This window comes from Rhinatrema bivittatum, chromosome 4 (assembly GCF_901001135.1).
Source record: "Rhinatrema bivittatum chromosome 4, aRhiBiv1.1, whole genome shotgun sequence".
Lineage (NCBI taxonomy): Eukaryota > Metazoa > Chordata > Amphibia > Gymnophiona > Rhinatrematidae > Rhinatrema > Rhinatrema bivittatum.
The window spans coordinates 314,752,264-315,905,696 of NC_042618.1; the positions used below are offsets into that span (position 1 = coordinate 314,752,264).

General features: G+C 43.9%; 2 protein-coding genes and 1 long non-coding RNA gene across 4 annotated transcripts; 2 read left to right on the forward strand and 1 right to left on the reverse strand.

The window, feature by feature from the left end:
- Positions 1 to 104,341: 104,341 nt before the first annotated feature.
- Positions 104,342 to 819,671, reverse strand: B3GNTL1 (UDP-GlcNAc:betaGal beta-1,3-N-acetylglucosaminyltransferase like 1). Of its 2 annotated transcripts, XM_029600286.1 has the most exons (8): positions 819,403 to 819,671; positions 796,791 to 796,907; positions 796,583 to 796,682; positions 722,943 to 723,007; positions 622,421 to 622,486; positions 536,241 to 536,336; positions 130,912 to 131,007; positions 104,342 to 105,150 (listed from the first exon to the last, which is right to left on the reverse strand). In XM_029600286.1, exons 1-8 carry the CDS (start codon positions 819,487 to 819,489, stop codon positions 105,130 to 105,132), a joined length of 648 nt encoding a protein of 215 aa, XP_029456146.1. In that variant the 5' UTR covers positions 819,490 to 819,671; the 3' UTR covers positions 104,342 to 105,129. The 2 variants fall into 2 exon arrangements, with proteins under 2 accessions (XP_029456146.1, XP_029456147.1); XM_029600287.1 differs by lacking the exons at positions 104,342 to 105,150; positions 130,912 to 131,007 and adding an exon at positions 455,275 to 455,417.
- Positions 111,602 to 137,421, forward strand: LOC115090783. Its single transcript, XR_003856505.1, has 4 exons — positions 111,602 to 111,714; positions 125,197 to 125,338; positions 130,880 to 130,969; positions 135,795 to 137,421. It is a non-coding gene; the product is annotated as an uncharacterized LOC115090783 (long non-coding RNA).
- Positions 819,672 to 899,714: 80,043 nt separating the features above from the next.
- On the forward strand, positions 899,715 to 939,583 carry METRNL (meteorin like, glial cell differentiation regulator). Its single transcript, XM_029600288.1, has 5 exons — positions 899,715 to 900,087; positions 900,475 to 900,590; positions 907,442 to 907,830; positions 937,117 to 937,176; positions 938,698 to 939,583. Exons 2-5 carry the CDS (start codon positions 900,493 to 900,495, stop codon positions 939,021 to 939,023), a joined length of 873 nt encoding a protein of 290 aa, XP_029456148.1. The 5' UTR covers positions 899,715 to 900,087; positions 900,475 to 900,492; the 3' UTR covers positions 939,024 to 939,583.
- Positions 939,584 to 1,153,433: the final 213,850 nt, after the last annotated feature.

The window sequence follows — 1,153,433 nt, forward strand, 5'->3', positions numbered from 1 at the left end:
GGATCCTTCAGACTCACAATAGACAAACAACCTTTTCACGAGCTACGGAACCATGCTACTATTTTGTTGCCTATTATTATGATTATCCTAACTCCTCAGATAATATTGTTTCCTGTTTAATCTGAATCCATTACAACTTTTGTGTTTAAGTTATTGCCCTTCTTGGGCCTTCTATTCTTCTTACTTCTAAGCTGTAAAGCCTCCAAGTTTATAGTCCTTGTTTAATGTAACTTACTGCTCTCTTCTGAGTATTTTGTACTGTTCCATTTCTGTTACAAGTTTTTCTCTATCCCCGTTCGATGTAAACCGATCTGATATGGTATTTAACCATGAAGTTCGGTATAGAAAAATGCTAAATAAATAAATAAATAAATAACTTGTTCCCCCTCCCTCCCCCGAAACTATGGAAACTGCCTCTGCAGCATCCCCAGTCAATACAGGGAGTGGAAGATCCAACTCGGGGATCAGACCAGGGGACTTTCCACATAGTGCACAGTACTACTAATGAGCTATCAGGCTGGTCCTGTGTCAGTTAATTTCAAAAGCCTCTGGAATGCTGCTGCATTATAATGGGTTCATATATCTTATCTCTCCCTTTGTTTTACAATTTGGAAAAGAAACTGGTGAGGCTTTTAATGCGTTTTTAGCTTTTCTTTGATTATATGAAGCTAGTGTACCACTCACCATATCTTGTTAATGTAGGTGTGCCATGGGCTTCAAAAGGTTGGGAAATACTATTTATTTATTTTATTTATTTATTTGTATGTTTTTATAAACCTAGCGGTGGCCTTCACTCTGGTTTACAGGTATAACAACAGTTTCAATGAAAACGGTTTACATTAATAACTGTGGGAGGCGGCACAGGCCCTCACTCCAAAATACAAATAGAAACATAGGTTTACATGAAGTCAAACAGATTATATTAGTAACTGTGGGAGGGGGTATAACAAGGGTTTATATTAAGTCATACTATGTACATTAGTACCGAAGTGGGTATGGTTTGGTAATTACATGGTCTAGTTTTAGGGCTTTTACAGCGAGGTGATGCTTCGTATTGAGTATATTTTACAAGTGCGAAATAGTAATTGGATGTAGTGGGCTCAACCGGTTGTGCCTGTAGGTATAAAGGTTGGGAGGGGTTAGCGGGTAGTAAAGTGCTTTACTACCCGCTAACCCCTCCCAACCTTTATAGGGTAGGGTAATTGTTTACCCTATCCCTTCTTTGTAGGTTTGTCTGAATAACCAGGTTTTGAGTAGTTTTCTAAATATTTTTCTGTTTTGTAGTCTTAGGTTTTCTGGAAGGATGTTCCAGAGGCGTGGTCCGGCTATTGATATTGCTCTTTTTCTTACGGTAGTGGGTTTGGCGGTTGTACATAAGAACATAAGAACATAAGAAATTGCCATGCTGGGTCAGACCAAGGGTCCATCAAGCCCAGCATCCTGTTTCCAACAGAGGCCAAAAACCAGGCCACAAGAACCTGGCAATTACTGATGGGATGTCAAGTTGGGCTTTGTTTGTTGATCTAGTGTTACGTTGAGTAATGTGTTTTTGTATTATGGTGTTTAGGCAGGCGCTTTCGCTGTTGTGTATTGCTTGTGAAGGATGGTTAATGCTTTGTATTCGATTCTTTTTTCTAGGGTAGCCAATGTAGTCCTTTTAGAACCGGGGTGATGTGGTCTGTTTTTTTTGCAGCCGGTGAGGATTCTGGCGGTGGCATTCTGCAGCACTTGGAGTGGTCGTGTAGTTGATTTGGGTAGGCCAATCAGAAGTGAGTTGCAATAATCGAAGCTTGTAAATATCAGGGATTGGAGAATGGTTCTGAATTCTGGTTGGTTCAGGAGTGGTTTTAGGTGTTTGAGAATTAGTAATTTATGGAAACCTTCTTTGATTTTCATTGCAATGTGCTTTTTGAAATTCAGTTCTGGGTCAATCCACATTCCTAGATCTTTCACGTTTTCTTTTAGCTTGATGAAAGTGTTGTCAATTTGAATGGTATGCTTCTGGGGATCTCCGTATTTTTTTCTTTCAAGTAGAATACATTCAGTTTTGTCCGTATTAAGGCAGAGTTTCATTTGATTTAGCATGTTTTTTATGGTATTGAGGTAGGTGGCTGAAAGTTTCATTGCATTCTCGAGGGTGTTTGTTACAGGTATGATTATTTATTTATTTATTTATTTTTGGTTTTTTATATACCGATCTTCTTGCATTGGATGCAAATCAATAATTAATATTAATTAATTAATATTAATATAATTAATATAATTAATTAATATTATTGATTAGTTGGATATCGTTGGTGTACATGAAATATGTGACGCCGAGACTCGAGAGTAGCTGACATAGTGACAGGAGGTATATATTGAACAGTGTGGCTGAAAGAGCAGATCCTTGTGGTACTCCGGTTTCTAGAGGGATGGCTTCTGAGGTGAGGTTGTTGATGTTTACCTTGAATGATTTGTTATGGAGGAAGGAGGTGAACCAGTCTAGTGTTTTACCTGTTAGACCAATTTCAGATAGTCTGGAGATTAGAGTTTTATGTTCAACCATGTTGAAAGCGGCAGAGAGGTCTAGTAGGTTGAGGATGTATCGTTGACCACTGTCGAAACCCCTGAAGAGAAGATGTAGCTTTACTTGAATGAATGTGTGCACCTGCTTGATCAATTACCCTAGTATTTTCAAAGCAAACTTACGTGCACAAGTTCACTTTGAAGATACTAAGGAAAGTCTTCACGAACAATTACATGCAGATTTTACCACTATGTAGTCATGCACATAGCTTGCACAAGATGGAGGGTAAGCAACTTATGTGCACCAAACAGGAGAGAGATCCTTGGGTGATCATATTTTGTGGTCTCAAGATTGCAAAACAGTGTGACACGGCAAGAGCCAGAAGAATACTACAGTACACAGGCAGAGGTGACATCAATAAGACAAAACAAGGTGATAATGCCTCTGTTAAAATCATTGATGAAACCTCATCTTGAGTATTGTGGTCCATTCTAAAGGCCTTATTTTCAAAAGTATATAAGGAGAATGGAGGCAGGTGAGAGAAAAGCTACGAAAATGGTACAAACTGCACTATAAGAGAAATGAGACTTAAATATGTAGACTGCAGAGAGGACAGAGGAAAGATAAAACAGAAAAAAAGGACTGAAGTGGCATAAAACAGTAACATACAAATACCTTAAGATATAAAGAATGCACAAGAAGCAAGCCCTTTTCAGTGAAAATAAAGTTATAGAACTAGAGGCTCAGAGGAGGTAGACTCAGGAATAACACAAGGACATTTTTCTTCATAGAAGGGGTTTCAGAGATTAACCAGGAAATAAAAACAATAACAGAGTTCAAGAAACGATGGGATAAGCACAGGAACCTTATTTAAGAGGAATTAGGGTAAAGAAATAGTTCGAGTATATTCTGCAATACTGCAACAAGAAAGTTTAGCACAGACTAGATGTTGTCATGTTCTCTATTTCTATGCTCTTAGAACAAATGTATGGAAATATATCAGTTGAACATTCTTTGTGGATATCCTGAAACCGAGGTCTGTTTGCAGCTCTTGAGGATTGATTTCATGTACTGTATGGCTAGTTATATGAAACATCTATGAGGTTACTCTATGGAAGTAACACAAGCAAATAGTGCTTTAAGAAATGCCCCTTTTCACTGTGTAGCTCATCTTGGGTAGATGAGCTACACATTTCCATACCTAATTCAACACCTAAAAGTACCATTATATCTTACCACCAAGCTTTGAAATCATCTAAAAGGGGCTGTTGCTTGAACATCTGGCTGCCTGGGTCTTGTGATTTTGCTGGATGGTACCTGGCCACCACCAATATAATGGCACCAACCTGGTAGGTTGCTGGGGGTATTGGTTCAAACCCAACTATAATGCTGCCATTATCTGCCCTTGTTATCTTATCACCTCTCTCTTTGTCACTGCTCTGGAGGATGTGAATAGTAGTGGTTTGTATTACGGCAATCTCCCAATCCTGTTTGTATTACTGTTCTCTATTTCTATATTCGATTTTGTCACGGTGCTGGTTTCTACCACCTCTGCTGACAGGTTATTCCAAACAGCTACTAACCTCTCAGTAAAGATATTTTTTGTTTCCTCTGAACTTTCTTCTGTCCAGCTTCCTATTATGACCACCTTCCTGTAATTCACATAATCGACAGGCTTCAGTAAATGTTTTATACTATCCCCCTTCCCCCACCTTTTTTTCCCTTCTCTCCTCCAGAATATAAACTGTGAGCATGCTAAACCTTTCTTTCTAGTGTTTGTGTTGCAGTCCTGTATAATTTCATTAGCCTCCTTGGAGTTGCTTCCATCTTCTCAGTGTACTTATGAGGGTAAAGCCTCAAGAACTAAACGCAATATTGATGGCAGGAGTCTCACTAGTGACCTACAGAAGGACAATATTACCTCTTATACAACCAACCATACTATTAGCTTTCTCTGTTGCTGTATTATATTGACTAGCTACCTTCAATTCTTCTAAGATAATTACTAGATCTTTCTATGTAGCTTCAGCACAATCAGAATTCAGGAGGGGTCGGCCTAATGCCCTAAGAACATTCTGGATACAGGCTTGAGTAAAATGCATCTCATTTGATTCCCAACATTCCATATCCTGCATGGCTGCAGCCAAGGAAGAGAAAACAAACTAGCCCAGCCATGAGAATGACCGCATGACAATAAACAGAAACAATTAGACTTTCAAATCCACATAAGGGGCAAGCCTCTAATGCTGTAATCTGAGCACAGAAATAAAAGGTTAACAAATAAAAACAAGCACACACATATATAAGGTGACACACACACACACATATATATATATATATGGTGACATCTTTTTATTGAACTAGCTTTCAAGAGCTAATACTCTTCTTCAGGCCAGAATTCAAATGCGCAAAAGATGATATTGCCAAGTAATCTGAGTAATCAGTGTTGAATGTGGTGCTTTGTCTGTGGATTTCATTCTTTTATCATACTATGTGTTCTCTTTAGAGATAAATGTATGTAATAAATGTGCTGATAAGCAGCAGCCGCTGTGGAGACAATGCACATATTGTTCTTGTCATTAATATTTTTCTAACCATTTTTTCTTTTCTCTCATGCACATAGCTCTATTCTGTTTGACAAGGAGAGTACGGCAGTAGGGAAAGCAGCACTTGTTAAAAGAGAACACCTATTTGCTTAAGCTTCAGTAAGGAAGTTTGAGAACACAACTGCTACAATATGTCTGCCAATCAACTAAAATTATTTTCTGTTTCAAAGTTTTCTTTTGAAGTTGTATAGAATTCAAGAGACCCTTAGCCTCAGTTTGAATTAGAAGAGCGATATTACTTTTGACTCTCGGTCCTACCCTTGGACTGAGGAGCTAAAAAGGCTGAGAGCCTCTTCTGGTTACTAGCAATCAGTGTGGCTCTATGGTCTTTAGGCTGAGCCTTCAACTCCAGCTTAGAAAAGCTAGACATTAGTTCACCCTCAGTCATAGCTTGAAGCCTATTCTTCCAGACCCAAAACACTGTGGGTGCCATCTTTGCACAGATGTCTGCGCCAAAGGTGTTATGGCCTTGTCTCAGATATTGGTGGCATACTATTGGGGGGTGTCAATTACTAAGTTGCAGTAACGCTTTACCACATGGTAAATGCATTACTGTACAGAAAATGCATGGAATTTCAAATTCCACAAATTAAAACAGCGCAACATTGCTATTTAAATTGCATGCAAATCAGTTCATTAACAGAGTAATGCTATGCTAAACTTTCTTAAAGTTTGCAGGCTGTGTTATTTGATGAAACTTAACTACACCTCAAGAGATGTAGCTAACTTTCCCCAGGGAAGCATCAGGGTGCTTATTGTATATCCCAATGCTCCCGGGATCTTTCCTTAAAGGGGCCATATGGCCTTCAGCCACACCCCTCCTCTAGGCCAGAGTGTCCAAACCCCTGCTAGTCTGCTTCTCAGATATCATAGGAAAATCCCTGAGACAAAATCAAACAAATTATCCTCTTATAGAAAATAGTCTAGAACAATGAAAACACTTTTGACTTGGTGGGACACTCACTTGCTGTACTGAAGCTAAAAACGACAGACCATTTCAGCAAAGCAACTAAGAGAAATAAAATTCAAAGGTGCCGAAAATCATATGTAGGGCAATCTAGGGAGTTCTGGCACAATCTTAGCAAGGAAGAGAGAAAATCTTTTAAAGCTCTTCAGAGCCAGAAGAGAAATTGACTGCTTCTAATAGTCTCAACAGATGAAACAGAATGAAAGTGAGCTGCAAGAATACTGCACATGAGCAGTAAAAAGCTTTTGTCTTAAAAAAAAAAATTGGAATTATTTATTTGGTGCTAAACACAATCTCATGACCCACCCGTGTGACACTAAAGCTTGCTGGTCTTCAGAGAAAAGAAAGAATGCTATGAACTGGAAGCAATAATCTGTACCTTCATCTTTATATCTCATTTTGTTAAATGTAAGCATGGTGTGGTTATTTTGCAGATAGCCTGACAAATTCTGACATTTCAAATGCATCCTCCTCCCTCTGTCTGCTATAGTTTGCCCAGGCAAATTGTTGCATGCACAAAATTTAACCAGATTAAATTTCCCAGGTAATTCTGGTCAGTCAGCTTTGTCCTGTTTAACTTTAGACCAAATATCCAACCCAAACTTGTTCAGGCTCAATAGCTGGATAAAGTTAACTGGATAAAAGTTCCCCAGTTAATTTTATCTGCTTGGATGGATATCTGCCTCACAATGAGATATGACATTCACGTACATGATTTATGAACCTAACCCCAAGTTTGAGAATTACAAAATAATCTAAACACCAGATTATAGTTTAGATCACCAAATTACAGTTTGGAATTCCAAGCAGCCCTTTAATCAGAATGAAAATACTTGTTCAGTGCTTGCTCTGTTTCTACAATGTAGAGAGAATGTTCATCTCTGTTCTGGGTCACTGTCATTTATATGTAAGTGATACACAAACATATATATATATATATATATATATACATATGCACCCACCCCCATATATATGGGTGGCTATATATATACAGTATATATTTACACATACACACAAACACACACAGAATGGCTCTTTTCCCAAGAACTATGACCCTAGTTCCAGGAATGAAGAAGTTAGGCCTGTGAGAATTCTGTCAGAATAACATGATTTATCCCTCAGGTGATGGATACCCTTATGAAATTCTTATTCTTACCATTACATGAGAGATAAGATTAAAAGTTAATCATATTGCACCAATGGCTGGCAATAAAATCCTTAAAGTCTGGTCCACGGTGCTGCTTGCTGCATTATTATTACTGCACTGTCTTTGTATCCCAATCCCCTGTTTCACTCAACTCACATCTTCATTTCTCCAAACCACTTAGTTAAATAAATTAATACACCAAGAATGCATTTTATACTTTGAAGGCTGAGAAACAAACAGCTGAATCTGGTGTAGATACATGGCAGTATATTACTGGGGTTTTAAATGGATAAAAACTTCCAATGGAAGACTGAACAAATAAAAGTGACTTTGCTGGTGTTCTCATAGAGTCAGTGGGAAGGGGAGATCTGACCTGAGGTACTCACCAGATATCACTTCCTCCCTTTTGATAAAACAGGAACTATGAAATACTACTACAGTAAAAGCTCCATTATACAACACTTAACTATCCAAAATGTTTGTTGTTTACCAGGCTGAGAGTGTCATAAGAACATAAGTTGCCATATTAGGTCAGACCAAGGGTCCATCAAGCCCAGCATCCTGTTTCCAACAGTGGCCAATCTAGGTTACAAGTACCTGGCAAGTACCCAAACACTAAGTGGATCCCATGCTAGTAATGTCAGTAATAACAGTGGCTATTCCCTAAGTCAACTTGATTAATAGCAGTTAATGGACTTCTCCTCCAAAAAATTATCCAAACCTTTTTTAAATCCAGCTACACCAAATGCACTAACCACATCCTCTGGCAACAAATTCCAGAACTTAATTGTGCATTGAGTGAAAAAGAATTTTCTCCGATTTGTTTTAAATATGCTACTTACTAACTTCATGGAGTGCCCTCTAGTCCTTCTGTTATCCAAAACAATAAATAACCGATTTCCATTAACCCGTTCTAGCCCTCATGATTTTTTAGACCTCTATCATATCCCACCTCAGCCACCTCTTCTCCAAGCAGAACAGCCCTAACCTCTTTAGCATTTCCTCACAGGGGAGACATTCTATCCCCTTTATCATTTTAGTCACCCTTCTCTGTACCTTCTCTAGTGCAACTATATCTTTTTTGAGATGAGGCGACCAGAACTGTCATGCCCCCCCCCCCTTCCCGCACGAATGTGGCTGCTGGGCTTGCCCATCTTAATGTCATCGAGCAGGACATTTTTAGATCCCAAGTGGTGCCACTGCTAGCCTGAATTGTGTTGCTATGGGCTGTATGACGTAGGCTTGCAGCTACTTATAATAACTGTTTGTTGCTTACCAGGTGACACAGAAAATGTTCCCTTTGCCATCTGGGTTTACTTGCCCCACCCCCATGCTCCAATGTAGCTGCTGGATATTCCCACCCTGACATCATCGAGCAGGACTTTTTTAGATCCCAAGGGGAGTTGCTGCAGCGAGCCTAAGAGGGTTGCTCTTTGAGAGAGCTTGGGATTAGGGGGTGAGATCGAAGTTGGGACTAAATCAATCAATGGTTGGGAAAGGGAGGTATAGGTTGGGAGGTTAGGGTCTGGTTTGTATAAAAAATGGCTATAGGGAAGAGGGGATTTGATAATTACTAATCGTTTGAATAGGCTGGGAATGAATGGGGTCTATATAAATGGGGCTCAGTGGTTAAAATGTTTACTGATTAATGCAGACAAACTGATTGCATCTACATGATTTGATTGTAGAGAAAGGGGTGGATTTACTGTGTTTTACAGAAATTTGGTTATCTAGTAACAAGTCAATTGTTATCTCTCAGATATATCTGGCAGTTTTTAGGATTGTTAATCAAAATTGGTCCTCTAAAAGGGGAAGGGAAGTGGCAGTTATGGAGTCTGTCAGGATGTGAAAGTATTTTAGTGAAACTGGATTATGCTCCTCCAATTGTGATTTTACGGTGATACTGTCCTCCAGGACTCCTGATTGATACTTTGGAGGAGGTTGTGGAAGTTGTACTGGTTCAGGCAACTAAATATACTTATCTTTTAGTGGTAGAGGATTTTAATCTGCAAGTAGACAAATTGGATTGTTCTCAAGTGAGGCAATTTTTGCATAGGTTACAGATAGATGATTTATTATATATAGTATATGATCTAAAACTCTAGATTTGTTTTTTGGATATGGCAGTGCTCATCAGGAAGGTGGGTTGATTTTTAGTGGATCAGAAAAATCTGCATGGTCTGACTAGTTTGAAATTAGTTTTTGTTTTAAGGTTATTAATTATTGTCAGATGTGGTATGTTCTCAAGAAGTTAAGGGTTCTATTGGAAAAATTGATCAAGATAGGTTTGGAGAGGTGGTAGAGGAAATATTGTTAGAGGAAAGAGAGGGACAGTTAAAGATGTGGAAATTTCCCCTAATAATTGGTATAGAGGATGGCTGCATTAGGAACTAAGGTTGCTAACTGGCTCCAGATTTTCAGGACAGGTTGATCCAGTCCTGGTTTTACCCATTTTCATGCTAAAACTTATTCTGATTTCCTTAAGAAAAGCAAGACTATAAGAACCTGCATGCAGGGCAGTAAAACCAGGAATGCATCAACCTGTTCTGAAAATCTGGAGCCAGTTGGCAACCCTACTAGGAGCCGAGGTTAGATCAGTTATTAGTTCACCTGACTGTTCCTTGATTTTATCCCTGATGTAGCTGAACAAAACTGTAGGTTACACCGTTTGAAACGGCATTGGAGAAAATTGGAAAAGGTGGAAGACAGGATAAGATGGTGGAATGAGGCTATGGTTTGTTTAGAATGATTGTCCAGGTTAAAAGAGAATTATTCTGGTATTATTGATAAAGCAGATACCCTAGTATTGTATTTAAAATGATGAGATCTTTATTTGGACAAGAGGCTAAGAAATGTGAAAGGTCTGAGAATTTACCAGATTGTGAAACTCTGGTAGCATATTTTGAAGATAAGGTGTTGAAGTTGAAACAGGAATTGTTTAAAGGAAATTCTGAGGCAGGGAAAATTGTAAAACTGGGCAAAGTGGCAGTGGTTAAGAATCTGAAGGTGGCTGGTTTGGTTGAAGCTAATGAGGATGATGCACTGAAGGAATTTGATTTTGTTGCTTTTTATCAGTTTAAAGGTTATTTGCAGGTTAAGAAATCAAATTTCTTCTTGGATTCCTGTCCATCTTACTCGATCAATAGATTATCTGATAAAGTTTTAATGGGTTTTTGGAGGTTTATTTTTTCTCTGCAAGTGGGCTGGGAATGTGCCAATTACAGACCGGTGGCAGATTTGCCTTTTGTAGCTAAATTGTTAGATAAGGTGCTTATTATTGGAGATTACTTATTTTTTAGCCGAGAGGAGATTTAGATATGGCCCAGATGGGTTTTTGAAAATATTGTAGTACACAGACTACTATAGTGGCCCTGCTGGAGGATGTTTTTCTGCAACTGAATATGGGAGAGGTTACATTGATTGTTATTCATCATCATCATATTTATTTTTTATATACTGACATTCGATCTGAGATATCACATCGGTTTTACATTCAGGTACTGTAGGTATTTCCCTATCCCCAGAGGGTTTACAATCTAAGTTTTGTACCAGAGGCAATGGAGGGTAAAGTGACTTGCCCAAGGTCACAAGGAGCAACAGCGGGACTTGAACCTTTTCTATTCTGGGCCTCTCCAGTGCTTTTGACCTTGTTAATCACTCCATCCATCTCAAATCTGCACCACCCCCCCAGAATGCCTCCTTCAGTACATGTAAAAGTAAGAATGAAATCATTTTTGCACTGACCTTTACACACACAATTCCCTGGGTAATTAAAAAAAAAACAAAAAACATTGGGGCTGAAGTTGCCGCGGGTTTGTGCATGCATATACGCATGTTTGTACACGTGTTTTCCCGTGCAAAACCCTATACGGGGTTTTGTGCACGGGAAAAAAGCACGTACAAACGCGCTTACTGACCCGCGTTTTTTTCTGCGCAAGTGCATGCTAATGGTATGCAAAGGAGGCTATTACTTAATCATGGGCAATGCAGGGAGACATGCTAGTGCGGGTTTTTTAATGTGGGTTAGAGCACAAGTTAAGTGAAGGCTTGTCACAGCGCCCGAATGCCAAGATTTGTGAGTAGCTAGGTGCCTTTCTGGGTGCCTGAAGGTCCAGAGCACCTGTCTCACTGCCATGCCAGTGTGAATTATCACCCATGAAAATATTTGCCATTTTTTCTGTGGCACGGAGTTATTCGAAACATTAAAAAAACATTCCAGGGTCTTACTTTCACAGAATAGCGAGACCCGTTCACTCGCTCGCTTTTATGTGCGAACTATTGGTGCGGCTTTTCAACGCGGATATGGACGCTTATTTCTTAGGGTCTTGCTGTGCTTAGGTATGCACTTTTCTTCATGTATGCGTGGATTTCTGCCGTGCAAATCATTTGCATAAGTTTTTGTTTTTTTTTTACATCCCACAGAAGCACCTGCATTAGCCATGCGCAGTAATCAAAATCCACGCTCATAACTAGCGCCTGTTTTGTCACGGGTCTTATTACATTGGTCCTATTATGTATATATAACTGGGTTTTATGTGCATAAATGGCTTTCAAAATTATACCCCTTATATAGAACTCAGACTTGTTTTTTAATATTCTTTTTCAGGAGAAGCCCCTGCAGTGTGCTTATCAGAAAACAGCATGATTTCTCATTTTTTGCATTTAAAATGTTTATAGCACATGAAGAGAGGGCCTAAGAAACACAATTTAGAAACACATCAGCCCTAATCCTGCAAAAAAAAGTTTTTAAAACCCCACTTTTTACAATTGTATTTTTCTGAGTGCTTTCTAATCTCTGCCCATTTAAGGCAAAAGAGGTAGCATTTTAACAAGTGAGATTCTGAAGCATGACTACTCAAAGAAGAGCAGAAATCTGTATCCATCCATGACAGCATTAAAGGCATGGTAAAAGAATTTGAAATGCTACAGCAAGCCACCGACCATTTTAATGCATTCCTGCAGCCAATGTAATAAAATATTGTTGGCAAGGTCCTGGAAGATAATGGGACCAGCATACTTTTACTGACATGAGAAATGGTAATTTCCTGGCCAATAACATGCACCCACTGAATATGAACTTTTAATTTCCTGAAACTGTACCTTTCTTTGATTAGCTGATGTCAGACTTCTGTAGAGTTTCCTGCCTTGTTTGCCAGCATTCCAAATGGTAAAAGATTTCCAGTGTGCTAGGACCTTATCTTGCAGAAACTTGACCCGATGATTCCATATAGTTTCCCTAAGATTAGGAGAAGTCAGTCAGTCAGTCATTATTTTACGGGCACATATGGGAGTGAATTTTTAAAGGGGGTCCATGCTTAAAAATAATATATATGCACGTAGATGTTATTTTATAAATGTTGACAGTATGCACATATTTCCCATTTTGCACATACATTATTCTAAGGGAAATAAAAAAGGCATTCAAGAGGAGGCTTCAGTAGTTGCTATTTTGTAAGAGATATACACATATACATTACCAAACTTATTTGCACACTTTTTCATCTGCTAATTGAATTGAGAAAGTGCAATTGGACTTGTTTGCAGTTTTTGGGTGGGAGTTTTGGGTGAACTGAAAGGGGTTTAGGGTGAAGTGCTAGAGGATCTACGTGAACTGGTGGAGGTATTGGTGAACTGGTGGTTCCAAGTACATGTGCAAGTATTTCAAAATGGTATATGTTCATTCTTTATAAAATACTTGTCTCTGCATTTAATTCTGGGTGTTTACTTGTGCAGTGTCACTATTTAGTGCATAAAATATGAGTGTATGTTAATAAAATGGGTAGAGAAAGTATGCATTTTTTTTGCACTGGAAATATAAACTTGTTTTGAAACATACATGCTCAGTATTGGGACATTGCAGTCACAGGAGTTTTACTCTGTTGTTTTATGTTAATTGTTAACTATTTTATTTGTGTTTAACTTTTAGATGTCTTTGGTGTTATATTTCATATATATATATATTATCATGATTGTATATTTGTACATTACCTAGGGCTTCAGTATGGGCGTATCATAAATATTTCATAAACATAAATGTGGCACCCTACCAGGTCTGGCCACCAGATGTCATTGTCCCTGTCATTAGAACATATTTGGTAAGAAGCCATCCATACCCTTCAGTCGCTCCCACTCGGAGGTTCTGAATTGGATGCCTCAGTTCTATTTAGCCCAGCCATTTTAAGACACTGGGGGTTCAATTTAAAGAAGCAGTCAGAGAGTAAAGATGTATTCTTTTCCACACTTGGCAGGGGCCTCCCAGCTTCACCCAAAGGAGTTTGTTAGAAGCCTCCCAGTGCACTCCCTGACTGAAGGTCCTTCTTATAATTTACAGAGAGATAGATTTGTAAACCTGATAACCTTTAAGGGCAAAAGGACTCTTACCAGGGGGACCAAAGACCTGTGAGTTTACTCTAAACCCTAGGCAGGCAAGCACCATTGATGGATTATGCTACAAGAGATAGTGAGGGCAGAGAAGATATTCAGTTTAAGCTTTAAAGTATTTTTTGGACTTTGAGTTAAGTGGGGAGGTTTTTGGATCCCCCTTCTCCACTGGGGTTTCAGAGTGAAGAGTGTACCTGATCCCACTGATTTGGTCACCAGGCATAAGAATAATCAAGGATGAAAGTAACAACTAAACTAAAAGAAGGAAGAACCCATCCGGATTGCCTCCCAAGGGACCATGACAGGCTGGGTATCCAAGGAAAAGAAGATGTCAAAATGAGAAAATACTACTTACCTGATAGCTTCCTTTTCTTTAGGACAGACAGATGAATCTAGAACAAGTGGGTTATGCACCTCTACCAGCAGATGGAGACTGAGCAATCTGACATCATAATACATACACCTCTGCAGTGATATCAGCCTACCAGTATTCTCTTCAAAAGTAACTATGGACAGACTAGAAAAAAAACTTTATTAAAAAACAGATAACCATTTCAATACTCAGCCAACAGGCAACATTGAGCTCAGACAAGAATGTATTAACATTAGTCTAGGGACTGGACTAACACTTGCCAGTAATCCCTGTAACATATAAGCACACAGGAGGACCATATATATAAATAATTAATTAATTAATGCATACATTTGGCAGCCAAGGGTGGGAAGCTGGATTCATCTGACTGTCCTAAAGAAAAGGAAATTATCAGGTAAGTAGTAATTTCTCATTTCTTAGCATTCAGTCAGATGAATCCAGAACAAGGGGGATGTACCCAAGCTGCTTCCGAATAGGGCAGGAGGCTGCCCGCAGTCCAGACAAAACCGCACATGCAAAGGCTGTGTCTTCCCGGGCTTGCACATCAAGACGATAATACTTGGAAAAGGTGTGTAAGGAGGACAATGTCGCAGCTCGGAAATGTCAACAGGAGACAACAATTTCACTTTCGCCCATGACACTGCCTGAACCCCAGTGGAATAAGCCTTAACCTGACTAGGAAATGGCTTCCCAGCATCCACGTGTACAGCCATGACTACCTCCATAATCCAGTGGGCTATTGTAGCCCACAAGGCTGGCTCTTCCTGTCTAGTTACCACCGTGAAGGACAAACAGGTGATGCAACTTCCACAAAGGCTCAGTAAATTCTAGATACCTGACAATATGTCTCCTGACATCCAAAGGTCGTAACAAACGATACTCCTCTACATCTTTCTTCCTGTCTAGAGATAGCAGGAGATCAACTGATTCAAGTGAAAATCAGAGACCACTTTTGGTACTGACTATACCAGCCCTGGAGTCACCCGGAGGAATGGCTCCCAGCAAAAAAGGCCTGCAGTTCAGAAACCCTACATGCAGAACAAATTACCACAACAAACACTGTTTTCAAGATCCGTAACCGCAAGGACAGGGTATGCAATGGTGTAAACGTAGGGCCCGCCAAGAAATCCAACATCAAATTAAGTCTCCATAAGGGCACCGGAAACCACAAAGGAGGGCGAAGATGTTTTACTCCTTTCAGGAACCTCCATTCACCTGACCCCTGAAACAGGCAAGAGCTGTTTCTTGTACTTTTAAGGAACTGAGGGTCAAGCTTTTCTTTAAGCCAGCCTGCAAAAATCCAAAATGAGCGGGATTTAGGTGAATAAGGAAGAGTACCTAGATTGTCACACCAGGCCTTAAATACTCACCAAACCCGCATATAGGCCAAGGAAGTGGAGAACATTCTAGCTCTTAGCAAGATGAAAATCACTGCTGCCGAGTATCCATGTTTCAGCAAGCGAGCCCTTTCAAGGGCCATACTATAAGACAAAATCGAGTCAGATTTTTGTGAAGAACATCTGCCGTAAATGTTCCTGTGTGCCAGAAGTCGAACAGGCGAGTCCACCAGGAGTCGTCACAGATCCACATACCACAGTCGCCTGGGCCAATCTGGAGCAACTAAGAGTACGATCCCACTGTGGTGCTTGATTCTTCGAATCAATCTGCCCAACAAAGGGCCATGTAGGAAAGGCATACAGCAAACTTGTCCTCCGGCCACTCCTGCACTAGGGCATCAATCCCCAACAAATTTAGATTTTTCCTGTGACTGAAGAATCGCGGAACTTTCGCATTGCGAGACGTTGCCAGCAGGTCTAGGAATGGGAGACATCAGCAATCCAGAATCAGCTGAAATGCTTCGTCCGACAATACCCATTCTCCTGGATCCATATTCTCCCTGCTGAGAAAATTGGCTCTTACATTGCCTTTTCCTGCTATGTGCGAGGCTGAGATCATCTGGAGATGCACTTCTACACATTCCATAAGTTGATCAATTTCCTTCGACACTTGTTGGCTCTTGGTTCCTCCCTGCTGACTAATATAAGCCATAGTCATTGCATTGACTGACATTATCAAGACCGATTGACCCTGCAGCCGTTCATCAAACTGCAAATATGCCAACCGGACTGCCTTAGCTTCCAGCCAATTGATGTTTCATAGAGACTGTGCTGCATTCCAGCGCCCTCTCCAACCAAGGAGGCTCACATCTGTTGTCAGTACTAGCCAGTCCATAAGAACATGCCATACTGGGTCAGACCAAGGGTCCATCAAGCCCAGCATCATGTTTCCAACAGTGGCCAATCCAGGCCATAAGAACCTGGCAAGTACCCAAAAACTAAGTCTATTCCATGTTACCGTTGCTAGTAATAGCAGTGGCTATTTTCTAAGTCAACTTAATTAATAGCAGGTAATGGATTTCTCCTCCAAGAACTTATCCAATCCTTTTTTAAACAAAGCTATACTAACTGCACTAACCTCATCCTCTGGCAACAAATTCCAGAGTTTAAGAACATAAGAAATTGCCATGCTGGGTCAGACCAAGGGTCCATCAAGCCCAGCATCCTGTTTCCAACAGAGGCCAAAACCAGGCCACAAGAACCTGGCAATTACCCAAACACTAAGAAGATCCCATGCTACTGATGCAATTAATAGCAGTGGCTATTCCATAGGTAAAACTGATTAATAGCCATTAATGGACTTTAATTGTGCGTTGAGTAAAAAAGAACTTTCTCCGATTAGTTTTAAATGTGCCACATGCTAACTTCATGGAGTGCCCCCTAGTCTTTCTATTATCCAAAAGAGTGCTAGGGAAACTTTCCTCCTTAGATGATCTGCCTGCAGCCACCACTGCAGTTGGGAGGAGACCTCCATGGGTGGTGGATCCAAATCAAATAGTCCTGAGACTGCGGGTTCCACTGAGGTAGCAGGGACACTGAAGAGGATGCATATGCACCCTCGCCCCTGGTACCACTTCCAGGGTTGCCACTATTATGCCCAGTACTTGGAGGTTTGACCATAGGGTCAGACACAAAGTGTTCATCAACAGACGAAGCTGTGCCAGCAACTTCTGAATTCAAGCTTCCGGCAGGAAAACTTGCCCTGCTTCATATCGAACCAAACTCCGATGTATTCTAACGATTGAGCAGGCTGAAGACTGCTCTTGGCTAGTTTTACCACCCAGCCAAGCTCCTGCAACAGGAAAATCATCTTGCGAATCACCAGGCAGCTCTCTTCTAGCTACTTGGCTCGAATCAGCCAGTCGTCCAAATACGGTTGTACTAGGATCCCATCCTTTCTCAACTCTGCCACAACTACTACCATTACCTTGGAAAAGGTCCTGGGAGCGGTGGCCAGACCAAAGGTCAGTCCTCAAAACTGAAATGGTGTCCCAGAACTGCAAACCGCAGAAAGCATTGCTGTTCTAGTTGGATGGGAATGTGAAGATACGCTTCAGACAGGTCCAAAGAGGTAAGAAATTCCCACAACTGCACGGCCATTATCATTGAATGTAAGGTTTCCATGCAAAAATACTTCACTCATAAATGACTATTGACACCTTTGAGATCCAGGATGGGATGAAAGGAGCCCTCCTTCTTGGGTACAACGAAAGAAATGAAATTATCGTCCCATATTTTCTTGACATATGGGCACTGGAACCACTGCCTGCTTTTTCTGCGGGGAGTGGCATGAAGACTCTATGAAAACGTCCCAAGGACACTGCGAAACTCCACCGCATATCCTTCTCATATCACCTCCAGGACCCATTGATCCAAGGTGATTTTGACCCACCTCTGATAAAAGAGAGGCATCCCCCTATCTCCTGTTCCCAGAGGTGGATCAGCAAAAATTCATTTGGAGGCTTGGGAGGTTCCACCACCCAAGCCTACATCCCTTCTGGCTATCTGGAATGAAAGGACTGAGACCTACCGAAGGGTCGAGTCCTCTGAAAGATCGTTCCTCTGTAGGGCTGAAAACACTTGGATCCTCTAGCATGACCTCTCAAGGTAAAGGAGCACGGCATCTGCTTTTCCTCCGGCAAATAAGGAACCGGTGATTCGTTCCACTTACTGGCCAGTTTCTCCAACTCGCTCGCAAAGAAGAGCGAGCCTTTAAAGGGCAATTTGGTGAAGTTAGCCTCGGAGGTTGCATTGGATGACCAATTTCTCAGCCATAACTGATGCCTGGCCACTACTATCTAAGCCACTCCTCTGGCTGAAGTGCGGACCAAATCATAGTCTGCAGCATCTGGTTTCATAACTGCCCTGGAGTTCACCCCAGAGTGAGGAGGGGACTGGTCAATAGGCCTAATGCATCATCACGCATCTACTAAACCCCCTCCCACTTAAGTGCTTGAGACAGCATTTGCACACACATGCACGGGTCTATATAAAATTGTGCGCGCATGTACGCACAGGTAGCCGATTTTATAACATACGTGCATATTATAAAATCGGAGCATCCATGTGCGCGTGATGGCAAATGCGTGCACACATGTGCACGTGCATCACTTTGAAAGCTACCACTTAAATGCCTGGGTTCATGCCCAGGTCCAGCGCAGTGTAAATTTACTTCTGCTATTGAGAAGATTTAAATTTAAAAAAATTAATAAAAATACAGGTATCTCTGAGGGGTTTAAGTGGTCTGGAGTAACTGGGGGGAGTGTAGACTAAAGAACTAGGCAGGGTTTGGAGGACTTAGCTCTAGAATGGGCGAACTGGTGGACGATCTGGTGGAACTCTTCATTGGATGGACACGCTCCTGTTATAAAATTCCCCCACCTGATTTTATGCGGCTGTGCGCACCCACTTGGAAAATTAGGTGGATACATAGCAACGCCTAGGCTATTTTATAACATACACATGTATGTGCACATATGTTATAAAATTGCCGCATATCTGGACACTCGCTGATGTACATGTGTGCACATACACATAGGAATGGTAACTTTCAAATGGGTGTATGTTAGGATATTTCAAACTCTATTTGAAGTTTACTGAAAGTTCAAAGCGGCTTCCAGCTGTATTTGGTCCAGGAAGCATAGCCCTTTATCATTCCAATCCATAATATCCCCTGACACGGTTACCTTGAACAATGAAGGATTCTTTTTAGAGATAAGTGCCCTTCAGATTGGATATCTAGCAGTTTATTTTCAGTTAGCCAAATTTTTTAAGTGTGTGAAATCATAGGACTGGATCTGCCTATTTTGGAATATAAAAGTGATATCAGACACATAGTAAGTAATTACTTTGAGTCTATTCCCTTTGATTGAGGCCATTCTAGGAAGACCCAACTAGATGTATTAGAATAATCGAACCAACTTTATAGCCCCAGTAACCTGGCTGAGAGATAATATAAGTACAAATCCAGAATTTCAGCACTCCACAATCTTTAGGGAATTTTAAAATAGATATTGTTATGCCGAGACACCTTCTCCTCCTCCATAAAATAGAAGATATTGCTCCATTGAGTTCTCACAAAAAACTTTAACGGAATGTTGCATGGTAAATGTTAGAAAAGATATAAGAGACAAAGAAGAACCACCAAATAGGCCCTACTTAGCAATGGTAAAGGAAAATCCATCCATCTACCCAGATCAGATTGGATTTTGCTTACTACTATCAGGTAATTCAGACTATATAGATCCTTTAAATTGAATGACACTAAAATTCCCAAATATTTCAAACAGAGTCCAATACAGAAAATTTACCCGTATAATGTAACTGAGCATTCAAAGATCCAATAGAAAATAGGAAAGACTTGTTATAATTTTATAACCTGACACAAAGTTAGAGAGGGAAGTTCAGAGTTAGATAAAGCAGAATATCATCCGCATACAAGTAAGCACCTAGCTCAGCGCCTAAGCAGCAACATTTGTTAGGCGCCTTTCTGGGGGCAAGCGTGTTCATATTCACTAGCGACTGAGTGCCTATGTCGGCACCCGAGCATCCAGAATGGTGCCCAACTGAGCACATATCTCACTGCTAAGCCAGTATGAATTGGCATCCATGAAAATATTTGCCATATTTTCTGCAGCACAGTTATTTAAAATATTAAAAATACTTTCCAGGGTCATACTTTCACTTAATAGGGAGACCCGTTCGCTCGTTTTTATGTGTGGGTTATTGGCATGTGTTTTGAGCGTGGATGTGGCTGCTTGTTACATTGGTCTTTACCGTGCTTAGGTACGTGCATTTTTCTGTATGCATGGATTTCTGCACGTAAATCATTTGCATAATTTATGATTTTTACACCCCGCAGAAGCAGCAGCTTCAGCTGCATGCGGTGATCAAAACCCACACTCATAGCTAGCGCTTATTTTGCCGTGGGTCTTATTACATAGGCCCCATTGAAAGGAGCAGAAAAGACACCATTGGTCATTTTGGGGCTTCAGGAGTTCTATATAAGGCTTATACCCAATTTAAAAATTATGAAGGAAAACCATAGTACTGTAGCACTGAGAACAAATATTGAGATGAAATCCCATAGAACACCTTAGTGTCTAAGGATAAAATTACCCCAGAAATTTTAAGCCTTTTGGCCAGATGAATAATGTTTATCATTTATCTAGTATTAGTGACTGAATTCCTCCCATTTATAAACTGCATCTGATCTGAACCAATTAACAATGGCAATATCTGCTCCAGTTGGTGCTGTAAAAATTTTGCCATTATTTTCACATCTGAATTAATTAGGGAAATCGGTCTATATGAATTACAATCTAAGGTATCTTTTCCTGGTTTTGGAACGAAGGTGATAAGAGCATCAAGAAAATTTCCCAGCTGAGAATCAGGGCCCTTAAATAATTCCTTTAGAATGGGAATCACATCCTCTCTAAAATAACTAGAGGAAAGCCATTGGAGCCTGTGCTTTTCTTGAAGGCTAAAGATTTTATCACCATTAGAATTTCTATGTCTGTAGTAGGAGTGGTCAAGGAATTTCTTGCACACTCAGGAGTTTTGGATAATTTAAAAATTTGTAAAAATTGTAATATTTGTTGCGGATGGAGAAAATCCGGATGTGGATCCTTAGGTCGACCGACCCGAAGGAGCAGTCGGTAGGCAGAACTCCCACTGGGCAATTGGAGCTTCACCTGGAAACCCGTGACTCCTCCAGAGGAGCTGTGGGAGCCCGGGTTGCTAGGACTTAGGAGTCTTCGCCCTGGAAGCCCGAGGTCCCCCCAGGAGGAGCCCGTAGGGACCCGGACCGCTGGGACTTAGGCGGAAACGAAGAAACCCAGCAGTGGAATCCGAACTGGAGTCTGGGCAGGCGGCGAGCAAGCAGCAGTCGGGGTCACGAACCGGGATCAAGGCAGGCTGAAGGCAACAGGAGTCGAAGTCACGGACCGGAGTCAAGGCAGGCTGAAGACAAGCAGGAGTCGGAGTCACGGACCGGAGTCAAGGCAGGCTGAAGACAAGCAGGAGTCGGAGTCACGGTCCGGAGTCAAGGCAGGCTGAAGACAAGCGTGGTCAAGCTATCCGAGGTCAAGGCAGGAGACAGGCAAGCGGAGTCAGGCAAAGCAGAGTCAGGCAGGAAACAGGCAATCCAGGAACGCAACTCAGAGCTACCAAAGGCAGAGAACCTCGTTGCAAGGCAAGGAAGGCTGGGAACTGCAGGGCTTAAATAGCCCTGCAGCGTCTGACGTCAGGAAAGGGAGGAGCCGTGTTTTCCCGCGCTGGTCCCTTCAAAAGCGGGGCTCAGCCGCGCGCGCGCGCCTGGGGGCGGAGCTAGCCGCGAGAGGACGCCGGCGGCAGAGAGGGAACTGGCGCGTGGCGCAGGAAGGCCCTGCAGGCCCGCGCGGGGTCGGGACGGCAGGCGGAAGCTGCGGCCGGGGACCCGAGTCCACGGAACGCGGTAGCTCTCCGGGGCCCGAAAAGAAGGTAAGGCCTCGGGCGCCACCGTGGCGACCGAGACCGCAACAGTACCCCCCCTCTTACGCCCTCGCCGCCGAGGGCCCGGTTTCTTGGGATTGTCCAGATGAAATTGAGTTAGCAAGGATTTGTCCAAGATGTTCCTGGCTGGTTCCCATGAGTCTTCCTCGGGGCCGCACCCTTCCCATGCCAGCAGGTATTCCCAGCGACGGGCATGAAAGCAAACGTCCAAGACCTCTCGTACCTGATACGTAGTCTCCGTAGATGTAGGAGAAGATAGTGCATCAGTGGAAGGATGGTGGTACCGGGAAAGTACCACCGGTTTCAACAGGGATACGTGGAACACGTTATGGATGCGCAGTGAAGACGGAAGGCGAAGTCTGTAGGATACTGCTCCAATACGCTCTGCAACTTGAAAAGGCCCGCAGTATCGGGGGGCCAATTTACGAGAACGGTTAGGTAGTTGGAGGTTCCGAGTGCTTAACCATACCTTGGTACCTGGCAGGAAAACTGGCGCAGGACGTCGATGACGGTTGGTAAACTGCTGAGACTTCCTCGCTGCGGTGGTCAGTTTTCGTTGAATCCCCTTCCAGAGATGATGTACTTGACGTGCTGCGGTTAGGGCAGCCGGTGATGGAATGGAAATAGGAAGCGGTAACGGAGGCCTTGGGTGACGTCCATACACGATCTGGAAAGGGGTTTGTCCCGTGGCAGCATGGGTATGATTGTTGTAGGCGAACTCAGCCCAAGGCAGGAGAGAAACCCAGTTGTTTCCCTTTTCGGTGATGAAACTACGGAGGAAAGTTTTAAGAGTGCGATTCGTGCGCTCCGTCTGGCCGTTAGTCTGGGGGTGAAATGCCGTGGACAAATTTAATTGAACCCCAAATTTCTTACAAAGGGCACGCCAAAAACGGGCCGTAAATTGTGACCCTCGATCTGATACAATACTCTGTGGTAGTCCATGAGCCCGGAAGACGTGGAGGGTAAACAAGAGTGCGAGTTCAGGTGCAGAGGGCAGCTTAGGCAAAGGTACTAGGTGAATCATTTTAGAAAAACGGTCTACGGTTACCCAAATCACCGTATTACCTTCCGAGAGTGGCAGATCCACTACAAAGTCCGTGGCTATGTGGGACCAAGGTTCCACAGGAATAGGCAGCGGCTGCAGGAGCCCCCAGGGCCGACCACTAGGCGGTTTTTGCCGGGCACATACTGGGCACGAATCAACATATACTCGCACATCTTGTCGAATTCGAGGCCACCAGTAATACCGGCCAAGCAGATCGAGTGTCCTTTCCCTGCCGGCGTGACCCCCCGAAAGAGAGTCGTGGGCCCAAGCCAACACCCTTCTGCGGTCTTTGCGAGAAACCACCACACGACCTAGGGTGGAAACTGTAGTGCTGGCTAAGAGGATTTTAGCGGGATCAATAATGTGTTGTGGGAGGTCTTCCTTCTCCTCCTGAATTTCATAACGGGAAAGCGCATCAGCCCGTACATTCTTCAAAGCGGGCCGGTACTTCAGAATGAAATCGAAACGGTTGAAGAACAGGGACCAACGTGCTTGTCGAGGATTAAGTCGTTGGGCCTGGTTAAGGAACTCCAGGTTCTTATGATCAGTATAAATTGTAACAGGATGAAGGGAGCCCTCCAACCACTGTCTCCATTCCTCCAGAGCAAGTTTGACAGCCAGCAACTCCTTATCCCCAATGCCGTAGTTGCACTCGGCTGACGAGAATTTCTTGGAAAAATAGGAGCAAGGTAGGAGATGTCCGGAGGTAGAGACCTGTGAGAGGACCGCTCCCACAGCTATGTTAGAGGCATCGACCTCGACAAAGAATGGCCGTGTTGGATCCGGGTGACGTAAACAAGTATCCCGGAGAAACGCCTCCTTTAATTGTTCGAAGGCCTCACTAGCTTCTTCAGGCCAAAGGTGAGTGTTTGCCCCTTTCCGGGTAAGCGCGGTTAGAGGTGCCACCAAGCGAGAGTACTGGGGAATAAAGTGTCTATAGAAGTTAGCAAACCCCAAAAAACGTTGCAACGCCTTTAGCCCCTCGGGACGGGGCCACTTCCTGATGGCGGACACCTTACTGGGGTCCATCCGAAAACCAGTAGAGGACACTATATACCCTAGGAAGGGCAACGACTCTTGCTCAAAGAGACATTTTTCGAACTTTGCATACAAATGGTGGTCTCGTAAGATCTTGAGTACTTGTCTCACATGTTGCCGATGGGAGGTAAGATCCGGGGAGTGTATGAGGACATCGTCCAAATAGACGATCACGCAGGAGTGCAGTAAGTCTCGCAGAATCTCGTTCATCAAGTGCTGGAATACAGCGGGAGCATTGCACAGTCCAAACGGCATCACTAGGTATTCATAATGGCCGTCCCGGGTGTTGAACGCCGTCTTCCACTCATCCCCGGGACGGATTCGGACCAGATTGTATGCGCCGCGGAGGTCCAATTTAGTGAAGACTTGGGCTCCTTGGAGTCTGTCCAACAATTCCGGAATGAGGGGAAGCGGATACCGGTTCTTCTTGGTGATAGCATTGAGCCCACGGTAATCAATGCAAGGTCGTAAGGCTCCGTCCTTTTTTGCGACAAAAAAGAAACCTGCTCCGGCGGGAGACTTTGAAGGGCGGATGAAGCCCTTAGCCAGATTCTCGGTGATGTATTCGGACATAGCCCGGGTCTCAGGCTGAGACAAAGGGTAAACCCGTCCCCGAGGGGGAGTGGTACCTGGAAGCAACTCTATCGCACAGTCAAACGGACGGTGTTGCGGTAACAATTCCGCCTTTTCCTTGGAAAAGACGTCCTGAAAGTCAGCATACGGAGCCGATAATACCGGCGAGGTGTGAGCTAGCGGAATCCGTTGGAACCTTTTCGCTTGGAGACAGGAGTGGAAACACTCAGAACTCCACTGGGTAATCTGAAAATCCTTCCAGCGAATCACAGGAGAGTGTTTCTGGAGCCAGGGTAACCCAAGAACCACCGGGTGTACAGCTCCCTCCAACACTAGCAACGAAATCTCCTCTGTGTGTAATAAGCCCGTCTGCAAAATCAACGGTATGGTCTCAGTGGAGATGCACCCCGACAAGGGAGTACCCTGAATAGAGGTTACCCGTAAGGCAGGAGTCCTGGGTCGCGTAGGAAGATTCAGCTGTTGCACCAGATCCTTAGTAATGAAGTTGCCTCCTGCCCCGGAGTCAACTAGGGCTTGCGTGAGGAAGGAACCACCAGGATATTCCAAGGTTACCGGTATGGTACATTGAGGAGCAGGACTAAGGCAGCCTAGGGGACACTCCTCCCTTACACCTAGGCGCGGGAGTTTTCCGCTCGTTCTTTACACTGTGCAAGGTAGTGGCCCTTACCGCCACAGTACAGGCACAGCCTCAAGTCGCGGCGTCGCTGCCTTTCTTCGGGTGACAAAGATGAGCGACCCACTTGCATGGGCTCCTCAGAGGAAGTTGCTGGTGAAGGTGCAGTTCCTCGCGACCCCGAACTTGAATTCGAGATCCTGGGAGTCACGGACGGCAAGCGTCGGAAAGGGCGCCCCTCTTTCGCCCTCTGCTGCAAACGCCGATCAATTCGACCTGCTAAGTCAATCAGGGAACTCAGGGTCTCCGGCAGGTCCCGAGCCGCTAGCTCGTCCTTAATACGACCAGCTAAGCCCTCCAGGAACACGCCCCGAAGAGCCACATCCTGCCAGCCTACCTCGTGGGCGAGGGTGCGGAATTCCAACGCGTAATCCGCCAAAGTCCGCGTTCCTTGCCGGAGCTGGAGTAACTCAGAAGTAGCGGAAGCCTGTCGTGCTGGCTCATCAAAAGCCGCTTTGAACTCTTCCACAAAGCGGTTCAAATCCCCCAGTGCTGGATCATTATTCTCCCACATGGGGGAAGCCCAATTCAGGGCCCGTCCATCCAGAAGGGCAAAAATGTACGCCACCTTGGTGCCATCAGTAGGAAACTGGTTAGGCAGTAGCGCAAAGCGTACATAACATTGGTTTAAGAACCCTCGACACGCCTTGGCATCCCCGGCATAGCGAGAGGGTGCTGGGAGCTGCGTAGGGGACTGGAGGGTTACCAATGGTGCAGGAACAGGTGCTGGTACTGGAACAGGTGCGGGCGGTTCGGTGTCCATGCAAGACGCCAGTCGCTCTACCGTAGCAGCCAGAGAGTCCAGGACTTGTTGTTGCTGAACTAACCGCTGGGCCAAACCCGGAATGGCCTGTAGCCCGGCGAGGTCTGCCGGATCCATGGCCTTGCAAACTGTTGCGGATGGAGAAAATCCGGATGTGGATCCTTAGGCCGACCGACCCGAAGGAGCAGTCGGTAGGCAGAACTCCCACTGGGCAATTGGAGCTTCACCTGGAAACCCGTGACTCCTCCAGAGGAGCTGTGGGAGCCCGGGTTGCTAGGACTTAGGAGTCTTCGCCCTGGAAGCCCGAGGTCCCCCCAGGAGGAGCCCGTAGGGACCCGGACCGCTGGGACTTAGGCGGAAACGAAGAAACCCAGGAGTGGAATCCGAACTGGAGTCTGGGCAGGCGGCGAGCAAGCAGCAGTCGGGGTCACGAACCGGGATCAAGGCAGGCTGAAGGCAACAGGAGTCGAAGTCACGGACCGGCTGAAGACAAGCAGGAGTCGGAGTCACGGACCGGAGTCAAGGCAGGCTGAAGACAAGCAGGAGTCGGAGTCACGGTCCGGAGTCGGCAGGCTGAAGACAAGCGTGGTCAAGCTATCCGAGGTCAAGGCAGGAGACAGGCAAGCGGAGTCAGGCAAAGCAGAGTCAGGCAGGAAACAGGCAATCCAGGAACGCAACTCAGAGCTACCAAAGGCAGAGAACCTCGTTGCAAGGAAGGCTGGGAACTGCAGGGCTTAAATAGCCCTGCAGCGTCTGACGTCAGGAAAGGGAGGAGCCGTGTTTTCCCGCGCTGGTCCCTTCAAAAGCGGGGCTCAGCCGCGCGCGCCTGGGGGCGGAGCTAGCCGCGAGAGGACGCCGGCGGCAGAGAGGGAACTGGCACGTGGCGCAGGAAGGCCCTGCAGGCCCGCGCGGGGTCGGGACGGCAGGCGGAAGCTGCGGCCGGGGACCCGAGTCCACGGAACGCGGTAGCTCTCCGGGGCCCGAAAAGAAGGTAAGGCCTCGGGCGCCACCGTGGCGACCGAGACCGCAACAATATTTCACCCTCTGTCACTCTAGTTGGTCTCTGGTATAACAGTTCAAAATGCAGTCTACACAAACCAAATACTAAATACATTTAATGTAAGAGAGTATTTGCAAGTCCTTTGATGGAACTTATAACACAAGAAGCCATCAGGCGATCTAGCAACATACCCAGTTTATTACCCTGTTTATAATATTTTTGCTTTGCAAAATGATATGTTTTATCATTCTGTAAAGTTTGCAACTTAGCCAGCTCATCCCTGGCAAGTTGAAGAGTTTGACATGTTTTTACATTTTATGTTTATTTTCTAAGCTTTCAATCATATGTAATAAATCTTTTTGCTTGGACACACATTGCCTTTTCTTGTAACTGACAAACAAAATCATCTCTCCCCGTAATACTGCCTTTAATGTTTCTCAATGTAACAAAGAGTCATATTCTCCCACTAAGTGATGAATTTTAAAATCCCAAATAGAGTTTTTTTAATCTTTTCTGAAAATGTGAGATCCTTTATTCCCATTAAATGAAAGGTGATATTTGGACTTTCTAAGGGCTTTAGTCTGCTCCAGTCAAGTAGAAAGTCAAGGCTTTGAAATCCAGACTGTTTAGCACTTGTGGACTCGTGGCCTGGGAAAAATGCTGGAAAAACAAATGACTGGTTAAGATGGAAGTTTGACACTATCTTAGACAGGAACATTGGATGTATGCACAGAACCACCCTATTGTGAAACTTGCTGACTCTGCATGCTGAAATGACCACCACCAAGAATATGATCTTCCAGGACCTGAAAACTGTGGTTAGTCCCCAGGCAAAGGACACGTCAATCATGGGGCTCTGTGATAGACTGGTCAGCTGGTGGGCAGGGCAGCAGTGGTGATCATAGATATCCAGTATAAGACAAAGCTAGAGGATGCTAAGCCTCCCCAAAACCTAGTAAACCAGGTCTGGCTGCATGTTTCTCTCTCCCACGTGCAGAGCTGACAAGAGAAGGAAGGATTAATAATACAGCAACTTCTTTGACTTTTTGGAACAATCTTACAGTATGAATGACAAGATTATGGGATCTTAAGGCTCAAACCAAGAGACTGGCCCTGGGTAGCAGAGGAAGTCATTGCACTGCTAAGTGACGGTCCTGTCAGCTTCAGGAGACTCAGTGAAAGGACCCGAGATGGTAGAAGAAATGGACTGGAGTCAAGAAAGTGGGTGAGTGACAGGGAAAGAGCTTGAGTTGGTGAGGGGATGAGAGACACAAGAAAGTAGATGAAGGATGAGGATAGCAGAGTTGCTTCCCTGTAACAGGTGTTCTCATAGGACAGCAGGATGTTAGTCCTCACATATGGGTGACATCATCAGGATGGAGCCCAATCACGGAACACTTTTGTCAAAGTTTCTAGAACTTTGACTGGCACTTACTGGGCATGCCCAGCAATGCACTGACCCTGCATCCAGCAGGGGTCCTCCTTCAGTCTCGTCTTATAGTAAAAAGTACGTGCGAAAAATAAAATAAGAAAACGTAAATGAACCCAACTCCACGGGGTGGCGGGCAGGTTTCGTGAGGATTATCATCCTGCTGTCCTGTGAGAACACCTGTTACAGGTAAGCAATTCTGCTTTCTCACAGGACAAGCAGGATGGTAGTCCTCACATATGGGTGAGTACCGAGCTGAGGATGCCCGAGCAAAGCACCAAATGCACCCAAAGACGTGCAACAGGCACAACAACAGGGGTGAAAATTTGGTTAGGAGGGCATCCTGAACCCAGAACGGGTTGGTGGAAGGATGTTGGGAAGTTAAACTGAAAACAAGTTGCGTAGAATGGACTGGCCAAAGATGGAATCCTGTGTGCCAGCCTTATCTAAGCAATAATGGGCTGCGAAAGTATGGAGAGAACTCCAGGTTGCAGCCTTACAAATATCAGCAAGCGGCACTGAATGGAGGTGCGCTACTGCTGATGCCATGGCAGTGCGAGTGTGCTTTTACACGGTCTTGTAGCGGAATGCCTGCTTGCTGGTAGCAAAAAGAAATGCATTCCACCAACCAGGAGGAGAGGGTCTGCTTTCCCACAGGATTTCCCAATTTGGTGGTATCAAAAGAAACAAACAATTGAGTGGATTTCCTGTGGGCCGACATGCGGTCCAGATAGAAAGCTAGAGCACGTTTGCAGTCCAAAGAATGCAGAGCCTGTTCTCCTGGGTTCGAATGGGGCCTGGGAAAAAAGGTAGGTAGGATAATAGATTGGTTAATATGAAATTCTGACACTACCTTCGGCAAAAATTTAGGGTGAATGTGGAGCACTACCCTGTCATGCAGAATTTTAGTGTAAGGCGGGTAGGTAACTAATGCCTGCAACTCACTAAATCTGCGAGCGGATGTGATAGTGAGAAGGAAAACTACATTCCACGTGAGATAACGAAGATCATGACATGTACTGAGGATGCCATGTGGCCTAGCAATATGAGGAAGTGATGAGCAGTTGAGAGTACTCGAGTTTGTAACAGATGTGCCAGAGAGGCCAGGGTGAGAGCCCGATCCTGAGGAAGGAAGGCTTTCGCCTCTATAGTGTCTAGGTTGGCCCCTATAAAAGATAGGGTTTGTGATGGAACTGTCTTGGATTTGGGATAGTTGATGAGAAACCCTAGGGAGATCAGGGTATGGAGAATGAGACGCAAGGACGCCAACGCAGCTTGCTGAGTTGGGGCCCTTATTAACCAATGATCGAGGTAAGGGTAGACATGGACACCCTGATTCCTGAGGAAGGCTGCAACTACCACGAGGCACTTGGTGAATACTCGTGGAGCAGACGCCAGGCCAAATGGTAGTGCACAGTACTGGAAATGATGAGGGCCGACCAGGAATCGCAGGAATTTGCAATAAGAAGGAATAATTGAGATATGTGTGTATGCATCCTGAAGATCTAGACAGCATAGTCAATCTCCTTTTTGAAGAAGAAGAAGTAGAGACCCTAAGGTTACCATCTTGAACTTCTCTCTCTGGAGATACTTGTTTAGGGCACGAAGGTCCAGAATTGGACGAAAACCACCTGACTTTTTTGGGATGAGAAAATACCGGGAATAGAACCCCTGCCCCCTTTGGGAGAGGAGCACTGGTTCTATTGCCCGGGACTGGAGGAGGATTGATACCTCCTGTTCCAGAAGAAGAGAGTGGTCGAATGATCCCCACGTCAGCTGAGGTGGGGAATCCGCCGGTACAGTCAGGAAGTTGAGGTGGTAACCCTGAGTGACCACTGCAAGTACCCACTGATCGGTGGTGACTGTGTGCCAAGTGTTGGTGAAATGGCACAACCGACCGCCGACCGGTAGTGATGGAAGAGGTTGGCTTATGCTCTCCAGGAAGGAGTCAAAACCCTGACGCTGGTCCTGGCTGAGGAGCAGGTTGGGTCTTCTGAGGCCTGGACTGGCCTTTTTGATAAGGTTTGGAAGGGCGACCTCGGGAAGCTGGAGGATAATACCTTCTTGGTTTATAGACTGGTCACTTAACGTCTCATCTAAATGTCCTGTTGGAGGTGGACGGGAAGTCAGCAGGCACTGAAGAAAGTTGACGCAGCGTTTCATGGTGATCTTTTAGCTGCGCCACAGTCTCCTGGATTTTGTCTCTGAAGAGATTATCTCCAGCACATGGAAGGTCAGCCAATCTGTCCTGCACCTCTGGTCGGAGGTCAGAAGATTTCAACCAGGCCCACCTTCTTGCACTAATCCCCGCTGCGGAGACCCTAGAGGCAGTATCAAATATGTTGTATGCAGCATGGACCTCATGCTTACCAGCATTCAGGCCTTTCTGAGCCAGAGCATTAAGCTTATCCTGGAACTGGTCTGGTAAAGATTCAGAAAAATCCTGTATCTTCTTAAAACGGTTTCTGTTATACTGGGTCATGTACAACTGGTAGGAAGCAATGCGAGATATAAGCATTGAGCCATGAAAAACCCATCTGCCGAAAGCATCTAGGGATTTCTGTTCCTTTCCAGGAGGTATGGAGGAATGAGGTTTGGAATGTTGAGCCTTTTTCTGGGCTGATTCCACAACCACAGAATGATGATCCAGTTGTGACCTTAGAAATCCAGGAGCTGATTGCACCAGATAGGTGGCATCTCTCTTACGGTTGACAGCAGGCACTGAACCTGGATGCTCCCAATTCCTCTTCAGGTCAATGAGGATTTCAAGAATGGGAATGGCCATGATTTCCTTAGGAGCATCAAGAAACTGGAGTACTTCCAGCATCTTGTGCCTTGAATCCTCTTCCGTCTGAAGCTGAAATGGAATAGTTTCAGACATTTCTTTAATGAAATTGATAAAGGATAAATCCTCTAGAGGAGAACACCTTCTCTTTTCAGGAGGAGAGGGCTGTGAAGGCAAATCATCAGAATCCTGGGAAGTATCATCAGTCCAAAGATCATAAAGTTCATCACCAGCTCCCTGAGGATCTTCAGAAGGGAGAAATGTGCTAATCACGAAGGCCTAGGCATCGATGGCATCGGAGGTGGCACCAAAGGCATCGATGGAGGAATCGATGGAATCAGTGACATCGATGGATGAGCCGGTGTCATGATTCCAGACGGTGATATGGGTATCTGTGTTTCTTCATCTTCTGATGACACTTGTATGGGCTTCGAAGGAAGAGGACGTACCGGTGTTCTCGGTTCCAGCAGGGGAAAGGCACCGAGCAACGTATCCAATCTACCCAGTAGCAGTGCGAACACCATGGGAATCGGATCGGTATCGATGGAGGCTGGGAACCCTGTAGTGCTTTACCGATGGCCTCTTGGATCATCCAATCCAATTCCTCACGGAAGCCTGGGGCATGGAACCCTGGCACCGGAGTAGGAGGCAGCACTGGCGTAGCCGGAGGGTCCAGGGAAAGTGGAATCACGGCTCCCTGCACCAATGAAGGTGGGGAACGCCTCGGTGACCCGGTTGTGGAGGAGGATGGGGCCTTCTCCGGCCGGGATTTCTTTGTTGGTGGCTCTATCGACACCGATGCCAACGGCTTGCCTGGTTCGGTGGACTGAGCCTTCCGATGCCGGTGTCGACGCTTTTCACGATGTTCTCCTCAGTCCTTTTCCTGAGGCGAGGAGGAAGAAGTCGACACCTTAGGAGTAGTCAAAGCCGGACGAACAGCACAGGTGTCTTGTTGCTGGCAAGAGGTCGATGGCATTGGCTCAGATGACGTCTATGGAGTTGGGAGTTTTGAATGAAAAAGAAACTCCATCTTCTTTAACCAGGCTTTATGGCCTTTCAGCATGATTTGGGCCCATTTGGTGCAAGTTAGGGTATCATGGTCGTCCCCCAAGCACAAGTCACAAACTCTATGCGGGTCTGTGATGGACAATCGGGGCACCGACAAAAACCCAACGCCATGGCCTCGACAAAAATTTAGCCGTGGTGTGGTTGATGGCTGGCAGGCCCTGAAGGGGAAATTCGATGGGAATTGACCGCAACAAGGGTAAAACCTTACCTTTCAACCGCGGAGTACAGATATCGACAGGAGGACCCCTATGAGGTAAAATGTTTTGAAACATTTTCAAGAAGTTCCGTGAGGAAAATTCCTGTCAGGAATCTCAAGACAGCTCCTTAACCCATGTGGCTACTGATGTGCGGAAAAAAAGAGACTGAAGGGGGACCCCTGATGGATGCAGGGTCAGTGCATTGCTGGGCATGCCCAGTAGGTGCCAGTCAAAGTTCTAGAAACTTTGACAAACGTGTTCCGTGATTGGGCTCCATCCTGATGATGTCACCCATATGTGAGGACTACCATCCTGCTTGTCCTGTGAGAAAGGGTGAGTTCAGAGGATAGAAATAAGGGACTAGGGATTAGGTAAAAGGCAGAGGGAGAAACAGGAGACTGGGAAAGGAGTAAGAACAGAGGGATGAAGAAATAGAGAAGGGTTGAAGGAGCAGTGGCATGCGGTGACATTTATAGCAGGGGATTCAGTCTCTCCCCCCACCCCCTGGCGTCTCCAGCAGTCTTGCTCGTTCAGTTCCCTCTCCCCCCTCATACCCGCTTCCCCAGGTCTCTTGCAGTCTAACTCTCTCAACCCCCTCTCCCCAAGACACAGAAGATATCTGGAACCCATATGGCATTAGGCCCATTTAAACATGTGCTGGATGTGAGCTTAGCCCTCAGAAAGGCATGAACAAACAATTATAATATAGTAAACCTCCCATACCAAGAAATAAGAACTCTATCTATGAAAAGTCAACACTGCAAATATTACACCTGGCCCTAATAGAATATGCCAGACTGCCTAAAAATATATGTAAAATAAAGATACTTGTATCAAAAATATTGTACAAACACTTTTAAAACTATATAGGTCTCTTTTACAGATGTCAGACCAGAGACATTCACAAGACAGGTCCTACATTGCCTCAATAGCTCACATATAGTATTTTTAGATAATGCTTACAAAGTACAATAAAAATTATCACAGACTGCCAAGACTACAGTTTACCCCAAGAAACAAAATATGCGGTAGCAAAATATTAATTCTCAGGACTCAAACAGTTACCACCCTACCCAGGAAAGAGCAGCACTACAAATAATACAATAGGCCCTAGAAAACCAATACACTTATTGAAAACAGAACAAGCTAGACTGCTATAGACCCCTACTCAGAAACGACACACTAGCAGAATCCCTCCCTTTGGTCACATTTGCAAAACACTGGAAGACCGACCAACAATAAATAAAAAACATATAAAACGTCAATCATAATAGTTAAACCATACTAATAAAAATTATATTTCAAGACAGCTGATGAATAGAACATTCAATAATTTAAGCCTTATAAAAATGTTTATACATTTCCCAAAATACCAATATAATATTTCAAAACAGTAGACGCATCAAACATCCAATAATGACAATTATAAGAATTAAAAAAAAAAACCTCCTTCCCTCCATACATGAGATTTTTTGATTCCCAGACAACCTGAGGTTGTCTGGATTGGGGGAAGAGGAGCACACAAACTTTATCCTCACACACACACAAGATTTCTGTCTCACACACACAAATGCTCACACAGCTTCCCCCCCCCCCCCCCAGCTCTCATACACATGCATACACCGCTTTGGACAATTTATTTTAGCTGGGAAAGTGGTTTATAAACCATGTTTAAATAAATAAATGCTCCCAAGCTCCTTTCCCCACCCAGTCCCCAAGCAGTCTTTTTCCCCAGACCCCTCTTCCCATCTAAACAGCCCCAGTCCTCAGCAGTTTTGCTCCCCAGCCCCATCCAGAATACCCAGCACTCTTGCTCCCTAGTCCCCTCTCCCATCCCTCAGCAGTCATGCTCACTAGTCCCCTCCCCCACCGACTCCCCAGCAATCATACTCCCCAATCGCCTCTTCCCTCCCAGACCATACAGTGCCCAGCAGTCATGCTCCCCAGTTCCCCCTCCTCACACAGCCCACCAATCCCCAGCAGTCTTGATCCGCAACCCCTCCTCAAGTCCTCCTCAGTCCCCTCTCCCCATCTCCCAGCAGTCATACTCCCAATTCCTTTTCCCCACCAAGACTCCCAGTAGTCATGTTCACCAGTCTCCTCTCCCCACCCAGACTCACCCAGCTGTCATATTCCCCAGTCCCCTCTCTCCACATAGAACCCCCAGTTCCCAACAGTCTTACTTCCCCCACCTCAGACCTCCTATTCTCCAGCTTTGTTTTGCAGCCCCCTTTCCTCCCATACTCTCTCACTGCCAAACACCAGTACTGAGATCCTAGAAGAAATAGCCAAACAGCATATTTACCTAGCCCCCTACTGTGGATCCACATGGGTGCAGAGGCTCACTCCTAGTTTGAAGAGGTCCCATACCACACTCCATGCCGGCCTGTTTTTCACACGGGGTAGAAAACAGGACCTTATAGCAGTGAAGCAAGGTTCCACCTTCTACCTCAGGCTGTGCTGCTGCTTCAATCAATATCTGAGCTGCCAGGTGCCTGTATCCAGTCCCCATCAAATGACCCCACCCGTGAGGCCCCCCCCCCCTCCCTTTCTGCAGACCATGAACCTTCTTTTTATTGGCTCCCTCTGAGGTACAGGCTTCTGTTTATGATGGCTGCACAGATGTGTAGCTGAAAAGGAAAAAAAGCATGAAAAATGGTCCAGGGCTGAGGATTCACTGAATTCCTTGAAGGCCCTGCCACTGGCTAGGAGGGGGTGAGACTGGGAGATAGAATGTGAGAGATGGCAAAAGGGAGATTGTGAGGAATGAATAGGACAATGGGAGTAAGAGAGGTAGGCGAGAAAAAGGTGAGAAAGGATGCAAACAATAAAAGAAGTGATGACATGACAAAGAAAGAGAGGTAAAGAAAGGGATAAGGAGCTTGAAGTGGAATGGCTGGAGAGAGAGCTTGAGGATGGTGGGGAATGAGAGAGGCAGCAATTAGAGGGAGTAAGAACAATGGAGCCAGAGCCAGGTAGCTGGAGATCAGTGAAGGGTAGATGGAGGGCTGAGAGGAGACAATGGAAGGGAGACTTAGGGAAGTGAAAAGCTGCAGCAGCCAGAACTGAAGGGGGAGAAGGATGGGGGTGAAATCTAGCTATGAGTGAACAGAGAGACAGAAGTGAGATGGAAGGAAAATATCAATGTTCATAGGCAGATGCAGAGGAAGAAGTGAAGCAAAATAAAGAGAGAAGAAATAGAAAATGGAAAGGAGATCCTGGAATAGGAAGGCACTGAAAACAGAAAAAAAAGACAAGGATAAATGTGATTAGAAGAAATAAAATGCCCAAACAATGATAGAAAATATTTTATATTTAGTGACTGGCATATGTCAGCTTTGGAAATATGCATCTCTGATGTCTTTGTATTTTGACAGTATAAGGAAGAAATCCATTTCTGTTTATCTTTTCTAGTACTGCCTGACTTCTTGGGGTTTCTAGTTGAGTTTTGTTTTCTACATTTTTCTATTCTTAATTTGTGATTCCTTATTTTGTATTAGGTGGGGGTCTGACTGAGTTCTGCATATGTGGCAGAAGTAAGATATTTTACTAGTGTTTTCTTTCAATGTAGGGATCTGTAGCAGTCCAGCTTGTTCTTTTCTCCCAGTAGGAGGCATATCGGTGTTCTATGGCTCGATATAATATTTACAGTGGAATTTTGTTGTTTTGAATCCCGACAGTGCTGTTTTGGGAGGTCAAGTTAGCTTTATAAGTTTGGAATGTGTTTTTTAATTGGATTTTTTTAAGCTATTTCCAAAGTGCCTGGTAATGGAGAACTGGTGTTGCCTTTACTGAGGTGACTCCAGAATTTGTATATTATGCACATTGAAAGAATGCTGAGAAAGAGGGGGGAAAGGGAGAGAATGCCTAGAGGGGAGGGCTGTGAAGGTGGGAGAAGGGAAAGAGAGTGTGTCTGGTGGAAAGGAGGAGAGGTGGGGGAAGAGGTTGAGAGAACTTGGGGAGAGGGAGAGTGGGAGGAGAATACCTGTAGGAAGGAGAAGAGGAGAGATTGCATGGAGGGGTTGAGAGAACAAAAGGGGAGAGGGAGAATATATATGGGAGGTGAGGGGAAGTCATTGACAATTTTTTGCCCAAGGCACCATTTGTCCTATAGCTGGCCCTGGGATCTGGTATGCTCATCTATCCAAGACAGTAGAGAACCAATGAGGAAGAAAACAAAAATTGTCTTGGACAAGGAATGACATCCTGCAAGCAGTCAGGCTTCTATGGTAGGCAGCTGAGATATATTACTGCAGTGTAGTACAAAATTGCAGAATAGATGAGTCCACTGATCTTTTTCAGCCGTTATCTACTATATTTCTATGTTCCTGTTATAATTCTTGCTTTAATTTGCTCACCACAATTAACAGTACTATGGCACAACATTTTATCAAGTAGCCATGGAATCAACATTTTACAAAATATGAAATCATTTATTTTTGTTCAGAAAACTGTAAAACCCATGACATCTGATTACTGAACTAGAATCATCATACAACTCTGGAACACCAAGATATGTCTTTATGTAATACAATACAAATGATATAACTCAAAATAAAACTAAAAACAACCAAAGATGGAAGAAATATAGATTAGAAAAAAAGCTGGTGTTACAAGAGAAATAGTCCCCATGCATTAAGAAGAAAGTCATATACTTTCTTCACAGGAAAATGTGCTTGGCAACTATGTTTGCAAAAGAGAAAATAATTCTTCCACAAAGTCGTAAGCTGAAAAAAAATGGAATTCAGTAAGCCTGCAGATGTGCTCATGCCACTGAACATATTCATGTCTGCACATCTGAAACAAATTCCACAGAGTAAGCTTCCCCGCTCAAAATGTAAACGAAAGTTAAACTGGGACCAAATGTTGGAGTCACATTAGCTCTACAATCAGCAAAAGAAAGCATCTGGATTAATGTTATTCATTCTAACAAGCATGAGTTGTAAATTTAAAGGTACAGTATCACCATAAAACCAGTCAGGACTGTTATTTCCTTTGGTGTCTCTGAGGTCAATATTCAAAACAGTTGTCCAGCTAACACTGGGAATAAACTCGACATATACTTCGGGTTGAAATCCCCCCCGGTTCAGCAGGTAATTTTGTGCACATAATTCATTTTGCATACAAAATGTACCCGCATAAAAAGAGGCAAGCTGGAGACATTCCAGGTTGTGAATTAAGTAAAGTGGTATATACGTATAATGCAACTGAAACACAGTGGGGCAGATTTTTAAAAAGTACGCGCACCCGGCGTAAACAAGAGTATGCCGGATTTTAATAGATATGCGCGTAGCCTTTAAAATCTGGGGTCGGCGCACGCAAGGCTGCGCAAAATTGGCAGCCTGCACGCGCCGAGCCGCGCAACCTGCCTCCATTCCCTCAGAGGCCTCGGTCATGCCCCCGAAACGCCCCTGGGCCGGAACCACACCCACCGCCCTGTCCCGGAACGCCCCCAGATGACGCGCCGGCCGTGACACGCCCCACGACACGCCCCCCCCCAGGAAATCCCCGGGACTTGCGCGTGTCCCGGGGCTTGTGCGCGCCACCGAGCCTATGCAACATAGGCTCGGCGTGCGCAGGGGGTGGAAGGGGCAGCTTTTCGGGGGTTACGCACGTACCCATTTGAAAATCTGCCCCAGTATGAGCAGGCTTTAGCTTGCTGGAGGACAGAGTAGGCTGGACTCTGTTTGCGGATGCGGATGTGGACTCTTGGACTGAGGTGGAGTTGGCATGACCTGCAGGGAGAAGCCCTGCATGTTCCCCACTGTCGGCTGGCTGAGCTGGCTATAGCAGAGACCGGAGCTTCACTTATACCAGTCCTTAGGCTGAGCCCTCGGGTACCAGGGCTGGCAGGTGTTAGGCGGGGACATCTACAGACGAGTTGGATTTCCATGGTGAAAGTCGGGTCACAGGCCAGGGTCCGGATACTTTTTTGTATCGGTACATCAGGGACTCATTTTCCCTTCAGACCCTGTGGTAGTCTTCTCTCTGTAGGACTTCCCTTGCCAGAGTGAACCTTAATCTTTAGTGCTGGCTGGATCATGATGTCCACAGATTCACTCTCTTATAGTAACAATCTCTGGCCAAATGACCTCTCTTCCCACAGTTAAAACGAGCTGGAAGAACTAGGGTCTGTGGCCAGAGTATGAAACCAGAGCTGTCCTGCTCGGCGAACCCTTGTTGGGATCTTGCACTCTCCCTGCCATGCTGTAGAACCTGTGTGGGTTGTCTTTCTAGCTTCTGTAATAGCTGTGGCATCAACTGAGCCTAATGGAAGTTGTCTGCCACATCCAATGCTTTCTCCAGAATCCCACATGGGTCGGTCCAGCCTGTCCAGGAACTGCTACAAGAGGACCTGATTAGCTTTTTCAAATCCTGTTTTCATCTCAGGCTTTTAAACACTTCCATCCAGCATCCTTTAGCCAATGGAAAAGCTCCGTGGACTTTTTCCGGGTTACAAAGTGCCAAGCTGGAACTGTTGTCTGTATGTCTCTATCGTATAACCCGCCTTTTCAGGATAGTGGTTTTAACTTCTGAATAGCTGGTTGTCCCATCTGGGTTAGCAGACTGAAAAACCACTTAGATTTGCCAAGTAGGTGATCCAGATGGCTTCTGGCCAGCCAGTCAGGCGGTGGTTCTTTCAGAATTCTGTAATAAAACCTCTGGATCTTCTCCTATCTTCATTTTAAACAAAACCGGAGACAGTGGTTCGTCTGGGTTGTGGCAGTTTGCATTGCTTGTGCTATCTGTCTCAGTGGCCCCTGCTGTGAAGTAATTTGAAAATGTAAGGCTTGATGCTGGGTACCTTGGGTCTCCGCAATCTTTCATAACCCTGTTGCACTTGTAGTTGCACTTGCAACAAGCACCCAGAAGCTTATTCCGATTATTTTGTATGCTTTGTTGTTGAGCACACTGTTCTTGTACCATCACTTGTAATTGCTGTTGCCTCTCCACTAGGGCTTGCAACATTCACTTCATGTCAACTGTCCAGCCCTTCATGTCAACTGTCCAGCCCTTTGCGGCAGTTTCTTGCCTTATTCAAAAGAAAATCCTAGCCTGTTTGGCTCTGATTTTCTTTTAGACCTTGCCTGTCCAGGCGGGGCTGCTCACCTTGGCCCTTTGTATTTTACCTCAAGGCTGCAGCTGCAGCCAGGCACCAAGAAAGTTTAATGCTCTTTGCTGCTTCTTTAGAGCTGAATTCAATCAGCGCAAGTCCCTGCTCCGTGCAAAACACATAGAGCAGAGTCAGAGGAAAAAAAATTGTTCTTCCTTTTCTTATGGCTAGTGTGGGTCCCTGCCTGTACAGGTGCTTAGAACAGGAACATCCCACTGAATGACACCCTATGCAGCAAAGCGCGATCACTCTTTAGCTTGACGAAGGACAGAGTAGGCTGGATTCTGGCTAATGTTCTACAGACTTTATTATTTACAGGCAAATGAAACAACCCGATTACCTCAGCAGTGCTGAAAACAGAAGTGCAGCAGTTTACAGATAAGTAGTTTTAGCATAGCTTGTATTATTCTACTCTCATCTGGGGCCTGCCTTCTTAACCCTCTCCTGAGGGGAAACGCCCTGCAACCCCCCCCCCCCCCCCCCCCCCCCCCGATTCCCTTGTGGGCTATTTTAAGGTGGACCAGGCTAAATGTCTGGTCCTAGACTTTTAAGGAAGGTCTAACATGCACTCTTTTACAATAACAAATATGTGTATCTGAGAGGAGGGGTGAGACAGGCATTCAAACCTTTTTCAATGGGCAATAACTTCCAGAAAAACAGGTCATGAAAAGGCTCTGAAGTAGTAGCCTCAGGAGTAAATTAAATATTTTTTTCATGGAAAGGTTGGTAGAAGAAAGGAATGCCTTTCCAGAGTGTGTGGAAAGATAAAGCAGTACCAGACTTCAAGAAGGCATGGGATAAGCACAGAAAATCATATGTTGCAAAAATGTGAAGAGATGGCAGAAGTAATTAGCAACTGAGTGTGTCTGTTAGACTGTAAAAGTAAACAATAAAAGTTTTAGTGGAAATGCAGGTCCTCACATAATTGAGTCTGTCTGTCAGGCTACGTGTGACTTTTGTTAACTAGATCAATGCAAAAGATTGGTGATGGCAGACAGCCAACCAAAAGTCCACAGGGACCTAAGCGGTTAGTAATTCACCTAATAGTGATGTTGGTGTTAGTAGTTGCTTGGATTATTGTGGGACCTCATGGGTGGGAACACTCCAGGAGAGAGGGGGTGCCAGCATGGCCATCTGGTTAGGGCCTACAATGTTCACGGGGCCTACTTTTGTTGGGCAAAATTTTAAAAAAATCTAAATATATCTATTTCTAAAATGTATAAATAAAAATTGTAATTGAAGAATTTGCTAACAAAAAAGCTCGTAAAGCCTTCTTAAATAAATAAAAATTATTTGGGAAATTTAGAAAACGATTTCTCTTATCACATCAGAACTTTACAATGGAGCCTACTTTTCTTAGCTGGCACAGGCCTAATTCCTGGCCCTGGGTGGGAATGGAAGGTGAACAGTGCTTGGTTTAAACTAGAAAAGGGATCTTGCAGGCTCAGCTACCCAGGAGGGTAGAGTACAACTGAGGAAGATGACCAAAACTGTTTTTGATAACAAATAATATCTAACAGGCTCTATGTCAGGCAGCTGGAATATATGTGTATTTGGCAGTGTGGACAAGAATAACTGGGCAACTGGATAGGAAAAAGTGCATGCAGGGATCAACAAAAAGAGTACTTTTACCTGTAGAAAAGAAGGTGGGGCTTGGAGGCAGGGTTAGGTCAGGAAAGGCAATAATGTCCCTAGTTTTGCATTTTCAAAAGTTGTTTTAAAGGGGAAAAAGGAAATGTGAACATGTGCAAGTATTTTTCAAAGCAAACTTATGCTCATACTTTCCCTTTAAGATTTGGTGCCAAGTCCATAGGTAATAGTATCTGCAGACTTTACAACTATCAGCTCGATCCAGTATCGTCCGCTCGAGGATTGCCCGTCTGTAACGTGCTCGTAGCGCACAATTCGGGCGCGCAAGGCAGTTCGGCGATACAGTGTCCAGTTTCACGCGTCTGTATCGCTTCTGAAAACAGACGCATAACCCTTTCCGCACCCGGCATGTAAATGAACGAAAAAGCTATTCCCCTGCGATACTGTAACGGGCGCTGATATTATCTCCTCCGTAACCCGCTGTTCTGCCGCGGCCTTAACCTGCTAGTTTACCGCCTCCCCCTAGTAGGAGTTAGTGTAGTGTAGTGTAGGGTAAAAACATTGCTTACCCGCCCTGGTCCCGTCCGGTCTCCTGCAGCCCCGTCCGGACCGGACGGGGCTGCAGGAGACCGGACGGGACCAGGGCAAAAAAAAACAAACGAAAAAGTAGCAAGGCTCGGGCCTGCTATGGTAAGTGTAAAAAGTGTAAAAAACAAAAAACCTGTGTGTTATATAAAAAATAAAACAATTTTAAATACCTGTCGGAGGGCCGTGGGTCCAGGCGGCCGGTGGGCGGCGGGCAGCCATCAGCGGCATCCGGTAGTCCCTTCTCCCTTCCTCCCTCCCTCCCCTGCCTGGATGAGCGCCAAAATCGCACGGGCGGGTCGGCAGCGGGGGGGGGGGGGCGGCAGCAGGATCCGGGAGCGGCGGGTAGGCAGCAGCGGGGTCCGGGGGGGTCCGGGGCATCGGCAGCGGGGGGGCGGCAGCAGGATCCGGGAGCGGCGGGTAGGCAGCAGCGGGGTCCGGGGGTGGCAGCGAGATCCGGGGAGCCAGCAGCGGCAGCATGTTCGATCGCGCAGGCAGGTAGGTGGCAAAGTAAAGATGGCCGCCTGCACGGGAAAATCGTGCAATTGGCCGCTGAAGACGTGACGTCACGACGTTTGGCGTCACGGGGTGTGACGTCACGTCTTCAGCGGCCAATTGCACGATTTTCCCGTGCTGGCGGCCATCTTTACTTTGCCACCTACCTGCCTGCGCGATCGAACATGCTGCCGCTGCTGGCTCCCCGGATCTCGCTGCCACCCCCGGACCCCGCTGCTGCCTACCCGCCGCTCCCGGATCCTGCTGCCGCCCCCCCCGCTGCCGCTGCCCCGGACCCCCCGGACCCCGCTGCTGCCTACCCGCCGCTCCCGGATCCTGCTGCCCCCCCCCCCCCCCCGCTGCCGACCCGCCCGTGCGATTTTGGCGCTCATCCAGGCAGGGGAGGGAGGGAGGAAGGGAGAAGGGACTACCGGATGCCGCTGATGGCTGCCCGCCGCCCACCGGCCGCCTGGACCCACGGCCCTCCGACAGGTATTTAAAATTGTTTTATTTTTTTATATAACACACAGGTTTTTTGTTTTTTACACTTTTTAAACTTTTTTACACTTCCTGGTGCCTGTCATTTCAAATGTCATTTGAAATGACAGGTACCAGCGCACCCAGGTTACTGTATAGGCGCTGTTACAGCGCCTATACAGTAAAATGGGTTGCGCGGGCATAACCCTTCCCTAACGCTTCACAGCCGCGGCATGCATTTGCATGCGATTAGAGGAGAGTATCGGGGAGTTAGTGAAGAGAACTGTGCGTGCGGGGAGGAAGGGTGCGCCTGACACTACCTCACTGTTTTTACCGCGGCCTTACTGGATCGAGCCGTATGTGAGCTGTTTTGAAAATTGCCCTCATTATATGTAAAACCAATCAGTCTGCCTTTCCTAACCACATCCAACTCAGACCTGTTACATTTGTAATATACTTATATGTCACTAGCCAATAGTTTCTTGGCATATTTGTTCTTTATGCTTAATTTGTGTTTTTTTTAAAAGAAATAAAAACATCACTGTTAGGCTTGCCCTATAGCTAAATTCATGGCCCTAAGCACTGTGGTATCAGAGACACGAGCAATGGTGATTTTCCCAAAAATGAAAAAAAAAAAAAAAAAAAGTCAGTTCAGTGCCTGTAGTAGTCTTCCTCTTCCACTCTGACTGCAGTGGGGAAAAGGAAGCAATTTGCCTGGCAGAAAATCAGCACTGGACTTGAATATGAATCTTCTGTTTGGAGCCGGTGTGAAGGTGACCTGCTTGAGATCCTGAGGTCTTGGAGACATCCCTCCAGGTCAACAAAGTCACTCATATAGACAGTCTGGGTTGGTAAAGGGTTATAAAGAGGGAAATGTATGCTGGGGGAAGAACATTATAATGCCTATAGGCGGGATAGGGTCAGTTATGGCTTGTGTAATATCCCTGGACATATTCCTGTTGGAGTGTAGGTGGGTCCTAACAGTATGGCTCCCATCAATGTCTTTGGATAGTGAGAATGGGGGAAGGGGGTTTATTTAGGGTATTTTATATTTATTCTGTTAATTGCATATGTTTAGCATTAGTTATTTTTATTGTATTTTGTATTATATTACTATGCACTATATGTATTTTAATTTGATTGTAAACTGCATTGATTTTATTGAAAGGCAGTATAAATAAATAATAATGTTGATATTTTTATTCCTGTTAATTTGTACTGGATAATTTAATCTTCCTTTGTAATATGCACTGAATGAGCTCACCTCCCAATTCTGCAGATGGGATTTTACAATCCACATTCAACAGGTTAAATGTTTCTACCACCCCTTATCCTCAGTTCCCCCCTTTTTGAATGCCTTCATCCAGATCTCTGTCCAGATATATGTCAGAGGTCTGTAAATAACACTGGTGTAGATGAACGTGCCATCTCTCCTTTTGAAGATAAACCACAATGCCTCCTTCTTTCCATGTACCCTCTGTATTTCAGTTGCTTTGATAAAAGTTTTTACAGAAAGAGTGACTTCTCCCCCTTTATTGCCATCCTATCCTTTCTCAACAGATTATAGTCCAGCATGGCCATATCCCATTTCTGGAGCTCAATGAAACACGTCTCAGTAACAGAAAAAATATCTAGGTTTACCTGTGCTATTAGGGCTTGCAAATCTGAAATTTTATTCCCTGGTGTAACCTATAGTTACGCATTAAAATGTTACAAGCACCCTTTGTGGGGTTGTAAACATTTGCTCTGGTTTTAGCTGAGCTTCCTCCAACTTTAGTTGATTCTTTCTTTGGAGAGCTCAGGATCAGGTAAAATGTCTCTCTCCAGCATGAAGCCCTTGAGGATCCAGCTCCCTATAAAGCAATTGTAATCTCCAGGGAAGACTAGGCCAACAAATTTAATTAGATATCTTTTATTGAGGCTTCCAGCAAATCATTTTTTTGTGATTACTATGTGTTGCATTAGTCCTCTGTTTAGTGAAATCTCAGATTATGTAAGCAAAATGTCTGATGTTGGAGACAAAGTTGCATCAGACAGATTTAACATCTTTTCGTGCATCATCAGTTTGGAATCTGACAACTGCAAACATCTACTTCCTTGCTGGGAATTTCTGTGTCAAGAAAATTTAACAAAACAGTTGGACTCAACTACAGTGTCTCATTTTGATGTCCCACAAGAGTATGAAGTAAAGGAACTGGTTAGGAAGGTACACGTGAGGCCTACCCATTTGAGAGATTCTGCAATCTCTATGGAGATAGGGTGGTGTAAGTTACAAAAGTGGAACCTGGAATGTGGGCTTTGAGTGCAAAACTGAATTCTGGACTGTTTCTTGTGTTAGTGACATTTGGTGCAAATTGCAGCATGGTAAAAACTTAAAAGCTGGAAGAACTCTCTAGAACTGTTGTGTCCCTGTGAGTGGAGAGTGAATCATCATGAAACATTTATCTGTGTATGCTTTGTCATCACATGCATGTGGGATAAGGCATTGTCCGCATGTACTGATTAGTGTGGCACTGCATGGAGAATTGTGAACAGAGTTTGTTGTAACAACTGTTACAGAACAGCAGAAAAGAGAGACAGTACGGAGCATTATGTCCTCGGAAAACTCCTGCTGCATCTGGAGCCAAGTCAGGTTGTGGAGTTTCAATTCTGTAGCGTGCCTAGTGGACTGGTGGCGCTGGACATTGCATGCCAAGTGTTTGGTGCCTCATATTGATGATCCATGGTGCACTACCCAGTAGGTATGAGGCATTTCAAATGGATTTGTGGGATGGAGCTGTCCATGGTATGATCACCTCTCCAGTGTCATCTGTGGAGTCTAAGTCATGGCAGCACCTGTAATGGAAGGAGGTAGGAAAGGAGATGGAGGCTAAGGCTGGAGGTTCAAGGAAAGATGATTGAAAGATGGAAAGATGATTGAGAAACTCCTGGAAGATGAGGAACACCCTGTTGCTGCCACGAGTGTGGACATGCTGAATTTCCCTGGGGAGAAAAAAAAAATTGACCCTGCTGGTAATAGGAAGTGGTGAATGGAGTGGGCTAAGTTCTGAAGGAGGCCCTAAGTCAGGTGGAGGCTGAGTTGCCTGAAACCATGAGTTCACCACTAGAAACTAGCATTCTTGGCAATGTGTATGCTGCAGATGTAAGTGCAGGGAAGAAGGGTCAAAGGAAATTAGGCGACACTAGCCAGGACGATCTCAGCAAAATTACAGAAAAAACAAGTGTCAATGAAACAGCTCACAATTTTAGAAGTTAGTCATCCCATGAAAGAGCCAGCCATGTAAATGGGCCTTGTGAAGGAAAGAAGAGCAAATCCTAATGTGATATTGGAGTCTGAGCAGAAAATGGGTTTGCTGTAGCTGATTAAAGTATTTCCGGGTCTGGGCTGTGGATCAACATTAAATCTCAGCCAATGTAGGGATGTGAGAGTGCATGTGGGAAGAGTTCCTTGGAGGAGGTTGAAAAGACTGGAAATTCCTTAAGTTACTAGGGAGAATGCAGTGGAATATTATGTCCCTCCAGTGAAAGAAGAAATGCAGATAGCATCTGTCAGACAAGCTGTGATTCCTTACTATCCTCATTATCAGGAAACTGTGGAAGATCAATAGCTGTAGCCTGGAAAACCCTACACCTATAATCTAGTACATCTCTGTACAGGAGAGAGAGAAGTAAGGAAGATGGTAAAACATTTTGGGGCTATAAATATCCTTATAGCCCAAAATAGGCCATGCAGGTGATTGAGAGCACTCATGATGAGTGGACCCACCAGAAGGTTTTGGAAAATGTGAGAGAAAATCCTAAAGTGGCTCATCTGAAAGAGGAAGCACCATTATTCCAGCACGTGATTGGAGAAATCAAGAAATCTTGGCAAGTGGAGAGGCATGTACGTATACCTCCACCCCACTGTGTAGATCCTATCACTGGCTAGCTCTTTCACACTTGCTTATTTTCTCCCAAGGTTGGATCCTTGGGGAGGGGAGGGAAGTAAAATTCCAGGGCCCGATTTTGTGATTTCCCCTGGGGAGAATGGTTATCCCTGATGTTGGTGCAGTGACCTGGAGTCACTTTGGTAGTATCCAAAAGCCTTTCCTGTTAAACACTGATGATGAACGACACAATAAAAACTGTAGCACCACAGAATTCTCTTCTCCAGTTATTACAGTCTCTCTCCTCTATCTTTGCAGGACTCAACTGTATCGGGACTAGGGGAAACAGCCACTCTCTTGGGTTAACATGAAGTGGAGCTCCCAGATGGGCAAGGTCTTTTAAGCTGGGCAAAACCCCTTTCAAACCGACAAAAATGTTACAGGGTCTATGGCACAGAGAGTAAATGCTCTCTTTCTTTCCCCAGGGTGGTGAAGCACCAGATGTGTGTTCCCAATGATGTTGTCTTCCTTTACTCATGGTTAGCAGATCTTCTGGATCTTCCTTTAGTTCTCTTTCAACAAGCAGTTCTATTGCTGCAAAACAGGAAGGAAGGTGCAGCCAAATCTCCTCCTGGATCTTCTAACTCAAAATGTTCTTTTCCCCAAAGGGAATAGAATCTAAACAGCAGAGTCTCCTCCTCACAGCAGGTCACTACCACTTCAGGGGTCTATCTTCTCTATCCCTGGGTGGCCCACACATGGGGTTTTCCAATCCCTGTATGCAAGACAGGCCCAGGGGTCCAGTGAGGCTCCTTAATAAAAATCTCAAAATCCCTGAAATTAGACCCAGAGGGAATCTACAAGCCAGGTTGTGGACTGGAAAAAGAAACCCCTCCTGACCCTGGTCAGGACCCACAGGCTGGGCTAGCCTGTTTTTACTGACTGGGCCTGGAAAAACAACAAACGCTAAACCTCTCTACACCTCTGCACTCTTTGAAAGCCTAAAGGGACTGCCTCCCGAGCTCACTGTGCAGAGCTCTTAAATAGACTCTTACAGGGACGGCCATTCCAGACCCCTGAAAGGGAGGAGCTGCATTTGAATGGTACACCTCCCTCTACACTAACTTGCTCTAAAATGTCTAGCTGAAAAAGGGCTCATACATGAATAATTAGTGATGGGACTGGGGTCCTGTCACATAAGGATGCACTGAGTGGTATATGTCTTTCCAGATATGAATGAAAGGTATGCCATTGTTACCAAAAAGCTGGGAGGATGGGTCATTTGTGGAGAAGCCAGACTCTAACCATTATGAATACTCATCTTCTTTAGAGACACTGTTGCTAAATCATACAGCAATAACAATTGCTGTGTAGATTTGCTTACAGTTCTGGTTTGAAGAAAATGTTTTAAAACTGAGGGATATGTGCAATGGAAGGACCTGACGGAGATTCTAAGATGAAGCCAGGCTCCCCAGTTAGACTTAGGTCAGTGAAATGAATATGGCCTGAGTTTGCTTCCTTAAAGGTGCAGTGTGCCATGATCTGGTGAAGAGACTAATTCCTGAAGTCTCCTTGGAGTTTGGACTGAATTCTGCGAGATCTTCTCTTAGAGTTATGAGGAATTCTATTGACTAGTCCTGCTACTTCAACTATACTGTAGTCTCTCACTAATTAGTGCCTGATAGTTATTATATAGGCAATTTAAAAGTTTGCCCTGTTGGGTGAACAATCAGATAATTTATTGGTTTCATAATGATAATATTATAAAGATTAGTCCAATTGTTAAAATGATTAATGGTTTCTTTTCAGGAATGAGCATCTTTTGTAATTGTGACCAAGATTGCCTAGTGATAAAGATCTAATTATGGTGTATAATTGTATCTCCTTGGAGACTATCTTAGGACTTACAGATGCAGTTTCAGTTTAACTGGTGTGTCCTGATGGATTCACCTAAAGGCACTACTTCTTTTTCACAAATTCTTCCATGGGAAGTTCTTTCACAGTGTTTCACAGCCAAGTTGAAAGCCAATTCCATCATATCACCATCATTTTCTTGTCTTGTAAGCGTAATTTTTTACTGTGACATCTGCTATCATGGCACTCTTTATATATGAACCTGGATATTGCCAGGGTAGTCTGATGCCATCCCAGTTGGCATTTTATAATAAATAGCATTAATATATGTCACTGTAGCTATTCATGTGTTTAATAATGTTTTATTGTTTTGTTAAGTGGTAGATGATTGGGCTATATAATATTATACTGTTCTAATTCAGTTACAGCTAAATGAATTGTGTAATCTATAATCAATTTACTCAGCTGTTAAATATATATATATATATATATATATATATATATATATATATATATATATATATATATATATATATATTTTTTTTTTTTTTTTTTTTTTTTTTTTCCTGTCAAGAATGCCAGATTTCAGGGGGGACTATATAACCCGTGGTTACTAATTAAAATGGTGCTCTAGTACCCCTTGTGGGGTTGTTAATGATTGTTCTGGATTTATCTGAGCATATTCCAACTTTAGTTGACTCACTCCTTGGAGAGCTTGTAATCAGACAAGATGTCTTTCTTCAGCGTGCAATCTTAGAAGACCCAGCTCTCTGCAGAACAATTGTAACTTCCAGGGAGAACAACTGATTTAATTAGATTCCTCATACTGATGTATGGAGCGAATCATCTTGTTTTGAGTAATATGGCATTGCATTAATCCACCTATGTGAGCAAAATGCCTGATGTTGGATGCTAAAATGCAACAGACAGATTTAACACCTTTTGATATATCATCAGGTTTGGATTTGACTGATCTGTAAACATCTACCTCCTTGTTGGGAATTTCTGTGAATCCTGTTAAATATGTCCAAGAAAATAATCAAAGTAGTTGGACTCAAATAGAGTGTCTCCATATTTCATTTTGGAGTCACACAAGAGCATGGAGTGTGCATGGACTGGTAAGGAAAGCACACCTGAGGTCTAGCCCACTGAGCGATTTCTACCAGCTCTGTAGAGATAGGGTGGTTCAAGTTACATTAAACTATGAGCATTTGTGCTCATGGGCTTCCAGTTACTTCCCCTTGCCTGGTTGATTTGCATATAGGCTCATATCTGCTCCCCTGATGTTGCCTGTTGCTCAAGGGTAGCTTTGTAAGGAAAGGGGTGAGAATTGCAAGAAACAATGTAAATCTTGCCAGCTGAGAAAAGGCACTGAAAGTTTTCATTCTCAGGGAAAATGATCTTTTAGCTTCTGGTCAGAAATATATGGTAGGAATGCCAGGAGAGGGGAGACAAAAAAAAAAATTAAAGACTCCAACTGGGGCCTTCTGAATTGTCTATTCTATAAAAGCGAATCTAATACTTAACAGGCTAAACCATTACCTGCACGACAACGCTCAGAGAGGTCTAACTGATTGGATCTGGGTAACTTAGCAAAGATGTCACCATCTGCTGGCATTCCATTTCAGAGCTTCTGGGCACCATGTAAAACCGAGGTGCTTTATTCACAGATGCACTGCTTTCAATTTCATGGTCAAATCTGTAAAATGTGCCAGCAGATCACATTCTTGTTGCTCTTGTAAATCCAGCATTCAAAGAATTTGGAAAATGCAGGGCAACTCAACATGAATCCTATCCGCAATCACTTGAAGCACTGCTTCTTCTAAAAACAGACAGAGAGATAAAACATATGCCTCAAGAGCAGGGAACAGAATCTGTTTCAGATCCATATTAAAAAAAAAAAGAAAATAAAAGAACGCAACTAAATTTCCAACAGACAAAAACCAATAGATTAGGGGCAGAAACATACTGGGGCTCCGAAAAATGTTTTTATATACAAAATGTTCTTCTCACAGGAAAAACTTCCCTGGAAAAGAGCCAATGTTGAGATTTTGAAAATATACTATATAAATAGAATCTGCTGAATTTACTGTGTTTCATCTGTGTAAGTTCTGACAAGGACAAAAAACATGCTGCAGAGTCATGTTTATCAAAGGATTATTTCATTCATTTTTACAATGGTTGACACTTTCCATAAAGACTATGGGGGTCGATTTTCAGCAGGATCTTGGGGAATTAGGCAGCTAGATCCTATGGGTTGGGAAGGGGGGAATCTCTCCCCTTACAGTACAACTTAGCCGCCTTTAAAGTGGGTGGCCCTGGGGGTTTCCTGAGGTTGGGGCATTGGGGATAGGAATTAGCTGACTGCCACTAGTTTTCAGTACTAGGTGGATCCATTTAGCTGCCCATTGCTGGCGCCCGAAAGACGGGGCTAATTCTGTATGTGTCTGAAAATTTCCCTAAGAACACTGACTAAGTTTTAGACGATGCACTCAGGCCTCTCTATGTTTAGCTGTGGGCATAATTATTTCTAATATTTAAAAAAAAAACTAACCAACAGTATATTAAAATCCTTTAAGATCCTCTTATCATAATTACATTTTCATGTATTATTTTTATACGGGACGTTGTACAGCAATGTTGAGGGACACCAGGGTTCAAGTCCTGCTGCCGCTCTTATTGACCTTGGGCAAGTCACTTCACTCTGTTGCCTCAGGTGCTTTACTAAACTGAGATAAGGCAATATTGTGAGTTAAACAGCATTTAAAGTGCCTTAAATGCTGTTTATCACGCAACATAACACAAGATCTCCTCCTCCTCCTATGGAAATAAGCATTATTTTAGCACATTTTTTTTTTCATGGGAGCATCCAATGGTCCTGCGGGAAAATTAAGGGGCTCAAGGTGCAAAACCTGTGGCTGCTGCCTTCCGAAGCATCACTGGCTCCTCCGTAATAAAAAAAAAAAAAAAAAGAATGAGGCCAGCTGCACAGTGATGGCCTGCTCTCTATCCCAGCCCCACCAAAAAGTAGTCCCTTAGCCATACAACTCCCCCATCCAAATAAAGCAAAATTCCTGGGTCTAATGGTTCCCCATCCCCCTAAGCCCCCGCTTCCCAATCCAAAAAGAGTAGTCCGGGGGTAGGGAGGGGGGGTGCAGTCTGAACCCCACTCCCGGAACCACCCATACCTCAAAATGAAGTTACTGGAGTACAGTAGGGGCTGGGAGTACCCCCTAACTCCAGACCAATCAACTACATTTTTCAAAATACATTGACTTGACCTTGCCCCTATCACGTGGCAGGGATAAGGTCCAGGAAGGGGAGCAGGCCATCTCCACGTGATTGGCCTGTATTTTGTTGTTTTTTTTTATTTCAGGGGGCCAGTGCTGCCTCAGAAGGTAGCAGGGGGTGGGGGTGGGGAGCAGTAGGTGGCCTTTGGGGAGGGGGTGTGAATATTTTGGGCCTCAGGCTCTTTAAGCGATGGTGCCCCCAGCTGAGATGGATTATTTGTGCCACAATAAAAAACTGCGCCAAAGTACTGCCATGATAGTATGTTGGGGAGTGGCCAAATTTTGTGGGGATGCTCCCCGTAGTATCTGTCCCCTCCCACGATAAAATATCACAGCTTAGTAAAATCTTCCTATTAGATTGTGAGCCCACAGGGGACAAGAAATACCTACACTAGATGAATTCAATCCGCTTTGAAGCGCCCAAAAAGTAGAATTTAAATCAAATAAATACATAAAGAAATAATTCTAACATCCTGTGAATATACCAATCTTATATTGTTTTAGTAAGCAAGTTTCATAGAATCTGATAGGAAAGGTCCTGTCACTGTAGAACAATATTAATTTACTTACATTTCTGATTTTGAATTATAACTGTGTACACTACCAAACCATAACCTCTTCTGAAGGCATCACGGAAAGCTTCTATTTAGGTGTTTATGGCAACTGCAGTCAACTGTGCAACATACATATAAAAGCAAACAATTGAAACCAGATAAATGAATGATGCTTCACAGCTGGTTGTGACAAAGAAGCAAATTATATTATAAGTTAATGGTCACCTTTAATATATTGATTGCCAGGGGTAAAAAAATAAAATTTGATTGATATAGATAAAATTTTACCAGCTCTACAGTTTCAGGGCCTTGCCTTTGAGAGCCTCATTAAAAAAAAAATAAATTTAAAAAAGTGAGTATCAGTCAATCAGTGTCTGATTGACTGATACCTTTGTCATGATGTACAACAGAAAAGAGGAATATAAATAAAATAAATGAAGATATTGCTGCTGCTCGTCATTCTATGAAAAAATACCATGATATGGTGATAAGGTTACTTTGTTCCAGGGGCCATTTTTTTGTCATGCGTTTATAGAATGTTTACTCGAAGTTTGACCTAAGAAATTTAAAACTACAAGTAATGGGGTGAATTTTCAAACCTGCGCGCTGGCGTACATGTGCGTGCGCTACCCGGCATGCACGCACATGTACGCCCGATTTTATAACATGTGCACGCAGGTGGGTGCACACCAGTGTACCTTGTGTATGCCGACCCCTGCAGGCTTCCCTCGTTCCCTCCCCCTAACCTAATCTTCTCAACCCTTCCCCCAACCCCCCCCCCCCCCCAGCCCTACTCTAAAACCCCTCCTGACCTTTGTTTTACCTTTTGCGCCTGCCTCCGGCCAGGCTGCCGGCACGCGATCCTCTAGCACAGCAGCAAATGGCCGCTGTGCTGAAGGCCTCTGGCCCCGCCCCCAGACCGCCCCTTTAGTAAAGCCCGGGGCTTTACACGAGTTGCCGGGCCTTTATAAAATAGGACCGGCGCGCGTAAGCCAATTTACATGCACAGAGCTTTTAAAATCCGGCCCAATATGTGAAACATGCAAATAGATTTTTGTATTCTTGTTCTTGAAGGATACTCAATCCTTAAATTTGTAGTATCCTTAATACAACAACATACTAGAGAACTTGGTAGTACCATCAGATAAAAATATTTCATAAGTATAAATAAAATAAAATTGTACAACAGAAGCAGTGGCTCCCTTTCTCTCCACACCCCCACACCCAGGTTTCAATGTGACTAGGTTTCAACAAGGCAGTTGGTCCACTGCCATACTTTCATTAGATGAAAGGAATGCTGAATTTGGTACAAAATAGCCCCTGTGCACAGCTTGTTTCCTCAATTCTTCACAGTATGTGATACCTCAGAAGAGAAGCCTAACAGATAGTAATCTGAGGACAGCACACTCCACCAGGCAGTATGTGGGATTAACTCCTCAAGAAGACAACACTCCACTTATTACTGTAGGTAAAGCTTCATTAATTCTTTTATATATATATATTTTTAGCCCAGTAATATTCTCATATTATTTGGGGTTTTGACTTCAATCATAATCAATCTTACTAGGTTACGGCACTGAATCTTCATGCACAAGTACCTACGGTTTACCTCATTAGCTATACCATTCCATTGTTGTTGTTATTTATTCATTGTACATGTTTTAAACAATTAAGGCCAGATTTTAGTAGCTACCCGCGGGCGTAGATTTGTGTGCGTAGCCCGGCGCGCACAAATCTACGCCCAATTTTATAACATGCGCGTGCAGGCGAGCGCATGTTATAAAATCCAGGGTCGGCGTGCGCAAGGGGGTGCACACTTGAGCACCTTGCGCATGCCGAGCCCTAGGGGAGCCCCGATGGCTTTCCCCATTCCCTCCAAGGCTGCTCCGAAATCGGAGCGGCCTCGGAGGGAACTTTCCTTCTGCCCCCCCCCCCCCCCCCAACCTTCCCCTACCTAACCCGCCCCTCAGACCTATCTAAAACCCTCCCTGACCTTTGTGAAATAAGTTGCGCCTGCCTCCGGCCAGGCATAGGTTGCACGCAATGGCCAAGTGCCGGCGCGCGATCCCCCGGCACAGCCCCGCCCACTCCCCACCCTTAATTTTAAGCCCCGGGACATACGCGCGTCCAGGGGCTTGTGCACTTCGCCGGGCCTATACAAAATAGGCTCGGCGCGCGCAGGAGCGGGTTTTCGGGGTTACACGCGTAACCCTTTTAAAATCCGCCCCTTACTGTTTTAAAAACCGCTCAACTAAAACAAGGAAAAATGTTAAAACAATAGTGTCAACAACATTCTGCAAGATAGCAACTTGCCTCTCTAGCTTCCTTTTGAGGTCCTATTCCAATGTTTACATACTCTCTTATATTTTATGGTTTGATTTTCAAAAGGATTTGTATGCATTGAATTCTGTTTGACAGGCCACGACCTGGCCACGCCCATGCCCCTTTTTCAAAGCCCCAGCACATACGCGCATCCCGGGGCTTGCATGCGCCGACGAGCCTGTGCAGGGGTAGGTTTTCGGGCTTATGCATGTAACCCTTTGAAAATCTACCCCGTGTGCATAAAGGTACACGCAGAAAAGTATACCTCCTTGGAAAAATCCTCAAATTTCATGTCACAGTCAGGCAGGCTGAATATGGGTATTCTCACAGCAAGAGTGGTACAGGGCTCTATGGCAGAGCTGGGCAGAGTCTTCTGCCTGGCCGGCCACCTCCCCCAAGGGTTTAACCTGCAGGTTCTGGAAGCCAGCAGGTTTTCTCTAACAAGGTGCATGCAGGGCTGGTGCAAGCTTATTAGGCGCCCTGGGCAAAACTTACAGCCTGCTGCCCCCTCGCACTGGGTTACACCCTTCGCACACACAATAAAAAATTATGAGGCCGATTTTAAAAGCCTGGCGCACGCAAATCACGGAAGATATGCACATGGCTGGGCTGTGCACACACCGATCGCATTTTCCAAGCGACCCAGCTACGCACATATCTCCCAGTACATGCAGAAGTGCTGGGCTTTTAAAAAAAAGGAGGGCTGGAAGCAAGGCAGGCCGGGACAGCGCCATTAGTTGCTGTCCCACTGAAGTGCACGCCAGCAGCCAGATGGCGTGCAGAAGCTACTACTGCTCCAGAAAGCAAGAAGGTAGCCAACAAATTTAAAAAAAAGGTAGTTGGGGGTGGAATTTGGAGGTTGGGGAGGAGAGGGGAGGAAGGATAGGTAGGGGTTTAGGGAAGTTCCTTTCCAGTCCGTTCCTTTACTGGGAGGGATCTGGGGAAGGCTCGATCTTGTCGCCATGCACGTCAAACAAAATTACACCCTTCCGTTTGTGAATCGGCACTCGCGGCACAGATATCAAATCAGGTGCGCATGTGCGCGCAAGTATCCAATTTTATTATATGCACGCGTCCCTTTTAAAATTTACCTTCTTGCATTTATAATAATTTTACATCAAAAAGGGCATTCAAAGTACAGTCTTCCGAGGTAAAAATATCACTTACAACATGTATATTACACTTACACGCACTGTTGTAGTGCCAACCAGAAAACCCTGCCGAGCCAGGAAGCAAAAGGGCCGCGACATCATACGGCAGGTGCAGCAGGGTTTCGTGACGACTAGCATCCTGCTGTCCTTGGAGAACACCTGTTACAGGTAAGCAACTCTGCTTTCTCCGAGGACAAGCAGGATAGTAGTCCTCACACATGGGTGACTAAGTAGCTTCAGGCCACTTCGAACATGTGCAGCAGAGAACAGGTGTCAACATGCACAACTAGAGCTGCGACAACCACAGGAGCAAGTTTGCACCCAAGGACAGAGCCCACGGAGGAAAAGTTGGGTTTTTATTGCTGGAAGAGATTACAGAGGACAGACTATCCGAATTGACTGTCCTGTCGGCCATTCTTGTCCAGGCAATAATAAGAACATAAGAACATAAGAAATTGCCATGCTGGGTCAGACCAAGGGTCCATCAAGCCCAGCATCCTGTTTCCAACAGAGGCCAAAACCAGGCCACAAAAACCTGGCAATTACCCAAACACTAAGAAGAACCCATGCTACTGATGCAATTAATAGCAGGGGCTATTCCCTAAATATAATTGATTAATAGCCATTAATGGACTTCTCCAAGAACGTATCCAAACCTTTTTGGAACCCAGCTACACTAAATGCACTAACCACATCTTCTGGCAACAAATTCCAGAGCTTTATTGTGTGTTGAGTGAAAAAGAATTTTCTCCGATTAGTCTTAAATGTGCTACTTGCTAACTTCATGGAATGCCCCCTAGTCCTTCTATTATTCGAAAGTGTAAATAACCGAGTCACATCTACTCGTTCAAGACCTCTCATGATCTTAAAGACCTCTATCATATCCATATGTGTGGAGGGAACTCCAAGTCACGATTCTGAAAACCTTGTGAATGGGGACTGCACACAAATGACCCACCGAGACTGACATGGCTCGTACCAAGTGAGCCTTGACCCGACCATCAAGCTGTAGGCCCGCCTGTGTGTAGCAGAAGGCAATGTAGTTCGCAAGCCAGTGGGATAGAGTCTGCTTGGAGACAGCAACCCCTAGCCAGTTCTTGTCAAAAGAGACAAAGAGTTGAGTGGACAGGTGGTGAGGTGCTGTCTGCTCTAAGTAAAAAGCCAGTGCTTTCTTGCAATCTAGAGTGTATAGAGCCTGTTCACCCTGGTGAGTGTGAGACCTTGGGAAAAAGAAAGGCAACACGATGGACTGGTTGAGATGGAACTCTGAAAACAACTTGAGAAGGAACTTTGGGTGTGTCCGGAGGACCACTTTTTCATGACAATGTTGTATAAGCTGGATACAACTCAAAGGCTTGCAGTTCGCTGACCCTGCGAGCTGAAGTCGCAGCAACCAAGAAGATGACCTTCCAGGAGAGGTACTTCAGGTTGCAAGATCGCAATGGTTCAAACGTGGATTTCATGAGTTGTGACAGAACGATGTTGAGATTACAGGAAACTACTGGAGGGCGAGTGGGGGGCTTTAGTTGTAATAAGCCCTTCATAAACCACCCTACAAGCGGATGAGAGAAGATCACAGTACCATCTGCACCTCAGTGGTAAGTCCCTATGGCGCTGAGGTGAACCCTCACCAATGTGGTTCGGAGACTGGATTCGGAGAGGGAAAAGAGTCTAAGAGCACGGGAGGGGAGCAGGAAAAGGGATCCAGACTGTGTCACACCAAGTAGAAAACCTCTTTCACTTCATGTTGTAAGATTTTCTGCTAGGTTTTCTGGACCCCAGAATAACTCATGACACCTCTTCTGCAAGGCCAAGGGCCTGCACAGCATCCAGTCAACATCCAAGCTGTAAGGGCCAAGGCTTGTAGGTTGGGGTGACAGAGCCTGCCACAGTCCTGAGTGATTGGGTCTTGAATTTCTGCCATGCTTTGCAGCAGCTCTTGCTTGTTAACTTTTAATATCTTTTCGTAGCTCGCAAAACCAATCTCTAAATTCCTCTCTAGTTGGTAGTTCTGTGGCAGCTGGGGATATTGTATCGGTTGAATCTAGGCCTAGTTCAATCTCTCCGGGCCTATCCACGCCGCCATCCTCTTCTTCTGGTGCCTCATTTTTTCGATAAGAGAAATGGCGAAAATCAACTGATTTTCGCTTCGCAGCCATAGTCACTTCTTATACTGCACAGATAGCCAAAAAGAGGAGTTATAGTTAAGGTTTGGATGCTTTGATGCTGGTAGATTCGCCGGGAGGTTGAGGAGTTTCACAATTAGGCTGCTGCCACCATCGGTGATGTCACGTCCTCCTCTAATCTAGTATCTTCTTTCTCTTTCACATACCTACCTGCTTTCCATCTCCCACTCATACCCCTTTCCAACTCTCCCACCACCCATCTCTCTCTCCTTCCCTAGCCTCTTATTCCTTCTGTATATTTTACCACTCCCACATTCTCCATTTCCATTTTGTGTTCTCACCCATTCCCAAAATCTCATCAACTTTCCTTTGCCAATCTTTCTTTAACCAATTCCAGCTCCTTCCCTCCCAGGCATCCAGCCTGTTGTGTTGCTTATTTCCTACCCAGTCTCTTATTATCTTTCTTTCTCTATCTTTCCTCTCTCACACACTTCTATAGCACCCCCACACACAAACACTTTTATTTCACTGGGTCTTGCCTCTCTCCAGTCCTACAGGTCATTCACACCACCAATCAACCTCATATCACAGCCATCTTCTCTTACCATCATCTCATACCCTGACTCTTACCCACTCAATTGCTGAGTCCCCATTGTTCCCCAAAGCCCTTGCACTTCTCCCCACAGTCTATATCCAAGTCCCTATTCTCAGGGACCCTGATCTTGTCCAGTCTCTGAGTCCACGTTTTTCAACTGCTCTCCCCATAGTTTTGGAGTCCAATTTTATCCCCTGTTCTCCCTTCCAGTTCCTGCTCTTCCAGACTCCAATCCAGCTCCAAGTCCCTGTTCTTCTCCTGTTCTCCCCAATCCCTGAGTCTCTGGACTCCCAGACTCCAAACCAATTCCTGAGTCCTTCTTTTTCCAGACTCCCACCCAGTCCCTGATCCTTCCCATTCTTCCTCTTCTCACCCCTAATCTTAGATTTCTAATCTTTTCCTGTTCACCTCCAATCTTGGAATCCTATACTTTCCCTGCTCACTCCCAATCCCCGAGTCATCTTCTTTCCTGCTCAAATCCCTAATCCCCAAGTCCCCATTCTACCCTGCTCTTCCCCACTGTTCACCCAGTTCCCAAGTCCTATTACTCACCGTGTTCCCTCCCCATTCCTCAGACTCTCATCCAGTCCCTTTTCTTCCAGATTCCCACCAATTACCCATCCTTCCCCTGTTCTCTTACAATTTCCGAATACTATTCTTTGCCTTTCCTTCTTCAAGTAACATTATTCCATATTACATGCAGTCCCTAAGTCCACATTCTTCCCCAACTCTCTCACCCAGTCCCTATGCCTCCCCTGTTCTTTCTCCTTCTTAGTCCTCAAGTTCCATTTTCCCCTGGTCTTGCCCCTATCCCCAACCAATTTCTGAATCCCTGCTCTTCCTCCTCCCCAAGGAAATGCCCACAAACCTGCAGCCCAGCACCTCTAACATGGTGGGGCTGCACCTCCATGCTTTTACCTTGGAGCCTTCCTCTTCCCTCCTGCTGCTCCCATGATTGAAATCTGAGCTGTTTTAGCCACAGGGACTCTTGTATCAATGGAAAACCCCCGTGCAGTTCAAAAATCAGCTGTTGAACCGCATAGGGATGAAGTAGTTCAAAACAGCAGATGTTTGAATGGCACCGGGCTCATAGATACAAAAGTCTCAGTTGTTTAAACAGCTCAGATTTCAACTACCCTTGCAGCAGGAGGGAAAAGGCAGGCTACAAAACAAGAACTACAGTTGCACTAGAACAAGAAAGAAACAGAGGACAATTTTTTTTTTTTACAATGACAACAGACTTGGGGGGGCACTGATAGTCAAATTTGGGGCACTGGCCCCATATGTCAGGGCTCATGACGCCCCTGGTTTAAGCATTTGAAAGCTCCAGTTCCAATGCCTGACTCTTATCTGGATCTCCAGGAAGCCATTCCATTGTCAATTCCAAAGAATAAGGAGGAAATGAACAGATAAATAATGGGAAGAATATTTTGCAAAAACAGAAAGGGGTGCTGCATTAATACAACAAGGTGTAAAAAATTTAAAATAAATTATGGAGACCCATAAATAAGACTAAAAGCAGAAGAAAGAGGCAAACAATGAAAACTGCTATTTTGAAGAATCTAGTTCTGTAGCTTTAAAGTTGAAATGTTTTGAAGTGATCCGGAAATGTCTGAATTGTCAAATTATACTACACATACACCACAGATACACACACACAAAGGTTATGTCATCTTCAGATCAATCATTTTTCTCCACGCCCTCCTTATATCCCCCAGTCATTTGTTCCAGTCTACGTGTATCATGTGAAATGGGTAAACTTTCCCTAACACTTACACTGAAATGTCCATCAAACATAAAGGATTGGATTTTATCAGCTCATTACTTCTATATCTAGTTCTAACATGCTCCCAGCTGTAAAATGAAGTGAATACTAATGTTTTTCTTAAGGGAAGAAGACAATGAATATCTTTTTGCCTGTAATCTGCCTTCATAAGGTTTATGGTGATTGCTATCATTCATTTTAGGATTACTATGCATACCACGCCTTAGAAATTCACATTTTGCAGATGTATTTCTTCCCGAGTCCGACACTTAAAATCTTATACAACATAATTTACTTTGTTTGCTTTGACAGAGCCATTATTATGAAATAAAAGAAAAATTAACAATTTTCCATGGTGTGTTCCTGAAAACTCCACAGCATTAGTTCACATGAATATTATCAGTTCATACTTTTTAGAATATGATCTGGTTATATTTAAGTATTATATATCTTTGTAGTATATTCGGGGCTACTGTGGCCACGGGAATAGTTCAGAAATACAATAAGACAGGACCAGCTTAGTTATGGTACAAGTATTTATTTACAGTGCTTCAAAGATACAAGAATCAAAACAGTAGTTCACTTTGCATCAGGCACACTAACAGATATCGTCCACTGTCTTATTGTATCATGAGGTCCTACCAGCTACATGGGGCCTCCTCAAGCTCTTTAGGCTTGAGTTCTTATGACAAGGTGAAGAGAACCTCCCTTCACTAAGAATTCCTTGCAGCCTTCTGCCCTTAAGGAGATCTGGGTTAAAAGCCTGAACTGGGCTCCTTAACGTAAAATGAAGGAGTTGTCGGTATACGCTGTCACAATCTTACATTTCTAAGTCCTCTCCATAGTAATAGAAAAACAAGGTAAGGATAGTATAGTCAATACTCAGCCTGGCAGAATAACTGCAACAGAATCATTATTCCCCTTAGAAAAATAACCCCAAGAGAGACAATACCTACAATGAAAAAATAAACCCTTTTGTAGAATAACCAATGTGATAATCCAACCCATATGAAAACCAAAAGGGCCAATAGTCAAACTGAAATATCACACAATCAGAGAGTGGTAGGAACATCAGAGTCATTTAGTTCAGTATTTTTCAACCTGGTCTTCTTAGATCACCCAACTAGTCTGTCTTTCATTTTATCTACAAGGAATTTACATGAGATATGTTTGCATAGAATGGAAGAGGCAATACATGCAAATATATCCCATGCATCATATTATGGATTTCTTGAAATCCACACTGGACAGTTGGTAATCGAGGTCCAGATTGAGAAACACTGATCTAATTTAGGACTTCACTTTGGAAACAGGATGCTGGGCTTGATGGACCCTTGGTCTGACCCAGTATGGCATTTTCTTATGTTGTTCTTATGTTCACAATCCTATCCTGGGGACCCACAGTTAGTTGGATTTTTAGGATTTCTACAATTAATATGCATGAGATACATTTGCATATATCAGAAACATGGCATGCGCTAATTTTTCTCTTCCATATTCTTTGTTGTGATCCGGAAAATCAGACTAGCTGTGTTTTCCCCAGGACAGGTTTGAGAAGTACTGATCTAGTCTAACCCACTCCCACAAATTAGGATTCACTGTGTTTTCCCCAGGACAGGTTTGAGAAGTAATGATCTAGTCTAACCCACTCCTTCAAATTAGGATTCACTGTATTTATTGCAAATATTTGTCCTACCTGCTCTTAAACACCACTAATAACACAGATTCTACCATTTCCCTTGGTAACTTGTTCCAGTACTCAAATATTCTGATAGTCACAAAGTTCTTCCTAAATTCTAAAGCAAATCTCTCCAGCTGTAAATTAAAATCCTTTATTCTTGTCATTTCTTCAGTAGTGTTGGAGATCAACCAACTGCCATCCTTATTGTGATTCCTTCCTTTATATATTTCAGAGCTAAATAAATCTAAGTCCTTCACATTTCTTTGAAGGACATATTCCAAGTCTTTAATTATTTTTGCTTCTTATCTTTAGAGTATCTCCTGTTTTTCCATATTCTTTTTGAAGTATAGGGCCCACAACTGGATGCAGTACTTCAACAAAAGTGAATCAATGTTAAGTATACTAGAATTACTTCCCATGATTTATATGTAATGCTCCTTGTAAAGGAGTGAATGTTAGACTCTCCTTAAAAGTCCAGGACCAGGCATTTAGTCTGGTCCACATTAAGACAGCTACAGGGGAATCCTAGTTGCAGGTCGTTTCCCCTGGGGACAGGGATAAGAAGGCAGGTTCTAGGGAAGAGAGTGGGAGCCAGAGGAGAGCAAAAGAAAGCAAGAGCTATGCTAAAACTACTTATCTTTAAACGGTTACATTTCTGTTTCCAGCATTGCTGAGGTAAACAGGCTTTTGGTTAATTTACATGTAAATAATAAAGTCTGTAGAAGAATAGAAGGAACCCAACCTACTCTGTCCTCTGACAAGCTAAAGACTACGTACGTTGTGTTGCATATGGTATCATTCAGTAGAATGTTCCTGTTCTAAGTGCCTGCACAGGCAGGAACCCACACTAGCTGTAAGGAAAGGAAGAACATTTTTTTTCCTCTATCTCTGCTCTAGTAGTTTTGCACAGAGCAGGAGCTTATGCTGAAAGAGTTCTGCTCTAAAGTAGCAGCACAGAGTAACGAACCTTATTAAACTTTTCTGGGGACTACTGCAGCTGCAGTGATGAGGTAAAATACATCAAGCCAAGGTGGGTAGCCCTGCCTGGACAGACAGGGACAAAAAGGAAAAAAATTCAGGCAGAGCAGACAGGCTAGGATTTTTCATTTTACTTTTGAACATAGCAAGCAACTACCACAAAAGAAGCCTCAGTAGGGCCAAGGCTTGTGAGCTGACATGGAGTGAATGCTACAGGCATTAGTGGAAAGGCAACAGCAATTACCAGAGTGGTACAAGCACAGTGTGCTCAACAACAAACCACACAAAATAATCAATAATCACCTGGCTGCTTCAGAAAAGATAATAGAGTGCTTGCAAGCATAACTACAAGCACAACAGGCTTCTTTAAAAAATATTGTGAAAGTCCATGGTTCCCGAGCAACAAGTCCCACATGAACAAATTACCCAGTAGCAGGGGGCACTGACACAGATAACACAAGCAATGCAAAACCGTCACAACCTGGACAAACCCATTGTTTTTGGGCTTGTTTAAAATGAAAACAGGAGAAGAGCCAGATGTTTTCTTAAGGAATTTTGAAAGAACCTCCCATATGGCTGGCTGGCTGGCTAGAAGCCACATGGACCACCTACTTGGTGAATCTGCTTTTAGGCAAAAAACCAACAGGCTTTTCAGGCTGCCAACCCAGATGGGTGAGAAGTTAAAACCACTATCCTACGGAAACATACTGGGGTAGATCTTTAAAAAGTACGCTGGATTTTATAAGATACGCACGTATCTTATAAAATCCAGGGTCGGCGAGCGCAAGAGGATGCACATTTGTGCAACCTGCGCGCGCTGCCTGTTCCCTCCGAGGGCGCTCCGATTTCGGAGTGGCCTCGGAGGGAACTTTCCTTCGCCCTCCCCCCACCTTCCTCTCCCTTCCCCTACCTAACCCACCCCCCCCTACCTTTGTCGGCAAAGTTACGCCTGCTGGCAGCCCCGCTCCGTCCTCCAGTCCCGGGGGCTGGTCTGGAGGCCTCGACCACGCCCCCGGGCCCGCCCCCGAAACGCTATGGCCCGCCCCTGAAACGCTGCGTCGTTTCGGGAACGCCCCCGGACACGCCCCCTCCCGCCACTTTTCGAAAGCCCCAGGACTTACGCGCGCCGGCGCGCACAGGCCTTTTAAAATCCGCCCCACTGGCAACAGTTCTAGCATGGAACCCTAAAGCCTGGGAAAGGAACGGGGGCTAGTGAAGGGGAGGTGCAAGTAAGCAATGGGGACTGAGGAAGTGAATATGAGACTGAGAGGGAACGAGACAGAAGAAAAGATCTGATATGTGGGCAGCACTTTCTTCTTCTGATGTAGATTGAAAGGATATCAGAACAGGCAGTGAAGGAATCTACTTTTTTTTACCTTGTTTTTATAATGTGTTTAAAATGGTTTACATGTAATATCAATATCTAACTTTATTTATTGCTTGACAGGAAGTCATTATAGTTAGCAGTTATTGACCTTCACTTTTATGTTATGAAAACTAAAGTCAGAAGATATTATTGTTTGAGTCACAAGGATTAAGTATTTCTCTTCCACTGGGCACCAAGAAGACATTTTTTCATCCACTGGGTTATAAGAAAAAAGTTTGAAAACTACTGGTATAGAGAATAATAAGCCATGCGGCATTCATATAAACTAGTTCATAGCTGGCCCTCTCCATTTCGGAAAATAATAATGCCAATAAATAAATATTAATAGAATAATTTAAAAGAAAAGAAAACTATTAATAAACACAATAGATATCTGAAAATATGACCTGCACAAGACCTGAAAAAAACCCAATCTTTAATACGAACAGGCATAACAGCAACTTTAACAAGGGTAATGCCGGATAATGCACCTGATAAAATAATCCAAAATGGACTGCAATAAAGCAGAATCAAAACTCTATAAGCAAATTGAAAAAATGACAAGCAGATGTATACTGAAGTTCTTTCTCAGAATGGCTTTTCACGCTTGTTTTCCACCATAATCTATTTTATATCTGGGTAATATTGTGACATCTGTTTCACAGAAGTCTTCCCAGGGTGCCCAACCATGTGTGCTCTTGGCAGGATTCATGTTTGTAGCTGCAGATTTAGTATGGATAATATCTTTCCTGTTCCGGCTACCACAGTTATGATGAATATGGAGGGGGAGAAAGTGGGAGAAGTTAGGCAGTTTGCATGTTCATTTGCATAGCAATGCCCAGAATGTCTCAATAAAACAGCTAGTCTGATCTAATAATTCTGGAAGCAAACCAAAAATATTGGCTATGGTAAGCATATCTAGCAATGTCACATTGACCATGCAATATTTCTGGTAGCAAAAAAGGCAGAGTAGTTCTTTTATAATGAATAACAAAAATGTGTCTTACTCCAGAACCGAATGAGTGGCTGCCTGAGGATGATAGCGATACTGAAGGAGGCACTGGTCTACTCGCAAGACTTCACCACCCTTCTGAAGATGATCATAAAAGAACAACAAATCTTCTGGGACACCCTGAAAGAGAGAGAGATTCTGCTGAAAAAAAAAAATAACTGGCAGCAGTTTTTAGTTTAATACATTCCAAACTGCAGAGGAATTTTGTTTTTACTATAAAGAAGTAGATATTTAAGAGTACATAACTTCATTATGCCAACAATTTCCCAGCTGGTGCTATGCCATTTATCCACATAAAAGATTAAATTACTTGAAAAATAGACAGGATTCCTTGAAAATGAAGTAGTGTTAAATAAAATTGACCTTATACCAGTGGTAAAATGGATTTGTACTCACATTTATTTAAGTTCATAAAAGCTCAAAGTCTGCTTCTTGAACAGAGGGTAAACCATTACCAGGACCCTCGGTCCCCTTTGGAATCTGGAGGGGCACCATGACCTTACCATGCTTTAATTAAGTAATTACAATCTTTTGTATCATCTGGCATCAAGCTCATGGAGCCACCAGACCAGAATAACATAAAGCTTTCTAAATAGACACTGTGTTGTGGATTAATAACAGTGGATTAATAACAATTTCATGAAATATCGTCATATAATATAATGACTGGAAAAGCTATGTTGAATCACTTTCTTTGAAAAAGAAAAACCAAAAGCAACAAATCACTGCTGTGAAAATGTTTGCAAGTCAAGACTGGAAAGATAATGTGAGGAAATGGGAGAACGGGTAAGGAGAGGAACAAGAAGATATATAAAGAGGACAAAGGAAAGGTGACAGCGGGAAGTAAAGAGACAGAGAAGGGGTCAAGATACGAAGAGGGAAGGTTTAGAGGGAAGAAGAAAAAGGTGAGGAAATAAAAGACAGCGGCAATATGGAACTACTGTATGTAATCTTGAAAGCTCATTTTTGGATAATTGTTATGTTGATCCATTAAAAGCTATCAAAATTACTATTTTATAATTACCCTCCAAGGGGAAAAGATAAATATAACTGATTTTCCCTGTGTACTTAGGGAAATGTGTTTGAAGCTCTTTATTCCCTAATGATGCTCTACATATGACAAGCTGGGTCAGACCAATAGTCCATCAAGCCAAGCATTCTGTCTCCAATAGTGGCCAGTCCAGGTACCTAGAAGTACCTGTCAAATCCCAACATGTAAGTCTGTTCTGTGTTGCTCTCCTCATGAATATTTATGGAGCTTTATTCCTGAAACTTGTCCAACCCATTTTTAAACTCAGAGAACTTCGTTTTCAGTTTTTATTTATTTCTCCCTAGAATTTATCAATACTCCTGGCAACATGAATAGAAATGATATTTACTAAGAAAAATTACTAGTCATTTTTTCCACTGATTTCTCCTGTTTTTGTTCTTATTGTAATAAACACTGATAAGTTCCTGAGGAAACATAAAATAAAAATGGAAAACGAAGGTTATACTACAAAACCTAACCATATTTTTTGGCAACAAGTTTTGTAGCTCAATTATGTTGACTGAAAATATACTTTCTTAAATTAGTTTTAAATCTACTATCTATTAGTTTCAGGGAGTATGTTCCCATTGCCTAGTACTATTTGGTAGTGTAATATCATGTTCCCTGTTAACCTGTTTCATAACACACACAGAAACAAAATATGACAGCAAATAGAGACCATAAAGCCATCTATTCTGCCCATCCATCTGATCTTCTGTTCAGATTTCTTTCCTTCAGAGATCCTCTGTGTTTGATCAAAGTTTTGTTAAATTATGACATTGCCCTTGTCTCCATCACCTCTACAAGGAAGTTGTTCCTTCTGTCTATCACCCTTTCATAAAAAAAAAATGTTCCCTTAGATAACTCTGGACTCTACCCTCATCCCATGATCTCTCTTTCCGCAGCCTTCTGTCTTTTGCATTTTTCCTTAGAGGTATGTAAATGCCTATCATACGTTCCCTTTCCTTCTCTTATTCCAGGGCATACATGTTTAAGTCTTTAAGTCTGTCCCCATATTTTATGATGAAGCCAGTTGGCCATTTTAGTACCTCCTTTTTATATCCTTTTGACTGTCCAGTTTCCAGAATCGTACTCCAAAAGAGATCTCGCCAGAGATTTAAGAAGAATTATTAACTCCTTTATCCTGCTGGCTATTCTTCTCACTGTGCACCCAAGCATCCTTATTGCTTTTGCCATCACCTTGACCACTTGTTTGGTCACCTTAAGATCATCACATATGATTACCCCTAGATCCTGCTCCTGTTTTGTGTACAGAACTTAACTCTCCATATTGTACCACTCCTTTGGGTTTTTGAAATCCAAATGCATAACCCTGTCCTTTAAAGCATTTAGATGCCCAGCTCCCTAGACTCAGAAAGTCCTCTTGCAACTCCTCACAAATACCTCATGTTTTGACTACTTAGAATAACTCGTGTCATCTGCAAATCTAACCACCTTGCTCACTGGTCCTTTTTCTAGATCATGTATGAATGTGTTAAAACAACACTGATCCCGGTACCTATTCCTTGGGTATGCCACTATTCATTTCTTTCCAGTGATAAAACTATTCTTTTTCATTTTTTTAGCTAAATATCAATCCTCCTAGCCCATGACTTTGTAATTTCCTGAAAAGTCTCTCATGTGGAGCTTTATGAAATGCCTTCTGAAAATCAAGGTTCACTTTATCAACCAACTCATCCTTACTCATAGAATTGTTTAAACCTAAAAGAATTTTAATAGATTGGTAAGCCATGAAATCCCTTTGCTAAAATCATGTTGGCTTTTCCCATTAAGCAATATCAGCCCAATTTTAAAAGGGTTTCACGCATGGCTGGGCCTTGCGTGTGCCACGTGCATTTTACAATGGGCCTGGCCACGCGCAGAAGTCCCAGGCCCTGCAAAAGGGGCGAGCCAGGGGGCATGGTCTGGGTGGGGAGGGGTGGAGCAGGAGCGGGCCGGGACAGTGCCATTAGCCGTTGTCCCAGGGAAGCACATGCTGGCAGCCAGCCAGCATGTGGAGTTTACTTCTGCTCCCAAGCAGCAGAAACTGTTAAAATAAAAATTTAGGGGCTAGGGAGGAGAGGAGAAAAGGTAGGAAGGGTAGGTTTAGGGAAAGGGTTGGGGAGGAGAGGGGAAGAGGTAGAAAGGATAGGGTTAGGGAAGTTCCCTCCCAGTCGCCGCGCATACTTTATAAAATTTCCTCCCTGTGTACGTGAGTCACGGTCCAACCGCAGATGCGTGTGCTTATGTTAAAATCAGGCGCATATATGCGTACAGATATTGTATTTTAATACATGCGTGTAGCAACATGTGCATGTTATAAAATTGGTGCGCGCCGGGAACCTTGCATGATCCTTTTAAAATCGACCCCTATATATCCATATATTCAGAAATTCTATTCTTAACTATAGTTTCTACCATTTTGTTAGTGTTTGAGGTAGTTGTGGGTGGATCCTTGGGCTGGTGGCAGATGACCATGCCCCCGGGGGAAGATCCCAAGAGGGACCACCAGTCAGGCTTAGAGTATGGAGACAGACACACACTAGTTCTTTTATTAAACAGTATATTGGACCACCAGAGGTGGCAGTAGTGAGCTGGAAGCACCCGGCTGGGCTGTAGTCCCTCAGATACTGGAACAGCGATCCCAGGATGGTAGAGCTGAAGAGAAACTAAATATAGTGAGTAGGTAGGGTATGCAGAGTTCAGGAACAGAGCCTTGATGGTAACACCCACACAACAGTCTCTTAGAAGCAGCCCAGGAGCTGGAATGGATTAGGCCCTCGAGGAGCGAGTACCTGGTTCCAGGGAAAGCTCTGAGAGAGAGATGGTAACTCACTGGTGATGTAGGCAGTGATGACTTCCTGGCAGAAGTGGTATTCAGTAGCAAGTCTGGGAACGAGGGCCCTCGAGAAGCAAGTACTGGTTCCAGATTGTGATCTGAAAAGCAAAAGAGAAAGTGAGGCCCCCCGAGGAGCAGGTACCCCTGGTAAGTCCGAGGAGGCAGAGTAGCAAGGTATGCGGAGAGCGAATCCCATCCACCGATACCTGGAGGAAAGCCCATGCTAACTAGATTCGTTAGCGATTTCAGAGACCTTAAATATCCGGTGAAGATGACGTCACCTCAGGGGGACGCCCCTGAGGTTCGCGCCACTGCTGGTTCTTGAGTCGGGGCCACGCCGAGCGCGCGCCCTTAGGCTGCTGGGAAACATGGCGGAGTGCAGCGCCCAGCCGGTCCGGGGACGCCGGAGGAGAACGGCAAGATGACACTGCGGCAGCCAAACTTCCAACAGGCAAAGAGGGAGTCGCCAAAGAGGTAAGGTGGGCGTAGTGGAGACGTTGGGCAGCGACGGTTGCAACACATTTTGCCCAGCATTAATATTACAGTAGATAACTTTTGTGTGAGAGTATTCAATTAGCAAATGATCCTTCATGTTTATTAGAAAACATGGCAATGCAGTCTTTTTGTTGGCAAATTTACATTTCAATGTAGAGCAGGAAAAGATATATATGTGGTAAACTCTATTCAGGTTTTGGCAGATGGAACCACGGAGCTTTCTGTAAAGAAGTAGGGCCCCACCAGCAAGGCTGGCTAATGTAAGCATAGAGAGGGGTAGGCTTGTTGTCATATATTTCTCAGACATCTGTAAGAAGGTTTATAGGCTTTCAATTTCTGTAGTATACGAAAGATAGCATTTCTTTTCAGTGACATTAGAAGCCTATGAGTCATCCAGGTTACTTAGTAGACTTTTCAGTAGCAGACTGCTTCAGGTGAATGCAACTCTTGTGACTATTAGTTTAAGTCAACCCTTGTTATCATTGCCTTGTCAATGGCCTCCGGAACCATCCGGTCCAGTTCTTCTCAGAGACCTGGAACAGGCAGCCCCGGCTCCGGAAGAGAAGAAGGAGGCAGAGGCATAGCCGGAGGGGCCACCGTTAAAGGCGGAGTCGCGGCTCCCGATACCTTGTCGGGTGAGGGTTGCCTTGGTGACCCGGTCGCCGAAAAGGTCGGTGCCTTTTCTGGACATGTTTCTTCGACGGCGGCTCAGACAATGGCGAGGTCAATGATTTCGCTCCCTCGATGGTCTGAGACTTTCAATGCTGGTGGCGATGTTTAACTCTACGATCCCCTTGGTCCTGAGGGAGAGTAGAGGGTGTCGAAGGCTAAGATGTCGTCGATGCTGGACAGTCACCGGCCGGTGGTCGATGCTGGCGCGAAGTTGACGGAGCCGGTTCTGACGACATCAATGCAATGGACGGAGTCGGGGTTTCAGCACAGAAGAGAAGTTCCATCTTCTCCATTCTGGCCTTGTGACCTTTTGGTGTCATTAGGGCACATTTGGTGCAGGTCAAGACATTGTGCTCTCGTCCAAGACACATTACACAGAATTTATGGGGGTCTGTGATGGACATGGTGCGATTACAGTCCGGGCACCACGGTACAGTCGACAGCCAGTAGGCGCGAGGGCCAAACTCAATGGTAATCGACGGAAAAACGGGTAAAAACTTACCAGAGTACCGCAGCTTGAAAAAGTTAAAGGAGGGACCCCTGTGGGGCAAATTAACTTTTAGTAATTTCGTGAGGAAAATTCCTGTCAGGAATCTCTGCAGAGCGCCTTAACCGCGAGGCTACTGCTGCGCGGAAAAAAGAAGACTAAAGGGGGACCCCTGCTGGCTGCAGAGTTAGTGCCATGCTGGGCATGCCCAGTAGGGGCCAGTTAAAGTTCTGGAAACTTTGACAAAAATGTTCCGTGGGGGGCAGACCTGTAACTGAGGAGGCCAGGTGTTTGAGCCAGCTGAGGAGCCCATTTCTACCGCTTGTGAAGTCCACCGTGAACGGACTTCGGAATCCCCGGTGAGGAGGAGGGGCATGACGTCACTTCCGCCCCCACCAAGCTCCTGCCTATAAAATCCGGCGCGTGCGGCTTGGAAAAGAAATCGCCCCACAGCTGGGATTTTTACCTTTAATATTTGAATAAAGACATTGTCCCCTCGGAAGCAGTTGCCCTCACTGAGAGCCCATTGGAACAATTAGAAAGTAGTTGGTAAGCGGATCCTTATTTCTTTGCTTGTGATTTATTTCTTTTTAAACTTATGCCGCATTCGAAGAGAAAAGGGAAGGTGAGGGAGGGTACCTCGACCCCATGTTTACCTTCCCCTGTTCAAACAAAGATCAAGGAATTCTTTGCCGTGGTAGGGGATACACCTGGAGAGTCGGCTCGGACTTTGGTTTTGGAGCAAAATCCAAATCCTCTCATCGAAATATCTTTGAGCCCAGGGGCTCCTGAGACTCCCTCACCCCCGGTCCATAAAAAATCAGCTGATTCTACGTCTCCCATGCGACCTGAGATGTCACAATTGGGAGAGGTGTTCGAGGCAGAAACAGCTGATGAAAAAATGGACAGAGTCAAGGTGAGAAAGTTTTGATCGCCTTGAAAGAGATAAACATCGGGACATTAAGTGGGACTGGCAAGATGAAGCCATTTCCCACAGAGGGGGATGGCACACCAGAGATGGGTTGTTTAGGAGATGTTTCTTTAAGGTCTACGTTCAAAATACCTGAGATTACACTGTTAGAGAAACCAGAAGTTGTAACTTTAGATGCTATATGGAGTGCTGTATCGGTATTTGAAAAAACAATGATTTCCTTAACTCAAGCCTTTCGAGGCTTCCAAGATCAAAATGCAATTGTTAATCCGGTAGTACTATCTAATTCTAACAAATTACAAAATTTGGACTCTCAGGTAGCTCAGATAAAAGAAATTCAGTCAAATTTGATCTAGACAGATAAGAGAATAGAGACTCTGGAGAATAGACTCAGATATAATAATCTGAGAGTGGTAAATTTTCCCAAGTGCAAACTTATCTCCCCCAAAGAACAACTAAATAATTATTTTCGGGAGATGTTAACCTTTTCCCTAATAAATATGCCTAATATAATTAAAGCATATTTTGCGTCCGATACTTTAAAGAAATCTGTAGGGGAAGATACTCCATGTGGAGATATTCCTAAAAGTGATTTTCCATTAGTTTCCCCCCTAGAAGACCTATCGGTGTTTTTAGAAACCTCTCAAGAAAAACAGATAGAGAGGAGGGGTATACTATTGGTTACTTTTGCCTCTCCTGTTGAGAGAGATAATGTATTAAGAAATTTCCTTAGGAATAGGAATAAACAGTACTTTGGAGAAAAGGTATGGATATACCCAGACATAGTTAGAACAACGCAAATACGTCGTAAAAAATTCTTGAATTTGTGTCCAAGAGTTCGTGCCCTGGGTGCGTAGATATTGATTAAATTCCCTTGTAAATATATTATGACAATAGAGAAAGTACGATATGTATTTTTTGAACCAGATCAATTAGAAAAATTTTTGGTTTCAAGCGAGAACAACTTAATTCTGATGTGTGCTCAGTAGGAAAGTAATTAACCCCTATCACTTTCTAAATATGATAAAATAGAAAATATGGTTAATTGTATGCTCCACTTACTTTATAATGGTCTCTCAGATTTTCATAGTAAAATAAGTATATAGCACAAATGATAAAGGTTATGTAATATAATGTTAAAATTCCTTATATGGATTTATAATATGTAATGCTATTCCTTATGGTAAGGTATGTAATCCTTATTTGTATTTATCTTGGAAAATTTAATAAAGTATAAATTAAAAAAAAAAATGTTCCGTGATTGGGCTCCATCCTGTGATGACACCCATATGTGAGGACTACCATCCTGCTTGTCCTGTGAGAACATAAGTTTATAACAGCCTGCATTTTCAAAGAGAACTTATGTGCATAATCTGTTATGAAAATTTGCAGTTTGATGCAGTACACATGTATGCATGTATCCAGAAAGTTACACCTATTCCCAAGCAGGTGTAACTTTCTGTGTGTCCATTTATGTGAATATTTTCAAAAATATACACATACATGCTTTCCCTGCTCTGCCTCTGCCCCCAGAATGTTTTTCACTAATGCGGGTAAAAGTACATGTGAAACAGGCTTTTAGCATACTTTTACACATGAAAACCCCTAATTAATTTTCAAAGTATGCATATTTAATTTGCATTACTTATATCCCGTGTGCCTTTTACATGCATAAAACAGGGTTTCATGCACCTAAGTCACTTTAAAAATCAAGCCCCAAATAAATAATTTACATGGTCCTTACATTATCTAACAATGTCATCTTTATTTTTAGCTACCACATTGTGGGAGCATGGGGGTTTGGTGGCTAACATTCTCTAAAAATGTAGCAATATTTATGGCCAGATCTCAAATTTGTACTATTTTTTTTTTTTCAATAATTCTGGTGATTTTTTACATAAAGCTGCTCCACTATAAGTAATGCACAGGAAGCAAGTTCTCTTTTTAAGAATCATGGATGGGAAAAATCATACATACAACTGTTCTGAAGAAGCACAGCATCACATGCATTTTGGAAAGACAGCAGAATACTCTCAAGGCAAACCTGACACTCAGAGATCAGGAAGAGAAATACATACACATTTATCTCCAGTATCCCAGAAGGGGTGGGGTATGTAGACAAGGGCCAGACCCTCTATTCAAAAAGTGAACTGGGGAAGGGGGAGTGCCTGCAAAAGGAAAGAATGTGCAAATAAAATACTTTTTTAAAAGATTAATGCCAAGATAATTCCTGAGGTTTGTTAACATGATGATTCAGAAACAAGAGCTGCTTTTACTCAGTTGAATTTTAATATGGATATTTTATTTCCCAGAGATCACCAGAAGCACTGAAAATAAGCACTCAGAAAAGCAATGATGCTTGGAAGAAAACACAGAAATTTCTATTCTTTTCACCTCCAAAGTGCCTATTTGATCAAGATCAAAATTATGAGGAAACCAAGGAGGTCCAGAGTTACCTTAACTCTTCCTCAAAATTCCCAAAAGTTCACATATTTCTCTTTTCTCAACATAGTTTTCATATAAAATAGTAGAAAAATTATGTTTTGCACTGAAAAATTCCCACTGACAATGGTAGTGTCCAGAAGCTTGGCTGAAAATGTACTTTACCCTAAATGCTGCTTATCACTATGAGATCTGGTATAGATTTTGCACACTTTCCAAACAGAACTGGTAAATATTTTGACTTTTGAAAATCATTGTTCAATATTACTTTGCACAACATACATCTGTTAGAAGGAGACCATAATCCATTCCTTGTTTATTAACAATCTTCCCAATGCATGAGAAAGCACAAGCTATCCTGACTCACAGCGTAAGATTCATAGAAACTTATGCTGCGGCGAGATTGGCTCAACCTACGGGGAAAGCCCAGAAGCTCCTTATTGACAGCTGGAGGATCAGGAGCTTCACCTATACCAACCACTTTCCCCTCAGGATGAGTCCTTGGGTTCCAGGGATCAGCAGGTCTTAGGTGAGAGTCTCTATGGGGCAGGCATAAGCGTAGGTCCAGTATTGGGCTACGGACAGAGGCAGGCGGCAAACTAGGAGGGTCCATATCCAGGCAAAGGTCAGTGGCAGGTAGCAGACGAGAGTGGTCAGTATCCAGGCAAGGGTCAGAAACAGGCAGCAGATTAGAGTAGTCAAAGTCTAGGCGACAGTCAGATCCAGAAGTCAGTCCGAGAGCAAACAACAGAAGACAAGGAGAAGGACTGACACAGAAGGCAGTCTATCCTCTTCTATCCAGACATAGGGTCTGGATAGAAGAGGATAGGCTGGGCAGGAGAGATGAGGCACACTGGTATAGGAACGCAGGAGCAGCAACTCTCACTACACACGGGTTGCAGTCGACCCATTGCTGAGGCGTCTGCTCGTTGCGCGGCTGGGTTTTAAATACCCAGCTACATGATGTCATATAGGTGTGCCAGTGCCTAAGTTCCTACCGTGAGGCCTTTAAGAACAGACACGCATCTCACGCGCACGCCTAAGGAGACCAGAGGCAGCATTCCCTTCGCCACAAAGACAGGAGTGGTGTCAGTGGGTCCCGGGTAAGTGTGCCAGCTCACAGAGCTGTCCCACGAGCCAGCAAACGTAACACACTGTTTAATTTTCTATCCATTAGAGTATGCACCCACCCCTTTGTTTGCTCTATTTAGAATAGATGAATGAGAAATAAATCCAACCATCAAAAACTGGTTATTAAATCTTTTAGAAGTACAATCCTAATGCAAAATAATATATTTTCTCACTCTTTTTATCTCCCCTACAAATCCTGTGGATTTTTTGGTATTTTTTTTTATTAATAACTACTTATTTTTATAGTACTACTGAAAATATGTAGCACTGTACAATTGTGATTAGTATTCAGGTATAATAAATCCCTTTCCAAAAGAGTTTATACAAATGGGTACTAGAGGCAATGGGAGATATAATGACTTGCCCAAGTTCATGAGGATTATTAATAGAAGACGGGGGATTTGAACTCTGATTTCCCTTGTGTTCTCTAAAGTAAAGGTATTGGCATTAACAGAAACTGAAGTCCTCTTTGTCCCTTAAGTCAGGAACTGTCAAAGGGCTGCAGTGTAAGCTTCCTCCCGGCTGCCCGTCTAAGAACCATAAGAGTAATGGGAGGGACCACCCACTCAAAGCTAAAAGCTACCGCAAATCAGCCTCCAGACATCCCTTAAGCAAACACTCTCAGACAGGCCAAATTACTTGTGGAAGTTTCATGATGTGGACTCTTGTCCACTGGGAACAAAAATCAGAAACCACAAAAACTAACATATCCAAACACACAGCAAATCCTACATCTACTAATCAACCTCTCCTTAGGGAAAGACTATAAAACATATATAATAAGCTTAAGAAGATGTATGCTTCAAACACAGTAGCAAATTTATTTTCTTGAAAATACTTCACTTTATTTTTATAATGTTTATTACAACAGGGCTTTTTTTTTTCTTGAAATAAGGTATATAGAAAAGAATGTCAATGGTAAAATGTTTATCATGTCAGTGGATTCACTATAAGTTCTTCATTGTGTCAGACTTTTATCTGAAGTGATATGTGGAGTACTACATATGGATTGACGCTGAAAAATAATAAATAAATAAATATTGGGAAGACTGAGGTAATCATTCTATCAAGATCTTGTAACATCGATAGTGCTCCACTGCAGGTTGGCGATTTGTCTATCCCAATTTCTAAGCAAGTCAAAAACCGGGATATTTTATTTATTTATTTATTTATTTATGTATTTATTTATTTATTTATAACTTTTATATACCGAGGTTCATATGATCCACCTTATCTTTTCAACTCCAGGTAAAAGCAGTAGTAGAATGTTTTTTTTTTACAACCTCTGCTAATTGTGAAGATTGAAATCCTTTCTGAGTTATTACAATTTTTGAACATTTCTCCAGACTATGGTACTTACAAACCAGGATTACTGTAGTTCTGAGAAAGATATGCATGTTTTTGAAAAGCAGCTAAATGCCATCTTATTTAGGGAAGCATTTAAATGACATGCCTGTTTTATTTTTTACCTTTTATTTTGTTCTAGATTAATTTTATGCTTGTTTAAGTTTTAATGTGTGATGTTTTTATAAAAGTCTTGTGTGTGTATTACACTGTTATGTATGTAAATTTGTATGCAGCGAGCACTGCTTTTGTTGGAAACTGAGGAACAGAAGTTTTAAAAATAAATAAATATATTGGATTTCATGCTTCTACATTGATGGTGTTGCAAGAAGTGCAGAATGCTACAGCTAGGGTTTTAAGAGGAACATAGTGTTTTGAATATATTTCTCTGCTGTTATTTTCCTTACATTGGCTCCCAGTGCTATGGCGAATAAAATTTAAAATCATGACTTTAGTACCTAGGGCATGGATAATCATGAGAGCATTGGCTCCATTTGAAAGGTTTATGACCCATCCCACGTTCTATGATCTGCCGGGAAGAATCATCTTGAGATTCCATCTATTGGCTCTTTACATCTTTGCAAAACAAGAGACAGGTCTTATATGTGGTAAGCCTAGTTCTGTGGAACTCTTTACAGGTTGATCAGTGGGCAGAGCCACGCATGACGTTGTTCTAGAAAAAGCTAAAAGCCTTCTCATTCAATCAAGCATTTGGGGGGTGCGAGCACTATAGTAAGCTAGGTTACTGTATTTTATTTTAACATCTTTACCCATGGGTTTTTTGGGTGGTAAATATTTGTTTTACCTTGGCATATTTTATTAAGCATTTCAATATGCAGCAAAGGCTAATCTTTACTGTTATGTACTTATTATTTGGTCTTCTATTTGTTTGTGTATCTTATCATATACATTTTATAAATATCATTAAAAGGGGTACTTCATTCCCTTTACCACTTATTTTTAACTTGTTTAATTCTAGGGAGAACTTTGACACACTGTAGACCAACCTGAAGGGTTTCCCTCAGTAAGGGGTAGATTTTCAAAGGGATACGCGCGTACCCCCCCAGAAACCTACCCCGAACCCCCCCCCCCCCCGCGTGCGCCGAGCCTATTTTGCATAGGCTCGGCGGCGCACGTAAGTCCCGGGGCTTGCATGGAGGGGCATGTTGGGGGGCGTGTCGGGGGCGTGCCGCGAGTGACGTGGCGTTTCGGGGGCGTGTCGCGAGTGATGCAGCATTTCGGGGGCGGCACCGCGGGCGTGGTTTCGGCCCGGGGGCGTTCCGGGGGCATGGCCGCGGCCTCCGGACCAGCCCCCATACCGGAACATGGAGCGCGGCAGCCAGCCCGGCACGCGCAAAGTTACGCCTGCTTCCAGCAGATGTAACTTTGCCGACAAAGGTAGGGGGGGGTTTAGATAGTGCGGGGGGGGGGGGGGTTAGGTAAGGGAAGGGAAGGTGCGGGGGGTGGAAGGAAAGTTCCCTCCGAGACCGCTACGCGTGTATCTATTAAAATCGCACAAACAAAAGTACGCGTGTGCGCAGATTTATAAAATCTGCCCCTATGGGTGCTGGGATTGATCAAGCTTGGTTTATAAAACCTTGGCTGAGCATGTGCAGAGTGTAGTTGTAATCTTGGTTTTTGGAGTGAAAGGAATGTTGTTTTTTTCCAGTGGACTCTAGTAGGCCTCACAGTCTGCAGAATTGGGCAATAAGGACTGTGCTCTTACTAGTGCCTTCATGGATCTAGAAGAGACTGGTCTTTGAAAGAAGGGAAAAGGTTTTTTTTTTTGTTTGGTGTTTTTAAACTTTTTTTTTTTTAAGAGTGTGTTGATTTTTTCTTGACCTGCTCCAACTCAGGAGGGAAATCACCCCTGCCTGATGGGAATATGATAGGGTGCTGCTTGGCCCTTCTACCAATGAAAGAGGAGCCTGCAGTTGCCGGAAGAGACAATTGTTTGTCAGGAGGAATATTTTGCCATCAAATCCTACCCATCCACAGGAAGAAAGAACTTTTTCCTACTTTCCTGTCATCAGAAATGATCACTGATTCAGAGGTTGGAGTGAAAAATACAAGGCAATTGAATTTTTCTTTTCCATGTTTTAAGAGACTTTTGAGCTTTTTTTGTGATTTGGAATCTGATCAGGTTACAGTAAAGTTTTATTTGAGCACCACTTCAAGTATCCAGCCTGCTACCTCAAGTTTAAGGTGGTGCCAGCTGAGACAACAAGAAGAGAGTACATTTGAGACAGCAATTGTGGAGTGTGAGAGGGTCCCCATCCCTGTGAGTCTGGGGCCCCGGAGGCTTGTTTTCCTCCATGCTGGAATGAACCACGGCACCCAGTAGCCACCCGATTAGGTACATGGAGAAAACAATTAGAGGTCCAGGAAGATAAGATTCGCCTTGGGACTGTGTGCAGTAAGAGCTGCAAAGCGTCGCATCTTTCCCAGGTTTGGGGATTATGATTACTCCCACATTAGAGGAGGGTATCAAAAACCCATCTCTCCTGAGGTAATTAAACATTTTGACCAAGGGACCCACTAATACCTCCTTGAACTTCTTACAGAATAGAGGGGTAAAGCGATCAAGGCCCAGGGCTTTTCCAGCTTTTAATTCTGCAATGGCCTCAAGTACCTCAGCAAAGGTAATCGGGCCTCCCAAATTCTTTGCCAACTCCGGGTCTAAACACGGAAGTCTAACACCAGATAAAAAGATGTCAATGTTTGAATCCATAATATTAGGGTCTCTAGCATATAATTCAGCATAGAACTGATTGAATCAATCTCCTCCTAAGCACTGCTTTTAAGTAGTCCCATAATACAACTGGATTCACATCCGGTGATTTATTGAAGGTACTCTAGAATTGCTGCCCTGATTTGTAGTTCTGTATCTCGGTCCTTTACTAAGGAGTCGTTTAGTTTCCAAAATCTCTTTCCATTGTCCACAGAGGTTCCATTCATTTCCCACCATACAGGAGCATGGTCTGACCATGAAATATTCCCTATCCCGGTCTCCTTGGTAACCAAAACTAGGGATTTATCGACCAGGAAAAAAATCAATTCTAGTATATGTGTCACAGGGTTTTGAGTAGAAAGTATAATCCCGCTCCATACATCAATTAAGTTCCACCTAGACATAAAACTATGGAGGGCTTTCCTGTCTTGTGTGGAATGATATACACCCCCTTTAGAGCAATCCACCAAGGGGTTGCAAACTAAATTGAAATCGCCCCCCATTATTACCTTTCCACATTCAAATTGCAATAAGATCTTATCCAGCTCTTGGAAAAGCTCTCTCTGAAACACGTTTGGGCAATAAATATTAACCAAGACGGAGCTCCTGTTGTATGAGAAGGTGCACAATTAAAAAACATCCCTTCCCATCACAATACACTGATTCCACCTGGGCCCTCGTGTCTTTAGAGATGAGAACCCCAACAACAGTGTATTTATGAGATGGAGAATTGGCTGCAAGAGTTATTTGATTATACTGTGGGGGAAATAATCTCATCTCTTTTACGCAAATGCGTTTCCTGTATGAACGCTATCACTGCTTTTAGGGAGCGCAATTCTTTAAACAGAGCATTCTTTTTGTAAGGGGAAGTTAAACCTTTAACATTTAACAAAACAAACATAATGATAGCCATTAAGTACCTAGATAATTACCCAACCATTCCAAATAATAATAGGACATAAGCCCCCATCCAGAGACAGAATCTTGAAAAAAACTTTTGCTTTAGGTAAGAAAACATGTCCCCTGCCATCAATAAAAAACTTTTCCCAACCTCTCGTACCCACCATTGTATTCCCCTCCCCTCTTCCCACCTACTCTCTGTAACTGCCACCACTGCAGCAGTGTCCCTCAGAGGGAGTGCATACCCACATTCCCCCATACCCAATTTCCAATGAGAAAAACTTCATCATAATACCACATCATCCCCTTAAACAAGGCTGAGAGTTCCTAATACCACTTTTCAGAAAAATGGAAAAGAAGATTTACTGTCCCTATAATGTTACATGAGCACCTTAATAAAGATTTACAGCCGCATCATGTGGCTCCCTCCCAAGGGGGGAGATGATCGTTAGATCTGTGTCACAGTCTGGAGCCATTCTTGCCCACAAGCTGCCATCTGGGCCTCTGCATCTCTGGTTTTGAGCGTGCGTTATCAGTCTGGGCTTGTGCAGAGAATCCCAATGGAGCCAATATCAGAATTGCTTCTTCTTCTGAGTAGATCTTTGAGGTCACCTTGCTTAGAGTGAACGCCAGCCCGCAGGGTGAAAGCCATCAATAACGGACATTCTCCCTGCGCAAGAATAATGTTACGGACTGCAGATCTTTCCTTTTCTTTAATGTTATGGGAGCCAGATTGTTGTAAATTGCTTTACTACGGCCCTCCCAGGAAAATTACACATGCTATTATGTCTCTCGGGACATTCTTCTTTGGCACCCCCAGCGATTGGTGCGCCCGATCTAGTACTATATCATCATCTCTGAGATCATCGTTATTGTCTCTCATATTTAAGATTGCCTGATATATTTTCCGCACTACCAGGCTTGCGTCCTCAAAGACCTCAGATGCAAACACTGGATCTTCGAGACCTGTTCTCGAGGTCTTCCAATTTAAGTGTGAACTCTAAATTTGTTTTTTGGAGACCCACAATCTCTGGGCCGGATTTTAAATGCCCTGCGCGCGTAAATCCAGCCGGATTTACGCGCGCAGAGCCCTCGCGCGCCGGCACACCTATTTTGCATAGGCCGCCGGCGCATGCACAGCCCCAGGATGCGCGTAGGTCCCGGGGCTTTGTAAAAGGGGCGGGGAGGGGGCATGTCTGGGGTGGGACTGGGGGCGTGGCGTCGGCCCGGGGGCGTGGTCGAGGCCTCCAGACCAGCCCCCAGGTCGGGTGATGTTTGGGTATTTAACATAGATAATTACAGGAGTTTCATTTTTGACAAAAAAATAAAACAAAAAACAAACAAACTTGCAGCAGTTTACCACTAACAGACAAAGAAAAGTCCTAATGTCTTTAAACAAAAAAAAATTGCAAGGGTCACCAATGGACAAAGAACAGTTCTGGTGCCTTTAAACAAAAGCTGGTTCTAGTTCTTTCAGATAAGAAACTGTAGCAGTTTAGCACAAGCAAACAAAAAGCAATTGCAGTGAAAATACTGTAACAGTTTTGCATAGGTAAAACAAAAGAGCAGTTGTAGTGCTTTAAACACAAAACTGTAGCAGTTCAGTATAAGCAAAAAGAAAAATTTAACATTTCTGTATCAAATCTGTGGCAGCTCTGCACCAGTGAGCAAACAAACAAACAAACAACTAGGAGTTCAAATTCTCCAGATATCCAGTAGCAATTTCTTCAGTACATAGTGTATTCTCAAAACAGTTCACTGTACCTTCTCTATCTACATTGATTCCTTGCTGGGTCTGAAATCAAAGTTTGTATCCTTCAGCTTGTCTGGCTGTGGCTCAGATGGGAGGAACTCCATTTCCTTCTCCTCCTTCTGTTCCAGACACTTTTTATCTACCTCGCTTATTATTTATATGAGGTCAGAGCCTCTGCCTTCCCAGCACTCAGAGGGCCTTGCCCCCAGAGCCCCACTGCATGTTCTAATCCTGCTCTCTGATGGAAGTTGCAGTTTCTATGCTCAGTTCCCTTTCTCTGGGGGTTCTTGGCTTTCTCCAAATCCATATGTCCATGACATTCTATGAGCAGCAAAAAGAATTAGCCTGTGTCAATGAAGCAGAAAGAGAACAATGAATAGTCCTGGACCAAAAGCAAAGACATCTCTGATCGGACAGATTGTCTCCCAGCTCCTATTCCCATATTTTTTCAGTTCATTTGCAGCCAAGAATAGTCCCATTATATAGTGCTTTATAGAATTTAACTGCATGAGTACAGTCCATTTTCTCTTTACTCAAGGTCACCACTCTGGGAATCTCACCATGAGTCGAGATATCTTTTCATCAAGGGGAAAGACAATGAACAAACTGGACTCCTCTATATCCAATATCTGTTGGTTTTGCAATAATGACATTGGGACCTTTAATCATGTGTTATATTACTGCCCTGTGATACTCCACTTTTGGAGCAGAATATGGATTAACATTTAAGAGTATTTTTGCATGTACAAATTGATGTTTTGTATGACTATTGCTTGGAAATCTTTGATGTTTTCCAATACTATATTTTTCTCAGAAAAAATTGTTGGACATCTTAATCTCTATTACTTGTAAAGTGATAATTCCGAACTGGAAATATCCACTATGCATTGATAAACATCTATGGTGCAGTTCGATTTCCTTGATGCATAAATATGAGTTTGCGGTGGCTATTAAAATGAACAAAGCCCTAGACTGTATCACTATTTAAAAACCTATTGCTTAAACCATGTAATTTTCTTTAGTTCATAGTAACATAGTAATGACAGCAGAAAAGGACCAAATGGTCCATCCAGTCTGTTAGGGTAGTAATTGCTGCTCCATGCAGGTTATTCCCTAGATTAGTTCCCCCCTGACTGCACAAGTCAGGGCCTTCATTGGTTGATATCTGAATCTAATTCCCCTCTTCCCCATGCCGTTGAAGCAGAGAGCAATGTTGCAGTTGATTCAAAAGCATCAAGGCTTACTGGTTAAGGGTGGTAACTGCCGCACCCAGAAAATTACCCTCCATGAACCCTTTTCTTCATTTCCATCCTTTTGCCTTAGAGGATCCACAGTGTTTATCCCATGCCTCTTTGAATTCCTTGACTGGTTTTGTCTTCACCACCTCCTCCGGATGGGCATTCCAGGCATCCATCACCCTCTCCATGAAGAAATATTTTCTGATTGGTTCTGCGTCATCCCCCCTAATTCTACTGATTTCTTTCCAACAGAAAAAAGTCCATGCATCACTAAAACCTTTCAGGTATCTGGAGGTCTGTATCATATCTCCCCTGCACCTCCTTTCTTCCAGGGTGTACATATTTAGATCCTTCAGCCTCTCCTCATAAGTCTTCTGATACTGACCCCACACCATTTTGGTCATCCTTCTCTGGACAACCTCAATCCTAGAAAAGATACAGAGAAGGGCGACCAAAATGATAAAGGGGATGGAACAGCTCCTCTACGAGGAAAGACTAAAGAGATTAGGACTGTTCAGCTTGGAGACGAGACGGCTGAGGGGGGATATGATAGAGGTGTTTAAAATCATGAGAGGTCTAGAACGGGTAAATGTGAATCGGTTATTTACCCTTTCAGATAATAGAAGGACTAGGGGGCACTCCATGAAGTTAGCATGGGGCACATTTAAAACTAATCGGAGAAAGTTTTTTTTCACTCAACGCACAATTAAACTCTGGAATTTGTTGCCAGGGGATGTGGTTAGTGCAGTTAGTATAGCTGTGTTTAAAAAAGGATTGGATAAGTTCTTGGAGAAGAAGCCCATTACCTGCTATTAATTAAGCTGACTTAGAAAATAGCCACTGCTATTACTAGCAACAGTAACACGGGATAGACTTTGGGGCAGATTTTCAAAGGGTTAACGCATAAGTTACGAGCGTAACCCCTAAAACTTGCTCCTGCGTGCGCCGAGCCTATTTTGCATAGGCTCGGCGACGCACACAAGCCCTGGGATGCGCATATGTCCCAGGGCTTTGAAAAAAGGGACAGGAAGGGGGCGATGCCATGAGTGGGGCGCCGGCCCGGGGGCGGTCCCGAGGCCTCCGGCACAGCGCGTGCATGTTATAAAATTGGGTGTACATTTGTTCGTGACGGGTAGTGCACACAAATGTACCCTGCGCGCGCAGGTTATAAAATCTGCCCCTTAGTTTTTGGGTACTTGCCAGGTTCTTATGGCCTGGATTGGCCACTGTTGGAGACAGGATGTTGGGCTTGATAGACCCTTGGTCTGACCCAGTATGGCATGTTCTTATGTTCTATCCAATTTGAGATACAGGCACCAGAACTGAACACAGTACTCCAGGTGAGGCCTCATCAAGGACCTGTACGACGGCATTATTGCCTTCTTTTGCTTGTTGGTTATTCCTCGCTCTATGCAGCCAAGCATTCCTCTGGCTTTAGCAATCGCCTTGTCACATAGCTTCACTATCTTCAGATCACAAGATACTATTACCACAAGATTCTCTCTTGATCCTTGCACACTAATCTGTCATCCCCCATCATATACAGCTCTTTTGGATTACTGCATCCCAGATGCATGGTATTGAATCTCAGCTCCCAAATCTGAACACTCTTTAAGCTTTCTTAAATCATTTTTCATTCTCTCTGCTCCTTCAGGCATGTCCACTCTGTTGCAGATCCATTCCCATTTCCAGGGATCTATTGAACATGTCCTTCAGTGGACCCACCAGCACATCTCTGAATTCCTTCAGTATTTTGGAATGTATCTGTCTTTGCCACTTTCAGTTTGCCTAGCTCTTCCTATACTTTCTGTTCTGTAAACAGAGTTTATCCACCTCATCCCAACCAGTAACAGTCCTTCTCCAGGTCTTATTTAGTGAACACAAGTATTTGTTTAATTTCTCTGTCATTTGTTCATCTCTCTCCACATATTGCTCCTTATCATCTTTCAATTTCACTATACCTCTTCTGGCCTCTCTTCTTTCTCTCACATATCTGAAACATGTTTTGTCACCTTGCTTCATCTCTTTGGAAATCCTTTCTTCTGCTTGACATTTTTATGCTTTCTGTTAGGAAAGCTCTGTGTTAGAGCTGGGAGTTAGCAATCTTGTTAGAATCTGTGTTGCGAGCTCCTGAAGGAGGGAGGAGCTAGTAATCTGTACAGCATCTGGTGCTAGGAGATAGCAAGCTGTTCATAAATGGCTCCTAAGGAAGAAGGAGTCCGTAATCCTGTAGTGTCTCAGATATCGTCTTGCTAAGGAGTAGCAATCTGTAATGAATCTGATATAGTTGTGGGTGGATCCCTGGGCCTGTGGCAGATGACCACGCCCCCAAGAGGATATCCCGAGAGGGACCACCGGCTAGGCTGGAGTATGGAGACAGACACACATTAGTTCTTTTATTAAACAGGTTTTTGAAACCACCAGAGGTGGCAGTAGTGAGCTGATATGCCCGGTAGGGCTGTAGTCCCTCAGGTACTGGAACAGCGATCCAGGATGGCTGAGCTGTTGAGAAACTGTAGAAAGTGAGTAGGCAGACTAGACAGAGTTCATGAACAGAACTAGATGACAAAACTCACATAAGATCTCAAGGAAGCTCAGGAGCTGGAAAGGCTTAGGCCCTCAAGGAGCAAGCACCTGGTTCCAGGGAAAGCTCTGAGAGAGCGATGGTAACTCACAAATGTTTGTAGCAGCGATAACTTCCAGGCAGTAGAGAATCTTCAGAGTGCCCAGGAACATGGGCCCTCGAGGAGCAAGTACCGGTTCCTATCTGTAATCTGAAAGTAAGAAAAAGAGTGAGGCCTCCTCGGACTTACCCCTGGTAAGTCCGAGGAGGCAGAGTAGCTCTGGGGGAGTAGTCCGTAGGTAGCGAGACACATTCCCATACCCAACCCCTTGCTAACTCAATTAGATAGCAAAATAGAGACCTTTAAATATTGGAAGCGGATGACGTCATCTCAGGGGGACACCCCTGAGGTTCACGCTCTTGCTGGTACTTCAATCAGAGTGCGTGCCCTAGGTCTACAGGCAACATGGCGGATCTGCAACGTTGAGCCGGTCCGGGAACGCCGGAGAGAGACGGCATGGAGACGTCGCGGCAGCCAGCCGTCCATCAGACCCGGAGGGAGTCGCCACAGAGGTAAAGAGGGCAGAGTGAGGACGTCGAGCAGAGACGGTCGCAACACCTTCCTAATATCTTTCTTCATCTCCTTCAGTTTTAACAGATATTCTTCCTTGTTTTCCCTTTTTTGGGATTCTTTATACTTCTTGAATGCTGTTCTATTTGCATTTATTTTTTCAACCACCACTTTTGAGAACGAGATCAGTTTGTTTTTCATCTTACTCTTGTTTACTTTTCTAACATATAGATTTGTTGCCTTTGCAATAGCAACTTTTCATTTGGGCCACCGTTGTTCCACCTCTCTCATTTTCGCCCAGTCTTCCAGTTTTTCCTCCAAGTACTTCTTCATGTGACTTCTCTGTATCCTATTTGCAATATCATACCATACTGTCTGATGATAACTGGTGCTCAGGTGAGCCCCTACCCAAACATTAAAGATATCATCTCTATTAGTGAACACTAGATTATCACACCCTCCCTTGTAGATTCCATTACCATTTGTTTGAGTAGAGCCCCTTGAAGAACATCTATTATCTCTCTACTTGTTGTATATTCCATAGAAGGGATACTCCAATCCACATCTGACAGATTAAAATCTCCAATGAGCAACACTTCTCCTTTCTCTCCCACCTTTTGGATGTCTTCAATGAGATCTCTGTCCAGTTCTTCTGTCTGAGTCAGAGGTCTGTAGACCACACCAATGTAAATGGAAGCAACATCCTCTTTTTTTTTTTTTTTAGGATAGACTATATTGCTTCTTCCCTAACCCACATCCTTAGCATTTTAGCTGCTTGGATATTGTTTTTGACACAAAGAGCTACTCTTCCCCCTTTTCTGAACTCCCTGTCTTTTCTTATCAAGTTATAATGGGATTGCCAAATTCCAATCATGATACTCCATGAACTAGGCCTCTGTGACAGCAGCTATGTCCAAGTCCACTTCCACCATTAAAGCCTGCAGGTATGGGATTTTATTGTATAAGCTATTTTTTTAAGAGAGTGGACTGATCCAATTCAAAGAATTTTTCTGAAATTTATTCCACCAAACTAAAAACTTCACCCTGAAGCTGCTGATGTATGCAAAACTCTGGTAACATGGTAGTTCAGAATTTATTATACTATACATTTTTAAAAATATATACAAAATTGTATTAAAAAGGATTTTTTGCAGTGAATAAAATAGAGGATGATTTGGAAAGTTTTTTGACCAGTGATTAAAATATCTGTGACAAGTTAAAATTATACATGCTGGATTCTGAGGTCGTTTCCTTCCTTTAGTAATTCATTTCAGCAAGAAGTGTTATTTGTGAATCAAGATAAATTGCGTATGTTGGGAATGTAACATTTGGTTTGTGTTTTACACTGTGCTTCCCCTTTGCCCATATTTGTCTGGGATTTTATTGTCCAAACTACAATCTTTTGTGGTCATAGCTTTCCAACTTTTCTCCTTCGGTTTGCTGCTCTTTTCTAGTCATCATTTCTGATATTTTGAGCTGATTGGTTTTGCTGTTTTCTCCTCCCAATTCCTATTTTACTTGGAGGTGACATGGTTCTAATGATGTGTTTCATTATGTCTTACTCTGTTCATATTAAGCTTATCTTTTTATACTTCTTTGGAGAACTGAACTTTGCTTTTTTCTTTCTTTTTATGTTTGTATTATGTGTTCTTCTATTTTATTTTAATATCAATAAAAATGATAAATAGTTAATAAAAAAAAAAAAAAAAGAACAAATTTGGCCCAGACTGTTCTGAACTAGTTGCCAGTTCTGATGACGTTAAAATCTATTTCAATGAAATCCGAGTGGCAAGAATTTTCATCAGCATGCTGCTCTAGAATTCTTCAGTCTTACTGCAGTTTGCTTAATTTTATATGCCTATAATGCACAATATTCAAATATTTTAGCAGTCTACTTTTTCTCATAGTGTTATAGTTGCAGCAGTGGATACCAGAAGAGGCATCTCTGTTCACCAGCACTGTGGTCTAGACTCTAGGAATAAATGGCACCAAGAGCAGAACTCTATAGTGCATAACATCCTCCGCCAAAGCAACTGCCTCAAACCATACCTCTTTAATGTAAAATATTCCATACCACATTCAGCATGTTACAAAGGCAGTAATGAAAGATGTTGATAGACAAAGATGAAGAAGTGGAATCTGGATGGAGGGTTAGACAACATAAATTTATCCTGTCCTGTGGATCTGGATTTACTTACCTTTCTATATCCAAGCTCAAAGTGAGTTACAAATCACGTACAGTAGAATTTTCCCTGCCCCAGGCTTAAAATTCAAGTCTGAGGCAATGGAGAAAGATACAAATTACCCAAATTCACATAGGGGCAGATTTTAAAAGCCCTACGCGCGTAAATCCAGCTGGATTTACACGCGCAGGAGGGTTATGCGTGCCGAGCCTATTTTGCATAGGCCCGGTGATGCGCGCAAGCCCCAGGATGCGCATATGTCCCGGGGCTTGAAAAAAGGGGTGGGGCGTGGGCGGTACGGGATGGGGCCTTGGCCAGAGGCCTTCGTAGGGCCGCTAGGCTGGCGTGCGCAATCTACGCCAGCCCTGGAGGCAGGTGCAACTTGTAAAACAAAGGTGAGGGGGGGGTTTAGGTAGGGCTGGGGGGCAGGTTAGGTAGGGGAAGGGAGGGGAGGGGAAGGTGGGGAGGGCAGAAGGAAATTTCCCTCCGAGGCCGCTCCAATTTTGGAGCGGCCTCAGAGGGAAAGCCATCGGGGCTCACCTAGGGCTCGGCGCGCAAGGTGCACTAGTGTGCACCCCCTTGTGCGCGCATGTTATAAAATCGGGTGTACATTTGTGCGCGCCAGATTGCACGCACAAATGTACGCCCGCGCGTACCTCTTAAAATCCGGTCCAGTGTGCATCAGTGGGAGAAATGGAAATTGACATGCCACAGAATGTCACTGCATACAGTATTTGATAATTGGCTACATTAGACAAGAGCAAAAAATAAAAATAGAAGTAATAAGGACAGCAAAGGAAGACATAGGTATTAAAGAAAAAAAGAATAATGGCTTAAAATGTAAATGTTAGCTCCGTGCAGTATGTAGCACCATATTTTACCCTAACTGAGGGCACATTATTTATCTGCATTCTGCAGGGGAAGTCTTGCTATCTGCCCTTCTCTGTAAACATGTGAAGGCCTTTGCTCCTGACTTTATCTGTTTTATCATAGCTTTTAACTCTTTAACTCAGTAAAGACACAATACAAAAGTAATTAACTCTTAGTTTAAAAATTATTGTTTCTTTTTCAGGGTTCAAAGCTTTTGCAATCTTTTTTCAATGTGTAAATTTGAAATGCTTTTTTTTTTTTTTTTACAGTAAAATTGTAGAATCATGCTGTGCAATGCATCTTGAGTGTAGGAGGGCAATTTGGAGTTTTGTCAAGGCCAGTCATGCCTGGGCATGTTGTGGAAGTGGTGCACTCAAGCCCAGAGAGAAAAGAAAGATGGCAGCTGTTTCAGTGGCAGCTCCTACTTGTCAACGAGTGGCAGTGATGTTTGCTTTAGAGGGGATTTCCTTCCAACCTTAGGGCTAGAGTAGTTTTTTTCTGCCAGCTGAGGCATACTGGATGGGGTGGGGAAAAGAAAGGGTTCAGGAAAAAGGTCACAGAGAGACTAACAAAAGATTGTACAATCAAAAAATTCAGTTGACTCTATTCTTGTTCCCCAAACCACAACTCATGCTCTAGCTATAAATTACGTAAAGCAGAATATGGGGAGGAAACCAAGCCAATTCTCCATCATGTCTCTCAAGAGAAATCAGCCAAGGTTGGAGCATTTTCTCTCTTATCCAAACAGATAAGAATGAGAGGGAAAAAGAGCTGCGGAAGGAACAAAATCTCCCTCAGGAATCATTCCAGGAAATCCAATGTGATGAGAGGAAATGTGTTTCTCAGAGCTTATCTACTTCTTGCTGGATTTTATCATATCACTAGTGACAATTTATCAACTATTGCGGATTCCTCCTGTCTCCAAAAAGAAGAGATTGCACAATATTATTGCACAGTGAACATCATCTGTAAAGGTTTGTTGTATCAAAAAATGCTTTAAACTGCCAAAAGACCAGCTCTCCTAAATTATTTGGGGTAATCTTTTTAGAAAAAGCAGTGATTCATTAAATATTTAGTTATACTGTGCAAATATATCATTATACAGTGCTGAGAAAAGTCTGTGAACCTCCAAGTATATAAAAAATTACAAGATCTTACCATAATACCATTAATTGTATTTTTAATGCAATAAAAAGGCTATGACCTAAGCAATTTTGTGTTTCTTGAGTCAATATACAAAGTAGAAACAATAAGGTAGATATTCAAAGCCACTTAGCCGGATAAGTTCTTATCCGGCTAAGTGGCATCATTTGAATATTCAGCTGCATTCAGCGGCCACCACTTATTTTATTTATTTATTTATTTATTGTTTTTTTTATACCAATGTTCAAAATTAAGTATCACATTGGCGATACTTAATTCAGCTAAGTGGGTGGTTTTAAGGTGGAGCTACTTAAGCTGGATAAGCTTAAGTAGCTCCGATAGCCTTAATCAGCTGGATAAGGCTATCGGCACTTATCCAGCTAAATTAGCTGGATATGTTAGACCTGCTATTGAGCAGGTCTAAAGTTAGCCAAATAAACTATTCCAACTATTAGATAGGTAGGAATATTCAGCAGTGTGGTTGCAATGCTGAATATCCCAGTCAAGTTAGCAGGATGTGTTTATCTGGCTAACTAGTTCAGCCAGACATGGGCTGAACATCTACCCAAACAAAATTAATTAAAAATTATGTGAACCCCCTAATTTCCTTAGCACAATTAGTTGGCTAATAAAAATTAGCTGCTTAAATAATTAGGTAACAAGTAAATCTGTATGACTTAGATGAGTCACCTGTCCTATATAAGGGTACAAAAGATTTTGAGTTTAGTCTTCACAATAAAAGTTAGTGGGAACTCATCATGGTATGGAATATAAATCAAATAAATAATAATAATAAATAATGCTATGATGAAAAGAAAATTCAGAGGACCTATGAAAAAGAGGATTTTATTTATTTATTTATTTACAATCATTTGATATTCTGCCTCTTTTCTAAGAATGGGAAAGTTGATGCCCATGTGTCTGGACAGGGTTAAACAATTATTTCAAAACATTTGGTGCTCTAACACTTTCAAATAGTCTACAAATGGAAAATTTTGAAAACTACAGTGACTGTACCCAGACGTGGTCATCCTGTCAAGATAATCATAAAAACAAACTGGAAAATCATCCAGAAAGTCACAAAAAAATCTCAGACTAATATCTGAAGATCTGCCTGCCTTTCTCACTGCAGCTGATTTGGGGATTCATGCATCAACCATCAGAAAAAAACAATAGGAAGTGTTTGTGGAAGGATAGCTAGGAAGAAGCCACTGCTCTCTACAATATCGTGTCCACCTCAGGTTCAACAAAGAGAAAATGGATGACCCACAAGACCTGTAGAATAATATTTCCTGGACAGAGGAGTAAAAAATTGAACTTTTGGGACACAAAAACAAATGTTTTGTTTGGCAAAAGACAAGCACTACCTTCCATAGAAAGAAGCTCATCCTGTCAAGCATGGTGGTAGAGGTATCATGGTATGGGGCTGTTTTGCTGCATCAGAACCTGGACAGGTTGCCATCATTGATGAAACCATGAATTCACACTTTAAATCAGAAAATTCTAGAGGAGAATATTAGGCCATCCATCTGTTAGCTGAAGCTGAGCCAAAAGTGGGTCATGTAGCAAGAAAACAACCTTAAATATTGAAATACATCTATTACAGAATGACTGAAGAAGAGATTTTCTGTTTTGAATTGGCAAAATCAAAGTCTTGACCTTAACCTTATTGAAATGTTGTGGCAAGCCTTGAAGCAAACTGTTCATGCAATGAAGACCTCAAATGTCACAGAGTTAAAACAGTTCTGTATGGAAGAATGGGCCAAAATTCCTCCTCATGTGGGAGATTATTAATCAAAAATTAAAGGAAACATTTAGTTGAAGTTATTGCTGCTCAAGGAAGTGCCACCATTTACTAAATGAAGGTTTTGTATACTTTTTCACACAAGGATAGTAAGTATTGAATCTTTTTGTTGAATTTCAAAATATATCCTTTATGTCCAAGTTATTTATTCATTGGGGTTATCTCTCTCTCATATCTGGGTGTAGATTAGGATCCTATCAGGTTTTGAGTATAAATGGTGCTAAAATATAGTCCATCCTAGGGGGTTCACAAATATTTTCTTAGCACTATATAAACATATAATAAAGGATCATGCAGAAAATAGAGTTGCTTACCTGTAACAGGTGTTCTCCGAAGATAGCAGGAAGTCAAGTCCTCACATGAGCGACATTATCAAATAGAATCCAGCACAGAACTTTTGTTTCAAAGTTTCTAGAACTTTCAGCATGTCCCCCCACTCTATATGGAGGCTCCTTCAGTCTTCTTACTTAGCTTTTACTTGGAGAAGCCAACTCCAAGGGAAGGAGGGTGCGTTTCATGAGGACTGACATCCTGCTGTCCTCGAAGAACATCTGTCACACGTAAGCAACTCTGCTTTCTCCAAGGACAGATAGGATGGCAGTCCTCAGAAGTGGGGAATCCCTGGCTAAAAACTGACCCTAACAAAAAAAAAAAAGAGGAAATCAAAATGATGCATAGAGACAATAACTGTTTTTGGTGGCAACAAGCACCTCAAAAGAGATTCCTCAGGACAGACTGTCCAAACCTACTGTTGCGTTTGGCGTCCCTGTCCAAACAATTACACAATGGGGTAGATTTTAAAAGAAGCGCGATCAGCCTACTTTTGCTTGCGCATCAGACTCAAGCAAAAGTACGCTGGATTTTAGTAGATACGCGCGGAGCCGCGCGTATCCACTAAAATCCCTGGATCGGCGCGCGCAAGGCTATTGATTTTGTATAGCCGGCGCGCGCCGAGCCGCGCTGCCTAACCCGTTTCCTCCAAGGCCGCTCCGAAATCGGAGCGGCCTCGGAGGGAACTTTCCTTTGCCCTCCCCTCACCTTCCCCTCCCTTCCCCTACCTAACCCACCCGCCCGGCCCTGTCTAAACCATCCCCTTACCTTTGTCGGGGGATTTACGCCTCCCGGAGGGAGACGTAAATCCCCGCGCGCCAGCGGGCCTCCTGCGCGCCGGGCCGCGACCTGGGGGCGGGTACGGAGGGCGCGGCCACGCCCCCGGACCGCCCCGGGCCGTAGCCACGCCCCCGTACCCGCCCCAAAACGCTCCCGACACGCCCCCGAAACGCTGCGACGACCGGGCCCGCCCCCGACACGCCCCCGACACGCCCCCTCCGAAAACCCCGGGACGTACGCGAGTCCCGGGGTCTGCGCGCGCCGGTAGGCCTATGTAAAATAGACTTACCGGCGCGCAGGGCCCTGCTCGCGTAAATCCGGGCGGATTTACGCGAGCAGGGCTCTTAAAATCCGCCCCAATGTGAATAAGTGGAAAGAACTCCTTGCACAACTCCTACATGAAGACTGATCTTAGGTGGCCTACCGACATTGCCATGGCTCTGACACTTTAAGCCTTGACATGACCCACCAGATTTAGGCTGCTTAGCCATAACAGAAGGAGATGGAATCTGCTAGCCAACTAGATAGTGTGTGTTTGGCAATGGAAATCCCAGGTGTGTTGATGACAAAAAGTTGGGTGCACTTTCTACAGGCTTCAGTATGCTCCAGGTAGAGAGCCATGGCTCTTTTGCAGTCTAAACTGTGCAGAGCTTGTTCACGTTTGTGGATATGCGACTTGGTAAACAATGTTGGAAGGAAGATTCATTCATTAAGATGGAAGTCTAATAACACCTTAGGCAGAAACTTAGGATGTTTTGCAGAATCACTGTATCATGAAAAATCTTGGTATAAAGTGAATAAATCACTAGAGCTGGAGCTCACTGACAGTATGATAAAGTCACCACCACCAAAAATATGTTGTAGGTTAGGTACTTCAGTTTATAGGAGTGTAGAGGTAAAAGGGTGCATTCATTAGATGGGTCAGTACCACATTGAGATCCCAAGACACAGCAGGAAGCCAGATGGGAGGCTTCAAGTGAAGAAAGCCTTCAATGAATCAGATAACAAAAGACTGTACAAAGACAGGTTTACCTTCAACATAGTGATGGTAAGCACCAGTTGCTCTTGAGACCTGAGTCTGAAAGATGCAGTAGATAATCAAGCATTTTTTGTATGGTGCAGGAGAAAGGATCTAGGGCCATTCTCTCATACCAAAAGGCAAATCTCCTCCACTTCAGCCCATACGATTTCCTCATGGAGTCCTTTCTTAAAGCCAGAACATGAAATACATCCTTTTAAATGTCAGAGGTTGCAAAGCTACCCCTACCAACATCCAGGCTCAGAGCCAGGGAACTGATGTTAGGATGGTGCATCAGCCCCTGTTCCTGAGTAATGAGCATTGGGGAATTTCCTAGCCTGATTGGATTCCTGATGGACATCTCTTGCAGGAGTGGAAACAAATTTGTCTTGGCCTAAGGGTGTTATGAGAATCACTGTCCCCTAATCTCTTCTAAGCTCCAACAAGTTATAAAATTGGGCGTACGTGTGTGCGCCGGGTAGCGTGCGCACATGTATGCCCGCGAACAGGTCTTAAAATGTACTCTTTTATATCTATGAGCCTTCCAACCCTTTCTGCCCCTCTCAACCTGGAGGGTTTGGATTGGATGCCTTATCCTGTTTAGTGCAGTCATTTTAGTAATTTGTGGAGTCATTCTGAGTTAGCATCACAGCAGTGAGGATGCAAGTTTTCCATTCCCTGATGAGGACTCCCAGCCTTATCATGAACTTTATTTTTTTTTTTTAAAGTTCCTGTCTGTGCACAGCCTGCCAGAGGGTTGTCCTTTATTTAGTTGCAGTAAGATACATTTTTGCCTTTGGAGTAAAAGGGCTCTCAAATCAGAGGCCTGATGATATGTGAGCCCACTCTACACTGTAGGTGAGACAAACACCAATGACAGATCCTTCTGTGTAAGATTTTTCATGCCAAGATGTATCCAGATTTATTCCAGAAGGGACTTCTGCTTAAACCTTGCACCCACTGGAGAAGATCTTCCCCAATACAAAGGACAAGAGCTAAAGACCTATGATCCTAAATCTACACCCTAGATGGGGCAAGCACCAGTCATAGTGAAAAAGCAGCCACCAAGAGATTTTCAGAGAGCAAGTATTTAGATATTGTTTGGTGGGGAGGTTTTTGACTCATCCTCTTCCACAGGGTTCCAGGGCTAAGATAGCCTGGTTCCCACATTCTAAAAACTTTTCCTGCAAGAGAAGTCACCAATACCAATATTGAAAGGAGAACCGTGATCTTAGAGTTCCCATCGGATCTCCATCCCATGGGACCAGGAAAGGCTGCGCAATTCTGAATAAACGTTTTAGAGATAATGCGGCATAAAAATGATTGTATATAATAAATAAATAGATAGACAAACTGGACTCAGGTAGGACCCCTCCAATAGGATTCCCATTTGGCCCCACAGGGAGAGTTTTGTGCACTTTTGGGCTAATTTTCAAAGGCCGGCGCAGGTAACAACCCGGAGATACGTGCGTGGCTGGGCAGCGCACATGGGGATTTTTAAAGGCCCACGGCCACGCATATCTCCCGGTACACGCCGAAGAACCACCTAAACTAAAAGGGGAGAGGCATGGCATGGGTGGGACAGGGGCTGGAGATGGGCAGGCCTGGACAGCACCAGGCGCTGTCCCGCTGTACCGTACTGGGATCGGACCAGCACACACAACCTGCTGCTGCATGGCAGAGCAGGTAAGTATAAAAGCAAAATAAAAACCCCTACTTAGAGGGGTTTTAGGGGTCAGGCAGAATAGGGGAAAAGGGAGACAGGTTTGTTAGGGGGGTTAGGAAGTTCCCTCCCAGTCCGTTCCTCTATTGGAGCGGACTGGATGGAAACTGGGGAAAGGCCTAATCTGTCATCACTCGAATCTTGCAAAAACCTCCCCCCCCCCTTATGGGGCGGATTTTAAGAGCCCTGCTCGCCTAAATCCGCCCAAATCCGGGCGGATTTAGGCGAGCAGGGCCCTGCGCGCCGGTGCGCCTATGTTCAATAGGCCTACCGGCGCGCACAGACCCCGGGACTCGCATAAGTCCCGGGGTTTGGCGAGGGGGGCGTGTCGGGGGCGGGCCCGGTCGGCGCCGCGTTTTGGGGGCGTGTCAGCAGCGTTTTGGGGGCGGGCCCGGGGGCGTGGTTACAGCCCGGGGTGGTCCGGGGGCGTGGCTGCGCCCTCCGTACCCGCCCCCAGGTCGCGTCCCGGCGCGCTAGCGGCCCGCTGGCGTACGGCGATTTATGTCTCCCTCCGGGAGGCGTAAATCCCCCGACAAAGGTAAGGGGGGGTTTAGACAGGGCCGGGCGGGTGGGTTAGGTAGGGGAAGGGAGGGGAAGGTGAGGGGAGGGCAAAAGAAAGTTCCCTCCAAGGCCGCTCCGATTTCGGAGCAGCCTCGGAGGGAACGGGGGTAGGCTGCGCGGCTCGGTGCGCGCCGGCTATACAGAATCGATAGCCTTGCGCGCGCCGATCCAGGATTTTAGCGGCTACGCGTGTATCTACTAAAATCCCGCGTACTTTTGCTGGCGCCTGATGCGCCAGCAAAAGTACGCCAATTCGCGCGGTTTGAAAATCTACCCCTATGTGCGCAAGTTGGTATCGCGTGCATATGCGCACACCGATATAAAATCGGGCGCACACGTGCATGCATGTAGCAGATTTTTACAACATGAATGCATCAAGGCACGCATGTTATAAAACTGGTGCATCCATGTGCGCGTGCAGGTTTAAAAATTCACCTTTTTAAAATCAACTATGGGAAACTTACCCAGATACCTGAGATAAAGGACATCTACCCAGAACAGGAAAACACCTTTGTATCGATAGATTCACCTTTATGAAAATGGACTTTAATTTAATTGTTAAAGAATGAGTAAACATTTAATTTAATACCCAGAGCCTCATCCTGCCTGTTTTGTACCAGCATCTCATCGATTGAGATGTAGCATCTAGCATCTAACACCACACAGGGAACGACACACATACTACTGTCTAAGCCACAAGCAAGAGCTTCCCCCCACAAAAAGGATTCCACCCTCCCCAGTAAGTGTTACACGTGTGTCAGAGGAAACCGGGAGTATTCCAAGAAATCTTAGCTGATTCCCCCAAAAGGGGAGGGGATGGTAACCCTAGAAAACTTAAGCAAGCCCCACTCAAATGTATTTCCCTTGAGTTGGGCCAGAGGCATACACAGATTGGGGAGGGGAAGGTTCCCTGTGGCCTAGAGGACCTCATACCAATCCTCCCATCCATAGCAAAAAGAAATGTGGCTAAGGCTGGCAGTGTAGCTAAATTTTAAAAAGATTTTGACACATTTCTGGAGGACAAACTTGGATGTCTCCACTGCTTAATTCTAGGAGTGAACAATATGGAAAGGACTTTACTACTGGAATCTGCCAGGTACTTCAAGTGACCAGGCATAAGATTTCTTACATTCTTAAAATACTTCTCAGGGTTTCAGAGTCTATTTATAGTCCAGTTTGAGTATGGTTTATAGTACTTTATCATGGGAATCTTTTGAGACTTAAATGCTTTAATATTATCTTTTAATCTGGTTTTGGAACAGGAAGTCACTAACACTATTAAATTTGCTCAGTTATGAATTACCAGAGTTTCCTCATACTTTCCATTCTTCCACCAATCCTCTTCCGCACCACTATCAGCAAAACTAGTACTAAAGGTAGCTATTGATAAATCAGGCAAAAAGTAAAAGAGGGAAAAGCTTAAAAAGAAGAGCAAATCAGGAGAAAATGCATAAGTGATTCCTGATCCCTTCTGTTACTGCACCAGTGGGAACAACTTTATGGGGAAAAGGTAATAGTTCGTTTGCAGTTTGGCTCCAGCATCATGTCTTCTCCTTGGACAATGCTCAGAAACTGATTATTGTTCAGTTTCTGCGTTGCCATGCCAAGAATATCGGGGTCTGCTCTATGTCCTCATTTCTTCCCAGAGCACCTTGACAGATTGCTCAACGGCCTGACAATATTCAACAACTCTTCAATCCCTCCAAACACTCAAACTCTTAACCTTTTACCTTACATGGCTTTCACTCATTCCCTTGATTTACCAGAGAAATCATAGGAGCCATTCTTGTTTATCTCAAAGGATGACTGTTTCTCAGAAACATATTAAAGAATAGTTGTTAATTATTGCTTTCATCATCCCTAGACCTGAAGAGATTTATATAGTTTCAAAAGCTCATGTTCATTATTTTTGGATAAAGCAGAGTTGTTTACCTGTAACAGGTATTCTCCCAGGACAGCAGGATGTAGTCCTCACATATGGGTGATGTCACTGGACAGAGCCCTATCACAGGAAACTTTTCTGTCAAAGTTTCTAGAAAGCTTTGACTGGCACACTTAGCACACTGAGCATGCCCTGCATGCCATGATCCCTGTGTCCACAGAGGTCTTCCTTCAGTCTCATTTGTAGCAAAAAAGTGCGAGCAAAAAATAAAATAACAAAACGTAAGTGGACCCAACTCCGCGGGGTGGTGAGTGAGTTTTGTGAGGACTATATCCTGCTGTCCTGGGAGAACACCTGTTACAGGTAAGCAACTCTGCTTTCTCCCAGAACAAGCAGGATGGTAGTCCTCACATATGGGTGATTAGCAAGCTACAGGCTCACTCATATTACAACAGGCCAATAGCAGACAACTCATGCAGAAGGCACAATAATTGGGGTGCTATTGGTAATGATGAGGCAGCCTGAAATCACAGCAGGTGGTTGTGGAAGAAGTTGGGGATTATACTGGAACAAAGTTCTGCAAAACAGATTAGCCAAAGGCAGAGTCTTGACGGACTTCCTTATCTAAGCAATAGAGGGCTGCGATTGTGTGAAGAGAGCTCCATGTCGCAGCCTAGCAGATGTTGGCAATTGGTACTGAACGATAGTGTGCTACCGATGATGCCATGGCCCTTACAAAATGTGCCTGCACTCACCCCTGAAGAGGAAGGCCTGCTTCCTCATAGCAGAATTCGATACAGTCTGCTAGCCAGTTGGAGAGAGTTTGTTTGCCCACTGGAACCCGCAGCTTGTCTTTGTCAAAGAAGCAAAGAGTTGGAAGGATTTCCTATGGAGTGCAGAACAGTGTAGATAGAATGCAAGTGCGCGCTTACAGTCCAAGGTGTGCAAAAGCCCTCTCGCCCTGGAGAGAGAGAGGCCTTGGGAAGAGTGGGCAGACTATAGACTGGGTAAGATGAGAGGCTGTGTCCACCGTAAGAAGAAATTTACGGTGAGTACAGAGTACAACTCGGTCACGGAGGAGTGAGTATGCAACAAGGGCTTGTAACTCACTGACCTTTGTAGCAGAGGTGATGGCTACGAGGAAAAGAATTCTCCATGTTAGAATTTTAATGTTATAGGAATGCAAAGGCTCAAACGGGGAATGCATGAGCCTTGAAAGCAGTACATTTAGGCCCATTCCGTAACCAGTGATTGTAGAGGAGGCTTAAGTTGTAGAAAACTCTTGATAAGCCGACTCATAAGAGGTTGAGCTGTTAACAGGGCATCCCCTACTCCCTGGTGGTACTTTGAGATGGAACTGAGGTGTACCGTGTGGAGGATGTCTGGGGAAAAGGTATCCTAGATAGCCCAATAGAGATGGAGTGGGGCAGGAAAAAAGGGGCCAATACCTTTTTGTGCACGTCATTTGGTAAATCTTGCCCATTTCGAATGGCAAGACTTACGTGTTGAAGGTTGTCGTGAAGCTACAAGTACCTGAGAATATCAGTGAGTCTGTGTTATAAGACTGGTCTGTAGGCAGGCGAATTGGTTCCTGGAGTGATAGGTTGAAAAGTATGGGGAAGCATACTTGTCGAGGCCAGTACGGGGTTATGAGAATCACTGAAAACCTGTACTGCTGCAGCTTCAAGACTGTTTTGGCTATGAGCGGTATCAGAAGAGACACCTATAGGAGGCCTTTGTTGCAGGGGCGAGCAAAGGCACCCATGGCTAACTCATTTGTATGCCTGTGTAGGGAGCAGAATCTGTCCACTCTGTGGTTCAATTCGGACACAAGAGGTCGATGGTTGGTTGTCTTCAGCACTAGAAGATTTTGCTCGCTACACATGGATTCAGAGACCAGTCGTGGGGATGGAGACATTGATTGAGATGGTCTATTAGTATGTTTGGTATGCCTGTTAGATAAGTGGCCCGGAGATGCATGGAGTGTGCGAGGGTCCAGGCTCAGAACTGCACGGCTGCCTGGCAGAGTAGATAAGAGCCTGTGTGTCCCTGTTTGTTCGAGTACCACATTGCTACTATGTTGTCTGTCTGAATCCACAAAGTTTTGTGTGAGAGGCAGTGTTGGAAGGCATAAAGGGCATAACGCATGGTTTGAAGCTTCAGGAAGTTGATCTGAGACTTGTTATGGAGCGGAGTCGATATATTTTGGGTTTGGAGGGTATCGATATGAGTTCTCCAACCCACGTTGGATGCGACCGTGGCCAAGATCATGTGAGGATTTGGTATGGGATCCGTGATAAGGAGCAGGGACGAAAGCGGTGGAACAGCTTAGAGCCACGAGTTCTTCTCATGGCTAGTCTGGCCATAGGAGTGACGTGGATCTTGGAATCATGTGGCCCAGCAATGAAAGATTTGATGGGCCGAGGCTATGTTGCATGCGCGCAGAGATGTGGACAATTTGATAGGATCTCTGCGCGGTTGTTGGGCTGGAAGGGCGTTGCGACTGTAGTGCCCAGATCTGCTCTAGATTTATAGTGAGTCTTAGGGAATTTAGAGCTCCTTGTTTGGATTGACTCCTTATTAGGCAGTCATCCAGGAAAGGAAATGTGTGTATGCTGTTCTTTGTAGATAAATGGCAGTCACTGCTAGGTATTTGGTGAAAAACACAAGTTGTCGAAGCTAGTTTGAATGGCAGAACTTGGTATTGAAAATGTTATTGACTCACTATGAAGTGTATAGAAAGTCTAGAGAATAGAGGCAACCCCCTTGTTGTAGTAAGGGAAGCACGGTGCCGAGACATACCATTCTGAGCTTTTGCTTCTGAAGAAATTGAGATTTCAGAGGTCCAGGATGGTCGGAGGTCGCCTATTTTCTTTGAAAGTAGGAAATAGTGGGATTAAAATCCTCTGCCTTGTTGTGTCCAGGGAACGGTATCCCAAGCCCTGGTCCTTAGTGGGGTGGACCGTTCTGTTCTCTGGCAAGGTAGAAAAATCCAGGAGCCTGCCCGAGTGGCAGAGCTGGTGTGATCTGGATACTCGTTGGTCTCACGCGGGAGCGGGAGCAGTAAAAGGTCCTTCTAGTATCCCTCTGCTGGTTTTCTAGCTGAGGACGGAGGATTTGCAAGAAACGTAGACAGCTATTACAGGGTCTCGTGGTGGTCTTGCAATTCAGCCACTGTCTGCTAGAGCTTGTGCACGAAGAGATTATCTGGAGTGCATGGCAGATCAGCTAGATTATCCTGGACTTCGGGCCGTAAATCAGAGGCCATAAGCCATGTTACCGTCTAGTACGGAGTCCTGTTGCTGGCAACGGGAGGACGTTTCGAAGCAATCATATGTTGCTCGATTTTCATGTGGATGGCAGAGAGGTTCCCTTGATGTTGTGTCAAACATCAAGGGAACCAAGGGAAACATAGCTGGTAAATTGGAAGATATTATGACCTAGAACCTCCAGAAACTTCTGGTTCTTTTTAGTGACCAGGTCAAAAGGGATGGTTTCAGGTACGTCCTTAACTTAGGTCTCGATGGGATCGATACCGAAGCGGGATTAGAGTGCCCATCGCCACTCGAGGATCCCGGGATAGATATAGGGGTCCATGGAGGCTCAGAAGGACGAGTTGGCATCGATGACTTAGGCTGTTGTTGGTAGGTGCCACAACGAAGCGGTGCCACAACGGTGCGAACATCGATGGCTCTGGTGTTAGTAGATTCTGGAAGGCATCGATGACAGCCTGACAGATGAGGACATCCAGCTCCTCCCTAGAAGCTGGTGTAGGTAGCGCAGCTACAGGGGGAGACAGGCTAGGCATTACTGGAACTTCCACATGAACCTGTAGTGGCTCAGTATCCAGCACCGGTGTCGGTGGGGAACACCTCAGTGCCTCGGGTGCAGAGGAGCATGGAGACTCTTGTACCCAGGCCCGCTTCGCAACTGGCTCAATAGACATTGATGCCAGTGAGGTATCAGTGCCAGCACCGAACAGAGAACCACATCGGTGCCAGCGACGATGTTTCCCTCGGTGCTCGGCCTGGTCATTCTCCAGCACTGAGTAAACTGCCACCGATGTCCAGAATGGGAAAGGTAACGGATAGTTACTGTGGCAGTGGCGGTTTCCCTTGGTGCTCGGCCCGGTCATTCTCCAGCACCGAAGAAGATGCCACCGATGTCATGGATGGCATTGGTGACAGACGGACACCGTGCCGGTGATGATGATTCCCACAGTGCTCGGCCCAGTCATTCTCCAGCAACGAGGAAGATGCCCTCGCTGTCTCGGATGGCATTGGTGACAGATGGTCACCATGCCTCTAGTGCTCTTGGCATTGTTTATCGCCCAAGGATTACAATGGGCTCAGGTTTAGAACCCGAAGTATGGAGCGTTTTCTTTAGTCAAGGGTATTGATGGTGGCTTCAATAGTATTGATGGCGGCTTCAATAGTATTGATGGCATCGACGAAGGCATCAATTCGAAAGGGCTATCGATGGGGCATTGATGGCGGCGTCGACAGCCTCGATGGGGGCAGACGGCATCAATCGGGGCATGGACGGCATCAACGGCAGCTCTGGCGACAACGGGAACTGTGGACGTCCCAAACCCTCTAGCCCCAATGGACCAGGTGGAGGTTTGCAGCAAGGACACTCGCGGGTATCGTGGGGTGGACTGAGGGTGAAAAGAAGGCCGCAATTCGGTTGGTAACCCAGGGGAACCATTAGTGAGGTGACAGGAGCTGACCAAAAAACAGGGCATAGTACTCACCGAGCGTCGATGAAATGTACGCGAAGGGAGACCCGTGTAGGGAAAACTATTTGTGAAGTAAAACTTCAAGTGTTTTTGTGAGGAAAAGTTGTGAGAAAAATCTCACAGAGCTCTTAAACCAGAGGCAACTGCATCGTGGAAAAAGACTGAAGGGAGACCCCTGTGGACACAGGGATCATGGCATGCTAAGCATGTTCAGTGTGCCAGTCAAAGCTTTCTAGAAACTTTGAAAGAAAAGTTTTCCGTGATAGGGCTCCGTCCAGTGACGTCACCCATATGTGAGGACTACCATCCTGCTTGTCCTGGGAGAATGTTTATGTTGGTCCAATAAAAGGTGTCACACTACATGCAAAAAATCCATTTCAGTCTTAGAATACATTTTCTGAAGTTTTATCAGCTGATTTTTATTGATTTTAATTTCATAGTTTCTTAATTTTCTGTTGAAGTCTGATGATCCCATGATACTTCTTTATCTGGGTTTGCCCAAAATGTCTACAGACTCCTCAGCCTTTTCTCTTTATCTTTGCTGTTCAGTCAAAGGAGGAACGGCAGAGAAATAATTTGAGAAATGCACTGCTGACCATATTTAAAGTGCAATCTCAACTACATTTTTAAAAATATTTTTTCAACTAATGTTGAGAAATATAAAAGGAAAATAAATGTGTGGATTACTTAGGCAGAAAGATCATCACTATATGCCTCTCGTATTCAACAACTGAATGAGCTTGTGGTACTGCTTCCTTAAGGTTTAAGTTTCTTTATAAAATGTGGGTTCCATTTGTTTATATGTACACAAGGAGGAACACATCTAGTCATTTTCTGAACTCAAGTTTTATTGTCACCACTTACACCCTTCAGGTTATTCTGTACTACAACCACAATCTTAATGAAGTGAAAGAGACCACTGGGCAATTGTAGCCAATAACCTACAGCACGGCTAATTTTGCCTGTATTGTTCAGATGTATTTCCAGGGAGTGGGCTATGTAAATGTGCACAGTTTTAAATAATCATATGTGTAGTTTTATATAAACCCATGTGGCTTCCAATGGAAAATTTACCCACAGGGAAAGCAGGTGCACAGCTTTATGGTTAATTTTTCCTGGGAGCAGTAATCATAGCAAAATACCCACACAGTTTAGCTTTCATTATTGGTGCAAATCCCACAAGTAAAAACTTCCTTCAGGATTTGCATCAACATGAGCAGTTTGATTATTGCCCCCTGTATATCCAAAAGGATAGAGGAAGTCCAAAGAAAGGCAACCAAAATGGTGCAGGATCTGCACCAAAAGCCATGTGAAATAAAACTTAAGGGCCTAAATAGGTATAGTCTAGAGAGGGATACGATAGAGACAATTAAATACCTCAAAGAAACACATTGTGCAAATCTTTTTCAAAGGATGCACTAGAACAAGAGGTTATGGCATGAAGTTTCAAGGGAGTAAATTTAGAAGCAACATCAGAAAATATTTGCTCACAGTGGAAATGGCAGATATCAAAACAATAAAAATAATTTAAGAAAGCATGGAATAAGCACAGAGGATCCTCTCTTTGCACAGAAGTAAGGTAAAAGCCAGAGATCAATCGGGGTCTATGACATTGCACCAGGAGTGAAATTCGGCAGTATTGATGGTCCTTTTATTTCTTATCTGCCTTATACCTCTGTTTTCTCTTACAAGAATACCAATGGAATCTGAAAAAAAGATATGCTCTTACTAGAAATTAGAAGGAATAATTTAGATTTCTTACCAGTACAAATTACCAGAGTGATACTTGTGGAGATTATGAAAAGGTTTTTGTAAGTGTACTGTTCTAATTTATTAAAGGTAAATTCTACACCATACCAAAAAGAAAGTTAAAAAGAAGACTACATACTCTGTGTTATTTTAAATTCAGAAAATCCAATATTCTACTTGTCACATTTTTAATTTGGAGCCTGATATAATAAAATTTTAGTAAAAGATCTGAGCTAATATTTAGCTCATATTTTCTTTACTCACATAGTAAAAAATGAATTAACTCCTAGTGCAGGAAGCTCATGGTACACTAATGTCTCAGGGATTTAAAAGAGTGTATGCAGAAAACATGCTTAGTGTACATAAAAACCCTCTTCTATACATAAAACAGGATTTATGCACACAAAACAAAATTTAGGGGTAATTTTCATAAGGAGTTTTGCACGTGTGAATGGGCTTTTGAAAATTGATACAGTATATTCAATTGAATTATCAATACGTTTTACATGCATGTCTACTTAAGGAGGTTAAATTTGAAAGAACTAGGCACACGTCCATATACAAAACCTAGGCCACCACCAAAACCTCACCCAAGTTTAGAATGGCCCCTCTTACAGTGGTATAAAAAGTTGACTTTTGTGTGTGCCTCCCCAGAGGCTCCTCTTGCTCTCTCCCTCTCCCCCCCTCCCTCCTCCTCCCTCTCCCTGCCCGAAATGGGATTTGCGATAAATATGCAAATGCATGTTGATGGGCCTATTAGTTATTCCCGCGCGATACAGAAAGTATAATGTGCAGCCAAGCCGCACATTTTACTTTCAGAAATTAACACCAGCCAAAGGCAGGAGTTAATTTCAGCCGGCACCAGGAAAGTGTACAGAAAAGCAGAAAAAACTGCTTTTCTGTACACCCTCCGACTTAATATCATAGTGATATTAAGTCGGAGGCCCCAAAAATAAAAAAAAATGTAAAATCTGCCCACGGGTTGGAAGACGGACGCTCAATTTTGCCGGCATCCGTTTTCTGAACCTGTGGCTGTCAGCGGGTTCGAGAACCGACACCGGTAAAATTGAGCTTCGACTGTCAAACCCGCTGACAGCCACCGCTTCTGTCAAAAAGGAGGCGGTAGGGACGCGCTAGTGTCCCTACCGCCTCCTTTTACTACGGGCCCTCATTTGCAAATTTTTTCTTTCTGAATCACGAGGCCCACTCTCCTGTGGGTTTTTCTTTATCAGCCCGTTTGAGAGTAAAGTGTGTATACAGAAAATGTATGCACATTCACAGGTAAAACACAGTTCAGTGCACCTTGTGTTTTATTTACAAATCTGTTTGCACTGTTAAATTTATAGTGATGCCAAGAAGACAGTCAAAAAGACTGCATTATAAAAATGTTCATTCTGCAGAGTAAGCCATAGTGAAAGACTGCTTGAAAAGAAAGCAGTACTGAGACTGCAGGAGGAGAAACGAAAGTAGGCAACAGCAGTAAAAGAAAAGAGGATCAGCAACATCATCAACTTGAGTGTCTGCATTTCAGTAGCTAGAAAATAAATACAATCAATCTACCAATTATTTTCCTTCCTTTATGTCTATAAAAAGAATAGATAATATGAAATTCAGCACTTGAAAAGACTAATCTGGATTCACTTGTAATAAAGAATGGGATCTGAAATCAATTAGTTCTAGAAGGAAGCATAGCAAAGTGCTCTAATGGAAACACAGCAACCACATAAAACAAGGGCAAAACCAAAAAGCATGAGCATCTGTTCACTGGTTATGAGTGCACATCTGGAGTTTCAATAGCATAAGAAGGCATAGTCCTACAACTCACCCTCCACAACATGTTAGTAACCCTTGCATGAACAAGACTCAATAGCAGATCCACCCACGAACACACTTATGTCAAAACATTTGTGTCTACATCTCAGGTCTTGGTATTTATTACACTGATTCAAGGAGAGGCTGCAAATACATTTTTTTTTTCATCAGGTAGATATGACCAGGAATGCATTTTTATCCAAATAGTAACAGTCTTCTAATCTTTGTGGTGAGGAGCAAGAACAGTAAGATAAAAAAAGATGGAATTCAGAATATTCCAACAGGTTAAAAAAAAAATGAAAAATTAGTCTTTGCTGTGAAATTGTCAAATTAACATACAAAAAAAGTGAACTGTCCCGCTTCCAGTAGTTCATCAGCATATTCTGGATTTTGCTGCACATATGTTAAGAAGCCAAAGAGATATTACAATGCTCCAGGAATCTCACATAACAGATTTATTGAATTGCATTGTTTTAATTTGTTTACTTTTGCTGTACATTGCTTTGAAAAGACTTATTGTAAGTTTTGGAAGGCAATTCATAAATTAAATAAATAAATAAATGTAGCAGATTCAATTAATAGGACCACCGTGAGATCCATGGCACATGAGATACCTGTGGGAGGATCACGAAATTGAAATGAGATAGCTCCAAACAGATCTCTTGTGAGCACAAATTCAGGGTTGGTTGGGAAAAACTCTCAGGTAATTAAAACAAATATTTGCATACAAATGGGAAAAAGGGCAACATATGGAAAGCTAAGTATACTAATGCCCATATTATGAGAAATAATAAATTCCAGACCTAGAGCCATGGAGACTTGGTACTCAGAAAACGACATCTGCATGTGATGTTATACTAAGGAATGCATTAGCCCCTATGCAAAAGAGTCAGAATATAAAAGTTATAAAAGCAGGACCAGTTCAGAGCAAATGAGAGAGGAAACTAAGTGCCTGATTAACTAAAAGGCTAATTTTAAAAGCCCTGCGCGTGAAATCCGGGAGATACTGCATAGATCTTCATAGGCCTGCAGCCATTCGGGCGGTTCCCAATACGTGCAGAAGAATGGGTTTGGGAAAAGGGGCGGGCTGGAGGCGGGGTCTGGGCAGGGCATGGGCGGGGCATGGGCAGGCTGGGACAGGCACTGTCCTGCTGAAGCATGCGCCGGGAGCAGACCGGCCCACGCAATTTGTGGCTGCTCTGGAGAGCAGTTAAGAAGAAAACCAAAAAAATGTAGGGTAGTTAGAGGGGTTTAAGGGGTCAGGGTTGGTAGGGGAAAAGGGAGGAAGGTTAGATAGGGGGGTTAGAAAGTTCCCTCCCAGTCCACTCCTTTACTGGCGCGGATTGTGAGGGAACAGGGAATAGGGCCTATCACGTCGCCATACACATCTAATGAAATCCCCCCAACTTGGGTACACAATTCAGCACTCGTGTGAGTGGATAGCAGATTTTATAAAATTCGCATGTCAATGTGCGCAAGTTATAAAATCGCCGCGTGCATATGAACATAAGAAATTGCCATGCTGGGTCAGACCAAGGGTCCATCAAGCCCAGCATCCTGTTTCCAACAGAGGCCAAACCAGACCACAAGAACCTGGCAATTACCCAAACACTAAGAAGATCCCATGCCACTGATGCAATTAATAGCAGTGGCTATTCCCTAACAGGTCTATCCAGTACCGAGCGGTAGGAAGAGCTGCATTAGTGCCTATGGCACCCGCGGTTGCCGCACGCACAGTGCAGCTTAACTACCGCTCGATCCTGAACACTAATTTTATTTAAATGTAAACCGCGTCCGAAAAGCCTTAGGCCCGCGCAACCCATTTTACTGGATAGAGCGCCTATACAGTATCCTGGGTGCGCGGGCCTAAGGCTTCACGCCACGCTGGTATCTGTCATTTCAAATGTCATTTGAAATGACAGATACCAGGAAGCGAAAAAACCAAAAGCAAAAAGTAAGTCGCTTCGCCGCTTCACTCTTCCCTCCTCCCGGAGCAGGGCGCGAAAAGCAGCCTTGCTCCAGGAGGAGGGAAGCGGCGAAGCGACTTACTTTTTGCTTTTGGTTTTTTTGCTTCGCCGCTGTCAGTGTCTTCCCTTCCTCTTGGAGCAGGGCGCGAAAAGCAGCCTTGCTCCGGGAGGAGGGGAGAATAGACACGGACAGCGGCGAAGCGAAAAAAAAACCAAAAGCAATTTTGGTTTTTTTTCAAAAAGCTACAAGTAAGTTGCTTCGCCGCTATCAGTGCCCCCCCTCCTCCCGGAGCAAGGCTGCTTTTCGCGCCCTGCTCCGGGAGGAGGGTAGAAGAGATGACAGCAGCGAAGCAAAAAAAAAAAGCGAAAAAACCAAAAGGGGACCCGACCCGACCCACTTTTGCAGCCGTCCGGCATCGTTGCTCCCCCGCCTCGTCCGGCATCGTTGCTCCCCCGCCTCGTCCGGCATCGTTGCTCCCCTGCCTCGTCCGGGAAGATGGCTGCCAGCACGGGGGGAAGCGGCCCCTGTGCATTCAATTGGCTGCCGTGACGCCAAATGTCGTGACGTCACGTCTTGAGCAGCCAATTGAATGCACAGGGGCCGCTTTCCCCCGTGCTGGCAGCCATCTTCCCGGACGAGGCAGGGGAGCAACGATGCCAGACGAGGCGGGGGAGCAACGATGCCGGACGGCTGCAAAAGTAAGTCGGGTCGGGTCCCCTTTTGGTTTTTTCGCTTCGCCGCTGTCATCTCTTCTCGCCTCCTCCCGGAGCAGGGCGCGAAAAGCAGCCTTGCTCCGGGAGGAGGGGGGACACTGACAGCGGCGAAGCAACTTACTTTTAGCTTTTTGAAAAAAAACCAAAATTGCTTTTGGTTTTTTTTCGCTTCGCCGCTGTCAGTGTCTATTCTCCCCTCCTCCCGGAGCAAGGCTGAAAAAGCAGCTCCGGGAGGAGGGAAGAACTGAAGCGGCGAAGCAACTTACTTGCACGGGGGAAAGCGGTCTCCGTGGCAGCCCCAGTCCTCTCCCCTGCTCCCTGCTCCGTGGCAGCCCCCCTCCGGACATCGGAGGGGGGCTGCAACGTTTTTTTCGCTTTTTTTTTTTTGGCTTCGGGAGCAGGGGAGAGGACTGGGGCTGCCACGGAGACCGGCACCCATGATCGCGGCCGGGGCAGGTGAGCGGGGGCTGGGGGAAAGCTTGCCATCTACCCTTACCCCTGCCTCTACCGCAGGGGTCAGGGTAGGCGGTAAGTTTGCAGGTTAAACGCGCGACAAAACGGCAGGGAAAACTAGCGATAGTCGGGGCGCGGGTTACGGGATGCTAGGGAATAGCTAATTCGCTTGTTTGCATGCAATATCGAGCTAATTCGCTCGTTTGCATGCAATATACATGCCGCGGGCGGAAGGGGTTGCCCGGGGAATTTAGGACACGGTAGGAGTAGGTTAAAGGGGATTCGGGATCGCAGGAAGGGCTAACGCGGCCGGAACGTGAGTAAAAAGCAGCTTAGGAGCAGGGTAAACGCGGCCGCACTTTACAGGATAGGCCTGTAAGTAAACTTGATTAATAGCAGGTAATGGACTTCTCCTCCAAGAACTTATCCAAACCTTTTTTGAACCCAACTACACTAACTGCACTAACCACATTAAGGTATGCACGTCAGATTTCCCTGTCCCTAGTCTCCAAGCACAAGCAAAAGAGAAAGACAAGTCAGGGTGAATCAGCAGAATTGCAGTAATAAGCTAACAGGTGCCATAAATGATGGGAAGCTCTAATCAGTAGACAAGGAGGCAGGTGGAAAGAGCAGGGGAAAGGCACAGCAGCACCAAGCAACTCTTCGGTCTTGGCCATGGAGAAAATCTCTGAACAGGATGATCCTGAGCATGACCCAGAAACATCTACAATCTAACAGGGTCATTTATTAAATTGTGTTAGGTCGTTATGGCAGGCGTTAGGGCCCTACTGCTCACAATAACGCCATAATGTATGCGATAAATATCATATCACAAGATGCGTATGCAAATTTTAAAAATTTGGTAAAGTGGGAGGAGTTTATGAAAATGAAAGGTGCTTAACATTGCATGTGATAAGGTAACGCACGCTATTGCAGGATTTAACGCAGGAAATAACTACACCTTTTTTCCTGGCACTATGCTTGCGATAGCTGTGCATTATGGCCGAACTAGGATTTGTACTCTCTACCTAACTGCTATCACGATAGGTTGAGAGTACAGTGTACAAATCTCACCTTTGTGTGCTTGTCATGACTCCAAATCACATAAAATCTACTGTGCTGTTCGTACCTCTGACTGTGCATGTTAAACTGCCCCCCAAAACCTAGGCCACCGCCAAAACCTTACCCCAAGTTACTGGTTGCCCCTCTTACAGTGGTATAAATATTTTACTTATATGAGAGTCTCTCTCCTTCTCTCCAGCAGCCCAAAATGTGCTTCTCAGTGTTGGTGTAAAATAGCTATGCGATGCACTAAAATAGCGCGTGTTATGATATCTGGAAAATTACCCTAACCATGCCTCTTTTTATCACAGGCGCTATTCTCATGACATTTATAGCAAAATGATGAATCTATGTCTAATTTAAGTGAAAATGTAAAGTTATTCTGTTTCTTTCTAATTTACAGAGACTTGGAGAAAATGGGCTTAAGGAAAGAAAGTAAGCTTCCTATAGGTTTTCTGGCAAATCTGGTCAGAGGAATCTGGAATTGAGCTGTGCTAAGTACGAATTTTTAAGGTAGGGTGTTATGCCTTTGGGTAAAGCTTATATTCCTGATTTAAGGAAGTAAACAGCAAGCTGAAAAGTAAAATAGCCAAGTGGTGCCTTGAAACCTAACAGAAGCAAGCCATCTTTGATTAGAGAGCAGGTATTAAATTAAGATACTGACATGAGAGTGTAGGGATTGTGTACTTGCTGGATGGAAACTTTAATGTTGTAAAAGCAGATTTTACCTGGTTCCCTAATCGTAGGATTTAAGACATGGAGTGCTATGGTTAAGTATATCTATATTGCAAGTGTGGGTATAAGGCTCTGTGCTATGGTTAACTGTACGGGAAGTGTGAATGTGCTCTGGCTAATGGCATCACAAGTGTGGATGTAAAGTTCCCTATCCTAGAAATTTAGAGTTAATGTAATACAATCCCTAGGTCCTACAAAAGGGTAAAGTTGTTATTGCCAATTAGGTAGCAACCTTGCTCCTTGATTATCAAAGTTGAATCTGATATAGGAAATCTTGCAAGTATCATCATTTCCGTTTTTTTAGAAATTAAATCTAAGCCAATTTTCAGATAACCACTCCTTAATTGCACAGAGGCAATGAGAAACCTTAGTCATGGTATCACTGAGTGAAGAAAGGACTGCACAATAAAACTATTGCAGGCATGGACCCTTGGACTGAGGTGGAATTGAAACAACCTTCAGGGAGGAGCTCTGAGGGTCCCCACCGTCTGCTGGCAGAGCTGGCTGTGGCAGGGTCCCACCTGGAACTTCACTTATACCAGCCCTTGTTCCCCTTAGGTTGAGCCCTTGGGTTCCAGGGCCAGCAGGACTTTGATGGGGGCCTCTGTTGATGCAGTGGAAGTCTGTGGAGATGGGCAAATCACAGGCCAGGGTCCAGGGCAGGCTAGGTACAGGCGTAGTCGGAGACAAGCAGTAATCAAAGCAGGCAGCATTCAGGCGTGGTCAAAATTCAGGCAGTGGTCAGTGACAGGCGGAGTTCAATCATAGTCGAGAATCAGGCAGTGGTCAGTGGCAGGCAGAGTTCAGTCGTAGTCACGTGTCAAGCAGGCCAAAGTCAAAACCAGAGATCTGTCAGAGGAAAGACGAGAGATAGGCAGGCAGAGAGGCGAGGCGTAGCACAGGCGGGCAGGAGAAAAAACTGAAGATTAACCACAGGTCAAAGACGAAGAACTAAAGACTGTCCACAGGAGTTCTGAAGGAACTAAAAAATGAAATTTCAGACCTATTAGTAAAAATTTGTAACTTATCATTAAAATCATCCATTGTACCTGAAGACTGGAGGATAGCAAATGTAACCCCAATATTTAAAAAGGGCTCCAGGGGCGATCCGGGAAACTACAGACCGGTTAGCCTGACTTCAGTGCCAGGAAAAATAGTGGAAAGTGTTCTAAACATCAAAATCACAGAACATATAGAAAGACATGGTTTAATGGAACAAAGGCAGCATGGCTTTACCCATGGCAAATCTTGCCTCACAAATCTGCTTCACTTTTTTGAAGGAGTTAATAAACATGTGGATAAAGGTGAACCGGTAGATATAGTATACTTGGATTTTCAGAAGGCGTTTGACAAAGTTCCTCATGAGAGGCTTCTAGGAAAAGTAAAAAGTCATGGGATAGGTGGCGATGTCCTTTCATGGATTGCAAACTGGCTAAAAGACAGGAAACAGAGAGTAGGATTAAATGGACAATTTTCTCAGTGGAAGGGAGTGCACAGTGGAGTGCCTCAGGGATCTGTATTGGGACCCTTACTTTTCAATATATTTATAAATGATCTGGAAAGAAATACGACGAGTGAGATAATCAAATTTGCAGATGACACAAAATTGTTCAGAGTAGTTAAATCACAAGCAGATTGTGATAAATTGTAGGAAGACCTTGTGAGACTGGAAAATTGGGCATCCAAATGGCAGATGAAATTTAATGTGGATAAGTGCAAGGTGATGCATATAGGGAAAAATAACCCATGCTATAATTACACAATGTTGGGTTCCATATTAGGTGCTACAACCCAAGAAAGAGATCTAGGTGTCATAGTGGATAACACATTGAAATCGTCGGTTCAGTGTGCTGTGGCAGTCAAAAAAGCAGAATGTTGGGAATTATTAGAAAGGGAATTCAAAACGCGTGCAGGGGGTTGCATAATTCTCTAAGTGAACTTAGGTGAATAAAACGGAAAATGTCATAATGCCTCTGTATTGCTCCATGGTGAGACCGCACCTTGAATACTGTGTACAATTCTGGTCACCGCATCTCAAAAAAGATATAACTGCGATTGTGCACCCCCTTGCAAGCGCCGACCCTAGATTTTATACCATATGCGCAGTAGCGCGCGCATGTTAAAAATCGGGTGTAGATTTGTTCGCGCCGGGTTGCACGAACAAATCTGCGCCCTCGCGTAAGTTTCAAGATTTGCCCCAAAGAACTCAAAAGGAAGACCTGGGACTGCCAAGACAATGACCAGGAACACAGGAATGAAGATGAGGAAAACAGGAACGAAGACTAGGAACACACCGAGGCAATTAGCTCTACTAAAGATAATCGACCTATTGCCAAGGCTAGGACTGAAAGGGATATGGGCTTTTTATAGACTGAAGCTCCTGACTTCATTTGAGGGCACCGCAGGGGATTTCCCACCATGGGCCCTTTAAGTGGAAGCAGATCGCGCGTGCATGCGCCTAGGGTCAGCCATTGTCGGTTTCGCCAGCGTTTCCCCTGCAGCGCGTCAGAGCCAGTTGAAGCATGGCGACCTGCCTTCCAGGGGGCCAGCCTTGCATCAGGAAGTTTCACAGCTGACTTATGGCTAGAGATAAGGACAGCAGGCCTGCCCCGCAGACCTCCGAATACAACAAAAACTGTGTATCATCTGAATATGTCAATATTTGTGAGCAACTGGTAGATGAGAAAAATATAAATGTTAAACAGGGTTGCAGATAACAGCAAACCCTTTGGGAACACCAGTATCTAATTTAAATAGAGATGATCTATTTCCAGCAATGTTCATGTATTAATATCTTTTTGTTAAAAAAAAATGAACTAAAATTTAAGGAAATGGAGTTAATTGCTTCTAACAATAAAGTAAAATACAATGACTTGATAACAGCAGTGTTTCTGGGTTGTGTGCCATCTGAAATCCAACCTAGCAATTGTCAAGTAAATTGTAATAGACATGGACCCTTGTTTCTGTGGTGTGATTGGCACCCCCTGGGGGGTGAGCCCCCTAGGCCCACACCTACACCTGGCAGATGTACCCTGGGGTGAGACTGGTCAGGAGCTTCATATTTACTAGACCCTTTCCCAAGAGGTTGAGCCCTTGGGTTCCAGGGGCTGGCAGGGACTTAGGTGAGAGACTCTCAAGATATGGAGAGGTAGAATATCCAAGGCGAGGCAAGGGTCAGTGGCAGGCAACAAGCAAGAGTAATCAGTATCCAGGCAAGGATCCAGAAGCCACTCGAAGGAAGAAAACAGGAGCAAGACGAGAGGGACTGACGTGGCAGGGCAGGCTGGAAGGGATAAGGCAAGGTGGGCTTGGACAGGATGAGGCGGGGAAAGCTGGAGAGACAAAGGAAGGCTGGACTAAAAAATGAGGCAAGGCAGGCTGGAGAAATGAGGCAAGGTAAGCAAGGACGAGATGCTGAAGCAACATGCATTGCAAAGTAGGAGACCCATTGCTGAGATTGAAGGGTAGCTGCAGGACTGAAGCTTAAGTAGGCTGGTGATGCTGACGTTATCCGCGGGGGCTGCTGAGGATTTCCTGTTGCGGGGCCTACATAGAGCACACCTAAGGGAAGCAATGACAGTGACGGTATTAGGAGGTGGCTGGTGGCAGAGTTCTGGTCGACAGGGGTGAGTGCAGCCACTTCTACGGCTGTTTCAGGACCAGCCTAACGTAACAAATTCCAACAATAAAATTAAGGAACTGTTTTGAAAACTACATTCTCTAAAACTTTAGCTAAAATAGACAAAAGATGAACCTGGCCAATAATTCATACAGTCTTCTGAGTTTAGCCCCACATACATCATCACTAGGCATACTGATGCAATTTTCAAAAATCTAGGTTAGGGGACACACCTAGCCAGTCAGGTTTTCGGGATATCTACAATGAATATGCAAGAGAGAGATTTCCATGCACTGCTTAAAATCAGCAATTATCAAACCCATACTGAAAAAGACCAACCTTGATCCAGAAAACCCACTAAACTACCGACCCATATCAAACCTACCATTCACTGCCAAAATTATTGAAAAAATCGTCCACTTCCATCTCAGCGACCACCTGGAAAGGAACAACATCCTACTCCCTACGCAATTCGGCTTCAGGAAACAACTAAACACTGAATCACTACACCTATCATTAAACGACATCGTGCTCAAAGGCTTTGACAACGGCCACGCTACCTTCTAGTACTACTAGACCTATCAGCAGCCTTCGACACGGTAAAACATTCAATACTGATTGACCATCTCTCCAAAATTGGTGCAAATGAAAAAAACCCTACAATGGTTCTCATCCTATCTATCACAAAGGACCTACCAGGTGTCAATCAACGACACCCTCTCAAAGAAAATAAACCTTGACATTGGAGTTCCCCAAGGCTCCTTACTATCTGCAACTCTCTTCAACATTTATCTTCTCCCGATATGCCACTTCCTCTCAAAACTTAAACTGACCCACTTCATATATGCTGATAACATCCAAATACTTATCCCAATACACAACTCTCTGGAAGACACCTACAAAAAACAGCCAATTACTTCACCAAAATAAAGCAACTACTAACCAACATGAGACTTATCCTAAACATTGATAAGACAGAAATAATCATGCTGGATAGAAAGAACAACCCTCCGCACCTACTGTTATAATTAGTGAGGTTTGGGTGGACCCTTGGACACTGTGGCAGCTGACCACGCCTACGGGGGGAAGTCCCGTGAGGGGCCACAGGTCAGGCTCAGCTTAGGACACAAAAACACAGAGATTGATCTTTTATTAGACAATTTGATGAAGCCACCAGAGGTGGCAGTGGTGAGCAGCGGAAGTAGTCCGGCTGGGCTAGTATCCCTCAGGTGCTGGAACAGTGACTCCTCCAGTAGCACTGCTGTAGTGGAAAGAACTGAGAATAATGAGTACAGTGGAATATGCACAAAGCCCCAGTATGGAGAACCCCAGGATAGGGAAAGCAGGCCCTCGAGGAGCAAGTACCTGATCCCTGAGAGGCTTGAAAGTAATGTACTCACACAGCGGTTCCACGATGGAGATGGCACTAGGGCTGGAACGGAGGCAGGCCCTTGAGGAGCGAGTACCTGGTTCCAGGGAACAGCTCTGAGGTAAAGATTCACTGGTGTTGGATAGCGAATCCTTCCAGGCAGAAGAGAAGATAGGAGCAGGCAGCGAGTCAGGGAACATGGGCCCTCGAGGAGCGAGTACCGGTTTCCTGATAGCGACCTGAAAAGCAAGTGAGGCCCCTGAGGAGCAGGTACCCCGTTAGCGTTAAGAGTCCAATGGAAGATTGGAGAGGCAGAGTATCTGGGTATGGAGAGCGAATCCCATCCGTAGATTACCCCATGCTAACTCAAAGGCTAGCAAACATCGTAGGCTTTAAATATCCAGGCAGCGTGACATCATCACAGGGGGATGCCCCTGAGGTTCATGCCAAGTAGGAAATAAGGGTGCGGGCCGCATGGCGCGCGTGCCCTAAGGTACCAGTGGAGCATGGTGGGAGGCAGCGCCCAAGCCGGTCCGGGGACGCCGGAGAGGACGGCAGGCAGACACCGTGGCAGCCAGGCATCCATCCATAGAGAAAAAAGGTGCAAAGAAAGAAAGGTAAGCAGAGTGAAGCCGTCAGGAAGGGACGTTGCAACACCTACCACCACTCAACATAATGAATCAAAAGACGGCATTATCCCCTGTCACCCATGCCCGCAACCTAGGAATCATAATTGATAAGGAACCTTTCCTTTCCCCCCAACGACTTCAGAACAGTCCTCCAACTACTCATCTTCTCCAACCTGGATTACTGTAACTCCCTGCTATTGAAACCTCTCACCACCATCCGACCACTCCAGATCCTTCAAAATACAGCCGCCAGAATACTCACAGGATCTAACAAGTACAATCTCATTACTCCAATTCTCATATCACTACAATGGCTCCCAATAAAATACAGGATATACAAAATACTATCCATAATACACAAAATAATATATGAAAAACAAACAAACTGGCTAAGTGCATCCATGAAACCTTACTCACCAAACCGAAATCTCCGTTCAGCTAACAAAGGTCTATTAAAAATTCCACCTGCTCACAAAAAACGTACCTCAACTCAGAAGAGCCATATCCCTAGGAAGCCCCAAACTCTGGAACACCCTCCCAACCGAACTGAGAACACAGCAAAATTTAAAAACCTTCAAAACAGAACTAAAACCTTGGATGCTCACCAAAGCCTACTAAAACACCCAATGACTCTCTGTTATAACTTCCCTCCCTACCGGCCCATATAAACATGTAGAACCAATCCAAAGAACGTAATTTAACCTGTACAGTTTAACAACTGAACTATGTTTTTTAACGCCTACAATAACTATGTTAACAAGCACGTGAATTTTTTGAACACTCTGTTAAACATCGAAACTTTGTAAACCGTTATGATGGCGAAACAGAAAGACGGTATATAAAACGAGATAAATAAATAAATAAATACTGTATGCAAATCTTTCTCATGCAAATTCATTGTGGATATCCCAAAAACCTGACAGGCTACGTGTGCCCCGGGGATAAGATTGAGAAGCACTGATCTAGATAGATGATGTTCCGTCAATGATGCATTAACCAAACCAGTCAAAAAAGCATTCATATTGTTATGAGAGTCTCTGTTTAGTGGACCCTTGGGTCGACCTGTAGGAGACTGGGAAAAGATGATCAATGTCTCTAGTATATGGCAGGCCAGGAGGCAGATGTTCAGGCTGGACGTAGAAGTGCTCTTTAACCTGGAAGCTGGTACTCCCCCGGGAGGAGCTTGTAGGAGCCCATACACTGGGACTTAGGTGGCTTCACCCTTGGAAGACAAAGCCCCCCCGGGAGGGGCCCGTAGGGGCCCGGCCGCTGGGACTTAGGCGGTAGTGGATCAGGACTGGGAACTGGAACCAGACTAGGACAGTAGGTCAGTACTGTAATGGGGCTCGGGTTCTGGAACCAGGCAGGAACTGTAGCAAGACTCGGGTACTGGAACCAGGCAGGAACTGTAGTGGGGAAAAAGGAACCAGGCAGGTACTGTAGCAGGCAAGCAGGAACCAAGCAGGTACTGTAGCAGGCAAGCAGGAACGGAATGAATAGCAAGGCAGGTCGCTCCGGGGCACAGCGCAACAGGGATCCGGTAGGTAAGCCCGTTGCAAGGCAAAGACTGGGTGGCCATTGCCGGCTTATCAAGGCCGCGGTGTCTGACATTAGGAATTGGGCAGAGTCACCACTGGCGGGAAATGGCCTAGAAAAGCACCCAAGTGGCGCGCGCCTAGAGACAGGGCGTCCATAGAAGGCTTCCCGGCAGTGCGGCCCTTGCAGGGACGCCGCCGAACAGGCCAGGAACTAGGCCAACGAAAGCGGGAACAGGTACAAGAACACGGAGGTAAGGGTCTGGTCGCAGCGCTCGCGGCCAGAACCGCAACAGTACCTCCCCTCTTACGCCCCCTCTTAGCTGGTCCGGGTTTACTCGGATGGTCCAGATGGAACTGCCGTAATAAGTCTTTGTCAAGGATGTTACGGGCCGGTTCCCAAGAACTATCCTCGGGTCCGCAACCCTCCCAGGCAAGCAGGTACTCCCATCGGCATTGGTGAAACCGGACATCCAAGACCTCACGTACTTGAGATGTGACCTCGTCCGGTACTGAAGGGTCTGATGGTTCAGGAGCCCGGGAGTGGTATCTGGATAAAAGAAGAGGCTTCAGCAATGACTCATGGAACACGTCATGTATGCGCATGGATGAGGGTAGGCGTAGTCGGTTCGAGACTGCTCCCACTCGTTCGGCGACTCGGAAAGGCCCACAGAATCTTGGAGTTAGTCTTCGAGACGGAATACGTAGCTGTAGATTTTTGGTACTAAGCCACACACAGTCTCCTGGGAGGAAGATAGCTGCTGGCTGACGATGGCTATCCGCCCATTTCTTGGCAAACTGGGTGGCTTTATGGATCTTTCCCTGGATAGACATCCACAAGGAAAGAAGCTGGCGGGCTGAAAGTTGCACTGCTGGGAGTGCATTAGGTTCAGGTGAAGGCAAGGGCGGTCGAAGTTGCTTCCCATAGACGACCAGGAAAGGTGAACTTCCAATAGCAGCATGCATGTGATTATTATACGAGAACTCCGCCCACGGGAGTAGCTTGGCCCAATTATCTTGGCATTCGTTCACAAAGCAACGGAGAAAAGTCTTCAAGGTTCGGTTAGTTCGTTCCATTTGCCCATTACTTTGAGGATGGAACGCGGACGAAAGACTAAGTTGCACATTGAAGCGTTTGCAAAGTGCCTTCCAATACTGAGCAGCAAACTGTGGTCCTCGATCGGAGACTATATCCTGCGGGAGACCGTGAAGTCTAAAGATATGCTGGGCGAAAAGGTTAGCTAGGTCAGGTGCAGAAGGCAGCTTTCGCAGGGGGACAAAGTGCGCCATCTTGGAGAATCGGTCTACGGTTACCCAAATGACCGAATTACCTCCTGAGACGGGGAGGTCCACGATGAAGTAGGTGGAGATGTGCGTCCAAGGCTCCACCGGGATGGGCAATGGTTGCAACAGGCCCCTGAGCTTCCCGATGAGCGGCTTTTGCACGGCGCAGGTCGGGCACGAGCTCACAAAAGCTTGGACGTCTTGTCTCACCGTCGGCCACCAGTAGAATCTGTTCAACAAGTCTAAGGTCCCTTTACTGCCAGCATGGCCCCCCATGAGGGAGTCATGGGCCCAAGTGAGAACTTCTCTTCGAGAGCGACGTGGAACGACGGTCTTCCCTTGGGAGGACACCAAGGTTGTTGCTAGACTGACTTTCACAGGATCCAAAATAAACTGAGGCGTGTCAGGGGTCTCTTCGACGTCAGAAGAGTGCGAGAGCGCATTGGCTCGAACATTCTTAGAGCCGGGTCGATAGCGTAAGGTAAAGTCAAACCGGTCAAAAAACAGCGACCACCGAGCTTCCCTTGGGTTCAGGCGTTGGGCTTGCTTCCAGAATGCTAGGTTTTTGTGATCGGTGTAAATTGTAACCGGATGGTTGGCTCCTTCCAACCACTGTCTCCTTTCCTCCAGGGCAAGTTTCACGGCTAGCAACTCTTTATCTCCAACACAGTAGTTGCTCTCTGCCGGCGAGAATTTCTTCGAGAAATATGAACAGGGTAGCAATTGTCCAGAATCTGAGTACTGGCTCAGCACGGCCCCCACGGCCACACTGAGGCATCAACTTCCACCACAAATGGCCGGCTGGGATCCGGTTGACGAAAGCAGATGTCTAACAAGAAGGCTTCCTTAAGGGCCTCAAAAGCTTGGCAGGCGGGGACAGGCCAATCCACCGCGTTGGCCCCCTTTCGGGTGAGAGCAGTCAACGGGGCCATGATGCGGGAGTAATTAGGAATAAAGTTACGGTAGAAATTGGAAAAGCCGAGGAAGCGTTGCAACGCTTTAAGGCCCTTAAGTCAGGGCCAATTCTTAATTGCCACCACTTTCTCAGGATCCATTTGAAAGCCTGTTGCAGAGACTATATAGCCCAGGAACGGCAGGGACGTCTTCTCAAAGCTGCATTTTTCCATTTTCGCATACAGACCATGCTCCCTAAGTATCTGGAGCACTTGACGGACATGTTGATGGTGTGAAGGCAGGTCCTGGGAGTAGATTAACACATCATCGAGGTAAACGATTACGCAGATGTTCAGAAGGTCCTGCAACACCTCATTCATAAGGTGCTGGAACACCGCCGGGGCATTACATAAGCCAAAAGGCATCACGAGATACTCGTACTGCCCGTCTCTGGTATTAAACGCGGTCTTCCATTCGTCTCCGGGACGGATTCTAAGTTATACGCTCCTCGTAAGTCCAACTTTGTGAAAATCTTCGCTCCCTGGAGCCGATCGAGGAGCTCCGGGATCAGAGGGAGCGGGTAACGGTCTCGCTTAATAATGGAATTTAGGCCTCGATAGTCTATGCACGGTCTCAATGAGCCATCCTTCTTGCTGACAAAGAAGAAGCCTGCCCCTGCAGGCGACTTGGACGGGCGAATGAAGCCCTTGGCCAAATTCTCTGAAATGTACTCGGACATGGCCCGGGTCTCAGGTAATGATAAGGGATAAACCCTTCCTCGGGGAGGCATAGTACCAGGTAACAAGTCTATAGCGCAGTCATACAGACGATGCTACGGAAGGATCTCCGCCTTGGACTTAGAGAATAGATCCATAAAGTCCTCATAGGGTGCAGGAGGACCTAAGGCAGAGTGCATCAGCGGAAGTGCGGGACTCCTGGGCACTTTCATACAATTAGCTAAGCAGAAAGGACTCCACTTGACAATCTGTAACGTATCCCACTGAATCGTGGGTGAGTGCTTCTGTAACCACGGCAACCCTAGCACCACAGGGTGGACAGCCTTATCCAATACTAGGAAGGCTATCTCCTCCGAATGGATCGCCCCAGTGCGGACAGTAATGGGCGTTGTGGACATCAGGACAGGTCCTTGAAGGAGCGTCCCCTGGATAGAGGTAATTCGTAACGGGACCTCCCGTCTTTGCGTAGGGATACACAACTGGGAGACTAGGTCCTGCAGGATGAAATTACCTCCGGCTCCCGAATCCAGGACCGCCATCGTCTCAAACGCACCTCCAGGATATTCCAGGGTAACAGGGACAGTACATTGAGGAGCTGTAGCATAGCCTAGGAGGAGCTCCTCCCGACCTCCTAGGCTTTGGCGTTTTCCGCACGCTCCTGGCAGCGTGCCAAGAAGTGGCCCTTCTGACCACAATATAAACACAACTTCAACAAACGGCTACGTTGCCTTTCTTCAGCAGAAAGCGGGGCCTGTCCCAGCTGCATAGGTTTGCAGGTGGGAGCATCTGGACGAGAAATCTTGGAAGAAGATACAGGTCTCGTTGGCCCACTGACAGAACTATGGCAAGAGGAGCGCTGCTCCTTGGCCCGTTGTTGTAGGTGGCGGTCAATGCGAACAGCCATCTCTATCAAGGCGTTGAGGTCCTCCGGCAGATCTCGAGTGGCAATCTCATCCTTTATGCGTCCGGAAAGATCCTCCAAGATGATGGCCTTAAGACTACCATCCTGCCAACCTACTTCTTGGGCTAAAGTCCGAAACTCCATAGCATAATCTGCCAAGGAGCGAGCCCCCTGTCGGAGTTGCAGAAGATCAGACGTAGCCGTGGCTACTCGGGTGGGCTCATCAAAGGCCTGACGAAAGTTCGAGTTGAACTGTTGTAAGTTCGTTAGTGAAGGATCATTGTTTTCCCAGAGGGAAGAAGCCCAGATTAAGGCTTTCCCATCAAGCAGGGACAGGATATATGCCACTTTCACCGCATCCGAGGGGAACTGCTGAGGCAACAGAGAGAACCGTACAAAACATTGGTTCAGAAAGCCCGGCAGGCCCTTAAATCTCCAACGTAGTGGGAGGGTGCCGGTAGCTGAGTCACAGAAGAGCTGTGTCCCTTGAGAACCCTGCCAGCAGGAGGCAGGGACTCCAGGCGCGAGGATAGCCATTTCACCGTGGCTGCCAGTGTATCAATGTAGCTCTGGTGCTGAAGCATCTGCCGGGCCATCCCGGGCAGATCCGAGGGAGCAGACTCATCCGCCGAGTCCATGGCCTTGCAATCTTTTATGAGAGTCTCTGTTTAGTGGACCCTTGGGCCGACCTGCAGGAGACTGGGAAAAGATGGTCAATGTATCTAGTATATGGCAGGCCAGGAGGCAGATGTTCAGGCTGGACATAGAGGTGCTCTTCACCCTGGAAGCTGGTACTCCATCGGGAGGGGCCCGTAGGAGCCCAACCGCTGGGACTTAGGTGGCTTCACCCTTGGAAGCCGAAGCACCCCCGGGAGGAGCCTGTAGGGGCCCGGCCGCTGGGACTTAGGCGGTAGTGGATCAGGACTGGGAACTGGAACCAGACTAGGGCAGTAGGTCAGTACTGTAACAGGGCTCGGGTTCTGGAACCAGGCAGGAACTGTAGCAAGAATCGGGTACTGGAACCAGGCAGGAAATGTAGCAAGACTCAGGTACTGGAACCAGGCAGGAACTGTAGCGGGGAAACAGGAACCAGGCAGGTACTGTAGCAGGCGAGCAGGAACCAAGCAGGTACTGTAGCAGGCAAGCAGGAACGGAGCGAATAGCAAGGCAGGTTGCTCCGGGGCACAGCGCAACAAGGATCTGGTAGGTAAGCCCATTGCAAGGCAAAGACTGGGTGGCCGCAGCCGGCTTATCAAGGCCGTGGCGTCTGACGTCAGGAATTGGGTGGAGTCACCACTGGTGGGAAAAGGCGTAGAAAAGCGCCCAAGTGGCGCGCGCACCTAGAGACAGGGCATCCATAGAAGGCTTCCCGGCGGCGCGGCCCTCGCAGGGATGCCGCTGAACAGGCCAGGAACTAGGCCAACGAAAGCGGGAACAGGTCCAGGAACACAGAGGTAAGGGTCTGGTCGCGGCACTCGTGGCCAGAACCGCAACACATATCTGTTCTCTTGATTTTCATTATCTCATTACAACAGGTATTCATCTGAGAAAAAGTATTATTCATTTCTGCAATTGATCTCTCAATTTCATCCACACTGGAGTACAAAAACAACTTCAGTTTCCTCAGACGCTATGATTCCTTTTCTTCAGGAGCTATGACGCTTAACTAATATAACACTTGATTCGGGTTACTCAATGCAAGTCAAGAGCTCACACTCAATATTAGGGCGAAGTCTTAGTCCAAAAATGTACACTCTCCTTAAGCCTCTAGTAGTGGATTCTCCACATGGTGGGGGAGAAGGGAGTCCATCCTCTGGGTTTTCTGTGTGACTGCCTCCAAGTGCATAAAAACCAGGATGACATGTGACTGGTGTTACAGCAGAAAGACTTCACTAAATCACTTAATCCATACAGCTAATGACATACAATACACTTTCCACTTGGTAAATCCATAGCCCCAAAATTATAAATTAGTCAAAATATTCTATGGTCTCTTTTTTCTATAACTGGAGTCACTGCTAACTCCTTCATTAAATAAGGGACTTCCAGAACATTGTATAAAGATACTCCCTCCAATTTAGATGTCCCTGTTATAGTACTTGAATTCTCCTGATGCTTTGATTTGATGTTTTTTCTCCTGCTTACACTCTTCTCTTTGTTTTTCTACCTGTACCTGATGGATATCTCGTTTATTCTCCTCTTTCTACTTAATAGGTATCTGCAATGAATAAACTCATTTTTCTCACAAAGGGAAGAAAGCTCACCCCTTTGCAAATGTTTTTCTCTAACCAGGGATCTCTAGCTGTGTAGTAGAAATCAACAGCTATATTCATTTTTTTGTGAAGAAGAAACTCTGGATATTATCCATCTTGATGACAGAAGAGGAGAATAGTATGAGAGGAGAACAATTCTTGAGAAGCTGCACTATTTTCAGGTACAAGAGAGAATCAGTAAAATTAACAGAAGATCATATATTTAATCTGGAAAGGTTTTAGCGGTAAGGGAGGCCAAAGGCACAACTGGAACTATTCACTGCTGATCTGCTTTGTGTATTTTTTCTGAGTTACTTTTGAGAGACTAATTCTGAAAGAGCATTTTTATGTCCTACCATTTATCATGTGCTTCAGTACATGTTTATTTTTGAAACAACACTTCAATATATGAAGTCTGTTATTTGAGTGTGTTGGGTCAATCTCTTGTGTTCAAAGTAAGTAATCTAAAAGAAAGAATGCACAAACCACTTAAAAGTAAGTTCCAAAAAATAGTTTAGTATTTATTTGATAAAAGAAAAAATATCTGTGCAAATAAAGCCTACTCTCTTTAGAACAGTGGTTCTCAACCTTTTTTCTGTTGAGACACACTTGGCAGTTAATGATTACAGGAGTTAATGCTTAGAAGCTTGACACACTGAACACTTGACCATCATGGGGCTAAATGTAAACATATAACCTGCATCCCAAGAATTAGGATATTTCAAAAACAACTCGCTAAATAAAAAAAGATATTCTGATTCTGGTGCTATCTCAGTAACAGAAACACAAACTCCCCTTACCACCAGGCCACTGTAAAATACAAAACACTCAGCCTTCCCGCATCCACCCTCAAGCCCCTCCAGCTTCTACAAAATGCTGCCGCACGATCACTAACACATAAGAAAAAAACAGATCACATTACACCCGCACTCAAACAACTCCACTGGCTGCCCACCCCGCTCAGATCTCAATACAAAACACTCATGCTCATACACAAAGCAATCCATAATGTCAAAGCCAGTTGGTTACAAGGACCTCTAACCCCTCACAACCCCACCAGAAATCTCCGCTCAACCAATACAGGCTTACTCCCCATTCCCCCCGCCAGGGAAATACATCGAGTCACCACAAGAGAATGTGCTGCATCTGTTGCAGGCCCTCACCTCTAGAACAGCCTTCCTCCCGCTCTCAGAACTGACACCTCCATACCCACCTTCCGAAAGAACCTCAAAACCTGGCTCTTCCAAAAAGCATTCCCACCAGATAATTAATTTCTACCACCGCCCCCCCCCCCCCCCCCGCCAATAATGGGTCTTAATGGCTACCGGTCAAACAAAGAATAAAGTTCAAAACCCTAACTATCCTACACAACGCGATTTACAGACCAGTTAACACCATCCTCGATAACAATCTCCAAACACACAAACCGCAACGCACGACAAGAACCTCAAGCAAACTGCTCCTAGCCATACCTTCTCTACCATCAGCTAAGCACTCCAACACAAGGAACAGAGCCTTCTCCATCGCAGGACCAAAAGCATGGAACTCCCTACCAGACTACTTAAGTTCACTCAGAGACATAAAATCCTTCAAAAAAGAACTCAAAACATGGATATTCAGACAGACTTTCACTGATGATGTTGGCTAAGCATACATCAAACATACACACCAGAGACTAACTGACTTTACCCTGTTTTTCTTGGAATTATGTATCAGCACTCATTATACCCTGATTTGACAATATTTATACATAGTTAGAATTGTTTCCCTCAAACCTTTCTACGATGTTTCCGTTATGTCTAGTTAATAAGGGGCGGATTTTCAGAGCCCTGCTCGCGTAAATCCGCCCAAAACTGGGCGGATTTACGCGAGCAGGGCCCTGTGCGCCGGGAAGCCTATTTTACATAGGCCTACCGGCACGCGCAGAGCCCCGGGACTCGCGTAAGTCCCGGGGTTTTCGGAGGGGGCGTGTCGGGGGGCGGGCCCGAACCGCGCGGCGTTTTCGGGGCGTGTCGGGAGCGTTCCGGGGGCGTGGCTACGGCCCGGGGCGGCCCGGGGGCGTGGCCGCGCCCTCCGGACCCGCCCCCAGGTCTCGTCCCGGCGCGCAGGAGGCCCGCTGACGCGCGGGGATTTACGCCTCCCTCTGGGAGGCGTAAATCCCCCGACAAAGGTAAGCGGGGGTTTAGACAGGGCCGGGCGGGTGGGTTAGGTAGGGGAAGGGAGGGGAAGGTGAGGGGAGGGCAAAGGAAAGTTCACTCCGAGGCCGCTCCTATTTCGGAGCGGCCTTGGAGGGAACGGGGGTAGGCTGCGCGGCTCGGCGCGCGCCGGCTATACGAAATCGATAGCCTTGCGCGCGCCGATCCAGGATTTTAGCGGATACGTGCGGCTCCGCGCGTATCTACTAAAATCCAGCGTACTTTTGTTTGCGCCTAGAGCGCAAACAAAAGTAGGCTATTCGCGCTCGTTTTAAAATCCGCCCCTATATGTCTAGTTAATATGATACCCGTTTTATGTTCGTTATCTGTATCAAGTTATTTACCTGTATCAAGTTGTTATACTGTAAACCGGAGAGAAGGCAGACTGCTATTCTTCGGTATATAAAAGACTTTAAATAAATAAATAAATAAATAAATTCAAGGAAATAATAAAACCTAGGTAGAGCTACAGATAAAAGCACCAGTGTTCTGGCTGAAGGCTGAGCTGTTTTTTTGACTCCTAATTGGCTAAGTTTGAAAATTATTATTTAATATAACTTTTTTCTTTATTTTTCCCCCAATATGTATTGCTTTATTTCTATTTTAATTCTGTTCTTATGTGTGGCTGTATTCTTGTTTTGCCAATATTTTATTCTGCTGTTGTTTTTTTGTTTGGTGAGGGGGCTGATCAACTAACTTACCCCTACCCCCCTCCAAAAAAAAAATCATTTCCATTAGATATTGCTTTATTTCTGCTGCTGGAAGAGAGAGGTGCAGGGGAGATATGATACAGATCTTCAGATACCTGAAAGGTTTAAATGATGCACAAACTTCAAACCTTTTCCATTGGAAAGCAAACAGTAGAACTAGGGTTCACGAAATGAAGCTCGAGAGGGGACAACTCAGAACCAACATCAGAAAATATTTCTTCACAGAGAGGTAGTGGATGCTTGGAATGCCCTTCTGGAGGACATGGTGAAGAAGAAAACAGTCAATGAATTCAAAGGGGTATGGGATAAACACCGTGGATCCATAAAGGCTAAAGGCCAGAAATGAAGAAGAGGATGAATGGGGATAATCTGCACGGAGCAGCCTAGGGATTATTACTTTAAATCAATAGCCTTGATGCTTTTGATGCAACTGCAACATTGCTCCCTGCTCTGATGGTGGGGAGTTGGGGGGGGGGGGAGGGGAACTCAATACAGACAACAACAACCAACATGTGCCCTGACATTTATGGTCTGGGGTACTGACATGCAGAAATTAGGGAAAAAAGCACAGGATGGTTCTACGCCCAAGTCCCAAAGCAAAGAACGTCAAGCACCATTATCTGAATTATTATGAAGGCTCTTCACCAAATAAAAATATTGCTAGCAATAATTTATGGGTTTGACAGTTGATTGGTTTTGATTGCTTTGTAAATATTACCATAAGGCTTGGTGGTATCCTGCACGGAGCAGCAGATACTACCATAAGAACCTTGCTGAGCAGACTGGATGGGCCATCTGGTCTTTTTCTGCTGTCATTATATGTTACTATATTATGATATCTGCTCAACCAATTGTCCAATCACAAGCAGTAAGTATGAAACAAACATAAGAACCTTGCCTCCCTTTTACATTTTCAGGAGTTGACGTTCCCAACAGGGTGTTTGAGAAACGAATCCTTTTGGGTCTAGAACAGGGGTCGGGAACCTTTTTGGCTGAGAGAGCCATGAACGCCACATATTTTAAAATGTGATTCCGTGAGAGCCATACAAGACCTACCAAATTAATTTACTACAACCCCCTACTCTCCTGATGCCCCCCAAGACCTGCCAAATTAATTTACAACCCCCAACCCTCCTGACCCCCCCAAGACCTGCCAAAAGGTCTGGTGGTCCAGCGGGGGTCCAGGGCTGGTGGTCCAGCGGGGGTCCAGGGCTCACAGACAAATCTTTAATAAAAAAATAAAAATCTAACAAAACCCCCCACCCTCCTGACTCCCCCCCAAGACCTCCAAAATTAATTTACTACAACCCCCACCCTCCTGACCCCACCAAAACCTGCCAAAAGTCCCTGGTGGTCCAGCGGGGGTCCAGGAGCGGTCCGGGAGCGATCTCCTGGACTTGGGCTGTCGGCTGCCAGTAGTCAAAATGGCGCCGACGGCCCTTTGCCCTCACTATGTCACTGGGGTCGACCAATGGCAGCGGTAGCCCCTGTGACATAGTAAGGGCAAAGGGCCATCGACGCCATTTTGATTACTGGCAGCCGACAGCCCTTTGCCCTTACTATGTCACAGGGGCTACCGCCGCCATTGGTCGACCCCAGTGACATAGTGAGGGCAAAGGGCCGTCGGCGCCATTTTGACTACTGGCAGCCGACAGCCCAAGTCCAGGAGATCACTCCTGGACCCCCGCTGGACCACCAGGGACTTTTGGCAGGTCTTGGGGAGGGGGGGTCAGGAAGGGGGGGGTTTGTAGTAAATTAATTTTGGAGGTCTTGGGGGGCGTCAGGAGGGTGGGGGGTTTTATTAGATTTTTACTTTTTTATTAAAGATTTGTCTGCGAGCCAGATGCAGCCTTCAAAAGAGCCACATCTGGCTCGCGAGCCATTGGTTCCCGACCCCTGGTCTAGAAGTAGGTTGCATTTCTACTATCTGGAAAATCTACCTCAACTATTATACAGAGTTTATCTGGCATAAGAAGTGGGATATGTCATTTTTTTAAGACTAATCGGAAAAAATTCTTTTTCACTCAATGCACAATAAAGCTCTGGAATTTGTTGCCAGAGAAGGTAGTTAGTGCAGTTAGTGTAGCTGGGTTCAAAAAAGGTTTGGATACGTTCTTGGAGGAGAAGTCCATTAATGGCTATTAATCAATTATACTTAGGGAATAGCCACTGCTATTAATTGCATCAGTAGCATGGGTTCTTCTTAGTGTTTGGGTAATTGCCAGGTTCTTGTGGCCTGGTTTTTGGCCTCTGTTGGAAACAGGATGCTGGGCTTGATGGACCCTTGGTCTGACCCAGCATGGCAATTTCTTATGTTCTTATGTTCCAAGAAAAAAATCTTAAAAGGAGTTACAGGTAAAATGTATTACATTTATTGAAAAACTTTCAAGTTATAAATACAACTAGTTATTTTTACTAATTCTGTATTTACATTCATTGTCATGCAATTTTATAGAACACTATCGGATCTATTTTATTGGTATGTCAAACTATGTACGAAAGGTGCGGAATATAAATGTATATAAATAAATGTAATTTTTATCTGCAATAATTATATCCCGCAAATATAGGCCACTGCCCAATCTAAACAGATTATAAAGGTAACAAATATTTCACTATGACCAATAAGGGACATGACTTTGTGCGGAACATGTAATACAATAAACCATGATATATATAGAGAGAGCAAGAGAGAGACAGAAATAATTATAAATGTATATACATGTATATACATATACATACACACACAAAGTACCTAATAGAAAAGTAGTACCTAATTACCTAATGGAATTATTTCATTATCTATATTCTTCCACAGATTGAATCTCTTATCCAGAGGACTGTACTTACCTCACCACCATCATCAAACTTGCCAATATGGCAAAACCATTCTCGGGAACAGAACCAGGTAGGCATGATAACCGTGGGTCCATGGGAGGTAAACACCTGGAACCAGAGTGAAAAATAACAATGTAACTGAACAATTAATTCAAGTGGTCTGATTAGCTGAGGGCCAGTGCTGGCACAACCAGCAAAAAAACCCCAAACAAACCCTACAATTCGGCTCACATTCCACTGGTAGGACTGTACTGCTCATGGTGGTAATGATGATCATCAGCACACGTGGATGTAACCAATACAGCAGTTATACATTTTTTGAACAGACTGGGCATGGGAAAATCAATCATAAGAAATGCCTAGGGACCTTCATTTTCAGGTATTTTATTTTTCCTGGGAATTTAGCAGTGTTTATTTTAGCAAAAAAAAAAAAAAAAAGGGAGAAAAGCAGTGGGAGCAAAACTCATTTTTCTAACACTTTTCTCTCATTTTTGTTATAAATTCACGGGAAAAATAAAATAAAAACTGAAAATGAAAGTACCTAAAAACACCATAATGTGTCCACTCCAGATGCATTTAGTAACATTAGAAATAAAACAATATCTTTGCTACCTCTTTCCTCCAACGTAAGCCCTCTTTTTTCCAGTTCCCTCTGTACTGTACTATTTTTCTACCTTTTACCATTTCTATAGTCCCTTTTGCTCCCATCCACAAACCTTTTCCATCTCTGTTCCCCTTTCTTCATGTCCCCTTGTTTTCCCCATCCTGGAATGTTAAGATTAGTTATGTAGCCTGCAGCAGTGATTTAGTATGTGCAGTACTGATGGGATATTTTCAGCCGTGGAACAGTGCAAAAATGCAACGTTTATTTATGTATTTATTTGATGTAATACTTTCCTAACAGGGACTGTAGAAGCAACCCTGTCTCCTCTTCACCCTCTAGCAAAATAAACAGTCCTTGAAAAGTAAGCATCCTGAATGAAATTATTTGCTACAGTTCAATATGTGTCTTTAGAATTGCTTATAACTTTAAACTTTGGATGAAAAAATGAAAAACAGTGGATTCTGCGTCAAACGATAAATGTAATATCTCCCCCCCCCTTTAAAATTGTATATTTAGCTCATGCATTTTCATTGGTAGCTCAAAGTGAGTCACATTCATGTGGGTCACATTCACGTACAATAGGTATTTACTTAAAATGCTTACAATCTAAGGGGCCTGTTTACTCAGCTGCATCAAAGAAGATGTATTAATGCTCAGTATTTTGTAAAAATAGAACACATTAAAATTGAACTTTATCACAAAAACAAAAGAGGCATGGTTATGAAAATATTGTAACATGCAATATTTTACCGGTTTGCGCATCATTTTCTTGGACTGTAAAAGCCTGTCTCCTGCAGCTGCTCCCTTTGAGGGTATTTGGAGAGAAAGGAGCTAAGGGACAGAGGATTTTTCATTCGTTAACTGAGTGCTTAGTCTTGCAGTTAACTGCTTTCCTCTGTGTTTATTTTTCTTATTGTCTGTTGTCTATATCTGTGGGTGAAAGAAACGTGTGAATATTTGTTGTGTCAATCTTGTTTGTTTGTGTGTCCTTTCTTGTTTAGAGCATGAGAGGGCAGTGTGTGTGTGTGAGTGAGTGGGATGCGCGCATTGGCTAGAAGTGAAGATGATGAGTTGGCATGTGAATGGGATGAGTGAGAACAGGAGAGAAGAGTGGGCTGTGAGTGGGCCAGGGAGGAGGTGACCTGGAATGTTAGTGGGCCCAGACGTAGTAACAGAAGAGGCATGGAGACAGAGAGGATGGGAATGTCAGCAGGAGGAGGGTGGTGGTGAAGGGAAGGTAGAATAGTGAGGAGGGTGGAGGAGGACAGGAGAGGGCAAGAGAGTGTGGGAGGGGAGAGCTCTCAGCAAAAGAGCAGGAGGAGGAGGGGGAGAAGGGGATGGGAGCTGGGAATGGGAGTGGGAGTGGGAGTGAGAGTCAGGAAGGTAGGGACCTGACAACCCAGGAAGTAGCAACGACAATGAAGGCAGGCAGCGGCTACAAACCCACAAGATTTTCCACAATGAAAACAAATTGTTCATTGAGGGAGTCCTTCCTAACTATAAGCAGCTATTCAGGCGGCAGGCAGCCAAAACATCGAAGGCTGCAAAGACCCAGATCTGGACCAGAGCAGCCCAGAAGATTACCAGCCAGGTTGGAGGCAGACACAGAAGTGAGTAACTGGTGCACAGATTTTGAGATGTGACGGCTAACCTGAAGGCCAAGATGACCAGGATCTCTATGCAACCCCACCCCAGTGTGCATGTCCTGCACGGGTGGGGCCATAAAAGTATCTGTAAGTACTTGGGGGCAGGAGCACTGACTAGCTCTTTTCTGTGCCCCTTTCTCCAGGGTGTGGATCCTTTGGCTTGGGAGGAAAGGATTCCTTTCGGGTCCCAGTGCAGTAGTGGCTGACATCCTTTAGGTATTCCCTGGGAGAGGGGGGTCACTTCTCTTCTTGTGTGCTGTGCACCAAATGAATACAACCCCTACAGTTATTACAAAATGCCGTGGCACGCATCCTTACCAACACTCACCGTCATGACCACATCACTCCCGTCCTTCAATCATTACATTGGCTCCCCTGTAACCTCCAGGATAGTATATAAAGTACTCACGCTCATACACAAAGCCATCCATAACCATGACATGCAATGGTTCCCAGAACATCTCCAGCTTCACACCCCGACAAGACCCACAAGAACGCATCACCTGGCCAAACTCCAAATACCCTCCCCTAAGCACATAAAGCATACCACCTTTAGAGAGCGATCGTTCATCACTGCAGGAACCGCTCACTGGAATAAAATGCCTTCCCAACTACGCCAGGAACCTTGCCACAAAAAATTCAAACACAATCTTAAAACATGGCTATTCAAACTAGCGTACCCTGACTAACGAACTGTCTTTCCCCTAAGATGTGATATGACCGTCCATCTGACCTTTGCCCTTTCTATCCTCTCCCTACCCTCACCCTCTGTAGATATACTCCTCTTCCTCCCCTTCCCTTTTTACAATCCCCTGCTATTTAGCCTGATTGCTTTGTCTCTCTCATTAAAACTAGCATGTACATTTGTATATAATCCTTGTATTATCAGCTCCTGCCCTTGTTAACCCTCTCCCTGTTAATGTTACTATTGTAAAGCTTGTTGCTAAGTTACGTTACACTGTGAACCGAGGTGATGTTTTGCAAACGTGCCTCGGTATATAAAAAACCCTTAAATAAATAAATAAATGAATACACTGGAGGCACTGGATTAGTGTCCCAACTTAAGTTTACTGAATAAAATAGTTGCAATAAATCTGTTTCCTGCATCACAGTCTTTTCTCTTCTCAATTACAGTTTTCATATCTATCTGAGCAGGAATCTTTCAAAAGGCAAGGGATCTATCCACCTCCTGGACCAGGTAAAATGGAGGTCCCGAAGGGCAGGGTAACCTTTAAGCTGGTCAGGAAAACCCCTTCCACAAATGGCCAAAAATCCTGTCCTTAGAGAATATACTGTCTCTCTCCCCCCAGGGGATGAAGACTCCTGATAGGCGTCCTCTAGAATCTTTACAGTTCTGATACTCACCATTAGCAGGTTCTTCCACTTCTTTTGGATTTATCTCGGTCTCTTACTCTCCTCGGGACTCTGACTGGAGGGGGAAGGGAGATCCCTGGAAGCAGGTTCTCTTACCCTGCTCCATTGCAGGTAGGAAGGGGCAGCCAACAATCTTCCTCCTGGATATCTAACTTAATAGTCTTTCCCTTAACTGAAGATAACACAGGAGTTATCCCTTGCAGCAGGTCACAACCTCGGATGGGCAGTCCCGAATACAGGGTTCCCCATTTCCTGAATCCAAGAAAGGATCAGGTGTCTAGCAAGGCTCCTACCAAGAAAAGCTCAAAATCCCGAAAACAACCCAGAGGGGTATCCAAACCAGCTAGGGAGTAGATTGGCAAGACCACCATCCCAACCCTGGTCAGGATTCCCAGGCTGGATTAGCCTGTTCCCATTGACTGGGCCTGAAAAGTTACAACAAAAGATAAGTGCCTACTACCTCCTAACCCTCCAAAAATTATACAAGACTGCCTACTGACTATCAGGAAAAAGCTGCTGTTAAAAAGCCTCCTAGGGGGACGGCCATTCCCAAGCCCCTCAAAGGGAGGGGACTGGACTTGAATGGGTTCTCCCCCCATTCACTAATCCACTCTACCCTAGTATTTCCCTGTGCATACTATTACCAAAGAATGGCTCTCAGTTACATTCATATAAGAGAAAGAGACCAGAGGGTACACACAATGCCCCATCACCCTCATGCCTATGAAGCAACCCCTAAGAGACAGACTGTGTCCTGATATGTTTGAGGAAATGGCACAGGATCTTGAAACCATTGATGATGAGATGCCAGGTCAGCCTTTGGGAGGTGTCTGGGGAGGTATCAGACATTTATGACACACAGTATAATAAGATTTCCACTTGTAACAGAAAAGTGAGGATCTTATGATATGTGAATCGAGATGTGAATCGTTTTTTGTGTTTGTGTCGTTCTTCATTTTTCGGCTGCCGCAGGAAATGTCGGGTTTTTTTGCGGTTCGGGGTTTTTTTTTGCGAAAAATCATTTTTTGAGTTAGTGCGCGCTAACTCCCATTAGTGTGCGCTAACAAAAACCGTTAGATTTCGTTATTTTTTGTTAGCGCGCACTAATCCAAAAAACGAATTTTCGTGGAAAAATCCCGAGCGTTTTTCGGGCCCCCCGAAACATGCCGAATTGGACAATTTTGCTGAAATTTTCCAATTCGGAAAAAACGAATGCACATCGAAGTCTAATAGCATTGGCCACTAATAAGCTCTTCTGCTTACTTTCACAGGACACAGCACCCGTCAGGATACATAGGTGACAGTGCTGGAGAAGCTGCAGGATGAACAGGAGGGAGAGGACTAGAAGGAGACAGAGGCCAAAGAGCAGAAGAATGTCAAAGAAGAGACAGACATCAGGGAGCGGCCTTTTTTAAAGCCTGCTTCCTGATCTGCCCTGGGAGCCTTACAGTTCTCTAGTGATGGTGGCTACCAGCACACCACACCACACCATGTGCATCAGGTGGAATCCCAGCCTGTTGGAGGGACAGAAGAGGCAGCCACACAACGTTTTACAGCGGATGTAGAGCATGCCATGCCATCAGGGCCTCCACTGGCTTTAGAAACTGCTCGCCTGGAACCACAAGAATCCACACAACAGCCAGATGTCAGTATGGCCAGGTTACAGGAAGATATCCACATGCATCATGACCTTGCATAACATACGCCATTAGATGCAATGAATGCATCAGACCCAGCAGCAGCAAACAGTCGCACTCTCACAGGGTCTGAAAAATCTTACAGCAGTTGTTAATAACCTCAATACCTCCATCCTGTAGGCTATACAGGTATTTCAGCAGGCAGCCCCCACTCCAGCATCCTCCTTGACTACCACACCCAAGAGAAGCCCAAGTGTTAGGGCTGTGGCAGAGGGGCCCCCAGGCAAGAGGCCCAGACGGAGGCTGCAACCCACAAATAACTCCTCAGAAGAGATACCCTTCCATAGGGTTTGTTGTGCAAAGCCATGCTAGCAGCTGGGTCTTCTCTGTGCCGGGGTGATGGAAGGCTGCGCTGCTGGGCCTACCTTGACTAAAGCGTTCCTGTGCCTGGGTGTTTTTATCTGTACTGAAGTCATACCAACAGTATCTGAGAGAAGGGGGCAGTGTGCTGCTTGTGGACTTTGCTCAACCTGGCCAAACATGCTTTCTGTGGTTCTACTGGTATTGAAGCTGACAGTGTAACGACTGAAGCACTGTATAGCTGGGTGTCTGGTGGACAACAGCTGCCACAAATTATTTCCTTCTGAGTACATAGGCCTCCCTGCAGCTGATGACAAGGAAGTTCTCTGTACAAAGCCCCCATCAGTTCCTGCCTCTGATCTCATCTGTGGTGTCCTGCATCCTACCTTTGGTCTCCAGTCTCTTGCCTGCTGCCTCTGGACTTCTTCCTTCTGTCTTTAGTCTCCAGTCTCCTGCCTCCGGTCTCTCTAGGGCCTCGTCTTCTCTAATTTCCTTCCCATATATATCTGTCTACATGTGGCCTGCTCCACTCTTCTGAACTGCATTGGGGTATTTTTCACTTGGCTGCCTGCCCCACACCTCTGGAATATATCTATATGGACTTTATTGGACTTAGATATCCTGGCCTATGGACTAGTACTATCATCTGGTCCTGGTGCTTGTACTCTATTAGAAGGGGTTGCCACTTTTGTTTAATGTGCTCTTTTCTTTATGTTCATCTGTGTGTTCAAGGATAAGATAACATGTTTGCTATGTAACATTTGCTCTGTAGGCCTATTGTTGTTGCCCATTATCTATGGTTTCAAACCTTAATGCATTTCTTGGCTTTGTCCGTGTCCTTTATCTGTATGGTGTTCTTGCAAAGAATAAATGAAAACATATTTAGTTTGATAAAAAATTGCTGCCAATAAAAAGACAGTATTCTTCACTCTGTTCTTTGGTTTGCTGTGTTTTACTTCATTGCTAAGATGTAAATGTATCCGAGCTCTTGATTTTTAGGTCCTCCCTTTCACAGTCTCCACTTCTCTGCCTTTACTCTAACATTTTATTCCCATTCCATGAGAATCATGCTCTTTCACCATGCAATATGTCCCCTTAAATACTGCCTCCTGGATCTAACCTTGTTTCAAGGTTAGTGGGGTTAGTCAGCTTTAGAGCCCTTGGCTCATGTCCTGCAGCCTATACAGAAATTCTTTTTCTAAGGCTTGTACACCGAGATACATTGGGACCGATGCAATAAAAATGTACCGAAAGTGGGTGCTCAGTGTTCAGCGCCCGCTTTCCTAACGCGCTCCCAGGCACCTCTCCTGGGGGTACCATCCAAAATTTAAATTAGGGATCGCGCTGCAAAGGAGGCGCTAGGGTCAGTTGTACGCCCCTAGCACCTCCTTGGCGGTGGGTGCCCAGGAGAGGTCAGCTGAGAGTGGGTTGAGAAAACGGACGCTGAATTTATCAGCGTTCGTTTTCCTAATCGGTGGACAGCCACAGGTTTGGAAAATGGATGCTTGTTAACTGAGCATTGTTTCCCTAACCTGACCGCCGGGACTCTTTTTTTTTTTTTTTTTAATATTTTTTTTAATCTTTTAAACTTTTCATTCCTCTGACTTAATATTGCCATGATATTAAGTTGGAGGATGTACAGAAAAGCAATATTTTCTGCTTTTCTGTACAACTTTTTGGGCTGCTCAGAAATTAATGCCTGCTCTGGGCAGGCATTAATTTCTGAGCGTACAAATGTGTGGGCCTGGTGCATCTGGGGAGCATAGCTAATAGCCTCATCAACATGCATTTGCATGTGAGGAGCGCTATTAGTTTCGCTATGCATTGGATGCGCTAATCCCCTTATAGCATAAGGGGCTATGGACGCATGACCAAAACGCGCGTTCCCGCGGGTAAACCAGTGCGCTCGGTTGAGCGCAGTGTATTGCATCGGCCTGATTGTAGGCCTTCAGCATGTGCCAACACATAGCAAACCATACTCAAGGGCCATGTCATCACTTATGTTAGAGCTCCTCCCTATACTTATAGAGAGATTTATTCTAACCATTCTTATACCTCTTCTGTAGGTTCTAAACATTTGTCACCATCACATCTCTCCTACTGTACCATGCAAGTGTACTGAGAAAGTGTCCAGGCTTTCAATGCAGACATTCTGAGGGGTTCTCTCCAGAAGGAAAATTGCCCTATCACAGTCATCCTGTCCCTCTGTTGATGCACAACTGATATGTAGATTGAATGGACACACATATCTGCCCATATGCCATCTCAAAGAATATCTACTGTACCGATATTATACATAATGACTTCAATCAAGGAACCTCATGTATCAATTTTCTTAGATCTATCTGCAGCTTTTGACACTATTAACCATGAAATACTACTATCCAGGTTATCCAGTATTGGTATATCAGGAACAGTGTATTTATGGTTCAGTTCCTATTTGTCTAGCAGAACTCAGCAGATACATATAAACCGTACTACCTCTTCCCAGTTTCCATTAAAGCCTGGAGTACCTCAGGGCTCTGCTCTTTCTGCTGTTTTATTTAACATTTACCTCATACCAATTTGTCAACTCATTTCTACCCAAGGTATTGTTTATTATCTTTATGCCAACGATATTCGATTTTATTTCCCTACCCGGCATAATTGGAAAACAATAGCACAATTTATCATACTATGCATTTCTACCTTCAATACATGGCTCTCTCATAACAAATTCAGGGGGTAATTTATCAAAGTGCTAAATGGCATTTTCGCATGCAAAAAAACCCGCCTTTAATGCATGCGAAAACACCATAATGTTTGGTGCGATGCAATTGAGAAAAAGGGGAGGATATTGGGGCGGGAATTTTGGCCAAGTGGGCTAAGCTCACAGTTTTGTGAAGCCGTATCGCACGGCTTTAACGCGAATTTTAACTACACCTTTTTCATTTGCGTTAAGCCGTGCGATATGGCTTTATCGCGGTTGCGATGTTTTTCGCACATGCCGTTTTGAGTGGTTTTAAGCTCCTGGAGAACCAGCCAAGCTATCAGGGCCCTCTTGGGGGAGGGAGAGAGCGAGAGAGCACCTAGCCATAATGCCCTCACACTAAATTGATGTAGAGTCCATCAAGCTAGGTTGAGAGAACATTGCACAAATCTCATCTTTGGGTGATTTTCCTCACTTCGAAGGTCATCAAATCTTCACATGAGAGCACTGTTCTGTTCGTACGTCTCACTTTGAATGTGAAAGTGGCCCCTAACCCCTACTCTAATATCTAAACCTCACCTCGAGTGACTAGGTGGGCCTCCCATAGAGATATAAATACCAATCTAATGTGAGGGCATTATGGCTAGGCTTGTACTCTCTCACTCGCTCTCTCTCTCTCTCCCTCCTCCAGCTAGGCTGGCTCTCCAGGAGCTTAAACCTACTAAACATGGTCCCCCCAGTGGTTGTATGTTGGAAATGCATCAATTCTGGCACTTATCACAAAGTGCAAAAAAGTTATCATAATGTGTGCTAAGATAGCACTTCACATAGGTATTAGTGCAAATTGCTATAAACTGCCTATTACCATAAAACACACCCCTTTTCCTATCGCATGCAATATTTAGAGCATTTTGATAAATCCAGGCCTCAGTTTGAACCTGTCAAAAACAGAAATAATGATTCTTGGACACTCTCAGTTTGATGAAATTCCTAACACCTTTTCCTTTGATAAGATAATTAATATATCAAAAAACATTTGCAATCTTGGTGTTACACTGGATCCCAAGTTAGACATGCAAAGTCACATTAAATCTGTTGTAAAATAGTCATTTTACAAACTTCATCTATTGAAACACATCAAACCAATATTTGATCCATCTGAATTTCGAACAGTTCTTCAATCATTAATACTAACAGGCATTGATTATTGTAACTCAGTATATGAAGGGCTCCCTCAATCAATTACATGTCCACTACAGCTATTACAAAACGAAGCAGCTTGGCTGTTGTCCAACACAAAAATACATGATCATATCTCCCTAGTTCTCTTTAGTTTGCACTGGTTACCTATCAAATGACGTATAAAATATAAAATCTTAACTTTTTTGCATAACCTTATCTATAACAATAAAAATGTTTGGCTGTCTGCCAGCCTTCATCTATATACTCCCGTTAGAAACTTGAGATCACAAAATCAATCTCTTTTGCAAATCCCCTCGCCTAGATTTACAAGATTAGTAGCAATCCGTGAGCGTGCATGCTCCATTGCAGGACCGATCCTCTGGAACTCAATACCTCAACACTTAGATCCCTAGGTGAGTCAAAAAAATTTAAGTAAGCGCTAAAGTATTTTTTGATTAAACAAGCTTTTGTAGACTTATGTGAATCTTAATACGAACAATTTCTTCTTTTCAGCCAATGTTTATACTATTGTTTATTTTTATGTTAATAAGGTTTTTAGGATATTTTATTTTGTATGTTTATGTTAAATTAATTATGAATGTACTGTTGTAATCCACCCCGAACCTTGGTGGTTATGGGATATAAATTCTTTTAAATAAATAAATACCAACTCCTGCAAAAACACCAAGAATGCCATCAGCTACAGACCAGGTGGTGTGGGGATGCATCAGCATGTCATCTGTATAAATGAGCATTCATACATTAGAGACAGAAATCATGAAATATGAAAGATTGCTTTGTGATAATCATTGGCCCATCTGGAGATGTCCCACACATCAAGCCACAAGAGGATCACTGTGAAACTAAAGCAAACAGGCAACATCATAGCCAAAACAAAGCACCTGCATGTGAAGAAATCTTAAAGACACAACACTTAACAGCTTGCTAAGTGCACTCCACTGGGCTTGGTATCAGAAAGAGCTGGAATGGGAGCAGAGCGCTTATAAGGCTTAATAGAAACTCCTTAGCAGGATGGGCCACAGTCCTAACAATGCAGCCACTTTTAGCATCAGCTCACACATACCTGAGGCACAAAGCCTGCAATGTTGCACCAATGATCAAGATGCCCTGCCTGTAACAGACAAGTGCTAGATGTTTGGCTGGGACCTTGGGGGGGACAGACCAACAGGCAGATTGAAAGATGGTCACAAATGGGTCAGCTTTCTTCCCCAAGTCAGCTGTATGAGGTGAGACAGCAGCACTGTCTGTGCACAAGGAGACTTACTACTGGAGGCCTTTTTATTAAGAGGAGTTTTACGCCTGTAAGGCAGGTTTGGTACACCCTCAGCAGTATATACCTTTTCTCCAAAGTGGTCAGTATGACTCCTCTCTCTCTCCCTTTCTCACAGATGCACCTGACATACAGAAGCTATTATTCCTTGAGCAAGCCAAATCACATGCTGTCCTACAAAAGAAAATTATTAGTGTATGACACTAGGGAAGCCAACTCTGGAACACCCACTGTGCGTTAAAGTAATATTCTGACCTAGCAGCGCAAGATCTAGACTTACAGGCAAAGAAGAGCTCAATGATTCTGGCGTGAACCTGACCTTCCACACTCTGTGTTCTCTTGACATTGTGCAGCAGGGGCAGACTGGATTCTTCTCTAAATCAGGGTCTATCTCCTCTGGGATACTTTACCTGATAGCTACATTGTGCAGCATCCAGCAAGCAAGCAGTATCTCAGCTGTGTGAAGGTCATACATGCAGCAAGACACCCCCCCCCCTTCCCATCCCCCACAGCGCCCTTCATTTTTTTCAAACACAGGAATCTACTTTTCAACAAGCCAATCATGCACTCGAACACAGTGAACGAGAGTGCTCACTGTACCTCCTCTATGCATATGTCTTGAGTAACAAGGGTAAGGTGCTACAGCCAGCTGCCATATCCTGCATCACCTGTGCAACAGAGAAAGCACATGTAAAGTGCTGGCAGCTGACCTTATCAAGTATTGCACTGGTCTTAGCTAGTGGGCTAACCTTTAGCCAGGCTACAACTTTAGGACTTAAATGTTTGGTGTTACTATTACAGTACGTCACAAGGTGGACCCAAGAAGCTTTGAGTTTAAAACTTTCCCTGTTAGCCTATGGTACTGCTGACACAGAGTCCAGACATCAATCACTAACACACCACCAAAGTCACATAATGATACTGCAGCCTAGAAACCATCCTCTGAGCCATCCACTCTACTGTATAGCGATGTGCCACCACTATGACACTGGTTTCTTTCTACTATGGACATGGCCATATGATGACATTAAGAAAAGAGAAAGCTACACACACAGAGATCGACTGTTTCAACATCATTAACTACATAGCAGGCAAATGTTAGCGAACCAAAGAAACCTCGAAACACATTTTCCTAACTCCTAATGGGCTGGTCTGTACTCAGGGCCCAGTGAAAATAATCCTTTCCATGTAATGAAGTCATACAATCACATTTACATGATTGTATGAGTTTGCCTTCATACATGCAAATATTGGAAACCTCACTATAAGGTGGCTTTTATCTACATACCTGGGTTGCCATCTCACCCAAGATTGCCTTTCCAAGTTGATTCACTTCAGGTTTTGGCCTGTTTCATGCCCTCAGTTGTAGATCTGACTGTCTAAGGGACATCCATGGGAAAAAGAGAACTATAACTTCAGGCATACAACAGGGCAAAACCTGGAGTGGATCGAGTGGATCAACCTGGTAAGATGACCTAGGGCGACATTGCAAGCCAACGATATCCCCAACAAGAGTGAACAGTGACTGAGATGATGAATCATGGAGTAAATATTGAAAGCTCTGCCACATGTAGTACCATCTGGTATCTTAGCATTAACAAGTAGATATTAGTGAGTAATACAGACTGCAACCTGACCTTGTATGTGTCCTCATGTAACATAGACTTGAAAACTACACTGTACATATGGAAAGTTCTTATGCCTTCTAATAACTGTATACTTCTAATTTGTTGTCAATCTTTTTTGGGCAGCTCTATGCAGAAATATCTACTTGAAACTTGCTTCTCCATTGAGCTTACCATGTAATGAAGATCCATCTACAGTGCATTATAGATTTGTAGAATTAGAATATAGAGGCTCATATTTCATATCGATTACACTGTGAGAAGATTACTCAGCAGTAAGGCCTGAAAAGCTGCCTCTCCAAATTGCTGCCACTGTTCTGTGGCCTCCCTTAAAACACCTCCACTCACAACTAGCAAAAACATGTAGCAGGGTCAGGCAGTGAAGGAGATGAAGAGAGATGGCATCAATTGGCACAAAACACGATAGGTGAGCTGTTCCATGATTGTCATTCTTCTTCAAGCCATATGCCAGAACGGTATTAAACATAGATAGCAAGGAAATAAGCATATAAGGTAGCTTATTCATTACAATACCTCCCATTCTCAAAGTGTCAAAAAAGTGCTGACTGCCACAGGACACAGGCATTATATGACTGTCTCCCAGGAACCTTGACAGCACATTGAGGATGTGCAGGTGTGCCTCACACACTACTCGTGCACTGAGAGAGTGGAAGAGCTTGCGGTTATGGTAGGAATTTTCCTTCTCCTGTGGTGAGATGAGAGCAACAAGGATGCAATCAATAGCACCCAATACATTAGGGAAGTGTGCCACTGCATAGAAATCTGTCTTCAAGGCCTGCAATTTTTGCCTCTGGGAAGGAAATCTGCTATAATCATGAATGTGGCTGCACATGGTTCACATCACTTGTTGCAAAGATCTTGAATAGGTTAATTGGGACATACTCCATACTATGTTGACAGTTGTTTGAAAGGAGCCAGAAGCCATGAAATGCAGGGAGCTTGGCAGTTTCACAACTATGGCATGGGCCTAGCTGTGACAGGATCAAGTTCAGCTTTAAGCTACTCATATAAAGTCATAACAGCCACGAGTTCAAACGCTACCTCCTGATCACCTTGTCTGCTGGAAGAATGAGTAATGTAATATGGGTATAAAAGATTGCTCCTGGCAGGCCTTTTGCCGACTCCTATATAGTGAAACTACCCGAGCCCGCTGTGGACTCACCTGAACTTGTTCCCTATCTGCCTCCTGCACTGGCTCTGGCATTGGACACATTTCTGCCTCCCTTAATTTTCACTGCTGCTGGTTTACAGCCTGAAGCATCCAGTGGACTAAAAATACACTATAGTGAGCTAACATTTTGCAGGGAAGAAACATGACCTGATAGGAAGGCAATTTAATAGGCCTAGAACTAGATAGGTCACATGTCTGGAGGGTGTGGACAAGAAAATATGTTACATAGAAATTGGTGATTTTGCACGATATTTTAGGTCAAAAACCAAATAACTCCAGAGTTGTAGTTATTTATTTTCTATTTCTGCAATTTTTGTCTGTTTCAACATGATATTTTACAGTGAGAAAAAGAGGAGCTCCCTTATCTGCATAATTAGCATGAACTTTTCCTATCTGCATAAATATTAGCATTTTAAAAATTTCCCACGTGATATTTCTAATATCGCACAAAGCAATACAATACTATGCAATAAACCCATTTAATGTTCGGAAATGCCCTACTGCACCTAAGTAAATGAGAATCTGTTTCTACCTGAGGCAATGGAGAGTGAAGTGACTTACCCAAGTTCACAAGGGGCATCAGTGGAATTTCAACCCTGATTTTCCTAGTTCAGTATGTGACTTTTTACTATTTTTATCTGAGAAATTCTGTTTAATATAGTGCAGTGATCTAAGGATCTGTTCCGGGACCAGTGTTGTTCAATTTATTCATCCATGATCTAGAAAGGGGATCGACGACTAAAGTGATCAAATTTGCAGATGACACAAAAATAGGGTAGTTAAAACATAGACAAGATTGTGAGGAACTACAGAAGGACCTTAGAAGACTGGAGGACTGGACTTCTAAATGGCATATGAAATTTAATGTGCAAAGTGATGCTCATAAGGAAAAATTAAGCTTAATTTTAGATAGACAATGATGGGATCCACATTAAGAGTAACCACCCAGGAAAAGATATTGGAGCCATTGCGGACAGTACATTGACATCCTCAGCTCAGTGTGCAACAGCGGTAAAAAAAAACAAAAACCAAGCAGAATGCTAGGAATTATTCGAAAAGGATTGGTGAATAAAACACAGAACATCATAATGCCTCTGTATAAATGACTGGTGCACTTTGTGTGCAATTCTGGTAATCCCATTTCAAAAAGGATATAGCAGAATTAGAAAAAACCTACAATACCTACATGTAACTTGGCTTCAGCTACCAATAAAAAGGTGTGAGAAGGGCAACAAACATAGTTAAGGGTATAAACAGGCAAAGCAGGTTAGGGTTCTTCAGTTTGGAGAAGAGGTGACTGAGGAGGGATATGACAGAAATCTGCAAAATCATGAGTGGGGTGGAACAAGTAAATAAGGAACAGCTATTTACTCTTTTAAACAACAGGAGAACTAAGGGACACTTCTTGAAACTAACAAGTTGCAGATTTAACACAAACTGGAGAAAGTATATTTTCAGTCAATAAACAATCAAGCTGTGGAATTTGTTGCCAGAGGATGTGGTCAAGGCAACTAGCACAGCTGGGTTTAAAAGGGGTTTGGACAAGTTCATAGAAGAAAAGTCCATAAACAGTTATTATCCTGGTGACTCATGGAGACCCACCACTTGTCATAGGGAGTGAGCAGCAGGAAAATGGCTCTACGTTTTAGCATTGACACTGTCAGAGATAGAATACTTTGGGCCTTTGTGATGACCCAGCATGGCACTTATGTTCTTATGTAATATTTTTTCATTGATTTAGTGGAAGCGAGATTCTTCCTCATGCTAGATCAGCATGCCTGTTCTCTAGCTCTATGCCCTAATGATTTTCATTTATTTATTTATTATTTAAAAAACTTATAGCATACATTATCATATAAGTCTATTTCTAAGCTGGCAATTATGCACCAGAATTACACATGGGCTAAAAGGCATTATAAATCTCGTATCTCCTTAACATCAGTTGTATCACTTATCTTATGAACTTTCAAACTATAGAAACAAAATGGCACAGAAACTTTTTATTTTTTTGTACATCACAGTTACATTCTTTAATATCAACCAGAGCCACCTCTGCCATCTCCCAGTTTTGCTTCCCTAGTTCTTAAAGTAACTTGGTTTATAGTTATAAGCCTCACAACACACCAGAGGCAGGTAATTATAGGGCAGTGATGCATGCCCTGTCGTGCCTAATTGCTTACAAACGAATGGTAACAAAAAGTGATTGACAGATAAATGGCATGCACAATAGACTTAAGGGAAAAAAGGGATGGTACTGATTTGTTAACTGCTGAATGAATTACTGTCAGATTTCTTTTCTGTAACTCCGTGTATCACTTTCACAGCCATGTACACACCTTGATCCCACAGCTATAATTCAGGCATGTGAACTGAACTAAATACATGATCTGGGCTAGAGAAGTACAAACATTTGTCTTAATGCTAAATATACATAAAACCCAAAACTGTGGGCTCTACAAATGATTCATACTGTTAAAGATGTGCACACTCACCTTTCCTCTGTGGACAGAAAAAAAAGTCACTCATAAGAGAACTATTATATAAAGTTCTACGAGTGGGAATTTACAAAAATACATAGATAGGACATCCAAAATGACACATAGACGTAACATCAAAAAATGAATAAATAAAATAGAAAAATAAAAACCAAGACCAACAGGCATTCATACTTTCAGTAAAATCAAATACAAAATAAAAAAACAATCCCAATTAATCAACAAACCTTTGCCTAGCCAGCTACTACAATACAAACAACAAACCAGAAGTAGCATAAATAAAATTCCAGAAAAATCAAGTAGCACTGCAAACAAAAATAACAAATAAAATAAAAGCATCACTTAGCAGAAAAAGCAGACATAGAAAAGAATTCTTTTAATAGTTTCCTAAAGGTAAAAGGCATTATCTACTTCTCAGACTGAACTATACAAAAAGGTTCCATAAAATTGGTACAGCAGAAGAAAAGCCCTTCTGCTTGTTCCCTTCAATCTAATGCACAAAAAGGGGCCGATGCAATACATCTGCGTAGAAAGCGGGCACTGAACAGTCAGCGCCCTCTCTCTTATTGGGCGCCATACAATATTTAAATTAGGGGGTCGTGTTAGCAAGGAGGCACATCCCTCATCATGTTTTAACTCAATCTTTTAGGTGATCAATTTGTAATCCGTATGATAAAAGAATAACTTCAGGTTACTAAATTAGTACTGTATTTATATGTTGATTAGCTATAATAGAATTTACTGATCATTCAAAATACACATCTTTTTTATTCATAGTGGATAACTCTTTATACAAATGTAAAGATCATACAGATATTTGTATAATCGAGTTTCTTGAGGTAACTATTTATTTAAGATAAGCACTGTCTTCTTTGTGGTTTGTCTTCTGTTTATATTTGACTTTGTTCCTTTTACTATTTTGTTGATGGCATCTTATACATGTGCAATCCTCCTTTTTATAACTTTTTTATAATTGATTTCTGTTTTTATGATTATTGTGCTCATTTAATTTTGTTCTTAAGTTTTTTTATTGATATTTATTAAATATTAAATTATTATCATTATTACAGCCCCTAATGCAGCCGTAAAGGTGAAACGGCCTGAGTCGGGCGATTTCTATTTTAATTTCTATTTTAATTTGAAATAAACATCACATCTTCCAAGATACTGGTCTAGCTTTGTTTTTGTTTCACCCCCAAGGGGGACGCCATACAATATTTAAACTAGGGGGTCGCGCATCCTTGCTAACAAGAACCCAATTGCTTCCCTATTTACTAATGAGGATGTTGGGGAGATACCAGTTCCAGAGATGGCTTTCAAGGGTGAGATGTCAGACGAACTAATCCAAATCACTGTGAACCGGGAAGTTGTAGTAGACCAGATTGACAAATTAAAGAGTAGCAAATCACCTGGACCGGATGTATGCATCCTAGGGTACTTAAGGAACTCAAAAATGAAATTTCTGATCTATTAGTTAAAATTTGTAACCTATCATTAAAATCATCCATTGTACCTGAAGACTGGAGGGTGACCAATATAACCCCAATATTTAAAAAGGGCTCCAGGAGTGATCAGAGTAACTAAAGACCAGTGAACCTGACTTCAGTGCTGGGAAAAATAGTGGAAACTATTCTACAGATCAAAATCGTAGAGCATATAGAAAGACATGGATTAATGGAACACAATCAACATGTGTATGTGAATATGTGTACAATTCTGATCACCACATCTTAAATAAGATATAGTTGTGATAGAGAAGGTAAAGAGAAGGGCAACCAAAATGATAAAGGGGATGAAATAGCTTCCCTATGAGGAAAGGTTGAAGAGGTTAGGGCTGTTTAGCTTGGAGACGGCTGAGGGGGGATATGATAGAGGTCTTTAAGATCATGAGAGGTCTTGAATGAGTAGATGTGAATCAGTTATTTACACTTTTGGATAATAGAAGGACTAGGAGGCACTCCATGAAGTTAGCATGTGGCACATTTAAAACTAATCAGAGAAAATTCTTTTTAACTCAACGCACAATTGAGCTCTGGAATTTGTTGCCAGAGGATGTGGTTAGTGCAGTTAGTGTAGCTGGGTTCAAAAAAGGTTTGGATAAGTTCTAGGAGAAGTCCATTAACTGCTATTAATCAAGTTTACTTACGGAATAGCCACTGCTATTAATTGTATCAGTAGCATGGGATCTTCTTGGTGTTTGGGTAATTGCCAGGTTCTTGTGGCCTGGTTTGGCCTCTGTTGGAAACAGGATGCTGGGTTTGATGGATCCTTGGTCTGACCCAGCATGGCAATTTCTTATGTTCTTATTTGCCAGGAGCCATAGGGAAATTTTCTTCAAGCAGCTGTTAAACCTGGCAAGTCCTTCCTTTCCATTTAAACCCAAATCTATACGGAGATGGGTATCATCTATGCACATATTAAAAGGAACCCACTCAGCTCTGATCAAAATACACAAAGGTCAAACATACACATTTTTAAAGGGTGGGATAATAGAGAATCCTGAGGTACACCACAGCCTAGGAAGTTAACAAACAACCATCACACAGCACCCACTGTAGACATTTACAGAAACAATGTTGTAAACCAAGCCAGTATCCTGCCCCTGACACTGTGGGACTGCAGACGATCCAATGGGATCCCGTGGTCAACAGTGTCGAAGTCAGTGCTTTAGACAAGAACACAACCTATAGAATCTTTCCCTTTACTTAAAAAGCAATGAAGATTAACAAAACATTAATACTGTTGATGACAAGTGCCAATTGCCCTGAAGTGAATGAGCTGGCTTTAAAAGGTTGAACTCTAAAATATGCAGATGATATTCAAACAATTAAGTGGAACAAGAAAGGGAATTGTAGGCCCTGACTTCACAGTAGTTGGCAAACTTCCTCAAATTAAAAACATAAACCTTGGATTCAGTTTCTTTCCATAAGCCAAAAGGAAGTGAAATACCTTATCAGAGATACCAATACAGGGGCTAATGCAATACTGTGCACTCAGCCGAGCTCACTGTTTAACCTGTGGTTGGACGCGCATCCACAACCCCTTATTCTGTAGGGCAGAGCTTTCCAAACTTTTCATGTTGGTGACACACTTTTTAGACAAACATAATTTCGGGACACAGTAATTCAGTCTACTAGCAAACCAGACATTAAAGGTTAAACAAACGAAATGTATGTTGACAATTTATGTATGTTTCCTTAAATATATACATAATAAAATGTTTCACGACACAACCTATCTTGTGAAAACCTTTCATTTATATTAAAAATATATAATATTCCAAGATTAATGTTATTGTTATAATTTGTGAGTAACAATAATAAAACAAAGTTATTGTGTTATTCAATTTACCTCTTTAATGAGATATATGAGCTTGATGGGATGAACACAGCTTTTGAATATTTGGTGTTAATAAAAAAGTCCAAAGGGTCTTCTGCATAATTTTAAAAAGCTGGCCATTTTCACACTATATAATTATTTGATAGCCTCATTCAACTAATTCTATATGGCTATGAGAGTGAAGTCTGGAATTTATAGGAAGGGACAGAATGTCAATATAAACACTGCACCTCCAGTTCTGTAAATCTGTGCATCCACTGAAATTCCCCCAAACAATGGAGCTTGGATGTTTCCCTTACAGCTCATCATACTAAAAGATATTTTCAAATTCTGGTGTCACCTCACAGTAACAGCAGCACAAACACCTTCCACTGCCAGGCACATTGTGAACTAACCCAAAACCTCGCAAAAAAGACACTCAAAATCTATACTGCAATCCCATTGTAACATAACAGTAATAACACCAAGGACTCAAACAACAATAACCCTAACTGTGAAAAAGCAAGGGTAAATATTACACTGGGTCCTAGAATACCACCTACTGAGGAAACAAAACAAACCAGATTGCTATAGATCCCTTTGCTAGCAGAATATCTCATCATGGTCACACACACAGAGCAGAGACAGACCCTCACCAAATACAGAATACAAAATAAAGACGCACAAATTAGACAAAAACTGAAATGGAAACCCCAAGAAGCCAGACTCTGTGTATTAACAATGGAAAAACAGAACCACCATTCCTCATAAAACAAATAAAATCAAGAAACATAAAGCATCAGTTATAATAGTAAAAACCATACTAATAAAAGAATATTTTAAAACTAATAATAAATAGAATTTCTATTAATTAAAATCATTTACATTTTTTTCAATTTCCCAAACACCAATAAAATGTTTCAAAACAGCACATATATCAAATAACACCCATAATAATAATGTACTATATCTATTGTCAATTTATTCATTTGATTTTACTCTTATTTTATTTTATTATTTATTCACCATTTTTATTTTTATTTTTATTTAATTTTTGCTCTCGGTTCTCTCTATTGTTCCTTGATAACAACTGTTTCAAATGTTCAATGGTTAATGTTCATGTTTCAATGTATCGTCTCCCAGCGAATGTTTGTTCCACTGTAAACCGGTGTGATCTATATTCTTTATAGGAATATCGGTATATAAAAATAATAAATAAATAAATAAAACTAATAAGGATTTTAAAAAGCCCTTGCTGTCCATACATGGGAGCTCTTGATTTCCAGTCACCCTGATATTGTCAAGGATTAGGAGGTTATCCTCTCTCTCTCACACATACTCACATGTCCATTCTCTCTCACACATACACTGTCAGATACACACATTCATGCTCTTATACCACCATAGCCTCTCGCTCTCACAGACACTGACACACTCTCAGGCTCTAAGACACTCTCTCCCCCTCCACGCACACACCCCCACCACAAACTCTTACTCCCCTGGATTTTCTCATACACACTCATGCTCTCACTCTCTCTGGCTCCTTCACATACACAAACACACACACACCCAAGCAAGTTCCCAATCATTCTCACACAAACACACACACCCAGGCAAGCTCCCAGTCATTCTCACACACTGAAACTGACCCCCAGGCAGGCTCTCATTTATTTTCATACCACTCCCTCACCATCCCCCAGGCATGCACATATTCATTCTCACACACATAGACCCCCAGGCAGGCACCAATTCATTCTCACACACACACATACACCACACACAGGCAGGCACCTATTCTCACACATACAAACCCCAGGAAGACACCCATACATTCTCATACACAGACACACCCTCAGGCAGGCACCCATGCATTCACACACATACACCCCCAGGCAGACTCCCATTCATACACATGCACACACTAATGGCAGACCCTCTCTCTTTCTTTTGCCAGCAACCTCGGAGCCTCTCTCATTCTCTGCTGCCTCTGTCACTGATGCCGCATGGCTATTGGGGAGGCGCTGATTGCTGCTATTGGCACTGAAGCCCATTCTGCTGCCTCCTCTGTGCAGGCCCCGTGGGTTTCCACTTCCTCCATGTTGATCTCGTACATTGTGAGATCTGCATAGAGAAAGTGCTACTCTTGCACATTACCAAAGATTACATGTGCCAATCAGTAAAAAGTAATTTTGTTTTAACCTTTGCTGTCTGATCTTAGTTTTCTAATCGGTTGGTCACAGGCTTTTTTGTTCCACCTTCCCTTTCTTATTTTTTTGCCAATTGCTTTCATATTGTCTTTTTTTCTATTTCTTTTCTCTCCATCTATCTTCTTCCCTCAAACATACAGCCAGGTTCTCATTTTCACATGCTTTCTCTCTCTCTCTCACACACACACAGGCTCTCACTCTCACATGCTCTTTCTCATACAATCATTCATACACACAGGCTCTCACTGTCACATGCTGTCTCTCTCACACACACACAGGCTCTCACATGCTATCTCTGCAAACATTCAGGTCCTCACTCCCACACACAATCTCTCAACTAATCTCATACACGCACAGACACACAATCTCTCAACTCATCTCATACACACATTCTATGGGCCCTCAACCTCTCTCTTACCTCTGGGCCTCCTCTTCACGAGTTGCTGCAGGATGGGCTCTGCACTGCAGCGGCCCTGATCTTCTCGGGCCGATCCGCGTCAGTGGCAGCCCTGATCTTCTCGGGCCAGTCCACGGTGGGGACCCTGCTACCGGGCCTCCTCCTCTTCTCAGCCCACTGCAACAACGCTGCTCCTCTTCTGCATGTGGCTGATGCTCCTCCTCCTTCCTGCCCGTGTGGCTCCGGCAACATTTTTCTTCTGGGGCCGCGTGGGCAGGAAGGAGGAGGAGCACCTGCACGTTTAGACATGACCTTTTTCTTCGGGCCGTGGTGATGTGAGCTCCACCACAGCCCTGCCGATCTTCCTGCTGTGTGTCTCCGGCACACAGCACAGCGATTCTTCACTGCTCAGCCGCCAGTGGGATGAGGTCCACCGGCAGTCGCATTGGCTCCCACTTGCCGGTGTGTCACGTGCACCGGGTTTGCGCGACACACCGGCACACTGCAGGCGACACACTAAAGTGTTGCAGCACACACTTTGGAAAGCTCTGCTGTAAGGAATTAAGTGCATCCAAATGTGCGTGCAAACCCCGCAAAGCTAATAGAACTCATCACATGCAAATGCATGTAAATGAGGCTATTAGCTATTTTCCTCCAACTGAAAAAAAAAAGTGCATCAGATGCGCACATTTTTACCCTCAGAAATTATCGCTTGCCCAGAGCAGCCCAAAAAGCATACAGAAAAGCTGAAAATGCTGCTTTTCTGTACTTCCTCTGTCTTAATATCGTAGCAGTATTAAGTCGGAGAAACCAAAAGGACCAGAATGTTTAAAAAAAATGTTTTTTAAGTGTGCTGGCAGTCAGGTTAGGGAAATGGGCACTCAATTAATGAGCATCCATTTTCCTAACCTGTGGCTGTGCACAGGTTAGAAAAACGGACACTTGTAAAATTGAGTGTCCATTTTCCTAACCTGCTGACAGCCATCTCTCCTGGAAGCCCACTGCCAAGGAGGTGCTAGGGGCACACATTTATCCCGTGTGCCTCCTTTTTAGCGTGATCCCTCATTTAAATATTCAATCGTGCACCCAGGAGAGGTGAATGGGCACGTGTTAAGAAAGTGGGCGTTCAACACTGAGCACCCATTGTCCGCAGAGTGTATTACTCCACCTTCGACATCCAGGCTGTGAGAGCTAGAGATTGGGTGTTAAGGTGGTAAAACAATCCCTGATTCTGCATGATGAAAGTTGGAAAATATCACAACTTGACTGGGTGGCGTTCTATGGCATCTCCCCCTCCAGTACTTGATAACGCTCCAAGAAGCTGGATACAGCCCTTGAAAGTGCGTCGGGAATGGCTCACCAATGTTTCCTCATGGAACAGCTGCAGCAAAGTCCATGGTGACTGACAGTGCCCATGGTGCTCTGTCGTCATGTCCTGTGGTATCCGACAGTGTCCACTGGTGCACACCATAGTGATGGCGCCTGTGGAGCCAATACCAAAGCTGGATCACATAAAGGGCACCAAATGACACTGCACACAGGGCTTTGATGGCGTTTGACTGTGTCTTGATCAATGAAACGGTATATAGCACCATCCCCGGCACCACAGGCACCCACGGACATCGATGCCCCGCTGGCCCCGATGGCATCAGCAACAAAGGATGCCAGGGACACCTGCAGGTAGAGGCTCTGCAGCCCCAACACATCTCTTCAGTGCCCAAAGGAACCTATGATTGCCAGTGCCATCAACAGTACCCCTCAACTCACCTATCCATCCGAGGACGTCAATGCTGCGAGCTTGATGGCATCCCTTGCCAGCGGCTATGGCTGACAACAGTCTCACTAGCGCTTATTAGCACTGATGGTGCACAAATCCAGGCAAAGCCTCAAATGCCCCCTGATTCCAGCAGCTCAGGCCCCAAATTCATCGGTATCCATGATGCTCGATAACCGTAGGCCAGTGATGGGACAGCAGGATGCCCCTTGTTGCCCCGTGAGGGCACCAGATCACTGTGCCTGGATGCCTTGGTGTCCCGGGGTGCCTTGAATGGATGGTGATCTCGGCACTTGATCCTTCCAAGGCCGAAACCCCTGTCACCTGATGGCTTCAGTGGCACTCTCAAGAGCCCCAGTGATCGATGGCCTTGAGGACAATCAGAACACTCAATGACAATCCCAGTGCCTTGTTGTGGTACTCGACCTCATCAAGAGCAGCAATGAATTGCATTGGTAACTAACATGCTCAAAGCCTCCATGCAGCCTCGCACATTGATGGCACTGAGGGTGTCGATGATATTGAGAAAGCTCTGCGCCACAATAGAGGCCAAGCACCATGATGGCCTTGGGGGCAGCCACGGCATCGAGGCCACATACCTTGACAGCATCGAGGATGGCCATGAGGGCGTCAATAGCATCCCAAGACCCCAAGTGCATTGATGGCACTGAGGGTATTAATGGCATTGAGGGGGACCATGGTGCTCGATGGCAGTCTTGGTCCCGACACTAGAGGTCGGTGCCACTACTCTGCTACATCGAAGCCCAAGGTTCTCAATGACTCCGGTGCATCAAGATAATGCCTACGGCAAAGAAGGCGCTTATGGCATCAAGAGTGGTCATGCAACTTGATGGCATCGAGGGTGCCCCACACCTTGACAGTGTCCAGGGTGGCACTCAATGGTAATCCTGGTCCCCGATGTGGTCCCGACATTGATGCATCAGATCAATGGTGAGCTGGTCACAGATGCGCACAGGCAGCCATTACTGGTCATGGCACTGAAGGTACGGCAGCAAGCTGCTTGCCCACGCTCCTGCTTCCCCTGCCTCTCAAGGAGAATGCACTGCCATCACAGGCGAGCAGAAGGGGAGGCTATGTCTTCCAGAGCTCCTGCCTATGGAGACTAGTTCCTTTGAATGTGGGGAGGATGAGCTCTAACCCCCCACAGGAATGGTGTGGTCCTCGATCCCTTCACTGAACCTCCATTGATGACGATCGATCAGTGAAAAGACATGGAACACCTACACGGGTAGAACTCAGGCACGTCCCCAGGCTCAGCAGCCTACATGGATCACCCAGTCCTGCCAGCACCTGACAAAGGAAAAAAAACAAACAGAGCAAGGAGAGGACACAGATACTAAACTTCAGGTGCAGTAGTTATTTAATATGGAATAGTAATAGATTCTGCCAGACTGCACAACAACTAAGGCCTGTCATGCAGTTGGCAGATAGTGGAAAGAAGAGGAAAAAGGAAAAGAAAATAAAACTACCATAAGGGAAAGGAAAGAAAAACAGCTGCAGCTCTAGAAAAAATATCGTACCAAAACTGTGAGGAGAAAGCAAACCTGAATACCGTGACATACACAGCTCCTGCGACCACACCTCTCCTTGTAAAAGGGTCTCTGCCTAGGGGGCAGGGTGATGACTACAGCTGCACATGCTCAGTAGGGCATGTTTGAAAGTTCTAGAATCTTTGAGATCAAAGTTCCGGACCGGGGCTCCATCCAATGATGTCACCCATGTGTGAGGACTACATCCTGTTTGTCCTTGGAAAAACCAGATTCCACAATTTTAAGAACCCAACAGTCCTTTGTGATCTACTGCCACTCTTGGATAAACAAATGAATCCTCCTTACTGCCAGAGGAGTCAAAGCCTGAGGGTCGAGTCTCATCAAAAACTAAGCTGAGACTTTTGTGGTGTTTTAGGTTAGCATCACTCGCATGGTCATTTGTGTGCTGGAAGCTGATGCAGCAGTCGAGGTGGATCATGATACTACTGAAACTGGTGGAAGGAACAAGGAGTATTTAAAAGTGAAGTAAGAACGACTGTAGAAAGAGGGCTATTCTAGTTCTGCTGACAAAGACTGAATGGCCTTTCTCTGAAATGCTCCTTAATTGGAAAATGGCTTCCATGCCCTTAAACCTGAAGAGATTGTCCCTAGAACAAGGGAGATCAGCAAACTAGTCATGAATGTCTTTGCACAGGTTGCTGGATCATAACCAGGCCATCTGGTGTGCCCCAATGGCTGCTGAAGAGGATCTTGCTGTGGTGTTGAAGGACTTGTATGCTGACTGAATGAGGTGGCGTACACACTCTTCTGATTCTAGAAGAACCTGACTATAGCCCTCCTGCACCCTGTCCAGTGTCTCTCCTAGAGGTTTTTGCTTGTTAATGTAGCCATGTATCACACCATATAAAGCTGATGAAGTGCAATGTGGGTGTCAAGTATTGAACCCTGGAAGATATTCTTCCCAAAATTGTCCAACAGCCTTGTGAGAGTGTTGGAAAAAATGTTGGTCTTTTTAGGCTGCTTTAAAAGCAGATTCTACCATCACAAATAGACTAGTGCAACAGTTGGAATATGTCAAACCCAGGAGCTTGTTGGACTCTGTATAATGTATTGAGGGACTGAAAGTCAGATTTTTCCATATTCTTGTTTGTAAATCCCACAGGCTATGATGAACCAGGATCGCTAATGGTTTGGAAGGGTTTCCAGAATCCAAAGTAGTCTGAAGACCTCGGTGTGGAAGTCTGTGTTTCAGGGCGAAAATTGCTGGTGGTTATAAACCCTGGAGCAGGAGCAAGGCTGGAAGCACATGGTGCTGTATTTAACAGGACTAGGACTGGGACTGGTACCAGTTAGGACTTAACAGGAGATACATTCAGGAATAGGTACAAAAGAACACCCACTAACACATAGGAACAGAGATACAAAATGGTGTCCACAAAACAAACAAGATGCAGGTGTCAGGAGAGTGGACCCTTATGCAGTGGCATGGTTGGCGTAGCCTAGTAAGTGAACTCACTAGGCCTACGCCGACAGCTGAAGAATGTGCCCTGGGCTGGGACAGAACTGCAGCTTGAGCCAGATTGAGCCCTTTGGGTTCCAGAAGCAACAGGGCTTAGGCAATAGCCCCACTAGGCAAGCAGAAAAAGAGAGTCTGAGAAACTGAGGTCAGGGCAGGCAGTGGTTAGGAAATCTCCGGGTTCAGACTGAGGGTCAGGATAGGCAGCAAGCAAAGCATAGTCCAAGTCTGCAGCAAGGGTCAGTGACAGGTGAGAGAGTAGTCCAGGTGTGAAGCAAAGGTCAGTGGCAGGTGGTAGGCAAGAGAGTGGTTCAGATCTGAAGCACAGATCAGATCCAAGTAGGCAAGCTGAGGCAAGATGGACAGCAAAGCAAGATAGGGCAGATTGGGCAGGGAGAGGTTAGATGGTCTAAGGTGAACCAGACAAGGCAGGGCAGGCTGAAGAAGGCAAGATGGACTGGATGAGGCAGAGCAGGTTGAACGAGGCAAGACATGAAGCAGGAACGTGACAAGGCAACATGTACTGCTCGGCAAGCAGGAGATCTTTTGCTGAGGCATCAGACTGGAGCATGGCTGGGGTTTAAATACCCAACCGCACTGATGTCATCAGGGTGTGGCAGCTCACAATTTCTCACCATTGGGTCTTCTTCAGTCGATGTGTGGCATATGCATGTGCCTAGAGGAGCCAGTGTCAGAGAGCAGAGAATGGTGGCATCCATGCCGCAGGGGGGCATTGGCATTCCAGAGGGAGTGGCATTCCAGAGTCAAGGTGAGTTTCTCATGGGACTGTCCTATGAGCAGCCAAACATTACAGCAGGACAGGCAGGCATAAAGGCAAAACAAAGCAAATAACAAACAAGAACAGGACCAGACTATATATAATGCAGCCACAAACATGGGCCAAAACAAGGACTTCAAGAAGAACTAGGAAGGCCACAGACTTGGGCCAGTAAACACAAGATTAGAACAAGTATTAGGAGTAAGAGACCACAACAAGGAACAAGGTTAAACTGCAAACTGATGCATATTATTCACAGATAGGTAGGCTTTTAAGCTGTAGAAGTGCAATAATATGGCTACCAGTAGGACCTTCAAGCCATAGGCCTTGGAGGACTGATCAGCAGGAAACATGGCCTATTAAGGGCCCTGCTGGCGGGAAGGAAGCACTGCACAGAGATCCTCACCCTTTGTCTATATGAATGTTGGCTCCGATTGCCCAAATTGTCCTGGAATCTGGAGTATGAGAGATCTTCTGGTGGAGATAAATGCTTAGGCAGGTCAGGTAAGGAGTGTTAAGGGATCCACATAGTAGCAGAGGCACCCTAATCCATGACCCTAATGAAGATGATGGCGATCGGTCACCTCAGAGGGAAATATTCCCAGGGCATGTTCCAGTCAGCAGTATCCCATGCTCCATCCTCAGAATACTGGCTAGATCACTCCACAGAAAGGGATCATCTACCCGACTGAGATTGGCAAGTATCCTCCTTTAGAAAGTCTGATGAGAGCTCCTGAGGAGCAGAGACAAGAGGGATTCTCCCTTGAGGGAACAAATCTGATTTCTAACTGTAGAGGCAGAAGGGTGCCCTCTCGTCGTTGGCTGCCAACAAGATAAAGAACGTTTTCATCAATTTGGCTACCTGGTCTATGGACTGCTGTGTACCAAGGCCCTGAATTGGTGAAGAAAATTCCACCTCTGACATTTGTATAGTGTCATCCTCTTGAGAAGGATGTACCAGACTCCAGGGGGGCGGCCCCTTCCTGGACTTTCTGTGCTGAGGATCACACAGAAATCAAAGATAAAATGGATCAGACAGAAACCGGTCCTCAAACGTAGTGGGAGAGACCCCTATAACACACGATAATAAAGGAGCCTTGGGAGGCCTGGGATCTGGAAATAGAAGTTGAGATGGAGAGAGGGGTGATGGCAATCATAAGAAGTCACCTCTAGGTCACCAGGGGTTTGATGCAGTAGAGCTGACTGCACTTCATGCTTCTGTGCCAAGTTTATTGATGATGCCAGAGACTAGTGTGCTGATGGTGCTGAGGATCAAAGCATTGATGAGATTAAAGCCCTGAACATCAATGGTGCATGCTTTGACACTAACTGCTTCAGTGGTGCCAACCGCACCGCTGGCTCCAAATGAGCTGAATGGTGCTTCTTCTTTGGCTCTAACAAGCCCCGCATAGAGAGGGAAGTGGTCCAGGGGTGTGTCAAAGAGTGCCGGCTCCTGTGCGCCACATATCTGTGTCTTGCTCAACCCTTGAACTGTGGCAGATTCAGAGCCTGCTGACGCAATTGGGAGAGCCCGGCTTGATGAGCTCCTGTTTGACTCAGCATAGAGTGATCCTAAGAAGACCCTGCTCTGAAATGAAGAACAGCTCCAACTCTTTACCAATCTACAGAGCTCCTCCTGCTTCCAAGGCCTGTTCTGCTAGGATCTATGCAACACCTGACCACAATCGTAGCAATTGGCTGAATGGTAATCCAGTTTCAGCACTTGTAACAGATCTCATGGTCATCAGCAATGGAAATCTTGCAGCCATATCACATTGGAAGTGGCATTCTTGAAGCTGGACATCTCTATTTTTTTTATTTTTTACATAGCACTGAAAAGTGCTGTTGAGGGGCTGCCATAGCAGTGAGGCAAGTAGAAAACTAGTAGAAGCTGAAAAAATGCAAAAGAATAGAACATTTTCAACTAAAGAGAGAGAGGGTTCACGTCCGTACAAAGGCTCAGACAAAAAAAAAAAGGCTGAGGTATTCATGATATATCACACATGTAGGAACTCCCACGTATGCTCAATAGTAAAACATTTTGGAGCTAGAGAGATACATACAATGTTTAACAATTTTCCATTTTTATTTTCTTTACTATTTGTGGCTGACATTCTTCTTTTCAATTCCCAGGCAAGGGGAATCCTTCCTGAAATACTAATTAAACTAAACTTGGAAAAGTCTGAAGCTCTAGATATCTAGGCATATTTAAAGAGATACTGCCCAGATTTTCCTTTCTGGTGGGTGGTAGACTCACTTAAATATCTGGGAGTCTTTATTCACAGAGACACAACTAAGTGGTATCATGAGAATATCCCACCAATTATAAAGGAATTTAAGAACCGTACTTTAGGATGGATGAAGTTTCCCTTATCATTTATGGGCAGGATAGCGTTATTTAAAATATCACTTCTATCTAAATTATTGTATACTTATTACTTTGTAAATGCTGTCTTTGATTTTGATCAAACAGGATTTTAAGGAGTTTCATTATCTCTGCTCAAGATTTGTATGGAATAAATGTAAGGCGAGGATTTCTTTTGCTAAACTAATGATACCCTCCTTAGAAGGTAGATGAGGTTTTCCCAATTTAAAGTACTATAACTTAGCATGTGCTCTAAGGGCTTTAGGGGATTGGCTCTTGAGCAGTAATTGTTTTGCAGATGCGGCTGCGGAGCAATGTTTTGCTCGCCCATATGACTTGCCATTCTTGCTTCATGTGGGATCCAAGGATCTTCCAGATTATCTTTCCTATAATATACTGGTGAAATATATGCAATTTGGATGGGAAAAATGTGAGGAGAATGTGGTTACTGTCTTGGAACCTATCTCCTTTGCTACCTATTTGTGATAATCCTTCATTTATTCAAGAGAAATCCAGCAAATCTTTCACACTGGCTCAAGTGGGCCATACTACATTTAACGATTTTATTGATCATCAAAATAAACAAATCTTTTCTTTCCAACATTGTCGAGATCTTCTTGGTTTTGAGGCCAGTAATGTCTTGCAATACTTACAATTGGCAAGTTTCACCACAGAAACCCTGAAATAAGGCAGTTATCCCATTCCTCAGGCCCATTTCAAAGACTGCTGCACATGTTTCATGGGAGGAAACAGTCACTAGCAAGTTTATAAAAGTTTCTTCATTCCATTGCTTCTTACAAATTGTTTGTTGTGATAGTGGGATTGTGGAACTTGGATTTGGGGTCTAACTTTGATGATGATTATCTTCCTTCTAGTATAGCAGATTTTTATAAAAATATTCCCTCGGTATTGTTAAGGGAACAATACTGCACAGGGATAATGCACAGGTCAATTATTTCCCCTCATAAAGCATTTTAAATGAAACATATCTTCCCCGTGTTGCATAAAACATTCTACAGGTGTTGCAACTCTATGTCATAGGATATGGGAATACCCCCCAATTTATACATTTTGGGAAACTGTGGTGAAACTTATGTCTGAAATATTGGGTATCTCGTTTCCTTTAGATGCATCTTTGTGTGCTCTTCTCTGATAAGGTTACCTGTAATAATTTTGATAGCGAGTTTTTGATTAAAGTGTTCTGTATTGCTAGGAAATGTATACTCCATAACTGGATTCACAGTGAGGCACCCAGTTTTGATTTTTTGTTTTCGGAAATGTTAGACATTTAGAATTTGGAATACCCCTTTAGAGTTTATGAACCTGTGAGAGGAAGGGACTATTTTATCCAAGATATGGAACCTGTATATTAAGAAACTACCTGATTCCTTACAGGGGAGGTATGATTTTAGTTCTCCTTTGGTTCGGTCTGCGGTTACTATTGGTTGAAAATACTGGCTGCATCACTGTGTGTTGTTGCTCTTTTCTCCTTCTTCTAACACTTATGGTGGTAGAGGGATGGGGGTTTTGGGATGGGCTGTTAATGATGATTTTGTGAATTTGTAGTTGTTTATCTATTGTTGTTTTTGTTCATGTATGCACTGAAAACGAATAAAGATATTTAAATTTAAAAAATTAATACAAATGTATATAAATGCACCACAGAATTGTAGAAACGTTGCCACAGAATTTTCTAACTCTTGCTCCAGAACCAAGCCCCTGAGCTACTGCAGTAAACTGGGAGTTGTGATTATATGATGTCTGGAACACAGCGTACGCGGTCTTTGGCTTACCTGAAAACAGAGCAGTCTAGACTCTGGTTATTCTTCTACAGAGTTTTACTATTTACAAGTAAATTAAACAGAAGTCTGTTTCCCTCAGCATTGCTGGAAACAGAAAAGTAGTTTACAGATAAGTCATTTTAGCATAGTTCTTGCTTTTTTCTAGCCTTGTCTGCAGTCAACTATTCTCTCTGGGGACTATTTTCTTATCTCTCTCCCAAGGGGAAATGCCTTGCAACCAGGGTTCCCTTGTGGGCTGTCTTAAGGTTGGCTAGGCTAAATGCCTGGTCCTGGATTTTTAAGGAGAGTCTAACATACACTCCTTTACAGTGTCCTTCTAGATCTTTACTGTCAGAGGTGTTGCGTGTGCCAGCAGCGGCAGGCTCGCGGCCAGGCCCACTTACCCCCTTCTGCCTGCTTCAGCTCCCGTTTCCTCCTCTCTTGCAGCTGGGCAGCCACCTGCACACCCGAGCTGCCTCCAGTGTTCCCAGCTCCTCCGCGGACCTCCCAGCTCTGCGGCGGGTCTCCCCACATGGCCTGCGGGGAGACGCTGCCATCTCGCATCACGCCGCCTCCTAGGCGTGCGTATGCGCATCTGCTCTGCCTTTAAAGGGGCCGTGGCGGGAAACCACCCTGCGGCCCCGGATGATGACATCACTGGGTCCCGGTACTTAAGACCAGGCCCAGCCAGTGTTTCCTTGCCTTGGCAACAGGTCTCCACGCTAGTCGTGTGCTTAGTTGCTCATTCCTATGCTTCGTCTGTGTTCCTGGTTCCCAGTTTGTTCCTGCTTCGTCCGTGTTCCTGGTTCCTGTTCCTGACTTGCTCCCGGTATCCGTTCCTGTTCCTGTGTTCCAAGTCTACCCGCTTGTCTTCGCTATTGACCGATACCTGGCTTGACCCCTGCTACGTCTGACCACGATACTGTGATACCTGGCTTGATCCCGGCTACGTCTGACCATGCTACTGTCTGATACCTGGCTTTACCCCTGCTACGTTTGGCTACGCTGCTGTTTGATTCCTGGTTTCACCTTTGCCTTGCCAGACTATCTCCGGGTTTTAACCTGTGCCCATGTGTCCATCTCTCCTTGCTTGCCACCTGCCCCAACCACAGCCTGTTCATAAATTCACTCTGGACTTGGCTTCTCAGGCTTCGGCCTGCTCTTGCTCGGGTGCCTTCTGTCTAGTTACCTATTTTCCATTGGTGCCCAAGTCTCCGGGACGCTGCCTCGTCTGGACTTGTCCTCCTAGCCAAGCTACCGCTGCTGGCCTCTGGCTGATCTCTTCATCGCGTCCAGTAAGACTCGGATGGAGGCCCACCTAAGCCCCAGTACTCAAGGGCTCAACCTGCAGGGAATGAGGGCTGGAACTGGCGAAGCTCCAGCTGGCCTCCGTCAATCAGCCAGCTCCACCTACCGATGGTGGGGACCCGTAGGGCTTGCCCTGTGGGTAGGGTCAACCCCACCTCGGGCCAAGGGTCCACCTCCGGTGCAACAGAGGTAAAGAAACAACAAAGCAAAGTCATACTATTTAACCTAACCAACTGAAAACCTTCTAATTCAATTATACAGTCTTAGAAGCACATCATGAAACCCTCACAGGATTGTACTTACAAACACCCTCCCACTGGTAGCTGCAATGAAATGGTCTCCATTTTTGAGGGGATATTCCATTGTGGAATTAATTGTATGTGAAGAATTATAAGGCATGGAATGTTTTGCCATTCCAACCATTTCACTGGTTGAACCACATTCTTTCCTTTATTATAACCCACAGTGATCTACTTATACTCTTACATTAGCTAAGTCAGCCACATAACCATCACATTAAAAAATTGATGAGGCAACCACTTTTAGTAACTTACTTAAAGCATTATATAATTATAATTTTTTCTTTACAGAACTTTAATCATCCACAGGAACTAAAAGTGAAGTTTCATCATGCTTAAATTATGTCACTTGCTTCAGTTCAGTGAGGATAAAACCTTTATGCAACTGATAGCCATCGTGCATTCATAAGGTATAAAGACTGTATGGCACAGCTGACTGGTTCTGATGCTCTAAAAATTTAAGAAACAAGCAACTAGATATGGACTGATTTCTTATGTACTTATATGACCTCAATGAATTGAACTCAAGAAGCCAATTTTCAAAATCCCTGCAGCACTTTCATGGCTGTGGGCCTCTGCCAGCTCCTATCCGACCTTGGCCTCAAATTCTACCTATATGCCGATGATGTCCAAATCACCATACCTATTCACGACTCAATCTCTGATTCTCTAAAATTGTGGGAGAAATGTCTTGCTTCCATTAACACCCTACTCACGAATCTCCACCTCGCCCTAAATATCTCCAAAACTGAACTGCTCTTCATCTCCCAACACCAGATCCCTAAACTCCACCTAGCAAGCGACTCTACACATGGCTCCATCTCCTCTCAGCTCTTCGTACGAGACCTTGGTGTCCTGATTGACCAGCAATTGAACCTGAAAAAATATATCAACTCTATCCTCAAGGAAGGTTTCTATAAGATTAATGTCATGAAAAAACTAAAATCTTTACTCCATACCTATGATTTCGGGACCGTCATTCAAGCCACCCTTTCATCCAAGATGGATTATTGTAACTCCCTACTCCTAGACCTCCCTTACTCCACCATAAAACCGCTTCAAATGCTCCAGAATGCGGTCGCGAGAACTATCAGAAATGCCCGTAAATATGACCATATTACCCCCATCCTTAAAGACTTGCATTGGCTCCCGATCCCCTCGTGTATCCTCTATAAAACCCTCACTATTATTCACAAATCCATCTACAGACAACTCCAACTGGCTCGACGAGCCGTTCCGTCTCACACTCTCAGACCGCCCCACCAAAGCAAATAACATAGGAACCCTCCATATCCCATCCCTCAAGAAGGCACACCGTACTTCCACGAGGGACCTTCTCCATTGCTGGTCCCACCCCCTGGAACTCACTACCCACAAACCTCTGACTTGAGCCTTGTGCCATCAAATTCAAAAATAAGTTAAAGACCTGGCTTTTCAAACAGGCTTACCCAGATTAGATCCCCTGCACCTCAACCCCCCTGCTGCATCAGTACATTACTTTGAACTTATTTGTTAAGTTATCTTACATTGTTTAACTTATTATCTATTTATTCTGACCTCTTATTTGCCACTTTCCGGCTACCTTTCTCTCCTGTTCCTTACAGTCCCATCCCCTTTCCCTGTTTGATGTACTTTCTACCTTCAGTTTGGACGTAAACCGGTATGATGTAACCACTAACACCGGTATAGAAAATAATTAAATAAATAAATAAAATGTCTGCAAGCTGATGTTCAAAGGGAAACTTCCCAAGGAGTGGAGGTCTGGACGGTCTTCATCCTACCAACTTTGTAGGTTCAATGTAAAATCCCCACATGTTCTTCACCAGCTCTTCCCTAACCCCTCCAGGGCTGCTCCTCTTCCTTGCATGGAAAGTGTAATTTTCAAAAAGCTATTTCAGTTTCCCATGGATAATCACCTGTTTACCCTCATAAATCCCTTTGAAAATTTTCCTCTGGAAGACAAACCTTATCCTAAACCTTCTTTTGTTGCCCTGCATTAGAAAATAAATTTAGATTATGACTACAAACAGAAAGCCCTATTTTGCCCCTCCTAAAGAACCTCTCTGCTCTTCTACAAAGACTGCTAGTTCTCTGAAATAAAACAAATGCTTTTCAGCCTTCTCTTACTTTCAGTTCATCAAACACAATTATGTTCCTTAGTGAGACCCAGCCCCACAGTCTTTCAGTTTAACTCGAGGCTGAAATGGGCTGCCTATTTGACACAAACAATACAGGCGTGCAAAGCCACAAGGTTTCTGTGAATTCTTTAGAATTATATCTAGCATATAACTTACACAATTCTGAAAATAAAATGTATCAATATATATTGGGCATTATAATGCTAAAACTATATCAAAAAATGTGTTTGATTTTTCTTAACAATTGAATACGCAACTGCATTAATACTAGTCACAATTATAACAGTAGCAATACTGCTAATAATGTAGGTTACCTCTACTATTCCAACTGATGCAGCACATTTCACAGAAACAGGACCTCAACACATTTTACAATGACAAGATATTAGAAATCTGGATGCAGCCACCGCAAGGGTGGATGGTCTGGCAACACCCTCCAGTGCCTTGTCCAGCACGACACCATAGAAAGAGAAGCAGCACCATTATTTGCACTAGCACTGCAACAACAAAAACTGGTGTACATAAGGTTACCTCCCGTTTGGGAGCATGCTCATGAAAAATGATCATAGGATCTGCATATCCACAGCAGAAACACTGCATTTTAATGTTAAATATTAACATTATTTTTAAAACTAAATTCCCAGGTCAGCTATTGCTTCTTTACTTTGCGCTGACTAAGCATTTGGAATTGACATTCTTGATCTTACCTTGCACACTAATCATGTCTCTTTTATTATTTTTTTCCAGCTGGATAAACTTGCCCCAAGTTACAGATAGCAGTGGAAAATCCTTGCATATAAAAAGCTATAATTAAATATAGATTTAATATCTATAAGGGTTGTTTGGGGAATTTGAAACTCTTTTCAGCTTTCCAAAATAGTATTTGAAAACTTTTCTGCTTACCTCCTGAATGTTTCGAAAGAACCGTCGATTCTTGGCCTTTAGTGTTTGAAATAACATTTTCATGGTCCCTTTCCTGTATGAAAGCTGCATTTTATCTCTCTGCACAGTGACCTTTTGTGCAGTCTTAGGAATAGTAAGTAAAAAGTTTAAGAACACTTCGTTTCTTTCTACAAGGCTGTTTGACCATAAAGATACATGTCTTGGAAAATAGTTAACTCCAGCAGACTGTACTCTGACCTCTAGGTCTTGAAATAGATAGGGGTAGATTTTCAAAGGGTTGCGCGCATAAGATACTCACGCAACCCCTGAAAACCTACTCCTGCCTCCCCCTGCGCGCGCCGAGCCTATCTTGCATAGGTTCGGCGGCGCGCGCAAGCCCCGGGACGCACGTAAGTCCCGGGGCTTGAAAAAATGGGCATTCCAGGGGCGCCCCGCATTCCAGGGGCGTGGGCAAGGCGTCGACCCGGGGGCGGGACCGAGGCCTCTGTAACAGCCACTGGGCCGGGGGATGGTGAGCCAGCGTGCGTAACTTCTTCAATAAAGGTTGGGGGGGGGGTAGTTAGGGCTGGGGGGCGGGTTATATGGGGAAGGGAGAGGAAGGTGCGGGGGAGCGGAAGGAAAGTTCCCTCCGAGGTTGTTCCGATTTCGGAGCGGCCTCAGAGGGAATGGAGGCAGGCTGCTCGGCTCGGCGCGCGCAGGTTGCACAATTGTGCACCCCCCTGTGCGCGCCGACCCTGGATTTTATAACATGCACGCAGGTGTAGATTTGTTCGCGCCGGGTTGCGTGAACAAATCTACGCCAGCGCGCATGTTATAAAATCTGTCTTGCAGCAACCCGGCGCGAACAAATCTATGCCCGATTTTATAATATGCGCACGCAGGGGGGTGCACAATTGTGCAACCTGCGCGCGCCAAGCCAAGCAGCCTGCCTCTGTTCCCTTCAAGGCCACTCCGAAATCGGAGCGGCCTCGGAGGGAACTTTCCATCCGCCCCCGCACCTTCTCCTCCCTTCCCAGCCCTAACTAACCCCCCTGACCTTTATTGAAGAAGTTGGCAGGCGTAACTTGCGCGCGCCGGCTCTCCATCCCCCGGCCCGGTTGCTGTTCCGGAGGCCTCGGTCCCGCCTCCAGAACGCCCCCGGGCCAGCGCCCCGCCCACGGCCCTGCCCCGGAACGCTCATTTTTTCAAGCCCCAGGACTTACACGCGCCGACGAGCCTATGCAAGATAGGCTCGGCGTGTGCAGGGGGAGGCAGGGGTAGGTTTTCATATCTTACGCGCGCAACCCTTTGAAAATCTACCCCTTAACAATAGACATGAAGCGATTGCTACAGGAATAGAAGATACACTGAATAAGCTTTGTCATGAAACTGATTAAAATGTCTAAAGGTGGAACCAGATGTTGTGAATCAGGCTGAAATGCAGGAAATTTGAGGTTGAGGCTTTAGTGGCAATCAAACGGATCCTTGGTCTAATCCCCCTCCCCCTCTTCAGTTTATTGGGATTTCAGGATATCCCTAATGAATATGCGTGTCATATATTTGCATGCACTGTCTCAAATGTATGCAAATATATCTCATGAATATTCACTAAGGATTCCAATTATGGCCCTTCAAATCTACTCTAAAACCCACCAGCACACTTCAGCCTACCACTCCTTCACCCTCATCTCCCCATATACCCTCCAAATCTTGCTCATCAGGAAAGTGCTCATCTGTGCCCTTCTCTGCCATCATCAAATTTCGACTCCATGCCTTCCACCTTATTATTCCTACTATAGAATAAACCTCCGGAATGGGTGTGTCATGCTCCCCCCTCTTGACATATTCAAAACCTGTCTGAAAACTCAGCTCTTCCAGATTTTTAAAACCTGAACCCCAGCTCTCCCTAACTATGGCCTTCCTGACTTTAACCACTTTCTAGGTAAAAAAGAAAAGAAAAGAAAAGCTCCCAGAACCTTTTATTTGTGTAACGGTGTTACAAAATTATCCCTTGCTGTCTTATCAGACACTAAGTGTGAGGTCAGAGTAGAGTTGGAGTAGTAGGTGTTTAACACTCCTCGATGGGAGGTATCACCAAGGCCGGTACTAGCTTTTTTGATGCCTTGTGCAAATAATTATTGTGCTGGCCCCCCCCCCCCCCCCACCCCACTTCATTCATTCTTTGACTCGGGCCTGCCTAAAAAAGCCCAACTTCTTCAAGCAACCTAAACTTTTAAAACTGTCACTCTCTACCCCGGAACCCATTGCTGGTACAAGAGTATTAGGTGCCCTAAGCAAATCTTATACCCTTGCACCCGCTCCTCCTGCTCTCTCCACGTACACGGTTAAAAATTATGCATTTATAATAGATTTTACATGAAAAAGAAAATCCAAAGACAAGGGTATTTGCATGCACTTCCTTGGTGCCAACCAGAAAATCCTACAAAAAAAAAGACACTTGGAACCCATATGGCATATGGGCTACTATAATGCATGTTAGGTGTGGGCTTGACCCTCAGAAAGCCATGAGTAAATTACAATTATAATGTAATAAACCTCCCACACCAAAACAGTACTAACTGCTAGCACTTAAAAAAGTAACAACCCTACACCAGGCCCTAAAACACCAATACACACCCGAAAGGAAAATAGAAGAAACCAAACTGCTATAGATTCCTACAAGCTAGAATATCCCTCCTCGATCACACATGCACAGGGACGGATTCTGGGTAAAGATCGTCCCGGGGTTTTTCCACCCAGGCCGGCCCACGATATACACCGTGATCTGCCGAGCGCAGCTCTGTCGTGGCCGCGCTTGACAGACCACGTGACCAGAGCGACTGGCCCACCGGGGGATGCCCGATCCCCCAATAGGCCAATCCGCCCCTGCACCTGCAGAACATAGGCAGATCCTTACCAAATACAGGAAAAAGAAACCATAAAGCATAAATAGAAACATGCAGGCAAAAGCTGAATAGGAAACCACAACAAATCAGACTATGCAGTGCAACATGGAAAAACAGAAATCACCAATCCTCAGAAGTTAAACAATAAAATCAAGAAATATAATAAATACATTAATCATAATAGTACTAGCCGTTAAGCCCATAACAACGGGCTACATTAAAAAACTTTTTTTGGTCCATTTCCTTCCCACTCCCTCCCCCTCACCTCCCCCCTCCTCTCACCTCCCCCCTCTAGTCTCCCTCCCTCTTACCTTCCCCCCTCCCCCCTCCCCTCCCCCATCCCCTCCCTCCCCCCTCCCCTCACTCTCTCCTCCCTCCCCCCTCCCCTCAGTCACTCCCCCTCCCTCAATCCCCTCCCCTTTCAGCTCATCCACAACCCGCAGACGGAAGATCACCGGGGGGGGGTGGTCCCTCCCTCCTGCGCGCCGCCGCCGCTACTGCTCCTCCCAGCACCATTTTTTTTCAGGCACGCTCCGCTCTGGCCGACGTGCTCGCCCGCGCATGCGCGGTAGAGCTGCTCTCTACTGCGCATTTGCGGGCCGGTCAGAGCCCATTTATAAGGTAGATAAAAACACTAATGAAAAGAATATTTCAAAACAGCTTGTGAATGAAAGATCCAATAATTAAAAACAATTTGTTTTACATTTTTCAAACACCAATAAAATATTTCAAAACAGCAGCCACATCAAACAGCATACAAAAATTAAAACTAATAAGGATAAAATAATTCACACTCTCCATACCTGGAAACTTTTGATTTTTAGTCACTCTTGAGATTGTCATGGATTAATGAGAGAGGAATGCATAAACTTTCTCCTCTCTTTCTCTCTTAGATATATATCTATACGTACATATGCTCTTTCCCTCATACACACACACGTTCCCTCTTACAAACACATGCTCTCTCTCTCTCATACACATTCTCATTCACACACATGCTCACAGATGCTCCCTCCTACATACACATATTCACATACTCACACACATTCCCTCATACATGCACACATACACTCAAGATCCCTCTCTTTCTCACTGTGTTCTCCGTGAGGAGTTAGCAATCTGTAATGAAACCGTTATCTGATGGGAGGTGCAATCAGATAGGAGTTAGCAATCTGATGTGTTCTCCGTGAGGAGTTAGCAATCTGTAGTATTTAGGAGAGTTGTGGGTGGATCCTTGGACCAGTGGCAGATGACCACGCCCCCGGGGAAGACCCCGAGAGGGACCACCGGTCAGGCTAAGAGTATGGAGACAGACACACACTAGTTCTTTTATTAGACAGTATACTGAACCACCAGAGGTGGCAGTAATGAGCTGGAATGCCTGGCTGGGCTGTAGTCCCTCAGAAGCTGGAACAGCGATCCCTGGAGGCTGAGCTGTAGATAAACTGAAATATAGTGAGTAGGCAGGGTAAGCAGAGTTCATGTACCAAACCTGATAGTAAGACTCACACAATGTCTCATAGAAGCCCAGGAGCTGGAAGGTATAGGCCCTTGAGGAGCGAGTCCCTGGTTCCAGGGAAAGCTCTGAGAGAGCGATGTTAACTCACAGATGTAGTAGGCAGTGCTGACTTCCAGGCAGAAGTGAATTCGAAGAAGTCCAGGAACAAGGGCCCTCGAGGAACGAGTACCGGTTCCAGACTGCAACCTACAAAGTAAGAGAGACAGCGAGGCTCCCAAGGAGCGGGTACCCCTGGTTAGTCCGAGGAGGCAGAATAGCTTAAATAGAATGAATCCAAATCCATTGTCATTCCTTATCCTTGCTAACTCGATATGTTAGCAAATTCTAAGACCTTAAATATCCGTCCCCGAGGTTCGCGCCATCGCTGGTACTTCAGTCGGGGCCGCACCACGCGCGAGTCCCTAAGCCTCTAGGAAACATGGCAGATAGCAGCGTGGAGCCGGTCCGGGGACGCCGAAGGACCACGGTAGGAAGACGCTGCAGCAGCCAATCTTCCCGCGGACGAAGAGGGAGGAGCCAAAGAGGTGAGGAGGGCGGAGAGAGGGCGTCGGGAACAGACGGACACAACACTCACATACACATGCTCAGACACACACACGCTCACAAATGCACATATGATCAGACACGCACACTAAGAGAACACCCTATGCTTTAATAGCTCAAACGGTCCTGATATAAACTGAAGAATTTACTACTCAAAATAACTTACTACTATTTAGACCTCTTATTCCATCATTCCTAGAGCTTGCATCTGTCTCAGTGCTCCCTCACACACACACACACACACGCTCCCTCTCACACGCAGATGCTCAGACACCCATATGAACTTCGCTTCTGCTCAACCACATACACACATACACATGTTCAGACGTGTACACACACACACACACACACACACACATGCTCAGACACAAACAAGCTTAGACACACACAGGTTTCCTCCTGCTCATACATAAACTAAAGGCTTCTCCCAGCAGTTCTAGCCCTCCACTTCTTCCGCGGGGCAGTTTGGGAGCTGCCTGGTGGCTTGTTTTTGCTTCTGTTCTGCAGCTCCTCATCTTGACCTCGCATCTCTGCATCTCATCTTCGCCATGTGGCAGTTTGGGAACCGCCACATGGCCCTCCTTTTCCTCGCCATGCAAATTGATCATCTTTGCCACATGGTGGGTTGTGAATCACCATGCAGTCCTAGGGCTCCTCTCTTCACAAAGCGGAGATACGGCTTCTCTTCCTCTTTGCCGCACGGCCCTATGCCGCCACATTTTTGCTGTGTGGCGGATTTGGAACTGCTGTGCAGCCCTGCAACTCTCTCTCCTCTTCACCACTGCAGCCCTGTGGCTTCTCCTCTTCTTTGTGGCATGGTGGTGCCAGCAACTCTCTTAACTCTGTTGCGGTCCTTAGGCTACTACCCCCTCCGGGCCGCCGCCCTATGCAAGTGCATGGCTTGCACAGTGGGTTGCGCCAGCCCTGGGTAACACTGTTCTAACAAAACTTTCTGTGCCCATGTGGTTCAGAGATCATTTAATATTTAAAGCTAAGGACACATTTTTTTTTCCCCTTTGAAAACCTATGAACTGTTACGCATGTTGGTCGCAGATGGTTGCGATCTCTCATGCTCACCTCTTTTTTCCCCGCTCCTTCTAATCTAAGAAGAATGGCGGTGTCTGCCAGTTCACGTTGACCTCTCCGGCGTTCCCGGGACAGCATGGGTGCTGCCGGCCGCCACCTTGGACCTGGAGTTACCTAGGTGCGCGCAAGGGCCTTTATTTGAATACGTCATGGCCGGAACCTCAGGGGCGTCCCCACCTGATGACGTCAACCCACTAGCGTATTTAATGGAGCCAGCCCTTGCCTTCCTAGAGTTAGCAAGCAGTTCAGTCTTGCTGTACTCTGCTCATTTTAGGACTTCCTGTTCCTGTTACAGCTTTGGCAATTGGACGCTCTGAGTACCCGCTCCTCGGGGGCTACCCTGCATTCACGGCTATCCGCATTCACGGCTATCCGCTCCTTGGAGGGCCTTCCTGCCTATCTGCTACTGATCTGCTTTCCTGATCTACTTGCTCCAGGAACCACCGACTGTGAGTACTTCTACAGACATCATCATTTCTGGACTACACTGAGAAGCCTACGTGGAGTACCCTGATCCTTGGGCCACTACCCCCCTTCTTTAGTGAAGGCCTATTTTCATTTCTACTCTACAGTTTTTCTTCTCATCATCTGCACAGGACTGCGTCTGAGTTTGGCATCGTTATCAACATCTACAGTACAGACTTCCTCGGCATATCCCGCTCCGTGGGCCACTACCGGATCTGTATCCTGAGGTGCCTATTCTCGCCAGAGGGGATCTCCGATGTACCCCGCTCCACGGGCCACTACCGGATCTTCTCCACTGTGTCTCATTCTGGGTAACTCCCATTGCCCAGGACTGTGCTTCTTATTGCTAATACTGTGGACATTACTTCCCATTTTAATAAAGGTTCTGTTTCTAGCTGTGTGCCACACCACTGAGACTGCGCCTGCTGACGGTGAGGCTCACAGGGCTCCTTCCCTGTGAGCAGAGACATTGTTCATCTCAGCAGGGGTTCACATCCTTCCCTAAACATAACATGAACTTTTGATTTCCAGGCACCCTGAGATTGTAGTGGATGGGAAGTGGGAGGAACACACAACGTTTTCCTCGCTCTCTCAATATGCACACTTGCACTCACAAACCCTTCTACCCTCTCACTCATTCATTCCCTTTCCCACCTGTCACAGTCAGTCATTCACCCTGCCACTTAATCCCATTCCCTTCCTTTTCACCCCTCACCCCCTCTCAACCTCCTCCTTTCGAATTATGATTCACCCCTCTCTCCCTTCTCTATGTTACTCACCCCTCCTTCCCCTCTGTCACTCTCATTCAATCCCTTTCCCTCATTCTTAGCCATTCCCTCTGACCCTCCCCTTATTTCTATTCACTCACCCTCTTCCTCCCCCACTCAGTCCCTTTCTTTTCTCTCCCTCCCCACTCCCCTCTCAGTCACTCTTCCTCCCCTCACTCATTCCCATTTTCCTCTCAGTCACTTACCCTAGTCCTCCCTCACTCACTCTCTTCGCTCCCCTCCCCATTACTCACAACCCTCACCCTCTTTCCTTGCCTTCCCTTTATAACCCATCATATGACTCACCCCTCCTTCCCATATTGTCTTCTTCCTGCCAGCTGGGTGCTGGAAGACCACCTGCAGGTCAACTTTGGGCCTATTGTCATGCAGGGCCTCTTCTTGCTGGTGGGGAACTGGAAATTTGAGGACTGGGTGGAGGGGAGACACACCTTACCCTTTCCACATTTGCATAAATGTTCCCCTACTGCCCCTGAACCTGCCTTCTCTCTCTCGGCCAACTGTTCTTTCTATTCTAGCATCCGTAGGGAAATGGCAATGGACAATCTACTAATGGATCAACAGAACCAAGAGGGCAATCAATGATTAGTGATGCATTCATGAATCTATTTGAGACACCATAAGAAGGATGGAGCACAATCTGCAAAGATGCATGCATTCCATTAATTGTGTATGAATGTGTGTATTATGGGTACATTGATCTTTTTACCAAATGTTACGAAAATATTAACAATGCTTCAATCATCTTCATCCTTCACTGATCCCCTTAAGATACACTCACAGTGGCTAAGGGACCCAAACACAGCACAGTACAAGTTCATTTAAATATAGCCTTTGCGTTATAGTATTGCAGAGATTTAAAAATTGTGACATCTTTAATTTGATGCTGAAAATAAAGTACCAATGAATCCTCTGAAAAAGTGAATTACAATATAATAAACCTTCAATACCAAAACAACACTAACTGTTGCATATATGTTAGTCCTCACTAACTGCTAGCATATATGTTAGTCCTCACATATGGGTGACATCACAGGATGGAGCCCAATCACGGAACACTTTTGTCAAAGTTTCCAGAACTTTGACTGGCCCCTACTGGGCATGCCCAGCATGGCACTAACCCTGCAGCCAGCAGGGGTCCTCCTTCAGTCTTGTTTAAAAGCTACAGGCAGTGCCGAAAAATAAAATAAGAAAACGTTACGAACCCAACACTACGGGGCGGCGGGCGGGTTTCGTGAGGACTAATATCCTGCTGTCCTGTGAGAACACCTGTTACAGGTAAGCAACATTTGCTTTCTCACAGGACAAGCAGGATGGTAGTCCTCGCATATAGGTGAGTACCGAGCTGAGGATGTCTGAGAAATGCACCAAATGTACCCAGGTGTGCAAAGCACTAGGACTGGGATAAAATTTGGTCGAGGGCATCCTGAACCCTAACGGGCATGCGGAAGGGTGTTGGTACATCACATTGTAAACAGGTTACGAATGACAGATTGGCCGAAGATGGAATCTTGTCTTCCAGTTTTGTCCAAGCAATAGTGGGCTGCAAAGGTGTGGAGAGAACTCCAAGTGGCAGCCTTACAAATGTCAGGAAGCGGCACCAATCGTAGGTGAGCTACTGAAGTTGCCATGGCCTCACAGAGTGTGCTTTAACACGGTCTTGAAATGGAATGCCTGCTTGCTGATAGCAAAAGGATACACAGTCTGCCAACCAGGAGGAGAGAGTCTGCTTACCCACAGGTTTCCCTAACTTGTTAGGATGGAAAAAGACAAACAATTGAGTGCTTTCCCTGTGGGCAGCTGTATGGTCTAGGTCAGTGGTTCTCAACCTTTTTTCTGTCGGGACACACCTAACAGATGGTTCTCACATGTGTGACACACTGACCCATGATCGTCACAGGGCTAGATGTAAATGTACAGTTTGCATCCACGGGAACCCCCCTGATCCACAATAATGGATGTAAAGCAGAATTATGACATTCCCCATTCAACTCACTCTACAAAAAATATATTCTGGTTCTGGTGTCATCTCAGTAACAGCAACTCAAACTCCTTCTACTTTCAGGCTCAATAGCCCTACTTATGAAAAGACAGCAGTTTACCACCAATGCATGTCCTCTTGAGAAAACGCAACAAATAAGACTGATAAAACACTTACATGCTAGTAAAATATTTCTGTAACAGACACAGAACCGACCTAACATACTCCCAGGATCTGTAGTAATGCACATAAACTAATCCACACACAGTTACACCTGTATTATGGAATACACTCAAACAGGAGCAACCCTATCTATGAAAAGGCAACACTACAAATATTAAATCAGGCCCTAAAAACCAATACACCTCTTATTAGGAAAACAGAACTAGCAAGCAGCTATAGATCCCCACACAGAAATAATTGTAAAACTATACTAATAAGCAGAATAAATGTTTCACAACAACTATGAACAGAATAACATTCAACAATTAAAAACTCATAAAAACTATTAAAAATTCTCCAAACACCAATAAAATATTTCAAAAAAAGCAGACACATCACATAATATTAAATAATTAAAATAGCAGTCAATCAAGAAAAATAAACTTAAAAACCACCTTTACTTACCCCCTCCAGCAGCTCTCCTACTCCTCTTCCATGCAGGCTGTAGCACACACCAGAAGCAGCAGTAGTGGCTAAGCTCTATACTCATGGTCCTCTTCCTTAGGGACCATGTCTCTCACACACACACATACCATACCAGTCATGCCCCCATGACCAGTTTCTGTCTCTCACACACCAATCATCTCCCAGTCTTTGACAAACACACCAGTCACCTTCCTGAACAGTTTCTCTCATGCCATACACACACACACAGGCTTCCCACTCCCGTGTTCCACTTACATATATGGGCTTCTCACTCTCATAATCACTTTCTCTTTCTCACATACACTCACCAGTCTCTCACTCCCATGCTTGTTCTCTCCACATGCACAGGCTTCTCATTCCCATAATCACTTTCTTTCTCTCCCACATACACACACACCAGTCACCTGATCTCTCTCATGCATACACACACACAGGCTTCCCACTCCCATGTTCTCTTTCAGATATACAGGCTTCTCACTCCCATGCTGTATCTCACACACTCCCAGCTTTCTCACTCCCATGCTCACTCTTCACATGCACAGGCTTCTTATTCCCATAATCACTTTCTTTCTCTCTCACACATACACACAAACACACACCAGTCACCTGATCTCTCTCATGCATATACACACACACATAGGCTTCCCACTCATGTTCTCTTTCAGATATACAGGCTTCTCACTCCCATGCTGTGTCTCACACACACACAGGTTTCTCACTCCCATGCCCACTCTTCACCTGCACAGGCTTCTCATTCCCATAATCACTTTCTCTCTCTCTCTCTCACACACACCCGTCACCTGATCTCTCTCATGCATACACACACACACACAGGCTTCCCACTTCCATGTTCTGTCTTACATACACAGGCTTCTCCCTCCCATGCTGTGTCTCACACACACCCAGGTTCTCACTCCCATGCTCACTCTCTTCACATGCACAGGCTTCTCATTCCCATAACCACTTTCTCTGTTACACACACACACACACACACCCAGTCTCTCTCTCATTTCCATGCTCGCTCTCCACGTGCACAGGCTTCTCATTCCCTGAATCACATTCTCTCTCTCACATTCACATACACACCAGTCACACCGTCACCTTACCAACCAGTCTCTCTCATATACATGCACACACACAGGCTTCCCACTCCCATGCTCTCTCTCACATAATCAGGCTTCTCACTCCTATGCTTTCTTTCACAAACACCCCCACAACACCAGGCTTCTTACTCCCATGCTTTCTCACATACCCAGATTTCTCACTTCCATGCTTTTTCTCTCTCTCTCTCTCACACACACACATCCCTGACTGTCTCACACTCTCACATACACATCAGTCATCTCCTTGAGCAGTCACTTTCATTGTCTCTCACATATACACATACATCAGCTCTCTGACCAGTTTCTCTCAATCACACACATACTCCCGATCAAATACATTCTCTCACTTACACACAGGCTCTCACACACATTCTCTCACTTACACACAGGCTGGCTGGCTGCTTCTCTCTCTTTCTGTCACTCACTTCCTCTCTCCCCCCCCCCCCCCCCCCGAGCACAAACGGTAGCTGCTCCTCCTCCTCCAGCTCCCGCAGGCCAAGAAGGAAGAATTCCATCGATCGCGGGAGGCTCATGCTGCTCTCTCCTTTCCCGATTACCGTCTGCTGCAATAGCTTGGGGGCTGATGCAGTGGCGTAGCCAGAATTGATTTTTTGGGTGGGCACAAGGTTAACATGGGTGGGCTGTAGGCATGCAGGTCTACTAGTTGTTTTTTTACTGATAAATAATGCCAAATTATGCAGCATAGCATTCACATCTGCGCCTAAGTATGAGGTTTACTTAATTATACAAACATAATTCACGGTGATTTGTGGTACTTTAGCCTTCTTATTATTACGATTTTATACACGGCTCCTACCTGTCCATAAATTTTGAGAGAGCGGTTGTGTTGCTTATATTTAAATTGCTAACATCTCAAAATATAGATATATATTTTTACCTTTGTTGTCTGATCTTTGTATTTTTCTAATCAGTTGGTCCTGGTCTCTTTTTCCCATGTTTTCCCTTATAGCTCATTTCCTAATTCCTTTTCAGTGTCTTTCTTCTATTACTGTCTTCTTCCCTTCCACACACACACACACACACACACTTTCTCTCACAGACTCCCTCTCACACACTCAAGCTCTCACTCTCATATGCTCTCCCCCCCCAAGCTCACATTCTCTGCAGACACACATACAAGTTCTCACTTTCTCACCCCTCCCCAGGCTTATATTCTTATGCACACACAGACGCACATCCAGGCACCCATTCTCACCCACACACATAAACCCAGACTCCCATTCTCACCCACAAACCCATGCTCCCAGTCTCACCCACACATATTCAAGCTCCCATTCTCATCCATACATATACACATTTAAGGTCCTATTCTCACCCACACATACACACATTCAAGCACCCATTCTTATCCACATATTCAAGCTTCCATTCTCACCCACCCACACAAACCCAGGCTCTCATTCTCACCCATATATACACACATTCAAGCTCCCATTCTCACCCACCCACAAACCCAGGCTCCCATGCTCAACCACACATACACACATTCGAGCTCCCATTCACCCACATATTCAAGCTTTCATTCTCACCCATATACACACCCAGGCTCCAGTTTTCACCCACACACACTCCCATTCTCATCCACACATACACATTCAAGCACGTGCACAGCTTCCGCTTTCTCCCCCAGAGCAGGAAGATCAGCTGCCTCTCCTGCTGCCACCGGACACCTGCTATCTTCGGGCGTCCGAACTTCCTGTCGGGGGGGGGGTAGCGGAAGCGCAGCGCACAACGTCCACTTCCTCCCTCCCCCCAAGCAGGAAGATCGGCGGACCATAAGGCCCGACGCCCGAAGATAGCAGGAGGCCGGTGGCAGCAGGAGAGGCAGCTGATCTTCCTGCTTTGGGGGAGAAAGCGGAAGCTGTGCGCGGCGCTTCCGCTCCCCCACCCCCAAACAGGAAGTTCGGCGGGCCGTTTGGCCCGAAGATAGCAGGAGAACGGGTGGCAGCAGGAGAGGCCAGCTGATCTTCCTGCATTGGGGGGAGGAAGCAGAAGCTGCGCGCGGCGCTTCGGCTCCCCCCCCTGAACAGGAAGACCGGTTGGCCATACGGCCGCAGCAGCGCTTCCCCACGTGTGCCATGATGGCGCGCGAGGCGTGGGTTCTCTTGTTCGCTGTCGCGGGGATGGGATCCCGTGACAGCCTTGCAGTTCCGGTGCCAGTTGGGTGGGCCTGGGTCTAAGTTGGGTGGGCACCTGCCCACCCGTGGCTACGCCACTGGGCCGATGCTGCAGCAGCCGCTGCTAATTTATCACGCGGCACGGCCTTTCTTCTTCCCGTGCACCACTTCCTTTTCCGGGTCCGGGGGGGGGAATGCAGGCGCGGGAAGAAGAAAAGGGCAGCCGCGGATGCCACAGCTTTTTTTTTTTTTTTTTGCACCGCTGTCGTTCCCGCTGGGCTTGAACGTGCTGATAGCCCAGCGGCAACGGCAGCAGGGAAGAACGAGCAGCGGGAGGGACCGGGAGCCACGCGACACACCTGCCGGTGCTTGGCGACACACTGGTGTGTCGCGACGCACCGGTTGAGAACCGCTGGTCTAGGTAAAACACTAGAGCCCGTTTACAGTCAAGGGTATGCAGAGCCTGTTCTCCTGGACTGGAATGGGGCCTGGGGAAAAAGGTAGGTAGTATGATGGATTGATTTAGATGGAAATCCGAAACTACCTTGCGTAAGAACTTAGGGTGAGTGCGGAGTACTGCCCAGTCCTGCAGAAGTTTAGTGTAAGGCGGATAGGTAACTAGGGCCTGTAATTCACTAACTCTGCAAGCTCAAGTGATTGCCAAAAGGAAAATCACTTTCCATGTGAGATATTGAAGGTCACAGGAGTGAAGAGGCTCGAATGGTAGTTTCATGAGCCGACCCAAAACCAGGTTAAGGTCCCAAGAAGGGGCCGTAGGACGCAGTGGAGGCTTGAAGTGAAGCAAGCCTTTCAGAAAACGTGTTACAAGGGGTTGTACTGATATAGGAACATCCCCGACACCTTTATGGAAGGCGGCTACCGCACTGAAATGCATTCTGATGGAAGAAATTTTTAGACCTGACTGACAAGTGCCAGAGATAGTCCACAAACTTCGTGATTGGACAGGTAAAGGGGTCAAGGGACTGAAAAGAGCACCATGACGTAAACCTGTTCCATTTGTAAGAGTAAGATTTTCTCGTGGAAGGCTTCCGTGAAGCAATCAAGACAAGGGAAACTGGTTCAGAAAGGTTAAGTAGCTGAAGGATTAACCTTTCAACATCCGCCATCAGGGACAAGGCTTGAAGATTGGGGTGGCGGAGGCACCCGTCGTTTTGAGTGATCAGAAGTGGGTCTTTTCCCAACGGAATGTGCCTGCAAATGGAGAGATCCTGAAGTATTGGAAACCACACTTGGTGTGGCCAGTGAGGTGCTATCAGGATCATGGTTCCCTTGTCCTGACATAACTTCACGTGAGTCTTCGAGAGAAGAGGAAGTGGAGGGAATGCATAAAGTAAACCGATTGCCCATGAAAGGGAGAATGCGTCTCTGGGTTGAGAGTGTTTGCTGCGAATGAGAGAGCAGAAGTTCTCTACTTTGCGGTTTTGAGGAGACGCAAAGAGGTCTATTTGAGGATATCCCCATTGTCGGAAGATGGAGTTCGCTACTGAGGGGTTGAGAGACCACTTGTGCGGTTGAAAGATGTGACTCAGCTTGTCTGCCAACACATTGTCCACTCCCGGCAACCAGGTGGCCCTAAGGTACATCGAATGGGAGAGAGCTTCCGCCCATATCTGTGCAGCTTCCTGAGACAGAAGGAAGGAGACCGTGCCTCCCTGTTTGTTGATGTACCACATGGTCTGGATTAGAATAAGTTGATTTGAGAGGTGATTCTGAAATGCCCTGAGAGCATATCTGATTGCTCGAAGCTCCAGGAAATTTATTTGGTGTTTGGCTTCCTCTGGAGACCAAGATCCTTGTGTCTGCAGATTGGCCACATGGGCTCCCCAGCCGAGGTTGGAAGCATCGGTGGTGAGAATTAATTGAGGGTCTGGAGCCTGAAAGGGCAAGCCTTGGAGGAGATTGTTCTGATTTCTCCACCAGGCAAGAGACTGATGGAGTGAGTCGCTTACGTGGACAATAGTCGACAGGGGCTGAATGCTATGAGTCCATTGTGACCATAGAGTCCACTGCATGACCTTCATGGCCAAACGGGCCATTGGTGTGACTTGCACTGAGGACGCCATGTGTCCCAGGAGGATGAGAAAGTGGCGTGCAGTCGCGGAGTGCTGAGACTGCAGCTGGTATGCAACACGAGAGTGAGAGCTCGCTGTCGAGGTAGAAAAGCCTTTGCCTGCAAGATGTCCAAGTCTGCCTCAATGAACGACAAGGTTTGAGATGGGACTAAAGAGGATTTCGTAATTGACGAGAAATCATAATGAAATTAGAGTGTGTAAGGTTAGATTGAGGGATGACAGAGCAGCTTGCTGAGAGGGAGCCCTGATTAACCAATCGTCTAGATAGGGGTAGACGTGAACACCCTGAGTCCTTAGGAAGGCTGCAACCAGTATGAGGCATTTTGTGAAGACTCTTGACGCAGACGCTAGGCCGAATGGAAGCACTCGGTACTGGTAGTGCTTGGTGCCTACTAGAAACCTCAGGTATTTGCAATGAGATGAAGTTATCACAATATGAGTGTATGCGTCCTGGAGGTCGAGAGAGCAGAGCCAGTCTCCTCTTTGTAGAAGAGGAAGAAGCGAGCCTAAGGTTACTATCTTGAACTTCTCTCACTGGAGGTACTTGTTGAGGGCCCATAGATCCAGAATAGGATGAACACCTCCCGATTTTTTGGGAATTAGAAAGTACCGGGAATAGAATCCTAGGCCGTGCTGAGAGTAGGGTATGGGTTCTATTGCCTTGGACTGGAGAAGGAGGGAGACCTCCTGATCCAGGAGGATGGAGTGATTGGATGTTCTCCACATCGGTAGAGGTGGGGAGTCTAGTGGCATGGAGAGAAAGTTCAGATGGTAACCTTGTGCAATTATCGCCAGTACCCATTGGTCTGAGGTGACTGAGTGCCATATGTTGTTGAAGTGGCACAAGCGACCTCCCACTGGTATGTGAGGCAATGGAAGCTGGCTGTTGCTCTCTAGGTAGAAGTCAAAAACCTGAAGCATAAGAACATAAGAACATAAGAAAATGCCATACTGGGTCAGACCAAGGGTCCATCAAGCCCAGCATCCTGTTTCCAACAGTGGCCAATCCAGGCCATAAGAACCTGGCAAGTACCCAAAAACTAAGTCTATTCCATGTAACCATTGCTAATGGCAGTGGCTATTCTCTAAGTGAACTTAATAGCAGGTAATGGACTTCTCCTCCAAGAACTTATCCAATCCTTTTTTAAACACAGCTATACTAACTGCATGAACCACATTCTCTGGCAACAAATTCCAGAGTTTAATTGTGCGTTGAGTAAAAAAGAACTTTCTCCGATTAGTTTTAAATGTGCCCCATGCTAACTTCATGGAGTGTCCCCTAGTCTTTCTACTATCCGAAAGAGTAAATAACCGATTCACATCTACCCGTTCTAGACCTCTCATGGTTGAGAAGCTGCTTGCAGTTTTTGTTTCCGTGTCTGACGAGACTGGGCTTTTTGAAAAGGTCTCGTGGAACAGAATCTGGCTGGTGGCGGGTAGGACTTCTTCGGGCGGAAGAATGACTTTTTAGAGACCTTTTGGAAGGGCTGTTTTGAAGAGTAGTCAGAAGGTATCAGAGATATCTGAGAGTCTCATGATGGTCCTTAAGTTCCGCCACCATCTGTTGAATCTGTTCTCCAAATAGATTATCTCCTACACAGGATAGGTCAGATAATCTATTTTGTACCTCAGAGCGAAGGTCGGAAGACTTGAGCCAGGCCCATCTCCTTGCCGAAATAGCAGCTGCAGATACTCTAGTAGCAGTATCAAAGATATCATAGGATGATCTGATCTCATACTTGCCTGCCTCAAACCCTTTGTTTACTAGGGTTTGAAGTTGCTCTTGGAATTGCTGAGGCAGTGAGTCTGTTAAATCTTGTATCTGCTTAAAAATGACCCTATTATATTGGGTCACATAGAGCTGATAAGCGGCAATTCGGGAGATGAGCATTGATCCTTGGAAGACACGGAGACCAATGGCATCTAGAAACTTCTGTTCCTTGCCAGGAGGAAAAGAAATGTGAGGTTTTTATCTTTTTGCTCTTTTCTGTGTGGATTCTACCACTACAGATTGGTGATCCAATTGAGGTTTTTGAAAACCTGGAGCTGACTGCACCAAATAGGTAGTGTCAGCTTTTCTGTGGACTGGAGCAATGGAGTTAGGATGTTCCCAGTTCTTCTTGAGGAGATCCAGAAGAACCTGATGGATAGAGATGGAGGTTATTTCCTTGGGAGCATCCAGGAATTGAAGCAACTCCATCATCTGATGTCTATCATCCTGTTCAGTCTGTAATTGGAAGGGAACCAATTCAGACATATCCTTCACAAAATTTATAAAGGAAAGGTCCTCTGGAGGAGAACACTTTCTACTTTCAGTGGGTAAAGGTGGTGAAGACAAATCATCGGTGTCTGGGGAGGAATCATCAGTCCAGGTATTATAGGGATCAGCACTTTTCTCTCTAGGAGCTAGAGGGGGACGGGGTGGTGGGATTCTAGGTCTAGGCTCTGAAGGAATCGAAGGAATAATTGGAGACACCGATAAAGGCATCGAAGGCACCGGCATCGAGGGTATCGATGGATGGCTCGGTGGCGCCGACGGGCGTATCGACACCGATGGTTGGATCGGTGGCGAGGGATGTATCGGCATCGATGGCTGAGGCAGAACTCCCGATGGAGGGATGCGGAACGGTGTTTCTCCTCCCGATGACAAAGTAAGCGGGGAGGGCACCGGAGCCATTGGTGACCCAGGATCCATCGGTGGAAAAGCGGCAATGAGCGCTTCCATCCTGGAGAACAGTGGTGCCAACGCTGCCGGAATTGGGTCGTGGTCGGTTCCACAACCGGTACCGGTGGAACCTGGAGTCGTTGCTTTGCCTTGTCGATGGCCTCCTCAACCATCTGGTCCAGTTTTTCTCAGAGACCTGGAGCAAGCAGCCCCAGCTCCAGAACAGGAGGCAGAGGCATAGTCGGAGGGACCACCGTTAAAGGCAGAGGCGCGGCTCTTAATACCCTGTCGGGTGAGGGTTGCCTCAGTGACCCAGTCACCGAAAAGGTCGGTGCCTTTTCTGGGCGGGGTTTCTTCGAAGGCAGCTCGGACGATGACGAGGTCGATGATTTCGCTCCCTCGATGGTCTGAGACTTTTGATGTCGATGGTGATGTTTGTCTCTATGATCCCCTCGGTCCTGAGGGGGAGTAGAGGGTGTCGAAGGCTGAGATGTCGTCGATGCCAGATGGTCACCAGGCGGTAGTCGATGCTGGAGCAAAGTTGATGGAGCCGGTTCTGATGACATCGATGCAATGGACGGAGTCGGGGTTTGAGGATGGAAGAGAAGTTCCATCTTCTCCATTCTGGCCTTGCGATCTTTTGGTGTCATTAGGGCACATTTGGTGCAGGTCAAGACATTGTGCTCTCTTCCAAGACACATTACACAGACTTTATGGGGGTCTGTGATGGACATGGTGTGATTACAGTCCGGTCACCGACGGAACCCCTTTGCCATGGCAAAAATTGAGCCGCGGTATGGTCGATGGCCAGTAGGCCGCGAGGGCCAAACTCAACAGTAATTGACGAAAAACGGGTAAAAACTTACCGGAGTACCGCGGCTTAAAAAATTAAAGGAGGGACCCCTGTGGGGCAAATTAACTTTTAGTAATTCCATGAGGAAAATTCCTGTCAGGAATCTCTGCAGAGCTCCTTAACCGTGAGGCTACTGCTGCGTGGAAAAAAGAAGACTGAAGGGGGACCCCTGCTGGCTGCAGGGTTAGTGCCATGCTGGGCATGCCCAGTAGGGGGTCAGTCAAAGTTCTGGAAACTTGACAACTTTGATTGGGTTTCATCCTGTGATGTCACCCATATGTGAGGACTACCATCCTGTTTGTCCTGTGAGAAACATGCAGACAAACTCAAATTGAAAGCACAACAAACCAGACTCTGTATGCAGTGTAAGAATGGAAAAACAGAAACATCACCTGTTGTGGTGGCTGGCCGTGGAGCCTCATGGCCGGCCACACTCACCCTCCGAGCCGATCCGGGCCTCCCACGCACCCCCTGAGCCACTGCCGTCGCCTCCCTCCAGCACAGCGAGGAGCCGATCCTGCCACCGCCACGCCGCTGGCTTCTGCCACTGCTAGGCAAGCGCGTGACTCTCAAATAGATTTAAAGGGGCTGCGGTGGGAAAACCACCTGCGGCCCTGGATGTTGACACCACCCTTGGGCACTATTTAAGGCAGCTCCTGCTGCCCCATCCTTGCCTCAGCAACAGTTCCCACTCTGCTCAGAGCTGCTGGTTGCTCCTGCTACGTGCGTTTCTGCTCCTGGTCCTGCTCCATGTGTTCCTGGTCCTGTTCCAGCTCCTCGTCCCCTTAGCTTGCTCTTCTGGTTCTCTACTCGGCTCGTCCCTGGATTCTGCATTGTCTGCTGCCTGCTCTAACCACTTGCCTGCTCACCGTTTCTTCTGCTGGCCGCCTGCCCTGACCTCTGGCCCGTCCCTGTATTTTCCTGATCGCCGCCGGCCCTGACCTCTGGTACACCCGACCTCGCTTCCGCCTTCTGTCTTCAGGACCATCTTCATCCGGAGACCCGCTCCTAAGTCCTGCTGGCCCCGGCACCCAAGGTCTCAACCTGTGGGGAATGAGGGCTGGTATAGGTGAAGGTCCGGTTGGGTCTCCACCACCTGCGTCCGCCTCCTGATGAGGACCTATAGGAGGCCCTTCTATAGGTGGCACCAACCTCGTCTCGGTCCAGGGGTCCACCTCTTTGAGTAACATCCCCATTCCACATAAAACATCAAACAATAAAATCAACAAATATAAAACATCATAATAGTAAAACCATACTCATAGAAAGAATAAATATTTCTAAATAGCTGATGAAAAGGATATCCAATAATTAAAAACTCATATAGAATTCTTTAAAAATTTCCAAAACATAAAATATTTCAAAACAGCAGGCATAACAAATAATAGCTAATAATGAAAACAAATAAGGATTTTAAAAATCCCCCACTCTATATACCTGGGAACTTTTGATTTCCTGTCAACTTGAGATAGTCATGTATTAGTGTTGGGAGGAGGAGGGAATATGCACAAACATTTCTCTCTATCTTTCTCACATACACACATTCTTCAACACACAAATGCTCTATGGTGCAGATCAGGGGTGTCGTAGCACCGGCAGGAGGCACATCTGAGACTCATGGCACTAATGTTTGGACTTGGGGCATTGATCCATTTGTGCCTTTTGCTTATGTTGCCCCTAATGACATATGTTCTAAGAAAGGAGCACCTACATATTTAAGAGTTACTACTGGCATCTCTTCTTGCTGTAAAGTGATGAGAGCAGAGCCCAAGTGCTGGTCTGATCTGAGCATAAGGAAATGTTGACTTTTTTCTGACACATCTGATCTGGTCTGAAGGCACACCAATGTGCCATGGCACACTGGTTGTGAAACACTGATGCAGACCCTGTTTCCACTGGAAAAATAGGCAGTGGAAGCAGCTTTTAAACTAGATAATTGGGGAAAGCCGATAGTCGCTCAGAAGCGTAAGGTTCGGAATAATGCATCTTTGAAGGATACTAAGAGAACAGGGAAAATAGGACAAAGGCCAATTAGGAGGTTGCAATAAATGCCAAAGGGGATCAGGTGCCTTTAAGTAAAGTGAAGAAAGATTCTACATTACCCCTGTCTACTGACGAGCAGGCTGTTAATACAAACAAGAAATATACTTTGAAATGTCTATATCCAAATGCTAGAAGTCTAAAACATAAGATGGGAGAGTTAGAATGTATAGCACTGGATCAAGAGGTAGATATAATTGGTGTCTCAGAGACCTGGTGGAAGGAGGATAACCAATGGACACTGATACCAGGGTACATATTATATCAAAAAGATAAGATGGATAAAATTAGTGGAGGCACTATATGTTAAAGATAGCATTGAGTCAAACAGGATAAAAGTTCTGCAGGAAACAAAATGCAATGTTGAATTTTTATGGATAGAAATTCCATTTGTAAAAGGGAATAAAATAATAATGGGGGTGTATTACCATCCACCTGGCCAATATGAACTAACAGACAATGAAATACTAAAAGAAATTAGGAAAGCTAAAAAAAAGTCAGTAGCACAGTAATAATGGGTGATTTCAATTATCCCACTATTTGACTGGGTCAAGGTTACATCACGAGATTCTAGAGATGTAAAGTTCCTAGATGAAATAAATGACTGCTTCATGGAGCAGCTGGTACTAGAACCAACAAGAGGAGAAACTATTTTAGACCTAGTCCTTAGTGGAACACAGGACTTGGTGCGAGAGGTAACAGTATTGAAGCTACTTGGCAATAGTGATCACAACATTATGAAATTTGTCTTAATAAGAGATCCACTACGTCAGCATTTAACTTTCAAAAAAGTGACTATGATAAAATGAGGAAAATAATTAGGAAAAAACTGAAAGGAGCAACTGCAAAGGTTAAGAGTTTAGCTCAGGCATGGATGTTGTTTAAAAATATCATCTTGGAAGTCCATAACAGATGTAAGCCATGCATTAGAAAATGTGGAAAGAAGGCTAAACAACTACCAGCATGGTTGAAAGGTGAGGTGAGAGAGGTTATAATATTTAAAACAACATTTTTCAAGAAATGGAAAAGGGATCTGAATGAAGAAAACAGGATATAGCATAAGCACTGGCAAGTCAGAAGCAAAGCATTGACAAGGAAGGCAAAGAGAGAATTTGAAAAGAAGCTTGCTCTGGAAGCAAAAACTCATAATAAAAATGTTTTCAGGTACATTCGAGCTAAAAAGCCAGTGAGGGTGTTAGTTGGTGTAAAAGAAGCACTTAGGGATGACATAGCCATTTCAGAGAGACTAAATGGATTTTTTGCTTCAGTATTCACTAAGGAAGATGTAAGAGATATAGCCATGCCAGAAATGATATTCAAAGGTGATGATTCAGAGGAACTGAAACAAATCTCAGTGAACCTGGAAGATACTCGAGCAAATTGACAAACTAAACAGTAGAAAATCTCCTGGACCAGATGGTATACATCTCAGAGTGCTGAAAGAACTGAGAAATAAAATTGCGGACCTGCTATTGGAAATTTGTAAACTATCAATATCATCATCTATGGTACCTGAAAACTGGAAGGTTACCAATATAATGCCAATTTTTAAAAAGGGATCAAGGGGTGATCCAGGAAATTACAGACTAGTGAGTCTGACATCTGTGCCAGGCAAAATGGTAGAAACTATCATAAAGAGCAAAATTACTAAACATATAGATAAGCACAGTTTAATGAGACAAAAGCCAATATGGATTTAGACAAGGAAAGCCTTGCCTCACAAATTTTCTACATTTTTTGAAGGCATAAATAAACATGTGGATAAGGTGAGCCAGGTGATATAGTATATCTGGATTTATAGAAAGCATTTGACAAAGTCCCTCGTAAGAGACTTCTTAGGAAATTAGAAAGTCATGGGATAGGTGGCAGTGTCCTATTGTGGATTGCCAACTGGTTAAAAAATAGAAAACAGAAAGTAGGGCTAAATGGTAAATTTTCCCAATGGAAAAAGGTAAATAGTGGTGTGCCCTAGGTATCAGTTTTCATATATTTACAAATGACCTAGAAATAGCAACAACAAGTGAGGTGATCAAATTTACGGATGACACAAAATTATTCAAAGTTGTGACGCTGTGAAAAATTGGGAGACTTGGTATGCAAATGACAAATTAAATTTAATGTAGACAAGTACAAAATGTTGCACTTAGGGAACAGAAATCCAAATTACAGCTACAAAATGCAAGGTTCCACATTAGAAGTCACCACTCAGGAATATGATTTAGGTGTCATCGCTGAAAATACATTGAAATCTTCTGCTCAGTGTGTAGCAGCAGCCAAGAAAGCAAGTAGAATGCTAGGGATTATTAGGAAAGGAATGGAGAATAAAACAGAGAATATCACAATGCCTCTGTATCATTCCATGGTACGTCCAATCTTGAGATTCTGTGCAGTTCTGGTCACCACATCTCAAGAAAGATTAGCAGAATTAGAAATGGTACAGAGAAGGGAGACCAAAATAATAAAGGGGATGGAACAATTCCCCTATGATGAAAGGCTAAAGAGGATAAGACTCTTTGAAGAAGAGACGGCTGAGGGGAGAACTAGTATAGGTATATAAAATGGGTGGAATGGAATGAGTAAACCTTAATCAGTTGTTTACTCTTTCAAAACGTACAAAGACTAGGGGACACACAATGAAGTTACTAGGTAATATATTTAAAACTAATGAGAGAAAATATTTTTTTACTTAATGCATAATTAAGCTCAGCTATTCCTATAGCTGCATTTAAAAAGTTTTTGGACAAGTTCCTGGAGGAAAAGTCCATTAACAATTATTAAGGGAGAGTTGCAGAAATCCACTGCTTATTCTTGTGGTAAGCAGCTTGGAATCTGTCTACCCCTTGGGATCCTGACAGGTACTTGTGACCTGGATTGGTCTCTGTTGGAAACAGGATACTGGGCTTGATGGACCCTTGGTCTGACACAGTACGGCAAGTCTTATGTTGTTATGAGAGACTTGATGCAGTCTATTACACCTTCTTTCTCTGTGAATACAGTATCTGAACAATAAGATATCCTAGCACAACTTAGATAATTTTTAAAACTAGACTGCATGATGTTTCCATGGAGTTTGAGACCAATTCCCCCAAAATTTTCTTAGCTACAGTCCCTCTTGAACTGCAACATTACAGTATATTAGAGATATTGATCAAGCAATGTTAAATTTTAGGGGCAGAGGAATAGCAAACCTTTCCATAAATGTTTTACCATGCCTTGAAACTGTCATTTTGTCTAGTTACAAGAAATATAATATGTGGCTGGATCCTTTATTGTTCTGTTAATGCTTTTGCAAGAAAGGGATATGGCAGACTTCCAAGATGCTTCATGGTTGTCTGGGACCCACTGCTTTTTTCCCTTGTGAAAACAGTGGATGAACAATTAAGAATCCTGTCATGAGTTATATACTTTAAAACTAGATAAAATGACTAATATAAGACTATGCGAAACAAATTTTGCACACAAAATACTGCTTCTCATAGCCTTCTCTGACCTGGAGTAAATGTCTTCTAATTTACTACATTCTCCAATGATGCTCCAGTTCAAGGCGGTTATGATTAAAACTATGCATTAAAAAGTTGCATCTCATGTCCCCCATCATTTAAATTAATTTAAGAAAATCTGACAAGATTTACAGTTCAAATATTGTTTTAATAAGGAAAGGGTGGTCTATAGACAGTTACCACTGGACTGCAGTTTGTGTTGAAACAGCCAAGGGACCATTTTTTTCTATTTCTTTCAAGATCGCTACATGCATAACAGGTGGGGAAAGCATGCAAAGGCATGGTTTTGGAAATGTTTTCCAACATAGATTTGTAGATGGAGTACATGTGGTGTGGGGAGGTTTGTGATGAGGGACTGTTTGAGGGGAATGGAGGGTGTGAATGTATGAGGGGTGCGTGTATAGGGTTTAGGTGGGATTGTGGGGGTGGGGAGATATTTATATGTGCACAGGTGATAAAAGGTGCATGTTTAGGGCTATGGGATTGTGTTTATGGGGATACAGAGTTGGTGTAATATGGATGTGGAGGATAGTTGGTGGAATGGATGTGTGTGGGGAGTTGAGTGGATGGGGGTTGTGAGGGGTCTGTAGATGGGGTTGTCGGGTATGTATTTTTTGGAAGGTATGGTTGTACGTTTGTAGCTGGTGGATGTGGTGGTAAGGTAGTGTGGGTGGCGGTGTTTGTGGGTGGAGGGTTTATGTATGTGTGTTGGTTGTGATCTAGTAGAGTCACTATGAATTTAAATCGATTTGCTGGACTCAGTTTGGACTTGGTTAAGTGATGACAAATCCTAATTTACTTCACCACCCAAGTAGTGTTGCACATGGATCCCTGGTGCATATTGAGAGTCATGTTCTTCTCAATGGAGGATTTGGAGAGATTCACAGTAGCTATAATCTGGAGTCTTCTGATATCCAAAGGACCCAATTGTCGGAAATTAGTATGGGCCAACAATTTATTAAAATTTTTGCTTTCCTCTATTAGGAAAATTCTCTGAAATATAGACTAGTATACTGTCTATGGACTCTGAATTAAGTCAAAAACCAGTCTCTGGTTATGACTGGATACAGGTGTGGAGCTTAGAGTTTCTATCTTTGCAATGGTGATGCCTGCATTTTTATTGCCACCTGAAAGTGCTTTTCCGAGTGCAAAAATTGTTTCCTAATTTCCTGATTATGATACCTTCTGGGAGTAGAGGTTGGCTCAGATGTGGTATTAGAGACAGCCTGAAGTGTTGAATCTTAGTCTTTGAGGACTTCCACAGCTTCTTTGACTTTAGAGAATCACTTCAATACAATGCAAGCCCTTCCTGCATGTCTTCATGTAGGTTAGATGTCCACAACTATGAGAGACTGTGTTCATCTACAGCCACCGCAGATGCTCTAGATGTAATTTCAAAAGTATTGTGTGCCAAGCATATACAATGCCTTTTACACTTCTTACCTTATGCCAACAGGGAACAGAATTTATCCTGATCCTCTTGAGGAAGGAGGCCAGTGAATTCTTGTGCCTTTTCTAAAAAAAAGGTTACGTGTAGGACCATGCAAGTCTGGTAGCATGCTAATTGGGACTGGAGCACAGCATTCTAATGCCTTCTTTTCTACTATCATCAGAATGGGATGCAAAAAATAGAGAAGACATTTTAAAAGAAAGACAGCCTGTCTGGATCTCAGTCAGAGTATTCTGAAATGCTAGTCTCTTTCAGGCTCGAAGATTAACTTTATTTAAATATAGAGATGGCAACTCAGGTATCCAGGTTCACTTCATAACAAGGTTGAAACAACTGAAACACAAGCTCTCTTCGTGTGGGTTATAACATTTATATATTCAATATGAATTCCATGTATCTTCAGTTATAGTATAAGGTAATTCACAGCAGCAAGTACTTACATCCAGATCTAGTTCCAAGGTCATAATATTTAAGTGGTCAAAAGCAGGTCCAATTCAAGTACTCAGTACTTCCATATTAAGCCAAATATTCAATATTTCATTTCAAGTATCATGGAGACCAACAGCACACCTACGTAGCTCTTGAGTTGCTAGGAAAATCTTTCTGTGTCCAATAACATAGTCCCAATGACAAATCAAGTTCCCAAAGGGGTAGGATCACAGGTTCTCAGAATGGATTCAGTATAATGTTTCCGCCTTTCTACCTACTTACTTTGCTCAGTGATCTCCAGTCACTCAGAGGGCAAAGCACTGATCTTTGAGACAAGCCCCTGAATCAAGACCCACCAGCCCCCTGATATGATTTAAGCATAAAATATGATTTCTGTGGATGGGAAGGATTTCAAATATAAGAAGCAGGACTTTATATAAAAACAATGCATATTCAAATATGCAAATTCAAAAACAGGAATGGTCAAAAGTCTCTTCTGAAACAGAGACACTTGGCAGCTCAGACAGTGACCTTTCGCAGAGTAGCGACACTTTGAAGCAGAGCATGGATAGCCCAAGAGACATGCACTCCCTTGAACTTGCACGTCAGTGCATCCCAAAGGAGCAGTCAGTCCCACAAATAATTTTTAAGTGTTAAATTTTAGAAAGCACTCTTACTTATCTCCAATGTAGCTGTCACTTTGCCAGGAGCCTTGAATGTTCAATGCTTTATAAACCAGCACTCGTACAGATCTTCCATGTGACTAGGTTCAAACTTTGGTCTGACTAAAACCATATGTTGCAAGTTAACATATTGTTTGGATGTCAAGTCAGAGCCCAGAGAGATACTACTGACTGCAAAAAAGAATTAGTGCTTTCTCCATGCTGGCTTCAGGCCCAGTAAGTATATGTAATGCATGCATTTATATTTGCCATAGGACTTAACTAAATATTCATTATAAGTCGAAAAATAGTATAGAGTTAACTATGCTTCTGTTTTATAACTTCAATCACACATTCCTTACTTGAACACAACAAAGAAAGCCACGAAGCAGGTCTAAAGTTACCTGGCCTTGTCTGGCCAGATAACCTCCTACTTTAGTCCTGCGGGAATTCTGCGCTACTACGGAGTGCAGAATCTGCAAAGAATTGCCAAATTCCGCGCAGAAAATGGAAGAAGAGACCCCGGCATGCCGCGAATGGAGCATGTGAAGATGAAGGCCCCAGCGCGCCATTCGCAGTGAAGATGAAGACCCCCATGTGCTGTGGGATGCGCTCCACTTGTGGCACCGTTTGTAGTGAAGATGAAGGCCCCCTCGCGCCATGGGACACGCTCCGTTTGCGGTGAAATTGAAGGCCCCGGTGAGAGTGAATGTGTGTGTGTGTGTGTGTGTGTGTGTGTGAGGAGGGGGAGGGGGTGTGAGGGAGGGGAGAGGGTATTTGAGAGGGTGAGAGAGCAGGCGGGAGGGGTGTGAGAGAGGGGAGGGGAGTATGAGCAAAGGGATGGGTGTGGGGGGAAGAGGAGGATGAGAGCAAGGGGAAGGGTGTGGGAGGGGGAAGGGGAGGATGAGAGCAAGGGGAGGGGTGTGAGAGTGAAGGGGGAGGGGAGGTGGTGTGAAAGAGAGAGAACAGGGGGGTGAGCAGGATGGTGTAAGAGAGAGCATGGGATGTGAAAGAGTGGAGGGGGATGCTTGAGTGTGGGTGCCAGAGAGAGGGAGCCTATATGAGGAGATTGTGAAGGAGTGTGTATGTGTGTGAGAGATTGGGAGCTCGTATGAAAAAGGGATCAGGTATAAGTGAGGGTGCTAGCCTGTGTGAAGGGATTGTGTATGTGTGAGAGGGAGCATGTGTGAATGGGTGCATGAGAGAGAGACATAGGTAGCCTGTGTGAGGATGTATGAGTGAGAGAGAAAGGGAGATTGTGTGGGTGTGTATGCAAGAGAGAGGGCCCTGTATGAGGGAATGTGTGTGTGTGCGAGAGAGTGAGGGAGTCTGTATGAGGGGGTGTGTATGTGTATTAGAGAGAGGGAGGGAGCATGTGTGTGAGAGAAGGAGGGACAGAGGGAGTCTGTGTGAGGGGGCAGTACTGAGAATGGTGTCAAACTCTGGGACTGGCGATAGAGTGGAAGGGGTTGAGCCCAGAGGTGGAGGGGAGAGATACTGGCAGGTGGAGGAGTTGGGGCCTGAGAGGGCAAAGTGGCCAGGGGAGTAGGGAGAGCAAGTGGAAGGGACACTCTTACAGTGAATTACTAGAGAAATTCTGCTCAAAATATTTAAAATTCTGCATCTCTAAGTAATAACTTTTTTCTGTATTAATTTTAAATGTAATTACTTAAAGACTGTCATGTAAATTGTGTTATTTTGACCAATATAAAGTTTGCAGAATTTTACGTTTTTGTGCGCAGAATTTTAAATTTTTGTGCGCAGCATTCCCCCAGGAGTACTACTTAACCGGATATCTTTAAAAGATATTACGTTAAGAAGCGCTGTGAAAGTAAAAAAAAAAGTAAAGGGGCCTGGGCTTGAGTCTCACTCTGCCCTCCTCCAAATTGTAATCGATAGCCCCATCTCACATCCCCTCCTAAATGATAAAATTGCCCCACTGTTGCAGGCGCCCTCTCCCCATCCCAGATTCAATCTACAGTGAATATGCAGCTGCCGCCAGACTCATCCCCCATGATCTTCAAGAACAGCGGTGCACCCACCCATCTCTCCCTGACCCTTCCCTCACCTCCCCACACCCTAAAAAAATCTTCATCAGGAGCAGGGTAGACCCTTATCCGCTCCCGGGGCACTCCAGCACAGCTTCTGTCACAAGTGCACTGGAAGTGTACTCTACACATATTTTATATTTCCAGCCAGTGCAAAATGTGTGTCATGTATGCTTCCAGTGCAGCTTCTGACAGAAGCCTATTGCTGGAGTGCCCTGGGAGCGGGTTAAGTGCCTATTCTATTCCCCATGAAGATTTTTAGAGTTCGGGTGGGGGGGGGGGGGGGAAATGGGGTCTGGGTCGCGGGGGAGATGTCGCTGCTCTTTAAGCTCGTGGGGGGAGGGGGAGGGTCTGTTGGCAGCCGCATATTCACTATGGATTGAAGCAGTGATGGTAGTTGGGGGGGCATCTGTGGAAGCAAGGTGATTTTACCATTTAGGAGGGGAAGTGTGTGAGTGTGTGCAGAGCCTAACAGAGCGGGCGTAACAGTTGTGTTTTTAAGTTATCTGGCTTCATATAGTCAGATAACTTTAGGGAAATGTATTCAGCAGGACATGTATCCTGCCAAACATATGGGACAAGTTAGCCAGCTAACTTTAGCCAGATAATTGTTCCAATAACTGGTTTACTCAATATTGGACTCCATGTATCCCGTATATGTATTGCTGTGTGTGAATTCACATCAGAGAGGTTCTCTTCATTAATGGTTCAGTGCTCCAGCAACTAAACCACACATTTTGCCTATTCCCCCGTGCTCTTTTGTTCACTGCCTGACACTAAAAAAGTGGCAAGAGATATTCTATCATGGCACTGCACAACACTGTCTGACTATTCAGAAATATGCAGGCATAGCCCATCTTCAGTTATGCTAAAATTCTAGTTACCCTGCTACTACTGAGGAAAGATTACAATATATCACAAAGAATGCTAAACACAGTGGAGGCTTGTGAACTGTAAGCCTGTCCCAGATTACTGGGAAAGTTTTGCTGAAGTAAAACCTATTTATCAGCCATCTGCATTTTCCTTGCGTGACCATGAAGTACATATTGCACACATGTCAGCAGTGATTTATAAGCATTTTGAAAAGATGCAGGAGCTAACAATTTATCTAAAAGTTCTATAAATGCTGTGAGAGGTATAGCTTGAAAGAAACTTATTTTGGAGGAAAACCGTTACGTCAAACACAAGAAAGACTCCTCTATTATCTCCACCTGTCTCCCCAGCCAGGTTCAGCTTCTGTGTATATTCCTACATTTTAAGACACTATAGGTCATGGTCCAGACAAAGCATTACAGAAGCTGAGACCAGTCAGAGGCTGCAGACATGAAGAACCAGTGGGACCTCTTTTAGATATATTTACATTTATTTTTAAGAAGCATGGTTGAAAGCAAAAGTCCATAACTTACGTTTTATTATTATTTATTTAGCAGACGCCTGATGCAGAGCTCTCAGCAACTTACAAAGGAATACATACATAATAAAATGTCACTTCAAACAATAAAACCAAAAACAAATTGCTGAAGAAACTCATATAAGACAAAGTTACAAACTCACGTCTCTATGCAAAGGCCAGCTTAAACAGATGGATTTTTAGCAGGCTCTTAAATGTTTTTGTGCACATTGTCAGTCACAGACTCTCAGGCGGAGTTCCACAGGGTGGGAGCTGCAACAGAGAATGCTCCCTCCTGAGTGTCAGCCAGGTGTGCCATGTGGACAGAGGGATCAACCAACAGCCTTCTTTGAAATGAGCGTATTTTGCAGAAGGTGGATTATATAGGTGGCGCACTGCATTTGCCCATGGAAGAGAATCCAGATTCATCAGTTTATGGGCCAGTATTAAGGTCTCATACTTGATTCACCAGGATATGGGGAGCCAATGCAAATTAATTAATACAGGGGTTATATGATCCCCAATAGTGAATTCAGAGATAAGCTGAGCAGCAGCGTTCTGGAGTACCCGCAATGCCTATATCGCATAATCAGAAAGTCCAGATAGACACTTTTCTTCTCTAATATTAATTTATATTTACCATTGGAAAGCAAATCAGGTATGATTTTTATATAGGTTCATGAAAATTGGGACTGGTATAAAGCAAAGTTGTTTACCAGTAATGAATATGCTCAGAGGACAGCAGGATATACAAATTCCACACATGTAAGTGATGTCTTCAATGGAACCCCAGAGCAAATGTCCTTAGAAGAGCTTTCTATTGGTCTCACTGCTCTGGTATCTGCTGATGGCATTGTAACAACCAGAGAAGAAGGAGGGGATGATATCGGTGTAGTGGTTTTGCTATCTGGTATACAGAGAATGAGGAGAAAACCATGATCTGGCTGAGGAAGCAGGATGCTCTTACTTTTTATACCCTGTTGATATGAGAGGCTTGAACTCATTAGAAGTGAACAAGACTGAAATTCTGCTGCATATTACGCCAGGATTGAATTAAAAAACTTTTCTTTCTTAAGAAGTTATTTCTTTGAAGCATCCTTAAATTGCAAATCTTGGTGATCAACTGCTGACAACATGTTCTAGTGCTGCAAGCATGCCACTGCCAGGATAGGCACTTGCACCTTTGATGCTAAAATTTGCAAGAGAAAACTGTGGTCTATGAATATACAAAATCAGAAGGAACTTCCTCATTGCAAATACATTTCACGGTTGTAAGTAGTTGCTCTCTGACCTTGAGAGCATGCGGGAAGTAAAAACAGTTGGACACACATCCCCATTCGGAAATCTGTGAGATAGCATAGTCCCTACTACCCTAAAGGTGAGCTGACATATTCCATCATAAGGAGTAATGTTGCATCACAGTAGGCCAAAGCAGGTGCAGCCATTAAAATGATTTTGGCTCTGTTTAAAAGAGTCTGATAAACGTTGACCAGACCCAATGTACCCCTTTGCTCAGTAATTTGTTGTGGATGTATCAAGATCACCATATCGGAAACAAATTTGATGAAATAAGCCAATAAGGACAAACATGATTTGAGCTCTGTTATATTTTAAGCTACTGCAGCCTCTACAATGGCCCTTACCTTGCCTGGATGAGGTGCCAAACCTTTATTGGAGATAACATGACCACTTGTGACTGGAAAAAGACATTTCTTTTGGTTCAGTTGGAGCTTTGCCTCCTACAGCCAGCTAAGCACCTCCTACAAGTTAGTCAGATGTGTGTTATCATTTATTTATTTGCTTATTTAAAAGAGCTTATACTCTACAACCTCCAATATGTGTCTGTTCTCAGAAAGTCATTTAGACAGTAAGAGACCCCCTCCAAACCCTGCAGGAGGTGACCCACTGATTTTAAAACAAAGCTGGGAGAACTTGCATTACCAGAGGGATGGTGTTTATGATGATACAGAAACTTTCGGATGTTAATTTTCAACGCCAGGGCATGCACGCTGGAGACAACGGTACTTGTTGGTGTACACTAGAGAAGTCCAATTTTATAAAACACCGGCATCCTGTCAGTTGAATAAACAGATCTTGTGGTCTAGGGAGGAAATATTGATCTACCTCCAGAACAGGGATCATTGTCTGCTTAAAATCTGCACATACATGGATGGATCCATCTGGTCTTGGTAGCAAACAGTGAAGACCAATCATCATGGTCCCTAGGTTCCAGCACTGCAATCCTGGAGTCATATTTGGCTCCTCTCTCTTCTACACAAATGCAAAATCATTGATACAATGTATTATTTGTAATGTGTATAGCACCGAAATCTGCCATTTTTTTCTTTTAAATATTTATAAGATGTGAAGAGAAAAACAAAGGAAGATAACATGGTATTCTCAATACCACCATGTGCAGATACAGATATTCAGAAAGAATAAAACAATGATGAGCATGAATATTATTCAACTGTGAACTTCAACATTATAAAACAGAAACTAATGCTGAAGCTTTAACGTAAACCAGTGGCATACGATCAGGGCCTTCAAGAGATTCAGTAAATCCCCTGGCCCCAGCCCTCAAACTCGACCTTTTTTTTTTTTCCCAGCCATGGAGCAGCTTGTGGCTTTTCTATAGGAGGAAGAATATAGAATCCAGCATTGGGCATCCCGTCCCCTATGTGCCTAGAGGGAGGGGAGGGGGAGGGGCCACAAGGGCACACATGCTGCAGCAAACCAATTAGCCAAACCCGAGGTACAGGAATTGGGAAGGGTTCCTCAGAGCGATGGGCCAATCGGTACAGCAGCGGCAGCAGCAGATGCACATTTGCACAACAAGTTGCACGGCATGGGTCAGAAGGCAGGACCTTGCTTCAGAAAATCGGCTCGAAGCAAGGACCCGCCTTCTCCTTGTGCAAAAAAGCAGAGTGCATGTACGGGATGTCCGGGGAGCTGCTGAAAGAAGCAGTCAGACAGAGACACGGTGAATGTGATATGGTTTGTGGCCCTGTGCAGAGAGCGCTGGAGGACTGTACCGAGGGCAGGACTCGGAGGTAGGATATTTGGCAAGATATATAATCTGCTCTGTGCTCTAGGCATGGACTCTTGTGCATACAAAAACATTCATAGGTGATACAGATTTTCTTGTGATTTTCTTACACAGAATAATGTGTGTGCATGGACTGTGAGCAAATATCCCTACATACCTGCTCCCCCACTGATATTTACATTTCTTAAGGAAAGTGAGTCCTTAGGAACTTGCAGCTGAAAAGCACAGTTCTTTGTGAACTAAGCACGAGATGAGTGAACGTTAGATGTACTTCCACCTTAGAGCTCTTTTTATTTAAGTCCTGCTGGCTGGCCTCAGCTGGCTAATATAGTCTTATTATTCAGAAAGCATTTGAGTGTTAAGATCAGTGACAGTCTAAGAGAGAATGGGAGGCCTGGGTTAGGTGTGAGAAGGGAGAGGGAGCTGCAGTGACGTACTAAGGAGGGTTGTGGTCCGGGAGGGGGTTGTGCCATTGAGAGAAAGGTCGGTGGCCGCTAGCAGGATCCATCCTGATTGCAGCAGAAGAGGAGAAGAGGCAGAAGAGATTGTGGCAGAAGAGGAGGAAGGCTGTGAACAGTGGACAGTGGCTAGATAGCCGCAGGCAAGTGAAGAGGGAGAGGACCAGAATAACTGCACGTGAACCTATGTGATTGAGAGTTGTTATCGATTTGCTAGATAGTTAGCAATCTGTTGTATATCTGCTGCTCGAGTTAGCAATCTGTTGTGAATCTGTTATGGAGAAAATGCTTGATGGGAGGAGCAATCAGATAGGAGGAGCAATCTGTAGAGAAAGCTCTGTGTAGCGGGCTCCTGGAGAGGGAGGAGTCAGCAATCTTGTAGTATCTCAGATATCGTCTTGCTAATGAGAAGCAATCTGTAATGAATCTGATATAGTTGTGGGTGGATCCCTGGGCCGATGGCAGATGACCACTCTCCTGGGAGGATACCCCGAGAGGGACCACCAGCTAGGCTGGAGTATGGAGACAGACACACATTAGTTCTTTTATTAAAAAGGTTAGTAGAAACCACCAGAGGTGGCAGTAGTGAGCTGATATGCCCAGCAGGGCTGTAGTCCCTCAGGCACTGGAACAATGATCCCAGGATGGCTGAGCTGTTGAGAAACTGTAGAAAGAGAGTAGGCAGAGTTCATGAATAGAACTAGATGACAAAACTCACGTAAGGTCTTAAGTAAGCTCAGGAGCTGGAAAGGATTAGGCCTCGAGGAGAAAGTACCTGGTTCCATGGAAAGCTCTGAGAGAGCGATGGTAACTCACAGTTGTTTGTAGCAGCGATAGCTTCCAAGCAGTTGAGAAACTTCAGAGTGTCCAGGAACATGGGCCCTCGAGGAGCGAGTACCGGTTCCTATCTGTAATCTGAAAATAAAGAAAAGAGCGAGGCCCCCAAGGAGCGGGTACCTCTGGTAAGTCCGAGGAGGCAGAGTAGCTTGGAACAAATCCCCTTGCGTAGCCTTGCTAAGTTTGTTAGAGTTTTCAAAGACCTTTAAATATTGGAAGCAGATGACGTCATCTCAGGGGGACGCACTTGAGGTTCGCTTCCTTGCTGGTACAAGAGTCGGGGTGCGCGCCCTAGGCATCAGTACAAGATAGCAGAGTTGCAGCGTCGAGCCAGTCCGGGACGCTGGAGGGAGATGGCATGGAGACGCCGTGGTAGCCAGCCGTCCATCAGACCCGGAGGGAGTCGCCACAGAGGTAAAGAGGGCGGAGTGAGGATGTCGAGCAGCGACGTTCCCAACAAGAGTAAAGGGTGAGTGAGCAAGAGATTGGGAGTGTGTTTGTGTGTATGTAAGTAAGAGGATGGGAGCATGTGTGTATGTATGAGTATGAGAGGGAGCCTGTATGAAGGGGTGAGTATCTGTGAGGGACAGACAAATGGAGGGAACCTGTGTGCAGTGGTGTGTGAAAGTGTGTGCAAGAGAGGGAGCCTGTGTGAGGGAGAGGGGAACGAGAGATCACGGGGGGGGGGGGAATGGAGAAGTGAACTTTGAGGGGGAGTGCCAAAAGGAAGTATCCACCCCATGTGCCAAATAATTTAGGCATGCCACTAGGGAACTGAGCAGCAAGAGTGCTTGAGACTGGGAGGTCTGGAAGGATGGTTAAGCTTTAGCTTAATCACACCAATATGATGTATGCTGACCCTTATTTAAATTTAGATTCCACTTTTGAGTTTTCCTTAATTTACATTCCATTTTTTTGGCACTTAAAAGTGGATTACATTTAGGCACTAGTGTGGGAAGGAGAGAGCCACTGAGTGTGAGAGAATGCCATTTTGTGTAAGAACCAGAGTGTGAGAGTATCTGTATGTGGAGAGAAAGACACAGAGTGTGAGAAAATGTCTGTGTTTATGTGAGGGAGAGAGAGCCCCTGAGTGCGAGATTGCCTATGCGTGTGTATAAGAAGAGCAGAAAGCCACCGAGTGTGAGAGCGTGCCTTTGTTTGTGTGTATGTGAAGAAGAGAAAACCACTAAGTGTGAGAGAGTGCCTTTGTTTGTGTGCGGGACAAAGAGCCACTGGGTGTGTGTATGTGAAGAAGAAAGAGGTCACTGAGTATGTGTGTGTGAGTTTGGAGGAGAGAGAGAGGATAAAGTTTGTATACACCCCCCCCCCCCCCCCAAACTAATCCAATTCAATCTCAAGGTGACGGAATCAAAAGTTCCCGGGTATGGAGAGCAGAGGATTTTTGTTTATCCCTATTAGTTTTAATTGTTGGATGTTGTTTGATATGTCAGCTGTTTTTAAATGTTTTATTGATGTAATATTTGCAGTGGTGCTCTTTCCGGGTAGGGTTTGAGTCCTGAGAGTTATTATTGATTTGATATGGCAGATTTGTCTCTTCAGGTAAACTATATTCTTGGCAGGCTGAGATAGTTTTTATTAGAGCTATGTAAGTATTATCCCAAAATACTGTACGTGAGCTATTGAGACAATATAGGACCTGTCTTTATATGTGAATATCTCTGATCTGACATTTGAATAAGGGGCCTATGTAATCTCAAACGTTCTTGTACAATATTTTTAGGTAAAGATATTTATTTTGCAGGTATTTTTAGGCAGCCTGGTTTGACTGTTTACCTAATAGGTGGTGTATTGGCATTTTAGGGCCTGATATAATATGTAGACAGAGGGAGTGAGATTGCTGAAGGGTTGGGGGAGGGAGGGTAGAGAGATGGAGGGAGCAAGATTGTTGGTGACTTGGGAATTGGGGGGGGGGGGTGGAAGAGGAAAGGGAGCTGAGGGAGCAAAACAATCCTCAACTATAAATGTCACCACACGCCACTGATGTAAACTCAAGACAACCGTCCATACACTCAATTCATCCACAAGTATAGAATTCCTACAAGACTAGCCCCACCGAGTTGAATATCCCCCAGTTCTTAAATGGTCTACAACTGAAATAAGTAGTAAGGCATAAACATTCTCCCAAGCATGTAGATAGTTCTTGGCCACTATCCTCTGCACGAAAAGGACTTCCAACCTTTCTAAATGCATCCAGTCAGACATGGATTGATGTGTCCACTGTAACAAATAACCACCCAATGATCCAATCAAATCAATCTGAAACCACTAACTAGAAAGGTTCCAAAATCAAAAACCTTTTTAGAACCTGCTGGTATCATAAACAATGTGGGCAGCCCATTAAATTAAGCAAGGACACCAATGATCTAATCAAATACCAGGCTATTGCCCAATCAATTATACTTTTTTAAATATGAATTTTGTTGCAGTTAAAATCACAATAACCAATATCGTTTCTTGCAATGCCCATAATCAGCTCTCTCTTAGTGCTACCTGTGTCGAGTACTACATAATTGTTGCCACCCAGAGCATTTTCAACGTGTGAATGCTTATTATGTTATAATTATAAGGCAGAGCTTAAACTTTGAGAGCACTGGAAGCCTTCAAATAATTTCTGGTCTCGCTGCCATGTAGTCTCAGGGGGTAAATGGCCCAGCACTGCATTGTTTTGACAATACAGTGTTGTCTGCCTCAGTGGCCAATTTAGTAGTTTCACAGTTTCAAATATTCACCAACAAATACTTCAAAATACAAAAATATTGCCATTAAGATAGCTATCTAAACAAATTTGATAAATCTCTTAGAAATAAAGAAATATTTACCTCACATGTACTGTAATCACTCTGTATTTGTATATGATGCTAGAACTTAGAGACTGAAAATTAATGTACTTTAAGTGATTTCAATAAATTGTACAGATCACTGCCTTTCTTTAAATTGACAGCTTTTTCTTTAATATATCCTGTATTACCTATTTATAATTTTCTTTGAAAGTATAAATGAGGTCACCACTATGTAAATGAATTTTATTGACATGAAAAGAAATAACACAAGGACATTTGCATTAATAAAACTTTGTAATATTTTCTCCCTTTCTTAAAAAGAGATTTTTCTCATCTTAAAATTCTTTGCACTCTTCTAACTACAGTTTCTCTCTGTGCTGCTTAGGGAGGAAGAAGCTGCCCCAGTCTCTGGTGAGGATAAACTTTGGTGGTACTGAACAGCTCCCAAAAAGAAACGTGATTACAGGGAAAACAATTAGTAACGCTGGTATACAAAGTTTTAGATGTCAACTGCTTCAGCAATAAAATATGCCATTTATGATCGATGTTGCTGTGCTGAATTCGAATATGACAATTAAACCAGCTGTGTGGCAACTGTTTGCCTGATATTCAGCCGCGGAGCAGCTAGTTAAGTTAGCCGGATACACCTTCCCGGCTACCTTAAAGCTAGCTGGATAAGTATATCCAGCTAACTTTGGTCACGCCCCAGGGCTGTCCTAGAGTTGGCTTTCTCTGATATGCAGCTAACTCCGCTGCTCCCAGAAATGCCTCCTGCCCTTCCACGGCCACATTCTAGCTGCGTATGGTAAGAAATATCGCAGTTTTTTCATTTAGCTGGCTAACTTTTCAATTATCTATCTAAATGGCTTTTGAATATAGACCTGTAAGTTCTTATGTTTTACATGTATGTCTAGTGTGTAGATAGTAAAGGTTTAATCATGAATTGTAAATGTAGATCTTTTCATGTGTTTATGGTTGCTTAATATTTCACCTGTCCTGTTTTTAAAAATTAAATCAGCAAAAGTATTATAGATGATAGGCTCCATTCTCCCTGATAGTGTTTTCCATTGCTGCAGTGTTCTGGTGAGATCCCTCATCCAAAAAAAAAAAGAAATAAAGAAATATTCGAAGAACCCCCAACAAAGGAGGGTAACATTCTGAACAGTGGATAGTACTGCCTCCCAAAAAGGGTACAGCTTGGCAGAAAGGAAAAAAGTAAGCTAAGGCCATGCTTTTCTACTAAGTATAAATTGTGATTTGTGGTTGAAATGTTTTAGTAGGAAAAAATGTGTACAGTATTTTAGAAATGCCAATGTACTGTGAGGGGTGAAAGGCTTAGGTCATTTCTACGAACCAGGGAAGCCAGGGTTTAAATCCAGCTGCTACTCCTTGTGACCTTGGACAAATAACTTTCCCCTCCATTGCCTCAGGTACAAACTGGGATTGTGAGCCCTCTGGGGACAGGGAAATGCCTACAGTACCTGAATGTAATGCAAGTGTTATAATTAGTGAGGTTTGGGTGGACCCTTGGACACTGTGGCAGCTGACCAAGCCCATGGGGGGCAGTCCTCACGGGACTGAGGTCAGGCTCAGCTGAGGAAACACAAACACAGAGATTGATCTTTTATTAAACAATGTGGTGTAGCCACTAGAGGTGGCAGTGATGAGTAGTTGAAGTAGCCTGGCTGGGCTAGTATCCCTCAGTGGCCGAAGGTGACGTCGGCAGCGTGGCCCTCATCAATTAAAAGAGAAGTAGCAAGGCAGAAAGAGGAGGAGCATCGCCCAGCTGGAATCAGCTGTGTGCAGAGAGTCCCATGCAGCTGCCATCCATCGGTGGCGGAGGAAAAAAGGCCTGAGAGGCCACCGGTGGACCTCATCCCACCTGCGGCAAAGAGGAGAAAAGGCCCACAAGATCGCTGGTGGTTCTCATCCCACCAGTGGCGAAGACAAGGAGAGGCCCTAAGAGGCCATCAGTGGATGTTATCCCAATGGTGGCAAAGATGAGAAGAGGCCTGCATGAAGCTCCTACAGTTTACCCGGCGTTGCCCTTCTGTGCCACCGAGCGAACTGATCAGTCTGTTGTCTCTACAGGCCTTGCGGTATCAAAAGCTTGCAGGGGCAGCACTTTAGATTTGCTGATCTTGCGATACATAAGATCAGCATGTAGAAACTACTACACCCGCAAATTTTTTATACCACAGGCCCTTGCACTCCTAACAATTTAGACCAGTATACTGCCAAATCATTCAACACCTCTGGTTTATATTAAGTCAGAAGTAATTTATACCAAACGGAAAGTTTATTCACCTTTGTACCCACAGATTGAATAACTTACTAAAGGGAAACAGAATGGCTTTCCGAAGGACTTTCTAACTGACCAATGTAATGTTTTGCTTGCAGATAGCCATAAAATGAGTAATGTATTTATAATTGTTCAAAAGAATAAACTGTGCAGTTATCTGCACAATATAATGATGCAATATGTATTTTCCCTTTAAGTTGCCATGCCTTGAAAACTCTACCCTAAAGACCTGGGGGAAAAGGGTAAATACCCAATTCAAAGCAAAAAGCCAGAAATATTCAAGGGCACACCCCCACCATTTACAAACTTATCACCAGGCTAACAATACTAGGGATGTGAATCGTTTTAGGACGATTAAAATTATCGTCCGATAATTTTAATATCGTCTTAAACCGTTCTGGAACACAATACAATACAGATTCTAACGATTTATCGTTATAAATCGTTAGAATCGTGAGCCGGCACACTAAAACCCCCTAAAACCCACCCCCGACCCTTTAAATTAAATCCCCCACCCTCCTGAACCCCCCCCAAATAACTTAAATAACCTGCGGGTCCAGCGGCGGTCCGGAACGGCAGCGGTCCGGAACGGGCTCCTGCTCCTGCATCTTGTCGTCTTCGGCCGGCGCCATTTTCCAAAATGGCGCCGAAAAATGGCGGCGGCCATAGACGAAAAAGATTGGACGGCAGGAGGTCCTTCCGGACCCCCGCTGGACTTTTGGCAAGTCTCGTGGGGGTCAGGAGGCCCCCCACAAGCTGGCCAAAAGTTCCTGGAGGTCCAGCGGGGGTCAGGGAGCGATTTCCCGCCGCGAATCGTTTTCGTACGGAAAATGGCGCCGGCAGGAGATCGACTGCAGGAGGTCGTTCAGCGAGGCGCCGGAACCCTCGCTGAACGACCTCCTGCAGTCGATCTCCTGCCGGCGCCATTTTCCGTACGAAAATGATTCGCGGCGGGAAATCGCTCCCTGACCCCCGCTGGACCTCCAGGAACTTTTGGCCAGCTTGTGGGGGGCCTCCTGACCCCCACGAGACTTGCCAAAAGTCCAGCGGGGGTCCGGAAGGACCTCCTGCCGTCCAATCTTTTTCGTCTATGGCCGCCGCCATTTTTCGGCGCCATTTTGGAAAATGGCGCCGGCCGAAGACGACAAGATGCAGGAGCAGGAGCCCGTTCCGGACCGCTGCCTTTCCGGACCGCCGCTGGACCCGCAGGTTATTTAAGTTATTTGGGGGTGGGGGATTTAATTTAAAGGGTCGGGGGTGGGTTTTAGGGGGTTTTAATGTGCCGGTTTTTCGATTTTTCGATTTTTCGATTTTTTAACGATTTTTCACGATTTTTCACGATATTTTACCCCCCCAAACGGCAACAATACGATTCCCTCCCCCTCCCAGCCGAAATCGATCGTTAAGACGATCGAGGACACGATTCACATCCCTAAACAATACTGGCCTAAAAAGTAGGCAATGCTTCTGTTATGTTGTCTATTATGCAATGTTCACCATGTTAAAAATTTAATAAAAATGATTACAAACAAAGAAAAAAAAAGTAGGCAATGTTTCAGGGTCTCTGGTACATCTGAGTCTCCTCCATGCAATAAACTGAGAAGTGAGAAAGGGAATGCTTTAGATTCTAAGAAATTAGGAATATAATATCTATAAGCCCCAGTTATCCCTTCCCAAAGGAAATTAAACTGACATACTGCATTGTAAAACTTAAAATCAGCCATATTCAATTCCCCAAACATTTTAGGCTACATCAATTTAGCATAACATTTTCTACCATCCCACTCTTTTCAAATGAACTAAATCACCATAGACCTTAACTTGAGAATATCTTTAAGAAGAATCCAGTAAGGCAGTGCCTGCAATCTATGTAAAAGTTTAGGCAATAAAACAATTTTAAAGACTTGGCATTTGCCCAAACTAGATAGTATAAGTTGTACTTGCATATCGTCTATTAAAGAACCAATATTCATCTTATGATGTAAATTTTGGACAGAAGGAATATGGATACCAACATACTTAAGTTGCATATTTGCCCAGCTAAAAGGAAATTCTCCAAGCCAACTGGTTTTAGTACTCTCAGATTTAGTATAAATAATCTTTAAACTGGCAAACTACCAAAGCGAGAAAATAAGTTTAGCACTCACAGGGAGTTTAGCACTCACAGGGAGTCCCACAAGGCTCATCCCTATCCCCTACCCTCTTCAATGTCTATATGCTGCCATTATGCAACTATTTAGACAAAACAGGGCTCACCTATTTTCTATACGGCTATGAATTACAGATCTTGCTTCCCATCAAAGATAATATCAATAATACTCTAAACCGATGGGAATCTTACCTGATGGATATAACATTCATCCTCACCCAAATGGCACTAACGCTCAACCAGAGTAAAATGGAAATTCTTCACCTCTCCAGAAAAACGTCAACACCTAACACTGACCCCACAACACTGTCCAAATACAATACGCTCACAATGGTTAGAGACCTCGGAGTCACCTTGGACAAGGAGCTAAACTTTAAATATCATTTCAAGACACTGATAAAAGAAGGATTCTACAAACTACAAATCCTTAAGAAACTCCAACCCCTACTACACCCCCCGGACAGTCCTACAATCCCTCCTCTTCGCTAAGTTAGATTATTGCAACGCCCTTCTAACAAGCCTACCCGCAGCCACCCTCAAGCCCCTCCAGCTCCTTCAGAATGCAGCTGCACAATCACTAACAAATAGCAAAAAAACGGATCACATCATGTCCACACTCAAACAACTCCACTGGCTACACATCCCTTTCAGATCTCAATGCAAAACCCTCATGCTCATCCACAAAGCAATCCATAATGATAAAGCTAGTTGGTTACAGGGACCACTGTACCCCTGCAACCCTACCAGGAATCTCCGCTCAACCAACACAGGTTTACTCACTACTCCCTCCATTAAGGAAGTGCATCGAGTCTCCATAAGAGAACGCGCTGCATCTGTAGCAGGCCCTCACCTCTGGAACAACCTCCTGGCTTCTCTCAGAACTGACCCTTCGACGCCTTCCTTCCGAAAGAATGTCAAAACCTGGCTCTTTCGGAAAGCATTCCCTCCAGATAGCTAATTTCTGCTATCCCCTCCCCTGGCTCTGCCAGTTCCCCTTTCTGCTGCTATACATAGTAAGTTAAATCAGAACATATTACTGTTAGAAAAGTTAATATGTAAAGCAAGTTTTATTTATTTATTTATTTGTTTGTTTGTTTGTTTAATAATTTTTATATGCCGACATTAGAGAGGCACATCATGCCGGTTCACATATTAACAAAAGCGAAGAAAATTAGAAGTATCTTAGTGGGTTTGATAATATGCCTGGGAGATTCTGGAACATCCTTGGTCTGGAAGGAGTAAGAGAGGGCATTTGCCCGTGGTTCTTGATCACTGGGCGATACCATAGTTCAAAGTCGAAGCGAGTGCAGAGCAAAGACCAACGGGCCTGTCTAGCATTAAGTTGCTGAGCTTAATGTAGGTATTCAAGTTTCTTGTGGTCCATATATATTGTAATACAATGTTGAGCTCTTTCGAGCAAGTGGCACCATTCTTCAATAGTTAATTTGAAGGTCAGGAGCTCTTGAACTCCAATGCTATAATCATGTTCTGCTGAGGAGAACTTAGAAAACAAGGAACATGGATGGAGTACACTTTCTGGAGTATGTTGGCTGAGGACAGTCCCCTCCCCCAGGGTAGAGACATCTACCTCTAAGATGAAGAGTCGTTTAGATTTGATTTTGGATTAACATGCCAATTAGGCTACATAAACAGCAAGGCAGATGCTCTCTCCTGAAAAGAAGGAGAAGACCTGCATAACCAGAAGCTCCTGTCATTATCCTCCAACCAGAGAAATTTAGTCTTGGAACTAGGAATTTCTGACCTAATGAAAGTAATATGTGAAAACCCACATGGGATAAAATGGGATAGGGAAAAAAAGAATACTGTATAGAGACAATGGGAAACTATTGGCTATATTTGGAGGTCCTTTGACATTGCCATGACTCCCAGAAGGCAGGTCATCATGGTTTCACAAGACCAAGGATCTAGCTGCCCATGAATTCTGGGAAAAAGCAAAAAATCGTGTTGCTAAATTAAATAAATCATATCAAAAGTATAACAGATAATTATTTATAAACAGACCTTCAAACCACCCAAGGTAAATGAACAATTTATGTTCTTGAAAACCAAGATGGGTCTCATATAATCATCGGCCTGAAAAATGTGTAATGGCTTAAGGTGAAACAAACATTATAAATTTGAGTACTAATTAGATATATTTCCCCTCACTTTCTTTCTGGTTTTTTTGAACCAAAAACACTGAACAAAAAGACAAAGAAAGACAGCGAGGGGGAAATATATCTAATTAGTACTCAAATTTATAATGTTTGTTTGACCTTAAGACATTACACATTTTTCGGACCGATGATTATATGAGACCCATCTTGGTTATCAAGAACATCATCTCCACTTCCCATTGGCCAATGTGTAAACATACCATTTCTTGGAAGCCCAAACTAAATGCATTCCATGCATTTTAAAAAGCTAGAAAGAAGACTGCTACCATGATTAAATTATGAGGTGAAAAGACCAAAGACAAAAAACCCAACAACTTTGTGGTCTTGATCCAAGAGCTCTTTTGCCTCTACTTTCGGGGTCCTAGGCCTACTGGTGCTAGTCAGATGTTCTGACTGTATTGGTTTTTGTGTGGCTCAGTGGGCTTCTCACCCCATGCTTGCTTTGAATTCCATGCTGCGTATTGGGGTTTCTGTCTCTCATTCTGACATACCAGTCTCTGAGGTGAAAAACCCAACTCTTTTCTCTCCTAGAGCCCTTATAGGTTGGCTGCCTCATTTAGCACTAAAGGGTTTCCTCATTTTCCTGTTTTCGGCAGCCTCTAGCTTGGGATTCGCCAATGTGAGATGACTGCTATCCTCCTTATCCTCAGAGAAAGCAGAGTTGCTTACCTATAACAGGTGTTCTCTAAGGACAGCAGGGTGTTCATCCTCAAAATACCCTCCTGCCTCCCCTGGGAGTTGGCTTTTCCATGTGTTCCCCCCCCCCCCCCCCCCGGTCTGGACTATGAATTACCCCTATGCTTGGGGTAGGGAGAACCACATGAGAAATTATTTTTACTAATATGATTTATCTTTGAGTTCATAGCCTGAGTGGGGGATGAGACAGGGTCCCGGTCTCCCTGATACCACAATTCTGTGCTCTTCCCAAACAACCTCTCACTTGTGGCACCACAGATCTGATAAAATCATAACACCAGAATAAAACATTAATTAAACTTTTTTACTAATATTATGTAAGTAGAGAGTAAATCCAACCAGAACATTAAATAGGAAAAGTATAATAGTGAAGTATAATATAAACTAGCAGTTTTCTTATTTTAAATCAAGCAATGCAAAAATAACACTGTCGTAGTGTGCTGTGGCAGTCAAAAAAGCAAACAGAATATTAGGTACTATTAGGAAGGGAATGGAAAATAAAACGGAAAATGTCATAATGCCTTTGTATCACTCCATGGTGAGACCGCACCTTAAATACTTTGTACAATTCTGGACACCGCATCTCAAAAAAGATATAGTTGTGATGGAGAAGGTACAGAGAAGGGCGACCAAAAATGATAAAGGGGATGGAACAGCTCCCCTGTGAGGAAAGACTAAAGAGGTTAGGACTGTTCAGCTTGGAGAAGAGACGGCTGAGGGGGGATATGATAGAGGTGTTTAAAATCATGAGAGGTCTAGAACGGGTAAATGTGAATTGGTTATTTACTCTTTCGGATAATAGAAGGACTAGGGAGCACTCCATGATGTTAGCATGTAGCACATTTAAAACTAATCTGAGAAAGTTCTTTTTTACTCAACACACAATTAAACACAATTTGTTGCCGGGGATGTGGTTAGTGCAGTTAGTGTAGCTGGATTTAAAAAATGATTGGATAAATTCTTGGAGGAGAAGTCCATTACCTGCTATTAATCAAGTTGACTTAGAAAATAGCCACTGCTATTACTAGCAGTGGCTATTTTGGGTACTTGCCAGGTACTTATAGCCTGGATTGGCCACTGTTGGAAACAGGATGCTGGGCTTGATGTATCCTTGGTCTGACCCAGTATAGCATGTTCTTATGTAACGCTATTAATGCCAAAATAATATATTTCAAAAACCGGACAATGGATTCAAATAAAGAAAACAGGAAAGAGCATAAACACTGGCAAGACAGATGTAAAGCATTAATAAGGCAAGCCAAAAGAGAATTTGAAAAGAAGCTGGCCAACGAGGCAAAAATTCAAAATGAAAGCTTTTTCAAATACATTTGAAGCTTGTAAAGGAGTCAGCTGGAAAACTACTAAGAGATAAAAGTGGTGCTCAGGGAAGACAAGACCACAGCAAAAACACTAAATAATTTGCTTCAGTCATTTAATAAGAAGGGTGTTGGGGATATGCTTACACCAAAAAATTCTTCAAGAGTGATGATTCAGAGCAGCTGAATCAAATCACAGTAACCTGGGAAGATGTAATAGAATCATGGGCACTTGGTTCCATTCTTGACCAGAGAATGCAAAAAGGCTACCTGGCATGGAAGGCTGGCTGTGCTCCCTAAACTTCAAGCATACCTGCACAGAGATCTTTCAGCTTATCCCAGATGCACACTTGGGAAACTCACTTTCAAATATTGCATACTGCCCGTCAGCCTTGTGTCAGTACTCTGTATTCTTTACAAAATGCCTCGTGCCGGTGCCTGCGTTTCTACTCAAATGGGGGGGGGGGGGGGTGCATGTCTTCCCTAGCTGGATGGATGATTGGCTGGTGTGGAGCACTTCTTGAGAAGGTGCCACAGGATTAATCAACAAGAAAATTTGGATTCAGAAACAGCTGCAAAAGAAGCAGCATTGAAGTTGCTTGGCAAATATGTTTTTAACAATGGTTGCTCTTTACACCCTTTCTCTGTAACTTTGCCAAGGTCTTGGTATCTTTGAATGTACTGCTGTGTAAATGTTGTCTGAATGAGTTTATGCTCCTCTAGGAGCTTCTTGGTCTTGCACACTTGACCTTTTCTAGTAGTTAATGTAATGTACATTTTATCATCTTAAGTATAATTTGCTAAGAGGGGCCAATTCCTCATTTCTACCATTTGCTAACTTCTTAAGATCTGTTCCCACTCCCCCAGCATGCACTGTGTATCCTGTTGTGTAGAAGTAATTTGTCATTAAAGAAAATCAGTTTAATTAATTTTATTGCTAATGAAAGTGAGAGATGTAACACACTAACTAAAGCCAGGTGAAATGCAGACAGGTGCTCTGTAGACTTCACCTTATAGCTGTACTGGTGGAACTTAATCCTGACTTGTCTATTCACCCTGCTGTTCCAATGCTGGGCATCTGCTGAGCAGAAGTTACCAGTCATGACTAATTATATAGCGGTTCCCTGCAATACAGGATAAGCACCTGTGGGGGAATCAGCTGATTCCATGGAGGTAGTGCTGTACTTTCCAATCGTAATACTTGTAGCAGCTATACAGTGTGCACATGCATGTGATGATGTAATTAACAAGCATTTCTTTTTTTCCCTATTACTATTATTTAAAATCATGAGAGGTCTTGAATGAGTAGATGTGAATTGGTTATTTACACTTTTGGATAATAGATGGTTTAGGGAGCATTCCATGAAGTTAGCAAGAAGCACATTTAAGACTAATCAAAGAAAATTCTTTTTCACTCAATGCACAATTAAGCTCTGGAATTTGTTGCCAGAGGATGTGGTTAGTGCAGTTAGTGTAGCTGGGTTTAAAAAAGGTTTGGATAAGTTCTTGGAGGAGAAGTCCATTAACTACTTTGAATCAAGCTGACTTAGGGAATAGCCTCTGCTATTACTGGGCTCGGTAGCATGGGATCTTCTTGGTGTTTGGGTACTTGCCAGGTTCTTGTGGCCTGGTTTGGCCTCTGTTGGAAACAGAATGTTGGGCTTGATGGACCCTTGGTCTGACCCAGCAAGGCAAAACGTATGTTCTTATGTACTTACCATTTAACAATGAAGAAATTAAATGATATCCTACCTTTGCCTAATTAGAATGACTAATGAGATCCCTCACATACAAATTTTCCATTCCGCTATGATTGACTGGCAGATGAACTGTGGTAACTCTTATTAGTACTAAAGGATATTGCTTCAGTATTGGCATTCATTACAAATGTTGCAAGTTCCTAAGGGAATTTTTTAATTTTACCATAGTTTTGTTACAATTGCTGTTAGAAGTTTATAGCCATACTATGTGTAGCAAGCTACTATAAACCAGGTTCGTGTTCCCACGAGCTTATTATATGTTGGAAACCTACAACGTGGACTGAGCTATGTCAGGATCTGAGTAATGTGTTTTGGACCTGTCAAAAAGAGGTTTTCCACCCTGCAGAGACTGCAAGCCACCGCACCCAGGGTGTAGGAATATAAAAATATGTCCAAATCCCCTGTGTGCTCGCCTGTGAATGACAAATGTTCTGCAAGAACCAGCATACAGCACTCACAATGTTAACAAGTTGGGAAAAGGGCTTTACTGTTTAGCCTGCCCAGAGAGTAGCACTACATAGGCAGCAGAAGGGAAAGTTAAAGGAATGCTGGGAGAACATTTAAGGTAGAAAAGGCACAATTTGGCTGGCTCTGTGTATGAGCCAGCCATACACAGAGCTGGCTCATACACTCCAACTGCTGGCAGGAATAGCCAGCAGTTGGAGCCAGGAGCCATGAAGAGAGAAGTGCATCTAGCAGCCCTGAAATCAGTTCTTCTCCTGAAGAGCTAATTATCGAGAGAAAGAGACAGAAGTCTGCACTCTGATGAAACAGAGAGCTGATCTTGCTTCATAGCTGAGCTACATGTAAATTCTCAATAAGGGACAGAGGAGCCAGGAGCTGAGAAATTGAGAGACTTCCTTTCCAGAGATATCCAGGCTCAAGAATACATGGCTGGATTACCCTCCTAAGAGACTGAGTTAAGTAACCTAAACTTTGCACAGAGAGTATCTTATCAGAGGAGGGATAAGGCTTATTTTCTTATCTTTTGTCACAAATTCAGTATCTCATCTTAACTGTTTCAGCCTTTCAGTGAAAGGCAAGCATAAACCTTTGCTGACAGGTACAGTGATAGGGCTGGGACAGAGAAACAGGTGGATTGTGGTCTTTCTATAAGAGACTGAAGCCAGGACAGTTTTTTTGTTTAGTCCCAAATAAACCATTTGAGGAAACTCCTCAGAAGAGAGAGAGATCTTTTACACACTGCAGTTCTTATCTATTTGATTTATCATCAAGAGCATTATTTCAATGAACCACAACAGAGGGATTTCTTCATTTTCTTGCTTTTTGTCCACATAATTTTGTGTTTGGGACATGGTGCACCCTTTATAAAGTGGTGACATTGGGGTGGATTTGTTTCCCCCTATCCTCTTTGAGTACTCAGGGATAAAGACAACTTTTAAAAGATGTGTACTTCACTGCTTCCCCCCCCCCCCCCCCCATCTTTCTCTATTAATGTTCCTTATCTTTTTTTTTACTATCCATATGAGTATGTTGCTTGCCCTGGCTAACAGGCCATACCCAGTGTTATTTTGGCATTGCTTGATTTAAAATAACAAAACTGCAAATTTATATTATACTTCTCTACTGTACTTTTCTCATTTAATGTTCCAGTTGGATTTACAGTCTACTTACAAATATTAGTAAAAGAGTTAATGACTGCTTTATTCTGGTGTGATTATTTTATCTGGTCTGTAGTGCCACAAGTGAGAGGTTGTTTGGGAAGGGCACAGAATTGTGGTATCATGGTGACTGGGACCCTGTCTAACCCCCCACTCAGGTTATGAACTCGAAGATAAATTATATAATTTCTCATGTGGTATTCCCCACCCCAAGCATGGGGTAATTCATAGTTTGGAGTAAGAAGGGCACATATACGCCTACTAGTAATGTAGATTTGGAATTATACATTGTTTATAGAATTAAAATAACTTACAGGAACTAATTCTTAAAGGATGATAATATTCAATGTTACAGACTGAGACTAATGTTCTAGAATAACCAGGAGTTACCAATTTTACCAACAAGAGTACTTCAACACTGACCATATAAACCTGTGTCACAATTCTTATCATGGCTCCACAGTAGCCATAAAATATGAAAATTTCTGAATTTTGAGACAAACGATCCCCCAAAATTACAATCTGCTATCCCAAAGCTCTTATGGACTTGTCTCTACTTTCATTTTTGTATGTTTCCCAATATTCGTGTTACTCCATATTATGAATACTGGAATAAGGTTTTGGTGCACATGCACTGATGCTGTACTTCATTCTACCTTATCAAGAATTTCCAGTGAGTAGTGACATGAGAAGGAGAAGCCCATGCAGGTAAAAATTTAAACATTCTTAAAACGAAATTTCCTTTCTTATCTTATTGTTTATCATGATGGCAAAAATAATCAGTGCTATATAGGACTTGATTTACAAAATGTTTTATTCCACGTTGGCTTTATGGGACAAGCATTTGATAAATGAAACCCATATTTGCAGTTTTGGCACATGGCTGGCACCCTTAACCTGATGTAGAGCTTTCAACTATTTGTTGACACTGAGCCAGAGACATAACTTGGAACCTGCACCTCCCACTTGGCAGCACAAATGGCAATAAACCACTGAACCATTAGGATGACCTACCTAACCTTTTCATTTAATGTATTTATTTTTCTGCTCTACAGCCCTCTGTAGTCTCATATTTTGTTTTCAATGCTTAAATACCTGTACAAAGTAAAATAAACATTCTAGCTCAGGTTTCACACCAAGGATTCCATATCTAGCTGAAAATTTCAACAGTAGAATGTTTTCTTAGAAAATCATACAGCTATTTGTTTTTACCCTTCTCCCCCACCCCACCACCAATGTCCTTGCCGCCAGAACGTAACACATGCACATGATACACTGAAGGAACTTATACATTTAATTTTTTGAAACATTTTTAAAGATATAGTTTTATTTTGGTTTGAATGAATTGAATGGTTAATTTTGTCTTAAAATAAGGAGTTTAAAATACAGAGACTAACTCATCTTTCTCTTGTCCCAAGAAAAAAGTCACTTTCAGGCATAGTCATTTCTCTCATCCCATATAAGTAAAAAAACAAAAGGGGAGGTAATACTCACTCACTAGATTACAAAGTTAGCTGGATATAACCAGCTATCTTAAAAATAGCCGGATAATTTTGGCTGGCTATCTTTAGCACTACTTAAGGCACATCCAGAATTAGCCAGGTAAATTATTTGGATAACTCTGAATATCTGACTTAGCTGGCTAAATTTACTTAACCCTGGAATGCCCCCAGAACATCCCTATGTAATCTGGCTAAATTTTAGGTAGTTGTTATCTGGCTAAACTTTAGCTGGATAAGTGGGGGAAATATTGAAAAGTTGGCATTTAGCTAGATAATATGTGAATTATCCAGCTACATGCTACTGAATAATGACCCTTTGTTTTTAGCCATTTTTCTACAAGAGAGCACTTCCATCCTGTCTCTATCCTTGTACAAAAGGACAGACACAAGACAGAAGTGATCCAGAGAAGAAGACTAAAATGTGCGGGGCGTACACCAAAAGAGTTATGAGATGAGATTGAAGAAACTAAATATATAAACACTGGAGGAGAGAAGAGAAAGGGGTGATATGATACAGACTTTTAAATCCCTGAAAGGTATAATTAATAGGGATGTGAATCGTTTTTCTGACGTATGAAAATATCATATGATATTTTCTAATCCATCAGGTATCAGGGAGGGGGGGGTCCCCGAAAGCGATAGGAAAACCCCATGAAATTTTCGTGTGGTTTTCTTATTGTTTTTGGGGGGGGGGGGGGGCGGGAAGAAAGGGCACACAAAAAAACACCCCCAAACCCACCCTGACCCTTTAAATCAAATTATTTAGAATCCCCCACCCTCCTGACCCCCCCAAAAACTTTCTTAAAGTACCTGGTGGTCCAGCGGGGGTCCCGGGAGCGATCTCCTGCTCTCAGGCCGTCGGCTGCCAGTAAACAAAATGGCGCCGATGGCCCTTTGCCTTTACCATGTGACAGGGGCTATCGGTGCCATTGGCCGGCTCCTGTCACATGGTAGGAGCAATGGACGGCCAGCGCCATCTTAAAAAATGTTGCCACAGGTCCCAAACAGCTGTTGCTGTCCGGGGACAGGGAAAGTGAGCTATTGTGGATTGCCAACTGGTAAAAATATAGAAAACAGAGAGCAGAGCTAAATAGTGAATTTTCCCAATGGAGAAAGATGAATAGTGGAGTGTCCCAGGGATCTGCTCTGGGATCACTGCTTTTTAATAAATGTATAAATGCCTGGAAATGGGAACAAGTGAGGTGATCAAATTTGCAGATCACACAAAATTATTCAAAGTTGTTGAATCACAAGAGGATTGTGAGAAACTGCAAGAGGACATTGCAAAACGGGGAGACTGAGCATGCAAATGGCAAATGAAATTTAATGTGGACAAGTGCAAAGTGATGCACTTAGGGAAGAGTAACCCAAATTATAGCTACATATTAGGAGTCACCACTCAGGAAAAGGATTTAGGTGTCATTGTCGCAAATACGTTGAAATGTTCTATTCAATGTACAGCAGTAGCCAAGAAAGCAAATAGAATGCTAGGGATTATTTGGAAAGGAATGGAGAATAAAACAGGGAATATCATAATGTTTGTGTATCGCTCCATGGTGCAACCTTATCTTGAATACTGTGTGCCGTTCTGGTCACCACATCTCAAGAAAAATAGAATTAGAAAAGGTGCAGAGAAAGGTGACCAAAATGATAAAGGGGATGGAACAATTCCCCTATGAAGAAAGGCTAAAGAATTTAGGACTCTTCAGTTTGGAGAAGAGATGGCTGAAGGGAGATATGATAAGAGGTCTATAAAATAATGAGTGGAATGTAACGAGTAAACTTTAATCAGTTATTTACTCTTTCGAAAACTATAAAGACCAGGGGACACACAATGAAGTTACTAGGTAAGATATTTAAAACTAACAAGAGATATTTTTTTACTCAGCACATAATTAAGCTCTGGAGTTTTCTGCTGGAGGATGTGGTGAAAGCTATTAGTTGAGCTGCATTTAAAAAAGGTTTGGACAAGGTCCTGGAGGAAAAGTCCATTAACCATTATTAAGGTAGAGTTGAGAAAATCCACTGCTTGGGATAAGCAGCTTGGAATCTATCTACCCCTTGGGAACCTGCCAGGTACTTGTGACCTGCCTTAGTCACTGTTGGAAACAGGATACTGGGCTTGATTTACCTTTGGTCTGACCCAGTATTCTTATGTTCTTAACGCTGTACAAACACAAATAGATAAACAGTAGTGGCTACAAAACCAATTAACGCAACAAGGCACATTCTTAACTCAGCTAGCTGAGGCCTTGTAATTGGCTATGTCGAGAATCCCTCAGGCACCTTTACCTTCACATAGCCTGTTTAAGATGGAAGGAGGAGAGGACCCAGAGGTCTTTCTAAAGAACTTTGAATGGACTGCCTGCCTCTTGGCCTGGCTGGAGACCAGCTGATCAACTTACTTGGCTAATTTTCTTACCAGCAAAAGTCAAGACGCATACCATACTGGGCCGCTAATCCAGATGGGAGGGCTTCCTATGAGGATGTCAGGCCGTCATACTACAGAGAGAGGGGTATTCTCCAGAATACTATCAGCAGCAGTTCCAATGGGTGGCCCTACCGCCCAGGGAGAGCCCCAGAAACCTCTTTCATCATTTAAAAGTTGCTGGGTTCCAGCTGGAGGCAAAGCAGGGACTGGAAATGGCTTATCAAATACTCCTGGAGCAGTTCCTAGACAGTCTGGCTTGGCCCATGCATAATTAGGTGTGCTGATTCACTGGGCTCACCTGGAGAGAGCCCTGGAAGAGGTGGGAGACTTACACCAGGCACAGTTAAAGCCTGCTGGCATAAGGGCCTTGAAAGAGACAACCTATAACAGTGACCTAGCATGGTACAGATGATAGAGGACCTCAGCAATGAACGTCCGAGATAGGGGGCTCGGCCTCCATATCCATTTCCAGATGCCAATCTCGTCCACATATTTTAACTGTGGACAGAAAGGATACTTAGCAAGGGACTGTCGATATGGCCAAAGCAAACCTATGGATGTTAGCCTGGTGACCCAGCCAACGCCCAAAGAAGAAGTATGCATGCTTAAAAATAGTGCTCTGAAGCAGAGATGACCCACAACCCGTAAAAAAAGGGGAATCTGAAGAGGCAGGAACAACCTAGAAACAGGGCATTGCAGACCTTCCCTTTTTGTGCCTTTTGTATGGAGAACAGGCATGAAGAAGATCACTGTCCATATAGACAGCCAGAAACCAAAGAGGCTTTAAATCCAGATAGGACAGAAACCTGACTGGCCCTATGGGGGTGTGCTTTCAGTAAAACAGAAGGTCATTCAAAGGAAGAATGTCATCAGCTTGAGGACCTGGAGTTCAAATGCAAGGTAGTGGAACAATGTGAGAAGGAACAAAGAATGGGGACAGAGCCCCAGAATGTTAATGACACGTGGGAAAACACTTGGGATCATAAGTTGTCAAAACATCAAAGCTGCAATTCTGTGGGTGTCCCAAATTCACTAATCAAGGACTTTATAATCCAGGTAGAACTGGAGGGAACTTCTTCCCAGGCCTTGCTAGATTCCAGTTGCAGCAAAACACTTGTTCGCCAGGACTTACTATTTCAAGGACATGTTAAAGATAAGAAATTAGAGACAGTAGCATGTATATATGGGGGATGAACAATAGTGTTCAACGTCCCATATCCTCTCGATGACCGCCATAGGATAAGCCATGTTTGTGGCTGCCCTCTCTAAGCTTCCATACCCAGTAGTCCTAGGTCGAGATTATTCCCATTTTGCAACCTTATGGAGACAACTCATGGGTATTGTGGACAATACAGCAGTAGGGGGGAGGCACTTGAGACAAAGCCAGGCCAATGTACCTGGGACATGTCTGGATGCTCAACTGGACATGGCCAAGCTAAAGGGGGGAGTGCATGTGAAGGAGTGTAGCAACAGCTCCCTTATTCTACCTTAAGGAGCCCGGTTCAGGCTTTTAACCAAGGTTTCCTTAAGGCAGAAGGCTGCAAGGGATTCTGGGTGAAGGGAGGTTTCCAATACACTCAGACAGTGAACGTTTACCTGTTAGTTGTACTTGAATCAAGGTGTGCTACTATTTTGATTCTTGTATCTTTGAAGCACTGTAAATAAAAACATGCATCATAACTAAATTGGTCAAGTCTTATTGAACTCCTGAGCTACTCCTGCAGCTGTAGCAAGCCTGAATACACTACACCCACCTTGACTGGAGTAACCTTCACAGAGCAACTATTTCCCTAAGAATAAAAAAAGAAAGAAAAGATTGCTGGGTAATGTGGATAAACCACTTGGGTATTTTTCTTCTGACATTATGTTACCATATTTTGGATGTGTACTTGTATGTAACTCTTTCCAGGAACTCAGTCCTGCATTTGGCTACTTTTCACCAATTATCAATGGTAATATTTATAAATCATAAAATATTGCTTGGTTAACAAAAGGACTGCAATGATGCAACATTTAATATCTTATAATTTTGCATGCAGACTTCTACACCCAGTTGATGTGATCCTTCTGCAGCAGGCATGTTTCACTGCAACTTTGAAGGGGGAAGAATAGGTCTTTAAACTGTTTTAGAATGTTCTCAAAGTTGTTTCTAATAAGATTAAAGGTCTTGTGTTCAGCATTCATTCATCACTAGAGTGGAAAAGTAGCCTAGTGCTTAGAGCAGCAGGCTGAGAAACCAGAGTTCAAATCCTACTTTTTTCACCAACGCAAGTCACTTCATCCTCCATTGCCTCAGGTACATTGTAGATTGTAAGACCACTTGGGCAGAGAAATACAGTATCTACTGTATCTAAATATAACTTGCTTTGATAATAGTTTTGAAAAGGCAAGTCAAGTAAAGCTGCTTACCTGTAACCAGTGTTCACCATAGATAATTGGATAAATCAACCATAAATAGTGGTTGACATCATCTGACGGCGCCAACACAAATAATCTCTCAGAGCTCAGAAGTCTTCCTCAGCATGAGTAGGAATTCCCGTGCAGGTTGACTGCTTTGTGAACCTCCCAGTCTCTTCCAAAACTTTAAACTCAAGATGAATAGTTGATTCTCCAGGGAGGCAGGCGAGAAATAAATATATAATTGATTTATCCTGCTATCTATGGAAAACTCCCATTCTAATAATGCAATTTTTCATTCTCTGTTGGCAAGCAAGATTAAATCAGCCATAACTAGTGAGGAGTCCTAAGCTAAAAGTCGCATTGCAGAACAAAAAAATAGACAACCTGGATCCCACTCAGTGGAGAGTGGACTACTGGGTGAACAGGCAGAACAGAACTGCTTGCCCAAAAGTACTATCTCTTTGGAATCTGCTAACCAGACAGTAGTGGGACATGAAGGTATGGAGAGAAGCACATAGCAACTTTGAAGATGTCTTCAAACAAAGTGGCCCTCAAATGAGCCACTAAAGTACACATGTCTTGTACTTATCAAGCCTAGACAGAATCTGTAATCTGTAAACCAGGCAGGGCACAGCAGTGTAGTATAGAGTCCGCTAGCAACTGAAGAGAGTTATTTTGGCCACGGTCTTTTCCAATCTGTTGGGATCAAAGAACATGAACAGTTGACTTGATGGTGAGGTTGTGTTCATATGAGGTAATATGCTAGACCTCACTTACAGTCCAAGGAGTGAAGAACCCCTTTCTCCTTTATGTGCATGTGATCTTGGAAGGGAACATAGATAGTATAATTGACTGATGTGAAACACAGATACAACTTTTGGATGGAACTTGGGGCAAGTGCATAAAACTCTGTTGTGAAAAAAATGAAGGTATAGCGAATAATGGACAAATGCCTGTAATTCACTCACTCTTCGAGATAAGGTGAAGATTGCAAAGAACACCACATATGAGGGAAAGGACATCTGGTCCATTGTTAACCACAGAGTACCTTGGATTGAGCATGCTAAAAATCATGAAATAAATAAAAAAATAAATAAATAGACTCAAAAAGTTCAAAGATAGGTACCATAACTTGAGCCAGGACCACACAGATTCCACAGCACTAGTGGTGTACTGACTAGAGGCTTGGAATACCACAGCCCCTTCATGAACTTGGACACTAAAGGGTGGAAAGAGATAGGATATCTCCATCGGCTGATAAGCCACAATGACACTGAGGAATACCTTGACTGAAGAGATGCTGAAATCTGATGAGAAAATGAAGAAGAGTTATTGAAAAAGGTCTCTCAGACCACAAGAGAAGGGGTCTAGATGATTGGTCTCCCACTATGCAGTGCACCTCTACCACTTGAAACTGAAGGATTTCCTTGTAGAAGTTTTTCTAGCTGAGATTAAAATGTCCTCCACCACCCACTTCACATGAATTTCCCAAAAGAGGAACAGGCCATTCATAGCCTCCTGATCTAGGGACCATTTGTGATGTTGCAGGTATCTGCCAGCATAGTCTGAACGCCTGGAGGGATGAGTTGAGATGACAGGTCCATGACCAGATCCATAGGGCCTCTTTGTAGATGGCATTTGAGCCTGTACCTCCTTGTTTGGTTATGCAAAACATTGCATTTCAATCTTGCCTTCCAAGATTATCCTGCTTGAGACCAAGTGGAGGAGAGTTCTTAACGCATACCAGATGGCTTGCAGTTTCAGCAGGTTGATTTGCAAATGACTTTCCACTCAAGAACACATTCCTTGGATCCACGAAAAACCAATGTCTGCCCACCATCCTTTGGTGGAGCCATTGTAGACAGCACAACTTAATGTGATGTGATATGCAACAGAAGTCTTATCACCAGAACTTCTGGGATTATCCACCCATTGCAGAGGCTTGAATCTCAGCAGAAATTGATATCCGATGAAATAATGGTTGTAACAATTGATTCCACTGATACTAGGGTCTGCTGGAGACCCCTACATGTGAAAGTGAGTTAGAGAGACCACGTTAACCACCACTGTCATGTGGCCCAGCAGGACAAGAACAAACCATGCTGATGTATAATCCTGTTTGAGAAAGAACCTTGTGAAAGTCCCTGAACTTTTGACAGGCAGGGAGGCTTTCTCCTGAAATGAGTTGATCCAGACTCTATGAACTAGATCCTCTGCGACAGAATCAAGTTAGATTTTAAAAAATTGAGAATGAATCCTAGGAACTATAGAAGCTGTATCATCATATGGAGTAATTCCAGAATCCCTGACAAGGAGGCACAGGATCACACAGATCGCAGCTATGCCTTGACCACCAGACCCTTTGTAAATACTCTCAGCATAGCTGAAAGGTTGAACACAAGTACCTTGTACAGTTTGTGTACACCTTCTACCACAAACTTGAGGAATTTCCAGTGGGTAGGATGAAGGAGAATGTGCACATAAGCATCCTTCAGACTTATCAGTAGGGCTGTCTGTCCTTTAGCTGGCCAATTTGTGGACAGGCAGTGGGTGATTAACTTAGCTGGATTTAAATTACTCAGCCAGCGCTGAATATCAGGCCCAGAGTGCACAGCCAGTCTTTCGACTAAATGAATGGCAACATTGTTTGAAGCAAATTTATTTTGAATCTCTCCTGAACAAGTAACTTGTTTCGGTTCCGAAAATCCAATTTTCTGGGAACTAAGAAGTACTGGGAATAAACCCCTGTGCAACATTACCGTGGAAGGACAGGCTCTATGGCTTTCTGATGTAAAAGGGATTTTACTTTCTCCTGTAGCTAAGCTGATTGGGTGGGGTTGAAACTGAATATCAATGTCCACTGGTTCAGAGGAGGGCACAAGAAGGGCAAATGGTATCCATACTCCAAAATTCTCAGGATTATCTTTTGTGATACAGTCCCATTCCAGCAAGAGGAACTAGACCCTTCTTCTAGCAATGGAAATGGGCAGGTAAGTATCCTGCCATACTCCCAGGAACCCTACCAGCCTCCCACAATTCCACAATGTCTAAACCAATAAATCACTCCCAAAGGAAAAATGTGCTGCTCAAAACTACACAGGAAAATGTATGTTAGGGTGCCAAATTTTAATCATCAGATCCAACTAACCCAACCAACAGTTCGAATATTAGAATTGAAAAAAAAAAAAGGTTTTATAAATTTTGAAAAGTTATTTTAAAATGACATTTTCCATATATTTCCAAACATCTAAGAGTACGTAGAGATGGCTTATTCAAACAAAGTACTCTTAGATGTTTGGAAATATATGGAAAATGTCTGTTGTGAGCCACCTCTCTCACCAGGCTCCCGGCTCCTCTTCGTGGCAGAATGCTGCCAACACACGCCACAATGTTGTCCCCACTGGCACCCGCCTTAGGCACGCGTGCACATAGGCACACATAATATAAGCACCTTGGCGGGAACTAGGAGAGTCACTTCCTGATTACATCATTCCTCCCTGTACATTTAAGTTTGTTGGACCCTGCACGCCTCACCTCAGCAACAGGTCTCTTGATGTACCTTGTCCTTGCCTTCATTCCTGTGTTACTGTCCCTGTTCTAGTTCTTGTGTTCCAGTGTTGCTGTGTTACTGTCCCACTCCTGACACCTTGCCTTGGTTCCACAGTTCCTCCTTGTCTAGCCTTGCCCAGTCCTTGCCCTCCTTGCTCCGCCTGGCTCTGTTGTTGCCTTTTGTTCTGTCTTGTCTTCCCTCGGTTGACTTCCTGGATTCTGACCTCGGCTCTGGACCTTGACACTTCTCAATTGCCACCTGGACCTGACCCCTGCTTTGGACCTGATCTCGCTTTGTCTGCTGCCTGCCCCGACCTTTGGTTTCTCTTCTTGTACCCGCTGTCTGCTGCCTACCCCAACTTCTGGCACGTCTCCTCGCATTTGCTGTCTGCTGCCACTTTGACCTTCACCTGGCTCCGGACATTTATTTCTCAGATTGCCCTAAGTCCTGCCGGTCGCCAGAATCCAAGGGCTCAACCTGCTGGGGAGGTGGCTAGTGTAGATGAAGCTCCAGCCAGTCCTGCCAGAGGGCACATCTGCCAATTGTAGGCGGGGACCTAGCGGGTTCGCTCATTAGGTTGCGCCAACCCCGCCACAGCACCAAATGACCACCTCTACTGAAAGCATTACAATGTCATTTTAAAATAACTTTTTGAAAAATATTAAAACAATTGTTTTTTTATTAAAATATTTGAACTATTGGATGGATCAGATGGAGTTGATTAAAATCTGGCACCCTAACCTTGGGGGTTAGAGGTAGCCTTGTATAAAATTTCTACCTTTCATCCTTATAAATTTTCCTGCGTAGTTTTGAGCAGCACATTTTTCCTTTGGGAGTGATTTATTGGTTTGAATATTGTGTGTACCACTTTTGTGTGGAAATTTGGTATTTTTCCCACATTTCCACAGCATTTGCTCCCTGGAGAAGTAGAAGATGGGTGAAGTGGTAGAGGTCTGTCTGTGTCGGACTCTCTTCAGGTCAGTGCAAGGGTATTATGAGCCCTAGGCAAACTTTACAGCCTTGTGCCCCTTCCTTCCCAGTCTTCAACAAACAATTAACTGTGCATCTATAAAAACAAATTTTACATGAAAAAGGACATTCATAGTCTTCTGAGATAAAAAAAATATCACAATAATATGTATGTTATTTTTACATGTATTGCTGGGGTACCAACCAGAAAACCCTGCAAAATAGATACCCATATTGTAAAATGCATTTGACGTGGGCTTGGTGCTCAGAAAGCCATTAGTAAACTGAATTACAATTATAATATAGCAAACCTCCCATACCAAAACAGCCCTAAATTTCAGGATGCAAACAGTGAAAACACTATCTGTGAAAATGCAATTCTGCAAATATTACATAAGCCCTTAAACATCAACACATTTCCAATTAGGAAAACAGAACAAGCCAGGTTGCTATAGATCCTACCTTACCTCAGTCACACATGTAGAACACAAACGAACCCTCACAAAATATAGAATAAAGTGACCATAGAATATAAACAGGAATGTGCAGACAAAAACTGAACTGGAAATCACAAGAGGCTAGACTCTATGCAGTGCAAAAACAAAAACACCATAATTCCTCATAAAACAGTAATAATAATAAACAAATATAACACATCAATCATATTAGTAAAACTATCTTAATTGAAAGATTAAGTATTTAAAAACAGCTGTGGTATAGATCATTCAATAATTAAACTCAAGAACATTTTTAAAAAGTTCTCAAAAACCAATAAAATATTTCAAAACAATAGGCACACCAAATAACACCCAACAATTAAAATTAATAAGAATTTAAAAGTTCCCCACTCTCCGTACCTGGAATCTTTTGATTTCCAGTCACCCTGATATTGTCCTGGATTGGAGGAGAGGGGCTGCATAAAATTTCTCTCACACACATATAACACACTCACTCTCTCATACACACACACCTGTGCTCACACATACACAGGCTCTTTGTCACACACACACACACACACCCTTTTCTCACATACATACACACCCTATCTCTCACATACATCCACACTCACACATACATACAGGCTCTCAAAATACTTTCTCTCACACACACAGGCTTTCTCATACACCCTCTCTCTCTCACATACTCAGGCTCGCTCATACACCTTCAATTTCTCAAAAGCAAATACAGTCACATGTACATACAGGCTCTCTTACACATACCCACATGCATACACACACACACACACATGCTCCCAAGCTATCATGCACCCACATGCATATAGGCTCTCTCTCACACACACAAATGCATGCAGGCACTTACACACTCCTTCACATACACACACAAACCCACACCCGTGGGCTCTCATTCACAGCCTCCTTCTCTCACACATACACACACACTTTCTCTCATACACACACATACATGCATACAGACTTTCTCTCTCACACCCACATATGCATTCAGGCTCTCTCACCCACACACACACACACACATACACATGCATACAGGCTCTCTCTTACACACACACATATACACATGCATACAGGCTCTTTCTTTCATACTTACACACACACACACACATGTATACAGGCTCTCTCACAATACATACACACAGGCTTTCGCTCTCTATTAAATGTATACATGTTCTCTCATGGTCTCCCTCTCTCTTTGGCCACTGCAAGATGGGACTGTGGAAGCCTACAGAGCCTTTCTTTGGGCTGTGGTGGAATGGACTTTGCCAGGGTTTTGAACTTGGAAGGATGGCCTCTGCCATGGCTTTGCTGGACCTTCAGGCTGTGGTGGAATGGGTTCCACCACAGCCCCACCAAGTTTTCGATCTTTGGGCCATGGCGGGGCCAGGTCTTTGATCTTCAAGCCATGGTGAGATAGGCTCCACTTTGGCCACAGGAGTATTTTCAGAGGGGTGCTTTTTGCCACTCCCAAAATGTTGCCACTTGAAGAGGCCCCTGCTTGTAGAATCCTCACCATCATATGACAGTGGTACACTCTTCCATGACCCAAACAGGAAGATGTCTGAGGAGGGGGATCTTTGTGGCTTGAAAGAGATGGGACTGGCAGGAACTCTGACTAGACTTCACAACTTCTCACTTTGAATCCCTAGGGAGAGATGCCATGAGGGGAGAGGAACTAACCATATCATTGATTGGACTCTCTCCCACTGGCAAACCACTTTCAGGGGATGTATGGATATTCTAGGGACTCTCCTGAACGCCACTGTGCAGGAAACGTACCTCCATCCTGAACAGGAGAGGCAACATCATCCCTCTCTGGTCCCGAGGAAGAAAGGAGGTAAAGAAATTCCTCACCATTTCAGGTAGCTGGATCACCATCTGCAGAGGGGCCCTCTGTGCTGTAGTAAGCAGGGACACATCTTGCTCTGATAACCAAATGGGTTCTTCCTCATTAGGTGCCACATTGACAGGCAGCACTGAAAATGAGCACTGTAAGGCAACCACTGGGGCCCAAGACACACTTGGCACTGATGCACTGCATGCCTGTTGCACTTTGCTGGTGGGAGACTGGTTCCATCATCTGTGGCAGAAGTACTTCTCTTTGTGCATCAGTACGCTCCATGCCAATGTAAATGAAGGTACCCATGACAGCACCAGGACAAATAAGTTGCCCAGCACCATGCCACAGAAGATAACATGAGCTACACTGAGGAGCTCCTCAGCAAGTAAACTGAAAAATGCTTTTCTTGGCATTCAGCTGGCGTTTGCCCCAGCGGCACTCTGTGTCAATGGCACTGATTTCTTCAGTGCCAAGTGAGACGGCCCTGGAGGGGATCCCTAATGCTGCTTAGGTACTCTTCTCAGTACCTCCTCTGGCCCCCTTAGGCTTCTGCACCACGCTCAGACCCTGACCTGTGATAGATGATTTGCAGAAAGAAGGGGAGGCTGACTTCCGGTGCAATATCTGATACTTCTTATGACACAAGAAATCAAATGAGGCCTCACTCTGGGAGACAGAGTGGCTGTGCTGCTTGCCTCATCCTAAGGCTTCAGGGCCTTTTCCAAGACTTTCTTCCACAGGTCTTCCATCTTCCAGGTATAGGTATGAAGCCCTCGCAGAGGCATCCTGCTGCAATTAGGGCAATTTGGGGTATCGTGGTCAAGGCCCAGGCAGCCTTAGTACATGATGTGAGTGTCTGTGATGGGCATCCAGCACCTATACCAGAGGGCTTTGAATGCACTAACTATGGGTTTCTTTGCCTTTTGACTTCTCTGTAATTCTTCTTTGTAACTAACTATTTTTTGTAGACCTTAAAAGTTATTTTTGAGGGACTATTGAGGTAGCAATGAAAAAAGGAATTCACAATTTACAAATTCAAACAAAAAGTGTAAATACAGAAAACATTTAAGAGAGACTGAGAAATCCATCCGTGCGGTAGCTTAGACACTGAAAAACCAAGAGGTTCACAAGACAGTGACTGTATGCAGGAATTCCCATGCATGCTCAGAAAGACTTCCGAGTCTGAGAGCTGGATCTGTGTCAGTGCCATAGAATGACGTCACTCACTGTCCATGGCTTATTTAATCCTGTTTGTCTATGGAGAGTCAAATCTAAAATCCAGATTCATGATAGGGACAGAATGGTTCAGTTTCACTGCCATCCAAAACAGATTGCAAGATGCACTCTAATTCAATTCTAGGCAAGCTTTGGGAAAACTACAGCATCACAACAACTTTAAATAAAAAGCAGCAGTGCCATTTTTGATGAGTAAATAAGACTTTCCACAGTGACCTTTAAATAATGCTTACACATGCCTGTGAAGAAGCATCCACAAAGATTTAAGTAAAGCCAAGTCACAGAACCTAAATATAGATTTATGGACGTGGTAATGACAATGTTGAAAGTGCATTGTCACTATTACTTCCATATATTTGCATAGGATTAAGCTAAGCAACTCCCTTCATTCTTATTTGCCCTGTCTTCTGGTTAAAAATTCCTGTTGTTTCCGTGTGTATTCTCAAGCCCCACAATCCCTAAGAAAGGATTATGCGATAACATCTGGCACACTAAACCCAGGATCAAGTCCTATGAGTTTTGATTAAACACCATTGTTTGTTCCTGCTTAAGTCTTGCTTGTCCTGGAGCTATCTGTTATCCATCCATCAACAATGCTTGCAAAAACATTCAGGTCTAAAGAGCAAATCTGCTGGAGGTAATCACCTGCCCCTGCTGCAGGAAGACACAACCTCATTCCTACTGGTGATCCACTGCCAGCGAGGATGGCACACCCTTCCACTTCCTTGATCACCTGCAGCATCCTCCACGCTTGCAGCAGCAGGGGATAAAAAAAAAAAAATGCCATCGCTAGCATGAGAGGAACAGGAGAAGCAGTTGGTCATGGAACTAAAGAAGAGGCAGCAGGCACTGCCACTGACAGGGAGGGCACTGCCTCCTCCATCTATCTGCCTATCGCATGGGTTTCCTGTTTAGAAATGAAGCCTGCACAGGAATAGGAAGAAGAGGAAAAAGCCATAGAACAGGAAGCACAGCATTTTTCACTGCCCCCCCCACCCCCCGATTCCTGCTGCCTCTTAAATCCTCTCTTAAATGCCTCTCTTAAATCCTGCTCCTGTTATTTTTCTACCTGATTTATTGAAACCCCAATCCTTCGATTAACTTTTTTTAAACACAGGGATGACAACATATATATGCAGACTCACTCCACCATAGGCTTTTAACAACTAAAATAGCAGCTCTCCTTGAAAATGAGCTCCAAAATAACAACCAAGTTCAATATCAGCTCCAAGCATCTTTAGTTCTAGTCTTAGGAAATTCACAACGGCAGGTAGGTATTCAGAAATAGGTCCATCGCTAAGGTCATCAAATCCAACTAGTCACAAGCAGGTTCAATTCTAGTACACTCAGTACTCAAAGACAGACCTGGGTATCTTACTTCACATCAGCTTGAGCACCCTTGAGCTAAGTCTCCTTCAAACAGCTGGCAACCAGGAAGTGTTTACAGTGTTACAATACCCAGGCCTGAATTAAGTTCCTTGGAGGCAAGGTCACTGGCCCCTGCATTAAATCCAATATCAGGTCCCTTCCCTTGCCTAACCAAGTATGGATTTGTGCATTTGCTGTCCCTAGGCTCTATTGCTGTCTGCTGCCCATTGCGGATTTCTGAGTCCCTACCATGGAGCCTCCGACTTCCCAGGCCATATAACTCCCAATTCCCCTGCCACTCCTCCCTGCAGTTCTCAATTTCGATTCTCAGCGCATCCCAGACCTGTGATCCTGTCCCTCTTGGGGCCCCTTCGCAGGCATCCCACTCCACCTCTGCATAACTCAGAAATCAATGAACACGGGAACCTCAGGCTGAATAATGTGCTCACAGGCCTCACTCCCTGCACGGAAGCCCAGAGGAGGCAGAGCCTCTGAGGGCATGGCTCAGCTTGACTCCTATGCTTAAGGATTTCTGAGCTCTGCAAAGGGCAGTGGGAGGGAATCGAATCAGATCAGATCAGCTTGGGTTGGAGTTTGGGGGGAAGGGAAGAAAGGCAGTGAAATTAGAAGTCTGCAGAGCAGAAGAGGTAAAAATTGTACTGTCACAGGCTCAGCCCTAGGTTGCCTATTAAAAAATCCAGGCCTGTGTGTAGAGTTGCCAAGACTAAGGATTTTTTCAGACACTCCTAAATTTCTGCTTCATGTCTGGAAGATTGTGGGAGGGCTAAAATGCCCGGAATTTGTCCGGAATTTAACCCTGAGACACCAGAACTGTAGCAACCTAATTCTGCCTCCTGTTGCAAGTGAGTGAGTGCATCTGCCTGCCCAGCATGCAGGCTCAACATGAAGCCACGGCAATAGCTTGCATGCGGTCAGGCTAACTGGTTGAGGAAATGCACTATTACTGAGCAGCGCCAACTTGAAGGAGCTTCCATCTGATCATCGCTAGTACTGCTGTATGTGTCGCATGGCCTGATCCAGGCTAACACCGCTGTCTCCTTCCCAAACCCGATCACATCTGCATTGTCTCTACTGACTGGTTCTCCTCCATCCTGGTGCATCTGCTTCTTGGGCTGGTAATTTTAAGCTTGACACGATGGATCTTGGGCCTCCGCGTACTACATGCTGGCCTGACAGCCACCGCCTCTCCTCTCCTCAGTCCCCCAGTGCCAAACAATCATCGTATGCGATCAAGTTTATGCAGTGATAGTTCAAAGGAGTATCAGTGGCTGTGGCCTGCCAGAAGGTGGGAGAAAAAACTAGCAGGAGGCTAGAAGAAACTGCCAGACAATGCCTCAGCCCGCTGCTGGTGTTGCTGAACTGACGTGGGGGAGAATACTGGGGTTCAGCCTTGGGGGTGGATAGGGTTTAACAAGGGGGACAGTGTCGGGATCTAGCCTGTGAGGGAGGAGGATGGGGAGATCTATGACAGTGTTGGGGGTTCAGCCTGGGGGAGGTGGAAGGCAAGGAGAGAGTGCTACTAAGATTCAGCCTAGTGAGGAGGGGGAATGTGCTGGGGTTAGACCTGGAAAGGGGGAGAATGCAGATTGGGATCGCAGGGCTGACCTTTTGAGACAGGGGTGAGGGGCAGGTGGGAGAAAGTAAAAGAGGTGTGGGGACAGGGGAAGAGAGAGAGAGGGGCTAGGGTAGGAGGGATATGTGCTGGATAGAGGAAGAGGACAGAGAGGGGAAAAGTAGAACAAGGGATAGGACGCTGAGTTCCCACTGTCATTCTTATTGGGTGGGGGGAAGGGAAAGTTTTTGTGTTGGGGTCACCGAGTCCCTGTCATTTTTCTTGTGGGAGGGTAGCTATTGTGATTGGACCTCAACATGCTTCCCACCCTAATCCACAACCTACCCCTGGCATTCTTATGTGCTGAAAAAAACTGGCATGCACTAAAGGCAAACAGCACCTGTGTGAGTGAGCCAGAGAGAGAAAGGTTGTATGAGACAGATGGAGATGGTGTGTCTATGAGTGACTATGCGAGAGAGAGTATGAGAGATATGATAGAGGGGAAACAGTGGATGTGTGGGTGTTGTTGGAATAAGCTGGTTTTGCAATATACCTTGACATTATGCTCTCTTTACAGCTTGAACATGTGAAGACATTTACAAAATGAGGCTCCTGACGCAGATTTGTTAGAAACACGCCTGCCGAGTAATTATTTAGTGAACTGACACAGCAAGAATATATTGTCTGCGCAAGCATGAACTAATGACAAGATCAGTAACATAAGAGACATTTCAAAAATATTTTTATTTGCATTACAAAAATTATAAAGAGTGACATATGTGAGACCTATGATTAAATGAAAAGCAATGAAGGTTTTTCACAGGTAGAGCTTATTATGACCGTCCTTTTATTCCAAAAAAATGTACATTTATTTCAATAAACACATTTCTTTTTGTTTTGCGTGGTAGGAATAAGCCAACTACCCTATATGAATGTGTAACTGAACCAAACTGTGAGCAGGCCCAAGCAACACAAGATGAAAGATTAGCCATGTGATGGCCCCTGCAGTTATAATATGAATGCCAGTGAGAACAGCACTAGCAGAAGCAGCATATCAAGCAATCTGTCTTTGCCTAACAATTTAGCTGGTACCGCCAGACACAAACTTGCTGAGCATGTGGCCTTGACATCCTTTGTATCCAGTCATGTAGCACAATTTCGTTCACCAGATGTCTTCCAGCCCACTTTATCATCCACATAAGAATCTGTATATATGTACCAGCCAGTCCTGGATTAACCATTAAGAAAAATAAGCAGGTGCATAGGGCACCAAAGGAAGGTGGGCAACACAGAGTGTTGAAAATTTGCATTTTACCCTATTGCCCCCCTAGTTATAAGTAAATAATTTGCTTATTGCTTACTGCTATTTAGTTTTAAATAAATACATTATTTAATATAGTTGTGGGGTCTGGCCTGGGGACGGCCTGGAAGAAAACAATGTTTTATCTCTTATTTCACATTCAGGACTTACTGAGTCTTAATACCTTTTGAGTTAAGCAATAGAAGAGCTAAGGGGGCACCATTGTTGGGCTGTGCTTAGGGCATCAATTGGCCTTAATCTAGCCTTGGTACCAGCTAAGAAGTCATCATATAGGAAGCCCACCATTCCTATGCCAGTGGCTTGTGGAAATCTCCAGTCAATATTGACTTTTGGATCATATGCATATGCATGAAGTCCTGATTAAGAAAAAAACTGTGTACTTCACACATATGGGACTCCACACCCAAAGCTTTTCATGAGACCTTTCATGAAACTCAAACCTAAGCTTCATGACTGAGCTCTGCTCAACCTAGCCCTGCTCCATTAACTTTGGAGTATCTGCCTAATCATACTTGTCAATCTTATTCTTGCACAAGTCTTTGCAGGCTAAACTAATAAGAACATAAGAACATAAGAAATTGCCATGCTTGGTCAGACCAAGGGTCCATCAAGCCCTGCGTCCTGTTTCCAACAGAGGCTAAAACCAGGCCACAAGAACCTGGCAATTATCCAAACACTAAGAAGATCCCATGCTACTGATGCAATTAATAGCAGTGGCTATTCCCTAAGTATAATTGATTAATAGCCATTAATGGATTTCTCCTCCAAGAACTTATCAAAACCTTTTTTGAACCCAGCTACACTAACTGCACTAACCACATCCTCTGGCAACAAATTCCAGAGCTTTATTGTGCGTTGAATGAAAAAGAATTTTCTCTGATTAGTCTTAAATGTGTTACTTGCTAACTTCATGGAATGCCCCCTAGTCCTTCTATTATTCGAAAGTGTAAATAACCGAGTCACATCTACTCGTTCAAGGCCTCTCATGATCTTAAAGACCTCTATCATATCCCCCCTCAGCCGTCTCTTCTCCAAGCTCTTCAGCCTTTCCTCATAGGGGAGCTGTTCCATCCCCTTTATCATTTTGGTTGCCCTTCTCTGTACCTTCTCCATCGCAACTATATCTTTTTTGAGATGCGGCGACCAGAATTTGCTCCTGTCTCCTGCCTGCCTTCTGTAAGTTCCAGCTCTGCCACTGAGCTGGACTGTGGTGTTAATCTGTCGTTAGCCTGCCAAACATCCAGCTGACTACCTTTATGCCGCAAAACAGACCCTTTGAGAAGGCCGACCCCTTTGCAGGTCAGAGAGAGAGAGAGAGAGAGAAAACATAAGACTATCCTCGAGACGTCTTCATGCACGCCTGATGAGACGATGGTGCAAGGAAGAGGGATTCAGTTTTGTTAGGAACTGGGGAACCTTTTGGGGAAGGGGGAGTCTCTTCCGAAGGGATGGGCTCCACCTTAACCAGGGTGGAACCAGACTGCTGGTGCTAACCTTTAAAAAGGAGATAGAGCAGCTTTTAAACTAGAACAAAGGAGAAAGCCGACAGTCGCTCAGCAGCGCATGGTTCGGAGAGAGGTATCTTTAAAGGATACTGATGATGCATTAGAGACTGCAGGTGTACTGTGGGACCCACAGTGGGCGTCGCAGCCGGGAGGCGACACTGAAGAGGTGTTCCGAAGAAGGCTTCACCACTTGAAACCCGAGGTCCCCCCAGGAGGAGCCCGTAGGGACACGGGCCTCTTGGACTTAGGTGTGACCAAGGATCAAGGAAGTGGCTGAAGAGATGATCGATGGGAGCAGTCGGGCCCTGGAGGCCAGAAGAGTCTTCACCCTTGGAAGCCCCTTCCGGGGAAGGAGCCCGTGAGAGCCCGAGCCGCTGGGACTTAGGAGAATCCTCCGGACAAGCGAGAACTGGATATCTGAAGACGATGAGGGAGCTGAAGTCGGACTCAATGGACGAAACAGGGTCAGAAGCCAGAAGTCTGAAGTCAAAACCAAGGGCAGTAGCTGAAGTCGAAGTCAGTGGACAAAGCAGGATCAGAAGCCAGAAGTCCAAAGTCAAGGCAGACGGGAGTCCTGGAACAGCAACTAGCAACTCCGAAGAGCGCACCTCATTGCAAGGCACCGAAGGAGTCACGCTGCAGGGCTTAAGTAGGCCTGCAGCGTCTGACGTCATTGGGGGCAGTGCCTGTCATTTTCCCGCACTGGCCCCTTTGTCCTGAGTCCCTGTGCGCGCACGCGCCTAGGGGGCGGGGCCAGACACGAGGGATCGCCGGTGTCTCCCTCGCGGAGGGAGCGCCGCAGCTGAGGCCGGGACAGGCCTTGTCGGTGTCACATCGGCCCGGGCCGGCCTTGAGGTGAGTGGAGGACCCGGGGTGCGGCCCGGGGCCGTAACAATAACCTATTCATGGTCAAAATTCTTATTTCATAGAGTTAAAAGAATCAATATAAACAGCCATCCTTTTCTATTGCCTTAGCAAAGACAATCTTCAATATCAGTGCTAGCATCTTGGTACATTAAATATAGAATTTCTGAGCCAGACCCTGTGACCTACTCAGCCTCAAATTTGAAAATGCTTCAATTTATGCTTGCATTGAGAAAATCCCTAACTTATTGACTAATGCATTGTAAACTCCATCCAGGAAATCATCAAATTTTCCTGGGTAATTATATCATTTCCTCCTATATAGTTGTTGCTAGAAATATGCAGCATCCCTACCAATTGTCAGGGGAAAGCACTGGCAAGGTTTAAACCAGCAACACCTAGGAGATGAAGTTCCAGAGTCTTAGCATTAGAGCTAAAGAGCAAGCTGGAGGCAAGTTGTGCTTGGGAACCATAAGAAGCCAAGAAGATCTTCCGGTGATGATGTCACCAGCAAGGAAGCTGGGTGGCTGAGCTCCGCGGCCCCACCTCTGATTCCCCCCCTTTAGCCCCCGAAAAACGCGGCGATTTTGTCCGGGCCGGTTGGGGGAGAACACTGACAGCTCCCGACCACCCGCGGTGCTATTTTTACAGCTGACAGAGAAGTGCTGGAGGCGGCGGTACCTGTGAATGTTGCCCTCCCATCGCGCTAAAATGGCGGCCCTACCTCCGTTTATTCCACTCTAGCCCCCGGAAAACGCGGCGATTCTGTCCGGGCCTGCTGGGGAGGCCGCTGAGAGCTCCCGGCCACCCGCGGTTTTGCTCCTGAAGCTGAGGGAGAAGTGCCAGAGGCGGAGAAACCTGCGAAGGCTGCCCCCCCATTGCGCCAAAATGGCGGTCGCCACGAGGCCCCGTTTGAAAAATCTGCTGCCCATATGGTTTCCACCCCGTGGCCTGAGAAGTTGTGCTGTAAAGGGGCACTTTTTGTGAAACATACCCATTGGAAATCGCCGGTTTCAGAGAACAGCGGGATAGACATGAAGTGCAGAGACAGTGACAGCATGGCCAAGATGGCTCCCGGCAGCGTGAGTTTCTTACTGTACTGACTCCTGTCTGCAGCACAGCGATCGCTGCAAACCAACGGTCTTTATGTTTCTCACAAACCCTGATATATGGTAAAAGGGGCACTGGTTACTACGAATAAAGAATTCCACTGCCTGTTTTTATATTAACACTGCATTTTTTGGGGCATCGCTCTCTCTTTTTGTTGTGGACTGTGCTGGGCTTGGAACGGGGGACTGCACCCTCCACAGAGGATTTTGAGATCGGGGGAGCGTGGTATGCGCCCACGCCGACCGCAACTCGTCACAGAGCGCCGCAGCCGGAAGCAAAGGATGGCGTCAGGGACTGATCAATCCACACAGCTGGTTTCTGTGTCTGAGGATGCGCTGCTGCAGATCTCCACGAGGGTGTCTGCAGCCCTGGATGACCACCTGCTTAAATTGCAATCTGCCATGGAAGAAGTTAAGGCGGCTGTGGAGGGGCAGGCGACTCGATGAAGTGGAGCAACGTGTGGGTGACCAAGACGATCAACTTGTGACCACGGAACGACAGGTCCAGACGCTGACTACTCAGCAGGCGCTGATACTAGAACGTATTGAAGATCAAGAGAATCGAAACCGTCGCAACAATTTAAAAATTGTGGGATTGCCTGAAGCGGTCTTAGACAAGGACTTGTATCAATTTTTGGAGGAATGGCTCCCTCAGCGCTTGGGTCTTGCAGCCCTGGTGGGGCACTTGCGCTGTGAGAGGGCGCACAGACTGGGCCCGCAACGGGAATCAGGCAGTAGACCGCGTCCTGTCATGGCGAGAATTCTCAACTGGCAACACAAGGTCCAGATAATGCGGGAATTTCGAAAATTATCTGCTTTGGAATATCAGGGTTCGCGCATTTTACTCTTCAATGATTTCTCAGCCTCAGTGGCGGCACAGCGCAAGGCTATGGCTCCCACCTGTACCGAATTACATAAGCGGGGGATCGCTTTTGCTCTGCTGTATCCAGCCAAGTTGCGGGTCCATCACGCAAACAAAACGGTGCTCCTCACATCCAAGGAGGAGGCATCACAATTCCTGGCGCTTTTACCGTCCCAGGAGAACACCTGATCAGTCCCTGGTTCCTCTAAAGTAGCCGTGAAGTTTTGGGCATCATGAAATTCCTTCAGGATCCCTCAGTTGGATATGGTTGATGGTTCCAATGTGCCTTACCTGTTGGCCTCTGAATGACGGCTTACAGCTTTGCTTGAAGAATAGTTATTGTGACCTGTGTTTTTAACTTCCAGCATTTCACAGATGGGTTTGAGTGCTGGAAGACCGTTTGGTTTCAATGTGCATGTTGATCACTGTTACTTCTTGCTTTAATGATATATTTACACTGTTCCTACATGATCGGAATGTTGGGGGTTGGGGAGGGGGGGTCAGAGGAGGCCTAGGGCGCATCCTGTCCGCAGGAGGTGTCAGAGGTCTGTGCCTCTTTGAGCTGTTTGTATGTATGACACCTTGGATTGTGTGGATTGTGTGGTTGTGTGTGGGTTATGTTGAAGTATGGTTGTGGGGGTGGAGAGTAGTAATGGGGGGAGCAGGGGGGAGGGAAGGGGAATGGTTAGGGGATGGCTGTTCTGCAACAGTTTTTGTGGCGGTAGTATTGGCTTTGTCCTATTATGATATGGAACATATTTTTTTCGATCCTGTGGCTCAGGCTGGGGAGCCCCGGGTGACTGCGGTAGCATTGGTGTGTACTTCCTGTCTGGGAGGGTGGGCCCTCCCTAACTAGTTTCGATGACCACAGTCAAATTCACTTCACTCAATGTGGACGGGATTCATTCCCCCATTAAACGGAAAAAACTATTGCAGCTTTTTCGACGGTTGGGGTCCCAAATAGTGTTTATGCAAGAGACACACTTAACTGCGGGGGAGCATGCTAAGTTGCAGCGCAAATGGGTGGGGCAATGCTTCTCGTCCTCTTATTCATCCCGAAAACGGGGAGTGGCAATCTTAATTCATAAGCAAGTGCCCTTTTGGGTGGACAAAGTGTGGCAGGACGAGGAGGGAAGGTATGTTATAGTTCAGGGGTTGTGCCACCAGCAGCCAGTGGCTCTATGTAATGTATATGCCCCAAATGTATACTCACATGATTTCTTTACTAGTTTGACGGGGATCCTGGCAGGGCTCTCCTCTTGTGCAGTAATTATGGGCGGGGACTTTAATATAGTACCAAATAAACAGGAAGATTGCAAACCCCCTAAAGCGGTTGCGCCTTATGACATCCGAATGGGTGCCAATTTTGTTAGCCAGGAGCTGGGACTTCTGGATGTTTGGAGGGCTCTGCATCCTGGAGAGCAAGATTACACTTTTTTTTCACATCCCCATGGTTCTTATTCACGGTTAGATTATTTTTTGCTCTCTGATTTTTTGTTCCCCAGGGTGACTGCAGCCACCATTGGAACTATATCTGTCTCTGATCATGCGCCGGTGTCAGTGGGTGTCACACTGGGAACCTATCCTAAACCGTCATTTTCTTGGCGAATGGCCCCTGGACTCATGTTAGATAAACAATTTCATCGTTATTTACAGACTCACTGGGATGACTATGTTCGCCTCAATACTTTGCCGGAGACCTCGTCCGCGATATTATGGGAGGCGGGTAAGGCGGTCATGAGAGGTTCAATAATAGCCTATGTGGCAACGCAAAATAAGAAACGTAATGCGGATATCCTGCATTTAACGACAGAACTTAAAAAGGCTCAATTGTCTCATATGCGGATGATGTCGGACACTAGTAAACGGGAGGTTGCCACTATTCGGGAGACTTTAAATACTCTCCTGTACCAGCGGGCTAATAAATCCCTCCGATATTATCAACTTCAATTATATAAACATGGTAACCGACCCGGTAAAATGCTGGCCAATCTAGTGCGCACCAGGAAACCAAAGTCTCTCATTACGAGTGTAAAAGATAAGCAGGGCACCCACTTAGTTTCACCGGCTGCGATTATGGACAGGTTTTTAGAATACTATCAGAATCTATATGGGGAAAAACCTAGTCCTGCGGAGGCTGCGGCTGCATTTTTTCAGGGACTTCCTTGGCCGCAATTGACCATACCACAATTGGAGATGTTGAATGCTCTTGTTAAAGACAGCGAAGTACATGCCATTATTCATACCTTGAAATTGGGGAAGGCAGCGGGACCCGACGGCCTCGGGCCTGAGTTTTATAAAATCTTGAAGTTCTCACTTCTGCCTGTCCTGACTCCTTACTTTAATAATTTGCTTCAAGATAAGTCTTTAAATGATTTTGAGAATCAATCTACTATTGTGCTTATTCCTAAGCCTGGGAAGGATCCCCATGATGTAGGCTCATATCGCCCTATTTCCTTGATAAACAGTGACTTAAAAATTTTTGCAGCTGTACTGGCAGCTCGGCTGGCCCTTATACTACCCACATTGATACACCCAGACCAAACAGGTTTTATCAAGGGCAGACAGGGAGTGAAGAATGTCCACAGGCTCATTGCAGCACTTAGTTTCCATAGGCAGACGGATGCTTTAGTCTTGAGCTTAGATGCTGACAAAGCGTTTGACTCGCTTTCTTGGGACTACTTGTTCTGGAGCCTGCGCAGGTATGGTTTGGTGGGTAATATAGTTACATGGTTAGAGGTTTTATATAGTAACCCTGGCGCACGCCTCCTTATTAATGGTGCATTGACTACCCCTTTTTCCCTACACTGTGGGGTGCGTCAGGGTTGCCCCCTGTCCCCTCTACTTTTTGTGCTGGCCATCGAGCCCCTAGCGATTAAATTACGCTTAGACCCTGGATTTGTAGGCCTCCGCATAGGGCGGCATCAACTAAAGCTGGCGATGTTCGCAGACGATATCTTGTTGTTTGTGGGCCGGCCCAGGCAAAGTGTTCCTGTGATTATCCAACATTTCTCCTCCTTCAAGGGGATCGCAGGTCTGACTATCAATTATGCTAAATCTGAGGCCCTGGCGTTTGCACCTGATGCGGCACGGGATTGGGGTGGCGAGTTCCCCTTTGCATGGGCCACGGATAAGTTAAAGTATTTAGGGGTCTGGATACCTAGGAATTTGACTGAGCTTTACGCCCTTAATATTACGAATACGTTATCTGACATGGGGGCCCAGCTGTCTGCCTGGCGTACGCTGCCGCTGTCCCTGTTTGGGCGATGTGCCCTGATCAAAATGACATTGGTACCAAAATTGCTATATAAGCTCGCGATAGCCCTGCTGGCTATCGCGAGCAGATGTTTTGTGGTTACAACGCTCTTTTCAACAATTACAACGCTCTTTTCAACAATTTCTATGGGCTGGGGGGAGGGCTCGGCTCAAGTACTCTGTATTATTGCACTCTAAGGACACTGGGGGAGTGAATATGCCTGATATCCGACTGTATATCGTTGCATGCCAGCTTCGCTTTGTGGGGGAGTGGATATTGGACCAATACTCTTATTGTGAAGACAATTTGCTCATCAGTATGACGGCTCCCGTGGTCTCCAGTGTATCTGATTCAAGCTGACACAGCCACCTACAGCACCCTGACTATCCCCAAGGAACTACTACATCCTTGTAGGCAAGCCTGGCGTTGGTTTCGCCAGCAGGAGGGTTTCCAGGGAATAGCCTCCTTGTTAATGCCGCTCTTGGGCAATAAGAAATTTTCACCTGGCTTGGCTTGCTGGGCGATTTTTCAAGGCTGGCTTCAAAAGGGACTGCCGTTCATCTTTCATCTTTATCTCCCGGATACCCCCGTGGTAAAGGACTTTGCAACTTTGGCTAGAGATTATGCACTACCATCTAAACACTTCTTTGCATACCTCCAGGCTCGCCATTATCTCCAGTCGTTCAAGTGGACAGCGGATGAATTTCGTAAGGAGTCTAGTTTTGCCCAACGCTTTTTTGACACTGCTCTTCTACGCAACTCCATAAGGGGATGGTGCGTGTTGGGACAAAAGCACAGAAAACCGCATCATCTGAACGCCCTGGCGGAGTACTGGGCGGAAGCCTGGGGGCGGACCATTTCTCCTGCGGACATACTTACGTGTTTTAAAACTATGACTGCCACTGTGCCTGACCTTACCCTGCGGGAACTGCAATTCCGGATCTTACATCACATTGTCTGTGATGGCGTTCGACGTTACCGCATGGCCGTTTACCCTCACCCCAATGTGTTAAATGCGGTGCTGAGCCTGGCACTTTGGCTCACCGGCTGTTTCAGTGTCCGACTCTTCGAACATTCTGGGATGGCGTCTTGTCGCATGCTGCACTACTTCCCATATTCTGCGGTCGGGGAGGCTGTTGCTGTCTGGGTTACGCGGCAGTGTTGCCCCGCACATTGCTGCTGCTGGACGTTTTGGCCGCACCGCTATCCTGTTAGCCTGCTAGATAATATTGGCTTTATTGATCGATCCCATGACACAACCGCCGTTGAGAGCTTGGTACTCTAAACTTGCGTCAACTATGCAGCTGGCACGACTGGATACTATTTCATCGGGCCGCACTTTGGATGCTACTTCTAAGGCTCATTGGACTGCCTGTTTTGCTTTACTTCCTCTGGATATACAAACCCAACTCTTAAACACTGGATACCATACTACGTGGACATAATTGTGACTATCCTAATACCTCTAGGTTCACAAGTTTGCTGGGACTGTGACATATTTTCTCTCTCCGATTTATTGTTAATGAATACGCTTGATTCCATTGTTGTTTGTGTTTAAAACACCATCCCCTGGGGGGGGAGGGGGGGGAAGGGAGTTAGAAGGAGGGTGTATGGGTAGAAGTGTGAGTGTGCTTGTGGTGGGTGATCTGTGAATTGAGTGGGGGGAGTTGTATACATGGAGAAAAGAAGGGACGTGTGCGCGGCTGCAGCCCTTGCATTGTTAACTGTACAGCAGATTCTGTTGAGCTATGTTTATCTTATATTCTTGTATCTGGTAGGCATGACCTGCCTCTATCGAGGTTGATGTAGCTGTAGACACACGTTCTTTAATAAAAATGATTTTGAAAAAAAAAAGAAGCTAAGAACAGAGATGGTGGTTACTAATCCTGGTGAACTGGATTAGTCAAAGCCAGGTTAAAAGGCATTGCTGTGAACTAGGAAATTGTTCACAGCAACCAGTTTTCTAACGAGGTGAACTCTTTAGTACTGCAGCGAAGATCTGTTCCAAGTTCCAGCTGCATCTCCTGCTTCGAGTCCCAGTCTCTGCTTCCACTTCTAGCTCCTACTTCAAGTCCCAGTCTCAGCTTCTAGTTTCAGCTCCAGTTCCTGCTCCGAGTTCCCAGCTCCAGCGCTAGTATGCCAGGCCTCCTTGCTCTGTGACTGCCCAAATCCTACTCAGGAGTTACTAAGAATCTGACACCAATCTCTCTTTGATCCAAATCAATTTCCCAGCCTAACTACATATCATGTTTTGCTGGGTTCACACTTTAAACTCCTAAATTAATCATTTTCCAGGGTGGCTACTATATTTTAAATAATTCTGCTTAATCCCCTTAAGTGCTGTTTCTGCTCTCTGTAGAGACAGATCTGCCCTCATCAGAGTTAGCGCCTTAAAAGTCACATCAGAAAATTGTGCCTTATGTTGCTTTACCAATACCCCTAACCTTTGTTGAAGTGACCATTCCCTACTTTGCCTTTTCTTTTTGCTGGCAACCTCTTAAGAAATTATCTGACATATGCCTTTAAAGCCTCCTAGCATGATTAGCTGGTATATCATTAACTTAATCTCTTTCCTAGAACCGGTGTGTACAAGTTTGTTATTTGGCAGTTAAATTTCAATGGAAAAACAGGCCCAAATATCACATTGAAATGTAAATAAGTATAGTATTTGTTCTACACTTTGGATTTTTGAGACCACTGAATTATACAAGCTATCTCAAACTCTTGAAAAAGGTACAGTAGTCACGAAAGGCTGAGAACTGCCCTAGAAGACACTAGTCTGCATCTGTGCCTTCCTGTGCTGATTTCATTAAGCCTTCTGGTTCATTTTTGGGTCTCCCTGGAATGTAATATAAGATATAAAATAATTGCAAATAATGTAACATCAAGACTACCAAATTACAAGCCTGATTATCTATTAAGTTAAACAAATAACTTGTTACCATTTCAGTATGCATATGTACTCCAAGAACCAGGTTAGTTTGCATACTTCATCTTGCAAACCAGACTTGTCTGCGACCTTGGAGGACTACAGCAGTAGAGCCCCGACTTGGTAGCATTTCCATGGCTGACTGACAAGCCATTATGGATTGTTATAGCCAGTCTTTCTGTTTCTTTGTATGAAGCCCATGCCCAGAACACTTCTCTAAGAATCTACAACTGTTTAACAGTGGTCACTTTAATCTAAAAAAAGAAGTGTATTAGTTAAACTGTCCAAAGCAGCACACCAGCTGAGTCTACGCAGTGGTTGTCAAAGCCATTCCTCAGATTTTGGTTACCCTGAACAGGTCTGATGATTCAGCATAACCAAAATCTGCAAGTTATCCTAATTCTTAGCTTCTATGTGAGCAACTGTATCTCATGCTATCCTGAAAAACAAAAAGGTATGGGCATAATAAAGACCAAAACACTTATTCTTATGGTCTTATTTTAAGGTTTCCTTTCATTTTTGCCCTAGTATACTTAACTGATTACAGAATAACTTTTTAACCATAAAAGATGTGCATCATTTATTATGGCCACATCCACTGTTTTCTCCCCAAGTCCACTCTTATCATGCTATATCCTTGTTATGCCTGTTCAGCAGCAGCTATAAGGTTTCATGACAGTGGAAATGGCTTTCCAAAACATTTTAAAATGAACAGGTCCTCAAATATACAAAATAAGAATAAAAATGACAGATCTTAGTGGATGTGGTAAGTTGTCAAGTGAATTATTTTACTGAAACCTCTGTTTTATGAGAAACTTTTCTGAGAGAAAAGATGTCTTATTCACATACTACAATGCAAGGAGTCATAGAAAACACAAAAACTGCCAAATTTATCCAAAATGTAATAGATTTAGCAATTCTAACTACATAAAGGTTTGGAATATTAGTTGCACAAACACAGCTAACACAAACCCTACAAAATCAATTTCAGAGACAGCACTGCATGCATGATGGCAGAAGAAAGTATTTGCAAATTGGAGAAAAATCTTCAATCACCACAATAAATAAAACTGGCAATGAAGATTTATATCCTATACTAAAACTTAAATATATGTGACATGTAAACACAGGAGGAAGCTGACTGTCACTGAGAGGAAGTTTATGTTGTAGTATGTGATCACTGAGCCCTCATGTTTCAAAATGCAATGGATCAGCACAGTTTAGATAATTTTCACATCTCACTCTGCTTTGTTTAAATACAGATTATAGGCTTCGACCATACTACCTTAAAATAACCTTAAGGTAAGTGAAATCTCCATGCTACTTGTATGTCCTTGAGAAATGCAAATTAAAGTCAATGAACCTGCTAAAGTTAATTGATGTATCACAAGCAAGCATAGCTAGAATAAGAAAAGTCACATGTTCTTTTTAAAATTTATATTCTGCCTTTTGTGTCAAAGCAGATTACATTCAGGTACTGTAGATATTCCTCTATCCCCAGAAGGCTTAGAATCTAAGGGGTACATTTGCTAAGCCACGATAATCGATTAATGCATGAAAAACTTTGTATATCATGCATAAAATGCTGTTTATTCTGTGAAAATCACATATTGTGGTAATATGGCAAGATATTTTGACCTAAAAGCTGCCTCTATTGAAATTATTCATTCAATTATTTATTTAAATAGACTTTTAGCATGCTCAATCCAAAGTACTTGGTGGGTTACAATAAAACATCCATAATCATTACAAAAAATGACAACAAAAATTGGCAAATAAATCGTACCAACTTCATAAAAACAAATTAAATGTAACAAAATATAAAATAAGAGAGAGAATAAAAAAGTAAAAACAAAATTAAGAAGGAACATTAAAAATCACATAAAATCTCACATAAAGTACAAGGCATATTAATGATGTGAGCAAATGCTTAAATTAAATAAAATGCATTCACTTTTTTACTAAAAGTTGAGTAGCATCGAATTCAACAAATCTCATCGGGTAATTCATTCCAGAGGGTGGGCCCTGCTACATAAAATGTCCTTTTTCTAATTTTATCTACTAACACAAACCAATGAGATGGAATATCTAAGCAGGTTTCGCCCAGCAGATGTTAATGCACATTAAAGTTTATATATTTTCAATACTGCTCTCACACTTAGAAGGGCATTACTACTAAATGCTTCATGTACTAAATTAATGATCTTAAATTTTTATTCTCTATTGTATTGGAAGCCAGTGCAATAGCACAGTACTGGAGTGATACGTTCTGATAGTTTCAATCCTGTAACAAGTCTAGCTGCTGGATTTTGCACTGCTTATAGACATTTTAGCATATATGCTGGTGACACAACATAAAATACATTACAGTAATCTCATTTAAATAGGACTAAGAAGTGTATTATAGTGCGAAAGTCATTTTCAGATAGAAAAGGGTTTAAGCCATGAAATGCACATAATTTCCTGAAAGTGCCAGGTGTTGCATATTTTATTTCCTCTTTTAATGACAAATTGGATTCTATTTATATACCACATTCATAAATATGGGTGAAATTTGTATTGACCAATCTTCAAATGTTAAAGTGGTTGGGAGAACTTCAGATGGAAAACGGCTCAGTATAATCAAATTTGTTATACCGATATTTAGAACTAGTTTATTAAGAAGTTGCCATACTGGGTCAGACTAAGGGTCCATGAAATCCAGCATCCTGTTTCCAAAGTGACCAATTAAGGTTACAAGTGTCTGGCAAGTATCCAAACATTAACAAGATCCCATGCTACTGATGCCAGTAATAGCAGTGACTATTCCTTAAATCAACTTGATTAATAGCAGTTTATGGACTACTCCTCCAGGAACTTATCCAAACCTCTTTTAAACCCAGCTACTCTAATTGCCCTAATCACATCCTCTGGCAACGAATTCCAGAGCTTAACTGTGTGCTGAGTAAAAAGAATTTTCTCTGATTTATTTTAAATATGCTACTTGCTAACTTCATGGTGTGCCTCCTAGTCCTTCTATTATCTGAAAGAGTAAATAACCGATTCACATTTACTCATTCTAAGCCTCTCATAATTTTATAAACATCTTCATTTCCTCCCCCCCCCCCCCCCCCCCTTAGCCTTCTCTTCTCCAAGCTGACCAGCCCTAACCTCTTTAACAGTTTCTGACTTAACCTGATTAATTTTTAGGCCAACAAATTGACCAAACACCTATTGATACTCCAAAACTTCTGTAATGATTCTACTGGTTTTGTAATAAAGTTCAGTACATTGTTGGCAAAAGCTGCCACCTTAAAGGTTTCCCCTCCTATAGTAAACCCCTCAATATTATTATCCTCTTAATTTTCCACAGAAACAGATCTATTGATAATATATATAAAGCAATGGCAAGTGGGGGACCCCTGTCTAACCCCTCTATGGATCTTAAAGTCAGATGATTTGTATCCATTAGCAATAATATTTGATACTGGGTCTTTATAAAGAAGTGAGATATTTTTAACTATATCTCCAGACAACCCAAACATCTGGAGGGCTAAGAACATATGTGGCCAGGAGACTCATTCACAGGCTTTTTCTGAGTCAAAGACAATGGCCATGGCATGGATTTTGTCCCTTTTACATAAGTGCATAGCAGTTATCAATTTGGTTATATGAGTGCCAGCTGTTCTCCCTTTCACAAAGCCTACCCGGTTGCTAGATATGATGGAAGGAAATACTTGTCCCAGCCTATCTGCTAGAATTTTAGTGAAAATCTTTAGATCACAATTCAAAAGTGAGATAGGCCTGAAGAGGGTAAAATTGGATCTTTCCCCGGTTTGGCCAAAACTGTAATATAGGCCTTTTTGAAATCCTTCGGGAAGGCCTCCTTGAGGAGAGCATCTTCATAGAATTTACTCATTGGGTATACCATCTTCTCTTCCAGTAACTTATTGTGATGGTTATTATATACCCTGGGGAAGGTTGGGGCAGGAAACCTGGGTGGAACCCTCAAAAACGAAGAAACCCCAGGTTAGGGGAAGAGATCCTGCTCTGAAAGGAACATTATTCTTGGAGGAGAAGTCCATTAACGGCTATTAATCAAGTTTACTAAGGGAATAGCTTAGCCACTGCTATTAATTGCCTCAGTAGCATGGGATCTTCTTAGTGTTTGGGTAATTGCCAGGTTCTTGTGGCCTGGTTTGGCCTCTGTTGGAAACAGGATGCTGGGCTTGATGGACCATTGGTCTGACCCAGCATGACAATTTCTTATGTACTGAGAGAAGGGGAGGAGAGGTGAACCAAGAGAGAGAGGGACTGCACAATCTGCACCTCATCAAGAGGGTGGGAGGAGCCGGGGAGGTGGCCTGACGAAGGGGCTAGACAGGAACAGGAAGAAGGACTACTAAAGTCAGAGGGAGACATGGAGGAGATGGAGGTGGACTTGCCAGAGAGTCCAGACCTGGAGCCCATACTGATGGAGGAAGGAGAGGACTGGTAGAAATCCCCTCAAGGAGACATGGACACTGAAAGGGTTAGAGCCTAAGAAAAATGCTGTGGGCGAATGTTGCAGTAGGTGGGCAAGAAGCAGTATTGAATTGTTCCCTCCTACAAGCTATAGTGGGTGGAGGCAATAGGGCTTGGTTGTCTCTAAGCCAAGCCCACAGGCACTAGATTTAGGGGTTTAAACCAGAGATAAAAGCCTTGAACTGTGCCCAGAGATTTAAGGGTTTAAAACAGAGATAAAAGTGAACTGTGCCTGGAGATCTAGACGTTTAAACCAAAGGCAGGCGCTTTGAATTATGCCTAACAAAGCAAGGTACTTACTACCAGGGATTGAGCTCTTTGCAGATTAACAGCAACCACTCAAGCTGTCACTGAGTCTCTAAGCAGAGATGCTACATGGAAGAGTTCTGCAGTGGGGAATAAGCTTACGAAGTGTTGGCTGAGTTGGAGCATCAGATGTCGCTGTTCTGTGCGCAAAGAAGGTGCTCGACCATACTTATACTAGTCATAAGAAAATCCATCTGGGCCTAGAGTATTTCCTGACTTGCTAGTAGCAATCAAGTTCAATATTTCATAGGCCTGAGTCGATCTGTTCAAAAACTCCAATTGCTGGACTGTGATCTGAGGAAGGGGGAGATCTTGAAAAAATACATTTTCCTCCCTTACTCCACCTGCTCTTTCATAATTATAGAGAAACTCATACAAGGATTTTAGCAGTTCACAGATCTCTGCTTTTTGCTCACCATCTTACCCTACCCAGATTTCAGACTCTCTATGTAAGTTTTACCCCTCTAGACCCTCACTGCATTGGCTAGTAAATTTCCGGTTTTGTTTCTGAATCAGAAGTAGTTATGTTTGGTACGCTGAAACACTTTTTGTGCCCTCTGTTGTAGACATGCAATAAACTTTCTACAATGTTTTTGTAATCATTTTTTACTTCTTTTGTCAAGTGCCTTATTTTTCTCTTTACTTTCTACAACCTTTCTTCTAGCTGCAGAATAGTCTTGTTTATATGAGAGTTTCTTCCACTTAAGTAGGATATAATTTCTCCCTTCATGACAGCTTTACTAGTTTCCCAAAAACAGCTGTGAGAATTAATATGTTGAACATTATTATTAATGAAATTTTTCCATTTAGTTTGCAAAAACTGCTAGAAGTCAAGGTCCACTTTTAATTGGTTTGGAAATCTCCAAACTCCCTCTCCCTTTGCTAGTTCTGATAACCAGAAATTCTTTTACCTCTGGATTCAGTGTTCTTCATATATCCATCACCTGCAATTTTTGAGAAAGGAATGAAAATCCTTTCTCCTTTTTTTTCTCCACTTTCTTGGCACTGGGAGATTTGTCTATTTTTCATGAATGTAATTAATGTCCCCTGATATTATCAAACAACCTGTCCAGTTTGCAATTAAAAAATGTGCAAGGTCAATGAAAAAGCTATGGTCATAATCATTAGGGGCATAGAAGTTGCAAATGGTTATTTCTTTACCTTGTAGTTTCCCAATAATTATTATATATCTCCTTTCTTGATCTTTGAATTCCTTTTCAACTTGTAGATTAACATTCTTATATGTGAGAATAGCTACCCCAGCTTTTCTGAGAAGTAGCAAGTTCCCACCCAATCCCTCCTTCATTTTTTTTTTTACTTTCCTCAGCCGTAAAATGACTTTCTTGGATACAGGCAATTGCAGCCTCATTTCTTTTTCAGTAACTGCAGATTTTTTGTCCTTTTAATCGGTATGCCTAACCCATTAACATTTAAGGAAATTATTCTTGTTGTATCTCCCATTAACCTGACATTTCTGCCTAATTATCAAAAGACTGTTCCTGTTCCTCTGAGCAGGGCACCCAGCCTTGCACCACACCTCGTCCTCTTACAATTATCTCTAGACTGTAAGGTGTAAGGTGTGTAGAACCAACTGAAATTGTCGCATGTACCCAACCTTTCTCCCTTCCCTTTCTTTTCCCTTAGAATCCTCCCCATTCTTTTCCCCATCCCAGAACTCTTGTGCTCCTCTTATAGAGAGCTGGAGGTACGATACATAGAAATCTAAACATTTCAACTTTTTAACCAAGATCAGAAAGTCTGCTAATCAAGGTATACATAGTTCTCCTCATCTCATTTGGGCCTCTCTTTTGTAGAATTTGCCAAGCTGAGGCCATCCCCTCAATGTGTCTACTTTTATTCCCAAACAGGCCACCTCTGGTGTGACCCACTGCCCTTCTGTCTCAGACAAATGACGTTGTTGCATGGAACTTGGGATGCAACCTTTTGGCATATATCGTTCTAATGTCCCTTTAATACCAGTTTTTTTGCACCACTTTCCGAAGGATTAGTTACCTCATCAATAAGCCTTACAGTTCCATTTCCTGCTTTTCTCCGTTTGCTGCAAAATCTTTCTTGTAGGGATTAGTAATAGTCAGTAGAGCCACTTTTCATGTAGCCTTCTCCTGAGCAAAACGACTACTTTTTCTTTTGCCGATCTTTGTTTCAGAGGAGTTATTTTAAATTTATTCAATGAATCAGGTCAGGGTGCTTGAGTTTCTTAGTCCATATCACTCTCTTCTTATTAAGCTGCCTCTTTTACTTCACTGGGATCGGTGACCACCTCAGCTCAAACACCCCCCTGCTTTTTCAAATTAGAACCTCTCTCTCTCCTCTGATCATCGCGGCTTGCCCAACACTCCCAAATCGGTTGGGCCACTCTATTTAATTCAAATAATAAAAAAATTAAAAAACAGGAACAGTTTTGTATAAATAAGAATAAAAGATTACCTCCTCTAAACTCAAATATGAAGGTTAAGGAGCTTTATAGTTTGTTGATAAATTGTCGCACCTTTTCAGGTTCCTCAAACAGTTGGGCTTTGCCTTCAACCCAGACTTGGAGTCTTGTGGAATACTGTAGATCAAATTTTATCTATTTTTGAGCTAGGCTTGCACACAATCAATTGAATGCACGTCTCTTTTCTGAAACGTTAGCAGAATAGTCTTGAAAGAAACGTATGGGTGCTTCATTATATTTCAGCTGCTGTTGCTTCCTGTACACTTGCATTACCTCTTGTATGTAGGCAAAATTAAAAATCTTTGCCAGAGGAATTCTTGGCCTAGTATCCCCTTCCTTTTTGCCACCGAGTCAGTGCACCCATTTGATTTTGAAGACGCTTTGCAGATTGGGCCCTGATAACATTTCTGGGATCCATTTTTCATGGTTCTCCTCTGAGAGTCCAACACTATGGATATTATTCCTTCGTGACCGGTTCTCCATGTTGTCTATTTTCTCTTCCTGTAACTTTGTCATGGTCTCTAGCTTGCACAGACTGCTTTCCTGTGACATTGCCCCAACTTCCATCACAGAAATTCTGCCTTCCACTACATCCAGATGCAAGTTAAAATCTGTAATTGTAGACTTGACATCTGTGATTTTGCTCTTATATAGAAGAGAGGGTACCTTTTAAAGCTCAAACAACCATGTCTGTAAATTCTACTATTGTTTCGCTCAACAGGCTAGGCCCAGGTGTGCTTCCCATTGTGGCAGCCATTTTCCCTTCTCCTGCTCTGATTTTTCTTTATCTTTTTTAGCCTCTTTAATGGGCATATTGCAGAGAGATTTGTTCATAAAATGGTCTAGCGACATAAATGCCCCTCTCTCCTTGAGTTTGTTACCAGTTTTAATTGTTTTCGAGGTTTCATTGCAACGGAATAGAGAGAATAGTACCCAGGGCTCTGAGATTTCCAACCTCCCAGGCTCACCATTTAAGAAAGGTTTGGACAAGTTTCTGGTGGAAAAATCCATTAACCATTATTAAGGTAGAGTTGCAGAAATCCACTGCTTATTCTTTGGATAAACAGAGAGTCTATCTATTCCTTTGGATACTGCCAGGTACTTGTGACCTTGATTGGCTACTGCTGGAAACAGGATATTGGGCTTGATGGACATTTAATCTGACCCAGTATGGCAAGTTTTATGTTCTCACATGTATCTTGCACAATTGAAATAATGTACTATATCATTTCTTCAATAGGAAACACGCCTTGAACTCCTTAGCTAGAAAAGCATGTCATAAATAAATGATGATGACTAAAATTGCCCTAAATAAAAAGAGATGATATACAAGTTTTATGGTTGGTAGATGGGTTATATCTTTAGCCACATGGACAGAAATAACTGGGCAGACTTAATGGTTAGTTGATCTTTTTCTTCTATAATCTATGGGGCCGATGCAATATAGTGCGCTCAGCCGAGCACACTGTATAACCTGCAGTCAGATGTGGGTTTAATAGGTGCTAATCCACCCCCTAATGCAATAAGGGGATTAGCGCCTATTTAACTCGCATCTGACTGCGGGTTATACAGTTATACAGTGTGCTTTTCAATGCACTCAGCTATTAACGCCTGGAGCAGGCGTTAATAGCTGAGTGTATTGAAAAGAACTACAGAAAAGGAGAAAAAACTGCTTTTCTGTACTTCTTTAAAAAGTTAAAAAAAAAAAACTCAGCCGGCCACATTAAGACCACCAGCTGGCTGCGTTATGAAAACCGACATCGGTTTTCATAACTGGCAGACTGCAGTTATGAAAACCAATGCCGAATTTATTGGCGTCAGTGTTCATAACCGGCAGACCGTGGGGTCGCGTTAGCAAGGAGGTGCTAGGGTTGCAACCCCCTAATTATAATATAGCATGGCGCCCCCCTTGCGGGCACCATGCGCACGTTAAGAAAGCGGGCGCTGATTTTTCAGCGCCCGCTTTCCACGCTTTTTTTTGCATCAGCCCCTATATTAGTAGATCAGGATCTTGCTGTACTGGCCTCTCTCAGAGACACTTTCAGGCATTTGTGAAATAAAGAACATAGAAGAAGCTTGTATTCAGGGATAATAATTTGTAAACAGAGGATGGAATCAAATTAAAATAGTATTATATTTAAAAATGTGCATGCAGATGCAAGTTTATAGTTATGCCATCAACAACCAAAGGCTACATTAGAAGAAGGAGATATTTAACAACAGGGTTCATATCCCTACTGTCCCAAAAAATGGTCTGAAAATGTTATTAAAATAGAGTATATTAGACCAAACAGGGACATCGATAAATAAGACTAAAAGAAAAAGCAACAGACACAAAAAAAGAGAAACGATGATATTTTGTAGGATTTTGGTAGCTGAGTGTTTATCATAACTAGGTCTTGGAAAAACAACTATACAATGACTGGAAATAGAAAGGACATGTCCTAATAAGATTAAATAGCATTTGTGATATATTTCTTTGCAAAATTATTTTATTGGTTACATATGCCAAGGATTTGTTCATTACAGCTATTGGCAAAAGCATGTAAAAACCCATGAAAAGAATCAAGTCCTGACCCTTATACTCACTTACCATTTTCTTTCGTAACTGTGCCTCCTGCTAAGCAACTTTGAAAAAAAAATTATATTTCTTCAATTTTGTTATTCTTCAAAACTTCAAATACTGCCAAACAGATGTGTAAAACTAATGAAGTACAATACCTTCAGGGTTTCCTTTTCTGGCACACCTCACTATACACCCTATAAATGACAGCAACCCATACTAAGGAAATATGGCTAGATTAAACTCCACAGAAATACTAGCAAAAAAAAAAAAATGCAGCCAACAGCTTTCTTTTTTTTTTTAAATTCTTCTCACAAACAAAATACATTTTCAATGCAAGCATTCAAAATTACAATGGGATAAATGTTTGTACAGAGCCAACAAAAATGGTAAAAGAAGCCAGTTCCTGAAAGATCACACTGAAAGACAAATATTCTTGAGAACCCAAGTAAAATGCTTGAAAGAATTTTGTTTTCCTTACAGCCATTTCGAAAGTGCTCTTACTCGCCATTCAAAAAATGGTAAACGAGAACAAAGAAACAGCCAGTACTGCTGAGGAAATAGTAGCCATATACCATGAAGCACATGAAAACATGCAGTGTATTAAAACTGTTTCCTACCTGTAGAATGATAGCTACCTGGCTGCGTTTGACGGTTCAGACTGCCCTATGAGCTGCCGTATTTACCCCTTCCGCTGATACTGCTGGAGGCCTCTTGGCACTGCAGAAAGCCACCGTCCTTGCACACTGCTGCTGACGCTGCCAGGCCACTACTTTCCCTTAGGTGTGCTTGCATGTGCACACATAGGGGCGGATTTTAAAAGCCCTGCTCGTGTAAATCCGCCCGGATTTACGCGAGCAGGGCCTTGTGCGCCGGCGCGCCTATTTTCCATAGGCCTGCTGGCGCGCGTAAGTCCCGGGGATTTTTGTCAGGGGCGTGTCGGGGGCGGGGCCGATCGACGTGACGTTTTGGGGGCGGGACGCGGCGTTTCGGGGGCGGGCCTGGGGGCGTGGTTTCGGCCCCCGGGTTGCGTCTCGGCGCGCTAGCGGCCCGCTGGCGTGTGGGGATTTACTTATCCCTCCGGGAGGCATAAAACCCCGGACAAAGGTAGGGGGGGGTTTAGATAGGGCCGGGGGGGTGGGTTAGATAGAGGAAGGGAGGGGAAGGTGAGGGGAGGGCGAAAGCGAGTTCCCTCCGAGGCCGCTCCGATTTCGGAGCGGCCTTGGAGGGAACGGAGGCAGGCTGCGCGGCTCGGCGCGCGCCGGCTGCCCAAAATCGGCAGCCTTGCGCGCGCTGATCCTGGATTTTAGCAGCTACGCGCGTATCTACTAAAATCCAGCATACTTTTGTTTGCGACTGGTGCGCCAACAAAAGTACGCGAACGCGCATTTTTTGAAAATCTACCCCATAATATAGGCCCTATAGCAGGAAACACTGAGTGGAGCCTCCCGATATCATCAGCATGACTGGGCTATTTAAGCAATTTAAGCAATGGCCCTGCAGCATTGCTTCAGCAACAGGTCTCCTGCCTTGCAGTACATGTTGCTTGTGTGTTCCTGGTTCCTGTTCTCCTGTGTCCCTAAATCCAGCCTTGCCTCGTCCAGCCTTGCTTCATCCTAGTCTTGTCTTCTCCAGCCTTGCCTCATCCATGCTGCCTTGTCTTCTTTCAGGCTCGCCTTGTCCTGTCTTGTCCACTGTCTTCAGTATGTCTTTGTCCACTCTTGGCTTGACTGGATCTTGACCCTTTGCTTGGACCTAACCACAATTGCTTGCCACCTTGATCTGACCACCTTTGTTAGCCACCTGCCCGAACCTTAGACTGTCTCTGACTCTATTAGTCTGCTGCCTGCCCTGACCCCAGTGTGCTTTTGGACTCTAGTTATCTCCACCACCCTAGGGACCCACCTAAGTCCTGCTGGCTGCCAGACTTAACTTTCAAGGGATGCTGGTATAGGCGAAGTTCCAGACTGTCCCACTAAAGGACATGATTGTCAGCTGCTGGCGTAGGCCTCGTGGGTTCACCCTCGAGGTTCCATCAACTACGCCATAGCACAAAGGGCTCATACGTCTGCTACCCTTCACATACCTATGATTTTACATACATATCCATTGTCACTATAAAATAGCCCAGGTCTATTAATATCCCTTCATTTTTGTCAGCCTATTTATTGTAGAGAAACCAGCCTTATATCATCACATCTGCTTCCCTTCCTTCTCAATAACCTTTTGAACCATTTATCCAATTTCATTTACATTTCTTACACAGTGACTCCTGGCTCGTATTTTCCATGTGAGTCACCCCTACTCCAAGCCCCCAACTTTATATTTTTCAAGACTGAAATCTAACTATTTTATTTATTTATTTATTTTATTTGACTATTTTCTATACCGGCTTTCACGACCAGGGGTCGCATCAAACCGGTTTACATTGAACAGTTTGTGCATTAAACATAGAACTGGAACAACTAAACTGGTGCAGGAAATACAGTTACAATGAACAAGGAATTATACAACTGGGGGAGTGGGAAGAAGAAGAAGAAGAGAGTATAACAATTAAAAAATACATTTACAAAGGCTCTTTACAAAATATGTAACTTAAAGACCTTGATTGGGAGCAGTCTTGGTCTGGAGTAGGTGGTGGATGATTAAGTCTTTATAATGGAGTTATGAAATGATGTGAACTTGGAAAAAGTGATTAAGGGATGATATTAACATGAGTTAATCTAAGATCGGACATGCTTTTCTAAAAAGCCAGGTTTTTAGTCTTTTTCTAAAAGTTAGTAAGCATGTTTCCTGGCGCAGCTCGGATGGGATAGAGTTCCATAAGCGTGGTCCTGCTGTTGATGGTGCTCTGTCTTCAAGTGATTTGTGTTTGAATGTTTTGGCGTGTGGAACCTGTAATGCTTCTTTGTAGCAATTTCTGGTTGGTCTGACTGTGGTGTGTTTTTCCAGGGGGATTTGTAGATTTAATGGTGCGAGATGATGGATGACTTTGAAGATGGAAGTTATGGACTTATACATAATTCTGTATTGAATAGGTAGCCAGTGAAGGGCTTTCAGGATCGGGGTGATGTGGTCAAATCTCCTGGAGTTGGTCAGAATTCTGGCAGCTGTGTTCTGCACCATCTGTAAAGGTTTTGTATGAGAAGCTGGAAGGCCTAGTAGAATGGAATTACTACTCTCCTTGTGTAGGGTTAGCTTAGCATATGGTAATCTACTTTATTTCAGATGTAGCTCATCACTTTCCTTTGGCAGCTCAAGGCAAGTTATATTCAGATACAGTAGGAACTTCCTTGTGGTCAGAAGCTTTACAATTTTAATGGGCCTATTTACAAAAGATTTTTCTCCCATTTTGTATCTATGGGAAAAATGTTTAGTAAATAATGCCCTAAGTTTGTACCTGAAGCAAGAGAGAGTGAAGTGACTTACCCAAGATCCAAGGAGTATCAGCAGGATTTGATTCCTGGATTCCCTGGTTTTCAGCCTGCAGCTCTAACCACTAGGCTATTCCTCCACTACACTCCCTGTGTATCATGCCAAATCTTGACCAACTTTCCATACAGCCAACACAAATCATCTCTCATTTATGTTGGCCTTCAACAATTAATCATCACAAGATCAAATAAGTTGCAATGAAACTTGGAGAATACCAACTGGGAGAAATACAGCAAAACACTGGATTGAAATGTCGATAATACTCTAACTCAATCAATAAACTAGCACATAAAAAAACTTTTAGTTTACACTTTTACAATTTTTTAGGGATAGCAATAGATGGAAAAACTCTTAAGAACATAGTCTTGGAGAAAACCACTTTTCCTTGTAATCATAGTCCTTTATTTCATGAAAAAATCTTTCTTTCACTGTCACCTACATGAATTCTCAAATCAAAAGTGCATAAAATACTAGAATTTCACTTAACAAAAGTCACGTCCTTTATTCACTGAAGATTTCAGAAGGCACCTGACATGGCTCCATGTTTCAAAAACTTCCTCAGGAGTACCAAAGCCTCGTCAACTTAACTTTCCCAACTTAGTAATTGCAATGCTTCTTAAGAGCATGAGAAACTTTCTACATTGTCTGTTGTAATTAAATATTTCTAGGAAAAGAAAGAAAAAAGCAGTGTGACATAGTATAAAGGAAAAAAATTCCAGAACTACTTAAAGGAATGGCTTCAAAGATCTGGCCTGGTCCACCTTAAACCTGGTAACAGCTGGGAATCCTGGTCCTGGGTCAATTCCCTAGGGAAGGGAAATAATTAGCCAGGCCAGAAAAGAGGCCCCAGAGGAGAAAAGGACGCCTAGGGAAGTGCATTGTGAACTTTGCTTTGAAACTGCTAAGGTAAGAAGAACTGTTTCTATTTAGATTTTCCTGTCTGTAATCAATAGAAGTTTATGAGAGAATCGCCAGAGGCCAGTCTGGTTCTGTCCTCTGGCAGTCAAAAGACAGCTCACAGTGCCACATGCAGTAAAAAAAAAATACTCCTCACGCAATAACTAATCACAGTTGCATATTATATCACATGATCAATTTAAAGAACTCCGTTCCAACTTGCAATATAAACCATAGGGATCTATAGTTAATATGAATATCCAATGTTGTTCCTTGAAATTCAAGATTTTCTGTATATATCTTTTCAATGTTGACAAACTTGTTCAATCACAACCCATTGTAATTGATCAATTGTATGTAAATACTGTGCACAATTTGAAAACAGAGGGGCTTCCAACCATTCATTATTGTTGAAACTATGATGTTCCATAAGCCTCATTTTAAGCTGTCTTTTAATTCAAGCTACATATAGTAATGGACAAGGGCAAATAATAATGTATAAAACATTTTTTGAGATACCATGTAGTGGAATGATGTAATTCGAACACTTCTTGCATAATCAGATCTACCCACTTTGATTCTTGCAATGTCTGAGCAGAAAAAAATGCAACTTCCACAAGAAAATTGTCCTTCTGCTGGAGAACACATTCAAGTCCTTGTTTAGGTAAAGTTGAATTCACCACCATATCTCTAACATTACGTGCATGGATGGTGTATTTCAGCTTCAAAATATTTTGGCTAAAACAAATGCCCTGCACCCAAAACAGTCTGCCTTCAGGAAATATGATAGTATTGAAATACCATTGGTGGACCTGTTAAATGAAGTACGATTAAAATCTGATCAAGGGAAGGATGCTCTGGTTGTTTATATAGACATGAGTTCTGTCTGATTAAATCGTTGGCTGTTGTTACTTCACCTTTCTGGGATAGGTTTGGATGGTTTAGTATTACAATGGTTTAAATCTTACTCATTATTTGTTTTGGGAGAGAAGAAATTCTAACCCAATTATTCCCCCTATAATGTCAAGAGTTTTGATCTCTTTAAAAGACACAGTATTGATATTATATATTGAGAGTTGATGCTGATCTTAATATGCGTAAAGAAATTGCTGTTTTAGGAGAGTTATTTATCAAGCCACGATATTTTACCATGGAAAGCACATGATATTTTGCCCCTTCTCAGGAAAATATCGCAGTAGTTTAGCAGCAATATTTTTTATTGTGGAAAAAACCTACGATAAAAAATATCATTGCAGAACGTCACAAAACATGCAATAACAGCCCGCTTAGTCATCATGTTCAATGGCCACACAGCACAAAAATGACCCCCTCCCAAAGTGTAAAATGCTCCCTGGGGGTCTTGGCAGACACCCTCTTACCTATGCCATTGCCTGTCAAAGTGATTCCATAGTAAAAAATAAAAAATATAAATCCTTTTACAGATATGTGTCAATACCCCATCCCCTTCCCATAACTCCTCCCTTTTGAATAAAATAACCCTCCCCAGTTCAACACCCCCCCCCAGACAACCAACCCTCCTCGTGCCCCCCTAAGATACCCCCTTCCATAGAATAGAATCCCTGGTGAATTGTGGCCCCCTACTTCCCTCCCAGCTCCCCCTTACATAGAAAATAAACACTGGTGGTCTAGGGGGGGCCCTAAACAACCCTCCCCACACCTTTAGAAGATATCCCTGGTGATCCATTGGATTTGAACTGGGGGGGAGGGGAGTCATTTTATTCAAGGGGAGGCTGGGAAGGGGCAGCCTATCACTGTGCATCATTATAAGGATTTTTTTATTATTTTTTTTTTTTTACTATGGAGCTGCCTCAACAGGTGACAGAGGTATGGGCAAGGGTCTTCCATGACTCCTGGGAGATGGGTGGGGGGGAAGCATTTTGCACTTTGAGAGGGGAGGGGTCATTTTTGGACCCATGGTCCTTTAAAAAGGATCCCAGAGACAATGGGATGCATGTTAGTGTCTCGATGCCTCTGGGACCTTTTATGTACAACTCCTGAGTTTTCATTATAATAACGTGGCTTGCTGTTGTGGCAAGCCCTATTATTGCATTTGCATAGGATTACCTACACATTAGTGCTTTGCATGCAATAGTACATTTTATGCATGCAAATATATGCAAAGAAGCTAATTTCATTAGGGGCAGGTTTTCAGGGGAAAACCAAGCAATATGGTTATATCATTTGGTAATCGCTGTTTTAAAGTCATTATACCCTTATTGCAGATTACTAAATGGACCTGTTAGCTTGGACATGTTTTTACTATTTACATTTTATTCTATGTTTGAGACTTTTCTTGGAGAAACCTGATCTTATAAAGTTGATGCATGCAAATGTGCTCAAATGTAATATGCTATCGTAGCAGTTTTCAAAGCCCAGTTATACATTTAGGGGTAGATTTTCAAAGGGTTGCGCGCGTAAGATACGCACGCAACCCCTGAAAACCTATCCCTGCCTCCCCCTGCGCGCGCCGAGCCTATCTTGCATAGGCTCTGCAGCATGCGCAAGCCCTGGGATGCGCGTATGTCCCGGGGCTTGCAAAAAGGGGCAGTCCGGAGTGGTCTGGGGGGCGGGGCGTGGCCTGACCCTCCAGGCACAGCGGCCATTTTCCGCTGTGCCTGGGATCGCTGGCCGGCCGTTGGCCGGCAGGCGTAACTTCTTCAACAAAGGTAAGGGGGGGTTCTAGGTAGAGCTGGGGGGCGGGTTAGGTAGGGGAAGGGAGGGGAAGGTGTGGTGGGGTGGAAGGGAACGGAGGCAGGCTGCGTGGCTCGGCGCGCTCAAGTTGCACAATTGTGCACCCCCTTGCGCGCGCCGACCTTGGATTTTATAACATGCGCGCGGCCGTGCACGCATGTTATAAAATCGGGCGTAGATTTGTTTGCGCCGGGTTGCGCGAACAAGTCTGCACCCGCGCACAGGTTTTAAAATCTGCCCCTCAAAGTGCACTTACACATGTAAAATCTATTGACTAATTAATGGCATATATTGTAGCAATTTTCAAAAGCTCAATTATACAGGTAAAGTGCATTTACATGTCTAAAACCCAATTTTAAGTGTGTAAATGTTTTTCAAAATCAGGCCCTCCTGTAATTTTAATGAAAACCCTTCAAATTCTAGATAGTACTGCTGCCAAATAGATTTACAGCTTTAAGAAACTAGATCATGTCACCACCATTTTAATGGAGCCTCACTGGCTCACTAGTGTAACCCCTGGGCTAATAGTCCTAGGTAAAGTCCCAGGAACCACACCTTAAACTCAAGTCTTAAGTTCAAGTCTTCCCATGATATTAATTTTGTACAACAATCCAGTATTTCCTCAGGATCGTTAAGGCCCTATGCATTGCTTCAAGTCAAGTTCCAATTTAAAGATCATTGTAAACAGTTCTGAGAAGTATTCAATTATAAACTACAGCAATAAACAAACTGGAAGGGGTTGTGGTTTCCAGCTTAACTTTTACTGATGAATGGTGAAATGTATTAAAGTTCTTTACAGCTTTGATGGTTTCAAAACATGATGGCATACATTTATATTTGAAGAATATTTGTGACCATGTCTCTTTCAATCTAATTGATATATTAATGGGCCTCTTCAAATGCCAACCAATAAGTTTAAAGTTTCTTTTTCTCCAATCAATCAGGGCAGTTTGTAGACTCTCTCCCAAATGCTAGGTGATAGTTTTTCTTGTTCAATTGAGTCAGAGTGCATACAGAAAAATCCCAATTACTCCTACCTCTCCCGAAGTTCTTCTTCTTCCTTCCTCTCAATATTCAAGGGACTCGATAAACACCTTTATTACTCCTTTTCTCCTCTAATCAACCTTTAAATGATTATGAACAAAAGAATAGATCCAACAGACTTCTCCTTTCACTCCTTCTCACAAGAAAGGATGAAAATCTATTCCTTTCTAGACGTATTCAAAGTCCACCCGTGTTCTCTAGCTGAGAAACACCAGTCCTTTGGTTTACATACATTGAGCCTCTGGATGAATATTCAGGCATGATGGAAAAATAAATGTTTCTAAAAGGGAAACCAAAATTAAGAGATGAGGAGGGTGTAAAAAACTCTCTCAGAAACATAAGAATTACCAAGTTTCCAGACATGGTTTGCACTGTTCCAGACACAGTTGTTCAATCCTTCTTAAAAATCAATAAAACCAGGGAACAGCTCTGGACATGTTGTAGATGTCCACATGAGGAAGCTATCAAACCACACTAACTACTGAAGCAGTGCAGTGTGATCAGCAACGCTGAACATGCCGGGAGCTGAATGATTGTTCTGAGTTCTCGATAGTGATATAAATTATTTTGAAGAAATAAATAAGGATGTTGTAATTATATGCATTGTTAGTCTATATTTAATGTATGTCTTTTTATATAAAACTAGCCGTTAAGCCCATAACAACAGGCTACATGTAAATTTTTTTTTTGGTCCATTTCCTTTCCACTCCCTCCCCCTCATCTCCCCCCTCTAGTCTCCCTCTCTTCACTCTCTCTCTCCTCTCTCTCTCCTCCCCCCACCTCTCCTCCCCCCTCCTCTCGTCCCCCCACCTCTCTCTCTCCTCCCCCACCTCCCTCTCACTCTCTCTCCCACCTCCCTCTCACCACCTCCCTCTCACCTCCCCACCCCACTCTCTCCCCCCTCCCCACCCCCCTCTCTCCCCCCTCCCTCTCTCTCACCTCCCTCCCCTCACAGCTCATCCACAACCGGCAGACAGGGGCGTGTCCCTCCCTCGCGCGCGTCGCCAGAGCTACTGCTCCTCCCGCTCCTGCTTGTTGCCGTCGCTCCTGCTCGTTGCCGCTCCTAAGGAGCCAGCGCCGGTTTTTTTTTTTTCTGACACGCTGCGCTCTGGCCGACGTGCGCGCATGCACGGTAGAGCTGCTCTCTACTGCACATTTGCGGCACGTCGGTCCGGGCTCCCTTATAGGTATGATGTTTTAATGTTATGTATGATTTTACTATTGCAACACGCTTTGGACAAATGTTTTTTTTTAGGAAAGGCAGAATATAAATTATTTCAAACACATAAATGCTTTTCTATTCTATTTCCAGACCAATAAAATATTTCTTCTGGTTTCTGGTAGAGATCTGACAGGATCTTTCCACTAGGATTAACTTTAAAATTTGTATTTTGGCATTTAAGGCTGTTCACAGGAGTAAATCACAATATCTTGCTAATGTGTACATTTTGTATATCTCTAGAAGAGCCTTGAAGTCATCACAATTAATTTTAAGAGTCCCAGCTCTGTCTGAGATCCGACTTGAATGGCATTCAGTTAATAGGCACCAGTGCTTTGGAATTTGCTCCCAATACAGATATCATCAGAATTGAATGAATTCAAATTCAGAAAAGGAATAAAGAATAGGTTACTTTGCCAAGCATTTAATGCCTGAATTTTATCAGTTGTTTCAGGATAATGCTGTTTACTGGCCAGATTAGGTTAAACCTTCATTGTGAATTTTTTTTTTTTATCAGCTGTTTGTTTTATCTTTTTTTAAATTAGATATTTTCTATTATATATTATGTTTTATAAATATTTCTGGTATTTTTTTTCAATTATCTTTATTGAGGCAAGGTATCACTACAACACATAGAAAAGCAAAATATAAGCACATGGAATCAGTAACTTAGCCTCCATTTTTTAAATTATCTAAACCTCCCCCCACCAAGGATCTCGAGAGATTAGAAAAATACACAAACTGTCAGTAAGGTAATGCAAAGGACCAACAATGCAGGGCTGGGGAAAATACTAAAAAATCAGAGGAAATGCGTAATCGTCAATAAAATCCACAATCTCCTCAGACCCATCTGGACCCCGCAGAGCTCTATGCCAGCGGACGCCCAGAAGAGACAGGCAGCAACGCCAATTTTTGGATATCAGGGGGAAGTGATAAGTAATACGGCCCCCAAACTTCCTGGAAAAAAACGTCTCTGGTTAGAAGAAAATCTTTTGTACAGAGAACCATACTCCAGCTGATATAATTCCAACATAAATTGGCTCCACATCTCTTCCGTAGGTGGAGCAGCCCCTATCCACTTCAGCATTATACATTTTTTCACAATCAGACAAACTTTAGAAGCAAACATTACCTTATCTATATTGATACTAGAGTCTCCCACCTCAATATGCAAAAGACAGAAGGAGCAAGACCGATTGACATCAGTCCGAAAAAGAATGCAGAGCTTACCACGGATCCGCTCCCACGAGGAGTGGATCACTGGGCACTCCCACAGGCAATGAAAAAAGGTTGCTGGAGAATGGGAGCATTTGGGACAAGCCGGCGAGGATATGAGCCCCATTGTATGTGCTCGAGCGGGGGAACATGGAATTTGATGAAATATTCTCTGTTGTAGTTCGCGGAGTGCCACATTATTAGTCATCTTATAAATAGTGAGATAACCATTTTTGAGCATGGGAACAGTCAGCTCTTCTTCAGAATCTCTGCTCCACTTCTCCAGCAGCGCAGGGGACACCCCATATTCTCGCACAGAGCTGTAGAAAGCGTAAAGACATGATAAAGAGCCCCGCTTAGCTCTGAAACACTCCATTAAATCGGTATATAAAGAATTAGGGAAAACCATAGCTGACCCACTCAACAAGTTCCTTATCGTGGCCTTCAAGTATCCATAGATTTAAAAAATGATGTTGACGAAGGCCCAATTTCTCTTGGCACTGCTCAAAAGTATAAAGCGTCCCCGTAGCAGGATCCAAGAAATTCTGCTATTTTTATTGCACACTGCGAATTGATATATTTTATAAGGTGGAATTTCAAATAAACTATTATATTTATTTGCTTCTTTTTAACCATTAAACTGAGGGGATCTGATTTGAAGTATAACCTATGGGCTAGCATCCTCAAAAACTATACCTCAAATAGGGGTTAAATTGATAAAGTCCACTCCTGATTTAAGCCCAAATATTCCCTGTCTGGGGGAAGATTCTCTTCTAGTCTCTGCGTGTTTTCAGTTTTCATCAAAGTTTCTGGTAAACAGCAGTAATAATCACACTGGAAGCTGATCTGGTTTCCAAATTAACTTTTACTGATTAAGGATGGAAATTGATGACAAGGTTTTTTACAGCTCTTATTTATAAATCCATTTTTTTCACTTCAGATCTTCAATAAATGTGACCTTATACTTCCGATAAACCTATTTTGATGTTAAAGCAATTCTCTCTTTACTCTTATTTTTAGCCAAACACTGGGGTAGTTTCTGAGTTTCCTCCCAATAGCTGGTGAATAGGAAAATATCGCAATTTAGATATGTTAAGGTAAAGTCCAAATGTTCATACCTTTAATCCAGTTATTCCATATTTTCCTCCCTTCCCTGTCTGTATCTGGATGGTACTTCCATGCCCCTCTCTACCCTGATTATCTCAATGAAATAGTCATGGAGCACCAGATGGGTCCACTTTTCTCCCAACTCTTCTTTCTCCTTCTTCTTCATGAATGAATGAGAATTCATTCTCCCACAAAGACACATATAGCCCTCTGATTCTCACTCAGTGGTAGACATCACTTCCTTAAGATGGTAAAGAAATGCGTCCCTGGGTCCTAGGATACTTAGGCAAAGCCAGAGAAAGAGAATGGAAAAACTTCCTTCTCCAAACAAAAGGTTCTCAACAAGGACATGTTAAATTAAGCAAAGACACCCTGACTTCTCTACTTCACTCAGATCTCAAATCCTAGAGACCCAAGGGTCTTTAACTAAGGAAAATAAACAAAAATGGAACAGCAAAGGGCCATGCTGATTCTAAGAGGGCTAATTGAAAGGTCCACACACTAAGATGGTAGCATTGGTTTATATACTGAGAGCTCACCATCTCAAAGGGAGGGAACTAAAACTCACAACAAAAAGCTACTTCTGTCCCACCTAGTAAAATGAAATAATCCTCCTAGTAGAGATCCTTTACCCAAATTACAATACAGCCACATATACAAGCAATCCCAAGGTCTAGTGATACAGAATGACAGGACGGCACCATTAAGCAGGATGAAACTTATAGCCTTCTAAATTCAAAAGCTTTTCAACTACAAATAATGATTTTGTCAGGCTTAGATAACTGTAACGGCCTATATATAGGGCTTCCCGAAACTACCATTAAACCTCTTCAATTGGTTTTGAATTCTGCTGCAAGACTCCTTACAGGTACACCTTTAAAACAGCATATTACGCCAATTCTATATAAGTTGCACTGGTTACCAGTTAAATATCGTATTCAATATAAAATTATTATGTTAACTCATTCCTTGTTAAACAATATAGATTCCACTTGGCTATGCACCGCGTTGTATGTCTATAAACCTCAAAGAGAACTTAGATCAGCGGGAAAAAACCTATTGGAGGTCCCTTCCTTAAAAAATGCGGCATTAAATGTGACTAGAAACAGAGCTTTTTCAGTCGTAGGTCCTACATTGTGGAACGCCCTGCCTGACCCTTTAAGGCAAATACTTAATTGTAATGAGTTCAAGAAAGCGCTGAAAACTTATTTATTCCAGGCAGCATTTAAGGACATTGAGGTTAGCCACAGCATGCAGACTCTCTAGTTGTATTCCTTTTTTACAAGTCTTTAGGAGTTTTTTTAGGCCTTGATTTACACTCAGTAATCGGATTTGAGCTGTACTAGATTTAATTCTTACTGTAGATCAGTGATACTGAATATATCATACTTTGCTTTATTTTCTGCTCTTTAAGTTTTTAAAAAAATAATAGCCAGATTTCTTATCCCATGTCACTTAATTTTTATGTTATTGATAATATTATTTATTGTATTTTTATTCTTGCTTTTATTTTATTTTATTGAAGTTTTATTCCTTTGAATTTAATCTTTCTTTTTTAATCTGCTTTGGTCAGCATTTAATGTTGGTAAAACGGTATATAAAACCATTAAATAAATAAATCAATTAATTAATAAATAAATAGATAAATAAATAAATAATACCATAAGGTTAACAAACCTATTTCTGAGCAAATATTCAAGCATTATTCTTATTAGCAATCCAAACTTTAGCGCCACAGGACTGCACTGTAGTCATTAGGCAGATCCTTGTGTCCTTACCGTGGGATGCACAATTTTGTTCCTTATCAAATCGCAAAAAGGCTTAGATTTTAAGAGCCACATGCAGGCACACATGTGCATGCATTTGCTGGCACCCACACGTGGACGTGCCGATTTTATAACATGTGCGTGTCTGTGGGGGGATTTTAGTAGATGTGCAAGGCGACGCATTAGGGGCTATTTCCCTGTTCCCTCTCAGTTCGCCCCTGTAAAGGAGTGGACTTCCTAAACCCTCTACCTAACCTGCCTCCCTTTTACTCTACTAGCCCTGATCCCTAAAACACTGCTGACTACCTTAAATTTTATTTTACTTCTTACCCGCAATCCATAGCAGCAGCAAGTTACGTGGTTGTGGGATCCTGGCGTGCGCCTGCCCCACCTAGATCTTGTCTCCGGCCCATCCCTTTTTTCAAAAACCTTTCCAATGCGTGTACCTAGAGATATGCACATAGCTATGGGGCTTCTAAAAATCCGTATTGCTCGCACGTGTCCCAGTCACATGCTTATCTCCAAGATTTTCCGCATGTAGGGCTTTTAAAATTCACCCTTTAGTTTACAGAACATTCATAGTAATTCTTCATGAGATAAGGACATAAGAAGTGTGATGCTGGATTAAATCAATGGTCTATTAAGCCCAGCATCTTGTCTCTGAAATTGGCCAATCCAGGTCACTTGGAAGTAGCAGATCATCTTCTTGTTGCTCATTTCCAGAAGTAGGTGGTAGTGATTCCTGTGCCTGCTTAGGAAGCAAGTGTTAATGGACCTATTCAACAGATGTAATGATTCTGGCTGCTAGACAGCCCCCCCCCCTCCCCCCCTCAGTAGAGGGTTTTACTGACTCAGTTTCTTCCACTCTAGCCACCTATTTGATGGCTCTATGATACAGCAAGACCAGCCTTATTTAGCCCGGCCTCTCCCACACCTTGAAGCCTCTTCATCAAGTTACCTTGGCTCCTTAATGGCCCTCCTTACTTTGCTACTGCATAGACTATTGACCTTCTTGTCTCACCTTGCCTTGTCCTGTGGCGAAGAGCTAAGTTAGCACAAATTGCGATACCATTTCAGATTCTGCGATAAGTGCCAGACCTGTTGTATTTCCATCATTCAACCACCAGGGGACCATTGTTAATGTGCTGGTATCTGTGCTAAAATTAGGCTGGTCATTCAGTAATCTTTCAAGTATATGAGTTCCTTTAACACACATCTATTTTTGACACGAAGTGGGCTCCTTCGGATGACATCACCCATGTGTGAGGGCTAACATCCTGCTTGTCTTTGGAGAAAAGATATAAACCGGCTGGAGTTGGTCTAGAGGGTGGCTACTAAAATGGTCAGTGATCTTTACGCTAAAGAACAAGAGGAAATACTTAAAAATCTAATCATGTATACCCTTAAGGAAAGGCAAGAGAGGAGGGTATATGATAGAGACATATAAATATCTCCAAGGTTTCCATGCACAGGAGGCAGACCTCTTTCAAAGGAGGCTCTAGAATGAGGGGATGATGGTGAAAGGGAGTAGACTCAGGAGTAATCCAAGGAAATATTTATTTACCAAGAGGGTAGTGGAAGCATGGAAAAGCCTCCCCATGAAGGACAGTATCTTGAATTCAAGAAAGCATGGAATAAACAAAGAGGATCTCTAAGAGAGTGGGAGGGACTATAACACTGAATAATTAGTGTGGATGAAGGCCGTACAGTCTCTCTCTGTTGTTTTTTTTCTATCAGGGCTGGATTTAAGAGTTTGATGTCCATAGGCAGGGTTGGAGAGTGGGGAGTGTGAGACCCTGGGGAATGGGAAGTGGGGGATGTCCCTTTCCCCTCATCATCCCTCACCCAAAGTGCTATAGCAGCACCCCTATGAAGTGGATTGCTGGATCAGGCTCCTCCTTGGCACAGTTGCACTTCTTTTTGGCCTGAGTATTTGGCACCTTCAAAATTTGGTGCCCTCGGCCATTGCCTAATTTGCCTATGTCTAAATCTGGGCCTGGTTTCTATGTTTCTAGTATCACCCCAATCCCTTTCTTTTTCCCCATATCCAACAGCTATCCCCTCCTCCCTCACTCTTTCTCCCCCTCCATCCCGCCCCACCAAAGGACCAAGGATGTCGAAAGGACCACAGCCTCCAGCCTGCCCCAACTCCCTAGCCTGTCTCAGACCCTTAGCCTCCATACCCCCAGCACCAGAGCCCACAGTCACTAACCTCAAACCACCTCTCCAGTACTAGAACACCCAGTTTTGGATTCCCACAGCCAGATCTCTAGCCCCTAGCCTCAGACCTGCCAGCCAAACTCAGACCCTCTTCAGCCTGCCTTGGACTTCCAGTTCCTAACCTCAGACCTCCTAATCAGCCAGCCCCAGTCACTTACCCCTACACCCTCCTGGAAGTACTGCTGCAACAGGCATGGCACAAACCTGAGCCATGCTGTTGCTTATATTCTTACACTGAATCTCACGAGATTCAATGTGAGAATGCAGGCATCAGCATGGATCAAATTTGCAGAGCTGTTCAATGCCTACTGCAAAAGTACTTCTGGGAGGGTACTGCTAAAAGTTGGCGGGGCTATGTCACAGGTAGCCCACAACCCCATTCCAACGCTTATAACTCAGATTAAATAGAAGAAGTTAGTTAATGTCATGGCACAATAACTATCCTGTTGTTTGATTACATTGTTTGATTACATTGTTTGTTTGAGACGGAATTTAAGGAAGCTAGAAGAGTGGTCGAAGATATGGCAGCTGAGATTCAATGCCAAGAAGTGCACAGTCATGCATATGGGGAGTGGAAATCCGAATGAACTGTATTCGATGGGGGGAGAAAGGCTGATGTGCACGGAGCAGGAGAGAGACCTTGGGGTGATAGTGTCTAATGATTTGAAGTCGGCGAAACAATGTGACAAGGCGATAGCTAAAGCCAGAAGAATGCTGGGCTGCATAGAGAGAGGGATATCGAGTAAGAAAAGGGAAGTGATTATCCCCTTGTACAGGTCCTTGGTGAGGCCTCACCTGGAGTACTGTGTTCAATTCTGGAGACCGTATCTCCGAAGAGACAGAGACAAGATGGAGGCGGTCCAGAGAAGGGCAACCAAAAGGGTGAATGGTCTTCATCGAATGACTTATGAGGAGAGATTGAAGAATCTAAATATGTACACCCTGGAGGAAAGGAGGAGCAGAGGTGACATGATACAGACTTTCAGATACTTAAAAGGTTTTAATGATCCAAAGACAACAACAAACCTTTTCCGTCGGAAAAAAATCAGCAGAACCAGGTGTCATGATTTGAAGCTCCAGGGAGGAAGTCTCAGAACCAATGTCAGGAAGTATTTCTTCACGGAGAGGGTGGTGGATACCTGGAATGCCCTTCCGGAAGAAGTGGTGAAGACTAGATCTGTGAAGGACTTCAAAGGGGCGTGGGATAAACACTGTGGATCCATAAAGTCTAGAGGACATGAATGAAGAGTGGGTGGCTCGCGGGAATGACGGCTACTGCCTGGAGATAATACCCTTATTCAATAAACATACACACGGTCAATGCGACTCCAACATTGCTCTAAGCTTCAACAGCAAGAGGAAACGTGGAAAAAGATTTGCATTCACAAAAAAAGCGGGAAGTAGCTTGTTTGTTACGTCAGTTACAACCCCAAACCAAATAAGCCTGGTACTTCACTTTCAATGCATATCCAGCATAGCTCTCTGCTTCAACGGCAGGGGAGAAAGTAAGATACTTCACTTTCAATGCATATCCAGCATAACTCTCTGCTTCAACGGCAGGGGGAATGAAGAAAAGTGGATCTATATACAGACAACAACCAACAAGGTCTGAATTATTTAGTCTGGGTAAACAAATAAGCATGGGTATAGCTTGCTTATTGCGGCAGTTACTACCCCTAATTAAGCTAGATATTTCACTTAGAGGCAGTTCCAACACTGCTCTCTACATTAATGGCGGGGGTGGAAGGGAAATAGAATCAAAAGGTTACTAAGAGCCAAGAGTATCAGATAAGTATGAGAAAAAAAAAAGTGCAAAACTTGCTAGGCAGACTGGATGGGCCGTTTGGTCTTCTTCTGCCGTCATTTTTATGTTTCTATGTTTTTATAAGTGAAAGGACACATACTGTATCTTGAACTGCATATTACATTTTCAATAGATAGTAAGCAAGCATAAAAAAGTGCCATTGAACAAACAAACTGAGCAAATATTTATGAAAGTCATGTTGGTGGGGCTATGGCCCAGGTAGCCCACAACCCCATTCCAACACTTATAACTCAGATTGAAGAGAAGAAGTTAGCTAATGTCATGGCACAATAACTATCCTGTTGTTTGATTACATAAGTGAAAGGACACATACTGTATCTTGAACTGCATATTACATTTTCAATAGATAGTAAGCAAACATAAAAAAGTGCCATTGAACAAACAAACTGAGCAAATACCTATGAAATTCATGGTGTAGCCATACCCCAGCAACAAAATGGGCTCAATTTTAAACACAAACTTTAACTATCTAGTTCGGTACAAAATGGGCTCAATTTTAAACACAAACTTTAACTATCCAGTTCGGTGGATGCACAAAACCACCATTGTTCCAAAAAGCAGATGGCACTGCTCCACTGTGTTATTTTCGTCACACACAGCCAGTCTGGTGCACTGAAAACTGGTGGGAGTGGCTTGGAAGTGTAATGATCTTAAAAAATAAAAGTGCAAAAAGAATTGCCTGCCCAGCCCAGAAGGCATCTACAGACTTAATAAACTCTAGGGGTACTCTGTGATGGCATCACAGGTAAAGATCTGGAGTGGCAAAAACAACAAGATCGAACACATTTTCATTAAGGTGCAGGAGTACAAATTTCTTGCATATTGGTAAGCCGCACAGAACAAGGCAATTTTAAAACAAGATGCCCCTACACATTGAGTGAAAAATCAGGTTAAGTGGGTGAATGTACACACACATATGTAACACTGGCACCCTGTGGCTATAGTGCTTTTAACTATTCAATGCCTTTGTGTAATAAACATGTATATATGCCTTTAAACCCTGGGTACTTGCCAGGTACTTGTGGCCTGGTTTGGCCTCTGTTGGAAACAGGATGCTGGGCTTGATGGACCCTTGGTCTGACCCAGTATGGCAACTTCTTATGTTCTTAAGCCTTGCACTTTGAACCCTCGACAAGTAACTGAAGGGTGAGATCCCTTGGGGGAAGCTAGTTTGTGTTCAGTTAAGAGTCTGCAGGAGAAAGACATAGCATTAGCTCCTGTTTTTGCTGCATTCCTAATTTTCCAGCATGGAGTATTTATAACTATTTTCCAGCCGCTAGCTCTTGGCATACATCTACAGCTTAAAGCTGTACTAGCACTGACAGCTGCCCAGCCAGAAGAGTTAAGGTTGTCTTTCCTCTGCCTGGGGTTTCATGGAGGTGCAAGCAAGAGAGTTTGGAATTTAGGTGGCCCCACTGAGGGCTACATTATTATGTTGAAGTTTGAGGGTGGGTGGGAGGGCCTCACCTAATTTTTGAAAGTGGGAGGGGGAAGGGATTCAGCCCGCTCGGCCCGGTCTGGCTAATTTTTGAATGTGGGAAAGAGGCGGTTTGGCCCAACCCAGCTACTTTTTGAATGTGGGTGGGTGGTTGGGTCAGAGAAAAGGGGTTTAGCCCACTCATCCTTGTTAATTTTTGATCTTGGGAGGGTTATTTTTAGTGTGGATTTTCCCATAATAGCACGTAAATGTCCAATGAGTGAAAAAAGTGTGTGTAGGTTTTTTTTTTTCCATTTAATGCATTTTTATACTCCTGATCCATTTGTATGTCATTAGCTAACTGCATCCCTCACAGCCACATGTTTTTTTCATGCGCAAAGGGGGCGCCATGCAATATTTAAATTAGGTGGTCGCGTCAGCATCCTTGCTAACGAGAACCCAATCGGTTTTCGTGATTCGGCCGTCCGCTGGCAAGGAAAACCGACGCTGAGTTTATTGGCGTCTGTTTTCCTTACTGGCGGAAAGCCGAGTCACGAAAACCTACGCCGAGTTTATCGGCGTCGTTTTTCCTGACCGGCGGACAGCCATCACGAAAACCAACGCTGATAGACCCAGCGTCGGTTTTCCTTACTGGTGGACGGCAGTCACGAAAATCGATGCCGGGTTTATTGGCGTCGGTTTTCGTGACTCGGCTGTCTGCCGGTAAGGAAAACAGATGCCAATAAACTCAGCGTCGGTTTTCGTGATGGCTGTCCACTGGAAAGGAAAATAGACGCCGAGGGTACAGGAAGCGAATGCTTGTCAGTCGAGCGCCGTTTCCTTAACCCGTCAGTTGTTTTTTGTTTTTTAACTTTTGTTTCTTTAATTTTTCATCCTACTTAATATCACAACTGCTTTTCTGTACTTGTTTTTGATGCGCTCAGCTATTAACGCCTGCTCCAGGCAGGCGTTAATAGATGACAGTTAAATGTGCGTCCAAGACGCATATTTTTTTTTTTGCATCGGGAGTGAATGCCTAATAGCCTCATTCATATGCATTTGCATATGATGAGCGCTATTAGATTTACTCCGCGTTGGACATGCATTGAATATGCGCTAATCCCCTTATTTCATTAGGGGATTGATTAGCGCCTATTCTACCCACGTCTGACTGTGTCCTTCGGTCTCAGACGGCTTCGGCCTTTGTGCCTCACCTTTTTCTCTGCTCTCCCCGCTAGCCTTGGGAAGATGGCTACCGCCGTGTCTGCAAGCCGTGTTCGCCGGCGTCCCCGGAACGGCTATGGCACAGCCTCGCGCCATGTTTCTCCTAAGGGCCTCCTAGGGTGCGCGTGCGCATGCCATCCACATCTTTATCCATGTCATGGCGGGAACCTCGGGGGCGTCCCCCTCGAGCGACGTCACGCCATCCGGGTATTTAGCCTGCGCTTGTTTGCTAGCTCATTGAGTTAGCAAGGATTGGACTTGTCTGGTCTAAGCTACTCTGCCACTTCCGTGCTGCCGCTGGAAGCTCTCTCTGCCCTTCGGGGTATTCTCTAACTTGGGTACCCGCTCCTCGGGGGCCCTTTGCTTTCTTTCAGGTGCCTTACTGGGATTAGGTACTCGCTCCTCGAGGGCCTGCTCTCCCTGCCTCGGTGCCTGTAACCATCTACTTCTGCCTGGTGGAATTGTCAACCTTACAGCTACCATCTAGTGAGTAATCTAATTCTCAGTCTGTCTCATGTACAGTTCTCCTGTGCTGGGAACACCTGGATCTCCCTATATCATCTTGGTGAGACAGGCTCCCTCTGCCGAGGGTCCCTGGACTGCTACCTCTGGATCACCTCAGTACTGCCACCTGTGGTGGTAGACATCAGCTATGTAATAAGAGACAAAACTCTGTGTTTGTGCATCTCGAGTATAGCCCAGGACTGTGGCTCCCCACGGGGCTCCTCCCCATGAGCGTGGTCATCCCCCACGGTACCCAGGAATCCACTCAAACACCTCAAAACCATAACAGTATTGCATCGGCCCCTAAGTAAACCTGCACTAAAATTAACTGATTTAGCTTGGATTTTATTACATCATCCTCTATGAATGTACTTTTATGTGCATAGGGGAGAGGTGTTCCAGGGTGTGGAGTCTGGGAGTAGTTGGGACTGACTTTTTGATTTTAAAAAATATGCTTGTAAATTCTCACAGTAAAACAAAGGTGCACCAAATAGCAGGTATAATTGTGGGTGTATAGTTTTGCCAGGATAATTTTCAAAGAGGGCTTATAAATGTAAAACAATTTGAAAATTATTGTAACTTAGTTTTGCCAGGATAATTTTCAAAGAGGGCTTATAAATGTAAAACAATTTGAAAATTATTGTAACTTATGTGGGAATTTGCCAACTAACATGCGTAATGTTACAAAATTACCCCCATAACTACTGCAACTTGCTCCTCCTGAACCACCAATGCAATCTGTTCAAAATAAGGCTGCACAACTTATCTTCCTTCAACCTCACTATGACCAAATAATCCCTCTTCTCATGTCACTGCTTTGGTTTCCCATCCACTTCCGCATACAATTGAAGCTTCTCTTACTCACCTTCAAATGCATTCAGTCTGCAGCCCCTCATTACCTATCTTCACTGCGCTCTCCCTATATCCTTCTTTGTGAACTCTGTTTATCAGGGAAGTTGCTCCTCTCTGCCATCAACTCCCAACTCTGCACTTTCCACCTTGCTGTGCCGTATGCCTGGAATAGACTTCCTGAGTCAGAGTCAGAGCGTCTTGCACCCTCCTGAGTCAGAGCGTCTTGCACCCTCTTTGGCCATATTCAAATCCAGTCTAAATAATAAATTCTTTGAGGCTGCTTTTAAATTCTAATCACTTCTCTACAATAAATATTCTTCTTATAGACTCTTGTTTATTGTGTATTGTAAGCTTCATGGAGGAGGGACTGTCTTTTAAGTGTATATGTACAATGCTACACATGTTTACTAGCGCTTTACAAATTATAAATAGTTTTAGCAGTAATGCATAGCTGTAAAAATAAGCATTTACTGGGTCCCTTCCCAACCTACAGAACCGGATGCCAAAAAGATTATCCCAGCAACAACAAAAGACAGGGTGGTGCAGAATTCCAAGAGTATGCATGGGGCCTATACCCTACACAAGCATGCCCCAGCACATCTTGCTCCCATGAAGTCATCCTGCAGGAAAACATAAACAAGCTGGCATCTCAGTGCTCAGTACAGGTGCTTGTTGTAAAACTGAACATTTAGTTCCCGTCTGCAGGCTCCATTGTGTTAATAGGTTCATTTGGTGCACACCAGTTCCTAACTCTAGACTGTGTACACATTAAATGTATTCTGCCACATAGGAAGGGACCTCATTTGCAAACTTCTTTCCCGCGGCACAAACTGGGAGGAGTTCTTTAGAAATAGAACCCTGTAGGGATATGCTATGTATTTACTTACTTCTAAGGAGTGCTAAAGACAATGTGAAATAATGTTCCCTGGCTGAATTATTTTTTTCTGATTCAATAGTTTAATATGGCATTAACGCACAATGCATGAGGTATGCTGTGAGACTGAGGGAATAAGCAATCTCAGTTTACAGAGATGCGGATATGGTATTTGTGATAATAGGCATACAATTTCACAATGGAACCAAAGGGGGTCATTTACTAAGCATTTTTCCCATAGACACAGAATGGGAGAAAAGCCTTAGTAAATCCAGCCCAAAGTCATGTAAAAAACCAGTACTCAATCAGAAGGCAAAGCACATGCTGTTCAAAAAAAAAAATAGCCTCATAGAATTTGAAAACAACTTAAAGCCATGATGTGGCAGTGATTTTGTAGAGACGGTAGTTACTGTCCGGGATAAGAGAATATTGTGCCGATAGTGGATAACAATGATCTCCCCTGAAGAAGACTGTAAAAGTTGAAACATGGCCCATGTCGGGTGAAAATTATGGAATTCGTTCCAGTCAAAAAATCTTTGGCTGATGAGCGTCTGAATTGGCTAAGTATTCCGTTTTGAAGACAGAGACATTAGGTCTACACCATTTTAATAGATGCGTTAATAAAGTATTGTTAGAAGAATTTAAAAACATGTTTTCTTAGTAATAGAAGTACAAGAGACAATAAATGATTATAAGAGAACTACTCATAAGGCTGTCTCTTATCTACTGTCTCTCGCCCATTGCGGGCAAGAGACAGTAGATTATAATTTTTGAGCATTTGCCTATGATATTGTCTCTTGTCTTAATCATATTGTGGTATTAGGATTGCATTCTATTTCCCTCTCTTTGGTGCTTTTATGATTGTCAGTATTCCAACATACCATGTATCCATACGGGGTCCCACCCCTTCAGTCTTGTATCTTAGCATACAGAATACAACTGAAGCCAACTCCAAGGGGAGGTGGGTGGGTTACAAAAAGACTGACATCCTGCTGTCCTTGAAGAATGCCTGTTACAGGTAAGCAACTGCTTTCTCCAAGGACAAGTAGGATGGTAGTCTCAACAAGTAAAGATTCCTAGAAACAGACTGCCCCCAAATGAAAAAGGGGGGGGAAACCCCACAACAGTATTTTTGGTGGCAAGAAACCTTTTTACAGGTTATATTTATCCTATGAGGGGCAGCCTTGAGAAAAAAACAATGGGCCCCAGGGGGGGAGGATAGACTGCTCAAACCTATTTTCGCTTCAACCATCCCTGTCCAAACAGTAGTTAGATGTGAATGTGTGGAGAGAATTCCATGTCACAGCTTTGCAGATCTTCTCCATGGGGACCAAACGCAGGTGAGCCACTAATGCAACCATGGCTCGGACAGAGTGAGCCTTGATATGGCTAACCAGATTCAAGCCTGCCTGGGCATAACAGATGAAAATGCAATCTGCAGGCCAACTGGATAAAGTCTGTTTGGCAAAGGAAAGAAAAATCTGAGTGGACTTTCTATGGGCTTCAGTCCGCTCTAGGTAGAAGGCCAAGGTTCTCTTGCAATCCAAACAGTGCAGTGCTTGTTCACATTGGTGGACGTGTGGTCTGGGAAAAATGTTGGAAGAACGATTGTTTAAGAATTAATTTTGACACCATCTTAGGCAGGAATTTAGAATGGATATGCAGAACCACTCTAACATTTTGAAATTTAGTATAAGATGAATAAATTACTAGTGACTGGAGCTCACTAACCCTGCACGCTGAAGTGACCACCACCACCAAAAAATACAGCCTTCCAAGTCAGGTACTTCAGGTTACAGGTGAGTAGTAGCTCAAAGGAAGCTTTTATCAGCTGGAACAAAACCATGTTGCAGTCCCAAGACAAGGTGGGATGCCTGATGGGAGGCTTCAAATGAAGCAGGCCCTGCATAAACTGAACAAGCAAAGGCTGTACAGAGATGGGTCCATCTTCTACATGGTAGAAGTGAGATAAACCTCAATTGATTTTCAGAATGGTGTGTTCATGAGGAGCTAACTAAACTTAAAGTAGATAAGATGATGGGGCCAAATGGGATACATCCAAGGGTACTAAGGGAGCAGAGATGTCTTGGCAGCTCCCCTGGCTGACCTTTTCAATGCTTCCTTAAAGTCTGAAGTCTGGGCCTCCAACCTCTGGGAGCGTCAGGACTCCTGCCTGGACAACGTAGTACAGTTTGTCACCGCCTTTCGGCGGGTCTTTGAGTCCTCCCGCAAACCTACTGCCGCGTCAGAACTGCTCCAGCTGTGTCAGGGTAACCGGCCTTTGGCGGAACATGCCGTGGACTTCCAAACTCTAGCCGCCGAATTGAACTGGGAAAGTGATAGCTTGCACGGTATCTTTTTGGAAAGTCTCTCCCTAAGTCTCTCCCTAAGACTCCAGGATGAATTGGCGGCCAGAGATCTCCCGGACGACTTGAACGATCTCATTGACCTGGCGGGTCGCGTAGACCGCCGTATCCAGCGCAGGTTCCGAGAGAGGAGGCCTGCTCCCAGATCCGGGAGCTCCGGAACCACACTTTCCCGAAGCGGGCACTCCCCTTCTGCCTCTCTGGGGGCTCTAGACACCGAACCCATGCAGCTGGGCAAGGGCCCTATCTCTCAAGAGGAGAGAAGAAGACGTCAGTCCCTAGGCCTGTGCCTGTAATGCGCTGGCAAGGGCCACTTCCTTGCCCACTGTAGCGAGCGTCTGGGAAACGATCGGACCTAGGGACAGTCGGGGAGCTAACCCTAGGTCACACCACCTTTGCCTCCCCGTGCACCGTTCAGGTGACCTTACTCCTTCCCGACGGAGAGTTCGATACGCTAGCCCTGATCGACTCTGGAGCTGGGGAAAACTTCATCCTCACGGACTTGGTTCAGCAACTCCAGATTGCGGTTCAACCCCAAAGACCCCCGCTCTGTGTGTCCTCCATTCAGGGGAGACTTCTCCCAGGAACCATCGATACCCGTACCAGGACCCTCACGTTATGCACTGGTATTTTGCATGTGGAGGAGATTTCGTTCCTCGTCCTAGAGAGATCCATGCACCCGGTCATCCTGGGGCTACCTTGGCTGCGGAAGCATGCTCCTGTAATCTCGTGGGATACCCTCCAGGTGGTGTCCTGGGGTCCATCGTGCTTCAACTCCTGTTTAGCTGCCGTTCCCCGACCACCGGTCGACTTCCTTGGCCCTGCCTTCGCATTACCAAAGTCTTCCTCGATGACTTTTCCAAAGAGAAGGCCGAGATCCTCCCGGAGCATCGCCCTTTCGACTGTGTGATCAATTTGCTCATGGATACCATGCCGCCACGGGGACAAGTATACCCGTTGTCCCTTCCGGAGACACAAGCCATGTCTGCCCCTATCCGGGAGAACCTGGACCGAGGATTCATTCGACCCTCCAAGTCCCCGGCTGGAGCCGGGTTCTTCTTCGTAGTGAAGAAGAATGGGTCCCTCCAACCTTGCATTACCGGGGACTGAACAGCATCACCTGGCGGGATTGGCATCCGTTACCCTTGATTCCTGAACTTCTTGACCGTCTACAAGGAGCCAAGGTGTTTACCAAGCTTGACCTTCGTGGGGCATACAATCTGGTACGCATCTGTCCTGGGGATGAATGGAAGACGGCTTTCAATACCCGGGACGGACATTACGAATACTTGGTAATGCCTTTTGGGCTATGCAACGCTCCAGCAGTCTCCCAACACCTCATGAATGAGGTGCTTCGAGAGATGCTCAACTCCTCCGTCATTGTCTACCTAGACAATGTGCTAATCTATTCTAAGGACCTGAAGGCGCATCGTCAACACGTGAGGCAAGTCCTACAAATTCTGAGGGAGAATCGCTTATTCGCGAAGTTTGAGAAATGCCTCTTTGAGCAAGAGTCACTCCCTTTCTTGGGTTACATCATTTCAGCTACGGGGTTCAGGATGGACCCTGAAAAGGTATCCGCCATCCGAGACTGGCCTCAACCCATAGGAATAAAAGCCTTCAACGATTCTTAGGATTCGCAACTTCTACAGGCAATTCATCCCGCACTACTTCAGCAAGGTGGCACCTTTAAAGGCACTTACAAGGAAAGGGGCGGACGCAAGAAATTGGTCGTCAGAAGCACGCCAGGCCTTTGCGGTCCTAAAAGAAGCATTTTTGAAGATACCTGCCTCCACCATCCAGATCCACAATGCCAGTTCGTCGTAGAGATCGATGCCTCTGATGTGGCGGTCGGGGCCGTCCTGAGCCAACTATCCAGCAATGGTAAAGCGCTGCCATGATCCTACTTCTCCAGGAAATTTTCACCTGCAGAAAGAAACTACAGTATCGGGGACAAAGAAATCCTGGCCATAAAGATGGCCTTCAAAGAATGGCGCCAGTGGCTGGAGGGGTCCCAGCACCCAGTGGTTGTGTATACTGACCACAAGAACCTAGAGTACCTGTGCCACGCCCAGTGCCTCAATCCCCGGCAGGCCCGGTGGTCTCTGTTCTTTAGCCAATTTAATTTCGTCCTTCGCTACCGACCGGCCTCCAAGAATATCGGGCAGACGCCCTGTCCCGCACCGCTGAGACCGAGGATACTCCAACCTCACCCCAATATATCCTTGACCCTGCCAAGGTACTCCTCGCTGCTTCCGAGGTAGCTCCCGCAGGCAAGACTGTGGTGCCTATTCACCTGTGTAGAAAGGTACTAGCATGGGCCCATGACTCACAGATCGCAGGACACCCAGGAGTAGCACGGACCCTGGAGTTACTGAACAAGTTTTATTGGTGGCCCCAAGTCAAAAAGGATGTGCACAGTTATGTCCGTTCCTGCCCTACGTGTGCAGGCAAAAGTCCCCGCATGGACGCTCGTGGGGACTCCTTCAGCCCCTACCCATTCCAACCGAGGCCACCGCCACTGAGGCCGAGACCGACGGCATCTATACAGTGAAGGATGTTCTGTACCTTCGATTCCACAGTCGCCGGTGGGAGTACCTCCTTTTGTGGGAGGGGTACGGCCCGAAGGAGAAATCCCGGGAGCCTTTGTCTCATATTCTGGACAAGAATCTCCTTCATCGCTTTCATCTGGATCATCCCGGTAAACCCAGGCCCCTAGGAAGGGGGCGTAGGAAGGGGGGTACTGTTACAGTTCCCGGCCATGCCCTGGGACCTCCACCAACCATGCAGCCTGGGCCGGCCGTAGGAGACTTTCGTTGGCCCGGTCCAGCCGCAGGAAACCTTCGTTCGCCGCCCAGGCCTGGAACGCGGCCTACCGCGGCGCTCTCCATGAGAGGGAGACGTCGTTGACGGCCCGCGGCTGGCCCTGCCCCCTAGGCGCATGCGCCGGGAGCTCAGCATTTAAAGGGGCCAGCGCGGGAATCGCTGGACAGCCTCCTGGTGATGTCGGAAACTGCCGGGTTATTTAAACCCGTCAGCCACAGCTGTACCTCGGCTTGCAACGAGGTTCCTCTGCCTCAAAGTGTCTAGTTGCTGCTTGTCCTGATTATTCTGACTCCATCTTCTGATTTCTGGCTTCTGACCCTGGCTCCGTCCACGACTCTGCTTCAGCTTGATCCTTGGCTTCTGACTCCGGCTCCGTTCACGACTCTGCTTCAGCTTGATCCTTGGCTTCTGACTCTGTCTTCTGATTCCTGGCTTCTGACCCGGCTTCGTTCCTGGACTCCGACTTCGGCCTCTTCCACCTCCTCAGGTATCCGGCACCCATTGGCCCCAAGGTTCCTCCTAAGTCCCAGCGGCTCGGGCTCTCAAGGGCTCCTCCCGGGGGACCCGCAGGCTTCTGAGGGTAAAGACTCTTCCGTCTCCTGGGTCCAGTCATCCTCTTCATCCACTTCGCCGGACGCTGCCCGGATCCTTGGTCACATAGGGTCCCACCTAAGTCCAAGAGGCCCGGGTCCCTACGGGCTCCTCCTGGGGGGACCTCGGGCCTCCAGTGGTGAAGTCCTCTCCAGGATCTCTTCAGCGCTGCCTCCCGGCTGTGACGCTTCCTGTGGATTCCCACAGCATTCCATCTACTGTCTCAGCTGGCCCAAGGGTCCATGACCGGAACACAAACAATTAAAAAGGCAAATAGAATATTAGGAATTATTTGGCAAGGAGTAGAGAACATACCTGAGCTCATCATATTTGTATAGATCCATGTTGTATGCAGTTCTGGTCAGAGGTGTACAGAAAAGGGCAACAAAAATGATAAATAGGATGAAAAAGCTCCCTTATGGTGAAAGGCTAAATAGATTAGTACACGATAACTTTAAAAAAAAAAAAAAAGGAGAGGATGATTGAGATATATAAAATCATGAGGGGGGGGGGGGGTGTGAAATGGGTAAATAGGGAATGGTTATTTACCTTTCAAACAACACTAGGACTAGGGGACACTCCATAACACTGGCAACTGTTAAATTTAAAACAAATTGTAGAAAGTAGTTTTTCACTCAGAGCAGAATCCAGCTATGGAATATGTTGGCAGGAGACGTGGCAAGGCAACTAACATAGTGGGACTCAAAAGAGGATTGGAAACGTTTCAGAAGGAAAAGTCCATAAACAGGTACTGGCCAGGTAGACTTGGGAAAGCCAGCGCTTATCTCTGGGAATGAGATACAAGAAACAAATCAACTATTGGGGATCTGCCGGGTATTTGTAATCCGGATTGGTCACTGTCAGAGACAAAATGCTGGGCTTGGATGAACCTTGGTCTAAGCAACATTGCACACTTATTATTTTCTAATGTTCTTACATTTACTGCTTCCTTTACCTTTTCACCAAAAAGGTTGTCCCTTGTACATCATGAGTCAACTAGTTTGTTATGGACATCCTCCCTTGGGCTAAAGGCTCTAAGCCAAGCTAACCTGCTAGCACCTATGGTGATTGCCTAGGATCTGGAATCTGTGTTATAACTGTCATATATAGATCTTGTCATGTGCTTTGAACATTCCTCTGCTTCTGTTATTAGAAATGTGATCTTTTCTTGGACTTGCGACTCAGCTTGCACAGAGACTTCTTTCATTTTCTGTAAGATATTATACATTATTATTATTATTACTACTATATTATTTGCAGCTGTTCAGCTGCAATTCTGGACTGCAAAGTTGCCAACGAAACATTTTTTTTCCAAAATTGTCCAACAATTTTGAGTCTTTTCCAGATGGGGAGGTAGAATAATTATTTGATTTCTTTGCTCTTTTCAACATGAGGTAGTTACAACGTCTTCAATCCTGGACACTATTGTATTCTACATTTCATATCTATATATATTCCCCCCACTAAAGATATAGATATAATTGTAGGTCCTTGAGCGCCTGCTTAATCTGTTTAGGAAGTTGGATAAATTTTAATACTCTTTAAAAATCCTCCTGTTGACTGATCTCTTCTGCCAATTTGAAAGGTATGGCCTTTGTATAAAGGTAGGATATAACAAATCTTTTGCAGTACTTCTCACTGGGTCTGGAGATGGATCAGATGATAGTTCTGATGACAGCTGAAAAGAATCATGAGAATACGTTGAATAAGAATCCAAAGATTCTTCCAAATCCAAAAGATGTATGGGTAATTTTCTAGATGGAGAAATTGTCTAGGATTTTGAATGAAGTTGTTTTGCTAATTTTTTAAAAATAAATTATTAAACTTTCACCCCTGCAGATGCTGATGGAATGTTGCCTGCATAAGACTTTACAAAATCAATCCATAGTTTTTCCACAATGAGTGACGCTATGCTATTTGAGGCAATGGTAGGAGCAGTAATACCATCTTGACTAATGAATAAGATTCCGGCACTAAAATAGTTGAGTATTCTTCTCTTGATGATTTTCTGCACCGAGGGAAACAATTGGAGCTGTCACTTTCTCGGCCCAAAGGAGACTCTGTGCTGGATGCATAATGGTTCCGATGTGAGCAGCTGACGCTATGAAGCTTTGGCACCATGGTTTTCTCTGCTGGGAATGATGAAGATGTGGACTGTACCAACGCTGATGGCACCATAAGGATCTCTATACCACTGGCTTCTAATGGCACTGAGCTTCAGCTTCAACATGACTCCTCTTTGAGCCTGGCTCCTATATTGGGCTCAGACCTGTGAGGTTCCAGCCCTTTATGGGTACTTTTGTACCAATGACAAGAGCTCGTATTGTAGACTCATCTCTCTGAGACATTCTTCCACAAGGTTTGCAATTGGATATATCATACTCCAGTCCTAAACATCTAAAACAGATGAAATGAAGGTTCTTTATAGACATTTTGTGGTGGCATTTTGCACAGGACTTGAAAAGGGATTTCTCTATTTTCAAAGACTTTTCAGACACTCCAGAAAGAACAACTATTTTTTTTTTCTTGGTTCAAAGACAAAGAGCAAAACTAACAGAAATTAAACTTGAAAAACAGTGAGGAGGTAATTTTAAAAAGTTTTATGCGCATAAATATGCTTTTGAAAATTACATGCACAATTACTTTGAAAATTCACTCCATAGGCCTGAATTGTCAAAAGGGTTTCCGTGCATAAATGCACTTTACGCCGTAAATGGGTTTTTGAAAATTGCTACAAAATATGCTACTTTTGCACGCATAACTCCTTTGGAAATTACTTCCTAAATGTATACTTCCAAAAAGTCATGGCGACCATTTACGAAGTGGATGAAGTGTGGACACAAGTGTGAGAGGTCTCATGCATGCTCAGATTTGTTTATTCTGAACTTGAAAGAGGAAATACTCTGACATAGCGCAGTGAGATGACATCACCCACTTGTGTGGCTGACTTTTTTCCTGCTTGACCACAGAGAAACAAAATTACCCCTAAATGCACAATCAAAGCTTCCCATAACTCTATCGTGGTCAAAAGCGTTAATGTTATAAAAGTAGACATCTTCCAGGAGGCTGAAAATCCACATATGAAGAGTCAAATAATCTACCTAGGTATCTCTTTATTTTATACATGGAAATATCACTAAGCCTTTCAAAATTTACTCTTGTCTGTATTTGTGTGATGTCTGCATGATGCCTTGATTAAGATCCATACTTTTGATCCCCATGTTGTCTTTTTCAGTTACATGCATCAATCTGTTTGCCTGTGGTTCTGAAGTTGGCCAACACAGCAGCACCCTTAGCAGACACCCGCAAAACATTGGTGGATGGAGTAAGCATTTGTATGCAACCCTCCCTCTCTCTCTCTGACCTTAGCATTCGCTGTCCCCCCTCTTATCACTGCTGCTGTGTCCCTCTGTCCAGTCTGGGAGATGGAATTAAGCTGTCACAGCTGTTTGCTGGATCTGCTCAGCCATCGAATCCTCACCCTGTATGCCAAAGCCAAATGGACATTCAGCTCAGCAGGATGAACACCCATGCACACCCAACCAGTCAGCGACAAACAGGCTTTACCATAAGTACATTATAGAGATTCTTAAGGGTGGAGAGTGACTGAGGAGCTATACAAACACATCATATACTTCATTCTGAAATAAAATTCAGAAGGAATGAAGGGGATCTTAATTTTGTTTTAATTGTCAAATAAATTGTCTAAAAACATTTTTGCAAATACTGCTGCTTTAATCCATATCCTTTAAAACCATTTAAAATGCAAATACTCACAACTGGACTTCACTGATAACAATAAATCAGTAAAACAACTGCAATCTAAAACATATTACTGTGGTGTGTGCTGGGAGAAAAGCTGACCAAAAGAATGTCAGCATTTTCCTTAATATAGCTATTTTGGGAGCTGGGCTGCATAACTTTCCTTTTTAAGGTTTTGAAAAGCTATGCAATTTTTTATTCATTTAAAACTGCTGGCTGTACAATACTCATGTCAGGTGGTAATTACAAAAGTCACTGAAGGTTTAAATTCTGGCACGGAGGGTTTCTGCGCACCATATAATGCTGCCAATTTCTGATTGTTTGAGAGTAGTTTGCAGCAGCAGTCAAAAGTCATGTTTCTTTTTATTCCATCCATTACAAAATATTGTTTTTGCTTAAACCATTTTTCTCAAAGCAACAGAATTTACAGGAGCTTACTTTTCAAAAACAATAAAATCAGTGAGGGAAAAAGTAACTTCAGCTTATTTTAAGGAAAAGCAAAAGTAGTGAAAACTAACATAAGAGTAAATTTTCAAATGGGATATGCATGAAGAAGTAGTATATAGACATGAAATAAACCTATATTCCTGTATATGCTAGTTTATAAACCTAAAAAATACGCACATAGGGGTGGATTTTAAATGCCCTGCGCGCCAGCGCGCCTATTTTGCATAGGCCGCCGGCGCACGCAGAGCCCCGGGACGTGCGTAAGTCCCGGGGCTTCGTAAAAGAGGCAGGGAGGGGGCGTGTCGGGGGCGTTCCCGAAATGACACAGTGTTTCGGGGGCATGCTGCGGCATTTTGGGGGCGGGCCCGGGGGCGTGGCTCTGGCCCGGGGGCGTGGTCGAGGCCTCCGGACCAGGCCCCAGGTCGGGTGATGGCGCGCCAGCAGCCCGCTGGTGCGCGCAGATTTACATCTGCTTTTAGCAGGCGTAAATCTGCCAACAAAGGTAAGGGGGGGGTTTAGATAGGGCCGGTGGGGTGGGTTAGGTAGGGGAAGGGAGGGGAAGGTGGGGGGAGGGCGAAGGAAAGTTCCCTCCGAGGCCGCTCTGAAATCGGAGCAGCCTCGGAGGGAACAGGCAGCGCGCGCTGGGCTCGGCGCGCACAGGTTGCACAAATGTGCACCCCCCCCTTGCACGCGCCGACCCCGGATTTTATAAGATACGCGCAGCTACACGCGTATCTTATAAAATCCAGCGTACCTTTGTTCGCGCCTGGTGTGCGAACAAAAGTACGCGATCGCGCAATTTTTAAAAATCTACCCCATATTTTTTAGTTTCGAGCACATATACCAGCGCAAAAAGGGACAGTCTAGGGGTATCCCAGAGTGGAATCAAGAGGTACATGCAGACGTTGCTATTTTATGAGATTTTCACAAATACTATAGTCAATTTACAGTATTTGTGCAATTTTACACCTGCTAATTAACTAGAGCAATTTATATTGGACTTGTCTGTTTGCAATTTTTTAGTTGGAGGTCTGAGTGAATAGGCGGGGTTTCCAGATGAAGTGCTAGAGGGACTACGTGAACTGGAGACAAACGGTAAATTGGCGAAAGTATCAGCAAACTGGCAATTTCAAGTACATGTGCATATTTTAAAATATATCTGCCTCCACGTATAAATCAGGATTGTACATGTAATATTTTTTTCGTACATAAGATATACATGCATGTGTTTATAAAATAGGTAACGGACTTGCTTTCCTCACATTGGAAACCTTCGCACGTACTAAGACCTATGGCACCTACTTTCAAAGCAGAACACCACTATATTTTATAAAACTGTGCAGCTCCCATTGCACAGTTAATAAAATGCTAGGCTAAACCTCCACACGTCTACTTACATGCACAAATGCTCTACCACAAATAGTTTTGAAAGTTATCCACTTTGAATGCATTTATTTATAAAATGTATCTCTCACTCTCATCCATAGTTCAAGGTGGGGTACAAAGTAAAGAGTACGAAATAAAATGTGTCACATGCGAACAGTAAAAATAAAGTTCTCAACATGCTGAAAAGAACATGACACCAACAGACTCCAGATGGCAGTTACTACCACAATATGTTTTCAAGCCAAAACTGAACAATAAAAAAACAGTCTAAAACCTTCCACTTGAGTCGATTAAGTTCAAATGCCATCAAACTACACATGACTGAGTTGCTGTTTGCGTTAATGCAGAAGGGAAAATATTGCAGTAAGAACTTCAATTCTCCGATAGAATAATTCATTTTTAAATCCCAAAGACTAAGGAATGTGAAGATTTGTTCTAAGTGGAAATCCACCTGAGTATGTAAAAGTTCATGGAGTTTGCAACAACAAAAGCTCAGTGAAAATCCACAGCAGATCCATAAATTTGCATATATCTGTGGCTGACTTTGCCAAGAACTGCACTATTTTAAAATAAAATAGACAGTTCATAAGCTCATTTAAAGTTGGCAGATTTAATGTGAGTTTCATAGCTAACAAATTCTCTTTTTAACAGTCATTTAACAACTCGCGTTATGGCGTTTTTGCATGCGAAAAATGCCTTAATGCATGCGAAAAGCACCATAATGCATGGTGCAGATGCAAATTTTTAAAAGGGGAGGGATTGGGAGGTGTATGGCGTGAATTTTGTTAGTGGGCTGGCTTCGCACTTTGAGGTAGATCTTAAATAAGTACGCTGGATTTTATAAGATATGTGCGTAGCCACGCGTATCTTATAAAATCCGGAGTCGGTGCGCACAAGGCTGCGCAGTCTGCCTCCATTCCCTCCGCGTCCCCCCACCTTCCCCTCCCTTCTCCTATCTACCCTACCCACCAGCCCTACTTAAATCCCCCCCTACCTTTGTTGTGCAAGTTACGCCTGCTTGAAGCAGGCGTAACTTGCACGCGCCGCCTCGGCATCCCCCGGCACAGGCCGCAGTGCCGGGGGACTCAGGACCGCCCTCCCGGCCCGCCCCCGAACCGTCGCCACGCCCCCGGACCACCCCAGACCGCCCCCGGACATGCCCCCGGACACGCCCCCTCCCGCCCCTTTTACAAAGCCCCGGGACTTACGCGTGTCCAGGGGCTTTGTGCGCGCCGGCGCCTATGCAAAATAGGTGCGCCGGCACGCGAGTGCCCTGCACGCGCAAATCCGATAGGATTTACGCGCGCAGGGCTTTTAAAATCTAGCCCTGTGTGAAGCCATAAAGCATGATATCGGACAGTTTTAACGCCGAAAATAACTACATCTTTTTCAATAACGTTAAGCTGTGCGATGTTATGCGATATGACCATAATGCAATTTGCAAATTCCGTTTTGGGTCTTTTTAGGCTGGGGAAGGGCGAGAGAGGTAGAGATTTCATCAAGCTAGGTTGAGAGAACACTGTACAAATCTCATTCTTTGTGTGAGTTTCCTCACTCCGAAGGACATCAAATCTTCACAAGAGTGCACTGTACTGTTCGTACATCTCACTCTGCAGGTAAAAGTGGCCCCTAACTCCTACATTACTACCTAAAGCTCACCTCTAGTTAGTAGGTAGGCCTCCTATAGTAGCATAAATAGCTAACTACTGCAAGGGCCTTGTAGATAGTATGTCTCTCTCTCTCTCTGAGCACTTTGCAGGTAGGAAATTGCAATTATGTAGATATTACCGCAAAGTGTGAAAAGTTAATGCATTTTGCGGTAATACCTATGCGAAGCGCTAAGATAATGCACTTTGTGATAAATAGGCTATTACCATAAAACATGCCCCTTTTCCTATCGCATGCAATATTTTGATAAATCTAGGCTTAAGTTATTTACCCATTACTACCAATGAAGCAGGCATAAAATGCAAAACCAATTAGATCAGAATCATACATTCAAATGCTTTTGGAGATTGTATAGCTATAGAGGTCAACATTCAAAATCCCACTGAGTGGATAACTAGGTAAATTTATTCAGTTATATATGGGCAAATTTTCAGCTGAACCTAATTGGCATTTACCATAAATTTTCAGCTGAACCTAATTGGCATTTGCCATAAGGTAAATGCCTTAACATAGAGATAATGAATGATGTTCCAAATACTTCATGTTGTTTTTTTCCCCAAAAACCTTGTGAAATGTGGGTATTAAAATGAGCTGATTTTCCTGCAAATGTATTTCTATAGTAATCAAATAACACAGCTGGCTGTATAGAGGTGTACCTAATTTTACCTGGGATCATCAGAATGCTAACACACAGCCCATTGCTCCCAGGATCCTTCTTAAAGGGCCTGAGCGGCCTGCATACAGCTCCCCAGCCCCCAGTAAAGTACCATTTATTTATTTATTTATTTATTTACGGGTTTTTTATATACCGGGGCACGTAAGTAACATCACCTCGGTTTACATTCAAACATTAATTCAGCATATTGCTTTACATTATAACATTAAAAACTGAAAGAATACAAATCCATGTAAAAACTTTGTATAACGAAAATAAATATCAGAATATGAGTGTCTGTGGGATTAAACTAGAACGCAAAGCAAAGGACCCAGTTCAAGTATAGTAGGCTTTTTTGTATAGCCAGGTTTTTAAGTTTTGTTTAAATTTTTTGTAGCAATCTTCCTGTCGTAATTCTGATGGCATGGTGTTCCATAGTCTGGATCCAGCAATGATAAAAGAACGTTCTTTTGTAGAGGACAGATTAGTCAGGTTGGGTGCAGGGATCTTCAGTTTAGCTAAATGCTGGAATCTGGATGGGCGGATTGATGTTCTGAATTGAAGGTGATCAGAGAACCAGTTCATATCTCTGTTGTGGGTGGCTTTATGAATCAGCGTTAAGGATTTATATATTATTCTGGATGCCACGGGTAGCCAGTGTAATGATTGAAGTGCTGGAGTGATGTGCTCATGGCGGCTTGTGTCAGTGATGATGCGGGCAGCTGCGTTTTGTAAAATTTGTAAGGGTTGAATTGTAGTTTTAGGAAGCCCAAGTAGCAAAGCATTGCAGTAATCAATCTTTGATAATATAGTCGCCTGTAGTACAGTGCGAAAGTCATATTGGTATAAAAGAGGTTTAATACGTTTTAGTGTATGTAGCTTAAAGAAACCACTTTTAACTGTATCGGCGATGAATTTTTTAAATGTGAAATTGCTGTCAAAGATGACGCCAAGGCTGCGTACTTGCTGAGTAATAGTAGGCATGTCATTTGAAAGATTATCATAGCTCAGGGATGCATTTTTTGGAGGTGAAATAATGATAAGCTCGGTTTTATTGGTGTTAATAGCCAATTGGATGTCCATGAGAATTGTTTTAATTTCTAATAAGGTTGCATTCCAAGAGATCAAGGCATTTGTGATAGTACTGGTGATTGGTATGAGTATCTGAATATCATCCGCATAGATGAAGTATTGAATATTCAGTTTTGATAGTAGCCGGCATAGTGGTGTAAGGTAAATGTTAAATAATGTAGCGGAAAGAGATGATCCTTGGGGAACTCCTTGGGCGAGATTTCTTGACTTGGATTCACTTAGACCACTTTTGACACTGTATGTTCTGTTGCTCAAGAATGACTGAAACCATTGTAGTGCAGAGCCCGAAATACCTATTTCAGAGAGGCGACTTATGAGGATATTGTGATTAACCGTGGCGAAAGCTGCTGATATATCAAGTAAGGCGATGAGATATGATTTGCCAGTGTCTAGAGCTTTTAGAAGCACTTCAGAAAGTGAAATCAGAAGCGTTTCTGTGCTGTGGTACTTTCTGAACCCAAACTGGGAAGGGAAAAGTAGATGATGTTCATCTAGGTAGTCAGTTAGTTGTTTGTTGATGATTTTTTCCATAATTTTTGAGAGGAAGGGTAGGTTTGAGACTGGGCGATAGTTAGCTGGATCAGATGAATCAAGGTTTGGTTTTTTTAACATAGGAGTTATAATAGCATGTTTGAGTGCAGAAGGAACTATGCCTGTGGTGATTGATTTGTTGAGAATCTTTGCAATGGGTTTTGCAATTGTTGAACGTATTAAAAGAAGAATCTTGGTGGGCATAATGTCTGTAGGGTGGAAAGCTGGTTTCATTTTCTTTAGAATTGACTCAACTTCAATACCAGTAGTAATCTCAAGATTGATAAGTTTAGATTCAGAATTATTATGCATGGTAGAAGTAGCTTGGTTGGTGTGAGAATCGTCGGTATAGGTAGAGGAATTGTTGATGTGGTTAGAATTGAGGTTAATGCTTGAATTCGGTGTAAGATGAGATTTGAATCGCATTAAAATCGATTGTATTTTGTTATAAAAGAATGAAGCTAGTTTTTCACATTTTGAATCATCGTTGTTGTTTTGGTTAGTGTGAACTGGAATAGTTACAAGGCTTTTGACATATTGGAATAACGCTTGAGGGTTGAATTGATATTGATGAATTCTAGCAGCGTAGAAATCTTTCTTTGTTTTATCAGTGGTTTGGCGATATTTGTGAAGCAATGATTTGAATTTTAATAGAGAAGTAGAATTTTGGTTTCTGCGCCATTCTTTTTCTGCTTTACGAAGTTCCATTTTCATAGATTTTAGTACAGGGGAGTACCAAGGGTTTTTTTTATTAACTTATCAGTATTAATTACTTTAGATTGAATAGGACAGAAATTCTCTGCTATATTACTGGTAATTTTAAACCATCACCTGGAGGTCAACATGAAATGGCCAAAGTTTAAAAAGTAAAAAAAATATAGGTTCAAATCCCTGGCCCAGCCCCCCTATTTCTAAACCCAGCCCCTTTGAATCACAGGCCCCGCCCCCTGATTGTTCCTAGTTCACTCAACCATCCCATGCCCCCCTCTTCCCAACATCCCTCAGTACTTATTACTAGTCCCTGGTGGTCCAGTGAAGCCCAAAGTGGCCCCTAAGGCTCCAGACCCAATGTCACCATTTTAAATATAATGCGGGTTGGCCACATACACACTTTTGCCCCAAAAGTGTGTATGTGTATTTCAGAATATGGTTAAATTATGCTTAACTGATAATATGCTTTCCTTGAGTACTGCTAGACTACTTCATTACGTTAGGGCAGGGCCGGTGCAAGGGTATTGTGCACCCTAGGTGACCCTTGCACTGCCACCGCACCTCCCGGTTGTGCCCCCTCCCCGGTCGCACCCCCCCCCCCCCCGCCACCTGTTTCGGCACCAACTGTGTGCTTCTCAGGGCGCCGAGCCCTAGGGGGCACTGAAGAGCAGCCATGTGTTGGTGCAAGCGGGGCCTATCCCGCTCGTGGCAAAGAGAAATAGAGAATTCACTCTATAAGCGATGTCAAAGCGATGTGACCACTTGAAATCCCCCCTACCACCACCATTTTGTTTTAATAACAAGTCCTACTAAATAGAGATTTCAGTCTCTATTTCTCTTTGCCGTGAGCGGGATAGACCCCACTTGTGGCACCACGTAGCTGCTCTTCAGTGCCCCCTAGGGCTTGGCGCCCTAGGCGACCGCCGAAGTTCGCCTAATGGACGCGCCGGCCCTGCATTAGGGATATCCCTTCTCTACAACTTGACAAGAGGACACACCTCTTTTATGACATCACTGTGGGCTATAAAGGGGTTGTGATCATGGACCACTGTCAAAGCGATGTGACCACTTAAAATCCCCCCTACCACCACTATTTTGTTTTAATAACAAGTCCTACTATCACATACTAAAAACCGTTCTGAATCAAGTCAAGAGGTAAGCTGAGCACAAAGAGAAAGAGGCTGGAAGGAAAGGCCACAGTCAGGCATCCCTCTCAGGCGGCCACTAGTTCCAATGGCTCTTCTCTTCCTTGTCTGGATGTGGACTGGTCTAGTAGTATTCAAGAAAAGTAAATCATCAGGTAAGCATAATTTAACCTTCCTTTTCACCTGCTAGATCAATCCATTACATTAGGGAGATACAAAATTGACCCCTTAAATAGGGCGGGAAGAAAAAGGATTGTCTTACTAATCCTTGCTTCGAAGGCATCGATTGCCTTGTCCTGTGTGCCCAACTTATAGCGTTCACCAGGTGGTTTGAGGATGACCAGGCTGCTACCTTGGAAATTCCTTCCAGCAAGGCTGAGCTGCCTCTGCCCAGGATGAGGCTTGTGCCTTCTAGAAAGAGTCTGGAGCTCTATCAGTTGCTGCTGACCTGGCAATAGGCAGGCTGATTATATTGCCTAGATCTCTCTGGCTATGGTGGGCTTAGAGGCTGCCTACCCTTATTGGTCACCACCCAATACTCTGCAGCTTCTTTGTTCTCATAAACATTAAGGGGTAGATTTTTAAAGACGCGCACACATGGGCGTATTTTATAACATGCGCGTGGTTGCGCACAGGTTATAAAATGTGTGGGCCACGTGCACATACGTGTCAGATTTTATAACCCGTGCTCGTATGTGCAGGCAGCGTGCACAAAGGGGGGGGGGGGTAGATAATTGCAATTTCAGCACGGAGACACATTGAAGCCTTCCCCAGTTCCCTCCCAGTTCACTCCAATTAAGGAGTGGACTGGGAGAGAACGTCCCTACCCCCTACCCTAATCTCCCTTCCCCTTCCTCCTCCCCAACCCCTATATCCTACCTTTTTCCCTTTTTCTTCTTTATCTCTCAACTTACTGCAGCTTCCCAGCTGCAGTAAGTTGCGTGCGCCGGCAGCTGGTCGGCGTGCGAGGCTCCGGGACAGCGATCAATGGAGCTGTCCTGGCCTACCCTCCGCCCCTCCCCAGGCCCGCCCCTTCAATGAGGCTTGGCTCTTTTGCGCGTAATAAGGGTTATGCATATGGCTGGGCCCCTTCTAAAATGTGCGTAGCACGTGCAAGACCCGACTGCGCACATAACCCCCATATTTTGCACGCGCGGGTGATTTAAAATCCGGCAGTAAGTTTCTTCAGGTATCTCACAGGAATCGGATGTATATCTACCAGTCGTGGATTGTTATTTTCTCCTGAGGGCTGGAAGGGATTCTAAATCACTCACATGGAGAATCCTATACTAGATTGGGCAAGAATGATGAAAAACAGACCTTGTGAAGTCCCTAGATAAGGATTTCCACCAGAGCCTGCGGCTTTGAAATACATATTAACTGCATGAATTCCTTCAAGGAAGCAAGTTTTCAGAAATATGCCCTTCTATGTGGGGCTTCATAAGACCAAGTGCCAGCCCTTTGTTCAGGCCCACTTATAGGAAGTTTAAGTCCATGGGATAACTGTTTCTTAGAAAAGAAGGTCCTGTTTATAGAAATAATCCTCAACAAATTCTGCAAACCTGGCATGGGTTAGGGAGATGGAGTTTCCATGCCTTTAATCTAGCTGGAATCACTGAGGCAGAATGATTTCTTTTTTGCCGGTGTCCTCCTGTGAGGACCAGACCACAAGAGAAAACTGAAATAGGTCCCCCCTTCGGATCTGGGCTCTGCCAGATAATGCCCTGTTCCTTCAGGCAGATGCGGCGGGATTGCATACCAGAGTTATCAGATCCAAGAACCAGCTAGACCTGGATGGCTCACCGAGTTCCTTATTGTTCAACCTATGAATAGCCACGGTAGGGGCCTACAGCAGGTTGTGCCTTAATTGTTGACATGTGATTATATGAACCATAGCTGCCCTACTACTGCAGAATATATCTGCTTTGGCATTTGCACATGTTGCCATTGGGTCTGCGCACGGGGACCCCCGCCACTTTGCTATTATCTGAAATGCTGTTGGACCTCATGGCCAGCCTACTTCTGCTGAGGAATTGGACTTGTGGGAGCTTCTTCCTTGCTACATCACCTAGAAAGATTTTATCAGTTAGGCAATTGATAAAAATGTTTTATATTTTTTTTAAATAAATATAGGCTGCTGAGGAGCACAGCCTGCTAGTGCACCCTACTGAGCAAGTCCTGACTGGTGTCCCTTGCAGATAGAGGCAACCATGCTAGCCTGATAACTCTTGTTCACTGAATAAAACTCTTCTGTACTGCCCTGAACACCTGGGTCAGCTGTCCCTGTCAGTCTGCATGCTACCCTTCCAGCTAGCATCCATTGTGACTCCCACCCAATCAGAGACTGTGTGGGAAAAGGTTCTATTTCAGAGGTCCAATACTGAGACCAATACTGAGTAATATTTAACTTTGCAGTGGCTCTTACATGCCTTGCTCAGCCTGAGCTTGGCAACTCATAGGGTATCATATTATACCCATGTATATAGCAAGTTATACTGGAATTACAAAATTGACACAAAAATAACCAGGAAAATAACTCAACCGCAGGGAGTTAAGCCTCCCTTCCCCTGTCATAAATGAACACATTCAGCTCCTGCTCCCTCTCTCTGCCATATGCATATTTCCTCAAAGAACAACTATCCAGCCACTACTCACCACCTCCAGGGAGCCAGCCAACTTCTACTTACTTCTGTTGCTCTTTTACCCGTGCAAGAGAAGGTGGAAGGGGAAGCAGGGATGGAAGGAGAGAGAAATATAAAGTATCTTGAAGGACCCCCTCCCTTTATTTTTATTTTTGGGGGGGATTGCCAGGCTCCAGAGGATTCAAGACCCACTCTTCTGAAGTACTACAGACCACCAAAGGGTACTGTGACCACCACAGTGCTCTGAAGGTTCCACAGACCCCAAAAGATATTGTGACCACTGCCATGTTCTAGATGTTCCACAGACCCCCAAAGTGTACTGGGCCAAGCACCATTCTCTAGAGATTCTACAGACCCCTAAGCGTACGGGGGAAAACTTTCAGGAGCTTGTCCAGGGCAGAGCCTGGGAGATTGCTTCCACTAAGAGAAATAACCTTGAAGGATAGTTGTCCCAAGAGCTTGACCAGGGCACAGCCTGGGAGACTGCTCCCACTAAGAGAAATAACCTTGAAGGGTAAGAACATAAGAAACATAAGAAAATGCCATACTGGGTCAGACCAAGGGTCCATCAAGCCCAGCATCCCGTCTCCAACAGTGGCCAATCCAGGCCACAAGAACCTGGCAAGTACCCAAAAACTAAGTCTATTCCATGTAACCATTGCTAATGGCAGTGGCTATTCTCTAAGTGAACTTAATAGCAGGTAATGGACTTCTCCTCCAAGAACTTATCCAATCCTTTTTTAAACACAGCTATACTAACTGCACGAACCACATTCTCTGGCAACAAATTCCAGAGTTTAATTGTGCGTTGAGTAAAAAAGAACTTTCTCCGATTAGTTTTAAATGTGCCCCATGCTAACTTCATGGAGTGCCCCCTAGTCTTTCTACTATCCGAAAGAGTAAATAACCGATTCACATCTACCCGTTCTAGACCTCTCATGATTTTAAACACCTCTATCATATCCCCCCTCAGTCATCTCTTCTCCAAGCTGAAAAGTCCTAACCTCTTTAGTCTTTCCTCATAGGGGAGTTGTTCCATTCCCCTTATCATTTTGGTAGCCCTTCTCTGTACCTTCTCCATCGCAATTATATCTTTTTTGAGATGCGGCGACCAGAATTGTACACAGTATTCAAGGTGCGGTCTCACCATGGAGCGATACAGAGGCATTATGACATTTTCCGTTTTATTCATCATCCCTTTTCTAATAATTCCCAACATTCTGTTTGCTTTTTAGACTGCCGCAGCACACTGCACCGACGATTTCAATGTGTTATCCACTATGACACCTAGATCTCTTTCTTGGGTTGTAGCACCTAATATGGAACCCAACATTGTGTAATTATAGGTATAATTGTGTAATTATAGGTATAATTATATGGGTAGCTGTCCCAAGAGCAACATGGATTCAATCAGGCCAGGGGCCACATTCCGACTCTGGGAGCTACATCGTCTTCAAGTTGCCGGAAACAGAGACTACTGACATTGGGCCAGGACCATGCTCCCTGTATAGCTCCATAGTGAGGTCATAAAAGAAGTGTGTTCTCTGTCTCCGTCAAGCTGTGGAGGAAAGATATCCCTAACATTTTAAATTGGTCTAGCAGATGAAAAGGAAGAGTATATTTGTAATGTAGGAACTTGTATACCTTCTCCACCCATATAATAAAATTATGCATATATATTTTATGCACACAATAACAATGCGTGTGTAATACCCAGAATTAAACAGGGAAGTGAGCATTTTATAACATTTGTAGATGTTCTGCTTCTGAAAATACTTATTGCAGATACAAATTGAATAACCAGTTCGCTGATATCACTACCACCTCAGCTAGACCTTCCAGCACTTCACCCTAAACTCCCACCATTTTACTCAGACCTCCCACCCAAAAAATCTGCAAACAGCAAGTGCAATTTCAATTGCATTAGTTAATTAGCAGCTGCAAAAGTATACAGATAACTGTGGTAACATTTTCAGTTTTGTGCATGTACTTCTGAACCCCACCCAAGAATGTCCCTAAACTGCCTCTTTTTTCCCTAATAACATTTATGTGCAAGTCTGCAAATACACACATACTCTCAAAGTTTATAAAATAGGATATGTGTGTATATGCTAATTTTACACACGTAACCCCTGCATAACTTTGAAATTCACCTCGAAAATATAAATACTGTACCAGTAAATCATTAACAAAAAGAAAGAAAATCATAATCATCACAGTAGTAAGACAAAACAGAATAAATTCAATCTAATAAAAATCTGATCCTCTAAAAATATAATAAATAATATGCCAGAATTATAAACCAAGAAAGATTAATCAAAGTTACATAAAAATGAGTTAACATTAACAATCAAAAACTTGAGAAAACAGGTTTTAATGGCTTTCCTAAATTATGTAAAGTTTTCTTCTAATCTCACATCAAGTGGTAAGGCATTCCAAAGTACAGTAGCATATTTCTTCTCGTCTGATTTTTGATGGTAAAGGAATAACCAATAAATCCAGCTGAGATCTGAGGGAACAAGCAGGCAAGTAAAATGACAATAAATGAGCAAAGTTTTATGAATGATTCCTATGTATACATTTGCAGATGACACACAATTGTTCAGAGCAGTTAAATCACAAGCGGATTGTGATAAATTGCAGGAGGTCCTTGTGAGGCTGGAAAATTGGGCATCCAAATGGCAGATGAAATTTAATGTGGATAAGTGCAAGGTGATGCATATAGGGAAAAATAACCCATGCTGTAATTACACAATGTTGGGTTCCATATTAGGTGCTACAACCCAAGAAAGAGACCTAGGCGTCATAGTGGATAACACATTTAAATCGTCAGTTCAGTGTGCTGCGCAGTCAAAAAAGCAAACAGAATGTTGGGAACTATTAGAAAGGGAATGGTGAATAAAACGGAAAATGTCATAATGCCTGTGTATCGCTCCATGGTGAGACCGCACCTTGAATACTGTGTACAATTCTGGTCACCGCATCTCAAAAAAGATATAGTTGCGATGGAGAAGGTACAGAGAAGGGCTACCAAAATGATAAGGGGAATGGAACAGCTCCCCTATGAGGAAAGACTAAAGAGGTTAGGACTTTTCAGCTTGGAGAAGAGACGACTGAGGGGGGATATGATAGAGATGTTTAAAATCATGAGAGGTCTAGAACGGGTAGATGTGAATCGGTTATTTACTCTTTCGGATAGTAGAAAGACTAGGGGACACTCCATGAAGTTAGCATGGGGCACATTTAAAACTAATCGGAGAAAGTTCTTTTTTACTCAACGCACAATTAAACTCTGGAATTTGTTGCCAGAGGATGTGGTTAGTGCAGTTAGTATAGCTGTGTTTAAAAAAGGATTGGATAAGTTCTTGGAGGAGAAGTCCATTACCTGCTATTAAGTTCACTTAGAGAATAGCCACTGCCATTAGCAATGGTTACATGGAATAGACTTAGTTTTTGGGTACTTGCCAGGCTCTTATGGCATGGATTGGCCACTGTTGGAAACAGGATGGACCCTTGGTCTGACCCAGTATGGCCACTGTTGGAAACAGGATGGACCCTTGGTCTGACCCAGTATGGCATTTTCTTTTGTTCTTATGTTAACCAGTGAAGATCAATTAAAGCACATACCTTAAGCCCCCTGGCACCTGACAATGGAAAGTTGTAACCCAGCCCCCCTCCTCCCTTCCAGCAAAAACATTTGAACAAATTTAATCTATACATCATTTCTCCAGAATCAGTATGTACGATTCTGGAAGACACCACATCCAGATGGTGCCTATTACCAGCAAACATGGCATTCAGATGTGAGCTGCACTGCCAGCAAAAGAATTTTTCACAGCAATCCTGCTGATGAAAAGGGGACCCTCCAGAACTGTAAATGCTGATTCTATAGGGTGGTGAATGGGAGGAAGGGAAGTTCGGAGGTAGAGGGGGAAGAAATATTTAGTTCAGATGTTTTTGCCAGGAGGAAAGAGGGCTGAGGTACAATTTTTTCCATTGTCAGGTGTTGGAAGAGTTATTGGGGCTTGAGGTACATGCTTTGAATTTTTTTTTTTTTTTTAAACATTGAGAGTAGGGAGGAGTGAGATTCCCATTGGCAATTACTTTTTTTTTTTTTTTTTAAGTTTGACTGGTGGGTGAGAGGGAAGATTAGGGTAGCCCTTTTTTTTTTGTCAGAAAAGTAGGGCTAAGGAATTTGAGAACCAGATACTTTTTTTTTTTTTAACATGTTGAGAGGGTGGCCAGCCACATTTAGGTTGGTTATTACAGCATGAAGTTGTGGCTGACCATGTTATGCTGCTAGCACTGAAAATCAGTGTTAGCCACTTACATTTTTTTCCCCTGATCTAAAGCTACCCACTATTTGGCTAATTAACTTTAGCCACCTAATGAACTTAGGTAGACAAATTTAGCTGCTCAGCCTGGCAAATTTTGAAAGGCTTTGATTTAGTTGGCTAAATCTTTTTGAAAACTGACTTCATAGTTTACAAGTCAAAGTAACAGAAAGCAGACAAATTATAATGTCACGACGTGAGGTGGTGAGCCCTTGAGCCTGTTGTAGCATTTGCATTGCTTCTTTGTCATAAGGTTGCTGTTATTTGAGTGCTGAGAGACAGTGCTGTTATGATGGTATGGCAAGGTTCTAGGTGCCTTTTCTTTTTTTTTTGCAGGGGTTTGTGTTAGTTCAGAAAATATTAACAAGTGGAGTTTTCTTTCTTTTTTTTTTTTTTTTTGCTGAGGTGATTCCAGAATTTGAATATATATATATATATTTTTTATGCTGGGTTGTAATATGAACTGTTGTAATTTTTGCTCTGCACCAATTCTCATGATTATTGCTATTTTATTGTAGTTATGGCGATCTCTGCCTTTCTGGAAAGAGGATTCTAGAAAGAATGCATTATTTGTTTTATGACATAATTGATTGGTTCTGATGTTTGTGTTCTTTGATTTCTACCTATTCTTGTTTATTTAATTAATTGCAATAAATATAAATTAATACAGATTAATAAGGAATTTTTAATGTTGGTAAGTGCTTGAAATAGTAGTGTTAAAATATTCTAAAAATTTTCACTCGTGATGCATAAGTGCTGTTGTACACTACTTAGTAATCCACTGTAAGATGCATGCTAAGGCATTATTTATCAATAAATAAATATCACCTGAAACTGAAAAAGGAAAAAAAAACCCCAGAACTGCAATGTGAGGGAGAGACCCGATCAGAAGCTCCGCCCCCTCCGACGTCACCAGGGGCAGCTCCGACCGTTGAAAGGCGCCCTGCCACCAGCGCCCTCGAACTGGCAGCCCGCCCACCCACCACCATTGGGCGCCCTGCGGCACTTCTCCATCGCCATGGGAACAGAGGAGAAGAAAAAAATATCACCTGAAACTGAAAAAGTGAAAAAAAACCAGAACTGCAATGTGAGGGAGAGACCCGATCGGAAGCCCCCCCCCCCCCACCCGACGTCACCAGGGGCAGCTCCGACCGTTGAAAGGCGCCCTGCCACCAGCGCCCTCGAACTGGCAGCCCACCCACCACCATTGGGCGCCCTGCGGCACTTCTCCATCCCCATGGGAACAGAAGAGAAGAAAAAAATATCACCTGAAACTGAAAAAGGGAAAAAAAAACAGAATTGCAATGTGAGGGAGAGACCCGATCGGAAGCCCCCGCCCCCCTCCGACATCACCAGGGGCAACTCCGACTGTTGAAAGGCACCCTGCCACCAGGCACCGCGCGCCAAAGGGGCGCGACAAAGGGGTCCTCCCCTTTGTGCACCCCTTAGTGCAAATGCCAGTTAATATCTTTGCAATTGAATATCTCTCCTTTGTTTAATATACTTCCTGTTATCCCTTTTTGCTCAATTGTTAAAAATCCTGCATTTTGAGCTTTTGTAAACCGTTATGATGGCTTTACCGAATGACAGTATATAAAACTCAATAAATAAATAAATAAATAAATAAATAAATAAATAAATAAGAGTACAACTAGTAGGGTTCAGACCAGTATGCTTACTGCCCACTCTTGTTAACCTTGGGCCCACCCAAAAACTCGGTTCGCGCTTCGCCACTGCAAAATAGTCTGGGGTTCAGTATGCGTAAAAGTGCACTTTACTCAAGTAAATGGCTTTTGAAAATTGCTAAAATAGTAGTTACATTTACGCACGTAACTCCTTTTGAAAACTACCCCCATAGATTTTCCCGAACTGGAGAAAGATATTCCAGGAGATGGAGCTGGAACTTACGTGCATACTTTTTATTTTAAAAAGAATGAATATAAACTAATCTGTACAAGTTATTCCCTCTGAAGAGGAGGTTTAACTTTGCGTGAGTTAATTTATGCACATACCGTGCCAATTACCCAAGCATTTTCAAAGCAAACTTATGTGCATTTCGTTTTGACAATGCTGGCTAAAGTCTACATATTCAAGTTACACACACAGTTTAGCCACACCCATAGGGCCTGATTTTAAAAAGCATTTACATGCGTAAAACTGTGTTTTACGCATGAAAATGCACTTTACTCAAGTAACTGGACTTTTGAAAATTGCTACAATATATGCCATTGAATTCTCCATAGGATTTACTGCAAAAGTGCACTTTACGCAGATAAATGGCTTTTGAAAATTGCTTCAATGGTAGTTACATTTACACATGTAAATTCTTTTGAAAATTACCCCCATACTGAGTTATAACATTATCCTCTTAATGCTGAACAAAATGAAGCCTTCCTGAAGACTTAGACAATTCTCACTCTAGAAATCATTTGTTTGGTTTCCCATTTCACTATTTTAACTTATGTGGCATTATTAAATACTGTAACTGTCTTTTTATTCCTCTATGCAGTATTTTCATCTCAGCCACTGGACTTCAACAAAAATGCTCAACTCTTCCTTCTTCTAACTCTTAACATACACTATTTGGTTTCTCCTCTGCTCTGTTGTCTTTCATAATATAGCCTTTACAGCTTGGATTTTCCAGCAGGACTCAGGTACAGACGTCCCACTTGCAAACAATTTGAACAACAAAGGATTATAGATACATCTCATTGAATACTCATGACATAAACAGTCAGCAAAATGAAGGGTCTCACAGAATGATTTGAGATTCCAGGGCTTTAATAAAAGCTCCCCTAATTACATAATTACAGCTTATTAAGACAAGTCCCCTGTACAGCTTCTCTCAACAGCACACAATCAGCTTAGTCCACCTGACATTCTGAAAGGTTTCCGTGATAAAAAAGATGAAGTCCTACATGACAACACTCCTTGTCTCTTGCAAGTACACTGCTGCCAAATTAATGCATATTATCACGGTCCCACTGACAGATATGGATTGCTTTTTGGCTGCTGTAATTCTGCTTCAATGCTTTATATTTTTTGTCTTGCATTATTCCTAACAAATCAGCTTTAACATTTGCTACTGCAGTATGCAATTCACCAGTTCATATTAGTTAGATTTGAAGACTTTATCCTCAGACACATCTAGCACAGTTGAACTTTAACAGTGAATTCACAGATCAGAAATGGGTATTTCCACAAAATCATTTCAGGATGTTTAATTGAAACAAAGTCCCTGTCACAGGAAAAACTGATGGAAGGCCCCCAGATGTTTCAAGGAAACAAATCTATTCATAAAGCCTTTTCATCTCTTTCATAAGTACATTATAAAATTGGAAAGTCAAACAAATATGCAAATGCCTATGTATTTTTGACACACAAAACAGCAGAATTGCCCCATGATGTAAGTGTGCTACTCTGTCATACATGTAAGATTCCCTGCACTAGACCATTTTTGGTTCAGTATATTGGATATATTTTTGCTTTAGTTATTAAGATTTAGTAGTTATTATTAATTAGCGATGTTATAGAGTTTGGTGACACTCCTTCCAATTTTAAGCACTTATCTCCTTATTCCCATGTTTTGTTAATTCCTTGACCTGAGTGGAGTAAAAGTTAACTCACATTTCTAGTTGCCATGATATCCTATTGCAGTGCCCATGTGGTAATGCTTAGCTGTTTCCACCACACTTGGCACAGCAATAAAATAACTTTGGCCAAGGCAGTGTTTGTTCACTTTAGTGGACATGTAGCCTGAGAAAGAATGCTTGAAGGATGACTAACTGGTTGTCTGAATTATTATGAAGGCTGCTCACCCCATACAAATGTTGCTAGCAGTAATTTGTTATGGGTTTGATAGTTGCTTGATTTTGATTATAAATATTACTACCCTCAACATAAAGTTTGGGCGTAACCTGTACAGAGAGGCTGTTACTACCCTTAAGCAAAACTCGGGGCTAACCTGCATTGAGCAGCAGTTACTACCATACGAAACTTGCTGGGCAGACTGGACAGACCATTTGCTCTTTTTGTGCCGTCACTACTATGACGGCACCACCCTTAGGCAAAAATTAGGTTGTGTTCTCTGAACCCCTATCATTGACCCTGAGTGCTGAAGTGACCGCCACCAAAAGCACAACCTTCCAAGTCATGTTACAGGAGAACAGTGGCTAAAAGGGAGTTGTCATCAGCTGGGTTGGTACTATGTTGAGGTCCCAAGACACAGCATGAGGTCTGACTGAAAGCTTCAAATGAAGCAGACCCCCACACGAACCACACAACCAAAAGCTGTGCAGAGATGGGTTTACCTTCTACCTGCTGATGATAAATGCCAGTTGCACTAAGATGAACTCTTACTGAGCTAATTTTGAGACCAGACTCGGACAGATGTAGAAGGTATTCAAGCAGTTTTTGTGTGGTGTATGAAAAAGGAGCTATGGCTTCCTGCTCACACCACTTCCACTTAAATCCATAGGACTTTCTAGTGGATTCCTTTTTTCGAAGTCAGCAGAACTTAAGACACAGCATCAGATAAATTGAAGGGGTTGAAAGGTCAAACTCTCAACATCCAGGCAGTGAGAACCAGGAGCCAGATGTTGGAATGGCTCACCTTTCCTCAATCTTTGTCTGTCTGAATATTCTGTAGCCATGCAGTCGAGGGATAAGAAACAATGGTGTGGAATTTTGATCATTTACAAAAATTCCTTCTCAGTAGTAGCTGAGAAACCAGATTCTAGTTTCCCTTTTGAAATGCTCCTTGTTTCTACTAAGGTAGTTACCATTTGATTGGTCTATTGTTCACCCTCCCTGTTGGCCACTAACTGGTCGACTTTAAAAGCCCTATGCGCAAAGACAGAAGATACACACGTGACTCGGCCTGGCACACACTGCATGGATTTTAAAAACCACGTGGGTACATGCGTATCACCCAGTAACCGCATATCTCCCGGTACGCACATAAAAATTGTTTGCCAAAAAAGGGGCAGGACATGGGCGTGATCTGGGTGAGACATAGGCGGGACGGGGCTGCACCATGAAATCAGCGCATAAGTAGTTACGTGCACAAGCATGTGCTGGGATCCCCTATCATGTAACTTTACTTCTGCTATGGATGGATGTAAGCGGTGTAACAAAAAAAAATGAAGCTAGTCAGCGGGGTTTTAAGGATTGGGGCTAACAGGGTAAAAGGGATTCAAGTTAGCTAGGGAGTTTAGAAAGTCCTCTCCTTTACTGGGGCAAACTGGGAGCGAACTTGGAAAAGGCCTATTGCGTTGCCTCTCATATCTACTAAAATTCCCCCCACTTACGCACTCAAGACAGCATTCACACTCATATGCACACATCAATAAAAAATCATGCAAGCATGAATGCGCGAATAGACAATTTTATAACACGTGCGCTTATACGCGTGTATGCTATAAAATCAGTGTGTCCATTTGTGCGTGCACGCATGCAGGTCTTAAATTTTACTTCTAACTGTTCACCATTTTTTGAAACTAGTAAACTCTATATTTGATTTAAATAATATGGTTATCCTTGGCAACTTTAATTCCCATATTGATGTTTTTCATACTGATATATTTTGATGTTATTTGATGTGTCTACTCTTTTAAAATATTTTGATGTTTGGAAAATGTTTTGGTCTTGTTGGGTCTTTTTTCTGGTATATATAAACATAAAAATTGTTGAAACTAAAAATGTTTATATGAGTTTTTAATTATTGGATGCTCCATTGGTCAAATCTTTTGAATTATTAATTTTTTATTTGGATGATTTTACTACTATGTTGTTATTTCTTGATTTAAGAAATGGTTATTCTGTTTTTCCATTGTTGCACTGAATACAGAGTCTGGCTTATAATGGTTTCCAGTTCAGTTTTTGTCTGCAGGTTTCTGTTTAAACTTTGTTCTCTTCATTCTGTATTTGGTGAGGGTCTGTTTGGGTTCTTCATCTATCACCAAGAAAAGGAATTCTACTAATAAATAGTTTCCGTGTAGTGACCTAAAACAGCCTGGCTTGTGCCTGGTGCGCGGTGCGCGAACAAAAGTACGCGCTCGCGCAAATTTATAAAATCTACCCCACAATATACATCTTGTAAGTGATATTCTGCACCAGATGTTAATATATTGGCAGATGATTTTGAATAGAAGATGATAAATATTTTAAAGCAATTGGGAACAGTTACATTGGTTACTGCCCAAAATTATTCTACGGATACCACTAAATGGGTTTCAATTTTACAAAGTAACACAAAAGGAAGTAAGTGCAATCATATCTAATTTAAAATCCTCATCTTCACCATTGGATCTCTGTCTTTTTAGATATGTTAGGGCTTTAAATAAAGTATCCTATAGTTTTATTTAAAAGATGGTGAATAAAAGCTTGACAAAAGGGTTAAATCCCTGAATCATAAAAAAATGACTCTAATAATACACATTAGAAAAGATAACATTACTATTTATGAACTCACTAACTATAGACCAATAAGAAACTTAACAATATTGGCTAAAGTATTTAAAAAAAGCGTTCTGTCCTGGCTGGATGAATATTTAAATGATAATGATATTTTTGATGATAGCCAGTTTGGTTTTCAGAAAGCAAATAACACAGAGTTATTATGGCTTTCATTGCGGAACACATCATTACACAGCATACAATATGCTGGAACAGGAATCCTGGTCCAGTTGGACCTGTTTGCAGTCTTTGATACTGTTTTGCATAATGTACTAGATTAGGCTGCATAGGGTTGATGCTGAATTGGTTCAGCTCATTCTTAAAGAACCGAAAGCAATGAGCACAAACTAGATATAATCATTCTACATCGCAAAATTCTGAGTCTAGTGTGCCACAAGGCTCTGCCTTGTCTCCTGTTTTATTTAATTCTATTGGGTCAGCTTCTCCAGACACTAGGGATCAAATATTATTTATATGCTGATATTCAGTTATATATATCCAATAGTAAATGTAATGAATTACTTAAAACTGAATTTTATAACTATATGATGCATATTAAGAATTGACTGTCTACAAATGGGTTAGTTTTGAATGTTCAAAAAAACTAAACTTTTATGGGTTGGAAAATCACCCTTAGGAGAAGAAGATCAACAGATCACCTATGGTGGTGCTCAGCTTTCCATTCTAACTGAAGTGCAGAGCCTGGGAATCATTTTAGACTCTTAAGTTGTAAACCGCAAATACTCCAATTGGCGAAAACTTTTTTTTATAAGCTGACATTGTTGCGCTCTGTGAAAACATTTATTTATTTATTTACTTAGGTTTTTTTATATACCGGCATTCATGACAACAATCACATCATGCTGGTTCACAGTAAAACAGGGGTGCATAATAAACTTCAAACTGGAATTATAGTGCGGTAAAAAGCAGTTACATAAAAAATACAAGGGTGATTGAACTGGGTGAAGAGAGAAACAAAAGGAAAGGTTAACGTTGGCTAACGATAATTACAAATAGTTAAAATTGAAATGGCTGAGTTTTATGTTTTGATGGTGAGAAGTTAAATTAATTGGAGTCTGGGAATGCTTGTTTGAACAGCCAAGTCTTGAGTCTTTTCTTGAAAATTGGGAGGCAGGGTTCCAGTCTAAGATCGGGAGGGATGGAGTTCCATAAAGGTGGACAGGCTATAGAGAAGGCCCGATCTCTTAAGGTAATATGTCTGGTGGTTTTGGTAGGAGGTACCTGTAGTGATCCTCTGTATGCGTCTCTTGTCGGTCTTGAAGAGTTATGTAATCGGAGAGGGTTATGTAGGTCAATTGGAGCAAGTTGATGGATGGTTTTGTATATGATGGAAATGGATTGTAGATGATTCTGAAGTGGATTGGCAACCAATGGAGGATTTTTAGGATTGGAGTGACGTGGTCTCTTCTCCTGGTGTTTGTCAGTATTCGAGCTGCCGCATTTTGTACCATCTGAAGCGGTTTGGTGAAGGAGGAGGGGAGACCTAGTAAGATGGAGTTACAATAATCTAACTTTGAGAAAATAATTGCTTGTAGAATCGTTCTGAAGTCTTGAGTGTGGAATAGAGGTCTTATTCTTTTTAGCACTTGGAGTTTGTGGAAACAGTCTTTGGTAGTCCTGTTGATAGTAGCTTTCAAGTTCAGGCGATTGTCAATTATAACTCCTAGGTCTCTCACTTGTGTGGATGGTGGAATGGCTGGATGTGTAGAGGTGATGGTACTATTCTCTGGAGAGATGAGCAGGAGTTCGGTCTTGGAGGAATTTAATACTAGGTTTAGGCTGGTGAGGAGGCGTTTAATGTTTTGGAGGCAGTTTTCCCAATGGTCAAGTGTTTTTGAGTAGGTATCTTTAATGGGGATCAAGATCTGGATATCATTCGCGTAGAGGAAATGTTTTAGATTGAGGTCGGTGAGAAGCTGGCATAACGGTAAAAGGTAGATGTTAAAAAGCATAGGAGACAGGGAGGAACCCTGTGGGACTCCTACTGACGAGTCATAGCGTGATGATTCTTTGCTCTGGATCTTAACCTTGTACCCTCTATTGCTGAGAAAGGTTTTAAACCATGTGAGTGCGGTGCCTGAAATTCCTATGGAAGCCAACTGGTTTATGAGGATGGAGTGGTTGACAGTGTCGAAGGCTGACGAAAGGTCCAGTACGATCAGTAAAAAGGATTGCCCTTTGTCGAGACCCATGATAAGGTAGTCAGTCAGGGAAATGAGGAGGGATTCAGTGCTTAATGCTTTGCGGAACCCGTATTGGGATGGGAATAAGAGTTTGTTGTCTTCAATGTAGTCCGAGAGTTGAGTATTCTCAGCATCCATGTACAAAATAGTTGAGTTCTCAGCATCCATGTACAAAAGAGTTGAGTATCTCTCAGCATCCATGTTTAGAACTGCACTTCAGTCTTTAGTGCTTAGATACATTGATTATTGTTGTACGTTGGAGATTGGTCTAGTAGATAAACTTATGAGGGATTTACACATTGTACAACATGCTGCTGCCCACATAATCTTAGGATTGTCGCATTTTGATCATGTCAATCCGGCTTTAAGGAATTTATTTTGGCTTCCTGTAAGAAACAGATGTAAATTTCAGTTGTTGGTGACAATACATAAGCTTTTATACGGTCGATACCCCTGTACCTTACAAAAAGGCTTTCAATAGTACAGTATATGTCCCTTCTGGGTCTTTGTGTTCATTGGGTACTAATTTATTTCAATTGCTTTTACTACAATATGTGACTGAGCAGAGAAGAAAAAGGGTCTTCTTTTTTAATGCTCCAACTTTGTGGAACATGCTTCCAGTGCAAAGAAGAAAAGAAAAAGATTTAGAAGAATTTAGACAGAAGGTTAAAACCCTTAGGAGCAGATTTTCAAAGGCTATGCGCATAACATACGCGCGCAACCTGAGGAAATCTACCCCTGTGCGTGCCGAGCCTATTTTGCATAGGCTTGGCGGCGTGCGCAAGCCCCAAGATGCGCGTATGTCCCAGGGTTTGCTAAAATGAATGGTCCGGGGGCGTGTCTGTAATCCGGGGCGTGGCCGAGTGCCCCGACACAGCAGCCTGTGTCGGGACCTGGCCAGCCGGCGTGCGCAAGTTACGCCTGCGAGAGGCAGGCATGACTCCATCGAACAAGGTGGGGGGGATTTAGGTAGGGCCGGGGGGGGGGGGGGAGATAGGGGAAGGGAGGGAAATGTGGGGGGAGATCCAAAAAAAAGTTCCCTCCGAGGCCGCTCTGATTTCATGTTGATAGAAATTACGATCAGAGACAATGCTGAAGAGCACAGCAAACTAAAGAATGATCTCCCAAAATTAATTCTTGTAGGCATGTGTTACAAAAGTCACATTTTGTGAATCCTCTTTAAAATATACAGAACCATTGGTTATAAGCAAATTAAAATAAAATAAATTTCGGAGCGGCCTTGGAGGGAACGGGGAAAGCCATCGGGGCTCCCCTTGGGCTCGGCGCGCACAATGTGCACCTGTGTGCACCCCCTTGCGCGCGCCGACCCCGGATTTTATAACATGCGAGCAGTAGCATGCGCATGTTATAAAATCGGGTGTACATTTGTGCGCGCTGGGTAGCGCTCACATGTACCCCGCGTGCATAGGAATTAAAATCGGCCCCTTATTATTCAGAGAAGCATATAGCGGACTTGGTGAGTGATTTTTTAAAGTTTGTTTATTGATTTTATGTTTAAATTATGTTTAAAATGTCTATTTTAATATTTATATATGTAAAACTTGTAATCCACACAAAATAGAACATTTTGGAAGAGGTGGAATATAAAATTTTGAAATACAAATATTTTTGCTTTAGAAGACTGTACTTTGAATGTCCTTTTCCATGTAAAATCAGATTTTTTTATTTATTTAAAAGTATTTCTATACCACTTTTACAAAATTTAGTCAAAACAGTTTACATAAATGTAGAAAAACAAAAGTAAAAAATAATTTAAAAAATTACACAAATCTCATAATAGTAATAAAATGAAATAAAAGATTAATAAATTATAGTTTATGAATGATAACATGACAACGTCTTCATCCATGGAGAGACCAGTAAATATTATTAAAACTAACACTTAACTTGGTTGCATATAGTTTTATGTAATTAGTATTATGAAGCAATCTGGGTAGATTACCATACAAAAACTAAAATAAATGATTTATTGGAAGCATCAAATATTTATTACCATGCATGCAGTACACTTTGGGGCGGATTTTAAATGCCCTGCGCACGTAAATCCGGCCGGATTTACGCGCGCAGGGCCCTCGCGCGCCGGCGCGCCTATTTTGCATAGGCTGCCGGCGCGCGCAGAGCCCTGGGACGCGTGTAAGTCCCGGGGCTTCGTAAAAGGGGCAGGGAGGGGGCGTGTCGGGGGTGTTCCCGAAACGACGCGGCATTTCGGGGGCGGGCCTGGGGGCGTGGCGCCGACCCGGGGGCATGGTTGAGGCCTCCGGTCCAGCCCCCAGGTCGGATGGCTTTTAGCAGGCGTAAATCTGCCAACAAAGATAAGGGGGGTTTAGATAGGGCCGGGGGGGGGGTTAGGGAGGGGAAGGTGGGGGGAGGGCGAAGGAAAGTTCCCTCCGAGGCCGCTCCGAAATCGGAGCGGCCTCGGAAGGATCAGGCAGCACGCGCTGCCTGATCCCTCGCGCCTGATCGGCGCGCGCAGGTTGCACAAATGTGCACCCCCTTGCGCGCGTCGAACCCAGATTTTATAAGATATGCGTGGCTATGCGCGTATCTTATAAAATCCAGCGTACTTTTGTTCGCGCCTGGTGCTCGAACAAAAGTACGCGATCGCGCAATTTTTTAAAATCTACCCTTTTATATATAATGTATATATACATATTTCTTCTGATATTTAAACAGACAGTAACTTTTAAACTGGCGTGTGGGTGCACATATGTGCGCGTTCATTGGCTTGTGCCCAGGGACACAGCCATTTTATAACATACATGCATATGTGTGTACATGTTATAAAATAGCTTTGCCGCACATACACGTGTGCTCAATTTTAAGTGGGCATGCACATTGTAATGTAGCACAGCCCGGCCGCAGGCAGGAGCTGACAAGCTACCATAAGAGCAACAAGAATACCAGAGCCAGACAGCAGGGGGCGCATGGGAAGAAGAGAAGAACTACGAATCCCAGCTTCCCTGAAACACCACCAGACAGGGGAGGAAAGCCTGAAGGCGAACAGGTGGCAGGCACAGAGGTTAATGAGGCAGACACCGATGAGTCCATGGAGGTGGAGGAAGAGGGCGTGCCCTCTTGGTGGAACTGGCCACAAAAACCCAGCTCTTCGGAGTCAGGGGAGGAAGAGATGGAGGTAGGTTCAGGGGGAGAGGAGTCCTCCAGTTCGTATATGGATACTGAGTAAGCTGTGTGGGGGTGAAGTATACTCCTTAGCCTACAGGAGGTAAGCCCGGGAGGAGGGCTCTAAAGGGGCCTGTTGTGCTGGGTCTTGTATTAACGCTGAGCAGAGGAGGTAAAAAGGTTACTCTGTAATAGCACTGCTGGTAAGAGGACCGGAGGGCTGGAGGGGGAGGGGACAACCCTCATGTAATGTATCCAGTCGTTACTTTATAAACTGCTTGGAAGGAACTAGCGCTCTCTCTCTCTGTTGTCTTTGGGGATTGGGGGGGCTGCTTACCCCCAACCCTGCTTGAAGGGAACTTAGGAGCCCAGCAAAACCAGGGCCAGCGGAGGCACGGACCCAGGGAGTTACGGGAGTCTGTCGCACTCCAGGGACCTTGGCCGCTGGTGGCGGCTCAGGAAGGAAGACGGAAGGGCGGCGCCCGAGGCCTCACGGACGGTGAGTCGTCACAACATGCACATGCACATGCAAATCTGACTTCTAACACGCAAGTGGTGAAATATTAATAGGGACATGCATACATGCCATTGATAGTTTTCCAAGTTCATTCCCAGTTTGCCTAATTAAAGGATAGGACTTCCAACCCCCCTAGTTTAATGGCCTCCCTTTCCCCGTTAGCCATGAACCTTAAAACCCCACTGATCTGTCTAGTTTTTTTTATTACTTACACGTCATCCATAGCATAAGTAAAGTTACACATCAGGGGACCCGGCACCTGCCATTGTGCTTAAGTATTATGTGTAAAATCCCAGAACGCCCAAGCCTTGCCATGTTTTGGAACCTTTTGTGCACACAGCTGCATATATGCGCATATCCCTGCAGCTTTTAAAATCCGCTTGGTGCGCGCCGGCCCAACATATTCACACATCTCCTAATTTGGGTGTGCATCAGACTTTTTAAATTCACCTTTTAATGATCAAAAGACATTCATCCCAACTATATGCTCACATGCTTATATAATGAAATGATTTATCCATATGAGCTTATTTCCTGAGCTAGCAGGTTCAACGATAGTTTCCAAGCCATGTTGGTAAAATTACGATCAGAGACAATGCTGAAGAGCATAGCAAACTAAAGAATGATCTCCCAAAAGTAATTCTTGTAGGCATGTGTTACAAAAGTCACATTTTGTGAATCCTCTTTAAAATATAAAGAACCATCTACCTTATAAATGGGCTCTGACAGACGGCCTGCAAATGCGCAGTAGAGAGCAGCTCTACCGCGCATGCGAGCACGTCGGTCAGAGCAGAGCGTGCCCGAAAAAAAAAAATGGCGCTGGAGCCGCAGGAGCGGCGGCGGCGGCGAGGAGCAGGAGTGGGAGGAGCAGTAACGGCGGCAGCGACGACGAGCAGGAGGAGCAGGAGCGGCGTCGCGCGTGCGCGACACCCCCCTGGAGATCTTCGTCTGCCGGTTGTGGATGAGCTGAAAGGGGAGGGGATTGAGAGAGGGGGAGTGACTGAGGAGAGGGAGGAGAGAGTGAGGGGAGGGGAGGGGAGGGAGGGAGGGAGAGAGTGAGGGGAGGGGAGGAGGGGAGGAGGGAGGGAGAATAGAGGGGGAGGGGGAGAGAGGAGGTGGGGAGGGGGAGAGAGAGGGAGGGAGGGGAGAGGGAGGGAGGGAGAATAGAGGGGGAGGGAGGGAGAATAGAGGGGGAGGGGGAGAGAGTGAGGGGAGGGGGAGAGGAGGAGGTGAGAGGGAGGGAGAATAGAGGTGGAGGGAGGGGGGAAGTGAGAGGGAGGGGGGAGAGAGTGAGGGGAGGGGGGAAGGGGGAAGTGAGAGGGAGGGGGGAGAGAGGGAGACTAGAGGGAGGAGGGAGAATGAGGGGGAGGGAGTGGCAAGGAAATGGACCGAAAATTTGTTTTTTAAATGTAGCCCGTTGTTACGGGCTTAACGGCTAGTTGGTTATAAGCAAATTAAAATAAAATAAAATTTTAAAAGATTTTGGCATAGATGAGAAAGGGTGGAGTGGGAAAGCATTACTGCCTTGGGTGAGGGAGGACAAAATCCCTGCAAGGGTGCCAGCTCCGTAAGCCATCACAGATATAGTTATGGTTAGCAACAGCCGCCTGTTAGTGCAAACAGAGTCACAGCATGCCCAATATTATTCCTTATGTTGGGTATGGCCCCAGGTATGCACAATAAATATGCATGGCTCAGTTATTTTTGTGATTGCAGACCTGGTGCTTTTCCCCAATCATTTCTGTGTCTTGGTGCTCCGAAGAGTCCTAGAAATAGCCTGAAGAAAAAACTATCACCTTACTTGCCCACCATAAGTGATCCCAACATGAAAGAGAAAAGATCAGTTTCATTAAAAGTAACAAAAATTATTAAACGTTTGTCCTAATCTGACCCCTGATGAAGTTTTGAGTCTTTACCAAAATGCTATCATAGCAACTTCTGTAATTTTATACTACTGAACTGGAATATGCATTAACAAGCGAAACTGCCCAGTTTTGCTCAGGTTGTCTGGTTCATAAATTATTTAAATTTTAAAATTGAATAAAAGTTAAAACAATAAATATTACTTTATTTTTATTAACTAAATACAAACAGTACATAGAAACTTAAGGAACCTCTCTATAAGCTATATTGAAAGTATATTAGACATCTGTTGTTGCTCAACTCTAGAATGTTAAATGGCAATACTTATAGATTAAAAAGCACTGGTTCCAGTGCAGATCCTTGACGTACTGCACTATTTACTGTCCTCCATTGAGTCAACTTACTACTTAGTCCTATTCTCTGTTTCTTGACTTTTAGCCTGTTCACAATTCACAACAGTAGCATAGCCATAGGCAGGCTTGGGTGGGCAATGGCACACCCACTCAGGGCTCAGGCTGCTCAAAACCAGAAGAAACAGGGCTGCTCAAACCAGAAGATGAGGGCTGCAGGATGGCCGCCATGGCTCTGACCCCATGGTGAACAAAAAAGTAGAGGGCCACTGTGGACCCCTATGCCGCAGCAGCTGAAGAAGGGGTCTGTAGGTGCCTGAAGATGTCCTCTGTGTGTGGGGGGGGGGGGGAGGGGGAGCCTATACGTGTATGTACGCCTGTGTGTGTATAAATTGTGGGAGCCTTATGTGTGATAGGGCTTTACAGAGAGTATAATGTCTTTGCACAGTGCACCTTCTACTGTTCCAGGCGTCACCTGGTGGCCAGAGACAGACATTTATTTATTTATTTAAAGTTTTTCTATACCGGCATTCGTGATACAATCACATCATGCCGGTTTACAGATAACAGGGGGTGTAAAACAGAACATTGAACAAGTGCATAGAACTGTAAAGTTACATATAACAAGGTTTTTCTAACTGGGGGGAGGAAAAAAAATTAGATGAACAGAGCAGATTTATGAGTGGTTATTTACATTATATAGTAGTCTATATAGTATATAGACATGTACATATAGTATATAGTATATATAGTCTATATAGTGTGTATATATATATATATATAGATAGATAGTATATATATATATATATATAGTCTATATAGTCTATATAGTATATAAGACATGTACTAGTATATAGACATGACAGTATGACTAATTAACCGACCAACAAGACTTTTATATATAAAGATTAAGCCTCTTATTATTTTAGCATTTTACTTTCCAGTTATGAAATACAATTAAATATCAGGGAGCATATTTTGATTCACATTTTCATAGCTTAAAGGACACCCAAGAAAGACAGTCAAACAAGAGCTCACTATAACATACTCAAGTACTAAATACATTTATTGTTATTCATTATTTATTATAAAATCTAGCTATTTATTTATTATGAAATTCCAAAGATGAATCTCTAACTACTCATCTACTGCTAATTCCCTTATATTCAACATCAACCCCACCACATGAAAAACAGATTGACATATATACCATATATATATATATATATATATATATATATATATATATATATATACACATAAATAGACAATACACCACATCTATACCCAACAAAAATGTGAAAAACAAATATCAAAAATGACAAAAAAAATACATATACAGCTGTTAAAAAAGATTTCAAAATGTTTCACAAAAAAGTCTATAGACCTTTTTACAATGGGAAACCAAAATTTTCAAAAGGAAATTTTATTAACAGAGGCACAAATCTCACAGTTCATCTCCCTTTGTCTTTCCTCCATCAGAGCCTGGCAAATCCACAACAGGCTATCACTCAACCTCGGAAAAACTAAAATTATGATCCTAGGTCGCATTACTCCACATGATATTCTGTCATTCCTACAATCTTGTTGTCAATCCATTTCCATTGCTAAGACTGCTCATAACCTCGGTGTTCAGCTGGAATCCATTGTATCTATGTGAATTCATGTAAAGACCATTGTACGATCTTCATTTTTAAAATTACATCACTTTCGGCACCATAAACATCTGCTGAATCCACAAAATTGTAGGACAGTACTACAATCTCTAATAATGAGAAATTACTACTTACCTGATAATTTCCTTTTCCTTAAGGTGGATAGATAGATTTGGGACCAGTGGGTTATGCACTTCTGCCAGCAGATGGACATGGAGCAAACTGACGTCACAGTATATATACTCCTGTCGTGACATAAGCATGTCAGTATTCTCTTCAAAAGCAACTGTGGACAGACTAGCAAAAAACATTATTAAAAAAAACATATAACCATTTCAATACTCAGCTAAAATGTACATTAACACTAGTCTAGGGACTCAATGAACACTTACCAGTAATCCCCTGGAACACGCAGCCACACAGGAGGACCACCACATAATCATTCTGCAGTCAAGGGTGGGAAGCCAAATCCATCTATCCACTTTAAGAAAAAGGAAATTATCAGATAAATAGGAATTTCTCATTTCCTAGCATGTGAATAGATGGGTTCAAGACCAATGGGATGTACTCAAGCTACTCTCAAATAGGGTGGGAGGATGTCCGCAGACCAGTCAACACTGCAAGTGCAAAGACTGCGTCCTCCCGGGCCTGCACATCCAGATAATAATACCTGGAAAAAGTGTTTAAGGCGGATTCATGTCACAGCTCGACAAATGTCGACTGGAGACAACAATCTAAAATCCGCCCAATACACTGCCCTCACCTGAATAGGCAAAGCTTTTCAGCATCCACATACATGGCTGTGACTACCTCCTTAATGAAGTGAGCTATTGCAGCCCACGAAGCTGGTTCTCCCTCCCTGTTTTCCTCCACTATGAAGGACAAACAGATGATCCGTCTTTTGGAAAGGTTTGGAAACCTCCAGATACCGCACAACATGTCTCTTGACATCCAAGGGACGCAACAGGCGATATTCTTCTGCATCTCTTTCCTTATCCAAGAACGGCAAGGACTGATTCAAGTGAAAATCTGAGACCACTTTAGGCATGAAAGAAGGAACAGTACACAGCTGTATCACTCCTGGAGTCACCTGAAGGAACAGCTCATGGCAAGACAAGGCCTGCGGCTCGGACATTCAATGCACAGAACATATCACCACCAGAAATACTGTTTTCAAAGTAAATAACTGCAAGGAAAGGCAATGCAGCAGCCAAAACGTAGGGCCCACTAAGAAATCCAACACTAGGTTAAGACTCCATAAGGGAACCGGTAATTGCAAGGGAGGACAAAGATGTTTCACTCCCTTCAAGAAACTGGACGAGATGATAAGGATTCACCATTCACCTGGCCCCTGAAATAGGCAAGAGCCGTAACCTGTACCTTCAAGGAATTAAGGGCCAACTCTTTATTTAACCCATCCTGCAAAAATTCCAAAATGAGCGGGATCTTAACTGAACAAGGAAGGGCACCTCAATCCTCACACCAAGCCTCAAACACTCGCCAAACCTGCACATAGGCTATGGAAGTAGAGAACTTTTGAGCTCATAGCAAGGTGGCAATCACCACAGAAGAATATCCAACAAGCAAGCTCTCTCAAGGGCCATCCACGCTTCAACAAGCGAGCTCTCTCAAGGGCCATACTATAAGACAGAACAGAGCTGGATCTTCATGAAGGCCAGGCCCCTGCTGCAACAGATTCTTGTGCGGCAGACATGGTCTTCTGGACCAATCCGGTGCCCCCATGAGTACCATCCCCTTGTGGCCTTTGTTCCTGTGAACTATTCTGACGAACATGGGCCACGGGGAAAGGCATACAGCAGCTTGTCTTCTGGCCAGACCTGCACGAGAGCATCGATACCAAAGAACTTTGGATTTCTCCTGCGATTGAAGAATAGAGGAACCAGTGCATTGCGAGAAATCACCAGCAGGTCTAGGAACAGAAGGCCCCAGCAGTCCACTATCAGCTGAAATGCCTCATCCGACAAAAGCCATTCTCCTGGGTCAAAACGCTCCCTGAAGAGAAAGTCTGCTCTTACGTTGTCTTTTCCTGCAATGTGAGAGGCTGAGATCACCTGGAGATGCCCTTCCGCCCATTCTATAACTTGGTCTATTTCCTGTGACGCTTGCTGGCTCTTGGTTCCTCCCCATCAATTGATGTAAGCCACTATATCATTGCATTGTCTGACATTACTCAGACTGCTCAACCCTGCAGTCTGCCGCTGAACTGCTAGCACATCAACTGGACCACCCAGGCTTCCTGGTGATTGATGCTCCAGAGAGACTCTACTGCAGTCCAGCGTCCTTGTGCCATTAATTCCTGACAGTGAGCTCCCCAACCCTGGAGACTCGCATGTATCGTGAGTACCAACCAGCCGGTGATGTCAGGGAAATTCCCTTTCTCAGATGATCTGCCTGCAACCACCACTAGAGGTGAGAGCAGATTTCCATTGGCAAGTTGAGCCAAATCGAATAGTCCTGGGACTGTAAGTTCCAACGAGACAGCAGGTAGCACTGAAGAGGACACATATGCGCTTTTGCCCATGGCACCACTTCCAGGATTGCCGCCTTCAAACAGAGTACCTGTAGATAGGACTTCACTGAGGATGTATAGTGCTCACCAAAAGACACACCTGCGACATCAACTTTCAAATCCAAACTTCTGGTAGGAAAACTTTGTCCTGCCCCATGTCGAACCAAACACCCAGATACTCCAATGACAGAAGGATGAAGACTGCTCTTGACTAGGTTCACCACCCTACTGACCTCCTGCTACAAGGAGATCTCCTTGCAAGTCACCAGGCAGCTCTCTTCCAGAGACTTGGCATGAATCAGCCAGTCGTTTAAATATGGGTGTAGTAGGATCCTATCCTTTCTCAATTGTGCCACCACTACCACCATAACCTTGGAAAACGTTATGGGAGCTATGGCTAGACCAAACAGCAGCACCCGAAACTGATAATGGTGCCCCAACCTTATAAGATGCACAAAACATTTGTGCTCCAATCAAATGGGAAAACGGAGGTAGGCTTCAGACAGATCCAGGGAGGAAGAAATTCCCCCTACTGCATGGCCATTATCACTGAGCGCAAGGTTTCCATGTGAAAATGAGTCACCTGCAAATGACAGTTAACTCCTTTGAGATTCAAGATGGGATAAAAAGAGCCCTCCTTCTTGGGCACAACGAAATAAATGTAATATCACCCCGTACTTTCTTGAGAAGTAGGTACTGGAACCACAGTCCTTAGACTGAGGAGCCTTGACAGCGTAGATTGCACTACTTGCTTCTTCTGAAGGGAATGGCAAGGAGCCACCATGAACATCTCCCAAGAAACACTGCAGAATTCCAGCACATATCCTTTTCGTATCACCTCCAGGACCCACTGATCCGATGTGATCTCGACCCACCTCTGATAAAAGAGAATGAGGCATCCCCCTATCACTTGTTCCCAAGGGTGGGTCAGCAAACCTGCAGTGTGAAACTCAGGAGGATCCACTACCAGAGCCCATGCCTCGCTTGGGCTGTCTGGGGTGAAAAGACTGAGACCTGCTGAAAGGCTGAGTCCTCTGAAAGTTCGGCCCATATCAATAATTTAATTAATCCCTTGTAGGTCACTACCAGGTTAAGAGTGAATACACCATATACATTTTAAAGACTAATTTACGCATCCCTGCTCCCTTTGCAACCTAAAAACTAAGAACTGAACAATATTAATATGAAGGCAGCAGCTAGTAGTGAGATAGGGGCCTTCCAGTCTTTTGTACAGAGTGCCACATGTATGACTATCTACCAGCTGGTGAGAGGTTGTATATGTACATTGGTACAAAGTACGATTTCTGAAGGCTAGATTGATAGATTTGGAAGAGCTGAGGCACATGGAGAGATATATAGAGGAAGTCTTCAGGGATATAGTAGCCAAGTCCCAACTCCAATCTGGCAGCTCAACTGATGCCTTGGAGATGGAAGGTTCTCTGGTCGAAGAATATCACCCTGGTGTAAGATGAAGTGATCCTGTAGCAAGGACCTGCTCTCTAGTTGATGCATTATCCTCTTGCACTGAGAACGAGTCTCCCAGGGCCACTAACCAGGAAGGAAGGGTTAGGTTAGCCATCATAGTTGGTGACTCAATTATTAGGAATGTAGATAGCTAGGTGGCTGGTGGAAGTTAGGATTGAAAAGTAACTTCCCTGCCTGATGCGAAGATGGCAGACTTAATATGTCTCTTAGATAGGATTTTAGACAGTGCTAGGGAGGATCCGGTTGTCGTGGAACATGTGAGGACCAATTACATAGCACGGTGTGGGAGGTAGATTCTAGAAGTCAAATTTAAGTTTTTAGGTAGAAAGTTAGAATCTAGAACCTCCAGGATAGCATTCTCTTAAATGCTTCCTGTTCCCACACGCAGGACCCCAGAGGCAGGCAGAACGTCGAATTCTCAATGCATGGATGAGACAATGGTGCAGGGAAGAGGGATTTAGTTTTCTAAAGAACTGGGCAACCTTTTGGGAAAGGGGGAGTATTTTTTGAAAGGATGGGATCCACCTTAACCAGGGTGGAACCAGGCTGCTGTTGCTAACCTTAAAAAGTAGGTAAAGCAGCTTTTAAACTTGAACAAGGGGGAAAGCGGACAGTGGCTCATTAGTGCACGGTTCAGTTAGATACTAATGAAACAGAAGAATTAGAGCAACCCAACAGAGAAGTTCCAATAAAAGCAAAGGTAGTCCATGTGCCTATAAGTAAAGAACCACCTGGGTTAACGATTCCTTATTATCTCTGTCAACTCATAAGCAGGTGGTTAATTCAAACAAAAAACATACTTTGAAATGTCTGTATGCCAATGCTAAAAGTCCAAGAAGTAAGATAGGAGAGTGAGAATGAATAGAACTGAATGAAGAAGTATGTTGTGTCGGAGGTGGACCCCTGGGCTGAGGTGGTGTTGATGCAACCCGTAGGCAAGGAGCTACGGGTCCCCACTGTCAGCAGGTGGAGTGTACTGAAGCTAGAGGCTGCTGGAGCCTCACCTATACCAGCCCTCGTTCCCCACGGGTTGAGCCTTTGGGTGCCGGGGCCAACAGGACTTAGGTGGACCTCGAGGTTAGCTAGAGATGAAAAGTCAATCAGCCCAGAGACAGCAGCCAGTAGATGGCGTAGTCCTACCCTGGACTGGATTCGGTACTGGAACTCAGGCACTAAAGGAACAATGAATAAATGGAGGTGCTCAGGCAAAGGAAGGCCTAAGCCTTGTAAGTACACGTCAGGAGGATAGGCGAAAGGATGCGTCACTGATAGGCTAGGAAAAGAGCTGGTGGTAAGTGGAAGTTGTGGCAAGCAATGTATAACTCTGGACACAGAAAAGTCTGTTGTGTAGTCGTTCAAAGCAAGGGTCAGGGCACGGAGAAGGCAGGCATTGTCAATAAAGGCAACGGTCAGAGCACTGAGAAGGCAGGCGTGGTCAGGCGTAGCAGAGGTCCGGGGCTGGAGAGAAGCTGGTGAGTAGTCAGGTGTAGTGGAGGTCCAGGGCTGGAGAGTAGCTGAAGAGTAGTCAGGCGTAGCGGTGGTCAAATCCAAAGATTCAGTCCAACACAGACGAAACAGGAACAGGGAGAACAGGAACCGGGAACCACAGGAAACAGGAACACAATGAAGAGACGATTCTAGGATCAGCAATGAGTACTCTGAGAACAAGGAGATCTGTTGCAAAAGCAACACTATGGAGCAAGGCCTCAGCTTTTATATGCTGATGAGTCTGATATCAGCATCGGGTCCATGGCCAGGTTCCCGCTGCGGGCCCTTTAAAAGAACTAATGATATGCGCGCGTGCCTAGGAACGGGTGCGGTGCTGATGGTGGCATCTCTCCACGGGCTACACGGAGAGGCCCGACAAACAGGGACACCTTGGCTGGCAACACTGGGTGGCATGGCAGGGCCGGAGGCACTGGAGGGAACCCGAGCTCGGAGCTGGTGGCCCACCTCCGCCAGCGACGAGGAACCAGGAGCTGGAGTCCGTATGAAAAGGTGAGAGGGCTGTGCTGCAGGGCTGCCGCAGGCGGCACACATAACAAAGTAGACATTAACTAGCAACTCAGATACCTAGAGGAAGGGAGATAACCAATGGGACAGTGCTATACCAGGGTACAAATTATATCGCAATGATAGGGTAGATCAACTTGGTAGGGGGATGGTGCTTTCTGTTAAGGATGGCATAGAGTCCAACAGGATAAAAATCCTGCAGCAGCCTAAATGCACAGTAGAATCTTTATGGGTAGAAATCCCATGTGTGATTGGTAAAAGTATAGCAATGGGGGTATCCTAGTGTTCACCTGGACAAAATGATCAGAAGGATGATGATGAAATGCTAAGAGAAATTAGGGAAGTTAACAAATCTGGCAACATAGTAATAATGGGAGAATTCCTTTACCATGATATTGACTGTGTAAATGTAACCTCAGGACTTGCTAGGGAGGTCAAGTTCCTGAATGGAATAAATGACTGATTCATGGAGCAATTGGTTCAGGAACGAACAAGAGCGAGGGCCATTTTAGATCTAATTGTTAATGGAATGCAGGATTTGGTACAAGAGGTAATGGTGGTGGGGCTGCTTGGCAACCGTGATCATATTGCAATCAAATCTGACTTAATGATTGTAAGGGGGGACATTAAGTCAATCTATAGCTCTAACATTAAACTTTCAAATGGGAGACTATCATAAAATGAGGAGAATAGAAAAAAACTGAAAGGTGCTGCTACAAAAGTTAAGAATGCATAACAAGTGTGGACATTGTTTAAAAATACCATCTTAGAAGCCCAGGCCATATATAGTCAACGCATTAAATACAGTAGAAGGAAGGTCAAACGACTACTAGCATGGTGAAAAGATTACGTGAAAGAGGCTATTTTAGCCAAAAGAATTTCTTTCAAAATCTGGAAGAAGGATCCATTTGAAGAACACTGGAAAAAGCATAAGCATTGCCAAGTTAAATGTAACATTTTCATACGACAGCCTATGAGAGTTTTTGAAAAGAAGCTGGACAGAGACAAAATAATAAAAATATATCCAAATCAAAAAGCCTGTGAGAGAGTTGGTTGGACTGTTAGATGACAGAGGGGATAAAGGGGCACATAGGGAAGATCAGGCCATCAAGGAAAGACTAAATGAATTCTTTGTTTCAGTGTTTACTAATGAGGATGCTAGGGAGATACCTATTCCAGAAATGGTTTTCAAGGGTGATGATTCAGATGAATTGAACCAAATCAAAACGAGCCTGGAAGATATAGTAGGACATTTTGACAAATGGAAGAATAGCAAATTGTCTAGTCCAGATGGTATACACTCCAGGGTTTCAAAAGAATTTAAAATTGAAAGTTTAGATCTATTACTAGTAATTTGTAACCTATAATTTAAATCCTCCATTGTACCTGAAGACTGGAGGGTGGCCAACGTAACTCTGATATTTAAAAAGGGATCCAAGGGTGATCCAGGAAACTATAGACCAGTAAGCCTGACTTTAGTACCGGGAAAAATTGTGGAAACTATTCTAAGATCAAAATCACAGAATATATGGAGATAGTTTAATGGGACACAGCCAGCACGGATTTACACAGGGGAAGTCTTACCTCACATTTTTTGGAAGAGGTTAATAAACATGTGGAGAAAGATGAGCCGGTGGATTTTCAGAAAGCATTTGACAAAGTCCCCTATGAGACTCCTAAGATAATTAGAAAGTCATGGGATAGGTGGCAATGTCCTTTTTTGTGCAAACTGATTAAAAGACAGGAAACAGAAAGTAGGACTAAATGATCTTTTTTCTCAGTGGACAAAGGTAAACAGTGGAGTGCCTCAGGGATCTGTACTGGGATTGGGGCTTTATAATATATTTATATGTAACCCTACCTCCGAGAGCGAGCTACACTCTGATGGGGGCCATAAACTTATTTGTTACTCTTCAGACCTGGAACCTCTGGCCAACTATTTCATGATCTCTCTTCCCCAGGGCCTGGATCATTTGTCCATGGGGAGGGGACGAATGTCTCTTCAAAGACTCGGCTGGGGCGAATTGGGTGCTCTCTCTCTCTCTTTACCCCTGGGGAAAGATGTCTCTCTTCCTCTATGTGTGTGTGCAGTATTAAGTCCAATAAACAAATGGAGTCACTTGGTTAGTGTCAAGAAATAATTTTGTTACTGTTGGGCAATCAAAATGTAGATGGCAGTAAAACAAAATCCTCTGCACTACAATGTCTCTCTCTGTTTCTTGCAGTCTTTTCCCTCAATCTGTGCACGAATCTCTGACTCAGGGCAACTTTCACCCTCCTGGCAGGGACAAGTGGAGCTCACAGGTGGGCAGGGACTCCTTTAGCTGGGCAGAAAAGCCCTTCTAACTCCAGTAAAAAAATGTTAACACTGGCCTTTGCACAGAGAGGCAAATTCTCTCTCCCCAGAGGGTGAAGATGCCAGATGGGTATCTTCAGTGATTTTTACTTTACTTTTGCTTATGGTTAGGTGATCTTTTGACTTTCTCTCTGGTTTCTCTGATCTATTTTTGTCTTTCCCTTGGATCCTTGAAAACAGGAAGCTCACCTTGCTCTAATGCAGAAAGGAAGGGACAATCAAAAACTTCCTCCTGGATCTTGAACTCAAGTCCTTTCCCTTTCAACAAATCTTAACACCAGAGTTCCCCCTTGCAGCAGGTCACCACTTCTTCCATCCTCGTTGAGGGGATGGAAGGACAAGTTTTCACTAACCTGGGCAGCATCTGACATGGGGGGGTTCTCCGTGCTCTGAGCCCAGGTGTTACCCAGGGTCTCGTAAGGCTCTTACTAAGAAAAACTGTCAAAACCCAAAAAACAACCCAGAAGGAAAATCCCAACCAACCGTTGAAAAAGAATCAACAAAAAACTATGCAACAGAATTCGTTTCTAGAAGTCCTTCCAAAAGACAAACAATAATCATGCCTTGTAAGAAGCCCAACATTTAGGTAAACAAATGAGGTAATTCCAATAGTAGGTAAAACAGTAAGTAATGAATATCTAAAGGTATCAAGAGGATCAAGCTCCCTTGTACAAGCAGTGCTTTCATGATGTAATCAACAGAAGAGGCAAGGTTGCTTTTCCTAATTCCGCTCCATGCTCCAGGCAAATGAGATCATTCATTAACCATAAGCCGGTTTCAAGAAGAATGGGATTATGATTTACTGAATAAAACATATAATAACCTCACTGCAAACAAGAAAATGGATTGAATAGGAATTCCCCCTTCTGCAGATACTTTTTATTCTTGTTTTGTGGAACTTGAACTAACATTTATTAATCCACCCTAATAACAAGTAATTGTACTTGATATGTCTCTTAAATATATGACTGACTCATTTATTTGGAAATCAGAGCAACTATCTTTTCCAACTCTTGACGCTCCAATTTACTAATAGCTTGCAAAATTGTTTTTTGCTTATTACCTGCCTGATTCACTAAGGTTTTCTCCCATTCTGTGTCTATGGGAAAATATCTTGATGAATCAGGCCCTATGTTTTCCAAACCATGAAAAACAGTAGTAGTGGAGCACAGTTTAGAGAAAAGTATAAATTATTACACAGCAAATGCAACGAAGGGCATGGCATTCATCCAGCATGCACCAGAAACACATGACAGCAGCAGTCTTGGCAGCTTGCTCAGCAGTGACCCAGAGATGAAATACAGTGAAACTGGTGAGGGCAACTTAGCTGCTTTACTATTCTACCTCAATTCCACTACTATAACTGTTTAACCTAACATCCCCTCCTCCCCCTATCAAGCTACACTCCTTGAGGCCAATGCAATAAAGTGCGTGTAAAAGCTACGTCTCCAAACTGGGTGCCAATTTTTTTAACGTGCACACAACCATCTCTCCTCGGCGCCCGATGCAATATGTAAATAAGCTGCCGCTCTAAAACGGATGCGATAGGGATAAATTGTGTTTCCCTAGTGCGTCCTTGGCATCAGTTGTGTTGCGACCACAACCTACAGGTCCTGATATTGGTGAGGCCGCTAGCTCATGGGAGAGCATGAGCCCTTGAACCACGGCATGACTCAGAGAGAGTCCTGTTCCTGCTCCGCCCATGCTTGCATGCGCTCACCACACCACGGGAGGTGAGCGCATGCAAGCTCAGGCGGAGCAGGAACAAAGCGGAACTGGAACTCAAGCAAGGAACTCTGAACAGGCACCAAGCAGGATCAACCCTCTGCTGGACCTACAAGAACCAAGGAGACCCAGCAACGCAATGCTGGTCTCAGGCGTAGCCCTCCGGCCACTGAAAGCCCTTTCAGACCCACCGCTTGGGAACGACGAGTGGGTGAGGCCAGATGGAGGCTGAGGGCAGGAACAAGACGAGGACTTGGAACAAGGATTCAGGATACTCAGAAGACTCAGACAAGGATTCAGGTTACTCAGAAGATCTCAGGCAAGGTTTCAGGACTCAGGCGAAAGTACTGGGTGAGAACTGCATTGCAGCGCGCCCTACACAGACACCCATGGCTGGTCGTGGATCACGCTGAGCACGAAGCAGACTCCAGGCGAAGTAGTGGAACTTGAGACTGGAACATGTCAAAGACGGCGTGTCCTACACAGCCGTCTGTGGCTGGTCGTGGACCATGCTGGAGCAGAGCAGGTTCTGGCAGAGTCTTGGGCATGGACGGAAGCAGGAAAGGAACTCCGAAAACAGGACAAGATTCAAGACTTAGGATTCAATACTCAGAACTTGGAACTCGGAACATTAAAAACAAGGATCTTCTGGAGACTTGCGCTGCAGACGAGAAGAAGGCCTTATACCATGAAGCGCCCTACACAGCTCCCCATGGGCTGGTCACAGACCACGACAGAGGCATGCCAGGAAAGGTGGAGACAGGAAACTGTGAACTGGTTGCAGAGGCGAAGACGAAGGCATCAGGACCAAGACATCTGGAACATCAGGACTCAGGAATGGAACCAATGAACATCAGGACATCTAGAACAACAGGACTTGGAACAGGCAATGAAGGAGCTCTGACGAAGGACAAGACCAGGAACATCAGGACGAGAAGACCAGGAACACGGAACGAAGAGCCATCAAGACAGGTGAAGACCTCGGAGGACCTGGACTGGCACAGAAGAACATGGACGACCATGGAGTCCGATCCGAAGGCCTCAAGGAACAGGAACTGAGCCCTTATATAGGGCTGAAGCAGGAAGTTGGCTGAAGAGGACTTCCGGTGGGGCCGCGGGCTTTTCCCGCTGCTGGCCCTTTAAATATCTTTGAAGAGGCACGTGCCGGCGCCTAGAAGAAGGCCCAGAGAGGAGCAGGACCCTGGACAGCAGCGTCCCTGCTGCACAGTCGCAGGAAGAAGCAGGCAGGCATCGGAAGCGGTCTCCAGGCAAGATGGCGTCTGCAGTGGCTCCCTGTGTGGCACAGGCCGCGAAGAGGATCCCTGGAGGCGGCCATGGGCTGCGAAGAAAAGAGCAATGGCAGTGGCTTCAGGGTCCCAGAGGCGGTGCACCTGCCGCGGATGACGAGCAGTCAGCAGCAGCGGCCCCAGGCCGAAAAGGAGACAGCGATAGCAGCTGGGCCGCGAGTTCAGGCAGCGGCACTAGGCCGCAGAAGACTGTGGCACGGTATCGGCGGCCCACCACGGAGACATTAGGCGGCAGCTCGGGCGGTGAGTAGTGGAGAGGCCTGCTCGCGGGATGGGGTCCGCAAGCAGGATCGTAACAAGGTGCCCAGGAGATGTGGCTGTGTTCGGGTTACCAAACACAGCCATGAGTGACTGTTTTATCCCACGGCAGCAAATTAACAGGCACAATGTACACGCACAATATACACAGCCTGGAGCATATATATTGTGCGTATGTATTGTGTGCCCCCCAATTTTTATTTTTTTTTAAATTTCCGTCGAGCCTTTTTATTTTTTCAGGATACTGCTTTCTGTGGTTCCTCCTACTTGTTCATAACGATACTAGGTAGGAGAAACCATGGAAAAGCAGTATTTTTTGTTTTTAAGTAGACCCCCTTGACGCGTAGCAAGACTTTACGCCTGCTCCAGGGCATGCCTAAAATTTGATGGGTTAAAAAGTACGCCTTTTTTGCATCGTACGGTTTTTTGCATCGTCGGGTAATAGCTAACAGCCTCATCTATATGGCATTTACATGTGATGAATGCAATTAGTTATGCCTTTGTTTGGACATGCATTTTGGAGGCGCTGATCCCCTTATAGTATCAGGGGTTATGGACGTGCGTCCAAAACACATGTCCAACCACTCGTTAACCTGTGCGCTAGGCTAGGTGCACTTTATTGCATCAGCCTCCATGTGTAGAGCACACCACTTTTAACACAAGTAGAAATTAATTCTGAGAAAACCAAGTGATAAGGCATTACAATTAAAGTACTCTAGATAGGGGAAAAATAAAATATATACTTCAAAAAATAGGGATAAAGAACAAAAGAACAGCCTGATTGTGCAGAACAAATAGACAAAATCTTTTTGGTATCACTTTTCTGTACAGTGAGAACCATCTCAGAGTAACTAACATGGTATATGTTGGTCATCTCTAAAATTACAGACTCTCCACATAACACAAAGAATGAAAGCAAGAGCCTGTGCAATATTCAAATTCAAATCAGCAAAAGCAGATTTCTTATATTTTAGAAGAAAAGCAAGACTAGAAATCCAAGGATTAAGCAAGATAGGTCTTATCGTTGTTTCCTTCTCCTTTTACATTCTCATTTCCAGTCTCTGCTCTTTTCTCAGTTCTCAGTGTTATGCTACTTGGAAAACTCACTCTTCTTACATTGGAGACTTGTCATACAACTTTATGCTCTTTTTATTTCTCACTTAAATAGAGAAGAATGCTCATGGGCCTCCTTGACATTTTTCTTCATCTTTTTCAATTTTTCTGAATGTCTTCTCTTTCTTTATTCTCATTACTTTCATCCCACTCCCCTCCTTGCTGCTCTGCATTGGCTTCCTGTTAAATACTGATGTCAATTGATTAGTATGTTTAACAGCATATTTAGTCATTGTACAATGATTTGCATTGTGTCTAGATGTTAGTCACGATTGTATACTACCTTCTGATAGAAGTTTGTACATTCAGTTGGTTTGGTTTCATTGTATGCCTGAAAATTGTTAAATAAAGGGTTTAAAAAAAATACTGATGTCAATTCAAAGTTCTGGTCTTTGCTTTTCAATGCATTCGAGGCTAGCTCTTCCTTAGCTTTCTACTATTTCCCATTACAGTTCTTCTTACACACTTTCATTGTCTAACTGCAATACTCTGTTGCAAGCTTCCACCTGTATTAGGGAACCAAATGAACAAATACATTGGCCAGATAACTACACAAGCTTGAGAAAATGTATTTTTAAATTTAGAACACAGTGGTGTCTACTTAAATGAACATCTGCTTTAGAAATGCATTTTCTAGGCATTATGCCAAAATGCAGAGGCATTATTATTTTAAACAAAATTGCCAAGTCACACTATGGAAGGCAATAGGAGTTGGTGTCTATAGTGGAATTTATTTGAGGGACATGGCTGGGAAAAAGGGCCTTTGATATTTCATGATGTCACTTAGCAATGGTGGTTCTACTTGTTGACAGTAATAGTCAGTGATCTAAAGCAGTGGTTCTCAACCTTTTTCCCATCATGACACACCTGACAGTGTGACACACTGCTCATTGCAATTCACGGCGGAAATAAAAAGTAAAGGTCCGGTAATTATTTTTATTGTTAAGAATGACACAAGGAAAAGATACGTATTCTGTCTGAACAGAAATTGCATAAATAGTAAACATCCCACACCAAAACAGCACCAATTTCCAGTACTTAAACAGTAACCATCTTACCTAAGAAAAGGCAACACTGAAAATATTACACCAAGCCTTAAGACACCAATACATCTCCAATTAGGAAAATGGACCAAGCCAGGCTGCTATAGAGCCCTACACAGAAATTACACGCCAGCAGAAAACCTCACCTGAATCACCTAACAAAGAATAAAGAGACCAAAACGCATAACTAGAAGCATGCAGACAAAAACTGAATTGGAAACCGCAAGAAGCCAGAGTCTCTGTATGCAGTGTAACAAAAGAAAAAAAAGAAACATCACCCATCCTTATAAAACAAATCAAAAAATATAAAATCAGTAGCAGTAAAACTTTATTAACAAAAAGAACAGATTATTTCAAAACAGCTGATGAATGGAATATCCAATAATTAAAAACTCATATAAAAAATTTCTAGAGACCAATAAAATATTTCAAAGTAGCAGACACAAACACCCAGTAATGAAAAATAAGAATGATACAAAATATTTTTTGCTCTGTATACCAGGGAACGTTTGATACCCAGGTGCCCTGAGATTGTTTTGAATTAGCAGGAGGAGGGGTGGTTTGCTTGGAACTTTCTCCTCTCTCTCAGTCACATACCAGTGCTCTCTCTCACACTGGCTCTCAATCACACACATATACACATGCTTTTTCTCTCTCACTTATATAGGCTCTTAATTACACATTTACACACATGCTGTCTATCTTTTCTTACACACACAGGCTTTCAATGACACACATGCTTACAAACATGCTCTCTCATTTACATACAGGCTCTCAATCACATACTCACATGCTCCCTTCACCTAAACCAGCTCTCAATCTCACACAGACACACATGCTCTCTCGCTTAATTATACACACAGGCTCTTAATCATACATACACATGATCTCTCACACACAAAGGATCTCAATCATACACACATACTCTTTCACACAAACAGGTTTTCAATCACAAACTTACACATACAGGTTCTCAACATAAACTTACATTTATGCTCTCTCTCTCACAGGCAGGTTTTCAATCATAGACACACTCCCTCCCCCCGGAACTAGTGGCAGCAGCCTCCTTTCAACCCTAAAGGCAGCAGCAACCTCCTTCATTTTTAGCCCTCGCGGAGAAAGGAGTCCCATCGGCCGCGACTGTTGACGTTGTTCCTTTTTTTATTCCGAGCTGCGCTGCTCATCCTTCAGGCTACGCCTCTCTTCTTTTCTTTGGGCCGATGCTGCCCGCACTAGCATGGTCTCTTCTTCCCGCGCACGCACCTGCTGCTCACCACTTCCTCTTCCGGGGCATGGGAAGAAGAGAGCATTCTGGTGCCGCTGACTTCAGCTGTTCTGCCGCATCCCACCCGGGCTGTCAGCATTTTAAGCCCGGGAGGAGGAGGAGGACCGGGGAGCAGCTGAGTCAGGAGGGACCGGGAAGTGTGGCGAAACACCTGCGTGTTCTTGGCGACACACCGGTTGAGAACCGCTGATCTAAAGTATGGAAACTGCCTCAGAAAATCTCCAATAGAAAATAGAATGTTACAGAAACCTAAGCTTCATGTCTAATGCTGTGTGTGTTTGACTATTTCCATAATCAGTTGATTGAAATGCTATCACAAGCAAGCCGGAATAAATTCCCCCACACATTATTTCATTCAGTGGTATGGTTTCCATTCTACTCATGTCAGTTTGGACATAGGCTCCTGCTTCCAGTGCTGTGAACCATCAGTGCTGAAAGTAATAAGACGACACATTTATATCACAGTTTATCAACAATACTTTTTCTTTTTTTTTGTTTTTACTAAAATGTGTTCAGCAGTTGAGGTTTAAAATGAAGCAGATTTATTAGCAGACACCATACTTCCATACATATATATATATATATATAAACATTTCAAAACATTTTGAATGTTAGAATAAGAGATGAATTTGAAGTGAGACAGAGGGCAATAAATAAGTTCACCATCTGTTACACTGGTTCTTGGGTAGCCAGTGTAGATCCACCGCAGTTTGATGCTTTCACACATGTATGCCACAGACCTAGAAACTATTGAATAAGCAGTATTCAGACATTCCAAAGCTTCAGCACATTCACACAGCACCAAAGCAATAGAAGACAGGGAGCCCCAGAAGATGAAGAAATGTTGTGGCTTAAAGGAAGATTCTCTGCTTGAGGGAGGAAATGAGAGCCTAAGACCACTAGCTTAAGAGCTTGGGCTAGGAAAGTACTTAGAAGAGTTCCTACCAAGGTCAGCAAAGCATGAGATGGAAGATTGATGGATTTCTCAGAATGGCCTTAGAATCCCAATTATGGAAATGCAATCCCCATTCCAGTTTATGAGCCAAGAAGGTAGGGCACATGAGAGTCCCAGGGCCAGTTCTCATTTTCTCTCCCATTCCAGACAGACCACGGCCCAGGGACAGGGTTTGTTTCCAGTTTGGGGGGGGGGGGGCATACATCCTTCACGGCCCAAGGAGACAGGGGTGACTCTAAAGTTTATTGTCCTAGGGAGATATCAGTTCAATTTCACTATTAAGGGACATGAGTGCCAACAAAATACTCTGGAGGCTCAGTTTGAGTATCTAAAATAATTCTTTACTGCAAAAAGTCGTTAACTGGCAAAATATAACCGTTCACATCAGTTCTTGGCATAACAGATGGAAATCACAGGTCTCCAATCTTTTTCTATCTGTGCAAGTGACTCTCAGTTTCTTGGCCAGGAAAACATTTACCCTCCAGGGCAAGTGGATAAGAATATCCTAGATCAGACCTGGGCAAGGGGCGGCCCGCGGGCTGAATCCGGCCCGCCTACGGTCTGTGACCGGCCCGCCCACTGCTGAGAGCAGACGGGGAATGAGGCTCGCTGCCTTCCCTTGCAGAGGGAAGGCAGCAGTTCATTCTCCGCTCCCTCGCTCCCCGATTGGCCGGCCAATTGGGGAGCGAGGGAGCGGAGAATGAACTGGTTTTTTTTTTACAGCGTCCGGTGGGGGGGAGGGAGTGACTCAAGCGAAGGCACGCTGCCCGATTGGCCGGTGCTGGGCAAGGCTTGCCCAGCACCGGCCAATCGGACAGCGTGCCTTTGCTCGAGTTTCTTTCCTACATATGTCACAGTTCCGCCTTTCATGGTCTTTTTTCAGGGGTCCCCAACCACCGGTCCACGGCGCGCGCTCCCAGTCTCTCCCGCTGCCGTTGCCGCTGGGCTGTCAGCACGTTCAAGCCCAGTGGTAACGGCAGCGGTGTTAGAAGATGGCGTAGCCACGGGTGGGCCTGGGTGGGCAGGTGCCCACCCAACTTAGACCCAGGCCCACCCAACTGGCATCGGAACTGCAAGGCTGTCGCGGGATCCCATCCCCGCGACAGTGAACAAGAGAACCCACGCCTCGCGCGCCATCACGGCACACATGGGGAAGCGCTGCTGCGGCCGTATGGCCAACCGGTCTTCCTGTTCGGGGGGGGGGGAGCGGAAGCGCCACGTGCAGCTTCCGCTTCCTCCCCCCAATGCAGGAAGATCAGCTGGCCTCTCCTGCTGCCACCCGTTCTCCTGCTATCTTCGGGCCCGTCGAACTTCCTGTTTGGGGGTGGGGAGCGGAAGCGCCGCGCACAGCTTCCGCTTTCTCCCCCAAAACAGGAAGATCAGCTGGCCTCTCCTGCTGCAACCGGCCTCCTGCTATCTTCGGGCGTCGGGCCCTATGGCCCGCCGATCTTCCTGCTTGGGGGGGAGGGAGGAAGCGGACGTTGTGTGCTGTGCTTCCGCTCCCCCCCCCCCCCGACAGGAAGTTCGGCGGGCCATACCGCCCGACGCCCGAAGATAGCAGGAGTCCGGTGGCAGCAGGAGAGGCAGCTGATCTTCCTGCTTTGGGGGGAGGAAGCGGAAGCTGTGCACGTGCTTCAATGTGTATGTGTGGATGAGAATGGGAGTGTGTGTGGGTGAAAACTGGAGCCTGGGTGTGTATGTGGGTGAGAATGGAAGCTTGAATATGTGGGTGAATGGGAGCTTGAATGTGTGTATGTGTGGGTGAGAATGAGAGCCTGGGTTTGTGTGGGTGGGTGAGAATGGAAGCTTGAATATGTGGATAAGAATGAGTGCTTGAATGTGTGTATGTGTGGGTGAGAATAGGACCTTAAATGTGTATATGTATGGATGAGAATGGGAGCTTGAATATGTGTGGGTGAGACTGGGAGCATGGGTTTGTAGGTGAGAATGGGAGTCTGGGTTTATGTGTGTGGGTGAGAATGGGTGCCTGGATGTGCGTCTGTGTGTGCATAAGAATATAAGCCTGGGGAGGGGTGAGAAAGTGAGAACTTGTATGTGTGTCTGCAGAGAATGTGAGCTTGGGGGGGGAGAGCATATGAGAGTGAGAGCTTGAGTGTGTGAGAGGGAGTCTGTGAGAGAAAGTGTGTGTGTGTGTGGAAGGGAAGAAGACAGTAATAGAAGAAAGACACTGAAAAGGAATTAGGAAATGAGCTATAAGGGAAAAAATGGGAAAAAGAGACCAGGACCAACTGATTAGAAAAATACAAAGATCAGACAACAAAGGTAAAAATATATATCTATATTTTGAGATGTTAGCAATTTAAATATAAGCAACACAACCGCTCTCTCAAAATTTATGGACAGGGTAGGAGCCGTGTATAAAATCGTAATAATAAGAAGGCTAAAGTACCACAAATCACCGTGAATTATGTTTGTATCATTAAGTAAACCTCATACTTAGGCGTAGATGTGAATGCTATGCTGCATAATTTGGCATTATTTATCAGTAAAAAAACAACTAGTAGACCTGCATGCCTACAACCCACCCATGTTAACCTTGTGCCCACCCAAAAAATCAATTCTGGCCACACCACTGATGTGAAGAGAGTGAGCATGAGAGTGAGAAACCTGGGTGTGTGTGAGACACAGCATGGGAGGGAGAAGCCTGTATATCTGAAAGAGAACTTGGGAGTGGGAAGCCTGTGTGTGTGTATGCATGAGTGAGATCAGGTGACTGGTGTGTGTGTGTGTGTGTGTGTGTGTGTGTGTGTGTGAGAGAGAGAGAAAGAAAGTGATTATGGGAATGAGAAGCCTGTGCATGTGGAGAGAACAAGCAGGGAGTGAGAGACTGGTGAGTGAGTGTGTGTGTGAGAGAGAGAGACAGAGAAAGTGATTATGAGAGTGAGAAGCCCATATATGTAAGTAGAACATGGGAGTGGGAAGCCTGTGTGTATGTGTGTATGGCATGAGAGAAACTGTTCAGGAAGGTGACTGGTGTGTGTATGCCAAAGACTGTTTGGGAGATGATTGGTGTGTGAGAGACAGAAACTGGTCATGGGGGCATGACTGGTATGGTGTGTGTGTGAGAGACATGGGCACTAAGGAAGAGGACCATAAGTATAGAACTTAGCTTCTACTGCTGCTTCTGGTGTGTGCCACGGCCTGCAGGGAAGGGGAGTGGGAGAGCTGCTGGAGGGGGTAAGTAAAGGTGGCTTTAAGTTTATTTTTCTTGACTGCCATTTTAATTGTGTGATGTCTGCTTTTTTGAAATATTTTATTGGTGTTTGGAGAATGTTTAATAGTTTTTATGAGTTTTTAATTGTTGGATGTTATTCTGTTCATAGCTGTTTTTGAAACATTTATTCTGCTTATTAGTATAGTTTTACAATTATTTCTGTGTGGGGATCTATAGTGCTTGCTAGTTCTGTTTTCCTAATAAGAGGTGAATTGGTTTTTAGTACCTGATTTAATATTTGTAGTGTTGCCTTTTCATAGATAGGGTTGCTCCTGTTTGAGTGTATTCCATAATACAGGTGTAACTGTGTGCGGATTAGTTTATGTGCATTACTACAGATCCTGGGAGTATGTTAGGTCAGTTCTGTGTCTGTTACCGAGATGAGATATTTTGCTAGCATGTAAGCGTTTGTATCGGTCTTATTTGTTGTGTTTTCTCAGAGGACATGCATTGGTGGTAAACTGCTGTCTTTTCATAAGTAGGGCTATTGAGAACTGAGTTAATTATATTAGTCCGGCCCTCTAAAACCATCCCAATTTCTCATGCGGCCCCATGGGAAAATTAATTGCCCACCCCTGTCCTAGATGGTTGGAAAAATCCCCATCTCAAAATACTGGCATACAAAAAAATATAAAGCCTCAGTTTTTGCACAGTCTTCCAAAGATACCTTTATCCCAGGGTAAAGACTCCAGGTTGAAGTCTTCAGATGTATCAAAAAGATCTTATTCACAATTCTCCACTTCAAATGACAAAACAGGTCTTCTTAGGAAAAGTCCAAATAACAGGAAACACAGCTGCTCTCCCAGATGTTCTCTCTTCAGGTAGGAAGGGTGGTGACAAACCTCGTCCTCAGTAACTCAAGATAAAAAAAATATCTTCACAAAAATGTGAAAATCCGGAATCCGCCTGCACAGAGTCACCTCTGATCCAACCCACAGCTTGTAGGATGGAGAGCAGCAGAATCTTTCCTACCTTTTGATCTAACCTAACTATTGGACTCCCCAAAATTGTCCAGCCAGGGTTACCAGGGCTCCCACAGAAAGCACCCAAAAGCAACAGGTACCCTTCTCACTCTAGGAGTTATTCTGAGCCATAAACCCAAAGCAGGGAAACAAACTCTAAGGTAAACATTCCTACTCTCCAGTTCTCTAATTCAGATGCTGCATTCTGCAACGTTTCAGGCTGCTTTTATAAACAACAGAGGGCTGGCCAACTTAGCAACCTCCGTGGAGGAGCTGTTCTAGAATGGTACACCCCTCCCTCGGCTATCTAAGCTCTACTCTCCTAGTTCAAAAGGAGTTAAAACTAAGGTCAATTTCATAATGAATCCCAAAGGTCTTACAGAAATAAGAGTTGTACAGCTCCTTCCTCAGACATAATTATGAAGAAGTAATTACCTAATGAACAGAACAAATGCATCTCCATAGCTGTAGAAGCTGGTTGCTATTACTGACAAGCACTTTCTGAAAACACTCAGGACTAAACTACATCTGATACAGAGACACCCTAAAAAAAATACTAATCCTTCTCAATGCAGAATTTGAGATACTGGGATCTAAACATTAACCTAACATGCTGCTCCAACCACTAGGCTACTCCTCCAGTTCAACTTGGTATTTCTTGGAGGGATCCCATACAGATACCAAATAGGCCTACCATGCAAATTTTATCTCATGCATATTCACTGTGGATATCCTGAAAATCTGACTGGCTGGGTGTCCCCCATGACAGCTTTGGGAACTACTGCCTTAAGACATACAACAACCAAGGGCAGAAGCATACAATGATGATCTATCCAGGATAATGCTATAAATCAAAGATAGTTCAGCAACAAAATGTACAAATTTACGCGCAGAGTACTTAAACACCATTCTATTTTCCTTTTCTTGAGCATGCTATTTATTACTGAAAATGCTTGTCTGCAATGCACATCCACCAGCTTAGGGGTAACACTAACCTCCATCTACACCACTCCATAAATGCAATCATTTTTTTCATTTTGTAAAAATCATGTTTGTTAAAAAATTAAAAACAGATCCCTAATGCAGAGGTATTCATATGAATGAAAAGTTAGCCATAGGAATTAGATATAAACTATATTTAATATCTACCCCTATCCAGTGCAATCTCTTGGCAGACTTCAATGCTTTAATTTCATTGCCTCCTGTTCTATGTATACTCCTCCATGTTCGCCCTCCCTGTTGATTGTATTTTCAGCCTTTAAGTTACAATGTGAACCGGTATGATGTATGCTTACTAATACCGGTATATAAGAGTTTTTAAATAAAATAAAATAAATAAATAAATAGTATGTTCAGTGAGAGATGAAGTGGAAGTGGTAATCTCTTACCACTTTCAGCAGAGGTTGAGGGTTAGGTCATTTGAACTGAGTTGTATATTTCCCTCTCCTGCTCCCATGCCCTGCCCTGCCCTGGGAAAGCAGGTTGTGAGATAATAGGGGAGTAAGGGAGAGGTAGAGATTTTTCTGGAATGGATTGATCACCAGCATTCTAACATCACTGCCAGCAAGGACTCACATTTCATGCAGGAGAGTCTGAGTAAGCTCTATTGTGATCAAATAATATAATTCTAGTCATATAGTTCACCCCTTCCACCAAAACCTCCCTAAATATACACACATACCTATACGCCCCAAATACCCACCCCAAATACACAACCTCTTCCCCCCATACAACCCCTACACCCCACATAAACACAAGCATGCACCCAGAGCCATATCCCCAAAAGAATACCCACAACCCCTCCACACACAACCTATCCATACAACCCTCTACCCACCAGAACACACCCCCTACACAAACCACATATTCCCCAACATATACCCTCCAACACAAATACCCACACAGCCCTATATTCCCCATATGTACAAACACCTCCTTATGCTCAAACACATGCACCCTCACAATTCCCCCAGAACATACAAATGCACACTCCCAACCATACACCAGCACACACTAGGGTTGCCACCTGGCTCCAGATTTTCAAGACAGGTTGATCCAGTCCTAGCTGTATCCCACTGAATGCACAAACTTGTAGTCTTGCTTTTCTGAAGACATGCATAGATAAATCAGAACTACAATTCCCTGCCTGTTACAGGGTAAAACCAGGACTGGATCAACCTGTCCGGAAAATCTGGAGCCTGTTTGCAACCCTAACACACATCCTCCACCTATATTTCCCCTCACCACCCATCTTCACAAGCACCTCCCCATCACAAACCCCCTCCATCATTCATATTCCTGTTGGAAAGCATTCTGGAATGGAGCATTGGTTAAATGCCAGCAAGGACTCACACTTCATCCTGCAGAAAATCTGAGTAAGCTTTATCAAGTACTGACCCCCTAGGTAGCCTCCATAATCAATGTCATGCTGACTTGTTTGCCTTTGCCCCTTAAAGGGGAATAAACACATCCTGAAAAAAAAGAAAAACAGACCAATCCCAGAATAGTCACTCAAAAAATATTCCCGGTAGTGAATAAGCTCTCCAGACCCAAATCCCTGTTCCCTTCCACTATTAAACAGACGATTTTACTGAACTCTTTGACTCGAAGATTACAGCCATTTGCTCATCCTTTGCCTCTACCCGCTCCCTCACTTTCAGTGCCCTCTTTAGACCCATTAAGAATACTATCACCCACCACAACTGTGACAGTTCAACAATCCCATGATTGTAGCCCCTTGTCCAAGTTTAGGATGACCACTTATGGAGAAGGATTGTCCCCTAGACTTCATATTGCCCAAATTAATCAGTGGCTTGAGACATGTGCTGGCCCCCTGGCTAGCCTCCATAATCCATGCTGGCCCACAATTGCTTGTCTTATTCTTTTAAAAAGAGGCAGCAGTTAAACCTATCCTGAAAAAAAAAAAAACCTGACACCAGAACATTCGCTCACTATCATTTAGCTTTCCCTTTCTACCCAAACACTTGGAGAAAGTGGTCTACTTCCACCTACTATTGTAGTGGCTCATATTCTCTACACTCAGCAATCTGGTTTAGGAAAGGCCAGGCGATTAAGACTGTCCTGTCGGCCTTAGCCAGCAGTATCAGCCTGCATACAGACCAAGGTTGAAATGTATTCCTTGATCTATTAGATTTCTCTGCTGTATTTAATGTTAAGCTACCAACTCCTGCTAGAGCACTGTGACGGAATGGGTGCTCCATCAGCTCTTGAAGAGCAGGGAGGTGGAGGTTGTATGCTGACAGATATCAGCAGACAGTTAAAGGTCCTAATGCAAGAGGAAAATGGAGGCTACAAGTCCCTGCATCCTGAGTGAGAGTATGAATGGGGCCCTGGGGGCAAAGCCTCTGAGAGTTAGGGGGCAGAGGTTCCAACCTCACTGATAGAGGTAAGACAGTTAGAGGGAGAGTGATTTTATGTATTTATTTAAAAGTTTATATTCCACAAGCTCCAAAATTTTGTCCACTGGAGATTACAATATTATTACATCTATAATTAAAACACAAGCACATAAGACTCACATAATAAAATTACAACTTCCAGAGATAATATCATCACATTGCTTAAAAGCATCATTAAAAAGTTGTCACTGTTTCACCTGCTGTGTAGTCTTCCCTTGCCGAGGTTCAGCCTACTGCGCAGTCTTCTCTCCACCAGCAATCCTCAGAGAGCCTTGCTCCCTGTCTTGCCTGTCACCTCCTCACTGATTGTGCAAAGAGCAAGCCTCGGAACTACTTAACCGAGACTGCTCAATGCTTCAGTGCCTCTTCATCAAGTCACTTTGGCTTCCTGACCTGGCCATCTTGTCCTTGCTATCCTGTCTTGCCTTGTGGCATCCCAGTACAAGTAAGCGCAGGTGATGCATGTAGGGAAAAATAACCCATGCTGTAGCTACATGATGTTAATATCCATTTTAGGAGTTATCAGCCAGGAAAAAGTTCTGGGAGTCATAGTTGATATTACATTGAAATTATCGGCTCAGTGTGCTATGGCGATCAAAAAAGCAAACAGAATGTTAGGAATTATTAAAAAGGGAAAGACAAATATACGGAGGATATCATAATGCCTCTGTATTTCTCAATGGTTAGACCGCACCTTAAATACTGTGTCAATTTTGGTCACTGCATCTCAATAAAGATATAGTTGCACTGGAGAAAGTACAGAGATGGGTGACCAAAATGATAAAAATCATGAAACAGCTCCCCTATGAGGAAAGGCTAAAGAGGTTAGGGCTGTTCAGCTTGGAGAAGAGATGGCTGAGAGGGGATATGATAGAGGTCTACAAAATCATGAAAGGACTTGAATGGATAAATGTGAAATGGTAATTTACTCTTTTGGATAATAAAAGGTTTAAGGGATGCTCCCTGAAGTTAGCAAGTAGCATATTTAAAACAAATCAGAGAAAATTCTTTTTCACTCAATGCACAATTAAGCTCTGGACTTCGTTGCAGAGGATGTGGTTATGGCAGCTAGTGTAGCTAGGTTTAAAAAAGGTTTGGATAGGTTCTTGGAGGAGAAGTCCAGAAACAGTTATTAATAAATAGGGAATAGCCACTACTTTTGCCAGCATTAGAAGCATGGGATTTATTTAATGTCTGAGTACTTGCCAGGTACTTGTGACTTGGATTGGAGATAGGATACTGGACTTGATGGACCCTTGGTTTGACCCAGTATGGCATGTTTTTATGTTCAGGCCTCCTTGCCTTGCTCTCTGGCCTCCCCGGCTTCTTTGCCTTGCTCTATGCCCCCCTGGGCTCTCTGCCTTGCCTTATTTATTTAAAATATTTTATATACCGCCATTTAGTAATGCACCATCACAACGGTTTACATATAGGCACATATATTTGGTTTGGTTATACAAATAAATTTACAAAAGTGCCATTGCAATGTCGGTACATGCTCATATAAAATAATGTATAAGAAATGTGGCATGGATCTAGTCCATGTATATGATTAATATGGTAATCATACAAGGGTTATGCTTAAGCTGGAGTTCTAACTTAATTACTGAGTATAAAATAGAATAAAAGTTTGTGGGACCACTTATCTAGGTAACCTTGTTCTGAGTTTTTTCATTCTCTGTTCTCATTGTGAAATGCTTTTCTGAATAGCCAGGTTTTTAAACTTTTTTTGAAAATTTTTGGATCAGTCTGTAATCTTGTCTCTAGTGGCAATGTGTTCCATAACGTTGGACCGGCCAAGGATAGTGCTCTCCCTCTAACTTGTGTTAGTTTCGCTGTTTTTACCGATGGGATTGTTAGTAGCGCTTTATTGGCTGATCTCAGATTTATTTGGGGTACGTGTAAGCGTAGCGCTGTGTTTAACCAGTCAGCTTTATCCTCATTGATTAGTTTGTGAATTATGCCTACATCCCTGCTGGGTTCTCCAAGCCAGCTTTGTACCCTGTTGGGCTACCCTGCTTATTGTTGCCTGTCCTTGTCTAGTCCAGTCCAGTCCTGTCCTCGTCCTAGTTCTGTCTTGGTTCCTGTCTTTGCCGTGTATCCTGTATCCAGCCCCAACCAGTCCCAGTACTCAGTCTGTATCTGTATCCAGCCACAGCTGGTCCCTGCATTTAGTCTTATCTGTATCCAGTCCCAGTCAGTCACTGCGTTCAGTCTGTGCCTGTATTCGGCCACAACTGATTCCTGCATGCAATCTGAAACCATATCCAGTCTCAGTCTCTGTTGCGTCCGGTCTCAGACGGCTTCGACTTTTGTGCCTCACCTTTTTCTCTGCTCTCCCCGCTAGCCTTGGGAAGATGGCTACCGCCGCGTCTGCAAGCCGTTCTCTCTGGCGTCCCCGGAATGGCTATGGCAAAGCCTCACGCCATGTTTCTCCTAAGGGCCTCCTAGGGTACGCGCGCTACTTACGTCTTTATCCACATCATGGCAGGAACCTCGGGGGCATCCCCCTCGAGTGACATCACATATAGCCTGCCCTTGTTTGCTAGCTCATCGAATTAGCAAGGATCGAGATGGGATCGTGATACAGATCGTGAATGGATGGAACGCCTCCGGTCTGAGCTACTCTGCCGCTTCCTTGCTGCTGCTGGAAGCTCTCTCTACCCTTCGGGGTATTTCACTAACCTTGGGTACCCGCTCCTCGGGGGCCCTCTACTCTTTTTCAGGTGCCTATCTGGGATCAGGTACTTGCTCCTTGAGGGCCTGCTCTCCCTGGTACAGTGCCTGTATTCAACTACTTCTGCCTGCTGGAATCTTCACCCATACAGCCATCAACGTAGTGAATATCTAACTTCTCAGTCTGTCTCATCTACAGCTCTGCTGCGCTGGGAACCTACACCTGGATTTCCCTATACCATCTCGGGGAGACGGTTTCCCTCTGCCGACGGTCCCTGGACTGCTACCTCTGGATCACCTTACTACTGCCACCTCTGGTGGTAGACATCAGCTGTATAATAAAAGACAGAACTCTGTGTTTGTGCATCCTGAGTCTAGCCTAGTACTGTGGCTCCTCACGGGGCTCCTCTCCGTGGGCATGGTCATCCCCACAGTACCCAAAACTCCACTCAAACACCTCAAAACCATAACAGTCTGTCCCTGCATTTAGTCTATGTCTGTATCCGGCTCCAGCCCCAGCCGGTTCCTGCGTTCAGTCTGTATCTGTATCCAGTCCTAGTCAGTAGCTGCATTCAATCTGTATTAAGCTCTAGCCCATACTTTGTCTCCATCTCCCAGCCAGTACTTATATCCAGCTTATAGCCTGCACCATGATGTACAGCCGGAGACAGGTCCTACAGAACCTCAGAATCCAAGGGCTCAACCTGTGGGGGAGCGGGTTGGATAGACAGCCCTGTAGGGGTGCTCCCAGGCTCCAGCTGCCACTCCATGACAAAAGCCAGTTTTCTGATGTTGCCATGGCCCTGACAGAGTGTGCTTTAACACGGTCTTGTAGCGGAATGCCTGCCTGTTGGTAACAAAAGGAAATACAGTCCGGTAACCAGGATGAGAGTCTGCTTACCCACAGGCTTGCCCAATTTGATGGGATCGAAGGAAACAAACAATTGAGTGCATTTCCTGTGGGCAGCTGTATGGTCTAGATAAAATGCTAGAGCACGTATACAGTCAAGGGTATGCAGAGCCCATTCTCCTGGGTTTGAATGGGGCCTGTTAAAGAAGGTGGGTAGTGTAATGGCTTAATTGATATGAAACTCCGATACTACCTTAGGCAAAAGCTTAGGGTGAGTGCGGAGTACTACCCTTTCATGCAGAAGTTTAGTGTAAGGCGGGTAGGTGACTATGGCCTGTAACTCACTAACTCTGCGAGCAGATGTGATTGCCAAAAGAAAAATCACCTTCCAGGTGAGATGGCGGAGATTACAGGATTGGAGAGGCTCAAACAGCGGTTTCATGAGCCGCCCCAAAATCAAGTTGAGGTCTCAGGAAGGGGCAATGGAGGCTTAAGGTGGAGCAAGCCCTTCAAAAAGCGTGTTACAAGGGGTTGTACTGAAATAGTACATCCCCGACACCTTTATGGAAGATGGCTACCGCACTGACATGTACCCTGATAGAAGAAGTTTGGAGACCTGACTGACAGGTGCCAGAGGTAGTCCAAAAACTTCGGTGTGGAACAAGTGAAGAGATTGGAGGACATGGAAGTACACCATACCGCAAACCTGTTCCATTTGTAATGATAAGACTGCCTTGTGGAAGGCTTTCGTGAAGCTACTAGGACACAGGAAACCAGCTTTGAAAGGTTAAGAGGTTGAAGTATTAACCTTTCAACATCCAGGCAGTCAGAGAGAGGGCCTGGAGATTGGGATGACAAAGGCAGCCGTTGTTCTGAGTATGACATAGTGAGGGCAAAGGTAGCGTCGGCGCCATTTTGAAGATTGGCAATACGGCCCGCGTGCAGGAGGTCGCTCCCGGACCCCCGCTGGACTTTTGGCAAGTCTTGTGGGGGTCAGGAGGCAGCCCCCCAAGCTGGCCAAAAGTCCCTGGGGGTCCAGCGGGGGTCCGGGGGGCGATCTCCAGCAGGCGTGACGTCGGGAGCTAGGAAACAAAATTGCGTCAGCGCTACCTTTGCCCTGTCACATGATAGGGGCAAAGGGCCACCGGCGCCATTTCTCAACGCAGCCGTGGCCAGAGAGAGAGAGGGAGATCGCGTCGGGAACCCCCAATGGACCCCAGGTAATTTAAAACATTTTGGGGGGGTTCGGGAGGGTGGGGGATTTCTTTTAAAGGTTCGGGGTGGGTTTTAGGGTTTTTTTGGTGTGCCGGTTTTCCCGCCCTCCCCCGATTTACGATTTTTAACAATTTTTTAAAACAAAAAAACCCGTCGATAAGATTTCCCTCCCCCCAGCCAAAATCGATCGTTAAGACGATCGATCACATGATTCACACCTCTACTGAGGAGGTCATATGACCCAGTAAGATCAGAAACTGATGTACAGTTGAGTGTTGTCGAGACTGCAATCGATGGGCCAGAAAGGAGAGAGTGAAAGCTGAGGTAGGAAGGCTTTCACCTTTAGAGTGTCCAAGTCATCCTCTATGAATGATAGGGTTTGAGAGGGAACTAGCCTGGATTTTGGATAGTTTATGAGAAACCCTAGGGAGATCAGGGTATGGCATGTGCGACGTAGAGATGTCAGTGCAGTTTGCTGAGTAGGAGCCCTGATCAACCAATCATCAAGATAGGGTTAGACGTGGACACTTTGACTCCTGAGAAAGGCAGCCACCACTAAAAGGTACTTGGTGAAGACTCATGGGGCAGATGCTAAGCCGAATGGTAACACTCGATATTGGAAGTGTTTTGGGCCTACTAGAAACCGCAGGAATCTGCAATGTGACTGAGTAATTGAAATATGTGTATAGGTGTCCTGGAGGTCTAGAGAGCAGAACCAGTCTTCCCTTTGGTGAAGGGGAAGAAGAGAACCCAAGGTCACCATCTTGAACTTTTCTCTTTGAAGGTATTTGTTTAAGGTGCGAAGGTCCAATATTGGGTGAACAGCACCTGACTTTTTTTGTATCAGGAAATACCGGGAATAGAAACCCTGCTCCTGTTGGGAGAGGGGCACTGGTTCTATTGCTCGGGACTGGAGGAGGAGGGAGACCTCCTGCTCCAGAAGCGGTGAGGGGTAGGATTTTCCCCATGTCAGCCGAGGTGGGGAATCCGGTGGAACAGAGAGAAAGTTGAGGTGGTAACCTTGGGTTATTACAGCGAGTACCCACTGATCTGTGGTGATTATGTGCCATGGTTTGGAGAAGTGGCACAACTGGCCTCCGACGGGAATAGTCAGTAGAGGAGGCTGGGTACTGCTCTCTAGGAAGGAGTCAAAAGCCAGACACTGGACCTGGCTGGGAGGCTGGCTGTGACTTCTGTACTTGAGGTTGCTTGGATTGGCCTTTTGGTAAGGCTTAGAAGCTCGAGGCCTGGACCCTGGGGGATAGAATCTCCTTTGTCGGTAGAATTGTCTCTTGGAGTCTCTTCTAAAAGAATGTTTAGAAGAGGAAGAGAGATCAGAAGGCAGTAAGGAGAGCTGGCACAGAGTCTCTTGGAAGGGATGTGAATCGTATTTCGGAGGATTAATCGTCAGAAATCGGGGGCTCCCCAAAACCGATAGGAAAACCCCACAATATTGTTTGTGGGGTTCTCTTATCATTTTGGGGGAGGGCAGGAAAAATGGCACACAAAAATAATCCCTAAACCCACCCCGACCCTTTGAAACTAATCCCTTAGCTTCCCCCACCCTCCCGACCCCCCCCAAAAAACTTTTCACAGGTACCTGGTGGTCCAGTGGGGGTCCTGGGAGCGATCTCCCGCTCTCGAGCCACCGGCTGCCACTAATCAAAATGGCGCCGATGGCCCTTTGCCCTTACCATGTAACAGGGTATCCGTGCCATTGGCCAGCCCCTGTCACATGGAGGGAGCACTGGATGGCTGGCCAATGGCACGGGTACCCTGTCACATGGTAAGGGCAAAGGGCCATCGGCGCCATTTTGATTAGTGGCAGCAGACGGCCCGAGAGCGGGAGATCGCTCCCAGGACCCCCACTGGACCACCAGGTACCTGTAAAAGGTTTTGGGGGTTGGGGGAAGCTAAGGGATTAGTTTTAAAAGGTCGGGGGTGGGTTTTTTGTTTATTGGCTTGGGTGCAGCCGATAAAAAAAACCCGATCGAGCCAGATGAAAAAAAATCACAATGTGAATCGGAACCGGAATCAGAACAGATTCCGGTTCTGATTCACATCTCTATCTCTTGGTGGTCCTTGAGCTGCGCCACTGTTTCTTGAATCTTTTCTCCAAAAAGATTATCCCCAGCACAGGGCAAGTCAGCTAACCTATCCTGGTCTGAGGTCTGAAGACTTTAGCCAGGGCATTCTCCTCCCACTAATTCATGCCACTGAAACTCTGGAGGCGGTGTCGAAGATGTGATTTGCCGAACGAACTTCATGTTTGGCAGCATCTAGACCCTTTTGTGCTAGGGCATGAAGTTGGTCCTGGAATTGCAGAGGTAAGGCTTCAGCAAATTCCTGAATCTTCATAAACAGGGCCCTATTGTACTGGGTCATATAATTAATAGGAAGCAATGCGAGAGATGAGCATTGACCCATGAAATACTCGACTTCCAAACGCATTCAGAAATTTCTGTTCCTTTCCTGGGGGAATGGAAGAGTGCGGATTGGAGCATCGTGCCCTCTTCTGGGCTGACTCCACAACTACTGAATGATGATCTAGTTGAGCTCTTTGGAAGCCAGGGGCTGGCTGAACTAGATAGGTGGCATCTGCCTTACGATTAACAGTTGCCACGGAGCCAGGGTGCTCACAATTTCTCTTTAAAAGGTCCAAAAGGATGTCATCAATAGGGATAGACATGATTTCCTTAGGAGCATCAAGAAACTGGAGAAGTTGTAACATCTGATGCCTAGAGTCCTCTTCAGTCTGAAGCTGGAATGGAACTGTTTCAGACATTTCTTTAACAAAGTTGATAAAGGACAAGTCCTCTGGAGGAGAACGCTTCCTTTCATCAGGAGGAGAGGGCTGTGAAGGCAGATCATCTGAATCCTGGGACGAATCATCGGTCCAGGGATTGTATGGCTCATCACCAGCTCCCATATGTTCATCAGAAGGGAGTAACGGTGTTATTCCAGAAGGTCCAGGCATCAATGGCTTTGTAAGTGGGACTGAAGGCATCAATGGAGGCATCGGCGGCATCGATGGAGGCACTGATGGAATCGGTGAGATCGGTGGATGTGTCGGTAGCACTCTGGAGGGTGGAATGGAGATCGGTGATGCTTCTTCTTCTTCCGATGACCAGGGTATCAGTGAGGAAGGAATCTGGGCCATCGGTTCTCTTGGATGCACCGGTAGAAGGGCACCGATTAACTTGTCCATTCTTACCAATAGCAGTGCAAGCGCCATGGATATCGGATCAGTGGCCGGCTCAGAAATCGGCACCGACATCGATGGAGGTTTGAACCCCTGGAGTGCTTTTCTGATAGCCTCTTGGATCATCCGATCCAATTCCTCACGGAAACCTGGGGCATGGATACCCGGTTCCGGAGTAGGAGGCAGCACTGGTGTAGCTGGAGGGTCCACCGGTGAAGGTGGAATCGCAGATCCCGGCACCTGTCCAGGTAGGGAACGCCTCGGTGTCCCAGAGACAGAAGAGGATGGGGCCTTTTCTGTTCGGGACTTCTTTGTCGGTGGCTCAGACGACATCGATGCCGAGGGCTTGCCTGTATCGGTGGCTTGAGCTTTACGGTGGCGGTGTTGATGTTTTTCTGGATGTTCTCCTTGGTCTTTCTCCTAAGGAGGAACAGAGGGGTCGACACCCATGGAGTCGTCGAAGCCAGTCGGGCAGCAGCTGTTTCCCGGTGCTGATGTGAAGTAGACGGTACTGGTTCAGACGACGTCGAAGCTATCGATGGCGTCGGGGTTTTTGGCTGAAAGAGAAGTCCCATCTTCTCTAGCCTAGCCTTGCGACCCTTTGGTGTCATTTGGGCACATTTGGTGCAAGTAAGGACATCATGGTCGGACCCCAAGCACATCACACAGACCGTGTGAGGGTCAGTGATGGACATCGTTCGATTGCAGTCAGGGTACCAATGGAAACCCAGCACCATGGCCTCGACAAAATGTAGCCACGGTGCGGTCGATGGCCGGTAGGCACCGAGAGAAAAACTCGACGGGAATCGACCACAAGCAGGTAAAAAACTTACCGTTTGACTGCGGAGCAAAGATATCGATAAGGGGACCCCTGTGGGGTAAAATGTTTTTGAAATTTTTGAAGAAGTTCCGTGAGGAAAAATTCCTGTCAGGAATCTCTGAAGAGTTCCATAACCCGCGTGGCTACTGCTGCACGGAAAAAAGAAGACTGAAGGGGGACCCCTGCTGGATGCAGGGTTGGTGCCAGAGGATTATTTGGTTAGCAGGTATCACCTCAGCTCTCAAGCTATCCTGGAATTATATGAAGAAATCAGAGTGGATCTGGATCCAGTCATGGAAAAATCTCAAGCTGTACTGGGCCTCACCAAACTATTGACCACCCTACATTTCATGGCATCCAGCTCCTTCCAAATGATAGTAGGGGTCATCGGGGGCATGTCCCAAACCACTTTTTCCCACTGTCTGAGCCAGGTAATAACAGCTGTATTTGACTGCCTTAATTGCTACATAACATTTCCTCGGGACAGGCAGGACTTGATTGAATTGAATAGAGTTTTTATACCATTGCTCACTTTCCCTATGTTCTGGGAGCTTTCGACTGCACTCGTGTAGCCAACTTCCTGCCCCGTAACAGGGAGCACATTTTCAACAACAGAAAGCTCTTCCATTCCATTTAACGTGCAAGTAGTCTGTGATGCTCGAATGTGCATCCTCGACATGGTGGCCAGGTACCTGGGAGCCACGCATGATTCCTTTATACTTAGCCAATTGGGGCATCTTAGACAATTCTGAGGACGGCCTCTACGGTGATGGTTGGCTGGTAGGGGACAGAGATGCTTCTTTCTCTATTCCCTCTCTGGCTATGTGTTTGCAGCAAAAGGCACAGACATGGGGGGAGGCTGTGGAGGATATGCCTTGCTTACATGACAAGTGGCTTGTACAGTTATGTGTACACATCATCGCGCCAGGGCCTGGCTTTCTCTCCCCAGGCTGGAGAGACTTACTAACGTTGTGCAGCCAAACAATGCATTCACCACAAAGCTTAGTGTGTACCAACCACTACACACTTTCTACAGGTTCACTTTAAACATGTGCCTTTTCCAATCCATTTGGAACAGTTGAAATCTCACTGGTTAATCACTGCTGGCTCTCCCAGATCAGGTTGCCATGTTACTGATGGGTCAACCAGGATGTCAGGCACAGTTGGTCTTCCCCATCACACAGGTAAACCAGAAGCTGCGGCCTGTGCATTTTCGGGCCTAGCATATTCACTGTGTCAAGTCAGACCAATTTGAATCTCTGGAGGATATACTGCAAAGCAGCCAGGAACTTGCACAGTCATACCATGAGGTTGAGGTTTGTCTGCTATGACATGTGTGGCAACTTCAGGGTTTGATGAGCACTATAAACAGGTAGCCTTAGCTTAGTTGTCAGTGACAGACACACATTTGGTGGAAACCCCAGATACAGTTTCCTAGTTTGGAAGATCTGACACAGATTAAGCTAGTGCTAGAGTGTTCATATAATATCACAGAAAAAGGTGCCATGGATTTTGGGGTGGGAAATAGGATTTTAGGTCTGCTAAGTTACAGTTTAGCTTCTACTGTCTTATAGCATTCTGTGGGTTGCCAGCCATATCTGAAAGTCACAGTGGTGTGAATGATGCAGCCATTCTGTCTTTGCCACAGGAGATTCAGGATACGGTTGCAGGACTTGGCTTCTCACCCCCGTTGCTATTCACAACATGCCAGAGGAGACTAGGTACAATGAGGCCTTATTTTCTATCCATTGTATCATAGAACGAACCTTCAGAATTCTCAAAAGTAGATTTCACTATTTGGACAAAACAGGGGAAGCTTTAATGTATGCCCCTCCCATGATCTGCTGTTTATTCTATAATCTCGCTCTGTGCCTTGGTATACCAATAGAGATAGTTCATGATATACCCTAGTATCCCCCATGTCCCCCCACAAAAGCCAATGACGCCACACTGACTGGCAGCCAGCTTCGATAAAGCATCATATAATGCTACTTTAACTACCCCTTCCCCTTCCACAGAAGAGTCCAGCAGAGTGTTTCCCACTGCTATGTTCTCTATCTTCTTTCTTTTACTCACTGGTCTTGTCTGGGTCATTGCATAACAGAAACCATGTATGCCTAGTTGAGTTTCATCTTGATAATGGAGCAATAGATTGTAGCAGAAAAAGTGTACTCATAGTAAAAATTACACCAAATACATGTCTGCCCTAATATTTTTGGCCTGATAGTGAGTCTAAAAGAGGCATGTCTTGCAATAGTGTTGGTGTCGGACTGTCAACACAGTGCAACTAGCTTGCGGCATTTCGCATGGTGGGCCTACCCCTTAGACCCTGTCCTAGGCCTCACATATGGGTGAGATGCTAGCAGAGGTATGATGGAAGTCCAGCAGGGCATTATGCTGTCTGTGACCACCCTTAAAGCACATAGGCAGAGGACTCCTAGGGCTTGCAGGAATGGTCACTTTCCAAAGTGATTCATCACCTTTCAGGTGTTTTATGGTTGGAGGCACTTGCTGGTCTACATGGCTGCCATGACTTATAGCCAAGCTGGGAGAGTTTCTGTCCTCTAGGCTGTGTCTCATGTGCTGTTTGTCACTTTTATACTTGAGCAGGGCAGTTGTGCTGAAATACTCACTCTCAAAGAGGCAAGCTGCAGGAAGCCGGGATATATAAACAGAAAAAATAACTTGCCACACATAAATCAACGTGTGCAGCATAAAATAACTTGTGACAAGTAGCCGCATCGCAGGACACAATAACATAGAGCGCTTAACAGAAAATAGAAAATTAGCTGAACCATGCCCATTTCTTTTTTATTGCAGGCACTATGTCTGCTATATTTATAGCTTTTGATGAATCTAGGCCTAAATCCGTACCTGAGTCAATGGAGAGCGAAGTGACTTGCCCAAGATCACGAGGAGTGGCAGCAGGATTTGAATCCTGGCTTCCTGGGTTTGAGGCCCACTGCTCTAACCACTAGGCTACTCCTCCAAGATGGCCCAGGAAGGGGAGGTATTAGAATGAGGCTGGGAGGAAGAAACCCACACAGAAGCTCAAAAAGAAGAAGGGAATTTAAAATTGTGCTGTTTATTGAGAGAATTTAAACTATTCAGAGTTATTTTTGGAAGCTAACAAATTTAGTATGATACTTTGTAGTAAGGAAAGTGGGAAAGAGTAAATAGTTCTCAGGTAGAGCTATTTAATTATTTAAAAACATTAATAAACTGCTTATAACAAGTTAATTGAACACTAAGCAGTGTACAGAAAAACAAATCATATATAACTAGTAAAAACAACAGACATACAAAAAGACAATCAATTAAAATGATATCACAAAGAGAAACAAAAGCTTCTTGAAAAAGATAAGCTTTCAGTTGATTATGGAAACATTTTATCTCTTGTATCAATCACAAACCTTGTGGCAGTGCATCTACTATGAGTCGCAACATAGAAGATGGGAATAAATAAAAAAGCTTAACCGGCACGGAACGGCAGTTGCTGCCCTTGGGAGAGACGTGGGAGTAGCCTGCACGGAACAGCAGTTACTACCTTGGGAAGCTTGCTGGGCAGACTAGATGGACCATTTTGGTCTTTTTCTGCCATCATTAATATGTTACTATATGATTTAACAGCAGGAATAGCCAGCAACATAGCATCTTGAGAACTGAGAATTCAGCAAGGCGTATAAATTGTAATTAACCCCTAGATTCATCAAAAAGTCTTAATAATGCCCACGGTAAAGGGGCGAGTTTAGGGAAATTTTGGAGTTATAGCACCATGTGGTAACTTACCACTTCGCATCGGTATTATCGCACTGCATGGTAAGTTTACCGCGTAATGCGATAAACCCTACTTTTCGCATCCTGCGAGAGAGAGATTGAGACTATCTACAAGACCCTCATAGTAGTTAAGTATTTAAATTTCTATAGGAGGGCCGCCTAATAGGTTGAGGTGAGGTGTTAGGGGGTGGTTTTGGGTTTAGGGGCCAGTTTTTCATGTAGAGTCCATCAAGCTAGAGTGAGAGAACATAGTACAAAATGTCATCTTTGTTAGACTTTCCTCATTCTAAATGATGTCAAATCTTCACCAAGGTGTACTGTGCTGTTCGTACATCTCATGCTACATCCGAAACTGGCCCCTAAACCCAAAACCACCACTAACACCTCACCTCGACCTATTAGGAAGCCCTCCTATAGAGATTTAAATAGGTGCACACAGTGAGGGCCTTCCCAGAGGCTCTCGCTCTCTCTCTCTCTCACACCAAGCCCAGAAATGGCCAAAATGCAATTCAAAAAATTGATCGCAAATTGCGTTATGGCCATTTCGGGCATATCGCACAGCATAACGCCAGGGAAAAAGGTGTAGTTATTTCTGGAGTTAAGACCATGAAATAGCATGTGTTATGCTATCGCACTGTGCGATATGTTCCCTAATTTAACTAATTCCCACCCAAAACTCCTCCCCAACTCCGCCCCCCCAAAAAAATTTGCATTCGCGCCATGTGCTACAACGTTTTTCATATTCGTTATTGCGTGTGTTAACGCCATAACGCATTTCGAAGAATGATGCAGGAAATTAGATAAATAAGATAGGCCGAGCCTTTTAAATAATTTAAAAACAAATAGTAAAATTTTAAGCTTGACACTGTTTGACCAGTAACCAGTGTAATTGTATCAACACTGGAGTCACGAGGTCTCTAAGGTTACCATTTGTCACCAAATGAGCAGTGGCATTTGAAGGGACTAAAGAGCTTGTAATCGATATCTTGGTAAACAAATAAATAGGGCATTATCATAGTCCACTGCAGTTAAAACAAACACCTATACAACTGGTCTAAAAATCATTAGTTAGAAGAACATACCGCAAATGCATTAAAAGACAATTTTAAAAAGCTAGCCTAAAATACTTTCAAATGAGGAACATGCATTAGGGTCTTGTTTACTATGAAATCTTAGGTCCTGAATTGAAGATGAAAAAGGTGTAAACACATCTTCAAATTGTAATCCTAAGGAGGGATTTGGAACAGGATTTCTGGAGATCCATATTGCCTCAGTTTTTATTTTTTATATATATATTTAGGGCCAACTGATTAGTTGACATCCAATTCCTTAACTGTTGTAAACAAAACGTTATCTCTGACAATGAATGGGCTAGGATTTTTCATTTAGTTTTTTGGGTTGTTTGCAGTACATACTATTTTTCCTTTGGGACTTCTATGCTGTTTTCCTGTTTCTGCAAATGGAACCTGCTTAAAGAAGCATAAAGTTTGAAACATTTTGTGTTTATCTCAGATATCTGTGGATCCTGAGGAGCCACAGACAATTAACAATAATTCAGCCTGTTAAAGAGGTATTGCATGTGTTCAAAATGTAATATAAGAAACCCAATGCCCCACCACAAATCTATACTACTGACCCTTATTGATCCAAATCAGTCTGGCTTTTAAAGGACAGGTTAACCATTAATAAGAGTATTTAATATTGCTAGCTGAGAAAGATATGTAGGATAATGTATATATAAGCATAATATTTCAGTGCATTTCCAGCCAATTCTGAAACCAATAAAATTGGTACCAAAATCAGAACATTTACTGTAGCTGCAGTGTCTCGAATGTCATCCAAATTGGGTCACTTAATGTCAGGTTGTTAAGTTACATAAGGATGGATAGATTGACTGAGCAATGACAATAAGTGTTCTCGTATTAGTGCAGGGAAACATGCCTTAAAAAGTATCTAGGCCGATCACCTCCTTGGACACAGATAAAGCTTTCAACAGGCTGGATTGCTCTTTTTCTGTTTGAAATGCTAGAATCAGATTTCCTCAGAGGTTCACTGAATGGGTTTGTTCTTTATATGCTAGCTCTAATGCCAAGATTCTTATTAATGGGTTTCTATTAACTTTCTTCCCTACATTTAGAGGAACATGTCAAAGGTACCCTCTTTCTCCTTTATTATTTGACCTTTCTGTGGAACCGATTACTCAATTTATAAAACAATCCTTTGCTGCCATTGGGTTTTCTTTTGAAGGTACAACACAAAATATTGCTATACATAGATATACATTTACTCATAACTAAATAAAAAAAACTTCTGCTTCTGTTATCAGGAATATATTAGCTGAATATAATAAGGTTATTAGGCTATAAAACTAATTTCATTAAATCATAAATACTTCAAATGTGATCTAAAAATCAAGGGCAAGGCTAATTTCAGATCCTCTGGATTAGGTTTTAAAATGGATTGGAAGATGATAATATAGGGAAGAGTGAGGGGAGGGTGGGAGGATAATTAAAGGTCAAAAGATTATTGGAGGGGTGGATCAATTGAAAGGCTCCAAACAGTGATCTCAGAACTGTAAAAAAAAAAAAGTGCAGTTGCTTACCTGTAACAGGTGTTCTCCTAGGATAGCAGGATGTTAGTCCTCACATGTGGGTGACATCATCCAATGGAGCCCGGCATGGAAAACTTTTGTCAAAGTTTCTAGAAACTTTGATTGGCAGACTGAGCATGCTCAGCCTGCTGCTATCCGTGCGTCCATGCGAGGTTCCCCTTCAGTCTCGTAATACAGCAAAATACGAGCGAGAAAAAATAACATAACAAACCAAAGGTGAACCCAACATCGTGGGGAGTCGGGCGGGATTCCTGAAGACTAACATCCTGCTGTCCTAGGAGAACACCTGTTATAGGTAAGCAACTGTGCTTCTCCTAGGACAAGCAGGATGGTAATCCTCACATGTGGGTGATTAGAGAGCTCCAGACTGCCCCCTTCAACCAGAGAGACCCACAGTAGCCAAACAAGGTGCCAACAGGCACAACACAACTGCGGCACTGTGGGAACAGGGGCAGTCTGGTCCTACAGAGTGCATGAAGAAAGATAGTTGGGTTCAGGATTGAAACAGATTGCACAGGCAGACTGGCCAAAAGGGCTGTCCTGGTGACTATCCTTGTCGAGGCAGTAGTGAGCCACAAAAGTGTCGAGAGAACTCCAGGTCGTGGCCCTGCAGATTTTGGCAACAGGGACCGCATGCAGCTGGGCCACTAACGCTGCCATAGCCCGCACAGAGTGAGCCTTCACCCTGCCAGCCAGCTGGAGGCCTGCCTGCTCAAGGCAGAAAGCAATACAATCCGCTAGCCAGTTGGATAGGATCTTCTTCCCCACTGCTGCTCCCAGCCTATTGGTGTCAAAAGACACAAAAAGCTGGGTGGACCTTTTATGACTCACTGTACGATCCAAGTAGAAAGTGAGCGCCTGCTTGCAGTCCAGGGTGTGGACAGCACATTGACCCAGGTGAGAACGAGGCCATGGGAAGAATGTAGGAAGGATGATTGACTGATTGATGTGAAAAGCAGTCATCACCTTCGACAGAAATCTTGGATACTTGCGCAGCACCACACGATCATGGAAGAATTTCGTGTAGGGAGCGTACGTGACTAGGGCCTGGATCTCACTGACCCTGTGAGTGGAAGTGATCACCACCAGGAACATAACTTTCCAGGTGAGGAATATCGGGTCACAGGATTTGAGCGGCTCGAACGGATGCCGCGTGAGCCTTTCCAGGACAACGTTGAGATCCCATGGGGTCGGTGGTGGGCGAAGCGGAGGCTTCAGTTGAATCAGGCCCCGCATGAAACGCCCGACTAGAGGCTGGATTGAAATGGGCGCCACCCTGGTGGTAGGTGCAGAGGGCACTGAAGTGTATTCGGACCGAACTGGTTTGGAAGCCAGACTCGGACAGGTGCCAAAGGTAATCCAGCAGGCGGGGGAGCAGACAGGAGAAAGGGTCCAGCCCGTGGCCGCTGCACCAGGTGGAGAAACGCTGACAGTTCGAGCTGTAAGACTTCTGGGTGGAAGGTTTCCGGAATTCAATCAAGACCCTGGAGACACATCTGAGAGCAGTAAGGGCTGGAGGATCATGCACTCAACATCCACGCCGTGAGGGCCAGGGCCCGGATGTTCGGGTGGCGCAAGGTGCCCTGGTTCTGTGATAGGAGTTCGGGAGCTGTCCCCAGTGGAACTGGTGTCGTCATGGACAGGTCCTGGAGCAGAGGAAACCACACCTGCCTTGCCAGGAGGGTGCCACCAGGATCATGGTCCCCCCATCATCTTCTTGCAGCTTTGACAGAGTCCTCGAGAGGAGCCGGAAACAGGGAGCAGAACATGCTCACCTTCTGATTGTGGGGAGAGGTGAACAGGTCCATGTCCGGTGTGCCTCAGCAACGAAATAAGTCAGCTGTCACCGCCGGGTTCAGACACCACTTGTGTGGCTGAAAAGACCGACTAAGGCGCTTTGCCAGCATGTTCAGGTGACCCAGCAGGTAGGTGGCCCGTAGATACATCCCTCTGGAAAGGGCTCAATCCCAGACCTGCATTGCTTCCTGGTAAATGAGGAAGGAGCCCATGCTACCCTGCTTTTTGATGTACCACATTTCCACCTAGCTGTCCGTTCTGATGAGGATGACCTTGGAGGACAGCCTGTCCTGGAAGGCCCACTGGATCGCCCGCAGCTCCAGGAAGTTTATCTGGCAGTGGGTCTCGGCCAGAGTCCAAAGGCCCTGGGTATGCAGGCTGTCCATGTGGGCACCCCACCCTGAGGTGAGGCATTGGTGATGAGGGTCAACTGGGGTGGCGTGGGCTGAAATGGAACCCTGATTTCCAGATTGGGCAGGGCCTCCCACCAGGTCAGGGAGAGGCAAAGAGGGTCTGTGACCGTCACCGGCACTCCAGATTATGGGATGCCTGCCGCCACTGGAACCGCAAGGCCCACTGTGGAACCCTCATGTGGAGGTGGGCCAAGGGGGTCACATGGACCGAGGCCGCCATATGGCCCAGCAGGCGGAAATGCAGATGGGCCGGCACCCTCTTTCTGTGGCGAACAAGGGTGGCCAGCGAGGAGAGGGTAATCGCTGAAATCCCCGGGCAGAAAAGCTTTTGCTTGTGCCATATCCAACCTGGTGCCGATAAAGTCCAGCCATGGAGATGGATTGAGATGTAACTTGAAGAAGTCGATAACGAATCCCAAGGTCTGTAAGGTCTGAACCATCAAGGCCAGTGCATTCCAGGCCCCAGAGTGTGAGTCGCTCCTGCTCAGCCAATCATCCAGGTATGAAAAGACGTGGACCGAGCAATACCTGAGGTAAGCAGCCACCACCGCCAAGCATTTCGTGAAGACAAGTGGGGCTGAAGCCAGCCCAAAGGGCAGCACTTTGTACTGAAAATGTGCCATCCCCACCAGAAAGCGGAAGTACTTCCTTTGGTTGGGGACAATTGCAATATAGGCATAAGCCTCTTTAAGTCGAGGGAGCAGAGCCAGTCCCCTCTTCTAAGGAGCAGGATCAGCATGCCCAGAGAGACCATTTTGAATTTTTCTCTTACGAGAAATTGGTTTAACACCCTGAGGTCGAGGATGGGGTGCAAGCAGCCATTCCTTTTCGGAATGAGGAAGTACCTCAAATAGAAGCCATGGCCCCACTGATAATGGGGAACCAGTTCTACCACGTCCGCCACTAGAAGGGCTAAAACTTCCGATTGAAGGATGACCTAATGGGCAGGCGTACCCCACAATGAACATAGGGGAGTGGTCTCTAGGAGCCTGCTGAAGTTGAGGCGGTAGCCCTGGCGGACAACGGAGAGGACCCAACGGCTCGCCGTTGCTTCCCAACGGCGAGCGAAGCAAAGAAGCCTGCTACCAACTGGGGGATCGATCGATCGCCAGGGGGAACTGGAGTTTGGCTCATGCCCCCTTGTCGCCAGTAAAAAGCCAGCGGACGGGGACTGCTGGGGGGCTGGTTGGGCCCTCGGAACTCGCTGCTGCTGGCCACAACCTCTAGGGCTGGACCGAGGTGGGTGGGTACGGGCAGCTGGAGGAAAGTACTTCCTCGGCCGGTAGAAGGGCTTGCGAGAGCCCGGTCTGGAGGACTTCCTGGTGGCAGACGGGCCTTCAGAGCGGCTGGCAGAGAGTTGCTGAATAGTATCATGCTGAACTTTCAGCTGCGCCATGACCTCTTTCACCTTATTCCCAAACAGGTTCTCGCCTATACAGGGGAGGTCCGCAAGCCTGTCCTGAACCTCTGGTCAGAGACTGGAGGCCCGGAGCCAAGCCAGCGCTGATGCCTCCAGCAGCTAGACGGGTTGCAGTCTCAAAAAGTCATAGGTAGACCTGACCTCATGTCTACCCGTTTCAAGCCCCAGTGTGGCAATGGCTGCAAGAGACTCCTGCTGTTGCTGAGGAAGGCCCTCCGCAAACTCCTGGACCTGCTTCATAGATTGCGGTGGTATTGGGTCATGTATAGCTGATAGGCCGCAATACGGGCCACCAGCATAGCCCCCTGGAACATTTTTCTTCCTATGCCATCGAGCTCCCTGTGTTCGCGCCCCAGAGGGGCAGAAGTGTGTGTCCAGGAGCATCTGGCCTTTTTAAACGAGGACTCCACCACTGCCGACTGGTAGGTTAAATGCCGCCATTCAAAGCCCACAGCCTGTTGAAATAGCACTGAAGAAATAACTAGACATTGGCAGTGCTTTGGCATCACCATATGCCTGCTTCAGGGGCCAATCAGGTCCATCATATTTTGCTTAAAATACTAATATGACCTCATGAATGAAATATAATTTATGTTGAAAAGGTAGGAAATCTTAATGATCCTGTTGTATTTAACTGCCAGCTGAAATATTTAACAAGTATTTTAGTGGTGCTGCTGCTTAAAATTATCTCAGGAATAAAGCTGAAGTGACTTGCTCAAGGCCACACACACAAAATTGGTGACAAAGCCAGGATTATGAATCAGGAGGATGATTACTAACCCACCTATGTTAAGTCAAAGAAGCTGATCCTGTCCTTGTTTTGCCTCATTAGAAACTGTCCTGTTTTTAATTAGGGACATCAAAACTGTGTAACTCTCATGCAAATGAGTGAAATCGGGACTGAATTGGCCTCTTTGGGTTGACATGGGTGAGTTGGTAAGTCTACGTAGTAGAAGACATGAGAAACAGTCCCAATATCTAATCATGAAACTAGTTGGCAAAGTTGGACCTTTTGAGCCACATCATAAGTATAGCTAGTTTTCAGAATATCAAGGGCTGAATATGCCTAGTAATGGAGTTCCTGCAGTGGAACCCTAATAGGTGGTTGCTATCATGTTTTAACTCTTAAATATCTTATTTTCCTAGGATACTACGTAAAGAATGCACCACATCAGAGCATATTTATTCTAACATTGCAGAAAAATGGAACAAAACTAATATGGAAAGTTCAAATTAGCTTCTTAAAAGAGGTATTCTTGAAAAGAATTGTAAAGCATACAAAAAAAAAATAAAAAATAAAACCTACTTTCTGCCCTTGAAACTATTTTTGAGAGAGCTGAATTTCAGACTTGAGGAGATGTATGTTTTTCAGGTGAGGATATTTTTGCCATTGCCTGAGCTCCCACATGTCAATTAAACAATTTGTCTACCTCAGTCTTGATTTATTTATAATTTATTTTCTTAAAGAAGCATGGTGTGTAGTTCTGCTTTGTGGTATAGACCTGTGTCTCACTGTGGGCTGAGCTCTCTTGCCGTTGAGCGTTACTCATCTTTTCCTAGCATTACAAAAATAGATGAATTTAGAATTTGACTCATTGCCTTGGGACCCTGTGGAAAGTTCTACTTTGCTTTTTCTTTCATATTTTTATAAAATGTTAACCAAATATGTTTGTGATTCATATGCAGGGAGGGGAGAAGACTGATGTAGCATGGTAGAGTAACATTTAAGGTATTTCTTTTATCGATAGAGCTGCCATATTCCTTTAAAAGAAAAAAAAAAGCAGATTGTTTTGTTAACATTGTGCTGATGGGGAGCATGGTAGAGCAGCTTGAGCCACACTGCCTCCTATTTCAGATATTCAGAATAAACCAGTCAATTCTTCCATGCATCATTTGCATCAGGCAGAGTGTAACAGTTGATAAGCTGATGTGTCTAAATTTAGTTAGTTTGCTTGTTTTATTTTATTAGACGCCATGGTTAAACTAGCAATATAGGAGATTAACTTGTACAAACAAGCTGAAACATTTCACATACCGTAGGCAGCATTAAGCCATATACAAAAATTAGCATACGGTAGGTATCAAGTATATTAAGCCTGTTTTAGACTTTACTGTTTTGTCAAAACACAGACCGATTTAATGTCTTTATCTAAACTAATTAAATCTGCTTTATTGTTAGTGTTCAATTAATTTATTTCAGTGATCTTTTCTCCTAGTAGCAATATATTACATCTTTTTTTAAGGTTTTTCTTTCCATTTAGTAGTTTCACAAGTTGTTTCTTGAATTTCTGTGTGTTGCAAATTTTGTTAGTTTGATTTATTTTTCTTTACTGTGAATTTGTGTTAATACCTAATCCCCACCTCGAGTTACTAGGTGGCCCTCCCATAGGGATACAAATACCTGTCTAGGGCATAGGCATTATAGGAAGGCTCTCTCTCACACCCCCTCATGCGTTACCACTGCGATATTGGAAAATGAGGCCCTTAGCCAGATAAGTAGCTTTTTTCAGTACTTATCCAGCTGAGTGATGACCTTGCTGCTACTTACTTTGCCAGATAACTCAGAATTTATCTAGATGTGCAAAAATGTATTTGCATGTTCTTTTACATGCGTGCACATGTTTCTGGGTATATTTATTTGCATTTTATAACCTGCATACATCAAAAACATGCAGGTTATAAAATACCAGAGTAGTTTTGAATGCACCCATATATATGTTGTCTTTTAATAACTATAATTTGCCCACTGTGTGGTTTTGATGGTATAATCACATATCACAATTCTCCCCGTCTATTTTCCACTGTGTCTTTCGATGGTATAATCACATGGTATAAAGACATGTGATTATACCATCAAAACCACACAGTGGGTAAATTATAGTTATTAAAAGACAACAATTTGGAAAAAGAATTATTTTTTCAGTAATGTACTGTATTATTCAGTAACAGTAAGTTGCATGAATGTTGTATGTAGTCAATAAGTGATTTGTATTGTATTTACAGTGTTGATACAGAAAGAGTGGTTAAATTGTTCATAGTGTGAGATTAGTTACAGATTAGGGTTGAGGAGGGGTTATGAGGAATTATACAAATTTTTGTATATACATTTTTGTATGAATTATATGTATTATATGTCAAACATTTTTTATAAATATTTCTAATAAATATGTATTTTTAAATACAGTAAAGTATAAAAAAAACTTTTTGAAATGTTTTCTGTAATTTCCGATATTACAAAACTACATAGGTGCTTTTTTTCCTTTCCCCTCTTTAGGGGTTTTATGTTGTTTATACTATGCACTAGCTAGGTAGACATTGCCAACCTTTAGGTTTCTTATATATATAAATATGTGTGTGTGTGTGTGTATGTATATATGGGCGCATGCCCACATGTTTTAAATGTTTGTCATCATTCTAAGTAGCAGTGTAAATAAATAATGTGAAAAACACACTCATCCCTACAAAAGTAACAAACAACAAAATTAAAAACATACACTTATATTCTTCCTTAAATAGGGAATAGCCAATTTCTCCGATGCCCTCAGTACCCCCACAGGCTTTGGTGCCCTTGAGGCCAGGCCTCCCCTCCCCTCCTGGTCCCCGCCATTGGCGTCCAGATCCTAGTGAGGAGGAGGCTCCCTATGACCCATGGGGCGATGACTAACTCATCCTCCCAAGTTCTCTGACGACCCCCTCTCAGAGCCTTCCCCTCCGGAGGAGCAGCGTCGATCTCTGCCCAAAGACCTGTCCTTTGCCAGCTTTGTAAGGGCCATGGCAGAGGCCATACCATTCCAGCTCTTGTCGGAGGAGGACACCCATCACAAGATGCTGGAGGTTCTCCAGTTCATCGATGCTCCAAAGGAGATTGAGGTGCTGCCAGTCCACGACATCTTTAAGGAGCTCCTCCTCCGTATGTTGGAGCCCCCGGTGTCAGTTGCCCCAGTAAACAGGAAAGCTGATGTGACTTATCTGGTTCAACAGGCTGTGGGCTATTTCAAGTTTCACAGTGTTACTGGATGTTTGACACCACCCTTATATACATAAGCTAAATATACCATTTATTATATATTTAGGGCCTGATTTTAAAAAGCTTTTACTCGAGTAAATGAGCTTTTGAAAATTGCTACAATATATGCCACTGAATTGTCCATAGGATTTACTCGAGTAAGTGCAATTTGAGTAATTGGTTTTGAAAATGTCTACAATAGTATGTTACATTTATGCGCATAACTCCTTTGAAAATTACCCCCTTTTGGGCCACAAGGAATTAGTTATAAGATGAGATTGTTTTAACTTGAAAAAAAATTCTATAAAAAATATGGGGCGGATTTTAAAAGGCCTGCGTGTGTAAATCCTTCCGGATTTATGCGCGCAGGGCCCTCGCCCGCCGGCGCGCCTATTTTGCATAGGCCGCCGGTGCGCGTAAAGCCCCGTGACGCGCGTAAGTCCCGGGGCTTTCGAAAAGGGGCGGGAGGGGCGTGTCCGGGGGCGTTCCCAAAACGACACGGCGTTTCGGGGGCGGGCCAGGGGGCGTGGCGCAGGCCCGGGGGCGTGGTCGAGGCCTCTGGACCAGCCCCCGGGACTGGAGGACGGAGCGGGGCTGCCGGCCGGTGCGTGCAAAGGTAGGGGGGGGGTTTAGATAGGGCCGGGGGGGTGGGTTAGGTAGGGGAAGGGAGGGGAAGGTGGGGGGAGGGCGAAGGAAAGTTCCCTCCGAGGCCGCTCCGAAATTGGAGCAGCCTCGGAGAGAACAGGCAGCACGCAGGTTGTGCAACCTGCACAGCTCGGCGCGCGCAGGTTGCACAAATGTGCACCCCCTTGCGCGCGCCAACCCCAGATTTTATAAGATTAGCGCGGCTACGCGCGTATCTTATAAAATCCAGCGTACTTTTGTTCTCGCCTGGTGCGCGAACAAAAGTACGCAATCACGTATTTTTTAAAGATCTACCCCTATATGCATATAAAGTATATCATGAGAAACAATACTTTTTTTTTCTAGTGAATTTAGAGACCAATTTTCAAAACCATTTACACAGGTAATTAGCAATTTACACATGTAAACTGGCTATCTGAAAACTGCACTTCTTCAATGTGGTTAAAAATACATGCAGTGTTCCAGAATATGCATATTTTTAGCTACATTTAGAGACATTGTTCCAGGTGGCATATCAAGGTAAAGGGAGGAAATTAATGTAGACTGCATTTTAAACTCTACGTATATTGGTTATGGCTGAGCGGTTTTTGGGTGGATCCTTGAGTACTGTGGCAGATAACCATGGCCACAGGGAGAAGCCCCGTGAGGAGCCACAGTACTAGGCTAGATTAAGAACCTACAAACACAGGGGTGGATTTATCAAAATGCGGTAAGTACCGCATGCGATAGCAAAAGGGGCATGTTTTATGCTAATATAGTATTTATCGCAATTTTTCTACCATCCATCTACTCCAAATACTGCAGAACGCAGCCGCCAGAATTCTTACAGGAGCTAAGAAACAAGAACATATTATACCAACTCTCATCTCCCTACACTAGCTCCCTATAAAATACAGAATTGAATATAAAGTTTTATCAATCCTCCACAAAATAATTGCTGAACAACAAAACTACTGGCTAACCAAAAACACAGAATTACATACTCCAAAAAGGAACCTTCGCTCAATGAATAAAGGCCTCCTCAAAATTCCTCATGCAAAAACCACGAATCTATCATCAACCAGAGAGAGAGTAATATCCATCGCTAGTCCCTCTCTATGGAACTCTTTACCCCTCAATCTAAGAATGCAATTTGACACCAAAACTTTAAAAAAACGGGGCGAAGCCATCTAGCACCAACGGACGCAACAATATTATATTCCAAGAAAAAAGTACCTGCACTAAAAGCAGGGGTATATATGTCCATGGTTGCACAAGAGTCAAAGCAAAAGTACTTTCACTTTAAAAGTTGGAGCAAAGTCTAAAAATAATCTCAGACTTTCTCCTAAAATGCACAGTTTGGAAACTACCCTGTTTGTCCTTATGCAAGGTGCGAAACTGACAGTTCTCTAAACCCAAGCCTTCCATTTATCCACAGTAGGTACAGCACAGTTTAGCAGTAGCAACACAATTTTCACTCATAAACAATGCACCTCAACTATGCTATAAAAAGCCCACCTCTAGAGGTAAGAGGTCAATCCAGCCTCCATGCCTGTGCAGTTTTTGATCTCTGTTGAGACTGCCAACAATGGTAACAACTAGTGCTAACCTGTAATGTTAATGTTATTGTTTTCAGTGATGTGAATAACTTTCTGCTGGGAACCGGATTTAGATCAGCAATTAATTCCACATAGGTTTTTATCTGGTAATGATATTTTTTTTTTTTGTCACTACTTACCTGAAGGCGGTCTGAATCAGTAATCTAAATTCTATAACTATGTTGCTGTTCTACTTTTCTTTCACCTCTCATTAGAAAATGTGACAAAGTGTGCTAATTGCAAAGCTAGCTGAATTTACGTTTCTGATATACATAGTTGTGCTATAAGATAGAATCCAGTTTTTATGCTGGCTTGCATCAGCTATTTATTTCAAGTAAACTAGGATCAGTTTCTGTGCATGCAGCTAGCACAGCTGAGGAAAAAGATACTGTTTTCTGTGGTCAGTATCTGTGACATTTCCTGAAGGCAAACTTTACAAAACTTCTTTTTTTTGTAAGAAATCATTTAACAAGCAAAACTGCAAGCACAGAACTGCTGTACCTACAGTATGCTCCAGATATCATCTAAGAATATAAAAAAGGAACAAGCACGCTGTGAGGCAAGATCTGCCCTTGAATGTTTCTAAGCATTCTACCAAGAAATGAAGAAGCGTCAAAAAGAAATTAGATGGAAACTCCCGAAAAATGATACATCTTTCCACTGCACTATGAACCTCTGCAGGGTCATTTTGAGCATGCAACATTTCAGCAACCTTCAGAGGCAGATTAGTCAGAAGAAACGGAAAAGTCTTAATCCCAAGATGGGAGAAAATAGAAAGAATGGTAAATTTTGTTTTGACCTAATAAAGTCTTGAAGAGTGACAGGTAATTGTTTTTCAGCATTTTTGTCATGTTAGTCATTATTATAAAAGGGAAGGAGAATATACCATTTCTTAATCAGTTAACGTATCCAAATGCCAGAAAACATATTAAAAACATGGTCATTAAAATAATGAAGAGGTGCAAGAGGATTTACATTTGCGAAATATTGTCCAAAAGACTATTTTCTTTTGGAAAAAATGACTAAAGATGATTTAATTAGAATGTATAAATATATCAATAGACCCTTAAAGAGGGGAAGGAAATTCCAGTCCTCGCAGGCAACCAAGTCAGGTTTTCAGGATTTCCCTAATGAGTATGCATGAGGTAGATTTGCAAGCACACTGCCTCTTTTGTATGCAAATTTGTTTCATGCACATTCATTAGGGATATCTTGAAAACCTGACCGGTTAGTGGCCCTTGAGGATTGCTTGTTCCTACCCTAAGGGGATCTTAGAGAACACAAAGAAAACAAGTGACATCCTTGCAGGATAAGGTGAAACAGATTCACCACCTTCATAGTAAGAGATTCTTTGTATAAGGAATCTGATTCACTGTGCTTTCCCCCCCCCCGAAAGAGACAGAATGGGAAAATAGCCTTAGTGAATGAGGCCCAGTGTGTGGTGATATTATGGAACATTCTAGCAACAGCTCTTTCTATTACTTTGGTTCTCAGTAAATTGACATGCTCTTGTACCAAGAGATTCAATTACTTCCCCTTTCCTTCAGAAGGGAGAGGGAGTCTATCACGCTGACTTCCGGACTGCTCTCACTATTCACCTCTCCCTGGAAGAGGGAGAGCCGGCCCAAGAAATCCCTCATGCCTGACATTTCCCCCAAGAGACAACAGTATGAAAAATGAGCTTGGAAGAAGGAAGATGGGGGCATGGTAACATCATGCCATTCCGTTAATCACTGAAAGCTGGAAACGGAGGCAGAAGGAGCAATGGTGGGCGGAGGTCACGCCATTCTATTCAGCTTCAAAAAGGAGTAGTGTCAGGGATAGAATCCCACTCCTTCATTAATCTTTGGGAGGGAGGTTGGAGGGTAGCACATCTCTCACCACTCTTCAAGAGAGAATATTATGCTGAGCCAGGCAGCATTCCCCTTCCCATAATTCTTTCCTTTAATGGAATGGGGAATGTTTCCCTTGAACCAGCTCCCAAACAGAACGATATGACTGGATCAAGAAAGAATCTGAGGCCTATGATTAGCAGATCAAATTTCTGGTGAACTGCGTCTTCTGATTCTTTTCATGATCATCTAAATCCACAGAATCAAGGGAGGTGTGAATTAAAAAAAAAAAATCCCCAATTACACTAGCCTCTATTTTTAACTCACAACTAGTAACCATTTTCATATTTAAGCTGTATTCAAACTTTTTAAATATTGGGGTAGAACGGGCACAGCTTTTATGATGTCATAGGAATTCCATGTCAGGAATCCCTAAGTTATAGGCGCTTTTAACATGAACTGTTTCAGTATAACATGGAAAATATGGTATCTTGATGATCTTGTTGGTTCCAGCTGAAAGCTGAAGTAACTAAAATTAAAATTTTTGTAACACCGTTGCTTTAAAGGGTACAAGCAGGAGCTGCCACTAAATTCACAAGAGCTACTACTGTGCAGCTGAAAAGGCATTATGCTTACTCAGCAGCACTTGGATAGAGTAGTGTAGCTGCCACGTTAGTCCACTTGATAGCACAGAAAAAAAGGCTAAGAAATAAAAGCAAAAAAAAAAAAATTGTATTTGTAAACATATTTTCCTAAAATAGTCTCAAGGTAGATTACAGTCAAAATTATAATTGGAATTACAGGCAAGAGTTACACCACAATTTACAATCAACACAGGAGCAATGAAAATGAAGGAGGCATGGGTGGTTCTATAATGAGGCAGGATGAGGAGGCAGCGGCCTCAGAGAGCAAAATTTTGGAGCGAGAAAAAGTACCTCCAAAAACACTCCTCTGGCAGATGCCTCACCTTACTACCAATTTATCAATATGCCTGCGGGATTCCCACCCCCATGGGCCAGAAGAGGAGTCTCATGGCAGCGCAGGAAAATGATACACCCACAAGGATAAAAAACAGAAAAGGCTCAGTGCACAAAAATGAGAAGAGGCTCCACAGGCTGTTGGTGGCTAAAGGAAGGTGGCCTGGCATGCCGCCGGCAGAGCCCAACCCACTAGTGGCGAAGAATGGAAGAAGACTGTTGAGCCGCAGATGAAGTCCAAAGCTCCAGCGGCGAAGAATGGGAGAAGTCCTTTGGGCCGCCAGCAGAGCCCAATCCGGCAGCAGTGAAGAATGAGAGAAGGCCATTGAGCCACCAGTGGAGCTGGCCCAACAGCAAAGAATGGGAGAAGGCCATCAGGGAGCCTGCGGAGCCCAATCCCACCACTGGTGAAGACTGGGAGGAGGCCGTGGGGCCATTGGTTGCGAAGAATGGGAGAAGGCCGCTAGGCCACCAACGGAGTCCAACCTGCGAGCGGCAAAGAATGGGAGGAGGTCATTTGGCCACCAGCGGAGCCGGTGGTGAAAAATGAGAGGAGGCCCGTTGGGCCACTAGTGGAGCCCAACTCACTGGCGGCAAAGAATGGAATAAGGCTATCGAGCCACTAGTGGAGCCCAACCCGCAGGCACCGAAGAATGGGAGAGGCCACCGTCCAGTGGCTGCTGGCAGAATAAAATAAGGTCGCTGGCTGCCTGCTGAGTTCCTCCCATGTGTGTGAGATAGAAGGAGGTACTGTTTGTTTGCGTGTGTGTGAGAAAAGAGCATGTGTGAGAGAATATATGGGCCAGATTTTAAATCTTACGCGCGGGGGGTACATTTATGCGTGCTACCCAGCGCGAACAAATGTATACCCAATTTTATAACATGCGTGAGCTACCGCACGCATGTTATAAAATCTAGGGTCGGCGCGCGCAAGGGGGTGCACACTTGTGCACCTTGCGCGCGCCGAGCACGAGGGGAGCCCCGATGGCTTTCCCCGTTCCCTCCAAGGCTGCTCCAAAATCAGAGCGGCCTTAGAGGGAACTTTTCTTTCGGTCCCCCCACCTTCCCCCTATCTAACCCACCCCCCAGTCCTACCTAAATCCCCCCCCCACCTTATTTTATTTTTTACGCCTGCCTGTTGCAGGCATATCTTGCACACGCCGGCTGGCGAATCTCCAGCATGGCCGCTGTGCCGGAGGAGTCGGGTCCGCCCCCAACCCGCTGCCCCACCCTGCCCCTTTTTCAAAGCCCCGGGACATACGCACGTCCCGGGGCTTGTGCGCGCCGCTGAGCCTATGCAAAATAGGCTCAGCGCGTGCAGGGGTAGGTTACAGGGGTTAAGCGTGTACCCCTTTGAAAATCTACCCCTATGTGTGTGTGTATGCATCTGTGTGAGAACATACATATATGAGAACATCTACATACGTGTGTCAAAGAGCATATATGAGGGTGTGTGTGTGTAAGAGTGCACTTGTGTGTGAAAGAGCATGTGTGAGAGAGAGAGAATGAATATGTGTGTTTCCATATATGAAAAGAGAAAGATCTCCCTCCCCAGCCCCCACACTAATCCACGGCAATCTCAGGATGACTGGATATCGAAAGTTCCCATGTATGGAAAGCATGGATTTTTTTTCTTAACTTTATTAGTTTTAATTAATAAGTGTTATTTGATTTTGCTATTTTTAAACATTTTATTGATGTTTGGGAAATTATTGTCTGTTTTTTAATTATTGTCTGTTATTCTAGTCATCAGCTGTTTTTGAAAAACATTCTTTTTATTAGAATGTTTTTACTATTATGATGTTTTATATTCCTTTATTTTATTGTTTTGAAGAATGTTATTTCTATTTTTTCATTTTGTGCACTGCATACAGTCTGGCTTGGTGTGGTATCCAGTTCTGTTTTTGTCTGTGCATTTCTATTTATACTTTATGGGCTCTTTATTCTGTATTTGGTGAGGTCTGCCTGTGTTTTGCATGTGTGAGGTGAGATATTCTGCTTGTCTGTATTTTCTGGGTAGGGATCTATAGCAGCCTGACTTATTCTGTTTTCCTAATAGGTGTTTAGGGCCTTGTGTAATATCTGCTGTGTTGCGTTTTCATAGTTAGGGATTTTACTGTTTGAGTGCTGGCAGTTAGTACTATTTTACTATGGGAGGTTTGTTATATTGTAATTGTAATTCAGTTTACTCTGTGCTTTCTGAGGGCAAAGCCCACATCCAACATGTAATACAATAGGTCTAATACGATATGTACTCCAAATGTGTTTATTGCTGGGTTGTGATATTTTTATTTCAGGACTATCCTTTCAATGTCCTTTTTCATGTAAAATTAGTTATTTTAAATGCAAAATTTTTAATTGTGTGTGTGGTGAGTGCAGGGGGTGTGGGTGGGGTGCGGACACAAGGCTATAATGCCTTAATGCCCTTGCCCAGAAAAAGTATGCCACATATAGACCCCCACATTCACTCATCTCCTACTTATGCTGGGGAAAAGGTGGGAGGCAGATCTCAGGTTCCTGGGAGTGTGGCAGGGTTGCCAGCTTCTTAGAAATACCACTGACACCTGCCACTCCTCTGGAACTCTTAACCTTTTTATTGGACTAACTTAATACACTTGACTAGCTTTCAAAAGCTAACACTCCCTTCCTCAGGTGTGATGGGATATACATCCCATAATGTCTGCTGAGGGAGGGGAAGAGATCCCTGAAATAGAAGAGGCCGGTGTGGTAAAAGACAAAACTACAAATCCCAGGGTACAAAGGGTGTTAAAGGACTTATGGGGGTTGGGGGGTCCAAGAATAGAGTGGGTGGAAATCTCAGGGGGCCATTTTTAGATGCCCAAAGGAAAGAAGGGGGAGGCTCTCTCTCACCAGCAGAAGAAAGACCTCCCAAACAAGTATCCAAAGCTGGGCTGGCAGAGTTGAAGGTAACTGTTTATACTGAAAGGAGGACAGTGGCTAAGCTTTGCAACAGTGTAAGGGTCAAAGACTGTGACAGTGAGTAAAAGGAATCAGCTAAGGAGATGCTGCTTAGCTATTTGTGCCCGTATCTGGAGATTACTGGGAGGAAGAAAAGTTACAAGAAAGGCTGCACAGTAACACAGAACTGTGCTTTAGACTTTCTGGAATTGCTACAGCTGGGGAAGGGAATAAGTTAAGGGGCGCACCACTCAGCTACTTAAGAAGAGAATGTGTTTAGAAATTACTGGGACTCCTGCAGTGGGGGGAGGAGGACAGCTGTAAGAAAGACTGTGCCGCAACACAGAACTATACTTTACATCTGCAGGGATTGTTACAGTGGGGGGAAAAGAATAAGTAAAGGAGAAGTGGTGCAGCTCTCTAAGACTGAAGTGGGAAGTCCCTAGGACTGCTGCAGCAAAGAAGAAAGGCAGCTACAAGAAAGACATTTAAGCTCAAAGGAATCATTCAAACTGTTGCTGTTCCTGCTGAGTCAACTTGCATCTGGAAGCTAAAGCAGTGTTGGGAGTGTCATTTGGGAACCCTATATTCTATCATCAGGTAAGAACAGAATAAGCAAAAAATGACATTACTAAAAGCAGTACACTTCCTTGCAATCAGGTGGTCTGTGATGAAATCTGAGGAAAGGTGAGTCCACGAAAGAGATGGAATTGGGAGAAGGTGCAATTAACCTGATGGGTTAACACGAGGGATTTTGGATCTAGCACATGCTGACAGGCGACAATATAAGTTCTACAGACCTTACGCAGGGAAGGCCATCAAAAATTCCTGGAAATTAATTTAAAAATGTTCTTAATCCCTGGATGTCTGGGAAGCTTGTAATCATGCTCCCATTTGAAAACATCTGAGTGGCAAATATCTGGAACAAAGGTACATCCAATAAGGACCACCTACAGGAGATTACTGGCCTGAAGATTCCAGGTTAATTTTTTCCATCAGATCATTCTTGACCGCATTTGTAACAATTCTAGAGGCTGGTATAATGGGGCCTTTTTCACAAGGTTCAGTAGTCTCTTCAGAGGACAGCTGTTGTGACAATGCATCAGCCTTAACAGGGCAATAGGAGATAATGAACTGAAAACGGGTGAAGAACACAGCCCACTGGGCTTACTGGGAGTTCAAACATTGTACAGCTTCAATGCAAAAGTAAATTTGTGTGATCCATAAGGATGTAATCAGAAAGGTGACTCCTTCCAACAGGTGTCTCCACTCTTCCAAAGCCCACTTAATGGCAAGAAAATCACTGATTCCCACATCATAGTTATGTTCCACAAGAGAGAACTTTAAGGAGAGGTAACCGCATGGGTGGACCTGAGAATCCAGGTCAGATCTTTGAGACAAGACTGCACCTGCACCAACCTTGGAGGCATCTACTTGGCTGGGTCAGGGTGATACAGGATTGGCTGGGTCAGGGTGATACAGGATTGGAGGAAATGTGAAGAGTTGCTTCAGCTCTTTAAAAGCCCACTGAGCTTGAGGATTCCAAGAATTCTTTGGTGTGTTTTTACATATAAAGGCAGTAAATGTATCCACTACCTTGGAGAAATTTTGAATAAAGTGTTGAAAATAGCTAGCAAAACCCAAAAAACATTGGAGTGCCTTGAAACTCAAAGGTATTCATCAATTAAGAACTGTGGCTACCTAATCCGGGTCCATCTCAAATTCTTGAATCAGGATTGCATATCCCAAAAAGTAGACTTGCTTCTGTTCAAACATACATTCCTCATACTTAATGTAAGCTGATTCTGGCAAAGATGAGCTAGGACATCTGCTGCCTGTGTGGCTAGATATTGTCATGATAGACCGCTACAAACTGATAGAGGAGGTCTCAAAAATATCATTGACAAAGGCTGGGAATACAGTGGGAGCATTACAAAATCCAAAAGGCATGACTGTATATTCGTAGTACTCATCCCTGGCTTTGAAGGCAGTCTTTCACTCATCATCCTATTGGTTCTGATTGAGGTTTTAAGTCCAGCTTGGTTAAACACTGGGCACCCTGGAGTCTATCAAATAGTTCAGAGAGTAGTGGTAAAGGATAATGATCCTTAACTGTGATCTTATTGAGGCCCCAGTTAATCAATACAGGACCTGAAAGAGCCATCTTTCTTTTGTACAAAGAAGAATCTTGCATCAGCAGGAGACTTTGACAGTTGAATGAAGCCTTAAGACAGATTTTCTTGACTATATTCAGATATGGTCTTAGTTTCTGGGCCTGATAAGAGGTATGTCCCGCTAGATGGGGGCAAGTTTCCAAGAAGCAGTTTGATAGCACAATTACTTATGTATTTATTATTAAATTTATATGCCTTTTAGTAACATTGTTAAGTGGTTTACAAAAAACATACACAATCATTTATCTGTTAAATGCATGATACAATAATTAACATAAAACAGATCTAAGGGGGAGTGGAGCCAAGATGGCCAAATGATCACACATGGCGTGTGGATCTCTCTCGGCGATTTTCGACTTTCCTTTTTACCTTTGTACTCTTTATCCTTGATGGGCAGAAAGAGGAAACCGAGGGCAGGGGCTTTCCCCACGGCCCCCTGTCATCACCCCTGATGGACCCGATGGATGCCCACATTATGCAAAGCAGCCCAGTGCTGGGGGCTCAGCTGCTGGAGAGAGTGGGAGGGGAATTTGAGTTTCCTTCTCTCCTTGGCTCACTTTCACCTTTGAGTCCGGCAGAGGGAACACCACCTGGCAATCCGGCAGCGGAGAGAGTCTCTCAAGTGTCACTGGAGACGCCAACAGGCCTTACTGCGGGATCGGTGATCCTAGTGGGGAGTGACGGGGACACCAATACTGCTGCTGGTCCATTGATGAATTCGGTCAACCGGGTGAGGAAACTCTGCATGTTGGAAGACAGGGGGATGGTGGAAGAACCGGCGAATGTCACCCTCTGTATCACTGCCATTGATTCAGAGGCCTACTGCTTTTTCCCTGGAGGCTATTTGGGATACCATAGTCTCCCTTAATGCAGAACTATAAAGATATGGTTCAGAAAATTTCAGGTTTATCTACTACATCTGCTGATCTGGAACAACAAGTTTCATCTCTACGTGTTCAAGTGAACTCATCCAGCAAGCTCAAGTTGCACTGGTTAAGAAAAATACCAATATGGCCTTGAAAATAGAAAATATTGCTGAGGAACAAAAACCTCAGGTTCATTAATTTCCCAAAAGTACCCTTAATATCTCCCAGAGAGATGTTTAAGAAATAATTAATGGAAGTTTTGCAGGTTCCTGAGAACGCAATTCCTCCAGTTGCCAAAATATACTATCTACCACAATTTAAAAGGTCTACGATGATGTACAGGGAGAACGAATGAAGCCACTCTTGTATAATTTGGAAATTACATAAATAAAAAAAAACCAGAACTAAATCAATAAAAGCAAATAGACAGGAATAAATTCAATAAAAGCAAAATCAAAAAAACAAAATCAATATAAATAACTAAAATACAAACATATTATCACATTGCCTTCTGCTTAAAAGACACTGTCATATTATCATAAAATCCCATTGCCCTCTGCTTAAAATATATCAAAATTACAGAATAAAACATTGATCTAATAAAAAACTTGCTGAAATAAATAATGCTTTTAACATTTTATCAAGGCCTTGGGACTGTTTCAGCTTGCTTTTTGCTAAAAATATCTGTGAAAGCATGGTACTGCATTGGAAGGCCTAGGGGCAATTCTATTACTATAGAGGCCATGAGGTGGAAGCTATAGATCTTGGGCCCATAACACAAAAGAAGCAAGAAGGAGACCAAGAGACAATCTTCCTGAAAACCAGTCAAAAAGTGGGTTATTTATTTATTTATTTATTTATTTAACATTTTTTTATACCGGGATTCATACAAGATATTGCATATCGTCTCGGTTTACATTGAAACTGAAAACAAGCATGAGAGCATGCTAATTACATAGAACATAAAATGCTAAAATGTTAATGACATAGAACAGAGTAAAATGCTGAAAAACATAGAACATAAAATGCTTATATCATAGAACATAAAATAAAATGCTGATAACATAAAATGCTAAATGCTAATTACATGTAATGCTGGATGCATGGAACTGTGATAACAAGCATGAGAGGAGGTTAATGCTAATGCTAAATGCATAATACAGGGTATGAAGTTTGGGTCCGAATAAGATTGGGTTAGAATAAGTGGGGAGCAAAAACTCGGAGCATACTAGCGAGGGAAGAAAGCAAATTTATCTTAATAGGCATCTGTGTTCTAATATATGAATGGTATGATAGTTTTTAATTAGGCTTTAGGCCGGTATATAATTATCATGAATGGAATGCTTGATCGAAAAGCCATGTTTTTAGTCTCTTTTTGAAGTTGATTGGGCATGATTCTGCCCGGAGTGCTGGTGGAAGTGAGTTCCATTGTGATGGACCTGCTGCGGACATGGCACGTTTGCTTAGAGAGGTTTTGATGTGTGCTGTTAAAAGAGTATTTTTGTATGCTGTTCTCGTTGGTCTGGTTGGAAGATGTGGTTGAAGTGGTATGTTGAGTTCCAGCGAGATGTGTTTGTGGATGGTTTTGTGAACGATTGTTAGAGCTTTGTATAGGATTCTATACTTTATTGGGAGCCAATGAAGATTTCTTAGGATGGGGGTGATATGTAACTGAAGCCACGGTAACCCCGAAAAACCCATATAGGATGGCGATTCAAGGTCCCAGAATGAAATGGTTTTAGAGTGCCATGTATTTACTATAAGATTCTGGTCCACTGAGACCTGTTTCTCCCTTCTTTAGTTCAGGGACCAACCATCAATTGCAACAATGGAGATTGATGCAGGAATGGGTTGGATAGGAATTCCATTTATAGCCTGTGGCAATGCTGAAGAGACATGTGCACTTGAACGTGCATGAAGGGGCACACGGAAAGGGGCCTGCCCCTTTGTGAGCCTGAGCATTTTTTGCTTTTGCTTCATTGGGCTTTCTTCATTTTTATCATCTTACAGGCATTGGCATGCTTCTATGACTGTATGTGTTATTTTTCACACTGGAAGTCATAGGTTGCCATATTCCAGTCATTATATGATAAGGCCGTTAAGGCAATATAATTCAAGAAAGATTTTGACATAGTTAAAGACCTAGATCTTATCTGTCCTGCTGTTTACTGAACTTAGCTAAGTCCTCAATTGTCATGAGCTCAGTAATTGTATATCTCATTAACGCTAGATCCATCAAGGAAAGATACATTTTTAAAGACTTTTTAAAAAACAAGTAACCTAATGTGCTCTGTATAGCAGAATCTTGGTTGCTGGACTCAGATCATGTTTTTCATCGCAACTATGTCCTCCTAATTATGTATATTTTTCTAAACCTTGTCTTTTAAGGAGAGGTGATGGCTAATTGATCTTATGTAAAGAAAGCCTAAAACTGAATTCAACCCCTCTGGATATAGACTCCTCACATTAACATTAAGGACTGGTGTTCTGCCTGGGCAACTAAACCAGAATTATGCACCAGTTATTGATATACTCCTGGAAATTAAACAGGAATTAAACAAAATTCTTGTTCTATGAGATTTTAACTTTCATATTGATTCTGTTTCTATTTCACCCAGTTGTGAGGGCGTTTTTGTCCATCAAGCACACATTAGATAGGGATCAAAAGATATGTGGCTCTACAGTCAGTATAGGTCAAACCTTGGACCTGGTCTTTTTAAGCAGTAAAATGTCAGGCCTTAGCTTTTCTGGCATTACTTGTCATGAATCCACATGGAGTGATCACTATCTTTTACATTTTTCTCTCACTTAAGCAGAACCAATAGTGAGATAGACTCTAAAAAGAGTACAAATTGACAATGACAGGCTACGAGAGAGTTGGATTCCTCAAATCTCTGAGACTGAGTTGGAAGACATTACTGAATTTATTGCAACTTGGAACAGCATCTTATGCTCCTCTGTTGAACCAATTGCTCTTTTAAGAGAGCTAGGAGTTCAACCCTTCAAAAAAAGCTACTTGATTTAATCAAGATCTTAAGCTTGCTAAATCCAAGTTTCGAAAATCAGAATGCCTCAGGTGCAAGACACATGATGATGAAGATATGAGAAAATACAACTCTGTATTAGATAGTTATTAACCTGCTGTAACCAATGCTAAGAAGGCTTATATCTCAAAGTCTATCCAAGGTGCATGTAACAATCCGAAAAATCTTTTGTATATTGTTAATAGGTTAACTACTCATATAGTAATTCATGTATCTCATCTGATTTCTCTCCCAATGACTTTGGTATGCACTGTGGTAAAAAGACTTCCACTTTCAATTCACATTTCTGCATTCTCCCTTTCCCAGGTGATCTTGAGATCTCCTTTGTTCTGTATCATAGTCAGAATTTGACCTTATAAGTACTTTTGATACAATTGAAAGAATCAAAAAAATGAACCTGCCCATTTGTCCTGTAGCACTGCAGTCATGAGAGCCCTCTCTGATGATATCTGCGAAACTTTAACTTCTTTAGTAAATCTCTCTTTGAAATCTGGCATAATGCCCGAGTCCTTAAAACAAGCCTCAGTTTGCCCCTTTTAAAAAAGAAAACACAAGCTGATAGATTTGACCTTAACAACTACAGGTCCATTTTTTCTATTCCTTTTCCAGCTAAAGTTGTAGAAGCTTCTGTATTTAAGCAACTCCAACAATACTTAGATGAGGAGAAGAAAAACTGATACTTCACGCATATCCAGCATAGCTCTCTGCTTCAACGGCAGGGGAGAAGAAAAACTGATTCTGCACGCATATCCAGCATAGCTCTCTGCTTCAACGGCAGGAGAGAAGAAAAACTTATACTTCACGCATATCCAGCATAGCTCTCTGCTTCAACGGTAGGGGAGAAGAAAAACAACCAATAAGGGCTGAATAACATAGTCTGGGTAAAACAAATAAGCATGGGTGTAGCTTGCTTATTGTGGCGGTTACTACCCCTACTACCCCTAACTAATCAAGCTTGATATTTCACTCGGATGCAGCTCCATCACTGCTCTCTACATTAATGACGGGAGTGGAAGGGAAATAGAACCAAAGAGCTAAGAGAAACAGATAAGTATGAGAAAAAAATGTGTGAAGCTTGCTGGGCAGACTGGATGGGCCGTTTGGTCTTCTTCTGCCGTCATTTCTATGTTTCTATGACCATAGTTTACTAGACAATTTTCAATTTGGGTTTAGGCCAAAATTTAGTACCGAGATTTTGTTGAGATCTAATCTCGATTTTATTCTTTGGAGTTTTGATAAAACTTTATTTTAGTACTACTTGATTTCTCTTATGCCTTTGACACCCTAAATCATCAAATTCTTTAAGAACATAAGAACATGCCATACTGGGTCAGACCAAGGGTCCATCAAGCCCAGCATCCTGTTTCCAACAGTGGCCAATCTGTTCCAATCTATGTGAATGGGTTCCGATGTGGACCCTTGGTCCAGAGGGTACTCACCAAGGATCAGCCTTGAAGAGCTCTTCTCCGGAAGGGGGAGAAGAGTAGTCCCGGCGGACAACAAGGCGGGCAGCAAGCAACACAGAGTCCAAGTCCGTGCAGGGTCAAGGCGGGCGGCAGGCAAACACAGAGTCCAAATCCAGGCAGGGTCAAGGCAGGCGGCAGGCAAACACAGAGTCCAAATCCAGGCAGGGTCAAATCAGCACCAACAGAGAAGCACAGAGAGCAGCCACTCTGGAACCTTGTTGCAAGGCATCTGCTGGGTCCCAGGGAGAGGTTTAAATCTCCCCGGGTGATGACATCATCTTCTGGGGCCGGCCCGGCCCCCGCGCCATGGCCCCTTGAAGAGGCGAGGTTTGCCGCGCTCTCTTCGACGCTGCTGTGCCGACGCCGGAGAAGTTGTGCCGCGGAACGTGCGCCAAGGGAAGGCCCCGCTCTGCCGTGCGGAAGGAGGTAGGGGGTCCTGGCCAGGGGCTACCTCAGCCAGGAGTCACAACAGTATCCCCCCTCTTACGCCCCCTCCTGGAAGGACCGGATTTTTCAGGATACATTAGATGGAAGTGATGAAGTAAGGTTTTGTCCAAAATGTTCACTGATGGTTCCCATGAATTCTCTTCAGGACCAAAACCTTCCCAAGCAATCAGGTATTCCCACCGCCTGTGATGACGACGGACATCCAGAATTTCCCGTAATTGATAGATCGGGTCCTTGTCAGACACCACAGTTGGTGATCGGGATGGAGAAGCATGGAAAGAGGAGGAGATCAAAGGTTTCAGCAAGGAGACGTGAAAAGAATTATGAATCCGAAGACTGGTCGGAAGTCGTAGACGATAGGTCACCGGTCCCAGGCGCTTACTGATGAAGAATGGCCCAATGTATCTGGGAGCGAGCCTCATGGAAGGAACCCGGAGGCGGATGTGGCGTGTACTGAGCCAAACTCGATCCCCTACATTAAACAGAGGGGAAGGTCGATGGTTCTTGTCCGCCATCCGTTTGGCAGAATCGGCTGCCCATAGCAGTTTGGCATTGGTAGCCTTCCAAAGGTCATGCAACTGTAATGCGGAAAGCTGGGCCGCCGGAGAGGCAACTGATAGAGATAGAGGTAGTGGAGGCCAGGGTTGCTTGCCATAGACGATCTGGAACGGTGAAGTTCCAGTAGCTGAGTGTTTATGGGAATTATGGGAGAACTCAGCCCAGGGTAATAGCGTGGACCAATCATCCTGGCGGTCGTTCACAAAGAGGCGAAGAAACAGCTTTAATCCATGATTGACCCTTTCAGCCTGCCCATTCCCTTGGGGATGAAAGGCAGTGGTAAAGTCCAGCTGTACGCCAAATTTCTTGCACAGCGCACCCCAGTATTTAGCGGTAAATTGCAGGCCCCTGTCCGATGCGATGTGGAGTGGAAGGCCATGCAGGCGGAATACATGATGGGTGAAAAGCCCAACTAACTCAGGGCAGAGGGTAATTTGGGCAAGGGAACAAAGTAGGCCATTGGAAAAATGGTCTACCACTACCCATATTACCTGATGACCAGAAGAAGGAGGGAGGTCCACAACAAAGTCAGTGGATATATGGGTCCATGGTTCCTGTGGCGGTGGAAGGGGTTGGAGGAGGCCCCACGGCCTTGCAATCTGTTCCAATCTATGTGAATGGGTTCGGATGTGGACCCTTGGTCCAGAGGGTACTCACCAAGGATCAGCCTTGAAGAGCTCTTCTCCGGAAGGGGGAGTAGAGTAGTCCCGGCAGATGTCAAGGCGGGCAGCAAGCACCACAGAGTCCAAGTCCGGGCAGGGTCAAGGCGGGCGGCAGGCAAACACAGAGTCCCAATCCAGGCAGGGTTAAGGCGGGCGGCAGGCAAACACAGAGTCCAAATCCAGGCAAGGTCAAGGCAGGCGGCAGGCAAACACAGAGTCCCAATCCAGGCAGGGTCAAGGCAGGCGGCAGGCAAACACAAAGTCCAAATCCAGGCAGGGTCAAGGCAGGCGCTCTCTTCGACGCTGCTGTGCCGACGCCGGAGAAGTTGTGCCGCGGACCGTGCGCCGAGGGAAGGCCCCGCTCTGCCGCGTGGAAGGAGGTAGGGGGTCCTGGCCGGGAGCCACCTCAGCCAGGAGTCACAACACAATCCAGGCCATAAGAACCTGGCAAGTACCCAAAAACTAAGTCGATTCCACATTACCGTTGCTAGTAATAGCGGTGGTTATTATCTAAGTCAACTTAATTAATAGCAGGTAATGGACTTCTCTTCCATTTTTAAACACAGCTATACTAACTGCACTAACCACATCTTCTGGCAAAATATTCCAAAGTTTAATTGTGCATTGAGTGAAAAAGAACTTTCTCTGATTAGTTTTAAATGTGCCACATGCTAACTTCATAGAGTGCCCCCTAGTCTTTCTATTATCCGAAAGAGTAAATAATCGATTCACATCTACCCGTTCTAGACCTCTCATGATTTTAAACACCTCTATCATATCCCCCCTCAGCTGTCTCTTCTCTAAGCTGAAAAGTCCTAACCTATTTAGTCTTTCCTCATAGGGGAGCTGTTCCATTCCCTTTATCATTTTGGTCGCCCTTCTCTGTACCTTCTCCATCTCTGTATCTTCTCCATCTTGACTTCCTGAAATTGGAATCAAGGACACTGCTCTTGCCTGTTCACCTCTTATCTCGCCAAAAGAACCACCAAATAAAAAATGGTACATTGACCTTTTCATGGTTTCCATAATCTAATGGTCTGTTGCAAAGCTCGATACTCTTGGTGATGTTATTTAACATTTATCTGAATACACTTTGTAAACTCCTTGCAGGTTTAGGTTTATACGTTGATAATTCAATTTTTTGCTCTTTGTGACACTGATAATATCACCTTAGGGTCTCTTTCCATTTATTTTTCTGCATTCTAAACTTGGCTCTCTCATCACCATCTCTCCTTAAATTTAGATAAAACAAAGATAACCTGAGTATATTTTCAGAATCACATTTCCCATTGAACTTTTCTTTTCAAGGACATGTGATTCTTATTGTTTAAGAGGTATGGAATCTCAGAATGATTTTTGATTCTAACTTATCTTTCAGATTTCATATAAAATAGCTGGTGCAAAAATCCTATTGAAAATTGTCTATGTTAAGCAGATTGAAGCCATATTTAGATTTCTCTGACTTTGGGATAGGGCTTCAAGCTCTGGTGATAACAAATATTGATTACTGCAACTCTGTTTTCAGGCTTACTTAAATATACTCAAATCTATTCAAATGATCCAGAACTCCACAGCAAGGATTCTGACTGGGACAGGCAGATAGGATCATATTACCCCCATTTTAAAATCTTTGCATTGGTTACCACTGGAATTTTGTATTATATGTAAAGCTCTTTTTCTCATTCACAATACCTATAAGGTCGGATTTTAAAACCCCAGCACGTGTAAATCCTGGGGTATACCCGCATGGCCAGGCTGTAAGTGCCGGGGCCTTAAAAGGGGCCAATCTGGGGGCGGGGCGGTCTGAGGGCGGGGCTAGAGGTGCCCGGTACAGCGGCCATTTGCCGCTGTGCAGGGGGATCGCGTGCCAGCACCTTGCTCCTGCTCCTTTGCAGGAGCAAAAGGTAAAATAAGAAAATAGCGGTAGCTAGGATAGGGAGAAGGTAGGATAGGGGAAGGGGAAGGGAGGTTAGGGGTTGGGAAGTTCCCACCAAGTCCGCTCCTTAATTGGAGCAGACTGGGAGGGAACTGGGGAAGGCCCCGATGTGTTGCTGCGCAAATTTGCAAAATTATACTCCCCCTTGCGTGCGCGGACCCGGAATTTTATAACATGCGCGCACCAGCGGACACATGTTATAAAATTACACGTCCATGTGTGCGCGCCATGCAGCACACATGTATTTTTTGAAAATCTACCCCTAAGTGAACATGCCCCACTTTGTCTCAATTCTCTTCTAAAAATCCATTGCCCAGTGAAAAGTTTAAGACCTGAAGAGCAAAGTCTTCTAGACATACCTAGTTATCATCAAATTAGATTAACTGATACACAAGACAGATTTCTCACAGTAAAGAGAGAACTTTTATGGAATAAACTGCCAGTTATGTTGCACTAGTAAGGTTGTAATAGAAATTTTAACAAACAACTAAAAACTCTCCTATTTGAAATGGCGTTTTTTTGGAGGATGAGAATAGAACACAACTATGCTAGCTATGTTTCTGTTTTATGCTTATTTTAGTTCTAGTTGAATATTTTAATTTGTTAATTTTATTTTGTCTGTATAATTTTGTATTTTAATATTAATATTTGTGAATGTATAATGGAAAGCCACTCAGGACATTGGATGATGTGGCATACAAATATTTTAAAATAAATAAATTCAGCTATTGTGATTGCAAAATATGAAATCTAAAGGAGAAAACGCATCAGAGTTTCAGGAAATGACAGTAGAAAGCACAACATAATTTGACCCTCACATGATTTTACTTCTCAGAAAATTTGTTGCCACTTTCACTGCTGGCCTCTCCAATTTAGCTCTGACCAATTACTATAATCCATAGCTAAATTCAGCAGCTGCTTACAGTATAAACACACATGCATAAACCACTTTCAGACAAAGATGCTCTTCAATTATCTTTGTTTACTTTTTCCCCTTTTTTTTTTTTTTTTTTTTTTTTTAAGGACTTCAAGCTATTCATCAGCTTCAGGAAATATAATGTTGCTGCTGCTGTCACAGAACATAAAGGGGATTTGCCTATTGTACAGCTGGAGATAAAACTCAGGAGATATAAGATTAGGCTCTGGACTGTATCATGTCCATTGCAGATAGGCTCATTAGCAGAGGCTTCATAGAGATCAAAGTGGCACATATAGTGACAGGCTATAAGATGGTCCTTCTGGGGGCGATAATTAAAAGCTTTTACATGGGTAAATCTATATTTACCCATGAAAAAATGGGATTAGAAAAGTAAATGGGGATAGAAAACTATACATGTGGATTTCACTTAACAGAACAACTGCCAAACTTATTCAATATGGCTTTAAAATAGGATTATTGAGAATTGGGGGGAAAAAAAGCTTTCAGCTACGTAAAGTTACTTTCTTGTAACGGGGTTCTCCGATGGACAGCAGGATGTCAGTCATCACACATAGTTGACGTCATCAGATGGAGCCCAGCACAGAACTTTGATTTCAAAGCTTCTAGAAGCTTTAAGTATCTGCCACGCTGTGTAGGTTACCTCCATGTTTCTCTTTTACTGGGCAAAGAGCCTTCTTAAAAATTCAGAAAGTGCTGCTTGACAAGCATTGCTTATGGACTTGGCCATTGAAGCAGTCCTGTGCTTTTTCCCTTATGTCTGTGTTTTAGTACCCCAAACTGTAAAAATCAGGGCCCATGTTGGTTGTCATCTGAATTCAATTCCTCTTTCCCCCGCCGTCAATGCAAAGAGTAATGTTGCAATTGTGTCAAAGGCATCAAGGCGTATTAGTCAAGGGTAGTAATCTCATACCTTCTGCTAAGGGTAGTAACTAGAGATGTGAATCGGAACTGATATCGGATCCGATTCTGGTTCCGATTCACATCTCTAGTAGTAACTGCTGCTCCATGCAGGTTACCCCATTCTTATAAGTTCCCCAGATTGTAAAAGTCGGGACCCTTGTTAAATAGATTCCTTGTTGGTTGTTATCTGAATCCAATTCCCCTTTTCTCCCTGCTATTGAATGGAAAGCATTGTTGCAATTGCATCAGAGCATCAAGATTCCTTGCTTAAGGGTAGTAATTCTCATGCCTTCTATAAAAGGCAGTAACTGCCACACCAGCGAGTTACCCCCATGCATCCTTTTCCTCATTTCCATTTGCTAGTCTTTAGGGATCTACAGTGTTTATCCCATGAATCTGAAATCTTTGACTGTTTTCGTCTTCACCACCTCCTCCGGAAGGACATTCCAGGCATCTACTACCCTCTCTGTGAAGAAATATTTCCTGACATTGGTTCTGAGTCATCCCCCCTCTGGTGTTTTATTTTGTGACACCTAGTTCTACTGATTTCTTTCCAAAGGAAAAGGTTTGAAATTCTGGCATCATTAAAACCTTTCAGATATCTGAAGGAATGTATCATATCTCCCCTGCACCTCCTCTCTTTCAGAGTGTACATATTTAGATCCTTCAGCATCTCCATGTAAGTCTTCCGATGGAGTCCCCATACCATTTTGGTCATTCTTCTCTGGACTGCCTCCATTCTGTCTCTATCCTTTTTGAGATACGGACTCCAGAACTGAACACAGTACGCCAGGTGAGGCCTCACAAAGACCTATACAAGAACATTATCACCTACATTTGCTTACTGGTTATTCCCTTGTCACATTGCTTCACCATTTTCAGATCGCCAGACACTAGTCTTTCACCCCCCCATGATATATAGCTCTTTTGGATTACCACACCCTAGATGCATGACTACACTTCTTGGCATTGTATCCCAGCTGTCAAATCTTCGACCACTCAAAGCTTTCTTAAATCACTTTTTAATTTATTCTTTCAGGCTCTGTTGCAGATCTTAGTATCATCCGCAAATATACACATTTTTACCTTCTATCCCTTCTACAATGTTGCTCACGTAGATATTGAACAGAACCGGTCCCAATGACAATCCCTGTGGCACTCCACTTAACACTGTTCCCTCTTCAGAGCAGGCTCCATTTACCATTACAGATTGTCTCCTAACAGTCAACCAGTTTGTAATCCATGCCACCACCTTGGTGCTCACTCCCAAGCTTCTCATTTTATTCACAAGTCACCTATAGGGAATCATATCAAAAGCTTGCTGAAATCCAAGTAGTTCACTTCAAGTGTTCTTCCTTGATCCAATTTTCTAGTCACCCAAACAAAAATTTCAATCACCTTTGTCTGACAGAACTTTCCCCTGATGAAGCCATACTACCTCAGGCCCAGAAATCCACCGGATTATAGACAGTTCACTATCCTTTCCTTCAGCAGCTTCTCCATTAATTTTTCCACCGCTGAAGTGAAGCTAAATGGCCTGTAATATCCAGCCTCCTTTCTGCTACCAATTTTGTTAAGTGAGACCACAACTGCTCTTCTCCAATCCTGTGGCACCATTTCCAGGGATCTACTGAACAGGTTTTTCAGCGGATCCTCCAGCACACCTTTGAGCTCCCTCAGTAACCAGGGATGTTCCTTATTCAGCTCCGTGGCCTTGTCCACTTTTAGTTTGCCTAGCTCTTTCCATACATTGTGTTCTGTAAACAAAGGTTCCTCTACCCCATCCCCAATGGGCATATGCAACCTTAGCTACTCCCCTGTATGCCATACAGGGCCCTTCAGTCATGATAAAGCTAAGACTTGGAGAAACCAACTTTAAGGGAAGGCAAGAGAGTTTTGTGAGGACTTACATCCTGCTATCCATAAGATAACTCTTGTTACTGCTAACTTCAGTTTCTCTGAGGACAAGGCGTATGGCAAACATCTCACATGGGGACTCTCAAACTACATGCTGCCTCAAAAAAAAAAGAAAAAAAAAAAAGAAAAGGAGGAAAACTATACAGTGCCAACAGGACATTCTATTTTGGGTGGCAACAGGCTAAGCTAATATATTCTGTTTTTCTTTTCTTTTCTGGTAATCTGAACCAAATGAATGGTCCCTTGAGGGACTGAGTTTGGTTCTGCACTCTAAAGAGACTCCACAGGACAGACTGTACAAAAACTTTCTGTTGCATCAGGAGGCCCTTATCGAAAATGTAGTAAGATGCAAATGTCTGGAGAAAACATGTCACAACTTTGCTACCAGTGCCATCATGGTTCCGATACTGTGAGCCTTGATATGCCCCACCAGACGCGGGTCTTCTTGGGCGATACAAATGAAATATAATTCACTAACCAAGAGAAATAGAGCACTAGGTTATGGTAATTCCAGGTTCATTGATGTCAATGAAACAAAAGCTGGATGGACTATCTGAAGGCTTCAGTCCATTCCAGATAGAAGGCTAGGGATCACTTGTAATCAGAATTGCAGCATCAGTTTACCTTCCTAGACTTAGGCATGCTTGTAGGCAAAGACTTAGGAAAGAATATAGAAACACTGTACTGCAAATACTTAGTGTAAGGGGGAGAAGTCACTGGGGTCTGGAGCAAACTGACTCTGCAGAGTGAAGTGAATACCAGCAAAGTTTATGACCTTGCAGGTCAGATACATCTGCTCACAAAAGCCCAGACGCTCAAAAGGAGATTTTAATAATGGGGTGAGCACCATGTTGAGATTCCATGACAGACAAGGACTTCACCTGAAGGCAGTCCAGCATAAAAAGAAACAACAAAAGGCTGCATGGATATGGATTTACCTTCTGTATGGTGGTGAAAAGCACCCATTTCACCAAGGTGAAGCAAAATTGTATCAGTTATCAAACCGAATCAGAGAGATGTAGAAGGTACTCAAGTAGCTGTCATGTGAAACAGGAGAAAGGATCTAGGGCATTTTCCTTAAATAACACTTTGCTGTACAATATCATGGGATTTGCTCTTGGAATCCTTCTTGGATTCTACAGGAATACGAGACATATCGCCAGATAGATTCAATCATTGTAGGACTACCCTTTCAATATCTAGGCTGAGGAACCAAACCCAATGTTGGGATGGCATAGCAGTCTCTGATTCTTATATATCAGCAATGGGGAATTTCATAACCTGATAGAATCCCTGATGGATGTCTCCCAAGGAGCAGGAACCAATTTGTCTCAGCCAGTAGAGAAGATCATGGTTCCCCAATTTCTTCTGAGTTTCCCTAAGGTCTTGCAAACTAAGGAATTGGAAGATACTCTCACTGAAATTACTGATGCCAGTCAAAGCTGGACTGAGACATAAGGTTGCATATGCCCATTGGGGAGTCTTTGCATGCAGGCTAGTAATTTGGCACCCCACCAAAACATGATTGGCCCTATTGATGAGGCCTACTACTTACTCCACAAACCTCCTTCCAATAATTAAAACTAATAGGGATAAAAATTAATTCCACTGCTCTCAATATCTGGAAACTCTCTCACGCTCACACAAATGCTCACTAACTCACACAATCTTTCAGGCTCACACACATGTTCATTCACACACACATATGCTCACTGGTCTACAACAAAATACACCCTTGTGCTATAAGGTACAGACTGAAAAAAAGAACAAGTTAGACTGCAACAGATCCTGACACAGAAACCGCATGCTAGCAGAACACTTCATCTCAGTCCAACATGCAAAACACAAACAAACCCTCACCAAATACAGAATAATTGACTACAAGTTAGAAAGAAAAACACTGAGACAAAAATTGAACTGGAAACCCTAAAAAGCCAGACTCTGCCTGGAGTACAGCAGAGAACAACCCTACAGAAATAAATTATATTCCGCCTGTATTGTTAAAAAATTGAAATATTCAAATGTATATGGCCCAAAAATGTCAAAGAGAAAATCAAATTCTTCCAATCTCAGAGAAAGAGAAGCAATAGCAATCTCACTCTCTTACAGCCTCCCCCCCAATCCCTGCAGTCTTGTTCCCTCTTCGCTCTCAGACCCCAGCAGTCTTCCGCCCCTGCCTCCTCTCAGTCCTTAGCAGTCTTGTTTCCCAGGATTTTGAGTCAACCCCAACCCCAGCTCTCCCCACACACAATTAAAAATTATGAATTTTAAAATTTCTTAACTAACCCAAAAAGGGAAGTTTTACATGAAAAAAGACATTCAAAGTCTTCTGAGATAAAAATATTGCTTACAAAATGATGTACAGTGGCTTGCAAAAGTATTCAACCACCTGAAAAGTCAGCAGATTTGTGTGGATTTCAAATGACACACTGATTTTTCCAGTGTGTTTATTGCAAAACAGTATGCTCTTAAAGTAAATGTTCAAAGTCACAATTCATTTTTTCTCTGCATTATTTGCACCAGAGCATCATGGTATAAGGCTGAACAAGCTGGATGAGGCTGGGAAGGCTGGACTAAGATGGGTTGGATGGACAAGGCCGGGGACATACATGCAAGAAATGAGGCCAGGCACAGGCTGGATGTTGTTGCAGAGACAGGCTGGAACCGGAGGACTGGATACTGGAGCATGAAGTAGATCGGTTGAGCTGGACTGCTCCTCCTGGAACGGAATATCTAAACTGCACCACTAGAAGTAGATCAGTTGGATTGAACTGCTCTACCTGGAATAATTTCAGCTGGGCAGGATTGTTCCTCTTGGAGAGGCTCATCGGGACTGGACTGCACCTCTAGGAGTGGATTAGCAGGCATCACAGTAGTTTATACTTTGCTTAAGTACTGCCTCAAAGTGTCTGGACTCAGCAGGAGGTAAAACCATAGATGCAGTGGGAACAGTAGTCTGACATGTGGTGGAAACAACTAGTTGGGCTGGACTCAGTACAGCTAATTTGGAATTGGTCTCTGAGCTTTGAATATTCTGGAAGGATCCATAGCCAGCAGGCTTGAAAAAAGTACATGCTGCTTTCTGTTAGACAGAGCAGATCTTGTTAGTGGTGGTTTATGTGCACCTGATGACTGCTGTGTTCTTGGGGCTTGATTAATTCCCTCTGGTGCACAACTTCTACCATCTGAGACTGAGGTGGAGGACTTAAAAGGTTATTGCAACCAAGAACTGACTTTGCCTTTGTTGATAAGACATCTAATTTTTATTGACACGGTGTTCTCCGTGGAGGCTGTGCAAGGTGCAGAAACAAGAGTTCTTGGTACAAATGCTGCTTTTATTTCTCTGTGCCTGGGTTTACTTGGGTCTGGATCAGCTGTGGCTGTAAACTGGCTTGAATTAGCTGCGTTTTCCAGGGAGACAGTGCTGAGTAATTTTTGAGAGGCAGTTTCTGTGCTGACAGAATCACCATTTACATAACAGGGAGGGGGGTAAAAACTGGGTTTTGGAAAACCTGGGCTGGATTTGGGAGTAGGCTTTGGCTCTACAGATGAAAGTTTAAAATTTTGTTGGCTGGATTTTTTTTATGACTGGGTGCACTGTAGTTTTCAAAGGAGCTGGCTTGGTTGCATCACAAATAGGACAGGCTCTATCTGGAGGCATATACTCAGGGAAGCACTACATTTCCACCAGAATGGGTTAGGGGAGTCACATTCAGGAAATAGGAGAACATTATTTTGCTGGACATTTACTTTACTTCCAAAAAGCTGGGATCTGTGGTTAAACTGCATTGTGAGGAAGAAGAATTCTTAGCTTGGGATCAGGCTGGAGTGCAGCACAGCTGCCACAGGTATTTGCAGATGCAGGGTTTGTAATCCAACACTTTGAACATTTCCACAATTTAAAGTCAGGAAAATGGCATACAATTCACTCTAGATAATATGAAGGATTCAAAATTTGGCAGGCAAGACAAACATAGCAACACACAAAATCAAGACTGGTTTAAGTTACAGGAGCAACACCACCATGGTGAAAATAATTGGAATATGTACCTGATTCTCCACGTTGATAAGGACCCCTGCCCTGACTCCTGTGGAGGTTCTTTGGCCTCTTCATTCTGCCATGCTGACTGGGGTCGGAGAACATGCTCTCAGGAGCAGGGTAGGACTGGGTTTTATTTTCTGCTAGCCAGCCACTTCCCCCACAGGTTAAGCCCTTGGGTTCTAGGGGCTGTAGAGCTTAGCTTTGGCAGCAGCAAGGCAAGCTGAACAAGCTGGACGAAGCTGGGCAGCCTGCGTAGGCACAGGCTGGACATTGTGGCAGAGACCGGCTGGAAACTGAGGACGGGATACTGGAGAAAGCTAGAAGCTGAGGACTAGATACTGGAGCAGGCTGAGCAGGATATTGAACAGGAACTGGGGCTGTTTGCCGACTCAGATTGGGGACTGGAACTGGATACAGACATAGACTGGGCAGGAAAATGACAAGGGGCTGGGACTAGATAAAGACTGGGGCAGGACAAGGCAGTGGCAAGGCAAGGAATGGATACTAGAAACTGGGCTGGGCAGGACAGGCCAGACAGACAAGGACAGGACCAGAAAAGTACTAGACAAAGGCAACAGAGAACACTGAGGCTTTGGTTTAGGGGTAATTGCCAGGTTCTTGTGGCCTGGTTTTGGCCTCTGTTGCAAACAGGATGCTGGGGTTGATGGACCCTTGGTCTGACCCAGCATGGCAATTTCTTATGTTCTTAAGGCAGCAAATCAGAAGACCCATAGGCCACTAGGTAATGAGAGGCCTGGATAGACCGCTGTAGAAACTAATAAGCAGCTGTCTTCAAATACACAGGACAAGTAAACTTATCTAAAAAATTCATATTTGCTGACAGAAGGTTTTCTTTCTTAATAAATAAATACCAGGTATACAGAATAAAAGTAAAGGCCAACAGATAAAAGTTGACTTGAGATTATGAGTTCATCATCTACACTTGGCTGCTTTCCTTATACCTAATATATAGTTTATGGTCTAGAATTACTTGCCAATTCCATGTTATCACTGGCCATATAAATAGACATGGCTTAATAGGAAAGAGTCAACATGGCTTTAGCCAATTTTTTGAAGGTGTAAATATATAAAGAAAGATATAAGGATAAAGAACCAGTTGAAATAATGGATTTGGACTTTCAGAAGGCATTTGACAAAGTCCCTCATGAGAGATTCCTTAGGAAATTACAAAGTCATAGAATAGGAGACAGTGGTCTATCATTGATTAGTAACTGGTTAGCAGAGGGTAGGATTAAGTCATTAATGGAGTACCGCAGGGATCGGTACTGAGATCTGTGCTGTTTAACATATTCATAAATGATCTGGAAAAGGGAATAACGAGTAAGATGATCACATTTTCAAATGATACAAAATTATTCAAATTTGTTCAAACAGCAACAGATTGCGAGGACATTCAGGAGGACCTTGTATATAGGTAACTGAATGACAGATGAAATGTAATGTGAAAGTACAAAATGATACACATAGGTATATATATGTATTTTATTTGAAATTATTTATTTAAAATTGTTTAAAGCCCGCACACTCTGAATTTGGGGCAGGGTAGAAATCACATAAAGACAAAGGGGCAGATTTTCAAAGGTTTACGCGCATAACCCCGAAAACCTGTCCCTGTGCGCGCTGAGCGCGGGAAGGGGGCGGGGGCATGGGCAGGGCGCCAGTCCGAGGGCGGTACCGAGGCCTCCGGCACAGCGGCCGTGATGGGGGTTCGCGCGCCAGCTCGTGCAAGTTACGCCTGTCCAGAGGCAGGCATAAATCACAAAATAAAGGTAGGGGGCGGGTTAGATAGGGGAAGGTGGGGGGGGGGGGGTGGCGGAAGGAAAGTTCCCTCCGAGGCCGCTCTGATTTCGGAGCGGCCTCGGGGGAACGGGGAAAGCCATCGGGGCTCCCCTAGGGCTCGGAGCACACAAGGTACACAAGTGTGCATCCCCTTGCGTGCGCCGACCCCGGATTTTATAACATGCGTGCGGCTGCGCACACATGTTATAAAATCGGGCATAGATTTGTGCTCTTCGGGTTGCGTGCACAAATCTACCCCCGCGCACATGTTATAAAATCTGGCCCAAAGCGTGATAAAACATAACAAGACAACTAATTTCTCCGTGCTGAAGGACGGAATCCAGAAGCTATAAAACTGAATGTGCAAAAGGTTTTAATAAGAATATCAAAGGCCTGCTTGAAAAATAAGGTGTTCAAGGCTCTCTTAAACATTTTTAGATTGGAAATAGTGTGTAGTGAGAGAGGTAGGGAGTTCCACATGGGGGGGACCCGATATCAAGAAAGAATGCTTGTGTGTTTCTGCTTGGGAAGGAAACATCAGCATTACATAATGGTCCTCTTATAACTAGCTCCTATTTTTCAAAGAAATTCTCTCTGGTAAGGAAGAATTATACCATTGGTCATCATAAGCTACTGGCAGTCATGCTAGCCTCGCTGTATACTGCATACCTTGCATTGCATATTTTGAACTTAAACACTCCTTGCACCTCTAATTGGTATATATTTACAATGTACGCTCTGCAGCTGGATATTCTGAATATTTTGAATTTGTTGCCGCTGTTCTTTCCCTTGACTCTTGTGTTTTTTATATAGATGAATGCTTGTTTAGGAATTTCTCCCTCATGTCCCAACCGACACAGCGCCTGCTGCGAAACACAGCCATGTCGGAGGACTACATCTTATAAATTTGCTCTGATGCCTGAAATAAATATCATGTTTTGAAGATTAAAACTGGATTTATTTATGGTTATTTGGAGCAGCTTAAGTTCCCTGGCTTCACACCTCTTGGTTTATGCATATGCTTTCCGGCATGACCTAATTTACTCCACACTATTGGCAAGATCTCCAATGCCAGGTTAAGAAGAAACAGACCAGAATGATGGCTGGGGAGCCTGCAAGCCATTCACCCAGGCTGGACAGCTGGTCTGCAATACTATTTCAGAGATAGCTGTGAGAGGAGTGGGAGAACTGGACATCTCACATCCTCAAGGCTGCTAAGGGGATCTGGGTTGATAAGAAAGGCATATAAGGTGCTTGCATGTCATGACAATAATAATGTGTAATAGCATACAAATTTATACCTATGAACCTTTCTAGAGAAATTCTATGGTGCTAAAGGCAGAAGGGGCCAGGGGTCAACAGCCACACCAAGCTGTTAGTTCACTTTTTGTGCATGCATACAGGTGAGAAAATAGTGCCCAATGTTAGCATGGACACCCACGGGAATGCTAGATTAGAAGTTAATTGAGTGGCAGGAAGCTGAAGACTTTGGACCATTGAACTGTTCTCTATGCTTATAAAGAAGGTACAGTGGTAGAAAAAAAGAAAAGGTCAGATAGAGTGTTTTGTGACAGTTTATACACTTTTACCTTTTTTTGCAGGGGAACAGACTGGCCAATTCTGATGTTCCCAGAACCTGTGGCCTTGGAAGGGCTAGACAGCATGCAAAAGTATTGCCAGAAAGCTTGGGAAAGACAGCAAGCATGAAGAGGAGAGGTCAGAAGAGTCCACTGCTAACAGAGAGGAGCATGAGAGAGATACAGCAACAGATGACAAGTGCCAGCAGGCTTTGTTGAGGGAGGAGGAGGAGGAGCCAAAGGGCATCCATATCCAGCCACCTCATCCAGAAGTCAAACAGCACGCTTGTAGCTGAGGGGGAAGCCAGGCAGTTTGAAGAGGGCAGCTTCTCTGGAAAACAGAATGTCCTTTTCCAGAGAAGCTACCCTCTGGATGTCCTGCCATAGGCCTGTAATTTGGTCTGCCACTTTCATTGAATTAACGCATACACGAATGCATTGGATGCAGGACATCCAATGCATGTAGGCATCATGACAGGATCCTGGAAACCTGGGCTTGATGTCCATGATGATCCCTTGGCATCGCAGACCACTTGCAGGTTGAGGAAGTGGAAGCCTTTACAGTTGCAGAAGGTGGCCTCATCACTCACTGGTGTGCTTAGAGGGACATGAGTGCAATCAATACCTCCTAAAACCAAGAGGAAACGTGCAATTTTGTAGAAATCAGTCATAATTTCTTGTTGTTGCTGTCTTCTCTTAAAAGACTAGCTGGGGTAGGCATTGGGGGTTCATTTTGGCAGTGGTTCTACTCTTTCTTGTCAGACCGTAACGTACAGGTGAGAGTAGTTGATAGGGTGTCAGACTGAGGAAGCTGTGGGATGGGAGTCCCTCAGGGATCTGTTTTATCCCAGTCTTGTTTACCTCCGTGCACATTAATGGAAGAGTTGGGACTAAAATTCAAATTATATGCAGATGATTTACAAGTTTGTTTCCCAGTTTGCAGTAGTATAGCGGAGGTATTGTCCACTGTTTTAAACAATATCAATTCATGGTTACAAGATAATCAGTTGTTTCTCAGTTTGTCAAAGACTGCAGCTGTTTGGAATAGTTGTTGGCCTTTTCCAGCCGAGTGTCAATGTTTGTGTTTAGTTTTTATTAAAATGTATTTTCCGCACAGGTTACAAATTCTTTGTTATGGATTACAAAGGATAATTATATCTACAATAAAAATAAATAAAATAAACAAGCCTTAGCAAATAAAATAAAGACTGAACAAGTAATGACAGAAATATTTAAATTTTTATCATGGTAACCTAGACATATCAAGATCGTAAGCCTGCCTAAATAAAAAAGGTTTTCAATGCTTTTTCGAAGGAGGTATGAGAAACAGCCAGCTGATTTAGGCAGGTAGGGAGTTCCAAAGGGCAGGGCTCGTAACAGAAAATACTCATTCTCGAGTACACTCAAGGTGTGCTAATTTAACAGATGGAATTTCTAGTAAAGATTGTTTATAGATCTCAGAGAGTGTGTAGGCTTATAGATCTGCAAAAGAGTTCTGACCCAGCAATTCAGATTTATTTATTTATTTATTTATTTCGGATTTTTATATACCGACATTCTCAATACAAGTATCGAATCAGGTCGGTTTACATAGAACAATAACTGTCGCAATAAAGGCGTTACATTAAACAGCGTTTCTTAACATATATTTTCTTAACATATCACATATAAATATAACTATAAATACAACTTAAATATAAGTATAAATACAACTTAACTTAAATATAAATACAACTTGAATATTACATAAACAATAATAATAATGATGATAATAACTCGTCGACAGGACGAAGATCAATATCAGGAATGTTTAAAGCGTGAATAAATATCTTGAATAATTGGAGGGATAGTCTAAATTGTGATGTGAGGGTACATATACCTTGTTGAAATGCAAAATCCGAGTTATGCATGAATTAAAGAAGACTGATGAATCAGAGAAATAGTCTTAAACAGGTGAGTTATTCAGGTCTGGCGTGGTTGGTTCTTGAGGGGAATATGGGTGATCGATGATCTGATGTTGGACTATTTTCCTCTTTGACCGGTGTCTGAGTGATCTTGTGACTCTGAATAGGCTTGCCTGAAAAGCCACGTTTTTAGGTTTTTCTTAAAAGTTAGATGACAGGTCTCTTGGCGTAGATCCGGCGGTAATGAGTTCCAGAGGGTGGGCCCAGCTGTGGAGAGTGCTCGTTTTGTTAGTGTAGATTTGATCGGGGGAGCATATAAGGAACCTTTGTAGTTGTACCTGATGGGTCTTTGTGATGTGTGAGGGCGGATTTGTGTGATTAGATTTAGGTGAGTGATGCCCATGATATCCTTGTGGATCATTGATAATGTCTTGTAGGAGATTCTAGCTTTTATAGGAAGCCAGTGGAGGCTGTGAAGAATAGGTGTTATGTGGGCTCTTTTATTTGTGTTAGTGAGTAGCCTCGCTGCGGCATTCTGCACCATCTGTAATGGTCTTGTGGATAAGGCTGGAAGACCTAGCAGTAGAGAGTTGCAGTAATCCAGCTTAGACAGAATTATAGACTGGACTACTAGCCGGAAGTCACTGAAGTGAAGAAGAGGTTTAAGATTTTTTAGCACTTGGAGTTTGAAATAGCATTCTTTAGTTGTATTGGTGATGAAGGATTTAAGGTTGAATTTGTTGTCGAGACGCACTCCCAGGTCTCTGACTGAGGTGGAGTGGTTAATAGTTAGTTTTGAGAATTGTGTTGCGTTTTGGGAGTTGGTGAGGGTATTGTTTTCGTCAGGTGAGATGATGAGGATTTCTGTTTTGTTTGGATTAAGTATGAGGTTCAAGCTGGATAGCAGAGTGTTGATAGCCTGTAAGCATAGCAAACGGTAAATTAAAGAAGCCAATTTAAATTGGGATTCTGTTTATCTATTCTTGGTGTCCTTAAAGTATTATCTGAGTCCTTCACATACTTGGGTGTCCAGATTGACTCGTCTGACTTTTTTGCCTCACTGAGGGCAGTGCTAAAATCTGGCTTCTATAAAATTAGTATATTACATCATCTGAAATATATTATTTCTCAGGATGACTTTTGTTCAGTTGTATTAACAACTTTGAATTACTGCACTTCTTTATATGTTAGTCTGCCCACCTGTAGCAAAATGCAGCAGTATAGGTTGTTTTGGTGAGACTAACTCAAGACCATATGACTCCTATGCCAAAGATACTTCATCGGCTGCTGATAAAATATTGAATCCATTTTGTTACTTTAATTTTTAAGTCTTATAAGGAGAGAGATCCAAACTATCTTTCCAATTTACTCTTTCCATATTTACCTTTTGTTATGATTCTGCCCATGGTGGAACCACGGGCAGCCTCTCACCTCTCTTTTCTTCATTTCCTGCGGCCCAGAGGCCGCCGACGCCTTCTCAGTGTGGCTGGAGCCGCTCCCATACAGCTCTTGCGGCCAGAAGGCCGCTCTGAAGTCTCCTGTCTCCGCGGCAGGAGCCGCTGACGTCACCACCGCTCCGCGGCCTGGAGGCCGCTACTGCTCCCCGCTGCTGCTGCTTTTGTTGCGGCAGGAGGCCACAGACACCGTTGCCATGTGGCCTGGAGGCCGCCCTGAAGCCTGTCTTCCTTGTGGCGCAGGCCTGCTCTCTCCTGCGGCAGGAAGAGCAGTCTTCAGCGTCCTCTTTGCGGAAGAAAGCCGCCTCCCACGTTGGGCCTGCTTTACAGCCTGTTCCAGCTCCTGCTTCACTCAGCGGCAGGGACGCCACTCTCCAGGGTCCTGCCTTCCATCTCCTTAGGCGCGGGGCCGCACCTCCTCTCCAAAAGGGCCAGCGTGGGAGTGGTCCTCCTATGATGTCATCGTGGGAGCCTCCTCTTCAGCCCTATAAAAAGGGCCTGTCTTCATTGCTTTGTTGCCTTCGCAAGGAGCCAGTCCTCCTTAGGAGTTCTCTTCAACCTGCTTCTCGTTGGCACTCTATTCCATGTTGGAATTCCATGTCTTTGTCTTTGTCAAAGTCTCTCGTTAGATCCTATGTCTTGTCCGTCCAGATCCTGATGTTCCTGATGTTTCGTCCTTCAGAGCCCCTGAAGTTCTGATGTCCTACTCTCTGTATCTCTTCGTCCTGATCTTCTTTTATTCAGATGTCCTTTGCCTCAGCAGTGTAAGCCTCCAGAGGATTACGGCTTTTAACCCTCCGAGCTTCAGGTTCCATACTCCGATTTCGCTCGAGCTCCGCGTCGAGCCTCTTACTCCGAGTCCCTGAGGTCTTTCTCCTTATCCTGAATCATGTCCGGGTCTTCGGAGTCCCTTGCATTGCCTTGTCCATATAAATGAACTCTGCATAACCTGTACCTTTATCAGCATGGTCCGTGCCTTGCCTTGACTGGCTGTGGAGGGCGCGCCTCGGTGCAGGCCTCGGAGTCTTCGTCGTGGAACCTCCAAGTAACCTGAGTCAGGAACCACCAGCATGGTCCGTGACCTGCCTTGATTGGCTGTGTAGGGCGCGTGATGTGGCAGTACTGAGAAGGACTCTGTCAGAGTCACAAGTCAAGAGTTCTTATGACTCTGACAGAGTCCTTCTCTTCAAGCAACCTGTCCAAGTAACCTGAGTCCATCTCAGTTCTTCAAGCAACCTGAGTCCGTCTCAGTTCTTCTAGCACCCTGAGATCTGTCTCAGCCCTTTAAGTCTTCGTGTCAATTCTTCAAGTATCCTGAGTCTCATCTCAGCCCTTCAAGTCTTTGTCTCAAACTTCAAGTATCCTGACTCTTTGTGTGTATCCCTCACATATCTTGAGTCTTCGTCTGACTCTGATGCCTTCGCCTTTCAGCCTCTGTCCGTCCTGTCGCATTTTCCGTTCCGGTGCGGCAGGTCTGCAAGGGCTATCGAGTGGCCGGAGGGCTACCCCAGAGACCAACATTGCATTGCTGGGTCTCTTTGATGCAATCAGGTTCGCCAGAGGCCAGGTTCCTGCATCTTCAGCCTGTGCTTGGACATTACTCGCTTGCCTCGGCACTTCCCGGAGCTCCTCTGTGTCGTGTCGTGGCCGAAGGGTACACAATCTCCCAGAAATGGGACCACCTCCAGCGTTCCCATAACACCTTTATTATGCCTTCGCTTAGCTGGAAAAGATTTGCTTAATGTTCTATTAGAGTGGCCTATTTGAAACCATATGAGTAAAGGCCTTTTCGTTGGTGGGCCTAGCATTTGGAATGCCAATCCTGAGAATGGCTAATGATTATAAGCAATTTAGAAAACAGCTTAAAACTTTTATTTTCTGAGGCTTTTCGTTGACGGTCGATAGGGTTTAATTGAAAGATTTGTTCTATGTTTATATGATATGAAAAATTATCTTTATCTTCAATTTATTTATATTGTAAATGTAAAATATGGAATCTGCCTAGCACAAGAAGATTATTATATGTGGAATATAATTTAAATAAATAAAGACATAATAAAGAAATAAAAAGAAATATAGTGGTGTGTTTTCCTGAGAACAACAGTCCAAAACTGATCAATACATATGGAGGTGGCTGACTGGCTTGTTCTTACTGTGACCCCAAGAGATGCTGGAAAGTGCTTGTGGCCAAAAAGGCTAGGACCGTAGTGACCTTGAGCTGTACTGGCAAGGCGTGGCCTCTCTGGATAGAAGGGCACAGATCCTGCTCTATCTGCTGGCATAAGTATAAAATGATTTCCTTATTCAACTTGAACCTGTGTATAACTTGCTCCTCTGACAAACCCAGAAAAATGTGCCTGGTTGTCTCCTATGCCTCCTCCTCTATTCTCTCTCCATCCTGAACCATTGTGCCATGAGTATCCATGTTTATTGTTATTTTGGATTTTATTTCTCCAGCCACTCACCCACTAATATACCCCTGACAAACTCACTCCCTAGTATACCCCAGTTACAATCTCTCACCCTCACCCCACAGTATGCCCCAGTCTGCCCCCAACTCACCATATACACACACAAACACACACACAAACCCTCTCTGAAATGCAGTGCCATTCACTGACAGGTTCCCCTGAAGAAAACTAGCAAACCTTCCATCAGACTGAGAGCAAACCAGACAAAAATAAAGGTTATAGGCAAACACACTTCTAGGCAAGGACCACAATTTCCCTGACTGCCCCCCTCCCCAAACCCTCTCCTCCTAACCAGCTGCCTTCTCACTCATCGGGAGAAGCCAGCCACAAACACCAAATCAAAAAAGAGAATACAAGTTTGAAATTGGCACATTAAATAGCAGTAGTAAAAGTGCACATTTTTATGAGGTTCATGCATACATTCTTTATAAAATAGCAACATATGCACTAAATTGCAAACCATGTAATTAACATGCCACAGATATCTGCATTTTATTTACATACACTTTTGCTCGTGAATGCAAATATACACATGAATATGACACTTTTGGAACCATGGGTGTGCGCGCATATACATGTGTATAAGCTGGTTTTATACATGAAACTCCTTTGAAAATATTAGGTCCTAGGATTACCCCATCCGGACTGGATAGTATGACTGGGAGTGGATCAGGATCTTACCCTGTAAGCAGCCACTGTTCCCAGGGAGGACTTCAGTTGCATATAGGGCTCAATCTGAACATCGACCAATGTACTTGAAATATGCATCGGCACCTGAAATCAATTCTCACTAAAGTATGAGCACTACTGGTACATCAGCAACTACTGATTGCTCCTATGTTCAGGACCTCCTGGAGCTTTCCATCCAGCTCCTCCTCGAAAAGTGCCCATGCCAGCACAGACTGGGAGGCAGGAGGAAAGATCATGTCTTCCTAAGCTCCTGAGGTGAATAAGTCACCTGGACCCTTGGAGACTGGTGCAATTGCTGTGCTGAGGATGAGATCTCCTAACCCACAGGAATGCCTCAAGTGATTCAAGGTCAACAATAGTAATCTAACATGTATCAACCTGATTCTGAATCCTTCCTGGTGCAGATTAGTGCTGATCAATGCCATATCAATTCTCTATAGGTGGTTGGTGCAATCTAGATTCATTAATGTCGGTGCCTCAGACAGTGATTCCCATTAGATGGACTAAGATTTACCAAAGCTTCCAAGAGCTCCTGCCAGGAAGACTTTCTCCACAGGTAATAGCCTCACAGGGAAACCAGCCCCAGATATCATGGTCGTTTCCCAGGCAAAGTTCCCATCGATCACAGAGTGAAAAGGGCCTACTTTAGCCATGCTCTCCAAGACATCAGACAAATAGAAAAAAACCTGACTGGAGCCATCCTGGCCCACTGGAACCAGGGCTCCATGTCACCAACAGAAAAAAAAAATTAAACAGATGAAAAAAACCCTTCCAAAAGGACTAGAGGGCAAAAGCAACCTGAAAGGTCCTGTGAAAAACAGCTCCTCTACTTCAAGCAGACTTTCGCTGCAGCAGCTGTGGCAGAAAGAAATAATCGTGACCTGCGGGCTCCAAGGATAAGATGAGACTGAAGAGATCTGCATGGGATGAAAGCGAGCAACTAAGGCCGTACATGCCCAGTAGGATATTCTCAAAGCTTCTAGAATCTTAGAAGACAAAGGTCCTTGCCTCTCTCCATCTGATTATATCACCCATAAGTGAGGACTGCCATCCTGCTTGTCCTCGAAGAAAACAAACACTTGTATAGAAATGGGTAACATCTGGAAAGGTATGTACACTAATGTACATAGCATGGGAAATAAAGTCCCGGATCTAGAGGCAAACATGGACATGGATGTAGTGACTGTCATGGAGATGCGGTATATGGAAAACCAAGACCGTGATATATTTATACCAGGTTACAATCTAGTTAAGAGGACAAGAAAGAAAGAAAGGGAAGAGGAACGGCACCATATATATATAAATATTAATTTATAGTTATTATATTCCAGGAATCTTCCAATAAAATTGGCCAGAGATTATAAAATAACATTCATTTATTTAGTTATTTATTTATATTAACATTCCTCTTTTCGCACTTTTTTCAGCACTTCAAAGTGGATTACATTCAGGTACTGTAGGTATTTCCCTATCCCCAGAGGGCTTACAATCTAATAATTATACATACTTCACATTATACACATACATTGCACAATTAAAAAATGAACACACACATTAAATCATCCATATGCTTGTTTAAAAAGAATGGCCTTAATCCATTTCCTAAAACCCAGAGAATCAAGTTCCCCTTAGTTCACAAGGCAACACATTCCATATAGTATAGCCTGTGCAGGAAAATGCTCTTTATGGGATTATAGCCTATAATCCCATAAAGAAGGAATTACAAACAACTTCTCTCCAGAAAAGCATAATCACTGTACTATCCTTTTTTTTTTGTTTTTTGCTGAGAATGATTCACCAAAAAAAAAAAAAAAAGAAGGGGACAGGGGAGGAACAGCTTGGGGTCCTCTTTTTTTGTCTGACAGTAGAGGAAGGGAAGGAGAATTCCCCTGTCAGCCAGCACTTATTTATTTTTTTTAGATTTTATACTGTAAAAGTGAGAGAAGCTACCTACCTTTTTTGATTCAGACCAGAAAAGAGGCATCTGTCTGAAGGGGCTGATCCTTTCATTTTATTACTGGGCTGCTGGAGAGAAGGCCGACAGAGGGGCTCTTCCATGTTTGTTTTTTAATCACCAGGAAGGGGAAATGAGGCTGCCTATGGAAGGGAAGTCTTCCTTTTTAAAACAAATGATCTGGTCAGGGGCAAGAAAGTGGGACAACGAAGCTGCTTGGGAGGAATTCTGCCTTTTATTTATCAGGCCATGGGAAGAAGAAAGGGAAGAGGAGGCTGATGGGGGGAGGGAGAAGAGGGTTGTGGGGTTTTTTTGGGTTTCTTTTTTAATTATCAGGCCACGGGAGGAAGAGAAGATAAGGATGCCCCAAAGTATTTATTTTTTTTGTATTAATATTCGCTGTGAGGGAGAGAGAAGGATAGGGCAGAGGGCTCTGTATTTATTTATTTTTTAAAGGGAGGGTTTGGGTATGGATCTCAGGATATTTTTTCATTTAAATCAAGAGGTAAAGAAGGGACAAAAAGAGTAAACACTTAGGGGGACGGGGGCTTAATTTGCTCTTGGGTGGGTAGGGGATTCCCAAGTTATTGAGGGTATTTTTTTTTTTTAAGATTACTTAGGTTACTGCCTGATTTTCAACACTAACCAGCTTAGTTGGAGAATTCAGTCGCAGTAAATCTAACTGGTTAAATTTTGAATACTCAGCTGAAAACCTAGCCAGATAGGTTAAGCTGAAAACTTGCCTAAAAATAACTGGCAGGAAGCTATACGCAGGTAAAACAACAAGTGAGTTCCAGACTAGGATTTCTGAACATTGGAGCTGCCTAAAAAGGAACTGGACTGAAGCAGTGCTAATATTTCACTGCATTTCCACAGAACATACATTTGAGCAACTGCAATTTTGAGTGCTCAAATAATGACATCCACATATAGGAGATCATAAAAAAGAACTGAATTACAAGGAATAATGTTGGATATTTGGATTGAACTCACTAGAGCCACATGGTCTAAATTTCGATATAGAATGGCATTTTTTTTATAAGGGTTTGTCATTTCATGAACGGATTTCATCAATTTCACTAATCACTTTATGAGTTTCAATTATCATGGCCATATTATAAGACAATCTGTGCCTCTGAATTTAGATTGTCCAATCAGATAATACATATGCTTATTAACATTGCGCATAAGCTTGTGCTACCGTATTTAATTTTATGACATCAAATAGATGCAAGTCTCCAAAAAGAAGTAGTCACAGTGACTGTATTGCAGTTATGTCATGGATGATATAAAGGTACTATTATACTAAATTGTCCAACGATCAATGAACCAAATACTATGTGAAAACACGTATCAAAATTTTATCTTTTCAATATATTAATTACCTTCATACCTTATACCAATATTTTTGTTTTTTTATTTTTATATACATATTTTTGTAATAAGCACTTTGGACCTTCATACCACCCCGCAGTTTACAAGCTTAAATTTTGCTTATGTTTTCACCGCTCGGGGGTCACCTTTAATCATTGGTCCATAAAGTCTTTTTTTTTTTAACAATTTTATTATAAATGTTCTCTGTATTTGACTATGGAAATATTTTTTCCTGCTTTTTCTGTTTTATGTAAACCGGTATGATTTGCATTTTATTGTAAGAATGTCGGTATATAAAAATTATAAATAAATAAATATAGGAAAAATTTATTTTTACTTAAAAAATGCAAAAATAGTACTTCCCCTTAATGATTTGGGATCCATAGTCCGACATATCATAATGTTTTGTGTGCTGCTGCCTCAGGGACTCTTCAGCTTTTTCCAGATACTGCTACTGCAAAGAATCTCCGGATATTTTCAATAGTTCGTTCTGAAAAGGGTCCACCGAGTCTCTTCTGCAATAAAGGTATTTTAGTCTCTCTTGTAATATTACCGTAACTCCCCCCAGGGATGTGGAAGATGGGTGAATGGTGGGGGGTCTGTGTGTGATGTACTCTCTCAGGCTAGTGCAAGGGTATTAGGTGTCCTGTAACTTTTGCTAGTAACGGGGTTATCCCGTGAAAGGCAGCACTCACCCCAGAACACTGACAGTCTCCAAAGAGGCAGGAACGCTGCCATAAAACCGCCAGCACTGCTGCTTCCTGGACTCCCCTAGGCTCGCACAATGCCTTATGAAGTCCCTGCAGTGGGAATCCAAGCTGTAAGCACACGTCAAGGATGTCACGTTGCGAAGTACAAAAGGCCCAGCCACACTCCCTATCATTATCTCAGCAATAGGTCCTCCTGCAGCCTTTGCAGTGCGTGTTGCTCCTGCGTTCCTGATCTTGCCTCATCCAGCCTGCCTTGCCTTCTTCAGCCTACCTTGTCTAGTCCTGCTAATCCTGCCTGGTCCTGTCTTCCTTCATCCTCTGTCCTGATCCATCTCCTGCCTGCCCAGTATAGATCTCTGCTATGGATCGCTGCTACTCTCTTTCCTGCCACTTGCCTGCTTCCTGCCTTATCCTCTGGCTTGCTTCTGGTAAACGTCTGACCGCTGCCTGTTCTGACTTTGGCTCAGCCCCAGACTCTTGTACTCTATACACCCTGTGGGACCCTCGCCGAAGTCCTGCTAGATCCTGGAACACAAAGGCTCAACTCGTGGTGTAGCCCTAGCCTAGTCCAAGCCAGGGTGCGTCTGCCAGTTGTCAGTGTGGGCCTAGCAGGTTCACCTGGAAGACTGCGTCAACCATGCCACAGAACAAGGGTCCACTATCTTTACATGCACAAGGCGAATCTTACAGCCTTAAACCAACTCACCCCCAACCCCCCCCCCAATTAAATATTATTCAATTATTTAAAAATGTCATATTAACCACTTCCCTGACCTAGAAAGGGAGATTTTACATGAAAAAGGACATTCAAAATGTAATCTTCTGAGATAAAAACATCACTTACAAAAACATGTATGTTATATTTACATGCAATGCTGAAGTATCACTCAGATAACCCTGCAAAAAAAGACAACTGACTCATATGGCATTAGGCCTATTGTAAAGCATGTTAGATGTGGGCTTGGCCTTCAGAAATCCATGAATAAACCAAATCCTTCCATGCCAAAACAGCACTAAGTATCAGCATTCAAACAGTAACAACCCTACCTATTAAAAGTCAATACTGTAACTATTACACCAAGCCTTAAAATTCCAAAATACCTCTTATTAGGACAACAGAACAAACTAGGCTGCTATAGATCCCAACACAGAAACTACATGCCAACAGAATACCTCATTTTGGTCACATACCCAGAACACATAGACTCTTACCAAATACAGAATAAAAATACCATAAAACAGGGATGGCCAAATCCAGTCTTCAACAGCCAAGAACAGGACTGATTTTAAGGATATCCACAATGAATATGCATGACATAGATTTGCATACAAGGGAGGCAATGCATTCAGATCTACCTCATGTATATTCATTGTGGATATCCTGAAAAACCAGTCCTGTCTGTGGCTCTTCAAAACTGGGGTTGGACACCTCTGCTATAAAGTATAAACAGAAACGTGCAGACAAAAACTGAAGCGGAAACTACAAACCAGACTTTGTATGCAGCGCAACAATGGAAAAACAGAAACAAATATTCCTCATAACACAAAATCAAGAAATATAAAACATCAATCATAACAGTAAAGCATGCTAATAAAAAGAATACTTCAAAACAATTGACAAACAGAATAATATCCAATAATTAAACTAAAACATTTTTTTAAATTTCCTAAAAAACAATAAAATATTTTAAAACAGTCGACATATCAAGAAACACCCAATAATCAAATTAGGGATATTTTTTTTCCTGTTCTCTATAACTGGGAACTATTAATTTCCAGTCACCTTGAAACTGTCATAGATTAGTCAAGGGTGGTAGAAAAGGAGCACAAACTTTCTCTTCTCTCTCTCCCAGGCACTCTCTTTCACACACACATACATACCCTCTCTCTCTCTCATGCACACATTCTGTCACTTCACACTTATGCTCTTCTCTCACACACACCCTTCTCCTACTTCTCATTTTATTCACCTTGTCTTCTTTCCTCCTCACATTTATACCCCTTCCATTCCCTGTCACTCACTCCCCTTTACCTCTTATTCACACCCCCCTTCTTTTCCCTCCTTTTTGACTCACCCCTCTCCTTTCCTTCCCTCTTGTCCACTCACCTCTTACCTTCCCACTCGTTCACTCCCCTTCCTTACCTCCTCACTCATACCCCTCCACCTTTTTCTTCTTCTTACCTATTTAAACCAGTAGGTTACCATTAGGAGCTACCATGCGGCTTTCTTGCTGGTAGGGAGCGGGAACCACACCGGCACCTCGTTCTGCTGTGCCGCCGGCTGCCACAGAGTCTTCTTGCTGGCAGGGAGTGGGAACCCCACTAGCATCTCATTCTGCTGTGCTGCTTGCTGCTGCACTTGTTGCTGCTCCCAAAATTTTGCTACCTGAAGCTGCCACCTCACCTTGCCTCATTATAGAACTATGCCTGGATACCAGCATGGGATCTATTTTATTGCTTGGGAACTTGCCAGGTACCTGTGACCTGAATTGGCCACTGTTGGAAATAGGATACTGGGCTTGATGGACCCTTGGGTCTGTCTTAGTATGGTAAGTCTTATATTCTTATGTACCTTTACATTTTACATCTCAGAAATTTCTCTTTGAACCCTATGAGGACCATTTACATCTAGAAGAATTCTATAACTTTGATAAGAGAATTTCCATGATCTTGCAAAAGCTTATTCTCAAGTCATAAGTTAATGGTCACTTTACTTCATTAAAGTATTTGTAAGCATCACAGTTATTCAAAGGAGGTTTCTGGGCTTATGATTATATTGCTAACACTAAGTATGCAAGATCACACCATATGCAGTAAAGTCTTTTCCTCCTTCACACCTTGCATGTTAGAAATGTACTTAAAATATAGTGTATTTTCAATCTGAACATTATTGCTGTGTGTCTTTATAAAGATATCTCCCTACTTTGGTTGTACTTTTATTTTTCTAACCACAATGATTGGCACCCTTGTCACATTGCTAACAGAGGAGATTCTCTGCCATATTGTCCTTAAGACCAAACCACAGGAAGAAAAAAATCCCTATTAGAACATTTGAATCTTTTGAAATTATTAGGAATAGAATCTCTCTTTTCTCATTCTTTTTGTCTTCATATTTGTTCAACTATCCTTTCTCAAATCATTAAAACATTGTTTAAAATCATTTCTAAACAATGATCTTCAGTTTGAACGGAGAAGCCTCTACCCAGGATAAAACCATGGTCTTTCCATGGCAGTCCCCGATGTTTGTAAACAAAACTATTTATTAAAAATGAAATAGTTTTGCTTTAATGCAAGCAAGGTCAACTGTAAAAAGACATATGTACGGTGTTAGGATAAGGAAGTGAGTGGACCCTTTGACCGAGGTGAAAGGTGGAGCCACCTAGGGGGAGGAGCCCCGCTGGACCTCACCATCAGGAGGCGAAGCCTCAGCTGTGGTTTGGGGATACAGCAGATGTAGAGGTGGAGACGTAGAGAGTGACCCCTAGAGGTGGGCCACGGAATGACAGCACACTGCTGACGTCAGTCTTGCTTGAGACAAAAGTCAAAGGAGGAAGTGGCACTACCCGAGGAGCGGGGGTGTCGAGAAATACAGTCATTGTAACACACTGAATCAGTAATGGAGAAATGCAGGGAGGTTTCTTGGTGGGACGAACACGGAAGTATTCTGCAGAGCGGGGTACACCGGTGAGGGTTCCTCAGATGATACATGGCACAGGTCCGCAGAGCAGGGGGAACCTCGGAAGTGAGTCCTCACAGCAATGGTCCACAGAGTGGGGTACACCAGCAAGGGTTCTTCAGATTATATCATCGCGCAGAGCAGAGGGGAACCCGGAAGTGAGTCCTCACGGCAATGGTCTGCAGAGCAGGGTACACCGGTGAGGATTCCCATGTAGCAATAGAATAGTGATCCAGAAGTTGTACTCACAGCGACAGGAAGTAAGCAGAAGTCCCATAGAAGGCCTTAGGAGGAAGGCAGGCTGGAGACCAGGTAAGAGGCCCTCTGAGGAGCGGATAGCCAAGAGACAGGGGGGCCCCTGAGGAGCAAGTACCCAGTAGTCTCACACCACGGAAGCAAAACCGGAACAAGCTGAGTAGAAGCTTGAACAACAGCAAGTGAACTCATTGCCAAGTCGCCGGCATCTGGGCAGGCCGGTTTAAGTATTAGAGCAGAGTGACGTCATCTGGTAGGGACGCCCCCGAGGTTCCCGCCATAACGTGGTTAAAGCTGGTCAGGGAGCGCGCGCGCCTAGGGAACCCCATGGGTAAGGTGGCAGTTGGGATATTCCATGCTGCTCGGAAAGGCCCGGGAACGGAGACCAGAAGGCTGGTGGTAGCTGGCCGAAGCCATGAGTTCGCCCAACGGAGCCAACGTCGTGAAAAGGGAGATGAGCAATGGCAGCCACAGCAGTCTGTGGCCGCGGAGCCCAACATATTGTATGTGGTCTTGTTCTAGTCTTCAAGGACTAAGCAATTACATTTAAGTTCTCATCTTGAGAAATATTCAGATATAATGATATGACATTCAACAAAACCATCAACATATTGGACTGGGGACTAGATATTTCAGAAAAAAATCAGTAAAAAATGTGTGGTATCTCGAACATAGGATGGAATATGTACTACTAAAGTTTTCAGAAATTGATCCACAAAAATAGAAAGAAGTCCTAATATTGAATCATTTGAGGAGAATATGGGACTTTCTGGAGGAATATTCAATATTTTGTGTATCCATGGATTGCTAGTGTTCAGAAACCAAAACCCTTATCTGTGTTATAAATCCTGCCTCTAGCTCGAGTGGTGATTTGTTTAATAGATGACTGGAGCCGCTTTTTACAATCCAAGCTCAATTTTCAGTAGCTCAACTCATGTGAAAGAATATGGTTTGACCTCTGTTTCATACACTATGTGATCCATAATGACCAATGCATCCCCCTCCCTTATAAGTGGGTTTCATTACTATAGATCTATTGTTCTTCAAATGCCCAGTGTTCTTTAAAGGTAAGTTTCCTGATAAATCTATGTTTTGATTTGAATGTAAATAGTTGTTCAATATCTTTCAGAACACTGTCTTTAAAAAGTTGCAACACAAGATCCATAGTAAAGTATCTGTTAGTCTCCTACTAGGATTCAGTCAGGATGTACCATTAGTGTGGGCAGGAGACATAATAATAATCTTGTAGATACATAGTTTCCCCATGAGGAAGCTGGTAAATGCTAAACTCCTCTGATACTTAGAGCATTGCCACCATCTTACTGTGTGGATTCCCCATTTTCCTTTGTAGAGGCAGCATGTGTTAGCTGTCCTCTGATTTTTAATACTGAGTTGATGTCTCCATGGATCGTTTTATTTGATGGGATTTTCTTTCTACCTTCCCAATACCTTTTATACTTGTAGACTGATTTACTTAAGTTTTGAGTATATATTAACTAAGGACTAAATTATTTTCTGCTCTACCATCATATGGGAGAGGTCCTCTTCATGAGGAAAGAACCCAAGATCATCAAAATCCAAGAAGAGGGATGACTTACAGCCATCCTGGTAAGAAGAAGGAGAGAGGGGGCATAAAAGAAGATGGAATGGACCCACAGAAGGACCCAGGAACATCTACTGGAGATTTGGAGAAGAGGAGCAAAAGGTATCACCCCGATATTGACAAGGAAATGAGGAGAAAGATTTGTGCCATTCAGGTACTATGAAGAGATTAAGGAGCGTGAGGAGACAGTGTGAAGGAGGTACGAGATAAATGACTATGTAATATAAATTCCATCTTTGATACTTCACCTACATTGGAAGGGAAGCAATCAACTTGGCTTATACCCATAGGAAGGAAGAAATTCTCAACCTAAAGACTAAATTAATTGGCTTTCTTATTTTAAACGTAAACAAGACCATGAGAAGTGACAAATTTATTTAAAAGCACTTGTACCATCTAAAAGTGAATCAATTTGCTGCAAAGTACTTTATTTCATCATCTTTCAACCTATCAGTAAAAGTATTTTTGGAAACCTCCAGAGTGTTTCCTTGATTAATGATTTTAATGTATCTTCATGCTCTGATCATCACTGCTGTGTTCAAGAACAGTAAAATGAGGATTAAGAGTTGCAATGCAAAGGGCTTGAAAGTAAGCTTACCCCTCCCCCCCTCCTTGGAATCCTGAAATAACATCTTTAACTATCTGAAAGTTAACGGTTTAAAACCTTTCATTTGAGATATGGCCTCTGGAACTATGATCCAGGTTCAACCATCTCAGGGATTACAAAAGGACCCGATAGAACCCTGGATGATTTTTTTTAACAAACTATGGACAAAATTGAGATGAATGTCGGTATATAAAAATAATAAATAAATAAATAAAAAATAAAAATGTTCTGGCTTGTAGATGGATTTTGATGAAAACATAGCTTAAAAAATGATGTTTATTTTCTATCTGGACATTACTACTGGCAATGAAATGATTATAATCACCATAGCAAAGCATTCAAAATGAGGGAGGAACTTTACCTAGTAAAGGCCACATTCAACTGCAGAATAAATCTAAAGGTCTCAGTTCCAAGTGCTATCATGGTGCCAATTGTTGCACATGGATGCCTCCTGGGAATGGTTTTAAAAATATTTTATATACTGTATGTATCTTGACTTTCAAACTAAAAACTAAAACCTTTCTGCTTGCAGTCGTTTTGCACATTGTTCTACTGTTCCAGATGGAATTTGTTTCAAGTTTGAATACAGCATTGCTGCATTGTAAGTCATCCATCACTGTCACAGCAGCCATGCCACCAATTGGCACCATATCAGACATAAGAATATATTTACCATTGGTTCTACAAAAATACTGGCATGCCTGCCAATAAGGATGTATTTGGACAAACATTTGTTCACCGTGTAGAGATGCCAAATTTTGGAGCTTGTTACCATCCAACACCAGGCTAGCACCTCACCTCCAAACTTTTAGGAAGCTAATAAAAATATGGCTCTTTGAATCAGCCTGTAGGCCAAATTTGTAATTCAAGTCTTTCGATGTCAGGTTCCTGTGGGCTTCCTGGCTACAATTCAAAACAAGAACTGTAAGAAAGAACTGCAAAGGAAGAGACGTTTCATGCACAGTCCCACCCAGTACCAGAGAGAGAAGGCATGAAATTTAACACCCGGGGTAGCTGGCTGGGCAAGATGCTGAGATCACATTGCTGCTACCAGATTGCAGGTGTAGCATTTGGTGTGTGGCCTGTACCAGCTTGTTTGTTGTAAAAGTGCTGGTAACTCCACTTGTAAATGGAGCTTGATTAACCATCGCTAACTAGAGGCAGGAGGGAGTGTCAGCCACCTTAGCTATCATAGGTGGGGTTTGCAACAACAGTTGCTAGCCAACAACAAAAAAAAGAGATTGCACCAAAAAGAAGCTGAACCATGCTGCCTGGAGAGATGGAAAGACAGAAGAGAAGACAGTGGTGACTTTAAATATTCCGATACACATGGAAGAATTATGCAATTATGTGTGAACAGAATTTTGCACATAATTTATCAGCATATGCATAATTGCGCTACACTGTATAATTCACCATAACTTCAGGCACTGGAAAGGTGAATGTGGAGGGAGCACACACTGATATAAGACCAAGTGCCAGAAATCGAGTGTGGCTGCCTGGGAGCAGCTTCAGCATAAGCACAGCCTGACATGGAGTAAGTGATGATGGGCCATGGGGAAGCAGGAGAAGAGGGGGTCCATGAAGGAGAGAGAGGGCGAGATGCCTGATTAGGAAAGGGGAGAGGATAGGTGTGTAATAATGTAACTGGATGTATTCTGGTTTGGGATTCATTGGTGGTCTTCACATTTTGTGGCTCAGTCAATGTCCCCCCAAAATATGTCTGCTATGACAGCCTCATTTTCCAGCCAGATATGAAGTGACAGTCTCATGCACGATGCCAGTTGATGTACCAAAGGGGTTCCCACACCCTACTAGCAGAAGAGATAGTCCCGCACAGGCATGGCCATACAATTTGATTACTTACCGATGAGGGCTCCCAGCCCCACAACTGCAGGAAGAGATTGCACGGCCCAGTGCAGTTTGATGATGTGCTAGTGGGATTCATACAACCCCACTGACAGGAGGAAAATCCATTTGTTGGTGGGATTCCCAAACCCACCAACAGGAAAAAAGAGACAGGCCCAATGTGGTTTGATACTCCAGTAGGGTTCCTATGCCCACCAACAGGAGAAAGATTCATGCACTGGTGGGGTTCTCATCCCTGCCAGCAGGAACAGAGAATCTGGCTTGGCTGGGTGATGCAGTTTGATGATGTTACAGGGGAGTTCCATCCCCTACTGGCAGTGGAAAGATTTGTGCACCCACAGAGTTGGTGGGGTAATTTGTCAGTGAGAGGAAAAAGATGGGGGAGGGATAGAAGATGGAGGTGGTTGGAGAGGGGAAGGTGGATAACAGGGGTTAGAGGGTATGGGTGGGGTCTGAGTGAGATGGGGAAGGGAGGAATGTGCAAGAGGGAAGGGAAGCAGAGAAGGGAATGTGTGTGAGAGCGAGAAGTGGTTATGAGTGGAGGAAAAAGAAATGGAGGAGGCAGGCTGAGGGGCGTGGAAGGGGGAAATGTGTAGGAGGGATGGAGAAGGAGTGTGAGTGAGAGGGAAGGAATGGGGGAATGAGTGAGGTGGGAAGGAAGGAAAGCTGAAGTGGGAGGGGGGGTATGGGTGAGTCAGAGGGAAGGAAAGAGAAGGATGGGATGAGGCCTGAAGCTATTTGGTGTGCAAACTGTGTAGTTACACAGAGCAGCACACCTGGGGGGGGAGCAGCAGAAAAGAGGGAGATAGCTGATAAGCCATGGTAAAAGAAAGGAAGAAGAGAGGGATTCACATCTAAAGAAAGAAAGGCCACTGGTAGAGCTCATCCAGCTGGTGGCAGATGAAAGGAAAGTGAGAGAGAGGCCAGCATGGGTGAGTTAGCATATGTATGTACAGTAAGAGAAAGAGCAGGTGTGTGTTAGAAAGCAGGTGTTTATGAGAGAGAGAGGAGGAAGTTTGTATGCCCCCTCCTTCCCCCACAAATCCATTGCAATCCAGGGTCACTGTAAATTAAAAGTTCTGAGGTATGGAAAGCAAGACATTTTTTAAAATCTTTATTAGTTTTAATTATTGGGTGATATTTGATATGTCTGCTGTTTTGAAATATTTAATTGTTTGGGAAATTAAAAAATATATACTAGTTTTTAATTATTAGATGTTCTTTTTCCTCGCTATTTTATAATATTCTATTAGTATGTTTTTATTATGATTGATATTTTATATTTTTTAAATTTCTCATTTATTGTTTTATGAAGAATGGTGAAGTTTCTGGTTGCAGTTTCCAGTTCAGTGTTTTTATCTGTACATTTCTCTTTCTATTCTGTATTTGGTGAAGGTCTGTGACAGAAGTGGGGTATTCTGTTAGAATGTAGTTTCTGTGCAGGAATGTACAGCAGCCTGGCTTGTTCTATTTTCCTAATACAAGATGTATTGGTGTTTTAAGGTCGGATTTAAAAATAGCAGTATTGCCATTTCATAGGTAGGGTTATCACTATCTGCACGCTGGCAATTAATGCTGTTTTGGTACGGTAGGTTTACTATATTGCAATTGTAATTCTGTTAACTCCTGACTTTCTGTAGGCAAAGTCAACACCTAATATGTATTAAAATAGGCTTAATACCACATGGGTTTCAAGTGTCCTTTTTGCAAGTTTTTCTGGTTGGCACCACAGCAGTGCATGTAAATGTAATATACATGTTGTAAGTATTTTTCATATAAAATCTTTTATTGTAAATGGATAACTTAATTGTATGCAGATAGGGCTACAGAGGGAGGATAGGGCATGGTGCTAGGCTGTATGGTTTGCCTAGGGCTCTTGATATCCTTGTAGCAACCCTGATGAAAAAAATATAAATAAGCATAAAAAAAACAGAACAAGGAGGGGGCACCATAGTAATTGTTTGCACAGGGCAGCAAAAAAGTTAGCACTGGCCTTGGATAAGGTGTGAGTGAGAGGGGAGGAAGGGGAGGGTTAGGGAACATGCAATATGAGTGAGAGGAAAGGGAGGTAAAGGGTTATGTGAGAGGGAAGGGAAGGAAAAGTGAAGGGGGATGTGTGAGAAGGAAAGAAGGGAAGGAAAGACAGATGCATGAGGAGGGAAGAAAAACAGGGTGTGAATGAGGTGAAAGGGGGATTCAGAGAAAGATTAAGTTTACAACTTCCACTTGAGCCAGCTGTTGAGAAGGATGATCTCTGCTTGCAGGAGGCAGATGACAGACCTGCATGCGCATCAGCAGCCGTGAGCCACAATTTGAGTGGCAGTTACTACCCTTAATTGAAGGCATGGGGATAAACCACATGGAACGGCAGTTACTATCCAAAACAACTTCTTGGGCAGACTGGATGGGACATTTGAGTCTTTTTCTGTTGTCATTTACTATGTTACTAAAGAGCCTGCTGAACAGTATTCTTTAATTTTTGTATTTTGATTTTCCTCATGTCTTTTCATTAATAGCTCAAGGAAAGTTACATTCAGGATCAGTAGGTAGTTCCCCGTCCACAGAAGACTTAGAAATATGTTTGTGAAATTCCGGGATGGATCCAATATGGCCGCCAGACAGTTCAGCACAGCGTGAGCACTTTCAACTGAGAGTTTCTATTTTCTTGCCTTCGATATCTTTTTCTTTTGAATGGGGAGGAAACGAAAGCCGAGGACCCTTTAACCCGCAACAACCTCGGCGACGTCCATAACCGGGCCAATGGACGCCCACGTTTGGCGCAGCGACACGGGTGTGGGACTGCAGCCGCTGGAGAAGAGGAGGAGGGGAATTGGAGCTCCCCTCTCTCCCTGGCTCAATGTCATCGTTCAGTTCCGTTGAGAAGACCCCTCCGCGAACCCAGCTGCCACAAGAGGAGCTCTACAACCGGGACAGGAAATTCACAACCGAAGCGTTGAGGAGGCTTACCTTGTGGGGCCGGGAGGAGCGACGGTGACAACTTCAAGCCCGAGAGAAATATCAGGGCAAGCCGGAATGGAAGGAGGAGAATCGAGGGAGGTAATTGCAGGAGCGGTTGGGAGAACTCCCACAATAGAAATACCATCCATGGTAAGACCTCAAATTTTCTCACTGGAAATGCTGTGGGAAGCTATAAATGAAATGAGACAATTTATTCTACAACAACTGATTCCAGCTGCAAAGCAAGTTAAACAACAGGAAGTTAAAATTGAAGTTGTTTCTAATAATTATTTGGAATTGGAAAAGCAGGTTTCCTCTATCAGGACTGAGCTAATGGGGATTCAACAGACTCAAGTATTGATGATAAAAGATAAAAATAATACTGCTTTGAAAATTGAAAATCTTGAGAACTTGGTAAAAAGCAGAAACCGGAGGTTTATAAATTTTCCTCAGATACCCTTAGGATTTCCTAGAGAGGTCTTTAAGAAATATTTAACAGAAGCTCTTAAAATCTCAGATTCTGCATTTCCACCTATAACAAAAATATTTTACCTACCCAAGTTCAGAAGAGCACCTGCGGAACAAGAAGGATCCCATAAGATCTGTACAGGAACAGCAACTTAATCTTTCTGCAATACTGGAGACATCAGATTCAGAGATAGCAGTCCCTGCAACCCTCATAGTGACTTTGGCACTAGAGACTGATAGGGAATGGCTATTAAAAATGGTATTGAGCTACAGAAATGAGAGTTTCATGGGATGTAGAATACGTGCTTTCCCAGATGTCTTACGAGACCCAGAAGAGGAGAAAAGCTTTCCTCTTGCTGAGACCTCAGGTCTGGTTAATTGGGGGGAGATATTTTTTAAAATTCCTATGTAAGTGCGTGGTGAAATACTTAGAAAACACTTATGGTTTTTTTTGATCTACCACAATTAACCCAATTCTTAGTTGGGAAAACCCCGATGACATCTATAACCCCAGCAATACCCTGTTTAGAGACTCCCAGTCCCTTGTAGGAAAAAGTTGGTCGCTGTTTAAATGTCTGGCAATTTCTTGTAAGAGGTAGTATTCTTATTTCCCTTAGGCAGAGAAGTATCTACCCCCTCCTATTTGAGGACTTGACTATAGAGAGTGTGCTAAATATTGTTTCCTGATATATTCTTTTTCATTGTTAAGTAATTTTATTTTTTGTTATGATATACTCTCTAAATTTTTCCCGTTCAAGACTTCATCTTGTAATTATTGTAAAATTTGCATAAATTAATAAATAAATAAATAAATATGTTTGTACCTGAGGCGATAGAGTGTGCAGTGACTTGCCCATGGTCACAAGATGAGCAAGATTCTCAGCTTGCTGTTGTAACCACTAGGCTATTTCTCCACTCTGCTAACAAGAAGCCTGATGGAGATGGGGTGAAATGGAAACCAGTCCCAAATATCCTGCTTGTCTGACATTGCAACCTGGCTGTTCCACCACCACCTTAAACTCAATATGGCCGAGGCAAAACTTCTTATAATTCGCTCAAAACCCATTTGCCTCTCTTCCCCCTTTTTCTATTTTCTATGGATAACACTGCCAGCCTCTCAGTCCCCTCAACCCACAACCTTGAGGTCATAGTTGACTCTTTTCTCTCCTCTACACACATCCAAAAATTGCTAAAATGTGTCATTTCTTTCACAATAACATCACTAAAATATGCCCCTTCTTTTCTGAACACACTACCAGAACCTTATTCATTCTCTCATCACCTATCCTTTAGACTACTACTGCAACCTACTCCTCACAGATCTCTCAGTGAACCATCTCTCTCTGCTACAATCTAAAATTCAGCTGCATGACTTCTCTTTCTCCAAAATTGCTACACCTATATTACCCTTCTTCTCTAGTCTTCTCCCTATCCATGTAGTTCAAACTCCTTTTACTCACCTATGAGTGCCTTCATTATGCAGCTCCTCACTACCTCTCCTCATACACCTCCTCATGAACTCGGCTCATCCAGCATGTCACTCTTATCTATGTCCATCTCCTCCATTGCCAGCTCCAGACTTCATATTTCCTACCTTGCTTCACCATTCATTTGGAATAGACTTTTTGAGTTGGTGTGTCATGCACAAGGAACCCTGATGTTTGTATCATGCTATTTTTCGATCGTGCCTCAGATAGTTACAATGTTATGGAAGCAATCAATCAGTATTACAGTTACATCCTTGCTTTCAAAATCACAAGATTTGCGTATCGTATACTCAATCCAAGAATTTAAAACATGTTTCTTCTCCATTGCTTCCTACTGTTAGAAAACCTACATTTCAGTGAGTCCGTTTTTTGTGGATATTACTGTTGTAGTAAATCTTCTATTTATCAGAACACGATTCAGACATCAGACTTTATCAGTCCACAAGATCAGCGAAATGATGTTTTGAAACATTTCACTTCTTGCACCTCAGATCACATAGTTTATGTTACTCAGTGTCTGTGTTTATTACTGTATGTTGGAAAAACTATGAGAGCATTGAGAACGCTGTCTCGAGAAAGAAAGAAAAGAGGCTCCCATTATTTCCCACTGTTTGGATAATAAACATGATTTTTTTTGACACAAGTGTTTTGCCATAGTCAATTATAAAGGTATGTAAGAGACAGAGATCAGGATAGATTACTAAATCAGAATACCACAGATTCTTTAAATTGAATACAATTGAACCGCATGGATTAAACAGTGTGATCGAATGGGCATCCTTTTTTAGTGACTGCCATTTTTGATTACTGTGAGAGCAGGCTATTCAGAATCTTGGATTGTTCCCAGTACTATTATATTTATTCAATCATCGGACTGAATTAATTCTAATTTATGAAGTTGTCCTTGCAGTGTTTGACAGGAGATCAAGTAGTGCTGAAGGCATATTTGGTTGAATGAAAATTAAACAAAAAAAGGGCACATGTTTACCATCGTTGTTGCTTCAATACACGAATTCATGCTCTTAATTATTTACTAAGCAAACTGAAATTTTGATTGGTAATGTTTAGAGCAGAAAAGTTGCATGCATGTTCAGATTCAACCATTTTATAACACACAGCACGTGTTAGCATTTTTTGAATCATTCACAGATAGCGTGCTGCTCTGAAGTTAAAACACACTGAATCTGCTAAAGCAATGAGTATGCATAGCAAACATCTGTGATTTTTCGGACATAGAAAGTGATCAATTTGCATTCTTTAGGTCCCATCCTGAAGCAGCTCTAAAATGAAATGCTGGCCATCATTGGCGGCAAGGCAAATTCAGTGAACCTCATCTTTAAAAGTAGACTGCATTAATAAGGTAAATGATTTTTACAAATCATCAAGAAAGAGTTACAAAAAATATCTACATATTTTAAAATAATTTTTTGTGGAGGTTTTTGACAGATGACTGAAGTTATCAAAGCACGTACTCATCTTTATTAAACAAATGAATACTCTGTTCTGAGGTCTTTTCCTCCTTTATATGGTGAATTGAGAAATTTCGGGAATTATAAAAATTAAAGAGTATATGGTTATGGTATTTTTGATTTGTGGGGCTTATTAAACACCCTAAAATAATTTTAAGGAAGCACCAGTCTTATTGTTACTACAGTGTTAATAAGGAATTACCAACATATATAATTTGAAAGGACTTTCATACCACCCAAACGGCAACTCAAGTACTTTGAGATTTTTTCATGCAGTTATTATGGGTTACCTAACATAGAAACATAGAAACATAGAAATGACGGCAGAAGAAGACCAAACGGCCCATCCAGTCTGCCCAGCAAGCTTCACATTTTTTTCTCATACTTATCTGTTTCTCTTAGCTCTTTGGTTCTATTTCCCTTCCACCCCCACCATTAATGTAGAGAGCAGTGATGGAGCTGCAACCAAGTGAAATATCAAGCTTGATTAGTTAGGGGTAGTAGGGGTAGTAACCGCCGCAATAAGCAAGCTACACCCATGTTTATTTGTTTTACCCAGACTGTGTTATTCAGCCCTTATTGGTTGTTTTTCTTCTCCCCTGCCGTTGAAGCAGGGAGCTATGCTGGATATGCGTGTAGTATCAGTTTTTCTTCTCCCCTGCCGTTGAAGTAGAGAGCTATGCTGGATATGCGTGAAGTATCAGTTTTTCTTCTCCCCTGCGGTTGAAGCAGGATATGCATTGAAAGTGAAGTATCAGGCTTATTTGGTTTGGGGTAGTAACCGCCGTAACAAGCCAGCTACTCCCCGCTTTGTGAGTGCGAATCCTTTTTTCTTCTCCCCTGCCGTTGAAGCAGAGAGCTATGCTAGATATGCGTGAAGTATCAGTTTTTCTTCTCCCCTGCCGTTGAAGCAGAGAGCTATGCGTGAAGTATCAGTTTTTCTTCTCCCCTGCCTAAAATCATGGGTCCAACACTGTCTATATACTTTTTGGGGGAACATTTTTGTATGCTAATAAAAATCCTCTCTTATTTCAAAGCAGAATGAAATGGGGATTTAACTTCCCTTAAAACATTCATTGCAGTAGTCCTAACCCATTGCTATTCTCTCTTCCTTGGCCAAATTAATAGAATCTGCAGTACTCCATCAGCTAACCGATTTCCTAACTGAACATAATATCCTACATGTCAATCAACATGGATTTAGAAAAGGACACTCCACAGAAACACTCCTCATATCCTCCTTCGACACTTTCTTCCGCGCGTTTGATTCATACACAGACTACATTATAGTCTTTTTAGATATATCAGCAGCATTCAACATCATCAATCACCAGATTCTCATTTCAGGTCTCAAAACCATAGGCATTACAGGCACAGTCTTAAATTGGTTCTCATCATTTCTCTCCAATCGACCCCAGCAAATTAGTTACAATCAACAACAGTCCTCTCCCTACATCATCAATTCCGGCGTCCCTCAAGGTTCATCCCTTTCTCCTATTCTGTTCAATATATATCTTCACCCACTGTGTAACATTCTATCTTCTCTCAATCTTCAATTCAAAATATATGCAGACGACATCCAGTTCTTTGTTCCATATAAATCATCATGGTCAGCCACTTTATCATTGGTCTCTTTATATCTATCTACTATTAACTCCTAGCTTTCTCATAATAGACTAAAACTAAACCCTTCAAAAACTGAACTTATATATCTATCCTCTATCTCTGATTCTTCTTTAGGTCCACCATCGCATCTGACAATTAACAATATTAATATACCTATAGCACGTTCTGCCACAAGCCTTGGTGTAAACAAAAATTCAGATCTTTCCTTAAAACAACATATCTCCTCACTTACAAAAAAATCTTTTTACAAGTTACGACTTTTAAGACATCTCCATCCTTTACTTTTCTACCGAGATTACAGAACTATTCTTCAATCTTTAATCTTTTCCGGTCTAGATTATTGTAATGCTCTTTACCTAGGATTGCCAGACTCCTCACTTTATCCACTTCAATTGATTCAAAATGCTGCAGCCCGGATATTAACCAGAACCTCTCCATGCCATCATATCACTCCTATCCTACAATCTTTGCATTGGTTACCCCTAAAGTTTAGAATAAAATACAAAATTCTTTCCATCATTCACAGTCTAATCCATAATCATACATCCACCTGGCTCTGTTCACTACTACGAATCTATAAACCAACACGACATTTAAGATCACTCAACCAAAATCTACTAGATATTCCCTCACCCAAACAAGCCAGACTAGATCTCACCAGAAAGAGAGCCTTTTCAATAGCCGGACCAATAATCTGGAACTCCTTACTAAATCCTCTTCGTTCAATATCCAATCCCTCCCATTTCAAAAAATCTCTCAAAACCCACCTTTTTCAACTAGCATTCAATACCTCATCTAATTAAATGTTTACTAATACCCAAACTACAATTTGCAAAGCTACTTACACTCTCCATAACCTTCACTCTATACATTTCTAATTGACATACCACCTCTGCAATATTAATTCAACCCTTATATTTTACATTTTCTCACCTACCCAGAAATAATAAGTCCCATGGCACCACTTTTTATTTATAAAAGTCTTTCATGCTAGCACTCTGACTAGTTATTGATTATTTTATGTATATTTTTAAAAAATCTATTTTATTTTGATTATTTTTTGTTTTATTTCACCTGTGTAAATAAATTTTTGACAAAAATTTATTTTTAAAAAACGGTATATAAATGCTTTTAAATAAATAAAATAAAATAAATAAATAACCAGACATGAAATCATGTTTCATGTACCACTGTTTCAGGGGCAATGCTCACTTTCACATGCCCTCTTTCTCACACTCACAGAAACACAGACACATACAGATCTCTCTCTCTCACTCTAACATAGAGGCAGCAGTAGCTTACTCCTTGAGCCTGCGCATCTCTCACACACATATGCTGGGTCTCACACACACGTATACATGCTCTCTCTCACATCCTGGAATATGTAGGCAGCAGCAGTCTCCAACTAGGCTCAACACACACACAGACTCTTCACATATTCTCTCTCTCTCACACACACACATGCTCTCCTGTCACATGGTAGGAGCACAAGATGGCACGGGCCATCCAGTGCTCCTACCATGTGACAGGGTCCGGGCAATGGCACGGATACCCTGTCACATAGTAAGGGCAAAGGGCCATCGGCACCATTTTGATTAGTGACAGCCGACGGCCCGGGAGTGGGAGATCGCTCCAGGGACCCCCATTGGACCACCAGGTACCTGTAAAAAGTTTTTTGGGGGGTCGGGAGGGTGGGGGAAGCAAAGGGATTAGTTTTAAAGGGTCGGGGTGGAATTTTTGTTTATCGACTCGGGCGCAGCCGATAAACAAAACCGCGATCGGGCCCGATGAAAAAAAACCCACATGTGAACCGGAATCCAAACCGATTCCGGTTCCGATTCACATCTCTAATAAATAAGAGAGCAACACTGTGTCTTTTGTTTTAGAAAGAGATAAGGAACTCATTATGGATACATTTTTCAAGAACAAAGATATATTGTTTTGTGGACAGAAGGTTTTATATTTCCTGATGTCTCCAAGCCAACTCAGGCTAGGAGAAGGCAATTTTTAGCCCTGAAAAATGGAGCATTGGAGCTGGGGGCAACTTTTTTTCTAAAGTATCCCAGCAAATGCTTTATTAATTATCAAGGGAAAAAGTTTATTTTCTCACAACCCTCACATTTGGAAATATTCTTGAGATAAAAGTCAAGTAAAATTAGGGAACGAGGTATCACCTATGTTAAGCCAAATAGAATAAAATTGTCATAGCTCCTACCCTCTATTGATGTTATTTTATTTAGTATGAAATGTTACTTTTCATGATGAGGCCCCCATATTATATGTTTACATATAGCAGTAGATTTTTTTTATTGTATTAAGAAAAACTTTCAGATATTTGAAAATTATTGCTGTTATATTTATTTACCTGAATTATGCATAGTTATGTGAATTTTTGGTGTAACAATTTTGAAAATTCCAATAAAGAAATAAATTATAAAAAAAGAACAGTATGGAATTCAAAAGGGTATGAAATCAACACAGAGGATCCCTTTTGGCTAAAGAATGGAAATGAAGCAAAAGGGTAGCCTATGTTAACTGGGGTAACCTGCACGGCGCGGGAGTTATTATCCTAAAAGAAAAAAGATTGCTGGACAGAATGGATGGACCTCTTTGATCTTTCTCTGCCACTATGTTACTATGTCAAATTTGCAGACAAGAAAAAATTATTCTGTTGTTAAATCACATTGGTAAAAATAATCCAAACTGTACTTACACAATCCAAGTTTGATCATATAATCCATTTTCTAAAAACCTTGTACTGGCTTCCAGTTCTTCACCACACAAAATTTAAATTACTAGTCCTGGCCTACAGAACACTCAAAGGCATGGCACCAACCTACCTCATGAGATCTCTCCTCCCCTATATACCCACATGCCCCCTATGCTCACAGTCTCAGTCATGGCTGGTGGTGCCTTCACCCAAAACCATGAGGCTTGCAAGTACTAAAAAGAAAACCTTTGCAGGCTCAGTCTCAACACTAAGGAACTCCCTGAAATCCCCATCAAACTGGCCTCAATCTCCTATCCTTTAGGAAGCTAGTGAAAACTTGGTTCTTTGAAGCAGCATTTTCTATTAATCAAGGACACAAACACCTCCAAAAAACTCAAAACAAATCCTTAAGCTGCCTCACCAAGATTGTCTACAGGATTTAAAGGATTATGTCCTCTATAAATCTTTGTACATAGTCCCTAAGATCGCTATGTTTACATCCTTATGCTGCTGATAGACGGCAGGATATAAACCTCTGTACTTAGCTCCTAATAACTTTGTATACATATCTATAGGCCATTTGATAGGCCCCTTACCTCTTTATTAATATAATCTTTTATATTTTTCAGGTAATCAAGAGAGGTCTAGAATGGATAGATGTGAATTGGTTATTTAGTCTTTCGGATAATAGAAGGACTAGGGGGCACTCCATGAAGTTAGCAAGAAGCACATTTAAAACTGGAGAAAATTATTTTGAATTCAAAGCACAATTTATCTCTGGAATTTGCCTGAAGATGTGTTGGTGCAGTTAGTGTAGCTTTGAAATACTGCAAATGCATTGCAGAGTCTGAACGACATTACCAGATATTCGTAATGGCCGTCCTGCGTATTAACAGCCATCTTCCATTCATCACCGGGCTTGCTGTGAATAAAGTTATATGCACTGTGTAAGTCCAACTTGGTAAATATTCTGGCACCCTGAAGTCAGTCAAGGAGTTCTGGGATGAGGGGCAAGGGATACTGATCCTTTTTTGTTATTACATTGAGACCTCTAGAATCAACGCAAAGGCATAGCGTTCCATCCTTTTTGGGCACAAAGAAGCAGCCAGCTCCTGCTGGCGAGGTGGAGGGTCTGACGAATCCCTTGTCAAGTTTCTTGAACGTACTGCGACATGGCCTTAATCTCTGGGGGTATACCCTACCCAGTAGCGGGATAGCTCCTGGCAGGAGATTAATGGCACAATCGAAAGACCAGTGTTCTGGTAACACCTCTGCCTTGCTCTTGGAAGACACATCTGCGTAGTCCGTGTACTTTGTGGGTGGAATTATCAAGGTCGTGGCCACAGGAACTGCTGCTGGGGTTCTGACTTGAAGAAGGCATGAGCCATGACAGCAGGGCCCCCAATGGGTAAGCTACAATGTCTCCCAGTCAAATTGCAGCAAGTGGCACTGCAACCAGGGGAGCACCAAAGCTATGGGGTGCACTGCCTTGTCGATGATATAAAATGTTATCTGTTCTACGTGCAGGAGGCCGGTGTGGATGTGCAGTGGGGCAGTAGTTGTGGTAATCTGACCGGGAAGTGGTTCTCCATAGATGGAGGAAATAAGTGGCATCTCCCGAGGAACTGTCGATAGCTTCAGGTGGCCTGCTAGGGCTTTCATTAAGAAATTTCCTCCTGCGCTGGAGTCTACCAGTGCCAGAGTGGCAAATTTGTGCTTCCCCACAGAGACGGTCACCGGAAAGGTGAGTTGAGGAGCTGAAGTAAAACAGCCTAGGATCATCTCCCCGCTGGTTCCTAGGGTAGTTCTTTTCCCAACCTCAGGGGACAACGGTCCATAAGGTGCCCCTTATGGCACAATGGAAACAAAGGCCCAGCCTCTGACAGCGGAGCCTTTCCTCCCTGGACAGCCGAGTCTGTCCCAACTGCATGGGTTCCTGGGAGTAGACTGGGAATTAGGTTGCTGTGACTGGTGGAACGAGGGGACGGGAAAATGCTGGGCCATTGGAACTTACCTATGGGGCCCTGCAACTGAGCCCACTGCTGCTGATGGCAATCGATCCTTCCAGCGAGGTCAATGAGGGCATCCAGGGACTCAGGGAATTCCCTTGCCGCAAGTTTATCTTTTATTCATGAAGATAATCCTTCCAGAAAACTACTGTGCAAACTGTCCTCCCGCCAATTCAGCTCCGTGGCCATAGTATGAAATTCAATGGCAAAATCTGTTAATGGCCGTGAGCTCTGTCGAAGGCGCAGCAGATCAGAACCAAGTGTGGCCAACCGGTTGCGTTCATTGAATACTTGCTTGAAAGCCTGGCTAAACTGTTGTATATCCTGAAGCAGGGCATCTCCCTGTTCCCAAAGAGGGGTGGCCCAATCCAGGGCTTTGCCATCCAGCAGGGAGATGATGAACATGGTCTTGATAGCACCAGTCGGGAACTGCACTGGTTGAAGTGAAATGTGTATCAATCACTGATTCACGAATCCCCGACAAAGTGTGCGGTCCCCCGCATACTGGGGTAGTACCGGGAGGCACACTATGCGGTGACCGGTAGTCGCGCGGGAGCTGGGACTACCAGTGAAGTGCTGGTCATGGTGGTGAGGGCATCAAGACAGGCGCTGAGATGATCCATGGTGCCAGCTACAGCTTCCAAACATTGCTGCTGCTGATGGATCCTCTTGCTAGGCCAGGTATTGCCTGCAGGCCAGAGAGATCTGCAGAGTCCATGGCCTCAGCAAACTGTTGCACTAGTGGACCCTTGGGTCAAAGCAAGGTTGGCACCACCTGCAGGGAGGAGCCCTGCAGGTCCTTGCTATTCACAGGCAGACCGGACAGGAGCAGAGGCCCAATGGGAGCTTCACCAATACCAGCCCATGTTCCCTTGGGTGCTGGGGCCAGCTGGACTTAGGTGCAGGCCTTTGGATGATGAAGGATCCAACAAAGGCTTGAGAACAGCAAGAAGCGGAGTCTGAATATGCGAGGATCGAACAGGTGGCAGACAGTCGAAGGGGTACCGGGGGTCAGGGCAGGTGGCAAGCAGGCAGATATGAGACAAGCCAAAGGTCAGGTCAGTGAGAGTCAGTCCAGGAGGGCGAAGTCAAGCACTAGCCAAAGTCCGAGCCAAGAATCAAATCCAAAGGGCAAGGGTCGGAGATCAGGAGAAGCGATCAGGAGGCAGCAACAAACAACTCACAAGGAGGGCGACCTGTTGCTGAGGCGTCTGATGTGATCCTGGTCTGGGTTTAAATTCCTACATCCTCACTGATGTCATAGGGGGCGCTGCTGCGGGTTTCCCACCGTGGGCCCATTAAATTATCCCACAGTCCACACATGCCTAGGACCGCCCCCCTGTCAGGGGGGGCGGTCAGGGGGGGCGGTCCTAGGCATAATGGGCCCACGGTGGGAAACCCCTGCAGGTTTCCCACCGTGGGCCCATTAAATTATCCCACAGTCCACACATGCCTAGGACCGCCCCCCTGTCAGGAGTGTCATCTGCAGTGTGGCCTGCCACATCTTTGTTGCGGCGTTGGGAGCCCCTGCCGGAAATTGCAAGAGCTGCCGGTTGTGGAAGAAGCCTGCAGTTGGCCAAGCTTAACACCTAATCAAATTAATTTGTGAAATTATTTAAATGTTCTGAATGTGATATTTTCTTTTAGAAAGCCCATTTCACAAGAAAATCAAAATTCCACTCAGCACACAATTTTTTCTCCTGCACATCTCTATAACATATGACATTCACAAACTTTACTTTCAATCTTGTTTTTTTTTTCTCTTTTCCAAAGGTAAAGTTCAGAGAACCAGATCTTGTTTTGGTCAAAGGGTTAGGACATTCCTTCATAAACAATAGCAGACAGCCCCGGTAACCCATACCAGATTCTGACATTATAGTAGGATTTAAAGGTCCATATTCCGCTGCTGAATACACCCGGCTACCCTAAAGGTAGCGGATAAGTCTATCCGATCAACTTTATGACACATCTAGAGGACAACCAGATTTAGCTGGCTAAGTTATCCAGTAATTCTGAATATCAGAGTTAGCCAAATAACATATTCAGCTAACTTTGCACGTCCCAGTTACACCTTTGTCCTGCCTGTGAATTAGCTGGCTAGCTATTTAGCCAGATAAGTAATTATCCAGCTAAGTGATGGCTGCTAACCCCAGGTACATATTCAACTGCTCTTCAAGTGGTGCTGAATATGGACCTCTTAGCTCCCAATACAATGGACCACTAGAAATGTTAAGTCAAAAAGGGGTTTGTAGACACAAAATAGGTCACAATAAGTAAGGCAAGACCCATTTTCTCTGAACCAAACATGGAAGAAAGCAACAAAGACTTTGGGTTTTCTTTAAAACTGGAAAATACAGACTTTACAAAAAAACAAGATTTAAATTTTGTTTGACAAGGCCCTATTCTGAAACAAGAACTGATTGGGTACTGCTTATCTCTAAACATTCCTAAGGTATGCAGCCACATGTTTCACTTCTCCAAATAAAAAATAATAAAAGGAGCATCCTCCAATCAAAAGCAGAGTTTGGCCCTCATTAATATTCATGTACTCTTGCCTGATTCCTTTATTGAAGTAAGTGGAACCCAGGAACAAGATAGCAGGGCTGTCATCATCATTAGAGCCGGCCTGGAGACCAACTGGCCAATGGGCAGGCCCTTGGGACCAGCATCGCCACCACTGGTATCCAAGCAGAATCTACCTGCCTGTGCCTGATGTCTGAAAATAGACATTGACCAGAGATTCCTACATCGAATCAGCAAGCATCTGCTACACTTTAATATTTATTTAAAATCCTGTAACCAGCCTTCATCTGTGCCTTATCTCCTGTGACCAGCCTACAGAAAGCTGACTCCAAAGTCCCCGTGCTTGATACTATATTATTGTCCAGCAGTGCAGAGGCTCCTGGGAAAAAAAGACTACTGCTTCAAATCATTATTTGTCAGTGTGGTATGAAAACAGACTCTAACTCCTAATAGTGTTGCAAAAGTCAGAGAATTGATTTAAAATAACCTTGGGTTAGTTAGTTGGTAGGATTTGTATATTGGTGCAAGTTTACAACTGATTGATATGTTGCCATAATCTAGAAACTGTAAAAGTGCATATAACTATATTGTATCACCTGAAGCAGTTGATATATTTGATAATGCCTAATCAATTAAGTTTAATTGATAAAAACCTATTAATAAATTACTGAATCTTGACAAACTGAAGAAAATCTTTCTGATTTTGATCCAAAATATTCTGTAAGTCAAGAAATCTATTCTTAGAAGTTGCAAGAAATGTCTGCCCTACAGGTTCAATGAAAAATCAGTTGCTTAATGCCCAATTAAAATAATTTTTGAAGTGTAGATATGTGACATAATCAAATACTCTGGATCATTAAAATTCAGCCACAAATGCACTCTAGGACTAAGGACACTGATATGAGACTGAATCAAACGATTCTAAATATACTAAGGCAAATAATTGTTATAGGGCTCAGGTGTAAAATAATATGCAACATTAGATAGCAGTGGAGAAGTCCTGGATGCCCCACAAGATTCATTGCTCAGGCAAGTAGTGAAAGAGCTGACTTCAGGAAAGGCTACACTGACTATGGTAAGGACAAATGGAGACAGCATTCCTGACCTCAGGGTAAAGGAAAATCTAGGTTCTAGTGATCACTATACTTGTTTATTCAATATTAAATACTGACCTGAACTGAACCATTCTAAGACTGGGTCTTGGACTTCAAGACGAGGAGTGATAGTGTTGAGGAGGCTGTGGATGACATCATCGGAGAGGGTGGAGCTTTCACCCAGCTTGGTCTGGGACAACAGTTGGGAGGCAGGCCAGCACTTGGAGCATCTCTGCTGTGGGAAGGGGCAGATAGAAGAAAATCTTCTCTTGCAGCTTCATCAGATGGGTAGGTAGAGCAGTACTTTCTTCTTGCATTGGCCCTGTTCTTTTGGTCCACTGTGAATGATGTCACAAGAAAGGGCAGAGCATTTACTCTACAGGGTCCATTGCAGCAGCTATGGGGTCAATAGAACAGGTTTGGGAGCCAATGCTCTATACCAGAGGTTCCCAAACCTGTCCTTGGGGACACACCAGTCAGTAAGGTTTTAAAGATTTCTGTAATGAATATGCATGAGAAATATTTGAATGCAATGGAGGCAATGCATGCAAATTTCTCTCATACATATTCAGTATATATATCCTGAAAACCTGACTGATTGGGTTGTCCCTCAGAATAGGTTTGGGAACCACTGCCCTATACAATACTGAACAATTTCATCTGAAAGAGGCGAAGGAACATTTTTAGAAAAATGTTTAAAACAGAGCAAAGGGGGAAAGCGCCATTCAGCAATTCGAAGAGAAATAAAACTAGGGGTTTGAGTTGGCTGCTGGCAGTGTGGCTGCATGGTTGCTTATCAACCAGTTCAAAAGCCTTAAAGTCCCAAACTGACAGCTTGGGAAGCTGTTTCATCTCAGCACAAGGTAAGAGTCATGTGACCCATTTGTGTGCATCCACTGAGCCTACTTGTTATTAGAGAAAAATGGGAACAGCTACTACAGACAGAGGAATCCCTCATTACAGTGCAGCGCACATTATGTTTGGCAATTGGCATGGTGCCCTCTGCCAGAAATGCAATCTTAATTAATCTGCCACACAATTAGCACTGTGAATTCTGGAAACCTGAATGCAGTCAGGGGCTGTAAAGCCCAGCGCTGAAGGCCATCCTAAATACAAGCCGCTCTGTATTACCCCCCTTCTTCTGAACTGTCTTATGAAATGGTAAATGAAGCAAAAGCACCAAAAATTTACTTGAAAAAGTTAAATCGCTAAAAGGAACAAGACCCCTGCAATCTTAAAATTCATTGCATCCTTCAGTTGGCTTTCAATTCTATGCAGCCATACAGAATTTAGGATAAACAGTCCTAGCTGAAGAATGTAGAGCAGCAAGACTCTGGGAATTGGATCACAATGTCCTTGGTCAGACATATAATGCATCTACTCACATATTGTTCAATGCTCGCATTTGAGGAGTATCTTGTATTTGTCCAAATCCTCCACCCTTCATATTTAACCATTATTAATGAGGGGACAAGGTGCCTATTTATATTACCAAATTGCAGTTTATGATTATCTGCCCATATATTCGAGTTATTTCTCCTTAATCTGATCCTTTCCCATTTCTGCACATGGAGTTCAGCTGTGAAACAGGAGGAGAAATCTGGCAGAGAATAGGAGCACACTAAGGATTAAAGCAGCCGCCCCCTCATATTCAGTGAATAATTAAAGTGCCATTTGCCACTGAGTGGACCTTTCCAGTTGTTATCAAACTGCACCAGTAATTTGAATTTACTTTGTTACAAGTATACTTTGTTCTACCCACAAAAGCTCTTGAGAGTGAATCTTCTGACCAGTGTTTAGATCCTTGGAGTATAAAACCAGCGGCATATTGCAGTGGCCTCAGTGCATATCTGAGTCTTGTCTCAGTTGTTGCTTTAACGAAGACTCATGCCCTCTACTCATTTTAAAGAAAAATAAACTAGAAACAAATTCCAGGTCCCTGACTGTATGTCATGACAGCATCCAGAGTCATTATGAACCCCCATAGGTGAAAGGTTAAACAGAATCTGAAATCTAAGGGTGGAGTACCAAAAGGAGAATTAACAGCATAACACTCTGAGGCAGGGAGCATCATTTTCCATAGTTTCACCCACCTTTCCTTTCTAGTTTCCAAGAAAGATTGCCCAAGCAATCCTAGTCTCCCCATCCATTACTGGATGAGACTGATCCTCTTTTAAGACTAAACCCGCCAGCACTGCTCCAGTGCTATCAGGGATCAACCCCACCCACTGTAGCGATAATCTCTCTCTTTTCCTGAGGCCCAACAACTTCCCCTTTATTATGCTAGCCAGGAGATTCACAGAGAGATCTCCTGAACACAGCAAAGTGGCCAAGACAGAGGACAGCCTTTACCAGCACTCTCATTACATCCTAAGTGCACAATAGGAACCTTTTAGCAATCAATTAGGTTTTGCTTTAAGGCATACTCTCATCCGCTTCACTGGTACTCCCCACAATAATTTATTTTCAAAACTACGGAAGTTTTCCTGCCAAGTGACTGAACAGGGGCCTTCTTTACAGTCTTCGCCAAACATTTAATTTCTTTGCCTTTCTCTTTATTTTCTTGCTTGTTATTTACTGTCACAGCAGCAGTTGAGAGAATATGCCAAGAAAAGATTTCAAGTGGAACAGAACAAATGCAGCCTTGCAATGGCCAGCAGTAACAGCATCTCTCCAGCCCTTGCACAATCAACCATAATGATGGTCAGATTACTGCATAAGATATTTTTATCGCAAGCTTTTGAGGAGGATATAGGCTACCTGGGGCCAAAAGCTACATTCAAGTCTAACTAGGAACAAATTCTGGCTCACATTTCAGCTTTTTCTTTGGCAAAAACACATATAAATTAACTGTACAACCCAACCAGTTAAATAATTTCTGAAATTTCCTTTACACTGACCAAATGCATTTCTAAGTAACTATGCTGACATGCTTAAGTCAAACAGAGTGCTAATCCATTCCAAAAGGAACAATCTCAGAATAGCAGTAAGATTTTAAGTTTGTTGCTCAGACCAAACAGGCATCTCTGGAGACTTATTGGGCCTGATATTGAAAGCCTGTTCAGCACTCAATAGCCGGATAAGTAAGACTTATCCAGCTATCTAGTGGTCCACTGAAAATCAGTGGCTGCCAGATAGCTGGATAAGTCACTTATCCAGCTATCTTTTAGCCAGTCAATTCGTAGACAGGCAGTGGGATCTGGGCTGCGCTACCTATCCGGTTACCTTAACCGGATAAGTAGCGATATTTGCTCTTATCCAGTTAAGTTAATTGGATAAATCAGACCAGACATAGAGCTGGCCTAACATAGCTTGATTTAACTTATATTGTACATTTGTATATAATTAACCTTCTCTATCTCTCTTTTTTTCTCACAACCCCAGTTCATTAGCCCCTGTTAATTGTAACTGCATCTCTTCATCACGTTTATTTATGTTTTTGGTTGTATTTTTCGCACCCCTGTTTTCTGTAAACCGACATGATGTGAACGAGTTCTTGAATGCCGGTATAAAAAAACCTTAAATAAATAAATAAATAAATAAGTAGTGCCTTGACAACAGATATGCCATGCTGCTTAATATCCCTTGTAACTTAGCTTCAGTAACGGGCCCATCATGTAATGGTTGTCAAAAAGAAATCCATTAAATTTCCACTGCCTCTCTATTTGAACATAAGATTCTGTTTTACTGGTAGTATATTATGGTTTCATTGTTGCAGTCTCGGTCGCAAGTCTTACGACAGAGACCTTACCTTTGTCCCCGGGGCGCCGACGTCAGGCTCTGGGGCTCGGTTCTGCTCCTCTTGCCCCGCTGCAGCAACGATGAGACCCGTTGCTGGTCGGGCCTGCTTGGGCTGCCTTGTGGTGGGCGTCTCTGAGGGAGATGCTGCCAAGTCTCGAGGCTTGGCCCCTCTCCTTTTGGACACGTACGAGTGTGGGGAGGGGTGTTTTGAACGGCCTTTTCTTTTGAATGTGGGCTGTCCTTTGTGAGTAACCCCAGATGCCGGTAATGTTTTAACCCGGCGTCTCACTGAGTCTTGTTGCTTGGCAACAAGGTTTCTGCCGGTACTGGCTGCAGCTTTTGACTCTGCTTATCAGGACCTCAAGGGCTTCTCCCGGGGGGTTCTCAGATTTCCAGGGTGAAGACGTCTCTTCAGTTCCCTTGTTCGCCTAAGTCCCAGCGGTCCGGGACCTCAAGGGCTCCTCCCGGGGGGTCCTCTGACTTCCAGGGTGAAGTCTTCAGTTCTACATTCAACTTGGCACCGCCTCCCGGCCTACATCTCTTTACCGGAGTATACTTCTTCTCATACCATTTCACTCCGTTAGGCCGGCCCAAGGGTCCACTGCTACGCCCGCAACATTCATAGCACAGTTAATGTAGCCTTTGTGACAAAACTATCTATAACTTTCAGAGAAGACCATGAGTTGGACACAGATTTTAGAGAACCCATAAAATTACTGATAGCTATTATTTACTATCCTTTTTAGTCTGTCCTCCTTTCCCTTTTTTTCACCCCTTCTATCTATAGCCCAGCCTCTGCAGTAACAGTCTTTTGGCCAGGGACGACTTTAGCTACTTTTGGAGCCCAGTTTGTGTACAACTGTGCACCTTTAACCTTCGCCTTTAGATAACCCAGACTGGGTCCTTTGGTAGTTCCTTGAAAAACCTAAAATAAAAATTTCTCTACTACCTCTGGCTTTTCCCCTTGGGAAGGGGGAGGGGGCGCGGGGGAGACACTGCAGAGCCATCTCCTTGTGGAGGGGTCCCCATGCTCTACCAGCTAAGCTGGCTGCTTCTGTCCACCCATACCCACAAAAACTGGAATCAATTTATAGCCTTAAACCAACTCCCCAAAAAGTATCATATTTTCCACATTTTTAAAGGAAACATTCTCTAGAACCCATTAACCAACCACTTCTAGAAACTTCTCTCCATAGATTTCATGGACATTAACATATAAATAGCCCTCTTACCACTTACACTGCTATTTGGTGGCTATTCACAAAAAATGCAGGCCTCCATTGTTTTCACCAAAGCATATCAACTTGAACAAACGTTTACACTTTCAGCAATAAGTCAAAAGTCTCCCTCAAACTTGTTCCAGGTCACACATACTCGTGACAAGGGCCCAGGCAAGGCCCGTCAAGGTTGCATTCTTATGAAAAATCTGAGACGCTTCCTCTGGCCTGGAGTCATCTCTGTGTGCGCCAGAGAGAATAGCCAATCTCTTTGGTTTAACAAAGGAATTATGGTGCACAGGGAAATCATCTTTAATATTTCTTTTAGAAACATGTTCAAGGCCTTTAGGTCTAGGATAAGAATGTAAGATATGCCATGTTGAGTCAGTCCAAGGTCCATCGAACCCTGCATCCTGCCTCCGATAGATGCTAGTTCAGGTCACAAGTACTAGCAGATCCCAAAAAGAAGATCTATTTCTTGCTACTCATTCTCAGGGATAACAATCGATTTCCATAGTCTACCTGGTTAATAATGTTTAATGGACTTTTTCTCCAGGAACTTGTCTAAAACTGTTTTAAACCCTGATATGTTAGTTGCCTTGACCCCTTCTGAGGGGTGGCATCAGAATGGGCAAATGGGGCCGTGCCCTGAATCTTGCCCACCACAAATACATTTTGCCTGCAACACGCCTGCTCAATTTCCAAGATGGGGAGGGGGAGTGCATCTACCCCGATTTCTGGCATCAGTTCTGAGCAAGAAGCAGCTCTGCCGGGTTCCTGCATGCAGCTTGTGCGTTCCACATTCTGGAAGCTCTGGAAACAAGGCTTGCTTATCCACCATCCAATAAGTGTGGGAACCTTAAGGCAGTAACATGCTATCATTTTCATTGCCCTTCTCTACACTTTTTCTAATTCCACTATCTTTTTTTTTTTTAGATGAAGGGACCAAAACTGCATGTAATGCTCAAGGTGTAGTTACACCACGGCTTGATAGAGAGAAAATATGATATTCTTCATTTTCTTCTCCAATACCTTTTGAATAATTTCTAGCATTCTATTTGCTTTCTTGACCACTGCCACATGTTGAGCTAAGGATTTCAATGTCCACAAGGACTCAAAAAAAATCCTTTTACTGGGTGATGACTCCTAATATGGAACACTGCATTGTGCCCCTGATAGTTGAGATATTTCCCTATGTACATTATGTTGCACTTTTCACATTAAATTTTATCTGCCATTCAGATGCCCACTCCAATCTTGGGAGGTCCTTCTGCAGTTCCTTAGAATTTGCTATTTTAAGACTTTGAATATTTTCTTATCTGCAAATATATTTATTAAAATTTGTGAATCGTCTATCACAAAAAGGCCTAGGCGATGAACAGAATAACACACATAATCATAAAAAACAGATATTAAACAATAAAAACTTACAAATACAATGAACAAAAATCTGATCACCTCACTCATTCCCTTTTCCATATCATTTATAATGTTAAACCGCACAGGTCCCAATACAAATACCTGGAGCATGCCAATAATGAGCTTTCTCCATTTGGAAAACTGACCATTTAGTTCTACTCTCTGTTTCCTGTAGTTTAACAAGTTACCAATCCACAATAGGACACTGCCTTCCATCCCATGACTATAATTTCCTGAGAATTCTCTCATGGGAGACATTTGGTAAATGCCTGACACACCTTTATCTACAAGTTTATTTACATCCTTAAAGAGTGATATGGCAAAACATCTCTTTCTTCAGGCCATGTTGACTTATCCATTAAGCCATGTCTATCTATATGGCCAGTAATTCTGATTTTAAGAATAGCATCTACCATTTGGCCCAGTACCAACATTAGGCTCACTGGTCTATAGTTTCCTGGATCATCCATGGGATCCTTTTCAAAAACTGGTGTCTACAGGACATGTGGCTGTTTTAAATAAGCTACAAATTACTAGTAACAGGTCTACAACTTCATGTTTGATTTTTTTCAGAGCTATAGGTGTGAAAGACCATGTGGTCTTGGTGATTTGTTACTCTTCAGTTTGTCAATTTGGTCTGTTACATCTTTCATTATCACAGAGGTTTGCTTTAGTGGCTCAGAAATATCACTATCAAAGAAATCTAAAATTATCTCATAGGATTTTGTACAATGTGGATATCCAATCTTGGTTATTAGGAAAGCTTAAGAGAGCGCTCTATTACCCTCCTAATTGTTTGCTCAAGGCAACAGGAATATCAAGAATTCTCCTAATAGTCTCACATGTAATATACAATACTTCCAATTCTGCACAAGTACGTCAGATTTTAAAAAGACATTTTCATATATTGCAGTTACATCCCTGTTTTTCAAAGAAAAGTCTATGCATTGCCTACATAAGAATTTACATGAATGTTTATGTGCAGTACTTTTTTCTGATTGAAGTATCAAAGGGAAGCGTGGGGTCATTAGAGAACACCACAATGCGGCCACTGCTGAGCTTGTGACATTATCTTTAAAAGAATTCATGCCATTACTCAAAAGAATGTTTTGAGATATTTCACAAATTGTTCTTCTGCTTTTGTTACATATGTTGCCTTGTGTCCTTGTCATAAAATCTAGGTAGGCAGGACAACAAGAAACCTGAGGATACGAATATGGGAACACCGCAATTGCTTCAAACATCTGCGACTTGAAACACCTTTAGCTAAACACTGCAAGGACATGATACATAAATTTGAACAACTGTGTTTTTTTGTAATTGACATGGTGGATTCTCATCTGAGAGTGGGTTTTCATGAAAGGCCCCTTGTACAGCTGGAACAGAGATGGATATTTTCTTTGACTTTAGTTAAACTCACTGGTTTAAATATCAACACTGAATGGGGACAATTTTTATGAATCGAGCTCATGTGGATTATATTTCACCTTGATTTTTTATTTAACTCTATGAACCATCAGAATCATGTGTGATGCATGAACACTTTTTTGTTAATTTTTTAATTGAAAAAAAAACCCTTTCAATATAATTGAATATTTTTTTTCATTATTTAATATCTAGAGAGGCGGTAACATATCAATTTTGTTCCTGAAGTGAGATGAGTTTAAATAGTGCTCCGGGATAATCTTTTATGAATTAAATTTTTGAATAATTGTTCATTTGATCAGGAAAGCTTTCTGATTGGCAGCTATCTTGACTGAAACTTTGTAAGTGAACTATGATTGACAAGTTTGATGTATGAGCGCACAATACCATTTTTCAATACCATTGCTGATTCCTGCTTGAGCCATTGTATGCAAGTCTATCTCATGCATATTCATTTTGGATTTCCTGAAAATCAGGCCTGTTTGTGACTCTTAAGGACTTAATTTGGCTATCCCTGCTTTAGGCCATCCTTACATATAGTGCCATGCCTCCTCCAATTTAATTTGCCCTGTCATGTTGATACAGTTTATACCCTGTCACAGTGTTCCATGGGTTATTATCCTTCCACAATGTCTAAGATGCTTATATCTTCATATAATGTAATACATTCTAATTCACCAATCTTATTTTTCAGACTTTGAGTACAGATATTTTTAAGGGTGTTTTTTTTATTTGTATTCACAACCTGCTTATTGGCAGATGATACAAGCCATTCACTTTATTTAAATCCATCTGGGCTACTTCAGGCTTTACCTAAGACTCACCACTGAGATATTATAACTGCCTTGTCTAGCAAGTATCCTTTTAAGATAGAAGCACATGATTCAAAGGGCATTATCAGATTTATGCTGTGGTCTAGTTTAAAAGTGTGCTACCTACTATTTAAAATGTTCCATTCTGTTTAAGATGGAGCCCATCCCATCAGAATAGCCTCCCCCTTCCCCAGAATGCTCCTCTGTTCCTAACAAATCTAAAGCCTTCTTCCCTGAACACATTGAGACAATGGAGCTCAGCTTGCCTCTAGGACAGTGATGGTGAACTCCAGTCCTCGAGTGCCACAAACAGGCCAGGTTTTCAGGATATCCACAATGAATATGCATGAGATAGATTTGTATACAATGGAGGCCGTGCATGCAAATCTTTCTCATGCATATTCATTGTAGATATCCTGAAAAACCTGGCCTGTCTGTGGCACTCGAGGACTGGAGTTCGCCATCACTGCTCTAGGATTTTGCTCGTGCAACGGTCTGCATAGAAAAGGTAGTCCTGGGAGAGCTTCCAAGATGGCGACCTAAGCAGACCTGTGTGCAAGAGGCTCCTGCAACTTTTTTATTACCACGCTAAAACATGCCCCATACCAAAAGGAAAGCCAGGGTATGATGTGGGGAAAGCTCCTCCACACCATTGGAAGTCACACAACCCGGGATAGGAAGCTTTTTTGCGCCGATTCCCCCATTATCGCCGTGTGAGCAGATCGCTGAAGGGATGACTCTCGAGCACGAGCCATTCTCTCTGACCAGGATATCATTAACCCCCGGTTCACCAACGAGACCGGAGTCGCTAGCCAGTGGAGGAGAGAATTGGCAACAGGAGACCGCGGGCCCACCGGAAGGATTCCGAGGAGAGGCAAGAGCGGTCGGACAGTGTGAAACATCATTCGGACTTACCATCTCGGAGCAACCAGTGAAGGTAAAGCTGAGCAAGGCTGGGCAAGGCAGGATGGACAAGGCAGGTTGAAGCAAGGTAGGATGGACAAGGCAGGCTGAGGAACCAAGACAGAATCAGGAACCAAGGTAGGAGCAACATGCACTGCTACCAAGTAGGGAGACCTGTTGCTGAGGCAAATCTGTGAAGTGCAGCTGGGCCTTTTATACCCAGCCACATTACATCATTGCTGTGCGCCGACAGCCGGGTTTCCTGCCATGAGAACTCTATAAGGCACTACACTGTTCACGTGTACGCTTAGGGGAACAGCGTTGCCATCGGTGTCATGGTGCCATTCTTGCTTCTTCAAAGGTCATCAACTGTCAATCATGGGACAACTCTGTGACCAGCAAACATTACAGACACACACACAAAATGCAGAGATAAGCAGATAAGGTGCTGCTACCTATTTAGCTGCAAAAACGTATTCCAGAATAACACCTGAGGTGATGCTATGGAGAGGAAGAATTCTACATAGGAACAGCTGATGACAGAACAAGTCAAGATCTATTGCTATACTCCCAAAAAGAAAATTCTCTGGCACAGAAAATTAACTCTGTCTATGGACTCTGGAATCTGTCAAAATCTCATCCCAAGTTTTGTCTAGGTTGCTGCTGGAGCTTTGAGCTTCTGTGATCATTTTGATGAACTCTTCATTTCTGCTGCTGACAGGGTTAAGTGTAGAGAGGATACTATCTCTTTTGAAAGAAAAATGTTTCCTCGCTAGAGTGCTTAAATACCGCCTGGATGTGGAGGATGAATTGGCAGGGGCAACAGTGAGGGTCTGAAGCATTGAATGGTGGTCTTTTATCAGATCTATGGGTTCTTTGACCTCCTTTCCAAAGAAGTTAACAAAGGTGCAAGGCATGTCTGCAAACATATATACATCCTCCTAGAGGACTGAAGCTCACAGCCACAAGAAACTGTATATTCCAATAGATATGACCACGGTTCTCAATACTCTTTTGAAACCATTGCTGGTTGAATGGATCAGATGTTTCGCACACTTCTTGTTTCACTAAGCAAATGTTCTTGTTTCTCTAGAAGGAGAATTTAGGATAAAGTCAATATTACAACAACTACTTACTTCTATAGTGGTGCTTGACATAAACAGATTGTACAAAAACATATAAAAGACAATCCTTGCTCAGTAGGGCTTAAAATCTAATCAAGTCAAACATACAGAGAAAAATACTTTGTGAATTTCATTTATTAAAATAGTGGTAAAATAATTAATGAGGCTGTAAACAGGACATTCAGGGGTAAGGATTTAAAAGCAGCCACAAAAAGGTGGGTTTTTAGATGGGATTTAAATAAGGCAAGAGAGGGAGCATGACACACCAGCTCAGGAAGTCTATGCTGAGTGTATGATGCAGCCAGATGTAAAGCATGGAGTTGGAATTGGTAGTAGTGAAGGGCAAAAAAAAGGAGTGACTTGCACGAGGAAAGGTGTAGAGAGATAAGAGAGGTAGTGAGGTAGTGAGGCGCTGCAGAGTGAAGGCTCTTGTAGTTGGACAAGAGGTGCTTGAATTGTTTACAAGAATGGATAGGAGCCAATGTAGTGACTTGAGAAGAGGGGTTATATGGGGGTAGCAATTTTAGCAAAAGATAAGTTGCACAGCTGAATTTTGGATGGATTGGAGATGGTTCATGGAGAGACCTGTGAGCAGTAGGTTGGAAAAGCCTAAACAGGAAGTGATGAGAGAGAATGGATAAGGGTTCTGGTAGTGTGTTCAGAAAGGAATGGACAGATTTTGGTGACATTATAGAGAAAAAAACCTGTACATTTTAACAATGTATAGAGAAAGAAAAGAGGAGTTGAAGATGATTCCAAGATCACAGGCTGAGGAGACTGCGAGGATTACAGGTTTGTCCACAGAAACAGAGAAAGGAGGAAGAGGGGACATGGGCTTTGGGAGGGGGTAGATAAGGAGCTTTGTCTTGACCATGTTGAGTTTAAGATGGCAGTGGAACTTCCAGGCAGCAATGTCAGACAAACAGGCTAAGATCTGGGACTGGATTTCTGAAGACATTTCTGGTGTGGAGAGGTAAATCATCAGCATAAAGATGCTATTGAAAGCCATGAGAAGAAATCAGAGCACTAATGTAATTAGTATACAGAGAGAAGAGATGAGTGTTGCGTCCGTCGGTGCTAGATGGCTTCGCCCCGTTTGCCTCACATTATTCACGGCTCCTCCCGCTTACCCAGGAAAGATGGGTACCACAGCGTCTACAAGCCGACCTCTCCAGCGTCCCCAGAACGGCTATGGTGAAGCCTCCCGCCGTTGCTCCTTCTAGGTATCTACTAGGGTGCGCGCGCAACTCACGTCTTTATACCACCCTTGGCGCAAACCTCGAGGGCGTTCCCTCATGCTGACATCACGCCATCCGGGTATATTACCTTTACTAATTTGCTAGCTCTTTGAGTTAGCAAGGACTCGAATCCGTTCTTGTTTACGCTACTCTGCCGCTTCCGTGCTGCCGCTAGAAGCTCTTTCTCTGCCATTCAGGGTAACTGCTAACCTGGGTACACGCTCCTCGGGGGCCCTCTGCTTTATTTCAGGTGCCTTACAGGGAACAGGTACTCGCTCCTCGAGGGCCTGCTCTCCCTGCCTGTACCTTCTTCAACAAACCTGGTGGAATCGCATACCAACAGCAAACACCTAGTGAGTACTCTAACTCTCAGTCTATCTCATCCACAGTATCTCCTAGCTGGGAAACCTGCTGCGGAACCTCCTTTCATCATCAAGGAGAGAAGGGCTCCCTCTGCCGAGGTCCCTGAGATTGCAACTACCAGACTGCCTCACTACTGCCACCTCTGGTGGCTTTCTTCAAGATGTTTAATAAAGAACTAACTGTGTTTTGTGCATTACGAGTCTAGCCCAGTGCTGTGGCTCCTCACGGGGATCATGGTCATCTCCCACAGCATCCAAGGATCCACCAAAACACACTTAACCATAACAATGAGGACCCAAGAAAGAACCCTGAGGCACACCAATTGATAATGGGATAACAGTAGAGGAGGATTTTACAGACAAAACACTAAAAGTATCATGGGAGAGGTAAGACGAGAACCAGGACAGGACAGTGTCCTGAAATCCAAGTGAGACACAGTATCAAGGAGCAAGTGGTGATCAACAGTGTCAAAAGCAGCAGACAGATCAAGGAGGATAATTACTGAGTAAAGGCCTTTGGTTTTAGCCATAAAGATGTCATTGGATATTTTGAATAGCTGTTTCTGAGGAATGTAGAGGGCAAAAATCAGACTAGAGTGGATCAAGAATGGCTTGTAATTAGATATATTTTGCTTTGAGAGATTGTTCCAAACTGTAAGTCAGTTTATAAATGTTCCTAAATAAATAATTGAAAGAAAGTCATGACAGTGGTGGTGAACAGCACATTCAAGTAGTTTGGCAGCAACAGGAAGACGGGAGATGGGACGATAGTTGGCAGGATAGGTAGGATTTAGTGAGAGTGGTGTGATCACAGCATGTTTGAAGGCAGCAGGAACAGAAGCAGTGCAAAGTAATAGAGGATGTGACAGATGGAAGGGATGATTGCAGTGGGGATGGGGGTCAGAGGAACAAGAGGTGTGTTTGGAAGAGGAGAGAAGATGGACAGTTTCTTCCAAAGTGACTTCAGAAAAGGAGGAGTGGTAGAGACCAGGAGAAGGTAAAGGAAAGAAGTGGGAGAAAGTGAGGTAGAGGTGCCCTGATTGAGAACCTAAGACTAATTTTGTGAATCTTATAATGTAAGTAGTCAGCTATAGACTGGGCAGAGAATGAGGGGAGAGAGAGGGGAGACAGAGGTAAGAGAAATTTGAGGAGGGAATGGAGTGTGGCAGAGATGGCAAGAATTGGATGCAAGACAGCAGGGATAGTGCTTCCATTAGGCAAACTAGGTGGTCACCTAAATTGCCAAAATATCATCAGAACAAGGCCCAGAGGGGTATAGCCAATACTACCAAAAAAGGGAGTGCTGTGCTGGAGCTTCTAACGATACATAAGTTGGGGATAGGAGGTGTATGACCAAAGGTTCACCCAAGGTGCCAAGTACTCTTGCACCAGCCCTGCAAGATAGTTTGTCAGATCGATGTAGTAGTCTTCCTTGGCAAGTGCAATAGCAGACTGGAAGGAGGTCAGCATTGAAGTTGAAATGTATGAAGTCTATATGGGCACAGGATTTTAGTTAGAGACATTCTGCAGAGTGAACACAGGAATGTAGGATGCAAATTCTAGGGGTGAACCAAGGCTGGTGTTTTTGTGCCTTACAGGACAGGAAATGGGAGGGACAAGCATATCTACAGCAGAGGACAGTATAGTGTTACAAGATGAAACTGCTTTGTCAACTAACTCAGATATTTAGTGGAAGAAAGGCGAGATGATAAAAGTGTCAATAGCTTGGAGACATCTGAAGGTATTGGTGGAGACTGGTTGAGATTGGACGAGGCTGTGAAGGAAGGTGGTTTAGTGTGAAAATTATCAGATGATGGTCTGAGACAGCAAGAACTGAGGTAAAGTAGATTGAGAGACAGTAGCTGGAGGAAAGGACTAGTTCAAGGCAGTAGCCATGCTTGTGCGTGGGAGCAGCAGAGCAGAGCTGGAAATTCAATGAGGTTAAGGAAAGGAGTTTTGAGGCGTAAGAGTCAGAAGGTTCATCAAAATAGAGGTTAAGGTCACCAAAAATAAGGGAAGGGGAAGATGAGCCAAGGAAGAAAGAAAGCCAGGAGGTGAGAAAAGAGGAGGGGGATTTATCAGAGGGTCAATAGATGACAACTATCTGGAGAGGTAGTGGGGTGAATAAGCGGATGGATTGAGCCTCAAAGGAAAAACGGAGTGGGATTGAGGTGGAAGAAGGGGTTGAAACCTACAGGAGATGGAGATCAGCAATCCTATGGGAGAAAAGATAACCTCCATGACAGAGTCCTCAGGGGAAAGCTAGGTTTCAGTCAAGGCAAGGAGATGAAGAGAATGGGAGATAAAGAGGTCATGAATATAGGCAAGCTTCTTAGAAACAGAATGGGCATTCCACAGGGAGCACAAGAAAAGAAAAATAAGGAGGAGGAAGAAGAGGAAAAGTGGTAAGACTGGAGAACTAACAGTTCAATACGCACCAATGGGATAAATGTGTCACGGTTTTGCCTGCTATGCAGTCTCCCCGTGCCAAAGTTCAGCCCACTGCACAGTATTCCCTCCACTAGAGGCCCACAGCAAGCCCTGCTCCCAGCTGTACAAGTTACTTCTTTCCTGGTCACCTGATCCCCAAGCCTCAGCTCTATTTAACTCAGCCTGCTCAATGCCTTTTCATTGAGGCACCTCGGCTCCTTGACCTGGCCACCTTCTCACTATTCTATCTTGCCTTGTGGCTTTATCCAAGCCTCCTGCCTTGCCTTGTACCCTGTCTTGGCCATGTCTTGCCTTTTGACTTTCTGGGCCTCCTTGCTTTGCTCTGTAGTCTCCCGGGTCTCCTTGCCTTGCTCTATGGCCTCCCAGGCCTCCTTGCCTTGCTCTGTGGCCCCCCTGGGCCTCTCTGCCTTACTTTATGGCTTCTGGACCTGCTAGATTCTCCTAGCCAGCCTTGTGCCCTATTGGGCTTCCCTTTTTATTGTTGCCTGCAGTCTAGTCCAATCCTTGTCTAGTCTTTGTTCTGTCTTGCACCGCCCTGTCCAGTTCCTTGTCTGTTTCCCAGTCCTTGCCCTTGTCCCTGGTTCAGCTTTGTCTGTATCCAGCACCTGCCTGCCCTCCGTACATGATTCCAGCCCCCAGCCTATGCTATGTATCCAGCTCTCAGCCAGTACCTGCATCCAGCCTGTGCTTGCCCTCTGCTACACGCCTGCACCATGATGTTCTGCTGCAGACAAGTCCTACTAGCCCCCAAAACCTAAGGGCTCAACCTATGAGGGAGGGGGTTAGTTAGGCAGAAGACCAGCCTTAGTCCAGCCTTGCGGTCCTGCACTGCTTCTGCAAGGGTGCACCCTGACTCCAGCCTACCTGACCATGACAGAAAACTGCCTTGGACGGCCAGGATTGGAACTGATATCCCTGGCTGAGAGTAGGAAGAGCAGCAGGAGAATACATAGAAGAGTGATGGAGGTATGATTACAGCGACAAGGATGAGATTCTGTCAGGGAGATAGCTATGAGAAGAAGAAAACTTTAAAGTTCAAGAGCAGAAACAGCGTAGGTGACAGAATGGTAGGTGAGAAAGATTGTAATGATTCGGGAAGGTGGATTTGGAGTCAGTAGTGGTTTGCAACAGGGAATAAGATTGGGGAGGATTAGCATCAGGAAGAGAAAATGGAGACATAGGAAATAGAGGCCTGAAACCTCCCCAGTACCTGGAGCAGAGTGGGAGCAGCTCAGGCCTTACGTGGGTTATAGTGACTTCCAGAGTCGATCACTGAGGTACCTGGGAGAAGTATGCAGATGGGCTGCAACCTCCCCAGTACCTGGCCGGCTGTTCAAAGAGCACAGGGTGGGAGCAGTTCAGGCCTGTGGTGGGTTGTGGTGACTTCTGAAGTGGACCCCCAAAGCAGCTGGGAGAAGTATGCAGATAGGCTGAAACTTTCCCAGTGCCTGTCAATGCCTTTTTCAGAATGGAATGCATGTACTCAACCATGCAAAGTTTGTGGGAAGATATGTGGGAGTAAAGCGTAGCTGTCTGGAAAATCATCTTATTGAAAAAGTACAACGTCTTGGATCCATGACCCACATTGGTGTGGTAACTGGGTCTTACTGAATCCAAGAGCCACTTGGGTACAATATTTCATGTCTGCCTTCTTGGAAATAGGAACTACAGTCAGTGGAGTCTCCCATGTATGCATCTGTACTTTCTTAAGGAGCTGGTGGACAGGCACTACCACTATCTCCTTCAGATCATCCAAGTATTTGAGGAGACCAAACATAGGTGTCCTGTGTTCTCCTTCTTCCTGTAACTATAATGGGATGGTCTTAGCCATCTCCTGAACAAATGTGAGATATCCTGTGAAAGAGATCTACTTATGGCTTATGGTGGAGGGGGAACTAATGGTAGGCCCAGAGAATCCTTTTGTTCAAAGTCAAAAACCTCAGGACTCCTCAGATTCATATTCTGATATAACTAGAGACTTTGAAGCCCAATAAACTACTGTACTGGCAGTCTCACTCCTGAGGACCTGCTCCTGAGACTGATATGGCCGTGGAGCTGAACATCTAAAGAGCAGAAGAGTTTTCCCTCTCCAATGCTGAATGACTCAATGTCAGTGCAGACAGTGCCAGCAGTGAAGAATGGTGAGCAAGTGACAGAGGCAAACTCACAAAGGGCTAGGGCATGGGTTTCAAAGACCAACTATATTAGCATCACAGTCAGTTGATGTCAATACCTTAACTCAGCTGGGATGCCAAGAGTCAGCCTCAAAGATCCTGTGGTCCAGCTCCTGCTTAAAGATTGCTGACACTAATACTAGGGAAATAACAGGAGACATCCTCCTGGGTGACCAGAGGGGAGGAACCAGTGCATATGTCACAGATCCCTGGAGGCTGACATGGCTTTGACACCAAAGAAGAGATAAAGCTCATCTCCTGTTCCTGCCCTTTTGGAGTATTACCAAACTCTTGAGCAGTGACTGGGAATGTAATCTTAGCCTTGATAATCCATACAATGCTCAGCACCATGACCTTTTGATATCTACAGAGAAATTCTTCTTCCTTACAAAACTTAGAAGAGTGAAATGGCTCCCTGCTACTGAATCTTTTCCTAGACTTCAGCTCTGAGGAGTGTGATTTGCTCCTTAGTGCCAATAAGCCACCAATAGATGGTGAGACTCCCTAGTGTTGTTATGCTAATGAGGTGTCAGACTTTGCAGCTGAACCAAAAATGATGAGTAACTTTAGCCTTTGAATCCAATGGCCCTAAGTGACATCTTGGCATAAATGATACAGCTAAGAACACAATGGTATTGGCCCCAGATATATTATGAAATGCAATAGTCTGTTATGAATATATTTAAATTGCATGCTAGGCACCTCTTGAGGCCACTAGCCTACTTCTGAGACATACGAAAAGTAGATGAAGCTAAAAGTGAGGCAAACATAGGACCACTAATATTCAATAGTATTGAAAAAAGAGCCCAGTGCAATGGTGATGGCAAAAAAAAAAAAAAGACTTAGAAAGTGAAAAGAAAGTCAACTAGTGAATTTAACGGCACAACCAAAGAGGCCTGCAGTGAAAACTTTCAGTGAAAAAAAATTCACATCAAAGAGAGCCAAAAGTATTGCCAGCAGAGAGAACATTCATTCATCTGGTCAGATAACTAGGCAAAAAAGACTGCTAAATATGAACATTCACACATACTCAGAAATGCTCCTAGGCTTTTCTGAGCTCTGATGAAGCTTTTTCTACATCAGTGTGTCAGATGACATCACCTATTTGTGTGGCTGATCATTCTACCTGTCAAAGGAGAACCGGTCTAAACAGCAGTGACAGAACATTTCCTCTTTGATCCTCCAGAGCCATCAAAAACCCAGATAAATCATAAACAATGGCTCAGATTCTCTAGGACTACAGTAATCTCTGCTTGTAGTTGTGTAACAATATGGCACACGCATTTTCACATGATTATGACAAAATTCATTATATGAATTTTTGAGTAAAAAATACATTAGAGACACTTTTTTTACTAAAAGAATCTAGGCAAGAAATTGAATTAACTGGTTATCACCAGCACTAACCAGTGGCAAGACTGTTTATAAATGGTCGATGATGACCAGTGGCAAGACTGCATTAAAAATGCAATGGCATTCTTTAGATTTCAACTGCTGCAACTATTGCTCAGTGAACGTTGCCCAGTGCTTCATTATCATTCTCTTGCAACTAGGAGTCCTCTGTATTTTATTTCATGTTCTTCTGAAGTCTTGTTACTATTTTGTTTCTTTACCAACTCCTCTAGGAGGCATGCCAGGCATCTACCATCATCTCTGTGAAAAAAATACTCCCTGACATTTTTTCTGATCTGTCCCATCGGAGCTTGATATTGTGACACCTAGTTCTATAGCTTTCTTTCCACTGAACAAAGCTCCTTGTTCACTAAAACCTTTCCTGTTGTGTCTGTGTGTGTGTCTGTCTGTGTGTGTTCCAGGGAAACCTTCACAATACCTTAAAGGACTAGTTCAAGGGGTCTGGACCTGGTCTACCTTAAGACAAGGCATTCTGTATGCTGAATGGCTCCCCTGAGCAGGAATATTGCTTAGGCTCAGAGGAGAACAAACAAGGCTCAGGGAAGGAAGAGAAAGCAGTTCCTAATAATATAACTGACCTGTTGATGTATCTTTTGTTAGAAGTGCTGAGAGGTAAGCAGTGAATGTTGTTGTAAATAATAAAGTTTATAAAAGGTTATAAAAGGAAAGCTGGAGTCCAGATCAATTTGTCTTCCAGCAAGACCACAAACCGCTTGTGCTGTGTTTCTAATATATATATATTATATATATATAACCAACCACACATGAAAAGTAAAGACAGCAAGTCATATATAATATGAAAAATGAAATACAAACAAAATTGCAAAGACAACAGGGGACTGTATACAACTGCAGGAATATACATGAAATAATATAACACGGTATAGTTTAATTTATTCACTTTATTATTTCATGTATATTTTTGCAGCTGATACAGTCCCCGGTTGTCTGCAATTTTGTTTGTATTTCATTTTTCATTGTCTATCCTCTATATATATGCACATAGAATTGTGCTGAATATATTGTAGCATAATTGTAAACATGAGTTATATGTGGTCTTTTGGTGGCAATTAAGGTTGCTTCATATCTTAAGGTCCTTCAGACTCATCTCATAGGGTTTGTGTACAAACCCTGCACCATTTTGGTTGTCTTTTCTTAACTGTCTCTAGCCTATCTATAATCCTTTCTGAGACACAATCTCCAGAGCTGAACACAGTAGTCTAGGTGAGACCTCACAAACAACCTGTAAAAAGACATTACCAACTCTCTTTTTTTACTGGTCATAAGCTCTGCCTATGCACCAAGCATCCACCGCCCTATCACACTGTTTCACTACCTTGAGATCACTTATCACTGTGATCAAGGTCCTTCTCCTGGTTGGTGCTCATCAGCTCTTCACCTTAATTTCTGTACCCCAAGTGCATGACTGAACTTCTTAGCATTGAATCTTAATTGCTAAGTAATAGATTACTCCTCAACACTTAGACCATTTTTCATTCTATCTATATTTTGTTGCAGATCTTAGTGTCATCTGCAAAAAGGCAAACTATTCCCTCTTACTCATCCACAATATTGCTTAAAAATAATTAAGAAAACCAGCCCTATGACCAATCTCTGAGGCACGTCACTAGTCATCTTTCTCTCCTCAGAGTGAATTCCATTTACTATTACCTGTTATCACTCAGCCAGGCTACTACTTTGGGACCCACACCCAGGCTATTCAGTTTATTCATGAGCCTCTTATGCACGACAGTATCAAAAGTTTTGCTGAAATTCAAGTAACCCACATTCAGTGCATGTCCTTGATCTAATTATGTAGTCACCCAATGAAAAAAATTAATGAGATTCTTTATAATCAAACTACCTATGGTAAAACCATACTGCCACGGATTCTGCAATCCACTGGACTGTAGAAGGTCCACTATCCACTTCAGAAGAATTGCCATCAATTTTCTCACAATGGAAGAAATTCAATCAGCCTGTAGTTTCCAACCTTCTCTCTGTTACCTCTTTTATGAAAAGTGAACACATCTGTGGGACTACACCTGTCTCCAAAGGTATATTGAACAGATCCTTCAATGGACTCCCGCCAGCACATCTCTGAGCTCCCTTTTATCCTAGTGTACATTCCATCTGGCCCCATGCCTTTGTCCACTTTCAGTTTTGCTAGTTGCACACAGCCTCTCTGCAAAAGGTGTCATATCTACCATGATCTCACATTTATCCTTGGTAACTATCTGCAGTACTACTCCAACTCTTCTTCAGTGAAAACTGAAGTGTTTATTTAGCATTTCTGCTTTTTCCTCAACTCTTTTCACCACATTGCTTCTCATCTCCTTACAACACATTTATAGAATTCCTTCTTTAACTGACATAACTGAAGAAAGTTTTGTCGTTTCACTTTACCTCTTTTGCTATCTTCCATTCGCATTTTGGCCATCCTGACTTCTTTTCCTGCTTCTTTCAGCTTTAATAGATATTCATTCCTGCATTCTCCTTTTTGTGAGCCTTTGAACTTTTTGAATGCTAATCTTTTGGCCTATATTTTTTCAGTCACCTCTTTGGAAAACCATACCAATTTTCTTTTCTGCTTGCTTTTATTAACTTTTCCCATATGAAGATACGTTTCCCTTGCTATCACTCCTTTTAGTTTAGTCTACTGTTCTTCCACTTCACTCACCTCCTCCCACTCTGCCTGAGCCTCCTATAGGAACTTCTCCATTGCACCAAAGTCAAAATATTAAGCTCTGTATGAATCCTGTCTGCCTTGGTGGTTATACTATCTGACAGTCACTGATGCTAAGGTGGGCATCTATCTGGATATTAGAGATACTGTCTCCATTTGTAAGTTCCAGGTCCAGTACTGCCCTTTCCCTTGTGGGTTCCAGCACCACTTATTTGAGGAGAGCCCCTTGACGGGTATCCAGAATCTCTCTATCCCTAACCAAATCTGCAGACAGGATATTCCAATTCATATCTGGCAAATTAAAATCACTTCAAAAGCATCTTCCCTACATGTGGGCACCAACGACATAGGAAAATGTGGGGTGGGAGAGAGGTTCTGGAAGCCAAATTTAGGATTTTAGGTAGGAAGCTGAAATCTAGAACCTCCAGGGTGGAATTCTCTGAAATGCTTCCTGTTCCATGAGCAGGTCCCCAGAGGCAGGCAGAGCTCCAGAGTTTCAATGCATGGATGAGACGATGGTGCAGGGAAGAGGGATTCAGCTTTGTAAGGAACTGGGGAAACTTTTGGGGAAAGGGGAGACTTTTCCGAAAGGATGGGCTCCACCTTAACCAGAGTGGAACCAAGCTGCTGGCACTAACTTTCAAAAAGGAGATAGAGCAGCTTTTAAACTAGAACAAGGGGGAAAGCCAACAGTCACTCAGCAGTGCATGGTTCGGAGAAATGTATCATTGAAGGATACTAATGAAACAGGGGAGTTAGGGCATCCCAACATAGAGGTTCCATTAAAAGCAAACATAATCCATATGCCTATATGTAAAAAATCACTGAAACTAATGATTTCCAAATTATCCCTAACAACTGAAAAGCAGGTTGTTAATACAAAGAAAAAACACACTTTGAAATGTCTGTATGCCAATGCCAGAAGTCTAAGAAGTAAGATGGGGGAGTTAGAGTGTATAACAGCAAATGATGAGATTGACATAACTGGCATCACAGAGACTTGGAGGAAGGAGGATAACCAATGGGACAGTGCTATATCAGGGTACAAATTATATCGCAATGATAGGGAGGATCAACTTGGTGGGGGTGTGGCACTTTGTGTCCGGGAGGTTATAGAGTCCAACAGGATGAAGATCATACAAGAGACTAAATGCTCAGTAGAATCTATATGGGTAGAAATCCCATGTGTGTTGGGTAAGAGTATAGTGATAGGAATATACTACCATCTACCTGGACAAAATGGTCAGACAGATGATGAAATGCTAAGAGAAATCAGGGAAGCTAACCAATTTGGCAGTGCAATAACAATGGGAGATTTCAATTACCCCAATATTGACTGGGTAAATGCAACATCAGGACTTGCTAGAGACAAAGTTCCTAGATGTAATAAATGACTGCTTCATGGAGCAATTGGTCCAGGAACCAACAAGAGAGGGAGCTATTTTAGATTTAATTCTTAGTGGAATGCAGGATTTGGTGAGGGAGGTAACGGTGGTGGGGCCACTTGGCAACAGTGATCATAACATGATCAAATTTAAACAAATAATTGGAAGGGGGCAATAAATAAATCTGCAGCTCTAACACTAAACTTTCAAAAGGGAAACTTTAATAAAATGAGAAAAATAGAAAAAAACTGAAAGGTGCAGCTGCAAAGGTTAAAAGTGTTCAACAGGCATGGACATTGTTTAAAAATACAATCCTAGAGGCGCAGTCCATATGTATTCCACACATTAAGAAAGGTGGAAGGAAGGCAAAACGATTACTGTCATGGTTAAAAGGTGAGGTGAAAGAGGCTTTTTTAGCCAAAAAAACATCCTTCAAAAATTGGAAGAAAGATCCATCTGAAGAAAATAGGATAAAACATAAGCATTGTCAAGTTAAGTGTAAAACATTGATAAGACAGGCAAAGAGAGAATTTGAATTGAAGTTGGCCATAGAGGCAAAAACTCATAATAAAAACCTTTTTAAATATATCCGAAGCAAGAAACCTGTGAGGGAGTCAGTTGGACCATTAGATGACCGAGGGGTTAAAGGGGCTCTTAGGGAAGATAAGGCCATTGCAGAAAGACTAAATGAATTCTTTGCTTCCATGTTTACTAATGAGGATGTTGGGGGAGATACCAGTTCTGAAGATGGTTTTCAGGGGTGACGAGTCAGGCGAACTGAACAAAATCACTGTGAACGTGGAAGATGTAGTAGACCAGATTGACAAACTAAAGAGTAGCAAATCACCTGGACCGAATGGTATGCATCCTAGGGTACTGAAGGAACTCAAAAATGAAATTTCTGATCTATTAGTTAACATTTGTAACTTATCATTAAAATCATCCATTGTATCTGAAGACTGGAGGGTGGCCAATGTAACCCCAATATTTAAAAAAGGCTCCAGGGGCGATCCGGGTAACTATAGACCAGTGAGCCTGACTTCAGTGCCGGGAAAAATAGTGGAAACTATTCTCAAGATCAAAATCGTAGAGCATATAGAAAGACATGGTTTAATGGAACACAGTCAACATGGATTTACCCAAAGAAAATCTTGCCTAACAAATCTGCTTCATTTTTTTGAAGGGGTTAATAAACATGTGGATAAAGGTGAACCGGCAGATGTAGTATATTTGGATTTTCAGAAGGTGTTTGACAAAGTCCCTCATGAGTGGCTTCTAAGAAAACTAAAGAGTCATGGGATAGGAGGCGCTGTCCTTTCATGGATTACAAACTGGTTAAAAGACAGGAAACAGAGAGTAGGATTAAATGGTCAATTTTCTCAGTGGAAAAGGGTACACAGTGGAGTGCTTCAAGGATCTGTACTTGGACCGATGCTTTTCAATATATATATATATATATATATATATATAAATGATCTGGAAAGGAATACGACGAGTGAGGTTATCAAATTTGCGGATGATACAAAATTATTCAGAGTAGTTAAGTCACAAGCGGATTGTGATAAATTACAGGAGGACCTTGCAAGATTGGAAACTGGGCATCCAAATGGCAGATGAAATTTAATGTGGACAAGTGCAAGGTGTTGCATATAGGGAAAAATAACCCTTGCTGTAGTTGCATGATGTTAGGTTCCATATTAGGAGCTACCACCCAGGAAAAAGATCTAGGCATCATAGTGGATAATACTTTAAAATCGTCGGCTCAGTGTGCTGCAGCAGTCAAAAAAGCAAACAGAATGTTAGGAATTATTAGGAAGGGAATGGTTAATAAAATGGAAAATGTATAATGCCTCTATATCGCTCCATGGTGAGACTGCACCTTGAATACCTTGTACAATTCTGGTCGCCGCATCTCAAAAAAGATATAGTTGCATGGAGAAGGTACAGAGAAGGGCAACCAAAATGATAAAGGGGATGGAACAATTCCCCTATGAGGAAAGGCTGAAGAGGTTAGGGCTGTTCAGCTTGGAGAAGAGATGGCTGAGGGGGGATATGATAGAGGTCTTTAAGATCATGAGAGGTCTTGAACGAGTAGATGTGAATCGGTTATTTACACTTTCGAATAATAGAAGGACTAGGGGGCATTCCATGAAGTTAGCAAGTAGCACATTTAAGACTAATCGGAGAAAATTCTTTTTCACTCAAGGCACAATAAAGCTCTGGAATTTGTTGCCAGAGGATGTGGTTGGTGCAGTTAGTGTAGCTGGGTTCAAAAAAGGTTTGGATGGGTTCTTGGAGGAGAAGTCCATTAACGGCTATTAATCAAGTTTACTTAGGGAATAGCCACTGCTATTAATTGCATCAGTAGCATGGGATCTTCTTATTGTTTGGGTAATTGCCAGGTTCTTGTGGCCTGGTTTGGCCTCTGTTGGAAACAGGATGCTGGGTTTGATGGACCCTTGGTCTGACCCAGCATGGCAATTTCTTATGTTGTTATCCACCTTTTGGTGGATAACAACACCTTTTGGATAACAGATCTCTGTCCAGTTCTTCCCCCTGAGCTGGAGGTCTATAGAACACCCCAATTCAAATGGAAGTGCCATTACCTCTTCACCCCAAGCATTTCAGTCACTTTGATATTATTTTTGACATGTCAACTCCTCCCCTTTTCTGCTAACCCTATCCTTCCTAATTAGATTGTAACTGGTATGGCTGTATTCCATTCACAGAACGTACTGAACCCACATCTCTGGGATGGAAATAATATTCCTCATCTACCCTAAGGGTTTGATGATCAGGAATTTTATTGCTTAGGCTACAAACATTTGTGTTCATTATCTTCCATTTATTTCTACTCACACCTGCTCCCCTTCCTTCGCTATTGCTAGTGAGTTTGCTGCTTTTGTGATTTTCCCCACAATCTTCATTTGTTCGTCAGAGGTGACAACCCAAATCCATTGGCTTCCATTTGCCACCCCCTCCTCCAAGTTTAAACACCTGTAAAATATGGAAAAGTAGGATAAAATCATAAACAGATTCCAGCTGTGAGGGACTTCTCAAGCACATGACTGTGAGCCAGGCACTACTGGGTTATCTGGAGAAGTGGGACAGACACATAGACATTGTGTTCTTATAAAGTAAGGGTCCCTATAGGAAACTATATTAAAAACAAGCATACTGTTTAACACACGGTGCATTTTTTTATTGCATGGAGGTTTCGAAAAATAACGAAATGCACACGTGCACTACACAGCCACATCAATGTTGTGTGGGTTTCTGTTCTGCATGTTTGCTAACAGTAGCCAATTTACAGCTGGGTTTCTCCCTTAATTCACTAACAGAATTACAAAACATACCTCAGGGTCAGACCATTTTCCTTCCTTTTTTAACCCATTCAACCACAAATTATTAAACAAAAGCATGACTTCAGCATGAAACCATAAAGAAAGTCAAAACCCCAGGAAATGCCTTTTTTTTTTTAATGTGTTTATAATTTTTACTCAGCATAACTGACTCTAAACCTGAATTACACTATTTCATCCTACACTGCTAAACAAGCAAAACAGGGCAGCACAGTACTGTAATTCTGGACACAAAAATAACATTTTAAACTGGTACAATATCTGGCCAGAAAAAGAGATATTCTGAAAATGTAATGGGCCCACAGTCAACCAAGCATTCAGTGCACAGAAAGCAAGGAGGAAAGCAGGAGGAAATGCTTTCCAACAAAAATTTGTAGAAGTAAGTAATGGAGCTGTTAGATTAGAAATTGAGAACATGTTATGTTTCAGTATGGTTTTCCCACTTCTAAGGACGGAGAGGGAAAGAGCAGCATTGAAGGCGCAACTGAATGTGTCTGTGTGTGTGTATGAATGTGTCTCTGTGTGTGTATGCGTTTGTGTACATGTAGACTTTTCAAGCTTGGAACACGCTACCAATTCCTGGTTTAGTGTGACCAGATAATTTAAATCCTATGCGCACTAAAACATTAAAAGAACATCATATATCAAATCCTTGGTAGAATTCCAAAATCAGAGTTGCCAAAAGAGAACTCAGAAAAAGGGAAAACTTTTGGAGAAAACACAAAACTACCTCTGCCATTACTGCATACCGGTCTTATTTAACTTATTATAAAAGACTTAATAACACAAAAAAGGATTTTTATACAAAGAAAATTCAATTCAACCATAACCCTAGGGCTTTATTCTCTATTGTTCAGAATTTAACTAAAAATAAAAAAACGACAAGCCCCCGCTACCAGAAAACAGATGTGATGAAATTGCAAAATTTTCACCGCTAAAATTGCTAACTTAATCGCTGAAAAACTTTAAGAGAGATGTTTAATTCATTAACATGGGAAAAAAAGAAATACCAAGCTGGTCAAATTTTGAATTAACCTCCACGACTGAAATACTTTCTCTAATCAGTAATTTAAATCCTGCAAACCATCCTTTAGACGGTATACCTACTCAATTGTTGAAAGCAATAAAAAAAAGCAATTATTATACCGATTATGGAAATAATTAACCTATCATTATCTGAAGGACATGTCCCTGATATTTTGAAAACTGATGTGATTAAACCAATCTTAAAGAAAGATAATCTTGACCCTGATTACCGTCCAATCTCAAATCTTCCATTATTAGCAAAACTCCTTGAGAAAAACTGTACAAATACAGTTGACAGAACAGCTTGAAAAAAATAATTATACTATACCCATCTCAATTCGGTTTCAGGAAACATTACAGCACTGAATCTCTGCTTCTCGCATTGAATGATACCATACTTTAGAGGATTTGACAATGGACAAAACTACCTACTGATATTGCTAGATCTCTCCATAGCATTCGATACTGTAAACCGTTCCACCCTTCTTCAATGCCTTACAGAAATTGGGTTCACAAACACAATGCAATGGTTTTCTTCCTATCTCTTGAATCGTAACTTTCAGGTAAAAATCAATAGTTCCCTTTCAAAAAAATGTCATCTTAAAACTGGTGTTTCACAAGGCTCTTCACTTTCTGCTACACTATTTAACATATATATGCTTCCCCTCTGTCACTTACTTACTGGTCTTGGACTTACATACTACATATATGCCGACAATATACAAATACTCATTCCCATTAATGATTACATAGACGCAGCATATAAAAAAACTGCCATGTTTCTATCCATTATCAAACTGTTAACCCACATTAGACTCATATTAAACATTTCCAAAACTGAGGTCATATTCCTAAATAGAAAATCGACCCTCTTTCCCTTGCCACCACTGAAAACAGAACATCATCAATCTGAATTCATCCTGTACCTTACGCACATGACTTGGGAATAATTATAGATAGCAAATTGAATTTTAATACGCACATCGCTACAAAAATCAGGGAGGGATACTACAAACTATTAACTTTAAGGAGATTTAAACCTTTTCTGAACCCCTCTGATTTTAGAACTGTATTGCAGCTTCTCATTTTTGCCAATATTGACTATTGTAATTCGCTCTTACTTGGATTGCCTTCATCTACAATTTGGCCACTACAAGTATTGCAGAACTCAACAGCTAGAATCTTGACACTAAGAAACATGAGCATATCATGCCGATTTTGATATCCCTACACTGGCTCCCCATAAAATTTAGAATAGAATACAAGAACTTAACAATTCTTCATAAAATCATTTACGGAGAACAGACAGACTGGCTCAACATGGCAATTAAAATTCATATATCTCAAAGAAATCTATGCTCCACTATTATCCATTCCTTCAGTACGTTCGGCATACCTCTCTCAAGTGAGAGAATACGCAATTTCTCTTGGAAGCCCAAAAATATGGAACTCATTCCCCACTGAAACACACCTATAGCCGTATTTAAAAATATTCAAAAAAAGAGGTCAAAACCTGACTTTTTATGAAGGCTTTTAATGATTCCCAATGAGACACTCACACACCCCATCCTATTACTTTTATGTCTTATTCTTTGCTTTTATAACACCCTTAAGAACATTTCATTTTATTTCTTGAAATCATATTCATTTTACCAACTACTGTTCTTCCTCACTATTATGCTCTTAAGTATAATTTTATTGTACTTTATACTTACTGTATTTACCTTAGACATGTTATTTTATCTTAACAATTGTCTTTTAGTATTTTGTATTAATGTGATTTTAGTTATTTTATTGTAATTTCATTACTGTTGTAAACCATTGTGATGGCTACACCGAATGACAGTATATAAAATCAGAAAATCAATAAACATGGAGCTTTAGGTAGGATTGTAGTACTTAAGGAAGGTAGAGGCCACGGAATGTTGGTATTCCAAAAATCCCCCCTCCCAAGTCTGGGAAAATCAGCTACACACAGAGATGCATGAATAATAATAAATCTCAGATGTATGTATGTGTCTGTGTGTGCATGTGTCTTGTGTGCAGGGGAAGATACAGGGAAGTGGGTGTAGGATGAGGGAGGACTATGCATATGTGTCTTATGAGAAAGCTGTAGACTGTAGTATGTGTGTTTGCGCATAGGGATTTGTATGTTATGCAGGATGTATGTGGTGGATTTGTGGAGTGTGCATGCAGTTTTCTGTATATATGCAATATATAAATGAGGCCTGGGTGTGTAAGTGGGATGTACTGTATGCATGTGAGTGTGTGTTTTGAGAGGGGTGCTGACTTTGATGAGTGTGAGAGGGGTGAATCATCCTTTGTTAGCTGTTTCATGCTCTGGATCAAGCAGCTGAGGGTTGCTGGGGAGGGGATGCTTTCAAATGGAGCAGTCATCAATATTCTAAAGCCCCTAGCTGCTTCTCATATAAACTGTTTCTCTGACTCATCAGATACATAATCATTTTCTTCCTGTGTGCTAAATACAATGACTTTCTGATCCTTTTTTAGAGAGTTATTTTGCTCATGGATGGACAGACATATCCCTTTTATATAATTCCAATATTCCATATGTTGTAAAGCATAAAAATAGATAAACATGAATTGAGGCTTATTCAAATCTAACCAATTTCTATGTAGTCATGATTTTCAGAATAGAATATTCTTAAGAAACTGGGGTCCATTTTAAACATAGCCAATAGTGCATGCCTCTTAACATGTAGTCACACCCTATTCCATTGCATTCTGAAGCACACGTTTCAATAGTTTAAGACAGACAAATTAGGAATACAGAAGGTACAGAAAAAGTAATATGTATGATAGACAGAGAAGGACTGGTGTGGTTCAGTTCTCTAACTAATCAGTCCCTGATTCTGTGCTAAAACTGCTCAGAAGGGAGCCAATCTTTGTGAATTTTAATATCAAGCAAGTAGAACAAGAACCTCATACACTTGGTAGGGCCGGTCAAGGGTATTAGCCAGACTATATATGCAGTGCAACAATGGAAAAACAAAAGCATTACATTTCCTCATAAACATCAAACATTAAAATGAGGAAATACAAATCAATAGAAGTAAAACCATACTAATAAAAATAAATATTTAAAAACTGACAAAACAATCATCATCCAATAATTTAAAACTCATATAAATTTTCCAAAGACCAATAAAATACTTAAAAGCTGCAGACACAAACCCTACTAAAAAAAAGGATTAAAAATCCCCCTGTTGTCCATACCTAGCATACCTAGGATCTTTTCATTTCCAGATGCCCTGTCATTGTTGTAGATTAACAGAGGAGAGGAAAGGGGTTACTGCTCAAAATCTTTCTCCTCTCTTTCATGCATACACATGCTCAATCACAGAACATGCTCTCTCTCACACACACACACACTTACATACATGCAGACACGCTCTTTCACACACAAAGACATGCTCTCACAGACACACACAGAAATGCTCTCATGAACAAACACACATACACACAAACACTTTGTGACACACAGACATGCTCTCAGACACAGACATGCACTCACAGACTGACACACGCACATAGACAAGCTCTCACACACATTGATACAGACTCCCCTCTCTCTCACTCACTTCCTCCCCATCAGAAGCACAGCAGCAGACTCTTCCTTCAGCCCTTGTGGCAGACAGGACTCTGCATCTTTCTTGAGACTGATGCTGCTCTGCTTCTTGCATCTGCTGGGGGTTGAAGGGGCTTTGCTGTTGGTACTGCTCCTGTGTTCAGGGCTTTCGCATCCATTAGGCGAATTTCAGCAGTCGCCTAGGGCGCCGAGTCGTAGGGGGTGCCGAAGAGCAGCCATGTAGTGCCGCAAACGGGGCCTATCCCGCTCGCGGCAAAGAGAAATAGTGACTGTGAGAAGCACACAGTCAGCGCCGAAACAGGTAGGGGAGGGGCGTGACATGGGGAGGGGGCACGACGGGGGGGGGGGGGCAGCGCAAGGGTCGCCTAGGGCACCCAATATCTTGCACCAGCCCTGCCTGTGTTCAAACGTTGCATGGGCTGGGAACATTTTGCCACCTCCTGTGACGGCCCAGGGAATGTGCCGTTCTTTCCTCTGCTTCTCACCACGATAGCATGGCCTTTCATTTTTCCCACCCTTGCACACCACCATTTCCTCTTCTGGGCCACGTGAGTGGGAAGAGCCATGCCGTTGCTGCCCCCATATTCGTGGTGCTCTAGACGAATGCCTAGTCCACCTAGTGCTTCCACCAGCCCTGCACTTGGAGTTAGAAAATCGAGAGTGATGACTTTCAGTATCAGGGAAGGGAACTGGAAAGTGAGCAATAGCCTGAAATACAAAAGGACCTCGCATTAGCCCAACTAGGGGAGCTATTCTTTTAATTCAGTTGCAGAATCCCTGTTTTGGAACCAGAGAAGTGGAAGCTTAATCTCAGAGATACCTGACTAGACTAATAAACTGGTGAAAACATAGAAGAACCCTCACACCAGGACTAGGTTAAAAATTGTTGACAAAGACAGTATGAGAACACTGTAGCTAGGTTTCACATTGGAGATAATCATCACGGAGACAGCTAAGCTATTAGAATCTTATTTAGGGAAAAACTTTTTATTGATTTAACAGGGCATATATAGCCAACATCCAAACATCAATCTCATCCACTTACAAGAGATAACATTTTGGATTTCAGATTCTATAGCTTCAAATATTCAGCAGATTCCAATGTTGCCCCCCAAACATAAAACCCTACCCCAACTCCCACATCTGCAATCTATCTAAAGGAAAAAAAAAACCCAATAGGACAAAATGGCATGAATACATATGAATGAGTTTCCCCAATAAGGAGTTGATTTATAAAGAATTTTCGCACATAAAAACTCAACTAGGGGCCCACACACACAGAAGCAAGCACAAAACTTAATTTCATAAAAATGTTTGTGTGCGGCCATAGAAGGAGATCTAGAAGGGCTAAGTAGGGGAGGGAAAAGTATTTACATGCACACTTTCATTTTTTTTTTAATATGCATGTATATCTAAACACAGAGTTACACCTACGTGTGTATGTCCCACATGCATAATGAGACACGCAAATTTTCAAAAGAAAATTTATGCGCATAAAGTCAGCTTTTACAATTTGGGCTAAAGTATGTGGATACAAAGTACCTGCAGACTTTAGTCCTAGGTGAGCTGTCTGTTACATTTTATGTTGTTGTCAGTTTTTTTTTTTGGTTTTTTTTTTTTATAAAATATGGCAGTGGTTCCCTACCTTGTCAAGACCAAAGTATACCTTCATTAATAAAAATGTTGTGTGGCACACCAACCTCCATGAAGAAGGCAATGCAGACATGGAGAGGACTCATATCACCAAAAGAAGAGCTAGGGAAGCACTGAAAACCCCATCAGTCTCTCTTCCAGGGAGGAAGACTTAGAACCAATGTCAGGAAATATTTCTGCACTGAGAGGGTGGTGGATGCCTGGAATGCCCTTCGGAGGGAGTGGTGAAGACTAAAACTGTGAAGGATTTCAAAAGGGCATGGGATAAACACTGTGGATCCCTAAAAGGCTTGAGGATGGGAATAAATAAAAAAGCTAAACCAGCACAGAGTGGCAGTTATTACCCTTAAGATAAACATGGGGTAACCTGCACAGAGCGGTAGTTACTACCTTGGGAAGCTTGCTGGGCAGACTAGATGGACCATTTTGGTATTTTTCTGCCATTATTACTATGTTCCAAATTTTAAAACAAATGGAAATAGGGGGCGGGTACATATGAACTCCTGATAATGGACCAATTCTCTCTATGTACAAGTGCAGGAGAAGGAAGAATTGGTGTGATGCTGGTAGAGCTCCTTCACTGCTGCTCCTCCCTCCAACACTCAGAGTCACATCCCATTCTCAGTGCATGCTCTCCCCGTCTCACTCAGCCTGGGAATAGGACACAAACTGGAAGGATTCAAAGGAAAGAGGCTCAAGATAAGGAAGATTAGGAGTTGCTGTGTGATATATATGTGTACTGAACAAAACGAGGTCCATACCCTGCATGCTTGTCTGTTAATTATCATACTCCAAGCCTCATGATGTAGCTAGAAAGTGTTAGAGCTGTGGACCATTGTGCAGTGCTACAGTTGACACAGCTCGACAGGCAAGCCTGTATGGGCCACACCGATTGTTGGCGGATGTATCCTGGATGGGGCTGGCTGAAACTTCACCTATACCAGCCTTTGTTCCCGCAGGTTGAACCCTTGGTTCAGATGGCTGGCAGGTCTTAGGAGGGTCCCTGGGGTAAAGGCAAGAGAGAAAGTCCAAGTCCAGGTCCAAGTCCAAGTCCAAGTCCAGGGCAGGCAGCAGATAGTGAAATCCAGTAGATGAACCAAGGTCGGGGAAGGCAGCAGACAGCATGGGCTGGGTTCAAAGCAAGGGCCAGGTCCAGCAGGCAAACAGGAATGTCTGAGAACAGGCTGAGGTCAAACCCGAAAGTCAAGCCAAGGGAGACAGGGAGAGACAAGGACAGGGCAGGAGAAACAGACCAGAACACAGGACCATTGAAGGGAGCAAGAACACAGGAACACAAGGAAAGAGAACACAGGCAGACAAAGCAAGAAAAAGCAATATGCACTCAGGAGCCCTGTTGCTGAGGCAAGGAATACAGGGCTGAGCAAGCTTAAATAACCAGAGGCTGGAGATGTCATCCGAGAGCAACTGCAGTAGTTTCCTGCCTAGGCACATACATAATGCACGCACTTCAGCACGCGCACTCCTTAGGCGCCTGACGACAGGCCCCTGCTATGGGTGCATTTGTGTGCATGTAATGGTGGCATTCTGCAGGGTAGAGGGAGATGGATGCCGGTGTCAGGGAAGGCAGCTGGGGTCCATGGGAGTCTTACAAAAAATTTGCATGCATGATTACACATGTTTTCAGTACAGAGCTCCTTCATGTTTAAGAGTCACCACTGGTTTCTCTTGTTGCAGCAAAGTGCTGAGATCAGAGCCCAGATGCTGGTCTGGATCCAAGCATCTGGCAGTGGTGACTTTTTTGTGGCACTCCGGATTGAATCTAAAGGTACCATGGCACACTGGTTGGGAAGCAGTAATGTATGGAACCTACCTACATTTGTAGATATGCAAGATATAAATTTGTTTTAAATAAATAAGTATTTGCATAAATCCCGAGACTCCTTGAAAGGTATATGATTGAAGAAAATTGTTCCTGAATTGCTGAATCATAAATATCTTTTTTGCTATACAGCCAATCGCCTCAAAGATCTATTTTCTTTATTATGTCTTATAAGGCCAGTTACAATGTTAGCAGACTTGGAACTGGAAGAAGGGAGAATATGGAGAATATGCAAGCAGGAAACAACTATAGTTCTGATTGGAAAACAGCCCTTATGAAGAAATATTTTTGGAAAATTAAGTTGCTTTCCTGAAGAACACAGAGCACCAGTCACACAGTGGGATCACATAACCACACTTGGTACTGAACAGACATGAATGATCCAGAGCTTTCTGGAAAGTAAAAAGCTTTTCACTATATATGCAGGCGCCTCCTGCAGGTCGAAAAACCCCAATCTGGCAACAAGATGACAAAAAGTCTGGAGCAGGCGCCTCTTGCAGGTTGTTACAAAAAGAATCCAGACAGCTGGCGCCTCCAGCAGGTCGTGACAATGGAAAACTGGTGCCTCCAGTAGGTCGTTACACATAAAATCCTGAAAAAAAATTTTCCGGTCCCATAACAGTCCAGGACATAAACAAGACTCAAGGAACAAGGCGGATCCATCGGCAAAACACCTTCGGGCACATGGCCTTGCATTCTGTTGAGAACGGCCTTGAAAGGCCTTGCATTCTGTTGTGTAAGGGTTGTTTTTCGTGTGCCATGGGCCTCAGCCCGGCCCACACCTTCAGGACCGAGCCAAGGGTTGACGGTGGCTCCGCGTGGCTGAACAATCATGCCCTCGGCCAGGCCTGCAAGCTCCCATGCCCAACATCCAAGGATGTTGGAAGGTGAATGGTCCTCCGACCATTCCGGGCCCTTTCGGACCTGCTGTGAGCAGCATGGAGCAGCAGACCTGGCCTGAGGTTGAGGGCAGACGGCCTTGGCACAAAGACATGACAGAGAGTGATGCGACGGCATCTAGACGAAGACAGAGGGTTGATGCAATGGCATCCTTGGGCAAAGACTCGGGGTTGATGCAACGGCATCCATGGACGAAGGCACATGGCTGATGCAACGGCATCCTTGGCGAAGACACATGGCTGATGCAACGGCATCCTTGACAAGACACATGACATCCACATAAGCAACACAAGGCATGGACATTGGCACTGTCTCTCAGGGCGCCCTACTCAGGCCACCCGCGGGACTGAGTCGCGGACCACCCTGTCCCAGTACGCGCCCTACACAGCCCCAAGAGGCTGGTCACGGACCACGACGGGAGCGGGATAGCACAGGAACAAGTCCAACCCAGGCAGAGCTTCGACGACAGAGCCATAAGTCGCTCGGAACTCCACATAGGCTGGCAGGCAAGACGGCTCCAGAGCGCAGGGACAAATCCCTCCTGCAGGCTGCACCATTCCCGGGCACAACATCCTCCGGAAACACAGCCAGACAGGACATGAAGGCTCAGGAGCATCAGACGAAGACACGGGACAGGACATCCAGGAAGGCAGGAACATCAGGACAAGGAAACCATAGAGAGACATCTGGATGAGGACAGGGACCTCAGGCAAGACACCAAGACAAAGACGTGAAGAAGGCAGACGAGACGAGGAGCTCCACGAAAACAGAGGACCTTACAACTCTGGCAGGCAGGAGCCTCCAGATGGAAGTCATCACGATTCAAGGCCAGGAACAACTGACGGAGCAGCCCTTTATAGGGCTGAAGCAGGAAACAGTCACAAAGGTGGGGCCAGAACACTTCCTGTGTCTGGCCCTTTAAATGTTGAGAGAAGACGCGGCCGCGCCCCTAGGAGAGAGCAAGAAGCTGTGCAGGACCGCGGACAGCGGTCTGCACCGACGCAGAAGACAGAAGAGGCAGGGCTGAGCCTGGACACAGGCTCCGACGTCGGCAACAGCCGCTGCAGGAGGCCCTGGGGGCGGCTCCAGCCGCTACTCCAGCCCGGGGCTTTTGCGGCCTCCAGCCTCGAAGATGGAATCGGCGTCGGGGGCGGTCCCAGCCCCAAAGAAGGTGGAAAAGTCCGTGGCTCCAGCCGCAGTGAAGAGGAGAGACGCAGGTGGCCTCCGGGCTGCGTGGGTAGGCCGACAGCGGCGTCTTGCCGCGTCGGCGAAGAAAAACGCATGGGGTAAGTGAGCCTGCTCACGGGGAAACCCGCGGGCAGTGTTCATAACAGTTCTATATAACTACCATCAACATTATTTCTGGCAGCAAATACAAATGAAGTTAGTGCTTCAGTTTATGACTTAGAAAATATTGTAGTCATATAGTCAGATCACTGTATGATATTTTCAAAAGATAGTGGGCCAGTAGTTAATTCCATACAAAACCCTATGAGATTGGTTAGTAGACTGGATAAAATTAATCCAGCCAAATTCGTGGAATCAATGCCTGTGATTGAGATATTTGTTTCTAGAAGGAATGATTCTTTTAAAAAATATACTACTGAAAGAAAAAAAGAGTCATTAAAAAAAAGCTCCTTTGTTTGATTTACTGATTCTTTACAATTAAAGATAAGTGTTGACGGCTGGAATGAAATTGGAAACTGTCTAGGAGTAGAGAACTACAAGATTAGGTCATGCAGTTAAAGTAGTATAGAAAGATGACAAATGAGGCAAAAAGAAATCTTCTCACATATCATATTTTAGGAACAAAAAATTCTTCCAAGGAATTATTTCATGTAGAGAGTGAATACTTGAACTCAAGCTCCTGGGCAAAGCCAGATAAGTTACTGAATTGTGAAAGAAGTGGAAATACAAAATTCTCTAGGCTGTTTAGCTACGTCACAATTATCCATCTCAGCCTGCCTTAGTCCAGTTGAAGGTGGTAAGGGGGAAGATATTTAAGAAAATTTAGTTCAGCTGAAGAAACTGTGGAGGAGGACTAGAAATGACTATCACAACTTAGGAAAGGAAACTGTGCCCTAGACCCTTACTGTGGGTGGTGTCACAGGACAGTGAGCTGGAATCAAGGAGCACCCCTGCAGAGGACAGGACCACAGGGCCAGACTGGAGCTGGTCTTCTGCCTAACCAGCCCCCTCCCCCGTAGGTTGAGCCCTTGGGAACATCATGGTGCCAGTGTAGAGTAGAAGCTGTGTACAGGCTGGGAGCTGGGGCCAGGCACAGGCTTGAAGTTGAAGCCAAGCACAGGCTGAGAGCTGGAACCAGGTACTGACTGGGAGCTGGGATCAAGCCCAAACCGAGGGCTGGATACAGACTGGGGGCTGGATAAAGAGCCAAGACTGAGGACTGGATACAGAGCCAAGACTGAGGGCTGGAGGACAAGGGCAAGGACTGAGGCAAAAAGACAAGGGCAAGGCCTGGGAAACAGACAAGAGACTGGACTGGACAGAGCAAGACAAAACAGGAACTGGACAAGGACAGGGCTGAACAAGGACAGGACTGGACAGAATAGGCAACAATAAACAGGAAAGCCCAACAGGACCACAAGGCTGGCTAGAAGAACCTAGCAGGTCTGGAGTTCATAAGGTAAAGCAGGAAAACCCAAAAGAGCACTGGACATAGCATGCATGCCTGGAAGGGACCAAAGCAAGGCAAGAGAGGCCACAGAGCAAGGTAAGAGGCCAAGAGAGGCCACAAGGCAAGGCAGGAGGGTAAATATAAGACCTTATCTTAAACAGTCATCATTAGATGCTTCATTGTGTATCAATTACTGACATCTCAAATCTACCCATTTTGGCAAAACATTTTGAAGTATTTTTTTGCTTTTTCAGTGGTAAACTTTACATTTCCAGACCCCCTAACTAGGTAAATTTTACCCAGATGCGCTATTACCCAGATAAAATTTATCCAGATAAATCGTAGGGATCCTGGGAGAAATCCAGGGTGAAGTTAAATTAGCTGGGGCTAATTCCAATATTCAGAGTTAGGCCGTACTAACCCAAGGAATCTCATCCCCCCTCCCCCCCCCCCCCATTTCAGAAACACAACATAGGCCCCTTACTAATCCCCACCCTTCCCCTCCCACCTGCAATTTTTACCTCAAGCCTACTGCCCCATCCAAAACCCCCACATCTGCCAGAAGCACGATGTCCAATGTTTCTATACGACAAAAATGTTGGGAGATAAAGGATTGCCCCTGCTACTCTAAAAGATATTATGGTGTTTTGCTACTTCACACATTATAATTGTAATATAACCTGTTACCAGTTACTCATACTTGGATAGCATTAATGTTTATATTCAAATATCACTAGTTAGGTTTAAAAGTTATCTAATTACACGTACCCGGATAACTTTAGTTGAATATATTCAGAGGGAGACTTGTCTTGCCCTCAAACTTTGCTCTCTAGTTTGAATTCCTAGACAGTTAGCTAAACTTTGTCTTTCCCAACTTCCAAAAATCGCAGTACTCAGTCCTTAAATGCCAAACAATGATTATTAGAATGAACAAAACAGTTCAACACCCACAGTGACTTACAAGGCCAGAAGAATCACTGGACAGACAGCAGTCTGGTTCAGTGTTATAAGTCTCTGGAGCTCAGCAATCAGACGAAGACAACTGCAGCCTTAGTAGAAGTTGTGGCTACTAGTAAATAAGGTAGACTAGGAGTGGATGGGAAATAGATGTAGAGAGGTGAAAGGATGATGGTTTTCTAGAAGCTTGAAGAGGAGATAGAGTTGTTAGCTTGCAGGATCCTGCTTCTAACTGAAGCAGTAAGTTAGATAGCCCCAGATCGCTTTGAATCAAGGGACCAATAGGAAAATGAGAGAGAACACAGTCAGAGATAGACAGCAAACAAGAACATATCCAGTTCAGCAACATTCAAGCAATATCCAATAAGAAAAATAGAGCTTCACATCCTGCAGACTTTAAGCTAAGCAAGTATTGAAAGATGACACAGGGCGGCAACATAATGAATATATACGTACATTGCTGAGGCAGAACACTTGTCCTACTGAATTTTTGTGATAAGTTATCTGGCTAACTTGTTTGCTCACTGGTTTACTGAATATGGACCTCTTTGCATCCCTAGTCATCACATAGTTTCAAGATTACCTCAAGGGCACTAAACCTCGATCTAATGCAGTCTGATTTTAGATCCTGTTTCAGCACCAAGACAGTGTTGATCTTTTTAACAGATGATGTGCAACTAATGATGGATCAGGACGGTTCCAGATTGCTGGTCTCCTTGAGCTCTCAGCCATATTCAATATGTTGAATCATCAATTGCTTCTTAATAGACTGGGGGAGTCTGCTGTTAAGAAAACACCCACGAATGGTTTAAATCCTTCCAATTAGAGAAGTATCAAAGTGAAGATGACATCTTCTTCTAGTGGGACTATCTAGGGTCACAGTTAAAAATAACTGTGGTAGTATTCATTTGGTTTCCAGACTTTGGATGGCAAAGTGACTTGTTATCAAGTAGCCTTAACGTAGCATATCCAAAACAAAAATGGAAATTATATTAATCCTACTCCTCTCAGAAATAGTAACAATCATTCAATCTGTTCCAAGAATAGTTCTGACTGACAGTTTTCAGTGTTGGACCATCATAAACATATTGATTGAACTGATTATCTACATTGCTTCCACCTCAACATAATGGGGTAGATTTTAAAAAAGTACGCCCACGTGTACTTTTGTTCGCGCACCAGGCGCAAACAAGAGTACGCCGGATTTTAGTAGATACCCGCGTAGCCGCGCGTATCCTTTAAAATCTGGGGTCGGCGCGCGCAAGGCTGTGCAAAATCGGCAGCCTACCTCCGTTCCCTCCGAGGCCGAAATCGGAGGGGCCTTGGAGGGAACTTTACTTCCACCCCCCCCCTGCACCTTCCCCTACCTAACCCACCCCCCCAGCCCTATCTAAACCCCCCCCCTACCTTTGTTTGACAAGTTACGCCTGCCCGAGGCAGGCGTAAATCACGTGCGCCGGCTGCGCGATTCCCCGGCCCGGAAGCAGTTTCGGAGGCCTCGGCCATGCCCCTGAAATGCCCCCGGGCTGGAACCATGCCCGCGGCCCCGCCCCGGATGACATGCCCCGACACGCCCCCCAGGAAAGCCCCGGGACTTACGAGCTTCCCGGGGCTTGTGCGCGCCGCTGAGCCTATTCAACATAGGCTCAGCGCGCGCAGGAGGAACTTGGGGCAGGTTTTCGAGAGGTACGCGCGTATCTTACGCACGAACTCCTTTGAAAATCTCCCCCAATGAGTTTACATAAGGTCCTAAGATTCTACATAAAATGGCATTCTTTATGCATCCTGCTACCTCCCAACTAATGGCTTTCACAGCAAAATACAACACATTACTGCTATTATTTCTAACTCATTCTCCACATATGCATCAGTGCAATACATTTATATATAAGCAACAAACAAGGGATGCCACAAGAGTGTCTTTCTCAAATTTAATCAAGGAGACGTAAAAAATTATTGCCCGACTCTGGCCGAGTTTCGCCACATGTGGTGGCTGCCTCAGGGGCTGAATAATCTGAAAACAATGTTCAAGCGATGGTCTGGATAGAGTCAACAATAAAAATTCATATCTCATGAATACGCCAACAGTGTACGTCTCTATCCAGACCATCGCTTGAACATTGTTTTCAGATTATTCAGCCCCTGAGGCAGCCACCACATGTGGCGAAACTCGGCCAGAGTCGGGCAATAATTTTTTACGTCTCCTTGATTAAATTTGAGAAAGACACTCTTGTGGCATCCCTTGTTTGTTGCTTACCTACGGTTTCACTGGATCGCCCACCCTGCTGTTTTTTGGATACATTTATATATGATACAACTAATTTCCCAGCCATGAAAATGTTCACAAAGGAAGAGAGACAGTAATTCAGGAGAGCAGTATATGTCTTTCATTACCTCCCAAATCTTTGTGTATAATATTTCTGTCAAGGAGGGTAACAAAGCTAACAAAACTACTATCCACAGATGTACTCAAACATTAACCGTAGCCATGCCAACAGGCTATGGGATCATTATGACAGCTCATAAGTGTTATCAAATTAAAAGGTGGGTTTTTTAAGCTATCAAAATTTTTCCAATTTCTTAATATCATAAACACCCATGCAGCAAGATAACAGGGTCATTCATCAAAATCTGTTATGGAGTTAATGCTCGTGATAACGCCATAACGCACGTGATAGTTATCGCAACGCACGGCGCAAATATACATTTATCAAATTTATTCAAAGCGGTGGGATTGGGGAGGGGTTTTGGCGGGATTAATAAAATGAGGGTATTATCGCACCTTGTGGTATCATAACGCACACTATTGCATGTTTTTTACACTGGAAATAACACCTTTTTTCCTAGCGTTAAACTGTGCAATATGCCTGAAACACCCAAAACTCAATTTGCGATAAATATTGCAAATTCCGTTTCAGGCATTTTTTAGGAGAGGGGAGGGAGTGGAGTGGTGAGAGAGATCCTCTGGCGTGGCACACATAGTAGTCAACTCTTTAAACCGCTATAGGAGGGCCATCTAGTAACTCCAGGTGAGGTTTTGGTGGTGGTCTAGGGTTTTGGGGGCAGTTTTACATGCACAGTGAGACGTACGAACAGCACAGTACACATCAGTGAAGATTTGATATGATTTGGAGTGAGGAAAGAAACACAAAGATGAGATTTCTACAAAGTTCTCTTGTCCTAGCTTGATGGATTCTCTACCAGGGTACATCACTATTCTTCATAAAACATCCAATAAAATTAAGAAATATAAAATGTCATAATAGTAAACCATACTCATAAAAAGACTTTCAAAACAGCTAATGAAGAGAACATCCTAAAAAATTCATGTAATTTGTTTTTAAATTTCCCTAACACCAATAAAATATTTCAAAACAGAAGACAATTCAATAACATCCAATAATTAAAACTAATAAGGAAAACAACAAAAATCCCTGCTGTCCATACCTGGGAGCTTTTTATTTCCAGATGCCCTGAGGTTGTTGTGAATTAACAGGGGTTTGATATGCACAAACTTTCTCCTCTCTCTTTCTCACACACACACACACTCTCTCTCTCTCACAGGAACACACTTTCTCAAGTCTACTTGATTAATAGCAGTTAATGGATTTCTCCTCCAAGAACTTATCCAAACCTTTTTTACACCCAGCTACGCTAACTGCACTAACCACATCCTCTGGCAACAAATTCCAGAGCTTAACTGTGCGTTGAGTAAAAAGAATTTTCTACGATTAGTTTTAAATGTGATACTTGCTGACTTCATGAAGTGCCCCCTAGTCCTTCTATATCGGAAAGTGTAAATAGCCTATTCACATCTACATTGTGTAACTATAGCAAGGGTTATTTTTCCTATATGCAACACCTTGCACTTGTCCGCATTAAATTTCATCTGCCATTTGGATACCCAGTCTTCCAGTCTTGCAAGGTCCTCCTGCAATGTATCACAATCCGCTTGTGATTTAACTACTCTGCATAATTTTGAATCATCTGCAAATTTGATAACCTCATTCATCATATTCCTTTCCAGATCATTTATAAAAATATTGAAAAGCACTGGTCCAAGTACAGATCACTGAGGCACTCCACTGTTGACCCTTTTCCACTGAGAAAATTGACCATTTAATCCTACTGTTTCCTGTCTTTTAACCAGTTTGTAATCCATGAAAGGACAGCGCCTCCTAACCCATGACTTTTTAGTTTTCTTAGAAGCCTCTCATAAGGGACTTTGTCAAACGCCTTCTGGAAATCCAAATACACTACATCTATCGGTTCACCTTTATCCACATGTTTATAAGGCAAGACTTCCCTTGGGTAAATCCATGTTGACTGTGTTCCATTAAACCATGTCTTTCTATATGCTCTGTGATTTTGATCTTTAGAATAGTTTCTACTATTTTTCCTAGCACTGAAGTCAGGCTCACTGGTCTATAGTTTCCCGGATTGCCCCTGGAGCCCTTTTTAATTATTGAGGTTACATTGGCCACCCTCCAGTCTTCAGGTACAATGGATGATTTTAATGATAGGTTACAAATTTTAACTAATAGATCTGAAATTTCATTTTTTAGTTTCTTCAGAACCCTAGGATGCATACCATCCGGTCCAGGTGATTCTGCAGTATCATCCTCCCAGGGGTTACAAGGAGCTTCATCCTCATTGTAATCCACAGGGGATGGGGCCCTAGGTGCCTGGCCTTCGTCCGGATGCCTCAGCACCGAAGACACTGGTGCAGACCCCAATAAAGTTGGATGGGGGGGGGGCCTACAGGTCACAAAGGCACCACTGGCATAGACAGGGCTTCCTCCTCATAGGAACCAGCAACAACCACCACATCTGTGCCCTGCCGGGCATCCATGGCTTTTCGGGAACTAATGCCAGCTGGATTAGTTTTTCCCATTGATGAACACACTGAGATGCTCCACCAGCAGTTCGAGCAGGGCAAGTCTGGGCACCGACACCGTCGGTACCACCGGCGATGCCCTGCAGCACCCGACTACCAGCTGGACTCTGCACTCCAACGCCTCCTCAAAGATTACCAATGCCAAAATGGATTAGGAAGTAGGAATATCAGCCAGATCTTCCTCGGAGCCCAAGGGTGGCTCAGTGACAGACACCTGGACCGGTGGAGACCATCACGGGACCCCCAGCATCAATGGAGGATAGGCACACCTCACTGCAGGGTCGCTTTGGGGGCAAGCGCCGGTGCCGAACCGAACCTTGCACCGTGCATCGAGAGCGACCTGTGCCAATGCTTCCTTGGCTTCCCTCCATGCTCACCCAGGTCTTTTCTCGGTGCTGAGGAAGAAGATGATAAACCCGATGTTCTCGACCTGGAGAAGACTGACAGAGGTCAGTCCCCAGTGATCCTATCCACCGGCACCGATGGAGCGGAAGGTCCCGCTGGTATCGATGGGTCGGTGTCAGTTGGTGCAGCTCCATGGTCCTTTGGCATCAATGCCACCGATGCCGATGGTTCAGACTTCCTCGCTCCAAAGAGTTTCTCCATCTTATCAAGGCGATCGAGACTTCCCTTCGAGGTCATTTGGTCACACATGTGGCACCCCTGAACATCGTGCGATGCCCCCAGGTAAAGGATGCACACCTTGTGTGTGTCCGTGATGGACATAGTCCTCAGGTACTCAGGGCATCGGCGAAAACCCAACAAGACTATGGTGACACGAACTAAAAGGGGCAAAAATAACCATGGAAGCGGCAGGCAACTGACGCCGACAGGTAGTGAGGCACCGTCACCACAGGGAACAAAGCAAAAGGAAACTTACAGGACCGGCGAAAAACCTGACTGGGAAGAGGGAACCGAAAAGGGTCCCACACCGAGAAAAACATGAAAAAAAACCACCGAAAGGATCGGTGACAGCTTTTCTAAACCTTTTTGAAAGGAAAAACAGTACAAGCTCAGAAACTGCGACGTGCATGGACACGTCAAAGTTCTAGAAACTTTGAGATAAGTTTTCCATGCCAGGCTCCATTGGATGATGTCACCTATGTGTGAGGACTACCATCCTGCTTGTCCTATGAGAAAACAGAATAAGCAAGTATGAAAAGTTTGAGGGAATTCCTTTCTTATCCTTCAAAATATAGGTCAATAAACAAAAAGATATATTAAAATGCTATGCATGCACTGCCTCCATAGCATTCAAATTTTATCTCATGCATATTCATTGTGGACATCCTGAAAACCTGACTGGATGGGGCTCCTCCAGGACAGGTTTGGGAACCTCTAATCTAGATTAAAGCATAGATTTTAGACCTTTTAAAATGCTAAAGATCTGTGAACAAATTTGTTCCATTTGCTAAGTAGTAGGTTGTCAGCTGGCAAGTATTTAACAGAAAGAGGGAAAGAAGAGAGGGGAGCATATTTCTAAGCATGGACGTCCTTCAGTGTGCCACAGCACTGGACAATTACAAAAGCGACTCTGTGAAAGTTTTCTGGGCTGCAGCCTGCAAAAGCTGCTATCGCTGTAGGGCTAGCAGGCTGACAGGAAATAGCTGCCTCCTTCAGCCTTGATCTGCCCACGTGCAAGAGAGCCTGCTGGCTGACCACATAACAGCCTCTATTTCCTCCATAATCAGCAACATCTGTTCAACAGAACTATGAAGCTTTTTATGACAGAAAAAAAAAATTCCCTTTCTTCTCAAAAGTAATTTTTCTTAAAGAAAGTATAAGGCTAACCTAAGAATATTTCTGGTCCATGGTAACTTGATGTTCTGGCATATTTTATTGGGAAACAAAGTATCCTTTTATTGTACAGGGTAAAGAATTATTTGAAGTTCCAAAATAAATACAAGCAGTACTACCTTCAGGTGCCTTAGTTTATAAACCGTTTCAGAACACAGCTTTTGCATCACTGCTTGGTTAACAATAAAGGCCGTAGATGAAAGTGCTCATCAAAATGCTAGGTTTGTGCTGAATGAAGCATAGTAGCTGTGACATGGCTGAGTTCATGTAAAGCTACAGAAATGCAGCTCAGTAAATTAGCTGCGGGTGATATTTTTTTAATTATTGGACTAAATTAATACATGTGCTGGCTGGATTTCAAGAGTAAAGCTCACTTCATCAGGTTTTTGCACTAATTACAAGCATATGTAGACCAGAGATATAGTATTCCCTTGAATTTGTATTGTAATTTTACAATCATATAATTAAAATATCCTTTAAATGAAAGAATATTGTTACTTCTTGGGTTTGTCCGGATGCAAAAAGCAATTTCTGTTTTATGCACTGTGATTCCATAGCTTGCAAGCTATTTTTACATTTCACACAGAACTTCTTTCTTTTTTTTTAAGAATCAGAACAGGTTTGGCTTGATAGCCAAGGGGCAGCAGACATACCAGAGTTCAGTTCCTGGACCCAGATCCAGCTCTGGGTAGGAATGCTTTCTTAGAAATGTTCACAACCCCCAGGAAAGAAACCCAGTCATTACATAGTCTCCTTACTGGGAGTTTTAGTCCCAAGGGCACACAAACAAATTAATTTTTTCTTTGGGGCTGCTCCACCTAGCATTTTACCTCATGCTTACCTCTTAATCCTACGGGGATTCGGGGAGGGAAGCTCTTGCTTATGGCCTGGACCATGTCGTCTTGCTTTCAGTGTGTGCAGATAGCGGGTGCATCCCATGGTGTGAGATGCTGGGTCAAATCAGACAGGACCAGGATATGGGTGTAAAATTAAAGTTTACTGATTAGATAATAAAGTCCATTTGTCCATAAAACTGAAGTTACATCTGACTGTGATACATGACTGATTTTCTTCTGTAGGTAGGTGTCTTTTGTTCAGGCATCTGGGTGATGTTACTCGTACAAAGCTCTCCTATTTGAGGGGTCCCGCTTCACAGAAAAAATCCTACCTTGCTCCATCTCCTTTATAGACACCCAACCCATTCTGGTCCCTTGGGTAGAAATCTGGTTGGGGTCTCCCCGTCTTTCTCTTTCATCCTTGCTTGTTGTTACAGAGGAATTCCATTTGGGAAAAGTCAGAAGGGGATCAGGTTACCTAAGCACTGCAATCCCTATGGGGAGGGTGATCCAAAAAACACCCCACACTGTCCGCATCCAAAAAATACTTCCAAACATAAATGGTGGATACACCTTCAGACATCTCGGTCTCTTGCAGCAGGATCTGTCACCGGTGCTTGTCCACCTAGACTCACAAGTTTTCCATCCCAAAGGGGAATCAGGCATAAAAATCTGTCTCTTCTATAAATTAGTGGAAGAAAGACCCTCTGGCAGGAAGTGCACAGTGGGGTATCACTTCTAACAATCAATAACATCAAAATCCAGGATTCTCTTTAAAGTCCTCATGATGATTCACAAGGCCATCTACAACATCTCCCCCCTCAATCTAACCTTCCAACTACAACCTCACATCTCGGACAGACCCATCAGAACATAAGAACATAAGAAAATGCCATACTGGGTCAGACCAAGGGTCCATCAAGCCCAGCATCCTGTTTCCAACAGTGGCCAATCCAGGCCATAAGAACCTGGCAAGAACCTACAAAGGCACACTGTTTACGCCCCCTGCAAAAACCTCCTTAAGGAAGCGAGCCCTATCTACTGCGGGTCCCTCTCATTGGAATGCACTTCCCCTGGACCTCCGCCAAGAACCCTGCCCTCTGGCATTCAAAAAAAGCTTAAAACTTGGCTCTTCAGCATAGCTTTACCGGAAAGATAACACTCCTCTATAGCCATCTATTCGGACCAGTTCTTGCCTTACTATCTATCAGTCCTCACTGGCTGCCACCCAGCATGTCCAGCTTACCCTACACAGCTTATCAGACCGGATACTTAGACACTTAATTTGCATCAAACTTACTATTTAATTAACCCTGTAAATGATCAGATCACATATTTTTCGAATGCACTCATTTATCATGCTTTTTAGATGGGGAATCTGGCATTCAACAGTTTTCCCAGTTCTGCTGTAATTTAACTGATAGTACCTTACGTTGTTATTACTCATTTATCCTGCTTCTTAGATGATGAACTGGCATTAAACAGTTCTCCCAGTTCTGCTATAATTTAATTGAATATACCCTAAGTTGTTATTATCAGCCAAGCTGAAGTGTTGCATTGTTATTAATGTTTTCCTCTTGTAGCTCATGTTCCATATATCATTCCCAAGCAACCGTTCAGTTTCCATGTAAACCGGTGTGATGTGTATGCTATACAGGAACGTCGGTATATAAAAGTAAAAAATAAATAAAATAAATAACAAACTCCTTCTGGGCGAAGCTGGGAGGCCTTACCAGAGTGTAAAACAAACATCCTTTCTGTTCCAAGGCTTCCTAAGACTGATCCCCCGGAAATCTAAAATGGCTGGGCTAAATAGTATCGAGGCATCCAATCACAGCCCTGCAGGTGGGAGGGAGGGAGGGAGGGAGGGGGATGGATGGTTCCTTAATTGTGTGTTCTATTCAGGGACAGCGCCATCTGGTGGCCAGACCAAGGGATTCTGCCACACACAATAGCAACACCTATAGGCGGCTGGCTTCAAAAAGATCCCCAGTTTGTGTCTGTCACATTATTGCTGCCATGGCTGAGTGCGAAAAATGGATAGGAGGAAAATTCTGGGTTACTGGAAAAGATGGATCATGGTGTCCTAATACATGGGGCAGGTTCCAATTGAGCTAGAAGGCCAAAGGAGCAGGAGGAAGCTGATTGCAAAAAAAAAATGAATGACAGCATCCATTTCCCACATGAGCAGACATACTTTAAACCAATTTGTTGGTTCAGGTTTCTAGGCATGAGTAAATGAGAATGATGTTAGACAAGTTTTGCAGCCAGGTAACACTCATTGCCACATATGCTGAGGGCACCGAAATACCTTTAGCTTTGGAAAGTTTATGTAACCGTGATAATTTAGTTTTATGAGATCTTTCCTCAAATCTGCTGCCTTTAGACACGGAATGGGAGGGTCTTTTTGAGCTAGTTGGGCTTTTTTACACCATTAAAGAAGCCGGTAAAAGTGATTTACTGATAATCACTTAAGGGCTATTAAGCTCTTACCTTCAAGGATGAGCACACATTCATTTAACTACAACAAAACACGCATGAAATACAGTTTTATCCAGACGACAATGTTTTCAGCTAGATACAAGAATTCTTAAGAGTATGCACTGCAACTAATTAGATCCTGAAATTTACTTTGCAGCTACTAATTTAAGAACAGCAATAAATTTGGGGATAGGTGACTGGATATCACATTTTCAAGCAGACGTTTACCTGTTCTTTCACATCACAGCTACATTACCTCCTCATTCCTCATCTGACTATAACTACTTCCACATATAATCAAAAGGGAACTTATTTTAACATAAGTGAGAGCTTTCGTGCTTAAGACAAGGGAGTTTACTGTCCTTGTCTGTCTGGATAATAAGAGACATTCTTACAGTGTACACCATCATTCATTTATAGCCAGTAGAATGCTTTGCTTAACACTGACAGCATTCTTTCAGTGTTCTTTTTTCATCTATGGTTCCACCAAACATATAAACTAATATGCAGAGTCAGATTTCCTATTAGGCATATGCCTAGGGGTGCCTATGCAGTGCAGGGCACCACGAGTTAAAAGTAGGTAGATGACTTCTTTTAGAAACTGGACACAAATCACTGATTATTAGAATCCATGATAAATCTGGGAGGTCCTGCGCTTCAGCATGTTGGCATGATTGTCTCCCCCTTTCCACCCTGTTGTCCGCTGGAAAGAGGACAAGCACTGAGGGAAGTGGTGTGGGGTGCTGAAAATCCTGCACCTAGGGGGTGCATGAGATGTAAATCCAGCCCTGCTAATTCAGCAGCAATAAAAAGCAAGGGACTAATTCACTGAAGCTTTCTTCCTATTCTGTGTCTATGGGAAAAGACCTTAATGAATCAGTATAAACATTAACACAATTGGAAAGACAAAGATATGTTTGGATATCAGAAAGCTCTCATCATGGGCAGAAAAGGGCTAGACTGCCTAGTTGATTGTCATGTAATTACATTGCCATTTGTATTACCTGAAATTGGCAGTGCTATTTCTCTGACCAGCAAACACAAATAAATTCCTAAAAGTTTGCAACTTTCTATATCTTCATAATGCAAGGTCAGAAACATGCAAAATATCTGCTGGAGGGACTGTTCATTCCATCTGCCTAAACATTTGACTAAAAACATATTTGCCATCCTACCTTTGCACTCTTAAAACTGAATTCATTTATTACTGATATTTTTGGCCTGGCAATTTCCTTCTGTTCCTCAGGGCTTCCAGCTCAATCAGAACCAGCCTCCATTGCCCTATGAAGCCAAGTACCTTCATTTGCAACTACCCAGGCGTTTCCCGCATCTAATTCAGCTATTGCAGCCAGTCCTTGACGAGGAGCCAAACACTACAGCTCCCACTGGAAGCTTTTATGTACGCATCCTTAATGAAGCCAGTAGGTGTCATCATTGAGCAATGACTGAGCCTTTCCTCTTCCTTCACCTATGTCCCCAGAGGCTGTGAGTCATACCTCTGTAACATCATCAGCCCTGGGAACAGAAGCCAAGCCCAGAAACCAAACCTTAAGTCTTCGGCACTACAGCACACAGCAATGCCACTGAGCCATCAGGCCAGGCCCAGTTTTGCATCGTGTTTAGTTTAAGAACACAAATGATACACATTACTTCAAAACAATTTATAATGTAGTAATGTGCGTTTTTAAATGTCCCATGATGCCTGAATTCCTGAATTCAGGAATTATTCAAAACTGAAGATACAATTTAAACATTATGGGCCTGATTTTAAAAAGCATTTACTCACTTAAAACTGGATTTTACTCGAGTAAATGCACTTTACTCGTGTAAGTGGGTTTTTGAAAATTGCTACAATATATGCCATGAATTGTCCGTAGGATTTGCTCACGTAAGAGTCCTTTACTCAAGTAAATGGCTTTTGAAAATTGCTACAATAGCAGTTACATTTACACGTGTAAATCCTTATGAAAATTACCCCCTATAGGCATAGGCATTACATCTTCTGTGCCATCATCATTCACTGAGAATTTATTTTTTTAGAAACTGAGAATTTTTATACCCACACATTGCAGCCTTGATGCGACTCCCTGATAATAATTCTTCAAGGAATAGCTTTCTTTCTACAAATAAAGTATGCAAAATAAAAAAAATGCCTCAGCATCTGGGTCACATGGCCAGTACAGTGCAGAGATGCCAGTGTAACAAACAATCCATCGTCTCATAGATCCTAATAGCAAGGCACACAGCACTTGGCCAAAACCCCTACAGTACCTCTATGTGGGATATGGCACATATAACAAAATAACTTCCCTCCCCCCCCAAAAAAAAAAAAATAAAAGAAAAAAAGAAATAAAAAGTCTTTATGACAAATTATGGAAACGCTAACCACATCCTATACAATTCTAAACTGTGTTTCACCTACAGCTCTGATTACATCTCCTCACTGTTTGCTTGTATTTTTCTTCTTGCTTTCTCCACCTTAGTTCTATTTAGCTCTTTTCTTTCTCTTCAAAATATTTATTTAGGTTCATTCCTTATTTTCACGTTTTTGCTCCTTTTGGATAAATGAGCATATAAATTCCCATTCTTAAACCAGCACCATCACCTCCCTTCCCATGTCTTTTACTCAACGTCTGAACCCTGTTCCCACCACTGCTCTTTATATTTTCCCCAGGCATGCTCATTGATGCTGGGGTTATAACTAGGGTCCCTGGTCCCCACGACTCCTCTTCTGTGGGAAGGACAGCAAAATCTGCCTCTTCCCATGGATTTTCCTGCAGGAGACCGTGGGGAGCTGAGTTGTGGAAGCTGTCCAACTGTCTGCATGCAACTCCTTCCTCCATGCTGATTAGGCAGCAGAGAGGCAAACAGTGTCAGCCATTAGGCTGCATCAACTATTCCCGTTCCCCTCACCCATGCACACATTGGTCCTGATTTTAAAAAGGATTTAACTGGAGTAAAACTGGGTTTTACTCGAGTAAGTGGGCTTTTGAAAATTGCTACAATAGATGCCATTGAATTGTCCATAGGATTTACTCTTGTAAGTGCACTTTAATCAAGTAAACAGCTTTTGAAAATTACAAAAATAGTGTTATATTTACGCGCGTACCTCCTTTGAAAATTACCCCCATTGTCTTCTTCTGCTGCCCAGGCCTGAATGCAGCTTTCAATCACGCTGAATATGTATTCTTATGGTTATAAGCTGCAACTGGGTCCCAGGCTGCTGTTCTCCTCTTCCAGTTACCAATCAACAGAGGGAGGGAGGAATTGATGAATACTCAGGAAGGATGCTAGGGGATGAAAAGTACTTGGAAAGGGGATGGGGGAGTTGAATAGAAAGGCTGGGGAGGGATGAAAGCAAGAGACTGAGGATAGTCAGAGTGAGGAATTGGAGGGGTAGGGGCAATAGTAAATGAGGGGATCAGAGAGGGTGAGGGGGAGAAAGTGAATTAGGTGATGGGCAACAGGGTAGTGAGAGTACATGAGTGAGTGAGTGAGGGGATCAGAGGAGAAGAATGATATGAGGATGGGATGAGACTAAGAGGTTGGGTGGTGGAAGCAAGAATGAATGAGTAGATCACACAGATGGTGCGGAGGGTGCTTGAAAAGTGAGGAAAGGATTTAGGGGCAAGAAAGTAAGTGAAGAGATAAGAGAAGCTGTTGGATGTGAATGACAGGATCAGAGGAGGGAGTGCAGAGAGAACTAGTTGATCAAAGGGGCTGCGAATGAAGGGAAAAAAGAGGTGTGAAAGAAGGGATCGGAGTTGATAGGAAGGGTGTGGTTGAATGGTCCCTCCTCTTCCTAGGTCCCTTTTCCCAATCCAGGATTCCTTATTTTTCTCCTACCTTCCTTCTTGACCTCTCCTTAAGAACATAAGATATGCCATACTGGGTCAGACCAAAGGTTCATCAAGCCCAGCATCCTGTTCAGCGGTGACCAATCCAAGTCACAAGTACCTGGCAAGTACCCAAACAGTGCTTATTGATTAATAGCAGTTTATGGTCTTCTCCTCTAGGAACATATCCAACATTTTTAAACCCAATTACACTAAGGGGCGGATTTTCAGAGCCCTGCTCGCGTAAATCCGCCCAAAACCGGGCGGATGTACGCGAGCAGGGCCCTGCGCGCCGGGAAGCCTATTTTACATAGGCCTCCCGGCGCGCGCAGAGCCCCGGGACTCGCGTAAGTCCCGGGGTTCTCAGAGGGGGGCGTGTCGGGGGAGTGTCGGGGGCGGGCCCGGTCGTCGCGGCGTTTCGGGGGCGTGTCGGCAGCATTTTGGGGGCGGGTACGGGGCGTGGCTACGGCCCGGGGCGGTCCGGGGGCGTGGCCGCGCCCTCCGTACCCGCCCCCAGGTCGCGGCCCGGCGCGGAGGCCCGCTGGCGCACAGGGATTTACGCCTCCCTCCGGGAGGCGTAAATCCCCCAACAAAGGTAAGGGGGGGGTGTAGACAGGGCCGGGCGGGTGGGTTAGGTAGAGGAAGGGAGGGGAAGGTGAGGGGAGGGTGTTAGAGGATTCCCTCCGAGGCCGCTCCGATTTCGGAGCGGCCTCGGAGGGAATGGGGGTAGGCTGCGCGGCTCGGCGCGCGCCGGCTATACAAAATGATAGCCTTGCGCGCGCCGATTCAGGTTTTTTAGTAGATACGCGCGGCTCCGCGCGTATCTACTAAAATCCAGCGTACTTTTGTTTGCGCCTGGAGCGCAAACAAAAGTAGGCTATTCGCGCGCCTTTTAAAATCCGCCCCTAACTGTTGTAACCACAACTTCTGGCAATGAATTCCAGAGCTTAACTATGCGCTAAGTGAAAAGGAATTTTCTATTTGTTTTAAATGAGTTACTTGCTAACTTCATGGAGTGCCTTCTAGTCCTTCTTTATCTGAGAGAATAAATAACCAATTTACATTAACCTGTTCAAGCCTTTCATGATTTTGCAGGCCTCTATCATATCCACCCCTCAGTCGTCTCTTCTCCGAGCTGAACAGCCCTAATCTCTTTAGCCTTTCCTCATAGGGTAGCCATTCCATGCCCCTAAGCATTTTGGTCACCCTTCTCTGCAAATATCTTTTTTGAGATGCAGCAACCAGAATTGCATACAGTATTCAAGATGCAGTCTCACCATAGAGCGATACAGAGACATTATGACATCCACCGTTTTATTTGCCATTCCCTTCTTATTTCCTAACATATTGTTTACTTTTTTGATCACAGCACACTGAGCCGACAATTTCAAACGCCTAGATCTCTTTCCTGGGTGATAACTGCTAAGATGGAACCTAACACCGTGTAACTACAGCAAGGGTGATTTTTCCCTATATGCATCACTTTGCACTTGTCCACATTAAATTTCATCTGCCATTTGGAAGCCCAGTCTCATCCATCCAGTCTCATCTCATCCAAGCCCAGCCTCATCCATTCCCCTTCCTCCCACCCTCCCCTCATCCTCTTCCCCTCTCACCCTCCCCATCATCCTACTACCTTAATCTAACCGCCTATATACCCTGTCACCCTGTGAATAGTTAAAATATGTGAATATGTAAACAGGTCTCAAGTTGAATTAGTTGTCTCAATGTTTCTTCCTACTCTAAATTATTGTAAAGCCTGTTGCTATGTTATGTTACATTGTGAACCGGGGACCCCTATCCAGATCATTTATAAATATATTAAAAAGCATCAGTCCAAGTACAGTGGACTCCAGTGGACTCCACTGTTAACCTTTTTCTACTGTCCAAGTACAGTGGACCCCAGTGGACTCCACTGTTTACCTTTTTCTACTGTGAAAACAGACCATTTAATCCTATTCTCTGTTTTCTGTCTTTTAACCAGTTTGCAGTCCACAAAAGGACAACACCTCCTATCCCACAAGAACATAAGAAATTGCCATGCTGGGTCAGACCAAGGGTCTATCAAGCCCAGCTTCCTATTTCCAACAGAGGCCAAACCAGGCCACAAGAACCTGGCAATACCCAAACACCAAGAAGATCCCATGCTACTGATGCCAGTAATAGCAGTGGCTATTCCCTAAGTAAACTTGATTAATAGCAGTTAATGGACTTCTCCTCCAAAACTTATCCAAACCTTTTTTGAACCTAGCTACACTAACTGACTTTTTAATTTTCTTAGAAGTCTCTCGAAGGACTTTGTCGAACGCCTTCTGAAAATCCAAATACACCACATCTATCTGTTCACCTTTGTCCACATGTTTTTTTACCCCTTTAAAAAAAATGTAGGAGATTGTGAGGCAAGACTTCCCTTGGGTAAACCCTTGCTGGTTGTGTCCCATTAAACCATGTCTATCTAAATGTTTTGTGGTTTTATTCTTTATAACAGTTTCCACAATTTTTCCTAGCACTGACGTCAGGCTCACTGGTTTATAGTTTCCCAAATCACCCCTGGAGCCCTTTTTAAATATCAGGGTTACATTTGCCACCTTCCAGTCTTCAGGTACAACAGATGATTTTAATGATAGGTTACAAATTAATGGTAATAGGTCTGAAATTTCATTTTTGAGTTCTTTCATAACCCTAGGGTGTATACCATCCGGTCCAGGTGATCTACTACTCTTCAGTTTGTCAATCACCCCTTATTTCTCCTCCAGCCTTTATTTTTCCCTCTGATTCCCCCTATCCTCCCTTCCTCCTACATCTCTATCCCCCCTACATTCTTCTACTCCTCCTGCCTGACATTCCTTCTATACTGTCCTTCCCTGAGATCCTCTCTCCACATCCCCCAAATCACTTCCCCTTTCCTCTATCTCCCTCCTCCTTTCCCAGTATAATCACTAAGATCCCTTTCCCCCCAAAAAAGAACCAATTAAACTATCTGGACATTTAAATATCATAACGGACTATTTTTAGAAAGCAAAAGAACATTAATAAGCAAATATATGCTAACTTATGCAAATTTGTGACATATTTGCCACAGAATCCTGGAAAATGTTCCTCAGGAAACTGGAGACATTGGTTATAAACCATGGTCATTGTATATAGCTTAATCTAGGCATGCTGCATTTGCTGATTTGGGTATGTAAGCACAGTCTCTCCATGCTAGTTAACGCAGCCATACTACTAATATTACGGTTGCAACCATGGCCATTATGTGCTAGTTACCCTGGCATTCTTGGAAGCTAAATGCAATTATCCACCACTCTCCACTCACTGACTTGTATTTTATGACCACTTTTGTTTTGTTGGAGTTTTTTTTTAGCTCTCCAGGAGATACAGCAAACCACTAAAGTGGGAAATAGATTCCCTACCTCAGGGTATTTCAGTCTCCCTGTAGGACTTCAAAAAACTGAAAAGATATTTCCCACCACCTTGCAATGCTTGCTTAAAATTTAACTGAACTGCCAAACTGGGTTATACCAAAGGTAAGGTCTAGTCCAGTGTACTCTCTCTGACAGTCAGCGCTTCGAGAAAGTATACAAGTATATAGTTTCTAGCAGTTTTGATTTAAGAGATGCACTACATCTGGACAACAACCTTGTTATATTAAAATAGCATATGACTGATCTACCTTCCATAACCTTCAGAACCTACCCAGATATAAAATCTCTCTCTGCAACATTTGTGGGTAAAGCAGCACGGAGAAAGGTATTCCCTTGCCCAGGCATTCTGAGCTCAAGAAAGTATATAGTTTCCCATGTAACCTCAAAGTATTTTTTAAAAATCACTCTGGGAAACTGCTCGAGTTGTAGCTATGCTAAAACACACAAGAACTGTAATCTAATGCTAAAAAGTCATGCTTCTTCAGAGATTCCTGGTGTAAAGGTGACTACATAAGGAACCTGCACAGTCTAAAAATGAACAAAAATAGAAGCAAAAAGTACAGAAAATATCTTCTAAAAGGATAATTTTCAAACATCTGTGTAGGGCAGCATCTACAGATTTACTGTAGTATTTTATAAAATGTGCATATGATATATGCGTATTTTATAAAATACATATATATATACCCCTTAACATCGCACGTATGTAGGCTTACAGACAAATGCATATAGGGGTAGATTTTCCAACCGTGCGATTTGGCGTACTTTTGCTGGCGCATCAGGCGCCAGCAAAAGTACGCGGGATTTTAGTAGATACGCGCGTAGCCGCGCGTATCCGCTAAAATCCTGGATCGGCGCGTGCAAGGCTATCAATTCCGTATAGCCGGCGCGCGCCGAGCCGCGCAGCCTACCCCCATTCCCTCCGAGGCCGCTCCGAAATCGGAGCGGCCTCGGAGGGAACTTTCTTTTGCCCTCCCCTCACCTTCCCCTCCCTTCCCCTACCTAACCCACCCGCCTGGCCCTGTCTAAACCCCCCCCCTTACCTTTGTCGGGGGATTTACGCCTCCCGGAGGGAGACGTAAATCCCTGTGCGCCAGCGGGCCGCTAGCGCGCTGGGACGCAACCTGGGGGCGGGTCCGGAGGGCGCGGCCACGCCCCCGGGCCCGCCCACGGAACGCTCCCGACACGCCCCGAAAACGCCTCGCGGTTCGGGCCCGCCCCCGACACGCCCCCCTCAGAAAACCCCAGGACTTACGCGAGTCCCAGGGCTCTGCGCGCGCCGGTAGGCCTATGTAAAATAGGCTCACCGGCACGCAGGGCCCTGCTCGCCTAAATCCGCCCGGATTTGGGCGGATTTAGGCGAGCAGGGCTCTTAAAATCCGCCCCACAATGCATTGAACCCACATATATCAATGCATTGAACGTGCATACTTTACCCACCTATTTAAAAATATATGTGCATATATTTTACACGTGCAAACAAAATAGGACTTACTTACATCAGCTTTTACAAGTTTAAGTCAGTGTATTTTAAAACATACGCATATGAGTGAAATTATCAGTTTTACCAATTACTCCACCAGTTCGACCAGTCCTTCTGCAGCTCATCGAGACCCTTCTGATTCTTCAGCCTGCACTTCTCCCAGTTCACCCAAACCTCCCACCCGGAGGTCAAATGTTTCCAGATCCAAACCTGGATTTTTACTGGATGGATGGTTCGCCCATTCTCAACCCACACGCACACACACATAGGGGTAGATTTTAAATACTTGCGCGAGCGTGAACAAACGTATGCTGGATTTTATAAGATACGCGCGTAGCCGCGCGTATCTTATAAAATCCGGGGTCGGCGCGCGCAAGGGGGTGCACATTTGTGCAACCTGCGCGCGCCGAGCCCAGCGCGCACTGCCTGTTCCCTCCAAGGCCGCTCCGATTTCGGAGCGGCCTTGGAGGGAACTTTCCTTCGCCCTGCCACTACCTTCCCCTCCCTTCCCCTACCTAACCCACCCCCCCCCTATCTAAACCTCCCCCTTACCTTTGTCGGCAAAGTTACGCCTCCTGAAAGCAGGCGTAACTTTGTGCGTGTCGGCCGGCTGCCCCGCTCCGTGGTCCGGTCCCGGGAACTGTTCCGGAGGCCGCGGCCACGCCCCCGGAACGCCCCCGGGCCGAAACCACGCCCACGTCACCGCCCCCAAAATGCCGCCCCACCCCCTAAACGCCGCATCATCCCGCCACGCCCCCGACGTCCCGGGGCTCTGCGCGCGCCGGCGGCCTATGAAAAATAGGCGCGCAGGGGTTTTAAAATCCGCCCCTTATTGAACAGATTTATTAATAGCTATACACAGCAAATATGTGGAATAAACAACACACACATATAATTAAATATCAAAGACAAAAGAATGTGTGGCTCAAAAAATAAATCACTATTCAATAGTTATGCTAGAACTTGGTGGTAAGGCATGGTAGGGGCAGAAAAGGGATGCTGGGTTTTAAATTTGGGATGGGGTCATCTATCCAGGATGGTAGAGAACCAATGATGAAGCAAACAAAAGCTGACTTGGTTGAGTAGTAATATCCTGCAGGTGCTCTACGGCTGACAGCTGAAATATATTCTTGCAGTCTGGACAGGAATAATTGGTTAGAATGGATGAGCCAATGGGTCTTCTGCATTCAGCTTCTGTATGTTACTATTCAGATCGCATTTTGTGTGTATAAGCGCATGTCGCACTGTGAAGCAGCAAGTAATTCTACAAATCACACATTCCTAGCACATGGAAAATAAATACTTAAACTGCACATTCAGAGGTAATTTTCAAAGTCATTTACATGCACAAAACCCAGTTTTGTACTCCTAAATAGCCTTTTAAAAATTACCTGGGGGTTGGGGATGCGCATAACAGTATGCACAAAAATCTTTTCATATGTACTTTATTGCGCATTACAAATAAGCATTCTGGGGGGCAGAGCTGGGGTGGGGACATGATTTACATACATGCTTTCAATTTGGAAAAGTATGTGTGTCGGTACTGGTTCCACGTGCGGATTTATGCACGTAAATCCACTTTGATAATTTAGGCTACAGTTTGCGGATAAAAAGTACCCACAGACTTTAGACTTTGCAGGCTATTTGAAAGTTACTCTCCCAGTGTTTTCCAACAAAAGAAAGTCCTCTTGTGCTGCTAGAGAGTGAGAAGATGTGGGTGCATTTTGCAAACTTGTTTGGAGTTGCTCCTTTAGCTTTTCAAGAAATATTACTTTCTCAAGTGAACCAATCACACATACACACTCCTTCCATCTCATCTCACACACACACAAGAGATGGCCAATCCACAAAGAGTATGGGAGGGGTGATGAGAAGAAAAAAAAATAAGGCTGGGCCATTTTCAACTTCAACATACTCTCCATACTCATCCCATTTAGGATCCTTCTGAGAAGATTTGTTCTTATATACTTGTTAGTCACAGAGCTGAACTCTTTGGGCCTGATTTTAAAAAGCATGTGCATGCGTAAAACTGGATTTTACTTGAGTAAATGCACTTTGCTCGAGTAAGTGGGCTTTTGAAAATTTCTACAATATATGCCATTCAATTGTCCATAGGATTTGCTCACGTAAGTGTATTTTACTCGAGTAAATGGCTTTTGAAAATTGCTACGATAATATGTCACATTTACGTGGGTAACTCTTTTGAAAATTCACCTATTTTTGAATAGTATAAATCTGCAAATACTGGCAAAAACCTGAGTCAGTCTGGATTTATTTTTTTTTGTCTGATTCAAGCCATATTGGAAGCAGAGACTGATTAAATAAATGCATTTGAGTCAAATGTTTCCAGATCCAAACCTGGATTTTTATTGGATGGATTGTTTGCCCATTCTCAACCCACACACGTATATACTTTTCATGTTGTCCGAATTAATATTCAGAACAATAGCATTGCCAGCTCTAGGCAGCACTGAGACAGTTAAATCTGTCCCACATCAGAGAAGGCTGCACACTTAACGAAGTGGCAGAGAACCAACAGTTGCACCAGCAGTCAGATGTAGACCACTTCCTTCCTTCTTACAGGCTGCATATAATGCAACTGTTCAGATTCCCCTTTGAGTAAGGGCTTGGTTATCAATTTTCTGACCCAGGGTTGGCAGGGGGCAGGTAGCGACCAGAGACAGAGTACATTTCTGCCCCACCTCCTGATATACACACACTGCCATTCTCAACAGGAACAGAACATCACAAGCTGTACTTTCAAAGGAAACAAACACAGGATAAATACCTGTCATCATTTCTGTACATTTCAACACTTCAAGAAAACAGGGGCTAAAACAAAACAGCAACTACAATGTTATTTTTATGCGATGCCAAGCCCCCACCAGAATCTGTTTAGTCAGCTGGTGTCCAAATGTTATGAGCTGAAATCAGGATTTATTCTGGTTTCTGCCATGAACAAAAAGTCTCTATGCAATTCCTGCTACATATGGAAATTAGAGCATGTGAGAGCAACAGGGCAGAGAACTACAAGCTCTGGTTCAGTATTTCCTGCTGGCCAGACATGACGTCGCAATGAAATTCATTCTGTATGACAAAGAAACCTGTTTTCCCTGAAAGAGGAAGATGAGCCAAAACACTGAAGGATGGTTTTCCTCTGACCCATGACGTCTATTGCACTGTATGTTAGCACTGTGATGTTTTGGTAAGCTTGCCCCTTCAGAATTAATTCTCTTCTTGTGAGATATGTTAGATAAACGGCACTGAAAATGAAAGTGTTTCGTTTATTCATTTAGGGGTAGATTTTAAAAAGTGCGTGCGCTACCTGGCATGCACACACGTACGCCCGATTTTATAACATGCGCGCACTTTTTTTTTGTTACAAAACTTACTTCAGCCCTGGGACTGAAGTAAGTTGCGCGTGCCGGCCAACTGCCGGCGCGCAATCCCCGGCACAGCAGCCGTGCGGAGGCCTCTGGCCATGCTCCCTCCCCGCCCCCGGACCGCCCCTTTTTGCAAGCCCCGGGACTTACACGCGCATCGCCGGGCCTTTTGAAAATAGGCCCGGCACGCGTAACCCTTTGAAAATCCGGCCCTTAGCATTTATAACAGGAGCTGCAAAAATGCAAAATTCGCCATCACAGGTACAACAGCAGAAAAGCTTTCCCCACATGTGGCCTCCATTCAGACCACTGCAGGTATGGCACAACCAGGAGCACGACAAGTTTGCCCACACTGCCCTGCCCACATGCCTCAGTGTTCATCTGGAGGGAATTACCTCTAGAAGCCAGAGAATAATTCATGTCTGTGCAGTCTTTGGTCTCTGCTGAGATTACACACAAGAGTGCCAATTAGTTCCAAATTGTGAAGGTGTCTTGGTGATGCGGACACATGACCATTGGGAACTAGACTGAGAGCTCCAACTCATTTTGCCCAGACCACCAAACAGCTTTCAGATGTTAATGACTCAGTTACTACTGACCTAATCTGACTTAGGCCAAGAAGTGAAAGTTCTATAACCTTCTGCCAGTTCACAAAGTTATCCTATCTCCCCTTTCAATGTAAAGATCCCCCCCCCCAAGGATCTCCACTAGATGACCCTAGCTTCAGATCTGGATTTAAATTTGGGGTATCCATAGGTAGCGGTGGTGGGGTTGACTCCCATGTCGACCCTCCACCCCCCTCCAAAGTCATCAGAAGTATGGGGTTGTGAAGAGAAGGAGCCCCATTTTGCCCCTGTTTCCTCTCCTCTCTAGTTCTCTGCCCTTATCTCCGAACCATGGCGGCATATCACTAAAGCAGCAGCAGCAGCAATGACTTTAAAAGAAAATTCAGCGCATGGCCTCCAGCCACTCGTTTTATATTCAAGGCCTTGCGACGCTCTGTTACCTCCTCCCATTATGGAAACCCATATGGAGGGCAAGGCTGCCATAGGCCCTCGAGCACACACTGGACGACTAGATCTGAATTTATCTTTAAGATTTCTGAATAGGTATGTCAAATCCCATGTCAGCCAGCTTAATAAATCACCAACCAAAGTCTGTTTTCATGATTCAAGAAACCAAGACATCACGAGAAGATAATTCAGTCAGTTGACAAGCAGCCAGGTCCTTATTGCAGATACAAGACCTGATGGCAGCTGTGTTTCAAGTCAGTCCAATGGTATGACTCCACATGGACTTTATTTCAATTATTTTTGGCTAATCAAGGCCTTGAGAATAATATCCAGGTCATGAACCAGAACTTTTCTGCAATTGGCCCTTATGGAACCCTTTCCTCAAGAGATCCATGTTACCCAGATTTTAAACATTTTCGGAAAAAATAAAAAGCTCATTTATTTCATCTGGCATTTTCTTAATTTTGATCGAACTCCTACTGCCTTTTAATGTGAACTGATGGTTTTTTGCATTGGTATGTTTTAGTGTTGTCTTATTTATGTCTATGTTATAAGCCACTTAACATGGTTTGTCCAATATAAGTGTAATATAAAAACTTTAAAAATAAAGTTGTTGCTGCTGTTGGAGCGAAGCTGTACTAACCCCTCGGCTCTTGATGTCCAGTGAGAACGCCTCGACAGTCAGGTAAACCATTTTCCCAGCTGCAGATATCAGATAAACTCAGCTCTTGATTACTTACCAAAAAAGACATTTATCTGAATGAAAAACAATTCAGTCTCAGTAGATGAGAAGGTCCTAAAAATAGCCGCACAGATTGAAGAGTCTGATACAACTGTAAGTTTTCCTTGAAAGTTGACAATAGCCTTGGGTTGATAGTTAATAAAAGGTGAAAAGATGATGCTTCTTAGAGCTTGAAAGAGGATGAGAACAAGTAGTTAGCTTGTCAAGAGCCTTATTCAAACTGAAAGTCTCTGCAGAAAGTAAACTATCCCAGCCATTCCAAGAGCCAAGGGACCAACAGAAAGAAAAGAAAGGCAAAGAGAGAGATACAGCAAACAGAACAGACCCAACAGGAAGTTCAGAAACAGATATATTATTTTCAGAAAAAAAAACAAGGAACTTGTATCACTGAGAAGTGTGTTGCAGGGGGTGGGTGGGTGGGGATCAGGAGATGTACTGTGTCCTACTGAGAGAGATAAGGGGTTACTAATGCTAGGTTATGGCAACTTCAAAGGGAATTAAGGGAAGTCACTCAACGCTTGGCATCAGTTATATGGGTTATAGTGAAATTGCTTACCTGTAAACAGATGTTCTCTGAATACATCAGTTCACCAATCACAAAAGACATGTGACTGCTCTTGGTGTGAAAAACAGATTCTTCCAGAGCTTTCTGGAAAGGGCTAAAACCTTTTACTGCCCATCCCAGAACTCTCCTCAATTCCATATGAAAGCTTTAACTAGGGTTAGAACAGCTCCAAAGCAGAGAAGGGAGGGTTTGTATGAGTGGTGAATATTACATTTGGCGATCTGCAGGCTACCCTGCAAACTGCTGCACTTACCTCCCTGACTGGGCAGTCGCTGCTGACTCCCAACCCAGCCAAGCACTGATGATTCTCCATGCAGTGGTTCGCTGTGCTCCACCACAGCAAAGCGCCATCAGCTCCTCACGTGGCAGGATGCTGCCAGCCTCATCCTACTGTGCTCCTCCTTAGGTGTGCGAATGGCTGCTCTTCATTTAAAGGGCCTGTGGCGGGAAAAGCTCCGTGGTGTCTGCTGATGACATCACATGCCAAGCCCTATAAAGTGCTCACTCTCTCCTTCCCTCACTGCCTCAGCAATAGGTCCAACTACTTCCTAATGGTGCATGTTACTTCCCAGCGTTCCATTCTTCGTTCAGCTTGTCTTCAGTCCTTGTTCAGCTGTCTTTGGTTTTTCTTCTGTCTTCACTCCAGCCCGTTCCCTCTACATTGCCCGCTTGTTCTTGTCCTTGCCTGCCTACCCTGCCTATCCATCCCTTTTCTCCTCTTTCGGACAGCCTGGACCTAGGATATGCCGGATCACTGCCTGCCTCTGACCATTGCCTGGACCTTGGATACACCTGACTGCCACCTGCCCATGAGCCTAGCTACTACGGATCTCCTCATCTGCTAACAGTAGAGACCCCACCTAAGTCCTCCTGCCCCGGCACCCAAAGGCTCAACCCAAGGGGAAAATGGGCAGGTACAGGTGAAAAGTCCTGACAGGTCTCTGCTTCTCCTGGTTCTGCCTGCCCATAGTGGGAACCTGCAGGGCTCCTCCCTGAAAGAAGAGTCAATCCTGCCTCGGCCCAAAACAACAGTGAACTGCTGTTTTCGGATAACACCTGTTATAGGTAAGCAACTTTGCTTTCTCTGATGAAAAGCAATTCACCTTAGTTGCACACATGGTACAATCTAAAGGTCATTTTCAACAAAAAAGAGGAAAAATCACAAAATCTGCCAATGGGAGGTAAATATATATACTTTTTTTAAAACTATTTGTGAAAACTTTTAAATACAAAGCAAAGAAACTTTGCATATCAGAAATACAATGAGGGCCTGATTTTAAAAAGCATTTACTCGAGCAAAACTGGTTTTTGCTCGAGTAAATACACTTTACTCAAGTAAGTGGGCTTTTCAAAATTGCTACAATATATGCCATTGAATTGTCCATAGGATTTACTCAAGTAAGTGCACTTTACTCGAGTAAATAGCTTTTAAAAATTGCTACGATAGTATGTCACATTTACATGCGTAACTCCTTTGAAAATTACCCCCTGAGAGTATGGGGCACATTTAAAACTAATTGGAGAAAGTTCTTTTTCACTCAACGCACAATTAAACTCTGGAATTTGTTGCCAGAGGACATGGTTAGTGCAGTTAGTACAGCTGTGTTTAAAAAAGGATTGGATAAGTTCTTGGAGGAGAAGACCATTACCTGCTATTAAGTTCACTTAGAGAATAGCCACTGCCATTAGCAATGGTAACATGGAATAGACTTAGTTTTTGGGTACTTGCCAGGTTCTTATGGCCTGAATTGGCCACTGTTAGAAACAGGATGCTGGGCTTGATGGACCCTTGGTCTGACCCAGTATGGCATTTTCTTATGTTCTTAGTATAAGGAAAATACATTCAATCAGGAAAAACAAATCAAACATCACATTTCTCATTACCTCAGTACACCTAATTATTAGAGGGGCAGAAAGAAATAGTGGAGAATTCAATAGGCAACTACAACAAGATAACTACAATCATGTGATGAGCCCTGAATACCTTAATAGATCACAACCTTAAGTTATGTAGGAGCTGGAGAAGATGTCACAATTTTACTAGAATCCACTAACAATTTAAGTTGTTCAGTAACAAAAAAAATAACCCATAATATTGATTATTTTGGGAGGGAAATCTTTTTTCTCTTTTCTAATTATTGTTAGTATTTCTAGTTTTATAAAACAAAAAGGAAAACATTCCAAAATTTATTTATTTATTTTTTTTAATAATTTTAAGACGGATGGAGTTGGGTTAGACCAAGGATCCATCAAGCCCAATATCCTGTTACCAATCCAAGTCACAAATATCTGGCAGAATCCCAAGGGGTAGACAGATTCCATGCTGCTTATCCCAGGGATAAGAAGTGGAATTCTGCAACTCCATTTTAAAAAGATGGACTTTTCCACCAGGAACTCGTCCAAACCATTTTTACCCGCAGCTATACTAATAGCTTTCACCATATCCTCTGGCAATGAATTCTAGAGTTTAATTATGCATTGAGTAAAAAAAATATTTTCTCTTATTAGTTTTAAATGTATCACCTAGTAACTTCATTGTGTGTCCCCTAGTCTTTGTATTTTTTGAAAGAGTAAACAACTGATTAATGTTTACTCATTCCATTCCACTCATTTTATAAACTTCTAACATATCTCTCTCCTCAGCAGTTTCTTCTCCAAGCTCTGAAGAGTCCTATCCTCTTTAGACTTTCCTCATAGGGGAATCATTTCATCCCCTTTATCATTTTGGTCACCCTTCTCTGTACCTTTTCTAATTCTGCTATATCTTTTTTGAGATGTGGTGACTAGAGCTGCACACAACATGAGGTCACACCATGGAGCAATTCAGAGGCATTATGATATTTTCTGTTTTATTCTCCATTCCTTTCCTAATAATTCCTAGCATTATATTTGCTTTCTTGGTTGCTACACACTGAGCAGAAGATGTCAATGTATTATCAACGATGATGCCTAGATCCTTTTCCTGAATGTTGATTCAATGTGGAACCTTGCATTGTGTAGCTATAATTTGGGTTACTCTTCCCTAAATGCATCACTTTGCCTTGTCCACATTAAATTTCATTTGCCACTTTCATGGCCAGTCTCCTAGTTTTGGAAGTTCCTTTTGTAATTTCTCACGATCCTCTTGAATAATTTGGTGTCATTGGCAAATTTGATCACCTCATTTGTGATTCCCATTTACAGGACATTTATAAATATATTAAAAAGCAGTGGTCCCAGAAAAGAACCCTGGGGTACTCCACTATTCACTTTTTTCCATTGTGAAAATGTATTATTTAGTCCTACTCTCTGCTTTCTGTCTTTTAACCAGTTTGCAATCCACAATAGGACACTGCCCCCTATCCCATCACTTTCCAATTTCCTAAGAAGTCTCTCACGAAGTACTTTGTCAAATGCTTTCTGGAACTTCAGATGCACTATATCAGCTGGCTCAGCATTATCCACATGTTTATTTACGCCCTCAAAAAAATGTAGCAAATTGGTGAGGCAAGACTTCCCTTGGCTAAATCCATGTTGGCTTTATCCCATTAAACTGTCTATCTATATGTTCAGCAGTTTTGTTTTTCATGATAGTTTCTACCATTCCTCAAAGAGAATGTGGAAAATGGAGAATCTAAATCTATCCCAGAGGGAGGTGGTATTCATGCAATAATGAATTTTGACTCTATTATGTCTGCAGCTGTGGTCACTTCTGATATTTAAGATTTGTTATGTTTTTTCTGAAATTATGAATATACTTTATGTATAATTGTGTATTCTGCCTTTAGCAGCTCACCAGAAAGGCAGTTATAAATCAATAGATTATATTAATGGGATATGAATGTGTGGCTTAAACAAGTTTAGGAAAGAATTTTTTCAGTCAATGAAAAAATAAGTTACGGAATTTGTTGCCAGAGATTGCAGTCAAGGCCAGTAGTATAGCTAGGTTTAAAAAAAAAGCTTTGGACAGGTCCATAAACAGCAATCTTATAGTTGAGATCTGCATTCCAGGTGATATGTTATCCTCGCACACTGAAGAAGGGAGGAAGAACAGGATCATGAGCGGGTGGGAATCAGGGAGGATAGTAAAAGGGTGGGAAGAGGAGAAATGTACATGAATAGGAGTGGAGGTAGAAGGATGACAAGAGAAGAGGATTAGGAGTTTGGGTGTGATGGGATAAAAAGAGAAGACTGAACACTGATAGGGGTGGGTAGTGGTGGAAGAAAGAGCTGGTTGCATGGGTTGAGATGAGGATTGTACATGCAACAGGAAAGAATGCACTTATGTACTCCTGCCACAATTACCTCTCAAAAAAGGTTACTAGGGGATAGATGTGAAAAGTACATAAGAAGTGCCTGTTGACTCCTGCTGAATAAGTGCTAGAGGTAAAGAAAGCATTTGAAAATGTTGTCTTCTCCCTGGTATACATCTTTCCAATCTTGTAGGTGTAAGAAAATAACATATTCAAATTGGTATTTGTGTTCACCATGGCGAGATGGTTATCAGGGGTACCTCAAGGATCGGCGCTTTCGTTGGTATTATTAAACATCTATAGGTCCCCATTGGTGGACATTTTGAAGGCCTTGGGGGTAACATATTACTTGTATGCTGCTGATATACAGCTATTTATCCTCTCCACAGCTGGTAGTGCATTCACTGTTCTCTTCCAGGAATGTTTTCCCAAATTGGTGTGTTGGTTGAATTAGAAAGAGTTTGATTTTAAATTTGGAGAAAACAACTCTGTTGTGGATAGGCAAGAGCTTTCCCGAAGAGGGTCTGGTATCTTTAGAGTGTAATGGGGTGAATATGCCAATTGATGTCTATGCTAGAAATTTGGAGTTTCTTCTGGATTCAAAATTTACTTTTACAGAACACCTAAAAACATATCAAAGAATGTATTTTATAAATTAAAGCTGTTGGGGCCTTTAAAAAATTCTTGTTATCCAGTAGTTTATTTAGATCAGTGTTACAGTCTATGATGTTGGTTCAAATCGATTATTGCAGTAACAGCTTATATATATTGGTTTACCCAAGAATCGCATTCGGGCTCTGCAGTTGCTGGAAAAATACCGCAGCGAGGCGATTAGTATCTATTGGGCCTGGAGGATCTCTCTCTCTCCCATATCGAGAGGGTGATATTGGCACCCTGTCCAGTGGAGAACTGTACGTTCACTGGCAAAAAGGCTGACGATCTACGCCCCCTCGCGTAGCCCGCAGGCTTCACCATCAAAAGTTCTAAAGATTGCATCGATTTAAAAACTATAACAAAGACACTTATGAGCCTTCTCTTACACTGGTCCTGGGCTTTGGAATGCTCTACCAGCTACGCTGCATACGGAGCAAGGATATTAAAACTTTTGCAAAGAAGTTAAAAGTTATACCTTTTAATGAGGCTTTTATGTAATTTTTTTTGTTTTAATTTTTGATTGCAATGTCTGATAAGTATCTGCTTAAAGTTATGTTTTTATTTATTGTACTCGCCAAACAAGGCATTGGAGGTAGCAGACTATAAAACAGGTTAACTAAGTAAAGAAATAGATTAAAATAGCTTCTTCTTGCACTTTCAGCTTTAACCTTTCAGCAGTATCTGACCAATTGCTTTATGCAACCAAGTGCCATTTTTCTTCTTGACAGCCAGTAACTGAAAATGAAATTGAAACAACCAAATAGATTTCCTGTTTCAGATGGACTGAAATGCAAGGTCATTGGCTGTGAAGAATTTGCATGTCAGTGTGTTTAACAACAAAAGTGTAAAGTTCAGGGTCATCTAAGGTAAATTATTAAAATTCCAGGAAAATGGTGACCACATGCAGAGCAGTGTTCTCCGCACTGTCAATGAATAACAATAGAGCACTGACAATCCAGACTGAAATCATACTGCTTGCAAAGCTACTTCATTCTATTACTGTGAGTCTGGCACTTGAAGCAACATTACTGTCTAGTTGATTCAATAAGTTCCGTGCTTCTTGGCTCCTTTGCTTCCTATTTTGGTCTTATTCTTAGTTTTTCTTTCATTTTTGTCCTAAAATATTTTATTTATTTACATACTTTTTTTTTGGAAGAATACTATTTCTTATGGCCACATCAACTCAGCTTCCTTCCCCAAGTTCACTCTCTGTACTCTTCATACAATTTGTGTCTCTAATGTCATCCACACCTTAATTATATGTGGTGTAAAAAAAAATAGTTTCTTTAATTTGTCCTGAGTCTGCTACCAATTAGTTTCATGCAATATTCACTGGTCCTTGTATTATTTAAAAAAGTAAATAACTGTTCTGTACTAATTTATTCCTGATGTCGAAGAAAACCAATCTCTTGATTCTGAAGGATCACCAGCAGTAGGTGTGGCTCCAATTTCCTTTGATACCAATGAGCCAATTCTTCAAATTCTGTTACCACTTTCAGCCTATCAAATAAGGTGGATTATAAATATGAATATAAATAAATACATTGGGAACCCATTTTTTTATTTATTTATTGTTGTATATTATGATTATTTGATTGTAGATCGTTCTGAGACTTTGAAGCAGGGCAATTGTAAAGGGAATAAATAAATTAAATTTATGTTTTCATGGGGGGTTTCTTGATGTCAAGAAGTCTCAATTTGTGCTGTTTTATGGCCCTAAGTGACATATTAGTGCAGCTGTTACAACCCTGGGACATCAAGTCCTAGTCCCAGACAATGCATACAATTCAGGTGGAGGTCTGTAATGGACATCTTCCAAAAGCCATTCGGGCACCACTTGAAGCCACTGTGGCTCTTCTCTGACATGTTGAGAAATGTTGATGCAGTAAAATCAAAAGATGAAAGATTCTGAACAAAAAAGGCCAACTAAGGACACCAGAAGGTGGTCTCACCAAGAAGCATCTTTTAGAGCCAGATGACATCCAGACAGTTCTCCAGATCCTAGCAGCATTCTCAGATCACTGCAATTATTTCAAAACTCAGTATGATATTACACCTGTACTGCTTCACTGATTATTTGTTCACTTTAGAATACAACACAAAGTATTAATGCCTACAGTACACCAGGCCCATTGGGGGAGGTAAGAGACCGTGAGATTTCAGTGGCTGGTCCGATAATGTGGAACACTATGCCCGAGCAGCTTAGAATCATATCTGATACCAAGGCTTTTTAAAAAACAAAGCTTTGAAAACATGGCCCTTACAGCAAGCAATGAACTTTTGATAAAGATCAAACTATAGCATCAAAGTAACAGAATTAGACACTGGCTCCTATTACAATATCAAGAGCAGTTTTTGTTAAGGTGATTCAATTGTTTCATTCATTATGTCATTTTTATGTACTTTTATACATGTTTTTATATTGTAAACCATCAATTATTGGAATGTGCGGTGAACAAATAATTTTATAATAAGTAAATGAACTAAAAATAAACTTACTAAAGTGCCAAAAAATCTACTAAAGGGGTTAACAGGACAGGAGAAGGAAAGGAAACTAAGACTAAAAAATAACACAGCTTAATGAAAATAAAACAGCGTGAAGAAAGCAGATTTGCTTATCTGTAAACAGGATTCTCCACAGACAACATGATGAATTAGCCATTACGTTTGGATGACATCATGTGATACTGTCCATACGAATCCAGCTCTCAGAACTCAGTAAAGATTTTACTGAGCATGTGCAGGGGTTCCTGTGTGCGCATGCTGTCTAATGAGCCCCTCAGTTTCTTCCAGAGCTTAAGCTTCAGCAAGGTAGCCAACTTTAGGGAGGCAGGTAGTTATTAAGAATGGCTAATCCATTCTGTTGTCTATGGAGAGCTCTGTTTACAGGTAAGCAAACCTGCTTTCTATTTTGACGAGCACACATGAATTAGCCATTACCTGTGAGGAGTCCCAAGCTAAGGGTTGTACAGCAGAAGCACTTATTGAAAGGCAGTCCGGCCCCACTAGGTAGAGAGTGGACTATTGGGTGAATAGGCTGCATACAACTGCTTTTACTGTCTCCTCAGGATATTCTGTCCAGACAGTAGTAAGATGTGAAGATGCAAACAGATGGCCTAGCAGCAGATTTACCAATGCCTTCAATAGATGTGAGAAGAGCCACTGAAGTTACCATCAAGCGAATAATGATGTGCAAGGGCATTGCTAGGAACTTAAAAGATCCAAGGGCACAAGCCCATAGGTCCTTCCACCCACCTCCCCCCTCCTCCCAAAATTTTGATAAATACATTGAAGAATCCTAATTGCTTCCTTTTTTCATGCGTATTGCATGGGTTCAAAAGATGATTGAAACAAGTAGGAGAAAGGCAGAACTCAGTGGCAGGAAGAGTGGGTTAGAAGTACAAGGCTGTCATTGCTAATCCTATACCAAATGGGGCACACAATTAAAAATTATGAATTTATATAACTGATTTAAAACAACACTTACATGCATATTATATTTACATGAACTGCTGTGGTGCCAACCAGAAAATCCTGCAAAAAAGTCACTGAACCCATGTAAAGCATGTTGGGTATGGGCTTGGTCCTCAGAAAACTATGAGTAAATTGAAATAGTAAACCCTCTACACCAAAACGGCACTAACTGCCGGCCCTCAAACAGTAACAACTCTAATTATGAAAAGGCAACACTGCAAATATTCCAGCAGGCCCTAAAACACCAATACGCCTCCTATTAGAAAAACAGAACAAGCCAGGCTGCTATAGAATCTCTACACAAAACTACATGCTAGCAGAATATCTCACCTCAGTCACACATGCAGAACACAGATAGGCCCTCACCATATACAAAATAAAGTGACCATAAAGTTAAAATAGAAATATGCTGATAAAAACTGAACTGGAAACCCGAAGAAGCCAAACTTTGTAGGCAATTCAACAATGGAAAAATAGAAACATTTCTCATAAAACAATAAAATCAAGAAATATAAAACAATCAAAATAGTAAAACAATTTTAATAAAAAGAATTTCAAGATAAATGACAAATAGAACAACCAATAATTAAAACTCATAAAAATATTTTACAAATTTCCCAAACACCAATCAAATATTTCAAAAGAGCAGATACATCAAACACCACCCAATAATTAAAACTGTATGATAAAAAAAATCCCCCCTTCTCCATATCTAGCAACTTTTGATTTCCTGTCACTCAGAGACCTTCATGGATTAGTAGGGTAGGAGAAGCTGTCTCCCCTCTCTCTCTCTCACACACACACACATACAGAGATGCTTCCCTCTCTCATACACACACACACAAACACAGAAGCTTCCCTCTTTCTCATACACACACTTCCCTCTCTTTCATACACACACACACACACACACACACCCATGCTTGCTTCTCTCTCACATATGCTCTAGCCTCTCATTTATGCCAGGCTTCTTTCTCTCGTTGGCTGCCTGCTGGATGGGTTCCTTCAGCAGCCACAGGTCTTCTTTTCTTTGGCTATGGGTGGGATCAGCTCCTTCTCCTTCCGAGGCTCAACACAAACAGTTTACCTTCTTCCCCATACCCAGGTTCAATTCCTCTAATTCACATTCATCCTCCCCATCCCAGATACAACCCTCCCTCCCAATTTGATCTCTTCTCCCCCCCCCCCCCCCCCCCCGAATCTTGAAACTCCTCCCCACCCCAAGCTCATCTCCTTGATGCTGGTAAGGGGGGTTGTCAGTGGAGATGGAAGAGAGAGAGAACTAGTCTTCCATCCCAACTTGGGCTTAACATCCCCCTTCCTCTGCCCTGACCAGCACAAGTAAATGTCAACAGCTGCCTTCTGCTTATAACCAGCATAGTTGCTTCTTCATGAAGACAAATACTGCTCATCTCTCTGCTGCTGCTGCCTCCTTTTTCAGCTCATGCAGATTGACACCACCTTATCCTTCCTCCTCTAGCCAGATTGGCCTATAACTCCTTATGCTTCTCTCCTCTTCCAGGTAAACACTATTTTCTTGGCTCCCTCTAACTCCCTTCCCCACACTGCCTCTGTCCATGGCCTGTTCCTGCTACTCTCATTGTTCCTATTGTCTGTGCAGCAGCAGAGGAGGCAGTGCAGAAACAGGAAGTAAAAAAAGAAAGAAAATGCTATTTGGATCCGTGTACTCTCCACTTGCAAGGGACTTAATTTGGCTTGCTGCCTCTCCCTCCATCATGTTAACCAGTTGCAAATGCCGCTGCTGCCCTCAGGTATGCAGCTGAGACTTAGGGCATGGGCTCTGAATGTCCAGCACTAATGACACCCCTGATAATGTGCCATACAGTCCACATGCCAATTTAATAGAGTTTGTTTGGCAGCTGCCTTTCCCAATCTGTTGGGATCAAATGACACAGTCCAAGGAGTAAAGAGACAGTTCTTCATTTTGCGCATGTTGTCTTAGAAAGAAATGGTGCCCTCTACTCGGAGACCGAAAGTTTTCCATAGTAGGCCCCAAGTTGTGGAACTCTCTTCCAGAATCACTACGCTAGTTAACAGAAAGAGTTTCAAGCATGAACCAAAAACATGGCTCTTTAGAAATGCATACAATTTAACGTTAAATGCCAATATGCCAATAGCTTCAACATCAGTACCAGAGATAATATTAGTGGAGCAAGCAATAATCAATAAATGATATATAGTGTACTTTAAGTAGAATTAGAATTTGTATCTGCAGTTGTGTTGACCTAGAAATTGTATGAATATGAACTAGGATTTGTATTTGCTATAGTGTTGACCTGGAATATGGATGATGACATAGTGTGGGAATGTTGACCAAGAATATGGATGCTGATTTTATAAACCATGGTGATCTTCTTTTGGAATGAAGATATATAAAATGCCTAAATAAATAAATAAATAAATAAATAAATAAATAAATAAATAAATAAATAAATAAAGTAGAACAAGAGATTGATTAATATGAAATACCGTTACTACTTTCAGAAGGAACTTGGGGTGAGTTTGTAGAAATGAAAATTATGAAAAAATTGAAGGTATGGTGAATATGAACCCAAAGCCTACGATTCATTTGCTCTTCATGCAGAAATGATAGCAATGGGACTCCTATGCTTATGCACCAAATTCCTCCTCTCCGATGCAAATGATGGTGCCCTGGTATGGTGCACAGAGACTATGCCATAGAATGCAAGCTTTGAGCTGATGGCATGAATGACGACCTGATCAGCCCTGGATCTGGGTAGAACAAATGACTCAGTGCCATGAGAATCTACCATGTCATGCAAGATTATGGGATCTGCACTGATGAGGCCATCTCCTGCCTTGGCATTGAGGAAGGGCTCTCTCATATGAGCCCTGTTCTAACGGTGATGACTTCTTCTTCAGCTCCAAGGGGAAGGATTCAGAAGGAGATCTTTTGAATTGGGTGTTCTTCTTGGTGCCTTGACTTGCAGCACAGACTTCCATGCCATACACAACCCATGACCAGAAACAGATCCAGGAACGGTGCCATTGGGGGAAAAAGCTTTCCCATGGTTGAGGGATCAAGATGAGGATGATTCTCACATCGACTTTACGTGATGAGAGCCCATCGATGATTTGCTCCTTAACTGGTGGGAAAGAGCCCCAAGCCTCACGCTGAGGCTTGGGGCTCTTTCCCACCAGTTCCCTCAATAGGACCATCTTCCAGGCACAATGCTGCTGCACTCTAGCGGACATCCGACCACAGCTATAGCAGTTGGAGGAGACTTGGTCCGGGCCTAGGCAAGAATAGCAGATGTATATCCATCATAGATATGCATGCCAGCACCCACAGATATAGGCCTTGAAGCTGCCTATATCTTGAAGCCATGGGCTTCTTGGCTTTGGACTTCATCATACTCCTTTTTTGTTTCTTCTGTTTTTTGGGGGTAAGAACTAAAAAGTTCTGTTTGAGGAGCTGCCGAGGCAGTGGCATAAAACAGAAGAAGCCACTAGGCAGTAACAAACCACAAGGCTAAAAACTGAAAAAATTTGAGACTGACACATGTGCGGTAACTTGGATGAAAAGAGACTGAAGGGCTCATGAGGCAGCAAACATACGCACATGCTCAGTAAAGTCTTTGCTGAGTTCTGAGAGTTGGATCAGTGTCAGTGTCATCTGATGACATCACCCGAACATAATTGTTAAATTCATGCCTGCTTGGCGACCTAAAAAATGCTTCCATATCATCCATGGAGAAAAAAGGATTGAAGGAGCCCGAGGCAATTAAAGCTTGTAGGAAATCCTGCACATGCTTATAAAAACCAAAAAAAGAAAAACAGGATCGGTGTATAAAAAAGAGCTGGGACTGGTATAATGTCAGAATAAAGGCTCTTTTTTATACACCGATCCTGTTTTCCTTTTTTTGGTTGCTACATAGCCATCTTGGATCAGCTTCCGGTCTGTTTTTTGGGTTCATGCTTGTAAAAAGCCTTCCAGACTTTTCCAGAGATATCTAGGAAAAGCTTTGCATCAATACTGTGGGATGAAGATTTATCCTGTTTGTCTACAGATAAAAGAAAACACACATTTCCTTCCATATAGGAAATCATAGACAAAGGAGACATCCAAACTTACTCCTGCTCTGCGCTTGAAGAAAATATAGAAGCCTCTGGGAGGTGAATTAAAACTTCACATCTAGGTTGGATGAATAGCCATTTTATAGGCTGGTGCAGAGAGAAGTTTAAAAAAGAAAAGTACAAGCAGGCTCTGCCACCTGCTTATGCCAAATATGTTTTAAAATTTGCAAATATATTTTGGACTTCTGAACATCCTCTTTTTATGACTATATTCAGTACAAAGGAATATTCATCTGCCACTTGCCTCCTGGAAGCCAAAACTGCTGGGGGTGAATCAACCCCTTAATCAATAAATCACTTGTATTCCTACAAGTGCTACAATGCTAGTATTACCTGGCAAAGGGCAAGGATTCCCCTTGTAGATAAAAAGTTGTATTTTGGACTAGCTAATGCAAGTGTCCCCCTGCAACATGCAACCAAGAATGCTGTTTTATGCAACCATGTTATAGTGAAGCTTAAAGCAGGTAACATTACACTTTCATGGCTAATGTTAAGAACTTTTCTCTCAAAAAATCAATTTTAAAATGTATTTTTCTTTTGTAAATTTTATGCATGCTTTTATGAACCACCCAAAACACTGTAGGGTGCAAGATATAAATTTATTATACAGTAAACATCATTTACCTGTTCAGCTCTTTGGCAGGGCACTTTACAACACATTAAATACAGGTACAACGAGTCCCTTCCCTGAGAGCTAAGAATCTTACTGGATACCTGAGGCAAAGAGCAATAAAATGATTTGCCCAAGGTAATGACAAGTGTCAGTGGCAACAGGATTTGAACGTAGGTCTCAGGGTTACCAGTCCATTATTTTACCCATTGGGCCATCATGCTCTAAAAAAGGCAGATTAAGACTATGATCTTATTTTCAATTGGATCTGGCCAAAGTCAGTGGCAGAGATGAGTCTTGAACTCATGCCTCAGGATATTTGAATTTTTTAAATTTATTAAAAACTTATAGTCCACACTTTCACAGGAGAACCATTGCAAGGGGGTTTACATAAAAACATTAATAAAGCAAAACAAATAAAATACACAAACAATACACAAGATACATAATCAAATTGCCATGCTAAAGACTTTGCAACAAAACAAAAAGTCAGCTATTGATCAGTTCAAACAGGACCTTAAACCTCTCCATTGTAGGCCTTTTTAAATAAATAGGCTTTATAGCCTTTTTAAACATACTAGTGTCGCAAATACACCTGATACAGGCAGATAAAGAGTTCCACAGTGTAGGGCCCCATCCTTGTTAGTTCATGTGAAGAATGTACTAATATGACCAATATACTGTAAAGACAGTAAAGTTGATTACCTGTAATAGTTCCTCTCTGAAGAAAGCAGTGCAAAGAACCAACACATATGGAATCATAAGACCTACGTACGCAAATTTATTTATTTATTTATTTAATGGTTTTTATATACCGCTGCTCATCAGAGATATTACGTCGGTGTACATAGAACAAAAATCCGCAATTGCGTTGTACATAAAACAGTAAGAAAACAACTGAGAAACTATACATTAAAACAGTTAAATGCATTAACAAAAAAAAGGTTATAAAGATATATATGCATTAATTGTAATATTACAATTTATTAAAGAATCAGGGAGAAATGTAGAGGGGGAAAAGGAGTGAGGGGGTAGGAGTTTAAATAGGGGAAAGAAAAGAGTAAGGTAAAGGAGGAGGGGATTATATACATGTAAGGCTGTTAAATACAGCAGATATATTGGTTTTATAAAATAGCAAAAAGGTGCTAGGGATGAAATAGATAAGAATGAAACTGGGGTTGACTAGAGTAAGATAGAGGTAGGAGTGAGGGGTCGGGGAGGGGGGTGACATCTTAAGTGTCTTAACTTAAAGGATAAAAAGATAGAGGAAGTAATGAGGGGAGGGCAAGTAGGACTGAGAAGGAACATGTGAAATGCAACTTTCACTGCATTTGCTTCTCGTCAGAGAAAGTTTTTGCATATTTCCATAAGTAATTGCAATCAACAAGCACTGAATTCTTCAGAGTGCAAGAAAAACCTGGATCCTATTAGTTGAATTAGTTCATCTGTCCATCAGAATAGTGCCGTAAAAATAATTGTTAAGTAAATAAGAACATAAGATATGCCATACTGGGTCAGATCAAGAGTCCATGAAGCCCAGGATCCTGTTGCTAACAGTGGCTAATCTAAATAACAAGTACTTAGCAAGAACCCAAACATTAAAGAGATCTCAAGCTACTATTCCTTAGTGATTAATAGCAGTTTATGGATTTTTCCTCTAGGAACTTATTCAAACCCAATTAGACTAACTGCCATAGCCACATCCTCTGGCGATGAATTCCAGAGCATAACTATACGGCCAGTGAAAAATAATTTTCTTCGATTTGTTTTAAATGAGCTACTTGCTAACTTTATGGAGTGCCCCCTAGTCCTTTATCTGAGAGAGTAAATACCTGACTTACATTAACCTGTTCAAGTCCTTTCATGAATTTGTAGAACCTCTATCATATCCCCCCCCCCGCCCTCAGTCTTCTCTTCTCTAAATTTAACAGCCCTAACCTCTTTAACCTTTCCTCACAGGGGAGATGTTCCATGCCCCTTATCATTCTCTGCACTTTCTCCAGTGCAACTATATCTTTTTTGAGATGTGACGACCAAAACTGCACACAGTAATCAAGGTGAGGTCTCACCATGGAGCGATACAGACACATTATGATATCCATCATTTTATTTATCATTCCCTTCCTAATAATTCCTAACATTCTGTTTGCTTTTTTGACTGCCACAGCACACAGAGCTGACGATTTCAATGTATTATCCACTATGAAGCCTAGATCTCTTTCCTGGGTGTTAACTCCTAATATGGATCCTAACATTGTGTAATTACATCTGCCATTTGGAAGCCCAATCTTCCAGTCTCATAAGGTCCTCCTGCAATTTATCACAATCAGCTTTAGATTTAACTACTTTGTTTAATTTTGTGTCATCCGCACATTTGATCACCTCACTCGTAATAGCCCCTTTCAGATCATTTATAAATATATTAAAAAGCACCGGTCCAAGTACAGATCCCTGAGACACTCCACTGTTTCCCTTTATCTACTGTGAAAACAGACCATTTAAGCCTACTCTCTGTTTCCTGTCTTTTAACCAGAATGCCATCCACAAAAGGACATCGCCTCTTATCCCATGACTTTTTGGTTTTCTTAGAAGTCTCTCATGAGGGACGTTGTCAAATGTCTTCTGAAAATCCAAATACACCACATATACTGGTTCACCTCTGTCCAGATGTTTATTCACCCCTTAAAAAAAGGGAGGAGATTTCTAAGGCAAGATTTCTCTTGGGTAAATCTATGCTGGCTGTGTCTCATTAAACCATGTCTATCTAAATGTTTTGTGATTTTATTTTTTATAATATTTTCTACAATTTTTCCGGCACTGAAGTCAGGCTCACTATTCTATACTTTCCCTGATCACCCCTGGAGCCTTTTTTAAATATTGGGGTTACACTGGCCACCTTCCAGTCTTCAGGTACAAAGGATGATTTTAATGATAGATTATAAATTAATCATAATAGGTCTGAAATTTCATTTTCAAGTCCTTTCAGAACCCTGGGGTTCATACCATCCGGATCAGGTCATTTACTACTCTTCAGTTTGTCAATCTGGCCTATCTTTTAGGTTCACCGTGATTTGGTTCAGTTCATCTGAATTGTCACCCTTGAAAACAGTCTCCAGAATGGGTATCTCTCAACATCCTCTTCAGTAAACACCAAAGCAAAAAACTTTTTTAGTCTTTCTGCAATGGCCTTATCTTCCCTAAGTGTCCCTTTAACCCTTCAATCATCTAATGGTCCAACTGACTCCCTTGCAGGACTTCTGCTTTCGATATATTTTTAAAAGTTTTTATTATGAGTTTTTACCATTATATCCAACTTCTTTTCAAATTCCCTCTTAGCCTGTCTTATCAATGTTTTACATTTAACTTGCCAATACTTATGCTTTATCCTATTTTCTTCTGAAGGATCCTTCTTCCAATTTCTGAATGAAGAACTTTTGGCTAAAATAGCCTCTTTCACTCACTTTTTAACCATGCCAGCAATCGTTTTTTTTGGGTACTTGCCAGGTTCTTATGGCCTGGATTGGCCACTGTTGGAAACAGGATGCTGGGCTTGATGGACCCTTGGTCTGACCCAGTATGGCATTTTCTTATGTTCTTATGTTTTACCTTCCTTCCACCTTTCTTAATGCGTCTAATCTGGACAGCGCTTCAAAGATTTTTTATTTATTTATTTTTTAAACAATGTCCATGCCTGTTACACACTCAACCTTTGTAGCTGCAGTTTTTTTGTTTTAAACTATTTTACTCATTTTATCAAAGTTTTCCTTTTGAAAATTTAGTTCAAGAGCCATGGATTTACTTACTGTTCCCCTTCGTCATTATTTCAAATTTGATCTGTAAAGTTTTATCCCCAATATACCAGACATGAGACTCAGAGATAATTTTAGAAATTTAGTAAAATGTTTATAATGAAAAATAAATGATTGCCAATTGCAAAGTAAGTGTCTGGGAAGGAGGAGTACATGCTCAGCAAGTCACTAGAAGCCTATGTCACATTCTAACAAGGAAAATGTGTAAAGAAATGCAATTTATTTGAAGCATAATTCTACAAAAATTAGAACTTTAATGAATTTTTAATTGCACTTTATGTTGGTTCCGGATTTAAACCCTGAAGAGGACATTTGCTGTTTTCCTTAGAGACATCAACACTAAGGACTGTAAATGATTTTTCTGATTGGCTGAGCGCTAAGTCTTTGTTTACCAATCATTTTTGGTAATGTGTCAATTTTTGATTGGGGACACAGTTCTTTAAACAAAATCCCTACCATTTTTCTTATCCACGCTTAAAACACTATAGTAGGTGAATCAGCCATGGGTGACTTTCTTGATGTTGGTATAATGCGGTAAGCTTTAGGGATGAAAAACTGCTGATTTTGCAGCCATGTTTACTGTATTATGTTTTGGTAGGTGATTTGCAACTGAAGAGTTTTTTGGTATTTTTAAATAAAAACAGCACAACATAGAAAACTTTATGTATGTTTTCAAATAATGAATGGAAGAAGGACATGTAAAACATTTCACAAGAACAGTTCACTATGTAAATGACAAAAGTAGAAGCACAAGAGGTAAAGTGCTGCAAGATATATTTTCTTCTGGTGATAGTATTTAAAAACTCCTTTGTGGTTAATGTAACCTCAAATGCACAGCAGGACCCACACTTATAATGACCAGTGATTCTTTTTTTTTTTTTTGTTTCAAACCTGCTGTCATTCAGATAAGTGGGACTCAATTTTTCTTTCAGGATCGTCCCCCAAGAAAATGCACAGTGCAAACCCATGTCCTTAAACTGGGATTCAACATAAGAATGTCCAAGGATATATTTTTCTGCATTGAGTGGGGATGCTGGGAATTGGACTGAAAGGCCAGTACGTCTCATATTCCTTTTTTTTAAACTGGTGCAGTTTACCAGCTATATTCTTTTGAATATAGCTACTTAAGCCTTAAGTTATCCACCATATGAAACCGGATAAATTTAAACCTAACCAGTGATTTTCAAAGATAGCTGCTTAGGTTTTAACATTGGCCAGATAACTTTATTCAGAGATATTCAGCAAGATGTTTATCCCACTAATTTCTAGGATAACTTATCCAGCTAACTTTAACTGGATAAGTTAGCCATTCTAGACACTTTTAAATAATGTTTTATTTTGGTTCGGCAAATGAAACAAACCAAAATAACACTAAATGAACAGGTACTTGAATAAAATCACACCCCCTAACACAAATTTTCCCCCCTATTTATTTATTTATCGAGTTTTATATACCGTCGTTCGGTTTCGCCAACACAATGGTTTAAAAAGTTATGATGTTTAACAGTGTTTCCAAAACGGTTCATATGGTTGTTAACATAGAAGATATTATTTATGAACTAGGTTTGTAGATTAATCAAAAAATATTACAGAACTGAGTAATAATCAAACTTTCTTGGGTCCATCTGTTTTCCTAGTGTTATAGGAGGGGAGCGGTGTTTTTCAGTCAGTGGATGAGTTGGTAGGCTTTGGTAAACATCCATGTTTTTAGCTCTTTTTTGAAATTTTTTTCTTGTATTCTATTGGGAGGGTGTACCAGAGTTTGGGGCTTCCAAGTGAAATTGCTCTCTTTTGATTTAAGGTGAGTTGTTTGGATCGAGAAGGTGGGATCCTTAATAGTCCTTTATTTGCTGATCTGAGTTTTCTGTTGGAGCATGCAATTTTATGGATGAACTAAGCCAACCTTAGACATAATTGAACGTTATGGGGGTCATATTCAGTAGCCAGAGAATATGCCAAATTTGCTTTTGAATAAGGACCTCATTACTTTTACATTTTTAACTTTGTTTCATATACATAATATGTTTCAGAAATCATGTCACAGTAACTGATGAATGTGTCATGTGATTTTTGGGGATACACTAGAAAAAAATACATTCAAGAAATACATAAATGTATAAATTAAAAGAAATTCATACTGCATTATTTGAAGGTAAACCCTGAAACGGCTGGCTGGACTGAATTAAGATGTTTCTCCTTAGGGGAAAAAAATTAAATTCTGTAGTCACCTCAGCAACAGTGACAAACTTCCTCCATTACCGGACACTTTCGGGCCGATACAGTACAGTGCGCTCTGTCACCCGCCATTGGACGCGTGTTTTCCCTTACCCCTTATTCAGTAAGGGGCCGAAAACGCGCGTCCAACCCGCCGAAACTAATAGTGCCCTCAACATGCAAATGCATGTTGAGGGCATGCAATTTGAGGCAAATGCATGTTGAGGGCCCTATTAGGTATTCCCAAGTGATTCAGAAAACAAAATGTGCAGCCAAGCCGCACAATTTGCTTTCAGAAATTAGCGCCTACCCAAAGGTAGGCGCTAATTTCTTCGGGCACCGGGAAAGTGCACAGAAAAGCAGTAAAAACTGCTTTTCTGTGCACCCTCCGACTTAATATCATGGTGATATTAAGTCAGAGGTCCCGAAGGGTAAAAAAAAAATAAATAAATTTTGAAGTCGGCCCGCGGCTGTCTGGTCAAAAACCAGACACTCAATTTTGCCAGCTTCCGCTTTCCGAGCCCGTGGCTGTCAGTGGGCTCGAGAACCGACGCTGGCAAAATTGAGCGTCAGCTGTCAAACCCACTGACAGCGCCGCTCCAGCCAAAAGGAGGCGCTAGGGATGCGCTAGTGTCCCTAGCACCTCCTTTTACCTGTTTCTACCGCCGGGCATCATTTAAATATAGAATCGCCCGCACAGGCGAGTGGCCTGTGCGCATGCCGGGACAGCAGGCATCCGCCCGCTCTCCCGCGGACTTTACTGAATCGGCCCATTTGTGAAGTAACACAAAACTCTGAAAAAATGTCTCTGAGAACCCATAAAGTAAACTTGCCATATCAAACCAGTACTAGCTCCCAGACTCTCACCAAATACAGAATAAGTGACCACAAATTAGAAATAGAAATATGCAAACTCAATTCTTATTCTTTGTTCTTATGTCCACTTCAACATCATCAGTCCCCCTCCTGTTCCCTACAGACAGGAGGAGGGTGAAATAGAGAAGGAGAGGACTGGATTAGGAATAGAGTTACCCATATGTGACTCTTCTCCTGCTTGGCAGTATCTGCTTCAAATTTACTCCTTCCCTCCTGTCCTTAAATGACAGGATGGGAAAACTGTATTAGGAGTAACAATCAAAGCGTGGTAAAACAGAGTTGCTTACCTTAATAGGTATTCTCCTAGGACAGCAGGATGTTAGTCCTCACGCATGGGTGACATTATCAGATGGAGCCTGGCATGGAAAACTTCTGTCAAAGTTTCTAGAACTTTGACTGGCACACTGAGCATGCCACTATCCGCATGGCCACACGAGGTTCCCCCTCAGTCTCATTACAGAGAATTACAAAAATAAAAAAACAACTTAAAATGAAATCCAACTCCGCGAGGTGGCAGGCGGGTTTCATGAGGACTAACATCCTGCTGTCCTAGGAGAACACCTGTTACACGTAAGCAACTCTGCTTTCCCCTATGACAAGCAGGATGGTAGTCCTCACACATGGGTGACTACCTAGCTGTAGGCTGCTTCTGGATGTAGTGAACTAATATATATTTTAATAATTATATTTTTTCATGTAAACCGTTGTGATGGCAAAACCGAATGATGGTATACAAAACATGTCAAATAAATAAATAAAATAATAGACACCAAACTGGTACCAACGAGCACAACAACCTAGGTGCTGTTGGTAATAAGAGGAAGACAGCCTGTACCCAAAAAACAGGGCCCTAGGTGGAAGAGTTGGGTTTAGACCTGAAAAAGGTTATAGATTGGCCAAATCTAGTACCTTGGTGGCAGTCTCTGTCCAAGCAATAGTGAGTTGCGAACGTATGGAGAAAACTCCACGTTGTAGCTCTGCAAATATCCGTCACTGGGACTGCTCGCAAGCTAGCCACCAAAGTCGCCATGGCCCAGACGGAGTTAGCCCTAACATAACCCTCAAGCTGGAATCCCGCTTTTGCACAGCAGAACGAGATGCAGTCCGCTAGCCAGGCAGACAAGAGTGTGCTTGGCCATAGCAACTCCCATCCTGTTCTTATCAAATGAAATGAACAGCTGTGTAGCTGTCTATGATCTGCAGTTCTGTCAAGGTAGAACACCAAGGCCCTCTTACAATCCAAAGTGTGCAAGGCCCATTCGCCTGGGTGTGACTGAGGTCTTGGGAAGAAGGAAGGCAGATGGAAGTCCGATACCACCTTAGGCAAGAACTTAGGGTGGTTCTCCGTACGCACCCTATCGTGGAAGAACTTCGTATAAGGTGGGTATGTCACCAGTGCTTGAAGTTTGTTGACCTGATGTGCAGAGGTGACCACAACCAAGAATATGATCTTCCAGGTCAGATATTTCAGGTCACATGTGCGCATAGGCTGAAAAGGGTCCTTCATGAGTTGGGTAAGGACCACATTAACGTCCCAGGACACAGGCAGAGGATGCAGAGGGGGCTGCAACTGAAGTAGACCACGCATGAACTGCCCAACCAAGGGTTGCACTGAGATGGGTGTACCATTCACCCCACGATGATAAGCCTAAGTGGTACTGAGATGTGCTCTGATTACCTTAGCAGTGTTGGCAACAAAAATGCAATAGGCTTCAAAATAAGTAGTTTTAGCAAAGCTCTTACTTCCTTCTTCTTGCATGTGGGGCCCACTATCCTCCCTAGGGCCTGCCTTCTTATCCTTTTCCCCAGGGGGAATGCCCTGCAACCAGGATTCCCTGTGGACTGTCTTAAGGTGGACTAGGCTAAATGCCTAGTCCTGGATTTTAAGGAAGTTCTAACATGCTCTCCTTTACACAATCCTAAATGACAGTGGTACAGCAGCATCTGGCATCTGAGAAGGCTCGGGTGACCTGCATGGAAGTATCACAGTTAAAATCCATATTTCAATGAGCATGAGGATATTCTTATATTCTAATGGATATTTTTAAATGGAGACTGGGGGGGGGGGGGATTATTATAACATTTTGTAATAGAGAAGGGGGCCTGGATAACAGATCAAGTATTGGTTTTGTAAAAGCAAATTGAAGATGGCAAGGTCTGAAATGGCCTACTAACAGAGGTGGTAGAAGTCATCACTCTGGTAGACTAGTCATATATGGAAATTAGTGGTAGAAAAAAGTTGAGAGAACTGGCAAACGACATGGGGAAAAGGGGAGAGATGGTATTGGGTTGGTTATAGGAATTTATATGAGCATTTACCCAAAGATGAAAACTTTCTTTTAGGCAGTCTGGATGGACCATTTTGATCTTTATCTGTCATCATTTACTATGGTACAAAAACACATGATTTCCAGACCTCCTAATTGAAGAAGATTGCTTCATCACAGAAAACATGATTTCTTGGTGCAAATGCTTACTATTTATCATAACAATAAAAATCATGGTCTCATACTAATTCAATGATATAAGATCTATTCCCAACAGCAGTATAGCAGAATATAAACTCAGCTGAATTCACACAAGAAACCAAGTGTAAAGAATATGGATTATATGATGTGCAATGCATAACATTTTATTAGTAAACTGGTTATTTCTGCAGAAACTTCAGTGTGACTATTTTTCAAGAGAATAAGACAAGAATGCAGCGGCAAGGCTTCAGGAAGGCTTTCCAATATAGATTTGTAAAATGGGATAGTGGGGATCATATATTACATGCTGAGTACATGCTATGGCTCTGTGGTTTTTACACTTCATGCAAAATGTTTATGTCATGACTATAAAGAAAAAGAGAAGACAGGACCATTTCAGAATAAAACATTTTGTTTAAGACCGAGTGTGTGCATGCGTGCGCATGAATGTGTCCTTAGTTGGGATTATAGTGCTTATGAGAAGCAGTTATGGGGAACAGAATATTGGTGAGCAACCCATTACAAAAGTCTCACCACCCTTTCAACAGCTTGGGCCAGAGCAAGATGGGCAGATAGAGACAGAGGGAAAACAAAAGGTTGGTATTGTTATGCTACTTCGGCAGTACAGTGGGACAATGCATTTTTCCCGGCACTGTAGGTCCCCCTCCTTTTCAACCTGGAACCTGAATCATGGCTTTCTCTGGGTACATGCATGAGTCAGCCTCTCCATAACTGAGTCAGTCAGCACAATGGATTTATGTGCAGAACTGACTGCTTTAAAATTTACACAGATGACATTCAGTTTGTAATTCAAATCCGTCAGTCATGGGATGAGACCTTGGAACTCCTCAACATTTGTTTCTCCAGTCTTCAGAAACGGTTGTTTCATAACAAATTATCTTTAAACATGACTAAGACTGAGTTTCTCGCAGTTTACAGCCCATACTCATCTTTTGATGAGAGTTCTATCTCATTAAATGATAATCTCTCTTTTTCAATCAGTAGCAATTAGGGATGTGAATCGTGTGATCGATCGTCTTAACGATCGATTTTGGCTGGGGGGGGGGGAGGGAAATCTGATCGTCATGGTTTTTTTGGTTAAAAAATCATTTTATCGGGGGAGGGCGGGAAAACCGGCACACCAAAACAACCTTAAAACCCACCCCGACCCTTTAAAACAAATCCCCCACCCTCCCGAACCCCCCCAAAATGTTTTAAATTACCTGGGGTCCAGTGGGGGGGGTCCCGGCACGATCTCCCGCTCTCGGGCCACGGCTGCGTTAATAGAAATGGCGCCGGTGGCCCTTTGCCCTTATCATATGACAGGGCAAAGGTAGCGCGGCGCCATTTTGGTTCCTGGCACCCGACCTCACGAGTGCAGGAGATCGCTCCCGGACCCCCGCTGGACCCCCAGGGACTTTTGGCCAGCTTGGGGGGGCCTCCTGACCCCCACAAGACTTGCCAAAAGTCCAGCGGGGGTCCGGGAGCGACCTCCTGCACGCGGGCCGTATTGCCAATATTCAAAATGGCGCCGGCGCTACCTTTGCCCTCACTATGTCATACGGGCGACCCGTGAGGTCGGGTGCCAGGAACCAAAATGGCGCCGGCGCTACCTTTGCCCTGTCATATGATAAGGGCAAAGGGCCACCGGCGCCATTTCTATTAACGCAGCTGTGGCCCGAGAGCGGGAGATCGTGCCGAGACCCCCCCACTGGACCCCAGGTAATTTAAAACATTTTGGGGGGGTTCGGGAGGGTGGGGGATTTGTTTTAAATGGTTGGGGTGGGTTTTAAGGTTGTTTTGGTGTGCCGGTTTTCCCGCCCTCCCCCCTCCCCCGATTTACGATTTTTGAATTGCTATTGTATTGCGGCTCTAACGATTTTTGATGATTTAAAATATATCTGACGATTGTTTTAAATTGTCAAAAAACAATTCACATCCCTAGTAGCAATATTAAAAGTTTTGGAATCATTTTGGATGATACCTTTTATAGACTCTGTTCTGGCTGTTTTAAAAAAATTACTTTATGACTGATTTTTGCATAGTCCTTCCAGCTTCCATCTTCCCCATCCTTGATTACTGTAACAGTCTATCTTGGTTTGCCATACACCACTTTATGCCCCTTACAGTTGTTACTCAACTCTGCTGCCCGTTTGCTTTCTGGACTTAAAAGATCAGAACATATAACTCCAGTCGTAATTGAATTACATTGGCTTTCTATTCTGGAAAGAGCCATGTTAATATTCAAACTTCTAAATGACGATACCTCACATTGGGCCAACTCGATGCTCGTTTTACCAGCCAACGAGAATGTTAAGATCTATGCATCGAGATCTCCTTGATATTCCCTCCCCAAAGGTAGCGAGGCTTCATATCACTTGAGAGTGCGCATTCTCAGTCGCTGAGCCTATATTTTGGAATTCTCTCCCTTTAGAACTGAGACAATCCACCTCCTTGAAAGAGTTTAGAAAGCTAATTAAAACATATTTGGTTAAATTATGCTATTCTTAATTATGATATTATTGATTTTATATTCTTTTTACTTTTCATTTTTAAAGATTGAGTTTTATTTGTCAGAATTATTTTTAAAGATTGAGTTTTATTTGTCAGAATTTTAGTTTTATGAGAATTTTATATTTTAATTTTTTGGTAATATATTTTCTTTGCTAAACTAAGTATGGTCATATGTATTTTATTTGTATTTCTGTTTTTGGTAAATTGATTATGTATGTTTTTTGTTCATCGCTCAGGCCTTTATTGTGTTGAGCGATTAAGACATTTTAATAAATGTAAATAACTTACATACACACTGGGATAGACATAGATAGTACCCCCTGTATGTGTGCATTTGAATGAATATAAAACTAAAGCAGTATCCCAATTTGCAGTTACCATAAACCATTCTGATGTAAATTCAAACTTTAGAAAGTTTAGCACTGGGCTCCCCAGTGCTAAACAGTTTACTCTCTATTTGTAAAGTCAAGACGGAGAGTGTTACTTTGAAGGAGGAGAAGTGGACACACACAAACACATGAACAGTACTAAATCTCAGATTTGTGTGTCTCTGTATGTGTGTGTCATGTTTGGGTGGATGTATGTGGGGTGAGGGAGGGACGCGAGGGATGAATGTGTGTCAGAGGGGCTGCTTTCCCTTAGTAAGGCAATGGAGATATTTTTGGCAGGTTCTGTTCCTAAAAATACTGACCCAATGTTTCTGGCTTTCAAGCTTGTCTGAGAAATATCCATTTTTTTCCAGCAAGCAAAACTTTTTAAGTTTTCATCCCTCCTTTGGAGAATTATTTTGCCTACTGATGGGAAAACAAATACTGATCCCTTTTACATAATGATTTCCAGAATTCCATATGTTGAAAAGCATAGAAATAATTAGCTCTAAAGCTGGGGGCTAGATGTAAATGCAGGATTATTAATTCATTCATTTAATGCTGATGCAACAATGTCCAAACTTATTTTTATTAAAAATAATGTACATATGGTAGACTATAATATTTATGTAAGTAAAGTCTTCAAACTTCCATTGAAAGCAACACTGCCTCCTAGGGACATATCTAAAAAAGCTACTGAAATTTCTTTTCTCAAACATAAATAGAAACAATGATCAACAAACAAGCTATAAGTGATAGCTTTTTATTGGACTAACTCAGTACATATATGATAAGCTTTCCAGAGCTATGATTCCTTCATCAGGGAAACTAACTTCATTGAGCAAAGGTCCCCAAACTATGGCCTGAGGCCAGATGTGGCCCTTGGCTGAATTTCATGCAGCCCACGGCAGCAATTACAGGAGGAACTTAATCCGGCCCATAGCAGCGACAACAGAAGGAGTTTGATCTGGCCTGTAGTAGTGGCAATGGGAGCATATTCCTCCACTACCGTCATCTCAGAAACCTGAAATCAGAAGTGCAAATGGCAGGATGCCAGAGTGGCATGGGTGGACATGCCGGTGAAAGCCATCACTGATCAGCTGCATTGCACATTTCTGGCATTAATGCTGCTTGTGCAGGTGGCATCGCTTGGGCCAAAGACAGGGAGAGAGGCTGCAGCTCAAACATAAGGAGTTTTTTTGGCCACGATGGAGGGTGCTGTATTGCTTGGTGAGGAAGGTACTGGTAGTACAAGTTGTGGGTTCTGCAGAGCTGCCAGAAAAAGCCAAGGATGGTGGGTCCTTGAGCTCCCAAGTGTGTCATCTCTTCAGAGCTGTGGGAGGGAGAATGGACATCATCCCCTAAGGATGCCGGCTTTGGAGGTGCAGACTGAGAAATCCTCATTATTGTAACCCAAATACCAAAGCCATGTGTACCTCCCCAGACTAGGATCTCCAGGGGGGGGGGGTTGTTTTTCTCAAAACATGAATTTGGCATGTTGTAAGATAAGGGAGTAGGAGGTGGGGGAAGGGATGAGTAAGGGGAAAGACGTTGAGAGGGGGTGCAGAGGGCAGGTGACAGAGAGAGAGTGCACCCCACACACAAACTCCCAGTACGCCATCTATCCACCCTCCCACCCCTACTTCCCTAGGCAGATAGATATTTGGGAAAAGGAGATGGCAAGCAGAAGGGTTAATAATTTTGGAGAAATCTAGAAAAATCACAGACACTTGCTTCCCCTTCCCCAGCTTTTAAAATCACCAAAAGGGCTAGACTTGCCTCCCCCCCCCCCAAAAAAAAAAAAACCCACTTCTCAGCAAATCACTGCAAGGGTCTCTCTCCATCTTTGCCCTTCCCCCTCCATCTCGGCAAACTAAGAAGAACCTTCCCCTTTGCCAGCCCTTTCAGTGATTTGAAATGTCCTATGTGGTTCTTCACTTGAAAGGTTTGGGGATCTCTGTGACAGATCTTTGCAGGGTGGACAAAAACACCAAGGCAGACTCAACGGATTAGTTGGTATTTTTCGGCCAACATCTACTATGTTGTTCAGCCACAGATCATGATGTGCCCTGCTGACATTTGACCAAAACTGAGTGCTGCTGCTGTATTTTAGGGCAATTTTTTCAAAGCGATTTCTGCGGTTAAAATGCATTTTACCAATGTAAATTGAATCTCTGAAAATTGCCTACCCAATGAGCCGATGCATTAAGCTGCACATAAAAGCATGCTTCCAAACTGGGCGCTAGTTTCTTTTAACATGTGCACAGCCAGGGCTCCTGGCCACCCGATGCAGTATGGAAATGAAGTGCCATGCTAAAAAGGACGCGCTAGGGATCAATTGTGTGTCCCAAACGCATCCTTGGCATCGAGTGCCCAGGAGACGTGTGCTGTGTGCACAGCCACGTCTTAGGAAAATGGACACTCAATTTACGAGCGTCTGTTTTCCTAACCCGCACACAGCTACAAGTTAGGAAAACGGATAATGGTAAATTGAGCATCAGTTTTCCTAAGCTAGCTGCCGTCAAGACTATTTTTTTTTTCATGTTGCTTTCTGTTTCTTTCTACTTAGTATTTCAACAATACTAAAAGTAAGAAGAACCTCAGAAAGCAGGTTTTTTTTGTGTTTTTAGTGAGCCCTTGATGCCTGGCAAGACATAACGCCAGCTCCAAGGCTGACATTAAATTTGCCATGTTAAAAAGTGTGTGGCGAGCTCACCGCAATTTTCTGCATCGGGGCAATAGCTAATAGCCTCATCTCTATGGCATTTAAATGCGATGAGTGCGATTAGCTAGGCGTGAGTTTGGACGCGCTATTCCTCTTATTGTTTCGGGCATTAGCCTAGCGCATCCAGTCACGGGTTGAGCTGTATGCTGGCCTGAGCGCACGATAGTACAGCAGCCCCCTGAATGTGGTTAAAAGCACGCATATAGTTCTTTTGGATTCTCATAATTTTGTATGCAGTTCTGGTTGGAAAAAGTATCTGCAGAAAAAGCAAGTGCAAATCTCTGTGGGTAATTTATCTTTGGGCAATTTTCACAGTAAAAGTATGCGTGTCCTTAAAATTTGTACATTTGTGCAAAGCCCACAAATAAAAAGTACCTCCGGACTTTGCAGCTATGCAGGTAGCATGAAAATTGCCCCCTTGAAGGATGCTTTGATTGCTCTTTTACTGCTAATTTAATTTTCTCCAAAATTAATGCCAGTCAAACTTCACTACAACAGCCCCCATAAATATAAAAGTTGTAGGTTTTTTCATCTTGGCAGAATCCAATATTTGGGAATAACAATTCTGAGTGGTTACAGTGTTAGTGTTTTACAACAGGGACGAGTAAGTTATTTGATGTATTTCTTTAGATGTTTACTTTTTTGGAGCATTATGTTCAACAACTTGATATTTAACAACGAATATATTCTTGATCATGACAGGCTTTAATGAAGAACAAGCCCTGGTGATACAGATGTGTGAAGAGCTAATACCGCCTTTTTTTTTTTTTTTTTTTTACTGGCAAACCAGAGATGGATACAAAGCCATGTGGTGAGAAAAACACTATTAATACAGTCCGCAAACTTGGGGACGTTTCATTCTTGCTGTACATCCAAGCTACATGCTTATGGCATCAATGGACTAAAAGAAAGCCTGGGTCATGATTACCTAGCTGCACATTACAAAGCATTGCTTTTATTGGAGATGCTGTTTGTAACAAGAATAACTTAAAACATTCTTTTTTTTTTTTTTTTTATGACTGACAAAAGGCATTGGGAATCACTACAAAGATGAGATTTCTGGCAGACCTCATAAATGGCTGCTCTTACTTTTAAGCTCATATCTGCTTAGTTTAGTGGTAGTTAAATTACTACTTTTTTACTTTTTTTTTTTAATACTCTCACTTACTGCACAATAAAATATATTTGGGAAATTCACTATGATTGTTTGGAAGTTGATCATCTTACTCCTTTTTAACCATATCACCTCTTAGGCTTTGCATTTTTTTCACTGGCAACAGAGAACTTTAAACTCACCAAAAAGTAAAAAAGATATCTTCAAACCATGAATGCCACCTCCCCTCTGCCCCCAAACCCCCCCAATTCTTAAAACGTTTCTGAGAGGTTGCATATCAACAGTGCCTTTGGGACTTGTAATAATTTTTCCTGCTAATGGGACCATTTCCTTGTTAAAGCAGGGCTTGTTTTTGCCAAAGTCTGTTTTAACTCAGCCAGCACTGGCCAGTTGCCCAAGTGAAGCAATCTCTTGCCAGACCAAGTCTGCTCCCTTTTACTGTATATGACATAGTCTGATAAAAACAAGGCTAACATGCCCCATGATGAAAATTTGGAAAGCTACCACTTATAAAGAAAACAAAGGAGTATAGGAATATTCAATAATTAGAGCATATACTTTATACACGGATATGTATATATTTACTAATACACACACATACACTTATACACAGATGTTTCTCTGTACAAGAGAAACAAACCGAAGAAGAGTAACTCTTGTTCTACAGCAGTCACACACTGCTTTACCTAACCAGCTTCAAATCCAACTGTTTGCTCTCAGTCCTTTTGTTGGGAAGACTGAACACAGTTAGTATGTAATGTTAGAAGCAGGAATCAGTGTACTGCCAGGAGGCATTTTGTGAAAATAAACTGCTTTGTTTTTGTGTGCGTCTGCAGTTTCCAGGTGAGAGTAAAGTTTTGTCTAGTTACAACCACATTCACAATTTCTGCTAAGATATGTGAAACTCTGGCTGAGTTCTTCCTCTACACGACAATACAGTCTGGGGTAGATTTACAAAAAATGCGCGTTCGCGTACTTTTGTTGGCGCACCAGTCGCAAACAAAACTACGCTGGATTTTAGTAGATACGCGCGTAGCCGCGCGTATCTGCTAAAATCCAGGATCGGCGCGCGCAAGGCTGCCGATTTTGTGCAGCCTGCGCGCGCTGAGCCGTGCAGCCTGCCTCCGTTCCCTCCGAGGCCGCTCCGAAATCGGAGCGGCCTCGGAGGGAACTCGCTTTCGCCCTCCCCTCACCTTCCCCTCCCTTCCTCTATCTAACCCACCCCCCGGCCCTATCTAAACCCCCCCCCCTACTTTTGTCCGGGGATTTAGCCTTCCAGAGGGAGAAGTAAATCCCCGCGCGCCAGCGGGCCGCTGGCGCGCCGAGAGGCAACCCAGGGGCGGTTCCGGAGGGCGCGGCCACGCCCCCGGACCGCCCCCGAAACGCCGCGTCCCGCCCCCAAAACGCCGTGCCGATCGGCCCCCGCCCCCCGACACACCCCCGACACGCCCCCCTCGAAAAACCCTGGGACTTACGCGAGTCCCGGGCTCTGCGCACGCCGGCAGGCCTATGGAAAATAGGCCTGCCGGCGCGCAAGGCCCTGCTCGCGTAAATCCGGGCGGATTTACGCGAGCAGGGCTCTTAAAATCCGCCCCTCTATGTATAAACGCAAAAAAAAAATCACAAAGTATCAAACTGACATTCACAAATTCTCGCATTAATCAAAGGGTTTATTCATTATCTAAGGAACATCATATAAAAGCATGGTATAAAAAGCTCACCTTATAGACTGCTTGCATGTATAATCAAAGGGTCAATTAGAATTTTATTGGTTTTTTGTTTTTTTTACAGAAATGTTTTCAAAGTTGCATTTAAAAATATTTAAAAGGTTACTTTGCTGAAAGTATCTTACCCACTATATCACCTTTCGAAAAGCCAAGCTCTGTGTCAGACACAGCCCAGATTGATTTTCAGCATTTTGGGATCCTGCCAGGTACTTGTAACCTGGATTAGCCACTGTTGGAAACAGGATACTGGGCTTGATGGACCTCTGGTCTGACCCAGTATGGCAAATCTTATGTTCTGATTAAACGGAATATTCAATTTGTATTCCTCTTTGAATTAAAAGGAAATGTTCTAGCTCAGTAGGTTCTCTCCATAAAAATAAAAAAGGAACAATTAAGCCACTTCATTTTTGTATTAATTGTTTTATTATAGGGGATGGGACAGCAAGAAAGCAACAGTAATAAAATTTACTTTTGAATTTAGAGTGACAGGAACAGCTGGCAGTTAGGATATTTTTTTATTCTTCATAGGAAAAGTAATAATGTGGAATAAAGAGGCAGACGGTGTCTTTTATGACATGCACCGTGCACCTGTTTTAGTCCTGTAGTATTTTAATCCACTTTCTCTCACAACAAGGAACTAAGCACAGACATGAGCCTAAATAGACAGGAATGTCTATGAACATGCTACACTAAGATTGTAGAGGGCATTTTACTTTTCATCGCAAGAACAGAGGAATTTGAGGATAAGGGCTATATGACCAGTTTTGCTCATTTTCCCTTATTATCTCAGAAGTTCTTTGCTCTACAGCCCTCCCAGACAGGACTGTCAAATTTTGGATCTTGAGGGCTACCAACAACTCAAGTGTTCAAAATATCCACATTGAATATACATATACTAGCCGTTAAGCCCGTAACAATGGGCTACATTAAATTTTTTTTTTTTGTCCCTTTCCTTCCCCCTCATTCTCCCTCCCCCTCCCTTCCACCTCCCCCTTATTCTCCCTGCCACCTCCCCCTCCCACTTCTCCCTGCCACCTCTATTCTCCCTGCCACCTCTATTCTCCCTCCCACCTCTATTCTCCCTCCCACTCCCTCTCACCTCTGTCCTTCCTCCCCCTCCCCTCAGTCACTCCCCTCTCAATCCCCTCCCCTCCCAGCTCATTCACAACCCCTTCGGATGGCGCAGACGGAAGACCTCCGGGGGGGGGGGGGGGGGGAGGTCCGTCCCTCCCTCGCGTGCGCTGCCGCCACTACTGGTCCTCCCAGCGCTATTTTTGTTAACAGGCAAACTCTGACTGACGTGCTCGCCCGCGCATGCGCGGTAGAGCTGCTCTCTACTGCGCATTTGCAGGCCATCGGTCAGAGCCCATTTATAAGGTAGATTTGTATACTGTGGCACTAATTTTAGTGATCCTGAAAACCTATTTAAGGCCTTTGAGATCAGGCATTCGACACTCCTGCTCTAAGACCTACATTATATTGGTTTAGAAACGTCTTCTTAGCAACTAAACTGTACCAATATGCGAAGATATTACAGATCTTCTACAAAGTGCTTGACATAAACTAGAAGTAAAATTATTAGCATAAAGATGAATTTTAAGACCTGTGTGTGGGAGCACATGTATGCAGATTTGCCAGCTCGCACACATGGATGTGACGATTTTATAACATGCACATATATGCGCACATGGTATAAAATCGGCTATACGTGCATAAGTGTGCGCACAATTTTACATTGCTGCGTGCATCTGCCTGCAAATGCCACCTCAATCACGTAAGTTTTAGTAGATACGTTTGCCAATGCCATTACCTGTTTCCCCAGTTCAACCCCAGTAAAGGAGAGGACTTTCTAAACCCCCCTAGCTAACTTATCTCCTTTTTACCCTATTAGCCCCAACCCTTAAAACCCCACTGACTAGGCTAGTTTTTTTTTTGTTTCATGACATACACGCCGTCCATAGGAACCCCAGTGCACACTGGTGTGCATAAATATTTACGTGCTAGTTTCATTCATATTTCCTGGAACGTCCATGCCCCGCCCAGACCATGTCCATGACCCACCCCTTTTTTGAAAAAAATTCTGCTCGCGTACCAGGAGATACGCGTGTACCCAGGCACCTCTTAAAATCTGCATAGCATGTGCTAGGCCAATATACACGCATATCTCCTGGCTTTGGTACACTTAGAGTTTTTAAAATTCACCCGATAATACTGAATGAATCATGGAGAGAAAGGTATAAAGAATATTAAGTAACACTTGGCAAAAAGTGTCAGAAGAGAAAGAATTTGAGATGATATTTTAAATTTCTATTGTCTCACAAAGGCCTTGATTTATCTTTAAAAAAGCAGAGGGGAACACGACCAGTATCCCAAAAAAGCAATTTGTGAGATATTTTCTTTTATTGTTCATGCATAGATGAAAGTGAAATGGAGATCGGAGGCAGCACTGAGAAATTCCAGGGTGATTTCACCAACTCAGATCCTGTAAATCTCTTCACAGAACATACTGGGGTAGATTTTTAAAAACAGCGCGATCGCGTACTTTTGTTTGCGCAGCAGGCGCAAACAAAAGTACGCTGGATTTTATAAGATACGCGCATAGCCGCGCGTATCCTCTAAAATCCTGGATCGGCGCGCGCAAGGCTGCCGATTTTGGGCAGCCAGCGCGCGCCGAGCCGCACAGCCTGCCTCCGTTCCCTCCGAGGCCGCTCCGAAATCGGAGCGGCCTTGGAGGGAACTTCCTTTCGCCCTCCCCTCACCTTCCCCTCCCTTCCCCTACCTAACCCACCCCCCCGGCCCTATCTAAACCCCCCCTTACCTTTGTCCCTAGATTTACGCCTGCGAGAAGCAGACGTAAATCTACGCGCGCCAGTGGACTGCTGGCGCGCCGTCTTCCAACCCGGGGGCTGGTCCGGAGGCCTGGACCACGCCCCCAGGCCGGCACCACACCCTCGGTCCCGCCCCCGACACGCCCCCTTCAAAAAATCCCAGGACCTACGCGCGTCCCGGGGCTCTGCGCGCGCCGGCGGCCTATGGAAAATAGGCGCGCCCGCGAGCAGGGCTTTTAAAATCCGCCCGACTGCCAACACAGTAACTCTCTAAGCTGTCCCTTCTGAACACTTCTTAGGTCCTCCTTTATTTATTTTTTCTTTTCAGTAGGAAAAAAGAGCCCTTTTTGAGGAGAGGAATGCTTGATGCTCAATGGTGAATGACATGGCAAATAACAATGGGAAGATCATTTTACTTCCTAGTAAGGGATGAAAATCAAGATAAGGGATGGCAAAGAAAGACAACTGATAAAAGACTGAAACGAACTGGATGGGATTGCCAGACGTGATATATATATTTGGCTTAATGCATTATACAAATGTATTAAATAAGTATAAATAAAAATCTATATGGTGATCAATTCCAACAATGCTTAATATGCAGCTTAGTTTTAGCAAAGCTTTAGGAAGAGGCTCTCAACTTTAGTCATTGAGGGCCATCGACAGGCCTGGTTTTCAAGATGTCTACAACTAATATTATTTTTTGTATAATATTATTTTGTATTGGACCAAGTATGTGCAAATATTCATCAGATATATTTGCACATACTTGGTCCAATAACTGGGATAATATAAATATTTTGGGTATTCTGAAAACCAGACCTGTTTGCAACCTTGGAGGACTGGAGTTGAAAACTCCTGGTTCTATAAATGAAAACATATATATATTCTTTCAGTTTTTTTCTACATAAATTAACAGATTATCAGGTGAATTTTCAAAAGGAGTTACACGCATGTATATCATAACATGGGTAAATGGCTTTTGAACATTGCTAAGTGCACTTAGGGGCGGATTTTCAGAGCCCTGCTCGCGTAAATCCGCCCAAAACCGGGCGGATTTACGCGAGCAGGGCCCTGCGCGCCGGGAAGCCTATTTTACATAGGCCTCCCGGCGCGCGCAGAGCCCCGGGACTCGCGTAAGTCCCGGGGTTCTCCGAGGGGGGCGTGTCGGGGGCGTGTCGGGGGCGGGCCCGGTCGTCGCGGCGTTTCGGGGGCGTGTCGGCAGCGTTTTGGGGGCGGGTACGGGGGCGTGGCTACGGCCCGGGGCGGTCCGGGGGCGTGGCCGCGCCCTTCGTACCCGCCCCCAGGTCGCGGCCCGGCGCGCAGGAGGCCCGCTCGCGCGCGGGGATTTACGCCTCCCTCTGGGAGGCGTAAATCCCCCGACAAAGGTAAGGGGGGGGTTTAGACAGGACCGGGCGGGTGGGTTAGGTAGGGGAAGGTGAGGGGAAGGTGAGAGGAGGGCAAAGGAAAGTTCCCTCCGAGGCCGCTCCTATTTCGGAGCGGCCTTGGAGGGAACGGGGGTAGGCAGCGCGGCTCGGCGCGCGCCGGCTATACGAAATCGATAGCCTTGCGCGCGCCGATCCAGGATTTTAGCGGATACGCGCGGCTCCGCGCGTATCTACTAAAATCCAGCGTACTTTTGTTTGCGCCTGGAGCGCAAACAAAAGTAGGCTATTCGCGCTCGTTTTAAAATCCGCCCCTTAATGTGGATAAAACATATTGACAATTCAATTGCATATATATTGTAGCAATGTTCAAAAGCCCACTTACATGGGTAAAGTTCATTTACACAAGCAAAAGCTAGTTTTACGCATGTAAATGCTTTTGAAAGTCAGGCCCTATAGGTAAAGTGCAGTTGCTGAGTTTGATAAATATGTCAGGTCTTTTCCATTTAAATTATTTTGCATACTATTTAAAAATAGAAATTTAGATAAAGAAAAACATCAATCAAATTGCCAGCCATCTGACATAACAGAGTAAAATATATTGGCAAATATGTGCATTCATTATACATATTTTTAAAGAGGACTTATGCACATAAACCCACTTTGAAAATTATTCCAGCAATTCTATTCTTACAAATTATACCTGTCAAATTGCTTGCACAAATAGTTTTGTGACAATTTACATGCATACTTTTTAAAATCCAGAAGTATGTGTATAAGTCCAAATCCTTTCCCTATTCCGCACTCTAGTCGGTCAAGGTAAACTTATGAATGAACATACCTGCTTAAGTTTACCTGCATATCAGGCAGACAATTTTGTTTAATGTCATTTCTGCAAGTAAAACACTTGTTTTCCCACATAAACCCTTTTGAAAAATTATCCACTTTATGTTTTGTTACAGAATAGAACTATTTTTTATTTGTAAAATTACAAAATTACCCCCAAAGAGCACAAATCAAGAGAACTTCAAAAGACAAGTAAAAAATTAAACATATTGAGTCAACCTTTGTTCAGACTAAGCACATAAAACTGTTCCCACCTCAGACTCAAGAACAAAAAAATATAAAAGGAAATAAAACAAAGGATATATTACTTATAAAGATATCAAAACATACATAATCATATTCATCAATCTTCCAAAGATGAAAGGACATAGATCTTTTCGGGCTGTCATTTGTGACTTGTCAAAAAATCTAACAATTAATCCCGATTTAAAACAATATATACACGTTTACACTTACAAATATATTTTAGAAAAAATGAAGCACTCAGGGTTATTACTTCTTGTATATACTGTAAGGCAGAAACTTCTTCCAATGACCGTGCATTCCCCTAGCAACTTTAGGAAAAGTTCTAATAGTCTGGGTCCAGAAAAAGGGCTTCAAAATCCAATCACAATCAATTTATAAAATAAATGGGAATAATATTGTATTGCTCACAAGTGATTTTGGTATCAGGCCCAGCAAAATTTCTCCAACAAAGGCATTATAGCGGTTTCTAAATGCAAGCTCTTAAAGCTTTTAACAATTTCTCTCTCACAAAAATCTTGTCTTCCAAATAAAATGATTTTGTCATCAGGGCAAGGCTACTTCTAGGATTTCTAAAACAGAGATACTTGTGGGAACGTTCACTTGTCGCAAATTTTTATTTGCCATTTAAATTCTTACCAAAATATTTCTAGGGTGACAGCACATTATGCTTGGGTTTTCACTCACTTTTGAATACAGCTGTGCAGGATAAAAGGGTAGGGGAAGAATTAGACTGGTCCATCTTAAACAGAAACCTGCTGACTTACTGGGAGAGCCCTACAATTTAAAACAGACTGGAAAGAAACAGGAAGTGTGACACCCTAGAGGCAGAGGGAAAGAAAAGCCTAAAAATCCTGAAGCAAAATGAGTCAAAGGAGCCAGGTCCATACAGTCCCAAGCCACATAGAAGCAAACCTGGCTAAGGAAAGTCAAGACTACCAGAAAAACCTAACCACGAAAGGTCCTAAGACCAATAGGAAAAGCTGCTGGCTAAAGTAAACCAATAGCTAGAACTGATTTGCTTTCTCTAAATCTTTGCATTCATGAGAGATAGGCTGTCACCCTCTGAGTGTAAACAGAGTGAACAAATTGCAGTAAATCTGTATTCAGGTGGAGTGTGCCGTCCGGTGAGTTATTTTAAAAGAAGCAATGCTAAGACTGGAGAGCAAGAGGGAAAACCCAGCCCAGATTCCCACAAGTGGTGGCAGAGATGATTGCTTCTTAAAAGGCTACTTTTATGGCAGATGGCAGGCTAAAGTAAATGAGAGAGACTGGAGAAAAGAGCCCAGCAAGATCCAAGTAGCCAAGAAACAGAGGACAGCATAGAGAAGTGCAACCCAACTGGAAGACGTTTCTAAGCCAGACTAAATCACTGAGAGGGCTGTGAAGGGACCTTCGGAAGCAGACCAGGGAGCTTGAGATGCTCATTTTAACTCGAGTCTGGTAAGCCTACCTGGGGCTAGATATATTGACCAGGGAATAAAGAGGAAGTGTGATAACTTGGAAAAGCTGTCTAATCTTCCTGTGGTGGGTGAGAGGACCCAGGGCAGTTGAGTGTCCTGGCTTATAAGGGAAAAGTGCATAAATAAACCTGAAATGCTGTATATTTTTTTTAGTCTGATTAGATGCTTAGGCTTTACTGAGTGTGGCAGGTCTCTTGAAAAGCAGACTACCCTTGGGTCCTGTTTTCCCTTCCCTCCTAGGCCACTGGACTGGAAATAAGATTAGGGAAGGTGGTGTTGCAGATTATGAAGCAAGACGGTGGAGGATGGGCAGTTGGGTCAAAATACAGGACCACGCTGTGCAGCCTATTTTGGGGGGTCTGAGAAGAGAAGACTCCAGAGCCAGTGGAAATGGTAACAAGTAGTTTTCTGAAAGGGGAGTATTATGGCCAACTCAGGAAAATGAGTTGGGGGGTATGGGGTTATTCCACGGGTGTAGAAAACCTGGTTCTAGAAGTTTGATAGGGAATGTTGGTAATGAAGAAAGGTATGGGATATGTGGGAAAGGGATATGAGCACAGTAGGGGCATATTTGCTGCAGGAGTAGTGCATAATAGCATACTGCAGGAACAGCAAAAGATAGCGCACTTGCTACAGAGTGGATCCCTAGTATAACAGTGGATGACCTGAGATTTTCAGACGATTCCAAAGGGGAGCAAGGCAAGGGAGTAAAACATGGGCAGCTGCCATAAGACAGAGCCCAGACCCCCAAGGCTCTGAGGGACTCTGAGCTGCTCTGCCAAAACTAGTTGTGGCAGGGCAATGCCATGGTGATAGTGAGCACAACTGTCATTTTGAAAAGGCTGAGGCAGTTGGGGAATACTAAGTTGCAGGCTGCCTTATTTGCAGCCAGAGAGGCTATATCAGGGAGCCTTGTTCTTATGAGGAAGAGATACATAAGAGATGGTATAAGGCCAGTGCTACAGAGCCAGAAGCTTTTATGAGCAGTATTGTAAAAGAAGCCTCACATATATCCCAAGGAGAAAAGGATGAAGAGTGCCTTTATTGCTGGAGTTGTAGTAAGAAGGGCCACAAGGTGGAGTCTTTTCCCAAGGATCTACTAGAAGAGCTTTATAGAATATGAGTCTGGTAAAAAAAAGTCTTCCCTGAAGTACTTCTGAAGTACCTCCTTCTTTTGTGCACTTGGTGGAGAGAATGGTCATAAGGAAGTCTTCCTTACTCGGTTGGTTGTGACAAGAGAGCCCATGAACCAAGGAAAGGTATTAATGACCAGGATGGGATAAAAAGAGGAGAAGTTTTTCCTCTTTTCTGGTGAGCCAGGGCCCCTGACAGGATTTTGTCTTTTAGCAGACCCTGAGGGGGAAGTAGAACCACTCTGTGAGTACAAGGAAACATGTGAGAGGAATAAAGGACAGAAGCTCCCTGGGACTGTTTTCTAGGTAGCCCAGTTGGCATAACTTCACAGAAGCAGGGTATTGTTATTATCAAGCAAAAAGGATAGGCCACTGAAAGTATACCGGAGTTAGACCCCCATATGTATTGAACAAATGGGTAAAGTCAAGAGAGAGAAAGATGGCAGACTGAAATTACAAAGATATCTAGATCCAAAGGGACAAAAGAAGGAAAATAAATCTAGAGCAGATAATAGGGTAGGGGAAGAAAAATTATCCTCAACCAAACAAGCTTCAAATATGGGGCAAACCCTGAAAGATCAACTTGGAGGACAAAGTCAGTGATGGAAAGGGAGAGCCTTGTCCAATATCCGGCAGAAACTGAATAAAGACAGAAGTAAAACTGCAAAGGAAGCCCCAAGCTGGCTAAAATATGAGATAGAACTGCGGGAGCAATTAACTCAGTTATTACCAGACTTCCTTAACAGCCACAGGGAAATCTGTGAAAAAGTTGTACAACTCTGGAGTGAGTTACAAGAGACCCACCAGAAGCATCTCGACTCCAAGGTGAAGTGGAAAGAGGTGGCTGAGGAATGGAAGAAAGCTGAATAGAATTTGCAGGAGACCCAAGTTAAACTTCAGGAGAATGGGAAGGCTAGGGCAAAACTCATAGAAGGGACTAACCAGTTAGGAAAGGAATTGAAGGCAGTGAAAATGGACCTAAAAGATGCTCTGGACATCACTGTAGCTCAGCAGGAGCTGCAGACAAAGTATGAACAGGAAGTGACTGAGTTGAAAAAGACAATTGAAAAAGAAGCCAAGAGTCATGAATCCCTGGTTCCTGTGTCAGTCTTCATTCCTGTTTCCAAGTCTTCGTTCTTAAGCCTTCAGTCCAAGTCTTCAGAGTCCTGTCCAAGTCTTCAGAGTCCTCGTCCTTGATTTTAGAGTCTGAGTTCCTGAGTCTGAGTTCCTGGTTCCTGTCCCTTGCCTCCGGAATTCTTGTTCCAGCCATCTGCTTATTTCAAGTCCTGAGCCTTCATTTTCTTCCAAGTATCCTAAGTCTTGTCTTGTTCCAAATTCCGAGCACTCGTCTTGTAATGAATCTTCAGCCTTCAGCCTTATGTTGTCATGAGTGTCCAGAGTCCTCCACCTCCATCTATCCTCATCCACAAACTGCTTCCAAGCAGTAAGGCTTTACCCCAGAGACCAGTATGCATTGCTGGTTCTTGGTTCCTGGTGTTTGTTGGACGCTCAAGTGTTCCTGTTCCAAGTCAAGAGTGTTTCTGTTTCAGACAGCCCATGTCCGTATGCGCTCACCCACCAGCGGCATGGACCATGGCCAGCCCCGGGGTTGTGTCGCGGCACAGGGGCTCACGCTCACATCTGTCCGTGCTCACAACAGTAGCCTGGATTGACCACTGTTGGAAACAGGATGCTGGGCTTGATGGACCCATGGTCTGATGCAGTATGGTAACATCTTATGTTCTTAAAACCTGCAGGGAAATCCAAACCAAGCAATATATAGGTCTGCAGAAATCCAGAGTTTAGATAAAAGAGGAAAGGGCCAGGTTTACATAGAAATACAGGTCCTAAAGTTGGCCCATAACCATAGCCAAGACAGCCAAAGGGGGCTAATAAGACTGCAAGACACAGGGCCTTTACACAGATACCCAGAAGGAAGAGCAGGAGGAGGAATGGAGCAGCTGACTGTAATAAATCCCCTATATCCATCAGTACGAATAGGATAAAAAGAGGTTGGTGGACCTTTTAAAAATCTGAGAAGGCACACAGTAGATCCAGAAGGCACAATGAAAATAGAAAAGTAAAGATAAGTAGACCGCTTAAAAGCCTTTCTGTGAACACTCATCAAGGAAAATACTAAAAAGATTTGGATTATTTTTTTTTAAGTCAGAAAGGCAAGCACTCCCTGATGGAACATGGAGCAGAGGAGGAGTGTATGTAAAGGATAAAAGGCTAAGGGAAGATATCCTTAACTGGTCTACCTTAAACAAAAACCTGCTGACTCACTGGGAGAGCTCTACATTTTAAAACAGACTGGGAGGAAAAAGGAGTGTGACAGCCTGAAGGCAGAGGGAAAGAGAAGCCTAGGAATCCTAAAGTATAATAAATCAAAGGAGCCAGGTCTATCTGACTATAGTCCCAAACCACAAAGAAGCAAGCCTACTAGAAGAGGCTAACCAGAAAAGGTCCCGAGAGTGGTAGGAAAAGCTGCTGGCTAAAGTAAACCAATAACTAGAACTGTTTTACTTTCTCCTGATCTTTATATTCATGAGACATGGGCTGTCACTCTCTGAGTGTAAATAGAATGAACAAATTGCAGTAAATCTGCATTCAGATGGAGCCTGCTATCTGATGATTTATTTTAAAAGCACCTTAAGCCTAAAGAATAACAGGAAAAACCCAGCCTAGATTCCCACAAAAGCCTAAATACATCCATGAGAAAGATCAGCATTGTCAAATGTTTAAAATGCTGTTCTGATACTCAAATGCTCTTGCTAGGTAACAATCATTTACACTAGCATTTCTCAATTGTGATTACTGTGGTTACATGAGAACAAAGGATATCTGTGTACCCACCACAGATGAGAACTCCTGCCTCACACAATCCTTGATGGGGCTACCTGTAAATCTGCTTTTTATCACCTACACAATATTACTTAAGTCTGCCTCTTTCTTGTCACTTCTGCTGACATCCTAGCTCATATTCTTATACCTGGGAACTCTCCAGATTTGGCCCAGAGACTCCGGAATTCTAAAAGAAATACCGGGTCTCTGGGCCAATATCGGAAATCTCCAGGTGCTGCAGCAAAACCAATCTGCTTGGACCCGGAAAGAAGAAAGGAATGTCACTGGTCTTGTGCGGCTGAAAAAGCAGGAACTCGACAGTGATTTCTACCATCTCAGGACCTTTTTAACTCTTAACTTCACTTCCTCATGACACCACCTGCTCCTGCACAGCCTGTTTCCTATATCCAGCCACCTGCCCGCCCCATCCTGTTTGCCTTAGCCAATCGACATTGCGATTTCCTGCCCGTGCATCAAACGAGGAGTAAGAAACAGGCAGCGTCCACTTCCGCAGCACAGGAGGAGAAGGAAGAGGTTGCTGCTGCTCCAGGAGCCCAAGTTAGAATCTGCTGTTGCTTTTGTGTTTTGAAAGGGGGGGAGAGAGAATGAATGAACATGTGTGTGAGAGTGAGTGTGTATTTGTGTAGGAAGAGGAGATCTGAGAGTATATATAGGTGAGTAGGAGAGAGCTGAGTGCAAGGGAGCATGGTTGTGAAAGTGAGTGGGCATATGTGTATGGAAGAGGGAGAGACATGAATGAGTGTGTGTTGGTGGGAGATTGGCAGAAGTAAAGGTGTAAATGGACATGTGAGATTGTGAGAGAATGAGCAGTGAAAGTAAGTGTGAACATGTAAGACTGTTTATGAGAGCAAATATGTGAGCATCCAGTCTCACTGTGCAGTTGCCCTCCCCCCCGCCCCTGCTAATCCATGGTAATCTCAGGGTGACTGGAAGTCAAAAGTTCCTAGGTATGTATATTCTGATCTCTTCCAGCTTTGATTACAGCAATTTCCAAATTTCTCATCCTCAGTATACTCAGAATACTGCTGCTTTTCTCCTCATGCACTTTAAAACAGCAAGACCATAACTCCGCTGACTCCATATCCCTTTCCATGTATTATCTATTGAATTATCTTATAACTACTCAACACTGATCAAGTCCCGGCAAATCTCACAGGTTTCAATTCAGCAAAAATACTCGCATTTCATAAATAAGTAAATAAATGTATGCCTAGTTTCAGCCAGCTGCAAAAAAGATAATCAGGTCATCATAGGATGCATTTGTCTCTGTTCTGTAGAGATTTACTTCTATGTATATTTATTGCACATCTCTGAATATCACAAAATAGAAGCAATAAAAACTACAGTCTGAAAGTGAAGACACCTATGAACAATTTACTTCTACCCGCTAATCAGCAGTTGTGTCAGTAATCAAAGCACTAGTTCTACACACGAAATTAATGAAATGTAGAAGCACTACATGGTTAGGTATTTTCAGACCTGCATTTTCTATTTAAAAAAAAAAAATATTCCACCAATTCGAAATGATTTGTTCTTGGCCAGTCCAAAAATATAAGATACAGTCTTCCATAAAAGTACCATACAAAAACCTGACAGTGGCATACGAGCACAAAATATTCTGGGCACCTACAATAAAATGGCTGCTTTCTTTCCAATAGTGAGTTAACACCAAAATAATCCAGAGCCAAAGAAAGAAAAAAATGACTTACTTGTGTAAGAAGCTGTTCCGGTGTCAGGTTATTGATCCAACGAGTGTAGCGTTCAGTAGAGTTAGCTGGCTCCCTCCTAACCTGGCAGCCGATAATCTGGAACACAATCACAGCATGCTCAATCATAAATATTGCACTATAACCATTCAGAGGTAGTGACACACCTGAAAACAGCACTACAATTATAAAAGCAAGTGCAAAAAAGGGGAATCAATGGGAATCAATCTTAAGTTATATGAAATTACTTGTTAAAACCCCTACAAACGTCTACTACGCAGGGGTAGGGGTAGGCGGTAAATTAGCAGGTTAAACGCGCGGCTAAACTGCAGGTTAAAAAGGCGATAGTCGGGGCGTGCGTTACTGAATGGGGGGGAATAGCTAATCCGATCGTTTACATCTCATATACATGCCGCGGGCGGAAAGGGGTACCCGTTGATTTAAAGAAGCGGTAAGAATGGATTAAAAGGTATAGTGAATCGCGGGTGGGCTAATGCGGCAAAATTGTGAGTAGAAAGCGGGTTAGAAGCAGGGTAACCGCGGACGCACTTTACTGTATCGGCCTGTCAATGAGCACAAGTTATTTTCTGTACAGCCAAAAAGAAAAGCAATACTAGAGTAAATAACTAACTGCTTCATAATTCATTACAAAAACACATATGCTGAAAACAAAAACACCTATTTTGGTATGCCACTAAATGATAGACATCCACTGAAATTGTTTATTATGTTACCACAGGAAGGATGCTGGGCAAAATGCCAACAGTGATTGTGCCAGCTACTGACAACCTGGTTGCACCCAAGAAACATTTGATATTTTTCTAAATGGACTTGAAGGTATCCATTCAAATCCTTCTTTACAAAAATAAAATAAAAATAAAAATACCAGGTGAGGGCAGAGCTGTCTTTCCCCAACCACTGAATGGGCAATGGTTAAATAGGACTTCAAAGGGGCACTGCTAAAAAAAAAAAAATTAAGTCTTTTCACCAAAGTGCAAGGCTCAGTCCTTTTCTCTCAGGATGCATTAGCAGACAATAGGAGCTGACAATGTGTCAGTTCCTGGGAAAAAAATGTCATAAGCACCAATATGTTTTCACTGTACATCAAATTCCTTCTCAATACATCATGCAGACTAACCTGTAACTCAGATCTGTGTTAATAATGACATTAACAGTGGCAATAAATACAGGGCTGCTTCTGCCAAGTGAAATAACAGGCAGTCATCTAGGAAAACAGTGTAATTAAGTCCAGCAAACATTTTGCTGTTCCCACCCACCCAGAGGCTTGTAAAAAGGACCTACTTAGTTGCTAAAGTTCATGTAAGTCATCATGTCTGGCTAATTCTTCTGTTAATGCAATAAAATGTATCACAATCTCCAGAAATCAATTTTAACAAGTGAATTTTTATGACTGATTTCAGACAATCTCAATAGGATAGAGTTTGATAATAGGATTCTCTGGTACAAAGTAGGCAAGACCAAGGCTTTTATGGCCACAAAATATGCCTAATTGGCAGGGGAGAGCTATTTGTGAAGAAAAGACTTTTCAGGGAAGTAAAAAAAAAAAAAAATTTAAAAAAAAAAAGAGATTTGAAAGTAATGAATGCTATGTATTCCCAAGCCTCATTATCTGAAAGGTATTTCCAAACATAATAAGAAGTTTAACTTCACCCAAGAAATATAAGGGCCTCAGAGTTTTATAAATGTCACTTAATGAACAGCTGGCAAAGATAGAAAGAGGGGGATTAAAAGGAGTATAACCAGGATTTCTTTCTCAAGATTTGTTTCTAATTGGAGAACAAAGTTAGCAGCTATCTGTCCCCACCCAATCCTCAAATCTGTAGGAGATAAGAGGCAGGGAACAAAATTAATTACAGGATGCCATAAAGAAAAGTTGCTTGCTTGTACTAGGCATTCTCTGAAGAAAACAGTTTACCAGTCTCAAAAGTGGGGGACACACAACCATACCTGGCACCAAGCAGAATTACATTTCGAGTGTATTCTAGTAAACAAATGTCTTTACTGCACATGCACAGGATTTCCAAGAGGAGAAGGGGTAAGCTATGATAATGACGTACTGGTGAACGCTTGTGTTCAGAAAACATCTATTACAGGTAAGAAGCTTTGCTTTCTCTGAAGACAAGCAGGCCCGCCATGTCACATGAATAAGACTCCCTAGATAAGGATTGTCTTCAACATAAAAGAAGAGAACAGGACAATAGACAATGGGCACAAAACTTGTTGGGATGACATTTCTTATGTTTTGTTTGTTCTTTACTTTTATAAGAATACTAACTAGAACACAGTGATATAATAAATCACCCAGAAAAAAATATTGTCCCACCTAGTTTACCCAATTAGTCTTGTCCACATTACAAGGATATAAGCTAGCTACCAAATGAAGAAGCTTTACCACCTGCAGGATATCACACATCTGATTTGGGGAGAAAATTAAAAAAACATAAAAATGTGCCCTAAGGAGGAAGCAGCTGGGCTCTCTCAAAAAGGCTATGGAGGATAGATAGTCAAACACTACCGGTACAATCCCAACCATAGACTTTGTTCAGATAAATAAAAATGTCATGTGAATATGTAGCTTGAACTACACATTGCAGCCTTGCCAATCTCTTCTAGGGAGACGAACTACAGAACGGAAACTTTTGTCACAATGTCAAATCCATGGTGATGTCCTATGCCACAGTGGAAGTCTTGGTGAGAGGTTTTAAATTAAGCCAGTTCAGCATGAATCTGACAACTATAGGCTGTATAGAAATAGGGATTTCTTCTACCTTTTTATTTATACCCTGCGTTTATCGTCTGTTTTATTTTATTTTTTTTAATTTTGATAAGTTTTAACTCATTTTATCTTATTTTATTCTGACATTTAGTGATTATAATTGTATGTTTTATTCATATTTGTTTATTACATTATGTATGTAATTTTGTTCACCGCCTAGGCCTAACAGTGTTAGGCGGTCTATAAATTTAAATAAATGTAAATGTACATGGTGGTGAACTGCACCATCTCAATGTGGTGAATCCTATCAGAGATAGCTTTGAGAATGGAATGGGCAAGGCTGCTTTTGCCTATGAGCAAAAGGGACAGCTGCCCTGGACCCTGCATAGCAAAGAGCCCAACGTATGATCACACAGGACTCTGTCCCTGATGTCTCTATTGGCCAATGCCCAATCTCAAGCAGCAGAGAACAATCATTTGCTTCCTGCCCCAGCTACTTCTCTTCTAGACAGCCTGCAAGGGACAGGAGGAGAGGGGTAAGCTTGGAGCAGAGAGAGCACAAAGCTCAGCAAAAAAAGAGCCACTTTACTCCCTAATCCAGCCCCTCCTTTCTTGCCATTCAGGGACAGCCTTTAGCAGATACTGCAGAACAAAGAATAGCCACTCTGCTCCCTAATCCAGCTCCTTCTCGTTTCCCTATCCTGAGGGAACAAGAAGGGGTGAAATTGGAGTGGACACAAGAACTAAGAATTATTCCATTTTTGCCTGCATATTTCTATTTCTAATTTGTGGTCACTTATTTTATATGTGATGAGAATCATAGCATAAGAACTGTTATACTGGGTCAGATCAAGAGTCCATCAAGCCCAGTATCCTGTGGTCAATCCAAGTCACAAGTTCCTGGCAGGATCCCAAATAGTATTTATAATCTGCTTATAATGAGACATGCTAAGTGGAGTACAGGTATTTCCTAAAACACATACATAAAAGAAACAATATTAAATAAAAAATTATATCTTAAGCTTAAACTGTAATAAAACTGAACCGGTGCAGTTGAGAAGGCTTTAGGAAATAATATTGTGTTCAATCTTTTCTGAAATAGTTTTGATTTTCTGGTAATGTGTTCCTTAACTTACGACCAACAATAAAGATGGCAGAACTACGAACTTCCTGAAGATGAGGTTCATTCGCATTGGGTAACTCGAGGAGGTGCCGCAAAGCGGATTGTAATAAATGAGTAAGAATGTATTTCCTAAACAATGTTGAAATAATTCTGAAGCATTCTCCTAAAATGATTTCACAATTAACATAAAAACTAAACTTTATTAACTGAGGTACAGGCTAACCAATGCTGAGTTTGCAGAACTGAGTAACATGCTCATATTTAGAAGTCTTTGTAATCAGCCTGGCAACAGAATTCTGGAGATATTGTAATTCAGTAACCAAGTTTTAGGAAACCTTATATACAGGGAATTACAGTAAACACTAATTAGTTTTTTAAATAAACACTTGCACAATGGTTCTAAAACTGTCCTGCTCTAAAAAGGGGTCTAAAGTAGATGATGCTTTAGTAGATAGATTCCATACTGCTTATATTCAGAGATTAGCAGTGACATTTCTCATTACTACCTGGTAAAAACAGAAACTTGTCCAAACCTTTTTTAAACCTAGCTATGCTAACTGACTTTATCAAATCCTCAGGCAATGAATTCTAGAGCTTAATTGCATGTTGAGTGAAAAGAAATTTCTCCAATTTGTTTTAAATGTACTACTTAGCAACTTTATAGAGTGTTCTGTAGTCTTTTTATTTTTTGACAAAGTAAACAGATTTGCATTTACCCCTTCTATTCCACTCATGATTTTATAGACCTATCATATCTCCTCTCAGCTGTCTCTTCTCCAAGCTGAAAGGTTTTAACCTCTTTATCCTTTCCTCATAGGAAGCTATTCCATCCCTATCATTTTGGTCACCCTTCTCTTTACTTTTTGTAGGTCTAATATATCTTTTTGAGATGAGATGACCAGAATTGCACACAGTACCATAGGTGTAGTCATACCATGGAGCAACAGAGAGGTATTATGATACTCTACGTTTTATTCTCCATTCCTTTCCTAATAATTCCTAACATTATTTGCTTTTTTGGACTGCCATCGCACACTGAGCCAATAATTTCAACATATTGCTCACAATGACGCCTAGATCCTTTTCTTGGGCGGTGCTTCCTAATATGGAACCTAACATCATGTTACTACATTTTGGATAATTTTTTTCCTATATGTATCACTTTACATTTCTCCACATTAAATTTCATCTGCCATTTGGATGCCCAGTCTCACAAGATCCTCCTGAAATTTGTGTCATCTGCAAAAAAGATCACCTCACTCATCATTCTCATTTCAAGATTATTTGCAAACATATGTCTGTGTTCTGCATGTGACCCGGAAGTAGTATGCTGCTAGCATACAGGTTCTATGTAATGATCAGCAGCAGTCCAGCTTGTTCTAATTTCCCAAAAGGAGGTGCATTGGTGTTTTAGGGTGGAGTGGAATATTTGCAGTATTGCCTTTACATATAGGTTTGTTGCTGTTTTTGTTCTAGGAGTTAGTGCTGTTTTGGTATGGCAAGTATAATATATTGTTTGTGTGTGACATTTTAGCAGGGTTTTGTGTTCCTTCACAACAATGTCTTGTAATGAAGGGAGTTTGTTTCACTGTTACTGAGGTAACAACAGAATCAGAATTTTTTTTTCTATGGTGAGTAGGAAAAAACTATCCTTGCTCTGCCAATCATTTCAGAGACCATAGATGACACTAATCAGACATTGTGATGTGAATTCCAAAACATTATGTGTGTGTGGGTATATACCTGGAGTCCCTAACCACTTTGTGGTCCCTTATTCTGCATTAGATGACAGTTGGTCTTTGTTCTGCATGTTTGACTGAAGTGAGGTATTTTACTTGTATTTAGTTTCTGTATAGGATGTATAGCATTCTGATTGGCCTGTTTTTCCAATAAGAAATAGATTGGTGTTCTAGGATCCGGTCTTATTATGTCGCTGTTTGAGTCCGGAGAGTTTGTAAAGTTTAGGTATGGCAGTTTTGCTATATAGGTTTTGAGTGCTGTGAGGGAGTATACAGAAAACTCCTTCAGACTACCTTAAAGGACCAGGCACAGCTGTCTCGCCCAGTCTTCCTTAAAATTCAAACCCACAGGGAATCCTGGGTGAAGAGAGAAGCCCCTCACCAAAGTTTAAGAACTCAGAGCCTGGAAGGTTTAAACGGGGCCCGGGGAGCAGGCAGTGACCCACCGTACTCTGTTATGTTTAAGGACTGTGTCTTACCTGAAGCTTAGGTGAGCTGCATTGTTCGTATTGAGTTTACTTTTTCACTGTAAATAACGTGCACCCAAGGAACACCCAGAATATGCCTCATTTCTCTGGTTGTTCCCCAGTTGCTGTCACCCAAGTTACCAAATATGGTGGCAGCAGTGGAATCTCTTACCTAAGCAGGAAGCATATGCAAAAGCCCACAACTGCAGCAAGCAGGAAAAAAAACACCTTGCAGAGGTTTATCTTCTTCCTTTTCCTGGGGGTCTCCCAGTTCCACTCACCCTCCCCTTTGTACAACAAGCCAAGGGGGATAACCATTCCTGTGCAGTCAGGGTTCAAGAAGTGAGTCAGACAGGCCAACAGGCTTTGGTGCTTTTTCCCCCCTCTCCATTTTCCTGGAGAGTGACCCAATTTGGAGGTAGCGGAAAGAAGAGGACATGGAGCAAGTGACCCAGGTCCTTGCAGAATGCCCTGCAAAGCCAAATTAGTCAGCAGCAGGTACCGTGAGAACAGGTGATGCAGCAGCAGATGTTATTTATTTATAACTTTTTTTTTTTATACCGAGGTTCAATTAACAGGATTAATTATCACTTCGGTTTACATAACAACCATCAAAAACAACAATGACAAGGTCTTGTCTTACAACAACAGTGGCAAGGTCTTGTCTTACATTGAACAAGGTAGAAAAAACCTGGATAACATAACTAGGGTGAAAGCAGGTATAGGAACAAAGGTAAACATAACTTGGGCGAAAACAGGGAATTTACAGATGTTGCTAATCCAGATAGCACAAACTGGGTAAACTGCAGTAATCAGTCTAGCTCCCTTGTCACCGACACTACTTAAAGAAGATACCAGGAGAAGACCCCGATGGTTTCCTTAACAAACTTTGAACACACAGCACAACTGGCAGGCTGGTCAGAGGGCAGGTGGGCTACCTATTTGGGGAATCTACTCACCGGGAATAGTCAAGATGCCTTCCAAACTGCCAATCTGGAAAGGAGGGCCACATACCAGGAAGTCAAAGCTGTCATTCTAGAGTGAGCAGGACTCACCCCGGAAGCCTATCAACAGCTATTTAGGCAGGGAATTCTGCAGGCTCGAGAAAACCCTTGGAACTTATTCCATAGAATTAAAGATGTTGCTTGGAAGTAGCTGCATCTGGAAGGGAAGACTGGTGTGGAAGTAGCCAAAGCAGTTCCACTGGAACAGTTCCTAGACAGTCTAGAATGGCCTATGCAGTGGGTTTGCCGTCACCCAAACCTTATGGTGGAAAAGGCACTAGAAGTAATGTAGGCCTTTCATCAGGCCCAGACTATGTCTGAGTCACCACTAGTCCCCAGAGAAGCAACTCGAATGGAGTAGAAGATGCTGGAGTCCTAAGAGCAGAAGCCCCAACAACTTGTGGCACAGCTCTGACTGGACATTTCACCTAAATCACAAGCCTCAGCTGGACCATCATGTTTTAGCTGTGGAGAGAGAGTCCATTTTTCCAGTGACTGTCCTCTCAGGAAAGATGAACCCGTGGACGTTAATGCAGCACCACCTCACTTTTGTAATTTCGTGGATATCCCCAGCCAGGGAATCTCTACTTTGTGATTGAGCTAGATTGCATCTCAATCCAAGCATTGTTAGACTCTGGGAGTGTGAAAACACTCATTCGAAGAGAGTTACTGAAACGAGTCCAGATTGACTACAACAGAGTAGTGACCCTAGCATGCATCCACAGGAACCAACAGCAGTATCTAACAAGCCAGGTACAACTAAAGACCCCGGTCAGCCAAGACCAAATTGAGATGGGAGTTCTTCCTTGGCTATCCTATCCCATGGTGATTGGATTTGACTATCTGAACTTCAAGAACCTGTGGAATTAGCTCACAAAGGGCTTGTCCAATCAAAACAATGAAGAATTGGAGTTTCCAGAATTCTTAACCTTGAATGATCCAGATATGTATCATAAAGACTCTAAGACTCCTAAGTCCCGGAGGCAACACCAACAGGACAAATATAGTTATGCCTCTAATTTAGAGGCAGCCGAGGAGACAGGGTCCGGGAAGAACAGCAACCCACCTAGAACATTCCCTTTGAGTAGGAAAAGGGGGGTGGACCCAGGGAGCTTTAGGCAGGTCCAGAGGGAGGATGAGTCCTTTAAGTGGGCCCAGGAGCATATGCAGAGGGTGGACAGGAAGCTAGTCCCAGGAACACAGGTTACAGGCCCTATTCCTCCTTATTTTGTGTTAAGAGGGGACCTACTTTACCAAGTCATAGAGGGAAGTATGGAGGGGGAATTAATAGGCCAACTCCTAGTTCCCAAACCATTATCATCAGGAGATCATGCAACTAGCCCATAGCCACCATATAGAGGGTCACCTAGGGGAGAAAATATTGGCACAGTTCTATTGGCTGGGCCTACATAAATAGGTCCAGTGGTATTACTGGTCCTGCCCTACCTGCCAACTCACAAAGCCTGCCGGTGCACAGGTGGCACATCTCATCCCCATGCCCATAATCAAAACACCTTTTGAAAGGGTGGGCATGGATCTTGTGGGGCTTCTTGAGAGATCTACTTGAAATAAATGCATCCTCATCATTCTGGACTATGCCACCCAGATATCCAGAGAAAATCCCGCTACAGAACATGAAAAGTCTGGCAGTGGCGACGGCCCTAAGGACCGTCTTTGGTAGCCCAAGTTTTCTCACGACTTGGACTACCAAAGAAGATTCCAATGGATCAGGGAACCCTGTTTGTGTCCAAGGTAATGAAACAGCTCTGTACCTTGCTCAAGGTAAAAAACACTGCATACCTTGGTGTATCATCCACACATAGATGGCCTCGTTGCATGCTTCAATCAGATGCTCAAACAAATGTTGAGGAAATTTGTGAATGAAGAAAGCAAGAATTGGGACACATTGCTACCCACAATACGTGAAGTACCACAGAGCTCGATGGGGTTTTTCCCCTTTTGAGTTACTCTATGGGAAGATGGAGTCCTAAGAGCCAGAAGCCCCGTCAACTAGTGGCACAGCTCTGACCGGACATTTCACTTAAATCACAAGGAGACTGAGAGGACTCTTGGACACAGCTCATGAGACTTGGGAAGACGAAGGGAACCCTGGGCAGAACCTCGATGACTATCTCCGATTGCAGGATAGCCTAAAAAAAATTGGGGAAGCAGCCTATCTATGACTAAAGAAGGCTCAGGCTACCCATAGACTGTGGTTACATTCGCCCCACAGTCGAGTATTCCATCCAGGGGATCATGTAATTGTCCTCCCCTCCCATCTTCATAAATCGAGTGGTTAGCCTGTTTGCAAGGACGCTATGAAGTTTTAGAGAAAACAGGGCCCGTAGATTACAAAATAGCCCAGCTAGATAAACAAAAGAAAACTCAAATCTACCTTTTACGATCCTGCCTTTGGCTAGGCCGTGAGCAGTCTCTCACCTTTTTCTCCAGCCAGCCAGCTCCCCGATGCTGCTGCCATGCTCCGATGCTCCCAGGAGGCCGCCGACAGCATCTTCACGCAGCAGGAACCACCGCCATGTTCCGCTGCGGTCCCGCCGCCATAACGTCTCTGCCTGGAGGCCGCTGCCGAGGGTTCCCCATGGCCCAGAGGCCGCCCATGTTTGTCTTCTGCAAGGCGGGCCTTGCTGCCATGCTGCTATGGCCTGAGGCTGCCGCTTACCTTCTTTCATGGCCAGAAGGCCGTCGTTGAAGCTACCTTCCATGGCGGACAGAGCCGCTGTTGTGGGACCTTCCCATGGCAGGGAATGCTGCCATCGCTGCTCTTTTCTGCGGCCTGGAGGCCGCCCTGGAACTTCTCTTCCTTCACGGCAGGAAGTCGCCTTTACAGCTGGGCCTGCTTCCTCCAGCTCCATCTTCACAGCATGGCTGCTGTCCCTGTCCTGCCTCCTTAGAAGTGGGGCCGCGCCTTCTCTTTGGATTTAAAGGGCCAGTCCTCCTGGCTCCTCCTCGTGATGTCATCCTGGATGTTTCTCTTCAGCCCTACAAAAGGGCTCAGCCTTCAGTTCCTCTTTGCCTTCACAAGGAGTCAGTCATGGAGTCAGACTGCTCTTGGATCCTCCGTTCCAGCTCTTCGGTCCAGGAGTTCCTGACGTCCAGCTCCGCTTCTTCAAGACACTCTGTTCTTCGTGGGAATTCACTTGTCTTCCTTCGTGGTTCCTGATCCTTCATCTACATCTTTGTTCCATGTTTGGTCTCTTGCCGGATCCTAAGTCCTTGTCTTCAGATGTCTTCGTCGTCCGACCCTCCTGATGTCTTCACCTTCAGATCTTCCTGAAGTCCTCGCCTTCTGATGTACTCTCCTTCCTGAAGTCCGTCATCCTGTTGTTCTGCCTCTCTGAGCCTCCTCGCTGCTCTTAGTTGGGTGACCTAGGGGTCCGAGGTCCAGATGCCCAGATGTCTTGTTCTCCAATTCACTTGACACCTCCTTGATGCTCTTGACTGAGTGACCTGGGGGTTGAAGTCCAGATGTCCTGATGTGCCAGACGTCTTCGTGTCAAGTTGTCTTCGTCTTCAGATCCTTTGACATCCTCGTCTTCAGTCCTTTTCGCTGTCAAGCATTCGGAACCTTTTGGCTCCTACGTCAAGGAGCCTTCAGACTCTCTGGCTCTCTCGTCAGGGTAGCCTTCCTCTCAGATATCCTGGTTCCGGATTTACCTCCTAGTGGACCGTCCTCTTCAACTTTGGTTGACCTTCTGATTCGTCTTCAACGCTGGGTCTGAAGCCGTTGCTTCTTCAGGTTGGCCTGCGCTGATCACGCCTGGTCCCCAAAGCTAAGTCCAGGATGGATGCTGCTACGAGTCATGGCCGGATACCTTCATACTGAGTTTTAACTCTTCTGTTTTTCCACTCAGCAAGTGTCTTCATCAGTGTCCCTGATGTTCTTCTCTTCAGCCTTGCCATTCTTATCAAGTCCTCGTCTGACCTAGTCTTCAAGTATCGTCTGATCATCGCCTTCAGTCTTCAAGTCTCATCTTGTTCCAGTTCCATTGTCTACCCTCGACCTCTGTCCGTCCTGGTGCATTTGCCGTTCCCATACGGCAGGTCCGAAAGGGCTATCGAGTGGCCGGAGGGCTACCCCAGAGGCCGGCATTGCATTGTTGGGTCTCTACTGATGTGTCAGGTTCGGCGGAGGTCCAAGTCCCTGGTCTTCTGCCTGTCCGCCTCGGCGCTTCCATGGAGCTCCTCACTGCAGTTGCATCGTGGTCCAAGCACACACCACTCTCCCCGGAAGTGGGATCGTTCCCGCAACACACTACCATGTCAACCTCCTGAAGAAGTGAGTTGTACAGGAGTGCGGCGTGGTTCAAGAAGGAAAGTTTGGCCCAGAGTTTGGACCTGAAATGGAACAAACCCAAATTCATTTCAGAGAGCAGCTGTCCACTGCACAGACAGCTGAATACTGAAATGGCAGCCAGGGCTGAATAGTGCAGACTGTGTGCTGGTCAAATACAGAGGTAAGCTTGCAACCAGGGAAAGCATTAAGCTGAACTCTGAAAGCTCTCTGGACTTTACAGGGACAGCAGAGACTGGGTGAGTGGTAAAGGTGTTTCTTCTGGGAATCCTTACTGAATGTATTCAGAAATAAAGATGAAAGAAAAACCTATTTAAAAAAAGAAAAACAGTGACCCACTGAACCTGAGCAACTACAGACCAGTATTGAACCTACCCTTAATTGCAAAATTAATAGAAAAAACTATACAAAAGCAACTAGCAGAATACCTTGATAACAATAACATCCTATATCCTTCTCAACATGGCTTTCGAAAACACTATAGCACAGAGACACTTCTGATTGCACTTACAGATAATATTATGAGGGGTTTTGATAATGGTAAACATTACATTCTAGTGATGCTTGACCTGTCAGCAGCATTTGACACTGTAAATCATGACATACTCTTAAATAGACGAAGAAATAGGCTTCAACAACAAAACTATCAAGTGGTTTAGATCATATCTCAGTGACAGATATTTTCAGGTACAAATTAAAGACGCTATATCAGAAAAAATAAACCTTCAAACAGGAGTACCACAAGGATCTGCCCTCTCTGCCACACTTTTCAACATATACTTGCTACCTCTATGCCACCTGCTAGCTGGTTTGGGAATCACACACTACATATACGCTGACGATATCCAATTAATTTTACCCATTGACGATACAATCGAGAAACATTAAACTTAGCCAACATGTATCTAGATATCATTAAACAGCTACTAAACCAAATGGAATTAGTAATCAATATAGAGAAGACAGAATTCTTACATTTAGAAAGAAAAAATATGGAAATCAAGCAAAACCCAATCACACTAAAAAATAACCAACAAATAATACTTGCAGAGAAAGTACGAAATCTAGGAGTAATAATTGACATTGAACTAAGCTTAAAACAACACATATCTCTAAAAGTAAGGGAAGGATACGCTAAACTCATGGTCCTCAGGAGACTTAAACCACTGCTGACAACTGCTAACTTTCAATCAGTACTACAAGCATTAATATTTGCAAGCACTGATTATTGTAATGCACTTCTACTAGGTCTTCCATACACCTCACTAAGGGGGGTCATTTTTCAAAATGCGGTAAGGCGTTTTCGCATGCGATCTCACCATATCGTATGGTGTGATGCAAATTCTAAAAATAGGAGGAGTTAGGGGTGGACTAGCCTGTCTGTGAAGAGCTATCGCACAGCCATAACGCAGATTTTAACTACACCTCTTTCAAATGTGTTAGCGGTAAGGTTTCATCACCATTTGCAATGTGTCCTGTAAGGCTTATTTCAGACGATTTGAAGGCCAGAGAGAGAGAGAGAGAGAGAGAGAGAGAGAGAGAGAGAGAGAGAGAGAGAGAGAGAGAGAGAGAGACAGACTGGCCATAATATCATGGCCCATAGGCAGGTATTTGTATCCCTATGGTAGGCCCACCTAGTAACTCGAGGTGGGGATTAGGTAAGTGTGTAGGGGGTTAGGGGCCACTTTGACATGCTATGTGACACCTACGAACAGAACAGTGGTCTCTTGTGAAGATTTGCTGGCCTTCGGAGTGAGGAAACTCACTCCAAGATGAGATTTGGGCAATGTTCTCTCAACCTAGCTTGATGGACATCAAAAATGGTCCCCCAGTGGTTGAATGCAGGAAATACAACAGGTCTGGCACTTATTGCAGAATCTGAAATGGTATTGCAATTTGCACTAACTTAGCTCTTTGCACAGGTAATTAGCGCAAATTGCAATAAATACTATATTAGCATAAAACACGCCCCTTTTGCTATCGCATGCGGTACTTACCGCATTTTGATAAATCCAGGCCTAAGACCACTGCAGGTTCTGCAAAACTCAGCTGCAAGAATTTTAACTGGCAAAAGTAAAAGAGATCACATCACTGAAACACTGGCTGAATTACACTGGCTTCCCGTTGAACAAAGAATACAATACAAAACACTGTGCACCATACATACGTTAATACTTAACGAACATGCAGACTGGCTAAATACAGCCCTCCGTGTACACATCCCTAACAGAAACCTAAGGACAGCAAACCAAGCACTCCTAACTATTCCATCCGTCAAAACTGCAAGACTAACACAAGTACGAGAGAGAGCACTATCACTGGCAGGACCCATACTATGGAATTCCATGCCCCTAGATTTAAGATTACAAAGAGACAGCAAAACCTTTAGAAAAGGTTTAAAAACCTGGCTCTTTAAACAAGCTTTTCAGAAAGAGAAGGGTGAATAGAAACCAGGGACGAGCAAAGCACGAACAATAAAACACCCACACACACTGCTGTATTCACTAAATGTGTAGTTTTTGGGGGTTTTTTTAAAGGACAGTCACAATTTTAAAGTTAATTCTGTAATCAAAACTGAGATAGAGGGACCTGGACAAGATTCATTACATTTAACATTGATCACTAACTATGTTACCGAACCTTATGGCACTTTTGTAATCGGATAAATTGCAGCATTATTACTTTTATGTGCCTTAATGTAAACCATTGTGACGGTCCCCACCAAACGACGGTATAGAAAAGATTTTAAATAAATAAATAAATAAATAAATAAATAAATAAATAAAGACCTTGTCTAAATGAGCCTATTTTTGGATGAGGTTTTGGACTTCAGAAGATGCTCAAAGGCACAATCCTACTTGCAAAAACCTTTAGTCTTCAAGGAGTTTCCAGAGGAGACAAGAGGAGATAGGGTTCAGTTAGGGAAGCTAAACTTAGAAAGTGTTTAAGCCAGAGACTTGATTACGCTGAGCTATGCCTCAGTAGGCAGTCTGAAGACAGGTCTGAAATAGGGCCAATTCCGCAGCAAGGAAGAAAAAGTTCTGCAGAGTGGAACTGGCAGGGAAAGACGAGCCTGTGTTTTAGGATCATCAAAATGAGGACAATACCTTGCTACACCTAGTATGCAAGTCTTATGTTCTAAATTAATTAAAAAAAAAAAATCAGAAGAATTTTTACAAAATGTATTCATTTGAAAAAGTACTCGAAAACACAATTACAATATAACCTGAACGCACCATAAAAATCTACAGATCCCAACACAATTAAAAACTTAAATATAAATATATAACCCTTTAAATATCTACCCCACCAAAGAACAATCTTTCTGATTAATACCATGTAAAGGTGTTTTAGAAAAGCCAATCTTATACAAGAGAAGTTATTTCTCTTGCATAAGAACCGATCCCTGGGGCATGCCATCCCATAAAGCATAAAAACATCCAATAACTTACTTAGAAGTTGTCGCAATTTGCAAAAATTAAAACATAAACAAAGAACTTCAAATCTGCAATGATTTCCTTCTCAATGATTACAAAACCAGTGCAGATGAGAACAGAGGATCTGTGTCAGCTGTGAGCACAATAACAGTTATCAAAAAGACATCCACGATTTCACAACATTCAAAAAGCGGCAACGTTTTCAACATGTTTCATCTGCCAAAGACTTCTTCAGGAGAATTAAATCACAAAGATCTTAACTCCACAGAAATCAAATTTATGTGCTGCTGTATTGCTCATTTGTATCACACTAAAAATAAAAAAACATAAAACAGATAATATAACATCTAACATACACTACCATACTTGTAATGTCTTATCTAGGTTATTAATAACCTTATCCGACACAATAATGCTTTTCAAAAAGGTAAGGGCAGTGAGGTATCCATGCTCCTCTACATCCCAACTATTTAAAAACCACCTTTGAAATGTCATCCAACGAAACTCCATTCCCCCAATCATATATATTATTCATCAACTAAATTATTCAGCTAAATGCCTTTCAATATTGACCACTTTGTAAATATATATGGCACAGACACCAAGCTGAAGGGCAATATGAGAAACTGGAGGTGGTGATTCCCTACTATGAACCTGGCATATGTTCTGCTACCTAATATAATCTCCTTGTCGGTTTAAGCATTCTTCAGATCTAGGAAACATAGCAAGTCCTCTTTTATGAAAAAGGAAATCAAGATGCCCATGAAAACCATATTGAACTTTTCCCTCCTTGGGAACTTGTTTAAAGCCCTCAGGTCCAGGATGGGGTAGAGTTCCACTGTTTTCTTTGGGATCAGGAAGTAATTAAAGTAGAATACCTGCCTTCTTTCACCTGGTGAAATGGACTCAAATGCATTGGCCTCTAAAGAAAAGAAGAGCTCCTTTTGAAGAAATTCCTGATGCTGAAACATTAACCAAACAGATTTCAGTGCGCAATTTAGCAGTAATCCAATAGGCATAATATATATCCTTTTCAAATTATGCTAAGGACCCAAGTTCTGAAGTTATTCTGGGCCAAGAGTTTACCTGAAACCTTAACCTGCCTCTGATAGCAAGATTCTCTGACACTAATATCAGGATTCTGCTATGCTTTCCCCAATCTAATCAAAATCCCATCTAAGGTTTTGGCTGGGGTGCTAGCTGTAATTTTGGGATCCTCTGTCGTCTCCTGTTGCTAAAGGAACTGAGGAGCAGAGAAAAATGTATCTTCAGAGATAGAAATGTTTCCTCGGCGACCCATTCGAATACCTCCTGTTTGAAGAGGGTAGGTCTACAATAGGAATGGGAAGATCTGAAACTTCACACAGTAGTCTTTAATCTGAGCCACTGCTTCCTTGACCTTATCTCCAAAGAGATTCTCCCCATTACAAGGCTTGTCAGCAAATCTCTTCTGGACATCGGGCCATGGATCTAAAATCTGCAGCCAGGCATATCTGTGATCATGAATACCCACTGGAGAGACCCTCAATGCGGTCTCAAAAATTAAATTTGACCGGTCCATGTGTGTTACACTTTCCAGAGCCTTATTTATTAGTGACTCCAAGGTGTCATGCTGCATCCAAGGAAGCTGCCTAGTCATCTCTTTCATGTTCTTTAGAATGGGCTGCATATGTTCACTCACAAGAACTGATAGGATGCGTTCTCCCACACAAGTTGAGGATACAAAACTCCTTCCCTGGGGTCAGAGAGGAATGGGTTCTAGACCTCATAGCTTTCTTGGGAACGGATTCAACCACCACTTATTGCTGAGGCAGCTGCTGCCTTTAAATTCCTGAAGCTTTCTGGATACAATATATCGCTTCCACCTTATTCTTAATTGTAGTCAGATCGAGGGGGGCACACTCCGATATCCTAATCTGCTCCTCCTGAAGTATCTTATGGATGAGCACTGCAATGCAATATCGTTTGAAGGATGTCAAGCATCTTAGCCCTGGACTTTTCATCCTTTTGCAAAGTAAATGGAATGGCATCTGCCATTCTCTTAAAGTCAGTGGAGAGGTTCTTGTGAGGAGAGCTTCCCTTTCCTATGGAGGAGAGGATTCCAAGGAAAGACCTATTGATCCCTCCTGATTGGAAAAGTATTCAGGTCCATAGCATTCCTCCAAGAATATTACAAATTCAAATCCAAGTCCAGGTCCATGCCCTAACTTAACAAATAAGGCCTCAGAGAGGGCAGTGCTCATCTATTGGGAGCTAGACTCCAATGAATTCCTGCACAGGAACTAGCATTAGGGCCCTTCTGCTGCATACCAGCAAGATCTCCAGAAAGGGTTGGATATCCATCTAGAGAACACTGATGCTCTGTATCTTATAATCCAGGGCCTCCTGGATTTTCCTATCTAGTTACTCCTAAAAAAAACTGCTCATGCCAACATGCCTGAGAGGCAGGAGAAGAAACCACATCTTCCTGGCATACTAGGGGTGTAACGACCCTTGAAGACTGTTGCAGTTCCCGGAAATGCAAGGAGGATGAACTCTCCTCCCTAAGAGAACACTTCAGGGGATTCAAGGCTGCCACCAGAATACCCCCCCCCCCTTCATTGACAGAGACCGATGCCAATGATTCTTGGCTTTTACCCGATGCACATCAGAGCTCTGCGATGCTGAAACCAAAGAGGCTGTACCCTCCACTCTCTTTGGGTAGAAAGAAGCAGAAGGTGGCCAATCTCTCTGGTTCTGTCTGGCATTCGATGTTGAAGGGGATCAATGTCCTCCAGATGTCGATGTACCGCCAACAGTCAATGCAACTTCTGGGTTCCTTGAGGTTGATACTAATGGGCTGGATTTATTTATTTTATTTATTTATTTTGAATTCTTATATACCGACATTCCTGTAAAGTATACAGATCATACCAGTTTACAGTATAACAGAACTGTCGCGGGGGCGATTACATTGAATCTAAAAACATTAGAGCATCATAACACATTGAACATAAAACAGAGCATCAGAACATTAGGAGCATTTGGAGAATACAAGGAACAAATGAGAACATTATAAACTGAATGTGGGATAACTATAAGACATCAATGCATTAAAATAGTGTAATGTAATGTAAAAGACATAAGACTTGATGCTTGGATTCAGGGGAGTAAGGGGGGAGTAAAGGGAAGTGAAAGTGGGGGGAGGGGTAAGTCGGGCGGGAAGGATCAAGATGGTGGGAATGGGCAGGTGGCAGTAGCAGAGGAACAAGGCACCCCGATGAGACCTAGGGGACTGTGTCGAGAGTGAGGCGTGACCAATTTATCCTCTCGCCTTAGACCATGTCCTTCGAACAGCATCAGAGAGAGCTTGAGTTTCCGGGAAAGCTTGCATGAAGAGCCACGTCTTTAGATTTTTCTTGAAGGTTTGGTGACTAGGTTCTTGCCGTAGATCTGGTGGAAGAGTATTCCATAGAGTAGGCCCTGCTGTTGATAATGCTCGCTTTCTTAGCGAGGATTTGGCAGGGGGGCATACAGGGAGCCTTTGTACGCTCTCCTGACTGGTCTGTCTGAAGTGTGTGGATGGAATTGTTTACAGAGCTTGAGAGGGGTGATATTGTGGATGTCCTTGTGGATCATCATGAGAACTTTGAAGGAGATCCTAAATTTGACATGTAGCCAGTGAAGTGACTGAAGTATGGGAGTGATATGGTCTCTTTTATTTGAGTTGGTGAGTATCCTGGCGGCGGCATTCTGGACCATCTGCAGGGGTTTGATAGTTATTGCAGGAAGACCTAGCAGGAGGGAATTGCAGTAGTCTAGTTTAGAAAGGATAATAGATTGAAGTACCAGACGGAAGTCTCGAAAATGCAGGAGAGGTTTTAGTTTTTTTGAGTACTTGTAATTTAAAGAAGCATTCTTTGGTGGTGTTGTTGTGGACAAATGATTTAAAGTTGAATTGGTTGTCGAGCCGAACCCCTAAATCTCTGACAGAAGGGGAGAGGCTGATAGCTGTTTTAACGAATTGAGAAGCGCTTGGGGAGTTGAGAACTTGGTTTTCATCCGGTGAAATGATGATGAACTCGGTCTTATTTGTATTGAGGATCAGGTTAAGGCTAGTGAGAAGATTATTGATCGATTCCAGACAACTATTCCAGTAAGACCAGGTTTTTTGCAGGGAATCTGTGATTGGGAGAAGAATCTGGACATCATCAGCATATAGGTAATACGTTAATTTTAGATTAGAAAGTAGTTGGCAAAGTGGGAGCATGTAAATATTAAAAAGGGTAGGAGAGAGAGATGATCCTTGTGGGACTCCCAGGTTTGATTTGATGGGGTGTGATTCCTTGTTGTTGATCCTAACCTTGTAAAATCTATTGTCTAGGAACGATTTAAACCAGCTGAATGCCACTTCTTGAATACCAATGTCTGATAGACGCTCTAGAAGAATGGAATGATTCACAGTGTCAAATGCCGCGGATAGGTCGAGTAGTGCTAGGAGGTAAGGCTGTTTTTTTATCCAAGTTTAGAGAATGGAGTCCGATAGCGAGGTTAGAAGGGCTTCAGTATTTTGAGTTTTTGGAATTCAAACTGGTATGGGGAAAGAATATTGTTCTCCTCCAGGTATTCTGAAAGTTGTTTGTTTACTATTTGTTCCATAATTTTGGAGATCAGAGGTAGGTTAGCTATGGGATGGAAGTTTGCAGGGTCAGTGGTCGGAAGGTTGGGTTTTTTTAGACGTGGTTTAAGAATGGCTTAGTTGTTCTGGTACCCGTCCTTGTGTCAAGGAGCGGTTAATGATATCTGCTATAGATTTAGAAATAATGTTTGGGATGGAGAGAAGAAGGTTGGATGGTATTGGGTCCAGCGGGTGTGATGAGGGTTTTAGTTTCTTGAGGATGTTTTCGATTTCCAGGGAAGACAAGGTCTCGAAGGATTCTAGCGTGATGCTTCGGTTAGGAGCTATGTTGAGTGAAGGAGGGGTTGCCAGGTGAGATGTGGAGAGTGGCTTTATGAGGGTGGCTATATTTTTCTCACGAGGCAGGATTTATGAATCCTGAATTGCTTTCCATCATGTCATGTCAGGAATGACAACCTCTAGGGGTCACAGACGCATAAAAGGGACACCCACAGAAGTTATGGTGCGCCCAGTCAAAGGGGGAGGGGACATGAGGGTCCGTTATAGACATGATCCTTTCACACATGGTGCATTTGTCAAAGATACTAGTTTTCTTCTGGGCCACTGATCAAAAACTTGATGCAGCAAAATCAAACAATTTAATGATAGGAAAAAAAAACCAACTGATGTCATCTTGATGCATCAATACCAGTACGCCACGCAATTCCCACAAAGAAAATGTATAAAAACACTTGAAAACCTACATAAAGTTGACAAAAGGAGTGAGAGAAAACTATGGGGCACTGCACTCCTGGGAAGTAAAAAAGTTCCCAAACAGCAGGAGAGAGAGAAGATCTGTGACCAGTGCGCTCCACGGAAAAAATGAGACTGAGAGGCCTCTGCGTGGATACACTGTAGTATAGCATACTGCACATGCCCAGTTTCTAGAAACTTTGAAGTCAATTTCTGCCGGGCTCCATCCAATTATGTCATCCATCCTGCTTGTCCTCAGAGAATCTAGCATCCAATTGAAATTCCTGGTTAGCTACCACAGTTTTATGCAATATTTGTGGCATTCAGACTGACACTGGAAATTTGTGCACTATGGAATATTTTCGGGCATGCAAACACCGATGAGTACCAACTACATATTGTTGATTTGTGAATACCTGTGAGTATGGATATTAGAGATCCATTTAATGACTTATACAGGTAAAATAAATAGAACAGTTTTACCAAAATGTGTTAAAACAGCAGCAAATTATGAGTTTTCCATCCAGCAGGCTAATTAGCCAAGACAATTAGGTGATATCATCTGGCAGCACAAAGCAGACCCGTCTCTCCTACGGGCCGATACAGTAAAAAACGCGGGAGAGCGGGCAAAGCACACGTACAGGACACTCTCCTGTGCGCGCGATACAGTAAATAAATGTATTTAAATTAGGCCCGTCAGTAAAAAGAGGCGCTAGGGACACTAGCACGTCCCTAGCGCCTCTTTTCGGACAGGAGCGGTGGCTGTCAGCAGGTTTGACAGCCGACGCTCAATTTTGCCGGGATCGGTTCTCGAGCCCGCTGACAGCCACGGGTTCGGAAACTGGACGCCAGCAAAATTGAGCAGCCCTATTTCAAAAGTTTGGGTTTTTTTTTTACTTTTTTAAACTTTCAGGACCTCCGACTTCATATCGCCATGATATTATGTCTGAGAGTGCACAAAAAAGCAGTTTTTACTGCTTTTCTGTGCACTTTCCCGGTGCCCAGAGAAATTAGCGCCTACCTTTGGGTAGGCGCTAATTTCTGAAAGTAAAATGTGTGGCTTGGCTGCACATTTTACTTACTGAATCGCGCGGGAATACCTAATAGGGCCATCAACATGCATTTGCATGTTGCGGGCACTATTAGGTTCGGGGGGGTTGAACGCGCGTTTTGGATGCGCTATTACTCCTTACTGAATAAGGGGTAAAGCTAGCGCGTCGAAAACGCACGTCCAAATGCCAGTTAACAGTGCGCTCCGTCGGAGCACACTGTACTGTATCGGCCTGCTAGTTAGTAGAGCTTTGAGCTCTACTGAGCATGCATGAGAGTTCTCATACGGGCGTTGCCTCATTAGCCTCGTTGTTTTTTATCCGTCCTGCATGGACACTTACTCTAATACATTGCTTCTTTATTGCCTGTATTATACTGTATATTTTATTTTCATTTTTTTGTTGCCTCACTGCCTCCTCAGCACCCACAACAGCACTTCTTAGTATTATTTTGCAAAACATAAAGCAGCAAGAATAGAACCTGGGGAAGGTTTGCTTGCTCCAGCCAGCATATTGAGCAAATAGAAGGGCACTGTGAGCAGCTTTAAGAGTTGATTCTGAAGTAAGATTACATCCCTCATGAACAGGCATCAGTTCTGTAATATCTGCCTCAGTCTGGATCAATGATCAAACTAACTTCTATGCCTGCACTTGGATGTTTCCTCATTTTCAACGGTCCAGGGTCCATCATATTAAGGAGCTACTTAAGTTCTTCTGAAGCCGCAATCATTCCTTGGCCTGTTGTGCAGCCTTGCCTGCCTCCTAGGCAAGGAAATAAACTGAAGCTCTTCCAAGACTCCCCGTCAATGTATCAAGCCAAAGCCGTGAGGTTGGGCAGAGGGGACTGGTCTACACTGAGAAAGAAAAAGCATCATCACTCCATGAAACCCTTCGCCCTGAAAACACACAGAAAGCACAGAGATGCATCGATGCATGGGCGCCATCGACACACAGTACATCGAGGCTTGAAGCATCAGTGCTGTTGACGCTGACCACACCAATTTCTCTGGTGCATGGACCTCCAGCTCCAGCAAAGTGCAACACATCGGCACCACTGCTGCATGTTCCATTTTCATCAACACATGATGCATCATTGCAACCAATGTCACCTTCAACACATGAAGCACTCAGTGCAGGCTTCTCCAAACCATCCAAGGCTCATTTAGTAGCATGAAATGGTTCTCAAACAGTGCACGAAGTACCTACATGCAACTTCTCAATGGATGGCGCCAGGACAAGTGACTCCAGTACTGTACCGATGTTGCTGTATCTCACTGACATATACAGGATTGCAGCAGTCTCACCAAGCGCCACCATCTTCCATGGCATCCAGATGCAGTTCATCGGTTCATTCTAGTAAAGCCTCTTCACAGTCGTCCAAGCATTTGACTTGCAGGGTGTAAGAATAGTGGACCCTTGAGCTGTAGCATGGTTGACGCAGTCTAGTAGGCAGACCTACTAGGCCCATGCTGACAGCTGGTGAACAAATGCCTTTACAAAAGAACGGGGCACCCATATTGGATCTCACCGAACCTAGGGGTTATGGTCCCTTGAGGAAAGTCACTTCCAGATAAATCTCCTGAGGGTAATATATTGAAAGGTGAATTTTAAAAGCCCAATGCGTGCATTAATTAGGAGATGCACGAATACATTGGACTAGCGTGCGCTGAGTGGATTTTAAGCGCTGCCTGGGTACACACGAAAATGCTGCAGCACCACATCTCTGAAGTTTTCAAAAAGGGGTGGGGCATGGGCATTTTGTGGCATGAAGCTGAAAAATGTGCATAAATACTTACGCACTCCGGTGCTCACTAATGCCCCCTGCCGCATAACTTTACTTCGACTATGGATGCTGTGAAAGTTATAAAATAAAGATAAATAGGCAGAGAGATGGTGTTTTAAGGGTCGGGGATAACTGGGGGGAGTGAAGGCTATTAAACCAGGTGGGTTTATAAGATCTCTCTTTTAACTGGGTGAACTGGGGACGAACTGATAAAACTGGACATGGTGTCAGTGCGTGCCCCTTTTAAAATCCCCCGATTTGCCCAATTTGGCATTTGGGCTCATTTGTGCACGCCCACTTAAAATTTGGCGTACATGTGCACACAGCCAGGCTATTTTATAATATGTGCGCATATATGCACACGTTATAAATAGCCGCATTCCTGTGCGCATGTGTGTGCCTGTGCGCCAATTTGAAAGTTGATCTTTATACTCTTATGCTTTTTGCATGAGTTTTCCCGAGTGAAATGGATTTTGATTCAGACAGACCACCAAGCAGTCATGTTTTATATCAACAAGCAGGGAGGCACAGGGTCGTGGCCCTTTTTCCAGGAAATGCTGATTTTCCACTGGGTACAAGAGTTTCAGGCCATCTTCAAGCTATATATCTGCCAGGACTCTTATAAGAGAGATCTTATAAACCCACCTGGTTTAATAGCCTTCACTGTGGATCACCTCAACAGGGTGTTTCATTCCCACGAATGGTCTTTTTGGCGGTCAATCACAAACATTCTGTTTGAGATGTGGGGCTTACCAGCAGTAGATCTGTTCGCTTCTGATCAAAACAAGAACCTGGAGAAGTTCTGTTCAATTCTACCCAGCAAGTGTAGTTTAGCTCAAGATGTTTATCTGCTCAGTTGGAGCACAGATCTAATACACGGTTTTCCACTTATCCCCTAGATCACCTGGATAGACCAGCTCATCCAGGATAAGATCCAGCTGATTCTCATTGCACCAGCGTGTCCCAAGCAGATATGGTATCTGTATCTTGAACAACTGTCCAGTGAGCCCCCCATACCGTTAGAGGTGGAGTCAGCATTGACTTAGGCTGACACACTGTTTTCACCCCAACCTTCAAGCCCTCCCATCTGACAGCTTGGAAGTTGAGTGCATTACTTTCCCAAGGAGACTGAGGACATTGTGGTCTCAGCAAGGAAACTTTCTCAGGCTTATGGCTTCAAGTGGAAGCGATTCACCATATGGTACAGTTGGAAGGTCATCGATCCACTCTCTTGTGAGTCTCAGCATCTACTCATCTATTTATTCTCTCAGAAACAATCCAGCCTTGCCACATCCTCAGTCAGGGTACATCTCAGTGCCATCGACTCTTATGTAACTGTCAATGATAAGCCCATCTCAACACACACCACCCTTGGTGTCTAAATTCATGAAGGGGTTATGACAGATCTAACTTCCATCCTAGAAGCCTCCAAATCTGTGTAATGTGGTACTCACCGAGTTCATGAACCCTCTGTTTGAACCATTGGAATCCACCTCCCTCAACTTCTTGATGTGGAAAGTTCTGTTTCTGATAGCAATAATCTAGCAAGGAGATTTAGGAAACTCCAAGTACTGGTTCATTACTCGCTATATATGCAATTCTTTCATGACAGAGTAGTGCTCCACATGCACCTGAAGTCACCGCCTAAGATGGTTTTGGCTTTCCTCATTAATCAATCCATCATGTTGCAAACCTTTTTTCTGAGGTCCCATACGCATGAGGATAAAAAGTCTCTTCATACACTGGATTGTAAGCGAAATTAGTTTTATTACAAAAAGAGGACTCAGCCACATCATCAGACTTCCCAACTCTTAACTTTTTATGATCCTAATAGATTTGGCATGCCCACTGCCAAGCACACCTTATCCAACTGAATAGCGGACTATACTCATCATTGCCATGATCTCGCAGGACTTCAGATCATGGACTCTATGAAGGTTCATCAAGTGAGTCTCTTCTATTGCCCATCTCCGTGAAGATCCTTTTGAGGACATATGCAGTTACCATATGGTCGTCAGTACACACCTTTATGTTTCTCTACTGTCTGGACAGTCTTTCAAAAGAGGACAGTAAATTTGGGAAAACAATTTTGCAAAGTCTCATTCCTACCTAATCAACTCTCCACAGACGAGAGGTTGTTTCTTCTCCATTAATACTTTGCTGCAACCCTTAGCTTGGATATCCTACTCATTATGGCTAATTCAACCTGTTTATCAATGAAAAAAGCAAGTTTTCTTACCATAAATGGTGTTTTCTGTAGATAGTAGGATAAATTACCTATGCTTTATACCTGCTCGCCTCTATGAAGAGTCGACTACATACCTCTGTTAGCTTAATGACTGAGGAGGATCACGAGGCAACGCCCATGTGGGAACTCCCATGCATGCTCAGTAGAGCTTAAAGCTCTACAAGCTAGCAGAAAGAGATCCATTCGATGTCGCCAGATGATGTCACCCACTTGTCATAGTTAATTCATCCTGTTATCTCTGTACTGCAGAGGGACCTTGTAAAACTAGAAGACTGGGCAACAAAATGGTAGATGAATTTAATGTGGAAAAGTACAAGCATATAGGGAAAAATAATCCCAACTAAAAGTACACAGTTCTGGGCTTGAGAGTTACCTATCAGGATAAGGACCTTGGAATCCTTGTGGGCCTCAGCGCAGTTTGTGGTGGCAGACAAAAAAGCAAACAATGTTAGGAATGATCTGAAACGGAATGCACAATAAAACAGAAAATATCATAATGCCTCTATATCGAGCCATGGTGCGATTACACCTTGAGTATTGTGTGAAGTTCTGGTCACCCCTTTTATAAAGGACATAGCAGAAGTTGAAAAGGTGTAGAGAAGGGTGACAAAAATGATAAAGGGGATGGAACGGCTCACTATTATGACAGGAAACGCAGGCTAGGGTTCTTCAGCTTGGAAAAAATGATTGTTGAGAGGGGACATGATAGAAGTTTATAAAATTGTTAGTGGGGTGGAATGGCTAAATAAAAGACAGTTATTTGCCCTTTAAAAAAACAAGACAACACTCCATGAAACCAGCAACCACTAGATTTAAAAAATAGTATAAAGTACTTTTTCACTCAATGCACAATTATGTTGTGTAATCTGCTGCTAGAAGATATGGTCAAAGCGGGGTTAAAAAGTGGTTTAGACAAGTTCCTGGAGGAAAAGTACATAACACATTATTAGCCAGATAAAATAAGAAAAGCTATTGCTATCCCTGGGTAAGCGTAACAGGAAATAGATCCATTTTATGGGATCTGCCAAGTACTTGCAAACTGGATTAGCAACTGCCAGAATCAGGATGCTGAGCTCAATGGAGCTTGGTCTGACTAGCTTGGCATTTCTTATGTTCTGCAATCTGTTAATGTAAAAGCAAACAGGATGAAAATAAACTGCACTATGACTGCTAATTAGCACAAGAACTAAAACAGAGAAACTATTCTGAAATTATTCAGAACTTCAGCCACAAGCTCATAAAAATACATGAAATATTGTACAATCAAAGCCTTTAGATCACTTATATGAAAGATGTGGGTTGAAATTTACTGGGGAGGAGGGAAACGTACTTTTTAAATGTGGCTGCTGGAACAGAGAGACCATTAGTGAATATTATTTTCATTACCCAGATTACAGTGAGGATGTTTTTCATTTGTGGACTTTGATTAAATGTATAACAGATTTAAATTAAAACCAGCTTTGAAAGTCTTTTGTGGTTTTTCAATAAACACCAAATTATAAAGAAAATCTGTGCATGCAGGATAGGAGGTTGGAAAAAGGAAATATCTCTCTCTTTCTCTTAAAAACTAAAGATGCAGATGAATTCCAAAGCATTCTCTTTGTAGAATCTCACATTTAATAAGATCTATTATCTAAACTCAGCATTAAATGAATACTCCAGGGAGAAGAAGTGTGGTGGAAGGGGGAATTTCCTCCCATTACAGTAATCATGGTTACAATTTACATCAAGTAGATAATGAAATCTGAGTGAATGCAGTACACCCTCCACAAAGGAAGAAGCTGTTTTATATGTTCAAGCCTTGCTTCCTCTCTTCCTGCTATGTTTCCTTTCCCGTTTTCCCCCCTAAAGAAAAGATCTCTGTCTGCAAAGGGTAAGTGTAATGCCCCATTAGGATTCTTACTAAAGAGTGTCATGCTACGCAATGTGGGCCAAAAAAAAAAAAAGTACCATCTGTCCACTGCACCCACATTGGAGGTTACCATAATGGTCCAATCCTGTTTCTTTATTAGTGAGTGGCCTGTTTTGTGTGAATTTTTATTTGCAAGAGAAAGACCATCTCCACTGCAAATGTTGATGTGCAGACCGAATACATTAGTTTTAGATCTTTGATATTCTTTCAGAGAATAGCTGCTAGATCTCTAGTGTATTTTGTTTTGGAAGGCATTGTTTTGTTCACCCAGTCCTTCCTAAGGAGAGAACAAAGAGGCTCCCCAAGATCTGGACAAAAGCCTCAGTCCTCTAGGTTGTTGTCCCTGGCGGAAAAGTACCTGGTAGTAATGTTGGAAAGAGTTTTCTTTTATGTAGCTGGAGATTGCCCAGTATTTTGGATTTTAAGAAGGCGTTTGACAAAGTCCCGCATGAGAGGCTTCTAAGAAAACTAAAAGGTCATGGGATAGGAGGTGATGTCCTTTTGTAGAGTAGGATTAAATGGTCAGTTTTCACAGTGGAAAAAGGTTAACAGTGGAGTGCCTCAGGGATCTGTACTTGGACCGGTGCTTTTTAATATATTTCTAAATAATCTGTAAAGGGGTACGAGGAGTGAGGTGATCAAATTTGCGGATGACACAAAATCTCAAGCGGATTGCGATGAATTGCAGGAGGGTCTTGCAAGACTGGAAGATTGAGCTTCCAAATGGCAGGTGAAATTTAACACGGACAAGTACAAAGTGATGCATATTGGGAAAAATAACCCTTGCTGTATTTACACAATGTTAGGTTCTATCTTAGGAATTACCACCCAGGAAAGAGATCTAGGCGCCATTGTGGTTAATACATCGAAATAGTCAGCCCAGGGTTTTGTGGCGATCATAAAAGCAAACAGAATTTTAGGAATTATTAGGAAGGGAATGGAAAATAAAATGGGGGATATCATATGCCTCTGTATCGCTCCATAGTGAGACTACACCTTGAATACTGTGTGAAAATCTCAAAAAGGATATAGTTGCACTGGAGAAAGTGCAGAGAAGGGCGACCAAAATGATATGGGGCATGGAACGGCTGCCCTATGAGGAAAGGCTAAAGAGGTTAGGGCTGTTCAGTTTGGAGAAGAGACAACTGAGGGGGGATATGATAGAAGTCTACAAAATCATGAAAGGAAGAAGTTAATGTAAATCAGTTATTTACTCTCTCAGAAGGACCAGGGGTTACAGGAGTAACCTGTAACCCAGGAAAGAAGACGAGAATTTCTTGTTATGAGAGCACAGGGTTTTGGCTTTAGGATTTTCTTATGTATTAAAATATCCTTGCAAATGTGTCATAAAATCTTCAAAAGATTGCTATATTTTTTTCTACCCGGAACAACTAAAATCGTTCCTAAATGCAAGGAGGTCAGTTGTTACCTCCGGAGTAAAGCCAAATGAAGGATCAAGTAAATAAGTAACAGTCCTTGAATTACGTTAAAGCCAAATCTTTATCTATTTCTTTGTTTAAATTCTTCCAGAATTCTGCCCCCTATTTTTAGTTTAAGGGGAAGTGGATTATACTAGAGATCATGTGTAATATTTAAGAATTTTTTCTTTCTATAAAGTTTGTATAACTGCATTTCCTTTTCAATAAGCGGTTCTATTTTGACTTGCTGTAATGTTTAAAAGTGAATAAAAAAAAAAAAAAAAAAAGAAGGACCAGGGGGGTAAATAACAAATTGAAGAAAATTCTTTTTCACTCAGTGCATAGTTAAGCTCGAATTCATTGTAAGAGGATGTGGTTACAGCAGCAACCAGGCCAGGTGCAAGGGTGCGCCACAACCCTGGCGTGGGAGCAGCTAGTTTAATTTAAGGTTCCGGGTTGGGGGGTCAGTAAGGGAAGGGAGTGCCAGGGCTCGGGACCCTAATTTTTTCTTTTTTAGCTCCCAGGGTAGGGAGGTCACCAGGGGATGGGAGAGCCGCCTCACTATTTTTTATTCTATTTGGGCGGGGAAAGGGGGCAGGGGGACTGCTTATTTTGACTATTTCAGGGGAAATGGGGGCTAGGAGGCTACTTATTTTGACTACTATTTGGGAAGAAGATGGGCCAGGGCAGCTACTTATTCCTACACCTATGTGAGGGAAAGATGGTGGGATGAACTAGACCATTGCCACATGGCTACATTTTAACTATTTTTTTCATTTTTGGGGAGTCAGGGCCACTTGAGTGGCAGCCCCAAGGTTGAGCCAGGGGTCAGCTCTGACCCCTGCTCAACTTCCCTGTTTTCCTGCAACTTTTTTTTTGGGGGGGGAGGGGGCAGAGACCCTTTAAGGTGATGGCAGCCCCTACAGGTTGGGGCTACCATTGCCTTAAAGGGCCACTAGATGTGTTATTTTGCCCTGCAATGTTTTGCCGTGAGACAAAATAATGTGCCATATAGCCACAAATTTGTTTCAGGGAAGGGGCCCTACTATTGTGGGGAACCCCCCCCCCACAATAATGGGACCCCTCCCGCAATAAAATGTCACAGCTTAATGAATCTAGGCCTAAGCCAGCCGCAATAAATGTTAAGCCTAGCTTTTGGGGCCTTTTAACTTGCAGTATTTTTATCTGCAGTATTTTGCCATGGGGAAAACACCATGTGGTTTCCTACACTGTGGTACTCAGTACAGCAACTTAGTAAACTCCCATGGACTTTTCCCCTCTGAGGGAAAATACCACGGCTTAGTAAATGACCCCTAAGTTTGTACCTGAGGCAATTGAGGGTGAAGTGACTTGCCCAAGGGATTTGAATCCTGGCTTCCCTGGTTTTTAACCTGCAGCTCTAACCACAAGGCCAGTCCTTCACTCCAAGGCAGAACTCTTTGTTTCTGGAGAAGTGGTAGCCCCGTCAGTATCACTTGGGAGGAGATGACGACTGAGCTACCCATCAAATGCTTACTCAGTAGAGAGAGAAGGTGGCCACTCAGTCCCCTGAGGTGAAGAAGAGAACAGATAACCTTTTGACATCAAACAGTGGACCCCAATTACTAAGACAAATCCTTGTCAGACAGGAGGAAAATTATCAAATACACAAAAGCAGCCCTAAAACCCAGGAGGGAACAGAGGAGACCTACAGGGAGAGATCAAGTAAACACACCTTTACACCTATTTAAATGTATGAGTTCTGCATTATGGATGTCACAAGAAAGAAATGCACGATGTGCCAAATTATTTCTGCTGAAAAGGTACTACAGTAAAATCTTTTATTGCATCATCAAGGAGTCCTATTTCTTGGTACACAGAAGTTAGAGACACAGTCAGAGTTTTGGACATTGAAAACAAATCCTTTTCCCAGAGAACCCACACTTGGAAGTAGGGAAACTAGGTCTCAGTACTGAGTATGAACCCCTCATCTTAAGAAATTCCCCAGGAAGGGATTACATTATTTACAAGGTTAAGGTGAGATAACAGAACTCATTCAGTAAGACAGAGAGCAGACAAGTTATCTGGATAAAACTTGACAGATTCAGTAACTTTTCTCAGATACATCCTCTAAAGTTATCTGGCTTCATGTAGCTGGATAACTTAAAAACCTAACTGGCTATATTTGAATATAACTGTTTAGGTTTTAAAGTTATCCAACTGCATGTGGCCGGATAACCTGAGGCTTAAATAGCTATAGTGAAAATAATATAGCTGGTTAAGTGGCTTTCCTGTAAACCAAATTAAAAAATGCACTGCAGATCTGTCATCCTGAATCTCTGATTCCCACACAATAATATGCAAAAGAGGCTCTGCTGGGCCAAGCTTCCCCCAACCACTGTGCCAGCATTTAAAATATAATATTGGCTGGAGGTCCAGGTTGACTTCCGCCCTCTTCCCCTACCTATACCTGGTCCAACATACTTCAAAAAGCATGATCCCTCCTCTGCCTCCATCACTCCCACCTCTAACCCTAACTGTGCCTTTCAAAGTAGCTTTCTTCAGCCAGGATTGCGGTATGCTGCCACCGCAAACCTGGCCAACAATTTCTGGGTTGCTGTGTGAGCCACACTGGAAGTGTAAACTACCAGCTTTACTAGTCACAGCAGTGCACCGTGATCCTAGCTGAAGAAAATGATTTTAAATGGTACCTGGAGAGTGGGAGGTTTAGAGTTCGGGGGAAACAGAGGAGGTCTCATTCTTTCCCAAGTATGTCAGACCATGGAGCAGGCAGGAAAAGGCAGCCCAAAGCCCAATCAATGTTATATTTAAAATGCTGTCAGACAAGTTGGAGGCTCAGCCCGGCAGAGCCCCTTTTGCATAAACTGGTTAGGGATCAGGCATTCAGGCCTGCGATGCATTTCTTGGTTTGTTTTTTTTTGCTTTACATGGAAGCTGTGTAACCAGCTATATTGAATATAGCAAGTTAAGCTTCACGTTATCGGCTACGGACTTTGAGGCAGTCCTAAAGTTATTCGGCTAGCTTAGCCAGAATCAGCTTAAAATGAGCTAAGTTAGCTGGATAACTTGCTTCCATTTCAAAATGCTTTTTTATCTGGCTAGAATTTAACTGGATAATGACTTATCCTGCTAAAATCTAGCCAGATAATTGCATTCGTATTCAAAAGGTTGGAATTTAGCCAGATAACTTGTGTCAATATTCAAAGGCTAAATGCCTTTGAATATTGACCCCCACAATGAATTTCAATTGGACTATAAGGCAAGCTCTTATTTCTTAATACATACATCCCAAAATATTTGCCTTCTGAGCCCCCTTTCCTCCCCCAGTGCAAGATAGAAAACTATAAAGTCCAAAATAGTAACACTGGACTAGGAATGAGTAAAGGATAAATGCAGGTTGCTATCATGAGACATTCATTTTAAAGACAGCAAAATGAGCACCAAGTTCAACAGTGCTACCACCACAAAGATGCAGCAAAACCTTGCTCAAAGAAAACATTATGCTTTCTGGATGGCCAATGCTAACCCAATCACACTTGTCAATTCACTGACACTGAATTTAGCTGTTTGGAAATTTGCATAATAGCAAACGAAAACTGTTTCTGAATCCTCTAGCACAACTAGAATGATAAAGCAAATTTGTTTACCTGTAGCAGATGCTCTCTTTATCACCATTCACACAAGTGGGTCATGTGATCACACCCGCCACTTAACAGACCTTTGTTTAAGAGCTTTCTGGAAAGACCTGAATGTCTTTACCATACATGTACGGGTATCCCATGCTGCCGTGGCCCCACTGCTTTCCCCAGTTCTGATAACCGTGCTTTAACTGGATAAAAACTGCAAATGGGAGGTGGAAGGGTTTGTATAGATGTTAAACTGCTGCCTTCCTAGAATGCCTGTTACCCATGGAGAACCCTTTTGAAAATTGTCCTCCTGATGGTACTTGAAAAAGTTTTTACTAGTATTTTCTACCTCTTTGGCAATCTTGTTCCACGTTCTCTGTCTTAGTCTGCCTTATTATACATCTAATTTGCCAGTGCTTAGACTCTTTTCTGTTTTTCTCTTTCATCCTGCCTTCCATTTTTTTAAGGATGTCTTTTTGGCTTTCATAACCTCTTTTCTACCCCCACAAAACCATGCTGGCTGATGTTTGATCTTATATTAACAGAGTAAATGACTGCAGATAAAAACCAAAACAGCCTATTCATTCTGCCTAGCGACAGATTACCCCCAGCAGAAACGTTACCACAGGCACTCCCAATGCTTTAATTCCATCTTTTTTCCACTAGAGATCCTCTGTGTTTATTCCAAATGTTTATGACTAGGGATACAGGCCTTACTGAATTCTGTAACAGTTTTGATCTTCATTATCACCTCTGGGAGAGCATTCTAGGCATCTACCATCCTTTCCATGAAATGAAAAAGCATTTCCTGACATAGTTCCTAAGTCTGCCACCCCCTGGAGCTTCATATCATAATTCCTATGTTTACAGCTTTCATTTCCATCAGAAAATAATTGTTTCTTGTCCATTATTAATAGCTTACAGGTATTTAAAAGTTGGTATGATATACTTCTTGTCTCTCCTCTCCTACTGGGTATAGATATTTAGATCGTCTCATCTCATATGTCTTTTGGTGCAGAACCCACACCATTTTGGTTGTCTTTCTCTGCACTACTCACTATTTTGTTTGAAATATGCCCCCCCCCCCCCCGCCCCAAGAACTGAACACAGTATTTCAGGTAAGGCCTCACCAGTGACCAGTATAGGGGCATTTCCTTTTTCCTGATAATTATGCCTCTCTCTATGCAACTTAACATCCCTCTGAACCTAGTCACTGCCTTGTCATGCTGTTTCACTACTTTCAGATCATCAGACACTATCACTCCGAGGTCTCTTTCCCGATTTGTACACATGATCCTCTCACGCCCCACCATGTACAGTGTCTTTGGATTTCCACACCTGAAAAGCAATTGAATTTTCACTGCCAAGCATTCAATTGCTCCTCAAGCTTTCTAAGATCACGTCTAAGTCTGTCTATTTCTTCAAAGGTTGTAGATCTTAGGGATAATTATACGCAGACAACCATATGGGACGAGTCCACCTCAAGGAGAAAACAGCACAAATTGTTGTCTACATTCACCAGAAAAGAATAGGTGTTTGCCAAAGCAGATGAGTCCAAATTAAAAATTACTGACTATGGCTGTAAATGTTCAATACATAATACATCAGTTTTTCTGGAAAAGGAACTGTTAAATCAATGGATTTTCTGAGAGATGATACAGTGCAGGAAGTCTTGGCCTGACCAGTAATAAACAAGTGGCCACACCGGAGGTGACTGCCTCGAGGGGGAAATGGTTGCCACGTTGAGTTTCTTGAGTTCTCTTTGGAAAGCTAACTTTCTTCTGTTGATTGCCTGTTAGGGTCAATACAGGCTTTGACCTCCTTGGGGCAATCTGCCTAGAAGAATTAGAAAGTAGAAATGAAGACATCAAATCCCAAGGTTTTCAGGAACCAATAGTTTGAACCCCGGGAGCCTGACTACTGTTGCGGACAAAATAGTGGACTGTTACTAAATTGGTTGATTATAAGAGAAATGTGTATTGTGAGATTAATGTTGGAATAATAGATCTGGTGAGTTCTGTTGTGAGGATAGCACTCACATACATTTTGCTCACATACATACATTTTGTGAAGTTAGTATGTGGCACATTTAAAACTAATCCGAGAAAGTTCTTTTTCACTCAACGCACAATTAAACTCTGGAATTTGTTGCCAGAGGATGTGATTAGTGCAGTTAGTATAGCTGTGTTTAAAAAAGGATTGGATAAGTTCTTGGAGAAGTCCATTACCTGCTATTAATTAAGTTGACTTAGAAAATAGCCACTGCTATTAACAGCAACGGTAACATGGAATAGACTTAGTTTTTGGGTACTTGCCAGGTTCTTATGGTCTGGATTGGCTGCTGTTGGAAACAGGATGCTGGGCTTGATGGACCTTTGGTCTGACCCAGTATGGCATGTTCTTATGTTTTTATGTTCTTAAGACCAACGTTTCCTTCTAAACCTCTGTAATATCACTCACAAAAATATTGACCATAACAGGTCCCAGAAGTGATCCCTGAAGCATTCCACTCATCACCTCTTTCTCCTCAGAGTGAATTTCATTTAACTCAAACCTCTGACATCTGTCAGTTAAACTACGTCTCATGTAGTATACTACTTTGGGACCCAATCCCAGGCTGCTCACTTTATTCATAACCCTTCTATGCAGAACAGTATCAAAAGCTTTACTGAAATCCAAGTAACCCACATCGAGTGCATGCCCTTGATCTAATTCTCTAGTCACCCAACTGAAAAAATCTTTCAGATTTGTTTGACACGATCCTCCCCTGGTAAAATCATGCTTCCTTGTATCCTGCAACTGATCGTTCACTATCCTTTTATTTAGAAGAGTCTCAATTAATTTTTCCTCCACCAAAGTAAGGCTAATCAGACTGCAGATTACAACCACCTCTATACTACCACTTTTGTAAAGGACAACAGCCCCTTCTCTAATCTTGCGGTCCCACTCGTATTTCCACGTATCCATTGAACAGGTACTTCAACGGATAGGCCAGAATCTCTCTGCGTTCGCTAATTCTTCCCTGCTTGTCATTTGTATGAAGCCCCTCCCCATGTTTGAAGGGATTCCCTACTAGAAGCCTATAAGTCGCCAGCAAGTGCTCCTGTTACCTCACTTGCCTATGTTGCCTGCCTGACACTACACAGTTTGCCTGCTGAATCCTGTACTAAGCTTGTCTTTATTATGTTTTTTCTCAAGTCAGCACTGCTGAACTTTCTTCTCTGCTCAGTGTTTATGTGAAGCCCCGCCCCTAAGGACTACTACTAGTAGTAGCCCCTAGTAGCAGCTTGCGGCAACGCCAGATGCACCACATGAATCAAGGAGCATGCTCCTTTGTGCGCTCCTTCATGCATGTTTTGGTGTGTTTATTCATGGGTTAACTGATATACACACTTCTGCAAGTTGTTTTAATTAATAGTGCAGCTTTTAAGCTAATGTAGTAATTTTTGGATCTGTTTGAGATTAGCATTCTCTCAAATTGATGCGATAAGCACTTGAGGTATTTTTGCAATGGTCCTACACGTATCTGGTATTTTCTTTATAATAGACGCATAATTTTGGCACTCTTTCACTATATTTGATTAAAGGCAAATCCTTTTGCCATAAAATCCCAATATTAACTTGATTTAATCAGAGATCAGCCTTTGGACCTTTTATGTATAACTGAGTCTCAGCTCCTTTCATCAGATATAGCTCTGTTAAATCAGTTGCAACTACCCGATTATGTTGCTTTTTCCTAAACCATGTGATAATGGGTGTGGGGGGGAGGATTTAATTGTGGCCAGGGTTTTCCTAAGCTTAATAGTAATTCCTATTGAAGCTACTGCTAAGATCAAGTGTGCCACTGATACTTTCCCTATTAAATAAAACAGCTTTCTGCATTACCTGAATCATATATTACAGTTACACAAAATCTTGAAAACTGATGTAGATTGAACAGTTGTGTTATTACTTGACAACAATAAGCTTTAACTCAGGGAGTTTCATTAAAATACAAACAAACGTCGCCTCAAGTCAGACTACCAGAGAACAGCCACAGTTTGCATTCCTCCCGCCTCTCTCCCCCCATTCTTTACACATCCCTAGATAGTACAGCCAAGGCAATGGGTCGGCGCTGAACTCGTGCCAGAGACTGCTGCCAACACAAACTGTTCTGTCAAACCCGATTGTCCTCTGCTTCAGACAAGATGAGCAAGGGCTGAAAAGATGTGGAAAGTCACTAATAAATCCAGAATCACATACAATCCACCTTTTTTGCATAAGGCTTTCAGATATAACTGCTTTCCAACATACAAACACTGTAGCACTCAGAATACTTAGACCTCTCACAGCAGCAATTATCAGGGCAGAATCACAGGAAACCAAAAGTTAAAGTGAAATGTAATGGGATTTCTCCCCTTATCTGTCTTATTAATCATTCTGCGCCATTAGATCTCTCTCTCATTTTATAGGGACAAGATTTGATTGTTTCTCTACCATCCTTTAGGAAACAGTGTATTTTTGCATCCTAACATGACTATTTCCTGGGATTACCAACGATGTGACTGAAATATAAAGAATAGTTTCCATACTAAATGCAAATGAATAGGCAATTTGTTATGAAAACGCAGGAAGTCTCTTATAAAAAGGGAATGTTGGCAAGCCTAATATTTTCTGATTTACCACTGGGCAACCTCAAGTAGCACAGTGGATTCCTTTAGTTTTGTGGATTTATTTGGTATGCATCATTCTCCTTGCCCCCTTGCTGAAGATTTCTGTGCCCCCTTTAAACAGCATCAGCCTGCTCTTCAACATACAGATATCAACTCTCCCCGACAGCCAAGCGCAGTTACATTTGTTACATGCCCGCAGACAGGGCTGGTGGAAGCACTAGGCGGACTAGGCAGCCACCTAGAATGACAAAGCAATGGCCCATAAGAGGAAGTGATATCCCATGAACCGCACAGGCGGGAAGAAGGACATGCCATTACTGCTGCCACCATCAGTGGCAGAAAGAGGAGCAGGGCATCCCGCACCAGGAGAAGCAGCATCTCAGGCACAGCCATCAAGAAAAGCAGGCTGCACCATCAGCCGGAAGGAGCAGGAGGAGCAATGGGGCTGGCACTATGGGAAGGAGCAGGAGGCCAGAGTAGGGCCATCCCTGACCCCGAAGGAGCAGTCCCCATCAGCTGTGGCGGCAGAAGTGTGTTTATGATAGGAAGAGAGAGAGAGGAGAAAATGTATTTGCAACCACCTCCCTTCTCCTCCTGATAATCCACAACAATCTCAAAGCATCTGGAAATCAAAGGTTCCCAGGTATAAAGCATGGGGGATTTTTTCTACTCCTTATTAATTTTAATTATTGGGTGTTGTTTGATTGTCTACTGTTTTGAAATATTTTATTTGTGTTTGGCAAATTTTTATATGTTACTCTACTTGCCAGCTGATTTGAAATTATTATTAGAAGTAAGGTTTTACTAGTACTGATGATTTGTACTTCTTGATTTTATTGTTTTATGAGGAACAGTGATGTTTCTGTTTCCCATTGTTGCACTGCATACAGAGTCTGGCTTTTAATGGTTTCCAGTTCAGTTTTTGTTTGAATGTTCCTATTTATACATTGTGGTCTCTTTAATCCATATTTGGTAAGGCTGTCTGTGTTCTGAAAGTGTGACTGAGGTGAGGTACTTTGATAGCATGTAGTTTCTGTGCAGTGAACTATAGCAGCTTGCTCTGCTTTCCTAATAGGGCATGTATTGGTGTTTTAGGGCCTGATGTAATATTTCCAGTGTCGCCTTTTCAAAGGTAGGGCTATTACTGTTCCAGTTTAAGGTGAATTTTCGAAGAGTTGCATGCATAAAAATCAGCACAAATGCATGTTTAAGAAGTGCATCAAGAATTTGTTTTTCCAAGAAGCATTTGGATGATGATAATGTTAATGGCATGTTCCTGTGATTTATGTTTTATTGATTATGTTTACATTGCTTTGTTTATTATTTGTAGTGTAAATGTATTTTAATTCAATGTTTTTATGCGTGTTGCCTTTGTAAGATACACTGGACATAAGCTTGTATGAAAGTTTGCACAATACAAGACTCTTAAATAAATAGTCAGAATTTATCTGGGTAAGTGCCACCCTGAAGCGAGATAAATCAGAACTTATCCGAAGAAATGCAATATGTATTTGTATGTCTTTTTTTTTTTTTTTTTAACATGCCCATGCAGGTTGCAGGGTGCATTTATGTATATTTTACAACCAGCATATATCATATGCACAGGTTATAAAAATATAGGAGATTTTCGTGCATATGGATGCGCATGAAACTGTTTGAAAGTTACCCTCCCTGTGTTGTTTTGGTTTACTATATTCTAATTGTAATTCCATTTACTCATGGCTTTCTGAGGGCCAAGCCCACACCCAACATGCGTTACAACAGACTTTGCTTTCCTTCCTATATAATAAAGTCTCCTTCTTTAGCTGTGTGCCACGCCACTGAGACCACGCTTGCTGACTGTGAGGCTCACAGGGCTCCTCCCTGTGGGTGGAATCATTGCTCATTTCAACCCAGGGATTCACATTCTCCCTTAAACATAACACTGCCAGATTCTCATGCATTAATGGCACCTGATGCTTAATGTATTGATAGCACCGGGTGCGTCAATGAACTGATCCCAATCTCAGCTTTGATAGCACCAACTGCACCATCAGCTCCAATGCATGGAGCTTCTTCTTCTAATGCGTTGGATGAGCCCCCTCACAGTGCCTGCAAAGGACTTTCAGAGCCTTGTTTGCAACAGTTCCATGCTTTGCTTGACCCCGGTGAAGCCAAGAACCAGTGCTGCAGCAGAGAAAGTTTCGCTCGAGCTGCTCCTGCTCAACTTGGCACAGAGAGCATCTGAGGAGGCCCTACTCCAAGAAGACTCTGGCTTTTCTCTGGCATGTAAAGTTCCTCTTGGACCTTGGTGACAACTGGACGCAGTCACAGCCATTAGCTGCATCGTGGTTTGGCCCCACAAAAGTCAAGGCCATCGGTTATGGACATCTTCCAGCCACACATGCAGTCTTTGAAGCTGCTAGGTACAGTCTTCTTCCAGCAGGGTACATGTTAACTTTTTTTTTTAGGTACCACTGAAAGTACTGTTGAGGGACTGCCGAGTAGTGAGAGTTGTAGATCAAAATTTAGAAGTACCAAAAAAAGAGAGGTTCATGCAGGAGCTCAGATGAAAAAAGATTGAGGCACTCAGAAGGCAATGTCCACTCATGCTCAGTAGACAAATGTTCTATTAGCTTGGAGAAAAAGGTGTGTTCGGTACCATCACCCAAGCATCATGACTAATTTAACCCTGCTTGTTGATGGCGAAATATAATAAACATTTTGTAAGGGACATTTTTACCTCAGAAAACTGTACTTTGAAAATCCGTTTTCATGTAAAATCTGTTACTATAAATGCATAATTTTTAATTTTATGTGGGAAGGGTACAATGAGGGGGGTACAATGAGGGGGCGGAAAACAAGGCTGAAAATTATGCCTAGAATGCCTAATACCTTTGCACCGGCCCTGCTCTCAGATGATTCATATCTGAAATCCACAGCTAGCTCTGCTACTATATGTCTGGGCAGGGTCCAAAAAAAGTTTCAGAAGAAATTTCATATAAGAAACAGTGTCATTGACTATAAAGCAAGGGTAACAATATGTTTGTGGTTAGGAAACAGGGTCAGCTCATCCCATTGTCTTTGAGGAAGGAAAAATGTTTTCCATTTAGGTCACCATTTAGGTCATCCCATTTCCAAGCTATAATACAACTATTCATTACCACTTTTCAAAATTGTTTTTAAAAGCTCTCTGTAAAAATGTTTTCCAGCTTAGTTTGGGCAACGATATAGACCCATTCTACTAAATAAACATCACATTATAAACTGGTATGCTACTGAGGTGCAGCAACAGACTGCAAGAATACAAAAACATACTATTACATGTTACTATTCTGAACAACTGTGACATGCTACAAACTGATCAATTTTGGAACTGCACAATTACAACCAGAGAAGTTGTGCCAGGGTTCCTCCCCAGATGATATGACCAGCACTGCTTCCAAAGAGTCATATTCTTGGTTAGTAAGGACAAAATTAACTATTTAAATGTAGTGGCTTGTTTGTAACCAGTTTAATTGAAATGATTGACAATTACAGATTTTTTTTCAATTCTTCTCTATTGAATTTCACAATATATCAATAAGATAAAGGTGCATAAATGAACAGTAACAAGAGCCAGAAATCCCCCCTCCCCTCATTAATCTCCTCCAATGATACATTTACAAATGTTCCATGGATATAGTGTATTAAATAGCTCCCTAACTCCAGCTAATTAGAAACCTAGAAGTTAAACATCAAGCTCCTAGCTTGAGGAGACAACGCCAATAAGTATTCATGCCAAATGTCCAGAGTAAGATCATATTTTCTTGACAAAGTTTTTGCAGTTAAGAATTCAAAACTTAGAAGTTTATGAGGTCTTAATTTCCACTGAAGGAATATAAAATAGTCAGGCACAGGCCAAAAGCTAGGATTGTCTTTTTAGCCAATAAAAAGATTTTCTCCAAGGACAAGCCAGATGGCAGTCCTCACACATGGGTGACATCCTCAGATAAAGCCCAGCATGGAAAACAAGGTCAAAGTTTCTAGAACTTTGGCTGAGCTTCATTGAGCATGCTTACATATGCAATATACCATGCATCCACACAAGATCCCCCCAGTCTCTTCTTTTTCATGGAGACTCATGTCTCGCATATGGGTGAAACTCAATTTTTCAAAATTTTTTGGCCTACTTTTTTAAGTGGTCTTTTTTGCTAAACATTCTTTGTGCTTCCTTGCATGGTTGAGGTGGGGTCCTCCCGGTTCTCTGTTAGTGTCCTAGACAAGTTTTTCAACATTTTTGGTTAAGTCTATTTTCGTTGTCAATACTCTCAGGGCAGCAGTGTGCTTGGTGCCCACCAGCCATCGACAGCCACCACTATCAATTTCGATAACACGTCCACATGTCCACTTCAGGTTTTAAGCAGTGCCCCAGGTGTACAAGGACCATGTCTATCACGGTTCCCCATGACAGATGTGTCCTCTGCTTTGGGGCATGGCACAACGTCTACAGTTTTAGCAAGTCCATAAGGATGACTCTGAAGGGACATAAGATCTGGCTCAACAAGATGGAGCACCTCTTTGGATCCATCGGCATCGAAGGACACCACCATTGACGTCAGCAGGGCCACTGGTTCCGTTAAGGTAATCAGCTGAGATGTTATTTGAAGAAAGTATGCTGAACAAATAACTTTCCTTTTTTTCTCTAAAGTTTATATGGATAATCATCTTTTCCAAGTGCATTGCAATGCCATTTTCTGTCAGTTACTTGATTTTGCTCCTTTCATGGAGTTTGTATAATTTTATTGTAATTATGATTGCTCTACTGCACACTGCTACTTATAAAGTTGTGCTGGTTTCCGTATGTAGGTACCAAGTAATTATTTTTTAAGTCTCCCGATTAGGAATGTATATGATCGAAATATGTGACTAATAGCATTTTTTTTCTGTTCTCCCTTTTTGCCTGGATCCTATAGAAAAGCATCGCTGACAGAAAAGGAACTGAAGACACCAGGCTCTTTTCACGTGATGCTTCTTGGAGCAAGATGTTAATGTTTTTATTTTTGTGTTGTTTCTGTCTTTCCCAGTTTGGCATCTTCGGATGTCTGCTGGTCCAGACAGTAATGAGATGTAAAAGTGTGGAGAGATGACCATGTGACAGCTTTGCAGACGTCCAGGGGCGGTATGTGCCGTAGGTGGGCGACAGAGGTGAAGACCACTCGCAGTTGATGAGCATTTGGCTTACCTGGGAGCGGAATTTTTCGCTTGTTATATCACAAGTGGATGCATTGGGAAATCCAGCTGGAAATAGTTCGCTTTGCCAGGGGCATTTGGGTTAAAGGTGACAAATAGCTGTGATGCTCTAGTGTCAGAGTGAGCCCGTCTTTTGTAGTAAGCTAACGCTCTTTTACAGTCTAGGATGTGCAATAGACGTTATCTGTCATTCTGGTGAGGTTTTAGAAAGAATGTCGGCAGTTCAATGGACTAATTAAGGTGGAAGGCAGAAACCACCTTTGGTAGGAAGGAGGGGTGAGTCCACAGCACCACTTTGTGGTGGTAAAACTGTAGATACAATGTATAGCATACTAGCACCTGCAGTTCGCTCACACGTCTTGCAGACGTGGCTGCTACAAGAAAAACTACCTTCCATGTGAGGCATTTTATGTGCGAGGACTCCATAGGTTCAAATGGCGGCAGCATTAGCTGCTCTAAAACAAGATTGAGATCCCAGGCCACCAGCAATTTAGACATCGGGGGTCTAAGATGACAGAGGCCCCTAATGAATCGTGTAACCAGTGGGTGGTTAGAGATTGGGTGACCTTGGTGTTGTTTGAGGTAGGCTGCAATGGCACTGAGGTGGACTCTGACCGAAACCGTCGCCAGTCCTGTCATATCCAGCGTGTGTAGGTAGTCCAGGAGAGTTTCTGGCAAGCAGTCGAATGGGTCCAAGTGGTGCTGTATGCACAAGGTTGAGTATCGCTTCCATTTCAACTGGTAATTTTGTCTGGTAGAGGGTTTTCTGGTGGCAATCAGGACATCCTGAGTGCCCTGGGAGATTCCTTGTTCCATTAGTAATGACCGTTTAATCTCCACACCGTTAGATGCAGCGAGCCCTGCATCGAGTGCAGGAAGGAGCCCTTTTCATGGGACAGGTCGCTCCTGCACTCCAGTGGAATGGGTGGTTCGATCGACAAATTATGAGAGAGGAAATAACCTCCGCCATATTTGTGTATATAATGACTTCTCCAGATATGATAAATCATATAAAATCTGTACACCCCCCCAGCTTAGGTGTTTTAGGACTAGACTTTTCCCATCAATAGCAGGGCTGAATTAGCCATGCTGTCATGGAAATGTCCTCCAGGCATCGCAAAGCGGAGCTTGTCAAAGCTGTTACAGAACTTACCTCTGTGTGACTGTGCATGTTCCCGTGCAGGAAGGCAGCTTCTCCTCAGTCTGGTTTTTCCGTGAACACATGCGGAGCTGTCTCTCTCCTCAGCACAGAGTGAAAGTACTTCAGCGGGTAGACCAAAAAAAAAAAACCCAAAATAAATTTAAAGGAGGACACCATCGCTGCTGCACCCGCCATCCACCTGCCAGTACCGACACAGTATACCGGAGATCCTGCGCTGTATCGAGGATTTCTCAGTCAGTGCTTTATGCACTTCAATCTTCAGCCGGGACATTTTTCTACAGACTCCGTAAAAACCACCTTCATCTTGTCCCTTCTTGAGGGGAAAGCTCTGGCTTGGGCTTTCCCCCTATGGGAGTGTGGAGATCTCATTCAAAACCTGCAGGAATTTGTTAAAACTTTCAAGCAGGTCTTTGACGAGCCAGGACGACTCACCATTGCAGGGTCTAATCTGCTTCATCTCCACCAGGGAACTCACCCACTTATGAATTATGCCACAGAATTCAGAACTTTGGCTACCGAACTTAACTGGAGAGAGGACAGCCTCCATTGTATCTTCTTGGAGGGATTGTCATCTAGGATAAAAGACGAATTGATGGCTCGTGATTTACCTGACTCCCTGGAGGAAATTATCAATCTTGCTGGACGGATCGACCATCATCTTCAACAATGGTCTCGGGAATAGAGAGCCCACCGACCAGTACTTCTCGCCCTGACCTTTTCTTATCCTCAAATTGAACCTCTTGCAGCACATCTCTCAATCCTTCAAGCACCATCAGAGTTCAGGAAATCATGCAATTGGGAAGAACCCAACTCTCAACGGAGGACAGACTCCAATGGCGGAACCTGAGTTTGTGCTTTTATTGTGGGGAAGCCGGTCACATCCTAGCACAATGCTAGGGAAATCGGGAAACGGGAGGACCTAGGAGCTGTTGGGTAGTTACTCCTAGGTCTCACCACTCCCACTCCCCAACTCATCTTGCCCATCACGTTGGAATTGGAGGGGCAAGCCCACTCCATGCAAGCTCTCATTGATTCTGGCACCGGGGGAAATTTTATCACTGAGGCAGTTGTCCACCTCTTGGGAATACCTGTGGTTTCTCGGAACAGTCCTTTAATCGTTTCCTCTATTCATGGAGTCCCACTGCCTGTGTCGCAAATTCGACATCACCCTAGATCATACGACTGCTTATTGTTGCATCCATCGGTCGCAGATGGTTGCGACCACTCTGCCTTACCTCTTTTTTACCCCTTTCTCTCTCTTTGGGCAGGATGGCTATCTCCGGTGCCGAGGGCCTCGGCATTTCCAGACCAGCATGGGCGTCCCCATCCGCCATGCTCACTCCCATGGCTCCTAGGGCGAGAGCGCACACATCTCCGACGCTCACATGTCATGGTGGGAACCTCGGGGGCGGCCCCACCGCATGACATCACTACCTCCAGGTATATCTAGCCTCTGCTTCCGCTACCAATTTGAGTTAGCAAAGACTTCACTTCACTACTCTGCCTGCTCTAAGCTGCCAGCCTTTCGCTAAAGGCCTTTCGCTAAAGGCCTTGCTCCAGCAGAAGCTCCTCGGGGGTCTCTCGCTTCCAACTTTCTTCGGGGTCCTCACTAACCTAGACAATCGCTCCTGGGGGGTCTTTTCTCTTATTCTTTCAGGATATTGGACCATTGGGTACTCGCTCCTTGAGGGCCTATCTACTTCATATCCTGCACCACGGACCTTCGGTCCTACCATTCTACTATAAGAAAGACACATTCACTCTATGAGTACCTCTATGAACTGGCACTCCAACTCCACCCACCAGCTGCGGTGTTACCCGCACTGCGGGCTCCTGCCTATTGTGGACATCTGGGTGAGAATATACTTCTGAGCCTGTTGAGCGTATTGGCATCTCGTGGATCAGTGCCTTACCTTCCTTCAATACCATCTCATCACAGCAGTACAATAAAGACTCTTTCCATTCTGTGTCTGCTAACTGTGTCAGCCTATCGCATTGGTTCCCAATGGAGCTCCTCCCCATGGGCGGAGTCATCTCCATTGCAACCAAGGGTCCACAATGCCTCAAACACAACACATCACCCTCAGAATATTGGTCAGGCAGAAATAACTAATAGAACCTTTCTAAGAGCCTATGTAGACTTGCCCTTGGACCACAGCCAGAAACCCAGTCAAGGGCGTAATCCAGTACCCCTGGGTTGGTTGTCGATGAAGGTCCAGACCATAATCCAGTCCTAGCGGCAGCTAGCCAGGAGGAGAAAGTCCAAAGCACAATCCGGGTCAATGAGGCAGGCAGCAAGCAACAGAGGGTCCAGGGCACAATCTGGTTCAAAGAGGCAGGCGGCAAGCAGTAGCAGGACCAGGGCACAATCCGGGTCAAAGAGGCAGGCAGCAAGCAAGAGAAGGTCCAAAGTACAATCTGGGTCAGCGAGGCAGGTCACTAGCAATCCAAGAGCCGCACCAGCACAAGCAAGCCTGTAGCAGAGGCAAATGCTGCGCTGAAGAGTTTAAATAGCCCTATTTCCTGTGCTAACGTGGGGAAGCGATGACTTGCCACGGTGGGAGAAGTCATGATGCAGTGTGCGTCAACCTGCGCTGCAGCTGGGGAATACCGCTGAGGAACGCAGCCACCGGCCCCGACAGAAGGAACTGATGCAGGAGGTTGCTGAATGGTAACAGCTTCCCAGTTAATACTACCAAAGCATACATTACAGTCTTAGCTAAACTGGTTTGTTACTTACAAGGACTCTTGGACTGCGACAGGGTGGAGGGTCCAATGGAGGAGCCCCAAGCTCTCTGCCGTAGCAGGCGGACACTTCAACAAGGCCAAGGTCTAGGTGCTAAGCCTGACAACCGCCATGTTAGTGGGCTAAAGCAAGAAGAATCCAGTGTATAATCCAATCCGGGTCAGGTGGCAGGGGAAGAGGAATCCGAGGCACAGTCCGAGTCATGGCAGGCAGCAAGAATAATCCAGGCACAGTCCGAGATAGGCAACTGCAGGAAACGCTTCAGATAGGAGACTTGTAGCTGAGGCCCCGAAGGCAAGTCAATCTGCCCTTTAAATAGGGGCAGCTTGATGACATTCATCAGCTGCGCTGCCGAAGTTTCCTGCCACGGACCCTTTAAGAAAATGGCTTCTGTGCACGTGCGCATCTGGGGGGACCCACGGCAGCACGTCTCTGCCACAGACTGGCGGCATTCGGAGGTCGTGCGTGACACAGCAGTCCGTGAGTGGTAACAGAATCCCCTCCTTTAGGGCCCCACCATGAGGTCTAGGTTTCCTAAGGTAGGTAGCATGGAAAGTCCTTGGAAGGTTCTTGTCTAGGATGTTCGATGCGGGTTCCCATGAATTCTCCTCAGGACCAAAACCTGATCTGGAAAGGAGAGATCCCAGTCGCATGACTAGCATGAGAATCATGCGAGAACTCTGCCTATGGTAAAAGGGTAGACCAGTCATTCTGGTGTTGGTTGACATACTCCTCCTAAAAACCCTGCCCCAGCCAGTAAACCAACTCAATCATAGGAGTGTGGAGATCTCACTCGATTCGTTCAGATGTCACCCCCCAAAAAGACATACTAACTGTGACTGTGACATTATATTACACTATTCGATTAATCACTGAACAAATGTCTCTCAAAGTTGCAATGGAAGTACATTTCACCGAACTATTGGGCTTTAAAGAAATACATTCAATCAAGATCTATATCAGTAGCACTGAAATTCATAAACTATAGGACTCCACCTGCTAACAGTGAGGAGCCTCAATAGTTATGTTTATCATCTTTCTCTTTGTTCAGTTGTGCAATGTGCAGTTATCACCACAATAAGAAACAGATTTGTAATTCTCCAAAGTTTTCCAATTTCTGCGGCTAATTGTTCTATTCAAGGTGCTCAACTGCACTAAACGGTAGACAAAACCAGCTGTGACATTTATTTACACATATTCCCTGTTGAAACTACACATTTATATCAAAGAACTTCCTCATGCTTTGATCCCTTTCCAAAAACATAGATAACGATATTAAGAAAATTAATTGCAGCTGTTATACCACATGAAAGAATTTGTCTAATGTAGATGCATTCGACCAATGGTGAACCAAAATGAGCAACAGTAACTACTGATTTTTAAGACAAAAACATACAAGCAGATTCTAACTCCAAAAGTTAGAAGTCAAAACTCTCAGAAAATTGGCCCCTGAGTTAATACGCTGGTTTGCACAATACTGCATTGCAGCAAATCATTTACGGATTATTTTTAAGAGCATGTCGCTACTCATTATTTTATAGTTCTTAATGATTAAGTTATTTACCTGAATTATTATTTGTTTAATAACAATAGTTGAATATTATGCTTTTATCTTTATTACCAATATTTTATTATTTTTATTACTTTTCGAAGACCTGTATATTTTTATGTTGATTCTTATGATCTTATTGCCTTCTATTATTTTTATAAATTATTGAATTTTATGTTTATTATTTTTTTTAATGTCCGTTGTGATGGCTAGTTCCAAACATTGGTATATAAAAGCCTAATAAATAAATAATTAAATATAACTTAGAATTGTAGTAAACTTTCACCAGAGCTGCTTCAACCACTTATGGGGCCCTGGGCAAACTTTTATGCATTGGCCCCCTTGTGTTTTTCACAGATTGATACCACCCCCTTGTAAGTAACAGAGAAACATTACAGTGTTACACAATTTATTTTAAAGTAATGCTTTATACGAATGAATTACTTATGAAAGATTATTAATATATCAATGATTGCATTTTGTGATGTTGTCTGCTGTCAAATTTGAGTGCTTGCAGTCTATGCAAGACATGGAATATAGGGTGGACTAATTCCCTCAATTCTTAGGTCCCCACTCTCCCCTCGGCTCAATTCCCCACTACCCCATCCAATAATGGGTGCAAAGCAGAACTAGGCTATATCCCTTTTCCATACAAAATAGATATTCAAATTATGCTGTCACCTCAGTTAACAGCTACACAGCATCCCTCTACTGCCAGACACTTAGGGCCTGATTTTAAAAAGCATTTACTGGAATAAAACTGAGTTTTACTCGAGTAAATGGGCTTTTGAACATTGCTACAATATATGCCATTGAATTGTCCATAGGATTTACTCGTATAAATGCACTTTACTCGAGTAAATGACTTTTGAAAAATGCTACAATAGTATGTTACATTTACATGTGTAACTCCTTTGAAAATTCACCTGCAAGTGAAGTAACCTAAAGCCTTGCAAAAGAGACACTTGGAAGTCATATAGAAAACCTACCAAACCATAATAGCACTAAGACCCAGGATCCAAAGAGCAACCCTCCTTATGGAAAGACAGCACTGCAAATATTACACTTGGTTCTTATTGGAAAAGCAGAGCAAGTCAGCCTACTATAGATCTTTATACAGAAACTACCAAGAATCCCTTCACTTTGTCACCCATGCAGAAGATCCTTACCTAATATAGAACAAGGAACCACAAACTAGAAACTGAAATATGCAGACCCTGAGAAGCCAGACTCATGCAACGCAACACTAGAGAAAGAAAAACAGAAATGTATATCCTCCTATACTGATCAAAATACAAAAATATAAGGCATGCATATTCCCAAAGTTGGCATATACCAATCACTAATAAAAAACCTGGACTCAGTCACACATGCAGAATACAGACTCTCACCAAATACAGGAAAAAGAGACCCTAAAATATAAATAGAAACATGCAGAGAAAAACTGAATTGTAAATCACAAGAAGCCAGACTCTGTATGCAGTGCAAACTTCAAACAGAATCAAGAAATATAAATCATCAACCATACCAATAAAAATTTCAAATCAGCTGATAACAAAGCAACATTAATAATTAAAAACACATACAAAAATGTTTTAAAAATTACCAACCACCAATAAAATATTTCAAAACAGCAGACACATCACATTCAATAATTAAAACTAAAAAGAATTTTTAAAAATCCCCTGTGCTCAATACTTGGCAACTTTAGATTTCCAGTCACCCTGCAATGGATATAGATTGGAGAACGACCGGAAGGCTCCTCTGCATACTGCTCCCAACATCCCCCGGGAGAGGAGTCCAGAGGTCACCACAAGTGATCCAGGGATTGAATTCCATAGCCCCAGCTTCCAGAGGGCTCTCACCCTTTGCAGTAGAAGAGGACCGGAAGCGCGCACCATTAGGCGCACGAATCTCAAACCCTTCAATTAACTGAGTGAAGATCAATTTAGTGGTGGTTAAAGAGGATTGGTAAGTATAGCTTCAGGAAATCTTTGGACTTATAAAAGTTTGGTGAAAGGTGAAATAGAGGGATATATTCTTTAGAGTTTGTGTGTCTCTGAGGTAATAAGCAAGCCAGAGATAGTTAATTCTAGGTCTGTCTTTCCCACCTACTCAACCCTTGATTTTTAGGCAAGAGACACTTTCTCATTAAAAATCATAAGTGCTCCGTCCGGCCCGATGGATGCTCATGTCACATGCAGCGTCAGACTGGCGGGAGACCAGCCGCTGCAGAGTGGGGGAAGGGAATTGGAGCTCCCCTTTTCTGCTTGGCTCCATTTCACCTTTGAGTCCCGCCGAGAGGACCTCACCACTTAATCCAGCCGCCAGGAGAGAGGCGCCATTTTCAGGGGAGGATACCCTGGACCGAAGTGTGCAGGATATTTTCCCAGCAAGCATGGGAGTGATGCTGACGGTGGCATCTAGCCCCATAGAGGACCTGGGGCAGGGCGGTGATGAAGGAGGAACCCCAGCAGGGGAAACTTCGGTTGCTGCTGCTTCTTTTCCCACGAGAGAAATACCACCTATGGTAAGACCTGTAGTCTTTTCTTTTGAGACTTTGTGGGAAGCCATAAATGAAATGAGAACTAATATATTACAGCATTTAACACCAGTAACGGAACAACTGAGAAGACATGAAAAGAAGCTGGAAGTGTTTGAGAAGTCAAATATGGATTTTGAGCAACAAACTGTTTCTATTCGGTCTGAGATAAAAATGATTCAGCAAACGCAATCAATGTTTATGAGAGACAATAAGACTATTGTTCAAAAGATAGAAAATTTAGAGAACTATGCAAAGAGTCAGAATTTAAGATATATAAATTTTCCCCAATTACCAATGAGATCTTCAAGGGAAGTTTTTTCCAGTCTTTTCATTGAGTATGATTTGTTACCCGCCGGTGAGAGATTGTATGTGTGCACTCGGTGCAAAGAGCTCCTGACTCTCAGGGAACGAGTCCGATCTCTGGAGGCTAGAGTAGCAGACTTGGAGGACCTGAGGCAGAGAGGTACATTGATGAGACCTTCAGGGACATAGGAGCCAAGTCCACATGCTCTCTCTTTCACTCATTTACACACAGGCTCTCATTCACATGCTTACAAACATGTTCTCTCTCTTTCTCTCATTTACACACAGGCTCTCAATCACATACTCACATGCTCCCTCACCTAAACCAGCTCTCAATCACACACAGACACACATGCTCTCTCTCTTTCTCTCATTTACACACAGGCTCTCAATCACATACTCAGATGCTCCCTCACCTAAACCAGCTTTCAATCAGACACAGACACACATGCTCTCTCTCTTACTTATACACACAGGCTCTTAATCATACATACACATGATCTCTCTCACACACAAAGGATCTCAATCATACACACATACTCTTTCACACAAACAGGTTTTCAATCACAAACTTACACATACAGGTTCCCAATCGTAAACTTACATTCATGCTCTCTCTCTCACAGGCAGGCTCTCAATCACAGACATACTCTCTTTCACATATACAGGCTCTCAATCATTCACATACATGCTATCCCACTCACACACAAACACACACAGGATCTCAAACACACATACTTGCTTGCTCATTCACTCTCTCTCCCTCCCTCCCTCCCTCCCCGGAACTAGCGGCAGCCGCCTCCTCCTCCCAACCCTAACCTCCTTCATTTTCAGCCCTCGCGGAGCAAGGAGTCCCAACGGCCATGGGGGTTGACGTTCTTCTTCATTTTTCTGCAAGCCGCGCTGCTCATCCCTCAGGCCGCGCCTCTCTTCTATTCTTCGGGCTGATGCTGACCACACTCGCATGGTCTCTTCTTCCCGTGCACGCACCCACTGCTCACTACTTCCTCTTCCGGGCCACGGGGGGCGGGGGGGGGTGGCAGGAAGAAGAGAGCATGCCGGTGCCGCTGACTCCTGCTGTCCTCCTGCGTTCTGCCTGGGCTGACAGCATTTTAAGCCTGGGCGGAGGAGGACCGTGGAGCAGCTGGGTCAACGGGGGACCGGGAAGTGTGGCGACACACCGGTTGAGAACCACTGCCCTAGGCGAACCTTATAGCCTTGCACCCTCCCCCTGCCTACCCAGTCCACCCCACAAAACTTGCAGTCACTCAATTTTCACCCATTTAGAAATCACCAACTGTAGAGTGGGGCATGAAAACAGGTCATGAGTTCACATACCTTGAAGAGAAGACAATGCTCCTATTGGAAGATATCAGCAAAGTAGTCAGTGATGTCAGCATATCCCCACGTCCCACAGAGGGATGTAAGATGATAACATCACTACTCTGCCGATGCAGCACATTACAGACACTCCCATCACCAGCAGAGGATCCTCTTCAAGATAATGAAGATTTGAGTCAATTGGATTTAAAATGGTGACCAGTTAGATATAGGCACTTATCTGAATGGACCAGTACCTTAAAATCACTTTGAACAAATGAATTCCCCTATGGCTTCTACTAAGATCCCTTGACAGCAGGGATTATTATTTTGAACAACAGATTTTGTGTAGTCATTGACAGTAACTTTCAAAGCGGCTTGCAGGCACATGTGAGCAAGCTCGTCGGCCCACGCCCAGGGACGTGGCTATTATATAACATGCACATGTATATGCGCACATGTTATAAAATAGCCTGGACGCGCACTTGTGCGCCCAAATTCCACTTCTACCACGTAAGTGGGGGTATTTTAATAGGGACATGTGCTGACGCCATTGCTGATGCCAAACTGTATTATAAAGCTTCATTTTTTCAGTTTTTGCAACAGAAGGGACTGATAAATTGTGTCATATAATTACAAACTGTGTCTTTCATGTGTATCTGTACACATGAACGACACATATATGTGTAGTAGTGCTTTAGAAATGATAAATAGTAATAGTATAATTGCAAGAAAACACTATGAAATACTTTATGGAATTTCTACAAGGTTGAGCCAAAATGGTTCTAGCAAAAAAAAACATATCATTCCCAGTTTGCCCAGTTAAGGGATAGGTCTTCCAAACCCCTCCAGTTTAATAGCTTTGCTTTCTCCCGTTAGTCCCAACCTTTAAAACTCCACTGATCTGCCTAGATTTTTTTTGTTTTATCACTTATACAGTATCCTTAGCAGAAGTAAGTTTGCACACCAGTGCGTGTAAATATTTATGAACAAATTTCAGATTAAAATCCCATAACGCCCACTCCCTTTTTGAAAACTTTTCATTTGTGTGTGCAGCAGGAGATATGTACACATCCGGGCGGCTTTTAAAATCCGCTCAGCATACCCCAGCCCGAGATATTCATGCATCCCCTAATTGACACGTGCATCGGACTTTTAAAATTCACCTGATTGTGTGAGACAGCCAGCAATCCTCATCACATGAGAAAAAAGCAATCATTTTTAGCTGATAGCTTCATGATTACTGAAGGGGGAAAAAAAAAACCTTAGGCAGGAACAGTCTCCCTTCTTTGAAACAAGTACAGCTTCAGAAAAACTCAAAGATTTACTTAAAATAACAGGTACAGAGATCAAACTCTTGATAGCACGTTGCTAATGCTGCTTTTAGCTGTCATAGTAGTGTTACCAGAGCATGATAAGGGCCCAGAATGGAAGGACCCATTCACAGTACCTTGATATTGTATATTTGCAGCAGTTCTGTGTTTCTTTCAAAGCAGAAACTAAAGCATCCTGTCCAGAGTCCCACAGATACTTTTTGCAATTATATTAGGGCTTCTGATTTTGTTTTAATCAATAAATACGTCCTGGCACAGAAAAATGAAAGAGGAATTTACTAGATAAGCACAGGAAAAACATCACTGCCTCCAGTACTCTCTCAATTGCTTCCCACCTTCAATGCCTTGAAGGTCCTTCACTCAGTTTTCAGGCCTTTTCTGTGCTGAGGATCCTGAGCTGCATGTGTTCTTAGATGAGCTTCTGCTTTCCTCCTGTTCCTACCAGCTTCACTGTAGAGCTATCTCAAAAAACATCGGAGTTGGTGGCAAAAGGGCAGAATGAACAAAATGGTAGTGTCACGGGGTGGGCATTAAGAGAATGGTGGAGAAACTGAGGACAGGCTGGTAGGGAGAGAGTGATGGAAATGAACTGGTTGCCGGGGATATACTAAAAAAATACCAATTATACATTTATTATTTTATTTATTTAAAGTTTCTTTTATACCGATGACCGTTTACACATCGCATCGGTTTACAGTTAAAAAGGAACAAATGGGCAGAACCCTTACATATAACATTGAAAAAACAGGTTAACTTTTGGGCAGGGCCCAAAAAAAAAATAAACACTGAAATTAAAACATATAACACCTTAAAACAGAAGCCCTAACGTAAATGTCTGTGCTGCAAATCTGTCCACGTATCGAGGCAGAGCGTGAGATTTTGCATGCATACACAGAAGCACAGTAACATGAGTAATTTCCTGTTATAAATTCTTATGCTTTAATTTCTGTAACACTTTGAAGTATTGAGCTCTTCACTATAAATTTCAGTTTTATAGTAAGTAAAAGGCAATGCTGTTTTTATTATAAAAAATGGCAGATTTTCATCGTAATCCCTGGGATTCCTTTTCACTTGTGTTTCCTGGGAAAATCAGGACCAGAAGTAGGGAGAAGGCTGCTTTTAAACTGTTTTATTTCATCCTTCCCACAAACACACTTCCAACAACTTCTAAATGCTTGTGCTGCAATCCAGTCAATATATGTCAGCCATTACCTCATGGCAAAGGTATTGTAAATATTGACCATAAATAGTCCACCTTGAAAATTCAAGTGTAATCAGAGGGCAGAAGAATGGTCAAATATAAAACAAGTTATTCTGCAAGCATTCTTGAACTGACAAAACCACATTACTCTCCAATCTAGGATAATTATGTGTTAAGAGAGGGAGGGAGTTCAAAAGATAATAAACCTTTGAAGCTCTGCATTTTTAGAATTTCTCTGTTTCAGAAGAAGGAATCTCCTGCAGTTAACATCTATTTTTGATAGAACCAGTTTGCCTCGGCTTTGTAGGAATTCCATAAAGTATTTAATAGTGTTTTTTTGCAATTATACTACTATTACTATTTAACATTTCTAAGGCACTATAGACATATATGCAATGCTGCTGTACAGATACACATAAAAGAGACACAGTTTGTAATTATATGGCACAGTTTGTCAGTCCTTTCTGTTGCAAAAAATAAAAAAATGGAGCTTTACTATACAGTTTGCATTTTGGTGAACAGTGTTTTCTGTAGATAGCAGGCTGAATTAACTATTATATATAAGTGACATCATCCGGCAGCCCCAGGCTCATCTCTATATCATCCTATCTTTGGAAAAAACTGTTTATGGTAAGCAAAAAATGCTTTTTCCATCAATAAGCATGCTGAATTAGCCATTACATGTGGGGAGTCCCAAGCTGAGGAGTGCAGCAGTGTAATTACTTATTAAGCAACCCAGATTCCATCATCTTGCATGGACTACAGCGAGCTTTGCAAATCTACTGTCAGTTTTTGAAACGTTACCAAGACAATAATAGGATGTGAATGTATGGAATGAAGATCACACCACAACTTTGCAGATATTTTCAGTGGGTACTTCCCAGATATGAGCGGCATCTGCTAGCTCCCGGTGAGTGGAGCTCTCCCCCCATCCCACCTGAGGGAACAGTCAAGCACCAGTGCGAAGGACAGCGCCGCCTACCACCTGCCCACATCTCTCCGACCACAGAAGAACCATGGTGACGCCGAAGGGCAGAAGCGGAGGGGCTGCCCCAGAGGACATCCTCCTTGCCACTCGGCCAGCCGGGAGGACCTTCGTTGCCGCAATCGCAGCATCTGCTAGCTCCCGGTGAGTGGAGCTCTTCTCCCACCCCACCTGAAGGAGGAGCCAAGCACTGGTGTGAAGGACAGCGCTGCCTACTGCCCACATCTCTCCGACCACAAAAGAACTGCAGTGACACCAAAGGCACTTGTGCTGAGGGGCGCGCGACAAAGGAGCCTGCCCTTTTGTGTGCTCCTTTGTGTGCGCCAGAGGCGCGCCTGAATTTAAAGTGGATTAAAGTTACATTTTCTCTAATTCTACATCCCCTCTCCTAAGGACAACTACTCAAATCCTCAGCTCCTTCAGAAATCACCTCTCTGCTCAGAGAGTCTATCTCCTATAGAAATCCTCAAAACATTTCTTCTCACCAACTCCTCCTTCTGCTGATATCATCCACTGTGGACATTTCCTATTACAGACCCAACCATTTCACCTACAGTCTCCTATTCCTGCTAATTGAAAACATCATCCTTTCCTTCTATCGTTCATATCACCAATATGAACAACAGAAACAAAAACAATTTTACCAAAACCATCAACGATCTACTCTTCTCAACAAACAACACATCCCAATACTTCAAAACAGGTCTTCTGCTCACCCTTCTATTTCTAAATGCTTAATCCATCTAAAAAAAAAAATCCCACTAATCAACTATATTATTAATGACCTACAACCATCCATATTTTGTATTACTGAAACATGGCTAAATGAGAAAGACAATGTGCTTTTAAACCAACTCTCTCTCATCCAAACTACAATCTATTCCATGAACCTAGAAAAAAAGAAAAGGTGGTGGTTTACTAATAATCTGCTAAAAAGAACTCAACCTATCTCTAAAAAAAATGGATACTGACCAGCCATATGAAGTCGCTATATTAAAATCTAAACAAATCAACATCAGCTTAGTATATACTGCCCTCCTAGTCTTCTCCTTAAAGTCTGCTCACCTCTAACCGAACCCTTCACTAAAGAATTTCCTAATCCTGAAACTACAATTATCCTAGGGGACTTTAACCTTCATGTAAACGAATCTCCAAGATCCAACCCCCACCCACCCTTGTGACATTTTCCTTGAAACAATGGAAGCTTTGGGATTGACCTAGCATGTCTCTAGAGCCATTCACAAAGCTGGAAATATACGACCTAATTTTCGCTAACCCTAACAGTTATAATATAAAAACTAACCATTCAACAATCCCTTGGTTTGACCATCATCTAATCAAAGCTGAACTTTTACAAAAATCAAATAACGAACCTCCCTGAAAATACTTAAGGAAATAGCAGACAAATGTAGCCTGATACAAACCAGAATCATAAACATAACATTCTAAAAAAAAAAAAAAAAAAATGAACCACTATATAATGAAACTCTGAAAGAATAAAAAAAACACCTAAGAAAACTTGAAAAACAATGGCGAAAAAATCCTTCTGAAGAATCTTTACAAAGATTTAAAATACCTTTCTCAATATTGAAACCTCACAAATAAATCTAAAAAGATTATTATGCAAAACTAATTCATGGAGTAAACTTCAACTCAATTCAATAAAAATATGATTAGGTTAGAGCAGTGGGCTATGAACCAGGAGTCCCTCTGTCGCTCCTTGTGACCTTGGGCAAGTCTACCCTCCATTGCTTCAGGTACAAACAGGGGGTCATTTATCAAAATGTGCTAAGGCATTATGGCATGTGATAGCATTATATTGTATGGTGCAATGCAAATTTGAAGGAGATGGGGCAGGCTGGAGAGAGAGAGAGAGAGAGAGAGAGAGAGAGAGAGAGAGAGAGACTGAGACTAGCTATAATGTCCTCTCTCTAGATAGGTATTTGTATCCCTATGGAAGGCCCAACTAGTAACTCGAGGTGAGGTTTAGGTATTAGTGTATTAGTGTAGGGGTTAGGGGCCACTTTGACATTCAACGTGAGACGTACGAACAGAACAGTGGTCTCTTGTGAAGATTTGATGGCCTACGGAGAGAGGAAACTCACCCAGAGATGAGATTTGTGTAATGTTCTCTCCACCTAGCTTGTTACCCAGGTAGTGTCCATCAAGCTAGGTTGAGAGAACCTTGCACAAATCTCATCTTTGGGTGAGTTTCCTCTCTCCGTAGGTCATCAAATCTTCACAAGAGACCACTGTTCTGTTCGTACGTCTCACGTTGAATGTCAAAGTGGCCTCTAACCCCCTACACTAATACCTAAACCTGGTCCCCCAGTGGTTGAATGCAGGAACTACAACAGGTATGGCACTTATCGCAAAGTCTAAAAATGTTATCGCAATTTGCGCTAACTTAGCTCTCCGCATAGGTAATTAGCACAAATTGCGATAAACTGTATATTAGCATAAAACACACCTCGTTTGCTATCGCATGCGATACTTATTGCATTTTGATAAATCCAGGCCTTAGATTGTAAGCCCTCTGGGGATAGGAAAAATACCTACAGTACCTGAATGTAAACCAATGTGATATGTCAAATTGAATGTCGGTATATAAAAATAAATAACTAAGTAAGTATAAGTATTAAAGAGCCTTCATGTATTCAAACAACCAACCTTCCTTTCTCTAAAAAAAAATCACGCAACGAATATGCAACTGCTTTATCTGAAAAAATTTTGAAACTTAAACAACAATTCTCCATCAACAACATCCTTACAAATATGTCGTTATTAATCCTAAAGACAAATGGTCAGACTTTGACCCAGTCTCAAAATTAGAAATAAGCAAAATTATATCAAAACTTAAACCAGCTGCTCGTCTTCTTGACCTGATTCCAGCCTCTTCACTAAAACAAGTAAACCAAATAATAACCCCCACAATCACAACTATGATCAACCTCGCCCTCACAGAAGGCTTTGTGCCTCTAAGCTAAAACAAGCTGTAATTAAACCAATTTTAAAAAACAAATCTGGAAAATCTGACAACTGGGATAACTACCGCCCAATCTCCAACTTAACCTTCCTTGCAAAAATCCTTGAAAAGGTAGCTCTCTCCCAACTTGAATCTCATCGTTATGACAAAAAAATCCTATAACCAATTCGGCTTCAGGAAGAATTGCTCAACAGAGACCCTTCTTCAATTATTAATTGACCCTGTACTGTGTGGCTTCAACTCCAATGATTCAAACTGCCTAGAACGGATTGATTTAATTGCCACCTTTAATACCGTAGACCATAACCTTCTATGCCTCCAACTAAAAAACCTAGGAATTGAAGGTGATGTCCTAAAATGGTTCTCCTCCTTTTTTACCAACAGATCCTTCCAAGTAAAAATAATCATCTTTCTGACACTTTCCAATGTACTACTGGCGTTCCGCAAGGATCTTCACTTTCAGCAACTGTATTTAATATCTACATGCTGCCCATATCCAAATTGTTAACTAACCTTGGTTTAAATTTCTTTATTCCTTTTACAAACTCATTTGAGAAAACAGCTTCACTTATTTCTGAGTATATGATCACCATTAAAGAAAATCTTGCTCAACTGAAACTCTCAATGAACTCCATAAAAACTGAACTAATCTGGCTAAGCAAAAACCTACCTAAAACTATTCCCCCCCCCTTCCCCCCCCCAACATTGATCTAGGAAACTACCTTCTAACTCCAGCAACACAAGTACAGAATGTTGGCATCCAAATTAACGAAAACGTAACTATGAAACCTCACATAAGCAAACTGATCAAATCCGGTTTCTTCAAACTACGAATACAAGCCGTTTGAAATCCCTACTGACATTATCAGATTTTAGAACCGTTTTACAATCACATATATTCTCTAACCTGGACTATTGCAACTCCCTTTTCCTAGGCCTTCCAGCCAATCACCTTAAACCTCTCCAACTTCTTCAAAATGCAGTGGCCTGACTCCTAACTGGTAAAAGAAAATTTGATCACATTACCCCGACTCTAATTGCTCTACATTGGCTTCCTGTGTAATTTATTTATTTATTTATTTAAATACTTTTCTATACCGAAGATCATGTACAAGTACATATCGGTTCGGTTTACAGTGAACCAACAGTTGGAAATTACATCAAACAATAAGAACATAATTTAACTAAACCTTGTACAGCCAACAATAAGAACATAATTAACAAAATTGTACTAGAGTAGAACTGTAGTTGAACAAGCATAACGAGTGGAATATAGGGAATATCGAAAAAGGGAAAAACATGATAATCAGCACAGGGAGTACATTATAGAGGTTACGGGGAACTTTGATCGGTTAGACACGATTGAACCTAAGTTCTAAAAAGTAAGGACAGGTATGGGACTTTAAGTAAATGCTCTTGAGAAGAGCCAGGTCTTCAGTTTTTTTTTGAACGTCCGCAGGCAGGGTTCTGTTCGGAGTTCCGAGGGCAGATTGTTCCATTGTAATGGTCCTGCAATTGAGAATGCTCGTTTCTTGAGAGCTGACTTGGCCGGGGGAACATAGAGTGTACCTAGGTATGTTGTTCTCATTGGTCTGGAGGTTGAGTGATGTTGCAGGAAGAAGGATAGTTCGAGGGAAGTTAGAGAGTGAATCGTTTTGTGGATCATAGTTAGCACTTTATACTGAATTCTGTATTTGATAGGGAGCCAATGTAAATACATAAGGACAGGAGTGATGTGGTCTCCTCTACCGGTGTTGGTCAATATTCTTGCTGCAGAATTCTGTAGCATTTGCAATGGTTTCGTTGTGATAGCTGGGAGGCCGATTAGAAGAGCATTGCAGTAATCTATTTTTGAGAATAAGATGGCTTGGAGAACTGTTCGGAAGTCCTGCATGTGAAGGAGGGGCTTCAGATTTTTTAGAATGCATAATTTATGGAAGCATTCTTTTGTTGTGTTGTTGACGAATTTTTTTAAATTCAGCCGATTGTCTATAGTTACTCCCAAATCTCTTACATTAGTGGTAGTAGATATTTGGAGTGAAGAGAGGTTGTGGAGTGTCCGAGCATGTTTGTTGTCCTCTTGATCGATGATTAGTAATTCCGTTTTAGATGTGTTGAGTACTAAATTAAGGTTAGTAAAGAGGGTGGTAATAGACTGTAGGCAACTGTTCCAAAAAGTGAGCGTTTTTGTGATTGATTCTTTGACAGGTATCAGGATCTGAACGTCATCTGCGTAAATGAAATGAGTAACCTTTAGTTTTGTGAGAAGCTGACAGAGCGGAAGGAGGTAAACGTTGAATAAAGTGGGGGATAGAGAAGATCCTCCAGAATAATCTACAAAGTTCTAACAATAATTCACCATAACTTGAATCCTAACAATGAATTGCTTGGAATAAAATTTAATCCTCATATTCCTGCATTTTCACTTAGATCCCATAACAAAAGCTTACTTGAAATCCAGACTATATAAATCTACCACCTAAAACAAACAAGAGATAGAGCTATATCAATAGCAGGCTCTGTACCTCTGTAACTCCTTACCAGAAAACCTTCGAATATCTACTAACACCAAGAAATTTAAATAAGATCTGAAATCCTGGCTATCCAACAATGCCTTCTCTCTAGCTCTATAACTAAAAGTTCACCCTTAATTCTAGGATTTGCCCTTCAAATGTTTTCCTGTTTATATGCCTTCCTTTTAACTCTTCCTCTGTACTTTTTGTTTAACCTTATACACCATTGTGATCTAGTGATTCTCACATGGCATGACGGTTTATAAAATAAGCAAATAAATATATAAATAAATATGAGCAACAGAGGAAGCCATAGCTCATACCTGATGAGCCATTTACTGAGTCTGTAAGTAGAAGTCCTGCTAAGTCATAGCAGTGATGAATGTAATCAATTATCCAATTGTATAAAGTTAGTTTGGCAACTGCTATTCCAAAGTGGTTAGGCTCATACATGATGAAAAGCTGGTTAGTTTGACAAGGAGGCAGTGTATGTCTTTTGTACTATGCCAAGGCCAGTTTGCAGTGCAGAGTATGGAGGACTTTTTCTCCCTCATGCATATGGAGCCTTGGAAATAAGATAGGTAGTACAATAGATTGATTCATATAAAAAGCAGAAATTTATCTCAGGTAGAAACTTTGGCTGGGTTTGAAGAACAACCCTGTTGTGATAGATCTACAGATAAGGAGATCAATGGACGAGAGTTCACTAATTCTTCTCGCCAAGGTAACTACAACGAAGAAAATAACTTTACAAGTCAAGCACTTTAAAGGAACCAATTCTAATGGTTCGAAAAGAGGCTTCATCAATTGAAAGAGAAACACATTGAGAAACCACGGAATGAGGTGGGTTGATGAGCCAGAGTCCTTTTATAAATTGAGACATAAGTGGATATGTGGAAATTGGTTTGTTGTCCAACAAGGTGTGGTATGCTGTGTTGGCACTCAGATATACTCTTACTAAGGCAATAGTGAGGATTGAATTAGAGAGGTGATATAAGTATTGTAAAAGTTGCAGAGGCTTAGATGAAAAGGGATTGGAATCATGCTGCTGGCACCAGTTAGAGAACCTTTTCCATTTGAAGGCATAGTTTTTCTGGTTGATGCCTTCTAGATGAAACCAATATGTCTTCAATCTCCGATGGTAAATGGAGATCTACAATCGCTGAGCACTCAGCATCAAGCTGTGAGGTTAAGGACTGAAAGATTGGGATGAAAGAGCATCCTGTCATCTTGAGTAAAAGAGCAGGGTCTGACCTCAGAGGTATAGCAAGACTGCTGGAAAACTCAATGAGATATGCAGACCAAACTTGTCTGGGCCACGCTGGCACAATTAGGATCAGGCTGGCACGATCCTGAAGAACTTTCTATATTGTTTTGGAAATGAGAATGGAGACGATACACTAGGATGTTAGAGCACCTGGCAAATAAGTTGCCTTTAGGATTGCTTAATGTTGTTCTGTCCAGTTCCAGATTTTTAGCACTTCCCAGCAGAGAAGCCATGATCCTGTTTCTCCCTGCTTGTTGACATAGAACACTGTCTGTTTGGATTAGGATGCTCTTCTTTCAGAGAAGATGTGTGAATGTGGTGAGAGCATGCCACATCAATCTTAATTCCAGAAGACCAATTTGGAAGAGGGACTCTTGAAGAGACCAAATTCCCTAGGTACAGAAGGATCCCATATGGGTTCCCCAATCTCTGGTGAAGGCATCTGTTGTGAGAATCTGATAGGGATGCAAGCAAAGTGGGGCACCATCTCGGAGCACATGGGAACACTACCACCATCACTGCAACTCTCTTGGTGTGATTTATACTACTGAAGTAGTATAAATACAGGAAGTATTTCTTCACGGAAAGGGTGATGGATGCCTGGAATGCCCTTCCGGAGGAAGTGGTGAAGTCTAAAACTGTGAACGACTTCAAAGGGGCGTGGGATAAACACTGTGGATCCATCAAGTCTAGAGGGCGTGAATAAAGTGGAGGCATTCAAACACTGCACGGAGCGGCAGTAGCCACAGCGGCATTCAAACACTGCACGGAGCGGCAGTAGCCACAGAAGCATTCACGGAGCGGGATGCCAGTGGCCAGTAGTTGGTGTTCCACCTTCACAGAGCGGAAGGATGGAGGGCTGCTATTTCCAAAAAAAAAAAAAAAAATAAACAAAAAAATAAAAACAGGGGTGGGTAAGAGTATGGGGCAAGGGGGTGGCCTGCTTGTTACAGCGGTTGCTACCCCCAATTGAGCTGGATGTCACTTGGATGCAGATTCAAAGCTGCTCTCTAAATTGGGTGGAGGGGAATTAGGGCTGGAGGGTACTGGAAGCCAATAGTAACAGGTGGGAGAGAGAAAAAGGGAAAAAAAATGGATAAAGTGCGTAGCTTGCTGGGCAGACTTGATGGGCCATTTGGTCTTCTTCTGCCGTCATTTCTATGTTTCTATGAAGAGAGGGGTTGAGTGAGTTGATCCCACTGAGATCTCAGACCCCACTAGAATTAACAGATGGGAAGTTAGTTTAGTGGAACAATGTAGATGGCCATCGCCATATAATACAATACTACGAGCCGCTTCCTAGCTGTGGATCTTGGATTAGATAGCTGTGTTTGAATGAGCAAATTCATGGTTGATCTCTGTTCACTGGGCAAGAATGCCTTCTAAAACAAATGACCCTATAACTGGAGAATCTGAGTGGGTTCTAGATTTGACTTCTTGAAGTGGATGAGAAATCCCAAGCTCTGAAGATGATGTATCATCACATCTAGAGCGTGGAGAACTGCTTCTTGAGAATACACCATGATCAACCAATTGTCCAGGAATGGGAATACTTGTATCTCCTGATGACATAAGTGCACTGCTATTATTGCAAGGCATTTTGTAAAAACTCTGGAAGCAAGCGAGAGGACAAATGGTAGGACTTTATAGTTGTAGTGGGACGAATCCACTTGGAACTACAGGTAATGCCAGTGGGTGAGTAGATTGGAATATAAGTACAGGCATTCCTGAGATACAGAGCACACATCCATTCATCCTGCTGAATGAATGAGAGAATTGTGCTGAGGGAGCTCAATTTGAATTTCTCTAAGGATATGTTTTTTGAGGAGCCTTTGGTCCATTATCAGTCATAAGCCCCCAACTTTCTGGGGACGAGGAAGTATGTGCAGTAGCAATCTTGCATGTGTTGTGACGCAGGAAGCATCTCTACTGCCTGGTGCTTGAGAAGGGATTGCACTTCCAGATAGATCTGTGGGAGATGAAAAGGACCTGGATGAGGAGGTGAATAGTGTTTTTAGGGATGGAGGTCAGGAGAAATGGAACTGGTACCCATGCTGCACAATGTTGAGATCCCAAGTACTTGGTTATTTGATGCCATTTGTTCAAAAAATGCTGAATTTGTCTCACTACTAGAAGGGAAGGGAGGGGATTATTAACTCATTTTATAATTTTCCTTACCTCATCAATCAGACATTTCAGGCCGATTCAGTACAGTGCCCTCAGTCGAGCACACAGTACAGCACCCATTTGGCCACGTGTTTTTGACGCGCGTCTATTACCCCTTATATTGCAAGGGCTAATAGCGCCTTGAAAACGCACGTCCAAACTCGTGAAAACTAATAGCGCTCATCACGTGCAAATGCACGTTGATGAGCCTATAAGTTAGTCGCCCGGGATACTGAGAGTAAAATGCGCAATCTCTTCGGAAGTCCACCAAAAGGCAGGCAATAACCATAGACGGCACCTGGTATGTGTACAGAAAAGCAGAAAAAACTTGTTTTCTGTACATCCTCCGACTTAATATCATAGCGATATTAAGTTGGAGGTACAGAAAAAACCCAATAACTTCTTTAAAAAAAAAAAAAAATCTGCCCGCCGGTCGACGGATTCGAAAATGGACCCTCAATTTTGCTGGCGTCCGTTTTCCAAACCCGCGGCTGTCAGTGGATTTGAATACAGACGCCGGTAAAATTAAGCATCGGTTGTCAAACCTGCTGACAGCCGCCGCTTCTGCTAATAAGGAGGAGCTAGGGACCCGGCTCTTCCGTGGGTTTTTTTTTTTTTTATCAGCCTGTTTGTGGGTAGTGACTCTCACGCTTCATTGGCTGAGTGAAAAATTTCACTTAATACTGTTTCGGATGTTAATAAGGGTGTCACTAACAGTGGCACTCCATGAAGTTAGCATGGGGCACTTTTAAAACTAATTAGAGAAAGTTCTTTTTTACTCAACGCACAATTAAACTCTGGAATTTGTTGCCAGAGGATGTGGTTAGTGCAGTTAGTATAGCTGTGTTTAAAAAAGAATTGGATAAGTTCTTGGAGGAGAAGTCCATTACCTGCTATTAAGTTCACTTAGAGAATAGCCACTGCCATTAGCAATGGTAACATGGAATAGACTTAGTTTTTGGGTACTTGCCAGGTTCTTATGGCCTGGATTGGCCACTGTTGGAAACAGGATGCTGGGCTTGATGGACCCTTGGTCTGACCCAGTATGGCATTTTCTTATGTTCTTATGTTATCAACGAACCAATTGAGAGGAAAAATGTGACTGCTCTTCTTCCTGCTGGTTCTTCTTCCAATGAAATATGGGACAGAACTCACCCAGGCAATCTCCTGAGGTAGAGAGGGAAGATAGAGTCTTGATGGAAATTACTTAGATGGAATGCATTTATATATAAATAACTTGAAGGATTAACTTTTATTTATTACACTAACATTTTAAAAACAAATATGCAATAGCAATAACAGTCAAGATCAACGTTTAACAATTTTCTTGCTATATTTTGGTAGATATATACACATTAAAAAAAAAAAATGAAAAGAACCGGTTCTTTACCCCAAAATGATACTTATCAGATAAGTTGGGCACTTTTCTCTTTTAAAAAACTACTTTACTCTCTTGTAAAGTGTGTTTATTGCTTTTCCTTAAAGAAATTGATTCTGTGTATAATACTTGTTTTACAGGCATAAAGAATTACCACACTCTCTGAAGAAGATAAGTATTAACTGTTACTTTCCCTTGTTATCTGATGTTGTTCTCTCTCTCGGTTACTTTCCTTTTAATTGCGTGCTACTCTCTTTTTGGTTTCTATTGTAGAATTTAACTCTCTGTAAGTGTTCTCTTTCTCTCCTGTATAATATTTGAATCACGGTTGGTAAGTACGATGGTCTCAGTTTTTTTCTAGAATTCCTTGTGCAAGTATTCGTTGCATGCACTTAGTTGGCCCTTTCTGCTACTCTGTCACTGGTCTTCGTCCCCTCTACTGATGTTTTGATATCACAGCTGGTTCAACACTGATTGAGTTCAAAGATTGAGCAAGTAGAGAGGCCCAGTCACCTGATCCAGTTGGGGAGAGTAGTCTCCTTGCTTATCTTTGTGCCTAGCTAAGCTTTAAATAAAAGTAATGTGCTCCTAATTACACCAGCACCAAAATGTATCTTCCGCAAGTGTACTAGCTGAGTTCCCTTAAGCTGTGGTCTAGAAACCATATTGAACTCGGCTAGCTAAGTGAGTGAAATAAAAAAATAACTGAATTTCCCTCTCTTCTATCTATGCACAGAGGAATGATTGCAACAGTGTCTTCAGTGTGCTTAGCAATGAATGCACACTCTCATACTCTACTCTCGCACACGTTGATTCAGTTTAATATTTTCCCAGCCGGGAATTTAGATAATGGCTGAGTCAATTTTGTTAGGATTAGTTAGTGTGTGGGCCCTGGGCTGAGGTGAGAGATGGAACCACCCACAGGGAGGAGCCCCGTGAGCCTCATCATCGGGAGGTGAGGTCTCAGTGACGTCAGACACAGTATCAGTCTAGAGTCTTTATTAAAGAGAATGAGTGACACAACCCACGGAGTGGGAGGTGCCAGAGAGGAGGTCTTATAGACCCAGAGACACAGGTCCGTGGATAGGAGAATACCCCCAAGTGGATACCTCCGTAGAGTAGATGATAATCCACAGAGCGAGGTACACTGATGATGTCTTCAGTAGAGATGGTAGTGATGGTAGAGATGGTAATGGTCCACGAAGCGGGGTACACCGGACAGGGTCCTCAAGAGTGATGATAGCAGTCCACAGAGCAGGGCACGCTGATGAGGTCCTTAATAGAGATGGTAACAGCCCGCGGAGTGGGGTACTCACGGTGAAGGTCCTCAGTAGAGGTGATTGTAATCCACAGAGCAGGGAGCACCGGTGAGGTCCTCAGTAGAGATGGTAGTGGTCCGCGAAGCGGGGTACACCAGAGGAATCCTCGGTAGAGCAGGAGGTAGTCCGCAGAGCGGGGTACTCACGGAGAGAGTAGCGAAGGTTCCAGGGAAGCCCCGGGGAGTGGGGCAGGCAGAAGTCCCAAGAGATAGGCCCTCCGAGGAGCAGATAGCCAAGATGAGGAGAGGGCCCCCGAGGAGCAGCTATTCAAGAAGTCTATGCCTGGAAGCAGGAACTGGAACGCAGGTCTTCTGAGAGCGAGGTGGATTTAGCAAGAAGGGTTCTCTTTGCCAAGTCATCGGTAAGCAGGGCCATATGGCTTAAATGTTCTGGAGGGATGCCGTCATCCGGAAGGGATTCCCCCGAGGTTCCCGCCATGACGGCTTTAAGACTGGCCAGTGCGCGCGCACCTAAGGACTTCCGACGGCAAGATGGTGGTCGGCGGCGAACGTGCCGCCCCGAGAGGCCAGGGAATAGTAGGCAGGCCATCAGCAGCTGGCGGAGGCTGCCAGTCTACCCCACGGAGTCAGGGAAGTAAAGAAAGAGGTGAGCAAGAGTGGTTGCAGCCGTCTGCAACCGACGGCCGTAACAAAGTTCTATAACCCTTTTAGGATTAGACTAAAGCTTTATACTCTGCTCTGTAGTACAGATATGATATCACACCACTGTACTTGTATGTTTTTTTTTTCTTAACACACTCACAGTTCTGCGTGTTAAATTCTGAGCACTAATCTGTTCCAGTGTTTGATTTGTTTCCCTAATATTAGGGTAATGTTCTCACACTGGGTGAGAGATGTTGTTTTGAAGTACTACACTCTATATTTTTTTTTTTGTTATGCCCCCAAACCCACGGTCGTCCCGCACACGGGACCGCTCACCTTTGGGGTCACACAGTGGGTCCCAGTCCTGTCTCCCTCGCGGCCCTTGCAAGTTCAGCTAGGCCCCGGCGTCTCGCGGCGGCGATCGCCGGGCCTTCAGTCGCATGCCAGGCTGCATACCGGGCCTCGGTATCTCAGCAGCTAGCCACGCCCCTACGCACACGTGCAGACCAGCCACCCTGATGTAGGTTCCAGGGCGGGGCCTAGTTCCGCGGCACACCCTGATTGAACTCATGTTAAAAGGAAGTTCCTGGCCTCACTTCCTTGCTTGGCAATCAGGTCGGTTTGTTCCTGAGATTGCCCTTGCTTGTGTTCCTGTCTGCTTTTTCCTAGTCTTGTTCCAGGATCCTTCTGTTCCAGTTCCAGCTCCATTCCTGCTTCTACCTGCTTCCTTGCCCTGCTTGTTCCAGTGTTCGTTGTTCATCTCCCTAGTCTTACCTCAGACTGACTTACTGGTAAAGACCTCAGCTTGTTCCTGACCTGCCTGCCTGCCCAAGACCTCAGCCTGCTCTTTGACCTCTGAATCTTGACCCTTGCTTCATTGACCACTCCTCGGACTGATTCCTGGACTTTGACCTTGCTCACAAGGTCCAGCCGTGTGCGTAAACCCTGTTTTTTACATTTGCGGGCCATTTAAAATAGGGCCATATGAGTTTCCAGCAATTCTTAGATTCAAGCATGGGCTATGACAGCCCCAAACAGCTGCCACTCCTCAGCAGCACTCCCCCTCTCCAGGAGCCCAGATATTATATATATTAAAAAAATATTTACCCCCTTCTTTATTTTAACCACTGGTTACATTTAGGTTTACCAATTTTGAATAATATATTAGAAAGAGTAAACAGTTTTCCTCTTCTTGTATTGAAGTTTGTAGTAGGTTTTCCCTAGCTGTTTTGAGTGAGGATGCAATTTTCTTGAACACGATTTTTGGGGATAGCCCATTTGTTTGAAATATTCCAGAGATGTCCATATATTCAATATAAAATTACCAAGGCATAAAATCATATTTGCAAACTACAACAACAAAGCAAATTAAAACAACAAATTATGCATAAAAAGTGGTCAATTAGCAGCTTTTCACAAATAAATGCTAATTAACCCAATCTACAATTTAAAGAAATACTAAGTCAATTATAGGTTATTTATAAACAAAGTAAGCAAAAGTATACTGATTACATTTAAGGGACTCAAACTTTTATAACTGAAAGCAAAAAGATTCAGTCAGCAGTCTGGAAGCAAGACTGGATTATATGGTCTTTTTGCACAAATTGTCATATGTGTGAGTTGGTGGGAGGTGATATGTATACAACCATGCAAAGTCCTAAGTTTCACTAAAAGATTCCAATCTCTGGAGACTAGAGTGGCAAACCTGGAGATGCTAGGGCAAACAGAGAGGTATTTAGAAGAGACCTTCAGGGACATAGAGCAGTCCCAACTCCAGTCTGGCAGCCCCTGTGCTGCACTGGAGAAGCAAGGTCACCTGGAAAGAAAGCATGACATTGGTGTGGCAGGAAGTGATCCTGTAACTAGGATCTGCCCTTCAGGTGATGAGTTATCCTCTCACACTAAGAATTTGTCCCCATGGGTGTCTGCCCAAGTAGAAATGGATAGGGCTGTCATCATTTGCAATGTAATCATTAGAAATATAGATAGATGGGTGGCTGCTGGATATGAGGATCACTTGATAACTTGCCTGCCTGTTGTGAAACTCATGCTTCACCTAGATAGGAATTTAGAGCATGCTGCAGATAAGCTGGCTGTCATGGTACATGTGGGTACCAAAAACATAGGAAGGCACATGAAAGGAAGTCTGGGAACCAAATTTAGGATTTTAGATAGATTAAAATCCGAACCTAGAGGGTAGCATTTAATTTATTTCTTGATTAACCACAAAATCATTAAAAAAATTAATGGTATAAATAAAAAAAAACAAAAAAAAAACAGTAAATATAAACAATCACACAGTAATAGTCTAGAGCAAAATCACAAAAAGTAAACTGTAAAGAACACTACAAGGTATAATACAAAATGCAACCCAATAGGATAACAGCAATAAATAATACAAAACAACAGATAAATAAGAAAGGAAAATAAATAATCAGCATAGCTCAGTAAGAACAATAAAATATCACCTTGAACAATGGCAAAGTATACAATAAAGGCAGAAAACCATTAAAGGCTTTACCAAAGAACCATGCCTTCAGTGCATTCTCAAAAATGCTCCCAGTTCCACACGCAGGATAGCAGAGTTGCTTACCTGTAACAGGTGTTCTCCCAGGACAGCAGGATGTTAGTCCTCACATATGGGTGACATCATCAGATGGAGCCCCGTCATGGAACATTTTTGTCACTAACCCTGTAGCCACCAGGGGTCCCCCTTCAGTCTCGTTTGTAGCAAAAGTACGAGCGAAAAATAAAATAATAAAACGTAAGAGAACCCAACTCCGCGGGGTGGCGAGTGGGTTTCGTGAAGACTAACATCCTGCTGTCCTGGGAGAACACCTGTTACAGGTAAGCATCTCTGCTTTCTCCCAGGACAAGCAGGATGGTAGTCCTCACATATAGGTGAATAGCAAGCTACAGGCTGAGTCATACGTATGAGGCCAAGCAGCACACAACATGTGCAACAGGCACAACAACTGGGGTGCTGTTGGCAAGGATGAGGTAGCCTGAAATTCACAGTGGGTCGAGGTAGGATGAGTTGGGTTCCTACACTGGGAACAAATTCCTTAGGACAGTCTGGCAAATGACGGAATCTTGTCATCCAGCCTTGTCCAGGCAGTAGTGAGCTGCGAAGGTGTGGAGAGAGCTCCATGTCGCAGCCCTGCAGATGTCAGCAATCGGTACTGAACGGTAGTGTGCTACTGACGTTGCCATTGCTCTGACGGAGTGTGTGCCTTCACTCGTCCCTGCAGTGGAAGGCCTGCTTGCTGGTAGCAGAATGCAATGCAGTCTGCTAATCAGTTTGACAGTGTTTGCTTGCCCACCGCATCTCCAAGTTTGTTTTTATCAAAAGATACAAAGAGTTGGGTGGACTTCCTGTGGGCTGTAGTGCGGTCTAAGTAAAATGCAAGAGAACGCTTACACAGTCCAATGTGTGCAGAGTTCACTCACCAGGGTGAGTGTGAGGCCTTGGAAAGAAAGTGGGCAAGACTATGGACTGATTTAAATGGAAATCAGTTACCACCTTAGGAAGGAATTTAGGGTGAGTGCGGAGAACCACCCGGTCATGGAGGAACCTTGTGTAGGGTGAGTAGGTCACAAGGGCCTGTAACTCACTTACCCTGCAAGCAGACGTGATGGCTACTAGGAAAAGAGCTTTCCATTTAAGGTTTGCAAGAGTGCAAGGGCTCAAAAGGAGTGTGCATGAGCCGTGCAAAGACAACATTGAGGGACCATGCCACGACTGGTGGCCGTAGAGGAGGCTTAAGCTGTAATAAGCCTCTCATGAAGCGACTCACCAGGGGTTGAGCCATTATCGGGGCATCCCCTATTCCTTGATGGTAAGCAGAAATGGTACTAAAGTGCACTTGGATAAATGATGTCTGGAGGCCAGATTCTGAAAGGTGCCAGGGATAATCTTACAGACTCGATGTGGGGCAAAAAAAGGGATCAAGCCCTTCTGTGTGCACCACAAAATAAATCTCTTCCATTTAGAGCGGTAGGATTTCAGCATGGAAGGCTTCTGTGAAGCTACTAGGACTTGAGAAATGTCACTTGAAAGGTTGAGTGGTTGTAGTATTAACCTTTCAACATTCAGGCCATCAGAGACATGGCTTGGAGGTTTGGGTGGTGTAACTTGCCGTGATTCTGTGTTATGAGGTTGGGTGACGTGCCCAGGCAAATGGGATCCTGGACAGAAAGGTTGAGAAGTATGGGAAACCAAATTTGGCGCAGCCAATACGGGGCTATGAGAATCATTAAGCCCTGGCACTGTTGTAGCTTCACGAGAGTCTTGCTTATTAGCGGAATTGGAGGATACGCATAAAGCAGGCCTTTGTTCCAGGGATGGGCGAAGGCATCCATGGTTGGTGCTTGTCGATCCCTGTGTAGGGAGCAGAAGCGTTCCACTTTGCAGTTCTGACTGGATGCAAAGAGGTCGATGGTGGGCTGACCCCACCGGTGGAAGATTCTGCTCACGACAGAGGGATCCAGAGACCATTCGTGGGGCTGGAAACGTCGGCTGAGGCTGTTCACCAGTACATTCTGTGTGCCTGCTAGATAAGTGGCTCGCAGAAGTATGGAATGTGTTAGGGCCCAGGTCCAGATCTGCACCGCCTCCTGGCAGAGCAGGTAAGAGCCCATGCCCCCCTGTTTGTTCAGGTACCACATTGCAGCTTGGTTGTCTGTTTGAATCAAGACAATTTTGTTGGAGAGGCAGTCCTGGAATGCATAAAAGGCGTACCGCATTGCCCAAAGCTCCAGAAAGTTGATTTGATGGGTCGCTTCGGCTGTTGTCCCCTTGAGTTTGAAGGCCTTGGACATGGGCTCCCCAACCTAGGTTGGAGGCATCCGTGGTTAAGGTCACCTGAGGAGCCGGTTGCTGGAAAGGAAGACCCATTTGTAAGTTGGCTTTGTGTGTCCACCAGGCAAGGGACAGACAAAGCTGGCTGGTTATGTATACCAGGGCCGACAGCGGTTGAGTAGCCTGTCGCCACTAAGATTTTAGAGTCAACTGGGTCACTCTCATGGCAAGACATGCCATAGGAGTGACATGGACTGTTGATGCCATATGGCCAAGCAACCTAAGTAGCTGGCCAGCGGAGGCTCGTTTCCAATGGCAGATAAAGCTGGCGAGGTTGGACAGCATAATCGCACGGTCGTTGGGTAAGAATGGTCTGGACAGTGTCATGTCTAGATCTGCTCCTATAAAGGAGAGAAGATGAGACGGTGTCAACTGGGATTTGGAGTAATTGATTAGAAATCCCAATGAGTTTAGAAGCCTTATGGTGAGATCAACGGTCGAGGGCTCCTTGTTTTGACTGGCTTTTTATGAGCCAGTCGTCCAGGTATGGAAAAACGTATACGTCTCTGCTGTGTAACTGCGCAGCCATGACTGACATGCACTTCGTAAAGACTCGAGGCACCGAGGCTAGGCCGAATGGTAGTACCTTGTATTGAAAGTGACTGTGGCCCACCATGAATCACAGTTATTTGCGATGAGGAGGGAAGATCGCAATATGGGCGTATGCGTCTTGAAGGTCCAGAGAACAGAGCCAATCCCCTTGTTGAAGTAGAGTAGAGTAAGCATGGGGCCCAGGGAAATCATTCTGAACCATTCCTTGCAAAGAAATGTACTCAAGGCACGGATATCCAGATTAGGCTGGACGCCGCCATTCTTTTTTGGAATTAGGAAATATCTGGAGTAAAACCCCTTTCCTTGATGATTCGGTGGAACCGGTTCCACAGCTCTGACCGACAGAAGGGTTGAGAGCTCTGACTAGAGGTTTCCTGTGTGGTCATCCCAGCTCCAAGATGGATTGGGTGGGATGTCCTGCAGTATTTTTGAAAAATTTAGACGGTAACCGTGGGTTACGATGGACAATACCACTGGTCCGTGGTAATTGGATGCCAATTTGTTGCAAAGTGGCAAAGGCAGCCCCCCACTGGAATATGGCTGCTGCTCTCTGGAAATGAGTCAAAATCCAGCCGCAGGGCCAGCTTGTGGAGCTGGCCTGGTATAGATGTTCTCGCTTAGCGCGCATGTCCCCTCTGAGGTGCCCGAGCTGGTCATGCACGGGATGCAGGAGGGTAATATCTGCGTGGCCTGTAGAATTGTTTCTTGGGTTCCCAACGCGTGACTCTGTGGGTTGCAGAAGGAACATCTGGGGAGACAGTTGACAACTGGCACTGGGTCTCAGGATGGTCCTTTAATTGCGCCACTGCGCCCTGGATCTTATCCCCGAACAGGTGGTCTCCGGGACAGGGTAGATCTGCCAGTTTGTCCTGCACTTCCTGAGTAGGTCTGAGGCTTTAAGCCAGGCCCAGCGTCTAGCACTGATGCCTGCTGCCGAGACTCTGGATGCTGTTTCAAAAGAATCGTAGGCAGCTCTGACTTCATGTTTGCCTGCTTCCATTCCTTTTTGTAGGATGGAGGACAATGTCTTCTGTTGTTGTTGAGGCAACGTCTCCGCAAATTCCTGGACTTGTTTCCAGAGATTTCTGTTATATTGGGTCATGTATAATTGATATGCTGCAATTCGCGATATCAACACGGACCCTTGGAAAACTCTTCATACCAACACATCCAATGCCTTTTGTTCCTTACCGGGACGAGCAGAGGAATGTGGATGCAAACGTTAAGCCTTTTTCTGAGCTGATTCCACAACTACAGAGTGGTGGGGCAGCTGACTTTTTTGAAAACCTGGGCTTGTTGTACCAGGTAGGTAGCATCTGTCTTTCCATTGACTGGAGGTACCGGACCTGGATGTTCCCACAGGCGGTGCATGAGGTCCACAAAAACTTCATGCACTGGTATTGCCATTATTTCTTTTGGAGCATCTACAAATTGTAAGACCTCCAACATCTTATGGCAAGTATCTTCCTCCATAACCAGTGAAAATGGTATAGTCTCAGACATCTCTTTGACAAAACTGGCAAAGGAGAGGTCTTCTGGAGGAGATCTTCACCTTTCTTCCAGTGGTAAAGGCTCTGAGATCAAGTCCTCGGGAGTTCGTGAAGAATCATCTGAGGATGCATCATCCCATGGATTATAGGGACTTTCCCCTTCTCCCGGTGGATCTCCCGAAGGAGGAAATATGCCAAAGCCGAGAGGGTGGGAAGGCATCGATGGATGGGGCACTGGCATCGATGAAATCGGTGCTGGCATAGAGGGCACCAGGGCAGATGAGGTGTGCTTGGGTACCGGAAGCCCCGATGGCCCTGACATGGGCTCTGGCATCGACAGTTCCCATGGAGGTATGTGGCCAGGAATTGATCCTTCCTCCTCTGAGGAACCTGGTACTGGAATCGGGACCTGCATAGGCCTCGATGGATGACTCGATGCCAGCGTGTTTGGTGGCAGAGGAGTCGATAAGGCAGTTGATGAGCGTATCGAGGTGCTCGAGGAGCGGTGCAAACATCGAGGGAGCCGGTTCCAGGGCCGGTATGGGGCCAGCGCCAGCGGAGATTGGAAGCCTCGTAAGGCTTTCAGCACTGCCTCTTGGACCTTGCAGTCCAATTCCTCCCAGGAAGCCGGCATGGGTGGCATGACTACTGGGATAGGAGGCAGGCTAGGCGTCACTGGAACTTCCACGGAGGCCTGTGGAGGCTCGGTGCCCAGCACCGGTATTGGTGGGGAACGCCTAGGGGTCCCGGGTCCAGAGGAGGATGGGGGCTCCTCTCCCCGGGCCCTCTTCACAGGTGGCCCAATGGAAGTTGATGCCGCTGCGGTATCGGTGCCGGCACCGAGTCCGGTCTTTCCCCGGTACAGAGGATGATGACACCGATGTCCTCGATGGAGTCTGTTATGGACGGTCACCCTGTCCACAATGCTCCTGGCGAATCGTCTCTGAGGTCGATGGACCCTCCACGGTCGGTGGTGCTTGAACTAACGTCAATGGAGCAGTGCGTTTTGAAAGAAACAACTGCTCCATTTTGTCCAGGCGAGCGCAACGGCCTTTGGGGGTCAATTGTGCACAACTAGGGCATCGACGAATGTCATGCGAGGGGCCTAAGCACAAAACACAGACTTCATGCGGGTCCGTTATGGACAAGAAAATTATTCCTTACCTGCTAATTTTCGTTCCTGTAGTACCATGGATCAGTCCAAACGGTGGGTTATGTCCCCCAGTCCAGCAGAGGGAGTCAGAACAGACTTCGAGGGAGCGTAACTATATATCCCAGTATCCCCTCTGCAGGAGTTCAGTATCGAGAATATCAAAGCCCGATTAGAACAAGAACACTCTGGATCAAGTTTGCGTAACCATGAATTGAACGAGAACTACAACATCAAAAACCGGTAACGAAAGGTATCCAACCAACTTGTAAGGAGCTGTGGTAGCAGAAGAAAAGGAAACTGCGAGACACAGAAGACTGCTATAGAACAGAGCAGAGCAGAGCAGGACTAGAAACCCAAAAGCGGTGGGCGTCTGGACTGATCCATGGTACTACAGGAACGAAAATTAGCAGGTAAGGAATAATTTTCTTTTCCCTGTACGTACCAGGATCAGTCCAGATGGTGGGATGTACCCAAGCCCCCTAAATCGGGTGGGGTCCTGCGAGGCCTGCTCGTAGAACCTGCTCACCAAAGTGTCCAGAAACTGGAGAGGCGAGATGCAGGCGATAGTGCCTCGAGAACGTATGCAGTGACTTCCAGGTTGCTGCACGACAAATCTCTTGGGAAGAGACGGAGCGAGTCTCCGCCCAGGAGGCTGCCTGAGAGCGCGTAGAATACGTTATGATGACGCGAGGCGGAATCCGTCCCGCTCCAATATAAGAAGCAGCAATACCGGCCTTTAACCACCGAGCAATCGTCGTCTTCGAGGCCTGAAAGCCCTTCTTGGGACCGGACCAAAGCACGAACAGGTGGTCAGACATCCTGAACTCAGTAACCTGTAAATAGTGGAGCAAGGTGTGCTTGACATCCAAGAGCCGGAGAGATTTCGGCTCGGAGGCAGCAAAGGACGGAAGATCCACCGTCTGATTCAAATGGAAAGACGACACCACCTTCGGGAGAAAGGAGGGAACGGTGCGGAGGGAAACCCCCGAATCCGTAAATCGAAGATAAGGCTCTCTGCACGACAAAGCTTGAAGTTCCGAGATGCGCCGTGCAGAACAGATGGCCAAGAGAAAGACAGCCTTAAGCGTGAGATCCTTAAGTGTTGCACTGTGTAGCGGTTCGAAGGGCGGTCCTGACAGGGTGCGAAGGACGAGATTAAGACTCCAAGAGGGACATGGATCCCGTAACGGAGGACGGATATGCTTGACACCCTTGAGGAAACGTGCGATGTCCGGCTGAAGAAGGAGAGAACCGCCCCACAGCAAAAGCGAGCCCAGGGCGGCCACCTGGACTCGTAATGAATTATACGCGAGTCCTTTATCCACCCCATCCTGGAGAAACTGTAGAATCTGGGACACCGAAACTCACGTGGGACTCGTGCTCTGGCTGGAGCACCACACTTCGAAGACCTTCCAGACTCGAACATAGGCCACCGATGTCGAAGTCTTCCGTGCCCGCAACAGCGTCGAAACTACCGCCTCCGGGTAGACCCGGCGCCGGAGGCGACGCCGCTCAAAAGCCAAGCCGCAAGACAGAAGAGTTCTGCCTGCTCGAAAAATACCGGGCCCTGATGGAGAAGATGGGGAAGATGACCTAGCCTTATCGGCCCGTTGATCACCAGCTGCAGCAGATCCGCAAACCAGGGTCGTCGGGGCCACTCCGGGGCGACGAAGATCACGGTCCCCTGATGACTTTCTATTCTGCGAAGAATTCTGCCCACCAGGGGCCATGGTGGAAAGACGTAGAGTAGAAGATGGGGAGGCCATGGAAGGGCCAGGGCATCCACCCCTTCTGCGCCGCGCTCTCTGCGATGACTGAAGAAGCGGGGGGCCTTGGCGTTGCGAGCGGTCGCCATCAGGTCCAAGTGGGGAACCCCCCCACCGGCAGACGAGAAGTTGCATCGCGTCTTCGGAGAGGGACCACTCTCCAGGATCCAGCTGTTGACGACTCAGGAAATCCGCTTGAATGTTGTCCACCCCGGCAATGTGCGAGGCCGCTAGACGGACGAGATGCCACTCTGCCCACTTCATGAGAAGAGCCGCCTCGATCGCGACGTGCCGGCTCCGCGTACCTCCCTGTCGATTGATGTAGGCCACGGTGGTGGCGTTGTCCGAGAGGATTCTGACCTCCCGGTTCTGCAGAAGCGGGAGAAAATGCTGCAACGCTAGGCGGGCCGCTCTGGTCTCCAGACGGTTGATGGACCACGTCGCCTCCAACGCTGACCACGTCCCTTGCGTGGCGCTTCGATCGCAGACGGCTCCCCAGCCGACGAGGCTGGCATCCGTGGTGACCACCACCCAATTGGGAACCTCGAGGGAGACCCCACGAGCCAGATTCGACGGGTCCAACCACCAACTCAGACTGTCTCTGGCAACCTGCGGTAGAGGAAGTATCACCTGATAATCCTGTGAGACTGGTTTCCAGCGAGAAAGAAGCGCTGCCTTTAACGGCCTTAGTGCGCAAACGCCCAGGGCACTAGATCGATGGTGGAAGCCATCACGCCCAGGAGCTGCAGATAGTCCCAGGAAGTGGGTTCTGGTAACGCAGAGAACCGCCGTACGTGTTCCCGTAAGGATTGAGTCTTGTCCGGGCGGAGGAAAACCTTGCCCTGAAGTGTGTCGAAGCTCGCCCCCAAGAAGTCCAAGTGCTGCGAAGGGATGAGGGAGCTCTTGGAGAAGTTCACTACCCAACCCAGGGAGTGGAGAACCTGGACGACCCGGGCTACCGAAGCCTGTCCGTGGCTGAAGGACTTCGCACGTATGAGCCAATCGTCCAGATAGGGATGAACCAGAATGCCCTCCTTCCGTAGGGTTGCCGCCACGACCACCATGATCTTGGTGAAGGTTCGGGGAGCGGTCGCCAACCCGAACGGGAGTGCCTTGAACTGAAAATGTTGTCCCAGGATCTTGAAACAGAGGAAACGTCGGTGGTCCGGGAGGATGGGGATGTGTAGGTATGCCTCTGTCAGGTCCAGGGAGGCGAGAAACTCCCCCTGATGCACTGCCGCAATCACCGACCGGAGCGTCTCCATGCGGAATCGGACAACCCGCAGAGACTTGTTGACGTCTTTGAGGTCCAGGATGGGACGAAAGGATCCGTCCTTCTTGGGCACGACGAAGTAGATGGAATAGTGGCCCAAGCCCACCTCGCCTAAGGGGACGGGAGAAATGGCCCCTATGTCCCGTAGTCTGTCCAGAGTTTGCTGCACTGCTCTCCGCTTGAGGTCGGAGCCACAGGGGGAGAAGATGAACCTTCCCCTCGGGGGGGCGGACAAATTCCAAGGCGTAGCCATGCTTTATGGTATCCAGAACCCACTGGTCCGAGGTGACACGTACCCACTCCTCGTAGAAACTCGCCAGTCGACCCCCAATCCTGGGGGCGGAGGAGTGGGCGAGGCTGGCATCATTGGGTGGCCTTAGGAGGGGGATTCCCCGATCCTGTCCCGTCCCGCGTGGGCCAACGCCCACGAAAGGAGCGCGGCCAAGATTGCGATCTGGGGCGGGAGCCCGAGGCCCAGCCTGCCTGTAACTTCTGTAGCACCGCTGCGCTCTGGCTCTGGTCCGGGAGGAAGCAAAAGCCCTTGAAGGTCGTGTCTATCCTCAGGGAGCCGGTGAACCGCGTTCTCCCCCAGGGACTTGATGATCTGATCCAAATCCTCCCCGAAGAGGAACTTGCCCCTGAAAGGTAGAGAGCCCAGACTCGACTTAGAGGAGGTATCCACTGCCCAGTTACGGAGCCACAACAGACGCCGTGCCGCCACCACCGAAACATAGACCTGGCCAGCACCCGAAAGAGATCGTACAAGGCATCCGCCCCGTACGCAATAGCAGCCTCCAGCTGGTCCACCTGGGCAGCTTCTTCAGGCGGCAGGTCCTGAGAGGTGAGAAGTTGTTGCACCCAGCGAAGACTAGCCCTCTGGGCAAGCAAGCTGCACATCACCGCCCGCATTCCCAGGGCGGAAAAGACCCGTTTGAGAAAGACTTCCAACTTGCGGTCCTGAGTATCCCGCAGAGCCGCTCCGCCCGTCACCGGAATAGTCGTCCTTTTTGTAACCGCGGACACCGCGGAATCCACCTTCGGAACCTTGATGAGCTCCAGGAAATCTTCCGGAAGAGGGTACAACTTCTCCATGGCTCGACTGACCTTCAGGGAAGCCTCCGGGGTATCCCATTCCCTGATCAGGAGCTGCAGAAAGGAATCATGGATGGGAAAAGTCCGTGATCTCGGCCGGAGCGCCGCCAAGACTGGGTCCCCTTTCTTGGAGGACGTGATGACGGCTGGCGCTACTGGGGTTGGTGGGTCCGGTGGCGGGTCCAGGTCCAACTCAAGGAGAATCTGTGGAATGAGGTCGTCCAGCTCGTCCCTTTGAAAGATGCGTAGCGCACGTGGGTCATCCCCCTCCGGCGGGCCGTCTGGCTGTCCCGAGTCCAGGGGTTCCGGAGGATCTCTCCCCAGGTCTGAAGTTGCAGCCCCAGCTCCAGGGGCCAAGCGAATCCGGGCGGGGACTGGGGGGGACCCCGCGCCCGAGCCCACCAGGTCAAGGGGGGCCTGCGGCATAGCCGTAAGCCTAGGAAGCTTGGCGTGGGGAGGCCCCTCGGGCACCCCCCCGGGAGCTGCCAAACCTTGCAAATAGGCATTGTGCATTAATAAAATAAACTCCGGGGAAAACCCCGGCCTGCTCGGGAGGACCCCGGGGGGAGAGACATCCACAGGCCCCGGGGCCTGTGAGCCCGGCTCCGGAGCCAAAATCGTCGTGGAGATCTCCCTAAACTCATTTTCCCCCTGCGCTGTATGCGATTCAGCACCGCGCTGAGCCTGTAAAATGGCCACCGTTCCCGCCAAAAATGGCGCCGTGGCCGGCCCGCACCGCCCGGGCAGAGGTGAAGAAAAAGAAAAATCAGTGAGGGACTGCGAGGTGCCTTCCCCCCCAGGAAGGCATCGCGCGCAGATGCCCTCGTGAGAAATGCGAGAGCCCGGCTCGCCGCATGCCGAGCAGCGCTCCGGCCGCGGCATTGGGGACGCCGGTGAAGCGAAGAAAAGCCTGGGGGGGGGGGGCGGCCAACAATCAAGAGAGCTGCCGCGGGGGGGCCCTGCCGGCCTGCGCTGCCCGCTGCCCCAACTACAGGAGAGGTGCCGCGGGGGGGCCTGTCTGGCCAACGCTACCCGCTTGGGGAGTCCCCCCTTCCAGCCACAGCAGCCCCCGAGGAACTCGAGTCGGGCCGCGGGCAAAAACTGTCGTGGAGAGGCCGGCCCCACCGGCTTCCACGAGGCACCGCTGAAAATGCTGCAAGAAAAAATTCACAAAACAACTTACCCCCGGCGAGAAAGAAACAAGGTCGCGGGAGACAGAAGGGAAAGAAGAGAGAGGCAGAGTCAGAAGCCACGCCTCCTCAAAAATTGAAGGTTCACTTTTTTTTTTTTTTTTTTTTTAATGGTAAAGAAAACTACACAAGAAAAAGAAGAAGCAGAAGAAAGAATTCCCTGCCAAACTGGGGAAGCACAAATTCCCCTACTCTCATCTGCTGGAGTCAGAAGATACTGAACTCCTGCAGAGGGGGTACTGGGATATATGGTTACGCCCCCTCGAAGTCTGTTCTGACTCCATCTGCTGGACTGGGGGACATAACCCACCGTCTGGACTGATCCTGGTACGTACAGGGAAATGGTCCTCGGACACTCAGGGTATTTTCTAAACCCGGTCGCCATGTCAAAATTTGGTGGGCGCGCGGTTGGTGACCGTTGGGCACTGGAGCGGTAAGCTTCCGGGAACCGACCGCAAGTATCAGGAAAAAAAAACCTCTTACCGAGCGTTGTAGGGAACGGAGTGTCATGGGGGACCCCGGTGAGGGATTTTTAAGAAGATAAACTTCAAATATTTCCGTGAGGAAAGTTGTGAGAAATATCTCACAGAGCTCCTAAACCGCGAGGCAACTGCTGCACGGAAAATAAGAGACTGAAGGGGGACCTCTCGTGGCTACAGGGTTAGTGGCATGCTGGGCACGCTCAGTATGCCAATCAAAGTTCTAGAAACTTTGACAAAAGTGTTCTGTGACATGGCTCCATCTGATGATGTCGCCCATATGTGAGGACTACCATCCTGCTTGTCCTGGGAGAACCCAGAGGCTGGAAGGTGTGTGGAGTCTCAATGCATGGATGAGACAAGGGTGCAGCAAAGAGGGTTTTAGATTTCCAATGGGAGGAGTTCCACCTTAATCAGGTTAGAACCAGGCTGCTGGCATCAACATGTTGCCATAGACCAGTGATGGCTAACCTATGACACGCGTGTCAGAGGTGACACGCCGAGACGTGTTTGCTGACACGCGCAGCATTTCATGGACTATCGGGATTTTTTTTTTTTTTGGCTGTGCCGAGCCTTTTTTTTTCCTGCTGTGCCGATCCTTTATTATTTTTTTTTAGCGGCTGCGCCGACCCTTTAAAATTAGTTTAGTATCTCTCCCCCCCCCCCATGCCCCCGGGTGCAGAGAGGCTCATGCGGCGCAACGACAGGCAGATAGGGATCGCATTTAAACGCGCTGATGCCCCTCCTCCTTCCTGCCTGTGCGGCCCGGAAGTAAACGTTGCCGGAGCCGCGTGGGCAGGAAGGAGAGAAGCATCAGCGCGTGCAGAAGAGGAGCAGCACTTGAGCTTACGGGCCGCCGCGAATCCCACCCAAGTCGCAGCGGCCTGAGAAGAGGAAGAAGCCCGGTAGCAGGGCCGCTGCAGAGCCCATCCTGCGGCGACCCGCGACGAGGCGGCCCAGAGGTGAGAGAGGCTGAGGGTCTGTAGAGGGTGTGTGTTTGTGTGCGTGTATGAGACGAGTTGAGAGATTGTGTTTGAGAGTGAATGTTTGCAGAGACAGCATGAGACAGCATGTGCTTGAGCAAGACAGCATATGGGAGTGAGAGAGAGCCTGTGTGTGTGAAAGTCAGACAGCATGTGCCAGTGAGAGACTGTGTGTGTGTGTGTGAGAGAGAGAAATGCATGTGAGAATGAGAACCTGACTGTGTGTTTGAGGGAAGAAGATGGAGAGAAAAGAAACAGAATAAAAGACAATATAAAAGGAATTGGCAAAAAAAAAAAAGAAAGGGAAGGTGGAAAAAATAAGAAAGGGAAGGTGGAAAAAAAAAGCCTGTGACCAATCAATTAGAAAACTAAGATCAGACAGCAAAGGTTAAAAAAAATATATATTTTTTTAGTGATTGGCACATGTAATCTTTGGGAATGTGCAAGAATAGTAACATCCCCAATAGTCATGTGGCAGCAGTGACAGTGGCAGCAGAGGAATGAGAGAGGTTCCGAGGTTGCTGGCAAAAGAGAGGGGGGTCTGCCTTTAGTGTGTGAATGGGACTCTGCCTGGGGGTGTATGTGTGTGTGAATGCATAGGTGCCTGCCTGGGGGTCTGTGTGTGTGAGAATGAATTGGTGCCTGCCTGGAGGATGGAGCGGGAGTGGTGTGAAAATGAATGGGAGCCTGCCTGGGTGTGTGTGTTTGTGTGTATGTGAGGGAGCCAGTGAGTGTGAGAGCATGAGTGTGTATGAGAAAATCCAGGGGAGTAAGAGTTTGTGTGGGGGGGGGGGGGTGGGGGGTGGAGGGGGAGAGAGTGTTTTAATTGAAGATTTAGCTGACGAAATTCAGCAACAAAAAAGTCACTAAGCAGGCAAGGTAAAGAATTATTTGTTTTTGCTTTATTAATAAATACAGTACATATATTAAAATTATAACTTGTTATTAATTAGAGCTACAAATATCACAATTATGGATTTTTCTAGAAGTGACACACCACCCGAGTTATGCTCGGTTTTTTTTATGAATTTTGACACACTGAGCTCAAAAGGTTGGCCATCACTGCCATAGACCCTAGCCAGGAGGATGTTTAGTGAAGGGAGGGTTCAGATGCAGAAGGGGTTGAGGGTTGGATCAGCTAGAGAAGGACTGGGCTGTGGAGGGTGAAAGTGGGAATTAAAGAAAATTGACTAGGGGATATAAGAGGAGCTGAAGGGGTGAAAGAGAATCAGCTGTGGGGGGAGATGTGAGAGAAGGGTTGAGGGGATGAGGTGAGACTGCGTGAGTGAGGAGGGAATGAGGAATGGGTTGAGAGCGATAGAAAAACTGAATCAGCTGGAGGATGCAAAAAGGGATGAAAGGGTGAGTGGACTGGGGAGGTGAAAGATGCTGGGGGATGTAAAAGGTTATCACTTGGCGGCACAGAGGATGAGTGAGAGAGAGGAATGCTGGACGGGAGGAGATTAAGAGAGAAGGATAGACTAGAGAGGGTGGAGGTTGAGGGGGGGGGGGATCAGCTGGAGTGCAGTGAGGGTGAAAGTGACATGATTGTTAGAGGTGGGCTACACCATTGCTAATTTGGTTTTAGTCATTGTCTGGGGCAATTTTCAAGTACTAAAATGGGGTCACATTGATAAAGTTTGGGAAGCCCACTGAAGAATATCTTATCCGAGAAGTTTTGGTAAAGGCTGAAGTAGCCCAGGTGGATTTAAAATCAAAGCAGACAAATACAAATGATTCCAAATTCTTCTAATAAACAGATAGTCAACATAAATAAATGTATATTTTTAATAAAATATACAATTGGAAAGTTAGAATGCATGGCACTAAATGAAGATATAGACATAATAGACATCTCAGAAACTTGGTGGAACGAATATAACAAATGAGACACACTAATTCCTGGGTACAAACTGTATCAAAGTGACAAGGCAGACCAAACTGGTAGAGAGTTCAAAGGAGCATGGGATAAACACACTGCACATCCCTAAAGTCTAGAGAATGGAAATGAAGAAATAGGGAAACCTATAACTTCCAATGTAACCTTTTTGCATGGGGGTAACCTGCACGAAGTGGCAGCTACTACACTAAGCAATGTGTATTGGGCAGACTGGACTATATTACTATGAAATGTGGCACTATATGTTAAGGATGGCAAAGAACAAACTACAACACAAAAAGCAGTGAAATGGTACACACCCAGAAATATAAAATTCTCAATAAAAGGAGGGACCCAAAAGAACCCAACAATCCTATTCAAATAAACTAAGCAGGATATTTTACTTGTTATAATAATGCTTAGATGGTTTTTAATTGTTTATATTTGTAAACAGTTATAATTGTCAAACAGAATAGCGATATATATATCTAAGAAATAAATAAATCTAATAATAGTATCATGCAGAATTTTTTCAAAGCTTGGCAATACCTTCCATAATTAGGGAGAATATAATCTGACAAGAAACAGACTATTATAATCATTTACAAACCAAAAAATGTTTTTATATTTTTGAAAATGTAAAATCAAATTTAAGTCTATCAATATCTTAACAGCCAAAATCATAGATCAAAAATCTTTATGACATCCTAACACTAAGGTTTCTATAATTGTTCCTTTGTGCCACTAAAAATACTCAGCTGAATAAAAAACAGGTGCTGATAGATAGGTAAAGCAAGTTTGCTTATAATATATGGGGCTCTCCGTAGACAGAAGGATGAATTAGCCTTAACATGTGGGTGACATCATCCAATGAGTAAGACGGACCACACTCTCTTGACCTCAATAGAGCTTTTGCCCTACTGACTATATACGGGAGTTCCTGCAGAAATTGCTGTCTTTGCAAGCCCATCAGTTGATTGTAGAGGTGAACTCTAGTAAGGTAGTCAACTCTCCAGGGAGGAGGCAGGTATAACATATGGCTATTTCATCCTTTTGCCCATGAAGAACCCCATTCATTGTAAACAAACGTGCTTTCTCTATCAACAGAGTTGAATTAGCCATAACATGTGGGAAGTCCCAAGCTGAAGGTGCCAAATGCCAAAACACAAAACCAAACAGACCTGACACTGCCTGTGTTTAGCACACCAAAATGCTTTCTTCAGCAGTCACACGATTATTATATCATTTATGGCAGACTTGTATCTCAATGACACGAGTCTATGATATTTTTTCTTCTTTACAATAAACAATTTTGTTGTTCTGTGAACCAAACCCAAAAGAAAAAAGGTAGAATGACGGCACTTCTGAGGGTGTCAGCAGATACAGGACAATCACAAATTTCTCAGATCCTAGTAAGGCATTTAACAAGTTGGAACATGCCTGCTAGATCCATGGCACAAAGGTGTATTTCCTCTGTCTCCCATCCCTTCCCTTCCCTTCTTCCACATCACCTCACCACTATTAAATATACCTGCAGTCAGCACAGATGGGGAGAGTAGCAGCTGCACAGACTCCTGCTGCTCTTCCTACTCCACAAATACTTGCTATTTTCTAAGAATACTTGCACGGCTGCCCCAGATGAGGAGAAGTGGCAACGGGAGAGAATTCAGCTGCTCCTCCTGCCAACATATGGCAGCGGCAAAACAGACTCCCACTGCTCCTCCTGCTTCATGCTAGCTTGCCATTTAAAAAAAATACTTGCATGGCTACCACAGATGGTGAGAAGTGGCAGCAATGCGGATTCCTGCTGCCCCTCCCATTCTCCTCCTGGATCATGTGTGGCCTTACATGCAGCGTGTGCAGCCACTTGATAAAGCCTGCATAGCGACACATGCATATCTAACACTGAACAGTGCATCCAAGATGTGAACATGGACACACTGACATTGAACAATAGCTGCTCTCGCTCTAACAAAATATGCCTACAAACCCATCTCAAAAATAAAAATGGCAATACTCACACATTTTGGGTGCCGAATGGCAGCTTCATACTGCAGCCTCACTCTCTGTGGCATCATCACATCATCCTGTGATAAATAGCACAGTGTTACTGAACAAGAAAAGGGTCAAAGTATTCATCTTCACACACCCATATTATAGATTCTTGTTAAACTCTACTGTAGCAAACCAAAATTAAAACTTTTTCCCTATAGACGGGAAGAAGAAAAAAGTTAACATTGCTGGTAATTTCTAAGAAAAGCGAAACCATCAAAATGAGTTTACCAACTATCTGCCTTTAATAAGCTTCAAATAAACAAGAGGTTGAAAAAATACCACAGTCTGCTCTCATCTCTTGACTCTAATCTTCAGAGCAGGTCAGGCAATAATATATCAATCATTAGAGTGGAGGGAGAATATAGGGGATGAGAGACAGCCAGGGTAGGGGGTTGCATAAGAACCATATATTTTTTTTTTTTGGGGGGGGGGGGGGGGGTACTGTATGTGAAAGAGTGTGGTGGGATGTACAGATCATAAGACCTGAAGAGGGGTGCAAAAAGGGAAGAATTGCATAAGAACACCAGAGTGTAAAAGAGAACTGTGTGTGTGTGTAAGAAATCAGAGATAGTGTTGGCGTGGAGCAGAGGTGGAAATGGCAAAGAATGTTCAAGCAGCACTGTCTGAATTATCAAGGCCAATTATCCTGCAAAAATGTTGCTAGCAGTAATTTGGTTATGGTGTGAAGGGTGGCGTGGGTGTGAGCCCTTTGTGTTGCGGCAAATTGATGCAGCCTCGTAGGGGAACCTTCGAGGCCTATGCTGGCAGCTGGTGAAAGCGCCCTGGAGTGGGACAGATTGGAACTTCACCTATACCAGTCACCTCCCCCACAGGTTGAGCCCTTGGGTTTTGGTGGCCGGCAGGTCTTAAGTGGGTCCCTAGGGTGGTGGCTAGAGCAAAAGTCCAACGGTACACTGAAGTCAGGGCGTGGATTCTGGGAGATCGACGTACAGAAAGTTGCAATAATCAACACTGGTTAAAATTAGGGCTTGTAGCATTGTCCGAAAGTCGTTCTGTTCTAGAAGAGGCTTGATATGTCTTAGCATTCTGAGCTTTATATGGGAAGCCTTAATTACTGATTTAATGTGAGGTTTTAAGGAAAAGATAGGATCAAAAGTTACTCCAAGATTGCGTACTGTGTGTGAGATGGAAATAGAGTGATTATCAAAGTCTAGAGATAAGGAATTTCAAATGGGAAGGTGTAGCTAAGCATCATAATTTCTGTTTTGTTGAGATTTAGAGATAATTTATTGTGCAATAACCATGTTTTAACGGAAGAAAGACAAAGTGATATAAAGTGGGAAGTAGTTGACCAAGGGCTCTTTGTGGGAAAAAAGAACTGGATGTCATCCGAATATAAACAGTATTTTACACCCAGTGTCACAAGAAGAGAGCAAAGGTGTGGGGGGGGGGGGGTAGGTATAAATTGATTAGAACTGAAGATAGTGCTGATCCCTGTGGTATACTTGATGTTACTGGACTCCATACAGATGAATACGATGAGTGAGGTAATCAAATTTGCAGATACAAAATTGTTCAGAGTAGTTAAATCACAAGCAGATTGTGATAAATTGTAGGAAGACCTTGGAAGACTGGAAAATTGGGCATCGAAATGGCAGATGAAATTTAATGTGGATAAGTGCAAGGTGATGCATATAGGGAAAAATAACCCATGCTATAGTTACACAATGTTAGGTTCCATATTAGGTGCTACCACCCAAGAAAGAGATCTAGGCGTCATAGTGGATAATACCTTGAAATTGTCAGTTCAGTGTGCTGCGGCACTCAAAAAAGCAAATAGAATGTTGGGAATTATTAGAAAGGGAATGGTGAATAAAACAGAAAATGTCATAATGCCTCTGTATCGCTCCATGGTTTGACCGCACCTTGAACACTGTGTACAATTCTGGTCGCCGCATCTAAAAAAAGATACAATTGTGATGGAGAAGGTTCAGAGAAGGGTGACCAAAATGATAAGGGGAATGGATCAGCTCCCCTATGAGGAAAGACTAAAGAGGTTAGGACTTTTCAGCTTGGAGAAGAGTTGGCTGAGGGGGGATATGAGAAAGGTGTTTAAAATCATGAGAGGTCTAGAATGGGTAGATGTGAATCGGTTATTTATTCTTTCAGATAATAGAAAGACTAGGGGGCACTCCATGAAGTAGCATGTGGCACATTTAAAACTAATTGGAGAAAGTTCTTCTTCACTCAACACACAATTAAACTCTGGAATTTGTTGCCAGAGGATGTGGTTAGTGAAGTTAGTATAGCTGTGTTTAAAAAAGGATTGGATAAGTTCTTGGAGGAGAAGTCCATTACCTGCTATTAATTACCTTGACAGCCACAGCTATTACTAGCAACAGTAACATGGAATGGACTTAGTTTTCAGGTACTTGCCAGGTTCTTATGGCCTGGATTGGCCACTGTTGGAAACAGGATGCTGGGCTTGATGGACCCTTGGTCTGACCCAGTATGGCATGTTCTTATGTTCTTAATATGGAATTGTTGACGTCTATATTGGAGGAATGATTTAAACCAGGAGAAAACAGAACCAGTAATCTCTATTTAGAGAGACGGTGTAGTAGCAACTCATGCTTTATAGTATCAAAAGCAGATGTGAAATTGAGAAAAACTAAAATGTAAGAGGAGCCGAAGTCAAAGCCTCAATAGATGTCACCCTAGTTCCTGAGATTCGAAAAAATCCAGAGTGAGCACCCCAACTTCTTGTGGAGGCATCTGTCGCTAAGGTTACTTGATAAGGGAGCAAAGTGGAGCTCCTTCTTGAAGGATTCAACAGTTTAGCCACCAGTGAAATTCCCTTTTTATGTTCTTTGGTTGTCAAAGGTTGAGTTAGCTGGAACCATTTACAGTGGAGACCCCACTGCAGGTGGTGGATAAGGAGGCAGGTTAATGGAACTACATAAATGGATGCCGCTATATGACCTAAAACAACCAAGAATTTTCTGGCTGTTGAGTGCGGTTAATTCAACAGTTTGAACAAGTGATCTCAAGAGTATTTTCCCATTCTGAAGGAAGAAAAGCTTTCTCTTGAAATTAATCTATCCATTCTCCAATAAATTATATTTTCTGGGTCAGCATTAGAGTTGACTTCTCAAAATTCATTAGAAATCCCAACTTCTGAAAAAGCTGAATTGAGTTTTGCAGGGAGATTAACATGCCCTCTTGGAAGCTGGCCATGACTAGCCAATCGTCTAAGTATGGGAAAACTCGGATTCCCTGATATCTTAAGTGCATTGCTACTATAGCCAGGCTCTTGGTGAAGATCCTTGGAGCTGCTGACAGCCAGAAATAGAGTGCTTTGTATTCATAATGGGAAGAGTCCACTCTGAAGCAAAGATAATGCCAGTGGGTGGGCTGGATAGATGTGTGGGTATACACGTCTTTCAGACTGAGAGTACGCATCCATTCTCCCTTCTGGATGAAGGGAAGAATCATGTTGAGGGAATTCATTTTGAATTTCTCCAAGTAGATACTTGTTCAGGCTTTTCAGATCTAGAATGGGTCTCAGCCCCTCAGATTTCATGAGTTGAGGAAGTCTAGCGGGTAGAATCCTTGTCCATGCTAGAACACTGCATTGGCTCCCCATCCCCTTCCGTATAAAATATAAAACCCTCACTGTTCTCCACAATGTACTCTATAGCAACAACCCCTCCTGGCTCAAGGAAATGCCACGTTTCCGTGATTCCAATCGCCCTTCCAGAGCCACCTTAGCTGGCACCCTTCACACCCCACCACTCAAAATTGCACACCTCGCCTCCACCAGAGACAGAGCATTTACCATAGCAGGACCCACCCTATGGAACTCACTCCCCACCTCTCTCCGTCTCGAACCCTCCCTACTTAACTTCAAAAAAGGCATCAAAACATGGCTCTTTCTGCAGGCCTACCCCGACCCTAACCAAACCTAACCCCCCCTGCCCCCCCTCTCCGCCACCCCCGTCCTACCTCACTTCCCACCAAGTGAATGTTAATTCTGCAAACAATTGAATTGTAAATATTTTGTTAATGCTATTATTCCAGTAAGAATATTGTTAAGACCGTTATCTCAGTTCCTATCTACTTTTATATCCTTCTCTCCTACTCTTGCTCTTCACGCCCCTCAGGCTCTAGCTTTCTCCCCACCCCCGCTCTCTCCCCTTTCCTCCTCTGCTCCCCTTCCCCGGTTATTTGTAATTTCTATTTCCTTTTTCCATGAGTTTATTGTGAACCGGTATGATGTGACCTACGAATATCGGTATATTAAAAGTTCATAAATAAATAAATAAACACAGGGACTGAATCAATCGCCTGCCTGAAGAAGTGATTCCACTTACAGATGGAGCTGTGTTAGGTGAGACAGATCAGGATTGAAAGCCTAACAATGAGAAAGAGAAGGTAAATGGGAAAAATATAAATGGTATCCCAACTCCACCATCTTGAGAACCCATCAGTCTTTTATTTTGCACCACTCCTCCAGAAAGGCCTAGGTTCTCCCCCTGACTGGAAAAACAGTTGGTGACCTGCAAAGAGATCAAAATTCAAAACCTAGCTTGGGCTGGACGTGTTGTTTTAGGATAATGGTGCTCATGCTAATTACAAGCCAGAAACTGTTGTTGCGTGGAAAGAGGTAGAAGCTGGTATCTTTCAAAAAAGCCAGAAGGAGCATCTCTAGAAGAACGACCTCTTAAAATTGTAATAGCGTTGACAGTTGCTGTTCAGGTCCTGTAGAAAGGGATTGGACTGCTACATTTTCTTTTATCTGAGTGTCAGTTTCTCTTTTTCCCAAACAGATGTTCCCCCAAACAAGGCATATATGCCAGCTTATCATAAATGTCATCATGTAGGCTACTAGCTCTCAACCAGTCCATGCATCACTCTGATAGAAGCTACTGAGGTATGTGAAATAGTATCAAATGATTCATAGACCAAATCGGAGAAGATAGCGTATGCCCTATTCAGCATGTAAAAGTGATTGTAGATAATTCCCACCCTCGATAGGTTAAAGAAAGGGATTTTGCTTTTGTATACAATTGTGCAAAGTATTGCACCATGTAAAACTGGTGAGAAGAAATATGTGAAGTTAGCATGAAACTCTGAAAAACTTTCTTCCTGAAATTCAGTAACCTAGGATCCTTTTCTGGTGGTGAATTTGAATATATTCTTGTTTTCATTGCTTTTTTTCAGGGCATGATGAGGTAATTAGCCTAATCCAAAACCTAGACCTGTTATATTTGAGGTCTAACATCCTTTCATTTGGGAGCACAGGGGATGAGCCTTTCCCACATTCTTATCTGTAGCTTTACAGAATACAGTGAACAGGGATAGCTGCCGGTTCTGCTGGCATGTCCAAAATTTGGAGAAGACCAAAGACCTCTGTGCAAGGATCTTTATCTTTATGCACATTTACTCTAAACATTTTTCCTAGTTTATCTAAGAATTGTGAGTAAGAGAGGACTTCTGAAGGGGAGGGAGGCTACAGTTATGGGTCAGAGAGGATTCCCGTCGATCCCTCTTTGGAACCTAAGGGTGTGGGAACACTAACCCAGGTCCCCAGTGATGAAGATGGCGCCTCAGAGCGGAACAAACCTGGTGTATGAATCCTCTGAATAGTTGGATTCTGCAAGTTAATTAGGCAAAGAACCACCTTGAAACAGGAGTTCTGATTATGTATTCACCTGAATTTGTACATACTGGGTCTACTTGTCGGAGGAATCTAGCAATACTGGAAAGGAGAGAAGAGAAAGCTCCTTCTTTCTCTTTAGCCAAAGAGAAAGATATTTTTTACCAGCTCCGCTATTTGGTCAAGCAACTGACTTGTCCTCTGATCTGGAGTGGGTGGTAAAACATCATGTTCTGAGATTAGAATGGGCTCTTGTCCTTGACCCTGAGTTCTATTAAAAATAAGAGGTACCAGAGAATATATGAGATCTGGTGTCTTTAAGTGTAATTCTTCTGCCAACGACCTTTTTGGTGTACGGTTCTAGTGATTGGAGGAGGTAGCAGTATCATATCCCCCTCGGTTCCTGATCTTGGATAGCCACAAAGTTATTTTGGTAATTCAATATGATAAAATTGATGTGGGAAGGCTTTACTTTCTGCATGTGTCAACTGCACTGTGTGTGCATCCATAGGGCACAAATGCTGTGCGTCAACAGTGCAGGTACACCATGCATCAATGGCCCTCTGTGCTTCTTCAACACTCATTGCTCCGGCGACTCCATAGAGTGATGCCACTTTTTCTTCTATGCAGGTCAGTCAGCATTACTTGACCCCAAGGGTTTGGCCTGCTTTGCCAAAGGGGGACTTTTTTCCTAGTGAGGCAGACGATGCTGCACTGTGGGAGGAGCAACTGCACACCCTAGGCTCTTGCAATTGTGTGGTCACAGAAGAACCCACATAATTCAGCTTATAGCTGCATAATTGATAATCTGCTGCAGAATCAATCATCCTGAAGCTTTCCCACCTTTTAATTTCTTTTAAAGAAAGCTATAGGGCACCTGCCTGCCTTCAGTCTCAGCTCTCTCTTTGCTCCTTTTCCAACTTCACCCCTTGAAAACACTGCCTGCAGGGAACCCTCTCCTTCTGTTTCCTCATCCCCCCTTCCTTGTGTCCTGACATGAACAGGATGGTAGGGGTGAAATTGGAGTGAATAGAGAAAACAGTCAGAATGTTTGATTCCTCAAAGATCTCTTAAATCCTTAACAAACCAAAGATGATTTTGATAAAATTCCTGGATGGAGTGGTGTTCTTTTAGAAGAATTTCATCTTTATATAAAGGTTCTTGCACCTGCATGGTCAACCATAAACCAGCTACAAAGACCTGGATGCGTTTTGGAAGTCTGCAACTGCTGGGGTTCCAGCTGGCAGAAAAGGTATTAATTTCAATTTATAGAAGCCTTGATAACTGGCATTACTGCTGACAAGTTTCAAACTTCTTCAAAACAAAAGTGTCATTTCACAGTTCAAAATGTTTCCTTGAAAAATAGTTGATGTTTGTATTTGGCAAATGTTGTATTTGTATATAGTTTAAATATTGTTTAAAAGCAAAATGAATAGTTTTCAATAAAAAAAATTTGCTTGCATAGACAGGTGTGAAGCTTTATGCCAAAATATGCAAATCTATGCAAATCTGCCAGAAAATTTCTGCAGAATTTTGAAAAATCTGCCATAGAATTTGCTAACTATTGCTGCAAAATCTTGAAAAATATGCCTCAGGAAACCAGGAGCTCTGCACATAGGTGACTTATAAATAAACTGAACGCCCTGGGTATGGGCCCTAAAAGGACTATCTAGGTTAGAAATTGGCTTAGTGAGAACAGACAAAGAACAGTAGTAAAGGGCACTTTGAAGAAAAGGGAGTTACTACTGAGAAACCATCAAGATTGGTCCTTGGACAGATTCTTTTCAACATAAATCATATTGTGAAAGTGCTATTGGAAATTTATTTTTTCAGAGTATACCTACATCTGTAACAGGGTAGATAGGAAGTAGAAAAGATAAGGCGGGATCTAGCAAAGCTTGAGGAATGGTCTAAAGCCTGGCAGCTATGAATTAATGCTGAAAAATATAGTCATGCATTTGAGCCACAAAACCCCAAGCGGAGTGGTACAGTATAGGAGCTGAAATTCTTCTAAGCATGAAACAAGTGTGATCTGGGACTGGTCGTAAGATCATATCTGATGATCTCAAGGTGACCAAACAGATAGATAAGGTGACAGCAAATTCCAGAAGGATGCTTGGGTGCACAGGGCGAGGACAACTAGTGGGAAAGAGAAGATGATATTGCCTCTGTAAAAATCTCTGATGAGGCTTCATCTGGAATACTGTGTACAGTTCTGGAAACCTTACCTTCAAAAGAATGTAAACCAAACTCAGTCACTCCAGAGGGTAGCTACTAAAATGGTCAACAGTCTTCATCATAAAATATATGGGTACAGACTTAAAGATCTAAATATGTATAACATGGAGGAAAGAGGGAAAGGGAAGATATGATACCTCTAAAGAATAAATATACAGGAGGTGGGCCTCTTTCAATGGAAAGAAGGCTCTAGAAAGAGAGGTCATGGGATGAGGGTGAAAGGAGGTATAATCAAGAGTAATATAAGAAAATATTTATTTACAGAAAGGACAGTGGATGCATAGAACTGGTTCCCCACTTAGGTTATGAAGATGAGTATAGGATCAGAATTCATGAAAAGATGGGACAAGCACCAAGGATCTCTGAAGGAGAGGAAGGAACTGTAAAACTAAACCGGAGATATGGATGGGCCGAATGATCTTTATCTGCTGTCATATTCTATGAGGAAAAGTTCATAAACCATTATTAGCAAGGTAAATGTCGAAAAGTAATTCTTTATCACTGGAAAAGAGCAACAGGAAAGGGATCTGCTTTTTGGAATCTTCCATGTGACCCGGACTGGCCCCTATTGGTGACAGGAGGCTAGGCTTGATGGATCTTTGGTCTGATTCAGCATGCCATATCTTATGTTCATATCAGATCCAGGCAAAAGGATAACACTGGAAATTCCAAACCAATGAGTTAACAGGCAACAAAAGAAGATTTGGAAAAGGACTCTAGTCCAACGGTCTTGCTGTTTAAACAAATATATTTATTTTTACTTCACAAAGGAATACAACTCGATACAAATGAAATTGACAGTCCCCTGACTTGGATTGTGTTTTGAAAAACTGCATTGGGAGGGACCAGATCTATAAATAGAACAAAACCGAATAATCAAGTCCAGGCCATGATTTTGTTATGCTGTAGGCCAAGGGTAAGTGATTTTTTTTTTTTTTTGTTCATGTTGCATCCAGGAATGTTACAGACATGCATTATGGTAGAAAAAAAAAGTAATAAATAGTATACACTATTACTACAGGGGGCTTAAGGCCTGATTCATCAAGGTATTTTCCCATAGACACAGATTGGGAGAAGTGCCTTAGTGATTCAGGCCCTTAAACAGCAGTGAGAATGTATGTCATCAGTCACATCACTAGTAAACAAAATGTATGCTTCCATGCATAAAGGCTGAAAAAAAAAATAAAAAAAACCTCACGTAGATATATTCCTATTATTTCCATAATACACATGATTACAGCCACAGTAGGTGGCAGATCACCTTCAGAAAAATAAAACAGCCTCTAGAGACTGAGAATTGCAAACAGCAGACACAGCTGTTGCAGGAAAACATATAAGCAGCACAGGTTTCAGTCCGCAATGAGTCAGACACTGGACTACATGAGGTTGAACCAGAATAGAAGGAATCATTGTAACAGCTAGAAAATTAAGATACAGGCCAGCTACAAATTGTGTCTGATGAGTAAGCCTTCTGACTAATTTTTAAGGACAAAAAAGTGAGTCTGTGAAAATGGAACATAAGAATTGCCATACTGGGTCAGACCAAGGGTCCTTCAAGCTCAGCATCCTGTTTCCAAAAGTGGCCAATCCAAGTCACAAGTACCTGGTAAGTACCCAAACGTTAAATTTCAAGCTACTACTGCTTATTAATTAATAGCAATTTATGGATTTTTCCTCTAGGAACATATCCAAACCATTTTTAAATCCAGTTACACTAACTGCAGTAACAACATCCTCTGGCAATGAATTCCAGAGCTTTACTATGCACTGAGTGAAAATTAATTTTCTTCAATTTGTTTTGAAGTCATTTACATTGGATTCATTCACTGGAAAAATTGAGATTTAGCCAATAGCTCACTCTGGGCCATCACTTGTAAAGCGAACAAGATTTAGATCCATCAAATTCAGATGTCTAAGTTGTTTATAAACATCTTTTACATTTCTTACTTAGGGTTATAAGAAAGAGAGGTTGTAAGAGGTCCTTCTTCTTGTATCCATAAAGTCACCTGATTTCCTTTCCAAAATCTTCAAAGATGTTGCATCAGATATGGAGCAACTGGGCATATAGAGGAAAACTTCTGTGTACCAGGGATATAGATTCAGGCTCAGATTAAGCATAAGCAATTGTCTAGAGTTCCAAATTTTGAAGGCACCAAATACCCAGGCCAAAAAGGAGCATGACTGTGCTAAAAAGGAGCCTGCTCTAGCAATTCATTTCAAAGGTGAGCTGCTAGGGAATTTTGGGTGTGATGGGAGGGATTTGCATTGCCAAGGTCTCCTACCCACCATTCTCTTAACCTTGCCTATAGGTACAAAACTCTTAAATCTGTCCCTGTGTAGATTCTAGTGTAGTTATGAATATTCAGCCTATATGCTCATACTTTCTCAACCAAGGGTAAACAAGCACATGCACTGCTCCTGAACTCTGCAATTTGATGAATAGTAATGTGAGAAGTCTGAGATTTAGGTGGTTTCCAGATTAACTTTATAGTGCAGGGGTCTTCCAACTATTGCCTACAGGGAATGCTTTTCCAGCCCATCAATATTTTCCCTGCCCACAGCCGAATCGGCCCTGAGCAAGGTTTACTTTTCTATTTTAGCCCATGTTTGGCAGGGGCAGCACATGGAATACTGCAGTGCATGGAGTTATGCAACCTTTCTTCTAAAACAGTTATTTACTGTGGTTACATAATGCAACAAAACTCATAACCGACGTCATTGATCCACGAGCTATTGGCCTTTCAGGATAATGTGTCAACATGAAAATATAAGGACACAAATAAATAATATCCTTAATATGTAACCAAATAATGAATTACTTCTGCAAATGTTTAACCAAGACTGAATTTCCTGCTCTCCCAAGTCCCCCAAACAAGAACAAAAGTTAACATTTTAATAGTTTTTTTTTCTGATGCATTTGCCAAGAAGCTGCTTTATTTTGGACATGACCCTGTGCAATTCCATAAACATTATTTCTAATAAAAAAAAGATCCAGGATTTCTATTGTTAACATTTTAGGATATAGAGTTAAGAGTCCTAATTCATCCTTGACCCCTTTTTTCCACCCCATTGGCATACAATGAGAAACCCTGTCTTGTACAACATATATGTGAAGAAATACAGAATGTTCCATGGGATGCATCAAGAAGGGAATGCCAATTGCGGGGGAGGGGGCGGGGGGGGGGGGAGATAGGAAAGTGCAAGACATCTTTTTAGTTTAGTTTATTTATAAAATATTTTATCTTGTAAAGCCCAAGGCAGTGCACAATATAAACATCAGAAATATCAATAAAATAAAAAACTATAAATCAACAAAACATGACAAGACAAAGACTAACAATTTTAAACTACAAGTTCAATATGATAAGTCTTCTCAAGATAAAAGTTGCACTTCAATGGAATTAAGTGTCAGGATAATTTCAGTAACTGACAACAAGCAGGCCATTGTCAAAATGTCAGTTCAGGAAAGAAAACATTTTGAACATTCTAATCCATTTTCACTCTACTGTGTTTTTAAAAAAAGGATTTTACCCTGTATACTAGGCAACTATGATCTGGAAGCCAGAGAAGCCATACTATCCACATAAGACAGCAACAAACCTCACTCGTAAGCCAGGGTATTTAGATATGATCTCATTCTCTCAAATGTATTCCCAATGCTCTTCTTAATACTTGCCTTGCACCAAAGAGAGCTTCCTTCTGGCATTCATAGGATGTAATATGCACAGGCAACATATTAGGCTGCAATTGGAAGTTCTTTTTAATCTGGTCAGTGGTACCCAACTGTGAGGGAGTATACTGGAAAATATCTTAAGGAACCAGCCATAGAGATCCAGCCGGTTCTTCCTTAAGGATCAGCCCCACAAGGGATTCTGGGCCCAGGGAGGAACCCTTCAGCCTAATATAAATCGGCAGGGCCCAGAAGGGTTAGACAAGACCCAGGCATTTGCTAAGACCTGCTATGTATGAAACTATTTGTGAGATACCTGAATTTGAATGTGAGCTGTTTAATTTGTCTGTTTTGTTTTACACTGCACTTTTGTTTTCGCTGTAAATAAACTGCACTTAAGGAAGAGCCAAAGTCTGCTTCCAAATTGCTTCCACTCGAGTTACCACAACAATACAATTGAGACTATTTTTGTCTCTTTCTGCCACATTTTATGGGTCTCTGATTGCATTCCTTGATACTTAAAGATCTTCTCTCTCCATACATTGTATAAAGTAATTGCTTGGTACTGGCACTTCAGTTAGCAGTGTTGTGTTTTTCTCCTTCTTTCTGTAACTACATGCAAATGACAGTAAGCAGCTTCAGCATACTGGGCATCATCCCATATTTTTTTTTATCATTAACTTTGTCACATCTATCATTATAGACGTCAGTCAAAATATTTTTCAGCTATTCATTATTAGGGATGTGCATTCATCCTAGTTCGGGGAGCCTGAAACCCGAAGGAATTTTCCCCAATGTTTGGTAAAAATTAATTTTCGGGTTTAGTGCGCGCTAACGAAAAAATGTTAGCGCGCACTAAAACGAAATTCGGGTCTCCCCGAATTTTAAAGGCCCGAACCGCAGGAAATACGAAATTTCCCGCAGCGGGCAATACAAAATTTCCCGCGGCGGGCAGAAAACGAAGCCCGAACCAATAGGTTTGTGCTTCACATATCCCTATTCATTATCAGAAGACAACCAGCATCAATCATTGTGCATCAAAAGTAGATACACAGCATGAATGTCTGAAATGCAGACTTTTGAGGCATGACCATATCCAAAAGAAAAATTTTGAGTTTTAAAAAACATATATACACACACACACACAAACACAAATATACATAGTTTCTGATAATAACAAAGGAGCACCAGTAATAAGAAGAAAAGGGCAGATCTGTTAAAATATTTAAAATGAAAATGTTTAATTGCATTGCTTTATCCATTCTTAGTATCAGAATGCAGAAAAGTCTGGTAATGTGGCTCCTGGCTCAGCTTGTTAAATTTGAAATTAAGCAATTAGATTTACTGCACTTCGGAGAACTTTTCACTGTGTTTAAAAAAAAGTACTCTCTCAATCCATGCTTTCACCCAAAAGAATGTCACATCATAAAGGCAGCTTGTTTTAAACAAGGCAGCTTTCACACATAATGCAGCCATTCTATGACTTCCTTTAAGACTTACAGAAGGTCTCAGTGCCAAACCATACTGCTGACACAAGGAAAAAAGAATTCGCCAATCAGTGACACTTCCTCCCCTCTTGCTTCTTCCTTATACACAAAAGAATATGACGCAGAAAAAGGCAAGTAGGAGTATCGCCAGCACCAAATAACTTGATATGTGAGGGGATGCCGCCATGCTTTATCATAGTAGAAAACCAAATAGTCTGAGGAAAGTTCTTGCATGCAAGGCTAATTAAGTCATTTCAAGGCTATAGATAACACCAACAAATGAGAACTGTTCCTTATCAGAGGTTCAAATGTTCTCAAGAGAATTAACAAGAATGTCAAGAAGTCTGATTTTCATTTACATTTCAAGTGACATTTTTTAACCACTGGTGGTTGATGTCAGAAAAATATGTAGAAGTGTAGGAGTGGCCTAGTGGTTAGAGCAGTGGGCTGATTTCAAACCCCATTCCTCGTACTGATGCTCCTTGGGACTTTGAGTAAGTCACTTAATCCTTCATTGACTATGATTCTTGACTATTTTCCAGCAAGTGATTGTCCTTTCATCTTTCACTTTGATGGCTTTCAGATTCCAACTGTAACACAAGTTAAGAGTTTGGGAGTAATCCTTGAATCTAACTCGTCATTACACTTCCAAGTCAAATCTGTTGTGAAAGCAGACTTTGCCATTCAAATTTCTTCTGAGTTTCGCATTGTGCTCGAAACAATGGTTTTTACTGGTTTAGATTATTGCAATTTGCCATACACGGTAACATGACAGCAGAAACAAACAAATGGCCTTCGGACTATCTACCAATACTGTTACCATCTAATGTTCTTCGGGCATTGCAAATTGTGCAGAATTCTATTGCTTGCATTCTTACTAGCTCTGGGCTGAGAACTCCTATAACATTTTTCACCAGTTCTATTGGTTGCCTATACAATGATGATGTAACAGAGTGACCTAGTTTTCCCCCATGTTGCATGTGCAGGATCAGGCTAGATGCCTGGTGCACCTTAAATCCCACAGTAGGCGGGATCCTGCTGGGGCAGGGAGAGGACTGAGGGTAAGATCAGCTGGAGAGCATAAGAATGTAAGCTCAGCTGGGTTCAGAAGGCCCCGTGTTTCCAGGAGAGACAGCTCCTGTTAATCCATGCTGACCCAGACCCCAAGAAGTGGGGAAATATACAGCAAGGCAGCATTATATTCTTGAAGTGCTGTGAACCTGAAATAAAAAAGTTTTAGCTGCATTAGAAAAGGCTAGAGTCAGTGAGGCCGATGCAATATTTTGGCGCAGAAAGCGCCCCCAGGCACCCCCCCCCCTGCGGGCGCCATGCAATATTTAAATTAGGGGGGGTCGAGTTAGCAAGGAGAGCCCAAGTGTGTCTTCCCTCCACTGGTTAGGAAACCCGACGCAGAGTTTATCGACATCGGTTTTCCTAAACACCGCACAGCCAAGGGTTCAGGAAACGGACGCTTCTCAATTGTGCATCCGTTTCCTGCACCCGACTGCTGGCGCTTTTTTTTTTTTTTTTTTTAATTAAATTACTTTTGGTTTTCTTCCTACTTAATATCGCAACGATATTAACTAGGAGGCAGTACAGAAAATTTTCTGTACTGCCTGGTTTAAGGAGTGCTCAGCTATTAACGCCTGCTCTAGGCAGGTGTTAATTTCTGATCGCTAAATGTGCGTCCTAGACACACTTTTTTTTTTTTTTGCATTGGGAGTGAATGCCTAATAGCGTCATTCACATGCATTTGCACGTGATGAGCGCAATTAGATTCACTCCGCGTTGGACTTGGGTTGTACAGGCGCTAATCCCCTTATTGCATAAAGGGACTAATTAGCGTCTATACAACCCGCATCCAACTGCAGGTTATACCAGTGCACTCGGCTGAGCGCACTGTATTGCATCAGCCCCAGAGTGTTTTTGTGCCTCCAGCCTGGGAAACACTGCTCGGTCTCTCACATATGGTGTCTGGTTGGAGATTTCTTTTTCTTTACACTGGGCACACAGAAAAAACGAGGGAGGACTGTGATGTTTTGTGTGTGGTCTGCCAAAGAGGTTGGAGGCAAAGCAGCGCTGTAAAGAAAAGAGTGTGGCTCAGAGAGCACACTGAAATAAGGCAAGCTGCTTGAAAGTTTGTCTAGTCTTGCCTAAGGAAGGGGGCTAGGGCAGAAGAAAAGCAGTGCTCATAAACTGTGTACAAGAGCACTGGAAGATAAAGGCTTGTGTGCTTCAAGGAGAACACAAAAAAAGAAAATAAAACCCTGAAAACTGCCTTTAAACTAGTAGTGGTCTTTGAGGCCTGCAGGGAGCATTGGTTTTTCTTTGCAGACTAGGGGGAGAAGCCCAATCCGGAGTTACAACTGTTATATTCAGTACAGTCAGTGCCAATGAGGCAGGGGGGTTTTTTCACTTTTTTTTCCTTTTAAAGAAAAAGAGAAAAAACATATGGCCCAGAGTGAAAGTGAACCAGCTATGAAGTACAGAAGCCAGAGAGCTTAGAGGCCTGGGCAGTACTACTAAAAGTCTGGTTTGGATCCAATGGGTGTACTGCAGTGCAGGTAGAAGAAGGAGAAGCCACTGTGCTTAAAAGAAGAGTAGCACTGTACTTCTGCCTAGTGGAGTTCCTCACTCTCAAGTCCCGACCGACAGGAAGAACCTGAAACTGGAGGTGTGGCAGATGGAAAGGCCAGCCAGGTCAGTGGGATCAGCAAAGCCACTCCCAGGTGCCATAGATGCCCAGAGAGAGGAGGTAGAATTCAATGGTGGCAGCTGGTCGCTGAATTACTGGAGGTTGCAACAGAGGTAACCCAATGGGAGGTGGAGCTAAGGCAACTCGCTAGAGAGAACACCATAATAGTAAGTGAACTGAGAAAAACAGCCACCGTGCTCGATCTGAAGCCAGATGAGGCTGTAGAACTCCTGGAAGCTGAAGGAGCACAGCAGCCATTGCAATTATAGGACTGGCACTTGACCCTTCAAAAACACTCCACTCTAGAGGGAGCAGAAAGCAGCAATGGGGCTGAAGTTCATGCAGGTCCTGCAATGACTGTATTACCTGAGGGAGGTCTCCCTAAGAGCAAGAATGCAGCAGGAAGAAGCCTGAGAGGGGCACTGCAGGGAAGCCTGAGGTTGGCACTACAAGAGGTCTTAAGGAAGGCCCTGTAGGGTGTCCAAATACTGAAAAGAGCCCAGGAGAGGGCAACACAGAATGCCCAGAAGGGGGCAGTACCAGATGGCCTGCAAGCAGCAGCATTGAGGAGCCTGAGAGAGATGCTGCCAAGAGGCAAAATAAGGAGGCCAGAGAGACCACGGAGTCCCAAGCAAGAGGGAGTACAGAGGAGCCAATGCATGGTAGCGACGAGGAGTCAGGGAGAGCCATGATGGCGTCACCAAAGGGTGCAGGTCATGACAGTGCAGAAGAGGTACAAGTTACCACAGAGATGACTGGAGTACTCACCGCAAGTCTCACAGCCATTCCAAAGAATCCCGCAAGGGTGGAAATGGAACCTGGGGCTACAGCATTTCAAGTGGAGAAGAAAGTTAACAGCTTGCTATCAAGAAGTTTCAGGATCAGAGAGGAGTCCAATAGCAGATACTCAGATAAAAGTCTGTGGGTGTATACTGTGAGGGCCACAGTGGTGGTACTAAGAATGTTGTCTATGGTGACCCTAAGGTTTAGGGGCGAGTCTGATCCTAGAGCTCCGACCCAAACCTAGCTGGTGGGAGGCCAGATGAAGGGGAGTGGGGTGTATGGTACTTCCCTGGATGGGATCCAGAGAGAAGTGGTGACGCTTGGTCCATACTGGGGGTGGGAGGGTGTATGTAATGGAGCGACCCTGTTTTCCCACTTCTGGTCCACCTTAAATCTCACAGAGAGAGAGAGAGAACTCAGTAGGCAGGATCCTGCTGGGGCAGGGAGTGGTCTGAGGGCGGGACCCGCCGTGGAGCATGAGTGTATGCTCAGCTGGGTACAGGAGGCCCCGCATCTCCAGGAGAGGCAGCTCTGTTAATCCATGCTGATCCAGACCCCAGGGAGTGGGGAAATATACTGCAAGGTAGGCTGTCATTATATTCTTGAAGTGCTGTGAAAAGTTTTATCTGTATTTGAAAAGGCTGGAGTCAGTGTTTTTGTGCCTTCAGCCTGGGAAAAACCGCAGTGTCCCACAGGTAGATCAACTTCAAAGTCACAATTCTCATTCATAAATGAATGAGTTTTAACTGTTCACCATAGATTCATGCAATGTTGTACATCAACACTCATTTGAGAGCACTTTATTCTGCTCAAACTGGCATCTTAGATGTGCCTTCTCTGAAATCAGCACACCTCACTGAAATCCATGATGAGATCTATGCCAGAGGCTCCCAAAACTATCCTGGAGGACCCCCTGCCAGTCAGGTTTTCAGAATATCCACAATGAATATGCATGAGATAAATCTGCATGCATAAATCTGTGTGAATTAATAACCTGTCCTTTCTCTTCCTTCTAAGCCAAGTTCTTATCACCTTGTTATATGTAACTGCCTTTTCAGCACCATTGTTATAGTTATGTTTACTTTGCACCCCTGTTTTATGTGAACCAGCATGATGTGACTGATGTCTTGAATGCCGGTATATAAAAATCTAAAATAAATAAAATAAATAAAAATAAATGCACTGCCTCCATAGCCTCAAGGACTGGTGTGCCCAGGGAAGGGCCGAGAGGGAGACAGCATGGCAGTGTGATGGCTGCGTTTGGGGTGAGTGTCACTGGTCACGGGTCCATCCCGCAGCTGAGTTTGGAAAATTGTGTAACAAAATCCTAGAATACATTTTGTTATTAAAATCTTCTGCACCTAGTCTGAATATGGCACCATATAAGTAGAATCACAAACATTTTTTGTTGGTATCAGTCTAATTAAAAACAGGAGTAATGTGAACCCACTAACACTTTGACAGCTCCACTTACTGTCCAACTCTTAGCTCTCTTAATGTTAGCACACCCTACTGGACATTGGATAGGGTCCCACTGAAAAAATACATCTGGCAAGTGGTCACTAGGAAACAAGCTGCATTCCATTTCTATGTGTATGGGACAGACATTTGGAAAAAAGGTATTAATCCCATGTAGGCTCAAGTCAGATACTAAACCTAATAATGCTTGGTACATTACTGTACCATAGCATAGAAAATCACTACATAGACACACAGAAATGACGGCAGAAGAAGCCCAAATAGCCCATCCAGTCTGCCCAGCAAGTTTCACACTTTTTTTTCTCATACTTATCTGTTACTCTTGGCTCTTAGTAACCTTTTGGTTCTATTTCCCTTCCACCCCCACCGTTAATGTAGAGAGCAGTGTTGGAGCTGCATCTAAGTGAAATATCTAGCTTAATTAGTTAGGGGTAGTAACCGCCGCAATAAGCAAGCTACACCCATGCTTATTTGTTTACCCAGACTATGTAATTCAGTCCTTGTTGGTTGTCTGTATATAGATCCACTTTTCTTCATTCCCCCTGCCGTTGAAGCAGAGAGTTATGCTGGATATGCATTGAAAGTGAAGTATCAGGCTTATTTGGTTTGGGGTAGTAACTGCCCTAAAAAGCAAGCTACTCCCCACTTTTTTGTGAATGCAAATCTTTTTTTCCACATTCATTCACGTCCCTAGACTTTATGGATCCACAGTGTTTATCCCACGCCCCTTTGAAGTCTTTCACACTTCTGGTCTTCACCACTTCCTCCAGAAGGGCATTTCAGTAGGCTCTATCCAATATATTAATTTGGTCCTTTTTCATATGTTGTGGAGGAGTATGGAGCTCATCACAGCTGTCAAGTTGTACAACGTGTCTAATTTATATCAGAATAAAAAAAAGCAATAGAGTACCATAGTCATAATATCAATAAACCAAAATTGGAAAATCACAAATCTGAAATTTGATAGCCTACATTTAACTCTGCCTCTATTTCAACCTTTAAAAAGCTGCATTTGGTATGCTTTTGTACCCATATATGCTCACAGAACTAAGGCTGTCCTGCCTTGTTTCAGCTTCAAATACGACCCATTAAAATGTGGTGAATTGATTTGGAAGGCTCCACTGAAGCAGACAATATTTGATTTGCCAAAATGTTGACATAAGGAATTCTGCAGCATCTAGTAGAAATGTTGCAACTTCACCTAGTAGTACTGGGTCGGTGTATCTTACTGAGTTTCTACTTATCAGAGCATACTTAAGATTTCTTATGCATACTGAAGGTCTTTAAAAGAAAAATTTTGAAGTCATATGACTGTGGAAAGATTTTGAAGATTTTTGGATATTCAAATATATTTTAAAGAGTTTTTGGACATTAAATACAAGTATTACAGACATCTTTGGACGTACATAAAAAATTGCCATACTGGGTCAGACCAAAGGTCCATCAAGCCCAAGGTGAACAATTAAGTGCTGATTGTATTTGGTAGCCTTTTCTTAGCACAAATGTAACATATTCTTTAAAAAATGTTTTAAACAATGTTTGCAATTGTCCATTTGGTTCTAATTTATTAGTTTACATATTGAATGGGTCTGCATTCTGCTCTGAGGCTCAGATGGGCAGTTAATAAACATAAGAAAATAAAAATTGGAAGACTGTCAGGGGAAGGGGGCGGAACCAAGATGGCTGCACGCATTGAGACCTAGTCGGAGCTCTCAGCCGTTTGAGTTATTTTCCGCTTGAAAATGCCCGCAAAAAGAAAGGGTAAAGTTCGGACTTACCCGTCTGAACCAACCCTGCCTGTGACTATCCAGACTGAGATAACCGGCTTTCTGAGTCCAGCAGTGAGCCAACAGAGAACCGAGGAGCCCGATGAGCGCGAAGGTGAGGAGGAGCCGTTTGCGCCTGCGGGGGAGGTGTCTCTAAGCCCAGAACAGAGGGCACCGCCTGTGCAGGGGCTGACGGAGGAGATGAGGAACGGAGGTGCGGTGGACACCCGGGCCGACTCGAACCCAGAAGCACCTGCAGAAACTCCTCATGGTGTTATTTCGAGATTTTACACCTCAAGCCCGGCGGAAGAGCAGAGAGGGGAAGGAACAACTGACCCCGGAGTTCTTCGGGGGGAAGGCCTTCCACCGGAGCTGCCATGAGGAAGGAGCTGATTGCGATACCATCACGCCCTGCACAGGTAACACGATTCCCTCTGGGATTTCATGGCCGGGATGGCCTCAGCTATAAACTCTCTGGATGGGAAAATAGACTTTTCTAACTTACAGAGCGCTCAAAAAGCTGTCGCCTTGCAATCTCAGGTGGACGGTTTGAAACAAAAAGTAATAACCTTGGAGCAGGAGGGTAAACAATTTCAACAATATAAAATTGCTGCAATAAAAGATAGCCAAATATTATCCAGAAGGATGGAATTCATTGAGAATAAATCCAGACACCTGAACTTATGTATTATAAATTTTCCTAAGGTAGTGGGGGAAATCCCCTATACTACCCTCAAGAAGTTTTTCCTGGAAAATTTGGAAATCACAGAGGCAAATTTACCTTCTGTAAATACCTGCTTTTTTCTGCCTACTTCAACGCGTTCAGGAAATCCTCTTAATGTTCCCTTTGATGGGAACTTAACGGGGTTTTTGGAAGACTCCACACTGGACGTAATTAGTAGAGGAACATTGTTGGTATCGTTTGTAACAGTTAAAGATACTGGTTTTGTGATGAAAAAGTATTTCAGGAAATACCCTGTTAATTTTCATGAGGCGACAGTGAAGATTTTTCCTGACTTAGCCCCTGCTACTCAAGCCAGACATCGAGGTTTTCTTAACCTCAGACAAGAGGCTATAGGGCTGGGCTATGTAGTCAAAATATTATTTCCTTGTAAATGTTTTCTTACGAAAGGTAATGAGCATTATGTTTTTAGTGTGGAACAGTTAAAAGAGTTTATAGAGGCGAGGAAATTGAACATACTAATTCCATAAATAATGACACTGTTGTTACGTGCGCTATAAGTGAATATACTTAATTTAACCTAAAGTTTCCTTCTTCAAAGATTGCATGTTTCTCTCCCTTTTCCAAATGATTTTTTTTTTCATCTGCTAGGTTTGTGGCTCTTAACATGCTGAATAATGATTAAAAGTAATATGATTTCAATTTTTTCCCTTCACCACTTCTGTAAAGTGATTATATATCTTTATAGAATCTTGTCTTAAAAAAAAAATTTGTTTCTTTTTGAAATGGTTGTAAGGGGAAAATAATTCAATATAGATTGTGTTAAGATTTCACAGTATTCTGTATAGGCAAATTTGATTTATGTATTAAAAATGAATAAATAAAGAATTAAAAAAAAGAAAAAGAAAATAAAAATTGGCAGGTTTATTAACATCATTTCACAGATATATTACATACATTCTAGCCATACTTTTGAATACAACAGGCAGAGAGACAAAAACAATTGAACTGTTTTGGCCTACCTGTCATTTACAATTGTCTGCTGAAATATAACCCCTCCTTCCAATATCTCACAGGGAATGGGAGCTTTACTGGGAGCTGCTGGGATATCATGCAATCTGTGGGGCTCCCTGGGATTCCACTAATAGGATGGAACCTTTTGGTTATTGAGATGCTCCTGTGGTCTTGAAATAAGGATACCTCCATGCCACACTATGTGTTCCAAAACAAAAACGTTTATGCTACAACTTGCTGAAGACTAGCAAGCAACAAAAAAAACCATATTCTTCTGGTGATATTCATAGTCAGTCACTTAGAGAAGGGGTTTCCCTTGACACTAGGTACCCCATCAGGCTACCTCAATGATCTATCGTAGATGCTATTTGGCTTCCCTCTGATCCTGAATCTTCTTGACACCAAGCTGTTAACTTTCTTCTACACTTGAAATGCCGGTTTCTTCCTCTTCTCTTTGATTCAAATACCAAACTGAAGTCTTACTGCCTTCTTCCACCTGGCTGCAGACCTTCCACAAATTTTCCAGACACACTGGAGCACCCTAATCCCTTGTGTCTCTTCCATTTGCACAAACATCAGAAAGACAAATCCTAGCAGAATAAGAAGTCTCCTACACACTCTCTCTCTCTAGGAATCCCTTTATAGATTACTCCAGAAATCCCCTCATGGGTTGCTACAGAAGCTCTCTCCTTGAAATACCCAAACACTCCCTCCTGGAATCCTGAATCCATCTCAAAGAGCCCCAGAATATTCTGAGCCTCTATTCTTCCTCCACATCTCACCCCACCACCACCACCCAGTGGGATGTGTCTTCACCTATTCTAGGTAGAGAGTAGAAGATAGTCATTTATGTTCCCTGGTGGAAATCAGCATTGCTTACCCATAAAAGGTGTTCTCCAAGGACAGCAGAATATCAGTGCACACAAGCAGATGAATTCATCAGATGTAGCCTGGCACGGGACTTTTATCTCAACGTTTCTATAACATTAAGCTTGCCCTACTGGGCATGTGGAGATAGAACATCAATGCTCTCCTCACCTTCTTGTAGTAGTTTTATTTTAAACCCATCCATAAAATGTGAGGAACTGTTAGGATCATATCAGAGGAAAATTTTGAAATTTCCAGGAAATATTTCTTCCATCTCATAAGGATATAATCAACTTAGACTGAGGAAAAATTATACACTATGGGGCGGATTTTAAAAGCCCTGCTCGCGTAAATCCGCCCGGATTTACGCGAGCAGGGCCTTGCGCGCCGACGTGCCTATTTTCCATAGGCCCGCCGGCGCGCACAGAGCCCGGGGACTCGCGTAAGTCCCGGGGTTTTTCGAGGGGGGCGTTTTGGAGGCGGGCCCGGGGGCATGGTTTCGGGCCGGGGCGGTCCGGGGGCGTGGCCACACCCTCTGGAACCGCCCCTGGATCGCGTCTCCGCGCGCCAGCAGCCCGCTGGCGCGCGTGGATTTACGTCTCCCTCCAGGAGGTGTAAATCCAGGGATAAAGGTAGGGGGGGGTTTAGATAGGGCCGGGGGGGTGGGTTAGGTAGAGGAAGGGAGGGGAAGGTGAGGGGAGGGCGAAAGGGAGTTCCCTCCGAGGCCGCTCCGATTTCGGAGGGAACGGAGACAGGCTGCGCGGCTCGGCGCGCGCCGGCTGCCCAAAATCGGCAGCCTTGCGCGTGCTGATCCAGGATTTTAGCAGATACGCGCGTATCTACTAAAATCCAGCGCACTTTTGTTGGCGCCTGGTGCGCCAACAAAAGTACGCGCTCGCGCTGTTTTATAAAATCTACCCCTATATTTAATTATGTCCTTCAAACAATCTACCTTATTTCTTAAAGTAACATCTGTAATCAAATTAATTTTAGTGCTATGCAGCGAAGAAAGCTGGCTCTTAGTATTCTCCTGTGATACCATGCGAGCAACCTCTGGCTTGCAGAAGTTGCTGAAGAACAAAAGGAATCTGGACTCTGGCCTTTTCTCAATGCTTTATTACAAAATAAATAGAAAAGGAAGCCTGCTTACTGCAGCAGCTTCTCTCAGAGTTATAGCAATCAAGAACATACAGTCTTAGCATAGAATCTGTCTCCTCCCATCCTGTCTCCTCCAGAATCTCCAGGATAGCATTCTCTAAAATGTTCCCTGATCCATGCGTAGGTCCCCAGAGGCAGGCAGAGCTCCAGAGTCTCAAGAAGTGGATGAGACAACAGTGCAAGGAAGAGGGATTCAGTTTTGTAAGGAACTGGGGACCCTTTTGGGGAAGGGGAATTCTTGTCTGAAGGGACTAACTCCACCTTAACCAGGGTGGAAGCCGGCTGCTGGCACTAACCTTTAAAAAGGAGAGCAGCTTTTAAACTAGAACAATTGGGAAAGCTGACAGTCACTCAGCAGCACATAGTTCGCAAGGAGGAATCTTAGAAACGCAATCCAGATGAATTCCATGCATTTAGAAAGGTGGAAAGAAGGCCAAATGATTTCCGCGATGTTTAAAAGGTGAGGTGAAAGAGAGGCTATTTTAGCCAAAAGCGCTTCCTTCAAAAATTTGAAGAAAGATACTAATGAAGCAGGTGAGTTAGGGCATCCCAACAGAGAGGCTCCAATAAAAGCAAAAGTAGTATATGTGCCTATAAATAATCACCTGAGCTGAAAAGCAGACTGTTAATACAAAAAAACCCAAACAAACCACACTTTAAAATCTCTGTATGCCGATGCCAGAAGTCTGATGAGAGTGTATAGCAGTGAATGGTGAGATATACTTAACTGGCATCTCAGAAATGGTGGAAGGATGAGAACCAATGGGATAGTGCCATACCAGGGTACAAATCATATCACAATGATGGGAAGGAGTAACTTGGTGGGGGGAGGGGTACTTTATGTCCAGGATGGCATAGAGTCCAACAGGATAAGGACCCTGCAAGAGACTAAATGCATAATAGAATCTTTATGGGTACAAATCCCATGTGTGTTGGGGAAGAATATAGCAACAGGAGTTTACTACCGTCCACCTGGCCAACATGATGAAACGGAGAATGAAATGCTAAGAGAAATTAGGGAAGCTAACCAAATTGGTAGTGCAGTAATAGGAGATTTCAATTATCCCAATATTGCTTGGGAAAATATAACACAAGGAAATGCTTAAGAGATAAACGTCTTGGATGGAATAAATGACAGTTTTATGGAGCAATTGGTTCAGCAACTGATGAGACAGGGAGCTATTTTAGATCTAATTCTTAGTGGAGCACAGGATTTAGTGAGAGAGGTAACGGTGGTGGGGCCACTTGGCAATAATGATCATAACATGATCAAATCTGAATTAATAACTAGAAGGGGGACAATAAGTAAATCTACAGCTCTAGCACTAAACCTTCAAAAGGGAAACTTTGATAAAATGAGAAAAATAGAAAAAACTGAAAGGTGCATATATGAAGGTTAAGACTGTACAACAGGCATGGACATAGTTAAAAAATACTATCTTAGAAGGACAATCTAGATGAATTTCACACATTAAGAAAGGTGGAAAGAAGCCAAATGATTGCCGGTATGATTAAAAGGTGAGGCGAAAGAGAGGCTATTTTAGCCAAAAGAGCTTCTTTCAAAAATTTGAAGGATCCATCTGAAGAAAATAGGAAAAAGCATAAGAATTGGAAAGTTACATGTAAAACATTGATAAGACAAGCTAAAACAGAATTTGAAAAGAAGTTGGCCATAGAGGCAAAAACACATAGTAAAAACTTTTTAAAATATATCCAAAGCAGGAATCCTGCGAGGGAGTCAATTGGATCATTAGATGATCAAGGGGTTAAAGGGGCACTTAGGGAAGATAAGGCCATCGTGAAAAGACTAAATACATTCTTTACTTCAGTGTTTACTGAGGAGGATGATGGGGAGATACCCATTCCAGAGATGGTTTTCAAAAGTGATGATTCAGATGAACTGACACAAATCACAGTTAACTAGGAAGATGTAGTAGGCCAGATTGACAAACTGAAGAGTAGCAAATCACCTAGACCAGATGGCAAGCATCCCAAGGTTCTGCAAGAAATAAAAAATGAAATTTCAGACTTTTCACAAGTAATCTATAACCTATCATTAAAATCATCTGTTGTACCTGAAGATTGGAAGGAGGTCAATGTAATCCCAATATATACAAAAGGGCTTCAGAGGTGATCCAGGAAACTATAGACTGGTGAGTCTGACTTCAGTATCTGGAAATATCGTGGAAACTATTATAAAGAATAAAATCACAGAACATATAGACAGACATGATTTAATGGTACACAGCCAACATGATTTTACCCAAGGGAAGTCTTGCCTCACAAATCTACATTTTTTTTTGAAGTGGTGAGTAAGCATGTGGATAAAGATGAACCGGTAGTTGTGGTGTATTTGGATTTTCAGAAGGCATTTGAGAGAGTCCTTCATGAGAGGCTTCTATGAAAACTAAAAAGTCATGGGATACATAAGACATGCCATACTGGGTCAGACCAAGGGTCCAGTATCCTGTTTCCAACAGTGGCCAATAAAAGTCACAAGTACCTGGCAAGTACCCAAACATTAGACAGATCACAAGCTACCATTGGTTATTAATTACCATCATAGCAGTTTATGGATTTATCCTCCAGGAACTTAACCTTTTTTAAACCCAGTTACACTAACTGTTTTAACCACATCCTCTGGCAGTGAATTCCAGAGCTTAACTATGCGCTGAGTGAAAACGAATTTTCTTTGATTTGATTTAAATGAGCTACTTGCTAATTTCATGGAGTGCCCCTTGGTTCGTCTATTATCTGAGAGAGTAAATAACTGATTTACATTAACTTGTTCAAGTCCTTTCATGATTTTGTAGACTTCTATCATATCCCCTTCTTAGTCGTCTCATCTCCAAAATGAACAGCCCTAACTTCTTTAGCCTTTCCTCAAAGGGCAGCTGTTCCATGCCCCTTATCATTTTGGTCATCCTTCTCTGCACTTACTCCAGTGCAGCTATATCCTTTTTGACATGCGGTGTCCAGAACATCACACAGTATTCAAGGTGCAATCTCACCATGGAGCGATACAGAGGCATTATAACATCCTCAGTTTTATTTTCCATTTCCTTCTTAATTCCTAACATTCTGTTTCCTTTCTTGATCACCACAGCACACTGGGCCAACGATTTCAATGTATTATTCACTATGATGCCTAGATATCTTTCCTGGGTGGTAACTCCTAAGATAGAACTTAACATTGTGTAACTACAGCAAGGGTTATTTTGCCCTATATGCATCACTTTTTTGGCAGCCAAAAAACAACTAAACCTCAAACCCACCTGCATAACCTCTCCATCCAAACTTGAAATAGGCCTTTTTAGATCAAATCTACTGCAAATTTGTTTAGTGTATGCCCCCGCCTTCCCTCCTCGAATCGGACCCCTCACCTTTAATTGAATTCCTTGTTGACTCCATAAAAACTGACATCCCCTCCATTATCCTTGGAGATTTCAATCTCCATGTAGACTCCTCACCCCTTTCCTCTTCATGCGAAACCTTCATTCAGTCCCTCCATGCCTTAGGTTTCCAGCAAATTATAACATCCCCCACACACAAAGCCGGTCACACCCTGGACCTGGTCTTTATTAATTCTAATATCCTTGCCCCCTCCACCCCCATTTGTACCCCGGTTCCCTGGTCTGACCATTACCTGATAGAAAGCCTCCTCTCTATCAACGCCCCTCCCCCAAGCAGCAACACTCTCTGCACCACCATATTATCCAGAAAATCCTGCCCCAGCGACGGGCTTGCAACTGCACTATCGACTTCCTTACCCCGCCTTGTCTGCTCCGATCCTGACACAGCACTGGCATCCTGGAATAACCTCACAGGAGACATCGCCGACAAGCTTTGCCCAGTCTCCAAACGAGCCATAAATGCCGCCTCGAAACCTACAAAGCCATGGTATTCACCAGAGCTAAAGACCCTAAAAAACAACCTCAGGCAAAAGGAAAGAAAATGGCGTAAGGAACCCACTCCACAACACTCCGCCATCTACAAAACAACTCTTCACAACTACAGACTCAACCCAACAACACAAGCGAGATTTCTACGCCAAAAAAATCCACGAATACAGATTTAACCCCAAAGTGCTTTTCTCCTATGTCTCAAACCTCACCACACCTATCTCCCCCACGATACCTGACTCCGATGCAGAATCCAAATGCGAACAATTTGCAAACTATTTCTAGAGTAAAATCTCCAACCTACTCTCCACTCCACTAACAGTACCTCCCCCACCCTACCTACCATCCCTACATCCTCCCAACCCACAATGGCTGCCCTCGACTTCACCTCCTCCAAAGAAGTCGAAAACATCCTCAGAAAACTCAACCTTCCTCTCACCCCAACGACACCATCCCCTCCAAAGCCCTACTAGCCATTCCTAACTCCATAGCAAGAGCTATAGCAGATCTCATCAATTGCTCTCTCGCCCACGGATCTGTCCCAGACCCACTCAAGCACGCGGTTGTCAAACCCCTCCTAAAGAAACCCTCCCTGGACCCGAAGGATCCAGCCAATTTCCGACCAATTTCTAACCTTCCTTTTATTGCCAAGCTTATGGAAAGAGTTGTTAATTCACAACTCATGGACTTCCTCGAACATCACACGCTCCTCCATGCCTCTCAATTCGGCTTCAGAAAACACTTCAACACAGAATCGCTGCTCCTCTCTCTATCTGACCACCTTCTCAGAGGCATGGGCCAAGGACACAGCTACCTCCTCACCCTGCTCGATATTTCAGCAGCCTTCGACACCATCAGCCACCAACACCTCCTGACCCGCTTGGAAAATATTGGCATCACAGGCCTAGCGCTCGCCTGGTTCAAATCCTTCTTATCAAACAGGAAGTTCTCTGTTAAAATTGGCAACTCTACATCCACCCCCCCACCTTACATCAAGGAGTCCCACAAGGTTCATCACTTTCATCCACCCTCTTTAATATCTACCTCACCCCACTCTGCCAACTACTCACAGATCTTAAGCTAAAATTCTATCTCTATGCTGATGATGTCCAGATCATCATCCCCATCAACAACTCCATCTCTGACGCCCTAAAGCACTGGGAAAGCTGCTTGACGGCCATGAATTCCCTGCTCACAAACCTCCATCTTGCTCTCAATACAAATAAAACTGAACTCCTGGTTATCTCCTCCCAAGCCCCCTCCCCCACCCCCTTAACTATCATTCTGAAGCCCAACCCTCCCACAACACAACCAGTGGTAAGGGACCTAGGGGTCCTCCTTGATCATCAACTAAACATGAAAAACTACGTAAACTCCATCCTCAGGGCAGGCTTCTTCAAATTCAATGTACTGAAAAAGCTCAGACCATTACTATACAACCAAGACTTTCGTACAGTGACCCAGGCCACCATAATCTCCAAACTCGACTACTGTAACGCACTCCTCCTCGGGCTCCCCTACTCCACAATAAAACCCCTACAAATACTACAAAACGCCACAGCAAGACTTATTGCAAATTCCCATAAACATGAACACATCACCCCTATCCTCAGAGACCTCCATTGGCTTCCCATCCCCTCCCGTATTTACTACAAGACATTAACCATAGTACACAGATCTATTCACACCCACAACTCTAAATGGCTTGACATTCCTTTCAATTCTCCCCAGTCCACTCGCCCACTAGAACTGCCAACAAAGGCACCCTACTTGTACCCTCGCTAAAAATAGCACATCTTTCCTCCACACGCGACCGTGCCTTCTCAATTGATGGTCCCACACTGGAACTCCCTGCCGCCCACCCTACGTCTTGAAGCATGCACGATCAAGTTCAAAAAGCACCTAAAAACCTGGTTATTTAAACGCGCTTATCCAGAATAGATCCAAATGAGCGTATCTTGAATAGATCTTCCCCTGTCAGCCCAAAAGCCCTCACAATGTGACCATTACATGCCTTATTTTAAGGTTTCTTTTTTTGCTCTTGTTTATCTATATTTTTCCATACTGCATCTTGTTGATCCCCCTCCCAGTTTCTCTTCCCTGTTAATATGTATTTTCCAAGCCTAAAATGTTTGAATGTAAACCGGTATGATGTCCCCTACTAATACCGGTACATAAAAGCCGTTAAATAAATAAATAAACTTTGCACTTGGCCACATTAAATTTCATCTGCATTTGGAAGCCCAATCTTCCAGTTTCACAAGGTCCTTCAGGCAAAACCTGAAGACCTGGTTCTTCAAACACTCTTACACCTAACTTTCACACAATCCCTCACTCCCCCTGAAGACCAATCTCTCTCACCCCCCCCTCTCCAATTCCTACCCTCTCTCCTTCCCTCTCCCCCCCCACTTACTTTCCCCCCCCCTTCTCCCCCCCCCCCCCTCTCTAAAGTGTATTTTATCAGGACAAAATATTGTGTATATAATTTCTACTTGTATAATCTAATCTGCTATTTGTATAATCTTGTATAATCTACTCTGTTATTTATATGTTTTTTAATGTTCCTTATATAATTATGTAATAATTGTAAAGCCTGTTGCTAAGTTCTGTTCTGTGTAAACCGACGAGATATTCCCAACGTTCGTCGGTATATAAAAGGTATTAAATAAATAAATAAAATAAATAAATAAATTGACTTGAGATTTAACTACTCTGAATAATTTTGTGTCATCCGCAAAGTTATTTATTTTATTTATTTATATATTTAACAGTTTTTATATACCAATGATCGTTGGGAACATCTCATCGGTTGACAAGAAACAAATAAGCAGCAACAGGCTTTACAGCGAACATCAAACTGTTGAGAATAGGGGGGGCAGGGGAGGAGAGGGAAAAAGGGATAGGGAGTTACAAGGGCATAAATTTAAACATCAAATATTAACAAGCACATATAATTGATTGAAATATTCACAGAGAGAAATTATAGATGTACATTACCATGAATTGTGTGGGTTAAACTGACATATTGTACTTCTATAAAGCTACGACAGTGATTACGTTACGTCAGAGAGGATGCAGCACAGGATCACCTCACTTGTTGTACCCCTTTCCAGATCATTTATAAATATATTAAAAAGCACCGGTCCAAGTACAGATCTTTGAGACACTCTGTTTACGTTTTTCCACTGTGAAAACTGACCATTTAATCCTACTCTGTTTTCTGTCTTTTAACCAGCTTGTGATCCACAGAAGGATATCACCTCCTAACCCATGACTTTTTAGTTTTCTTAGAAGCCTCTCATGCCAGACTTTGTCGAATGCCTTCTGAAAATCCAAATACACCACATCTACTGGTTCACCTCTGTCCACATGTTTATTCACCCCTTCAAAAAATGTAGATTTGTGAGGCAAGACTTCCCTTGGGTAAATCCATGCTGGCTGTGTCCCATCAAACCATGTCTATATAAATGTTTTGTGATTTTATTCTTTAACAATTTCCACAATTTTTTCCAGCACTGAAGACGGGCTCACCGGTCTATAGTTTCCCAAATCGCCCCTGGATCCCTTTTTAAATACAGGAGTTACATTGGCCATCTTTCAATCTTTGGGTACATTGGATGATTTTAATGATAGGTTACAAATTTTTTGCTAATAGGTCTGAAATTTCATTTTTTAGTTTTTTCAGAACCCTGGGGAGTATACCATCGGTCCAGGTGATTTACTAATCTCTAGTTTGTCAATCAGGCCTCAGGTTCACAGAGATTTGGTTCAGTTGATCTGAATCATCACCCATGAAAACCTTCTACTGAATGGGTCTCTCTCCAATATCCTCTTCAGTAAACACTGAAGCAAAGAAATCATTTAATCTTTCCATGATGGCCTTATCTTCTCTAAGTGCCCCTTTAACCCGATCATCCAACAGTCCAATTGACTTCCTTGCAGGCCTCTATGGCCAACTTCTTTTCAATTTTTCTCTTAGCCTTTCTTATTGTCTTACATTTAACTTGCTAATGCTTTAACCTATTTTCTTCTGATGGATCCTTCTTCCAATTTTTGAATGAAGATCTTTTGGCTAAAATAGCCTCTTTCACCTCACCTTTTAACCATGCTGGTAATCGTTTTGCCTTCCTTCCACCTTTCTTAATGTGTGGAATACATCTGGTCTGTAATTCTAGGATGTTTTTTTTTATTGTTTTTTTTTAACAATGTCCATGCCTGTTGAACACTTTTTACCTTTGTAGCTGCACCTTTCAGTTTTTTTCTATTTTTCTTATTTTCTCAAAGTTTGTCTTTTGAAAGTTTAGCACTAAAGCCATGGATTTACATTCTGTCCCGGACATAAAGTGCCACCCCGCCACCAAGATGCTCCTCTCTGTTATTGCGATATAATTTGTACCCCAGTGTACCACTATACCATTGGTTATCTTCTTTCCACCATGTCTCTGAGATGCCTATTAAGACTATGTCATCATTCACTGCTATACACTCTAATTCTCTCATCTTACTGCTTAGACTTCTGGAATTAGTATACAAACATTTCAAAGTGAGTTTTTTGTTTGTGTTTACATTCTACTTTTCAGTTATCAAGGATAAATTGGAATCTTTTAGCTCAGGTGAATTATTAATTATAGGCACTTGGACTACTTTTCTTATTATTGGAACCTCTCTGTTGGGATGCCCTAACTCTAATGCTTCGTTAGTATTTTTTTTAGATGTCCTTTTGTGGATTGCAACTGGTTAAAAGACAGAAAACAGTGAGTAGGATTAAACAATCTGTTTTCACAGTGGAGAAAGTTAAACAGTGGAGTGCCTCAGGGATCTGCACTTGGACCAGTGCTTTTTAATAGTTATAAATGATCTGGAAAGAGATATGATCAAATTTGCAGATGAGACAAAATTATTCAGAGTAATTAAATCAAAAGCGGATTGTGATAAATTACAGGACCACCTTGTGAAACTGAAAGGATAGGCATCCATATTGCAAATGAAATATAATGTGGAATCTCATCGGGAGACTAAGATGGCTGCATAACGCAGACTGTGGGAGGCTACTCCAAGATTTCCTCCGTGTTACCTTTACTAAGCCATCCAAGCATAAAGGGAAGGTTCGGATGCACCCCCCCGGGACTCCCTCCTTCCTGGACAGCAGCTAATTCCAACTTGCATGCCCTGGGGCTCAACACTAGAAGCAACTGAAGGCTCTGTGGCAGGTTTGGTGAGGGAGCATCGAACTTGCCAGGAGAAGCAATGCTCATTCATGAGGATCTGAGACTTCCTCCCATGGAGAGACCCCCCCCCCCCCCCCACTCCACTTTAAATGGAGTCATATTCTGATGATGTTTCCATGGCAACTCCTTTGGTGGGTGCTTTAGGTGGAGTGATGTCCAAGCAGTTGATTCCAATTTTTCTGCTCGATGTGTCCGGTGGAAATAGCCTTGCGGCCCAGCTATCTTCCTCTCCAGTTGTGGCTCAGGGAGAGCTTTTGCCTTCATTTAAGTCGGCAGTGGTAGCTAGTGTTGGGCTGACTTTACAAGATACCACTGGTGAGTTCTCCCCGTTGATCAACAAACCGGCAGTGGTGACAGTGGACACTATTTGGGACCAAATAGGTATAGGTAGATCTAAGAGTCTAATATTAAAATTGACCATCTAGCTACCAAGTTTGAATTTTCCAAGACTGATATTGACTCCCAATTTGGTATAATCTAAGAAAAGCTGGCTAATATTGAGCATACCTTTAATCCCTCTGCCAACAAGTGGCAGTTCTTGGAAAATCAGGTCAGTCATCTAAACTTGCGATTTCTTAGTTTCCCAAAGTTTTGGGAGAGAGACACCATTTACCACTCTTAAATATGTTGAGGAGATTTTTGCAGTTTGACGCTGAGAAAATGCCTTCAAATAATAAAGAGGCTATTCTTCTGTTAATTGTGGAGCTCGGAAACCCCAACCTGTTTCCCTTATTACCGATATGCTTGCATTTCTGCAAAGTTCAGGGGTTAAGGTAATTAAGCGTTCAACTTTGTTAGTTTTTTATTTATGAACAGGATATTAGTGAAGTTATGAGGAGCTTATTTAGGAATACAGTATATCCTCTTTTCTTAGGTCAAGTTTTTCCCAATCTACGCAGAAGAGGAGGAAAAATTGTATAGCCTTAAGATTTAAAACTACCTCAATGGGTTATGCTATCCCAGCAAGTTTTATGCTATCCCAGCAAGTATATTGTCAGGGACCGTGAAAATTGTTTCATCTTTTTTCTTCCTGAACACCTAAAGTCCTTTTTAGAATCCAGAAGAGTGCCATGAACATCTGTTGGCTTTTTGTAGGAGGAATGCATTGATCTATTGTAGAAAATGCTGTGTTTACATTAGGCTAGTTTATTTTTTTTAATTTCTTTAATACTCCCATTTATTACAGTCTTCTCCCAAACATTTGTTTCTTTATGGAGATGGGAAATACACTTTTAATGTTTTGCTCTGAATGTGATTAATTCCTTTTTATTTTATTATAATACATATTCTACATTTTCTTTTCCATATGCATTGGGGAGCGGGGGGAAAAGGCGAGAAATTATTTAATTCAAATACTCCTGTCGCGGCACTAACCCATTGGTGGGCGCCGCAAGGAGTATTGGGAGCCGAAACAATACTTAAGGGGAGGGGTTTCTGGCGGGGGGGGGAGGAGGCCTTTTTCCCGGAGATTTCGGCCAAGCGGCAACCCTCCCTCCCGCCCTTATGCTGTTTTGTAAACAAGTGAGTTGGTTGCTGTCGCAGCAGCAGGTGGCGGTTCGCCCGAGCCTCATTAGTGCTAGATGGTGGCTCGATGGGTAGCCAGTTTGGAGCATCAACTGGCTGGAGCAATACCCGTCGGGCGATTGGTTCTACTGGGTTTGGCTCCTTGCTGGCCGGTGGCAGGAGCTGGTTTTTGGTGGCGGGATGCTTCCTAAATAGGACTTGGCCAGGTGGTCTGCAGTCGGTTATCTTGCTGGCGGGTGGTGGATAACCGCTGGTTTAAGTTGTAAATGGCTTGGGCTAGTTGTGTAAGTGTTAATAAAGCTGCGGCCAGTTAATTCCCAAAATTGAGTACCTTGTTTTTGTGAATCTATGTGAAAGGGTGGTGAAAGAAGGTGGAGCGATGTTCTGACTGCGTGTGTTAAAGTAAAAAAAACCCAGGGAAAAAGCCTTACAAGTAAACCCTGTTTCCACTTTGGTTTCACTTAGCATGCACTCTCAGAGCTCCCTAGATCACCCTGTAGATAATCTGTAGCACCAGACACTGAAAAAAGAAAAACACGATTAACTGTTTAAGCTACCTGTCTTAATTACTTCCTAAGGAAATACCATTCAGCAGAATGCAGGGAGAGAGAACTGCAATCAAGTTAAAAGGATATATTCTATATTAGAGGACTCTAGTATTCCAGTTGTCGGGAGAAACAAGAAGGAAGCCTTGCAACAGAAACCTGATTCCACCCTGGCTTCAGTTAAAAAACATTCACAGAACCCTCTATGATGCATAAAAGTAAATCCACAGTACCAGAAACTGTAAAAAGGAAAGCAGTTTCACTCTGCTCCTAAAACACCTGCTCTGACTTTTTTCTGAAGGCAATATCTCTTTGCAGAAATCAGTGGAGGAGAAACATGACAATCAACTTGAAAAAGAAAAGTATTAACATTAAATTCCAGAAGTACCTGTTTTAATGAATGATCCTTGTGTTTCTGCTTCTTCTACCACCAATCTAACTCTTGATTCTACTAGGTTAATGGCTACACCTGTTTGTATGTCAGCTAAGGTTAACTTACCTTTTAAAACCAGCATCTGAACAAGATGATTATTTAGTAAGATCTAATTCAACTACCTCTGGGTTTTCCACTCCGTTGACAAATACTGGAAACCATGCCCTGAGACCAGCTGTAGCTAATCAAAGGTTAATTAGAGTTTGAGCCTCATGGAAAGCATCCTATACGTTTCCCACCATTAGACTTGGTCATCTTGCTCTAAGTCTAACTAAGTGGATGATGGCTTAAAGGTTACTTCAGTAGTGCAAGTTACTCCCAGTTCTGATCCTATAGCAGTGTCTCAGCCTGCCCAGTGCCTAATTTCAAAACAGACTTTATCCTAAAACAGAATCCAGTGATACACTCCACCCCAGATCTTCTACCTTATTCTCCTGCAAGGAAATCTTTACCTGGGAAGAATCTGGTATTCAGTATCCAGAGTAGTCTTAATTTCCTGAAGAGACCGCTAACCATGTTCCAGTCTCAAATTTTGTTTCAGATCCATCTCTGAACAATCTGGTCCAGGATGAGAGTGCTACCATAGTGGTTCCAGCCATGCTGCTCCAGGAGGAGCCCATTCCAGCCATGCCGCTCAAGGCAGAGCTCGAACCACGCCATGCCATCTTGGGAGGGGCCCGGTCTGGCCATGTTGTTCCAGAAGGAGCCTCAGCAGCCAGTCCCACAAACTTGCCTCTGAGAGATCACACTTCTGCAGCCTTGCCTCTAAGGGATCCCACTTCCATAGCCTTACTTTGAGAGACTTTAGTCCACCAGTTTTGCTCCTAAAAAACCACAGTCTGACAACTCAGTCCTGGGTATTCTCAGTGGACTTTCAAAGACTTCATTCCGACCCTGTCTCCTATAACTCCTAATGTCTATTTCCACCCTGGCTATACTCCTGATGCCAAAGATCTTCCTTTCTGGTGGGACCCAGGGGGAGAAGGGCTTAAGAGGGAGGTACTGTTAGGATCCTGCCTGCTATGCGGCATCCCTGCCTCCAGAGGTCCTCACGGAGCTATACCTGCTCTCGTTCCAGCTGGTCTCTATGAGCAGCAGGGCTGGGCCTATTTAACCCTGCCTAGACATCGAGTCTACTCTGTTCCCTGCTTGGCCCTGTTCTACCTTGTATTGCTCTTTGGCCTCCAGGCCTTCTATCTTTGTCTTGCCTAGCTCTGTAGCCTTCTCAAGCCTTCTGCCTAGCCTGTGGCCTCCAGGCCTCCTAGTAGCTCTCCCTGTCTTGCCTCCGGGGCCTTATGCTTCGTGGCCTATGGGCCTTTTCAACTGCTGCCTTCGAGCCTCTCATTCTTTGTTCTGTCTTGTCCTGCCCTTGTCTGGTCTAGTCCAGTCCCTTGCATCCAGCCCTTGCTTTGCTTCAGACTCCAGTCCTGCACTGCCTTCATATCCATTCCTTGTCTCCAGCCTGCATCTCCAAGGTCCAGCCTGTATCTTAATTACAGGCACAGCCTAAGTCCTGCTGGCCGCCAGAATCCAAGGGCTTAATCTCTAGGGGAGGTGGCAGCTACAGGTAGAAGATCCTCTCTGCTCTGTCCTGAAGTCCTGTACTGTCCCTGGGAGGGTCTCCAAACTCTAGCCGGACCCTCAGTTCTGACACAATTGAAAACACAGAAATAAAGGTCAACTAAAAAAGATAAGATACCACCTTTTTATTGGACTAACTTAATACATTTCTTGACTAGCTTCCTCAAGTCCAAACATAATGTGCTCATTCTAAATCAGGCACTGAGCTTTTTTCGAAAACTGACCCATTTATCCAAAGTGACAAGATAGTTCAGAAAACAAAAACAGAGATATAGAATCTTTTGCCCCTAGGTTGCAAATTCAAATCCAGCTTAGATTTGTATCGATTAAAAGATATTTTGGTGCAAACTATTCAGTGGTCTATGTGAAATTGGTTGATAATTCCAGTCTAGCTCCCAGCATCCAACCTTACCAACATGATTGACACTAACTAGTATGTTAGCAGTCAGTGAAGCAGAAGCAATAAGAATTAATTGTAGCTCCATGTCAGAGCTCAATTCAAACCTGTCTTGATTCTTTTTAATGACACTATCGAGCCCTCAGAAAATCCTAACTGCAGATATTTTGTGTTCGTTCCCTAAGTGCAAATAGATAAATGAAGACACTTTGAGATTGATATTGAAAGGCTTTGTGCAGGTAACATTTTGAGCTATCCGCACAATATACAATGTTTGACTATATCCCCCCCCCCCCCCCAGATCACACAAATTTTTGTGAGCCCAAAATGTATCCAAACAAAAAAGAGGCATTGATAGAGGTGCTCCAGGGGCAGGACTAAACTTTACCCAGAAAACACACACATTGTACGCTCTCTGGTGTAAATTATGCACACAAGCTCGGATAGAAAAATAGCTGAACTAGCTTTATTTGGGTAAAACTATGTGCAGAACCTGATCTATGTATATTCAGTGGCAGATTTATCTCGGGAAATCTTTCTGAATATCTCTGAAAAGTTCGTGCAATGCATACTTGTTGAACCATTTGGTCAAATAGGTTAGTAATCCACCCTGGTATTCTGCAGGTTTCAGGTGCTGAAAAATAATTGCGACACTTCAAGTAGTTGTGGCATAAAAAGCAGACTGATACCTCAAAATTAAATGTCATCCAGCTGAAGAAGCTAAGTAAGTTGGCTATTAGGCAACAAAGAATTTTTTCTCTGAGAGATTGTCTCTGGCTGATAGCCAAGAGAACTCTTTCAATTATGAAAGAATTGACTGTATGCCTAGTGTTGAAGGACTAACAATACCTGCGATGTGTCTACAGAGGATTTGGGCTCCTTTTTTTGAGAACAAGATCCAGTAACTTCGTGCTGGTTTTTGTTCAAATAAATGAGTGTGTGTTTCAGGAACTGTGAAAACTGATAATTGCAATGATAATCTGATGTTTAGACTTTGCGTTTAGGGCTGTCAGAGTCCAGAATGGTGAGGCAGAAGTGGTATCACCACAGCAAATGGCAGCTTAAAAGAGGTGCTCCCCACTACCATCCTGCAAAAGTGGCATTTTTAGACCTGAAAGCTTGCCATATAAAGTCTGGTGCACACTCCCTCCTTTGTCTGACTACAAGAAATCAATCGATCTGTACCAATTTTCTTATGGCATTCAGAATGCTGTCACAGCAGCCTGACAAAATGGTGGCTGCTGAAGTGCAGGCTGCTACGGAGATGGGCCTCAGAGGTGAAACTGCAGTTTTCACATCTAAGCAGTCAAATGTTCTCACTAGAGGGGATTTTAAAACTTGATTCTGTGAGCTGAAAAAGAATTTGCTCAGTGAAAACTGAAATTTTGGATGTTGACTGAGCTGCATAATAACCTCTCTGAGTTTGGCTGATGGGTGGAGATGGAAACCACGTGGAAGATCAGGTCACCACTCTGTCACAGCTAAAGAACTTGGTCACTGTGCTTAAATGGGCTAATTTAGCTGCGATAAAATGGAGAATCTTGAAAATAGGTCTCGAAGATGCAAACTGAGGAGGATAGTGACTCAGTAGCGGTTGTCCAGCAGATCTGCAGGGCCCTTTTGTATTCTGGAGACACTCCTAGGGAGAAGATTGCAGTGGTGCTTGAAAGGGCTCATTCTTGTTAGGCCCAGCTTTGAGGAATCCCTCAAGACATCATCCTCGGGTTATCTTGCTGTATAATAAACTACTGCCTCTGGTGTCCATCACTGCTGAGACCCTGCCTGTCGTGGTAAGTCCCCACAGGGCTCCTCCCTGTGGGTGGAGTCAGCTCTTGCCATGGCCCAAGGGCCCACTAACTAGTTCTAAACACACAGAACGTAACAGATTGCTAACTCCATGGACCCGGCTCAGCTCTCAGCCTTACAGGCCATTCCTGGCCTGGCCCAACGGATTACAGAACAACAGAGGTCTCTCAACATCTTGGCTACCACCTTTAACCAGCTGAGTTCCAGAATGAGTAATTCTATAACTTCTGACATGAATGCATCACCTCCGGTGGTTACCAGGCGTACTACAGTTCCTGTGCCAGCCCCCACTCGTTTCTCAGGAGATTCCCTCTTGTGTAGGGGCTTTCTAAATCAGTGCTGCATGCACTTCTCCTTACAACCGGCGTACTTTCCTACTGCCGCTACCAAGACTACATACATTTTGTTCTTGTTGGATGGAAAAGCCCTAGCCTGAGCTTCACCTCTTTCGGAACGCAATGATCCAGTCCTTAATGACTTGCCTGGGTTCCTGGCTCCAAGTCAGTATTTGATGACCCCGCTTGCCAGTCCATTGCCAGTTCTGCCCTCCTGAACCTCCAACAAGGAACCAAGCCACTCCCGGACTATGTGACTGAATTCAAGACACTGTCTTCTGAACTCCTATGGGATTCAGGTTGCTTAAGAGCTATTTTTCTATGAGGTCTCAATCCCCGTATAAAAGATGAATTTTCTGCACAGGAATTGCCTGATATTTTAAACTCACTTACGGACCTTGCTGGGCGTATTGATCATCGTATACGCGAACGCTCTGTTGAGGTGAAACCTCTTAATAAGCACATATCCGGAGGAACCCGCTCTTGGCCACTATCATCAGCTCCGGTCCAGTCTTTACCTAATCCTGAAGAGGAAGACAAACCCATGCAACTTGGCCGTAGCCACCTGATCGCCAAAGAGAGGTGCTATCGCAAAAAGATGGGCCACTGTATGTATTGAGGGAAGACCGGCCATGCAGTCCAAACCTGTCCTATCTATCCGGGAAACATGCAGACCTAGGATCCGCTGGAGGACTCTTCCTAGGTCTGACTGCTCCATCTCCTCCACTGACTGTTTCCATCATCTCTGGGCCTCTCGGATTTGCCACTTAAGCTCTAGTCGACTCTGGTGCAGGTGGGAATTTTATTCTGAAGAGATTGGTAGAGCACCTACGACTTCTCACTGAGCCAGTAACCACACCGCTGCTCCTCTCTTCCATTCACGGTGAGCCACTGCCAGGAGAGGTTTCACTCATCACACAATCTATTTGCCTAAGCACGGGATCCCTGCATACCGAGACCATCACATTCCTGGATCTCGAAAAGGCTATTCACCCCATAGTGCTTGGCATACCATGGTTACAAGACCACTCTCCCCAGTTCAACTGGTCTTCTATGGAGTTATCACAATGGGGGCCTAACTGTCATGACAGATGTTTAAAAAAATAACTCCACTACCATGGATGGCTACCGCTACAGCTCCCCCTGGTCTACCACCGCAGTACGCAGCCTTTCAAGACGTGTTTTCTAAACAAGCAGCAAATGTACTTCCACCGCATAGACCTTTTGACTGTTCAATCAACTTGAAACCTGATTCAGAGCCATCCAGAGGAAGAGTTTATCCACTCTCCTTATCAGAGACAGAGGCCATGTCGGCTTACATTCAAGAAAATCTGCAGAAAGGTTTCATTAGACCCTCTAAGTCCCTGGCAGGAGCAGAATTCTTTTTTGTCGGCAAGAAGGATGGATCCCTTCGCACTGACTACAGAGGTCTGAACGAAATCACCATCAAGGATCAGTATCCCTTACTGTTAATTTCTGAGTTGTTTGATCGGCTTCAAGGTGCAAAAATTTTCACTAAACTGGATCTAAAGGGCAAATGTCTACCACCAGCCTCCAGCCTACCCCACTCTGTGGACCACTACCAGAGACAGCCTGCACAAGACACTACGAGAGAAGGTATTCCCCGGATTACCCCGTGCTGCGGACCACTATTGGGACAACCTACACACAGAACGTAACAATGGCTAACATCCTAGACAAGGATCTTTTTCGACAGTTACATGCCAATCATCCTCACAAACCCAAATCCCCAGGGAGGGGTCTTGAGGGGGGGGTACTGTTATGCCTGTCAGTCGCAGACTGTTGCAACCACGAGTACTCACTGCTTGCACTGTGCTCCTGCCCTCCCTAGGTCTGCTCACTGCGCAGGCCTGCTTGCACCGCCATGTTCCTCGGGCCTCCTCTCGGTGGCATGGACGCCGCTACTTCCTACTTCGATGCCGGGCCTTCCTAGGCACGCGCGTCAGAGACCCCCACCTTTCGAGCCGCTTCGGCGGGAACCTCGGGGGCGTCACTGATTGATGATGTCATCGGACTCCTGTACTTAAGTTCCACCTTCGCTCCCAGCAAGCCGACTTGGAAACAAGTTCCGTACAAGTCCTCAACTTCTGCCTCGTGTTCCTGAGACGCCACTACTGCCTAGCTCTTGGACCCTGTCTGGCACTCGCTCCGCGGGGGTCAGTGTGCGCTCCTATGGGGACCTGCTCCCCTGGCCTACCCCGCTCCTCGGGCTGGCTCCGCGCCTCTTGGGTCCTATCCACCTACCAGCTTCTACCACTCGGGTCTCCCTTGGAACTACTGCAGCAACTACTGTGTCTCTTGGCTGGCTTTCCCCGCTCCTTGGGGTTGCACCTGTGTTCACCAAGACTGTCTATGCTCATCACTCTGGAGACTGCCTTGAGCTCCCATGCTCCACGGGGCCTGCTTCAGGGTGTACAACTACTGCCAGCTGTCCCGCTCCTCAGGCCTGCTTCTCTACTGTTCAGCCGGCTCTCCTCCGATCTCTGGGCACCTGCCTAATGATTTGGCCTGCGCTCTCCTGTCTACGCCCACGATGCTGCAGCTCCGCCCCTCAGGGCTGTCTTCACGGAGAGCCTTCTGCACGGCTATTCCTGCGCCCACTGCTCCGTGGCCTGCCTGGCGCCTCTCGCTCTTCAGGTCCTCACTCGAAGTACTGTTTACAGTCTATCACCCTACGGGGGTCACCTCCTGGTCTCTGCAGATCTTCCCACCATTGTGCTCAGAGCTTCCCACTATTCTTATACCTCGCTCCTGACGGTGCGGACCCACGAGGCTCCTCCCCATGGGCTGTATCAATTCACACCTTGGGCCAAGGGTCCACATACACACAGATCATAACATCCACCATGATTATGAATATCACATGAGATTTAGAGAGATGGGAACTGTTCAATTTATCATGGCTAGGAAGAACTTTCACAATTAAGATTAATATACTCCTTCATTTGTGTTATTTCAAATGCTTTCAATTTTTGTTCCAGATAAAGTTCTGAAAGGCCTTCAGAAAAAGACCTTTAGTTTTATTAGGAGGCAGAGCCCCCCTAGAATAGCTATAATTGTCTTGCATCAACCAAAATTGATTGGTGGGTTGGATATTCCCAATTTTAAGAAATACTACTTAGCATCTCAGTTGAAATCTATTGTTGTTTGACATAGAGAGGCTGATAGTGAGCAATGAGCCCAAATAAAGCAGGCCTTTCTGGGGGATATCCCTGTCAGGGCTTTATTGTGGCTCCCTAAAACGCTAAAGGTATCTATTTCCCTTTCTTCATCCTTTATTCTATGTGGCTGTAGGATGCATAAAAAGCTGCTTTGGTGGGTAAAAGGATTTTCACTTTAGAACTCCTGTGAAATTCAATAGGAAATTTCAACCCAAACTTGTTTCTTCCTATTTCTTGTGGTAGGAGGAGTTAGGTATTTCACATTTGGGGCATATCTGGGAGATTAATGGTGTTTTCCGTTTTGAAGATCTATGTGAGAAATATCAGCTGTCTCCCTGGGCTCGGTTTTCATATTTTCAGTAAAAGTTGGTTAAAACTGATATTTAGAAGGGTACGACTAAAGGATACTAAGATAAAGCCAGTAATATTACAGGGATAATTTCTAAACTATATGTTATGCTTAACGGGAATTTACCTGTCAAACCCTAGCACCTCATGGCTTGGAAAGCAGATTTAGGAGTGGTGTGATTTATAATTGGAGGAGCAGCCTAGTGGTTAGAGCAGTAGGCTATAAACCAGGAGACCAGGGTTTGAGTCCTGCTGTCGCTCCTTGTAACTTTGGGCAAGTCACTTTACCCTCCATTGCCTCAGGTACAAACTTAGGGCCTCATTTATTAAGCATTTTTCCCATAGACACAGAATGGGAGAAAAGCCTTAGTAAATCAGGCCCTTAGATTGTAAACCCTCTGGGGATAGGGATATACCTACAGTACCTGAATATAATCCACTGTGAAAAGTGGAATATAAATCTAAATAATAAAAATAAATAGGAGAAACACTGGATGGAAACTCATGAGTTCTTTGCTATCTGTTGATGGGAAGCAGCTTTGTTTCCACATTACTTGTTGAAAATGGGTATAAGTTAATGTTTCGGTGGTACCTTATTATCGGAGAGACTGCACAAGATCTAACCAAATGCCAAACTAGATTTTTTGCAACAGTGGGTGTGTGGGGGGGGAGGGGGCAATTGGCTCACTATTTCAGAGGTACTGGGACATAATCATTAAGCTGATTAAAGACATTACCCATGTTTCTGTCCCTAAGGATACTAAGATTTTTCATTTAAGTTTTCCTGTTCCTCAATGAAAATGATATAGCAGATTATAATAGCTGCGAGATGTATGATGGCAGCTGCTTGCAAGTTCTTGGAAATTCTAGCCTTATCTGTCTGTCAGCACCTTAGGAAAATGTATTATAGGGGGAAATTGACTGCATTTAAATTTCAAGCAGTTGATAAGTTTCAAGCTATCTGGAAATCTTATCTACTCTGGTTAGAGTTGTCTATATTAAGCTATTGTCTGTTTATTAGCCTACTGAAACATGCTTTCTTGTATATTTGGGTAGAGTGGAGAGGGGAGAAGTCAAGGGGGGTTGTTTAAACTGTTTTGCTCATAACCTCGCTGATGTTTATTTTGTCTTTGTGTGCATTTCTTTTCTAGTTATGATTTCAATAAACGTTAAATTACTGAAAAAAGAATGGTGATAGGGTAGAGATGGAAGGGACCGTGAGGGGCATGAAGATTAGTTCATGTCGCTTGGATCCAATTTCTACTAAAGTAGTGAAGTTATTAGGTCATGACCTGTCTGCTTTTTTATGTTATATTGTAAATGCATCTCTTGCACAGGGGGAATTCCTCATAGCCCAAAAAAGGCAGTAGTGAGTCCTGCTCTTAAGAAAGGAAACCAGAAAGCTATCACCCAATCTCTAATTTTCCTTCTTGAGCAACATAATTGAAAAAGAAGTTGGGGGGGGGGGGGGGAGGGGCACACAATCACATTTTTATATGGAAAGGGGTGGGAGCTACCTTTTGGGCATGATTTATTCTTTCTGGGTGGGATTGAGCTGGGTTGAGCAGGGTCATTGTTGTTCAGACCTTTAAATCTATTTTTTAATTTTGGGTGGGGGGTTAAGTTACACCCACGGTCATTTTTTTTTTTTTTTTAACTTGTGCCTGTTTTCAGCCGCAGGGCCCTTTAAGGTGATGGCAGCCCTGTGAATTGGGGGCTGCCAATATACGTTACAGGCCTCTGCCACATTGTTATGTCTTGCATATTTTTGCTGTGAGACAAAATACAACGATACAGCCCCCCCCCCCCCCCAACGCGATATTGGGTCCCTCCCATGATAAAACATCACTGCGTAGTGAATCTAGGCCTAAGTTTGTACCTGAGGCAAAGGAGAGGAAAGTGACTTGCCAAGGTCACAAGGAACAGAGGTGGGATTTGGATCCTAGCTTCCCTGGTCTGCAGCCTACACAAGTTAATCTAAGTATGCAATGTGCCAATTATCTGAGCATTTTCAAAGCAAACGTATGCATGCAAGTTCACTTTGAAAATGCTAAAGACATATATAAGTTACACACAGAATTGGACCCTACCCAAATAGTTATAAAATTACCCTCCCTCCTATATGCACAGCACTGCACACACCAAAGTTGAAAAAAAAAATAAGTAAAAATGAATGTATAGGATAATGCACTGTTGTGATTCCAAGTTTAAGAACATCCTAGGCAACCCTTGGTACTGTTACACATCCCTCAGGTCACAACTCTGTTCTGATGAGGGTATATTTAACTAGCATAGCCTTAAAATAACACACTAGTGAGCCTACCCTCACTTGAGCAAGGGTCTGGCCCAATAAACAATACCAACTGACAGATAAGTACATGAAACTGCTACAAGAACAAAAAAGCTCTACCCCCTGCTTCAGATTATAGGTTTCCTGCTGCATATATAATCTCAAAAACCTCCACACTGCGTCTAAGAAGCTATAGAGGCACAAAGAGAAACAAGATTTTCTTCAGTTTCTGCTGATTTTCAGCAACTTTTGAACTAGAAGTCTATAATTTAAATTTACCATACCTGCCTTCAAACAAGAAAAGCAATAGTGGAAATGCAAAGAATTGTTGTTAGTCAAGTCATATATTCATTTTGATAATTATATTTAAGAGCTGCATTGTGTGAAATCAGTTATAATGGCGGGTTTAGTTGCATTTCTCTGGCTGAGAACTGAAAATAATGGTAAGGTATTGGAAGCCATAATAGTAGCCTATATGCCACTCATAATCCCTGTTTTACACATTCACAGGGCTCTCTTTCCCAAAGGGTTTTGCTACATGATGGGTCTTGGCATGCTCCTATAAAGTCCATCGAATCCAGATGCAACAAAAGGAGATAAAGTCTATTACCCAATTGGGAAGTGGTGTGTTTTGTCCCTGCGATGCCAGATCTGTTGCCCCAAAAGAAATAAAAAAGCAGGGTGAAATTTATATGGGTTTGAGTCCAGTCCAAATAGAAGGGGGCAGTTCTTTTGTAATCCAAAGTACATAGTTGCTTCATCCTTATGAGCATGTGGGCTAGAGAAAATTGCTGGTAGGATGACTGAAGTGGAAGAGTCCAACACAAACTTGTGAAGAAACTTGGGATATATGCAGAGCACATAGTTCTAGCAAGATAAAAAAACAAATCTGTCTCAACAGAAAAAGGAGTTATGAGTATCATAGTTCCTTGGTTCAGTATTTTATCAAGGTTTTCACTTCTAGAGGTTTTGGAAGCCCAGTCCCCAAAGAATGCAGGTGGTGCCTGCAAGTAAACCACCTTCTGATCACCAACTGGAGCAGAAAACTGATTGTTTCCCTGTTAGGACTATCACAAATAGATCCACCTTGGGGGTTCACCACTGAAAGCAGATTTTGTTTCCCCAAGTCCTGATGCAGGAACCACTGAAAGGGATAACTGGTGATGGACTTAAGTTACCTGACAGAATGTTATCCTTCCCCACTAAGTATGTGGCCTGCAGATCCAATCCATGAGAGATGGCCAACTTTCACAAATTAACTTCTTAAAGATACAGGAAGTGGCATCCTATCCTCTGCTTGTTGAAATCGAGCACAGTAGTTATATAGTAATATAGTAAATGACAGCAAATAAAGATCAAAATGGCCCATCCAGTCTGCCCAGTTTTCATCCTCTTTGATAGATGTGTACATAAAATTCCCGAATGCAACACAACACCAACTGCCCTCTTTGGACTTCCACCCAATTTCTCAATCCTCCTCTCGTAAAGGAAAAACTACCTGGTCAGCAGGATAGTAATAATTACAATCAAAATCAAGCAATTATCAAACCCATAACAAAATTACTGCTAGTAACATCATACAAGATGAACAGCCTTCTTGATAATTCAGACACTGCTCCTTGAATGTACTTTGTTTTTGGACTTGGCCATAGAAGCAGTCCTGTGCTTTTTCCCTAATATCTGTGTATCAGTACTCCGGACTGTAAAAGTAGGGGCACAGCATTGGTTGTCTGAATCTAATTCCCCTTTTTACCCAGCCATCGAAGCAGAGAACAATCGGGCCGATACATTATCTGCGTTTGGATGCGCATTTTCGAGGCGCTAGCTTTACCTCTTATTCAGTAAGGGGTAATAGCACGTCGAAAACGCACGGCCAACCCCCCCCCCCCCCCTGAAACTAATAGCGCCCACAACAGGCAAATGCATGTTGATGGCCCTATTAGTTATTCCCGTGCGATTCAGTAAGTAAAATGTGCAGCCAAGCCGCACATTTTACTTTCAGAAATTAGCGCCTACCCAAAGGTAGGCGTTAATTTCTGCTGGCACCAGGAAAGTCTACAGAAAAGCAGTAAAAACTGCTTTTCTGTACACCCTCCAATTTAATATCATGGCGATATTAAGTCTGAGGTCCCAAAAGTAAAAAATAATTAAAAAAAAAAAAAATTTTAAATCAGCCCGCAGCTCACGGGTTGAAAACCGGACGCTCAATTTTGCCGGCGTCCGGTTTCCGAACACGTGGCTGTCAGTGGGTTTGAGAACAGACGCCGGCAAAATTGAGTGTCGGCTGTCAAACTCGTTGACAGCCGCTGCTCCTGTCAAAAAAGAGGTGCTAGGGACGCGCTAGTGTCCCTAGTGCCTCTTTTTACCACGGGCCCTCATTTGAATACTAAATCGCGCGCATAGGAGAGTGGCCTTTGCGCACGCCGGGAGAGCAGACTCTCGCCCATTCTCCCACGACTTTTACTGTATCGGCCTGAATGTTGCTGTTTAATTCCAAGATCAAGCCTTCTACACCCCAGATCACTTAGAGCTGGGGATGCTGTAGAGGCAGCATTCACAGCCGCTGTGGAAGTGAGAGGACAGTGGTACAGGGTAGTTAAAACAGATGCTTGGATTACTGAAATTCTCTGTATTTTGGCCTTCTGAAGAATTCATTAAAAGCTTTACAGTTGCTCAGAGCTTGTACTGATTTTAAGATTCTTAGTTTGGATTTTAATCTTTTCATGGTGAGAGGGACCTTCGAATTTGAGCAATTGTATTTCATCATAAATACCATCTCATACATTGCATCAGTTGCTGCATGTTTCATCTTTTAGGGAGTTGCAGCTCCATTCTATGTGCAGAACCTGGCTTTTTGTGTAGTGGGTCCTGGTTATGGAAGGGACTGCCTCATGAGCTGTGCTCAATTTTGGACTATAAACTTTTTCACAAGCAGTTTAAATTGCACTTGTTCCAGCTCACAATTTTGAATGAAGGTTTTGATTTTTTTATTATACATTGTGATGAAGCTCACTGTTTGCCCAGCAGTGAAAACCTGGACTGGATTACTCCAGGGAGAACCAGAGGTAAATCCAGACAGCAAAGGCCAGAGGGAAACTACATTTCCCAGGCTCTTAGAGCCTCTGAGCCCAATGGGAAAAGGAAGAGAGGGCTGGCCATTCACGGGGGGGGCACGACCCTAGGGGATTGGACACACACAGGTGAGTCCCCGAATACAGAGGAGGGAGAACAAGGTGAAGTTGTGGAGTTTAAATTACCAAACAGCCCCACGTAAGGGGAGGAGAACGTGGAGGTGGACTGCCTGGAGACAAGGCCAGATGGGGATGAAAGTGGACTAAGAGTAGGGTACTTTGACTATTTTTTTTGGCTTTGTATTGTTTCAGAGGACAGGGACAGCCGTTGCCTGAAGCACAACGGTGGTGAATAGGGGTGAGCTGTGCTATAGCCTAAGAGACCTTCTAAAGATGTCTAAGTGCAGACTTTCTTATTTTCTTTTTCTCCCTATGACTCATGTGGGCTTAAATTTTGTTTTGTTTGTGAGAGGCTATTTTTTTGTTTGTTAAAAAGAAAAGTGTGAACAGGTGCAAGACTGCGTACAGAGCTACCGACCTGTAGTTTAAGCAGCATTTGCTTCGGTGCCGTGGCACCTACAGATAAGGAAAAACGACCACTCAGTGGATGATTGCAAGGAGAATATACACTAAACAAGTCTTTTGTGTTACTGTTTGGTGGCTTTTTTTATTTCCTGGAGCTGATCCCCGGGAAGACTGCTACAGGCAGAGCCTTACCAAGGTGGACTATTTGCTAAGCCATGCGGTTCTCTTCCCTGCCTGGACACCAAAGACACTGTTGCTGGATAGTCCTGCAGAGTGGAACTGCTTACGGAGGTTTGGGATGCTGACGGCCAAGGCTCGGATCTACTCCAGGTGACCACCTGGGGACAACATTTATTTTATCACTATTTTTTTGGTGTTTGTTTAGTTTTTCACACTTAGTATCTATGCTGCGCTTGTACTCAGCTTAGAATTGTATTTTAAAATGTATTTCAAAAATTGCATTTTTAAATAAATAAATGGTCATCATTATGAGAGACACCTGGTAGCTAAATTTAGAGCCAATGATACAGGGTTCCAGAAGGAACCCTGGTGCATGGCACCCAGCCTCACAACCACTGGTGCAAGTCTAGTAACAATGGGGACGGAAAGTCTATTGAAAAAAAAGGAAAAAAACCTCAAGTACTTTTGAGTGAAGGCTCATGATATCCAGCACCAGTTCCAATTTTGCTGGAAGAAAATGGAGAAAATTTCTGGAAGATAGGCTTATTAGCGAGCATTAGCCAGCAGATGCGGGGAATGCCACCTTTTATTTCTGGTAATAAGGATCTTCCCATTAATACCTGCCAGATACTTCCAAGTGAATCAGATTGGCCTCCTTCTCACACAGGACTGACCCAGAATAGCACTTATCTTTCTAAACCACTATGAGGTGGCATATTCAAAACACGTTCAGCGCTCGATAGCTGGATAAGTATAGCCGGGTATATTCAGTGGCCATTAGAGAGCCAGATAAGTGACTTATCCGGCTATTTTTTAGACTCATAAAAGGGGGCAGACAGGGGGTGGCTCAGCAAAGTAGTGATTTGTGCTTGGAATATCTATCCCTTGTAACTTAGCCGGATGTGTTATATCTGGCTACTTAGCTGGATATAGCTGATTATCGGACCTTATGGTGTATATTAACATAGTGAATGACTGCAAATAAAAAACAAAATGACCTATCTAATCTGCCCATTTGACTTGTGTGCACTTGAGAAGAGGAACATATGAGCTCCTACATGCAACCAGACACCAACTTCCTATCCCCACATGTTTTGGCTAACCTCCCCACCCCTACCATAAGAATATAAGAACATAAGAAATTGCCATGCTGGGTCAGACCAAGGGTCCATCAAGCCCAGCATCCAGTTTCCAGAGGCCAAACCAGGCCACAAGAACCTGGCAATTACCCAAACACTAAGAAGATTCCATGCTACTGATGCAATTAATAGCAGTGGCTATTCCCTAAGTAAACTTGATTAATAGCCGTTAATGGCTACAATAACTGCACTAGCCACATCCTCTGACAACAAATTCCAGAGCTTTATTGTACATTGAGTGAAAAAGAATTTTCTCAGATTAATCTTAAATGTGCTACTTGCTAACTTCATGGAATGCCCCCTAGTCCTTCTATTATTCGAAAGTGTAAATAACCAATTCACATCTATTTGTTCAAGACCTCTCATGATCTTAAAGACCTCTATCATATCCCCCCTCAACCGTCTCTTCTCCAAGCTGAACAGCCATAACCTCTTCAGCCTTTCCTCATAGGGGAGCTGTTCCATCCCCTTTATCATTTTGGTTGCCCTTCTCTGTACCTTCTCCATCGCAACTATAACTTTTTTGAGATGCGACGACCAGAATTGTACACAGTATTCAAAGTGCAGTCTCACCATGGAATGATATAGAGGCATTATGACATTTTCCGTTGTATTAACCATTCCCTTCCTAATAATTCCTAACATTCTGTTTGCTTTTTTGACTGCTGCAGCACACTGAGCCGACGATTTTAAAGTATTATCTACTATAATGCCTAGATCTTTTTCCTGGGTGGTAGCTCCTAATATGAAACCTAACATCGTGTAACTACAGCAAGGGTTATTTTTCCCTATATGCAACACCTTGCACTTGTCCACATTAAATTTCATCTGCCATTTGGATGCCCAATCTTCCAGTCTTGCAAGGTCCTCCTGTAATGTATCACAATCCGCTTGTGATTTAACTACTCTGAATAATTTTGTATCATCCGCAAATTTGAGAACCTCACTCATCGTATCCCTTTCCAGATCAATTATATATATATTGAAAAGCACCGGTCCAAGTACAGATCCCTGAGGCACTCCACTGTTTACCCTTTTCCACTGAGAAAATTGTCCATTTAATTCTACTCTCTGTTTCCTGTCTTTTAACCAGATTGCAATCCACGAAAGGACATCGCCTCCTATCCCATGACATTTTAGTTTTCTTAGAAGCCTCCCCAAGCACACTCAAAATCTGTTACGACAATGGCCTCCACCATCTCTGCTAGTAGGCTTTTTCCATGTTAAAATCCAACCTTTTTATTCATGAAAGTTTGGGTTTATCCATGCTCCTTCCATGCAGATTCCCAGCCTTCCTAGAGGCCCAATTCTATTTGACCATTGCTGTTTAGAATTGTAACCAGCACTCTATGCAGGTTATCTAAATGCCTTCTAGAAAGCAGTTCTGCTTTTGGGATATAACTATCACTCCTTGCAGGTTACGTTCCAGTGCCATCTTGGAATCACAGTGATGTTGTAAGTTGTACTTGACATTCATGCAGGTTACTCCCAATGTTTTCTTGTAAGCACAATGATATTGTGGGCTGTAGCCTCCACTCTGTGCAATTACCCAGTGCTTCATTCTTATCTTGCCATCGAGAATCCTCTGTATAAATCTCATGCTTTTTTGAATTTCGCTACTGTTTTTGTCTCTACAGCTTCTTCCAGGAGAGCATTCTAGAGCATCCACCATTCTTTCCATGAAACAGTATTCTCTGATGTCGCTCCTAAGCCTATCCCCTTGGATCTTCATATCATGAACCCTAGACCTAGAATTTAATTTTCCACTGAAAAACATTTGTTTCTAGTGAATTAGTAATTTTAAGATATTTAAATGTCTATATCATATCCCCTTCTCTCACCTCTCTTCCATTGTATACATATTTAGATCCATATTTAAATCTCAACTCATATGGCTTTGGGTGCAGACCCCACACGATTTTGGTTGCTTTTCTTTCTGGACAACCTCTAGCCCAGTGCTTCTCAACCTTCTGTATGCCATGGTCATGCTAGATATATTCCTTAAATTACATAAACCATTTGCAATTCTGATAAGTTTGGAAGGGTAAGGGGTCCCCTAGAAAATTACAAATTGGGGGGGGGGGTATTCTCCTTTCTGCATATGGTCTTTAATCTCATGGGTCAGCCCTGCAGCTGGGCTGTCATTTAAAAAAAAATAACTCCAATTTTAAGAAAATTGTTTTCTAAAGTTGCTATTAAAAAAAACAACCTTCTCTCTTGCCCCCTTTCCCTCTCCAAGCCAGCCACAGTATTGACCTCAGAAAATAAAAAAAATCTCTCTCTCTTTCCCTCTCTCAGCCAGCCAGCCAGCCACCAGTCATTAAAAAAAAAAAAAAAAATCCTTCATCTCACTCCCTTCCTACTGCCAAGCAGCAACACTACTACAATTAACACCCCCACCTCATCTACCATTTTTTTCATCTCTGGGAGGGGAACAGTTGCAGCTGAATGTTAATGAGCCTGCATGAGACTGGGTCAGCAGCTGCTCCGATTTCAGGCCCCAATCCTCCTGGGGCCCGAGATTCAAGAGTCTTAGAGCGGAGCAGATGCTGACTCAGTCTCACGCAGGTTCATTAACATTCAGCTGCAACTGTTCCTCCTCCCAGAGATGGGACTCACGACTGGCCCCAACTGAAAAAAACAAAAGATCTTCAGGGTAGGGAGAGGATGGTTAAGGAAAGTCTCTGCAGGCTGTGGTACAGGGTTCAGAGCAGCATGTGCAGCTACAGGGCAGGTCTTGCTTCTTCATCCTCCTGCAATCAGGATTGCTCCATGGACCAGCAGTAATTCTGCCAGGGACCAGTTCCAGTACACAGAAGGACCACTGGTTGAGAAACACTGTTCTAGCCTATCTATAGTCTTTGGGAGATATGGCCTCCAGAACTGAACACAGTATTCAAGGTGAGGCCTCACCAAAAACCTGTACAGAGGCATTTATCACCTTTATTCTGCCTATGCATCCTACTAGCCCTCTAGATCTGGACACTTATTTGTTACCTTGAGTTCATCAGACACTATCATTCTAAAGTCTCTCTCCTGGTCTGCACACATCAGCTCTTTTCCTATTATATACTGCCTCCCTTGGATTTCTGCTTCCCAAATGCAGGAACTTAAACCAACTGATAAATCGGCTTAACTAAGTTGCTCTTTTTAGTTAGGTTTTTATTTTTTTTTATTTTAGTTTTTATGTAAACTATTCATTGTTTTAGATTTTTATTTTTATTATATATTTTTGTAATTTTGAGCTTTTATAATTTGATAATCTTTATGTTCTTTTAAATTTAAATCTTTATTTACATTTGTTTTTTATTTAGTTATGTAAACCGTTTTGATTAAACACTGTTTGTAAAGACTGTATACAAACACTTTTAAATAAAATAAATAAAATAAATAAATGCTGAACTTTTTGGCATTGAATCTTTACTGCTAAGCAAATGACATTCCTTAAGCTTTCTCAGATCACTTTTATTCTGCCTACTCCTTCAAGGGTGTCCACTCCATTGCAGATATTTGCGTCATCTACAAAGAGACAAACTTTCTTCTAACCTCCCCACAATATTGCGCACAATGATAACGAATAGAAACAGCCCAAGGACCAATACCTGAGGAACTCCAGCTCTCTCCTTTGAATGAATGCCCTTTACTACTGTCCTTGTCTATCGTCCAACCAGTTTCTAATCCAGCCCACCAGCTTGGGACCCACCCTCAGGTTGCACTGTTTTTTTTTAATGTGCCTCCATTGAGGAACAGTCTCAAAAGCTTTGATGAAATACACGTAAACCATGTCCAGGGCTCACCCTTAATTTAATTCTGTAGTCAATTGAAGAAATCAATCAGATTGGTTTGACACTTACTGTCTCTGTTAAACCCATGCTACTTTAGATGTTGCAACCCACTGGACTGCAGATGTTTCACTAGCCTTTCCTTCAGTAGAATCTCCATTAATTTCCCCACTACCAAGGATAAGCTAACCAGTTTTTAATTTCCATCCTCCTCTCTGTGACCACTTTTATGAAGTGAGACCACATTTGCCCTTTTCCAGTTCCACAGGATTACTCCCATCTCCAATGATCAATTAAACAGATCCTTCAGCGGACCCACCAGAGCTTCTCTTAGATATATTCCATCTGGCCTCAGAGCTTTGCCCACTTTCAATTTTGCTAGTTTCATACAAACACTCTCCTCTGTACATGATGTGATCTCTACTCCTCCTCTATATGAACCTCTATCAACCATTAGTGGTCCTTCTCTAATTCCTTCTTCAGTGAACACTGAACAGAGGTATGTGGTTAGCATTTCTGCTTTTTCCGTATCCTCCTCATTTTTCATCTCCTCTCAGTCTTATAATTCTACCACTGAAGTCAGCTCAGATGAAGCAGCAAAGAGGATAAGACATGTCAAATAGTCACCATTATATCTGTTGCTTCCTTGAACTTCTCTCCTAAGACACTGTCACCATTGCATGGTACATTAACAAGCTTTACCTTTACATCTTTACAAAGACCTGAAGTTTGCAATGATGGTATTCTGTCAGTTCAACTGCCATTTGCAGGTGATCTGAATTAGATATCTCTCTCATGGTGATTTATTCCATAAGGGTGTGAAATTTATTTTGCCCCTCAAGAGAGAAGGGCAATTAATTTTGCAGCATCTTCCAAAATGGTGTGCACATATTTAACCATACAGAGCTAGGAAAAACTACGCAAGAAACAAGAGAGACAAATAGCCAACCACAATAGAGAGGTGGCAACTAAAGAAACAAAGATGACAAGGGGAAAAAAAATTATAAATAAATAAATACAGGAACTTAAACCAACTGATAAATCGGCTTAACTAAGTTGCTCTTTTTAGTTAGGTTTTTATTTTTTTTTATTTTAGTTTTTCTCCTTCCACCACTCTTTCATTGCTAAGAAACAATGTGGAACTATAGCATAGTATTTTGATACCATCACCTCCAAATAAGGCTCAAAGTTTTAAATGCATGGCTTCGGAAGCACAAAGACACAAATCTAGGTATTTTTGGCCCTTTTGAAGTCAGATTCAATGACCAAACTGCAGTAAAAAATTGGAGATTGTTGAATCCTGTATTTGCTTGAACCCTATATATTTTGCATACATCCTGGAACAGAGAGGAGATAGATACTGCCACAAACTTGTTTGGGGTATCAATTTATTTCATGAGATCATCAAGGAAAGGTATCCTGTGTTCTCCTTGTATCTGCAAATCAACACATAAAGCTTTAGCTGGCCTTTGAATGAAACCTGGAAGGAAGTGTTCTCAAGCGGAGAACACATTTTCTCCTGTTGTGATCAAGGCCCCGAAGTGAGATCTGAAGAGTAGTTTTCCAAGACTATAAATGGAGAAATGTTCAGAAAAAAAGAGTCCCCTACACAGAGATAAGGAGCATTAAAATGGCACCAATATGCTTTCTCTCAGGTCAATTCTTTCAAGGACCATGGTCAGGGGAAAAATCAACACAGCTTCTTGGGGCTGCATCACTAACTGGAACCTCAGATCAACTGGCCTAGACAAATGCTCACAGAGTGGAATTATTATCCTGCCACCCATTAAGCTAACTTATTTTCTCTGAAGCTTTATATCTTAGGTCTAAGAACTAGAGCCTAATGATGTAATTCTCTGGAAGACTGCACGGACTGCATGATCTCACCCTATGGAGCTGATTTACCAGTTGTGACTTTAAAAATAGAAACCCTAATCACCTAATGATGAGAGTCTTCAGCATCTATGCTGATGAATTCCCAAGTGGAGTAGTTCATTTTAGCAATATTGATTTTTGGTCTTTTTAGGCAACATATAGCCAAGCATGTGCCATGTCATATCCTTGATTTAGATTTTATCTAGATTTTTTGGCATGAGATGATCATCATCAGGAATGCATTTGTAACCGCATCTGTAGAAGATGTGGTAGACCTGATTGACAAACTGAAGAGTAGTAAATCACCTGGACCAGATGGTATACACCCCAGAGTTCTGAAGGAACTAAAAAATGAAATTTCAGAGCTATTAGTAAAAATTTGTAACCTATCATTAAAATCATCCATTGTACCTGAAGACTGGAGGATAGCTAATGTAACCCCAATATTTAAAAAGGGCTCCAGGGGTGATCCGGGAAACTACAGACCGGTTAGCCTGACTTCAGTGCAGGAAAAATAGTGGAAAGTGTTCTAAACATCAAAATCATAGAACATATAGAAAGACATGGTTTAATGGAACAAAGTCAGCATGGCTTTACCAAAGGCAAGTCTTGCCTCACAAATCTGCTTCACTTTTTTAAAGGAGTTAATAAACATGTGGATAAAGGTGAACCGGTAGATGAGTATACTTGGATTTTCAGAAAGCATTTGACTAAGTTCCTCATGAGAGGCTTCTAGGAAAAGTAAAAAGTCATGGGATAGGTGGCGATGTCCTTTCGTGGATTGCAAACTGGCTAAAAGACAGGAAACAGAGTAGGATTAAATGGACAATTTTATCAGTGGAAGAGAGTGGGCAGTGGAGTGCCTCAGGGATCTGTATTGGGACCCTTACTTTTCAATATATTTATAAATGATCAGGAAAGAAATACGACGAGTGAGATAATCAAATTTGCAGATGATACAAAATTGTTCAGAATAGTTAAATCACAAGCAGATTGTGATAAATTGCAGGAAGACCTTGTGAGACTGGAAACTTGGGTATCAAAATGGCAGATGAAATTTAATGTGGATAAGTGCAAGGTGATGCATATAGGGAAAAATAACCCATGCTGTAGTTACACAAGGTTAGGTTCCATATTAGGTGCTACAACCCAAGAAAGAGATCTAGGCGTCATAGTGGATAACACATTGAAATCATCGGTTCAGTGTGCTGCGGCAGTCAAAAAAGCAAACAGAATGTTGGGAATTATTAGAAAGGGAATGGTGAATAAAACGGAAAATATCATAATGCCTCTGTATCGCTCCATGGTGAGACCGCACTTTGAATACTGTGTACAGTTCTGGTCGGCAAATTTTTAAAAAGATAAAATTGCGATAGAGAAGGTACAGAGAAGGGCTACCAAAAAGATAAGGGGAATGGAACAGTTTCCCTATGAGGAAAGACTAAAGAGGCTAGGACTTTTCAGCTTGGAGAAGAGACGGCTGAGGGGGGATATGATAGAGGTGTTTAATATCATGAGAGGTCTAGAATGGGTAGATGTGAATCGGTTATTTACGCTTTCAAATAATAGAAAGACTAGAGGGCACTCCATGAAGTTAGCATGTGGCACATTTAAAACTAATCGGAGAAAGTTCTTTTTCACTCAACGCACAATTACTCTGGAATTTGTTGCCAGAAGATGTGGTTAGTGCAGTTAGTATAGCTGTGTTTAAAAAAGGATTGGATAAGTTCTTGGAGGAGAAGTCCATTACCTGTTATTAATTAAGTTGCCTTAGAAAATAGCCACTGCTATTACTAGCAACAGTAACATGGAATAGACTTAGTTTTTGGGTACTTGCCAGGTTCTTATGGCCTGGATTGGCCACTGTTGGAAACAGGATGCTAGGCTTGATGGACCCTTGGTCTGACCCAGTATGGCATGTTCTTAGCATTACCTATTTAAATTAATTTTGCCAGGTGTCCTATTAAATTTAACAAAGAGGGAAAAGAAGAGTTGTAGTTTCACAGGGTAATAATATTGATCCAATTAAAACTGAAGAACAGCTGCAATTTCAACCAAGAAACTAGATAGGGATAATGTGACCTTTATGGTGAATTCCTGGAACATGATAATGAGTAAAGGATTAGATAAAGCTGCTCTGTTGAAAAACAGCATCCCGTAGAGAAGATTATACCTTGATTTTCTGGTGAATCACATTTGTTAAAGGAAGTGGTCAGACAAAACATCACTAGAGAAAAACAAAGTCTACTGCTGATAGAAAGAAGTATACAGACCATATGGCAGATATAATAAAAAACCAAACCAAAAATGGAGCAAATTTTAGCATGGATTTTTACCAAAAGCACAACAAACCCTACATTAAAACAAACATGCAAAAAACCACAGTAAAAACTGGCACTAGTTAGAAAAAGCTGCAAATTCCCTATTGGCTGGTACAAGTGACCTAGGCTGACCTATGGTGTGATTGGTGGCACACAGACGTCCATCTGTTTTTTGGACACTCCTTGCAGGAACACAGAAGGCAGTCTTGTCCAGGGTCATTTTGTCAGTGCTGGTTAGTATCAGACAAGCTCCAGGCCTATGCTTTGGAGGTTTTCTGTGTAGGCGTGGTGGTGGTTCTTGGCTTTATAATTGTTGAATGGTGTCTTTTGTGCTGCTTGTTTTTTGCCTTGCTGTTTCCCATCCTTTTATCTTTTGTCTGTGTTCTTCAATGAATCTTTGGATTACATCTGATTGCTGGTCTGTGATTATCTGTCTATTCACTTTTGTGTTTATGTTCCTGAAAGAATGGAGTAGGAATTCATGGCTGTGGAGAGAATGGAGCATGACAGAGGTGGTGTGAGCGGGGTAGCGGATGAGCGTGACAGGCAGGATAGGAGGACTGTGGTGCATGAATCAGTGGAGTGTAGCCAAGGAGGAGAGATGGGGCAGGAGGATGGGAGGCATGTGGAGGGCAGGTAGAGGGGGAAGAAAAGAAAGCAGGTGGAGGGGTTAGAGCAGGGGGAGGAGAGAAGGTACTGAGAGTAGTGCTCAAGGAGGCAGGAACCCACCCCAGTCATCATCAGGGAGTGACAAGCAGGCTACAACCAGCAGCTAGAGGAGAAGCGGTGTCAATGCGATGTGTGTTTCATGGAGGAAAAGAAGCGTTTTCTAGTGTGGCAGGTCTGCGAGAAATACAGTGCACTCTTCAGGCAGAAGACATCATGGAAGATCAGGAGGAACATGTGAGACAGCATCACCAAGGATGTCAGTAGCCTATCAATGAGTACCCAGACAGTGGAGTACAGAAACACTGTTTGTGGTACACCAGGGACGTTGTCAAGGCCAAGCTGGCATAGATAGAAAGGTCCAAGCACCTTACAGGAGGAGGCCCCACCATGTGAAGTGCAGCTGATGCCAGTGGAGTTGCTAATCCAGGGGACCCTGCAGGATGACAACATTGCTGGCATCCATACTGGCTACATGGACACAGAGGCTGCAGAAGGAGAAGGTGAGTATGGTGGGGAATGTTTCACCAGGTGAAGAGGGCTGACTGAGGGGGGGGGGGGGTCAGAAATATGTAGTAGACTTAGCTCCAATATGTATTTTCTTATTTTCCCAAGTGATATCAGCCGATAGACACTGAGAGGCCTGCCACAGAGGGCGAGGCGAAAGCCGAAGAGAACCAGCTATCTGGATCTATCTCCAATAGGAACCTTAGAGCGACTCACCAACAATCTGCAGCTGCCAAGCGAAACACCATCATCCAGTACATTCAGTTAGTTGATCTCCAATTAACATGGCCAGACACATCCTTAAACATTCCAGATGTACCACCAACACCTGGCACAAGCATGGCAATCGTTGCTACAGACAACACTGTGCTTGGCAGTGGGGCTCCACAACATGACATTCTCCAACCAAGAGGAACACCACTCTCTGGTGTTGATACAATGGCAGAACAGGTTCAGTGTGTTGCAGCAGTCAAAAAAGCAAACAGAATGTTGGGAATTATTAGAAAGGGAATGGTGAATAAAATGGAAAATGTCATAATGCCTCTGTATTGCTCCATGGTGAGACCGCACCTTGAATACTGTGTACAATTCTGGTCGCCGCATCTCAAAAAAGATATAATTGCGATGGAGAAGGTACAGAGAAGGGCTACCAAAATGATAAGGGGAATGGAACAGCTCCCCTATGAGGAAAGACTAAAGAGGTTAGGACTTTTCAGCTTGGAGAAGAGAGGGCTGAGGGGGGATATGATAGAGGTGTTTAAAATCATGAGAGGTCTAGAACGGATAGATGTGAATTGGTTATTTACTCTTTCGGATAGTAGAAAGACTAGGGGGCACTCCATGAAGTTAGCATGGGGCACATTTAAAACTAATCGGAGAAAGTTCTTTTTTACTCAACGCACAATTAAACTCTGGAATTTGTTGCCAGAGGATGTGGTTAGTGCAGTTAGTATAACTGTGTTTAAAGAAGGATTGGATAAGTTCTTGGAGGAGAAGTCCATTACCTGCTTTAAGTTCACTTAGAGAATAGCCACTGCCATTAGCAATGATAACATGGAATAGACTTAGTTTTTGGGTACTTGCCAGGTTCTTATAGCATGGATTGGCCACTGTTGGAAACAGGATGCTGGGCTTGATGGACCCTTGGTCTGACCCAGTATGGCATCTTCTTATGTTTTTATGTAGCTGCAGAACTGCTCGTAAGGCAGGAAATGGCGAGAACAATGACAGCAGAATGGATGACAATACATCAAGAGATGGAGTGCATGAGGAAGTAGATGCAAAGGCTGCAGAGAGAGTCCAGAATCTCTGCAAGAGAGCATCACCACAGGCAACGTTTTTGCTAGTCAAATGAGATCTTTATCCAGTGACATTGTCAATGTCCTACACGAGCTTGACTCATCCATATGGGCCCTAAACAGGACCCTTACCCATGCAATCTGGCTCATGTTCCCCCAGGAGGTAAGTTCATCCTCCAACTCTGAAAACACGGAGAGCAGCAGCCCCCCAAGCAGAACCAAAGGTGGTGGTTATGGACGGAAACAGTATCCAAGGCAAGTTCCCAACCCTATGCTGGACCACCAATGACTCTCTCGCACTTCAATGTCACGCCAAACCACTGATGGCTTTCTCTCAGTTCTCTTCTGTGACCGATGGCTGGCATCTAGCTGTCTGTCAAATTTCCTGAGTTTGCCCCTCCACCCCCACCCTGAGGAACAGCAAAACTCTGGCAGTCTGTTGTCAAACCAGAACACCAATGACTGTCTCTGACCTCCACCCAGCCAATGCCACACTACCAAAGATAGTCCTTGAACTCCACCTGGCACATGCCGGATCATTAATGACAGCCTCAGGAACCAATTCCCATGGAGAACAGGAAGGCAAACTGGACTACCAATGATTGTCTCTGAACCCCACTGCACTGTCTTCTTGGAGCTGCATGGTGGGAGAGGCTTTATTTTCCTATGGTGCATCACAGGAACTTGTTGCTGCAGTATGCGAAAATGGTGGGTGCACTCCTGGCTCTTCCTTCCGATGCAGATGCTTCTTTCATTTGGATGCCTTGTCTCTGTGCAGATGCTTCTCGCACTCATCTCTGCTGTCGCTGGACCCGCCACCAACACTTGTCTTTTCTCTTCCCATGAGTATTTACTCTCCAAAATTCCACAGCACAATTCTTGCTGGTTCCCCAGTGGGCACTGGATAGATTTTCTCAATTTTTTTCTCTTTTCCCTTTCTTTTGCAGGTGGGTGTATCGATATTACTTGTCGCTAAGTAAGCGGAAATGGTGGTTGCACTCCTGCTCTTCCTTTGGGGGCAGATGCTTCTTCGGACTTCCACAGACTGGCTGCCACACCTGTACTGGTCTGGCTTGTGGATCTGTATAACAGCTGTAAGCAGCAGCCCTCTTGACTGTCAGCTCTTGGGCTGTGGCCATTCACTACACGACACAACTCCCTCCCCTCACTCCTCCTCAGTTGTCACACAGCACCTGACACCCTGTTCTAGCAGCCTTCAACTAAACAGCGGTGCATAATGCAAAGGCTGGTTAGTGATCAAGTTAAATGCCAAAAGTTTCAAGCCAAACCTGTTCCCTCAATTCAATAGCAGATAGTTGCCACCGTTTCTATGTATGCACATTAAATACATTGAGCTACATTTAGTTTTTTAAATGTTTTATATACCATCATTCCATGTGAGAATCACTAGTTCATGGTTTACATGTAAAACATTCATAAATAAAAAGAGTATTACAGGGTAGATAGACATTCTTAGAAATGGTAGTGGTACAAAGGTAGACATCTAACGTAGAAACAGAGCTAGATAAAAAAGGGTTAGTGAGGGGAGATGGTATATTGAACGAGAATTATTTATGTTATCTGAGTCAAGTGGAAGCCTTTTTGAATAGCCAAGTTTTTACATATGCCTGAATCGAGGTAGGCCTACCCTGCCAGTGTATACAGATAGAGTAAGTGTCAAATGATGTGGCCTGATGTGTCAGCCTCTATGTCAACAATCCATTATATGATCTACAAAGAAGAGGCTAAGGAAGCCACTGTCAGGAAAAAGGGAGCCTCAAATCACAGTGCTGGCAGGCCTCAGGCACCTGCAACACTCACCCCCCCCCCCAATCCCCATGTGTCTGCAGCATGCTGGCATACAGTCCGTCCACCAACCTATTTCTGTATAAGCCCAACATTGATGGTATGAGGAGGTCATTGGCACTCTGTGTTCCTCCCATCCCTGCATCCCCATATTCAGTAGACAGCTTATTTATACCCCCCCCCCCCCCAAACTGCTAGGCCTCCCTGGCAGCTGAACCTCTGAGAATGATGCATATCCCCAATTTACTGGACTATTAGGCCCAATCTAGGGCCTAGATGGCAGAGCTTCAGGGTCGGGGGGGAGGTGTGCACTACAGGCAGATATGAATTCTTCCCAAAACATGTGACTGCATATCTGAGGTCTGTCACTGGCAATTTTCACACCCCATCCCACCACTGCCCCCCCCCCCTTCAACACAAGGTATTAACAGTGATAGGCCTAAGGGGAATGTCATAGTTCTATGCATGAGTCCATTCAGACACCAGCCCATACTATCATATCTCTGAGGCATTAGAAGCACTGGTTCACTGCTGTCCAAGGCAAGTTTGTGCAAAATTAATGTACACACACACGCTGCCTGATCAGGGGGATGCATTGATGAGGTAAGGGAGGGAACTAACAGTCCAAATCACCCCCCAGACACAGATATTGACAGAGGCTAACACTGCACATCACTTACCCAGGAGTACACTGACACACATATCTGTTGGGTACTGACTAACTGCAGTGCTTTGTGCACCTGCACATGGCCAATGCATATGTTCCTGGACTGTTTGTTAAACATCTTTGATGTTTGTGGCAGCCTGGTCCCTAACTGCTAATAAGCAAATCTGAATCCTTACTTGGCAAATAACATTATCTATACCTGCACGCATAAAAGACATCTGCCAGACTCATATATGGGACATACTTTGAGGTACTCACATGGTCTCCTCAAGGCCTCAGGTGGCACTAAATGCGTGTCTTGCAAGAGACCAACACAGAAAGAAAATAAGTAATCATGGCAAAAACATGAGGCCTCTGGGAGCAGTAGGCCTCTACATTCAGCACTGTGGCTAGTTTATGATAGACGCAGTTTGTAGGCTCCTATGGCTCACAGTTGACAACACTTTTTCTAGGCATGATACTAAACACCAAGCTGAGGATAGAGATACTATCACAGCACACCTGCCTTGCTCACCACAAACTGTTATAGTAACAAACAAACACCACATGAGACACAGCTTATAAAAGACTACAACTCTTCCCCGGGGGCCACAATTCAGGGCTGTCAGCTGGACGAGCAAGGGCCTCTAGCCCTAATCCACCTGATAGTGGATTACTCACCCAGTGCTCTGCCCTTACCCCAAGAGTCCCCAACCTATGTGCTTTAAGGGTGCCCACAAATAGCATAAGGAGTGGAACAGATACTATCTCTCGCTTCAATACATACATCTGCACAAGATGACTAACCCTTAGCTGGATGGGCCAAGAGACATGCAGCACCATCACATCTCCATAGTTGGCAAAGACTACCTGTGATCTGTCTGGCTAGGCAAATTGCATCTAACACACCTTCCCCAGTGGGTTCAATGAGATGAAGCTTTGATTAGGAGACATGTGGGTACTATTACAGTCCTTGGAAACTATACTGTGACCTTGAAAATTGTGAGAAGCTCACATAACCAACATGACACCCCAACAGACACTTCACCTCACCAGATGCCTCACAGTCTAGAAATGATAGTAGATAGTTAGCCTATGTATCTAGAGCAGGGTGCATCTGTGAAAGGGTGCGCCCAACCACAAACAGGTATGCTGGCTTGCAAAGACCTATGAGCACTATGGGAATGACAATATCCTTGACATACACTTTATGAAAGCCTATAACTGCATGCCTGCTGGATGAGCCCTCTGATGTCTACAGTTGCTCTACAACAGCTGATGCAGTGCTGGCATCATTGTCTTTACAGGCCCTTATGACACAATGCATCCCATGTACAGGTGCACTGCATCAGAAGGACATGGATGGCCGCTATGGAATGAGCCAGTTAAATGTATACTCTAAGAGTGATATTTTTTATTGCCATCTATAGCTTTTGAACGTGCCTTCACATTTATTAGATACCTGGCCTTCATCTGATTTCTAGAGCTGGTGCCCTCCATGTTCCAGGCCCTGCTGGAGTCCCAGCACACCTAGAGCACTATGTTAGCCACATGTGAGGCCTAGGACTATGTTCAGGGGGTAGGGCCAACCAGCCAAACGCTGCAAAGTAGGGCAAGCTCTGTACACTGTGTTGGCAGGCCTACACAAACACTATGGAGAGACATGGCTCTTTTATACTCACAATTGGTCAGAAAAACGTAGGCCAGACATGTATTTATTGCTCTCTTTACTTACAGTACACTTTTTCTAGTACAGTCAATTGCAGCATTGTCAAGATGAAGGCTAACTAGGCCTAAGTGGTTTCTTTACACACGGACCCAGACAGAGGAAGCCAGAGTTAAATCAAGATACTCAAGAGGAGAGCTGATGCTAACACTCTGCTCGGCTCTTTTATATGGAAGGGGAAGGGGTAGTTGAGGGCGAAGCTGGCTGCCACTCAATGTGGTGTCCTGGCTTCTGCGGGAGGACATGGGGGATCCTGGGGTAGGTCCTGAAGTATCTCTATTGGTAGACTATGGTATAGGGCGCGATTATGGAATACACAGCAGAGCAGAACTATATCTGCTACTCTGGGTGGCGCATACATTAAAGCTCCCCTCGTTTTGTCCAAAATGCAAAATCTACTTTTCAGAATTCTGAAGGTGTGCTCTATGATACGAGTAGAACATAAGGCCTCGCTGCACCTCATCTCACCCGACGTGCTGGGATTAGCAATGGGGGTGAGAAGCCAGGGCTGGCAACCAGATCCCAAATCTCCGGCGGCAAACACAGAATGGCTGCATCATTCACCTCACCATGACTTAGAGGTTTCAATGGCAAGACACAGCATGTTATAAGACAGTCTAAGGTTACCTCTATGTTAGACTGGCCCTTCAGCTACTATTTCCCTACCCTAAATCCATGCCACTTTTGGTGGTGAGACTATATGAACAGTTTAGGACTTGCTTATTTCACAATGGCTAACTGCATGTGGTGTTCCAACTGTGTGCCTGTCACTCATAAAGAAGCAGAGACTACCAGTTTCTAGCCCTCATCAAACCCTGGAGCTTGCACCATCATACGTTGGGGCATGATAGTGCAAGTCCTGGGCTGCTCGCTGTATGTCCTCTCAAGATCCACATTGGTCTGACCTGACACACTGAATATGCTAGTCCAAATCATGGGCATGCCGCAGCTTTTGTTTGACCTGTGTGATGGTCAAGACAAACTATAGCTGACATCCTGGCTGAGCGATGACTAACTAGCCACACAAGATCTGGCAGTCACAGCAGTGTGGATACTAAAAGAATGTGAGTAACCCAACACATTTCTACTGCTGGAAAGATTAGGCTTGGAAAGGACAAATTTATTGAGTGAAGTCTTAGAAAGTGTGTAGTGCCTGCCCACTCACAAAGCTTTGTGGCAAGTGCATCGTGTGGTCACACAACTTTAGCAGGCCTCTCCAGAATGGCAAGAGAAAGCCAAGCCCTAGCACACTGGTGTGTACACTAACAGTACAAACCATTTGTCATTTAAGCAATGCTGTAAATGTCCCCCACAGCCCCCCATATGTCCAAGCCGGTAGATGGAAACACAGAGCCAGAGAGTAATCAGAGAAAGAAGAATGTGTCTTAACTATGAACAAACCATCACCATAGAGGCCATCCTCAAAATTGTCAAAGAGGCCCGATTGGCTTAGTATAAAAGAATCATGCGCGGACCCCGGATATCTGGCCACAGCGTTGAGAATGCGAAGTCGTACGTCACAGACAACTTGCATGCTGAGGGAGTGGAAGAGCTTTCTGTTGCAGAAGATCTACTCCCTGTTACATGGTGGGATGATGGCTATGTGAGTGCAGTCAAAAGCTCCCACAACATTGGGAAAGTGTGCAGGGACATAAAAGACTCTCTTGATATCCATCAAGTCCTGCCTATCCCGAGGGAATGCTAAGTAGCGATCAATGCGGTCAGTTACAGCTGTTATGACCTGGCCCACACATTGTCAAAAAGTGCTCTGGACCATTCCCCCTACTGTCATTTGGAAGGAGCAGGATGCCAGGAAATACAGAGTTGCCAATAGTTTGGTGAGGCCAGGTATATTTGTGATCGGCTCCAGCTCCCCTCTTATTTCCTCACATAAGACTGGGATATCCCGAGAGCTGAGGTGATACCTGCCTACCACGTATTCTTCTAGCATGCCCAGGAACGAGGTTTGTGGAGGAAAAATGCACACTCTGTATCTTCTCCACCGTGGCTGCCTGCGTGGAAAGCCCTGTCATGGGTCCCGACGCTCTGCATGTAGGGGCAGTGGCTCAGGCTCCGATGTACGGACTTCCCTAGAAGGGTTTGGGACTTTCCTGGCCTGTTCTGGTGGTTCTTCTTCTTCCAGTTGCTGATTGTGGCAATCCTCCTTCAGCATCCAGTATCCCCTCACAAGTGCATTGGCCACAAACATTATAGGTCAAGGAGGGCAAGCATAATAGGGGCAGGAGGCTTTATTGGCCCAGGAGGGCATGGTAGGTATTTTTGCTAGTAGGGCTCATTTTAACGCACACAATATGTGCTAACAGCCACACACACAAGTGATAAAAACATTTACCTGTGCTGCCAAGACAAATAGGTGTAGTTATTGCAGATGTTAAATCCTGTGTTATTGTTTGGTACTCTAATGCATTACATAAATTTACTCCTCCCACTTGCATATGCAATGTAATATTTACATAAGCATTTGCATTGAGATATTTAGCACTCATGTTAGGGCCCTAACACAAAATAAAAAATGACCCAGTAAAAATCTTTATTAAAATCACAAAAAAATTCATTACACATTAAAAACATTTTTTTAAAAATGGATAATGACCACAGGATGTATTTCTCTTGGCATTTATCTGGCTTGGGGCTTGTGCCAATCTAAGAAGAGACCTATTTGGAGTTAGAATCTCTTCCACACAACCATCTCTGTCACTCTCAACATCCTCCCACCCCCAAGGGTAAAAACATACCTCTGAAACAGAACGCTATGAACTTATGGCACAGCTAATTCCCCCTTGCCATACTATCTCAGTCCACAGCAGGGGCAAACATATTCAACTCTGGCCACAGGTCTGGATCCATGAAAAGATGAATGCCATCCCGAAGGCACACCACAACGATAGCCGGTACTTTTTTTGGTGAATACTAAAGTGTTCCTCCAGAGAGATCAAGGGAGCAGAACCAGCTTTTCAAAAGGCCAAATGTACATTCTATGACCGACCTGGTTCTCGTGTGCAGCTCATTTTAGCAGATTTCTGCCACTGTACATGGTGCAGATAGGGGCATTAGCAGCCATGCCTTACAGCCATAACCAGCAAATCCTGCAAAAAATTGGAAACAGAACAATCCATTAACTGGCTGCATGCAAGGCACCAAAATAAATCATGTTATCAACCTGTTGATATCATCCCACAGTTCAGCCAACACTTTTGGTACCTACCACAGAGAGCTTTCATGTATCCATTCCAGGTAGCTAACATTTGATTGTATAGTGGAATGGTACATGCTTTTGGCACCATGTACCAGAAAGCCTGACCTATTCCATTTTCGGTACCCACCCAGAACGCTAACATGTAGCAGAATAGTACTCAACCCAGAGAGCTTACATTTTAACATTTTAGCCTTTGGTTTGACTTACCAAGCAACTAGTCTTCGCCATATTTCCATTCAGTGAAATTTCGAGTCAGCACTGACTGCACTTGAATGAAGGTTTCACAGCTGCTTCTGGAAAACCTGTAGACAACACTGATGATCTTCATTTGTACATTGCACATAACTTCAGGGAGTGTAAATGCTTCTTGCTATGGTATGCCATTTCTCACCCATGTGCGGGGGTGAGATAACATGAATACAATTTATTGTGCTCATTACATTTGGCATGCCAGCTATATTGATGGTGGTGTTTTGATAGTGGTATAGTCTTTGTTTTGCTTCAGATAGATTATTATAATGGATTGTTGGTAGAATTACTAGTTAAATATACTCGCCATCTACAGGTTATGCAAGGCTGATTTATGGTATCCAAAGAGAGCCAGTGCTGTTCCCTTATTAAGGCAACTGTATTGGCTCCCAGTACAACAAAGAATAAGATTAAGAATTTAATGCACAAGGTGATTCAAGAGCAGGGGGCGAGGTATTTGCAGCAGTTGGTGAATATTTATAGAGTTAGGAGATGCCTTCGCTCATCATCTGAGTTTCAGTGTTCTATCAGTTAAGGTAGTATCTAAGAGTCTATCTGGAAAATAATTTTCTCTGCAATAGTCCATGAACTTTGGAACTCAGCATCAAGGGAGGTGAGAATGGAGTCAAATTATTTATCTTTTCGAAAAATGTGAAATCTTGGCTATTTCCATGTTAGATTGTGGGTAGCAGTTGATATTTTCTGGTTCTCTATAGGCATTTTTTTATATTGTTATATTTTAATTGATGTTGATTTGTTTTTTTTTATATTTTTAATTTACTAAATCATGTTTTATTATGTTTTAATTGCTATACTCCATACTGGGCAACGGTTTCTCTCTGAGTGAGCAGTTAATAAGAATAAACAAATGAAATGAAATGATTATCGAAGAAAGCATGCTTCAGCTCCTGCCACTCTAAGCTTCTGTGGGTACTTGATGTACATCCTGACTCGTTCATCATAGCCCTCAGCAGCTAGCTGAAATGCCTTGAAAACATTTACTTGTCCCTATTAGCCACTACAGCCACAGTATTCTGAAAACAGGCAGTGGCAAGAAAATGCAAGGTACCGAGCAGCTTGATCAAGCCTCGAATGGCACGTCCATTCTCAATTAAAGAATTAATATCTCCAGTTTCTTCATAGAGAGAATTGCCCTCTAGCTCAATCTATACATCTGTACCACATCTAGCTCCAGTAGCCCCAGCAGTATTGTCCTGAGGCGAAATATCCAGATAATTATATCTGGCTAAGGTGCGACCAGAGTTAGTCGCATTGGTTAAGCAGCCAACTCCAAATATTGCATACGGCTTTAAATATAGTCAGCTAGCCATTTAGACAGGTAACATTTCAGTTATTCATCTAAATGGCTTTTGAATATCGACCTTATGGTGACTAAGCTTCTCTCAGAATCAAAACCTACCTCATGCTAAACAGATCCATGTCCCTTTAGGCTCATTCAGTCATGGAAGGAATCTGTTTTGGAAGAGATGACTTCTATTATCAATGCCTCTTTGGTAGTGGGCTTTTTTCCAGTTGCGTTAAGAAGGGCTGCAATATGCTTAATTTTAAAGAGGCCTTCTTTAAATACCTATCCTGAACACTATCACCCTGTCTCCAATCTTTTGTTTTTGAGCAAATTGGTAGAACAGATGCTGGTAGAACAGGTTCCATTTTTTTTTTGAGTAAATGTGGAATCCTGGATCCTTTTCATTCTAGCTTACGCTGAAGACATTGCACTAAGATGACCTTTGTATCAGGATGAAGCAGGATAGATTTTGGTAGTCCTCCATCTATCTCAGTTTTCAATACTCTAGACTAGGCCTAAATTTGTCAACAGGTATACTAGACCTGTGCTTAGGGTGGAAAAATTATGGGGGCAGCAGGCTGGCTGAAGATTTTCTGCCTTCCATATGTGCTGAATTTCAACTCAGCAGAGTCAGCCCCTCCCCGGTAGCGTGCAGGGAAGGAAATGAGCCTGGAATAGACATAGCAGAGCAAAGAGCAGCTATTTTTCTCCATAACTGAGTCATTCCTCTCTTGTCATTCTAAGACAGAGCAAGAGGGGTGGAAAGAAAGCAAAACAATTACCGGCATGGTTAAAAGGTGAGGTGAAAGAGGCTATTTTAGCCAAAAGATCTTCATTCAAAAATTGGAAGAAGGATCCAACAGAAGAAAATAGGATAAAGCATAAGCACTGGCAAGTTAAATGTTAAGACATTGATAAGACAGGCTAAGAGAGAATTTGAAAAGAAGTTGGCTGTAGAGGCAAAAACGCACAGTAAAAACCTTTTTAAATATATCCGAAGCAGAAAGCCTGCGAGGGAGTCAGTTGGACCGTTAGATGATTGAGGGGTTAAAGGGTCACTTAGAGAAGATAAGGCCATCGCGGAAAGATTAAATGATTTCTTTGCTTCAGTGTTTACTGAAGAAGATGTTGGGGAGATAGTCGTATCAGAGAAGGTTTTCATGGGTAATAATTCAGATGGTCTGAACAAAAATCACGGTAAACCTAGAAGATGTGGTAGGCCTGCTTGACAAACTGAAGAGCAGTAAATCACCTGGACTAGATGGTATATACCCCAGGGTTCTGAAGGAACTCAAAAGTGAAATTTCAGATCTATTAGTAAAAAATTTGTAACCTATCGTTAAAATCATCCATTGTACCTGTAGACTGGAGGGTGGCTAATGTAAGCCCAATATTTAAAAAGGGCTCAAGGGGCGATCCGGGAAACTACAGACCAGTTAGCCTGACTTCAGTGCCAGGAAAAACAGTGGAAAGTGTTCTAAAGATCAAAATCACAGAACATATATATAAAAAGACATGGTTTAATGGAACAAAGTCAGCATGGCTTTACCCAAGGCAAGTCTTGCCTCACAAAACTGCTTCACTTTTTTGAAGGGGTTAATAAACATGTAGATAAAGGTAAACTGGTAGATGTAGTCAGAAGGCATTTGACAAAGTTCCTCATGAGAGGCTTCTAGGAAAAGTAAAAAGTTATGGGATAAGTGGCGATGTCCTTTCATGGATTACAAACTGGTTAAAAGACAGGAAACAGAGAGTAGGATTAAATAGACAATTTTCTCAGTGGAAGAGAGTCGGCAGTGGAGTGCCTCAGGAATCTGTATTGGGACCCTTACTTTTTAATATATTTATAAATGATCTGGAAAGAATTACGACGAGTGAGGTAATCAAATTTGCAGATGATACAAAATTATTCAGAGTAGTTAAATCACAAGCAGATTGTGATAAATTGCAGGAGGACCTTGTGAGACTGGAAAGTTGGGCATCCAAATGGCAGATGAAATTTAATGTGGATAAATGCAAGGTGAGACATATAGAGAAAAATAACCCATGCTATAGTTACATGATATTAGGTCCAATATTAGGAGTTACCAACCAGGAAAGAGATCTAGGCATACATTGAAATTGTCAGCTCAGTGTGCTGCGGCAGTCAAAAAAGCAAATAATGTTAGGAATTATTAGGAAGGGAATGATGAATAAAATGGAAAAATGTCATAATGCCTCTGTATCACTCTATGGTGAGATCAAACCTTGAAAACTGTGTACAATTTTGGTACCACATCTCAAAAAAATATACAGTTGCAATGGAGAAGGTACAGAGAATTGCAACCAAAATGATAAAGGGGATGGAACAGCTCCCCTATGAAGAAAGACTAAAGAGGTTAGGACTGTTTATCTTGGAGAAGAGATGGCTGAGGGGGGATATGATGAAGGTGTTTAAAATCATGAGAGGCATAGAACGTGTAAATGTGAATTGGTTATTTACTCTTTCAGATAATACAAGGACTAGGGGGCACTCCATGAAGTTAGCATGTAGCACATTTAAAACTAATCGGATAAAGTTCTTTTTCACTCAACGCACAATTAAACTCTGGAATTTATTGCCAGGGGATGTGGTTAGTGCATTTAGGGGTAGATTTTAAGAGGCGCGCGAACAGCCTACTTTTGCTTGCGCATCAGACTCAAGCAAAAGTACGCTGGATTTTAGTAGATACGCGCGGAGCCGCGCGTATCCACTAAAATCCTGGATCGGCGCGCGCAAGGCTATCGATTTTGTATAGCCTGCGCGCGCCGAGCCACGCTGCCTCCCCCCGTTCCCTCCAAGGCCGCTCCGAAATCGGAGCGGCCTCGGAGGGAACTTTCCTTTGCCCTCCCCTCACCTTACCCTCCCTTCCCCTACCTAACCCACCCACCCGGCCCTGTCTACCACCCCCCCTTACCGTTGTCGGGGGATTTACGCCTCCCGGAGGGAGACGTAAATCCCCGCGCGCCAGCGGGCCTGCTGCGCGCCGGGCCGCGACCTGGGGGCGGGTACGGAGGGCGCGGCCACGCCCCCGGGCCGTAGCCACGCCCCGTACCCGCCCCCAAAACGCGGCCGACACGCCCCCGAAACGCCGCGTCCACCGGGCCCGCCCCCCGACACGCCCCCGACACGCCCCCCTCCGAAAACCCCGGGACGTACGCGAGTCCCGGGGTCTGCGCGCGCCGGTAGGCCTATGTAAAATAGGCTTACCGGCGCGCAGGGCCCTGCTCGCCTAAATCCGCCCGGTTTTGGGCGGATTTAGGCGAGCAGGGCGCTGAAAATCCGCCCCTTAGTGTAGCTGGGTTTAAAAAAGGTTTGGTTAAGTTCTTGGAGGAGAAGTCCATTACCTGCTATCAATCGAGTTGACAGAAAATAGCCACTGCTATTACTAGCATCAGTAGCATATGATATACTTAGTTTTTGGGTACTTGCCAGGTACTTGTAGCCTGGATTGGCCACTGTTGGAAACAGGATGCTGGGCTTGATGGACCCTTGGTCTGATCTAGTATGGCATGTTCTTATGTTCAGTGGGATTTATTGGGGGGTAAGAAGATAGGCTAGCAGATGAAAGGGGGTCTCTGTATGTGTGAGAATGAGGTAAATGGGAGGAGGGAGGAGTGTGTGTGCGTGAGAGAGAGAGAGAAAGGATTGATGCTGGGTGTGTGTGCGTGGGAGGTTAGAGAAAGGATACAACATAAGAACATGCCATACTGGGTAGACCAAGAGTCCATCAAGCCCAGCATCCTGTTCCCAACAATGGCCAATCCAGGCCATAAGAACCTGGCAAGTACCCAAAAACTAAGTCTATTCCATGTTACCGTTGCTAGTAATAGCAGTGGCTAATTTCTAAGTCAACTTACAAGAGGAGCATGAACAGTAGGAAAACCTGCCTCCTATTCTACACTCCCCTCCAAACCACCCACCCTCACTCCCACTGTAATTCAGATCATTTTCCCCTTGATCCCAGATTCTAACCCCCAAATCCTGGAACCTCCCTTCCTTCCTCTCCCTTCTTCCCAGATACTAGAACCCACTTCTTACCTCTCCTATTCCATCCTCTCCTAATTCAATCCCAGAACCTCCCTCTCCCTGCACTTCCCCCATTCAATTTCTGATCTTACTCCCCAACTCCCCACCCCATTCCACATCCTTCCCATTCCTGGTCCTCTAACCTTTCCTCACCCCATTCCTAGCTTTTTTACCCTCTTCCTCATTCTTGAGATCTTCGCCCTGTACTGACGTGAGATCTTTTTTCCTCACCCAATAAAAATATAGACATAAGGTTGAAAAACTACAAGGTCAATACTGAACAACTTGGGAAGCAGGATGGTAACATTACCTGTCTAACTTTATCTGGGATATTTAACAGAACGTAGTCTGCTAAGTCTCCCACTATATTCCTAGATAAAGTTAGTCAAGTAACTTTACCCAGCTAACTTAGAACAGCATTCACAGCAACTAGACTTATCCGATAAGTTTAACCAAGTACTGCTTAATATCAGCACTACCCATAAACTTAAGCCCTATCCCCAGAATGCCCCTAATGACATCTTTTCTTTGGGTAAATTTTACCTGGACAGCAATTTATCCTGCTAAAATGTATTCATTCTGCAGACGAAGAACTTGGAAACTCTTTGTCCAGTTAAGTCCCGAACTTAGCCAGACAAACCCCTTTGAATATTGACCTCTATTTTTATAATGAAAGGTTTGTCAATGTGCTCCAGAATTTTCCAATTTTTGACGAAGAATCTACCTCTGAGCAACCACAGGAAATTCTGATGATGTGCTTTAGACCTTCTACTCCTGTCTGACCAATTTTCTGAAGAAGGGAGTCAACACCAACAATTCCAAGGGATGACGAAATCCTAAATCCATCACTGTACTGGACCTTTTATTTAGTAGCCATGTCCAAAGAAAATCAGCCTTGAGGGCTTGATCTTAAAATGATCTTTTTTAAAGACAGAGTTTAGCAAATGAGCACTGACTAGAGATGCTCTAATTTATGGATGTTATTGTATGCGGTGTTGCAGGATTCTGTATCCTCCCATTCTGTTTAATAAATATCTGTTCCATAGGAAAAATTGTGAGAAAGTAGGGTTTCTTACTAAATCTATGCAGATGAAATACAGTTATTTTTGCCTCTGAAGCCAGAAAAAGATAGAGCTATCAAGACTGACAGAATGCTTGCAGGCTGTAAAACTAGCTAAGAGCTAATAAACTGAGCCTGAACTCAAAGAAAACAGAGACTATATGGGTCAGTAGAATATTACCTCCAGACCTCTCTATCCTATTAAAGATGGATGGTACTATGTTGCTTTCTCAGACTAAGATAAAAATCTGGGCTCATTCTTGATTTGAAGTTATATATGAAGGCCCATCTAGCATCTGGTACAAAGACAGCCTTCTTTATATTATTATGTATAGGTTGGCAATTGAAACTATTTTTATAAACTGCGATTTGAAGAATATGATGCAGGCATTCGTTATGTCTGTTTTGGACTATTTTGGCTCCCTGTATTTAGGTCTACCAGAAAAGACTATCCATATGCTGCAATTAGTCCAAAACTCAGCAGCATGTATAATTTCAGGCTGTGGGCAGAGAGAACAACTCTCTCCAGTTTTGAAGGAACTACATTCACTCTCCGTCATCTGGCAAGTAAACTTTTAGGCATTTAACCTTACTTTTATATCCATAAGGGCAAAGATTCAGATTGAAGGAAAATGACTGAATATGTGCCTGTAAGGGCACTTCACATGCGTCAAAATGCTGCAGCATGAGTTCTCAGGATGCAGATTAAGAGACTATATTATACCTGTGCTTTTTTTAAATGCACTGGTTCCCTGTGGCATGGCATCAGCAATACAAGGTGGAATTATTAGCTCATAAATTAGTCTGGACTCGCTTCCCTGGGCCAATGCAAAGTTACGGGTTTGCAACCCACCATGATTACTCCACTCATCACAGTATGAACTGTTAGATACATCCTTGATTCAGGTGGCATGATTTGTGGAGAGAGAAAGAGCTTTCTCAGTTGCAGCCCCTAATTTAGGTGACTCTACCTGAAAGTCAAGGTGATGCTGAAGACAGTTTTGTATCAACAGGCGTTTTGCTCAGTGTGGACCATACTTGTTGATTTAGTTTAGATTTATGAGTATTCAGTTTATGTTGATTCGTGGATGGTATTTTGTGTATTTTTTTAATGTATGTTTTAACCTGTATGCCACTTACATCCTTGGATATTAAGCAACCTATAAATCCTTGAAATAAATAAGGGCCCTGCAATCTGCAAATAAAGCAAAGCTCTGAATCCCTTCTGTAAGACAACTGATATCAACTGAATCCCGCAATAGATACTTTTCTTCTATGGCATCTTCCCTATGGAATGCACTACCTCTGAAAGAGCAACAAGAGACAGATTATTTGCACTTCAAGATAAGTCCTGTCTTTTTAATCAGGACTTTGGTCTTCATAAGTGATATTTGTCTTTTGATTTGAAGGATTTCTGTTTATCTATTATACTTGAGATTTTACATAAGAACATAAGATTTGCCACCAAGCCCAGTATCCTGTTTCCAACAGTGGCTAATCCAGGTCACAAGTACCTGGCAGGATCTCACATGTTTGATAGATTCCATGCTGCTTATCCGAATGATAAGCACTAGATTTCCCAAAGTCCACCTTAATGGTTTATGGATTTTTCTTATAGGAAGTTTTCCAAACCTTTTATAAACCTGCCTGCACTATCAGCTTTTACCACATCCACTAACAACAAATTCCAGAGTTTAATTAATCGTTGAATAAAAAAATATTTTCTCCTATTTGTCTTAAATAGCAACTTCATTGCATGTCCCCCAATTTTTGTACATAATTGGCTATGGGGCCAATGAAATAAGGATTTTGCATGTGGTATTATGCGTGTTTTCCCACTTAATTTGATGTGTGTGTATGTAATTAGCGTGTGATTAGCGCAGAAAAAACACACAAACCTACTCAAAAAGCCTCGGCTGGTTCAGCATATGTCCATGCTAATGACATGCAAAGGAGGCAATTAATTATTCATGGACAATATAGAGAGCCATACTGGCGTTAGGATGGGGTTTTTCTAAGCAGGTTTTTTAGCACTTAGTCAGGGCAGGAGTTAAGTTTAAGCATCTATCTGGAGGTCGAAGAATTAAATGGCAGAAGCTAGAAGAGAGGTCGGAAAGGTAACAGGCATATGTCAGAAATGCTGAATGTTTTTCTAGCCTCTTCCAAATCTCTGCTGCATTTCCCCTGCTCACCAGCATCCGCCATTATAGCTCCCACACTGTCTGTGACAGATCATGAAGGGGTTAAATATTGCTCTACCCACCTTCAGTCCTACTCCCAGACCACTAACTCACTACAGTCTTATGAAAGGGGAATTCTTTCAAATCAAGAATCAATAATGGGTCACCACATTAATACGGGTTTGTGCGCGGTTTATTCCACAGGGCCTTTGGTGAGAGTTGTAGCATGCATATCTGCACTATTTGTTTTGCATGGATTTTCTATGCATATCTCATTTGCATGCCATCCCCTTATTTCATCCCATGGAGGGTCCTGCTTCTGCCACATGCACTAAGAAAACTGCCAAAAAGTTTTTAGATGCTAATGACTTGGCCACCAGTGTCCAGTGCTCATTACAGAGTTCATGTCACAGGGAGCTTTTGGCTACTGAGTTCTGATATATCTGAACAATTTCAGATTATGTCTGAATAACTTACGCAGACAGTTTAGGTTTGGAATGTGGTCCTTTCTCCAGGATTCACTATTCTGTGATCTTACCATAAGGAAAGTAAAATCAGAAGGAGAAACCTGTAGAATATGAGAGACTGCTTAAGGCTGCCAAAGACAAAAAAAAAAAAATATACGGTTTCTCCCAAGTTGATTGTGGGGGAGCCAGATCAAAAAAGGAAGTGGGGAAAAGTTCAGATCATTTGAAAATAAATTCATCTGCCCTTTCCCTTTACATTAAACAAATTCATTAAAAAAAATGAAATCAAAACATAGCCCTCATGTGCATAGCTTTAACAACCCTAAGTATATCAAATGCAGGAACAGCAATTCACTAATAAGGCAGCAAAGAATACAGATGAAAATGTGCAAATTAAGTGGACAAAATATTCCAGAATTCACAAACACTAATTACAAACATATTCCCTGTTACATTAAGTGTACCCAGAGTCAAAGGGAAAAAAGAAAAAGGTCTTTATTCAGCGTGAAAACTCAACAGGGACTTCTAAACAAGCCCAGATGTGTTCCTGCCAGTGGGGGGCCTGTGACCCATGTCACCTCTTAGGCAGGCGCTTGCCAGCTCGTGCTTAGATCAGACGCCTTAGTTACAGAAGTCAGGCCAAGCCAGCGTCACTAACAGTCAACGCATCAAACTTGTTTTTTCAAAGGCAGTCACTCTACTTCTGGTCTCTGCTCTCGAAATTCTTTGTAGCTGACCTAGCATGCATTTTATATTATTTAAATAAGGTTCACAATGTCAAAATGAACAAAAAAAAAAAGCCATAACAAAAGAATGAAGCATGATATTACAACTTCAGGAGCAATAAAGAACTTTATTCAAAGAATTCTCTGCCCCTCACTGCCCTTTTATATAACATAACATCTGGATATATTAAAAAAATCTTTTAAATATTCACTATTGGGTGGCTAACATTGTACAATACAATAAGCCCTCTGTGGTCAAGCTGTTTGCTGTGCATTGGAAAAATGGCATCTTTTTAACTCAATGAAGGACTTTTTTTTTCAAGGGTGCTTTTACAATTTATGGCAACAAATTGAATTTATATAAGCTGTTACCTGCTAATTAATATTTTTTTTATTTCTGGCATAGCTATATATCCACAAAATACATACTTAGGTATGTACTTAAATGCTTCCTGAAACATGGTTTCAGGAAGCATTTAAGTACTGAAACGTTACTGCTCTCCCTACACGATACACTCATCAGAGGAACCGACTCAGGATCCTCTTATCTGATTGCTATGCTTGACATCTCTGCTGCGTTCGATACAGTCAATCACGATGATGTCCTCCTTAACATCCTCAGGAGTATTGGGATCACTGGCATTGCCCTCGCCTGGATACAATCGTATCTCCAAAATCGCTTTTTTACTGTCTTAGTGGATAACAATGAATCTGACCCCATCAGTCTTCCCCAAGGTGTGCCCCAAGGTTCTTCCCTTCTTCTACCCTCTTTAATATATACATGCTTCCCCTTACCACTCTCCTCACTAACCTTCACATCAAGCATTTCATTTATGCTGACGATGTGCAACTCATATTTCCTTTCTCTGACTCTCTCCAAACTGCTCTACAAAACTGGGAATCCTGCCTTTCCTCCATCAACCAACTTCTCAGTGACATGCACCTGGCTCTAAATCCCAACAAGACTGAACTATTAATCATATCTAACAGGCAACCGCTCCCAGACATCCCACTTTCATACTCATCCACCACTTTTCCCCTCGCACATTCGCAACTTAGGTGTCCTTATTGATAATAATCTTACCTTTAAACCATTCATCAAATCCATCATAAAGGAATGCTATTTTAAGCTACAAATGATAAAAAAAACTAAGACCACTACTACACTTCTCTGACTTCCGTACAGTACTCCAGTCTATTATTTTGTCTAAAATAGACTACTGTAACGCACTCTCTCTTGGCATCCCCGCAACACATACCAAGCCGTTACAACTATTACAAAACGCCGCCGCTCGGATACTGTCAAATTCTAAAAAAAGAGACCATATCACTCCCACACTTATCGAATTACATTGGCTCCCAATACACTCACGTATTCTTTATAAAGCACTCTCCATCATCCACAAAAGTCTGTTAAACGCCAACCTTAATTGGATAAACCCCCCCCTCCTCCCCCGTACCTCCAATAGACCCACCCGCCCAGCCCTCCAAGGAACCCTACGTCCCCAATCCATCAAATCTTTCAAACTCTCCTCCACTATAAGCAGAGCTTTTTCTCTCGCCGGCCCCTCCATATGGAACGCCCTGCCTCATAATATACGCCTGGAGACATAAACACCCAAGTTCAAAAATAAAACTGAAAACCTGGCTCTTCCAGCAAGCCTACCCCATGTCACCCCCTAATACATAAAATTCCTCTCTAATTTATCCTTCAATCTATGACTAAGAATGCCTTATGTCCGCTGATTTTTGTACTTTGTACATTGCTATTTATGTTTATAGTTATGTCTATAGTTTTTGTTGTATCTATTTATTGATTTATTAATATTGCGTTGCCTTGGAAATATTATACTCTCCCCCTGTTTAATGTATTTAATCGGTTTTACATGTAAGGGCTCCGCCCAAAAGTTAATTGTATTTTTCTGTTTTATGTAAGGGCTCTGCCCAAAAGTTCTTGTTTTTTGTGAACCGATGCGATGTGCGAACGGATATCGGTATAGAAGAAACGTTAAATAAATAAAAATAAATATACGAATTAAAGCAATCAAGAAGAAATTAAAAACAAAAACAATTATAAGAAAAACCATGAGGAAACCATGTGTGATATCTAAAAATTCATTCAGCCTTATATAAAGCTTCTCTCTCTCTCTCATATATATATATATATATATATATATATATATATATATACACACACATACCTATTTCATACATTTTAACACTGTCAGACTAAAAACAAGTTCACCTTGCATAATGGGTGTGATACCTGTTTTTAAAAATCATGTTACTTTTCAGCTGTTTATGCTGTTTTATTTCTCAGCAGCAGGATAATGATCAACAAATAATCCCAGATTAATTTAAGAGAACAGTCGTGGGAGTGGTTTTATCAACAGTCTTCAAACTCAATTATTTATTTCTCCCTACATAAGGTTCTGATATAAGAGCAACAGCTTCCCCACTAATTCACATTCATATTGGTGTGGGTAGCTAAGAATAAATTGCTGATAACGTAAAATGCTGCCTCAGGAATGAAATAAAAACATGAGCTAAGGAGGATTTTGTTTTATGACCTGCCAGATTAATTATTTTAGACATTGCTAATACTGCTTTCTTTTGGTCTCTTTTGATGTCCATGAACAGTGTTAGTTTCAAGATTAATGTAAAAACCTAATTGATGTCACATCTCACATGCAATATACAAATGTAAAAGCACTTAAGAACCGGTTAAGAAAAAAAACTTAGATGGCATTTAACCTGCTTCTAAAATGCACTGGCACAAAGGCACTTTTAGGAGAGAGAAAATGCAAACCTTTTTGCTGTTGTTTTACCCAAGTAACAGATGCATGGAGAGGCGAGTAACTGAACACAAACAGTATCTGAAGTCATGATGAAAGAATTATTGTTCACAATTTTCAAAGCTGTCCTGACATTTTTTTTTCTATGGCTGGGGTGGCCAACTCCGGTCCTCTAAAAGCACAAACAATTCTGTTTTTTAGGATATCTACAATGAATATGCATTAAATATTTGCACACAATGGAGGCAGTACATACAAATTTATCTCATACATATTTATTATGGAAATCCTGAAATTAGGCCTGTTTGTGGCTCTTGAGGACCAAAGTTGGCCACCCCTGTTCTATGGTCAAACAGAAAGAGTGGTCAAGGTTAGCAGCTGGATCCACTTTTTCAGGACAGGTTAACCCAATCCTGGATTCTATCCACTGCATGCACAGACTTATAATTCCTCCTTTTCATAAGGAAATCAGAATTACAAGTCCATGCAGGTATTGAACTAAAACCAGGATTAGCTCAGCCTACCCTTAAAAAGTAGAGCCATTTGGTAGCCATTGGCAACCTTCCTTTTGTGTACGTTCAAAATGTGTCATATACAAGTCTGCAAGCAATAAATGTACTCAGGCACTGCACCTGAATGGGTTGGTCTGATAAAACAAAGAACATGAAAATATTTATGTAAAAGATCTTATATTTTGCAAAATTAAACAAATTGCTCTAAGTAGATTATAATGCTATATATAATCCATGGAGATAAAACAAACAAAAATTAAAAGATGCCCCAATCAAGTCAATCCTTAACAAGGCTACTAGAAGACAAGGGGGAAAAAAGGGTCTTGTGTTTGGTGGTCTGCGGGCTCCCCCTGTGGACTGCCACTCTTACCTCCTGCCCCGAGCCACCGCTGTCGGTTTCCAACACCACAGAGGAGTTGCCGGGTCACTAGGCGGAAGCCAGCTACACAGAATCCTGCCACCGCATTCAGACGGGTCCAATACTGCATGCAATTAGGGCGCCACCATCTCTCCCCAGTGCCATCTTTAGGCGTGCGAGTGCCTGACATCCCTAAACTTAAAGGGCCCATGGCAGGAAATTCCCCACAGTGCCCATGGATATCATCACCCTCTCTCTCCCTGAAGTCCTCACCGCAAAAGATCTCTCTATGTTCCATAGCGTGAGTTGCTTCTGTGTTCCTTGTCTTTGTTCTCCAGTTCCTGTGTTCCTGTTCTGCTTGTCATCGTTCTCCAGTTTCTGTTCCAGTGGTGCTTGCATTCATTCTCCAGTTCCCGATTCCTGTTCCAGAGGTTTTTGTTATCTTCAGTTTTAGAGGTCTTTGTCTTCATCTTCGGTGTCTGTGGTCTTTCTTCAGTTCTTCTGTGTGTTCCTCATCTGCAGTTCTGCTCCTTGCCTTCCTGCCCTGCCCATCTATCCCTTCTTCACTACTGATGGATACCCAGTATTGACCTTGGCCTGACTCCTGGACGTTCCTGCTTGCTGCCTGCCACTGACCACCCTGTTTGCTGCCTGCCTCCACCCTTAGCCAGTCTCCAGATTCACCTCATCCAATCCTGCTCCAATCCAACGACTTTGATGGATCTCTCCATTCTCAGATCCCCCACCTAAGACCTGCCAGTCCTGGCACCCAAAGCTCAACCCAAGGGGAACATGTGCTGGTATAGGAGAAGTTCCAGCTGGGCCTCTGCCTCGTCCAGATGTGCCTGCTGACAGTGGGGCCCTTCAGGGCTTCTCCCTGCAGGTTACATGAGCTCCACATTCACAACAGGTATACAGCAAAATCCTACCCATTTTCTCCCACTATTTTAATACTGGAGATTCTATTTGATCTACAGTTTTACCTTTACTTGCACTCTACTAAAAGATCCTTTGTCCTTATGCCATGCTTTTTTGAATTCTGATATGGTTTTGCCTTTACCCCTTCAACTGGGAAGCTGTGAAGAAATATTTCCTTGTGTTACTCCTGAATCTACCCTCTTTCAAACTCACACCAAAATGTTTGCCTCTTGTGTATTATTTATACTTTTTACATATCCCCCATCCTTCCAGCCTTTCCTCTATACATATAAAGGCTCTTAAGTCCCATCTAATAGGGCCATGGCAGCCAACTCCAGCCCTTGAGAGCCACAAATAGGCCAGGTTTTCAGAATATCCACAGTGAATATGCATGAGACAGATATGCATACAATGGAGGCAGTACATGCAAATCTATTTCTTGCATATTCATTGTGTATATCCTGAAAACCTGGCCTGTTTGTGGCTCGAAGATCTGAGTTGGCCTCCCATGTCACAGGGCTTATGTCACTGATGACACATTGAAAGCACTGTGCACTGCTATGTAGCAGACCTGAGTTCAGTTCCTGTACCTAGACTCTGTTCATCAAGCTGTCATGTGTTAGGAATTCAACGGAGGCAGCATTCACAACACCCAGGGAAAGCAATCAAGTCACCACAAAAGTTAACAGAGCTGGCCCATAAAGATCTTGAAAAATTGGATGTAATAACAAGAAAACCCCTCCATGCCCATGACAATCTATAAGAACCAGCTGAAATTACACATTCCAAAAGCTGAAGCTGGGTATGGGTCTTACAGAAATAGATTTACACAATTAGAGCTGCTATTACAGGCCTCCAGAAATACTAAACAGTATCAACAGACGCAACTACTCAAAAAATGTTGACATATAAAAGTGAACTGTCACCATCCTTAAACTTGGAAAAATCTTCCAAAGAACAGAAGGAATGAGTAAGAATCAACCAGTACAAATAGGGAATTAAGCAATAGAATTTTAAAAACAATTTAAAAAAATTCTTTAAAGAATCGGGCCAGCAAACAACTGGCTAAATACAGTGGGAAATACAAAGTTGCTTCAACAATCACAGGTAGATTAAAACTTGACACAGGAATGGCTAAGGAGAGGTGAACTCAAACTTAAAGGTGAGAAATTGATAATTGCAGCACAGAACAGAGAAAACATAGAGAAATGGCAAAACAGACAAATGCAGATTTTATAAAATTGAAATGAAAGCATTAGGCATCTCTCTGCAGAGTGTGACCGTACTGATGTCAGAAGGCCTTCTTACAGAGGGGCACAATAAGGTGGCATGGCTAATCCACTGGAAGTTGCATAAACATTATAACATCGCTGTACCAGAAGAGCACTGGGATCACAACACTAACAGAACTGAAGACAATGAAAACATTGTGATCACCTGGGACATTCTCATTCCCTCAGATAAAAAGCTCAATGCAAGAAACAAGAGAGTGTGTAGTAAAGGAGAAAAGCACAAAAACAGTAATACTAGTACCAAGCGACTTGTGTGAAGAGAGAGAGATCTTCAAGCACCAATAGATGCAATCACAAACTAAGACAATGTGACAGAAAGATACAGAAATAGCCTCAGTTGTATTGAGTGCCACCAATCTAATTAAAACCAGCTTCCAAGCAGACTGATATTTTACCTGGAAATATTATACCCTATGAACTCCAGAAGAAAACTCTATTTTGCAATATAAGTATTAAGCCAAGCACTAGCAGCTCATTTGAGAGACTGAGATCAAATGCTAAATACACTGGCTTACGAATGAAGCTCATTCTTGTCATGGTATGTGTAAAACTAACCCATTTGGAGATACTATCCACTTAACAGTCAAAACTTCAAGACATAAAGGAAGCTCAGTCTGAGGTCCCTAACTGAAAATGTAGCTGTGATGGCTGAGGATTGTTTGAGGAAAAACGCCTGGTGGCCACGAAGAAAGACTAATAGTGTCTCGATTTCACTCTACCTCCTCCTAATCAATGGCATTAAGCAGGCTCTGACAAGCTGGAAGCCAGAGCAACAGATATTAACATTACACCTTAGCACACTAGTCCCTAAAAAAGAAACAAACTATTCCATGCTGAAGATACTCTTCAAGTATATGAAAAGCCAATATAGAAAAACAAACTGAAGTCTTCAACCAAATGTGCAAATATAAAATGGAGAATGACTGACCAGAAAGTAGCACTACACAAAAGGATCCAAGGATTACAGCAGACGTTAAATTGAGTATAAATCAGCAATGTAGTACAGTTATAGAAAACAATTTCTAACCCATATCCCCATAACGGTATGTACTAGAAGAACTGCAGGGATTCTCTGCAGATTTATAACAATTTATTAGACCATAAGAATAAACCATAAGAATAATAAAAAGATGATGTACATAAGCTTTCACAATCACAAAGGTATCACTGTAAAGAATTCAATTTTCTCCAGGACGAAAACTGCTGGATTATTACATATAAAGCATGCAAAGTAATTCTCCTACTCCACTTAACACTGGTAAGTCCTCCACCCAGTTTTGTGGCCCACATTTCTAAAGCTATGTGCAGAGACTGGAAAAAGTTTAGAGAACACCAAAAATTATTAATTATTATATTATATTATTAATATGTCCTAAGCAAATAAACTAAAGAGCTGATTTTATTTGGTCTGAAAAAGAGAGACAACAGAGGGGTGATATAACATACTTAAAGGAGGTTTACAATATGGGCAGTGATCAATTGTTCTCTATCTCCATGGAGGAAAGACGTAACTGTCTTAAGTTGCAGCAGGGAAGATTTATGTTAGACATTAGCAAAAATGTTTGAACTATCAAGTTCTGGAACAAGTTATCTTTGGGTGGAATCTCTTGTCACTGGAGATTTTTAAAAGAAGTTTAGACAAACATTTTTCTGGTATGTTGGGCTGGAGAAAGTGACATCTTGAAGTCCCTTTCAACCCTGTTCTTCTAAGGTTTTAAGTGTAAAACTGTACACTATATACTTGGACAGCTCTGCTTTAAACAAAATCCATCCTAGTCTTACCAGGATATGTTCTTGCGAACTCAGCTGCTACCTCCTGCCTGGAGAAGGTTGAAAGAGCAAAAAAACATTTCAAAAGTTCATTAATGCCTGCGGCAACAGATCCATTAAAAAAAGCGTAACTATTAATAGTTTTAGCTTGCCAAGAATAACAAGCTGTGGTGGTTATAAAAACAAATCGGTGTAGTGTTCCTAATTGAAAACTAACTTACAGGTTAGTGGATAAAAAGCACCATTGCATGCAGATATTTAGGTACAATGATCATTTTCAATGGTCACAAAAGTCCTTTTTCTCTACTACTTTTCAGATTTAAGAGCTTAGATATAACCTAAGAGGGTCAAGATAACTTACAATTTGTGGGCTGCAATTTTTAGCAAGGGATACATCTTGCCTATACCTTGCAAGGATGGGTGATCCTAAATCAAATAAAATTATCAATTCTTAGGCTTCCCATCCCTCCCTTAATCCAAACCTAATGACAATCACTCATCAGATAAGTTAACTACTGGTGTAGTGTGCCTAATTGAAAACTAACTTACAGGTTAGGGGATAAAAAGCAGTGTCCACTTTAGATTCACCTCCTCCCCTTCTGTTCCCTGCAAGGGACAGAGAAACAGGAGGGGAGAGGGTGATTTAGGAAGCAGAGTGATTTTTCTTTGCTTTGGTCTGCTCTGCCTTTGTCTGCAGGAGGCTCACCCTCCCTCTCTGTTCCCCCGCATACTTCCTGGAAGGCAAGGGCCTACAGAAGACTGTTTTCTTCTGCCTAAGACTTTGGGCACTGTTAGAGTTGTCAGGGCAGAGCCCTGTGTGATCATGCACATCAAAGTCCCTGGTGCCACCCCCAAAATTGCTGCACTTAAGACGATCGCCTAAGTCTGTCCAATGGAAGGGCCTGCCCCGGAACTATAGGTGGTTTCAATTAGCTGCAATACCATCTACAGTGCTCAACATGCCTGTTTCTTACCCCGTTTATCTCTGCAGACATGAATTCAAGATCTTGTCCTCCTGCCTACTTTTGCATCTTTATGGAATAAATGAGATGCAGCCTCTCTTATGATCACTAGGTGGAATACCCGGTCACAAAATTATGGGTTAAAATTGTATCTGTACTTCTACTGTCATCCCCTCTGCTGTCTATGCCATTGCCTCCGTTCTCCAGCTCTTGTGGGGGCCACTTCAGTCACAGATCCCACCTCTCCCCCTTTGTAACTCTTTATTGGTATGGTCAGCCAGACGGCATGGACTATTGTTTTGGGCTGCACCTTCCAGTCCAAGTCCCTTTGAGGAATGCTGAATTCCTCACCCTCCTTGAACTGCAAACTCTTGCAGTCCGCACATGCACAGGCCAGCTTTGGTGAAACACCAAAGCCGGATGCTAAACTTCCTTTTATACAAATGAAATGTTGACTGATTTTAACCACTACCCACCTCCCCCCAAGTTACTCTGCAGAAATTTGTGATATTAGGATAGTACTAGAAAGTTTCTCGTAACGACCTACATAGACGACAACTTCTATATTTGCTCAACAGCTGCAGAAGAGTTTTAAAAGTGGCTGCCTTCAAAATCTTCTGTCACTTATTTCTCCAGAAACAAGAAAGAAAATCTTTATTTTGCTCATGTTAGGTAAAGACTGGATGAAAAATCAGGAACTCAGATCTTGACTAATGGCAATCCTCATGCTAGCCTGGCTAAAAAAGTGTTAATCGACCTGTCCGCCAGAAACTTGTCCAAACCTTTATTAAACCCAGTTATGAATTTAACTTTGACCACGTCCTCTGGCAACAAGTTCAACATCCTAATTATGCACTAACTAAAAAAATACTCTCTCAAATAAGTATTTTAAATCTGCTACCAGTTACATTTCAGGGAATGTTTCCTAGTTCTAGGTCTTTAAAAAGGATAAATAACCAGTTCCTTTTAACCTGTTCCACAAAACTCAAGATTTTATAAACTTCTAACATATTCCTACTCAGTCATCTTGTAATCAAAATGTTAGAGAATTAGGAATAAGAACTGAAATAAACCAAATTAGAAAATCACTCAAATCGACTAATGGTTTATTACAAATTACTATAGTTGCATACCATTCAAATTAGTAGGTTATATTTGTACAGAAATTGAAATTCAGTCATTTGCTTTCATTCGGGATCTTGGAGAAATATGTAGCAGAAAGTAACACTTTGCTAAATTATCCTGGAAAATATGTGCACATATATTGGACACATGGTAACAGATACAAAAAAGGGGTGCATTAGCAGTTTGAAACTTGTAAGCAGTAGCACTAATCATGAAGGCTTCAACCCTGGCTACTGTCCATTTGCGTATCTTGAATATATATTCATAATTTGATCATCTTTAAAAATATCTACACCCCACCTTTACTTACCTCATGCTTATATCAGAAATGTGACTGAGCAGCATCTGGGCTGCAAGCTCTTAGGGAGTTTCCTTGGGGAATTTAAATATCAACAGATTAACAGGTTTGTAGGTAGCTGTGATTTTCCAGAGAGGGGAGACACGGTAAGAGGGCTAAGAAAGTTTCAACTTAGGATAATTTAATCTCTTCATGTCTACATTATCCTGCAGCAAATACTGTTAAACCAGAGCAGGGGCAAGGGACTGTGCGTACAGCACATACATTTGCACAGGGCAGCAGCATCTGAGGGCCAGTCAAGAGCAGCTCACAGCAAAACAACAGGTACTGACAGACACAAATTCAAAGAATTATCAGTGCTTTAAATCACTATTTCACATCTTTCCTTTTGCAGCTATGCAGCCATATGAAATGCTATAGCTCACCATGGTTTTATTTTTGTATTCTAAGCTTTTTGATTTTTTTTTTAAGATATTTGACTCACTTTCTCTCTGTCCCTTTGAAAGGACCCTAAATTTGTCACTGTTCGTTTATTCTACATGTAGGGGAACGAGGCCAGGAGGGAGGAGCTTAGGAAGGAGGGTTAAGTTTCCCCTGGAAAGAGAGAATGAATATATTTTTTTCTTCTCTTCCCTCTGCCAGCCATAGCTATTGGAAATTAAAGTGTTTAATAAATTGTAATACTTCTATTAAGCCTCTCCTTTCAGCTTTAATGCTACTATTACTATTTATCATTTCTAAAGGGTTACTAGATATATGCAGCACTGTACAAACATACATAAGCAGCAGTCCTTGTTTGTTACATAGAAATAAAGACAACTGAAAGCTGCTAGTGAATGGGTGCCATGTTGTATTGCCCAACAAGCAACACACAAGGTTAAAGTAACAGAAAGAAGTATAAAACAGTGAAATATAACAATCAGAGACAAGGAGGCATCAACCTTTAAGTTAACATCTATAACTCCTCCCCTTTCCTTTAAGTATTTAAACAACTTTCTATTGTATAACGCTCAACAGATTAACACAGTGAAGAGAGCAGATAAAGATCAAAAAGCTCCATCCAGTCAGCCTGCAAATCTTTTTTGTTTTATTTGGCTATCAGGGTAGTAGCAGATGCTACTCCGTGCAGGCTAATGCCAAGCAGCAATGTAAACTAAGTGTAATAGAAAAGTTACCCCATTTCTTCATTTCCATTCTCTAACCAGTCGGGATCCTCTGTGCTTGTCCCACGCCCTTTTGAATTCCATTACTTTTTGTCTTCACCGCCTCTTACAGGAGGGCATTCCAAGCATCCATCACCCTTTCCGAAAAGAAATATTTCTTGACATTGTTCCTCCTTGGAGTTTCATACCATGACCCCCCGTTTTTACAGCTTCCTTTCCATTGGAAGAGATTCGATTTTTGTGCATCATTAATTCCTTTCAGGTATTTAAAGTTCTACCATATCTCCCCTATCTCTTCTCTCTTCCAGGGTATACATATTAAGGTCCTTCAGTTCCATCTTATATGGCTTTCCATAAAGACCCAACACCATTCTGGTTATCTTTCTCTGAACCGCTTCCATTCTGTCCTTATCCTTTTTGAGATGAGGTCCCTAGTACTATACAAAATATTCTAAGTGAGGCCTCACCAAGGATCTGCACAGTGGCATTATCACTTTTTTCCAGCTGGTGATGCCTCTTTCGAAGCAGCCCAGCATCCCTCTAGCCTTAGCCACTGCTTTGTTACATTGCTTCGCCACCTTCATCAGATACTATCACCCTGAAAACTCTCTCTCCTAGTTTGTGCACAACAGTCTCTCCCCCCCCCAAAAAAAAAACAAAAAAAAACATACAACTCCTTTGGATTGCTGTACCCCAAATGCATGACTCTGTACTTCTTGGCATTGAATCCCAACTGCCAAATCTTCGACCACTCCTCAATGACATAGATGAGAGTCCTTGGACTGTGGCATGGTTGACGCAGTCTAGTAAGTGAACTTCCTGAACAGCTGGCAGACACAAATTTACTAGGACTGGAGCTGGAGCTTTACTTATACCATCCCCATTCCCCACAAGTTGTGCCCTTGGGTTCCAGAGGCTGACAGGGCTTAGTCGAGTGTCATGCAGCAGTCAATGAGAGTCCAGGTACAGACAGTGGGTCAGAGCTGGTAGCGAGAAGACTGGATCCAGATACAAGCTGAGATCAGGGTAGGCAGCACATAAGGAAGAGTCAATATCCGTAACAGAGGTCAGTACCAGGCGGTAGGCAAGAGAATAGTCGAGGTCCACAGTGGAGGTCAGTATGGAGTCAGAAATGACAGACACAACAAGGAAGGAAGGACACTGAGGACCAAGACAAGACAGGATAGGCTGGGCAAGGAAACAGAGACACAGACAAGGCAGGAGCAAGGCAGGGAGGCAAACAGGAACCAAGGCAAGGCAGGAGCATGGCAAGGGAACACAGTAAGATACCAAGAAGGAACATAAAGCACAAAGGATAGCAACAAACCCTGCAGACAAGGCAGGAAAACCTGTTGCTGAGGCACCAACTTGTAGCACAGCTGGGGTTTAAATATCCAGCCTTGTGATATTATCACAAAGCGCCAACACTGGAGTTTCCCGCTGCAGGGCCTTTGGCAATGCACGTTCTTAACTGGGACCAGAGGAGCAGCAGCCATGGCAGCATCCCGCCTGCGTCAACCGCATTCCTAAGCTGTGGCATCTTGGGGTAAGTGCGGCCGGTCGCAGGGCTGCCGCAGCCAGCCAAGCATTCCTAGGTCACATCTTTTTCTTTCTACTCCTTTAGGTGTATCTATTCTGTTGTAAATGTTAGTGTCATCTGCAAAAAGACACATCTCATCTTCTAATTCCTCCACAATATCACTCTCAAAGATATTGAACAAAATGGGACCCAGAACCGATCCTCGATGCACATTTATCATTCTTCTTTCTTTAGAATAGGTTCCATTTAGCACTACTTGCTGAGGTCTGTCAGTTAGCCAATTTGTGATCCATTCTACCACCTTGGTACCCACTCCCACGCTTCTCATTTTATTTATGAGCCTCCTCTGTGGGACCATATCAAAAGCCTTGCTGAAACCATTTCCAGCGCTCTTCCTTGACCCAATTCTCTAATCACCCAATCAAAAATAAATCTGATTTGACAGGCCTTACTGTGGTAAAGCCATGTTGTCTCAGATCCTATAACTCATTGGACTGCAGATAGGTCATTATCCTTTCCTTTAGCAGTCTTTCAATTAATGTTCCCACCACCAAAATAAAGCTAACCAATCTGTAGTTTCGAGCCTCCTCCCTGCTACCACTTTTGTAAAGTAGGACCAAGACAGCCCTTCTCTAGTTATGCGGCTCTGCTCCCATCTCCAAGGATCTATTGAACAGGTCCTTCAGCAGACCTGGCAGCAGTTCTCAGAGCTCCCTAAATATTCTGGGATGTATCTTATCTGGCCACAAGGCCTTGTCTACTTTCAGTTTTCCTAGTTCCTCCCAAAAACTTTCTATTCACATTTGTACTCTTGCTAGCCAGTGATAGTCCTTCTCCAATGTCTTCTTTAGTGAAAACCGAACTGAAGTATTTGTTTAATATTTCTGCTATTTCTTCATCTTTGTCCACACTTTGCTCCTTGTCTTTCAATCTTACTATGCCACCTCTGGTCTTCCTCCTTTCTTGAATATATATGAAAAATATTCTATCACCACACTTTAGCTTTTTGGCTATTCTTCCATTTCAGCTTTTACAATCCTGTTTTCTTTCCTCGTTTTCTTCAACTTCACCAGATATTCTTGCTTGTGTTCCTCTTTTTGAGTTCCTTTGTACCTATCTTTTTTCCTTTATTTTCTCAACCACTATCTTGGAGAATCATGTGTTTCCTTTTTATTTACTTTTCTGCATAAAGGTTTATTGCCTTTGTTATAACTCCTTTCAATTTGGCTTACTGTTCCACCACTTCACCTATCTCCTTCCAACCTTTTAGCTTCTGTAGCCATTTTACCAAAGTCTATGTTTCTGAAATCTAGGATCTTTCTGTGTGTGACTTCCTTCCCTCTTGGCTGTTATATCAAACCATACTATCACTGGTGCCCAGGCGGACACTACCCAAACATTTGAGATATTTGTCTCCATTTGTAAGAACCAAATCCAGTACCTCATCCCTCATGGGGGGGTCCATCACCATTTGTCCAAGCATAGCCCCTTGAAGGGCATTCACAATCATTCTACTTCTCACAAATTTTACAGCAGGGATACTCCAATCCATATCCAGCAGATTAAAATCTCCAACAAGCAATACATCTCCCCTTTCTTCCCACCTTTTGGATGTCTGCAGTCAAATCTCTATCCATCTCTTCTGACTGAGAGGCCTGTAAATCACTACATGTAAATGGATGTGCCTTTTTTTTTTTTTTTTTTTTTTTTTTTTTAAAGACAACCCACAGTGATTTTTCCTTACACCCCTGAATTTCAGTTGCTCTGATATTGTTTTTGATATACAGAGCTACACCTCCCACAATTCTGTCTTTTCTGTCCTTTCGTTTATAGCCTGGTATTGCCATATTACACGCATGAGATTCACTGAACCATATTTCTATAATTGTAACAATGTACAAGTCCATCTCTGATATTATAGCCTGCAAATCTGGAATTTTATTGCCCAGATGACAAGTATTTGTGCTCATAGCTTTCCAGCTTTTCTCATTCAACTTGTTGCTCTTCCTGGAAGGCATTTAACTGTTGTGTTTCCCTCAAAATTAATTCCCAAATTAGCAGAGATGTGAATCGTGTGATCGATCGTCTTAACGATCGATTTTGGCTGGGGGGGGGAGGGAATCGGATCGTCGCGGTTTTGTTTTTTTTTTTTTAAATCGTGTAAATCGGGGGAGGGCGGGAAAACCGGCACACTAAAACAACCCTAAAGCCCACCCCGACCCTTTAAAATAAACCCCCGCTGGACTTTTGGCAAGTCTTGTGGGGGTCAGGAGGCCCCCCCAAGCTGGCCAAAAGTCCCTGGGGGTCCAGCGGGGGTCCGGGAGCGATCTCCTGCGCTCGTGACATCGGGGGACAGGAACCAAAATGGCGCCGGTGCTACCTTTGCCCTGTCATATGACAGGGCAAAGGTAGCGCCAGCGCCATTTCTATTAACGCACCCGTTGCCCGAGAGTGGAAGATCACACCGGGACCCCCCCACTGGACCCCAGGTAATTTAAGACATTTTGGGGGAGTTCGGGAGGGTGGGGGATTTATTTTAAAGGGTCGGGGTGGGTTTTAGGGTTGTTTTAGTGTGCCAGTTTTCCTGCCCTCCCCCTTCCCCTTCCCCCGATTTACGATTTTTGACGATAAATCGGGGGAATTCCTATTGTATATCGCCTCTAACGATTTTTGACGATTTAAAATATATCGGACGATATTTTAAATCGTCAAAAAACGATTCACATCCCTACAAATTAATACCTCCCATGATCGAGTCTCCAAGTACAAGGAGCTTTCTGTTATGATTTATGTTAAGGGATTGGTTTGCACTGATGTGTTTGTGGCATTGTGGACCCTTGGTCGCACTGGAGATGAATCCTCTCACGGGGAGGAGCCCCGTGGGGAACCACTGTGATAGGCTGACACAGATAGCAGAAAGTATGGATAGAGTCTTTATTGTACTGCTGTAGATAGATGGTGAAAGCAGGAAGGTAAGGCACTGATCCACGAAATGCCAGTACGTTCAACATGTTCAGAAGTATAGTCTCACCCAGATGTTCACAATAGGAGGGAGCCCGCAGTGCAGATAATGCCGCGGCTGGTGGGTAGAGTTGGAGCGCCAGATCGTAGAGGTACTCACAGAATGAAGGCGTCTTACTGGTGGTAGAATGGTGGGACCGAAGGTCCGTGGTGCAGGATATAGAGGTAGATAGGCCCTCGAGGAGCGAGTAACCAAAGGTCTAATATCCTGAAAGTAGAATAGAGAGAAAGACTCCCGAGGAGCGGTTGTCTTAGTTAGTGAGATGCCCCGAAGGGAAGATGGAAGCGAGAGACCCCCGAGGAGCAGGTGTCTAGAGCTTCTTGCTGGAGCGAGGCCCTTAGAGTGAAAGCGGTGTCTAAGGGAGCAGCTTAGAGCAGTCAGAGTAGCGAAGTGAAGTCTCTGCTAACTCAAGGTGGTAGCGGAGGCGGAGACTAGATATACCCGGAGGTACTGACGTCATGAGGTGGGGCTGCCCCCGAGGTTCCCGCCATGATGCGTATTTGAGCGTAGGATATGTGCACACTCACACCCTAGGCGGCCACGGGAGTAAGCGTGCGGATGGGGACGCCTATGCTGGTTTGGAAACACCGAGGCCCTCAGCACTGGAGGCAGCCATCTTGCCCAAAGAGAGTGAAAGGGGAGAAAAAGAGGTAAAGCAGAGCGGTCGCAGCTGTCTGCAACCGACGGACGCAACATGCGCATTGGAAATCTCTCTTCCTTTCAGATACCACTTCAGTTTCCAATGCTAGAGTATCTTTATTTTCCAAATAAGAAAGGGCATTTTGTACCAGTATCAATTGATAAAGTGAGTGTGTGTCACAGATCTTGTTCTACCTGAACCCAATCTAATCCATTTATTCCTGGATGCTCTGTGGAATTGGGAATGGACATCCCAGCTAAACAAATGGGGACAGTGGATGTCTCTGGGTCACAAGTCTTATCCTACCAAAGTCCACTTTAAACACTTATTTGTGGGTTTTTTTAATCTTTTGTGGGAGTCACAGCAGGTTTTCTGAATGCTGTGAGGTGGTGGATCATGGTTCTTAATCCCTGTTTAGCCTTTTTTATTAAAGTTAATTCTTCTTTAATTTGAGACAACTCCTTTTTCATTGAAGAGAGTTGTAAACAAATTGGGCAAATTTTAAGCCTCCAGATGATTCACCTAAAGAACAAGGCACCACAGTTATTACACTGAATAGTAGTCATTTTGTTAATTTTGATATGGAACACTTTAAAACATAAGTACTTTAGGATTTCTATTATGTTTAAATAATTACTGTAATTGTGTTTCCTAGCAAGACTATATATTAGAAAAGCAAGCCCTGGGATGGGTGGGTAGTGAGTTAGAATGGGAGGGCTTTTAACAGTTTAGATTATCTAGTAACTTCAGTTCAGAGGTTCCTCCTCTATAAGGGCAGGTTTGTACAATGGGCTAGATCAGTTGTTTCCCAACCCTCTAATGGAGTCACACCTAGCTAGTCGGATTTTCAAAATTGCCATAATGAATATGCATGAGATAGATTTACATGTCCTAGGTCTCCAATGTATGCATATCTATTTTTCATGTATATTCGTTATGGATATCATGAAAAACCGACTATTTAAGTATGCCTTTAGGAGACAGTTGGGAAACACTGGGCAAGATAGGAAAGGTAAATTCAATTTTTTATCCCAACAGCAGATTTACCAAGCAAAGTCCCTCTTAAAATAAAAGAGCAGCCCTTATACAATTTATTTGAAAAACAAATTCTACAGCCCAGCTATAGCCAGCAGCTAAAAGAAAAAGTAAAATAATTCCAATAGGTAAAGAAACTAACAATATAGTCAAATTTAACAACCAAATTATAACAACAGCTTTCTATAGGGAATATAAAAACACAATCAAGGGGAAAAGCTTATTCTTAACAAGGTCACAAAGAGAACAATTAATAAATCCAAATAAGATCAGCGAGAGAGTTTTGATCTATAAGCAAAGTTCACTGTGAAACAATCTAGATGGTATAATCCAGGTGTGAGGGAGTGTGCGGACCAGGCTCAGATGTCCCGCCCGGTCCTCCTTAAGCTTGGGCTCCCCAAGGTATCCTGGGAGGAGTCCAACCCCTGAGCATGAAACCTAAGGGCCAAGACAGGCTAGCTGTGAGATAGGTAAATCTGAATGTGTTTAAGCCAGAGACTGCCTGAGTTCCAGGCGCCTGCTTTATTGTTTGCTGCCAAATGTTTGCTCTCTCATATTACTGTAAATAAAGAGCACTTAACGCACAGCCAGAGTGTATGTGTGCATTTCTCTGGCTATGCCCACGCCATTGACCGCTGCTGTGCCATACCAGGTTATAATTAGTGAATAAGAAACTATTATGCAGGAGGAAAGGATTTAACAGCAGAAAAAAAAACTTGTGCGCACTAAGCTTGAAGGGAAACATATACACAGAGGCTTGCAAAAGTATTTGACTCCTTAAAAAGTCAGCCTTTGTCCTTTTTCCACCAGATCTGTGAGACGCCTATATGTCAATATCTTCATTTAGTGCTATACACTCTAATTGTCCACTTATTTTTACATGTCTCATTTGCATATGAACACCAAAATGAATTCTTTTTATTCCTATTAATAACCAGCTTATTGGTAGTTGATTTGGGAAATTTGGAATCATTTCTATCTTGTGAGACTCTTGGGCAACTCTTGCCTCCCCACCAGCAGAGGATTTTAGTGGGCCTCTTGGACTATCTGTTTAGCCCTCCCAGCTTTATGACCCACACTTCCTGCTGAAGGCCATCTTGTTCTTGTTTGGCCACTGTTATATTCCAGGCTCACAGTCTGCATTTTTCCACAGCTTGTTCCTAGACTCGGTCTTCCATTTGGTCCTATGTTTCATGTTCCTGTTTACTCCTATATTGCTTCATGTATCCAGCAGTCCTGCAGTGGTCCTGCACTGCTTCTGTGGGGGCTTTCATGTCTCCAGATTTGGATTCTATGCTAGCTTAATGTGTTCCCTATGACTGTGGTCCCCAACCCAGTCCTGGGGGGGCCCACCAGCCAGTCAGGTTTTCCGGATATCCACAATGAAAATGCATGAGAGAAAATTTGCATGCACTGTCTCCATAACATGCAAATTTTCTCTCATGCATATTCATTGTGGATACCCTGAAAACCTGACTGGCTGGTGGGCCCCAGGACAGGGTTGGGGACCACTGCCCTATGATTCCTGTTGTTCCTGTCCAAGTCCTGCCAGCCACCAGTACCTGAGGGCTCAACCCGAAGGGATGGTGGCCGTCACAGGCAGAAGTCTGGCCCTGTCTGTGCAATACCCACTCCACAACTTCCAGGCCAGAACAGGTTCCATGCCTGAAGAGTCCACATTAGACACACTACCATCTGCGTCGCCTGAGCCCTGGAAGTTCAGTAGTCGGCATCTCCCCCAACTCCATAGCTGCATGCGCGGCTTCTTGCCTTCAGCTTGAAAAACCCAAAGATCATTGTTGTCTCCTGTGGCATATAACGGGGGAACTGTTTTTATTTTTTTGAAGGAGGAGGAACAGTGTTTTCCCTTCATTCCCCCTTAATACAAATCCTCTCAATTTGGAGCTTATTACTTTTCTCTCTCCCATATTTCTCTCCCCAACTCTCGTTTTCCTCTTCTGTTCCCTATCCCTCCCTCCACATTTCTGTCCTTCCCCTTGCCCCTCTTTTCCCATTCTTGCTCCCCCTACTCATTCCCTCTCACACGCACTCTCTCTCCTCAATGCCCATCCTAGCACTCACTCTGCTCTCTCTTCTTACTGAGCTTCCCCTCTCTCATACACACGCACACACACAGTTTGTCTCTCCCCCCCTCCCCCTTGATCTCTCCCCCTCACTCATACATGTACACTTTCACTTGCCCTCTTCTTTGAAGGATTGGACAGGAAGACGGTGCTCTCCATCTGGCTATCAGAATGAACCAATCAGAGGTGGGAGGCAGAGAATTAGCAACAGAGCCAGTCAACTTCAGTACAGATTTTTTTTTTTTCACAAACGTATGTAAACCGTTGTGATGGTCCCGTACGACGGTAGATAAAAATTATTAATTAAATAAATAACTAGATGTAGAGAAAAGAGGTAGCTATACTGAGAGGAGGAAACAATTTCTAGGACCCAGAGATTCTGGGTGCTGTCCCAGATACCTGGAGAAAGGACTCTAAACCCAGAGTCTTTGGGTCAAATCCGGAGAGTTCGTAGGTATGCCCATCTTCCAACCAGAATTCCCTCTCCTCTTTTTCCCATTTCATAGCCCCTCTCTCCAGGGCTTAATATGTAAAGAAAAAGGAAGTAGAACTGTCATGTGGGGATGGGTGGTGGGAGGGAAGGGGCAGGACCAGGGCTAGGTATGAACTCACTCTCTCCTCCAAATGCACACTCACTCTTTTTCACTCTCTCTTACGCACACACACACACACTTGGTGACACCCTTCACACACCATTGCTGCAGAGGAGCCACAACTGATTTACCCAGTCACCTCCTACTTTGCTTCATCAGGTCCTGGAAAGATGTGGGAAAACACCCAGGGGCCGACGTAATAAAGTGCACCCACCTAGGGCACAGGTTCATGAGCGGCTGGACGCGCGTTTTTGGGACTCGCTAGACTAAACCCCGAGGCAATAAGGGGGATCAGCGCATCCAAAACGCGTGTCCAAACAAAGGCGTCGCTAATGGCACTCATCACATGTAAACGCCATACAGTTGAGGCTGTTAGCTATTACCCACAGACGCAGAAAAATTGCCCTGTGCCCAAGCCACACTTTTTAAACCCATCAAATTTAACGCTTGTCCTGCAGCAGGCATAAAGTCTTGCCGCACAACAAGGGCTCAAAGGAAAAAACAAAATTACTGCTTTTCTGTGGTTCTTCCTACTTAGTTGCAACACTAAGTAGGAAGAACCACAGAAAGCAGCATCATGAAAAAATAAAAAGGCCTGACAGAAAAAAAAAGTTGGGGGTCACACAACATACAATCGCATTGTACACGCTCCAGGCTGTGTACATTGTGCATGTGTATTGTGCCGGTAGATTAGCTGCTGCGGGATAAAACTGGCACTTGTATTGAGCGTCCCTTTTCATAACCCACACACATCACAAGTCTCCTGGGTGCCCGAAGCCAAGGATGCACTAGGGAGGCACAATTTATCCCTAGTGTGTCCTTTTTAGCGTGGCAGCTTATTTTATTATTGTATCGTGGGCCCAAGGGAGGTGGATGTGCGTGCGTTTGAAAAAAAAAAAAGGCGGCCAGTCTGAATGCACTTTTTTTGCGCATGATATGCATCGGTCCCCCAGTCTGGGTCAATCTGCCAGAAATTAAACCCTGTATAACACACACAAAAAAAGGGTTGGATTAACAAATCAAAAGTTGTAAGCAGTAGTGCCAATCATTAAGGCCTAAGTTGAAACCTTAATTATTCGCCCTGCTGCTTACAAGTTTCAGCCTTGTGCTTTTTGTGTCTGTTCTTTGCTCTGCGGTGTATGCATGAAGATCACTCACACACACGCTTCACTCCTCTTTCCTGCAGAATCGGAGGGGACTGGATTAGGGAGCAGACTGGCTCTTCCCTGCTTTGCTCCAAGCTCCTTTTCTTCCCTATAGGCTGCCTGGAGGGAAGGGGTCTGCAAAAGAACACCCCCTGCTGCTCTGCCTCTCAAGACTGCAAAGAAGTGGTTGAACTGCGTTCCAGTGCACTCCCCCATAAATTAAGCCTGGTCTCTCACACACCCCATAGCTCCTCTGCCCCTCTCAGTCCGTCTGTCAACAACCCTCCCCCCATCTACACTGCACCCCAGAACAGAACAAAAGCAGGAAGCTGGTCTGTCCTACACTGCTGTGGCCTCTCTGGTCCCCCTGCAGCCTCCTGGCTAGCTGTGGAATGTCTGATCAATGAGCCGCAGAAGGAAGCAGGAGTAGCAGCAGAGGAGACCAGTTGATTCGCGCCTGCCCTCCCCTGTGGCTTCCTGAGAGGTGGGGGCAGTAGCAGGGAGACATGAGTGCTTCTTTCCTGCCCTCCTCCTTGGCCCTGCAGCATGGGGCATTCAGCTCCTGACCCACAGGCACGTAGGAGACAATATCAAGGGTGCTCAAGCACCCACAAAGCAGAACCTATGCCTAAAATCAGACCTCCCCGTTTGTCCACCTGGTTTCAATCTTCCGTAGCAACTGCGGTGTCTCCCAGTTATTGGACTGACCAAAGTCTCTCTGCAGCCATTCAACTTCAGTGGAGTCTTGTGAATCACCCAGGCTGCAGCTGCAATACAGCTCAAACTATGACCCACGTTGCTGAGGAGTATATATTCAGGTCTGATTAAACTGGGACGAAGGGCTTCAGGAACTCCATTTACCCACTGATAAAGCTGCTGTCAGACTCCATGACTGTGCACAAACTAAATAAATCAGTCTGGTCTTGATCCACCAAGTTGCACTTTGACAGTAACCATTCACGTGAAAGCAACAGCGGCAATTAAACAATCACACGGAGCTGCGATATTTTTTTACTGACAAAATAAAGGCATTCAGACACCTGGGGATTTGTGTAAACAAGTGTAGTACTGTTACTTTCAGACTCAAATTGTCACTTCTAGAAGACATGTGTGGCATTTGACACACAAAATCAAAAGGAAACCTGAAGGTTTAGGACCTTATTTCCCACATGTTGAAAACCATTTTTTAGATAATCTGGCAGCTCGTTAAAATAAGCCAAATCATTAGGATCCCATTTATTTGTACTGATATACACAATTATTGGTGGTGTGTATGTGGGAGGGAGTGGAGAACGGAAAAACAAAGATTTGATGATTGTATAAGACCCGTGGGAAAATGTAACAAACTAGGCAAATAAAAATAAGACTTTGCCAACGAGTACACTTGCAAAACTAAATTGACATTTACTTACAGAGTCCAGAAAACACAGGTACATCCCAGAGCTCTGCAAAATTGCTTGGTTTTTCGCAAACCCAACTGTTGAGCAAAAAGTAAATGAACAGAGTTATTATATTATAATGTTAATCAGCATCTCAGCTTGGATTATGTTACTGTTAATGAGATATGAACCATAAGGGGGCCTTTAGCTTTGCTGAACTGGCAAGTGCAAAGTGTGAGAAGGCCAACCCTCCATACAGAAATGGAGAGGGGAGGGATCTTCAGGAATACTCTCAGACTGTCAAACTCCTCTTACCCAAACCGAACCAGAGACTAGACAGGAATTTATTTTTTTCCTAAATATTTTGCAGTTTACAGATGCTGTTTGCTCAATGGTTTTCATATTCAGCCCTCAAAGAACCAAAAGAGATCTAGTTCTTAGGGACTCCATAATGAATATTCATAAGATATAATGCTTTACATTTGCTCTCAGACCTGTTTGGGGACTTTGAAGGCCAGATTTGAGAATCTTTTTTTTTTTTTTTGTATGGGTAGGTCTGTCAGTCTATTTCAGCAAGTTGTGAGTTCTCTGACAGTATTGCCAAAGTTACTTACTAGAGGACTACCCAGCAAACAACACAAGATTTATCACAAATGCTGGCATTGTACTCTCCAGAGACACATGGCTTTGTAAGAGTCTACAATATCTTAATCCCAATATACTCCAATCCAATTACACATTGTTTAATATTTATTTATTTTTAATTTTTATATACCGATGTTCCTGTATAAAATACATATCGCACCGGTTTACATAGAACTGAACTGTCGCCTCAAGGGCGGAATACATTAAAACAGGTTGAGAAAGAACTTACAGGGAGACATTCAACAACATGATAAACTGCAACAAAGTACGAGCTCAAACATATGTACAGTGGTATAGATACTGTCTATCGCTTCTTGTGATCTTAAGCTCTCAGGGAAGGCTTGGGTGAATAGCCAAGTATTTAGCTTCTTTTTGAATGTCAAAAGAATATCTTGAATGTCTTGAATGTCAAAAGAATTTAGAGAAAAAAACTTTAAGGAAGCTATCCTTATACAAAAGCTTCAGTTGCTGGTGTAACCTAGATTACAGCTCGATACTGTAAGGCCGCGGTAGAAACAGTGCGGCAGTGTCAGGCGCACCCTTCCTCCCCGCACGCACAGTTCTCTTGACCTAGCGCCTGATACTCTCTTCTAATTGCATGCAAATGCATGCCGCGGCTGTGAAGCGTTAGGGAAGGGTTATGCCCGCGCAACCCATTTTACTGTATAGGCGCTTAATACAGCGCCTATACAGTAACCTGGGTGCGCTGGTACCTGTCATTTCAAATGACATTTGAAATGACAGGCACCAGGAAGTGTAAAACACAAAATTTTTAAATACCTGTCGGAGGGCCGCGTGGGTCCAGGCGGCCGGCGGGATCCGGGGGGCGGGTGGTCGCGTGTTAAATCTAGGCTGCGGGCGGGTGGGCGCCTGTTCCAGGCGGCGGCAGCGGGGGCGGGTGGACGCGCGTTAGTTTCAGACGGCCGGCGGCGGGTGGTCGCGTGTTAAATCTAGGCCGGGTCGCACAGACGCGCATTCATCCAGGCGGAGGAGCCTGCATTCATTCCGGCAGTGAATGAATGCGCGCCTGTGCGACCCCTGCGATTCGGCGCTCAAGGCAGTCACATGCCATGACGTCGGGCGTCGTGACGTCACACCTTGAGCGCCGAATCGCAGGGGTCGCACAGGCGCGCATTCATCCAGGCGGAGGAGCCGGCGGCGAAAGCAGCCTGGATGAATGAATGCGCGCCTGTGCGACCCCTGCGATTCGGTGCTCAAGGCAGTCACATGCCGTGACGTCGGGCGTCGTGACGTCACACCTTGAGCGCCGAATCGCTGGGGGTCGCACAGGCGCGCATTCATTCACTGCCGGTGGGGGCTGCCGGAGGCAGCCCCCACCGGCAGTGAATGAATGCGGCGAAAGCAGCCGGCTCCTCCGCCTGGATGAATGCGCGTCTGTGCGACCCGGCCTAGATTTAACACGCGACCACCCGCCGCCGGCCGTCTGAAACTAACGCGCGTCCACCCGCCCCCGCCGCTGCCTGGAACAGGCGCCCACCCGCCCGCGGCCTAGATTTAACACGCGACCACCCGCCCCCCGGATCCCGCCGGCCGCCTGGACCCACGCGGCCCTCCGACAGGTATTTAAAAATTTTTATTTTTTTTTCTGACAGGTTTTGTGTGTCCCACAGCATTACATTTTCTCGATCATCTCTGTATCGCTTTTTTTTTTTATTGTGTTTGAGTATCTTAAGCGGTGTCGATGGATTTGTTACTAGACTCACAGTCCTAACTCCTACTAGGGGGAGGCGGTAAACTAACACGTTAAGGCCGCGGCAAAACAGCGGGTTACTAAGGAGATATCATCAGCGCCCGTTACAGTATCGGAGGGGAATAGCTAATTCCTTCATTGTACAGCTAATTCGTTCATTTACACATCATATACATGCTGCCTGCGGAAAGGGTTATGTGTCTATTTTACGAAGCGCTAAGGACGCGTGAAACTGGAGACTGTATCGCTGGATCGCCTTACTCGTCTGTATTGTGCGCTCCCAGCACGTTACAGACGGGGAATCTTTAACCGCACGTTACTGTATCGACCTGTTAGTTTGTAATACCATTTATTTGACAAATGTAAGAATAATCCAAAAATGATGCAGTATATGGAGTGTTCAAGTTTACATGGACTCCATCTTCAGACAATAGATCTCCTAATACAATCTATAATGGATTTAAGTTCTTTACAGTAAGGATGTTCCTTATCGATAGCAAGTACATGACTTGTGCTAACCTCTGACTGTATCCTTGTACTTAGGTTTCTATTTACCCTGACAAGTATGCGTACCAGGACCAGCTTTTGGTACGGCAAGCTGGGCGGTTGCCCAGGGTGCCGGGAGGCAAGGAACACCACAGAAGATCTAGCGACCAAAGAGAGACCAAGATCTGGTAGGGCTGCTACAGCTACCAAAGAAAGGCTTAAGCTGCTGCAGATCCCCTCCCTTGGCACCCAAGAAAGAGGCGCCAGAGAAGGCCAAGAGAGGGGGATATATGAGAAAGAGAGAGAGTGTGAGTGTGATTGTGAGTGAAAAAAAGTGACAGATCCTGTGTGTGTGTTTAGAGGGTGTGTGTGAGAAAACCTGTATTTGTGTGTAACAGACCGAGAGATAGTGTGTGTGTGAGTGCATATGCATATATGTATGTCAGTGCGTGTGTGTGTATGTATGTTTGTGTATGACAGTGGAAGAGCCTGTGTGTATGTATTTGTGGGGAGACGGATAGAGGGAGAGCCTGTGTGTGCGTGAGGGAGAGAAAAGAAAGTTTGTGTGGCCCCCCCTTACCTCTCCAATCCTCAACTATCTCAGGGTAACTGGAAATCAAAAAATTCCAGGAATGGACTGCACGAGATTTTTAATCTTTATTAGTTTAATGATTAAGTGTTATTTGTTGTGTCTGCTAGTTTGAAATATTTTATTCGTTTTGGAAAATGTATAACTTTTTTTTATGAGTTTTTAATTATTGGATGTTCTAATCATGTTTTGAAATATTTATTCTTTTTGAGAGGAGGGATGAGAAGAGCAGGATTTGGAGAACAGAGGGTGCAGTAGTGACTAGAAGACTGGGCAGGGGGGAAACAGTATTTGGATTGTGAGGGAAGATGGGGGAATTGAGGGATTTAGAAATGTGGAAGATGGTGGGTAGAGCTGGGACTCAGGGATGCTTTGGGAGAGTAGGTACTCGGAGACTGAGCAGAAATTATGGTAGGGGGACTCTGATTGGGTGGGGGTATAAGTGGGTGGTGTGAAATGGGGTTGTGGGAGGGTCAATCTGGAAAAACTAAAAGGGGGCCCATACACAGACGTTTTCTCAGAGTCCTCATAAGTGTTTAAAGCAGCTCTGAATCCTGGACAGGAAAAGCGCTATCCATGAGTGAGGAGGAGTGGAGCAGCCAGGCCTGGAGAGTCAGAATGGAGGGGGAGGAAGTGCCTTAAGAGTGGGAGGAGAGAATACTGGAAAGAAGGGGAGGTAGGGGAAGGAGGGAAAGAATGTTTGGAGGGAGGGCGAGAAGAGTGAGAAAATGTTGAGGGAGGAGAGAAGAGGCAAATGGATGGAAGGAGGGAGAAGAGGGGAGAAAGTGCTTGCAGGGAGGGAGGGAGAATGCCTGGAGGAAGTGCATGCCAGGAAGGGGGAATAATGCCAGGAGAATGGATGGAGGGAGAAGAGGGAATAATGTCAGAAGGGGGTTACAGAGATTATCAGGAGATACGGAGCCATCAATGATTTTCGCCCAGGGTACCATTTGCCCTAGTGCCAGCTCTGATGTGTACACTCAGTGTTATACAAAAGTTAAATAGCTGTATATTTGACTGGAGGAGGAGGAAGGACAATAAAGTCTGGTTTTCAGTTCTAGCAGCTTGGTATTTATGTTGCTAATACATACTACATGTTTTCTATAAGCTCTAGGTTATTACCTGTACTACTTTTAATTCATGCTTTCATGTTATTTATCAGTACTCAAACACTATTTATTTATTTTTTTTTACCAGCAAATATTTCAGTCCTGCTGAAAGGTATCAAACTGACAGCACTAAAAATAGAATCCTTCATTTGTTCACAGAACACATACAGAACAGGAAGCTGAATATCCACGCTTCTTCCTTTCCACAGTGTTGTGGACAGACCACCTCTGAAAAGTGAGAACATAACTTGGTTTCATTTCTGCTTCAATCTTTGGTCTCTATGCTGAGACTGCCAATAAAGGCTACCAATTACTCTAAAGTGTGATAGTGGTTTTTGGGGGATGGAGAGCCCTTGCCACTAAAGGGTAGAGATCACAGACTCATTTCACAAAGTCAGCCAAGCACCTTTTATATGACAATGACTTTTAATTAGTACCAACCCTAATCAGAGTAACTGCCAAATGTGAAAATGTCTACAGCCATTCAGGCCTAAAGATGAAAAGTTCAGTTCCTCTACCAGTCTATTTATCAAAATACTATAACGCATTATTGCATATTGTTGTAGATTAACTTGTGTTGTTAATAAATAGGCCCCCATTTATCTCAATGAGGCCTATTTACTTCTAAAATGCTTTAACATATGTAATTGCATTCTGGTAAATAGGATCCTTAATCCCATATGTGTAAAGCTGCGGATATCTCTGCCAAATTTCTGAGCCATCTATAACCAATTCCCTGATCCACCCGGTCCTAGAGGTGAAAGTGTCTGTATTCCCATGGCAATCCTTAGAAGCCCCCAATCGAACCACTAGGCTACTCCTGCAATCAGTCAGGAGTAGCCTAGTGGTTAAAACAGCATGCCGAGAACCAAGCAAGCCAGGATTCAAATCCTGCTGATGCTCCTTGTGATCTCGGACAAGTCACTTCACCTTCCGTTGCCTCAGGTACAAACAAAGGTGAATTTTTCAAAATGTTGCATGCTCAAAATATTGTAGCCTCTACTTGCGTATTCTGTATTTTATAAAAGTCATAAATACATGCGTATGTTCACTTTCGTGCACACATACATTTGTAAAACAGAAGTGATCTAGGGGTGTTCCAGGGTGGGGCTAACAATTATGCATCTAAGTTGCTATTTTATGTTTTTTTGTTTTTTTATTTTTTATTTTCAAAATTTCAATATTACATATTCAACAATATTGAACTCAAATCAGGACATAGGATTAATTTACACTTCAACCAAATAAGTACTTTCCATAACATATTAGATCCTTTTCCTCATTACAAAACCATAAAAGGGAGATCCAATACATGAGCAATCACAATAATAAACCAAATTTACCATTCAAATGAGGGTATAGCAGAATATTTAATTCTATTCCAACTGTTTACTGGATTTGAGTCTCAACTTCCTCCCTATGGTCGCGACGAGCTTTGAGGTTCAAAGTATCTTATCCCTTCCATACGCATTATGCATTTGCAGGGAAATCTCACCACTATTTGTATTCCAAAGGTTCTTGCTTGATTTGCTAAAGTTAAAAATTTCTCTCTTCTTAATTGAGTTTCCTTAGCTAGGTCTGGATAGATCCATACCTTTTGTCCCAGATATAAAGAGGTTCTATTCACCAAAAAAAGTTTCAAAATATTATCCCTTTCAGAAGAAAGGTTAAACTTAACCAAAAGAGTTCCTCTTTTTTCAGTCTGGGAACTAAAGGATGCCTCTAAAAGATGTTTCAACAGCTGCCTGGATCAGACATTCCTTCATTTTTCCAACTAATGACGTAAACACTTGAAATTGAGGGAAAATTCTCCGGGGGTAAAGACAACACCTCCAGAAAATAGTTCCTCAATTGTTCCTTAGGTGATACTAATTTACATTTTGGAAAATTTATAATTCTTAAATTATAGAATTCTCTATATTTTCAACTTTTCTAGACAAAATGGATTCTCCTTGAACTATAGATGTTTGACACTTTTAATTTGTTTTATATCTTCCTCTACTTTCAATAAGGTCTCCACATGATTAGTCACGATAGGATTCAAATTAAACAAAGCAGTTTGCATATCCTTTATATTGCTATTTAAATTTGAAATGTTAGTTTGTAATACAACTATAGCTTGCCAAATCATATCCATAGTTACATTTTGTGGATTCCCTGCTAATACAGTAGGTATAGAATTCAAAGATTGAGATAGAGAGTTCTTGCCTGTCGTAGCTCCCCAGGGGGGAGGCGGGCTCTCTTCCTCTAGCAGAGGTTATTCCTTTGCTGATTCCTACCCACTGGGAAGGAAGCACTAAATCTCCTTCCTCTTTTGGCATTGCTAATCCCAGTCCAAGATCTTCCTCGATCGGGCTCGATTCTTTGGACACACTGAAGAGCCTAGTTCATTGACGGAATCGATCGGGCTCGATTCAGTCACACTGAAGAGCCTAGTTCATTGGTGGTTGCAATACTTTGGGGTGGGTTGTTGGAGCCCCGGGACTTAGACTAACCTCTCCCAAAAGGAGAGATGCTTGCTCTTCATCTACTTTAACAGGACACTCCAGGGTTATCTATTCTACTGGTGAATAAAAGCCTGTCTTAGTTGTTTGCACTGAGGAGAGTCTTGCAGGGGTCGAGGCTTCCTGTCTGACTCTACCTTTTCATTAGGTATGTGGCATATTGATTGCCAATCAAGGAAATACATAAAAACACAACTTGAAGGCTTATCACCTACACTCTTATACTCAATTTGTACTTAAGGAGGTTGACGAGTAAAGGGATCAAAAAACTAAACCAGCAATTAAAAGGGGCCAGCCTTCCAGCCTTCGCCGGCCTAAGCCGGACCAAGCCGCGCGCCCCTTATGGAGCGCGCAGCTTAGGCAGCGCGCCATCTGCCGACCAGTTATATCGGCAGAAGCAGCATGATGTCGTCACTCGGGCACCGCCTCTTGTCGGGCTCCACAGCTGGTCCCAAATGCTGTTCCGGGGTGTCTCACCTACAAGACTTGCCAAGGTTAGTCTCTCCGAGTGCTGGTATCGATTTAGAATCCCACTCTCTCTCACTCCTCCTCGGACTCCCTGCTATTTTATGTTTAAATGCTTTATTGACAGCAGAATACATTACCAAAAACCCTTCAAAGTGTTTCTTATGCACCTCGAAGGTAATTGCAAATATATACATATCCTTCCCTCCCCCCCCCCCAGTTTTTCTCCCCTCCACCTCCCTCCTACCCAAACGAATCACAATAGATGATCACATAGTAATGCAAACCCCTTAGCAAAAGCCAAGAAAAATACCAATTAGGCTAAGCACAGGTTAATACCGCCCCCATCAGATTGTCCACATCTCTCCCATTATAAACACCCCCTCTATCACATCTCCATAGTCCCATCCCTGAACCACACATCTCTCCATCCCTTTCATGTTACCTTAGGTTCAGGAATATGAACATACAGTCTGAATGTTGGCTTATAAATCATTATTTAAAATTAGGCTTATCACTCTTGGAGGTAAAGTCTGAATATACAGCTCCCAAATTGCCAAAAATATTCTCTGGCATTTAAAAGTATAGTTACGAGGCCATGTTGTCCATTTGCATCATAACATGCAACTGGTTACGCCATTGCCAGAAAGAAGGCACTGCATCCTTCCTCCAATTCAGGAGAATAGACTACTTTCCTATAACAAATGCTTTCCCCACAAAATCTATTTCCCCTCATTTTAAACAGCACTGGTGGAAATTGTTTAAACAACAGTGCTTCAGGGTAGTGGGAATCATATAACTCAAATTCTTAAAAACAGTCCGATATCTTGGTCCAGATTCATTGAATTTCCTTGCAATTCCAAAAAAAAATGTGTGACAGCATATCTACATTGGTTTTAAATTTGACAGAGATATCTGTTGTAGATTTACCAGCACACACTTGTGAGAGTTATGCCCTTCTCAGAAATTTGTATTGCGAAACCATCATAGATATGTTAGAAGAAAGATTCTTAATATGTTTAAAACAAAATGTCAACGTTTGCTCTAATATCACAAACCCAGCGGGTTTGTGATATTAGAGCAAATATCACAATCTTCCAGCGGGTCAGCAATGTCTCAAGATGTATATCCAGCACAAATGTGTATATATCTTTCCATATTCTGTGCAGAGATAACTCCCTCAAAACTTCTAGATTAAAAAGATCATCCAGAGAATCCAAAAAAGCTGTCCAAGTCCTTCACAGGCAATGAGACTATATAGTGCTGCAGCAGAATACAAGAACAATAATTATCATTTAAAGCATACTGCTATTTTAGCCCTACAAATGACATGATCTCATCCCCTTCCTTCCATAACATGTTGCAATTGTGTTATACCCTTTAATTTCCATTACTGGAAGTCAGCAGTTTTTACTTCCAGGAAGAAAATCCGGATTCCCTTGACAGAAATTGTGAGAAAGAGGATGACCTCTCAAATATATCCTTGCCACATTGACCCAAGCCCATTTACATGGCGATATCAAAATACACTTTGACCATCCTCTTGGCAGTTTACGATAAACAGCATGAAAGACATACTTCAAATCAAGAGGGGCAGTCAAAGCACACTTCCCTGCTAAATTAAGTTGCTATTTTAAAAGACACACTCATACATTTTTCTGACTTACTCGCATATTTTCACACCTGAGAATCATCTAGTTTAAGTGATATTAAATATGTTTATTTTGGAGTACTGTCGGGGTAGGAGGTCTGGATAGACTGGGGAGAGTTCAGGCTGAAGAATCAGGAGGGTCTCAATGGAAGGACTGGGCAAACTAGTGGACTAACTGGTAAACTGGTTAATTTCCTCAATGGCACATGTTTTAAAATTGGCCGACGTGTGTAAATCGGGACTTTCATGAGTAAGTCCTAGTTTACTTTCATGCTTAAAATATATACACATATTTTATTTTATTTATTTGCAGTTTTTATATACCGACATTTGTTTAGTAACCTCACATCTGTTCATAATTAACAAACATTGCAGCTGTGCCAAATAGAACGAACATGTGCAACAGTGCTTTACAATAAACAATAAACTTTACAATAAACTTAACGAACATATGCAATAGTGCTTTACAATAAACTTGTTAACTGGGGGGGAGGGGAGAGAACAGTGGAACAATGAAAGGGAAAAATAATATAGTGGTACAAAGCAAATTGTTCTCACTGAATATATAAGTCTATAAATAGAATGAATTTTATAAAAACACAATTGGAAAAGAGAAAAGCTGGGTATGAGAGAAAGAAATGGGATAGAAGTCTTATATACAATTGATATACAATCGATATGAATAATTGCCAACAAAAAGTTAGGTGTGGCGATAAAGAAATAGGGGATGTACGTTTAAGTACATTAGTGGGCAAGGCTGTAGGAGTAAGGGAGAGAGGAGAGCGTAAGGGTTAAGTAAAAGCCTGTAGGAAAAGCCATGTTTTCAGTTTTTGCTTAAATTTTATTGGGCATGTTTCTTGCCGTAACTCCAGTGTCATATTGTTCCAACAGTTCGGTCCGGCTATGGTTATCGCACGCTTCCTAGTTGACTCAAGAGTGGTGGTTTTATGTGTGGGGGTGTGTAAGGTGGCTGCATGTTGTGTTCTAGGGGTTCTGGACTGTTTGTGGAAGTAAAGTTCATTATTGAACTGTGTCATGTTTTCATTGTGTAGGGTCTTGTATATTAGAGATAAGGTTTTGAACATGATTCTCTGCGCAATGGGGAGCCAGTGCAGATCTCTGAGTATGGGAGTAATATGTTCCGATTTTCTGGTGTTGGTGAGAATGCGTGCTGCTGCATTCTGAAGCATTTGTAGTGGAAGAATGGTAGTTTTGGGTAGGCCTAGGAGAAGGGCATTACAATAATCAACTTTCGAAAAAATGAGGGATTGCAGTACAGTACGGAAATCGTGTTGGTAAAGTAATGGTCTCTTTTTTTTTTTTTTTTTTTTTTTTTTTTAGAGTGTGTAGTTTGAAGAACCCATCTTTAATAATGTTATGTTTTTTAAAATTAAGGTGGTTGTCTAATGTGACTCCAAGGTTTTTAACAGTGTTAGTGAAGTCAGGAGAAATGAGTGATGTGTGAGTGGCAGCAATTGTGTTTTTGTGATTCTGTGGGGAAATGACCATAAGTTCTGTTTTATCGGGGTTAATGGCCAGATTGATGCTAGTAAGAAGGTTACTAATTGCGGTGAGGGCAGTATCCCATGTTTTAAGGGCATCATTAAGGGAGTCAGTGATGGGGATAATAATTTGTACATCATCTGCATAGATGAAGTATATAAGGCCAAGTTCTGTCAGTAGGTGACAGAGGGAGGATATAAATATTAAAGAGAATAGAGGAGAGGGCAGATCCTTGTGGTACTCCATGATTTATACTGTATGGTTGCGATTCATGGTTTTCAAAATTGACTTTATATTGCCGTCCTTGTAGGAAAGCTTCAAACCATTGCAGTGGGGTGTTAGATATGCCGATTTCCTTGAGCCGTGTAATGAGAATGTTGTGATTAATAGTATCGAAGGCCGCAGAAATGTCAAGCATGGCTAGTAGGAAGGATTGACCTTTGTCGAACCCAGTAAGTATGGTATTGATAAGAGAGACGAGTAGAGTTTCGGTGCTCATACATTTACGAAAACCATGTTGCAATGGTGAGAGAATTTCAAATTTTTCCAGGTGTTCAAACAGGTGGGCATTCTATCCATTGATATACCTAGTTTCAATGCATTGCATGTGTTGTGTGTAAGCCTATGTATTAGCGTATATTTCATGGTAGAATTACGCATATTTTATACAACATATACATATCATATGTGCATATTATAAAATATGATAGCATATACAGTATGCCGCCACATGCACTTGTTTGAAAATTTGCCTCAGATTGAAAACCCGTGGGAAAAGGGAAATACTTATTGTACCTGAATGTAATTCACCTTGAGCTACCAATGAAAATGTGTAAGGAGGATGTCAGTGTCATACCCTCACCGAAAACATTTTTTAATGGTGATGACTGAGCGACAAAATGAAATCACTGCAAGACTGGACTATGAAATAAATCAGACTGACAGATTAAAACATAATAAATCACAGAGACTGGATGGTATTTACCCCAGGATTCTGAAGAAACTCAAACATGAAATTGCAGACCTATTTCTGGTGATTTGCAACCTATAATTTAAAACAGCTACAGTACCTGAAGACTAGGGAAGGGGACAGTGTGATGCCAATTTATTTTTTTTAAAAGGCTCTATGGATGATCCAGAAAACTATAGACCTGTGAGCCGGATGTTGGTGCTGGACAAAATGGTAGAAGCTATTCTTAAAAACAAAATTAATGACCACATAGACATTATTTAATGGGAAACAGTCAACATAGTTTTTGCAAAGCAAAGTCTTGCCTTACCAATTTACTAGATTTTTTTGAAGGTGAAAATAAATATGCAGAAAGTGAGCTGGTTGATATAGTGTATTTGGATTTTTAGAAGACATTTGACAGCATTCCTCATGAAAGACACCTCAGGAAATTGGAGGATCATGGGATCGGAGGCAGTATCGTAATGTGGATTACTAACTGCATAAAAGACATGAAACAGAAGGCAGGCTTAAATGGAGAAATTGCTTACCTGATGATTTTGTTTTCCTTAGTGTAGACAGATGGACTCAGGACTTATACTCCCCTACCAGCAGATGGAGTCTGAGCAAGCTGATGTCACAGTATATATACTCCTTCTGTGACACCAGCTTTCAAAAGTAACTGTGAACAGACTAGCAAAAAACTTGATTAAAACATGATTAAAAAGAGGTAACCAGAACTGTACTCAAAAGAGAAGAAACACTGAACTCACGTAAGATTCTAGGTAGCCCAAGCTAGGAATTGGATGAACATATAGTAGTAATCTCTGGGAACCCAGAGCCCTACAGAAGGACTATTGACACACTCATGCGGCAGTCGAGGGTGGGAAGCTGAGGCCATTTGTCTACACTAAGGAAAACAAAATTATCAGGTAAGTAATTTCTCCATTTCCTAGCATGTAGACAGATGGACTCAGGACCAATGGGATGTACCAAAGCTACTCCCCAACAGGGTGGGAGGCTGCCCACGGTCCAGTCAACACCGCACATGCAAAGGTTGCATCCTCCCAGGCCAGCATATCCAGATGATAAAATCTGGCAGATATCGACGGGAGTCAACAAACTAACCTCCGCCCTAACCTGAGTAGGCAATGGCTTTTCAGCATCTACATATGCGGCCGTAACTACCTCCTTAATCCAGTGAGCTATGGTAGCCCATGAAGCCAGAGCAGCCTGCTTACTCCCGCCATGGAGAACAAACAGGCAATCCGTCTTTCGAAAAAGGTCAGAAACCTCCAGATACCACAAGACAAGTCTCTTGACATCCAAGGAGTGCAAGAGGCAATACGTTTCCACATTCCTGACCTATCCAGGGACGGCAAGGAGATGGACTGATTCAAATGAAAGTCCCAGACCACCTTGGGTAAGAAGGATGAAACTATGCAGCTGTAATGCCCCCGGAGTGTCCCGAAGGAACGGCTCCTGGCAAGACAAGGCCTGCAGCTCAGAAATTCAACGAGCTAAACATATAGCCACCAAGAACACAAGATCAACAACCACAAGGAAAGGCTACGCCACGGTCGGAACGTAGGACCCACCAAAAAATCCAGCACCAAATTAAGACTCCACAAGGGAACCGGTAACCTCAAGGGCGGCCTAAGCTGCTTCACTCCCTTCAAAAAGCGGATCACATCAAGGTGAGACGACAATGAACCACCATTCACCTGGCCCCTGAAATAGGTAAGAGCTGCAACCTGCACCTTTAAGGAATTAAAGGGCCAATCCTTTATTCAACCCATCCTGCAAAAAGTCGAGAAATAGTGGGATCTTAACTGAACGAGGAAGACCACCACCCTTCCTCACACCAGGCCTCAAAAATTCTCCAAACCCTCACATAAGCCAAGGAAGTGGAGAACTTGCGAGCACGGGATAAGGTGGCAATCACCGCAGAGGAATAACCATGCTTCAACATGCGAGCCCTCTCAACAGCCAAACCATAAGACAGAACAGAGTCAGACCTTCGTGAAGAACCAGTCCTTGCTATAGCATATCCATGTGCGCCAGAAGGCGAAGGGGGGTCTCCACCAGGAGTCTTCACAAATCTGCATACCTCGGATGCCTGGGCTAGTCCGGCTACCAGGAGTACTAGCCCACTATGGCCTTCGATCTTGCAAATTACTGTATCCTGCCCAGCAAGTGCCACAGAGGAAAGGCATAAAGCAATCTGTCTTCCGGCCAGACCTTGCACGAGAGAATCTATTCCCAGGGACCATGGATCTCTCCTGCGACTGTAGAATCGAGGAACCTTCGCATTGCTGCAGCTGAATATAAGAACAATAACTATTATCATTTAGAGCATACTGCTATTTTAGCCCCACAAATGACATGATCTCATCCCCTTCTTCATAACATGTTGCAATTGTGTAATACTCTTTAATTTCCATTACTGGAAGTCAGCAGTTTTTATTTCCAGGAGGAAAATCCAGATTCCCTTGACAAAAATTGTGAGAAAAGGGTGACCTCTCAAATATCTTTGCCATGGAAGGCCCCAACAATCCACAATCAGCTGATACACCTCAGCTGACAACACCCACAGTCCTGGGTCCAGACTCTCCCTGCTTAGAAAGTCCGTTTTTACATTGTCTTTTCCTGCAATGTGAGAGGCAGAGATCTGTAGATTACCTTCTGCCCATTCCTTGAGCTGTTCTATTTCCTGCGACACTTACTGGCTCTTGACTCCTCCCTGGAGATTGATGTAGGCCACCATCATTGCGTTGTCTGACATCGTGTAAACCGCTTGATCCTGCAGCCTGTGGCTGAACTGCAAGCATGCGCACATACTGCCTAGACTTCCAGGTGATTCATGTTCCAGCAGGACTCTTCAGCATTCCAACGCCCTTAGGCCATTAACTCCAGACAGTAAGCACCCCCAGCCATGAAGACTTGCACCTGTCATGAGTACCAACCAGGTCGGAATGGACAAGGGAACTCCCTTTCTCAGCTCATCCTCCTGCAACCACCACTGGAGGCAGGAGCAGATTTCTCCTTTCAAAAAAAACTCGAAGCAATCCCCATAGGGAGATACACATCCACCATCTGCTGGAGATGGAAAATACTGGCAGGCTGGGGTCACTGCAGGACTATATATACTGTGACGTCAGCTTGCTCCGTCTCCCATCTGCTGACAAGGGAGCATAAACCCACTGATCCTGAGTCCATCTGTCTACACGCTAGGAAATGGTCAGGATTCCAAATGGAGAAAGGTCATTAGTGGAGTGCCCCATGGGTCTGCATTGGGACTTGTGCTATTTTACATATTCATAAATGATCTAAATAAAGGAACAATGAGTTAGGTGACTGAGCTTGCAGATGAAACAAAATTGTTTTGAGTCATTAAAACAGCAACAGATTGTGAGGAACTGCAGAACGATCTTGTGAGACTAGGCTTCTAAATGACAGGTGCAATTTAATGTGGACAAGTGCAAAGTAACATACCTAAGGAAAAATAAGCCCAACTACAAATACATGATGCTGGGTTCCATGTTAGGAGTCATCACCCAGGAAAAGTTCTTTGGAATCCTTTTGGACAATACCTTGAAATCTTTAGCTCTGTGAATGACGGTAGTCAAAAAGGCAAATAGAAATTATTTGAAAAGGAAAGAACAAAACTGAGAATATCATAATGCCTTTGTATAGATTCACAGTGCGACCACACATCAAGAATTGTGTGCAGTTCTGGTCGTCCCATTTCAAAAAAGACATAGTGGACATAGAAAAGGTACAGAGAAGGGCGACAAAAAGTGATAAAGGGGGTGGAAAAGCTCCCTTATAGAGAAAGGTTAAACAGATTACAGCTCTTTAGCTTGGAAAAGACATGACTGAAAGGGGATATGATTGAGATTTATAAAATTTCAGAGTAGGGTGGAACAGGTAAATAGAAAATGGTTATTTACCTTTCAAATAACACTAGGACTAGGGGAAACTCCATGAAACTAGCAATTAGATTTAAAACAAATTGTAAAATGTATTTTTTCACTTAGCACACAATAAAGCTATGGAAAGTGAAAGTTACTTACCTGTTATGTTGGTACTCCAATGGACAGCAGGATGTCAGTCCTTGCATGTGGGTGACATCAGATGGAGTCCGGGAGAATGCCCTACTGGACTTGTACAGTCCTATTCACCTCTCTGCCTCCCAGGCAGGGCCTCTCAATCCATTATAAAGCTAAGACTTGGAGAAACCAACTCCAAGAGGAGGCAGGAAAGATTTTGAGAGGACTGACATCCTGCTGTCCATTGGAGAACCAATGTTACAAGTAAATAACTTCACTTTCTCCAAGGACAAGCAAGATGGCAGTCCTCACATGTGGGGACTCCCAAGCTACAGGATGCTTCGAACAAAAGGGAAAAACCAAACCATGCCAAAGACACTACTGTTTTGGGTGGCATCAGGCCAACCTCACATTATTTATTTTTCTTTTTTTGTGTGTGTGTGGCAGTCTAACCAATAACGGAGCCCTAGGAGGGAATGGAGTTGGGTTCTACACCTCAAAGTTCTCTCCATAGGACAGACTATTTAAAGTTCAGTTTCAAGTCAAGAACCCCTTTCAAAACAGAGGAGTGTTGTAAATATGTGGAGAAAATCCCACTTCACTGCTCGAATCTGATGCAGAGTTCCAGGACAGTGAGCTTTGACATGCCCCACTAGACCCATGTCCTCCTGGCAGAAAAAGGGCACAATTCACTAACCAAGAGAAATACAGATCTTGGCTATGGTCATTCTAGGTTTACTGGTATAAAAAAAAAAATCTGACTATCTGGGTCTGGAGAGTCCCTCCAGATGGGCGGCTGTAGAATACTTGTATCCGAAGATAACAGATTGCTTTTACAGACTTATGCACAATGTTAGTCAGTAAATAGAAATGTGTATAGAAAATATTTACTAGGAAAAAAACTTTGAAAAAGGTGGGAAAGGCACCAGGGTTTGTAGCAGATAGACCCTGCCTGCCGAATGACCACTAACAAAAATGTGATCTGCAGGTCAGAAGTTATGCTAACAAGAGTGCAGAGGCTCAAAAGGGCTTCTAACCCAGGGATCCTCAGACTAGTCCTTGGGCCAGGTTTTCAAGATATCTCTAATAAATATGCATGAGATGTATTTGCATGCACTACCTCCTATATATGCAAATATTTCTCATGCTTCTTCATTAGGATTATCCTAAAAACCTAACTGGCTGGAGGGGCCCGAGGACCAGTTTGAGCACCCCTATTCTAACCACTGTGCAAGCACCTTGCTGAGATCCCTTGATACAATGGAAAACTCAGTGGTGAGTTTCGACTGAAGCCCAACCAATATAAAGTATACAACTAATGCCATACAAAGAGACTTACTTTTTACATGGTGGGAAACCCCCTATTTCTCCCAAGTCAAACTGAACCGCATCAGTTATCCAACAAATATGGGGAAATGAAGAAGACAGTTAAACAGAATTCCTGTCAAACAAGGGAAAAGGTTCTAGGACCCTACCCTCATATGCTTGAAATCCCTTCTGTATGCCAGAAGAATAGGAGATACATTACCAGAAAGATTCTGAGGCTGCAGGGCTATGACTAAGAGAGCCTAAACCCAATGTTGGGAGAATAGCAGCCCCTAACCGGTACAGATCAATGTCGGGAAGTACCCCAACCTGATGAGATCATTGTTGAACGCTTACTGAGTGTGCTTTCACTAAATCAATCTTGGCTTGTAAATTGAGTAATTTGAAGATAAACTTATCAAAACCCCAGACTCTATAGTCTACGGTAAGAATGTTGAAACAGGAATCCAGGAACTTTGCTGATATGAGATGGAAACAGCAGTAGCACAGGATTTGCACCTGTGGAAATCCAGACTAAAGACCACTAAGAATTCCAGACTCAGTCAGACCATCAGGACAGACTCCTTGTGCACTTTGCATAGGGTTTCAAGCCCTACTGCTTAAAAAAAGGCTTTGTTTTTCAATATAACAGCCTCTTGCTACACAACACAGAATTAATGTTTGGACAAGGAACAATTCATTGGCCATATGAACCCTCAGAGACTTTAGGTTTACGCTTACTATCCTTCACTGAAGGTGGACAAGGAAAATCTCTACGTGGCCCAAGAACCTGGGTACGGAGTACCTTATGTGAGCTCCCAAACCAAATTTGGACCCATTCATAGCCAAGACAAGTTGTACCAGACAACTTCAGAATGAATCAGCCACCTGGACAGAATGTCTCTCATGGTTGTGCAATTTGGATGTTGCCTGAGATGCAGAGTGAATGGAATCATACACACTTTAGAGGTAAGTGTTCAACTTGAACTTTGCGATGATTATGACCTCTCTTGAACAGATATCTAGCGACACACTTATGAACTCTGCGGCATGAATTCAACATACAGTCCCCTTAGGTGGGAGAATGCTCATTCCAGCTTCTAGGGAGTAGATTCCTAGCAGAGGAAATCCACTAATAACATATGCTGTCTTCACCTTGCGGCAGCACTCCACGTCTTGCAATGTCTGGCATAAGCACCTGCATAAACTACTGGTACAAGTTTATTCCAACCTGACGGGCAGCAGAGATAATTAACTTGGATCTATGGGGACTAGTGCAGTTCCCAGGATTGTGGGGAGAATGTGCTCTTCTCCTCATGAGAACACTCATTCATCCAGTACCAGCCAAATCCTGAGCATCAATACACTGTCAAGTTCCTCAATGTCAGGGCCTCTGTCGATGCCCATCGGTTGGACTCAGTCTCCTGGAACTCCTGCGTGGAATGCTATCTAAAAATGGTGGCCCCTCCCTGAGACACTGTGGTCTATACCCAGGCAAGTCCCTGAATGACTTGGGGGTAAAAGGCCTAGCCTGCCCATGCAGGGGCCTTGAAAAAAGCAGGACTCATCAGGCACTAGACTAAGGCAAAAAAGATGATACAGAGGCTGAGAAAAAACCTCGACCAGGCTGCACTGGGCACCAGGTCGGCATACCACGCAATCAACAGAAATAAAAGATAAATCATTGCAATAGCTGTGAGATAGAGGAAAGAACCATGAAAAAATTAGACTGAGGGGTTCTGCCTGGGAGGCAGGGAAATGGCTAGGGCTGCAATGACCCAATAGAACAAGCTCAAACCTTCTAAAAGCTTTGAAATAAAAGTTCTGCAGCCAGGCTCCAGCTGTCACCCACATAAGGACTGCTTGTTCTTGGAGAATCTGGTGCCAGAGGATGTAGTCAAGGCAATTTAACATACTGGGGTTCAAATAGCCTAGGATTGCACAGGTTCCTGAAGGAAAAGTCCATAAACAGTTATTAGTGAGGTAGACTTTGGAAAGCCAGCACATATTCCTGCAATTAAGATAAAAGAAATAGATCAACTATTGGGGATCTGCTGGGTGCCTGTGACCCAGACTGGCCCCTGTTACAAACAGGATGCTGGGCTCAATGAACCTTAGTCTAACCCAATATGGCACCTCTTATGTAATGTTCTGAATAAATTGGCAAGTTTGGATCTGCTTTAGTGATTCTGTGGGAATGGAAATATGTGAGGTGTACTTGGTAGGTTTATGTTTCAGCTGAAGATGAAAAATGTATCCCCCTCATTTCTTTTAAAAGGTGTCCCGGGAAATCAAATCCCGCAAAATTATTGCAATGTTAAAATAATCCATTTTTAGGAGTATGTGCTCCACAACAAAATAAAGCTATCTTGTTTCAACAGTTGAATGTGTTTTCCATCAGAATGTGTTACTTCTGAACAACATTTCACAGCCCTATTTTATTTCCAGTCTGAATCACACAAAGACAGTGCAATAGCCTGCCTGACATCATAACATCTGGATCTAATGACTGCTGCCAAGACAAAAAGTCCCTTAGAAAAAAACAGAGCAAAAAAAGTTATTTTTAGAAAGATGTCCATTTTTACCTAGGGCAATATAATTCCAAGATCCTCAGCAAATCATGTGGTGCAAAACAGGATGTCCTTTTTTTCCTTTTATTAAATTATTGATTTAAAAGCAGCATTGGGAACACAATCCCAAAGCTGAAAGGCAATAAAAGCCTTTTGGGGAGGAGAGTGAGGCAACACTACAAGCTACTTATAGATCCATTGTAAGGGTTAACTTTTACTACCTTTTGTTTCCTTTTCAATTCAGTCCTTTAAAAGCTTTTTACCATAGTTCTAGAAGGCCCTTTTCTTGACAACTTCATATGTATTCATCCTTTGCACTGTCTCTCTGTTTAGATTACTGCAAATGTATCTATTTTTCAGTTTCAATCTCTTGACCTCATTTTCCTCCATTATTAACATCCAGTTTCTCTTTGGGATTTTTTTTCTTGCCTCTCTAGTTTTTCCCATGAAAAAAATATACTACAGTTACAGTTTTTTACAATAGTAAATTACACCATTTATTGTGGCACATACTAATAGCAAAGCAGCAACTTTGCTAAGCATAAACATTTTTTCCACAAACAGCAGGATGAATTAGCCATAACATGTAGACGATGTCATCCTAAGACACCAAATGGACCTCTCAATTAGTAAAGCTTTTGCTCTATTGAGCTTGTGCAAGCATTTCTGTGTGGGCGTTGCCTCATGAGTCCCCTCAGTTGATTATAGAGGTAGCCCAGCTAAGTAGTTGACTCTCGCTGGAGGTAGACAGGTATTTAGCATGGCTAATTCATTCTGTTTTCTATGGAAAACACAGTTTACGGTAAGCAAACCTGCTTTTTCTGACAATAAGCAAGGCTGAATTAGCCATGATATGTGGATTCCCAAGCAAGAGGATTGCACTGGAGCGTTTACTGAGTAAACAAATCAGACCACCATATCAAGAAAACTACTGGGTGAACAAGCTACACAAAACTGCTTATTCAAATTTACTGTCAGTCTTTGAAAGAAATCATTCATCTACACAAAACTGTCAGCCACACTAAACAACCCTCAAGAGTTATATGCGGGCGTTAAGAAATTAATTAACCCCAGCTCAGTGACCTCTGTTCTTCTACCCTCACTCCCAGGGATGAACATTGCAGAAACCTTCACTGAACATTTTACCAACAAGACAGCAACGGTAAACAAAACCTTTAATAATTCCCATCCAGAAGAAACCAATGAACCAAACTTGATTGGCCTAACCTGGGAACATTTCAAAGATATTACGGAATCTGACACCATCAAGATCATCAGTAACCTCAAACCATCAGCTAATCCCCTTAACCCATCATACTACCCTTCTTAAAATGATCAAACTAGATATTGCTCCATTCATGACTAAGTTCATCAACTCTTCCCTTCAACTTGGTATTGTCCCTGACTTAAACAAGCTTCAGTCCGACCCACAATTAAAAAACTTTCTGCTGACCCTACTATCATCTCTAAATTACCGCCCAATCTCCACCCTATCCTTCATGGCCAAAGGGTTAGAAACAGCAGTGCTTCACCAACTCTGCAACTACATTGACAAGAACAATATCCTCAACCAATACCAATTTGCATTCAGAAAGCACCACAACACCGAATTACTGCTACTCTCCAGCTTTGACACGGTGAGACGGGGTTTCAATCAAGGTTCAGCGTGCCTCCTTTGTCTTCTCGACATCTCTGCTGCATTTGACACCATGCCATCCTACTCTCAAGACTGCGCTCCATTGGAATGTCTGGCTCTGTGATAGCCTGGTTCTCATCTTATCTGAACAAGAGAACCCAACAAGTCACAATTGACGCCTTCATTTCCTCCCTGATGCCCCTGAGCTCTGGGGTAACCTCAAGGTTCTGCTCTATCCGCTGCCTTATTCAACCTGTACCTTACTCCTTTATGTCACATCCTTGCCAACCTTGGAGTCCACTACAAGATCTACGCCGATGACATTCAATTCTTTTTTTCCCCTAAAGGAAACCTGGACCCTTACAGAATCTTTCCTCACAACCATCCAAAGATGGCTACACAACAATAAACTAGCCCTCAACATCTCCAAAACTGAAATCATTATCCTATCACGTCACCCAATGAATAACACACCCAACCTTTTCTCCTTTGACTCCCAATCAATAGCCATCTCACAAAATGTAAGAAACCTGGGAATCACTATTGATTCATCGCTTTCTATGCACCAACATATAAGAACTATTACCAACTCCTTCTTCCAAAAATTATGCTTACTCCTTCACCTTAAACCCCCCTTCTTGAACCCTCTAACTTTAGGACTGCCTTCCAATCCCTAATATTCTCTAGCATACAGTACTGCAACTCCCTCCTGACTGGTCTACTTTTATGTGCAACCTGTCCTCTACAGATTATTCAAAATTCAGCAGCAAGACTCCTCACGCATAATCCTATGTGCACTCGCATCTCTCCTGTTCTCAAATCCCTATATTGGTTCCCAATCCAATTCCGAGTACAATACAAGCTTGCCATGATTATATACTCCTGGATTTCCTCTATAATAAAAATCCACACCCCCTCCCAGCACCTCAGATCATCCAATCTCATGCTTTTGTGTGTCCCATCCCCTAGGCTCACACACCTCGAGGAAACCAGAGATCACGCATTCTTCTCCGCAGGACCTCTCCTTTGGAACACCCTACCCAAAGATCTAAGATGCCTCCAAAACAGAACTTTCTTTAAAAAAAAAAAAAAAAAAAAAAGCAGCCCTCAAAACCTCTTTTTTCAAAAAAAACTCTCTCAAGCTTAAATAAGAGTCTTTTCCCAACATGTCCCCCCTTAGGGAAGGCCACCTAGGACCAGAAGAAGGGCAGAACTCAGCTTTCTTGAATGTATGAACTCCCCCCCCCCAGACCTTTTAGTTCTATCCTCCCTTCCCTCCCCGAGGATCATTTACTATTGTAATGACTGATGCAGTTCCTGGATGATACATGTAATGTCAGTTTCCCCTTTTATTTCTGTTTATGTCTGCTCTTATTGTTCCCCTCTCTGAACGTAGGAAGGGTGGGTAAAAAAATATTTTTAAATAATATAAATAAATACTCGGATAGTAATAGAATTCAAAGGTTGTTACTGAAGACCATGTTGCAGCTTTGCTGATATCTGCAACTGAAGTTGCTTTGGCTCATTTACCTGATGAGCTTAGATGGTATCTATGATTTGTAAGCCTGCTAGAGTGTAATAATGTGCAATGCAGTCTGTTAGCCAGTCAGAAAGTGTACTTTTGGTCACTGCTATACCTAGGTCTGTGAGGATCATAGGAGATAAAGAGCTAAGAAGTCTGACCTATGAGGCTGAGTTCTTCTCTTAAAGAAAGCCAATGCCCTTTTACAATTCAAGGTATGAAGGACTTTTTCACCTTTAGGAGCATATGGCCTTGGGAAGAACATAGGCAATATGATAGACTGATTCATATGAAAACCTGAAAGTACTTTTGATACAAACTTGGGGTGTGTGCAGAGGACTGTCCTATTGGGGAAGAAGAGCATAAAAGATGTACTCCTGGGGGAATTCTGCACACAAAAACTGAAAATTCTGCAAACTTTATATTGGTCAAAATAACACAATTTACATGACAGTCTTTAAAGTAACTACATTTTAAATTATTACAGAAAAAAGTTGTTACTTAAAGTTGCAGAATTTTAAATATTTTGAGCAGAATTTCCCTAGAAATTCACTGTAAGAGTGTCCCTTCCACTCGCTCTCCCTACTCCCCTGGCCAGTTTGCCCTCTCAGGCCCCAACTCCTCCACCTGCCAATATCTCTCCCCTCCACCTCTAGGCTCAACCCTTTCCACTCTATTGCCAGTCCCAGAGTTTGACCCTGTTCTCAGTACTGCCCCTCACACAGGCTCCCTCTGTCCCTCCCTCTCTCACACACATGCTCCCTCTCTCTAATACACATACATACACCCTCATACAGGCTCCCTCACATACAGGCCGATACAGAAAAACTCGTGGGAGAGCCGGCGAGCACCCACGCTCCTAGGCGCATGATTCAGAAAGGAAAAATATGTAAATGAGGGCCCATGATAAAAGGAGGCACTAGGGACACTAGCACGTCCCTTGCGCCTCCTTTTTGACAGAAACAGCAGCTGTCAGCGGGTTTGACAGCCGATGCTCAATTTTACCGGCATCAGTTCTCGAATCCGCTGACAGCCAGGGGTTCAGAAAATGGATGCCGGTCAAATTGAGCATCCGTCTTCCAACCCGCGGGCAGATTTTAAATTTATTTTTTTTTTACTTTTAGGGCCTCCGACTTAATGCTATTATATTAAGTCGGCGGGTGTATAGAAAAGAAGTTTTTTCTGCTTTTCTGTACACTTTCCCGGTGCCGGCCGAAATTAACACCTGCCTTTGGGCAGGCGTTCATTTCTGAAAGTAAAACGTGCGGCTTCGCTGCACATTTTGCTATCTATATCGCACGGGAATGACTAATAGGCCCATCAACATGCATTTGCATGTTACGGGCGCTATTAGTTTCGAGGGGGGGGTTGGCCGCGCGTTTTTGACGCGCTATTACCCCTTACTGTATAAACGCACGGCCAAACATGGGATAAGTGCGCTCCACCAGAGGGCACTTTACTGTATTGGCCCGCTACACAAACCCTTCATACAGGCTAGCACCCTCACATACACACAATCCCTTTTTCATACACACGAGCTCCCAATCTCTCACACACATACACACTCCTTTACAATCTCCTCATATAGGCTCCCTCTCTCTGAAACCCACACTCAAGCATCCCCCCAGCCCCCTCTTTTACCTCCCATGCTCTCTCCCTCCTGCTCGGTCACCCTCCCCTCACATAGGCTCCCTCTCTGAAACCTACAAGCATCCCCCCACTCCCCCTCTTATACCAACCAAGCTGTCTCCCACCCTCCCCCTCTCCTCTCTCACACACACACATTCTCTCTTACCGGTATCCCCTTCCCCTCCTCATATAGGCTCCCTCTCTCTGAAACCCACACTCAAGCATCCCCCCACCCACCCTCTCTTACCTCCCATGCACTCTCTCACACCTTCCTGCTCTCTCTCACCTTTCCCCACCCCCCTCTCACCAACCATGCTCTCTGTCACCCTCCCCTCTCTCTCACACACACATTCTCTCTCACTGGCATGCCGCGGGACGTGCTCCTTTCACAGCGAAGATGAAGGCCCGGGTGCACCATTCGCGGCACACAGGGGCCTTCCCTTTTTGTCGCGAACGGCACGCCGAGCCTTCATCTTCGCCGCAAACTGAGCACGTCCCGTGTGCCGCAGGTCTCCTCTGCTATTTTCTGCTGTGCTGAGATGCCCCCACTCTCGCGATGGCCGCTGTCCATGCGCTTCCGGTTTGGGAGGGAGGAAATCGGCGAGGCGACGGTGAAAATCTGCGGGAAGGGGGGCGAGGGAGGAAATCTGCGAGGTGAGAGGGGAAACTACGGGAAGGGGGAATTCTGCGCAAATTCTGCATTCCACAGTAGCACAGAATTCCCCCTTGTAGCTGACATGACAGCTACAAGGAATATGACTTTCCATGTTAGAAACTTGAGCAAAGCTGACTCCGATGATTCAAATGGTGGCTTCATGAGTTGTGCTAAAACCAGTTTAGGTCCCATGGTACAGGTGACTTTACAAATGATGGTTTAATATGCCATAAGACTTTCAAGAACTTGGATACTAAGAAATGAGTAGAGATTGGCTTATGCTCAATTTGGCTATGATAAGCTGCCATGGCAGTGACATGAACCTTCACAGATGAGGTGACAAAGAGTGAGTAAATAGCTCAGTAATTTTTTAGAGTAGGTTTTCAAAAGATGTGCATGCAAAAAAAAAAAAGCCCATGTGAAAGTAAAATGGCACACATGCGAGTTTATATTTTAAAAATGGCGATATGTGCAAGTACATCAGGAATTGTGAGTAAAATTGTGCATACAACAAAGAGGCGGGCCAGGGACATTCCGGGGAAGAGCTAACATGTATGTGCATAAGTTGCTATTTTAAAACCTGCCAAAAAGGCATACACGATCTTTTACTTGCATAATTTACTTCTATTCAATATGAGGTGTAAGTGATTATAAACATCGTAAAAGTGAAAAAACTGACAGTGTAGAGGGTCTGATTGGAATGGGAGTATCTTCATGAGCTGCAGACAGCCTGTGTTAGCTGGTAGACAAATTGGTAAAACTGGTTATTTTATTGCTGTGCATATGTTATAAAATTCAGAGTTGTGTGTGTAAAAGTTGATTTGTGGGGGGATAAACACAACAAATTAATGCAATTAAAATCTACAAGAGTACCCTTTTAAAATTATAAGTACAAACATGCAGGTATTTGAGTTGTGTACACTTATCCAGCTAATTTCCAATTTATTCATCTAAGTAGTGCCTTTCCTGCTACTTAGACAAATTTGAACTTAATTCAAATAACAGTGATACTTAACCGGTTATATGATATATCCGGCTAAGTAGCAGCAGGCCTACATAGCTGGATAAGATCGAAAGGTCTACTTGTCCATCTAAATAGCACTTTTCAAACTTATCTGGCTATGTGCTGCTACTTAGCTGGATAAATTGGCATTTATTTAGTTAAGTCTGAACTTGCATGGCTCATGGTTTTTAGATGCGCAAGCATACGTGCACAGATATGTACTCATATTTTATACCCTGCACATATTGTTTGTGTGGCCATAAAATACAGTAGTAAATTACCATGCACGCATATACACGTGCATATGAACACGTGAGCAGTTTTGAAAGTTATTCTCTGAGTTTGCAAGTCAGTGGATCCAAAGTATTGTGATGATACCATATAGAGCACAGGTGGCCAACCAGCAACTCTCGAACTGCATGCTGCTCTTCCAAGCTTCAGTTGTGGCTCCTGACTAAAATCCTCTTGCACAGCAGACCACTGATGTAGACCCAGGTTTGCTGTCTACCACCTGCCAACAATGATCCTTCCCCTTCTCAGCAGCTAGTGTGGGCGGCTGCCGAGAAGAGGGAAGATCACTGCCTGCATAAGCTGTCCACCTTCACATTGCTGTTGCCTCCTCACCATGCCTTAAGATGAACCAGATCGAGATCAGAGGGCCTGGTCAGGTGGCTGATGTTGATCATAGTAGCTCTTTGCCTGCAGAGCCACTGCAACCAACAGTAGGCCCCTGCAACAACCTCCGCACTGGATCCTACTTAGTTTCAGTCTCTCTGCCGCAGCACGAGCTCCCTGATCCTGCTCCCTTAAGTAAACCCCTCCCTACCCAGGACATACGCACACACACATATACATATGCACACCTTCAGCTGCAGCAGCAGTGAACAAGCTGGCTGTCTCTCCTTATGTATGCTGTGCCTCTCTAGGTGTGAGGCAACTAGCATTCTTCCGGCCACTGCTTCAAAAGCCTCTACTGCTGTCCTCTGCCGATGGCCCGCTCATCCTCGGGCCACAGTAAAATAGAAAATATTATGGAGGCCTTGCAGTCTGAAAGATCTCCGGAAGCATTAATTGAAAGACCACCTATTCTCCTTTGGTCCAGTGCCTGGATTCCCACCAATGTATGTAAAAGTTTGGTGGTTTTTTGTTTTTTGTTTTTTTTTGGGGGGGGGGGGGGACTTATATCAGTGAGTCTGTGAGAGATAGTGAGTGTATTAGCACGCATATATATTTGTGAGCAAGTATGTGAGTGTGTCAGTGAGCAAGTGTATATATCTGTGAGTATGTCAGTGAGTGTAAGAGTACATGGGTATGAGTGCGAGTCTGTAAGCATATCTATAAGGATGTGTGCGAGTGAACATGTGTGTCTGTGAGTATGTCAGTGAGAATATTTGTGAGCATGTCTGTGAGTGAGTGTGTCTCAGTGAACATTTGCAGGTATGTGTGAGCAAGCGCAGGTGTCAGTCAGTCAATGTGTGTGTGTGTGTGTGCGCATGAGAGAGAAGAGCAAGTTTGTACACCACCACCAGCCTCCATTCCCCCCGCCCAGCTAATCCACAACAATCTCAGGATAGGAAGCGTGGATGATTTTTAAATCCTTATTAAATATTGAGTGTTATTCAATATACCTGCTTTTTGAAAAATTTTATTGCTGTTTGGGAAATTTATATTTTGAGTTTTTAATGATAGAATAAATAGCTAACAAATAGAATATCCAATTTATTAGTATGCTTTACTGTTAAGAATGATGTATATTTCTTGATTTTATTCTTTGGTGTTATAAGGAAACATGACATTTCTGTTTTTCCATTGTTACACTGCATAATACAATTTGGCTTATTGTAGTTTCCAATTCATTTTAATGTCTGCATGTTTCTATTTATACTTATGATCTCTTTATTCAGTATTTGGTGAGGATCCATCTGTGTTCTACATGTGTGACCAAGGCGAGGAAATCTGCCAGTATGTAGTTATGGTATAGGGATCTATAGCAGTTTATCTTGTTCTGTTCTAATTGGAGGTGTATTGGTGTTTTGGGGCTGATGTAATATTTGCAGTATTGCCTTTTCATAGATAGGGTTTCTACTGTTTGAGTGCTGGCAATTAGTGCTATTTTAGTATGGGAGATTGTAATTCAATTTACTCATGGTTTGGAGGTCTTCTTTGTGGCTGGACTGAACTCTGTGAAACCAGCGAGTCTCCTAGAGAGTTGGAATGCCAAGAGAGGGTGCGAATGGGACGTGTAGTGGACTACTGGAAGCTGGGGGAAGGCTGACAGCAAACAAGAGCTTAAAGTGTACATACTGATATGGCAGTGTTGGTTTGGGGGACACTCAATGGGTGAGCACACAAGCAAAGAACAGTACTATGTTTGTAGGAGGGGATGTGTCTGGGAGAGAAAGGGAGGGTGTGTGTGTTTGTGTCTGAGAGGGAGGAGGGTGTGCGTTTGTATGTCTGGGAGGGAGAGAGAGGAAAGATGAGTGTGTGTCTGGGATAGAGGGGGAGTGTGTGGGAGGAAAAGAGAGGGTGTTGTATGTATGTATGAGGGTGAGCGGGAGGAAGGGCAGGTTGTGTTTTTAGAGAGAGGGAGGGAGGGAGTCTTAAAATGTATTTGTGTTTGGGAGAGAGATGGTTGGCCATTTCTTGCAGAGGGGAGGCAGGGGACAGCTTCACACGCCACCCCCCCCCCCCCAATCCCACTCCCCATGAAAGATATGGCAGCTCTCTACTACTGCAAATTTTGGGTTTGTGGCTCTTGATATGCGAAAGGTTGGCCACCCCTAATGTAGAGAATCCTTAACTCCATGGGCTCTTCTAGTTGATGATTTTCTGGAGAACAGTATAATACCCTCAGCCTCTTTAGATAGATAATTTGGCGATTATTGAGCACTGCACATCCAAGCTATGAAGCTGAGGTAGGAGATGTCTGTTTCATCCAAACATCTTAGACTCAATAATGATGGGTCTGAGCCAAAAGAGATCAGAGGACTGCTGGACAGCTATACCAAATACGCAAACCAAGCTTGTCTGGACTATGCTAGAGCTATGAGGATCAGTTGAACCCAGTCTGTAATAACTTTATGCACAGTTCTGGCTATCAACAATATCAGTGGAACAGCATACATGAGATCTGCATTTCAATTGAAAAGAAAAGGCATCCTGAACAGAGATGAGCTTGCTAAGAAGAATGGAGCAAAACTTTTCTAGCTTTCTGTTTTGCTCTGACACAAGTAGTTGATTGCTGGAAGTTCCCATTGACTGAATAGTTAGTTGGCTATCGTCTGAGGTAGAGACCATTTGTATGGTAAAAATAATCTGCTGAGGTGGTTCAGAGTGCGGTGATGGTCAAAAAAAATCAAACAATAGGAATTATTGGGAAAGGAATGGAGAATAAATCAGCGAATGTCATAATGCCCCTGTAGTGCTGCACTTAGAGTACCGTGTGAAGTTCGGGTCGCCACATCTCTAAAAAGATATAGTTGTATTGAAAAAAGGTACAAAGAAGGGCGATCAAAATGATAAAAGGGATGGAACTGCTCCCCTACAAGGAAAGGCTAGATAGGTTGGATCTGTCCAGTTAGGAGAAAAGACCTCTGAGGGGGGATATGATAGAGGTCTATAAAATTATTTGTGGGTAAATTTAAATCAGTTATTTACTTTTTCAAAATATATAAAGACTAGGGAGGCACTCATGAAGTTAATAAGTAGCACTTTCAAAACAAATGGGGGAAAAAATTTTTTCACTCAATGCACAATTAAGCTCTGGAAATCATTTCCAGAGGATGTGGATAAAGCAGTTAGCATAGATGGGTTTAAAATAGATTTGGAGGAGAAGTTGATAAGCTGTTATTAACCAAGTAAACAAGAAATAGCCACTACTTATTACTGTGCAATAGCAGCATGGAATCTATTTACTGTCTGGGATTTTGTCCGGTACTTGTGACCTGGATTGGTCACTATTGGAAGCAGGATTCTGGGATTGATGGACCCTCGGTCTGACCCAGTAGGGTTACTTCCTTACCAAGTAATGTTGGCAATGGATGCTTCCACAAAAGGTTGGGAAGCCCACATATCTCTTATGTTCTTATCCCCAGGAGGTAGATCACTTGTAAAATGGATTGATTTATGAGTATCCATTGATACCATAACAAGACTCAAAACCTCAGAACATTATATTTTAAAACCAAAATCAAGGTGAATTAAGTCTCAAACATAAAATCATATAATATGTTACAAACAATCAAAATATCAGTTTTCAATGCACAATGCATTCCGCAGTCTTTTGCCCGCTATAGGCTTTAAATGAAAAGCACTGGATTACAATCATTTAAAATGTCCTCTTGAAACTATCGTCAGCTGTCTCAATTTATTTTGTATTTTACCACTAATAAATTAATTCCCAAAGAACATTTCTTTTGAATTGTGTTCATTTATTTTCATAAAGCCCAAAATACACCATACTGCTGCATCTAAGAAGACTCTGATATTGCCAGGGTGCTTCTTCCTGGAGGAAGAAGGGATCTAGCCACCAGTGTAATTTCTGTTTCATTTCTTTCAAAACCTGCACTCAAAGGCTGAGTTGGTCCCATTGGGAACATAGGTCCCACTACAAGAATCATATGTGAAGGCAGGTTAGTAGAACCACACTTATTGCTGCCGACATATGGCCAAGAAAAACCATTACATTTCTGATTGATGACTGATCTGTGTTCAACAAGTTGTACACTGGGGATCTGAGAGGGTTTGCTCAATCTGTTGGAAGGTAAGCTCCCTCATGAAGAGAATCTATCCAGGCTTCAATGAATTTTATTTTCTAGCAGGGAATTAGAGAAGGTTTCTCGAAATTCACCAGAAATCCTAACAAATGAAACTGATGTTTCCAGGTATGGGAAGCCTTATCATTGCAGATGCACTGCTTTTACCACTAGACACTTGGTGAATACCCTCAATGTTGCTGACAGGATGAAGGGGAGCACTCAGTATTGAAAGGGGGAGGAGTCCACCATGAAGTTTAGTTAATGCCAGTGGATGTGATGGATAAGCATCCTTCAAATTTAGAGCTTTCTCAATAGCAGGTCCCTCGATGTGGAATGCCATGCCCCCTGATCTCCACATAGAATCTTGCACAGCGAAATAAAAAAAAAAAAAAATTAAACACATGGCTGTTCCAACAGGCCTTCTCCTAACCCTTACGCACCCATCCCCCGCAGAAATCATAAACAACCTCTACTATATTCCTGCCTCTATTATGTACATATGCCAGTTTTCCCCTCCGTTCTTTGCACCCTCTCCCCTGCCTCCAACATATTTAACACCTAACGTATTTATTGCAATTGTTATCACGTAACTCTGTTACCATCCTGTCCATGTATTTGCTATTACGTATTTGCTATTATGTGTTTCACATTTGTTCTATGTACTTGTTTTGCATTGACATATATTTAGGCCTTTTACGTGTTCCCTGTAAACCGATAAGATGTGAAATCGGTTATCGGTATAGAAAAACTACTAAATAAACATCCACTCTCCTTTTTGGATGAAGGGAAGAATCATGTGGAGAAAGTTCATTTTCAATTTCTTCCAGAGTGTATGCTTGTTCAGGCTTCTTCTGTCCAGGTTGGGTCTCAGTTCCTCATATTTTTCAGAGATAAGGGAATAGATGCAGAACAAATTATATTGTTCACTGTTTGAGGAGCCACTCCACTTCCAGGAAGAGTTGCATTGAGTGAGACAGATCTGAATTGAAGGCTGAGAAATGAGGCAGCATTGGAAGCCAGGAGAAATACAAGCGGTATCCAGACTCCACAATCAAGAAAATCCAGTGATTTTTTTTTTTTTTTTTTTAAATCAGGAGCCATTCCTCTATGAAGTGCTGGAGAGGACTGCTGCTGGGTTTGAAGTGTGGTCATAAACTTGGTCCAGGCTTGGGCTGGATTTGCTGAGCTGGTTTAGGTTGATGGAGTTCACAGTTTCTAGTGCATGCCAGAAGATGCTGCTGTTGCGAAAGTAGAGGCTGCATTCTGTATCTTTGAATACTGTCTTTTAAAAAGGTAGCAAAAGCACCCTGCAGAAGGTTGTTCCAGTCCCATTAAAAAGAACTGGACCACCACATGTTAATCTTTTATTTGCTCAATGAATTGCTCCTATGAATTGAAGAATTCGGGAGGGTTGGAGGTTCGACTTCTCGAAGTTCATGAGGCCTAGGTTTTGAAGACAGGAGATGGTCTGTTGGAGGTGGGTTTGAAGAGTTGCTTGGTCCGAGACTACTAAGAGCCAGCCATCTAGGTAAGGAAATAGCTGGATTCCCAACATTCGAAGGTGGGCCACCACCACTGCCATGCACTTTGTGAATACCCGAGGGGCTGCTGAGAGGCCAAAGGGAAGAACCTTGTATTGGTAATGTTGTTTCCTGTAGTGGAAACAGAGGTATTGCCATGAAGAGGGGTGCATTGGTATATTTATTTATTTAATTCTTTTCTATACCGACATTCATGACGAAAGTCATATCACATCAGTTTACATCGAACATGGGTGAGTTACATCGAACAAAGGGGTAAGAACATTAACTTAATCCTTGAGCAGGGACGAGAAACTGGGAAAAGGGTTACTAGCGCTAAGAAGATAGGTTGGGAGTGGAAGGAAGGAACAACTAAATGACAGTGGTTACAAAAAATGATATATTTACGCGATAATTACCATAAGAGAGGGTAACTAGAGCTAGGGAGATAAAAGAAGGGGTTGGAGTGAGAAAGGAGGTATATGAGTGTAAGCATCCTTCAAGTCTAGCAAGCACATCCAATCGTTGGGTTGAAGAAGGGGAGGAATTGTTTTCAGGGAGACCATTTTGAATTTCTCTCTGACCAGATGTTTGTTCAATTCGCATAAGTCCAGAATCAGGTACAGACTTCCCGATTTCTTGGGAATTAAAAAGCAGGAAGAATAAAAACCCATATTCCAAAGCTGTGGGGGTAGGATACGAATTGTCTGTTGGTGTTGAAGAGTTGATATCTCTTAGGCTAGTTGAAGATAATTGGATCCCACTCTTTTGCCCGGAATGAGATTTGGAAGAGGGGGGTCTGGAAATGAAGTTGAGTTGACTATTGGTGGACTATTTCTAAAACCCAGCGATCCGTTGTGATCTGCAACCAGGCTTGACTGAATGCCATGATTGGTGGTGGCCTTGCTGGAGTTAAAAAAAGGGTGGGGTCTCTTTGGGTTGGTGAAGGGTGGTTGGCCCTGATGTCGCTGTGACCATGGTCTACCTCGACGTTGTTGATTTTGAGTCGATAACTGTCAAGGTGGCTGAGGGTACGGTGGCAGGCGATAAGAAGGATAGGCCCGGAACAGACGTCTTTGGTATGGTGCATGACGATTAGGCGCAAAATAGCGGCAAGAGAAGGCACAGTCTGTTAGAAGCTGTCAAAGCTTGCACCACCACGTTCTGCTCCTTCAACTGAGCTACTGTTTCCTGGAGACAGTTACCAAATAGATTATTTCCTTGGCAAGGAATGTTAGCTAGCTTTTCATGGACGTGTTCTGTTATGGCACTAGCCCGAGCCAAGCCAAACGTCTGGCCGCTATTAACTGACGCCGAGGCTCTGGAAGATGTCTCAAAACCTTCATAAACCATTCTGAGGAGGTGTCTAATACCTTCCTCCATGTCTTGAATTGGCTGTGGCAGTGGAGTCATGGGATCCATATCTGGAAGGAGTCCCTTTAGTTGTTGTAGTGACTCGTACAGGTATTGGATGATATAGAATTGATGTTGATGAATCCAAGCTCCCAACATCAATGATTGGAAAGATTTTTTTCCGAATTCATCAAGATACCTATTATCTTTACCAGGTGGTGTGCTGGAGTGCAATCTGGTTTTCTTGGCACGTTACATGGCCAATTCCACCACGATAGAAGTGTGTGGCAGTTGTGGAGATGAATAAAATGTGGATTGCTGCATTCAAAACTTCATGTCCGTTTTTCTGGATACTGGGGTGATAGAGAATGGTATCTCCCAAGATTTTTCAAGCACCGCATCCAAAACCCTATGTGCTGGGATTACTGTTGGATCTGATGGAATTTGGATAACAAACTGGATGGCATCCGCATAGATTTTATAGCAGTCAGTTTAAGCAGTGAGGATTTTACAGATAGGAGCAATATAGATTTTAACCAGAGAGGCGGATAAAGCTGATCCTTGAGGGGGACCAGATTTGATCTCTGAAAAGGTTGAGAGGTTGTTATTGAATTTGACGGCATGAGATCAATCGTTCAGGTAGGATTTAAACTAATTGAAGACAGTTCCTGTGATTCTGGATTCTTGTAGTCGATACAACAAAATGTTGTGATGAAGAGTGTCAAATGTGGAGGATATATCTAAAGAAACCAACAAATTTGTGACCAGAATCAATTCTTCTACATAGGAAATCTGGGAGAGATGGAAGTAAAATTTCTGTACTAAGGTTACGTCGAAATCCGAATTGATGAGGGTCCAAGATCTTGTGGTTCTCGATATTCAGTAAGTTGTGAAAGAACAGAAGATTCTAGTAATTTAGCAAAAAAGGGTAGAGAAGAAATAGGACGATAGTTACCAGGATCTGAAGAATCAAGGGTGTTCTTCTTGAACACAGGGTGGACAATTGCTTTTTTATTAAGTGGAGATGGAATAAAGCCTTCATTCAAAGAGGTTAATGAGATTTGCAAAAGTAGAGGATAAAAGAATCCTTGAGCCCTTGAACAACGAAATAGAACAAAGAATATGAGGACAAATAGTTAAAATTTGTAACCTATCATTAAAATCATCCATTGTACCTGAAGACTGGAGGGTGGCCAATGTAACCCCAATATTTAAAAAGGGCTCCAAAGGGCTCTAGGGGCGATCCGGGTAACTATAGACCAGTGAGAGCCTGACTTCAGTGCCGGGAAAAATGGAAACTATTCTCAAGATCAAAATCATAGAGCATATAGAAAGACATGGTTTAATGGAACACAGCCAACATGGATTTACCCAAGGGAAGTCTTGCCTAACAAATCTGCTTCATTTTTTTGAAGGGGTCAATAAACATGTAGATAAAGGTGAACCGGTAGATGTAGTGTTTTTGGATTTTCAGAAGGCGTTTCACAAAGTCCCTCATGAGAGGCTTGTAAGAAAACTAAAAAGTCATGGGATAGGAGGTGATGTCCTTTCGTGGATTACAAACTGGTTAAAAGACAGGAAACAGAGAGTAGGATTAAATGGTCAATTTTCTCAGTGGAAAAGGGTAAACAGTGGAGTGCCTCAGGGATCTGTACTTGGACTGTGCTTTTCAATATATACATAATGATCTAGAAAGGAATACGACGAGTGAGGTTATCAAATTTACAGATGATACAAAATTATTCAGAGTAGTTAAATCACAAGCAGATTGTGATACATTACAGGATGACCTTGCAAGACTTGAAGATTGGGCATCCAAATGGCAGATGAAATGTAATGTGGACAAGTGCAAGGTGATGCATATAGGGAAAAATATGCCCTTGCTGTAGTTACACAGTGTTAGGTTCCATATTAGGAGCTACCACCCAGGAAAAAGATCTAGGCATCATAGTGGATAATACTTTAAAATCGTCAGCTCAGTGTCCTGCAGCAGTCAAAAAAGCAAACAGAATATTAGGAAGGGAATGGTTAATAAATCGAAAAATGTCATAATGCCTCTGTATCGCTCCATGGCGAGACCGCACCTTGAATACCGTGTACAGTTCTGGTCGCCGCATCTCAAAAAAGATATAATTACAATGGAGAAGGTACAGAGAAGGGCAACCAAAATTTATTTATTTATTTAAGAATTTTTTTTTTATATACCGGGGCACGTTAAAAACATCACCTCGGTTCACAGTGTAACGTAACGTAGCAACAGGCTTTACAAAAATTTAGAATAGATAAGGATAGAGAAACATTAGGAAAAAAAAAAAAAAAGGTTCTTTAACTATTCACGAGTTGAATTTCTGTTCATTATTCAGATGAAGACTCTTGAGGAGAGTAGAGGAGAAAAGGTTCTATAACTATTCACAAGGTGATAGGGAAGAGGGCGGGTAAGGAGAGGTGACTCTTAAGGAGGTTGAAGGAAAATAGGTTCTCTAATTATTCACAAGGTGGCAGGTAAGTAGGCGGATATGGGGGGGTAGGGGGAGGATGGGGTTGATGGGATGGGAGGAGGAGGAGGGGATGGTGGGAAGAATGGGGAATAGGGAAGTGGGAGGGGGTGGGGTTGAGGTGGTTGGGGTTGATGGGGGGTCATGGTTGTAAGGTTCATTAGGGGGTGTCCGTAGGGGGGGGGGCGTGAGGGTCGGGTATGTAACTTAGGGCGTGGATGGTTAGTCGGGGTATGCTAGTTTGAAGAGCCAGGTTTGAGATTCTGTTTGAATTTTTATGGCAAGGTTCCTGGCGTAGGTGGGGTGGCATTTTGTTCCAGTGGGACGTGCCTGCTATAATGAATGATCTTTCTCTGATCGTGGCATGTTTGATGACTTTGGGGGAGGGTGTCAGGAGTTTGGCTTGGTGCTGTTTTCTAGTTGGTCTGGTTGTGCTGTGGAAGTGGAGATGTTCAGGGAACCAGTGCATGTTTTGGTTGTGAATGGCTTTGTGTATGAGTGTGAGGGATTTATAGATTATCCTGGAGGATACTGGGAGCCAGTGTAGGGATTTAGGGACTGGGGTGATGTGGTCGTGACGGTGAGTATTTGTGAGAATGCGGGCGGCAGCATTCTATAGGAGCTGTAACGGTTGAAGGGTATTTTTTGGGAGGCCTAGTAGAATAGCGTTGCAGTAGTCGAGTTTGGATAGGATCATAGACTGCAGTACTGTTCGGAAGTCAGATGTGTGTAAGAGTGGTTTGATTCTCTTCAAGGTATGGAGTTTGAAGAATCCGCTCTTTATGGTGTTAGAAATGAATTTTTTTAGGTTAAAGTGGTTGTCTATCCATATGCCTAGGCTGCGGACGAATTGGGTGGGGGGAGAGAGGATGAGTAGTTCAGTTTTGTTAGTGTTGAGTGCCAGAAAGTTGTCAGTGAGTAATTTGTTTATGTCAGACAAAGCAGAATTCGAAGTCTTCATGGCATTAGTGATAGTGTCTGTTACAGGTATGAGTATCTGTACATCGTCTGCATATATGAAGTGCTGGATGCCCAGTTTGGAGAGCAGTATGCAGAGGGGTATGAGGTAGATATTAAAAAGGGTTGATGATAGGGATGAGCCTTGTGGAACTCCTTGAGATAGCTTGACCTGTTTGGATTCATTGCGGCCGATTTTTATCTTATAGCTCCTGTCATGTAGGTAAGACTGCAACCATAGAAGGGCGTTGTCTGTGATGCCAATTTCCTTGAGGCGTTTAATGAGTATTTTGTGATTAACTGTGTCGAATGCCGCAGATATATCTAGAAGTGCGAGTATGTGGGGTTGTCCTTTGTCCAGGGCTTTGAGTATGTTTTCTGAGAGGGAGATAAGTAGGGTTTCTGTGCTATGGTGTTTACGGAAACCAAACTGGGAAGATGAGAGAATATTGTGGTCTTCTATGTATTCTGTAATTTGTCTATTAATTATTTTTTCGAGTATTTTGGAGAGGAAGGGGAGGTTTGACACTGGGCGATAGTTGGCTGGATCAGTGGTGTCTAAGTTCGGTTTTTTGAGGATGGGTTTTATAATGGCTTGCTTCAGTTGTGTTGGGACCTGGCCCAGTGAGATGGATTTATTGAGGATGTTTGCGATGTGTTTGGCAATTGATGTGGGGTTTGAGATTAGTATTGATAAAATGATAAAGGGGATGGAACAGCTCTCCTATGAGGAAAGACTGAAGAGGTTAGGGCTGTTCAGCTTGGAGAGACGGCTGAGGGGGATATGATATAGAGGTCTTTAAGATCATGAGAGGTCTTGAACGAGAAGATGTGAATCGGTTATTTACACTTTCAAATAGGACTAGGGGGCATTCCATGAAGTTAGCAAGTAGCACATTTAAGACCAATCGGAGAAAATTCTTTTTCACTCAACGCACAATTAAGCTCTGGAATTTGCTGCCAGAGGATGTGGTTAGTGCAGTTAGTGTAGCTGGATTCAAAAAAGGTTTGGATAAGTTCTTGTAGGAGATGTCCATTTGACTGCTATTAATCAAGTTTACTTAGGGCATAGCCACTGCTATTAATTGCATTAGTAGCATGGGATCTTCTTAGTGTTTGGGTAATTGCCAGGTTCTTGGGGCCTGGTTTGGCCTCTGTTGGAAATAGGATGCTGGGCTTGATGGACCCTTGGTCTGACCCATCATGGCAATTTCTTATATTCTTATCTTTAAGATACCCATCATTTCCTGCTCTGGGGTCAGGTAGTTTGTGGACCAACATTGAGGGCCGAGCCAACTTTATCTATAAATTTTGGATACAACAGGTCCTCTGGTGGAGAATAAGGTTTCTGTGGACCCTCTGGTAGGTCAGAAGGATACCCCATGGAGGAGCCTGGAGACGGTACGGAGTCAGGTTGTCTAGGCAATGGAGGAGAGTTTGCATGCATAGGAGTGGGAAGCACATGCTCCGGTGAGTGATGTGATATAGGTGAAGATACCTTTGTTGGCGTAGACTGTGGCAGTAATGTTGACATGTCTGGTGAAGGCTGTGGTAGTTGTGGAGATATCCCGCAAGGGCTGGCTGGAACTTGTTGTGGGTGAAGGCAGCCTAGTTGCAGAGAGGCTAGGAACCCAGAAAAAGCTGTCGATAATTGGGTAATGGCTTGTTGTGCCATCTCCGGTATCTGTGGCTGCATGGGTATTGGCGTGGGTCCCTGGGGGTGGTGTGGAATTGCCGCCAGGAGTATATCAGAATTCGGGGCTGTAGGTCGTTGTTTATGGATCTCCACATCTTCCCGAATTCATTGGCTCTTCACCAATGGTTCCTGCAACTGAGGCGAAGCACATTTCCTTCTGGAGACCAAAGAAAAGTCTGAAAAGACCTAAAAAGTGAAGAAGATGGAGTAGGAAGAGACTGCTACCCAACTATCTTTTGATTCAAGGGGAGACTCCGGTCTGCCTGAGTCAGGAAGGTGCAAGGATGTGCCTGAGCCCGAAGGTGGAGTATGTTCCTCTCGGCCTGATGGTACTTGTGATTGCGGTCCTTTGCAACAAAAATTTTTTGAGCCCTTTGCGAAGCGGGAGTCCGTGTCTGTGTCGCATGTGTTGATGGATGCTCAGTTGGAAGCTGGGTCAGCACCGACTGGGGTGTTGTAATCTGTGCTGGGTGAGACGGCTGCATGGAGGTTTGCGTCAAGGAATGCTTTGACCGGTGCGCCGAATGCGTCGAGAGCTGCGCAGATGGTTGCTTCGAGCGATGCGAAGACTGCTTCGAACGACGCTTTTGAGCCCCTTCCGATGACGGCGCCAATAGGGGTCGAAGTATGCTTCGATCGGGCGTGTGTTGATGGCGCAGTTGAGGCAGGATCAACACTTTTAGTTATCACGGGCCCTGACCTCGATGCAGTTACTGACTCCTCCGAGTCTCGGTGGAGGCTCAAGATTTTTGGTCTGATTTTTTTTCGTTTTCGTTTATCCTTTTTCTGGCCCGCCTGCGAGGTGCTGGGTTCCAGGGACGCCACTCGTTTGTGCAAGTGGGTGTGCGTCGACCTCGGTCCCAGGGAGGAGTGGGCCTCTGGGGGGGGGGGGCATATGAGCCTGTGAGGGAAGCTCTCGATTTTTCAATTTTTGCGGCCTTTTGGCGCTGTGCTCGAGGCAACATGCGCCCAGAGCTGGCACTTCGATTGGTTGTGCCCCAGGCCTAAACATAGGTAGCAGGCCTCAATGTCATCTGTGATGGACATTATCTTGCCGCATGCACATGGCTTAAAACCCGACGGTCGGGGCATCGTGGCTTCAGCGGCGATGAAGTGCGATGTCCTGTTAAAATGAACTTCGCCTTCCTATTGTCTTTTTTTTTTTTTTTTTTTACTGGTCTGGTTGAGGAGATCAACAGCTCTGTGTGCGTTCCTGCTCATGGAAAAGACAGACTGAGAAGATTCTGCCTTCCTGCGCGGGAACCCAGGCGCAGCCGCACAGAGCTAAGCTCTGTAACCACTTTGTCAAGCTCTGCCTCCGATGCCTGATGGACAGTCCCATGACAGCATGGCTAATTCACCCCTGCTATAGAGGGAAAATATTTCTACACTGAAAGATGTGGCTCTCAAAAACTTTGAATGCATATACAGCTTTGCTTAAATGGCAGGGGGAAATGTGGAAAAGAGGATTTACATTCAGACAATATCCAACAAGGCATTGATCTGTGCAGTTTGGGTAAACAAGCATCGGGGTAACTTGCTTGATGTGGTGGTTATTACCCTTAACCATTAAGACTTATGATTTACCTTTGATGCAACTGAGACATTACTCTCTGCATCAACAGCAGGGGGTGGCAGGAAATTTGAATCAGTTACCAACAAGGGCCCTGAACTTGGTCGTCGGTGAAACAGATAAGTAAGGGAAAATAAGTGTGGGAGCTTGCTGGGCAGACTGGATGGGCCGTTTGGTCTTTTTCTGCCATCATTTCTATGTTTCTACGTTACTTATGATGCTTCTCTCTGACTACAGATTAAGGCATTAATTCTGAGTTTTACTTCAGTACTGGTTTCCACAGCTGACCTTTGAAGCACTTTTTCTTCTTCCCACCACCTTCCTTGTAATAATTTCTCTCTTCCCATAGACTCGACGATTATCTCATCAGAATCTATCCAAACAGTCATATTAATAGTTCTAAGTTGTTTCACTTCCCACAAATATAACACAGCTGGAAGGGTTTGTATTGGCTGATGGGTTCATTCATTTTATCAAATGATTTATATGGTTTAAATGGAGGATATGGCTTCCACTCCCTTCTGGCTTTCCTTCTCTGTCTTTTTCTGTTCACTTATTTTTCTAGCATGTGGAAATTTTACTTACTTAATTGTGCTAGTCTGTGAAGCTGGCAGTGAAATACAGTGGTTAAAAATGTATCTCTTGTATAAGAAAGGACTTAACAGAAGAAGATTATAGAGCAAAACATTTTAAAAGTAGCGAAATATTTAACTATGTATAATAATCAAAGTAAGAATGATGATTTCATTGGATTGTCATGTACAGATCTGGTGAACCATTTTGATCCTTTTTTGGGCAGAATAAACAGCATCTTCGGTCAATACAGAAGAAATTGCCATACTGTGTCAGATCAAGGGTCCATCAAGCCCAGCATCCTGTTTCCAAAGGTGGCCAATCCAGGCTACAAGTATCTGACAAGTACCCAAAAACTTAAGTATATATCCCACGCTACTGATGCTAGTAATAGCAGTGGCTATTTTCTAAGTCAACTTGATTAATAGCAGTAATGGACTTCTCCAAGAACTTATCCAAACCTTTTTAAAACTAGCAATGCTAACTGCATTAACCACATCCCCTGGCAACAAATTCCAAAGTTTAATTGTGCGTTGAGTGAAAAAGAATTTTCTCCGATTAGTTTTAAATATGCTACATGTTAAATTCAAAAAGAGTAAATAACCGATTCACATTTACCCGTTCTAGACCTCTCATGATTTTAAACACCTCTATCATATCCCCACTCAGCCGTCTCTTCTCCAAGCTGAACAGCCCTAACCTCTTTAGTCTTTCCTCATAGGGGAGCTGTTTCATCTCCTTTATCATTTTGGTCGCATTTCTCTGTACCTTCTCCATTGCAACTACATCTTTCTTGAGATGCAGCGACCAGAACTGAACACAGTATTCAAGGTGCGGTCTCACCATAGAGCAATACAGAGGCATTATGACATCCTCCATTTTATTTACCATTATCAGATTTAATGCGAGTAGCAGTGTCTGACAAGGGGGAGAAAGATCATGGGGCATTAGAACTGGAAGAACAGCATGATAGAGAATTTTAGCCTACTAATAAGATAAGTGAATTTAGATTAGCTGCACTTTTTGAGATGGAAAAATTGGTAAGGCCTATTAACCTTACATTTCTTCTAGATCCAATACCTTCAAAGGTTTTGAAGGCTTTGAGGCAAACAGTTTCTGCTGATCTAGCCCATATAGGGAATTAGTTGCTACCTCAAGGAGAATTCTGCTTGTATTGAAAAAAGTGACTTTGGATCCGGAAGGCAGATTCCTATCACCCTGCATCGAATATCTCAAATATAAGCAAAGTGATTGAAAAATCTTGCTACGAGCAAGCGCTGCAATATGTAAACAATCAGAATTTATTGCACGAGAATGAGTTACACTTCAAAGCAGTACTTCCGAGTGTAGAAGATAACATCAGAAGGCAGGTAGATGATAAAAAAAATATATTAACATTCCTATCTATCATCCACGTTTGATACGCTTGATCATAGATTATTAAAGTGATTGGAAGATGGTAGTCAGTGGTGGAATACTCCATTGGTTTACAACATTTTTGAAGGAAATATTATTTAGGATCTACTGGAAAGGTTCTACTTCTGAGGCTGTCTCAATTGCTTGTAGAGCTCTACAGGGATCAATATTTAATCTGTTCATGATCTCTCTAATTGTGGTAATTCAGCATTACGGGTTGCAATGCCATTTAATCACAGATTATATACAGATTCTGATTTAGATTATTGTGAATGAAATGGAGGATACAAAATGGGTAAATGCTTGTTTAAATGAAGTTGCCCAATAGTTGGATCAAAGGCATTTAAACTTATACACTGATAAAAAAAATGATATTATTCAGAAGGAGAAATAGACCCTTAGCAGTAAAACAAAAATTTTAGGCATGAAGGTAAAGCACAAGAAGTCATCACATGTTTAGGAATTAAATTGGATAAAGATTTGTCCATGACTCATATCTTCCGTAGTTCAGACCTCCTTTTATGTTAAGATTATAAAGACATTTGTGCCACTATTTATCATCTAAGGATCTCACCACTGTAACATACTGTATATTTGTTTCACTGTCAGAATTGACTATTGCAATTCACTATATCAGGGAATATCAGATACTAGTCTGAAGCAGTTGCAATTGCTATAATATGCTGCCATGTACTTGCTGGTGGGAGCAGGGAAATGTGAACATATTTTCAAAATTTTGCAAGATGCATTGGCTGCTAGTGGAGGCCAGTATTAAGTTTAAGATTTTGACCCTAGTTTTTCAATCTGTATATACAGGCCTCCCAGAATACCTAGTTTATTCAATAATTAAAGTCTTTGGAACTGCATGACATATCGTCTATTAAATGGGTTAAAAAAAACCCACCACATTTAGCTATTTTGGTCAAGCTCTATAGAACAAATTGCCTCTGGTATTTAATTAGAGAACAGCAAAATTGCTTAGAAGTCCATTTTCAGCCACTGGCCAGTTTGAAAAGATAGCAAGATAAACTTATCTAGTTAACTTTGCTGGGATATTCAATGGTGCAGCCGCACCACTGAATATACCCTATCTTAAAGATAGCCAGATACATTTATTTGGCTAACTTTAGGTGTACTCTATTGCACAACTAGAGTTAGCCAGGTACCTAAATAACAAGTGTTAGCCAGGTAACTTGTCTAGTTAACTTCACCCAGAAATACCTCTAGAACACCCCTATGCTATCCAGCTAAATTTTAGTCAGATAATGAGATATCTGGCAAACATGTAGCCAGATAGGTACCCAAAATATTCACCAACTTTGTCATGTCTCTGATTGAATGAGCCTTTACATGACCCTCAAGATGCAGTACCACCTGGGCATAACAGAAGGAGATGCAATCTGCTTGCCAACTAGATAGTTTCTGTTTGGCAATGGAAACTCCCAACCTATTCTTATCAAAAGAAACAAAAAATTGGGTGGACTGTCTATGGGATTTTGTCCTCTCCAGATAGAAGGCTACGGCTCGTTTGCAGTCTAAACTGTGCAGTGCTCGTTCACCTTGGTGCGAATGGGGCCTGGGAAAGAAATTTGGCAGGACAATAGACTGGTTAAGATGGAAGTCCGTCACCACCTTAGCAGGAACTTAAGGCGTGCACAAGACCACCCTGTTATGATAAAATTTAGTATAAGGTAGATAAGCACTAAGGCCTGGAGCTCGCTGACCCCACATGCTGAAGTGACCACCACCAAAAATGTGACCTTCCAGGTCAAGTTCTTCAGGTCACATGTGCTCAGTGGCTCAGCTGAGCTAGTACCACGTTGCGGTCCCAAGAAACAGCAAGAGGCCTTAGCTGAGGCTTCAACTGAAGCAGGCCCTGCATAAATATATAACTATAGGCTGTACAGAGATGGGTTGTAACATCTACACCATGATGGTATGCACCAATTGCATTTAGTTGTACCCTAACGGAATTGGTTTTCAAGCCAGCCTCCGTTGGTGTAGAAGGCAATCAAGCAGTTTTTATGTGGGGCAGGAGAACAGATCTAGGGCCTTCTGCTCACACCACATGGAAAACCTCCTCCACTTCAGTACATAGGACCTTCTAATGGAAGGCTTTCTAAAAGCCACAAGGACCAGAGACATCCTTAGAGACTGAGTGGATGCAGGATTAACCTCTCAATATCCAGGCTGTGAATGACAGGGCCTGGAGACTGGGATGCCACAACCTCCACGATCCAGTGTGATGAGATCCGGGGAAGACCCCAGACTGATTGGTTTCCAGACGATAACCCCCGTAGGAGTGGAAACCAGACCTGTCTCAGCCAATGAGGATCATAGTCCTCTTGTCCTCACGAAGCTTCATGAGAGTCTTCGCCAGCAAAGAAATTGGAGGATGTGTGTACAGAAAACCCTTACCCCAATGACGGGCAAGGGTGTCCGAGGCTGGTTTGCGGTCCGTCCCGTACAGGGAGCAGAACAGAGTTACCTTCCTGTTCCAGGGGAACATGAACAGATCTATTCCTCCAGAGGGGGAAGATCCGATTCGTCACCTCCTGCTTCAGGGACCATTCGCTGGGGTCTGAAGGCACTACTCAGTCTGTCTGCCAACATGCTCTCCGTATTTACATAAGAACAGCCATACTGAGTCAGATCAATGGTCCATCAAGTCCAGTTTCCTGGTTCCAACAGTGGCCAATCCAAGTTACATATACCTGACAAGTACCCAAACAGGCAGAAAACAAGCTACTATTGCTTATTAAATTACCATAATAGCAGTTTATGGATTTAACCTTTAGGAAATTATCCAAACCTTTTTTAAACCCAGTAACACTAACTGCTGAAACCACACCCCCTGGCAATGAATTCCAGAGTTTAACTATGTGCTGAGTGAAAAAGAATTTTTTTCTATTTGGTTTTAAATGAGCTACTTGCTAACGTCATGGAGTGCCCCCTGGTCCTTCTATTAGCTGAGAGAGTAAATAACCAATTTATTCAAATCCTTTCATGATTTTGTAGACTGCTATCATATCCTCCCTCAGTCTCTTCTCCAAACTAAATAGCCCTAACTTCTTTAGCCTTTCCTCATAGGGCAGCCGTTCCATGCCCCTTATTATTTTGGTCGCCCTTCTCTGCACTTTCTCCAGTGCAGCTATATCCTTTTTGAGATGCGGTGACCAGAATTGCACGCAGTATTCAAGGTGTGGTCTCACCATGGAGCGATACAAAGGCATTATGACATCCTCCATTTTATTTTCCATTCCCTTCCTAATAATTCCTCACATTGTTTGCTTTTTTGTTCGCCACAGCACACTGGGCCAACAATTTCAATGTAACTCCTAAGATAAAACCTAACATTGTGTAACTACAGCAAGCATTATATTTCCCTATATGCTTCAGATAAGTTGCCCTGAGCACCATCCTGTGGGACAAGATCCATGACAAAATCTGGACTGCTTACTGACACAGGAGGTACGATCCATGATTGTTGACATAACACATCGCTACCTGGTTGTCTGTCTGGCACAAACATTTGAAGCAATGAAATCTGTGAAAGAGGGTGTTTCCTGGGCAGAAGTAGGTACCATTGACTCTCAGTCACAATCATGCCCGATATTCAGATTGTCCATCAGATAAATATGCATGCATTTGGTCCAATTATATCTGTTCATTTTTGACTACCCTGTAAGTCAAACCTGTTTGCAGCTCTCAAGGACTTGAGTTGCATGTCCCTGTTCTTGGGGATTAACGCCCAGCCAGCTGGATTGCTAGAAATCTAACTGAACATTATACTTAAATGACAAGTATTTTCAGGGGGGAAAAAAAGCAAAATAAATATCCACAAAAACAACTTGAACATTTAACATGCAAAGCCAGTTTGCAAATCCAGCTACTCTTGCGAGACCACAGATTAATTCCTGGCATTGGCAGCGACTGAGCAAGAAGCTTAGCCACAGGAATTGAGAGCAAATCCTCAGGTTTCTGGCATGAATCGGGAAGTCTCTCTCTCCTCAGAACAGCTGTCCTGAGAGATGCGGAAAGAATGAGGGATGCAGTCAAAGTGACCCTGCTCCACAGTTCTTTGCTGTAAATCCCTTGCCAGCACTAGCAGTGTTGGCCATGAGTGCGAGCCCACATTTGCACACATTCAGCTTTCCCACCTCTAGCCGCCACACTGGTCCAACAGATTTCAGCAGCACAAGGGAGCAGGGGGTCTGAGAAAGGAGGGGGTGGTAAACTGGCAATTATCAACACGTACCACAAGATTTTCAAGACATGCAACAATGTAGTGTCAAAAAAATTCTAAGAAAAAGAAAAGTTACTGCTGTTAAACTTTTCATTATGGGAACCAAAAAATATGATTTACTATTAAATTATTTCTGCCACTAATTCTAACTCTCAACCTGACCCTGGTGCTTCATTTGATCTCTCTGCACTTCAGCTTACTCAACTGTAACTGGGTAATAAATTTTCCTACCGTGCTCCCATCTCTTGAAGCTGTCACATACCAGTAATATGGTACTGTCTGATAAATGTTAGAGAAGGCTGCAGGCTGGTATTGATCTATCAAAATTATAAAATGGACTGTGATCCTGTTTGGATAAAGTTACACAAACCCACATGATTATCATCATCAGTATCGAAAAGGACCCAGTCTACCTCCTATTCTCCACAAAAAATGAATAATGGTTTGAAGATGCTATGTCCAAATATTTACTAAACTGCTGAGTCTGATCAGATATATAATTGTGTCACTGGCAACTTACATAAGGCATAGTTGCTTACCTGTAACAGATGTTCTCCAAGGACAGTAGGATGTCCGTTCTCACACATGGGTAGCATAATTCGATACAGCCCAGCATCCAAGTGGGGCCCACTAAAGTCAATAACTCAACTTGAAGAAAACAATTCCAAGGGACTTGGAGGACTGACATCCTACTGTCCTCAGAAAATAGCTGTTACTGGTAAGCAACTCTGCTTTCTCCTAGGACAAGCAGGATGGCACTCCCCACACATGGGAAAAAAAAGGGTAAAATCCCAAAACTGTGCCAATGGGTAAAATCTGTTTTTGGTGGCAACAAGTTGGGTTTTAGGGGGGATGGAGTTGGATTCTACACCTTAAAGAGACCTCTCAGGACAGACTGGTCAAATCTATCATCATGTCGAAATGAATGTGTGGAGAGAACTCCTTGTTGCAGCCTTGCAGATGAAATTTAATGTGGACAAGTGCAAGGTGTTGCATATAGGGAAAAATAACCCTTGCTGTCGTTACACAATGTTAGGTTCCATATTAGGAGCTACCACCCAGGAAAAAGATCTAGGCATCATAGTGCATAATACTTTAAAATCATTGGCTCAGTGTGCTGCAGCAGTCAAAAAAGCAAACAGAATGTTAGGAATTATTAGGAAGGGAATGGTTAATAAAACGTAAAATGTCATAATGCCTCTATATCGCTCCATGGCGAGACCGCACCTTGAATTCTGTGTACAATTCTGGTCGCCGCATCTCAAAAAAGATATAGTTGCAATGGAGAAGGTACGGAGAAGGGCAACCAAAATGATAAAGGGGATGGAACAGCTCCCCTATGAGGAAAGGCTGAAGAGGTTAGGGCTGTTCAGCTTGGAGAAGAGCCAGCTGAGGGGGGATATGATAGAAGTCTTTAAGATCACAAAAGGTCTTGAACGAGTAGATGTGAATCTGTTATTTACACTTTCGAATAATAGAAGGACTAGGGGGCATTCCATGAAGTTAGCAAGTAGCACTTTTAAGACTAATCAGAGAAAATTCTTTTTCACTCAACGCACAATAAAACTCTGGAATTTGTTGCCAGAGGATGTGATTAGTGCAGTAAGTGAAGCTGGGTTCAAAAAAGGTTTGGATAAGTTCTTGGAGAAATCCATTAACTGCTATTAATCAAGTTTACTTAGGGAATAGCAACTGCTATTAATTGCATCAGTAGCATGGGATCTTCTTAGTGTTTGGGTAATTTCCAAGTTCTTGAGGCCTGGTTTGGCCTCTGTTGGAAACAGGATGCTGGGCTTGATGGACCCTTGGTCTGACCCAGCATGGCAATTTCTTATGTTCTCCATGGAGACCGATCTTAGATGAGCTATTAATATTGCCGTGGCTCTAATATTATGAGCCTTCGCATGATCCACCAAGTTCAGGCCCACCTAGGCATAAAAGAAGGAGATGCAATCTGCTAACCAATTTGAAAGTGTACGTTTGGCATTGGTAATCGCAGGTTTGTTACTGTCCCATTTTCGGCATCATGCATAGACAAAAAAACAATACTTCTTGGCCTTCATCTGATGCATATTATTAGAGCTCCTTGCTGCTAGAACCAAAGAGGCAGAACCTTTCACTATCTTTAGGTGGAAAAGGACAGACAACAGTCTACCCCCTTTGTCCTTCCTAGCATTTAATGATGAGGGGGACCCAATGCCTTTCTGATGTTGTTGCACCACCAGCGGTCTATGAAGCTCCTGGATCCTTCAGTGTCGATGCTTCCACTGCTAATATCAATGGGCTTTTCAATGAAGTCAAGCTGAAATCAACATCCCCTAGAAATCACAGTCACACAAAGGGGACACTATTGAATGTCATGGTCAGCCCCCAGGCAAAGAACACCTTTATCATGGGGATTCATGATAGATGTCAACTTTTCACATATGAGGCACTTATTGAAGCTGCTGACATTCTTCTCTGGTAAGGGAAGTGGGTGAAAAGTAAGCACAGCAAAATCAGAATGACTCGATAAAATTGTGACCAGTGTCTCCTTGATACACCAATGCCAATGTACCACACAGTCAAAATATAAAGCATATGGCAAAACCTACCTAGGTAATTACAGGGAACAAATAAAGACTGCAGGGCCATGTGAAAGACAAATCCTGCCTTTTCAAGAAGCTGAAGATTTCCTAATAGAGAGAGGGTCAAAATGCTGCAACCTGTGGGCTCCATGGAAAAGATGAGACTGAAGGGGGCCTCTGCATGGATGAATGGCATTATGGCATGCTCAAAGGTTCTAATAACTGAAATCAAATTGACTCCATCTGATGATATCACCCATAAACGAGGATTGCCCTCCTGCTTGCCCCCAGAGAAATTTTAATCGGAATATGAACTTACCAACTGTATCTCAATGATCATGGTATCTGTTTTTTCAAACACTAAAAGGGCAACATTCAAAGCTTTTTCCATAAGTAAAAATACATATTACCCATAAAAGTGGATAAAAACATGCGTAAAAATGCATTTCCCAACCTGTGGATAAAAGCACACGTGCTGTTCAACGCAGCACACACTTTTACCTACGGATTCTAGAGATGTTCTCAGGCAGGGGGTGAAGAGCTATGCTTTGTTTTAGTCAAATCTATGCATGTAAATTTCCAGAGGAAAAACTATGTGTAGAGAAAGCAGGCACAATCTCTATGGTGAATTTTTCCAGGCACATAAATCAAAAGCAAAAACCTCTGCAGACTTTGGCTTTGATTCTTGGTACAAACCCTGCAGCTAAAGGTACTCATGAAGTCTGCACCAATATAAGCATTTTTGATTATTGCACCCCCCTCCCTCCCATGACTTCAGAGCTGAGGTGCACAATTTGTTGGTCAGGACTCATAAAAGAAAACTCCAAATGGGAAAAAAACAACCCAATTACAGTTAAACAGATCAGTTGTCTAGTTTTAGCACTGGCTCCATCTGTACTGGCATCTGACAACAAGTAACCAACTTTCAAAAGCACAAATTTGTTAATCTATGCATGGTAAAAACAAGTCTCATGTCATAAAGGCCCACTAAAATTCATCAAATTGGATGGATTTATTTTGCTGGACTGAGGAAAAGAAAATTCTTTAACAAAATGAGGGGAATATGGCTGCAAAAGTGAGATGCTCAGCAATCTATACTAAGCCTTTGTGCATGCAACTTTGAGTTGAGGACAAAAAGCCAAGTTTTGAAATGTTATCCCCGCCAACTGCATAAAGTTTGTGCAGGTGTTCCAGGGCTTGAGTCACTGAGCATATACTGAGCGCTACACAGCTAAAGTTACATACACAAGTCTGCTCGGAAAAGCAGTAGTCCTAACTTTATGCAAGTATATTCAGCAGCAAACTTGTGCAAATAAGTCCTGCTGAAGAACCAGAAAAAGATGCATGCATAACTTTCCCCTGATATTTCTGCCACTAGCCAGCTTACTGAATGTTGACTTTTCAGTAGAGTTAAAAGAAAATTTTTTGAAGAGTTTTACTTTAACAGCTTAACAATATTAAATGTGGAAAGAAAAAGAGCTATTAAAAGTTTCAGTAGAGACCATGTGATGCGGTGAGCACGAGAGGACATGCTCAGGCAGGGCTCTGGGTGCCGCACTCTGTTTTTCAATAATTACCGGCTGGTAACATCTTCGAATCAGCAAAAACGCTGGGCACTATCAGTGTATATGCAGATTACCTCGTACATGCGGCGTTCGCCCTCCAGAATGCCTATTCGGACCGGTAAAAGAGAGAGAAACCAAAAACGGCAGATCCTAAGATGGCGGCTACCCCCCTCCCGAGTCACAAGGCGCAAAGGATACTTCAACCAATATGCCAAAAAGCTTTAAAACTATAATAATGGAGGCTCTGGACTTAAAACTAGCATCGATATCTGCACAGATCTCGGAAGTATGCTCTGCCCTCACAGAACTAAACCCTTGATTCGAACAAATCGAGGGCAGAGTGGCAATTCCAGAAGATGACTGCCTAGCCACCACCACTAAGCTTCTTACCCTGGAGAAGACGATCGCAGCACAACACTCAAAATTAGAAGATCTGGAGAATCAAGCCCGCAGATCCAACATACGGCTCCTGGGCTTAACCCGAAACATTGGCAGAGAGGAATTTTGGAGCATTCTTAGAAACATGGTTGCCAGAGTCTCTCCACCTAACCGAACTCCAGGCGTCATTCCGCATTGAAAGCGCCTACAGAGTAGGCCAGCAGAAGGAAGGTGGTATGAGGCCACGGCTGGTCATCATTAAACTTTACACACAAACAGGCCATATTGCAAGCCTACTGCAAAATGCCTGACCTCACCTACAATTCAATGAAAGTCCAGATATTCCAGGACTATTCAACACAGGTATCCTTGTTGCAGAGGAGGTTTTCTCCGGTTTGCTCAGCTTTATTTGCGAAACAAGTGAGGTTCTCCTTACAATTCCCTGCACGTCTAAAAAAGTCTGGCATAATGATAAGATCCAGATTTATGAGATGGCGGAAGACACACAGAAGTTTATGGATACCAACATCGGGTGACCGACAGCGGGAACTGTGGCTCAACCTATGAAAAGAATCAACCGGTAATTGACGTATCGGAATGCGTCGTACTTTTTAGTTGTATTTTTGGGCATAACCACAGGAGTACCAGAGGACCCCGAATTTACGGGGGGAGGGGGGGGGAGAACTCCTCCAACCTAGGTTTCTACAGATATTATGCTCTAAGGGGACCTTTTTTGGAAAGCATGGTCCTTCTAGAGCACGAGTGGTAGGTACTCACTGTCATATACCCTTTTACAATCAGATTTAAGTTTTACTCAACGGCTGGGACATCGGATTGGTGATAACACCCTGCCGTTACCAGTAAATGCCGATTGAGGTGCGCTTCAGCGTTGGACATCGACAAACTCATAAAAAAAAATGAAAGCGCAGACCTCAACCATAGACCTAGAGCACCTGAAGGACTCAGCTGGTTCAGATGGCTAACTCACCCGCAAGACAACTAGCATATAATCTTACTACCTTTAGCTTTTGACATTCCAGGGTGAACCTTTTAATTTGGTTTCTCTTTGTTCCTGTTTTTGGACTATCTATATTTACATAAGGGGAGTCAGGGCGCGGCACCTGCCCACATCAAACGCAATCTCAAACCCCATTTTAGGGGCCTTTTGATTGCTATTTTCTATTCAGATTAAGGGGAAGGAGAGGGATGGGTGGGGAGGTTTTTCAATATGTGGATGGAAAGTATTGTGTATATGTTTTAAGAATGATTAGATGTATTTCGGGACCTACTAGGAGTGACCCACTGGAGGAGGTTGACCCCTCAGCCTATGGAGATGCTGGTGTGGTGGGGAGGGGGGGGGAGGAGCCACCACCCTACCCATTGTGCGTTATGGATGGCCACTGAGGAGAAACGATGCCTTGGGGACTGGTTATGGGACTGCCTTCATTGCCAGGGAACCATTTCTAATTATCCCACATAGAGTATTATGGGTGACATCACACGTTTAATCTCATGGAATGTAAATGGGCTGGGATCTCCTGTAAAAAGATATAAAGTCTTACAGCAACTAAGCAAATGTAAACGCATAATAGCTTGCCTACAGGAGACTCTTCTTTTGGCACTAGAGAGCCAAAAATTGAAAAGAAATTGGGTGGGCTCTTGCTATTATACTCCTGCTAAGGGAAAGGTGGGAGTTGCGATATTGGTGCATAAATCTGCCTCTTTTCAGCTCACTAATGTCTATCATGATTCAGATGGCAGATTTGTATTGGTAACGGGAATGCTTAATGGTAGAGAGATTATGATTTGCTCCCTCTATGCACCTACTGCATTTTTTTACTTATGTCCTGTCTCGAATGGTTACATATGCTTGTGGATACGTGGTAGTAGCTGGGGACTTTAACTTTACCCATGATCCACAGTTGGACAGATCTCCCCCAGGACAACACAGCCCAAGCTGGATGGTAAAGGGGTAACCCTTTCTTTGTACGGAATTTGACCTCAGACTCTTGGTGCACACTTCACCCCACTGAGAAAGATTACACGCATGTCTCTAGGGCCCATACCTCACTATCCCGAATAGATTACATGCTAGTACCCCGAGAGAGGTTTCATGCACTGGCTATGGCAAATGTGGGGCCACAAGCGATCTCGGACCATGCCATTATCTGGGTGGACCTGCAGTTTTCGGTAAAAGAACCATGCGAACGGTTTTGGAAATTTCCCAGCTTTTTACAAACAGATCCCGAATTTAAAAGTTTCCTTGAAAAACGCTGGGAAGAGTTTGCTCTACATAACTGCCAACATGTTGAGAATCCCCAACTTTATTGGGAAACTGGCAAGGCTGTTATGAGAGGGGAGGTCATTGCCTTTGTGTCATCCCACAGACGCCGCACTAATCATGCCATTTTGAATTTGGAGACCCAGTTGGAAACAGCCAAGGCGGCGCTCATATTCCAACCCTCACCATAATCCACGATCTTAATTGCTTATTATAACAATGAGCCCAAAACTCTTTACAGGTAGCAGAACACAACTTTTTTCACTTTGGAAATAAAGCAGGTAAACACTTAGCCATCTTAGTATGCGCACATAGAAGGAGAACTTTTATACAGTCTATGAAAACTGTTCAAAGCCAAACAGTTACCACCTGCAAGGAGATGTGTGATGTGTTTCGGGTTTTCTACAAAACTCTATACACTGATGATATCCCTGGAGGCGCCAAGAAGGAGGCAGACTTCTTTGCCCAACTGAATCTCCCTACTCTCTCTACATCACAACTTTCCTTTATCAAACCACCCAATAATGCCTATAGAAGTCTTTTATACAATCTCTGCTAGTCAATCCGGAAAGGCCCCAGGGCTGGATGCTTTTCCTTTGACTTCTATAAATTGCTAAAACCACAATTGGTACCACCATTGACTGCGCTGTTCGGTGAGGTCATTAATAGTAAAACTCCCCCCACTTCAACACAGCCTATATCACGATTCTCACCAAGGCGGGTAAAGATCCTCAGTACCCCACGTCCTATAGACCTATCTCTCTCCTCAACTGCGATTTAAAAATACTAGCTAAAGTATTGGCAGAAAGATTAAGTATACTTCTTCCCTTTCTTATTTATGAACATCAAGTTGGATTTGTAAAAAACAGGCCAGCATGTTCCCATATCATTAAATTGCTCACAGCTATATCCTCCTCGATCTACCAGCAGACACCCACCCTGGCTATAGGATTCGACTCCGAAAAAACTTTCGATAGGGTGTCCTGGCCATATTTGTTCTCAGTTTTGAAACGCTATGGATTGGATGGTAACATACTAACCTATATTTCTTTGCTATATACTGACCCTAAATCCCACATAGTGGCAAATGGTTGCAAATCCTCGACGGTGCGCATAGGGCGTGGAGTTCGCCAAGGCTGTCCCCTCTCCCCGCTGCTTTACATTCTCACCATCGACCCCCTACTTTGGAAAATTGCCCAAACACAGGCAATCAGAGGACACTCTGATGGCCCTCACGAATTCAACATCGCAGCTTTCGCTGATATTCTAATCTTTAGCCCCTTTACTTAAATTCAGGCTCTCTATGGCAAATTTGCTGGTTAACGAATCAATCAAGAAAAATCGGAAGCCCTAGATGTAGGTGGCACTGTATGGAGAGTATGGCCGGGCTCTTTCCCTTTAAAATGGGTAGACACATCTATGAAATATCTGGGCATTAAAATCCCCTTCAACCCCAAAGATTTTTATGGCGCAAACATAGGGCCACTATTACAGCACACCTCCCCTTGTCACTATCAGGTAAAATACAACTGTTTAAAATTATGGTACTCCTAAGTGACTCCATGTGCTCCAGATGCTGCCGTTGTGGTTGACCAAACAGGACTGCAAAATGGTTGGGCAGCTGCTTCGGAAATTCCTATGGAATGGTAAGAAAGCCCGAATCTCGCTCCATGCTCTCATGCAGCCAGTAGCCAGAGGGGGGCTGAACTGCCCTAACATCCACATATACAATTTGACCTGTATGTTGCGACACAAATGATTTCATTGTGGGTACTTCTAATTTCAGTCCGAAATCCAAACTCGAAGTATGGTTGGGCCTCCCATCACTTAACTATATGTTACAGGCCCCTCAGACGGCACTAACATCTCCAGTACTTCATCAACCGGTAGTACATGCCAGTCGCAAGGCCTGGGCTTTTTTCTGTACTCTGGTGAAACTCCCTTCAAAACTATCAGCCCTGTTGAGTATTTGTGATCATCCTCTTTTCTCTCCAGCCCAAACCGGTTCTATATTTAATAAATGGCGGGTCAAGGGGCTGAAATATATATACCAATATTTCTCCCAGAAAACACATCAGCTCCTACCCTTCACCGAATTACAGCATCATTTCTCTCTTCCAGCTACGGACCTTTTTCCCTATTTTCAATTCAGGTGTTTTATTCAGGCCCATGATCAGTCTCTGCAGGTATCCCCACAGTTCCGGTCCTTATATAGAATATTGACGAACAATAGCACGCAAAAACCTTCTATAGCTAAGTTCTGTAAAACTCTGCAACTAGTTGTGGAACAGGGAGATCTGCCGGACTTATATAGCAAATGGCAGCAGTGGATGTCCTTCACTTTAACTCTACAGGAATACACCCAATGCTTTGTAGAGATCCAAACTTGGTCTGAAAATGTACTGTACAGAGAACTGCAATATAAATTCCTAAGACAATTTTATATGTCCCCAGACAAAGCTTTCAGGGCACATCTAATGGCATCCCCGACGTGTCTCAAATGTCAGAAGAGTCCTGGCACTTTCTCCCACAGCTTCTGGCTTTGTCTGGTAGTGCTGCAGTTCTAGCAACAGATAATAACCATGTGTAGTCAAATGCTTGCACAGGCGCTCTCGGATGACCCTATGCTCTGGTTGTTTGGCATCCTTACTCCCATGACATCGGTGGCGACTACCTCCACTCTACAGTTCATACAAAAAGCAAGCTTAGTAGGGAAAAAGGTCATCCTTTCCAGTTGGGTCTCTGAGTTGGCACCTCATTTTGATCACTGGTTTAGGCTATTACTCAAGTTATACACACTGGAATTCCTCAGTGTGAGGTCCACATCAGCTAAAAGATGGTCAGAGATGCAAAAGATCTGGAAACCTTTCAATGAACATTTGACACCCAAAACCTAATCGGAATCCACATATCACACTCAGATATTTAAGTATCTGGGCATTCGAAATGGGGAAGCTGGGGGGGAGAGGGGAGGGAAACTGGATGATATATTATTTGTTTTCGTTGCACGCAATGCCTGTTCAAACCTGTTGAATTACATGAGTGATATCTCTCTTATAATCTAATTTCTTATACTCCTGTATGTAATGGCAGTCACTGAACTTATACTATAGGGCATATGTTTCACTGTTTATGTCGTCCAGATGATTATGGAAATTTAATAAACATAAGTTCCAAAAAAAAAAAAAGTTTCGGTAGCAAACCATGTTGTTGCCAGACTGTTTCAGAGATGTCAAACACTTTCTTAGTTAAACAAACATAGTATCAAAATAGACCAAAAATTTCAAACTTTATAGGTTTAAAAATGTTCTATACTAATGTCAGTGATGATCACACAACAGACATGTGAAGGGACTTCTGTGGCCCTGAAAGCTAATGTACCATAACATCAACGTAGTATGTCTTAGATTAATCAGTTAAATATTACAAACTGTAAAACATTCTAACATCTGTAATAAAGGGGTCCATTTTCAAAGACTTAAGTCATGGTTTACTAAAAATGTTACCCTAGACACAGAATGAGTAAAGCAGGCCTTTGGTCATCTGTTACACAGGTAAAATTAGAGCTAGCCCATGCAAGACAGTCTTATTCAGATAAATATGGAATAGCCTTAGTTTTTGGGCACTTGCCAGGTTCTTATGGCCTGGATTGGCCACTGTTGGAAACAGGATGCTGGGCTTGATGGACCCTTGGTCTGACCCAGTATGGCATGTTCTTATGAATTTTCAGTCACTGGAACATATGTATCTACTTTCAGAATACACACAAATTTGGCCACATAATAAAGAGAGGCATTCTGAGGTGCAATTCATAGGTATGTATTACATACACATGCGTACTTTACATTTTCAAAAAGTATACATGTAAAAAGCATGTCACTAGCATGCCTAGTTTTCCTACAAATATGTTTACCCTCATAACAAGCACATTTTTAAACTAAATGTATGCAGGTACCTCGTTTGAAAATTACCTTTTATTTAATTATTTATTGGGTTTTATATACCGGGGTTCCTGTATGGGATACAGATCACCTCGGTTTACAGTGAACGGTAAACTTTGCTCATGGGCTGTACATAGAACATTGCTCAAGGGCTGTACATAGAACAATAGATAACAATGGAAAACAATAACAATAGAAAACTTCGCTCGTGGGCGAAACCAATATAGAGGTAACGGGACTTGGCACAAACTGGTACAACGGGTACGTTAACTTCGCTCAAGGGCTGTACAAAGAGCAATATGGGCTAAAACAGTAGAGAAAACTTTGTATGCAGGGGGAGCAGATAACGGAAAAGAAACAAGAGATTGACAAGAGCTGGTACAAACGGGTAACAATAGTTGTAACTGATGGGGAGGAATGCAGGACTGGTCCAGTTAGTATCTAGAGAGAGAAATATAGTAGGGGGCAGGTATTAGCGTGGGGGCAGGTAAAGGGGTTGGATGTGAAGAGAAGAAAGCAAAAGGTAGGACCAAACTGGGGAATCCCATCGAGGAAATGGAGGAGGGGTTATTACAAGAGAGAGGCAAAACAGGGGACAAATGAAGGTGAAGTAGAGAGCCTCATGGAGGCTGATGTTGTCGTAGTCGCACACACTCAGGTGATCAGGGAAGAGATGGGGAGGGGCACAGCTGTTAAAAACAGTCCGAGGCGGAGATTAGGTGTCCGGGAAGGCTTGGGTGAAGAGCCAAGTCTTCAGTTTTTTTTTTTAAGTTGGGTGGCATGGTTCCAGTCGAAGGTCCGGAGGGAGAGCGTTCCATTGGTGAGGACCTGCTGTAGATAGAGCTCGCCTCCTTCTTGACGTTTTCGCTGGAGGGGCATACAGTGTACCTTTGTAAGTGGATCTGATGGGTCTGGTTGATGTGTGTGGTCTTAATTGGATGCTTAGCGAGAGTGGGGCTAGGTTGTGCGTCGCTTTGTGGATGATTGTGAGAACTTTGAAAAGGATTCTGAACTTGACGGGCAGCCAGTGCCGGGAACGTAGGATCGGGGTGATGTGGGGTTTGTTTTTTTTTGTTTTTTTTTTTTTTTTTTTTTTTTAGAGTTGGTGAGGATTCTAGCAGCGGCATTCTGTACCATCTGAAGTGGTTTGATGGAGTTAGCTGGAGTTACCTTGTTCTATGTGGGCTTACCTTGTTCTATGGAGTTACCTTGTTCTATGTGGGCTTACTAGTACACACATAACTTTGCAGTTAGGTTATTGCTAACTGCAATAGGTAATATCTGACCATGTGTTTCACACCACTCACAAGATGTTTATTGCAGATCTTTGCATTTTAATATTTTGTTTTTATGTTGTCTGTTTTCATTTGATGTTTACTATTTTATGAATGTTTTACCTTGTACATCACCTAGGTCCTAGGTATTGGCTACTAACAAATTCAAACAAACAAACATGTCTAAAGCCTGTAATAGTATATTTGAAGAGAACACTACTGCAATATTAAAAATGAGTTTTAGGTGCTGTGGTTTTTCATTCTGAAGTAAAATAATTATTTTACTAAGCTAAACTTTGTTTTAATGTTTGCTGTCTTAAGATTGTTTTAAAGGTATGTTTGATTTATAGCTGTGTTATTTTGAAAAGTGTACATCGCTTTGAGTGATTTTTAATCTGGAAGAGCAATTCAGAAATATCTTTAAATAAATAAATTTAAAAAAAACGTATCAAGAATCACCTGTAGCAACTGTGTGTTTTACGAACAAAGAATTCAATCCACCAATTTTGTGTTTTAAAAAAAAGAAAGGTTTTGCTTTCTATGGAAACTAGATTCATGCTAGCAATTTCACACAATGAGCCTTGTGTGTTGGCAGAGACGAGGAATTTAACTTAACATTATTGTATAATGTATACCAGAGAAAGTCAAATGTTTGTGCCTGGGCTCTGCATCCTGTAAAAGCCTCTCAAGTCTGTGAAAGAAGCCCGTTGTCCTGGCTACAGCAGTAAAATTTTAAGCCTCAGTGAGATATTAACATTCCTTGCTACTGTAATGAAGGAGACATTTTTAGTAAAATCACACTTTCTTTGCACTTACAGGACATTTTTGGGGGGGGTTGTGGAATACTTTTCAACTTAACAAACGCAGTCATAATATGATATATCTTAGTCTAAACGTTTTGTTACATTAAGCGGAATTCACTACCAGAAGCATGATAAGTTTTATTCACGGAAAATGCAGAACAAGATTAAGGGAAAACCATGAGAAATTCAGTGGGGGTATAAGGCCAAAATGTGGAACTGCAATGAAGTACAGCTAATTATGGCATCACTGAGTAAAGAACGTTTGCTTGCAGTAAACAGGGCTCTCCCTAGATAGCAAGATAAATTAGCCAAGACATGTGGGTGACATCATTTGACAGCACCTAACGGACTCATCTCTCTAGCTCAATAAAAGTTTACTACTGAGCATGCATGGGAGTTCCTGCACAAGTGTTGTCTCATGAGGCTCTCAGTCAATTTAAGAGCTTAGCTTTAGAGAGATAGTCAACTCTCCAGGGAGGCCAGGGGGTATTAAAGCATAACTAATTCATCCTGCTGTCTACAGAAACTTCAAGGGATTTGACTCCAGAGGTTCGTAGGGGGTTTGCATCAATTGTGCTAGGCTGACATTTAGATCCATGGCACAGGTGGTCCCAAAACCGGAGGCTTTGTATGCCATAAGGATCCTTATGAACTTCTATACCAGTGGTACCTACCTTGGGGTCTGCAAGACCATCCTAGGGGGTTCTCCAGAAAGAATGCAAGAAAGTTTATCAAGGAAGCAAATGAGCAAGCTGCTGCTATCTGTGATTAGTTGAGCTGCTGCCACAGGCCTGGAGAGTGAGAATGGAGCCTATTATAGCCCTGAAATCTTCACTCCACATCACTGCAGACTAGGAGGAGGAGGGGCAGTTCACACCCATTAGAAGCCTAAAACCACATTGCTGCATGTTTGGCAGAGGTGGGAAAGCAGACAAAGATTGCAGCCCTTAAGGATCATAAACCACACTGCTGCACTTTGTGAAGATGTGGGGAAGAGAGGGGCCAATTACAGGAACCTTTGTAGCATCAGCTGCACACTGAGGAAAGTAGAGGACTGAAGGGTTATCACAGCAGTGAAAAACATTTTCCACTACTACTGCATGGGTGCGAAAGAGAGTGCGAGAGTTTCACCAGAAAAGTGAAGTAGAATGGCTGAAAGGAAGAAAGAAGGAAATGGGACTGGGGTTGACAATAGGAGAGAAAAGACAAAGGGAAGAAGGAATGAGACAGGAATGAAGGATGAAAGGGAGGATAAAGCAGAGTTGCTTACCCTGTAACCGTTCCTGTAACAGGTGTTCTCTGAGGACAGCAGGATGTTAGTCCTCACACATGGGTGACATCATCAGATGGAGCCCAGCACATAAGTTTGATCTCAAAGAATCTAGAACTTTCAAACATGCCCTACTGAGCATGTGCAGCTGTAGTCATCACCATGCCACTAGTAAGAGTCCCTCAGGCCATAATATAGCTAATACATGAAGAAACTAACTCCTAGAGGAGGCAGGTGGGTTTCATGAGGACTACTTTAGAGAACACCTGTTACAGGTAAGCAACTCTGCTTTTCCCGAGGACAAGCAGGATGGTAGTCCTCACACACATATGGTTGAATCCCTAGCTTTAGGCTGTCCGAGCAGAAACACTACCAGTCTCCCTTTTGCTATGAGGCAGGTGACCCTCAGCCTGCTTGGAACAGCTGAAACAAGAGAAGTCCCCAGGGAAGAAATCCAGAAATACTCCACTAAGAGACAGGAAGCCGGGATGCCACAAGTGCAACCCCTATAGAATAGGGATTTCTTCACTGGCCCAGAAACCCTAATGGTACCTGGGCAAGGCCAGGGTGATCTCAGAACAGAATGTCAGGCACATGGCTTAGGTATCAATACCCCAGCCATGATTTCAAATACTTTCCCCAAGGAAGCATGTGGTCCAGTAATGGAACAACAGTTGCATGAGCCGGGACACCACTGTCCGCAGACAGAGTTCTCTCTAAAATGGGGAAGTATAGCTTGCAAGCCACAGTAACCAAGAGCAACACCTCTGTTGCAGTGTCCCTCGTTCCCCAACTCCCTCAGCCATGGATATGGTGTTAGGTTGAAAGATGCATCGAGGCTCCGGCTCAGAGATAAACATGGCAGAGATGGAACCTCAGGAGCTTCGCCACAAAAGGGGTTTGTGTCATGGGAGGGGGTGGAAAGACATATTCCTTTTCCAAGGGAGGAGAAGACTCCCAGCACTACCCTCCTGATGACTACTCCCCTTAGGGTTCAATCAGGAACACAGTCCTAAGTCGGTCCTGTGGCTATGGCGAACAACCTGTTGTGATCGCCACGAGGTGAAATACACACACAGATACACCCATACAGCAGAGGGCAACTGGAAAAAAAGAGCCCTTTGCTGTAAAAATATGCTGACCAGTACGCATACAGTGGTATCCACTTGCTGGAGTAAGTGGCAACACACTGCCAAAGGCAAATAACAGTGTGTGATGAAGCCTTCTCCGCTAGTGCTCCCCAGCACTTTGTGGTGCAGAACTGACGAGGAGACAGAGACCATGATATGACAATAGCAGAACCCTGGCTTGGCTGAGAACTGCAAACAGGGAGAATTCCGCCTGCCACCTTCTGAGGTGCTAGGAATAAATGCCTTGCTGTACCCAACTGCTCATGCTGTGCTCCACTGTCTCCATAACTCCCAGTGGAGTGAATAGGAATAGTGTGACGGCGGCATCCTCAGTACCACTAGAGCTCTAAATATGGCATGATGGTGGGTGGTGTTCTATGACGTCGCCCACTCCAGTACCTGATAACACTCCAAGAGGCTGGACATAGCCCTTGAAACTGCATCGGGAATGGCTCACTGCCATTTCCCTCATGGAACGACAGCAGCAAAGTCCATGGCGACCGACAGACCCTATGTTGCTCTGCGATCTTTCATGCGACAACCGACAGAGTCTACTGGTGCCCACAGTGGTGATGGCGTCATAGGGCCCATAGCGCTTTCACGCTCACCAAAGATGGATCACATCAAGGGCACCAGACAATGTTGCACCCAAGGCTTCGACGGCATCAACAGCCCAGCAACACCAATAGAGAATCTGGTTCCTGAAGGTATCGATGGACCATCGGTACCAAAGATGCCAGAGGTGCCTGCAGGCAGAGGCTCTGCAGCCCCGACATGGCCCAGACATGCCTCATCGGTGCCCAAAGGAACTGATGAATGCCAGCGCCATCGACTGTTCCCCTCGACTCACCTATCTGTTCGAGGACATCGATGCTGTGAGCTTAATGGCGTCCCTCTTTAGCGCTCATTAACACAAATCCAGGTGCACAAATCCAGGCGGGGCCTCCGATGTCTTCCGACCTCAGTGGATCAGAACCCCCAAGATCATTGGCATCCATGGTGCCACATAGCCATAGGCCAGTGATGAGACTGCTTCAGTGCTTGAGACTGCCTTTCAGTGCTCTGTCAGGGCCCTGCCAAGACGTTTCGAGGGCACCAAACCACTACACTGGAATGCCTCGGAGTACCAGGGTGCCTTGTGTAAAGGACAATCTTGGCACTTGATCCATTCAAAGCCAAAGTCCCTGCTGCTCGAGAGCTTCAGTGACACTTGAGGGCTCCCAAGAGCCCCAGCGGTTGACGGCCACGGGGACGACCAGGGTCTGATGGCCTCCGTGGCGGCATTGTTCCTTAATGGTATCAGGGCAGCTCTGCACTGGTAATGAGGTCATGCACCTCGACAACCCCAAGGGCAGCTGTGGCATAGAGGCCATGCCCCTCGCCAAGACATCCATGTAATGGATGGTACAGAGGGATCCATGGCATGGAATGGACCTGAAGCATCCATGGCATGGATGGGTCTGCCACCTCAAAGTCTCAGGCACTCGATGATTCCGGTGCCTCAAGTCCACGCCTATGGCACCGAAGGCCCTTAAAGCATCAAGGGCGGTCATGCACCCCAATGGAATCAAGGACGCCCCAGCCTCTCAACGGTGTCAAGGGTGACCATAGCACTCAATGGCAGTCATGGCCCCCAACGCGGCCCTGACACTGATGCATCAAACTAATGGTGCGCTAGTCACGGGCATGCATGGGCAACCATTACTGGGCAAGGCACCGAAGTTGCGACAACAAGCTGCTTGCCCAGGCTTCTGCTCACCCTCTCTCCCAGGGAGACTGCAATGCCATCACCGGCAAGCAGGAAGGGAGGCTACATCATCTAGAGCTCCTGCCTGTGGAGACTAGTTCCTTTGGGTCGGGGGGTGCAGGGGGAGATGAGCTCTCTCCCCCCCCCCCCCAACAGGAACAGTATGGTCCTCCATCTCTTCATTGTCTGACCTCTATCGATGCCGAACGATCGGTGAAACATGGAACTCCTGCCCGGGTAGAACTCAGATGAGTACTCAGGCTCAGTGGTTCACGGACTGCACTCAGTCAGTTCTGCCAGTACCGGACAAAAGTTACAGATTCAGACAGAGCAAGGAGAGGACACAGAAACTAAATTGCAGGTGCTGTTTTTTGTTTTTTTTTAAGGAAGAAATAGACTCTGCCAGACTGCACGGTGACTAAGGCCCGCCATGCAGCTGGCAGACAGAGGAAAAAGAGAAAGAAAAGAAAACTACCATGAGGTAAAGGAAAACAAACAGCTGCAGCTCTAGAAAAAATCATTTGAAAAGACTTGAGGAAGAGAGCAAAGCTGAATACCGTGAGCACATGGCTCCCCGAGACTACATGGCTCCACGGACTTTGCCTAGGGGGCAGATTGATGACTACAGCTGCACATGCTCAGTAGGGCATGTTTGAAAGTTCTGGATTCTTTGAGATCAAAATTCCATGCCAGGCTCCGCCTGATAATGTCACCTATGTGTGAGGACTACCATCCTCCTGCTTGTCCTTGGAGAAAGAGAGAGACAGGAATCCATGATTCACCTGGTTAAGGGGAGTGAGAATGGATGGCAGACTATCAGGGGAAAGTCATTTTCAAAAAGGCCTTTATACATGCATAAACAGGTATTTAATCACATAAGTTTTGAAACTCCTTGAAAACTGACCCCCTTTTCAGACTGCTTTTCTTTTATGATTCTTACAAACACATACAAAAAAAATTACAGTCTCAAAATAATTTAGATTTTAGATAAAGCAAAACAGCAGCCTGCTTTTCAACAGGAAAGTGGCTAATGAGATCTCCATGTCTGTCTGTTTGTCCCCCAAATTAAGTTGTATGTTTTATGTCATATCAGCTCCTGGCTGTTGTCTCATCCTCCCTTCTCCTTGTTCTCTGGTGGTCTTCTCTCCCTTCTTGAACTATGGAGGTCCTCTCTCTCTCCCTCTCCCTCCCTCTGTCCAGCATGATTTCTGGGGTTTTACTCCTTCTCTTCCCTGATAGTCTGCCATTCATTCTCACTCCCTTAACCAGGTGAAAGAGATGCTTACCTGTAACAGGTGTTCTCCTAGGACAGCAGGATGTTAGTCCTCACACGAGTGACATCAAAAGATGGAGTCCGGCATGGAAAACGTCTAACAAAGTTTCTAGAACATTTTGGCTAGGCACACTGAGCATGCCCAGCATGCCACTGTCCACGCGAGGTCCCCCCCTTCAGTCTCATAACATAGAATTATGAAAAAATACGAAGCACAAACCCAACTCTGTGGGGTGGCAGGTGGGTTTTCTGAGGACTAATATCCTGCTGTCCTAGGAGAACACCTGTTACAGGTAAGCAACTCTGCTTTCTTCTAGGACAAGCAGGATGGTAGTCCTCACTAATAAGTGAATACCAAGCTACAAGCTGCTCCCAAAATGATATAAATCCACAGCCACCGAACCTAGCGCTAATGGGCACAATAACCGCGGTGATGTGGAAAACCTAGGGAGAAGCCTTCCCCGAAAAAAGTGGGCTCTAGGTAGAAAGAGTTGGGTTGTTTATTTAAGAGCTTTTGATATACTGACATTCGTAGGACACATCACGCCGGTTTACAATCAACTCAAGGAAGTAGAAATTACAATGAACAAGGAGCAGGGGTAGGGGAGCAGGCGAGAAGGGACGAGAGAGGGCAAGGAGCGAACGAAGAGAATAGGGAGAAGAACAGAAAATAGTAAGGAGAGTGAAGAGCAACGATAAAAACAAAAATGGCTTAACAACTATGATAACAATTTAGGCTTAATAACTATAGTAACAGAGAAGGCTTATTAGCAACAAGGCTTATTAACAACTCCTTACATCACATCATCAGCATTTCCTTATAATACAACATCGAACAGAATACAGAATGGGGGAGGAAGTCTAAGTTTGGTTGGCATCCGGGTAGGCCTGCATGAAGAGCCTTTCTTGAAGTTGTGTAGGGATGGTTCAAGACGGAGGTATGTGGGGAGTGAATTCCAGAGGGCAGGGCCGGCGATGGTGAATGCCCTTTCTCTGGTAAGGGTAAGGTGTGCGGTTTTGAGAGGTGGGGTGTGCAGGGTACCCACTGGGGTGTTTCTAGCAGGGCGATTAGAGGAGCAGAACCATGGCATTTCTTTGAGCCATGCAGGATTATTTTTGTGAAGCGCATTATGAAGGATGGTAAGAGTTTTATATTGAATACGGAAAGGGATGGGAAGCCAGTGCAGATCTTTTAGTATAGGGGTGATGTGTTTTCTTTTACGGGTGTCAGTTATGATTCTTGCCATGGCATTCTGCAGGATTTGTAAAGGTTTAATGGTGGAATATGGAAGGCCTAGAAGAAGAGAATTGCAGTAATCCAATTTAGAAAGGATGGTAGTCTGCAGGACTATACAGAAATCCTGGACATGAAGGAGTGGTTTCAGTTTTTTGAGAATGTGGAGTTTGCAGAATCCCCCCTTTAGCATCGATTTAATCAGAGGCTTAAAGTTAAGGTGTTGATCTAATGCGACACCTAAGCCTTTTACAGAGGGCAAGGGGGGGGGGGGTTAAGGTAGATAAGATAGGAGGAGGAAAGAGATGTGAGTTCTGGTTGATTAGAGATGATGAGGATTTCTGTTTTTGCTTCATTAAGTGCAAAGTGGAGGTTGGCTAAGAGTGCATTGATGGAGACTAGCAGGATTCCCAGAATTGCAGGGAGTCCTTGAGGGTTTTTTGAATGGGGATAAGGATTTGCACATCATCAGCATACAGGAAAAAGTTAAGGCCTAGGTCAGAAAGTAGGTAGCAGAGGGGTAGAAGATAGATATTGAAGAGGGTGGAGGATAGGGAGGATCCTCGTGGAACATCCTGCATGAGGGGAATGTGTGAGGATTCCGACTTGTCAATTTTTACTAGGTATTCTCTGTGGGTGAGAAAGGAGGTGAACCATGATAGTACTGTGTCAGATATATCTATCTCTGTCAGCCGGGAAAGAAGGATTTGGTGGTTGACCGTGTCAAAGGCTGCTGAGATATCTAGGATGGCCAGTAGATATGAATTACCTTGGTCCATGCCTATAAGGATGGTGTCTGATTGCTAGCAGGAGATTCTCAGTGTTGCGACTTTTACGGAAGCCAAACTGAGATGGGTGCAGGATGTTATGGGCCTCGAGGAAGTCAGTGAGTTGCATATGGACTACCTTCTTGAGGATTTTGGAGATGAAGGGCAGGTTGGATATGGGCCGGTAGTTTGCAGAGTCGGTAGGTAGGTTTTTTGAGGAGGGGCTTGACGACGGCAAGTTTAAGGGGGTCTGGGACTTTACTGAAAGTCAGTGAGCAATTGATTAAATCAGCTAGGGGTTTAGCAATAGTGGTGGGTATGGAGAGGAGGGTTTTAGAGGGGATTGTGTCTGCGATATGGGAAGCTGGTTTCATCTTTTTTAGTATGGTCTCTATCTCCAGTGCGGTTGTAAGGTCGAAGGACTGAAAGATATTTCCATTATTGTTTGGGAGGGGAGGGGTAGGGGAGTGCTTGGGGGGAAATCAAAGGAGAATATTGGAGATTTTATTCTGGAAGTACTTTGCTAGTTCTTCGCATTTTTTATTTGTGCTTTCTTCGTGGGCAGTGGGGAGGATGGACTTTGTAAGGTCCGCAACGTAAGAGAATAGAGCGCTTGAGTTGAATTGATAATTGTGAATTTTGGCAGAGTAGAAGTCCCATTTGGCTTGGAGGGTGGCTTGTCGATATTTGTGCAAAGTATGTTTGTATGCTGCTTTGTGTATAGGGGAGGGTTGTCTGCGCCAGGTGCGCTCTTTCGATCTAAGGTCCTTCTTTATCTTTTTGAGCTCATTAGTGTACCATGGTTTTTTTTCTGTTAGTGAGATGGGAATTTCTTTGTGTACGGTGGGGCAGATTTCATTGGCTATGTTGGTGGTGATATTGTTCCATGAGTGTAAGGCTGCATCTGGATTGGAAATTCAATCTTATTGAAAGAGGTTCCACAGGACAGCTTGACCAAAGTTGCTATCCCTACAGCTCTCTCTATTCAAAACAGTAATGGGCCGCAAATGTGTGGAAGGAAGTTCACGTCGTAGCCTTGCAAATGTCGGCTATGGGAATCGCATGCAGATAGGCTACCGAAGCTGCCATGGCATGAACGGAATGAGCCTTGACATCACCTCCAAGCTGAAGGCCCACTTGCGCATAGCAGAAGGAAATACAATCCAGCCAGTTGTATAACGTGTGTTTGGTGACCGCAACTCCAAATCTGTTCTTATCAAAGGAGACGAAAAGTTGCGTGGACTATCTGTGGTCTGCTGTTCTCTCTAGACAGAAAGCCAAGGCTCTTTTGCAGTCCAAGCTGTGTACAGCCTGCTCACTATGGTGAGAATGCAGACTGGAAAAAAAAGCAGGCAGGACAATTGACTGGTTGAGATAAAAATCAGTCACCACCTTAGGCAGGAACTTAGGGTGGGTGCGAAGCACCTACCTGTCATGGAAAAACTTTGTATAAGGTGGATATGTTACCAACTCTTGATGCTCACTAATTCTACGTGTCGAAGTAACTGCAATCAGGAAGATAACCTTCCATGCCAGATACTTCAACTCACAGGAATGCAGTGTGTTTGAAGGGATCTTGCATGAGACGAGCCAGACACGTTAAGATCCCAGGACACCACAGGAGGCTGCAGCGGGGGGTTTCAGCTGAAGCAAACCCCGCATGAACTGGTTCAGCACAGGATGCATGAAAATCGACGAATTATCCACCTCATGGTGGTAGGCCCTGATAGCACTGAGGTGCACTCTGACAGAGTTGGTTTTCAGACCAGCACTGGAAAGGGATAGCAAGTAGTCCAACAACTTGGGAGTAGGACATGTGAATGGGTCCAAGCCATGTCTCTCACACCATATGGAGAACCTCATCCTAGGAGGTGTATGACTTCCTGGTGGACAGCTTTTGAGAAGCTACCAGAACCCGAGACACGTCGTCCGAGAGGTCAAGGGACCATAGGACTAACTTAACATGCAGACCATCAGAGACAGTGCCCGGAGGTTGGGATGGCCAGCCTGCCTCAATCCTGTGTGATCAGGGCAGGGGAGGTCCCCAAACTGATCGGTTCCCTGACAGAGAGGTCCCGAAGGACTGGGAACCAAGCCTGTCTCGGCCACTGGGGGGCCCCGAGAATCATGGTCCCCCCATCCTGCTGGAGCTTCAGGAGAGTTTTCAACACCAGCAGAAGCAGAGGATGTGAATACAGAAGGCCCTTGCCCCAATGGCGGGCAAAGGCATCTGAGGCTGGTCTCTCAGATCTCAGTGAAGGAGCAGAATTTGCTCACTTTGTTGTTGCAGGGGGAAGCAAAGAGATCTATGTTCAGTTCCCCCTAGAGGTGGAAAAGGCAAGCCGCCATCGCCTAGTCCAGGGACCACTCATGGGGGTGGAACACTCAGTTCAGGCAATCCGCCACCACATTCTCCTGGGCCCAGTCCCAGAATTCCCTGGGACTGGGCCCAGGACCAAATTTGGACAGCTTCCTGGCAGAGAAGGAGTGACCCAGTACCTCCTCACTTGTTGATGTACCACATTGCTACCTGGTTGTCTGTCTGGACTAGGACCGCTCGATTGGACAGGTGATCCCGGAACACCCAGCACGCATACCTGATTGCCCGAAGTTCCAGGAAGTTGATCTGGCACGAAGCCTCCTGGACCGACCAGTGACCTTGTGAGCAGAGGCCGTCCACATGCACCCCCAGACCTGGATGGAAGCATCCGTAGTGAGCACAACCTGGCACGGAGGGGTCCAAAAGGTCCCCATTTCAGGTTGGGGAGAATTTCCTACCATGAAAAGGAGACCTGGAGGGGAGGCGTGATGTGCACCCGAACACGGAGGTCCTGGGAGGCCTGGCACCACTGTGACTGCAGAGTCCATTGAGCTCTCCGCATGTGCAAGCGAGTCAAGGGGGTGACATGGTCAGAGGCAGCCATGTGACCCAACAACTGAAGCATAAGGCAGGCTGGCACCCATTGGCTGCAGCAGACCAACCTCGCCAGAGACACTACAGCAAGTGCTCGGTCAAGAAGAAAGAAAGTCCGGCCTTGGGTCATATCCAGGCGGGCCACAACGAAGTCCAACTTGGTCGATAGAACAAGGTGGTACTTCAGGTAGTTGATAACAAACCTGAGGGATTCCCTCAAGTTGAGAGAAAGAAGCACCCCTTTGCGTGTGGTTGCCTTGTCCAGCCAGTCGTCCAAGTAGGGAGAAGATGTGTACCCCTAGACAACGAAGGTGAGCCCCCACAACTGCCAAGCACTTGGTGAAGATGCGGGACTGAGGTCCAGGCCGAATGGCAACACCTTGTACTGGAAGTGACTGTTGCCCACCAGGAATCGTAGGTACCTCCTGTGACCAGGGGAGATGCCTATGTGGGCATAGGCATCCTTTAGGTCGAGGGAGCAAAGCCAGTCCCCTCTTTATAGGAGGGGAATCAGAGTGCCCAGCAAGACCATCTTGAATTTTTCCCTTTGTAGATATTTGTTCAAGACCCTCAGGTCTAAGATGGGGCGTATCCCCCCTGTTTTCTTTGGAATCAGAAGTATTTGGAGTAGAAACCCTGTCCTTGCTGACCTTACGGGATGGGTTCTACGCTCCTGCCATTAACAGGGTGGAGAACTCTGTTCAAGGAACCTTCTGATGTGGGGTCTGGCCCAACAACAAATAGGAGGGAGAGTCCTCTGGGACACTCAGGAAATTCAACAGATACCCTCGACAGATGATGGACAGGATCCAGTTGTCCAAGGTGATCTGTGGCCATTGGCCCTGGAAGGATTATAGCTGACCTCTGACCGAGGCTGCAAGGCCAAGGGTATGGGTACTGGGCTTATACTCCCTTGAGGCCAGCCAAAAGTCAGTAGTAGGGCTTTGCTGGGGAGCCAGTTGAAGTCTGGGGGTCCATTGTTGTCAAGAGCGGCCCCTAGAATTCCCTTGTGGCACGCGGGCCGGAGGATATTTCCTCTGGTGATAAAATAATCTTCTGCTGCCCTGATGTGAGGACTTCTGGTCCAATGGAAGGTCCGAAGTGCTGGCAGAGAGATGCTGGAGGGTCTCATGGTAGTTCTTCAGCTGAGCCACAGCATCCCTCACCTTGTCCCCAAACAAGTTCTCCCCAGTACAGGACAGGTCAGTGAGCTTGTCTTGGACCTCCATCCGGAAGTCCGATGCTCAGAGCCATGCCAGACTATGGGCCCCAATACCCGCTACCAATACATGAGCTGCAGTCTCAAAAGCATCATAGGTGGAACGCACCTCATGTTTACCACACTTGAGGCACTGCTGGGCAACGGCCAGGAGGAATTCCTGCTGTTGCTGGGGAAGGCGTTCAGCTACCTCCTGGACCTGCTTCCAGAGGCTGTGAGTGTACTGGGTCATATAAAGCTGGTAGGAGGCAATGCGAGTGATCAACATTACACCCTGATACACCTTCCTACCCCGTGTTCCCACCCCAGAAGTGCTGAAGTGTTGGTACGGGAGAGTTTGGTTTTTTTTAAGGGCCGACTCCATCACTACTGACTGGTGTGGTACCTGGCATCTCTCAAAACCTAAGGCTGGCTGGACAAGATAGCATGTCTGCCTTACGGTTCACCGGCGATATGGAGACTGGGTACTCCCACATCCTGAGTAGTAATTCCTTGAAAATATCATGAATGGGGATAACGAGTACCTCCTTTGGGGCATCTACGAACTGAAGAACCTCCTCATTTTGTGACAGGCGTTGTCTGCCAGAAGCTGGAAGGGGACAGACTCAGCCATAGCCTGCACAAAGCCCAAAAGGGTCAGATCTTCTGGCGAGGATCTACTCCTCTCATCCTCCGGAGATGGATCCGAGGGGATGTCTCCAGAATCCTGCGAGGAAGACTCAGAGGTATCATACGGGGATTCCTCCTCCTCACTTAAGTCCCCTGGGGGGCCCCAAGGAGGGTCCTTGCCTGAGACCCCTAGACTCGGAGCCAAAGGCTCCAACAGCACAGATGGAACCGGGGCCCCAAGGCACCGGAGCATGCCAGACTGGGAGGTATCGTCCTCCTCCGAAGAACCCATAATGGGAATAACTCCAGATTGAGGAGGACTCTGAAGCCACTGGGACATTGAGAGACCCCTGGATACCGGTGGCAGCTGCGTGGGCAGAATGCCAAGAGGACATTGAGTTGCTCTAGATGCCGGGGGCACCGGTGTAGCTGGCAGCTTGATGCCCTGAAGGGCTTGAAGCACCACCTGTTGCAACCTGCGATCCAGCTCCTCCTGGAAGTCTGCTGAACCAAGGATGGAGGGAGGAGCAGGATGAGGCATCCCCAGGGAGGCTCAGTACCCGACACCAATGTCTGTGGGGAATGCCCAGGTCTCTCAAGTTCAATGGAGGTCGACCCCTCTCCACAGGGTCACTTTAGGGGCAACACGGAGAATCCCAGTGCTGCCCCAAGCTCGGCACCATGTGATGACTGTGACCAGTGCTGATGCTTCCGAGGTTTCCCACGGTGCTCGGCCCAATCTTTCCCTGGTGCCCAGGATGGAGATGATCCTGATGCCCTGAAGTGTGACAACGCTGGAAAATGTCTATCTCCTGAACCGCGTTCATGTGAGGGCGCCGAAAGTGGCGTAGCTCCATCAGTTCCACATGGTCCTTGAAAGTAGAAGCGCCCAACGCTGGAGTTGAAGTGTCAGATTTCTTTGACCTAAAGAGTTTATCATCTTATCAGGACAAGCTCGACAAACCTTGGGAGTCATTTGGACACAAAGATGACACCCCACCCCCCCGGATGTCGTGCGCGACCCCAGGCAGAGAATGCAAACATCATACGGATCCGTGATGGACATGGTCCGTGGACACTGGGGGCACTGGCAAAAGCACGACGCCACCATGAAAAAGAGCCAGCGAGCGGTCGATGACCAGCGGATACAGAGCATGGCACAGTTGGGAATCGACCACACGGAAGGTACAAAAAAACTTGCCACACCGCCAAGCAATGATGGAGGAAGGGGGACCCAGTGCAGAAAATACCGATGAAAGTACCGATGAAGTACCTAGAAAACACTCAAGAGCAGAGCTCCAAAAAAACACAAGGCAAACAGCTCCATGGAAAAGAAGAGACTGAAGGAGGACCCCGTGTGGATGCATGGATAGTGGCATGCTGGGCATGCTCAGTGTGTCTAGTCAAAGTTCTAGAAACTTTGACAGAAGTTTTCTGTGCCGGGCTCCATCTGATGTCACCCATGTGTGAGGACTACCATCCTGCTGCTTGTCCCAGGAGAATCATGGATTCCTGCCTCTCTCTTTATCCTCCATTTCTTCCTTCACTCCTGTTTCATTCCTTCTTCCCTCTGTCTTTTTCCTCATGCTATTAACACCCGTCCCCTTTCCTTCTTTTGAGCCATTCTACTCACTTTTCTGGTGTAGCTCTAATCTCTCTGTCAGGCCAGAGACAGAGCACGTGGCAGTAGTGGGAAATGTTTTTCATTGCTTTGATAACCCAGCTTTCTTCTCCTTTCCGCAGTGTGCAGAGGCTACAAAGGTTCTGATAGCCATAACCGACCCCTCTCTTCCCCACATCCTCACGAAGCGCAGCACTGGGTTAATGATTCTCAAGGGCTGCAGTTGGTGCCCTTCTTTCCCACCTCCACTAAACATGCAGCAGTGTGGTTTTAGGTTTCTAATGGGTCTGAGCAGCCCCTCCTCCTCCTGGTCGGCAGTGCTGTGAGGTGAAGTTCTCACTCTCACTCTCCAGGTCTGTGGCAGCAGTTCACCTAATCACAGGTAGCAGCAGCTTGCTCATTTGCTTCCTAGATAAATTTTCTTGGTTTCTTTGAGGACCCCAGGTTGGGAACCACTAGACAATATTTTTGCTAGTTCTCAAAAAAAAAAAAAAAAAAAAAAGTACATACCTCCTCTGGGGTGAGGTGACTCATGACCACCAACAATTACATGAATGCCATTCGCTTCCAATGTGACTTTCCATTTTTCAATGATAGCTACGGAATCATCCTGCAAGAAAATGTTATAGTGGAATCAATGCTATTACTAAATATTTTACCCTCAGAAGTTTAATGAGTTAAAAAAGATTTTAAGACTATTTAAGACACAAACACTTACCTTGCTGGCATCATTAAAGACCGACAGCTCTATGATACCTTGAAAGTCTTGGTCCAAAACAGACTTCAAACATTCATCTAACCAACAATCAGCATTGTGGACTGGCAGAATGATGGACTAAAACAAATAATCACATGAAAATCCATGTTATCCTTTTATTGTCTTCAATTTAATTTAATATAATATTTGATATACCACCTTTCCACAAAACCAAAGCAGTTAATACCTTGAATCAAATATGTCATAAAATATAATTAAAAAAAAAAAAATCAAGAAAAAACAAAATACATACAGAAAGTCACTGGTCTTAAAATATCAGGTACATATAAATATACTAATCATAAGTGAAAAATACATTAAAAACTATCCATGAAACATAAAACAGCAGTAATGCTATCATAAAAGTGATATCTGATTCATATTAACTTATGTCCAAATACAAAAGATGTAGCACTGCACTACACCTTTTGTATTTGGACATTTTCCACTGATTGTACCTCTCATCTTCTCCACCTTCATTTTTGCTCATATTAATTTATAACAACATTCACAAATGTGAAATATCATCTATATAATTAAAGGGTACTAGCATTCGTCTGGTGACTAAGATTCTGGGATGGAAATCTCTCCTCAATGAAGCATATTCACATTCACAATGCAGAAACCACAGATAGCACTTCTTGCAAGGAACAACAGGATAGGCCAATAGCTCAGCTGCAGCACCATACGCTGCCATACAGGACACCCGATTCAATTCCTGAGGCCGATTTTAGGATCCTTGTACTTTATATGCATGCTGCATAAAATAGAATACACTGACCCCAAGGGTAAGTCCCAGCAATCCTCTCACCAGACAAGCTCAGGGAGGATATAAATTAAGTTTCCAAGGAGCCAAAATCTATAGCCCTGCTCTGGAAATACAGCCCCTATTCAAGGACTGCCACTTGCTATATAAAAGAGTTAAAAATGAGGAAAAAAAAGGACAAATTGAATGGCAGTGCTGCATTGCCATGTGGAGCAGCTGGGTTTGATTCCTGGGTCAAGCCTTCCATTCCACAAGAGCTGGAAATCCTGCAGAGATAGCCCGAGAGGAAGGAGTCTCAATCATTGTGCAATAGTAAACACATAGGCCTAATGCATGGCCCCAGTTGAGGATTGCAATTACAAGGACTGGGCTGAGTTGGGAGGGGTTATGCGGTATGGCAGCACGAGTCTTCCCTTATCACAGGCCAATTTTGAATGAACTGGAAGCCCACAGGAGAATACTGCCAATGAAAAAGAGAAAAGCCTCTGCAGCCAAAAACTTAAGATTCATGAATTCCTAGCCCCAACAGGGAACAAATATAAAGATCTATCTGGAAGATCTAAAAGCAGGAGAAACATGCTGGATCATGTGTATTTGTTTCTTTTTTTTAATGATCAAAATAGTAAGTCTAGATGCTGCCAAGCAAAAAATGTGATACTTGAGATTAGCTTCTGCTGCCTGGGCTAGCAAAGGCTGGGGGTGCTATGAAAGGTCATTTACAGTCTTGTGTGGCAGAAAGCAGTCTGTCATCACATACTGGTGACATCTAGTAGTCAGACTCAAGATACATGGGTACCAGGCACTAAAGTGTGTGGCACAATGGCCTGGGACCATTATTGTGATATCTGAGGAAAACAGGAGAGAAAACTATTTAAAAATGGGAAAAACCTATATCTAGATACTCATAGATGCAGGAAGAAAAAGCAAGTTTGCTTACCGTAAACAGTATTTTCCATAGATAGCAGGATGAATTAGCCATGATCTGTATATGTTAGTATGCCCCCTGACGGCATTGGATGGAACTGTTTCTCCAAGCTAATAGAGCTTTCAGCTCTACTAGACAGGTGCGAGATTTCCCTCACGGGCGTAAGAGGAAATTAAATGGTAGCAATGCCCGAAAAAATAAAGATAGTTCATTTACATGAACACTGAAGCAAGGCCGTGGAGGCATGCATCAGAATAACGTATGAAACTCGCCACATCCCATTACAATAATTTTTTAATAAAAATTGAAAATAAAGTTAGTTTGGATCTGAGATAATGTTTCTCAAATATATCACAGGGTGGGATTTTTTTTGGGATAACAATTGATATGATTTGTCTTCACCTGTAGCAGAGATTTATTGATAGAATTATCGAAAAAATAAAGAGACATAAAACACCGTCCATGCAGAGCATGGACATAAAGACTGAGAAGCTACACTGATGATGTGCGAGGAGGAACTCCCGCGCATGCTCAATAGAACTGAAAGCTCTATTGGCTTGAAGAGACAGTTCCATCCAGAGGCGCACTACCACACAGATCATGACTAATTCAGCTTTGCTTATTGATAGAAAAATGCCAGCTCACTAAGTATTTGCTGGCCTTGTAAAAGTATCATCTCTGACTAATTATTCTTGAGGGGGGGGAAGCTCACACTATACTCTCATTCTATTGACTAAAAGTAGAAACATATTATATGTTGCTCCGAGCCACAGTTTATCCCTTCAGCAACTCAACTTTTCCTATGTTGTAACAATTTTAAGATGTTGTACATTAGTCAAACAATAAAAAAAGGTAGAGAATACACTGAACTCCATTTCATTTTCACTGATCAAAAAGACGGCAGGAGCTTCTAGATCTCACTTAGCAAATCTGTAAATTATTGAAACCTCTCCATTCATAAGAAAAAAAAGTGAACATAAACCAGTGCCTTGCAAAAGTCTTAATACTCTAGTATACTTTTCAAATTTTGCTGTTCAAAAAATACAAATCAAAATGCATTAAAGTAGGAGTTTGTTTCACTTGTCTACACAACATACGCTACACTTTCATCATGAAGAAAACAATTATAGAAATATTCCAAAAGTAATTAAGAATAAAATCTCCAATTCAGAAAAAACTGCCTTAAGAAGGCCCATAAATTAAAGTTGACCCCGCCCGTGTCCAGTCACAGTAGCTGAGCTGAATCTGAATACTCCTGGATGAAGAATCAAGCTGTCTGTTGAATGAATTATATTTGAAACAAAGATCAAAGTATGCTGAACTAGGGCTGCCAAAAGAACACTGGGATAACATTATTCAAGGGTTGCCAACTGGCTCCAGATTTTCAGGATTCCTTGATCCAGTCCTGGTTTTACCGCATTCATTCTGGGACTTATTCTGATTTACCTATTGCCATTCCCTAAGAAAATCAAGATAAGTATCTGTATGCAGGGGAGTAAAATCAGGACTGGATCAACCTACCCTGAAAATCTGGAGCCAGTTGGCAACCCTAGTACAGACTGGGGAAAAAGGCTATAAGAAAATTTCAATGTATTTTAATATCCCTTGGAGCACTGTTAGGGTCATCATTGTAAAGCTGGAATACTTTGGCACCACCAAGACACTATCATGATCAGGCCATCCCCCTCCACAGTAAGTATCCATGGGTTAAGGAAACTGCTGCAGGTGGTCACAGTGAGGCCTAAGATTACTTTGAAAGAACTACAGTGGTCTCTGGCTGAGACTGGGGAAATGCTGACTGTTCAATACTTTCAAGATTACTCCACAAACATAACCTGTACAGGAAGGTGGCAAGGAGGAAGCCACTGCTGAAGAAAAGGCATTTGACATGCCGATAATGGGAGGTTTTGTAGTCTGATGAGTCCAAAATGGAAGTTTCTGGTCTCAGTAGCTTAAAACAAACACAGAACATCACCCTGACAACATCCCTGGTGGTGGTGGTGGCAGCAACATTATGTTGTCAGGATGCTTTGCAGCAGCGGGGACAGGGGTGCATGTGAAGATGACAGAATTTATTTATTTATTATTTTTATATACCAACATTCGATCTCAATCGAGATATCACACCGGTTTACATTCAGGTACTGTTGGTATTTCCCTATCCCCAGAGGGCTTACAATCTAAGTTTTGTACCTGAGGCAATGGAGGGTAAAGTGACTTGCCCAAGGTCACAAGGAGCGACATCAGGACTCGAACCCTGGTCTCCTGGTTCATAGTCCACTGCTCTAACCACTAGGCTATTCCTCCTCCCTCTGGATAGTGAAAATTACAGGCAGATCCTGGAAGAAAACCTGTTCCAGTCTGCCATAATCCTGGTCTGGCAGGACAATAATCTTAAGCACAAAGCAAAAAACAATGAAGTAGCTCAGCAAGGAGTGAATGTCTTTTATTTATTTATTTATTTAACACTTTTTTTATACCGACCTTCATAGTAAAACCATATCGGATCGGTTTACAAAGAACAAGGGGATAACTAAGACAAATAACTGAGGATAATAACAATAGAGGTGAATAAGGCAAAGTTACAATTAACAAGGAGTAAAAAACTTGGAAGCTTAACGCTGGAAGAAAGAACAGATAAGAAAAAGAAGACATGTAGGAAGAGATTGCTACATGGTACAATAGTGCAATACAGATTATTGTATACAGTACAGTATCAATGTGGGCTAAAGCTAAAGATGATTAAAACTGGAGGTGCCAAGGTCTGCCGTTTTGAAGGTGCCAAGGTCTGCCGTTTTGAAGGTGCCAAGGTTCATCGTTTTGAGGGAGCCAAGGTCCATCGTTTTGAAGGATAGAGGACCGAATTGGCCAAGAAAGTGTAGGCGATTAGTGATTGTCTGGGGGATCGGGGAAGGCCTGGTGAAAGAGCCACGTCTTGAGTTTTTTTCTGAAAGTTGAGAGGCAGGGTTCCAGTCTGAGGTTTGAAGGGATGTTATTCCAAATGGATGGTCCAGCTGTTGAAAATGCTCTGTCTTTGGTCGAGGAAAGGCGTGTGGCTTTCATGGGGGGGAAATTTAAAGTGCCTTTATGAATATCTCTAATAGGTCTGTTGGAGGAGTATAGAGTTAAGGGAATTTCAAGGTCGAGTTGGAGTTGATGATGAATGGATTTGTGTATAAGAGTGATTGATTTGTAGAGGATTCTAAAGTTCACTGGTAACCAATGAAGTTTTCCGAGGATGGGAGAGATGTGCTCTCCGCGGCTGGTGTTTGTTAGTAGTCTCGCTGCCGCATTTTGTATCATCTGCAGAGGTTTGATAGTGGATTTAGGGAGGCCTAGAAGAAGGGCACTGCAGTAGTCTATCTTGGCAAATAGCAACGCTTGGAGGACTGTCCTGTAGTCTTGGAAAAATAGTAGTGGTTTGAGTCGTTTAAGGATCTGGAGTCTGTAAAAGCAGTCTTTGGCTGTGGTGTTAACTGTTTTCTTTAGGTTTAATCTGTTATCCAGAAATACTCCAAGGTCTCTCACATGCTTGTGGGAGAAGTACGAGTTGTAAGGAGATGATGAGGGAAAATTTTCTTCATTTGAAGAGATGAGGAGGATCTCTGTCTTTGCAGCGTTCAAGACCAAATTTAATCTATTGAGTAGATTGGTGATGGATACAAAGCAGTTATTCCAGTGGGCGAGCGCTTTTGAAATAGAATCTGTGATAGGAATTAAAATCTGCACGTCGTCTGCATAAAGATAGTGAATTAGATTAAGATCAGATTTTAGTGGCCTAGTCAAAGCCCTGACCTGAATACAATACAAATTCTGTGGCAAGATTTGAAAACTGCAATCCATTGATGATCCCTAGCCAAACTGAAAGAGTTTGTGTTGCCAAGAGAATGAGACAAAATTGCACCATCTCACTATGCAAATTTGGTAGACACTTATCCTAAATACTTCATGGTTGTTACTGCTGCAAAAGGGGCTTCCCCCAAGAATAGAGTCATTGGGTACAAAGACTTATGCAATCAAGCCTTTTTTTTTTTAATTTATTAATTTTTGGATATTTCTATAGTTGTTCTTTCATGATGAAAATGTAGAGTATGTTGATTGAAACAAACTGCTTCTTTAATACATTTTGGTGTGTATTTTTAGACAGCAGAATGTAAAAATACACCCTTGTGCATTTCTGCAAGGCACTGGATGTGTCAACTACTGTCCAGTTTAAGTTGCTAAATGGTGTCTTAATGTGGCCATTTTGACCCGTCTAACTCATCTGTGTCTCTGTGATGTCACTGACCACTATGAAAGCAACTGAATCTGCAATACCAATCACATCTAATTGCTCTGGCACAGTTACATACTGACAGAGAATCAGAAGCCGGATCCAGGAATCAAACCCACATCTGCTAAGTAGTAGCTATGTGCACACCATCCGCTTATTTTATTCTTACTAGAAATTCTACTTGACATGGTACTATGCACAAAGCACAAAAATGTTATCCGGAACAGAAAGAGCAGGATGTGATGTTGCACAATATGATTGCATGCAGAGATTCTGCTGAAATCTGTCAATGACTAAGGAGAACTGGTAACTATAGAGAGCAGAGATACACTTTTTGATACTGGAAGTGATTGTGTTATGGATAATTTAACTGGTAGCAAAGACTAATGAAATCAAGACGATTGAACATTTTATTTTCATTTTTATTTCATTCCCAGCAAAACGTGTTTAAAGATTCTGAAAAATCCAATTTAGCTACTACTACCATTGTTAATCTAAATAAAATAAAGGATGCTGCTGTGCAGACTCATCAGAACCATATGCAGGGACCACACAGATGTGTTTATTTACAGCATATATATGGCATCCTGCCTAGGATGCCATATAAATATCCAAGTAAAGCATGATTGCAATATGAACTGAAGACAACTATAGGAAGGAGATTTTTTAAAAAACATGTGTAGACATACCAGGCACCACCATTTCCAAGAGAGTATTAAAAAAAAAATCCAAATTCCTAAATCTCCATACTCACAGCCTGTGATGGATAAGTGGATATGTTTCTAGAGGACAGGTCCATTAAGACTATTTGGCTAAATACTGGTTAAGTGTCAACATCTTCCACTTCTGGAAGTGAGGAGCATGGAATGGGCTTTATCTGGGATTTGATGAGGACTCCAAGTGACCCAAAGTGGCCACTGTCAGAGGGAAGATATTGGGTTTGATGGAACATTGGTCTGATCCCGCATGGAACTTCTTGTTCTTAAGAGTCTGTCTCTGAGTCGGTGGGCACATGAGCCCAAAAGTTAAGGGGAGAACTGAAAACAACCTCTAGCAAGGGCTCTGTCCATGCTCACTGCCTTTAAATAATATTTACCCACTTCCCTAATTGAGAAGGGCAGGTTTTCTTTTCCTGCTAGGTTTCTCATTTGCATAAAGTAGTACTTGTGTTTAACTTCTCTTGCCTTTGGATTGGAATTTGGAACCTCTATTTCTGTTGTCTTTGAAGATAAATGTGTTTCTTTCTCTAGAACATACAAGTGACTGGAAGTGGAATAGTACAGTGAAATATCTATGGGTCTGCAGTATTCAGAAAAACCTTGTAGAAGATTCAAATAGTTCCTGTCTGTGTTCAAAAGGAAACTAATAGATTAAGGACTGAGCTACACTTCATTAAAAACTCCCATCCAGGGGGTGCTCTACCCTGTACTACCAGTGCAGAAACCTGCAAAGCGGAGGAGTCCATCTTCCTGAAGGCACAAGTCCTGCTCCTCTACAAGAATTTAATCACACTCTCAAAGCAAGCTCGGGGGGGGGGGTTGCAGCCAGAACAGAAATAAAGTTGATGAGGGGTCCACTTAAAAAAAAAATGGCAGAGACCCTTGAAAGAAAAATTCCAATAGGATACTTCACAGTGAGGGGCATAGAATTAGGAAATAACCGTAGGGACAGACAATGTCATTTGCCTCAGCCTGTAGGAACAGGCAGAAAGTCCAGAGGTTAGCTAGAGAAATACAAAAAGCAGGTGAACTGGACACACCAGTTCACCTGCTTTCCTAGCTCTCCTAGCTATTCCTGCTACCATCGCCAAACATCTAACTGACATAATCAACTGCTCACTCTCCTTCGGGAAAGTCCCAAACCCCCTCAAGCTTGCAGTCGTTAAACCCCTCCAACCCAGCTAACTACCGCCCAATCTCCAACCTGCCTTTCATATCCAAAATACTGGAAAAGGTAGTTAATACACAACTTACAAACTTCCTAGAAGACCACTGTATCCTACATCCATCACAATTTGGATTCCGTAAAGCCAGAAACACCGAAAATCTCCTATTAGCCATCACTGACACCATCCTCAAAGGTATGGACCATGGTAAATCATATCTACTTGCCTTCTTAGACATCTCAGCAGCCTTCGACACAGTCAACCACCAATTTCTGATCTCACGCCTAGCAGAGATAGGCATCTCTGACACACCCCTGCTATGGTTTACCTCCTACCTCAACCACAGAAAATATGTAGTAAAAACTGAAAACAATGAATCCTCACATATCCCCCTCAATCAAGGTGTCCCCCAAGGATCTTCTTTATCCTCCACCCTCTTCAACATTTATCTCCTGCCTCTCTGCCACCTCCTCTCGGACCTCGGCCTGCAGTTCTTCTTATATGCAGACGATGTCCAAATTCTCATCCCCATACCAAATTCCCTCAACGAATCCCTGCAATTCTGGGACTCCTGCCTTGCGTCCATCAACGCCCTGCTATCCAACCTTCAGCTCGCACTAAACACCTCAAAAACAGAAATCCTCAATCTCTAATCAACATGACCTTATCTCCCAAGCCTCCTCCCTCAACTCTTCCCTTAGTAACACAACCCTGCACTCCGTCAGAGACCTAGGTGTCACCCTAGACCAACATCTAAATTTCAAACCCCACATCAACACTCTCCTAAAAGGGGGTTTCTTTAAACTCAACATTCTTAAAAAGCTTAAACCCCTCCTGCATGCTCAAGACTTCCGCTTAGTACTCCAGACCACCCTCCTATCTAAACTGGATTACTGCAACTCCCTTCTCCTGGGCCTTCCCGCATCCACCATAAAACCCCTACAAATCCTGCAGAACGCCATGGCTAGAATTTTAACTAACACACGTAAAAGGGATCATATCACCCCCATGCTAAAGGACCTGCACTGGCTGCCCATACACTTCCGTATTCAATACAAAACCCTCACCATTCTACACAACACGCTGTACAATCACAACCACACCTGGCTTGAGGAAATGCCACGTTTCCGCACTTCCAACAGACCATCCAGAACCTCCCTAGCAGGTACCCTTCACTGCCCAACACTCAAAACCGCACACGATAGCATCACAAGGCAAAGGGCATTCTCCATCGCTGGCCCTACCCTCTGGAGTTCTCTACCCACCAATCTACATCTAAAACCTTCCCTCCGTAATTTCAAAAAAGGAATCTAAACATGGCTGTTCAAACAGGCCTACCCCGATTCGAACCAAACCTAGCCTAACCCTACCTTCCTCACTCCCTCAGTCAGCCATCCGTCCCTCCTTACCCGTTATCCCTCTGCTGCTCCCTGCCTTCCTCCCCGCCTAGTATTCGATCACTGCGTCCACCTAAGATAGTACATTGTGTAAGATTGCTTTTACGTATCCATGGCTATTCTGTATCAATGGCTAGTTTGTAATTATAAGATTGTATATATTGTAATTTTGCTTATACTCATTTCTGGTATTGTAATCACTTATAGCGGCTTATCATATAATTGTTCCTCTAATTTTCCATCGCCTGCTCTTTTCCCTCTTTACTCTCCCTCCTTCTAGCCTTCGCCCCTTCCCCTCTCCATTGTAATTTCTCCAACTTTTTGTTAATTGTAAACCGGCATGATGTTCCACATGAATGTCGGTGTATAAAACCTTATAAATAAATAAATAAATACATCTAAGAATCAATGACTTAGAAAATGATCAGTTGATAAACACTGGGGAGGGGTGATGGATAGGGAGACAAATCTGGGACCTTCTCAGATGTGTTACCTGCCTACAACAGGAGAAGAGATGGGATTGTCCTCATAATGACTGAAGTGTGGATGCAGGGTAGAAACTTATAGATACACTGGTGACTAAAGATATACCTAGAAGAATGTATGCTATTGTATTTACGTTTTAATTCATTTTTATTTTATTATTTTATCTTTACACTGTGTATGTTTAATATAAACCGTTTTGACCAAATTCACTTTTGTAAAGGCAGTATATAAACAATTTAAAATAAATAATGATCTTTATAAAATGGATAGTTAACCATCCAAAAAAAAAAAAAAAAGGCACCCATCATTTCAAGTCCTACTTAAATTTAAATGAAGTAAGGCGAAGGCACAGGCTGCTCTCCCCCACAAGGTGAGAGCAACAAGGTAAGCCTTGAAGGGATAAAATCCCAAGATAAATCAAACATTGTATAGGAGTCAGCAACAAAAGCAGATGAGCACATAGCCACCAATGTAACTAATGGAAAAATAAGATTAAAAAAAAGAGAGAGAGAGAGATGGAGCGAAACATCATACTGGTGATTCATGTATGCCAATGTACAAAGTATTCTTGACATCACAGACCAGGATGAAATCATGCCAGAAGCAGACTTGGGTATAGTGGAATCAGGGTGTGTCTAAGGAAGAACTTTTACTAACTGGTTTTGTAAAAATGCCTCTACACACTTTTTGCAGCTGGCTATGTGATGTTTTAATATTTTTATTTTTACTTTAGCTATTTTATTTACAGTCTTATTTTTTTTCTATTTCTTATACAATTTTTAAATGATTTAAATTGTAATATTGCACATTGCTTTGTACTGTTTGGAAAAGTGATTCATAAATAAAATAAAATGAAGCACAGAGTTTTAATGTAATGGAAACTAGGATTGGGATGTGATCAATCCCAGTCTATAATCTCTTCAGGAGAGAGTAGAGAAAAGGGGAGGAGCTCTTTATATCAGGAACAAAACAATAGCCACTGAAATAAAGGGAATGAAAGTTAAAATGTCCTTGGACTAATGCAAAATAAAATGGAAGCTCTTGAGAATGCCATAAAGTGAAAAAAATCTGAGACTCATTAATTTCCTGAAGTAGAACATGGTGGCACCTGGAGAAAGAAAATATTTGGCAAAAGATATTAACATTCCTGAGAAATATTTTCCCACCAGTTTCAAGGATAGATTTTAAATCAGCTTATGAAAAGTTGGATTTGGTTAATTTGACTGCTATATTGGAAAAATCTGGAGATGAAAATATTATTGCCTCTGCTTTAAAAGTTAATCTTCTGGTGGACTCAGATAGGGACAATCTGGTGAGATAATCTCTCTCTCCTGCAGAAATACTATGTAGTAATCTGAAAAAAAGTCTCTTTGTTTCCAGATGTAGCTACGTTTAACCAAACTAAGAGCATTTCCTCCTTTTGTGGTCTGGGATATTAAAACTAGGGGGTTTCCTTTGATTGATTTTTCCCTAGAAATGTATTGTAAAGTTGACTGGCATTAAAGTATATTTTTTATGATCCTGCCCATTTGACTCAGTTTCTACAAGATAGGCATGCTTCATTCTGCCTGGACTCTGCCTCACCTATCTGAAGAGGTCTTAATTCCTATTTCACTCAATTGGATGAAGGTTTCTACAGCAGACTTTCTATTAATATTTTTGCAAGTTAGCTTTTTGGGGGGTTTTTCCTTCTTGGGATTTCTGATAGCTCCTCTCTATGTTGTGGACTGAAGCGGTCAGTGAATTTATTATTTGTCAATATTGTCATTTGTCTAAATTTCCCTTATGATCTGTTAGATATATTAGAATTTAAATTCTTATAAATAAAAAATTAAAAAATAATAAAATTAAATTACATTTCCTTGGATTGCCCTGGAAAAACCTAAGAGAAATTCTGTGTATATGGGAATACCATACAGTCCTCCATCACAAGAGAAGGTGGATTCTGACACGGTAAGAGGCATGACCAGGATGGAATGCAAAGGAGAGGGTGACTTCAATCTTCCAGAGGTAGCATGGAGCCCACCTGCCCCAGTGGTAGCCAGTAGGAAAGACATCCAGGATGCCCTGCAAAGGGTATTCATTAGGCAACTAGCCAGGATTTGACTCCTTCCTCCAAAATTGCTCCCAGATTGTTTCATTGGGGTCAGAATCATCCCACCCTTGGTCTCTTTCCTGGGGCATGCCATTGCCAACACTACTCAATATATACTGTACATAGCCCACCTAGGCAAGGTCATCGGAGACTATCAGTTCACTTATTACTCAAAATGTTGATATTCCGTTGATGGGCCCTCTTGGCCCAGACTCTGACAAAGCAAGTCAATTTGAATAAACGTCTGGGAAAGACCTCCAGCTGACTACACCAAAATAAACTGAGACTATACATAGTAGCATAAAATAGTAATGACAGCAGAAAAAGACCAGATGGTCCATTCAGTCTGCCCAGAAAGCTTTTAATGGTAGTATCTGTCACTCTGTGCAGGATACTACCTTTAAGAAAAACATGGGGGTAACTGCCACTCAGTGCAGCTACCCCCCAAGCCTTATGATAAGGATAATAATATTTACAATCAAAACCAAGCAACTATCAAACCACTAAAAAATTACTACTAGCAACATTTTTAGTGGGTGAGGAGCCTTCTTGATAATTCAGACAATGCTGCCTGACATTCTTTGCTTTGGCACTTGGCTATAGAAGTCATCCTGTGCTTTTTCTTTTATGTCCTCAAAAAAGACCCAATATGATATAACATGTAACCAAATACAAATGATATGAGACCTGTTATATGTAAAGAATGTTAATTGATGTCTGAGTGTACCTTCATACGATGCTGATGAGTGATTCAGCTATCGTGTCTGTGAGCCAGGAATTAGTCTTCAAAAATCATTAGGTACCTCAGTGATGTAGCTCTTTGTGACAGAATGTCCACTTGTAAATTATTTCATTGAAGACGGCTGAAATGAAGCCTTAACAACACTTATCTTATGTTCTTCTGTAGTCAGTCTTGCACAGCCGACACCTAGATTTAGATACAAATTTGACGCTTAAACATTGTACTAGTGACATCAGTATCACCGCCCACACGTCATTTTTTTCTCTCTAAGGAATTCCTTTAAATATGGCGCCTCAGTCGGCGTTCTCGCGCCAGTAAAGGAGCCGCTAGGAGCAGCCGTTTATCAGCGCAGTGAGTACCTTTAATGTTTCGATTAAAGCCACAGCGATTTAAACAGACAGTGATACGAAGCGAGACATTGGGAGTCTTTTTTTTTTTTTTTTTTTTAAACTCACCGCTCCACAGAGCTTGTCAAATTTTACTGACAGCCTGATTCGCACCCGCTTCGTTTTAAAATTTCACTTCCAATTTTATTTACACTCGCTCCATCTTAAAACATAGCGATTCAAGTTGATAATTACTCAGAGGTTAAATATTGCCAGTTACCTTGAGATTCCTCATTGTTTTCAGCGGAGCTTCCTAGACCGCTATGACAGCGGAACAGTCCACATTTGATAAACAAATTCAGCCATCACAGCACATATGTATTGTGCTCCATTATTTAGTGTCCATGTTAAGTGAAAAATTTTTTTCAATAACTAAAGAATGTCCCCCATTCATGCTCTCCACAGAGTTACACAGTGTTCCACAAGTCTCTCTTGAGAATATTCAGCCCTTGAAGAAGGAGCTTGTCTCCGAAACATCTAGGTGTCAGCTGTGCAAGACTGACTACAGAAGAACATAAGATAAGTGTCGTTAAGGCTTCATTTCAGCCGTCTTCAATGAAATAATTTACAAGTGGACATTCTGTCACAAAGAGCTACATCACTGAGGTACCTAATGATTTTTGAAGCCTAATTCCTGGCTCACAGACACGATAGCTGAATCACTCATCAGCATCGTATGAAGGTACACTCAGACATCAATTAACATTCTTTACATATAACAGGTCTCATATCATTTTTAATTTTCTTTTATGTCTGCATGCCAGTACCTAGACCGTAAAAATCAGAGACCACGCTGGCTGTCTGTATCCAATTCCCCTTTTATTTCCCCCACCCCACCAAAGCAGTGAGTGATGTTGTTGCTTTTGACACAACTGCAAAGCTATTGGATGAGGGTGGTAATCCCCATGCCGATTACTTTTCCTGTTCTCCCTGAATCATTGCTACATGCCGATTTTATCCTTCTCACTGCTAATTTTGACTTTATTGGTCTCTGAACTACCATTTATTATTAGTCTTGCCATTAACTAGGGAATATGATCACCATTGGTTTATTGTATTTGTTTTTATTTTGTTGTTATTTTGATATATATCATGTCCACTTTATTTCAATTTGTCTGTAAAGCCTGTTGTTGAATTGTTTATTGTAAACCGAGGTGATGTTTTTAACGTGCCGCGGTATATAAAAAAAATCACTAAATAAATAAATAAATGCCTTCTATTAACGGTAGTAACTGTTGCACCATGCAGGTTATCCCCAAGCACTCTCTTCTTCATTTCTGTCCTCTAGCCTTTAGGGATCCAGTGTTTATCCTATGCCCCATTTTTCATTCTATTCCCTCAGGCATGTCCACTCTGTTGCAGATCTTAGTATCATCTGCAAATAAACAAACTTTACTTTCTATTCCTTCTGTAATGTTACTCACAGAGATACTGAACAGAATCTGTCCCAACACCGATCCTTGTGGCACTCCACTTAACACAGTTCTCTCTTCAAAGTAAGTTCCATTTGCCATTACACGCTGGCTCCTGTCAATCAACTAGTTTGTAATCCACACCACCACTTTGACACCCACTCCCAAGCCTCCTATGCGGGATCATACCAAACGCTTTGTTGAAATCAAAGTATATCACATCGAGTGCTCTCTCTTGATCCAATTCTCTAATCACCCAATTAAAAAAAAAAAAAAAAAAAATCAATGATTGGTCTGACAGGACCTTCCCCTGGTGAAGTTATGCTGCCTCAGGCTCAAGCAAGGCACCTGATTGTAGATAGTTCACTATCCTTTCTTTCAGTAGAATCTCCATTAATTTTTCCCACCAGTGAGGTGAGGCCAACCGGCCTGCAGTTTCCAGCCTCCTCTTTGCAGAACTGTTGCTCTTCAATCTCACTGCACCACTGCCATTTCCAGGGATCTACTTTCAGTTTACTTAACTCATCCCATACATTTTCTTCTGTAAATAGAGTTTCATCTACCCTATCCCCATCTACGGTCAACCAGCAACAGTCTTTCTCCAGGGTCTTCTTTACTGAACACCAAACTAAAGTATTTAATATTTCTACCATTTCTTCATTTCTCTCCACACATTCCTCACCTTTCAATTCCACTATACCGCTTCGAGCCTTCCTTCTATCTGTTATATCTGAAAAATGTTTTGTCACCTCACTTTACCTTTTTGGCAATCCTTTCTTCCGCTTGATCTTTTGCTTTCCTGATTTCTTTCGTGTCCGTCAGATATTCTTCCATGTGTTCCTTTTTTTGAGATCCTTATTTCTTGAATGCTGTTATTTTTGCCTTTATTTTTTCAGCCACCTCCTTTGAGAACCAGATCGGTTTCTTTTGTTTACTTTTCTAACACATACATTTGTTGCTTTTGTAATGGCTTCTTTTAATTTGGCCCACTGTTCTACCTCACCCATTTTCTCCCAGTCTTCCAAATTCTTCTTCCAGGTACATACCCATTTTGACAAAGTCCAGATTTATGAAATTCAAAACTTGGATCTTCATACAAATTCTCTGTATCCTGTTTACGATATCAAACCATACTGTCTAATGATCACTAGTGCTCAAGTGGGCACCTACTCAGACAATAGAGACATTAACCCTATTAGTGAGCACGAGGTCGAGTATCACACACTCCCCTCTTGAGTTATTATCATTTGTTTGAGCAAGTGTTCTTGAAGGACATCCACTCTCTACTTCTTGTAGATTCTGCAGAAGGAATACTCCAATCCACATCTGGCAGATTAAAATCTCCAATGAACAACACTTCTCCCTTCTTTCCCACCTTTTGGATGTCTTCGATCAGATCTCTGTCCAGTTCTTCTGTGTGAGTTGGAGGTCTGTAGATCACACCAGTAAAAATGGAAGCACCATCTTCGTTTTTTAGGACAGTCCATAATGCTTCTTCTCAACCTCAAGTCCCTTGCAATTCGGTTGTTGGATATTGTTTTTAACATAAAGAGCTACTCCTCCCCCCCCCCCCCCCTTTTTCTGGCCTCTCTGTCCTTCTTAAACAAGTTATAGCTTAGGATGGCCTTATCCCAATCATAAGAATCAATGAAGCATGTAACAGCAACAATGTCAAAGTCCAATTAGGGCCTGCAGGTCTGATATTTTGTCTAGACTATGAGCATTTTTGATCACAGCTTTCCAGCTACTCTACCTAGTCACCTTTTCTGCTTTTTTGAACTGTTACTCTCTTCCAACGTCCTGTATTTCTTGGGGGATGACCTGTCAATGTCACTGGCCACCTCCTGCCACCCCTGTTCTCTAGGAAACTTGATTTTCATGATAATTTGTACATCCATTGTAAAGTAATATATAAAGGGGTTAAAATAAAAAGAATATTTGTGAAAAGAATTACATAAAATAACCATAATAATAAAATTATAGGTTAAAGAAAGTACAATAAAAGATCAATTTCCAAGTTCTGTGCTGATCTATATTGCATCTTATCAGATCACATTTATGGCCTAGTGGCAGGATACAGCATATTGCTATAATTGCTGTTTCTCTCCTGTTTGGGTTTTTTTTTTTGTAACAGAGGATGGATGTGCAACACTTTTGGAATAAAGTTTTATTTCTTGCTGATTTTTATATCAGCTTATGCTTATTACTGTACTTACATTCTTCTGGCAAACTGCTTTTGGTCTCCTTTGAGTGAGGAAGGCAGTATAGAAGAGTGACTGTTACATTCTTCAAGCAGTTTTTCTGCTCCTCCTTTCTGTGTCAGTTTTGGAAATTGTGCATCTCTAATATCTTTATATTTTGCACAGTACATGAAGAAATACATTTCTTTTTTTCCTGCACTGCACTGAAGGCAGGTTCTGGTTTTGGGGGGTTTCCAAGTTCAGCTTTTGTCTGAATATTTCTATTGCTAATAGGTGGTCACTAATTCTATATTCGGTGAGGCTTCATCAGTATTTTGCATGTGCAACCAACATTAAATAATCTGCTTCTACTAGCATGTTTCTTCTAAATAGAGAGCTGCAGCAGTCCAGTCGGTTCTGTTTTCCCATCTGTACTTCACAACTGAATGGTGTATTGTGTTCTAGGGCAGTGATTCTTAACCTTTCATGACTACTATACTCCTTTTCACAAGTTGTAGATGTCCTATGTAACTTTACAGTCACAAAAATGTGAAAGTCACAGAAAATACTACTGCCCCTATTTTAAAAAGTGTTAACATGCCAAAACTTGTACCATTTAGAAGAGATCCCAATTTGTCAGTGGAATTATTCACTAATAAAGTATGTTTTGGTGCGTTAACACAACACACTTTTTAAAGAGGGGCCTATATTTACACTACAGTGATATAAGGCCTGTTTTTCAAATGGCATTTAACTGCCAAATAGTGCAACTTGCACACACCCACGCAAAGGCTGTGGCTGAATTCAGACCAAGCTTAGCAGAAAATAAAACAGCACCATCAGGAAAAGAAGTCTTCAAATGTATTTACTTGTTTTATTAATATAGATTAAGGCAATATTTGTCAAGAAAGAAAGTGAGGATATGTGCTAAATTCTGTCCCTACCGCCTCCTTTTAGCCCGGAGCAGCGGCTGTCAGCGGGTTTCACAGCCGACGCTCAATTTTGCCGGTGTCAGTTCTCGAGCCTGCTGACAGCCACTGGCTCGGAAACCGGACGCTGGCAAAATTGAGCGTCCGGTTTTCGGCCCGACAGCCGAAGGCCCATTTTAAATTAAAATTTATTTAATTTTTTTTTTTTTTTTACTTTTTTTACTCTTCGGGACCTCCGCCTTAATATTGCCATGGTATTAAGTCGGAGGGTGCACAGAAAAGCAGTTTTTACTGCTTTTATGTGCACTTTCCCGGTGCCGGCAGAAACTAGCACCTACCTTTGGGTAGGCACTAAATTATTAAAGTAAAATATGCGGCTTGGCTGCACATTTTACTTTCTGTATCGCGGGTTGGACGTGCGTTTTCCGCCCCTTACTGAATAAGGGGTAAGGGAAAACGCGCGTCCAAGGGCAGGTACTGTATCGGCCAGTATGTTCTGCTTTGGGGATTTGGAGGAATAGAATAATTTTTTAAATTGTGATGGTCTAATTTATTTAAAATGCTTTAACATTTCGTACTGTTCTGCTGTTCACTCCTAAATGTCTTGAGTCTTTATCTCAGGACTTTCTGCAGGAGTCACATTCGCAAATTGATGGATATTATGAAAACCCCAGAATATAATCTGTCATTTTGTGTTGGGGTAATTGAATATTTCATTTCCCACTTTTCCTTTATTGATGCAGTCTATGTCACACTATAGAACAAATGAGCTTACTACATATAATTATAAATTGTAGTACCCTCTGCTGTAATTTGGTTTGAGTTTGTTATGGCAAGACAGAACTCTAAAATAGAATACAGTCAACTCTCCATGACCTCCTGGGCCCCCCCATCTATTACCATAAAGCCATTGTGCTAGGCAGTAGAGTACACTCCTGTCCAAAATTCTTTATTTACACTATTTGAAAAAAAAAACAAACTTCAAAGTGCTAAAATGTAACAGTAAGTAATTAAGAGGGCCTTTTCCTTGGATTATGCATAGTAGTAAGAATGAATGCTAGCAGCAGGAGCTCCTATCACATCTAAACACCAGAGCTCGAGGATTAGGTAAACAAATCATAAAACCCTATCACAGACCAGTGTACATTTTAGGAAGGACTGAAATGGGTAAGGCTCAAAGATGCTCTATTTATTCATTTACCATCAGCAGATCCCTAAAAAAAAAAAAACAGATATTGTCTTTGCCACTAGTACTATTACATAGTTCACTTCTAGCAGAGTATTATTACAAGTTCCACACAGAACCAATGGAGAAGTATACATGAATCTAAAAATACCTCCATTAGGATTTCCTTAGACTCCCTGAACTGCACAGAAAGTTTGGCGTGTACAGGACACTAAACACAAGGGTCAGTGTGGGGAAGACACACGCCCACACAAAGACTGATCTCATAAGCCTTCTTCCCACCAGAAAGCAGGCTAAATATAAAAAAACCCCAAAAAGTTTTGTTTAGAAGAAAAGCAGTTAGGCTATTAATCAAGTTTACTTAGGGAATAGCCACTGCTATTAATTGCATCAGTAGCATGGGATCTTCTTAGTGTTTGGGTAATTGCCAGGTTCTTGGGGCCTGGTTTGGCCTCTGTTGGAAACAGGATACTGGGCTTGATGGACCCTTGGTCTGACCCATAATGGCAATTTCTTATGTTCTTACCTCCCTCTAAGGATCCTGAAAGAAATGTCCCCATAAATGTTTTTTTTTTTTGGGGGGGGGGGGGGTTTAAAGGTACGCAAAGAATTAGTGCAAATTTTTTTTAGAATAAGATTCTGTTTTTAATACTTGACCATTCTAAGCAGTTTATCTTCTGAAGGTAAAGGGAGATTTGTTAGAAAATGAAGAAAAGTTGTAAGGGAAACTTTGAGTCAATGTTAATGCTGCAAGAGCAAAGAATACCAAATTGTTACAGTGTTCTCTTGCACTGAGTTTTTCCACTTAAAAAAAAAAAAAGTTACTAGAGAGAACAGATTATCCGAACAATTCAATATGTGTTGCATGAGATTAAAGCACAGATAAACATAGATCTGAGAAAACTCACAGGCCGATGCAATACCGGGCATTCAGGTCAACGCGCTGCTAAACGCGCGTTTTGGATGCACTATGCTTATGCCTGATGCAATACTGGGATGAGCATGTCCAAAATGTGGGTCCAAACCAGCATGTAGCTAATAGCGCTTATCACATGTAAATTCAATGTAGATGAGGCTATTAGCTATTACCCTGTGATGCCAAAAATTGCCACATGGCCAAGGCACTCATTTTAACGCAGAAAATTTAACACCTGCCCAGGAGCTGGCATTAAAGCATGCTGCACTAAGTAGGAGGAACCAAAGAAAGCAGAATCATAGCACGCTCAAGGGCTAAAAAAAAAAAAAAAAGCTGTTGATTGGTTCATTGACTATCACGTCAGCAAAAGGACCAATCTCCTTTTAGAAGGCTAACCTGAAAGAGAACTGGTCCTTTCACTGAAAAGTGTCAGTGAAAAGGACCAAATCAGGAACAGCCCTGCCAGAGGAAGCTCTGGCCAGCCTGTTGTGGGGGCACAGCCACATCTCCTGTGCTACTGATGCAGAGTGCTAGGGATGCACAAATTACCCACTGCACATCCCTTTTAGCGCAGCAACTCATTTGCATCGAGCACCCAGGAGAGGTAAATGACACTTTTTTTTTTACGCAATATTGCAGTGGCCTGTATGTTCTTCCACAGAGAAAACAATACCTCCACCAGATGAAAACTCTCTCAACATGGTCAAAAACAGCAAAAGGTGCCTCAGCTATCAAATCACAAAAAGTGGCTCAGTACTTCTACCTATGCGACTCAATCTATTATCAAAAAATGTATTAAGTTGGTCCAATAAAAAAGGTATCATCTGATTATATATATTTGCTTTATTTGTTAACCTTTACTTCTGTGCATTCAAGTAGACTAACAGCAACCACAGTACTCTGAGTTGGTAAATTGATAACTGCTGGCAGTTGTTTCCAACAATGGTGCAGCAGCAGAGATATGAAATAAAACATTGCCCTACTAGCCAACTACTTAATAGTACAGTGCCTCAAAAAGTATTTTCATCCTTGTACATTCTAAAAAATAAATAAATAAAAATGCATTAAAGTAGGAATTTGTTTCACTGACCTATACAACATTCTACTTTCATCATAAAAGAATTATAGAAGTATTACAAAAAGTCTTGAATCAATGTCTTCACATAATTTGTTATAGCAAATTCAAATGAATTCTAGTTCAAAAAGTTGCCTCAACAAGATCCATAATACATTAAATAGAGCCCACCTGGGTCCAATCACAGTAGTTGAACTGACTGAATACTCCTGGTTAAATAATCAAGCTGTTTCTGTTGTATAAAGTGAAACTGAAGCAAAAGTCAAAACAAGTTAACCAAGGAGCTATCAAAATAACTCCAATCTATGTTTCTCGATTACTCCATGAACACTACCTGTAATGGTGGGTGGCATGAAGAAAGCCACTTCTTAAGAAGTCATATGATATGCTACATAGCATTTGCACAGAAACAATTAGGGAGACACCGCACACACGTGAGAAAGTTTTATGATCTGAGACCAAGGTAGAAGTTCCTGCTCTCAATCCTAAGCAATATATGTGGTGTAAAACAGATACAGCACATTAACCTAGCACCAGCATTCCCACAATAAAGCATGGGGGGTGGCAGCATTATGTTGCTTTACACAGCAGGGATACGGAGATTTACAATGACTGACGGAAAAATGGATGGTGCAAAGTATAGGCCGATCCTGGAGGAAATCCTGTTCTTCCACAGACCTGGGACCAAGGAGAATATTAACCTTTCAGCAGGACAAGATCCGAAACATAAAGCAAAAGCAACAATGTAGCCACACAGCCAGAAGAAAGTGTCAGACAGCCCACTCAAAACCCAGAAAATCTGTAGAAGATTGTGGTCTACAAATAAGCCCCGGCCAACTGGACAGAGCTTAAGCTCCTCTGCCCAAGAACATTGGACAAAAAACTGCACCAACCCACTATGCAAAACTGGTAAATGCTTTTCATAAACAATTTATGCAAATGACATATCTACAAAGTATTAAGTCAATGGGTGTGAAGACTTATGCAATTAAGACTTTTTTATTAATGATTTTTGGAATATTTTATAATTGTTCTTTCATGATTAAAGTGTATGTTTGTAGATCATACTTTACTGCATTTTAACTTGTATTTTTTTTTTAGACAGCAGAATAAGAAACAAGTACACAGGTGTCAAAACTTTTGTAAGGCACTGTTGTTTTGTGTCTATTACTTTGATTTGCATATCTCCACTACTGGCTGTACACAAATTCCAGCACTTGGGAAGTAGCAGTCAAGCCCTAAAAAATGTTAAGTGACTAGCAAGATGCCAAAAAAGCTCAGCATAATCAGCAGTGTGGCACCAACATAAGATTTTTAATTCCTATTTGGTCAATGGTTACAGCAGCATTTCAAGCTATAATGTTCAAGAAGCCTGCATTATGTAAGAAAAGCAACAAAAATGTGTGGCGTCTTCCCCACTTCTACTTGCAAAAGCTGCCATATAAACTCAAACAAGGAAAAAATAACTGACTTTAGTAGTTTCCTCCAAAATCCGTGGCTTTGCTAATAAAGCAAACGTGGAATATAAATTTCAGTTCTGCTATATGCACATAAAGCAGGCTATTTATAATAAAGACCAAAAACTATTTAAAACTGCTTATAAGGGTCACCAGTGTTGGAACATGACAATCTTCCAACAGACTAATGAAAATTCACACGCAAAGGGGGCTGAAGTTGCCATTGTAGTGAAATACAGGAAATTTATTATTGCAAACTAGACCTAGCATAAAAAAAATCTCATAGGTATCCTACTGGTTATCAAGACGGCTATCTGCTACATTCCCTGAAACCTAATCTAGGAAAGCTAGAAACCCAGAGCGAAACCAAAGAATCGCATTGACTCGTCTGAATACTTCAGCTACTGCAGGCCACAGATGAGCTGTGGAGGGAGGAACCCCCGCTGCAGAGCAGCAAACGTACCACGTCCGCCTGCCCTCCGAGCTCTCTCTTATCTAACGCTGTTCTCTGCCCCAGAGCAGGGCCCTCGGAACACGGCTCTTTATGCATGAGAGCTGACGGTCCAGCCAAGGTACGCTCAGGAGCCACGGAGCTTCCACTGCCATACGAACCCTACCCACGCCTGCTCCGAAGCCTGGGCTCGGCGAAGCCGAAACAAAGCCAGGGAGCCAACCACGAAAAGAGCACCCTTCTCCCACGTCACTATAAACCACAAGCGCTGCTATTCTCCACGCTAGTCGCACGCACGCATAAAAAAAAAAGCCACGCTAGCCGCAGGACCTCGCGCAACCGGACGCACGAAGGCTTCTCATTGGCTGCTGGCTCTTAGCGGCGCTACGCTCTAAGTGGTAGCTTCCCCCGTCTGCCTGTCACGTGCTGGCGGGTGGCGGCGGGTTCGGACGGAAGTTCGCCCGTCCCCCCCTTTGATTGTGTTACTTTTGCATAACATTGCCAAACATTGTAGTTTCTTCCACCCCACCCGAGGATGGAGCAATAACAAAGCGGAACCAGCAAGCTGCCAGATATTTGTGCGATTTCTACTTGGTGCGGTATTCATACAAATAATTTTAAATGGATCCCTCACTATGCAGACTGATAACACTGCACATGTGAATCGTTATTACGAAATGTATATGTACAGCTGTGAAGTATATAATTTTCTAGAAGTTCTGAAATATGCTAGCTTTAAATTAAATATTATTTTTTCTTTAGTGTCTCTTTTACATTTTTTTCCCCTGTAGTTCTCAGGTTTTTGTTTTTCCTCCATTTTGGATTGGCCTTGGCTTACCCAAGTATTTTTGACATATAGTCAAAAGATTTATGTGGGTAAAATCTGCTTTTTATCTTCTTCAATTTTTCCCTTTAAAATATACCCCTTTGCCTGCACGACACCGAAATTCGACAATGTTGGCTATGTTGGAGCTTGTGAAATTCATTTTACAGTACCTTTAAATACACCTTTATATAAAAATTAAACTTTGAGTTGCCTGGAACAGGTGGCTGGACCCTGAGCTACAAACAGCTAAAACAAAGCAATGTATTTAGGATAATTGCAAATTTTTGTTTACCATGCCATAAGAAAATCCATTACAATGGGACTGGATTGCAGTAAGTTAATGGCATGCAAATATGGCACATTAAAAATATGGTAAAAGTAAGTAAAATAGAAAATCCTTGCTAAAATCCTGAGTAATGAAGTGCAGTAAAAAGTTTAAAATATGTAAGTTTAGCTTTTTAAGAGGCACAGGATCAGTGTACAGTAGAATGATATGTGCTCCATAGGACTCACATTAGAGAGAGAAAAGAAGAAAATCTCACATGTGAAATGCAAATTACCAGGTAAGAAAGAAATTCACACAAATTTCAACCCTTAACATTAACACAGTTTCTTGAAAGTTGGCAGGCCCAGCGCCATCGGGACTGCAAACTGTGCAACTGCACAGGGTGGCACACTTGGGGCGGTGTTGGGAACAGGGAAAGAGGCCTGTGTTACTATTAGTGGACCCGATCCCATCAGCGGCAGAAGAAGCAGGAGGCCCATGGTGCCGCCAGAGGACCCAATCCCACCGGCAGTAGAAAAGCAAAAAGACTCGTGGAGCCGCCGGTAAACTCAGTCCCACTGGTGACAGAAGAAAAAGGAAGCTACAACAGAAGAGGAAGCCCATCCGGCAACTCCTCCTCATTTGTTGGCCCCGAGGTATTCAGCACTCGTGGTGCTAGCACTTTCTGTATTCTTGTCTTGTGATGCATGAGATGAGAATACAGGAGTTACCTCGGGGGCCAGCCCATGAAGAGGAGTTGCAGAAAGGCTGCCCTTCACAAGGAAGAATGTACAGGCTGGCATGAATGAATGTGTGAATGGGAGGTTGCCTGGGATGGGTGGGTGTATGAATGGGAGCCTGCCTGGAATGGGTGGGTGTATGAATGGGAACCTACGTGATTTCATATGTGGGTGGGTGTGTGTGAATGGGAGGTTGTATGTGATGGGTGTGTGTGTGAATGGGAGGCCGCCTGGGATGGGTGTGTGTATGAATGGGAGCCTGCCTGCATATATGTGTGTGTGTGTGTGTGAATGAGAGCCTGCCTGGGATGGGTGGGAGTGTGTGTGTGTGCGCACATGCATGCATGGGAGCCTTCCTGGGATGGGCAGAGTGTGGGTGTGTGTGTGAGAATGGGAGCCTGACTGGGATTTGGATGAGTATGAATGGGAGCCTGCCCGGGGTGTAAATGGGAGCTTTTCTGGGGTGTGTATGTGTGAGAGAATGGGAGCCTGCCTAGGCTGTGTGTGTGAGTGAGAGAGTGAGAATGGGAGCTGCCTGGGTTTTGTGTGTGTGTGTGTGAGAGAGAGAGAATGGGTGCTACAGATGGATTCCAATCTGCCAGCGGCTGAAACAAAGATGAGGGCCTGATGTGCTGGTAGATCCCAACCAAAGAAGAGCTGGAGATGCCTATGGGCTTGTCTGAGAGGGAGCGTACGTGTTTATGAGCTTGTGTGTGTGTGGGCATATAAGAAAGAGAGGAGAAAGTTTATGCATCCCACTTCCACTAATCCTCGACTGGAAAACGTTCCCAGGTATGGAGAGCGTGAATTTTTAAAATCCTTTTTAGTTTTATTTTTCAGGTGTTATTTGTTGTCTGCTGATTTGAAATATTTTATTGGTGTTTGGGACATTTTAAAAAGTTGTATATGAGTTTTTAATTATTTGATCTTTTATTCATCATTTTTGTTTAAATAAGATTAGTATGTTTTTAGTATTATGGTTATGTATTTATTTTATTTTATTGTTTGATGTTTGAGGAATGGTGATGGTTCTGTTTTTTCATTTTTGCACTGTATATTTATTTTATTTATTTATTATTTATTTAACATTTTTCTATACCGACCTTCATGAAAAATTTCATGAAGGTCGGTATAGGAAGATGGGTTCCAAGTTTTTTTTTTGTAGGGATTTCTGGTTCGCATCATAGCAGTGCATATAATATGTGTTCCCTGTACGTACCCGGATCAGTCCAGACTGCTGGGTTTTGCCCCCCCTCTAGCAGATAGAGACAGAGATGTTTTAAAACCAAAGCTCCGCCTTATATAGGAGAGTGCCACCCTCAGTCTGCCAGTATTTCTCTGTCTCTAGCAGATGGTGGAGGTGCAAAACCTACAGTCTGGTCAGAGTCTTTATTTTGGGTTAGATTAGTTTTAGTTAGTAAGAGTTTTCTATGTACTTTTCTAATTTCAGAGTTTGTCTCTTTAAATTTATTTAAAAAAAAAAATAGAAGCATTTCCTGTGGTCCACCTCCCAGAGAGTTGTTAGGCTCTGGGATGTCCCCTGCTGATCAGAGGCAGCTGCCGATGGGGGTTGAGGACCCTAACTATTAATTGAGGCAGCGTGGGTGTGATACCGGGGAGCCCAGCTCACTCCACCCTAAAGATCAGCACCCTGGACCCACGGTAGGCTGTTTTCGCTTTAAAAAAAAAAAAAAAGTTTTTGATGTACTTTTTCTTTACTTTCGTTTTTGATCGGGAAGGCTCTCCCTTCCTTGCTATTATCGCGGGGGGGGGGGGGGCGGTTCGCAGCGTTTTCGGCCTCGGGGGGTGTAAGTTTGAATTTTTTCAGCTGTTTTTTTTCTCCTCCCTGTCTTCCCCGATGCCACGGTCGGCCACGTGTCACGCGTGTGGCTCGGCCCGTGCGCGGCTCTCCCGCCAGAACTTGTGTTCTCAATGTTTACCGGGGGAAAAGGGTTCCTCCGGTGCAGGGATGGCTAGAAATATTAATAAAAGCAGGCTCCCGCGGGTTCCCTCGCCGGCAGCAGGGGATGCTCAGTCAGCACAGGATCCTTTTCCCTTAAGCGCGGGAACAGAAGCCATTTTGCACTCGTTCCGCTCTGCTACTGTGACAACCATGGGGGAGGGGTTCTTTCCTCCTCAATTATCTCCTCAGCCGCCGCCCCCTGAAAACAGAGAATCGCAGCAGCCTGTCTCCCCTGGCCCAGAGGTCAGTCCTGAGGGGACTTCTGACATCTCCTCTGAGTCCTCCTTCATTGTTTTCTTACATAAAGCCGTCAAGGCAAGGAAGGCAGGCAAGCTGATTGCGGGGGGAAAGTTAGATTCCCATAAGACCCGGGCAGCTAAATGCGCCAAGGCTGATAAGGGGATGGGGCCTATTAAGTCTAAGCGCCCCCTCCGCACTGGGGATCCGCAGGGGGATACAGACTCTTCTGATCTGGATTCAGATCTTGGGGACTCGGATGGTCAACACCAGATTCCACAGGGGGCGGTTGACCCAGAGCCAGATCCACTGCTGGTGGAGAGAGGCTCTCAGGCGGCGGAGGGCGATGACCCTAAGGTGGTTCGTCTTTTTCGTAAAGACGAGTTGGCACCTCTTATTCCAGTTATACTCTCTGAGCTGGGCATTGACAGCCCACCCGAGGAATCCAAACTCAGGAAGATGGACCCTGTTTTGTTGGGCCTGAAAGGTCCTGCTACTGTCTTTCCTTTCCATTTTTCGGCAACGGACTTGTTGTTTCGAGAATGGGATACCCCGGATCTCGGATTAAAAGTCAGTAAAGCCATGGATAAGTTGTATCCTCTGCCAGAGGACGCCTTGGAGATGCTGTGGGTTCCGAAAGTGGATTCTGCAGTGTCCAGTGTCACGAAGAAAACCACGATTCCTGTCACAGGAATGACAGCGCTCAAGGATCTGAAGGACAGGAAGTTAGAGGTGCAGCTCAAACGGATTTTTGAGGTCTCAGCCATGGGAGTCCAGGCGGCTATTTGTAGTAATTTTGCTATGCGAGCCAGGGTTCGCTGGGTGCAGCAATTACAAGCCAATGTAGATTTCTCGGCCAAGGAAGTGGCTCAGGCGAACCGTTTGGAATCCTCGGTGGCTTACTGTGCTGATGCCTTTCCTGACCTCCTCCGGTCATCCGCCAGGTCCATGGTGTCGGCGGTCACTGCTCGCCGGCTCTTGTAGTTGCGCAACTGGTCGGCGGATGTGTCTTCTAAGGCTCAACTGGGGTCTTTGCTTTTTAAGGGTAAGTTACTTTTTGGTAAGATTGGACATGCTCAACTGGGATCCTTGCTTTTTAAGGGTAAGTTACTTTTTGGTAAGATTGGACATGATTCAGTCGCTGGGAGAGAATAAGGGCATCGGTTGCCGGAAGACAGACCTCGCTCACGCGGTTCCTTCTCTTCTCGAGCCAGATTCAGAGGGAATCGGAGGTATCGACCACCTAAGTCGCCTGCTTCATCCTTTCGTTCAGCTCCAGCGAAGCAGCAAACCTATACACAGTCTTTTAGGGGTCGAAGATTTGGCAGACCTGGGGTGGTTCTCCCTTCCTCAGGAGCAAAATCTTCCCAATGAAGGAGCGCCGGTCCACTCCTCGACCCCGGAAGTAGGGGGCAGACTGGCCCTGTTCTTCGAGGAGTGGACCAAGGTGACCACGGATCAGTGGGTCCTGTCCGTGATAAAACAAGGCTATGCTTTAGATTTTGCACGGCGGCCCCGAGATCAGTTTCTCATCTCTCCCTGCAGGTATGCCACAAAAAGAGCAGCGGTTCGGGAGACATTACAGCGGTTGCTACAATTAAGGGCCATAGTTCCCGTTCCTCCAGTGGAGCAAGGAAGGGGTTGGTACTCAATATATTTCGTGGTACCAAAGAAGGAAGGATCGTTCTGCCCCATCCTAGACCTCAAGGAGGTGAACAAGTGTCTAAAGATCCCACGATTCCGCATGGAAACTCTGCAGACAGTCATTTCCTCGGTGAGGCAGGGAGAATTCCTAGGTTCACTAGATCTCACGGAGGCTTACTTCCATATAGGGATCCGTCAGGACCACCAAAGCTTTCTGCAGTTCTGCATCCTGGGACAGCATTTTCAGTTTCGAGCTCTACCTTTCAGTCTGGTGACTGCGCCACAGACTTTCACCAAAGTGTTGGTGGTGGTGGCAGCTCATCTCCGGAGGGAAGGTCTTCTGGTGCATCCCTACTTGGACGACTGGCTGATTCGCGCAAAGTCGGAAGCCTTAGCCAAAGATGCGATTCTCGGAGTACTGCAGTCTCTACAGTCGCTGGGCTGGGTGGTCAATCTATCCAAGAGCAAGCTCGTTCCCTCTCAGTCCTTGGAGTATTTGGGAGTGCTCTTCGATACCTAGCGGGGCCAAGTTTTTCTCACCATGGACTGCATCATCAAGTTACAAGCTCAGGTGCGGAGTCTGTTACTCCAAACTTCTCCCAGGGTTCAAGAATATGTACAGGTTCTTGGATACATGGCGTCGACCTTAGAGCTGTTGCCATGGGCATTTGCTCATATGCGGCCCTTGCAGTCCGCATTACTGTCCCGTTGGAACCCAGTATCCAAACTGTTTTTTCTTCCATTGCCACTTACACAAGTGGCGAGAAACAGCCTAGTGTGGTGGCTGGAGACGGACAGTCTATCCAGGGGAGTTCCCCTGGAGATTCCCGAATGGACAATGATCACCATGGACGCCAGTCTCTCCGGCTGGGGAGCGGTGTGCCAGAGGAAGTCCATGCAGGGCTCATGGTCTCCCGAGGAGTCTCTGTGGTCGATCAATCGGTTGGAGACCTGGGCAGTACGGTTAGCGTTACAAGCCTTCAGTCCTCTCCTACAGGGGAGGGCAGTCCGGGTATTGTCGGACAATGCGACCACGGTAGCTTATATCAACCGCCAAGGAGGAACCAGGAGTCATCCTGTGGCGGAGGAAGCGGCCCTGCAAGAGAGAATAGACCAAAGGCCTCAAAGACAAAGAACAAGGCAAGAGACAGAAGGCCCATAGGCCACAAGGCAAGAGTAAGGGTCAGGTCATGAATCCAGAAGTGTCCCCACGAGAGGACAAGGCTACTATGGCAAGATGCATTTACACAGGGCTGGGACTTGGGCGTGGCAAGACTAATGATGAGACATAATGAAGGCTTCTGCTGATGGTGAGGCATCATGAAGTTAGGATGAGACTGTATATCAGGCGAAATCCTAACAGCACACAAGTGACATGAAGCAGTCTGACCTTTAATGTACCTCACTGCATGGTAGGAAAATACCTAATAGCTATATTAACATGGGATTTGCATGTTCCCCCAATGATCCTAGCATGGGTTTTAGCATGAATATTTTCCCTACAAAAAGCCCTGTTAAATACCAGGACAGTTACCATGGAAAAATGAATGCTAAAACATGGGTGAAAAATCCATGCTAAAGTCAGCACATTCTTATTATATCACACCATTAGTCAGGGCTGGTCCTAACCTTTTTTTTCTGCTCTAGGCAAATCTGAGCATTTCCCCTTCCACTGCCTACCCCCACTTTAAGACCATTGCATAATAGTTTTAGTGCCCTCTGGAATTCACAGGCTGGTAGTATCCAGCCTCTACCCCCCAAAGCTATGCCTTACAGATAGTAAACTTTCTTACAAGAAAAGTAGTTTGGAGGTAGACTGCAAAAACTTCTGGAAATGTTTTTCAGATATAGCCTAGAGCAGGGGTCCCCAACCACCGATCCGCGGACCAGGACCGGGCTGTTGGGGGATTTTTGCCGGTCCGCAGCACCACCGCAAACCACTAAACACTGACAGTGTGCTCTGCTCTGCGGCGGCTCAGAGCACACTTTGTGGGGTGGATGCTGCCCGCTGCCCAGGGCCAGTGGAAGCACTAGGCAAGAAGATCAGCAGGGCCGTGGTGGAGTTCACATCACCACGGCCCAAAGAAAAAGGTCGCATCTAAACGTGCAGGTGCTCCTCCTCCTTCCTGCCTGCGCGGCCCCGGAAGAAAAATGTTGCCGGAGCCACGCGGGCAGGAAGGAGGAGGAGCATCAGCCACGTGCAGAAGAGGAGCAGCAAGGCCCGCGAAGAGCAGGGTCGCTGCAGAGCCCATCCTGTGGCGACCCATAAAGAAGAGGCCCAGAGGTGAGAGAGAGGCTGAGGGCCTGTAGAGTGTGTATGTGTGTGTGTAAGAGTGAATTGAGAGACTGTGTGTGGGAGTGAAGACCTGAATGTTAGCAGAGAAAGCATGTGAGAGCCTCTGTGTGTGTGTGTGTGTGAGAGAGACAGCATGTAACAGTGAGTGCCTGTGCTTGAGCAAGACAGCATGTGGGAGTGAGAGAGAGCCTGTGTGTGTGAGAGAGACAGCATGTGCCAGTGAGAAACTGTGTATGAATGATTGTATGAGAGAGAGCATGTGAGAGTGAGAGCCTGTGTGTGTGTGTGTGAGAGAGAAAGCATGTGAGACTGTCAGGCCGATTCAGTAAAGTCCGCGGGAGAGCGGACGAACACCCGCTCTCCTGGCACGCCTACCGGCCCCTCACCGGTGGTCGCAATTCAGTATTCAAATACAAGTACACAAATGAAACATACAACCAAACCCCTCAACAAACTAAAACAACCAATAAACAAAAATAACTCAAATATCCAACTCTCAAACTACTTACTTCTCTCATTCATACTTGTCAATGCCTGTTCAATAATAAAAAAAATTCCTCTAGTCAATGACCTACTCATTGACTCCAAACCTGATTTCATCGCAATAACGGAAACCTGGCTCAAAAAGACAGATTCCATACTAATTAACCAACTATCCAACCAAGATTGCAACACTTCCTCAATTCCCAGAAAAAACAAAAAAGGAGGTGGTTTAATGCTCATCAAAAAAAAAAACCTTCAACTAAAACTTCGTCCATCAAACATATCTCCACCATTTGAAATTGCATTATTTGATTCACCTAAACTACAGATATGCCTTGCTTACTGTCCTGCTGGAACCCTAAAAAAAAACCTGCTCCCCATTTATTGAATATATCATGAACAATATTTCCCTCAACAAACCCATCACAATCCTTGGAGACTTCAACATTCACTTCAACTCACCCTTGCAATCTAAAGCCTGCCAAACTATCACCGATGCCCTTTAAACTCTAAATCTAAACCAAATAATCCAATCCCCAACTCATAAAGCCGGCCACACTATCGACCTCATCTTTATCAACACTGATTTCTGGCACTCAAACTCTATTCAAACCACAGAAATACCCTGGTCTGACCACCACCTTATCCAAGTGAAATTACACGTCAATTCCAGCCTTAAACCACCTAAAACCACTCCAAACAAGATCTCCTACCGTCCACCATTCAACACTGAACTTCTTCAAAAAGCCCTTCAAGTAGAACTAAGCAACATAAATCTAGCAAATTCTGAGACTGCAACTTCATCATGGATAAATATTACAAAAAAAGTAGCAGACTCCATTAACCCCATCATCACAAAGACTAAACAACAAGCCAAACACAATAACCAATGGTATAATGAAAACATCAGAATTGCCAAATGTTTACTCAGGAAAAAAGAAAGAGAATGGAGAAAAACCAAAAACACATCCACACTAAATAATTATCGGAAAAACTTAGCTGAATACAAAAATATCATCAACAATGCGAAAAAAGATTTCTTCTCCAGCAAAATCTCCAAATTTCATCATAACCCCAGAATGTTCACAGTCGTTCAGAAACTTACCAAAACCATCCAAGAGTCCACATGTACCAAACATGGAAGCGATGACTTTGCTGATTTCTTCAACAATAAAATATCTCATCTAATCCAATCCAACATAACCGACAACAACCAGAACACCAAACTTAACACCAAATTAACATCATCATGGTCAAACTTTGATACCACATCCACACTTGAAATTCAATCTATTATAAATAAAATGAACCCCGCCAGCCATCCAATAGACAACATCCCAATAACAACCCTCAAAACAATCGAACCCACCTTATCAAAAACCATCACCAAAATTGTTAACCCCAAATGCCTCAAATCTGCTGTCATCAAACCAATCCTGAAAAAGAACAACCTAGATCCTGAACTCCTTACCAACTATCATTCATAGCCAAAACCATTGAAAAAGTCATACACACTCAACTTGACGACTATCTTGAGTCAAACAACATCCTACCCCCATCCCAATATGGATTTAGAAAAAACCTAAACACAGAATCTCTCCTTATCTCCCTAAATGACATTATTTTAAGAGGCTTTGACAGAGGTGAAAAATACCTCCTCATACTCCTTGATCTCTCAGCCGCCTTCCACACAGTAAACCACAAGATACTGTTGGAGCGACTAACACAAATTGGCTTAACTGGCACCACCTTACAATGGTTCTCTTCCTATCTATCTGATCGAACATACCAAGTATTAATCAACAACAACCCATCAAAAATGATCAACCTTAACATTGGAGTCCCTCAAGGATCAGCGTTATCCGCCACCCTTTTCAACATATACCTTCTCCCCATCTGCCAACTACTAAAAGAACGCAGAATCACACACTTCTTATACGCTGATGACATTCAGCTCCTAATTCCCATACAAAATTTGATTGAAGACACCTACAAGAAAACCTCAGATCTACTGATTTCAATCAAACATCTAAATTCTCTGAAACTCATAATCAATTTTGACAAAACTGAAATAATTCTCATGGGCAAGAAACATAATCCAGCTCCACCACCCCTGACAATTCCAGACAAACATATGATATCTATACTCCCTACCACCCACACCAGAAACCTCGGAATTATCATTGATAAAGATCTTTCTTTTAAGAACCACATATCAAATAAAACCAAAGAAGGATACCACAGACTCCTAACCCTAAGACATCTGAAACCATTTCTCAACCCTGATGATTTCAGAACTGTCCTACAACTACTTATTTTCTCCACCTTCGACTATTGCAACACCTTACTAATTGGAATACCCTTTTCAACCCTCAAACCACTCCAAATACTTCAGAACTCAGCTGCTAGTCCTAACAGGAACAAAAAGAAGTGACCACATAACGCCCATATTGACCTCACTTCACTGGCTCCCTATTACTGCACGTATTGCCTACAAATCAATGACCATCATTCACAAAATTCTAAACAATGATCATCAAGGTCTAAACACCCTTAACATAACTCCTCCAAACCCCTCAAGAAACTTACGCTCCAATAACTCAGGTTACTTAAATATTTCCACCATCAAAGATGTGCATCTGGCAACAACAAGAGAGAGAGCCTTCTCCATCGCCTCCCCCAAACTTTGGAACACACTACCTGAAGACCTGAGAACCCAGCACAACATAAAAACATTCAAAAAAGACCTAAAAACACTAATATTTCTCAAATTCTACACTGACCCTCATTCATCTGATCATACTAACTCTCAAATGAACTCTCAGCTATAATCTCCAACTAAACATGCTTACCCTCCTCATCCAACCTAATAATGCTTACTGGACTTGATATGTTTATTTCTGTAAATGTTCACGTTGTTATACTGTTGCAAAACTGCTAAGAAAAAATGTTCACTTTGTAAACCGTTATGATGGCTCTACCGAATAACGGTATATAAAACTCATCAAATAAAATAAATAAATAAATAAAATTCAAATTAGGTGGTGCGGTAGAAATGGGGAAAAAGAGGCGCTAGGGACACTAGCGCGTCCATAGCGCCTCCTTTTAGCCCGGAGCGGCGGCTGTCAGCGAGTTTGACAGCCAACGCTCAATTTTGCTGACGTCGGTTCTTGAGCCCGCTGACAGCCACGGGCTCGGAAACCGGACACCGGCAAAATTGAGCATCTGGTTTTTGACCCGACAGCCGTGGGCCGAATTAAAATTTTTTTTTTTTAACTTTTTTTACTCTTCGGGACCTCCGACTTAATATCGCCATGATATTAAGTCAGAGGGTGCACAGAAAAGCAGTTTTTACTGCTTTTCGGTGCACTTTTCCGGTGCCGGAAGAAATTAGCGCCTACCTTTGGGTAGGCGCTAATTTCTGAAAGTAAAATGTGCGGCTTGGCTGTATATCTTGTCTGTATATGAGAATGAATGGGTGTATATGAGAATGAATGGGTGTCTTTCTGGGGTTTGCTCACAGCCAGGGGAGGTCATGAGAGGGAAGGCGTTAGGTGGAGGAGAGAGGTGTGAAGTTTGGAAAACAAGGGAAACAAGCCCGGAGCTCCCATTAATTCTGAACCTCTGGTGAGTTGAGTCACATTCACATTATAAATGTCATAATTAAATGATAAGTATGCACTAAAATCCAACCCCCTCCATAACCCCGCCCCCATATGACCAAAGCCACGCCCCTGTCCCACCCCCACCCCGCCCTGCCAGGCCATGGAAAAATGGTCTTGCTTGAAGTCGGTCCCTGGTGCAAAAAAGGTTGGGGTCCACTGGCCTAGAGTACAGGGAAGCTCTAGCCTTCCCTTCTTCACAATATAGGCCTAGCTATGCTTGTCCCATGCTTTCTTGGGATAGTTAAGTGATTGCCTCTTGGACACATTTTGCTGTTAAAAATAAAGCAAGTTTGCTTACTGTGAAAGGCATTCTCCATAGATTGCAGAATGAATTGGCCATGACATGTGAATGACATCATCTGATAGTGCCAAATGGACCCTTCTCTCTTAGCTCATAGAGCTTTTCCTCTACTGAGCATGTGCAGAAGTTACCACTGGGTTGCTGCTTCGTGATCCACTCAGTTGATTTTAGAGCTAAACTTTAGCTAGGTAGTCGACTTTCCAGGAAGGTGGGTGGGTATTTAACATGGATAATTCATCCTGCTGTCTACAGAAAATACTGTTTATGTTAAGCAAACTTGCTTTCTCTGTCAACAAATGGCTGAATTAACTATGATACATGGGAAGACTCAAGCTGAGGGTTGCAGTGGAGCACTTGTTGAAAAAGCAACGTAGATCCCACCATGGAGAGTGTTGAGAGATTCTTTCCCTTTCACTGGTGCTCAGCAGTACTCCTCTTATTTATTTATTTTGCTTTTAGATGCCGACATTCATTGGGGTATATCACATCGGTTTATATATTAACTCGGAGAATAATAAGACAAAGGTGTCTTATTATTATTATATTGTAACAGTAAGAAACTCAAGAACTTATATTATTACATTGTAACAGTAAGAAACTGAAGAACTTATTGCATTGTAACAATAAGAACAATAAGGTGTAACACACCTCTTTGAGGCTTTTTTTGCATGGGATTCACACAAAAGCCAGATCCTGGTCTCCTTTCACTGCCAGCTCCCTGTGCCTTCTGTCCTTTCCTTTAAGCAGAAGCCCACTCTCTCCTTTTCCTCTCTCCCAATTGGTCAGAACCCTCTTGCTTCCCTGGGAAGTTCTGAGGCTCCCATTGGTCTAACATACTTCCTGCAGCATCACTGCTTGGCTGTCCTCAGGAGGGGAGGGGGAGACTGAAGAGCAATGAACATTTATTCTGCATTCACTGTCAGTTCTCTACAGGTTTTCTTGCTATTAATCCTTTTCATCTCAGTAAAGGACAGTCATAGTTGATGGATATTTTCCCTGCATGGAACTTAAAAGCAGCTTGTCAATATTAAGTCACATAAAATCCTTGTGCTGTTCAATCCGGAGGCATATGTATGCTCATGGAGACAGGTACCCTTGTCACAGATGACTAAGTTAGAGCTTTGCAGATGTCCTCGCTAGGTATAGCTCGCAGATGAGCCACTGATGTAGCCATGGTTCTCACTTGATGACCCTTAATGGAGTCTGTAATCTGGATGCTAGTGTGAGTAAAACAATGAGCAATAGAGTCTGCTAGCCATTTGGACAGGGTGCATTGGCAAGTGCTATACTCAAACAGGATTGTAAGAGATGAATAGTTGTGAGGCTTGATGATATGGCTGAGTTTTCTTTCAGTAGTAAGCCAAGACTCTCTTACAGTCCAATGAATGAAGGGCTTTATCCCCTTCGTGAGCATGCAGTCTTTGAAAGAATATGAGTAACAGAATGATTTATATGCAGGGCCAGTTCTAGGGCAAATGAGCAATGGGTGAAAATGGCTGGGGTTGATGACGTCCTCCCCCAACTGTGTAAGTGTATGTGTGTGTCATACATAGGCTTTCAGCCACACACAGACTGTCACTCTCTCACACACACATAAGCTCTCCTACACACACACAAATTCATTCTCTCACACACTCACTCATACACACCCATGCTCTTACACACACACTCCCTCTCTCTCACACACACAGGCTCTAAAAAACACATATGTACAGGCTCTCATCCAGGATCTCACTCTCTCTCACACCCACACACTTTCGGGGCCTCCCTCTCACTTTGGGCTGTGGCAGGATGGGGCCCATCATGGCCCCCTCATGGCTTTGCTTTGGACCATGGAAGGGATGGAGTCCTCTGTGGCCCTGCTGGCCAGCAGGGCCACAGCAAGATTGTTGCAGGAGCGCTCCCGATTCCGGGAAAATGTGTGCCCATGGACCACGACGCGACTGCAGAGAGGAGCTCCGTGGAAGCGCTGAGGCAGGTGACACGTATCCCAGCACAGGCAGACAAGCTGAAGACCAGAGACTCGGGCCTCCGCCAACCCTGACGCATCAGTAGAGACCCAACAACGCAATGCTGGTCTCTGGGGTAGCCCTCCAACCACTCAATAGCCCTTTCGGACCTGCCGTACAGGAATGGCAAATGCGCCAGGACGGAGAGAGGTCGAGGATAGGCAATGATACTGGAACAAAACGAAGATTCAAGACATGGTCAGATGAGGATACTGAAGACACGATCAGACAATACTTGAAGACATGGACGGACTAAGGTACTTGGAGACATGGTCGGGCGAAACAGGCAGGAAGGCTAGGGTGGATCATGGTTACATCAGGGTCAAGGCATGGTTATGTCAAGGTCAAAGCATGGTTACGTCAAGGCAAGGGTATGTCTGGGTTCAGACTGGCTACGTCAAAGTTCAAACAAGGCAATGCCAAAGTTCAGACATTGCTTCATCAAAAGTCCACTCACGGCTATACCAAGGATCAGACATGGCTACGTCAAGGTTTGGGCAGGACTACATCAAGGTCAAGACAAGGCTAAGGCAGGGCTGAGGCAAGACAAGGACTCTTGAAGAATGGACAGATGAAGAAAGGCAGAACATCAGAAGACTAGACGGCATGGTCATCTGGAGACAAGGACCTTGGGGATGACAAAGATGAGACATCTGAAGCAGGTTCAACTGGGGTATCCAAGGCAGGGACATCAGGACTTTGGACCCCCACACTCAATCAAGAGCAACAAGGAGGCGCAGGAAGATAGGGCATCCAGACGCCAGGCCTTCCAGACTTCGGACCCACCAGACATTCAACCAAGAGCATCACGAGGGCCCCAACAGACAGGACACCTGGACATCTAAAGGCAAGGACTACTTCAGAGAAAGACTTCTGCGAACAGAGTATCTGAGATGGACATCAGGGAAGACAGGACATCTGGAAGCAAGGTCATCTGAAGATGGAGACATCTGGGGACGAAGACATCGGACGGAGACATCAATGGACAGGAACATAGGATACGATGAGAAACCAGGACATGGAACGAAGATGCGACGAAGGATCAGGAACCACAGAGCAAGACAAGGGAATTCCCAAGAAGAACAGAGTGCCTTGAAGAAGCGGAGCTGGACGTCAGGAACTCTTGGACCAAAGAGCTGGAATGGAGGATCCAGGAGCAATCCGACTCCATGACTGACTCCTTGCGAAGGCGAAGAGGAACTTAAGAATGAGCCCTTTTGTAGGGCTGAAGAGGAACACCCAGGATGACATCACAAGGAGGAGCCAGAGGACTGGCCCTTTAAATCTGGAGAGGAGGCACGGCCCCGTGCCTAAGGAGGCAGGACCAGGGACAGCAGCTATGTTGTGCAGGAGAAGCAGGCCTGAGGCGGCTCCTGCCGCAGGAGATGGCTGGGGGTGGCTCCAGCCACTGAAGAAAGAGCTGAGGGTGGCTCCAGCCACATGAAGCACTGGCGGCGGCCTCCAGGCCGCAAAGAGGAGCTCCAGGGTGGCCTTCCGGCTGCAAGGAATGGCAACAGTGGCCTCCTGGCCGCAAGGGAGCACGGCGGCAGCGGTTCCAGGCTGTGACAGCGGTGGTGGCATCAGCGGCTCCTTCTGCGAAGGCAGGAAGCTTCAAAGCTGCCTCCAGGCTGCATGGAGATGGCGTTTGCGGCCTCCTGGCTTCAAGATGAATAGGCGACGATGGTGGCCCGCCACTGAGCATGGCAGCAATTCCAGGCTGCGACAATGGGAGGAGAACGTCAGCGGCCTCCAGGCCGCATGGAGGCACGGAGGACAGCGGCAGGGAGCCAAGACGCTGACAAAAGGGTGAGAGACTGCTTATGGGCTTGTCCCACAAGCAGAATCGTAAACAGGATGGTGCCTGCCACTGCCCCTCCTTTACCAGGACACTCGTCTATTGCTATGGGCTGGGTGATAACTGGCAGTGTTCAGGGTGCCCCTCAGCTCACGGCACCCAGGCAACCTCCCAGCTCGCCCACTCCAAAGACCAGCTTTGTTTATATGCAAAACTTACACCACTTTTGGCAGAAACTTGGGGTGGGTTCAGAGCACCATCCTATTGTGGAAGAATTTCATATAAGGAGAGTAATGCACCAATGCCTGAATCTCACTGACTCTCCTAGCTAATGTGTTCACAATGGAATAACACTTCCCATGTAAGAAACTTCAAAGAAGCCAACTCCAACCATTTGAATGGTGGCTTCATAAGATGCATCAGAACCACATTGAGATCCCAAAGCACTAGTGGTTTGGCTACCGGAGGTTTATTATGCCATAAGCCTTTCATAAACTTTGACACCAATGGATGAGTGTGCTCCCTCCACTTTTAGATGGTAGGCTGTTATGGCACTGAGATGCACCTTGACTAAAGAGGTACTGAGACCTACTGAGGAAAGAGAGAATAAGTACTGAAGCAGCTCTCGTGGTTTGCAAGCGAACGGGTCTAGGGAGCTCTCTTGGCATCAGGATGAATACCGGTAATATTTCCATTTAAAGCTGTAAGCCCTTATGGTTGAGGGCTTCCTGGCAGATACCAATACAACTTCAACATCTTTGGGCAGGGATAGGGAAACAATCAGTGAGTGCTTAACATCAGTGCCATCAATTTCAGAGAGAGAGAGGAGGTTTGAATGATACAGATGGCCCTCTTCATGAATCAATAAGTTTGTATTGACCTGATCCCTTTGGAGAATCACACTTGTCTGAGTCATGCTGGTGCAATAAGTATTAAGTAAGCCTGGCCTTTGTGCACTTTCTGCATTGTCCAGACTATTAGCATAAGTGGTGGAAAAGTATACTCAAGATCTGTATTCCAGGTGAAAAGTGTCTAGAGCAGACCTGAGTTTTGCTTGGAAGAATGTAGTAAAATCTTTCCACTTTTCTGTTTTTGTCTGTTGTCCATAGTTTGATCAATAGATGTCCTCAGAGATTGAACAGCCTGTCTGCTACTGACTAGGGACCACTTATGAAGACAAAACACCCTACTGAGGTGATTTACTAAACTTTTTTCCCCAAAGACACAGAATGGGAGAGAGAGGCTTGATTTACCACAAGTTGAGCATCTAAAACTTAGGAATCTAAGTGAAGCACTGAGCAGATTATGAAAATGGACTTGCCCAATTTTGTAGTAGGTGTTGGTAAGAGATATAGGATTTGAATCCTGGTCTCTAGGCTCCCAGTCCAGTGATATGACCACTAGGCCACACTTTCTCCTACTAGATGTCCAAGTCCTCCATTTATACACCAAACAAGTGGTTAGTAAGAGCACAAGCGTCTCCTTTTCAGTGTGCTTAGACACTTTAAGAGCCACCTCTAAGGGTTATAGGATAATTCAGTCTCCATGCCCATTCAGTCAGTCTTTCTGGTAAAACTGTTAATAGTAACTTCAATTAGCATCAATTGTGCTGGTTTTAGTGATGTGGACATCTGTCAGTTGAGTAGGGGAGGAAAACCATCAACTAATTTCTCATAGGCCATTGAACACATTTCATATGTTAATGACTTTTAGTTACTTTGTCCAGATTTTAATTGGATTTGAGCATGTAGTTTGAGGGTAAATGGTGTTGTATTTGTGCCAGCCCACTGAGTCATCCACACCCCAGCACAAAGCCTTTTTTTAAGCTTTTGCTTTCTAAAGGAAGTTCCAGTTATAAACATTTTCTTAAGATGGGCAGCAACAAAAACTCAGAGGAAATATTTTGCAAGATTGCAAAACTGTGTTGAGCATTTCCTTTTTTTGGAAAAAGTTAGCTTAGTATCTTCTTAATTGACAGAACTACACTATCAATCACTCCGAATAAATAAAATAGAAGTATTTGAAGGTTGTAATACCTTTTAAAAAACCAACAAAAGATGTTGCAGTAGAGGAGCTTTCAAGATCTCACAGTCCCGTTCTTCCAATGTCAGCTTTTAATAATTAAAGTAACTTTTTACACAGTTTGTAGGCAATTGTATTTTGCTCGGTTTTGACGGTTTCAGATATACTGACAGAGATAGAAAATCATGTTTCTGCCCATTCTGATTTTTGTGGTCTTTTTTTCTTTTTATTTCTTTTGTATTTGCACATCTCATGTACAATATCTTCCTTTTTTTTCGATCCTTTAAAAAATTGTCACAGCCAACTAAGGGCCTAATTCACTAAGGCCCTATGTCTCTATGGAAAAAATGCATAGTAAATCTGGCCTTACATGTGAGGATTGCCTGGTAACTTGCCTACCTGGTGCGAACATGGCGGACCTCATGCATCACCTAGATAGGATTTTAGACAGTGCTGGGGAGGAACTGGCTGTCATGGTACATGTGGGCACCAATGACATAGGAAAATGTGAGAGGGAGGTTCTGGAAGCCAAATTTAGGGTCCTAGGTAGAAAGCTGAAATCCAGAACCTCCAGGGTAGCATTCTCTGAAATGCTCCCTGTTCCACGCGCAGGTCCCCAGAGACAGGCAGAGCTCCGGAGTCTCAATGCGTGGATGAGAAGATGGTGCAAGGAAGAGGGATTCAGTTTTGTAAGGAACTGGGGAACCTTTTGGGGAAGGGGGAGTCTTTTCCAAAGAAATGGACTCCACCTTAACCAGGGTGGAACCAGGCTGCTGGCACTAATCTTTAAAAAGGAGATAGAGCAGCTTTTAAACTAGAACAGAGGGGAAAGTCAACAGTCGCTCAGCAGCACATGGTTTAGAGGAAGGTATCTTCAAAGGATACTAATGAAGCATTAGAGTTAGGGGATCCCAACAGAGAGGTTGCACTAATAACAAAAATAGTCCGAGTGCCTGTAATTAAAAGCTCTCCTGAGTTAAAAAATTCCAATTTATCACTGACAACTGAAAAGCAGAATGTTAATACAATCAAAAAACACACTTTGAAATGTTTGTATGCTAATGCCAGAAATCAAAGAAGTGAGATGGGAGAATTAGTGTATAGCAGTGAATAATGACATAGACTTAATTGGCATATCAGAGACATTGTGGAAAAAGGATAACCAATAGGATAGTGCTATACCGGGATACAATTTATATCGCAATGACAGAGAGGAGCATCTTGGTGGCGGAATGGCGCTTTATGTCTGGGATGGCATAGAGTCCAACAGGATAAAGATCCTGCATGAGATTAAATGTACAATCAAATCTTTATGGGCAGAAATCCCTTGTGTGTTGGGGAAGAGAATAGTGATAGTATACTACCATCCACCTGGCCAAAATGGTGAGACGGACAGTGAAATGCTAAGAGAAATTAGGGAAACTAACCAAACTGGTAGTGCAGTAATAATGGGAGATTTCAATTACCCCAGTATTGATTGGGTAAGTGAAACATCAGGGCATGGTAGAGAGATAAAGATCCTGGATGGAGCACAGGATTTGGTGAGAGAGGTAATGGTGGTGGGGCTGCTTGGCAATAGTGATCATAATATGATCAAATTTGAATTAATGACTGGAAGGAGGAAAGTATGTAAATCCATGGCTCTAGCACTAAACTTTCAAAAGGGAAACTGATAAAATGAGAAAAATACCGTATTTTTCGCTCCATAAGACACACCTGACCATAAGACGCACCTTGGATTCAGAGGGGGAAAATTAAAAAAAAATAAAAATGGTGTGCTAAACTGGCTCTGATCCTGGGTGTCTGTGCGTCTTATGAAGCAAATTAAGGGAGTGCATAAACATATTTTTTGTCCCCTTTTCAGGTCTGGGGAGGGCCATTTCGGTCCACTCCCCAGATCAGAAAACTTTTATCGTTCTCTTTCTGTGGGGAACACCCCCCCCAAACCCCCCCCCCATCCTAACCCTTTAAATTTAATTGACTACAACCCCCCACCCTACTGACTTCCCCCCGCAAGACCTGCCAAAAGACCCTGGTGTTCCAGCGGGGGTGGGGGAGTGATCTCCTGCACTTGGGCCATCGGCTGCCAGTAATCAAAATGGCACCGACGGCTCTTTGCCCTTACTATGTCAATGGGAGGTGAGGGTCCTCTGAGCTCCTACTCCATGACCATCAAGTGCAGCTAGTCCTTCATTGAAGGCTTTACCAGCTCCTCAACTGCCCGAGGAACCCATGCAAGTCAATCAAGGCCATTTGACCTCTGAGGAACGTCTCCAAAGCAGAACAGCAGGCCTCTCTCTTTATTGTGGCGGTTCAGGACACCTCCTTCAAGCCTGTCCTATGCATCCGGGAAACTCCAAAGCCTGAGCCTGGCGGGGGTCCCGAGCTTGGGCGCCACTGTTTCTGGCCCTCAACTATTGCTCCTTATCTCCCTCCTAGGGGAGACATGTTCCTTTGCCACTACCGCCCTCATAGACACTGGGGCGAGTGGAAACTTTATCATGGAAGATATCATTAAAATTCTCCAGATACAGACCCAACCTCTAGCAGTACCTCTCCGTATCGCTTCGATCCAGGGAGAGCACCTCCCCAGTCATATCACTCATTGTACCACGACCATTCGCCTCACCGTTGGAACCCTCCATGACAAGGAAATCTCTCTTCTGATTCTTAGACGGTCCACACACCCTGTCATCCTTGGACTTCCCTGGCTCCAGTTACATGCGCCCCAGTCCCTACAACTAACTCAGTGGGGCCCACAATGTCAGAACCACTGTTTAAGGCAAGTGTCTCCATCCGTGACCGTGCTCAACACTACAACCCTTCCTGGGTTGCCTGCTCCATACTCAGACCAAGGATGTCTTCTCCAAGACTAACACTATCTTGCCACCACTTCGAGAATGTAATTGTCCCATAGACTTACTACCTGGAACCATGCCTCCCAAGGGCAGAACTTACCCCCTATCACTTCCAGAAACAAAAGCCATGTCTGCCTATATTAAGGAGAACTTTAGAGAAAGGTTTCATCTGACCCTCTAATTCCCTGGCAGGAGCCGGATTCTTGTTCATAAAGAAGAAGGATGACAGCTTGAGACCCTGCATAGACCACAGAGGCTTGAACGCAGTGACTCGTAAGGATTGCTATCCACTGCCGCTTATTAGTGAATTATTTGATCGTCTGCAGGGTGCACAAATCTTCATGAAACTGGATCTCCGAGGGGCGTACAACCTTGTACAAATCCAACCAGAAGACAATGAAACATAGAAACAGAAATGACGGCAGAAGAAGACCAAACGGCCCATCCAGTCTGCCAAGCAAGCTTTCACACTTTTTTTTTTCATACTTATCTGTTACTCTTGGCCCTTAGTAACCTTTTGGTTCTATTTCCCTTCCACCCCCGCCATTAATGTAGAGAGCAGTGTTGGAACTGCATCTAAGTAAACTATCTAGCTTAATTAGTTAGGGGTAGTAACCGCCGCAATAAGCAAGCTACTCCCACGCTTATTTGTTTACCCAGCCTGTGCAATTTAGTCCTTGTTGACTGAATATAAATCCACTTTTCTTCATTCCCCCTTGCCGTTGAAGCAGTGAACTGCGCTGCATATGTATTTCAAGTGAAGTATCAGGCTTAATTGATTTGGGGTAGTAACTGCCATAACAAGCAGGCTACACCCATGCTTATGGAAGACATATGGAAGACCGCCTTCAACACAAGAGATGGCCACTACGAGTACATAGTAATGCCCTTCGGGCTTTGCAACGCCCCTGCAGTATTTCAACACTTAATGAATGAGATCTTTCGGGACCATTTATACTGCTTTGTCGTGGTATATCTGGACGATATACTAATATTCTCCAAGGACTTAAAGTCCCATCGTTCCCACGTCCAAACAGTCCTTCAACGCCTCAGAGACCATCATTTCTATGCGAAATTAGAGAAGTGTATTTTTGAACAACCCAGCCTTCCATTTTTAGGAAACATCATTTCCAACCGTGGCTTCACCATGGACCCTGATAAACATCAGGGTATTAGAGATTGGCCACAACCATTGGGCCTCCACTCCCTACAACGTTTTCTTGGATTTACAAACTACTATCAGAACTTTATTGCTAACTACTCCTCCCTAGCCACTCCATTTACCGCCATGACCAGAGGGCCGTACCAATCCTGCATCAGGCCAAGGGTCCACCTTCAGCGCAACAGTAAATCACCTGGACTAGATGGTATACACCCCAGGGTTCTGAAAGAACTTAAAAATGAAATTTCAGAACTATTAGTAAAAATTTGTAACCTATCATTAAAATCATCTGATGTGTCTGAAGATTGGAAGATAGCCAATGTAACCCCTACATTTAAAAAGGGATCCAGGGGTGATCAAGGAAACTATAGTCCGGTGAGCCTGACTTCGCTGCTGGGAAAAATCATGGAAACTGTTATAAAGAATAAAATCACAAAACATTTAGATGGACATGGTTTGATGGGACACAGCCATCATGGATTTACCCAAGGGAAGTCTTGCCTCACAAATCTCCTTATTTTGAAGGGGGGTAAATAAACATGAGGAGAAAAGTGAACTGGTATATGTGGTATATTTGGATTTCCAGAAGGCATTCGAAAAAGTCCCACATGAGAGGCTTCTGAGAAAACTAAAGAGTCATGGGATAGGAGGGGGATGTCCTTTTGTGGATTGCAAGTTAGTTAAAAAAAAACTGAGAGTAGGATTAAATGGTCAGTTTTCACAGTGGAAAAAGGTAAACAGTGGAGTGTCTCGAGATTTATACTTGGACTGGTGCTTTTTAATATATTTATAAATGATCTGGAAAGGGGTATGACGAGTGAGATGATCAAATTTGCAGACGACACAAAATTATGCCGAGTAGATAAATCTGGACAATCTTTAAAGAAGCGACTTTAAATTTGGACAAGCAGTTTTGCGTAGCCTTTTCACTAAGTAGTCTAGTCTTCTTGGTGGGGAGGCCAGGTTGCTTTTTCAATAAGTACTCAGCTGCAACTCCCAGCTTGGGACCCACACGTGTCATGGCTAAATCATCCCTGTTTGTTGACGAAGAAAGCATATTTCCTTACCATAAGCAGTGTTCTCCCTAGAAAGCAGAAATAATTAGCCATGCTAAATACCTGCCTGCCATACTGGAGAGTCAACTATCTAGCTAGCTCTAAAATCATCTGAGGAGCTCATAAGGTAATACCCGCATGGAAACTCCCACAGATGCTTAGTAGAAAAACACAGGGAAGAATATCTGTTAGAACTCATTGTGCTTGGCCGACCGCAGGTCATAGTCCGTAGTTGGTTGCTCTTACCAAGGGCTTCGAGTGGTGGGGAAGCTACCACTGCTACCGTAACAACCTTCAGGCTCTAGGCACAGCAGGCTGCTGTGTACGATGAGGCGCAATGCACCAGGGGCGCCACTCCGCTGTGTGAGTGTCCCTAGACACACACATGTCCTTCTGCAACTTAAAGAGCCCATGGCAGGAAACCTTCAATGGCACCCAATGATGACATCACCTAGGCCTTACTATTTAAGGCCCAGCCAGACCTGCATTGGACACCTCAGTAACAGGTCGAGCTCCTTGGATTAGCTGGTTGTGTGTTCCTGCTCCATGTTCCTGTCTCCTTTTCCTCTCCCTTGACTTGTCATTCCTCTGGATTGTTTCCTGGCTTTGACTCTGATTTGACTTCTGGACTTCGCCTGCTCGCCGCCTGCCTCAACCCCGGTACGACTTCTGGACTTTGCCTGCTCACTGCCTGCCTCAACCCTGGTACATCTTCTGGAATCCAGTGATCGCCGCCTGTCTCGACCCTAGAACGTCTTTTGACTCCACTTGATCGCCACCTGCCTTGACCCTGGAATGACTTCTGGACTTCACTTGATTGCTGCCTGCCTCGACCCTTGGGCAACATCGACACTGCTCGTCATTTGTTGAATGTCTGTGAATCCATCTCAGCAGCCTGGTCTCTTTCTTCATGGGAGTCCTTGCCATTGGAGACCTCTGCAAATAAGTCCAGATGGCCCCGGCACCCAAGGGCTCAACCAGCAGGGAACAAGGACTGGTATTGGTGAAGGTCCTGTTGGGTCTCCGCTTTGACCAGTTCTGCCTACCGATGACGAGGACCTGCAGGGCTCCTCCCTGCAGGTAGCGTCAACCTTATCTTGGCTCAAGGGTCCACCTTTACGTCATAACTGGTAAAACTGAAGGGGATGAAGAAAGAAATAAGGAAATCAAAAGATCAAATGGAAGAAAGGATGGTGAAAGAGGTAAAGTGGAAGAAATGGCCAAACAGATAAAACGAGGAATCAAAACATGTTTCAGATATAACAGAGAAAGAAGCGAGGTCAGAAGTGGTACAGTGAATTGAAAGGTGACAAGGAGCATGTGTGGAAAGTATCAAAGAAATGGAAGAAATTTTAAACTGATATTTCAGTTCAGTGTTCACTAAAAAAGACCCTAGAGGAGGACCATTGCTCGTTAACAAGACCGTAGATGGGGTAGGAGTAAACAAAACTCTGTTTACAGAAGAGAATGTAAGGGAGGAACTAAACAAACTGAAACTGGACAAGGCTATGGGGCCGGATGAGATACAGCCCAGGATACTGAGAGAGCTCAGAGATGTGCAGGTGGGCCCGCTGAAGAACCTGGAAATGGGAGTGATGCCACAGGATTGGAGAAGAGAGGTGGTGGTCTTGCTTCACAAGAGTGGTAGCAGAGAGGAGGCTGGAAATTACAGGCCTGTTAACCTCACCTCGGTGGTAGTAAAATTAATGGAGAATTTGATGAAGGAAAGGATAGTGAACTATCTACAATCTGGTGGGGTACTGGATCCAAGGCAGCATGGATTCACCAGGGGAAGGTCCTGTCAGATAAATCTGATTGATTTTTTTGAATGGGTGACTAGAGAATTGGATCAAGGAAGAACATTCGATGTGATCTACTTGGATTTCAGCAAAGCTTTTGATATGGTCTCATATAGGAGGCTTGTGAGTAAAATGAGGTTGGGAGTAAGCACCAAGGTATTGGCATGGATTAAAAACTGGTTGACTGATAGGAAACAGCATGTAATGGTAAATGGAATCTACTCTGAAAAGAGAACCATGTTAAGTGGAGTGCCACAGGGATCGGTGTTGGGACTGGTTCTGTTCAATATCTTTGTGAGCAACATTGAGGAAAGGATAGAAGGTAAGATCTGCAACAGAGTGGACAGGCCTGAAGAAATAGAGAGAATGAAAAGAGATTTAAGAAAGCTTAAAGAGTGGTTGAAGATATGGCAGCTGGGATTCAATGCCAAAAAGTGTAGAGTCATGCATTTGGTGTGCGATAATCCAAAAGAACTATGTGATGGGGGATGAAAGACTGATGTGCATGGACCAAGAGAGGGATTTTGGGGTAATAGTATCTGGAGATCTGAAGATGGCAAAACAATGTGATAAGGCAATAGCTAAAGCCAGAAGAATGCTGGGCTATAGAGAGAAAAGAATAATCAGTAAGAAAAAGCAGATATAATACCCTTGTACAGGCCTCACTTGGATTACTGTATTCAGTTCTGGAGCTGTATCTCAAAAGGGATAGAAACAGAATGGAGGCAGCTCAGAGAAGGGCCACCAAAATGGTGTGGGGTCTGTAGCGGAAGACTTATGAGGAGAGGCTGAAGGATCTAAATATGTATATCCTGGAAGAGAGGAGGTGATACAAATCTTCAGATACCTGAAAGGTTTTAATGATGCACAGACTTCTAACCTTTGCCATTGGAAAGAAAACAACAGAACTAGGGGTAACGAATTGAAACTCCAGTGGGGATGAATCAGAACCAACATCAGGAAATATTTCTTTATGTTCTTATGTCTTATGTTTTTATGTTCTTATGTCTGTTCAGTGTGCTGCGGCAGTCAAAAAAGCAAACAGAATGTTGGGAATTATTAGAAAGGGAATGGTGAATAAAACGGAAAATGTCATAATGCCTCTGTATCGCTCCATTGTGAGACCGCACCTTGAATACTGTGTACAATTCTGGTCGCCGCATCTCAAAAAAGATATAATTGCGATGGAGAAGGTACAGAGAAGGGCTACCAAAATGATAAGGGGAATGGAACAACTCCCCTATGAGGAAAGACTAAAGAGGTTAGGACTTTTCAGCTTGAAGAAGAGACGACTGAGGGGGGATATGATAGAGGTGTTTAAAATCATGAGAGGTCTAGAACGGGTAGATGTGAATCGGTTATTTACTCTTTCGGATAATAGAAAGACTAGGGGGCACTCCATGAAGTTAGCATGGGGCACATTTAAAAGTAATCGGAGAAAGTTCTTTTTTACTCAACACATAATTAAACTCTGGAATTTGTTGCCAGAGGATGTGGTTAGTGCAGTTAGTATAGCTGTGTTTAAAAAAGGATTGGATAAGTTCTTGGAAGAGAAGTCCATTACCTGCTATTAAGTTCACTTAGAGAATAGCCACTGCTATTAGCAATAGTAACTAGGGATGTGAATCATTTTTGAACGATTACAATTATCGTCAGATAATTTTAAAATCGTCCAAAATCGTTAGAGTGCACGATACAATACAAATGCCCCCGATTTATCGTCAGGGGCATTTGTATTGTATCGTTAAATAGGGCGCGGGAAAACCGGCACACCAAAACAACCCTAAAACCCACCCCGACCCTTTAAAACAAATCCCCCACCCTCCTGAACCCCCCCAAAATGTTTTAAATTACCTGGGGTCCAGTGGGGGGGTCTCGGCGCGATCTCCCGCTCTCTGGCCACGGCTGCGTTAAGAGAAATGGCGCCGGTGGCCCTTTGCCCTTATCATGTGACAGGGCAAAGGTAGCGCCGGCGCCATTTTGGTTCCTGGCTCCCGACGTCACGCGTGCAGGAGATCGCTCCCGGACCCCCGCTGGACCCCCAGGGACTTTTGGCCAGCTTGGGGGGCCTCCTGACCCCCACAAGACTTGCCAAAAGTCCAGCGGGGGTCCGGGAGTGACCTCCTGCACTATGTCATACGGGCGACCTCCTGCGACGGTCGCCCGTATGACATAGTGAGGGCAAAGGTAGCGCCGGCGCCATTTTGAATATTGGCAATACGGCCCGCATGCAGGAGGTCGCTCCCGGACCCCCGCTGGACTTTTGGCAAGTCTTGTGGGGGTCAGGAGGCCCCCCCAAGCTGGCCAAAAGTCCCTGGGGGTCCAGCGGGGGTCCGGGAGCGATCTCCTGCACGCGTGACGTCGGGAGCCAGGAACCAAAATGGCGCCGGCGCTACCTTTGCCCTGTCACATGATAAGGGCAAAGGGCCACCGGCGCCATTTCTCTTAACGCAGCCGTGGCCAGAGAGCTGGAGATCGCGCCGGGACCCCCCCACTGGACCCCAGGTAATTTAAAACATTTTGGGGGGGTTCGGGAGGGTGGGGGATTTGTTTTAAAGGTTTGGAGTGGGTTTTAGGGTTGTTTTGGTGTGCCGGTTTTCCCGCCTTCCCCCGACTTACGATTTTTAACGATTTAAAAAAAAAACAACAAAAAAACACGACGATCAGATTTCCCTCCTCCCCCAGCCAAAATCGATCGTTAAGACGATCGATCACACGATTCACACCCCTAATAGTAACATGGAATAAACTTAGTTTTTGGGTACTTGCCAGGTTCTTATGGCCTGGATTGGCCACTGTTGGAAACAGGATGCTGGGCTTGATGGACCCTTGGTCTGACCCAGTATGACATTTTCTTATGTTCTTATGTGGTGGATGCCTGGAATGCCCTTCCGGAGGAGGTGGTGAAGAAGAACACAGTCAAAGAATTCAAAAGAGCATGGGGTGAACACTGTGGATCTCTAAAGGCCAGAGGACAGAAATGAGAAAAGCGTGCAGAGGGATAACTTGCTGGTGTGGCAGTTACTGTACTTAACAGAAGGCATGGAGATCATTACCCTTAACTGTCCATTTTCCTAACCCTCATTTAAATATTGTATTGCTCGCCCAGGAGAGGTGGCTGGGCGCACGTTAGGAAAGCGGAAGCTCAACACTGAGCACCTGTTTTCCATGTGACTTTACTGTATCGACCTGATAGATTGTATTAGGAGTGAGATTGATTACTCCAAGTTTAGGAATATGATTAAAACATTTCTTTTTTCATCTTAGCATGGAAAGTAAGGGTAGTGCATTGCGGCTGCAGTTTGAAAGGGTAGTAACCAGTAGATTTTGTTCTGTATTGATTTGTGTTTTTATTATTTCTGCAAAGTTGTGAATTGCTTTGATTGTACTTGTACTGATTATGCGGTAGATACATTTTTTAAGTAAATACATTTGCAGAAGGGGTGTATGTTGGGGGGTATGTTTGGAAGGGAATAGAGGATGTGAGTCTATGTGGGGGTTGGTTGGCGTGTGAGTGGATTCCATGTGTGTAGGAGGAGATACATCTTTGGCGATGTGGGGATGTAGGAGTATAGGGTTTTGTGTAGTGGGGGCGTGTATCTGGGGGTTGGATGTGTGATGTATTAGGGTGGGTAGTGGTTGTGTAGGTAGGAAGAATTTGTGGAGGAGTAGAGGTATGGCTGTGTGTTTGTAGGGAGCAGATGCAGTTCAGAAGGAGTATGTTGGTGGGGTTGGGTATTTGGAATAGAGCACAGATCAGCATTCTAACAGTTCAAACAGCTTCTAACCAGGGCTGGCGTGTCCATTAGTTGGATTAGGTGGTCGCTTAGGGTGCTGGAAGTGGGTGGGGCGTCGTGTGTTTGCTGGTGCAGCGACTTGCAACATGGTGGGTTGAGAATGAAAGAGAGAAACCATGTGCTGTGGTGATGTCACTGCTTAAGGTGGCTGGCCACCCTTGCACCTGCCCTGCTTCTAATGGTTTCCCATAGAAAGCAATGGGCATTTTTTTGGGAGGCTCAGGTCTCTGAATATTCTGATCTGTTGTTTCTGGTTTTCAAACTTGTCCAACATATTCATGTTTTCTTCCTGCCTATTACATTTTGTGAATTTCTATCCCTTTTTGAGAGTTATTGTGCCTACAGACAAACATCAATCCACATTTAATAATTCTTTCTAACATTCCATATGTTAGAAAGCATAACAAGGAGGATAATATATTTTTTTGCTGGTTGTGTGAATGTGGAGATCAATTATTTATTTAGTTCATATTTATAGACTGCCTGTCTAATATTCTGAGTGGCCTATAAACATTCTGGCTTCTTTTCCCCCTTATTTTTCTTTGCTGGACAGCAAAGCGACATTTTCATTTTCCATTTGTTTTGGGTTTTTTTTATTTGACCAAAGATACAAATGTTCTATCTTTTTGTAAAATACCAGTATAACAAAAGATGAAACACTCCATAGAATGTTTTTAAAGCAAACGTCAAAAACTTCCACCCTCGTCTTAGCAAACAGACAAATTTGTCCAAAACCAAGCAGGTGACAATATAAAGGAAACATTTAGAGCTGAAGGGAGGGGGTGAGGGGGAGTGAAGCATGTTGGGAGTTCTAGGCAGAACATAAAAATCCCTAGCTCATAACCTTTGCTAGGTACAAAACAAGGGCAATTTGCGAGATCATGTGATTAAGCTTAGGTATAGGGTGCCCAAAAACTAGGACTACATCCCTGATACTATCCCTAAGGCCCCCTGTTCTTCCTGGGAACCCACACCCCATGTAGCCCCCAGTCCTCTACCTCTGGGCACTGTAATCTTAATTCCAGCCTTGCATGTAAGATATATAGAGAGATATAAAACCATATATATGTATTTTTCTATGGTTTGGTTTTTTTTATTTAAAGATCTGTGTTTTTTTTATTTTGAAGTAGAGTCCTTACTGTTTTATGCCTCTTGACTCAAGCGATCCATGTCACACATACACTGATTTTTTTTCTATCTATAAGTTTGGAGATTAATTTTGTAGTCAATGTGCCATAACTCCTGTTTTTACTACCATGAAATATCCCTGGTGTTTTTAATCATATTTCTACAGGGACTATACTCAAAATATAATTACATATACACACACACACACACACACACACACATATATATATGTTTCTTTTGGTCAGTATTTCAGCCATCAGTTCTTGAATTTGTTCCCAAAATGTACTGATCTTTGGAGATATCCTGAATGTGTTATTCATTTCTTTTTCTCCACATTCTTTCTATTAAGTACCGGTATATGCTAGGATTTTTAAATACATCTTTGGGATACTGCAAGAACTGATTGCCTCCCACAGGGCAGTTTACCTATTCACGCTTTCTTGATTCATCCCAGTCTTTTTTCATTTTTGCACGCCTGCCAGATTTCACTGTACTTCCATTTCTTCAGGGAGAAATATGTTAGTGTGAAAGTCCAGGATACATCTGACAGTTAAAGATGGGAAAGCACTTAAAAGGAATAAATCATAATCATGCAGAGGAATGCACACAGTACACAAGATAACATCCACCTACAGTAACATATAGAACTTTCTGTGACATGGACTGGAAGGAAAATGAGTAACATATTGAGGTATATCTAGGCTACAAAAAAATTCTGAGATGTAAAACAGAGACTTTTCTCCTGCTTGTTTTGTTTTTCCAAGGAAGAAAAACCAGGATATAGCCAGATATGAAAATTATGTGTCATTGTCATGTATTTTTCCCACAGACCCAATACATGGGAATAGTTAAATCATGTATTGCCTGAATGGAGAGTGGCATCTATTTGCTGCTCACTAGTAGTATTTTGGCATTTATATAGTGCTTAAACCAGAGTAATTTATAAAAAAAAAAAAAAATAGAAACAGGTACAGTGAATCCCTGCCCTAGAGAGCTTGAGGGTAATTTCCAAACAGCCTACATAGACTAAAGTCTGCAGGTACATTTTACTCTCAGACTCTATCCAGAATTTTCAAAGCAGATTTATGTGCATAAATTTGCTTTAAATATTTATGGGTGTGCATGAAAATCCCCATCACATACATGCAGAAAGGTGTAACTTTGTATGTGTGGATTCATACACATACTTTCAACTCCACACCCCTTGAACATCTATTAGTATGAACGTAAAAGTACACACAAATTTGTGTTCCAAGTATATTTTTATGTGCAACCCACCAAGGCTATTTTCAAAGAGCCACAGATCCTTGGATACCTAAGGTAATGGGGATAAAGTGCCAGTGTGAGAAGCAAAATTTGAACTCAGGTCTCCTGGGTCCCAGTACATTATTCTAACCCCAAGTCTGCCTTCTCTCTACTGTTTTAGCTTAATAAGGTTCCTGTGTGTTGGCTAAAATCTTCATGGCACCCAGTCAATTGTCAGTCATAGCATCATGCATCACTTCCCTGTTTCGTCTGAAACAATCAGCAGCCAGATTCATTGGGCATTGAATAAATGACATTGAAAGCCCACATGTTTTTTTTTTAATTTAAATTAATGATTTGTACAAGTTTTGAATTCCATTTTCTAACAGCAATAGTGCCCTTGGCAGGGGGCATTCTCAGGTCATTGTGTCCTGCTTCCGTAGGTGTTTTTTTATTTATTCACTGTTGTCTAGCATCACAGTATCCTGCTTCTACAGTTTCTGTTACTAATAGGGATGGTAACTTTCAAACCAGTGCGCAGGCGCACATACTCACATGTAGCTTGATGCATGCCCAAGGACATGGCCATTTTATAGCATGCACACACGTGTGTGCATGCTATAAAATAGCTTGGCCGCCTACAATTTTAACTGTGCACATGCCTAGCCAATCTAAACCAGGTTTCTACCATGTAAGTAAGGGGATTTTACAACTGGTGCTCACCCATGTCATAACCAGTTTTACCAATTCGTCCACCAGTCTAGAGTTAGGTCTCCGAAACCCCCCTGGTTTAATTGCTTCTACTCCCCCGATTTATCCCAAACCCTTTAAACCCCTCAAAGATGGCTTTTTTTAAACTTCCACCTCCTCCATAGCAAAAGTAAAGTTATATGGCACTGGACCTGGGCACACGCTAGGGCGTGTAAATATTTACATGCACATCTCTTGGCCACACCCTGAAATGCCCATGCCCTGCCCAAACCATGTCCCTTTTTGGATCCGAGCGAGCTGTGCGCACAGTGGGAGATGCACACACATCGTGGGGATTTGCCTCACTGTGTGCATGCTTTTATTCTGCATAGTTCTTTGCTAGCTGTTGTACTGCCAATTGGATTTGGTTTGGTCAGTTCTGAACAATTTTCTGGCCAATGTGTATCAGCTGCTAATTTGGCCAGCCCTGCAAAATCAGCCTCATTTTACCAATCTTTATTTCTGTGGCCCAGAATCCCTTGGTCGTTATTATCTCCAGTATATGCTGAATAAGACTTTGTTTTGCCTGATAATAAAGTTTAGAGTTGAAGAAGTGGCCTCCTCTCTCTGTGAGTAAGGAGAAAGTTAAGCTATCTGTTTAAGCTGTGCATAGGAAATATATAGTGGAGACAGAATACATTGTCCTTACCATAACATTAGATGCCCTTGCTTTCGGCCCATGAGCACAATAAATATTTTATAGTGATCCACTCGTTCCCTTGCCTTATGTTATAAGAATAGTGCAGTGCTCTAGTAGCTATTTTAATCCTTTTACCTTTTGTTGGACCACATTAAGAATTATCCAAAGAGGATGCCATACATGTGCTTTCCAGAACATACAGATCTGAGGAAGGCTTATGGTGTCTTAAAAGCTCATATATAACCTTGCAAAATAATTAATCTATTGGTTCAATAAAAGGTCACAACCTACAAAGAATGTTATATGTGTGACCTGGCTTTGCCTGTCACTAAAGATTTTTCCCTAATATTTTTCCATCATGGACAGTGGGAGGGAGTTTTATTTTTGGAGTCCTTCCTGGCTGTGTCACCACCTTTTTCAGGGAGGCATCTGTGGGCTATAAATGTCCATGGAGCATGTTAAGAAATGAGAGGGAAGGCAAGTAGGGAAGAGAGAAGGAGTTGTTGGTGTTGATGGTTGTTGCCATCCTCCAGGTAGTCTGACCAAGAGGAAGAAGATTGGTCATTGTGTTTTTGGATTTTGACCAGTGCTTGAAGGAAGGGAGACCCCTGGTATCCAGAAGGGCTAGGTCATTGCTCTTTTTGCCCTAGTAGCTACCAGTTTAAGGCAAAGCTGAAGAGAGGATTTTGAGACTGTTGGACATTCAAGTTTGGGACTGTTTTGATTCTGAAGACTATTTTTGAACTAAGGGATTTTGTCACCTTTTTCAAGTGCATACTGGAATTGCAATCAAGCTACCCTACCCTTCATGGGGAAGGTCTGTTGGATATGGAGGCTGGTGCAGTAAGGAGGAGAACCAAGAGGAATAAAATGGACAAGGAGACTATGGTTTTGCCAACACTTAATTTTTTCAAACTAAAGTAACATTTTCTTTGAACACCATTTAGACGCAAATTTATTCCCCCTCTTTCCCATGTGGTAAATGGACAGTGATTGAAGTGTTTACCGGTAATTATATTCTTTTTGGTTTAATTTTTCAGATTTTGTTTGTATCCTCCTGGAATTCTATTGCCCAACCAGTGCTAACAGTGGCATTTAAGGACTGGATTTACCTCACTAAGGGGTACATTTTATAAAAAAGCACAAGCGTGTAGTTTTGTTCACGCACCAGGCGCAAACAAAAGTATGCCGGATTTTATAAGATACGCGCGTAGCCGCGTATCTTATAAAATCCAGAGTCGGCATGCGCAAGGGGGTGCACATTTGTGCACCTTGCGTGCGCCGAGCCCTGCGCGCGCTACCCGTTCCCTCCGAGGCCGCTCCGAAATCCTACCCCTAAGTGTCGGGCACTTAATATTAATTTATTCACTCCTTCACTTACTGCTGATTGGTCCATTCACTGTCACATGTCAGTGAAAGGACCAACCCCTTTCAAAAGGCTGTCCTGAAAGGGGATTGGTCCTTTCACTTACATGTCAGTGAAAAGGACCAATTGGGAACAGCCCTGCTGGGGAAGATCTTCGGCAGGCGCTCCTGGTCTGGAAGGGTAGTTGGGGTCTGGCAAGGGATGTTTTACCAAATGGACCTCGGAATCCGCCATTTCAGGTATAGGACCCCGGGGTCGGACCTGTACCACTTGGCACATCGGGCCAGACCATGGGAGGGGGAGATTTGGTAAGGTCAGCTATGTTGCTGGGCTGGGCACCCGATGCTGTTTTGGGTGCACAAACACAGCACCTGATCAATTTAAGTGCTTGGGATGCACAATTTGTTCCTAGAGTGTCCTTTTTATTGCACGCCCAGGAGAGGTGGCTGTGCATGTGTTAGGAAATCAGGCGCTCAATAATGAGCACCTTTTTTTTACCACACATGATATTGCATCGGCCCCTAGGTGGCTGCCCTTTTGTCCACCCCTAGTTTCAGCTCTGGCTTCAGATTTCAGTTTAGTTCTCTTAACATGTTGTTTACAGAAAATATTTCTTCTATTTTTTTTTATTTGATTTTAAGAAAACTTTTTTCTCAGGCAACATATCTTATTTGAAAGTGGGTCAAAGAGAGAAAAAAATATATTTGCACCCAGTTACTTTGGTTTTTGAATAATTGCTGACATTAGTTACAGTTTTTGGCAGTAGCTAGAAACTAGCTACTTTTACCAAGTGCTGAGGCACTTTCACTAGTCTAATAATGAGATTTAGAACTTTAAAAAAACTCCAACTTGTCCCTGAAATACAATTCGAGTGATATGTTTATAATAAATGGATAAATGTTATCTAAGGTTTCTCAGCCCGTATAGCCTCTGGCATTGCTGTATGTTTGCTTAAAAGGAAGCACACTGAACCAATTTGAAAACCATGCCATGATTAATAAGGTGAAATGGATACTTTTGAAATAAGCACAGTAAAACAGTCTCCCATATTTATTCATTACCCCAAATATTATTCTGCCTTAAATACATAATATAACTGCCGTCATCTTATGACTGGGCTCACTAGAACGCTGTAATTGCAAGTGTTATAAATAGCACACACTATTGCTGTGAAAACGTATTTAATCTCAGAGTTTTGCTGTGGTCTCTTTAGGATAAAACAGAAGAGCTAACCAGATTGCTCAAAATATCCCTCTGCTTGCTTCTTAGTCATATTCCTACAATTCCTTGTTTTCTTGTTCTATTTTATGTCTAATATTTTTACCCTTAAAAAATAATATATGCTGTGACATTTTTATAATGGGCAGATACTCCTTTTTTTTTTTTTTTAAATTGCAACAATTACACTATCCAGCTGTTTGCTAAGCAAAATAAACTAGCTAACTAACTAACTAGATCTGTTGAGTGCATCAGATTTATTTGTATTCAAAAGGGTGGAAGTGGGTGTTGCTTTTACAAATTTAAACCACTGTAGCGTTTACAATCTTAGTATGAGCACATGGAGGTAAAAAGACTTACTCAGGCACAACTGCTGAGCAGTAGACAGACTTCAGGTTCCATCAGAGCTGTTGTGTGACCCAGTTAGTCTAGGAGCTCGCTACAGGTGAGTAGGAAAATGAATGTCTATAGAATATGACTTCAGAAATAGGTTGGTGGTATGTCCAGCTTGTATTTTAACTTGGTCATATGGTGAGAATGATCACCATATTGGAAATAAATGCAGCCATCAACTTGAACTTAAAATTATGTATAATTATGTATAATTAATCATCCTAGGGCAGTGATGGCTAACCTATGACACGCGTGTCAGAGGTGACACGCCGAGACGTGTTTGCTGACACGCGCAGCATTTCATGGACTATCGGGATTTTTTTTTTTTTGGCTGTGCCGAGCCTTTTTTTTTCCTGCTGTGCCGATCCTTTATTTTTTTTTTTTAGCGGCTGCGCCGACCCTTTAAAATTAGTTTAGTATCTCTCCCCCCCCCCCCCCCATGCCCCCGGGTGCAGAGAGGCTCATGCGGCGCAACGACAGGCAGATAGGGATCGCATTTAAACGCGCTGATGCCCCTCCTCCTTCCTGCCTGTGCGGCCCGGAAGTAAACGTTGCCGGAGCCGCGTGGGCAGGAAGGAGAGAAGCATCAGCGCGTGCAGAAGAGGAGCAGCACTTGAGCTTACGGGCCGCCGCGAATCCCACCCAAGTCGCAGCGGCCTGAGAAGAGGAAGAAGCCCGGTAGCAGGGCCGCTGCAGAGCCCATCCTGCGGCGACCCGCGACGAGGCGGCCCAGAGGTGAGAGAGGCTGAGGGTCTGTAGAGGGTGTGTGTTTGTGTGCGTGTATGAGACGAGTTGAGAGATTGTGTTTGAGAGTGAATGTTTGCAGAGACAGCATGAGACAGCATGTGCTTGAGCAAGACAGCATATGGGAGTGAGAGAGAGCCTGTGTGTGTGAAAGTCAGACAGCATGTGCCAGTGAGAGACTGTGTGTGTGTGTGTGTGTGAGAGAGAGAGAGAGAGAAATGCATGTGAGAATGAGAACCTGACTGTGTGTTTGAGGGAAGAAGATGGAGAGAAAAGAAACAGAAAAAAAGACAATATAAAAGGAATTGGCAAAAAAAAAAAAAAGAAAGGGAAGGTGGAAAAAATAAGAAAGGGAAGGTGGAAAAAAAAAGCCTGTGACCAATCAATTAGAAAACTAAGATCAGACAGCAAAGGTTAAAAAAAATATATATTTTTTTAGTGATTGGCACATGTAATCTTTGGGAATGTGCAAGAATAGTAACATCCCCAATAGTCATGTGGCAGCAGTGACAGTGGCAGCAGAGGAATGAGAGAGGTTCCGAGGTTGCTGGCAAAAGAGAGGGGGGTCTGCCTTTAGTGTGTGAATGGGACTCTGCCTGGGGGTGTATGTGTGTGTGAATGCATAGGTGCCTGCCTGGGGGTCTGTGTGTGTGAGAATGAATTGGTGCCTGCCTGGAGGATGGAGCGGGAGTGGTGTGAAAATGAATGGGAGCCTGCCTGGGTGTGTGTGTTTGTGTGTATGTGAGGGAGCCAGTGAGTGTGAGAGCATGAGTGTGTATGAGAAAATCCAGGGGAGTAAGAGTTTGTGTGGGAGGGGGGGTGGGGGGTGGAGGGGGAGAGAGTGTTTTAATTGAAGATTTAGCTGACGAAATTCAGCAACAAAAAAGTCACTAAGCAGGCAAGGTAAAGAATTATTTGTTTTTGCTTTATTAATAAATACAGTACATATATTAAAATTATAACTTATTAATTAGAGCTACAAATATCACAATTATGGATTTTTCTAGAAGTGACACACCACCCGAGTTATGCTCGGTTTTTTTTTATGAATTTTGACACACTGAGCTCAAAAGGTTGGCCATCACTGTCCTAGGGGATGACAATATGGTGTATAACGTGATTGGCAGATGTCATGTTCTAATATCAAATGTTATTGAAGAATTTCAGACATTTTCTTATCAAAGTTCTGAGGAGTGTTGTATTTTGGACACTGAAGCATGGGCCCTTGGTCACTGTAAGAGATGGCACCTCCCACAGGGCTCTGCCCTGTGGGGACTAGCAGCGATAGGCTAGCTCAAGGCAAAGATGGACACAAAGAATTAGCTTTCTTTTACTGCAATGTAGATGGTGACCCTAGGAATAGGTGATGATTCCAGCCAGTAGATGAGGAACCAGATGGCAATGTTCTGTCTGTAGGTTGCAGGGTGGAAAAGACAGTTTCACAATCTCACCAGGTCCTAAGAGGGAGATGGGTCCTAGTGGTGTTACGAGCGAGACCTCTGGCAGCTGTAGGGACTGAGGGCTTGGGGTCTTCGGATCCCGTTACGACCTGAGGGCACGGTGGCCTTCGGGTCCTGTTACGAGTACGACCTCCGGCAGCTGTTACACTCCGAGGCACGGAGGCGCAGTCGTCTCTAAAGCTGGTGATGTGAGCCCTTGGACCACGGCATGACCCAGGGAGGAGCCCCAAGCCATACCGCGGGAGGTGAGTTGGTGCGAGCATGGGTAACGAAAGCAGGACAAGGCTGAAGCAAGGACTAGAGTACAAGGTCTGACCCTCAACCGGACCTGCATGCCCCAGGATGACCAACAACGCAATGTTGATTGATGAACAGTCCTCCGACCGTTCCAAGCCCTTTCGGACCTGCCGCTGAGTACGGCAATGGGTGGCAGGCCGAACAGAGGATGAGGGCAGACGGAGTCCTTGGAACACACAAGACTTTGGACTGGGACTGAAGCGAAGACACTGTAAACAAGGACTGAGGTGAAGACACTATAGACGAAGGCTGGAGGAAAGACATCATAGACGAGGACTGAAGCAAGACACCGCAGACGAGAACTGGAGCGAAGACATCATGGACGAGTGCTGAAGCGAGACATCGTGGACGAGGGCTGAAGTGAGACATTGTAGATGAGGGCTGAAGCGAGACATCGTAGATGAGGGCTGAAGCGAGACATCGTAGCTGAAGCGAGACATCGTAGATGAGGGCTGAAGCGAGACATCGTAGATGAGGGCTGAAGCAAGATCAAGAGCTGGTGCGAGTCTGTGACGCAGCGCACCCTACACAGTTCAACCGCGGGACTGGTTGCGGACCACGCTGGGCTCGAGGCAGTACTCCAGGAGGAATAGTGGAAGCTGATACCGGAACATGACAAAGCAACTGCAGAGACCTGCACTGGGGCACACCCTACACAGCCCCCCGTGGGACTGGTCATGGACCACGCCGGACTCAGGGCAAGTTCAAACAGAGACTTGACATGGACTTAATGCAGGTTGCAATAGGCTCTGAAGACCGGGACAACTCTGAAGCAGGATTCGATTCTCAAGGATTAAAGACAACAGACTGAAGCAGGAGGTCTTCCAGAGGGTTGTGCTTCGGAGATGAGGATGGCCTTGTACTGTGAGGTGCCCTACACAGCCCACCCATGGAACTGGTCACGGTCCACGACAGCGGTACGCCAGGAAGGTGGACATCAGGGAACCAAGGCATGGAGGCAGAGACGAAGGCAAAGACATCAGGAACATCGAGACAACAGAAGACCAGAACATCAGGCACCGGGGACATGAAGACATCTGAAGACAGGGACAGAGGACGTCAGGAACCTGAAGACATCTGAAGCACGGACAAAGGGGCATCAGGAACATGAAGACAATGGAAGACCTGGACGAAGAACATCTGGAACATGGAGACGACTGAAGACCTGGACGAAAGACATCGGTAACATGGAGACGAAGCCGTCAAAGCAGAAGGAGACCACGGAGGACCTGAACCAGTCAGAAGACACAGACGACTTTGGAACCCGATCTGAAGGCCTGGAAGAACTGAAGCAAGGCCCTTTTATAGGGCTGAAGCAAGAAGTTGTCCTTAGGTGGAGCCAGCAGCACTTCCTGGGGCTGGCCCTTTAAGTAGAGTGAAGAGGCACGCGCCGGCGCCTAAGGAAGGCTGAAACAGGAAGAGAGAAGCACCATGGACAGCGGTGCTCTCCTGTACCCCAGCACAGAGGCACAGAGACAGGCAGGCAGGCTTCAGGACGGCCTCCCGCCATCCGAGTAGGACCCCGAAGGTGATGTTGTGGCTCCCTGCCACGGAGGCAGGCCAGCGGCGGTTCCAAGCCGCACGAGGGACTGGGGGCATTGGCAGCTGCACTAGGCTGCGCAGAAGAGTGCGGCACAGTGGCTCCCGGCCGAGATAGCCCTGCCGTGCAGGACCGACGATGGAGGAGGCGCCCAGGCCGCGGAAGATGGAGTCGGCGGCGTCCTGCCGCATGAAGAGGCTCTGCTGGTGGCGTTCCCTGCCACGTGATAGGTGAGAGGCCTGCTCACAGAGAGTAGCTCCGCGGGCAGGAATCGTTACAAGTGGTCCGCGAAGTGGGGTAGGCCGAGAACCCAAACTTAGATGGAGAATCCAATAGATCTGGTAGTGGTCCATGGTGCGGGGTAGGCCAAGGATCTATGGAGAGAGACTTGAGACAATGCAAAGACAGAACTGGAGTGGCAGTACTCTCTGATGCTGGTAGTTATAGCAGAAGGGAACCCTGAGGAGCGAAGGCTCCAGATGGAGCGGGTACCGTAGGCATCCAGGTAATAGGTAGGCAACCCCAAAGGGAAGGTAGGAGCACGGCAAGGCCCCTAAGGAGCGGGTATCTTAGGAGTCCTAGTTGGTAAGAGGTGACCCCGGAGGGTAAGGAGGAGCGAGGCAAGGCCCCCGTGGAGGAGGTACCTAAGTTGTCCTGGAGCGAGAGTACACAGAGCGGGAGCGTCTGGTAATGTGGAGAGATCAGCATGGAGAGATCAGCATGGAGGATTCCTTGCTAACTCGTAAAAGGAATCTTGAGTGGAGATTAAATACCAGAGCTAGTGACATCATGCAGTGGGGACACCCCTGAGGTTCCCGCCATGACGCACATAAAGGACGGGACTGCGCATGCGCATGTGCCCTAGAAAACTCCTGGAGAAAGATGGCGAATGCAATCACCCATGCTGGGCCAGGAACGCCGGAGGGTACGGTGAGGAGAAGCAGAGGCAGCCATCTTCCCAAAATGAACTGAGTCAGGTAGAAAAAAGGTGAGCAATAGAGGGCGCAGCCGTCTGCGACCGACGGGCGCAACAAGGAGACACCTTTATTTAAGTACTGGAATTTTTTTCTCACAGTACTGTACCCAGAAGTAAAGGATTTGATACATGCAGACTGAGAATGAAATTTAAGTTTGCAATTGAAATCTTTCTGGCATGCCCTTAATCTTTTTTTTGTATTTAAGAAGATCAGTTATGCACATTGAGGATCACTACACTTTTCCAATTGTCTCATACTTGAAGAAAAATGACTGTTACGGAGGTGGACCCCTGGCCCGAGGTGGTGTTGGTGCCACCCGAGGGGGAAGCCCCACGGGTCACCACCGTCAGGAGGTGAGGTCAAGCAGGAAGCGGAGGCCGACTGGAACTTCGCCAATACCAGTCCTCGTTCCCCGCAGATTGAGCCCTTGGGTACCGGGGCCGGCTGGACATAGGCGGGCCTCTGCGTGGTTGATCCCGGAGAAGATGTCCAGAGACAGAGTGCCAGGTGGCAGTGGAGACGAAGGTTTCCAGAAGGAAGAGGCAAGATCTGAGGTCGGGTCCAGATGAGAGTTGAGGCAGGCAGCTAGAGACAAGGTCAGGTCCAAGCAGAGGGTTGAGGCAGGCTGCTAGAGGCGAGGTCAATTCTGAGCAAAGGGTCAAAGCCAGGGAGGTCTGATAGAAGGTAAGCAGGAACAAAGATGGGAGCTGGAACAGGAACTGGAACTGGAGTAGCAACAAAGTGCACAACAGGGAAGCGTGGAGACCTGTTGCCAAGGCAGGTTCTGAACGTCTGAGCCTGCCTTATATAGTGGAGTTGGTTGATGTCATCATCTGGAGTGTGGGAGGCTTTTCCGCTGCGGCCCTAAAGTCCAGAGAGGCGCGTGCCTAAGGCTGACGGCCAGGGAAGAGGAAGTGGTGACGTCTCCCCGTGCACAAGTGGGGAGGCCCGGTCAGCCCCAGAGGGGGCCACAGCGGCACAGGAGTGTCCCGGGAACACAGAGGTAACATGGGCACGTAGGTGGCTGCCTACCACCGCTAAGGAGGTCAGGCCAGATCCAGGGACCCAGCATCAGGGGTGCGTGAGCCCAGCTGCAAGTACTTCTTGGACAACTGTTCATCTTCTTCTTTAGTTACCAAACAATACTGTACCTCTGAGGGATTCCCTTTGAGGTTTGTTTCCTTTGGTTCTTTATTGAGCCTAGCATTCTGTTGGCAGAGTGTGCAAAGAAATGCTGTCTTCCACTGGACTTGTGATTCATGCCATGCTAGCCAAGGTAGGCACAGAATGACTGGGAAGTGTGGAGCATAAATGTCAAAGCATAGCATCGCCATCTCCTAGTGATCATGCCCTAGTTATAACAAGGAATTCAGTCTCTAGGGACACTGGACATGATGTTAAGGGGGAGCCATGGTTGTTTCTATGGTTATCCTTTATTTCTTTTCATGTATCAGAACTTGATGCTGTTGGGAGAAAGTCAGGTCCATGAAGCAGGCTGAAATCCCAGAGACGATCATGGCAAGAGCTGTGATTTCCTTGTCCTGCCTCAGTCCGGGGTTATATGAGTCGTTCAAGAACAAAAAGTAAAATTCACTGCACTGAGTGTGTGTTTGTTCCCAAACTTCACCTCTTGGGGTTGATCATGGTTTTGAGGCTTGATTAGGCAGTTACCTCATTGATTCCCTGGATGTCTGCAGTAGAGGCATAAGCCTTCCCGACAACATATTTCCTTCTCCCCTTCAGGCAATTGATGCCTTGTGCCATCAACCATCATGGACTCCTGCAAGGCTGGTTGTCTATCAGTGGACTCCTTCTCTTTCTCTCTCTCAAATCCACTCCCTCAGAAGTTCTTCAATTTGAACATATAATGTGCACAATACCTCTAGAATACCTGGAGACTCCAAACATGCCAACTTGTCTTTGATATGGAGCACAAAACCTCACCAGAAATAGGCTCGGAGTGCAGGCTTGCTCCAGGTTGCTAAGTGGTGGAATTCTGTAGCATACTCCACCACAATTTGTCAGACCTGGTAGAGTCCCATAATGCTGATTTCTGCCAACTGGGCACAATCAGGCTCCCCAAAGGCTTGGGAAAGGGCAGAAATAAATACATCTATCTGATTCAGAATCAGGTTGTTCTGCTCCTCCAATATTGCTTATTGATTGCCTAAGAGAGATTGGTCTTGCATATGGAGTCTTTCCTTACAAACCGTTCTTTTCAAGAGGAATAGAATGATCAGGTATCTGATTTTGTTGATTTTCTTTTTGGGGTCCCTCAAAGTTTCACTCTGTCTCCGCTATTGTTTAATTTATTCCCCTGGCTACCCTAATTAAAGATCTGGGTTTTTAACTATCCTTTTATGCCAATTATATACAAATAATGGCATTTTTGAACATGAATAATATTCAAAAACCTGTCCTCTTGTCAACGAGAGCAATTTGGTATTACACTATTATAATTGTCCAAAAAATGGCACATTCGCAATGGGACAACATTTTTAGCTTTACACACAAAGGGGGTCATTTTCAAAGGAGTTACGCATGTAAATGTGACATACTATCGTAGCAATTTTCAAAAGCTATTTACTCGAGTAAAGTGCACTTACTTGAGTAAATCCTATGGACAATTCAATGGCTTATATTGTAGCAATTTTGAAAAGCCCACTTACTTGAGTAAAGTGTATTTACTCGAGCAAAAACCAGTTTTGCTCGAGTAAATGCTTTTTAAAATCTACCCCAATCATTTAAGCGATGTTCTTAAGAGTAATTCACTATTTTCTGACGGGGAACAAGCTAATTTAGCTCCAAGCTAGACTGAGTTGGTTTCTTTGCAGAGACACTTGATTCGCACAGATTTGCATAGTGCCACCTTAGTGGAGTACTTGAAACATAAGTGCATTCCTAGAGGTTTGTGGATGGTTAAGGAACCAAAGATTTATACAGAATATCCTGATTTCTTGGAAAAATTGTCTTTCATCTTAAACAAGTTTTTTATGGACCTCATAGCACATAAGATCTCTGCAGAAATTCAAACGCAAACACAAACTATGCTTGAGTCATTGAAACATGATGTCGCTTTAGATGTTTTTGACACCAGTCTCCAAGAATTCAACAAGAGCATGGACAAATTTAAATTGGAAGTTAAGTTAGCAAAAATTAACAAATTCAAAAGAGATGAAGCCGATTATAAGAAGGTTCCATTTATTCTTGGCTCAATCAAGATTCATCAGATAAAAGAGCTAAACATGTCACTTTCAACTTTTCTGACAGTTCTTCTGGCAGTGATGAAGAACTGACGTCAGGGGACTACCCCTGACAACCAACATACAGGGGCAGAACACGCGAAGGAACGTGGAACTATCAGACAATGGAATGGAAGAGAACAAGGACTCGGTCTCAGTTGCCATCAGCTCTTTTTCCCCCTTAACATTAATTGGTGGGGTTAACACATCCTCAGCAGTTATTAACATTTCAGGATGCTCATTATCCAAACCCAAGGAAAATGTGTTAAATAAAGGGTTAAATTACTTTCCCATGCATAAACACAATCCGTTTCAATTTCAATGTGATTTCCTCAAATTTATAAGACAACTTCAATGGAAGATTTATTTTACTAAATGTTCGTCTACCTCAATTGATATATTTCTGGTGAAACAAAATATAGTTGGAGCCCACCACCTCTGGGAGATGCAGTGATTAACACCTTTCAAGAACTAGTTCTTCGGGATGTACAAAAAATTGAACAAACAAAAAAATAAAATTTACTTTAACATGTCTCATTCGGAATCCCTGGCCCTTAATCTTTTATAAAATAGAAAAGATATTGTAATTAAGCCGGCCGACAAGGGAGGAGCTGTAGTAATCATGAGTTGTCAACAGTACCAACGAGAAGTTTATCGTCAGTTGTCTAACACAGAGTTTTATCAAGAACTTACTAAGGATCTGATACAGGAAATAATGGCAGAAGTTGCAGAATTGGTTGATTCGGGCTTTGAACAAGGCTATTTAACTAAAGCAGAGAGAGAGAGAGTTTCTCATCAATAAACATCCAAGAATACCCGTACTTCACATAGTCCCAAAGATTCATACAACTTTACATGACCCTCTGGGCAGGCCAATAGTGTCCACAAATGAATCGGTCCTTGAACCGATTTTCATCTTATTGGATACAACTTTGCAACCGTTTGTGCCGTTAGCCCATTCCTATGTGAAGGATAGCTCCAGTATACTACAATTTCTAGCAACTTTGGTTATTAAACTAGACTGTATACTGGTGACCATGGATATTGAATCTTTGTATACCGTGATACCACAGGAGCAAGCCATTTCTGTGGTGTCCGATATATTGGTGGTCCATCCCTCTCCACAGTGGATAGATTTCTCCCCTTGATATCCTGTATTTTTCCCCGAGTACTCCTCTTACTCATTCTAATTTCCATTTATTTACTCCTTTCCCCTTTATATTGTTTTTAACTCCATGCATCTATCCCATACTTTTCCCCTAGTACTACTCTTAATCATTTTAATTTCCACTCTCATACTCCTTAACCTGTATATTGTACATAGCTCCACGTATTTATCCTGTATATTGTACATAACCCCTTGCATCTTAACTTCAAATTATATACCCTAATCTGTACCTTGTACATAACTCCATGCTTTCCCCCTGTATATTGCACATAACCCCATGCATTCTAAAGTTTATCTAGTGTTATTTTATACTCCTCTCTCCTATGTTCCAGTTTCCTTCCCCTCCCTTTTTCTCTCCCCTTGTTACTTATATAAGGTCTTTTTATATGCTCTCCAGTTCATTGATTTCCCTGTTGCCCCCCCCCCCTTTTTTTTTGTTCCCCACCCTGTTCTATGTATTCCAGTGAGTTCTATGTATTCCAGTGAGTTCTCTGTAAACCGATATGATGTACCTACGAATACTGGTATAAAAAAGCCTTTTAATAAATAAATAAATGTTATTTAGCTATTAAGATTGGCCATGAGTAAGAATTATTTTATGTTTGAAGAAAAATATTTCCTCCAAACTAGGGAAACAGCAATGGCGCCACAATGTCTACATATATACAACATTGCACATGGAGTCATCACTTGAGCTGCTGGAAAAGATACATTGATGATATCTTGATAATTTGGGATGTCCAGAGTCAACATTTATTAGAATTCCATTCATGACTCAATTCCCTAGATACATGCCTCAGATTTACCATCAACTATCATTATCAGTAGATATATTATCTAGATATATTGATTTCTAAACAAGGTTCCTTACTACAAACAAGCATATATCATAAGAAAAATGAGCGAAATAAAAAGATCATGTCATACATGCTAGTTGTAGTAATTCTCCTGTCAGTGGAAGTAACTAAGAAATGTTCAAATTGTGTATTTTGTTCATTTCAATCACCTCAGTTCTCTATCAATATATCGTCGGGCCAAGAAATCATCTTGCCTCGAGGTGTTTCATGTCAAACAATGTTTGTAGTGTATACAATTTTTTGTCTTTGTCAAATGATTTATGTGGGCATGACCAAATGGAGAATTCGAACACGATTAATTGAGCACAGAAGTTGTAAAAAAAAAAAAAGGGGAAATAGAGGCTCTGCTAGTTGCTCACTTTAAGGAATTTCATCATAAATTTGAAGAAATACAGTGGACCATCTTGGAAATTGTACCACCACACTGGAGAGGTAGAGATCATGGTACGAGGCATATACAACATGAACAGAGATGGACTTTTCAATTACAGTCTATTTCTCCAATGGGTTTAAACAGGGAGATAGAATGGGCTTTGTTTATGTAAAGAGACTCTGCCAGATTGTCTGTCAATCATATTACATGGAAGCGTACGCAAGATACATAATTTAAATAGACTCGTTCTGAGACGCTCTGTCTCTAAGTAGCATGAATGCCAAAATGGTCCTGGCATGTAGTAAGTGACTTTTGTCTGTGGTGGTGTTGTGCCTAATGTGCATGATTGAACTTTTATTCTAAGTTCTTTTGTTTTTCAGAGGAAAGTCTAAAAGAATAAATTCGACTTTCTTGGATAATACATTTTTCTCTGGATAACAAATTCCTTGGAGGGTTCCCGAGGCAGCAGGACATGAAACATGGTATCATGTCGGACTCTGGATTGTAAAAAAGGGATGTACCTCTATTTTACTAAAATTTAAAATTCTTAAAACATTTTCATAAAAATTTCAAAAGAGAGAAATTATTGAACACAGACCAATGATTAAAGAAGACCCCGAGTGGTGAAAATACTGAGTAAAAGTTATATTCAGCATCCGCGGGGTGGTATGAGGGTCCAATTTACAAATATTTAAGTGTTTCTTGAAAATCACCCTTTCTATCTCTGAACTTTAATTAGTTAAAATTTGTTTGCAACATTTTTGGCAATATATTTTTGAACATGAAACAAATTCCTGATCTGACCTCTTTTAATAAATGTTTAGATTAGGTGGCCTCTTGGCTAACAGATAACAACCTCCAAGTTGTTAGTGCTGGCAGCACTAACAGTCCGCTGGGGCCTTTCCTTACCCTTGGCTCGACGGCCCTTGGTCCTTTGGGGGTTTGCGCCGCAGCGGCAAGCCATTGCTGCTGCGCCCCGTCGGCTCCGGCCTTCCCACGGCCGCATGGAGGCCAAGATGCCGCTGGCTCCAATGCTCCCAGGTGCCTCCTAGGCTGCGCGCGTGCCAACACCCCGCCTCTTAAAGGGGCCGCGGCGGGAAAACCTGGCTCAGCCTCTAGCTGACGTCAGAACTCCCGTCCTTCTTAAGGGAGCTCCCCCCGGTCATCCTATGAGTTGGCAACAAGTTCTCCCTGCTTGCTTCAGACCCCCGTTGTGGATTAGCCCTCCAAATAGCCTGCTTTTCATTCTTCTGCAACCTCAGACTAGATTGGACCTTGCCTTCAGCTGCCTGCCCAGACCTCGGAACGGATTCAACCTCGCCTTCAGCCGCCTGCCCAGATCTTGGAATGGAATTGCCTTCACCTTCAACCGCCTGCCCTGACCCCGGACCGGAGCCAACTTTGTCTTCAGCCGTCGTCCTACCTCCTCAGCCACCCTCGGGACCAGCCACGCAGAAAGGCCACCTAAGTCCAACCGGCCCCGGCACCCAAGGGCTCAACCTGCAGGGAATGTGGGCTGGCCCTGGTGAAGCATTCGTTTGCCTCTGCTTCCCGACTGGCCTCACCTCCTGACGGTGGGGACCTGCGGGGTTTGCCCCACAGGTTGCACCAACTCCACCTCGGGCCAAGGGACCACGTGCGGTATTGTTTAGAATCAGATGGGTTGCTCCAAAAGTAACTCCTATGAGACCTGGAGTTCCAATTCCTCTTAAAATGGTAGTTACTGCACAAAGCATATAACTGGATTCTGGCCTTTTTATGTCTTATTACATTTCAGCTATTATCCATATATCGTTTTTTTTTTTAGGATATAGCTGTAGGCTTTGCCTCCTCTTAGATTTAAAAGATTTGAAACATTTGGTGCATGCCTTTGTGATTTTTAAACTGTACTATTGTAACTCCATTTTGTTTGGATTTCCTAATACTCATCTGTGTGGCATAGCCAAGTAAACGTAGGCTGGAAACATAAGGCAAACTGACCTCAGTCTTCTTTCTTAAAGATTCAAGATTTATTTATAACAGAAAACAGGTTTCACAAAATGTGGGTTTATATTAGATTATTTGGATTTTGCAATTTTATTTTAGATTTTATTGAATGTATTGTTATTGTATCACTGCCTGGGTAACCTGGTTTACAGGTGGGCTATGAAGTTTTAATAAATGAAATGAAACGGAGTGGCTCAAGCCAGAGCCTTCTTTGAAAGTAAGTTAATAATAAAGCCCACTTTGGGTGAGTCTGAATGGTAAGTATGCAGAGGCAAGCAGAACCAGAGTTTGCACTGGTGATGAAACTCATGAAATTCCACTCTTGTATCGTCAAACTTCTAAGGAAGTGGCATTCATGGTTCTAGGAATGGTTGGCTGCTTGCCTTGGCTAGTGTTAGAGGCTTATAGATGAATATTCAAAGGTATTAAGCATGTAAATGTAACATACTATGATAGCAATTTTCAAAAGCCATTTACCCACTTAACATGGATAAATCCTATGGACTATTAATGGCATATATTGTAGCAATTTTCAAAAGCCCACTTACATGGGTAAAGTGCATTTACAGATGTAAATTCCAGTTTTAAGAGTGTAAATACTTTTGAAAATCAAGCCATTAAAGTGTATCCACCTTCTGTTGGAAGAGTATAAAGCTGCACCTGCATTGTTTGAACTTCTTCCAGTAAATCTTTCAATATGATGGAAGCCCTGACTATGGGCTCCATTTTGGCCTACCCTCTGGCTTGGACTGGTTCAAGCTATCAGAAACCACCTCAGCAAGGTAATAATATAGGTCTCCAGCTGGTGTGAAGGTTAGGATGCTTGGCATCCTAACCTAGGTTTCACCTAAAAACAGTCCTGCTTCTGTATTTTTAGAATGGCATGGAGGAATGGCCTGATGGTTAGAGCAGTAGGCTAAGAACAGAGAATTCAAGGTTCAGATCCTGTACACACTTTTGGGGGTAACCTGTACAGAACAGCAGTTGCTATCCTTAACAGTAGGCATGGGGGTAACCTGCATGGAACGGCAGTGCTACCCTTAAAAAAAAAGGAAAAAACTTGCTGGGCAGACTGGATGGACCATTTGGTTGATTTGCTGATGACATTTACTATGTTAGCTGGAAAGGCTAGGTCCCAAGATCATGGCAGAGTTCAGGCATTGGACAGGAGCCGGGAACTGATGATGTAAGCCTGTTGGTAGATGAGGACACAGGAACAGGAGTCTCTGGGAAGATCGAGCAGGTATAGGAATCACTGGGATGGCCAACTGAAGTTGGCCATCCCAGTGATTCCCTGGGACAACAGTACAGGAACAGAAGTCAGAGATGTCTGGAAACAGGAACAAAAGTCCAGATGAACACAGGGTAGACATCAAAAGTTTATTGGACCAGTAAAGGTGTGTCTTCTTGGTGCTGCTTATATCCTGGCCACAATTTAGGGAAAACTCAGTGCTTGTCCAATAGGGAGCTTACAGAAGTGTGTCTACCTCTCTCAGCTATGCAGGCTTTCTTGTGAGGCAACAGACTTGGTGGCTCTGTTGCAGGCTTATCTCTGATAGTTATTAAGTGGGACCTTATCAAATACAAGAGAGTTGATATCAAAACTTTGTCGTGGAATACATGATGATGATGAGTACACCTTACACCATGAATTTACTGAAGTGAAAACAAAACTAGATGAATTATTCAGGTTCTGATGAAATATATGAATGAAAAAGTGTAATCCCTTTAACAGAACCAGAGTATGCAAAAGTAAAATGTTGTAAAAGTCAGATATTTTGACCCTGGCAAGGCACCAAACCTTCTGATAAAGGAAGTGAGCCTGGCACATCAGATGCAAATAAGGGCATTAAGCAGTACCCCTCAATGCAGAGAGACTGCATTTAACCAGTGCACCATTCTTAGTGCTGAAAACTTAACTCCTGGGTCAGAGCTGGAGTTGTTTCCAGCACTACTGCACTGGTACTTAAAACCTTTAAAAAAGGGGAAAGAAAGGGTTTTTATGTGTAAACAATTTTATTAAGGTTTATCATATAACTTGCATACAAACGGCTGGGTACAGGTTGTTTCTGTCCCCGCACAGGGTTTTTAAAAGTTTTAAAATGTCTACTCATAAGTACTGACTTCTCCAGCTATCACTGGAATGCACATTTTACAGGCAACCCACTTTTTAAAACTCCTGATGCATTAGCATATCATTAACTTGCTGCATTTGGAGTTAAAAAAAAATTTGATAATTTGAGCATGAAAATTGTGTGCTGAAATTCAGCACATTGCTAAATTGCTCCATTGATCTGTTTGTTGGTAAGGTCCCTACTGTACTCACACTTCTGGCTGTAGACATGGAGAGGTATTCCAGAAAAGAGATGTCACAAGTACATGACTCGCAGAAGTATCCGGCAGCCAGATTCCTCCTTCACAAGTGCAGCTGCTGCTTGTCTTGTCCCTGTTTTGAGTGCATTATGCAGATTTCACAAACAGGCAGCACACTACTTTATAAGAACATAAGATATGCCATACTGGATCAGACCAAGGGTCCATCAAGACCAGTATCCTGTTTCCAACAGTGGTCAATCCAAGTCACAAGTACCTGGTAAGTACCAAACATTAAATAGATCCCATGCTACTAGTGCCGGCAACAAGCAGTGGCTATTCCGTAATGATTAATAGCAGTTTATGAACTTCTTCTCCAATAAATTATCCAAACCTTTTTTAAACCCAGCTACCTTAACTGCCTTAACCACATCCTCTGGCAATGAATTCCAGAGTTTAATTGTACATTGAGTGAAAAAGAATTTTCTCCAAATTGTTTTAAATGTGCTACTTGCTAACTTCATGGAGTGCCCCCTAGTCTTTGTATTATTCTAAAAATAACCAATTCCCATTTACCTGTTCAAGTACTTCTCTTCTCCAAACTGAACAGCCCTAACTTTTTTAGCCTTTCCTCATAGGCTATCAGTTTGGTCACCCTTCTCTGTACGTTCTCCAGTTCAACTATATTTATTTTGAGATGCTTCGATCAGAATTGCGCACAGTATTCAAGGTGCGGTCTTACCATGGAACGATACAGAGGCAATATGACATCCTCCATTTTATTTGCCATTCCCTTCCTAATAATTCCTAAAGTTTTTGACCACAGCACACTGAGCTGATGATTTCAATGTAATATCAACTATGACGCCCAGATCTTTTTCCTGGGTGGTAACTCCTAATATCGAGCCTAACATCATGTAACTACAGCATGGGTTATTTTTCCCTATATGCATCACCTTGCACTTGTCCACATTATATTTCATCTGCCATGTGGACACCCAATCTTCTAGTCTCGCAAGGTCCTCCTGTGATTTATCACATCTGCTTGTGATTTATCTATTCTGAATAATTTTGTGTCATCTGCAAATTTGATCACCTCACTCGTCGTAGCCCTTTCCAGACCATTTAATTCTACTCTCTGTTTCCTATCTTTTAACAACTTTGCAATCCACAAAAAGACATCGCCTCCTATCCCATGACTTTTTAGATTTCTTAGAAGCCTCTGATGAGGGACTTTGTCAAATGCCTTCTGAAAATCCAAATACACTACATCTACCAGTTTACCTTTATCCACATGTTTATTCACCCCTTCAATAAAATGTAGTCTTTAGGTACAGCAGATGATTTTAATAATAGGTTACAAATTACTTGTAATATGTCTGAAATTTCATTTGCTAGTTCTTTCAGCTCTGGACTATATACCATCTGGTGTAACTGATTTGCTGCTCTTCAGTTTGGCAAGCTGGCCTACTACATCTTCTAGGTTCACTGTGAAAAATGAGGCTGTACCAAGATTTGAACTCAGATTGCTGGATTGAAAGCCCAACGTGGAGCCTGTATATGGGCTGCACAGAACATATTCACCTTGTTTGGTTAATTATAACAAAACTTAATTATAACCCTTTCCTGGGAGGCAGGCTGCACTCCAATGGGGCCATATACTTATTTGTAATCTCTTTGGGGCTGGAACCCTTCAGCCTCTTTCCCCAGGGGGTGGATTCTTTTTGTGGGAGGAGTTAACTTCCAGGGCCCAACTGCTTAGGGAGATTTTTCTTTGATTTTTCCTGGGAGCAGGGGCTCACGTCCCTATCTCTGTGTCCCCATGGAGAGGGATATGGATCCTCAGTGTGTGCTGTAGGTGCCAAAGTTAACCTCGCTGGAGCCACTTGTTAAATGTCCAAAACATAAAGTCTTTACTGTTCATTTGGAGAAATATGGCCCAACACAATAATCTTCAGCAGCACAAGATTCATTTTCCTTTACAGTCTTTCTTCTCTCTGTCTCTTACAGGAGTAACTTGTGCCAGGGAAGGGAAACATCCTCCCACCAGGGCATGGAAAAGTGCAGTTCCCAGGGTGATCCTTATGTGGGCAGGAAAATCCCTCCAGCACTGGCAAAAATGTTAAAACTGTCCTTGTCATAGAGAGGCAATTCTCTCTCTCTCTCCCCAGCTTCCCTGCAGGCCAAGTGTTTTTGGATACTGCAGCCCAGCTACATCTTCTGCGTGTGCTTTTGTCACTTCCTTTGGGTAGTCCGGATGGGCCCTGCAAAAACGGGGATCAGTGGAGTTGCTGGTGATTCTGCGATCCACCTTTCCCCGCAAACCTGTTGAGGCCACTGCTGCCATATCATCAAGGAACAAGCACTGCTAGTAAGGGACACAGTTTGAAACTGCGACTCATATACAAACACTGGCAAGGCCTGGAAAACTACTTTGTTTTTATAATGTAATATAAAAGATGGAGATGTTTAACAATATGCTATTGAATGTTCCAGTTCTTTGTACAGAATCTATCCCTGAGCTGCCACAGAAAACCATGGAGCTGTGCCTAACACCTACTGTTCCCTATTGCCTGACTTTACCGGTAGAGGGGGGAGGGGGAAAAAGACAGACATAGCACCAACAGTGCGAAAAACCTACATCTCACTTCTCTCAACTCCTAAACCCTTGGCTTTTCTAGCTGTTTGGGTGTGGTTGTTGGGGGATGAGGCACAGTCCCTCCCTTTGAGCTCTGCCTCAGGCCTCTCTTGTGTACTTTGGGATGTTTTCTCTTCTTTTGCCAAATTTTATTGGCAACTTTTCTTTCTCAGTCCTAGGACAGGCAGATCATCTGTCTTCTTGTTTGTTTAGGTTGTGTATGCTGTACACCCCATCGTAGAATTGCAAGTTTGATGTCCTACAGCACCTAAAAGCCTTCCATTCAAGGGCTGGTTTGGCTCAAGCCTGCTTAGCTTCTGAGATATTAAGCAGCCTATGTACTGAACCATGTTAAGGTTAGCACACAAGCTAACTAACTTTGTGATCAATATCCAAAGGTATTTAGCCAGATAACTCACAAGTTATTCAGTTAAATGACAAAACCTAGTAACCTCAAACAAGTAAAAAGGACAAACACCTCAACCAATCCCCTATCAAATAATTTACTAATGCTAACCTTCCTTTTAGTTAATGCTCAATCCATCACTAAAAAATTCCCAATCATTACAGACCTACTATATGACATAGTCTTAAAGAATCAAATAGCACACAGGAACTATGATGTTTTCTCAATCCCCAGAATAAATAAAAGAGGGGGAGGTCTAATGCTAATAATTGAAAAAAAAATTCAAATGTAAACTAATACCAACAACACCCCCAAAGAACCACGAAATTGCCCTTTTTGAAACTATAAACTTACAAATATGCTTGATATACTGCCCACCTAGCCTACTAGAATTAAATATCTCCCCACTAATTGAATTCCTAACAACACACTTAAATACCTCAAAACCTACCATTGTTCTAGGCGACTTCAATCTTCACATAGACACAAAGCCCTTATCCAACACCTGCCAAACACTATTGGATATTATGACGGCACTGACAAGGCCACTCACAGAGCAGGACATTCTCTCGATATATCATTCATCAACCACAATCGCCTGGAACACATCAAATCAGACTATACACAAATCCCTTGGTCAGATCACTTCCTCATACAATCCACCATTAAATACATTGAACTCCAACCAACACAGGAAAAAAAAGAACCCATCAAATTTAAATATCGACCACCCTATAACTTAGAAACCCTGAGAGACAGCTTAGAAGAAACTAACTAATTTAGACTACACCAACTGCCACTCTGCTACCACAGCATGGATGCAAATAACAAAAAATCTAGCTGAGACAAACCCAATACAATGTATAAACATCAAGGAACCCAAGCAAACAAACCCCTGGCATAATGAAAAGATAAAGGAAGTCAAAAGAAATCTAAGGAAAAAAGAAAAAGAATGGAGAAAAGAGAAAACAACCAAAAACCTAACTAAATACAGAAAGCAACTAGCCTACTATAAAAAAGCAATTCTAAATACAAAGAGATAGTACTACAGCACTAAAATAGAGAAATACGCAAACAACCCTAGAACCTTATTTACCATAGTAAAAAAACCTAACCACTGACAAATCTGACTCTCCACAAAACCTACCAGTGAATAGATGTAATGAAATAGCCACATTTTTCAATGACAAAATCAAGGCCCTAAAAACTAAAATTCCAATTACAACGAAGCAAGAAATTAAAATGAAAAAAAAAGATGTTATACCATGGACAACATTCAATGAGACATCAGAACTAGAAATCGAATCGTTGCTAAAAAAACTAAATCCCGCCCCACATGTAGATGACACAATACCAACCACAGACATAACAAAAATAGCAAACACAGTATCCCCGACATTAGCAAAGATCGTGAATCTATCCTTAGAGGAAGGAACAATGCCCGAGACACTAAAAGGGGCAATAGTAAAACCGATTTTAAAGAAAAAAAACAGCGATCCACTTAATTTGAGCAATTACAGACCAGTATCAAACCTTCCCCTAATTGCAAAATTAATAGAAAAAAACATACAAAAGCAACTAGCAGAAGACTTAGATAGCAATAATATCCTGTATCCATCACAACATGGCTTTCGAAAACACTATAGCACAGAGACACTACTGCTTGCGCTAACAGACAACATCATGAGAGGTTTTGACGGTGGTAAACATTACATTCTTGTGATGCTAGACCTCTCAGCAGCCTTTGATACCATAAATCATGACATACTTTTAAATAGACTAGATGAAATAGGATTCAGTAACAAAACTATCAAATGGTTTAGATCATATCTAAGCAACAGATATTTTCAAGTACAAATCAAAGACGTAATGTCAGAAAAGATAAACCTTCAAACAGGAGTACCATAGGGTTCAGCCCTATTGGCCACACTCTTCAACATATATCTCTTACCATTATGTCACCTGCTGGCTGGTCTGGGCATCACACATTATATATACGCTGACGATATCCAATTAATACTACCCATTGACGACACAATTGAAAAAAACATTTAAAATAGCGAACATGTATCTAGATATCATCAAACAACTACTAAACCAAATGGATCTAGTAATTAATATTGAGAAAACAGAATTTATACATTTAGAACGGAAAAATACTGAGATTGTTCAAAACCCAATTATACTCAAAAACAACAAAAAAATAGAATTAGCAGACAAAGTTCGGAACCTAGGAGCAATTGACACGGAACTAAGCTTAAAACAACATATATCTTTAAAAGTAAAGGAAGGATACGCTAAACTCATGGTGCTTAGAAGACTTAAGCCACTTCCAACAACTGCCAACTTTCAATCAGTACTGCAAGCGCTGATTTTTGCAAGCACTGATTACTGTAACGCCCTCCTACTAGGTCTATCATACACTTCGCTAAGACCACTACAAATATTACAAAACACAGCTGCTAAAATCTTGACCGGCAAAAGCAAAAGAGATCACATCACAGAAACCCTGGCGGAGTTACACTGGCTACCCATTGAACAAAGAATTGAGTACAAAACACTATGCACCATACATAAATTAATACATAATGAAAAAGCAGATTGGCTGAACACGTCCCAAACAGAAACCTGAGATCAGCCAACAAAGCACATCTTACTATTCCATCAATCAAAACAGCAAGACTAACTCAAGTAAGAGAAAGAGCACTATCCTTGGCAGTACCCATACTATGGAACACCATGCCCTTGGAGTTAAGATTACAAAGTAACAACAAAACCTTTAGAAAAAATCTAAAAACCTGGCTTTTTAAACAAGCTTATCAAAAAGAGAAAGGAGAATAGTACCCAGGGGAATGCAGGTACAAACAATTGAAGAACAAACACATAACCAAGATCAATATGTGTGTAATTTTATTTGTTATTTTAGTATGTTTCATTTTTAGTTCATCAATAAAAGATAAAAGAACAATGATAAAGCTAATCTTGTATCCTAAACTGATACAATGAGAAATGGACATGATTCACTACACTTACCAATTAATATTGTTTACAAACTATGTTACTGATCCTTAATGGTACCTGTGTAACTTGATATAATTTAGCATCATTTTTATGTGCCTTAATGTAAACCGTTGTGACGGTACCCACTGAATGACGGTATAGAAAAAAGTTAAATAAATTAAATAAATTAAAATAAATAAATATTGTATCACTTACCTGGCTAAATTTTAGATGGATGTCATTATCCAGCTAAAATATAGCTGGATAAAAAATGAGGTGTTCTGGAAATATTCCTGGGCGGGGTAAAGTTATCTGGCTAACAATAAAACAGTTAAGTTAACCAGATAACTTTTGATCTGCCTCAGAGCAGGTTTAAAGTTATCCGGCCTTATGTGGCTAGATAACCTGCTGCTGAATCAGTTATCTTCAAAAGAGATTAGGTTACATGGCTATTTATGCTTTAAAAAAAAATCTTACTAAGGGTCTCTCACCCTTTTCCTCACCCTCCATCCCATAAATTTAAAAAAGCCCCTGCTGGCTGAGTCTGCTCCCCCAATGCCTCCAATGAAAAATGTGAAAATTAAAGTGACACTCTTGGTGCTGGATTTCCTCCCCTCCCCAGTAAATGGAACAGAAAAAAGGCCTCTTGTCTCCCAGCCCCATCCCTAACCCTCCCACCAACCTAGCACCTGCCAGAACCCTGTAGGGCCCATTTCCAGTGCCAGGATTGCAATACACTCTTATCCCAGGTGCTTTCAGTGTTGCTCTTGCAAAGGCGCTGCCAGCCTAGCCCCGCCGTATTCCCTAAACCCTAAACACAGGGTAAAACTGGCAATCTTTAGTGCACATATGCAGTGACAGATTTAGGAATTTTCTACCCCTAGGCACTAGATGCTGTTGCTCCCTCCTTACTTCTTCCCATAAGGTTGGACAACAGGGAGTAGGGTCAGCAGCAAAATTAGAAAATTCTGTAGCACATTGACAAACATTTTCATCTTTTAACTTACATTATAAAAAGAAAAGGTTTCTAACCGTGCTTGTATCTGTATATTTTTATTCTCTTTTTATTAGGTGAGGAAAGGGATTTCATGTATCAGTACAGGGTGGAAATATTTTGGGATAGAGAGAGGAGAAGGAAAGGGTGAGGACCAGAGATGAGGAGAGGAGAAGGATGATGGGGGATTGAGAAGAGGAGGAGGAGAGGGATCTGGGGATGGGGGTAGGAAAGTGAGAAAGAAAGAATGGTAAAGGAGAAGAGAGAGGACCTGGGAAGGGAGATGGGGGAAGATCAAGAAAGGTTGGGGTGGTGGGGCGAAGATTAGACATCTTGGCTGGGGGGAATATATTGATCCCTCTCAATTAACTACGTTCCTTGATGCCAAGAAAGATCTGAGATATCTGCCCGCTGAGTCATCTGGGAAGGAACCAGAGTGAATTGTCCTTATTAGGTTTATGCTTTGGCCGAGCATCACAGTGTTGTCCTTTTTCATTGTGGAATTTTTGCATGCTAATCCTTTGGCGTCCCCTTTTGTAATTGTGGACTGGGAGTGCGGTGCTTTAATTGTTTGAGGTTTTGTGTAATGATATTTTAGCTTTTTTTTTTTTTTTTGTAACTGCTAGATTGTTATTCAAGTGCTTTGTTTGATGTACATGTTTGTTAAAGCATAAAGCATAAAAAAACAAATAGGATTTAAATGGAGAAGCACTAATTTGTGTGCACATTTTTACCCTGGCTTATGTGTACATTTTTTGCATACAATACTTCTTGCTGCTTGGAGAGTAAAGTCTGAGCACAAAAAATATGCACATATTTGCAGGTAAAACAGTGCACACAGTCCAGTGCATCTTATTTATTTATTTATTTTTATTTATTAACTTTTATTTACCGACATTCGTGAAGCACATCATGCCGGTTTACAATGAACTCAGGTGGGAGATACAGTATAACAATATGACAATAAAACAGTATGATATTACTAATGCAAGAGCAAAAACAAAACAACAAAATACAACAAAATAAACAATAAATGAAACCAAGGAATAGAGATTTGAGGGAGAGTAGGGGAGGGAGGGTAGGCTGAGGGGCAGGGCGAGGGGGGGGAGGGAGGGGAAGGGGTAGGAGGTGGGTGGGAAAGGGGGGGGGGGAAGGGGGAGAGGTAAAGTTAACAGAGGTAAAGGGAGAGAATAAAGCAGAAAAGAGGGATACTATGTACAGATGACTAATGTACTGGAATCACTTAACTAAATAGAATTATGGAACAATTGAAACAGGTGGTATTTACTGGGATAAAGTTTCTTCAAAGGTATGCTAGGGGTGTAGCCTCAATAGGCAATAGATAGTCCTAATTTGGACTGATGTCTTCAGGTAGTCTGGAGTGCAGTGGAAGTTATACCAGATATAATCTCCTCTTCCCAAAAAAAGTGCCCACAATCAAAATTAAGATTTGTTAAATAGTGCAGGAGACGTAGCTGAGAAGAGCAGAACAGTGCCACCTGGCAGTTATTACACCTAGATTTCCCAAAATTATTTAAATATTTTGCATTCAATATACAATTCAAAACTTGCAAAAGTAACACAGTACTTTGCTTTAACTTAACTTTATTGCTCTAACTCAGAGAAGTGGTATGATCTCATCACTCCTCTGGTAAGACAAGAAGTGATCTGATTAGTATGGGGGTGTATTAGGATTCCAGAGAGATTTCTGGAGGGCTTGCGAGAGCCACCAGGAGTAAAGATGCTTGAGTTTTCTTAGTTTTTCCTTTGCTTTCACCTTGTCTGTCTTTTGATAATATGTCCTGGCTCTCTTTTCCTTCTATCTGTCTCTTCCTTCCTTTTCTCATCTTACATACTCTGACTCTCTGACATCCCTGTGTGACTTCTCTCTTTCCCTCTTCTCTGCCTTTTCCCTCCATCACAAACTATCCACATCTATTCTTTCTCTTCATCTCTCCCCTTGTCTTTTGCCTGTTTTAGCCATCTATCCTACTTTTATCTTGTTCCTCCATTCCCCCTTTGTCCCTGTCATTGCCATACCTGGGAAATATTGATTTCCCTGTCACCCTGAGATGTCGTGGGGTTGCGGGGTGGGGGTGGGGGGAAGGGGAGGGGAGCCTGGTAGCAGCATGTGAACAAACTTTCTATCTCACACACTAGCACTCTCACATGTTTCTCACACTCTCACACACACACACACACATATACGCTTATTCTCACACACACACACACACACACTTCTCTTCCTCACACATACACATGCACACTCACTCTTCTCACTTTTATACACACACATATGCACACTCATTAATTTCTCTCCCTCTTCCATTCACATTCATGCACTCTCACACACAAATATACTCACTGCTCTCCCTTTTCCTCACACACATTCACTTCCCTCCCTCTTCTACACTAATGCATGCACTCACACACACATGCACACACTCTTCTTACTTTTCCAATCACACACGCACACTCATTTCCTTCTCTCCTTCTTCCACACACACACATGCACTCTCATATACTTATTCATTCTCCCTCTTCTCACTTTGATCCTGATTTAGCCACAGAAGCTGCCTCTTTCCTCAGGCTCACGAGACAAATGTGCCACTTCCTCCTCTTCCGCTGCCCTTGTTTCATTTCCTGTGCACAGCCCGATGCCACGGCTCTTCCTGTGTCTGCAGTTTCTTTTTCCTCGTGGGGTGGGGGAGGTGGGTGCTATGCTCCTGTTCTTCTTGCTCCTTCTGCGTGGCTCTGCACTTCTCTTCATCCTCCTGCAGCATGGGTGCCACTGCTGATGCTCCTCCTCCTTCTGGCCTGTGCTGCTACAGCTGAGTTTTCTTCCAGCCTTATGCAGCAGGGGTGCTGACCCAAAGACCTGGCAATTTGGGCCAAATCTAGAGAGTTTCCAGGTATGGTCATTGCCCATGGATGGCAGTCCCCACGCAAGGGTGAGTCTCTAGCTTCAGGCAGTCCCCACAAACAAAAAAGGAGACCACCAAAACAAGTGCCAATGAGCAAAACAAGAACAACAACAAACCCTGCACAGTTTGGACTACAAAACAGCCTTAGCCTTCTACCTGGAGTGGATAGAAACCCATAGACTATCCACCCAATTTTTGTGTTTCTTTTGATCAGAATAAGTTGGGGATTGCTGTTGCCAAGCAGACGCTTTCCAGCTGGCTTGCAGACTGCATCTCCTTCTGTTGTGCCCAGGTGGGATTGCATATTGGGGCCTATCTCAAGACTCACTCTGTTCGAGCTATGGCAGCATCGGTGGCCCACTTGCAAGCAGGAGATCTGCAGAACTGCAACGTGGAGTTCCATCCACTCACTCACATCTTATTACTGCCTGGATAGGAATAACCGACGCGACAGCAGGTTTGGCCAATCTGTCCTTCGGAATTTGTTTGAGGTGTAGAACCCAATTCTGTTCCCTCCTAGGGCCTATTACTGTTCAGGTTGCCCCCTTTTGTTACACAGAAAAAAAAAGACATAAAATAACTGAAATCTCAATACAAAACTTTGCAATCAGAAAGCCAAACTGATGCTTCTGCCAGTGTTACATCACCAGAGGGCCCTTATGCAGGGGAAGGCAGGACTGTATCGATTACATTTATGTAGGGATCCCCTTGAATCTTTCATTACCAAAAACTGACCTATTTTTCGGTAGGTTTCAGCACTTTGCAGACTATCCCTTTCTGATTCCTCATCAAGGTCAATCTGGATTGGTCAGAAATGCCATATAAAAACAGGCCATGCATATGCATAGATGTGGTTTGTTGCTTTATTTTTTGGAGTGGGAGTAAAAGAATAAGAGTGGTCTACAACTTCTATTCTTTTAAGAGGGAAGGACTCTGCCCTTGTACAACCTCCTCACGCAGCTGGGAAGGGTTGCTCTTGGAGGGGAAGACGAGATTTTGGAAGTTTGTCTTTTTACTGGGAGATTTATTTTTGAGACCGCACTTACCCAGGAGGGAAGACACTCCTGCCTGTGGGAGAGTAGCAGGAGGGGCTGCTTGTCGTCGCTGCAGAGATATAGGAAGGTAGCAGTATTCTGGCAAAGAAGAAGACTTTATTTTTTTGGAGAAGAGAAGTTGTTCTAGCTCTTCTGGGAGGGGGGAAGTGGTTTACTTGTGGATTTAAATTAATTGTTTTGGGGCTTTTTGTCTCAAAAAGCTCACTGTGGAGAGTTTAACATCAGAGAAGACAGGAAATCCTTTCCCTCCCATGAGTCTGCTCCTTAACCTTCAGAGTGGGACGCTTAGGGTTTTTTGGGGGTTTTTTTTTAACAAAAAGAGACACTGACTTAGTGGGACAACACTGAGATAAGACACTTTGGATTTTTTGTTCTTTATGAAGATTTTCTGAGGATTTATTTTGTTCCCTGTAAAGGCAATGCCTATATATACCATGGTTCTAAGTTACATGTAAACCGACATGATGTGCAAACGGTTGTCGGTATATAAAACTGTTTAAATAAATAAATTAAATAAATAAAATTTCTTCAAACTGGACTTTAAGATAATTTTGGTTACAGTAAACATTTTTTTTGAACACCCAGTTCAAGTGTCCAGCCTGTTTCTTCTGAGATGACAAAGCCTGCAGGCAACGATATCTAATAGTGAGTAGAAAAGAAACTGTATCTTCAGGAAGAGTGTGAGACTGTGTGAGAAACTCCCTGCCCCTATGAGCCTACGGCATCAGAGATTTATCCTCCTCCCTGCTGGAAGAATCCCAACACCCTGGGCCAGCAGACCGTGTTAAACTATGAAGAAGGAGAACTAGGAGTAAGTGGCCCAGAGACTATTGTTGTGCCACTGTATCTGGGAAGTCCCCAAAAAGGGGGGCTACATTTACAAAAGGGAAACAAATACAAATCAAAAAAATAATATTGAGGAAAATTCCAGAATTTAAAGTGAAATGTTCCACATATTAAATTCACTCACTACTAAAATTTTGGCATTTTTAACTGCCAAATACAAAGGAGTACTGCACTGTCTTATTATCAGGGATTTGCAACTTGACCTTCTAACATTTTTTGGCAGCTAGCATTTTGCTGTTCCTTCTGGAACAGCAAAGTCCAGCAACTTGCCAGACTCCATACCCCTTTCCTCAGTCAGTAATGTGCCTTCAACATGTATCTATGCCAACCTATGGCTAAGAAATTCCCCGACTTCTCTTATTCAGTTTAGGCTCCATCTTTACTTATAGCCCTCTCCTGTTCCTCTTTATGTCAGCAGATCTCACATGTAAGGTTTCTGGACCCTTGATGCTGTGGTGAGGTTGGCTCAGCCTACAGGGTAGGCCCTGTAGGCCCTCACCAACAGCTGGCGGAGCTACGTAGGGAAGACTGAACAGGAGCTTCACCTATACCAGCCCCTTTCCCCTTGGGATGAGCCCTTGGGTGGAGGCTGGCAGGTCTTAAGAGAAAGTTTCTGTGGAAGTGGCATATGCGTAGGTCCAGGACAGGGCTAGGGTAAGAGGCAAGCAGCAAACAAGAATGGTCAATGTTCAGGAAGGGTCAGTCTGAGAGAAGGCTAGGAGATGAGAGAGAGACTGAATCAAGAGGGTAGGTAGGTAGGCACAAGGAACTGGATACGAGAAGGATGGACTGGAGAGATCAGGAAAGGCAGCAGGAAACAGGAAGCAGCAACACACACTACATCAACGATACAGGAGACCCAATGTTGAGGCAAGGTAGGGACGTCAGGAGGGCCCTTTTACAGGGCTGAAACAGTGATGTCATCAAGAGACACCACAGCCAGTTTTACACCGTGGGCTCTTTACCCCTCAAAGAACCACAAGATCAGCAAGTAACGGGACATTACCCATTCCATCCCCCAAATCAGCACATCTAAATACTGTTAGAGAAAGAGTAATATCCATTGCTAGGCCACAGTTATGGAACTCCTTACTGCAAAACTTAAGACTTGAACCAAATATTAGAACATTTAAGAAAGGAGTTAAAGCTTGGCTCTTTCAACAAGCATTCTCTTAACTCTATAGTTCAAATTCCATGATTTAGTAATTTATTTTCTTTTATTGTTTTTTAGATGTTTTAGTAACTATTTTATGTATTTTATGATTTTATGATTATAATTCTGTAATTCAAATGTATTTTAATTGTGTATTTGACATTTTACTGTAAACCGATGTGATGTTTCCTACGAATATTGGTATATAAAAACGAATAAATAAATAAAATAAAAATGTTGGGAGCACACCTATGGAGGAAAACTAGAGGCAGCGGTTTTGGCGGCATCCTTGCCACGCAAGTGAGGAGGTTGATGGCGCCTGCCGCGGAGGAGGGTTCCGGGTGCTGCTGGCATCAGGGTGAGTGCGGTGGTTTGCGGGGACATTCACAAGCCGCCAAACATGACACTGCAACACATTAAAAAACTGTGATCCTGCTTCATTCTCCTCCCCTTCCTTTTGTCCTTTTCTGAAATCATGAAGGAAAAAAACCACCCATCTCCTCTCCTCCTCCAAAATCACTTGTTCCTCTGGCCCCATTCCCACCTGCTTCTCAGTTCTATCTTTCCTGCAGTCATCCCTTCCATCTGTCACATCCTCAAGTACTCACCACTGTGAATATTCCTTCTTCCTTCAAATGTGCTGCAATAATACTGCTCATCAATCCTTCATTGGACTCTACCTGCCCTGCTATCATCCCATCTTCCTCCTATCTTTTGCATCCAAATTGCTTGAATGTGCTGTTCACCTCTGCTGTCTTGACTTTCTTTCATCTCAAGTCATTCTGGATCCACTCCATTTTAGTGTTCACCTTTTATGTCCCACAGAAACTGCTCTTGCCAAAGTCTCAGGTCAGGTTGGGCAAGGGGGAAATGGGGAGACCCCCACTTTTCTGTTTTTTTTTTTTTTAAGTAACAGAACAAAAACTTGGGAAAGTTTTTGGGTGTCTGTTTTCCATTATGGAAAATACATTTGTTTGAAATGAATAGCCATCCCTACTGACAAACAATGGGGCCAATGTAATAAAACCTGGGCTAAAATCAGAGTTAGATATAATAAGCTGATGACATTGTAATTGACCAAGCATAAAATAAAGTGTGCTAAATAGCTATTTTTACTGCACTGCCATGCTACCAGTCATAAGCTTAAAAGCTGTGCGGAAAAAAGGAAAAAGAAGTCTGTTCCTGCCTTTACTTTAATGAAAAACTTAGCGGAGACCCCAACTGAACTCGACCACCCTCCCGAACCCTGCCAAGCATACTGAACTGCTCACCTTAAAAAAATAAATAAAGTTGAGACTCAGGTTGGGCTCATGGGTCTGGTCATTTGATATTAATTTATTCACTCCTTAACGGTCTGCAATTGGTCCCTCCACTGTCCCATGCAAGGGAAAGGATCAATCCCATTTCAGAAGGCTGTCCTTTCAGAATTCTGAATGGGGATTAGTCCTTTCACTGATATTTCACAGTGGAGGGACCAATCAGCTTTCAGTTGAAGGAAGAAACAGCCTGTTGGAGGAGGCAGGGCTTTTCAAGTTCAGGGCGAGGGCGGGGGCTTTTGGAGGGTTCCAATGGTAATTAATTAATTCCAAAAGGTAGGTGGGAGAGTTGTTCAGGCTGATTCAATTTCTTTAAGGCGGGGGGTCCTATCGAACCATTGAACTCACAGACCTAGACATCCCGACTCAAGAGTTGACTGAACTTTTTTTTTTAAGGTGAGCAGTTCAGGAGGGTGGGAGTGTTCAGTTAGGACCCTCGCTAAGTTTTTTTTTTAAGGTGGGGCAGGATAAGCCTGTTTGCGAGTGAGGTTTGGTTCTGAGGAAGTTTAACACCTACCTCTGAGCAGGCGTTAAATTTCCCCTGGTAAAAGGAGTCGCACTAGGAAGCTTTCCCCTTAGCGCGCCTCCTTGCATTTCAGGATAAAAGCTAATTTGCTTATCACCCTGCAATTTGCGTGCACTTGCACTAAGCTTGCCGCAGGTTTTTTAGTGCAGGTTTTTCGGCGATAAAGCTCTTAATACATACTTGGGCAAGATTAGCGCATTAAAAATGGTGCTAAAACGCAAGTAAAAACCCTCAGTAGGCTTACTGTGGCTTATTACATTGGCCCCAATATCTGTATGTATGCAGATGTAGGAGCAAATTCCATTGTCATATTGCTCGACTTATCTGCTGCATGTGTCATTATTGATTATGGGCTACTGTTTTGCTGCCTGCATGAGGTGGAAGATTTGCCATTCCCTTAGAGTGATTTTTGTCATTTTTAATAGATCAATTGAAATAGATTTCTGGGGAAGGAAACATTTTCCTGTTAAAATGCCTGCCTCTGGGGATTCTGCGGGGTTAATATTCTCTACTCATTCATTTATACTTAGCCCCACTTTCTCAAGTAATTCCAGAGTTTGGAGTAGATTGCTTTATGTCCACAGATGACATCCGGATCACTGCCCATACTGATAAAACTCAAGACCATGGGATTAGGAATTAGAACAATTGTAGTGGAGCAGTGGCAACTGAATCCAACTAAATCTGAGGCTTTGTGGCTCTGTAGACAGAGACAAGTATTATATATTTATTTATGTATTATTTATTTATTCTAGGCCTCACCTGGAGTATTGTGTTCAGTTCTGGAGCCCAGATATTAAAAAGGATAGAGACAGGATGGAGGCAGTCCAGAGAAGGGCAACCAAAATGGTGTGGACTCTAACAGAAGACTTATGAGGAAAGGCTGAAGGATCTGAATATGTATACCCTGGAAGAGAGGAGGAGCAGGGGAGATTTGATACAGACCTTCAGATACATGAAAGGTTTTAATGATGCACAAACTTTGAATTTTTTTCCATTGGAAATGAAACAGTAGAACCAGGTGTCATGAAATGAAACTCCAGAACCAACATCAGGAAATATTTCTTTATGGAGATGATGATGGATGTCTGGAATGTCCTTATGGAGGAAGTGGTAAAGACAAAAATGGTCAAAGAATTCAAAGGGTCGTGGGATAAAACTGTGGATCCCTAAAGGCTAGAGGATGGAAATGAAGAAAAGGGTGCATGGGGGTAACTCGCATGCTGCGGCAGTTACTATCCTTAACAGAAGACATGGAGATTACTATCCTTAACCAATAAGACTTGATACTTTTGACGCAACTGCAACATCACTCTCCGTTTCAATGGCGAGGGCAAAAAGGGGAATTGGAATCAGATGATAACCAACACAGGCCCTGACTTTCACGGTGAGGGGTGCTGACATGCAGACATAAGGGAAAAAGCACAGGACTGTTTCTACGGCCAAGTCCAAACACAAAGCATGTCAAGCAACATTGTCTGAATTTTTTAGAAGACTCCTCACCCAGTAAAAATGTTGCTAGCAGTAGTTTTTTATGGGTTTGATAGTTTCTTGGTTTTGATTGTAAACATTACTACCCTTAGCATAAGGCTTGGGGATAACTGCATGGAGTGGCAGTTACCACACTTATGAGAAACATGGGGGTAACCTGCATAGCGCAGCAGATACTACCATGGGAAGTTTGCTGGGCAAACTGGATGGACTATTTGGTTCTTTTCTGCTGTCATTACTATGTTGCTATGTATGTAACATCAAACTGCCTCCCTGGCCCCAAATGGGCCTCCTAAAGCAGTGTGCAACAATATCACAGATCCAACAATACAAAACGAAAAGACAAATAAACGGCATCTAAAAACCAGGTAAACATTATTCTCATGAGAACAGAAGATACATTACAGTCAGCTGCCCAGTGATCACCATTTATTCTCTGCTGGGAATAGCCATGCCTTACGATGTTTTTGGAAAATCAGTTAGCTTTGCTCATCTTTCATGTAAAGAAGAAACTCATTCCACAACTGTTCTACCAGTAGTGGCAAGGGTGGAACTGATTCCCAAAGAGATGGCAAGAAATCTGGGAGTTCAGTTGGACTCTTAATTGACTTTGTGATGTCAGATTTCAGCAGTGATTTGCAGTTTCCCCCCTCCAATTAGGGCAAATTTGTCAGCCATGTTCCTCTTTAGAAAGGAAAGACTTGACTCTGGTTATTCATTCTCTGTTTATTAGTCCTTTAGACTTTTACCGACGTCCTTCCATTGTGTCAGTAAAACTGTCTGCAGCTCCTTTAGAACATGGCGGCCTTGCACTTCTAACAGGGGTAAGGAGTAATGATCCTATAACTCCTGTTCTGTGGGAGCTACGCTGGCTATCAGTGGAATTTCGGTTAAAATTTAAGATAATTTCTCATGCTTTTAGATGCCTGCCTGTATGGAATTCCTCGTTCATGGAGCCTTTTTTTTTTTTTTTTTTTTTAATCTTACGTCCCTGACAGGAACCTTTGATCATCTCAGCAGGTTCTCCTGATTACGCTTTCATTGTCAGAAGTCAGGCTAACAATGACAGAGGGATTGGGCATTTACGTATTTTGGCCCACACCTTTGGAACTCTGAACCCTAGGAGATACAGCAAGATACTATTTATTTGTCTTTAAGGAAAAGACTGAAGGTTTGGTTGTATGACCAGGCATTCCATTAATAATGCTTGTAGTATATTTTTGTGAATTAGTTATGTGTTAACATAGGATATTGTGATTGATTTTTGTTTTATAATCACTTTGATAACACTTTTTGAAAAGGTGAGTCATCAAATTTCAATAGAAATCAAAGTAGGGCTTTTATGCCTATCCAGGTGAACTTCTCTCCCTCCCAAAATTCCTACATCTCACTGTCCCTCAATGAGAGGACTTTCTTACAGCAATGCATTGTTACAGCTCACACACAATGAATCAGCAGCAGTAGAGTTCTACGTAGGAATTTATTTTGGATTCATTCCCCAGGTTTTTGGCAGAGATCTCCACATTCTAAGTTTTCTGGAGTAGCTGTTTGCCATGTTTTGGCAGGGACTGGCAGGGTGAGGTGGGGCCGGATTTCTGGAATGCTGCCAGTCAGGACTGGTGCAAGGAGATTATGTGCCCTAGGCACTTTCTGCCTTGTGCTGCCCCGCCCCCGGTCACGCCGACTCCCCCTCCAACCCCGGTCGCAGCCCTGACTGCTACCCTCTCGCAAGCGGCGGCCCCACATGGCTCGTGAGTGGTGGTGGCAAAGAGAAACGAAGATTTGAATCCCTACTCCTCCTTGCCGATGCCTCTGCTTGCGGCCCTGCGTGGCTTGTGCCCTCTAATGGTTGGTGCCCTAGGGCCAGGCCTAGCTCGTCTAGTGCTTCCACCGGCCCTGCTGCCAGTTGCACTTGTTGTGGTCACTAACTGTGGAAGCAAATTAGGGCATCCTGCAGTTCTGGAGCAGTCAGAGAAAGCATGAGAGCAGCTTTAGTGAAAATAATAATAATAATAAATGTCATTTGGAAGGAGCAGTAGCAACCAAGGAAAAGGTGTCTGAGAGAAATGCAGTGGGATTACCAGAGATTGGAAGCAGCAAGTAATTGGTGGTTGGAGACGCAAGAGCTCTCGATGCTAAAAGTGAAGTGGACTCAAAAAAAAGCAACAGTTGGTGGCACTAGTGACCAAGAATCACAAATACGCTGCCAGGGTCACCAGTGATCGAGACTCTAGTGGAGCAGGAGCTGCAGTTGGTGCTAGCAGTGATTGAGACTTGGTGCACACTGCCAGTGCTGGGTATGGGTTAGCTCCCGGGGCTCCCTGCATCCCTCCTGTTAGCTCCAGTGGCAGAGGAACGATGAAGCCACGTCCCTGGAGCAATGGTGCAGGTGCATGAAATGCTGTCTTCCCGAGTTGGATTGCTTATTTTTCACTTTTCTCCTCTGCCCATGGTGGTTGCTTTGCCCAGACATGCAGATGGGCCGATGCAATAAGAAGCACGATAAAACAGGCACTCGTATTGAGCGCCCATTTTCCTAACAGGTGCACACCACGTCCCCTGAGCACCCAATGCAATATTTAAATGAGCTGCTGTGGTAAAAAGGATGCGCTAGGGAATAATTGTGCGTCCCTAGTGCTCAAATGCATCGGGTGCCCAGAACTGCAATGGGCGCTTAATACGAGCGTCCATTTTAGCCCGCTTCAGGTCGAATAATGCAATGGAATGGCTGGATGAAAAAAAAGAATTCTGGACAACAATATACACACACACAATAGCAAGGGGCAAACTTGGCCTGGAGTATATCTGTTATGCGTCCAGAAATGTGTTTTTAACAAGCCATTGCATTATTCCATTATTCTTAAACACCGCAAGCAGCAGATTTAATTATCACAACGATACTAAGTAGGAGGAACCATAGAGGATATTATTTTTTAATTTCTCAAGAGCCCGTGACTCACAGATTGACTTAACATGACTTCCAGGGCTGGAGTTAAATTTGCTGCATTAAAAAGTGTGCATTGGGTGCCCGGCGATTTTAAGCATGGGGGGGGGGGGGGGGATAGGGGATAGGGGGTAATAGCTTCATCTACATGGAATTTACACATGATGGGCACTATCAGCTACATGTTTGTTTGGGGTGCATTTTGGATGTGCTAATCTCCTTATTGCATAAGGTGCTAGTCTAGTACACCCAAAATGCACGTCCAACCCCACATAAATCAGTGCGCTATGCTAGGCTCAATTTATTGCATTGGTCTAAGGGTTTGGTGCTGCTGTGCACCCTGATCGTCTCGGTGCTGAGCAGGGAGGTGGCCGCCCAGTGCTCCAGCGATCTCTACAACTGGAAAGGAAGGTAAGGGGCCAAAAAAACGGGAAATGTTCCCCTCTTGAGCCTGAGCTCACACTGGAATCCTGCAGCCTGGGGGGAGAGAGGGCTGTGTGGAAAGAGGCTTCCACTCTTCTAGGCTGCTATTGGGGAGATGGTGGTTTAATCTGGGGAAGGGAGGGGGAGCGATCTATTTGCATCTTCAGAATAAGAAACAGGGGAGAGCTTTATGCACTAATCATTACAGATATTGGCAACCTAATTAGTAATAAGGAGAATAGAAAGTTTGGTAAGCTGCTGCTGATGTAAGAAAATGAGCGAGGACATCCCCCACGTCCCCTCGGTACTTGTTGCCTGTATTAAACTTTGTAGTTTTTATGGTTTCTTTCTATTGTGTGTTAATGATGGATTTATCAGCAACTTTATAAAGAAGTGAATAAAACAAAAGCTCAAAGGTCTTTTCATTATGTAAGGAGTGAGGTTTGTTAGCCCAAACACAATTTTTAGCTGGTATTTGGGATTTTTGCTAAAAGCTGTATGGCATGGCACTCATGAATTTATTGCTTTTAATAATAGGAAACTCGGTTTCTCTCTGCATCACCTTTTTTTTTTTTTTTGCAGGGGGAGGAATTCTGGAGGAGGAAGGGGGTGGGGGTGAGGATTAATGAACATTCCAAGAGTGGTGATTCGTTCCTCCCCAGAAATCCAGGTGGCCTGGGAAGGGGGAAGAAGTGATCTCGAAAGTGACTAAGAGGCGGGAGAGTTTTTTTTTTCTCCGTCCTGGAGCAGGTTCACATCTGAACCCCAAAACATGTTTTGCTTTGCCCCTTCTTGCCGGTGACCTTCGTTTCTAGTAACTCAATCCACCTGTAAGCGCTGGGTTGTCTAGAGCCGAGGACTGGGGCTGTGTTTTCGTTGACGTGGATGTGGTTTCAAGGAGCTGAAATGCACGGTCAGAAACTGCTGGTGAAATGCCGAAGCACTCGCGGGTTTCTACTTCCGTCCTGGGGTTTTTGGATGGTTACTCATTTTCCTTCTTGGGTTTCCCCCATGCCTCTTCTTTCTTATTCTCTGGTCTTACATGCAAGGATGCTTAAAATCCTTATATCGGCTTCTGCTTCATCTAATTTACTTTCTGATTTGTCTCAATGTACGTGTTCCATCTGCTCTTTTAATCGCCTGTAAGGAGGAAAACTTGAGTGGGGTTAACATTTGTATATTGACAAAATCAAGACAGAAAAAAATACACACACACATTTCAAGAAGTTTGAAACTCGGAGCGTTTTTTTCTTTAAGTGTTAACAGTTCTTGTTCCTTAGATCAAAAATAAACTTGCAAAAATAATAGTTTGCTGTTTTACTGGGAATGTATGAAAATCCAAGTTTGGATGTTTTGAAATATGGATTTCCAAAGTTCAGGAAGAGGTGCTGTGTTGAATTATAATTTTGGTCACCATCTGTGTTTGAGCAAGCCAAGAAACTGTTTAGTATAACTTGGCCAATCTAATTTAAACATTTTGCAAGACCTCACTGATAATATTTGGTAACTAGTAAGACGTGGCATAGCGGATCCAGTATCGGCTACAGTTTGTTTTCTTTTGGGGGGGGGGGGGGGGGCAGGGCTAGTCACCGAGTATGGAGACATTGAGTGATTTCAGAACAAAGTTTGTGGCTGCCTGGTCCTTTCTCAATGACTCCATAGATTTGAACCTTATAATTGCATACAGTAGTAGGTCTTTAAGTATTGCCATATTGTTCTTTTCAAAAGAATATACTACAAGTTAAAAAGAATTTCTTAGCTGAAATATCTTAGATTAATCCTTAGATGCACCCTGCCCTCCTGGTTTTTTTTTTTCTATTTGTGCTACATAATCTTTTCCTGCCTTCGTACCTGCTAGAAAGGATGACAATCTTCATTGGCTCTCTCTTCTTATTTTATTTTTTCAACCTGTTGTACTTTAAAAAAAAAAATCATCATCATTTCATCTTAAAACAAAATGTTTTGGAGTTGCTTCTTTTCACAAAAGGGAGATTTTTTTTGATATTAAGAATGTACAGAGGCAAAATATTAATTTTGGTTTGTTCATTCATTTCATAGATCACCTACCTTTCTTTGTAATAAACAAAAAAATAATTTTTGTTTATATGAACCATTTTCCTTTGAAGTCAATGGGGAGGCAATCCTTAGACCCCCATTGACTTCAATGTAAAAAAAAAAATGGACAGGGCTGGGGGCGGAGTCCTGGAACCAAGGCCTAGCTCCAACACTGGGGCCAAGCTGAGGTCAGGTCCCATCCCTGAGGACTGGCTCAAGACCTAGGCCCAGGCTCTAGTCCACTGCCAGGGCTCAGCCGAAGCTGGGCCCCATCACCTAGGCCAAGGCCTAATGCCAAGGTCTGGCCTCGGGCTGGGACCTAGGCCCAGGCCTAGGTCCCAGCCCGAGGCCAGGTTCCATCAAAAGAATATAGGAATTGCCATGCTGGTTCAGACTGAGGGTCCATCAAGCCCAGTTTCCTGTTTCCAAGCCTAGACCTATGCCCAGGCCCAAGTCTGATGCCAGAGCCCATCATTGGCTGGGTCCCATTGCCTAGGCTTAGGCCCAAGCCCAGGGTGTAGGTTTAGGCCTGACTCCAGGGCCTAGCTGAGGCTCAGTCCCCATCACTGAGGCCAGGACCTAGACTTAGACATAGGCCTAGGCTCAGGCTCAAGGCCTAGTATCAAGGCCTAGGACCAGTCTTCATGATTTCCTCTTCTGTCCAATGTCTTCTTCTAATGATGCCATTTGCTGGAAGGATGCACTTCAATAATGTGACTGTGGCACCTTCCTCCCGAATAGACGATACCATATTGATGTATGCCTGTAATTTCAACAACTGTACATCAATAGAGTGCCATCTGCTCAGGAGGAACGCGCCACAATGATGTCACTGAAGTGCGTCCTTACAGCGGACAGTTTCATTTGAAGAAGATGTTGGATGGAAGAGGAAGACACGAGTCTTTGTCATAAGTTCTGGGCTTAGGCCTGGGCCTCTGTTGGGCCTCAGTGATGGAACCCAGCCTCAGGTCTGGGCCTTGGTGATAGGACCAGGCACAGCTTCAGGTTGGGGCTGGGGCCTCAGGCCTGGGCCTAGGCCCAGGCTCAGTCCTTGACTAGGGGACCTGGCATTATGCCTGGGCCTTGGAGATGGAACTCAGCCTTGGCCATGCCCTGGAATTATGCCTGGGAGTTGGCCTATGCATAGGCCTTGGTGACAGGACATGCCTTGGTTGTGCTGCAACTATGGGACCCATCTTGGACCATGGCCCAGCAACAGGACTAGGCTGAGGCCAGTTCTGCTGGAGGACCATTTTGGTAATAGTGTACCCTATTTGATAACAGAGCACACTATTTCCTAAAAACAAAAATTTCACAACTTTTTCATTTTTTAACAAGAAAATCTGTTTATAATGAAACGAAAATAGGCTTATTTGTTATGTTTTTCATTTTCACTTCAAATGAATGCACATCTTTATTAGTTATACTTTCTTCTTTTTTGAGGGAGGCACCAGTTGTAAACTAATGAATTGCACACCCTGTTGTTTCTCCGTAGAAGAAAACAGATATCCATATCTGGATAATTCTCATTTTATATAGTACCGTATTTTTCGCTCCATAAGACGCACCTGACCATAAGACGCACCTAGGATTCAGAGGGGGAAAATTAAAAAAAAATAAAATTGTGCTAAACCGGCTCTGCGTCTGGGCGTCTTATGGAGCAAATTAGGGGAGTGCATAGTTTTTTTTTTCTCCCCATTTTGTTTTCGGGTCTGGGGAGGGCCATTTCGGTCCACTCCCCAGATCAGAAAACTTTTCTTTCTGTGGGAACCCCCAAAACCCCCCCCCCATCCCAACCCTTTAAATTAACAACCTCCACCCCCCTGACCCCCCAAGACCTGCCGAATTAATTTCCTGCAACCCTCCCACCCTCCTGACCCCCCCAAGACCTGCCGAATTAATTTCCTGCAACCCCCCACCCTCCTGACCCCCCCAAGACCTGCCAAACGTCCCTGGTGGTCCGGGAACGATCTCCTGGGCGTGAGCCGTCGACTGCCAGTAAACAAAATGGCGCCGACGGCCCTATGCCCTCACTATGTCACTGAGACCGATCGCTGCTATTGGTCGGTCTCAGTGACATAGTGAGGGCATAGGGCCGTCGGCTGCCAGTAAACAAAATGGCGCCGACGGCCCTATGCCCTCACTATGTCACTGAGACCGACCAATAGCAGCGGTCGGTCTCAGTGACATAGTGAGGGCATAGGGCCGTCGGCGCCATTTTGTTTACTGGCAGTCGACGGCTCACGCCCAGGAGATCGTTCCCGGACCGCTCCTGGACCCCCGCTGGACCACCAGGGACGTTTGGCAGGTCTTGGGGGGGTCAGGAGGGTGGGGGGTTGCAGGAAATTAATTCGTCAGGTCTTGGGGGGGGGTTGTAGGAAATTTTGTCGGCAGGTCTTGGGGGAGTCGGGGGGGGGGGTTTGTTAGCTTTTTTTTTTTTATATTCGCTCCATAAGACGCACATACATTTTCCCCCCACCTTTGGGGGAAAAAAAGTGCGTCTTATGGAGCGAAAAATACGGTAAATAGTTGTTTCCTAAAGTGAGAGCTTAGAACTATGCATGCATCCACTAACCCACTTCACAGACCGAATCCAGTGTTTCCCAACTGGCGTGCCACGACACAATAGTGTGCCATAGCTGTAGTTCTGGTGTGCCATAAACTTTTCTTGCAATTGCTAGCCAGTCTTCAATTTATCTTTCCCCTACAACAGCTAATCTGCAGGATATTCTTCCACCAGTAAGGGGAGTCAGAGAGTAGCGCTTATCTGCTACTTCTTCTGCTTTTCCCTCTGATGCTGTTATGTTCGTGGACCCTTGGGCCGGTTGGGACAGAGGATGGAGTGCTGAGAGGGCCCACAGCAAGCATCCCAACCAGGAGGCGGTTCGGAGACCCGGAGCAAGCAGAGATACTGGACTACGGTGGAGTCCTATGCGACCAAGGACTCGGTACTCACTGGGAGGATGGCTGACGTCGGACCCTGGTGAAAGAAGAATCTTCGCCCTGGAGACCGGCACTCCCCCGGGAGGAGCCCTTAGGAGTCCAGCCACTGGGACTTTTGGAGATTCACCCTGGAAGCCGAAGTCCCCCCAGGAGGAGCCCGTAGGGACACGGCCGCTGGGACTTAGGCGACTCCCTGAAGGTGGAAGATGGTCCGGATGCAGGAGCCTCCTGCAGGTCATGGGTTCCAGACGGCTGGCGCCTCCAGCAGGTCGTAGGTAATCCAAAAGTCGGTTCAGGAGTCTGAGTCCAAAGGGCGGTCCGCAGCCAGTCCAGGGGTCGAAGTCCAGAGAGCGGTCCAAAGCCAGTCCAAGGGTCGAAGTCCGAAGAGCGGTCCAAAGCCAGTCCAAGGGTCGGAGTCCAGAAGAATCAATCCAGCGAGGAGGGTAGAGCAGAAGCGGGATGAAGAACAAACCAGGGACACAGCTCCAGCAGGCCAAAGACCAGGAACCTTGTTGCAAGGCACTGGAGTGATCTAGCTGCAGGGTACTTATCCCCTGAAGGCGTCTGACGTCATCCAGGGCCAGAGTGAGAATTTCCCGTGCTGTCCCCTTTAAATGGGGCTCCTCCCCGCGCGCGCATCAGGGGGCGGGGCCAGCCGTGCCAGAGCGTCGGCATCTCTCCCGAGGAGGGAGAGACGCGCTGAAGGGCCTGCAGGCCCGAAGAAGACTGAAAACCGCCCGGGGAAGGGTGGAAACAGCCCGGGCCGCCCCCGAGGTAGGTGGAGGGACCGGGGCATGGCCCGAGACCGCAACAGATGCCTTTCCTGTACAATTGAAACTGTATGGGGTACTGTAGTCTCATAAATCCTGCTGGCCCCATGCAGTTTTGATTACAGAGGAAAACAGGCAGAAAAGGAAGAAGCAGATGCTGGAGGGGAGGTGGGGGGAGAGGGAAGGGAAGAGAAGGTGATGATGTCAGTGATGGTGGTGGAAGAGGTGATGATTGCAGCAGAGTGGAGGAAGAGGGAAGAGAGAGAGTACTGATATGAAGAGGTGGGAGATGTGAGGACAGGGAAGGGGGAAGAGAAAAGAAGGTGATTATGGGTGCGGGGTGAAGGATAGATGATAATGCCAGGGTGAGTGGATGGATGGAGGGGGAAGAAAAGAGAGAGTGATGATGCCAGGGGGTTGTGGGATAGGGAAAGTGATTAGTGTGCCACAACATAAAAAAGGTTGGAAACCACTCCTGTAACTTCCTTGCAAAGCTTTTGGGACACCTGCTAGCTCATGAAACTTTACACATAACCTGGGCATGCTATATTCTCCACCCAGTATACCCAACCCACCTGACTCTTCCTTTGCCCCTTACACCAATAATCACAATATTCCATATTCACACAAGGCTCTTTATTCAATGGATGAAAACTGCACAGCAGCTCCATTTAGCATTTAAACATACATGAAATACATAATCCAATTTTATACAACAACCTGCTATAATCGATTTGCCCCCACTGGCCAAGGATTGGGACATAGCCGGTGCAACCTGAATCATTCTAACTAATCCTCAACTTGTAAAGCAGTTAGCCGGCAGCATCCCGCTCTGTGAATGCTGCCATTAAGGGCACACATCAAGACCAACTCAGTGCTATTTGCCTCCACCTTCTCCAGACCACCCCTATCATGATCTGAGTAAGTGCTAAATCATATCATTGTCAATTGCCCAGGGACCCTCCTTCTATCGGGGACCTGGATGTTAGAGTGACCTTGGCCATAATTGGCCCAGGCACCCCCCATCCAATGGCTCCTGGGGCAAACCTGTCCAAGTTGCACCCTTTCTTGCACTGGTGAGGTGCTGCCATGGGAGGGACCAGTAAACCATCGTTTGGTCATGACCTCCCCTTCTTCAATGGCCATATGTCCTGTCTGTTCGCTTATCATGCTTCTGCAAGTGCTTCAATGGCCATTTGAATTTTTTAAGATGGCACTGGCCGTCCATTGCTACCACCATGTGACAGAGGCTGGCCAATGGCACCGATAGCCCCTGTCACATGCTAAGGGCAAAGGGTCATCAGCACCATTTTGATTACTGGCAGCTGATGGCCTGAGAGCGGGAGATCGCTCCCAGGACCCCTGCTGGACTACCAGGGACTTTCTGTAAGTCCTGAGGGGGGGGGGGGGGTGTCGGTCAGGTAAGTCTTGGGGGGTCAGAAGGGTGGGGGGTTGCAATTAATTAAATTTGAAGGGTTGGGGTAGGTATGGGGGTTTTGGTTTTTTTTTTACAACCCCCATTGTAATTCTGGGCGGGTTTCGGGCTTCGTTTTGGGGGGGGGGGGGGGGGGTAGACAAAATAAAATCGGCCCGAACTGTGGGAAACGAAACTTCCTGCAGCAGGCCGATAATGAAGGCCGAATTGAAAGGTTTGGCCGAATCACATCTCTATTAAAAAATGTGCTTTGGATGTCTGGCGATTTTCTGCATTGGGGGTGGGGCGGGTAATAGCTAATATAGATGTGAATCGGAACCGGAATCAGTTCCGATTCCAGTTCCGATTCACATCCTGAATTTTTTTTCGTGCGGCCCAATTTTTTATTGGCTGCGCCCAAGCCGATAAACAAAAAACCCACCCCGACACTTCAAAACAGCTCTCTTAGCTTCCCCCACCCTCCTGACCCCCCCAAAATGTTTTAAATTACCTGGTGGTCCAGTGGTGGTCCCGGGAGTGATCTCCCGCTCTTGGGCTGTCGGCTGCCACTAATAAAAATGGCGCCGATGGCCCTTTGCCCTTACCATGTGACAGGGTAATCGTGCCATTGACCGGCCCCTGTCACATGGTAGGAGCACTGGATGGCCCGCGCCATTTTTAAAGATGGCGCTGGCCGGCCATTATTTTTGTGTGCCCTTTTTCCCACCCTCCCCCAAAACAATAAGAGAACCCCCACGAACAATTTTGTGGGGTTTTCCTATCGGTTTCAGGGAGCCCCCGATTTCTGACGACTTTGAAAATATCGTACGATATTTTCAATTGTCAGAAATACGATTCACATCCCTATTAGCTATTAACCTCATCTACGAGTTTTGGACACGCTAATCTCCTTATTGAATTGGGTGATAGTCTAATGCATCCAACCGCACATAAATCAATGCGCTAGGCTGGGCGCACTTTATTGCTTTGGCCTGATAATTATTTGATAGGTATATAATACAAACTGAGGAATTATTTAGGGTTGGTGTTCATGCAATTAGTTAAATTAGCCAATAGACAATGGGAAAACCCTACATCAGGTCCTTATTGTCTGTGTATATGTTTATTTATGTCCTTTTCATTTATTTAACCCCTTTCTCTGACATGTTCTCCCAAAGTAATTTGTTAGCCTCACCCAGTCTTGGAGTTCCTAATGCATCCCCGTTAAGATTGGCATCTTTTGCTTGCATGCTTGGCTGAGACAAGATTGCCTGCTAAAGTATACGCCTCCCCCCACCTTTACATTCCTGCATCACATATTTCTAAAAATTGTTTAATTTCATCCTTTGTTCCTAGTAATTTTGACTCCCTACCTGCCCAATGTTATTGAAACAAGGCCTCTCCCACCTTTTCTTGCATCACAAGACAATCGTTACCTCTATCAATGAAACACCATCTCCCAAACTATGCTTCTTACAGCTGCAAATGTTTTTTTGGGGTTTTTTGGTTTTTTTTGCAGCAAACTACTTACTCTTCAGTTAAGTTGTTAAGTCACTGGAGAACTATTGGTATTATAAATAAAATCAACCTCTTTTATGAGTTTTAGAACTGCAAATGTCTTTTTGCATTCACCTTAAAATTAGATTATAATCTCAAAATTCAACCTCTCAGGAAGTTTAGCCAAAAGTTAATTGAATTATCCTTTGTCCTGTACTGTATGATCCTGCCACTTGTTATTAACTCACTGGATACAACTTATAGGCAACCTTAGTAACAAGTTAATTAAAATATATCGCATTCTTGCTATATAAAGTATGTATGCAGCATATAAAGTTAGTTGGTTATATCTGTATATATGCACATACATACATATATACTTACAGCCTCCCTCTCCCTCCCTTCTAAGTATGAATCCTTATGGTACTCGCTGTTCTTAGATTCTTATAAAATGTGCTATTAGCACTAGCAAATTAAGATTAACTGCTCAATCAAATGATTGCAAAATTCTTAGCATGTCCTGCTCCTTTGCCAATATCTCTGTTTGTCCTGCCCAACATGCCAGTACAGTTTACTATTATATATATATTTATTTATTTATTTATTTATTTACAGATCTAATTCTCTAGTTTCTAAAACTTTGCAGTAAATGAGGCTCTGCAGCATGTTATTTGTGTGCGTGCCCGCCCCATACACATAATCTCTGTTCCTGCTGTCCATGTGACCACAAGACCAGCACGGTTCCTCTGTACAGCCACTGAGCAGTTTTCATTGTTATGCTGTGTCTCCCTTGCTATTTGCTGCTGTGGAGCTGCAAACTGCATCCTGCATTTCTCTCTTGTCCTTCGCCTGCTCCACGCCTCTTGCCCCTTGCCATTTTGTGTGACCCTCTTCAGATCTTCTCTTTCCCTCTGGTCTCTCACTATCCTGCCACTCTTTTTCGTTGCTTAGGTTATTTTGTTGTTTTTTTTTTCATCAAAGACTTTTATCACTACACAGACTCTAGTGCTAGGCACTGCATCCATAACTTCAGGTGATAACCAAACAGCGCACAGTATCCATAAATTCATGTGCTACATGCAAAACTCCCATTCCGCCAGCTCCTATTAGTTACTTTGCTAATGAGTAGGATTACTTCTTGCAGCTGATTTCCAGCTGCCTGGCATCAGCTGTACTGTAGCCCAAATCGCCTCTCCCACGGCTCTGAACAGGATTGGCACGCTGCCTTCAGATCTCCTTGGAGAGAACTGGATGGGTACCCCTGCACTCCTTGTTCCTTTTTGAGCTATGCCTGGGTGGCTCATATACTTTTCTTCCCACACGTTCCCGGCTGGACCTCTTCAGCCTACATGTTATTTCAGGAATTTCATTTCCTTTTTTTTTGGGTCCGGTGAGGGAGAAAACGTCTTGCTTTGCAGCTTTCAGTTCCCCATTCAGCCAGGTGTTCGGACTCTAGCTTGCGGGAGTAGCCCTTTGCCGCGTTTTGGCAGGAGCTGGCAGAGCGGGGGCGGGGCGGGGTTGCTGGAGCGCCGCCGGCTGCAGTGACGTAATCACACCAGGCAAAGCTGGGCAGCTCGCAGCTCCGGAGCAGTCAGTGACCGGCACGGCGGAGCGGGAGCAGTCGTGGTGAAAGTCATCATCAAAAGCAACCTCGCTCGGAAGGAGCAGTAACCCAGCAGCATCAGAAAGTAATACGGCGGGAGCAGCCAGCAATCGGTGGTCGAGGACGCGGGAGATCTCGGGGGCTAAAAGTGATCGGGGCTTGGGGGCGGGGGCAGTCGGTGGCACTGGAGACCGGGACTCAGGAGCAAGCGGCCGGGGCCAGCAGTGATCGAGACTTGGAGGGGAGCAGCAGCAGCTTCTTCAGCCGGTAGCAGCAGTGATCGGGGCTCGGCACCATACTGCCAGTGCTGGGTATGGGTTAGCTCCCGGGGCTCCCTGCGTCCCTCCTGTTAGCTCCGGTGGCAGAGGAGCGATGAAGCCACGTCCCTGGAGCAGCGGCGCGGGTGCATGAAGCGCTCTCTTCCCGAGCTGGATTGCTTATTTTTTTTTTCACTTTTCTCCTCTGCGCGTGGTGGTTGCTTTGCCCAGACATGCAAAGTTTGGTGCTGCTGTGCGCCCTGACCGTCTCGGTGCTGAGCAGGGAGGCGGCCGCCCAGTACTCCAGCGATCTCTGCAACTGGAAAGGAAGGTAAGGGGGTCGGGGGGGGGGGGGGGGGGCAGAAAGTCGGGAAATGTTCCCCTCTCGAGCCTGAGCTCACACTGGAAGCCTGCAGCCTTGGGGGGAGGGCTGTGTGGAAGGAGGCTGCCATTGGGGAGATTGTGGTTTATTCTGGGTGCCTTTGGAAAGATGTTTGAGAAGGATTTTTTTTTTATTATTATTAGGGGGCGAGGAGGGCAGCAAGCCATTTGTACATTCAGGGTAAGAAAAAGGGGAACAGTTGTAGGCACTCATTATTACAGATATCAGCAACCTAATTAGGAGAAATGGAAAGTTTGGTATCCTGCTGATGTAAGAAAATGAGCGAGGACATCCCCACGTCCCCTCGGTTCTTGTTGCCTGTATTATACTTTGTAGTTTTAATGGTTTCTTTCTATTGTGTGTTTGTTAATGGATTTATCAGCAACTTTTATACGGAAGCGAATAAAACAAAAGCTCAAAGGTCTTTTCATTTTGTAAGGCGGGAGTTTTTTTTCACCCCCCAAATGCAATTTCTGGCTGGTATTTAGGATTTGCCCTAAAAGCTGTGTGTGGCGTGACACGCAAGAATTTATTGCTTTTAATAATAGGAAACTCGGTTTCTCTCTACATCTATTTTTTTTTTTTTTTTTTTTTTGCAGGGGGAGGAATTCTGGAGGAGGAAGGGGGTGGGGGTGAGGATTAATGAACATTCCAAGAGTGGTGATTCGTTCCTCCCCAGAAATCCAGGCGGCCCGGGAAAGGGGGAAGAAGTGATCTCGAAAGTGACTAAGAGGCGGGAGAGATTTTTTTTTTTCTCTCCTTCCTGGAGCAGGTTCACATCTGAACCCCAAAACATGTTTTGATTTGCCCCTTCTTGCCGGTGACCTTCGTTTCTAGTAACTCAATCCACCTGTAAGCGCTGGGTTGTCTAGAGCCGAGGACTGGGGCTGTGTTTTCGTTGACGTGGATGTGGTTTCAAGGAGCTGAAATGCACGGTCAGAAACTGCTGGTGAAATGCCGAAGCACTCGCGGGTTTCTACTTCCGTCCTGGGGTTTTTGGATGGTTACTCATTTTCCTTCTTGGGTTTCCCCCATGCCTCTTCTTTCTTATTCTCTGGTCTTACATGCAAGGATGCTTAACATCCTTATATCGGCTTCTGCTTCATCTAATTTACTTTCTGATTTGTCTCAATGCTCTTTTAATCGCGTGTAAGGAGGGAAAACACGAGTGGGGTTAACATTTGTATATTGACAAAATCAAGACAGAAAAAAATACACACACATATTTCAAGAAGTTTGAAACTCGGAGCGTTTTTTTCTTTAAGTGTTAACAGTTCTTGTTCCTTAGATCAAAAATAAACTTGCAAAAATAATAGTTTGATATTTTACTGGGAATATATGAAAATCCAAGTTTGGATGTTTTGAAATATGGATTTCCAAAGTTCAGGAAAAGGTGCTGTGTTGAATTACAATTTTGGTCACCATCTGTGTTTGAGCAAGCCAAGAAACTGTTTGGCCAAGTTAAACTAATCTAATTTAAACATTTTGCAAGACCTCACTGATAATATTTGGTAACTAATAAGACGTGGCATAGCAGATCCAGTATTGGGTATAGTTTTCTTGGGGGCTAGTCACGGGGTATGGAGGAGACATCTAGCGATTTCAATACAAAGCTTGTGGCTGTCTGGACCTTCCTCAGTGACTTGGTAACTTGTGCACCGCAGGAAGCCTTTAAGTAGTACCAATATTGTTTTTTTTTTTTTTTAAATAATATACTAAAAGTTAAACAGAAGTATGTTAGATTAATCCCGAAAAGTGTTACCAGTTTGGTTTTTTTCACAGACTTTTCCGGCTTGTCCCCATTCTTTTCTTCCTCTATCTTGCCAGGGTAAGGGAGGCTCTGACTCTGGTGTGACTCACATTGTTTCTTGTTGCTAAAATACATAGGTTTTAAGTGACCGGGTGCATTTGAAAGAATGTCTACAGTGATGTGACCTGGGTGTGAGTGGCCACGCCTTGCTTGTATTCTCAGTACCATTAAAGTTAAACGTTTTGGTTTTTTTATACATTGGCTGCATATTAGTAAGTCCCGTGGGCGCTGTATTAAGTTTTGTGTTTTGATCCAGTACTTAAAAGCATTCAGCTGAAGCTTTCCACACTGCTTGTCCCTTTCCATAGTCTTCATTTCTGTGCATCTTCCCCTTGCCCCCTCCCCTCACTGTATGTTGTAGTGTGGTTTTTTTTGTGCTGCATAATCTTTTGCTGTCTTGATGCCTGCCAGAAAGGGCTGACTTAGGCTTTGTTGGCTCTTTTTTTTTTTTTTCTTGTGTTAGTTTTTTTTTTCCAACCTGTTTTTCTTACACAAATATATATACATTTTAAATTTCAGCTTAAATGTTTGCCCTGCTGCTTTTCACTAATGTGAGATATTTTGGTGGTTCTTCTTTTTCGAGGGAGGTACCAGTTGCAAACTAATAAATGGCACTACCCTGCTGTTTCACCATAGAAGAAAGCAGATGTTCATATCTGGATAATTCTCACTTTTTATAGTGAACAGTTACTTCCCGAGGGAGGGAGCATTCAGAGACATGCACTCGCCCACCTGACAAATAGCACTCTAACTTCCTTGCAAAGCTTTTGGGGATACCTGCTAGCTCATTAAATTTTTACACATTGCTTGCTAAAGCCCTCGGTAGTGCTCATGTCTGAATACAAATCTAGCAAGTATTCAGAACCTTGTTTGTGCATTCTAGACTCAAATGACTATTATCACGTCAAACTTGAAGGTATCTCAGTGGAACATGGTGGAATTCATTATTCTCTTCTTCCATGGCTTTTTTTTTTGCTAAGGTTTTTTTTTGTTTTTTTTAAAAACTCATAAACAAGTCTAGAAAAATCAGTGTGGCATGTGAGCATATTATTCAGATTCATCTCTGACTTAAAAGGCTTCTTTGTGCTGAGGGATGATAGACTACCATGTTGTATCTCTTCCTAGGATTGCACACTGGATGGTTAATCTACCCATGTCTGTCCTTAATTAAGCTGAGAAACAAACTGGCACTAGATTGAAACTTCTCTTGGCCTGAGTTTTTCTAGTACATGGGAATGTGTTGTCATCTCAACAATCCTTGAGCTATCTTATCATTGACTGGTACTTGACATTTTATATATAGGCCTTAGATGTGCTTGATGTAAAGACGAATGTACACGCTCACTTTAACTACCTAATTGTTATATGGGAGCTAGCTTGTATCTTTTGGAGGACTGGCCTAGTGGTTAGAACAGTTGGCTAGAAAGCCATGGTTCAAATCCTACTTTTCCCACTGATGCTGCTTGTGACCTTGGACAAATCACTTCCCCTTTCATTAGCTTAGATTCTAAGCTCATAAATCATAACTCAGAGTGAGCACATTTTGGAAAAGCAAGTAATTAAATCAAAATCTGCTTTAGTTTAAAATCGTCCCAGATGAGCAAGGCAGTATATTTGAGTTCCAGGGCAACCACACTATTTATTCAAGAATTTGATCTGAAAATACCTCAGTTCTTGCATGTATGACATCATGATGGCCCATGAAGCACTTAGTCTTAACTTGTATGTATAGCTGATGATTGAAACTACTGGGGTAAAGGTAATGAGTTTCTCTCACTGTGCTCTTAAAGTGGCTTCTTAGGATTAGTGTAATAGCAGTAATAATTAAAGAGTTTCTATGAGGTTCTGTTTTATACAAAATAATGAGTCACAGCTCTAAATGTAAGTGGTGACTTTAAAAATAAGAATCAAATCCAAGGGTTTAAGTAGCATAATTTTTAATTCCTATATTTACCCAAAATGCAACTTTTGGAAAGCAAGCTTGAGATTGAGTATCGGGTATTTTTTTTGGGGGGGGGGGGAAGACGCCATAGAAGTTTGCATCTTGTGTTAACAAACTAAAGATATTTTAAATTTTAATACCATTCACATCTAGTTGGAGATCAGACACTGTTGTTTCTGCCCTAAAGAAATTATTTATGTATTTATTTATTTTTTACAAGCAAGTGTAAGCAGTGTATGTGTGTTGTAATGTGTCATATTCTGTACATTATTCAGTTTTCAGTGATTTTTTTTTTTCTGTTATAGCCTAAGGAAAGTATCTTTAGTGAATAGGCCCTTACTGTCAGACAAGTCACGTCATGAAGGCGAGACTTCAGGCTGTCTATCTACATGACAAGTCTATGAAGATCAGATCATATCCTCGTGGTATACTGGTCAGAAATCAGTTTATTTAATGCACAGTCAGATTTAATAGGAAGCTCAAGCTGTGGAAGCTTGTTTCTGGAGACAGTTGGCTGGTGTTGATGTTTAACTTTTACCACTAGGGAGCCCCCACAATAACAACGCTTTATGAACTTTTATTCATGTGAGCATCCACCCAGAGTTCTGTCACGGATCCTCCTTCACCAGTGATGCATTGGTACTATATTACTTGTTCTCTTCCATGGTGTTTTGAAAGTCATATTGAGGATTCTCTACCAGGTCAGGTAGAGTTGCATAAACCATGAAGTGCTGCAGTCTGTGATGGCTGTTTATCTGAATCCTCCTCGTAAGTACCATGGTAGATGGCTTTCTCATCTGAAATAATTTTTGTTATTACAGCAAATGGATATTTTGCCTTCCAAAGCACTAGCAGATTGAAAGAACCTGCCCGTGACTTGTCTAATGAATCATCAATATTAAAGTGAATCGGGGTGCATCAGAGACTGTATGACACCAGGCTTTATTTATTCCTGGTTCTGTTTGTCCTAGTTCTGTTTTGTCCTATGATGGAATACTCTCTGTGAGCACATAGCCAAGTCATATCTCGCTGCATGGTGACCTGACATCGGTGATGCCAGATAATGCAGCTGTGAGTTCTCTTTCTTTTTTTGCTGCAGCTAGTGTTACTGTGATATTTTGGATTTTAAAAGAATCTGAATGCTTGAACCAAAGGCTTTTAGTGTTAACTAAGATTTCTTCATTGAAATGGAACTTAAAAAAAAATCTTTATATAACGAGGCTTTGGACTCTTTAATTACCATCTTGACAGTGCCTGTAGTATTAGTTTTATAAACAGTCTATAAAGCCTGTTTTGTGTCCCTAAGGGTGAGAAGAGGGGCCAGCAATAAACATTTTCCTGTAGGATCATATTACTCTACACTATGGTCTATAGGTTTCAGGAACACTTCAGTAGGTTGCAGTATTTTTGGTTGGATTAACTTACTAATTAAATGTTTTTTGTTTTTTTTAGGATACAGGCTGATTTCTTTGTTCTGATGTTTCTAAAGGTCAGGATTTTCACCCACTTGTGCTTTGGTGTCTCGTCTTTAGGACGTGATATGTAAATGTTGAAGATACATGAGCCTTCCTGCCCAGAGCTAGCTTTCTAGTCTTGGGTTTCCATTGTGCCCCGTGTACTCTGTTGTGAGTGATATGTTGACTACAGGCCTCGCTTTGTTAGCCGTTGAAAGACTGGATTCAGCATTTCCTGACTGAAACATTTTATGCTATGAGGGAAATGTAATTGTTATTCACCACTTACAGTTCTGCATTGGTCTTGGGTGAACCGGTTACTCGAGCAAAGCTGTGAAGCTTTGGTGACCGTGCTGTGGCATTTGAAGCTCCCAAAGTAGTAGGTAGTCTTTTTTTCTAGCCCCCACCATCATTTTTGGCCTGGAAGTTTCCTCCTACTCCTTTTGACTTCCAGCTCAATTGGAACCGTGCTACTGGGGTTCCCTCCACCCAATTTTACATCTCCCCTCCCAACTCAGCCCAACCATAGTGCAGCAACCATTCTTGACCATGGGCCACAGACTGCAGCTCCCTTGAGCTCCAGGTGCTGAGAAGTGACTGAGATTTTACCATCCCCTCTCCCCCTAGAGCTGTGACTATTGCCTCTGCCAGCCCAGAGGAAACAAAAGTCTGGCCTGGGAATCAAACTCGGGTGTTCTGCATGGCAGTACCTGGTTAGGGAACTGACATCTCAACAAAGATTTCGGCACCTTGGAATTATTGAATTTCTCCTGTTTAATTGCTTGTTCTGGGTTTCTCTTTATGGACCATTGAAACCTATTTTGCAACACACCTGTTGGATTGATTTATATTGTGTTTGCTCATCATGCCACACTCTGTGGGTTAGTACCTGGTACTTGCCACTGAGATGGCTTGTTGGCTGTATAGTGTAAAGCAAATGCTAGAGTAATTCTATTACCATTTTTTAAAAAGTGGGGGCAAAACTTAAACTTGATCTTTTCCATTTTCTCAGTTCTTGAAAGGGGAAGTCAGTGTATTTTAGAAGACGTGACATTGTAGAGGAATTGCTGTTTGTCCTTCCACTAATCCTTTTTGGGTTCTAAATGAGCTTCTTCCCTTGTTCCTATGGCAAAATCCTTCATTCCTCTTATAACTTAATCCTGCAAAATATCACTGTGTTGTTGCCTTTTTGTCTAAGTAAGGAATTTAAAATTTTTGTACTGTTTTTCTTTGTTTTATTCACAGATTTTGTAGTTGATTATTTTATTACATTCATGTTCATTTTAAATAGGTGATATTTTGTCCAGGTAGATAGCAGATTTCTCTATTTAGGAACAATCTGGGATTTTATAAGGTTCTTACAACTTTTTTTTCCATAAGATAGAAAATGTGAATTCACAAATGCAGTGAAGAAAAGAAAACAAAACTGATGACTGACCCTGTCTAACCTTTTTTGAAATGCCAGTGTCTAGGTATTTTGGTGGGGGCAAATTTAAAACTTTTGAGTCCTTAGGGATGGCTAGGAATTGCAGATTTTGCTAACCTAGTGATGTTAGTTGTCATTCTCCTTACCCTTTCTTTTCTCTCTCTGCAGTGGGCTGACCCATGAATCCCACAGGAAGGATGTAGAACAGGTTTATCTGCGCTGCTCTGAAGGATCCGTAAAGTGGCTGTATCCTACAGGTGCACTGATAATTAACCTTAAACCCAACATGTTGTCATCAACTTACAAACATTTGACTGTGTGCATAAAGCCTTTTAAGGATTCCAGGGGAGCAAATATTTATTTGGAAAAGACTGGGGAGTTAAAGCTTTTGGTTCGAGATGGCGAGAATATCCCCAACAAGGTGTATTGCTTTGGCTTTGACCAAGGGGCACTATTCATTGAGGCTTCCCCTCAGCTGGATATTAGCAGGAAGATTTCTGGCTTCCAGTATGAGCTGATCAACCAGAAGACAATCTCAGATTTGCACATGGTGTCTGGTAAGTAATGTCAAGTCCTGAGTGTTAAGTGCCCTAGTGTTCTGAGGATTAACAGTGGTCTGAAAATGTAGTTGTTGTACAGTATTTGCTACCTCTTGCATCTGATTTTTATGGTGCATTTAAGAAGTCTGTGCCGTCGAGCATAGCATAGAAAGCCTAACTATTTAATTTTAAAGGGAGTTTTCAACAGTAGCAAGAAAAAAAAACATTTTATCCTTTATTTCTCTTTAGTTTTTGTTCTATTCTTGAAACCTAGGCCTCTACGAAGAGTAAGATTCTTAACCAGTAATACACTTTGAAAGGAGGAGTGTAAATCAAATAAATATTCAAAGAGTCTTTTGAACTAAAATTCCACAAACATGTTTGCATGTTAAAAGTGGAGGCAGGAAGCCCACTTTCCCGGCTATTAGAGTAGATGCAGTACCCACAGGGGCTGATAGGTGGCGCATTTGCCTTTAAAACAAATTTCAGCATAATTTTTAAAATTGCACTGTATCTTACATTATCTTGTTTAGTGTTTGCGAGTTATATTTTTACACATTCTTGACTAGCTGCTACAAAAATGCATTTCCTGACTAGTCTTAAGAAATAATTGTAAAATGTTTATTGTTAAATCCTTTTCCTTTTATCTCCCAAATACTTTACTTGAAAATGATAGGGACAATGTTTCCACTTTGAATAACTTATTCTGTAACTGCCCTTTCAGAGATATATGAATGCCTGATATGTGCTGGCTTTCTCTGTTAAGTCAGCATTTTTTCCCCTTGTTTTTGATTTCATGCTGTCCGTCTCCTGTCAGTGATTCTTGCTGTTCTTCTCATGGTATTGAGTCAGACTACATGACTGCTGCAGCTGGAGCTTTTAGATTTCATTTATCTGTTGTGCAGTGAACCGAAGCCTCCACTCCTGGCCGGGGGGTGGGGGGGGGGAGACCCCTAGTATTTGGAGTCTCTTATGTTGTGCACTGTAAAAATGAAAAGCTGTAAGTGCTAAGGTCAGGCATAGGCAGAGGAAACACATACAGTAACTGAGGTGGGAGAGGGACAGGCAGGGGAAATAGAAATTACTACTACTTAACATTTCAGCATTACACGACATAAGCAGCAATGTACAAACATATGAAAAGACAATCCCTGCTCAATAGAGCTTACAGTCTAATAAGACAAACATACAGGACAAGAGACTTGTATTTCATAAAGCAAGACAATGATTAAAAAGAAAAAGTTAGGCAGGCATACGATTTAAAAGTGGTTTCAAAAAGGTGGGTCTCTAGATGGGATTTAAACATGGCAAGAAAGGGAGCAGTTCAGGAAGACTATTCCAAGCACACGGTGCAGCCAGGTGGAGAGCATGGTGTTGGGAATTGGCGGTAGAGGAGAGGGGCACAGATAGAAGTGACTTATCTGGAGTGCACAAGGAGGGGTGTAGAGAGAGATAAAAGAGGAGAGGTAATAAGGAGCTGCAGAATGAAGGCATTTGTAGGTGAGAGAGAGAGAGAGAGGAGCTTTAACTGTATGTGGGAGCAGATAGCCAATGCAGTGACTTCAGAAGGGAGATTAAGTGAGCATAGTGACTTTGGCGAAAGATAAGTCATGGAGCTGAATTTAGGACAGATTGCAGTGGAGAGAGATGGCTTGTTGAGATACCTGTGAGGAGCAGGTTGCAGTAGTCTAAGAGGGAGGAGATGAGAGATTGGATAAGGGTTCTGGTAGTGTGTTCAGAAAGGAAGGGATTGATTTTGGAAAAGTTATAAAGAAAGAAACAGCACATTTTTTAGTAGAGTTTTGGATATGCGTAGAGAAGGGAGAGGAGTCAAAGAGTATTCCAAGGGTCCACCGAAACAGAGAAAGGAGGAAGAGGGAAGGTGGGCTGGGGGGGGGGGGGGGGGGGGGAAGATAAGAGCTGTCTTGGCCATGTTGCATTTAAGGCGGTGGCAGGACATCTAGGCAGCAATGTCTGACGTGCAGGCCGAGATCCGGGAATGGATTTCTGGTAATTTCTGGGATACAGGGACTGCCAAGGGAAGAAAAGTGCAGCTAAAAGTAAAGTAGAAGCAATAAACAGGGGCTGCTGAGTGGGAGAGGAACAGGCAGGGGGGGAAAGTAGTGGCAATAAATACATACAGGGTCTGCTGCAGGAGAGAAACTTAGCCAGGTGAAATAAACATGAGAGAGGGGCAGATTGTTTTCTATCCCTAAGGTGATTTTTACAGAAGACAAAATCACAGTCAAAACCAGGGGGGGATTTTGATGTAGAAAAGCTTTCCTTGCCTACAATTTCTATGAGCATCCTTGTACATGTAGAGTTGGAAGTCTGTTGATTTTAGTAAAGTCTGAACAAGATTTCTCGCTGCTATGCACTTTTTTTATTTTTTTTTTTGTACAACATACTTTTTGGTACATTTTCAGGGCTACAGTCTTCATAGTGATTACTTTAGGGAATTGAAAAATTAAAAGCCCTCAAATTGTATCACAAAAGCTTGATTAGATAAATGGTATTAAATCAGGAACATGAAATATAAGTGCAATAAAATCTTCTTGCTGCAAACTGCATTAACGATTGAACTGTCTTGGCATGTTTTTGTTTTTATATACAATTATTTAAAATTATTTCCAAAACAATTTAGAACACAAATGAAAACCGTGTGTGTAGCAGTGGGGAGCTGAGAAGCACAGTTTTGCAGCGACTGGACGACTTCTTAACTGATGCTGCAGGTAGTTCTGGAAAAGTTTCCGGAGTAGGGTTGCCAACCATCCGGATTTTCTTCGGACAGTACAGAATGTAAAGGCAGTTTCCAGAAGCCACACAGACGGCTAGAATGTCTGTAGATTGTCTGGATTTTAGCCCTGCAGACCAGCCCAGAAGCTTTTGTTGGCACCCACTAGCAGCCCATATTTCCAAACCTAGCCTGAAGGAGCTGTGGTCTAACTCCAGAGCAAATGGTGGCACTATACTACCTGCACACATCTCGTCCCCTTGCTGCAGCAAACACAGAGCTGGCTTTTGGGGAGGGGGAGGGAGATTGTCGCCTAGGGCGCCTTGAGTAACGCCCATCTCACCATGGCTCGAAGAGAGGCAAGGCAGGATCATGTTAGACACCATCCTACTGTGACCTAAAGAGAGGCCTCGTGGGGCCACGGTGGACCCATCTCACTGCAGCCCAAAGAGAGGGAGAGGTCATGAGACTGTATACATGAGTGTGAGACCCTATGGGGTAGATTTTCAAAGGGTTGTGCGTGTAAGCCCCGAAAACCTACCTCAAACCCCCCCTGTGCGTGCCGAGCCTATTTTGCATAGGCTGCCGGGACGCGAGTAAGTTCCTGGGGGGGGGGGGGGGCGAGTCGCGGCTAGCGTGTTGGCGGGCATGTCGTGGATGGCACATCATTGGGGGCGTGGCTGCGGCCTCCGGACTAGCCCCCGGACCGGACCATGGTGCGCCGGCGGCCGGCGCGTGCAAGTTACGCCTGCCTCGGGCAGGCGTAACTTCTGCAACAAAGGTAGGGGGGGGGGGTTTAGATAGGGCTGAGGGGGGTGGGTTAGGTAGGGGAAGGTGCGAGGGGGTGGAAGAAATGTTCCCTCCAAGGCCGCTCCGGAGGGAACGGAGGGAGGCTGCGCAGCTGGGAGTTAGTGCTTTTTTGTTTGGAAGGTTTACTATATTGTACTTTTAATTCAGTTTGGGGTAGATTTTCAAAGGGTTGCGCACGTAAGTCCCGGGGCTTGAAAAAATGGGCGTTCCATGGGTGGGGCGCCGGCCCGAGGCGGGACCGAGGCCTCCGGAACAGCCACAGGGCCAGCAAAGGTCAGGAGGGGTTTTAGTTAGGGCTGGGGGGTGGGTTAGATAGGGGAAGGGAGGGGAAGGTGCAGGGGGGCAGAGGGAATGGAGGAAGGTGGCTCGGTGCGCGCAAGTTGCACAATTGTGCGCCCCCTTGCGCGTGCCGACTTCGGACGTAGATTTGTTCGCGCCAGGTTGCGCGATCAAATCTACGCCCGCGCGCTTGTTATAAAATCTGGCCCTTTACTCCTAGCTTTCTGGTGGCCAAGCATACACCACACACATTACAATAGGCCTAATACCATATTGGTTCCAAGTGTATTTTTTTGCAGGGTTTTCTGGTTGACACCAGGGCATTACATATAACTATAATATACATGTAAATGATATTTTTTACCTCAGACTTTACTTTGAATGTCCTTTTTTCCATGTGAAATCTATTATAATAAGTGCATAATGTTTAATTGTGTGTGTGTGGGGGGGGGGGGGGGGGGGAGGTTGGGAGGAGGGGGGCGTGCAAGGCTGTAAGCTTTGCCTAGTGCATCTAATACCCTTGCACCAGCCTTGTTGGCAGTGATGGGTAAAGGGGGTGTGATATCAAGTTAAAAAAAAAAAAAGATAGTAGGGAGAAGGGGAAGTTTGTGTTGGGTTGCATGTGGGAATTTGTATTTTCATCTATGTAAAGCAGAGGAAACTGTTGGGCAAACTGGTTGGACCAATTTGGGCTTTATCGGCCATCATCTGTATCTTGATCTGAGATTGATCACTGGCTCAAGGGATAAGCAAAAGCAATGGAGCAAAATAGATTTAATGAGTTATTAGAAAGTTTTTGTGTGACCTGATAAATGACAAGTACTTGTGATTTTTCTTTAAGATCAAATGCATTTTTTCCTAATGATGGGGGTGGCATTTGTTAAGTAATAGTAGTTGTTCTGACTGTTCTAATGAAATGTTAATTGTATTTTTATATTTGGGATCATTTGGTTGTACCTTGCCTTGTGCACATTTTTCTAGTAATAAGGCAAGTAATACAAGTTTTTAATATAAATAGTTGTGTGGAAGGGCACAGGCACAGATTTTACAGTGCATGTCAAAGTGTTTTTAGACTTTTTACAGTTGAAAGTTGTCAACCTTACTCTGGAATTAGTAGTTAAAGCTCTCGTGAAGTAAAGAAGCACATCTTTGGTAATTCAGCTGCAAAAGAGGAAACTAAAAAAAAAAAAAAAGTTTAGATTTTTTTTCAGGGTTCAGGACTTGGCAAGTGCCAAGGGAACATTTCTTCCCATGCCGGCTAAGCCTGAAGTTGCATGCTTCTGCAAAGGGAACGGGGGAGGGGAAGGTAGGCAGGTGATGGAGGGCAGCAGGTGCCATCCGTCTACAAAGAAACCAAGTGAGGGAGTAAATAACTCTATTAAAAGAGAACCAACCACGTGACTGGGTGCAAATAGCTTTATATGACTGAGGAATGTTCACAGATTCAGGGACTGCTGGGGTGCCTTCCACAACCAGTAGTAGAACTGAAGTTTTGCTTCTGTAATGGTTTCTTAGCCTTATAAAAGCCATTGTCTATACACAACATTGTGATTTGGTTTTCTTATAACAAATTTTAAAGTTTGGCAAACTTAGCTGTGGTACTACTTTTAAGTTCCAAAGTAATTATCTCCTTAGGTGTCCGAGTTATTCTGTTTGGCAGTCTGTACCCCTTCCATTTCCGACTGTGTTTCAGAGGAGGCCCTGTTGAGTTGCCTCTACGTTTTGTGTGTGTGTGTGTGTGTGTGTGTGTGTCTGCTGCTGCGTTTCCTCGATGTGTAAGTGTATGCACACGTGTGTCTGGTGCCACAGCTGGTTCTTGCTGTGCGGCCTGGTCTGTACTACATCTGCAGAAACGCTGCAAATTCTTGACACTTGTAAGCTGACCAGAGCACCAGTGGTTAGAGCTGGCCCAAAATTAGATGAAAAGACGACTCCTATCTTTCGGCAGGCATGTGATGATGCAGCTGCTTTTTGCATTTGAGAAAGTGGACAGAAACAGATGTGCAAGGACTCTGTTACAATCTGCAGTGAGTTTTGTGTTTATAGCAAGAAAAATTCAGGTGGGTGGTTGAACTTATTAGGGACCCCCTCTTTCGTTCAGGATTTTAGTTACTTTCAGATTACAATTCAATTCAGGACTTTATTTTACAGCTTCTGCCATTATGAATGGCACACACACCAGGTTTTGGGATTTGGCGAGTGGATCAGAGACAGGGGCAGATTGTGGGAAAATAGTGGCCCGGGGGATTTTTCTCCATACAGGCCCATGGGTACCCAATTACACATACAATTTGGTGTCACCAAATACAGAATAAAGGGACCATAAAATACACACAGAAATGCACAGAGAAACTGAACTGGAAATCACAAGTTAGACTGTATGTAATGCAGCAATGGAAAAACAGAAAATACCATCATTCCTCATAAAACATCAAACAATAAAATCAAGAACTATAAAACATCACAATAGGAAAATCATACTAAAAATATATATTTCAAAACTGCTGATGAATAGAACCAGTAATTTAACTCAGGGAAATTTTCAAAAAAATTGTATATAACACCAATAAAATATTTAAAAAAGAGCAGACATCAAATAATATTCAATAATTAAAACTAATAAGGATTTTAAAAAGCCCGTGCTGTCCCCTTCTGTGGGAGCTCTTGATTTCCAGTCACCCTGATATTGTCGAGGATTAGGAAGTTATCCTCTTTCTCTCACACATACTCACATGTCCATTCTCTCTCACACACATTCATGCTCATATCCACCATAACCTCTCGCTCTCACTGACACTGACACACTCTCAGGCTCTAAGACACTCATTCTCACACACACAGACCCCCAGGCAGGTACCCATGCATTCACACACATACACCCCCAGGCAGACTCCCATTCATACACATGCACACACTAAAGGCAGACCCCCCTCTCTTTTGCCAGCAACCTCAGAGCTTCTCTCATTCCTCTGCTGCCACTGTCACTGCTGCCGCATGGCTATTGGGAGGTGCCGATTGCTGCTACTGACACTGAAGCCCATTCTGCTGCCTCCTCTGTGCAGGCCCCGTGGGCTTCCACTTTCTCCATGCTGATCTCGTACATTGTGAGATCCACATAGAGAAAGTGCTATTCTTGCACATTCCCAAAGATTACATGTGCCAATCACTAAAAAGTAATTTTTTTTTTTTTACCTTTGCTGTCTGATCTTAGTTTTCTAATTAGTTGGTCACAGGCTTTTTTTTCCCCACCTTCCCTTTCTTATTTTTTTTTTTTGCCAATTCCTTTTATATTGTCTTTTTTTCTGTTTCTTTTCTCTCCCATCTTCTTCCCTCAAACACAAAGTCAGGTTCTCATTCTCACATGCATTTCTCTCTCTCACACACACACTCAGGCTCTCACTGTCACATGCTCTCTCATATATTAAATCATTCATACATGATTGATTGTATGAATGGCACATGCTGTCTGACTCTCACACACACAGGCTCTTTCTCACTCCCACATGCTGTCTTGCTCAAGCACAGGCTCTCACTGTCACATGCTGTCTCTCTCTCACACACACACACAGGCTCTTACATGCTGTCTCTGCAAACATTCAGGTCCTCACTCTCACACACAATCTCTCAACTCATCTCAAACACGCACACACACTCTACAGACCCTCAGCCTCTTTCTCACCTCTGGGCCTCCTCTTCGCGGGTCGCCGCAGGATGGGCTCCGCGGCGGCCCTGATACCCGGCCTCTTCCTCTTCTCGGGCCGCTGCGACTTGGGATTCGCGGTGGCCCGTAAGCACTGCTCCTCTTCTGCACGCACTGATGCTCCTCCTCCTTCCTGCCCATGTGGCTCCAGCAACGTCTACTTCCGGGACCTCACAGGCAGGAAGGAGGAGGAGCATCAGCGTGCTTAAACGCGATCTTTTTCTTTGGGCCGTGGTGACATGAGCCTCACCACGGCCCTGCCGATCTGCCTGTCGCAGCGCCGCACGAGCCTCCCTGCGCCCGGGGGGCATTGGCTCCCCTCGGGATACCACTGCTCGCGGCGCCCCAGGCCTAGTGCTTACACCAGCCCTGCCCGCAGGTTTCTCTTCGGGCCGCAGCGCTAGCAGACCCTCTTCTTGGCTTTGGCCGGGAAGTTTAAAAAAAAAAAAAAACGAAACACGTGATGGGAGCGACCGGCCCACCAGGGAAGCCCGATCCCCCGATAGGCCAATCCGCCCCGATCAGAGATAACACCTAAAAATTTCAATCATCGTGATCCATGGATGATTACATTTTGATCCATAGGGTGATTCCCTCCTTCCATGAGGGAAAAGTATGTTGGGCTGGGCTGAGTTGGCATGGGGTGAATTCTTCCCCACTTTTTTTTTCCCCCTCTTCCTCTCCAGACTATGCATTCTCCCCATTCCTGGAGAGAAGGGGAATCCCTGGCTAATGCCTCGTTCTTTTGCCCCAGGGGAGGGGGACAGTGGTGAGCCGGCTAAGGCAAATCTTTGTTCAGGTGCTTGAAGGGAGGTGTCCTCGGGCGGGCTGGGGCAGGTGGAGAATGTTAAAAAAAAAAAAAAACCTTCCAAAGCAATTTACAGTTAGTCAATAAATAAATACACTTGTGTTTAAATAAATAAATAAGCATAATAGATGGCCTCACGTAAAAGACCAAGTGGCCCATCCAGTTTACCCAGTTATTTCTGACTACACTGTTAGGCTATATCTCGGATGCCAGTCATGGGCTGTGACTGCTTGAAAGATATATCCCTCCTTGTCCAGGTCAGTTTTTGTCTTCCTCAGTTGTACTCTGTTGTTTTATAGGAAGATAAAGCATACATGATCCCCCCAGCATCCCTCCTGTACCCTGTCCACCCACAAAACTTTGTAATAATCTAAATAGCTACCAATACCAGTGTGGCCGTTGCCCAAACATTGGACCTCCTAGGACCCCTGCATAAGCTGCCAGACAGCTGTGTGGTTGACTGTGTTTCCGCTGGGACTTCTAATGTTTCATACCTCCCTGTTTTTATCATTGGAATCTGGCGCTTTCAACACATGCTGCTAGATCGAGCTTTTACTTCACTTTTTGTAAGAAAGTATCCTCTATGCTTATCTCATGCCCCCCCCTTAAAATCTGTTAACAATTTTTATCCTCCGCCACAAGCTTCAGGAAGGTGTTTCCTGCGTTGTCCACCTTTTCCGTAAATATGTTTTTGAGGTTGCTTCGGAGTCTACATCCGGATTTTGATAGGTTGGCCACCTTGCCCCTTCACCCCCTGAAAATAATAAAAAAAAAAAAAAGTATTATAGAGATGTTCATGTACAGCACATTTTTCGACACAAAGGGGCCGATGTAATAAGCCACAGTAGACTTGCTGCGGGTTTTTGCGCATGGTATCCGCATTTTCCTGCACAAATGTTACACATGTATGTAATAGCACGGTTAGTGTGGGAAAAAAACGTGTGCACAAACCGGCTCAAAAAGCCATGGCTGGTTTAGTGCGAGTCCATGCTAATATGCCATGCAAAGAGGCAATTAACTATTCATGGGCAATGCAAAGAGCAGTGCTGGCATTAGCATTTTTTTTTTTTTTTAAACGGGTTTTTTTTAGAGCCTGGGTCAGGGCAGGAATTAAGTTTAAATGCCTATCTGGAGATCAAAAAATGAAGCAGCAGAAGCCAGAAGAGGCCAGAGAAGGAACTGGTACTTGTCAGAAATGCTGAATGCTTTTGTAGCCCCTTCCAAATGTTTGCTGCATTTCTCCCGCTTACCGGCATCCGCCATTATATACTCCTGGGGGAATTCTGCACACAAAAACTTAAGTCTGCATATTTTATATTAGTCAAAATAACACAATATACATGACACTAACCTTTTTCTGTATCACATTTTAAGTTATTACTTCAAAATATTTAAAATTCTGCATTTTTAGCAGAATTTCCCTAGAAGTTCACTGTAAGAATGTTTTTCACTCTCTCTCCCTACTCCCCTGGCCACTTTGCCCACTAAGGCCCCAACTTCTCCATCTGCCAGTATCTCTCCCCTCCCCCTCTAGACTTAATCTCTTCCACTCTATATCCACTCCCAAAGTTTGACCCTTCTCTCAGTACTGCCCCTCACACAGGCTCCCTCTGTCCCTCTTTCTCTCTCTCTCTCTCTCTTACACACACACACACACACATCCCCTCATACAGGGTCCCTCTCTTGCATACACACCCACACAGGCTCCCTTTCTCCCTCATGCATAAACCCTCACACAGGCTACCTACGGCTCTCTTTCACACACCTCTTCACACAAGCTCCTTCGCTGACAAACAAACAAGCACCTTCACATACACACCAATCCCTTTTTCACACCCATCAGCTCCCAATCTCGCACACACACATGCACAGTCCTTTACAATCTCCTCACATAGGCTCCCTCTCTCTGCCACCCTCATACGTGCTCTCTCTCGCCTGCCCCTTGCTTGCTGACTTACACACACACACTCTGTCACCCCCATCGGGGCTTGTTCCATCTTCATCAGGGCCTTCATCTTCGCCACGAGCGGGACGTGCTCGCGGCACACCAGTGCCTTCTCCATCTTTGCCATTTTCTGCATAGAGGGGGAATTCTGCGCTCCGCAGTAGCACAGAATTCCCCCAAGACTAATTATTGCTCCCATGTGATCGGTGACAGACCATGAAGGGGTTAGACAATGCTCTACCCACCTTCAGCCCCACTCCCGGACCACTAACTTACTACTGACTTATGAAAGGGGAAGGCTTTCAACTGAGAATTAATCACAGGTCACCATATTTAATGCAGGTTTATGCAAGGTTTATTGTATAGGGCCTTCAGCGTGTGTTGTACCACGCATATCTGCACAAATGTTGTGGGGTTTTTTTTTTTTGTGTTTGTGGATTTTCTGCAAGTCTCATTTTATATCCTTTTGAGGTGCCTGCTTTTGCCGCATGTGCTAAAAAAAAAAATGCACTGAAAAGTAGCGCTGATTTCACCTCAGAACCCAATATCTTATACAATAATATTTATTTATAACTTGTGTGTATCAGTCTAACAGAATATGTCCATTCACCTCCAAAGTATCTGATAAGGTAACTAACATTTTGAAATTAGCTATTTGTATAATTAATTAAAACTAATTGCTCTTCTGGCCCAAGTAAAGATCTGGTCTCTTTCCCATAAAATATAGCTTTGGTATTGTGTGTGTATGGCAGGGAATATTTCTCTTCATCTGCTCTCTAACTGCAGTACGTAATTCATTAAAAGCAGGGACTTTTTTTTTTTTTTTTTTTTAAGTGTAACTTAAACTTGTTAAAAGATTTGTGGTAAAACTCCAAGCATCTTTGAATGAGCCTCCTTTTTTTTTTTTTTTTTCCCTTTCTTCCACTTCCACAGAATGACTGAGCTCATATATATATTTTTTTCCTTACGATCAGAACAGAACTGCAGTGAGATGACAGAACATGGCTGCAAATGGGTGAAGGATTATTAAAAGTATCTGCAACTGGTTACTTTGCTCTCCCACTAATTAGTTCAATCTATTTGAGCCGGTTTTAGGAAACTTGCTCTACTCAGCATTCCTTCTTCCTCCTCAATAGCTATGAAAGCCTACTGAACCGTGCTGGTACTCCTCTCTAGCAGCGGCGGTGGGGATGTTGATCGTCCGCTTGCTAGCATGCTCCATTTCTGTTTCCATAGCAACGAGCGCCAAAAGCTCTTAATACCAGCCAAATGGGTTAACAGGCCTGGACATAGCAGTGGACGTCCTGTAGGAACTGCCGCCCTGAGATGGATCTAATCGAGTTTTATTCTGGCCTGAGGGAAAGGAGAGAGTATTAGTTCCCAAAAGCTAGTCAAGAAATGTATTGTTGGCCCAATAAAAACACACACACACTCGCACTCTCTCGCTGTCTCTCTCTGTAAGAACGAAAGCAGGCATGAATTGATTAACATATACTGGGAATACAGACAAACCTGAGTCCTTATGTGAAAATTACTAACATTAACAGTTATCAATGATCAAAATTGGTTTTATTTTGGTTTTTTTATAATTGCAAAATGCTCTGGCTGTATTTAATAGCACATTAACACAATTTCATCATAACATAATATGCATATTGAGCTCAATACACACACACACAATCATGCCTACCATCATTAAATATCTGTTCCTTGTTCTTTACTAAAATCAGCCTGTTACAAAATTTATACAAAATTAGTTCTAACAAATTGTGGAGTGGGGGGTAGAGGGAGCGAGGTTTTACCTGGCGATTTAAGAATCGCCCTTCATGCTGAAAAGAAAAGACATTTTTATTATCAAAGCTTGGCACAAATATCTTACAAGCTGGCCAAGCCCTTGGGGTTTATGTGGAAAGTCAATTTTTTCTTCCCGGAGTTTAAAATGGGCTCAATGCAAAATTAAACATTTCCGTGCTTCCCCTCTAGTCTTTGATTGGTACTTCTCACCTGGTTGGGGGAAAACTGCTGTTGAAACCTGTTGCTAAGTCGGTCAGGCTAAAAGGCTTGGATACAGCATTTGTTACAGGCCCAACCTTTAGGCACGAGACCCCCCTTATTCCCTAGGCCAAATATGGCTTGCTCGGTAGGTAAAACTTTAACCAAAGGTCCTTCTATCTTGATGACATCTGTAGATTTCAGTGAGACTTGAGGCCTGCTGCTTGAAAGCTTTCTGTAGTTGGTTTGTTCATTAGCTAGGAGCGATCCTGGAGATACCTGAAGATTGCAGGTCCCACATGTTACAGGAACTGGAAAATTCCACTCTGTTGCACTGCGGTAGTCTCTGCTGCCTAACACAGGTTATGGATTTCAAGTGACTGCGTTTCTCAGAAGAAGGTAATATAATAGTAATGATCAGTTATAACCAGACCACAAATCATTTGAATTTGTCTTTCCTCCACCTGCTGCATGGTAATAAGCTCCTCAGATGTTGTGCTTGAATGGCTGGAGCGCCTCCCTTCTGTGTGGAGGGAAAAAGCCTTGCCACACCGCCAGACCCATCTTCGTATCACGCTTACGATGGTCCAATAAAAGGGTAGCCCAATGTATTAGCGATGAAAAATTATCTTCTACGTTGCACTGTGTGCCCTCAGCATGGTTACACTATTGTCCTTAAAGGCATATGCTGTGTATTTTTTGTGTTAACTTCTTGTATTTATTACTTTTTTACAGTACTATGTTATAATCTGCCTGATTTAATATCTGTCCTTTCTGACTGAGTTTAGAGGCTTTATGCAGGTGTCAATGTTTGTGGCTTAGCAGTTAAGAGTACAGTCAGGATAGCTACCTCAGGTTCAGTGCATTCCTAAACTGGAAGGGTTTGATGGAGGATGGCTCACTCTACACAGGTCCTGTTTCTTATACGCTTCCTTCCTCTAAGCACCCACTACTGGGCTAGATGGACCTTTTATGGTTCTGTCCCTGCTTGCTCACTCTTACATTCACAAAGATGGGTCACTCTTTCAATCCTATTTACCATCTTCAGCAAGTCACTTGACCCTACTGTGCTCAGACTTGCAGTCTGAAAGATTCCTGCCGCTCAAGCTTGGGGGCAGAGTTAACTGAGTTCCAGAGGGGAACGGTCATTTGTGACCCCTAGCTGAGGACGGTTGCTGCTAGGACCTGGCTGAGTTGGGAGGAGACCCTGGGTAGTTGTGAAATAAAAGCTCATAGTCCAGCAGGCTCATTTCTAATTGAGCTGAAAGCCCAAAAATAGCAGGAGGAAACCTCTGTGCCAGAAAAAGAGAAAACTGCCCACTGTTTGTTTTTTGAGATGTTGTGGTGAATGGGTTTTGAGAACTTCAGGTTCCTTTTTTTCACAAACGCTTGAGCTGAAGAATATGAAAGCTGCACATAGGAAACCTAGCGACAAAAGGATTTTGTATGAAATACTTGCATTTTGCATCGAGCTCATACCTAAGAACAGCCAAACCCAGTTACCCGTCTGTGGCCATGGAAAAATTACAAGTGCTGTCTGATTCAGTTTAACCTTAAAGGATGGAATGTTGTATTGGAAGACTGACTAAACTTAGTTTCTTTCTTAAAGCATTGAAGTAGGACATGCATTTTGCTAGGCAGCTTCATTTTGCTCCTTTGGGCTTCTTCTTAAATTAGAACTAGCACTAATGGCGTATGGAATCTCTTAGCATTTACCAAAGATTTTGCTCTATTTTTTATTAATCCCCCCTCCTGTGTATCCAAACCATTGTGGTGACAATCAGTCAGTACCGCTCTGGTGCGCTGTACATATGCACTCTGATCTTAGCCAGTAGGTGTCACTATTGAGCAATGACTGGGGCTTCCTCCCTCACGGGGCTGAGAACACTGCATCCTCAGAATCCCAGGCCTGAGCAGAAGGGGCTGGAGTCAATCAGTCTAATCTGATTTTTTTTTTCCTCCTTTTTATCCCAGCAGAATCTCTTTAAGTGTAGCAATTTCACCCTGGGGTATTCCTGATTTAAAACATTCTCAGTAAAGCACATTGAGATTCTTCATGCTTTTAAATTCTCAATGAAAAATAATCCAACTATCTCGTGGCATTTAGAATAAGTTATTGGAAAATTCAGTTCAGGAGCTCTGCTCAGTGGCAATTTATATTGAGTGCTCACAGTAATAGGATAAAATTACACTGCTCCTGTGAATAAATGCATAATTATTCAATATAGTGAAATCATTGTGCTAACTGGAGGAGGTGATGTTTCAGTTGCAAAGGGCCTTTGTCATCTTTGTCCTGATGATGGCTCTTCATGAGCCAAATCTTCAGCTTTTTTCAGTACATTGCTGATTTCATGAACTCTAGTGCTAGAGTGCCTTTCTCTGTGTTTATATAAAGAGCTGTCTATCATGAACTTATATTGATAGACTCATCAGAATGCAAGCTGCCACATAACAGAAAGATGTGCCATGCTGGGTCAGACCACAGGTCTCCATCAGTTAGCTAACTGTGTCATTAGAAAGTACCTGGCAGAACTCAGAGCAGATCCAGTTTCTTGTTGCTCACTTCCAAGATGCAGGGTAGGTTTCCCTGAGTCCACCTGACTCATATTTAATGGATTTTTCCTCCAGGAACCTTTCCATTTTAAGTCCAACTATACTAGATACCTTGACCACATCCTCTGGCAACAAATTCCAGAGCTTACTTATACTAAAAGAATTGCTATTTAAAGGATGTACTTCTATTGTAAGCTTTTCAATAGAGTAGAAAACAAGATAGTATGTTAACCTGTGCTGTAATTTGCTGCTAGTGCACAATTTCCCCTTCATCCCATGTGAGATCTGGGATTGTACAGCTGCATTTCCCTTTTGATGTTCTCTTAACAATGCAGCCACACCATTTTACTGCGCAGTTAAGGTCTAACAATTGAGTTATCATAAGCACACAGCTGCAGGGGGCAGTGTACCAGAAGATGTCTTGTTTATGCTAGTTATGAATGCATTTGTACCGATTCTTATCTCAGGAGGTCCTCGAAGCTGATAAACCCTCAGGTAGTTTCTCAGGACGATGGACGTCCTGCTCTGCTGTGACCCCCATGTGTTCCCAAGCCACTGGGCTAGGCTGCCGAGTGACTAGTAGCCATGATCCTCCACACCTTTAGACTTGGTTAACTAATTCTTTATGCTGTGCCTTCCCTTCCCCTTCATGGGTTTTCCTGAAGGGGAAGGGAAGGAAATCTACTTGGTACTATGGATAATTGAAACTTCCAAGGAGCAGACTGATTTTACTGACTGGTCTGTGCCTTTGCTCTCACTAATTTTAACGGCTTTCACGGGGATACAAAGTGTGCAGGCTGGAAAATGATTTTATTTAATAACGAAGTTTTATAGCCCTTTTTATCCAAACAGCATGCTTTTACAATTTTATTGAGAAACACATTCAGCCATCTCTGAGAGAGGATAGCATTTTTTTCTGGCATCTAGAGGTGCCAGTGGCTATTACTATTGACACCCCCTATTGATGGATAAACTTGCTAACATAGTAAAACGGGTCACTCAGCATTGGTGACCCATTTTACTATGAACTTAGCTACACACCTGAACAGGCAAGATGTGTGCAGATTGAAAATTACATGCAACTGGCCTGTTGATCTTTTATGTCTATCTACTGGACTTGACCCACTATAGATCTGAGAAGCTTTTGGGAGTTCAAGTCTCTTCATTGGCTCAGTGCTGGGTAAGAAATCAAATAACAGGAACACAAGCTTGGCAGAAAAAGACCATTCAGCCTATCCAGTCTGTCCATTAAAACACTAACATTTCCACTTTACAATCCCTTTCACATCTTCAGAGGTCCCTTGAGCTCATGCCATGGTTTCTTGAATTAAAATGCAATCCTGGTCTCCACCATCTCCATGGGGAGATTGTTCCATGCATCCACTATCCTCTTTGTAAAGAAATATTTCCTTAGATTGTTTCTGAGTCTCTCTCTTTTCACCGTCATCCTAGACCCTCCTTTTCCTCTGAAAGAGGTCCGCCTCCTGTGAATAGAAACCTTAGAGGTATGTAAATGTATCTTTTATATCTCCCCTATCCTGCTGTTCCTGTAGGCTATACATGTTTAGATCTTTAAGTCTGCCCCTCTATGCTTTAGAATGAAGACCACTGATAATTTTAGTAGCCACCCTCTGGATCAATTTCAACTGGTTTATATTCTTTTGAAGATGCAGGCTTTGGAACTATACACGAAATTCCAAATGTGGTCTCACTAGGGGACATACAAGGGCAATGTCACCTACTTTGTTCTGTTGACTGTTCCTCTCCCAATGCAGCCAAACATCTTTCTGGCTTTTGTGACACCTTCTTCACTTCTTTGGCCACCTTAAGATCATCAGATACAATTACCCCCAGATCCTGCTGCTCCTTTGTGCTTAGAAGAATTTCATCTTCTATACTGTAAATCTCCCTTCGGTTTTTCCAGCCTAAATGCATAACTCTGCACTTTTTAGCATTAAATCTCTGCTGTTAGTCTCCAGACCATTCCTTTGGCTTCACTAGATTCCTCCTAATTTTTCCACACTTTGACTATCTATTCTGTTGCAGATTATGGTATCACTGGCAAAGAGACAAACCTTTTTCGATAATCCTTCCATAGTGTTAACAAAAATGTTGAAAAGAACCAGACCAAGGGCCGATCCCTGTGACACACTGCTAGGTACGCCTCTCTCCTCAGAGTGAACTCTGTTTACCACTACCTGTTGTCACCTCCCAATTGGTCACTTTTGGGCTCAAACCAAGGGCGGTGAATTTATTTAGAAGTCGGCTGTGCGGGACAATGTCAAAAGCCTTACCAAGTACTCTACATCTAGTGCTCTTCCCCCTGATCTAACTCTGTGGTTACCCAGTCACAGAAATTGATCACATTTGTCTGACAAGAGCTATCTTCAGTAATTCCATACTGCCTTGAATCGTATAATCCATTGGATTCCAGAAACTGCACTATTAACAGCAATTCTATTAATTTGCTCACCACAGACTAACCAGCCCGTAGTTCTGGCCTCCCCTTTCTTCCATTTTTGTGAATAAGAACCACATCCGCCTTTCTCCAGTCCTCCAAGAACTGCTCCCAACTCTAAAGAAGCATTGAAAAGGTCAGCCAGCACAGCCGCCGGAACTTATCTAACTTCCCTTAATATACTTGGATGTATCCCATCTGGCCCCATCACTTTATCTACTTTGAGGCCAATATTCAAAGACAGATAAGTAGCGACTTGGCTGAATATTCAGCAGCTGACACTTAGCTAGCTATGTTCAGCCGTTGCCACTTATCTGGCTAAGTAGTTAGCCAGATATTCTATGGGCAGGCAATCTGGGCGGCCCTACTTATCAGGTTAACTTAACCAGATAAGTCCTGATATTCGGACTTATCTTGTTAAGTTAACTGGATAAGTTTGGCCTGCAATTGAGCAGATTTAACTCAGCTGGATAAGTATTATCCAGCTGAGTGCTAGTTTGTACGGATATATTCGGAAGGAGAGCCGTACTGCTGAATATCCCGTGTAAGTTAGCTGGACAAGTCTTGTCTGGCTAACCGACCTAGATGTTTACCTTTCAGTATTGGCTCCTTACTTAGCTTCTCACAAACATACTTTTCAGAAAATTGATTTGAGGTTTACTATGCTTTCAATCCTATTTGTGTGTTTTATTTAGTCCTGATCCTGGCCTTTAGAGAGTGAGCACCAAACAGAAATATTTGTTAAGCGATTTTTGCTTTTTCCTTGCCCACGTCTGCGGTTTCCTCCCTTCGTGTCTCACAGTGACACTTTTGCACTTTCTCCTATTAAAAAAACAAAACCCCCCCCCCCAGTTTTTATATATCTTCTATTTTCTTCCATTTGCAGCATAACTCTCATGATTACTTTCTCAGCTTCTTAGCTTTTCCAGATATTGTTGCCTATTTTCCTCTTTCTGCGATCTCTTGTAGTTTATGAACGCTAACCTTTTTCTCCCTTAACTTTTTTTTTTTTAGCCAACTATCAAAGCCTTTTTTTTTTTTCCTTTCCTTTATTTACTTTCCTAACAGAATGCTAGTTGCTCTTATAATTTCTCCTTTTACTTTTGCATACAGTTCTTCTGCTTTCCCTAGATTTTTCCATCCTTGAGGTACTCCTTCCCCATAATAACAAAGTTAGTTTTCCTGACGTCTAGTACCCTCATCTTTGAATGAACCTTCATTTCCGGTGCTATAATAATGACCCACACTATCTGGTGCTCACTGGATTTCAGATGATCATCCACTACAACATCAGAAACTCTAACCCCATTAGTAAATACCAGGTCCAGTATTGTCCCGTCCTGTGTGGATTCCATTACCAGTTGACAAAGAATCCAGGATCTCCTTGCTTCTAGAAGATGCTGCAGCCAGAATGTCTCAGTCAACATCTAGATGGTTGAAATCTTCTAGCAATCCTTTCATAGCAATTTTATGAATATCCTCCACTAAACTGCTAGCCATTTTTTCTATTTGTGATGGAAGTTTATTACACCAATATGGATGTTCCATTCTCTCTTTCCAGATTAAGCCACAGCGCCTGCTCCTTACATTGTAGGCCCTGCAATTCTGTTGCTTTAATATTTTTAATATATAATGCCAATCCTCTTCTCTTTCTTCCTACCCGGTCCTTCCTGAATAGACAGTAGCCCGGTATATCTGTACCCCAGTAATGGTTTCCTGTGTGCCATGTCTTCATGACAGACACTACATTCAGTTCAACTTCTTCCATGACTGCCTCTAAATCCAGGACTTTATTTCCGTATCGTGATGATTCGTGTACATAGCTTTCCAGATGTGACTCTTTTTTTTTCTTCCCCATTTCTATACCAGTGTTTGTTTTACTAACCTGATAAAGTTCACTTGGGGCTTTGCTTGCCCATCCCCAATGATCCTAATTTAAAGTCCTCCTCTGTAGGTTTGCCAGTCTGTGCTGGCCGGCATCACTCCCCTTCCCCCCCCCCCCCCCCCCCCCCCTGTTCAGCAGTCCTGGAAACATCATCCCATGGTTCAGGAAACCGAAACGCTCTCATCGATGCAGCCATTCCTTCATCTCCAGAATGGGAGCCTCCCTGCCTGGGCCTTTGATTGGGAGGATGGAGGAGAATACAGTCTGCTTTACGCTCTCTCCCAGGGCCATGAAGTCGCTTTTGATATGATCTGTGTGGTACCTAGCAGTATCATTTGTGACAAAATGGATGAGCAGCATAGGAAAAGCTGGAATTGCCTATACTGCCTTGGGCATGGTATGTTTTTTTTTTTTTGGTGCAGTGATGCTGTCCAGAGGGAGTAGACTGGCAATTTAAATGCAGCATGGAGAGCCAGTGGCTTCTGATGACAGACGTTTAGGAACCTCAAAGATAAAATTCTAGAAGTGTCAAGATTTTTTTTCTACGAAAAGGGCGGTCTAGAATAAGGGATTGTATTATGAAGCTGACAGAGGTTAAACTCAAGTAACAAAAGGAAACATTTCACAGAGAGATTGGAAAATAATTAAATAGTGACGGTAATGAGTAAAAGATTCAGTAGCCACGGTGCTCTTCTGGTAGCTAAAGAAGCCATCTGTCCCCAGGGAGGTATGGCCTTTGTGGAGCAGGTGCATTTCGGACAGGTAGTAATTATTTTGGGGTTTTTTTTTTTTTTTTTGCTTGCTTTTCCAAATCATGCTCAAGGCTGCTTACAGCATTATTAGTCATTTAGGTACAATGTCTTGCCCAAAAGAGCTTACCTGAAGCAATAGGAGATAAAGTGATTTGCCCAAGGTCACAAGAAGTGTTGGTGAGAGAAGTGGGATTTGAGCCCTAGTTTCAGTGGTTCTCAGCCCATTGCTGTAAGCACTACTGTACTGTGAGGATTGCTTTGCATAGTTTTTAAAGTTTTCCACTTTAGTATGGAACCTGTTTCTTTTATAATATGTCAGCTGTTCCCTTTCCAAGGGGATAAAAACTAGATATGAGGGTTAATACTTTGTGGGGGATCTTGGAATATCTTCTACGCTTGGAGCAGTATGGGTTTCATATTGCATTACTCTTCCCTGATCATTTTTATGCTGATTAATATAATGAACGTTAGCAACAAAATAGTTGTGCTACCGAGCACTTGGTTGGGATTAAACTCCCTTCAGCTGAGCGAGGCCTGACGCAGGTTTCATAAATGAGTAATGGGAGATTAGGAAATAGAATGCACTGGTTATATCCCAGTCATTGAACTCTTTGCAACACCATCTAGCGACACCAATAGCATCCAAAACCTTGCCTTGGCCTTTGGGGGTCTCCTGGTCTAGGATTTTATTACCCAGACTGTGAACATTTATGCACAGTGCTTTCTAGATATTACTTCTTTCCTCCTTATCTTCTCTCAGTAAACTGTTTATTTTCAGTTTTATCTATGCATTGTACGATTTAAAAAAATAAAATGATGCGCCTTTAGTGTTACAAGTGCAGTGTATGCTCTTTTGGTAAATCCACACCTTTCCCTTGTTTCTTTTCACTCCTTTCCTTCACAGGCAAACCTGGTTACCAGCTGTCTTTGGCCTGTAGCCAGCTGTTGCATGTCCTGCCTCATCATTTCTTTGGGTGGCTCTTTTTCTTTTTAAAAGAAACAGAATCTACCACCCTCCTCGGTGACGCTTCTACTTCCAGCTCTGGAGTAGCATTCGCCTTCATGCCTGGGCAGGGAAGAACAAGAAGGGCCTGCTGAACAAGTCTGGTGGCCAACACGTGTGTCCTATTGTTAGCAGCCCCATGTTGCCTCCGGTAACCTTGGGTTCAGAGGGTAAGTCTCTCCTAGCAGCTGAAACGTGGCTGTGCTGGCCCTTGAGGAATGGTGTAATTTCATCCCCCCTCCCCCCCCCCCTTGCTTGAGAAAGGGAGTAGAGAGAGACCTTTTTGGGGGACTGCTTCGGGCTTCTGTCAGAAGCTGTCAGTGGGATTCTCGGCACAGCAGGTTGGGCAGCCGATGCACACAGTGCTGGATTTCTGCTGCAAGAGGTAGTCCTAGGCATCTGGGCTTCAGACGGTGCTCTGTGTTGACCGAATCGGGTCTCGTTGGGTCAGTGAAGCATGGAAGGAATCCGACGAGTTAGACTTGTCCTTTTTTTTTTCATTTGGGTGACTTGAACATTTTAAAGAGAAAACAAAAACTCTGAGTCATAAATTGAAAACTGCTGTCTTGCAAATAGGGAACAAGAGGCTGGGTGTAGGCAGTATCATGATGACACACTACTGCAAGGCTAAGCATCCTGCTTCTTTGTTAATACAGTTTAATCAAATGTATCCCAACAATAGATTTAAATGAGTTATATGTAGGGGAGAAAGACGTGCCCTTACTCCCCCATTAAAATGGATGAATTTTGAGTGGACGAAGTTATAAAAGTGGTCATTATCTGAGTTTAAAAAAAAATCTGGTGAAACCCATCTACAAAGTGCATCTCAGACTTTTTGTAGTTTCTTTGTGTTCTTAGCCCCAGCTCCCTGTCTAACTCTATTCGGCATGCTCCCTGGTGTTCACAACAGGGATGGTATGCCAGGTAGGCTGGCATTAATCTGTCGGTGCCGCTTTTCTCCTAGCTGGGAGAAAAACAGAAGGGGGTGGAGAGCAAAGTGCATGTGTTATCTGACTTCTCTGCCCATTACCCTACCAGGCCTGAACATTTCATCACCTTTTATTCCTCCGTCTTTCTTGAACAAGAGGACCAGAGTTAAGGTGCAGCCGTGTGGGGTATTTTAAGACACTTGGTATAGGGGCGAGAGATCTTAACTGTGTAGTGTTTGCTCTGATCCAGTGGGCATGGAGGCTCACTGTTGAGACCCATGACCTGGAGCAAGCCTCATAACCTTTAAGCATTCCTGCACAGGGTAGAGGTGAAGAAGTCTCATTCAAGGCCCTTAAGGGTTTCTCCTCTCTGGGACTCTTCTGCTTTTCACCCTAGTCAAAGTTGAAAAAGCATCATATGGACACCATAGCTGTTTTAAAATCTCTTTACTGGGATTGATAGGTAAAACAGTCAAAAATTGGGGATACATTAAAGCAAAGTCCAAAAAAAGACACCAAACTAACTTTCACAACAGTATACTACAGTGCCAAGTAAGTCAGCTCAAAGGGGAAGGAACCTTTCCTCCCTGGATTCTCCCATTGCACCTGCAGTGTAGGCAGCTCTCCTTTTCCTTTCATCATGCACTTCTCCAACACTGCTGAGTTTTTCCAAATGACTAACAGGACTCTTCCTCAGCTGGAAAGTTCTTCTTTTTGCAAACTCCTACCAAGGACCAATCCTTTCTTGAACTCTTCTGACAAGAACTCTGTCAGGACAAGATTGGCTTAATCTCTCCTCCCAAGACTACTTCTTGACTTCACATATCTTCAAAGGGGGGTTGACGCAGGACCAGTATCAGAAAATATTTTATCATGGAAAGGGCGGTGGATACCTGGAATGCTCTCCCAGTAGATGTGGTAGTAAAAATAAAACAACCCAAAAAAAAATCAGGCAAGGGATAAACACACAGGATCTCTAGGATGGTAATAAAGACCTGGGGTAGCATGTATAGAAACATGGACTTTTTTTTTTTTTATCTAGTCTTCCCATCCACATAACTGCCGAACTCTAAAGGCCCTATCACTCCCTCAGAGATCTCCTGGGCTTGTCCCATGCTTTCATGAATTCAGATATAGCCAACTCCACTACCTTCACTGGAAGATTGTTCCGTGTTTCCACTACCCTTTCTGTAAAGAAACATTTCCTTAAATTACTCCTCAGTCTACCCCATGACACCACATACCGGAGTCTCTCTTCTGTTGAAAGAGATCAATCTCCTGTATATTGATGTCGCTATCATATCTCCCCTCTCACCTTTCCTCTAGGAAAGGGGTGGGCAAAACAGGTTAGCAGGATATCCCTAATGAATATGCATGAGAGACTTGCATGCGCACTCTACCTTAGTTGTATGCAAATCTGTTTCATGCATATTCATTAGGGAAATGCATGAAATAGGTTTGCATACAACTGAGGTACCACTGAAAACCCGACTAGTTTGTGGCCCTTGCGGACCAGAATTACCCACCCCTGTTCTAGGGTATACAGATGTTTGTCCTCATATAAGGCTTGGGAATAACTGCATGGAGCGGCAGTTGCTACCCTTATGAGAAACATGGGGGTAACCTGCATGGCGTGGCAGATACTACCATAAGAAGCTTGCTGGGCAGACTGGATGACCCTTTTTGTCCTTTTTCTGCCAACTTTACTATGTTACTATATGTGTCTATATGCTTTACAGTAAGATCACTGACCATTTTAGTAGCCACCCTCTGGGCTGATTCTGTCCTGATTATATCCTTTTGAAGGTGCTGTCTCCAGAATTGTACACAGTATTCCAAGTGAGGTCTCATCAGCAACTTAACTGGGCAATATCACCTCTTCTTTTTTTTTTTTTCTACTGACTGTTCCTCTGCCTATTCAACTAAGCATTTTTTGACATTTTCCTTGTACACCAGTTTGGCCAATCGGGTATGCATGAAACATGATCGCCCCCAGATCCTGATCATGTTTCATGCATAGAAAAATTTCACCCCTTAGACTGTGCTGCTCCCTTGCTTTTTGCAACCCAAATCCCTGATTTTGCTTTTTATTTATTTTTTTAGCATTAAATCTTAGCTGAGGAGCAGTCATAACCCTAAACAGAAGGCATGGAAGTAGCCTGCACAAAACAGCAGTTACAGCCATAAAAAAACCTTGATGGGAAAACTGGATGGACCATTTGTGTCTTTCTGCCCTCATTTTCTGTTACCGGTATACACCAAACTCCCAGAAGTTCAATCCTTTGTACTCCATGATTCCTTTCCATAAGACCTGGGTACCCTGACGTTGGGCCCCAGCCGCCTTTCTGGACAGGAGCACTTCTCCTTCCTTGTTTATGTGAGCACCCTGGCCTCAGCCACTTTCTCAAAACAGGAAAACTTCAGTTTCTCAGCATTCCCTTGGACCTTTCGTAGAGAGGGATCAGGCCCTAGTACTACCTCTGTGAAGAGATGGGAGCACCCTTACACTGCCAACTGACTCCTCCTAACTCCCTTTCAGGATTCTTGTTCTCCCTACCTCCTTTTCCCTCTGAATCTGTGAATAAGACTAAGATCTCTCCCATTTGGGAATGTCACACCACCTTTTACTCCCCTACCTACACTGACCTTATTAACAGGGGTCTGAGACCACTGATCTACATTACTGGCTCACTTGGTCAGTTGAGACCAACCTGGCCATTACAGTTTGTGGCAAATTTGGGGGTCTCCTTACAACTGCATTTGATTTGATAATAATTTTTTATAAGACTGAGTGATTACAGTTGACTCTCCTTGTAACCAAAATGTAGGACTTGCCCCAGTGCTGAAGAGGACTGCTCTCTCTACCTCCCAGACCATGGGACAGGAGCAAAACTGTGGTTGCAGTAAAACCCATTCCTTGCAGGGAGTGTGGGAGCTGGTTTCTCAGAGATGCTGTCTTGGAGCACTGTGCTGTAGACATCCTCTCTATCACAGTTAAGCCATATCAGCTGCACTCATCAGCTGACTTGAACACCCTGTGTGATTTTGGAAATGGACCATGGAGCATCAGATTTTAAACAGTAGTAATGAACATTAAAGAATAAGGGAAGTGGAGGGCATAGATCCGATACCCTACATTGATCTGAGCATGGGGTATCGCATTTGTCAGGGGTGGAATGCCCTATCGGGGGATCGGGCTTTCCCCGGTAGGCCAGTCGCTCTCATCATGCAATTTATTTATTTATTTTTTATTATTATTATAAACTTTCTGGCCAAAGAGAAGAGGGGCGGCTGCTGCTGAAGAGAAACTTGTGGGGCCGGGAGAGCAGCCTGCAAGGCCGCGGCAGAGCCCATCTTGCGATGGCAGAAGAAAGCCGTTCCGCGGCCAGGAGAGAGGCAGCAAGGCCTCGTGACCTTCTCCTCCCCCTCTTTGCAGGAGCTGGGCATCAGATACCCATGGGCCAGTTTTGAAAAAATTCCCCGGGCCGATATTTTCCTGCAATCTGCCCCTGCTATGTATGACACACAATTCTTTATCCCAAAAACCTTATCGTAGACATGTACACTTGACCTTGCTTCTATTTCATTACAATGTCAGTAACCAATATTTCTGTATAATTTCACTTCCCTTTCATATTTTTAGTTAAAAGATTTGTAACCTTCCATATCCTTCATACAAGGCAAGAAATATAAAAAACACATAATGAATTGACATACAGAACAATAAAACAAATATTGATAGAGTATCTTAGGCTGGATACTACCTAGGTGTTACATATTTATACTACCTAGGTGTTACATAATTATTTTTTATTGCATTTATACAACCATTTTATTGCATTTATCTTTGTTGTACAGCATTACCTGTGTTTCCCCCCTCTCTCCCCTACCCAGTTCTCTTATCAGTTCAATGTAAAGCCCCGTTGGCCATTTTTTTTGTTCCATGGAAACCGATGTGATGTATCTCCTAACGAATGTCGGTATACAAAAACTTTAAATAAATAGATAAATAAATAAATATAGGTCCCTTGAAAGATAAGACATAAAAAGCCAGAAGAAAAAAAATTATCCCTCTAAGAAGCCAGCTTGAATAAAAAAGCCTTTGTCTGCACACCTAAGGTTTTACTGCAGGGCATTCCAGAGGATGGGACCAGCTAAGAATAGCCTTCACTCTCATTTCTGAAAGGTGAGCTAACCTTTATAGCAGGAACTTTTAAGAAGACAATGATTTGCAGAACGCAAGGCACAAGATGAACTGAAAACATGGAGGGTAGCACAATCCCATGGAGAAATATTTAAGTGAACCAGAGGTCACGAGCTGAGGCTCCAGGGAGGAAGACGAAGAACCAATGTCAGGAAGTATTTCTTCACGGAGAGGGTGGTGGATGCCTGGAATGCCCTTCCGGAGGAAGTGGTGAAGTCCAAAACTGTGAAGGACTTCAAAGGGGCGTGGGATAAACACTGTGGATCCATCAAGTCTAGAGGACGTGAATAAAGAGGAGGCAGCAAAACACTGCACGGAGTGGCAGTAGCCACAGAGGCATTCACGGAGCGGGATGCCAGTGGTTGGTGTACCACCTTCATGGAGCGGAAGGATGGAGGGCTGCCATCTCCAAAAAAAAAACAAAACAAAAAACCCCCCCAAAAAAAACAGGGGTGGGTAAGAGTATATGTCAAGGGCAGGGGTGTGGCCCGCTTGTTGCAGCGGTTGCTACCCCTAATTGAGCTGGATGTTCACTTGGATGCAGATCCAGTGCTGCTCTCTGCATTGGTGGTGGGGTGGAGGGGAAGTGGGGCTGGAGGGTACTGGAAGCCAAGAGTACAGGTGGGAGAGAGAAAAAGGAAAAAAAAAAAAAAAAGGATAAAGTGCGTGGCTTGCTGGGCGGACTGGATGGGCCATTTGGTCTTCTGCCGTCATTTCTATGTTTATGTTTCTATATTGTTTGTGGATACTCAGTGCAGTCACATATTTAATCCTCCACAAAACTGGAAGCCAATGGAAGGACTATAGGATTGATGTAATATGTTCTTGGAGATTGGTATTAAGTCAATAACCGTGCAGAGAGTTGTGCGTTATCTGAATTTCCTTTAATACATTTGCTGGGGCCTCCGTGTAGATGGAGCTATGGTAATTCAGGAGTTGTCAACGAGCATGCTTGCAGTACAGTGTGAAAATTATTGCTGGTTAGGTATGGCTTCAAACAGCGAGGCATGCATAGTTTAAAGAATACTGCCTTAACTACAGGAGTTACTTGTGTATGTAAAGAAAGATGGGAATCCAGCCATACCCCTGTTTTTGATTTACTATAGGAATGGAATGACTATCAAATAAAAAGACAGAGGGGATGTCGCTGGATGAAGTGCTGCTAAGTATCATTACCTCAGTCTTGTCCACCCTTAACACCAGTCTACAGTGATAGAGCCATTCTTTTTTTTAGCGTATTCCCAGAAATGACTCTTTCAGACCTTGGGTGTATTTTGTTTAGACCACAAAAATTGCTAAAAATGCTGCACAGCTGAACTCATATTTACAGGGTTTTGTTTTTTTTTTTTTTTAAATACATGATTGAAATAGATTTTTAAAGTCTTCTTGGATTTACTTGCTTTTCCAAACCTGTAACCCCCCAGCTATGCACTTTTCCCTATGGTTATAGAATTGGAGCAAATATTTAGTACATAGGCCCCTAAGTTTGTACCTGAGGCAATGGAGGATAAAATGACTTCTCCAGGATTACAAAGGGTATTAGTGGGAAAAGCAGGAATTGAACCTTGGCTTTCCTTGTTCTCTGCTCACTGCTCTAATTAATAGGCTTCTCTTCCACCCCATGAGTTGTGCTGAGTTTGTATGGTACTCTCTTGAGATATCGAGGGCTGACTTGCACCCTTCAATAACCATATTGTGTTAAACTTTTCATCCTCATTGAACTGTTTGGATAATTTGCAGAAAGTGTCTCGTTTGGAGATAGGGTGACCAACTGCCTGATTTTGGACAGGACAGCCTGGTTTTCCAGCCAGTTGCAAGGCCAGGGGCCAATCAGTGGTGGCCTCCTGCAGCGTTCCAATCACCTGCCGGTTTTCCGGGTTCGGCTTGCCTCTCCTGCTCCTCTCTGTCTCCCACAGCTGTGGAATTGACCTCTTCTAAGTTCCATGTGGTGTGGCCCCCCTCTTTCCAAACTAAAGATAATTAGTCATGCCAAACCTGTGGCTGCTTTGCCCTGTCCTCCTGGGTGTCACAAAGGAAGAGGCGAGTCGAACCCGAGCCCAAAGAAATGCTGGCAGATTCTGTCTAGGAAAAAATCAAGGCTTAATTTAAAAGTGAAGAAAAGGGGGGGGGGGGCTGGCTGCGGGCAGCTCCCCTGCCCCCTCCATCCCCCCTCCCCAAGTGTCCGGTCCTGCTCCATGGAAAAGTTGGTAACCCTATTTGGAGAGATTAAATGTCCGTTCTCTTCTGGTGTCTCTACACACAAAGCACGCCAGCTGTCCTGAAACAACCTTATATTAAATTGACTCCTTATTTATGCTGTTGTGGAAAATGGACACACAACTCATCACTATGCATGTTTGCCAGATCTTACATCAGTTGTCCAATGGCGAATCAACACACACAATGGCGAGATGTAGGATAGGGGTTGCTCCATCTTGGCTAGAGATTTGACTTATTCATCCTTCCATCTTGTATCCATCATAGGTGTAGGAGTTTTATTTGAAAATTGGCTATATAAATAGTTTATAGAACCTATTCAGAGAGAGATACCAGAATGTTTCACCTTTGCACAAAAACATGAGACATCCTTCATGCTACAATGTCATGTTTTACATACCGCAAACACTTTAGAAAAAGTCCTAATTGTTCTCATGCGTAATGACAGTTATCAAACCCTTGGTTCTTTTAATGATCTTTATTGTTAATACACTGTTTTCAGTGAGCTCTAAATGAGGCACATCCTTCTTGAATAATCTGAATAGCTGACTCCCAATACCTAATGCAAAGAGTCCTGTGTTCCCAGTGAGAGGTTCAAAGTGGAGTAGGAAGACAGAGTTTGGAAGAATTAGAAACTAGCTGCATTAGAGTATGGGAGTCAGCTGTTCTGATTGTCTAAAAAGGATGTGCCTCATTTAGAGCTGGTTGAAAGCAGTTACTCACAATAGAGATCGTTAACGGTTGTCCCAGCTTTTCTGCCCCTGAGGAAGCTAACAGTGATGAAACAAGGATCTTTGTTGGGGATTAACATTATATTAGTGAATGAAACTGCAGTGAGTTGGGGACTATTGCAAGCATTGAAGTATTTGATAACTGTCTATATATAGATAGACTTTTTTTTTTTTTTGCAGTGGTAGAAATCGCAAAGTTTCTTTTACCTGAAGTTTTGTACCTTTCTCATGCTAATTGGTATTGATTACTTTTACACATACTGATAGAAACATCTAGGTTAATTCTTGCTCCCTTGTTTTCCAGCTCCCTGCCGGCCTTGCAGTGACACTGAGGTCCTCCTGGCTGCCTGCACTAGTGATTTTGGTGAGTAAGCCGCCAGCTATGCTCTTTTTATCCTGATCCTCTGACTGCTACATCCTCTTCAGCCAGCTGCTTAAATGCAAACAGGAAGCAAACATTGTCACCTTTATAATTAAAAGGTTCCAATGTTTGGGGAGAGCGAGGCATCACATTGTCCAGGTCTGTTTTTTTTTTTGTTTTTTTTTAAAGAGTTGAGCCTAGCAGCACAAATAGAAAGATGTTAAAAGGTTTCTTAAGAAGTTTGAAGCTGGAGTTTCTTACTTTTAAATGATATCTAAGAAAAGGTGACTCTGGGATTAGATGGATTCCTCATTGACACTTTGAAAACAAAGATGGGAATAGATGAGTCTCTTTTGGAAAAGCTGAGAGAGAGAATATTGAGGAAGCAAAGCCCTGATGTTCTGCTTGTCTGTTTTTGATTAAAGCTTATGGCAAGAGTACTAGTAAAACAAAATACACTGTCACATAATTCACAAGACAGCTAAAAACAAAATCCCTGACATCTTTGTTTTTGTTCTGAGTTCTCCCACCATTGCATATCTAAGGAAATCTGGACAGTACTATGACCCCCATGTAGGCATCACATGTATGCACTTGCAAAAGCACTCAAATGCAAACCATTAAAAAAACAAAAAAACAACAACCCACAACCATCTGTAGCGAAAAGTACTTTTATTCACAGCCTTCAAAAAATAGTAGCCAGAGGTATATGAGCTGCTCAACTTCCTGAGCGGCTTTCACACAAAAAGTGTTTTTATTAGGGACTGCATAATAACCCTTATAATGGCATGAAAAAATAGTAAGCTGCTGATACAACGGGGTGATTTTTGCCACCCTTTGCCATTTTAAAAGATTTTATTTTTGTGATGAAGCTTGCTTGTAGGATAATCCTCAATATTTAGGATGAGGTTTGTGATTTTTATGAGCCATGATCATTTGGTTGGTTTTTTTTTGTTTGTTTTTAAACCATCTCTAGAAAAAATGAATCACAGCTTCCATCACATTGCACTACATGCCTTTTGTGTCCTGTGAAGGCTGAAGGGCAGCAGTGTCCTTGTGACACATCAGGTCCAGTTGAACAGCAGCATAATTTAACACATGCTGTCTGAGAACTCAAATGGAGAATAATCTACAGCTTAAAACTGAGGACAGTTAACTGATGCTCAAAAATTAAATGGGGAAATCACAAAGCAGGATCCCAAAGTTTATGGACGTGTGCTTCAAGCCACTGCCACTCTAGAGACATGCAAGTCTCTTGCCACTTCCATTTTTTTGACATAGTAAAATAGTAATATAATAGATGACAACATAACATAGTAAAGTATCTTTGACTGTTTTTAATCTACTCTTTGGCTTTTTTAAACTGCTTTGAATTTGCTGTAGTTCATGTAAAATTCCTGTTTCTAGGTTTTTCTCACAGCAGGGGCTAGAGTTAAAAGTAAACAGAAAAGTCAGCTTGCTACACTTAAAGTGCTCCCAAATCAGTCACTAATACCCCTCTGGTTTTGTTTTTCTTCCTGCCAGTTGTCAGAGGCTCCATTGGCAAGATAACCAACGAGGCAGAACAGCAGGAATCCATCATAGATGTCAATGTGGACAAACTCTATAGGCAAAAGAGCAAAATCTTCATGTCCGAGAAGAAGAAGAAGAAGAGTGGGGGCTGGGTGGGACAGATTCGGACCCTGCTGGAATGTGGGGTGAAACCTGGAGAGGGGGACTTCTTGTTCATGGGGCGCATGCACTTTGGGGAGCCCAGACTAGGCTGTGCCCCTCGTTACAAAGACTTCCAAAGGATGTACAAAGAGGCCAGGGACAAAGGGCTAAACCCGTGTGAAGTTGGCACAGACTGAAAAACGCTCTTTGATGGTCTCTTGGCTTTTCAGAACGTGGACTGTGGTGCTTCTTTGTGGCAGCAGTGAAAGCTTCCAAGCGGAACAAGCAATATGAGGGAAGAAGCTGCTCTAGCAAGTAGGAGTCACACAGACTTTTTTCAGTGCAAAACACACTGTTAGACTAATGAAAGCACCGGAGGTACGAGCCAACATGGCTACTAAATACCAAGGCCGGATTTTAACCAATCCCACATCTTGTAAATGAGAACTAAGTTATTGTATTTTTTTTCTTTTTTTTTTAAAAGCAATTTCCATGTCTTAAGAAGAAAGCAAAACCTGCCTTGTATCTTTGAATACTAATGTTTAAAAGAATCTTTAAAACATTGTAGCATTTTGGTATGCCATATTTTGTATAAATTCTTGTAAATGTGATAGAGCACGGTTAAAACAACTTTTAACAATGATGCTTTGTAAAAAGCTTGGTGTATAATTTGAAGTTATTTCTTATGACAGAAATACATGGAAAAATTGTATTTGTCCAGTTTTGTTTTGTTTTTTATAAAGAAGGTTCAATTGCAGTCTGTTGTATTCAGATAAGTGTATTTCCATTTTAGTGAAAGTCCTCTGGATTTAATGCACCTTCTTGCTACTTTATTTCTTCCCCTACACATTTTTTTTTGTCCAGATCTCTTAATTAAATTCACAAGATTTTAATTTGATTTTTTTTTTTTTTGTATAATTTGCATTTAGTGAACATGCATTAACTTGTCTGGGAGGATCCTATTACCATATTATCACCATATTTTACTTACTGATTCAACAAAAAAGATTGCTAATACCTGGGATACATGATCTTCAGGTTTCTAGATTCCTGAAATTTTCTATTCTATTATAACCCTCTTTTGGAATAGAAGATAGCTACCAACGAGGCCATAAAAGAATTTATAGTTGTTGGTGCTGAATGCACTAGCTCTCTCACAAATCTTTTCCCAGGGCCTGAGTTCTTTCCTTGGGGGGGGGGGGGGGGAGGAATTCCTCTTCTAAGACCCTGAGGGGCAAGGGTGACACTGTACTCTTGTTCCTGGGAGAGGTGTGAATATTTTACTGCTGTGAGTGCCATCAGCACCAATAACACACAGGCGACTCAGATGGAGTGTCCAAAAAGTAAACCTTTTACTGAAGGTGACATTGTGGAATGAATGGCACAGCTCAAAACAATACTTACCACAGCTGGTCTTTACAGTTCACAGTCCTTTATCTGTGCTAGGATCTTTCTTCCAGGCAAGGGAAAACACTCACCCTCTGGGGCATGGATAAATGAGGTTCCCAAGTGGACAGGAGAATCCTTGTTTGGGCACGAAAAATAACCCTTCAAGTGGTAAGAAAAAAAAAAAGGTAAAGTCTCTGCACAGTGTCCCAATTCACCTCTTCCCCAGGGTAAAGACTCCAAGCAGGGGTCCTCCAATGATCTTAAAAGTTCTCCAGTCTCTCTTTCACTCTCGAATCCTGGATGGAAAAAGATCCAGTCTGGAACATGCTGCTCTCGGATGTTCCTCCTTCAGGGTAGGAAGGTGGCAGCAAAACTCTTCCTCCCGGCTCTTTCATCCAAGAGTCTCTTCCCAAAAACCTGAGTCCAAAAACACCAGGGGGTAGATATTCAGATCCTAGCCATTTATCTAAGTTAGCCAGATAGACATATCCGGCTAACTTAGATGGGATATTCAGCAGCATGGCTATGCTGCCAAATATCTCATGTTTAGCACTACTTAGATGGATAGGTCTGAACCAGACGGATAAGATTTTCTATTGAGTAGGTCTAACTTAGCTGAATAAGTTAGCCGGCTAAGAATGGATATTGCTATTTAACTGGATAACTTATGTGGCTAAGTAGTGCTGCCCTGATCCACCATTTGCCCGCCCACAAATTGACCAGCTAAAAGGTAGCCGGATAAGTGAGTTATGCAGCTATCTAGTGGCCACTGAATGTAACTGGATATTCAGCGGCTTGCTAAATAGCTGGATAAGTCTTATTTATCTGGCAAATGAGCGCTGAACACGTTTTGATTATTGGGCTCCAGAAGTTCCCTGTAACTGGACAGTACTATACCTCTGTTCTCGAGGTTGTAGAGGGGCAAATCATAACCTATCCTAGGCCCCCCCCAGGGACAGTTTTCCCCCATGACATCTCTGGGCAACACCCAGTGATCTTGCAGGACTCACAACAAAACTGGAAAAATTCCAAAAAGCATCCAGAAACCACACAACCAGCCGGTAAGTGGACTGGAAGGCATCTTCCTGACCTTTCTTCGGCAAACCCTGGCAGGAGTCCCTGACTCCTCCAAGTAGGCCCAAAAATCCAATGAAGGAAAAACCTCCTGCACTTCCTCTGAAAACTCAACTCAAATGCATTGCACCCAATCTCTAAGGAAGAGAGCTGATTTTATTAACTATGCAAGGGGTCAGCCATCCCAGCTCCCTCAAAGGGAGGGGGTTGTACTGATTGATGCCTCTCTTTCAGTCTCCACTTGTCTGTCCCTCGCCAAAGGAGTTAACCAAGGGCACTATTGGTAATGAACCCCAGGAGGCCATTAACAATATTTTTTCAGCTGCAATAGCTTCATCTTTTAATGTCTAATATGCATGCATGGTGGAATAGTATCTCACGGAAGGATCTTTCCTTTCAGTTAATAACTTTTAAGGCAAAGGATTGTAAAATAATTTCTTATTCTAGATAGAAATATCTTTTGTAATTGCAATCAATTCCAAAATACTAATTTGAAATGAAAGTTCAGGTTGGATATTCAGTATATCTTTAATCCTAACCCACACTGCTGTCCAAAATATAATACATATGAGGGTGTCCCTAGCTCTTCCAAAGTATTCAGATTTATTTTTATATATATATATAAAATATACATTTTTTTTATTAGTGCCAGGATTGCCCTGCAAGTAATACAATGCAATGTCCGAGTGATGCAAACATTGAAACCCAAAAGGACCTGCTCCATATAGACCTGAGTCTTTTCCCACAGTCTTTCAGCAAGCCCTTGTAAGTGCATTCTATAAACATTAATAAACCCCAAATTCACTTTAGAGCATGCTAGCATCTTACCTCTTTTTTAAATTTTTATTTACAAAAAAAATGTATTTACAGTTGTATAAAACATGCAATTGGGAGAAGCCCTCCACATTTAAATCCAACCCTATAAATAAGAGAACCAAAGAAAAACCATAAATCCCCAGAAAAGGTCTCAAGATCTCAATAAGGGAGATCATATGGTGTAACAAATTTCCAATACATCAAAAACACAATAAATAAACATTAGCATAGAAAACTCAGGTGAATATTACAATAACATCCAGTATTGCCTTATTCCTCAATAGTCAAATGTAACTAAAATGACACAGTAGATTTATCTCTAAGAGTTTTACAGATGAGAAACAAATTTACGTCTAGATTAATCAAAATGCTTTATTGCATGGGTATTGTGGGGTGCCCAGACAGGCTATTACTATTGGAGGGGTGGGGGGGGAGGGTGAGAAAGAGAGACAACCTCTTTATAAGGCCTTCATAGTAGTCAACTATTTATATCACTATAGGAGGGCCAGCTAATAACTCGAGGTGAGGTTTTGGTGGTGGTTTTGGGGCCAGTTTGACATGCAGAGTGAGACATACAAACAGCACATTACACCTCCGTGAAGATTTGACGTCATTTGGCATGAGGAAAGTCTCACAAAGATTAGATTTCTACAATGTTCTCTCGCCTTCAAATGACGTCAAATCTTCACGAAGATGTAATGTGCTGTTTGTACGTCTCACTCTGCATGTCAAACTGGCCCCAAAACCACCACCAAAACCTTGCCTCGAGTTATTAGCTGGCCCTCCTATAGTGATATAAATAGTTGACTACTATGAAGGCCTTTATAAAGAGATTTGCACTCTCTCTCTTTCTCTCAAATTACATTATGGCTGTTTCGGGCATATTGCACAGCTTAACACCAGGAAAAAAAGTGTAGAATTTCTGGCGTTAAAAATGTGTGATAATGCCCCTCATTAATCTTGTCCAAACCCCTCCCCAATGAAAAATTTGTGTTCGCACAATGTAATACCATTAATATCACATGTTATGGCTTTATCATGTGCATTAACGCCATATGTCTGTTGAAATACAATAATACATTTGTAAGTATTTCAAACAAAAAGTAGCTCCCAATGTAATCGCACAATAAATCATTTGCAAAAAACTTCTTCCTATTTACTTGAGCAGCTATCAAAATGTAAAGAAAAACATTCACGAGTATACCACAAAATGGAATAGAACTAGTCTAAAAACAAAGATTCAAGACTAAATCCCTATCAATTTCCAAAGCAAAATGGACCATCAAGATATCGGTCCCAGTGAGCTCTTCCTGGAAATTCTCCATCACTTCTGACCCATCCAGGCTACTCGGTGAAATCAATGGTTCCAAGGCACCTAATTTGTCCATTATCTCTCTTTTAGTATTAGATAAACCTATTTTAGAGACTGGGGGAATTTGTTGCACAGTTTCAAGTTCTTCATCAAATATCTTTTAAATGTTTCATAGGGAGAATTTAATGAAAATTTATTAACCTCAAATTCCTGTATCTTGACATTTTACAAACCTAGTCCTTAAGTACTCATCTTTAACTAAAGCCTCTTTTAAGTCTTGAAAAGATTAAATTTGTAAAGATACGGTCCTTAGCTGCAAATCTATTCTCCCTTCATGATCCTGAAACTTTAAAGTTGCTTGAGAAGGAAATGTACACAATTGCGAAATAGTCCCCAAATCCATCAAGGTCATTGATTTTGCTACTAACAGGACTTTACTGTATCGGATTTTGTTACTAACAGGACTTTACTGTATCGGCCTGTGAATGAGTTATAAAATTGCTTAAGGCTTTCTTTTTCTTGAGACCAAATCATGATGATGTCCTCAATGTACAGATAATGTCTGATACGAAAGGTTGCTGTGGTGCCATGCTAGTGCTCATAGCGGTTCCCATAATCTGTAAATACTGTAGATGTCATTGTAGCTGAAGTAGTTATGGGTCAGGATGAATTCAGTTTTGCAACAGTTTCTGCTGTATACTGATGGTACAGGGTGGTTGTCTTTAAAAGCTTGTAATATGCATCTGCATCATCTGTATGGGGGGATGTCGTCATTCAGTGATTCCAATTTCATTGTGACAAGGAGGGTGTCACATGGTAGCTGCTTGTTATTTAACTTGTGTAGAAAGTCTCTGGTGTCTTGCATGAAGCTGTTTGTGGGGTTTTGTTTTTTTACTAGAGGTTTGAGGACCCCCTCTATAGGTCCAGATATTTGTTCTTTAAATGTGCTAATACCAGATATAATTGGCTTGCTAGGGTTCCCAGGTTTGTGGATTTTTGGTTGCATGCAGAAGGTGTCAGTCAAGGGGTTGATTAGTATTAGGTTTTCCAACTGAGATCATAGATTCTTTGGATATGTGATAACATTTCTTGGTCTGCATTTTCCACTGTGGGATCCTTATTAAGTTTTTGTAAGATGCATTAGTCCTCTTCTGTATATTTTTCTGTGTCCATAAACCCTACAGAGTCTCCTTTGCTGGTTTGATGGTAATGTTTTGGTTGTTCTGCAGATTTGTAATTGCAGTCCTTTCTAAGGGGGAAATATACATAATTTGCTTGTCATAACACAACATTCGCACTACTTTAGTAGCAGTTACCAAAGTTCCAGTACTAAATTAAAGAAAGGTGAAGATAACAAACAATCTTTTCTTCTATGCTGAGGGGGGGATATGATAGAGGCCTACAAAATCATGAAAGGACTTGAACAAGTTAATGTAAATCAGTTATTTACTTTCTCAGATAACAGGACCAGGGGGAACTCCTTGAAGTTAACAAATAGCTCATTTAAAACAAATCTAAGAAAATTCTTCTTCACTCAGGGGCGGATTTTAAGAGCCCTGCTCGCCTAAATCCGCCCAAATCCGGGCGGATTTAGGCGAGCAGGGCCCTGCACGCCGGTAAGCCTATTTTACATAGGCCTACCGGCACGCGCAGAGCCCCGGGACTCGCGTAAGTCCCGGGGTTTTCGGAGGGGGCGTGTCGGGGGGCGGGCCTGAACTGCGCGGCATTTTCGGGGCGTGTCGGGAGCGGGCCCGGGGGCGTGGCCACGCCCTCCGGACCCGCCCCCAGGTCGCGTCCCGGCGCGCAGGAGGCCCGCTGATGCGCGGGGATTTACGCCTTCCTCTGGGAGGCGTAAATCCCCCGACAAAGGTAAGGGGGGGCTTAGACAGGGCCGGGTGGGTGGGTTAGGTAGGGGAAGGGAGGGGAAGGTGAGGGGAGGGCAAAAGGAAGTTCCTTCCGAGGCCGCTCCGATTTCGGAGCGGCCTTGGAGGGAACGGGGGTAGGCTGCGCGGCTCGGCGTGCGCCGGCTATACAGAATTGATAGCCTTGCGCGCGCCGATCCAGGATTTTAGTGGATACGCACGGCTCCGCGCGTTTCTACTAAAATCCAGCGTACTTTTGCTTGCGCCTGATGCGCCAGCAAAAGTAGGCCTATTCGCATAGTTTGAAAATCTACCCCTCAGTGCATAGTTAAGCTCTGGAATTCATTGCCAGAGGATCTATTTACAGCAGTTAGTTTAACTGGGTTTAAAAAAGATTTGGATAAGTTCCTAGAGGAAAAATCCATAAACTGCTATTACGGTAAGTACTAAGGAATAGTAGCTTGGGATCTATTTAATAGGGATGTGAATCGTGTCCTCGATCGTCTTAACGATCGATTTCGGCTGGGAGGGGGAGGGAATCGTATTGTTGCCGTTTGGGGGGGTAAAATATCGTTAAAAATCGTTAAAAATCGTTAAAAATCGAAAAATCGAAAAACCGGCACATTAAAACCCCCTAAAACCCACCCCCGACCCTTTAAATTAAATCCCCCACCCTCCCGAACCCCCCCCAAATAACTTAAATAACCTGCGGGTCCAGCGGCGGTCCGGAACGGCAGCGGTCCGGAACGGGCTCCTGCTCCTGAATCTTGTCGTCTTCAGCCGGCGCCATTTTCCAAAATGGCGCCGAAAAATGGCGGCGGCCATAGACGAAAAAGATTGGACGGCAGGAGGTCCTTCTGGACCCCCGCTGGACTTTTGGCAAGTCTCGTGGGGGTCAGGAGGCCCCCCACAAGCTGGCCAAAAGTTCCTGGAGGTCCAGCGGGGGTCAGGGAGCGATTTCCCGCCGCGAATCGTTTTCGTACGGAAAATGGCGCCGGCAGGAGATCGACTGCAGGTCGTTCAGCGAGGCGCCGGAACCCTCGCTGAACGACCTCCTGCAGTCGATCTCCTGCCGGCGCCATTTTCCGTACGAAAACGATTCGTGGCGGGAAATCGCTCCCTGACCCCCGCTGGACCTCCAGGAACTTTTGGCCAGCTTGTGGGGGGCCTCCTGACCCCCACGAGACTTGCCAAAAGTCCAGCGGGGGTCCGGAAGGACCTCCTGCCGTCCAATCTTTTTCATCTATGGCCGCCGCCATTTTTCGGCGCCATTTTGGAAAATGGCGCCGGCTGAAGACGACAAGATTCAGGAGCAGGAGCCCGTTCCGGACCGCTGCCGTTCCGGACCGCCGCTGGACCCGCAGGTTATTTAAGTTATTGGGGGGGGGGGGGGTCGGGAGGGGGGGGGATTTAATTTAAAGGGTCGGGGGTGGGTTTTAGGGGGTTTTAGTGTGCCGGCTCACGATTCTAACGATTTATAACGATAAATCGTTAGAATCTGTATTGTATTGTGTTCCATAACGGTTTAAGACGATATTAAAATTATCGGACGATAATTTTAATCGTCCTAAAACGATTCACATCCCTACTATTTAACGTTTGGGTACTTGCCAGGTACTTGTGACTTGGATTGGCCACTGTTGGACACAGGATACTGGGCTTGATGGACCCTTAGTCTGACCCAGTATGGCATATCTTATGTTCTTATGTACTTAGAACAAAGGAATCTGAAAGAATATTATTCACCACTAATCTTTATTTATTTATTTATTTATTTAGAATTTTTTATATACCGACATTCTCGATAGACATATCGAATCAGGTCGGTTTCCATAAAACAAAACAGTCGCTGATAAGGCGTTACATAGAACATGAGAACGTAAATATAAAAATACAGTTTTTGAACATAAGAACGTGGCTATTAGATAAATATCAATAACAAGTTAGAGCAACTCGAACAAGTTTCTGAACATAAGAACGTGACTATTAGGTAGATATTAATAATATGACAAAACAGATTATAAATGTCGCAAGAATAATTGTCTACAAGATAATGCACTAATTGCGTGTATCAGTTAATAGTTAATCAGTTAATCTTACTCTTGGTTCCCCATCCAGTGTACATGTCATTTGCATAAAAGATTTTCCAGAGTCAAACCAATCTAAAATCATCATCATCATTATCATTCTCCTCCTTAATGTTTATGTAAAACTTCCTTTCTGTTTTCATAGTGCCCAAGGCAAGCTTTTAACATCATAAAATATAGTAACCTGTGTTACAGAGGTGAACCCTTAGACGAGGTAATGCTACCTGCGGGGTCCAGCCCTCGTTCCCCACAGGTTGAGCCCTTGGGAACCGGGGCTGGCTGGACTGAGGCGCAAGTTTCCGAAGGTGAACAATTTCAAGATGGGCGGTAGGCATGAGCTGAGTCAAGGCGTTCCTAGGGTCGGGACAGGCAGCCAACAGCGGAGTCTGAGAGGCATACCAAGAGTCAGGGCAAGTGGCAATCCAACAAAGTCCAGAAGGTGTAGCAGGAGTCGGGGTAGGTGGTGATCCAACAAAGTCCAGAAGGTGTATCAGGAGTTGGGGCAGGTGGGAATCCAACAAAGTCCAGAATGGTCCAAGGTCAAGGTCAGAGAAGCAATCCAATAGGGGACAAGGGCAGGAACACAGTCAGCAACTAGCTACTCACAAGGAGCTTGACCTGTTGCTGAGGCAAGGCATTGCAGGCAGGAACTGGCTTAAATAGTCTGGGGGGCTGATGTCATCAGAGAGGGCCGCAGGTACTTTCCTGCCGTGGGCCCTTTAAATTCTGCAGAGGGGAGCGCGCTTGCCTAAGGACTTGCTAGCAGGTCCGGACGTTGGTGCTGTGGGCGGTGGCTCTGAGCAGTGAGGAAGCTAGGCATTGGCGGTGGCTCCCTGCTGCTGCGAGGGAAGGCAGGGATGGTCCGGGGTGGTGCCGGGTAAGTGAGGCCAGCCGCGGAGTTCCGCGGCCAGCGCGTGTAACAACCTGAACTAACTTTATTTATTTATTTATATATTCAATCTGACATATCACATCTGTTTACAATCAGGTACTGTAGGTATTTCCCTATCCCCAGAGGGCTTAACTACTCCTCTATCCCACCCCACCACCCCATCAAAAGCCTTTACAGCATCAAATAAATTGCTTCAGTGGGAGCCTCTACCTCTTTAGCTCTGTGTAAGATAATCTTGCTGTGGAGTAAGAACTCTTTAGGAAACCTGACTGAGCCATGTGGATTAATCCCTCTGATTTTGCTTTATCTGTGGGCCAAAACAGCATACATTTTACTGTCCACATTTAATTAGTGAGATAGGCCTGTAATTTTAACTAAGCAGAGGATCTCCACCTGGCATCTCTAATACTATAATCACAGCTGCAGTGAGGGTGCCCTCAGCTTTAATTTGGAAAATGAAACCGTGTTATAGATCTTTATATTTAGGATTCAGTTTGCTATTAAGGAAAGCCTTCACAAAATTCCATCATGAAATCATTCTCTTCTGTACATATCTGATAATTTAATCCCCTGTCCCAAGGTGAAAAGCAGGAGAAGGATGCACTCCCAGTAATAAACTTTTCTGTTATTGTAAACTAAGGACTCTCTCGGCTTTCAAAGGCTATTTGTATTTGGATCAGATTTTTGCTTGGTGGTTTTTTTCTTTTGTGTGTTTGAGAGGTAAGGATCACAGCTGGCTGAAGTTCTAAACTGCTCAAAATTCTGGCTTGCATTTGAAAACTGGTTTCCAACCATTTTAGAGATGTATCTCAATGTGATAAGCACAAGGTGGATAATTTGAAGGTTTGAGCTAAACTGGATTCTTTGCAGGTTGTTCCATCTTGTATTGGATCAACATGTGCCTACTGAAGTTGATGTCCGTCAGCTTTTGAGACCATTTTTCTTACATGTGTTTGAGAGGTAAGGATCACACCTGGCTAAACTGCTTAAAATTCTGGCGTGCATTTGAAAACTGGTTTCCAACCAGTTTAGAGATGTATCCCAATGTGATAAGCACAAAGTGGATAAGCACCATCCACTTAGATGGTGTACACAGTATGTAATTTCAAAAGTATTGGCTTTGGTTAATTCTTATGTCTGTCAAGGAAAAGAGAGCAGAGCTTGGAAAGAGATTTTTCTTCAGGACTAATACAGCAATTAACAGTCCTCCTCTTGCCTCACACCCACTTTTTAATTTCTATTTGGATGAGTTAAATACAAACCAACTAATACTTAAAATGGACATTACTGTTTGTAAAAATTCACTCCAGCAGCAAAGCAACACACCCAATAAACCAAAACTCGTCTTCTCTCATCTGGTATATACAAGAATCACTGCTTTAAAGTAATTATACCACATATTTATATTGTTTCCAGAGGAAGAGGGAAGATAGGGCAGGAAATTATAGAGACACACTGAAGTCCACTGGAGTTTCAATGTTTACTGTGGCTGACAGACTCAAAACCCAGCAACCTGCAGGATTCTGGTGGTGAACATGCGTCAGGGAGAAAAGTGGGTTTCTGCCTACCAAATTGGAAGTATTCCTTCTTTACCCCCCCCCCCCCCCCCCACATCCAAAAAATGCTCTGGGTTTTAGGATACTACTAATGAATATGCATGAAATAGATTTGCATACAACTAAGGCAGTGTGCAAGCAAGTCTCTCTCATGCATAATCATGAGGGATATGCTGAAAAGCTGACCAGTTTGTGGTCCTCATGGACCAGAGTTGCCCAACCCTGTATTAGAAGATATGGACCAATAATGACATAATATAGAGCTGAGTGCCACAGGCTATCCACAATGAATGTGCATGAGATATATTTGCATACAATAGAGGTAGTGCATGCAAATATCTCATGCACACTCATTGTGGATAGCCTGAAAATTAGATCTGTTTGTGGCACTTGAGGACCAGAGTTGCCTACCTCTACTGTAGAGGATATATTGCCACCAAGAAAACAAGGAACTCAGTTTACCCCTGTGTTTTTCCTGGAGGCACACCTAACCAGTTGGATTTTCAAGATATCTATAATGAATATGCACAACATATATTTGCATACATTGGAGACCCAGGGTGTGCAAATGTATCTCATGCATATTCACTGAGGCAATCCTGAAAACCAGACTGGTTAGGTGTATCTCCAGGAGAGGGTTGGGAGACACTGGTTTAGCCAACCACACTGAATCCGGTAATAACTGATAATGCTTTATCTATCCCTTTGGAAGTTGTAGCCCTGATGCCAGAAAGATGCTGCCCCAGAGGTGGAGGAATGTATGCATGTTTGTTTCACTGAAAGGGTAATGAATGAATAGAAGAGTTTCCTAATGGAGGAGGTAGAGATAAAAGTAGAAACAGAACAGATGAAAGCATAGGGCAAATACAGAATATTCATAGTCAGGCCCATTCAATAAAGCCTGCGGGAGAGCCGGCGCTAAGAGGGGAGCGCCCGCGCACCAAGGCACCTCTCCTGGGCGCGCAATTCTTTATTTAAATTAGGGCCCGCGCTAATAAGGAGGCGCCAGGGACAGCTGACGCTTAATTTTACCAGCATCGGTTGTCGAACCTGCTGACAGCCATGGGTTTGGAAAACGGACACCGGCAAAGTTGAGCATTCGTTTTCCAACCCGAGGGCCGCGAGCAGACTTTTAAATTTTTTTTATTTTTGGGGCCTCCGACTTAATATCGCTATGATATTAAGTCGGAGGGTGTACAGAAAAGCATTTTTTTCTGCTTTTCTGTACACTTGTCCGGTGCCGTCTGAAATTAACACCTGCATATTTCTGAGAGTAAAATGTGCGGCTTGGCACAATACACAATACAGAACAGTGCGCTCCACCGAGCGCACCGTTCTGTATTGGCCTGAGTGGTAGGGAAGTGAGGATAAAGCTGGAGATCAAATAGGGTCTGTAGTATTGCAACAAATAGGGAGACTGGGTGGTCTGGTAGTCTTTACCTGCCGTCACATTCTAGCTGCTTGAACTTCTAAACTGTAAAATGCATTAGCATCCTGTTTGAATGATTGTAACTGCAACTTTTGATATCTGAGTCCTTCACTCCAATAATGTTTTTTATTTCAAAACCATAATATTTTGTCTGGTGAAATGTTCAATGAACTTGGACCTAGTTTATTAAACTAAAACTTCAGTTAGCAGATAAGCAAAACAACCTTCTCAGACTGCCTACTAGGGTGACTCTCCCCAGTTATCTCCTGCTGGGTTCAGATTAGTGGGACACAGGAAGAGCTATATTTTTTTGGTGTTGTTGAGGGAGAAAGTTGTCTACTACTTTGGTTGTAAAAGAAATCATGAGTCAAGAAACTTTACAAAAGTCTTGTGTTCATAGGCTGAAGGCTTGTACTCAGTTATTTAATTATTTTCTTAATTATTTTATGTCCTCAGACCATATTGTTTAAATAATAATCTTTTTATTGAATTTTAGTATTATTTTTATTATTTTAAAGTCTATTATTTTTTATTCTTCTTTTTCTTGCTTGTAAACCGTTGTGATGGCATGTTCCAAACAACGGTATCTAAAAGTTTATAAATAAATAAATACTTTTAGGAAGCTGCTGAACTGCAGCCTTCATCATGTGTGCAGTTCTGGAAGCTGCACCCCCAGAAGGATAAAAGTAGCAAAGAGAAGAGCGATCAGAATGGTGCAGTGTCTACACTATAAGCCCTATGAAATTTAGACCGAAAGGCCTAAAACTGTGCATCCTATAAAAGAGGAAGCTAGGAGAGGATCCTCATGGGTGGCAGGTGGGACAGTGCATTATTTCCTGTCTGCTACCCCTCACCTCCTTGGTGCTGCCCCATCCCCTCACTCACCCTCCCTGCTCCTATAATCAAAGAATTGCTGCCTTGCAGTGCCCCAGGCCACTTCCTCCTTCTCGGCTGCTGGCACCTGAATGACAGCAGCAGCAGACAGCCAAGGAGGAAGAAGCATCCCGTGCTGCATGGCTGTGATTCCCTAACTGTTTAGGAGCATGGAGGGTGAGTGAGGTGATGATGGCAGCACCAAGGGCAGGGAGGGGAGGGGTGGAAAGCAAAGAAAATAATGCACAGTCCCATCTGCAGTGAGTGAGAGGATTGTGGGGGAGCATGAGTAGCAACAATGAGAAAGTAGGGGAGGGGGAGGGGAACAAGATTGCTCCTGAGGACTGGGAGAGAAAATGGAACTTATGAACAAGACTACTGGATAGTGGGGGTTCTAGGAGGGGAGAAGGGGGATGAGAAGCAAGGCTATTGGGGAATGGGATTCTGGGAGGGGAGGGGGCTGGGAGCAAGACTGCTGGAGAGTGGGGGGTCTGGGAGGAGGAAAGGAGGCTGGGGAGCAAGGCTGTTGTGGAGTGAGAGGGGAGAGGGTGCTGGGGAGCAAGACTGCTGTAGAATGGTGTGTCTGGGAGGGGAGAGGAGGCTGGGGATCAAAACTGCTGGGGAGTCGGGGTCTGAGAGGGGAGAGGGGAATGGCAAGTGGGGAGTAAGACTGCTGGGGAATGGAGGTATGAGGGGAGAGGGGCAAGGGAGCCAAGACTATTGGGGAGGGGGGTCTGGGAGGGGAGAGTGGGCTGGGGAACAAAACTTGGGGAGTGGGTGGTCTGGGAGGGGAAAGGGCTGGAGAGCAAGACTGCTGGTGGGGGGGGGGGTAGGGGTGAGGGGGCTGGGGAACAAGACTGGTGGGCACTGAGAAGTGAAAAGTGTGTGAAAGCCAGAGAGTTTGTGCGTGTGAGAGGGAGAGAAAGGTTATGTGTGTGCGACAGAGCCTGTGTGTATATGTATGTGTGTGAAAGAGAGGGGTATGTGTGAGAGCTGTATGTCAGAGAGCTGTGTTTGTGCATGAGAGAAAGTTGTGTATGTGTGAGGGAAGGGTGGTTATGTGTCTGAGAGAGAGGGATGTGAGAGACCATGTGTGTGTATGAGATAAAGAGAGAGAAAGAGGATAAAGTTTGTGTGGCCCTCTCAGGGTGACTGGAAATAAAAAAAATCCCAAATATGGAGCAGGAGATTTTTAAAAATTCTTATTACTTTCATTATTGGATGCAATTTGAAATATGTGCCTGCTGTTTTGAAATATTATATTAGGTGTTTTGGGAAATGTATAAACATTTTTATGAGGTTTTATTTATTGGATGTTCTATTCATCATCAGTTTTGAAATATTTATTCTTTTTTTTATTAGTATGGTTTTACTATTATGACTGGTATTTTATTTTTCTTGATTTTCTTGTTTGTTGGACTTTCTGTGTTCTTTAGGTGTGACCAAGGTGAGGGATTCTGCTAGTGTAGATTCTATGTAGAGCTCTATTGTTCTGTTTTCAACGGGTGTATTGTTCTTCTAGGGCTTGTTGTAATATTTGCAATGCTGCTCTTTTCTGGGTAGGGTGGTTGCTGTTTGAGTTCTGGGAGTTAGTGTTTTGATACAGCTGATTTGTCTCTTGGGATAAAATGTATTCTTGGCAGGCTGTGATAACTTTTATTGGACTGTGTAAGCACTATACAAAAATACTACATGAATGTCTCCAATTTGACATCTGATGACAGGACCTATGTAATTTTGAAAGCTTTTGTACGATATGAGGTAATACCTGTTCATTGAATTATAAATGTCCTGCGTTTTTCTTATTTCCAATTTGCTTAAGACAATAGCATACTTAGTGTACCATTTAAAAGTCTTCTTGCAAATACAATATTTTTTGTGTGTTTACATTTTAAAATTATATATGGGGGTGCCAAAGGAAATATCTATTCTGGGTGCCAAATATTTTAGGTATGCTCCTCTCTCACCTTCAGCACCTCTCATCCTTCCCCCTTCTCCATCCCCTCTTCTTCTTGTCCCCTGTCCCATCCCTTCTCCTCTCCCTTTTGTCTCTCTGCTTCCATCCCCTCCTTTTGCTCTCTCCCTCCTGCTCTCAATTCTCCTCCTATTGCTTTCTCTCCCTCCTGCCCCCACCCCCTTTTCACCACCCACAAGAAAACTTGTTTTTCTTGTGAGAGTGTTATTTAACATAACAGGCCTCACTCCCCACAAGAACAATGATTGGACCTGGCTTAGTTTAGAAGGAAATACATGTCTATTTCTAGTGCTCCTGTTTTGCATTGCATGCAGAACATTGAGGTTACAGTTTTAGTTGTGATCACTTATTTTGTATTTGTTGAGGGTCATTTTGCATTTGTGACTAAGGTGAGGTATTCTGCTAGCATGTCATTTCTGTGTAGGAATCTGTAGCAGTCTTGTTCATTTTGGCTCAAATTTTAAAAGCCCTATGCGCACTGGGCCTATTTTAAAAAGGCCCAGCCACATGTGTAAAGCCCTGGGAAGCGTGTAAGTCCCGGGGCTGAAGAAAAGGGGCAGGGCGGGGGCAGGAGGTGGGGGGGTAGGGTGGGGTGAGAGGCCCCCGGCACAGCAGCCATTTGCTGCTGCTGTGTTGGAGGATCGCGTGCCGGCAGGCTGCCGGTACATGTAACCTGGGCCTGCCCCAAGGCAGGCGCAACAGATACAACAGAGGTCGAGGGGGGAGGGTCTATGTTAGGGCTAGGGGGGTGAGTAGGTTAGGGGAAGGGGAAGGGAAGTTAGTTTAGGGGGTTGGGAAGTTTCCTCCCAGGCCGCTTCCAAATCAGATCGGCCTGGGAGAGAACGGGGGAAAGCCACGGGCGTCGGTGCGGACAAGTTGCACTAATGTGCACCCCCTTGCACGCGCTGACCCCTGATTTTATAACATGCACGCACCGGCGCGCACATGTTATAAAATTGTGCGTCCATGTGTGCGCGCCGGGTAGCACGCGCACATGGACACGCGTGAGTAGGTCTTAAAATCTACCCCTTTGTTTTCCCAACAGGAGGTGTATTGGTGTCTAGGGCCTGGTTATTTGTAGTGTTGTCTAATCATAGGTAGAGTTAGTATGGCAAGTTTCCTACATATGTGCTGAGTGTTTTTTTTCCCCCCACGATTTTGTATTATTTCACAATGCGTCTGATAGTAAAGGAAATTTATTTTTCTGTTACTTAGATGACACCAGAATTTTTTTGTGTGGTGAAGTAGGAGAAAATATCCCACTTTGCATCCATTGTTAGAGGGCTGTGTATGTGTTGGGGGATGGTCTGTGATCATAAATAGTCACTTATGCCCGAATTTTCAAACGCCAGTGCACGTAAAATCAGGCAGATATGCCCAGCCACGCGTAAAATCAGGCAGAAATCCCCAGCCACGTGCATATCTGCCGGTACACGCAGAAGTGCTGGATAGATCAAAAACGGGGAGGGTTTGGGGCAGGGGCCGGCCAGGACAGTGCCATTAGAAGCTGTCCCAGGGAAGCCGGCGTGCAGAAGTTACTCCAAAGGAGCAGTAAGTATTAAAACAAAAAAAAACTGGGAATAGCTACTAAGGTGCATCATTTTTTTTGATGAATTAAAATATCATACGATATTTTCTAATTCGTCATGTATCGGCACAACCGATAAACAATCACATTTTCCACGAATTTTTGGAAAAAATTGTTTTTCGGTTTAGTGAGCGCACTAACCCGGAAACGATTCACCACAAAAAAAAAAATACCGAACCGCGGGAGATACGAAATTTCCCACGGTTTTATGAACCCGAAAGCAGAAATGATCGCCGGCATGATGCACATCTCTAGTAGTTAGAGGGGTAGGGAAGTCCCCTCCCAGTCCGCTAATTGGAACGGATTGGGAGGAAACTGGGTTAGACCTACTTGTGTCACCGCGCGTTGTTTTAAAAATTCCCCCCTGCCTACTCATGCGCGCAGATATTAAAATCTGGTGCACATGTGCGCGCGGGAATCGTATTTTATAACATGCGCGCGTGTTACAAAATAGCTGCGTTCATGTGCGCGTGCTGGGAACCGGCGCACATGGACGCATGCACACTTATTTTAAAATTGACTCCTTAGTGCTGTCATGTCTATTAGTAATGTTGTTTTTGTCGTTTTCTCCTTTGCCACTGTGTCTGGTTTTCTAGCATCAAGATTTTAATTGGTCTGGGAATTAAGGATTATATTCTATGATTTATGCAGAGAATATAAGTAAGATAGAATAACTAACCATAAATGTAAAGTATAACATTGGCGATGGAAATGTGGGTGGAGATTGGGATGGAGCTGGAGCAGAGCTTGGCTGGCCCTCCCAACCAAAAAGGCATGTATGTTAATATTCTTAACACCTGACCAGCTTAGACATCTGAGGACAGGTTTGGAAATCACTGGACTGCAAAATCTTTTTTGTTGGTCCTCTAAAACAGTGGTTCCCAAACCTGTCCTGGGGGACCTACAGTCAGTTGGCTTTCAGGATATCTGCAATTAATATGCATGAGATAAATTTGCATGCAATGGAGGCAGTATACGCAAATCTATCTCATGCATATTAATTGCAGCTATTCTGAAAACCTGATTGCTGGGTATCTCCCAGGATAGGTTTGGGAACCGTTGCTCTAAAAAGTATCACAGTCTAAAAAGACTCCCAAATAATGATTGCTAATTTGTATAGCACTCTTTATAAAGAGGTTTTTCTGTTTGATTATCCCATTGCAATCAGAATTGGTTTAATCAACATTACTGGATGAAAGAGGTATCATCTGGTCAGCTGGGGAGATGAGGTCAGATGGCCTGGTCAGGGCTAGGGCAAAGATATTAGACACCCTAGTCCAGTGTTTCCCAACCCTGTCCTGGGGACCCCCCCCCCCCCCCAGCCAGTTAGGTTTTCAAGATATCGACAATGAATATGCATGAGAGAAAATGTACATGTTAAGGAGGCAGTGCATGCAAATTTTCTTTGTGGATATCCTGAAAATCTGACTGGCTGGGGGGTCCCCAGAAAACGGTTGGGAACCACTGCTCTAGTCAGACCTTCAGTCTTGCATCCCATTCATCCCTCCTAGATTCTGATAAGTAAACTTAACAATCATGATGAAATTCACTACCTCCAACAACAATCCTATAAAAACACATAATTGGACATCATGCTTTCAAATATTAAACTTTGTGTTATACATATACATACATATAGATAGAAAGATATAGATGATATTGGAATGAGTGGGCCACAGCGCCTATGATCTGACCAAAATCTGGCCCTTTCCTTAGAATTTCTGCAAGAGATCTGTGGCTGGGCCAGGTCAGGCAGGCAGCAGTTGTTCAGCAGCAGGAAGAGGCAAGCAGTGGTGCCTGGGTCACATCCACATCTTTAGCTCTGTCCTGAAGGCTGATTTCAACTGCAAGGGACTCTACAGATATACAGTTCAAAGCAGCTGTCAGGACAGGTGGCAGACGAAGAGAATGATGGATGAAATACGGTTCCACATAGGAGACTGGTGAATAAAATGAGAAGCTTAGGAGTGAGTGCCGAGGTGGTGGCCTGGGTTGCAAACTGGTTGACGGACAGAAGACAATGTGTGATGGTAAATGGAACTCTCTCTGAAGAGAGAGCAGTTTTAAGCGGTGTACCACAAGGATCGGTGTTGGGACCGGTCATGTTCAATATCTTTGTGAGCGACATTGCGGACGGGATAGAAGGTAAGGTTTGTCTATTTGCGGATGACACTAAGATCTGCAACAGAGTGGACACGCCGGAAGGAGTGGAGAGAATGAGACGGGATTTAAGGAAGCTGGAAGAGTGGTCGAAGATATGGCAGCTGAGATTCAATGCCAAGAAGTGCAAAGTCATGCATATGGGGAGTGGAAATCCGAATGAACTGTATTCGATGGGGGGGGGGGAGGGGGGAAGGCTGATGTGCACGGAGCAGGAGAGAGACCTTGGGGTGATAGTGTCTAATGATCTGAAGTCGGCGAAACAATGTGACAAGGCGATAACAAAAGCCAGAAGAATGCTGGGCTGCATAGAGAGAGGAATATCGAGTAAGAAAAGGGAAGTGATTATTCCCTTGTACAGGTCCTTGGTGAGGCCTCACCTGGAGTACTGTGTTCAGTTCTGGAGACCGTACCTACAAGGAGACAGAGACAAGATGGAAGCGGTACAGAGAAGGGCGACCAGAAAGGTGGAGGGTCTTCATCGAATGACTTATGAGGAGAGATTGAAGAATCTAAATATGTTCACCCTGGAAGAAAGGAGGAGCAGGGGTGATATGATTCAAACTTTCAGATACTTGAAAGGTTTTAACGATCCAAAGACAATGACAAACCCTTTCTGTCAGAAAAAAATCAGCAGAACCAGGGGTCACGAGCTGAAGCTCCAGGGAGGAAGACTCAGAACCAATGTCAGGAAGTATTTCTTCACGGAAAGGGTGGTGGATGCCTGGAATGCCCTTCTGGAGGAAGTGGTGAAGACCAGAACTGTGAAGGACTTCAAAGGGGCGTGGGATAAACACTGTGGATCCATCGTCTAGAGGACATGAATGAAGAGGGGGTGGCTCGCGGGAATGAAGGCTACTACCTGGAGATAATACCCTTATTCAATATACATACACACAGTTAATGCGACTCCAACATTGCTCTAAGCTTCAACGGTAAGAGGAAATGTGGAAAAAAAAAAGGATTTGCATTCATAAAAAAGCAGGGTGTAGCTTGCTTGTTACGGTGGTTACTACCCCCAAACCAAATAAGCCTGATACTTTACTTTTAATGCATATTTAGCATAGCTCTCTGCTTCAACGGCAGGGGAGAAAGTCTGATACTTCACTTTCAACGCATAGCCAGCATAGCTCTCTGCTTCAACAGCAGGGGAGAAAGTCTGATACTTCACTTTCAATGCATAGCCAGCATAGCTCTCTGCTTCAACGGCAGGGGAGAAAGTCTGTTACTTCACTTTCAACGCATAGCCAGCATAGCTCTCTGCTTCAACGGCAGGGGAGAAAGTCTGTTACTTCACTTTCAACGCATAGCCAGCATAGCTCTCTGCTTCAACGGCAGGGGAGAAAGTCTGTTACTTCACTTTCAACGCATAGCCAGCATAGCTCTCTGCTTCAATGGCAGGGGAGAAAGTCTGTTAATTCATTTCAAAGCATAGCCAGCATAGCTCTCTGCTTCAATGGCAGGGGCAATGTAGAAAAGAGGATCTATATATAGACAACCAACAAGGACTGAATTACATAGTCAAGTAAACAAAAGCATGGGTGTAGCTTGCTTATTGAGGCGGTTACTACCCCTAACTAAGCTACATATTCAATTAGATGCAGTTCCAACACTGCTCTCTACATTAATGGTGGGGTGGAAGGGAAATAGAACTAATCGGTACTAAGAGCCAAGCGTAACAAGTAAGAGGAAAAAAAAAAGTGCATAGCTTGCTGGGCAGACTGGATGGGCCGTTTGGTCTTCTTCTGCTGTCATTTCTATGTTTCTATGAGGTGTCCTGAAGCACCATTGCTTTCCTCCTCCTGCCACTGATCATCATGGGGAGGGGGAGGGAAATTGTAGGGGGGGGGGAAGACATGAAGAGAAGAGGGTGGGGAAGAGGGGGGTATGGGAACAGGGGGGAGAGAAAGTGATTGGAGGGGGGCAGATGACAGAGGGAGGAGGTGGGATGGGAGGGGGGAACCATATATGTAGCTAATAGGGATGAGTGTACATGTAGGAAAGGGGGGAGGACCTTATGCAACTGAGGGTACTGAAAGATTGGGCGTCCATATGGCAGATAAAATATATTACGTGGACAAGTGCAAGGGGATGCATATAGGGAAAAATAATGCATGCTGTAGCTACATGATGTTAGGTTCCATTTTAGGAGTTACTACCCAGGTGTCATTGTTGATATTTCATTGAAATCATTGGCTCAGTGTGCTGTGGTGGTCAAAAAAGCAAACAGAATTTTAGGAATTGTTAAGAAGGGAATGGCTAATAAAACAGAGGATTTCATAATTCCTCTGTATCACTCAATGGTTAGACCACACCTTGAATATTATATGCAATTCTGGTTACCACATCTCAAAAAATATATAGTAGCACTGGAGAAAGTACAAAGAAGGGCAACCAAAAAGATAAAGAGCTTGGAACGGCTTCCCTATGAGGAAAGGCTAAAGACGTTAGGGCTGTTCAGCTCGGAGAAGAGACTGCTGAGGGAGGGATATGATAGAGGTCTACAGGATCATGAAAGGACTTAAACAGGTAAATGGGAAATGGTTATTTATTCTTCCGATAATACAAGGACTAGGGGCACTCCATGAAGTTAGCAAGTAGCACATTTAAAACAAATTGAAAATATTATTTTTCAATCAATGCACTATTAAGTTCTGGAATTCATTGCCAGAGTATATGGTTAAGGAAGTTAAAAAATGTTTGGATAAGTTCCTGGAGGAGAGGTCCATAAACTACTATTAATCAATAGGGAATAGCCACTGATTGTTGCCAGCGTTCGTAGCATGGGATCGATTCAATGTTTGGGTACTTGCCAGGTACTTGTGTCTTGGATTGGCCACTGCTGGAAAAAGGGTATTAGGCTTGATGGATCCTTGTTCTGATCTAGAATGGTATATCTTATGTTCATGTTTTAAGCCCATTTTACCCTGTCATTTTTTACATGTTTTTCTACTAGTGTGTGTGTGTGTGTGTGTATGTGTGTGTATGTATGTATATACACACACCCACGCATACACTAGTACAAGGACTCTCAACCTTTTTGGGAGCGTGGATCCCTTTTCAACCTCCAAAATGTTCATGGGCCCCCATGCTTCACCTTCATTTTTACCTGCATACACGCCATATATAGAAAAGTTATTAATGTAATAACAAAGAAATAATTATATACAGATCATTCAAGGCACAACAGTAAATGTGCGAGAATGTACTTATATTCAATAACTTGCATAGTGAAACTACAAGGAGCCACATAGCTGAATTTGGAACAACTAGGGGGAATGGACTGGTGGGTGGGGGGCGGGGGGAGGGAGAGAGGGGGAGAGAAACTGACATGGTGGGAGGGACTGGTGGAGAGAGAAAGAGAGAAAGAGACTGGCAGAAAAGAGATTGGTGGAGGGAGAGAGAGTGTGAGACTGCTGGGGATGGACTGGTGGAGGAAGAGACAGACTGGTAGAAGTGTACTGAGAAAGAGAGACAAACTGGTTGGAATGGATTGGTGGAGGGACATAGACTAGTAGAAGGAGATAGAAGGCCTGGTGGAGGGGGGAGATAGAGAAAAATTGGTTGGGATGGACTAGTAGTAAGGGAAGGATACTGATGGGGATGGCCTGGTGGAAAGGGAGAGAGAAAGAGACTGGTGGGGAAGGACTGTGGAGGGGAGAGAGAGAGAGAGAGAGACTTGCAGGATGGAGGGAGAGAGGGGATCTGGTTGGGATGGACCATGAAGAAGAGACAGAGAGAGACTGGTGCTGGTGGGGAAGAGGGAAGGAAGAATGTTTGAGAGAGGGCCATATCACTAAAAGGGAGATATGGAGAGAGATTTGGTGCACACACAGCCCTCCCCCCAACATGATATTTATTATTATTATTAGTAGTAGTAGTATTTTAAAGAAAATAATCTGTGACAAGGAAACCACCCTGTTAGTTCAATCTTGGTGGGGGTCCAATGGCTCTCTCTACATCTGCCTGTTACCAAATTCCATGCATGCAGAGAGAGGACACCCCCACTCCTAAAGCCAGAGGCACCGCTACAAACATTTTGCACTATTGTCACAAAGTGCAGGTCCTGTATGTCAGTGGCATCTCTAGGCAGAAGAACCTTCTAAGTAACAAAGAAACCCCTGACCAGTTTCTACCACCTAAGAAAACTTCCACCAAAATTATTCAAATGCATTAAAAAAAATAAAAAATTGATATAGGAATGGGACAAAATCCCAATAAAAAAATCTACAAGTTCTACAGTACCCTGCATTCATAGAAACTCCCCCAACAAAGTGCAGAGCAGAACAAGGGCACTTCCCCTTAACATTCAGCATAAAAAAATAATAATCAAATTCTGGTGTCACCTTATTAATGCAACACAAACTCCCTTCACTAGCAGGAACATTGTGTAAATATACAAAACCCTGCAAAAGATGTACTTGGGACCTATAGGAAGCCTGACAGACTCAAACAGTAACAATCCTATCTATGAAAAGGCAATACTGCAAATATTACAACAGGCCCTAAAACACCAATACACCTTCTGTTATGAAAACTGAGCAAGTCCAGCTGCTGTAGGTCCCTATACAGAAACTACATGCTGGCATAAAATCTCACCTAAGTCACACATGCAAAACACAGAGAAACCCTTGCCAAATACAAAATAGACAAAAACTGAACTGGAAACCACAGTGCAACAATGGAAAAACAAAAACATCGCATTCCTCATAAAACATAAAAAAAATACAGTCAATAAATATAAAATATCAATAATAAGAACATAAGGCTTGCCATACTGGGTCGGACCAAGGATCCATCAAGTCCAGTATCCTGTTTCCAACAGTGGCCAAGCCAGGTCACAAGTACCTGGCAGGAACCTAAGGGGTAGACAGATGACAGATTGTGAACCACTGCACCAGTGCAGATGCAGCAGAACACCTTTTTTGGTTAGGGGCCCAAGCCAACCAAGCTCCATCCCCTCCCTATCCCACTTCCTCCCTCTGTCATCTGCCCCCTCCCTCCCACCAGTCTCTTTCTTCCCCTGCCCCCACCTACTTACCCTTCCCTCTCTTGCCACCGCTCTCTCCCTATACCTCAATTTCTCTTCCTTTCTTCCCCCTACAATCTCCTTTCTCTCCAAAGATGATTAGCAGCAGGAAGGGGAAAAGCAGTGGCACCTCTGGCTGCATCTTCCCCCTCCTCCTCATCTGCCACCTGTCCCGACTGCTGCTTTGAACTGAATAACTGTGCAGAGATTCTTGCAGTTCAAAGCAACAGTCAGGCTACAGCTACAGATGTAGATGTGGCTCTCGCACTGGTGCTCTCTTCCTGGCGCCAAACAACTACTCCACCTGGACTCAGATCTCCCACGACAATTCTGCGGAAATAACCAGATTTTAGTCAGGCCATGTCCCCTGTGGCCCATCCCACTGTGATATTAATATAACGATATCTATCTAATCTATATATGTGTATATATATGCGGGTGCATCTATCTATCTAGTGTTCCCTCTAAGCTATGCTTGTGCACTCACACATAAAACACAGTTTAATATTTAAAAGTATGATGTCCAGTTATGTGTTTTTACAAGATTGATATGGGAGGTTGTGGAGATCATTATGATTGCTGAGTTTAATATATATTTGTGTGTATATCTATATCTATATAGGTTTTCAGAGGCATTTATATATATATAAATGTACATATCTATATCTATATACATGTAGAAAAGTCTGTCAAAAATGATGGGGTAAAATGGGCTTAAATTATGTTCTCTCAGTTAAGAAAGATCTTCCCCCGAATGCTTATATGCCTACTCAACCCTATCACCCACTAAGGGCCCCCCCCCCACATCACTCAGCCTCTCCACTTTCTAAAGTCCTTTTCCCTAATAGATGCCTCTACTCAGCACCAGCACACAGCATGCTCCCAGCCCTTCCTGCCTACACACTGAACCCCCCCCCCCAATAACATCAGAATAGAGTACCCCAGTCCCCTGAGACATCCATGCCTGGTGCTTAGTGTGTTGTGGGGCTGAATGAATGAGTTTGTGTGTCTGTGTGAGCAGGTGATGTGGATGTTTGGGTCTTAGTGAATGGAAGGAACGGGTGGAGGGGGAGGTTGCGTCCGTGTGAGTAGGGGGCGTGGATGTGTGTCTGTGGGGAGTGTGGGTTTGTCAGAGTTAGGGATTGTTTCTGAGTGGGTGAGTGGAGGTTGCTGGGTGGGGTTTGTTTTTGAGTGGCGGGTGTGGGTGACAGTGGATGAAGGGTATATGCATCAGTGAGTGATCTATGTCCATATGGTCTCTGGCTCCCCCCTTCCTCCAACCTCTCCTGCCACACCATTTCCTCCCTCACCTCTCTGCTCCTTTCTCCTCTTGCCCTTTCCTCCTCCTCCTCTTTCCACATCCCCATCTCATCCCGCTGTAGCTGCTCCTTTGCTACGGTGGTGTGGCCCAAGCTTCCTATTGGCCATGCTGCTGTCTATTGCACTGCCTCCTGCTGGCCTCCCCAAGAGCTGCTTGGCACATGTGGTTGCTCCCATGCATCTCAATGCCTCTGGTGCCCCCTCTTCTTTGGTTTATCAAGCTATGAGCCCCACTGCACAGATCTTCAGTCAATGCCTCTTCGTCAGCATGTCAAGCTGTGGCTGCATGCCATACAAGTGCACGGACACTGCTGGCCACCAATGCACATGGCCCGGCGTTCTGCGACAACTGACACAATGAAAGACAGAGCTGCCAAATTACATTATAGTTAATATGTTTCAGAAATCATATTACAGCGTTTGATGAATGTATCATCTGTGATCTTTGGGGGCAGACTGCACAAAAAAAAAAAAAATCAAGAAATTTGTAATGTTATAAATTAAAAGAAAATCCATACCGTATTGGCTGAAGGTTATCTCTGAAATGGCTGGCTGGGCCGAACTTAGATGTTTCCCCTATAAAAGAAAATCAAATTCTGTTTCACCTCAGTAACCATGATGCACACGTTTTCCATTACCAGGCATTTTGTGAAGTAGCACACGACCCTGCGAAAGTCACTTAGAAACTATAGTATATAGCAAATCTGCTATAATAAAATATACTAACTCCCAGAACTCAAACAGCAACAACCCTACCTATGTACTGCAAATATTACACCAGGCCCTAGAACACCAGTACTAACATTTATACCAGTACACCAGCACTAATACTATTAAGAATGTATAAATTGCTACAAGGTATATGCAGTGCTGTAAACATACACAGCAGAGACAGTCTCTGCTCCAAGGAACTTACAGTCTAGTCAAGGCAAGCATTATAAGGAGAATGAGGGGACATATTCAGAGTCTCAGTGGGTTAATAGGGGCAGTTTAATTAAACACAAGGACCATTTTATCTAATTATTTATTTATTAAGTTTTATATACCGTCACTAAGACAAGCCATCGTAACGGTTTACAAATCATAAAATACATAAAATAGCAAGAACAATCCAAACAATTTTTAAATAAATAGCAATAATATTAAATTAGCAAAGAATATAAAACAAATACTAAATGCTAAAATATGAGTTCACATTAAAATAACACAGCTGCTAAAATATTCATAACTTAAACACTAAAATTAAACATTAAATAAAATATGGAAAGGCTGTAAGAGCATCATCTAATTAATAAAGATCACCTATTCACGCCGTATATGCCATATCAAATAACCAGGTTTTAAGATAATGTTTAAACCTTTTAAAATCAGTTTCAAGTCTCAAGCTCTCTCCCTTACTTGGTTCAAACGTGCTGACTGGACCAAAAGTAATGAAAGTAGGCCCTTATTAGCAGACCGAAAATTTCTTTGTGGAACATGAAGTCTAATGGACTTTTTGCGTGCGATAGGCTTAGAAAATGACCCCCTTAGATTGTAAGCCCTCTGGGGATAGGGTAATACCTACAGTACCTGAATGTAATCCACTTTGAAGAGCCTAAAAGTGGAATATAAAAATCTAAATAAATACATAAAAATCCATTCCAGCCTCACTCCTCCCCTCCTGTTTGATGCAGTTGCTTGGAGGGAAGGGGAAGCTGGACTGGGGAAGTGAGTAGCTCTTCTCTACTGTCTGCTCCAGCTGCCTCACCCATCCCTTGCATCACAAGCGGGACCTGTTGTTTTCCTGTGAATGCTGCTGCTCTTGGTTGCCCTCTCCCCTAGAAAACTGCACTTTAGGCCTAATTATTAAACCGGCCATGTTCCTCCTGTTCACCCCCCCCCCCCCCCAACCCTGTACACTATCAGGGCAAGACCCCAAGAGGGGCTTACATTGGAGTCAGTCCCAGAGTTTAGAATATCATTTTTAAACTTCAGATCTGCTAGGAACTCGAAACATGTGGAATCAATATGAAAGCATAGTGCTTCAGAGATCCCCTTAGGCTACACCTCTGGGCATCAGGGATTGGCTAGGGCTTAGCTAAAAGGGGTTGCTGAGAAGCAGGAAGCTGTTAGTAGCAGCTTGAAGCAGCTTTTTGCTACTAAGCTTCCTTCTTCGAGCCAGTGGTCTGCAACTCCAGCTTACTACTGTGCAACTTGTTCCTGACTCCAGTTCCTGGACTGCCGCTCTAGCTTGCTGCCAGCTCCCATTCCTGCTTGCAACCTGCCAGATTCTTACGTGGCTTGTCCTAGGCCCAGTCTGAGTGCTCACACCCGGGTTTTAGCCCTGCCCTAACCCTGTGAGTACCTGAAGGGCAGGAACCTGACACATAAACATATGGTACATCAGAGATTTAAAAAAAATGGAGGCCAATTGACAACTGCAAACCATTTTTATTTTTTTAAATTGTAATATGGCTTGAAAGTGGGTTTTTTTTTTTTTATGGCTTTCAATGCAACTGACAGCTTAGGTTGCCATGGATATCCCTGTTTGAAGTATACCATAACAGCTTTTGTGCAGGCCACTCTAATCAAACTAGAGGCTATCTGTGCTTTGTAGTGAGTAGTCTTAAAGTTGTTACAAAAGATTCCTCTACCTTATGGTAGGAAAATACCTTCAAGATGTTGGTATTATGGAAAAGGAATGCTTCTTCCCCTCTCTTGATAGAGATTTTCATGCATTCTGAAAAATGTCATTCATGCTATATCGCTGAATGCCATTCTGATAAGGGTTTTCTGGCAATCACAATGAGATTCTTATGAAGCATCAACTTGTTAAGTATGGGCCCTTGACTGTAGCTTTTTAGGTTTACAGTGATTTTCTTCATTACAGAGAGGGATCTACCAGCACACTCACCTGCAGGATCCATTCAATTCCTTCATGCTGACTAATCAGGCTGACCTGCTCCTGGGACATGGCAGTGAGCCAGACCCAAATGAAAGCTAATGGTTAATAAAAAAAATTTACAAAAAGAAAAAAAAAACAGCTGGGGAAACTTAGGGTGAAGAATCCGCAGAGGTGATGATGAATGTGCAGTGGAAAGCATATTAGTGGCTGCAACCCCTAAAAATGGCTCACAGATTTAATATTCAGAAACAAGTTAATCGATTATGTGAAACCTTTCACAATTCTTACCTACTTTAAGAGTTTGATTGTAGTTTCATTTAAGAAAATGGCATGAATGCTACTGTAGCCAATCAGGAAGCTTTATGGGAAATGGGTCGCCCAGCCATTTCATTCAATTTACAGTATCATTTGCTTCCTTTCAGGAGTAATGGTACATGATGTCCTTCACACATTTAATATGCAGTACATTTATTACACGATGAAAGTAATATAAAAGACCAAAATATTGCCTCATGTGATAACGACAGCATGCTGAAGCCAACATCACTCACCTGATGCCTTTCATCGCTGGGAACAGGGACAAGCATGCTTCCCGAAATATTTTATTGGAAACTGTTGAAGGAGGGAGACCAACACGAGCGACTTGGACAAAACTCTTGTAGGTTCATGCTCAATATTGAACGGTGATGAAAGGCAAAGAGAGCTGGATATGTGGAGGGAGTCTGTGCATTGTTTCACAAGCAAAGCCCACTCCTCCATAGTTCAGTGCCAGGGCTGCTAACGAAGACTCTTCTATTGAGGACAAACTGCAAAGATATTTACCCTGGTAAAAAAAAAAAAAAAGAAGCACTTACCCAGGTAGTTTGCCATGGCTGAAAGCTTTGAACATTTTGAAAATCTATATAACAAAAACGTATTACCAAAGTTATTGTTGTCCTCTCTGCGGCTGAATGTACATGTGAGCTTCTACAGTATGTATACATTCATATTTTCGAATGTAGACATGTGGCTTTATCCCAGATCATCTGCCCACAGAAGCAGCAGGTGCAAAGTACAAAAACCATTTGTAGGTGTGTGATTGTAGCTAATTTTCAAAGCAAAACTTTCCCTTTGAAAATTAGTTACACATTACACACATACAAAAGTGCATGCATAACCTTGCACCTAGGCAGACTATTCAGAAATGCTCCCTTTATAAAGAGAGCACTGCACACAATTCATGTGCTTGCCATGCTGCTATGCAAGCGAGCTTACAGTGTAAGTTTGAACACAGGGAGGACAAAGGTTAAGTACTTGAGTGGTGGGTAGGGGAAACACACTGGCTTCTTCATGTTTCCCTGTCACAATTCAACCATGAGGTTGTAGGCCAACCAAACAGGCTGATACAGTAAAAATCACGGGAGAGTGGGCGATCTCCTGTGCGCGCTATTCAGAAAAAAAAATTATTCAAATGAGGGCCCGCAGTAAAAAAGAGGCGCTAGGGGCACTAGCACCTCCCTAGCGCCTCTTTTTTGACAGGAGCGGCGCCTGTCAGCAAATTTGACAGCCAACACTCAATTTTGCCGTCATTGGTTCTCAAACCCGCTGACAGCCACAGGTTCGGAAACCGGACACCGGCAAAATTGAGCGTCCGGTTTTCAACCCGCGAGCCGCGGGCCGATTTTAAATATTTTTTTTAAAATTATTTTTAACTTTTGGGACCTCCGACTTAATATCGCCATGATATTAAGTCGGAGGGTGCACAGAAAAGCATTTTTTACTGCTTTTCTGTGCACTTTCCCGGTGCCGGCAGAAATTAACGCCTACCTTTGGGTAGGCGCTAATTTCTGAAAGTAAAATGTGCGGCTTTGCTGCACATTTTGCTTTCTGTATCGCACGGGAATGACTAATAGGGCCAGCAACATGCATTTGCATGTTGCAGGCACTATTAGTTTCGTGGGGTTGGACGAGCGCTTTCGACGCGCTATTACCCCTTACTGAATAAGGGGTAAAGCTAGCGCGTCAAAAACGCGCGTCTAACCCCCCCGAAACTAATAGCGCCCGCAACATGCAAATGCGTTTTCGACGCACTATTACCCCTTACTGAATAAGGGGTAAAGCTAGCGCGTCAAAAACGCGGGTCTAACCCCCTCGAAACTAATAGCGCCCGCAACATGCAAATGCGTTTTCGACGCACTATTACCCTTTACTGAATAAGGGGTAAAGCTAGCGCATCAAAAACGCGCATCCAAACGCGGGTTAACAGTGCGCTCCGCTGGAGCGCACTGTACTGTATCGGCCTGAAAGTTATTCCTGATGCCAGTCATCCTGATGCTAGTCTTACTCTATTGCCAGGGCTAGCATAAGTAGCTAACATGGAGGTTCTTAAGGGGGAGATCTGCACATGTTCAGAGACGTGGATCTCTGAATTCTACTTGATTTCTGTTAGTAAGAAGACCTGGCAAGTGCAGAGAAGGTAAAATAGCTTAATTATTATAGTTACTTCATTCTTCTGACTGTGCAGTTTGTTGCCTGTTCTTGTCTTTGTATTTTTCACATTGTGCCTCAACAAAATTGCCAAAGATGACTACTATAATGTGCATAAAGATTAATTTCTCATCCAGATTCTGAAAGAACTCTGTAAGTGCTCTGCTGAGAGACATGCAACAGGGCAGGAATGCTTTAACGGAGATAGAAAAATCATTTGAGGAGGAGGAGGAGGAGGACTTTTGTAAGTCCCGAGTTTTCAGAGAGGATTTCGTCCTTGAAGGACTGCTGGCTCAGCGTTGTCCTTTGTGTCTGCACTGGGCTGTGGCTGCAGGTGGTGCACAGCAGCAGCGATGACTCAGCCTCAGAAGCCTTATTAGTCGTCCTCACATAAAATGCCATTATCATAGGTCCAGGGATGTAATCTTTCTCCAAGTGTCTGGCAGTCCTTGTAGCTGTGCAGAGCGGAACATGGGGGCTGGCTGACTATTTTTTGATTAGCAGCTCCATGGAACTGACTTCATTAGTCTTGGATCTCCGGCCCCTAAACCTGGGTTTGGAAGAGGCTACACTTCTTTTCCTCCATACTCCAGCCTGCATTCTTTCTGCTTTCCACTCGCCTTCCTCTTCCACTTTCCTCTGACAACTTTGTCCTGCCCCCTGCCAGACAGGCCTTTCTTTCCTAACTCTTATTTTCCCAAATCACTCTGGTTGGACCTGTTCCAGGAGGTTTCATCATATGAAATGATATCATTAAGAATGCAACTACTACAACACATGGACTCATCAGTCTCCTATTTACATAAGCATATAGCTCAATACAATCTTAATCTATTCATAAATTACAAACAAATATAAGAGTAACAATCATTTAGTGACATAATACACTATCATGTCGCATATAAAACATTCATACATACAATTAAAAATATGGAGCGATCAACATACATCATACCATAAATCTCAAACAAATATTATAGAATTAATGCAAAAATGGATATCGCTGTGACTTTTTAACACAAAGGAAAAAATTAGAGAGGGAAAGAAAAGACAAAATATGAAAAAAACAAAAAGCATCTGTAGGCACACAGATGAAAGTCGTTTTTTGCTTTTTTTATTTCAGGGGGTGATGGGAGGGAGGCATAATTTACCGCTAAAAACAAACAAGCAAAACCATCTACCTCCTACCCAACCATTTATGGAATCCAAATACCTCCTACTCGTTCTTGGGAGTTTTCATATGGCTTTGGAAGTAAGACATGGTTGAAAGGGGGTTAATGTTAGTTTTGGTGGAGACAGAGAGAGCAGCTGGAGTTGAAACGACATGGGTCAGGGATCATGGATAGAAACGCTGCTGTCTGAATTAATCCTATCAAGGCTTTTTGGATCAAGAATTGCCATGATAATAGTGAGTCATTCTTGAGTCCTATGAGTGTCAACCCTTATGAGGTGTAGCCACTTCCATATGGTGTAGAGATGGCAAACTACAGCCCAGGGGTCAGTTATCAGCACTCGTATGAAAATCCTAAGGGATGCTGAAGCCCTGGTGATTTCCTGCTGACTTTGCATTAACCAACAAGAGAATAAGACTGGCAAACCTACTGAGGAGGGCTTTAAACTAGGATCATTGAGGATGGAAGAAAAAAGCCCTTAGGTAAGTAAAACATAAAACACTTGTACACAAATGGGGGAAAAAAGGGTAACATCTGAAAAACTATAAAAACTGATGCTCACAGTATGGGTAATAAAATCCTGGATTTAGAGACAGTCATGGAAGAGGCTGACTTGGATGTAGTGGCTATCTCAGAGACCTGGTACATAGAAAACCATGACTGGGATATTAGTTATACCTGGCTACAATCTATTCAGGAAGGACAGGGTGAGAAAAGGGGAGGAGTGGCATTATATATAAGACACAATATTAAAGCAACAAAACTTCAGGGCTTATGAGGTGAGGAGGAGGCACTGTGGATTAATCTGGACAGATGGAATGGATCATCCAGTTATACTGGTGTGATTACTGATTATACAGACCTCCTTTGCAGGCAGAAGAAATGGAGGATTTAATGGAGGATATATGGGACATTCCAGCTGCAGTGTATTTTAGAAGCAGGGATATCCTGGATTCTCTGCAGGGAGAACTGTTCAGTTAACTAGAAATGGAACCTACGTGTGAGGGGGCGATACTGGATCTGAGGCTTACCAATGAGGACTCTGTTTTTGATGTGGAGGATCATCTGGCATCTGGTGATCACTGGATACTGGGGTTCAATATTAGAGCACAGGTGGTGGTGGTTGCTCATTCTAAGGCAAAGGTCCCAGACTTCAGAAAACCTAACTGTGCAAAAATGGGGCATACCTCAAGGAGTCATTAGCTGAATGGGAAAATCTAGAAGTAGAGGGAAGAGGAAAAAGAGTCTGTTATGGTTTGTTTGTTTTTTTAAAGAAGTAGATGAAATGGTAAGGGATAAAATGTTAGTATTCATAAACTACAAAAGATTGAATAAAGAGGAAGATAGGCAACAATATCTGTAAAAGTAAAGAGAAGCTTGGAAAGTAGTCATGAGAGGGAAGATGCAAATGGAAAAAAAAAGTAAATTAAAATGGAGGACAAGATATTTTTTTAAAGATATGTTAATGACAGGAGGAATTGCAAATATGAAGGCAATTGCAAAGGGCGATACACCTGGTGGGGGGGGGGGGGGGTGCTGGTGGAAATGAGGAAGGAACCCACTAAAGAAAGCAGAGAGAGGACTGTGTGGCCACTGGTGGACCCAATCCCACAGGCATTGGAAGAAGTGAGGGGCCTGTGCGGCTGTCAGTGAACCCCATCCCACTAGCAGCTTCAGTCCATGCACAACATGACCAAACCAGGAGCAGAAGAAGAGGAAGCCCTTTCTAAAGCTCCTTGTGTGCTAGTCCTGCAGTATTCAAAACTTGTGGGACTAGCACTTCCTTTATGTTCATCTCATGCATCACGAGATGACCATAGAAGTGCTAGCCATGTGAGTTTTGAATGCTGCAGGGTCGGCACATGAAAAGGAGCCAGAGAATGGGCTCCTACAGCTGTGGAACAACTCCTGCCCTCCTCCGCTAATGAGGCATGGAGTAGCAGCAGCAGTAGTAGTAGAGTAAGAGAGGCCTTGGGGATCCTGCCTGTGTAAGAGAGAGAGAGGGAAGCCAGTTGAGGTGGTGTGTGTGTGTGTGATTGGGAGCCTGCCTGAGCCATAGGTGTCGGAATGGGGTGGACCATCTGGCACTTGCCCCATCCAACATTTCCTCTGGGGCAGGCCATCCCAGAAGTGTTCATTGCTGGCTCGGCTCTGCATGGCTCTCTGCAATTTTGAGTTGGTCTCCTGAGACATGCAGATTAGCAAAAGATTTTCTGTGCTAATCAGCATGTCTCGTGAGACCAGTGGAAGCATGCAGAGAGCCATGCGTTATTGTGCAGGAAATGAGCACTTTGGGGACAGAAGGAGATACTGCACACCATGGGGTAAGCTGCTGGGGTTTCAAAGATTTTGGCTGGCTGAGGAGAGAAAGAAATGTCTGAGGCTGGGGAGGGAGGGAGAGAAGGAGGGAAGAAAGGGTCCGAGGCTGGGGAGGGAAAGAAGGAAGGGTCTGAGGTTGGGGAGAGAAGGAAGGAAGAAAGGGTCTGAGGCTGTGGGGGTGCGAAAAGAGGGAGAGACTAAGGCTGGTGATATGGCTGCCAGCCGCGGCTTCCCATGACCGGCGCCCTCCACTTACCGGCATGGGGCCGCTTTCCCGGGCTCACTGGTTGCGGCGGTCAGCCGCCTCCGGTTCTTCCCGTCCCAGCTGTCCCAGCCACCGCGTGGCTAGGCCGCAATCCAGGGCCTGCCGACATGCCTGCTGCTTCCTGTGCAGGCTCCTCCCCCGCCAGGCCTCCTTTGGGCCGTGCACGCATCTCCCCACTATATTTAAAGGGACCACGGCAGGAAATTGCTGCCGCTCTTCCTTCTGACCCCTCCTGGCTCTTTTCCATTTAAGGCAAGGTCTCCTCCACAGACCTTGCCTTGGCTTCTCAGCTTCTTGGCTTTGTAACCTGTTCCTCCTCGGAGGATATCACCTGTCTTCTGATCTGCCTGACGTTTCCTGGAACCTGACCCTTGTTTGGAACCTTGACCGAAGATTGCCGCCTGCCCTGACCTTTCGCCTGGAACCTCGTCTCCAAATACAGCCGCCTGTCCCGACTCGGTTTCTGGGAGTTCGTGTACGTGTATTGTCTCCTGTCCTGATCCATGCTTGGTCTCCTGCTTCAGGGTTGTGGTCCACTTTGGCTCTCGTTCTACGCTCCAGCCTTCTGTCCACTTCTGGCCCCGGGCCTGGGACCCATTCCAGCTTCTCCACTTCACTCAGAGACCTCACGTAAGTCCAGTTGGCCCCAGTACCCAAGGGCTCAACCCAAGGGGAATGTGGGCTGGTAGTGGTGAAGCTCCTGTGGGGTCTCTGCTTCATCCCAGCCTCGCCTTCTGATGGTGGGGACCTGTGGGGATTTCCTCCACAGGTGGAGCCAACTCCACCTCGGGCAAGGGGTCCACCTTCCAGAACCGTAACTGCTGGAGAGGGGTTCAGAGACTGGTGGAGACTGGCTGGGGATGGGAGGGAATGTGTCCAAGGCAGGAAACTGGTTGGGGAGGGGAAGGGGGAGAGGTTCAAAGCTGGAAACTGTCTGGAGAAGGGGAGAGAGACTGTGGACTGGTTGTGGAGGGGGTCACGGTTGGATGCTGGCTAAGAGTGGTTGAGGCTGGCTGGCTGGCTTTGGGGAGGGGGTCAGGACTTTAGGCTGGCTGCCTAACTGAGGCACACTAGCCAGCAGGACTTCGGAGTGGCTAACTAGAGAATTTTGCTTGTTGACTTTTTGGGAGGAAATCCTCGTGGACTGGCTGACTGGGAACCAAGTTGTGTGTGTGTGTGTGTGGGGGGGGGGGGGAGTGTCTGATGAAGGCAGGTTTTCAAGCTAGTGGGTACAGGGGAAGGACTGTACGTGTGAGAGAGAGCATGTAGTATTAGGGATGAGGGAGAAAGAGAGGCTAGAGAGGGGGTGTGGACGTGAAAGGGAGCAGACCAGAGTAAGGATAGGGACAACTCTACCTCTTCCCCAACCTAGATTCTCCTTTTTCTATCCATCCTCCTTCAACTCTTCTCTGCCCTCCGAGTTCCCAGACCCTCTTCCTCTCTTCTCCCCTTGTTTTCTCCCCATCTGCAGCCCTCTGGTGGGGATGTGGGGAAAAAAAGAGATAGAGGGGGTGGGGTGAGGCAAAGCTGCTGTTCACAATCACAGGGGAAAGACTGGAAGTCAGTTTTCTAGCTTTGCTCTTCTGGGCTTCTTGAGGTTTTTATTTTCTGTCAACTATTCTGTATTTGGCGAATGCCTGTTCTGCAAGTGTGACTGAACTGAGGTATTCTGCTAGTGTGTAGGGATCGGAGGTAGACGTGCTCATTGTGTTTGGCTATTTGAAGGCGTATTGGGGTTCTAGGATCCAGTGTAATATTTGCAGTGCTGCCTTTTCAAAATAAGCAGCGTAAGTTGCTTTTGTGGTCCTGTGAGTTAGTGCTGCTGTGGTATGGCAGATTTGCTGCATATGTTGAGCTTTATTTTCAGAATTTTGTATTTCACAGTGTGCCTAGCTGTGGAGGGAATTTGTGTTTCTGTTACTTGGATGACATCAGAATTTTTTTTTTTTCTTGTATGGTGAGGTGAACATGGAGATATCCTGCTCTGACCCTTGGGGGGTGTTGTGCATGTGTGTTGAGGGAGGATTCTGCAGATACAAGGTGTAAGGAACCATAGGATTCCTTATCAGTAGGAGTGAACCAAAATCATGGGGAGAGTGATTAGTGAGCAGAGGTTGGGGTTTGGGTTCCCCTGTGGGGGAGAATCAGATGGTGTGGTCATAGTCTTTATAAACCCCTGCCACCATCTTTCCACCATTTTTCCTGAGTTGCCCTGCTATGTTATAGCCTTTTTAAAATTATTTTTCTGGGAAAAGGACTCTGGGGGGGGGGGGGGGGTCTTTTTCATAGAGAAATGGGTAAAGAAATGAAAACTCTATTTATGGTCCAGAGTCTTGGAGACCTTTTTGTTACTGAAGAAGGAAGTTTTTCCACCCTTCCCTTCTCTCCTTTGAGTAAGATTTTTATGGCTGTGTTTTATGAACTGAGAACCCTAGGGTCAAGTTGCTCAGATTTTTGCTTACCTAAAGGAGGAAATGTCTTTAACCTGCAAAGGATGTTTCCATGAGAAACATCACAGAGAGTATGGATTCACATCCATTACCAGAGAGTTATTTTCTACTGACTCAGGTGTCTACACTTGGGAGGAGAGTGCCAACTTGGTATTGCCAGAAGGAGATCTAAGAGAATCATGAAGACTACAGGAAAAGTATAAGAATTGGGATTTTTCATTCTGCTAAGTAATTGGGAATAAAATTCTAACCATTCCATAATGGGAAGAAGTTGCACGTAAATTTGGGAGAAGGTTTACACTTACTTCAGTCTGATTAATTGGAAAGGCAAAAGAGATATATAGTTAAGAAATTAGCTTTCATTAATTCTAAAGACTTTTCCTGGAACAATAAGGCTACAAAGTTATTAAATTTCAACAATGTAAATTAATTGGATTTAACATCAAAGAGCTGTAAAGAGCTTTTTATTCATCTTATCAACTAAAAAGAAGATGGAAATCATTCAGCTTCCAGCGTGATTTATTGCTGCTATAGACTTTGGAAATTATCAGTGTTTAAGGAGGGACTGAAGGGGCTGTGTAATAACAACCAAAGCAAAAGGGCCTCCCAAAGGGATCCCTGGATACTCAGAAAGGTTCATATTCCAGGGCCTGTGCATCCCAAAAGGCGAACTAGGTGATCACCTAGGGCGCCAGCTATTAGGGGGAGGGAAAGAGCAACAGTATGGAGTCGTGAGTGGAGCCTATCCTGCTCATGGCCGAGACAAGCTATTTTTACAGATTCACACAAGTAGAGACCCGGCGGGCTGTGAGCGGCAAAGACTCGGTGGGCCGTGAGCAGCACCCATCTCTGGGCATGCTAGTTCAATGCTTATCTCAGTTCATCATGATAATTACAATGTTGAAATTCAGGACACAAAACTTTCCAGAACTAGATGAGACTGGCCTAGGTTAACTTGAGGCAATGGGTAACCCAAGTTGGTTATCAGATTTCTTACATCTCCTTCAATATGCATTCTGGTTTGTGCTTCAGTCTTGCCAGTCTTTTTACTAGCGATGAATAGAACTATAGATTCCTGCATGCATTAGCAGACATTAAAACAGGGAGAAAAATACCCCATGCTCCAAGGTGTCACCTGGTTTTCCCAAGGCTAATGCTCAGGCATTGCTAGCAGCAAGTACATGGCAAGTTCAGGTACCTTCAGTGAATTAATAATTATAATTGTCCTGTGAAGGAGCAGCAAGACTGAGGCATCCATGCTTATTTGTGCTTGAAATAGCGCTGAGGTGGTGGTAACACTGAGGTCTCGGCCAATCAAATATCATCCCTTGGACAATTTATAAGAGTCAGGATGATATTAACTTGCTTATTTCTTGGCTATGTGACCTCTTGTGACTTTAAATTTAGTTCTCTTATTTTTTTCCTAATGTATTTTTGAAAAATATTTTCACATGTAAAAAATCAAACTACAAGCATGAATTTTTTTAAAAGTTTATTTCAAAACAATGTAATACATAGCATGTATCATAATAATTATAATAAAAGAAGCTAACAATGTATACATATATTATTTTTGCTTTGAAAAAATACAAAGAGCCACCTTAGTGGCTTGACAAAAGACATCTTACTCACACACCATACATCCAAACCAAACATATGCTGCACCAGAGACATGATAGTATGCAGTTTTTCTTACAGCCACATCACTTTTAGAAATATTTTTCCCTAGTTCAAGTCTTCAGCCGTTTGCGGTTCACTCATGCATTGCACGTCTGATAAAGGTCAGCACAAGAGTTTTCTCATGCACTTGATTCATAATGATGGTTAGGGGTGGCCAGGCAAGAGGTGCTTTCAAAACCTTTAAACTCTTAATACCTTCTCAGCGACAAAATAAAAGCCAGAAAGAAAGAAAAATGGATTTTTGTTTTGATTGCAATCTGGTGTATTTCTTTTTTTGCTAGTCCAGCTGCCTTAAGAGGATCTATTATGAAGGTCCATTCCTTTCAGCTTAGTTTGTTTTGGCAGAGGTTTTGAAGTAAAAGAATGGACTCCCTGCTTACCATTGGTCATTCCCAATTTAATAGAGTTAAACATCAGATACTCTGTGATGTGGCTCTGAACAGGAGCTTAGAGGAACTGTAGGGAAAGGGCTCAAATAATTCTAGAACTAATGACTTAGTATATCGACCAAAAATGTTATTTCTATGTACTTCATGAATTTTTTTTGCATAGTATGTTCTTCCTGCTCCTTTGGACTTCTAACTCAACCAAGAGCCTTCATTCATAGATGCCAAGGGTGTTTCATATTTTTATTCTTCTGTTGAACTCCTCCTATCAAACTTGATCATTGCAGCATCTGTTCTCCGCCAGGAGCCAGAGACTGTGGCTCCCTGCAGGGCTGGACATGCATACAACTTGAGTCTGGCTGCTGCATGTTGACATTTTGACTCCTGTCCCTCCCCACTTCTGAGGGCTGGGAATGCCTGCCTTTGCAACATCCTCGACTCTGGCCAGACCGAGGAGCAGAAGCCAGGCATCAAATCCAGTTCTCCTGCATGACAGTGCATAGCACTGCTGCTAAGCAATCAGGCTGATCCCACTGTGGAATTACTGAGTGGCAAAGAGAGGATAAAGCATTCTTTTAAGACTTCATCACCAGAAACATAAGCAAAACACCAAACAAATGGTAAAGGAGCAGACAAAACCATGTGCTTTGGCAGCGGTCAGTCTAGACACCTGCAGCTTATGTGATAACTCTTGGAATGCAGAATTTTGACAACCCCCCCCCCCCAAACCCAGAATTTATTCAGCTGACAAAAACACACATAGGCATACTTCTTCCCTGAGGAACATATATAATGCTGTGGAATTCTAGAGTCATGCCTATTACCTAATAAAAATAAAATAGCTGGTTAAACAGTCAGCTGGCCAGAGCCTGAAAAGGAGTCGTCCTTCAAGATTGAACTGTTCCTTTATTCCACGCTGCTATGGCCATGGACTCTTCCCCTCCTTCTTTCCCATCCCACGTTTGCTTTGTTGACTTCAGGAAGATAACTGTTTGGGGAGGCAAGGACAGGAAGGGCATCCACTATCTGTATCTTGACAATATAAACCAGTAACTTTTGTTACAATATTAGCTGGGGCTGGCTGAAGGGATATAGTAAATGACGGCAGATAAATACCAAAATGGCCCATCCAGTCTGCCCAGTTGAGATTTAGCCACTGTGGGTAGATGCCTAACCCTATACAGCACCCCTTCCCCCATGTCTTCTATTCAACTTCTCAACACCCCCCCCTACCGCTTCCGCTGCTGCATAGGTTGTAACCGCCATTCTGCGCAGGTTACCCTAATGCTTTCTTTGAGGCTGAATGCAATCATGCTACTGCAGTTTAGGGTTGTAACCTCTGCTTTGTGCAGATTATCCCATGCCTTCTAGGAAGAACAATGCAGTCATACCACTGTTTTTGGCTATAACCACCACTCCCTGCAGGTTCTACCAGTGCTTTATTACCATTCTCCTGTTTATTCCACACTACTTTGAATTTCATAATGGTATTTTTTCTCTGCCACCATCATGGTGAGGATATTCCAAGCATCCACCACCTTTTCCATGAAAAAATATTTTTTGACATTTATGAGTCCACTGTTAGAGGTTGATTTTAAAAGCATTGCTCGTGGAAAAATGCCCACATGTGGGCTGTGTGCAAGCAACACGGATTTTAAAAAGCCGAGAAGTATATGCACATATACCTATATGCGTGTCAAAAAGAAGGGGTAGAGAGAAGCAGCTCGAGAGCCTACCTTATGGATACCTTTGCTGCTGTAATTTCCTTCTAAGGGAGCTTACCGGGGGCAGGAGAGCCCTTCAGCCCCGACGGGAGACACGACCGGGTGACACCCATGGAAGGGGCGGAGCCAAGACAGGCTGATAAGAACTGGCTTCTTGGAGATTCAATTTGAGAGAAGCAGCTCGAGAGCCTACCTTCTGGATTCCTTTGCTGCTGTAATTTCCATCCAAGGGAGCCTACCGGGGGCAGGAGAGTCCTTCAGCCCCGATGGGAGACACAACCAGGCGACGCCCACGGAAGGGGCATCGGCGCACAGCCAAAGCTGCGCACATCTAAGGGGCACGCGACAAAGGCTGGCTTAGCCTGGCTTTGACTGGAGTTGACTGGAGTGGACTCTCAATATAGTTGCTTCTCATTGGTATGCAGAATTGACTTAAATTTCTTTTTCTTTATATTTGTTATGAGCTACGTCTCTTCATAAGAGACTTCTCTTTAAAATCTAGTGCTGCCACCACTGAGGCAGGAGCCTTTTGCTAAAAAGATATTGCTTTTCAATTGGTATGCCATATACGAAGATAAAGGCCAAATTAAGGCCAGCCTCGTTTGGTAGAGACTGATTCCAAGCAAAGGTCTGTCACAGAGTGGATTGGTCCCTCTTTAATACCCTCCCATGGGACAGACTGCTTTAGGAGAGATGTTAAAGCAAAACACTTCCTATATAGTCACTGAAACATCTCTGAGTCCGGGGGCTCCGGAAACACCACCTCCTCCAGATATGGGAAGGTCTTCTCCCATAAGAATATCTGGAAATAACCTGGAATTTCTAAAGATCTGGACTTAACAGAAGAAATCTCAGAAGATCAAAAAGGAGCAACTAATGAGGAACTTATATTACAGACACCCACTAAATTATCTGATGCTATAGAAGATGGCAACATTTGAAAGCCAACAGTTGAAAGCACCCCAAAATCGATTGGACTGAATAAAAAAGAAATGTTTAAATCTGTAAATCTGAAACCTGGAAATGTTACATTAGAATCTTTACGAGATTATATGGTAAAACTAGATAGATCAATAGTGAAGTTAACTGAGAAAGTTAGGCTAACCAATAATTCAGTAAAGGAAATTAATCAGAAATTAGAATTTCAAGAAAAAAAAAATCAGATAGAATCTAGGGTGGTACAAGTAGAGAAAATACAAGGCCAGCAGATTAAAATGGAATTAGAAGTCCACAAAAGGTTAGAAAATATTGAAAACACTATTAGGTCTTTAAACAAGGGTGACTAATTTTCCTATTTCAGAACATGTAGGGCTGGCTGAATTGTTTAAATCGTATGTATTGAATGTTCTTAAATTACCAGAAAATGTTATCCAACTATAGTCAGAGTTTTTTTTATGTGGGAGAGAGAAAGAAACAACAACAGGAGGAGAAAGAAAAAATTAAAGAGTCTTTAAATATTACTGATTTACTTGAAAAATCACAAGATGAATTGGAAATAAAAAAAGAGGAATATTACTTATACAATTTGCCTTTATAATTGACAAGGATAATATACTAAAGCACTTTTTTCAAAGTACCTTATACGGGCAGAAGATCTGGATGTTTCCACTCAATTACGTAGAAGGAAGTTTTTAGCTCTAAGAAAGGAAGTTGTGGATAAAGGTGGTTTTTTTCCTCTTGAAATATCCCTGTTGTTGTGTTATTAAACTTGGTGAGAAAGATTATTCTTTCTTTAGTCCAGAACAACTTAGAAATCTCCTGGGCATATAAGGAACCGGTTGTAAAATGTGTGAATGGTTCTATCAGCACTTTTTCTGAATGATTTAGATGACTTTAAGATATAAATCTCAATTTCAAATAGAGGAGTCTCTTAATTTGCCTGTAATTAAAAAATAGAGTGAATTGATATATTTTCTGTTAGATAAATATTTCCATGTGATATATAAGATGTATCTTGCTCTATTCGATTGCATTAATTATTCTTGTAATTAATTTTGAAATTCATAAAAAAAAAAAAAAGAAGGGGTAGAAAAGAGGCAGGACATGGGCATTCCTGGGCGGAGCCAACACATACCCATATAATTCCATATTTTAAAACCATGGACCATGACACACATTGGCTGGTTAGCCGTGTAATTTTACTGCTGCTCCTGTTGAGGAGCTAGTCTATAGATTTCGAGTATTAGGGCTCACAGGGCAAGGTGAGGGGGTCTGGGTCAACTGGGGGGCATACAGGATGAAGAACCAGAGGAGTCTTGAAAACCTCGATATTAACTGGGCAAACTGGTGGATTAATTGGAAAGACTAGGTTGCCCCTCGCGCGAGCATGATTTAAAATCCATGGTAAAAGTCAGCAGAGTCCTAGGAAAGATATACAAAGTATGTTTGTTATGTAAGTGGACCCTTGACCCAGAGTAAAAGTCACCCACCTGAGGAATCTAGGTGCCTTTCCACTCTGGAAGTGGAAGTCCCGGTACTAGAACCCCTCAGTACCCTATGCTGGGCTTCAGCATGAACGGGGTACAGGCCAACGACAACCAGGTACAGCGTCCTGGTTCCAGGCAGGGGTCAGTGTCCAATCCGAAGGTCCGGGTAGACTGCAGGTAAAGCAAGGTCCAAGTCCAATCTGGGGTCCAGGCAGGCAGCAGGCAAAGCAAAGTCAGAGTCCAATCCGAGGTCCAGGCAGGCAGCAGGCAAGCAAGGTCAAAGTCCAATCCGGGGTCCAGGCAGGCAGCAGGCAAAGCAAAGTCAGAGTCCAATCCGAGGTCCAGGCAGGCAGCAGGCAAGGCAAAGTCAGAGTCCAATCCGGGTCTAGGCAGGTAGCAAGCAAGGCAAAATCAGGCAGGCAGGAGTCAAACAACCAGGGAACCGCAAACAGGAACAAACCACCAGACCTATTGCAAAGGCAATCAGCCCTACACTGCAAGGGATTTAAATATCCCTCCCTGCTGACGTCCCGGGGCCGGCCCCTCTTCCGGGTACCAGCCCCTTTAAGGGGCGGGGCCGATCGCGGGCATGACGACGCTGCTTCCCGGATGGTGGCCATCTTGCTGCCGCGGCCCGTGCGCCGCAGACCGCGGGGAAGGGGACCCGAGCTGGCCTGGCTGGAGAAGGTAGGGGGGCCCGGTCGCGTGCAAATGCGATCGGGGTTCACAACAGTACCCCCCCTCTTACGTCCCCTCCTGGACGGACCGGGTTTCCCAGGATGCATCCGATGAAAGTGAAGAAGCAACGATTTATCCAATATATTTGCCACAGGCTCCCAGGAGTTTTCCTCAGGGCCAAAGCCCTCCCAGCTGATCAAGTACTCCCACCGTCGATGGTGGCGCCGAATGTCCAGAATCTCACGGACTTGATAGATGGCATCCTCAGCGGACTCGACGGCGGGGGCCGGACCCGGGGTCGTATGGAAAGGAGAGGAAGTCAGAGGCTTCAATAGAGACACGTGGAAGGAATTGTGGATTCGAAGACTAGTAGGAAGCCGGAGGCGGTAGGTTACCGGACCCAGACGTTTACTGATAAGGAAAGGTCCGATGTACCGGGGAGCCAGTCGCATGGAAGGAACCCGGAGACGCAGATGACGAGTGGAAAGCCAAACCCGATCTCCCGGAAGAAAGAGCGGAGCGGGACGGCGATTCTTGTCAGCCATCCGTTTCGCTGCCGCAGCAGCCCTGTGCAGGCGAGCGTTGGTGGTGACCCAAAGTTCATGTAGGAGTTGAGCCAAAAGTTGAGCAGCAGGAGAAGCTACCGTAAGAGGGAGAGGTAGTGGAGGGCGAGGTTGTTTACCAAAAACAATTTGAAAAGGAGAGTGTCCAGTGGCAGAATGTACATGCGAATTATGAGAGAATTCGGCCCAGGGGAGAAGGCTGGCCCAATCATCCTGACGGTGGTTCACAAAAAGACGTAAGAATAATTTTAATCCCCTATTGACCCGTTCAGCCTGACCATTCCCCTGCGGATGGAAAGCAGTGGTAAAGTCCAATTGGATGCCGAACTTCTGACAAAGCGCGTTCCAGAATTTGGCCGTGAACTGAGGTCCCCGGTCAGAAGTGATGTGAAGAGGAAGGCCGTGAAGTCGAAAAATATGCGAGGTGAAGAGATCCGCCAATTCGGGAGCCGAAGGCAATTTGGGTAAAGGCAAAAAGTGGACCATCTTAGAAAAACGGTCGACAACGACCCAGATGACCTGGTTCCCCCCAGAAGGAGGCAAGTCGACTACAAAGTCCGTGGAAATGTGAGTCCAGGGCTCTTGGGGGGGTGGAAGGGGCTGGAGGAGACCCCAGGGTCGACCCGGCAACGGCTTCTGCTGAGCACACTTTGGACAGGAGGAAACATAAGCTTGTACATCCCCCTTCATCCGGGGCCACCAGTAGTAACGGGCAAGTAGTTCCCAGGTTCGTGCTTTCCCGGGGTGTCCAGCAGATAGCGAATCATGAGCCCATGAAAGTACTTTGGGGCGTAGTCTGAGAGGCACTACAGTCTTTCCGGGTGGCACCGTCTCAGTGACCGCTAGCATAAGTTTGGCGGGATCGATAATGTGTTGAAGAGTCTCTGGTGAATCTTCGACCTCGAACGATCTGGATAGGGCATCCGCTCGCCCATTCTTTGCTGCTGGACGATACCGGAGGTTGAAGTCAAAACGTGAGAAGAATAAAGACCAGCGGGCTTGGCGAGGGTTGAGATGCTGAGCTCTGTTAAGATATTCCAAATTCTTGTGGTCAGTAAAAATGGTGATGGTGTGTTGCGCCCCCTCCAGCCACTGTCTCCATTCCTCCAAAGCCATCTTGATGGCCAGCAATTCTTTATCACTGATACCATAGTTTTTTTCTGCGGGTGAGAACTTACGAGAGAAAAAAGAACAGGGAATTAGTGCCCCTTGATCCGAACACTGGCTGAGGACAGCCCCCACAGCTACCTCGGATGCGTCCACCTCAACGATAAATGGACGATTGGGGTTTGGATGATGGAGACATGGTTCTTGTAAAAAGGCCATCTTGATATCCTTAAATGCTTGTATTGCCTCTGGAGACCATCTCTTGGTATCAGCCCCCTTTCTGGTCAAAGCGGTAATCGGAGCTATGATGTGTGAATAATGTGGGATAAAGTTCCGGTAAAAATTGGAAAAACCAAGAAATCGCTGTATGGCTCGAAGTCCCTTGGGCTGTGGCCAGTCTCGAATACTGGCCAGTTTCTCTGGATCCATCTGAAACCCCCGTGGTGGATATAATAAATCCTAAGAAAGGTATTGATTGTTTCTCGAAGAGACATTTCTCAAGTTTCACAAACAGCTGGTTCTCTCTGAGACGTTGTAGGACTCGTTTAACATCTTTGCGGTGTGTGTTCAGATCCTTGGAGTAAACGAGGATATCATCAAGGTATACAATCACTTGTTTATATAGCATGTCACGAAAAACTTCGTTCATAAGGTTTTGAAAAACCGCAGGTGCGTTACACAATCCAAAAGGCATGACTAGGTATTCGTAGTGGCCATTTCGAGTATTAAAAGCGGTCTTCCACTCATCCCCAGGCTTAATTCGGACCAGGTTATATGCTCCCCGCAAGTCCAGTTTCGAGAAAATTTTTGCATCGTGCAATTGGTCTAGTAATTCAGGTATCAGTGGAGGAGGGTAACGATCTTTGCGAGTGATGGCGTTAAGACCCCTGTAATCTATACATGGCCTTAATGACCCGTCTTTCTTGGGTACAAAGAAAAACCCCGCACCTGCCGGGGATGTGGAAGGACGAATAAATCCTCGGGATAAATTCTCCTTAATGTAATCTGACATGGCCTGGGACTCTGGCCCCGAGAGTGGATAAATTCGCCCCCTGGGAGGAATGGTGTCCGGGAGTAAGTCTATAGCGCAATCGAACCTTCGATGACAGGGTAGAATCTCTGCTTTTTCTTTAGAAAAAACGTCCACAAATTCGGCATATTGTGGTGGTAAAGCCAGCTTCGTGGTGGTTACTGGAATTGCAGGTTGATGAGTCCATTGGATGCAAGTCCCATGGCATTCTGGACCCCATGCCGCAATTTGGAGAGTACTCCAATCAATCGTAGGGGAATGTCGTTGTAACCAGGGCAGACCCAGTACCACTGGGTGGATGGCTTTTTCCAGGACAAAAAAAGAAATCTTTTCTTGATGCAACACTCCAGTGAGGAGGAGTAAAGGGGTAGTGCAGGAGGTAATCTGTCCAGGAAGGTTCTCACCACGGATGGAGGAAATGAATAGTGGTGTCTTACGAAGGTAAGTCGGAATCTGTAATTGATGGACCAGTTCTGCCAGAATGAAGTTTCCTCCGGCACCGGAATCAACCAGGGCCTGGGTGGTGAAAGGTCCTGTCTCACATTGAAGTGTCACTGGTACAACAAATTGAGGAGCAGGATTACTCCCTAGGGTCTGCCCCTCCGAGACTCCTAGGACCGGTAGTTTCCCGGGCGCTCGGGACACTGAGCCAGAAGGTGTCCTCGGTTACCGCAGTATAGGCACAGCCCCAGCCTCCTTCGTCGTTGTTTCTCCTCAACCGTCAGCCGACTTCTTCCCAACTGCATGGGTTCATCCTTTGTCTCTGGTGGAACTTCGGCCGTGCCGGGAGTTACCAATGGACGGGAGAAATTGGGAGCCAAGGAAAATAGTCGGCGAGAGGTTCTTGTTTCTCTGGCCCTCTGTTGGATTCGTCGATCGATACGGCCTGCCAAGTCGATTAAGGAATTTAGATCCTCCGGAAGATCTCTACCCGCAAGTTCGTCCTTGATGCGGGGAGATAGGCCTTCAAGAAAAATGCCCCTAAGACAGTCTGATTGCCATCCTAACTCGGAGGCCAGTGTCCGAAATTCGATAGCAAAATCTGCCAAGGTACGGGAACCTTGGCGCAGATTTAGTAGTTCTGATGAGGCTGTGGCCAGTCTTCCGGGTTCATCGAACACCTGGCGGAATGTAGTCACGAACCGAGACAAGTCATTCAATATGGGGTCTGTCCTCTCCCAGAGAGGGGATGCCCAGGCCATGGCCTTCCCATCGAGCAAAGAGATAATAAAAGAGGTTTTCATCTGGTCATTGGGGAATTGTTGTCCTTGTAACGAAAACCTTATAAAACACTGGTTAAGAAATCCTCGACATAACTTGGCCTCCCCGGAAAAGCGAGGAGGAGCGGGCAAGTGAGATACTGAAGCATGAATAGTTGGTGGAGGTGGTGCTGGAACCGCGGCCTCGGCTCCATGGGGTCTTTCCAGATGCCGAGCTAACCGATCCACCGTGGCTGTTAGTGCTTCCAAGCTCAGTTGTTGTTGTTGTTGCTGCTGACGTTGCTGCATCAACTGCTGGGCGAGGCCTGGGATTGCCTGAAGACCGGACAGGTCCACCGGGTCCATGGCCTTTGCAATCTGTTATGTAAGTGGACCCTTGACCCAGAGTAAAAGTCACCCACCTGAGGAATCTAGGTGCCTTTCGACTCTGGAAGTGGAAGTCCCGGTACTAGAACCCCTCAGTACCCTATGCTGGCTTCAGCATGAACGGGGTACAGGCCAACGACAACCAGGTACAGCGTCCTGGTTCCAGGCAGGGGTCAGTGTCCAATCCGAAGGTCCGGGTAGACCGCAGGTAAAGCAAGGTCCAAGTCCAATCCGGGGTCCAGGCAGGCAGCAGGCAAAGCAAAGTCAGAGTCCAATCCGAGGTCCAGGCAGGCAGCAGGCAAGCAAGGTCAAAGTCCAATCCGGGGTCCAGGCAGGCAGCAGGCAAAGCAAAGTCAGAGTCCAATCCGAGGTCCAGGCAGGCAGCAGGCAAGCAAGGTCAAAGTCCAATCCGGGGTCCAGGCAGGCAGCAGGCAAAGCAAAGTCAGAGTCCAATCCGAGGTCCAGGCAGGCAGCAGCAAGGCAAAGTCAGAGTCCAATCCGGGTCTAGGCAGGTAGCAAGCAAGGCAAAATCAGGCAGGCAGGAGTCAAACAACCAGGGAACCGCAAACAGGAACAAACCACCAGACCTATTGCAAAGGCAATCAGCCCTACACTGCAAGGGATTTAAATATCCCTCCCTGCTGACGTCCTCTTCCGGGGCCGGCCCCTCTTCCGGGTACCAGCCCCTTTAAGGGGCGGGGCCGATCGCGGGCATGACGACGCTGCTTCCCGGATGGTGGCCATCTTGCTGCCGCGGCCCGTGCGCCGCGGACCGCGGGGAAGGGGACCCGAGCTGGCCTGGCTGGAGAAGGTAGGGGAGCCCGGTTGCGTGCAAACGCGACCGGGCTCCCCTACCTTCTCCCTTTCTTGAGAAATCTCTTAAGATTAGGGGGTATACTTACATGTGTCAGATATGTTTTAAAACATACACGCGCAAGTGTATGCATGATTTTAAATTGCAGCATATCTCTGCTAGTGTCGATATTTGGATGTATGAGCACATGTGCGCTCATTTAAAATTAGCCTGTTACAGCTCCATATCATGACACCTAACATAGGGCCTCATTTTCTAAAGTATCGCAGGCCTGCGGTACTTTAGAAAAATGCGGTAATGAGGGGCGGGGGGTCGAAACAGGGGGGGCGGTCCTGCGCTAGCCGGCAGCGATCGCACCTCTGAGGTGCGATCGCTGCCGGCATCACACCCAATAACTACACCATAGAAGGTGTAGTTATTGGGCGCGAAATAGGCAGTGAAAAGGCCCTTACCTTTTCACTGTCCGCGCCGTCCTCGCAGAGTCGGCCCCGGTGACACCCCGACTCCTCCTCTTCCGGGGCTGACTCCGCCCCGATGTAGGTAGCGCAGGCATGCGCTACCTTCGCTAGCTATCGCAGGCTTGCGCTAACAGCGCAAGCCTGAGATAGCCTTAGAAAATAAGGCCCATAATATAGTAATATCGACAGATAAAGACCTGATAGTCCATTTACTCTGCCCAGCAATTTGCTTATGGTAGTAACTGTTGTTCCATGCAGATTACCCTCATGCACTCTGTTAAAGGTAGTAACTGCCACTCTGTGCAGGTTACCTCAATGCAGAAATGTTAGACCATCCCCTTTCTTCATTTCTAACCTCAAGCCTTTAGGGATTCGCAGTGTTTTATCTGTTGTGTCCGTCGCTGTCTGACGTCTCTGCTCTGCCCATCTACCTCGTTGGCGACTCCCTTCGGGGGTTGATGGAAGGCTAGCTGCTGTGGCGTCTCCAGGCCGTCCTCCTCCGGCGTTCCTGGACCAGCTCAACACTGCAAGCCCCCATGCTTAAGGGTGCACGCGCGGCCCGACTGATAGACCAGTGTTGGCGCGAACCTCAGGGGCATCCCTCTGAGATGACGTCACCAGCTCCAGATATTTAAGGTCTCAGTTTTCGCTAACAAGACGAGTTAGCAAGAGATTGGTTTACCTAGCTTCCTCCTGGTCGCTGCGGATGGGATTCGCTCTCCACAACCCTAGCTACTCTGCCTCCTCGGATTTCACTAGAGGTACCCGCTCCTCGGGGGCCTCGCTTTCTCTTTCTCTTTTCAGGTCGCAGTCCGGAACCGGTACTCGCTCCTCGAGGGCCCACGTCCCGGACTTGCTCCTGAATACCACTTCTGCTAAGAAGTCATCGCTACTTACAATAACAGTGAGTTTCCATCTATCTCTCAGAGCCTTCCTTGGGTCCAGGTACTCGCTCCTCGAGAGCCTAATGTATACCATCTCCTGGGCTGCCTTGAGAGACTATTGTGTGAATGTTATCATCAAGGACTTGTTCCAGAACTCTGCATATACTGCCTACTCACTTTCTTAGTTTCTCTACAGCTCAGCCACCTGGGGATCGCTGTTCCAGTACCTGAGGGACTACAGCCCAGCCGGGTGCTTCCAGCTCACTACTGCTACCTCTGGTGGTTTACTATATTGTCTCATAAAAGAACTAGTGTGTGTCTGTCGCCTACACTAAGCCTGACCAGTGGTCCCTCTCGGGAGTTCCCCCGAGGGAGTGGTCATCTGCCACTGGTCCAAGGATCCACCCACAACTATTCTAAATAACTACAGATTGCTAACAACCAACTTTATCAACAGAGCTTAATGACAGATTGCTAACTCCTTGCAACAGTATCACAACAGATTGCTAACTCCTAGCAGAAAGCTCACAACAGATTGCTAACTCCTAGCAGAGCTTAATAACATTATCCCAAGCCCTTTTGAATTCATTTACTGTTTTCGTCCTCACCACCTCTTCTGGGAGGGCATTCCAGGCATCCCCAACCTCTCCATGAAGAAATATTTCATCCCCTTGGATTTATATTGTGACTCCTAATTCTACTGTTTCTAAAAGAAAATGTTGGATGTTTGTGCATCATTAATACCTGACAAGTATCTGAAGGTCTGTATCATATCTCCCCTGTACCTCTTCTTCTCCAGGGTATACATATTTCAGTCCTTCAATCTCTCCTTGTAGATCTTCTGAAACAGATCCCACACCATTTTGATCACCTTCCTCTGCAATAGTACAAAAATCCTTCTACAAAATCCACATGTTGAAAAAACTAAAACCTCTACTTTATAGTAGCGAGTTCCGTACAATTCTACAAGCTCTAATTTTAACAGGACTAGATTACTGTAACTCACTCTACCTAGGTCTTCCTGATGTTGAACTCCATCTGCTTCAATTGGTCCAAAACACTTCCACTCATCTTGTCACTAATTCATACCATAGAGACCACATCACCCTGATTCTCCAAGCTCTTCACTGGCTTCCAATCTGACTATGTATACAATTCAAAGTCCTGACATAACCTAATTTACAACCCATCTACAAAATGGCTCGTTTCCTCCTTAAGACTCTATCAACTGCCATGCAAATTACGCAAATCACAGGTCCTACTCTCTGGAACTCTCTCCCTGACTCTATCAGACTGATAGCAAATACCAACTAATTCAAAAAATGCTCAAAACGTATCTATTCTTCTCCATTTTTAACAATTCCTACACAAAACCATGAGCTCTACATTTCTCCCTATTTTTATTACTTTTAACTACATTTTATTATATTTATTTTATTACAAACTTTTTTCCTCTTCTACTTTTCATTTATTTATGAATTTTGTATCTACTCTTATTATATTGTAACCATTTAGATCTCACATAATGTTTGTAAGGTGGTACATAAACGATTTTAAATAAATAAATAAGACCCAGGCAGGACCATGGGAAGAGAATATGTGCACACCCTTCCATCCCACCTGGCTTTTTTTCCTATTGTCTGAGAACTGGGTACCCAAGGATCTGATTCCCCTTGTTAGTCAGGGTGACAATCTGTTTGCTTCCTAGGACTATTGGAGACTATTGGAGTCCTACATTGGAGAATTCAGAATTCTCCAATGTAGGACTTTTCCAGTCATAGTTCTGTAATTTAGGATTTTGTTATCCTTTATCGATTTAAAGTGATATTTCACTGCAAGTTACCAACAGTAGTCCCGGGGGCTGTGACATGCTGTGGGAAATATGTGCTTGCCAGCAAGCCATTTCATCAGGGTTAAACACTAACTTCCCTTCTCCCTGACATTTGCCTGAATAAAAGCATCACTTGTGCTTAAGCCCCTCTGCCTAGGAGAGGATACCTGACTTCATGTATTTCTCTGGCCTATAATTAATCCTGTTAGCCTGAAAGAAGGGCTGGGTGTTCCCTAGTCAGAGGCAGGACAAAGTCAGGAGGTATAGATTTCAGCAGCCAATGATATGATCCGTGCACACCCCCTGAGCCAAAGCCAATGGTGTAATGACTCTTCTGTTGCTATGGGAAAGTAGCCAATCATGTAATGACACATCATCTGCCTTTGTATGAATGTACAATAAAAGGAAGAGGCTCGGGAGGACAAACCCTCTTTGCCCTCTTTGCCTTCCCTCCTCCTGCCTGCGATGAAAGCTCTTCATTACTGCTACATCTGGTGACCCGCGACAGTGATGATAAACTCCATGCTTATTTCGGCTGGTCATAGCCTAGATACGTATCGTTCAACAGATTTGCAATCGTAAGTATATTAAAGTACTTTTTAGTATATTTAAGTATTTCTCAGCAAGTTTGTTCCCCACACTCGTAAGAATGGGTAATGATTTGACTGTACAGCAGCGGCTACATGCCAGAAAGCTGCAGCAAATCATCAATAATCATTATTTCATCACCAGAAGAAAAATAGCGCAAGTCAGCCTGGGGGACTTAGAAAAATTAATAAGTGAAATAGCTTGCCGTTGCCCTTGGTATTCGATGGAGTCTGGAACTCTAAATACCCAGGAATGGATCTCAATCGGCAATTATCTTCATACGGCTCCCAGAGCTCCCATAAAGCTAAGATTAATCTGGCAAAAATGTACAGAAGCCATCGAATGCAAAGAAAAAAAAGGTTTAAAAACAGCAGTTTCAAACCATGTGCTTTTAGAAGCAGGCAGACATACCCTTCCCCCATCTTCTCAGTCTTCCTCAGAGACAGCAAATTCTTTGTATCCTCAGCTCCCCATACCTACACCCAAAGCACAAGCAATTCACACCTTCCCCATTTCTTCAGAAAAGCAACCCTTGAGAACAATAGAGCCACCACCTGGCCTGGGTGGGGCGATTAGCATTGAATTTCAGCAGAAACTGCAGAAAGAAAACCTTACAGAAACAGAATTATTAGAAGGACTTCAAGCCTTCCCCATCTCAGAAAAGAACCATGAACAAAGGGGGACAGAAAATGAAATAGAACATCTGGGGACACACACTCACATGGCTCCTGTGGCTTCCTCTGCATCCACCTCAGAGAAAATGCCCCAGGAAATAGAAAACACTGAGGTCAGAAAAACTAGCCTTCCTCCATCTTGCCTGCAAGCCCTTCCCCCACCAACCACCATGGGATTTCACCTAGAACATGGAAATCTCACAAGAGAGGAATTATTGAAAGGGATTCAAGCCCTTCCCATTACAGAAAGAAACAAAGAACTAGGTGTGGCAGCAATAGAGTTGAGTGCCATGTGCAGTGACTATGCCCCCAGGTCTTCAAAGAAATCAGCGTGTAAGACCTTGGGCCTGTGTTACAAGCAAAGAAAATATCATTATGAAAAAAGGATTTAATTAGACTCCTGCGTTACAAGCAAAGAAAATATCACTATGAAAAATTGATTTAATTATACACTTCAATGACCTCTTGCAGAACAGATTAGGCAAAGTAACTGTGCAGACAGTACAAATTTGGAAAAAATGGTTTCTATTAGTATTTTAATTCAGTTACAAAAAATCTGCATACTTTGAGAATATTTTCCCCCACAAAGTGTATGCAGAGCTTATGTTACAAACTGTACTGAAATTTGAATAATATTCTGTGTAAATTACATGTGAAAGTTTCCCTTTTGCAAAGTTTATTTGGCTCACATTTAAAATGACTCCATTTCTCTGAGATTTAAGTTTATAGTTTGAATTGCCAGCGCACAGTTTCTTATTGCAATTTTCCTATAGGAGAAAAATAGTATCTGTCTGCAAGGAATCAGTCCTTGCCAAGCCATTGTCTGTGGTCGATGTTATCTAATTTGTTAAACAAAGCTATCTTTAAGTTTCTATTGACTGAAGGATTAACTCCTTGGGTGCAGTTCTTTTCTTTTGAGAAACACTGCTCCTCCCCCCTTTACTGTCTTCTGTAACTCTTGCTAGCCACTCATGGGGGAGGGAGGGAGAACTTTTGAAAAGAAAAAAACTGGACTTAGTCCTGCAATTTCTCTCTCTACTTTCTATATGTCTTTAATCTTTTAATACTTTCAAACTTTAGCATGCAGCAGACAGAGCTGAGCAAACAGCGTGTTTAATTTCCTATTCTAATAATTATAAGAAGAAATTCTATTCTGATACTCCACATTGAATTTAAGCTCAGAGTATTATTGATTGCAACCTGGAACAATAGTTGCAATCTATAAAGTAATGATGGGGTCTCCACTAGGAGGCGCTATGTTATTCTACAAGTTATATTATATTATTGTTTTAATAATTCTGTTGTATAATAGTTTTTATTTTTCAGGCCTACAGACCTTCTGTATTAAGGACACTTCAGTTTTATTTTCTTTTTCACAAATTTATACAGAATTCTGAACCTTATAATTTTTACTGACAGAGGTTGCTACATCTAAAGCAATCCCTCCCAAGCCTTTTCTTGCAAATCCAAATTGATTTTATTAAATTGAATCATAGAATTGATTTCTTCAAGGTTAAAAAAGTAAGAATTTCACTTTTATCCTTACCTTAGTAATTTTTTGCTGTATGCCAGTTTTTAATATTTTCCAGATTTACAGCCTTCCTGCCATGAAGAGATGTGAAGATGGACACTTTGCAGTTTATTTTAACATTTTCAAACATTTTTCTAACGCCTTTTGACTTTTGATTTTTGATCCTTGATCTAATTTTGTTTTTGATAACTTTTTGATAAGATTTTTAGCTCATATTATGTGTTATCTGTTGTCTGTCTTGATGCAAGAAATATTTGCAGGATGGATGAATATGTGTCAGTTTTGTGTAAATTAATATTTGCAAGATGAATGAATATATGTCAGTCTTGTGTAACATATGTTTAATGTAATGTCTAATATACTTGTCATTTGATTCTGCTTACTGCAAATGACTTTTCCTTTAAATGATTAATTTACATTTATTGCTATTTTACTGAATGAAAATTGATCACTGCATAAAAAATTCTTGATAATGGGCCTACCCTATGTTCTGAAAACTAAAAATGGCTCTGCTTACTGCAGCCATTCCTTTGCATGAATTTTGTTAATTGAATATTAAATACTTATTTGGCATCCCCTACAACACCACAGGGCAAGCCATTGTGGAGAGAGCAAATCATACCCTTAAGAGCTCTGGACCAAACAAAAAGAAAAAAGGGGGATTGCCCCTGGATTTTCCCCTAAACAGGATTGGCTGAACAAAGTATTGTTTTAAATCACTTAAAATAAATTTAAGACCACAGCCATGAGTAATCATTATGGGACTAGGGTTAGTCACCCACAGCCATCAGTTTTGTATAGAATATTTAATGTCTGGTACGGTCCCGTTCCCTTAAAATGGGGAACGAGGATATGTTTCTCTGCTTGCTTCCACAGGTATCAAGCCGTGGAAAGATGGAAAGATGGAAAGGTGTCCAGGTCTACAGGACCCGATCCCAAACTTCTCCCTGAGCCTCCACAGCCCTCAGAAGGACAGAGTCCGGACTCCTTGCAAAAAGCAGCACCACATGACCTGGGGACAGATCAAGGCCCTATCCAACCAATCTGCACAACTCTTAGAACAGCAAGGCCTTGAGAAAACTCCAGAGAACTTATTAGCTGTCTTTTCTTGCCTGAATGCCAACTCATTAACAATTGTGTTCTGCACCCTCATCTTTTGCCTTATTTCTCCAGCTATGGCGATTTCAGAACAAGGACTCTGACAGGACAACATGTACATCCTCGAATCAGAACTTTTCACACCTGTTGAATCGAACAGACTGTTAGATCTGCACACATATGCCAACCCAAGCCTGCGGAGAACTACTGATGCATGCTGTACCATTTAACCTTACAGTATGGACTAATTATCCTTTACAGAGAGGTTTTCATTAACTCTCCAGTTAATACTACCATACTACACATTGGTAGCGGTATTCAAGAGACTGCCGCTCTTTGTTGGGACTATGATACAGGGGATGGAAAGGGAATTCAGGTGGGAAATATCCATATTGTAACTGAACTTTTGTATTAATCACTGAACACTTGCATAGTTATACCACATATATGTATGCAATTGGCAGATTTCAGGATGTGCAGTGGGAGACCCAAGCAAGTACAGAAAGTATAGAGGGGATGAAGGATTTACCTTTTGTAGTTATATAGCCCAAATGATAACCAATGACATGTCCACTAATCTGTTAGGAAACATATGGATGTTATGTGGGCGTAGAGCATATATGTACATTTCCCCAAGATGGAGAGACAGATGCACTTTAGGCTACATCCTCCCCTCATACTATGCAGTCAAAAATTTACCCAAAGCAAGGCTCCGTAACAAAAGGGAGGCGATAAATAATCCCATAGAAAAGTATACAGAAACTCAGATAGCTAGAAGCCTGTTTCCTCCAATGGGGACAGCTATAAATTACAGAGACTTACACATCCTAGCTAACTGGACGACTGCCATATTTAATCAGACAGTTCATGCATTAAAACTACTCACAACAGAAGTTTCTCAGATTAGAGAAGTAGCATTACAGAACAGCTATACCTTAGACACTATTTTAGCTTTAACCTTAGACAATATTTTAGCCTTAAAGGGTGGTGTTTGTGCATTAATTGGATCTCATTGCTGTGTGTACATATCAGTTTATAAAGCAAACCTCACACATACCACAGAGCAGATAGAAACCATGGTTGCTGATGCACCATTTTCAGACAGAATACCAACTTCTCCATGGGACTGGCTATGGTCCTGACTCCCTGATATTTCTGGTCTCAAAAGGGATGATTTCTATTATAATTACTGTGATTATCTTAACTATCTGCCTGTGATGCTGTATTCAGTGCATACCCAACCCTCATATCCATATTGAAACCTTGCTCTCAGCCCGGATACAAAGATGTCTTGTAAGATGCCTAATAGGGAATCCGGAGCCCTGCAGAGTTGGCACACCACCTGCACCAGCTCTGGGTGATATGGAGATTCAGAAGCTCATCGACAGCTGGCACACCACGTCGAATTATAGCTTTCTTCTCTCCATAATCCCTCTTCCCCTATTTCCAGCCCATACCAAGACATAACAGATTTCAGTTAGGGTCTAAAGCTTTACTGTGCTGCCCTAAACAAAAACAAAAAGGGTGAGATGTGGGAAATATGCGCTTGCCAGCAAGCCATTTCATCAGGGTTAAACACTAACTTCCCTTCTCCCTGACATTTGCCTGAATAAAAGCATCACTTGTGCTTAAGCCCCTCTGCCTAGGAGAGGATACCTGACTTCATGTATTTCTCTGGCCTATAATTAATCCTGTTAGCCTGAAAGAAGGGCTGGGTGTTCCCTAGTCAGAGGCAGGACAAAGTCAGGAGGTATAGATTTCAGCAGCCAATGATATGATCCGTGCACACCCCCTGAGCCAAAGCCAATGGTGTAATGACTCTTCTGTTGCTATGGGAAAGTAGCCAATCATGTAATGACACATCATCTGCCTTTGTATGAATGTACAATAAAAGGAAGAGGCTCGGGAGGACAAACCCTCTTTGCCCTCTTTGCCTTCCCTCCTCCTGCCTGCGATGAAAGCTCTTCATTACTGCTACATATGCAAATTCCCCTACTTGAGTCTCTGATTCATCTTTTCAATGGTAATTTAAGCACCTTCATATTAAGAGGTCTAGCAACCTTTTCAATCTCATTCTGGGTTTCCTGGGCTGGTAGCTCATGATACATATCTACATTGTCCTCTTTGTTTTCTCTGCTGCAGTTCACTTAAATAGTAGCATACTCTTTAGCCCTCTCTCCCTTGGGAAAGGGGGGGGGGTTTCACATATCTTTGTATCATTCGCAAAAATGTGAACTTTTCCTTCTAACCCCTTTGAAATGTCACTAACAAATATATTGAACAGAACCAGTCTCAAAACATATCCTTGAGGCACTCCACTTAATACCGTTCTCTCATCAGAGCAGGTTTTATTGACCAGTCAACCAATTTGTAATCCATTCCAGCACCTGGTTGACTACAGGTGCTGGAGTGGATTACACCCTAGTTAACTCTTACCCTGAATGTTTAATCAGAAAGGCACACAATCATATATAACCTTCATGGCTGCTTTGACTAGCTGACTTCTTCCAAAGCTCGACTCCTGATCCCTGGGGGAGATTCTTTCTATGGGAGAAGACTCTCGTCTGTGGCCCAGACAATGGTGTGTGTTGGTAGTTGTGAAATTCCCAGAAGGGGGATGCTGTGAACAAACAAACAGAACCAGGAACTGGGTGTTAAATAATAATTTACTGACTAGTTTAAAGTCAAAATAAAGTCCATCCTTAAATAATTGTGCAGTTACAGCTGAAATTGTTACAGCTATGGTTTTTCAATCTGGGTAGGTGTCCTTTCCTTCAGAAAACTGTTTGAGCTTTCATGGTGATGTAAATTGTGCACTTAAACCTCTCCCAATGGCTTAACTGGGATTCCTAGGTCAGGGGTCCCCTTCTAGCATAGCAAAAATCCTACCTTACAGCCCAGAGTTTTCCCTGAACACTCAGCCCTGTATCCTGGTCCCATGTTGTTGGAGATCTGGATGGGGTCTCCTTCATCTTACTTCTCTCCTTGTAGTTGTTTTGCATTGATGACTCCTCGAGTAGAAAAGTCTTAGGGTGGGAACCTGCTGACCCAGCCAATTTCCCAGTGAACAGGGTGGCCAAAAAAACCTCCTCACAAAAAAAGTTATACTTTCTTCTACAAAAACCTTTCTAGACTGGACTTCTGCTGTCACAGGTGCTTGCCACTTTCAGTGGAGAATGGGCTCACTGGTGTTCAGCCTTTGCACTCTAAATCCAGCCAGCAAGGATGACCTTCATCAAAGGAACAGAATGAAATACAGTCCCTTCTGTGGTAGAGTTCTTCTAGACTTCAGGCACCTCACACAGCCAAGCCTGTCACAGGTGCTTGCTTCATTCAGGGAGTTAATGGCTCACTGGTCTTCAGTCAAGGAGTGCAAATTCCAAAAGGATTCAGGCCAAATGATATCCTTACTGCAAATGGCAGGTTGTGCACAGTGAATCCAAAGCAAAATTGGCGAGGCAGGGAGGCCAGGGTAAAATCTACATCTAGTCTCTCTGGTGTCTGTTCTCCACTGACTGTAGCCACACCCTTAGTCACAAAATGGCTAGTTATAAATGGCATAAGCAACCAATCCCAGCTCTTCTAGGAGGGAGGAAGGAAAGAAGGGACGGATAGCCGAAGATGTTTTAGAAGAGAGAAATGGAACTAATCATATAGTGATGGACTGGGGGGGGGGGGGGTCTGGTCACACTATGAAAAAGGTTTGCTTATTGTACATTTTTGATAACTTTCAGGTATTTAAATATCTCTATCATTTCCCCCCCTCCCCCTCCCCATCTTTTTCTCCTCTAGGGTATATATACTTAAGTAGGTCCTCAAGTTTCATCTCATATGGCTTTTGATGTAGACCCTACACTATTTTGGTTGCTTTTCTCTAAACCACCTCTAGCCTATCTATATCTCAGTTATGGCCTCCAGATCTAAACATAGTATTCTAAGTGAGGTCTCACCAACAACTCATACAGAGGCAGTATCACCTCCTTTTTTCTACTGGTTATGTCTGTTCCTATGCATACCAGAATCCTTCTGGCTCTGGCCAACGCCTTACTACACTTTCACCTTCTTGAGATCATTAGATACTATCATTGCAAAGTCTCCTGCTCATATATATCAACTTCTCACCTCCCATCATGTACTGCTCTCTCAGATTTCTGCATGACTGCAGAATATTAACTGCCAAGCATTTGACTGCTCCTCAAGCTTTCTTAAATCGCTTCTCATTCTGTCTATTCCCTTAGGACATCAGTGCCTATCCGAGAGTCAAACTTGGTTCTTCTACTCACCATGATTCTCTCTAATAGTAATTCCCTCTACTGAGGGATTCTCTCTAGTTCCCCCCAATGAGGGGGACCTGTTGGCCCCCAATCATGTTTGCATTACTGCCATCTCCTGAGTTTGAAAAATATGGGACCCCCCATCTGCAGCTCACCACCTGAAATAAGCAGGTCATGTCCAAGCGAGGGGCTGGAGAACAGCTGAAAGCAAGAATCAGAGTCTTTAAAAATACAGAGTGGCAGTTTTGCATACAGCCCCAGAGAGGTATAGGGGTAGGGACTTGCACATATTTACTTGACCTGATAATGACTTGATGCATGGGGCCAGCCTTTGTTTACTTCCTATGCCTGTGCAGTAGCAGCAGCCACAGTGTTGGCATGCCCATGCCACACACACGGGCACTAAGCGAGTGGACGGTGCATGAAAAAGAGAAGCAGCAGTAAGATCTTCTCTTTCCCTGCACCATTCCTCTACTGTTGAAGGGGAGCTGTGCCAGCATATTCTGCTCTTTGCTGGTAGACCCTGCCCCCTCCCAGTGTATGCAATATCACCAAGCACTAGAGCATTCCTGTGCAGTCCCTGCTCTTTGCCTTAGCATCCCTTGCACATTGCACCTTGTGTGGTTGCGCACCCAAAAACCGGCCCTGATATTATCTGTAAAAAAAAATGCAGGAAACAGAACTAATCAGATCAATAGATATCATCTGTCAGTTAGTGAATGGCAGCAGAAGAAAGACTATTGGGCTCATTGAGTGGCAGTTAGTGCAGCAGACCAAGAACTAGGGAAGCCAGGGTTCGAATCCTGCTTCTACCATTGATGATCCTTGGGTCAAGTCACTTTGTCTTCCATTGCTTCAGATATCAACTTAGGGCCCAATTCAAATGCAATCAGCACTATTTAGCCAGATAAGCAGGACTTATGTAGCTAAGTAGCAGCCACTGAATATGCACCTAAGTTCTGCAGACACCACTTAGCCGTATAAGTCCCTTATGTGGCTAAAAGTTACATGCACAAAATGTAGAGGTGCACTGGGCAGATTGGGGGCAGAGCAAGTTAGCCGAATAATTTATAGGCTACTGATATTTGGAGTTAACCACATAAGTTTATGTCTAAGTTTAGATGCCCCATAGAGCAGGTCTAAACTTAGCTGGGTAGGCTTATCTGGCTGTGAACATATATGCATATATTCAGCGGCTTTGCTGGATTATTTCTAACCAGCTGCACGGCCAGCTTTCAATATTTACTCTTTAGATAGTAACAGGCGGATTTTAAAAGCCCTATGCATGCCAAAGCTCAGAGATATGTAAATATCTTGGGCCAGCACGTGCTGTATGGATTTTAAGAGACTTCCAGTACGCATACAAATTGGGACGTCAAAAAAAAGGGATGGGAGGTGTGGGCAGAGTCTGGGTGGAGCATGGGTGGGACATGGGCGTTCTGGGTTTGTAACCTGAAGTATGCACATACGTATTTATGCACACAAGTGCGCGCCAGGATCTCCTACTGCGTAACTTTGCTTCTGCTATGGATGGCATGTAAGATTTAAAATAAAAAAATTAGGCCTAGTCAGCGGGATTTGAAGGTTCAGGTCTAATAGGGTAAAAGGGAGGCTATCTAGCTAGGGCTTAGAAAGTCCTATCCTTTACTGGGGCGAACTGGGAATGAACTTGGGAAATGGGTATTTGCGTTGGCGCTCATGCCTAGCAAAATCCCCCCGCTTATGTGGTAGAGGCGACATTTGCGCACACATGCACGTGCACCTATACGTATGTATGTTATAAAAAGGACTTAATCTGAAAAAACTGGTAGAATATGTGATCAAAATAGCAAACTAGTAAAGAAAATCACATATATTCAACGCAATTTATGCAATTAGGTAAACCCTCATACGTGAGCTCTTGCACATATCCGCTGCCACAGCGTTTTAACCTTTACCCACTTGTTAGAAGTGTGACTGCTCAACCAACTTTAATCACGGGATAACCTTCTTGAATTGCGTTTTAAACTGCCGCTCTTTAAACACCAATATTAACTTTAAAAAAAAAAAATTTTAAACAAATTTTTGAACATTTTTTTTTTAAATTACTGATGGTAAATTCCATTTACTCCAACTGAGTAGTAAACCTTTTATGGAATCAAGAACTTATCTTTTTCCAGAAACATAAGCTGGAGCCCAGAGCCCGTCTGCTCTGCTCCACTGAAATGCTATAAAAAGGATGCACGCATTCACGCGTGCACAGTACACCCGCATGGCTGTTTAAAAGGTACCATCTAAGCCCTCTGGGACAAGGATCCCCCCTATTGTAACTCACCTTTGAGCACAGGTTTGATATGTGCATAATCAAATCCAGTCTACCCATTTATTCTGTCCACCTTATGGTTACATCCCTGTTTTCAACCACAGGCTCACCTAGGACTGTCTTCTTCCTTTGTATTCTTCAAATATATTGTAAAACATTGAAAATGAATTGTATATAAAGGGTAATTTTCAAACAGCCTGCATTGCAGTAAAGTCTGTGTGTACATGATACCTGCAGACTTAACCATGTAACTTCCAAATGAACTACCCTACTGGTCTGCTTCAGCCTCTCCTCCTCCTCTTACCCCCTCCCCTACCTGCAAACAGCAGGAGGAAATGCCATCGAGAGCATATCAACTCTTCTACACTCCATGCTGCTTGCAATTTAATGCTTCTTTTGGCTACCACTCTTTGTACTGAAAGCCAAATCAACAGGTATTGATTCAGAAGTGTTCTGTGGATTACCCTGTTTTGAGATTAGGAGAGAATGATGTATTGGGGTAACATACTGCTCAGAAGTTCTTAAAGGTTCTCTATCTTCCCCTGTATTGCCCTAAAAAATAATTGCCCATACATGGGTAAACTGAAGAGTGATGGTCCCAATGGAGGAATAACTACCTTCATTAGATCTATATGCCATGTTACTATTTTGGCAGAGCTTGCAGGGTGGAAATAATGCATTCTTGTAGCATTGATCAAGTATAATCTGCAGAAAATAGCAACATCTGGGATCTGTATCTGGAAATTAAGCTGAGAGTGAACCTCTGAAGGCCATGCTCTGTGCACAGCTGTTTACAAAAATCGCTCTTGGATATGCCACTGATTCCCAATATTATTTTCTTCTTGGGACATATTCAAGAGTTATACTAGAAGCAAGGGACCCACTGCAAAACCATGCCCCTCCAAATCTCAGTGAAAAGCACCTGCAACATGTTTTACACTTGAACAGTTGCCAGCTTGGTCTTCTAAATTTTCCAGATGATACAATGATAATGGAGCTAAGCATCTGTTTTAAGTTTAGGAAACATTCACAAGCTGCAGCCTGAGCATTCTATGTTTGATTCCTAATGGGGTGGCATCTTTCATCCTCACCCACAAGCAGGGCTGGTGCAAGGGTGTTAGGCGCCCTAGGTGAACCTCCTGCCTTGCGCCCGCCCCCCCCTCTCCCTCTCCACCCCCCAGTCCTGGCCCCAGCCCCATCATTCACTGAGATGCTGCTTGTGGCCCGCCAAGTGTTTGATTTTCTTGGCTGTGAGCAGGATGGGTACTGCTCGTGGCTCGCCAAGTCTCTATGCCTCTCGGCCGTGAGTGAGATATGCTCCACTCGCGGCCCCCCACAAGGCTGCTCTTCACCACCTCTTAATGGCTGGTGCCCTAGGCGACCGCCCAGTTCGCCTAATGGGAAGCACTGGCCCTGCCCACAAGTCTTCCATAAACCACTTTTAGATCCCCAACCCCAATGACCCCGACAGTGTTTCTGATCTACTGGGCACCAAGCAATAAAAACAGAAAAAAATAACCTCGGACTGAAGCAAATAAGTGTTCCACAAGTCAAGGACAAACTGGATGGGCCATAAGGTCTTTTTCTGCCACTGTGTTTCTATGTTTCTATCTAAACAGAGAACTGATTCAAACTAAAGCCAGGTCATGAGGGATAGGTTAAGCCAGTTGTTTTAAAGTATCTATTCCCTACAGCTTTATTAGGGATTTGCATTCATTTTGAACAAATACAAAAACCACAAAGAATGAGGCTATTTTAGGTTCATACAAATGATGCAAACCGAAAATAAGCTTCTGACTATATACAAAAAATTTTGAGATTCATATTTGCAAGCATATAGATGAATAACTCAGAAGTTATCTAGCTAAATAAATATTTGGGCACGTAACTGGCTATATTTTAGCCAGCTAATATATTAGCCAAGGCTGGGTGCCAGTCATCAAAGCTCAGGCCTAGGGCCTGGTAATAGATCAAGCCCAATGCTGGGGCCTGGCCAAGGCCGGGCTCTATCATTGGGTCTGGGCCTGGGCCTGGGCCTAGCCCTAGAGCCTAGGTCCTGGTCAAGGAGACTGGGACCCAGCCTGGGCCTCAATGACTGGGACCTGACCTTGGCTGTGCTCTGGTATTCAACCCTGGTCTAGACATAGGGCTTCTATGCCTGGAAATGGCCCTTGGGCTAAGTTCCAACATCATGCCTGGTTCTCAGCCCATTTTTCATGTTACAGTGAAGTCAATGGGGTCTTCCCCCAATGACTTCAATGTAAAATGAAAATGAATGGAACAAATGAACAATTTTTTTTCATTCCAAAATTAATGAAATGAATCAATGAATGAAATAAATTTGTCAAGGCTGCACATTTTTATCATTTATCATGTCTCATTACAAAATTTTGCAAAACCTTAAAATATTTACAGAAGTGAGATTAAAAAATAAAGTATCCTTCATGGCATACAGTGTCCCTCATAACATGGGGTTAATTGATCTTTCTGGTGGCAATACCAGGGTTTGGCTGTCTTCTTCTTTATTCCTTCCCATCTGTTCTGCTAGTGGTATAATCCAAGTATCTGATTTTCTCCATTTGTGCTCAGGGCTGATGTGACAGAGTATGCAAAGAATGTATTTACATAGGGCAGCAGCGTCTGAGCTAGGGGTAGGCAATTCTAGTCTTCAAAGGCCACAAATCATTCAGGTTTTCAGAATATCCTTAATAAATGTGCATGAGATAGATTTGCATACACACTGCCTTAAATATATCATACATATTCTTTAGAGATATCCTGAAAAACCAACCAGTTAGTGGTCCTTGAGAACTGGATTACCTACCCCTGCTCTAAGTGGTGTTAAGAAGCAAAGGTCCTGCCATCAGTGCCTTAGTTTATTTATCTATTCCTCTGATCCTATTTACTACCCGCAGCAGATTACAGTTACAACATAAAATACAATAAAATTATACAGACAAACAAAATAAGAGTGGTTTATAACAATTTTCTATGAAAAGCATTAATCAGAAGAAAACCTGCAAAAATAATAAGCTTTAACTTTTCTGTGGAAAGTTTTAATTGCTTTGTCTTCTGTCAGTTATGTGTAGCAGTAAATAACCATGTCAAGTACTCTTTTCATCATGGTTTTGTTTGTTTTAGGATTTTTTTTAAGTGGTTTGACTTGTTTGGTGAGGTGGTTTCGCCAGCCATGCAGCTTTTCCGTGCTCTGGTCCAGTTTGCTATGACTCCTCCTCACCTGCAGAGGCCCTCAGTGAGCCTTACCAGCCTTGCTAAGCTCCTCTGCACAGCTCTCGCCATGTCCAAGTCTCAGCCCTGTGTAACCTGGCCTTGCTAAAACCACCTTGCCTCTTCATGGAGGCACCCTTCGCTCTCTGGCCTGGCCATTCTAGTCTTGCCTTGTGGCGTCTGGGCCTTCTTGTTCCTTGCTCCTTGTCTTGTGGTCTATCTAGGCCTTATGTTGCCTTGTCTTGCTAGTACCTTTTCTTGCCCCAACCTATATCTGGTTCCAGTTCTTGCCTTGCCTGTATCTCTCCCAGTCCGTGCTCAGTATCTTGCATTGTCCATGTTTGTTTTCATCCCAGTCCCAGCTCAGTGTTCTGCTCCAGCCTTTCTCCAGCTTGTCCAGCCTTGCTCCAGCTTGCCCAACCCTGCTTCAGCCTGTCCAGCCTTGGTTCAACTTGTCCAGCCTTGCTCCAGCTGTTGTGTGCGCCGGCCACGGCAGGCCCACAGCTAGGCCTATTTACCCCCATTTGCCTGCTCCAGCTCCTGGTTCCACCTGTTTTGCGGCCGTGGGCAGTCGCCTGCTCACCCAAGCTGTCTCCAGCACTCCCAGCTCCTCCTCGGACCTCCCAGCTCTGCGGCGCCGCCTCCTAGGCCCTTGCGCATGCATCTGTTCTGCCTTTTAAGGGGCTGCGGTGGGAAACCACCCGGCTGCCCCGGATGATGGCGTCACTGGGTCCCGGTACTTAAGGCCGGGCCCAGCCAGTGCTTCCTTGCCTTGGCAACAGGTTTCCACGCTAGTATTGTGCTTAGTTGCTCGTTCCTGTGCTTCGTCTGTGTTCCTGGCTCCCGGTTTGTTCCTGCTTCATCTCTGTTCCTGGTTCCTGATCCTGCCTTGTTCCTGGTATCCGTTCCTGTCCCTGTTCCTGTGTTCAATGTCTACCCTGCTTGTCTACACTACTGATTGACTTCTGGTTTGACCCCTGCTTTGTCTGACCACGCTACTGATTGACTCCTGGCTTGATCCCTGCTTTGCCTGACGATTCTCGGACTGTCTCCTGGTTTTGACCTGTGCTTGTTTGCTCACCTGTCCTTGCTTGCCACCTGTCCCAATCACAGCCTGCTCCTCTACACCTCTATTGATTACATTCTGGACTTGGTCTCTCAGGCTTTGACCTTTTACTCAGGCACCCTCTGTCTTGCCTTCTGTCCTCCATTGGCGCCTGGGTCTCTGGAAGTCTGCCTTGTCTGGACTCATCCAGCCATTCTAGCTAACACTGCTGACCTCTGGCTGATCCCACCATCGTACCTGGGAAGTCCTCGGACGGAGGCCCACCTAAGACCAGCCGGCCCCGGTACCCAAGGGCTCTACCTGTGGGGAATGAGGGCTGGTATTGGTGAAGCTCCAGCTGGCCTCCATCAATCAGCCAGCTCCACCTACCGACGGTGAGGACCCATAGGGCTTGCACTGCGAGTAGCATCAACCCCACCTTGGGCCAAGGGTCCACCTCTGGTGCAACAGGTTGCCAAGACCATGGACTTGGCAGAGCCATCTGCCCTCCAGGCCATTCCAGATCTGGCTTCCAAGGTGCAAGAGCAGCAGCGGTATCTCAAGGCATTGGCCTCCACTGTCGAGTGTCTCCACGCCCGAATCATTGCCCATGCAAGCCCCCCAGTCCTGGCTCCGACTCCAGCCAGCCATCAGCTGTTACCCTCACCTTCTAGGGCTCTGCTGGCCCTACCTGCTCCACCCCGCTTCAATGGGGATTCCAAGCTCTGCAGAGGGTTTATCAACCAATGCTACATGCAATTTGTTCTGCAGCCGTCTAACTTTCAGGATGAACTCACGAAGGTTACCTTCATTCTATCTCGACTTGAGAATAAGGCGTTGGCATGGTCTTCCCTCCTGTGGGAGTGCTCAGATTCACTCCTGCAGGAGCTGTCTCGCTTTGTGGTTGTCTTCCGCCGGACTTTTGATGATCCAGGATGGCAGGCTGTGGCAAGCACCAACCTTTTTCACTTATGGCAAGGCCAATGAGCCCTGTATGACTACACTATTGAATTTCGAAACCTAGCTACAGAATTATCGTGGCAAGAAGATTGCCTCCGAGCTATCTACCTGGATGGTTTGTCCTCCCAGCTCAAAGATGAGCTAGCAGCCCGTAAGTTACTGTCCTCCCTTGAGGACCTTATTGACCTGGCAGGCCGCATTGACCATCACCTCCAAGAGCGCCACCGAGAGGTACAGACGCCCAGATGATCCTTCATGGAGCGTTCTCGCTCACCACCTACTACAGGGTCCGCACCCAGCGGAACTCTGCCCTCCACGAATGCAGAAGAGCCTATGCAGTTGGGTTGAGAGCACTTGTCCCCGGAGGAATGCCTCCGATGGAGACATTCTGGCCTATGCCCTTATTGTGGGGCTCCCAGTCACCGCCTCCAGTCTTGTCCTGTCTGTCTGGGAAACTTCCGGGCCTAAGTTCAGTTAGGGTCCTGAACTTGGGCACTACTTCGCTGGCCCCTCAATTGTCTTTGCCAGTTATCATAACCTGGGACTCTCGTTCTTTTCCAGTCCTAGCTTTGATTGATTCTGGAGCAGGAGGGAACTTCATTCTTAAGGACCTGGTGTATCTTTTGGGTATCTCTACCCGCTCTCTGGAAACATCCTTATGTATCACCTCGATCTACAGTGAGCCGTTGCCCGACCTGATCTCCCTAGTGACAGAGCCAGTTCGTCTACTCACTGGAGCCCTTCATGAAGAAGAGATGGAACTTCTCGTCTTGGAAAAATCAATTCACCTGGTGGTTCTAGGATTACCTTGGCTTTAGTGTCACTCGCCCCAGTTTGATTGTGGAACTCTTCAGCTCATTGAGTGGAGCCCAGCTTGTTATTGGACCTGCTTGAGAAAGGTGGCACCTCCTCTTGCAATTTCTCTGGCAGCCACCACCCCTGGCCTTCCGGCTCCGTATGCAGATTTTGAATATGTTTTTTCCAGACAAAAGGCTGATATCCTTCCGCCTCTCCGTAGGTTCGACTGTCCTACCAGGCAGAAAGCCCCCTAGGGGCAGGCCTATCCATTGTCGCAGGCCGAGACTCATGCCATGACAGAATATATCTGAGAGAACCTGGCTAAAGGGTTCATTCGTCCCTCGAATTCTCCCCCAAGTGCGGGTTTTTTCTTTGTTACGAAGAAGGATGGGTCCTTAAGATCATGCATTGATTATCATGGCCTGAATGCCATTACTCGCAAGGATAAGTACCCTATACCCTTGATCACCGAGTTGTTCGACCGCCTTCAGGGTGCCTCTATCTTCACCAAGCTGGACTTGCGGGGAGCTTATAACCTGGTACGCATACGCCCCGAAGACATCTGGAAAACAGCTTTTAATACCAGAGATGGACATTACGAATACCTGGTTATGCCTTTCGGCCTTTGTAATGCCCCTGCTGTATTCCAGCGAATGATCAATGAGATATTCCGAGATCTCCTGTACACCAAAGTTGTCGCATATCTAGACAATATCCTTATCTTCTCCAAGGACTTATCTACACGCCGTGCTGATGTCTGCACAGTTCTCCAACATCTTCATGAGAATCACCTATTTGCTAAATTAGACAAATGCCTTTTTGAGAAATTGAGTCTACCCTTTTTAGGGTATATAATTTCACAGCAAGGATTTACTATGGATTCAGACAAGCTCAAGGGGATTCAAGAATGGCCTTGGCCTGTAGGCCTCTGGGCACTCCAGCGATTTCTTGGATTCATGAACTATTACCGCCACTTCATCGCTAACTTCTCGTTGCTGGCAGCGGCTCTCATGGCCATGACCCATAAGGGCAGCAATACTAGAAATTGGTCTCCCAAGGCCCTTGCTGCCTTCCAGAGACTTAAAGATGCCTTCCTCGCTGGACCCTGTCTGCGACACCTTGACCCGAACCGCCCCTTCGAAGTAGAGGTGGACGCCTCTCTTATTGGGGCTGGCGCTGTTCTGATCCAACTCTCGACTCAACTTTTTCCATGTTCCTTTTTCTCCTGCAAGTTCTCCCCAGCAGAGCAGAATTACAGTATTGGAGAAGGGAGCTACTTGCAGTCAAGCTTGCTCTGGAGGAATGGCGCCCTTGGTTAGAGGGCACTCAACACAAGTTCACGATTTTTACGGATCACAAGAATCTTGAGCATCTGAGTCATGCCCAGCATGTTAATGCTCACCAGGCCCGTTGGGCGTTATTCTTTTCCAGGTTCAACTTTGAACTATGGTACCGTCCTGTAGAGAAGAACCTCCGGGTGGATGCCCTGTCTCATTCTTTTGAGCCTGAAGATGTTCCTGAAGAACCCAGTCTCATTATAGATCCCACATGTATCTGTCTGTCAGCTACCAATTCCGTCCCAGCCGGGAAAATGGTGGTTCTTCACCGGCTCCAAGAGAAAGTCCTCTGTTGGGCGCATGATTCTAAATTTGCTGGTCACCCCGGGCACGCTTGGACTCTCTCTCTTCTCCAGCGGTTCTATTGGTGGCCAACCATGGTTACCGATTCCCGAGCTTATGTTGACTCCTGCAACACATGTGCCCAGCAGAAGCCACTGGTGGGTCAACCTTGGGGTCTTCTCCAACCACTCCCTGTTCCGGAGGAAGCGTGGATGCACCTTTCCATGGATTTTGTCGTGGACCTGCTCCCGTCTAAAGGAAACACAGTCATCTGGGTCATAATCAAATGATTTTCTAAAATGGCCCATTTTCTTCTACTGCCTGGCCTTTCTTCAGCTCCAGGACTTGCATGTCTTCTTTCTGCATGTGTTCCGCCTGCATGGCCTACCCAAGGACATAGCCTCAGACAGAGGTTCCCAGTTCGTTGCCCGCTATTGATGTGTCCTGTGTCATAAATTTGGCATTTCCTTCTGCCTTACAACTGCCTACCACCTACAGGCCAATGGTCAAGCTGAGTGGACAAACCGCTCACTGAAAGGTTTCTTGCGCACCTACACTAATGAACGGCAGGACAACTGGGCGAAGTTACTTCCATGAGTGGAGTTTTCCCACAACTCCCACGTCGCTGCAGCTACTGAAGTTTCACCTTTCTCCATTGTCTATGGCAGGCAGCCCCAGCTTCCGTTACCTATTCATTTGTCTGTGCCCTCACCAGCAGCTCAGGCCACCGCTGACACCCTCAAGGCACTCTGGATCCAAACTAACCATCGTTTGCGTCAGCTCATTGACGTTCTGCTCCAGAATTCCAACCTGGTCAGAAGGTGTGGCTGAGTACACGATACATTCGTCTCAAACTTCCTTCACAGAGGTTTGCTCCCAGATACATTGGACCATTTCCGGTCACCCGTCATATTGGACTAGTCACTTATCAGCTCTGATTACCGCCAACCCTTGGCATTCACAATTCATTCCATGTATCCCTGCTGAAACCTGTGGTTCTTACCTGGCCTACCCGCAAGGCACCTGAACCATCCCATGTGGTTGCTGAGTCCGACACTGTATACAAAGTTCAAGAAGTTCTTGATGTCCTCCACAGAGGCTGCCGTTGGGAGTACCTCATTTCTTGGGAGGGTTACAGCCCTGAAGAAAATTCATGGGAACCTGCACATAACATCCTGGATAAAGGGCTTCTTCATTGCTTTTCTCGTGCCCATCCGGGCAAACCCAGGCCTCCAAGAGGGGACATAAAGGGGGGGTACTGTTGCATGTGCCGGCACAGCAGGCCCACAGCCGGGCCCACTTACTCCCCCCATTTGCCTGCTCCAGCTCCCGGTTCCACCTCTCTTGCAGCTGTGGGCAGCCGCCTGTGCACCTGAGCCGTCTCCAGCACTCCCAGCTCCTCCGCGGACCTCCCAGCTCTGCGGCGGATCTCCCTGCATGGCACGTGGGGAGACGCCGCTGTCTCGTGCCACGCCACCTCCTAGGCCCGTGCGCACGCGTCTGTTCTGCCTTTTAATAGACCGCGGCGGGAAACTACCCCGCGGACCTGGATGATGATGTCACTGGGTCCCAGTACTTAAAGCTGGGCCCAGCCAGTGCTTCCTTGCCTTGGCAACAGGTCTCCATGCTAGTCGTGTGCTTAGTTGCTCATTCCTGTGCTTTGTCTGTGTTCCTGGTTCCCGGTTTGTTCCTGCTTCGTCTGTGTTCCTGATTCCTGATCCTGCCTTGTTCCTGGTATCTGTTCTGGTCCCTATTTCTGTGTTCAATGTCTACCCTGCTTGTCTACGCTACTGATTGACTCCTGGCTTGACCCCTGCTTCATCTGACCACACTGCTGATTGATTTCTGGCTTGATCCCTGCTTCTTCCGACCACGCTACTGATTGACTCCTGGCTTGATCCCTGCTTTGCCTGATGATTCTCGGACTGTCTCCTGGTTTTGACCTGTGCTCGTTTGATCGCCTGTCCTTGCTTGTTGTCTTTCACGACCACAGCCTGTTCCTCTATGCCTCTATTGATTACATTGCTCCTCTACACCTCTATTTATTACATTCTGGACTTGGCCTCTCAGGCTTTAGCCTTCTTTTACTCAGGTGCCCTCTGTCTTGTCTTCCATCCTCCATTGGCACCTGGGTTTCTGGAACTCTGCCTTGTCTGGACTTGTCCAGCCATCCTAGCTATCACTGCTGACCTCTGGCTAATCCCACCATCGTAGTTGGGAAGTCCTCGTACAGAGGCCCACCTAAGACCAGCCAGCCCCAGTACCCAAGGGCTCAACCTGTGGGGAACGAGGGCTGGTATTGGCAAAGCTCCAGCCAGCCTCTGTCAATCAGCCAGCTCCACCTACCGATGGTGGGGACCCGTAGGCCTTGCCCTGCGGGTAGTGTCAACCCCACCTCGGGCCAAGGGTCCACCTCCGGCGCAACACCAGCTGGTTCAGCCCTGTTCCAGTTTGTCTGGACTCACCTTGATGTTCTGCTGCCACAGCAAAGACCAACTGGCTCCCAGAACCCAAGGGCTCAACCTGTGGGGGAGGGGACTGGCTTGGTGGAAGACCGGCCCATGACTAGCCCAGAGTCCTGTCTTGCAATCTTGCACAACTCCTGGGGTGGTGTACCCAGATCCCAGTAAAGTTGACACTTTGTTTCTATCCCCCTGACACACAGAGGTGGGAGGGAAGGACAGAAGGGGCATGAGGAAGTGAGAGAAACAGAGGACAGCCACAGGCAAGAGCAGGAGGGAGAGGAAGGGCAGAGAGAAGTCATAGGGAAGGGAGAGAAGGGCAGGGGAGGGTGCTCAAGGGGAGCGAGAGACAGAATGATATAAGGAGCATGGAAGTGGAGAAAGGCAAAATGGAGGAAGGGAAGATATGACAATTAAAGTATAGAAGTTGGGGGAGTATGAGTAGGGTCAGAGGGAGCATAAGGCAGACAAAGATATTAAAGACTGGAAAAGGTTAAGGGAAGGGGGAAGACAGAGGGCTAGGAGGGGATAAAGAAAAGACAAGTAGGTGGGAATGAGAGAAAGAGGAGGAAGGGAAAGGCTTGGAAGAATAAGATGGGAGATAGAAGTAAAAAATGTGTGAGATGCTAGAGAATGAGAGGTGTGTAGTGCTCATAGATGGAAGAGATGAGAGAGATAGGGGAAAGTAACAGGCAAGAGAAATAATCTCAGTTGGAGGGAATGGGAGAGATGGAAAAAGAATAGTCATAGAAGGAAAATTAAAATGGCAAAAATAAATCAAGGGAAAGGTGTCAGAGAAGCCAGAAGCTAAAAAGTGAGGAGCAAGGACAGTTTGATGTGAGGAAAAATGCAAATGTAAAAAAAAATTATAAAATTTTCAATTTAAATATCTATGTGACTTGCAAGTTTTAAAGTATTTTATATGTATTTTTTTAAAAAATCTAGCTGTCTGAACATGCATTCAGGGCAAGCTTCAAGGGGTGTCAAAATTGCTCCTTGCTACCACTACTCTTACCAATTCCCCCAACCCCCAGTTCTTCACTCCTGTCCCCTTACTGCAGCAACTCCCTAGATCTTCACTGCTGCCCTCTTTTATTCACTGCCATGCTGGTTAGCCATGGATCAGGCTGTGAGCAGCAGAATACTCACAATTTCTATAATGCCGTGACCCCACCTTCTCCCTCTCCTGGGCAGGATTCCAGAGGGGAGATGGTGGAATCATTTGGTGACTCATAGTCCCTGTGTTTAGGCATCTGGGAACAACCCAGTATAGATGTGGTGGATCTGAGCAGTTGTACAGATGTATTAGACATGGTGATGGGAGGGAGGTACATGAGAAAAGAATGCACATCAGCAATAGTAGAAACCTGACAGGAGGTATCAGTGAGAGGGGAGGGACTAGGTTGGGTACCATCAGTGGGTTAAGGGATGGAGGCATCATCAACAGTAGTGTTAATGGGGGGAGGAGAAAGATACCCAATTTGAAGTCACCAAGGGCAACCAGAACTTTGTATCAGCCCTATTTGTGCTGTCTGTGGAATACTTGAGGTATCTGTGTGACCTTGCCTAATTTCCCTGCTAATGGAATTGATTAAGGTGCCTGCTTTTCTTCCTGGCTGCTTCTAGTTCTGGGCCTTTGCCCTTACCATGTGACAGGATATCCGTGCCATTGGCCGGCCCCTGTCACATGGTAGGAGCACTGGATGGCCTGCGCCATCTTTAAAAATGCCCAGGATAGGCACGGATACCCTGTCACATGGTAAGGGAAAAGGGCCATCGGCGCCATTTTTATTAGCACAGCCAACGGCCCGAGACCGGGAGATTGCTCCCGGGACTTCCGCTAGATCACCAGGTATTTGTAAAAAGTTTTTTGGGGGGGTTTGGGAGGGTGGGGGAAGCTAAGGGGTCAGTTTTAAAGGGTCGGGGTGGTTTGTTTTTTTTATCGGGCTATCGGCGCCATTTTTATTAGTGGCAGCCGATGGCCCGAGAGCGGGAGATCGGTCCCGGGGCTTCCACTGGACCACCAGGTACATGTAAAAAGTTTTGGGGGGGGTTTGGGAGGGTGGGGGAAGGTAAGGGTTTAGTTTTAAAGGGTCGGGGTGGGTTTAGGGGTTGTTTTGGTGTGCCGGTTTTCCCGCCCTCCCCCCAAATAACTCCCGTTAGTGGACACTAACCCGATTAACGATTTTTTCACGATAAATCGGAGGAATTTCTATTGTATCGCACTCTTTAACGATTATTGACGATTTAAAAAATATCAGATGATATTTTAAATCGCCAAAAAACGATTCACATCCCTATTGTTCACAAAAACTTCAGGGTCCTTTTCCTGACTGATGACTCCCAGTATGGAACCCAGCATTGTGTACCTGCATATGGGATTATTTTTTGCTATGTGTAATTAATCTGCATTTGTCTACATTAGATTTCATCTGCCACTCAGATGCCTAGTGTTCTAATCTTACAAAGTCCTGCTGTAGTTCTTCACAACTTGCTGCTGTTAACAATTTTGAATAATGTGTCAACTGTAAATTTGATTACCTCCTTTTTGTTCCCTTTTTCTAATAATTTATGAATATATTACAAGGCACTGGTCCCTGTACAGCTCCTTGGAGCACTTCACTATTTACCTTTCTCCATTTGGAAAACTGTTTCCTGTCTTTTAACCATTTTCCAACCCATAATAGGATACTGCCTCTGATCCCATTACTTTGTTATTTTCTGAGGATTCACTCCTGGGGAATTTTGTCTAATGCCTTGAAAATCCATATACACTCTATCAACCAGCTCACCTTTATCTATATGTTTATTTACATCTTCAAAAAAATCTAATAGATTGGTAAGGCAAGATTTCCGTTTGCTAAAACCATATTGACTTTTCTTCAATAAGCCATGTCTCACTATATAGCCAGTGATTTTGTTTTTAAGAATAGCTTCCACCATATTGCCTGGTACCAACATCAGGCTCACCGGTCTATAGTTACAAAGATCACCCCTGGAGTCCTTTTTAAAAATTGGCATTATGTTGGCCACACTTCAGTCTTCAGGTATTGTGGCTGTTTTAGATAAGTTACAGGTTACTAGTAACAGGTTTGTAATTTTACTTTTTTTTTGAGTAGCATCCCCACCGGGTGATATGGGGGAAAACATGCCTCCAATAGAGGGAAGTGGGCTGCAACAGCCCACGTGTAATAGTACCAGGTGTGGGTTACAGGTTCTTTAAGTACTGGGGAAATGACCCAGGCACCCCTGATTCAGTGCTATTAATACCCCTGATCCTGGGCAGATTGATGCACACTACCGCTCCCATCCAGCTAAACACTGGAACCTTGCATGTGGAGACTATTTCATTCCACATCTTAGACAAGGCCATCCACCTGGTTGTTTTGGTATTATCCTGGCTTCAGCAGCACACTGCACAGTTTGACTGGGCTACCTACAGCTCTCCCAGTGGGGCTCGGCCTGTCATCAGAACTGCTTGAAACCCGTCACACCATTACCTTGCACAACGACCTTACCTGCTCTGCCTGCTCTCTCACTGCAGTATGCATCCTTTGCTGATGTCTTCTCTAAAAAGGCCGCAGACACCTTACCACCTCATTGCTCATACGATTGTGCGATTAACTTATTGCCTAATTCAGAGACTCCACCGGGTAGACCTACCCTCTCTCACAGACAAGAGACCCAAGCCATGTCGGAATACATTCGTGAAAACCTGGCCAAAGGGTTCATCCAGCCCTCCAAGTCTCCGGCAGGGTTTTTCTTCGTGGGGAAAAAAAGACGGCTCACTGCATCCCTGCATAGACTACCGAGGCTTAAACGAGATTACCGTCAAGGATCGCTATCCTCTGCCACTCATTTCAGAGCTTTTTGACAGGCTTCAAGGGACCAAGATTTTTTCAAAATTGGATCTCCGTGGAGCCTATAATCTGGTCTGGATCCGGGAAGGCGACGAGTGGAAAACCGCCTTTAACACACATGATGGCCACTTTGAATACCTTGTAATACCATTCAGCTTGTGCAACACACCCGTGGTGTTTCAAAATTTGATGAATGACGTTTTCAGAGATATCTTGTACCAGTGTGTCATCATATATCTTGATGACATTTTAGTCTTCTCCCAAGACCTTCAAAGTCATCGCCGAGACGTCTCCCAAGTTCTTCAATGCCTGCGAGACAATCAACTTTTTGCCAAGCTCAAGAAGTGCTCATTCGAACAAGAGACTGTGTCTTTCCTAAGTTACGTGGTATCCAGTCAGGGGTTTAGGATGGACCCCCAGAAGCTGAAGTGGGTCCGTGACTGGCTGCAACCTACGGGTCTCAAGGCCCTCCAGAGATTCCTTGGCTTTGCCAATTACTACTGCTCTTTTATTCACCATTATTCCACCCTGACAGCCCCACTCACAGCCATGACCCGCAAGGGTACCATCCCTTCTCAGTGGTCATTGGAAGCCATGACCGCCTTTCAGGACCTCAAGTTGGCCTTCCTTAAAGAACCATGTCTCTGACATCCAAACCCCACATGTCTGTTCGTGGTGGAAGTCGACCCCTCCGATGTCGGAATTGGGGCGGTGCTGAGTCAGTTCTCCACTACACATAAGCTCCACCTCTGCTCTTTCTTTTCTCGATGCTTTACACCTGCTGAACGAAACTACGGCATCAGGGATAAAGAACTGTTGGCCATCAAATTTGCTTTTGAAGAATGGTGACCTTGGCTTGAAGGGGCATAACACCAGATTACGGTATATATGGACCATAAGAATCTCCAGTATCTACACCAGACCCAGCGTTTGAACAGCTGCCAGGCCCGCTGGTCTCTCTTTACAAGATTCAACTTTGTACTACGTTACCACCCAGGAGATAAGAATGGCCACGCTGATACCCTCTCTCGATCATTCATCACTGAAGACCTGCCTGATATCCCGCGACACATTATTGACCCTGCAAAGGTCCTTCTGTCAGCCCCCTTTACAGTGCCTCCGGGTAAGTTCCTTGCCCGCTGCGGCCGAAGGTTCTGCAATGGGCCCACGACTCATTGACCTCCGGACACTCAGGTCAGTCCAGGACTCTCTCCACTCTGCAGTGCTACTACTGGTGGCCTACTATGCATAAAGATACTCAAACATATGTAGAGTCCTGTCCCATTTTCGCTCAGCATAAACCTCCGGCAGCAAAACCATGAGGACTTCTACAGCCACTCCCCATTCCCAGCAAACCCTGGACCCATATCATCACAGATTTTATTGTGGATTTGCCTGTCTCCAATGGGAATAATACCATATGGGTCAGTATCGACCGCTTCTCTAAGATGGCGCACTTTGTGGCTCTACCGGGTCTCTCTATGGCACCTCAGCTGGCCAAATTGTTTTTCAAGCATGTGTTTTGGTTTCACGGTCTTCCCAGACATATTCTCTCCGTTCGTGGGGTTCAATTTACCGCACGCTTCTGGAAATCTCTTTGCAAGAAGTTTAATATTTCCTTGGATTTTACTTCGGCTTACCACCCTCAAGCCAATGGCCAAAGCAAGAGGACCAACAGAACCCTTAAGCAATTCCTACAAGCCTCCATGAGTCTGTGGCAAGACAACTGGGCCAACCTCCTGCCTTGGGCGAAGTTTGCGCTGAATTCCCAAGTGTCCTCCTCCACGGGTTCATCGCCTTTTCAGCTGGTCTACAGACGCCAACCTTTGCCACTGCTTCCACTCCCATTGTCCGTTGCCTCCCCGGCAGCCCAGGAAACTGCCCAAGAACTACATCAACTGTGGCAAAATACCCAACAGCTGCTCGAAAAGGCCGCTCAGAGATCAAAAAGGGCTTTCAACGCCCATCACCGTGCTGCACCCCAGTTTCAACGTGGAGATTTATTCACCTTAAGCTGCCCTCAGCCCGTTTTCCTCCAAGATACATTGGACCCTTTCCAGTGTTACATCGTCTAGGTCCTGTTACCTATTGGCTACAATTACCATCGTCAATCAAGATCCACAATGCCTTTCACGATTCTCTACTCAAGCCTGTGATTCTCTCCAGATTCTCCAAGAGACCACCTGACCCTGTTCCGCTGTCTTCTGAGGCTGATGTCATGTATCAAGTTCGGGAGGTCTTGGATATCCGGAAGCATGGAAGGAAATGGGAATACCTTCTGTATTGGGAAGGTTTTGGTCCTGAGGAGAACAGCTGGAAACCTATGACTAATATCCTAGACAAGGTCTTTTTCGACAATTCCATGCCAACCATCCTCACAAACCCAAATCCCTGGGGAGGGGTCTTAAGAGGGGGGGGGTACTATTGTGCCTGTCGGTCATAGACGGCTGCGACCGTGAGTACTCATTTCTTGCACCGCTCTTCTGCCCTCCCCGGGGCTGCTCGCAGCAAGGGCCTGCCTACACCGCCGCGTTCCTCGGGACTCCTCACAGCGGCATGAACGCTGTTACTTCCTATTTTGACGTCGGGCCTTCCTAGGCGAGCGCATGTGTCACAGGCCCCACCTTTGAGGCCTTTTCGGCGGGAGCCTCGGGGGCGTCCCTTTTGATGATGTCATTGGACTCCTGTATTTAAGCTCCACCTTCACCCTCAGCTAGCCAAATTGGCAACAAGTTCTGTACGAGTCCTCAACACCTGCCTTGTGTTCCTGAGACGTCACTATGTGCCTTGCTCCTGGACCCTGTCTAGCACCCGCTCCTCGGGGGTCAGTGTGCGCTTTTACGGGGACTTGCTGCTCTGGCCTACCCTGCTCCTCGGGCTAGCTCTGCACCTCCTGGGTCCTGCTCTGCATTGGCTCCTCCTACTCGGGTCTCCCTTGGAACACTGCGGCAACCTGTGAGTTTCTTGGCTAGCCTTCCCTGCTTCTAGCCTTCCCTGCTTCTTGCCTGTGTTCTAACAAGACTGCACTCTCCTGCTCCTCAGGCCACGCTTACTACTCAAGAGACTACCTAGAGCCTCCCCGCTCCACGGGACTGTGCTCCTGCCTATTCAATCACTGTCAGCGGTCGTGCTCCTCAGGTCTGCTTCTCTACTATACTGCCAGCATTCCTCCGCTCTCCGGGTTTCTGCCTACATCAGCAACTGAGATTGGGACCGGGCTTTTCTGCCTCGTGGGTTGGCTTATGCCTCCTATCTACGCCCACTACGCTGCAGCTCTGCCCCTCGGGGCTGTCCTCCCAAAGAACCTTCTGCATGGCTATTTCCATACCTACTGCTCTGCGGTCCGTCTGGCACCTCTCTCTTCAGGGTCTTACTCCAGGAACCACAACTGTCTGTCACCCTATGGGGGTTACCTCCTGATCCCTGGGGGTCTCTCCACCACTGTGCCCAGAGCTCCCCGCTGTGCTGGTACCTCACCTCCTGATGGTCCGGATCTGTGGGGCTCTTCCCCACGGGTTTATACAACTCTCACCTCGAACCAAGGGTCCACATACCCACAAATCTTAACAGGTACCGATGCTCAGACATTAAGAAAAAAACACAGAACTGCTTCTATGGGTAAGTCCATTAGCAGAGCACATCAAGCACAACTAATGGATACATGGGGGAAACCTGCACGACGTAGCAGATACTACTATGGTAAGCTTGCTGGGCAGACTGGATGGACCATTTGGTTCTTTTCTGACATCATTTCTATGTTTCTATTGTTGGAATACCAAGAGACAGTCCTTGACTGTGGGGATAAGCAAGTGGCAGGGGCAATCCCAGAAGCCTGTCCCATGGCAAGAGCCTCCCAAAATGGCCACCATAAAGGAGCAAAGATCTCATAAGGGTGCCTGTCATTAGCCAAGGAAGGCCTGGCTGAAGATTCTGTGTATGAAGCAGAAGGTGCCCTGCCAAGGGAGGCGTGATTGAAGATCATTAGTGTCCAAACCAATTCTTTAAATAAATATTAAATAATATCTATGCCTCAGCAGGTTGGATTTGGATCAAGGCAGGTATTTTTCAACAGTTCACCAAAAATAAAAATTATATCATTTAATTGTCCAATTTGCTGCGCAAACATTCAGATTATGGTCTGTTCATATTTTTAGGACACTTGGGACAGTGCATTCAAAACAAATAATTACCCTTGGCCTTTCTGATCTTAAAAGGAATTTTTCTCCCTTTCCCATGAACTCTTGTACTTTATTTTTCATTGCTGATTTATTTGGGTAAAGATTAATGAGTAAGCATTTTGAAACTACATTTTTTATGAAGAAAAACAATTTTCTTATGTTGGCTAATCTGCTCAGAATTGTTGTTCATCAGAAAAATGTATTTACATATATTAGCAAATGTGTCATGGAATGTATAAAACATTTTCTTAATATTTATCTTCTTCCCTCTCCCCTTATGAAAATAGCGGCTCTGTTTTGTAGAAGTAATATCAGAGAACAATAATTAAATCCATTATATTAAGCATATTAAGCACTATTAGCATACCAGTCAGTAAAGTTCTGAGTAGTTCCTCCGACTCCTATTCCTGCTTTTCCTTTATAGTCTTCCCAGGACAAAGGTCAGATTTATCTCAAACCTTATTCAATTAAATTTAAGATAATTCAAGGGATTTTGTAGATTGTTTAGATAAATACTGATATTCCACACAGAAATAAAAGGCTTCACATTATGGGATATATTCAATGTAAAAACTGTGGGGCTCTAGTCATTAGGCAGTCCATCTAGTTGCTTGGTGCTTATATCACCTGTCTTCAGATCCCTGCAATGCAGAAGGAGTTGATACAGTTTAAGGAGGAATTAGTTAAACTTAGATTTGCCTACCTCCATATACAACATTTAGAAAATCTGCCTCCCCCTTCTGCAAAGGATCCAAAAAAACTAGCAGTGGAAGGGTTACAGTGGGTTCGGGTAAGAACATAAGAAATGCCATGCTGCGACAGACCAAGGTCCATCGAGGCCAGCATCCTTCTGACAGAGCTCAGACTGGGTCACAAGTACCCATTAGATGCCAAATAGGTGGCTTTCCCAGGTATAGATGGTTAATAATTATTTATGGACTTTTTACTCAAGAACTTGTCCAGCCTTCTTTTGAACCCTGCTATTCTAGTTGCCTTGATTATATCCTCTGGCAACAGATTTCATAACTTGATTGTGTGCTGGGTGAAAAAATATTTCCTATGATTTGTTTTAAATTTTCCAGTTGCTTGCTTCATGGAGTGTCCCCTAATTCTAATTTTGTTTGAAAGAACAAATAACCATTCCCTACTTACCCTTCCCATTCCACTCATGATTTTATAATTCTCTATCATATCCCCCCTGTCATCTCTTTTCCAAGCTAAAGAGTACTAATCTGAATAGTCTTTCTCCATAAGGGAATGTTTCCACCTCCTTTATAATTTTTGTTGCCCTGCTCTGTATTTTTTCCATGTCCACAATGTCTTTTTTGAGTTGGGTCAGTTGTACCATGGATCTATACAAAGGCATTATTATATTCTCAGTTTTGTTCTCTATTCCTTTCCAAATAATTCCTAACATTCTATTTGCCTTTTTGACTGCTGCAGATTCCAAGGTATTACCCATAAAGTGTTGCGATCCTGCCCGCGAGGAGTGTGAGCAGGCTCCCTACCTTGCCACGGCCAGTCGGGCCGCTGGCGCTGTTCTCTTCGTGGCGGGCATGCTGCCGTCGCCGGGCTCCTCCCCAGCTGCCTCCAGCCTTGCGCGGCAGGGTCGAGCCGCCGAGGACTCTCCCGTGTCGCTGGGACCTCTGTTGCCGCTTCTGCCTTCCCCGACGCTCTGCAGCTGCTCCCGGGGTCCTCGGGATGACAGGGAGTTGTCCTCATCTTTGCCAGGGTCTTCAGCCGGCAGGGAAGCTGTCCCTGCCAGTGCCTGCTCCAGCCCGGGTCCTTGCCCGGCAGGGAAGCCGTCCCTATCAGTGCCTGCAGCCTCTCTACTCACTCTGCCTGACTTCTTCACGGCATGGAGCCGCTCCAGCAGACTGCCTTTCATCCAGCTTCTTGGCAGGGCTGCTCCCACTACCTGCTTGCTTCTCCTCGGGCCTTCCACGTGGCTTGGAACGCCAGCAATGGTCCTGCTCTCTTCTTCCGGCTCTCCTTAGGCGCAGGGACGTGCCTCTCTCCTGCTTTTCAAGGGCCAGCCAGATGTGGCCCTCTGCTGACCCCTCCCTGGGCGTTGTCCTCTTCAGCCCTACAAAAGGGCTCAGTGTCCATTCCAGCTTTGCCTTCGCAAGGAGTTGACACTCCTGGGATCCTACTGTCCTTCACTCCTGGAGTCGTCCTTGTTCCAGCACTTCTTCAAGATCCTGTTTTTCCTGTTCTTTGTTGGAGCTCCTCGTCTTGTCCTGATGTCCATGTTCCAGTCCAGATGTCTGCCTGCTGTTCCTGTAATCTATGTTCCAGTCCAGATGTTGCCTGATGTTCCTTATCCAAGTTTAAGGTCTGTCTCCTGATCCAGTATCCGTGTTCCAGTCCAGATGTTTGTTCTCCTGATCCTGATGTCCGTGATCCTGTCCAGTTATTCTGAACCCCTGGTTCTTCGTGCCTCTCTTCCTGGCATGCCATGTCGTGGTCCGTGACCAGCCCCACAGGTGGGCTGTGTAGGGCGCTTCGTGGTGCAATGCCTTGTACCTTGCCTGAGTCTTCTGAATACCTTGAATCTTGTGTGAGTCTACGTCTACAGTACCTTGTTCCTGATTCTTCAGTTCCTCGTATCCTTCCTGCACTGGTCCCGCTCCCGTGGATGTAGGACAGGGTGGTCTGTGACCAGACCAGTAGCTCTGGCTGTGTAGGGTGCCCTGAGGGATCGTGCCAATGTCCACATACCTGAGTCCTCGTCTGAGCATCCAAGTACCTCGTTCCTGAGTCCTCGTCTGTGTATCCAAGTACCTCATTCCTGAGTCTCATCTGTGCATCCAAGTACCTTGTTACTGAGTCTTCGTCTGTATCTCCATGTTCCGGTCTTCACTGCCCTGGCCTCCATCTGGCCTGCCACTTCTTGCCGTACCCTGCGGCAGGTCCAAAAGGGCTTGGAACGGTCGGAGGACTGTTCATAAGACCACCATTGTGTTGCTGGTCTTCTGAAGTGTGCAGGTCCGGAGGAGGGTCAGTGTCTCCAGTCTTCTGTCTTCAGTCCAGCCTCACTCCTGTCCAGCCCGTGCTCGGCAACGCCTCGCCTGCTGCGGCACCTCTTCAGAGTTTCTCTGGGGGTCGAGCTGTGGTTCAAGAACACACATCCCCTGGTAAGCGGAACCGCTCTCCTAGCGCTTCACAACAGATTGTGAAGGCCATGTGTTTGGCGTTCATGTCCTTGTGATGGGCTCATGCCAAGTCCCGGAGTTTCTTTGCCAAGAAATTTTTTTTTTAAGGAAAGAACTTCTGTTCCAGCTTTTTCGCTGAAATTCTACCGACCTGCTGGACGCGCCAGCTTGCTTGAATTTTTTGTTTTTTCCCCATCGCTAGAGGCTCTAGTAGCTGTTTCCACCAAGTGCCTTCTTGAGACTTTGTTTGGCCTGGGTACACTTGCTGTATGACCTGCAGGAGGTGCCTGCGCCCAGGTTCACCATCTTCTTCCAATCTGCACCATCTGGTTCCTGTTCTGCACGACCATCTTGTCCAGAATTTTTTATTTTTTCCCTCTGAGTACTCTTGTTCTCCTCACAGGACTCACCTGCTCCATAGAGCTTATCGTGCTGGAGTCCTGCGCATTTTGTCCAAGTTCACCATCCTGCAAGAGAAGTCTTCAACTCACCAGTCTGTGGCACTCCTTTCCAGACGACCTGCAGGAGGCGCCTGCACCCCCATCTGTTGTCATCCATCCAATGGGGCCTGGAGCATCGGTCATCTCTTCGAGTTGAACCAGCAAACTTCTTCGCTCTTCCCGCCCAGTTTCTTCAGTACTCTCAGTTGCCACATGCTTGCCTCGCTCACCACACCAAGCTCAAGACCAGCGACCTCTTCTCTGGAATTCGCTGCAAGCTTCACCATCCAAGTAAAGGTGCCTGTCCAAGTGTGCCTTTTCTAAGTACATCTACTTCCAGCTTGCTCAAGTAGTCCAGAGGATGTCCATCTCTTACCATCTGTCTAGGACCACTCTAGTGTGAGTGTCAACTAACCAAGCATCACTAAGATTCTGCCCAGCCTTAGGGCCCACTCCTAAGATGGGAAATACAAAACTTTTGTGCCTACAATACTTCTGCTGTGCTTTAATTTTGATTCTCACCACCAGTTATTTAAAGCTACCAGTTCATCCAGCCTAAACATCGGCAATACGTCTATACTAGGGAGTCCAATTACCAACCAAAGGTCTTTACCCCACATTCCTTGCCAAGTGTAATTACGTCCATGACCGCCAGCAGTGACTAAACATTCTTCAGCCATCCTTAACTAACGAATACTAGGAAGTCCCGCTTGTCTCTACTTCCTATCATCTAGAGGCTGCCAAATCATCCGGTCACCAATACTCCTAAGCTCTGATCCTTGAAATACTGGTTGGTACCCAACTCCGAGTGGCCCACCATACTTCAAATCCAACTTGAACCAACTGTGGGATGTCTTCCATCTTCTGGTGATACCAAGACTACTCCTTGTCGCATCCCGAACTGCTACCTTGACTCCATGCTTCAATTCCGTCCACCTTGAGTCGCTGAAGTGCTAAGTCTCTGGAACCGTCAACTCAGCGTCTAGTCTTCACCTTGTTACTCCATTCTGCACTACAGCTTCAGCCTTAAGAAGTATTAAGGACTTCCGTTCAAAGTCAAGTCTTGGATGGAGTCTTGCCTCTGCCACTTTGATCCTTGAACCAAGATGCCACCTTGCAGTTCTGTACCTTGCACCCTGCCTTACTTGCGCCTTCAACATTCCATGTTCTGTGTTTGTCTTGCCTGGACCTTGTCCACTCCTGTCTTGTCTACTGCCCAACTATTCTTCTCACTACAGTTCCTCGCCAAGAAGGTCCAGCTTCGTCCTTGGATCCTTGATTGCCCCTGATGGAATATGGAATACCGCCTTCTTCCCAAGCTGTTGATAAGAGGCTTGAGGAGGGGTCTTTAAGGAAAGGGTACTGTTGTGATCCTGCCCGCGAGGAGCGCGGGCAGGCTCCCTATCTTTCCGCGGCCAGTCGGGCCGCTGGTGCTGTTCTCTTCGCGGCGGGTGTGCCGCCGTCGCCAGGCTCCTCCCCGGCTGCCTCTGGCCTTGAATGGCAGGGTTGGGCCGCCGAGGACTCTCCCGTGCGGCTGGGACCTCCACTGCCACTTCTGCCTTTCCCGATGCTCTGGAGCCGCTCCCGGGGTCCTCGGGATGACAAGGAGTCGTCCTCATCGTTGCCAGGGTCTTCAGCCGGCAGGGAAGCTGTCCTTGCCGGTGCCTGCTCCAGCCCGGCTCCTTGCCCGGCAAGGAAGCCGTCTCTGTCGGTGCCTGCAGCCTCTCTACTCACTCTGCCTGACTTCTTCAAGGCATGGAGCCACTCCAGCAGACTGCCTTTCGTCCAGCTTCTTGGCAGGGCTGCTCCCGCTGCCTGCTTGCTTCTCCTTGGGCCTTCCACGTGGCTGGGAATGCCACCTACGGTCCTACTCTCTTCTTCCAGCTCTCCTTAGGCGCGGGCGGGCACCTCTCTCCTGCTTTTCAAGGGCCAGCCAGCTGTGGCCCTCTGCTGGCCCCTCCCTGGGTGTTGTCCTCTTCAGCCCTACAAAAGGGCTCAGCGTCCATTCCAGCTTTGCCTTCGCTCCTGGAGTCGTCCTTGTTCCAGCACTTCTTCAAGGTCCTGTGTTTCCTGTTCATTGTTGGAGCTCCTCGTCTTGTCCTGATGTCCATGTTCCAGTCCAGATGTCCGCCTGCTGTTCCTGTAATCTATATTCCAGTCCAGATGTCGCCTGATGTTCGTGATCCAAATCTAAGGTCTGTCTCCTGATCCAGTATCCATGTTCTGGTCCAGATGTTTGTCCTCCTGATCCTGATGTCCGTGATCCTGTCCAGTTATCCTGAACCCTTGGTTCTTTGTCCCTCTCTTCCTGGCTTACCATGTCGTGGTCCATGACCAGCCCCACAGGTGGGCTGTGTAGGGCGCTTCATGGTGCAATGCCTTGTACCTTGACTGAGTCTTCTGAATACCTTGAATCTTGCCTGAGTCTACGTCTACAGTACTTTGTTCCTGATTCTTCAGTTCCTCATACCCTTCCTGCACTGGTCTCGCTCCCGCGAATGTAGGACAGGGTGGTCCGTGACCAGACCAGTAGCTCTGGCTGTGTAGGGCGCCCTGAAGGATCATGCCAATGTCCACATACCTGAGTCCTCGTCTGTGCATCCAAGTACCTCGTTCCTGAGTCTCGTCTGTATCTCCAAGTTGACTCTTTCCCATTAAACCATGTCTATTTATGTGGTCAGTAATTTTATTTTTAAGAATAACTTTAACCATTTTGCCTGGTACAGACATCAGGCTTGCTGGACTGTAGTTTTTCTGGATCACCCCTGGCACCCTTTTTAAAAACTGACATCCCACTAGCCACCCTCCAGTCTTCTGGTACCATGGCTGTTTTAAATGATAGGTTGCAAATCATCAGAAACAGGTCTGCTTTCATTTTAGAGTTCCTTCAAAATTCTGGGATGAATACCATTCAATCCCAGTAATTTGTTATTTTTCTGTCAATCTGATCTGTTATATCTTCCATTTTCTTGGTGATTTCATTTAGTTGCTTAATGTCAGATATTCAGGGTCTGTCACTTAGCCAAACATGTCCCTATTTATCTGGCTAAATAGCACTAAATTTTGGCCTCTCCATGTTGAGGCATTCCCCGCAAATGATGCCCGAACAAAATACTGGAAGTAGATGATATTCTAGGAAAAGCATGTGAAGTGGTAACAGAGTTGGAGAATGATACCTTCTTTTCACAAAAAAAACAAGCACTGTTAAAAGATCCCACAAAAGCAGAAAACTCCTTCTCCTGAGGGATACATCAAACTTATTAACTTAGGGACACAGGGGAAACAAAAAGGTGACATGCTTACTAGGGAATTTTAAACAAATGGCATATCTGAATTGAAAATGACCTTGCATGAAAATATCTCCAAATTCTTTTGTATTTTTGTTTTGTTTATAAGAATAGCCTCCTTGGCCCTTGTTGCTGATTCGTGGAGCCCCCTAAAGGCCCTTCAACTCCCTTTCCCCCACCCTCAGAAAAGCAGCAGGGCCCAGGTATACCTAGCTGGGTTTAGCCAAACCAATTTAGAGCTTTCCCGGGCCCCTCTGATATCCCTCCTGCCCCTCAAAAATTCACTGGGCCTGGTGATCTCCCCAGCCCCCACTTACCCCTTCCAGAAGGACCAGAGGAAAGAAAGAGGCAGAAGCGATGCCCACTTGCTCTGCTCTGACATGATCCTTTTACAAATGGCATAGATGGCCATACAACATAATGGCCACCAGCTGGCTCTTAGACTGGTGCTAAAGTGATATCACATTGGCACTAGTGTCAGGGTCACTGGTGTAATTTTTAAAAGGATTGCATTTGAGCAGGAATTTGTAACTATTAGTTACGTCCCTTTTTTTCTCTGAGATCTGCATGGAAGGTTAAGTTGGGGGTGAGAGAGGTCCCTCGCCTCAGCAAATTTTGGGGGGTAGGGAGGTGGGTTGGAGTGGCCTATGTAGGCCCCTGGTTGAGCTCAACTCAGCCCAGCTAGGTAGATATGAGCCTGCAGATTTCTCTGTGAGCAAGAGCGAGATTAGAGGTGCCTGGAAGGCCCAACTGGGCTTGGTTTAGCCTAGTCAGATAGGCTCAGGCCCTGGAGCATTTTGGGGAGGGCAGCTGGAAGGCCTTGGGAAGGTCCTTTTTTAATGTTTATTTTGTTTTGGGATCTCAATAAACATTAAAGAAGCTGAAAAATGAGCCCCCCCTAAAAAAAAAAAAAAAAAAAAAAAAAAGAAAACGTGAACTGAAATGAAATTCTTTGGCCTGCATGTCCATTATGCATATCAGAATTCTCAGCTAGCACAAATACAAAATAGATTCTTAGTATTACAGAGGAAAAAAAAAAAGATTCAGACGTTCATCTCATATTGTGCTTGGGGACCATTGACCTGGCAAAAAACAGTCAGTGTAGTACAGATGGAGATCAAGAATTTAGGAGAGGGGCATAGACTCATGGTAAAGACAATAGCATTTTCTGAGGTATTTCCTGTTCATGGTAAGAAGTAAAGGCTATGTAATATCACAAACATGAATACATGGCTCAAAACCCGGTGTAAAGAAAGAAGTTACTTTTTAGGCATATTGGGGGCTGGAGCTGTATTTGAAGCAATAGAGTGCTATACTATGGAGGTGACTTGTATCTCTCTGTGGGAAGAAAAAGGATCTTAGGGAAGAAATTCCAATGTTGATTGGTGTTTAAATTAGAGGAGAGGGTAATGGATGGAAGCTGTGTGATTTGGACCGCCACTCCTGCGAAACTGATGAAACTGGTGGAGAAAGACAAATTCGCAAGGAACATACAAGGCTACCCTTTAATTTTTATTTGTATTTTCTTTAATTTTTATGATTCTTTTTTTTAGTAAACCACTTTGATATATTAAAATGATTTTACAGTAAATCAAGAACAAATAAACTAAACTAAACCTTGACCAACAGAAAGAACAAGGAGATGATACAGAGTGTAGACAAGGAAAAAAGCAACATATTTTTAGGTTTAAGTAAGAGGATAAAGAGACCAATTTGGTTTTCAAAAGAGGTGGCTGAAAAAGTAAGGGCAAAGGGATAGATTTTAAAAGGAGCATGCACACGTCCATCTACGTGCGGTTCCCGTTGCGCACACATTGATGCACTGATTTTATAACATGCATGCGATGGTGGGCGCATATTATAAAATCCATTGGCCATGTGCACCGGATTTTAAAATCCATGCATTTATGTGTGGGTGGCGCTCGCGCGGGGGGGGGGGGGGGGGGATTTTAGTAAATTACACACGGTGATGCAATCGGGCCTTTCCCAGTTCCCTCCCAGTCCGCTCCAATTAAGGAGAAGACTGGGAGGGAACTTTCCTATCCTTAACCTTACTCTTCCTACCTCTTTCCTTCGCCACCCCAACTCCTAACCTAATCCTAACTATCCCCATTTTTAAAATTTTTTTACATACTGCTCCGTTGGAGCAGAAGCATCTTCTGCGTGCCGGCTGGCTGCCGGCATGTTTTTCCCTAGAACAGTGGCTAATGGCCGCTGTCCTGGCCGACCTTTGTCCCACCCCCGCCCTGCCTCTGCCCCTCCCCACCCAGACCCTGTTCCCTGGCCCACCCCTTTTTCAGGGCCCAACACTTGTGCGCATATCGGGACTTACGCATGTGGCCGGAGAAATATAAAGATGAAAGAGGTGGAAAGTCAGGAAGGCAAAAGCACAAGTGGAAGAAAAAACAACTAGAGGTAAAGCAAAGTGACAAATATCTTTTTAGGTATGTCAGTGAAAGGAGGAAGATCAGAGATGGGATTGTAGATGTAATGCTGACTAGACTTTACCGACTGTGTAAAGTGTGGAAATTTCCAGTTTTGGGAGGTTCCATGGGTGTGTAGTACTTTTGAGTGGTAGTTAAAGTCCATCCCCTATAGAGTAGGTCAGTTGTTCCAAAATTATTAAGGTGACTCCGCGAATTACAAGAGTGAGTCATTAAGCAGCTGTATTCCACTGAGCAAACTGATACAAAGACATTGATAAAGACCTTCTTAGACAATACACTCTGGACAAAAGTTCAGACTTGAGGCTCTTTTAAATGTCCTAGTGATATATCCGACCATTATGAGTTTTGCTTCCGGAAAGAGTATTGGTCTGTCCCAGGCAAAATGGCAGAAACTATCATAAAGGACAAAATTGCTGAAAATATAGATAAGCATAGTTTAATAAGACAAAGCCAACATGGATTTAGTCAAAGGTGTAAATAAACATGTGGATAATGGTGAGCCAGTTGATATAGTGCATCTGGATTTCCAGAAAGCATTTGACAAAGTTCCTTATAAGAGAGTTCCTAGGAAATTAAAAAGTCATGGGATAGAGGGCAGTATCTTATTGTGGATTGAAAACTGGTTAAAAGATAGAAAACAGAGAGTAGAGCTAAATGATACATTTTTTCCAATGGAGAAAGGTGAATAGTGGAATGCCCCAGGGATATGTTCTGGGACCACTGCTTTTTAATATATTTATAAATCACCTCAAAATAGGAACAACAAATGAGGTGATCATATTTGCCGATGACACCAAATTATTCAAAGTTGTTAAGTCACATGATGATTTGAGACATTGCAAGAAGAACTCGGAGACTGGGCATGCAAATATCAAATGAAATTTAATGTGGTCAAGAACAAAGTGATGCCTTTACAGAAGAGTAACCCAAATTATAGCTACACAATGCAAGGTTCCACATTAGGAGTCACCATTCAAAAAAAGGATCTAGGTGTCATCGTTGATTAGAGATGTGAATCGTGTGATCGATCGTCTTAATAATCGATTTTGGCTGGGGGGGAGGGAATCTGATCGTCGCGGTTTTGTTTTTTTTAAAATCGTTTAAATCGTAAATCGGGGGAGGGCGGGAAAACCGGCACACTAAAACAACCCTAAAACCCACCCCGACCCTTTAAAATAAATCTCCCACCCTCCATAAACTATTATTAAGATGGAGTTGTAGAAATCCACTTCTTATCTCTGGGATAAGCAGTATAGTGTTTATTACCCCTTAGGATCTTGCCAGGTACTTATGACTAGGGATGTGAATCGGGTTTCAGACGATTGAAAATATCGTACGATATTTTCAAAATCGTCAGAAATCGGGGGCTCCCCCAAAACGATAGGAAAACCCCATGATATTGTTCGTGGGGGTTCTCTTATCGTTTTGGGGAGGGCAGGAAAAACGGCACACAAAAATAACCCCTAAACCCACCCCGACCCTTTAAAACTAATCCCTTAGCTTCCCCCACCCTCTCGACCCCCCCAAAAACCTTTTACAGGTACCTGGTGGTCCAGTGGGGGTCCCGGGAGCGATCTCCCGCTCCCGGGCCGTCGGCTGCCACTAATCAAAATGGCGCCGATGGCCCTTTGCCCTTACCATGTGACAGGGTATCCGTGCTATCCCTGTCACATGGTAGGAGCACTGGATGGCCCGAGCCATTTTTAATGATGGCGCTGGCCATCCAGTGCTCCCTCCATGTGACAGGGGCCGGCCAATGGCATGGATACCCTGTCACATGGTAAGGGCAAAGGCCTTCGGCGCCATTTTTATTAGTGGCAGCCGACGGCCCGAGAGCGGGAGATCGCTCCCGGGACCCCCACTGGACCACCAGGTACCTGTAAAATGTTTTGGGGGGGTCGGGAGGGTGGGGGAAGCTAAGGGATTAGTTTTAAAGGGTCGGGGTGGGTTTTTTGTTTATCAGCTCAGGCGCAGCCGATAAACAAAACTGTGATCGGGCCGGACGAAAAAAAACCCCACGATGTGAATCCGAACCGGTTCCGATTCACATCTCTACTTGTGACCTGGACTGTTGAAGACAGGATTCTGGGCTTGATTGATGTTGGTCTGATCCAGTATGGCAAGTCTGTTCTTATGAGACTGACTTTGGGAAAAGGCAAAATAATAAATAAATATACAGTACATAAATAAATAAATTGAAGGTAACTCACACAAAATATCTGTGAATGCAGATGAAGTCCTTATTTTCTCTTCCCATACAAGTAGCTCAATTCCTACTTTTCTTGCTCTTTTAGAAGATTATGGGAGAGTATCTGGCTAAAAATTGTCAATAAATCTGAGATCATTCCGATAGGATACAAAACTCGCATTCTGTTCTATCAAGGTTTAAGCTTCAGAAGCACAAATTTAGATATTTGGGGATCATGGTTGCTAGAAATGTTGTGATTTATACTGTATACTATTAATTATGGTGCCATTCTCATACAAATTAAGAACAATCTGCAACCATGGAGATATATTCTGGTAAATGCACGTATTACCTCAAATGATATATCTCTTCCAGCATATTCTTTGCTTTGTGCCAGAAAGTCTTTAATGAATTAAATGGTCTTATCTTTAGCTTTATTTGGGCAAATAAACCCCCCCCCCTACAAAGATGAGTACCCTTTGGCTCTCCAAATACAAGGAGTGACTAGCTCTATATAATCTTTAAATATACTATTAGGCTGCAAATTTGGCTTCTTTAAGAAGCTGTCTGGATCCTTTCTCCTCCTCTAGTTGGTTTGCTATTGAGAGGATATTTGCAGATGGAAGGGATCTAGCGTACCTGATTAGATCTCTTCATCCTACCTTCTGAATAGAAGAATAAATAGAAGTAGTCCAATAACAGTTCACACCTTAATGCTCTGGCTGCAAGTTTGCACCAAATTGGACATTAATAAGAAACAGTTATCTTATATTTCCTTGATGCATCACAATCCATCTGTACCAGTTTACTCCTTCTTTGATAACCTTGAAAACTGGTTTAAGATACATGGTCAATTATGGATTGCAGAACATATAGTTCAATTTGAACAATTAGTTCATCAACTTAAAATTTCAAAGGCCACAAAGAATATTTGTATAATTCTAGAAAAGTCTCTTACCAAAATAATAACAAATGGATAGAATCCTAGGCAGATAAATATGATAGAATTAGTATTATGTAAAATAAGACTGTAAACTGAGAGGGATAGCAGTGCTATGCCAAGGTCTTCCCAACTCTATGACAGATAATTCCTGCATACGATCCTTAATGCTAAAATGGAATACAGAGTTACTAGTTAACCTAAATGAGCAGAGGTGATTGGTTTGTTTTATGAGAAGAGGCTCACCACATTTCTATATGTTACAAAAGAGCTGATCTAATGATTAGCACCACACATATAGATTCTCATAATTCAATCACAATTTTAATCAAATATCTAGTGCCCTGTGTTAGAGGAACTGTGGCTCAAGGGATTCCCACCAACATGTGTGACGGGTTTGTCCGATTGTTCAGGAATTTTGGTCAGATGTGTTCACTGAGATCTTTACAATAGTGGGGATTTGAGTTTGCTTCATCCCCTGAGCTTGCATTACTAGGATACTAGGCCTCTCTTACAGTTTTTGGGAAAACCAAGAAGCTTATTTTCCAGATGCTCTTGGCAGCTAAATTCACCATTGCCCAGTTCTGGAAACAGCACCTATCCTGGATAATAGGAAATCTTAGTTATCTGAAATTGCCAGATTGTCATGCTCTCTAAAAGGTCCACTTAGAATATACATCAACATTTGGGGAAAATTCTGGGATTTTTATGCCTCGTCACAATAACATGCATTTTTAGGGTTAGGAGACTCCTTTAAATCATCAGCTACTTGTTATAAGGAGATCAAAACTTGTAACGTTTTATGGATGTAACAGTTTCTTTATTGTTAACTGTAAACTCATTGTGTCTTGATTATCTGGTCTTGTACTGTCTTGTTCAGAAATAAAAAGTTAAAGAAAAGTGGAAGTCATTAAGGAACAGCTTCCCTCCGGAGGTGCTGGTGATGAGGACACCATCAGAATAAAAAAAAACAAACTAACAACAACAAATCAAAACAAAACCTTCAGCAAGCACAGAGGGTCTCTGAGTAAGAGAAAGGGACTATAAAGCTGAACAAGATATGTAGAGGGCAGACTGGATGGGCCATATGGTCTTTATCCGCTGTCATGTTCTATGCTTTATCCAGAGAATCTAGGAAGCAGCAGTAGGGGTTGAGGCTCTCCAGGCTTGTGGAGGAGGAAGAGCAGCTTGGGAGCGTGAGCTCCTCTCCTAACTTGTTGGAGTGAGTTCCAGGAGGGTCTCAGCTGCAGGCAGGTTACTATCCCAGTCATTGTGTACAGGAGGAAGATAATGTCCCAGTCATTGGGTATAGGAGACTTGTCCAGGAATCTGCTTTACCAGCCAGGTATTGATACTATTGTTCAAGTGAGAGAAAAGGAGTTTCATATGGGTTTCTAAGGGAGCCCGAGGCCTATTGGGAACAGGGGGAAGTCCCAGCTTTCCTGCAATCTTGCTCAGGCAGCCTAAGAAACTATTTTTGGTGACTGTGGACTAAATCTCTACCAACTGTTTTCTGTTTATTGTATTACTAAAACTTCCTATTTTTGTCTCCAGTAAATATCAGTCTGTTTTGGAACAACAATCAGTCTATGAAGATTGTTGCTTGGAAACTATGTGAGTGATCCCCCTTGGGTCTTGCAGCTTTATACTGCTCTGCACTAGAAGATTCATGCATCCAGGACTGCAGTGAATTATACGATTCAGGCAGCCCTTTATCTCCTTCTGAGAGAACCCTGAAGAAAGAAGGTGAGATTAGATTGAGGAAACCAGGAGAAATGTTTGGAAGGGGACAAGAAAAAAAGCAGACATGCTAAGCCAATACATATGTTCAGTATTAATTGAAGGTTTCTGCAGAAGAACCATTGATTGTTGGAAAGGGTACATATGCTAGTGGGATAATGGCCACATCATTAATGTTTGAATGGAACCAGAAAAACTGAAAGTGGACAAGGCCATGGGATTGGATAGGATACACATTAGGATATTGAGGGACCTTGCAGAGGTTCTGGTAGGTCCACTGAAGGACCTGTTCAATAGAACTTTGGAGACAGGTGTGGTTCTGCAGGACTGGAGAAGGGCAGATTTTGTCCCTCTTCATAAAAGTGATAATAGGGAGGAGGATGGAAATAACAAGTCTGTTAATCTGACTTCATGTGGACTTCGTGTTGAATTGGTAGAACCTTCCTTTTAGTTTTACTATCATATTTGCTTCAGCATTCTTAATCTGGTAGGATCTCTTATTTTTTTTTTGTACTACTTTTTATCATGATTGCACTAGTATTCTTAATCCTCTCATTATTTCATTGTTCACCCCCTTTTAACTTCCAATACAATGCCTAATCTTCAATCTATTCCAGTAATCACTGGGGGAGAAAAACACAATCCCGGCTAGCACCAACCAAGTTTTTCTTTTAATAACAGGCCATCTATACTCAAACATATCACTCCCTCATTCTCATATCAGTCTCTCAATCAGACTTCCAGCAAACATATCTCCCTAAATTTAATTAAATGTGCATCAATCAATGCTCGCTCTATAGTTAACAGATCCCCTTTGTTAACTGATATCATTTTCACGCATGGTTTACATATCCTCTGTATCCTAGGTGAAGTCTCCTATCTCAAACAAGCATGTCCATCTGACTTCTCATACGTAGGACAGACCCAAGTTAAAAAAGGAAAGGGGTTGCTGTAATAGCCTAGTGGTTAGCGCAGTGGGCTATGAACCAGGAGACCAGAGTTCAAGTCCCACCATCACTCCTTGTGACCTTGGGCAAGTCACTTTACCCTCCATTACCTCCGGTACAAACTTAGATTATAAGCCCTCTGGAGATAAGGAAATACCTACAGCACCTGAATGTAAACTGATGTGATATGTTAGTATATAAAAATAAATGTTTCACTCAATTTAAAGGCACTTTCATTAAATACAGACACTGAAAATGTTTTTCTTTAAAGCAACAATAGTTAGTTTAATTTATTGCTATTTATCAGTCACGTCCTGTCACCATTCATGAAGTTCATGATTTAATCACCATTATTAATGAAAGTGCCTTGAGAAGCACTCATCTGTTATTACTAGGTGACTTTAATTTACATATTGATGACCAAGATAACTCTTCTGCTGCCCAATTTCTTACAGCTAGGATTAATCTTTCCCTTACTCAGTGGATCAAACAACCTGTTCGGGGCACCTGCCATCTATCCTCCGCCAGCGCGGGCCCCCTGATGCGGCCCGGCCAACCAAAACCTCTCACTCCTGGCTGCCCTAGGTGCGCGCGCGTGCGCCTCCTCCTCTACATTTAAAGGGACAGAGACAGGCGTTGCTCCTGCTCCACATTTCTGGTCCCAGCCTATATCTAGGCAAGGCCTGCCCCCAGACCTTGCCTTGGCTTCCTCTGGCTCTCGCTCCTGTGTTGGAGATCCTGGACTCTTGATTCTTCGTTTTGAATTCCTGTATTCCAGACCCTTGCCTAACTATTGGACCACGAGATTCGTTGCCTGCCCTGACCCTTGCCTGACCTTTGGACCATGAGACTCCCTGTACCTGAGACTCCACGTAAGTCCAGCCGGTCCCAGTACCCAAGGGCTCAACCTGCGGGGAAAGAGGGCTGGTAATGGTGAAGGTTCCTCGGGGTCTCAGTCACTCTCCAGCCTCGCCAGACGATGGTGGGAACCTGTGGGGCTCCTCCCCATAGGTAGCGCCAACTCCCCCTTGGCCCAGGGATCCACAACCATAACACAACCTATGCATACCAAAGGCCATACTCTTGATTTAGATGGTAATTTTCAAACCGATGCATGGGCATACATTTGTGCGCATACGTTGCTCTGTCCTCTGGGCCTTTGTCATTTTATAACACATGCACACATGTTATAAAATAATCTGGCTGTGTGCACATGTGTGCCCAATTTTAAGTGGGCTCTTACATGTGCACACAAATCCCACTTCTGCCACGTAAATTGGGGGATTTTAAAAGGGGCATGTGCCCACACCATTCCCATGACTTGGGATACTTAAAAGACAGATCAGTCAAGAGAAAATGGTGAAAATCTAAACTGCTGGAAGATGAACTTAAGCTCCAAAGCCAAATTAAGTATTATTTACTCTCTATCAAAAAGGCCAAAAAAAATTATTACAAGAAAGAATTCAATAAAGCCAAAGATCAACTGGGAAAACTATTTAAAATTGTTTCTAACACTGCTGACTTAAAACCCAGGGACAATTCATCATCTACTGTCCTGTCAGCACAAGATTTTAGCATTGCATTTGACTAAAAGACTAATTCAATTAGATCTGAATGTATTTCTGCCAGTGGTTCCAACTCCTATGCAGAATCTTTAATTTTACCTACAGCTTCATTTGAAACAATTCCCAAAAGCAAACTTGCAGCCTTTAATAAAGTCACAAAAGCCATTTTTCAAATAATTATCAAGCAAATGCATATATCCTCTACAGTTTTCAATCCTTTGCCATTAAAATACATTATAGATCCAGTTTTGAACTTTTTTTCTTCCTTGTTAAATTTCATAAATACCAGTCTTGAGCAAGGTAACCTACCCAAAAAGCTCAAAGTTGCTAGAGTCCGGCCAATAATAATAATAAAAAAAATCTCAATCTTGATCTTTCAGTTATCAACCCATTTCAAATCTTCCTACTCTATCAAAAATAATCAAAAAAGGTAGTACAATTACAGTTAACCACTTTTTTATATAGAACTCTTGTGCTGCATCCCAAGCAATATGGGTACTGAAAGGGATTCAATACGGAGACAGCCTTAACAGCCTGATTGACAAACTGAAGAGTAGTAAATCACCTGGACCGGATGGTATACACCCCAGAGTTCTGAAGGAACTAAAAAATGAAATTTCAGACCTATTAGTAAAAATTTGTAACTTATCATTAAAATCATCCATTGTACCTGAAGACTGGAGGATAGCAAATGTAACCCCAATATTTAAAAAGGGCTCCAGGGGCGATCCGGGAAACTACAGACCGGTTAGCCTGACTTCAGTGCCAGGAAAAATAGTGGAAAGTGTTCTAAACATCAAAATCACAGAACATATAGAAAAACATGGTTTAATGGAACAAAGTCAGCATGGCTTTACCCAGGGCAAGTCTTGCCTCACAAATCTGCTTCACTTTTTTGAAGGAGTTAATAAACATGTGGATAAAGGTGAACCGGTAGATATAGTATACTTGGATTTTCAGAAGGCGTTTGACAAAGTTCCTCATGAGAGGCTTCTAGGAAAAGTAAAAAGTCATGGGATAGGTGGCGATGTCCTTTCGTGGATTGCAAACTGGCTAAAAGACAGGAAACAGAGAGTAGGATTAAATGGGCAATTTTCTCAGTGGAAGTGAGTGGACAGTGGAGTGCCTCAGGGATCTGTATTGGGACCCTTACTGTTCAATATATTTATAAATGATCTGGAAAGAAATACGACGAGTGAGATAATCAAATTTGCAGATGACACAAAATTGTGCAGAGTAGTTAAATCACAAGCAGATTGTGATAAATTGCAGGAAGACCTTGTGAGACTGGAAAATTGGGCATCCAAATGGCAGATGAAATTTAATGTGGAAAAGTGCAAGGTGATGCATATAGGGAAAAATAACCCATGCTATAATTACACGATGTTGGGTTCCATATTAGGTGCTACAACCCAAGAAAGAGATCTAGGTGTCATAGTGGATAACACATTGAAATCGTCGGTTCAGTGTGCTGCAGCAGTCAAAAAAGCAAACAGAATGTTGGGAATTATTAGAAAAGGAATGATGAATAAAACGGAAAATGTCATAATGCCTCTGTATCGCTCCATGGTGAGACCGCACCTTGAATACTGTGTACAATTCTGGTCGCCGCATCTCAAAAAAGATATAATTGCGATGGAGAAGGTACAGAGAAGGGCTACCAAAATGATAAGGGGAATGGAACAACTCCCCTATGAGGAAAGACTAAAGAGATTAGGACTTTTCAGCTTGGAGAAGAGACGACTGAGGGGGGATATGATAGAGGTGTTTAAAATCATGAGAGGTCTAGAACGGGTAGATGTGAATCGGTTATTTACTCTTTCAGATAGTAGAAGGACTAGGGGACACTCCATGAAGTTAGCATGGGGCACATTTAAAACTAATCGGAGAAAGTTCTTTTTTACTCAACGCACAATTAAACTCTGGAATTTGTTGCCAGAGAATGTGGTTCGTGCAGGTAGTATAGCTGTGTTTAAAAAGGATTGGATAAGTTCTTGGAGGAGAAGTCCATTACCTGCTATTAGGTTCACTTAGAGAATAGCCACTGCCATTAGCAATGGTTACATGGAATAGACTTAGTTTTTGGGTACTTGCCAGGTTCTTATGGCCTGGATTGGCCACTGTTGGAAACAGGATGCTGGGCTTGATGGACCCTTGGTCTGACCCAGTATGGCATTTTCTTATGTTCTTATGTTCTTATGTTCTAAGGATAGACATACATTTAAATTTTGACAGAGGCTAAGCTGTCATTATAGTATTTCTAAACATGAGTATGGCATTTGATACAGTGGACCATCAACTTCTTCTGAACTGTCTGTTTGATATAGGAGTCTGTGATCAAGCCCGCCACTGGTTCAGATCTTTTTTGGAACAATTAGGAATCTCATCCAAGTTGTTTAAGCTGTGGGGTTCCTCAAGGCTCCATTCTATCTCCAATTCTATTCAACCTTTACCTTGATCCCTTAGCTACCATAATTCGGAGTCTCAGTTTCAACTTGTATTTCTCTGCCAACGATATCCAGGTAGTTGCTAGTTTTCATTCTACATGCACATTATCAATTGTTCAATTAAACAGTTGTCCTACTGAAATTGCTAGAGGGCTAAAACCTTCCAAACTCAAAGTTAACCCAGAACAGTGGCATGCGGTCAGGGCCTTCAAGGAATTTAGTGAATCTCCAACCCAAATTTATACATCGGATCGGGCAGGGATAAGCCAAAACCCTGCTCAGTCTGATCAATTGCATCACACCTAACTACACCTGCCACCCCCCCCCCCCATCCCATGGGCAGCAGGGGTCGCATTTATCCAAACGTCATCTCCTGCTGTTGCGTGGCCTTTCTCGCAGCTCTTACCATGAGACCAACCTCGTAACAGCAGGAGATGACGTTTAAACAAACACAACACCTGCTGCTGCCCCCTCCCCACATCTCAGCAGGCTGCCATGGATTCGGTCTCAGGACAGCTGAAGAGAAAGATCCAATGCCGTGGCCACCAGCAGACCCCATCCTGCTAGCAGCTGAAGAGAGGAGAAGGATGTGGTGGCCGCCAACGGACCCCATTCCGTTGGCAGCCGAAGAGAAGGACGTGGTGGCCATCAGCGGAACCCATCCTGCTGGTGGCTGAAGAAGAGGCCCAGGCCTTTTGTGCGTGGGTATGTGTGGGTCGGTGGGTGGGTGACCGTTTCTGTATATGTGGGGATGACTGCTTGTGTGTGTGTGTGTGTGTGTGTGTGTGTGTGTGTGTGTATGTGCGTGTGGGGATGACAGCCTGTGTGGGTGGATTTTAGTGGGTGGATGGGTTTGGGTGGGTGAGAGCCTGTGTAGGTGGGGTTGTATGTGTATGTATGACTGCCTGTGTGTGTGTGTGTGCTTGTGTGAGTTTGGTGGGTGGGTGAAAACCTATGCATGTGTGTGTGTGTGTGTGTGCATGTGTGCATGAGGGGGGTGAGAGCTAGTGTGGATGAGTGAGAGACAATGCAAGTGTGTGTGGAGGAGAAGCTGTGTGTGGGTGTATGTGTGTAAGGAAGTGAGAGTTTGTGTGTGTGTGAGTGAGTGCATAAAATTTGTACAGCTCTCCATTCCCCAATCCACACAATCTCAGTGGCTGGAAATTGGAACATCCCAGGTATGAAGAGGGAGATTTTTAAAATCCTTACTGGTTTCATTATTGGATGTTATTTGATATGTTTGCTGTTTTGAAATATTGTTTTTTGGGAAATTTTATAAACATTTTTTATGAAGTTTTAATTATTGGATGTTCTATTCATTAGTTTTTAAATATTTTTCCTTTTCGTCCTATAGACCAGTCCACACCTGTGGGATTCCCCTGCTTGCCAGTAGGTAGAGGCAGAGGACTTTTTGCACATTTTTTTTTTTTTTTGCCTATGTCACACACGCTATCTATCCTGGGATAGCTGGGTGGCTCCTCAGTATAGCTGTACCTCTGGTTAGGTGGGGGTGAATGCTGGGATAGCTGGGAAGTATAAAAAAAAAAAAAGAGGTAACAGGGATAGAATGCAAGGAAGGCTTTGACTCCAAGGGAAGCCCCTTCTCACCCTTTGAAAGAAAACAAAAAACAATCCCTGGAGTAGTACTGGGCAAGCTACGGTCTGCAGAAGGCGGTTCCAGCAGGGGGAGGCACATGCTCATAGGAAGTGTTAGGCATCCTTAGCCACAGTGGTGGGAAACAGGCTTCTCCCCCTCCAGAGGCCCACTCTAATCCTCTTCCAGTAGGTGGTCGCCTAATATTATTTTTAAAAGAGTGGGCCCAAATCATCAGGGACAGATGGTTCCTGGAGGTGATCTGCCTAGGGTATTCCCTGGAGTTGGCTAACCCAGTATCCAAATTCTTTTTGGCATCCCCCTGTAGGTTGCAGGAGAAAGGCAAGGCAATCAGAACGACCCTAGATAAACTGATGACACTAGAAGTGATAGAACCGGTTCCAACCTCAGAGAGGGGGACAGGTTGTTACTCCCTATATTTTGTAGTCCCCAAGAAAGAAGGGATGTTCTGCCTGGTGTTAGACTTGAAAAGGGTGAACAGAGCCCTCAAGGTGAGAAGATTCAGAATGGAAACTTTCAGGTCAGTTATTGAGGCAGTCAGAAAAGAGAGGATTTCTGACTGCTGTGGACCTAGCAGAGACAGATCTACATATCGTCATCAGAGAATCACATTGCAGATACCTGAGGTTCACAGTACTGGGGAAACATTACCAGTTCAAAGCACTGCCGTTTAGACTAGGCACAGTACCAAGAACCTTTAGGAAGGTGATGATAGCAGCACTAAGGAGGGAAGGTATTCTAGTGCACCCATATCTAGATAATTGGCTGACCAAAGCCAGGTCAGAGGAGGAGGAGAGCAGGAGCTTCACAAGGAGAGTGAAAGTGCTCCTCAAGGAGTTAGTTGGGTAGTAAATGGTCCCAAAAGAAATTTACAGCCATCCCAAAGGTTAGTGTACCTGGAGGCCCAGCTCTACAGAGAGCGGACAAAGGAGATTTTGATGCAGGAAAGGGCAGACAAACTGAGATACCAAGTAAGAAAGCTTACAGTGGCCAGGAGGCTGGCAGCAAGGGATTACCTGCAGGTGTTGGGGGTCGATGGCAGCAACCTTAGAGGTTGTCCATGGGCAAAGGCTCATATGCGCCCACTACAGAAAGCATTGCTCTCAAAATGAAACCCTAGCATCCACAGATATGGAGAAAGAATCAGGCTTACCTCCAAGGCTAGGATCAGCCTAAGTTGGTGACTAGTAGACGGTAGCTTATTAGCAGGGGTCAGGCTAGTTCTGCCAGACTGGATGACATTGGAGACAGATGCCAGCAGGTTAGGCTGGGGGACGCATTGCGAAGGACAGGTGGTGCAGGGCAAATGGTCAGCCAAGGAGAGGGAGGCCTCAATGAACTTGTTGGAGCTGAGAGCAGTAAGGCTGGTGCTCAAGTATCTAAATCACAGGGTCAAAGTGAAGCCGGTAAGAGTCCTTTCCGATAGCACCACAGCAGTGGCCTATATAAACAGGCAAGAGGCACGCAAAGTTGGCAGTTAAATGAAGAAGGAGAGCAGCTAATGACCTGGGAAGAAAAGAACCTGACGGGGCTAACTGCCAGTTACATAGCAGCGAAGGAGAACACAAAGGCAGACTACCTCATCAGGCATGAGGTAGACCAGGGAGAGTGGGAAGCATTTTCAAGAGTGGTAGGGAATGGGACTTGATGGCAACAGGAAAGAATACCAAGGCAGAAAAAAATATTTCAGCAGGCACCAGGAACAGGGATCAAAAGAGTAGATGCCATAGTGCAACCATGGCTGGTGGACTAGCTGCTATACGTATTTCCGCCATTGCCCTTAATAGTGAGGGTACTTAGGAAAGCAGCGGCACATGGGGGCTGGATCATTCTGGTAGCCCAGACTGGCCCAGAAGGTCGTGGTATGCAGACCTAGTGAGGCTGAGTAGGGATGCACCTCTAAAAATAGGGAAAGCAGGGATCCTGCTCAGGCAGGGCTCAGTCAGGTGGGGAAAGTCAGATTGTTATTATCTTACAGCCTGGCTCTTGAGAGGGACAGGCTAGAGAAAAAAAGGCTATTCAAGGGCAGTAGTAACCATCTTGATAAGGTCTAGGAGAAACTCTACCTTCCAGGTGTATGGTAAGGTCTGGAAAGTTTTTGAAGAGTGATGCAGAGGGAAAAAGGTCTCCCCAGAAATAGTGGGAACAAGGGAAATCTTGAATGGTCTACAGAAATGGTTAGCCCTAAACTCCTTCAAAGTGCAGGTGGCAGCATTAGCCTATTTTAGGAGCCAGGTGCAAGGAAGCTCTCTAGGGGCTCATTCTGACATAGCACATTTCTTGAGGGCAGGTAATACCTACGTGGGATCTTAATGTGGTGCTTAGGGCCTTATCTAAGGCACCCTTCGGACTGCTTAGAGGGGCAACATTAAAGGACCTCACTTTAGAGGCAGTCTTTCTAGTAGCATATGCTCGGCCTGAAGAGTCTCGGAGATCCAGGCCTTATCCTGTAGGGAGCCCTATCTGTTGATTCAGAAGGACAGAATATTCATCCTGTTCCATCCTTCTTACTTAAGGTAATGTCAGAATTTCACTCAGATCAGGAGATTGTTTTACCAGCTCTGATGAGAACAGAGGGGGGAGAGACAGGGGGGGCCCATCACCCACTAGACATCTGAAGGACACTGCTGCATTACTTAAAGGTCACCAATGAAGTCAGAAAGATAGGTTGTTTCTCCTGTTGGAGGGCCAAAAAAGGGGCCAGGCAGCTTCTAAGTCCTCAATTAAATGCTGGATTAGGGAAGCGATAGTGGTAGCATATGTTGCACAGGGGAAGCAGGTCCTCAGGGCTTTGTCAACCCATTCTACTAGAGCTCAGGAAACCTCATGGGCAGAGAGGCATTTCATGTGGGAGTGACACTGAATCCCCTGCTATAAATGTCACTGCATGCCACTGACCCAGAAAAATCTGAAGCCTTATGGTTTACATGAAAACATCCTTCTGCATCCTATTCCTGAGGTTGATGGTATGCCTATACAACTGAAAGAAGTTGTGATCACCCTAGGAATATGTTACTCACTCATACTTAGCAGATTAGACTACTGTAACTCTCTTTTTCATAATTCAAATCAGAAGATTGCAAGTTATGTAAAACACATGCCAAACTTATTTTTGGAAAAAAAAGAGATATGATCATGTAACACTTCTTCTTCAAGAGCTACTGTTACGGCTCCCTGTTCAGGGAACACTGCTCAAGGAGTTGCACTGGATGGCAGGATGAGACATAGGGCGGTTTGCTCACTAGCTAGCCCCCTTCCTCTCAGGTTGGGCCTTTGGGTGGTAGGGGCCAGTACAGCAGCAGTTCATGGGAAGTCCGAGAAAAGGCTGGATCACTAAACTTTGGTGGCATGAAAATTAATGGAAGTTCTTCTGAAGGAAAGGATAGTGAAGCATCTTAAATTTGATGGGTTGCAGGATCCAAGATAGCACGGAAGATTGTTTCAGTCAAATCTGAGTTATTTATTTGATTGGGTGATTAGAAAATAGGATCAAAGGTGTGTGCTGGATGTGATATACTTGTATTTTGGCAAAGTTTTTGATACTGTCCCGCATAGGAGACTCATAAACTGAGCAGCTTGTTGGGCCCCAAGATTGTGGCCTGAATTAGAAACTGGTTGAAGGACAGAGAACAGATTATGATGGCAAATGGCATTCATTCTGCAGAAAGGAAGGTGATAAATGAGTGCCTCAAGGACTGATTCTGGGATTGGTCCTGTTTAATAGTTTTGTGAGTGTTATTGTGGAAGAATTAGAGGAATTTTTTTTTTTTTATGTGGATGATGCTAAGATCTGCATCATGATGTTCATACCTGAGTGAGCAGATGGAATGCGAAGTGATTTAAGAAAGCTTGAAAAGTGGTCATCTGTTCAACAGCTGTTTTTCATTAAAAAAGAATGGAGGGTTATACATTTTGGGCACAAAAATCCAAGGGAGAAGTACATGATAAAGAATGGGACACTGATGTCCATGAAGAAGGAAAAAGACCTTGGGGTGATTGTATCTGATGATTTAAAAGTAGTGAAACAGTGCAACAAGGTGGTGACCAGAACAAGAGGAATGCTAGTATGTAAAAGGAAAGGAATAACTAGTAGAAAAGAGGAGGTGATTATGTCATTATATAGGTTGTTATTCAGACTTTATATGAAGTTTTGTGTCCCATTCTGGAGGCATTACGTCTGGAGGGATATATAGTGTTCGATTGGTGGGCCATGGACTGCCTCATGGACAGCTGTTCTTACTAGGGATGTGAATCGTTTTCCATATCGTCTTAACGATAGAAATTGTGTGGCAGGGCAAGAAAATCGTCTTAGGCACGATTTTTTAGTTAAAAAATCGTTAAAAATCATTTTTTCCGATTAGTGCGCACTAACTCGAGTTAGTGCGCACTAACGGGAGTTAGTGCGCACTAACTGGGAGTTAGTGCGCACTAACTGAAAATGATACAATTTGACACTTTTCAGGTCAGTTAAGGTCAGTTTAGGAATGAATATGTATTCCTATTGGCTGCCCTCTTATTTATTCATGTTACCAAGTTTCCTACTGACAGTATATGGGGGATGGGAAATGGAAACAGTTGGTAGCTTGACAAAACAAGTAATGTGATCAGTCAATGTGACTAGAACTTGTGCCCTAACCCTGATACCAGGGGTATTGTGATCTTCCTGCACACAGTGCCTATCCCTATTAATACCAGGAGTGTTGTGATCTTCCTGCACACAGTGCCCTATCCCTAATACCAGGGGTGTTGTGATCTTCCTGCACACAGTGCCCTATTCCTGATACTGGGGGTGTTGTGATCTTCCTGCACACAGTGCCCTATTCCTGATACCGGGGGTGTTGTGATCTTCTTGCACACATCCCGATATCAGGGATAGGGCACTGCATGCAGGAAGATCACAACACTCCTGGTATTAATAGGGATAGGGCACTGCATGCAGGAAGATCACAACACTCCTGGTATTAATAGGGATAGGGCACTGCATGCAGGAAGATCACAACACCCCTGGTATCAGGGATAGGGCACTGTGTGCAGGAAGATCACAATACCCCGGAGGAGTGAGGGTCAGGCAGCTCCCCCCTGTCTGTGAAGCCAGCCTCTCACTAGTAATGCAGGGAGGGAGCTGTCCCAGACTTCACCATCCTCCCCCCCCCTTACCCACACACCATTCACTAGCTGGGACATGGGGGAAGTCAGGAGTGAGGGTCAGGCAGCTCCCCCCTGTCTGTGAAGCCAGCCTCTCACTAGTAATGCAGGGAGGGAGCTGTCTCAGACTTCACCATCCACCCCCCCCCCCTCACCCACACACCATTCACTAGCTGGGACATGGGGGAAGTCAGGAGTGAGGGTCAGGCAGCTCCCCCCTGTCTGCGAAGCCAGCCTCTCACTAGTAATGCAGGGAGGGAGCTGTCTCAGACTTCACCATCCTCCCCCCCCCCTCACCCACACACCATTCACTAGCTGGGACATGGGGGAAGTCAGGAGTGAGGGTCAGGCAGCTCCCCCCTGTCTGTGAAGCCAGCCTCTCACTAGTAATGCAGGGAGGGAGCTGTCTCAGACTTCACCATCCACCCCTCCCCCCTCACCCACACACCATTCACTAGCTGGGACATGGGGGAAGTCAGGAGTGAGGGACAGGCAGCTCCCCCCTGTCTGTGAAGCCAGCCTCTCACTAGTAATGCAGGGAGGGAGCTGTCTCAGACTTCACCATCCTCCCCCCCCCCCTCACCCACACACCATTCACTAGCTGGGACATGGGGGAAGTCAGGAGTGAGGGTCAGGCAGCTCCCCCCTGTCTGTGAAGCCAGCCTCTCACTAGTAATGCAGGGAGGGAGCTGTCTCAGACTTCACCATCCTCCCCCCCCCCCCCCTCACCCACACACCATTCACTAGCTGGGACATGGGGGAAGTCAGGAGTGAGGGTCAGGCAGCTCCCCCCTGTCTGCGAAGCCAGCCTCTCACTAGTAATGCAGGGAGGGAGCTGTCTCAGACTTCACCATCCTCCCCCCCCCCCTCACCCACACACCATTCACTAGCTGGGACATGGGGGAAGTCAGGAGTGAGGGTCAGGCAGCTCCACCCTGTCTGTGAAGCCAGCCTCTCACTAGTAATGCAGGGAGGGAGCTGTCTCAGACTTCACCATCCTCCCCCCCCCCCTCACCCACACACCATTCACTAGCTGGGACATGGGGGAAGTCAGGAGTGAGGGTCAGGCAGCTCCCCCCTGTCTGTGAAGCCAGCCTCTCACTAGTAATGCAGGGAGGGAGCTGTCTCAGACTTCACCATCCTCCCCCCCCCTCACCCACACACCATTCACTAGCTGGGACATGGGGGAAGTCAGGAGTGAGGGTCAGGCAGCTCCCCCCTGTCTGTGAAGCCAGCCTCTCACTAGTAATGCAGGGAGGGAGCTGTCTCAGACTTCACCATCCTCCCCCCCCCCCCCCTCACCCACACACCATTCACTAGCTGGGACATGGGGGAAGTCAGGAGTGAGGGTCAGGCAGCTCCCCCCTGTCTGTGAAGCCAGCCTCTCACTAGTAATGCAGGGAGGGAGCTGTCTCAGACTTCACCATCCTCCCCCCCCCCCTCACCCACACACCATTCACTAGCTGGGACATGGGGGAAGTCAGGAGTGAGGGTCAGGCAGCTCCCCCCTGTCTGTGAAGCCAGCCTCTCACTAGTAATGCAGGGAGGGAGCTGTCTCAGACTTCACCATCCTCCCCCCCCCCCCCCTCACCCACACACCATTCACTAGCTGGGACATGGGGGAAGTCAGGAGTGAGGGTCAGGCAGCTCCCCCCTGTCTGTGAAGCCAGCCTCTCACTAGTAATGCAGGGAGGGAGCTGTCTCAGACTGGTATCAGGGTTAGGGCACTGTGTGCAGGAAGATCACAACACTCCTGGTATTAATAGGGATAGGGCACTGTAAGAGATGACTGTAGTAGATTGAATAAAGATCTGATGTTTCTGCTCTCCTCACACCAAACAAAAACAACACACAAGCAGAGAAGCCCTTCTTACAAAGCTGAGCTAGTGAGTTAAGTGGGAGGAAAAGTAAACATACTGGTGCCAGTGTGGCTACTTAAAAAATACACTTACCAACAATCAATTACATATATTTGAACTGTGTACAGTTCCAGCCAGGACCACCTTTCTAAAATGCACAGTGATTGGCAAATTCAACATGCACTAGCATTTCAGGTGCCTGCTAACAAAAATAATAAACAAACAAGTTCTAGTCACGTGAGTGCTGATCATTACATTACTTTTTTTGTCAAGCTTCCAACTGTTTCCATTTCACATCCCCCCAACCATATTGGTAACATCAATAGATAAGAGCACAGCCAGCCAATAGGAATACATACATACATATTCATTCCTAAGTGACCTTTACTGACCTGGGAAGTGTGAACACTTTGTTTCATTTTCTGTTGGTGTTCGTTAGTTTCCAGTTCCATTTCCCATCCCCCCAACCATCACCTCAGTGGTAACCTTGGTAATATCAATAGATAAGAGGGCAGCCAGCCAATAGGAACACATATTCATTCCTAACTGACCTTCAGTGACCTGGAAAGTGTTTATTTGTATCATTTTCAGTTAGTGCGCACTAAATCGAGTTAGCGCGCACTAACGGGGAGTTAGTGCGCGCTAACTCGAGTTAGTGCGCACTAACACGATTTAACGATTTTTAACGATAAATCGTTAGAATTTCTATTGTATCGTGTTCTATAACGATTTAAGACGATATAAACATTATCGGACGATAATTTTAATCGTTGAAAAACGATTCACATCCCTAGTTCTTACCTCCAACCCGGCCTGAGTTGTGGCAGGATGTTACCAGCACATGCTGACTTCCTCCAGGTTAACCACCATCCTCTGACACGGTGAGACGCCATTGATGGCTCCTGTGCGGTCCGTCCTCCCTAGGCATGAGCATCTCTCCTTGGGCTTTAAAGGGACCACGGTGGGAAAAGCCCTGTGGCCACTAGTACTCCCCTATAAAAGGGCAGCTCCTGAACAGCAACAGGTCTCCCTACTGCCTTAGTAGTGCGAATTGCCTCAGTGTTCCTGTCTCTGTGTTCTCCAGTTCTTGTGATATTCAGTTCCAGTTCCTTGTCTTCATCTTCAATTCTTGTGGTCAGTCCTTCAGTTCTTCAGTGTTCCACTTCTCCTCATCTGCCCACCTGTTCTGCCCCTTTCCTTCCTGCCATGCCTCTCCGTCCCACCTCCCTTCGGATGGATACCTGATATTGACCTCAGCCTCAGCCTCTTGGACCTCCTTAACTCTGCCTGCCATTTGTGAGGGTGCTTGAGTGAGGTGCCAGAGAGAGGGAGCCTATGGGGGGGGGGGGAGGGGGGTAGAGGGGGCAGGAGGAGCAGAGGAGGGGGGGAAGAGGGGGTGGGGGGCTCCATCTCATCCCTTGCCTCAGGCAGCAGATTGCCTTGAGCTGCCCCTGGTGAAAGATATTAATAATGCATAAAAAGCCAACCTATTTCAAGAGAAAGGATGTTCTAGAACAAAGTTCATGATAATAGGCTCTGAGAGTGTAGACTGGGGAGAAATGTCAGTTAAATATTTTTTTTCACAGAAAGGATTGTAGAAGCATAACATGACCTCCTGGGATGCCTAGTGGCAGTTAACAGAGTTTTAACAAGGCATGGGAAAAGCACAAAGGATTCTCAGTTACTAAAAATGAACAGAGCAGATAGCAATGACTAGTGACACATATTTAAGTGTTCATAGGCCTATCCTGAATCAACAGATATTGGGACTGCCATAATGTATGGTAAAGAGGTTATATGAGAGGTCCTAGCGATAAGAAAGGTATGGTCAGGTTGCCAGACGGGCTGTTATGGTAGAATCAACTAGCAGCTGGTTCTTACTGGCAGGCTGTAAATTCTGTAATTAACTAGAAGTCCTGGTGGAAATGCAGGTGCTTGCGTAGTCAGGTCAGTCTGACAGGCTATGTAAGAGACCTGGGAAGCTCACTAATAATGAAGTTATTCAAATCATACTGTGATGATAGTCAAACTAGTAGTTGGGATTGCCTGGCACACTTCAAGTTGCATCCTTAGCAGTGTGGACAAGATAACTGGGCAGAGTGAATGGGCAGATGGTTTTTGCCTACTATGTTACTATGATTAAAAAAAATCTACCATTCAGAAAATATAAATGGATATAGGAGGAGGTCAGGCAATGTTATCAGGAAAAATAAAGGGAGACTGGAAGGGCAGTTTGACTGGCAAAAGCTCAGAGTAGTATACTGTCTATCAGTAAAGGCAGGTTATAAAACTTTCTTTAAGTAAAAAGAAGATGAAATGGGGAATAGTAATATTTAAAGGAAAAGGAGAATTAGAAGAAAACAGATATCTTTAGCAACACCAGAATGAGAAATTGATGAGCCAAAGGCAAAAGGTGAGGATTTAAGGGACTGTGGTGTGACAGGTTTCCTAAATATGAGTCCCTGTCCCCTTAAGCTTATGCTGTGTTGGGATAAGAAACTGGACATGTGATGGAGACTGAACTCTTACTTTGTGCAGCACGCATGCCTAAAGAGCACTAAAGTGTCAAAAACTGCAAGCTGCCTCTTAACTGCAAGGAAAGAAGTGTTGCAGGAACTGTTTGTAGTTTAAAATGATACATTTCTCCATTTAAAGTACTGCTCTGCAGATCCAGCAACTGCAGGGTAAACTAGCATGGAGATTAGTGACATGGCAGACACTAAATAGAACACATGGAGTCACCTGACTTTGGGAGCCAATGGAAACTTGAGAGAGACCAGGAAGTAGCTGGAGACACTGCACAACCAATCCAGAGGGAGGAAAAGAAATTGCCCCTTGTTTTCTTGTTTGAATTTACCTGGGTTCGGAGAGTCTAGAGAAGAGCAATAGGAGGGGTGAGAGATGTGAGCCTTTGAGCAGCTTGCAGAAACGAGTTGGGAAGCAACAGGTAGCCCCTGTGGAGCAAGGACTGGGACCTTTGTTACTAGATGGGAAGGCACACAGGAACGTGGAAGCTAGTAGCTGGAAGGCTAGATTTCCCACTGTATGTGGCAGAGGTAAGTAAAGACCTTGAGGAGGGTGCCATAAGAGAAGACGGGTTGCTTATCTCTCTCATCATTTGTGGGGAGGACAGAGGAGCAAAAAGCAAACATTCACATGTATAAAGACTATTAACAGCCCTCAGCTGCTAGAGTCAGAGTCAAGCAGCAAATTATAGCATCTCTGTGGTGGTTTACATTTGAAATGCATCTGCACAGAAGCTTCCAGATTTCTAGTCGCCTCGCTTAGGAGGGAAACTAAACAGGACAGATGAACCTTACAACCTTGTGCTGAGGTACCCTTCCCCTCCCCTCGGCCCCACCACACACAATTAAAAATTCTGCATTTATAATAGATTTTACATGAAAAAGAATAATCAAAAGTACCGTCTTCTGAGATAAAAATATCACCTACAACCAGTGGCATACCGAGGGTCTTTATCCCCCTCCCATCCTTTTTGTACTAATGCTTAAGGTCATAGAAAATCAGTGGCGTCTCTAGACAGAAGAATTTGGGGGGGAGCCAATATGACATTTCCTCATATCACACCCACCTCCATAGCATGGCCCCCTGCTTTAAAATTGGCTGTAAAAAAAAGTCTCAATAAGAAAGTCCAAAGGTCTTCTGCATAATTTTAAAAAGCTGGTTAGTTTCACATGTCTAATAAAATCACTATTACAATTATTTGCTAGTCTCATTCAACTAATTCTATATGGCTATGAGAGTGAAGTCTGGAATGTATACAGGAAGGGATAGAATGTCAATATAAATTCTGCACCTCCAGTTCTATAACACACTGTGCAACCACAGAAATTCCCCCAACAATGGAGCTTGGATGTTTCCCTTACAGATCATCATCCAAAAAAAAAATTCAAATTCTGGTGTCACCTCACAGTAATAGCAGCACAAACACCTTCCACTGCCAGACATGTTGTGAATTAACACAAAATCCCACAAAAAACACTCAAAATCTATACAGCAAACCTATCATAACACAATAGTAGTAACACCAAGGACTCAAACACAAGATCCCTACTTGTGAAAAAGCACAGATAAATATTACACTGGGTCCCGGATTACCAATACACCACCTACTGGGGAAACATAACAAACCCAATTGCTATAGATCCCTACACACAGACTATACACTAGCAGAATCTTTCACCTTGGTCACACGCACAGAGCAGAGACAGACCCTCATCAAATACAGAATAAAGGATCACAAATTAAAACAAGCAATAAGCAGACAAAAACTGAAATGGAAACCCCAAGATGTCAGACTCTGTGTGTAACAATGGAAAACCAGAACCACCATTCCTCAGAAAACAAATAAAATCAAGAAACATAAAGCATCAATAATAATAATAAAACCATATTAATAGAAGAATATTTTAAAATTACTGACCAATAGAATCTATTAATTAAAATCATACACATTTTTTATAAAATTTCCCAAGCACCAATAAAATATTTCAAAACAGCACACAAATCAAATAACACCTGAAAACACTGAGGATAAAAAAAGCCCCTGTTGTCCATACCTGGGAACACTTGATTTCTAGTCACCCTGAGATTGTCAAGGATTAGGGAGCTAGGGGGGGCACACAAACTTTATCCTCTCTCACACTTACATGTCCATTCTCTCTCACACATACACTGTCAGATACATACCCATATACATGCTCTTATACACACCCACAACCTCTCATTCTCACAGACACAGACACACTCTCATGCACAGGCTGTAAGACCCTCTCTCTCCCCCCACCCTCCACACACACACATGCATGCACATGCTCATACACACATACATAGATGCACGTTCTTTCACAGATATACATGCACACACATGCTCTTCAACACACATGTTCTCACACACATGTCCTCAAACACATACATATGCACGCATATGCCCTTTCTTACACACGCACACAAACACACCCTCTGATAAAAATGCTCTCACACATACACATGCATGCACATGCTCTCTCTCACACACACCCTCTCACACACATACATGCATACACATGCTCTTTCTCACACACACTCACACTTATACACAGACATACATATACAGTTTTATATATATGCTCTCTCTCTCACACACACATCCATGATCTCTTCCTCTCTCTTGTTCACACATGCTCTCACTCAGGTTGCCCTCTTCCTCTTTTTGGCCATGGGCAGGATGAGCTCTGCAGGAGGCCGATCCTCTCATTTTCTTCAGCCGCAAGTAAGTGGGTCTTGGTGGTGGCTGGTGGGGCATCTCTCTTCTTCTGCCATTGGCAGCTTGGGCTCTGCTAATGGCTGCAGGGCCTCTCCTCCTCTTCTTCTGCCACCAGTGGGTTGGGCTGTACAAGCAGCCAGCAAGGCCTCTCCTCTTCTTCAGCTTCTGGTAGTTTTCTCCTCTTCCTCGGCGGTCATGGGGCCTGTTCTCTTCTTCAGCCTCTAGTGTCCCTGAGTTCTCTCCTCTTCTTTGGTCACTGATGGGATGGGCTTTGCTGGAGGCCATGGGACCTTTTTTCTTCAGCCACCAGTGGGTGGGTTCTGCAGGCGGCTGCAGGTCTTTTCCTCTTTTTCAGCTGGCGGCGGCCATGGGGCATCTTATTCTTGGGCCGTGGTGTGTCTGGCCTCTGTCTCCTCTGAACTGCTGCCCTGTGCAAGTACATGGCTTGCACTGTGGGTCCCGCTAGCCCTGAATGGCTCGCAGATATGTATTGAATTTTCTTTTCGGAGTTGCTAATGCTGTGAGGCAAGGGCTACCACTGCTCTACATGACAACTGGTGCGGCAACTTGGAGGTAAAGGGGGGATGCCCAGAAAGAGAATCTGCTCAGGGGAAATCAGAAGGGTGATCCCTTCCCTCTACCCTCCTTCCCTCCCCACACACTTTGATTATTTCTGAGGGGACCAACCATCTCCATTGCCTATGGGTGCTCATAGTTTAAATACAGCCCTGAGCCCAAAGTAGCAGGAGAAATGATGGCCCTCCATCTACCTACCCCATCCAACATGGTAGAAAGGGTCTTCAGGCAAGAGAGATCCCCACTCACTTCTGCACCATTTGCTCTTAGGTTTCAAATGGAGCCATTTATTTGGATATACTCCATGTTCTGCATTTTACCCACTGTTGGTAGTGCAGTTGATTTTCCATTTCCCTGGAAACTATTGCAAATACATTAAACGTTGAATTGGTACAGTTGGATTCATTTGTTGAGGTACCTTTCATTAGACCAACACAAACATTACATAAAGAAGTCATTGTGCATGAAAAGGACAGGCAGGACCAATTTCAACTACTTAAGAAATGCAATAAATGAGCTGATTTTTTTGTGGATGAAAGAAAATGTAGGACTTTGGTGACTGTTCCGTGCCTTATAGAAATCCATGCATGCAGCAACCTTAAAGGAAAGCTATACCCTCTGCCTGCAGCGAAATGTTACAAATGTGTTCTGAGCAAGCAGTAACTCTCACCCCTAAATCAGCAGGACCTTTGCAAGGGTTGTACAAGCAGGGTGACTGCCTGGAGTGCCAGCTGGGAGGTGGAAAAGGGGGGGGGGGGGGTGCATTTTTTCCTTTGTAGTCTATAAATCTGCAAGAATGCAAGCTCAAAGGAAAGATAGCACTGGGTGCTGCTTTGTCCAGTGACTGCATCAGTAGCACATTTCCACTTCAATAAAACAGTATGTCAACTTGACCCCCCCCACACTTTCAGTTTTGCCCCCAGCATGGAGCTCTTTGCAGTCACAATATTGCCTCTGAGCTGAAAGCTTTCTGGGAAATGACATGCACATGAAGTGTGCGCGCTTCGTACTGTAGCTTTGACCTAATGAAGGAAGTGTTAAGCTCTCAGATGCTAGTCAAAAAGATATTATTAGTCCAGTAAAAATGTGTTGTGTGCGGCTTTTTCGTTGACCTCTATTTCTCCCTGTCCAAATGGATTGATGTAGCAACCACATTACCCTGTAGAAGAAAAACTGTCCTGCAGCAAGCACTGAAAAAAAAACACAGCAGCATAGCAAAGTCCTAGGTCCTCTTGTGCATGAAGTAAGAATATAATTTGTTTTAATAAGATTTTATTTAAGTTAGTTTAGTATGTCCATGATTAATGTGCATGTTTATGACTGTAAACCATCCAGAATGATGGTATTAAGATGAGTGGGTTTTAAGAATTTTTAAAATAAATACATAAGCAAATGAGAACTTTGCCTGATGCTTCGGTGTCATCATGTCTTTGGATATGGAATTTTACAGTTTTTGCTGGCAATCGTTTCTTGGGCAGTCAGCACCCATTCAACCTCTCATTTTGACAGCAGCTGGTGGTATCCCTGCAGAAAAGCCGACATTTAACACAGATGGGAAGTTCAAGAATCCAAAGAATGCTGTGGCTTAATACTAGATTTATTGTGTTTCTCTCCCAGTCAAGCTGTATTTTAAAGTAACATTGTTTTATTACACGCTGCACAGTTCTGCACAGCTGATTTAAAAGACAACAAAAATCATTCAAAATTGGAATTTATTCTAAGCCCACAGAAAAGCAATTGTCTGGCAGTAGGAGATCAGAGGCCTACTTTACATTTTTAGATTATATGACAATATCTCAATTGAGTTGAATGTCGGTATATAAAAATAATAAATAAATAAATACAAATAAATAAAATGGCAGCACAAACCATGGACCTGAGAATAATTAATAGCATTAGCCTGATGAATCTGTACTGCTAAGTGGGATATCTATGACCTAGTCTGGGAACATGGGCTGTAGGCAGGGACGGATTGGCCTGTCAGGGCTTCGGGCATGCCCCGGTGGGCCGGTCACCCCAGTCATGTGATAGGTGTTGGTCGCGGCGACCAACAGCAGCCATCCGCTTAAGTGCTGCTTTTGTATTTTCCCCGCGGCACCAACCCCGGTTTCATGGGCCTATTCGCCGCACTTCTCCCGTGCCCCATCATCACCAAGGCCCCGCCGCCTCCATTCGCGCCTGCCCCGCTTGCGTTTTTGCGGCAGGAGGCAGCCAGCACACTTTCTGCCACTGCCTCACCGCGGGCTGAATGCCTGCCTCTCAGCTCCCACAGCTTTCCTCTGCGGCAGGCTCCTTTCATTCTCAAGCCGTAGCAAAACTGCATCTAAAAACAAACAGCTTCAGGGCTCACGTGGCTTAATAGACCTCGGGCCTTCCCACACCAAATGGCCACCTCCTCCCTCTAAAGCAGCGCTTCTCAACCGGTGTGTAGCGTGCTACCGGTCTCCCGCTGCTCTTCCCTCACCGAGCAAGAGGGACAATCTTCCACTGCTGCCGTTGCCGCCCGGGCTATCAGCACGTTCAAGCCTGGATGGGAATGGCAGCAGTGTTGTTGGAGGCTGGGCCTTTTCTTCTTCCTGCACCTGACCCCCTGCCCTGGAACAGGAAGTGATGTGCAGTGGGGTGCGCGGGAAGAAGAAAGAGCCATGCCACACCAAAAAGTAGTGTCAGGCAGCGTCGGCCCTGGGCAATAGCGTGCGCTGGAAGCAAAATCAGAAGCAGCCAGAAATCGGCACAGGCGACAGCAGAATTAGCCTCCCGTGGCTGATAGGAATCTTCTTTCTTGGCATGTGGGGCACTAGAGGAAGAGGCTGCTGCAGCTAACATGTGTGCTCGGGGGGGGGGGGGGCAGGAAATGAGAGAGCCAGCCAGCCTGTCTGTAAGTGAGAGAATGTATGTGTGATTGAGAGCCTGTGTGTAAGTGAGAGCATTTGATTGAGATCATCTATGTAAAGTGTGAGAGATAGAGAGAGCATGTGTTTGATTGAGAGAAACTGGTCAGAGAGGTAATGTGTGTATATAGGAGAGACAATGGAAGTGACTGGTCAGGGAGATGACTGGAGTGTGTGTGTGAGAGGGAAAGTGATTATGGGAATGAGAAGCCTGTGTATGTGGAGAGAGCTAGCATAGGAGTGAGAAACCTGGGTGTGTGTGAGACACAGCATGGGAGTGAGAAGCCTGTATATGTAAGATAGAACATGGAAGTGGGAAGCCTGTGTGTGTGTGTGAGTGTGTGTGTATGAGAGAGAGAGACTGATCGGGAAGGTGACTGGTGTGTATGTAAGAGAAAGACTGGTCGGGAGATGATTGGTGTGTGAAAGACAGAAACTGGTATGTGTGTGTGTGAGAGACAGAGACTGGTCGTGGGCCCTAAGGAAGAGGACCATGAGTACAGAGCTTCAGCCACTACTGCTTCTGCTGTGTGCGGCCTGCATGGAAGAGGAGTAGGAGAGCTGCTGGAGGCAATTAGTAAAGGTGGCTTTTTAAGTTTATTTTTCTTGATTGACTGCCATTTTAATTCCTGAATATTATGTGATGTGTCTGCTGTTTTGAAATACTTTATTGGTGTTTGGAGAATTTTAAATAATTTTTATGAGTTTTTAATTGTTGGATATTATTCTGTTCATAGTTGTTGTGAAACATTTATTCTGCTCATTAATATAGTTATACAGTTATTTCTGCGTTGGGATCTATAACTGCTTGGCTAGTTCTGTTTTCCTAATATGAGGTGTATTGGTGTTTAGGGCCTGATTTAATATTTGTAATGTTGCCTTTTCATAGGTAGGGTTGTTATTGTTTGAGTGTGTTCCATAATACAAGTATAACTGTGTGCGGATTAGTTTATGTGCATTACTGCAGTCCCTGGTAGTATGTTAGGTTGGTTCTGTGCATGTGACCAAGGTGAGGTATTTTACTGTATCAGTCTTATTTGTTGCATTTTCTCAAGAGGACATGCATTAGTGATAAAATGCTGTCTTTTCATAAGTAGAGCTATTGAGCCTGGTAGTTAGTTTGTGTTGCTGTTACTGAGATGACACTAGAACCAGAATATATTTTTTGTAAGGTGAGTTATACGGGGAATGTCATAATTCTGCTTTACATCCATAATTGTGGGTCAGGGGGTTTCCTGTGGATGCAAACTGTACGTTTACATTTAGCCCTATGATGGTCATGTGTTTAGTGTGTCACGCATGTGAGAACCATCTGTCAGGTGTGTCTCAACAGAAAAAAGGTTGAGAACCTCTGCTCTAAAGCCCACTCAGACTTTCCTCTCTTGGGCCCTGCCTGGATTTTCCCTGACCACCAATGTAAGTAAAAATATTTTTTACTTATTCACAGACAGAGGGAGAGAAAAGCATAAAGCAAACATAAGTGAGCATGACTGAATGTATGAGGCAGTGAGGGTATGTATGTCAGCATGTGTGAGCGTTAAGAGTGCAAGTGTGTCAGTGAGCATGTGTGCAAGGGAGAGAATGACAGAATGTGTGAGTGTGCATAAGTCTGAGCATGTGTATGAGCGTGATTGGACAGATGAGTCAGAGTTTGTGTGCCACTGAACATGTGTGAGTGAGACAGGGCGAGTGTGTCAGTGAGCATGTGTGTGAGGGAGAGTGAATGAGTCAGCAAGTGTGTGAAAGCATGCATAAGGCCAGAGGATGTGGTTAGTGCAGTTAGTGTAGCTGTGTTTAAAAAAGGATTGGATAAGTTCTTGGAGGAGAAGTCCATTACCTGCTATTACTTGAGTTGACTTAGAAAATAGCCACTGCTATTACTAGCAACGGTAAAATGGAATAGACTTAGTTTTTGGGTACTTGCCAGGTTCTTATGGCCTGGATTGGCCACTGATGGAAACAGGATGCTGGGCTTGATGGACCCTTGGTCTGACCCAGTATGGCATGTTCTTATGTGTCAGAGCAAGCAAGTACATCAGTGAGAGAGGGAGACTGTGTGTATGCATGAGTGAGCATATGAGGGTGATGTGTGCTAGAGAACAACTAATTCATGACCATCTCAAGGTGACTGGAATTAAAAGTTCCGAGGTATGGAGAACCGGGAATTTTTTTCTATCCTATTAGTTTTAATTATTGAATATTATTTGATGTCTGCTGTTTTTGAAATATTTTATTGGTGTTAGGGAAATTTTCAAAAATTTGTTTTTCCATTGCTGCATTACATACAGTCTAACTTGTGATTTCCAGTTCAGTTTGTCTGTGCATTTCTGTGTATATTTTATGGTCCCTTTATTCTGTATTTGGTGACTCACCAAATTGTATGTGTAATTGGGTACCCATGGGCCTGTATGGAGAAAAATCCCCCGGGCCACTATTTTCCCATAATCCGCCCCTGGCTGTAGGGTTTCCAAATCGGCTCCCCCCAAAACTCTGGTCAAACTTCTCCTTCCTTTCTGCACACCTCCCTTATTATCATACCTGGGAACTTTTGAGTTTTGCTCACCCTGAGATTTCTCAAGATTAGTGGGGGGGGGGGGGGGGTGGATAATGCGGAGGGAGTGGTGGGAGAGCGGGGAGGGAGGAGAGCAGGTATTGATTATTCAAATAACTGGGAACTTTTGATTTCCTGTCTCCCTGATGTTGTCTGAAGGGGGGGTAGCAGCATGCACACAAAGTTTGTCACAATAGCACACTCACATGTTCACTCCCACACATACATGCACTTTCTCACATACGCACACACTTCTCTCTATCATACACGTGAGTACTCACTCCTCTTCCTTTTCCACACACATATGCATTGCATACTAACTTCTGTCCTTCTTCCACACACATACATGCACTCATACACACATGCACTCACTCCTGTCCCTTTTTCACACACACACACACTTCTCTCCCTCTATCATATGCATACATGCACTGTCACACACATGCACATTCACTTCTCTCCTTCTTCCACACACAGTCCTCACCCCAATCCTACCAATGATAGCAGCCTCCTCTTTCAGGGTGGACAGATCTCCTTCAAGCAACTATCCTTGCGTAGGCCCAATATAGCTCCTCCTCCTTCCTACACGCCACCTCCTTGCAGCTGCACGGGCAATGGATCTCTTCCTTTTTCAGGGGTGGGGGGGAGGGAAGATGCTCCTTGTTCTTCTGTATGTGCGCACTCGCAGCCCGTCTTCATTCTGGCGTGGAGCCTATGCTCCTCCTCCTCCTCATGCATATGGCTCGATGGGTCTCTTCCTTCTGGCGCGGGGCCCACACTCCTCCTCCTTCCGGTTGTGCAGCTCCGATAGATCTCCCTTCAGCCGCATGCCTGGTGACTTCTTTTACCAGGGTCTATTGTGCAGCAGGACCCGGAGAATTCTGCTGTTGGCCCGGAGACCCGGCAATTCCTTTAGAATTCTGGAGCCTCCGGGCCAAATCTGGAGAGTTCCCATGTATGCTTATTATCTTTTTCTCTGAAGGAACACAGGGAGACAAGGGGAAAAAAAAGTCATATACACACATATACATGATGATACATCCAAGACATGGATGCCAGTGGAGGTGGGCCTGTGACCTACGAACACATCAGTCTTATTTTATGGCATCCGAGTTCCAGTTGTGCAAAGTACAAACTGATGGTTTTATTTATCCAATTAATAGTGGATTGTGCAATATTTCCTTGGTACTGGGAACTTGCTTTTCTGGTTTTGAGCTCTCCTTTAACTTTGTCTAGTATTTGGAGCCACTCCTCACAGCGGCTGCTGTGATTTCACTTCTATTTAATAAGAGAGAGAAGATTTATCATATTGATTACAGATGTGCTGATCAGTGACTCAATCATGCAAACAGCAGGGGCCCAGGCACCACATACGGGCATATGCTTCCACAAAGGATACTTTTTGTTTTTGTGTTTTTAGGAGTTTCTTTCCATTTCAGGATCTTTTGGATGCCTCAGTGTGACATAACAAGGCCTAACATTATGACAGACAGAAAAACATCTTATGGGTTGGACACTAGCTGTCAGTTCAGAGAATCTTTGGAACTAATGAAATCAGCACTGGTGCTTTAGAAATGCAAATGTTTTTCATTTGTAGCCTACAAGTTGGGACATCATTTGCTGACACACCTCATTAGATAATCCTGCCTCTTCCCATGGAGATCTGCTGTAGGAGTGGTTCCCTCTTGTTTTATATTTCAAGGTGTCCTATTTTTCAGAGCCAATAGCTAATATTCTATTGTCTTTAGACAGGAGAGTAGGAACAATTTATATAGTGAAAGGGTGGAAAACAGTTTTTGATTTACATAAAGGGCAATTTTCCAAAACCATATAAAGGGGCAAATGGTAGTGTAGCCATGCAAAATGGCTGTATGAAAACTGCCCTCCCTAGATCAACTTAAAAGAATATGTGATATTCCACAACACACATTTATTTTTGTGATTTATATTTCGCCTTACAAGCACTTCTAATCAGATTACATTCAGGTGCTATAGAATCTGTATGTCTCTATCCCCAGAGCGCGTTTACAATTTAAGGGTCTGATTTACTAAGGCTTTTCTTCCATTCTGTGTCTATGGGAAAAATGGGGTGTATACCGGATGGTATACACCCCAGAATTCTGAAGGAACTAAAAAATGAAATTTCAGACCTATTAGTAAAAATTTGTAACCTATCATTAAAACCATCCATTGTACCTGAAGACTGGAGGATAGCAAATGTAACCCCAATATTTAAAAAGGGCTCCAGGGGAGATCCGGGAAACTACAGACCTGTTAGCCTGACTTCAGTGCCAGGAAAAATAGTGGAAAGTGTTCTAAACATCAAAATCACAGAACATATAGAAAGACATGGTTTAATGGAACAAAGTCAGCATGGCTTTACCCAGGGCAAGTCTTGCCTCACAAATCTGCTTCACTTTTTTGAAGGAGTTAATAAACATGTGGATAAAGGTGAACCGGTAGATATAGTATACTCTTTCTTTGAGCCAGGTTTTTGTTATAGCACAGATGTCAGGATTGCAGGCAAGCAGGATTTCATTGAGTATGGGAGTCTTTTTAACAATGGATTGTGAGTTGAAGAGTAGGAGGGAGAAAGCTGTGAGGCCCAGAACCTCTGTGAGAGGGGATAACATGATTAGCAATAGGAATCTTGGGTGAAGGGTTGGAGGGGTTGAGAATGGTTTCCTGAGTTTGGAAGTGAAGTGTAGTATTTGAGAATAGGAATAGGGCAAGCCAGCATGTTTGGCTGATGGGGAGTGTAGATTGAGGAGGGTTGTTGGTGGAGGGAGTAAAGCGGGGTTGCGAGTGGGTGGTGGGGGAGGCAGAGGTAGATGAGGGGGGGGGGAAAGAAATGCTAATGAAAAAGGGAGTGGTGGGGGAGAGGCAGTGTGGCGAAAAGGGAGGGAATGCCGTTGTACCAAGGAGAAAAATTAGAGCAGTTGCTTACAGAAGGGGGGGGGGGGGTGGTGTTTGAGGCTGAGGGAAGGGTAGCGAGATAGGATGAATGGCTTCAGTGCAGCGCAAAGGGTCGGTGCTAAGGGGTGTGACAATGGGGCTTGCTCCTTGGTCGCGCACCTTTGGTGCACAACGCCCGGTGCACGACACCTGAGGTGAGCGCCGAGCTTTAAGGACCATCCCGGTCACAGTCAATGACGTCGTAGGGTGGGCGGTCCTCAGATTCTGTCGAGGCAAATGAGGCGGTCGCAGCAGCTCTGGACCCCGATGGGTCTACGCCGATTGCGTGGAGCGGTGGGCGGGCCCTGGATGCGAGGCAGGAAGAAGAGGACATTATGTATTACCTCCAATGCAGTAAAGCGCTGGGCGGCCAACGGCTACTTTTTAACACAGCAAATTTACTCCAGACACGGAGGTGGAGTAAAGTCAGGGGCTCGTGAAAATCATTAAAAAATAGGTACTTTGTGTTGTGATAAGTGTGTCCTCCTCCTTAGTGTCATTGTGACACTTTAATTTACCGCTTTTGATGGAGAAAAATAATTGCATATTTTTACTTCATGTAAAAACAAAACACTTTTCTTATCGCTACACAATCTGGACATCCATAGCAAGGGTGCCTACTATTTTGCTGAGGTTTCTGAGGTGAATTATAGGGAAAAAAGAAGCAGGATAAAAACGGATGCCCGTATTGAGTGCCTGTTGCAATTGGGTGCCCGATGCAATACACTATTGAGCACTATGGACACTCAATTCTCTGTTAGCATGCCTTTTTTAATGCTTTCTCTCATTTAAATATTGCTTGTGGTGCCCAGTAAATGTGGCTGCGCACACAATAAGAAATTGGGCGCTCAATATGAGCACCCATTTTCAGCATGCATCTTATTACATTGGCCCCCAGCTTTTACCTGAGAGATCACCTTGAAGAACCTAAGGGAAGTCAGTAGATTAAGAACATAAGACATGCCATTCTGGATCAAATCAATGGTCCAGGGAGGTCAGCATTCTGCCTCCAACAGTGGCAGGATCAGGACATTTGGCAGTACCCTGCAGATGATAATGGGGAGATCCATTTCTTTTGCTCACTCCCAGAAATCAGGGCTGAATTTAGGCACCTCTAGGCACTGGGGAGAGTGTAGAAGTCCCATCCCCCCCCCAAAAAAAAATAGGACACAAGAATAATAATAGGCATGCAACCCCTGTGATGTTTGAACCTGGATAACAGTTCCAGAGGCCTTATCTCACATTTCTATGTTAGTTGGACACTGTAGCTATAACATTACATTTATTTTCCAGTTTCCTGTGTGGGAGTGGGGGAGGGGAGATTGCTTTCAAGGCCTTCACATTGCTCTTTACTTTTCCCATAGTTAAGTCTCTTGAACACCATACTGATAATTTCAGCATTGAGAATAACAAAGTCACGACTCAATAAGACCCGAGAGTTATTTGATGGTTTCCAACATTTCTCTTTATTGATAAGGTGCAATGATGATTTTTAAAGTCTTTACAGCTGTGTACTTTACTTTTAGTAAGTTTGTGACTTTTTAAAGTCTTTTTTAAATTTGGATATCGCTCCAGTTCCATTAGTTATTCTAGTTATTTGATTTCTTCCATCGTATTGGATTTTAGGGCAAGTTGGGGCACTTCCCTCCCAGTGTAGAAGAAGCATCAAAATGTACTTTTAGTCTTTTATTCCTATCTCTTCTTGTACTATCAAGGGTAATACTTTGTGTCTCCTTCCCCTCATCCTAGTAGATACTCATGGGCTAGTGATGTGGTCCATCTCCTCTCCTTCTCTCCCTCCTTCCTCTTTCTCTCAGGATGCCTGGAAATCATCCTCTCCTTGGATTCTGGTGATCTCAGGTTCCACTTGCAAGAAGTGACCTCATCAATTTGTTAGAATAAAAACTCAAAACAGCTTAGTTGAGTCCAAAATGATTTGGAACTCCAAACTTAAATATGTTAAAGGTGACATGAGTGGGTGCAAAGAAATTCTCATCCAAAAGTCTCCATGGAGCTTAAAGTTAAGACATAGAGAAATGAGATCACAGCTATGGAGGACATGCCGCTTCCTTTAAAGAAAAAAGGATCCACTAGAGCATGTGTGTCCAACTCCCAGTCCTCGAAGGCCGCAAACTGATCTGATTTTCAGAGTAACCCTAATGAATATGCACGAGATAAATTTGCGTGCACTGCCGCAATTGGATGCAGATCTGTCTCATGTATATTCATTAGAGATATCCTATAAACCAGACCGGTTTGTGGCCCTCGAGGACCGGAGTTGGACAGCCCTGCACTAGAGCCAAATGCTGATCTCTCTAAGAAACACATTGGGGCACTACCATTGCTAGCTGCCAAATGGGGGAGCTGCAAACCTAACAAATACCAACCGGATTTCTGAGGAAAGGGGGTTACTTCCCTCTTCTCCACAATGATTTATGGGTGAGAGGGAGGGCTTCTTTCCCCATCATACCCTCCAATGATTTTTAGAGAGGAGGAGGGGGTTCTTATCTCCCACAAATCCCTATACCTTCCAATTGTGGCAGGGTTCTCTTCTTGGTGTTTGGGTAATTGCCAGGTTCTTGTGGCCTGATTTGGCCTCTGTTGGATACGGGATGCTGGGCTTGATGGACCCTTCGTCTGACCCAGCGTGGCAATTTCTTAAGTTCTTAATTGGGTCCTTGCCCTCATAAACCTGCATTGGGCTATAGCTGTATAGTGAGACCATAAGAACATAAGAACTTGCCATACTAGGTCAGACAAAGGGTCCATCAAGCCCAGCATCCCGTATCCAACAGAGGCCAAATCAGGCCACAAGAACCTGGCAAGTACCCAAAAACTAAGTCTATTCCACGCAACTGTTGCTAGTAATAGCTATTTTCTAAGTCAACTTTATTAATAGCAGGTAATGGATTTCTCCTCCAAGAACTTATCCAAACCTTTTTTAAACCGAACTACACTAACTGCACTAAACACATCCTCTGGCAACAAATTCCAGAGTTTAATTGTGCATTGAGTGAAAAAGAACTTTCTCTGATTAGTTTTAAATGTGCTACATGCTAACTTCATAGAGTGCCCCCCTAGTCCTTCTCTTATCCGAAAGAGTAAATAACTGATTCACATTTACCCATTCTAGGCCTCTCGTGATTTTTTTTTATATAATTTTATCTTTATTACATTTTAAATGTTTACACATGTTTAGCAAGAAAAACAAATGTTGCAGTGCAATAATCACCATAACATTATTCACAAAAACAAAAGTCTGCCAACATTGCTTACATATAATATGGGGAGAAAAGAAAAATAACATTCATAATTACTTACAACAAATACTTAGAGAGAGGAGTTAATACATTTTTTACATTTGACCTTATTCTAAATATATTTAAGCTGTATTCTCACTTAAACTAGATTTGTCTTTCAAGAATGTTTTCAGTTGCAATGGGTCAGAAAAAATAAATTTTTTTGCTTGAAAAGTAATATGGCACAAACAGGGAAATTTTAGGAAAAAAGTTGCACCAATAGCCATAACTTTACTCTTCATAGCAAGAAATTGTCTCCTTCTTGCCTGTGTTGCTTTGGAGAATCAGGAAACATTAAAATTTTCTGACCATAAAATTTAACATCTCTGTTCTTGAAAAAATTCTTAAACACCTGTTCCTTATCTGATTCGAGCAAAAAGGAAACAAAGTTGTTCTATTATTAATGATATCTATCTATTCCTCTAGGAAGGTGGACACTCCTAAACTAGATACATTATTAACATCCCCATTCTGTACTTCCCCCATACCTGTTACACGTGCCACCTGCGGCAGCCCCGCAACACAGCCCTCTCACCTTTTCAGACAGACTCTAGCTCCTGGCTCCTCTTCACTGATGGCGGTGGGCCGCCAGCTCCAACCTCGGGTTCCCTCCAGTGCCTCCGGCCCTGCCACGCTACCCAGTGTTGCCAGCCAAGATGTCCCTGCTCGTTGGACCTCTCCGCGTGGCCCGTGGAGAGACACTGCCATCAGCACTGTGCCCCTTCCTAGGCGCGAGTGCGCGCATCATTAGTTCTTTTAAAGGGCCCTCGGCGGGAACCTGGCCGCGGACCCGGATGCTGATGTCAGACTCTTCAGCGTATAAAATCTCGGGCCTCGCTCCATAGCGTTGCCTTTGCAACAGGTCTCCTCGTACTCCTCGTACTCGTCGCTGATCCTAGAATTGTCTCTTCGTTGTGTCCTGATTCCTGTGGTTTCCGGTTCCTGTCTTCCTTGTTCCTGTTTCATTTATGTGTTGGACTGACTCTTTGGATTTGACCATCGCTATGCCCGACTACTCTTCAGCTTTCCAGCCCCGGACCTCACCTACGCCTGACTACTTTTTAGCTTCTCTCCAGCCCCGGACCTCCGCTATGCCTGACCATTCTTCTACTTCTCAGTGCCCTGACCATTGCCTCGATTGACTACGCTACAGAAATCTCTGTGTCCAGACTTCTACGTTGCTTGCCACGACTTCCACTTGCTGCCGGCTCTGATCCTAGCCTGTCAGTGACACTATCTCTTGCCTATCCTCTGGCCATGGACTTACAAGGCTTAGGCCTTTCTTTGCTTGAGCGCCTCCAGTTACTCATTGTTCCTTTGGCGCCTGAGTTCCAGTACCGAATCCAGTCCAGGGTAGGACTACGCCATCTACCGTCTGCTGTCTCTGGGCTGAATCACTTCTCATCTCTAACTAACCTCAAGGCCCACCTAAGTCCTGCTGGTCCCCTGCACCTAAAGGCTCAACCCAAGGGGAACGAGGGCAGGTATAGGTGAAGCTCCAGCGGCCTCCAGCTTCAGACCACTCCACCTGCTGATGGTTGCGTTAACCTCACTTCGGCCCAAGGGTCCACCTCTGATGCAACAATAGCTACAGATCGTTTAGGAAAATAAAAGATATTTGAAATTTGAGGAATATCATAATCATTGTACAACAAAATTTCCTTAAGAAATTTCTTAAACATTTCATACGGTGACATCAAACGAGTTTGTGGAAAATTTACTAAGCGTAAATTTTTGGAACATATCAAGTTTTCAATATTATTAATTTCACTATGTAAAATTAAATTATCTTTAACATACATACTTTGTTGCGCTCCCTGGCTGCATTGGTTCTGCGACCGGGCCCGCTTACCTGGCACGACCCTCTACCAGCGCTGCCTCGAGTTCCTGCTCTGTCCGACTGTGTCCTCCACGGGCGTCCCCGGCTCCCTCATGGCCTTTGGCATTGCAGCTCTCCTTGCGCCGGGACTCAGTGTCCTCCTTGGTGTCAGCCCCGCCCCCCAGCGCACGCGCGCGTGGAGCTCAGCTTAATTTAAAGAGCCAAGTGCGGGAAGACCTTGGGCGGCGCCCGATTCTGATGTTACTCATGCAAGGTATTTATACCTCAGCCCTGCCACTAGCTCGGGCCTTGGCAATCGGGTCGAACACTCCGGTGTCTCTAGTTTGCCTTCCTGCGTTCCAGTGTCTTGCTCCTATGTCTCCTGTTCCAGTCTCTCTGTTCCAGCGTTTCCTGTTCCAGCGTCTCCTGTGTCTCCTGTTCCAGCGTCTCCTGTTCCTTCGTCTCTCCATTCCTGGTAGTACCCTTTGGACTTATCTCACAGTACTGACCTTTGCCTGTTCTCTGACTACTCTTGCTCGCTGCCTGACCTGACCTCTGCCTGGAACTCCGACTTCTCTTGACTGCCACTTGGAACATGACCTTCTGCTTGACCTGACTACGCCCGGATTGACCTCTGTTATCGACCCTGCTTTGGCTGACCATTCTGGACTGATATTCTGGCCTTGATCCTCGCCATACTCTCGGATACTCTCTTCTGGCCTCCTGTGACCTCTGGTCTTGCCTGTCTGGACACTGACCGTGCACCCTTGTTCATGGTGGGCATTCTCTTGAACTTTCTGTCTAGGAGACCCTGCGAGGCCCAAGCGGCCCGGGTAACCAGGGAGGGAATCCCAGGTTGCTATTGGCGAAGTTCCAGCTAGCCTCTGTCTCCTCCTGTGCTCCGCCTCCTGGTGGCAGGCTCTCTCTGGGTCTGACCGGAGGGCTGTACCAATCCTGCACCAGGACACGGGTCCACTCCCAGCGCAACACTTTGTGAATTTTGAATTAGCTGATGTTTAGAAGTTATTAAGCCCACAGTAGTTTCTAAACAAATATTTTCCTATTTTGCTCATCAATAGCAGATCTATTTGCATTTACTAATGATGACAGATGTTAATTTACCTGTGAAACATTCAAATCTAGTTTTGATATCAGTCCCCAAAGATCAGCAAGTGTAACATTAAGTGGAGGTTCAGCAGATGGTTGTGTTCTGATTATGTTCACAGTGGTTCTTCCCTCAATAGAGGAGTAAGAAAGGCCTCTCATGATTTTAAACACCTCTATCATATCCTCCCTCAGCCATCTCTTCTCCATAATAACATAAGAACATGCCATAGTGGGTCAGACCAAGGGTCCATCAAGCCCAGCATCCTGTTTCCAACAGTGGCCAATCTAGGCCATAAGAACCTGGCAAGTACCCAAAAACTAAGTCTATCCCATATTACTGTTGCTAGTAATAGCAGTGGCTATTTTCTAAGTCAACTTAATTAATAGCAGGTAATGGACTTCTCCTCCAAGAACTTATCCAATCCTTTTTTAAACCCAGCTACACTAACTGCACTAACCACATCCCCTGGCAACAAATTCCAGAGTTTAATTGTGCACTGAGTAAAAAAGAACTTTCTCCAATTAGTTTTAAATGTGCCACATGCAAACTTCATGGATTGCCCCCTAGTCCTCCTATTATCCAAAAGAGTAAATAACCGATTCACATTTACCCGTTCTAGACCTCTCATGATTTTAAACACCTATATTATGTTCCCCCTCAGTCGTCTCTTCTCCAAGCTGAACAGTCCTAACCTCTTTAGTCTTTCCTCATAGGGGAGCTGTTCCATCCCCTTTATCATTTTGGTCGCCCTTCTCTCTACCTTCTCCATTGCAACTATATCTTTTTTGAGATGTGGTGACCAGAATTGTACACAGTATTCAAGGTACAGTCTCACCATGGAGCGATACAGAGGCATTATGACATTTTCCGTTTTATTCACCATTCCCTTTCTAATAATTCCCAACATTCTGTTTGTTGTTTGACTGCTGCAGCACACTGAACCGACGATTTCAATGTGTTATCCACTATGAAGCCTAGATCTCTTTCTTGGGTGGTAGCTCCTAATATGGAACTTAACATTGTGTAACTATAGCATGGGTTATTTTTCCCTATATGCATCACCTTGTACTTATCCACATTAAATTTCATCTGCCATTTGGATGCCTAATTTTCTCACAAGGTCTTCCTGTAATTTATCACAATCCGCTTGTGATTTAATTACTCTGAATAATTTTGTATCATCTGCAAATTTGATTACCTCACTCGTCGTATTCCTTTCCAGATCATTTATAAATATATTGAAAAGCACGGGTCCCAATACAGATCCCTGAGGCATTCTACTGCCCACTCCCTTCCACTGAGAAAATTGTCTATTTAATCCTACTCTCTGTTTCCTGTCTTTTAGCCAGTTTGTAATCCACGAAAAGACATCTCCATCTATCCCATGACTTTTTACTTTTCCTCGAAGCCTCTCATGAGGAACTTTGTCAAATGCCTTCTGAAAATCCAAATATACTACATCTACCGGTTCACCTTTATCTACATATTTATTAACCCCTTCAAAAAAGTGAAGCAGGTTTGTGAGGCATGACTTGCCTTGGGTAAAGCCATGCTGACTTCCATTAAACCATGTCTTTCTATATGTTCTGTGATTTTTTATCTTTAGAACACTTTCCACTATTTTTCATGGCATTGAAGTCAGGCTAACTGGTCTGTAGTTTCCCGGATCACCCCTGGAACCTTTTTTAAATATTGGGGTTACATTAGCCACCCTGCAGTCTTCAGGTACAATGAATGATTATAATGATAGGTTACAAATTTTTACTAATAGATCTGAAATCTCATTTTGTAGTTCCTTCAGAACCCTGGGGTGTATACCATCTGGTGCAGGTTATTTACTACATTTTGTCAATCAGGCCTACCACATCTTCTAGGTTTACCATGATGTGGTTCAGTCTATCTGAATCATTACCCATGAAAACCTTCCCTGGAATGGGTATCTCCCCAACATCCTCTTCAGTAAACACCGAAGCAAAGAAATCGTTTAATCTTTCCGCGATGGCCTTATCTTCTCTAAGTGCCCCTCAATTATCTAATGGTTCAACTGACTCCCTCGCAGGCTTTCTGCTTTGGATATATTTTAAAAAGTTTTTACTGTGAGTTTTTGCCTCTACGGCCAACTTCTTTCCAAATTCTCTCTTAGCCTGTCTTATCAATGTCTTACATTTAACTTTCCAACTCTTATGCTTTATCCTATTTTTTTCTGTTGCATCCTCCTTCCAATTTTTGAATAAAGATCTTTTCGCTAACATATCCTCTTTCACCTCACCTTTTAACCATGCCGGTAATCATTTTGCCTTCCTTCCATCTTTCTTAATGTGTGGAATACATCTGGACTGTGTGGAATTGTTTTGCCTTCCTTCCACCTTTCTTAATTAATTAATGTATTTATTTATTTAATGTGTGGAATACACCTGGACTGTGCTTCTAGGACCAAGGACAGTTATGTATACCTGAACTATTAACACTGTGTCTCAGACTTACTACACTGTCTAGCCTGCTAGCTGCATGAAGGGAAAAAAATCCCAAAGAACTATCTGTGTGTTTTACTTGCATACAACACAATACCTGCAAAAACATCAGCTGCTACTTGGAAAAAAAGAGAAACACAAGCCTCCCAAGACAGACTGACATAGCTGAAGCTGACTGAGGAGGTCTCCTGACTTGCTGAGCCAATGAGACGCCATCAGAACCAAGAAGAAGATGTCAGTATGTGTACCCGAAATCATCTTGGGTGACGGAGGGAAGTACCCTCCCTTTCCCTAGAAATCATCGGAGTATGTGAGGGGCCCATAACCAGATCGGCTCCTCTCTTCCTGGTTTTTCGAATCACATCTTCCTTCACCTTAGGACCTGCAGTAGCTCTGCTTTTTCAGTCTGTCTGCAGTACTGAGCAAAGGTCAACGTAGGGATCGGAACCAGCACATGCACAGGCCCTTCAGAGGCCCCGCCCTTTGCACAGGTTTTCATGGTAACAGGAAGCAGTGTGAAAGGAGAGGGTAGACCAGTTTAGAGTTTGTGAGTGCGCGCATCAGCTCTGGCCCCTGCACTAACATTTGCTCAATAATGTGGGCCTGACTGACAAAGGAGCATAGGGGCTGCAGGTCCAGATGCTGGCATAGCGTCATTGGCTTGACACTGGCACTTATCAAAATTTAGCACTGGAGGCAGTTGCCTACGTTACTTATTTCAAAATCCAGACCTGCCAGAAATAAGAGAGGATAATTCCCACATCTGCTTGGCCATTACCTGTTAATGGATCTGTCTTCCAGAAACTCGCCCAAGCTTTCTTTCAACCCAGTTATAAAATTAGGCTTGACCACATCCTATAGGACAAATTCCACAGTTTAATTACGCATTGACTGAAAAAATACTTTCTTAAATTTGTTTAAATGTGCTACCAGTTAGTTTCATAGAATGATCCCCTAGCCCTAATACTATTTGAAAGGGTAAATAACCATTCCTTATTTACTTATTCTGCAACACTCATGATTTATGTTTGTATCATATCCTATCTCATTTCTCCTCCAAGATAAAGAGCCCTAATCTTGTCTTTCTTCATAAGAGAGCCATTCCATTCCTTTTTTAATTGTTGTTGTTCTTCTCTGTGTATTTTCTAATTCTGCTATCTTTATTTCAGATAGGGTAATTTGTTTTGATGTGGGGATACACCCAAATTGAGACTCTTTTTAGTTTCTAGAAGCACAAAATGTTCTGGAAATGTTTTGTATGTTTGCTTGACTACTGGATAGCATTTTTAGAGACATGAGCATTGCAATTAATGGTATGATTTGTTTGGGTTAAGGAGTGAATGTTCCCTTAAGAGTGTAGGTTTCTTTGGGAGTCAATGGTTTAGAGGGAGGTATAAAAATGGGAAGATTTTGGTGGGTTTTGCCCTTTTGGTTCCTTTCCTTCTCAAGGTGGGGTTGGTGAGAGGGACTTCCAGGGATTTGGCTGCCTAGAGCAGCCAGCCTGTGGGCTGGTGGAACCAGGGTCCCTCCTATAGAAGTGAGACTCCGTAGAGGCTCTTCCCCCTCAAGGGAAGGGGCTCAAGGCTGTGGAATGGAGAAGTTTCTTCCTCTTCCCGAGGAACTGACCAAAGGTGAAGTGCCAGCTGCTCTTTCTTTTAAGGAACAAGGCCAGGAGAAAGGAGTCTGGGGTGCATCCAAAATGAGGAGTACCCCAAGTGCTCTGTGGCATGGGGGCCAAGGAAAGCCCACCTGCTATGGAGCTGCAGAGATATGGAAGTCGAGTGGGAGGTCATGGACCTAGGAGTTATGAGTGGTTCTGAGAATGGAAATTGCACTGCCTCCCTTGGATGTGAATTTTGATATGATATGTCTGAGGTAGTTCAACTGAATGAACCATTTTCCTGGATGGAAGTGTTGGAAGGGAGGCAAGGGTGAGGGAATGTAACTATTATGTTCCAAAGAAGTAGCAGGTAGGGAGATCCAAAAGAGGGTTCTTGTGAGGGTGGGAGGGGCTGTCCCTGTATTCCTCCTAAATGCTAAATATGTGTGGATAAGGTATGATTTTGACTGATTCCCATGAATTTTGGTGTATTCAATATGACAATATTTAGCCTATGCTAATCATTGTAAATAGTTGCTGGCTGGTTAACCCAGAAACAAAGTTAAGAGTTGAAGTTTGAAAGTGGTGTCTGCTACGCTTTATTTTAGCTGGCACTAAGAAGCAGTATGGGTCCAGAGTTCATGGAGGGGGGATGAGGAGTGCCCTTCCTTTCCAGTCAGAGAGGAGAGTGTACTTAACTGCCAACCCTTCTGTCTCTATATAGGCCCATTTAACCATCTGTATGACCTAAATTTAGACCCCTCTAAATACATTTGGGGACGATGACCCTTAACTAATAGGGAAATCTTTTTCCATCATTTTATGTACTCCAAGTAGGAGTTACATTGATATTGTCCCTTAAGGTGTCAAATTAAACTACTGCCAGTAGTCCTCATGCTTTTAGTGATTTGGAGTCCATTCTCTTAAGAGCTGAGGTGGTATCAGTCTTCTTTAGTAACTGCCATCAAGTACTCTGTAATTCATGGTCCCTTTATCTATGGATTGATGTCCATCTACTGTAAATGTACTTATTTTGCTATGTGGCTTTTTCATAATTCAAAGGACTGGGCCAGCTGAAATATGTCCATCGATAAAATAAGAAATAGATTTTCATAGTTCCATAAGAAGTGAAATAACTAGTGTAATAATTCAGGTAGTGACTGTGCATGGAAGAGTATCCAGGAATCTTTGATTCTAGCTGCTAAACACATATCATCGTTCTAAGAATGACTGGCAGTTAAATCTCTGTAGCTTTTTTTTGCAGATTCCATAATTACAGTGACAATTGCCAAGAGTACAATAACTAAATCTGTACCAATGAGGTACAATTTGAAGAACAAATAATGCCTGGGCAGCTTCACCACGAGGTAGGCTGCACATGTTTCACATATCAGTTCTTGAATAATTTCAGGTTTCATGCAAAAAATGTAACATCTTTCATTTTAGTTGGCTGCTCTGGCTTCCAAACCAATGCCCATTCCATGCTCTGCAAGTGTGTATAAGAGGTGGAGGAAATAGGGGAAACACCCAGAACTGAGGCACTAAAGATCTTTCATGAATGGGTGTTTTCTCTTTTAATTACCCCTACGATTTTGACATCAGCCTAGTGATTATGGTGTCAATACAAGTTAAATGGTCCACAGTCTTCTCCTTAACCTATTTCAAGTCCAAATTTTGATTGACAGATTCCTGTTTACCAGGGTTTGGATCTCCCTTCAGTAGTTAGTAGAGATGGGTCAAAAGATCTTAATTTTGATTTGTGATCTGAAGCCTTTCCTCATCTGTCCAAAAATGGCAAAGTCCCTGCTAGTAGGTAGACTCCCCCCCCCCCCCCAAATTGGGGGAGGAGCAGGGAGTTCAGATCACAATCTATAATTGTAAATTGTTGACCCATCACTTCCAGTTACCTCTACTCTGCTAGTGGCTTTGACTGCTTTCTTCCAGTTCTAGCCAGCATTATGTCTCATACTTGGTACTTAAACATGTATTGTGGTTTCACTAAAATACTTTTGATTTTGGCTTCTATATTTACAGTCTCTGCTAGAAAAACTTCCTGCTTGGCATAACAATATAAGAACATAAGAAATGTCATTCTAGGTCAGAGCAAAAGTCCATCAAGCCCAGCATCTCGTCTCTGACAGTGACTAATCCAGGTCACAAGCTACCCAGGAATAAGCTGTGGCTTTTTCAAGCCTACAAGGCTAGTAATGGTTTATGGACTTTTCCTTCAGGAGCAGGTCTAAACCCCTTTTAAATCTAGCTATGCTACATGCTTCAACCACATCCTCCAGCAACAAATTCCAAAGCATGATTGTACATTGAGTAAACAAATATGTACTCTAATTTGTTTTAAACATGTTACCTGTTAGCTTCATGGAGCATCCCTTTTTCTTAGTACTATTTGAAAGGGTAAATAACTGCCCCCATTTGCCTGTTCTACCCCACTCATTATTTAATAAACTTTTGTCATATCCCCTTTCTGTTGCCAATTCTCCATGATGAAGAGCCCTAGCCTGTTTAACCTTGCTTTTATAAAGGAGCCAATCCAACCCTTTTATCTTTATTGCCCTTCTCTGTCCCTTTTCTACACTCAAAGTGTGGTTGCACCATGAATTGATACATATTATGACATTCTCTGTTTAATTTTCCATTTCTTTGCAAATCATTTTTAACACACTATTTGCTTTTTCAACTGCTACTGCACACTGAGCTAATGATTCGAATGTATTGTCCACATTGTCCTGGATGGTGACTCCTAATATGGAACCCCAAGTTGTGTACCTGTAATTAGGATTATTTTTATTCTTGTGCAACACTTTGCACTTGTCCATATTACATTTCATCCACAATCAGATGCCCAGTCTGCTAATCTGGCAAGTTCCGTCTGCAGTTCCTCATAATCTGCAAGTATCTAGGGTTAGAACACTTTTCTGAATGTGGTAAGTATCTGTTCTTATGACACTCAAACATATTATATACATTTTTCTGCACTTTTAGTCTGGCAATGAAGAGCTGTACAAATTTTTCCTCATTATTCTTGATATCAACCTGTTTAAGATGGACAAATTCTTCACAATTTCTATGAAGTCCAGAATGCACTACATTCAGAATACAGTACATTTGAATTCAAACTGCTTTTGTCACTGTTACATACAGGGTTGAAAGGAGAGAAAGCTGTCCCAGCCCACCCCCTGTCCCCCGCTCCTCCCCACCCAGCCCACGCCTACGGCCCACCCCTTTTGCAGGGCCTGGCACTTCTGCATGTAATGGGGGTTACGTGTGTGGCCGGGCCGGTTCTAAAATGCGCATGGCACTTGCAAGGCCCAGCTGCGGGTGTAACCCCCTTTTTTACATGCGCGTCCTTTTTAAAATCAGGCCTTACGTGTATGTAGTGGGTTCCCCAGTTGGTTGGTTGGCTGGAACAAGAGAGCTACATAAAGCTGGGTTTCATCTGGCAGGCTCAAGGATAACCTCTTGGGCCTTAAGTGCTGTTGTGGGGGTATCTTCCTACTTCTTACCCACTCTCAGCGTTGATAGCCCTGGTCAGGGGTATTCTCAGCTGGTAACCAGTTTCACCAGAGTAGTCCAAGTAACCGAAAGAAACACAGACTCCGAGAATGGTGTTCAAATTCAAAGTTTATTTACAGTTTGAGAAAAACAAAGTCCAAACCAATATGGCAAAATCAAAACAGCATCAGAAAAAAAATCATAATCAGAAAAAAGGAGATTTATCCCCAACCGAACCAGTGTTCAACTCCAAGGGACCCCTTCTCCTTAGAGGGTAGGGTAGTCTCTTTAAGCTGCAGCATAAAGTAAGGGCTGGAGAGGTGAAAATCGTTTTGTCCAAAAAATAGATTTCAAATCAAATAGCAGTCTTTGTAAAAATCTCGAAGTCCAAAAACTACAAAACTCAGCATGTCCGCTATCTCCAACCTCTGTGGTTAACTGGTCAAAAAGGTATATGATGAAGAACCCAGCCCATCGAGATACTGGGGGTTTGCCCTTTTCTCAAGTAACTGATTGATTTAATTCCAAAACTTCAATTATTTCCACAAAAATCTCCTTTCCTGAGACCCAGGGATAATCTCAAGCTCCTTTATTCTTACTGAATCTCTGTCCCTCTGACTCCGAGCCTGCTCACAGGGCACTTTATATCCCTCAGCCACAATTCACAAAAAGATGAGGCTAAAGCAAGGGGAGGACTCAAAAATGCAAAGCCCCTCTTTAGATGAAATATATAGGGAACGACCTTAGTGACAGGCAAAGCTGGGTCATCACATGTATATACAACAAATGCACTTTAACATATCACAGTTTTGACCTATATATTTACCTACTAAAAAGCTAAATAATATTATAGAATTCTGTTTTACAGTGATTTGGATGGGCAGTCAGCCATAGTTAGAGGTCCTGGTGAACCTGATAAGTGCTCCCAGTGTATTACTGTGCTGCTCTAGTTCAATTCACTTTGCCCTGCTGTCTTGGGTTCCTTCTAGCATTATTATTGACGTGCTGCTCTGAAGTAAACCAGCTATTTTCACACACATTTTTGTGAGCAGATTATCTGCAGATGCTGATGAGAGAGTGTACTTTACAGAAAAAAAATGACCACTCCACCCACCTTCATCCTCAGACCTTGGAAGTGGTCAATAATATTGTATGCAGAGGCTGTTTTCATTTCTTGAAAGGTGATAACCGTACATGAGATATGGCACTCTGCACATCTATTGGGCCTGTCTCAGCAATTCAGCTTTTCAAAGGTACAGTGCTGGCCACCTCACCCATGTCACTTTGAGATATCACTTAAATTTCCAGCTTCCTAACTGCCATTGGAAGGAGGATCAGAAAAATCAGGATGGGACCACAGTGTCATACAAATTTGAGTTAAAAATATGATGATGGTTGGATACAGTGAATAGACTAACATTGGTTCCCAAACCTGTCCTATTGACCCCAAAGCCAGTCAAGTTTTCAGGAAATCTACAATGAGATATATTGGCATGCACTGGAGACCAAATATTCACAAATTTATCTCATGCATATTCATTGTGGACATCTTGAAAACCTGGCTGACTGTGAGTTCAATAGACTGATTTGGGACCTACCACTGTATGTATAGCAACTCCTTAGAATTTGGCACCATAGTTTTCTAGTGTTTGGTTGGTAGAGGGTAAAGGGGGCAGTTCATTGCATTTCATTTCAGATTTGTTTTATTTCATTTCAGTTTTAGTGTGCTGGCCTGGTTGAGGAGAGCGGGTGGCTGTGTAGGTAGATGACAGGGAGGTGTGAGAAAGGAAAGGGTAGCAGATAAAATGGGAAGACAGAGCTTAGGAGGGGAAGTATGAGAAAGAAAGAGTAGAGAAGCAGACTGGATTGAGGAAGAGTCAGAAAGGTGAAAGAGAGAGAAGTGGGGAGAGAGAAATTGAAAGGCCTTGCCAACCTTAAAAGTCAGCAAACTGTAAACGGAAAGTGGAACAGAAAACTAAGCAGGTTAAAGCACTAAGTGATCTATTACAAGGAAGGAGATTTTAGGCCAGTCCTAGGTTTCTGACAATCTCATCCTGATATATTATTTGGTATCCGCTTTGAACTTCATGGGCAAGCAGGATATACATTTGCAAAATGAATAAATAAATATTATGGTACTTGCATCACCAGTTTCAAATGGAAAGGTATATTCTAAAGCATTACTTTACCTTACAATTAACTTTTCACTTCAAGAAGGCATCCCAAAGCAGAAGGTGCTCTTTACCTCCGGCATTTACTCACCAAGAACAAAATGCACTGAACATGTTCTTCTGCTTTTATCCTTTAAGAATTTTTTTCAAAGGTTGTGAATGGCAGGAGAACTTGGTGAGTGTAGATCTTTCCTGGTGACCTTCTCTGATGGGTGCACACCTCCCAACCTACCTTACCATGAATCCCTGTCTTTCTCCCTTTCTTATTCTGGTGCATTCCTTTCTCACCTCTTCTCCTTCCCCTTCCCCTTTCCCATATTCATATCCTCTTCCCCTTACTGTCCCCTTCTCGCCTCAATTCTCCATCTCTGTCTCACTCTCCCCATTGACTTCCCCTCACTCTTCCCACTCTCTCAGGGTTTTCACTCCTCTCACTGTGTACATTGTCTCTCTTAGATACCAACTATGTAATCAACAATGCCACAAGTACATAAGTACTTTGGCTTTTGTCAGTAAAGCTTCATAGAAACTGTCTGCCTCTTTTGACCAAAGGATAGGAAAAACAGAGGCATAGTTTTAAACTATATTTTTGACTACTCTTTGTCTATAGTTCTCAAATATTAAATTTCATCCAAAACTGTTCACTGGTTTCTCTACTGATTCTAGGTTATAGACAGACAGGACATGACCTGCCCATAAGGCTTTTTTCCCCTTTGGTAACAAACACCTAAAAAAAAAAGGAGGATTTGACATGTTTGTCACGATGTTGGAACTCTGGATTACAATTATTCTTTTATGTGTATTCCACTCCTAGTTTTCAAGGCTGTCTGTCTGGATTCTTCAATAACTTGTTTTACCAGCATGCTGCCAACAAATTGTCTGAGACCAGATGCTTCTACTATTCTTGATGAGAAAAAAATGAACACAGCACTGAAAGACTTTTTTGAGCTGGAAAATAGAGCGTCTAGACCCATGTACCCAACCCAGTCCTAGAGAGCCCCTAGCCAGTCCACAATGAATATATTGCTGATGTGGACCCTTCGGGCATGGGAGAGTTGGAGCAACCCACAGGGAGGAACCCTGCAGGTCCCCACCGTCGTCAGGCGGAGCCGGCTGGAACTTCGCCAATATAAGCCCACGTTCCCCTTAGGTTGAGCCCTCAGGTACCCGGACCAGCTGGTCTTCGGTGCGGGCCTCTGTGGAGGTGAAGATTCATAGCTCTCTGCTTCAACGGCAGGGGAGAAGAAAAACAACCAATAAGGGCTGAATAACATAGTCTGGGTAAAACAAATAAGCATGGATGTAGCTTGCTTATTGCGGCGGTTACTACCCCTACTACCCCTAACTAATCAAGCTTGATATTTCACTTGGATGCAGCTCCATCACTGCTCTCTACATTAATGGCGGGGGTGGAAGGGAAATAGAACCAAAGAGCTAAGAGAAACAGATAAGTATGAGAAAAAAAAATGTGTGAAGCTTGCTGGGCAGACTGGATGGGCCGTTTGGTCTTCTGCCGTCATTTCTATGTTTCTATAAGTAATTGCAGGTTAGCATGAAGAAGGAAGCGAAGTCGGACAAGCAGCGGTCGGGGCAGGCAGCAATCACCAGGGTCAGGTTCAGGCTGTGGTCAGAGGCAAACACTGTTCTAGCAGTGTCATGGTCCATGCAATGGTCGGGGCAGGCAGAATACAATCAGAAGCAGAAGCAGGCCATGATCAGGGGCAGGTGGAGATCAAGCAGCATCGAGGTTCAAACCGAACACAAAGCCAGGAGTCCAATATAAATGAGATAAAGAAGGGGAGAACGAGGAACCACAGGAGCAGGACGAGACACTGAAGACAGGTGAAGAGGAGGTTGACCATGAAGATGAGAAGACAGAAGACAAACTAGACTATCAGGGACCAGGACTAGGGCACAGGAGTTTAGGAACACACAGCAGAAACAGGACCCAGGAAGCGAGGATCAAAACAAGAATCAGGAATGCAGAGGCAAAGCACTACTCCAAATAGAGTCACCCTATTGCTGAGGCATTAAGCCTGCTTTAAATAGTGGAGTCCAGGTGACGTCCTCAGGCAGTGACAGCCATGGCTTCCCGCTCCTGGCCCTTTAAAGGGGACAGGATCAACATGTGTGTGTGCATAGGAAGGCCTGGGCCAGAGGCGGCATTGGAGGCTGGCTGAGCATGGCAGTCTGCCACGCCGACAAGGAGGAGCAACTTCCAAACTACCTGGAGCGGGGAAGGCTGGTGGCTCATGGCAGGTTGTAGCCAGCGTGTTGGGAGGTCTACCCTGGTGTCTGTGGGAACCGGGAAACCGGCTTGGGTCTGGGGCTGAAGGTGAGAGTGGCAGTCCACAGGATGGGACCGTGGACCGCTGAAGGCAACAGTACCCCCTCCCTTAAACCTCCCCCTGAGGGTTCAAGTTTCTTGGGGTGAGTGGCATGGAATTCTCTCAGGAGACTCTTATCTAGGATATTGGAGGCAAGCTCCCATGTGTTTTCCTCTGGTCCATATCCTTGCCAAGAGATAAGATACTCCCAACACTTGCTGCATCATCTCTTTTACCTGATAGGTAGCCTTCTCTTCTGAGATGATGTCTTGAGGATCTGGAGGTTTCTGGGAGGGCTAGGAGAGAACTAGGGGTTTCAGCAATGAAACATGAAAAATGTTATGGACTTCCAATGAAGCGGGCAACCATAGCTGGTATGTTACTGGACCCAGTTGTTGGATGACAGGAAATGGCTCATGGAGGAAACTTGGAGTCTGATATAGCGTGTACTCAGCCATGTCTTTTCGCCCAGTTTAAACTGAGGAACGGGCCTCTGATAAATGTCAGTGAACCTCTTAGCCTTTAGAGCCACTCTTTGGAGCATCTCATGAGTGCAAGTCCAAAGATCTTGGAGCTCCTGGGTGGTCAGCTGGACCTCCAGCGAAGGGATAGTTAAAGGAAAAGGTAGAGGGGGTAGCAGAAGCCTTCCATAGACTATTTGGAAGGATAAGGAGCCTGTGGCCATCCAGGTGTGTGAGTTGTGAGAAAACCCTGCCCAAGGCAGGAGAGACACCCAACTATTCTGTTTTTCATTTGCGTATGCTCTCAAAAACATCTTGAGGGTACAGTTGGTCTCTTTGGATTGCCCGTTTCCCTGGGGGTGGTATGCTGTCGTTAAGACCATGGAAACTCTGAACTTCCTACACAAGGAGCACCAATATCTGGCTGTAAATTGAGTTCCTTGATTTGAAATGATATTTTTAGGCAGACAATGTAGACGGAACACTTGGTGCCTGAACAGGTGGGCTATCTTGGGTGCCAAGGAAAATCCAGGAAGTGGAATGAAGTAAGCCATCTTAGAGAAATAGTGCAGCCATTAAAGAGAGGGAGGTTCACTATGAAATCAGTGGACAAATGGGTGCAGAGTTCCTTGGGGGCTGTCAACAACTGTAACAGCCCCCAAGATCATCCCAACAAGAGTTTCTGCTGCGAACCAGATGAGGCAGGAGTCCACGTAAGCTTGGCTATCTTGTATCTGTGGCCACCAATAATACTGTTGAAGAAGGGTGAGAGTCCGAGTCTGGCCAGGGTGACCTGCGACTCAGGAGTTGTGGGATCATCTTAGTACCTTTTCTCTGAGTCTGCGTGGAATGACCGCCTTCCCTGGTGGGACAGTCATGTATCAAGAGGAGCCTAGCTGGGTCAATAATGTGCCTGAGAGGAGCGGAAAAGTGCATCTGCCCTGGCATTCTTGAGTGCAGGCCAATATTTCAGTTCAAAATCAAAACGGGCAAAAAAGCGGGACCAGTGGGCCTGTCGAGAGTTTAAATGTTGGGCTTGATGGAGATACTCCAAATTTTTATGATCAGTGCATATGGTTATATAGTGTTGTGCACCCTCTAGACATTGTCAGCATTCCTCTAGCGCAAGCTTGATCACCAGGCATTCTATATCACCGATCCCATAATTTTTTTCAGTTGGAAAGTATTTTTTCGAAAAAGGAGCATGGGTAGGGAATGCTCTTGGAGAAGTACTAGCTCAAGATGGCCCCTACTCCCTCGGAAGAGACATCCACCTTGACGATAAAGGGACGTGTAGGGTCTGGGTGCCGGAGACATGGTTTCTGAAGAAAGGATCCTTCAGGTTTTGGAGAGCTATTATGGCTTCAGGTGGCCAGAGCTTGGCGATAGCCCCTTTTCAAATCAGGATGGTGAGAGGAGCGGCAATCTTGGCGTAGTTAGTTATGAAGTGTCTGTAATAGTTGGTGAAGCCAAGGAATCTTTGTAGGGCCTGTAACCCATTAGGTCAGGGCCAATCTATGATACTTTAGAGCTTGTCCGGTTCCATGTTGAAGCCGTTATTGGAGACAATATACTCTAGGAAGGGAAGGCTCTCTTTTTCAAATAGACACTTTCCAGCTTTAAAATACTACCTATTTAATCAAGCATTTCCAGAACTATACACTAGCAATGAATCTCTTTTCAAATTACAGAAAATCCTCATATTTTTATGTTTTTATGTTTTATTTATGACATCACTTGTTTTATGTGTTTCTTATTTTTATTGGATTGTTTTATTTATGTTTAAATATTATGAATGCTTTGTTGTAACCTGCCCCAAACCTTGATTGGTATGGGATATAAATTCTTTTAAATAAATAAAGAAAACTGGTTGTCACGGAGATGGTGAAGTACTTGTCGAACATCCTGGTGATGCGAAGTGAGATCCTTGGAAAAGATGAGGATGTCATCGAGGTACACCACAACACAGACATAAAGAAGATCCATGAAGATTTCGTTCATCATTTTCTGGAAAGTGCCAGGGTGTTACATAGCCCAAAGGGCATCACAAGATACTCGTAATGCCAATCTCACATATTGAACGCTGTTTTCCATTCATCATCAGCCCCCTGGAGGTCCAGCTTGGTGAATATATTCACTCCCTGCAGACAATTGAAAAGTTCTGCAATTAAAGACAGAGGATAGCCATCCTTTTTGGTAGTTTAAGCTACGGTAGTCGATACAGTGGCAAAAGCGACCCCTCCTTCTTGGGAATGAAGAAGAAGCCCATGCCGGCTGAAGAGGTAGAGTGACGGATTAATCCCCTATCAAGGTTTTCTCGGATGTCCTCAGACATCGCCTTTGATTCTGGGAGTGACAGTGGATATACCCTGCCATGAGGGGGTTCTGCACCAGGTAACAGCTCGATTGTACAATCATATTCCCTGTAAGGAGGTAGAGACTCGGTTTTGGCAAACTTGGCATACTGTGGAGGGATGCCTAACAAGGTGACTGCCACAGGTGTTACGGCTATGGCTGCTGTGCAACCGCTTCACCACCAGGGGTCCCTCTAGAGCTGGATCTCCTGACAGGCCCAGTCCATCTCCCTTCTCCTCTCTATGTTCTGGGCTGTCCCTTATAACCCTGCCTGACAGTTCCCTCAGGGCTTCGGCATCGAGCTCGCCTGGGCTCCCTGCTCTAGCCTTCCTTGCTTGCTGTGCATTTGGTCCCCGGACCTTCCCTTGCCTTGCGCGGCCTTCGGGCCTTATTCCTTGCCTTGCCTTGCCTTGCCTTGCGCGGGCTTCGGGCCTTATTCCTTGCCTTGCCTTGCCTTGCGCGGGCTTCGGGCCTTATTCCTTGCCTTGTCTTGCCTTGCCTTGTGTGGCCTACAGGCCTTCTGTGTGTGTGTGGCCTACGGGCCTTCTGACCTGCCTTGCCCTGCTTACGGTGTGTGGCCTATGGGTCTTCGGTGTGTGTGTGTGGCCTACGGGCCTTCTCTGCCTTGCCCTGCTTACGGTGTGTGGCCTACGGGCCTTCTGTGTGTGTGTGGCCTACGGGCCTTCTCTGCCTTGCCCTGCTTACGGTGTGTGGCCTACGGGCCTTCGGTGTGTGTGTGTGGCCTACGGGCCTTCTCTGCCTTGCCCTGCTTACGGTGTGTGGCCTACGGGCCTTCTGTGTGTGTGTGGCCTACGGGCCTTCTCTGCCTTGCCCTGCTTACGGTGTGTGGCCTACGGGCCTTCGGTGTGTGTGTGTGGCCTACGGGCCTTCTCTGCCTTGCCCTGCTTACGGTGTGTGGCCTACGGGCCTTCTGTGTGTGTGTGGCCTACGGGCCTTCTGACCTGCCTTGCCCTGCTTACGGTGTGTGGCCTACGGGCCTTCTGTGTGTGTGTGGCCTACGGGCCTTCTGACCTGCCTTGCCCTGCTTACTGTGTGTGGCCTACGGGCCTTCTGTGTGTGTGTGGCCTACGGGCCTTCTGACCTGCCTTGCCCTGCTTACTGTGTGTGGCCTACGGGCCTTCTGTGTGTGTGTGGCCTACGGGCCTTCTGACCTGCCTTGCCCTGACCCAGCCTGAACCCAGACACTGCTACTTGCCGCCTGCCCTGACCCAGCCTAGACCCAGACACTGCTACTTGCCGCCTGCCCTGACCCAGCCTGAACCCAGACACTGCTACTTGCCGCCTGCCCTGACCCAGCCTGGACCCAGACACTGCTACTTGCCGCCTGCCCTGACCCAGCCTGGACCCAGACACTGCTACTCGCTGCCTGCCCTGACCCAGCCTGGAACCAGACACTGTTTCTAGCCATTCCTGTCTCTCTCCACCTGGAGCCACCCTGCTGGGTGGTGTTTACGACTCCTGACCGGAGCCCAAGCGTAACAGTATGCCGAAGCCACCAATTTCCAGGGGAAGAGATAGGTCTGTGTGCTAAACTGGTGAGTCAACTTTTTCACTATTACAAGATGCCTCCTTCTTCAAAGTTTTATACCTGCAATTCCTGTCAGACCTTGAATTACCCAAGCTATCAGAACTGCCTAGCCTGTCAACTTGCTGGTCAGGAACACTGGACATGCAGTAACTGCAATAAGAGAAATGTCTCTGTCTACCAAGAGTGTTTAAACTGTTCTACTCCAAAGCCAGGATGGTGGAAATGTTCATGTATTCCCAGCCTATTACCACCAGGCAAACCGTGCCCCTGTTGTTCAGCTACAGGACCAGCTGCTTCATTAGGGAGAACAGTCAGCTCTACTACCATGCGTTCAGCTTCTGGCCCAGTTAACAACATTATTTCATGTAACAGTTTATGGATTAAGCATTCTAGTACTTCATCTCTGGACACTTTGGAAAAAACTTGCTCTGAAAATCTCAGAACTCACCGGGTTAAGAAGCCTTCGATAACTTCCACGCTAGAGCACCAGAAACAGAAGCAGAGGGAAGTAATTAACTCTAGCAGGGCTCTGCTTCCCACAGCTGCCAAGTGGACACTAACGAGCACCTTCCCTAGACGTCCTAGAACTGCCTGTGCCTTCTCTAAACTGCTCCTCCAGAAACAAAATCAGGAGCGTCAGACTTTGGCTCGAGGTATCAAGCCCACGGCAGTACAATCTGTGTCTTTCATGCACACTACTTCTAACCTTGCTACTCTGCCATCTGAACCTGCTGCACAACCCCAAGAAGAGTCTGGGCCTGCTGTTTCACCCCAAGAGGGGTCCGAGTCTCCTGCACTACCCTGAGAAGAGCCTGAGTCTGCTGAACCGGTCCTGCTGTCATCCCCGGAGGGGTCCGAACCGGCCTTGCTGCCGCCCCTGGAGGGGCTCGAACCAGTCCTGCTGCCGCCCCTGGAGGGGTCCGAACCGGTCCTACTGACAGACTTTCTGACTCAGCCATCTGAGCCTGCTGAACCGGCCCTGCTGCCGTCCTCGGAGGGGTCCGAACCGGCCCTGCTGCCGTCCTCGGAGGGGTCTGCACCGGTCCTGCTGACAGACTTTTTGACTCAGCCATCTGAGCCTGCTGATCCGGTCCTGCTGCCGCCCCTGGAGGGGCTCGAACCGGTCCTACTGCCGCCCCTGGAGGGGCTCGAACCGGTCCTGCTGCCACCCCTGGAGGGGTCCGAACCGGTCCTACTGACAGACTTTCTGACTCAGCCATCTGAGCCTGCTGATCTGGTCCTGCTGCCGCCCCTGGAGGGGCTCGAATCGGTCCTGCTGCCGCCCCTGGAGGGGTCCGAGCCGGTCCTGCTGCCGCCCTCGGAGGGGTCCGAGCCGGTCCTGCTGCCACCCCCGGAAGGGCTCGAGCCGGTCCTGCTGCCGTCCCTGGAGGGGTCCGAACCGGGCCTGCTGCCGTCCCCGGAGGGGTCCAAAACAGTCCTATTGACAGACTTCCTGACTCAGCCATCTGAGTCTGCTGAACCGGTCCTGCTGCCATCCCTGGAGGGGTCCATACCGGTCCTGCTGCCGCCCCCGGAGGGGTCCGAACCAGGCCTGCCAACAGACTTTGTTACTCAACTATCTGAGCCTGCTGTACCGGTCCAGCTGCTGCCCCTGGAAGGGTCCGTACTGGTCCAGCTGCCTCCCCGAGAGGAGTCCGTACCAGTCCTGCTGCTGCCCCTGGAGGGGTCCGTACCGGTCCTGCTGCTGCCCCCGGAGGGGTCCGAACCGGGCCCGCCAACTGACTTTGTTACTCAACTATCTGAGCCTGCTGTACCGGCCCAGCTGCCGCCCCTGGAGGGGTCCGTACCGGCCCAGCTGCCGCCACGGGAAGGGTCCGTACCGGTCTTGCTGCCTCCCCGGGAGGGGTCCGTACCGGTCTTGCTGCCGCCCCTGGAGGGGTCCGTACCGGTCCTGCTGCCGCCCCCGGAGGGGTCCGAACCGGGCCTGCCAACTGACTTTGTTACTCAACTATCTGAGCCTGCTGTACTGGTCCAGCTGCCGCCCTTGGAGGGGTCTGTACCAGTCCTGATGCCGACCTTGGAAGGGTCCGGACCGGCCCTTCTGTCGCCTCAAGAAGGGTTACGGACTATTTCTCTGCCACAGGTGGGGTTTGTGTTCCCCTTGTCACCCCAGGAGGGGTTATGGAAATCTGCATCGCCTCTGCTACCCCAGGAGGGGTCTAACCCTGCCGCCTTGTCCCAGGAGGGGTTATGGACTATTTTGCTGCCCCAGGTTGGGGTTGTGTCTGCCTTATCACCCCAGGTGGGGTTATGGACTGCCTTACTGCCTCGGGAAGGAGTTGAACCTGCCGCATCACCCCCGGAGTGGTCTCACGTTATTATTGATTACCTCCTGCACAGATGGGATCCAGGAGGAGGGGGAGGCCTTGAGGGGGGGTACTGTTACGGCTATGGCTGCTGTGCAACCGCCTCCAGCTCTAGAGGGGGTCCCTCTAGAGCTGGATCTCCTGACAGGCCCAGTCCATCTCCCTTCTCCTCTCTATGTTCTGGGCTGTCCCTTATAACCCTGCCTGACAGTTCCCTCAGGGCTTCGGCATCGAGCTCGCCTGGGCTCCCTGCTCTAGCCTTCCTTGCTTGCTGTGCATTTGGTCCCCGGACCTTCCCTTGCCTTGCGCGGCCTTCGAGCCTTATTCCTTGCCTTGCCTTGCCTTGTGCGGCCTTCGGGCCTTATTCCTTGCCTTGCCTTGCCTTGCGCGGCCTTCGGGCCTTATTCCTTGCCTTGCCTTGCGCGGCCTTTGGGCCTTATTCCTTTCCTTGCCTTGCCTTGCCTTGCCTTGCGCGGCCTTCGGGCCTTATTCCTTGCCTTGTCTTTCCTTGCCTTGTGTGGCCTACAGGCCTTCTGTGTGTGTGTGGCCTACGGGCCTTCTGACCTGCCTTGCCCTGCTTACGGTGTGTGGCCTACGGGCCTTCGGTGTGTATGTGTGGCCTACGGGCCTTCTCTGCCTTGCCCTGCTTACGGTGTGTGGCCTACGGGCCTTCTGTGTGTGTGTGGCCTACGGGCCTTCTGACCTGCCTTGCCCTGCTTACGGTGTGTGGCCTACGGGCCTTCTGTGTGTGTGTGTGGCCTACGGGCCTTCTTTTTTTTTTATAATTGAAATTTTTATTGAAAGTGTGCATTAATAAATACAGCTTTGGCATTAACAAGTCAACAAGATACAATAATGGTAAGGTAACAAAACAATCTAGCGCTCAACTCATGGACCTTCGCACACCAACACACTTGCCTTTCAATATCCCTCCCTCCCCCCCTCCCTCCCAATCCCCCAGGTGCTTAATAAGTAATAGTAATAGTAAGAGTAGACTGTGTATATGGAAAGCATTAATTAATAAAAACTGCGGTACAATTGTGATGAGGATGAGGAATCTATGAATGTTGTCGTGCTTGCCAATCTCTATATGGCTGCCATACCCTCCGAGATGAAGCTACTTCACATTCTCGAAAAGTGTTGACGCTGTCGTGTAACAAACTGAGAGTGCGCAATCTGTTATGAATTTTCCCAAAGGCTATAGGACCAGGCAACCTCCATTCCAGGGCTACCTGACATTTGGCAGCAGACACGATATAGTTAATGAGTTTTCCCTGTAGTAGTGACAACTCAAACGGAAGATTCAATAACACCTGCTCTGGTTGAAGGACTATCGCGGTCCCGAGAATTGCTCGGATGAGTAGGGCCAATTCATCCCAGAATTTGACTAGATAAGGGCATGTCCACCACATATGATAGAACGTACCTTCTTCCCCGCACCCCTTCCAACATCGGTCGTCATAGGTTGCCTTAAACTTATGTAGTCTAGATGGGGTATAATACCAACGTAATAATACTTTGTACCTGTTCTCTATCAGCTGCGAATAGGGGAGACCCCGTTTCGTGCAAGAAAATATCTGATCCCACGTCTCATCCGACAGGGATCTGTGCAAATCCCTCTCCCAAGCCTGCTGATACGCTGGTTTAACCACGGGGTCCTTATTAAGGTAATTATAAACCTGCGAGATAGCTTTCCTCAAGGTGTCTGCCTGATCACACCAAGCCTCAAATTGCGTCTTGCCGAGGATTAGATCCCCCCCCCACCTTTTCCACTTGAAAAAAGTGTCTAATTTGTAAATATTGAAATATATCTCCCGATGGTAGGTCATAAGCCGCCTGTAGGGAGGTGTATGGGATCATCCCGTCAAGTCCCCACAATCGGCCGAAGTTCTTAATTCCCTTTTTAAGCCAATCTCCAAAGGTTTTAGATGTCATGCCCTGTGGGAATCTAGAATTCGTTTGAAAACTGGAGCTATAGTAATACCGTCTATCTCCCGCCAACTGTGCCTTCCACCGGTCCCAAACCATAAGCGTATGAACAGTCGACGCGGTAGCATGGACCAAAGCGGGGCGTGTTCTCTTAGGTTGCCAAATCAAGGAACTGAGGGAGGATACTCCAGCCAACGATTTTTCAATGACCACCCATTGTTTCTGCTCCTTTAACCTGTGCCAATCAAAGAGAGCCCTAAGCTGGGACGCCACTAGATACCGCCTCAAGTTGGGAACTCCCAATCCGCCCCGTGTCCTAGGTCTATACAGGACTGCTCTGGCAACCGTCGGAGGTCTTCGCTTCCAGATATATGAGAAAATACGTTTCTGCCACCCATTTACTATAACATCAGGAATATGGATAGGAAGCGCCTGGAATAAATAGCCAAGCCGTGGAAGAATATTCATTTTGACCGAGGCTATTCTCCCTGTCCAAGAAAGGTAGAGTTCAGACCAGCGATCTAAATCCGAAAAAATTTTACGAACAAGGGGTGGGTAGTTCAGTTGATATAACTCTGCTGGGTCCTTGCTAATATAGACTCCTAAATATTTTATTTTAGAGGACGCCCAACGGAACTGAAACTGCTGTTTAAGATCCGATAGCTCCGAGCTAGTTAAAGTAACATTAAGTATCTCAGACTTATCTATGTTGAGTTTGAATCCAGAAACCGCCCCAAAATTCCCCAAGGCTTCCAAGGCTCCTTTCAAAGACATTGACGGGGTTGTCAGGGTAAATAAAATGTCGTCCGCAAACATGGACATCTTGTAGGATGCTTCCCCCACCTCTACCCCTCGTATCTGTGGTGTATTTCGAACCGTGATGGCCAGCGGCTCCAGAAACAGGGCAAATAGTAATGGGGACAGGGGGCATCCCTGTCGTGTTCCCCTCTGAATATGAAATGCGTCAGAGTAAATGCCATTGACCTTTACGCGAGCCGTAGGATTAGTGTACAGAAGCCCCAACCAGGTTAAGAATTTATCCCCAAAATTCATGGCCCTCAAAGTCTGGAATAAAAACTGCCAATGCACCATGTCGAAGGCCTTCTCCGCATCGACCGAGAGTAATACCATCGGCTCGCCCTCCCTTCTAGCCCACCCAATTAAATCCACAATTTTACGGATGTTATCCGCCGCCATTCTCCCAGGTATGAACCCGGCTTGATCTGTGTGTACTAGCTTCCCCATAACACTATTCATCCGATTCGCCAGGATTTTAGCTAGAATTTTAAGGTCGATATTGAGGAGGGATATGGGCCTGTAAGATCCACAATGAGTAGGATCTCTGCCAGGTTTCCCAAGAATGGTAATGCCAGCCTCATTAGACCCCGATCTCAGAGGATCACCCTCTCGTAAGGCGTGAAATAAATCTTGAAGCAAGGGGACCAAAGAAGCCGAGAACGTTTTGTAAAACAGAGGGGTATAGCCATCTAGGCCCGGAGCCTTGTTAGCCTTGAGGTCCTTTATAGCCCACTGTATTTCCAGGGGTGAGATCTCGCTATCCAGCCTATTCTGTTCCTCCGACGTCAAGACTGGAAGTGTAACATTACTAAGGTATCCCTGAATCTGGGCGTCCTCAATTTGGGTGTCGGTGGAGTATAAGGCACCGTAAAATTCCTGAAACCTCTTGCGAATATCTGGAGGGGAGGTCAGCAGGTCACCGCCTGCAGCCCGGATCCCTAAAATTTGATTCTGTGTTTGCCTGCGCTTTAAAAACCTGGCCAATAATTTCCCAGCCCTGTTGCCCCAAGCATATCGTTCTAAATTCAGCATTTTTAGTCTATCCGACAACTCTGCGGAGGCTAACAGGTTCAGTTCCCCTCGAGCCTGTTGTAAAGAGGCATAAATTGTTCTCGATTGCGTACTTTTGTGTTCCCCAGCTAGACGCTCAATTTTCTGGAGAAGCTGCTGTTTATGCGCTAACTTAGTACGTTTCACGTGGGCTCCCTGTGATATACATTTGCCCCTCAGTACCGCCTTAAGGCAGTCCCAAATCAGTATGGGCGCCCCTTTATTATGAGTGACATACTCCTGAATATCAGTAATTAGCTGTTGGCGGAAACCTTCGTCCCTCAATAAGGTGTCATTCAGTTTCCAGGATTTAATGCCTGTGGTTTCATGCTTTCCTCGAAGCTTTAAGGTTATGGAAGCGTGATCAGACCATGTAATAGTTTGTATCTCTACGTCCCCAATTCTATCCACCAGCAGTCTATCCAGCAAAAAGAAATCTATACGGGAATAAGTGTGGTGGGAGGCCGAGAAAAACGTATAGTCCCTGCCTGTGGGGTTCTGCTGTCTCCAAGGATCTACCAGATTCCACTTATCTATCAAAGACTTTAGTCTCAGTCTGTGAGGGCGGGACCCTTCCTGTGCCCCTTTGGAGTTGTCTTTATGGGGGTCTATAGTCATATTAAAATCTCCCACGACTATTATTTGTCCCTCTCCTTCGTTTTCCAGAACTCCATCTAGCTGTGTATAGAAATCCTTCTGGTGGTCGTTTGGTGCGTATATATTCAGTAAGGTATAGGTGGTCCCCTGATAGTCGAAACAGACCAGCACATATCTCCCATTTACATCCCCTATCTGTTTGCGGATAACATAATCCTCCCCCCGGCCAAAAAGTATACAGACTCCCGTATACTTTGCCTTCGGTCTGGCCGCTGAGAAAACTCTGTAGGGGAATTCCGGCCAGTGGAGCAGATGTTCGTATCTTTTGGTTAGATGTGTCTCTTGTAGGCATATGATCTTGGCGCCTAGGGACTGAATATCATGACGCAGCAAATGCCTTTTCCGTGGGGTGTGCAGCCCCTTGACATTAAGAGAAAGCAAATGTAACGCCATTATGCTAAGTGCGTGCTGGATATTAGTAGCTCATGAGAAACATACATACACATCATTGAATTCATTGAGCCCTCCAGTACCCAAATACACATCCTCTCCCCAATCCCACACACTACAGTTCCCCATATTCTGAAATTAGCATGTATTTGCCATAAATCACAGTCATCCCTTTTGTCCACGCACTCCCCATCCCCCGCTCCCTCTCCCTCCCTCCCACCCCCCTGAAATATGCGCGCCATAACCATATGACGCCTCTGCCGAAGCAGATGAGACCAGTGAAATCCCTGTGGTGGCCCGCTGCCGCTCCAATGCCTTCCCTCGTACGTCCTTTGAGAACTGAGCAGTTTATAACCAAACATGAATTAAAGTAAAAGAACGCGTCCCCCGGTGCAACTCGTATCCCGTCGATACCATAGGAACACTAGAAATAAGTGGGGTCATCTCCAACAATGTGCATCTATGCCCTCTAGACACATTCCCCAACATACTCATGCAGAAGTACTCAGCCAGTCACAACAACCGGAGAGAGCCCCTTCAGGTGCCTCCACGCTTCTCTCCAGCCTCCAATTGCTGTCCACTGACGTTCCGTCTCAGCCGCCGTCCACCGTTGTCTACACGCTGCCATCTTCTTATCTCCAACCTCTCTCGCTGCGGCTGTGGGGCGGGAACCTTGACCGGGAAGCCAGCGGTCGTCAAGATGGCCGCCGCTTCTGAGACATTCAGGGCCTTAGATGTGACGCCCTGGATGGTTACTGCTATGCCTGACGGAAATAGCCAGCGGTATCGAAGCTTCTCCCGTCTCATCACTGACGTGACAGGCTGATATTCCTGCCGTTTTTTTAGGGTGATTGAAGAAATATCTGCGAACACTGCTATCTGATGGGACTCCCACTGCCAGGATTGCTGTTTTCGCGCCACTGAGAGAATCTTTTCCTTAATAGGAAATCTCAAAAAGCAAGCTATTATGTCTCTGGGCTGGTTGTTACCACGGGGACCCAGGGTACGATGCGCCCTTTCAATCGCGATCTCCGGTATGAGTTCCATCGTATCCCCCGATGGCTCTTGCGCTAGGAAGAATTGGCATAAGGAGCGCACCACCGCCTCGCAGTCTGTATACAATTCTGTCTCTGGTACGCCCCGGAATCGCAGATTGCATCTGCGATTCCTGTTCTCCAAATCCTCCATTTTTGCGGTGACTTCAGCATAGCTTTGACTGAGAGATTCCTCCTGTTCCTGTAGCTTAACTAGGCGCATTTCCTGGCCCTCCAGACGTATATCGCATTCGTCCACCCGGCGCCCTATGTCCGCCATATCCTCTCTCAGTTCCGCCATTTTCTCCAGCATCTCCCGTTTATTAGCCTTCATGTCTGGCGGAGATCTTGGAACCATCGGCGGAATTCATCCCGGGTGGGCATTGCTGATTCTCGCGGTCCCTGCTCCGAATCGGAGCGCTCGTCCTCCTCCATCGCATCAGCGCTCGCGGCCTGGGTAGCATGGCTCTCAGTCGATCCCTCCTCATCTTTCCCCTTGGCGTATGAAAACTGCCGCAAATCTGGGCCCTTGCGCTTGGATGCCATAGCCAGGATGTTATGGGGCAACAATGTCGTCGACTGGGCGCTTGTAAGGGCGGATGGTGCTCGATTCTCTGCAATGTTAGCGCTAGGCACTCCGGAGCTACAGACTCAGACCGCCATTCAGGTTCGTGACGTCACCGTCCCCCCCGGCCGCAGGGCCTTCTGACCTGCCTTGCCCTGCTTACGGTGTGTGGCCTACGGGCCTTCTGTGTGTGTGTGTGGCCTACGGGCCTTCTGACCTGCCTTGCCCTGCTTACTGTGTGTGGCCTACGGGCCTTCTGTGTGTGTGTGTGGCCTACGGGCCTTCTGACCTGCCTTGCCCTGACCCAGCCTGAACCCAGACACTGCTACTTGCTGCCTGCCCTGACCCAGCCTAGACCCAGACACTGCTACTTGCCGCCTGCCCTGACCCAGCCTGAACCCAGACACTGCTACTTGCCGCCTGCCCTGACCCAGCCTGGACCCAGACACTGCTACTTGCCGCCTGCCCTGACCCAGCCTGGACCCAGACACTGCTACTCGCTGCCTGCCCTGACCCAGCCTGGAACCAGACACTGTTTCTAGCCATTCCTGTCTCTCTCCACCTGGAGCCACCCTGCTGGGTGGTGTTCACGACTCTTGACCGGAGCCCAAGCATAACAATAGGAAGACATTGGGAATTCCCCATCATCTTTAAGCATGAAATGTGACAGTTGGGGCCCCACTTGGAGAGCTGCAAGGAAGCCCAATCAAATTGAGGTGAATGCTGTTGAAGACAGGGTAGCCCCATGATCATGGGGTGAATGGATTTATCGAGAACATGGAATGTGATGTGCTCTATGTGGAGGGTGCCTGTCTGTAATGTCACTGGAGTGTAGTGAGGGTGATCCTACTGGGTAGAGGATCTCAATGGATGGAGGACATGATTAGTGGAACATCCTGAGAGATGGTTGGTATCTGGAGGTGGTCCACCAAGGCCTTCATTAGAAAGTTCCTGCTGGCACCGGAGTCCACAAGAGCCAGAATGGAGAAACTCTGATCACCTAGGGAGATTGTTACGGAAAGGGTCAGTTGGGAAGCTGGAGTCGTGAAGCCTAAGGTCAGCCCCCCACTGGACTCTAGGCTCAGAAGTTTCCCGATCTGATTGGTCACTAGGCTATATGATGCCTGAGCCACCATAGTAGAGGCATAGCCCAGACTTGCGACGCCAAAGGTGTTCCTCCGGAGAGAGGTGTCCTTGTCCCAGCTGCATAAATTCCTTGGAAGCGGGTGTGAGCTAGGTGAAGATGGCTTGTGTGAGTGGGGAGCTGACATAATGGCCATTCAGGTATCCGTAGCACTCTGGCTTGCTGGAGACAGTGATCTATTCTGCCAGCCAAGTCAATGAGACCTTCCAAAGATCCTGGGAGATCACAAGCTGCCAGATCGTCTTTTATTCAGGATGAGAGCCTTTCGAGAAAGATGGGGCATAGGCAATCCTCCCTCCAACTGAGTTCAGTGGCTAGGGTTAGGATCTCTATTGCATAGTCCATTAGGGGCCAGTTCCCCTGGAGTATGTAGAGAAGATCCATGCTCAATATAGCCTGGCAGCCAGGGTCATCAAATACAGTTCTGAAGGCTGCAATGAATTGCTGAAGGTCTCTGGGGATTGGGTCGGCTCATTCCCAGAGCAGTGATGCCCATGCCAGGACCTTGCCATCAGGATGGGAGAGAATGAGTGTGGTCTTGATTGAGTCCTCTAGGAACAGTTCCAGTTGGAGGGAGAAGTTCATATAGCACTGATTAATAAACCTCCGAAGTACTAGGGAGGAGAAGGCAAAGGAATTGAGCGCCAACTCATAGACACTGCAGCAGGTGGAACCACTGTGGGTAGTGTCAGTGCAGCTGCCATGGATTCTAGTCGGGCATTGAGATGTTCCATGGAGGCTGCCAAGACCTCAAGGAAGTGCTGTTCCTGGATTTTGTAGGCCAAGCCCACAATAGCCAGAAGGGCAGTGGCCTCTGCTGGGTCCATGATCTCGGCAATTTGTTGCAGATATGGAACCTTAGGCCAAGGGGGAGTTGGTGCAACTCTCAGGGAGGAACCCTGCAGGTCCCCACCATTGGCAGGTGGAACTGGCTGAAGCAGAGGCTCAACTGGAGCTTTGCCAATACCAACCCACATTCCCCATAGGTTGAGCCCTTGGGTGCCGGGGCCAGCTGGTCTTAGGTACGGGCCTCTGTGGAGGTGAAGATCCATAGAAATGAAATTGTTTCAGGCCAGCATGAAGAAGGACGTGAAGTCAGACAAGAACCAGTAGGGGCAGGCAGCAATCGCCAGGATCAGGTTCAGGCTGTGGTCAGAGGCAAGCAGTGTTCTAGCAGTGTCGTGGTCCAGACAATCTTAGGGACAGGTGGAATACAATCAAAAGTGGAAGCAGGGCATGGTTGGGGCAGGCAGAGATCAAGTAGCATCGAGGTCCAAATTGAAGTCAAAGCCAGGAGTCCAATCCAAATGAGACGAAGAAGGGGGGAATGAGGAACCACAGAAGCAGGATGAGACACTGAAGACAGGTGAAGAGAAGACTGACCATGAAGACAAGAAGACAGAAGACAAACCAGACTGTCCGGGACCAGACTAGGACACAGGAGTTCAGGAAGACACACAGCAGAGACAGGAACCAGGAAGTGAGGATCAGAACCAGGAAGCGAGATTCAGGACCAGGAATCAGGAATGCAGAGGCAAAGCACTACTCCAAATGGAGACAACCTATTGCTGAGGCATTGAGGAGGAGTCCTGGCCTGCTTTAAATAGTGGAGTCCAGGTGACGTCATCAGGCATTGCCAGCCGAAACTTCCCACCACTGACCCTTTAAAGGGAACAGGATCGGTGTGCTTGAGTGCCTAGGAGGGCCCATGACAGAGGCAGTGTTGGAGGACGGCTGAGCGTGGCGGTCGGCTGATGAGGAGGAGCAACTTCAGAAGTCCCTGGAGCAGGGAAGGCTGGCAGCTCACAGCAGGCTGTAGCCAGAGAGTTGGGAGATCTCCCCCGGCATTTGCAGGAGCCGTCTCAGATCTAGGGCTGGAGGCCTGAAGACCCCGAATGCAACAGAATATTCATGAATAGATTTGCATGCACTACTTCCATTGTATGCAAATATATAATCATGCCTATTCATTCTGGAAATCTTGAAAACTAGATTGGCTAGGGGCTCCTCTAGGACCAAACTGTGGACCACTGGTCTATAAAAGCTTCTGCAGATCATTTCTCTAGGTAAAATCCTAGATTGTCTGCAAGTACAGAGAAGGGCTAAAGGATTGACAGATGACTACAGAATCGTGCAAGAAAGAGGCCCTCAATGAGAGAGGGCTAAGGACTGCTAAATTGATGTTGAGTCCTCTATAGAAGTAACATAATATATGAACATAAGATTTGCCATACTGGACCAAAGGTCCATCAAACCCAGTATCCTCTTTTTAACAGTGGCCAATTCAGGTCACAAGTACCTGGCAGGATGCCAAAAGGTAAATAGATTCCATGTTGCTTATCTTAGAGATAAGCAGTGGATGGATTTCCCCAATGGTTAATGGTTAGTAATGGTTAATGGACTTTTCATTCAGGAACTTGTCCAAACTTGGGGAGTGCTGTCGGTGGCCCCTGCCGCAGTGGAAACAGCAGCGGCAGTGGCTCCCTGCTGCGGGTTGTGGCAGCGATGACGACGGTTCCAGCCGCACGGATAGGGCATTGGCAGCCTCCGGCCACAGGAGACGTTGACAAAAAGAGGTGAGACACTGCCCGCGGCTCTGGCCGTGGGCAGGATCACAACAGTACCCCCTTCTCAAGGTCCCCCTTCTGATGGTTTTGTTGACTCAAGATTGTGTGATTCCGGAGACTGAGGTCCCACAGGGTGAGAAAGAAGGGCATATAGATTTCGGATCTCGTCTTCCTTGAAGGCCAAGAGGGACAAAAACCCCTTCATGGCTCGTTTATGCTTCTCGATGAGAGTTTCATGTACAGCCGTTGTATGTATCAGCTGTCCCTCCAGTTGGGCAAAAATTGTTCTTAAAACATCCTTTTGAGGGGAATTGGATCTGGTCTGGGTCTCCTGAGTTTTCTGACATGGAAGAAGATTGGGCAGGGCAGAGGCAACGGTTACAGATGGACGAGATTCAATGGATTCCAGACAGGATTTGGAACACTGTGGTCCCCACTGGATCAGGTCGACTGAGGCCCAATCAAACTGAGGCTGAGTCAGGGCATCTTGCCGAGCTGGAAGATGGTTTATGTCTGCCACTACCTGTTGCAAGGTTGACTGGAAATCTTGGAGTTTCTGAACGATCCCAGGAATGTTTTTTAATACAACCAGATCCACAGGATAGGAATCCAGATGGGCGTATAAACGCTCCAAGGAGGAGAACAGAGTTTCCAGAAAATACTGCTGTTCCTGCACCTTGGAAGCCAGGCCTGGAATGACCTGCAGATTGCGTGGCTCCACCGAATCCATGGCCTTTGCAATCTATTGCGCTGGGGGTGGACCCTTGGCCTGGCGCAGGATTGGTACGACTCTCTGAGTGAACCCAGAGAGCGCCTGCCGCCAGGAAGCAGAGCGTGCGAGGAGACAGAAGCAAGCTGGAGCTTTGCCAATAACAGTCTGGGGGTTCCGCGGGTTGAGCCCTTGGTTACCCGGACCGCCTGGACTAAGGTGGGCCTCAGAGGGTCTCCCAGAGAGAGGGTGGAGAATGCGGCATAGTCAGGCAGCTGAGGTCAGGTTTGGAGAAGACAATCCGAGGCGGGAGAGTTCAGGAACTCAGAAGATACCTGGAGGCAAAAGGAAAGAAGAACCTTATTGCAAAGACAAGCTCTGTCAGAGCTTCCCTTAAATAGGCCTGGCGAGATGATGTCATCCGGGAGGGATGGCAGCATAGGGTGCCGTGGCCCTTTAAATAAAGAGGAGGGGCACACGCGTGTGTGCCTGGGGAACCTCAGGAAGGAGGAGTGCAGGACCATGGAGAGCAGCATCCCCGCCACTGAAGACGGAACTGGAAGCAGGAGCAGGCTGCAGGGCGGAGCCCGACGTGGGAGCGGCCCCCTGCCGCGGAGACGCAGCTGAGGACGGCTGAATGCTGCAGGCAAGGCCGGGGATGAAGGCCCCACCCCCCGGAGGAGGCAAGGTAAGGTCGGCGGCCTCCGGACCGCCTGGGAGTGCTGTCGGTGGCCCCTGCTACAGTGGAAACAGCAGCGGTGTTGGTTCCCTGCTGCGGGTCGTGGCAGTGATGACGGCAGTTCCAGCCAGATGGATAGGGCGTCGGTGGCCTCCGGCCATAGGAGAATTTGGCAAAAAGAGGTGAGATACTGCCCACTACTCCGGTCGCTGGCACGATCACAACAATAACTTGAAGAACTGTATTCCAGAAGGGAAACATAGAAGGGCAAAATATGAAATTGTGTATCAGCATGCCTCTGATACACAAATGCAGAAATATGCATTTTACAGGCACATACATTATCTATATACTAGCCGTTAAGCCCGTAACAACGGGCTACATTTAAAAAATTGTTTTCGGTCCATTTCCTTCCCACTCCCTCCCCCTCATTCTCCCTCCCCCCCTCTATTCTCTCTCCCTCTCCCCTCCCCATACCTCACTCTCTCCTCCCCTCCCATACCTCACTCTCTCCTCCCCTCCCCATCCCCTCACCTCACTCTCTCCTTCCTCCCCATCCCCTCACCTCACTCTCCTTCCCCCATCCCCTCACCTCACTCTCTCCTTCCTCCCCATCCCCTCACCTCACTCTCTCCTTCCCCATCCCCTCACCTCCCTCTCTCCTCCCCCCCTCCCCTTTCAGCTCATCCTCAACCGGCAGACGGAAGATCTCCACTACTGCTCGTCGCCGCTGCCGCCACTACTGATCCTCCCGCTCCTGCTCCTCAACGCCGCCGCTTCTGCTCCTAGACGCCGCAGCCGCCGCTCCTGCTCCTCGCCGCCACCATGTTTTTTTTCGGGCACGCTCCGCTCTGACCGACGTGCTCGCCCGCGCATGCACGGTCAGAGCCCATTTATAAGGTAGATAATTTAAGCAGTAGCTTAATTTGCATTTCTTGAATTTTGGCTTCTACCGTTGTGGAGAAGGCATATCCGAAATAACATATTTCTTTTTGCGATATCAAGTGTCCCAACAGTTCTGTTCATGATTTGGCTATTGGTGCACAGAGCTGTTCAGACTCTTTGCAAAATCGTAGTTTATACCACTTCAGTGAACAAGTTTATACCAGTTTAGTGAACAAGGTAATTACAGACTCTGGGTCAAAAAGGTGCAGGTGCGCGCATGTTATAAAATCTGGGGTCGGCGTATGCAAGGGGGTGCACATTAGTGCACCTTGCGCGTGCCAACGCCCGTGGGCTTCCCCCATTCCATCCCCCTAAACTAACCTTCCCACCCCTTCCCCTAACCTCTCCCCCCCAGCCCTACTCTAACCCCCCCGTCTGGCCCCGCCCTCGCCCCACCCCTGGACTGCCCCTTTAGTAAAGCCCTGGGAGATCATGAAAGTAGAAACTCCCTGGCTAGAGACGTCCATAAAGTTACAAAAGTGTGGGGTCACAGCATGAATATCCATCGGCTCCCCTCCCCTGCATGGACAGTTTCAGGCAAAATGGCCCCTTTCCCCACAGTTGAAACATGGTGGCCCAGTAGAGGGTTTTGCTTGAGGTGTAACGTCCAGCCAGATCTGCCCTACTGGTTGATGGGGTCTCTGGTTCTTAGAACTCTGTTGACCTCTCCCTGGGTTGGGTAGCATCTCCAGGAACCTCAGTGTCTCCAGCATGGTCTGGGCCTAGTAATCTCCGCCACTTCTAGGGCCTTTTCCAGTGTAAGGTTTGGATGCTGGCTGACCCACTGACCCACTGTCACAATGGCCTAGTTTTCTTTATTTTACAACTTATACCTCCTCCATAGCAGAAGTAAATTTACATGGCAGGGGACCTTGGTGCATGCCAGGGTGCACAAGTATTTATGCACACCTCTCTGCTTCACACCCATGCTCTGCCCACACCATGTTCATGCTCCGCCCCCCTTTGGAAAATTTTGAGATGTGCGCACTGAGTCAGATATGCTTGTATCTGAGTGACTTAAAATCTACTCAGTGCATGAGAGCCCAACTTGTGCATGCATCCCCTAATTGATGCGCGCTGGGCTTTTAAAATTCAACTTTTAATGGGACATGGGTCATGGGACAAATATTGCGGATCCCTAAAGGCTTGAAGAAAAGGATGATGTAACATTTGTGCATGGAGGTAACCTGCACGGAGAATGGGGGTAACCTGCATGGAGAAGCAGTTACTATCCTTAACAGAATGCATGGGGGTAACCTGTACAAAGTGGCAGTTACTACCATAAGCAAATTGTTGGGCAGACTGGATGGACCATTTGGTCTTTATCTGCCATCATTACTAAGTTACTATATCAACCATCTAGAATGCTCTGAGCTTCTTAATTAGAAATATTAAGTTTATCATCCCATAAGGAAATTCATTTAGAAAGAACATGAGAACTCAATTTTTCTTATTTAGCTTATGCATTTGGAATTCCCTTCCGTTATGTTTGCACTTGTAAAAGGAACTCTTTAAATTTAGGAAGGGCCTTAAGACCTTGCTTTTTACTAAAGTCTTTGAGTCTTAATTATTTTAGACTTTTATAGGAGTGACAAATTTATATACATTTCCGGTTTCTTCCTGTTGCATAATTCTTGTATAGACTTGCACCGATTTTATTAGGTTGTTTTTTATTTCATGTTTTACTTTCTGTTTTTATGTCTTGTGTTGATTATATTGTATAGGCCTGTAGCAATTTTATTTTATTATTTCCTTGTCACACTTTATCTTGCTTTTATGTTATTTGTTTTTATTATTGTTTATAATTGTTCACTTTGTTTTTGAAGATTTAATGTTGTTTTGAAAATTGTTTTACTGTACATCACTTTGATTTCCTTTAAAGAAAGGTGATTTATGGTGCGCTGGAGGTGGACACTTAGCCTGGTGCAGGATTGGTACGGCCCTCTGGTCGGACCCAGAGAGCGCCTGCCACCAGGAGGTGGAGCACACAAGGAGACAGAGGCTAGCTGGAGCTTCGCCAATAACAGTCCGGGGTTTCCGCAGGTTGAGCCTTTGGGTACCCGGACTGCCTGGACTTAGGTGGGCCTTGGATGGTCTCCTGGAGAGGTAGCGGAGGGGTGTGCCCACCACGAGCAAGGGTGTGTGGCTGATGTAGAGGTGATGGACCAGACCCAAACTGGAAGCTCCGGAGACCTCAGGGAGGTAACAGTTCAGGAAGGTTCTCCGGGCAAGGCAGGCAGTGCCTGCAGGTCTAGTCAGGTGAAGGCTGCAGGTGGATTCCAACAGGTTGGTCTGGTAGCCTCAGTAGGGCAGAAGAGTGTTCGAGTGAAATGCAAGGGTCAGAGCCAGAGTATCAGTCCAGAAGTGGTCAGCCAAAGCAGGGGTCAAATACCAAGGTCAGTCCGAGCATAGTCAAGGCAAGCGAGGGTCGGTTCCAGGCATCAGATGAAGAGAATGGTCAGGCAGGCAATGGTCAGTTCCAGGCAGCAGACAAGAGAGTAGTCAGACAGGCCGAGGTCAGTACCAGTGATCAGTCCAAGGTGGTACTACCTGAGTATGGATACAGGAACACACGGAGACGCTGGAACGAGGAGACACTGGAATGAGGAGACACTGGAACAAGAAGACACTTGGAATGCAGCGTTAGGCAAGCTTACTACAGCACGGTGTCGACCTGATTGCCAAGGCAAGGTCCTGGGGACAGGGTTTTGCTATTTATAGTCAGGCTAAGTGATGCCATCACTTTGCGTCCAGATCAGGTTTCCTGCACTTGGCCCTTTAAATAGCAAGACGTCAGCCGCGCGCGCGCCTAGGAGCGGGGCCGAGGCAGCCGAAGATGCGGAGCCCCGGCAGGAGCTCCACTGTGAGGCCTGTGGCGTGGAGGAAGCCGGAGAGGGCCGTGGTGAGCAACGGGGACGGCGGGAACTAGCGGCAGCGGAGAGACAGGAGCTGGTTGAGGGTAGTGCGAGGTAAGCAGGCCCGGTCGCGGCACCCACATGGCTGGGATGCACAACAATTTATCAAAGCCAATAAAGTAAAATAATACTTTTTAAAATGTGCTTGAATTTTCTTTGGATGTTGGGCATTTGTGATGAACTGAAAATGGGGAAATCTAGAAAGGACTAAGAAATTGGCAAGAGGGTATGGGTGTGAGAAAAGTTATAAAAGTTGTCATAAACTACGCTGGAAAAAATTTCTGGAATTTCCAGCCTTATATTTTTTTTGGAGGCAAAAAGTGTTTTTGTGCAACTGCTCCTTTTAGGTGTAGTACACACATGAAGCTGAGAAGAGTCTTGTCTGTGCTGTCCCTAACAGCCTGTCACTACTGCATATAGTAATTTAAGCAGTAAAGACCTTGAATTTAATATCATATAAATGGAACTTGGGGGGAGGACATTGAGCAGTCCCAGTCCCAGGGGATAAGTCACAGAGGTTTCCTTCACTTGTCATGTTTACAATATGTGTCTTGCTTAGAATATAAATACAAACCACAAAGAAACAATTGTATTTTTAATAGCTCACTATAAGAGGACTCTAATAGCAGAATAATGTCCTTTAGAAGATGCATAAAGAGAGCCCTCTGTTAGGCTGAATGACAGAACACGTTATTACCCTCCGGATAATATGCTGTTATAGAGAAGAGCAACATCTTGTGAGACCAGATAGTGATAAACGTCAGCTCTTGTGTAGACAACATTCTCCCTTTCATTATACTGAGATATTAATGGAGGAGAGTTTTATGATTGCCACTGGGTGGAATGGAAAAACTCTGCTGTCCTTGAGGCTGTTGTCGTTGAAGCCCATGGACAAAAGTTGTGGTAAAAAGCATGGTGCCTTCTTCCCAGGGAGAAGAGAGGTCTGCAACTGGAAGGACACAATTTATACCTAAGTGGGTGGGAAAGGCAGGCAGAGCTGTGCTACCACAACAGAGAATTCTGGTATGTTGCCTCGTTTTTTGGATTCTGCAGCACAGTTTATTGCTAGGAGTTGGCCAGCAAAAAAGAAGAATGTTCTCTGTAAAAGATAACAGGGGGGTTATTGGGAACAGATTAACATAAGAAAGTTTGTTGAAACAAACCATATGTGTCACATTGGTTATTTGTTTTCCAGTTTAGGAAGGGGATAGCCAGGAATGATGGAAGGATCTTAACATTACCACAGACTGGAAGGACCAGGGCCGGAGCTAAACTTTTTGCTGCTCTGTGTGAAAAACTGCTGTGCTGCCCCCTCCCCATCCCATTCTGGGTTTCTTTTTTAACACACAATTTTTGTTTTTCCCCCCCAATAACCAACACACTATAGAAACTATCAATCTCACGCTCTGCCCCAGGTCCCCTTTTGCCGCTGAAAAAAAGCCCCTCTCCCTCTGGTAATCCAAAATGTCAAAACTGACAACCCTCCCAAACATATTTTACCCCATCCACAGGTCCAAAATTTCTAAATTGTGCAGGAATTATCCCCAGGAGCTCCTACCCCACCTACTGGTATATAAAATTGGTGCCGGATGGACCCTGATTTGGCACCAGTTTGTTGTACAGAAAAACTTGCACTGCTGTGGTGCCACCCAGAAAGCCCTGCAATAAAAAAAAGACACAACATAGAAAACATAGAAATGACAGCAGAAAAGAACTGAATGATCCACCCAGTCTGCCCAGCAAGCTTATGCCAGTATCTGCTGCACTGTGCAGGTTACCCCCAGGCTTATCAGTTTACCAGACCGTAAAAGTCAGGGCCCTCGGATGCTGTTTGAATCCAGTTTCCCTTAACCATTGCCGTGAAAGCAGAGAGCAATGTTGAAGTTGCATCAAAAGTATCAGGCTTAGTGATTAAGGGTAGTAAGTGCCGCATCAGCTAGTTACCTCCATGTTTATTTGGTCCCCAAACCGTAAAAGTTGGGGCCCTTGTTGGTTGCTGTCTGAATCCAATTCCCCTTTTCTCACCGCTGTTGAAGCAGAGAGCAATGATGGAGTTGCAATAACAGTATCAACGCTTAAACAACTTCCACACCAGAAAATTACCCCAGTTACCCCATGCACTCTTTTCTTTATTTCCATCCTCTAGCCTTTAGGGATCCACAGTGTTTATCCCACGCCTCTTTGAATTCGTTCACTCTTTTCATCTTAACCACCTCTTCCGGAAGGACATACGAGGCATGCACCACCCTCTCCGTGAAGAAATATTTCCTGACATTTGTTCTGAGTCGTCCTCCCTGGACTTTTATTTAATGACCCCTAGTTCTATTGATTTCTTTCCAATGGAAAAGGTTTGATGATTGTGCATCATTAAAACCTTTCAGATATGTGAAGGTCTGTATCATATCTCCCCTGCACCTCCTTTCTTCCAGGCTGTACATATTCAGATCCTTCAGCTTCTCCACATAAGTCTTCCAATGCTGACCCCTCACCATTTTGGTTGCTCGTCTTTGGACTGCCTCTATTCTGATTTTATCCTTTTTGAGATACGGGCACCAGTTTTGAAAGCAGTACTCCAGGTGAGGCTTCACCAAGGACCTGTACAAGGGCATTATCTTTATTTTCTTATTGGTTATTCCTCTTTCTATGCAGCCCAGCATTATTTCTGGCTTTAGCTATCTTCTTGTCACATTGCTTCGCTATCTTCAGATCAGTTTGTCTGATAGGACTTTCCCCTGGTGAATCCATGCTGCCTCGGGTCGAAACCCCAGCAGAGTCTCTATTAATTTTCCTACCACCAAGGTGAGGCTAACCGGTCTGTAGTTTCCAGCCTCCTCTCTGCTCCCACTCTTGTGAAGCGGGGACCACCACCGCTCTTCTCCAATCTTGCAGCACCACTCCCATTTCCAGGGATCGATTGAAAAGGTCCTGCCAGCACATCTCTGAGCTCCCTCAGTATCCTGGGATCTACCTCATCCGGCCCCATGGCCTTGTCCACTTGCAGTTTTCCTAGCTCTTCCCATACATTCTCTACTGTAAATGGAGTTTTGTCTACTTCATCCCTATCCACAGTCTTGTTAACTTGTGACGGTCCTTCTCCAGGGTCCTCTTTATTGAACACCAAACTGAAGTATTTGTTTAATTCGGCCATTTCTTTGTCTCTCTCCACACATTGATCTTTGTCAACTTTCAATTTCACTATACCATTTCGGACCTTTCTCTAATATATCTGAAAAATGTTTTGTCACCTTGCTTTACTACTTTGGAAATCCTTTTTCCACCTGACTTTTTGCTTTCTTGATTTCTTCCTTCGTCTCCCTCAGTTTCACCACATATTCTTCCCTGTGTTCCTTTTTTTGGGATCATTTAAATTTCTTGAACACTATTCTTTTTGCTTTTATTTTATCAGCCACTCCTTTGAGAACCAGATTGGTTTCTTATTTCTCTTAGTTTTGTTTACTTTTCTAATATATATATTTGTTGTCTTTGTAATTGCTCCTTTTAATTTGGCCCACTGCTGTTCCACCTCTCTCATTTTCTCTCAGTCTTCTAGTTCTACCTCCAGGAACGTCTCCATTTCGACAAACTCCGTGTTTTTGAAATTCAAAATTTGGATCTTCATATGACTTCTCTCTATCCCATTTTTGAAATCAAACCATATTGTTTGATGGTCACTGGTGCTAAGGTGGGCACCCACCTGGACATTAGAGACATTATCCCCTTTAGTGAGCACTAGGTCAAGTATAACTCCCTCCCTTGTGGGTTCCATTACTATTTGTTTGAACAGAGCCCCTTGCATGGCATCCACTATCTCTCTACTTCTGGAAGATTCCACAGAAGGTATTCTCCAGTCTACACCTGGCAAATTAAAATCTCCAACAATCAATACTTCTCCCTTCTTTCACCCTTTTAGATGTCCGGCCAGATCTCTGTCTAGTTCTTCCATTTGAGACGGAGGCCTGTAAACCACTCCAGTAAAAAATGATACACCATCATCTTTTTTTAGGATGGCCCAACATGCTTCTTCTCTACCCCACATTCCTTGCAGTTCAGTTGCTTGGATATTGTGTTTGGCATAAAGAGCTACTCCTCCCCCTTTTCTGTCCTCTCTGTCCTTCCTTAAGATATAGCCCAGTATGGCTATATCCCAAAAATGAGAATCCGTGGACCATGTCTCTGTAACAGCAACAATGTCTAAGTCTACCTCCACCATTAGGGCCTGCAGGTCTGAGGAAATATCATTGGGGAATGTGTGGTATGCTTTAAAAGCGATTCAAAGTTAAAAATCAAATGGTGATAAATAACAACTTAATTGGAACTTTTAACCTTAAGATTCAGAATCATGAAGAAAGAATTACCAAAATGGAGACTTTGCAACAAAATATAGTAAAATCTGATATGGTAATCGGGAAAAGATTGGAGAGAGTTGAAAATAACTTAAGAATTCTGAACTTAAGGATATTGAATTTTCCAGTTGTCAGATTGATCTCTCCGATTGAACTGTTTAAAATATATATGAAGGAGATTCTAAAAATTCCTGAGACAGCGCTACCCGTATGTACAAAGGCGTACTACCTTCCCCAGCTTGGACGTGAAGTTGAAGGAGAGAGAAACATTCCATCAATGGACATTTCACAATTATTAGATCTATCAGTAGAGTCAGAAATAAAGGAGAGAAAAGCAATGCTTGTAACATTTGCGTTTATATCTGATTGTAACTATGTTCTGATAACCTTTCTGAGGAATAGGTTAGCGTTATTTTATGGTGCCCAGGTTTGGATTTACCCTGATATGGTGAGGGTAACGCAGCTATGCAGGAAAGAATTTCTTGCAATGAGAGAAAGGGTTCTAAATTTAGGAGTTATTTGTAAAAAGGTGTTAAAATACCCCAGCAAATGCTGTGTTAGATACTAGAATAATAATTATGTTTTTTTCGAGCCTGAGCAATTAAAGGATTTTCTGACTGGTCACTCTCATAGTAACCCTGGACATGGATCGGCTATTTAGAAATAGGGAAGCTCTCCTATCTTATACCTATTTTCTTTTTGAATAATGTATACTTTGTGTTCACTCAAAAGAATTCTATTGCCCCATATTTCCTATATTTAGGTACATTATTTTGGTTAAAAATTAGATTACTTCTTTGATGTAAGTTTTTTTTCTCATATAAAAGTATATGAAGGTGTATGTTCCATATTCTTGTAAGAATGTATTTCATGAAAAATGTTGTGAAATTTGAAAATTGAAAATTAAAAAAAAAAATTCCTACATAGAATCTACATGCTAGCAGAATACCTCACCTCACTCACACATGAAGAACACAGACAGACCCTTACCAATTACAGAATAAAGAGACCATAAAGAATAAACAGAAATGTGTAGATAGAAACTGAACTGGAAACTGCAACAAGCCAGACTCTGTATACAGAGCACTGGAAAAACAGAAACATCACTAGTCTTCATAAATCAAACAATAAAATCAGGAAATAGAAATAAATCCCAATAAACCATACTAATAAAAAGAATATTAACAACAGATGACAAACAGAATAACATCCAATAATTAAGAACTCATATAAAAAGTTTTAAAAATTTCAAACAGCAATAAAATATTTCAAAATAGCAGACACATCAAATATCCACAAATTAAAACAAGAAAGGAAAAATTCACTACTTCTCATACCTGAATACTTTTGATTTCCAGTCACCCTGAGCTTGTTGTGGATTGATGGGGGTGGCATAAACTTTTTTCATATCTCCCACAAGGCACACACACACACCCACCCACCCATCCCAGGCAGGCTCCCATTCACAACCAAACCACCCTCCCATCCCAGGCAGCCTCCCATTCACATCCACTTATCCCTGCAGACTCCCATTCATACACAACACACACAAGAAACCTCTGGGCAGGTCAAAAACGCCATAACACGATTTGATAAATAACCCTGTTAGATTGTAAGCCCTCTGAATGTAATCTGCTTTGAAGTGCTAAAAAGCAGAATATAAAATCTAAATAACTAGATGAAAAAGAAAGTGTTGCATTGAGGGTGGACCCTTGGCCCGAAGTGGGGTTGACGCTACCCGCAGGGCAAGCCCTATGGGTCCCCACCGTTGGGAGGTGGAGCAGGCAAGGAGACTGAGGCCGATGGAGCTTCGCCAATACCAGGCCATGTTCCCCGCAAGTTGAGCCCTTGAGTGCCGGGGCTGGCTGGTCTTAGGTAAAGATAGGCCGAAGCCTGAGAGGCCAGGTCTGTAGGATATTGAAGGAGAGTCCAAGGCATGCTGGAGTCAGGGCAGGCGGCAAGCAAGCAAAGTACCGGGAAGCAGAGCACAGGTCAGAGCCAGAAGATCAGATCAAGCATAGTCCAAACGAAGCAGAGGTCAGTACCAGAGAATCAGTCCAAGCGTAGTCCAAGCAAAGCAGAGGTCAGTACCAGAGAATCAGTCCAAGGGAACAAGGAGGAGATGAAAGAACAAGCAGGAACAGGAACCAGGAACAATGAAAGGAACAGGAGCCAGAAACAATGACAGGAACAGGAACCAGGAACGTAGAGCAAAGAGCACACAAGCAGTCATGGAGACCTCTTGCCAAGGCAGGGAACAAGTGGCTGGGCCTTGCCTTTTATACAGAGGCTCAGTGATGTCACCATCCGGGGTCGTGGGCTACTTTCCTGCCACGGCCCCTTTAAGCGTGAGCGAGTCGCGCACGCACGCGTGCCTAAGCCAGGGCCCAGAGGAAGCAGGACAGCGGCGTCACTCCACGGCCCAAGCAGGGAGGCCTGCCGGGTGCATGGAGGAACCGCGGTGGAGTCAGAAGCAGCAGAGGTGGCTGCAGATGCTCGGGGACGGAGGCGGCTGCCCACCACCTCGAGCAAAGGTGAACAGGAGCTGGCAGCTGGATTCCTGGGGGAGTAGGTCCGGGCGTGGGCCTACCACGCCCGGGACGCTTAACAGTACCCCCCCCTTTATGCCCCCCCTCTTGGAGGTCTAGGGTTGCCTGGATGGGCATGGTGGAACTGGAGGAGGAGTCCCTTGTCCAGGATGTTACAAGCCAGTTCTGAGGAGTTTTCCTCTGGACCGTAGCCTTCCCATGAGATAAGGTACTCCCAAAAGTGACCTCTTCTCCAGACATCGAGTACTTCTTGGACCCGATAGGTTGTATCGGTCTCGGTAGAAACTGTAGATGGCACAGGGGCTCTACGAGAAGGCCAAGAGAGTATTACTGGTTTGAGCAGAGATACGTGGAAAGAGTTGTCTATACCCAAGGTGGGCGGTAACCGGAGATGGTAGGTAACTGGTCTGATACGCCGGGTCACAGGAAAAGGCCCAATGTACCTAGGTGTAAACCTTTGAGAAGGTAGTTTCAGCTGGATGTAACGAGTGCTCAACCAGTTCTTTTAGCCTGGCTGAAATTCTGGAGCCAGGTGACGATGCAAGTCGGCGGATCTCTTAGCTCGTGCAGCGGCTTGGCGAAGACTTTTATTCATCGAGTCCAGAGAGCTTGTAGAGCATTGGCAGTGGCCTGAGCTGCCGGTGAGGGCACCGTCAGTGGGAGTGGTAAAGGGAGCCGCGGTTGTCTGCCGTAGACTATAGAGAATGGAGAGGCTCCAGTAGCTGCTGCAACATGGGAGTTGAGAGAAAATTCTGTCCACGGTAAGAGCTCTGCCCAATTATCCTGCTGATCATTGGAATTAGACTGCAGGAAGTTCTTCAGAGAGCAATTGGTATGCTCAGCCTGGCCATTGGCTTGCGGATGGTATGCAGTCGTCAGGCTGATGTTGATGCCAAACTTCCTGCATAAGGAGTGCCAATAGCGAGCAACAAATTGAAGCCCTCTGTCTGAGGCGATATCTGTGGGCAAGCCATGGAGGTGAAATATGTGTTGAAAAAAGAGACATGTGAGCTCTGGGGCCGAGGGCAAGGCAGGCAGATGCACAAAATGAGCCATCTTGGACAATCGGTCTATGATGACCCAGATTACCGTATTCCCCTTAGATGATGGTAGGTCCATGACAAAATCTGTGGAAAGCTGATTCCATGGCTCTTCAGGTGCAGACAACGGCTGGAGAAGGCCCCAAGGTTGGCCTACTGGAGGCTTCTGCTGAGCACAGATGGAACATGAGTCCACATAGGCATGAGTGTCTGAGACCATGGTGGGCCACCAATAGAAACGTTGGAGCAACCCTAGGGTCCGAGCACGACCAGGGTGACCAGCAAGTTTAGAGTCATGCGCCCAGCGTAGAATGCTCTCTTGGAACCGGCGAGGCACAATTGTTTTCCCAGCTGAAATCGTGATGGTGACGGAAAGGTAGATGCAAGCAGGGTCAATTATGTGACTGGGTTCGTCTTGAAAGCCATCAGGGTCAAAAGAATGAGAAAGGGTGTCTACTCGGAGGTTCTTGCCGGATGATATCGGAGGTCGAAATCAAATCAAGAGAAGAATAAAGCCCAGCGGGCCTGGCGAGCATTGAGTCACTGGGTGTGCTAAAGATGTTCAAGATTCTTGTGGTCAGTATAGACGGTACATTTGTACTGAGCGCCCTCCAACCAGGGACGCCATTCTTCGAGGGCGAGCTTAATGGCCAACAATTCCCGGTCTCCAATGCTGTAGTTCTGTTCAGCAGGGGAGAACTTATGGGAAAAAAAAGAGCAAGGGAGGAGAGTTCCTCGAGTAGAGTGCTGACTTAGAACTACCCCAGCTCCAATAGCAGAGGCATCCACCTCAACAACAAAAGGGCAATTTGGGTCCGGGTGGCGCAGACAAGGTCCGGTAAGGAAGGCTTCTTAAGATCTTGAAAGGCAGTCAAAGCTTCGGGCGACCAATTTCTTGTATCGCTGCCCTTCCAAGTCAGGGCCGTAAGGGGTGCAGCCAACACGGAGTAATTTGCTATGAAATGACGGTAGTAGTTGGTGAATCCAAGGAACCTTTGGAGTGCCCGAAGCCCCACAGGTTGAGGCCAATTGCGTATACCCTTTAACATACTAGGGTCCATGGTAAATCCTTGCTGGGAGATGATGTAACTTAAAAAAGGCAAACCAGACTTCTCGAATGAGCATTTGTCCAATTTGGCAAATAGGTGGTTTTCACGAAGCCATTGGAGAAAAGTGCAGACATCAGCTCAATGGGAATCCAGGTCCTTTCAAAAGATAAGGATATCATCCAGATACGTGATGACTTAGTGTATAGGAGGTCACGAAAGATCTCGTTGATCATCCGTTGAAATACTGCAGGGGCATTACAGAGTACAAAAGGCATGACGAGGTATTCATAATGCCCGTCTCTCATGTTAAAGATGTTTTCCAAACATCCTCTGGGCGAATACGGACTAAATTGTAGGCACCTCGCAGTTCCAACTTGGTGAAGATAGTGGCGTCTTGAAGGTGATCAAACAATTCGGAGATCAAGGGTAACAGATATCTATCCTTGCGAGTGATTGCGTTTAAGCCATGGTAATCAATACAATGTCTCAATGACCCATCCTTCTCTTGATGAAGAAAAAGCCTGCTCCCGCAGGTGAGGTGGACAGTTGGATAAACCCCTTAACTAGGTTTTCTTGGATGTATTCGGTCATAGCTCAGGTTTCAGGCACAGACAACGGATAAGTGCTACCCCTGGGAGGGGTAGTACCCGGTAGCAGGTCAATCGGACAGTCAAACTTATGCAGAGGGGGAAGGAGTTCTGCCTTCTGCTTAGAAAAGACGTCCTCGAAGTCCACATAGGGAGGCAGAAGGCCAGAAATGGCTACTGCAAGAGGAACTGCAGGTGAAGGCTGCACCTTCTTCAGGCATTGTTGGCGACAAGCAGGACTCCATTTGGTAAGCTGTAGGGCTTAGTCAAACTGGGGAGAGTGGTGCTGGAGCCACAGCAACCCCAAGACTATGGGATGAATAGAGGCTGCGGGTGGTGGGCTGACTAGTGCGGATGTCGGTGCTGTGGCACTTGTGTGAGTATCCAGCCAAGCATGGAGATGTTCGACAGAAGAGGCCAATGCCTCAAGGAATCTTCAAGGCCAGGCCTGGAATGGCCTGGAAGGTGGAAGGCTCCATCGAATCCATGGCCTTGGCAATCTGTTGTGCTGATGGTTGACCCTTGGCCTGAGGTGGGGTTGATGCTACCCGCAGGGCAAGCCCTACTGGTCCCCACTGTCGGGAGGCAGAGCAGGCAAGAAGATGGAGGCCGACTGGTGCTTGGCCAATACCAGTCCACATTCCCCACAGGTTGAGCCCTTGGGTGCCGGGGCCGGCTGGTCTTAGGTGGTCCTTCGTGTGATGACTCCCAGTTGTTGTAGACAAGGGTACGCCAGGAACCAGCAGAGGTATCAGAGGGCCGAAGATGGTCCGGATGAGGCAGGATTCCAGAGACCCAGACACCAACAGAAACTAGGTAGAGCAGGGGGCGTCTAGGTAAAGATAGGCCGAAGCCTGAGAGGCTAAGTCTGTAGGATACTGAAGGAGAGTCCAAGGCAAGCTGGAGTCAGGGCAGGTGGCAAGCAAGCAAGGTACTGGGAAGCAGAGCAAAGGTCAGACCCAGAAGATCAGATCAAGCATAGTCCAAACGAAGCCAAGATCAGTACCAGAGAATCAGTCCAAGCGTAGGCCAAGCGAAGCAGAGGTTAGTACCAGAGAATCAGTCCAAGCGTAGTCCAAGTGAAGCAGAGGTCAGTACCAGAGAATCAGTCCGAGCGTAGTCCAAGCGAAGCAGAGGTCAGTACCAGAGAATCAGTTCAAGGGAACAAGGAAGAAACGAAAGAACAAGCAGGAACAGAAACCAAGAACAATGACAGGAACAGGAGCCAGGAATGATGACAGGAACAGGAACAAGGAACGTAGAGCAATGAGCACACAAGCAATCATGGAGACCTGTTGCCAAGGCAGGGAACAAGTGGCTGGGCCCTGTCTTTTATACAGAGGTCCAGTGATGTCATCATCTGGGGCCATGGGCTACTTTCCTGCCGCGGCCCCTTTAAGAGTGCGTGAGTCGTGCGCGCGCCTATGCCAGGGTCCAGAGGAAGCAGGACTGCGGTGTCATTCTGCGGCCCATGCGGGGAGGCCCCCGGGCGCATGGAGGAACCGCGGAGGAGTCAGAAGCGGCAGAGACGGCTGCAGGCACTCGAGGACTGAGGCGGCTGCCCACCGCTGCAAGCGAAGGTGAACCAGAGCAGGCAGTTGGATTCCTGGGGTGAGTAGGCCCGGGCGTGGGTCTACCGCGGCCGGGACGCGTAACAGAGAGACACCAGAATAAGAAGAAAATAGCATTCTGATCAGATATCTGTTTCTTTAAATAAATGGAACAGGAATGGGGATAAGGTAATATACTACTGCAGTTTGAGCATAAAACATCCCACATGCCACACCAATCCATATCTATCCTGCTCTGGTGAAAGCATCTTCAAAGCAGGATTTCCAAAAACTGCAGAAATGCCAAGGGAACCAGTTCCTGGAGAGAGAATATTTTTAACCAGTCTGGATTTTTGAACCTACTCCCAAGTGCACTGCCATATTTGTAGTCCTGCTGTGTCCATTTGAAGTCCAAAGTACAGGTACCAAATCACAGCAGAAAGGGGATGTCAGAATCAGGGCTGGTCTAAAATTTCCTCCTTTTAGGAACTGGGTGACTTGTAGCACTGTTTCTCTTACTCTTAAGCATAGGGTGTCCCAAACTCAATTCCTCAGTACCATCGGGTCTGGTTTGCAGAATGTATACAAATATTGCTTATTAAGATTCTTTTAACTAAAATATGCTAATTTGCATATTCTCGGCTGCGTTTGAGCTGTCAAGTTTCTGGAGGAAGAGAGGTATTATCGAGGACTCCAAAACATTCTAGGGTTTCTTTTCTAACTGTTGTCCGATTTCTCTGTATCCACTGTCGCCAGTGGTTTTAATCCTGGTTAAATGAATTATTTACAGCAGAGAACAGACACTGTGCCTTCTGTGTGGTTAGAAATGTTTTCATAAAGAAATAACGTCCCTAAAGTTTATAGTGGTTATGATAAGAGGAAACTAACCATTATCTTAAAGGGATGTTATGACTTTATTACAGATCCAGCCTTGTGCACTTTGGATGTATTTGTGATTTTAAAAAAAATGCCTGCTGGGATCACTTAAAGAAAGGAAGAAATTAACTCACTCTTTCTGAAAATTTACAGTTTTATAATCCTCTTAAAAGTTGAGATGAAAGACCTGAGAAATGTGGCTTTAACAAGTTAATAAAGTGCAGTCAGGTTTCCTTAAGAGCCTCAGTCCCAGCTGTGCTCTGAGTCTACAGAAGACAATTTAAGCTATTTCTCCTCTCTGCCCCTCTCCAGGTGGGGGTCTCTGTAGCAGTCTTGGGCATCCCATTCCTCTGCAAACAATTAAAATGTCATAAAGCCAGATTTCTAAGACCCAATTGCCCATAATCCGCATGCTTCACTTTGAAAAGAGATGGATGACAAGATCATAAGTGACACAACTGGTATCTGCTGCTAATTACAAGCCCCATGTGATAGTCACTCAAAGCCTCAGAAACCAGAAAGTGCTCCCTCAGAGCTAGCTGCACTGGTGGCAACAATATCCTTGCCAACCCACTCTTCACAGCTGGATACATTCCTCTCCTCTCCCAGGCAGTCTTGAATTTTCATTTCCAACAATGGGCCTTATTTAAAAGATAATTTTCCCCTATTCTGGGCCTATAGACAATATTTTTATTGAATGAGGCCTAGTGTTTTTTTTTTTTTTAATTGTCCCACTAAATGTTCCTTTCCCCCTTCAACTGTTGATTCAGTCGTACTTGGCACCTAGAACTATTTCTGGTAAAAATGTATTTGTTTCCATAGAAAATTAAAAATAATCATAGCCTGAGTTTTAGAAATGCTGCAGAGAGGTCCCAAGCATCTCAGTAACTCCAAATAAACCTGTTTAGGCAGACTTTTATGCCTGCCTTCACTCTCCAGTGCATCACACATGATCAGTTTCATTACATTACATGAATGAGGCTCATTATCCTTTTTCTGGAAAGGCAAAGTTGCTTTGCTGACATGACAATTGGTCTAAGTCAGTGGAAGAAAATGAAGCCAGGGTAGGTTTTACATATGGGCAAAGGAGGCAGCTGCAGAGCAAGGAGCCCATTGCACGAGCAGCATACAGCTCTGCCCCATTGACTCCACTGGCTAGTACCCAATCTCATACAGCAGAGAACAGCCCTCAGCTTCTCCTCCTCTGCTCTCCTGCTGTTTGTAGAGAATAAGAAGGGAGGGGCTGAGCCTGGAGCATATAGAGCAAAACCTAGAGCAAAGATGAGCCACTCTGCTCCCTAATCCGGTGCCTCCCTTCCTGTTAATCATGAACAGATGGGGAGGGGTGAGCCTGGAGCAGACACTGAAGAGCAAAGAATAAACACAGTCTCTTCCAAGAATTGTGGTTGCCGAGAAAGGCCACTTGGGTATGTAGAATTAAGGGTTAGTTACATTGTTTTCTAGATTATCTCTATTTCTCTGTTATCTGCTTAGCATGTCTGCTATAGGCAGAATACAAGTGTTTTAAAATAAATAAAATAAGTTATAGGTGATAACTTTTTATTGGATGACTAAATTTTGAAAATTATCCTCTCTTCATCAGAATCACTAACCTGATGAAGAGAGGATAATTCTTGAAAGCTAGTCAAAGATACTTTTTTATTGGACTAATTTAATATGTATATGTTAGGAATTGTGGACCCTTGATCCGAGGTGTTGTTGGCGCTGCCTGCGGGGTTGAGCCCACTGTCAGGAGGCGAGGCCGGCCGGGAAGCATGGGCTAACAGGAACTTCACCAGTACCAGCCCACATTCCCTGCCGGTTGAGCCCTTGGGTGCCGGGGCCGGCTGGTCTTAGGTGGACCTCTGCGTGTCAGGTCCCGGAGAGATGGCTGGATGATGACAGGGAGAATCAGGGAAGTCAGGTCCGGTCCAGTCCAAGGTTGAGGGCAGGCAGCAAGAAGCAAGGGTTGAGTCCAGTCTGAGGTCGTGGTACCCTCAAGGAGAAAGTGAAGCAGGCAGCAAGGAGCGGGGCGTTGCAGCAGTCCCTGGGGGTCAGAGTGCTGAAGTGGTCTCCATGGGGCTGGAGCATTGTAGCACAATCACGTGATGTAGGCACGATGAGACAGGCTCCGTGGAGCAGGAGTGCAGAAGCAGGATCCTGTGGAGTAGAGCGCTGAGGCAGGCTCTGTGGAGCGGAAGTAGCAGGGTCTCGCGATGTAGAAGTGCTGAGGCAGGCCCCATGGAATAGGAGCACAGTAGCAAGATCCCTTGATGTAGAAGCACTGAGACAGGTTCCGTGGAGCAGGAGCACAGTAGCAGGATCCTGTGATGTAGAAGTGCTGAGGCAGGCCCCGTGGAGCAGGACTGCAGTAGCCGGATTCCGTTGAGCGGGAAGCAGAAGCAGGGACCTGAAGAGCAGAACAGCAGGTCAGAAACGCTAAGGCAAAAACACTGAAGCAGGAACCAAGGAACTCGTTGCCGAGTCAGTTAGTGGAGGGGAGAGGCCGTCCTTATAAATCCCGGGGTTCTGATGTCATTAACAGGGGATGGCTCTGAGGTTCCCGCTGTTGGCCCTTTAAAAGGATGGCTGGCAGCGCATGCACACGCCTAGGGAGGGCCCAAGTCGGAGCGCTGGTCAGCGGTGACCTGGCTGCCACGTGGACTCCTGGAGGCGCGGCGGGGCACGGCAGCAGGGGCTAGCTCCGGTCAAGAGAGCACCAGGAGCAAGGAACAAGGCAAGGCATGGGGTGAGTTGTGCCAGCCGGTGGGTGTAACAGTACTCTCCTTCTAGGCCCCCGCCCAGGGGATTTTGGTTTTTGAGGATGGGTGGCATGGAACTGCACAATGAGGTCCTTGTCTGTTTTCCTCCAGCCTGAAGCCTTCCCATGTGAGCAAGTACTTCCATCTTCGTCCATGCTTCCGCACATCCAAAATATCCTGTACTTGATATACCACATCCGCCTCGGATGAGAGTGGCTGTGGCTCAGGTGGTTTCCTTGAAGGCCCGGACAACACCAGGGGTTTTAGCAAGGAAACGTGGAAAGAGTTATGGATCCTTAGCGAGGATGGTAAGCGGAGTTTGTAAGTGACTGGGTCCAGGTGGTGGATCACCAGGAAGGGCCCGATGTACCGCAGTGCAAAGCGCACTGGGGGGAGCTTGAGGCAGATATACCGGGTGCTGAGCCACATCTTGTCGCCCGGTTCAAACTGAGAGCTTGCTCGGTGATGGGCATCAGATAATCTTTTGGCTCTTTGGGCTGCTTTAAGCAGTAATTGCTGCGTAAGGTCCCAGAGTAGGTGCAGTTCCTGGGCGGTCAATTGAGCTGCTGGTGATGGAACTGACAGAGGTAGTGGTAGCGGAGGGAGTGGCTGTCGACCGTAGACTACCTGGAAGAGTGAGGAACCGGTGGCTGATGCGAGTTAAGGGTAAATTCCGCCCAAGGGAGTAGCTCTTCCCAGTCATTTTGCCTGATGTTTACGTAGGCGCAAAGAAATTGCTTGAGGGTCCTGTTGGTCCTCTCTGCCTACCCATGGGCCTGAGGATGGTAAGCGGAGGTAAAATCTAGGGCGACATTGAATTTTTTTGCAGAGAGACCTCCAGTAGGGGGTAGTAAACTGGACTCTGCGATTGGACAGAATGTGCTTAGGCAGTCCATGGAGCCGGAAAACATGGTGGATGAAAAGCTGGGCCAGTTGAGGGGCCGATGGGAGGCCAGGGAGGGCAACGAAGTGGGCCATTTTAGAGAATTGATCCACTATGAACCAGATGGTGGTGTTGCCGCTGGAGGGCGGAAGGTCGACAATGAAATCAGTTGCTATGTGTGTCCCTCGCTAAGGGATAGGTAAAGGTTGTAATAATCCCCAGGGGTGTACCACCAGATGTTTGTGGCGGGCGCAGGTAGGGCTGGACTCCACATAGGCCTGTATGTCCCTCTTCATGTTTGGCCACCAGTAGTAACGCTGGAGGGTAGAAAGGGTCCTGGACTGTCTGGGATGCCCCGTGATGAGGGAGTCGTGGGCCCAAAGTAACACCTTCTTGCGTAGCCTGCACGGGACCACAGTCTTCCCAGGTGGGACTGGGAAGGTGGTGGCCAGCATGACCTTGGCGGGGTCGATGATGTGTCGCAGTGGGTCCAGTGCATCTTCTGGATTGAAGGATCGGGAGAGGACATCAACCCGGAGATTCTTGTTGGCAGGCCGGTAGTGCAGCAGGAAATCAAACCGTGTGAAGAAAAGGGCCCAGCGAGCCTGGCAATGGTTCAGGCATTGTGCTCGATGCAAATACTCGAGATTCTTGTGGTCAGTGTACATGGTGATTTGATGTTTGGGCCCCTTCTAGCCAAGGATGCCACTCCTCAAAGGCTAGCTTGATAGCCAGAAGCTCTTTATCCCCTATAGCATAGTTCCGCTCCGCCTGGAAAAGAAAGAGCAGGGATGCAAGGTGTGATTAGCAGAGAACTGGCTTAAGACCGCATCCACTTCCACTATAAATGGATGCCGAGGGTCGGGATGCTGGAGACAGGGCTCGCGGAGGAAGGCGGCCTTGAGATTCTGGAATGTGGTAATGGCAGGTAGCCACTGTGAAGGGTTTGCCCCTTTGCAGGTCAGAGCCTTAAAGGGGGCTGCCAGGGTGGAATAATGATGAATAGGGATGTGCAATCATTTTTCCCGAATTAGGCAATGTCAACAAAATAGCCTAATTCGGAATGGTTCGGGAGAACTGAAAAACGATTGATTTTTTTCTGAAATTTCAGAAAAAATTCATTTTTGAGTTAGCGTGCACTAACCCGAAAATCGGGGCCCCCGAAAAAAAACCCTGAACCACGGGAAAAATGAAATTCCCATAGGGGGATCCCGAAATGAAGCCCGACACAAAATTTTTACTCAAAGCACATTTCTACTTAATACTAGCTATGGCTCCAAAAAAATAAATGATAATTCAGTATCCCTATTCTTTATTAATAAGATAAAGAGGGAAGATTTGGTACATATTTTCTGACCCAAACACACAGACTATTTCCTCTCATGCTGTATATGTAAACTGTCTCAGTTCAAGGTTGTACTAGAGTCTTAAAGTTGTAACCTATACAGATAAATCAAGTGCAGGTTTGGATTGTGATGGGACCTTTATATCTATTCACTACAAATTAATCTGTACTTTTTCCTTCTCTAGACACGCAAGTGTTTAGCCTAGAACACATTTGATCCTTTTATACTGAAGCTGTATAAAAGACAGGGATCACTTTTTTCTCCCTCTGAGTTTTCTATTTCTGTTCACTGTTGTGATATTAAAAAAAAAATCACTTTCACAGAAAACCTCCTTTCCTGAATTTAAACTATCAGGTTTACTTGATTTTTACAATTTTTAGTACACAACCCAGCTTTAAAATTAGGAGTGCTTATTTAAAGAAGAGGTGGGTTCTTCCCTTGTCTTCTCATATAGCACATTTATTTTATCTGGGATTTTACTTGAGATAATGACAATATCCCAGAACAATATTCCTTCCAGGAAGTTAAAAGGTATTTTAGCCCCAAATAATGATTATGGGCTAAGATACCTCTGTAATTCACAGATAAGAGACTAATTTTTTTCAAAAGTGATACCTCTTATATTTCCAGAATTCTTTAGCCTTTCACACTTTTTCTAACAAATGCCAAGAAAACATTCCATGGCCTTGGCTAAAATTTATGTTTATCTGATCCTGTCCTGTAGGGATGTACAGACCAAAAAAATTTGTTTTGGTTGGTTCATTCATTTCCTTGGGACCCATATATGTTAGTTTCAACACAAAAAACTTTTTGTTTATCCTTTTCATTAATTTCATTCGTTTTCCTTAAAACTTATGGGAGAATTATTACAGTCTATAATAGGCTCTAGAATAGTGTTACGCTTCCTGCCCGCGGCAGCCCCGCGGCGTGGCCCTCTCACCTTCTCAGATGGACTCTAGCTCCTGGCTCCTCTTCACTGGCGGCGGTGGGCCGCCAGCTCAGACCTCGGGTTTCCTCCGGCCCTGCCATGCTACCCAGTGTTGCCAGCCAAGATGTCCCTGTTCGTCGGGGCCTCTCTGCGTGGCCCACAGAGAGACACCGTTATCAGTGCTATGCGCCTTCCTAGGCGCGTGCGCGTGTATCAGTAATTCTTTTAAAGGGCCCGTGGTGGGAAACTGGCTGCAGACCCAGATGCTGATGTCAGACTCTTCAGCGTATAAAAGCTCAGGCCTCACTCCATAGCGTTGCCTTTGCAACAGGTCTCCGAGTACTCCGAGTACTCGTTGCTGATCCGAGATTCGTCTCTCCATTGTGTCCCATTTCCTGTGGTTCCCGGTTCCTGTCTACCTTATTCCTGTTTCGACTATGTGTTGGACTGACTCTTTGGATTTGACCTCCGCTACGCCTGACTTCTCTTCAGCTTCTCTCCAGCCCCGGACCTCCGCTACGCCCGACTACTCTTCCGCTTCTCTCCAGCTCCGGACCTCTGTTACACGTGACTACTCCAGCTTCTCTTCAGCCCTGGACCTCTGCTACGTCTGACTTCAGCTTCTCTCCAGCCCCGGACCTCTGCTATGCCTGACCATGCCTGCCTTCTCCATGCCCTGACCATGGAGAAGGCATGCTACGCTACAGATTATCTTGTGTCCAGAGTTCTATGTTGCTTGCCACAGCTTCCACTTTCCGGCAGCTCTGATCCTTGCCTGTCAGTGACACTGCCACTCGCCTATTCTCTGGACGTGGACTTACAAGGCTTAGGCCTTCTTTTGCTTGAGCACTTCCAGATACCTATTGTTCCTTTGGCGCCTGAGTTCCAGTATCGAATCCTGTCCAGGACTACGCCATCTACCGGCTGCTATCTCTGGGCTGAACCACCTTCCACCTCTAGCTAACCTCGAGGCCCACCTAAGTCCTGCCGGCCCCGGCACCCAAAGGGGAACGAGGGCTGGTATAGGTGAAGCTCTAGCGGCCTCTAGTTTCAGCCCACTCCACCTGCTGATGGTGGGGACCCGTAGGTCCTTGCCTGTGGGTTGCGTCAACCCCACCTCAACCCAAGGGTCTACCTCTGAGGCAACAGGTTACAAAGGCCATGTTCTCGGTGGATCCGCGTGCCCTCCAGGCCATCCCCTGCCTGGCATCCAAGGTACAAGAACAGCAGCAGTTTCTTGAGGCATTGGCCTCCTCTATGGATCGCCTTCATGCCCGGCTTGATGCCCTTATCAATAACTCAGCTCCTCCTCCTCCACAGCCACCTCCATCGATGCCTCGAGCCTTGTTGGCACTTACTGTGCCCCCACGTTTCAATGGCGACTCCAGACTCTGCAGAGGGTTTATAAACCAATGCTACATGCAATTTGCTCTGCAGCCTTCTGTCTTCCAGGACAAGTTGACGAAAGTCACATTCATCCTCTCCTTTTCATTAATTTGAAGGGAAAGCGCTGGCCTGGGCTTCTCCCCTGTGGGAATGCTCGGATTCCTTGTTGAAGGAACTGGCTCAGTTTGTGGCTGTTTTCAGATGGACGTTTGATGATCCTGGGCAACATGCCATGGCAAGCACCAGTTTACTACACCTCCGTCAAGGACAAAGAAGTCTTTTTGATTATACCATTGAGTTTCAGACTTTGGCTACCGAGCTCGCTTGGCAGGAATACTACCTCCAAGCTATCTACCTGGATGGACACTCTCTGCAGCTAAAAGATGAGTTGGCTGCACAGGAGCTCCCTTCCTTTCTGGAGGACCTTATAGATTTGGCAGGTCGAATAGACCATCATCTTCAAGAGCGTCACCGGGAGAGCCAGATGCCCAAGAAGCCCTCTCGGGTTTGTTCATGCTCACCACCAGTTACCAATCCTGTGTCCTGCAGTGACATTAGCGTGGTCAAGGTGGAAGAACCTATGTAGTTGGGTTGCGGGCGGCTGACGCCGGAAGAGCACATCCAGCGGAGACAAACCGGCCTGTGTCTGTATTGCAGAACACCTGGCCACCATCTACAGACTTGTCCAATCCGTCCGGGAAACTCCTTGGCCCGAGTTCAGTAGGGGTCCGGAACTTGGGTGCAACATCTCCGGCCCCCAATTATCTATACCCATTACTCCTTCCCAGTTCCTGCTCTGGTGGATTCCGGAGCAGGAGGGAATTTTATCCTTAAAGACCTTGTGCAGCTTTTGGGTATAAAAACCCATTTGCTAGACACGTCATTATGCATTGCCTCTGTCTACGGAGAGCTGCTACCTGGATGAATCTCCTTGACTGTGGAACATGTCCAGTTATGTACTGGGGCCTTACATATCGAGGAACTTGAATTACTAGCATTGGATAAGTCCATCCATCCTATAGTACTTGGGCTTCCCTGGCTACAGAAGCATTCTCCCCAATTCAACTGGGCCTCATTGAAACTGGTAGAGTAGGGGTTCTGCCTGCCATCAGTCCTGTCTCCAGAAAGTGATACCATCTCCTGTGGTTCCCCTGGCTAATACGCCCTCTGGTGTACCTGCTCGGTATGCCGCCTATGAGGATATGTTCTCTAAACAGAAGGCCGACATCCTTCCGTCTCTCCGAAAGTTTGATTGTCCAATCGATCTTCTTCCTGGAACCATGCCTCCTTGTGAATGCACCTATCCTTTGTTGTTACCTGAGACAAAGGCAATGACTGAATATATTCAGGAGAATCTTGCAAAAGGATTTATTCATCCATTTACATCACCCGCTGGGGTGGGATTCTTTTTTGTGACCAAAAAAGACGGGTCACTTAGACCGTGTATTGATTACCACGGCCTAAATGCCATCACCCATAAGGATAAATATCCCTTACCGCTGATCTCTGAATTGTTCGACTGCCTTCAAGGTGCCTCCATCTTCACGAAGCTGAATTTATGCAGGGCGTATAACCTGGTTTTTACATTATAACAAGTAGAAAACAATGATAACATATGTCTTACAATGAACAAGGGAGTGAACAACTTGGATAATATAACATAACATAACTAGGAACAGTAGCAGTATGCACTATTAGAGCGAAACTAGCGCATGGGGAGGGAAATTTGCTAATGGGGGGGAGGGGGAAGGAAGGTTGTTCGTGGAGGGGGGGAGGAGGGAGAAATTTCTTATTGATGAGTAAAAACATGAGCATAGGTTCTGGATGTCAACAGTATGAAAGCAGTCTATGGGAGCTGTGGAAGACTAAGTAAGTTAAGGGAATGCTTGACCGAATAGCCATGTCTTGAGTCTTTTTTTGAACGTGTTGGGGCAATGTATCAGCCTTAGCTCCGGAGGAAGCAGATTCCACTGTTTGGGGCCTGCTGTGGATAGAGCTCTTTTATATAATTTCATGATAGCCTGAGAGCTCAGGTGATACCTGATAAACAGCCAGTATCCTACTACTAGTATATTGTAGCTTATATTGTAGCTTTTGGAAGATAGGGAAGGTAACAAAGGCTGTTTTATTGGGCACCAGGGCTGTGTAGGCCTCATTTTATCATGCATGATAATAGCTGCAATCTATGATAACAGCTGCTATAGCTCAATAAAAACTTTTTTTCTACTCTACTGCAAATCGAAAAGGTATTGTTATTTCCCACGTTAAATCCAGTATTATTATGCATTATTTTTCTGAAAAATGTGGTAGGGGCCCCTCAATTGCATAATTTTCTAGCTTTTGCATACTCATTATCATATATACATACTAAAGCACAGTGCGAGAAACATTGCACATCTATCGCATGTTAGACCCCATGTATTGCACAATGAGGCCCTAATGTGTCTAGATTATGAATCCTCTGGGGATAGGGAAATAAATACAGTACCTGAATGTAATTTGCTTTGAATTGCTGAAAAGTGGAATATAAATCACATACATAAATGTATTATATTTTTAAAATATAAATCTTAAACCATCACAATATATACATCACAACATAACAAAACATCACAATAAAATAATACATTACACTCACAAACACACAAATTATATAAATACAATATTCGCCAGTCTGACACTGTTCCAGTGTTTTGTGATTGTGATATGAGTTTTTCAAGTTGCTTATCAATCATGCAACACTGGAGCAGTGTGAGACTAGTGCTGAAGAGAGATGATCTCTCACTTGAGATGTGTTTTTGCCTGAAATATTAAAAATAAATAAACCAAAAAAATAATTTATATCCTTATTCATTATTGAATATCTATGACTTATGATTACAAATGTAAGAGGCACTCCATCAAGACACCAGTCAGTGAGATATTGAGTGTAGTCAGCATCTACGGCAGTATGAAGGTCATAGTTTATTTTCTAATTATGCGTCAATATAGTAGATTTTTCAGTTGCTTCACAGGGTGAATCTACTTGGTTTCTAGTATGTTTATTCGCCTTATAGGTTATTTTTTGTTAGTATTGCTTTACAACTGCAGCAGAACTGACTTCATAAAGCTTTCTTCCAGCTTACTCCAGGGTCCAGGCCTGTGACTTAGGCTTTACAATGCATATCCTGTTGTGCCTTCTTGCTTTAATACATAAACAGGACATCCTGCTACAGAACATTTTGATTTGAGGAATGCTAATTCTTGATTCTGTCCTAAAGGGATGACCAATCACCTGTGACATACTGTACAGCATATGCTACTGTAGTATTTCATAAGTGGACACAGCATCACTGTTTCAGAATCGCTCAGTCTTGTTCATAAGAGTTTATTAATATTTTAGACATTTATTCCACCTTTCAGACACTTCAAAGTGAATTGCAAACAGGCACTGTGAGTGTTTCCCTGTCCCCAGATGGCTCACAATCTAAGTTCGTACCTAGGGCAGTGGAAGGTAAAGTAACTTGCAAAAGAAGCAGTAGTGGGATTTGAATCCTGGGCTTCCTGATTTGCAGCCTGCTGCGCTAACCACAAAACTACTCTCTCCTTGGTCTTGGGATGTTTGCAGTTCAGGCTGAATCAATATCTTCCAGTAGACTAGAAATTTTGGGCAACATACTGTAGGTCTTTTCCTTTAGACTTCCACCCACCAGAAGACTCATCTGGCTGAGTGTGAAATGTAGTGTGCTCAACCTTAGGACTTCAGGTCCTCAGGATAGGTGAGTCTGTCCTGGTCTTTCACTTACTGTTTCAAGGTTTCTCACATAATTTACAACTGGAACTGGAAAACTGATATTCTATCCTCATCACATGTCATGCTGCACAACTATACAAGCCAGTTCTTAAAGTCCAAAACATGTAGGGGGTATTTTTCAAAATGTTTCAGTATGTAAAATTGAAAGATACGTGTGTGTAAATAGCATGAACATGCTCACAAAGTATTCTGCAAAAACCTGAAGTATGTACATACTAGCAGTGTTGCACATAAATGTCAATGAAAAAGAAAAGGGCATTTCAGGGCCATTCAGGAGTGGGATTCTCAAGTTCATGCATAATTTTGCTAAATGGAATACAGGTACACTCTATAAAATATCTGCCTTCATGCATAAATTGCAGTAATTACACACACATATTATTTTGTGCATAAAATATGTTTCATATACTTTTATAAAATAGATATAGAATATATGCAGCTCCGTGAATTAAAAAAATATACTGAAATATACACATGTACTTTTGGGGCAGAGCTACATGGTATTTTATAAACTGTGCAGCTCATACTGCAAATTTTACAAAATACAAGCACAACTTTACATTGGTGAGAGCTGTTCAGAACTTAGTTAATTTACTGTATTTGATTAACTGCCTTTCTTTGGTTAAAATCAAAGTAGCATACAATAAAAAGTATAAACGAAAAACTAAAAAGAAATACAATTCTTAATCATAATAAAGGATAGCGGAGGAGTGTATAATTTCATTTTGGATGGTGTTCTAGGTCTGGTTCTCTTTTAGATAGTGTTTAAAAATAAAAGCTAAGGACCGAAGTGAGCCAAATTGTTTCCACCACTTTAAGTGAGGGGTAAGGGAGAGCTTGTTTTAATATTTATTGGTTTTAGGAAACCTACAATTGCAGATATCCCCTTGTTTGTCTGAAAAATGGCAGTAGCAGTAGTTACAGAGCTTGGGGACTTGGTGAGTCACACTTACAAGTCCCTTAAAACAAGGCTACTTCTTTGACAATTCATGCAATATCCTAGTGCAAGGGTCAGAGCTATAAGCTGCAGACAGTCCAGTTTTTGCCTTTTGGCTAAGACTGAGAATCTACACAGGAATTAATGTCCTGCTACCAGACCCCACTGGGGAGATGATGTTATGGTCAGGGCCATTGGCAGGCAAGATGTTTGCCTGCTTGGGGTGCTAGGCCAGGGGGCAGTGGAAGGAGGTACCATGGTGCCATTCCACTTCTGTTTCTACAGTGGTGGCACTTAGCTACTGCTACTACTACTAAACATTTCTATAGTGCTACATGACATATGCAGTGCTGTACAAACATACAGAAAGACAGACCCTGATCAACAGAGCTTACAATCCAATAAGACAAGAATACGGGACAAGAAATTTGGGGTATTTCATAAAGCAAGACAATGGTTTAAAAGAAAAGAAAAGAAAGTTAGTTAACAAGACTAAGGGGGTCATTCTCTAATGCTAGTGCACGCGAAAAGTCCCTTTTCGCGTGCGATAGCTAGCTCGGGGCGGAGTCGGGGAGGAATCAGCCCCGGAAGAGGAGGAGTCGGCGTGGCACCGGGGCCGATGCTGCGGACACATCGCTGGTGGTGAAAGATAAGATTCCTTATTGCCGCCAGTTTCGTGCTGAATAACTACACCTTTTATGGTGTAGTTATCTGGCTATCGCAGGACCACCCCCCACTTTGCCCCCCCCCACCCCCGTTACCGCCAGATTCTCTAAGGTCGCAGACCTTAGAGAATCCAGGCCTAAAAGTAGACAATCATGCATAAGATTTAAAAGTGGTTTCACACACAGGAGTCATACAGGATGGGGATCAGCCTGCTGGCCCCCTCATTGGAAAGGATCCAGCTCTTGACAGCCGGGGGTGCCATTTTGCCCAGAGACAGTCCTAGTTATGACCATTTCCAACTTTCTGCTTAAAAAATGGTCCTGCGCCCTCATCATGCATGGCCTTCCGAAAGCTAGTGAAAAATATGTATTGTTAGTGCAATTAAAAGTGTCACCTTATAGATTTTTGTGTATTGTCTTTTATTTCCATGCATTCAAGAGGACTACCATGGCAACCACACCATTCTGTTCAATAAAGAAACCCATGCAGGAAGCATGGCTGCTGCAGAACATGTAAGTGTGCACTGGTGCACGAACCCCCATGCTCTGCCGACTTCCATCGCTACCATTAGAGGAGGAGGCATAGTGAGCATTTGCACAGAGCAGCAAAACAGTTAGTACTGTCTTGCTTGCCACTGAAAAAATTAGCATAAGTGACATGGAGGAGCCTCTGTATCGCATGGCACATAACTCCTGCCCTGCCATCTCCCTGGTGAGGGAGGAGCCAAGCCATGTGCAGATGCACTACTAGATTACAAATTGCTGTTGTATAGCATAAAAAAAGGAGAAACTGTGGATATTGGTAGACCAGGGGTGGGTAACTCAGGCCCTGTATTTCAGGCTATCCACAATGAATACATATGAAGAATATTTGCATGCTCTGCCTCTATTGTATGCAGATATACCTCATGCATATTCATTGTGGAGTTCCTGAAAACCAGACCTCTTTGTGGCACTCCAGGGCTGGAGTTGCCAACCCCTGTTGTAGACTTTGGAGATTACTGATGCTGTGTGCTCTTTAATGCTGTTGTATAATATGAGAAAGAGAGATTATTGGGGAAAGCACAAGAGGATCAGATATGCTATATGCATCTCGGTTCTGCTGTGTCATGTGAAAGGAGGATGAGGGATTATTGTGGAAAATGTTCCGCTGTATAATTATATCATGTGAGATAGGAGGGATTGTTGTTGAATTCTGGGATCATTAATGCTGTATGCTCTTCAGTACTGCTATATGAATATAACTTAAAAAAAAAATCTCTCAGTTTTAATAGCCTGACAGGAACACCCCTAGCAACGTCTCAAAGAGGAGGAGCAAAAATGTTATTAAATAATTCAAATGGCAGTTAAAAATCATAAAAACGCCCTCTTTTCATTGTAATTGTACTTCATTACTGATGTACAAATGGGTAATAGCTAGGATTGAAGCTTTAGTGCTTGACACTACTGCTCCCACATTTCACATTTTGTGCCAATTCAACTTCTTGTCTGTGTTTCGTTACAAGATAGTTTTAGTTTCAGATGTTCTGAAAGTTCCTCTCCTTTTATGCACACCTTAATATTCCCAAAGATATAACTGTGCTAGGAAAAATAAGAAAGGAGGACAAAGAATAAGAACCAAACAGGAAAAAGGCATCTAGTTATTTTGGGCATTATATAGTGTACTGCCGCTTTAAAAGGTTTTCTGGTGTACCATTAGCTTTGTATGAGCGAGTCACATGCATTGTAGACATTGTTTCTTTAAAGTGTTTTGTAATGTAGTTGTAATAAACTAAAAGTAATTATGCACCACTATTATAGGGGAAACAGCAAACATATATTATAGTGTGTTTACTCATAGCTATGCTAAATGTTATAACCACAATTACAATGTAGTGAAAGAATACCTCCTGTAAACAATCCTGAAGTTAAAAGTTCAACAACAGTGTAAGTTTATGTGATCCTGCACTGCTTGATAATGCAGCTGTAGTGCTGTAGTGTGATTGTTTATGCCCTACCCTATAAAATCTACAGTATTACTATATACAAACAAAAAACTGAGTTTTCAATAGAATTTAGAGCTCAGCTCATCTCCCATCCCCTACTGCTAGGCATTCTGGATGTCGCTGTACAGAAACAGCAGCTGTGAGACTCGGAGGAATTATCTCCTCCCTTTTCCTGCTCCTTAAGTCTCTGGATAAGACTCTTCTCTTTTCTATTTCCAGGTAGAACTCTTCTCTCTTAGCTCTCATGGATACCTATAAGAGAAGACTTGCCCTAGCTCCTCTCTTTCTCCTATCCTAGAAAAGAACTCTTTGTGCACTCTCTCTCTCTCAGTCTGTTCAATCCAAGGGGGAAGAGCTCCTCTACCCCTTTCCTGACAAAGATTAACAACTTTCCCTCAGGAGTCTCTGCATACCTTCTCTTGGCAGAAACTATCTACAGTACATCCAGTGGGAGTGTACAGGACAGTACGACTCTCTTGTGTTAGAGAACGACTTGACTTTGGTAAGGAAAAAGGCCTTACATTGGTGTACTCCAGAACACCCCTTTGAGATAGACCCCATGTAGCTTAGTACAGGCTGAGCTGGTGCTGAGCCATACCAAATATTCAGGTTTGAGAAGAGGTACTGGCCAGCGTTTATTGTCAGCTTGCTTTTTATACTTTTTAGTGGCCAAGGTGAAGGATTGGCGAGTCTTCTGCCGTAATTTCTCAAGGTCTTGGCCCACGATATCCACTGTAGTTCATGGGGTCTTTTCCAATCACTTGACAGGCATATCAATTAAAACTACCACCTACCCTTAAGGTTTGCAATGTGTTCCACGTGTCGCTCCTAAAGCTGCTACTTCTAAATCAATAAAAGAATCGCTAAGATTCTAAACTTTGCACACAAGGCAGAAATACTTCGCTTAGTTCACTCAGGAAAGGCACTGGTATACAACAATACCAAAATCTTGGTATTCCAAGACTATTCTGCAACGTTAGCAGCCCAGAGGAGGGCTCTGGCGCCCTTCTGCAGCAAACCTTTTCAAATGGGTTTGCGGGCTATTTTAAATGTGCTACATGCTAACTTCTTAGAGTGCCCCTAGTCCTATTATCCGAAAGAGTAAATAACCGATTCACATTTACCTGTTTTAGATCTCTCATGATTTTAAACACATTTATCATATCCCCCCTCAGCCGTCTCTTCTCCAAGTTGAACAGTCCTAACCTCTTTATTCCTCATAGGGGAGCTGTTCCATCCCCTTTATTATTTTGGTCACCCTTCTCTGTACCTTCTCCATCACAACTATATCTTTTTTGAGATGCGGCGACCAGAATTGTACACAGTATTCAAGGTGCGGTCTCACCATGGAGCGATACAGAGGTTTTATGATATTTTCCATTTTATTCATCATTCCCTTCCTAAAAATTCCTAACATTCTGCTTGCTTTTTTGACTGCCACAGCACACTGAGTTGACGATTTCAATGGATTATCCACCATGATGCCTAGATCTCTTTCCTGGGTGGTAGCTCCTAATATGGAATCTAAGATCGTGTAACTATAGCATGGGTTATTTTTCCCTATTAAATTTGATCTGCCATTTGGATGCCCAATTTTCCAGTCTCACAAGGGTCTCCTGCAATTTATTACAATCTGCCATTTTCCTCATTTTATAATATTTATTTATTTTTATTTATTTATTTGCAATTTTTGTATACCGACATTCGTTCGGGGAACATCACATCGGTTTCCATACAACACAAGGTAGCCAACTGGGCTTTACATTGAACTGATCGGCGAACTGGGTATCAGGGGAGGTGGGGGGAAGAATAACAAGGGTAAACTGTACAAATATACAAATATTCTCTCTTTTGAAAGTTAATACTATCACAGTAGATTTCCTTAGTGTCCTCCTCAAGTTATCAAGTCAAATTTGATCATGTTGTGATCATTATTGCCAAGTAGTCTCAATACCGTTACCTCTTGCACCAAATCATTGTTCCACTAAGGATTAGGTCTAAAATAGCTCCCCCTCTTGTCAATTTGTGTATAGCTGCTCCATAAAGCAGTCATTTGTTTACTTCCTTAGCATGTCCTGATGTGACATTTACCCAATCAATATTAGAGTAGTTGAAATCACCCATTATTAATGGGTTGTTAATTTTGTAGCTTTCTTAATTTCTGTTAGCATATCATCAACTGTCTGTTCATTCTGGCCTGTGGGAAATATGCGCTTGCCAGCAAGCCATTTCATCAGGGTTTAAACATTAACTTCCCTTCTCCCTGACCTTTGCCTGAATAAAAGCATCACTTGTGCTTAAGCCTCTCTGCCTAGGAGAGGATACCTGACTTCATGTATTTCTCTGGCTTATAATTAATCCTGTTAGCCTGAAAGAGGGGCTGGGTGTTCCCTAGTCAGAGGCAGGACAAAGTCAGGAGGTATAGATTTCAGCAGCCAATGAGATGATCCGTGCACACCCCCTGAGCCAAAGCCAATAGTGTAGGGACTCGTCTGTTGCTATGGGAAAGTAGCCAATCATGTAATGACACATCATCTGCCTTTGTATGAATGTACAATAAAAGGAAGAGCCTCGTGAGGGCTCAGCCCTTCTCTTCCTGCCTGCGATGAAAGCTGCCTCAAGTGTCTTCTTTGCCTCCATACTCTACATCTGGTGAGCCCGACCGTGATACTCCATGCTTATTTCGGCTGGTCATAGCTTAAGGTACGTACCGTTCAACAGATTTGCAATCGTAAGTATTTTTAAGGTATTTTTTAGTATCTTTAAAGTATTTCTCAGCAAGTTTGTTCCCCACATTCGTAAGCATGGGCAGTGATTTGACTGTACAGCAGAGGCTACATGCCAGGGAGCTGCAGCAAATCATCAATAATCATTATTTCATCACCAGAAGAAAAATAGCGCAAGTCAGCCTGGGGGACTTAGAAAAATTAATAAGTGAAATAGCTTGCCATTGCCCTTGGTATTCAATGGAGGCGGGAACTCTAAATACCCAGGAATGGATTTCAATCGGCAATTGTCTTCATATGGCTCCCAGAGCTCCCATAAAGCAAAGATTAATCTGGCAAAAATGTACAGAGGCCATCGAACACATAGGAGAAAAAAGTTCCAAGACAGCAGTTTCAAACCATGTGCTTTTAGAAGCAGGCAAGCTCAATCAGAATACCCTTCCCCCATCTTATGCTCAGTCTCCCTCAGAGACAGCAAATTCTTTGTATCAGCTCTCCATACCCACACCCAAGCCCATTCACACCTTCCCCATTTCTTTAGAAAAGCAGTCCTTGAGAACAATTGAGCCACAACCTGGCCTGGGTGGAGCGATTAGCATTGAATTTCAGCAGAAAGAAAACCTGACAGAAAAAGAATTGTTGGAAGGACTTCAAGCCTTCCCCATCACAGAAAAGAACCATGAACAAAGGGGGACAGAAAATGAAATAGAACATCTGGGCACACACACTCGCATGGCTCCTGTGGCTTCCTCTGCGTCCACCTCAGAGAAAAGGCCCCAGGAAACTGAAAACACTGAGGTCAGAAAAACTAGCCTTCCTCCATCTTGTCTGCAACCCCCTTCCCCCACCAACCACTCCCTGTACCCCATTTGCCATTGCCTGAGACAGTCATTGACTCTGCATCATCAATTTGTCCAGGTAAATTACCATCTCAAACCACTGCTCCCGGTAACAATTTATGTGCCGCGGTCAGCATGGGATTTCACCTAGAACACGGAAATCTCACAAGGGAGGAATTATTGAAAGGGATTCAAGCCTTTCCCATTACAGAAAGAAACAAAGAACTAGGTGTGGCAGCAATAGAGTTGAATGCCATGAGCAGTGGCTATGCCCACAGGTCTTCAAAAAAATCAGCGTATAAGACCTTGGGCCAAGCAGCTGCACTCCTGCGTTACAGGCAAAGAAAATATCAATATGAAAAAAATGATTTAATTATACACTTCAATGACCTATTGCAGACCAGATTAGGCGGCAAAGTAACTGTGCAGACAGTACAAATTTGGAAAAAATGGTTTCTATTGGTCTTCGATGTTCAGTTGCAGAGGGACTGCATGCTTAAGGAGTAGTTTCTCTTTGAATTCAGTTACAAAACATCTGCATACTTTGAGAGTATTTTCCTCCACAAAGTGAATGGAGAACCTTATGTTAAAACTGTACTGAGATTTGAACAATTACTGTGTAAATTACATGTGAAAGTTTCCCTTTTGCAAAGTTTATTTGGCTCACATTTAAAATGACTCCATTTCTCTGAGCTTTAAGTTTATAGTTTGAATTGCTAGCGTACAGAACTTATATTTTTACTGTGATTCTCCCTTTCAGGACAAAGGTAAATAAAAATAGTATCTGTCTGCAAGGAATCAGCAAGTCCTTGCCAAGCCATTGTCTATGGTCGATGTTATCAATTGTTAAACAATGCTATCTTTAAGTTCCTATTGACTGAAGGATTAACTCCTTGGGTGCAGTTCTTTTCTTTTGAGAAACACTGCTCCTCCCCCCCTTTACTGTAACTCTTGCTTGCCACTCATGGGGGAGGGAGGGAGAACTTTTGAAAAGAAAAAAAAACTGGACTTAGTCCTGCAGTTTCTCTCTCTACTTTCTATATGTCTTTAATCTTTTAATACTTTCAAACATACTTTCAAACTTCCTTAATACTGAACTGAGATTACTGAACAGCGTGTTTAATTTCCTATTCTAATAATTATAAGAAGAAATTCTATTCTGATGTTCCACATTGAAAGTAAGCTCAGAGTATTATTGATTGCAACTTGGCACAATAGTTGCATTCTATAAAGTAATGATGGTGTCTCCACTAGGAGGCGCTATGCTATTCTACCAGTTATATTATATTATTGTTTTAATAATTCTGTTGTATAATAGTTTTTATTTTTCAGGCCTACAGACCTTCTGTATTAAGGAAACTTCAGTTTTATTTTCTTTTTCACAAAATTTATACAGAATTCTGAACCTTAAAATTTTTACTGACAGAGGTTGCTACATCTAAAGCAATCCCTCCCAAGCCTTTTCTAGCAAATCCAAATTGATTTTATTAAATTGAATGATAGAATTGATTCTCCAAGGTTAAAAAAGTAAGAAGCTCACTTTTATCCTTACCTTAGTAATTTTTTGCTGTATGCCAGTTTTTGATATTTTCCAGATTTACAGCCTTCCTGCCATGAGGAGATGTGAAGGTGAACACTTTGCAGTTTATTTTAACATTTTTCTAACACCTTTTGACTTTTGATTTTTGATCCTTGATCTAATTTTGTTTTTGATAACTTTTTGATAAGATTTTTAGCTCAAATTATGTGTTATCTTTTGTCTGTCTTGATGCCAAGAAGACTATGAATGAATATTTGCAGAATGAATATGAATATATGTCAGTTTTGTGTAACATATGTTTAATATAATGTATGGCATACTTGTCATTTGTGATCCAGCTTACTGCAAATGATTTTTCCTTTAAATGATTAATTTACATTTATTGCTATTTTACTGAATGAAAATTGATCACTGCATAAAAACTTTCTTGATAATGGGGCTACCCTCTGTCCTGAAAACTGATAATGGCTCTATTTACTGCAGCCATTCCTTTACATGAATTTTGTCAATAATTGAACATTAAATACTTATTTGGCATCCCCTACAACACCACAGGGCAAGCCATTGTGGAGAGAGCCAATCATACCCTTAAGAGCTCTGGACCAAACAAAAAGAAAAAGGAGGGATTGCCCCTGGATTTTCCCCTAAGAAGGACTGGCTGAACAAGAACAAAGTATTGTTTAAATCATCTAAACATATCAGGTTCACATAAGAACACAGCCATGAGTAATCATTATGGGACTAGGGTTAGTCACCCACAGCCATCAGTTTTGTATAGAATATTTAATGTCTGGTACGGTCCCGTTCCCTTAAAATGGGGAACGAGGATATGTTTCTCTGCTTGCTTCCACAGGTATATCAAGCCGTGGAACGATGGAAAGGTGTCCAGGTCTACAGGACCCGATCCCAAACTTCTCCCTGAGCCTCCACAGCCCTCAGAAGGACAGAGACCGGACTCCTTGCAAAAAGCAGCACCACATGATCTGGGGACAGATCAAGGCCCTATCCAACCAATCTGCACAACTCTTGGAACAGCAAGGCCTTGAGAAAACTCCAGAGAACTTATTAGCCGCTTTTTCTTGCCTGAATGCCAACTCATTAACAATTGTGTTCTGCATCCTCCTCTTTTGCCTTATTTCTCCAGCTATGGCGAATTCAGAACAAGGACTCTGACAGAACAACATGTACATTCTCGATGCACAGAACTTTTCACACCTGTTGAATCGAACAGACTGTTGGATCTGCACACACATGCCAACCCAAGCCTGCGGAGAACTACTGATGCATGCTGTACCATTTAACCTTACAGTATGGACTAATTATCCTTTACAGAGAGGTGTTTTCATTAACTCTCCAGTTAATAATACCATACTACACATTGGTAGCTGTATTCAAGAGACTGCCGCTCTTTGTTGGGACTATGATACAGGGGATGGGAAAGGGAATTCAGGTGGGAAATATCCATATTGTAACTGAACTTTTGTATTAATCACTGAACACTTACATAATTATACCACATATATGTATGCAATTGGCAGATTTCAGGATGTGCAGTGGGAGACCCAAGCAAGTACAGAAAGTATAGAGGGGATGAAGGATTTACCTTTTGTAGTTATATAGCCCAAATGATAACCAATGACATGTCCACTAATCTGTTAGGAAACATATGGATGTTATGTGGGCGTAGAGCATATATGTACATTTCCCCAAGATGGAGAGACAGATGCACTTTAGGCTACATCCTCCCCTCATACTATGCAGTCAAAAATTTACCCAAAGCAAGGCTCCGTAACAAAAGGAGGCGATAAATAATCCCATAGGAAAGTATACAGAAACTCAGATAGCTAGAAGCCTGTTTCCCCCAATGGGGACAGCTATGAATTACAGAGATTTACACGTCCTAGCTAACTGGACGGCTGCCATATTTAATCAGACAGTCCATGCATTAAAACTACTCACAACAGAAGTCTCTCAGATTAGAGAAGTAGCATTACAGAACAGCTAAACCTTAGAAACCATTTTAGCCTTAAAGGGTGGTGTTTGTGCATTAATTGGATCTCATTGCTGTGTGTACATATCAGACTATAAAGCAAACCTCACACATACCATAGAGCAGATAGAAACCATGGTTGCTGATGCACCATTTTCAGACAGAATACCAACTTCTCCATGGGACTGGCTATGGTCCTGGCTCCCTGATATTTCTGGTCTCAAAAGGGTGATTTCTATTATAATTACTGTAATTGTCTTAATTATCTGCCTGTGATGCTGTATTCAGTGCATACCCAAACCTCATATCCATATTGAAACCTTGCTCTCAGCCCGGATATAAAGATGTCTTGTAAGATGCCTAATAGGGAATCCTGAGCCATGCAGCGTTGGCACACCACCTGCACCAGCTCTGGGTGATATGGAGATTCAGGAGCTCATCGGCAGCTGGCACACCACGTCGAATTAGCTTTCTTCTCTCCATAATCCCCCTTCCCCTATTTCCAGCCCATACCAAGACATAACAGATTTCAGTAAGGGTCTAAAGCTTTACTGAGCTGCCTAAACAAAAACAGAAAGGGTGAGATGTGGGAAATATGCGCTTGCCAGCAAGCCATTTCATCAGGGTTTAAACATTAACTTCCCTTCTCCCTGACCTTTGCCTGAATAAAAGCATCACTTGTGCTTAAGCCTCTCTGCCTAGGAGAGGATACCTGACTTCATGTATTTCTCTGGCTTATAATTAATCCTGTTAGCCTGAAAGAGGGGCTGGGTGTTCCCTAGTCAGAGGCAGGACAAAGTCAGGAGGTATAGATTTCAGCAGCCAATGAGATGATCCGTGCACACCCCCTGAGCCAAAGCCAATAGTGTAGGGAAAGTAGCCAATCATGTAATGACACATCATCTGCCTTTGTATGAATGTACAATAAAAGGAAGAGCCTCGTGAGGGCTCAGCCCTTCCTGCCTGCGATGAAAGCTGCCTCAAGTGTCTTCTTTGCCTCCATACTCTACACTGGCCAAGTGGATGGTAGTACACCTCCACTGCTATCCTATTTCTTTTCTCACATGGAATTTCTATCCATAAAGATTTTAAAATGCATTTTGTCTCCTGCAGACTTTTATCCTGTTTGATTATATGCTGTCTTTAACATATAGCTCCACTCCTCCACCATTTGATCCATCCTTTAATTGTGATTATAATTTGTACCCTGGTATCATAGTGTCCCATTGGTTATCCTCCCTCTCTGAGATGATTGTTATGTCTATCTTTGTTCAGTGCTATACATTCTACTACTCCTTTCTTATTTTGTAACTTCTAGCATTTGTATACCAACATTTCAAAATATGTTTTTTATTTGTATTAACAACCTGCTCATCAGTTGATGGGGTAATCTGGAATCCTTATGCTCTGTCTTTTCTGTACTTAAAGGCATCTGGGCTACTTTAGCATTTATTGAAACCTATCAGGTTTTATTCTATTTATTTGATTTATATTCCACCTTTCAGCCACTTTAAAGTGGATTATATTCAGGTACTGTAGGTATTTCCCTGTCCCCAGAGGGCTCACAACCTAAGGGATGCTATAACGTCTCTGTTTTGTTAGTATCCTTCAAAAATAATCATTCCAAACCATGTACTTTTGAATGTCTGCTTCCCCCAATCATCTGGTGTAAAAGCTGTTCTATCATTTTTTTATGATTAGTGCTAGCAGCCTGGTTCTACTCTGGTTAAGGTGGAGTCTGCCCCATAAAAATAGGTTCCCCTATCCCCAGAATGTTCCCCAGTTCCTAGCAAACTTAAAACCCATAAGAACATAAGATATTAGGGATGTGAATTGGGCTTCGGACGATTGAAAATATCGGACGATATTTTCAAAATCATCAGAAATCGGGGGCTCCCCCGAAACGATAGGAAAACCCCATGATATTGTTCGTGGGGGTTCTCTTATTGTTTTGGAGGAGGGCGGGAAAAAGGGCACACAAAAATAACCCCTAAACCCACCCCGATCCTTTAAAACTAGTCCCTTAGCTTCCTCCACCTTCCCGACCCCCCCCCCCCAAAAAACTTTTTACAGGTACCTGGTGGTCCAGTGGGGGGTCCCAGGAGCGATCTCCTGTTCCCGGGCCGTCAGCTGCCACTAATCAAAATGGCGCCGATGGCCCTTTGCCCTTACCATGTGACAGGGTATCTGTGCCATTGGCCGGCCCCTGTCACATGGTAGGAGCACTGGATGGCCTGCGCCATTTTTAAAGATGGCGCCGGCCATCCAGTGCTCCCTCCTTAGACAGGGCTTTCTAAACTTATCCTTGTGACCATCCAGAGTATCCACAATGAATATACATGAGAAAGGAATATAGGAAAGAGGAAAAAAGACTGCTATAGTGTCTAAAGAAGTAGCTGGAAAGGTAAAGAAAAAAGGTTAGTGTTCATAAACTAGAAGAGAGCTCAGAAAGAGGAAGACAGGCGACAATATCTGGAAAAGCAAAGAGAAGCTGGGAAAGTAGTCAGGAATGCGAAGATGCAAATGGAAGAAAACATAGCAAAGTTTTCTTTAGATATGTTAGTGAAAGGAAGAAGTACAAAAATGGCATTGTAAAACTTAGAGGTGTAGGGAGGAAATATGTAGAGGCTGATGAGGAAAAAATTGAAATTGCTTAACAAATATTTCTGTTAGGTGTTCATTGGAAGGGCCAGGAGCAAAACCACATAAAATTAACATAAATCGGATTGGAAATGAAGTAAACCTCAATTGATTTTTAGAAATGTGTGTTCAAGAGGCTCTAACAAAACTAAAAATAGACACAGCAATAGGGCCAGGTGGGGTACATCTGAGAATTTTAAGGAAATTTAGAGAAGTTCTGACAGTTCTGCTGGCTGATCTTTTCAGTGCTTCTTTAGAATTGGGAATAATTCTGAAGGATTGATGTTTTTAATGCAACTGCAACATTGTTCCCCGCTTAAGCGCAGGGGGATAAGAGGAAGTGGATTCAGAAGAAAACTGAGGCCCTGACTTCCATGGTCAGGGATACTGATATGCAGACGTAAAGGAAAAAGTACACGACTGCTTCTACAGCCAAATCCTAAAGGAAATAATGAAAGCATGCATGGGAGTAACTTGCTGATGGGGCTGTTACCACCCTTAACCAATAAGCCTTGATACTTTTGATGCAACTCCACATTGGATTTAGACAGCAACCAACGAGGGCCCCCAACTTTTATGGTCTGGGGAACTGATAAGCATGGGGGTAATAACCAGCACAGAGCAGCAGTTACTACCTTTAACAGAAGGCTTGAGATTACTACCCTTAACAAATAAGCTTTGATGTTTTTGATACAATTGCAACATTGCTCTCTACTTCGAAGGAAGGGGGTGTGGGGGGTGGAGAGAAAGAGAAATTTGGATTCAGGGACAACCAGGGGCGGATTGGCCTATCGGGGGATCGGGCATCCCCCGGTGGGCCGGTCGCTCTAGTCCCGTGGTCTGCCGAGCGTGGCTGTGACAGAGCCGCGCTCGGCAGACCACGTGGTATCTCCAGGGGGCAGGCTGGGGCGGCGAATCCCCGGGCCGGTCGTCAGTGGGAATCCGCCCCTGGGGACAACCAACACAAGCCATGACTTTTTTACAATCTGGAGTACTGATACGCTGGCATTAAGGAAAAAAAAACACAGGACTGCTTCTATGGCCAAGCCATTAAACAAAGCATGTCAAACAGCACTGACTGATACATGGGGGTAAACTGCACGGCAGATACTACAATGGGAAGCTTGCTGGGCAGACTGGATGGACCATTAGTCCTCTTCTGCCATCATTTCTATGTTTCTATTAGGAAAGGAATGGAGAATAAAACAGAGAATATCATAATGCCTCTGTATCACTCCTAGTGCAACCTTATCTTGAATATTATGTTCAGTTATGGTCACTGCATCTCAAAAAAGATGTAGCAGAATTAGAAAAGGTCAGAGAAGGAAAACCAATATGATAAAAGGGATGGAATAAGTCACCTATAAGGAAAGGTTAAAGATGCTCAGGCTTTTCAGTTTGGAGAACAGACAAGTGAGGGGTGATATGATAGAGGTCTATCAAATAATGAGTGGAGTGGAATGGGTAAACGCGAATCGGTTGTTTATTCTTTAAAAAAAGGACAAAGACTATGGGATATATTCAATGAAGTTATTAGGTGATACATTTAAAGCAAATAGGAGAAAATATATTTTTCTCAAAGCATAATTAAACTCTGGAATTCATTATCGGAGCATATGGTGAAAGCTGTTAATGTAAATGGGTTTAAAAAATGTTTAGACAAGTTCTGAAAAAGTCTATAAATCATTATTAAAATTGACTTGGGGACCTTCACTGCTTATCCCTGGAATAAGCAGCATAGAATCTATTGACCTTTTGGGATTCTGCCATTTATTGTATTGGTCACTACTGGAAACAGGATACTGAGCTTGATGGACCTTTGTCTGACACAGTATGGCAAATCTTATGTTCTTATTGTGGATATTCTGATAACCTGGTGTGGGCACACCAGGATAGGCATGGGAAGCCCAGCTCTTAGAGGTGTCATGCCATTACAATCAGATTCTGCTGTTTACTTACAGATTAAAGGCAGTCTTAAATCAGATTCTTCTTCTTCTTTTTTTTTTTTTTGAGCTGGCAGTTTCCCACTGCTCCTTTGGGATTCTAGCTCTGTTGGAATCAGGGCTGGGACCTGCTGCCATGAGCCTTCTTTGTAATTCTCTAGGAATTTTGATCCTATTTTATATCCCCCCCAACTCCATGTACTGTGCCTAGTCTGGTCACTGTAATGGCGGGCCTAAGCAGCGAATCATGAGCCCGGGTTCCTTTTGAAACCCACAGTCATGGGCCCTGAAAATGCCCTTGCTAAGTGTGACCTGCTAAGTGATGACCATGACTCCCTTCCGCAGGGGCTGTGAATGCTGCCTTTGTAGCACTCCCAGCCCCCATTGACCCAGGGATCAGAAGACCCAATTTTGGGATGAAACTGAATATCTTCTGCATGGCAGTGCTGCCAGTGGACCACCTGGCTGACCCAAGTCAGACACTTTTGAGCCTTATTGGAAGAGGAGGCAGAATGCAGAGACGCTCTTTTTACCCTCTTGTGTAAAAGTTGTAATATACATCAAGATATGACCATTCTGAAGACAAATTGAATGTGCATTGTTATTTGGATTCTGTCATGAACTTTTTTGTAAATAGAAGCAGCCAGGTTTGGACCACTGTACCTGTGCTACTTGCAGGTTTTTGGATATTATAACAGAAATATTAAGTAATTGTTCTTGGAGGCTTGTGTAAATGAAACCTTTCTGCCTCCAGTAGTGTACGTCAACAATTTCATGAGCAGCTCACATTGTACATCTGTTCTCACAACCACTAGGCAACAAGGATACATCTGAAGGAGAAATGAGATATTGCTTTCTTTCTGAAGTCTTTTCAACAATATATATTTAAAGATAACTCAAATCTCAAACATTTTATGAAATCAAAAAGCTTTTATGAAGCAACTTGTACTTTTTAGAAAGTTTCAGTGGTTTCTCAGATTACCCTAAAACCTGAAGTTCTTCAGTCATTAGTCCTCAGTGCAGCAAAGGTATTTTGTATTAATTGGGTAAAACACTTCCCATCCTGTCTTGATATCCTGTTGCGTCTGGAGGTGGACCCTTATTCTGGAGCAGGGATGGTAGGCTCCCTGGTCGGGCCCAGGAAGCGCCTGCCACCAGGAGGTGGAGCACTGGAGGAGACAGAGGCTATCTGGAGCTTCACCACTGGAAGACCATGGTCCCCCCCGGTGGAGCCCTTGGGGACTCAGGCTGCTTGGACTTAGGTGGGCCTCACAGGGTCTCCCAGAAAGAAAGTTCAATGGTGTGCCCACCAGGATCAAGGGTGTGCAGACGACGTCAAGGCTAGGGGTCCAAGGGACCGGAGAAGGCCAGAAAAGTGTCTGAGATGACTAGGCTAGAATCAAGGAAGCGAGGTCAGTAGTAGCAGAGGTCAAGTTCCAAAGGTCAGTCCGAGAGTAGTCAGCCAAAGCAGAGGTTAGGTTCCAGAGGTCAGATGTGGTCGAGTAACAGGCAGGGGTCAGTATCCGGGCAGCGGTCAGTGTAGCCACAAGCAAGCAAAGGTCAGTATCCGGGCGGTGATCAATTTAGTCAAGAACAGGCAGAGGTCAGTACCAGAGAGTCAGTCCAAGAGATACTATCTGAGGGAACATAGGAACAGACGGACACTGGAACAGGAGGACACTGGAACAGGAGGACACTGGAAAAGGACTGGAAGAAGACTGGAACAAGCGATGAGACGTGGAGGCAAACTAGTACACACGTGATGTCGACCCGATTGCCAAGGCAACGAAGTGCAGACAGGCACTTCCTCTTGTACTGCGTTCAATCAGGGTGTGCCGCAGAGCTAGGAGCCGCCCCTGGCCCTTTAAGGGACCGAGCGGTCCGTGCATACGCGCTTAGGGACGGGGCCGACGCCACGGAGGATGCCGAGCCCTGCCATGAGGCCTGGTGCGCTGAGGAAGGCCTGGCGACCGCCGCCGCGGGACGCCGAGGCCTGGAGGAGCTTGCTGCTGCTGCTGGGGAGGCCGACCCAGGACTTGCGGAGGAGCTGGAGAGGTGAGCAGGCCCATGCGTGGGCCAAGCGCGGACAGGGCGCGCAACATATCCTACTTGGACATGACAGGTCAATAGCTCTCATATATGTAATAGGGAAAGGAGAGGGAAAATCTGTTAGGTTAAAGGGTAGATTTTAAAAAGTGCACGCACGCGTCCATGTGCATAACCCGCCGTGAACATGGATGCGAACATTTTATAACATGTGTGCATGTTATAAAATCTTTGGGCCACGCGCACCGGATTTTAAAATCTACGTGCGCATGTGTGGGCAGTGCACATGGGGGGAGGGTTTAGTAGATTATGCTCAGCCACAAAATCAGGTCTTCCCCTTTTCCCTCCCAGTCTGCTCCAATTAAGGAGGGAGGACTGGGAGGGAACTTCCCTACCCCCTAACATAAACCCTCCCTCTTCCCCTCTCCTCCCCACCCCCTTAACCCGTCCCAGAAACTTACATTTTGTTTGTTTTACTACTTAATGCTCCCCTGGAACAGAGGTAGTTTGCCCGTGCCAGCAGTTGGTCCCGGCTAATGGCTGCTGTCCCGGTCAGCCTCCATCCCGCTCTACCTGCCCTACCCTCTCTATCCGCCCCGCCCCCCGCCCAGAACATAAGAACCCCATCCAACCCCCTTTTCAGGGCCCAGCAATTGTGCGTGTATCGTCACTTATGCGCATGACCGGACCCTTTTGAAAATGTGCGCGGCGTGCACATGGACCAGCCGTGCATGTAAGTGACGATATTTGCGCGCGCGTGGCCATTTTAAAATTCGGCCGTAAGTTTCCATTTCTCAGTTATGTTAAATGTTCACCCCAGAAGCAGAAACTGCAAGAGACTGGTATAACTTTTCTTTTTTCTTCTTTCATAACAAGGTACCAATGAACTCACTCCAAAATCCAGTGGTAAATCCTGTACTGTGTAACTGCAAGTTAATGAAATGTTTGCAAAGTATGGTTGCTGATTACACTGAAATGTACCAATTAATCCTAAAATAATAATCATACACTTGTATTATGGCTGGTATTTACTCAATTATATCATAATCATCTACCATGTATAATGACACAGTAATTACTATGCAATTGTGTGTTATTATGTTCAACCATTTTTTTTGTAGCTTTTGTTTTAGCTTTACTTGTAACCAATGCAATGTATCCTTCTTTTACCATATCTACTAGCTAGCTTTGTTTTTTATTTTGTATGTTTGTCTTCTAATACAATGTGCCTCTCCCTAGTCCGACTCATCTGGCAGTCTTCAGGAGACCCATTACAGGCAGCGTTAAGCACAAGGATTCCCGAGCTGTAACTGAATAAAAGAGAAGGGAAACCTAGGAATAAGACTAGCAAAGGTGAGGAGCAGAGCAAGAAATGCTCAAGTTGATATTGAGGGTTATTTTAAAGTTTGACTTGATTTTACTAAGGTGGTAATCTGATATTCTTTTCCAAATAAGTGTATTAGCAGTTCTTAGTAATAATTAGAGATGTGCAAAAATTTAAAAAACAGTTTGCAAAGTAGTTTGTGAAACTTGCAAAAAGTTTATAGTTCAGTTGAACTGGCTCAGCAAACTTTACCAAAAAGATAAAAATAAAAATAATCAGATGCAGATTATTTGAATTTTCAAATCTATGACAACATTCAAGCAGATTCATCTAATTTGTGGGATCCACAGTGAGCAAATTTAATGTGCATTTCCACGAATCAGTGAGTTGACTCATCGATTCTGGTCCAACTTTCCCCAATTTTGCTGGGGAAATGTCGTTTCTTTAGCAGATCTAAGAATAATCCTGAAATTCCATCAAACTCACACCAGGCTGAAATCTGCCTGGTTTGAATTGGACTAAAAATTTTCTGTACAGGCATAGCAATCTCTATAGCTACAAGTGTTGCGTCCATCAGTCTCAGACGGCTTCGACCTCTGTACTTCACCTTTCTTCCTTCTCTCTCCTCAAGCCTTGGGAAGATGGCTGCTGCTGCATCTTCATGCCGCTCTCTCCGGTGTCCCCGGATCGGCAATGGCGACTGTGTTCACCATGATTTTCCTGAGGGCCTCCTAGGGTGCGCACATGCATGCCACCCACGTCTATATCCACGTCAAGGCGGGAACCTCGGGGGCGTCTTGGCATACAGCGTATGCCAAGACCACCTATAATCCTTTCGTAACTGGACCACCTATAATCCTTTCATATCTGGATGGAAGAGCGCTGGCTTGGGCCTCACCACTGTGGGAGCGCAATGACCCTATCCTGAATGATCTTGCCAGGTTTCTTGAACTGTTTAAGTCAGTATTTGATTACCCTGCCCGGTACTGATAGCAGGATCAGCTTTGGTTCATCTAAAACAAGGTAACAAACCTTTACCAGACTTCGCCATTGAATTCAAGATGTTGGCTTCTGAATTCCACCAGGCTGAAGTAGATGGTTGCAGGCACCGAGGCAGGGAGAGCAGGCCCTCGAGGAGCGAGTACCTGATCCCAGTAAGGCACCTGAAAGGAAATCTGAGGGCTACCGAGGAGCGGGTACCCAGGTTAGAGATTACCCCAAAGGGCAAGGACAGAGCTTCCAACAGCAGCATGGAAGCAGCAGAGTAGCTTAGACCGGCCGAGACCAATCCTTGCTAACTCAATGAGCTAGCAACAAGTACAGGCTAAATACCCGGATAGTGTGACATCACATGAGGGAGACGCCCCCGAGGTTTGCGCCATAGCTGGAATAAAGATGTGGGTAGCAGGCGTGTCTGCACCCTAGTAGGCCCTTGGGAGTAACATGGCGGGAGGCAACACCATAGCCGTTCCAGGGATGCTAGAGAGGGCGGCTTGCAGATGCAGTGGTAGCTATCTTCCCAAGGTAAGCGGGAGGAGTCGAGAAAAAGGTGAAGCATAAGGGGTGAAGCCATCTGAGACCAACGGACGCAACAGTACCCCCCCTTCAAAGGGCACCCTCCAGGTCTTGGTTTCTGAGGATGCATTCTGTGGAATTGTTGAAGCATCTCTTTATCCATGATATTTGCCAAAGGTTCCCAAGAGCTTTCTTCAGGTCCATAACCCTCCCCTGACAGGAGGTATTCCCATACTCTGCCTCTCTTTCTCACATCAAGGATAGCATCTACCTTGTATTCGATGTCTTCTTCTGCATCAATAGGTGTAGGTTCAGGTGTCTTGGTTGAGAACTCACTAAGGATTAAAGGTTTCAATAGTGAGACGTGGAACGCATTATGAATCTTCAATGCTGGTGGAAGTTTCAGACTATATGTAAGAGTGCCTAGTCGAGAATGGGAAAGGGTCCGACGTAGTGAGGAGCGAAACGAGCTGATGGTAGCTTGAGTCTTAAGTGCTTAGTGGATAGCCAGACTTTATCACCAGGCTTGAATTCTGGAGCCTTGTCGTGATGAGCATCATAGACTTTATTTTCTCTTTGTCCTGCTTTACGAAGCATCTCTTTAGTTTTAGTCCAAAGTTGTTGTATATGTTTGGCAGTAGATTGAGCTGCCAGGGACGACACTGAAAGTGGAAGTGGTAAAGGTAGTTGTCCGAAGACCACTTCAAATGGTGTTGATCCAGTTGATGTTGCTGGATGAGAATTGATGGCAAATTCAGCCCAGGGCAACAGTTCAGCCCAGTCATTTTGGCATGTACCCACGTAGGCACGAATGAACTGTTTGAGTGTCCTATTCATTCTCTCCATTTGCCCATTAGACTGAGGATGGTATGCAGAGGTGAAGTCGAGGGAGATATCAAACTTCTTGCACAATGCCTTCAGAACTTAGCTGTGAATTGGGCTCCTCTGCCAGAGACGATGTGCTTAGGCATGCTGTGTAGGTGAAAGATGTGCGTGATGAAAAGCTTTGAAAGCTCCATGGCTGTGGGCAAGCCATGGAGATCCACAAAGTGAGCCATTTTCGAGAAACGATCCACTGTTACCCAAATAGTGTTGTTTCCTCCTGAGAGTGGTAAGTCTACCACAAAGTCTGTGGCAATGTCTTTCCAGGGCTCTTCTGGCACTAGCAAGGGTTGGAGTAGGCCCCAAGGATGACCAGGCGGCGGTTTCTGTCTGGCAAAATTGGAGCAAGAAGCAACGTAGGAGAACGTGTCTTCCTTCATGGTGGGCCACCAGTAGTATTTCTGAAGTTTTGCCAGAGTTCTGCGTTGACCAGGGTGTCCAGCCAGTTTAGAGTCGTGAGCCCAAGCTAACAGCTTTTTTCTTAGATTCTTGGGTACAACGGTCTTACCCACAGGTACTGGGTGAGTAGATAAGATAATTCTTTTCAGGTCGACGATATGTTGGGATTAATCAGCTACGTCCTCAGAGAGGAATGAGCGAGATAGGGCATCTGCTCTGACGTTCTTATCTCCAGGGCAATATTTCAGCACAAAGTCGAATCTGTTGAAGAACAGGGACCATCTCTCACCTGTCTATGGTTTAGGCGCAGTTCATGGTGGAGATACTCTAGATTTGTATGATCTGTAAAGACTGTGATCTGATGTTGTGCACCTTCAAGCCAAGGGTGCCACTCCTCGAATGCCATCTTTATTGCCAGGAGTTCTTTATCTCCTATGCCATAGTTATTCTCCACTGGCAAGAAGCGGCAGGAGAAAAATGAGCATGGGTGTAAGAGTCACTGGCCTGGCTTAGCACGGCCCCTACACTTACGTCTGAGGCATTGACCTCAACGATGAAGGGCTTGTTTGGATCCGGATGTCGAAGGCATGGCTTACTTGAGAAGGCATCTTTCAGTATCTGGAATGCTGTTACTGCCTCCATAGACCAATTGGTGATGTTGGCACCTTTCTTTGTCATAGCTGTAAGTGGAACAGTGAGTGAGGAGTAGTTCTTGATGAATGTTCTGTAGTAGTTGGTAAATCCCATAAATCATCTGATAGCCTTTAGACCTGTGGATGGAGTCCATTTCTTAATGATCTCCAGCTTCTGTGGGTCCATCTGGAAACCTCGGTTGGAAACAATGTACCCTTAGAAAGACACTGATTCCTTGTGAAACTCGCACTTAGACAACTTGGCATATAGATGATTCTCGCGGAGTCTTTGCAGCACTCTTTTGACATCTTCCAGATGAGTGTTCATGTCCTTGAAAAATATCAAGATGTCATCTAGATACACAATACATTTGTAGAGTAGATCATGCAGAATGTTGTTCATTATGTTTTGGAAGACAGCTGGGGCGTTGCACAAGCCAAAGGGCATTACTAGATGTTCAAAGTGACCATCCCTGGTATTGAAGGCTGTCTTCTATTCATCCCCAGGACAAATGTGGACTAGATTGTAGGCTCCCTTGAGATCAAGCTTGGAGAAAATCTTGGCTCCCTGTAGTCTATCAAATAGCTCTGAGATGAGTGGTAAGGATAGCGGTCTTTCACAGTGATCTTGTTTAGACCTCTGTAGTCGATGCATGGATGCAGCATTCTATCCTTCTTCCCCACAAAGAAGAAGCCTGCGCCGGCAGGAGCCTTGGAGGGCCTTATGAAGCCTTTCTGAAGGTTCTCCTGTATGTATTCAGACATGACTTTATTTTCTACCACGGAGAGAGGGTAAACACTTTCTTTGGGTGGTTCAGAGTTAGGCTTCAAATTGATGGCGCAGTCGTAGGATCTGTGTGGTGGGAGTACATCTGCAGCTTCTTTGGAGAATACATCTTGAAAAGATGCATATTGAGGTGGTAACGCGGGCATCAATGGGGTAGTTGGCATGCAGGGTATAGGAGCAACTTCCATCAGACATTTACCATGGCAATCTGGACCCCAACATGAAAGTTCCAGAGTGGCCCAATTGAATTGAGGCATATGCTGCTGCAGCCACAGTAACCCCAATACTATAGGGTGCATGGCCTTCTCTAGGACAAAGAAGAAGATAGTCTCTGAATGGGGAGCACAGATCTGTAAACTCATGGGTCCAGTGAGCTGGGTTACTTCGCCCGGTAAGGGCTGTCCGTGAATAGAAGACAGGAGTAGTGGAGTCATCATGGCAGAGGTGGGGATCCGCAAGTGCTCCACTAATCGTTTCAAAATAAAATTGCCTCCTGCCCCCGAGTCCACTAGGGCAAGAGTCTGGTATTCTAAGGGTCTGCAGATCAAGGATACGGGAAGAGAGAGTGGAGGAGAAGGGGCAGTTAGACTTAATAAGAATCCTCCCACAGGACTTAGGTCTGCCAGTTTCCAGGACATATAGGGCATGTTTGTTCGGCATTGCCAGCTGGTCCACAAAACATACATAGGCCCACTCTCTTCCGCGTTCTTCTCTCTTTTGACATCAGGTGACTGCAGCCTAATTGCATAGGTTCTTCTTCGCCAGCAACAGGACCCAAGGGAGCAGGCCTGGGAGTAGTATTAACTCGAGTTTCACCCGGAAATGGTCTTCTGGGATTCTTGATCTCTTGAACCTTGTCACAAAGTCGGCGATCAATCCTTGTTGCCAACTTCACCAGTTCAGCCAAGTTCTCAGGCATCTCACGAGCAGCCAGCTCATCTTTCAAACGAGAGTTCAACCCCTCAAAGAAGAAGGTCCACAGGTATTTAGGGTCCCAATGTAATTCAGACACCAGTGTCTTGAATTCTATGGCGAAGTCTGATAAAGGTTTATTAACTTGCTTCAGGTGTACCAACGAAGATCCTGCAGTAGTATACTGGGCAGGGTCATCAAAACCTGATCTGAACAGTTCAAGGAACCCGGCAAGATCATGTAGAATAGGATCATCGCGCTCCCACAGTGAAGAGGCCCAAACCAATGCTCTTCCGTCCAGATAAGACAAGATGGAGGTGGTCTTGGCATAGGCTGTAGGGTAATGATTAGGTTGCAGGGAAAAGTGCATGCAACACTGGTTGATAAATCCTCTACATTTCCAAACTTCCCTGGAGAAGCGTTTTGGAGTAGATATTGAATCTACACCATGTAAATATGTATTTAAGTTTATCAAAGAAGCAACCGTTCCTGCTGATCGACTCTTCTTTATGTTTAGAATTGTAATTATCTATCCTTTTCTTCCAACAACCATGTTTGATTTCCCTGTTTTAATGTAACTTTTTCACTTCATATGTTAACTGGTTTCCCCTTGTTTATTGTAAACCGGTACGATAAGACCTTGTCTTGAGCATCGGTATATTAAAAGAACTTAAATAAATAAATAAATAAATAAATAAATAGAGGTACAATAGTCTTGACCGTCACTTCTGGCGGTATAACTTCTTTACCTGTGGTGGTTGGTAAGTTCATCTGTGCGTGCAGCTGGTTGAATGCAGCAGTCAAATTCTCCAGTGTGTCTACTGTTCGGAGATTCGCTGGGCCAGGCCTGGAATGGCCTGCAATGCGGTGAGCTGAGCCGAATCCATGGAGTTAGCAATCTGTTATGGTTTAGCAATCTGTTATGGTTTAGCAGTGTTTGGGTCGATTCTTGGATACTGTAGCAGATGACCAAGCCCACGGGGAGGAGCCCCGTGGGGAGCCACAGTACTGGGCTAGACTCGGGACACAGTGTAGGTGTACCGTCAGAGGAGGCAGTAGTGAGTTGATCCAGAGGTAGCAGTCCTGGGACCCTCAGCAGAGGGGACCAGTCTCACCAAGTTGGTCTAGGGATATCCAGGTGTAGGTTTCCCAGTACGGCAGAGCTGTAGATGAGAGAGACTGAGAATTAGATTACTCACTAGATGGTAGCTGTAAGGTTGGAGATTCCACCAGGCTGAAGTAGATGGTTGCAGGCACCGAGGCAGCGAGAGCAGGCCCTCGAGGAGCAAGTACCTGATCCCAGTAAGGCACCTGAAAGGAAAGCAGAGGGCCCCTGAGGAGCGGGTACCCAGGTTAGAGATTACCCCAAAGGGCAAGGAGAGAGCTTCCAGCAGCAGCACGGATGCGGCAGAGTAGCTTAGACTGGGCTCACTCACCTATAGTCTGAGACTCCCTCCAGCTATGAGGATTTACAATGCATTCAATGTTTCGCTGCTGAAACCACTTGTTCTTAGCGAGTTTTCCACCAAGACACCTGAACCAACCCCAGTTGATGCAGAATAAGACATCGAATACAAGGTTGATGCCATCCTTGATGTAAGAAAGAGAGGCAGAGTTTGGGAATACCTCCTGTCATGGGAGGGATACGGACCCAAAGAAAACTCTTGGGAACCATTGGCTAATATCATGGACAAAGAGATGCTTCGTTAATTTCATCGATTGCATCCTCAAAAACCTAGACCAGGTAGAGGGTCTGGAGGGGGCCCTTTGAAAGGGGGTACTGTTGCGTCCGTCAATCTCAGACGGCTTCGACTTCTGTGCCTCACCTTTCTTCCTTCTCTCTCCTCAAGCCTTGGGAAGATGGCTGCTGCCGCATCTTCATGCCGCTCTCTCCGGTGTCCCCGGATTGGCATCGGCGACGGTGTTCGCCATGATTTTCCTGAGGGCCTCCTAGGGTGCACGTGTGCACACCATCCACTTCTATATCCATGTCATGGTGGGAACCTTGGGGGCGTCCCCTCCGAGTGACGTCATCACATCCTGGTATTTAGCCTGCCCTTCGTTTGCTAACAAACTGAGTTAGCAAGGATTGTATTGCCTCCGGTCTAAGCTGCTCTGCAGCTTTCCAGCTGCCGCAGGAAGCTCTCTCTGCCCTTTGGGGTATTTCTTCACTAACCTGGGTATCCGCTCCTTGGGGGCCCTTCTGCTCTCTTTTAGGTACCTATCTTGGGATACCGGGTACTCGCTCCTCGAGGGCCTGCTCTCCCTAATCTGGTGCCTGCCACTGAATAACTTCTGCCTGCCAGGACCTTCAACTATACAGCTTCTGCTTCAGTGAGTACTAACCCTTTTAGTCTCTCTCACCTTCAGCTTCAGCACTCTGTGTCTACATCCAGGACCTGTCTCTGCTACGCCGCGCTGCCTATCACCTTCTCGAGTGAGAGACTGGTCTCCTCTGCTGAGGACCCCTGGACTACTTCTGCTGGGTTACCTTCACTGCTGCCCGCTCCCTGGGCAGTACCATCGAGCTGTACAATACATACAACTTCTCTGTGCCTGTGTGTATAGAGTCTAGCCTAGTACTGCGGTTCCTCACGGGGCTCCTCCTCGTGGGAGTGACCATCACCGCAGTACCCAAGAATCCACTCCAACACCTCATAACCATAACAACAAGATAGGGAAATTCCATTAAAATGTGTATTTTTTGTCAGTTTGTGACTTGCTGCTTAAAAACTTTATTTTGTGGGCCATTCAGCTCACACCAGCTATCTGAGGCTGCTATCAGAGACATATATTTCTTCTTTGAATTTCCCTAAATATTGCCCCCAACATGGTAAAAAGCAGAGGGAAGATATGTAACTACTCCTCTGAATCTCTGTTGCAAACAATTGCTCTTTTTGAGCATCATAACTGTTCAGGACTAGCTCTAGGGCACTGCTGGAAAGACAACCATAACTTCTGTTTTGGCATCCCCTCCGATGTTCAAAAGGTATCTCTTGGCCCAAATAGCAAGATTTTGTGCCACTGTTGGAGGGGGATCTTCTTTTTAGCACTTTCTCTACACCCTTTCTGCACACAAGCAGCAGCAGGATAGGTGAAGCCAGTGAGGGAAGTAAATCAGCATCTGAAGTGAGGCTTGAAGTGCATGTAGGAGTAACAGTTGGGAGCATGAACACAATGCTAATGGGACAGCCTCCCATTTCAAACACGGAAAAGGGTAGATTTTAAAAGACACGCACAGTTTCCGACGCATGCACATGGACATGCCGATTTTATAAGATACATGCGTTGCCATGTGCATGTTAAAAAATATGGGCCCAGCCCAGTTCCCTCTCATTCCGCTCCCCTATGAGGAAAGACTAAATAGGTAAGGACTGTTCAGTTTGGAAAAGAGGCGGCTGAGGGAGGATATGATAGAGGTGCTTAAAATCATGAAAGGTCTAGAACGGGTAAATGTGAATTGGTTATTTACTATTTCGGATAATAGAAGTACTAGGGGGCACTCCATGAAGTTAGCATGTAGCACATTTAAAACTAATCGAGAAAGTTATTTTTCACTCAATGCACAATTAAACTCTGGAATTTGTTGCCAGGAGATGTGGTTAGAGCAGTTAGTGTAGCCGGGTTTAAAAAAGGTTTGGATAAGTTCTTGGTGGAGAAGTCCATTACCTGCTATTAATCAAGTTGACTTAGAAAATAGCCACTGCTATAACTAGCATCAGTAGCATGGGATCTACTTAGTGTTTGGGTACTTGCCAGGTACTTGTAGCCTGGATTGGCCACTAGGGATGTGCAATCATTTTTCCCGAATTAGGCAATTTCAACGAAATTGCCTAATTTGGAATGGTTCGGGACAACAGAAAAACGATTTAATTTTTTCCGAAATTTCAGAAAAATTCATTTTTGCTTTAGTGCGCGCACTAAGGGGGTCATTTTCAAAGGAGTTACGCATGTAAATGTGACATACTATCGTAGCAATTTTCAAAAGCTATTTACTCGAGTAAAGTGCACTTACTTGAGTAAATTCTATGGACAATTCAATGGCATATATTGTAGCAATTTTGAAAAGCCCACTTACTTGAGTAAAGTGTATTTACTCGAGCAAAAACCAGTTTTGCTCGAGTAAATGCTTTTTAAAATCTACCCCTAAGGTTGCAGAATTAGTGTGTACTAATGGGAGTTAGCGTGCACTATCTCCTGTTAGTGCGCACTAAAGCGAAAATCGGAGCCCCCGAAAAAAAACCCCGAACCGCGGGAAAAACAAAATTCGCACAGGGGTCCCCCGAAATGAAGTCCAATACGAAATCTAATCCTGAATCACATCTCTATTGGCTACTGTTGGAGACAGGATGCTTGGTCTGACCCAGTATGGCATGTTCTTATGTTCTTATATTCTTATGAACTTCCCTATCCCCCTATCCCCCTTCCTCCCTTTTCCCCTTCTCCTCTCCTCCGCAACTCCTAAACCTACCCTATCTGTCCAAAATGTTTTTGTTTATAAACTTACTTCATCCTCGGAGTTGAAGTAAGTAACATGCCAGCCAGAGTCACCAGGACAGCACAAAATGGTGCTGTCCTGGCTGGCCCCCGCCCTGCCCCTCTGCCGTCTCAGACCCCACCCCCGATCTGCTCCTTTTTGCTTTGCTGGCACTTCTGCACAT

What these genes read in the sequence shown, in the direction of transcription:
- METRNL (XM_029600288.1), top strand. Translation starts at nt 900,493, where the DNA reads ATGCAAAGTTTGGTGCTGCTGTGCGCCCTGACCGTCTCGGTGCTGAGC. An exon ending in AGATTTGCACATGGTGTCTG is followed by an intron (nt 907,831 to 937,116) that starts GTAAGTAATGTC and finishes CTTGTTTTCCAG; the next exon opens with CTCCCTGCCGGCCTTGCAGT. An exon ending in TGCCTGCACTAGTGATTTTG is followed by an intron (nt 937,177 to 938,697) that starts GTGAGTAAGCCG and finishes TCTTCCTGCCAG; the next exon opens with TTGTCAGAGGCTCCATTGGC.
- B3GNTL1 (XM_029600286.1), bottom strand. Translation starts at nt 819,489, where the DNA reads ATGCATAAAGAGCCGTGTTCCGAGGGCCCTGCTCTGGGGCAGAGAACA. An exon ending in CCATTCGGCACCCAAAATGT is followed by an intron (nt 536,337 to 622,420) that starts GTGAGTATTGCC and finishes ATTGTGTTCCAG; the next exon opens with ATTATCGGCTGCCAGGTTAG. An exon ending in AGTTTGATGATGGTGGTGAG is followed by an intron (nt 105,151 to 130,911) that starts GTAAGTACAGTC and finishes TCTTTTTTTCAG; the next exon opens with ATTCCATTGGTATTCTTGTA.